This window comes from Homalodisca vitripennis, chromosome 7 (assembly GCF_021130785.1).
Source record: "Homalodisca vitripennis isolate AUS2020 chromosome 7, UT_GWSS_2.1, whole genome shotgun sequence".
Lineage (NCBI taxonomy): Eukaryota > Metazoa > Arthropoda > Insecta > Hemiptera > Cicadellidae > Homalodisca > Homalodisca vitripennis.
Genome location: NC_060213.1, coordinates 64,237,177 through 65,390,609, shown reverse-complemented (window position 1 = coordinate 65,390,609; position 1,153,433 = coordinate 64,237,177). Strand labels below are relative to the sequence as shown.

The 1,153,433-nt window shown below is 32.5% G+C and overlaps 5 protein-coding genes across 5 annotated transcripts; 4 read left to right on the top strand and 1 right to left on the bottom strand.

Annotated features, from left to right (window-relative positions):
• Window positions 1-411,933: 411,933 nt before the first annotated feature.
• On the top strand, window positions 411,934-904,772 carry LOC124366753 (disintegrin and metalloproteinase domain-containing protein 11). The gene is made up of 27 exons (XM_046823354.1): window positions 411,934-412,025; window positions 412,901-412,969; window positions 551,183-551,263; window positions 614,233-614,302; window positions 623,209-623,355; window positions 687,840-688,046; window positions 730,547-730,621; window positions 814,343-814,515; window positions 821,326-821,495; window positions 826,922-827,085; window positions 841,125-841,292; window positions 843,675-843,876; window positions 848,844-848,952; window positions 850,129-850,248; window positions 859,192-859,273; window positions 861,050-861,145; window positions 865,710-865,878; window positions 871,526-871,664; window positions 879,644-879,793; window positions 882,656-882,730; window positions 884,023-884,093; window positions 885,681-885,901; window positions 888,039-888,237; window positions 889,736-889,834; window positions 894,115-894,295; window positions 900,118-900,292; window positions 904,533-904,772. Exons 1-27 carry the CDS (start codon window positions 411,934-411,936, stop codon window positions 904,551-904,553), a joined length of 3,525 nt encoding a protein of 1,174 aa, XP_046679310.1. The 3' UTR covers window positions 904,554-904,772.
• A 163,736-nt stretch (window positions 904,773-1,068,508) lies between these two features.
• On the top strand, window positions 1,068,509-1,072,285 carry LOC124365941. Its single transcript, XM_046822079.1, has 2 exons — window positions 1,068,509-1,068,755; window positions 1,070,196-1,072,285. The coding sequence occupies exons 1-2, from the start codon at window positions 1,068,574-1,068,576 to the stop codon at window positions 1,070,737-1,070,739; spliced, it is 726 nt and encodes a 241-aa protein (XP_046678035.1). The 5' UTR covers window positions 1,068,509-1,068,573; the 3' UTR covers window positions 1,070,740-1,072,285.
• A 5,487-nt stretch (window positions 1,072,286-1,077,772) lies between these two features.
• LOC124365940 (4-coumarate--CoA ligase 1-like) lies at window positions 1,077,773-1,103,231 on the bottom strand. The gene is made up of 9 exons (XM_046822078.1): window positions 1,103,052-1,103,231; window positions 1,102,250-1,102,448; window positions 1,100,350-1,100,653; window positions 1,089,997-1,090,156; window positions 1,089,019-1,089,118; window positions 1,086,533-1,086,720; window positions 1,084,927-1,085,151; window positions 1,080,766-1,080,931; window positions 1,077,773-1,078,853 (listed from the first exon to the last, which is right to left on the bottom strand). The coding sequence occupies exons 1-9, from the start codon at window positions 1,103,163-1,103,165 to the stop codon at window positions 1,078,735-1,078,737; spliced, it is 1,575 nt and encodes a 524-aa protein (XP_046678034.1). The 5' UTR covers window positions 1,103,166-1,103,231; the 3' UTR covers window positions 1,077,773-1,078,734.
• Window positions 1,103,232-1,109,613: 6,382 nt separating this feature from the next.
• LOC124365939 (UDP-glycosyltransferase UGT5-like) lies at window positions 1,109,614-1,129,551 on the top strand. The gene is made up of 6 exons (XM_046822075.1): window positions 1,109,614-1,109,712; window positions 1,112,845-1,113,096; window positions 1,113,740-1,114,335; window positions 1,118,012-1,118,234; window positions 1,120,874-1,121,093; window positions 1,128,964-1,129,551. The coding sequence occupies exons 2-6, from the start codon at window positions 1,112,859-1,112,861 to the stop codon at window positions 1,129,247-1,129,249; spliced, it is 1,563 nt and encodes a 520-aa protein (XP_046678031.1). The 5' UTR covers window positions 1,109,614-1,109,712; window positions 1,112,845-1,112,858; the 3' UTR covers window positions 1,129,250-1,129,551.
• Window positions 1,129,552-1,133,241: 3,690 nt separating this feature from the next.
• Window positions 1,133,242-1,152,689, top strand: LOC124365938 (UDP-glycosyltransferase UGT5-like). The gene is made up of 6 exons (XM_046822074.1): window positions 1,133,242-1,133,287; window positions 1,137,628-1,137,878; window positions 1,142,208-1,142,815; window positions 1,143,555-1,143,777; window positions 1,147,134-1,147,353; window positions 1,150,937-1,152,689. The coding sequence occupies exons 2-6, from the start codon at window positions 1,137,641-1,137,643 to the stop codon at window positions 1,151,220-1,151,222; spliced, it is 1,575 nt and encodes a 524-aa protein (XP_046678030.1). The 5' UTR covers window positions 1,133,242-1,133,287; window positions 1,137,628-1,137,640; the 3' UTR covers window positions 1,151,223-1,152,689.
• Window positions 1,152,690-1,153,433: the final 744 nt, after the last annotated feature.

Below are 1,153,433 nucleotides of genomic sequence, written 5' to 3'. Positions count from 1 at the left end.
TTAAAACCTTTGAGATTAATAACGAGATATATATTTTCGTCAACAAATATCTTGTGAATAGATAAAAAAGTGTTTATCACGTGTCCTAACACAAATACAATTTTACCTAATTTACTAATAGCTAAAAAAAAACAAAAGAAATGCCATAAAAGTCTAGTTTATATTGAAAGCAAAGAAACTACGAGATAAGATAGAGTAAATGGTTCGGTAAATGACAGTAATTGTAATATATACTGTCTAGTGAAGCCTATCACTCGAGGAGTTGGAAAAATTTCATTTTGGTCTGTCTGTCTATACAATTGAAATTTTGCATGGAACTTCATTCAATAATCTTTGAGAAAATGTAGTTTGATGATTGTACATATCGCTGCAATGGATTTGTCTGAGTGTTAGTGCATATGTATACATAATACCCTTGATAGCAACGAGAAAATAGTTGAGTAAATAGATGTGTAAGCAAAGAAAATTAGTACAAGCAAATGTGTTTTTAACATGTGACAGAGTATAAAGAAAAAAAAATTAAGTTGAAAGACAATGTAAAAAATCGGTGACAAGATTTTATTTCTTGAGTTGTTGTACCGTCACTAAGACATAGGAACATCAATATTTATAAGTTCTAATCTGCAGACTTAAAATGTTGCATGAAATATAATTTATACCTAGACAATAATTTATGACGCTGCATACCTAACCATGGAATTTGAACGGCATCTCGAGAAAGAAATGAGTTATAGATTTGAAATTTCGCATGCAACATCAACGAAGTCTATTACACTATATGGGGTAGCTAAAGTAATGGAAATAAATAGACGGCTTCATTATACGTGGAAATTTGTTCATTAGGTAGTTCAGATAACGAATAACCTAACCGGAAGTTGAAGGTCATTATGTGGCTGAAGTGTGATTGAAAATTTACAAATTTAAAAGGTTTTAGGCCTAATTGTCGATAGCAATCTTATTTTCTTCTTTCATGTAAATCATGTCGCACGTAAAGTCTGTGCTGGTATTTTTGTTCTTCGTAGACTTTCATCATTCACAGGCATCCATGTGCTTCTTACTTCATATTTTGCATTAGTTTATCCCTACCTTTCATACGCTGTTGAAATTTGGGGTTTTGAAAATTGCAGAACAAACCATGTCTTTCTTTTGCAGAAGAAAGCTGTGAGAGCTATTGCTGGCATCCGTCAATCAGAATCCTGCAAATCACACTTTAAGAAGTTCAATCTGCTTACTTTTCCAAGTATATATATTTACCACACATTGGTCTTTTTTAAGCATAACCAGGGCATTTTCGAGTAATTAATTCCGCAGTCCGGACACTATCTCAGGAATAGCAACAAATTAAATGTTCCCCCCCATGCAACTTCTTTTTTCAAACATCACTGTTTTTATAATGCTGTAATTTTTTATAATTCTCTTCCTGTGGACCTAAAGAATGTAAATGATATAATGGCCTTTAAGAGAACACTGAAGGCTTTTTTAATAGAAAAATGTTTTTAAACCCTCAGTGAATTTATTGGAAATAAATAGTCTGTATGTATAGATATAAAAACTGTACATTTTTTTTTAATATTTATGACGCAATCTAATGCATGTTACATGTCTGATGGAAATAAAGGTTATTTGATTTGATTAAACCATGATTAATATGAAAATCAGTAATCTGCCTATAATAATAATCTATTTATAAAGAGCTGGAATTTTTCGTTTAATCAAACAACAAATATATATATATCAGAAACATATATATACTGTATGCAGAAAATAAATGCTCACAGTATTGTTTTGTTTATATATATATATATATATATATATATATATATATATATATATATATATATATATATATATATATTATATATATATTTATTTATTTATTCATACAAAAAGACCTTTTTCGCAGTTTAGGATTATGTTTTAGTGCGTTTTCAATACATTTGTGTGATATCACAAAGTGAGGATTTTTACTTTGATATTTTAACTTGCCTTCAATTCCTTATGTTTGTAAAAGATAAGATTCAAAAATATACAAAGTTCATTTAATTCACCCAAAGCTCTATGTTAAATTTTTGCTGTTATTACAGTTATATAAAAGAGGGGATATGTGCGTATATATGTGTTTAGTATGTGTTATGTTTGTTCTAAATAACAGTACTTATGCCGGGGGCGGGTGAATCGAAATAAAGAACACTTTTACATTTCTTAAAACACGGCCACACGAGGGGTGGTGTGGCAAGCGAGACTGGGAGTTGACTGACTACCGGCTCAAGGAATGCTCGGACGAGGCAGTGACCAAAGGAGAGGGGGGTCAGGTGATCTCGAGTAGCCAATGCCGTTTATTCAAAATCATACGATTAAAACAGCCGACACATTACGTCATATGGGGTGAGGTGCACATGTTGCAAATATATCTAAACTTACTAGATAATGATACAAATAATATTCATATATAACAGTATGTATATTATGTTTCGGAGAGATTTTGTCTTGTTTATTATTTACATTAATTTTATTATAATATTATTCAATAATTTGAGATATATATAAAATTAGATACAAGCGATAAATAGAAACATGAAAATCCGTCATAGATTCAAACAACATTTTTATTATTGTAATTATTAAGGAGAGAACTATATTATTTCCCTTCTATATATGTATTTTATATACAGTTGTCTAGTTTTGGACAAGAAAAGCGATCTTAGCGACTGTCTCCTGGTTGTGACCATGTCACTGCCAGCCCTCCGTCACGTGATTGTGACAGATCATTCCGCTGGAACCGTGACGTCATCAATACTGCATCCTCTCGTTTGTCATCCTGTCCGAACTGCGGCGAGAAGAACAATAACATGAGGGTGTCTGCTATTGTGCGTTGAAACCTGTATTTCATGTACACTATAAAATATACTAGAATATGTATGTATTACATTAGAATTAGCCATTGAATGTGTATTTATATTGTCCGATATCTACATAAATATAAATAAAAAATATTTCATCTAGTTTAAAAACACGATGTGTTGGAAGTGATCTCCGAATGAGCGATTTTTACAACATTTTGACGAGCAAATACACTGTCAAAAATTAAATGCTCATCGTTCTTTACTGCTACATGAAATATTTTTATTTAAAACACATAGTAGTGGAGCGATACCATGCAAAATGCAGTTCATTTTACTGATTTACTTGAAAATAAATTTAAATTTATATAAATTCAAGCTCTGTTATTTAAGTGATTATACTGAATGCTAATATACAAAATTTTTTGTTTTTATTATGATGACCCTAAATAGTCTCGAACACATAAGATTTAAGTAGATACTGGTGGAAATTAAAAACTGCACCCTTTTTTTTATTCAGGTTTATTAAATCAATTCAAATGTCAATTATTAACCTTGTATTCCACCAAATCAATGTTTTGAACAACAGGTTAAAATTACTACTTCCTTTGGCATGGCACTTTCGATTTAATATGGGCTCACTGTCCTCTAAATACGTGTGTATAAAATATAAGGTAAAATAATATTCTTGAATAAATTTGAATGAAATAAATTAATAGGCTTCTTCTCAAAACTAATAAAATAATAATTATAAACTTCTTTCAAATAAAATTCTCAAACAAACTAAACAGTTCTCAACAGGAATTTTTCACAAGTTCCTACAGGATATGGTGCAGCACCTGCAGCTCTTAATTTTTACTACAATCCCTTTAATTTCAATGAAATTTTACGTTCGACTTTAAATAAATTACTCCTTTACAATTTATATATATTATAGTCCTCACTCAACAGAATTGGATCGTTAATTTCAAAGTTTCAATTCCAATTTCAAATTAATTCACTTCTTAATTTTGCAAATTTCAAATTTAGAAAATTTTAATAATTCAGTCAAAAGTACTTAGCTCTTTGGTCGTGAAGGTCTTGGAGTTCGGTATTAAAATAATTTATACCGACGGATCCTACGCCCGACACTAGTTTTAAACTCGCACTAAAGACTTTACTCTATCGCTTCTCAACTCGGAATGGTAGCAGAGCGTGGTTTCTCGGCCTGTACCGACTACGCTCCTGTTCCTGCAGGCCTGTTTAAATCTCTCTCAACGCAGGTTCGCCCCCTAACAAAAGATTGAGTCCACTGTAAACTATTGTTTAGCATTCACTGCCATCAAGTCAGGTCTAGACCAGATTCCAAGCGCGTTGTGCCTGCCGCTGGATTACAATATAAATTTACCTTTTTATTCCCTATCCATTTACAATTCTAAAATAAGATTTTTGTCCTTTTTTTTGCTAATATTTTTTAATTTGAAATTTTATTTATTAAATTTTTATTTTTATTTAAAGTATGCCATGTAATTGGTATAGTGATATTTCAAAGTCGATACGATTCTCTATGTTGAGAGTAGGCCATTTTTGACTGGTATTGTGGACGTTCGGTCAGAATAGATATGAACAGTTGTCTCTGTAGGGAACTTCGTATCGTAGGATAAGTAAACTGATAGTCATCTACATAATGGTGGACAATGTAGTTTTAAACTGGGGAGCTGTACATATTGAACAGTACAAGCCCCAGGCAGGTTCCTTGAGGAAGTCCACGGTGTTCACCCGGTGCCGCAGAAATCTTACTTGCCAACCTTAGAGCCCAGAATTTTCCTCCAAAGTACGATCTGCCTGTTTGGTTCTTTTGTCTTCTTTGTTTATAAGCTATTATTTGGCGTAATGCAATCTTTTCCAAAATCTTTGACGAAGCTGGCAGGATCGATATGGGGCCTTACTGATGAACACTTTTAGTGGTACCTCTGGATGTGGATACTACATTTTAATCTTTTCAGATGTGTCCTACTTAATTAAAGCATAAAATGAATTAACGCAAATTCTTTCACTCATATATTAGATAGCGGAAAAAATATCCAAAAGAATTCAAGCTTTAAGACGAGATTAATGGAAACCCGTTTTATAAAGTCTCAACCGATATTTAGGAACACACTTATCACATTCTTAAAAATACATTCTTTAATAATTATTTACTATAACAATACATACTCATTATTCATAGTATGTTATTATATTCAATACAACTATATTCATTACCATACGCTGGATCTTTATAGTAAGGAGGTTTGAGATGTAAAGAATAAATGGCATTAATTTATATTTAGGAAATATATTGTTTGGTGGTTAATTTAAAAAATAAAGTTATAGAGATTGCAATTCTCTATCTATCTCTTTAAGTTAATCACAATATAGCGTTAACACTTAACAAAGTCCACTAGGAACATGTCCAGATATCATGTTGTGTGCAATATGATAATATTAATTTCAACTCCTACATTGTAGCTCCCTCCCACTCCCACTTAGCAGAGAACAAAAGGCACTTATACCCTCCAACTCATGCCTCATACAGGCTGTGTTTTAACAGAATGGCCAAACAAATTATGTATGCCATAATTATATATATATATATATATATATATATATATATATACATATTTCGTATAATGGTATACATAATTTGTTTGGGCATTCTGTTAAAACACAGCCTGTATGACGCATGAGGGTGGAGGGTATATATTTCTTAGAATAAAATAAAATTACCGAAATAAAATCATTGCATTTATTTTATATGGATAACATTTTACACTCTGAACTTTACATTATATGAACATATTTTCCCATCGTGTTCACCTATTGTTACTTTTAAGACGAGATATAATTGCATGCAAAGAGTGTTTGAGCCATGTTCAAGTCCCAGAAAAACATAACTGTTTGTGCATCAATCATTGTTAGCTGAGCATAAGCGAAGCTCTACACTCGAGGTGATGGTACTCCCTGTAAGTATCTCGTGAACGAACTGATCTGCAGACTTGAAATGTTGCATTAAACATCAGTGAAGTTTGCTAAGCGACATGTGGTGCTGCGTATTTTTACCTTGGTCAATAAATGACGGTTGTATGATGTTTATTGGTAAGTTGTCTTTCCATTCAATTTTAGTTTAGCTTTTCTAGAATATGAAGGAATTGATCTGAACGAAAATAATTGAAATAATGTAAGTGCAAATAATCTCATATCATAGATTTAAATCTCTATTGTCGTGTCGAATGGGTCACGAATTTTCGAAATATTAAACAATAGAGCCTTCATGCAAGTATACTACTTTTGTTTTAAATATAAATAAAAAATTAGAACTTAATAAAATTAAAATCTTATAGTATCAAATGAACAAATTGAAAAAAATGAACTTAAGAAACTTCACTTGCATATATAAATACATATCTACCTATTATTATAGCATTGATAAGAACTAATTAAACCGTGGATTTTTCTTATACAAGTGCCATAGCTTTCTAATAAAAACCATCATTGTCTTAAAGTTGACAAGCATGATATTTTATTTCGTGAAAGCTTCATCAGTGCAAATATTAAATTAAAACAAACAGCTATAACGCTAGTTTACGATGGACAATATTTTTAACGACAACTGTTCAGTGAGTATCGTAAACACGCCAGTAAAGTCATCGTTCATAATCTTTAATAAAATATATTTTCTTGATAAAATCTAATGTTTTACATCTAACGATTTTTAATCTCAAAATAACGATATTTTGAAACTACGCTTCAGTACTACATAAAAATTTTTCATACAGTTTTGTAATCCCTCATGGTTATTAAACACAGTTTAATCCTTTATAAAATAATCAGATACGATTATCATGTTCCGTGTATTCTTTAATCCTACTCAATATAGTTTGTTTATGGTTTATCAACTACAGTAAACGTATTACTAGGAATAAGCTGTAAAAATAACAGTGAAAATTAGTTCACGTTAGTTAATACAACTTATAAGAATGTTCATTGTAGGTTTGCTTTAAACCATGAAACGTTATCCAATATGGGGAAAGAGTTCCAGATTACCTCATATATGAAGATTCAAGATAAATAAATATACTACTAACGTAACAAATAAGTAGCAAGAGTACTAACGGAACAAATAATTTTAGTTAATATGAAGACATTTATACATTTGGATAACATATTTATTTAATTACAATGTATATCAAACTACTGTAATTAATGGATTAAAAGTCATCTTAGAAAAGCACTTGAGGAATATTTTTATAGTAAAATAATGTTTTCACATGGTAAAATTGAAACTAAATATAATAATATTTACGAAAATGAAAATGAAATTGAAAATGTTTACAAATTAAATTTAATTCGTAAACATTTTCAATAGTTAAAGTCATATAGTAATACACGATATTAAAGCTTACAAAAACTAAAATTACTTTTGGTTTATTAAAGTCCATTAATATTTCAATTTAATAATTATAAAATTATAATTAATTATAGTTTGATAATTAGTAAGGGTACTAAATAATCTAATATTTAATAGTGTAATAAAATTGCGTGAATCTTCACGCCACCAAGATTGTTAGACAAAATCTAATAACTGATTCATGTATTACCCATACATTTTTAAATAAAATTTGCTTTTCCACAATTTAAAGTTTTTAAATATAGATATTTAAATTTATATACGAAATTATCACTTAGTACAGTTAAAATCTTTAGATAAATTTGGTCATGAATATGCTTTCCTTGAAATGCATCAAAAGTGTTGCCAACCGAAATAAAAGTTCAAAACTAAATTCTGGACTGAATTAATTAAAGCGTTTAAGAGTTTTATAAATACCATTAGCATTTTGTATGTATTGGAAGCTGTATTTTTCCCTATACGACAACACGGTTAATAGAATGAGGTTATAATTAACGTTCGGTCAACACGGACTCAGTGAAACTAATCAGATATGACGTCATTGAGGTAGTATATTGCTTCATTACTGGCGTCATGTTGGCTTTTCATTACGCGTTGTTGGGTAATCCCCAATCCACCCAGAACACCATGTATATAAGCCCGTTACACACGATGCCTATCTATACAGCTGATGCTTATTTATGGGGTTTCATAAATATATTTTAACAACACGAATTTTTAAATAATATGTAATGTAAAGATACACGTATGCTCCACATTGTTTAAAATAATTTATTTTCCGTTTTTAATTTCCAATACTATGTTTATGTATTTCATCTCATAATACAATTTTGTAAATGTTTGATTTTGAAATATATTCTTTGGTTATCAAGATCATCGTTCTTCTAGAGTTTGACTTTCAGAAATTGCCATGTGGTTTGTCTTGTATGAAAACCAACCTTTTTACAAACATAAATAGTATATATTGTTTACTAATGATCTGATTGAACCTTGAAATTGTAATCGTTTTTTAGATACCTATTAATAAGAAGGTCCTAGAGATTAGGTTCTTCATCCATGGAAGATTCGTATTGATTTTAGGAAAAAGCTCTGACCGTCTATCTTATTCCCGCCTGTTTCAAAAATATTGATTGAAAGGTACTAGTCACATGAAACTTAGTATAAAGGTACATTTAGGTCATAAAAAGACTCCTATCGATTATGATGTTAAAAAATGAAAGGGTAGTCATTCTGTATTTCTGTCGCTATCTCTGATCTGTTAACAGAAAAGGCATAGAGACTGATCGGTCTGACTGATCTGTAAATAGAATGGTACATTTAGGTCATATAAAAAGGATCCTATCTATTATGATGTTAAAAAAAATCAAGGAGCAGTCTATCTGTATTTCTGCCGCTATCTCTGATCTGTTAACAGAAAGGGCATAGAGACTTTAAATTTGTTCCAAGGAATAATACATTTAGAAAAATACGTTTAGAAGTAGATTTGTAGGGAATTGAGCTGAAAATTAATTGAAGTTTATGGCTGACTGAAAGAAAGTTTTTTTTAAGAGACAGAACCATTCATGCACAAACTAAACGTATTCAAAATCCTGGCACAGTCATGCATGTTATTTAACATCATGAATTATAAATTATATATTAATTACCGTTTCCTCTCCTTCCGGTAGCTAACTCCCTCAATTTGGTAGCATCTTAGACACTAGCTAAGTGAATTAAAAAAAAATTCCTGCGTGTTTACTGCAACTTAACTGCGCTTATCCTGTAAAATAACCAGGCTTACTAGCCTGGCCTGTATATTATACTTATATACATTTCTTCTCTTCTGTATTCCCTAACCTAGGGATACTGTCTTCAATATATCTCACACATATTATTGCAGTTCAATAATGAACGAATTGTTGCTTGAATTAAAGTAAATATTATTGAACATATAATATTTATAAAGTCGGGTAATAGAGGCCGTTCTTATACGACGTTGTCCTTCTCCCCTAACAATAGGTGTTACAATATTTTAAAGTTGTCAAATTTATATATCAATATTTAATATTTATTTTGTAAATTTATAAGAAAATGTTAAAAAGTTCTATGAATTCATAGATTCATGTGTAAAACAAGGAGCAATTTAATATATTTAAGAGGTCCAATTAGTAATTTCATCCAATTAAGCACCTACAGGAACAGCCGCGGTTGCCAATTGCGACTATACATTATAACCGCCACTGACAGAGCTAAGATGCTTGGACAAAAGCCAAAAACGGGGTTAAAACTATTTGAACTTGTTTTTATTTCACAATGAGTGCTTTTGAGTAGTTTAAAAATTACATGTAATATAATTTATATTTAAATAAATTTCTCTACATGAAGGTGGCTAAAAATATAAATTATTTGGCTAACATATAATGTGTGTACTATCCTATTATGAAACATAAGTAATTACTATCATGTACAAATGGAAATACGTTTTGTGTCATACGCAAATAGGAATTGTTAATACGTAACCACTCACTCTTAAAATCCTAAATGAAAATTTAGATACTGATATTTGAAGAGTGAATACTATTAGATAATTGCACTTGTATCATATGTCGTTAAATACCGATAATTATTTAAGTATTGAGTAATAAAAACAAATTTAAAAGAGAAATTGTTTTAAAAAATATACCTAATAAAAATTCAGCAACATATTGATAAAAAATAAATTAAATTCTACTTAAATAATATGTAAACTAATTTGAAATTTTAAATATAAAAATATCTTTAACGATAATTTAAAACAAAAACTGTCTAGTTGAAACAATTTAATCGTAGTTCATATTACGTAATATTCAATTTAATCTAATCGTTTTGTTTCCACATAGTTAAAAAATTACTAAACAATACATCCATCAACCCTTCTATTTGTGGAGAATATTTCTACCTCAATCAAAACCTGAAAAAGAAGTGCCAAAAAGGTTCTAAAATAAAATAGATCACAAGCAATAATTATGAGAATGCACATGCCAAGTTCTATGTACTTCTAGTTATTTCTTCCACTTCTTAGAAAGCAAATCAGCTAGAACGGATGACTAATATTATTATGGCCTGGTGTTTTATTGAAAAATTGATAAAAAAACATCACGTATTTACAAATATAAAATGTATATTTAAATATTTTAAAACCTTTAAAGCATTTAATCACAAGCAATTAATGTGAGAATGCACGTGTCAAGTTCTATATACTTCTAGTTCTTAGAAGGCGTATTCGTGAGAAAAGTTGTAAGTGTTTCGTATAACAATTGATAAATACCTTACATAAAAGCACATTTTCGAATAAAAAATTCAAACCTGTAAGCAATTTAATCACAAGCAATTAATATTAGAATACACTTGCCAAGGTCTATATACTTAGTTCTTAGAAAGCGAATCATGAAAGACGGTTAACTTATATTATTATGGCTTGAAGTGGTTTATTGACAGATTTATAAATACACATAGAACACATTTACGAATATAAAATATTTTAAAATAAATTTCAAACATGCAAAAAATTTAACAGGCAATTCCTTGTTGAATTGACACTTTTGTGAAAACAACACCGCTCATATTGAGAAAACTCATTTAAGAGATCTAAGCTATAATTAACCTTATTTTTAGACTAGCGCCTCAACTGACATGAACACAAAAGTATTCTAACATCACGGAATGGATTCCAAATCCTTTTAATCACGCGAAGAGCGGTCAACCAATTACTTCTGAACGCTTGTAAAATTAAATTTTTAATACCTGGTTGTTGGAAGATGGAGACATTTAATTTCCAAGCGAACATCCTTTAATTTCCTGCCACCCAGTTCGGTTGAGTGGTCTCCAGAAGTATTTCCTACTTCACTTTTATTTGTTCTGCTTCATTCATTACATCAGGTTAAAACTGTTTCTTATTTACCATTCATTGTAGCTCTTGTACTAAATACATAGATAGTACGCTATTGAAACCTGTGTAATACTTTTATTAAACTGTAAAATATTTAATATTTTATTTCATTCAAAATTTTAAATCGTAAAGAAATCGAGTTTTTAGGGCTAAATTTAAAAATGTGGAGATATATCCACTGCTGGACTATAAAATTCCTTTATTAGGTTGATTCTATTTATTGTCTTTTAGTTTAATTTAGAACCAAGTATACAAGAGTTAATTCGCTCTTGAAACGGTTCCGTTTAAAACATAATTTGACTGCAAAGTAATCAATATTTGGGAATTAAATCCTATGTCATTAGGAAATGAATTTCCTTCGTTTAAAAATGTAGAATAATTCTTTGCTGCTCTCATTAGGTAATCCAATTAAAGGGTGCTGTGGAGCACTCGAGATCACAAGGTAACGGCTCGTTAGATGGCGTCGTTGTTATTGCCGGTCATAATTAACGACCTCGTTTCCTCTCGTTTCTCCGTGTCGAGTCGGGTATTTCAACACCGCCATCCCGCTTATTGTGATGCTGTTTTAGCTTCTTTTATGTAATATTCAAGTTATAAAATTAGAAACGTTTCTAGGATACGTTTTGATCGAGTAATATTGTTTTTAGTTGAACACATTTACAGTTTTCACTTAGGATTAATCCTTTGTCAATTAAGTTTTTTCTGGGTTATCGATGTAGTTTTCTATACACTGTAATATTCAGAGAAAATTCATAAATCTTACCTGAAAGTTTTATGATGGTGTGTTTAACATTAGTAGCCTTATTTATTAAATTAGAGGTAAAGATAGTAATATATATAAGAGAAACCTTGAGTAGTTAAAAATGTTAATTACAATATTACTAATGTTTGTTCTGTTTTTAATATCTGAAATAACAAATAAATAAATATTATAAATATTTTTTTAATGGATTATGGGAACAGAAGGAAGCGCATATGACTATCCAGACCATTTCCTACCACTGCTGTGCCACCATGGCTCCATTAGGATTTCTAAATGGCTGAAAAAAAATATTAATCAACCTTGTAAGATAAAGGAATTGCGAGTTTATAGAAAACCATATATTTGTAATGACGCTATTAGGATGAAGTCCTCCAGCTGTAGTAGATGTTTTTTATTTGATTTCATGTAGGCTTACCTTTGCGAAATTACTTATCATTGGATAAGATTCTCATAAGAATGTAGACTAATTATATTTAAGTGATAAGTAGTTAAGCTGGTCAAAATCATGAACAAATGCGCTTATTCCTACTTATTAGCTAACGCCCGCCCTTGCAGGTTAGCCATTAGGTAGCGCGCTGACCAGTACAAGTGTTCTGTCTCATTTACGACGTCATCCTCCATCCAAGTGTGGAGATAGACGCAGGTGTGCCATCTTCGGATGGTCTCAACGGACATGGTATGGTGAAGGTAGGAGGCGAAGTAGTTTTGTCCCATGGTGGCTCTTAAAATTCCGTCGCTAATGACTCTTGGCCATCATGTTTGTGGTGACCACTGATCCACGATCCTACGGTGTTGTCGATTGTAGATCTAGCCAAAGTGGACACGCTGGTTGTTGGAGTGCCTTGCGAGCTCATCTGACCTCTCGTTGCCCTCGACTCCGACGTGGCTTGGAATCCATTGCAGGCCGATGTGCCATCCGACCTACAGCAGTTTCGACATCGTGCGAATTATGGTTCTATTGTAGCCTGTTTCGATGAGGATAAAGTGATCATTAATGCTTGGCAATCGATTACGAACGAAAACTACTTTCTTGGAATAGTTGTATTTTGCACCATTTTTGATGGTTCATATAGTGCTACAATCCATTTTTCATAATTTATCAGGGTGTACCGACAGCAACCCTCAAAGACTAGGGAAGCAATACCGGCTCATGTTATTCCTTAGTCCGCCATGGAGGAACCATCCATCACAGCAGATGCAGAGCCGTTCAGTGATATGGTTGTTTGTGTGTATCTTCTACTTCTACACTGTGTGTGTATGCTTCTAGTGCATCAACTTGGAGAAAGACGTTGTGTACAAGTGTTTTGAAAGATCATGGTTTTTAAGACGAATCTCTGCCTTTTAATGGATACATATAGTATCCTCTGAATTTGGAAAGGTGCAGCTCCACCCAGATTAATGTTATAGTTCTCCTTGATGAAGTCTTAGAACAATTGGATTTTCAAGTTTTTTTACTTTTATAAAATTGCTCCATTTATGGGATATTTATCGTTTCTGCGACACGCAATATGATTACAGGGTTAGATTTTTGAAGAAAATTTTTAGTCTTAGTATGTAGTTAGAAAATTACTAAAATGTTATATTTTTCTCGCATTGCACAAATGGTGCTAATATATTAAAATAACTTAACTGCTATGTAATAATATTTTCCCTTAGAGTGATATAAAAACATGTCTTGTTGTTTGTGTTAGCAGAAGCAAGGCAACAAATAACACGTAACAATCCTATCGCCCAATCGCAGGACAGGAAATTGTAACGACAGCGGCTATAATCGACCCTCCTCACTCGTTATTTCCGCTACATTCCGACCATTCGTGAAGCTTAATTCCATGTAATGGTTTCCTTTTTTCAAAACACCATGCACTTCCTCACCTTGCAGGCATAACGTTGTGTATGTATTCCTTAGGATTTAAAAACGAAGAATAAAAAGATGCAGTCCTACTTTTTAATTTACTTGTAGACCTTGTAAACAGCATTAAAACTTATAATAGAACAGCGGATATACGTAAACAAGAAGTTGTTTTATGTTTCACCATCACGTAATTTACGCTTATTCAAGATTTCTATTTAGGTCAGTATTTACTCAGTTCAAGATTGTTCTTTAATAAATACTTTTACGAGTATTTTCATTGTTCTTCAATTGTGTACGATAAGGAATACATTCAACATATTAATTTGTGTAAACCCATCTATTCGTCAATAATGTTTTAATATTTCGTTGAAACCAGTTAAACGTATTCACCTTGACAGCTTTTCAGAATAAAAAAATATCTCTAGCATGAAAGGAGAAGGAGGCTGGTTCTGGAAATTTTTCCAACATTTATTATGTTTTATAACATTTTGTGAGCAATACATGGATGATGAATGAGTAGGCTAAAACCAAGAATCGAGAGTTACTTGCTTGAGAATATGTTCTTTGCTAGTATATTATTGAAACGAAGTTCTAAGTGAAAGGATATGTTATTTTAATAATATTTTATTTTTTCCAATAAATCTAGATATTTTAAGAAAAAAAAAATGTATTTATTTAAATTTTATGTTGAATTTCTAAAAAGATTCAATGAATATTATTTGTTTTCTTTGAACAGGCCACTTCAGTTATTGTAATGTCAACTACAATTATTTGCTATAGTGTCAGATTAGTTTAACAATACAGTAATTTTTTACTAATAACTATAGTGGATATAAAAAACGAGTTCCTTACCTAATAACAAGTTTATTTTTAATACTACCACAACGCCGTGAGTTCTAGAACCATTAAATGCGGTTAATTACTAAAACTAAGTATTTTATAAGATTGCTAGTAACTTTATAACTCATACAAACAAAATATCGGAGGGCACAATGAGACTCTTTTTTAAACAGCTGTTTCTCCGCTGTTGTTATATTTAGAGTTCTCATTGTTGTAGCAATTAAAAACACAGCTGATGCCAACTAGTAATCATGGAGCAGTTGACAAATTAACATTGTGCTTTTGTTACTAAAGCCTTCTTTAAAGATAATGAGTCTGTAACTGATACGCAACGGTTATTTAGTAACAATTCTATGTTCATCACGGAGCTATTCCTTGTAGGAATAAAAAAACTGTGCTTCTGCAGTAAAAGTGAAATCACCCGGTATGTTTAGATCTGTCCATACTCTAGACAATGTTGAAAATGTGCGTTTATCTGCAGACCCACCACAGGTCATGCCGGAAACAATCTGCCGCGTTAGAAGTTCCAAAGTCAAGTTTACAATGAATTTTATATCGTGATTTGAATTTTCATCCCTAAAATTAGTAATTACACTAAACTCAGCCCTGCTGATCCTAAATTACGTGTTATTATTTTGTGAAAGACGTCATTAATCATGGAAACATTTTGCAGCATTTAATAATGTCTAATGAAGCACTTTGAGTTTAATTGCAATATAAACACGCAAAATAGTATTTAATGATCAAGAGAAAATCCCAGGGAAATCAATAAACGACCATCATGCATACTGAAAAAGTGACTGTATAGTGTGGCGTTGCACGTTTTGGCGTTATTGGGCCTTTTTTTAAACGGTGAAAGAAGAACTGTGACAAAAGAACGGTAGATTGAAATTATTCAAAACTTCTTAGTTCCACAATTACAACAGTTGAGAATGGAAATGATCTCATTATGGTACCATCAAAGTGGAGTGCATGGCAGATGTGTAAATGACTCTCTCACGAATACTATTGATATTTCACGTTTTGGCGATGTCGCACGGCCTGCCCGGTCTCCGGACTTCGCTTCTTGCGATTTTTGGTTGTGGTGCTACCTTAAAAGCAAAGTTTTTGGTACGAAATCTCACACCATTTCCGATTTAACAAACTTCGTATAATGAGGTTTTGCCGAGTGAAAAATAGTAGGCCGAGTAATGGCAAATTTTCAGAAAGAAATACAGACATGTAGGCTATAGATGTTCGTGGGGAAGATTTGCATGATGTTATATTTATAAATGGAAAAGGCATAACTATGTACATACTTTGATTACTTTAATAACGTTAAGTATTATTTAGTTTAACGTTATTTCATTTAGAAAGTGTCAAGTTATTTTGGTAAATTACACCCGTTAGTAGTTATAAATATGCATGTTGCTTGATATTGGTATTTTTCGTATGTTCTGATAGACTGTCACATATTTTAAAACTATTACTAAATAAACCCGATAACATAATGTTCCTTTGGCTCTTAAGTTATGCATATTGTAAAAACATACATGATAAAAAACACAAACTAATAAATGATTTCTCTAACTTCGAAAATTTAATTAGTTTATTTAAAATATATAAAATAAATTTATGCTAGAGAGGTGAGTTGAGCCTCGTGTTAAAACTTGTATAAAACGCAAAAAGAAATTTTATATTCGGGTTTGTTGATATGCAAAAATTACTATTAAGGGAAGTCGTTTAAAATTTGATTTATGTAAAATAAAACAACTGTTTGGGAAAATTAACACGAGGATAAATTTCAATCCAATTGATTAGGATTTAAATTACTCTCTAAACAAACATTTAGACTATGTCTTCAATAAAACTGTGACAAAATATGCTTAAGAGTTATATAAAAGAACAAGCAAGGTAACGGCGATCTGATACTCAGCGACATGAGACGAACACGACATAGTGGCCAGGTTCCAAGATCAAGATCAAGACTGGCCGAATGCATTTATCCTTGTGGATATTGTGATCCAATATAGTCTTTCCTTCTTTTACTTTGTGTAAAAAGCTTTGCAAATGTAACAGGGTTTTCCTTTATGTTTAGTCTTTGCTGAACAATAATACCAATAATGGAGTTGTTTTTATTTAGTTATACGTACTGTTTAAACTTAAGAATTAAAGTAAAATAATCAATACATAAAAAATTTTAAACGATACATTTCAGATGTATAAGTTAATCCTTCGGCAAGCTGATTTTATAAATAAAACTACTTTAGGATCTCAAAGAATCTTATTAAAATTGTTTCTTAACGTTTTTATTTATCGGTAATCGGTACCCAGCAGGGATCACTTCTGGCTGGTTTATACCTTCCAGTTGAACCCACCACTGGACATCATGGTGTAAGGAGACAAGGGTGTGCTCATGCGCATGTGGGCGGAGTCACGGGCGGCGTGGTGACGTCAGCCAGTCCGCAGATCTCACTAGCCGCCACGCGCCGGCCTACTCCGTTCCACGTGGTTGTTGTTTACTGCTGTTTGGACGGTCTTTTGTCTGTTGTTTTAGTGGTTCGTTCTTCAATGTTTATGTTACTTTAATTTTAAAACATTAACTTTATAATGCCTGGGTGTGCAGTGTTTGGTTGCAATAACTTACTACCGCTCTACAAAAGGAACTGATTTTGAAGTATTACACGTTCCCCAAAGATGAAGATTTGGCAAGGCAGTGGATGCAGGCTTGTCGGAGGAAAGACAAGGTAAATATTGAAAGAGCCAGAATTTGTTCAGTTCATTTTAAAGTTGACAAGTTGTTGCAATATTCTCCTAAAAACTTTAGAAATTTGAGAAGTGATGCAATACCAACACTACATCTGCCGAGTACTGACACAATTCAGGATTACTTCCGCTCGGCAGCAGCGATACAAGGTTAAAGAGAGAAAACAAATAATCAAAGGAAAGTTTTGGAAAATGTTTCTAATGTAAATGCTCAGTCTCCATGTGAAAACAGTAAAAAGTCGTTTGGTACTTCTTGTCGATGTCGATCCTGATGAGATGACACATAACTGTATTGATATTGAAAAAAATTAAAAATCCTTGCAGAAGAAAACTGTTAACTTAAAGATGAAATTCTAAAAATTAAAAACTAAAACCGAGGGAGCTTGAAGTCGAAAAGTCCACTGTCAACTAAAGGATGTTTAAAAATCCAACAATGTTGATGTCAGTGTTAAAGAAGAAGTCAAGTTACAGAAGAATTTTCGTGGATAGAAGCAATGGCTAAAGGATGGCTAAATATCCCAAGCAATGCATTTATTTGAGTGTTCAAAAATTGTGGAAGAAAAATTTTTAATAAGTTTCATGGGTTAAAAAACTTGCGTAAGTAATACAATGTAATACAAAAAGTTAAAAATCTTACTGAGCAAAAAATAAGCCATCTTAAACTCCCTGATGAAGTTGTAAGTCGTTTGATTTTAGTTAGAACATATATAAGACTGAGCCACATAAACAAATATGTTCTTAATAAAAAAAATAAGAGGGTCCAGAAGAAATTTTCAAAAAAAGTTAAAAACTTAATTTTTTACTATGTGTGACTTTTTTAAGTAAAAAATTACTTTTTTACTTAATTTTTACTATGTTTCATTTGTGTTATCATAGTGTTTTTTTATCCCTTTTTAACATGAAGGTTATTTACAATTTAAACATTTTAGACAGTATATTTCTGTTTTGTATCATATGTTTTTCAATTACAATAAACACTTACTTTTCATAAGTATTTTGATATGCAGTAGGTAATTTATAAAAATAAAACAATTACATTTAATATCTGTAAAAAGGATTGTTCATTCAAAGACCTGTCAGCTATCAGAACAATATAAAGCGAAATTTTCATCATCGATTTGAAACTTTTCTGATTTAATATCTGAGTTCATAGAAAATAGGTATAAGTGTAACAGCTTTTGATCACGGATATTGTGAACATTTTATCAGGAATAATTAAAATAAAGCTTAACATGTTAAGAATCTTAATTATGTCAAAATAATTTTATAAACAAATTATTTACACATTTTTTGTTTCACTTACGTAGCAAACATTTTTTTTTTTTTTTTTTTTTTTAGTAATAATACGAATATTTGTACTATGAAATAATAATAAATAACGATAGGCCTAATTAGAGTATTTAATTATTATATAATTAAGTGAACAGTACCAAAACATTTTAAATAAAGAACTATTTGGGGCCCTTAAAGAATCGGATTGTTTAAACATTATATTGTAGCTTTAATGTTTAATTAATAAATGTCCTAACTTTTCTATGTAAGACTAACTTCAACAAAACTTTAATACTAAAAACAAATTTCAATATAACAAAGAATACAATCTTGTATTAACTGACAGCTGTGAGAAACACTGCGGAGCACGGTATAGAGCAGGAAGCCAGCACGTCGTTGCGGACTGAGTGACGTCATGCGCGCCGTCGACACAGTTTCGTTCACCGTATGAGCACACCCTTGTCTCCTTACACCATGACTAGACATAGCAAAAACCGATGTCACTTAAATCTGGGCAATCTTATGAATGTACAGGAGCGGCACATCACTAACTGCAAATATCGAGATTCCGGGGTTCATTGGCAATTCGATAGGTCTATCTACTGTGGGAGATGACTGTTGGAGTTGGTGGGGTTTGTTCCCTAACCTCAGAGGTTCTTGCTAGCCTCAACTAGGGTGTGCCACCCCCGGCCTACTTTGACTGGAGAGGCTGGTTCAGAGCTGGCTCCTCCCCTTCTTCCGGTGACACATGACTTTGAGATGTAATGCCCTAATTCTTCCTCATGGATCTCGAAAGAAGGCGGCCACTACTCCCTAACCCGACCTATCCTGAATGTCTTGTCACTCCGGAAGCAGCGCAAAGGTTCTTACAGGACTAGGTGCAGTTTATAAGCTTCTTGTCCTAAGGGAAAAAAATCGATAATCGGTAAAAATAATTTTTATATAAGATCAAATATAATTATTAAGTTTAAAGATTGCAAATACCTAAAACAGTTAGAGAATTTAGCAGACGATATGGAGACTACAATTAGATAACTTGTAATACATTTTCCTATAAAAATCTTTTTAACTACCCTATAAAAATATGTTTAAAGAATCAGTTGCAAACGAAAATTTTGAATAAAGAAGTCATAAAGCAAAACATTGTGGTTAGATGAAAGTAACGGATTATAAAAAGTTTACTTATTTAACAAGTGTTTATTGCTGAATAAATAATATTTGATTCATTAATTTGACAGTTTTCGGATTAATTCGCATCAATGAACCATACCTAACCAATCTTCAAAATGAATTTTACTGCAATAAACTACTGTTAAAGATTTATCGAGAGCCAGGATTTGTTTGTATTGCAATATATTATTTGAAACGAAATGAAATCACGGTCTACACCATCCAAACTGATATGAAATGGTTTCACCCTCACAACATTTGTTATAGCTCGTAAAACCGAGGTTATTGGTTGCGTTCGTAATTGATGGCTTTTTTACACCTCCCTGGTGTTGCGGCTAGTCTGGTTATTGGTGCCGGACTGGGTCTTTGGATGCTTTGGAAAGGTTTATATTGTTGAAACTAATTAATTGTTGCAGTACATGTCATTTTATAATATAATAAACACATATATTAAGTAATGTATTAGAGTTACTGGTACGACATGTATATATGCGATATTCACAGTAATTTTCACGTTGCTATACAATGTAGGTATAATATGTCTATGTATATTAGTACTTCGGGTAAGCTTGGGGCTAAACTGGGTATTTTGATGTTCTGGAAAGTTATGTTTCGTTCAAACTTACTAATTATTGTACTGCATATAATTTTATATTCAAATTAACACATTTTATTAATTAATGTCGTATTGAATTTAATGTTAATGACATAGATCTAAAGTAATTTTCACGTGCTATACTATGTGAGTATAATATATCTATGTATATTCGTACTTCGGGTAGGATTAATGCTAAACTGCAATTAACATTTCATTTTGTAAAATAATGAACACATTATTTTAAGTGTTGTCGTGTTAGAGCTTCTATTACGACAGATATGTCTGAGTAAATCGACAGTAATTTTCAGGTTGCTGTACAATTTATGTATAAAATTGCTGTGTATTATTAGTTATGTTAAGTTGACGATAGTCTGGAAAAATCTGATTTGCATTGTTTCTTCACAAGAACGGCTTCTTAGGAACCCTTTGTTTAATGTATGTTATGATGGTGGAAAGTTTGGTTGAGTATGCCTGAAGGGGGTCGGATAACTGTGCAGGTAAAATACATGAAAGTTTTCATTTTTTGTACTACGAATATTTGAATTAATTTGCTTCGTATTTATTCGTTTTTCATGAGTTCTCATCTTGGACACTGAATTATCCACAGTTGCAATTTAATGAAGAAGAGCAGTGTGAGATACATGTTCAAAGTTGCATAGCAACGGAGTCCGTATCAAAAGCTTTGGGAGGAAGTTTCAAAGGTATCGATTGTAAGTAATATATCAAGGTATATACACGCTCCAGCAAGTGTCGCATAGGAGACGTGCATTTGACTATAGATACGTACGCAGTTATTTCACTTGCTGAACTTTCTTACGATTTTAATCAGTTTGTGTCAATTTATTTTTTCTGTAATTATCTGTTCCTATCATGTTTACAAACAACACCAATATAAAAGTGTTCACTAACATTAAGGCTATACCATGCATGCAGAATAATGGTACTCCGTGTTTCTTAAATTGAAATGAAGTTTCACGTAAAGTTTCGGAATTTCTGTGCAGGTCATTCGTTCTTGAAATATTGTGCGGCCATACAAATCAGACAGACAAAAATAGAAATGAAATTTTTTCCAGTCTCTCAAGTAATATGCATCGATAACGCTTAGCCAAAGGGAATGTTTTATAAGCATAATACGAAGTTCTGCAACTAAAAGGCATTAATAAGATAGTCTTAGAACGGCTAAAAATAAATGTATACTGTATTTACATGCATAACATGGTAAATACGAAGCGACTACTGCAAACTAACCTGAGTACTCTGTAGAGAACAAATTACTTGCATTTTACAAAATAGGTGATAAAATTTTAAGTCAAGACTATTAAATTAGATAATCATAAAAAATATTTACTTTTGATTGATTTGTTATTTTGCCAATACATCCAAAACGTGTTGGAACATTAAACCAATGAAATACGCTTTACAGGTTATTTAATTCACATCTCTTTTTCTTCAAATTTAAAGTATCCATAAACAGCATTTTGTATAATAACTGTAGTTTATGCATAAAATAATACAATGACTTTACCATATTTTACAACATATTTAACTACCTAATAAATATTTTATAAGAACATAATATAAGATTGATATAAGTAAAAATGGGTGAACTAAATTAATTTATAAATGTTATCTGAACGTCAAAGAAAATTTGTGAATACATAAATTTGTAAACAAAGCGAGTACAATCAAGTGACACAATAACACTTGCAGCCTAGTGAAGTGAACTACAGACGAATTATTTTATCCATGAAGTCTGTTACGTGACACGTGCTGTGACGTATTTCGACTTTGTGATATTGTGTAGAAGCGACACGTGTTGTGAAGTATTTCGACTTTGTGATATTGTGTAGCAGCGACACGTGTTGTGAAGTATTTCGACTTTGTGATATTGTGTAGCAGCGACAGGTGTTGTGAAGTATTTCGACTTTGTGATATTGTGTAGCAGCGACAGGTGTTGTGAAGTATTTCTACTTTGTGATATTGTGTAGCAGCGACACGTGTTGTGAAGTATTTCGACTTTGTGATATTGTGTAGCAGCGACAGGTGTTGTGAAGTATTTCTACTTTGTGATATTGTGTAGCAGCGACACGTGTTGTGAAGTATTTCGACTTTGTGATATTGTGAAGCAGCGACACGGGTTGTGAAGTATTTCCACTTTGTGATATTGTGTACCAGACAAATGGACTTTACAACTATTCGCACTTTGACAGGGTGCACTGTATTTTCAGTTCTGGGTGTGACCCATTTCGCGGCTACTGTTAATTAACCAATTCGGAACCAAACACGTATTGAGAAGTAGAAACTAGAAGGAAAAAAATAAAAAAGGTTTTTATATACGAGTACTATTTCCTTGTACTTATAATGTGATTCTGCTGACATCTACCTCATTGAACTTTATCTTTCACCACATTCAGCAGATTTATCCTATTAACCAATAAAAAATATATAACACACAAATATGCGTAACTCGCTTTATTTATTCATTACTTTAATATTTAAAAAAATACTGTTTTATTAATATTTTCACTCTTAAAATATTTTATATCTATTATTGTTATTAGTATCATATTATTTATTACTAGCTGTTACCCTCGGCGAAATTTTCTTAATAGTCCTTATATTACTTGATAAAAGCACTTATGATGTAATATGATAGAGCCATATGGAAATTTTAAAACATAAGTTGGCATGCTGATGGTATGATATTATTTACGTTCATGGTAAATAGTATCAGAGTTTAACTCAATTCGTATATCACGATTTTTGTGTGTTTGAGCATTTCTGGTTCTAATTATACATATATTAATTAGAACCAGAGGAGTCCCAGAGGAGTCTTCATTGTTATCCTGACCAAGAAAATACAATACACAGGTCTCGGAAACCAACTTCGGTCAAAAAGCGTCTATTTATAGCCTCTATCACTGTATATTTCAGGTCTAAGATATTTCCAGTACTATAGTAGAATTTCCCTTGATGTCCTGACGAAGCAAAAATATATACTTACGTAGGGTCGAGAAGCATACTTCGATTAAAAAATGCCTACTTCGAACCGTTTAAATTCACTTGCTATGTCACAGTTTAGCTTGCCATATTGCTTCGATCAAAATACTATGTATGTTTGATTATGCAGTTCTCGGAAATCTGCTTTCATCAAAATCATCTACTATCGGCTTCTAATGTACTTTCAGTCTAAAATATTTCCAGAGACTTAGTTGAGTTTGCCTTGTCCTGATGAAGAAAATATATACACATAAGGTAGGACCAAGAAGCCTATTACGGCATAGGGGACAGTCCTACCTACTTCCTAATATGTACTTTCGGTATAAAGGGGGAATCTTTATTAAGGTGCAACATTCCAAAATAATCATTATTAAAGTGTTGTCTTATAAGTCTTGTTTTTTTTGGACAGAAGTCAGGAAAGCAAGCATCGTTAAGGCATGTTAGTGTTCATTCTCTGTTTTCCGTAAGTCATAAAAATGCAATATTACAATGTCAAGGAAGCCCATCAATTTAAAGTAACTTATGTGAAAACATTCATAAATTTGTTCATTAAGGTTAGTTACATAACAGTGTTTAAATAATATTTAAAATCGATTAGATTATTTAAATCCATCACCGGGACAATCTGGATTTATTGTATATATTAACTTCATATTTACTATCTGCATTGCACTACTGATCAAGCACTGATTACTTAATGTTTTGTTAATTTTAAATGTAAACAGGTGTTTCAGTCAATTTTTCGACATAAAACTGAAGGGGTGAACAGCTGTTTAATGCCAGTTTAATTTGGATTATAAAACGTACAAACTACATTTTTTTCTGAATTTCAAAATATTCCAGATAACTTTTCTTATATTTTGCTTCATAAAAACCTTCTATGGATTTAAGTGAACATTTAAAAAAAAGGAATTAACGGAAGTGGTACAGTCGTTCTCAAGATTTGCGCTTACCAACACATTTTGCGATTCATTTTTATTTATGAAGATTTAAGAAGATTAATGTTATAATATAGTTTATTATATTTTTCCTGCTGTTGTTATTACTGTATAACGTATGATGGTTATTAGTTATTTAGTGACTAGTAAGGTATTTGTATTATCAGTTTATTTATATTTAATATTTCATTTAGTTTTAAAAATTAAGCCATCTTAAGAAATTATTGTATTGCAATATATATTTTAGTGCTATTATATTAAGTATACTTAAAAATATTCAAATGGCATTGCAGCGGGTATAAATAGTACTACTTTTAGTAGGCTACTTTCAAAAATACTTTATTCTATATGTTCAAATGTTAATCCTTGTGTCATACTGAAAAGTATTTCCAGAGATATTATTGTCAATGCTGTTATATATTATTTTGTTACGCAACAGAATTAATTATAGATAGTGTAATGTTATGAATTGGATTGGTTTTACAAGTTATTCTAGTATTGATTGGATGCTAGTTCTATAGATTTATTGCATCGGTTCTCTTGCTTTCTTATATAATATGTATCATAATATTCTATTGTAGAAATATTTTCAATAAATAAATTAAACGTTTTTGTGAACATTATGCGCTTTTAAATTGCTTAATTCATGGTCGACGTGTATGATCGTGTTGGTTTTTCATTCCTAATATTGATCTTGTCTAAAATACTGTAATTACAACACGTTTAATTTGTTTTTCTTAATGTAATGTAGTAGACCCAATCTGTTGAATATGCTTCAATCGATAAATTCAATGATTTTCCTATTAACCTGCAATCTATTAGTCTGATTATAGCTATCCACTGGATATGTAAAGGGACGCTTTAATTTAATTAATGTGAGACCCAAAAGGTCCAATTAGTGGATTCAACCAATTAAGCAGCTCCAATGGTGGTGGTTTGCGTGCCAGCGGGACTGTACATTGCAACCGTCACCGGCAGAAGGTACGAGAACACGAGCAAACCCATATTTGGCACAGGGCCAGGGACCACACCTCTTACTGAAGTCGCTATCTCGGGCGTTTGTTTGTCTGATTCAATTTAGTGCTCTTGGTGTTTTTTGTGGAAAACTACATCAATCGAATTTTTAGTATCAACCAACACCAAATACTGACTAATTTAGGCTGATACATGAGTGTGAAATTCTAGAGTTGACGTTTCTAGCAGATTTCTTAAGAATCTGTTACAAAACATAATATGGAGACTAATAAATAAGACCTAAAAGGGAACCGGTCTTTCCTAAAAAAAATGGAGGAATTGATTTTTTTATTAAGCATATTATCGCTTTTTCAGGACGTGATTGTGTATTTGTAGAATATTTTAGGTAAAACTTAAAAAATTTCATTTTTAGTTCAAGTATACCATTAAATGCACGAAAAGAAGATTTTTAGCATATAATAATAACACTTTATAAAAAAGAGAACAAATATTAAAAACCAAACAGCAGTACCGAATAAACAAACAATATTATGAAAAGAAAAAATTGTAAATGAAACATTACTATGGCCAAAAGACCTAAAACGATACGCTATAACATATTTAACAAATATATAAAAGCATTCTGCTTAAAAGTCTATAAATATCTTGTATTACTTGGTTATGCATAACAAATATATACAAATATCATTGTCTCGTTAAGAATATAAACATTAAAAATATACTTAATTATAAAAATAAATTAAAATGTCTTTAAGAGGGTTTATATTAATGCTACGCTACTTTGTTAGAGAAAAACCCTGAATTATTAGTTACAAACTGATTTAAATTCATTTAGTTTTAATAAAAATACAAAAGAATACGTTTTATCATTTCGTTACAAACTCTATGACACTGGAAAGAAACAGACGAGGGATGGATCGTAAAATATTCAATATGTTTAGAAATGTAGATAGTTTTGTAAAAAATTCATTTACGTGGATTTATACTTAATTCATAATATAGTGTATGATAAAATAAAATAACTTAACGTTTTAGTATTCTATTCCTTTATACATGTATGTATCTATTGTTGCGGGGCTACAGATGGACATAGAATTTATTTTTGCCAAAGAAAATGATATAAATAATTTCCCGCTCTCATCGACCAAAGCAATTAAAATGCGCATCCCAGTGATATCACAAGGTAACGGCTCGTTAGATTGCGTTGTAATTGCTGGTCATAATTAATGACCTTGTTTCTCAGAATAGGGTGTTTTAATTATAAAATTACAATTTCATTTTACTGAATAAGTCTATGTATATTTGTTTTTAATTTAAATATCCTACAATTATACTAGAATCGTAATCATTAAATTAAATGAGAGCTTATATAGAGATGAAATGAAATAGTTTTACACAATATTTACCACAATGCGAGCTCAGGCAAAAATAATGCAATTTTAATCATATTTTGTCACTGTAAAAGTATGAAATTTTACTTTACTGGAATATACAGCAGACTTGGTCTAAAAATGTTTCCGAATTCAAAGTTTCTGAGTTCAGAGTGAATAAATAAATTAATAGAAAAAAATAAAAAGATAGTAACTGCGGGAACACGTTGTTTTTACCAAAACACTATTAATTTGATATTTAAAAAATTACATGTTCAAAATGCTTAAGCTTAATAGGCAAATAAATACATTTTCGGTAATTAGTGTTCTGTCTAAATCTATCAATAGATAAAACGATTAGTAGTGAAAAAATATTCACCTGAAGTAAAAACTGGTCTTAAAAGTGTAACAAACAACTATGACGGATGGGACTTAAATTTAAACGATGTTTGAAGTTGACAGAAGAAACGATTTGTCACTGACAGCTGGCGCGCCACAAATATCTCGGCCAACGATTGCATCTAAAATCGATTATTCAAAATATTATTGTGATTTATTGAAAATCCGATGGTGGAAACATACTTCTTCTTACTACGTTTTAATTTGTGCTCCATTTTGCCGTAATAATGTGATACGTAATGATTGTGACCCTACAAATAGCGTGACTGGTTTAGTTAACAAGGTAGGTAGTTAACTCCACGCGTCACGTAACAGGCTTCGCTAGGATTCCATCCAAAATGTAAAACCTATAGCTCGTTTAATTTTCAGATGTTCTGCGGACAAATAGACAGACAAAGGCATTTTTAAATCTCTCGGCAGACAAAAGGGAACTTGTGCCATGCTGAGTGATAGGATTCAGTTATGGTCAGACAAACCCCATAGTTAGACATGTATCATTATAGAATACATTCTCGGCTGTGTAGAAATAAATTTCCATGTAAAAATATTAAATCTTTATCGATTTATAGCCTATTACTATATGCTTTACGTATATTTTCATTAGGTTAGGTTTCGTAGCAATGTTCAAGTACCGTTGATTTAAGGAAGGTATTACAACGTAAAAGTGTTATGAAATAGAATAGGTTCGCCAAATCTTAGCATTGATTTCCATTTTTATGTTCATGTTAAACTATACATAACAGTATTACATGTTAAAATGTCATTATACATGATTATATACATTTATTTATTCTGCAAATTCCTCGGTTCCGATTACTTATGAAACAAATGTAAAATATTTGCTAACGTTTCCATTACCACGAATGATAGGCTTAGATAACGCTCGGACAATTAAAATAACAAACCGAATTATATATTTCTGCTATTAGTCACAGTATAAATTATTAGTGTTACGTAAATTGTATACATTGCATATGAATTTAAATGCCTACGTGTTAGCTTACATAATTCAAATGGATGAATTATATCACCCCTTTCCATTGTAAATTTGAAGGCATTATAGTTGAAGAGATGCATACGGATATTTAAGTTTAAACGTATGTGTTAAATAATAACCTGCCGAAAGCTCAAGACTGTTTCATGGAAATTAAAAAATAACAACTTACTATTACTAAATTAGGATTTAATTGTAAATTGGAAAAGGAAAAAAGAATTCGGCTTTTATTGACACTAGTTTGTTGGAATGCATAATTATTGTTTAATAATCAAAGAGGGTAATTTATTGATGTTGCTAATGTTTTGCTATCACAAATGTTAACACATAACGGTCCATTGTAGCCATATGAAATCACTATTACAATGTGTTTCCACAGTGTGATAATATCACTCGAAAATGTGAGATTTTAAGAGTAAACACAATTATACCAAAAGTGTGTAATACATACAAGAAACTAACAGTTACAATTTATTCAGGGAGGGGAACACCTCAGATCATACCTTTTCCCTGAAGAGAACACTAAATCTTAACCGATCTATACAAATGTCATAGTTCGATGAATAGGATTATTCACAATGTAATTCTTCAAGTAGGACTGCATAGCAACACTCTAAGAAGTATAGTAAAACAGAAGCAGTTTAGAACATTTTATCTTCCTAAATTATATTGAATGGAAACATCATTTCACAATCAACATCTTAGAAGGATGGATCCTGTTTTAAAAGAGTAAACGGAACATCCCACATTGAACTCTCTGTATCACAATGGTGTGCTAGATAAAGACACCATACGTGTGGATCATGCGTAGCAGTTTCAAGGATGAGGGTCTTGTAGAGCATGTACTTAAATACCACTTGCATATCCAATTATGCAACCAATTAACTGGCTCTAGAGTATTTAATGAACATAATGACAATGGTTAGCGTTGATTGTAGGTAAACCTCATGGACATTTATGGCGTAATGACAATCAAGCAGTAATTAATCAATTTTAGTCCTGCACTCAATATTGTTCTTGATTATGACACAATTATATCATATAATTGGTGCAGTTCAAATTTAAATTTAGATTGTTGGAAGGTTTATCTCTCCTAATTACTTAAAAAAATGGTTTAGGTTGATTGAAGACGGCCCCCTGCAATGAGAGCAAATCGTTTCAAGAATGTAATTAAATAAGCAATATTTTAAGGTGGTGGGAACTGGGGATCCAAAGGTTATGTATGTTCCCAAATATTGTTTGAAACTTGTGGAAAAATTGCACATTCAAAGTGAACTGGGTAGGATGAAAGGATTTATGTTATCAGTGGAAAAGATAGTATTCAAAAGTAGCACAAACAAATTACCAAAAACGTCGTCTGAAGGTACTTCTGAATAACAAAAGGACCTTTGATGAACGGGTGGCTAAACACTTGTTACATTCGTAACAGATTAATACTATATTATCCAAAATAATATTATTTTATTTTATTCTAATTTTAACATCGCTGTCTTATAAGTATAATGCTAAGATGTAGATCATGTGAAACTCTTTTATGAGGTTGATTATGGGAAAAAAATACGATACGCTCAGTTTTATTTTTTATATTTCACTTAGATTTTTACGCTGGACCATTAGTGTCACTAATTCCCATAATATGTTCAAAAGGCGTAGAATGAACTAATATTTGAACGGCATTTAAACCTTTTAGTACGTAAAAAAGGTCTGATTTTATTTAGTAAATATTTAGTATCATCACTTATTAATCTAACAATTCTAAATTCAAGCATATTGCACTGTTGTATGCATATTAAACTTTCAAAAACAAGCTATTATAATGGATAAAACCATATTGTCTTAGATCTTTCAAATGTAAAAGAAAGCTTTATCACAGCTCCATGCCAAAAATAAGATGGTTAGTATCTTTATTCATTTCAATATACGCATTTCATTGAATTCATATGAATCATAACTATCCCGTTGGAAAGCACACTGTCAAAAGCCCAAACACAGCATTCCAAGTTTGTTCTCCTAAATCTTTATTTCAGGTTACTTATGACTTTAATGAGATATAGGCTGGAACGAAATGACTTTTATAAACGAATTACACAGGTGTCGGCGACAAGGCACGCACTTTTTCCCCTCCGCTTCCCCCCCATCATACAATCCTAACCCTCAACCCCCATCTCTTTCATTCCCCTTCATATTCTGTACCACCAATTATACCCCACCCTCCTTTCACTCCAACACTCGCGAATACTTTTTTTAGCCGGCTCATGAGATAATTTGATTTCAAGCCTTGCAATTGCGTAAATAGGTGGAATCGTAGTCTTGGTATACATTGAATTATTAATCATTTTATCTCTGTTATCAGTTAAGGTACTGGAAGAGAAGTACATAAAATAAACATATTTACTCATAATAAATCAAACTTGTACAAAATAATCAATTTGAATAGAATATACGAATTTCTTATATAACAATATAATCGTCTTAAAATCACTAAACAAGTCTAATTAAATGGGCAAACAAGTCTAGATAGAGTTGATAAAATCGAGATGTAATAGAGTTTGTAATATTGCTTGTAAGTACATTAAACTACCAGACTACCAGTGTAATAACTGAGTACTACCACTGTCAGCAATTAATTCTGGCACTAAATAGATCTGTTTGACACGTACATATACGTGTCTGAATAATTTTTCACACTAAATAATCTAGAAAAATCCATAAAATTAACTACTTAACGTAATCCACAAAATTTTTCAATATATCTCAAGGAACACACATTCAGACAGTCAACTCGGCGTTGCATCCCTATCCATCATTATGAGGCACAGACCCAGCCTATTATATGTAACAGACTGTCGCGTAGTCTTTGCCACTACTTCTGCTGACACTGCTCGCCATTCAAAAGAAATTTAAGGGAGGTTGAAAGTGTAAATTTATAATTTCTAGTTTACTTTCTGATAGAAGAATATTTTTAGAATCCAAAATGCGAACAATGTGTTTAAATATGTAAATTTTGTAATATATTATATAAGAGGGTTCCATTTTTCTGGGGGAGGAGGGTATTCTATAACCCTTGGGTCCTCCAATTTGGACCCTTCCCCAAACCTCATGCTAAATCCATCCCTGTTGGCATACCATTACTTTGCTGAGGAACATTCCCAAAAATTGAAGCTTTATCCGTCGGCAGAGTTCACTCCTAACAAAATACCTCTCCTTGTTCCCTCATCCACGAGTTGAGGATAAGAGCAAATAAACACAGTTAGGAACATGGTGAAGTTATATTCCGCTAGATAGGACGTTAACCAAGTAAGTAGGTTAGCTATCACATTAGAGATAGTTTTTAGTACATCGCCTAGGGTACTATAGAACCGTTAAATACGTGTGATAACAAACACTGTATATCAAAATATGTACATTTGTTTTCACTTTAGCGAAAATAGAACATTCAAAAATATATAATTAAGAACTAAGAAGATATTGGTTTCATGTTCTTACAACTTTGGGGGTAATATTTGATTTTTATTTTATCCTAAAAGCAATTTTAATATTCCGAGTAGTTTAAAATTCTTCAGGCAATAAATGAAATATAGATTACCATTACGTTCCGGTACTTGAAGTGTTTAAAATAATTTTAACAACCAGGTGGTGAGCGACGCCAGCTATAAGAAGTTGATCTCCTTTATTAAAGCTGCCAGCTATCATCTCAGTCATAATTGCTTTTTAAATTGAAGCTGCTTTCCCTTCCCACCCCCTCTCCACCAAGAGCTTTAGAGCAATATTAACCTCAACAAGTTTAATCCGTTTGTACTTCTTTAAACTTTAGAAAAGCCAAATGCTGACCTCAATAGATATGGCAATGATTTATTCGATACTCATTGAACAAATCAGAAGTATCTATATTGGTATTAAGATATACTCGTATACCCAAATAGAAGGTTCAATTATTGTAACAAATTGTTTGAAAGTAAGAAAAAAAGCATCCAAATCAGTCCTCAAGATGCTTAAAAACCCTTGAATTCTCTATCTTGAAGTAAAGGCCCTAATACCTCAGCACGACTAAAATCTAGTAACTACAAACTAATTAATTGAAGTAGTAATTATAAACAGTTTCAACCTTGTTCTCATTGCTTCAAGTACTAAAATACCATATTGTAGCACTCGCCATCGGTAGTAATTATTACAATTAAAACTAATTTAGTAACGTTGTATTAAATAAATAAAAATTAGTTACGTTTTAGATAATTATCACTAATCTAATTTTACAAAATACACCTTCAGGAACTCGTGGCTCGAAGATGATAGACGAGGAAACTAATAATACGTCAGGAAGCAGTTAGCAGTACTACCCAAAGAATACGCCAAAGGATTTATACTTAATTGGATCGTAGGTATTGAATTTTTGTGTAATAGACGAGCAATTATACTCGATGAATCAATCGAGAAACAGGACAGAGAGCCAATCCTGATAGCCAATATCCTGTATTTAGGTGACCCGGCCACAAACACTAGTGAAAACTAGAATACAATGTTAGTAAAACTATAGGTTCTATTATCCTGAGGCTAAAGAAATTAAATTCAAAGATTTGGCGTATATTTTAGTAATAATAGAACCCAGAAGTTCTGAGACCCAGAGAATATAATTGTAAAGATGAACATTACTGTGTTATATATACTCAGACTCAAAATAAAAAAAAGAAAAAAGAAACTTATTTTTCAAAGTACATGAAGTACAAATTCACCAATTATTAATGAAAACTGTTATTAAAGTATCTTATTATTGATAACAATCTGCAAGAACATAAATATTAGGAAATTATTAAATAATGTGTCTATAATTGTTAATGTACTTTTCTATATAATGTTAAATTCTATCTCTCCCAATTGCATATTTGTTCAATATGTAGTTCATTGCAATCTCAAAGAATTATTATATATTTTGCAATAATTGGTCATGGAAATGTATCTATATAGAATTATGGTTTAAATTCAACTAATAGAATAACCTCTTAATTAACTATTAAATTTACTCTTTATTAAGAATATATGCTAAATAACTTAACATTGAAAGTGAATAAATTAGGTCAATATTCATGATATAAATTACAGTATTCTTTATTCGTCTATAACTATACTTAAATTAGTTAAACCATGTCTATGTGAAATATACTCATCCATAAAACACAAGCAAATGTGTTGGAATCGAGTATTTTCCATAATCTAGGGAAGATCTCGTTAGTCTATTAATCCATCTAGCGAAACACTCCTCTTATCGCCACATTAAAGGATTTATGGATACAATAAAGATCTACTCCGGCTCTAAGCACTTTGTGAGGGTCTGATTTAGGTATAACGTTTCTTTCATGGGCCGTTATATTTTAACTTTGAGAGTTACTCGTTAAAGTGTTAAACAAACGACCCGTCCTTTTATGAGACCATCTTAAAAATTACACTTAAATGTAATTTCCGTTATGTAACTAACATTAGAATAAATGAAATACCCATTTAAATGTTATATTAAAGTTTACTAGTATCACACTGCTACAGATGAAGACGATAAATATAGACATGGATTTTTATTATTAGTAAAATTTAAAAATTGTACAAAGTCAATGGTTATGTTGGACATGAATATAATTTATAATCCTTGTATTATAACGCTTTAGCTACAATAGCAAAAATCAAAGTAATAATATTACATAGAATGGAACACTTATGCACATTAGAATAGTGATATATATATACATATATATATATATACATGTATTGAATATGTACGATCACATTATAGTGATGTTTGTTAATCCCTTGCTAATATCATGTGATTAGCTCTTATAATCTTTCAATTAATATTCTATATGAATACTCATTAGACATTACTTTCAAGGTCTAAGTGGTTTTTTCCAGTAGCATTGGACTGCAAAATGTTGGTGTAAGTAAAATAAAACAGTTTCAAAAATTTAATATTTAATTTAATTTAATAATTTCTGATATTTAACCTTCACGTAATGTTTAAAGGCACAATTTCTTGTATAGCTCTACAACTAACACATTAATTTTATAAGCTTTATAGACGGAATAAAATGTAAGAACTGCATAAAAAAAAATAATTCAGTATTATAATAACCCAGCGCAATTTACAGTAACGAAATAAATTAAAATTTGTAGTAGGAAATTAAACATTTTTTACAAATCGTTTAGAATGTAGGATGAGTCACAAGAAACTAAATCTATTTGCGTACAGACAAAGCTGCAAATGTATGGATTGTCATTCAGTTGTAAATCTACGTTTAAATTTTTGTAACCTTTAGGTTTTCTTGAGTCATATTTAACATCAATTACAAATTTGATCTTAACAGACAGGCAAGACAGCATGGTAATAACAACTTTTATTTGGGATTTATTCTAAAATTGACCCATTTTAAACTGTAATCCCAGCCAACAATCCTTTGTAGCGTAGCTTACTATGAACACGGAATTTTAAAGTCAAATGGACATATTAAAGCTTTTAACAAACCTTACAATCGTCATGAGAGATATTTTCATGTAATGGAAAAATATGGTTTACACTCACAGTATAGTTCTTTATTGTCCGTCATCATCTTTATTATCCATACAATTTATGTAAAAGTTTTATAGAGTTTAATTTTAACTATATTTAGCTCAATACTGTTATTGAAAATTATTAAATCGTCATCTAGTTATTAATGGGCTCATAGTTTTAGCTTCTACTTTAAAATATTTCATAAATTTAGTTCAAAATTAAATTTTTATTGTGCTTAAAGTAAGCTAATAAAAACATTTTAAAATTAGTATAGGCTGGACAAAACTGTTAACATAATGTAAGAAATATTAAGTTTTTGAAAATTCCATGCTGAATACAGAGAACTGCAAGGAAGGGAATGTAAGTAGAGGCTAATGATACGAAATAAAGTCCCATTGCGACACTAAAGTCTGCACCTCGTGCCCACACCTGGCCTCTTGAAGAATATCAACCAGCTGATCTGTATTCTCTCAGATGTTTCAGCCATAATTGAACCCTTCTAATACAATTGTCAAGGAGTCGTTACAGCGTCTCTTTTTCTTTTTCTAGTCTCGGCGTGGTTCAGCACTACAAGAAGTGTTAATGCAATTAGCCTCGAGTTAATTATCTAACGAACATCTAACAGACTTTGTCGAGCGTCCAATTTTGCAGTATTCCAGACTGCATTTTTTTATCAGGCAATTATAAAATGAAGTAGTGTGAAGTGTATGGTAAAGTACACATGTATATTAGTGCCTAGATATTTTATTTAATTGCAATAGTTTGAAAACTACTGTTAAATTAATACAGTTTACACAATTGAAAATAATTAAAAACTTTTAAGTAAATTTAAAATATTTCTAGGCAATAGCATTTTGCTGTTGGAGGTTTTTAGATCAAATTCTACATAAGACGATTGTTTTCAAAATCTGCATAACGTTAACAAAAGTAAAAATACGATTTCTCTGGACTAAACAATTGTCTTACCATTGTGTACTACGAATGGTATGAAAATTATTTCTTTATTTATAAATAATGAACAAGTCGTAGTTTGATACACACAAAACCGATTTTGAATAGAAGACAGGAAGAATATATTTCAACTGTCTCCTAAAAAGGGTAAGCACGGTTTATCTGAACATTTTAAATGCTTAAAATTCACTACAATACCAACTATTAAAATGTTTACCAGTTCAATACTATTTTTATGAAGACCACAGATGATGAAGTGTAAAATAACGTGGACTGTAAATTTAAAACAATTTACCATTAGAACATTAATATGAAGAAATAATCCATCCCTTACTCAGAAACATGGTTTTCGTCAATATTTAGAGAATAGTCTAATGTTACAGAATTTTAACATCATCAAGAAATATATCTATCTGGCTAACAAGGGATATCTTATATAGTTTTGGAAGGATTTGGTATCCCAATGGAAATCTCTTGAACATAAAAGTCAGTAGAATTATTGTAGAGTAAAATATTTAAACAATATAGGCCTATAAATGAAAAATCTCAACGTTATAAAAAATTCCAAAGGGAGGAATACATAAATATATAATTAAAACATAAGTTTTCAATAACGTAACCTTCGTCTGTAATCATAATAATTTTTAAGGTTGCGTCCCAAAGACTACTTTGGATCTAAATTTCTTCGGTTAGTCAAGTCTAGTGAAACTTTACTGGGTAGTGATTGATTACACATTAACTTTACTCTTTACCCATTACATATTTCTCGGCCTTGGAGAGCTGGCGTGCTCTTCATATTAAAATTATATGATAAGATAATGTTCTTGTAAAATACTTTTTTTGCAAAATAAAATATTTAGAAAGCTCGTTTACGATTCATGTCTCATCTCTGAATCCTACCTGGAAGTATAGCCATGCACGAGTGAACTCCCTACTCATTGACAAGCTTAGTAGTATCTTAAAACTTAAAAAGTATTTGATAAGACACATTCCCTATTGTTTAGTTTTATTTTGGGACCATCGGAGAGCAGCTTGAATTAACGGTTATAGAGGGTGGTTAATAATTCAGTACTCAATATTGTGTCAGTTGTATACAGTTAGGCGATGTCTGAAAGCGCCTTTTTGAAACAAATGGATAGACAGAGGCGAACCTTATGAAAACCTCGAAAACAGAGAGCGGAAAGTGTTAACCAACATTCCAGCGCACACGCTACAAGCCTCACTGGCAGATGTCCGACGGCTGTTGGAAAAATGTGTTACCATGTTGAGAAATGTTCCAGGTCATGTTGAAGTGTTGTTCAATAATTTATATGGAACAAACTTTATGAACTAAGCTTTCCTATTATGCCTGTCAAAATTTTCAATATAAAAAATCACATGTTTTATTAAAAAATAAGATGGTTATTGATTTATCATACACAATCATTTTACAGATTAAAGTTCTATAGTGTAAGGTGTCATCAAATTACATTTACTTAATATAAACAGGACATAACTGAGACAAAATACTATAGTTATTGTCGTTAATAGATGACTACAGATTCTAGGTTTTCTAGTATACCACTTAGGCTATCTAACTTAACAAAACTCAGCAATTATGTGTTCCTTATAATAAAAGTATTGAATACAATCTATTTTCAAAAATATCCACCAAAGAAACCCAAACGTAACCTTGCTCTATGATTAAGCAATTATTCTGTTAAATAGAAAAAGATTTAAAGTTTAATAACTATTGTTAAGGTATATTGTGCTAGTCATTAATAATAATAATAATGTAGTGTCCATAATACTTTAATGTATTATTTTACTATAGTTAACATCAAATTAGAAAGGAATTATAAATATTAAGAGTGTTTTATAATAAAAAATAATGTATTGGAATGAAGGACCTAATCTTATATTTAAGGACAGTGTTAAAATCAAATAGCGTAAACTGGAGAGCAGAGATCTAAATGTAAGATTTACACTTTAAAACATAGTAAGTTTTCTTGGATCACCACGATTATTTTATTGTACTTATCTAATGATTAGTTTTATAATAGTGGTCATACAGATAATTAATATATTTAGATTTCGTACATGTAAAGTGCCATAAGACAGATTTAAGCCGTAAATTCCTAACTTTAGACTGGTCGTTTCACCACCAGGTGGTCTTTATGCCCTATCGCATGCAGGCTGGCCCATTCCATTACTTAGCTTCCTTGCCTTTATTCCCAAATTAGATACTATAACTTACCTTGCACCGAGATAAAGGGCAAGATTTCGCGAGCTATATTTAATGTTAGATTTTAGTGTTATATTATAATGTTATAGTATACAAATAGCAGTGGCTAGCTGAGTTCAGAGTTCTTTGTGAGTTTCTTTTTACTACTTTAATACTAATTTCCAAAATTTCAAAATGTTTTAAACTCTAGCAAAGTTTGTTGAGTAACGATACATATCTGGATTTTGAAACTTAATTACTCGGGAAATCTTAAATAGAATTTAACTAAACGTATACTAAATTACAGTTAACTAGAAGTTTTTTACAGAATTATACAGTTAATCCAAGCTCCTTAAGCATATGATAGAGTATTGATATATTTATTGTGTAGCAAAGGTAAATTTTAACAATTTTTATATTCGTAAATAAGGATTTTGGGGAACGTTTAATAATTTTTCAGATATCTGGGGTCTAAAAATATGGGGTATAAGGAAAGAAAATGTACCACTCTTTGTATAACGTAATTTAATAAATAACGTATATTTAAGAAATAATATACCAACTATATACGATATTAAGGACAGGTTCTTTTTTAAGTCGAGTTGTCGTCTGCATGTACGATAACTTTGAAAGAAGTGAGCTGAAGACTAAAAGATTGGTATATAGGTTCTTCTTAGTTTCAAATAGGTGTGGAAAGGTCAAAGAGCAGCGTAGTAACGATTAAAAGTCTAACAGTTTTACATTGGTTCTATTGGTATCCATATTCGTAACGAGAAAACACAGATCAAATAATTCCTAAAAAAGTTGCGTGTCACGTCGGTTTATCCACAAATACATGTTTGTTATATACCATTATTGTTTCCGGAATTAAAATATGTTTTCATAGTGAATTTTCTTTATAGCATTCATATTGAACAATACAAATTATCTCATTGGGTTACTCCAACAAATTTTGGAGAGTGTAATGAAACGTTGTAATGTAGTTTGGCTGAATTTCTAATGCGTGTACGTGGCTACGGTTGGCTGAAACGGTGTGATTTGATTTGTACAAGATCAGCCAATCAGGCGAGAGTCCGCGTGCAGTTCAAGGCATTCCAAACGGTATCATTAAGCCTGCAGCAGGCTTACCTAACACGGTTACACTGGTCTGCTTCGTATCTCAACTCAGGACGGTCTCATTACTGAAACCGCACGTGTAAAGTGTAGCGATACAGGCGGCATAATGATCAACGTCGAGGAAATCTCCTTTACCAGAAGTACATTTTTCTCAAGAATGGAACTAATGAGTTATAATCAGTTACTTTGTATATTTTAAGCTTAGCTTGAAAATTAAAATGTAAAGCTATGATCTTTAAGTGCTAAGTGTAATCTACAATTATAAAAATATATACCATTATATTTTATAAGTTTTAAGCAATAAGCAATGAAGGAACGGCTCTCCACGTCTTACGTTATAAGCTATGACAAAGCTTCCTACAAAATCTATTTAAAGTCTGTAATTTAATCATTTACTCTAGAAATATCCTGTGAACAGTTAAGTTTCGCTTATGCTAACCAAAATCCCATGGGTTGGATTGCAATAGCTGCATTTGTTCTCCATATATCGTGTGTGCAGATATATAGGAGAGTAATTTGGCCAGCCCCTCGAGTGATAGACTTCGCTACCGGTCAGGCTATAAATTACTAAGGAGAAATTGAAAATTAAATTTTTTATATTAGTGTCAAGATTCTTTTCTATTAGGTAACTAAGAAACCACTAAAACGTTTACTTATTGTAAAATTTATTTCTAGTGGCTTTTATCAAGAGAACTAACTGATTTTGCTGATAAATAGTTTTAACCTATAGATTTATTGTTTTTATGTAACCGAACGTCAAATCTCTTAATCCCGTATAATATCCGTCGTCTTATGGACTCTCTCTCCTTTATGTTAAACATATTATGATAGTTATCATAATATGCCACAACTGTGGTTCGAACATAACTTTTAAAAAGTATTCAAGTGAAATATTTTTCTAGGGCATACCTTTTTGGTTCTGTACAAAAAATCAATGTACAGTAATAATAAAACATCCTAAAAAGCACTTAAGATTATATAGTATTATTAAAGTATTTTATTTAGTAATTATTGAAAATGTGCATTAATGATTTTATATATTGACACTTGTTTATTTCTGGAATAACATTTTAAATCTTTCCGTTTATTAAAGGCAGGAATTAAAAAAATATAGTCAGATTGAAATTGTTTTAAAATTTAAAAATAAACATATATTTGTTTGATTATTAAAATATAATTGGCTGAAAATTAGAAGCAAAACTTTTAAATAATAACATTTATCTGGTTTTAATCAACGTGGAGCGTATACGGTTGGCAAAAGTCAGGAATTGATAGTGTTTGAATATGATTTAATTCTGATCGACCAGGATAATATACATGGAGGAGTGAGCATGGCAGATAGGTTATAGAACACCTGTTACATTGTGCTCATGAATACATATAAGCTCTGAGCCATTTTGTGATTGGCTGACACCATCTCGCAGCCTATCTGAGGCACACGTTTTATACACCTGACTGCAGAAATGAGATTAATAAAGCTATTGCATTTACTACTATTGCAGCCCACACAAAAAAGTCAGGTGACGTAAATTTGTTGGTGGTGTTGCCACATCACTACTATCTGCTGTTCCTGCTAGTAGGGGGCTATGTTTACATGCTTGGGTAATGATTTTCTTCCTATGACAGGTGTTCAGATGTTGGATAGCAGCATTCTGTGTGCGGGGTGTCGAAGGGGGGGACGCACAATCCACCGTCGGACTATTTTCATATGGTCTACTCTAGCAGACGTACCAACGATAACTTAATATAATGCCCCCTGACATAGGGGCTTGCTAAAGTTATATACTTTTAATTCGTTCATAATAGACGAAACACTATGCGTCGTACGAATTTTGGAGTAAAATCTTTTACAATTCATCTCCGTATTAAGGTAGTCAATCGGTTTTTTATTATAATATTATTTTATTTTTAAATACGGTTTTAATTTAAGAATAATTGTATAAAATTGACGCAGGATTTAGAGCCACCATAAGCCAGTATTTACGTTTTTTTATAGATAATTGGAAAGAGAGACATTTTATTTAAATCATGCATTTATTTTCTTAAATTAAATCTTATTAGCAAATATAATTTTCTTTGGTTATAAATGACCGAAAAACATCCTCACACCTCATGAAAATATTGTGAAAATTATATTCTTATCTTCAGTCATTTTTAATCGGGTCTCATAAAACATTGCTTACGTTAAACTCACGCAACTTTGGTAAATTTTTCAGACACCCGTAAAGCATTTTCGGATTCTACTTATTAGTAACACGAGCAGGTGTGATTCGGTCTTGAGATTCATGTTACATTTGGAATAATAACGATCGTAAATCTGCCTGTTAAAAATATCTCAGATTAGCTAGGAACCGAGCTAAACTCAGAAAACCTAAGAATACCTACCACAGCCAAAATTATATCTTCTTCCTCCAATGTGATATGTATACAAACTATTAGTAAAAAACGTGTCTGAATTTATGAAATTAAGATAGAAATGAATACAATATTAAGTCTATCGGTACTATTTTCTAATTTAATTATACAAAGTCAAATCTTTTGGTTCTTGCAATACTTCCAGCATCATGATCCACCTTACTATAAAATTTATTTTTATTTATTTCTTTATTATCTATTTAATATGAGTACCACATTTTGATATTGTAATGATATCTCTAGTAATCCTATTGACATACAGGCATACTGAAAGTTGTTTGGTTGCATACTTTTAGTTTATTATTACTAAAAATTATCAAAAAAATAATTAAAAACAGTGGTATTCACAAGTGATACCTTGTATATTAATTATGAATGTACTTATTATGTTAAAAAAAAGCTTTTCCACAGCGTCATTAGGTTGCAGTGAGCGTAGATGTAGATTGGACTTTAAATAAGGCATTACAACAATTCCTCTACAGTCCCTTTCAGCACAAAAGGCTATTCATTAGGGCCAATTGTGCAATTTCCTTTAAGGCTTCTCGACCTGTTGTTAACGAAGCAGCCTGGACAACTTTTTATGCCATCAAGGTTTATTCAAAACGGTTTTGCGCAAAACAATGCGTTTACGTGAAGTGAATCTGTAGAGTTTAAAATTTCAATCCATAGAGCATGTCACTCTATTATATTTTAATATCATTATTGTATTTTAAGATAAAATTGTTGAATAAATTAATGTAAATGGATGAATCATTAAACTTTTTGGTGTATGTTAACATGTTATGATGTCGTTTAAAGTTTAAAATGCATGATATTTTTATTTCATTGACAATTTTAAATGAAACATGTAATGATAAAGCAATGTTAGAAGAAGCTTTTCCGAAAGTTTTCTTATCTTTGGAACAATATTTTTTAAGTTGTTTTGATTTGAGATGAATTAGTCCTTAAAAATAAACATTGTTAAGGTTTAAAAGTATCATGACCCCCCCCCCTCACGACTAAAACTCTCTCTAATCCGATAATAACACGAACTTATTCTGCTAAACTTATGGCCAGAAATCGAGAAGTTGCTTTGCAACAAAGAAAAAGAGTTTTTACGCCACAATAAGTGAGTTTGATGATAATTTACTGTAGGAAATGTGTAAATTTTCAGTAACAATTAGTCAGAAAATTGCATAGATTTAATACAATATCTCATGTAGAATCATGCTAGTAGTAAAATCGTGGACTACATAAATGAGTATATAATAGAGTTTTTTTTTTCTTAAATTGTGAGTATGGTGCAAATATATTAATTTGACAGTTTTATGGACTTCTTAGTGTACTAAAAAGCTTTAAAGCTTTAGTTTCATCTGCAATGTTTCGATAGTATACAAATAGAGCAGACCTTTATTCTATGTTCTATAAATTTTGCTTCTACCAGTAGAAAATGAAGTTTCGAACCTCATAAATGTAATGGCCTAAACCTATACTCTAGAAAAACTCCAGTAAAAGGTAATTCTGTAGAATAAGGCTGGAAGTCCAGAGGAAGGACAAAACCCAAAAACTTTCTTAGAGGTAGGGGCAAAACCCTTCAAATAAGGGGTTTTTATAGGGAAAGATTCGTCATCCTAGTAATTATTTTAATTTTCCAAATATTTATTAGCCCCAGAGACTTACTACTTAAATTCAACCGATTAATATTTAATTTTGGAGTGACCATAATTCACCAACGTATATTTCTTATATATATATATAACCTGATTTGATTATTTGAAATCGTGATGTAAGTGGATGCAACGTGGATGTAGGCCTTTAAATCCCCAATAAAGAAAGTGTCAAACTGCGTAAAATAAAATACTAACTTATTGTATCTGTTTCAGGTATGAGGAAGAATCTTTATGACGTAAGTTTTTTCAAACTACTTGTGTGCTGATTAGTAAGAGTAGTGTGCTTGTTACTTTGCTTTTTATCATGTTGCAGAAACCTTTTAGGGCGTATGATTATTACATAGTTATATAAGAGATTTCAGCACCTTAACTTGAAATCGCCTTTAAAACGATTACGAGTCCCCTTAATTAGAGGGAATTAAAAATAAGTTGTGTAAACATAAGGTAGAATTTAAAAATGTAAATTACGTAAGTACCCAGTGACAGATTGAGCTATAAACGACAATTAGCCGCACGTAAGTTGGAAATATTGTCCATTCCAGACCTATCTGGTCCGGTAGACAGTTTGTTACGGCACTTTGCACCGCTCATGATATAAATTTACAGTTAATTTTCGTTATCCCGTGACGCATGTAGGTGCCCTTCCGTCCGCCGCATGAGTTAGTGGCAAGCCCTACGCTGTAAGTACTCGTATAACTAAGTTACTTTACATTCGGTTAAGCGACCACTAAGGTTAAGTGAGAATATTTTCTGTACGGCTTATATTGCATATAAAAATGATATACTGCTTATATTTCATGTATTTATTACTTACAAATAACTTACTTACTAATAAAATAATTAATTGTGTGAATAAAGTTAAATAATAATGTATTTTATAAAATACATTTTTGACTAATTAATAAATTACGTATTACCTGTATTTTTATTAACTACAGGCAGTTACCCACGATTTTGCACGCAATTTTTGAGCCTTTGCACGTGCAGTTTGAGAACTTTTGTTGAATGATATTTTCGATGCCGAGTTGATTTTGCCTTGTTTCCCTTACAAACATACGAAGGTCTGAGAAGCCTTACTTATGTCAAACGGTATAAACAATCTATGTACAGGACAGTTGATTACATTTAACAGGCTCTTTCAAATAATATTTTGCATCTTTTAAGTCAAGATGAGATTTATCGCTAATTTAGAAACAGTGGGGTGTGGACTGGATATATTTTCGCAATAAGAACAGGCGTATATTCATACAAGGAACCTTAAAAAAAGTCCATGTAAGATTTCTATACAATCGCTTGAATAGCTTACGGGTGAAAGGAAAACAATTAAAACAGTATAGAAACAAACAATGGTTCTTACAAATTTATAATATTATTATTAAATGCATCAATTCTTCGTTCGAACGCAGTGATATTACTAAATAAGATTTTTAAATCCCCTTAAAAATTTGCAAATCCACATTCCCAAGTAGTATGGTAATTTAATAATACAAATAGCCTAAAAATAAAACTAGAATATTATAGAATTACGAGCTAGTTTTATAATATATTTAGTTAAAGGATTTTTAACACGTCGTTAGAGTAATTAAACATATGTTTTAATGCAAGGCTTGTATAGTACTACTTACAAACTGTAGAAACTACTTTTCTCTTTAGATGTTCTTATCATGAAATTTGATTAATTTTTTTACTTTACTGCTTTCAGTTCTGCTGTAGAAATAAAAACATTACATAACGTAAAATTATATCAGGAAAATATTATTACATTCAATGGTTTAAACATTTTTTAGGGTTCTATTTTACACTTTATTACTTTTAAGGAAACTATTACTGTTAAGGATTCTTAGTTTACTTGTAATAAATCAAATAATTATTTCAAACAAGTTAACTATTATAGCCAGTTGTACAGTAAATTATTCCCCATAACAGTCTATATACCATAATATAAAATGTATTTTTCACTGCCTTAGCTAACTATGCGCCTACGTTCGATGTGTGAATTATATTCTCAAATATAGATTTGATAGGTATATTGACAACATTTATAATAATAACAGATAAAATAAATTTGTATTGCTATGAATTACACGTTTTACACGTGAACAATTTTGAAAAAATAAATTTTTAAACTACCAAAATACTATTTTGATAATAAAAAAGTTAGTACAAGTTCAAAACGAAAATTGATACATAATATTTCGTTTTTAATATTAGTTTGCAGTTCCTATTGAAGTCTATTATTATAGAAATAACCCATTGGGATTTTGCAGTTTAAAATGCATCTTTTTATTTCAGTACATTTCCGTTTCAACTTTTTACCTGACAAACAATAGGTTATTTATTTGAGTTTAAAACGAACTTATATATATATATAATTTTTCCTTTTAGGGTGGTATTTGCTATTACAAAATCTTTTCTGAATTGTATATTTAGTATAAATTCTTTTCGCGTTGAGGTCGATATTGACCGTAAACACCTAACTCTGTGCTTAATACAATCTCAAAAACATTTTTAGGTTTCCCAAACTGCCTACATGATATTACATGAGTATGTTTGTTGTATTAATATTTCAGTACTAGGCAATAAGGCTCTGATATTTGCAAATTATGAAATGGTAACTGATACACCTGTAAATTTATGCAATTGAAATTTTTAGATTGGTATTGTAACTATTACTAACTGAATTATCTAAAAAGAAACATATGTTGGTGATGATGACTCTTAACATAACTAATACTTGTCATTGCCAGGACACAAATCATAAAGATGGTAAAACTTGATGAGGTCAGGGGTAATACAGAGGGCGGAAACTCTTTCTGAGATCTGAGACCGGAAGCTACCAAAACGGAAGTAAGTAGCCTTAGGTCATTGCGTTCCATCCGGTTATTGTTGTTTCGGACTAAATGTGTTTATTTTCGGGAAAATTTTAAATTGTTCTGTTCTAAAAGTATACTGTATTATCTTATGATCTTTGAATAAGCTTAATTAAATATAAACATGTTAAACTATAAAAAGTTAATTTATTTCTCTTTATCTGTCTTTTGGCACGACAAGAACAAACTAAATTTCATGAAGCTTCTTTTCCATATAAGCAACACCGAGTTGAAGTTTTGTATGTCACTCCAATACGACAGAGAATTGTGCTACGCAGCACGTAATTTGGCGTACTTGTTGCCTTACACTAATCGATAAGATTTTGTTAGGGACCAAAATCAATGATCAACTGAATGGACAGAAGTTGCTTGAAGTTTAGCAAAACTCTCAATATAGTTTCTAGAAATAGTATGAAAAGTTCTAAAATAGTACAAAAGAAGTGGAAACTCCCACTTCAGTTTTTCTCTGATACCATTGAGCTTTACTCGCCTTTGGAATACACTTTTCGAAACATTATTCGTCTTATAGGCATATTTGCTCATAAAAACTTCATTTGTTCAAAAGTTCAAAGTCATTTGTTGCAGTACCCTACTTTTTACATTCCTATCCATCCCATAACTATTTGGTTTTGTTTTATTTTTTGTTTTCTTATGACACGAAGCTGAGAAACATCTTATTGCACTTAGTCATAAAGAAGAACATTTGCACTTGCTTCCAGAGTAAGAAGGATATTCAGAGATAAGATTGTGTGTAGGAACCACCGCCTGTCGAGATCCATGAGGAAGGATTTTGGACAGTAATTTCAGTCATCCTTGGAATAAGGGGATGCCAGTTCTGTTCCAGCTTCTCCACTCAAAGCGGACAAGGGTGGCACGACCCTTTTCTTCAGGCTCACTCTCAGCAACTGCCTTGAACATTTCGGGAGTCCATTAACTCCAAGAGTCATCCCTCAGCAGACTGGACATATCAATCTACCCTTGCGATTTACAATATCTCTCTATTTGTTGTTTTTTTATGTGCCGCCTTTGGACATCCATAGAATTGCCCAGATTTAAGCCCACAGTTTAGTTCCAACTGGAAGGTATATACCAGCCGAATGTGAACACTGCTGAGGAATATATCTTTTGAAGAGTTTGAATCCATTTTAATACGAATATAGAATATAGCATCTGTTACCGGAAATTTGCAAAATTGGTAATTAATAATAAGCCTTTTATAGTAATTGACACTAAGGCTGGAGCATATGATTTTGTATCGATCGAAAAAACTTTTATAAATAACGGATATGTCACAGTTTGTTTGTTTTGATTTCTCACATGACTAAATCTTTTAGAATATTTTCTATCGTGAGGTTTAATGTTACAAATAGTTATTGTTAATAGTTTCTATTACTATATAAGTGATACTCAGTTGCCACATGTGATTAGGAAGATATATATTATTATGCGACAACAATTCAATCAGACAGCAAACGCCGCCACCATAAAATAGAGAGACTAATGACACTCGTTGAACTCGTCATAGAGCTCGCTCTATCAGTCGCTCGTTAGTGCTCGTTATATCGTGTGCTCGTTACTCTCAAATTGCCCGTGTTCGGGGAGGGTTGTCAAGCAATTATGCCGCACGAGGAAGCAGAATGTGGCTCTCTTTGAGTAATAATATGTAATCAGAATGCATCTAAATTTGGGATACGGATATTCTCCATTACGTGTTACATAAGTTAAATACTCGTTAGTGTACTCCGAGAATCAGTTAATGCAATAATGTTTGTAATCTATTACATATTGGTAATTATTACAACATTACATTGTATTAGAAATAGTTTAGCTACATTGATTGAATGAAAATGGCATAACAACCACATAAAACAGCTGTGTATCAATGTCTGCATTTCGAAAAAATTATCTTTTATATTGATTTTTTGGAAGATTCTTTAAATTTAATATTATACCTAATAATAATGATGTGTACATTTATATAAGAAATACGTCCGGTAGATTTTAAGATGAACGTAGGTAACATGAAAAGTATACCTTCGTGTGGGTATTTTATCCAATTTGCATTTTTTGATATACGATATTTACTAGAAGGATTCCAAAAAATCACAGGTAAACACACACAAAATCTACATTTACACTGATGTAGAATGACCCTCTAATTAAATCAACCATTTGAACCACCGCCATTATCATGCGTAGAGTACTCGGTTGCAGTGCCATAGGGTTTGTACTAAATCATCGTACGTAGTGCACTAACTGTGCATCTGGCGAGACAATGAGAATACAACTTCAGCTAGATTACTCTGGATGACTGCTGGGTAAAACAACAGAACTCTCTTGTAGTCTACGTGTCGAAACGATGTAAATGGTACGTTTTGAACGTCTTCGTTGCTAACCCTTTTTTTTGTTTCTTCATACAGACGTGGACTAAAGGATCCTTGAGTCAAGTATGTAACAGTGTAATATTTCAGACGCTGCAATAATTGGAAAGTGAAATGAAAGCAAACTAAGCATATACATATATTTTGAGTTGTCCTGTCCACCCAATGAGCATGTATCATTATACTTTTCTTCATCTCAGAATTTCTGTTATTTTTACCATTGGAGTAAAAAATGATGAAATAGTAATGTGTGAAAATAACTCAGTCTCCAAATTTTCTGTTTAAATAAGAAATTATGAAGTTGTGTTGGGCAGTTTTTTAGCCGCAGGTGAAAAGCGATTCGATTAATGGTTTTTCAAATATATTTGAGCTTTTACAGTGTTGACAGTAAATTGCCACATTTTTCAGTTCTTAAATTTGTAAATAGGTTTTCTAACTTCACATTTTCAAGTTATACCTCCAAGAGATTCAATTCTAATAAGGTTTACTATTCTTACTTCATCTCATAACACACGATTAAGTTCTCAGGATTTTAAGTAAGAGTTACATTTTATTCAATTGTGTTGTGATTGAAATTTGGAATCAGTTGAACGAAAAATGAATAAATTAATATGACAGTTTAATTTAAAACATTTCTCGTATTGTAATTAGGCAATTCAATGAAACGTGAAAAGGTAAACTTTCTATTCAGATATTCCATTAGGAGTTAGTCTTTGTTGGCATTGATAGATTAGGATCTAAGAAATCACTTCAAAAACTACTAATATTATTGTGGATGAATCACAGACATCCACAATACTATGTATCTAGTGCCAAAATACAACTTGTCCTATCTTTTCGTGTCTGATAAACCTATGAAATGTTTATTATAATATCGTGTGGCATTATTTATTTATTCATTCATTTTTGTACCGTGTTTGTAAATTTAAACTATTTTAATCACCCAAAAATCCTCGTTTTAATACTTGTGGACGCCAGAACACGACTTATACTTACTTATTATTATTACTTACTACAAGATTTAACTATAACATAACTAGGTACGGTTATATCTACTTTTTGAACTGTTTATCGGAAGGATGTGTTAATACTAAATATAAGTATTAATTTGTTTATGTACTTACCTGCGCTTCTTTAATCTCTGTGCAAAAAGAAAAATATAATGATTATATCTGACTAGAATCGTGATCCTGATTATTTCGCTAAGCATTCCTGTCTTAGCAAGTTCGGAAGTTACCTTTAGGCCATTGTTCACAGGGTAAGTGTTAGAGAGTGCTTCCTAGCCCTAAATTCGCCTTGTAAAATAAGACATTATTAATTATTCTTTTTCTTTATTTATTTATTACCTTGTTCTTTGACCTTGCTTAACTATTGCTTAATTATTGATATAAATAAATAAACGTTTGATTTACAATTATTATTGAGTTTATTTGTCACATGTATGATACAGGGTTTCGTGAATTATACTGCCATGGGCACATAAAAAAAATATATCCAACATAGAAAAGGTTTTGGTGGATGTTAGGTTTGAATTTATAAAAAAATATATTTGAATTTGAAAGATTTGGAATCATAAATTGGGTAGATCTTACTTGAGTTCAAGTCCAGTTTTACTTTGTGTTTTCCATTGACACTTATTCATCTCCCAATCATCCTTGTCGGTTTAGTGTGGATTTAATACTGGCAGTAGTAATCCTTGAGATCTGAGTTCTGGTTGCCATACAATATTCAAGTGGTCATCATCTAGTAAATGTGTATTCTGTTCTTTTACTAAAATTGAGACTCACCAATTTAACACAAATAATAAAATATATGACTGTATTTAATAACTCAAATGTTGATTAACTTTGTGTTTTTTTAATAAATTTCTTTACGAAAAAGGTTCATGTCATTCTCATATTAAGTCATGATTCCAAAAGAATAAATTTCACTATTGTAAAGTCACCAGCTGATATAAATTCACATTATAACTCCAGGTATTGTAAACTTACTTTGCATAACAATATCTTTTTTTTAATTTAGATTTAATGTATTCTGTGGTATTTAGTCTAAAGAAATTACTTTATTTTGTCTGGTGATTCAATTTTACAATAGTTTATGTATTTCTATCTTATATGTATGATAATTTGTTTTATGTTAATGTTAACTCTAAAATAGGTTGCTAGTTTATCTTAATTCTAAAATCTACTGACTTATATATGTTTATTGTAAGTTATCAAAATTGTATGGGTGTATGTTCTTCTTCTTGTATGGATTCATGTATGTGTTTGTATATGTGGTATAAACTCCTTCAGTTATTTATTAATCTATTATAAACAAACATAAAAATAATATGAACTATTAACTTAAAAAAAACTGTAATAACATCTTTACTTCAGTTTACTTTAACAGTTACTGGAAAATTAATTCGAAAGGTTTACACATTTCTGCACATCTGTCACTGCTGCATACTGTACATGTTTTAACCAAAATATATAATTGTGCTTCGTAAAATTATTTCTTTTTTGTGCTAATAACTTCAACATCACTTCCCTCTTTTACAGTTTTTTTGCAATTTAAAGACTTTTAATTATTTTTATTCCAATTATACTTTATATTAAATTGATCAATAATCTACTATGCGTATGCGTTAAGCATGGACTTATTTCGACTGAGATGCCATATTTATGTGATAAAAAAAATAAACAAACACTACTGAAATATTATTGTTAGTCAAGAAAATAGAATAATAATTAACGATGTACATATTTTTATCTTTTTGTATAATAATTCGCGTATAAATTTCAGAAGCTACATAAATTATGCGAGTAACTGTAGTGGTATAATATTCTGTGCCGTATATTTAAGAAATTTACATATCAATTAGTCCAAATTGTGGCAAGAACCAATTCCAATAATGTTCTTAGGGAGGATAAACAATATTCATTGCCGTTTTATGGCCCCATCAATCTTCATTTACTTCACCAGTGACTTGAATGAGAGGGGTCCAAACTGCTCTTCTTAAGGTAGTCACGAAATTGAACATTTAAGTTCTTACTACATCATGTAATATTTCTTAGACATATAAATAATTGTGGGTGACGTTACCAGATTCATTTGATTCAATATCAAGAAGTACTTTGTGTCTGTTATAGTAAAACACCAATATTCTGGAATATCCGTATCCTACCTAATTTTGTTACATTCTTAAAAATATTTTACCTCCAATGCACTTAATATTCGTCACATTATGATGATATGTCATTTTATATAGTAAGTATTTTATATCATCAAGTAATTTCAGTCCTTGGTTTTATATAAGAATAGTATAAAATGTTTATTCTAAAGGTAACGAACAACGCAGGTACCTTTAACTATGCGTGTTCTTTAGCTTTCATAAAAAACGAGAGCAATTTGGGGGTAACGAGAGGTTGTTTCAGTGTAGAACTAACGAGGTCTCGATACAGTGAACAATCGACATGTACTCCAACCTGTGTGGTGACTGTTGTTCTCAACTAATGAGCGAGCTGATTTATTGTACAGATGATGGCGACTGTGCAGTGCTTGTACATTATTATAATAATCAATCCGCTTAAATAGAATTCAAGTCTTATTTAGTTTTGTATTGTACATCTAGATCGGAAATGAGAAAGTAAGTAGGTTTTGTGCTTTGTTATTTGTTAGATGCATACTGGGAAGCAATGCATTTTAAACCGATTTCAGTAACATTGTAAAACTTTTGGGAACAATTCCATAGAAATATACTGCTGGGTTTCGTTCTTTGAAACGTTAAGGTGTATATGAAATAAAGTGAAATATAACGTTATTTCCAAAATTTTCATATTGATACAGAGATTATAAAAATGTCTACAAAGAATTAATTTGTTCGAAAATATATTAAAACATTGTAATTTGTGAATATACATTTTATTGTAAATTAGCCTACATGGACAAGCAGTCTGTGCGTAGGCTAGAGAAGCTATCTTTTACAGAAATTAATTTTAGTTTGTTTTGCCGGGTCAGGTACGACAAACGGAAGAATAACAATAAAATTAACAAATTTAAACTATCTGGCATGAAAAATACATTTAATTTATTTGAACTAATGAAGATAAATATTATGTGTTGCTGGTTGTGGTGGGAGGGGGGGAGGGGATTGAGGGGCGAGAGAAAAGACTAAGGTAAAGCCCGTATTCAGATATTCAGATAATACATAGGATGTGTGTGAAATTGTGTTTTGGAGTACTGATTAGTTGAAATATTTTGCAGTTATAAGAAAAAATCATATAAATTCCTATATCAGAATTCCAAATCAGATTTGAACTTTATATCAGTTACCAAATCTCTAAGAATCCATTATTTCCTCGAGTGCAGTGCACTAAAACACTGCTAGGAAAAATTTAGGTATATAACCATATTATGCTTCAAAAAATAAAATTTCGCATAATTAGACAAATTTTTATATTTATATACTACAGTGACAATGATTGTAATAATTCCTATGCCCTCATGATCAAAAAAATGGCTGTTTAAAATTTGTGAATGCTTTAATTCTTTACTAAAAAACATTACACAACGTGAAATAAGCGTCAGCTAACCATATATATACTCTTAAAGAGGTGAATTTTAGTCTATCTAGTTCGCTGACATAAATTATCCCTAGATCCCTGTATTATTTATTATCCCTACTATATGCTTAATGTGCATCAAGCTAGTAAAACATTATCGAGAAAAAATTTTGTTTAACATTGTAAACCTTTCAATAGCCTCCCATTTCAACCTCTACATAAATTATCATGGGTAATGATCGATATCTTTTGAGAAAGAGATCTTTTCCCCTGAGGGAGAAAAGATCTGTATTGTTAGCTCTCAATTCATAGACCAAGCTCGTAATTTGGTGCAAAAATACTGTCGGTAGTGATTTGGAGAAGGGTTTTCTGAATAAATTTATAAAATTTTACAAGGAAAAGCTTTAAGCTTTTGTTATGATCTTAAATGCATTAAACAGATTATCAGTGCCGAAAAGTTTGTTACAGTCCCTATGCCGCTACGATGCGTACATCCCTACAAGAGAAGGAGGAAAGGAAGGGATGAAGCTGTGGGGGGTAAGACTATATATATCGAGGTGACAACGTGTTGTTAATAGTGTTCTTAGTTAGGGCTTAGGCACAGGAGAGCTCTCCTTCAGTTGATAAAGGGGACACTGTTATCCTCAAGTATATTACTTGAGATTACCCTCCCATTTATTCTGCACATGTAATACTGGATATAAGGTATATTATGAATTTCAATGTTGTACACACTGCAAGTATTACAATTTAGTACCGTCTCAGAGCTGAATGTACATGCTTGCTACTTCGTGCGTTGTAATTGCCTAACAACCCTTGCAGGGCCAAGCCATTTTAGGATAACGACCTGAAAATATAATGAGGTCTAACGAGTTGTGTACAGCGCCCTTTACAGGGCAATCAGCGAGAGGTGACTTCTTAAACTCGTAATGGTTAAGAATACTTATGGAGGACACACTCAGTATGGATAAATTTACGGTCACTTCTAAAATAAGGGAGCTTAGAAAGCACATTTCAAACCATTACAAATTATTACTCAATAATATCAATTGACTTTATCTATGGTAGTAGAAAACATTAAAATAGTGCCAGAAAGTACAATTTTACACATATGAGTATTTCATTCAACTGGCTAGTTACCTATATACTTCGATTTCTATGTTTTATTTGAAATTACAACATGTGTTTACTTAGAAATAACACAGGAAACTGAAGTTGGGATTAATTTTAATTTGGGGGGGAAAATTAAAAATGCTTTAGTTTAAAATGATTTGAGAACGTAACCAAAACTATTTAAACAAACTTAATAATAAATCCGTTAAGTAACGGAGTATATTCTGTTCAGTTATCTATTTTAAAAACGAGAACGAATATTTAAATATAAAACTAGCTAAGGAATATTCAATTTAATCTAAAACTTCGAAGCACTAACTAAAGATTTATTGTTGTATTGTTCGTATACTTTACCGGTTATCAATATTATTTTTTTAATGTACTCATTTTACTTCAATTCCTCACTTTCTAAATACACAAGCTGTAGTTTATGTTTGAATATACTAAACTAAGTTAAATACTTTTTATTTAACAGAACTGATTTGTCATACTATTATTTGTACTATTAATTGATTACATATCTGAGCTTCATCACCGAACTGAATTCCAATTTGAAGACTATCCTTCTGAACCGTTCCAGTTTCTGAACAAGTCACAAATTACGCCTATTTTACCACATAAAAATAGCTACGAAAACGCGCTCAAACAACAGAATTGATCAGTTAGATCGTGTGAACGTTACAAATTACGCAATGCCATGTTAACTGCCAGTTTGTCAGTTTATAGGGAACTGACAAGGTCATGTGTACACTGTAGCAGTCAATCCGACAGTGATAACTGACAACAAACGCTACTACTATACCTACTGTAAGTACGAGTATACTTATGTTCGTTATAAGGCGTGTTACAGTGCTGATTTACAATATAGGTATTATTAACAACTTTATAGTTTTCATTAAAAAGTTTTTCCCTAATGAAATTTTGAGAATGAACAATACATTTTAGTTTATTTCATTACTTGAAGGAGTCGACATAGTCCAAGGTCTCGGATTTTGAATCCAAGTTCGAGATATTTCACATCCAAAGTCAAAAGTTTGTGACCGTAACACATTTCATCAGTAGTGCCAACATGTTAACGTACACAACCTCTTCTATCGCTATTTTGTTTGGAATGACCCTCAAAAAGTGACCTTAGAAAAGGGCGGAATAAGGCTAAGGAACAGAATGGCCTCAAAATCAGTTAAACAATAGATACAGTATAGATACTCAAATTCAAAGGTTAGGGCTGAAAACACCAACGGTCACGTAATTTATAAATTTATCCTAAGCATTAGTATATAAATTTGATCTTTATTTATCATTTAAATCTGTTTGGGGTTAAAAAGAAAATTAATATTTTTACTAACAAATATTTTAAATTATTAATTAGGCAGAGTGTGTTTTACAAATTTACCTTCAATGGTATTGTATACAATAAACAAGTCACCTAACATACCATAGAATAATGCTATAAATATAACATAATAAAAATAATTAAAACATTAAACGTGCAATAAAGTTAAAGTACCTTATGTTAGATATCTTTAAGAAATACAGGACACATTTGACACATTAATCTATAAAACTTATAGAACAGGGCAGGTTTAGCATTACGTAACTGGCATGGTAAAATAGTGGTGGTTTGAGGCATACAAAATGTTCCTCAGATATAAAGCAAGTGTTGTTCATTTCATTAGGGTAAATGTATTATTACTACTATGTGATACGACTGCTCACACGAATATAATACAGACTAATATTTTGATGTAAGTACAGGTTTTTTCAAAGACTCATCTTGGCTCCAATTATTAATGAAAAACACATTTTCTTCAATAAATCCATGTTTTAAACTATTTATGCTTTTATATACCGTAATAATACAAATGTTACGTATAGGAAACTTTGGACTTATAAAACGATATTTAGTAGCTTTAACACAATTTTAGCCGACTCAGTATTTTTAAGAATTACGTGTTATAAACGTTTAATAATCTGGGTATATTTCCGCGACCTATATGGTTGAATCGTAGTCGTTTTACTCTTTATGAGTTTTAAAAATGAACAATTGTATTTCATTGGAAATGATTATACAATTATAATTATTTATGTCACCAACAAAAGGTTTAGCTTTTAAGTATATCATATAAACTATAGTTTATGTACGTAATGGATATAGTTAGTAGTATATATTTAACTAAGGAAAAGTATATTTACATATTAGTTAGCCAATAAAGAATACTTTGAAAGAAAATCCAAGTTTTTTAAAGATTAAGCATTCGTGAGTTAATAGTATCAGTAAATTACAAAATACGAGAATGATCTATTTAATTACAAGAACACTTCAGCCCCACTGCATGTATTAACGAAGGACCTGTAACAGTAAATTATGTACCATTCCACTACTACGGTGCCGATGTACGCCTCTTGTTTATGGGACACAAATCACCGTCTTCCTTCCCTTCTCAGTCCATAATTCTGACATTGCGGCGATGCAACTACCCCTCAAGATCTATTTCGCTTATTACACCACACCTCCTCCATAGATCCACTTAGTGATATCAATTATTCTTCTGCTGTGTCTACTGCAATAATCTTGTCGCTTTTATACGGTCCAATTTAATTAGGGCATTAAATGATCTTTCCCCCACAGAAGGAAGATGTTGTAATCAAATTTACGTTGGAGACATGTTTTTTATTAAAAATTCTTAGCCGTCCATGACAGAAAAAAAATAAAATGTTTTAACATTTAGACTTCACAAGAAATCACAAACATTTAAGTAAAAGACATAATATATTTGTAATCAGACTCTAATAAAAAATAAAGGATCGACATAGTTTATTTAGGGATATTTAAGACATTCTGTATTTAATCAAACCAAATTAAAAGACATTAACTTAGAATGTAATATTTTTCCTCGGGTAATAAATTTTTTAGAAGTAAAATATACTACTCCTCTCTTGTCATATTTTATGTCCATACTACAAAATGTATTTTATTTTGTAATACATTTATAATACATTACGTTTGTTCATGTTAAACAGGTTTTATTTTGGTCTGATTAAAAGATGTCCACAAATCTTTGAGTCCAAACTAGAATTACCCTAAAAGTGAAGTTATCAAAAACATTTTCTATTTTCACGTCTTTAGGAATGAGAGTAATGTTATTAAAAAGCTGTAACCATTTTTTTCTTTAAAAAACTCAAGGAAAATATTGCTCTAAACTAAAACCGATATTAAGATAAATTGTTTTGAAATAAAAAAGTTAAGCATAATCGTATTTGGAAGTCCATAGCTTCTGAAATTTTCTTGCCTCATGAAGTTTTTTTCCCAAAATCCAGCAAATTTTAAATAGGGTTTTATTATGTAATAATAATGTATAATATTTGGAATAACATGTTAATGATCGCATAGTTTATGTACTACAATGACCTTTCCAATTATGTATATATTCCAAATATTAAAGTACAGATCTAATGCCTCAAAATGTTCTATAGTAGAAATACAGTCTAATAGACCAGGATAAGATCTGGCACGATAGTTCAATTACTGCAACATCAGAATTACAGACTGACGTAGGAAGGAAGAAGATGATTTGTGTTCCAAAAACAAGGTGGATATCGGGAGAGTAGTAGATTTACTGTGATTTGGAAGTAATTATATTATGTTTAGTTAATAATTGAAATGAGTTACAGATTGTAATATTACTTTTATCATACTTTAAGTAAAACATGATGTTTATTGTGTTTTTTTTTCATGGTAATAAAAATTAATCTTCAGTAGTTTTTCTTCGATTTCAAAATATTACGTATATTTTTAAAATTTAAACCTAATTCATTTAATTTAAATTAAAAATGTATGGGCTCCAAGTAAAATGTTTGTTTAGTCAGAAGGAGCAGTTGCAATATAGATATCAGATTAAAGATAAATATTAGATTAAACGAAAATTTCAACTAAAGTATCAAAGAAAACTCCATTGTTATAACTAATTCAATATATTAATACAATTGTGTTAACTCAAACGTATTAAAAATTGATTTAAAGCTATCAAAATTTAAAGCACATCTTATTCTTAATAGTATTATAGTTTCGAAAGTACCTTTGATTGTTTATTTTATTTTTACGCGTAAACTATTTAATCAATTGTACTGATACTAATGTATTTATAATATATGTTAAAATACATTCGACATTCTTAGTAATCTTGTTATGAATATATATCTTATTTAGAAAATCCCTCCGAGCTGCACCCACTGGTCTCTAAAGCAGCGCAAATTCCCATCTTGGTCTCTAAAGTCATGGAATATTAAATGAAAGATCCTGATAAATGTAATTAACCGTTCTATGTAAACAGTTTTTAATTAACATAACCACTATTTTCAATTTAAAGTCTTGATAGAGTAAGCTTGATAGTAACTACACTTAGCTTCATCTTATTTCAAGCTTTTCAGCAACAGCTGTTGAACGCAAAGTAATGAAATATCCAAATAACCAAGTTAATGGTTATAGTAAAATTATAATCTTAACAGTACGATTTGAGCAAATATAAAAAATACATTGTTTGCTAATTACTGTAATCATTTACATATAAAAATCAAAGTTAATATTACATTTTTTCTATCAATTTGAAGACTGTTAATAAAACTCATCTTAGTTGTCTTGTAACAGAAGGAGGCTTATCAAATCTGTGGTATATATATATATATATATATATATATATATATATATATATATATATATATATATATAATATATATATATATATATATATATATATATATTCTTGATAGTGAAAATAAGAGAAAATTAGCATTTGCGTCGGTGATATAATTAACTCAATCCAGAAGCGGGTCATACATGTGCAAAGCCTACGAAATTATGTGCGAAACCTCAGGTAACCGTTAGTGTAGAAATCATACTTTATTATATATATATATATATATATATGTGATAAAATTATTAGTATATATATATTTATGTGTACGTATATATTTTTATTGCACACTTGAATTTTTAAGTGTGTACATGAGTTACAGCTACATAACGTAATATATTTATGTATGAATTACATCAATATTTCTCAATGTGCTTATATAAATTTGATGATTCCAGAATGATCAGAAGTGTTGCCGGATTTTATTAAAAATACTTACGAGTTACAAGATTTATTTTAGGTACTCGCAATGCTAAAATTTCAATCTTCGCCTAAAAACACTGTTTGTACAGGTTTTCAAAATTAAATACTTTAAAAACCTACGACAGTTATGCAAGAATAATATTTTGTTGAAAGTTTAAATATCATCCAACAAATCCAACGAGATTCTACTTGATATTTCAACTTTAATTGAAATAATTAAAGTTGAAATAAATAATTCAAATAAATAAATAATTCAAATAAATAAATAATTCAACTTTCAACTTCTCCCTAGAAAGTTGAAATTATAGGGCCGCAGCTAGTGGTTGGGTATTTACTCTTTCCTACGAGTAAAAACGGCACTCTAAGATAAAAGTGTAGGTGTTTTACAAAATATTGGTTAAAGCATCGTTAACAGCTGTTTTAAAGTTAAATAGACCATTTATACACATAGAAAATGTAACACACGTTTTCGGGTTTACATTCATTTATACACATTTGATTTAATTTCGAGGATAATAACTATTAGGTAGTTTTTTACAGGTATGCTTTATTTTAAACCAAACTTTACAGCTAATTACGATTAGGCCAAATTTGTTTCCGTTCAAATGAAATAAAAAATATTCTGAACATATATGAAAACACGTTATTCAACATTTTCCTTTAACTGTTATCGTGATTGGGAAGATATATCGGCCTTGATGCCTTTCACGACAGTATAGTGATATGTTTATAGACCATTTCTCGCACACAATCAATCTCATGGCCGTAACTTTCACCCCATAAACTTTCAACGCTCCATACCTCATGTTGCCAACGCTGTTTCAAATTGTCAGCGGGAAGTTAAATGCATATTTCCTTCTTTGCACCAAAATTCCTTCTTAGAGGTGTTCACGTAAAAGTATCGCTAAAAGAATTGTGTACTGGATTAGTAGGAATGTTGTATTGAAGTTAAAACAATTTGATTTCATTATGGGCACCAATAGCACCAACATGGCAAGTTTATTGGCTATAGCGTTTTCTATATCAATGATGTTTTAGTTTTTAGTTAGATTGCCATATGAATTAATTTTTGATTAACAAAAGTGTTGACAATACTGTTATCGATAGTAATTAAATTAGTAAATATAAATTTTAAACACTACTTTAAAACGGACTAAAATTAGATGATAATAAAATAGTGTAGTAGTGAATTTTAATATATATATGAAATACTTGTAAAATTTATAAACAACTACAGTATGTGACGCATAGTTTGTAAGAGTAATTCTAAATACTTTAGGAAAGGATTTGGCATGAAACAAAATCCTGGTATTACATCAGATTACATTTTAGTAATAAAAACGCAATAAAAAAGAGTGGAACACTTTTTTAGAACCAAAAGATAATGTTTTAAGTATTCGGCTCATTTTAACAGTTATTGAAATGTATAGAACGTTGGAACTGTGTAAAAGCAAGGTTCTAACCAATTTTATGAAGTATTTAATTACGTACCATATACGTTAATTTGTTTTCAGTCACTAATTCAATATCAATCAGTATTCTAATAAATAATGCCTTTTGAAACAACTTCATATCAAAGTGTTTTCAATAACCATGGATGATGTTTTAAGATTCTCTCGATGGTGACTGTATAAAGTTTTATAAGACTTAAAAAACAAGGTATTAATATTACAAAGTGAATACGATACGTATTACACTGTTTTTTTAATCCTTATTATGTTGTAAATATTTTCAAAAGAGTTTATTGAGTGAATTGATTTAAATCCAATATTAAAATCTTTAAAATAAAGACCATAAGATTAGGATAAAATGATTATTTTGGTTTTGACACAGCATATAAAAACAATAATATTAAGAAAATTTAATTCATGTTTAATTATACTGTTAGTGCCAGTATTTTATAACTGGAGGAAAATGTATCAGCCAACTGACAAATCACGATATGAACATGTTTGTATGAATTAACTTTCTAATTAGTCATGTATATTCTGTATAATGTTTTAAGACAACTACACATAACTATGATTTTCTAAAGTGCCGAAAAGATATTAGTACGCCTTCGCACCAAGATCAAAACATGTGATTCTAGAATCAACCGAGATGTGTATCTTTGTATAAAATTACGATAAAACCAAGAAAATATGCCTTCGCTTAAACTTTCTTTTATGCTATGTTCCATGTATACGTAGGAAGTTTCAATACTAAAACTCACAGACAATAAGAAAGTTTGGATGTACTTTTTTTGATACGTGATTTTAATATTTAACACTAAGTAGATCTCACTCAGTTCTTGTATTCATAAAAATATGTCCTTATGACTTGTTCTCCCTTTGCAGAGAAAAATATGTTAATTAAATCTTTAACTTCCTTAAGAGAATCATGGGTTATATCTTAGGAGAGTGGTTTATTTGTGTCAAAAATAATAATCAATTTCCACTCGTAAACTACTCAGTTTATTTAATTTTATAGGTTAGAAATTTCATTTACGAAAATGGGCAGGGTTTTAATGCACTAACTGCACTTTTTAAACATAGCAAACGTTGTAAGGACTTTAGCGTCCTTCGCTTGATTTTGGTATGTTTAATTTTTGGTGAGAATCCTTTTACATAATATTTAGCTTAATTTTAATTTAAAAACATGTTCATAGAGTTTATGTAACTGGTAACTTCCATGAAATTTAGATATAACTGCCAATTATTTATTAAGCAGAGTGGAATATGCACGTCTAGGAATGCCTTCTGTATCATATGTAACTGTAATTAATTTCGTTATCTCATAGTATAAATTTTGTAATAAATACTGGATATAACATAAATCAAGTTAGAGAATGACACATTTTATGAAAATTTCCAGGGATTAAGCTGTTTGGGAATAAAGCATACCAGAAAATATTATTGATTTGCTGCTATTAACATCCGGTATTTGTATAAATGTAACCCGGCTTCGTACCAATTATATTTACGGTTTTTTGGAATTAATATTGGAGTCTTCATGGAAATTTCCTTAATTTCTAAGGGACAGCCTGCAATTTAGTATTAACTGAAAAAAGCCAACGTGAGACAACTAATAGCGATATCATCTTGATTTGAGTATAATACTTATAAATCAGTAGCTATCTTGAATTATCCAGAAAGAGGTCAAAGTCCATGTAAAACATATTCAGATAGTATACCATGTCCAAAAAGGTCACACCTGCTTTAATAAAGTGGCGAGTTTATCATATGTTAAAGCACCTTGGTCCTCAGAATATACCTGATCAAAATTTTAAATTGAAATCTAATTAGTTTTAGTGTAGCTCCTTTTTATTAGTTTTTATTAACGGGGGAGAGGCGGAAGTCTGAAATGCAAAAAACAACGACAAGCTGTTAACGTGTTAAAATGTATTTATGTTAAAATATATGAATATTATAAGGAAACAATTCCAATAGTTTAAGAGAGAACATGAAAAAAAGTTTTAACTGGCAAATGAACAAAGTCTCAAAGCATTTAAATAATTGCATAGCGTAAACAAATACATAACAGAAATTAAACAGGAGATAAAATATTTTGCAAGTCAAATATAACTGCAGGTTAAATTATGAATGGTAAATTTAATACTTATATAGAATTGACTGTCTAGTCAATATATGAGTAATTGTCATGAATATGACTTTGCAGAAAAGTTTCTTTCTTACTATTCAGTTTTAGCTACGAATAGTTTTGCCATGTTTGACAAAGGAAGTTAAGGTTTCTCAGGAAGATCTTGGCTATTTTTAGAACATGTGATACTGTATATGGCTAGGGATTTATTTTATACTTTTAGCCTGTACAATAGGTCCTTGGTGCCAAAGTGTTTTGGCAATAGGCCAACTTCTGTAAGAAGAAACCACATCTGAGAATGAAACTGTGTGTAAAAAAATTACATAATATGACACATTAATATGAATACTAATGGAAGCAATATATATAATTATCTCTAGAAATTAAAGTTTTCTACGCTTAGTGACTAATATTAAGTACATGATTAGGTACAACGATGTTAAAACATCTACGAAATGTTTACTTTACTTTTAGTATTTCTTTAACTACTGTATCTGAAATCTGACATATTATGTTGACATGCATATTCAGGTATAAAATGCATTCGTGGAATCACTTTATATTTACATTAAGAGTGTGTAGTACCCAGGGATGGCATGCATCATTGAATTTGATCATTTATACCTACGAAGAAATTAAATTTGAAGGAAAATTTCAAGTCTTTAGCTCAGTTAACTCTTTGATGAGATATCTTACCAATATACAGAAGAAACACGAACAGACCTTTACCAATCTCTTTAGTATATTTTGTTTTATAACGCGGAATTAATTCATTACTTACTTACCTAGGACTCAATTTGTATAGTGATAACAAAAATATGAATCACCAACCATGTATTTTAATAAACAGCTCCTTAGCTAACACTAAACATGTGATATTCTCAAGTGCTTCCGTTTCGTCCTCAATGCAATTTATACAGACCGAGGACAGCGTCCAATGTGCAACAACGCTTGTGTGACGTATAATAAAGCAGTTAACCCTCCGCAGAACGGTTGACTTTCTTGTTTACTGCTGTCCCAACCCCACTAAGAAGCTCATGTCGCTGTTTGTACTCTTCATAACACACTAAAGTAGTAATTACCTCTTACTCAGTTTCAGTGGTGTTTAGTAATTTTGAACTACAACATAATTTCGTCAAATTACTTTCATACTTTGTAACAATATGCTTTCACTCGTTAACATTCATACAGCTTCCCATTAGTAAACTTAGTTTGACGAAATAAAAATTAACCAATCTCCTCTATAACGTTTCGTTTTTCTATTTTTATCGGAAAATAAGCAAATAAATGGTGAAAATGTCTTTGTTTTATCGAAGAATAAGGAAAAATTTCTTAACGCTTACTGTAAAAGATTTCAAGACAGAATATGTTCTACCAAAATACCCAATCTGTCACCGTCATACTGTTATATAAAAATCAGTGTGTGTGTGTGTGTGTGTGTGTGTGTGTGTGTGTGTGTGTGTGTGTGTGTGTGTGTGTGTGTGTGTGTGAGTGAGTGTATTATACTCACGTAAAACTTTCTGGACTGATTGTGCACTGCAATTTTATATGGACATTGGGATCCCTGTTTAACATATAGGCGTATTCCTATTTCAAAACTTTCCCAGGCTCCACCCTCTGTCTTAAAGACTCCCTTATTAGCTTAAATCTACAATCGGTGTAAAGAATACCGTTCATTATACTTAAGATGAACGAGTTTATTGTATATATGTTCTTATTATATGGGGATAAAAAAAATTAAGTTAAGTAAAATTTTGTCTTATTGCCACAATTATATTTTTTTTAAGTCAAAAGAGTAATAACTGATACTTCAAGCGTCTAATAATGACAGTAAACATAAATAGACCAATATTATCCTAAGAATTTATATAAATATTATAGGATTCGCAATATCTTCATTATAATATTACTAAGTTCAGATCCATTCTTGTTGTTTTCAATGTGAACAGCATCCGATATTTTAACCAACATAATAAACAACTGTTTTCCACTGATTATTGATCATATATCCCCTGAAAAACTATTGACATGTTAGTTGAAGATTTCGAGACATAAATGAAGGTCTTAACTTGGCGTGGAAGGTAGCATAAAGGGCGAAGCACGGAGGGCTGAAGGGTGTATCTGTACTTGACAGCTGAGCGATCCCCGAGAGACAAGGATCCGACAGCAACACGCGCCCTGTCTGGCCCTTACATTGCCCTTCTGTCCCTTTATACCTGATGTATATTCGCCATGATGTACCTTTATTGATATTGCACTCCATAAGCTAAGGGACTAAAAATACGGAAAATCATAAATTGTGGTATTACCACATTTTTTTCATTTCAAAAGTTTATCGGGACAATTTACTAAAACTATAGCTATATGCATTCATTTTTAAACGAAGCATTTCATGTATCATCTAGAAAGAGTTGATCAAGTTTTCAGGATGTAATTGCAACTTTGCTCATTTACAATAATGATAATATGAACGGTAAGCTTTTGTACTACTAGATCCAAATCATTTCCTGGATACGAAAGACAATGATACATAAGGATCAAGGATTTAACTGTCGTGGAAATACGTTCCTTGAAATATAAAAGGACATGGAACCTTATTGATAACCAGTCAAGCCTAAATGATGATACAAGACAAAAGAAAATCCTTAGATAGTCCGGAAGGATAGGGTTCAGTGTCTGGCTATTCTGTTTTTGACATGGCAAGTTTGAATTCAACTGATAGAAATATTTGGCTTTCCTTTTGTTATAGTGTTATAACACTTTCCAATAAGAATGATGGAACAAATAAGGACAAGACAATACTTTTCAATTATATGGAATTATTCAGGACCTGATATTTTGTACTTACTAATTTCTCTCATTAGTACAACAGAAGGTGTAGTGTTACATGTCTGATGTACCAAAATATTTTTAATATTCACTATAATATGTACCATACCAATTTAATAAAATTTCACCCATAGAATTACACACTGTAAATAAAATCCTAGACCTAATAAATAATAATAATAAAAATAAAAATCTTTTACAATGATAAAGAACCTCACTGCTAAGAGTACAAGAATTTGTATAATATTAGTAAGTTGAATATTATATAATATTTATTAACATTTTTCATACTTTTATATTTAATTCTGGAGGCATTTTATCATATTAAAATGGTACCTTGAGCTTGGTCACAAAATCTCCCTTTGTTAAAAAACAAGAATAATTTTAACATTTAATATTTATATTTACAACTACAACATAAAACAAGATTGCCGGCTGCCTTAATGTGGTACTGAAAATAAACCGGCTTTGCCGGTAATCCTGTTTAGGCCAAATGGTGGGATTGAGAATAAACCAATCCTAACTCTCCAGTCTCGTAGTGGTATTAGGAAGAGGCCTTCTTCAAATACTAACTAATCTTATCAGCCTGCATCCTAAGATATACTACACAACTTTTTAAAAATTAACGCGATAGTGCAAAAACTATACCACACCACGTGTCAATACAGGTTTCGTTAAGGTTACATGGAAATCTTCAAATTTATATGTAATTTAATTCTAGAATGTTCTGCGTGTAGTCCTATCTAGGCAGAATGAGACTCATAGAAAAAAAAGAACTTGACATGAAAATGACGCATAAAAGTGTTCTTATTCGTATAAATGAAAGTACATGGAAAATTAAATTTTAATATGAAATATTTCTCTACATGTTTTGCCTCATGATACATTCAGTTTTTTTTTATATTCGGTTTAATTTTAGTGTTTAAATATTTTGTTATGATTGGTATTTAGTCTGAGGTGACACTTTATATATATATATATATATATATATATATATATATATATATATATATATATATTATATATATATATATAGTTAGTTGTACTCTCAAAAATCTTAAATTGATGAATAGTCAAAAAACACACATTGTCTTATTAACGCCATTTTATGACAGTTCTATGACATTCAAAAATTTGTAGTTATTCCCACAGGAGATGTATAACAATTATAACAATAACGAACGCTTGAACAATCCAGTTAACTACAACATAACCTACATTTTGGTCAGATAACTATGGTCGTTAAAACACCAACGGTTGTGTTAAAAATAACGAGTAGGGTGTAACGAACCAACTATTCTAGTAATTTAACTAGTAAGGTCATTTATATACATCTATAATATTTTTATGTACCATATTCAGATGAGGTAGGTTTAACTTATCTGAGTCCTCCTCTGTAGACTAATAGTCTCGGCTCTCTAACCGAGGGATCACGGGTTCAAATCCCGGGGAGGTCCAATCATGTACTTTGTACTTTAATACAAAAACTATTGCACTTCAAAGCCGGCATAGCTTAAATGAGATAAAAAAAAAAACTTATCTGAATAATATTAATCTGCAATATTAGAAAACAAACAGCAAGGTAGACTGATTTTATAGCATATGCATGAAATGATTTTCCACAATATCAAGAGAAATTTATCTGTGGAAAATGTGCGTCAGGGTATTCCAAATCGAGTTGATGATTTGCTTTCATTTGCAGCATAAAATTTTAAAACAGTATTTGATTCTGGTGCACAATAGGCTTCAGTATATTTTTGTCATCGATAGATATTACGACTGGTATTAACTATAAAAGAAATATATATAATTACTAAATTGATAAATAAAAACTTCCGACTAAACTCAAGCACGGTGATGTAGAATGTTTTCATTCCTTTGGAAGTAAAATGTATGCTGACTGTGCAATGTACGGGAATGTCTCTGTGACGTATAATAAAGCACTTACCCCTCTACTGACTAGACGTGGACTTTCTTGTTTATGCCGTCCCAGTCCTGCGTAAGAAGCTTATACATTGTTACCTGTCAGAGGTAGCCTCCTGTTGCAGAAAGATGGAGACCCTGCATTTAATTTGAACCAAAAATATTCAGTTGCGATTCATGTTCCGTTAGATGACTCCAAATTTTAAACTATTTTCTTTAATTTAACTACTGAAAATGTTATTAATCTTAGCAGATTTCTGAAACCTGTCCTTCACAATACTTAGCTTTAATCGTAAAAATCTAACAATTGTAACTAGTTACCACTGATATTATAACTAAACTATTGATTTAAAATAGGTTTTTTGCATGATTCATTATCATATTCATTATTATAATACTACAATATAATATTACAAAAATGTTATTAGTAATTAAACATTCACAACACCACGCAAAAAGAATTTCGTGATGACGCTGATGACAAAAATATCCTGTTATTATTCTTAAACCCACTGTTAAGTCCGACATTCGAGCGAAGTAGATGTCAACTGCCAACCTTAGTGAATCATACAATGATTGCTGTTTCGTCTTCACATACACGTACAAATATGTCTATAATATTCCTGTATTGAATTATAACATTAATATTGAAATATAATTTATTACAAGGCCAAATATAACCAATAAATGAGCAATAATAATCGTATTCTTTGGTTGAAGTTTGTTTTGACGATGGAAGGGTTATGAAGCAAAGAAAACTTTTTCCAGACATTTCATATCGTTCAGTAATACAAAAAATCAGTAACACTACTTTTCTTGATCTGCAATCTAATCTCATTTTCAGGTAAATAATTAAAGTGACACATAACTAAAATGTAGGTAAAAATAAACAAATCATAGCAGAACGTTGTGACGGGCATAAATCAGGAATCGCAACAACCTTGTTGTGGGTCAACTCCACTCTTAGAATGGAGTTATGTGTTAGGTTAGTTATTCAACGTGAGTAAAAGATCAAATTGCAGATCCCGAAACTGAGTGTTACTAAACGATGTCGAATGCCCGGAAAATCCGGTTTCCTTCAGTAGTCATATGTTATGTATTACAATCCATTACTTATAATATATATCCATATATCCATTACTAAATACTGCTGGCCATACTGGACAGAAGTTGTTAGTGTCTAACAATTCTTATTATCGTTACCGAGGGTGAACATAACATATTTATCCTCACATAAATGGCATTACTTTAATCATGTATTTTGTTCACAGGTTGGTGCTCATTGGTTAGAACGTAAGATATCCTAAAGTTTAAGTAAGTATATAAAGTAGTACTTAAAGCATAGTAATAGGGTATGCTTAGTAACCATATTTTTACAGTACACAGTTCAATACTTAAAGGAATTATGTGTAAAAAACATACAGAATCCTGGTTCACAACGAGTTGCAAATAATTTATTTTTTGGTTCCCATCTATACTAAAAAACATCTTAATAAAAGTATTTTATAATTTACGAAAAGAAAAACCTCGAAAGCGCTTTCGGCCAGTGTTTATAACTATAACAAAGGAAGGTACAACCAGACTACACTTAAAGAACCTATACAAAATTTCAAGGACAGCAGTATTGTATAATATGTAAAATCATCGTATATAATATCTGAAGTATTCTACGATAGTATATTAACAAACCTTCAGTACATACGCACATCTTTGTATTGTATAATCATTAATCACATTACCAATGGACAAGATACAACGCTGTATTAAACTAAAACTTATATTGCAATATAATCTGTTTTTTAAACCTATAATAGCACATCTATTATTGATTATTTTATATTTCAAGCAGCCCATTAATTATGTAAGGGCAACTATTGTAAAAAATGTAAATTTTACCAATTCTTTAGGGAAACAATTAAATAAATTTTGAATAATGTCAGTCAGCGAATTTCTCCCATTAGTAACAGAAAATATTAGCAGTTGACATTTTCCTATATGATTTGTAGTATGCTTTTATACATAGCTTCCCGTTGTCAAACAATAACTTTTATTTTCGGTGTTAAATGGTCAAAGGGCAGAAAATATGCCATATGACCCTTCCCCTTTCGTTACTTACTGTCGGTTACTTCTATGCTACGTTGTATTAATTCATATTCTGGGAAAAAGTGTATTTAAAAAATCAAGGTATATAGTTCTTGAGTTGGCAAGTTCTGTTTAATTACCTCATATAAGTTCGGATCAGATTCAGAACATTGTACAGCTCTCACGGTCAATGTTTACTTCTGCATTTTTAATTTTCCAAAAATAAAGCATGGTCTCCAAAGTCAGTGGGAGCAACAAATTTGGAGTATGATCTCCTTGCCGAATATTAATCCTAAATTCATGTTTAAACAAATTTAATTTGTTGTTTTGTTTAACTCCAAAAAGGGAGATTAAGATGTTTATGCATGGTAGATGTGTGAAACATATAAATATATCTGGAATGTCAACTACATTCCCTTGAACAGCTCCAGCTTTATCCGGATTTATGTTGTTCCCTGAAGAAACATTTGATTCCAAGAAGTTCTCATGAAGACTGGATAAAATTGCTTTATGTAGTAATAATTTTGAAAATTATCATTGATTGTAATTGATGATAATTACAATAACCCACTGGGGTTACCTATATACCCATAGAATGTTACAAAAGTAAGTTGCGTATTAAGTACTGTGTGTACTTAAAATAAATTCCAGATGTCTAAAAAACACATGATCTGTTTCAGACATACAAAGACACAGGCTGATGCACACAAAAAGGATTTCATTGTTAAAGCAAAACCCATGAACGGCTTTATCTTTATAGTTTATAAAACCTATACTTCTTAGATCAAAAAGTGTATAAAGTAAAAAAATATCAAAATTATACGTAAATACGCAAAGTATATTAAAATGTTATACAAAACATGATACGAAGTAATTACCAATCATCCCCCTCTTGGAAAATGTCGAAATGTATGCCAAACTAATTATTGATAATCAATTTAGAGCAATCTACATACAAGTGTGAAAGGTGCAAAAAGGGACACTTTGTTTATGATTTCCCGCAAACACAATGGAGGTGGAAATGAAGTTAAATAATGAAGCGGAAGGTTTACTCTTACAGACGCAATAGATCAGCCGTCACCAGGTTGTTATTTAGAGAGTAGGTGTACCTGTGGTGTTGTTGCTATGGTAATGGGACGCTGACAAGTCTGTCACGTAAATCTCCACAAAGTTTCCTCCGCTGGACATTTTTGTGGAGATTGCTTCCTCACGTCAGGGTGCGGTGATAAAAATGGATTACAGTTAGTCAACACTACGACGACTGCGGTTAAATAATTACAAACTGCCACGAGAATCTCCACGGGCTTGTTGTTTAATAGAAGAACATTAAAAACGTTCTGAGTCATTTGAGGTAGGATAAAAAAAATAACAATATTGCAATAGCTCTTTATTATAAGACTGATTTCATATTGTATTTGGCTATTCTGTTACATATTTTACAATCTTAATAATATTATTAATGCGAAAGTGCCTTTGTTTGTTTGTTTTATTTTCACGCATAACCGATTGTACCGATTTTTTATTTTATTACGGTCTGGGGAATTTTTATGGTAGTTACGTTTGCATTGACGCCCTTATAAAGAAAATGTGTAAATGTAGTTTCTTAATGTGTAATTTTATACATTTCTGTTCCTTTGTTTTAATGGTTCAAAACAAAAATTTGATACTCTTAGTATGAAGCCCAATTTAATTCATAATGCGATCTTAATATTATAAAAAACAAAACCTTTTTAGAGTACTTTTCTTCGTTTTAGTAAAATCATTCAAAATTATCGGTCTATTTCAGTAAGAACAGTCTCTTCAGATGGGTGAATGAAGAAAATATTTCCGCATATGATTCTAAAGACAGTTCAGTGTTTCAAGAAGGAGGGTGTGAAAGGTGAATCCAGTGGTTGACAGGTGTGCAATCCCCAAGGACTAGCTGTGACAACAACACGTGCCATGTATGACCCTCGCATAATCATTTTGGCCCTCCCTTTGACTTTGGAGACTCCAACATCATGTACCTACATCCACAAGCGCAATGTAGTTTGCTACATACAAAGGCTTGCAAACAACATGTAACCATTATACAGTGTATGGTTCGTGCAATTCTTTATTTTACAATTCCTAAATGTTACGTACAATTCTGCTCTTTAGAAATTTATTGAAATTTCATTATAATACTAAATTCTATTTCTTTACAGTATTTGCTGTAATATTTACAAACATAAAAAGAACTTTATTTTGTACAGGTACTGTTATATCTAATATCACAGGAGATAATATTTTTAATTTAATAACAGAATGCATGTTTTGACGTGTTCCTACCGTGTAAAAATGGATAGCTAAGAAATAACTTTATTCATTAATGAAAATTAAACGGAAGTAGTTCACAGTGAAGCACAATTTACTATTTGTAACTAAGCTCTATAATACTAAGATTTTACATACTTTACTCTTAACGTAATTAAGTAAATTAATATTACGTCCTTTAAGATCAGAATATCCGCATTGTAGGTCATAAATTACGCTTAAATATCCCATGCTGAGATGTCTTACTGTAAGTTCTAGTTAAATCTTACTCTGCGTCGTTAGGAATATGTTTTTCTTTTTTATTATTACATATTAACTAGTTTGTATTCGATAACGAAAATTAAAATATAATGAAAACCATTAACTTACAATAATGAATGTTATAATTTTATTTATTGATGCTCATCTCTATTCACAAGACATATTCTTTAAATTAAAATTTATTTTTATTTAATTCCATTTTACCTATGACTAAAAAAACAAAGTTTGAATAATGCCAGTATTCAGTACACAAATGTATAAGCCCGGACAGTTATTGTTTTGTGCAAACACTGCAATTTTAATTATTATAAACAATGTTCTGAAAAAACTACTTTTTTAATCTAAGGCGTAAAATGAGAATATTCAACCTTGGCTATTGGAATGATAAATGATTTATTCATGGTACATATATGACTTACTTATGTCTCCATAAATTCAGGTATGCTATGAATTGCTATAGCTATAGCTTAACTATTTAAACATGCGTTTACTCCATACGTTTACACTGTCTTAGTTGCGTTACTCAAATTAGGCAAGCTAATCGGTATTGGAATAAAAATAATGTGTCCTATAGTTCAGAAAAATATAACTTTGCAACATTAAAACATGCCTCATATAGCTATTTCGTAAAATGAAAAAGTATATAAATTATCTTTGTATGTTTTTATGGTATTTCTTAGCTACAGCATCCTCATAATATCAGTCTATAAAAGTATACACGGTCAACAAGTTTACGTCAGAAAAACGAGGCACAAAAGCGGAGAAATAACTGCTCACCAGTTAAAAGTGCGGGACTGAACGGTGTAAAAGAAATTGAAAACACTTTTGCGGGACCGGGTGAGCCATAAACCTACGCTACAGTTGTTGCCTTCAAGGAATGAATTATGGAGTGCTCACCGCAGCCTGGGAACCACTTTTCAAACAAAACACTTCTTGAAATTCTTCACTGTATCGTTAGAGTAAATATTTTGATTTAAAAAAGCTATGTACGTTAGATATTTGTGTAATCTTGGGCTTTGTGTGTACGGACAGACTGATAATCATTTTGTAATACTAAGTTTTATAGGTAGAAGACTTTAACGCGAAAATTGGGTTTAATAGAACATTCCAAGTTGTAGAATTCAATAAATACAGGAGCTTCTCGCATGCTTGAATCTTGTAAAATAGTCTATCGTATTTACAGCTTATGCGTAAAAATCATGAGAAGTTTTTTTATTTAAAAATGTCTAAAATAGTTAGGCATTTGTATGATTGAACTCCATAGAATATTTTACCGCAAACCAGTTTTTTTGGAAGTATTATATTGCAAAGTGTAATTGAATATGAACGTAATATCATAACAAGGACTTCTGATATTTGATTTCCTTAAATCTCAACAGTAATAAACATTCTTCTGTTAAAAAATATCCAATTCTAAATTTTAACAATATATAGAAAACATATTAATTATTTCTTTTATGGTTTATCTACCTGAATAACTTATAGTAATTAATTTTCTTATATAAAAAACTAGTAGCTACCCTCGAATTCATACGCAATTACATTAGCCTTAGAAATGTTTGAGTACCTATGGTTCGAGTGAATGATATTTCCCACGCCAATGTTAAGTTTACCTTGTTGCCACAATCAAGAAAATACGTTAAAATGTGTATGTTTATGACCAATGTAATTTACTGTAGTCTTAGTATTTTTTGTGTGTCAGTGTTGGTTTAGGCATGTTCTCAGATCAAGAAAATATTCACACATTCAAACACCGGTTTCAGAAGCCTACTTCGGTCATGAAGTATGTAATGGCGGACGTTATAATTTACTTCGTTCTAAGACATTTCTGTTACCACAACTGATTTTGCTTAGTTGCTCTGATGAAGAAGATATATACATCTGCACGTCGGAAAAGCCTACTTCTTTCAAAAGGCAACCAAGATGAGTTTCATAACAATCTGTATATTCATAGTATAAATTAGGTAGCGACTTTGCTTTTGATATCTGCAATATAGTATTGATTAAGCACTGAATATTTAATATTTGCTTAAACGTAGCGTACAGTTAAAGGTACATATTTTTTAAAATTTTGATTTTCTTAGTTAAATCTTTCACAGTGGTTCCAGAAGAGGTTGAAAAAAGAAAAGTTCTTAATATAAAAATGTTTCTATACTTTCAAGACTATGCATGTAAAAAATTGAAAATTGTGCTTAAAGTAATTAAACATAGTTGTGCTGTCATAAAACAGAGTCTAGGCAGAAAATTTGCAGAAAAGTTAAGAAAATTTAACAGAATCTTTTAACTAATAAGGTTTGTTTGCTGCAGTACAACTTTAAAGGGCAAATGGGATTTTTCGCGACTTTAGAGACCAGTGAGGAGCCTGGAGGGGCTTTCAAAACTTAAACTCGCCTTTACGTTAACCAGGGACTCTGAGAATATACATGTAAAATTTTCGTACAATCAGTAGAGTAGGTTTCACGTAATTGATAATATTGGTTTATAATAAAAAAGGAAAGCGAGAGTGGTTGAAATATAACGTGCATGGGAGGAATATACCATTTATTCAAACCTTTGTTCTGGAATAAATTGTACATCGTTTCATCAATCTATACCGCATATCGTGTTTCGAGAATAATTATCCTTAGCGCATTAAAACGGACTGAATCGTACTTTTCCAAAAAGAGTACACTTTTCCGAAAAATTCTATTCTTGGGTATTTTTATTCATAAAATTTTTATGAAATACATTGTTAACGAATAATTTAGTCTAAGAAGTATAACATTAACCTGTATTAATTGTGAGAGTATTTTGTTTAAGTTGACTATGTATAGATATGGGATAACACGGTTTTTAATTATTCACTGTCACTGCACATATTTGTAGTGCAAATTAACGATTATATTTGTATGATACTAACTTGCAGGATATTTATGAATTAAAAATGAATTGTCATTTGTGACACACCAATTAATAACATTCGTGATTAAAGAGCACATTATCAAACGTTTTAAAATTATGATAAGAAAAGCAACACCAGAAAGCAAAATGACGTACGTTAATAAAGACAGACGTACGCAAGTGAGAAGCTTAGTGAAAGAAATCCAGGACGTACGAGGAACAATGGAAACTCACGAAGCACGAGGCTGCCATAAGTTCTTATTGACAAATGGGCCTCTTTGCTGCTGGGTATCTTTTACAGCTTGACGACCGATATATCGTTTACTGGAAACCAGCTATCATAGTTACGGTTCTGATGTTCAGAAAATCCGATCCAATAATTTTTTTCATGATTTGTATATATATATATATATATATATATATATATATATATATATATATACAAACACACGAGGTTATTTTTAGTATGTTCGTGTATTTTATGAGTTACAATTTTAGTTTAATTGTGAGGATGCAAAAATATGCTTGAACTTTAGCACGACCCAATTTCGCCTGATCTATGTTCATGTATGCCACGCTTCATGCCTTCGTAGATTCTCAGACGAGAAAATAGGCTTTTTCAGATGAAAATCAATCTTTTCATTGATATCCACTTGGTTCGCGTGAGTAAGTGCACGTCAGTACTATGACATTACCAAAAATTCTCTAATTAGATTCATATTTTAATGTTCCTTCTTAGTTTACTCGCCATTGCAAGAAAGGGAATTTTATTTCATACTAAATACGTTTATGTTTTCGGAAATGCAAAAAAATCTGCTGTGGCAATATAAAAATGTATTTGTTGTAAATTTAAGTCATGGGAATTATTCTACTGAAAACAACACTAGAAATCAAGCAAAACAATTCATTCGTTTAAAAACGTATTGTTATATATTTAGAAATATTAATTTTTTATTAATCTCAGTTGAATGAATCCAAATCTAGGTTGAAGTTTTGTCTTACACTTTTTGAACAGACAGTTCGCATTTTCGAGTAATGGTTTTCCGTTATTGCTCCACTTACGAGAAGAAACGGTGGAAATCTCGGACATAACTTGTGAGGACTTCTGTATGTACCAAAATGTCATTGTACGACCACTAGCTGAAGCATGTCTCCTTAAAAGAAGGATAGGTTTGTTCTATACCTAGATCTACCAGTCAAAAAGATTATAGATGGTACGACGCCACGTTAAATTAAAGTAAAGAATTTCTCACTTTAACAGGCGAGGTTAATATTAAGAAGCCCTCTTAAAGCTTAAGTCAGGGCTAATGGTTACAGCGACTTCGGAACTTCCAGTGTCCGTGTAGGCAGTATGCTTGGAGGGACAGGATCGTTCAGCGGTATCCATCATAGCAGCAGCCACGTTCTCTGGTGTTTGATTAGATTATCTCACAGTAAGCACTGTACTCGCTAGATTACGCCATTGGCCAAAACGGTTGACATTAAAGAAACCTCACCAACCCCAACTATCATCCTCAATAAACTATACTTATCGAGCATGTGAAACTTGCAATAAATTAACTGACTTTTTATAACCTGAACGTTTTGATTATATTTCTTTAAGAAATTAATAATTTTGAGTACTTCCGGGCTTTTTTCCAATTTCTTCAACTCCTTTAACTTAATGATTTGTCCCTTAAAAATAGGTAGTGTTGACAAAAACATATTGCCGGAGAAGACAGTGAATTCCCAACAGTGGTATGAAACTGGTGAAATAGGGTTGGCCATTGAAGTTGATTTATTCCCACTGCTATTGTAAAGTTGGTGAGAGAGATATGGTTGTCAAGGCTGGATATTGGCTCGATAGTAAAAGGGACTTCTAGTAACAATTTTTAATTTTATTGGTTTTTGACTGTACAAACCTGTCATAAAGAAAGTTTTAATAGTTTTTGGGAATGAAAAGCGTCTCTGCTAGATTAATGTACCGATATTTAAATACGATTTTGTTTTATTTTCTAACATGATATTTAAATATTTCACTGTACTTTTTCACAGCGATTCCTGCACAATTTGAACAAGAAAGGGAAACATACACAACACATATGAAAGTACGAAATTTCCTATGAAAGATAAATTAATAGAGGTACTTCATTATTTTGAAGAAATATCGTATTTTGTTATAACTAGTCATGGAACTATACGAAGCATGCTACTATTGTCTACCATATGATTGACTTCTGCTCTTTAATACAAAAAAACTTACTCTGAAACGTATTTCAATTGTTTTAATAATATCCCACAAATACAGTGATATTTGAACAGATAAGCTTGTTAAGTGTTCTTATAATGTTCTAACAAAATTTGAACATTCTACATTCATTCATCAATTTATAATCCATACAGATCGGCACCATTTAGTTTTAAAAATCTGAATATAAATTTGATGAAAATATTTTATGATTAATCTTTTAGTAACTTATAACTAACAGAGCTTTTTTTCTTACATATTCTAGTAATCTTTAAGGTACATTTAAAGTATAAAAATGGGTTAAGTTTTTTTATACTAATACCTTTTTTTACCTGTAAACAACTTTTCTAACAGTGTTTCCAACTAGATACCTTCATGGAAGCTAAAGGTCAACGCGAATATGAATTTATAGGGAGAAATAAATTGCAAAAATAAAAAAAAAATACTTATCATTGCGTAAAATAGTCTACAAATTTATTGAACATCAACTCCATTTTTAAGTGTTACAGATTTGACACACACTAATATAATGATATGTATTTAATATTAATGTGACATTAGTTAAGTTAGTTTGCAAACTATAAACATAAAAAAATCGTAATGAGTAATGCACGAAAATGTTATTACGTGTCACAAAATTCAAGGTTGAAATAATGTAATCGCATTAGTTGCTGTAAAGTCTTCAACTAAAACTTAGTAACTAAATACTTACGGAGCTATGGTTAAATTAAATTGCTTTGTATTTATGTTTGTAAAAGAGGCTCACAAAGTATTAAAACTTTGTCAAAAAGGGTTCTCTACTTAAGAATTTTGTAATACAGTTTATATAAATGGTATCGTGGGTGGTAAATTTGCTATTTTTCGTGAATTTACGAAATTCACTACTTTATAATTAAAGAAGGAGCAAACTATCAGTTTATAAAGTGTTGAAAATATTAAAATGTGCCATTTATTAAGGTATTCCCATTTCAGAAAAATTTCGAATCGTCAAATCATACATTCAAGGCCAATGGGTCGCAATCAGGTGTCGGTTGATGTAATTCGTACAGTTTGTCTTGTAATATGAAACACTTTAAGTAACATGAATCTCTATTGTGTCTATTCACAATAGCATACTGGCATTTGGTTGTAAGTTTCTGAGGTTTTCTCAGTTGCTATTGTCCCTTTAATGGCTTAGGGAATAAAGCTCCGAAACTATAGGTCATAGTCAGATATTGTGTACAAAAAAAGGCATTTGAAATACGTCTGCAGGTATATATGTTTTCGGAGCCTATGAACTAAACTACTGTATAAATAACGAATAAAGGATAATTTCTAAGCAATTGTGGAAAAATTAAATATTTTATAATGAGACTGCTTTAATCGTTCTATAAACGCTACTAATATAGATATATAATTTTATAAATAAAAAATATCTGAATTTACACGTCTGAATCTAAAAAAAGAGTTATGACTTTTTAAAGAAGTGACTAGTCCCATTTTAAGAGACGGTTGACGCACAATCTGAGTCAGAATTTACGCGGGTTTATACGCTGCCTGTAAGCGCTTCTTTCAGTGCACTCGTGTATCAATTTTTTAGTGTATCAATTCTCATACTTATTCAGTTTATAAGGATTGGCAAAATAAGCAAGAGAGGAAATGAGTGTCTCAGTGAGTATCTCTGAGGAAAACAAAAAGAGCAGTGAAAAAACAGTCTTAATGTGGCATAAGGGAGGCTTTATGAAGAAAAACAAACTGTATCTCAGTGAGCACCCAAGATATAACGAAAGTGGAACCGTACAGTAATATAGAAAGTATTGTCTTAGTAACCATTTCTGAGGTAAATGAAATGGAACGAAGAAATTGTTTAGTAAGCACCTATGAGGTAATATAGTCATTTTATGGAGTAAAAGAAAAGGTAGTGTCAAAATGAGCACACCTCAAGAATCAGTATGTATTGCACTAAGAGAAATACGTTTTACTAGTGAGCTTTTCTAATGCTATACATTAGCGATGAATTAAGAATAGAAAATGTCCTCAGAAGCACAAAAATAAAGCAATCTAGAAGAGAGAGACAATAGTACTTAGCAACTGTAATACAAGTAAAAAAAAGCTATTAAGTGATTGAAAATTAGCACATATGAGGGAGAAAAAACAAATCTTAGGAAGTTAGAGGAATTCGTTGTTTTAGTGAGCTTCTACAAAATCAAAGAAATATAGCCAGGAAGTACGAAGAAAACTTTTTTTAGTGAGCTTCTCTAATGTCTTAAAATGGAACTAGCAAGTAAGAGAAATCTGTTATCTTAGTGAGCTTATCTAATGTACATAGCTAAAAAGTAGTAGGTGAAATTTACCTTAGTGATTACCTATGAGGTAACAAAAATATAGCCTCGAAGCTACGGCAGTAAAAGCACAAAAAGCTTAATTTAGTTAAGACCTCTAAATTACACAGATTAACTGTTTGTGCCTAATCATTCGCATCGCATTTAATTAATTTTATTGTGATTATCTTCTATGCAACCTTACAAGGCAATTGCTACAAGACTTACGTTCTTGTATAGCTCTAAATGTTAGACATTTGGAAAATACTTCACTTATTAACTAGGATAAATATCATGTATCCTAGGATATAGGATATATAGGATATTAAGGAGTTTACTTGTAGTGTCATAAATTTTAAGAGTAGAATACATAATTATTTCAAAGGATATTGAATGCTATAGATTGCTATTCGTAAATTATTTTATTGTACTTGGTTATAGTTTATGGTTAACCGTAACGATGGGGAATATTAACTACTTTAAATGGAAAGAATTTCATACTCATACTTATCAATCCTAGATAAATGCCTTAGAAATTGCACAATTGTACATTTTTTTCTTTCAAAATACATTATTTAAAGCCAGAGTTTCTTTAAATAATAACATAACCATAATTGTGCAAGAAACAACAACGAGTTCAGTTAAACTTAAACTCTCCTCACAACCCTTTCTTTCCTATCATAAAGATAATCCCAACAAGGTCTTATAATTAAAATTTTATGTTCGGAGAAAATAAACTTCAGCAAAACAACCTCTTACCCTATAAAATCTTGGGATAATTCAGTTAATCCTATGCAGAACAAACTTTTAACAATGCCTTGAGGCAATCTGTGAAGAGAGAACTTTTCTCCGTAATGACCTCATAAGCGAAGTTTGTGTTGTACTTTAATAGCTTATTAATTGTGTCGCCTCAGATTTCTAAATAACTTTACTGCATGCAAGATAATAATGTGATGTTGCTTAACTTCGAGAAAAACGAACAGTTTCTGCCGTTGCAAAATGTGCTGTAGGTGCAAAATATGTGGAATTGAAGATTACAAAATAACAATTTAATGGTATATGTTTACATATAACAATAATTATATTCAGGGTAACCAAAAAAGTAGCTTTCAAGTAATTCCATATTATTTTTATCAAACTGAATTTTGCAAGGACGTGGTAGCACTAACTAATATTTTTATATTAAAGTGTCAATAACTTTAAAGACATAATTTGACAACTTATATATAATTTATATAACAGTATGTTACAAATGTTATAGACACTAAAGGGATAAAAAAACTGTTACAAATCTCCTGCTAGTACCTATGATGAAACATTTCACATGTGAAATCTTTTCAATGTTTTTTATAATATAATGAAAGATTTTTAAAAGACCACTAAGCAGGCAGTATATGATTGAAGTAATTTTTTAACGTGGAACATCCCTGTTTTATATTTAATCAAAAGAAATAAGATTTACAAAAATACCATATATTTTATACTTTCCGTGTGGCGTTCAACAAATAATTAATAAGAATCCGCTTTTATGGTTGATTCAAGGGAATTTATACTATACTTTTGGGATGGTATTTAATTGTCCTGATTGATATATCCTTGCACATAGGATTGGAATGCTGTTAGGTGAAATACAAAGGTAGTCGAAAAATGACAGGGGTGTCACTTATTTCATAAAACTTAGATCACACTGTATGTGTTATAAAATTTTATGTGTATGCTTCTATTCAATATTTTTATTAATTTATGTTTTTCCCAATAATTTCGTAAATATAACACAATTTTTTAAAGTTAAAATGCGATATGATGGCTCTGATTAAGTTAAACTAAAGAGATAGACCGTTAAATGGAAATCCATTATATACTTTATATTTGTAACGTTATATTATTACTTTTAAACGATTAAAAGATCAGAACAGAAGTAACGTATAACACTGTTTTTCAGTGAGAGACACAAGGAAACAGCGTGACATATATACTACAATTGTAGCGTGACCCCCAGGGTCGGTCTTGGCTTGACTTGTTTGAACTGCTCTCGAACAGCGCTAGATTACTTGTTGAAGTCAAACTAGGAACGGTACATACAGCGTAGCACTTCCCATGAAATACAGCGCTGAATTTAATAGTAGTATTTCTCTTCAATATTAGCACAGAACTACTTGATTAACTCTAGCTTGAAAATCGTCTCCCGTGCATGGTTCTACTTGAATTTCTATTACATATGCTGTTGGATGACAAAATGACATGGATATCGACTGTTTTAATTGTTTCAGTATTTTATTATTTTTGGAGACTATACATATTTTTAAATAATTTTTTTCTCATACAAATTTCAACATATAAATCTAAGCGATTCACGACCTGCAGGTGACATCCTTGCACATTAAAACATATATTGTACAGTTATTAATGCGTATTTACATTACAAAAACAACGATTTGTTTATAGTGACAGATCCAATCTTAGGTTTAATCCAAAATAACAAGCGATGTAATTAGCAATGTAATCACTAATACACGTAATATTACAGATAAAATTAGGTTCTACCTTAAATCCTGTGAATTATACAAAAATATTTATTATCCTGTATGTTAAAAAAGCAAGTCAGCATATATTTTTTTTCAAATTTTCCACTATCATAAGGTTACAGCTGATATTAACTAAATACCATATTAAGATTTTCCAGCCTTTTCGTCTTCACACTACGAAACGAAAATTGAATTTAGTGACTTCTTTAGTAAATTACCAAAAATTTGTACTCACTGGAGCAGTATGATAAGTGGTAAATATATATATATGATATATATAAAATAATACTTCACAACCTCAATCAGCATTTCAAGTTGCAACTTAATGAAATAGTTATTGAAGTCCATTTTCACTTAGAACTTAATGGGCTATATCTTTTTTTTATTTTAAAACGTTTCAGAAGGAAATATTGTATTATTTATGAGAATTTTACGTGCGAATTTAAAACTAAAAGACAGTTGTATAATATACTGCACCCATTCAAGTGATAATCAAGATTTAGCTCTAGGTCGAAACTATTTTATATTTTATTAATGTTTTATCGACAATCGTTTCTTTCCAAATACCAACCATATAGAAAATTTTTTTATTTAAATTTAATTTTGGAGACAACTAATCACAATTTACATAATATATCAACATAATTACGTTTATGTATAATATACATATATCATAATAATCTATTTAACAAAACCTATACGAATTGTCTTGTAAAAATACTCGTATATTGTAATATTAAAAGGATATACTACTCTTTTTCACTGGGTTTTAGAAATATATATTATATATGCTAGATATTCATCAAGTACTTTTGTGAATTTTGGAAGCAATATTTATAAGTAACGTTTCATTCTGTATCCCTAATGTAGAGAATGAAATTTTAAAACCTTCACTGCGGCTTTATACTAAATGATCGTAATTAGTCTACTTACAATACGAATAATTTAAATTTTATTTACGGATAAAGCGCGTGAGGTGGTAACATTACAATTAGTTTCAAGAAAATCAGAAAAAAACTAATACTAAATAGTGACGAATTACAGGGTTGCCATAATATATAATATAACTAAATAACAGTAAAAGTATATTAACTTAAGTGATAAAATAGTTAAACAATAACTGGAAGCACCTTTATTATTTTAAACGAGAAATTTCCACGTATTTAAAATATATACTTTTATTCAATACTCATTTGAAAATGTAATTTTCTTGTAAAATATATGATAGAAAAAATTTAGGTCTACAAAAAAAGTACCTAATGCTTCTAGAAACACGCATTCAAAAGTAGCTTCTATGGATATAGCGTTAAAGTTCCTGGGTGAGAATTGAACTATTGGAACTACTACTGGCTGCTGATTGACAAATGAGATACATCGCACTTCGCTTGTATCTGAGCCATGATGTCACATATCACGTGATGTAACCTTTGACCAATCACTGTGTCCTGATTGACAACAGCAATTGTACTTCACTCATGTCCAGTCGCATTGCTCCAGTTCTGTTTTGAATAAAGTTTGATACAGCTCGAATCTAGTATTCAACTGTCATAAATGCATATCATAGTTGTAACAGTACTTATATTTTGTTGTATTCGTAATTTTGTAACAGTACTAATATTTTGTTGTATTCGTAATTTTTTTACATATATTTAAAACACAATTTTTATTTTTACCTATGAGCCGAGAACCAATTTGTATTGTATGAGCACACAAACTTGTTTTTCATGAAACATGTATGATGAATTTTCGTAAGAAAGAAATGTCTCATCAACCGGAATAGATTTTGTATGTATTGAAAAGTGAAAACAAATTCGACTTAATATTTTAAAAAATCGTTTCGATTAAGTAATTTGAAACTAACAAAGGTAGATAGAAGGCATTACACAATGTTAAATATGTGATAATGGCATTTTTAAATTCTACTTGGATTAGGTGGTATGCTTCTTATTAAAGTTTATCCATAAAATTTATTAATTAATTCTTATAGACTATCACTTTATAGAAGAAAATATTTACTAAAGTATAATGCTACTCTTCTGAGATATAAGGTTGATGCAACATTTCACTCTCAAATTATGTAAAAGAATATTGACTTAAATCTGATAAAACGTGCAAATCTCATCAACTTATCACTTTCTATTGTACAGTATTAAGTATTACATTTCCTGGTCCTTCCGCCTGTCACTGGAATGTGAGTGATTTTAATTTACTTTCATCACCTGTAGATGAGATATCCTGGTATCGGGAGCAACAGGCCGCTAAATCCCTGCCCTAGCCTTCCTGCTCTGAAACTCCTCCCTTGGGAAGCTCTTTGCCAAATTGAACCCTTCCCCTCCTCCCCCTCACCCTCCAATAATCATTACGACCTTTAGGCTCTGCTTCACTCGTGATTTTTGTAAATATTGCATTACACAATCAGCTGTTGCTTTCTTCACGCTGGAGTCACTTATTTCGACGATCCTCTTCCTGAACAGAATGTAGCGAATTGAACGAAATTGAGTTTGCATAAGCAGTTTCAATGTTGGATTGTATTTTTAAAAGACATTGATTGCCTGATACTGTACATTCTACGTTCCAGAATTACAGGCATAAAACTAGAATTCTATACAATACAAATATTTTGGTTTTATTTCATTATAATCGGTTGGTCATGAGAGAATTCAAAATAACAAAATGTTTAAGGCTTCCATGTGTGATAATGGTAACGAGTAATTATAAAATTTAGAAAATAGCTTGAACTGTAGGATAATGTTTAAGTTAAGAGACTGTTTCGGATGGAACTTTCTTTGCATAATTATGGTGGTGAATTAATTAATTAGATTATGTAGAATTACGTCTTTCCATGTGTCGCTAGATAGAATTCAATATGTTTCTTGCAAAATTTCAGTCCGGTAGCTCAATTTGTTTTCAAAATGTCTTTTTAAATGGTAAGATTGGCTAATACGCATCAAACTTTATCTTGTCGATTTAGAAATGATGTATATTTTGGATGTGCTAAACCTGTACCTTTAACCTTTTCAAATATAAAAAAGGCTATTATGTTAAGGTTATTATGATTTTTTAAAGTATCTGATTCAAAACATAGTTTATAACAAATAGAAGTATATTAAAACTCGTTTAGTATTTTTTTTAATGTTCATGTCTGACAAGTTATATGTTTTCTTTTAAGAAACTAAACATTAAGCTAGTGACTTTCTTTTAACTGATACAATATTTTTTTTAATTTAAAAATATTTGTATCAATTTTTTACATGTTAAACTGTAGAAAATATTTACAGTCATTTCGATTATAATTAAATTTCAAATGCTAATTATTCTAAAATTATTTTAGAAGAGGAGATATCACGAAAATATTGTACGGAGCTTCATTTCTATGTAGACAAGAATATAGTTAATTTTTTTGCATTTCCCTATATTAGGTCTTTAATTTTATCTTGACCGTAGACTGTGCGCGAAGTTACGTGGTTTTGCCTGACGCCTAGTTTACAACGCATTATAGTAATACAACTTAAGGTACAATTTTGAAAATTAGAATAATTCAAAGTCAACTTTTCTTGCATAACTAAAAATTTGTTTATTCTGCGCTTTTCAGATATTTCAGGTGATTAAAGGCACCTATATCATATTTGAAGTAATGAAAAACGGGAATTTTTAACAGTCTGTATTTCGCGTTTCGAGTTTTAAATACAGGTTTAATTAATCTTCGTAAGACATGAAAGTGGAATGAAATTTATTTGTTTATATATATTATATATAAACAAATATATATATATATATATATGCGTTTAAATAAGCAAACTAACATATGATCGGAAGACCAAATACCTGTCAAACGACTTTTATTTACATTAAATTGTATAAATGGCAATTGCCTTATTTAATTTCAATAAAGATTGAATCGCAAAAAGTACTTGCTCCGCCGGGAGTCGAACCCGGTCGTTTGACAGGTATTTGGTCTTCCGATCATATGTTAGTTTGCTTATTTAAACGCATATGTGACAGATACGGCCAAATACAAAATAATTGAATCGGGAAAAGTAAGCGCTCTGTGGTGTAATGGTAGCACATTCACCCGGCAAGTGAGAGATCCGGGTTCGACTCCCGGCGGAGCAAGTACTTTTTGCGATTCAATCTTTATTGAAATTAAATAAGGCAATTGCCATTTATACAATTTAATGCAAATATATATATATATATATATATATATATATATATATATATATATAATTCCAATAAACATTGAATCACAAAAAGTACTTGCTCCGCCGGGACTCGAACCCGGATCTCTCACTTGCCGGGTGAATGTGCTACCATTACACCACAGAGCCCTCACTTTTTACGATTCAGTTATTTTGTATTTGGCCGTTTCTTTCACATATGTGTTCAAATAACCAAACTAACATATGATCGGAAGACCAAATACCTGTCAAATTACTTTTATTTATATTCATTAAATTTGTACAAGTGACAATAGCCTAATTTAATTCCAATAAACAAATAAAGTTCAAATTAAACCATTTTAGGTAAGTTTTGTATTTATTGTACTTTTTAAATAAAGTCAGTATTTTACAAAACCATATATATTTCAAACTCCATTGTAAATAGTGTTTACTCTTTACAACTTGGCTCAAAAACAGTGCTATTTCGTCTGGGATGGTTCCCATTTCCATTGCCCAATAAATAATTCCCCATATACTACATGAGTATAAAAACACACGTTGACACATATGAGGACTTGTAGCTCAAATAAACATCAACGATAATTTGTTTCTGAGAGGGGATTTTCCTTTGTTTGTCTTATCTGAAATGGAACGTTTTGTTCTTCAGTTGATAAATGGTTTGGAATTTTCGTTCAGTTATATGAAGTGGAAATAATGTACAAATTTTACAATATTCAAAGTAGAATTAGAAAGTGCATTATTAAAACTGTAATAACAACTGTAATTATTTGAAATAAATGCAGATGTATTGGACCAGTTCAACAGTTTCATCACTTGTATCCACTCCGTCTAGTAAGTTTTTCACCGTAATGGTGAAGTGCTCAGGTACCACTCCTTAACTAACGCCTTGGCACAGAGCGGGTCAATCAAGGCTGAAGGTATCCCTCGAGCCACTCTTTGCCAAATTGGATTCTGGATTCTCATTTTGCCCCAACCCACTCTTCCCATTTATCGTTGTAATTTTCCACTTGCCCAGTTATATCTGAATCATACACCTCCAACCTAACAGGCTGCAGAGATTCTCGTGGGCTGTTTTGTAAAGTTTTTGGCTTGAAACTGCGCAGCATTCGACCATACACTCACTATTTCAATTTTAGTGTACATATTTTAACGGTCTTTACAATACTAAAGTCTTAAGTCCAACTGGTTCTCAATTTGTCATATTCGCAAAGTACACCTTCCGAGGTGAAGGGACTGCTATTAATGAAGAATACAAGAGAGAAAGAAACAGAACGCGCAGACAGGCAGACAAACTGAAGACTGCCTTTTGATTTTTCACTCTACAGCCATTATTCCTTGGACTAAGGGGAATGTATGTATCAAGTTCCAAGCTTTTAGGACCAGTCTATCAAGAGCTATTCCACAAACTGACAGACTGGCTGACAGACATACGGATCTTTCGATCACAAAATAAATAGCACTCTTCATTGGACCAAGACGAACCCATGTTCCAAATTTCATGTGTGTGTGCTTTACTGTGATGAATTATCATGCAGGTGGTCAAACACACATACCGACAGACATATGGTCTCCCCTTTGACCCAAAAAGTAATAGAGCCCTACCTGTGACCAAGGTCTAAATTTCAAGTCTCTGGGACCTTTCTATCAAAAATTATCATACAAACGTACAAACATACAGACGGACTGTCCTTTGACACATTGACCGCCAAATCAACATATTTTTTCCTTCAACTAATACGAACCAATTTTCAAAGAAAGTTTCATGTCTCTAGGGCCTTATTATCAAGACTTACCACACAGAGGGGTCAAAAGGACAGAGACAGATAGATATTTGACCTTTTGACCCCAAAAGCAGTAGAGTTCTTCCTTGAACCAAGAGAAACACATCTATTTAGTTGAAAGTCTCAAGAACCTTTGTATAAAGAGGTGTCGTACGTATGAACTGGAACTAGACGGAACTGCACGATTTCAATAAGCTTATCTTGCGTCCTTAATAGTTAGTTGAATTACTAATTAGTTATCACGAAGGTGCCGTGTAACTCTCAAATGGTAATATAAACGTGGTGAGGAATCAATGCATATAATAATAGTTACAAACGTGGCTTAAGGTAGAATTATATTAGAAGTCTATGCAGTGTAATGGTTGAGTAGAACAGTTTTACTACAAGTCCAGGTGAGTCCATGGCGACCATTATGTGCACTAGGTATGCATCGGCTTGAAGTGATAGTGATAATAGAGTCAGCATCTAGCAGCCAACTCACAAACATTTCACTCTGCCGAGTTGACCTGATGCAAATGGCAGCCTCTCCACCAGCTGATGAACGCATTTGCCATATATCGGTGCATTAGCAACTGTTCGAACCGGTTTGTTTGTTAATGTTCCACAATCTCCGCCATATACCTGTGTATCTATACCAGCCTGTTAATATCTTAAAATGAAGGATGTGATATTCGCATTTATAACCACATGCAGATAGGCAGATTATTATAAAATCTACCTAAAATGTACCACGGATCCTACTTAATTTAAAGGTGATATAAGATGTTAATTTTGGTATATCACGCATTTTCAGGATTTATAAACAGAGTAATAATTTTATACGAGGTAGGAATATGCCTCGCATGTGGAAAATATTATTTTATTATAATAGGTTGCATGCACAATTTCAAATCCATACCTTATTCCTTTCTCATAGACTATTTCACGTGTCAAATTTCATATGATTGTATTCAGTTTCTTTTTAGGTTTATTTATTCTAAGATCTTTTTCGTGTGAAGTTTATTTTTGACGATAGAAGGATTGTACAGTAAAAAGACATTTCCGGACATTTTCCATCGTTCAACGATACAAAACGATCTGTAACACTACGTTTCGAGATCTGCAATCTGATCTCTTCCTCAGGTGAATAACTAACCCAGATTAACCTAGATTGTAGTTATGTGTAAGGTTATTTATTCACCTGAGAAAGAGATCAGATTGCAGATCTAAAAACGTAATGTTGATCCGTTTTTAAGTTTCTAACTGACGGTGGTAGATTTGAAAGTACGAGTATAACAGGATTTCGGACATTTTTAATCTTTATATGTTTCAAAAGATATAATTCTACCTTTTGTAGCATGTAACGATGAAAAATGTCTGAAATCCTGTATTTTTACTGACATTTTGCTCAAAAAAATCCTGTTTCCTCTTATCGTAGGCAACCCATAAAAACAATGTAAAAATAATTGCTAAAACAGCCAAATCCATGAGGTGACATGCAATATCATCAAACTCGTTATTTACTGTATAGAAATGAAACTTCACGCGAAAGATTGGCCCGATTGCCTTAATATTTGATTTGGAATCCACTCTCATCACGTCAAAGATTCTTGTATGCACGACGAGCGATTTAAGAAATTCTTTTCTCTAGTTTGAAGGGGAAAATCTCCCTCTTAACCCTGCGGTCGATAAAAGTAACTGGAAGTAACTCAGCAATTTCTACTCCCGTGGCAAACGTAGCATTAGAAATTCGCTCTACTGGCCAAGAAACTGATATCGATTGGTCAGCTTATTTGATCACTTTCCAGTACCAATAGGGACTGTACAGTTAAGGTAAACACGCAGAGATGAAACGACCCTATCGCTGACTGAGTCCCTTTCGTTCAATACTCAGTCCTGACAGTTCACCGCAAACCAATATGTTGACATGACTGTTGACGCAGCAGTTGGGTTATATTGGATGTAAGTCCGCTGTTGTCACATTCATCCCTCAAGTATTAAGTCTGCTTTATAAAAACACTGAAATGTTGCTGTTGTTTATAAAATAAAACAACATGTATATTTCTTTATGAAAGTGGCCATTGTTGAAAAAATAATTCAAGCAACACTCTAGCATTGCTTGTCTTACAACAAATAATTTCATCTTATTTCATCCTGGCTATAACAGTATAAAAATAAGTTAACAAGACGGTTAGCTCTATAAGTATTCGGCAAAGTGTTGGGCAGTGGTGGAGACCTAAAATTGGATGGAAAGGGCGTATTCAGTATTTATCCACTATTTTACCTGATATAGATCGAAGTACGTATTTCAGGAAAGGGCTGAGGGTGAACGTTTAGTACTAAAATTTGCTGGAAAAGGCATTGATTCCGCTATGCCATTAGTTTTAAAGGTTCATATTATTAGGCAACATCCGAGACAAGACAAAACTTTAATAAAGAAACTGGGTGCTAGCGAATGTATTTAGATTTGATTGCACTATTTCACCACACACAAAGATGGAATATTCACATGAGCTGAAATTATAGAAGTTTTGCATTTGAGCTGCTTGATGAAGAACATATTCTGTTTTGATTTCACCAGGTATAAAAATGCATATCTTTTAGTCAAAGGTACCTTTCATACATGTGCTGCTGAAATTATAGATTTTTGGAACTTGAGGAGAGAAATAAAGGCTTGATATCTAGAGCACATATGTATATATATATATATATATATATATATATATATATATATATATATATATATAAAACAGAGTGAATTCCCAGAGTAACAAGTAAGGTGTCCCCACGTGTAATTTTGTTCTAAAAGCGTATAAAAAATATATAAACAATAAAAGAAAAGGCTTCACATAAATCCTTTAATATTTCGACTAATATTGTAGTTTTAAACAAAAGAAATATATATATATATATATGTCTGTCTCCCTGTCCATACTTGGTAAGTCCGTATGTGGTAATTCCATTACTTTGATGACGAAAAGATAACTTGTAAAGTTTGCTAATTCATAGCATTTGTTGAATTTTAGCAATTTCCATAATATATATCTACTGACTTATATAATATGTCTAATATATATAAAACAGAGTGAATTCCCAGAGTAACGAGTAAGCATAAAGTGTCCCCACGTGTAATTTTGTTTTGAAAGCTTATAAAATATAATTATACTTTAAGTGTGTGAAAAAGGTTATTTGTTGAAAAATCGATGTTAAATAAAAAAATGCATCAGCAGTTCATATAATAAACAGTAACTTGTTATTCATTAAAAGTCGCTACACGTTCCAAACTTATTATTTATACACCACTCTCCTTGAATGCTAACAAATTCTTTTGTATTCAGTAATTGAAACATTTATTATTTGGCTTTGTAGGTAAACAACATAAAGAGACATCTCGGATGTTTCTGAAAATAGATTGAAAACACAATATCCGACTCTTTGCTTCTTACAACTGCCGTCTGCAGGTTTTATCAAGTCAACTGCACTTTCGTTTTGTATTACTCCAGTGCCACTTTCTACCTGAAAAGAATATTTGTGTGAGTATAAAAATATTAAAATTGTATGAAAATATATAATCTAAATAGACTACTATCTGTTTTACCTGTTACGCGATTCATATAAGAATATTACTTTAGGCATTTACTAAAGGCAATATTTTAAGAATATTCCTGATAACGTATTTTACTATTTTTTTAACATAAGCACCCTTTAATGCCAATAAAACTTCTCCAAATAAAACCTATACATTTAAAATATAACTAAATTATAAACGAAACAAAGAAGTAATACTTCGTCAGCACTGAAGTGATTTTAGCCACTTTATTACAAATGTAAATAGAAAAATACTATTTTTTTCAATTTAGTGATATAATAATAACTGAATTTGTTAGATCTCACCCTAGGGAAAAGCAACAATCATTGGAATATGACATTCACCGTAAACGTACAGTATTAGACAAAACCAACCATCCCACGTCACATATCATGCATAGAGATTGGCAGCTTACAAGTCTATAATTTATAGATTTCTTAAAGTAACACTGAATGTAGTCAATTATAACAAAGAATTAAATGTCATAAAGAGTTACAAGCCAACAATTATAACAACACTATGGCGGACAAAATAGTAACGAAAAAAATAAAATATTCTCCGTAACAATACGGAAAATGAAAAGCAGGGCAAGAAATACATACGTATGCTTTGAGTGTAGCACGTTTTTACAGCATTGCACTAAAAAAGAACTTAAATCTTATGGTTTAGACCAAGGTTTTAAGACAAGCAAACCGCATTAGGAACATTTTGAGATGTAGATCTCAGAACTTGGACCAAAACGTTCAACCGGCGTTTATATACTGATTTGTTCCGATTGCCATAATTTATACATCAAACAGGCAAGGAGATAATTTAGCCAAAGATATAAAGCCATATTTGCCAGAAACCTAAATTAAAAAAGTAAACTTGATAGTTCGCTCATTATTTGATGAACGATAAGCACGCAATAAACGGAGTTTAATGAAAATATGGAAGTTTGATATTAAGTTAATACTGGCTAAAGAACTTATGCAAGTTATATGTAAATAATGCCTCTGTCACAAATGTTACCTGAATCTATTAAGAAGTATACTAGTTATCGTATTCACAATTATTAAAAAATGATATTATATTAGCTCTTACGTATATTTGTATATATCGTTACGGTTAGTCATTTACAGAAGACCCTTATGCATGAAATGTTGTTATCTTCCGACCGAGCCGGAAGAGATATTTCTTTATGATCTCTGTACGATAGATAATTTTCCAGGTACTAAAAGTAAGGGCTTAATTTACAACCATATCGTTGAGTAGCAGTCAGGAATTCATGATAATTGTATCCTTGAAGATTTGCACAAAAATTTGATCTCAACTGTCACTGCTATAATAATAATCACATCATAATAAACATCTAAATAATAATAATAAAGCAATAGCATAACAACTTCGAAGATTTTGGCCTTTTAAAGGAGCATATATGTGAGTGTATCCGACTCGTTTAACATCACAGGTTCATATCAACCACGATGAAAGTGGCATACCTAGTGTAGATTAGAGGTTAGCCACAGTACTTACCATACATCAAATCCTTATGAACACTTTGCATGTACAACTGTCAACCTTCAGTTTATACCAGGTCCAGTCTAATCCAGGTGATCGCCTTTGAGCGTTTACTCAATCTTGGTCTATACATCACAGAACATATATATGGGTTATATATAAGGGATCAGTTTAAATATATTGCAAATATAATAATTTTGTATAAAAAATTAATAATAGATATGATTTGATGATGTTTTTGTAACATATCACATGAAAATAAGGTAGATTAGCTATATCTTTAGAAAACTGTGTGGTTTTGAACTGAAAGTGATGAGGAATTTGATAGTTAGAATTATGCTAGAATCCCGCAGGCGTAAGAAAAACTTTGGTCGATTCTTTGCAATATGAAAACAAAATTGTGGATTTGAGCTGGAGTAGGAGAAGAACGGAAAGAATATCCATCCTTATAAAATAAGGAATGAAAAAAGACTCAACAACAAGTATGACTTTTTTAAGCGAATCAGGAAGTTCCTGAGGATATAAAAGAAACAGGTGAAACCTTTATCTTTTTTGAAGTTGCCAAAAAACTGAACGTATTTATTCTGTAGGATTCGAGATAGGCTTATAGGGTTATAGATTTGGGCAAGTAGGCAAAACTTTGGGCAAAAATTTAAGAATTGCAGATATCAGTAAAATATATACAGTTTAGGTAATTACTAGTACACCTTATGGATCCTTAATACTCATTGATTATATTCAGTACAGACATACATGAATAATTCTGTGTTTATGTTCAGTACGTATAATGGTGTTGGGTGTGTTGTTTGTATAATCTGTTGGCAGTATACGAGTACAGTATCTCGTTGTTGTATACATATGTAAATAAAATTTAAATAAATAAATGTAAATGTAATGTACTCTAACATATGTTTGTGTTATATTGTACACTTATACTTAATACAAATAGTATAAATTGTTTAATAGTACCCTATTAAATCAAGATAATTACTATGTAGAAGTCTATACGATGTTAGATACATACACTTTAGTAAAAATAGGACAATTATTTATGAGACTATCGTAAAAAACAAAAATTTATCTAAAAATTAAGATTGGTTGAAATTGAAAGTTTAACTAGATGTATTAATCTCGACTATTGGGGAAGTATTTGGGTTATTTTAACTTCAGATTCGCTAAATTATAATACACATTGTTTTAAGCTTACATAAAGTAAATTAAATAATTAGTTAAGTTTTTATGTATTAAGGATCCGACCGGTTCTTACTAACTTCGAATCGTTAGTACCCCAGCTATAAATATTGATAGAAAGATCCAAAAAACTATGCAGTGCATATTACATAGGCTACTGATTTTGGGCTCAAAAGATCAATGATTTAAGGGAAACATACAAATCTAACATCGGTTATATGACCAATAACCTGGTGGCATCGAGAATATCACAGAATAAATCATACACGTTTTATCATGTATCATAGTAAAACACAAGATGAAGTTACTTTGATGAATTGGTTGGTAAGACTTCGTTACGCTTCATGGCTTAGAGTTATTTAACGCAACATCTCAAGTTTTGTTGGGTCCTTCAACACTCCGTTATATCGCTTCATGGCTTAGAGTTATTTAACGCAACATCTCAAGTTTTGTTGGGCCTTTCAATACTCCGTTATATCGCTTCATGGCTTAGAGTTATTTAACGCAACATCTCAAGTTTTGTTGGGCCTTTCAATACACCGTTATATCGCTTCATGGCTTAGAGTTATTTAACGCAACATTTCAAGTTTTGTTGGGTCCTTCAATACTCCGTTATATCGCTTCATGGCTTAGAGTTATTTACCGCAACATTTCAAGTTTTGTTGGGTCCTTCAACACTCCATTATATCGCTTCATGGCTTAGAGTTATTTAACGCAACATTTCAAGTTTTGTTGGGTCCTTCAACACTCCGTTATATCGCTTCATGGCTTAGAGTTATTTAACGCAACATTTCAAGTTTTGTTGGGTCCTTTAATTCTCCGTTATATCGCTTCATGGCTTAGAGTTATTTAACACAACATTTCAATTATTAATATAAAACTATTAAGTATATCACAAAAAATTAAGAGCTTTATATGTTCTCTTCTCTGTGGAACCATATTAATCACAATCATAGAAAATAACTATCTTGTATGGAAAATATGATTTCGCTTATAGTATCTATTACGTATATTTTGTTTTAGACTAGTGTTAATGTTAAATATCCCTTTTACTAATTAGTTTGATATTGTAAGTTTTCTGGAATGGGTAAAAATAATTTAATTTATAATACGAATGTAAATATAAAATAATTATTAAAAGAAGCCTGAATATATATCCAATTTAATGAATATTAAATGCAAATTTTAGGTTTACTCAATAACTATAAATTATTTTTAATCTTAATCTTAAATTTGTTCTAAGATTTATTCTCTTTAAAATACTAAGTGATTATATTTTTTACCAGATCTAATTTGGCCTGTTTAAAAATTTGCAATTTTAAGTTCATATTTTGGCAAACAAATGACAGCCAAATAAGTTTCAATTCTTGTGGTCTATAGTCAATGAATCGTAACTCTATGTCTAAAATATTTTTGACGTATCAAGATAAAATTTTGAAAGCCAGAATTGATGAGGTACGGGATTAGGTGGTGAAATGAGCAAGTTTTAGCCTTCTAATTATTATTTGATAGCTAAAATCAGCTGGTATTAGTTATTTACAGTACAACAAAAAATAATTTACCATCAATAATGATGTGCTTATGATCTAAATTATAATAAAATATAATAAGTTCATTTGACTATTTGTAGAAAGGTCGATTAGTCTTCAATTACACTAAACCTAGTACATGTTACAAACGTTGGCCGATACCGCGCGCGTCGCTCTGTCACGAGTCAATTGGGAGACGCTGCGCTGCCCAGACCGACCATCCATCTTCCACAATAATGGGCGTCTCGTCCACCTAAACCCTGATTTAACCCCCAGGAATCCTCCAGATTTATGTCCCCTTACATCTTGGTCTGTAAATAGTGGTCGTCAAAGTCATAGCAACAATCAAAATGATTTACACACTCCATCGGTAATATATTAATATTATTGTAATGCACTTCAGAATATAGGTACCGTTATTAGGCACAATACATTGTTTTTACCATAATTGTATTTCATAATTGATCATTATTGTTACATTTAAATAATTTATTTATTGACTGATCTGTGTTCAATGTATACCAAACACAGCATAAAAAGAATATTCACTAAAAAAAGGTATGATTTAGCAATATCAGGTATCGTCTAACATGGTTCTATGAGCTTGCATGCAAAATTTGTAGCTCATTAAATGCTAATAGTCATAGGCTGCGTGTGTTAGTACTAAGTCACACGTTAAAATTTTTATACGACTCTACTCAGTTTGTTTAAAAATATATCTATTCTTCGATTTTCTCGTTGCCACCATGGTTACCAATAAAACCGATGTTCGCTGATACTCTGGAAAATGCCATGGAGTAACATGCACCGTAGAAGGTGCATATATATATATTATATATATATATATATATATATATAATATATATATATATATATATATAATGAGGCATCTTGCAAAATTTCACGTTTACAGGTCAGTTCGTTCACGACATCGAAATTAAATTTGTCTAGCCCACGAATCATAGGCTTCGCTATCGCTCAGCCAATAAATACAGATTATGCCACGGTTGAAATATCAAACACTGTGATTGTTATTGGTTTTTGAGATGAAGCTATGATAAATGATGTCAGAATATTCTGTTATGATTCCATTTATTGCAGTATATTTATATAAAATTATATAATCATCTAATACGAAATGTCAAAACCTTAGTACATATTCTTCAATTTAAGATTAAAGTGGTCATTATTAGGTTTTGGTAAAATATATAGCGAGCATTCTTCTTTAAAAAAATGAAATGTTTTAAGAGCTTTTATAAAATTTAAAACTTTAAATTGGTGAGAGTAAAACAAGTTTTAAATTGTAATTTAATTTAAAAGAACGTATAAAATATATTGCATATGATAATGAAATTTATTTGAATAATATACGTATGATATTCCCGTAAGCCTTGCACACGTGAAAAAAATAAATCGGCACTTAGTCACCTCGATTACGAAATGTTAAATGTGATGCTTTTCGTATACTATGAAGTATAAATTTAAAATATGCAGAAAATAATAACATATAGCAATACTAAAAAAGTAGGAATTACGTTTGGCTACATTTGCGATAGCAACAATATTGAGAAAATAAATGGTGGGCGAAATTTGTAATAATTTATTTTATAACAGAGATTTGTTTAATAATTTCGTTTCGATTTGTTTTTATGTAGACGGTTTTATAAATGATTCATGTGTATTTGGTTGTTATTATATTAGAAATATTTATGGCACAGAGGATTCGGAAGCTCTTGTCAACTTATTCTTCATGTTATTGTTTGAATTATTTCACAAACAAGTAATACATTTTGCTTATAAGTGCAAATAGAAAATTAATGTATTGTGCGTTGCTGCCTTTAAATGTCATCAAATACTTAATGAAATCTACCGTCTTCTAAAGTAAAATATTTGCATTAAAATGTATACTGTTGGCTACATTAAATTTTGAAATGTGATCCTGAAACAGCAGTACAGCGAGAGAGCACTAAAAGACAGTCGGGAAGTTTGTGCAGATACTGTTGAACCCTGTGCCAAGCTCGCCCCCCTGGGGAACACCGCAAGTAATTTATGTGGCAACAGCTTTGTACAGATTTCCTCCGTGGGATAAGTTCCCGTTTGTTCACAACAGTTAAGTTTGAGTGAAGCTTTACTGATGTCAATATCATCTAACGGATATTTATGGTTTATTTATAACATTGTTAGTGGTTTTGTTATTGTATATAACGAAGTGTTAATATTTACTTTAAACTTATGAGGAAAAGGCATCAAAGTCAGAATACTATACATTTTGTTATTAAAATTAAACTATAACAAGGTAGAAGTACTTACGCAACCAGGATTGGCTGAGGTCGCATAAAAAATATTATCGTTCATTTTATCATCGAGATGGCTTGAACGATGCTCAGCCAAATTCTAAGGTAGGGAATGCTCTATTAAAGAACTCATTCTTATCCAGCTAGACATGAAGTTTCATGCAAAATTGTACATATACAATCTTCTTCAAGGCATCATGCTACATGATACATTCAGATTTTTGTTCAATTAATTGGATTTCATTTTAATGCTTAAGTAACAAAAGTTGACAAAGCAGTCACCATAACATGATATTGTATGAGTTTGGATAGTTATGCTGTGTTAATATAATACATGTGTGAATCTCTTACGTATGTATCGAGTTTGTATAACAATTCATTTATTACGCTATTTCCTCATCGTCATTACCCATAGACCAATGTAAGAATATTCATTACCGCTCAGCTAAATCCAATGGAGTGATATGCACCATCATCTAACTCAGTGTTCTCCATATAGAAATGAAACGGAATGCACAATTTAAAATCTATAGGTCAGTTCGTTTTTGAAATATATTGTGGACTGACAGATAGATAGACAACAGAAATGAAAATTTTCGCGCCCCACGTGTGTAAAGTTTCGCTAAGGTTCAGCCAATAAATTCTCATTTATCGTAAATATAAATAAAAACTGTATTTTTATTATTTTATACATAATCGAGGATACAGTAGAGATGAATCAAGTCAAATCTATGCAGTGGCGAAATGCCTTCGTGTCAGGGATGGTGATGCAGAGTAAACATAGTAATTTCGTTAAATTAGTTATGTTGACTGTCGCAAAATAGCATCAAATTTACTACCGGCTACAAATTATGGACAATATTGGAATGTATGCTAGCTACCTTAAGTGACTGAATGATCACTTTAGAAGAAACATAAGCCCAAGATCAAGGAATGTTTTTAAGACACACTATTTCTTAGATGGGTAATGAACCGTGATGTTTTCCTTCCAGGTGACAACAAAGAGCGGATGTCGAGTGTCAAGTTCCGGCGTCCTTTTTGTGTAAGAACACATGCGGTTTTGTAGTTCGTGTTGTATCCATGTCATGTTAGAAACACTAGGGGAAGGGTTTTTTATAGTAGAACATAACATCGTTTTGAAGTAACCTGTCAGGGAGTCTATTTGTGTTTTTTAAATATAATTTCAATGAAAGGTTGATTTAGACACGAAATTTTAGTTAAATTATCCAAGTGCGTAAGTACTTAGCATGTTAGGCAACTTTAAAGTGATTAAAATTAACTTTTGACACCCCGCTTAATGGGAAAAAATTTAAAGAAGTGGTACTGACCGACATAAGTGACTACTTATAACGGACTTTGAATATACGTATATATATATATATATATATATATATATATATATATATATATAATATATTATATAGTAATATAATAGTAATATAGCACACACACACACACACACACACACACACACACACACACACACTTAGTATTTATAGTAAGTCTCTAGAGCAAGGTATATTTCCTGACGAGTTTAAAGTAGCTATGGTTTGTACCTATATTTAAGGCAGGGGACACCACAGAAATGTCTTCATACCGCCCGATCTCTCTTATAAATACTATAGCTAAGATTTTTGAAACATTAATTAAAGAAAAGTTACTGGACCACTTTCAGCAGTATAATTTTTTTTCTAGTAATCAATATGGTTTTTTACCTAATAAGGGAACAGATTTAGCCTTAGAGAAACATGTAACTTGTATTACAGATGCAGTTGACTCTCACAAATTTACTCTGGCTATTTATTTAGACTTAAAAAAGGCTTTTGATGTTTTTGGATATAGATATCTTAGTACATAAGTTCAGAAGGTATGGGATTGGAGGGTCTGCATTGGCTGGTTAACATCTTTTTTCAAAATCCCGTCAGCAGGTAGTTAAAATAAATAACATCAAGAGTGACGCCTTAAACCTATGTTATGGAACTGCTCAGGGGGAAGTACTTGGTCCACTCATGTTTCTTATCTATATTAACGACTTATTGGATTATCGACCTCAACTCTTCCATATTTGCATATGCTGATGGACACAGCATTAGTTTGTTCAGCTAGCAGCAGAAATAAACTTAAATTGAAAATTGATAAAGACTTAGTGAAAGTATCTGAATGGTTAATTACTAAAAATTATTGATAAATGCTTCTAAAACCAAATGTGTACTATTTTTTGATAACGATAAGCCTAAATGCGAGTTAGAAGATATTGTTTAAAATGTTTTGCCATAGTCATCAGTGTATGTATGTGTGTAAATGTCCAAGTGTGGAAATAGTTAGTTCAGTTTAAATACTTAGGGTTGTACATAGATAGCCATCTCAAATGGGGTGACCGTATACAGTTCTTGGGGAAAAAGTTAAGACAGATTAATCATTCTTTGTTACATATGAGAGGATTTTTGAATAGCCAATTTTTAAAGTATTTGTATGTCTCCTGGTTTGAAAGCATGATAAGATATGGTGTCATACATTATGGTGGCACGTATAATACCATACTGAATCCTATAATTATGTGTCAAAAGAAATGCATTGAGAACAGTTTTTGGCATTGGGCGTATGGGTAGAGTAAGCAGTTTTTTTTACGATAATAATATTCTTAATTTTTTTCAGTTGTATAAATTATGTGTATTAATGTATATTTACAAGTATTTTTGATGAGTATCCAAAAAGACAGACATCTCGATTAACGAGAACTGCTCAATATGATCTCCTATATGTGCCAAATTATGCAAAAGAAAAAATGTAGACACCAGTTTTGTTATGCAAGGTTTAACTTTATTTAACAGGTTTATTACAGTATATGGTAATAGTGTATTTTCTTGACTCTAAACCCAAATTTAAAATGAAAGCCGTGCAGTTTGTATTAAACCTTGGTCCTTGATAATTTATTGATAATTTATTTTCTATTTGTTATATTTATTAAAATAGTTTATTTATTTCTTGCATGCTTATCACACCTTATGTTATATTATGCCTGTTAATGATTTCTATGTTGTATTTTATTATTGTTATTGTTGTTGTTATTAATTTGTTACTGTTAATTATTTATTATTGTTATTTATTTATTTATTGACTGTTTTAATTTACACTCATATACACAAAAATGTACTCAATATTGTTGTTTTACTTTTGTCACTCATATTTATTGTTATATTTGTTAATATCTAATCTATCTGTGACTTATGAGTAGCATCTATTTATTACAAATTAGTTCGCATTGTTATTGGTTTGCCAACATAAAGACTAAATATTTTGGACTTGTAAGCTGCATTCCCGCACGCGCCTTGCAAGGTGCCTTGGGGTAGTATATAAATGTAACATGTCTTTTTCTGAATAAACGAGTTTGAACTTTAACTTGAACTTTGAACACACACACACACACACACACTGTGTATATTTCGTGGGATTTGATACCCACATCTTCAGGAAGAATAATATAAATATCAAGAGAACAAGAAACACAACAAATAAAAAGATATAATGAAAAAGAATATTTGCCAAGTATGTAATACTTATTTTTAAATAGAATAAGACACTAAATTATTTATCATAAAAACGTTTAATATTTTCTTTTAATTTTTTACATTTTTTGTAATATGTTCTACATTTACATATTACAATGAGCAATGACGTCTAAATCTTAACATAATAAATATTTAAACATTTGTATTATTATTATTTATATAGGTTTCCATAACTTGGTCAGTATTGTCAGAATGAAATCTTGCTAAATATCTTGTAAACAGAATACGAATGTTGTTCCACCTCTCCTTGTACTTTTGGTTTATAACTTTACATTTTAAAATTTAATTTATCTTTTAAAAGTCAATAGTTTTGACGTTTAACAAAATTTGTATTAAAATCTATTTTTACTTAATTTATTGTTGAAGTGAATTATAAGGATCAATGTAATTGAGTAAATATTATAATTATAACCAACAGAAAGACTAATTTTCATACATGATTTAATTACATTACGGTATTGATAGCTGAAAAAGATCTAATGGATCCATTTTTAATCCTTTTTTTAAATCTCGTCCGGTTAAATGTAGTAGTAAACTGGAAAAGGAATTAATATTAACGGTGCTGAAATTAGATTTAGAATCCGATGAGCTTTAACTGATGCTATTAAATGTTCTAGTTAGTTAATAAATGTCATATTGGATACATAATAAATAAACTAATAAGTCGTAAATTTATTCAAATCAGTATTTTACCATATATTTCAGTCCCTTTTCAACGATTGTTTGGCGTTTGAAGCTTTTAGTGTGTTAAAGTCAAGCTACTAATAGCAGATTATGAACTGATTTTGTAAGATTTTATAGCTTTTAAATTGTAGCGTAACCTGACCTGAAAAACTCTATAACCAAGAAAAGCCTACATAAGCAGGCAAGACGAAATCATTTTAAGCCACTACTAAATTATATAAGTTTAGTTATTTTCCTGATCACACACGAACACACACACACACGCGCACGCACGCACGCACACGCACACACACACACACACACACACACACACACACACACACACACACACACACACACACACATATATATATATATATATATAAAATGTTGTATCTTATTGAGGTTTATTTTCCCCTATTAATCTCTCCCAATATATGTTTTACTATCGTAAATGTTTGTTAGTTTACATCAGATGAATCGTATAACGGTTTGTTTTACGATTTCCTAAAAACTGTCATTCAATTTCGAAAGCATCTGAAAAAGAAACATGCGGAACGCGAAACGAAGGTTTTCACCGTGCAAAACACACATACATAGCCCACCAAAGAAGTAGTCACTTAAAAAAATTCCATTCTCCTTTTGCCAGTTCTAATTAACATATAACAACTTATAATAAGAAATAATTCAAAATATTGGTACAATTTTCAGTTCAAAATAGAGCAGGTACGTATAATTTATTAATTGTTTCCTAGATATTATACGTATGATATGTTTTACCTTTTCATTCGTTTAACCTATGAGTACGTAGCGTCCAAATTTGGTTGCTGACCATAAGTTCTTCTGATTAGTTTACAAATGACCAACAAGGCAATAGTTGCAGCCATTTTGTGTTTAATGTCAGAAACCTATTCCAAAAATTTGATTTTGCTGTTAGTTTTGAATTTGAGATTTCCCGTTGAATTCTAAACCCTGATTCCTTAGAAGTCTAGGGGATCTCGTTGGTGGTTTCTCCGTCTTGTAAAAATGGTTGGGTCATATGTCCTCAGTAATAACAGTTGTTTGATCACATTTATTTGTTTGGATCACATATAAAACATACTCGATGTGCAATAAGAGATTAATTAAAATGTTTCCATCTTAGTAGAAGATCAATTGATGTCTTCTCGGTGGAAAATATTTTAATCCATCTCAATCAACACCTTATGACTGGGTAAAATATCTTCTATATACGAGTGGGTCTTTTGTTACGGTTACTTAGAAGATTTTATGACTTTTCCATACAGTCCTTCCATTGTTCCATTGTATGCGACCTTCTGTGGGTTCCACTCCACTACAAAGCCTTATGCATCATATGCTCGTAATATATATATACAACAAGTACACAACATATACTGCAAGGTTAGGTAATATACTATAAGTTTCAGTGTTTTTTTTTTAATTTTTTTATTTTTTTTTTAAGAACGAATTATCCATATATAAAGAACTATGGCTACATTTACTACAGTTAATACAAAATTCAACTTATAATTCTGTTAATGAATACTAGTGTATGAGTATTTTTTAAGAGGGTTAAAATGCTTTTTGCGCACACTGAGAGGCTCGTTGTCCCCTAGATAGTGCTAGACTCCCGCAGGTTCATCGTTCCATGGACTATCGGATAAAAACCCCCCTTATCAGCAAGGACGTTAGCCTGGAACTGTTTAGCACATTACTTCGTGCTGTGCGTGTGAAGCTACGTCACTAGGACTTTCCTTGACGGGGGAATCAGAGAGTTAATGTATAAGTAATATGGGTTTTTGTTGTGCTATATAAACTTTGAAAGAAAAGGATATTCCCTTTGACTTCGGATACGTGAAAATGTAACCATATATATGCAATATCAAATACAGTATATCAGTGTACTATGGTAATAGTGATATGTGTGAATTTTTAATGGATTTATCCTGCGCTTTTACCGTAAAAATCGTCACATGCTATCATTTTCTTTCGTTATAACTAAAGCCATTTTTCATAATATTGTTACTGAAATGATATCACTGAAATCAACTCGTAAATCTGATTCCCATTAAACTTAATCCTTTTTTTTAGAAAGGAATTTCCATTTGCATTTAGAAACAAATTACTTAATTATTTTGGAATAAATAAGACAATTACATGTGACGCCTGGGTGCCGTACGCTAAACTGAAGCATTGTACACTAACCAAACATCAATCTTTTTAAAAGTACCAAGATAATCATTGTAGTTTAGGCAGCATTGTTAAAGGGCACTGGAGTCTTGTAAAGAATATTATATGCCACGTCACCAGTTTTTTTAATGCATTTGTTATAAAAATAAATAGTATATATATATAGACATATGATTCAAACGATACATCTTATGTAAGACGATGTAATGATTCTTTAATTGTTAGACATCTAAAATCTCTTATCAGTTGATGTGATTCAACTAAATATAAAATGTGTGTTAAAATAATAATTCAGGATCTTCTTATTTACATTATATGCAAGGGATTCAGCATTTAAATCCATCTAAATTGCTCATGAAACCGAGTAATATCTTCTAAGACAATAGTCCTTTGTACAGGTGTAAACAATCCTTTAATTGTGTGCTTACGTTTGAGTGACTATAAACTACTATGGGATAGGCTCACAGCCCTTACTTCCTTTTGTATTCTGTCCCTGAAGATAATTATCGTTCTTCCTAAACTTATCGTACTTATCGTAATACACTGTTCTAAATCAGGTGTTACCCGTTGTGTGATAGCTTTTGTTGTTGAACAAAATGTATTAAGATTTTTTTTGTTTATGAGAATTATTTTAGTAATACACCAACTGATTAGCATACTTTTTACTTGTACTTGTGTCTAGGTAGCCTTTAAGAGTGTTATCTCCTTGGAAAGAGTAATGGTTTGCAAGTAAAATTATACACATAACGCACCTATGTGAATTCCATTTCATTTTTCATGTTCATGTTCATTTCGTTCACCTATGGTGGGACGGGTTTATTCAAAGCGAATGCTGAGTTTATTTCCAGTTCTATTACGTGCAGTATCTGAAATCTGATGCTGTTGTAGATTTGACTCCTGAATTCTGGAGTCATGTTCGTCTGAATTGATAAAAACATAGGAAGAACGAAGAAGCTCAGAACGACAAAACCTAATCTACAAAATACAGTGCAATCTAAGTGAAGAGGTATTCTCATTGTCTCATCAAGTGCACTATTGAGTTCATTACGATTTTAACTGACACTATCCCAAGGCAAGGTAGAATAACCGAGTCTTTAACACATAACGCGGCTGTGGTAGGGTGGATTTATTAATTGCGAATGTTGAGTTTAGCTCCAATTCATATCCTGCTACGAGCAGCATCTGAAATATGATGCTGCGCAGACTTCATTCCTAAAATCTGGAGTCATGTTTGCTGAGGAACTGCAAACAGAATTGGCAAAACAAGTAGAACAAAATTCTAATACTGAACTAAACCTTTCTGCTTCAGGAACTTTTAAAGTCCAGACTTGAGTTTTTGTAACATGATCTGTACTTTGAAAATGGGTAACCTTTGGAATATTATTATACCTAAGTATGTTACTAATAGAATTTCAGTTTATATTGCTCACAAAGAAATGTATTTTTTTTATATAATATAAATGGTTTATCGTAATATGACACTACATTTCTAAAGTGTAAAGACTGGGGACCGTAAGGAGTCCAGTCTCAAAAATGGTCTTTACAATAAAACTTTGACAATCTGTATCACGCTACCTCTTGCTTTATACGTAAGTATAATACACGCAAATAAGATAAAGGTTTCAAACTCTTCATGCTGTCTCTTAGAGTTGAAAAAATCTCTAGTTACCTCATTAACACATCAGTCGATGACTGTATGCGAGCATCTGTCTACACGGAGGTATAAAGACAATCCTGACAATACAGTCCAGCATATTGTATGTGTTTAGACGAAATGTGAAGAACAACTGTAATGCACTGTTGACGAGGGGTGGGACTCCCTTAAGTAACGTAAACTGTGACAAGTCGTAAACAGGGTGCAGAATAGCTCCCAGGGCACAGCTCCCTCGCGGCCGCTTGTGGCTTTCGGCTGTTACTCCCACTTGGCTAACACTGGCTAATGACAAGTGCAATATTGCTAACATTGCTGATCCAATAAGTTTATTAAAAAATAATAAACACGCTGTAAATATCACTTTAAATTATTCTGATGTATCGTTTTTTAATAAGACAAACGATTAAAAATTACTAGACGAGGTTCAGAATGTTTCCAGTAGAACATAAAAGTAATTTTAGAAACATCTAGGCAAATCCACTTGACCATGATATACCAACTTCACTCTTAAGTAATTTTGACTTTAAAATATTTAACAACGGTAGGCAGGAATTTTCTGTACCTGCGTTAAAGAAAGAAATTTACGAATAAACAGCAAACTTAGACACTCTTTGAAGAGGTTTACTTGTGTTTAAGCCTGAATCCTTTTGAAGTTTACAAATTCAGACATAATTATGTAATTAAACAGTAACGAATTAACTTCAATGTGAAAAAAGAATACAGTTAATACACAAACCATGGTTTGATTTGGTGTCAGTTTGACCAATTACAAAAGTTAATCTTGGAAGTTTATTGACAATATTGAAAAAGAGCATAATGAGAAGAAGCGAGTGAACTGTCAATAAATTATGGCATATTCTTGAGCGCTGCAAGTTAGGAAACGCAGCTGAATACTTTTACGTTAAGACTGAGAAATTATAAAATGATAAGTATACACTAACACACTATGGATTTGTTTCTTACAAATTTAAACTTTTAAAAATATTTTATCAAATCTAAAATGTATCTAATAGTAACTACATAGTTTCTAATATTATTCCTTTATTTGCACAAGGTCTTGTAAAGTCAAAGACTTCATAATTAAACAACAACAAAAATATAAAATATTTAGGTTAAGTATTTATATATATTTTAGCAAAATTGTTTTTGTCCCTTTATTGATGACACTAATATTCTGTGTACCCTTTTGATTATTGTATAAGTAAACAACTCATTTCTACATTGACTGTACAAAGGGAGAAGAAACAGCTCTTAGAATTCACCAAAGATTAATTTGCCATATTTAAGTAAATATGCATATCCCATTAATTTTGACAAAACACAATATCATTAAGTTAATATAATAACATAACTAATAACTAAAGACAAAATCGCAACAGCATACAATCCATGTTTTAAGAATAATTAAAAATTCTTTGGACATGTTGTTTTCAAATTCTTTGTTAAAATATCAAAATAATCTTATATTATATAATTATATCCCAAAACTATTAATATATACATTACTCAAATTTGTATGAATGGCAATAGAGTAATTTAAGTTTTCAATCTGTCAAAATGGCCGTACTTTTGTGATTCAATGTTTATTAAAAAATTGTACATTTAATTACTCATACTATTATCACTTTTTTATAATATAGAAGTAGTTTATAGTTATAATTTGAAACTTAATACTAATTTCAAACGATACATTTTAAACAATTAAAGCACGTTAAAGTATTTTACGGTAATTAGAAGTTTACTAGCTTAACAAAACGCCAATCGGACATAATAATCATTACTTCGAAACGGAAATGCCAAACTAAATTCAAGTGAAATGCATGATCAGGTAAAACAGATACTTACACTCACCGTGAATGTAAATGACTACATTCAGATGCAAATTAGATGGATATAGCAGCATAAAGTCAAGTACTTCTTGTTCTGTGTGGGGATTCACTAAACGAGTCCATCACAATCACTGTTACTGATTTTGCATTTACATTTCATTTCGTTTACCCGTCTAATTTGACCACACTGTTGTGTTAAACTATTATCATATAATTATATTAATATTATTATATATTATATAAATATTATTATATAAAAATCTAATGTTGTCTCACTGTGTCCGGACTACGCTCCATTAAGTGAAGTTCCGAGAACTCTAACCTTGGTCCCTACAGTTGCATTATGGTAACAAATATTATTAACTTATTAACTGTTATGTGCTAACATAGTTTTATGCCAGCACAACCATACGTTTAATCAATTTAAACACTACAGTCTTCGAGCCCTTTTCTTTTTGGAAATAATATAAATTATAATATAAATAAAATAAAAACAAACAATCCAATAATATAGGTTTTTATTTTTGTGAAGCCTTTCGTACTCATTAGGAATATACTATGGGTCTGAAAATTTTCTCATTGAGTACGAAATGACTCACATAAATAAATACCTATATTATTGGATTGTTTGTATTAAATTAAAATTTAACCACTGTTTACATTTTACTTATATTTATAGTCTTGAAAGCATGGCGTTAGCTTGCTATTAACACTTCTTATTTTAACATTTTCTGCAATAAATGTTGAGCACAGATTAAGAAAATATCTAGCTAAGGGATTGAAGGTTTTAGTACAAATATACTTCTAATTGTACATTTTAGCAAATATTAGCATGCAGTGCTTGGTCAGTAATGTAGTAAAAATATAAAAGTCTATCTGCCTAACTATAAATGTTAAGACTGGTCATGTAACCCATTTAAACTTTTAGTAAAATTATACTTTAACTGCACATGTTTAGGAAATATTAGACATGCCGAACTTGGTCAGTACTGTAATGCAGATATATAACAAAAAAGTTATATGATTTTCACTATAAATGTAAATACGAGGGGTATTAGAAAAATAAGGTTCCCTATGCTGCCGAGACAGAATGCGTTATTTTGGGAGAGACCTGGCAACACTGTCTTACTCATCAGCTGTCCCTCTCTCTATCCATACCACTCGCGCCTCTCTATGTCCAACAGTGCCAGCCTAGCTGCCTTCGAAGATGGAGCTCCCTATCGTTGTTACCGCCAGATGCGAAATTCGTGCTGTGATACGTTTTTTTAAATGCAAAACAGATTTCATCTATTGAAATTCATGGTCAGTTAATCGAAGTTTATGGGGAAAACTGCATATCTGTTCAACACGTTCGGAAATGGTGTGGAGAATTCAGTAAAGGCCGCATGGAAGTTCACGATGAAAATTGAATTGGACTGACTTCAGTTTCAGATGGAGTTGTTGAAAAAGTTGAGAGATTATTTTTTGAAGATCGGAGAATCACCATTCACGAACTTGCTTTGCATATTCCTGAGATTTCCAGCACCACAATTCATAAGATTTTAACCAAAAAATTAGGCTATCACAAAGTGTGTGAGCGGTGATTCTCCATGACAACACTCGACCTCATGTCTCACGTCAAACTCAAGAACTGCTGACAAATTTTGGCTGGACTATTGTGCCCCATCCCCCCTACAGCCCAGACCTAGCTCCAAGTGATTATCACTTATTCCCAAAATTAAAGGAACACTTGGGTGGCCAACGCTTCAGTACCGATGATGAAGTCAATGAAGAGGTTACTCGATTCCTCAAAGGATTGGCGGCAGAATTCTACAACATGGGGATAGAAAATTTGGAGCATCGTCAACAAAAGTGTTTTGACAGAAACGGTGATTATGTTAAAAAATAGCTTAACTTGTAAGTTTTAAATGGATGTATAACACTAAGTAGAAATATAGAGCTGTCTATTTAAAAAAAAATAATGGGAACCTTATTTTTCTGTTACCCCTCGTACAATTTTTGCTGTCTTTTCATAATAGGCTTCTTAGGTTTGTTAATTTATATATATATATATATATATACTATTGATCAGGAATCAAAGCAAAAACAACTATGAAATAAAGAATACTAAGACCAGAGTACATTATGATGGCTATAAAAATACACATTTGTATAGATCTTTTTGATAATACCAACAAGGCAAACACTACATTAGCGTAGGAAATATAATTAACTCGAACTATAAGTGTTCATTCAAACACTTTCGAAGCATTGGGTAACTGCTAGTATGTTATGAATTTATTGTATTTTTTAAAGAGTGAGATACTCAAATTATTAATATTACTAATTGGCTAGACGTGAGAAGCTTTTTTGTAATTTTGTTGTAATGTAAAATACGACCTCGACCGATAGTTTATGCACTAAAAGAATTACATTACAATTCCTAATCATTTCACTACCTTGTTTACGGACAGTTGATATTGAAGTATAAAAATGAGAATATAGACATTTTGTATACAGTTAGTATGTATGATACAGACGTGACATTCAGCGTAGTGAGAATTAAAGAGTCGTTATAGCAATTTACAATAAAAAGCTCTTCTGTATATGCCATTTTTAGTTAAATTCTTATTTATGAGTATTCATTCCAAATTTGTATTTACACCAATGTGAGTATTAGGTTATGACGGATGGGTACGCATTCAACTAATTTAAATATACAATTAATTTAGAATTATGTTACAACTACCAATGCCTTAATTATCACGTTAATATATTTTGAAATAATTGTATCACAGATAACTTATATGTCTTTGAAATCAGTTTGAACAATTAAGAGCCAGGTCAAGTCCACATATATAATTATAAATTACATCAACTCGTGCTATATGTTGCCTTAGTAATCACAAGCTCCAGCTTGCAATAAGCTATTAATTTATTTAATTCAATCGATGGCACTACACTCTATTGCACATAAAAGTCCTTAATGGCACACATTAAAAAGTCATGGCTCACATAACACGGATAATTGCGATAACATCGCTAGTGTTTATGGGGATTGCTTTTATCATACTCCGAGGGAAGATTTGATTAGTTATACGTGTTAGTTACCCATCTAAAATACAAACGGGTCAAAGATGATATCTATATTTTAATGTGTTTGACTTTTGTTACTTTAAGAGTAAATATTTAAAATGATAAAAGGATTGCGGGCACTTAGTATCTTTATATATTTTTATAAACTATATAAAATACATCCTTTATCTTAGGTGTCATAATTTAATCATACTCTAAATATTAGTTTTTACTATTGAAAGTGCGATAATTCAATAAAGTCAAACTTATGCTTGTAGTAAAAAGTCAATGTAACAAGTTGTAAGTCAAAAACAGGCATAATTATTCCTCTAAGTCTTCCCCAAGGGGCTCATATTTTTTTTAGTATGTGGACAACGACCTCGGAGTTACCCCAGCTGAGTATGTCGTTCCTTCTTCTTACTTGTCAGATGCTCCTTCCCCGGGATTTTATTTTGTTTTATTTCCAAATAAGACCTCACATCTTTGTACTTTACTGGCCACCCTTAGCTAACCTCTTGTGTTTCCGACACTGTAATCTCCAGCGGTTTTCTTATTTCCTTTTTTCATTTCTCTCTTCTATCTCTTTTAAACCTCTATTAACCAACTCCTCATTATACCTTTTCCCTATCTTCTTATTTCCGAGAGAGGTTGCCTGAAGATTGATCGGCACTGTCGGGGATGGCCTTATTAGAGTACCCAATGTCCGGGGGAATACCTCGGACCTTTTCTAGCGGTGGGCTGTGTGACTTAGTTATATTTAACTGTCTCATATTTTTATTCGTGAGATAAGAAAATTATATAAATACTATATGCCTATAAGTAAAATAAAAAATTAATACAAATTTGTAACCGTACAAGATAATAAAACAGTTTCGGTTTTATGTCAGACATATATTTTATTAGTTAGTTTTTTTTAATTCTAATACATTTCAAATATTTAAATAGTTTCAATTTAAAATAAATATTCAGAAAACTATTTTAAACGTAACTAATCAAACCGAAATGAAGAAACAGTATGGGTTTTATTTGTACTGTCTTAGTACAACTTGTGCCTTAAAGGAAAAACTTAAAATCTATGGCATACAATAAACCTGCAATTCAATAATAGCAATAAGTAAAGTCTCTTGGAAAGTGTAATTTAAATATGCGTAATAGTTTTAAAACAATTAAAATCTTCTTTACTTAATTGTTTAATTATTTCGTTGCATGAGAATTGTGGAGGGTTCAATTTGTTAAAAGGTAATACCATAGATTGAAAAATTAGTTTGACATAATAATATGATAAACGTATATATATATATATATATATATATATATATATATATATATATATATATTATATATATATTTATATATAAATATATATATATATATATATATATAATAATATATATATTATATATATTTATGCAATATTTCGTATATTACATTGTTATGCCAAAATAATTTTTCAATCTATGTTATTACCTTGTAACAAATTGAATCCTCCACATTTCTCACACAACGTAAAACATTTCACCTACACGCATTTACATTTGTCTGTTACTATACTATGACCTTTTATTTTGAAACTTCGAACTTTGACACTGAGTCGAAGCTATGGGTTCCGTAGGTGGCTTATTTTACCATGTATAGTTCTCAGAGAATACTCATAAACTTCACAAACATCCAAAACAATCAAATCTATAAAGTGGTTAGAAGGATCTGCCAGAGAATTTGACTACAGGATGTAATAGTCATTGGGGTTTCCTGCCATAAAATAAAAATACCATGGAAAAAATCGTCTATCTGAATCACCATTTACTATCTTAACATGGGTAGTTAAAGCCAAAATTGCTATCAAATCATTATGATATTTATGCTTTTAAGCTCCCGATATTGTCACTATTGAAACATCTAAATATTATGCCAGGGAGTTGGCTTAGATGGATAAAAATTAAATGATTAAATTTTACACACATTTGATGAAACAAATAACGTTGATTTCATGTAAATAAATAATAAACATACAATATGATCAACTACTACTTTAAGCCTTATTAAGAGAATAGCAGTTGCAAGAAGCACGTGTTATGATCATAGAATGTAATTAGATAACCTCGAGAAGTTCTATGGGAACGACAACAGGTAGCGCCAACGTCAGTGCGGAGTTACCAACTCTCAGTTGAACATGTAGAGAGACATGTCGCGGTTTGTGGTTATGGTGAAGGAGGGCGTGGTTTGGGGAGGGAAGATTCAGGGTTAATTATGTCCCGGGGCTTGTGAGGCTACGGCATGATCAACACATCAATTTAGTCGAGCGATCTATGTAACAAGATTTAAAACTTAATGGCTCTTATAATATTGTAGTACATAGCATCGTTTGCCTATAAAATATTTCGTATAATCCTATAATAAGAATCTGTTTCAAAATTATTTTGCACATTCTCCATTGCTTATTTATAGATAAAACAGTAACACCGTGATGACAATATAACTTAATACATGATTCATATTATTAAATTTATTGATACAAAATCGTCATAAGATGCATAATCCACGAGCCATATAAATGCGGCCACATTTTATGTACACTATCTCTAAGAAATGTACTTAGTTAAACTGAAAACACTTATTATAAACTGAATTAAATAATAATACTGTGGGTCTGGGGATAATACTGTACGTCTTCCCGCAACGACCAACCACTGACTACTAACCAGTGGCCTATAGAAGGTGACAGAAACAAGATGGCCGCACTTAGCCTTTTCTGTTATTAGTTAAATCTAGATGTACATCCTTAAATCGAGCTGTAACTTTCCATTGATATGACTGAACAACGGTTAAGTAAGTTAAGAAATGAGGTCTCCAATATGAAAAACTTGTTTCATTAATTTTATTTTAGTCCACGTCGTCGTCACGCAGATTTAAATTAATATTTCTGGAAAATCTGGGAAAATATTCGGGGAAAAAATGCCACCTTAACAAATTTTCTAACATTACAAACTAAAACAAAGAATGTTTTTGATGTTGTTGGATGGTATTTGGAAACGCACTTTTCGTTTTAACGCCTCCACAGTTTGATGTTCGACAAATTAGATTAAAAATTATGTTAATGCATTAGTACTATATATATGATTTGTAAGTATAATGTATTAATATATATTTATTTCTATGGCATTGGTTGGGTTCAATTTCACAATCCATTATTTAACTATTAACAATTTATGAAAACTTATATTTTAGTCAATTTCAGAAACATAAAATAATAATAATAGTTTTACGTGTGTTTTCAATAATTATCTAACTGTGTAATTATTTTTTCAGGTTAGTCACGTATCATCAAATATTTGTCTACAAGCGTAAGTTACATTTTATTTCTTTTATTAAAAATGTGGTGGGTACCAACTAAAATCACCATTAGTTTCATTTGTTATTAATCTTTGTATGATTAAATCCCCTTGGCGTGACGTTAATTTAAAAAATGTAACTGTCTAGTGGCTTTAAAGTCTAAACGTACATTTATCTAAAGAAGTGCACATGTATCTAAATTAATTAAAACCCCTACAAATATTTGAAATTTAATTCCAAAACACAATACAAACCGAATAAAAAAAAATAAATAGAGAACACTAATAAAAATTACAACTATATCTCTACAAATTATATAAATAACATTTGTTTAAACGTTTAAAACGGTTTGAAGGCAAAATACGTGTATATAAAATACTATATAAAACCAAAAATACAAAAAGTTTGTGGAGGGTTTATTTATTTATTATATTTATTTAAGTGCACACTTTAAACATAATTTAAGTATAATTTTGAAATAAGTTTAATTATACTAAAAGTAAAATTATAATTGGCTATTTTACCTGAAAGCTTTACAAAACTCATAAAAGTAATTAATTTCTACAAGTTAAATGAATTATGTTCTGTAAACTATTTAATTAAAGGTTTAAAATATAGTTACAAAGTTATAAATTTCCAGGATAAATTCACAGTACAAGTTCAATGATGCAATAGTTTACGACGGCACGTTTTTGTATCCTCTTGTATAAATTAGAAAATACAGCACCGCTATGATTGCTCGATAAAGGGTAACGGTACAAAAATAACGGAGACGATACAATAACTGTTGGTGCAGCAATAATTGAGCTGTAGCAATATTGTGTTGTCTTACCACTCGACCTTCTTACCGTTCACAGCCGGTTACCTTCCTTCTGGACTAAACTTTATTGCAACTTGCCGCTGCGAGTATTTCAACCTCGTTCATCCATTTATATCCTTATCGTATTGCAGTCCCACTCTTTATCCAACAGCAACTTTACTAGCCTAATATTATATTTTAAAAATCCAAATAACCACATAATTATTAGAACTAAAGAGTTGTCTATGAAAATTTGAAATGATACCGTTTCATATTTATATTTTACTAGCAGTTACCGTCCGCTTTGCACATAATTTCGTAAATTTTGAACCTGTTTGAGTTTTGCATTTACAGGAAGATCCTGTATCAGAGTTTAAATCATTCTTCAATGTGATGTGACTGAGATGTAGATCCCGATATTCCTCTTGTTGTGACCTCGACAAGACGTAGCCACTACCACCAACATTTTCCATCCTGAATATCCCGTCAGTCTTGAAGCAAACGGAAACGTTCTTTTATCAAAAAGCGCAATATTTTTTATTTAAAGTACACTAGCAAATGCACGAGCATAATACTGTGCTACATATCTATATACTTTTTACTAAATTTATGGTATAATTACTAACAGAATTAATACTATGTAATTTGTTATAAATAAGCTCTGGGAGTTTTCTTAACTTTTTACTAATTATTAAGGATATTAATCCCAACGACCGTATCCTCGATCATAGTAACCAGATGTGATCACAGGAAGATTAGTCTCATTTTCTTTGAGATTTAAATGGTGTGGAATAACTTAAACGATATATTTCATACTTTAAGAGTGTTAAATTGTTATTTGTTTCATACCAACTTGAGGTGGCAAGCGCACTAACGCTCTCGTTCTGAATTGTTCAGTTTGAAACTTATCTCTTGTTATATATTAATGGTTATCCCAGTCTTGGTCCAACTCGGTTTTGAGTCGACAAAACCAAACTACCTAGAGAATATACAGACATACTAAAGATCACGTCTCAATCTCCCGTTAGGCATTTTCCATGATAGTTCGGCATCTTTCTTACACGGCATAAACATAAATTTACTTCTGTATTTTTTACTAATAACGTTGTTTATTGGTATCAAATAGACTAGAACCTCTTTTATGTTTTCTGCTTTTATATCTTCGCAAATTATTTAATTGCAGCCCCAAAACCCACAACCCATCTATAAGTGGTTGAATAGCTCTTCTAACAAATATCATTTAAGTACCCGTACTCTCTAGAGACGATATAGCTAAACCTTTCACTATTTTCAAGATTTTATAAAAGAGCTTTATAATGTTATTGATCAGTGACTAACCAAGATCTCATCACTATTTCTCGTTACATTTGCTTGCTTCAGAGCAAGTTGTGGACAGAGTGTGAAAAACGATACGCTGTCACCAATAGCCCCAGTTAGTGACATATATTGCTCCTCTACGCCGAGCTGTCACTAAAACCGCGACACTGTTCGTCGTGCACCAGCACAGCCTCCGGTGTTACAGTCATACAAATAATGAAATATTCTGTAGATACCCACACAGTCTAAAACTATTTAATCTTTAGAACTGACTGGAGTTTAAATAATCATTTAAAATTCTAAATTAGCACAAAAAGTGCAGAGAACTGTTATTTATATAAAAAGCAAAAGCTTTTTTTTCCAAATTTGAGGAATGGAAACTGCTCCTGCCGATCTTATTTCTTATTTTATGTATCATCCTTATAAATAATGTGTACGGTATCTTTTTATTCAGGTTAAACTCTTCATTACAAATTATTGACCAGTTATAAAGACTTATTCCACACGACGATTTAACAAATATAAAAACTGGATTATTTAATTCAAAACTTCCTTACATAGCTGATATGTGCTATTTATTTTTTAATTTTATATCATATAAGTCAACTCAGATTATAAAATTTGTCTGGAAAATTGCACTAATAATACTTATACAAAACATTCTTTAGAAAATTTTCATGATATTTGAATAGTAAAAAATGCAAGTTGGAACTCAATTGAATTTAATAGTAGTATAGGTAGTATTAAAATAAAAATAATGACCTGAACTCCACGCCAAACTAGAATAGTAACATTACCAAATGTGGCAATAAATTTAGAATAGCGTAGCAAATTTTATCTTTTGTTAAATAGACTCATTAATATGACTATATATTTATTAACTATCGATTAACTACATTACAGTAGATCAATTTGATTTGCCTTTGTATTAATTATGATAAAAACTAATCATATCAGTCTTGCATATATTAAAATTATCGTTAAATAAAAAGAATAATATTCAGTTATTATATTTTAACGAGACTAAAATGATATCATATGGAATTTAAATAAGAAATATCTTGTACAATACCATTTTCATGTTAAAATGCGTTGTAGGTACTCACGTTTAACAAGGTTTAACATGGAACTATTTGGGAAGCGTGCGTTTTAAATACCGATGGACGATTAAATATAAGCAATAGTAAATTATGTCAGCTGCAAGGGCCGAAAACCGTTTATAGAATAATTATTAAATTGTAATGCACGTTTTTATTTCATAACCGAATTTAAAATTTACTTAAAATAATAAAAGATGTCAATCAAAAATACATAATTTGAACCATAAATAATACCAAGTTTTGGCTAGTTCAGTTTTAAAATCATACCCAAAACACTAGAACGATTGCCTTTCCATTTAAAGGAAGAGTATCACAGAATATGTTTGGTTGGATAATGAATATACTGTCACTAATATAAACGTAATTATAATACGTGACATACCAGTACACCAGTTTCATTGTTGACAGCACGTATGAAGAAAATTAATCCTGTTTGTAGTTCGATGGAACTATTATTGTTAGGCGTGTGCTCATTGTTCCCAAAAGATTGTATACATTACAAACAATAATAAGTAATACATTTAAAAACTATATAATAATATTTTGTCAATAATATAAAGATATTTAAAATACGTCACATATTGATACAGAAATGGGTCTTGGTTATTTAGTTTAATTGTTGATAAAAAAACAAATTAACATAGAAAAAATATTCTATCTTCGCTCCTCATTGTTTAACCAACAATTAAAAATAAATATAATTCCTGTTCGTAGTTGAAAGGAACTATTATTATTAGCAGTATGCTCATCGTTGCGATAAGAGTAAGTAAATTACAAAAAATACAGTAATTTATTTACAAAACTAGATAATAATATTGTTTGCCTATGTGTAGTCTTAATAAAGTTACACTCTCGTTTGAGTCATATAAAATTCCTACAAAACATCCTTCATGCTATTATATGCTATTATAGCATATTATATGCTAGAAGCCATGAGCCAGGTTGTGCTAATTGTGTACATACAACTTTTCTTGAAACTGATTCCTCTATGAAAAAAATTGATCGTCAATCACACTTAATTTGATGGGGTCAAAATAGGAGAGGATCAAAAGGGTTAACTATTCAAACGATAGAAATACCTTGACACACTTAAACCGATTCTCAGACACATAAACAATTGATGAATTCGACAGAAGAAAAATCAATAAAATGTAGTAGAAGTCGCCACTAGACGAATAGTGTGATAGATTTCAGCTCAGCGATCGTGGGGAATGCACCATCACAGGACTTGTACATTGAGAAATTAAAATTCATGGAAGACTATAAGTTTACAAATTAAATATTTCTTGAGATATCTTGGCACATGATAAATTCACATTTTTGTTTATAAATTTGGTTTTCATATCAGTGTTTAAATAATAAAAGTGTACTCAAAAATTTAGCACAAAATAAAATGGATAAGTAGACTATCGTGTTGATATTTTACACGATAAAATCTATTAATAGAGTGCTGAAGGCGTTGAATATATTGACACCGAATTTTACTATTAACTCTAGTGTATTAAATTTTCTTCTTACTCTATGAATTTTATCTCACTTGTTAAAATTTCATATGATTGCACTCAGTTTCTTAAAAAAAATATTTATTATGCTATTTTCCCAGTGCCATATTATTACCCATAAGGCCAATGTAAAGATATTTGCTAACGCATAGAAAATTCTCCTGTAGTGATATTTACCATCACTAAACTCATTTTCCATGTAGAAGTTTCATGCACGATTTCAGTCTATAGTTCAGTAATTTTCGAGATATCAAGCGGACAGACATATAGATATACAGACAGAAACTAAATCTTTCCAGCTTCTCGAGTAATAGGCTTCGCTAACGCTCAGCTAATCTATCTACAATAAGGTACGATTAGTATAGATTACCATAAAAACAAGGGAGCTACAAACAATACTTGTAACACCTTTAGATACCAAAGCGGGCACGCTAAATAACGGTGAAATATGACGCGGCTGTCACGCGGAATTATGGAAATTGTACGGATTGCAATGTATCACCGCCGTTTTGCGTTATTTGTTACTTCCAGAGATCCCATCTTTCACCGGATTAGAATAACTTGTTTAAAGCTCGGTCACCACAGTTTTATTTATGCATAGAGTTGGCTTGTTTTGGCGACCTTTTACATTTTCAATTAGTTTGGTGGATTTTAGAATTTTTATATAGGAACACTTCTTTTTTTAAATACAGAATTAATCTGTCTACTGTGTTGAATCATGTTTGGATGAAACATTCGTATGAAATAAATAAAATATATAATGGAACGCAATTTAGACTGTAATTATATACATTTCTAAAATTTAATCTGACACTTCCTAGTCTACACCAAAATTACTATCTACTTTGTATGTTATCGTTATGCATCTTTATTTTTAGTTATATTACAATCATAATATGATTAATATATTTAATGTTGTTGTATTAAGTCATAAACAATTCTTGTTGTTGTTCATATTCGTACTCAAGATGCAGTTATTTTATAACTACTGTAATAAATCTTGCTAGTATATTTTATTTATTACTTTTCAACTATATCTATTTTCAACTAGCATCGTTAATATTATAATTATATTTCATGGAAATATTGGCTCTGCCACTAGCAATAAAGAAATGACATATTTATATATCTGATAAACATATATTGCAACAGAAGTGTACCCCACATCACTTGTAGCGTGACAGGCTTCGCTGAGATTGCATGCAAACTTTCGCTGTGTTGCTTATTTCATTAGACTAGATGTGTTACAATCTAAAACGTCTGTTATAACTGTACACAGTTTGCTTAACAATGATTATTCTGAGATTTTCTTGTTGCAATCATGGTTAGCCAGTATAAAAGTTCAATAACGCTCATCAATAACTAAATACAATGGTGTCCTTTTTTTGAAGGTTATTTTTGACGATGGAAGGATTTTAAAGGAAACAGGATTTTTCCGGACATTTGCCATCGTTCAGTGAAACAAGAAATCAGTAAAACTACGTTTCGAGATCTGCAATCTGATCTCTTCTTCAGGTAAAGAACTAACCTAATACATTTACAAACTAGGTTAAAATAAACAAATCTTACCAAAGCCTTGTGGCACGCCTAGGTCAGGAATCTAGGTAGGAATCTATCAGGTCAGGAATTCGTCGTAGGTGGTCAGTAGACGAATGAAGACGTATTGTGACCTGTATTCCGTAGTTCAGTTATAATGATTAGTGTTTTGTATAGTTTTTTATTAAGTGCATGGTTATAGAGTCAGTAAAGTTAACAAACAACATGGTGGTTGTGATTCCTGACCTAGGCGTGCCACAACGCTTTGGTAAGATTTGTTTATTTTAACCTAGTTTGTAATTATGTATTAGGTTAGTTCTTTACCTGAAGAAGAGATCAGATTGCAGATCTCGAAACGTAGTGTTACTGATTTCTTGTTTCACTGAACGATGGCAAATGTCCGAAGAAATCCTGTTTCTTTTACAATGGTGTAACATACACCATCGAATTCTATGTTGCATGTATACAAACGAAGCTTCACAATAAAATTTTGTTCCTGATATATCGCTCGGAATGAAAAAAACAGGCAAAACTAAATGTTTCCAACCCCTCGAGTAATAGGCTCTGCAACGATCAATCAGAAACGTATTTAATTGAATTCGGAATCTCCAATCTGTGCAATGCATGTATTAGTATCTTCGTATCTATCATGTATTTTGGATTTTTTAGGAGTGCTAAAAATTGAACCTCCTATTTTAAGGTGGTAATAAAAGCTTACCACCTTACAGTGATTATGTTAATTTTTTGGTACAGTAATAGACATAACCTAAAGTTTTAAACTAGCTTCCTTTAACACGTTAGCTTTTAATCTATAAGGCGAAAATGTCTGACACTTGTTATAGCTTTTTGAAGATGTTGATTCATTTTAGTAATATCTTGGTCAAATGTGATGTTTAATTGCTTTAAGACGATTATTTCGTTATTACTTTGAACCTCAAAATACTTGTGAGTTGATTCTGCTTATGTAACAAAGTATGATTGTCTTAGTAGCATAGTAATACTACTATACATAGTATATACTCAATACTAATTTTATATCGAGATTAGGCATGCCTAAAAGTTTTCCAAAACAGAATTATAACCCAGAAATATCTTTTTTCCAAGGAAAATTTACCATAGTAAATTTTTTGTAGTTCAAAGAGAGATTAAATTTTTGTAACGAATCATATTTATAGGTCATGTGGTTTTAAATAATAATTTAAGATCAGTATAAATAAACTAATTATTATGATAATCAATTGACACTATGAATTATGCGGCAGGCAAAGATTAATTGTTTTATCCGGAAATCAATAAGAGGTCTCTCAATTTAATTTCTATTAGAAAGTTTAAAGCTTGGTATTATTATAATAATTGCTTACAAAACCTGTCAAAGTCCTGTAGATATTTAATATTGTATAAGAGTGGTTAATATACAATTTATGTTATCATTAAATAATTTCATTTTAGAATATCAAAGGATTACAGCTCAGAAGCGGTTCTATAAAATATTATTTTGCGCTGTGAAAACCCAAAATTAAGATTTCTATATGAAATCCATAACTTGCACTAAATCATATTTTGATGTACAAGTCAATAAATCAAACTGTTACACATATTTTGGGTTGTCTCCATTTAATTATGACTCGTTTTGGAGTAAAAACCAAACCTTTTTCTAACAATATAGAAACTATTTTTGTGACCGTGTATGGAGAAAATGTGCTAGCTAAGCCACCAATAATGTGGCCGCCTGGAAAATGACACAACTGTTGACCAACAACCAATCATGTCAGCAAAGCTCAGCATTCGGATGGACTTTTTTGTTGAATCCACGAATATTGTGGATTGTGAATCCAGGAAATTGTAGAATAAAATAAAATGTAGTACGCTTCTGAGAAATACATGTGAAATTCACACGTTTACTTAACATCAGGCGGGAATGAAATTTGTATTTACCAAATACTACATTATTGAAGTTTTTCGTTCAAGTCCCAAAATATGTCTACATGTCCGTACATGTAGCATGGGACATAATTGTTCATTGTAATTGCTTTAAAATGAGTAATAGGTATTGCTCAACAATACTACGATATGTATTATAATGACCTGGTCATAATGTACTACTTAAAGGTGATATGCAAAAATTAGATTTTTATATTTTGGTCATACTTCATGTTAAACTAATTTAGAATGAATGAGAGTAGTTATTTACAAATATTACTTTATTTAAATAAAAAAATTTAATATTGAAATGTTTTAGAGTGTTTAGTTTTTTTATATATCAATCTGTTTTTTTTGCATTATAGTGTTTTTAATCCTGTTACGTATGTGAAGTTATACAGGAAACCGTTTAACCATCTTGCATTTCAGAACCTTTGCTTTTTTTCCGAAATATAAACCACTAAAAATGAGCCTCAGAAATAGTCCAACGTGGTGGCTAGAAACTGAAATTTTACATAAACTTTACCTATTAAAAAACTTTAAAAATTATAATCTTTTAAAGCTTTTTCAGTTAAGAACGGCAATATAATATTGTTTATTCACTAAACGAAACGGTGTCTAGTAATTTAAATTATTATTCACAAAAAGTAAACTATTGCTTTTTGCATTATTTAAAAAAGATGTGTTGTTTGATAAAGTTGTTTTTTTCAAATTAATTATAATCATGCTGATTAATTAATACAGTTTTGACAATTGTTTTAGCACAATTTAACTCATTATGTGTTTATAGCATAAAAATGAAATACTAACGATTTTCTTGACTTTAATAATCCCCAAAGTTTAGTGTATGAACTTGAATTTAATAACTAAAATACCATCGACCAAGTACATCTATTCTTTATTGCCATTAACGGTTCAATTAAAAACTATTTTAAGACGTAAAGTATATAATTGAGAACTTGCAAAGTTTGTTTAGTCACTCATTGAATTTACACTTAAATAAATCCTGTAAATTGACTAACCAATTAAATTAAATAGCTACGTCTTGAGTGTTCAAAAGAACTGGAATGGGAAACTTTGTAACAAGCTTAAATACAACTTTACCAAACAACTTTTTAAAATTTAATGACATTAGAATTTGCTAATTAAAGCAAATATTTGAAAATAATCTTCTGCAACTGTAAGTATGCTATTACTCACTTAACGTGACTTTACCTTCAACGATAATTTCAACCAATTTATGCGATAGGTACACACTTATTTAAACAAGGCTCATTATATTTTAAGACAATTTCAAAAAAGCACACATTTAATTAAATCTAATAACCTATATTGCGATTATTTGTAATGAAATTCAGTTTAATTATTTACACCAGCGTTTGATGTATGTTTGAAAACTAATTTAAAAGTCCATTTGATATTCATGTCACAAGTGCAGGCCCAGTAAATCGAAGTGGAACAGGTCTTAAAACTTTTAATATTTGAATTAAGATATGCTAAATTTCTACTCATGTCGTAGGCGTATCTAGGATGACCTAACGGAGGGGTTATCCCTATCGAAAAATCTGGGAATAATTCATGCCTCCCAGTTAAGTTTTGGGACAAGGATTGCGTTTTTAATAATGCTGCAATACAAAAAATTGCAAGTGGTCGGAGAGTATATTATTATTATTCATACCTTTCATAATTTATAAAGCTTAAGTCAAGTTATTAGTCACCACCCAATTACATAAAAAACTACTTTATATTTAAGGGACTTTTAGGTTCTCTGGAAAATTGTTGTATTTGCTCCTTAACATGTGATAACTGGTATGTCCAAACTAGCAACTTTTCAGGAGATAGAAAAAACTAATTAAATAAATTTTGTTTTTACTTAAATTAAGTATTTTTTATTTACTGTCAATAATAATTGTGATGGATAAAAAGTTTAGATTATAATTCACTTTGGCTTAAATTTTATAACACTTACGAGGTATCATTACTTAAAACTCATTTACATACGTGTACATACTAGAAATCACTACCCATAGTAGGCTACTATTCATACGAGGTATCACTACTTTGATGATAATGGATATTTATAATAATATACCAGATATTTGTTTTTAAACACTCTTTATTCGATACAGAAAATTAAACTAATAAAAGAAAAATACAGTACTTAAATCACTGTTACGTAATGACAAAATGACAAGACCTAAAATAAAAGTTAAGGTTACAGTTACCAACTTGAAGTTTCCCTACTCTACTAAAAAAATGAAGTTTCTTAGAATTGTTTATATGATACAATAAATTGAACTAATAAAAGAAAAAAATGCAGTGGCTACTTATTACAAGTGACATTCCCTATCCTTTATCTTAAATTTATAGGTAAAAAAGAGCTTCCAGAATTATACTTAATATGTTATACTATATTTTACTGAACTTACTTTATATATCTTTTCTTTAAGAATTGTAATGTATTTTACAAATAATATTTATTACATAGGTTTTTAATATTTGAAACAACGCATGTTTCGCGCGCAAACGCGTTAGACCCACGGCGAGATAAACTAATATTAACATAGAAAATACTAAATTCTAGATAATTATTTACAAATCACGATATTTTGTTACTTTTTTATATAATCTAGGGTTTTCATACATTAAGTACGATACAAAAACATGTAAGCAATTGGTAAATAACTTTACCAGGTTAAACGATTATAAATCAACGAAAATCCATAGATTTTCTTTGGAGCATTTAATTCAATCTAAGATAAACTATTATAGGTATCCCCTTTAGTATGACATCGAAAGGTATGGTATTGATAATTTTAAAAATGTTTGATATAACTAATTTATCAACTCTCAAATCTCCTGAAATTTTATTTAATTAGTTTATCGACAGCAACTCTATTGTATTAAAATAATTCCTGTCCTTTCAATAAACAGGCCAGTCTTACGGTTGTTTAATCTAATTTTACAAAGTTTCCATTACCCTTTAGTGTATTGAATTAAACTTTCATTCTCAAAATTCAGTTATTTGAACATTTGGATGCCTTCATCCTTCCTAACAAGAGTATTACAACTTATTATATACTTGTCTCCTTTACTCATCAAATATTAAAATTTTGAGTTACCGTTTACCTTATCTTTCTAGTTCGACTCGACAACTCAGGTTGCTTTCATAACAGACTTTAAGATTATTAAAGCTATTCATATTCAAAAACATAGAAGTTTTAATCTCGATAGCTTCAGACTAATATCGATTGCACATTCTTTTTTGTCTTAATATTATAAAATTTTATATAACTGCATAACGTACAAACTAATGCGCATTATTGTATTACGGTATAATTATTATGCTGTGATTCTTTCTTAAAACCAATAATATACCTGTTCATCTCAATTTTGGTTTTATCATAATCCCTTCACAATTACCACTATATCTTTATTTATTCGAAAAGTTTTAGCTCCCTTTAATTGAAAATGAATATAAGTTTACTCTCTTTTTGAGGCAAATAAAGTTCTTGTTAACCACGGGCTATCATGGTTTCTTTTGATGGTATATTCAAGTTTATTTCAATAGAATTTTTGTTCCCTATAGGTTATCAAGTGGAGGGTCTCGACCGCGAGTGAGTTGTAGAGGATAGTTTTCTACCATATCGTTTCTCAACTCTCCCCTCTTTATAATTTATCATTGTTTTAGTTTTATTGGAAATATACATTTAAAATACGTTTTGTTTAAAATTTAAGTTCTTCAAAAAACAGAAACGAACATCTAAACATTTATACAAATTCTATTCTTTCATTGGTCATACATAATTTAACTATGCGCCTTAAAATGGACAAAGCTTTAAGTTTACTACTATGTAACGAACAAATTTGACCATTATCTGCAGGTCAAATAGGTATTTACTGCTTTCATGAAGTTCTAGATTGTTTTTGGTTATTATTATTTATTTTTATTTTATTCTTGCAATTTATATACACAAAACATATAGTTTTCTCTCTTGAAAAATAAAAAATAAGAATACGTACCTCAAGTCAAATATTAAATAAGAGACCATGGTAATTCCTTACTTGGTTGTGTATATACGAATTTAGCGAACATTTGATTATTAAAATATTTTATAAAATCAATTAAATACCCCATTTCATAACTTTTGGCTTATCAGGTTCATACATTTTCTGACTTTTTATGAGAATTTTCTGATATTTTGGTATAATTATCTACTATATTTAAAAAAGTTTTGTAGAAACCTACCGAGAAATGTAACAGTAGCAGCCATGATTTTGATCCTTTTGTTGTGGCCCCAAAAAATTCCCTTTCAAGTGAGCCCTCATTTTGAAGAGTATTAAACCAACTTAAACAATGATGCAAACTAGAGATTACTATCTCTTTTCTCTTTCCAAATTATCAAATGAAACTTCTTTTTCGCATTTCACCATTACCCAAAAAATATCTCCTTATATAACTTCAGGAAGACAATAAAGGGAGGGGTCCTTACTTTTTATACACCCTTTATTAATACTAGTCTTCTCCAAGATTAAGAATACAATGCAAGTATCATTCGTGTACTGTGCCGATTGCAATATATCCTATGTTTAAATCACTTTATCACCCATAGCTCTGTGATTTAGCTGCCAGCTCTGTAAATTCTCTGTAAAAATATATCTCTGTAAAACAAACTTTGTTCATGCTTTGCAGGATTATAAATTTCTGACAGTTATCGAATTGGAAGCCGACTATTGTTTACAGAGTACGGCCGGTGATTACTCGCAGTATTATCAGCTGTGCGAGTTGTGGCGGTCTATTGTCTGAATGGCAGAGAGTGTGACATGATAATTCATGTGAATATATATTCATAAAGACTCCTTTGTCCTTGTACCAATATTTACTAAACGTGGTCAAATATAAAATACTAAAGTATTAAGAATAAACACAGTTATTAAAAGAACAATAGCTATAATAAAAGTATTTATATAGTTTTATTACAAATCTAAAAATTTGTTTTTTAATAATATACAAACGAGAGAAGTTATTTCTTCAATTATTATGAAAACTAATTATTATAAAAAATAATGCAGTATTTTTTTAAAGCAAATAAAATAACGAAGGTTGAAGACACTGTTATTTCACAGATGAATAATTTAATTATAATTATAGGCATATATAAAAAATATAATAAGCATACAGTAATTTTACCTATAAAATTAAATACTTTGCACATTTATAGGTGTTTTTGACATTTTAAAGCCTAGTATTGCTCAATTATTAAGTTTATATGTTACAATAAACACTCTTTCAATTCTTATTTAATTATTTATTGGGGGAATATATATTCATACATTTTGTAAAAATTACAATAATTTACTATAAATTAAATAAATATTTACTAAAAATACAGTTTTCTATGCTAGGTATTCTTAATATATACAAAAGAAAATCTATGATACAATTTGAAATTAATTAATGTAAGCTATTTCAACTTCAAAAAAATATGATTTAATATTATTTACTCGTAAAAGCTGCATGCATACCAGGAAGTAAATTTCCGCTTTGAACTGCTTTTTAAAAATTAATTTCATATATTTTTTCACTTTTTTATTCATTAAGTAAGATGAATAGCTCCCATTTTAATTTTACCAGAAGAACAGTATTACCCATATATTTTTGTTAATATTAGATAACGTACACGTACTCAAATAAATTATTTATATATATATAAATGGATGTTTGTCCTTTATGGAATCGTGAACTATGAGACCAATCATTATGAAAATTTGAACGTATATGTATTTTCCTACGGGGAAGGTTTTTAAAATATGCCCATTGACGTAACTCACCACCAGGTGGCGCTGCAAAAGAAAAAAGTTTTCAAAGTGCCTGCACATTATAAACTGCAATTACGCAACAGTTACGTATATTAAACACCCAAACACTATTTGAAGGCGATAATTTGTGATGCATATTTGTCTTTAAAATAAATTTATGGTCGAACTTAAAGCTTGAATGTTAGACCACTTTATAATAAAGTTAATGTATGAGTAAAACACACTTTTGACGGATTTCTTGATCGTTACATCAATGCAATCTCTACATCGGCGTTGGAAATATAATTCACTTGAACTAGAAATGCTCATACACGGGCAAAGATTACGAGCAGCGTGCAAAGCCGCGGGAAATAGCTAGTTGTACATAAAAATGTATGATTAAATTTACGTTCATTTGTGATAGTAAATGTTACTCTTGAATTTAGTTACGGTCCGGGAATTATTTTCCGCAGTATTTTTGTGAAATTGTTAGTCATGAGGGGTTGCATTGTGAAAGAAGATAAGGTCAACGCACGTCCCGTCCATGCCAAATAAAAGATAATGACGGACACTCAGTATGCAGGCCATGGACGTCGCAGTAACGGGAATGGGACAAAGATAGCAGCAGCTGATTCATTGCGCAACCAGGGTTTTAAACTCTTCTGATTTGAATATCTATACGTTAAAAGGGCAACTTTGCAACACACGTTATCAGATGGGAAATTCGCGGAACCGGTATTGAATTGGTTACTTCAATTCAAACTGACACAATTGCGGCTGACATTATTGTAACTGTTTATTGCATTATTCAGAGTTTCAAACATTATTGTTACGCTTATTTAAGAACGCGATTTTAACGTGATGAAATAGAATTATAGGAAAATCTAGGATAAAAATAATTCATAATTTCTATAATAAAGTGTCCTAGAAGTTTAATTAATTCCTAAACGACATTATCTAACAGTGTTTAATATTTAATGAAATTTGCAGCGTACTGAATACGGAGAACCCAACAAACAGAACGAGTTAGGGTTGCTTCACAAAGTGAATTACACCGAGCTAGTATCAAATGTTCCAATCCCATGTGCCATTATCGTGACAGTATGAAATGTTAGTAATGTAATACCATGTTAGCAGGTCACTGAAATCGATTATTAGAATGATTAAAATAAAAAAATGTCCTTGTTATTCATTATTAAATGCTCACCTACGTGAAGTCATGTCGTTGTTCAATGTCCACCGCTCTGTCCATAAGTGCGTTACCTCTTGATAGAAAGTTCCTAGAGACCTTAGATTTAGAAAATAGGTTCCCCTTAAAGCGAGAAAATCCCCTATTGATGTAATTATCTAGAAGTCAAAAGATACTCTGTACGTCGGTCTGTCCATAAATGCTCTAATTCTTGATAAAAAGGTGCTAGAGACCTGAGATTTGGTACATAGGTACCTTTTAAAGCGAGGAAATCCCTTAGTATTGTAATTATCTAGAGCTCAAAAGATAGTCCGTACGTCGGTCTGTCCATAAATGTTTTAATTCTTGATAGCGAGGTCCTAGAGACCTGAGATTTTGGACACACATTTATCTTATTGCGAGGAAGCCCCCTATTGATGTAATAATCTAGAGGTCAAAAGGTAGTCCGTTCGGCGGTCTGTCCGATTTAGAAAGGTGTAGAGATTTAAAACCTGGTACATAGGTTTTTCTTGGTCCAGAATGAACTCTAGTTATTTTGTGGCCCAAAGGTTCAATAATTGCCGTCCGTCCGTGCGATGAATTTTCCGTTTTCTCAAGTCCTATAACATTTCGTTGCTTTAGTTTATTTTACTCATTCAATAATTCTATTTTAATAAATAATAAAGGGCATTTACTTGGTAGAAAGCAGATTTTAAATAGTGTATTAAAAAAAAATATATTTATTCACTATAAAAAAAAGAAAAGTACATTTTGTTGAGTCTCCGCATTGTAACAAATGTCCATATAAAGTGTACCAGTAGGTTGATGAAATTAGCATGTAACAATGCTGTAAACATGCATTGCTCCCACAGGCACTACTCGCAGTCAGTAAACTTTCATTAGAGCATCATTGTACTCTTGATTGTCATTGGTCTGGTTTACCGACGTTGTTATTATAACGTTAAAACGTGTCCTTTGTTAACCGGTTTGGATTCAGTTTAGACAATTTCGCACAATCATCGTAATTAGAAAAAAAAACTATTAGTACTGTTTTCCCTAGGCTTACAGTATATTTTATTGCCATAATATGTTACATTTATTTTTCATCTCAATCAAAACTCGTTGTCATGTGGCTTGTGAAATGTTTACGTACAGTTTCTCGTTTTCTTCTAGCACGATTTATCAATACTTTGGGGAGTATTCTTAATTCTTAAGGCCAAGTCTTTATATTTATCGTCACAAAATATTGGACTAACAAAAGTTAGATCGTCGATAATCGAGTTTTGTCTAGCTCTGCTTATTGGTAGGCGTGAGGTGGAAGAATAGATATATAAACAAAATAGGAGCTCACTTTTTGTTGGGCTTTGGATTCGGAAAAGATGCAAAATGTGATATAGATGCTATTACTTCTTTTGCTATTACACTAACCTATGTAACACACCTTAACCGACTTATCTTCTATAACTTTTGAAAACTTACCAATAAAATTTGATAATAACCAACTGTCCGATTGTTTTGTGACCCCATTTGACTTTAGGCTATTACTATGTAATCTTTGAAGATAATCTAATTAGTGATATTAGTGGGAATTTGTAACTAATGACTTTGCAAACAACAATAATTCTTAATTCATAGGGGATGCAACTACTCTAATACAAACGAGATAGAGAATTTACTCTACTCTATATGAAGATTAAATTCGACTTAAGATAAAAAATAAATCAATTTGTACATATTTAAAGGTTTTATTTATATTCTGATGCAATTTTTAATTGCATAGCTATGGTGAAGAGGGTTGGTTAAATACGAATGTTGAGTTTTGCTTCAATATACCTTTCGCTCAGTGCGAGTCTGAAATCTGACACTGTCACAAACTTATGTCTAAGTCTGTGTAGAAAACTCAGTTGCTCTGCTATCCTTTTGATCACGTCCAAAACATCGCAGTACATTCAATTATGCAATTATGAGACAATGAGAAACCTCATCATCTAGATTACACTGGGTAGCTGCTGGGTAAACCAGACATAGCACTTTGTAGTCTTGGTATCCCTGATATAAAAATTGTTCAAAAATTCGTACTTTGAATTAATGGAACTGAAAGTTAAAAAAGATATTATCAAAAACAATATACAAACTTTTTTGATCTCTCCGGAAATTGAACCCTTGAAATCTCGGTTAGAAAGTTGCATCCTTATCTCTTCGCTGGGGATGGGATAAACACGTAGTCCAAAACTTACTTCCCTATAACAGATACCAAGAAATGAATGGCTGAGAAATGTTATTTACGCTAGCCTAAAGGCGAGATGGGAATGAGAGTCAACACTTGGATTGTATTATTAAATTACACAGATTGTTAAAAAACAAAATTAAGCAAAATTAGTCATTAAAACCTTTGTTTACTATTTAGAGTAGATTTTAAAATTGTCAGTGGTGGAAATTAAATACTTACGGGTAAAAAAACTATATAGAACTCCTAAGTTTACGGACGGTTTACTCTAAACAAATATCATTACCTGTACCGGAAGTGCTGGTAATTAGGCCAGAAAACTAAACAATATCGGAACAATCATTATGCTAGTGTTGTAGCAACAGTCTCTTAACGTTTAAACTTTTGTATTTGGCAATTTATTGCAATCCTTTTTCGTTTAAATTGTTTCAAATTTCTGTTAAATGACTGAAGTGGAAAGTTACATACAAAACAGACAATGCATGGTTAAATATAATGACAAATAACAGAAATCAATAAACGATACAGCAGTACATACAATGGCATCCATATGTCGAGTTCCTATCCGAATCAGACCAATAATTCCGCCCTCAAACGTTCCAATGTACAATCAACTTATCTTTTATTGTATGAGGACAATACGTGGACTGAATTGTACCAAACATCCTGCCTGCTGTCCACAGCTATTGTATTAGCTTCAATATGGGCCGAATAGTCATAAACAAATTATTTACCTTTTCGTTGCAGATTTTAAAGAAAGCTCTGAAGTCGTGAAAGTAAATACGAACTACATTGATCTAAATTCATTTATTCAATTATAAGATGATTTAATAAATATCCGTAATATGTTTTTACATGTTTTTCGATACTTGCTCTAAATTCAAGAAAAAAAACAACAGTTGTACCATTCCAACAGGAATTGTAAGGGTTTGAAATAAAAAATTTTAAAATGTCCCGGTGGAGCAAGTTATTTTTGTTATTCATTGATTAATGAAATTTAATTAGGCTATTACCACGTATAAAAATTTAATGCATGTAAATAAAAGTCATTTGAATGGTATTTGGTCTTCTTATCATAATTATGTTAGTTTGGTTATTTAAACATATATATTAAAGAAACGGCCAAATACAAAATAATTGAATTTTAAAAAGTAAGGGCTCTGTGGTGTAGAGGTAGCACACTCACCCGGCATGTGAGAGATCCGGGTTCGAGTCCCGGAGCAAGTATTTTGTGTGATTCATCGTTTATTGAAATTAAATAAGGCTATTGCCACGTGTACAAATTTAATGAATATATATACATTTAATACCTATAATTCCATTTGGAATAAAAGAAATAACTGTTTTCGATATGAGTGCTTATGATAATAGGCTATTGTTGAACATTTAGTTATTCTTCACACACACACACACACACACACACACACACACACACACACACACACACACGCACGCACGCACGCACGCACGCACGCACGCACACACACACACACACACACACACACACACACACACACCACACACACACACACACACGCACGCACGCACGCACGCACGCACGCACGCACGCACGCACGCACGCACGCACGCACGCACGCACGCACGCACGCACGCACGCACGCACGCACGCACGCACGCACGCACGCACGCACGCACGCACGCACGCACACACACACACACACACACACACACACACACACCACACACACACACACACACACACACACACACACACACACACACACACACACACACACACACACACACACACACACACACACACACACACACCACACACACACACACACACACACACACACACACACCACACACACACACACACACACACACACACACACACACACACACACACACACACACACACACACACACAACACACACACACACACACACACACACACACCACACACACACACACACACACACACACACACACACACACACACACACACACACACACACACACACACACACACACACACACACACACACACACACACACACACACACACACACACACACACACACACACACACACACACACAGTTCCACATTTGAAATGGTAGGTACTTCGTAAACATGTATTTTGTATATTAAATACAAATAATCTCTGCAAACAGTTCCAAATATCACCAGGATACATGGATGTACTGTTAAATAATTTTGTACAAGTAATAGTATTTAATATGGGAACTTTCAGCAAAAACAGACAAAATAAGTGTAAAACATAATCTGTGCTGTGGCGCCATAAAACCAAACAGCAACCTTTTATTTGTACTGTCCAGTCTTAATTATCTCATCCTGCAGTAAGCTTTATGGTTATTATTATTTCTCTCGTTCCACGTTTTAGTCTGCTTGTGTTTCGGAATTGAAAAATATAATCTTGTCCGATTCATTGTTGGAAATTCTATGTTATGTATTTATACTTGCATTGTTTAAAACATAATTGTCATGATATAATAAATTATTGGAAAAAAACGTGGGATCGTTATGAGGAATTACTAATACTTTCACTATTGAACTTCATATGAGCACTGAAATTGAATCCGAACTGAGATTTACTAAATGATTAATTGAAGAAGATGGATCTAGTTGAAAATTAGTTGCCCTGAAATATTATAACATGCCAAGAATTTCAGGAAGTGGATCATTAATTTATACTTTTGAAAAATACTGTCGTGTACACAGTATTTTTCAAAAGGCCAGTTTCAAGGCCTGAAACTGGGAGAGATGAGAGCTAGATCTCACGAGAGTGTTTACATCTAACTATAAACTGTAAGCTAAGTGAAACGAATATCTACGACTACAATTCATTCGAAACCAGAACATTTATTTCGAAACAATCTAAAGAATGGACATACAACCAGAGGAAGGCAACGTCAATTTGAATACCTCCGTTCAGAAAACTAAATGTACTAGTTTAGAAGCCTAACATTAATAGCTATTCTAATCTTGAAGATGGAGCTTTTACCAATTACTTAACTTGTAAATCCAGTCAATTTTTAATGACAAACAAAGGAATGAATAATTTATACTTAAGATTTGTGAAACATTTGACAGCAAAGCTGTCATCTTTAGACACTTAATAACAGATAAAGACGGCTTTGTTGTCGGAAGATGTTACAAGTAAAAAGCATAATTATTGATTTATTTTATGGTTATGTACCCCATCAACAACGGCAACGCATTCTGTTTTATAATATTCTACTCTGTTAACATTCCGTCGTCCATTTCATTTATTGCAAAGTTTATAATTTTATTAAATCGTACAGAACAGTTTAGTGTATCTACATGGGCACAGAGATGTAGCTGTATGTGTTGAGTCCTCGTCCCGTCTTCGATTCTCACTCTATTATCTGGGCTGATAAAGGTTGAACTAGCTAGTATCTCAGTTTTATACCAGTAAGACACTAGTATAGCCATTTAGACACAGTGATATGCTGAGTACTCCCTCAGAGTGTTCAATTCTCACTCTATTATCTGGGCTGATAAGGGTTGAACTAGCTAGTATCTCAGTTTTATACCAGTAAGACCCTAGTATAGCCAGTTAGAAACAGTGATATGCTGAGTACTCCCTCAGAGTGTTCAATTCTCACTCTATTATCTGGGCTGATAAGGGTTGAACTAGCTAGTATCTCAGTTTTATACCAGTAAGACCCTAGTATAGCCAGTTAGAAACAGTGATATGCTGAGTACTCCCTCAGAGTGTTCAATTCTCACTCTATTATCTGGGCTGATAAGGGTTGAACTAGCTAGTATCTCAGTTTTATACCAGTAAGACCCTAGTATAGCCAGTTAGACACAGTGATATGCTGAGTACTCCCTCAGAGTGTTCAATTCTCACTCTATTATCTGGGCTGATAAGGGTTGAACTAGCTAGTATCTCAGTTTTATACCAGTAAGACCCTAGTATAGCCAGTTTAGACACAGTGATATGCTGAGTACTCCCTCAGAGTGTTCAATTCTCACTCTATTATCTGGGCTGATAAGGGTTGAACTAGCTAGTATCTCAGTTTTATACCAGTAAGACCCTAGTATAGCCAGTTAGACACAGTGATATGCTGAGTACTCCCCTCAGAGTGTTCAATTCTCACTCTATTATCTGGGCTGATAAGGGTTGAACTAGCTAGTATCTCAGTTTTATACCAGTAAGACCCTAGTATAGCCAGTTAGACACAGTGATATGCTGAGTACTCCCTCAGAGTGTTCAATTCTCACTCTATTATCTGGGCTGATAAGGGTTGAACTAGCTAGTATCTCAGTTTTATACCAGTAAGACCCTAGTATAGCCAGTTAGACACAGTGATATGCTGAGTACTCCCTCAGAGTGTTCAATTCTCACTCTATTATCTGGGCTGATAAGGGTTGAACTAGCTAGTATCTCAGTTTTATACCAGTAAGACCCTAGTATAGCCAGTTAGACACAGTGATATGCTGAGTACTCCCTCAGAGTGTTCAATTCTCACTCTATTATCTGGGCTGATAAGAGTTGAACTAGCTAGTATCTCAGTTTTATACCAGTAAGACCCTAGTATAGCCAGTTAGACACAGTGATATGTATGAGTACCCCCTCAGAGTGTTCAATTCTCACTCTATTATCTGGGCTGATAAGGGTTGAACTAGCTAGTATCTCAGTTTTATACCAGTAAGACCCTAGTATAGCCAGTTAGACACAGTGATATGCTGAGTACTCCCTCAGAGTGTTCAATTCTCACTCTATTATCTGGGCTGATAAGAGTTGAACTAGCTAGTATCTCAGTTTTATACCAGTAAGACCCTAGTATAGCCAGTTAGACACAGTGATATGTTGAGTACCCCCTCAGAGTGTTCAATTCTCACTCTATTATCTGGGCTGATAAGGGTTGAACTAGCTAGTATCTCAGTTTTATACCAGTAAGACCCTAGTATAGCCAGTTAGACACAGTGATATGCTGAGTACTCCCTCAGAGTGTACAATTCTCAATCTATTATCTGGGTTGATACGGCTTAGTATGTTAATTTGGTGCTATTTTACTCCACCAAGGATCCTGGAAATTATGTCTTTAATAGTGGTCTCTAAATATGTCTTTACATGTTTTTCTAGTCATATTTTTCATTCTTTTAATTCAAATTTCATATTTAAAGGAATTTCATTATCTGTAGAATTTTACCTACTATAACACCATTGTTCTTACAAACTAGCTATGGTTTTACTATGGCTAAACTAATATTAGATGTTCATGTTTTCTGTATTTAAAAGGTATTGAAGTTGTATGGAATACTACACAATCCAATTGTGGGTTTCATTGTAATGCAGTTTAAAGTTGCAAAATTTCCCCAACTGGATTGGATGTAGAATTTAGTGGTTATGTAATGATTGCGCAGTACGGAAACTCAATAACATCGGATCGGAATAATTACCGGTGAGTTGGTCGGTAGTTCGAAATGAAACTGCGGTAACAAAGCTCAACTTACACCCGACTATCTCAGAGTACAAAGAACCCACTGATTTACTTTGAGTTTTAAATACTAAAAAGCTTGATAAATATTGCATTAATCGTAATATTCAAATTAGGCTATACACCTAACATTACTTAGGTTGTAAAAAGCAAATTTGTAAATAAAAACAATACATCAATATTATTACTGTATATATTTTTGCTCATATTAATGTAATTCAAAAATTCAGTAGAATATTTTAAACACAGGCCTTTCTCCTTACTATATTGCCATTTCCTATAGGTCACAGCACCGTTAAAGTACTTTATCAGACATAATGAGTAAAAGATTCGATACAGTAGAAACTGAATTGTAGTCTGAATCCAGTTCCTGATACAGGCAAAGTCTGAACCTGCTTTATCACTACCAGACCAAAAGTTGAACTTCCCACTTCATAGTAGTTGTTATAATACTATTAATATTATACATGCGAACGTTTATGAATATGTAACTGGACGATTAAAAATTTGATATTCAATCACACAAAATCATTAAGCAGATTAAGATAATATTTTGTATGCAAATTACTTAGATATGAGAATAAAACAGACATATTTTTACTCCAATATACTATCTATAGACAAAAATAAAAATAGTTCAACATTATTTACTGTAAATAAATGCAATATCATTGATAGCTGATTGAATTATACCGGTTTCACGTTTATCTAAAAGCGTTAGTTTTAATGAATATTGTAAACCTATCAGCTGTAATAGGGCTAGAATCCTAGTATTTTTCAGTCCCTTATCCCAAAATCTGAATACAAAATTAATTAAATGTCCCTTTCCACATTACATCTTTTTTAGAAAATCAAACGTATTAGCCATAGTAATATTCAACGCCAAACATGACTTTTTAATATTAGAATAGATCTAGATAGTTAAAAAAAAAGTTCTACTAGAAAAATGTTATTATTCTACACAAGACTATGTCATGCACTATGTTAGTTATTATGAATTACATATTATGTATGAATGGATATTTTGATGGACTTTGACCATCTCACCAACCCCTCCATACATCCTCCACACGTTCCTTGCCCAAAATTAAGAATTGCTTAACAATTCCTTTACATAAAGCAAATGATCCCAGCGACATACGGAACTACCGTCCAATCACTATTCTGCCGGCAATTGGCAAAGTTTTTGAAAGTATCGTGGTTGATAGACCGAATCCTTTTCTATCCAAAATAATCCATCTTTCCCATCATGGTTTTATGAAGGGCAAGTCTACTGTCTCCAACCTCCTGCTCTTTCAAGAATATGTTCTGTCTGCTTTTCGCAAGAACTACCAAGTTGATACAGCCTACATCGATATGGCAAAAGCCTTCGACAAGGTCGACCACACAATTCTTGTGTCTAAGTTGCTGGGTTACGGAGTGGCTCTCTTTTGTCATGGATTTCTAGTTATCTTCAAAAACGTTCTCTTGTCGTGAGGATCGGTTCCACCACTTCCACTCAGTTCTCACCTTCTTCAGGAGTTCCACAAGGTTCTTTGCTGGGACCTTGCCTCTTCAATGTCTTTGTCAATGACCTACTAGACAAATTAACTGTAAAGGCCTTACAATTTACTGACGACCTGAAGATTTTCATTACTGTGTCTATACCAGAAGACTCTCAAAAGATTCAAAATTGCCTTTCCGAAATTGAGGATCGGTGTGTCAGAATAACATGTCTGTAAATCCCAGTAAGTGCTCTTGTATAACCTATCACCGCATCAAATCCCCAGTCATATACGTATACTCCATTTCTGGTACATCCATTCCACGGTCCCAGTGTATAAAAGACCTAGGCGTTATATTTGCCAGCGACATGGGATTTTCTGGACATATAGACCACATCAGTAGCAAAGCAAACAAGATGCTTGGTTTCATAGCAAGATTCTCCAGAGGCATCGACAACCCTTCTGCTCTTCGCTCTCTGTATTGTTCCCTTGTGAGACAGCTTGTGGAATATGCAAGTCCCGTGTGGTCGCCTTACACTGTTGGCAATAGGACGAGACTGGAGGCTCTACAAAGGCGTTTTCTTCGCTTGATTGGTGTCCGGCTGGGTTTTGCCTATCTTGATGTGCCTGTGGAGGAACTGTCCAGCAATCTGAACTTGTCACCTCTTGCCCTGCGACGTGACGTGGCTGATGTTGTCCTTCTCTGGAAGATAGTGAATGGTCGCATGAACTGTCCAGATCTCCTAGCTGAAATCGACCTCAGCGTTCCGGCAAACACAAGATCTCGAGATCTGCTGGGTCGAAGATACCACTCAACCAACTTCGACTTCAACAGTCCATTCGCAAGGTTTATTCGCCTGGGAAAATCAGGTTGCGTCTGGGTGTGACCTGTTCTTCGATGGACTTCACCAGGTTCGCCGGCAGGCCTTCTCTCTTCTTTCTGTGAGGGACTAGTGATTAAGACCTACAGTAGTTAGCTTTAATCTGTGTTAAGTGCATGTTCATTGTATTATATGTTGTATTTACTTAATTTCACTGTTATTTTTTAAATGTTATATATTATATTTTAATTTATTAGCACAATTTTATTTATGTTCGCTCCATACTTGAATAATTATTGTTGTTTGTTAATCCTTATTTTTATTTTTTGTTATGTTTTGGATATTTATAACTTGTTACATCTTTGAATACTAATTATTTATTATCAAATTTCGTTTGATACCTATTTTGTTACTTTATGTAGATTTTTCATCTGTTCGTATTAATTTTATTTTCCGCTGTATCTACTATCTATGCTTGTATTTGTAAATTGGCTGCTGCCGTTCGAAAATAAAATAAATAAATAAATTGCCTTAGTGTACGATAAATCATTGAATTATTTCCATATTAAAGTGCTATTTTGGGCCACAACTCCAACTGTCATAATTTCAAAGACACTGTATGATTCCATTAGATAATGTTATTTGAATATTTGTTGTGAATAATGTAAGTAAGACGTTTAATGTCTGTTTAATTTTGGTTCATGTGTAATGTAAATGTTTGGTATCGGAGATTTTCAGGGTGATTTTTAACTTTTTTAATATTTTGACTTACTGAAATTCTTATCAAGGTTTTTAAAGAAGATTAAAAAGTATCTTTCGAATAATTTTCAAATGAACCGTTCAAGTAAAAGTTCATTTAACATGTAAATACCACACAATATTGATTAACAAACACATAAATTAATAATTATACTTCAAGTAGAAATGTTAATTTAGAAGATAGACAGTCTCTTTTATTTTTTTATGTGTGGATAAACTTTATTTTCAAAACAAGAAGACTTGAAAGAACTTTGTAAACTATAGTTTTAATTTATCAAAGAATGAACAAGGAGTAAATCAATGTTTTTTTCGAGTGACTTTAAATTTTATTTCAATTTCAATCATAACTGCAATCTATTGTAAAATATAAAAATCAAATCAAAGCGTTATGACACGCCTGATTCTGTAATTACAACAAAAAAGCATGTTGTGTTAACTTGGCGTTATATATCAATAAGTATTTATAAAAGCAACATTGTTTAACTTATGAAATGATTTATAGTAATAACCAACTACGGAAAACTGACCATGGGCGATCGTCACAGCACAAACAAAATGGTGTAAAATACAATGATAAAATTATATAATCAACTAGTAATATAATCTCCAATTCCACATATGGAGGCAATTTTTCAAGGAATAACGTTGATGATAATTCTCAAACATTGGATCTAGCTTAAATTGAAATTGTTAGGACCGATACCTAGTTACATAAGCCTAATAGTCGTTGAAGAAGCTACTATTGTGTGAAGAAAAAAGGAAATTTTCAAATATTTTCCATCTTTCAGTGATTTAAATATTCATGGATGGAATATTTTCCCTCCACAATCATAGACATTTTATGGAAATTGTCATCGTCAAAAAAATCTCTAAACAAAGTAGGATTGTGTAATATATTGAATCATTAGATCCAGAGGCATGAGGATGTTTTAATTTGTGCGGTACACTACCTACTAATTATTCATGCGATTACCAAATGCGTTCTTTCAAATCGTATAGCAGTTATTAAGTGATTAAAGGCAATATTAATTTTTTTCTACACACGTAAATCCTGTGTATGTAATGTGACATGAATCTTGTAGTATGTAAATAAATAATCGTAATGGTGATGCGTTGGCAGCTGATAGCATACGAGCTTCGGTTGGTTAGGTGCATCAACCAATCATTACAAATTGACGAGCACTGACCTGTCTGTCGAGTGCTGACGTCATTGGCTCAATATGTCATGACGTCATGCGTTTGTAATGATCTACCGGAGCCATCCAGGTATCGCAGGAAGTCAAACTTTGAAATATACTCAAATGCGACCTGCACTCACACCAAGGTTTTGTGATGGATGTATCATTTTAGATTTACTAATTATATTAACAAGGGAATCTGCATATATTTTATCGGTTAAAGTAAATTATAAATGAAATTGAGGATTATATACAAACAGGTTGTAGAATCAACAAGTACAGAAAAATCTTATATAAAAAACAAATAATTTATATCCTTATTTGACATTCAGTACTAAAATATATACAAAAATCGGTATTGATAAAGTAGTATAGTAACCTAAATCGATCAAACTGTTCATTCTGTTCTTGTTCTAATTACTAATTTTTCACGTACACAAGTTATTAGTAAGTCAGTGTCTCTCATGTGCATTATTCATTGAAAATACCTATTTATAGCAGGTCTCATGATTTATATAAATAATAAGTGAGTAATTGAAGTATTGGGGAAGATTTAAATTAAATTTGGGTTTTACTTTATGTAAAACATAAGATTAACTTAAACCAATCAGAATGCACAATACTATTACTGATGCATTGTAAATCGGTATTTCATATTTATGGGATATATTTATTTAAAGATGTAATATTCGGATGTCCACATAGAATAATATAGTGGGGGTAAATTGACCACGGAGAAGACTGATCCACACACAAATAAATGCGAAATCTTAGAGAAGAAAGGCTTTTAAGATTGGTTTCATAGTAAAAAACCTATCAGGTTGGTCATATCCAGCAGCTCCAAAGTGTCCAGGATCGCTTCTTGCGGGTGGTTGGAGTCAGATGTGGATTTGAATGCAGAACGGTGCCATTGGAGGATTTGGGGATTTCCTTGGGTTTGAACTCGCTTGTGAAGCGTAGACAAATTTTAGATGTGGTTTTTCTCCGTAAACTAATTAACGGAGACGTGAATTGTCCAGAACTGCTCAGGCGGATCGACTTCCGAGTGCCTCATCAGACCAGGTCCCTTCACACTTTCTGCCGTCGTGTCTACTCAACCAGTTATGTACATCACAGCACTATCCCGAGACTTCACAGACTTGGAAACCTCGTCTCCTCCCGGCATGACTTTTGCAGTGATAGTGTTATGCACCTGAAAAAACATTTTCTTTTGATGTAGACATTGACACCTGGCTCATTGTAATATGTGTATATATTTATTTCTTTCTATTTTTTCCTCTACTCTTGTCTACATGCATACATTTGATTCTTTTTTTCCCTTTCATTGTTATAAATTATTCCTATGTAGTATATGTGTAAGTGCAGATGGATGTATATTTGATCGTATAATTACTGTTACTATTTATTATTGTTGCTTTGCTATTATTGTTATTTTCTATATAGTCTATTTTATATGTTATTGTTATGTTGTAGCAGTTTATTTTGGCATTGTTATTAATTTATAATGTGGATCATTTTTATTGGCTCATTGTTGAATATAAGTATATCTTATTGTTTTTTACATGTACTAATGGTGTTACCGTAGATAAATAAATAAATAAATAAATAAATAAATAAAACAATCTGTCTCTCTAGAAAACACAACCAATATTGTAATTACTTTGTTGGAAAATTATGAGCAAAAAATGTACAAAATATATTGTTTGGGAGTAATGCAGCTTGTTAAACTGATACTTTACAAACGCAGTAAATTTAGCCAGAAGTAAAACTCGCGCTGCATTCATGCCACAAATCATGATAATGTCTGCCTGTCTGTCTGTCGGGACAGTATCTCATTCTGCTCTGTTGTTCCCGTATCAGTGTATCTGTACGTTATCATGCACACAAACGCCGCGCCGCAGCCCAGGTTTTACCATATTACACTTTTTCTTCCAGGAAAAATATTACCAGAAACATATTTAGATTTACGTATGATTAAAATTTTAAAGCAGATGGTACTGTATTAATAGCTGTTTCAAAACTATAAATTTACAATGTTTTAAATACAAAAACAATATTTTTGACCTCAGAATTGTTTTATTTGATAAATCTTGCACTCTTTTACTAGAGTTCAGTAAAAATAATGCTAGACGTTTGTTAAGAAATAAACAGCAAATGCATCTATTATAAATAGCTATTCAAAGTATTTGCTATTATTGAAAAAAATATACGTTTCAAGCCTAACAAGGTGAAGTCTCCAGAAAATACTTAGAAAAGCTACCATAATAATGTAGTATAATTTATGAAAGCCCTACTCAAAACATATCAAAGTCAACAACACGAACAAGAACAACCTCCATTACAATTTAGTATAACTTTATAAAAGCCTCACCTTAACACAAAAAGGTAGCAGCATAAATAATCAAACCTCCAAAGTATCCCATTATAGTTTTCAAAACCCTCACCATAACGTACCAAAGCTTCCACAATAAGACAGTAAAGTCTTTAGCATGATAAAAATATTCTTTACTGCATAAAAAATTATACAATTACCACTTCAACAACAAGGCTTTGGACATATTTTTCGATATCAGAAATGGGATTTCACTTTCTCTATCAATTATAATATTCAAATATTTTCTTCCCAGCGACCCATAATGAATTCTTCAACGAAGTAAATCGCCTTTGACACCAGGAGGTGTTTTTAACGAGATTTTAACGGTTTGGGATTATTTAGATGTTCAATCTCTCAGATGTTTAATGCACGTAGCAAATCCTCAAGTAGAAGCGCAAACATGACTGGAGTCTGTTTGTTATAGAAAGATCATATTTTTCGATATTTTAGCAAAACAAATCCAGTTTGAGGTGGAGTATATGAGTGATTTCTCTTCCTGTAGCTACCGAACTGAGGGCTTTTAGATTTAAAATGTCTTCTCCTTTATAAAAGTCTACTTCTTTCCCTATAGGACACGATACATAAGTGTTTTTCAAGGCCTTTTGGAATTTTGAATAGCTCCTCTGTCCTTATACAGATTCATTTCCTCGTGTTTAAGGAGTAATAATATATTGGTAAATAATTGATGTTTTACCAGCTTTTCTCCCTGCCATTATCGTCATTAATAACAATGCTACCTATATCCCGTTTACTTATAACGTGTGAATCAACCACTGCCGTTAAACCTGGTTATCGCCGGAAACGCAAACGAATTAGAGTGTGAAACGAGAAAAACAACAATAAACCCAAAATTAACAGCAGGACGAACAAATTAAGTCCCAACGCAGGGAATAAAACGTAACAGTTTCATTTTATGACACATGAGGTCCGGCTTTTTTTACTCCTCCTACAGAAAGTAATGAGAACGTGATTGTTCAATTTAACTAAATCTGGTGGCACACAAATCCAATGTAAGTATAGAAATATTAAATACTTTGAACTCTAGTAATATTAATATTAATCTTTCTAAGAAAATATAACATAGAAAAACTATTATCTATAGTGTCACTTGACAATTTTACGTGTTTCTCTTTTAAGTAATTAAAAACTTCAATGTTTAAGGAAATAACAATTTATTTATTTTAGGAACAAACAGATAAAATATTATTGTAGACTTTAAGTCTCTATAAAACCCACAGATGTCCAGGTAACATCATCATAGCAACCAACAAGTAAAATTATAGGAAGAGTAGAGTTTCCAAAAACTATCGTGATATCTAAAAAACATTAAGCTCCAAGATAAGCTCAAATTACTATATTACTCGTTGAGCACAGTAGTATTAGTTCTATTTTTACAAGTATTTCTACTCTAACCGTAATATATTCTAGTGAAACAAGTGATACATATGTTGTAGATGGAGCTTATATTGGTACTGATAACTCACTTACATTAAAACATAAAACCAATATTTAATACTTTTATTATTTTGTGAGGCCTTTTGATATCAAGGATATCTTCTTCAGACACACACTTTTGCGATGTGTCTGAAGAAGATATCCTTGATATCGAAAAGCCTCACAAAATAATAAAAGTATTAAATATTGGTTTTATGTTTTAATGTAAGTAAGTGATATATAGTCCTGTGGAATGAACGTTTACTTTGTAAATTCTTATTGTCACTATTTAAGGTTAAGTAAGTCTTAGAAAAGCTCAGTATATTATTAGAATACAAAAATATTTCTGTAAAATAAGAAAGTTTTCTCATAATGCCATTTTCCAATTCTACAAAATTAAAGCATAATTTGTTGAAGAGTTGACAGAAATATATAAGTTGCAAGTAAGAATTTTATGTCGTATACTATTTAATGAAATGATTTGTGTAATTGCGGTCAAATTATAAATTCCCGTTAAAACTATGAAACTGTATGTTTGAATTTGTATTTAAATTCGTGTTTTGGTTCCAACATATAATTATTTGATGTGATTTGAACATCCAAAGGTACAAAGTTTCTCTGCCCAACACGCTAAATGATCCCTGAAACAAGAGCCCGCAGACATCGGGTCCAAGTTCGACCCATAAATGATTCAGCAAAACGCAGGTTCCCTCCGCAATTGTCTTAGAATCCAAAGCAATTATAACTTGCCGATAGAACAGGAATGGGGTCTAAACTTGATCTGGGGGTTTATCTTTGGTGGATAAGCGTTCGGGTATTCCATCAAAGCGGGCTAAGACATTTCACTTAGTCCATTATAGCCTGGGAACTAGCAAGTATTAGGTAAGTAAGTTATTAGTCTAGCCAAAAGCTCTTTAATTGAATTAACAATAAGACAGGTAAAAAAAGATTACATTAGTACTATTTTAAATTAATAAGATATTCTGACATACTTATCAGGTGTTGACCATTAAACCATCTTGAACGGTATAAAAACATTGATCATAAATGATATTTTTTAATGAGGTTATTAATATTTTTGTTCTGCGAGTTTGAGTGTTCTCGTAAGCAAAAATGACGCTATACCTCTTTAAAATATATGAAAAGTGTTTGTTATGCCATGACACAATGCTCTTTAGAGTGCGTAATTTACTATATATGATTTCTTAAGGGATGATTTTTTAAATATAAAATTTAAATAATACATTATTTTTTAGTTTTTTTAACTAAAAAGATTTTGCTTTACTTTTGATTGTTTTTTTTTTTTCAAAAATATTGAAGAAATATTTTGATTGGCTACTTGTTAAATACTATACTTCTCTAATCCAGTGATCCTTGTGCGTTAAAGAATCTTTCCAGTCGTGCCAAAAAATATTCCTTTCAGCTCTGAATAGTTGTAATTTTTTCACAAAATTAAGGAAATGTATTTTATGGCGGATATTAGACAGTTGGTTATAAATATACCCAAGTATATTTACTAAACAAGCTAGGACTACACCACACCACGTGTCGCGTAATAGCCTTCGCTGAGATTGCATGTACAATTTCATTCTTGATATTCCAAGGAAGATCTTTTCATAAATGAACTCAATAGGATTAAACTCAAATTTATTTTCTTTTATTATTTGTTAATCGAGGGTTCATTATATAGTATGAAACACGTTTGTGCATTTAAATGTAATAAAAATACCCATTCCTGCCCAAGTCTGATACGTACTCGCAATGAGTAAGCCTCTGGAAATATAAATGTGATTTTAACATTATGTGGAAAAAGTAAATGTTGCTTTATATATACTATGAAATTCCTAGAGCTTTTGGAACAACCTTTAGTTTGTCTTTATGTCACAATAAATAAATATAGATCTCTACATACTATTAACATTGCAACACATATGTTTGATTTTTACTTTTTATTTTGAGAGCATAAGACTCGGGTGAGGGAAATTTCATGTTTCTAGGATTTCGGAAAATTTAAAAACCAAAATATAGTTCTTCTAGGGGTGGAAATCCCGTTTAATTTATGGGTGGATGATCTTCATGACAAATGTTTACTTTGTCTATTTAGAGAATAAGACACATGTTTCACATAGTACTTCATCTTTTTAAAATTTCGGGAAATTTAAAAACCCTAGGAAAAAAGGTTTTCTAGAGTTTTAAGCAACTCTATTTTAAGCGCTTTGAAGTTTGATTGGCATGGAAAATTCGTTTGTTCTTTCAAATAATTAATAGCATACGTGTTACAAAATTTAAATTTCTGAATCATCAGGAACATGGATAACTAATGAGTGAGTGTCCTTCCTTGTATAGGGATAGTGATATAAGATAAATGTTAATTTAGAAACTTGTAATTGAAAAATTAAATGAGTAAGAATTTAAGTAATAAAAACTTCCGGATTATATGGCCTTATAATTATTTCCAGTGATTTGAATATCCAAAGGTACATAGTTTCTCTAGCCAACACGCTAAATGATCCCTCAAACGAGAGCCCGCAGACATCGCGTTTAAGTTCGACCCATAAATGATTCAGCAAAACGCAGCTTCCCTGCACAATTGTCTTAGAATCCAAAGCAATTATAACTTGCCGATAGAACAGGACTGAGATCTGAACTTGATCTAGGGGTTTACCTTAGGTTTAGCTATTCCATCAAAGTAGGTGAAGCATTTCGGTTGGTCCGAACTTGTACAGGTAAATAAGGTATTATTTAGGTTGGTATTACCAAAGCAACTAATAACACCAAAGCAGTTGGTGTATTAAACTTATTAATACAAAAATTACGTAAATATAATATCAGTACTGAATTGATAAGACATTGCCATCTAGTGAGTATTGAAAGATTGTAGACTATAGTTAAACGTATATCCATACACTTCTGATAACATGGAGTGAGCAAATTTTGATAACAAAATCAAGCGAATGTTTGGTGTTTAACACAGAGGAATTTGACCTACGAAATCAAGTAATAATTAAAGAGGGAGCCGAGTGCGTTAAAAATACAAATCATTTCAAAGATCATATATTTTAGCTCAATATATTCGAAACTTAACAGAAAAGAAAACTATAGTTAATATCGACATCGATACAAACACTAATACAAAACTAATCTTTGAATCATTATATAGTATTTTTCAGCAATGTTTTTTTAAAAAAAACGATTATGGCTTATAATTGATTTCTTTCTTGAAACAATACTCGTATACGTATACGATTACCAAGAAAAATATTTTGTGTTCTAATGAAGAGCAAATGGGCTGTCGTCTCTTGGACAGCCATAATTTGGATATTAGTATTTGGTAATAGTTGTTTATATAAAATATATTGCAGTTAAAAATGAATCAAGGATCAATTTAACGTTTTATGATGAACTATATTTGTGTGTGCCTCGTCTAAAGAAAATTTTGTTCAGAAAATATGTATTTTTTAATTATTTACTAAAGGTTTATATATTTAATGGTATGGTATAACTTATATGCAGATTAACTTGTACGTGAGTTTTTATTGCTCATATTGTTAATAGATTTTATACAGCGCGTGGGACCAAACAACATAACCTTTATGCCTTAACTCGTATTTTTAAAGTTAATTAATTACTAAAATTTAATAAAAAAATGCAATTCCTCTGTCAGGAGTCAAAAAACGTTGGTTGTGGGTACAGTATGATCAGAATTTGATTATACACATCAGTAATATTTATATACTCATTTTAAGTTTTAGTATTCAAAACAGTTCTGAAACAATACTAAACTGATTTTTATGATTATTTTAATTGCCAATAAATATGGTTAAACAATAATCTTGCTTTTATTTTTTTTCCATTTATACACCTTGGAGTTATAGTATATTTGAAGTAGCTGCTTCATATTTGCTAGTGTTCTATAAATTATATCCAGCACTCTACGCCAATTATATCTGTTAATAAAAGTGAACGCCATAAACATTCATCCATTTATGTTCAAATCCCCTTACACAGACCTATAGTCTATATGGGGAATTATTCATTTAAATTATGGAAGTGTATATGTTATTGTTTTGTGTGTATGAATAAAAAGATTTTGATTTGATTTGAAATATTTTAATCCGTTTTTAAAATTAATGGGATTTATTGTTACGGAATTTATTATAGAGCCGAAAGTAATATTTTTTCATATGATTAAATCAAATTTGTAAAATAATATTTTGTGTTAAAAAATATTTAAGAATTTTTAAACTTGATTGACAGTAATATAGTAATTATGACACACAACTGAGAATATTTACAGTTAAGATGGCGTATCTAAACGGATACATGCTTGTAAAGAGTTAGCTCTTCACTTGACATTATGTAGTGATTTTGACACACTACTGAGAGTAGTTATAGACAGAATGTTGTATCTAAAGGATTATAGATGGCAATTTAATGGGTTAAGACACCATTTTCCGCTATAAGATTTATTTTTATTTATTTTTAGAAACAAATACATAGATATTAATATAATGAGATTTAAATTTATTCTTTTCACTACAACCAAATGATATACGGTTTTAAATAATTTGAATATTTACAATGTTTAGTAGTACATTGATTTAATGTGCTTACATGAACTATTTTTACTGCTTCAGGAAGCTGCGTAATTCTTAAAGGACCGATTGCTTTTGAAGCAGTAAGGGGTGTGATCATCCATAGTATTATCATTTATCCCATATAAGCCTTTAGCGACGTAATACAAGCACTTATCGGCATCATATAGAGTATTATACAGGTGAGTATTACGCTGTAGTCTCCCGAGCGTACATCAGTTACTACCGACACCACGGCAACAAGTGGAACCGTAAAGGGGTGTTATTATTCCAGGGTAGTTGCCTACGGCTCGGTTGAGATTGGACATTCACTGTTTGAGGTCGGAACGCTCTTCTAGAATATTCTATATGCGATACTCGCGCGGCCACATCAGTTTAGGTACTCGGCTCATCGTACCATCTAAATACACAACATGGAGATTGTCCTGTAGTTTGCCGTAGTTAACTTGAATTGAAAACCTATTTGGAAGGAACATACCATTTTCACAAAGGTATGTGTTCTTTGTGATCTATGAGTTGTTTGAAGGTATTTAATGGTAATAGTTTTTTTTTTTACTCAAAGACAAATTTAATTTGGTATACAGTTCGCAAAGAAGGTGAATAAAATATTAGACAGTCTCAAAATATTCAAAAATGACAGTTTTTTCCTATTTTATCCACTACTAACTTTTATTAGAACGATTTCTTGTTCGTACCGAAGTATGAATACAATTTTATAATATGTAGGCTTTACTTTGCCTTTATGTGTTCGTAAGCTGAATTTTATATACTAAACATTTCTAGGATTATGAAAATACTTTTCTTGAAGCTCTTGCCTTATTGGAAATGATATATTAATTCAAACATATTAGGAAATCCCAAGAATAAAATTAATGAAGAAGAAAAGTCTGGAATTTATCAAATTAATTGTGACAATTGCGGTTTAAAATACATTGGCCAAACAAAAAGAAAGTTAAAACAGAGAGCTAAGGAACATAGGGCATGTTTAAAATACCAACAGGAAGAAAGATCAGCCATGGCAAAACATGCACTTCAAACTGGACACTCTTTTTCAAATGCAAAATTATTAAAAGAAGTACAAAATAAAAAAATTCCTTGATGCATATGAAACTATTTTTATAAAAAAGAACCAAAATAATCTGGTAAACAACGAACCTGGACCTTTTCAAAATTCACCGTTACTTTATTTGATTTAACTAAATATAAACTTTATTTTTATATATACATATAACATACTGTGCTGCCATAGAATATTACCTCTTTGTATTTTTAATGACATATGTTTTTATTTAGTACAAAATTGTTTATGTTACTATTGTTATTATTACTTTCATTCAGTTGTGTGAGTCCGAAGATGTACTCATTGAGTACGAAAGGCCTCACAAAAATAAAAAACTTTATGTTATTGGAGAGTTTGTTTGAATTAATATATGAAAATACTGTTAGATAAAAACTATTTTGGAATAAAAGTCAAGTAAAGATGACTTGTTTTGCCAGTCAAAGTTAGGGCTAAGAAATTCACTCTAACACAACCTGGGGACCAACGGTTTAAAGGTGACAAACTGTTACTAAAATCTGTTTTGCTAGAGGGCTGGCTTGAGAAAATTTTTTGATATCTTATGTGCTAGTTAGCACAGGTATAATCGTCTTGCGTAACCTCTCATATTTTGCCGCCCCGAAGCAGTAAAGATTTTATTCTTTGCCTAATCCATCTAGAGATATTAACTTTTGTAGTGAGATTTTGGAAACGTGTTTCGGAAAAAATAGTTTTCAAGCCTCAGAAATACTGCTTCAATAATCAATAATTTAGAAAAAAAATCATTCTAAGATTACTTTTATCAATCATGATTGCTGATTACGATCAAAATGTGCTTCGTGACACTCTTTGCAAGAACATTCGTCGATATTAAATCAATCATGAGATGACTCTCAAGGTAAACACTGCAGATTCACACTAAGGAAATATGTTTCGAGTGAAGGGTAATAATAAATAAGCTATCCAAAAATATTAAAAGCTGTAACATCAAACATCATTTCAAGCTCATCTCAAACGCCTCTTGGTTTCCAAATCCATCTGTTCTGTTGATGGCCTCATCATAAGTCGCTGTGATGTGTAAACAATGGAGGATTGATGGCAATGTTATTCGGATAAATGAACATGGCAATGAAAGTCTGACTTTGTATTAATATTTTAAAGTTACTCTGTTAATACTTTAATATACCTTATATAGTCGATAATTCAACAAAAATATGTACAACCTTAATAATGTTAAACAGTACATAGGTCTTTTGGTATGCCTTTTGTTCATACGAATTTCGCAACTTATTATTTGAATAAGATTGGATAAAATATTTAATTACTAGCTATAGTCTACGTATTGTGCCTTAACTTTAAGCACTTTGATAAATAAAACTTTAATGTTTGTTCGTCATGGAAATATAGAATTTATTTACGTGACATACAATGTTCATGTGTGATGTTAATAGATTTTATTACTCCTACTTTACATGTAATCAACAACAATGTCTGAACCGTAGTTGTTAGCGTTGGGTGAACATTTAAAAACTCTTTAAATATCCTATGCAAATATTCATAATCGTTTTTATTTGTTAATTAATAATATTATAATACGTATTGTATCAAGTATATTTCACACAAAACACAATGCTAAGAATCTTCCGTTCTTCAGGAACTTTAGACAGACGGACAGACGGTTGTTTGAAAGTTACAACTTGTATATTGTTTTAGTTTTTATATTCATGTTTGTTGTTTTTATGTTAAGCTTCCATTTGACATTCTTTTCATATTAATTCCACTCCAAACCAGTGAGATGAGATTTAGTACTGTAATAAGATTTTCCTTCCAAATTTCGTCCCTTATGTAAAAGAAAAGATATGTTCTATTTCTGTCATGGTTCAAGGAGATATGGGATAGAGTGGAGTGAAATAATAAGTTTTCCTAGCAACATTCGTAAGCTAATATCATAATTAACTATTCCAGTTACAGTCATAGGTAATATTTGTGTTCAAAATCAATGATTGTACGTCTGATGTTCCCAAAGACTGCCAAGACGCAATTTTGTGCACTACTTATGAATTCCTCTTGGAGAACAAAATTATTCCATTCTGAAGCAACGAATAAGATCAAGTGCAGTGGTGGATATGCGTCTATGTGGATAGTAAGGAATACTTCACGTGTATCGTAATTCCGAACGACTTCCTTTGAAGGCTAAGAGTAGTCTATCCCATCTTCATGACATATATAAGGGTTTCTATAACTCTTATAACTTACCTTAATGGTGGTGAGTTAAAATTATCTATTCATGCTATATTTAAAAAAACCTTTTGACTTTATTTTATTGGTTGTATAGTGTCACACGTCTTTTGCAGTCCTATTTTTTTTCAAGCAGGTCTGCTTTGAATATAAAAATCAAAAATATATAATATATATGCGACATGTTAGGGGCTTTAATTATCGAATTATATTTGATGATTCCATGTTCAGGGACCAAATCTATGTCCCTCAAACGAGTTAATACAAGGTTGGAGTATGCTACCCGTCGTATCACGTAACAGGCTTCGCTGAGGCTGAAGGCCCAATGTCTAATCTATAACTCTTTTAACTCTCGAGATGTCCTGCTGGCATATGGAGAGACCGACAATCATACAGAAAACACACAGACACAAAAATGAAACCTTATGAAAAATTTAAAGTTAACGGTTCGAATCTTTTTCAAAATATCTGGTCTATGATATGCTCCCATTTTGGATCATCAAATTAGGTTTCATAGCGGTTTTTTAAATAATAAAACTTCCGATAATTTAGGGAGGGTACTATAATGCAAAAATGTTAACATTGCCTTTCGAATTTATTATTTTTTTAACTTTATGAATACAAATTTTACATATTTAAATAATAAATTATCGTGCGTATTCTCTTTAAAAACTTGTTTACTCCGCTATTTTTCGTTACCATCATTGTTCATATTGCTAACCATAAATCTAATGTAAAAATGTTCAATAATATTCGGCAACGCCGAATCGCAAGGAGCACATGCATTACCACCAAATGCAGAGTTGCTGATATATAAAGTAAGCTTAGTACAAAATTTCAAGTCCATAATCAAATTCTTTTTCTAGATATCGTGCGGAAAACAGATATACGACGCGACGGTCAGAAATGAAATTCTTCCTGCTCAACGATCGATAAGCTTCGCTAACGCTCAGCCAATGATTCGTTATACTGTCTATGGTATAGTCACAAATGAATAACAAGATTTATCGTTCAATATTTGTCTTTACTGCTTATTGCATGCAATGATCCATTTTCAATGCTTACAACAAAACCTAAATAAACATGTATTAATCAGCCTATTAATATATATATATATATATATATAGTGCAGTTTTGTATACATTAAGTATTGAAGTAAATATATTTAAATATCATACAGATCTTTAGTTAGCTAAAGAAGTATAATAATGGTCTTCCACACGATAAACAACCTCAGCACTTTTAGCTGAAATATGCAAAACCCTTTCAAACTTAACTAAGTTTATATTTAGCCTTCAATTATTACAATAAGCCGGAGTGAAACATCCAAAGTTTAACAAGCTATTAAGTTACAGACCTCGAGTCGAATGGGAGTTACGTAACTCTGATGAACAAGTTTCAAAAGATTCTCTCCCGACAATTTGTAAGCTTAAAATTAAGATTTAGTCAACAAGGCAAGTTCTACGGATAATTAGTAAGCTACCATTACTAAATCAATGTAATGAAAAACTGTTTAATTTCTATTAAATTGTTTTCAATAGTTAAACTGTTTCTTTGTGGAATAATGTTTTACTTAAAGTTGAAAGTTATAAAAAAAATATATTAAAAGAATTAGATGAATGGAAACGTATTTTACATCAGTATACAGTGCTAATATTATTAATAGCACAATTAAAGGTGACATCAGTTTTGAAAGTAATATGTAGTAGGGGTTTTAATCACCGGTCATTGAAAATGTTTTACAATTACAATGTTTAAACATGTTTAGTTTCTCGTGTTGTTCAACTAACTTATTGGAATTTAATAATACTAATCACGAATATGCACATACTAGTTGAAAGTCAGTCACATCTTTCCACACGATGCTTTTCTTTTTGGACTAAATTAGAGGGTGATCCCATCGGTAGCCTTATTCTTCCCGTCCTTTTTGGGTACTATCCTGAGCAAGGATCCTGTAGCAGAAAGAATAATAGACAAAGTTCGTCCAAGACAAGGTCGACAATACTGATACAAAGTATCAAATAGAATTAGAATCTTTAATTGAAATCCCAAGTTTGACGCCATAGACCCAGCGACTTTCCTAAATACTACATAATATGTGTGTTGAAGTCAGATCTTCATATTCCTCATTTTTTGGTTGATTATAATTCGAAGCTATCCCTGTATTCGAAACTACTTATGCAATTCAGGGACTTTAAATATACAAAGTAGGAGTACGTTATACCACGTAGAGTGCAACAGGCTTGTATTAAGTTGCATGCACACTTTATAGTCTGTACCTCATTTAATTCTCGAGATCTCCAGAAGGCAGATAGAAAGACAAGCAATAAAACAGAAAAGGAATTGACAAAAAATTTACGTTCAGTCTATTCCATGGCTGCACTATCTCAGAACACGCTCTTACCCATGTAGAAAATTTCATGCAAAATCTCAAGTCTTATGGATGAAATATATTTTCCCCAAGGTAAATAGAAGTATTTGTTCAAAAAATTTAGGTTTAATAGCAATTTTAAAATAATAAAAGTTCCGGTTGGGTTGGTAATACAACGGAAGAGGGTACTGAAACCAAATAATGGTCTCAGACGTTGGACTAAGGATCTCAACTGGAGATAGTGCAGGTTCAAATCCTGTCTGTGACCGTAACACGTATTATCAGTCTATCGACGTTACACTATATTTACTCCTCATTCTGTTTTATTAGATCGCTGAGTCCAGTGTTTCATGAGGAAGGGCTAAATAAAACTTAAAAGGGATTCTGCCTCTCCATCTGCAAAGAAGAAATTTTTATATGAATATATATATATATATATATATATATGTGTGTGTGTGTGTGTGTGTGTGTGTGTGTGTGTGTGTGTGTGTGTGTGTGTGTATACAGGATTTTTAAGAAAGAAAATCACCCTTATGTGTTGATTATAATGAAACCAGCTGATGTTCAAGCCAATCTTCCAGTATAATATGGAGAGATTGTATATAGCTGACGGATATTTAATAGGTAATTAAGTGCTACAGTTTTATCAACTTCTGAATATTATAACGTAATTATATTAGGTACTGAATATGAACTATAAATTATATATTATACTAAATATTAAGTCAATGTTTTTATCCAGTTTATATTTCAGCTGGTTATTTTTATCCAAACGAGTCCATTAATCCTAGTAATTTTTTAAATACTCAGAAGCTCAAAAAAATTATGAAATATATATTACTTCAATATCAAACTTTTCTAATTTTCCACCTATTTTGTATTTATAACTCATGCATTGTATTGAGGGAAATAAAAACAAAAACCTAGGCTTCAAAACTTGACGTTAGTGTTTCTACTAATCAGCTATGTAAATCGGCTATTGGGTATTTCAGCTATTAAACCCCATGTTATTTTAGATTATCAAATAGCTATAATAATAATATAATTACCTTATACAAAATGTATGTATTACCATTTATATTATAAACTATTGTTTTATATTTTCAGGTATGGACCACATTTTACTTGAAAAGTGACGTATGTAAGTTTTTACAAATAACAAATAAGCTATTTTCAATTCTATTAATTTAGTTACTTCTAAAAATTAAAACATCCTTATTTAATCTATGTGATGAAAACATGCTTTATAATGTATTCCTTTACATAAGGCTTTTCAGTGCTTTGAATTTCATATCAAAGAGGCCACACAATTAAACGCGGCTTTGTGTTATTTTTGTTGCCAAGATCACAAAGGTGGTTTATCGAAACAGCCACGACAAGTCAAAGGACGAACAGTGGAACAGTTAATAATAGATGGAGGCCAGGCAGTGGTGGTTCCAATCGTCATAGGTTCCAAGCAATTATAACTTTGTAGATACAAACAATATCCTACAAACCTCTTGAGATTAGAGATGGGTACAAGCTGGGATCTCTGATATACATGTATCATTGTTGCATTATACACTGCAATATTCACTTATGCAAATTGACCTAAAATAATGTTGTCAACTGTTACAGTGTTTACACAGTTATTTTTTATAATATGAGTTTGAGCCCTTTTTTGGAGTATGTGCAAATAATTAGATCAAAGTAAATACCATGTTGGCTACATATTTTTAACTATCTTTTTAATTAAAGCTTATAACTTTAAATATAAGTTAAGATGAATATAATTTACTTCACACTTAATTTAACAATGAAATGATAGTTTTCAAAGAATGACAATGTATTACTATACCTTATGATGATAAAATATTACATTTTTTCCACTAAAAGCGGTAAGGAGACAGAGTTGAGTTCCAAATAATGTTTTGTTGGGAACTATATGTTTCCTAAGGTAGTCATTACGATTTTTTTCATTAATTTTATTATTAAATAGAATAATGCCAACTCCATATCAACAATATTAATGTTCAAGAGTTATAAAATAATTTTATTTTAAAATAGCATTTCATTAAGACCAAAATACCATAGTGTTACATTACTCATTAAATGTTTAAAACTGTTCACTTGGGTAAACTTTGTCGGTTTGTCGGATCTGAAATATCATGAGACTTCTAGCTTTCACCGTTTATACGCTGTTACCACCATCTTTAAAACGAGTACCAACTGATGGGGATTTGCACAGAAATATTGAGGCTACACACCCAAATACCTAATTCCAAAAAAAGCATGCACTCATATATGCATGAGGTAGAAAGGCTAGAACGCTAGTTGGATATCGAAAGAGAAGTGTGAAAAACCGCAATTGAATCATTAATAATTGATCTAAAACAGTGAAATTTTCCTTAAATATCCAGAAAACATTGTTTTTTTTATTTATGTTGTACACTTTGTAATATGCATTTACCTAAGGAGTTACTTATATATATATATATATATATATATATATATATATATATAATCTAATATTTAATTATTTTCAACATAATGTTGCAAAATAACTTTTAATTTAAACAACAAAAAACATTTAGAATTTTGTACGATTTCTCGAAGGATAGTTTACAAAGCAAGGAATGTAACGATATTTGACTCGGGAAGTCATATCAAGACGATGAAAGAAAGAACAAAAATAATGTTCATGGTTTACCAGAAAAACACACACAAATATACTCTCTTCAATAGTATAGTAGTATGCTCTCCTCAAATGCTTTTAATATTTGATCTGTTAGACGTTTTCATTGTTTATCTACCTTCTTTTATTGTTAGATACTTTATGGAAATGACACGCCTGCTGGGTAAGCACAACAATGGGGACTAAGTAAGTCCTTGCATGATGGATTGAGGAGGCATCTAGCGCTCAGTATTGACACTTGATTATTGTGTTAGGGACCCCATCATTTGTCAAGCTTAGTCTAGAGCATGTTTTCTAAAGTTAATCTCGTTACGCAAGAAAAAAGAATCACACTTGCTGTAAAAACATTTAGAATGAAAGAATTAGGTTCTCAATAATTATATATTTTATTGGAAAAGTTGACATAGAGATTATATAGAGCAGTTTATCAGGTTTATAAATAGTAAAATATTGATTAATAAGTTAATTGGTAATGGTATTACTACAGAAACTTCTAAAATCTATTGTGTGTATCTGTTGGTGCCTGTTTTACCTAATCACGTAAAAACTACTGGACCGATAATACTACAAATTTACATTGACAATCGTAGGGTATCTGGTAAAGTTATAAGCCTATTGCTATTCCAAAAATCTCCCCTAGCTACGCCCCAATGGTCTCTTAAGTTGCGAAAAATTCAATCTTGGTCCCTAAAATCGCATTGTAACAAACTAAATGTTATCTACTGAAAGAATCTGTTAATTGTAGTCAAACTTTTCTGTGTAAACATTGATTATGACAGTACAATCATATATTTAATTAATTTAACCACTATTTTCAATCTGTTTATATTTATAGTCTAGAAAGAATTGGGTGCTTGATATTAACAACATTCTAATTTCAATCTTTTCTACAACTTGTGTTGAACAAAGAGTAAAACAATATCCAGATAACAAAATAAAAAGTTTTAGTTAAAAATATACTTTTAAGTGTACATGTCAGCAGTGTCACCCTGTGTACATGTATACAGAGTGTCCCAAACATTAGTGTCAAATAAAAGCCCAGAGGTAGAGTAACTCTAAAGGTACTCAAACAACTTCGGGTTATTTATTTTCTTTTCTTTTCTTTTAATAAACTCTTGACTGGTATAACGTTCTTGGCAAAAGTCACATAGGTTTTGATTTTTTGTTACAAACTACATAATTTGTTTATAAATTTACAATACATTTTTAACAATGCCGTTATAAAAATAAAATAACATATTGTTAATTAACCTTGATCTTGTATTTATGGTTCAGGAAACTTTACTCCGAATAGTATTGTACGTATAACGTATCAAACATACTTGTATTGTAACGATAAATACTAAACTATAAATCCATTTCCAATTGAAATAGGAATATTTGCCGTGAACTTTGTTATCTCATCAGCTGTTATCTTTCTCACAGCGATAAGGGAAGATTTCCAAAAGCGAGATTCTGCAGATCAGATAAGTAAAGCTGCTACTCAAGTTATATTTCTCTGTTACATGTAAATAAACGTGATGCTTGTAAGCCAAGCGTGAGCGATATCACTGACAGGTCACGCATACACGTATGCTCTCAAATCAGGTACTGGGATTATTCACGCCTTATTAAAACTGCTAAACACACACGCACTCGTGGTATCTGACTCGAGTCATTTACGAGGACCGAACTATCAGCATGATTTTTATAAGATGTATCATTTACAGCCTTGCCTTGTTCATAACTTACTGACAAACGCGCTTGTCATTTTGGAGGCAGATTTTGATCTCGCTATAATATAGCCAGTGACATAGATATGAATAGTTTAAACATAGACATTTAAAAAAAAAGACATTTAGACGTTTAGGCATTTATTAAAAAAACATAAAATTTGTAGAAATTGTTGTCAGGAAAATCTATCAAAAGACTTAGTGAGTTACTATTTTTTTTTTTTTTTTTTTTGAAAGGAGATTCTTGAATGAAACAAGATTTTTTGTTGTGATTTGATGTCATTTTTTAGAGATGCAAAATATCAGTATCAGTAAGTTTCGAGACCTGCAATCTGATCTCTTCCTCAGGTGAACAACTAACCTAAAACATAACCACAATCTCGGTTACAATAAACAAATCAGACTAGAGCGTTGTGATATGCATAAGTCAGGAATCACAACAATCGTCCAACTTTGAAACATGTACTTAATAATAAAAAAAACACTTGTTGTTTTAAATTAACTGAAAAATACAGATCAAAATAGCTCTGCACTCAACGACCGATCACTTAGAATCGACCTGCGAATAGAACATTGCAGAAACAAGATGGTGGCAAAAAAGGAAGAAACGGGAATGGGTTGTTGGTTCATGTGTCAGTATCGGCAAAACAAAATCGAAAATCTTGTGTTACATAGTCCGGATACTACAACTCTCGAATGTTCTCAAATATTCTGATAATTATTTAGAATCTTCCAAGTACGATTTTCGAACAGTTAGTCAAGTTTATTCTAAACAAATTTAAATCTTAAAATACCAGCATACGAAGTTTTTAAATTTTAAAATATTTAATTTTTCTTTAAACAGTTTTACGAGTAAAATTAGTTCAACCTCAATGAAAAATTTAATGTTTTATGATTCAGTTAAAAAATACTACTTATTAAAATTACTATTTAATTATTTTAATTTAATTTTCGCAGGAAGGGTTTTAAAGGAACCTCTATTGCTTGCGAAGTGAGCATTGCAAATTTATTGTATTAAATATTAGGTAAACGAAGGACAAAACCCTTTAAAATTTCAAGTAGATGTTCCCAAGACTAAGGAGAACTATATCGCAACAGTTTTCCGGAAAAGGTAGAATCAGTGAAATCATCCGCGTTTCCCTGATATATCGGAATGGCGCAGCTACACAAAAAGTACGTTGCAAGCGCAGACAGTTGATGTCGTTTTTCTCAGATCACCGAATATTTCATCTTGGCAGGAAATAATCTCTGCTCGTGCATGGCGGAGATGGTCTTTTCACCTTGGCGACTTGGATCTCGATCTCTTTCTGACTTTAGAAAAGCAGAATCCATTTTAATAGTGATCGAATAACAATGTTGTAATATCGGATTGTAATTCTTATTCTAATTAAAAAGACGTACAATATGAAAGATAGTAAAATTTTGTATACGCGTTAGCCTATAAAAATTAATGCGTAATGTTTATTTGAGTAAATTTATATTAACGTTAATTCTCTTCACATTTTGATCCTAAGTCCAATTTAGTTTGTTGTTTAATATATAAAAACTATTAAAGTCTAATTAGCGAATGCATACAAAAGTGCATGTAATGAATTTAATATTAGTTAAATACGATAACGAGGTTTGTATTTAAGTCAAGTTTTTATGTTACATACAACACGATAGGTTTTTTGTCACACAGTATGTTTCACGTATCAAGTTCAGCTGAGGCTGCATGAAAAATTCCATAGATAAATATGTTTTTATATCACATTTTATGATTGATCTCGGTTTATTTACAAATTTATATATACTGCGATTTTCTCAATGTCATTATGGTGCTCGTAAGACCAATAAAAAATATTCAGTAAAGCTCAACCAAAATTTATGGTGTGATATATACCATCATCAACCTAGATATAGAAAGAAAGCTTCATTCAAAATTTCAAGTTTATAGGTCTGTTCGTTCTTAATATATTCTGCAAACAGACATTCAAACGGAAATAAGATTTCCAGCCCCTTGATTCAAAGCCTTGTTAACACTCAGCCAAATACACTTGAAGAATTTGTAAGATTAATATGAGTAACACTTGACGATATAAAGCCCTCATTGCTGAATGTTGGAGTTTTTATGGGGTATCATTGAAGAATCAAAGTCATGGCGTTTGTAACTGCTTTATATGGATTATGTTTCAATGAAAACGTGTTAAAAATATAAATATGAACAAAAAATGTGATCTAAATAAAACAGTATTGGGGCATTGAGGGGGTATGAATAAAGCAACAGATGCGAGACATCGCTCAATTCTGAAGATGAAATACATAATTCAGTTGCAACGTTGTATTCGTCTACAATATTGGGCCAATACGGGCTCTATAAATATTTGCAGACATGGCCATTATCTCTTTCATTGATTCAGTCATTTTCCATGTATTAGGAAAAGTATTTATCTGAGTGGTTGCACTTACGTTTATTTTTATTAATGAAAAACAATATTCAGTGTATACATTTCTCCAACACATAGGCTTTCTTACTGACTTTATTCAAAATTTCAAGTCTATACGTTAATTCTTTATCAAGATATTGTGCGAACAGAGAATCACACAGAACTCATATTTATCCAGCCCCTTAAATGATAAGCTTTTTAACACTCAATTTGAACTATACTTCATATTAAAACAAATAACGCATTGCAATATAAAGTCCCCGTTGCTTAATGTCAGAATTGTATAGGGTAACAGTGAAGATTAAAATCCGTGCCTTTTTAACTGCTTTCTATGAATTATCTTTCTACGAAAACGTGCTAAAACAATAAATTCTCGCATTTATTTTTGTTAATTAAAAACAATTCAATGTTTACGACATTTTTATAACACTTATGCTTTCTTACTGAGAAGTAAAATTTAAACTTGTGAACTAACTTGAAAAATAGTAATTCTTAGTAAGGGCGTAACACTTGTTATTTCAAAATATTCGAAATAACATCAAATTTTGCAGAAATCAGAATCTTTATGTTAATATCACAAAAAATGTGAGTTTTGTTTACTCTTGTATTTTGGAAATCACAAAAGATAATCCCCAAAACTGACTAAAAGATATCTCTAGAAGGCGGTTCCAGAGTACTAGGTACAGCCACATAAGCTCAATTCCCAGTATCTTGAGAGAAGAAAATCTCGTGGACAACAGCATAGACACCTTCGGATCTTCTATTCATACCTTTAAACGTAGATCTTCTTTTCATGCCTTTAAACGTAAAGTGCAAAATAGCTTGTGGCCTTGAAAGAGTGGGGTTGGTCGAAGAACAATGTGTGTGAGTGTGTCTGGAGGAGAGAGAGAGAGAGAGAGAGAGAGGAGAGAGAGAGAGAGAGAGAGAGAGAGAGAGAGAGAGAGAGAGAGAGAAAGAGAGAGATTGCAAAGTATATATTTATGCTATTGTAAACATTGCATTGCCATTGTATTTGGATGCTCTGTTGCATAGTTAAATATATAACAGTTTTTATATTTAACTATGCAAGTTTTTTTTCACAGTTGTCATCATTTATGTATCTATTTGTATAAAACTGGTGTTCACCCTTGAGATCAATAAATTATCGTAAAGCTATATTACATATCACTATTAATCTAATTAGTAGAAGAGTTAAAGATACACATTACGATGTTTAAAGTTGAAACCAGTGAATCGATCGACGTGACACGAGTGTTGAACCAATCCATCTCCACTGCCTGGTTAAGAGCGGGAGTACCAAGCGTAACGACCCATAATTACGCTTATACATACAGTACACACATTAGCTAATAACAGAGCGTAGTTTGAACGTGTATCCGACTACCCATTATGGAGACATCATAAGCAAAATCATGTGAGCTTTAACATAACTTTCAACGTTTCAATTTCAGTGTTACAATATTTCTAACTACTTTTTAACTTTCATAATTAACGCGAATTCCTAGATATTCTATAGAGAAATAGTCAAGCTTGTTCTTGCAGTTAGTAAACGTTGTCACAAGAACAATAGTGAGTTATAGAACAAAACAGGGTTTCAAGTGAAGGAACATGCTACACAAATTAATATGTTACATATATTGTTGATATCATTAAAATAACGTATCTTTACATCATTTGGGATAAAACTTGCATACTGTTTTAATTAAAGTGTATGATTTTTATTTTTATATGGTTTTAAAATTCAAAAGTAATCTTAATATGGGATATGTTAATGTATTACGACGATTAAAATTTTTATTTATATATCATTATTACTAAGTGTAGAATTGAATACTAAGGCAATAAATGTAATTTCGGAGATATACTAAGTGCATTCTTTACGAAAAATGGAACTACAACTTCAATTACCTGATAAACATAACTCGGTTTTAAAATGAAGTTTATTTATACATCGCGGTTAGTTACCATTTGAGCTTTCGTCCATATTGGCACGCTGTCTCTTGTTTTTAGTTTCTTTGTAATTTTAGCACGATACTATATTGGCTGAGCGTTAGTGAAACATATAACTCAAGGGGCTGGAAAAATATAATCTCTCTCGGTCAGTTCGCAGGTTATCTAGAAAAAAGAACGCACAGTAACACAGAATGCAATGCAATTAATGTACATGGAATTTAGCTGAGCGTTAGCGAACATTTAAAAATAAGTCTCATTGACAACCATGATGAAAATGTGAAGTTATTGGAATGGGATTTTCACATATGACGTTAACAGACGTGTCTTATTCATACAGTAAAAGAAAAACAGTACTGTAATAGATTGATTTTCAGCCTAATATTTTATTGTAGTACCTTATGTAGCTAACCTGAAATTCCATTATTTAAACACCACTGTGAAACCTAACTCATTGAATCGTGGTGCAATATATTTTGAGAAATATTTGTAGTCTTTACATTTTAAGTGAAACTTCATTTGTACATAAGCAATAGTTATCTAATGGTGCATGTAAAAACATTACATTTGGATGAGTGTCATTAAACCCTATCACTCTTTAGGCTGACATATTTTTTTATCTAAGAGGGATGTAAAAGTTAGTTTTCTGTATTGCCTGTTTGTCTTTCTTTTCAATCCACAGGACATCTCGAAAATTACATTAGCTTTAGAAACGCTGCATGCAACCTCATGGAAGTATGTTACACATGTGCTTTTTTATATATTCGTACCTTGTTTAATTAACTAGCTGGTATAATTATGACTGGTATCAAAGGACTATGCTTTCACAGAAAATTCCATGTATTTAGAGTTGATGGAAAATAAGTCTCTTTATCTCACTACAGACAGCCCTATGGGAAAGAATTTGGAAATTAACGTAAAATAACGAAACAAAACGTTTCCAAAGAACATATTTATTACAATTAACTATATTTTACCACAAATATACATTTCAGTGAATATTTTGGTGTTTATGAAACATTAACAGCTAGCCTTCATGTTGGGTGCAACCCAATTACGGTGTAAAATATCCCGTGTCTTTCTGGGACAGGGAATCAAGATAAAATGCCAGATTTTAGATTTTTCCAAATAATCATGACTTTACTTATACATGATAAGGAACTTCTCTCTGATTATTACAGAGTATGAGAAGTTGAGGCCCTTAGGTGAGGTCATATAGAATAAATCCCGCGTATATCTTTAAAGAGCAACAACACACTGGGTAAAATACACGTCAGGATTTCTAGAAATAACTTGAGCATTTTCAGTGAGAATCAATGTGTAAGCCATAGGCTATATACAAAAGGAGATTTTTGACACAGTTTTCGTCACAATTCCAGATGGCGCTTACTTTCAGAAGTCCAAAAAAACAAATATGGGAAATCTAAAAACGGTATTATGTACTGATGGTTCGATCCGCAATTAGTTAATGGTACAGTTGGTATGAGAAAATATACATGTCTTCCAGTAATCATACGTTATATGTTATGCATAAGTTTCCCGTTTGTATTAGGGTACAGATGATGATCCAATACTTATATATTGGAAAGATAAGTGGAAAAAAGACTGTTGATGGCATTGAGTTTTCTTCCAGTTGCCATAACTCAGAGATATTTTGATATAAGAGATAGTATTCTGAGTAAGCCATGTGGGTCCGTCCTGCATCAGTAAGGCTGAGGTTGAGATACAAAAATGATTTGCTTACATACATAATTCGGTAATCATAAGATGAATTTAGTTGTTGTCTGAATGGCAGACGTCTCCTTCTAGAAGTCCTGTACAACCATTTGTGAAGCTATATGAGCTGTACTTGATATGTTACATGTAACCTCAGAGGATCCTGTTACGTGACACGTGGTGCAACATACTCTTACTTTGTTATAAAAGTTATACTATAAATTGAGGTTTTATTTTGCCTAAAGCCAACGGCTGTTTTATACAGCATCTTAAACTATTTAAAAGGGAATTAAAGTTCTCATTATGAGGGGACATTAACAATATAGAAGGTATTACTTTACCTAGAACTTTCAGTTCTGCGATATACCAAACCTATTCAATTAAATTTAAATTTAAATAAATAAATACTTAGGGGTTATTCACGATAACCAATGGTTTTCTTTCTTTATTCCAAATTTAAAAATTAATGTAAATTATTTTTTCACCAATTTAAATTCTAAATAAAAAGTCAATTTGACACTAAATTAATGGTACAAGTATTGACTATACTTTTTTATATAAATATCTATAAAAGGCTCACAAATACATAAAAAAACTTATATATTAATCATAAAAGATATAAATTTGAAAATTAAGTAGAATTATGTGGAATATTTTAAAAGCACTGAGCGTTTACATATTAGTTACATAGCGTAATTGTCCTTGTAATATACAATGGTTTATCTATACCTAAATACATTTATTGGCACATTTCCTTCTAAGCAATTACATTCTACTCTATAAAATCAAACAATAATGCAGTAAGTGCACCGCAGTTATTGGAAACTAGAGCAGTAATTGCAGCAATTATCTGCTGTTACCAACCAGCCAACAAAGTATAATTAGTTCTTCAACTCCCTCTCTACTATGTATTGTGCTCAGCATAACTCGTTATCGTGGGTAGCTTTGCAGATTGAAAATATTTAAATATTATACTACATATAACATACATGGAAACTTAATATAAACTTCTATGAATGTCACAACCATAATATAAATTAAAGAGGTATTGGATCAATTCTTTTGATCGTGATGTTTAGTCGTTGTTAGTCTATACATTCAGATAAACTAATGGATGTGGCACAGAAGGCAGACATAATATAAACGGTGCCTTATTGTTTAGTACTTGGTTCTTGACGGCTGCAGTTAAAATTCAAAATGTATATAACATATACGGTCCTCCATAAAGTATTTTCTTGATATCTAGAGGAAACAAAACGTCTTATTTACGCAATAATTTAGCTGTTTAGTTTATAAATATCTTCGTGAAACTTATCATCATAATGTATGTTACAAACTTGCATGCAGTAGTAATGTTCGTAATATATACTAAAAGTCTCTTCGAATAATATACTAAAATAATGTTGTCAGTGATTTTGAATAAACTAATAGTTACACAAATTTCTTGGCCTTAGAGTACAAAAAATAAATAATGATCAATTATCTGCATAGTTATTTAAGGGGAATCCATGAAAATGAAAGAAAACTGTATTTGAGGTAACACCTTGGTTTATATAATTTTCAGCTTCTGATTGGGAAAAAGTAATTATGAAAAATAACATATATACAACTTGAACGAAAATGGGTTGTTTTATGGTTTTAAAACACTGTTAATATCTTATAAGTTTGGATTACTGAATTATAGGTTAGGCAATAATGTACTCGGGTAATTTTTGTTGATTTAAAGCTCTTTTTGTAACTATAAGATTCAGAAACTTTGCAGTTTTCAAAATAAGATTGTAATTTTTAGAAATCCTGCAATAATGGTTTACGTTTATTAAGAAATATTATTTAGATAGTGATGTGTCTGAAAAAAGAAAAAAGTCAGAAATATTACAAAGTTTTAACTATTTTAAAAGAAAAGAAAGTATTCTTAAAATGAAATATTGTGTAGGATCCTTCTTAAGAGCTAAAATTCAAAATATTATTTTTCCTGAAAAATCCTCTTTAATTTACTATAATAAAGCCAAGTGAGTTAAACATCAAGGAAATATTCAAAATATAGAACTACTGAAAACTATTCATATATTTTCTTTTAATTTGGATGTTTATGAAATGTTGTAAAATGTGTCAGCAATTATTATAGTTTGCATACTACTAGTAGTTAAGCATAATAAAAACACGACTGAAACTTTTAACCAAATTGCATGTTGACAGGAGATGAGCATAACTCATACAATGACGGTTAGAATAGTTGCCAATTAGGTGCTGATTTAGAGTAGCCGCCAGCATGAGTTACTGACGTAGTTGTTAACTAGAGTACTGTTAGTACTGTTTCTAGGCCTGTGATACAATTCATACAATTGAAATCCAAGCAAAGATTTCTAGAGAAACGAAAAAGTCGTTTCTGCATTTCCTCTACAACACATGTTGAGAGAATATTTTAAATTAGAGAAATAAAACTAATGTTTCTCGATTATTTGTGGCTGAGCGTTACTGAAGCCTATCACTCGAAGGGTTGGAAATGTCATTTATGTCAGTCTGTCTGCCCGTTTGTTGGCCATCTTGAAAATGAAATGAGCTTTCGTATTTGTCTAAGAATGTTTACGAAGCCTAACCAGCCGCAATGTATCTTCCGAAACATGAGCGTAATAATCTCATGGAAAACTTATTATGTAAAATATACAGTTCAAACTTGTTAATAATACCAAATACCATAATAATAATAATTGCTAATAATAATGTATAATGATACACTATGGAAAACAGGTAATATGCCTCCAAAAACATACTGTGCCGAAAAAAAATATTGAGAATTATTTTAAAAGTTTTTTACAAAAATCGTTTAACTAAATATTTATTTTTAAGATCTGTGTACGGAAAGAATATTAGCAGTACACAAAAAAACTCATATAAATTTAATGTTATCTCTATAGATGAATACAGATGCAGCTACGGTTCAAGAGATGAAATACATAATTCAAAAGAATATGTTGTATTGTTCTACATCACTGGGAAGATATATACTCCATGCATATTTTGTTACCTATTCTGATCTTCTCGTATGACTTATTCCTTACATTTCCCTAAAAGTAACATGTAAGAAATTCCCAATTGAAATAAAAGCAAATTGTATGATTTATTATAAATATTATGAAATTAAAAGTTAAATCAAACCTTGAAATTACAAAATCTGATAACTGTAAAAAAAAATTATAAACACATGTATATGCAAAAAGCAATGTTTGTATAGTCTATAACACTTCCAGCCAAGTAGCCTTGTTATTATAGTGCACCTTAACGGCATCTTCCATCACAAAGGAGCACTATGAAACACAAAGGAGCACAAAGGATAAGTATAAGTGGCCTGCTTAACACGAAAATATTAATTTATATGGCAGTTTATTTGAGGCTAAGCGATGTGTGTATTTCAGTTCTTGTCTACTATAGAAAAGTAGGGCTACATACAGTTTTTCACTGAGGGTTTTGCCAATAACTTTCTCAAAAAGTTTACATTTTTGAGAAATCTTTTAACAAGGTTTAGTTACTTGTTAAAAGATACTGTGGCACCAGCGGCATCCATGAACGCTTACAACTAAAAATGATTTAAATATCGAGCAATGTAGTCACATGAATAATATGTGTCATATTTACTATATTTTTAGGAAAACTTTTCCCATACGTGAAAATGAAAGAAAATGCATATCAACAATACAGTTCGTATGATATCTCATTTTACTGGGCAATTCAATACACTCTATACTATTTTGGGTTAGTCATATTATTAAGCGATAAAATCGTGTTCTAACCCATTACATTGAGTTTTATTCATAAAAGTTATAGACTTTATGGTATGGTTTGCTAGTTTCATTCAGAAAATTAAGCATAGAAATGTTATTTTTTGGATTATTCTACGTGTATTGAACAGCATACATGATTTGCGTGAGATGTTTAAATTCATATCAGGTACTGTATTGTATATTAAAGACGGACTCTAAAACAACTGTTTTAGTAGTTCATCTTGGCAAACAAGTTCTATTGTTAGATACTTTATGGAAATGACACGCCTGCTGGGTAAGCACAACAATGGGGACTAAGTAAGTCCTTGCATGATGGATTGAGGAGGCATCTAGCGCTCAGTATTGACACTTGATTATTGTGTTAGGGACCCCATCATTTGTCAAGCTGCAGCCTGAGGCATGTTTTCTAAAGTTGATCTTCGTTACGCAATAAAATCATAATAACACTTGTAAACATTGTGGATGAAAACACTATTAATGAAATACGGGGTTGAGTATTTCATCGTAAGAGTTAATGATTGTACTTTCTAGAATATTGTAATTGTCCAAAGATAAATAAGAAGATGGATGGTTTAAAGTTTCAAAATCCTAAAATTATTGAAATATGTCAATTTTAAGTTGTTTAATCAACTATAAAAGTATTAAAGTAATATATCTATTTATAATTTTTATTGAAGTTTATGTATAATTAGTAACACTGGTAATGAATAGTAGTTTTTTTCAATTTCCGTTGTTTTATATTAAGTTTATTTCTGTTACATATTATGTTCTTTGATAAATTACATAATACGTAATTTATTAGCTGTATTTTTAATGCAATATATTGCTCATACAGTATCATTTAAGGAATTGCGTTATTGGTTTAAAAAAGTATTTAATCTTTTGGGCAAGACAACAAAATGTTTATTGGATAGATTATCGTACTTATTTGACGAGCGTAGATTTTAAAATGGTTTAAACAGTTCAATTAACTCTTATGCTATCTTTACCATCGTTATATGTTACAAAAGGTATAAAACAACGTTTCGAGGATTGGAACTTACCCTCTTCGTCAGGTGTGGGGGAGTATTAATACTGTGTGCCCCACTTTCATCTGTGGTAGTGTGATGTGTGAATGTGATTCTCTCGTACTCGTGACTTGTACTCGGGACATTCTGTGCAGTGACAACGTTTAAACTGGAATCCAAGCAGCTTTTATGTATGTTTGAACCGATTTCTTTACATTCTTTTCTTCTTTCTCTTCTTTACTTTTTATGTACTAATAAATAACGAAGCGGTTAGATTCCAATCATATTTGTAAGTTATGTACATCTTTATGGTACCTTATCTAAAATATAACGATGACAAATATCCGAAATCTTATTATCCTTTCAAACTTTACATCATCATCAACAAACTTTAAACAAAGAATATTGCTATGTGTTACAGTATTAAGAAAGTATGAATAATAACTTTCAAATGCGACAAGTTTTTACTGTTTATTCTTAAAATCTGTTTCAAGTGAATGTTAAAGAAAGTTTAGACTTTTGATTATAATGTGCCTGCAATGAGTTGTTAGGTTATGTTTTGAGGATTTACAATTTATATTATAAAATATGATATTTACTGCAACTGTTATCGTTATTTAATATTTTTAAACACTTCGCTTTAAAACTGCAGTATATATTTTTTACTACAAAGTATATTTCGCCCGCGTATACAAGGCTTAAGGGATCATTGAACAAAAAGGGAACAAAATCATTGAACTGTCAATACATATGACAATATGTAATTACACAGTATAAGGAATCCAATGTTTAATTTCATTTGAAGTAGAAACCATAAATGACTTTTCAAGAGTGATAGCGTATAACTATTGAGCTTACAAAGTCTTTGTCTTCATTAACAGGCGTTGCAACTAGGCCTTTTTTCTTGTCTCTTGTCCATTACAGACCACTGAAGACCCCTATTCAATTCAACGCGTATGCTTTCAAAAATCAGATGTTGAAGGTCTGTGCACTATTATGCTGTGCGTTGTAATCGTGCTTTGCTACCTTATTCAGGAGCGTTTGGTTGATTTGGGGTAGCTTTAGAAATAATAAAATTACATATTCTACCAACTTGCTATAAAAAATAACTGATATTCACGACCTAGTCAGGTTGGTGGCAGATTTAGTTCTTACGATAATGTAACAATAACGGATGATAGTACTAGGCATCTGGCAATATTAAGTAACAAATCATTACTGTTAAATTCCTATGTAACGAGAATTAATGTGACAACGGTAAAACAAAAGAAAGTTAACTAGCTTAACTAATTTCGTAATCTAAACACTACTGTTGTATTTATGTAACCTAAGATAAATCTATAATGCATTAGATCGTTCAGTAATGCTCCTATGATTCTAAACCTCAATGCGTACAGACAAGGGAATAAATTAGTTTGGTTAAAGGTGATATCAAATATTTAATTTTAATCACTCTTCTTTAGCTTTTTAATTAGGTATACGTACAATATATGGTATATAATATAAAATGGATCTTTACTAAACCGAATCACACACATTGTTTAGGAAAGAGAGGTAGTTTTTCAGTAAAATATATCATGAAAACACTGGACATTTGTAAATACCTCCCGACAAAAAATAATGTCAACCCTCTCTTGAAAAAGAACAAAACATGGACAGAAAAGTCCACTTCCCTGTATACGTATTGTTCGCCTGTCATTTACCTGCTGAATGGACATGTTTTTATAGCAGGTATCGGGTTAGCGTTTCAACTCAAGTTTCAGTATTTATTCGACTCTCCTGCATTACTTATCACAATATTTTATTGTAATTTCACCATTCAATCGGTTACCTTCTCTCATACGTGCAGACAATTTCTTTTTTTACTGTGCGTTAGTAAAGCATTTCACTCGCGGAGTTCGAAATAATTTAATTTCTATCCATCCGACTGTCTGTACATCTGTCTGTCTACACGATACCTCGAATACGAACTGACCTGAAAACTTAAAAGCCTGTTCCCTGTCTGTTTGTGTGTCAGTCTGCTCGACATCTTGAAAACGACGAGACCTAGAATGTAATAGAAAGCTTGAATGATGCTTTATTTATATATAAGTGGAAACACAATGAACATCAATAACAGTGGTCCTGATGAGAATTCACTGAATTATAATTAAGAATTTTCAAATATTAAAAATACACTAATAAGGTAAAACCTAGCCACTCACTTCCTAGACTCAAGTAATTTGAATTCGACAATACATAAATTTTAAATATTAATAAAATACATAAACAATTATTTAATAAACAGTTTTTTTATGTATACCTATAATGTGTGTTGTGTTTTGAAATTTACGACTGTTTAAGTCCGTTCGTTCTTGAATGCTCTATGTGAAACCAAATTTTTCCACATAGAAACCATTCCCATGTTTACCTTAATTTTTGTATACACGTAAGCTCATAAACAAGTCTCAACCCACTACGGTTCGTGAAGATCTAGGATATTACTCAATTTTATAAAAAAAAGCCTAAATATTGAGATTATAACGGAAGAGAAGGGCGGGAGTTTTCCGGAAAAGGTAGAAGCAGTGTAGTCATCCGCGTTTCCCTGATATATCGGAATGTCGCAACTACACAAAAAGTACGTTGGAAGCGCTGACAGTTGCTGTCGTTCTTTCCCAGATCAGCGAATATTTCATCTTAGCAGGAAATAATCTCTGCTCGTGCATGGCTGAGATGGTCTTATGCCCTGCCTATTTCGGCCCCTATTTCTCTGATTTTAAGAAAAATACGAGTATATCCCATTAAATGGTAATGATATGTAAGTTTTATACCATGATATTATTGTCCTAGTGGAGTGAGATATGATTAAATGAGAGATAACATCACTTATATATTTAATAAATGCCGTGTGTGTAAAATTTCTAGAAACACTCAAATATTCTTACAACAACAAAGACTTAGTACTTAGTAGTTTCAATACATCCAATAATGAAATAAAATGCATTTATGATACAATAATTCTTAAAAATTGTATCCTACATAAAAAGGTGGTGTTTAATACCTTCACTCCTTCACTGCTGGTATTTAGGGATGTCTCCCCTTCTGCTCCAAATTCGTCTGTCGCAGCCATCGTGTTAAAGTGTTATAGAGTTACTGTCTGGATATGCTGCATATAGTTACATTTTATATATTGATCTTATATCAGCAGCAGCAATTTTGCAACTAATACAGATTATTAAGTGTGGTTTTCGGCATTACAATTCTATTAATAAAGTCCTTAAAATTATATGCCATTTACCTAGCCTGGCGTTTTAGGTTTTCATTTGAGACTCCCCAATGTAGACGTTTGATAATTACTGAATAAAATGCAGTTAATATAGCCGTATAACGTTTTTTATAGCTTGGGTTTAAAAATATTAAGATATATTTATAATAGATATATAGATATTTTTATTTATTTTATATATAATAAATAAATACAGTTTTAAATCAGTCGAACGTCACGTAGATTGTGGTTAAAACAATTTTTAAGATTCAATATACTGTTTTTCCCGTAGTACAGGTCCTTTTTTTATAGAAAGATTTGACCATCTGCTTAACACTCTTTGAAACAAGACGGCATACAACAAGAATAACGTAAACTAATATACTTAATCTGTAGAATTTTTTTATATTCGTATTTAATTTCAGTTTTCTGAAAAAAAACTGCAGCAAGATTTGAAAAACTACGTTCCGCCATAGTCACTTAATCGTAAAAGAATCAGCATTTACCTACATCTGTTAAAACTGAAAGTTATTTGCATCTTGTAGATTATACTTCAATTTATAATTTGCTTTCGAAAAAGAACACATCAAGATTGTAAATATGAATTGATAGTTTGAGTTAAAAAGCAGTATTTTGGCATTGAACAGTTATGAATAAAGCAACAGACGTGAGACGCTCCTCAATTCTGACGATGAAATACATAATTCAGTTGCAACGTTGTATTCGTCTACAATATTGGGCCAATACGGGCTTTATAAATATTTGCAGACATGGCCATTATCTCTTTCATCGATCTAGGAATTTCCCTTACATTGTAGAATGTATTTATATGAGTGGTTGCACTGACCGCTGGGAAACAATGTTTAAGTTGTTCTGTTTTTCTCATGCGAGTCTCATGGTTTCAGTAAAATAGTTTCATTCATGAAATATTTAAGTAATGCTTACACTTTCTTAGTTCTGCAGTATTATTCAGGTTTGGTTTGACATTTGTTATCACAGCATTAACTTTAGTTTGTGACGACTAAACCTTGGACAAACCAATACCTAGATTTATGACAAAGTATAAAACTAGGCTAGGTATTATAACGCTTAAAATATTAATGTTGACGCAGGGCATTTTGGTTATTTATGAAAAATAAACCTTACATAAAGCTTTAATTAGGTTCTTGTAATTGGCTTATGTGGTAAACCCCAGGAACTATATTGCAAAAAATAAGGGGCATTTCCCTAGAAAAGAAAATAATCTCACAAAATTCTGTCGTAGAGGAAGGCACATCAAAACTGTATTGAGAGGAAATAATACTGAAATAATTGAATACAAATACACAAAAAACTTAATTGAATGTTTCATGTCGTCAATAAAAGGTATCTAGTTAAAAATGTTACAGTTTTTTTAATGTTTGCAATTTTACTAATTAGATCTTGTGTTTTGTTTGAAATATCCTCATTGGATCTTAAAACTGAAAGTACCCATGAATCTGTTGATTCAGCAATATATTTTTCTGCTTAGTCCAAAAAAAGTTTCCGAAATGCTATCATCTGGAAATGTAAAACTGAAGATGCATGAGTTTAGATGTTTGATCCGCCCAACACTGATTGAACAATAACACTCATTGTTGGCATATTAATATAACCGTAACACTTTCAAACATTTAGAAAGTCCATACTACTGAAGCCTTAGTAAAAAAAATTGTTACAAAGTTAAAACAGCGTTATTGTTTAAAGCGTGAACCCTTTGAGGTCGGATTTGTAGCATTATACTCTACTAATATAAGACATTAAGACGTTTAATTTCAAGTACTACTCGACCTATGCTCTCATTTAAGATTTTCTTGTGACTCCTTGCTGGCCATCTCCCTGAAATGACAAAACCATGGTAGTTACTTTAAAACCAAGTTATGTGCAAATACTTTCCCTTTAGTATGAATTTTCTAAGAACTACGGTAGTTATTGTGTTTACGATTACTCACACAGTTTTGCATAGCAATAAAACATTTTATGCCCGCCTACTGAAAATATTACGAGAAATAAGAAAACACGTGGGAAAAACATCTTTGTTAATTGCATGATAATTTGATACTTTGCGTGTTGTATTGCACAATAATGTATATATAGCTAAACCTTTTCCAAACTTTGAGGGCTGCTATCTTGAAAACCTGAAAGAGGGCAACATCAACCATTGTACTGCATCGCTTTACTCCTTATTCTGATCTCCTTATCCTAGTACAAGACAGTAGCCTGAAGAACGGGCAAAATAAAAGTTTGGAGGGCATCGGACTTTCCTTTTATATGTATAAAAATATATCTTTAATAATTTTATTTTAGTTTGTAAATCAAACGATCGTGCAGTAAGTGCAAGGTAATTATTGGAAACTAGAACGGTAATTGCAGCAATTATCTGTTGTTACCAACCATCCAACAAAATATAATTAGTCCTTCAACTCCCCACGCTTCTATTTACCGTGCGCAATATGACTTATTATGTGCAATCAGGTATTTAATAAAAAATTATGGATATATTTTTGAATGCGTTATTTAAGTATGGGTTTACAATAAACTTTCAGGAAAGAATTAATACTCCAGTACAACCTATTTTATCAATAAACTTAAAATAATTATAAATCCAGTCGTGTATCTTATTTGTTCTAAAGTTTTTCAGTATGTAAAATCTTTAGAACTGATCCATAAACTATGAGTATTTTGAAACTCACGCCACATTCTTGTACTATAATACTGGAACCAAATCTCGTTTAGGTTTGGTGATTAAACTACATTTCATTATTCGAAAAATTCCGACGTATTGGAAATTTATTGTTACTACATCTTTAGTACTAGCTGTATAAAAAATTCTATTTAAACTAAAGGACTCCATAGAGTACATAGGAACGCTTTAGATATGACTCTTTATATACTCAATATTTCTAAACATTTTAAACATATGATGGCATTATTAAATACATTCATAACTTACATTTGATTAGTAACAGGAGTTGTGATTAGTAAAGTTCTACCCAAGTAACATTAAAAAAATGTCAAAAATAAAGAAATGATTACAGTATATCTTGATTATATAAATTTAAATGTATTTCTGTAAGTGCAGTAAAATTGATATCAGGTTTAAAAACATTTTATTTAATGAGACTTTTTGATAGAGAAGGAATGTTTACCATTGAAAAGCGAATATTGTGCTATTTAAGATGCAGATTTAATACTTATTTTACAGTTAAGTACTCAATAATGTCTGTATAGTTCAGTGAAAAGGTAGAGTACGATAAGCGGACCCGGTTTTTTATATTGAAGAATGTAATCATCGATACCTAATATTCGCATCTCAAATCCTAGACTATGAATCGATATAAAATTATCTATAGTCCTCAATAACAATCAAATGTTTTAAATAAAATATGAATTTAATATTTACAGTAATCAAACAAATTATTATAACCTAAATAAGGAAAACTGAAGATGACCACATTTGCTCCTCTCACAGTTACAGTTGTTTCTTTCCCACAAATTTCACATAATGGGTTTTTCTGTACGAGTCCATCATGTTGAAGTCACGAAAAACATGTCTTATCATCTTTGAAAGCAATGCCGTTTAGTTTTCTAAAATTGACTGCCATTTTTAATAATCAAATGTTACTTAGATAAAATTTAAATTGTATTGTATTACAATACAAGTATTATTTGAAAGTGTTTACAGCTGTTCATATAGATTATTTAAGTTAATTGTTCAAAATAATTCATCAGTATTGATTGATTATATCGATGGTTATGATTAACTAATATCGTTTGCTAATTTCGATATAAAAACCGGGTCCGCTTATCGTACCCTACCCCAGTGAAATTAACATTCATTAACTCGCTATACAATAAGGTTTTTTTTTTCAAACCAAACAAAACTTTGACAACACAATTTATATAAACCAGTCGTTTCAATGTAAACTTTGAGAATGTTGTAAAACTGTTCGGACACAGCTATGAGTTGATATATTGCTAGTAGTTAGGCACCATAAAGGCACGACTAACTTTTAACTCAATTGCATGTTGAATGGAGACGGGCATAACTCATACAATTACGGTTAGAATAGTTGCCAATTACGGGATGATTTAGTATAGCAGCCAACATGAGTTACTGACGTAGTTGGCTCGCTGAAGTACTGCTGTTGTCTAGTCTAGTCTCTGACGGAACAACAGGTTTTATGCTTATCTTGGACATTATCACATTTAGGTTATTGGCATATTTATACTAACAAATCTGTGCATGAAATGAGTTAAATCATTAGAGATACATTTCATTTGAGAGTTTTAAATCCAAACTTGAGTTTTACTCTTCATTTAAACAGAATATTTTTTATTATCAGTGACTCACGGACATAGAATAAAATATACCTCCATTGAAGTATATATTCTCCACCTCTGAATATTTCCTACAAGACCTTTGGTTATACTAATATGTCTTAATAAAGGCATATATGCTTATATAAATAACCATATTTTACTCCATGATTCCTTTTAAAATCGCCACTTATTTAGACAGCTTGTGTTTGGATTCACTAGGCTTCTGAATACTATTGTTCTTCACATCTGGGAGAGATATGCACGAATATTTTTGCTTGGTTCCTCCAAAATAATATTAGATTTCGCTACCTTGTTTCCGATTTAAAACAGATCTGGATACTCGAAGATCTCTGTCCCTGGAATTTTCCGTCTTCTATCAAATTTCGTCATCTAAAAATATCCCAAGCGTTAGACAAACACTCGTGACCAATTAAGTATTTAACCCTTGTCTTGTAGATGGTCGGTTACAGCAGAAACTACCAGCCTAATTTTCGTAAGTACTTCTTGTCTTTAAAATACATTTGTATTTGGAAAATGTTGGCCTCTGTGAACCTCCTACTTTATGAGTTCTTCAAAACTTCAAAATAAGTTTTATAAATGTCTAGAAATTGCTTATGAGAATTCTCAGCTTACATAGATCTACATGCTTCTGTACTCTGTATTTATATTACTAGCCTATGTGTGCTCTCGTTTCTGTGAGATTGTTGCTCCTAAAGTTTCCAGGGTCTTAAAAATTCTAGATTTATAGGACCTTGCAGTATGTTACAGTGATCAGTCTCTTTAAGAATTTGATCTCTGGAAGGTGTAAGCCAATAAAAACTTCAGCATGTGGAAAATTCCAGGTTTTTCGTGCTCTCAGAGTCTATATTTTTCCATTCCCTTAATATTTTGGCTTGTAGGATAGGAAGTGCTTGGTAAGGTTCTTGATTCTAGAAGGTTTTGATCACTGGAATATATATCTCTCTCTGTGAGCTGGCATAGTCTTGAAGCAACTAATCTCTGGGAAATTAAAGTATTTCAACAATATGGCCCCTAAAAATTATTTTATAGACCTTTTTAGGTTTTTAGAACCTTCCAATTTTACAGGATTTGAAACTATGAGAACTCTGACCATTTAGAAGTCTCCAGTCTCTTATCGATCTCCCATAATATGGGAACAAATAGACTGCTGGAATCACCGAATCGTAGCAACTCTAAACAAAGACCGTCCCACCTTCATTGTGACTTAAAGCTATGATTTATGAGCATTACCACACGAGTGATAAAAATATATATATTTGTTCAAGAAATTCTGTAAACGAAAATCCCCCTTAACTAAAGAACCCTTTTATTAATTTAGTTTTTTCTTTATTGATAGAGAATCCTTTAACGGTGCAGTGATGCACGGTGTAGATATTTAATAACAAACTAGGAGGACAAATAATGGTTTGGGGAGAGTAATTTAAATTAATATCACAAAGTTAAGTGATACGGAACGTCACAAGCTTGTTTTTGGATAATGAAATATCTAAATTAATTTTCTTTAAATATAACAGCAGGTACTAGGCATTCAATAGCGAACAGGAAACTAGAGGTGTAAATAGGATCAAACAATAGGATGATCCAACTGACCGGCTCACTAGCTACACACAGAACGATACCGTTCAGAGACATCCCATCCTCCCAGAGGACTGCTACAAGGTCTATACATTGCATATAGGCGCATTTACAGATAAGAGCACAGATGGAGTACAAACACAGTTTCACACTAATAGTTACTTCACATCGAGGATGGTCAATAATACGAAAAAAACAATTTTTTTTAATAGTTGCTAAAAAGACTGCATTAAAAGCGGAACAAGGGAGGTTCTAGAAATGACTCTCTCCTTGGATTATGGATAAAGCGAAATGTGCTCGGCCCCAAAACGAGCAACTTTGTTCAAGAACCACTCACTCTTGATTTACATTTAAGAATGCCGGTCGGAAAAGCAACGGACAAGAGTCCAAAGTGTTAATCTAGGTGGGCAAAAAGAAAAGACGTTAATGTGTAATAAAATTACCGTAAAGTTGCCAATCCTTTTCTAGATAGTTAGGGACGTCAAATGGATAAGAACTTCGGATTACGAAATGTCAGTGCATGTTTAAATACTGAAACTGTGATTTGTTTAGGCTCTTCTGTTTGGTCATTACATTACTGTTCCTTTGAGTTGTTATGCATACACCGAGATATCATGTTTACTGGATCCAGAAGCGTTCATACACGTATCAAGCCAATGAATTACGTGCGAAGGTGATGTAACTACTAGTGTAGGTATAAAACGAAATCTATTTGAAGTTTCGTATTCAGAGAAAGGTATTAGTAAGGAAAATGGTGTAGTATTGCAGCAAGTGATTAAAGTAATGATTTTTAGGGATGGGAAAATTCAGATGAAATTGTATCAGTACATTTTTTCTTAGGTGGAGAATAACTTATCAGACAAATTTATCGTCAGACAACTATATAGAAATACTGAAACTCGCAAGTTTTATGACTCTGGCACTTTCACATTCTAACAGTAGTTGTGTTATTGGTAATAATTATTGATTCCTGGCTTCGATTACTACATTGTCAGATGATGTGAGGGGAACATTTTGAACACTTACTTTGGTCGCAGGTACTTAAAAATTGGTGTTTACTTGTAATACTTAATAATTTACATTGTTCAATTGTTTTAAAATTCAAATAGCTATAACTACTGAATGAATCCACCTTTTGAAATCCGGTTTGCGGCATTGTACCCTGCTAAGTAAGACCTTTAATTTGATACCAAACTAGACCTATGCTGCTATTTAAGAATTTTGTCTGACTCCTTGTGGACCGTCCCCCAAAGGGATTATCTGGTCGGTAATTGGGCAGATATGTGCATTACTATCACCAGTAAGCACGTGTGAACTTTGGTATTTTTTTATATTGTGGTTTAAAAATTAAAAAAGAGGTTCCAGACTTAATTGACACCCTGTATAATGCAAATCGGCCCTCGGTGCCTGAGTTAATACCTTAAAATTCACATCCGTTAAACTTAGGTTATTTCTTAATACAGTATAAATTTAAAATTAGTGATTTTAAAATAATCCAATGATGATTACTATTACTCTGGTTAATACAATTTAGATATTTAGAAATTAGCTGAAATAGTAGTAAATCAAGACTTTTTGCACCTAGATATTCAATTTGGACAACTGTGTGACGCCGTCCGAGCCCCTGTCAAATCATGTGATATCATCATTATCTAGAATCAATCTAATAAGTTGACCAATCACAGATCAATCATCTAATTGGTCAGTATTATTTGTTTCTATGCAGCCAGTCAATAGAAATGTTTGTAATGTAACTGTCATTATTATATACTGAGTATTTCTTTGTATCAATTGAATAAAAGTATCTTGCATATCACCAGCATATACAATACGCAAGTAAACCGTGTAACGGACATTTAGGGAACTAACCTTTCTCTGTCTTTTCTATTGCTGTGTCTGAAGTACTCCATGATTTTCGTTCAGTTTGGGACGGCGAGATATTTAGGAATAAAATTTCCCATTTGTTTTAATAGACAACTTTAGAGATACCTCAACATGGTTCATCATCTTGTTGATGACTTATATGTCACATATTCCTAATTCCTGTATCTGATAAACAGTATGTGGATAACATATCTTTCGAGCCACCTGACCTAACGCATAACATTTTACGCGAAGTATGAGAGATCGTAATTGAATTTTATGCTTATGGTGCCCTATATGTGTTTTGTTGCCATAAGTTGGCATGTTCAGATTTTTTATTCGTTAATCAGTCTTATGTTGAACCTCAGTTCTTTTAACGACCACTAAAGACTAAAGATTTATTGCGTTTGAATTATACTTTGATGCAATACTGTATTAATTTCGTTTTGTATGCAAACTTCTAGTAGTAGATAAAGTATATAATATAACACATCTAAAATTAGCACTAACATATTAAAAGAACCTTATGCAAAGAACAGCACCAACATAAAATATTTATGTGGAATATTTCGGTTATACTATACATTAGGCATTTATATAAAAAATATAATTGAAAATGCCTATAAGTTAGACTTACTATACCCAAATAGCATAAAATTCTAATAATAGTCAAAACTTAATATTTAGCCATGTAATATTTGTGCGATTTAAATATCTCTGAGATATGGCTATCATGTAATTATATACACCCAACTTTTAGAAAGGAAAAAGTATAAGAAGTACCTGTCAATAATGTTCTATAAAGATATAAATATAGCAACAGCTGCAGGGCAACCTTCAATCAAAGAGATGAAATACATAATTCAAAAGCCTATGTTGTATTATTCTTTGTTACTGGACCAATGCGGAGCCTATAAATATTTGCTGACGCACGCTACTATATTTATATGATTTATTCCATGTATCTTTCTACAAATATAATTCTGTCCTTTGTGAATATTAAAGAAATGCACGAGTTCAAACAAGGGAACTTTCAGAATAAACTGCAAAATAAAGAAAGGGTAATTAAATTTAAACTTCTGCTTACAAAAGTTGAAAATGTTACTAAATGGTAATAAGGTTATTTATGATTGCGTGAAATATAACAAGTGTCTGTTGCCATGCTCTTGTTACAATGAATGCTGTTTAATTTATGTAAAGGCGTACGACTTAAATGAGCATAAGTGTATAACTCATATTACTGCATGAGTTGATAATTGTTTGTTTAACCCGAGTATACACAGAACGGGAATTATCGCTTACCGTTAAACAAATAGAGGTTTCAAAATTATTTCCAGCAACAATATACAGTTACGATTTCATTAGCAGATCCACTCTCAAAGTTAGAGTTTGGATTTCGAAAGACTTAATCTGATTACAAACGCTGCTGTTTTCGGAAGCCCAAAGCAATTAAGTAACGGAAGGCTTGACTCCACCAATTAACCCAAAATCGTTTCGTATGCCGCCCCTCCCCTTTCGCGGGTAAAGTTATTATCCATATTTTACACGTAATTTAGCTGGAGTTTGAAATATGGACCTATCCATAATTTTCAAAACTGCGTGATTATGAATTAGCTGGTGATGAATATTAATCTCATTTAAACCGCGCTCAATATTGGAACCTTTTCTGTTATGTACATGTTTTGAATAAGACATAAATCTACATACTTTCATAATATGAATATATATATATATATATATATATATATATATATATATATATATATATATATATATATATAGTTCACCATATTGGTAATGCAGTGCAAATGTTGTTTAATAAACAGAGATATTTTTGCTAGATCTGCCAGGCATTTATTAGGTATGTTAGGATACATTACGATACTTTTCAAATATGTGGGTTTATATTTATTTAACAACTTTTAAAAATCTATTACTTGTTTCCAACTCTTAATTTTGTATACCATTATAACTTATCTGTTATTTTAAATATTAAGGTATTTTTACATCCCTTAATAAACCATTTTTTTGAATTCAAAAAAAAAATAAGAGCAATGTTTTTAAATTGAAATTTTAATGTTTTGTACGTAAAAGGATGTATTTATACATTTCTGATGTGTGTGCAGGAAAGTGTTAAATGCATGTATGTAACAATTCATAACCTATTCTATGAGTAAATTTACGGATATAAAGGTAATGATCCTGGACGATAAGAAAACAAATCAAGTTATAAAATGATAATATTGATAAATGGAAACAAATAAAGAAATTACAAGCAATGCTTACAATGGGTATGACCTCTGCTCCTCGTTAATGTAGCGGACTATACGGTTGTGTTACTATTTTATATTTTTTGTTACTCTTTAAGATACCTTTGCTAAACACATACAAATATTTAGTATGTTTGAATATTGAACGGGGAATTGCAGAAATTTAAATGAGTATTTGGAGGTATAATCAGACCCACATAAAAACGGCAGGGATAACGGTATGCGACATGTATGCGATATGTTTAAGAAACATGACATAATGGAATGTTTGTATTTTATATATTTTAGTAAAGTATTACATTGTTGAAACCGCTTGATTATTTTTTAACGCATTTTATTACAAAACATAATTTATTTAAGTCGTAAATTATTAAAAAACGTGTCATTACCTGAAATAATAATAATTGGAACTCTTAACTATAAAAAACAAATATCAATTATAAGCCTTTTTCCCAAATTTTATGTTTATATAAATAATCGTGAAGTGATCTATCATATTAAAACAGAAAATAATACAAAATAAATAATAACCCAAACAAAACGTAGGAAATTCCATGAATTTAGAGTGTAAGATTGGTTTTAGTTTGTCGAGTAACGTAAAATATAATGTACTACAAAACATATAAGTTGTAAAGACAATGAAACGAACAACGCCTTTATAAATGTATGTAAATATAGAAAATATGTTTTGTCTCAAAATAAATATTTTTTCCTTTACTTTCAAATGCCATATTATGTAAATTATTTTTTTAGGAACCTTAAGGCGTTCAACAACCCTCCTAATTCTCTAAAAACATTTGCTAATAGTTTTTTTTAAATATAAATATTTTTAGAAATACTCTGGCTGTTAAGTTTAGATGAAAAAATTTACGTGTATTAACCGCACTTACATTATATTTCAGAACCTAATTTTAGGACCTGGTACAGTGAGTGGTATATGTTCAACAGAAGAGCAAAAAAATATTAATTGAGATATGTAAATAAGGAAGCACAGAGTATTTATACAGTATTGCTAGGACTATGAACATGGATTCTTGGTTACGTACAAATAAGTTATTCCATCAACAAATAGTTCTAAATTTCACTATCGCAATTCTTTAAAAAATATCGAAGCATTACTATTATTATTATTATTTTGGATCATAATCGAAGCAATAACAAATTTCAATTTCATTTATTCCCTCATGGAAATGAACTTGTATGAACACTGCTAACCAGAACAGACAGCAGAACTGTCACAAGAGCGACACAGACAGGGAACATTGAAACAAAACCCGGTTTCCGGTCAGTGGTCACGTTCGTTTCATATAAGGTGGCACGGAAAGACAATGGGAACCTCGCTCTCCAGTGTAATCTCTAGTGCTGGCCTGGGAATCCTCTTAAATATTACAGTAATGCAGGGCATTGTTTGTACAAAATACTGTTGGAACCTTTGTTTCGTAAAAGCGTATAATACGTCACCATAGTTACTTAATCACAACAGTGCAAAAAATATATCCAACCTGAGTAAAAAACGAAGTTAGTTTCCGTCAGCTATCGACTGGATATACATTTCTAAGGGGCCATTATTGATTTTAAGGATTGGTTTTGTGCTATAAATTCACGTCATTCAGAAGTCTTGAGTCCTTTATTAAGCCAGTGGTACATGAATTTAACGCTATCCTTAGATGCCGTGGAATACGTTTCGTGTAAAATTTATCTTTGTATAGGATAAGATGGTATTTGTGGTTGAAAAGAGATTTACATTGTCCATCTACTAGTAATACTCGGTATCATTATAATTTATTTAATCATAATCATTATTTTAATACGCCTAATTGTTTTTTGGCAGTAAACTTTTACGCAAATAAGTGTTTTTTTTCCTCGGAACTATGGTCACAGAACGTGATCCCTTACTTCAACTTGTAAAAGTCTTCACTATTAAATTTAGAAATAACGATAACAGTTTTGTTTGGCTATTGTCGTTTGTAAACGAGGACATAGAAAATGTGTTTGTGTGTCAAGGGAGGACCTGTCACAAGATTCTTGTCTTCCTATCAATTTCTCTGAAAGTGGGATATCCATCATCTACAACTTGGAATAGTAGGTATACTCCTCATTTCTGCTTATTTATAACAAATCAATTATGGTGTTGAAAATAGCAATGATCTGTACTATAACGTCAATGTTGCAAGAGTGTTTGTAGCAATGCTTTATTATTTCTAACATTAAGCAGCTGTTTGGTTTACTTTGTGTTTAGAGGAAGTAAAAACGTACTTCATATAATAGATAAATATTGCTAGGCAACGAATCTTCCATCTCTCTAAGTTTAAAGTAATAAATATTTGTTTCAATTTTTAAAACTTAAAATGTATCCATAAAGTTATAAAACGTTACTTGTATATTTAAACACAAAATCAGATAGTACAGTGTTTTTTAGCAGTAAGAATTTCCATACAGAGTGAAGTTGATTCGCCTGTAAACTTGCAAAGATCCAAAAACACACAAACAAAGAGAATGACACGTGACGTCATGGTGAATGACTTCGCACAGTTCTTGTCCGTCGAACCAGAAATTCCTGTACAAACAATCTTTTTCGTCTTCAAACCGAAATTTCCAGTTCACTGGTCCTGACTTGCAATTATCCCACTGTCACTGCCACAGGTTGCTGATAACGTTACCTTTTGGTAACTGTGGAGTCTAGATATATTCTATAAGACAATTTTTGCTCTTTTACATGCACATAAATATATCTCTGAGTAAAATACGCTTTAGTAATCATGACGTGGCAACGGAATCCTTTTCAACATTTTGAATGAATCACCTACGGCATAGTTGGAAGAAAGTAGATTTCACGTTTCGCTCTCACCTTGAAATACTAGTACCAAACTCGATATGCATTATTAGTTGAAAAGAGAAATTTGTAGCAGTCAATAACGGTAAACACTTAAAAAGATTAAGAAAATCTATTATTGAAACGGTAAAGAAATAAAAAATATTAACTTATTAAAATATTAAGATATTTCTAAATCGAGTGTTTAGTTGAGTTGCAATAATTTTGAAATGAAATTATATTAAAAGGCATACTCTCTTTAAATTATTCAATTTTATAACCTTGTAGACTAGCATACAAGTTACCATTCGATAGGGGGACTCAGGATCATACCTTCTTCAGTTGAAAAGAAACTAACGTAGGTATTTTGTATACTTGGATTCATGATGCGCCCCCCCTTCGAAGTTCTGTTGCTATATTCCAGGTTAAAATAGCAAAATATCGATAAAATCCAGGATATTATTTGAAATAAATACAGTATTGGCTGGTTGCGCGCTCAGTATTTATTTCTCAAATAGGCTATAATTTATTTCAATACAAATTGTGCTAAAACCAATTGAACATCAATTTGTTACTGTTTACTCAAGACGCGGTAGTATTTTTACAAGTTATCATACATTGAGTGTAAGTAAACTGTACACTAGATGCACTGTTGTAATGAAAAAGTAATTTATTTTTAAACCACCTTAAAACAACATTATATAGGGTTTAATAAAATGACTACAGAGACCCTATTAATATTGTTAATTAATAACAATATTAATAAACACTATATTAGAAACACTAAAACCCTAGTTATTTGCTAGGTCTGATATTTAAACCTTTGTTCGATTTTTTCCCTTTTAATAACTTATACATAAGAATTCACTGTGTGGTGCTTAATGTTTACAGTTTAAAACTGCTCAATAAGGTTACTTATGCTTAGTTTGTAAGTAGTTATTTGTTCATTCAACTTTCAATTGGCCGCCATTTTGTACTGGGATAACATAAATACCTCTGGTTTGCGTTGCTAATTTCTTTTATTATAACCTTTAAAATGAGGAGCTTATCGTTTGACTTGCCCCCGAAATTCCCCATTTTGAGTTTGCGAACAAAGTAGTAATTGTGCCTAAACAGTACAGCATAACGTGGCATAAAGTTGTGCAGAGTTTAGTTGTTCTAGCACAAGCCGTTACAATATTAACAGGGTGTATCCAGACTTGTTATTAACCCTGTAAAATTGTTGATGCGCTTTTATAAATTCATTTATCAGCTTATATGTTTTACAATAGAACGTATAAACATTGTGTGTATTCGGGATTATAAGGTGCTCTAACACTTAGTGTTTATATTTTTATCAATTAAAAGTTATACTACATCTATAAGTTAATGACATACACAAACGCTCGAGCAAATTTGCATGGTAAAGACATATGGTAGGCCAATTTCGAATTGTCTAAGTTAATTGATCATAAATATTAATTATAGAAACACAACTTTGGACTAGTTTCAATTTTATTTGGAACTATACATTATAAATTTTTATATATTTAGCTACTAAATGACACACACTGTAAAGTTTTAGATTTTACCCTACACATTGTATCTTATATTTTATTAAATGCTGTCCCAGTGTATGTTTACCTGGAAACGCAAAGAAAATACTTTATCATAGCCTCTATGATAATTATATAAGAGTTTAAAGCACAGTTAAAGTTTCAAAACAGCAGGAAATATGCTTCGTCACAAAATATATTCACTCTCAAGCATATTTAAGTAACAACAGTTGAATGCATTAAAAAGTTTAAGCGATAATTTTGAAACCACTGTTATAATATGAGTGATAATCATATCGGAACTCATTTAGCTGCGCATATTGCGCTTTGCTAATACCCTTGGGGATGCAAAATCCACGGTTGTCAATAAAATCAGGTGCAACTGTCAAGTGTGGAATGGTATTGATTTATGACGATGCGCGCGCACCATATGAGCAACCAGTTACTTGTATCACTCCGAGCACGAGTCTTCTCCAGCAAACATGCAGGGCTCGTCCGTGCTGGGTGTATTTGGCCTAACAAAGACTACACAATTGTGTATGCAATCTAGTGCAATGATAGCTTATTTCCAGTACGATAAGGTCGTAACAGTTTGTTTCATCAACCAATGATACGCCCAGACAGCGGACTTGCAAAACTAAAAATTAAATCACCCACGTGCCTTCTTTTTGGTATACACATTCCGATAACTGTGAAGCATTTTTCTTGGAAAATAATTGGCTGAGTTCCTTTAGCTAACCCCAATCACAAACATGTTCTACACGTCTATTTAACGCTTATACAACTTTATAGATTATTTTACATTGCTAAAGTACACAATGTCGTACAGCGTTTTCAGTACAACTATCTAAATGTACCTGCTTATTGCTACAAAGATAACAGACTTACAGTTGGTCAGCTGTGCTTGAATCTCCACTGTTTTATTAGAGATACATAATGAGTTTTTGTGATCAGAGCACTAAATGTTATTCTGTCACAGGGGTTGAAACTATTTCTTGGGTTAGTCACCGTTAATTGCGTTTAAAAAATTCTTAAAGAGTTTCTTGCTTTTCATTTATATTACAATAGTTAATAGTAATTGGTAGCGTAATTTTAGCAATAAAGTAATTAAAACATTACTACTACCCATAATTAGTAGTCTATTGAAACTAGAGCAATGCCACTAAAGTTTTGAAATTGTGAAATAAACATGAATAATCAATTATCAAATTACAAGTTATGTAAATTATAAACTTCCTTATACAAATTCCTGGTTTTCTTGAACTTTAGGTAAAAAACTAATATTCAAGAGGTTTTGTTTTGTTTTTTCAACTAAATTCGTGTTTTTTTAGCAATAATTCCTCTTAACAGTTTAAAACTACCTTCAAGCTTTCTCTAGACAGTTTTTTTTTACCTGGAATGGCATTATGATGTTATCAACGATGATAATTCGAAGCAATAACTTGATTACGGACATTTTCCACCTTGTTGTGTTATGATCACAGATACACGACCTTTCGAGAACTGGTGTGTGTTCTCCTCTCCAGGTGTCAAGTCATTAGCCATTTCAGTTTGTGCTTCTTCAGACATTTGTTCTGCATCGTTGGTATTTGTTTACATTTTAGATAAAGAACTTTATGGTTTATTTTGATGTTTTAATCATTATGTTTTTTATTTACTTTAATACAATCCTAATTACATGATGTAGAATTAGAACCTGAAGAAGACAACAGATAACCGTTCTCAAAACGTCGTATTACTGTTTGTTTATTTAATTATCATTTACAACAATGCAACTTAACAATAGGTAAAAAAATAATAAATATAGTACATAACGTGCCTATTCTAGGAATTCTTCTCACCTAAAGAAATTAAAACAAAACCCTTACAAATATCTATAATTGTAACTAATAGCGATGGGAATTTTATGTCATCTTGTTACTCTTTCTCTGTAGATTACTTATTAAAATAGACCTACCTATTTGAATATTACAATTCTAGTGTCCTATTAATAGTTAAATATTTACTCGGGTTTGTTCGATATCTGTGTTTATATTATAATGAATAAATAGAAAAAAACACTTTAATTTGAAATAAGGATGTTGATACCTTAATATGGAATAAAATTTTACGAACTAGTTTCAATTCTATCAATAAATAAAATGTTACATAGTATTTGTTTCAGTTTATAACCAAAAGATGAAATTTCAGAACTGGTAATGATGTATGTAATGATATTTATCTTATTGTTCTTCAGAATACTCTGTGACGCAATGGCTTAGGTACGGCACAAAAGTCTTTATATTTTGCTGAGGCCTACTAAAATCCTCATATTTTATTTATAGTGATATAATTACAAAATTAAATCAGTGTTATGAGTAAGTTTCAAAATTATAAAACAAACTTACAGTTAAAATAGATAACGTGATTTCTATTAGGGCATAATAAATTATTTATAATTTGTAACAACTATAATATTATGGGTATACATTTTATACACTTAATATTGTTGTTAGTAACAACCACATACAATGGAATAGTGTCTTATGCTAAATCAGTTAGAATTAGTCACTTTAAAAATTTTGTTTCGATATATTTAATGCTTACTTATTTTATTAGGACTACAGTGGGCTATACATGTATAGTATCGACTGAGTACCAGTAGTTAAACTTTGCAAACGTAACAAAATTATCGTAAGCTATGCAAATTTAATTATATATCATCAAAAACACACATTACAACACTCAGTTTAACATATGGAATACATTCTTAACCTAAGATTATTATAATGGAGTATTATAACCATATTACTATAATCCTTCATTACTCTAAAGGATTTTACATTGCTCCTACCCAAATCCTCAGTACAGTATAGTTTATATTGTAAACTATATTACTACTAGCATTTACCCACGACTTCGAACGCATTTCTTCTTTATTGCATTGCATCTAACATTCCATGTATTTAATTGAATAGTTAAAACTATTACATAAACAATGAAAACATTTCAGACCAATGTGAATACACCCTATTCGAAGTTCTTAGCTTTCTTAGTAAAGAAATTTATGATATAATATGATAGATTTAAAAATGGTCGTAATGTCCTTCGTAGATTTATGTTATTAAATAATTTCATATATTGTTCGGTGTGTTGTATCTAAAAGTATTGTAGTTATTACCCTTCTGTGATACTAGAATGCTTGCGTCAATAGTGAGTTTATCGTGTGATTAAAACAACTTTTTAGTGGATTTTATGTATGCACTTTAAGAAATTTAAGTAAGCCTTTTTTGTTTCAAATAATATTTCACAATTTTATATGTTGTATATTGGAATAATTATGATCTAAATAAGGGGAGAACGTCTCTTCCTATACCTTTTAAATACTATTAAAATAATGATTTATTCCATCTTTCTAATACTGATTTACAATACTTCTTTAACCCCTTCTCTGAATAACCCCTGCGTACTTTTTCTGTGTATTTGATCAAAAATACCTCCAGTCATCTGTGTAAACTGCAGCAGCATTTGACAACTAACATAGTTGTACTTAGCCTAATAAAACTAAATATGTGATAATGTTAGTAACTTAAATACATTTATTCTTTATATTGACCAATATTTTAAGTCTATAGGTTTTAAAAGGGAAGTGTATTAATTATTTATAGACATAAGGCAACTCAACGAAATAATTTTCTAAAAAGAACTTAGAGACCGTATAGGACATTAAGAGATATTAGCCATTGGTGTAATTAATCTACTGAGTTTCAAGATGTTGTTGATTATTTATTAGGTTTACGCATGTTCCTGATTATTTATCTTTTCTTGCATGTCGCTAGTTATTTATTGTTACTTTTGCATGTGTCAAATTTTGTTATCACTTAGTTGTTATTTATTTCTTATCATACACTACACCTTTATTACAGTTGCTTCGTTTTTATATTTAACTATTTATTATTGTTTTTGTTTTTTTTTACCTTTTCGTTGATTATTTGTTAACTTATATTTATTACTAATTCGCTGTTTTTTTATTACTTATTTTAACACTGTTTGTTATTTAATTATACATGTATACATTACATTAGTGCTATTAATAGTTTATACTCCTTTTAACTTATTACATGTACAAGTGGTGTAATTCCGTTGGAAGAATAAATAAATAAATAAACGATTTCCTATGGAAAGATGTTACCACATTAACTTTAATATATGGTTTTCTATATTTATCACACATATATTAAGGGCAGGTTATTGTTAGAATAAAGTAAAACAGTATTTTTGCTAGACATATTCATTGAAGCCAGAATGTTTTCCGGTCACTGGTGCCCAAACTATGCGAAGCGGAGTGCGAACTTAATGGCCAATCAGGCGTGGCCAAGCCATCGGCAGCTCGCAGAGTATTGGTTTTCAATTAGAGGCTCTTGTTTTGTATTCGCCACCTGTTATATTGGTCTCAAACCAAAACCGGACAAACGTTCACAAAGTTTTTCTCTTTTAAAAAACAGATGTTTGGAACAAAAAACACATTTCTATAGCTGCTAGTATCTTTTACTGTTTAGAAAATAAGGATATTTAGATGTAATATATATTAATATTAATTGGGCTATTATGGAATTCCAGATAGAAATAATGTACATTACTTTTGGAATAGTACAGGATCCTTAACGTTGTTTCAGAGAGTTCCCAACAGATATGCCGGGTTTTCTGCGAATATCATTTCAGTTGTAAAGAATTGTTAAGTTCAGTTGCAACACTAATTGAGTTGAAAAATATTTTTTACAGTGTTGTTCCTATATACTACAACTTCAAAATTTATACATATTATAGTTCTGAAATTATTTTTATTGTTGTTCATGTACTATTATGTTTTCAAGAAGAATAAAAAAGCGCTCATAGGTTTATTATAATAAATTTATAGAATAATAAGGGTGTGCCAAGACTTAAACCAATTTAGCTTTAAGAGCTATTATTCAATTAGAACTTTCAAGGAAAACATAGAGCTCCTATAAATATATATGGAATTAGTTTATACATCTTTAACTATAGTAAGCTTTTTCGGAAAAAATAATAGCTCCTATTGGGGAACGCAGTTTACTTCTTATCGTATTTTAAAGTATTCATTTCTTGTTTACAATAACTAAGAACCCGCGTTTTTTAATATTGGTAAAACAAAAACAATGAGGTATATCCTGTTTCAAAAATTTCTATTTACGATGCGCAATGGTATTTTACGAATGTGGCGAATCCAAGGTCGGAAATAAGATTAAGAACCTTAGCACACTTTTGTTCCGTGTGGCGAATAACTGTTTTACCATACACGAAACTTATATATTTCATTTAATCGCTGTTACATAATAATTCAACTTAAAAAAGTCCAGTTTACATATAAAAATTAGCTGTACGTTTTACAATTACTGAAACAATAACAAAGATTGAGGTTAACGCACTGAACAAACTTAAATCGTGTGCCAGCTTATTTTTCAGATCGTATACGATAACTTAAAACAATCAATAAATGGACCATATAAAGTATCAAAAACATCTGTTGTTTCTGAAGTGTGATTAAAATTCATTTTTATTTTCTTTTTTGCCGTTTTTGAACTGCGAATTTGCATGATGGGGAATTTTGTCATATGTTTTTGGAACATTAGCAGTTTTTTTCAGTCTGTTTGGTTTTCGGTATTTTTCAAAACACTTCACTGAACTCTCAGTTTAAAGGAAAGTTGGGGTGTTTAGCGCGGGAGAAGGAGAAGTCTCCGTAGAGTAACGAGAGGGACTGCGGTAGACGGTTGTCGAGGGGCGGACTTTGGTGGTTAAAAGTCACGTTCATTGAAGGCCTTATTCCTGGGTTGAACGGTAGCAGTGGTGTAACCTTTTATGCATCACACTGAGTTAAAAAAAGTAAGGCTTTCCTCTTAAATATCCATGTAGATATGTTTGTTTCTGCATTTATGAGTATGCTACGTTTACACTCCAACGCGTTGAGATCTAAATAGTGCTATGATAAAGTATTTCGTAAATAGATACTGGTCTGAAATGTGACGCAGTATGTTCAGTAACAAATATATTTATTTTATAATATATTATTCTCTCCCGAATAATTTTAAAAGGCCATACATAATCTTGAAAGTTTAGTGTAATAATTGAAACTTTGCAAAATTTTAAATTTTAAATTTTTACTCAATCAGCCAAAATAATGAGTTCATGCAAGGACCGTAAGATTATTAATCCCTAAAAAATATAGCTTAAATCGTTGTCAACTCTACTTACTCACATTTATAGCTATAAATACGTATTGAAAATACGTTTTATAATAATTTATTAAAAACAGCTTTATTTTATATGTCAAATTAGTTTTCGAAAAGAACCTTTTGCATACCCTTGTAACAAGCATCTCAAAATCAGGTGGTTCACAATTTAGGGGTTTTAAGTGTGCTAACCTAAAATGTTGGTAGTTCTTCAGTAATTGGAAAAAGCTGATTTTGATATGTAAACTTGACAGTAAGAGTATTTTTAGTTATTACTGTAATAAAAACGTGTAAGCTTTATATTTTGTTTTCGATATGATAAAAACGTTGTTCATCACACGGAGCAAAAGTGTCTTTCGACGATTTATCGCATTTCGTTATCGTAAAAATTTTGCGTACCAAATACAACCACTTATGCTCCTAGTGATAAATACTATTTTTCACGTGGATTTATCACCGATAGATTTTTGAAACTTTCCAGAAGTACTGCATTCTGTTATAAAAGTAGTGGCTATTGATGGCTTTGTATTAAATATACCTCAAAAGTTGAGATTGTCTTATTAGACTTGTTTTATTGATTTTATAGTTAGTTTTCGTAACGATTTATTAATGATAAGCTGGTTCTTAAACAGTAATCACTTGTAAAATTATGTAAAATTACAATATGATTTTGGGAAATTTATTTTGAAAGAATCAATGAAACAATTAGATCAATTGTAACAAGTAGACGTAGTGTTAATCATATATTATTTCACTGAAAATGGAGCATTTCCTAAAAATCATGTTTTTTTATAAGAAATGATTAATTAAAAAGCAATATCAATGTACATTAAATAGTTTTTAATTACCCTGTTTTTAATCGTGATAGTACTGCGTAACATATTCATAAATTCAGAATAAGTAAGTAATAGCCTTGTATGAAATGAGTGTCATGTTGGGTTCAATTTGTTATGTTAAATATTTGAAACGGAAGTGAACCAACCCTTGTGGATTGGGGTGTGTGGCTGAAACCCCCCTTCTACCCCGAAGTTGAAGGGATTCGGCTTAAAGGGGTTAATAGCCTCATTAAAATTCTCTCTTGTGTTTTGTCTTCTCATAAACAGTAAATATGAATTAATTTTAAAAGAGGGAAAGATAAACAGGAAAACCCGATAAAGGGACAAATAATATTCAAAGTGGGTTCATGTGAACCTACATGTATATTTATTGCATATACTTAATCTTAACACAAAATTTACTAATCAAGATTACTAAATACTAATCAATTATGGTGGTAGGTGATATAGGAATCTTTGTAAGTCTATGACGTACAATTTCAAAATATTAACTTTGACCTTGACTTGATTGGTAATATTTATTTTATTTTAATAAAATTAGATTTTCGGGATAAATAAACTTTTTGATTAACATTTATAAAGAATGCCAGGCTAATATGTAGAACAATGATATATGAAGAAGGTTAGTGTAGTTGTGTATTATGTCACATTTGTTCCTATGCCACATGATAAAATATTGTACGTTTGTTAACAAATGTGTTCATTTTATCGTTACTATTGTAGTAACCCATATACCAATCTAAAACTGCTTCATATACTGACAGATTAAAAATTAAAAGTGTACATGTAGGTCAGATCTTGAAGTATCATTGTTTAACAATATTTTATTTACAGTCTACTACACTTTAATGTAATTACATTAAGTAAATGCTTTTTTAGGCAAATGGCGGTGCAAAAAGTTAATATTGATGCACAGTAGAATTAATAGTTATATCAATAAAACCGGCCAGGAAGGTCCGGTATGTGACATCTAGTCATAGTCAGACTACTGTCTACTAAATTCACTGCCAGACAGTTAGGATGATTGTTTAGTTTGGCCTCATATTTCTTCATGGCCTGATTTCTTGTCTTACTGTATGAACTTTTAAATCATCATGCAAAGTTTTATTTAAAATGTGCAATGGAGCATCAACAACTTGTCTTACAAATTTTGACTGAAACCTGTGAATGATTTCTATGTTGGAGTTGCTGGCAGTACTCATGCGGTCAGACAGATAGACAGACAGGCAGGCATAAATGAAGTTTTTCAAGCCACTCAGCCAATTACAGTTCTAAAATTTGCATACCTATAGATATTATGGAGTGCACCTATATTCTACTCAAAAACCAAATCACAACGTAAACGAAGTGCTAATATCCTAAGCAAGGAAGAACCAGTGACTGAGGGTTTCTTGGTTGCCTTTCCTAAATCCATTATAAAATATATACATTGTTGATTGGATGAACTATAATAAGCCTTGACTTCTGTCTGTCCAGGAAATACAAATACGCACTTGGGGGTACTGAAAGCCTAACTTGTATCAGATAAACCTATACTTATCTATTATTAACTGTTACTTAACTGTTATTTACTGTTACTTAAGTATTATTATCTATACTTAATATTAACTGGCACGTTTTGTTAGATTATATTGTTTAGTTCACTTTTAATAATTAGTGTTTTGTTTGTATTAGGTACGTCTTTTATCACACAACATTATTGTGATTCCTGATCTATGCCTGTAATAACGCTTTGTATAATTTGTTTATTTCAAACTAGAATTTATGACTTAGGTTAGTTATTCACCTGAGGAAGAGATCAGATTGTAGATCCTGAAACGTAGTGTTACTGATTTTCTGTATCACTGAATAATGGTATATTTCCAGAAAAATTCACCGTTCTACGTCCAAACTTTATTTTTACCATGCCTGAGATCCCCACTCGTCTGTGCAAGGATAATGTAAAAGAAACCGTGCAGGAGAGAGGATTAATACAAGACCTTAAATCGTATGCCTTAGAATATGCAGCCATTGATTTTCCTAAAAACGTAAGGGCATTGTTACGTATAGTACTAAATACGTGGTATGGGTAATGGTCACACAATACGTTATGGTCTATTTGATCAATATTTCAAATGAATTAACCACACAGCGGTTAACGCACTATGCGCAAAACCATTAGTATAGGCTACCACTGAGGTTTTTGAACATTCCAGAAAGCCACAATATGATTTTAGTGCAGTATGTTTTTCACGGGATGTTGAGGATTTGAATTTAGGCAAGCATGAAAGTTTACATCTTATCAATAGCTTCTAATTAAAATAATTTTACATATTATAAAAATGAGACAAGGCAAATATGAGTTTAAACGTTTTGTTACACGTAGCTTTTAAAAACCATCTAAAACCATTTGTTTTGTGTTATTATGAATAATATTAAAGTAACACTTTCAGTTCGCTAACATTATAAGCGTTACACTAATATTACTTATGCATTTACGGATTTTAGTGTGCAGCTAATCTTGAAAATCTTGATTCTGTACAATAAATATGGAATGTAATTTTAAGTTCAATTACGTGGTATTTTTTATTGGTTAAGCTAATTTTAATACTCCTAAATCAATATTATTTCGATATATCTTTTTTTCAATATATTATAAAGTATAATTATACATTTTACTTCTATTGTTATTGTTTATTTTTATGAACCTTTACATTAATGTATATTTTGCTTTATGCACAATCGAAATTGGGCCACAATTAATTTAATTGAATAAGGTTTGAAATACCCCCATGACAGTTTTAATTTTATTACAAGAAAGGCCTGTGGTGTTTTTATCCCCCTAATACTGAATACTTTTATGTTATTTAGGCATTCTGATAGTAGCGGTCAACTATTATAGGTGACTTAAGTTAAGTTAGGCCGTCTAAAAATTTAAATCGGTCGTGGATAACGTTTTCTGTACTATCAGAATAGCCATTGAGAATATAAAAATTATTTTCTCAAAATTATTACCACCACAATCGGAAATGGAAAGCTGGAGTATTTATGAAAGGAAGAGACCTGTAAAAAGGAAATACTTGTGTAGAGCACACCTGGTGGCAAATATTGGAAACACGTTTATTTTGCTTTCATCACCCACACGCGTGGCCTCATGTGACAGGAATAATTTATTCTGAAGCAACCTCGCACACCTCCTGCTACTCGACAAGTCGCGGAAACGTTTTCAGATGGACTATGTGTTAATTTAAAGTACAACAGTGGCGAGCGTAAAATGAGCAGTTACTTTCATTATGTCTTCAACAATTGATTTTACCAATTTATCTATAGATGGGCCAACTAATACGTTATTTGAGGGATACACAAGAGTGTAGATAAATATATACACCTACTAGGTTTATTGAGATGAACTAATGAATATAATCTTAATCCTAGAAGATAATGAAAAGGAATATCAGGCTTTAGTTATGCACAACAAATATCTACCCTTTCTTTATATTCGTTTTGACATTGGGAGGTTTTAAAGAAGAAAGAAAACGTTGACCCATTTCTAACTATTGTTTCACCTGATAAAGAGAATAGATTTCAGTCTTCAAAACGTTTTGTTATACATATTATTGTAACGTATAACGATCGCAAATGTCTAAAAACCTAATATCTTTTCACATAAATATGCATAATTTAGCATAATAATATAAAAGCTAGAGGTAATAATAAAAAGTATTTAAAATTCAACAGAAACAACTAAAAACTTATTTACGAGTAAGGTAAATTTAAAATCATATAAGTTATTTTAAAACTAAATAACAAATATAGACAAAGTTATTAGCAGTATCTAATAATACAGAGTACAATAAACCCTATTATTTACACTCTGGAATGTCGATTTTAAGTCATGTATTAGCTTTCCTCTTTTACAAATTTTAAAATGATATCCACAATTCGTTAAATGGCTGGATTTCACTAACGAATTAAGAGGTAAATGTCATGTTGGTAAATGTTTATTACAGTTCTTCTGTGATAAAAGAGTGTATTTTTTTAATCAGTATTAGTAGTATTTTTATACTAAGCTCAACTTTTATTATGATCCAAATTCTCAATTATTTTCATGTCCATAGCTGTAGTAGATTCACGCATTGGCAGAAAAAAGATCAATCAATCCATATACAAAACTAAGAATATACAAAGCAAAAAGAGAGGAATAATTTACAAAAATTTATATAACGAGTATTTCCGACTAAATGAAGATTATCAGTTGGGAAGGACTGTTTGAAGAAGGCGTTTTAAACGCAGTAAACATCTGTATTTCAAGAAGAAAGAATGACCATTATAGCTTTTCCTTCCTACCCCCACCCCATAACGTAGCCGACGCGCCCTGGACAAGCAATTATCGAGGGTGACATCACCGGAAATGTGCCCTCCACCGGAAATAGACTGCTGGCCTATAAAAGAGCAATTTCCATATTCACATCGTGCTCACCTGCCATCCTCACGTGACCTAAGGAAATGTAAAGAATTCCGAAACTTTGTTGTGAATCCTATTGGCTTTACATTTTTTATTATTTTATGACAGATAAGTATGCAATGGTGCTGCATTATATAGGTCTTTCATTACGGTTTTTATTAATTAATTCTGTCCCTGTCTTCTACTTGCTATTACGCGATATAACTAGGTTTAGAGAAGGTTATCATAAATATGGTACTATTACTACCAAAGGTTAAGTAAATGTGATCTAAATTTCAATTTGGAGGCTATCTCGAGGGATGTTTTCCTGTTTTGCAAGTAGTGAAGCCCGCACTGGTGGCCAGAGGCATTTCCTATCGGCACTCTCCCAAACTCAGATCACGAACCAAATCTTCCAACGTGATCTGACGTCGGAAAATTCGGACGATCTGAGGTTGGAAAGTACCAATCGGAAACGCACCTTGCTATCAGTATGGGCTTCAGTAGCGCCTTCTCGCTACCTCATGCTTGTCGAGGAAAAAGGAAAAACAAGGGTAGTACCTAAAGTCAAGGTAGTACCTAAATTCAAGCTCATAACACGTGAATTTAACTTTTTCGATTTATTATACGTACATATTAAGTATCTCCTAAATAGCCTAATACCAAATAATAGATAGGGACAGAGTGGCCTCTGGATAATACCAAATTACGAAATATCTGTTCTGTACTCTTTGACTGGTGAATAGCAATAGCTGTCATCAAAAGTAAGAGGATTGTTTCCAATTGTATATCAAGAAATTAGAATTCAACATTCATGTAATCTGTTTTTTTTTTCGAAAATAAAGAATAAATTTATTATACTTTCACTTGGTACGTTTTGATTTTGAAAACCAATAAGACCTATAAAAAGATAAAATTTATGACTATTATATAATTCAACTCAAAAATCAGAAGCGAATTAAAAAATAAAAATGTTAATAACTGAACTGGACTCCAAGAATTCTGTTACAATGAAGCTTTTAATTATACAATTTTTGGATGCTCAATAATGTTGATAAATCACTAATTGGATATAATTTAAACACATCCTTGTAATCAGATACAATGACGTAATCCATTGAAACAAACATTCTATATTTTAAATTTGAAAGCAGGAAACAGATATTTAAAAACCTGTGTAGTCTTTCATTCAATGGCAGCTCACCTTTTTAGAGTGACTCCCACAACAACACAGGAGGCTCGGTGTGGTCTCATCGAGTTGAGAGGCTCCATTGAGAACCACTCAGTCGAAACTCTCGGCTCATTGGTCTAATGGACAAAGCTAGTATGGTATTTAGAGCAGTAACCACATAGAGATGGCCTCCATCCGTATCGCCTAGCTGCGCTAAACATAGCCCGCTGAAATTACGTCCTAGTCAGGATTAGCTAGTTCGTAGGTAACATTTCGTAGGTGTAAGCAAAATTAACGTGTCTATATGATAATTCTTTTTATGCAATAGTTTAACTTATACAGTAAACAACTCGAAGCTCATGTGATCAGTCAAGTTATGACAGCTTTATTGCATGTACGATGTCGAGAGAATGAAAGTTCAAGTCTGACATTTGGAATTAAATATAATCCAAGCTTGACCTACGGACTTCAGATATGGGTGAACTTGGGTATTTATACGCTCAAGGGACCTAATTACATTCATCCAAAATTTGGAACTATCCAGACTTTTTTCATGTATAGAGATGTCAAGAGACCGAGCATAAAAATACACACACACACACACACACACACACACACACACACACATCTAAATATATGGAATTACAATTTGTTGAATTACCCAAGTTTTAAATTCTAGATTCAGTCAGATTTCAGTGATTTGATACTCAAGGAACCGATAACAAGTTTGAACTATCCTACATTTTCAACGATGCAGACTTCATTACATATATAAGCATTTGGAAAGAAAGCAATAAAAGTTCTTTGTATCTAAAATTAGGAATAAAAAAAGATTGAATTATACTAGTTTGATATTTTAGATTTAGTCAAAATTGGATGATTCGAAACCCATGGAACCGATAACAATTTGATATATCTAACATTGTTAACTATACATACTTTATAACATGTAAAATGATTTGAAAGGACCGGAATCAAGTTCAATGTGTCTTAAATTAGGAACTAAAAACTGTCGAATTCACATAGTTTGAAATTTTAGATTCAATCGAACTTGGTGATTCGATATTCAAGAAACTGATAAAAAAAATTCTAGTTATCCAAAATAATAACAATTATTGGGTATTATGAAGACTTTATAGCATGTATAAGAATGTAAGTGGTCTGTAATAAAAGCTATTAATAATAAAACTTTCTTATAAAAATGTTCGAACATACATAAACATAACGGATAATAATCATTCCAAAATTCGCAAAAGTATTCATTCTATACTTTGTTTTAATTTACAGCTAATCAGGCGAGAGTCGGTTGAATATCTGGTCAATCCACGTACTTAGTACAATATAGCAAGTTCTGTAATAGCCAATCTCCGCCAACACCACCGGGCTATTGTTGAGATTCATCACCGACGCTATCTTACTGAGATAATTTATTCTTGAATATTCATGAGAATGGTAGCTCCACATCTTCAGTTCAACTTCTCTAAGTCCACACACAGTCTTCTATTATTTTATAAAGACAAGCTAATTGTTTACTTGAAGTCGTGTTGTTTTAAGTGTTTTATTATGTGATAAGATTTATTCGTAACCACATTTACTGATTTCAGAATCATGATTTTGGGAATAGAACTCTAGAACCTTCTGAATGTTTAAACAAACTGAGCAAAATCATATGATATGCGAACATGTGATATTGTAACACATGTAGGGCAACTATCATAATTAAATTAGTAATAATCTATAAATTCTGTCTGCAACCACGCAATACGTGATGTGGCTTTGCGACAATCAGTCGGTCGACCCGTCGGCTTTACGACAATCAGTCGGTCGACCCGTCGGCTTTGCGACAATCAGTCGGTCGACCCGTCGGCTTTGCGACAATGAGTCGGTCGACCCCTCTGCTTTGCGGCATTCAGTCGATTGACCCGTCGGCGTTGCGGCAATTAGTCGGTCGACCTCTGCTTTGCGGCATTCAGTCGATTGACCCGTCAGCGTTGCGGCAATTAGTCGGTCGACCCGTCGGCATTGCGGCAATCAGTCGGTCGATCAGTCGGCTTTGCGACAATTAATTAGGAGTTCTTTTGACGTCGCCGAGCGAGGCGCTGTGTTTGCAACAATAACTTGCCAAATACTGCGCATATATTCTTGCCTACCTGCCCTATATCTTAAATTGTCGTACCTCTATCTCAAGCTTAAATTATCTAGGGTAAATATGTTTATCTAAATGAAAAATGAACGACGATATACCAAACCTAACTACCTGACTTTCAAGTCTACTCCACACGAGAACCAACCGCCATACCTAGGCGCCAAGCACACTACCCGAGGGCATACGTAGGGTACATTGTGGCGGGGTCGGCCTTAATTTTTAAATAGGATCATACAAAATGTAAATGTGGTCGATATAATGTTTAGTTATACATTTCCCCCCTAATGAATATAATACATTTTGAATATTTTATACATTGATAAAAAAACTTAGGGAAAAATATTTTAGTGTGAATTTTAAATCACTCCAATTGTGTACGACTCTTAGTGCATTCAAAAAAAGATTTGGCAAAATTAAAATTTTACAAATATTGTTGTTTAGTTTAATATAGTAAAGCAACAGCGAACATGGCAGGACTTGGATGAGTTAGTACTGAACGTTCATGTCATTGTAAGTACACATACTAGACTGCCCGGTCGATGTTCATGGTTCATAAGTAGTTTTTATCTTATTTATCATAGATATGACTCTAATCACGTACCATTGAACCTTCATAAATTTACCTTGCATAATAGATTTGTTAACTCTTCTCAGCCCTTAATAGTGTCCATAATACTTATTTTTCTTTAGAGAGACTGACTTCATACATTCCTAATACTCCTGCTTAATCGTCCTGTTAAGAGATTGCATCTAAAAACCGGTTGTTCAGTTTCACACGAAAACGGCTCAGTTGTTTTATGAAATTTGACAACATTACTATATAGGCTATTTGGGGGGAAAAATTTTCAGCAAAACATAGCACTCAAGAATTATTTAGTTCAGAAATTAAACACTACAAGAGGCAAAGTTTCTCATTAAAACGGCAAACATTTATTTAAAACTTTCTGACTGAAACGTACTGTGCAAAACAAAAGGCAAGCTCTAATTGAAACTTCATAAAAATAATATAAGAACTATAAACTAATGGAGTTATTGTACAAAAGTTGAGAGTTTCTTAACAAGTATTTTAACAAACCACTCACAGATGTAAACAGAAAAATATTTATTTTGTATGTACTAATCGAATTTCACTGTACCAATATATTTTGAAATATGTAATACAATAGTGTTACACTACCGATTCCAAACCCCATAGCGGTTACTTCGTAACAATATTAAAGAATATTAAAAAATATTGCATTTAATTTTGACTTTGAAAACACAAATAGCAATAGAGTGTCAATACGCAATATATGACATTAACTTCGATAAACCTATCGAACATTGTGATTTGTCATTTTAAGAAATGTAATTTTCTGCACTTTTCAAAACTCGTACGTTGTAATTCTCAAAAGCCGCAAAGTAACTTGTGGATCCAGACCGACAGAGAATTCAGTTACTGTGATCGCATATTACGCAAAGAACTGGCACTCAATACCTGCCTGCAGCTTAATATAGCCCCCCTCGTATAGCGTCCAGTACAGATATCGCATTTTCCTACCATAGCGGCGGTCTGGACCGATAATCAAGTAGACCTATAACATGTTAAGTAACTTGATAGACGTACACCTGTACACCATTAGGCAAGCGAAAACTAATTTTAATACACAATTCATCGTTTATACTACTAGAATATTTTACATCCTCAAAAATAGCTTTTTGCCCTTATCAATACTTTTAGACAACAATTCTATAACATTATAATAACATATTCTTAATTATCACTGCCTGAATAAAGTATTAATTTTAACATATTTAACATTGATACGAAAAAATATTTAGTATGGATATAGCGTTACCAATTTATAGACTACAAAAATCATTATTTATAATAGAAATAAAATGCTAAATTTTTAAATCAATGAGTGAAATCTTCTTTAAAAACTCATAATAGAGCGTTGTGACAGGCGTAAGTCAGGAATCACAACAACTATGTTGTGTGTCATCTTTATGCACACTAACTCTGGAAGATGTACTTAATAAAAACACTAATTACTACATTACAAACACTAATAAGAATACAGGTCAAAATTGGTTTGCACTCACCGACCAACCACAGAGAACTAACCAGAGTAAATAGCGATAGTTGTGACAGAAGCAAGATGGCGGCAAAAAGGAGGAATCAGTTTCTACGAGTTTCAATCACGAGAAACTATAGAAATGAAGAATTAAAATTTATGATATTAATTAAAAGGAGAGAAACTAATAATGAGGAAAAATATCAGTAAATAGATGATTACAGCCTTAATTTTGAAGAGATAGAAATTTACATTAAACCGAAAAAATTTACAAATGCTTTACCTGTGTATCTTTGTATAAACCTGTTTATTGCAAAAGCTATTTTTAAACTTTTGCTGCCTTTTAGAACCAAGCCAAATTATACATACTTAAGCAAGTGTCATCAAAATAAAAATGTAAATTAGTACTCTTTAATAAAATGTCCCCACTACAACAAAAGTCAATAATGGAATAAAAGGTATTGGTATCATACTGAATCGACCTAAATGGTAAAAAGGGAGCGATTTGACTTGCAAAATGCCCATGTCCCTAGTGTCACCGTTCCGTTATCCGGATACGTAGGTAACTAAATAACAAGAAATGGAGATAGGATAAGTGTCGTTTTCTGGGAGTTTAACTTTATATGTACTTGTTCACATTGTTGAAGTGTTTAAAAACCATTCCGTTTGTAATTACGAATAGATACTAGTCTAGTTTAACTCAGTGTACTTTAGGTGGTTGCAGTCATACGAATTGCATTTAAAGCTATCCAAATTAGGTTATAAATAATGTGTGAAACCATTTTCGATGAGTCTTTATCTAATTGGTGTCATAAAAAATTTATTTATACGATCAAATATGCTAATCTTCATCAGTATATTAGTTTTATTCCATTTCAAAACATTTTCTCATTAGTGTTACATTATTAAAGCCAAATGTACCGTTTTAGGCTGTTCTATGTGTCTTCAATTTTATTTTATAAGTCATCTTATGTTTGATACAAATAGGCAGTATATTTTTAATACAGATTTAACATGTTAACACACATTTTAAAAAAGCGTCGAAGACCAGAATCGGTTGTAATAAGTTTTACTTTGTTGGATTCACGTTCTATATTGTAAATGCTGTATTACAATATCGAATGTGAGTCCCGCAAAGTAAAACTTATTAAAAGCGTTTCTGCCTTTCAACACTTCTCCAAAATGAGTTTTAACGTTTTAAGTCTGTATTAAAAATATACTGCCTATTTGTTCCAAACATAAGATGACTTATAAAATAAAATTGAAGAGTTCAGATAAAGTTTTAGGAATAAAATACTAAAACATGTTGATAAAAAACTTTCAAGATTTTAATTATTTTGTATCTATATGTATCTATATCTATATATTTATCTATATATATATATATATATATCAAAAAGGAATCACTTATTTTTATAACGTTGAATCTATTGGAGTAAAGATAATTTATGTATATTTTTATTATAGAAAAGTGTGACAATAAAGCCTGTACTTTTATGTCGTTTGAAAGGTGATCAAAGGTTTTTTTATTTAAACATAAAATGCATAGATTCTGACATCGAGACATAAATGTTACTACTCTATAACTTACAGTCAACTTATAGAACACTAATTGTCTCTAATTTTCTCATAACCTTTACGACTCACATTTTTATGGGAAGAAAGAGGGGTGAAATATGTTTATTAGTAAATCCCTCACTTTAAAGCAAAATAAGGAAGAATAATAATGGTGACATTAGAAGTCTTTCGGTTCAGTACTTCTAATGCAGCAAGGTATTGAAAGTATTATCCCACACCAGTTTTATATCTCGTAAGACAATTTGATCATTGTAAAGCGGTGGGGGGGAGAGGGGGCAATTAGACCTGAGAAATGGTACGTGAATGGAATCTAAAATAAACTTTAAAGAATTATGAGCTTTTTTAAATGAGATTTTTAACTAAATGATGATTGTAAATTATTACGTCTAAATTCCTATAATTATGCGACCACTGCACTGAATATCATGTAATTTTTCCCGTTAAAACTTCGTCGTAAAATTTATCAAAATTTTACAGTTTGAAAGTTTTGAAATGAATAACAGGGTTTTTATTGAGGGAATAAAGGCATAAGCACCGACTGAAGGCGATCTGAGCTGTACTAATGCTAGTAATTTATCTCATGCCATTTGGTGACAAATCAACTGGGTGTAGAACTCAATTCGTACATTAGGTCTCGTCAAGGATCGCGGCCCATTGCCTTCGTTCTCTTTTCGCAGAAATGTTCCTAATCTAATATCGCGTTGGGCATTAGCATTAGTTCCAGACTCGCATTTTCATTCATTCTTTGATTTATAACTTAATAAATTCAACTAGTTGTTTTAATGTGAGCATTACAGTTTATACTTCTAAGATTTTGGTCACAACTAGTAGCAATGCAGATTACCCACAGTGAATTTTTCAAGAAATTCACACAATTACAGAATTTTAAACATAAAGTTCTATTACAATAGTAAATGGATATGAACCAAATACCCTTTAAATGCATCACAAAGTAAAGGAAGCATTAATCCATACGTGAAAAGGACAGGCTTTGAACAGTTTAGAGGGTATAAATAAGCACTAGAGATACTGGCCCTTTTCGTTGAAGATGTATGAATTGATCGTAAACCGAAACAAAAAATTAAAAATAATGAATAAAAATTAAAAAAATCGTTATTATTAGTTAAAACTCTAGATTATTCAATAATAATTCTTAAACTATGAATTATTGAAACATGAATTATTTATCTTATTAATATAATTTTAATTTATTAATAGTATTTAATAATATAATTTTAAACTATTAAATTATTTATGTAATCAATTACAAGTAGTCATAACAATATTACCAAGTTAAAAAAACAAAATATTTTACAATATTATAATGTTTGTTACAGGTAGGGGAGCACTAGTAGTGAGGAAGCGATGAGGTGACGCGATGGAGAAAAATTCAAGTTTAGTCCTGTTTTTGTGTACGTGCCTTCAGTTTTTCGCTTCAGGTAAGTAAAAATATTTTCTCTATAAAAAACTAACCTACTAATATGATTGTCAGCGACTAATAAGATCATCCAGGCAGATTATACGGATCAGTCCAATCGTTAAGTTCTATCAAAAAAATACAATCATATTTTCACGTTTCAAACCTATAGCTTTCATGGGGGTACTAAGAGTCCATCTTAATAAAAATCAGACTGTTGAGTAGCTTTTTTCTAGAATTTCGCTCGACTTGAAATAAAGCTCCTGTTTATATTGTTATACAAGTAATGACCGTTAGTTAAGTTATCACTATTCGATTAAATTGTGGTTTGGACAGTCACTAAAACAGTTGGTAAATAAATGTAACAAGAGAAAAAAGTAATACGAAAAGGTACTTGAGTAATGATTAATATATAAAAAGATTAAAACCCTAAAGTGTACAATATAGTCTGCTGTGTAAAACCTAAAATTTTTACATTGACATGTTTAACTATGATGACTTGATTAGGATTTGTATGGTAAAAATGTTTTATATCTTAAATATCACAACGATACAATGCACCTGATGGCCGACAAGTCTAAGGAATCCATATTCCTGGGTCACAATAGCTCAAGTTCAAACTTGTCTGTGACCGTAGACCTTGTACTATATAGTCTCTTCCCGTTATTCTGTTTGATAAGATCCTCTTATAGGCCATTGGACAATGAGGATGGTCAGAATAATGTTTAAAATGGTATGGCCGTATCTGTACAGATAAATACAAGAAAGAAAGAATCCGAGTTTTACAAAGTAAATTACAAATTAAAAAAGGAATATACGTAACCATTTTTAGAACAAATGATATGATGATAATTGTAACATTCGTGAAATAACTCATTACGTTTAGGTAATGAGAAGGAACCTTGTGATTATCAACATTAAATTCCAAATTATTTACTGAACAAACCATTAAATTCCATTAATTTTATTCCAGCAATAAAACTGTGTTTGCGTTTTTTGATCAAGATTATTAAATACTGTTGAATATTTATTTTATTGAGTCATAATTTATATAGGGCATGGCACTAATAAATCTGGGCATAAAAAAACTTTCCCACCAACCAGTACATATTAAGTATCAGATCAAAATTTTAAATGATAAAATTACAAATAATAAACTTTAAAAAATATTGTAACTTTTTGAATAAAGGTGTTTCCGCCATAATAATGTTGGCGGTACTTCAATGAATTGAATATGTTATAGTCCTTAAATGTTTGAAATACAGGTTATTATAAAGTATCATATTTATTAATTATGGTTTCCTGGTTCACATTTAATTTCATCATAAAATTTAGTAGATAAGATTATGTAGTTGAATTCTACATAATAAATATGCAAACTTTTCTCCACAGATTTAGAAATAACGATATAATATTTCAATATAAAATAATTTATTTACTAGGCACATTAACATAAAGTATGTTTAATTTCATTTTATTCAGATTTCTTTTTTATTATAGCAACATTCTAACTTCTTTGTCTTTTCCTAAAAAAATCAACTGATATTAATTAAATGTGAGAGTAGCAACATTCTAACTTCTTTGTCTTTTCCTAAAAAAAATCAAGTGATATTAATTAAATGTGAGAGCTGCGATTATTGTTTGCTGAAGAGTGAATATTATTGCAATAATAAAGCTTAATTGTTTAATCTCGTATTACTCATAATGAATTTACTAGGCTCGAATCGTACCGCTTCACTAGTTTCATAAGCGGCTTATTTAAAAGCTAAATGGACTGTTGAATAAATCACGGAATACAGTATTTCAGTTTAAAATTTTCAAATCTCATTATTACATTTTTTGTAAAGATGAAGTGTTCTCTACCATTTCTAAATACTTTAATCTTTAAGGATCAAACAGGAGAATTTGCACACAATATTTCATTCAAGCACCAAACGAAAACCTAGGTAAATTATAGGTAATTTTGGTTGAAATAATGGAAACAAAGAACCATGAGTATTATCTCCTACTAAAAGTATTAACCCTCACAAGTATTAGTATTTTTAAAGTTAAGTAGATCTAAATCTTTAAAAAAATAAGATTTATACAGTGGATTAAATTGTATATGAAATTGTCAGTTATATCCTGTATCTGACGTCATATCCCTATAGCAACCATCTCCATTCAAACAAAAATAAATATAGAAAGAACAGTTTTTATATTTGCTTTTACCCAAACTAGTAAGTGCCACTTAGAAAATAACTAGTCTATATGTACACTTATTTATAATTTCATATACAACAAATGAGTATTTTCCACTGTATGAGTATTTTTAAAAACTTTAGAAAGACTCAACTTTAAAAAATACTGATACTTGTCAGGATTAACACGTACTTTTAGTAGGCAATAATATATATATATATATATATATTATCCCAATAATAATAATCCCAATATATAATCCAATATATAATCCCAATAATATATATATATATATATATATATATATATATAAAATAAGTATTTTGTATAAAGTATTTTGAGTGTTTCCTTTCAAGCAGTTTCGAACGTTGTGGCCTTAATATGTATTGAGTTTGTCGTCTGTATACTAATTATTTCTTTTTGTATTGTATACTATGTATTGATATGAATTTTAAGTTCAGAAAACATTCATCATGATGTCCGATTGCCTGTATCGGATATGTGCGTCTTCACTATTCTGTTTAGAGACATTAAGGTGCGTATTAGACGTGAAAATGCTGCAATTACAGTTCGTATTTAATCTTAAACATATTTTAATAACCAGGGGAATTACTGAGTTCATGAAAATGTCACAGTATAGAAAATATAATTACTATATTTGTAGATATTTATATCCAATATTACTTATTTTCTTTAAACGTTGTATGCATATAAAACAATCCATATAAATGTGATTTTTTAGTTTTATTTATTTAGAAATAAACGAGTCAGAAAAACATAACAAACTTCCACACATCATTGTTTGGAAATTTCATTTCATTGTTTTTACAACATTAATATAATAGAGATTATGGTCTTGGCTTCATCCACTTATCCACCTAAAACAGAAAAAAACTATTTATCCTAACCAAAAAGAATGGCAAAACCAATCCAGATATATACCTATATATATATATATACATTCATTAAATTTGTATAACTGGCAATAGCCTAATTTAATTTCAATAAATATTGAATCGCAAAAAGTACTTGCTCCGCCGGGACTCGAACCCGGATCTCTCACTTGCCGGGTGAATGTGCTACCATTACACCACAGAGCCCTCACTTTTTACGATTCAATTATTTTGTATTTGGCCGTTTCTTTCACATATGTGTTTAAATAACCAAACTTATGATCGGAAGACCAAATACTTGTCAAATGACTTCTGTTTACATTCATTAAATTTGTATAATGGCAATAGCCTAATTTAATTTCAATAAATATTGAATCGCAAAAAGTACTTGCTCCGCCGGGACTCGAACCCGGATCTCTCACTTGCCGGGTGAATGTGCTACCATTACACCACAGAGCCCTCACTTTTTACGATTCAATTATTTTGTATTTGGCCGTTTCTTTCACATATGTGTTTAAATAACCAAAACTAACATATGATCGGAAGACCAAATACTTGTCAAATGACTTCTGTTTACATTCATTAAATTTGTATAACTGGCAATAGCCTAATTTAATTTCAATAAATATTGAATCGCAAAAAGTACTTGCTCCGCCGGGACTCGAACCCGGATCTCTCACTTGCCGGGTGAATGTGCTACCATTACACCACAGAGCCCTCACTTTTTACGATTCAATTATTTTGTATTTGGTCGTTTCTTTCAAATATGTGTTTAAATAACCAAACTAACATATGATCGGAAGACCAAATACTTGTCAAATGACTTCTGTTTACATTCATTAAATTTGTATAACTGGCAATAGCCTAATTTAATTTCAATAAATATTGAATCGCAAAAAGTACTTGCTCCGCCGGGACTCGAACCCGGATCTCTCACTTGCCGGGTGAATGTGCTACCATTACACCACAGAGCCCTCACTTTTTACGATTCAATTATTTTGTATTTGGCCGTTTCTTTCACATATGTGTTTAAATAACCAAACTAACATATGATCGGAAGACCAAATACTTGTCAAATGACTTCTGTTTACATTCATTAAATTTGTATAACTGGCAATAGCCTAATTTAATTTCAATAAATATTGAATCGCAAAAAGTACTTGCTCCGCCGGGACTCGAACCCGGATCTCTCACTTGCCGGGTGAATGTGCTACCATTACACCACAGAGCCCTCACTTTTTACGATTCAATTATTTTGTATTTGGCCGTTTCTTTCACATATGTGTTTAAATAACCAAAACTAACATATGATCGGAAGACCAAATACTTGTCAAATGACTTCTGTTTACATTCATTAAATTTGTATAACTGGCAATAGCCTAATTTAATTTCAATAAATATTGAATCGCAAAAAGTACTTGCTCCGCCGGGACTCGAACCCGGATCTCTCACTTGCCGGGTGAATGTGCTACCATTACACCACAGAGACCTCACTTTTTACGATTCAATTATTTTGTATTTGGCCGTTTCTTTCACATATGTGTTTAAATAACCAAACTAACATATGATCGGAAGACCAAATACTTGTCAAATGACTTCTGTTTACATTCATTAAATTTGTATAACTGGCAATAGCCTAATTTAATTTCAATAAATATTGAATCGCAAAAAGTACTTGCTCCGCCGGGACTCGAACCCGGATCTCTCACTTGCCGGGTGAATGTGCTACCATTACACCACAGAGCCCTCACTTTTTACGATTCAATTATTTTGTATTTGGCCGTTTCTTTCACATATGTGTTTAAATAACCAAACTAACATATGATCGGAAGACCAAATACTTGTCAAATGACTTCTGTTTACATTCATTAAATTTGTATAACTGGCAATAGCCTAATTTAATTTCAATAAATATTGAATCGCAAAAAGTACTTGCTCCGCCGGGACTTATATATATATATATATATATATATATATATATATATATATATATATATATATATATAAATCTGAAGAATATCAAAAACAAATTTTCTCCATCTTACATGTTATACGGTTTAAAAAATTGAAAAATCAGACCAATATAAAGAGTTGACATGAGATTATGACGAAGAATAAACATAAGTTGCCCATAAATGTTTTTCATTTTTTTCTAAGTATTTATTGACAATCCACGTAAATAGGTAAAACGTAAATATGTATAATAATTCCAAATGTAAAAGATTGTGTAGGGTAAAATTGTTTTGTTGCAGCGTGAATTATTTACTGAAAAGTGGAAAATATTAGGCAAATGTCTAGGACAAATGAAACTTCTATTACAATCGTTGTAAACTAAAAACACCCGTAAAATACCAGATAACTGTAAAATAGGCCACTGCGTCAAAATTAACTTAATTTAGTAATCCTAACATATAGTTGGTAGTATTTATTATACGAAACTAATGAAAAGGTGGGCGCAACAATTTTGCACTGTTCATACCTCGCTGTGTATTTCTGGGCCGGTGTAAGAGATTTTGTCCGTTAATACGACTCTGATGGGATCAGTACCGGCCCAGTGATCTGGAAGCGGTTCGGTACGTGTTGGTTGTCATGGCAACGACTAACGAGCGGCCACTAACGATGCCTTACTTGCCTTGCGCAACAACGATAGTAGAGACTAACATGCTATTGGAATTCAATAATTGTATTTCTATGCTTAGTCAATAAAATTCCTGGCACAACTCGAGAAGGAACTATACGGAAAAAACTGTGCAATAGGCTAAATTAAACATGCACCATACCTCGGGGCTACGGCTTTCCTACTAAAAGGCAACGGGTTCGATTTCCGGGGTAATCATTAAAACAATTAGCAACTGAGTTAAGACTATCTTCTTCTTAAACGCGTTAAATGTCATAACTTAAATTCCGTTGGCGTGGATAAAGCCCCTTAAAATTAAAAAGGGATAACAAATATTTAAATGCTAACATGAAAACTGAAAACCCGTTTACGGTAGCACGGTACATGCATTACAACCAAACTTAATGTAACATATTTTAATATTTAAGGTTGCTCTGTAACACATTTCCTGGGGTCTCAAATATCATTTAACTGAATTTTATAAAAGTATATTCCTGTGGGAGCAAATTCCAGTTCTCCGTGTGCATTTGTATGTTGATACTTGTTGCATAGAACCGAGTTCACCTTTTACGTGCAAACTCGTGCAGAATGCACTAGTTTATTTGACCATCTTCCGCTTTTGGAATGTATGTCACTTAATGTGAAATTCTACATATGGATAATCCTTTCATGCCGATCCTTTAATTCATAAGGTGAAGTTCTTGGAATGTGATGGAGTCTTAATTGATATGCCTACATTGGAATTAAACAGCATGAGAAATGTTCCATTATATGATATATAACTATTATTTAATTCAATATTATATCAGTTAAATTATGTTATAGAACTTGGTTTGGATAGAAAATATCGATTATATACGAGGTTTGGCTAGAAAATAACCGGATTAGTATTGGTAGAGCCACAGAACGAACTTTATAAGGCTGAATATCGCACAAACGGTCTAGTCACTCCCCTCCCAACCCTCCTCGCCTTTCGTCTGGCTCCCGTATTTATTCCGCCCGTAACTGACCATTTTCCGTAATACTGCCCAAGGCTTCCGTACCCTCTTCTTTTACTTTTTCAACTATCTTCAATCTCGATCCTTTCGGAGCTGACTTGACTTTAGGGACCAAAGAATCAGAGTGGGCCAAAACGGATGAGTAGTGAGGATGATGTGAGAAAGGGATGTTGTGTTTGGCCAAGAACATATTCACTGACAAAGCTTTGTGAGCTGGAGCATTGTCTTGATGGAAGATCCATGACGTTTTTTCCAAATGTCATTCCGTTTTCTCTGTAAACACTCACGTAGGGTAGTCAAGAAAGTTATAACAGTAATTTTTAAAAATGATTGATAATGTTGTCAGTGTTTGGAGACAGTGCGTGTGTCGACACTAGTGCCTTCGCTCTCATCTATAAACCGTATAAACTACGACATTCGTGATAAACAAAAGTCAATGTACATTTGTTGACAACTGTTACACTTGCAGATTTCTCAAGTATGAGAGGAAATTTGATGTTCACAAGCTGTTATCTCTTGATACTCAACATTTTTTCCAACGCTGAGAGTAAAGGTAAAATACTTTTAATTGGCGCAACATTCAGAATAAGTACATGAACCATAAGAAACACGAGGAAGAGTGGGAGAGGAGTAAAATGACCGGCTGTAGGATATTCAGACTTATTGCGTTTTTTCTATGACTCTGCCTATACCAATATGGTTATTTTCTAGCCATACCTTGTACAATTCTTTCTCGATAATTATCCAACCGTTTTTTAGATACTCTGAGGAATTAAAACCAATGTTTGTGCCTACCATTACCCTACCCATAAAAATGCAAATTTAAAAATTATTCGCTGTCTTTTTCAGGATCTCTCTTTGTGACATTTTTGAGCAGCATTTAGCTGGGTCTGTCAAAATTTATAGGAATAAGAAAACTTGAATAAGATGACTTCAGCGTAATGAAATTGGAGCCCTCACAGTTCTTCTAGATGTATCCTAGGAACATTGCTCATTATGTATAATTGATGATTAGTAAATAATAAACCATTTTTGTGCAATAAGAATATACATGATTGTGTTGCAATAGTTTGCTAAATGATGCACGTTTTCCTCTTAATCTACTCAACTACATAGTTGGAAACTAACAGTCATCTTACGTCGTCAAATTTCCCTACGGCTCATCGTCAATTGAACAGATTATAGCGTTGGCACAAAATGAAGCTTTAGACGAGCTTGTTTGAATAGTTCAAATCTCTTTGACAAAAAGGTCTTTTGAAAAGGACCACTGGAAATATGAACCCATAATTTAAAGAATGACACCATATGCTTCATAGCGTACGGTGTATTTTCGGAAGAACATCAGGCTGCACATTCCATTGACCGACGGATGAGATCCATTTACTGATCATATCCCCCTGGAATGAACAGTGTCTAAACGTAACTCGGTATAATTTTTATTCCGATTGAAAAGTAAGGACAAGTTACGAATAAAATAAAATACTGAATTACCTGTGTATACTACTGTCTGTTTTAACTGACCTGAATTTTAAAACCAAATACTCATCTATATTCATAAATAATGTTTCTCAGGAAGGTTTTTACGGTTCATAGAAAGAAGTGGCCTGAGGTGCACGGCTTGTGAGCACAACGTTATGTATTCGACTTCAAGTTATTGTTTACTGATGTGTTTCTAAATATTTGCTAAACGTTATCGAGGAAATATTTATGCATCATATTTCTACGCTTAAGGATACCTTAAATTGAAGTCACAGTAATCGATCTACTCCACATCATACATGTATGTATCGCCAGAGGCTGCCCAATATTTATCTGAAGTCTTAAAGAGAGCCGGGTAACGTGTTGCTGCACGAGTTGAGAATATATTTCGATCAAATCAGAATATATATTCAAGAGGGAACCATTTAAGGGTGATGTTAGAAAGGGTGAACCCTCCGGCTGGAGTGTAGGAACCGATGCGGATATTTATGCTTTGATGGAAAGTGGGAATGTATTTCTTTCTTCGCAGCAATATGGAGGATCGGAGGCTTGGCTTCGTGAGCATCACTTGAGTTGTTGGGTTTCGTATGGCCAATGTTTGAAGTATATTTATTACGGACAACTTGTAACATAACGGGTGTTAAATTTGAAATATATATTGTTTTAATAAATTCAAAACAACATAGGGATAAAAAAATTGCTGATACTGTTATTTACAGTTTCATTTAAAATTGTACAATTTTACAAAAATACAGTAGAACACAAAGAATTGCAAAATTCGCAAAGAAATATTTTAAATATCACTCATTATTTTTCTACTTATGTTTTATTTCATTACTGATGTACATCGATACATATGGTTTTGTATATTAAAATTCAAGAGTTTATTATTATTCATAGTAAAAGTAACTATATGTCTATGATATTCAAACTCTCACCGAGGTTGTAGTAGACATTATGGCTAACATGCTAAATGCAGGTAATAAAATTGTCAGTTTATACTGCGCAAAAAGCAGCTGCTTTTGTACAATGAAGTAATATGAAAAACCTGCTCTCGCACAATTTAGGTATGTTAAGTACGCTATCCTCAAACTTTTTTACTGTTACAGTTTAAGTAAATTACAATTCTTATTGATCCGTAAAATTAACTTCATGACTATATTGAGGTATTATATATTTATTTATCAAAGGTACAACATTTTGCAACAATATATAACAAACAATAAACATAATAAATACAACAAGAATAATGTGAAACGTAATAAGCTCAACAGAAAGACATTAAAACAATTACAAAACAATCACAATGAAAGAGGGGTTTTCAACCACGTGCGATTCAAAAACTGGAGAGCTCTCCTCTTAAAAGTGAAGACACTATTTTTTTCAAATAAGCCTAATTTAGGAGAAAGTTAATTTCCAAGTAGGAGTAGAGGACCAAAGTACTCATAGTTTCTATCACGTTGCCTGCGACCAAACATACCTATAGAGCGAGTTCCAGTTGGGATGCAAAAATCGACCCTACTGAGTAGATGAGAAGACTCAATAAAATAGTTGAGAAGGTTGAACATAAATGTGGCGTCATGAACTCGTCTTCTTTTGTATAAGGATATGAGTTCCAAGAGGAGAGAAGACCTCACAACAGTATTCAAGAATTTGCTGACTTTAAAGTGAAATACTAAAACATTGTGAGAGTTTGTGTACTGAAAGCATTTGCAGGAAGTCTGCAAAGGAAGCTGAGATTCCTGATGGCTCCGGAATACAAATCTACAATGTGCCTCTGTGGTCATAGAGACGTATCAAAGATAATACCTAGATCACGAACTTCAGAGCATCCAATAATGTGGCCACTTCCTAAAAGATAGTGGTGGTTAATAGGCTTTCTACAACGAATTTGTTATGCAATATAAATTTAATGAAACGTAAGTCATTTAAATTTTATTTTAAGAGCGATAAATAATATTGTTCATAGCACGAAGCAAAAGTATCTTTTGGAACTTTATCGTATTCCAAATCTCAGCTTTCCCTTCATAGTAATGTAAGATTGCGCCCCGAAACAACCACTCTTGCTCCTATTTATACAAATTATTTTCAAATACGTTTTAAAATCGGACTGGTAAGAGTACAAATATTTCTCCAAAATTCAAAGATGTTCATAACCCTTTTCAGATTGAACAAAATTGTGTAGTGTTGATATTAAGAATAAAAAATACATTTTGGCTACATAAAATAGTAACTTACAAAAACGTGGGCCATAAGAAATGAATATATTATACATGAATAGGATTACAAACATACCAGCCATGTTCCCATGTTCTATATTTGTTTAGAAGAACTTTCATATATATTACAATCATTATTATATACTCTTCTACAAAGTAAATTTGTAAGTATGTTTCAATCCAGGAGACATTTTTTTTCTATTAGTTCGTGTTTACTGAACGCTTTTGTTAATAATTTGATTATTTTACATATTTTCTTATCGCTTTTGAGCTTTGAAATAAAAAGATTGCCGTACATCTCTACAAATAATATATTATCTAATATTATTATTCAGTATTGTTATTGAATTACTAAATTAATAAAAACTTTTTGAATACTATTAAATTTTACATTACGACAACGGAATCAGTAGAATGAGAATATTAAATTTCTAGTAAAAAGTTATATATATATATATATATATATATATATTAATGAAATATTTTAACATTTTTTTAGGGAGCAACAGTATAACTCATAATTAGTTTGTTTATGGTTACATTTACTTATGCATCCTCCGCAAAACGATCGAACATAATCTGATAAACTAAGCTCTACTATCTGGATTGAATTTTATAATATTTTATTACAAAATATTCTAGGGGTTTCCACCGCTAACGTGTCCCATAACATCACTGATACTGGTACATGAAATTTATCTGCAAACAAATAATATTTGTTGGACTGGCAACGGGTTTTTTACCTGGAGGATAATTAATTGCAAGTCGTTTAAAGTAGTCTAAGTAGCAAGTTACAACCAGACAAAAAGATAGCACCAGTGAATTCTGTTTACAGCCAGGAATTCAGAGGGAAATATAGACGGTATTATGGTAACACCTTTGGCAAGACGGTTACAAAGCGCGGCGGAGGATCCAACGACAAATCCTCACAGATTTCCCTCGTGTTTTATTCAAGGCTTTAATTTCAATTACTTTGCAGGTTCTTGTAACATAGGGTAGTGTCGTGAAGGGTGGTGGGCTAGGTGGGGGAGATGGGGGATGCGGCAAAGCTTCCAACGACGCTGCTTATCATATACTTTGTCTTTTACAAAGATGTGTACTTGCTTCAGTTACAGATTACAAGCAGAAAGCTGCTCTTTTGTAGTTGTCATAATGTGTTATTTTGGATGTATATGCTTTTAAAAAAATGAAGGATATTTTGAGAAATTTAAAGAACTATTTCAAAAGTATTATAAAAATGTAAATTTTTATGAAAAATTATTTAACTTAAAGTTACACTAAATGGGTAGATCGCAGTAATAATTAGTATTTTAACAGTATAAATTATATTAATTTGTACCTAACAATTTTCAATGATATAGAATTTCGCCAATAGTTATATTTCTATTCAAAGTTGCTTAGGGACCTCTAGAATTCTAAAGTGTTTTTATGCAAACATAAAATAGAGTAGTATCTCAAGAAATGATCATAAGAACAATGTTTTAATAAAATATTGATAATCTCTTAAAAGCGTATCACGCTAAGAAAATCTGGCAAAACTTTGCATAGGAATAACATTTTTTAATCCGCCCATTTCGTGGTTGTTTGCGTACAAGCACACTAAGAAATGACTGCAAGACAACGAAATTATAAATACATAACAGCATTATTGTCTAGAAATTACTTAAAAGCTGGGATAAATTGACATTAATAATATAGATTTAAGGACACTTCTTTCCACATTACTCTGAAACATAACTTACGTTTTGTCCTCCAGAAAATATTTATTTAACGTTTCACCTCTGATAGAGCCAGCATAACATGTGACTTTTAAAGATCTAATTGTTAATTTTAGAATTCTGACAACTAATGAATACAGGTTAGGTTTTCAAAAATGAATAATTTTGATAACAGTCTTATGAATGTAAAATTATATATTAATTGAAAGTATTTTCATACACAAAAATATAAATTTAAATCTATTTTATTATTATATAATATTAGACACACTATGGGCCTTTTGGACAGAGAGTCCTGTACATGTCAAGTTTGTTTATGTCCCACTTGTTTATATCCCACTTGTTTATATCCCACCAGATTTGAGATTATATCTCCTCAGGTTATTTTAATTACTTAATCACAATCTATAATGTTATAATGTAACATGAATATTATAAATATCTTCTGTAAGTGTGCAAGTAGTTATTAAGTTTTATCATTGCTCATTCATCAGTTAAATACGTTTCAAACTAAAATATAAGGGCATATTTTTAGTTTTAACGCCTCATAATATGCGTAATATGTCTTAACGCCTCATTTAAACAACTCATTTGGAACGATGGTACACTTGTTATATTTAAAATCGTGCTATGCCCTCTTTATGGAGGGATCAAATTTGATATTAAAGTAAAGACAAAAATGCAGAGTTGGAAAGTTCAAGATAAAAAAACATGTAATGCTTACTTTTGAGTAATGTAGTTAGTGTATGGAAGTATTTCCAGCAACATTTACAACTCATTCTCCATCACCACCTCCTTCTCAGATTCCTCTATCTAGATATGAAAATCTTATCTAAAACTAGTGCTTAGAGGTTAGTAAGTACTATCTACTTAGTAAGTCAGCAGGCAGTACTCGCGTTAGTAATGCCATACAGCTTCATATTAAATCAAACACATCCTTTTAAATCTTATTTAATTTATAATAAGTATATCCATTTGTTTCTAATGCCTGATTTATTGATTCCTTAGCCTAAATAATAATAATACCATGAATAATGATTAAGAAAACATTTACATCAAACACTCTCGATCTGCACTGCCAAGTAAAAGTGACGTATATCTCTTCTTGAGACTTCCTCTGCCAAAATGGCACGATTCGTTAGCAATGAAAGAGTTGTAGCTCTTGCTCCTGCTGTTGAAGTAGGGATGTGATTCACGGCTCTAACTGGTTGGATAGATTCCAAAAAACTTGCTCTTGGGCCTCATTTCCCTTTCTATTACATCTTTTGTGGAGTAAAAATCTGCTTGCTAGGTAGATCTGTACCTTACAACCGTCCACTTGTTTATATTCATTCTAATTCGTGAAGCTACGCTTGTGTATATATACTATGCAGTATAGTTGTCAATGTGGTCTAATTGAATAGTTATTTGTCATAAATTAGTCTCTCCGATTACATTGTTGCTGTAAAGGTTAAGTATTGTGATCTCAAAATAGGGAATCAGTTATCTGGACTGTAAGATCAGTAAGTAGTATAAACTAGTCGAATTTTTCAATACACCTTTGTAATCTTATAACTACATAATTTTGGGAAATTAATTTTAACAACTCAAGGGGAGTTCTAGAAAAATACGTCAATATTATTATAGCTATTAATATAAATCTGTATTATTATTAGCTTATTCTCTTATATATCAATTAATTCTGCACATGTAGGCCACGCTATACCCTCCATATTATCTTTATTTATATATTTTACTATGTTCCTAATATACTCTTCTTTAAAATCCAAGAACCATAAACAAAAAAAATTAAACATGTTCTCAATTTCATCTTTCTAAATACATGGAAAAATAGTGAAATATATAACAAGAATCGTTTGCATTTCATTGTTATATATAGAAAAAAAACACAGTTGAAATAATCAAAGATCATATAATTTACTGAATAATGAAAGTAACTTAACTGAATAATAACTTTATTACTAAGAATGTGTATTAATGAAAGGTTCCTGAATCTTCATCTTTAAGTAAAAATACAGTATTTTATATACAAAGACAGATTAGAAAGAATTAACTTTCATTGAAGCATATCCTTAAATTTTAATTAATAAAACTATTATACTTCTTGTGAACTACGTTACTAAAATATATTACTAAAACATAAATTTGTAACGAAATTAGTATTATAAAATAATGTAAACATAACTTTAAATAGCTATCAGTTAACGACTAAATTATTATTATCTGTCTTGTTATTGTATTTGCAAAACATAAAACAATGATATCGAAAGGTTATGATCTCGACCTAGACATAAGAAGTTTATAAACAAAAGACAATTCGGTTGAAGAAATCTAAGAAGGAAAACCCAGGTGTGTGAGCAACAACGGAAGTGCGGCAATAAATAATTCCGGATGTAAACAGGGTCGTAAGAAATTCGCGGGATACTGGAGCAAATCCCTTGAAATTCGCAGATATTTTATTCAAAGCTCTAATTTCAATTACATTGCAACCCCTCTAGAGATCTGCAAGTCTTCAGGAGCCTAGATATTGGGCAAGTCTCCAAACGTTTTTGTCGGGCACTAAATAAAACAAGTATACAATTTCCAGAGCTAATTGCTCTCTAGCTTCATATTAATTTCAAGATAACAGCCGAATTTTTAATAATAATTTATTGTTTCCTAAGGGAACAACACTGAACTGCTTTAGTTAAAAATATATTTTTTTAGTAAAGACAACGTTATTAGTTAATGATAGTGCAGATTTGCTTTGTATAGTTCTTGTTTTTCAGTTATAAATTTTACAGGCCTTTAATAAATTTATAATTTGTCTTTTTTGACTCTCACAGGAGCTACATGTGTTTAAAGTAGAATTTTGACTATAGTATTTAAAATTAAAGATTTCATGCAGGATTCGTGTAAAAAAAGTTTCAATATAGGTACTAAGGTAAGAGAGCTTTGGCAGTTTGAAATTTTGACAAAAAACTGTTTTTTGAGCGCAAAACGTGAAAGACGCAACAAATAATGAACGTCTTCACGTTGATTTTTTGGTTTTGTTGTTACCAACAACTTAATCCTTATTGTGTCTCGTATATATTCCAAGATCCTTTCAGTGCGAATAACATTTGGAACACTATGTATATACAATTTTAAAAGAACTACGAGAAAAATAATTAAAACAATTTTATAACATAATTTCAAATTAAAACACTCAAAACTGTTCAACTAGTATCGAAATAGTCTGGTAGGACTCAAGCACCTGACAACTGATGTACCATCGTTATTACGTCACAGTGATGACGTCAGAAGGCTTGATGTCCCTTTTCCACTCGGTGAAGTAGAAGTGATATGGGGCTGGGGGCTCTACATCCCACTGCTGTCATTATTGGTTTCTCAAATACCATGCATTACTGCAGTAATATATGGCAAATTACTAAGTACACAATGTTTTCAAAAACACAATTGTATATACATATATTGCAAATTAAAACCATACCTGTAATCAACCGCCAACAGCATTAACCAAAAAGGGATTTAGTTGGATGGGAAAGATACTATGAGAGTTATATCGCTTTTATAATGTATATTTAGCATATGTTTATCGTGCAATTGCTGTTACAGTTATTACATTGGTTTCATTTTTTTCTTTCTATCATCCGTTCAATAAGTAAAGATGTTACAATTTTTCGATTCAGCCGTTAGAACCCTGTCCTGAACAGTGTTCCTGACAGTAACTCGGCTAGCTTATAGTTACAAATAACTATTAGTTCCAAGTAAAAAATGAATCATCACATTTACTTGTACTTCTCAATTAATTTCACCGTAATAAATACTATTTGGTGACCAGCTAAATCAACCCACAAATTATGCATCGTCTAGACGAAACAAACTGTGTACCGTGTTGCCAAACGAAACATCCAAGGTTCTGCTACTTGCAAAGAATGGCTCAAAATGCTTCCGAGATATCACGGTGTAGAATTCAGCAAGTAAAAGAGATGTGCATTGAAAATGTAATATACATTTGATATATTATTTTCACGACTCCATTATATTGTGCTATATTTTTCACGTTCTTAAAGGAGAATGCTTGGTAATTATATCAAAATGCACATGCTTCTATCCTTTACTATATTCATAGTTTCCTATCACATACTTTTTATTTTGTATTATTAGTCAAAACATCGACATCATGGCTCGAGTCAAAAATCTCACTTGGATATGAGGCTTTAAAAAATTTTACTACATTTGTTGTATCTTTAAAGTCTTCATATTATTTTACTTGTTTCACTATTAATCACAATTTCTTCAACTAAAGGAAAAAATCACATTTTAATCCATAAATGTTTAATGTGAGTTAACTTTAAATTAATTAAATGCAGACATCTTTTACTGCTTAAAATAAAAAAAGAATTGATGTTTCCATTTTACCAAATTACGTTTATAATTTAATTCTACATGATACCCTGAGGTTTCCATATTGTCAACTGTAACTGTATCATCTAAGAGAGTTGTAAATACTGTGACATAATTAAATTAATAAAAGTAATATAAAGCTCTATCCGATGTTGAAACTTACAATAAAACCAGCTGCTTAGCTATGCAACTCATCCAGGGGCTTTATTCCTTGTTCTCTGTAATCCAGCTTTATCCCGGCTCCCGACTGTTCCCACCGCTATTGTAGAAACCTATTCTTACAAGTATTTGCATACGAGTCAGCTACGTATTGAAGCATCTACATGCTTAGTTATTGCAGATTCCACTTCGAGATCGGAGTATTTGTTTGGCTTAACTCTATTTCTAAGATAGTTTAAATTTGAGGTTCGGCAAACTTCATGTTATAATTACGGCGTAGTCTAAAGGGTATGTTTGTTCAAACAAACTTAAACTTTAGCATTTTAAAGTTTTCATCATACGTAATAATGTATTCCAATATTTTATAATTTTGTATATAAACTAACAAAGAGGAAACAAAAGTAACACAATCCACCAGTAAAGAGTCTTAAACTATTTTAAATTTTTTTCTAGCGATACTCCATAGAGTACATTAATAATTTATTCGAATATAAAATTTATGCAATTTTTATGTAATTTAATGGTTGTTAAAGATCAAGTGACGATGCTTCGTTTGTAGCCGATTTTGTTCGTCCAGGTTTGGGGCGGTGTTTAACGCTGCCTGTTTCCTGAAAACGTTGGATTGTTTTCTTAGAACATTTGATTTAGATACAGGGTTTCGATAGGGATACGTGTCATTAAATAACTCCCTTACTTCATACAAAGATATCACCCGGTCTCTGTAGCCTCGCATCACCAGGATCATAGTACGCGCTTGTTCGTAAACACTCCCAATTCAATGTAAAGTATAACAAAAACACGTCTTAACTTTGTTAATTTCAACCAAAAATAGAAAATTATTCTAGATTTCCTTAAAAAAAAGGAAGAGGCCTGTCCTACAGCAGGTAACAACAGTAAAACAGGTTAGAGTCTAAGGAAAGTGGTTGTCTATTGAAGTGGAACAACCTCCGGAATGTGGATTTTCATGTTTTGCCTCAATTAATTAATGGAATTGAGCTGCATTTTCGTACTGGGGTGAGACAGAAAGCTCTAGTTTCCAATGCTCTTGTTTTATCAAGACCTTTAAAATGAGGTGTCACTTAATGGGTCATTAAGTGACCCATTAAGCAGCAGTGACATTTACAATTTTGAGCAGCCTCCCCTGCCCCACAAAAATCCCATTTTAAGGAAATGGGTAAAGTTGTAACAGTGACTAAAAATATCACCTCCATTTCCACGTCTCTATCTTTATCCTTCATACTTTTAAATCAGACTGTATAATGAGCAGAATTAATTATACTGTTAACAACGACAGAAATGATACTCTGACGTTGAATAAGGCACAAACACAAAGTACGGATGACTGATAATAGACTCGGATGGGATAAGTAGAACGGCATATTTTTGAAATGGCTAGTTCAAGGAATTCGCTCTAATCTACCCCGCTCCCCTGTACCGCTCGGTACAACAAACGTGAGAGCTCCCTACAGTAGATTGCCCCAACCATTCAGAGACGAGCGGTCACCTAATCCTACACATCTGTCTGTCTGTCTCCATATAGCCAAAAAGTGTCGCTCATTGAAATTATATATAAGACTAGAAATGTAAACCAAATAAATCAAATATAGATCAAAATATTGGTCTATTTTGTAAAGGTAAAAAATCGTATACGTGCTCGATAAAATAATTAAAAAAATTCAACAGTTGTGTAAGATTAAAAAGAGGTTGTATTATATGTGCAACAATCCATACAGTCTTAGAGACTACATATATATGATTATACAACATATACAATTGTAAGTTGAGGTCTTGCATGTACTGTAGTAGTTAATTGGAAATGGAATGTATATCCGTGCTGCACATAATTGAACATTAATGTAGCTAGGTTATGTTTGACATTAATACTGATATAGTACCTTTGTAGTACGTAGTCTTCTGCTTTATTGCGCTATTACCGGTTTTATGTTAAAATTCTACTTAACGTCAAAGTAGTCTTCATGAGAATGCGTTGTAATAGGATTAAGAGGTACTCTTGTTTTGTTAATATTTTCGTACGGAATTATACTTGATTGAATAGTATATAAATGTATAGTTGAATTAAATACATTGTTATTTTGTCAATATTCTTAGATATAAATTTATTTCCTTAGATAACGTACAGGTATTTAAAAAGATAAATATTATTATATATTATACTATATGATATATTATTGTAATACTATATATATATATATATATATATATATATATATATATATATATATATATATATATATATAAGGTGTAGGAAAATATATATACTAAATATTATTAAAATACAGTTCTTAAATCTACGTTTTAAGTAATGATGAAAGGTAATAATATATTGATAAATATATATATATATATATATATATATATATATATATATATATATATATATATATATCTATTTAATGAAAGGTAATGATTAAAGGTAATAATATATTGATATATATATATATATATATATATATAGTAAACTCAAAAACAAGAAAAACGTAAAATATCATATTAAAAAAAATGTACATATATTTAAATTACATTGCAAGTCCAACCAATATGTGAACTAATATTTAAATTAGTAAAAAATATCCAATATAAAGATGACTTTCCAAATAAAAATATAATAATGAAGCACAAACTGAGAAAAAAATAACAAATCTGTTTAAATGATTTTATTCAATTATTATTTATTTGTTTATAACAACTTAAAGTTAGCTACTCTAGTTATGGCATAACAGCCGAAGCACGTGTCGTGAATTTAAAAAATATGGTTAATGGGTACTGTTTTGTATATATAGTTGAAAACAATATATTGATAAAGTTATAACGTATTAAAAATTATGCAAAATAATAATTATATATATTATATATATATAATTACATATATATATATATATATATGTAATTGTATATATGTAATATATATGTAATATATATATATTATTATATTGTATAATTTTTAATACGTTATAACTTAATCAATATATCGTGTGCTTTCAAGTATCGATAAAACTAAAATATAAAACAGGAAAAATACAACAATATTCATAAGATAAAAGCTCGAGTGAGAGAATAAATCGAACAGATGTTAGGGATATTTTTCGTGCTTTTAACACATAAAGTTGAAAAAGTGCTTTTATTTTGTTTAAACTAATAATAATCAATAAACAACGAATGACAACTCTTTGCCAATGAGTTTTAATTTCACAACAAACATTTTAAATAACGTGTTTAAATACAAAACATTGTTTCTGAGCTACAGCTAATGACTTTAAGTTATAATCAACAAACGTTAATAATAGTCACAAATGAGCTAGTGCATTATGTATAATGTTTGTAATGTTTGGTGTAGTGAATTTTTGTAACTAATAAATATTCATTAAGCCAATACACACTGAAAAAGTTTCTTTGTGGATTTATTTGAACAAACGTACTCAGCCGATATCCACGGCACGGTTAACAGATATTGCCAGGCAGTTATTTATCATTTCCATGCCGTTAAGCATGTTATTGAAGTTTGCCGTAACGGTGCATTTTAAACATTCGCGTTACGGCCTTCTCAGCTTTTACAACACTAATGCGTTCTACTTTGTTTTCAACCGAGCGTTTGGAACTGGCAAAACTGAATTGTAACTAAACTTATAAATCTCCAATAAGTTAGGAATCACTACATGGTATTAATTTAGTACGTTTACGACGCTTAAATCGGTCGTAGTTATATGTCTCCACATATTTAAATTTTATAACTTTAACGATCGCCTAAGGAAATCGTGAATTGATTTATTTCATGTTATGTGTTTGTGTATGTAGGCCTGTGTTTTTATTTGATTATGTGTTTGGCAATTCTGTAATCGTACTAAATGGAAATGCTTAAGAATGTAATGGATTTCTTGAAGAGTTATGTAGCCTAAATAATATAAGAACTAATGTATAGTACACTGACACGAAGGTAAAAAGTACAGATTTTTAATACTTTCTCCTTAACATTAATCATACTGAGTCTTGAATGTTCTAAAATCATTGTCCTTGATATCTATTAAATAACATTCTTGATTTCAAATTAAAGTACATTAATGTTTTTTACGTATATACCCAATAACTTAATCCTACAGGATATATGCAATATGTTTTTCACTTTCCATCATGCTACAACTATATTTAATTGTTTATTGTTATATTACTGATTCCAATAGTCTATGAGTTGTCACATTTTCACTGTTAAACGGTTTATTGAATTTTGTATGAAAACACTAAGAATTGTTACACACCGTTTTCTTGATTAATGTATCCCAGTTGTCTTTATATATTTGTATTCAGGAATCTAAAAAAACATATTTTATTCCATAACTTTCAGTTCTAGTGCTTCACAATTTTTCATCTAAATTACAATTAATTTAAGAAAGAAGGTTTTTTGTAGCATTTTATATTATATATAGTTACCGGTACTCACAAAAAAGTTTTAAAATTATTACAACTCATCGCTTGGTCTGAATAAGAGTGAGAACTAGTGCATTAATTATGTTGTATAGTTAAGTACTTCATTATGATGTAGTCACCCTAATTATGCTTTGATTTATTTGGACTAGTAGGAGAAGAGACTATTTTAATCCATGAACTAACCCTTTTTGTCATATTTCTGGTAGTTAGTTTATGTCTAGAGACTAAACTAAAATAATACTCGGCCAAAATAAGAAGAGATATTTGTATCACTTGTTTTGTCGATGAGGTACAACTTATAGGATTAAACATAATATTTGTACATATAACAGAGAGGTTTAGACTACCTTTAAATAAGAGCCATTTAATAATGGAGAAAGCAGGTAAAACGTCTTCAGGCCACTATCCTGATTACTGGGAAGAAATTTAGAGTTTTCGGCGGTGTTTAATGTGTTTCTCATGTCACTGTTCTCCAATGCCTTTCCACCAATAGCTATCACAGACTTCATTTGGTGCACTGGACCGATAACATGTTCCGACCTCTCTGAATCCAGTTATTGCAAAGGTTCTAGGTATTAAAAACTTACAATCGTCTTTAAGTTTGATTTTCGCCATCAACAAATAAATTTGGATTTTAAAAAACCCTTTAAGAATGGAAATATAGCAGTTAAAAATTTAATTACTTATTCTTATATTGTTACAAAACAGGTCATTGGTGAATTTACTTATTCAGCTCTTTATGTACTAACTGCGAAAGAAATTATATATTATGACGTTTTTAATAGAGACTATTTAATTCAGCGGATGCATTCTAAAATGTAGGATTTGGTTGATAAGGTTCGTTTGTTTTTTTTTGTATGACAATGGTGAAAAGCGAATCCCTATTACAAAAATTGAGTATTTAATATCTTTAAATATTAATAACACAATATAGTATTGCCCAAAGTTAAAATATATACAGTTCTAATAGTTAATATAGCATTTCATTTTGTACAACAATTCATTATTCTCATTGTATGATCTATTGTGCTGCAGTGAACCAAAGAACAATAAATATAACAGTCCTCAGATAAAAAGCTCAAGTTAAGATGTAATGAATTCGGGCAATACGATGATATTTTGTGGCGTTTCTTAGTTTATTAAATGATTATTCAAATTTGGAATGAGTATGAGGCTGTAATTCAAACTCAGAGAATATTAGTAAACTGCCAGCTGAGAGAATATAAGGCAGGTAATTATTAAATTGTCATATCCTACATAATAGTGGCATTTTACGAGAGAAGTCTTAATATAGTAACCACTGTTTACAAAAGGCGCAGTGTAGCAGGTACGGCTATTATCGCAAGATAACCGAACCAAGCTATGTCGAGCGTGGCTTCTGCTTGGATATATGTCCGCTAAGCGGTCCTGTCCTTGCAAGCGGTCCACCTGTCGACGATCTGTAGTAATTCGCTAGTCACGTCTAAGCTGTTTGTTTTGAAGTTAAGTGGCAGGTAGCCTCTTAGCTTGGTAAAATAACACATTTTTTGACTTTGAAGTTTTTGAAAATTATGCTAAAATCGACAATAACAGATCACTCTGCTGGGTACTAAGATATTCACTCAGAACATTGTTAAGCGCTCTCAAACAAACATTGGCAGTATTAACCACAATAACATTAGTATTAACGGTGTGACTCATGTTATCCACCCATCTTTTAAGAACGTGAATGGAAGTTGGCAGATTTTGACATTGCTATAGATATGTAACATTCTAAGTATAACCATCGTCAATGAAAATATAACTAAGAGTTACAACCAATGAAGGTTGTCTCTTGAATGTACTGAACCAATAAATAATACTGGTGGCCAATACTGACCACTTCCAATTATGGTTAAATTAAAATCATACATTGTGATGCCTTCCATATCAAAATAGGGTTTAGCACGCAACTCCCAAATTGCTCAGAGGGACGTTTCATTATTAGCCAGTGATAAATCGTACATAGAAGATTAAATTAAATGTATATATACATACCTCAATAAGAAGAATTGCTAACACTATGTAACATATAAAAATCAAGCCAATATTAAATTTGTATGTGCAATATTGAGTACACAATGTAAATTTTTAGCCAAGGTTTACATAACATACTTTAAACGTCAATTTGAGATAAGTCCAACTAAAAAAAATATATTTAAGCGGTTTGCTCTAAAAATAATACTTAATGATATTTTTAAGTAGGTAGTTCTTGAAGTAAACATTAATTTTCAGGAAATCCCAATAATATTAATTGACAATTATTTGAAGCCAATCCTTTGACTAAGCATTACAACGATAATTGTAATATTATTTTATAATAATTATTTTGATATAAATAATACTTAATTATTAGTGCTATATTATGAACTCTAGTTATGAGGTTTATATTATTTATTTTATTGCATTACACTTAACTTTTTAAACTTTAGCATCACTGTACCTCTGCTTTCACTTAGATCAACTGTGATCAAGATTATCCTCAGATCAACTACTTTTTTCAACAAGAATTTTTATAGCTTATATTGATGGGCATAATATTTTATAGCTTAAATTGATGGGCAGGATATTTATATTACGACTTAAAGTGTGCTATTTCCGTTTGATAATTTTTATGGTGATAAACAGCTTGTTAAAACTCTTTCAAGAAAATTAACTGTATTGAATTATACTTACCGTGTTCTACTTGATATAAGGAGCTCATAATATATAAATAAATATTATATATATATATATATATATATATATATATGTTGATGTTTTATTTTTATTATGTTATTATAGCCCTATTTATATGTTTGTAATTTCCTGTAGATGGCTTAAGCCGAAATATAGAAACTGTTAATACATTTGAAGATTTCTTATTGAAGATTAATATATATATATATATATATATATATATATATATATATATACATACATATTAATCGCATTTTAAACGCTGTCGAGAGTTGAGAGGTAAATGAGTAGAGAAGGGCACGTATGAAAGTAAGAGGCCTCAGGAGACCAACACATCATTGTTGCCCCTAGTTGGCAATCTTGTGAGATATGGGCTCACAAAGTTACTTCTTCTTTCAAGAATAAACACCTTCAAAAATATAAACCTGGATGAATGTTCAAGAGTAACAGAATAGAATGAATTCTATAGACCAACTACACTATTTAATAAGTCTTTTCAGATAAACTTAGGTTCTTACAGTACCTTTTCCACCTATTTTAACTTCTCAAAATTGACTAGCTCGGATAAAATCTTCAAATTGAAACGTATATAGTTATTGCAAAAATTAAGAAAAGATATATGCAAAAAAATTTAATATTAAATAAAGCACTTTTTAATAGTTTAGCACTTGATTGTACAATAATCTATATCACATTTGAAGGGAAATTTAATAAACAAAATAATAATAGATTTTGTATAAATAAGGATAAAATAATGTGTAACATCTATGAAAACGGTATTCTTTCTTTCCCGATTTCTTATAGTCCCTTCTCTTATAATCTTCTCCACCAAAACCCAAAACATTCAAATTGTATCCCTCAGATTTAACCAGTTATGCTGGTGTTTTTTTTATGTTACATATTCTTATATAACATATATACATACAGTATATAACATTACAATATAACATATAATATATTTTGTTGTTATACATTGTTGATGTTATATACCTGTTTAATTTCCAACGAGGCTAATGGTATTGATTGCTTATTAGTATCATACACTTAAACATTTCAACAGGTGCCATTTTTCAAATTGTTGTATTGAATTTCACCTTAAAAAATTAATTACAGTAAATATAATTTGACCGTTGCTTGTTAGAAATCCAGATGTGGATGTGGATTAACCAGAAGAAGGATATTGAATAAGTAACATTTCTAGGTCAGAGACGGATGTTGTATTGGTCCTATAAGTTTTACTGAATTTAAGGTTTAATGCTCTTTGGTTAATACGTATCACTCCTGCATATTACAAGAGCCAAAAAGAACTAAAAGTTTGAAATATTTTCTCATTACTCTGGCGAAGTCGAGTGATGTTGAATTGGTAAGCGCATTGTATTATTAAGAATTTATAACATTTTTGTAGTTTGTTATAACACAACTGTTTTGTACGATATTTATATGTTTTATTTTTAAAAATATTTTCCATATTAAAACAGTAATTATAATTAATTACAATTTATTAACATAAATAAAATGGATAATATAACATACTGATATTGAAACGAAGAGGCAAGATATATCAGTTTCAGAAGAATAATTAAAATAACGTGTTTAAGATACCTAACGAAGCGGCATTAACTCATGGGTATGCTTTATTCGATTATATGAAATGGTAAATTTCTTTCTTTATAAGGTTGCAGGCTCAATTAACTAGCTAGTGTAAAATTTTAATTGTCTAGTTCACAGGACAGGACATTTATAGCTTCGGACCTCTATCCTTTTGTCTGAGTAGCTAGCTTCGAACTCTACTTCATAACTGAACTTTGCTAAGTTTTTTAGACAAACGTACTTAACTAGATGAATACATTATCATAGTCTCCTTAAGATAAAACAAATCATGTATAATGAAATAATATGTAAAAGCTTTATATTTTAACAGGTTATAGTTGAATAGTAGTCATAAGAATACTAAAATGATGAATCAATAATAAAAACTAGCCTCAACCTTAGTTTGAATTTGAAAAGGGAATAAATCAGGTTTCATTTACTATTGGGAAAAATATGTAGTAAACAAAAAGTTTTTCAAAACATTTTCCAACGTTCATTGATAAAAAAATCAGTAACACTGCGTTTCGAGATCTGCAATCTGGTATCTTCTTCAGCTAAATAACTAACCTAACACATAATTACAAACTAGAAATAAACAAATTATACCAGAGTGTACCACAACGCATAACTGTATCTTACTAACACTTACCCGTGGCTTCGCCCTCAATTCCTCTTTATATTTATTTATTTAACGGTCAATAAAATTTACATTATAGACATTAAAATTCCTCATGGCAGAAAGTTGGTAATAATATAGTGACAAACATACAATAAATAATCATAATACAGGCAACAATAGATAGAGGATGATTATTTGTAACAAAAAATAATTAATAACAAAATTAATTACATAGTAGTATGTATTGCATTGTAACATTCCATGTATTTGATTGAATAGTTCCAATGATTTCAATAATGCTGAAACTATTTTAGATCAAGAAACCCCAAAGTTAATTTTTTTAGCTTTATTAGTGAAAGCATTTATTATATAGTACGATGAAGTGAAAAAGGGACGCAATGTCCTACAACGATTTTATGTAATTCAGGCACTTAGTGCCTGGTGTATTGATTTGTGAATCTACTGGCAGTTACTCGCGGCCTCCCACACAATTTCGTAGCCTTTCCACATGTATGAACCCTTCTGGTTATAATAAATTATATTTCCGACACTAATATTGAGTTTGCCTTTTTACCATGATTGTAATTTACTGCGGGCTTAGTATTTTTGTTCCATAGTTAATTTTGCCTTGTTTAACTATGGTCAGAGAAGTCTGCATCTGTCAAAAGACAACTAAGATGGGTTCCATAGCAATTTTCCAATGTGTAGTAAAAGTTAGTAGTAACATGGTCTTTTACACCAATTACTTGATATCTGAACAAAATGTTAAGTTAAAAGTATATTACCAATGGCACTATTTATGTGTCTGTTTCGTTTTGGAATTAAAATATTTTTTCTATACATTTAAAGCTAAAATTTGTATTTTATTTCAATAGCTCATTTAGCATAGTTCTTATCGAATGCTTCCAAGGAAGTATTCGGTCTAAAATTCTGAAATCTTATGAATAGACATTTTTTAAGGTATACAACTACTTAACCAATCACAGAAATATAAAAACGGCATGAAAACTAAGAGTTTTTCCTTAGAGAATTTTCACACTATAATATAAAAAAATATTAGTTACATTAATTAAACATATGGTTGTGCTGTCATAAAGTGATATTAACACAGAGCAGTAGATAAAACTTTACAAGCTCTTTCAATTAATACCTTGCAACTTTAGAGACTAAAAAGATGGATTTTTTCACTGCGTTAGAGACCAGTGGGGCGTGGCTTAAAGGGATTTAAGTGGCTTTAAGGGAAATAAGAATATGCACATATTCATCCTGGGGACTCTAAGAGTATTGACGTAAAATGTCAGTATGATCGGTTGAATAATGTACGCGTTAAAGTAAAACAATATAGGCACTTTAGTGTTTATACTATTATTAGGATTTTATAAAAACTAATATCATAACTATATCTTATGTATTACATTGGTTCTGCCATTGAAAACAATATATTGAAGAATATTTGCCAAATTGGAATGAATATTTGTTTTAATATTTCAACACACATAAGGAAAACAGTGAATAAAACAGCATAATGCTCGTTGACTATTTACATAAAATGTATAATCTATTGGATTAAAATAAGCTAGAGAGCCATGTGCAGGTTATTAACTTTTGCGAAACAGAACTGAGTGTTTATTTAAATAATTGGACGCAAATACGGAAATTCGTGAATAAAACCAACAGCGAGCTTGTCTACTGTTATCATAGCGATGATAATTTATTGGGTTAAAATAAGTTACAAGAGCCACAGGCAAACTGTAAGCACAAACTACGAACTCTAACTCATATGTTAACTTGAATTAAAATCATGTAACTCGAAGAGTTGTAAACTAAAATAAATGCATTATAACGCAATATGGTATATACATAAGTGGAATAAAAAAACCTGTTCATTATAATCGGGCTATAATAAATAATAATAATCTATGCATTTTCTAGCAAACTTTCCCTTCATCCGCGGGAAATTTTGAGGATGTGTCAGTTATTTACTTGCCAATCATTTAAGTTAATTTATAAATATATAAGCAATAATATATAAACATACACTATAAACAATAAATCTTTAACCAACTTATCTTAATAAGTGGATTTTGTAACATTTATATTTGTTTTTAGTAAAATTTCAAAGCTATTTTGAAATCGAATATTGACTCAGTAAATTAGATGTTTATATATATAAAATGTTTCGATGACCTTCAAAACTTCTTGGATACTTAACTTGTTAGCAATGGCTTTTTTGGGTGAACTTCCAAGTCTTGGGTTGGATTATTTTTAACAATTAACCTACAATTAACGTTAACTTTTGTGATTCATAAAGAAGTTTGAGAATTATTATCCATAGATTGGACACAGGAAATAGATTGCTTTTTATTTTCCTATCGACTGAAAGTTAATTAAATTAAATGTATATTTGTTTTTGTAAGTATATAAGGATATTTGTAAATTTAAATTGTTGTATGATGTTAGTATTTATTATATATATATTACATTTATTTAAATTTATTATATATATATATATATATATATATATATATATATATATATATATATTACAGGACTTGCAGTATTCACGTAAAACTTTGTTGAAAATGACGTATTTTGCTTACAATCGATTTTGTATTCCCACTAGGAATTATTGTTTGAGAAATGTAAACCATAATCTTACTTACATACCTTAGATTATGACGGATGTTTCGAAATCGAATTTCGTTTTATAATTATGTGAAATTAATGTAATGTAAAATATTGCAAGCATCTTATTTTTTAGCGCCCAAGAAATTAGTTCGGTCGGGTCGAGGTCGCATCTTTGTTGCCGTGCTTATCAATATGCAAGCTCGAGACAGAGGGTTTCCCTTTGACAAGGTTTAGGGATTAATCGCTTATTTCTTGTGGCTTCTCTCAGTGATAGGGACATGCCGGGATTACTTATTATTGGTTCCGTGGATCAACTTGAATCCTTATTGGATCGTACTAGTACTAAGAGTATAACTAGCGAGTTCCTTAGTACAGATCCCATTTATTCTTACAATTTAAAATTACTAAAAAAGGAAAACGTAATTAAATGAAACAATATTAATAATTATTATTTTAAATAAACTTAAACAAAATGTTTTATATTTGTTTTATATTTGTTAATAACGATATTCCGTTCCTTATCTGTCCGTATGTCTCTATGTAGGATACCTCTGTATACAGGGTGATTCATGAAGTTCTCCCCCCCTTCTACAGCACATTTTACTAGTAAAAATAATGAAAAAATGTTATATAAACATAGGTCCGAAAACGCTTTGTTAGCGAGTTACAGCTAGCGAAAGATTTCGCCTGAATTCCTGGGTAAAGAGTAAAATAAAACCATACTGAACTTTTGGAAAGGTTAATTAAGTAAGAAATATCGTGGATTCTTATGTATTTTTACCTGATAAAGCTAATAAAATAGGTTTCAGAACTGAACCTGTAGTAGTTTTTGAGGAATTCAGGGTTAAAAGCAAAAAATTAGGGCACGAAACAATGTTTTTTTAAGTTTGATGTACAATAACTTTGTTAAATTTGTAATAAATACATAAAATCAACGAACATTAATTGTAGAGAATTTAATTCTGAGAAAATTGATATAATCAAAGTCTAAAATAAAACAGAAATAAGTACCAAAAAATTCTAAAAAATCGATTTTATTCAGTATAATACATTACTAGTTTTAAGCAAAATTAATCAGGTTGGGCCAACCGTACGCACCTTTTTATAATAGATGTTCGAAAATGAGGCCATCATTATCAATACATTTTGCAGCACGTTTGTGTATTGCTTTTGTTGCGTTTCTTAATTTTTCAGGACTTCCCTGTATCTGCACAGCCGAATCCATAATACGGGCAATTAATTCATCACGAGAATTCACTTTTGTCTTGTATACAATGTCTTTCATCCATCCCCAGATGCAATAATCCAATGGAGATAGATCTGGTGATCTTGGTGGCCAAGGGTGAGGCCCTCCACGACCAATCCAGTGTCCAGGAAATTGATAATTTAAGTAAGCAGAAACGGCACGTGAAAAGTGGGGAGGTGCTCCGTCATGCTGGAAGTACACATTTTGTCTGAGATGTAAAGGAACATTCTCTAACAGCTGCGGCAACTCTTCTTGAAGGAAATGCAAATAGAACTCAGCATTTAGGCGTCCAGGTAATATGAAAGGTCCAATCAGCCGATTGTGCAAAAGGCCACACCAGACATTGACGCTAAATCGGTGTTGAAAGTTCTGTTCCACTACCTCATGTGGATTTTCTTCTGCCCATGAGTGTTCATTGTGCAAGTTATTGACACCATCCCGAGTGAATTGTGCCTCATCCGTAAACAAAATACGCTTGTAGAGTTGATTATTAATATTCAAAAAGTTGCAAAACTCCAAGCGAAGCGGACCATCCCCTAGCTGTAGATGTTGAACCTTTTGTTTATGAAACGGATAAAATTTGTTTCGATTAAGTGACCTCCACACAGTTGACTGCGAAACTCCTATCCGCCTAGAAATACGTCGTGTACTTACACCTGGACTACGATGAACAGCATTAATAACAATATCATCATCAAGTTGGACAGCTCATTCATAATTGGTTCTAGTACTTGGTATTGATCCTGTTTCCCGAAGAGTACGAAAAGTTCATGAAATTGTTTTGGTATCTGGAATCCTCCTGCTGTAGTTCATATTCTTCTACAGCAGCTCTAGCATTAACATTACAGTAACCCAAAATAAAAACCATATCAGCGTATTCCTCTGATATAAATTTTTTTTTTTCGCTGAATAAACAATCGAATTATAACTCACAGAAAAATTGCATTTAATAACACGATTCACATAACCCGATCTCCTGCTGGAGCTTGCAAAACACCACTAATACACAGTTCTCACGTAACAGTACAGAATACTATTGTTGATCAGCTGTTATTCGTGCGTTACCAACTTAGAAATTAATAAAACAAAAAACTGCATTTCGATGATTAGTAAACAATAATGGGAAAATGTTTGCTTCATTTATTTTCGAACATTTGATGTAAATTTTTATTTAAAAAAAAATACAACGTAATAAAACATGATATTTTTATTTACAAACAAATTTATTTAACAGTTAATCTTGTTTTCTCAATTTATCTCATCATTAAGGAACAAACATTTTGTTTTTGTTTTATTTTAACTAAATACCGTACGGTATTTCTTTACAGCTAGTAATTTATTATACTGAATAAAATCGATTTTTTGGTACTTATTTCTGTTTTATTTTAGACTTTGATTATATCAATTTTCTCAGAATTAAATTCTCTACAATTAATGTTCGTTGATTTTATGTATTTATTACCAATCTAACAAAGTTATTGTACATCAAACTTAAAAAAAACATTGTTTCGTGCCCCAATTTTTTGCATTTAACCCTGAATCCCTCAAAAACTACTACAGGTACAGTTCTGAAACCTATTTTATTAGCTTTATCAGGTAAAAATACATAAGAATCCACGATATTTCTTACTTAATTAACCTTTCCAAAAGTTCAGTATGGTTTTATTTTACTCTTTACCCAGGAATTCAGGCGAAATCTTTCGCTAGCTGTAACTCGCTAACGAAGTGTTTTTGGACCTATGTTTATATAACATTTTTTCATTATTTTTACTAGTAAAATGTGCTGTAGAAGTGGGGGGAGAACTTCATGAATCACCACTACCTCCTTAGATTAGGAATTTACATAAACGAAATTCTAGGTAGAGAGATTCCAACGCGTGAAGCTTACTGAATTAAGGAGGCAGTAAATGATACGATGCAGAAATCAGAAGGTTCCAGAGACCGTAAGATTCCATAACTTTGGGGTGACATGAGACCAGGGTCTCATATTCTGGAAGCCTCCAGGAAAATAGGGCTCTAATAAAAAGGTTTTTCAAGACGCAAGGAGCTCTCAGAAGCTGTGGGATTCAATTATTTGGAAAACTGATAATGTTAAAGATAGAGAAATACTAATTAGACAAAGTATCACATTGCAGAGAGGTTTCTATAGGATCTATAGGCGTACAGCTAATCGTTCTTTTCTTATAAACAGACTGTATTCTTATAAACCTTTTAAGTTGCTCAAAGGTTTATTATCTCACTTTATACATCGAATAATACAATTCATGCATTTTGCAGAGCCAGACTGTGTGAATCCAATCAGTAATGCAGCTGATTTGGCAATGTACACTGTCACTGTAACTTGATTTTCCACCAACAAATGAAACCCAAACAAATGAATCGAGTATATCTGGAACAGTTGATGAACACCAATAGTTTCATTTCAATGCAGCACTGTTAGTATCAGAGGTGATTTTTTAAAAGCATTGTTGACTTTGTCCGTATACAATTTATTACGTTTTACACATGACTTTTTAAAGAACACCTTTGACAGCTACGTTGTTGGAATCGGAAGCAATTTTAAGTTTGTCGATTGATGGTGATATGGAAACATTTAGACTCAGAGTAATTCTTTAGGCGTATTGTTCCGTGTTGAAACTGAAGGCAATTGTAATGTTTCATTGTCTTAGAAAATGTTATAGTTTGCTTTGATCAATAAAATACGTCTCTTTTCTAACTTACAGAACTTTAACGTTCAATATAAGTGAAAAGAATTGGATGAAACACATGTTAATTATAATTGTTAAATATAATTAACTCGTCTGTGTAAACATAATAATATGACAAAGAAATCATATTTTTAATTCATTTAATTACAGTTTTACATTAGTTTATTGCAAGATTGCTATTAATGTCAAATCGCAGGTTTTATTATCAGCTGATTGTTAGTTGAGAATGTTTAAATTTTAAGTTTATTTATGTTTTGTGTGTAAATTGATGAATAAAATGTTTGTTGTCAGTTATAGTAGTAATTGTTTATTTATATTTGTAGTATTCAAAGTATAGAGTAAACCTATATACTAATTATAACTTAAAACTTGTCTAAGCGTAGAGATAATACAATTTGAAATTTCGGTAAAAATATAACTCTAACAGCAAACTTTGGCGAACATTAAGAATGCAGTGCTTCATTAGTAGTGTAATGCAAATCTTAGTGCCAAAGTTACTATATTTTAGTTTATATTTAAAGACTGTTATGAAACCTACCTTAGTCAATTTTTAGAGAAGCTAGCTATGGTTATATTCTCTTAATCGGAATAAGAAAAAACTCATCTATGGCTCCAGAAATCAATTATATCTTAAATAAATTACAAGAGCCGGAATGAAGTACTTTTTGACCAATTTAGGGTTTTCAGATATACGTGTGTATTGTTTTTCTTGATCGGGCGACAAGGTAAACTCAAATATGGCGTTGAAAATATAATCCATTCATACCATAAGGGCTCATACACGCACAAAGTATAAAATAAGAACCATTTTAAATTTTCCTTAACTTCCGAAGCTCTTAACCATAAAAACAGAAATAATATGCACCTAAAATATACATCTCGTATTTCCGTTTCAAAGTTACATAGACCCCATCATTTCTTACACCATCGTGTTAGCTAAGGACTAATACTTTAGGATTCCTCTACACTGGCCTAATTAGTTTAATTGTTATTGAATTAGAGCTATTGTATCACATATCATTAAATATTGAGGATAATTCGAGTTATTTCACATATTGAAAAAGAACTTTTCACTCTCCGACTAAAGGGCCCCAGAAATCCGATTTTTAATTCACTTCTAAAATGGATCAGGAGGTTTTGAATACCTTTCAGTGAATATCTTAGGACTCTCTTTCAGGACTTATCTCAGGATTGTTTAGAATGTCATTTAAAAGGACTAACTATGCCCATGTTATCTCTGTTTTCAATATATCGTACAAATCCGCGAGTAACACCTAGAAAGTTATAAAACGAATGTGAGATGATATTATGTATGACATGAAAATAACCTATCAAAATATATATACTACAACGGGTTTTCACGTTCCACGTAACTTGTAGCTAATATTTCGCTACAACGATTTATTTAAAGTTTAGATCACTTCGAGTTACATGATTTGAATTAAGTTAGCGTATAAGTTAGCGTTTGTGGTTTGCTTACAGGTTACCTCTATTTCTTGTAACTTATAAATGATCGTTGTTATGAAAATACTTATGATTACGCTGTTGGTTTTAATTACAATGCACCTTATGATGTTAGAACAATAAAACAAATATTCATTCTCATTTCTCACACATTAATATTAATTTTACGGTGTTCACCTTACTTACTTTAACATGTACAGTAGTTTTTAATGTATCTATCCTTATTCAAGTACATGAAACTTCATATTCCTTTGATTAAATTCGGACAGATCTTACGACGTTTTTATAATTTGTTATTTTAGTACTGTTATGAATTAATATGTCAATGAGACTATCAAATGTTAAAATATTAAAAAATGCTTTCAGATATTTACATTTTTTCTTATAGTTTATTTGTTCAACAGTCTTCCCATATCCCATTTAAATTTTTGAATATAGTGTAAGATGTTTATGTTGAAGTACTAAAAAATTGTTGATAAAAACATATTTAATTAAAATTGTATTATTTAAAATTTAGAATATTGTATCACTAATAGATGTTTAAAGCACTATAATAATTATATCAATTATTGATAATTACAAATTTGCACTATATATAATCTTCTGAAAGGAATCTATAACAGTAGCACGAGCAAAACATTTACATCGGATGGACATTGTATAATTTGTACAATGGACGTTGGAAACGTACATATTGCCGTTTAAATGAAACACGGTTTCTGGACCATTACAATATAATGACAACACAGTCAATAAAAGCACAAAGCTCTGATTCCTCATCTCTATTATACCAGCGCAGTACTTATGAGCCATTTACTTTCTGTTCCAGTCAAAAAATATTTAAACGTCTGTATATTTGTTAAATATATGCTCAAAACTAAATATTAAAATGGAAATGTATTTATTTTCCTATAAAACGGATTTTTCTATTTACTGAATAAGAACTGAAACAACTGGTTTTTAGTTGGATGCCTTGCAATGAGTTACTTTCCAGGAGACGGGAGACTTAGCTTAAATTAAATACACACACAGCTTTGTTTCTTAAAATAATTTGAGGAATTTCAATTAGTCAATCGTGAACTATACAAATTTTTGTGATAGTCCAATTGGGGGTCTCTAAAGGATTTTTAATATGAAAGGATCATTTTCTCGTTCATTCGTGTTGTTCTTAGGTTGACTCACTTATAACAAAGCATCAGACAAATAAATTAATTTGAAATCATCGAATAAGACCGACTAACTGCCCGAAAGTAGCCACTTCCTGTATCTTCTCTTCAGTTGTCTGATAATACACTGCTACGGATAATTGAAACTGAATTTCAGATAGATCTTCTTAGATTCCAACAGCTATAAACTATCCGATTCTGCTACACTTGTGTTTTACCACTCTTCTATAGATATTGTACGTTAAAATTTCGCAATTTTCCCAATTGCGAGTGCCGATGGCCGAACGGTCTCAGTCGTTGAACTTTGGGTCTGAGTTAGATATAACGCAGGTTCAAATCCTGTCTGTGACCATTGCAATTTTTATCAGTACCATTGATCTTGTACTGTATCCAGTCTCTCCCTTATTCTGTTTGATAAGATCCTCGCACAGGCCAGTGGCCCATGAGGGCGGACAGAATAAGGCCTTAAAAAACAAGAAATTTGCAACATCTAGGTGTTCTAGTTTGTTCAAACAAAGTATATTATTTATTTGTCTAAATTAAAGTTTAAATACAAGTAAAAACAATCTTTTGGTATTTAGAACTCTTTAGAAACCATCCCATTTCGACCGCCCCCCAAAAAGTAGTGTGTCTGACGATAGATTTCTTTCTAGGGAGGAATACCTCTATCAATTCCTAGAGAAACCGTCCTTATGAAATTCCAATTGGCTTTCGGTGCATAGGCAATTAAGTAGTTGGGGTTTATTATTTATAATGATTAAAAAATCATAAGATATAAAATTGCATTAAAACCTCGTTAGCACACAGTTTAGTCAAAGTTACTAGACTGTGAACTAATTAATTATTTAAGCATGCTTGTTGCGTAAGGCATTCTATAATCAGGCCGAGTCTGGCAAAGTGGAGTACAACTCAAACAAAGGCCGCAAGTTAAGTTGTCAAAGTTCTGTGCTAGTCGGGACGTGAGAGCAATATTGCCCTGGTAAACCTACATCTCGGGCGTTACCTCTCTTCAACGTCCTTACTACTTTTACAAGGTTTAAAAGTGCTTTACTATACCTATAACTTTGTCACCAACAATTTATGGGTTAAAAACTGCACTGCAATATCGTGTTCAGCTGTAAAAAGTATCACAGTGAAAATGCCTCTAAAATAAAACTATTTAGCAATACATGTGATGTTTAACACATTCAGTTTCATAAGAAGTAACATTTTACCAAAAGAAAATAATAACCCGTAAACCAACCCAACTCTTTGGTGATGATATTAGAGTAACACAACATTAAATTTACATTGCGATAGATAAATAGATAAAGATATAATTATTTTATAGAAAAAAACCCTCAAAGATTACAGAGAGAATTAAACCCACAGGTTGTTTTCCCACTACACAATTGAAACCATCTATTGAATTATTTCCATATTTCTAACGTATACTACTCAGTTTATTTTAAAATAAATAAATTATAAAATCTGAAAGGATTTTAAAGATTATAGTCACAAACGTTCAAATATTATTTGATAAATAGAACCAGAAAGCTAAGGGGTCCCTTTCAACAGTGAAGTGTGAGGATGGGGAACCCCTGGGAATATTTGGGAAATAAAATGTCTGTAGATTATTTGATTTACGATAATCAATCATTTCATGGACACGTAGTAGTTGAATAGAAATTAAGAGACATTTTCAAATGTAAAATATACAAATCTTTTATTTGAATTAAACTAATTCCAATGAGAAGAACATTATTTTATGTGTTATTAATACGATACATCTTTTGAAAAATTTGAATTTTTCATATATTTATTTTCTAGGATGTTTAAATAAAATTTGATATAATTATTTTTTTTTAATTTCAAAATAACTGAAAATCTTATATTAACGTCAATGTGAATATTAATAATGTCACAATGTTAATGAGAACAATTTCTATCCTATAATATAACAACAATAAATGTATCTGGACACAGCATCAATAAACATATACCTCTTTTCATTTTAACAACGATGGTATTTGTTCTTTACAATATTTATGCAATGAGGTTCAACTTATGTGTGCAGCATACTCTTCCTTTTAAATATTGTTTCTGTAACAGTAAAAGATATATTTTCATTTAAGAAATAAGTTAATTTTTCTCTTATCAGAAAATTAATCACAAAGGACGAGTGGGGACTTTATATTTAACCAAAGACCCGTTGCATCAGCTTAAACAAGATTATTAACAGCTCAAAATAAAAACATCAATTTTATTGTTTTATTCAGTTCAAAACCATGATTAAACCCCCTTATACAACATTGGGCTCCAAAATAAAGCCACATTTTCTTATTACCTCATATAAAGTTCTTTGTAAGTTCAATGATAAGGGCTTTATGCCAGTGCCTTTGTGGATTTATAAGGCCTTTCTTGTGGCACGTCTGAAGTCTTGGATTATCTGGAAGGGTCTTAACAGATTCAGGCAATTCTCTTTGTGTGAAAATAGGAAGCCAACTAGTAACCTTTTGATAAATATATAAACGTAAGCACAATCATTATTCATGCGTTACCGCAACCAATATATTTGCGTTATTCATCAACTGTTTTAATTTATTGTACAAAACGTAATATAATTGTTATGATAAGACGATCATTTTTCTTGTTCTTTAACCATGTATTCCATACAATAGTTGCCACAGTATAAGGTAGAAAAGTTAAAAAATATTAATCATAAAAATTCTTTAACTTCCATATGAATTAGTTAGTTAAAAATTATATTTTTACGTCAGTATTTATTAGAATGAGAGTAATATGTTTTGTTATATTTAACCATTACACATTGATTTCTCATACATTTTCCTACTCTGTTGACAGGTCCTTTTAAATAAAAACATTTTGTTTTAGTTATTGCACCAATGCTAGCCAGGAGCTGAATAAAGGTTTAATTTATGGAGTTATGTAAGAATATTAAAAAGACATCTTAAACGACATATCTTGGTCAGTTTTCTTGAAAACACTGAGGCACTGATTGCAAAAGCGTAAAAGCCCTGAAGCTGCAAGGGTTCTTCTCTCGCCCTTTAAATGCTTCTTGCAAAACATTCCACTTCACAGCCGGATGACGTTTTTGAAAAGATTTTCAGTATTTTAATTTTTTTTATAATTTTTGTCCAACATAACTTGATCTAAATGTACAACTTACAAATATTTAGTTATGATGTTATTTAGTAAAATATGTATTTTATATATTCGTGAATAATTATGTTAAAATATACCCATAAGTAAAGAAATCGAATCTCTAATTAGATACGATTTAATAGTCAGCAAATAAATATCAAACGAGGTTGTTGTTGATCGTACACATGTTGAGAAAAAACACATTAAAAATGTAATTAGCTGCATATCACGAATCGTTACCATATGTTCGTTTTGATACATTTCAGATTTTGGATTTAGACAAGATTAAATATTAAATACAATATTATCATAGTTAGATATGCAATAAATCCTGTAATATTAAATTCTGTAATCACATTATTTTCCTGTAAATATTACTGTCGTTCTATTCAGTAAATTTACAAATTAAATATTTGCCTTCATAAAATCTTACCATTATTCACATAATTTTTGGTATTTTAAAATGGTCGAGTATAAAATGGAATGTTAATTTTCTTCACTATACAAATATCGATATCAAATCCATGCACGAGTTAGTCTTAAATTTTAGATATAAAACTCAAAACTGTGTTTGCATGGGAGTTTTCTCATAAGTATCTTCAGTTTGTTATTTTAAACATGATATTTAAGTTAAAATTATTTTAAAACACGATTTTGTAAAAGAAAATATTACTGTAGTTGTTTTGAACTTGATTTTGTACTAAGCTTTATAGATAAAAAAAAACAAAATGTATTTTGTTCTTGTAAATAATTTTCTATTGTAGTACTTAACATTATTTAAGAAATAAAATATTAAATTGTATTTAAACGCCTGTTACAATGAAAATATACGCACCTTATTACAACCAGATGTAACGTACAGCGTATGAGGACAACAGCAGCATATTTCAGAACCAGACGAGCGTCGACGAATTCAGCGATGAATTCCAAACTACAAACCACCAATCAGAGGACGGTGGATTGACAAACTTTTGGCAGAATTGAATCGGGGAAACGTGACTTCCCCACGACCGCTGAACTGTTAGTCCAATTCGTCACCAAAACCCACGTCCCCTCCCTTGGTGAATGGTGAATACAACCTTGCTGATGTTAATCCACGATTCGTTATTTCATTGTGTTGTCGCTAATACGAAATCGGGAATACCAGATCCTGAAATATAACAGGTATGTAGAATGTCTCATCAGCCATTTCCGTATGAACATTGTGCTCGTACAGTAAAATAGTGTAACATTCCGTTTGTAAAAACTTCAAATATGTTTGGAATCAAAACTCAAATAAAGGCTTCCTTAATGGAGAATAAAAACTGTCCTTTAGGCTTAGTCTGAATAATTGACAACTGAAATATTTTTAAGTTATTCTGTTCTATTGTATTACTAACAGAAAACTGTTCGATTTACAAAGAAATCTGTTCTAATGAAATCGTTTGTTTTACCTCTAGGTCTATAAATAACGGTGAATTTTTTGGATGCTTGTAGGGCTTCCAAATTGAAAATAAATGGCGTAAAAAGCTGGCCAAAGAAGTTAGTCATGATATTTATAGGATAAAATTGTTCTAAGTTTGAATTTTTATTGGACGTTTTTGGGTCAGTAATTTTATAGCATATTATACAATCCTTTGCATGGGATATTTTGGGTTTGTATACAAAACTATCTAAAAATATAACTATAAAATTGAAATGCTAAATAAAAATTGCATTAACCTTACAGTAGACCCGTAAAAAGATATCGGAATTTCTTAAATATGAAAACAATGTTAACTGCCTCTGTATTATTGCCTATGTACAAGGTTGCATTTACGAACAAGAAGAACACGTAGTGAACTACCATGTAAATTGTGTGGTTTTGGTCCCCAGTTGTGTTATTTATTTAGTGTTGATTCAAAACATTCCTGAATTATGTGATAAATAGACGTTTGATAACCATTGCGAACAATAATAAATAATAGAAAATCTAAAATTTTCGCTACTAATCATATCAACGAAACATGATCGTCACGTAAATGTAATGTCAACCACATAATATAATTTCACGTAATTTTAATGTGTAGTAATGTAAGAGAATAATTAAAATTGTAAAGTAATATAATGTAATAAAGGTTTATGCTTATGCACTTAATGTTGCTAAAATAGACTTTTATTAACCTGAAATTGGATAATGATCCGTTATTGAAATATTAATACGATACTATATCTAAACGCAAATGTGTACCATAAAAATAATTTAGTTTACACACATACCATAAGGCTGTATCGTCGTTAATTGGTATATTAATGTTCTTAAATTGTGAGTTCTATTTAGCCTTATTCATTGTAAAACTCTAAACGACTATGGCTTACCCTTTCCCAGATTTTATTCTTAGTATGCCTGATACTACAGCTGACATCAGGGGAATTTTACCCAAATAAAACACTTTTTTGTTAATTTAGATTCTATAAGAATAAAAGTTCATATCAGCCTGGCACAACTGCCTCCGACCATCAGCACAGGATACAGCAGCATCTTCGATGCTGCCCCACGCTGATGAGGTCATTCGCTATGAAATCAACACACTAAAATAATAAATAACACAATAAACAAATTTACTTGACCACCATTGAATTTTATGAAATTTGGTATGAAGGTAGTCTTTATATAGATTTGGAAAATCATTTGGTATAAGCATGAGAAGAAACATGGAGGCCTAGTCAAATTCAGCCATAATATCACTTTAATTTTTTCACTTCAAGAACGCTTTGACTTGCACGACATCATGTTTCTCTTCAAGTTTATAAATGGGATCATTAACTACCCCGAACGTCTGGGCAAGATTGGCTTTCGGACTCCAAGTTCCACTAGATCAACTGATCTTTTTGTTCATAACTTCTACAGAACCAACTACATGAGGTCCGGAACCATTTCTAGACTCCATCAACTTGGTAATTCGATTCCGGCTGAAGTTGAATTCTTCTGCGGTGGCCTGTTGTGCTTCAGGATGAGCATTCTGATTTGGTTTGCAGCTCGTCATGCCTGTTGATCTCATTTTACTATTCATTCATTTTTTTTGTTTAATGAAAAAAAAATTTGTAATTTCCTTTGATATACATGATTAGGTTATTAAGTTATTAATTAATTTAAGCAATCATTGTCCTGTTTATACTATCTTTTGTAACTTGTTTGTATTTAATGTAGCTCATTTTCAATGTTTGCTTGTTTGTGATATTATCATTCATTTATGTGCCTCTGTTATGCTGTAATGTTACAATTTATTTTGAGATTTATTATTGTTATGATTTACCATTCTCTAGTTTTGTTAATGTTAATTTTTGCTAATGTAATAACCACGCAATTTTAGTTATGAAACCTTTCTATAATTTATTAACTACTAGTTGTCATTCAAAGAAATTCTAATCTTGTCTTATTCTAGCACTTAAGTTTGTTGTATGTATTCCACAATGTGTTTTTGTTATGTAAATTGGCATTGCCAAAGAGAGAATAAATAAATAAACACTCACATAATACGTTCGGAAACAGTATAATGTGTTTCTGGGAAGTTTGCATCTCTGTTACTGCCCATTCAGTGGTGATGCCCTTCAACATCCAACTAATACGCTCGGAAACAGTATAACGTGTTTCTGGGAAGTTTGCATCTCTGTTACTGCCCATTCAGCTGTGATGCCCTTTAACACCCAACTAATACGCTCGGAAACAGTATAATGTGTTTCTGGGAAGTTTTAAATTCAGTTACTGCCCATTCAGCTATGATATCTTTCAAAACCCTCCTTACGCATGTTTCTGGGAAATTCACAATTCAGCTACTGCCTATTTAGCTATCATATCATTTAACACTCACATCACACGCTCAGATTTAGTATACCCATTTCTGGGAAGTTTTCATTTCCGCTTCTTTGGGTATTACTTTTGAATTCTTCTTTGAACTATCTAAGATAACAAATAAATATGATCGATTTTGATACTGGACGAATTGTTATGGTAACAAGATTATTTTAGGATTTTACCATATTTTCTTCATACTAAAAATCTATGACAGAGCGCTTTGAGATTTGAATTTAAAATGAACTCACCCAAGATATCTCATTATATTCCGAGATGGGTAACCTTATTTTGTTCATATTTCAAGCACATTAATACCAATATGATTCTACGAACATAAATATTTTACACTAAAATCCAAAGAATTATTTTTTACCAAAGATGTACACAATATTCAACATATTTCGTTTACGAAAGTATATACTACAACGTTTCATTATATCACCTATTTTTAGAAAATTCTATCTTTATTCTCTTCCATACGCTCAAAACTCCATTAGAGTGTTCCGTGAATGAGAAGACCCGTTAGTACAAATTGGAATTCACTATAACAATCCGTTTCGCCAATATGTTGTGGTAAAACCAACTCGGAATGTCACAAACAATCAGAGAGAGATTTTAGATTTTAACCAATAAAGTAGCTCTTCCGGTTCAATCGGAAGAACTAGATAGAATTTTCCGACAGAACAATATTAATAATTCATTTCTGACGAGATTTACATTTAATAGACATTTGGGAAATAGTTTAAAATTAAAACATATTTTAAATTACAAAAAGGTAGCCAATTTTACAAGCATTTCAGGAAACTTTTTGTTATTTCTTATTGTTGTTACCCGTTCAGATAAAAGATTTTTAAATTTTGAGTTTAAACGGCGCTATATTGGAATGAAATGTGTTGTCTAACTGGTCAGTGAACCTAGCCGAAATATTTATAAGAAGTTGATACGAATATTTGTATCAGTTCTTAACACATTTTGTGTTTTCCTGGTGCAGTTATTGTTTCCAAAAAGCTTTATATGCATACATATAAACACACACATATATATATATATATATATATATATATATATATATATAAATTAGAGCAAGGGCACTGAATTAAAATATATTGAATATAATTAATTGTTCTTTCATGTTACAGAATATTAAAAATTAGGAATGAATTGCTCAAAAATGTCCTATAATGTTAAACACACGTATCATATCACATACATATTGTGAAATTTGAATCTTTACATCGTATGCTCTTGTAATGTGAAGAACTAAGGTTTAACGTTAAATATATATACATCTATTATGTATTATAAATTTGCGAAAGGTTATGCAAGTTTCAATAATGGGAAATTGATGAATTTCACTGGCTATCTACTCTATTATGCAACGAAATTGGCAATTATCTCTTTATGGTCCTAATCGCTTTCTATCTGATTTGTGTCAGCATCCAGTATAACCAGTGATTTAATCGAAAATAATCCTCTATATCAGGAAGCCAACGGTTAGGTTGCGAATGATTGATGATGGTTCATATTTCAAGTATTTATTAATAATTGTAGGTATATGAAATTTCATGATAAAATATCTCACTGCATTAAATATATTCATTTGTACAGCTTTTATATTTGTACTGTCATTTATTAAATTCAAATCACTCATAAATTTGATATAAGATGATGTTTGAACGGTTATACAGAATAGTATAATCGTATCGATGGCATTTTTAGTTATATTTTATTTTGAATATAATTTAACATTAATCCCGGATTATATTTTTGACCTTTAGTGAGACAATTCGAATTATGCAAAAGCTTATACAGACTGATCGCATAATCGTATCACTGGTATTATGAGTTACAGTTTTATTGTAATAAAGTTAATAATTTGCATCGCATTATATTCAAATGTTTACCGAATAATTCGAATTATGTTACGTTTAAATTAAATATTAACGATACATACTTCATGAAATATATGTGTTGAACATTGACGGGTTAAAATACGTTGTTCATCCCATGATATAATGCGGTGCAAAAACGACTAAATAGATGCTTGTAGTTTAGTTTTACAAAAAATCCACTTTTATAAAAAAGACTATCAGTTATTACATTGGTATTATGCCACAGGTGGTAATAATATTGTAATCATAACGGTAGTGTACATGTACGGCAAAAGTAGGTGCGGCAAAACATAAAATATCTTACTAAAAAATTCAATCTATTATTTTTATCAAAAAATACCAGTTCCCCGATATGTTTGACTATTTATAGAAGAAACTCTATCAGCGATACCGATACCAACGCGCATCATCATGTTTGAACATGCAAGTGATTGAACAGCCAAAACGTTATCGAAACACCGGATTGCAACAATAACACATTCATTGTTGCTGTTGCTGTTTATCAGCTGTTACAGATATGTTGAATTCATTTGTTTGTTTGATAGCCATTTCGTGCAAAACTGAACTACACAGCTTTGTCAACTGACAAATCACTTACTATTGGTCAGTGATCGCAAGGGAGTTTTTATGATCGAACCAAATGAACTGTGTGCTTTGGGCAAACACGTATTTGATGTTTCGCTGTTCCAATTGGAAAATCAAAGGTCGTATTGGAGGTCTAAAAAAACCCTTAATTTTGATACAATACTCAGACATTTGTAACAATAAATTTTCGATTACAACATTGACATTTTTAGCTATTTACCGAGTGGGAAAAGGAGTTCTTAAAGTAACCAACATTTTTCATTAAGTATTTTAGACAAAACATAGGCTCATTACATACAATTTCTACTGTTCAGTGAGTGTCATTTTATAATAAAGCGAAATGAAGTAATTTAGGGTAAGGAAATTAACGGCATATTTAAAAAGGAACTTTTACTTTTGGAGATGGGTTGCACACATTTAATTCCTCTGTAGCCATGAACTTAATGTATAATATTTTCTATATATATTGTCAAAACCAAAGTCTAAACTGTGCGCGTATACTCGTAGTAAACTAAAACCATATTACAATGAGTCTGTGAAAGGATAGTACAATTTTTACAAATAATTATATGTTACAAAAGTATAAAACTACGTTTCAAGGATTAAAATCTACCCACTTCTTCATGTGTAAAACCCTTAATACAAAAAAAGTTAAAAATTCCAAAGAGCAGCAGTGAATATGAGGGTGTATTTGAAACCTTGGAAATGTAGAGTTATTCCTGTTGTAAATTATAATGATGGCAAATATTCGAAATCCTATTATCCTTCATAATCATTCATGTGAATAAAACTCGCTCACAAATAATTGTATATTAAAACAATATATAATATATATATATAAAGAATTAATTTTACAAAAAATTGTTTTTAATTTTTATATATATAAAATATAGAAATATATATATACGAGGTGTGTTAGAAAAATAATGAGACTGATTTCATACTAACCAAAGTTTTTATTATTTTCAAACAACAATGTTATCCCCTTCAAAGTAGTTTCCTTGGGCAGCTATACATCGGCGGAGTCGTCGTTCCCACTCTTGGTAGCAGCGCTGGAAGTCTTCAATTGGTATGGCTTTTAACTGGTCGGTCACAGTCTTTTGAATGTTCTCCAGAGTTCCAAAATGACGTCCTTTTAGGACATGTTTCAATTTCGTGAAGAGGAAAAAGTCACAAGGACTTAAATCAGGTGAATAGGGGGGTTGAGGAACAACAGTAATGCGTTTTGAGTTCAAAAATTCACAGATGGAAATGGCCGTGTGACATGGAGCATTGTCATGATGAAGCATCCACTTGTCTGCAATTTCCGGTCTCACACGGATCACTCTTTTCCTCAAATTTTCAAGGACACTTTTATAAAACACTTGGTTGACAGTTTGTCCTGGTGGAACAAATTCTTTGTGTACGATACCTTTCCTGTCAAAAAAACAAATTAGCATGGTCTTGATCTTTGATTTGCTCATTCGACATTTCTTCGGCCGAGGAGATGACGAAGTGTGCCATTCTTTACTTTGCCGCTTTGTTTCAGGATCGTACTCAAATATCCAGGATTCATCATCACCAGTGATCACACAATTGAAGAATTCTTGGTCATTAGCAATCCTCTCAAGAAGATCAACGCACACATTTTTTCGATTGTCCTTCTGTTCAGTTGTGAGATTTTTTCGGCACCAATTTGGCACAAACCTTTCGCATGTTCAAATCATCTGTCACAATTTGATGCACGGTGAAAGTGTTTAAATTTAGCTGTTCACTGATCATCTTTTATTGTTAAACGACGGTCTGATCTCACAAGCGCCCTCACACGATCCATGTTTTCGTCCGTTCTTGAAGTCAAAGGTCTCCCTGAGCGAGGTTCATCTTCAACGTGTTCTCGGCCTTCCAAAAATGATTTGTGCCAGCGGAAAACTTGTGCTCTCGATAAGCACTGTTTCCCATAGACCTGTTTCAACTTTTCAAAAGTCACACTCGCGGATTCACCAAGTTTAGCACAAAACTTTATTGCACAACGTTGCTCTAAATTTCGATGCTCCATTTCTGTGACGCACAATTAAAACACAACTTTACTAATGGCGCTGTCAAAACTAATGTGTTAACTGTACGGAGTTGTAACTCGGACTGAGGAAGTGGAAGGGATAAATAAACAGGTTTAGCGTCAGCCGGTAGACACAACGTTGCCAGATCTCCCGCAGTGTTACCAATCTCATTACTTTTCTAACACACCTCGTATATATAAAATATAGAAATATATATATATATAAAATATAGAAATATATATATATATATATATTTCTTGTGTTCGTGTGTATGTGACTGAACTCCTCCTAAACGACTGGACCGACTTTTAAGAAATTTTGTGTGTGTTTTCAATGGAATTCGAGAATGGTTTAGATTCACAATTTGGTCCACTGGAAAATGTTTTTTAATTAATGTTTCATTCGTAAGTAGTTGTTGATTTTGGAGTGTTTTACATTGGATCCGGCAGACTGCACTACGACACGTAATACAAAGTGAACTGATGTTTAACAGCTATTAACACGTCCAACTGAAGTTCATCAAAGAGGCAGAAAAATTTGTTTACATTTAAAATTTATAAAATTTTTATTGTAAAGTGGTTGATCAGTAGTGTAATGCAGGTTGCATAGAAGACGTCATTGCTTAATTTTAAATTTAGATTGCACCAATGATATAAACTATCTAATGCGATGAAAATACTATTAAACGCGATTATGAAAACAACCTCATTGTACAAATCCGTGAATGTTTGCACATAAGGTAATCGAATTTGGTTAGATTGAAGGTAAATGAAAAGAGCCGAAAGAAGACGCTTTATGATCGAAATTGGTTTTTGTTGATACATATTCTTGAAGGCACACTAAATAATACTGGACATATCTTAGACAGAAAATTAATTTTAACAGACCGAATATTTTTCTTTATAACCTAATTAGTTTACCGAGATTCACCCATATAAATTAATTGTTCTGAATAACTTATCAACACCTAGCAAAAACCACAGAAGATAGAGGCAGGAAATATGGTACATACCTTCATAATGCGCCCAAGAGGGTCACGAAGGAACGACTATATTATCTCAGCCATGTTTAAAATGTGTTAGAAAAAGAATACGTGAATATAGTGATCTGTTTCTCAACGGGAAATTGCGTGCGAAGCCACGGAAAACTGTTAGTATTTATATAGATTTAAATAAATGTTTGATATCGTCGGTAGTACATAATTTATTGTATATGCTGCCTGGAAATCGATGAGCACAAATGTCACCTTAAATGCATATTTTTTTCTTTATTTCCACATTACCTCATCCTTAAACATGTTCCCACTAAAATATTCGTAGAAAAGAGTAAAATATTTGAAATATTGGATTAGTATATGTCCCTATTGTATACATAACAAACATAAGTTTTTGAAATGTTATTAAAATATAAAGGCGCAAAACAAACTATTAATCATAACGGACTCGAACTCCCGAATCTGGAAATTCTCCAGCCAACTTTGTACGCAGTTTTGTTGCAATACGGGTTGGCTAAGAACCAAGTCACCCAGCATTGACTTTGCCTCCTAACCAAATTTACTTTTTATATTTAAATTAAACCATGATATCATGTTATGGTTTCCTAGCTCTCTTCAAACTCACCGAGCCTACCGCAGCTTCGCACGATTGTCGTTAGCTTTGCCCGTATTTCAGTACATCTGGTTTAAGTGAATTATATTTCCAGCGTCAATGAAGAGTTTACCTTGTTGCCACGATTACGATAATCTGTCAAAATGTACGTTTACGGCATTTTACATGTACATGTACTTTATGATAAATTGGCCAAACACTCAAGATTTTAGTACAACTATAAATTCATTCATTCATTCAAAGAGCGTTCAACCATAAATCGATTTTCAAGATGAATATACATAACAACTTAGCGCCTTCAAACAGTGATTGGCTATTTAATATACGTACCTGTCTTGTAATTTCAGTTTATACAGTGCAGGAGGTTTGATAATTTTTATATTTTAAATCACAGCTTGGTGGTGAGTTAAATCAATGGACATATATATAAATCTTATAAGTGGACAAATACATATAAATTTTTATAATGATCGGTCAAAGAGTTTTTGAGTTTATAAAGGACATACAGACGAACGCGAAGTTCTGAGAGTTTGCGAATATTTTTACATTGCTTTTGAGGGTAACCATGATAGCAGCGAGAAAATAATTGAGCAAATTATTTTGTTAAAAAACTGAGTACAATCATACTAGATTATAAGATGTGACATTTTAATTGATACAGTAAAAATTACACGTGAAAAATCTGTGTTGAAAGGCGGGCATAAATTTATTTCAGCGCACTGGTGCGTACCCACCCTAGCTGACCAAAACTGTTACTATCTAAACACCATTTAAAACCTAACTTAATAAAAATGTGAATGTATCATATAGAAATATACCTCGAGAAAGAGTTCATCTGTAGACTTAATTGTTGCATGAAATTCATTTCTACAATAATAAAAAAATACATGCCCAATATTGATTTTATGAATTTTGGCCGAACATCAGTGAAACTTATCACTCATTAAGCTGATAAAACTTTTTTCTTTTGTATCCGGTGGGATTTATGCATTTATTTTCTTTATGATTATCTGTTTCTCAATCTGTATAGACGACATCTCGAGAATAATGTGAGCTATAGTATATAATTTGAAATGTTGCTTGCAACCTCAGCGAAACTTGACACGCGATACTTGGTGTGATGTATTTTTACCTATACAGTTTTATAATTATTGTAATTGGCAATTTCAGTGTAGTTTCTAAAATATTTGTGTATTTTTAAAAGCTGTTTACCATTTTTTTAATTATCCACTACCCTTATAAACTACCCTTATAAATTCACAGAACATAAATGTAAGCAGGGTAGGGCTAGCATTCCGTTCACAAATAAAACAAATGAGACTTTTTTATTTAAGAAAATTGATTTTTACTCTGCACCACGGAAGGAACGTACATAATGCCCTTCAATTCTATTATAAATACTTATTTAAGACTTTCTAAAACATAAAAGGATTTAAGAAGAAACTATTACAAAATTACTAGACATAGTTGTACTTGGTATAAAAGAACCGCAAGCAATAGAGTTTTAATAAAAAATATGAGTTATTTGTTATTGTTTGAAAACGCTGCTGACTTTTTTATGCATGGTAATTGCCATTTACTGCACATTATCATAACATAAAGTGGGAATGTAATCTAAATGCATTAGAAACATACTAATTTTTATCAGAGGTTGACAGTATAAAACTGTCGGTTTTTAGTATACTTGGGTGTGGTAGGAGAAATAAATTCCGTTTTTTATTATTTAAAAGAAATCGCAAATGAATCACGGTCAAACGATTTCATTCAAAGACCTTTTTCAAGGTTCGCTATTTTCTACACTAAACCAATCCCAATGAATGTTTTATATTACTTTTAATTGTTAACTACAATATTCTCAGTTAAAACCTCAACATTTACTATCGTAAACAAATTATAATAAGATAATTTATCAAAACAACTGCCAATATTTAAAAAATGCATGCATATCTGAATAAAGTTTTTAGGATATTCCAAGACAAATGTTCCACGATTTCAAGACAGAGCATTCCTAATAAAATCATGGACAATATTTACATTTTTTCAAAGATATTATTTCAAGAAAGATTATGACGAAGAAAATTTTTCGGTGCGTTTCTAAATGGAAAGCTGAATTGTATTAATTTTATTTTTTACTAAAATTGCAATTATACAAACCTACAATGAAATAAAGTATTTAGAAAACTTAAATACGAGATTTATACTCGAGGATTGTACTAAGCTAGGCTTTTTGAGTATCCTTACTTACAAAAGTTGTGTAGTTATAGATGAAACTTACAGAACTTGAATATTGCCAAAATATTGTATTGAGTAATTTAATTTAGTTGTAGCAGATACTTGAGTGATGCCAGGCACAGTTTAGTTGTAAAAACATTTATATTTTGTTTGTTAGTCCAAAACTCTTTGATACCCACTTACTATATCAAAGGTATATATTTCAATTCACCCTTTCCAATTATAACAAACACTGGAATAATACTTAGAACACATATTTGCTAAAGCGAAGAAAAATCGATTTTTCACAAACAACACATTCATGTCGTTCTACAAATTCAATTTCACAAAGCTAAATAATGCCTCAATTGTTTGTAGGGACTAGCATTCAACTTTATCAAAACTATGTTGGGCGATGTTTAGTAATTTAAGCACGTCCTCGCTTTTCAATCGAATCCAAAGTTTAACAGCCAGAGCCAATTTAGCCTGCCAATTGACATACATGTTTGTACCATTGGCGTCTGGTGTATTTATTCAAAAAGCAATATTTTACACAATGTAAGCTACGTGTTACTCATAGTTTCTAAAAATATTACAGTTAGAAAGTTTCATTATCAATGATACGGTTTGAGTGTGATTTATATTATATAATGAAAAATGCTAAATTTTTCACTTAGTAGAAGTTCTTCGTTCTTTTCTCCAATAAACCGCTTTGCAAAGCTAAGCGATATGCGACTATGGCCTGTTTTATCAATTTCGTGTGTAGTAGCATTTCTGGTTCGAATGAATCATTTTATAGACCCAAAGTTGAGTTTATCTTGTCTTTCCGATCAAATAAATATAGACAAATGATGACCTCAGATGATTGCGGTCAAACAGCTTCTACTTCCGGCATGTGCAACCAACTTGCTCCCGTCTAAGTGTACGGTACAATACCTGAGTTTGCCTTATTGCCAGATTAATAAACCCTGTGTATACATATGTCTGGGAATCATACTTCTATTATAAAACGTCTACTTTTTTTTATAGTCTACAACAAGTTTATAGTATTTCCCACGCCATAAACCTAATTAAACCAATAAAATCATACGCGTTTAGATAACACGTAAAGCCTGGTTAGGAAAAAAGCGTATACATCTGACCATTGTAATTACACTTCCGGATAAAGCTGTATAGTAAAAATGTCTACTTCTGACCATTGTAATTACACTTCCGGATAAAGCTGTATAGTAAAAATGTCTACTTCTGACCATTGTAATTACACTTCCGGATAAAGCTGTATAGTAAAAATGTCTACTTCTGACCATTGTAATTACACTTCCGGATAAAGCTGTATAGTAAAAATGTCTACTTCCATTTGTGTCTTAGTATTCAATAGACCAGATTTGATGTTAAATCTCGACATTGAGTGTAAATCTTTTCTCCATGTAAATTGTGTAAAAACCTCACTTAGAGATCTCAAATCCCATGAAAAAACATGCACTTTCATCGAACTAATTCTTGTCCATATATAAATTAAGTTTCATGAAAAATTTAAGCCTACTGACCAAATAATTTTCGAGATATCCTGCGAATAGTTAGGCTACATAAAGGCTCACTGAAATCCCCTATGGTAATAATTGTCATCGTCAAACTTATTCTTCTCTATATACAAGTAAACTGATAAATTGGTGTACAGGAAGGACCGAATGGGATGTATCGCAAGATGTATCAATGAATCCACCAAATATAACATGATAAAATGTCACATGATTATAATCTACTTGTTTAAAATTTCTTTTATTCCATGACTTTGTTATTACTATTACAAGACAAATTTTAAAATGTTTAGTGAGCCAATCCCATATAGTGACATACACCGTCATTGAACTCAGTGTTCCTTACATGATAATTAAGGTTCATACAACATTTCAACTCTATGAGTAAGTTCGTTTTCATTATTTCGTTTAGACAGACGGAAAGAAACAAAATTTCAACCTCTCAAGTGATAGGTTTCACTGACGATCTGTCAATGATTATTGTTTTCTCTGTGTCTATCCGATAGTAAAATTATATACATGCTCCCGGTCTGTTAAACAACATTAACTTTACTTACCACTATTTTTCTAGCAAATATATCATATAAAGAAATATGGAAAATAATGATCGCTTAAGAGAATTTCTGTAAGTATCAGTCTGAAAATATTAATTGGTTAACATAATTTCAACAAAATGATGTGTACTAAATTACAATTATATTCCTGTACGTGTATTATGTGTAGATTTATAAATATTTATAAGATGTGTCCAAGCATTTGAAGTTGGGTTTAATATTATTTTAGGATGTAAGGAAAACTAAACCAGCTTTCCTTAGAAAGACAACATCTCTAAGGAAATCTAGTCTAGGATATTCACAACGGAATACAGAGGGATTTTATCGTCGCTATCACACGGTAGAGAATTACACCAACTAGCGTACTCATAGTGACATCAGGACGAGCAAAAAAGTGAGAAACTTATCCGGATATAAATTTAAAATATCGGAAGCAAATATCGAACTGTCCGGAAAGAAATATCGTGTCCGTTCATCATCAATACACCCCGGCCCAAGCACCCTGATAGGTTTTATTGGGGACGAACCTTCTAAAACGACCGTAATATTTTATCCGCAAGCCTGCAATATTTTTTTGGTCGAGAAATACACATATTATAATTCAATTTGGCGATTTATTTTTATTAGAATTTATTTTAAGTGGGTTAGCCGAACACTGGTTTTGAATCTTTAGGAATACTCTACCTGTTTACCTAGCACTCGCTGCAATATATTGCGAAACGTTTCAAATTCATTAAAAAAAGACGAAAACCAAAAACAATAAGAAAAGTAAAAAAATAATAAATACAACCAACAAAATACAAACAAACAAAGAACAAAAACACATAAAATAAATCGTGTTCAGTAAAACCAGTGATGTTAGTTTAAACAGTAGGGTTATTTCTTATCTCATTATCAAAAAGCATAACAACATATGCATTATTTTATTATTTCAGAAACCACATGTAAATGTGCCCCTAAATAAAATGTTATTAGTAATCTTATTTCGGTTCACTAAATTGTAGCTTTCCATAAAGAAGTGGTTAATTGAAGCATTCCAAACATTTTGTGCGTTGGTTTGCAACAATACCAGTGTTTCAAATTTATACTAAAATGTAAAGGAAATATACTGTAGTGGATTTTTAAACAACACGTTTTAATAATTACTCTTTGAATCGAAGAAGCATTATTTACACAATAAAATAACTACTATAGGCTTTAGAACACCCAAACAGGAATTGGAACTGTATAAATCGCCGATTGATCTATAAGCCTAACCGTGCTGATGCCCACGGGTTCTATACATGAGCACCAATACAGTCCGGTGTGCCACACGTTACCGAGGTAGAAAGGTCATACAATGTGCGTAGCGATAATCAGATTAAGGTAATTGAAATTCACTTGATCAGGATTACCGTGGCATCAGATTTACAGGAATAATTCAGTAACTGGACGTTTTATCTTTTCATCCAGACGTCTCGTATGGAAATTATTCCGCATCGGTTATTAGTGGATTTCCATACGGGGACAAACCGTGCCCGGGTGACCTGTGCTCTCGGTTTCCGATATACCAAAATGCGGAATAAAAAGGTTGTTCTAACTTTGTTTTTATTGCCGAACAGAGCACCTTTTTTATCCAGCATGTACATTTGGTGACCTTGTAATTGTAAAATGATTTCACCAAAGATGTAGTAATAACCATTTAAGTTCATATAATATTAGGTATTAATTTGTATTATTGTTCCAGGTACGTTTGGTGTTTCTTATCAACGGTTTCCATATTGTGAGTCGATACATTTTTCAAAACGTAGTTGCGGTGGATTAGGTAATACATTTTTAGTTATTTGTGTTAAGTTACACTCGTGTTACTAACTGGAATATCATAACATAAGTATTAATAATCTAAATTGAAATATAAATATTTGGATGACCATTTAAGTTCATAAAATCATGTCCACGAATAAAATGTATAGTATAGACAATATTTCTGCGTATCTAACTTTAATTTAGATTTTAATCAAATAATATATTATTGGTATCGTACAGCTTAAGACCAAAAACGATTTTTGCAGTTTTCTGCGAACGCTCAAGATAAATTAAATAAATAATACATTTCATGTCTGTGGATTTATCTCTAAATAGTTCGGGTGTGTAAATTTGCATCATATTTCTCGGATAATTCCGACAAAACCGAGAATATGAATAGATTTTCTATATGACCGAAGTATATACACTAACCAGCAGATGTTATAATATTGTAATTTTCTTATAGTAAACGAGTTTTATATCTAAATACAGTTTCAAAAATGTTTCATTGTATCTGAGAAATTTAAAAAAGACAGTACCAGAGATTTTCCATAAATGCAAAGCAATCTTCTTCATTGTCTATATGGGGTAAAGTTTTGCTTTCAAGCTTTCAAGTGTTAGTTAACTGTAGAAAAAGATAAAATAATGATCATGTCATAGTGCGTCGATAATTATAAGATAAGTAAAGCAAAATCACCTATTAGTACTACTAAAATATATCCTATTTTCCACCACTTTCATAGAAAGCTATGAACCTTTAATATTATCCAATGTATTTGTGTGGTTGTAAGTTACATTACATATTTCTATATTTCTTTCAATAAATAGTAGTACTAAAGGAAGTTTTGATTGAAATGTATGATGTATATTAAGTGTAAGCGAATAAAATACTTTAAATCATGAAGGTTAGTTAGATAATAATTACTATAAGCTAGGGAATTATTTGAAAATATAATTGATCGATTTTCAAAACGCACTAGATTAAGTTTTTAACTCTCACTATTATTGTACCTTTAATAATAATAATATAAATATTTGATTTGATTATATTAATAAATTACTTTACCAAACACTATTATGAAAGTTTTTAGTAAAAAATAGTGTTTGACTATTTCATCGCCCCTAACACACAAATTGCAGCTTTTATAAAACAAAATGGGGATACAAATTCAATTATAATGTAAATTATTATTACAATACTAGTTTAAACTTGAATAAAATAAAAGTTCAACTATGAATTATTTCGAAACTTAGAACTATCGCTTGTACAGCTACAGTTCTACAGCTATGTAATGGTTTTGGTATGTTAATTTAAATTTATATCCTAACTGTAAATTTTATCCGTGAAATAGTAAATAAAAATTAAAGGTCCTCATATGTTTATACAACACTTATATACATTATTATATCCTAATATGTAATAGAATGATGTAAAACATATAAAATGGTATTGATATGTTAATAGATTCATAAAGATCTACTTGCTTTACAATAGTATGGATAATTTAGAATTATTATAAAAATCGGTTGAGAGCAGAATTTTACCTTTATTTACAATTAATTCAATGCAATTAAATAAATTTTATTTAAATAAATAATTTCACAATAGTTATAGAAAGCTGTAAATAATCTAAGCTGGCCTTTTTGAAACCTGTGCTGGTTACCAACAACCTGACTATAATTTCTTTAGATTTGATTGTAATAGCATAGAGTACACTTTTATAGTGACACTAATTCTTGTTTAAACCTTTTCTGCAAGCGCTGTTGGCCACAGAGTAAGAAAATATCTGGATAAAAACATTAAGATAGTAAAAATATAACTTTAACTGTACATTTTAGCAAATTTTAGTTATGCAGTGCTTGGTCAGTAGGCTACTGTAATGCAGATATAAAAGTATAAAATTTACGGTTTCAATTGTAATATAAATTAAAAGACTGTTACAAAACCCTTCTTAGTTGCCTTTTAATACGAGTAGGCTTCACAGACCTTTGTGTGTTTATATATATATATATATATATATATATATATATATATATATATATATATATATATATTTTCTCAATCGGGGAAAAAAATCAAATCAAATATGGAGCTAAAAATACTAAGACTGCAGTATATTACAATGGTCATAAATACACACTTTTTGATAGATTTTCTTGATCGAGGCAACAAGGCAAGGCGTCTGAAATATAATTCACTCGAAACAGAAGTGCTCAAACAGCAAAGCTTATGAAATTGCGTGCGAAGCCGCAACAGGTAGTAACAGCAGGTAACAGCTAGTACTATATAAGTGACAGCACAAGTATTATGTGATTGCTTAAGCTGTCACTTAGTAACATATTTAAGACGTTTTACAATGCAGTGTTACACATCTATGTTACTCAAGTTGCATTAACTTATACTACGTTGTGTGAGCTCTATCAAGCAATAACCAAACAATTTCCCAAAATGTTTCATCCACGAGCGGAAGCCATAAGGGACCGTCTGACATTTCCATAAAAAGGGCACAAAAGACACGTGTCCCCAGGTTGATCGGATGTTGACAATAAAAGTCCCACTGTTGTGTTTGCCGGGGGGGGGGGGAGTCCAGGCGAGGTACGTGCTCAGCGTATCCGCCCACCCCCTGCAAGTCAATTTACTCCGTCAATTTCTTTTACTTACGACTCACGAACACTGTTTTCCACGAGTTGGAGTGAAATTCGATTCTCGATTTCCATAGTACCTAATCTTATGAGGAGGAGTCGTTTGCGTAAAATATATTGAAAATTTTGGACTTTGATAAAAAATTTAAAATTTAAAATGGGTTTCCTTACGTCTTTATGAACTTTTCTGGTTGTGCTCACCAAGAATCACCATAATAATAATATGTTTTATAATGTTCCAGGATGAAAACATAAACTTATTTCACTTAGGTATGTGCAAACTCTTAATGTGTACTGGATAATGTAATCAATGAGGCATTAATTTTTGTAAGTTTGTCATCTTAAGGTTTTACCGATCCAAATTTGGCTGTCCTCGCGTTACAGAATAACCAGTAGAGGTTACCATGAACAGAACGAGGGAGAAACACAATAACCTGAAATCCACTCCAGCCAGGTTAAACGATTGTCCCTGAACTTCATTTACTGTCATATAAAACTGTGTTTAACACATACGGAATATTAATAGTAACTGAAGGAAAGGCTGTGCACTGATATGACTGAATGATCTATTCGATCATTACAGCTTTCTAAGTGCGTGGCTTAGAGATTTTGTGAAGAATAGTAGATGAGCCCCTTCATTATATTGAAGTAGGCAACATGCACAAGATCAAATTAGATTATAATATTTAAGATGATTAAGGCCTGAATGTCCTAAAATCCTTTCTTATTACGCATATATAGTCTATAAAGAATACTTTTGCCCAGTGCCATGGGCAAAAACCTCATAGTTTTAGAGAAAATGTTATGCGTCAATCAGTTAGCCTATAGTTATTTCTCTATTAATTAACAAAAATATGATTATACTATAGCACCTTAGTACGTTTAAGAGGCCTAAAATAATCAGCCTCTTTTTGCAACTCTTGTATTTTCTTACCAGTTAGAAATATATTTTCTAATCTGATTAGAATTTACGATAATACGCTATTTTGATTAGTTTTGTGTAAGCAAAACGGTGGTATCATTTAATATGATTATAAAAAATTTGGTTTAAATGCTGTTAACTTATACCAAAATTAATTAATTAATCTATCCATATGTCAAGACTAGCGTTTTCTAAGTTCTGTGCCCTTTGTTCCGTGTACTGTCCAAAGAGAGAGCTATTATCGCCCACATCGTACTCCCCTTCTGTATATTTTACCCCCGTACACATTGTCAAAGAACATTAAATTATCGTCATTTTAAGTCGGCCATGTGCTTCAATTAATTTTCTTAAAAGTAAGGGTATCGACCAAATACTTTATTTTTTATTGAAATATGGATATAGAAATATTTCTACCTACCAGTGTTACTTATATAATAAAAGTAGGTAGAAACGTACCTTCTGGTTTATTTTTTTCCTTTAATAATGGAAGTAATGTAAGCCAATAACAGTACTAAAACAGCTACATATGCAATACTTTAGTTCTACACTTTTTTAACTTTGCCTCTCCTCTGTTGGAACACAATGATGAAGATTGTTGCGTTTGTATTAAAAATCTATCTCCAAGATCTCTTGGTTCTTATGAAAGCCAGTATGAGGAGCTCGGTATCTCTAATCTGTGTGGAATGGAAAAGGATTGTGCCGTACTCAATGTACTCGGGCCTAATTGGAATCGTCCAACCAGGATTGGATCAGCGTCCCGTGCCTGGGTATTATCACAGATTAATATTGCAATATCTCCCGCCCTTATAATGCTCTCGTGAAAACCCGATGATGACGATAACAGACCAGCTTTATAAACATCGTATCGGGTAGTGGGACAGTAGTTATTTATAATGTACTGAGCTCATATTTTTTTCAATTACTTCGTTACTTTTTTACACAATGCTATTGTATCATATATAGATGACTCATGACAACACGTTCTATACGAGATGATAGCAACAATGTGTTAAATTTTGCAATGGTTTTTAGTCATAAGAATACTACGACTTATGAGATGCAAGATGTAAAAGCTGCTCTTGTCAGAATCTGAATTGTCTGAGACGTGAGAACAGTGTTACCACGCGAATGATGGCCGTAAATCCGATATTGTCTACAAATGATTACACAATCTGATTTTATTTTGCAGAAATATTGAATATTGTAGGCGAAATACGTGACATACCTTCACCAAAGTCTTGCAGGGGCATTCTTCACATACTCTGTGGCCCTGCTGAGTAAAATGTTGCATACGTGCATTGCAAAATAAGACTTCTTATAATTAATCTGGCTTTGATTTTCAACAAAGCTTTTTGAGTTAAATTGTTTGTTGTACTTAAAAAATATTTCATTTTTTATAAAAATTGTATTAGTAAAAACAGAACTAATGACTTTATAGCTTTTTCCTGTTAAATACAAGTACTTATTTAGTCTTCAAAATATTTAATTAAGTAATAAAGTCCGAGAAAGTGTACGAATGTCTTTTACGGACCAATCAAGCAACAATCATAACTTAATAATTACATAGACTAACCATATCTAATTTCACAACTTTTATCTTATAATCTATACAAAAATAGAACAATTTTGCATTAAGTATTATAGGTTAAGAATTGAAATTTGATTTGGATAACTTATGTCATTATAGAATTGTCCCATGAACATCAATACCGACTGGTTCTGCTAGTTTATCTTATTATTGCGGTTTATTGGTCGATAAAAACCGTACCCTATACACTTTATAGTGAGGTATAAGCAGCCATGCTATTTGTACGGTGTATATCGTCCACATTTTTATTATGGTTTAGTAAACATTTATTTTCTTCTATACTACCAACTATACTCCATAAAAATGTGTTTATTGGCAATACAATATTTACGATCAAGTTTTATCTCCAGATGTCATAATAAAGGAGATATGTATTGCACGTGTTAATATTCCATTTGTGTCACATTATTCTTGTGTATCCGGGTTGATCTTTTTTAAATAAATTCTGACTCAATATGCCATAGTTTTAGCATATATTGTTAAATTATCAAATCAGCCTTTTGTATCAAGCCTTGCAGGTAATAGAGGGGAATGATATCCAATGAATGTCCAGTTGTGTGTCCCCGGTTCGTACGAGAGTGTAGAACTGTATTTGCGGACATATCTGGGGCAAAGCCCGTCAAATTGGCAATTTACTGGGTACAACAGAGGCGTCTGACCGCGTACCGAATTAATTTATCACCAGACCGCCCCACCTGTTGAGAGTTCTCGCCTTGTTGCTTCGAAATTACAGCCTTGGATGATTCCGATGCCCGCGTTCAACGACCCTTACTTTTGCCCTGTGAAATTCTATCCTGACAATTGGTAAGCTAAATGGAATAATTGTGTATACCTCCTTTATTGTAAATTTCCTTGGCGTTCATTTTTTGGGTCAAGGTTCTGGAGAATAAAACTTCATGATGAAAAAATTTTCCCTTTGTGGAGCTTTGTAATTATTATCGCAGTAAAATGTGTAAATAAAATTACAAATTTCATTCAAAATTTATGATAAAATACTGTATTGTTGCCTTGACCGTATTCAGCAGCCAAATACTTGTCAATGATTTACTTGTAAATATAGCTATACAAGCGAGTACTGATGATCCTGACAGAAAGTGGTGGAAGAATAATCGTGCAGACAGACAGACGGGTAGGTAGGGCTTTTACCCCCCGCCCCCCAAAACAAATTCTTTGGTGAACAAATTGAAAGTTATGTAACAAGCTTCAAGTCTCCAGGACTTGTAATCTAATGCAAATTCTCATAGTATATCTCATTTTTAATAAGAAGAATGAACTATTACGTAAATAAATCTAAGGAAAGGTACGCAAGGTGTGTAAGGACTCTTTGTTTGCAGTTTATTTCTTACGATGGAAGGATTGTGAAGTAAACAGGATTTTTCCGGACATTTGCCATCGTTCAGTAAAACAAAAAATCAGTAACACTACGTTTTGAGATCTGCAATCTGATCTCATCTTCATGTAAATATCTAACCCATTATATAATTACAAACTAGATTAAAATAAACAAATAATACCAAATAATTGTGGCACGCCTAAGTCAGGAACAGTGTAAGGACGTTTGAAATTGTGCAGGAACGTAACAAAATGTATATATATATATATATATATATATATATATATATATATATATATATATATATATATATATATATATATATTACTATCAATGACTTTGTATCATTGAAAATTGCACACTTATTGATTTCTGACCTATCTTTGCCCATTTATGAAACTAAATTGTAGTAGATGCTGTGTTTTAAACTCTTAACTAGTTTTTATTATATGACACCCTAAGGGAAAAGTCTCATAATGGTGTAAATGTATTGCTACGAGCTTTGCATGGTTTCAATTAGGTTTTTAAGATTGACTTATTACAAGGAGAAAGTTAATTTAGGAGTATTTTTAACTATCTGAATCACTTCCTTCATGTTACAAAATATAAATAGTCTTATAAAAGGTGAAGTAAAGGGGCGAGATTATGAGGTGTCTTAGCGGTGTTTAGTTGTGAGGACAGCAGAGTACTTTTCATGAGGACAAATAGCGCCATTTCAAGAAGCCACTTCACTCGGCAGTTGGGGTAATCTTGGCGGGTGTCTCGCAAACAACGGGCACATGCAGGTCACGTGCGGCCTGGGGATATTGGTCGGTCTAGGGTCGGACAGCCTCTCAGTCTGCTTGTGTCAATGGAACGTCGGCAAACAGTAATATGCAACAATTAGTGAAGCCTTAGATTTCAGTCACACAAGTTCGTCTTTTTTAGTTTGTCAGAAAAAAATGTCTCTTGAACCTGTAAAGTAATATTATTGAGAATACAATTAGATGGTGATGGTTATATGTAAGAATAGTAGCAGTCATTTAATTGGGTGCTTTGAATAGAGGTAATATACTTTAACCGTCTCTTAAATTAATTGAAATTGAATCTTAATTTAGAATATGATGAAGTTAAAATTGAATAATCTACTAACTCATTGTGTCTGTGAGTAAGTAAAATAACAGATGACCTGAGTTCAACACGAGGAATCTTAAAAATTAGACGGATTTTTCATAAGATATAGCTTTTGATATCAGATGTGATCATTCATAATTCAGTCATTTTTATCAGGGGTATTAGTAGTAAATATGTAATTTTTTGAAATACTTCAATTACTTATCAACCATTTTTACTATTAATAAAACATAAATAATACTCAGAATGGTAGAATATATATTTTTAGTTTTTATTTTTATCTGTAACTTTGTAACAGATTTGGATGTAAAACACCGGCCGGAGCTCAATGCGTAAAAGAAAACTGTTATATTTCACATTACCCTATTCGTACTTGAAATACAGAATCTAAATGTAAGATGACGAATTCAAGACGGCCATCCAAACCAAAAACTGCCAAACAGAAAGTATCTTTACAGGCACATACTCAAAATTAAAGAATAATTCGAAATCACTATTACAATTTTTCGAATATTCCATAATTTATGCATATTTCCACAAAAACTCTACTACAAAAATGTGGGTCTGTGATGTTAAACATTTTTACTTTGCTTTTAAGTTCTTGAATAAAAGAAAATTAATGGTGAATATGATTAGTTATCTCGGCGTTCATTCCAATTAACATAGTGACTAATTAGATTCAGGATCACCCACCATGTTGAGTGAGAGCGAGATAATTTAGGCATCCCTTTACAGGGTTCCCAAGTGGTGTAACTACATATCTTTGAGGGTGATTTGATCATTCTAATCATTTCCGTTATGGTAGGGGTTCGGAATTTCTCTTGCATTCGTTATAAATATAAATTGTATGACAATCTTAGTAATTTATGATGTAACATTTGCTTGTTTTCGATTTAATCTGCTAAAGAAACAGTTTTAAAGGATTTATTTTAAAATATAGTAGTTTTGGGGCAGTTTCTAATCATGAGCAATTTTATCTTTTTATCAAAAATGAATAATATCCAACTCTCTTTTTAACAACATGTATCAATAAAATAAAATATGTAGGTAAAAATTATTTAATGTACCTTTTCTTAAATTTAAACTAGTTTTTTTTATGACACGGGATTACTCCCGATATGTTGTGCGAAAATGGCATGAAAACGAAACACACGTCAAAGTAATTAGGAATATATTGGATAGTAAAACAGCTGCATAAAATATAGTATGGCTTATTATACTGTTCCAAAACTTCCACTCTGAAAGTCAACGAATCTTTTTTTTTAATCACGCCTTTGTCTGTCTATCTCACTGTGCGATAAATTGTTATAGAAAACTAAGGGCACGAGCATTTTTATATACGTTTTTTTTGGTCCAAAAAGGTCTATTGATATATCAGTTAAAATATTAAATATGGGCAAAGTTAATTATAATACCACAAAGAAATACCGTTAAGAAGTTACGTTTGAATGCATCCTTAGATTAGTCATTCTATCGGTTTATTAAGAATCGTTTCCGCAAGTAAACCACATTAAATAACAAATGAATGCACTCAGAATGTTATGCTGCTTATAAAATGAGAGTCGGTTTCCAGAGAATCTATCACTCAAGAACTGCAAGTGGGAGATCGGATACATGGTAAGCGTGGGACATGATGAATCCAATACATCGACTCCAACTGGAATAATTGGATATCATTCAGTGTCGTCAGGAGTGAGTTCCATGGGAATCCAAATCACACTTAGGTTGGAGAACGGAGTGTGGGAGGTAATGTGTCCAAGAAATCGACTCCAGTTCCAGTAACTGAATCATTTACTGTCGTGAGGAGTGCGTTCCCTAGGCTTCCGAGTCGAACTCAGGTGTGAGAACGGAAACAGTGTCAGTTCCGAGCGTGGGAGATAATGACTCCAATAAATCGACTCCAACTGCAGTAATTGGGTCATTTAATGTTGTCAGGAATGAGTTCCTTGAGGATCAGAGACACAGCCAATTCATCTTGACCGATATTTTTAGAGTTACAAGGAACAAAGGCTGATACTTATTTCTAAAAAGACTGTATTTGGGCGGAATTAACCCAAATCTATAGATTAGAATTTAGTACTGAAGAAATAGTAACTTCATTCTATAATATCGATTACATAGTCAATTTATCGATAAATTCTGTTATTTTTGCAAAAAACTTTATGATTTTGACTAATTGTGTTAGAACTTTTTCGTAAGACGTCCCATAAACAATGTTTAATTTATTTTAGATGTAATTAAAACAATGTATTTCAAACTCTCTCCTACTATTTTCCAGTTTAACAATCAACGATATTTATATTTTTTAAGTACCACGTACTTTATGGTAATTTTTAAAGAAAAAGGTTATTTTGATACACTTTTATTCAGGACACATATTGATACTTACCGCACTAATATAATGTAGAGATTTCTTATTGAGGTTAGCAAATATCAAAGATTAATATATAAAAATTTACCAAAGTACATCAAGCAAAGAACTATTTACGAAAGAGGAGGCATTTATTATTTACAATAATCGAGGGCCTTCTCAAACATTATTACATAAAAAACCTAATATTATAACATATTTTAGGAAGTTTCATACCAAGTTCACAGTTTACATCCTTAACGATGAGAATCTTTTAGTCATACTAAATTGCAAACTAACATTTTATTCATTACTAACACTTTTATACAACTTGTATTATTACTATAAGAACTGTTCAAATTGTAGAATATGATGTACATGTTAGATATGTAGATGTGTGAAAATTACGTATTTCACATTAACGCAGTTTTACCTAACCCTGCAATGCTCGCGCCACGGTCTTTTTGACCGGGTATATTTTATTTTGATAGCGACTGTACTTGTTTACGCGCGTAAACCCCTCCCCTGACCAGTAGCCTCCTCTTTCCCCCTCCTAAACTAGTTGCCACCCTGTTCGTCCGTTTGGCGTTTGACCTTGACTGATTGCGATCGATTATTTCGCGGCCTGGTCTTAAGTTCCGTGCGCGAGTAGTTCTGTGACCCTAATCTAGGGTTTAAAATTCCGTGCGCGAGTAAATACGTATGTGTTATAAAAAAATCCTTAGAATATTTTAATCTATTTGTAAGTGAAATATTGTGCAATATGGATCGAAATGAGGAACAAAGTATTCGAGCATTATTATTGGAGCCCATGTAGGAAGGTATTATGAGCCTTTGGCCGATGACAGCGACGATGGAGGAGATCATGAAGAAGATACTAGTGACCACAATACAGAAACAGAAGAATCTGCAGATGAAGATGATGAACGGCCGGAACCTGCTAGACAAGAAAATGAAATGATGGTAGAAGAACAACAAATACAAGGCAATGCAACAGGTGAGATAGCTAACAGTACAAATTATATCTTGGGTAAAGATGGTACAACAAAATGGTATCTTTGCAAACCACCACAAGACGTTAGGAGACCTCCACACAACATCCTCAGAATGCACCTACCAGGAGTTAGGGGTCAAGCAAAGGATTGCACTGAAATATTAGAATGCTGGATGCCATTTTTTACAAACGATATGTTGAGTGATATTGCTAGGTATACTAATATAAAAATACAAATATTAAGACCTCACTTTGCTCATGAGAGGGATGCCAAGGACACAAACATAACAGAAATGAAATAATTTTTTGGACTTCTTTATTTAGCAGGTGTATTAAAATCTTCACATATAAATCTAGAAGACATATAAAACTGATTTTACTGGCGTAGAGTTTTTTTAAGACCGTGATGAGTATGAATAGGATCAGATTCCTGTTGAGGTGCATCGGATTTGATGACAAGAACACCCGTGAAGATAGACGTCGTTATGACAAATTAGCTCCTATTAGGGATATGTTTGAACAGTTCAACAACAACTGCAAACATTATTCTGTCGGAGAAAATGTCACTGTGGACGAGATGTTGGAACCATTCCGTGGACGCTGTCCATTTCTTCAGTTCATGAAATCAAAACCAGCCAAATATGGCATGAAGGTATACTGTTTAGCTGATGCTAGAACCTTTTATGCTTGAAATATGGAAGTTTATTGTTCAAAGCAACCTGAACGCCCATATTCTATTAGAAATTCGCCAAAAGATGTGGTTTTGAGAGCCATTGCACCTATTTCAGGATCAGGGAGAGGTGTTAGAGTTGACAATTATTTTTGTTCCATCCCACTAGCACATGAGTTAGCCAACAACCATAGGTTGTCACTTGTTGGGACTGTGAGGAAAAACAAAAAAGAACTTCCAAACATCACAGTGTACAAAGATCATAAATAACGTGAACTTTACAGTAGTTTGTTTGTATATGGAGAGAAGGCTACACTTCTATCTTATAAATTGAAACAAAAAAAGTAGTCTTGCTTTTATCCACTGAGCATCGTTCGGACACCATTGATGAAATGACTGGGGATTTACAGAAACCTGAAATGCTGACACACTACAACAGGACAAAAAGTGGCGTTGATACCCTTGATCAGTTGAAAGCTACGTATTCTGTTACCAGAAAAACAAACAGATGGTCTCTATCTCTATTCTTTTCTATGATGAACACGGTAGGAGTAAACAGTTATGTAATCTACCTTGCCAATTCAGGCAAATTCAGGCAATTACAAGACGTGATTTTTTTGAAGACCCTAGCAAGAGAACTCTGCATTGATCATTTGAAATTTAGGGCAACATTAGAAAATCTGCCAAGACAGTTGAAACTAAAGGTTAAGGAACTTGCCGGAATAAGGGATGAACCATGACGTCGTGCAGAAACAGCTGCTGGTAGATGTACTTACTGCTCATGGCGTCAAAACCGGAAAACAAAAGTGACATGTTCTTCTTGCAATCGGTACATATTTAAAGAACACACAACAAACTTCTGCACCAACTGTTCTGAAGACGCAGATGACGAAGTAGAAGAAGATGCGTAAAGAATGTAAAGAACACTATCCAGCTGTGTTTGCTGCCATTTTATATTTTTATTTCAAACATATACTTTTTTAAATCATATTATCATATTCAATAACACATACTTTAAGCTATAAGAAACTTCATTTATTAAAATAAAAATATAACATTAGATTTTCTTATGTTATTCTTGTGTTTTGATGACAACATATTTATAAAAGGATAATAGATTTCATTTCTTTAGTTGACAAAAGTGTTGTGTTAAAATGTGGTTAATACGTACGTTAATAAAATACACAAAACAAATCTTAATATTTTTAATCTTATATACGCTAATTAATTTTGTTTTACAAAATATATGTTTTAATTTAGTGTTTATGTGGTACTTTTATGTATTAATAAACAATACATTTTATTTGCAAAATGTTTCAATCTTATTTATACAACCTGGTCTTTTTGACCGTGCGCGAGCATATTAGATACTTTTTTGGTGCGACTAATCCAGGGCTAATAAATACTGTTGTATATTAGAAATACCATCATTATACATATTAGTAAATTAATATTTGTAAATCTGTATGTATTATATATTTATAGCTTAAGCAATTGTATTGAAGTTTAGTGCTATAGACTATAATTTAGCGATTCATAGATTTCCTTCAGGAAGAAGAGACAAGACACACGGCAGAAGTAGACTGGAAAGGACCTTAACAACATAGGTCAGGTTTTGTTTTAGAATTCCTACGCTTTACCGTAGAATTCATGGCAAAGCGTTTGAATTCTGAAACTAAATTTGAACCGGCTCCATCCTCATCACTGGACCGTTCTAAAACCTTCGCATCGACAAAGGAGAAGTGTGTGTCATTTAAACAAGTTGTGTTTTTTTTAATTTTGTTGTTAAAAATGTCTGTAAAAATAACAAGGGTAAACGTCCAAAATGTCTTCTGTTTGTTATTCATGGTTATATACATAGACATCAACATGTTAACCTTAAGCTTGTGTTTTAGTGTAACACTTGTACTAGAGTATTATTACATTGAATGTAGACTACCTCATAAATCTAAACACCTCCAAGTTGTTTATTAAGTACTATCTAGGTCGTAAGAGACTATTATGCAACATCCGGAGTACATTTTTATATCTTTACATTTATTTAATTTCGCTCCGAGTATAAAATCACCTATTTAATATGTAATATTGGAATGTGTGTATATATATGTGTGTGTATGTGTGTGTGTGTGTGTGTGTGTGTGTGTGTGTGTGTGTGTGTGTGTGTGTGTGTGTGTGTGTGTGTGTGTTTTATGTAAATATTATTAATTAAATTTGTAAGAACGAAAATTTTTATAGACTGATTTAATCTCAATACAGTTATACAGTTATCACACAAAATACGTGCTCCCCGAGACTCGAGTGACATTTATATCAAAACTCATCTGTTAATAAATAATATTTTTTAATTCCAAATAGCCTACACCAACACAACATTTTTAATCGATTGGTATAAGCCTGAAGGCTTGATTCGAAGATCGTTTCCGATTTCTTAAGGGTTTTTTAACCGCCAATGTACATTTTTATTGACAGTTCTAAACATTAGAAGAGAAAATTGTACAAACCCTTTTGCAAGACTATTGACTCTGCGGGAATCGAACTAGTTACCCCTTAGTTAGAGAGGCCCAGCCTTGTCCCTAAGCTGCGATGACGGCTCAAACGATGACGGTGGGATGAAAGAATAAGAAAGGTTTCATTCCTTGCAATGTTCATAGGTTCCACCTATAATAGGGTGAGTTAGTAATGTGAAAAACAATTACATTTGATATTACAAAAGAAATTAGTCAGTGCTGTCGTTTTTACTAAGTAATGTTTTATATTAAAACTGTAAATATTGGCTAGTATCAAATATTTAGGGGTAATATTAATTAAAACATTTTTATATGTTGCCTTATATTCTCACACTTTGTGGAAGTTATACGTGAATAAATTCAATTTGTTTTAACTAAGAATTCAATAACACCTACAGTACTTAGGTAACTGGATATAAGTGGGGTAGGATATTAATTAAACCATCTAAAATAATCTCATATGGGAGTCGTTCAATGGTCATGTTCAGCTAAAGTGTTTATTAATTATTTGTTTAAATTGCAAACCGATTACAGCCGTTAAAATTCAATATTTCAAAAGGGGATTGAAGAATGTTTTTATAACCGGACATATGCTCCAAATTCATACAGGCAGGTAATCCCCAAATGAATTAAATAACGAGTCAGCAAAAAGTTTACTCAGGCTATAGAAAAGGGTCATAAGGATCAATCATATGCAAATGGAAACCTTCAGCTGTATGTAGTTTTACATTAGCCAATAGTTAAACCAATACTAAGTTAATTTAATTAACAAAGTTAAACTAAAGGTTTATTCTACTATCAAATTGACCGAAGTTGAGTCTTTTCTTATACTAAACACAAAAGGTTTTTTGTGTACCCCTGGAAGGCAGAGAAAATTCTAGTTATTCAAAAACTTTGACGAAGAAAACTACCAAAAACAGGAAAGGGGAAGATTTACAAATAATGAGCTGCAAGGGAGAAAGAAACCCATGGGCTTAACGTTAATGATGTAACTTGTAATAATATGATTAAATATAAACTATTTGTATTGTTATTTTGATTAGTGGTAAAACCAGTCTTAAAACAACATCATGATCTAAGTACCTAATACACTATTTTTACGAAATAAAATCTTTCAGAGTTAAAAACATTTTTTAAACATTCAGTGTTGTTAAAAGTAACTTTGCTACTTTGCTACTATAAGTGTAATAGATTAGTATTAGATTAAACGATAAAGGTCTACCAGAATTTGTTAAGCTAGCAGGTATATAGTTATAGAAACGTAACTGCATTGTTAATTAATAGGTATTAATTAGAGGAACATGTTCCTAATGCGAAACATTTTTATCTGAGCAGAGTATATTAATAGATATGTTTATCTAAACATCGCGACTAATCCGCAAAGCACCCTATTTGTATTCCATACTGTTCTTTTTAGTCCTTATGTTGTTTTTGTAATACTTTTTATGATGGATTTCCTGGAAAACGTCTTTTGTTCTGACATAATTTGAGGTGACTCTCATCACATTTAGTAAAGGTAGAAAAAATAAAGTAATGTTGTAATAGCTGTGAATAGTAATAAAATGATACCTTAATGCCCTGAAGAATAAAATAGAAACAGTGGAGCTTCCACGAATGCTAAAAAATGACTTATAATTTGGTGAAATATAAGAGACTCCATTTATAAATTGTGCATGAATTAAAGATACCAAATAATGAAGTTCATCTATTTTCAAACAAAATTAGCAAATTTTAATCCATACATTATGATATTTTTCTAACAGTTCTTTAAGTTTTAAGATATTTAAAAGTGTTGTTTTGAAAATTGGATTGCTTAGTATCTCCAGTGTAGTAGGTATTGACTTAACTTCATACGTACAATAGTATGCGATTGTAAATTGAAATTATGGTATTAAAATAATTTATCCGCAAATAAACTATTGCTTAAATAACAAATACTCGCCCCTATGTGATATAATTAAAATTATTGGATTAATAATATTATATTATCTTTAACTAATATAATTGCAACTGGTTCTTTATTTCAATATTATCTTGAGTAATTATACTTGTTTGTAATAATTTATTTGTATTTAAACTGTAAATAAATAGTCTGATATAAAAGATATTTTTTGACTTGATATTTTAGCTGTTTACCAATTACCCTTAACGTGGTATAGCTAATGTGAGAAACGTAGTATTATTTAATATTACTTATAAGTTCTTTTATTATCTGAAAAGAAATCATTTTAATGTGAACTAAAGATAAACAATTTTAAGATAGTTTGTTTTGACTATTTTATTTAAATGTACCATCTGAGCAGTCGTACTGCTAAAAGATTGGTTTATTGTGGTTTAACATCAAACGGAAAAATTTACCTCATAAATTTTAGTTTCTAGATTCATAGTGTATGTAGTACGATTCATAAAACTCAATACGATCAGTCTGAAATGGGTGGCGCTTAATACAATCTTGGATCTCAATTCTATTTATGACGTTATTCCAATGTGATCGTAGCTCTACTGAATGTTTTTACTATAGTAAGGACAGGAGTCGGGTATTAAATTTGAGTAATACTTGTAAATATTAATAAAAATAAAAATTATAATAATAATATTATTAGTATAAATATTTTTAGTTATTTAGAAAATAAAATATATTTTTATTTAAAAAAATTAAATTTTAAATTAAAAAATTTTACTTTATTATATAGATACGTTTATTTATTTCTTCATTATTTTACTGATATAATTCGTTTTTGTATACGTGAAAGCAGACCTTAATATGTTATATCATCGTTTTTTTCAACTGGGTGAGTTGGCACGTAAATATATATTTTTTTTATTTATTCAACTACTTTACCTGTGTTTGTACTTTGTTGGGGCGGTTGGTTGCGGTGCAGTGTTGTTTTTTTACGGTATTGAAATTAAATTAAATGTAAATTATATTAAATAAAATATATTTTATATTACCTTTTTGAATGTGTTTTAGTGTGTAATTAGTGTGTAGTTTGTATTATTAGTTTTTATTAGTTTACATTAAATAATACATCTACCATAATGATTCAATCTTTAAGTATTCCTTTGTATTTCGAAATGATGTAATTATTAATATGACTGTTAACCCTTTTAGAACCAGAGTGATATTATGTAGTGTAGAAAATAATGTCAGGTATATATATACTGCGTAATAGCCTGACATTATTTTCTACACTACATAATATATATACATATATAATGGCTATTAAAAACAACGACCTATAAGATACAAATAAAGAACGATCACAATATCGATCGTTGGCGTTAAAAGGGTTAAGAATCGTTTTATTATTAAAGCTTATAATAAATAAATATTAAACAAATAAACTTATTACCTAATAACATGTGTATGTATTCCACGAAATTAAACTAACCATAGTCCTTAGCTGTACTATAATATTATTGTTTTACATCTCTGTGTAATTTCTAGTTCAGTAAAGAGCTTAGAGCCGTCTACAACTGTACATGAAGCACTTTACTACGCTCTACTGTGTTTGACAGAATGCATTACATCTCACAATGGTTTCCTAGCAACGGTACAGTTCTGTTCAGTAATTATTCGATCCAGCACGGCTTTTATAATTAAACTTCCTTCATTCAGTCTACTCAACTTAGTCTATTATTAGTTATATTTTCATAGCTTTTCATTAAAAGTGCTTTGAAAGCCTGTACAAGGGTATGTTTTCAAAACGAAAACAAAGCATTGTTTTATGCTATTCTTGGTTATTGTTTTAAATGGAGCAAATTTGTAAAATTAATGTGATTACAACCTGTGACGTCTATTACATGAATTATTCCGAGATGAAGTTTGACCCCCGTTTCGCTCGTCCCACCTACTTGATATTCTACTGACAACAAGGACACCACATGTTACATCCTGATTCGGTATTACCATATTGGGCCTCACTACCTAGAATTAACGTCTATTAGCATCACAACCATGTCCCTCTACTTAATTTGGCTTGGGCCACCGGACCTTGACATTGAAGCCTCCCTTACAACTTTTTGTTTTCATAAATCATTTTATTTTACCCATTGATCTCTTTTTGCTCTAATTATGTCAATACTTTGAAATTCATTACGTGTTTCAAAAAAATTGTAACATTTGTCCAAACAGATTATTTTTATAGTTACTAGAAATTTCAATCGAATGCCTTTAAAACTTATACGGTAGGATTACTTGTTTAACAGTTTTTTATGAAAATAACCTCTGATAGAATTCCAATTATATTGCAGAGTAATACCCTTTATATATCTTTACAACGGAGAAGGAAAGTTTTATAGTATGGCAGCCCAAATTTTACTATTCAATCCTCTATACTTTTTTCTGTTGCTAAATGTCACACACTAGTTTTAGTTGGTATTTTATCTTTTCATTTAAAATTATTGTCTTCAAAATAATTTAAATATAAGTAGTATAGATCAACCCACTATCACTTAATTACTGTTCAATGTACAAATTGTTTTTATTATTGTGACAGTACGAGCTTAGAAAACCTGGCTTATGACGCTGCGTGGATCTGCGGGAGGGTGTGATTACCTGGTTGAAGTCTTAGGCGGCAGAATTATTTAGGCTGGAATTTAAAAACTAGTTCACCGCTATGACAAGTGGTGACTTTTTTTAAAAATAGTATTTTAGTGTCACTTTCTAATGTATAAGCAATTGTGTTCTTTTACTTTGTTTCTCGTTTATGTCAAAACGTAATCTACTCTCTGAACAGCGTTCGTAATTAGCAATAAGCTATAAAATGTAAGAAGTTTTTTTATGAGCTATTTACTCCAATCCTATGTACTCTGCTGAATAAAGTACTAAGTTGCAACCTAATCATTGACAGTTGGCTGAAGTAGTGCTAATTTAAATGCCTAAATTAATGTTTATATTGAAGCTAATTTACTTCGTTTCATTCATGAAAAGTTAATGTTATAAGATTTACTTCGTCGGTCAATATGATAATGTGAGTGATTTTTGTGAAGCCTAATATTACTGCACAAATTGAATACATCTCTTTGAATATTATGTGACAGACGATGGGCAAGAGCACATATCTTTATACTACAAGGTTGGAGCTTATTATTGAACTGAATGTGGTGATTTAACGACCACGTAAATATTTTGAAGTACTTTATTATATGTAATTTATATATAATGATGGGATTATTTAAAAAAAGGTTATGAGAATTTATTTTAATCTAGTAATAGCGTAAATTGGATGATATTGGTTTAAAATCTTGGAATTCTTGAAAGTATCATTTAAATAGAATTCAATTTAGGTATATCTAAATATATTTTCTGTGATAGTTTTATTGTTAAGTAATTTCCTGAGATTTAGACATTGTAATTACTACAAACAGTGAAATAACTGAATGAAATATATTTATTGTCTTTTCTACTAAGATTTTGTACATATAGTGTTAAGGAAGTTTTGATTACCTCGTTGAAGATCAAGCATTATGATGCATAAACAAAGGTGATTGCTGCATGAAATGCTAAAGTACACACGTGCTAAAACACACCACACGTTATGTTATTTATGGCATTACATATTATGCAAAAACATACAATTTGTCAAGTCAGCAACTTTTATATTTCGAATCAAAAGGAAAATGTGTAATTTGTAATTGACAAGGAGGAGAGAATAATACGGAATTATAAATAATAATAATGACTGTATAGATTAAAAAGATTATGTTTGTCATCAGTTTACGTATTTCAAATTTGTCCTAAACATAAAAGATAATTATATAATTTTATCCACAGAACTTTAAAATGCTTCTCAAAAAGAAAAGTTTGTAAGAATCATGAACTAAAGGTGTTAAGGCTTATGCACAGGTGCTTTTTCAGGCATTAAACAGTCTATTAAGAAATTTTGCGATGCACCTTGGCAGTAATATTGCATAAATTCGCTCTAGTTTACACTTAATTCACGATCGCGCATGATTTGATTGAGAAAAGGGCACATAGACAACGCAAATATAAACCAATTTAACATACAACGCAAACAGACTGTCACATGACCTCTCCACACTGTTCGTTGAATACTAAATAGAGGTATCTTGTTATGCTTGCCAGACATTCTGGTTAACGGTCAAATAACATTACTTCTGTTTACACTTTGTGCTGGAACACTAACGAAAAGTTAAATCAAAATCCAAATAGATTGGTAATTTGTCTTTCTTGAGAACCTATTTATATTTCAATATTAGAGCAGCAATAATTACTGAAATGTATATCGATATGAGTAAGTATTTATAAGTAGTAACTTTGGTCAAAGTGAGATGGAAAATGTTCAATTGCACATTTTACTGCACTTCATATATGACAAAATCAGATTTTTTCAAACTCTACTTGAAAATCGAGCTCGATTCATGTATTAGCGCTTATTCTTCCAAAATCTGTACATTAAAAAAATTATAGTTACTTTGAACACATGGCAATTCCATCATTATTATGGATTAAAACTGATAACCTTGTCTAAATTAAGTATAAAATATCTAATACAAATTAGTACCAGTTAGTACAAATTTATGAAATTTTTAAGCAGGTAGCCATCATAAATGAATGAGTGTGCTGTTTTAGTTGTGGCCACAATGAACCATATATAAGAGTTAATAATACAATTCCGCATTGCCTTTAGTTACTATTTCTATAGTAAACCGGAAACTTAGCCAAATTAAAAAGATTAAAACATATGTTAAAACATCTCCAAAATGATCCAAAATTAATTTTAAAAAACTACCCTAGTTTGCATGCATTATATACAGTTATAAAATTAGGCTACGAAATTTTAATAAACTCCCTCTTAACAGACAAATTATTGTCCTGACCATCTTGAATAGTATTTAAGATATATCATACTTGAAGAATCTACTTTTAAGGCCCAAATTCGTAAAAGTTATATTTTTACTGTGAACCATTTAATAAAACACGTTGTAGTATTTGCAAAATTATGGATAAGACCAATCAATTGAAAAGTAGCGCCACGAAAAAAACTTATCCAATAGCTGGTAAATTGGACTCTACCTCCAACAATGCAATTTACCAGCTATCCTGTAGGTTTTGTCCCACGGACTACACTTGACAAAAGCTCAAATTCTTGGAGGTTAGTAAAAAGGAAACTTTAAGTATATTAAGTGTTATCTGTAAGAAAAATGGTTCAGTTTATACTAACTTCAAGTGGTGAAATAAAATTTAATTACTCAATTCACTCATTGATAATTTTGTAATATTCTTTTCGTTATGTAACTTTTTTTCTTAACTTTTATCAGTGTAGTATCGAGTCATTATTATTGATTTCAAGCAAAAGTGTTCGCTTAGTATAAAGTGAATGCCCAAATAATATAAACTTCATATACTTAATAGAGGCTTATCACAAAAGGGAACTCTCAAAACCGTATTATGTTCAAAATAATTATTTTATTTCAGTGTAATCTTACACTTTAGTTATAATGTTAAGATAAAGGTATTCAGATAATACTTTACCATTTATGTAACCTTTTCCGCTGTAAGATAATAATTCAAAGTAACCAGCTTCTTTGGTACAGTATCATAGCGTACCAAGTTGCAGATAATTATGAATCCAAGTAACATAAACTGAGTTAATATAGCTTTAGAGTTCTTATAATAGACAGTTAAAAGTTATATTATTTCAGTAGATCTGTATTAGTGCAGTGTCGTCATAATATTATTGAGTTAAACATTAAAAATACATATTACTAGAGTTAAGTTAGTGGAGAAAATAGCAAACTTGTTATCTTAGCGCTTAGGGCACTTGCTTGGCTCAGATGTGGCAAAGTCCGCTATCTGGGACCGGGGTTGTTGCGAATTGAGATATTATGTGATGTTTATTCGCGCAATCTTCTCAAGTTCACGTCAGGATATTGCTGAAGTTAGACCATCTGTCGCAGGATAGTAAACTCCACCTTTATCCCTACAGTGAAACACACGATTTGAAAGAAAACTACTTTATCTTTATATGATACATACATACCTTAGCTTCACTTGTGTGAATGTATTACTTTACACCCCTTAAGATCATTATATTATAAAATATTTGAAGTACACTATAACTTTTAAATTATAACTTCCTTTAAAGCTAATAAATAAATAAATAAAATGTTTGAAATCTTTTTCGCAGACGTATTATTTGTTTGATTAGAACTCGATTAGACTTTGTGAAAATAACCAACTTTGGAAGGAAATCTTTAATGTCAATTCAGGATAGACTAAAACTCTTTATTCAGGATTTTACAGATAATCCTGACACAATATTATGATGAAAACGGATTGACGTAAGAGGTAAGAGAGACTGCAATCCTATTCAATGTCACGTGACATAAGCAAAAATATTGCTTACGCCGCTTTTAAATTGGGAACCAAAAATTTAATTTAACAATCTTTAAATTGCCAAAATAAATGCTGCACATGACTCAAATAACTTCAGAACATTGAAGTTTTAATAAAAACGGTTTGGAGTTATCTAAAGAGCAATTTTAATCATAGAAATATCGCTGAAATTCTGAAGATTAACGTATTTTAATATGCAAATATAATATTATAATGGAAATAGAACAAATAATTCCCAAGCACTATGTGCTATGTTGAATAATGATTTAGTAGGAAATTCTTGAACTTATTATTTTAATATAATACCACATTATTTAACTTCGAGGAGAGTCTAATCATCAAACTACAACAGATTTAAATGATATAATTAATATAATTACTCTGAATAGACAAAAAAGTACGTATTTACGATTTTAAGTAATTTCTAAACTCTTTAGTGCACAATTTGATATCAAAAACTTCACTTGAATATACAAACACCCTAACAAATAATCGTTGAATGAAACATCAAATACCAGAATATAATTAATACTTCTTCAGCAGTAGAATCCATATACACATGTTGAATAAACTAATACAAATAACCAGAATTGCAAGAGCCTTTCGTCAGTGTGAAAGTTTAACCTAAGTTGTTTGATATCTAAATGAACAGAATATGCCATTTCGTTTCATACATTCCATGATTTGCTTTTGTATTGTATACACATTGTACACACGCTAGTTAGCGTCCCCTTTGTTTCACATACTCGTATACAATGAATCATGACAGCCAGTTACGTATTATTCATAATTTACGGTTAATTTAATCCAAATTAACGTTGCGTTAATAAATTTATTCACATATAAACAAAAATAAAATGAACTCCAATTAATTAATAACTTATTCCTTTTAGAACCGTATGAATTAAAGTTTTCTTGGCATTGTTTTGTCACATAAAATTTAAAACCCATTTAGGCTACTTTAATGTACTGTATATTCCAGCTTAAATTCAATGTTTTGAGTAAAAGAAGTTTATTGTTAATCACGTTCATTTACGATGAAAAAATAGGCATCTTAATGTATAAAATACATATGGATACGGAAACAGTCCATTTGGACATTCATGGATACTTATAGACACTGGATACTCGAGTCCATATAGTTTCCTGAATATCGTGATTAAAATGAACCGGCTCGTTATTTTTTAAGGCGGAGTTAGGGTTTTAAACCCTCTCTTCCACTCAAATTCGTCCACTTCCTAATCCTTCTTTTGGTAAAGAGTGATTGTTTACACAATATTTTCGGGAATCTAACTTATTAACTCCGCTTACGTCCAACCATAACGATAAAAATAATTAAATATATTTTATATTTGTTTCAAATATTGTATAACTATAATTCGATTCGTTCAAGTGGCAGTGTGACTCCAAACTTAAACATCAATTACAACTGTTTGATTTAAAATTAGCTGATTCGGCCACGCTTTGCTGTGCGGTTGTAATGCGATTAATACTATTTACAAATTATGCATTAATATGTGTTGTATTAAATTCAAGCACTATAAACGATAGCTAAGTTATAAAAACTCTTTATTGCTTACACATATATTAATTAAATTTTATAAATCAGGTATGAAAAGTTTGATTCTTAATCCTTATTTTTTTAAACTATAACTGTTAAGTACATTTCAATTAATCGCTATTTGATACACTATATTTTTAGTTAGCCTGTGTTTTGATAATATAAATAAATGAGACGTTTTACCAATACGTGAGCATGCAACATATAAATGGACTTTAAAGTTAAAAGGTCCAATAACAACTATATCCCTCATGTTACTCTGTAGGTGTTCGTTAAAAATGGATTTGTTCTCCGACGCGACAGCTCAAAGTGGTTCAGAGAGCGAAGAATTTTGACAAAACTCTGTACTTCTAAAAATATTCGTAAAACTAAAATGTTTAAAATGTTTTCCTCTGAGGTTTTACTTATAAACCGAAATAAAGAATATTGCCGAATCAACATAAAGACTAGTTTTAAGACATAACTGGTAGTAATAGAATGTCTAATAAATTAAATCTGCCCATGCTGTACAGTTTTAGGTTGGACTAAACAATGCCTATTTAATAAAAATTATTGAAAACTGTTCTTGGTTTCAGAAATTAATGTAAACGAACATCGTGACACGAGATTTGTATATATATATATATATATATATATATATATATATATATATATACTTTATGTATAGCAGTGTACTGTCATGTAAAGTGTTGACTTTAAACGATGCCTAACAATGATAAGTATAAATAACAAAACTGGTAGTAAAATGTCAGCCAAACAGTACGAAATTGATAGTTTGAAATAATGTGAGCCATAGTTTGTAACGCGGATAAAGAGATACAGTGGCAGGCACTAGCACCTAACAACACTCCCACAAGGGAAATATTGAAACGAGAGAGGCCGGGGATGGATTCGTTCCATTACGTCAAAGTAGCAGCTCATCGCTGTTCTGTTGTCATGACGACAAACATTACTCCCCTACGCTGTTAATGGTGTTTAATTTTCACTTACTCTACGTTCCATTAAGTGAGAAAATATAAGAAACTAGTGAAAGGTTTTGAAGGAAACATTGAACAAACTAATTTTTAAAAGATTTCTTGGACTACGATAAAGTAGCAACTCATCGCTGTTCTGTTGTCATGACGACAAACATTACTCCCCTACGCTGTTAACGGTGTTTAATTTTCACTTACTCTACGTTTCCATTAAGTGAGAAAAATATAAGAAACTAGTGAAATGTTTTGAAGGAAACATTGAACAAACTAATTTTTAAAAGATTTCTTGGACTACGATAAAGTAGCAACTCATCGCTGTTCTATTGTCATGACGACAAACATTACTCCCCTACGCTGTTTATGTGTTTAATTTTCACTTACTCTACGTTCCGCTAAGTGAGAAAAATATAAGAAACTAGTGAAATGTTTTGAAGGAAACATTGAACAAACTAATTTTTAAAAGATTTCTTGACTACGATAAAGCAGCAGCTCATCGCTGTTCTGTTGTCATGACGACAAACATTACTCCCCTACGCTGTTAATGGTGTTTAATTTTCACTTACTCTACTCTACGTTTCCGTTAAGTGAGAAAAATATAAGAAACTAGTGAAATGTTTTGAAGGAACATTGAACAAACTAATTTTTAAAAGATTTCTTGGACTACGATAAAGTAGCAACTCATCGCTGTTCTGTTGTCATGACGACAAACATTACTCCCCTACGCTGTTAACGGTGTTTAATTTTCACTTACTCTACGTTCCGTTAAGTGAGAAAAATATAAGAAACTAGTGAAATGTTTTGAAGGAAACATTGAACAAACTAATTTTTAAAAGATTTCTTGGACTACGATAAAGTAGCAACTCATCGCTGTTTCTGTTGTCATGACGACAAACATTACTCCCCTACGCTGTTAATGGTGTTTAATTTTCACTTACTCTACGTTCCGTTTAAGTGAGAAAAAATATAAGAAACTAGTGAAATGTTTTGAAGGAAACATTGAACAAACTAATTTTTAAAAAGATTTCTTGGACTACGATAAAGTAGCAACTCATCGCTGTTCTGTTGTCATGACGACAAACATTACTCCCCTACGCTGTTAATGGTGTTTAATTTTCACTTACTCTAACGTTCCGATAAGTGAGAAAAATATAAGAAACTAGTGAAAATGTTTTGAAGGAAACATTGAACAAACTAATTTTTTAAAAGATTTTCTTGGACTACGATAAAGTAGCAACTCATCGCTGTTTCTGTTGTCATGACGACAAACATTACTCCCCTACGCTGTTAATGGTGTTTAATTTTCACTTACTCTACGTTCCGATAATGAGAAAAATATAAGAAACTAGTGAAATGTCTTGAAGGAAACATTGAACAAACTAATTTTTAAAAAGATTTCTTGGACTACGATAAAGAACAACTCATCGCTGTTCTGTTGTCATGACGACAAACATTACTCCCCTACGCGCTGTTAATGGTGTTTAATTTTCACTTACTCTACGTTCCGTTAAGTGAGAAAAATATAAGAAACTAGTGAAAATGTTTTGAAGGAAACATTGAACAAACTAATTTTTAAAAGATTTCTTGGACTACGATAAAGAAGCAACTCATCGCTGTTCTGTTGTCATGACGACAAACATTACTCCCCTACGCTGTTAATGGTGTTTAATTTTCACTTACTCTACGTTCCGTTAAGTGAGAAAAAATATAAGAAACTAGTGAAATGTTTTGAAGGAAACATTGAACAAACTAATTTTTAAAAAAGATTTCTTGGACTACGATAAAGTAGCAACTCATCGCTGTTCTGTTGTCATGACGACAAACATTACTCCCCTACGCTGTTAAACGTGTTTAATTTTTCACTTACTCTACGTTCCGATAAGTGAGAAAAATATAAGAAACTAGTGAAATGTCTTGAAGGAAACATTGAACAAACTAATTTTTAAAAGATTTCTTGGACTACGATAAAGAAGCAACTCATCGCTGTTCTGTGTCATGACGACAAACATTACTCCCCTACGCTGTTAATGGTGTTTAATTTTCACTTACTCTACGTTCCGTTAAGTGAGAAAAATATAAGAAACTAGTGAAATGTTTTGAAGGAAACATTGAACAAACTAATTTTTAAAAGATTTCTTGGACTACGATAAAGTACGCAACTCATCGCTGTTCTGTTGTCATGACGACAAACATTACTCCCCTACGCTGTTAATGGTGTTTAATTTTCACTTACTCTACGTTCCGTTAAGTGAGAAAAATATAAGAAAACTAGTGAAATGTTTTGAAGGAAACATTGAACAAACTAATTTTTAAAAGATTTCTTGGACTACGATAAAGTAGCAACTCATCGCTGTTCTGTTGTCATGACGACAAACATTACTCCCCTACGCTGTTAATAGGTGTTTAATTTTCACTTACTCTACGTTCCGTTAAGTGAGAAAAATATAAGAAACTAGTGAAATGTTTTGAAGGAAACATTGAACAAACTAATTTTTAAAAGATTTCTTGGACTATACGATAAAGTAGCAACTCATCGCTGTTCTGTTGTCATGACGACAAACATTACTCCCCTACGCTGTTAACGGTGTTTTAATTTTTCACTTACTCTACGTTCCGATAAGTGAGAAAAATATAAGAAACTAGTGAAATGTCTTGAAGGAAACATTGAACAAACTAATTTTTAAAAGATTTCTTGGACTACGATAAAGTAGCAACTCATCGCTGTTCTGTTGTCATGACGACAAACATTACTCCCCTACGCTACGCTGTTAACGGTGTTTAATTTTCACTTACTCTACGTTCCGATAAGTGAGAAAAATATAAGAAACTAGTGAAATGTCTTGAAGGAAACATTGAACAAACTAATTTTTAAAAGATTTCTTGGACTACGATAAAGAAGCAACTCATCGCTGTTCTGTTGTCATGACGACAAACATTAATTTACTCTACGTTCCGTTAAGTGAGAAAATATAAGAAACTAATAAACTTTTTTGAAGCAAACATTGAACAAATTAAGCTCTGGAAAGATTTCTTGGACTACGTGAAAGTAGTAACTCATCGATACTTTATCATAATGACTTGGGAACATTACAGTTCTAAAATATTTATTTTATTTTCATTAATTTTATATTTTTATTAAGTGAAATAGACTTATGGGATCAGCCCCCCCCCCGCAACATTAATACTACTAACATTTATGTTGCTAGGGAAACAATAATTGTCAGTAACATATATATTTTTTTAGATCATTTTTATTATAATTTATACCAAAGAATATCGTAGAATACAGCACAAGTTAATTTATATGTAGTACAAATGCGTGTTTTGTTAATGTAAGATGTATACAAAAATTTTAGTTTATATCCATATTATAAGAAGTAGTTCTTTTATCTGGTGTTAATTCTCTAAAAATGTTCAACAAATTGTGTGCTGTTAGACACACTTAAGACTCTAATCCTGTGTACAAACGTGGAGTCTGGGCGAGAATTATCCCAATTTTTTTAATCAAATTTGTTTGTGTATTTAGAAAATTAATAAATGAACTCAAACTAATGAAAGCCTTGTACAGATTTGCTTGTTGATTGTTGCCGCGGCAACAGATATAATTCTTCTAAAACAAGTAAGTGTGTTGCAACATTTTCACTTTCAGTATTTTGTACCATTATTGGTTCACCATAGCCTTCAGCTGCCAAATATTGTGTCTGTGTTGTTTAACGTTAAGGTTAACGAGCATCAATGTCTGACGTACATAATCCTTGGCTTAAGGTTAAGAATGTTGTGTGATTTATCGTACATACATATCGTACAATGTCACTGCCACTAATTTCATACATTGCTCCATTTGGAGAATTATATGAACATACTTATCATAGTCCGTAAGATTATGACTAGCTAAGATGCTAAGAGCTAGTTGCCTTCTTTTAGGTGTATATTTATCACAAATTAAATTAGGATCGTTAATATTTAAAACATTTGTAAACCATTTGTTAATAATAAATAAATATCTGATTTTTTAATCAATAAAATAATGATCAAAATTTACACAATCACAGTTGTAACAGAACTACATTAATAGAGAGAAAAAGAGGGTTTTGATATATATCAAAATTGGTGAAGCATTATAGTAAAATAATAATAAAAAGAGTGTTATGAAAAACCTACACAGTGAGATGTATAGAGTGTATAGATAACAGTTTAGGGATATTGTTAAAATGTAAAAACAAACGTTTGTTTATCATGTTCTTTTCAAATTCCATTAATGTGAAGAATGATTTTTTTTTAATCCCAACTCGTTCGAAGAATAATTATTTTTGTTATTTAGGCATGTTGCACAGTTGTTTATATACATATATATATATATATATATATATATATATATATATATATATATATATATATATATATTCATATATATAAACAGTCTTCATCCAACAGAAAAGACGACAAATTAGTTTCACAACACGCATTGGCTCATAACGAAATATTTAATAACTGTTACACATTAAAAGGGATTTGTAAAGTACCAGAAGATTCTTCCAAAATTCAATTAGAACATTTAGAACAAGCATACCTGTATCAATTAGTCACTATGTCAAAATGACCTTTTGGATTAAATAAGAAATTATCTGTTAAAATAGTCTAAATTAATCTAGCAAATCTAAAACAATGTATTGTCTACAATTTAATTAATTAATTTTATATATTTTTTATTAATGTGCAACTATGAAACTACAAAATTGTTAATATTTAATTTAATTTTAAGCTGTTAGAACGCCTTTTTATATGATTAATCGAAATTTTAATTTTAATATAAAGCCATTTTTCGTATAATATACCAAGGACTTTATAAAATTACATTATAAATCAGAACAAAACATTCCAGCTGTTTCTAAAAATTTATATGTTTACTTTTAATTCTGAGATTATATACACTTTTTGTATCCTTTTTGATAACGACAATAACAGTCGAAATATTAAAGGATTTATGTGAAATCTTTTTCTTTTATTCTTTATATATATATATATATATATATATATATATATATATATATATATATATATATATATATATAAATTTCAATAAACACGAATCGCAAAAAGTACTTGCTCCGCCGGGAGCATACTTATATATACACACATGATACTGTAACTACTGGTATCCACACACCTCCAAGACGACCAGGAAGGCACTAGAAGCCTTCCAGAACGGGACACTCCGCCAACTGACGAACACACCATGGTTCGTCAGAAACACGGTCGTCCTACGGTCTGCAGGACTACCCAGCCTGCATGACTTCATCACTGGCCAGGCGAGAGCCATGTATGCAGCAGCAGCTGAATCCAAGTGGGATCACATCCGTGAGTGGGCTACCAGGGAAGCCATCCATCCGTGGAAAATCCCACAACTAAAAGTAATATTAGACGACCCACCATAGTAGACTAAATATACTAAACAAAAACCAACGACTCTCCACTTCACTTCACTTCCCAACCTACTACACTACTTTTCACCGACCTAAATAAAACCACACACTCAACAATTCCCTACGACCCAACGCAAAAATAGCCCCTCTTGGGGCTGGACGTACTGATGATCAGTAGCCATGCTGCTTATTGCAGAGACGCTACCACAGAAGGGACGAGAGTCCCGGCCTACCCGCTGCCTGCCTGCCTGCCTGGATCAATCAACGTCCAGCGTGGCTTGGATGAGCGACGCTGAGCGACCCTGTCCTTGCAAGCAGCCCGCGAGGAATCTTAGACTTGATGCATCCGGTCTAAGATATATCAAGTTCTATAGTTGAGCTAACCTTGTTGTCCCGATAAATAAAATATGTTATGTACGTACATAGGCCAGAGAAGTCTATGGCCTTTTTATTAAATAATAGTCTACAATTGTCAAATCTCACAGTTTAAAATAACTTCAAAAGTGTTATTTATTAACGGTGCCACAGTTTTGATGCACTTTTTATAACGATTATGAAAATGACTTTTTATAACGATAAAGGAAGTATACATATTCACATACGACTGATAAGTTACTGCAATCAATACATTTCTAATCCAAATGTTCCTTATCTCATTTATTTACAGACTCACAGTTAATTATAGCACTAACTAAGAAAATATATAAGTAAGTCTCGAAGACCAACTTAGATTGAAAAGCTTCCAGGTCTATTCTTCAATGTTTCTGGTGCTATAATTAGATTATAATGTTTTCCCCGATTATGAAAATACATGCATACGTAAACTTAAAAACACTGTTTTATTTAGAAAAACGTCTCCTTACATCGCCTAAGTTCTGCTTCCGGTATAAGGGAAGAGTGGAAAATCCTTGAAACTAAATTAACATTATTAATTCAATATAAACAATTAAATTAATTTATAGGTAATAGAATTCTTGTAGTGTTTTGGGCTGTAGTTTTGAAAAAGAATGGTTCGTTCAGGCATATTTGTGTTCATCCCTCCGCTTTTCCTTAAAACATACTAAAATATTCATACACAATCTGATGGGAGCCAACCTATTTCGGGTACCTTATGTACAAATATTAACAGTTTCGTACATTAAGTGGGGTTTATAACAGAGTTTAAATATTATTTCTAATGTATTAAATGGTTAATATTCGTCACTTGTACGATTGCTGTAAAAATCAGACACTAATTTTGTTTTTACAATCTGAGTTAAACAAATTATTGAGCATTGCATTTTTAATATTTTCTAAGATTTAAGTGTAAACAAATGTTTTTGTCCCTGTGCCGTACTTCAGCTGAAAGTGTCAACAGCAATTGCTGGCAACTAAATTTAAATAATATTTAATAAATATTGTCTTTTTTCAAATTCAAAAATTTTCTGGAAGAATTTTCCAATTTATATCTCTATAAAAATTGTCCGCGTATTTTTTATATTCCGTATATTAAAAAAAATTACCCGAATTGGTCCAGCCCGAAATTAGTATGTCGCAACACGTTTAGTGACTAATTTTTATGTAAAAGATTAAAACTATTTAAGTACTTTTATTTATGTAAGGTTACCATACGTTTTTATTGTATGTATAATGCCATATTTTTCAAAAGTATCGTAAAAACCTATCTAGATTATTAGTTTACAAGTGTATTCGTCAAAATTATTAATACAATAAAGAATTGCTAGGATTAATTATTTGATTTCGAACTCTAATTGTTAAAATTCTTTAATTTTTAACCAACTGTTCATAATTAATATATATTGCATTGCATGAGTTCCAACCGATTCCGGGGAATAAATTTTTATTGCTGTTATTGGGATCGTTTTTGCAGCAATTGTTGTACCGACACCCTTGAGTCCAATCAACACCGATAAACTCGTAACAAGGCCTCTGATTGGACGTAGTGGCACAGAATGGACCAATCAGACCCGTGATTAAAAGAACCACCTTTATTCTCGTTCATCATGTCCCAATACCTTTACTTAATTATCCCCTTCTTCCGTATCTGTAACTCTTACTGTTGGAAGTTTCACATATATGACACTTCTGTTAAAACAATTCATTACAGCCCAAAAAGTATAACATTGAACAGTAAAGTTTATATTTATAATTAAATTGTATGTTATAATGTAATACATAATAATCTTTTCCAAAAATACTCATCAAGTTTTACATAGGTATAAATAAAAAGTTCTACAATTCTAATATAATTTATCTATCTGTATATCCATGCTATATCCATGTAAAACTTTAGAATATTTTTAAAAAGACCGAGAAGAGCCAAAACTAGTAGTACTGATCGCGAGAGAAAAGAAGAGACCTGGATTCTGGCCTATCTGAAATTTGCAGGCGCTACTAGTAGTATGTTGCCGCGCCTTGTTTCGTAATTCCATTATTGTTTCACTGTTCCATTGCTATGATAAACAATTCGCAGGGTTGGCTGTGGGGCGAAGCGCCTGAAATTACCGCGCGGCAACACACTAGTACACAGCTGTGCGCCGGCACGAGCCAGGTCTCTTCTTTTCTCTCGCCAACAGTATATCTCTTGTCGTTTACTATCCGTTTGTCTGTATGTGTTATTTTGTATTTTGTAGTTTTTAAACCCATCATATAGTTTTATCATAAGATTTATCAGATAAAGATTTTATAAAATATGGAAATCAAGTTTTAAAATGTAATATAAATAAAATATTTTGATAAGTACTAATTTCGAAAAAGCAAAAAACTCTTTTTATGCAAAGATTTAATCGGCGAATCATATGACACTTTGAATGTTGAAATTTTATAAAAAATCACTTTTAGCTCTACATTGATCCTGAGGATCTCGTAAAAAGACCTAGATTTGTTATACTTGTGTACGTGAATTTTTTAAGGTATAAAACGCACAATGCAGGATGGTGTTCCATTCATGGATTTAGTGTAAATAATGGAATTGTCTTAGTAAAATATGTTTAAACACATATTTTTTATTAAATTTAACTAAATCAAATCCGGGTTTAAAAAAAAATGGTTATGATGAGTTATCGATGAAGTTTAAAATTATATGAAAGTATTACGATTTTGCTGAAACTCCAAATTATAGACTTATCACATCAGTTTTTTGCAAATGAAACATGTATATGAAATAAATGTTAATGCATCTTAAGTTTGACATTTAGAGATAACGGTCAGATGTAAAATCTAGCTCTTTTCTGACTAAGCCGGTAGGGATGTTTTACTTTTAAAATATATAAAATAATTTTAAATTTGTCTACTAATATATTTAAGTACAGCAGACCACGTAAAAATAATTTTCTTAATTTTACGCAGCTAAGTCAGGATGATCTAGAGTTATACTCAGAAATAAAAGGTAATTATCAATTCTGGAATTGATAATTACGGGTCTATAACTCAATCATAACTTAATATACTTTTACAGTTAGCTGCAGTTTGTAAATAATGATTAAAATACACATAATGTCATTAAAGTTTTCTAACATGAAAAACATATTCGCTATAAGTTGATAACAATGTGATTGAACTTAGTAAACAAGTTCATTATATAAATGTTTACAGTTTTTCGAAAATTTGAGAAGCATTGATTATTGCAAATTATAGTGACTTTATATTATAAATTACATCGTAAAAATATGAACTGAAAATTTAGATTAATAAGAATATGCGTTGTTACACGATAAACCAAATTCAGATGTATATGTTAGTGTAATTTCCAAATATATCTCTCCAAATAAATTAACCTAGTCGATGAGACATTTAATAGCTGTAAGAAGTAATCACCTTGTGTATTAAAAACCCGTTACAATTAAACGTACCTTTTATGACGAAAGATGGGAAATTCAGGTTGATTTACGCACTGTTATCGCGACTCCTCGGAGCAGGTGGTAGCGGAAGTGAAATCGGGCAATAAATTCCGTCCGGGATGAGAGTCATAATTTGTACGCCAAGGTACGCCAGATTTGTCCAGGATGGGAGTGCCGTCTTACGAACGGATTTTGTTTACAACATTTCAAATTGTTGAATAAATCAGACTTTCATTTCCTTACGTTTCTTCTCATCATCCATTTTCTATCCTGTTCCGTTTCAGAGGTAACCCTAATGATAAATACGCTGAAGAAATTTAAATTTTTACATTATAGATAGGGTTTTTTATTAGAGTTAATCGTTATGAATTTAAAATCCAACATTGCAATTATTATTACAATCAAAGAAAAGTTATTCCTATTTTTGGTTTAAGGGTAATATATTTACAAATTTCATGCAACATTTAAAAATAATCGTTCATAATTTTTTGGGTCTTCATGTTTTTTACTGCAGTCTGAGAAAGGATAAACCCATGAAAGACATGCAATAGTTCATTTCCTTATTTTTACATAAGCCAATGTAAAAATTCTTATCACAATATCAATATAGCCCTCCAGTTTCGAGTGTCTTACGTAAATATGTAAAGAGCTTTGCAAATAAGGGTTAATTTTTTAACATTTAATAGTATTTACAATGCATATTATATTTAAAATGTGTAATTGGCGCAATCTGGCGTAAACATTCATTATTAACTTTTTCTTTGATATCTGTATCACTACTGATCAAGCTCTGTTCTAAAAGTTAAATGTAAATGTTTCACCCTATTTCACGAACTTCAACTGATTTGTTTGATATGTTAACATCTGTTAGATGTCAGTTAAATTTGGATTTTAAACATATATGCTGTTATTTTTTTCCAAATTATAAAAAATGTCCAACCTTTTTCTTCATACAAACCTTCCTTGTATTTCATCGAATATTTTATAAAAAAATATGCCAAACTGGCCCATTTGTTCTCGAGACTAGCGCAATGCATTTTTGTTGATTTATGTTCGTCTGAAGATGTTTACTTCGAATTCAAAAGTAAAATCAGAAAATATAAATTTTTTTTTATTTTAAACTGGCTGGTGGCGGCTTCATGTGCAGTTTTCAAAATCTAAGTCAGTCTACTACTTAATAAAAGCACGTATGATACAATATGACATTCAATGACATTTTTAAACGTAAATATGCATACATCTGGTACAAATAATTTTGGTTATTATGGAGCAACAGGATATAATGATCTGACTCGTATACAACGTTTGGCACGTGTATGAGCATTTCTGGATCGAATAATTATATTTCCGTTGCCATAACAGAGTTTCCTAGTTGCTCCGATTAAGCTTGTACAAATTCATAGGTCTTGGAATCCAAATTCGGTCAAAAGTTTAATTCCAGCTTTTGTCATATACTTCAGGTCTGAGATATTTCTAGTGCCGTATTAATGTTTTCTTGTTGTGTCGAAGAGAATCTATATACGTACATACTTAGATCTAAGAAACCTACTTTGGTTAAAATGTCTCTACTGGCCGTCTAAATTCACTTATGGTGCTACAATTGTTTTGGTGGGAGCTGTATTCGAGGAATCAAAAAAGTATATACGTATGTAACTCTCAGAAATCTACTTAGGTTAAAAGTGTCTACTTCCGGTTCTTGTAATTTACTTTAAGTATGGGAAATTTCCAGTACCATAGTTGAATTTGTCTTGCTATCTTTGAGATGAAGATAATATATAAATATATATATAAATATATATATATATATATATATATATATATATATATATATATATATATACATACACGTATGACTGAGATCCCTATTACCGTCGAGAGGGAAATCTTACCTAACAACTACATATTTTCGGTACAAGGGGAGAATCCTATTTACGTTCATGTAAATTTAAAACATTCAATTAGTTCTTGGAAATCAACTGCGGTCAAATCCGTTTACTTCCAACTCTTTTCCAGAGCTCTTCCAGCTACTTCAGGTCTAAGATATTTCCGTAATACTCCGTAATAAAGTTAATCGTTTATTAGATTTTGAATTATAGAAGTCTTGCTCTTTTTCGGATTATAATGTGGGATTCATGAATCCTGAAGACGCGTTATTGTTTATTCCACCGTTCATTTAACAGTTCATTCTTCCCTTTAGCCACCGTTAAAATGTCATATCACAACATCAATGTAGCTCACCAGTCCTCAATCTGGAGTAAAAGTTAGATAATAAGTTTGTCTTTGCGATCTGCATTACACTACTGACCAAGCATCGTAAACTAAATTTTACAAAATTTTAATGTAAACGGAAATTTCAGTCACTTCATGGAACTTTATTTGAAAGTGTCAACAGCTGTCTAATATCAGATAAGTTATGGATTATAAAACATAAACATTACCATTTTTCTGAATTAAAAAATATTCCAGTTTCATTTTCTAATATTTTTTTTATAAACTTTCCTCGGTTTTATCTTAAATTTAAAAAATATAATCGGAATAGGTCCTGTCGTTCTTGAGATTAGCGCTTAACAACACATTTCGCCATTCATTTTTATGTATAAGTGCATTTATCCAATCTAGGCTCCTCTTAGTTTTTTTAATGGCGGTTACTTGTAAATTCCTATTTATGAAGCCTAATATATTAATCAGAACTTTGTTCAGTTGCGTATTTATACGATTACGCATTGCTCACTACATTTAATTCTTTAGGAAAAATTTTTATTTTAGTACTTCGTTTTCATAACGATAGTTATAGTTTCATTGGAACTTGTGAAAACAAAAATAGCCTCCCATAACGCTACACTCAGCGCGAACAATAGTTGGTAAGATAATGCGATGAATTAGAAAACTTTCAGCCGATATCCGTTACGCCACTCCTTTCAAAGCGTCTCAAAGCTGCTCTCAGCTGCGGATTTCTGTCCTTTCAGCTCTTAAGCGAGCGGATCTGCCTTTTATGCTAACCCAGCCAGTAGTGCCCTCGTTCAAGGGCTCAAAAGAGTTTCTTAGAATAAGTATTTCTGGTGAGAAATTGGTTTTGTCGTGGTATTTGAGGGGAAGCAAGCCTCATTTCAACGCTGTAAACGGTTGTATCCGTTGAAGATTATCCTCGTTTTTATAAAATGCGCTTAGATTGTTAAAACATGTTTTGCATTTACTTTACTCTACGGTAACTAATATATTATTGTTTTACAGAAGCTGATTACACCCTGGATGCCTCGTTTTGGAACGAAGAAAGTCCAGTCGGTAAGTAAGCAAGAATGTTAATCTTTGTTACATTTTTTTGTTTGTTGATGATTTCATAACATAATAGTTTCTATGTAAATATTTCGCTACACTATGTATTAAAATTGAAATATATTTAATCAGCTGAAAATACCGGAGCCTAACGCTCATATAGGACTAGGAAACTTTCATTTCTTATTTTCCGCATGAAATCTTGAAAGCAAATTAACATACAAAATTGAAGTTTGCTTGAAGCTAAATTTCGAGATAGGTAAAATTGCATATCGGTGGTGTATTGTACAAGAATTTGTGCCAAGTTTCAGTGAGGCCTTCTTTTCGTTTGTTTCGATAAGAAATCGATCTGTAGACTTGGAAGTTTGTATATTTTGTATATACAGAGAGCCACGAGTACTGATTGGTTGATGAATTGTACACTGTGTATGTAATTTCATGTGTATATGAACAAGGCTTGATATGATTATACATGACCTTCCAAGAGATTTGGCTGACCATTACTAAAGCCTATTACTAAAAGGGACTTGCACAATAATAATAATAATAAATTCTTTATTGCATTTGTTACAATTTTACAATTGTGTTGCAAACGTCATATTCTTCCTAGCCATTCATACACATTGAAGCTCACTGAAACATACGTACATCTCTCAACAATCATGCAAACAATCACACTCTCAACACCAGAATATCGGGTAGGAGGGTTACTAATTGTCCCAGCGGTATTGAAAAACTCCTCAATCGTGTAAAAGGCACTAGACACCAAAAGATGCTTTAAACGAGTCTTGAAAAGATTCAGGTTTTGATTTTTGATGCATTCAGGAAGGCAATTGATTACTTTGACACCAACTTGAGATGGCAGCCGTTCGAAGGCTGTACTTCTGTGTAGTTGAATTCTGTAGTTGTCCCTACCTCTAGTATCATATGAGTGAACATCCCTGCCTTGGGTCAAAGTGCACCTTGACCTGCAGTACAGGGCGACCTCCAAGATATAGAGGGAGGGTAAAGTCAATAATCTAAGCCCCCTAAATGCTTCTCTACACGACTCTCTTGTTTTCAATTTCAAGATGGTTCTGACAGCTCTTTTCTGAAGTCTAAATACCCTTTCCAGCTTGTATTTAGAGCAGCTACCCCAAAGTCTGATTCCGTACTCCAAGTGAGTATGGACCAAGCCAAAATAGGCTGTTCTTAAGAGTTCAAGGGAGCAGAATTGTGCTAGGTTACGCAAAGCATAAATGCCTGAGTTAACTCTAGAGCAAACGCTGTCAATTGTGACCGTTCCAAGTCAACTCCTTGTCAAGATGTATTCCATGGAACTGTGTGGAAGATTTTTCCTCAATGAGTTCATCATCCACCATCACAGTGATTTTGTTTTGTTCATTGCGCTGCTGAAAACAAAATTTGATGAAATTTGAATTTGAATTGTTTGCTTGCAAGTTCATTTCATTGAAATGTTGAATGCAAAGATTTATATCAAGAAATGATTTGAGTTCTAATTCAGCAGCTGATTTTGCCTTTACACAAATAGTCGTGTCGTCAGCGTGCTGAATCACTTTACCATGCTGGATAGATGATTTCAGTCCGTTGACATAGAGATTAAAAAGAACTGGGCCAAGAATTGATCCTTGGGGAACACCTTGGGTTACTTGTGTTTTGTCTGACAGGACATTCTCGATCTGTACACACTGGACCCTGTCACTGAGATAAGACATGATCCATTTGTGCGGCAAACCTCGAATGCCGCATTCCTCTAACTGGTGCAGCAGTGTCGCATGGTGCACGCAGTCAAAGGCTTTGGAGAGGTCAAGAAATATGCTGAGCACATGTTCTCTTCTCTCCAACCCATCGACCACGAGTTCAACAAGTTTTATGACTGCATCGACTTTTGATCTGGTTTTTCTGAATCCATATTGTTCATGGATCCAGAATTTCAAATCTTGAAAGGAAGGTTTCCAGTCGTGCCAAAAACATTTTTTCAAAGACTTTACTGATGGCAGGTAAATCAGAAATTGGACGATAATTGCTAGTCACGCAAGGATTGTCCTTTTTGAAAATCGGAGTGATTTTCGCAATTTTTAATTTGTCTGGAAAGGTGCCTGTTCCAAATGAAAAATTTATCAGTTTGGTCAATGGTGCCAACAATTGCTTAGAGCATCGTTTAACTAACCATGACGATACCCCATGGATGTTACAGGACTTTTTCGCCTTGAGACTCCGCAAGACGCGAGCCACCTCCCCCCCACTCAAAGGGACCAAAGCCATGGACGTCATCGGCCGCCGGGAAACACTTACGCGGGGGAGAGGTCCATCGGTGCCTCCGCCCATCACAGTAATCGAATCGTAATAACGACCGAATAATCCAGCAACTACCGAGGGATCCTCTACTTTTGTACCGTTGTCGATCATTTTGATTTTGTTGGGTTTTTTTTAGAAAGGTTTGATGCATTATTAATAATTGACCAGGCCGTTTTAGAAAAGTTGTCACATGTTTTTAAAGTTTTTTTCAATGTCATAGGCCTTTGCGGCTTTAATTACTCTTCTATACACTCTTCTGTAATTTCGGAAAAAAAACTTTAAAATTTTAATTTTCAGTACATATGTAGATAGAGTGATAGAACTTGATTTTGTCTCTGGATATCTGAATACCTTGAGTAATCCATGAAGTTTTTCTGAAATTTTGAAACCTTTTTGATTTTTTGAAAGGGCATGAACTGTTCAGATGAAATAAGAAACGTTCGTTAAACGCATTGAACACCCCATTTGCATCACGGAAATGATCCAGAAATATCCAGGATTCACCCCCGAGAAAACTCCTGAGCTGTTCAATGTTCTGCTGTCGAGTTACTCTTAGAAGTTTTGGAGCCTGGCCCTCGACATCCGGAGAACACCCAATGACCTCGACTACCTGATCGCGGTGGTCCGACATGGCGGCATCAAGCACGGAAACTCTGACTTGTGAAATGTTAGTGACAACGTTGTCGATGGCTGTACTCGTTGTGCCAGATACACGAGTTGGGGAGTTCACTGACCAGATCAAGCCAAATGAAGTAAATAAATCAATTTATCTTCTAACTGTCTGGTGGTTAAAGAAATGCTATTTTTGTTCGATTATCTTTATGTCTGTCTGTCTATTATGGAAATGTAAAGATAATACAATTTTGCTTTTAACCATCAAAGCTAGGTAAGCAATAATTATTGTAGTTTATTCTTATATTTTTATTATAGAAGGATACCGAAACTTATCACCCAAAATTCATACCATTGGTAAATGTTTTTATTTTAAAATAGTAGAGAAAACGCATTTGAAAGTTTTTTATGTTGTGTAGTTAAACACCAGGTAGGAGTACACCACACATGTTGTCACGTGACTGGCTTTATTGAGGAAGTAAGCAAAATTTCAAATCACTTTGTTAGACTACATGGGCTAATATGCCACATGTTAAAATGTCATACAGCCACAGTTTGCTTATTCTGCTTACACATATTCTGTGATTTTCTAGTTACAATCATGCTGCATAAAACTAATGTAGAAGTCTTCGCTAACATTCAGCCAAAACATATGGAGTAGTCAATAAAGTTGATGGTGCTTTACTTAAATTAAACTTCATGCAAAAATTCAAATATATAGGTCAGTTCGTTCTCAAGTTATCGTGCGGAAATTTAGACGGATTAATGAATTTTCTCCAACTCCTTAAGTTACAGGCTTTGATCAAGCCATAAAGTTTATCTCGGGTTTTATTCAGATCAACGATATTTTAATAAGGATGATTCTGATACTTGGCTTAACCTGTCTTTTGGAAAAACATGCAACTGTCTGAGAACTACACAATTTTCTGATCTTGGCAAAGCTAATACAATATAATAAAAGACTTATCTAGATTTTTTTTATTAATCACTGACACTTACTCTAGTCTGTGAAATATTTGTGTTATTATAAAAACATCTTTTGAAGATAATTTACAAAACCTTTATAAATAGGCACAATGACAAATTATTAGCTATGATTTAAAAGGTCAATTTACATATATAATGTATATTTGTCCATTTACAGACAGATAGACAGAAGCGAAAGTGTTCCAGCCCCTGAGTGATAAGCTTCGCTAACACTCAGCCAATAAACGAGTTTGACTTCAAAGCTTATTTATACTGTATGAACTAAGTTTAGAGCTATTCAAGCTGGATCATACGGATCTCCTATTTAACATTTGGAGCATACAGGTTTACTTAATGCTCATTCAAAGTTTCTTAGCTTTATTATTATATTTATTCCAAAGGGGCACCTAAACTTATCCATATAAAGAATAATATGCCATTTAAAAGTACGTTCAATTTATAAATACCTGCCAAACTTTAAAAGGAGTTTAATCATATTAGACCAAAGATTGTGGTTCTTGTACTGACAATAAAATAAGGAGAGATCAATTTAATATTCGTTTCAATATTTGAGTCATTGTCACATTAAAGCACTTTTAACGTTTAAAACACATTTTTTAATTTATAATAAATTTATTTAACTTTTTATTGCACTTAATTTATCACAAAAATTGGATTTTATCAAGGCCTCCTTGGTGAAAAACACTTGAGGAAGAAATTAATTTGTTATTATCTTCTTGCTCGCTCCACACTTAATATAGATTCTGTAATTGTTTTAAGCATGTCATGTCTAATGGTTTATTCTCATAAAAGCAGATAAGTAAAGAGATTGCATTAACATAAAAGTCACGACAAGGCATCAGACCATCATGACTCAACAATGACGAACTTGAAACTACCTCCATGAGTTATCCATCTCTGTATTATCGATATAACTTTCCATTATAGTGAAATTTCTATTGTCTGTTTTAATTTAAGGTACACGATCCAGCAGTATTGTTTACCTTAAGCAAGTCTTCGTAAGTTTGAATCGAAATCTTCTTAACTTTTAACAAGACTGTAAGTGGATTATAGCTCCATTTTATTTTCCCTTCTTACTTTGTTTTTATTTTCTTATTTTTAAGCACACTATGTTCTACTATTCTCTCCTTGATGGAGAATCATTGGTCGTTTTATCAAAGCAGATTTTCATTTAGGCACTATATGTGCGAATACCGCAAGCTCTCCTCGTCTTCGCTTTATCTGCTAGCACCATTACCCTGTACATTAGCAAGAGCAATCTTTTATCTTAATATAAAAATCGTCTGCTTTCCGATTTAACAATTAAAACTAATATTTTTGCCTGTACTCAATCCATTGTCCTTAACATCTCGATATAAGTGAAAATACTTATAAATTCCACAACAAAACGTTGAAATCCTTCGGTAAATAATAATACATATGTGAAATGCCTTAACCTACGAATGGATCAAGTATCATAAACAGGTTTGCACGATGTATGTAGAACTTTCAAATTAGACGATTGAAATGGAGCTGTTACGTCAACAAGACCTTTGCAGCGAAATAATAAACGATTCCAATAGAACTAAGACGAAAAGGGGCTTTCGTTGCAAGGGCGGCGTTATCGCAACAGTTCCATTGGAATCGTCTACTACTTCGTCGTAAATAATATATTTTTTTTTTATTCGTTCAAATTACAATACAATTGAACACATCAAAGCAAGAACAAATATATAACAAAGAAAATACAGTTTTACATGTCTTGTATAAAGTCCTTCTTATAAAAGCCTTTTACTACAAAATACTCTCTTAAAAGTGTTTTAAAAGTGTAAGCACCTGTCTCTTTTTTATGTTTGGTGGCAGCCTGTTATATACTGCAGTACATATGTACTGTGGCCCTTTTTGAAAAAATTTAGTCCAATGTTGCCGCACTGTCAGTCGCTGCGCGCCCCTCGTTGAATACGAGAAGATTCCCTTCTGGTCATTTTCAACATTGCTCTTATGCACCATTTTTGAATTTTGAAAACTCTTTGAAAATTTTTGTTACTTGACATAGGCCTACCCCAAAAAATAATTCCATACCTTAAAATTGATTCAACATAGGAGAAGTATACAGCGAGAACGACTCTGATGCTGCATATCTGAGCAAGGCGGCCGAGAGCATAGCTGACTGGGCGGAGCCTTTTGCAGATGACATCCACATGAGATTCCCAGTTGAGATGGGCGTCCAAATGCAGCCCAAGAAATTTTGCGGCAGAAAAATGTTGCAATGAGTTGTTGTTGTAGGTGAGTCCACTGCCTGGGAATATGTGACTGTTGGGTGCTTTAAGTATTGTGAAACGTATAAAGCCTGTCTTGATTGGATTGAGAACAAGCCCATTTTTACGAAACCATTCAGAAACTTGAGCGAGGCTATTGTTGGCAGCATCAACTGCTGCTGACGCAGTAAACTCTGATGTTTGTAAAGTGCAGTCGTCGGCGAACATGATAATCTTACTATGGTTTATGTTTTTGGGAAGATCATTTATGTAGATGACAAACAGTATTGGTCCCAAAATAGAGCCCTGTGGTACGCCGCACTTAATGACTCCCTCATTTGAATGGTGAATACCTGTATTTGTGGATATTTATACGACTTGTTTTCTGTCTTTTAAATATAGAGGCAAATAATTGAAGGACAACACTTCGAATGCCGTATGCCTCAAGTTTACTCAGCAGAACGTCATGCCTGACACAGTCAAACGCCCAGCTAAGATCGCAGAAGATGCCTATCGAGTACAGTTTGTGGTCAAGAGAAGTTATAATGGAATTAATGAAATTAAAAATTGCAGAAGACGTAGATTTACCTTTGAGGAAACCGTGTTGGTGCGGACTAAACATATTTTGTTGCTGAAAGAATCGGATAAGTTTATTACACATAACAGTTTCAATGATTTTTGAAAATGCCGATAGGATACTGATTTGTCTGTAATTTTCTATTTGATATTTAGAGCCTGATTTAAATATCGGTATGAGTTTGCTTATTTTATATACAGATGGAAAAATGCCATGGGTTAAGCTGGAGTTTACTAAATGAGTGACGATCGAAATGAGTAAAGATATATCATGATCTACTGCTTCGTCGTAAAGATCGCGTTGTCGAAAAGTTCCATTGGAATCGTCTACTAGTTCAGCGTAAAGATTGCGTTGTTGGACAGCCCCATTGGAATTATCTACTACTTCGTCGTAAAGAATGCGTTGTTGGACAGCTCCATTGGAATCATGTACTACTTCTAATCTAACTGAAATTTGTAATAACTACTAAATTTATTTTATTGCATTAGATACGACCGTTTGTTTTTTTTTACATCTTTTAAAATGTATTTGAATAACTATGCATTTCAATGAAAGTTATTTTAAGTTGAGGTGCGATACATTTTTGTGTTGAATCCCAAATATCGAAAATTAAACATTTTTTTAAATTTTTTTCTTGTTATTTGGGATAACCAGTGGCCGATCACCTCCCCCCCCTCATGTGAGTATTGTCGTTGACTTTGTATCATACTATTTCGTTCAGTACGTTGCAAATCTGCGGCAATTTTTGTATCTTTACTATTTTAGTTAATAGTATTGATCATTCCAAGAAACAACTAACTTTAGGCTGGTCTGATGCTTGTCACGAAATTTACACTTAAACATAAATTTTGCAGTCGTCTAATCATGCAAAGAGCATTCATTCGAAAAACAATTCAGAAAAAAACTTGATTAAGGTTTTGACTCCATACTTTTAAAATAACAGAACGCTATGTGCAAAAGAAACGCAGGGTATTTATTTTGAAAGGACTTTTTGCAACCAATAAACCGTTGGCACGGCACGCCGGGAAGCACTGTGGCAGCCTTTGTGTGGTCGAGAGTACTTAGGTTGTGTTGTTTAGTGCTGTACACTTGACATTCTGGCCTGCACAGATACTGTGGGGACAAAGCATCTCAATGGAATCAATACTCTCGTAAATCGTCTTACTGTGGTCAACTGAAACTCGCGTTATGACATCAATTAAATCACAAGCCTTCTAATGACATCTAATTATTTTTGCTCATTATAATTTCAGGTTCTATTGTTGCCAATTGTGGAAAATAAAAATTATTGGTGGTGTACGTTACATTGACTTTTGATCTTGAGATAACCTTCAGTACTTTAAGGCAGTGCAATCAATTGTGATTTTGGAAAATACTTGTCTATAAGTTGTATATTAGAGACCTTTAAAATATCATAACATATTGGATAAAAAGTATACAAATTTTTTTTATAATTCCTCATAAAATTACAGGCAATTAGATTAGAAAACATAGGGAATTTCGCAATTATACTTAAATAAATATAATTCAAAATAAAAGTTTATTTTAAGTGTTATAATATTTTTAGAAAGGTACGTATTTTAATAAATGCATAACAGAAAAAAACCATATATATATATATATATATATATATATATATATATATATGTATATATTGAAATAATATAAGGAAATGAATTTCTTTTTTGTTTTTCTTATATAAAATAAATATTCATATTAAAAATGCACTATTCTATGAATCTATAACTCAAGAAACATACCTTAAAAGTACATTTTAACAATTCAGCCGTTTGTATATGAGCTTGGTCGCCTGTTATGAAGTAAAGTGGTAAAGGTATTTTTCTGTATATAGGGATGTTATTTTAATACCTGCATTGCGACACTACCTACGTGCCATCTTTACGACAGCGGGATCCATCAATGTGTAAAACTATGATACATTTGTAACAAAACAATATGCTGCTAACACCCTCTCTGCGACTCTACACATGTTCCAAGTTTAAGAAAATTGTGATAGTAGTAAGCTATGTGTGCAATGTCCGAAATTGATATCCATTTTCATAACAGATATTTTACACAAAAAATCGATTACACCATCTTAACACTTTGATTGAGAGGTACGCCTTACTATAGCTTAGGAGTATTGTCTAGGTATTATACTTTATTTAATAGGTAAGGCAGTACAAATCATCGTTAGGGGTTTACATATGTGTGTCATAAACAATAAATAATTGTAGAGCAGTTTGTCTACATATTGTGACAGTTAATGTAAGATTAAAAAGTAGTATGATTGTACCGTGCTACGACCCATTTGTTCAGCGTCTTACAGTTTGTCCTTGCTGGTTAATCTCATCACGGTAGATAAAGAGAGGGAGGTGATTAAGCATCGTCTTTGATTAATGAATAAAAATTGGCAAAGATTATAAAATTAAAAAATAAACTACACATAAATATATGTACATACACCTAAACGAAAACTAAGTACAATGTTTTCGTTCTTTTTCAAAGCAAGTTTTACCACTAGACTTCATGTTAATCATAGTAAAGCAAGCAGAACTTCAGTTAGGTTCTTAGAAGTTGTGAGCAAGGAACAAAAGCCTTTCAGAGGCTGGGAAGTAATTTGTTTTCAACAAAGTTACAGACTTACTGTCTCCACCTTAGACGGTTCTCCTTTGAGTCTGGTGCACGCAATAAGCACTAGTTTAACACCTGAAAGGTGTGATTAATCCATAGTTGTGGATGTGTTGCTCTAAGAGAGCTGTACACTCGACACTTTGCAATTTCATTTGTAGAGAACAAAGCAAGGGCTTACGTGCCTTGTTGTTTCGCTTAATGCCATCAGTCTGTCGTGAATATTAAATTAACACTTTCTTAAAACACACACTGATGAACATACACTGTGGTGAATATATTCTCGAGGTTAGATTATAATCTTTTACCCTGTATAATCTTTAAATATCAATATGGTTAGTAGATGCTGTTCTAATGCTTAAAGGAGTAATACGAACGAGAAAAACAAAATGTGGAAATTTCTATTCTGGTTGCCTTACATTTAGCTAATTCTATCACTCGAGGAGCTGGAAAAATTTTAATTTATGTCTATGCCTGCCTCTCCATACGATACTTGAAGAACAAACGTACAGAAAAATTTTGTATAAAGCTTTATTTTTATTTAAGTAACATTTAGTTCATTGAAGATGAATTTTACGTATACATTAATACAGCTACCATAGGATTTAGCTGAGCGTCAGCGGATATGCCTAATTTATGGGTAACCATGGTGGCAACGAGAAAATCACGTAATAAATTTTTAAGCACACTGAGTACAATCGAATAACATCATAACACGTGACATAGTACATCATCATAGCACACGTATCGTAACTATCAATATATATAAGGTTTAAATAAAACTTAATTTTTACGAAGGCAAGAAAAAGTTAAAGGCTCATATCCATCCATCGTATATGACTATATCCATGTTATATTCACGGTATGACTCATATATGGTATTTGACAGCAATCAAGCGTCAGTATTGTCGCAAAACTTCTTTTATTCGGCCGCAGATGTGCTAAATATTTTTTGTTTAATTGTCTTACACATATTTATATTGTGATATTGTGCACTGCTGACAGACTTCAACTATGCACGAAACTTCATTTACATATAAGCAACATTTAGATCAACGATTACTCATGCAACTCCATGAGCTTTGGCTGAGCGTTAGCGGATATGTCTACATTACTCTTATGGTAACCACGATGTCAAGGAAAACCTAGAATAAATATTTTTTAACAATCACTTCCATTTCATCGTGTCACACAGTACACATCGTGCCTAATATTGTGAGCTGAGGAGTTTCATGCAACCTCATTGAAGCCTCTTAAGTAACACGTGGTGTGTCACATTCCTACCTTTGTATAAACTGAACAGGGAGATGTTTAAAAATTAGCTAGATGTTGTTGAGGTTTAGTAAACCTTTGAACTGCTCTGATCATACTGAATACCTCTTATGATCAGTCAAGATTAATAGTAAAGCTGAATAACAGAGTTATACTTACCAGGTGTTTAATCATAAAACAAAAAAACAGGTTTGGGTGAGTGCCAGGTCACGAAGGTATATTTCATGATATGGATTTTCATGAAGTGAAGTTGGTCTAGGTAAACAGTTTTCAGATAGAACTGTTCTATAGCTAAGGTTTCGGAATTTCTGAATCTTGTATAATTAGTTTGTGTTATTTAAAAATAATTGTAAAAGACCCATGAAATAGATATTGTAGGCACCAAACAATCTAATAGATTCTTTTTTGTAGAGGACCCACAGTTTTACCTTAACTTGTCCAATCTTATGAATCAATAATAATCAATTATTATTATATGTGAATATAAATATTATATATTTATATCATATAATATATGAATACTACAAAATTATCGTCAACAAAGGCCACGATGTAAGTTATAAAGTAGATTACTTTGTTCTACGGTTTCATATATTGTAATTATTTAAAAGAAATAATTATATATATAAGGTGATATGATTTTATTTAGTCGGAGGAGCTCAGCATAAGCTTGCATTTATTTATTTTAAATTATGAATACTTGTGTCAAAACTCCACAAATATCTGTTAACTTAAGGGTACTTACTTGAATAATTGCAGGAAGTCATTATAGATAAATATAACCAATCACCTTTAGAATTTTAATTTCCTCATTTTAAATATAATTTAAAATAATTTTATAAAGAGCATAATTACAATTTGTTTGTTTTTATAATCAAATTGTGCTTTTATAAAAATGTAATATAAAATCAAATTAATTTCCTGAAGGTATATTTAGATATTTGTTAGTAAAATTATTTGTTTTCTCACAATTTGTATTATATCACGAGTTAAATTGATACATTCAAGGAGTAAACATGCTAACGTGTTATTTGAATAAACAAAAGAAGCTACACTATGATTCTCAATCTAACCACATTTAATTTTTGTTTTATACGATCAGTTTGCAAGAAAATTCTTTACCACGAATCGCATAGATGTTATTAAATTAGGGTTTCACACCTAGGTAACTTAGGGGAATATTTTCTAGCATTCTCCCTGGCAGCTGTGAACTTGGTGGAGCTAGGTGACAAAGTTACCGAAGCACTGTATATCCATGCCAAATTTGAGACTAGAGTAAATAAAATGAAGCCAATATGGGTATAGTCTCTGATCATTATTTCTTTCGCTTACATTTCATATTTACGTAACTACCATAATAAAAACATTATTTTGCTGGTATGATAATGCCTTTTCGTGGAAAGCAAATACTCTGTATGGTAGTAGGAGCGATTGGTACTTTGACACGCTAAAACTGTTATGAGGAGATAAACTAACAGTTTTTGGTTGTTTTTGACTGAATTAGAGTTAAGTAATTACTCACCTTTTCAGATTTTGTAAGATGAAACAAATTTCCAACGTATAAACCCAAACGAATATTGAAGCTTACTATTTTAATTGTTTACAGAAATGTTACATAGTGAGCGTGAAAAGATGTTAATTTGTTGGAACCCTGCAATGTTTTATAATTTGTGCTCTATTTATACCATGATACATTGGAAGGTAAAATTGACTAACACCTTTTATAAATAACGTTCCGTCAACAATAAGACTGAAGGTGGTGCTCACCACGACAATAAGAACAATGTCTTTGTATTTCCTGTCTTTTGTTCATGGGTTGGACCTTAGAAGAACTTCTATACACTACCTCTCGACACCCTTAACGTTACTTTTATACACATTGTTTTCTGTTTTCTCAACTTTGGGGTTAAATTTCAATGTGATCGTAAATATTGCAGCGTCCTAATAACAATAAGTGACCAGCAACGCATATGTTTAGGAAAATTGTATACTTGGTTTAAACCGTATTTTTGTTGAGGTTATTAATTGTTTTATACTTTTTATTGTTTGAATTATTTTCAATAATTAAACGACAAAAAATATTTGCTATTGTAGTCTATTTTTGTGGGTGATTAATTAACAATAAATTTATAAAAAACTATGTATTATTGTTGAACTATTTTCACCCTTAACATTATGATTGCTTTGCCTATGTCTGGATATGTTTTTCCAAAGTGAAAATCAGCCTCAGGTATATAAAATTTCTTACCCGAATGTATATTACTATCATTTTACCTGGGAAAAAATATTGATTACTCAAATATTGATCACCCATGAAGTTAAATTTATCCGAACAAAGGGTTGTATACACATAAAACGTTGTTTTATATTTCAATAACCGACTTTAAAAAAGAGAATTCAAAAACGCAGTATAAGATGAATTCCTGTTATATTTTTCTCATGAATAAGAAAGAAAATTAAATTAAGTTACCTTAAGGAACGTTTTTTAAGTGTTAATGCGTATTTGTATCCGACACTGGTACTAATAACGTGGTTTTAATTGTGCAGGCAGTAATTTAATAAACAATTTAATCCAAACTGTAAAATACATACTTCTTTCACTGATAATTTGAATACACAATTGCTTTGAAAAATTCCTTAAGTGACACAATATAAGTTATTGTTAAATAGCACATTTTGTATGCATATAATATTATTATAACTGTATTAAATCCATCTAAGTAAAATTCACTCACAGCTGACATATTTAAGAATTTCTTGTCTACTTACTGGATTTTCCTAGCCTGGATTTTCTTTGGTTGCCAATATACAAAATTTAATTAATTTAAAATTTCTTTGCCTTGAAATTAGGTCAGAATTATGTATGTATTAGAAACTGTCCGTTCATGCGTCTTAGATTAAAGACACGTGAAACTCTGTTAACAAAATTTTCAGGTGCTCTGAAAGCTCAAAAATTATCAATGAATGAATGGACCTGTAAGGCTTATAAAATCTTATAACATACTTATAACACAATCACTATCACATCGGAATACACTGCACGTCTACATACAGGGTAATCGCAATTGTAGTCACAATAGAGTACTGCCACCGCGCAAATATTCTGCGCATACCAAGGTCATTTCCTCCCATGATACAAGGAAACCAAAACTTGCCGTTTCACCTTCAATTTTCCGAAATCGTCACGGTTACTCAAAATCCAACATTCTCTTTTGAAGACCCTAGGGTAGATACTGCTCCCCTTGGGATGCAAGGCGTCATTAAAAATAAAATTAAACTTATCTGATTATAAATATATATATATATCACCAGAAACAAAGTAATAAATAATGAACATTTTAAACCATTCAAATAAATTTATAATCCACACAATTATTATTAGGATTTAAGCTGTTAAATATTTGTTACTGATTTTAATCTGTCTTTCTGATATAAATCAGATTTGTTTCTAATGACTTTGTTCTTTATTTACTAAGAACACGTGTGTAGATCAATAGTTATACTCGTACGTATATGCTTTCGACCATGAAATCGCGTTGATTGAACAAACAAGACAAACAGACAAAGCATTTATTAGTTCAGGGGAAAAGTTGGACACAAGGAGCGCGAAAGGACATTAGTGGACTGTACCCTTTCCAAACAATAGAACAAACTGGGAGTTTCTTTAACTGTTGTTTGGAACAGTTCCTAGGAGACAAGTGTCGAAATTATTGAGACAGCAGAACCTACAGGAAACTTTACTTGATCGGCTTAGCAAACTGGAAATAAGACCAGGTGGGAACTAACACCTGCGTTTTAGTAATGTACAAAACATTTTCAGCCAACGGTGTTGTTTTACTTCAAACTTTTCCAAGCTTATATATTTATCTTAATTATTATTATTATTATATGCGAGGTAGCTCGGTATTTTTTAAAGAGAAATTACTACAGGTCATATTAAATTTGCTGAGACATTTTGGTTTATTATCACTTTAACTTTATGTTGTATATATCAACGTAATAACGTTTAAATAAACGGTAGGTCAATTACCAACCACCAACCTCAAATTAATATATCTTATTAATATTTTTTCATTTTAATAGCTATGTTCTATGTATCTTGAAAACTTGTTCTAATCTCTTCGATTTTCAAAAATTGTTTTTCAATGTTTCAAAAAGTTTTCAATTTGGAAGCTATTGCCGATAGGTTTTATTCTTTAAGCAGAAAGTTATATCCTGATAAAATATGGAAACATATAAATGAAACCGCCGCGAATCAAAAGACTGCTTTCTTCTTGTCATCACTTAAACATCGATATTGGTAAAAACCGTAGAATAAGTATAAAACTGGGATACTGGGTTTAAAGTAAAAAATTGGGATTGAGAAAAATAAGCTAATCCAAATTTAATAAACCATAGTGTTAAAGGACTTGATTATAAATGTTCGCTTATGTAATCTGATCCATAAATATTTCACCACAATTTTTGAACATCCTGCCTAAAACTGTATAAATGGCAATATCCTGATTTAATTTCAATAAACATTGAATCACCAAAAGTACTTACTCCACCGGGACTCGAACCCGGATCTCTCACTTGCCGGGTGAGCCCGCTATCGTTACACCGCAGAGTCCTTACTTAGGATTCAATTATTTTGTATTTGATCGTTTCTGTCACATAGCAAACTAACATATGATCAGAACGCCTGTCCAACATGTTTAAATGTTATTTACAGTTTTATAAGCGGCAAATTTGTTTAAGCCTGATATAATTTTCAAATATGTAACAGAAATGGTCAAATACAAAATAATTTAATCGTAAAAAGTGCGATCTGGGTTGTGTAGTGGTAACTCGTCCGGAAAGTGATATATCTTGGAACAGTTCAGTCAGTATAGCAAACTATGTATATCATCTGCTCATAGTAAATTAAAAGTCATTGTCGATATTTTGGTTTCTGAATACTGGCTCAATTATTTAAAATTAGTTATGAATTCCTTTACTAAGAAAAATATTCATAACAATTTGTATTCTTGTAGTTTTAGGGTATTTTGTTGTTTTATAGTTGTGACGGAAGTGGATCCTCTTGGTAATAATAATGTTATTACTTAAAGCCGTTAATAACTGACATAGCGACAAACAAGTAGTATAACCACACAACCAAAACCGGCAGAAACGTGAAACGTAATGGCGACGTAGTGACCTTGAACGGGCGTCACTTTACTGGATGCGGGGGCACAATGAGCCATCGGTTGTTACTTTTAAAATAGCCTACGTATTTTGATTGTCTTGAACCATGATGCTGTAAAATATATTTACATGGTCGTTGCGGAAAAATAATACAACGCCTTTTGCCGATACTATGTTTAGACATTAAAAAATCAAGATTGTTTACATGTAAGTGATACCAAACGAAGCCCTTCATTCCTTTTTTTTATTCTTCACATTTATATCAAATTAATTCCTGATTTTAGTCTAATGGTAATAATCTATATAACTCATATATTGTTACAGAGAACTAAACTTCTGTATTTTATAGGAACTTTTACACCAATTTGGTCTAAAACGCTGTGAACTATATAGACATGAAGACAACATCTGCGGCCCAGACGTTCTCAGATTTATTGTTACAACCATTAGTCTCGTCACGTCCACTGACAGCCCCTAAATGAAACCACACTCAGCGTCTTAGTGGGCCAAACACCACTTTCCTCTCCTGAAACGACTTGCTCGTATGTTTACACCATCAACTTTCTTCCATAAACCGAATCAGGACGAAACTACAGTGTATTTAAAAAGTATTTTTACACCCATTTGGTCTTAAAAGCTGTGAACTTTATAGACATGAAGACATCTGCTGCCCAGAAGTTGTCAGATTTATTGCCACAACCATTAGTCTCGTCACGTCCACTGACAGCCCCTAAATGAAACCACACTCAGCGTCTTAGTGGGCCAAACACCACTTTCCTCTCATGAAACGACTTGCTCGTATGCTTAATCGACCTACTTTCTTCCACAAACCGAATCAGGACGATATTAGCCAAAATAAACAGTACTGAACTCTGGCTAGTTTGTTTCTACAATTCAAAGGTTGTCCAGTTTGTATCCTATAGGGAAAACCACCGATATTTTTGAACATTCTTCGCATTGACTTATTGCTAATATTTAGTTTGAGAGAAGCTCGCATTAGGCTTCTTTTCGATGACTGTAACACTTGTTGCAACACTCTTCCGTGGATTTCATTTGTAGTTGGGCTACCTGAAAAGCGCTTTCGATGTGTCAAAACACTACCTGTTCTTCGAAACTTTTCAACAACACTAAGAATCACAGCATTACTAGGCAGGTTTTTGTTTAAATGTCCCTGAAAACGTAATGCAGTGTATGACAAGCTTGGCCCACCCGCACGTCTAATACCGTATGAGCGAAAATAATGCTCTACGATAAAAACTTTCTCTACCGTTGTTAGCATGATGTTGGCTAAAACTAACCTCAAATAAGAAAGAAGTAACGAACACGAAGCCGTGTCAACAATCGATAACTGAATCAGCAAATGGAGAAGGCAACTACAGCTGATTCAATTTCAGTACTGTTTCTTATGGCTAATACTGTATTTAACAAGTATTTTTACACTAATTTGGATTTAAAAGCTGTGAAATTTATAGACATGAGGACAACATCTGCTGCCCAGAAGTTCTCAGATTTATTGCCACAACCATTACTCTCATATCGTCCACTGACAACCCCTAAATGAAACCACACTCAGCGTCTTATTGACAAACACCACTTTCATCTCCTGCAATGACTTGATCATATACTCCAACTATTTTCTTCTGTAAATCCAACCATGATGATTCAACTAATATTACACAACTAGTAGGTACAATTATTATTAACCAATTTACTTAAGTGAAAATTCAAAGTTATGTTAGAATGTGTTTGATTATTCTTAATACATATTGTCAGGAAACGATCGTTATTTTTTAAATTATCTAAATTCACATGTAACATTTAATCATTCCGGTATGCTCCTCAAACACCAACATATAATGACTTTGTAAGCAAATACTAATTACTATTATTGCGTTCTTTTAAACCAGCTTTTGCATTTAATAATACAATGGAACCAACAGCTGAACTTTTGCCGCCTGTGAGAATATCGTATTTGATCATATATAAAGTCGATCATATATCGAATAATTGTTAATTTAAACGTTGTTACTATACAATTTTGGTGGGGAAAAAGGTACGAATTCACATAAACTGTTATAGAAACATGATTTAGAAATACTGGCATATATAACCAGAAAACGCAATTTATGTTAATCTACAACTTTGTGAGTGGAAGATGGCTGTATGTAAAACAGCTTCTAAAACAGATACAGGTTTTTGGAAATGTAGAACGTGCCTTTTCTTCTATGGTTAACATTCTAGAATATTCTCAATGTCTGTGTAGATATTCTGGAACTACTCAGTCTACAATAAAACAAATAATTAGCTTTTAAGGTTTAATTGTATATAGTTATATGAATGAACCGATATAATTTAACGGGGCATTGCAAATCTTCACGATATTTCTTCATCGACTTACATCCAACATTGCTGAGCTTTGAGGTTTTGACTAAAAAATTCTCCTTGGACTAAATTAATCTCTTTACCGAATTTCAAGTATCTATAATCTACACAGATGGATAAAGGGACAATCCAGGATCCGATAAAAAAAGGCACTCAGGTCCTTAAAAATAAAATCGAATTGCTATTATTGAGTAATAATACCTATTGAGTAATAGAGCTGGATGGATGATTTTGAAATGCATTATGGAAAATGACAGAAAATGCTTTAAAATGAACTGTAGTTCTGCGGGAAATGTAATACAGTTTCAACTGGATAAAAGGCCGTTCACTACTTTCACCTTGCGACAAAAGTTCTTGTGTTTGTTTGGATTGCCAACAAATGAAACTTTCTCTTCCGTTTTATTGCAATTTCGTTCCGGATACTTAGTCAACCAATGAGAGGGTTACTTTTTGGAACTTTGAAATCGTTTTTACGTGGTCCAGCTACGGGACTTTTAATGGCTTCTCTTTTATCTATACTATCAACAGAGTCATTCTTTCAGGAACGCATATAATAAGTGAGGGATCGTTTATTATTAAATAGACATTTTACCATATATACTGATCAAAAAATATAGTGCAACGCACGCTTTTTGTCCATTTGATAGCAAATTTGGTGAAAGAGTACCTTTTGCAGCATTTGTACACATTTTAACCTGCTTATTCGTAATAGTAATATTCGTAGAGAATGTTTGAAATCTTTGAGCACATAACAGAAATCTCTGTATAGGAAATGACTCAAATAAAGTTGTTATAATTACATATTTTGTAACTACTATTTCAAGACTACATACCATTTACTCTTTTATGGAGTAATGTTGTTGAACTCCAATCAATCTATTCCACGCAACATGAATATTATAGCCTTGAAAAAGTATGAAAACTTCTTCCTGCAACTCAACTTATAAAATTTCTATTCCAAAGTCTTAGTCAAAATAAATCCAAGTATAATGTCCCAAACCACCCGAACAACCTTACGTCTAGGGAAGATGTTGAATGATCGTTATAACGAATGTCTGCTTGAGTGATAACCCCGTTGGGTCGCTCATTGACTTGCTTGTTACAAAAAGATTGCATTGGAATTTTAAGTGTAGATAATGTGAGACGTATACTACAATTTGGGAAGTTAACTCACAGGATCTTGGTATTTGACCTTATCTTTTATATTTTTATTTTTATTCCGTTTAACTCAATATAGTAATGGGGGGAAATCTATGGTACTCATTTAAAATTCTACAGATTGGCTCCTAGTGTTGAACAATAATGTTACGCCTCAGATGTGACGCAGAGATGCTCTTTGAAGACATTATGGTATTATAACATCATCTATGTTTACCGAGTCATCAGCCAGTGATGAAAGGCTTTCAGTCCCTAAATTCTTTGTTTGAAGGTTATTTTTGACGATGGAAGGACTGTGAAGAAAACAGGATTTTTCCTGAAATTTGCTATCGTTCAGTGAAACAAGAAATCAGTAACACTACGTTTCGAGATCTGCAATCTGATCTCTTCTTCAGGTAAAAAACTAACCTAATACATAATTACAAACCAGGGTAAAATTTAAAAATCATACCAAAGCGTTGTGGCACGCCTAAGTCAGGAATCACAAACACCATGTTGTTTGTCAACTCCGCTAACTCTAAAAATATGTACTTAATAAAAAACGATACACATCACTCATCATTAAAACTGAACTACAGAATACAGGTCACAATACTTCTGCGTTCGTCTCCTAACCACGTACGGCTGACCAGAGGGCACTAGCCAATGGCAATCGTCACAGCAAATAAAAACAAGATGGCGGAAATAAACCAGGAAGGGGGACAGGAATGGGCTCTTTTTGTTATGGTTGGTTTATGCTACATGAACTTTTTAAAACCATATTGTGACTCCGCATTGGTTCATTACAAATATCTGATCCGTTTGATACTTTTGGTTTTATTTTTAGTTCATTTTTTTAGAATTGACAACCAAAGCGGCCTAATATCGACTGATGGTTGACTGATTGGTTGGTCTGGCAATTTAATGTATGTTGCCTCAATTAATTTCCTTTTGAAGAAATTTGGTTCCCGATGTATTATGTTGGCTTCATCCCAATTCATATGATGGTTTTCGGACCAACAATGTTGTGAAATTTTTGACTTTTCTGTGAGACCTTTTCTTGTGTTTTCTTTGTGCTCTTTTATCCTTACTTTTAGTGGCCTTTTTATATCGCCTATGTATTCCCTATTGCAACTACATTTTATACTGTAAACACAGTTTTTGGAATCCTGTGTGCCATTTTTTGGTTGTGTTTTTACGAGACTTTGTCTAAGACCAAAATGAAAGAGTAGGAAAGCGCTTATAAAAACATATTTAACATATTGAAAAAACAATGCCTTTTGTAATATCATATTTTCTCTTGCTTAGTACACTTCAAATAGACAGTTTGACCCACGAATGGTACACAATGTCACACAACTATATAACAAGACTGAATTTACTTCTTTTGGAACCGTATATTGTTGGCTGACACTGTTTTAACATTTATTTTAGTGTCTCACGACTGATTTTAAACGTGCCTGTGCAAAATGCTATGTAAATTATAGCTGAAGAAAGGGAGTGGGGAATGAGGGGGAAAGAAGAAGTGAAAGGGATAGAAACGTGACACAGAGCAGGTGTTTGCCAGAGGCACTGCTTTTACAACTTGGTAGTTACAAAAGTGATAAGTATTGCTTGTTTAAATCAATATACTTGTAAATAAGCATAATATAAACTGATTTATAACGATTGTGATGTTTACGCCTGTATCGTGAACATCCCTATGAGAGGTATGGCAGTTTTTACATTAGTTATTAAAGATCTTTATATTAGCTAGGATAAGGATTAGAAATGAACTTATCTTACCTAGGCACAATACAAAAGTATTCGAAAATCAGTACTTTTATGCCTGCATTTGTATTTTTAACTCTTTTCCTCTTTACTTGAAAAGTGTTGCTGATGAAAGGGAATTATTTTAAAAGAATACTGCAGTTTTTGTGAGTACCTAGAGGAGAGAAAAATTTAGACCTCCATAATTAGTTTACCTTATTTTAGGTTTCATGGGTAACTCTGCATTGATTACTTTTATATACTGCACCGTATATACATGTATTTTGACGATTGTCCATGCATTTTATGTTTTGTTGACAGTAAATGAATTTAGTTCATTTAAATTAAGTTGATGTTTAAATTAGCTCTTCATAATACAATTTAACTGTCTTATAAATTTTAGATGAAGTAATGTTATCATCTTTTATCGCACTGTTTTCATGTTTTGTAATAGATAATGAAATGTGATAGAAATTTGCTATATATCCGTTTTAGACGTATTTTGCAGGCACATAGCAAACACCCAATTTAGTTAGCAAAACACCCGATTTAGATTTAGTTAGGAAACACCTGATTTAATTAGCAAAACACTCGATTTAATTAGCAAACGCCTGGTTTAATTACCAAAACACTCGATTTAATTAGAAAAACACACGATTTAGTTAGTAAAACACACGATTTAGTTAGCAAACACCTGATTTAATTAGCAAAGCACTCGATTTAATTAGAAAAACACCCGAATCAAATAGATAATTTATTATGATTTCCATTGAGGTATATTTTTCAAGTCCAACAATTTCGTAGTCGACTCGGTTTTTAACATTGGAACGACACAACGTAAAATACGAATTCCATATATTTATAATCAATACCCTTTTGTACGGAGTGCCTTTGTGCAGATAAGGGCCCTTTACACGTTCGTATAAGCCGAGCACATCTCTAACACAAGGGCTCGTCGGGTGCGAGCGCCCTAGACCCTATATATTAAACAATAGATGTTTATCAGCAGAGAATATACGTAAGGCAAGTTATGGTGAACAGAGTCATCCTTACAGACTATGGGATACGACTACGACTTAAACTTATACTTTTTTATATTTTAATTGAATAAAACTAACATATTAGTAAATGCATCAAAGTATGCAATAATGATAATCTTCTTTGCAAGGGTCATCTTACATCCACGAAAATTACACGTTATAGAGGTCTTAGGAAGTTACGAACACAATGTTATGTGCTGTATAAAGCCTTTAATGTACTGGCCCGCCCCCCAAAAAAGCATGTTCGATAGGACGAATTACTATCAATGAACCGTAATAAAAACACTAAAACACTATAGCGTTATCAGAAAGAGTCCTTACCCATATCTAACAATGCCAAGAGTGCATGAAAAGTAGAACGATTTCTTAAACAACGCAATGGTTTTTCGTTACAAATTTAATTAACCCTACATCGGGCGCTAAACGGAGTTTTCCTCCGTGTATTTTTTATTATTAAAAATAGTACTACTTTTCTGATGTTGGCAGTCGTTTCCCGCAGTGTACTTCACGAGCATCTTTCGGGGAAGCGAAACAATAGCCTCCTGCTTATCTTTGTCAAAATCTGTCAGTATGAGGTCTACTTCCGTGCGAGACTGGACTATTCCTCCGTGAGCGCCTTATTGTGTTTAGTTTTTATGGAGTAATAATTCGTGTGTGCCTAAATGTGTGACCTGTGATGGTTTCTTTTTAAGTTTTACAATATATTTTATTTGAATTTTGTGAAATGGAGAATGAAGACAAGAGACTTGTCAGTACACTACCAGTGTGCTAGGGAACATTTCAGTACTGTTTATGTAGTGAACATTGTCGTTATAAGAACCAGAAGGAAAATGTTTTGAAACTTTGTGTAGTGTGTAAAAAATTTTTTTGTAAAGAATAAATTTAGATTTCTGAGTAATAATTGACATTACAATTGTATAATATCTCGAGAATTGAAGTAAGTTGTTTTTGTAAGAAGTTAAAAACTAAGTTAATATCCATATATTATTACAGTAGGTTAAAAAGTTTTACAATTAATTCTTTAAAATAAATCATGTTGTTATTATACAATAACATTTTTTAAGATTTTAAATTTATTATTTGGAAAATTCATTACATAAGAGAGTAATTTTATTTAATTTCTAAAAATGAATATATTACATTGTAATTAAATCAGTGTGAATATTTAAACAAATAAAAACAGTTTAAACCACTATGATATCCATTATTCGCTAACCTGGAGGAAACCTCCGTGAGCGCCTGATGGTGTTTCTAATTTTAAGCGCCTGATGGAGGGTTAACTTTAGGAAATGCTCATTAATGATAATAACCCATCAATTTAAAAATAAAAATAAACAGCATACCGACACCGCACCGCCGCTGCTGTTCTTCGACCCTCGGAGCAGCTTCTGCCTACCGATCACTCGTTTAGCTCTCCACACTCTCTCAGTTTTCTTAGACTCTCCCCTTTATATTGCATGTTTCTCTTAAAAATATTTTTTCGAGTTGTTATTCCAATAACAAAAAAACGCTTTGATGCCCTTAAATGTCCAGTGCAACTCTTTAACAACTCAAGAATCAGCAGCTTCCCCTGCCGTAAAAGAAAACGTTTTCATTGAGCAATTACCGTAAAACTGTGCTTTATGTCATTTTTAGAAAACTCCGTAGACAAACCAGTACTATCTATGGTTCCAATTTGTTGTCAGAAGCATGTGGTCCTCCGACGAACAAAGGACTCAACTCTCAACGTGTTACTAATATTTAACCCCCTTTTTTATTCTTAAATCTAGCTAACTCCTAAATGCAAGTATCTTGTAATATGTATCAATGATCATATTTACCTACGTTGTGAGATATCCTTATACCATGATAAAGTAATAGATATTAAAATTCTCCGCACGCTATCTTATCTAAATGTACTAAGCCAGGAATATATGCGCATATCATCGGATTCTTTTTATGCCAAAGTCTTTTATAATAGTTCCTGAAATATGCAGGGATCCTCTGAAGAGTAAGCCTTCCGATGACTATCTGCCTTAGTATAGACAGCCCAAAATTGTGAGAAAACGATAGCACTAGGTCTTTAAAATAGTTGTTAACCTTGACTTTAATTCAGCAACTTTAACATGAGTCACCTAAAACAATCACTAAAGTCAGAGACTGGTGTTGATAAAAGTTCCAAACTCAATAACCCATTTCTGCTCGCTGGACCGAATTCAGAATCACTTTTAGTTCTACTACCTTCATCTCACCTTTGCTAGTCAGAAACGTCACTTCGCCGTCATCATGGAACGCCATTACCGATGTTGGAATGTCCCTAATTATATCGTACGAGAAGGAATAAGAACGTAGTATTTTATATTTTAAACCACGTACGTTTCACGAATAACGTTTAGGTGAACTGTGCAACTATCCAAATACCGCGAAAGTCTAAATACTCGCTAAGATCCAACAACAATTCAAATTATGACTGCATTTGCAATTCAAAAAAACTGCAATTTTGTCGTCGGGTTTCATTTACTTGTAATAAAATAATAAAAATAAGAGTAAAACTACTACAGACATTATAAATATATTAGTCGCTTTTCCAGTTTCTAAAGCTTTGTCAGTTTACTATTATTTTTAACAAAATATGATATATTTAATACAATTTTTTGAATGATATATACTATCTTAATGTAGTAAATATAATACTATATAATAAAAATTAATATAATACTATCTTAATCTCCTATAGCACTAATTCAATTTTTGTGATTTAATTGCATAGTATTTGTTACGTAACTGCAAAACAAATTATGTGTTTTACTAATAACACATAAAGCAAACACCACATTTGTTGATGTAGTGTGGGATATTAGATTTTATCTCTGTGCTTTTAATATATTTCTTTCCAAAAACTGCATTTAAAATTAATAAAACCATCCATTTACCATGCATTACTGGTACTATAAAGACGTTTTAATTAGTTTTGAAACTTTCATTTTGTGGTTTTCGTTACCATTATTGCAACTTATAAGATAAATTGATTTTATTAAAAACTTTGAAAAATATTAGTCAAAAGGTACATAGAGTAGACTCTCTTCAAATAATCGCTACACATGTTGAATAGTCTTAACATATATTTCACAGAAAACACGAGTAGAGCTGTCGAACAACGACTGAGATGTGCTAAGGTGTATAATGGGAAACAAAAGCTCCAAGTTTAGCAGAATTAATTTTCGTTTGTCTGTGGTAAGGAGCGAAAAAGCCGGCATAATACTGTTTTGACCTAAACAGAGTCGGGATCCCAGCTGCAGTTTCCCACCGCTGTGCTGTTTCTCTTTAATTTCTCTCTGTAAGACAAACATTTACGCCAAAGTTCTCAGCTTTACCTAAAATTTTATGATGTTAATTTTGACAGTGTCAGTTTACGCTGTCGGTTCTTCAAGCCAACCTAAAAACTTTAAGAAGAACAGGCAAGGAGGAGGAAAAAAATCTTTTCGGCCTCAAGGCCCACTGAGAGTAAGCCGGCTGTCGGTAATCCTATCTCACCTCTTATCAGCTCAAGGTGGGGCTCTCTAGGTTTATGGGGTACTTAGCAGCTACACTGATGGTTTGCATTAGGTTCCTGAGTACCCTATTCACACTGTATACTAGAAGTTATATGTTGAACTAAATAGTTTTCCATTCTGTAAATGGTGAAAAGGTGGGACAACTAATGCAAATAAAATTTTAAAAATATATAAAAACCTAATAACGGAGTTTATCCTCTTCTGGGTTTTTTTCTGAATCAAGGCGATATGTTTATAGAATACTACCTTAAACACAATGATAAATATAAACAAAGTTTAACATTATTAAATATGATTAATTCAGACTTTTATTACATTTATATTGGTAAGGATATTGATTACGTTTTATAAACCATGTTATTACAGATTTGCATTGTGATTTTTAAACAAAAATAATATTATGGCAAAAAACCCACTTTCTGAACATGTTAATTCTAACAAATTTAAACAGCTGCAAAATATTTAACCATATTTTTGCATTGTTTCGATATAATGTTTTTTAAATTAAGAAATTAAGTAAATAATTATAAATTGTTCAGGGATAGACAGAGTAAATGAAAACATAAAATTTATAATATTTTTTTCGAATACATTATAATACATTTCAGAATATTTTTTTTAATACAGATGTTTTACTATAAAATAATATATTATTTTCGTACATGAAATTAAAAGAGAAATTTTAAATTAAATGTAAACATATCATCATGTTTATATTAAAGGCGTAAAAAAAGGTTGGGCTGGGTATGCATTTTCAGATTATATGTATGATTCTTAGCTGAAAATGAAAATGTTTTTCCGATTACAACTCCGTTTAGCTGCTATATGGGATTTGATTTCTTATTAAAACAATTTTGTCTCTGTTGTTGTTCTAAGAAAATTGAAATGGGGTATAGCTACTAACTGTTGTAAAATATATGGATGGCCAATAAAAAGAATTCTACATGCAACGTTATTATGATGGAAAGGTTTGATTCAATTTGAAATTCTTGAAGTTTGAGTTATTCTCTGAAGACTTGAAACCAGGAATCTGTCGTAAACGTTTAAATGTCGAGATGAAAGGAAATCGACGACGAATAAGCTCAAAACTAACACTTTAGATCGTTTCGTGGCCAGAATCACTTAGATTACAAACTATATAAAAAGGTGTAATCTATTTAAATTACCATTCTCATTTTCTTATCAGGTGCACAATTGATGAGACAATGAGAATGCCAATTCACCTGGATTACATTGTATTATATATTGTGTAGTGTAGTTGTCTGATGTTGAAACTATGTAAATCCTTCATCGACTCTATTCCAAACTCTTCAGATGAAGATGACTCCAGATTCCAGGAGTCAAGTCTGTAGCAGCATCACATCATTACATTCCAGACGCTGCATAAAAGCTAAACTCAACATTTATATTAAACCAACCCTTCCTACACCTACAACCCTTCCCAACCGTGTTATGTGTGGTGACACTTTACTAATACAACAAGATTATAGAACCCAAATGTGTTTGTGAAACCCACGATAGGTGCAATACCAGTTTTAATGATCTGTAGAGAAAATCGAAAACCGGCCAGTGTGTGTTTTCAGAGCTTTGCTCACTATAATATAACAGGGTAAATACAAAATATGTAGAAATACTCGCATTGAAAACCTTGTTCCTTAAACTCATACAGTAATTATTACATTATATTACAATAAAAAACATTTTTGTATTATTTTTCAATATATCGCCCACAATATTACTCTTTTTTAGATGTACAATTAATTCAGATGCCTAGCGCAGTTTTGTTACAATGTTCATTCAAAACCGTGTGAAACCATTACTTCATAATAGCCGAATTTAAAGAACATGTGAATATGTATACGTTACAAACCTACTCACGATGCTAAATTTGACGAGACGGCTAAAATGAAACAAAAAGCGCTCGTTGTGTGCAAATAAGCAAGAAAACGTGATTAACGGTTTCAGAGCTACTGTGAACAGGCAGATAATTAGTATATCTGTCTCAAAGACACGTTGGATATAGTGTGAAGACGCAGAGCCTGTAAAACTTAGTTAGAAACAAATTACCTTCCCAAGTTTGGAAGCTTTTGTTCATCAAGGGAAACTTTGAAAGAACACAAGTTTAATGTGGTTGTGTAATTAACTTGGCAAAGAACTCATGCTTGTGGGCTACTAATCCAGTCTCAAAAACAATGAATATAAGATAATTTTACCTGGAAGTATTTAGAGACTCAGTAAATAAAAGCAACAAACTATTTTTTTATTTTAAATTGGTTTTATGTGTTACGATTGAGTGATTAAAAAGTAAAACATCAGTATTTTAAATGTATTTTTGCATGTATCTCTTTCACCTCCGTTGCATGTATTTGACCTCCGTTGCCATAAATTTTAAAAACAAAATTTTAACCCACTTAAACTTTATTAAGACGGTCGAAATTGTTTTATTTCAAAAATTACATTTTATACATATAATTACCTTACTCTTAAAAAATTAAATGTAAAATTTATTATTTCTGCATTTAATTCTACATGTCTTCAAATTGAAATGTAATCAAATAGGATACATCTAGTCAGTTTTTAAATATCATACTTATCCATTATTCACTCAATGGAGAAGTAATTATGGAATTGGTAAAGATCTTTATGATGAATATATCAATAAAGTTAGTGTAAAATAACACATTTAAAATTAATTAGTTAATTTTAAAAAGGTTGTTTTTCAGACTTTTAGTTTTATCAGTGTTGTAAAAATTTTATTGTTAAAAGAACACACCCAGTAAGCAAATTTCAAGGCATGCTTGAATCCTGCTCATTTAGTGATTATACTGTTACAATAAAGAATACAACGTATTTGAAGACGATAACAAAGCGCAGTGTTCTGATTTTATTTATAACACATATATCAATATAACAATGTATACGTATATGTATATCTGCTCTTAATTGTTGCATTAAAGACTACGTTATTAACACCTAATGGTTTTACGACAGTTGTGCATTATTTTTCTTCAGAAATATATTATATTACTTAAAAAAAAAGAAAGAAGAAATATTCCATCCAAATCCTTTTAATGATATTTAGCGAAAGATTTTTAATTTAAGGCATAAAATATTTGTTAATTATTTGCCACATTTAATTAACTAAATAGTTTTCTCAAAGTAATGTATTGCTAAGATATCTTTTTATACATAAATGTTATACATAAATCGTAATCTCTTGACTTTTGACTTTCGAATTTGTATTTCAAGTTCGGTATGAAAATCTTCAAAACTATATATTTATTGTAGCCACAAACTGAGTGAATAATGTCTTACTAATTACATCAATTTTATTAGACTCATAAAATTTTTAACAGATTATGTATAACAAAGTAACACTGTTAATGTTTGAAACCATTCTTGTTTCCAAAATATTAATCCAGACCTGTAATCTTCGACTCTTGACGTAGTTAAACAGTTAGAACTGACTTTATTTAGAAATGCATGAAATGCAGCAGTCATCAGTATGACAGGAGAATCGAAATACCGTCGAGACGCTAGTCTATTGTATTAAAGATCAATAGTCAATAGTCTACCACAACATAAGATAGTGTGCAGTCACATGGCTTTGTCGTGAAGGAGAGCTCTTGTGCTTTGTCAGAGAAATTCCAGTCTACTTGACCTGCCGGCTTTGCCATTCTTTTTTAAGAGACTACTTGAAAATAAAAGATTGTGAGCTAAGTAAAGAATTTTTATTTGATTTTATTATCTCCTTGTACCATGCATATAAACAGTTTCTACAATGTGGTATACAGTGAAAACCTATAATTGTTGAATTGTTTAAATGACTTGAAGTCACACCTTTAGTGCAAAAGTTAGAAGTTCATTAAGTTTTATATACAAAAGAATAGTTTTTATTTATGATTTAAATACAAACATACACTAGGATCTCCTTTTATTCAATTGTCTATTAAAAATATGGAAATATTTCTTCAATAAATGTTCATTGTTTAATGTAAAGAAACTTTTAATTTCTGTAGATCTGTATGTATACACGTTATCTGAAGAACGAACTGTTATATATACTTTAAATATTGTAAAGAACTAAATTTTTATACGTACAAAATTAAGTTCGGTGATGTTGCATATCTCTCTATATGTGATTTGGATAAATGTTAGCGAAAATACTAGTATGTATAATGTTCTTATCAGTAATAATGATGGCATCAAGAAATTTGTTAAGTAAATCAATTTCTAAGCAAACCTAAGAAAACTATATATATATATATATATATATATATATATATATATATATATATGGCATTGTAACTTGTAATACAGTGTGACATGTAGCTAAGTAAAAATAATTTAAATTTACTGAAACCCAGTATTTCTTTCAATTTTAGCGCCTAACTAAGTGATATAGTATTTTTGAAGATAGGAATATGGTTCTTGTCTATCACTATTTTTGTGTTATTATAGTTTCTTTAGTATTAATAGCGAATAGTTCTGTTATGTCAAAGATTTATTTCAGAAAGACAGGAAATTTTGATAACAAAATAAACCCAAATAATCTTTACATAAATATGTTGCGAACAATTCGTATATTAGGTAAAGCAATATAATTGCATGTAAGGTCTTTCAAAACAAATGTTTAGTGTAAATTACTTATTTTACTTGAATGTAAATTATTATCATTCAATTTACAAACTAATAAGAGCACCAAGCTCCGGCTAATGTAATCAATAGCATGCTAAGCTATTGTTTATACGACTTTATATAACATTGTTAAACGTGGCTGCTCACCGAGTATGACAATATAAACAATTACCTCATTAATATATTTCGCTAACCTAATTATGAAATCATAACGTTAGGAATACGGACGTTATGAGGGATTAAATCGATAAGTAAATACACGCGCTTACACAATGTGAGTGAGGAAACCCACGGATTTGCACGAGGTGCCTTTGTACCACAAGGACGTTTCGGAGCTTCCTCCTTATTTCACAACATCCTTGTCACAGGAGTTTGAGATCCCCGGGACTTGTTCTATAATACATACAGAATGTGAAATACACAGGATAGAAATGACAGCACTTTATATTTGCAGATCCTGTGCAATAAATGTGATATGTTTTGAACAATTAAAATTGAAATCAATTGATACATAACTAAATGCCTTGTTTACTTTTACTTGTACTGAAATTAATTAACATAATAATAATGTTTAATTTAATGCATTAACCACCAGAACACTAATAAGTGGTTATCATATGTGCGGTAGTCAAACGAGGTGATTACTCCACAGATAAAGTTACTACAATATGGTATTTAATATTAAATTTGTATTTAAATGATTTAACAAACTGTAAAATTAGTCACATACACACAAGATAGAGTCACATAAAATTGTAGCTACAGCAATTGATTTTTATTTAAACTGTATTGTAAAAGTCTGACATCACATGTTTTTACGTTGCTATTTCGTGTAAAAGTGGTCTTAATGTACTGTAAGAAAAATTTATACTTCAATCCATTTTTATCTGCATCAGAAGTATCATGGAAAGTAACACTAAGTATTACCCTCTTAATAAGTTAGTACTACTAGTGCTACCGAAAATGACAGCATAGAGACACACCAACCCTTTTGGAAATAATATTTGAATAACTATTGTTGTAGAAGTCCTTTGAAGTCGTAGGTAAGGTTTTATACTATTTATATATATTTTAAATAGTAAGGTCAAATACTATTTAAACATACGCGCCCACCCACGCCAATGAAAAATCTAATTAATGTAGCCCAATAAATCCTGATGTGGATAACAAGATCGGATATCCACAATAGTTAATATCTGATTTTGCCCTATGAAGCCTTATAAGAATTAAGTTTACACTCATTTTAGAGAGACTCCGATTCAATACCAAGATGCTCCATGAAAAATTATATTTAGGGACTGTGAAGGAAACAGGATTTTTCCGGACACTTTGCCATTGATCAGTGAAACAAGAAATCAGTTACACTACGTTTCGAGATCTGCAATCTGATCTCTTCTTCAGGTAAAGAACTAACCTAATACATAATTACAAACCAGGTTAAAATAAACAAATCATACCAAAGCGTTTTGGTACGCCTAAGTCACGAATCACGACCCTGGTCAATTTATTTCTTAGGGAAAATTCCTCTACCCGTTGCAAGAAAACCCACGTTTGTGCTTTTACAATGCAAATTGGCTCTTGGGTTATGAACTAGTAGGTTGTGTGTGTAAATTCAAAGTCCAGTGTTGGATATATTGGTAAAAGAGAACTTAGAAAACATTACATCTGAAAAACCTGAATATTATTTTCGACCTTCCGGTGAAAGATAAGTGTAGTTATTACTCTGAGCGTTACTTACTGGTATTCGAGTATGTAAAACACAGCCAGTAACTAAGTCAAAGAAGGAAGACAAAGATAAGTTAACTGTAAAGAATGAGGTCATCCTTAAGCAAGAGAGAAAAAATACTGAAAAAGGAAATAAGTGAATTGAATCTAATGGTTTTGAGAAGACATTCTTCGATCAAATTTCAGGATAACCAGAGTCCAAAGAGTAGAAAAGCAATAGTATATGACTAAGCAGGAAAGATAGATGGCACACACGAAGAAGTGGAGTACTGAGAATACATTGCAGCTGATGCAAAAGTATTAAAGCCACGGGAGGAATCCTCAGAGAGGAATGTTGCAGCAATCAGAAGTAAATAGAATAAGCTTGATTATAACGAAAGGCAGGAAATGACAGAGAATAAAATGATGTAGGTCTGAGTTTTATTGAAGAGTTAGAACCAGGAATGTGTATCACCTAATAAAGCGTTGACGCAGCGCTGAAAACAGCTACAAAATTAGGGTAATAGAGAACCAATGATAATAGGAATAAATGGTTGGTCCACCCGGCACCGAAACTAGCCACGACTAGAAAAGAAGGAAAATAGAGTGAGGAGATAAATCAAAAGAACTCTTACACCTGTAAATTTGGAAATGAATATTAGCAGGTCCAACGAAGTATTGGAATAATCCCAGGGACAAGACGAGAAAAAAAGCTGCTGAAGAAAGCAGAGGTGCAAGAAACAAATATGTTGTGGAAATAATAAAAGAACGGTGAGCGCAAAATTAAAAGATACAAAATCAAATGAAGTTTATGTAAGAAATCTAATAGGGATTGGAAGTCAACGAGGATTCGGAACCAGAGATGTGAAAGAGGAACAAACTAAGTGAGGTAAATAGTTACTTAATTAGATAATTCTACATCGGGCTTAGACGAAAGGTTTAGGATGTATATAATAGCATTAGCCCTTTAAGTGCCGAGTTTTCAACGGTGTTGGTATAGTCTACTGCCAGGTTTATTTACCGGACACAGAGCTGCCCCACGTCCAGCGCAAATGTAGCGTGTTTCCCGCCCAAAATTAGCAACTTTAGCGATATCTTTATTTACTAAACTGTCTTTAGAATCTCCTGATTTGTTACGTCAGGTTGTGGCTGATAAAAAGGGTCCACATCCCCATCGCCGTCATTCTCAGATAGGTACACTGCAGAATGCCTAACTCACAACAACGTATCGGGACAATTCTAAAATTGATAAAACGTCATTACTATAACTAATACTTTCCGCACAGACTGAATACAAATCAAAAAATAAAATAAAACGAACTTAAAGAAGCAATTTCAAAAATGCTATTGGTATAAAACTATAAACAATAACATCTCGTTTATAATGTCTATGTGAAACTTCACCATGTGCTTTCGTGATAGTTCCTTTGTTGACCATAATATTATAGCAACAATTAAACTATCATCCTTCGGCGGTCATGTGTCGTGTAGCGAAGCAGCTTTTTGTAACTTGATAAAACGAATGTGACAGTTGAACGCAATGTGAGATCGCTCTTGTTGACACAGACATGTCAGTCAAATGGTTAGTCTGATCCCAAGGAATTGGTCATGTTGTGAAAATTGTAACAGATCGACAAAAGATTATACAGAAAATTTAAGTTAAAGGGAATGCCCATAGACTAATTGATAATCAAAGTTTTGCTCGTAAACGGTAAAAATAGAGGAAGAAAGAGTTAACCGACTATGCTTGGCGATAAGAGTGTTGGGTGGGGGTACTTGGGTAGGGGAATACTAGAAAAACATTGGACCTCTTACCCGTTTTCTCTTTAAAGTACATGTGAGGAAATAATGTGCTGTTTTATTTCTATTTTTATTTAAGGTTTCGCTGTAAGACCTTAACTGAAACTATGACTACGCTGTTTATTTATCTGAGAAAATATCTCATAATTATTACCGTTCAATTATGATTTTATTTCAAAAAACATAATAACAATTGTTCATGGCAGTCAGTATAGGTTTTACTTGTATTAGATAAGATTAGAATTTCTATTTATCGTCTTTCCATTTATAATTTTGAATACATATAAATAACATCATATTGAGACTTTACTACAGTACTCAGTTTTAAGTACTATATATTTATTAGTTTGAAAACATTTATATTTGCTTGGTTGCAAATCAATTCAAAATGTTTGTTGTCAGATATTATCACTAATATAGATTCAGTGTTTTTATATCATTATAAAGGTTATGATCGGACGCTATTTTGGAAAAAGCCTTAGGAGTTATCATATGAATAAGTATAAACATATATTTCAAAAGTACTTTAAAACTTGTGTATATACAACCAGTCCTTTTCCAAAATGTGTATGTACACAATCTTGAAACCAGATTATTTAGTAAAAACGTGTAGAAACAAAAGTTGTTTATAGCTAATCAACATTTTTTTAAACACGCCATTTTGGGTTTACATTATGAAACTGTCAAGTAAAAATTTTTACAAATGACAAGAACTACTATCATGAAACTATTTTTTTGTTAATATTTACTTATTACTAGTTTATTTGTTGTGTAAAATTACTAGGTTATGGAGGTTATGGTTGTTGTGGGTTAGAATTGGAGAAAATGCTAAAGAACTCCTAGGAATTTCGTCAGAACTGTATTTTTTAATACACAGATTCTATAAAATCTGCCTAATTATAAACGTAATAAGTTAAATATTTAAGAACAAACATTTTCGTATTTTATAAATAGTTTCCAGACTTTGTACGCGTAAATAACTCATATTTTCATTGCTTATTCCAATGTATTAGTCTGATTTTGATCCTCAAATTTTAAATAATTGTTGTGAGGATTTATATTTGTTTAATGTTTTTAATAAATTTAAAGCCTAAATAAATATTCCTGAGATCAGAAACCATAACGTATGCACAATGAACACCAAAATACTAAAGAATTCTTTACATCCAAATTAAAATATTACTATGGAGATAATTTTAAATGACGTTGCGATGGAAAAATATTTAAAGTCGAAGCGAATACTTCAATAAAGGCTACCTCCGGTGAGGTAACGGACGAGAGAAGAGATGAATGAGGTCTCGGGATTGAAGAGCAACAATTCGCCATTGTAAGGGCCCACTGAGGTAGACAGCCCCAGCCTCGTATTGTGGCATTGTGCTGCTTCGAGAAGCCATCGCCAAGACAACCAATGGTGCGATTGTATTTCAGATACCAACAGATATTTAGAAACTTATTTTAACCTACTTACTCAAGCGCAGTTAGTTGAATTTGATCTTTTCCGTTATCCATGTACTACTATTTTTTCCGAATAGTCTACGATAAAAATATGAAATGCAATATTATTCTTTGGCACATTAAATGACATGTAATGGCAAAATTTTCAACCGTATAAGGCCGATACTCGATTTCGTAGAAGACTTTGTTAAACCAATTTTTTACCCGCTGGTGCTCCATGAATTTTCACAAAATTCTAGTCTAATAACGTACGACTATTACCCGCTAAAAGTACGAAGATCATTTCGATATGCAGAGGAATAATAAGACGCAGATATGAAATGACCGTCAAAACTAACAGACGGAATTGTAGTGCCGCTAAAATGATGTAAAGATAATCGCTTATCTTAGGCAGACTTCGCTTATCACAGATAGAGCGCTTATCGCTGGGACAGATAATGACAGCCCAAAAAACAAAGTTGAGTTACTACAGTTCCTGCTTCAATTACAAAACAGATTTACTTTTGGTCTGTTACTTTTTGATACTTGTATACGGATAATAGTTTCTGATATACGCATAATGGAAACGATTCAATTCAACTAACTATGATTGAGGAGGTAGAATATAATACATTTCTAAACATCTGTTCGGATTTAAGCGGTAGAGTGAACAATTATTACTCTGGCTATGACTTACTCTTTAATGAACAGTGATACATTGGTGATAATCTTATCACTGTATGATAAACGGGTTCGTTTCGAGATAATGTGAGGACAAACCTATGTAGATTACACACAGACACGCTAAGACATGAACTTTTCAGACTATTCCGATTTACTAATATTATTTACGATTGGTTTTATTTGTAAAAGGTGATTTATGCTTATTAAGTGGACTACCATTATCAATGTCTTTGTTTGTACCCTCTGTACTCATTATTCAGAAGAATAAATATCAGTAAAACTGATACATTACAGTATATGTTCTTGCTTCCCAGCCCATTTCGCTATATCATTCTATTTCCTTCATTCAGCCTAAGAGTTATATCCTCATCAGTATCGAGTCTCTCATCATTATGACGAAATTGTATTTAGTGTCTGGTTTATCGCTTTGTTATTTCACTTTCTATAGTCACGAACTCATTATGGTCGCTTGTTTCCTCAATTTTTAGTCACAGAACAAATGGTTTGTTGCATCATGTTAAAGCTCAGTCTTTCCGTATTTGTTCCTTCGGCTACTATAAATATGATGTCCCGCAATATCTACCGGAACCAAACTCAAATACCTTATATGTACATATTATTTTTTTATAAAAAAAAAACCCAGAATACACCAACTGGTTTGAATTCGCCACTGCTGCCAACTGTAATAAAAGTTAGACGGTACTGTTTATCATTACTATATGCATAACACAACGAAAGGTTATATTTATTCATGCGAAAATACAAAGCAATGTGATATCGTGTGTGTCTTCAAAATCAGATTTAAAAAATATAGCATATTTATACAGTAAACATGTTTTTAAAAACATTGTAAAAGGTATTTTGGAATTTAAATATGCCTATATTTGATTGCTATATCTGCAGGTAAGTTATGTAAATGCCACATTTCATCCCAATCAGTCCACTAGGTTTTGTGCGATTGAATATCACCATTTAAAAATCCAGATATCGACACAAACTTGATAAGAAGACAATAAAAAATATATAATTTCTTATTGTCACATGTACGTTATGGGAGATGCCATAGCTTAATGCTCCCTGACTTACTTTAATATTTCAACGTACATTCCAAGTATTAAGAATGAAGGAATCAGAATTTTAATATGATTTTTACAGATAACTTTGGTGCTTAGCCTGTGGATTTAGCTAGTACGGTCAAGCAGAGAGTTTGAGCAAACCAAGTTATATTTGTATACCCATGTGGACCTTGCCTTGCCTCTTCTTCATCAGTTACCTAGTCATTTTTGTATGATTAAAATTCTAACCTTGGAAACCGACATGTGCTATAAAAGGCATAAAGGTTTCTTAGTTTATATATATGAAGTAATTTTTTATTTTTTAGTAGGCATATTACCTATTTACCGTACTGAACCCATGATCACAGTAGTACTGTGTGATTAACCTCTTATTAACGCCAAATACAGTAGATAAATAAGTACATGTAGTATACATGTTGAACTAAACTGTAGGGTTTGAAATAGGGTTTATATTTAAGAACAAGACAAATATTTTTTTAAAGAATTAGTTATACTGTTTTGTATTAAAGTCGCAAATTATACAGACCGCCGTATTGATTTTCATTGGAGGTGGGGTTTTGGTGGATTTGTTTTCTATGTCTTAGATTGATTGAAATTCCGTTATAGGTTTCCCGAACCTTTTCTGTGCACAAATACCTAGTAAGATTATTGAAATGTTAATTCAAACCAAGAAAGGCAATCTTGTGATTTTTTAGCAAGATTAGAAAGTATTTCCAATCCCCGATTGGTCTGAACCTAAAGGCCCCGGCAAAGTCCTATTAAAAATGTTCGAGAACAATTAAATATTGTAAATTGCCATAGATATTTTTCATACAAATACCTAGTGTTCGAAGCCTGGTAATTAAAAGTCCGTTATCTTTATAGCGATAAGATGTTTGATAGTTTCCCTATTTCCTTACCCATGATATTTTTTAAATAGCACTGAAAAATTTTTGATTTTGGGTCATATAATGGAATTTGATCCTTATATTAACAAGCACATTCACTGTTTTTGACTATGATCGTACGTATGAAATGCAATAGACTTTATAAATATTAAAACGTATAAAAAGATATTTAGATACAATATTTTACTGAGTATGGTATGCACTAGAAGAACGTAAGAAATGTCTAGCACTGCGCTGGTGCCTTTCGTAACAGTGGCTATTTTTCCGAGGGAACGACGGAATTGGGCCAGTGCGTTCCGTGAATAGGACCAGCAGACCTGCACAAATAATTCTTGAATTGAACTTCATCTTTATACCTGTCCGCCGTCTTGACAGTATTTATTCCTACTACAAAAAACCGTACAGTAAAGTCAGTGATGTTTGGATCAAAGAAAATTTTATAAAAATGCTCTATGACATTATTTAGTGGAACCTCAATAAATTGAAACCGACTAGATTTAGTTTAACTACTTTTCATAAAGTTTTCTCTTCAAAAACTGCAATTCAAAGTTTTCAAGTATTGATTGCTTTTAGATTGGAAGTTTCCTCATAAAAAAGTAGCCTTTGGTTATATATTTATTTATGTAAAAATGTATCTAGAAATTCAAATTAAATGTATTCAGCTTAATCCAATGTGATTTTTGTGTGAAATTCATTTTTAGGAATTATAATAATATTACTTATAGTCAAAATTTTTAGTTACTGCCAATCATAGTCAATTTTAAATTTAGTTTTCGTATTAATGTTACTTTGTAAGTATAGGTTGTTTTAGGTAAGTATAGCTGCAAAACATCAATCCTACAGGAAGTATTAGGCATGTAATTACGTGAATAGGATGTTCGTAATCAGAGGATCGTATAGGTATGTTGAATTGTTTCCAATTCGTGAAACTGCGTAATATATGTTTTATAACATATCTTTAAATACACAGATAGTATTTTAAACTATGTTATAATTATAATTATATTTTATTTGCTGTCTTAGATATCAATACACATATCATTCTCAGTTGAGGTAGCCACCACCATGGGTTATAAAAAAAATGAATTTTGTCTGTCTCTTTGTTACGGAACGGGATCCCAAAAATCGGTTAAGATAAAAGATTCTCTTCACCTTTACTACTGGATGATATGGCTGATTTGGAACACTCCCACTTTGCACCATTCATCGCCAATTTTTTCCCACCTCAAATTGGGAATAAGTCTTCTGATTTTGCGGCGTCTTAATTATAAGCCATAAACTCATTTACGCTATAAAACGCGTTCAACACTAAACAGACCTTTATACGTATTTTACACACTTTGATCATAGGTGAATTTTAATTTTATTTATCAAACTGTTCTACGTTCATGAACTATCGTCCTGTGTATCCAATCTGGTAGTTTTCTCTGCCTTTTGTATTGCTTGAGAGAAATATAGGGCAGTATTTGGCTAGAGACCTCATAACATAAATGCCTGAAGCTAATTTGGAGCAAACATTATCGATATAAACATTCCTTATTAAACCTTGATAAAGGTAAATTCAAAGGCACTTCAAGAGACAGACCTCTTCTAGTTTGGAATCATCCAACGTGATTCACGGTCAAGCGCAAAAAGAATTGTTTGAAGCATTGTTTTTAGATTGAGGATATAAAAATGCTGGACAGAAAGTCGTTTACTGCAACAAAGGCTTTTTGATCTAATAATTCTTTTGTTATTTTAATTTAAACAAATAGTCGTATCATTAGCATACTGCTTGATTCTTGCATGGGGTAGGACTAGGAATAGATCCTCGATCTATAACTCATCTTCATGGAATAATGAAAATGTTTTGAAGTGTTAACAACTTGAGATCTGTGAAAAAAACTAACTATGCCTAAAGAGACACAATACTCCAGTTGGCCAATCAGCGTGAGGTGGTAAACACAATCGAATGCTTGAGATATATCTAGAAACACACTTAAGGCTTGTTTTAGAATTTTGTAGCGTCTCTAAAATCATCTAGACAAGTCGTATAACTGCTTCTACCGTCGATTTTCCCTTTTTTATCCAAATTGTACGTTTCAGAGCTGGTTTTATTTGTTAAGAAATTGATATATTAAAAAGCGAATATTTTCTCAATAGTAGTTATAAATTAAGATACTGAAACAATGAAAACACATTTAATCACTAATTCGAGTTGACAATATAACACCATCCTTGATGCTTAATCAACATATTATGGTTAAACATCTCTCCCCTCTTACCATCATTTTACATGGACCATTTTGAAATAAAAAACCGATTGACTTGGCACCGGTAAGTCATACTTTTCATATACTTCTGCCGCAAGGAATGACAATAAGTGCAGAGAGACACTGTGAAACGTTATTGAAGCTTAGACTCACTATTCGAAACCGCCGGGGAGGCCTGCTCTCTAGTGGCATAGTTCTGCTTCATAATGCTCGGCCTCACGTCCCGATAAGAACACCGGCCTATTTAGGCAAGTTTTATTGGGAATTACGGGATCATCCACCATACAGCCCTGACTTAGTACAATCAAACTTCCATTTGTGTTTCAAAAATGAAGAAATTTCTAGTTGGTAAGCGTAGTTATGGTCAGTATTTCCCTTTTTAGTAAGTTCTGTGATCATGGGATCTAAAAGGTGGTACCACGACCGAAATGAATAAATTTTCATAATTTAGTTTGTGATACTTAAGTTTATATACAGGGTGTTCTGAAAAAAGGTGCCCATAAGTCAGGGCGTGATTCCTCACATCAAAATAAGAAAAAAAAGGTCTAATTAACATAGGTCCGAAAATGCTTAGTTACCAAGTTATACAGGGTGAAAGATTTCGTCTGAATTTCAGTTCCCCTGCTGCAACGAAGCCCTACGGGTATTTGTTGGCTGTTTAATTAAGATGTACAATTTAGCGTAATTTATGTAAAATGAACTGAAAAATTGAATAAAACCGTTTCCAGACCTGTAGCTACAGTAATTTTTAAGATATGTGACGAAATACGCGAAACTTGGTCCCGAAAAACAAGTTACATTTAGGTTTGAAGCAGATTTTACTATGTTAAAATTGTACAATAAACACCAAAATATTTTTTCACGGTACTTGTAGAAAATTTAAATTTCGAAGAGAAAGATGTAAAATAAGTCTATAATAGACAAACGCAAACTTTAAAAAAATAATCCTTAATTACATACAAAACGCATGAAAAATAGACAAAATCTGTTAAAGCTCTCTACAAATGTAATATTGAAATTAAAAACAGCTGTTTTATTAAAATATTTGATTTGAGAAACAAAATAATTTCTATTTAAAACATATGTTTTAACAATGTAACATTGTTTTATAATAATTTAAATAAACATTACAAGCAGCTATTTTTCCATTGCTCATTAAGTGCGTGTGTTGATCTGTACTTTAATACAAGTTAGTGCGAGTGCCGTTGAAGTTAATTTTTGATAGCTAATAATATCTTATTCATCATGGCAGGTAATATGAATATTATGTACACTAATGGTGGAAATGGCAGACATGCATTTAATGTATGGTCTTGCACATTGCAACAGTCGTCAGGCTAGACGACTCTATCAGAAACATTTTCCTCATAGACAGTTACCGACTCATAAAAATGTTTTCTTCCATTCATAGAAGGCTAAGCGAGACGGGAACCTTTAAATCTGGAAAAGTTGGTAGATCAGGACGGCCATGTACAACGTGTACAGCTGAATTGGAGGAGGGCGTGTTGGACGAAATAGAGAATCATCCTGGAAGAAGTACTAGAGAACTAGCCTTGGATTTTCGGTGTTAGTAATTTCAATTGTCTGGAAGATTTTACACGAGCAGCAGTTGCATTCTTATCACTATCAAAGGGTCCAGGCTCTTTTGCCTCGAGATTACTTTCCTCGTGTTCAGCTATGCCAATGGCTTATCCAAGGTGCAGAAATCCACATTTTTTAAAATTACATTATCTTTACTGATGAAGCAAAATTTTCAAGAATGGCTATTCTTAACACCCACAATACTCACATGTGGGCAATTGAAAAATCCACGTGCTATTTCAGAGAACCGTCACCAATATCAGTTTTCTATAAACGTATGGGCTGCTATTCTGGGTGATAAAATTTTTATTAGTTTTTTTACCTGATACGCTCAATGGTGAAAATTATTTACATTTCTTGACGACTAATCTGAATGAGTTACTCGAAGATGTGCCACTATACACACGCAACAACATGTGGTTCATGCAGGATGGAGCTCCAGCTCATTACACATTACAAGTAAGAGAATTTTTAAATGAAGCATATCCAAACAGATGGATTGGTCGAGGAGCCCCAGTAGCATGGCCTGCAAGGTCACCTGACCTCAATCCTCTAGACTTTTTCTTATGGGGGACATTTAAAGACGCTTGTCTACGACTCGCCTGTGGATACCATAGAAGAGTTGCGAATAAGGATTGTTAACGTGATTCAAAGGATACGTGAGGACACCTGGGATCTTCGAAAGAGTTCGGCAGTCTATGAGAAGACGGCTGGATGCTTGTATTTTGAATGAGGGGAAACATTTTAAAACATCTACTGTGACGTGGTTAGTTTTTTAGGACAAGTGTAACTTTTTTGTTGAATGATAATTCAGATAACTTTTTTATGTATGATAATGTATGATTGTTAAAAATATTTACTTGATAAAACATAATAGTAACTCATTAATTTGTTTTAATAAAACAGCTGTTTTAATTTCAATATTACATTTGTAGAGAGCTTAACAGTTTTTGTCTATTTTTCATGCGTTTTGTATGTAATTAAGGATTATTTTTTAAAGTTTGCGTTTGTCTATTATAGACTTATTTTACATCTTTCTCTTCGAAATTAAATTTTCTACAAGTACCGTGAAAAAATATTTTGTGTTTATTGTACATTTAACATAGTAAATCTGCTTCAAACCTAAATGTAACTTGTTTTTCGGGACCAAGTTTCGCGTATTTCGTCACATATCTTAAAAATTACTGTAGCTACAGGTCTGGAAACGGTTTTATTCAATTTTTCAGTTCATTTTACATAAAGTACGCTAAATTGTACATCTTAATTAAACAGCCAACAAATACCCGTAGGGCTTCGTTGCAGCAGGGGAACTGAAATTCAGACGAAATCTTTCACCCTGTATAACTTGGTAACTAAGCATTTTCGGACCTATGTTAATTAGACCTTTTTTCTTATTTTGATGTGAGGAATCACGCCCTGACTTATGGGCACCTTTTTTTCAGAACACCCTGTATATAAAGTTTATCTTGATCCATTACAAAATTGTTCTTATTTAGAAAATGACCTCTCGTATCAATACTATAAATCAAATCTGGTATCAAATCCACCATTACGAGTGATAAGTTTTTAAGCTCGTAAGCAACATCAAGTACATCTTCAATAAAAGGCATATAGTTTATCTCTACTAATGTCTTAGTTATTATAGTGGTTTAGTAATTATTGCATTTTTTTAGTACCTTCACAAAATAACAATGAGTTAAGCCACAGAAGAATCATTAATAACTTAAATCAGTCAAGGACAGATTGGGAGATAAGTTTGAATGCGCTATAGCTCTGAATGCAGTACGCTATAGAGCTCTGTTCCGAGGTTTAATAGCATTTGTGTTTGATAGCAAGTTGGAGCTGGAGACAAAACAGTCCCGAGGCACTTCGCTCTCCCTGCAAGTGAATGGTGATTGATAAAGTTTGGTCGACCTGTTCAAAGTTTGGGTCCATCGGAAATATCCCAGTAATATAAGAAGAGTTGAATATTTAAGATGTTTTTGAACATCGAAAATAACATCGTAAATTAAGTAAACTACGAATCTTAAATTAAACTCATAATAATTTGATATTTTATTAGTGACCTGCTAACTACTACGTTTGATATTAGTTTGTTCCATGCCTAATTAAACAATAATATGTTATTAAATAATGTTTACTTAAAATCTGTATGGATAAACAGCACAGGTACTTTTATTACATTTAGAATATAGATGTTTGACAGTTTAAGAACAATAGGTGATCAAATCCTGTTTCATACCCGTTTTCCACTAGATCTGGCTGTGGTGGTAGCTATAAGTTAAATTATATTTTTAAATGTTATCTTGAGTTAATTAAAACATTATTTGAGCATTACAAAGTTTACACACTTATTTTTAATTATTTATTTATTTACATTCCCACGGTATAACCATTTTGCAAAATTACAATACTTACGATGACTGCAACAGTAATAAATTATCATAAAAAAAAGTATAATATGAAAAATCAAGTTTAGCAATTGACCATGCCTACGACATAGTGAAATAAACAGATATAACAAGATAAAACTAAAACAATGAGAAACATAACGAAAGTTGGTACCAATAAAAATAGTGCAATAACAATAACAAGTAGTGATATAATAAGTAATAAAAAAATAATAATACAACAATAACAATAATGATAACAGTAATATACTAAAACATTAAAGATAACAACGGAGTAACTATTGCAATACTGAAACCTTTATCAAACCTTTATTGGGTATCAAAAACATTCAAGCAGTTTTGCGCGTCATCGAATCAATATTTTAATAGTATGAATTCCACAAAAGTTTGTATACTACTAATAAGATCTTAAAATGAGACATCTTACATAAATATATGATTAAACAAGAGTAGAGTAGTTCGTATGCAGTGAAACACTAGATCATTTCACTACAGGTGGCTTTTAAAATTAAACCCCCATAAAAATTCGCAGTGTATTAAATTATTCTACTTTACGTATAAACAGTGACTATTTATTGTTGTAACAAATTTTTTGTCTAGACAATTGTTGTAACATTATTTACTTTAAATCTACATTAACAGCATTGATCCGTCATTTTTAAGCGTCAGTGGAACTTATGACTCTACGAACTCAGAAAAGTGTCTGATAATAAAGGAAGAACACAAACAGATTCTTCAGCGGTGCTGATACGTTATTCATGCACGATTCAAATGCAACGGCTTCTCTTATTCCATAACAGGCGAGAACGTTTTCCTCTCACAGATTACAAATGGTGGCCTCAATTTGTATGGGCGGGGGCGCGGTTGTGCTTGGGTGGCATAAAAACCGCTGATGGACCCAATCACTTCTCCCTCCCGCCAATATATTGCTGATTCTCTTGGAATTTATTGCGTGCTGCCGACCCATTGCTACCTGTGCCCCTAATGTCCCTTTAATTCAGTTTTAGTTAGGTTAAAATATATGTGCTGTTATAAATGTCTGTAATTTTTACAAATGAATCTGTGCTTTGTGAAATTTTTGTCTTATTTAGGCTCCTCAGGCAGTAAGATACTATATACAACGCTAGTGCGAAAAGAAACTTATAATCTTATATGTTGTTGACTAATTTAGATGATAGTAGTTCATTTTGTTCACTATTATTATTACTGTTACACACTATAATGAATATACATTTTTAATCTTATCAGTACTTATAAAGGAAACTTATTTTTATATATCTCTTTATTTTTACTTCTTCTATTTTTCAATAATAATAATAATAATAATAATAAAACTTTGTTTCGTTCAAAATTTAAGCAAATTGCATACAATCGTCAATATACATACAGTAAAATGAATTAAACTGTATAAATCAACTTAAATACAAGTCATTTCAGTCATTAAAAAGTGCACAGCTATCCTGATTACAATTTAGAACAGAACTAAAGGACTTTACCAATTTATTTCAATTTACTTCAAATTTATTATAAAAGTTCTTATTTTAACTTAAGTTTTAACTTATTTTAGCTTAACTTATTTTTAACTTAATTTATTTAACTTCAGTAGATTATAGTAGTGCTTTTTGTTTCTGGTAGATGTGTAATTCTAAATACGACTCAATGGGTCATCATATTTCAAATTCTTGACTATAGCCCCATCCCTCATTTTGGGGGGAGAGAAATAACTTTTAAATCCATCAAAATAAGCTGTAGGTGAAATTTATATATCTCCAAAGCAATGTCTCAACTGTGAAAACGTAAGGGCGAGGGTGAATATTCTACAACAGTTATTATTCATCATACTAGGTTAAGTCTCTTACACCGTCGAATTATTAACGCTACAAACTTTATGCAACATTTAAACTTAATCTCATTGTGTATGATTCTTCAGATATTCTATTCACTTTTAGCAAGGAGAAGAGGATACTCCTCATTACACTTTGCCCTCAAAGGACCTTTATGCTACCAGTGTGGCGAGTTAAGTATGGATCTATGAAGTCTGTGGATATAGGCAATTCTGAGGAGAATAAAGGGTACTACATTAGTCTGGTTACCTGAGATGAAGAAGAGGATAGCTCTGTTTCAATCTCATCCAGTCAAAAAGTGAAGGGGTACCGGATGCTCCATTTTTTTAAAGCATGAATACGCATTTAATATATGAGAGCCTAACCACTCCAACAGTAATCCTTCAGAGCCCAATATCTCAAAATTTGTGGTGCCGATCGTGGATATATTTTCGGTTGCCCAGATTTAATTCACACAGGTTTTTGCTGTACATTGTGAAGGTTCTGCTATCAGATATAATACAACCCGTAGTAAATCCTCATGAGGATTACTTTATGATACCTTAAAATAAATTACTATCAGATTTTCAGGTGTAAAACGAAGGTAGTAATGTTATAGAAGGAAAAAAGAAACAAGGATAGTGTCACTGGGTTAGTTTTAAAAGCGGGTAGGGATGCTCCCTAATTGCATCCTCATCTGGATAGGGAAGCATCCTCATCGCTCGTTACACGAAGAAACTATTAGTTTTAGAAGATAAGAGGATGTTTATGTCTTTGAATTAGACTGTTGTCAGACTCTCTGTCTTATACATTTATTTTATTTGTTAATACATATTTCCCTACCTATATAATCTATTTATTTCGTTTCATGCAGAATTAATTATTAGGATGTGTGACAGCGAATATGGTCTCCACTCTTCATGTAACCCCCTTGTTGTGTTACACTTTTATTTTTGAATCATGACAAAAACAAGTTCAAATATATGCATCTAGCAAATTATCATAAGAGAGCATGGATACTGCTGTTGATTTGTGTTAAAAACAGTAGTTTATTCTATCTGAGAACAATTAAGGCTTCTGTTGAATAGTTTTTAAATGTTTTTTCGATAACAGTTTAATCAGTAAAATACGCATAAACGAATTTGTTATGGTGATAAGTATACAAAATTATATTATTGAGCTAAATCTTAGCGTATTAACTTATACTTAGAATACGTTACACATGTGTAAATCACTTTAGCTAATTTCCAACCTCGCGTAGTTTTCAAACTACACTACAAAGTCATGCTATATTTTCGGGAGACTTGTCTACACGGTCGCTTGACTATGAAACATCATATTGGCTGTACTACATAATGATACATGTTCGCTAAATATGGACGCGTATTTACTTCAATTAAATATGTGTATATATAAAAACCTACTTTTAAAAGGTTTGTCACGATTTGAGTTAGTATACCCGAAATAACGAACTCTTTTCTAGTTAAAAGGCGTTGATACATTTTTCAAGAACATAATCCAGATGTAGTTCGTAGTATTACTTCAAATTCGATTAAAACTAAATTAATAGTACATATATAACCAGTAATGAATAGTGAAAAACATCTGCCCTATTCAATGGCAAACTAAAATGAAGATATGTTTTACGAGCCCTAATCACTATTTTCTATAAGTTTAGAAGGCGGGGTGGATGAGAAAGGGGAGGAGGTAGACAACAGGGAGACATAAAAACCTTTGATTGACCCAATCAGCCAAGCCACCCCTTTCAATCACCGGCCATGTATTCTCACCCTCCTGCCCTTCTTCGCGAAAAACTTTATTGAATTTGTCTTTGCCCAGCTTCTAATAGCAATTTGTCACCAATTAAGGGAATTGGAGGCGTTTGATGAGTCGAACTGATTGGATTCCTTTAAGAAAAAAGTATTTATTTCAGTGACATTTAGAAGACTAGTAATAATAATAAGTACATATTTGCTAACGTAATTTTACAAACAAGTAGACGGAATGGAAAGCAGAAATGTTGTATGTTAAGTAATATTACTTCAAAATCTTAATTAAAAATTAATTAAGAGTAATAATAATCCTGTGACTAAATTAAAAATATGGATATTTTAAAAGGATTCTACTATCACATCAGTCATAATAATAATTGTTAGTCCAATTATTTTTTGTCACCTTGTCCAGTACATAGCATAATAGCCATCGTAAAATGGAACCCGCTTTTCCTACACATAACTTAACCATGGAGGGAATAGTTCATTAAATGCAAATTGTCTTTTCACCTCCTCTTAATGGAGCGTCTGAGATCTTCTCTTTAATGGTGGAAAGTAATTAATAAAACTGGTTGAATATTTATAAAAAAGTTTTTCCTGTGAAGGAAAGATATACGCTAAACTCATAATTTTCAATATTAGTAAAATTTTATGTCTAGTTTTTAATGCAAGTTGAAACCATTTGTCAGTTATACCACCTCAGAAGAATGGGAGGCAGCACTGGTTCAGCCTTTAAAGACAAAGTGGATATTCAACGGCATGTCCATGCTAGCTCTAACCGTTATCCTTCGGAGTAGTAAAACCTATCATTCCACAGTTCCATTACAATACCTCAGAATTTGTAATTAGTGATGTGCCACTACTAGTCATGGATGGGATAGCCCAGATATAGCAACTACATGGATTTTTGCTGTATCCAGCGTAGGTTCTTTTTATGAGAAAAAGCAGAGGCCGATATTGTTTTTAAGGCTCTATTTTCCCACCCTTATGAGCCATAGGCCATTGCCAGGATGTTATTGAACAAATAAGGGGAAAATTCAATCCATTAAAAGGTCGACAGTACTGATGTTACTGCCACGGAGAGGATTTGAACTGTAACTTAAATTCTTAGCCCAACATTTAGACCGCTCGACCATCGCTACTCTTAAAGTTTCATCTAAAAGGTCTCACCTAAAAATTCACCATCCAGAGTGAATCCTCCTGGTATGTTCCTACTAGGCAATGAAGGAAATTTAGTACTCAGAAATAAAGACTTTACTGAAACCACTTTTATTATGATTTTATTATGCCTGGTTTGTATTATGATTCTATTATGATTCTTAGATTCTATTCAAGTGGTACATCTCCATTCAAAATTCAACATAAAAGCTATTTTAAATCACTGTAATCAACACTGCTACACACATTATTAGCTAAAAGAAACAAACGCGCTAATATAATAAAACAACACACCAAGTCACTTAACAGGCTTCTCTGAAGTTACATTCAAAATGTGTAGTCCACATTTGCAGTCTCGAGATGTCTTTCTGACTGATAAACAGGCAGCCACGTGATAAAAAGAAATGCTTAAATAAAAAGATAAACTTTGTCAGGCTACTGAATGCTAGGCTCTATAGACGCTCAGCCAAACTCCACAATCGGACATTCTTGTCCATGTATAAATAAAGTATCTTGTAAAATTTAATTTTTAGAGTTGACATGTTTCTCGAGATTTCTTCCCATATAATACAATCATGTTTTTGCTAATTACATTAGGGTTTGTAACACAGTGTTAAATATATACGCTCATACGAATGGACTCTGTTTGTATGGGATAAGATTATATATAATGCTAATGAAAAACTATTGAATAACGCTCAGCCAAAACTTACATCACACGCATGCATCACCAAACTCAGTATTCCCCATATTGAAATGAGGATTGTGCAAAATTCTAGCTTATCTCGTGTTAGTTTTCGAGATATTGTGCGGGTAGACAGACAGACAGACAGAAAAGACATTTCTCCAGCCCCTCTCGCTAACGCTCAGCCAAGAAGAGTCTCAGATAATCAGGAAGTCACAAATAACCGCATGAGAACTCGATCGGCCGATATACGTTCCAGGGTTTCTCTCCCCCATTGGCCCCAAACCCAGAGACCCGCCACGGGATGGACGTGGCATCACCCTCAACAACTAGGGACTTCTTTTCCATCAATCTTATTCTGTTTGACTGTTTCATATCACACGTATACCTAAAAAACCAACCTTAGACGTATTTAAAAGATCAAATGCATTTGTTTCTTGTTACTTGTTATACTTGTTTTACCGATTATTAGCATGCACATATCTCAAAGTTGGTTTATAGGAATGGTAAACAAACCAAGGTGAAATCAGTATATGTTCTCTGAAATAATTGATTAAATAAACTATTTTTACATTTTACTTTAACTTATATGACGGGCGCTTACGCCATTAGTGGACCCAAAGCCTGATTGATTCACGTCCCCAGTGACCGCCAATCGCGTTAGCTCTTGCAACAATGTAAGCCAGCTTTGACGATAACTTGAACACCTCCATTAACGCAACCCTATTAAATGATAATATGAATTGATCATTTTAATCAAAGTTCAATGGACTAAGTTTCAAATACAATAACCGATGGCTGGGTTCACAATGAGTTTTGGTTACGTTTAATTATATTTTTTTATTTTACAAATTTAAGTATTTAATGAACGTATAATATTCAATCGGTAATAAATATTCTAAAACTTGGAAACTTTTTTGATTATAAATCGACCCAAATTTAAAACTTGTTCAAGTCACTATAGAAGGTACTGTATGTGTTTCATAAAATACCCATGATGATAAAATAAAACATGTTTTACCTTCTTATTTTTTAACAATATTTAATAAAACTCTTTCAACATTCATAAAAACAACTGGCCATATTCAACATATTTTAGTGCTTACTTTTTTAGTTTTACATTTCAAGGAACGATATGCTCTTCACTCGCAATATCCAATATTAATTTCATACAACATATCATCACCATGAGGGGTAAATAAAAATTACATATCAATTTCGCATATATTCTAGCTCAAAAGTTTCGTATATTAAAAATTCACATAAAATCTGAAAGCATTTAGGAAAATATATGGAATAATTTACATTTACTTCATCAAATTACTTTTACCAACACAAATTTTAGTATTATCTTGAAATATTAAGACATGACAAAGTTTGGAATACAAAACATAGTTCGATACTGACAGCAGAAATTTTAATATATATATTCGGCAGTGTTTTTGCAACGAGATCAATTCTACAAACGCGGAAATAATAATATAAAACAGTTTTATGTTTAGTACAACTTGCAATGATAAGTAATTTTAAGTGTAGCTTGTCACTTACCGATTGTTTAGTGAGGATTATGTTGTAATTATGGATAAATATCAGACCAGATAATTTTGTTCATCAATATTTATCAAAATTAAGTACATAGCTGAGTTAACTTGATAAACAAAAATCATAAAAAAATATTCATATAATGAATATCCACTGGAGGAAGATTTATCCCATTCGATAATTTGAGTTGGATAACACCCTTTACTACGTTAATGGTTTAATTAGTTCAATTATTCCAAAGATGAATCAACACGTTCACAAGGAAACCAACTGTTACGTCACACGTTAATAATGCACCATCAAGTTTCTCACACCAAACCCAATAACCCTGTTACTCCGCGAACATCCTGGGAACATTATTTATTAAAGGGAGCATTTCGGAAAGTGATAGAGAGCTCGGTGTATCGGAGCGGGGCTGCGTGTTTACGGAGTGATATTGCAGTGGGCGCCCCAGGGGCCGGGCTCAATCCCAGGCTGTTGCCGCCATGTTTTCTGATCAGATGGTTATACCAATGACACCTGTAGGCAAGGTTGTCTGAGCCAAACGATTTCGGCGGAATAAAAACGTTTGTCATCACGAATCCTGGGAATTTTATTTTTATTACACCTTCATTTCTTATCTTACCTAGTCAGTTTCTTTCAGGTGTTGACTTACTAACATTCAACTGATATTTGATTAATTGTTTTTCCTCTCCCAATTTGCAAAATTTGGATACTGAAATACGCGAACACTTTTTTTATAGAGTTCATACTTTAAATTCAGTTACGTCTTATTCGTTTATGCCTTTTTGATAACTGAAACTGTTCGTATGGTAAACCAGTTTTCGAGACCAGCACCACTTGTTTTCCAGTGCACAGTACATCAGTAGTCTCTAGAAGTACATTAAATTTCACTGAAATTGTATATACCATACTTCATGTCATTACATTTCTCTCACGCGTAATTATGATAGAAGAACCGTAAACGATATGAAGGAATACGTTGCATAGCAGTTATTGAGTAGGAACATTCAAGCTAGAAATACCATTGGTGTTTCATATTAGGAACGAGTGGGTGCCTAAATTAAACGACGTAGAGCCAAAAGTGGATCGGCCGCAGAAATAAAATGCTATTTTGAAAAATACTAGATATGATTCCCATTCGTGTTCCAAATTGGAAACTTTACGTCTAGAATATTGAGCACATGACTAAAAACATAAAACTTTTTAATATTTGCAAGTATATTAACAGATACTGGCTCAGCTTTTACACCTCATCTATTTGGGAATGACATTGCACTATTAGCACTACATTTATTTAAGCAGGAAAAGTGAATTTATGTTCTGAGATCATTTTGAAATTACTAAAATTTGTTTTGTGTTAACTGTTTGATAAGGGATCTTTATAGGCGATCTACAGATAAAAAGGGCATCTATATTACATTTCTTAGTTGTAACAGTTCCTAAAATAGAATTATATTAAAAGGAGACGTAAAAAAATAGGAAGTGGAGTACTGCTAATAAATAATGTTGATGGAATTGCAGAAAAATCAGTGATTAGAGTGTCCGAATGATAAATTCATGGTTTCTTACTGCCTAAAGCAAACCAAGAATGTGTTACCAAGATGTTAGCATTACCAAGATAATGTTAAAACGCACATATCAAGGTAGGTTAATTTTTAAAATCTTGGCATAAACGAGGGGTAGGAGCAATGTAAAAGGCAAACCTGTGAAACCAGTATAAAATCTATAGCTGGATTTGATGGATTAGTATATATTTAATACGGAATTTTTATGCATTATCTCGTTATCAATTATTCTTTTTAACGATGGATATACCATATAAAGGTTTTAAGCAATATATACATCAAGTTTAAGCAGTAAGAAGATAAAAATATGTATAGTAGTTTAATATAATAGTAATAATTTATTTATTCCGAAGCTTTTTTGAAAGTATAAAGTCTTACTGTGCAAAGAAGTTTAGGTATATTTAATAACTTACTTAACTACATGTTTACAGTTACAAACAACTTTACAAAACGTTAAAAGGTTTACGCTTATACAATGTATATTCTAAGAATAATGCTATGACCATAAGGAATTACTCTAATATTAAATCTAATTGATTTTATATCGTTGTTATTATATTATTTATTATTATATTGTTGTTATATATTATTTATTTTTAATACGTTGTTAATATATTATTATTATTACGTCGTCTGCATTTAAATTATTATTACTGTGCTATTAATTCAAGTTATTTTTGTACTATAATCATAATTATTTTGAACTTCCTTACTATTGATTATGTTATTCACGTTTTTCTACCAATTTGTGCAATTTTTGTTTGTAATGGGTTTACCATGAATAAACACTAGAGTATTCGACCAAAACAAAATACCTATTTATTGTTCTTTGAAATGCAACGAAATCTCATTTTTCTAAATGAAATTATATTTTTAAACCTATATGCGTGAAATATTTTATGGACATTTAAGTGTTAATTTTAATATAATACGTTTTTCAATCTGAAAAGCATTGTCTTTACATGAAATAGCAGTAAGTTGTTCCATAATTTGGAATACTTTTATATTTAAGATATACTCGTAAAGATTTTTTTTTTTTTGTTTCAATAACAACATAGGCATGCTATTTGATGAATAATCCGACATAACAGCTTTTAAAGTTGCATGTATCGTGGAGGCTAAATCTGAGAAGTGACTACAGCGAATCAGCTGGATACACGAGGTGTGGGTGCCGAAGCTGAATGCCAAGAAAGGATAGCAATGGGCCGACATTATCCCACTGAACGGGTAGAGTTACTTACTAGAGTATTTCAGTGAAATCTAAAACACCAAATAACTTTCTCAATTGCTTAAAAACTTAAAATGTTGTGGTATATAAATAAAGTATAATTTTTTCCATTTTAGTTCCTCCTTCTCTCTTCACTAAACGATAGTAATCATTTGTTTGAAGAACTCAATGGCACTAAACAAGTCTAACATACATCGCCATCAAACCTACTTGTTAATCGGAGTGAATAGTGCCCTTTACACAGTTGGAGAAGTGAACCGACCCGGTTATAGGGCACACGGGTCGGCACGCCACAATGAGACACAAAGCGTGCGAATCAGGATTGTCGCTCACTTCATCAAAGTTATACAGCGGTGACGTCACTAACGCCATGCAGTGCCGCCTCCTTTAGTCGCCAACTTTACACAACTAGTCTATAACAGCTTAACTTACGTCAATTAAACTTGTAATTGTTGAAGTGTGTCGGAGACGGATTGCGTAACAGCGATTGTCGTAGTTCGAACCTAGTTTGCATTGCGATTAATTTCTGCATTACGAATTGATGAGAGAATCTAGTAACACGTTAATTTTGAAGTATTAAATGCGATGATAGCTCATAAAGTTCTTACTACATTAATTTATCGAGGAAGATATATTTTTATTGTAAAAATAAACCTCGATGGATGAAGTAACATATAAGGTTTGTGGTGTACATTTACCCGTATTATATTAAATAGGCCGGACTGCAAAAAAAATTGCCAGAATTAAAAATAATAATTCTTTGGACATAAAAATAAGACGCTTTAAACCTAATTTGCTAACGCCGAAGTAACGTTACATTTGCGCACCAGAATTCTTTCATGTGAAAGGAACTCAATTTTGACATGCTTATTGCAACTAAACAAGATTTTGATTATAATAGCATTTAATCCAATATTTTTTTTTACTTTTGAGTTTAAGAAGTGGTAGTCGGCTCGAAGAATAAGTTTTCCAACGCTTCCTGTTCATAAAAAAGTGTTGAATCTACAAACTGAGCCCTCTACAGACAGGACTTTGTAACAGGGATCACTATAAAAAATACCATGATCTTTCTCTCATGAGAAAGGAACTTAATTTTGACCTGCTTGTTGTAAAAACAAGGTTTTGATTTTAGCAGCATTTAAAGTATCCAAAATCCTATTTAAAAACCACTGTTCAGTGTAAAAGGAGTGGTAGTCTGCTCGAAGAATAAGTTTTCCAATGTTTCCTGTTTCTCACAAATTTATTGAATCTACAGACAGTGTCTACGAAAGAGGGGACTTTGTTAAGGAGGATAGGTTTGAAACAAGCTTTTGAATCACTGTTTGCACATAACCCGAAGTATACATGAGGATTACAATCTCAAATTTAAAGACTTTAACATTATTGTTTCACAGCTGCTAGTAGTAGGCACAGCATCATTTGGCACGATATTATGAGTGACCAGTGGTACTGTAGGGATCACATTATCATTTTCACTATGACTTTTAGTACAAGTAGAAGGCATAAAGAGTGTTAAATACCCCATTTGTTTAGTTGATTCAAATTAAACTATACAATATACACTGTATTTCTTAAAAGTTTTATAACAGTTTGATATTACGAGAGAATACAAAATATATAATGTTTTAGAATATACGTTTTTAATATTCTGAATTGATATTTTGAATTTAAAAATAAAAAAATCTATTTAATACATGGAATCACACACGTTTTTATTCCATCCTAATTTAATGTTATAATGATATGCATCATAGTGATCATAGTACATTGCGTACTGTGTTTGGTATATTATTGAACAGTTTGCCCAAGGAAGGTTATTTATTGTGTGGTCTTCGGTAAAGTCAGTAAAGGTTCACCGAGGTCAAACATCAGACGTCAGGTTGGAACCCTGAATTAACCGGGCTGTGAATCGACTGTCTGCCTTCAGTACAAATATACATGGATACTGCCTTATAAATTCAGCACAGCCAGAATATCATATATTTTAACTACGTTTATAAACATCCCTTACATTTTTTCCAGATATATCGTAGCGGATGACTAGTAATTCGGAAATTGTTCACCAATATATAAAATTAAAAGAAAAAATCCCTGGGATTTTTTTTCAGTCTGTATACAATGAATTTTTAATACTAATACAAACTATGTTTAACTAAACTATTAAAGTATATAATGCTTTAACAGTTTATATTGTAGGTATATTTAGTAAAACATTAAAGTATTATACTATTTACAGTTATCATCATTTAATACCAAATTTTAAGTAGGTAATTAACATCGTTCAAGAAATGTCAATTTTAAAAATAATCACATTACTGTGTTACAATACCAGTAGGTAAAATACCTGTAAAATATCGGCAAAGTGTAGTTCAATTAAAATATTGTCACATAATCTTAAAAATTAGGATTATTTTTTTCTTTTTTATATAGTTAGTTTAATTGTGCTTATTGTTCGTTTTATTTTGACCATATTTTTTTTAAACCAACACCTGAAATAAGGGATATATTCTATCAGACATTCTGTATAAATAACTATAAAAACTGATTATTTTAACATAATGAGATATATCAGGAAAGTAGTACAGCCACGATGTTTTGAAGTACCTGGGTTAACGTACCGTTGAATATTTGCTAACGTTCAACCAAAAATACTATTTATTTTATATAATTTTTTTGTAAAATTACGTTCCTATTCTCAATCTTAGTATCCCTATAATATGAACAGCTGTTATTTTTTACTGTTTTTAGTGATAAAAATACGGACATATGTGTATAAACGTCTTGAAAAAAGAAATCTGATGCCATACTAATGTGGTTTTAGGTAAAAGCAATACAATTTTTGTCTTTTTATCTCATGTTACATTAACCCTTGAGCGTCGTGAGCCGACTTTGGGATTTTTGTGATCGGGCGGATCAAGGCAGTCTAAACGAAAAGCTTGAAATTTACAGTATCGATGTGTGCCTGTTACATAGGTTAACTATACTTATCAAAAAACGCAACATTTTTACGTTGTCTCTGACGTTTATTCCGCCATGATATGGAGAGTCACAGGGGTTGATTCTTAGACATATCCCACATAAACCCGATTTTCTGCACGGATGATAGAATACTGCTATTCTGAAGTCCTCATTGTAACTTAAAAGTTAGAATATACATAACGATATATTAATTTCTAAACTGACTAAAGTCAAATGATGTATTACTCAATTTGGATAATATTAAATTTTTAACGCGATATAAGCTTAAAAATGTACTTTCCTTCCATAATATTTAAGAATTCACCACCGTGAAGTTTCTCGAGATCAAAATTGACAGTTGAATTGGCTGCCTTATATTTATAACACGAGTTGAGTTAGCTTTTCTTCAAGGTAAATATACTCCTTGAAGGGCCAAGAGATTTTGCTCGCCGTGTTTAACGGATGTTTTCCTTCACGAAGGAGGTGTGAGGGGCTCCATGTTTACAGAGATTTTTATTGAACAAAACAGAATGTGAAAAAAGTCATATCATCATGTGTTTTTCGTAATATTTCTATTCATAATCTTCCCTCTCTGTATATTTTAAAAGCAATTTTATATGGTAAAGATAAGTTGTATAAAACTTTCAAAAATAACCAATTCCGACTTACAGATAGAAACAGGTTTCCTACACGGTTTGGAGAGTCTTTTCAAACTCTAAGCAATATCTAGCTTCGTCAAGAGAGTGGTGACATATGCGGGTGTTTTGTTTTATAACATGTAAAATCAAAGTTTCAATCACTTTTGAGACTTGTTATTCAGTTTTTTTTTTTTTAGTTTTGTATTAGTTTTTATCCTACAATGGGTTAAGCTTTCAACTGGCTGAAACTTACATTAAAAAGTTTTAGTTATTAATTTATGATATACCTTGACGACGGAGATATGCAGTTACTGTTTGTAAAATTATTCTACCCAGATAATAAATTAATTTTAATTCTAATACCATACCTTAGTACTGTAGCTTCCATATAAGATTTCCAAGAGATGCAACAAGTAGTGATATAGGTCGGTGTCGTCGTTTCTATAACCTTCTGATCAGAAAACATGTCGGCAAGAGAAGTGGGATTGAGCAGAATCCCTGAGGCACTCCGTCCAATATCGGTCTGTATATAGATTGGCACATCTGACCTGATACTTCCCTCACCACGTGATAACTTCATGTATTTATTTTTAATACGCATCTCTTTGATGAATATACATATTTACCTATGACTGAAACAACTAAAGATGTTGCTATGCCGAAAAAGTATAATTTATCGTAATTATTTTCGTTATAGGATGCGCCATTATACAGAATAACCTGAAATTTTATTATAAAACACTGGTTTGTGTTTTAATGAAAAATACATCATAACTCTTACGATACAAAATATTTTATAATAATTAATTCATAATAATTAAATTCTTCTAATTAAACAATATTCAACAGTTTTGCGACGATAAGTCTTGCACACCGTATTTCCTTTAAGTAAAGTGGTAGTAATAATAATAATATAATGATTGTTAGTAAAAACCTTTAACTAGGTGGAACGTTTTTACTTTTGATGTTTATTAACATCACCGTACTAATTGGGGCAAGCAAGCCCAGTTAGCGGCGTGCTTCTTGAAGCATGTGTTGTCCGGCTTGTGTTGACGTCATCTTTGATGTCCACTAATGACGTACTTTAGTAGGGTTACTAGTCTAGCGTGGCAGACGTTTACAAGTGCGCTTGAAAAGCCGTCATGAATCATATGCAGGTAAGTGCTTCACGGTACTGGCTCGTGGTTGAGTTTTTCAAAACCACAAAGGTTAACGAGGAAACAGATGCTATTCTATGAGACTTTTTAGTTTCCTTATTATATAATTTTGATCAAACATATTTTTGAATACAAGGAATACTGCAACAGCTTCATATACTGAAAATGGCTTTAAATGCACGAATTAAATATTTTAACCTTTTATATGTAAAATTTTAGAATTCCAGATGGTCCAAAAAAGTTCTGAATTGTCACTTAAGTATTTACAGACTGAGCGTTAGAAAAGCTATACGTCTGTTCTTTTGATAGCCAAAAAAACTGAATTCGATAGTGGTGCATGTCACTATATGGGATTTGGTAGAGTGTTAGCGAATATCTTTAAATTATGTTTACGGTAAACATGAGTACGATGCGATGATAAAATAGAAGAATAAATACATTTTAAAACAAATTGAACTTGAGATTTCAACGTGTGACAAACAATAAAAATGTAATTTTGACTAACCCAACACATACAATATTTTCGTTTATGACTTAATTTGAAGCATAGATTAAAAATAATAGTGTAATGGCGTTTATTATTTAAACGCTGATAAGAAAGCATTTTTATCAATATTTATCAGTTTTCAATGAATTAGTACATACAAAATTTTAGTTTATAATTTATAAAGATATCTCAAAAACAATTTCACCCGTTGACGTTAAATTTTCCATGAAACTTCATTTCAACATAGACACGAATATTTTCTATGGTGGTACAAGCGCAGCCATGCAATTAGGATGGCAGGATTACAGCACCGGTGTCAGATTGACAATACCGGATACGGAAAATCAAGAGTAAACAAAACAAATGTCCTTTGAAAATGCTTTCGGACAACATTTTATAGACTCTACGACATATCATAAATATTAACGTATTCAACAGAACAATATTCCACAGTTAGCAATTATTGTCCTAAATTCCAATTCCGTATATTATTTCATTTTCCCTCATTCTCTGTTTAAATAACCAAAAGTTTTATAAATTATATTTTCACATTATTAATATAATATGGCATTTTTACAATAAATAATAATATTTTTCCGTTGGTTGAGAAATCTTTACCTAACTAAAAGGTTCTCTGATGAGTCAGGAAGCATAAGATATTTGACAATCCTGACTGAAAGTCCGCTGTCACGGATTCAATCTCTCTGAAGAGGGCACCCTTTCATTACAATATTAATTAGGAAAGTTTAATTTGAAAGGCAATCAAGACACCCATAGAAAAGTGGGGGTGGAGGGATCATTTTCCACTGCCAAAAATACTCAGCTAGCAAATAACTCATTATCGCGACGTTGAAAATACAACATATTTAGTTCTAATACGAATTGTCAAGAGTTTAGTACTTTATTAGTTCAATAATAGCATATATTTATGGAAGAAAAAATCATTAAATGCTCTAACTCAAGAACAGAAAATATTTAATCTGATTATTTATAACACAAAAACACTGCACCTCGTTTAACGGTATCACAGCTGCTCCTCGAAGATCCTGAAATCCCCACCAATTGTATGGTGGAAACTCTAAAGTTCTGCGCTAAAAGCGAAGTGTCGCTTTCAATGAAACTTTGATGAGCTTTGTCACAATTGATTCTCTTCTATCAGAAGTGATTGCTTTTAATACTTACTAAGTAAGGTACAAGAGCATGAATCTGATATTATAGTGCAGTAGTATTTGCATTGCACTGGATCAAATTAAACAACCATTTCAATGTTCTACCTGAAATGTGATAAATGAAAAGACAATTTATCATTTAAAGCTTGGTTTTGCTTAAAGAATTTTCCACTGACACAGTTTATGCATATCCAATGATGTTAGCCCGAGAAATTACCCTATAATTTGTGGTTTTTAAACTTTCTAACTTCTTAATCGTCAAACTCCTCAACATTTGACACTGAACATTGTTCTGAATTAGAATTATACATATTTCAACCTTTGTAGATTTCGGTAGAGAACAATACTTTTTTATATATGATGAAACGTCTGCATATCAATTTTTAGAAGTGTTGTTTATAAATAGGTTTTATAAAATTTACTAATTGTGATAACAGTATAAAAATAAAGTTTGAAAACATTAGTGTTATTCAAAAAATACATTAAATGCTTTCTGGTAATATTTTTTTTATTCGTTATGAACATTTCGGAAGGCTGAGCGTTTGTGAGGCCTATAATTCAAGGGACTGAAAATATGTCTTTCTGTTCGCACAATATCCTGAGAACTAACTGACATTTACTCCTCACATTTTGCATGAAGTTTCATTTCTAATTAGGCATTACTGAGTACGATGACGGGGCGTGTCACTCTACGGGATTTTGCTGCGCGCTAGTGAACAATTTTACTTTGGTTATTTCAGTAACTTTAATGACGAGAAACTCTATGAGTAAATCAATGTGTAAACAGGCTAAATGCTAAAAGTTTTTATAACCTGAGCTAAAATTTGACGACAGTTTTCAATATGTTTGGATACCAAAATAACAGAGAAAGGAAAACCTGCTCAAAGCCACATCTGACATACAATGATAAAATAAGTAATATCCTACATTGTACAGATTGTTTTCTACATTTTAACATTAAGAAGACAGTTAAATTTCGTTTTCCATAAGGTTTTTGTCTTTTATCTGTACAATAAATTATATCACTACATAATTTAACACTTGGAAACTCAAGGATCTAAATTCAGACCTACGGATTTCGGCCGGCTTACACCTAAATATTTATAAAAATATTTTAAAAGATTTCAAAAAAGTAAGTTTTTTCGGGAAACCATTTAGTTGACTATTAATAGGATAAGATCAATAGGTTATTGATCTTTAAAAATGAATTGATTTGAAACACATTAAATGATTGCGTTTGTCTCAATAATATTTACAATATATACTTTAAAACCATTAAGGTTACTTCAATTTAATTATTGAAAATTACATGGATTCTTCGGTTCTTAAATTGTGCACTGCTGGATTACCCTACAAATAGTAAAACTAAGCATGAAGTTACATTTTTAGCCTATTATACTGTACTGGTACACAAATATTAAATAAATAACACACATTTATTCGTATATGATATTATTCTTATGTATATTGGCCACACTTATTGTAAATTTTGTTTATCTTTTATGGAATTAAAACTCCGTCGCACAAAGGTATATTGAAAAGTATTGACTTAGAACCTCACTTGCTTGTTCACTAACACAAGTTCCTTTATGCACCATCACAATCACTAGAACACTTTACAAATAGAGCTCCTAGCTGAGTAATCCTCTAGGCTTTTGATTTGGAAAGAGCAAGAACAATAGAGATATGGTGGAGAGTCCCCACGCAGAATAAAGCCATTCATCTTCATGTAAAATGGATCACACTTGGCTTTACGCTGCGGTTTGTTGTAACACTGATTAGTTTGGAGGCATGCATATGTAAATTCCCTCAACTAAACCTTATATGTAATCTAAGAAGGCCTTTTAATAATCAAATTATAATCCTCTTAGCACTGCTTAAATTAAAACTAATTAATTAATTACCATTTAATTAATCACTATGGAATATCATGTGATTAAATCGTACTTTTAAAAGTTATTCCAAAGATTTGGTTAGAAATTTTAGTATGTCAAGTTTATAAAAATTATAATTGTCAAAAAAGTTTGAAGATAACGTAATCTTGATATATAAACTCCTGGGCAAAATTAACGCAGCACTAAATAATTTTCTTTTATTACTTATAAAAATACCTTATTTGTCTCATATTGTTACTCAGGATTCTTAGCTTGATAAAGGAGATATTGTGGCCAGTTGTTATCCTTATCTAATGTAATTATCTTATCTTAATGATTACAGAATTCCAATAGTGTGTTATGTGGACATGTACAACCTTGCTCTTTTCCATAATGTGACTCACTGAAAATGTTTATCAGGGTAATGACATTTCTCCTCTCAGTCTGCGCCTGAGTTTACTTTGTGGTGGAAGTGCAACAGCAGTATGCCTCGATTCTTGACACCGAGAGAAGCGGCTAGAATAAGGTTTTTTGTACAGCAGGGGCGTTCGTATAGAGAAGTTGCTGCTTTGTTTGGCATACACAACACAACTGTTATGAGAGTGGTTCAGCGGTTTCAAGAAACCAGGAGCGACAATAGGAGGCGAGGTCAGGGCCGTCCTCGGGCTACAAGCGAAGCTGACGACCGTTTTGTAAGGCTAAACGCATTAAGAAATCGTACTTCAACAAGTACAGAGCTGCAAGCAATGTTAAGAACAACTCGAAATGTCCAAGTTACAAGTAGAACTATACGCCGACGTCTCCATGAAGGCACATTGAGCAGCAGAAGACCTGCCAGAGGCCCACTTCTCACCAGAAGGCATCGAGTAATGAGATTACGGTTTGCTCAAAATCATGTCAATTGGACTGTGGAGGATTGGAAGGCAGTCCTCTTCACTGATGAAACAAGAGTCAGTCTGAGGTCTCCGGATGGACGAGAGCGTGTATGGAGAAGGCGTGGAGAACGTTTCGCTCAGGCCTGTTTCTCACCTCAGGTACCTTTTGGGGGTGGTTCTGTTATGTTTTGGGGAGGAATTAATTATGAGGCGTGTACAGAGTTAGTAACAATAGCTAGACCAGCTCTAAATGCTCCTAGGTATGTAGAGACTATACTACAAGAACATGTTGTACCTTTTGCACCTTTCGTTGGCCCTCAGTTTGTGCTAATGCACGATAACGCCAGACCACACAGTGCCGCAGCAGTGACAGACTACATAAGAGAGGTTGGTATCACTACCCTGGAGTGGCCACCAAGAAGCCCTGATTTAAACCCAATAGAGCATGTGTGGGACACTTTAAAAAAACGAACACGTGCTAGAAATCCACCTCCAGCAAAACCTTGCAGAGCTGGAACGTGCTGTAAAAGAGGAGTGGCAGGGAATACCTATTGAAGATATCCAGCACCTCATTGAAGGTATGCCTAGGAGGCTCCTGGCAGTGATTCAGGCAAGAGGGGGTAATACCCGTTACTAAATAAGGGGAAATTAACTTTCAACTAAAGTGGAATAATTATAATGTGTTAAATTACGTAAGTAGTTAAATGGATAAATTAATTCATATTCAATTATAATTTTTTATTCATTAAATCTTGACATCACTAACCATACACAGATTTTATTGAGTTTTCCTTGTCTTTTTCTCTTAAATATATTTTTTACAGCATGGTTAGAGATTTATTAATAACTTAGAAAATGAATTTAATAAGTGCTGCGATAATTTTGTCCAGGAGTGTATTTATATATTAAGTTATTAATTTTTCTTTAGATTTATATATTATTTCCACTACGTTTGATAAAGCTTTTTGAAACTAATATGTTAAAAAAACATAAGCATTTGTAATAATAATAATAATGTAACTGTAAATTAAAATTCCAAACTCCTTTGAATTTACTTTATAACTTTATTTGGATAAAAACTCAAAAATGTTTTTAATTTTTATAAAGTTAGTCTGTTCGTTCTGCAGGAGGTGTCAAGTTTCCTAACAAGACTAGATATTTCATTAAGCAGTGAATTCCGGGAACTAATTATAGAAGGAATGCTAGGTTTGTGAATATTTTGGAGGTCATACGTGTGTGGGACTTGTGGGAATGATAAGAAGTGGATTTTGATCTGACATGTTTAAAAAATTTGTTTTATGTTCCTAAAAGTTTTTGGCTTTTTAACGTTTAAATACATGAGTTTGATCTTTATTTAGCATAGTTTATTGCCAGTGTCCAAAGTTTCCTTAATTTTCTTCTTATACGTAACTGTGTCTAGCAGAATAGTAGAGTTTTCTTTGTCTAATGGTAGTTTTGATTGAATCAAATTTACTAAGGATCAATACATCCCTGAGTTCACCGGTCTGGACTTAGTGCTGTTGGTGAACCAGTCAGGTATTACTTGATTTTGTGAGTGGTAGTTCATTATCCATCATTTTAAGTTTTAAAGAAATTTTACATCAAAAAGGGTAATTGAGTTATTTACTGTTTTTGTAAATTTTGGTAATTCTTTAGATTTTCCACATCAAAAAAACCATAAAATGAATATTTTAAAATTAAATTTAGTTTTAAATTGTGTGCTATAAAAACAAACACCCGTGATTAGGAAAACAACCAATAATAGTTCATAGTTTTATGATTATTGTGTGATTCAATGGCAACCATTTGACTCCATGTAATTTCTATATCTGTCTTTGTGTACATGTTTATAAATAAATATACGTTTTTATTTTTATACATATATTGTTTATTTTTTTCTTCGGCGTAGAGAACCACACATATAGTTAGAATTTGTATTTATATATTTGAGAATATTTAGTAAGAAATGCACTCTCCTATACTGTATAGTTTTCGAGAAACATAAATTTTTACATGGGAAATCACAAAAAAACCTATCTTTCGGATAGTCGAAAGGTATTAACACAGTATCAATTTCATTATGTAAAATTGGTATCTTGTAGTCTTAGTTGGTTTTAAACTATAACTATGTTCTAATATATAACTTATTAGCAGAGCTTTAAGCAGTAGAGTAAATTTTAAAATATTTATTTCACAAAGAAATTAAAAAAAAACCCCACTGTAGGCTAGGCCTACTCTGTAAAGTAGCAAACCTCATATGTAGGTTCAGTTGTTGTCATCCTCCTGTGCAAACATACCTCCACTCACTCAATACCTTCTTAGTCCTCTTCTTTCTCCTCATAAAAAACACTGTAGAAGTATTATTATAAATAAACTTCAATGAGTAACACGCTAGTAAACAAATAAGCATAAACTTAGTTTTCATTTGACATAATAAAGTAATAGTTGTTTCAGTTACCATACAGACAGTCTTACGAATACTATAAAGTAAACAGAAACACACAGACGTAACCATAAAGTAAACAGAAACACGTCGACGTATAAGCAGAGAAAAGAGGCTTGATTTACTATACGTAAATATTATGACCACAAATACAATATTACAACAAAATACACAGTCTGCTTGGCACAATATGCTGAATAAAATAATTACACCATATTTTGGAATAAAAAAGTTAAAACAATTCTTAAAAAGTATTGCTATACGTTTTTTAACATATAATTTTTAAGAATGACCGAAATTGTAATAAAATTTCACATTGGTTTAATACTAAATTTCATTTTTTATTTAGCGATTCTAACCCATTTATTTTCTGCCTATATCTATCTTATATGATTTTTATAGTTGAATACTTTGCAAAATATTTGCTTAATTTCTTACAGATTGTGGGCTATGTGATACTACATTAAATTTCACTTCGTTGATATTTTAATTTACAATGTCGATCTATCAGATATACAAAATTAAATATTTTGAATATTTCTTAACTTATTTCATTATTATCAACTTATATAAAATAATGATTAATTTATACATTCCCGATTTCAAGTTTGGTAATAGTGTTAAATTTTTTAACTGCCAGGCTGTCACAGTAACTATGTGTGCTAAAATACTAATAGAATATTAATAAAAGTATAATTTTGATTTAATATTTCTTTTAATTTATATAGGTAGATCACTTTTTTTATTTGATCATATTTAACAGGTTATTTGACTGATTTTTACTTGGAAATGTTCACACAAAATTCAATATGAACATGAACGCATTAAATATAATACTCGTATCAGTTGCTCAATTGAGCAAGGAAAGTTTAAAAGATGTGTTTCCAAACTGATCAGCTCTTCAGAGACCGCAGCGTCACGCCAAGTGTGATCCATATTACATGAAGATGAATGCTTGTGTTCCGCACGGGACTCCCCAAGGCCCTGCACTATCTCTCTATTGTTCCTGCTCTCTTCTGATCATAACTTTTCACATATATATTATTTTGCTTGCCATTTTGCTGAAAAATATATTTTACAACTTCCACAGCCTTACTATAAAAATTTTATTAGTCACTTACACTTACTTACAATTTAATTAGTCACAAATTTTATGGATTAGTATTGAAAATTTACATATCACTCTATTCCAAACTTAATTTTACAATTTGTTTGCATGGCTTTTGGTACCTGTGCCCTATCTTTTCAATTATTGCTTATGTCTATTTTCATTTGCTTCTTGTTTCCCTCCTGTTAATCCTGTTAATATTACTGTCGATGGATAAATTTAATAAAAATAGAATGAGATAAAGCAAAAAACATTGTAAATAAGTTAAAAATTTCCAACACTATTTACCATTTTATGAAATCAAATTATTAGCTAAACGTTACTACTACAAATTTAGGGTAACTGGATAAAGAGATTTTACTATGCCGTATTGGCCATAGGTGGAATAATAAACAATACATTCAACTTCTTTATATGTTTATTATATTTGAAAAGGACAAATATTATATTACTATTGCAAATGACTTGACAGATGCTTTGTTCATGCTCATCCTGTAAATTTGTTAATCCTTATTAATGCTTGTTGTTTAAAAAGTGCCAAATCAATAATTTACCTGGATTTAATTTTACTATAATTTAACGGTGTAACAGCAATGTTCATACCCAGATTTTAATTAAAGAAAGAATATGGTCAGCCACTACTGTTAAATCTCAATCAATTCTATAGCTAATTGGGTGTTGAATATTCAATTCAACTAGATTGAATTGAGGTCAGCTTAATTAAAGCAATGCTTTTCAGGCTGAGTTACTTCACTACTATTATTTCGTATCCTTTCCTAAAGAATATGCAAGTACCCTTGTTAAGAACTCCATCAAGTGTTTGCTCATTTCCATGATAATTAAGTTGTTGTATTCTTAATTTCCCAAATGTGACGTAGGCTATAAGTCACCGCAAATGTCACATACTATATGTAATAGGAAGTGTTATTCCAATTTTAGAACTTAAGATTATAAGAGATTATCAGCGAACCTACAAATATGACAAATCACTGAAGTCCTTACAACAAACAATACGAATTTTGTATATGTATATCACTTTCAGTTATAAATGAAACTCTACTGAACAAGATATTATTGTTGGTCGAGCATTAGCGAAGCTTGTCACTTCAGGGCTGAAGAATGTTTCTTCTGCAATTTTTTTTTTACTTGTAGCACCTCGAAACGGATTAATTCATAGACTAGACTTGCACGTATCTTCATTTTTTTACATACGCAAGATAGAGTTTGATTATGGCGACCATCCGGTGATAGGATTTAGCTAAGTGTTAAAAAAATTTAAAAACTTTATTTCTTAGTACTTATTACTTAGATAGATTGAATTTAGAATCCCTTTATATGAGATTCCCTTATCTGGTTTGGAAATCTTGAAATAATTAGGTGAACCTTTATTACTTTTTGTGGTAGGAATATCTAAGCTTCTTTATAAAAAAAAGATAAATCATATTTCACCAATAAATTTTGTAAATTTATATATTTTTAAACTCTAAAACATAGGGAGGGTAATATTTTGAAAACGGATGCTTTTAACTCATATGATCCCATAATTCCATTATTGGGGCAACATGGAAATATCCGAAAATATCATAAGGTTAAGGTGGACACATTCATTGAATTTATAAATATACGTTTCATAGTAAATTAATTTTTATATTTTTAAAAGAAAAATTTTAGCTGTCGAAAGCCATTTTGGTTGCATATATGGTTCAAAATACTAATGAAAATCATATTTTAGAAATGTTAACATATAAGCTAAATTAATCTATTTAAATTTTTATTTCATTGGTTTATCAGTTACAGATATTAATTTAGTTAATTTAGTACTTAAATATTGTAACATATACTAATTGCCGCGATGAGAATGCCGACCACACTATCACGTAACAAAATATTAATTAGTAACCTTTCACTATATTTATCTAAATGTTTAAATACAACTAACATTATTTATTGCATTATTATTAGTTATGGTTTTTTAAATTCTGTGTTCCTCACGAATTGATCATTATATTCATTAAAGTACAATAAAACAGAATTGCATTGCTTAATTTTAATCTACTCCTCGTTATATTGAAATCCACGTGATATATCTTCATTATAAAGCGGACGTTCGTGTTAGTTATAACAAAAACATAAAACCTATTATTTCATAGGTTATTTTTAATTTTTTCGATTGTCTTTATTCATTAAAACTTAGTGGACCCTACCAGGCAAAGTTTGTATTTATGTTAGAACGAACCCACATATCAAAACACGCGGCAGTTTATTTTTGCATGAGATGTAATCAAAACTTCCCCAAACGTTACGAGAACGTTGAGAGAGTATCGGCGATTCAGCCGCAGAAGAGTTATCCATACTGCACGAAGATCAATTGCTCTGGTTCTCCTCCCAGTCCCGGAAGGTTTCACACAATCTCTGTATCGTTCCGCAATGATGAATTGTTTACATTAATCCAGTCCGCTGAATCCAACCGCTCAAACGGTTGGTTAGCTGACACCAAATATGCTTCTCTACAGGGAATCGGGTATTATAATAACGCTTGATGTGATTTAGAACCAGTTTAATACCATTTCACTCTCATACCTGATACCCACTTTAGCAAATACTTACACATAACTGTTTATTAAAATCTAATGTAGTAAAAGTCGGTTGATATGTCTAGTATAGAAACATAGAAACTAACAATACATGTGTATAGTTTTTAACAAAATCAATTATCATTATACATACGCTTCACATGATTCGCCCCAACAATGGAGAACTCTCGACTCAATTTTGAGAGTACGATAAGATCACACCATTAAATCAGACACATTTTCCGGAGTTCTCAGATGACATATTTCCTGTATTGTATGTAGCTCTGCGTCAACAAGACCGCCCCCGCTTCGGCGACGGTGAACTGCGGTGTCCAGGGCTGGTCAGCTCATCTGAGGTGCTCATGTCTGATTTAGCGGACTCTAGTGTGCAGTGCAGTCTACAGGAAAAGTTGCATATTAAACATACCGAGCTTATAAACTCAGTTAAAGCAACTATTGAAGTTCTTGAGCTTGAAAATCAATGTTTGAAATTTCAACCCATCAAGACTTGTTCTTTCGATAGGTGTAATGTATTCTAGCATGGGTAAAAGTTAATTAAAATACAAATCAAAATGCGATTCTGTTGAAAAAATCATCCCTTCTGTCCCAAATGCCATCTTATAGAAATAAACAATTACAAATTACAGAATGTATGGAAAATAACATATAAATTACAATCCGAAACACTAGTGCATAAGAGATTTTTTTATTTTTAGAGGTGATTGCCACACACGTTAATCACGGGTAAGGTCAAGAAGTTTTTAATTGGAACTATGTTTTTGAAGGTTCTCTGTTCTGACGATAAAGATATAATTTGGCTCCCGTAGGGGATGTTCACCGTTACGAAACCAGGGACAGCGACTACTTCAGAACTCAGCATCACAAACTGTCATTACTGCAGCAAGAAGTTGTTGTCAGATTTATCAACAGGCTCCCTGAAAGTGTGAAAAAAACGTATAAATCAACTTTAATTTTAAAATAGTCTGATATTCCTTTTGTTGTGTAAAGCATTTTATTTAGTTGATGATGAACCGCTAGGATTTCTGAAAGATGCTGGACCTGACGCAGTGTGAATTTTGTAAAGATTACGATGGTATATTAAATTTTGAAAACATTCAATATAGGTAATATTATTTAAACTCCATTTTATTTGAAAAATGCATAAGGATACAAACATTTTATTTAGAAGAGCATATGTTCTGTGACGTTTTAATAATTAGAAAAATGTTTTGTCATATTAGTCAAATGACAGCTACTTTTGATACTTAAGGTAGTTCATGAAGTGATTGTTTTTCTTTACCTTACAACAATCATCCTAAAAATCAGTTGACAGACATTTTTGTATTTTCAGTGAGCTAACCTCTTAATAGTAATTATTTTAAAGTAGCCAAAGGCGTCTGGTTTTGATAAACGATCTTGACACTATGTATATATAATGAGGTATTTTGTTATAAAAAGTTAATAAAACGTATACGTTTAAACTTTTCCCTTATAATAAAGCACGTAGCAGCAGTGTCTTTTATGCCTATCCTACTTCCAAATCTCTTTGTCACACTCGTAAAAACATGATTGTGCATCGAAAACAACCACATTTTCTCCTACTGATGTGATCTACTGTAATTAACAACGAAGTAATCAGCATAACATTGGAATATAACAACATTATATTAATATGTAATTTTCAGCTCTCATCAGTTATAATGATTAACGTTATATTTTATTAGTTAGTAGCCAACTAAGCAATGCAATTTACTACTACTGGTCAACATCGACTGCATTGTGTCACATCTGTTCAGTATTCAACGTGAAATCAGTAATTTACTGCTATACTGTTTTACTAACAAAACGAAGTGAGTATTTTCTTGTTACTATTTTGGCCAGACTGAAAGGGCACTACAACAAAGTGGTGAGTCCAGGTCGTACCGTTTAGCGGGAGAGTTTCATTACTCCCACCTCTCACTCAAGCAGCGCTCCAAGCGGCAGTTAAGTGCACTGTAATGGCGACTGCTTGGCTGTAATAATTACTGTGCTGGACGAGAGTTTACTCACCATCCATCTTAGCGCCAGGATTTCACCTCGGCTCTCTTCTAGTTTTTCACTAAATAAACGTTTTAAAATCCTACAACATAACTGAAATGTCCTTCTCAACAACCAGTTTACCAGAGGTTTTTTTCTGTGATTTTACTATTTATTTATCAATATATTTACTAGTTACTACTAACGATAAAATCCGTATATGCACGTGTTTAATGTTTCTTCTCGTCAAATGGGATTATGGGAAAATTATATTAAAGTGTTTGGTAATTATTATATCTTAAAGCATATATTACAAATAAGTAAAAGGACCAAAACCATCAATTGTTTCCTTTTTACGTTATTTACGTTATTCACCCAACTTGAACTTATACCGCGAAATAATTATCCAAATAGTAATAATTCTTGCCGAATGAAGTGCAGTGCAGTTCGTTCAAGCGCTAGTGAAATTTTGAAACAGTTCAACGTGTCGTTCTCACTGCTTTTAATCTTAGTGTACATAAAGGATTGTTTTTAAATCTTCCACCCCTAGGACAAGGTAGAAAATTCATAGTTTTTATTGAGCGTACTCTTAGAAACAAGCCATAGTATAGTATTCTAAAACTTGGTTTTGAATACTTATCCACTCTGTTATCCGTCTTTAAGTCAATTAAAAAATTAACTCTACATTTATGATGATCACATAACTAAATGACATTGAAACCATTTTGCTTAAACACTTTTTCACCGTACAGGACAGCTTTTCCTCACTCGTAAAACATAAGTGCGTACCTAAAATAACCACTTGCTCCTAGAATTTAAATTTGTGTAACAAACCATTCATCGTGGTAAAAATTTTGATAAGAGTTTAAAAAAAATATAGACTAGTTTTTCATCTTACATTGATTGTAAAAATAGATGTTATGATACACGTCCACATAGTTTCATTATCAATAGTTGCAGTTCGGTACCCTACCGTGTTAACATGTGGACTAACACGATGTCTAGTAAGGCAGGGTTTGTTTGATGTTTGGCCTCGTTGTTGCAGGTGAAGTGGAGAGGCTGCTTCGCGAGTACCGCCAGAACCAGGAGCTGGTTCGGAACATCGGTGCCAATTATTACCAGATCATTTATCCCGTGCAGCTACGTCATCACGAGAAGATGGGCATTTCTACCAGGGAGGTAGGAGCCGGAAAGGTGAGTTGCTGTATCTTTCGTACACAGTATTGTCTAAACCACCTGACAAACTAGTTACACCCGCCTGTTGTGACGATCAAAATATGTCTTTTTGGTTCAAAATGTTTCTCTAAAACCACGACTTTAAAATAGAATCTATTAAGGCTTATAAAATTACAGTATATTTTGTATGTAGTTCCTATTGCAAAAAGTGAACGAAAAGGCCGATTCTTTGACTATAACAATTTTCTAGGAAGGATATCTTACCTTAATTCGGTGTAATGTACTTTCGGTTGGATTATTTTTAATTTCGTATCCACCGGTAAATAATCTGCCTTTTTCTAAGATAAGGCGAATAAAAGAAAATTTCTTTTTTTAATTAATGAAAGAAGAGGTTGCAAAAGTGTGTTGTTCATGCAAAGTTTGCAACCAGGCCAAAGGATAAATGAATGGAGTTGAGGATACCGGTATTTATATGAATGAAATGAGAAACGATCGAATAAATTAATCCTTAGAAACATTACACGTTTAATATAAAACAAAATAATGCCTGTAATATTATTTTATAGCCCTATTATAACTTTAAATTCAGCGTTTGTCAATGAGTCTGGGTTTAAAATGGTTAAGGTTATATTTTAAGATTAAACTTTTTGTGGAATAGTTCATCAACGTATCTCTTGTCTTCAACAAACTTATTATAGTAGTTTTGACAGTTGTTAAATAACAGTAACTAATCTGACAATTATATAATAAATTATATATTTATTACTGAATATATTAAAGGTCCATTAATCATAGTTTATTTTATATCACCAAATTTATATTTTGCCATAAATAGCACATAGCTCTCAACTGTAACATGGTTGTTGCTCCCGGGTTGTGTAAGCGTACCATTGCCGTGGTCGTGCTCGCTTAGGCCTTGGCGGTTTTCGTCGAGAAAAGTACCGTTGGAATTAAAATGAACATTGAAAAATAGTAAACATCTTGTAATCTTTTTTAAAACAGCTGATACCTATCAACCGATCAAATCTTTGTTGCTCACAACATGAGCAAGGTTACCTATAAAGTGATCGTCCTTGCTTGTGTGTTAATGGATTTCCTTGAAATTTTGATAAAACTCACTAAATAGTTGGTATCTTGTGCATTTTTTATAACTATACATTTTTGTTATTTACCTTTTACAATTTTTAACTCCATTTTGTTAATATTAAAGCAAATCACAACATTATTTTTCTAATTTTTCTCTTTTATATTACTACCTAATTGTGACGTTTGATATCTGTAGCATTGATTGTTCTAGAGATAATAATTGTTCTATTAAAAAAAATAGTGGCTAGCGGATACACGTGAAATTTCTCTGCATAAATTTATGTGACTTTATATTTTTGGTTTCAAACGATGACTACTATCATCCACAGAAGCTGTGACACCCTTTTATAAACACCGTGTATGTTTGTCTTCCTGCTAGATTAAAAATAATAATACGCTTAACGTTTTGTACAACATGGTACTTTGAGATACATCATCTTATTTTCATTTATGATCAATCGCAAGACACACGCTTCTCATTCATCCAAGTAGTGAGACAAAGTTGGTAGTAACAGTGACTTCTAGAAAAATTCTAGAAACTTATAAATTCTACCATCCAATTAAGTAAACTTGCAGTCAAAAGTTGGTATTAAACAGCAAAAACGTTTAAGGACTTTTATAATTCACTATTGTAGTTCATGTATTTACCTTTGGAAAAAGAGACGATATAATTATTTTGCAAGACTTAAACACTTTTTATTTGATAAGTGTTTGACCTGATAACAGATAAAATAGTAATCCCTGAAAATGGTAATCATTAATGCAGCCAAGCCTAGAAACTAAGAAAAGTTAAAATATATACACATTTTCTCGTCCTGTTTAAAAATAAGAAAACATTCGTGAGAGTTACTAAAGTATAGAGGAGAGATACAGGGAATAAGCTCTCACGCTTCGGAAATCTCTTTCTGTGTTCCACTCATGCATTGTTAAACTCCACCTTGAAGGCCGTTTTCACTTCGCTGGTTTCTTCTTGAATCGTCCAAATTATTTTATTTATTCATTACATTTTCAACAAGATACGTTTCCAAAGATGTTTGAGAGTATGGTACCTTTTGTGTTTTAACTAAAAGACTGTACCTGTTTCAGTTTCTAAATTTTATTTATGTAAATCTTTATGTATATCTATATCAATGTAAATCCAAATCTTAAGCCTAGAACAATAGTAATATACATAAAGAGTTTCATTAACTAAATTATATATTTACATTGCAAACTGACATATAATCACTGAAGCTGAAGTGGGGCTTTAATATCAATACATTGAGAACTAGTAGTAATAAAAAAGTTTGGGTGTATATTTCACCAAACTATGCGATATCTGTTTTCGTTGATCAATTAACCAGAACCTACTATTTTTATAAGGTGTGAAATTTATTTGGCCGTGTTTCTATTTAATGTAAGCTTTGTGGACTTCATTGTATTGCCAAGATCAGGAAATGAGTATAGGAACAGTTATTAATATTAAGTATTACATTTAATACAACAATATATTCTGCATATGAAAACATTTAGGTAATACTTAAGAAATAAACTAGTACTAAATTTAAATTTACATAATTAATAAAAAGCAAATTTAAATAATGTAAAATATATGAAATATTAGGAATCTGAAATAAAACATACTACCAATGAAAAGTATATACTACTACAATTAATTTAATACAAAAGTATTTGAAACCACTGTTTAGAAGGGTGAGCAAGCGCTGAATATAAACCAATTACTCATTCACTGGAATAAAAAATCTCTAAACTGTTTAGTTATACTAATTTTAATTATTCTATATAAGATATGAAATAAATTTAGACTGATAATAGTAATACGAAATTTGTTTATAAACACTTCTTATGAACATTTAAAATTTGATTTAGAAGTGGTTTGAAATCTGCATTGCACTGAAATCTTATTTCACCGTAACAATTTCATGACAATAGCAACATTTCATAAATCATACAGGTTTCCCAAGAAGTTTTTCAAATGATTTAATAACGACTACGAGAAAATATTCAAAATGATTTAAAACGATAATGGGTTGGTACTACTTCCACTTTTTATATCGTTATATTACAACAAAATCAGTCAATTTATTGATTATAAGTTAAAAACCTGTAACAAAGTTATGGAGGATAAAACCAGTTATATTGTTACACTTTCACTAAAAGTCTTTACAAAAGCAGTTCAGTCAAATAATTAAAGGCTGTCAGATGTTTTCTCACAATCTCTAACTTCAAAACAACTTGAGATGTTGTTTTATATCTTTTGACAGAGGGCAAACTTCAAATTTTCCGCCTTCTCCGCTCGTGTCGTGTTTGGTTACATGTTGAAACTGTTTGCAAACTCGTATATTCGTGTTACATCTCCACCTCTAGAGTTTCCTCTATGTTATTTGAGCTACGAATTTATTATCGTAATATTATCATGATTAACATCTTTAGTTCATGCCATAGAATAAGTCACATTCCACATGTACATGTATTCCACAGACTTTAACTTTCCCATTCTGTCCAACTTCGACGCATCATCCATAAAAGCGCAATTAAATTCATTTTCAAAATTTACAAAGGATAGAAAAATCTTGACATTATTGACTCAAAACATTTTGAAAAAGGAGAAAATGTCATTTTATGTGGGTTTAAAATTCAATTTCATCCCCGAGAGGGTTCATGTCTGATTGTCTTATAACGTCTAATTGAGCCTACACGGTGCACAGCAAAAACCAATGTGTCAATTGAATCTGAGTAACCCCACGGATCTTTAGGGGTAGTGTATTCTAATCACGGTGGTAAAAATTTTGTGCTACAAGTGTGGACCGATAGTCCTAGTATACTGCGAAGGATGACTGCTGGAGTGGATAGAGTTTTCTCAGTGTTAAAGTTTGTTGCTAACTTAAACGTGATAAAGTATCTTCCCCTACCCGCTCTGACCAAATGATGCAGGGGAAGAGTTAGGACCACCTCTTTACCCAGGTGCTATGAGGTATACTCGTATAGCCCACCATCCCTAGGATATCGAAAAGTAGAGGCTCCTGTCTTCGGTGTTACCCATTCTAAAAACCATATCACTCCGGAAGCAACTGCAAAGATTCTTTTAAAGCAAAGTGCGATGAGGAAATCAGCTTCTCTTCCAAAGTAATAAAAGTTAAATTATTTTAAGATTCAGGTTATTAAATTTTCAGGTTGAATATGTAGTAAAACATTTTAAACATGCTCGCTTTTGCAATAATTTCTGTAATCAAACAATTGCTCTTGTTTGAAATAACATTTTTACCAATCATAGTAAACCAAATCCTTTTTTTTACTCTCAATTTATTTTTACGGCAAAAACAATTTAATAATCAGAACTGTATTACAGAATATCATCGTTTTGACGAAGATTAATACCTATTATAAAAGCAGATTATACTTTTACCTTAAACCAAAACACTTTATAATTATAGTTCTTACTTAGTGGGATGATCAGCGAAGCTTATGTATTATATAGCTTGTGGGCTAATACCTAGGGCTATAGTTCATGCAACAAAGAATACGCTGAATTTTGTGAACTTCAACTGGCTAGACAAATCAGTATTTAATAAAAAAGTATAAAAAAGGATATCCAAAACCTATTCCAATATTTTTTACATATCATCCGGTCTTTAATCTTACATAGAGTAGTTGTTCCAGGATCTGTAGTAAGGGTTTCCTTGAATTATTACCTTGACACAAAACATAATTTCCTGGGGGTTTTCAATTAATTATTTTCCCTAATAGTGATACTTTATAAGTATTGAAACATTTATAAAGGGTCACATATTCAATTTAAAACTGAACATTACTATTCAAAAGTTCCAATTAGACTAATTATTCTACCTTAATACTGACATAGGTAACATTATAAAAGTTATACGTTCACTATGATATAATCAAAGATTAAATTACATAGTCGAAACATTTAGTTTAAAACTTGACGTAACATGTGCACTAAGAAATGAACACAAATATTAAAGTTTGTGAAGTAGTTTGAACTAACGTACTTTCAAGTACATCTCACGTAATTTAAAACCGTATCACAAACTGGTACAAACTAGCTTGTAGTTTAATTTATTTTCATCACAACAATTGTTACTTTCAATTATTACGGACGTTTTTCCTTTACTTACATTGAACTAAAAATGTGCAATGAGGATATTGAAAATCTACATTTTATTGCATAACTCTAAGTATGTTTGAATTTCAAGTACCTTACATTTGTATAATATACTTTTTCAAATATAAGACAATATTCAGTTACTCAAGAAATACTATTAGACCTTCTATTGTAAATAAATTATTATCAACTTTATAATACAACATAATTGTCTAATAGAATTTAGATCATCGGACTCAATACCACTCTTTACCTAACCCTTTTACGAGATATTAAATATGGATTTAAGTCGGATTTAAAAGCAGCCAAAAATGATCTATAGGAGATAACGAGTGCATTTCCAGGAATAAACGTATTTATAAAATGCAATCCAATTCCAATCACAACACATGACACACGCACCAGGCAAAGTGGGAGACTAGGGAGAAAATCAACATCGGCAATTCCTGTGGTATCGCGGAACGTCATTAAAAACCAAAAGAACAGGAAATAAATTGTGGAAGGGAATAAAGAACAATACTTCCTCCTTGCATTTTTTTTACTAGAATAAAATTTATGTCATTGTTAAAAATTAGGTTAGTTTGATTTTTTGTCTTTTTAGTTTCATGGTTAATTCTTTCTTATATTGGTAGCCAAATTGGCCTAACCTCTACCAAATTTTGACTTAGCGGGTGATCTGCTAATTTTGCGTATGATTTAGTAAAATTACGTACAAAAATCCTCCTTGTGGTGTATTACGTTGACATCAACCCATGTCATATCAAGAATTTCAGAGCAGCAATTTTACTCTTTTCACTAACCCTTATTTCATATTACCTTAATATACTTCTCTCTCATCAATGCACTGTTCAAACCAGTACAAAGTATTTGGCTTATAAAAAAGTAACAAAGATTGCAGCAAAATTTAAAATTGTCAGTCTAGATATTAAGGGGTTTGAAACGGAAATATGTGTTTTAGTGCAGTTTTAGGTATCACTTTATATAAAACTTACTGATAAAACGCATTGGTGCATGTTGTAGAGGGAAGTAAGACCAAGTTACAGTTAAAACTACGTATTACTGGATAGGATGTCACATCCTGACCTGAATAGTTCCTTAATTAATTAATGAGTCCTCCAAGCCGTCCCCCCAAGAGCCAGTTATCATACTGGTCATCGTATACAAGTAATACAAAATATAGGCTCTGCTCTAAGCTTTTTTTATTGTATCAGTCAGGACAATACTGTGTATCGTACTCAGTTACGAGAATGGAATAACTAATTTAGTTCAATCTGAACAACACATTTACCTTTTTAGAATATATGGTCATAATATTATTGAACAAAATACATATAATAAAATTACAAACTATATTAGATGAAACTTACAATGATTTAGAAAATTAGTCCATAAATCTTGAGCTGTAAAACGAAAATAAGAGATGAAATAAGATGAGAAATTTTGTTATATATGTCATTTATGCTGTTTTTAACAAAACATATACCGCTATAAATAGTGACAAATGCGTCAGCCACAAGTCTTGCAGTAGCATTCCTAATAGTAGTGCCTAAAATAGTTTTTATGTAACCATTAACGACTAATACATTATCTGAGAGATAAATAACAAACTCTTATCTAGTATTTATTTAAAAAAATTGTGATTAACGATGCTCAAACACACAAATAGACATGTTCCAAACACCTAAATACATACTTTTATCTCCAAAATATGTTTTATCTACTCACTTTAGCAAACACGTGAATATAGCAAGTTCCAAATAGTTTTAATATCCTGATTTTTTAAGATATATTATTATATGTGTTTAAAATATGCATAATCTTTTGAAATAATAAGTTACAATTATAATACCTAGATAATCTCTAACAATACCAAAATATTACTTACGATAACAATGTTTAAAGGAATATCAGTGCAACTGAGTTTCCTTTAAATTTTAACGTCTTGCTGGTTTATTTCCAAGTGTATTTGTATTGCTTCGCCATCCTTTCCTCAAATTAATTTAAGTAAAATTAAATTCGTCATTGGTACTGTTTACAAAATATACAAGAAAACTAAAAAGTAGGTTTTCAGAGTTGTGATACCATATGTTTTATGCTTGATGAATAGTAACGCAAGAATATAATTTTAATAATCATTGTGTTTCCCTTATCGACGGTTAAATTTAATACGGAAATGTAACAAGTTTACGTATTATATCTATCAATCAGTTTTATTTGTTCCCACAGTGTACGGTAAATTCTGAATATAACACATAGGGCAAAAATATATGAATACAAGTGATGTTTCACAACGTATTTTTAATGTTTCAGAATATGGTAGAAATATGAGTACGCATTAAATGGTAACAGCTATCAAAGTAAAGATAAAGCGCGGGGAATTCAGCTTTATCTGCACTAAGGTGTACAATGCGCGAATAGAGATTTGTGTCGACAGCGATTTAAATTGAATTTGTAAACACTAGGTCATTAGAATACAGTTTTACTAAGAACAACATTAAATTCGGTTGGATTAAAAGCTGGTATATTATTTTCTACACCAAAATTAAATTCAAATATTACAAGTTTGTAAAGTACATAAACTAACATAGTCTACTTACACGTGCAACTCACTGCAATTCGTATTACAAATTGGTAGACACTAGTTAAGGGTTCTAGTTTATTTAATACAGCTATTCTTTATTTAACATTCATTTTAACAACTAAACTCATTCCTCACTCATTATCATATTAAAATGTTCAGTACGTATATTTATTTTATTGCATATAACCATGCTTGTATTTGTTTTAAAAACGTACTAAATTTGTATTACACAATTGAGTTAAATGTTAGGAAACGTCATGTATATGTACTCATTATAATATATTGGTTATTTTTAAAATCAAGTAATTTAAGTTAACTTAGAAGTAAAACGTTTGGAGTTAGTGAAATTGTGTATGAGGAAAAGAGAGAGAATGTATTCCAAAAATGCTATTACAATAAAAATAAATTTAAATAATGAAAGCAAATAATTGGATACAATAACATATTTTTGGATAATACGATTTTATGGATGGATGGAGTTTCAATACAAAAGGCAACCAGACGATCTGATAGGTTCTCCTTGTCGAGTGTATTCACAGCAAAACAAGCATTGTAAAGTGCACATGGTAATGGAAGGGCATTGTAAAGAGTTGTAACCTCATAAGCTTTTTAGTAAAGATTACATCACTCTGAGGTTACATCAGCGAAGGTTAGTCAATCTTGTCACATGTGAGTTCAATTACAATGTGATTGCGGTGCTGTAGCTCCGTTAAGCCTAAAGGCGTAACTGTGTTGATGAGGGCTTAGGGGTCAGGAAATTTCGGACTAGGGACAAGTTAGTTAAATGAATTCTGTTTAGATGCAAGATGTTTGACATCCATAATTTATTACGATAAAAAATATAGTAATCATTACTAATAAATAATATTTATTTTTGAACAATATTTTACTACGCTACAAAACATTTAGCATAAAATTTGTAAATCAAAAAGTTTTAATCAGTTTTTCTCATTCTTTTTGATTTTGATTTTTTAATCATAAGATCAAATAACTTTTTGATTCGTATCACGCTAAATAAGTTTAAAATAAGTTGCTGAAACGTTGAGTTTGGCACTCGAATAGCTCATGGACATGTATACTTTCAATCGATGATCTCCGATAATATATATATATATATATTTATCGAATTAAATGATACATCTGATATGAACTCAAAATTTTAATCGAAACTTTATATGATTATTAGATGCAATTGGTGTATTTTCATCGCAAGACTCTGAAATATGCGTAGAATATTGCATCTTAACTCTTTTATAAATATTTCTAGTGCATTTGGGACCTTTTTATTTTATTTAGGATGGAAAACACACACCATGAATATTCCGGATTTAAGGAATCGGTGTTGTTTAGATCGAGATACTAACAGTTAATGGCTGAGCATATTCAGAGTATATGCTTCAGGTTAGTCAAAACTTGGTTATTGATGTTTAATATTATAATAGTGACAGAACAAATTGAGGTAAGGATTAAGGATTTTTAAACATCTCTCTTCTCTCAGGAATAATCAATTTACCATAAATTCGGCTGCACTTTTGTTTACCATATTGTAAAATAATAAAAAGTGTTGGGATTAACATATATGTGATTTAATTTGCAATGCACAAATTAATAATGCTGTTTGGTTATATGTATTTCATAAAGTCCTCCTCCGTAGATTAGTGGATATAGTCACGGATTTCTAACTGAGAGATCACGGGTTCAAATCCCGAGGAGGTCCTATCATGTAGCAATAGCAACGATAGTGAATTAAACAGGCCAGAATAGCCGAGATCTATAGCTTTAACAAATTAAAAAAATCCTTCATAAACGATTGTATTTACATTGTCATACAAAATAAAAATCTTTACTTTGAAAAATTATGTTAGGCACTATTTGTATAAAAGATTATAACAATAGTGATGTTCTACGAGTTTACATTATTAACCGATTATGCTTAGCAAAGTCACAAAATTGTTAACCCACTGAAAGCCAAAGATGGCACCTGTGACGAATCCTATAGATATATATTGTAAAATATGAATGCTTTGGAAATATTATAAGCATTTTAAAACTCGCTAATATAAATAAATTTAAAGTTTTAAATGCTTTGATATCTTCAAATACTATTAAGACTAATATTCTTAAATATATAATCTCTTTTCAGGATATATAATTGATATGAATATGTAGTATTGAAAGGTCCTTTTCTAAAAGGAATACAGAACATTTTGCTAACTCAACGCTCTGGGTAACAATAAAATTTTAATTAATTTAAGGTTTTTCTAAAGTTATAGAGTTCTGAAGAGTTTTCATTTTAAGAATACCATCACAGTTTGTGTAAAGTGTGTTTTTTTAATAATAAACCGCTCCTTAAACAACTTTAAAACTGTGGGTAAAATAATGAGTAATAACAATTACATAATATTTTTAAACCCAAATTATAATTGAAACTTAAATCAGGTTTTATATAAACCTATCAAAGAAACTATATACCCAGAAATTGGTAGAAATTGTATCCTTTATCTTGAAGCATTACCCATGATGCTTTGCATAGTTAAGTGATAATTTAAATAATTAAATAAAAGAATAAGATAAGTAAATATTATCAAGAATAAATGGCAAATACGTGTAATAACAAAACTGATGTATTACATTTAGTTGATCCTTGAGTAAATTACAAGTGAGACATCATTAAATAGTAATACTACACTCTTTATCTCAATTATTTATCTAGTATTTTGACTTGATATTTAAATAAGGCAAATCAATTGATGAAATATAATACATGGTTATAAAGGCATATATACGTTAAACAGTAAATGTTGAATACAACATTTTGTAGAACGTTCATCTGGAAGGTCGTTAATTAAGGGCAAATTTTGAACTCAGTCCTCAGGGCCTATTGCAGTACAATAATTGGCGTCGATTCCGGTGTGTAGAGTTCAATCTCTACCGGCTTTCACGTTTCTGCAATTGGAATTAACTGTGTATTGTTTTCATCAATTTTTCATTATTTGTATGTTTGATAATTACAAAGTAATGAAGATAGCAAAGTAAATAAATAGTTAACTGAGTAAGTAATAAGTGAGATTAATAAAAATAAGATAATTTATGAGACAAAGTACAGTTCTAGAATTTAAATACCTATTAATCCATATTTTAAATAACTACGTTTATTGCACAAAAAATATACGGATATATATATATATATATATATATAAACAAAATAGATAGAGTAAAATGAAAAAGAATGGAACGATTTATTTGATTTCTTTAAATTTCGTGCCTAAGATTTAATAACATTTGCATAATGAATTTCACTACAATTATAAGATTTTAAATTGTTTGTACTTTATCAAAATACTAACAGTTAACCGCAGTTTCACACATTTCCTAGGTTTGGCTCCTTAGTTCGAGTGTATTGGATTTCTGACGCCAATTTTTAGATTTATTTTTTTTCCACGATCAGGAAAATCCGTTAAAAAGTGTATATTTATGGCCAATCTAATTTAATCCGGTCTTAGTATTTTTTGTTCAATAGTCTATTCTAAAGTTCTAAGAAGCATACTTCTGTCAAAAGACAACCGTAGGTATAATGATAGTCTTTAAATGTATAATAAAAGTTAGACTACTTAGTCTTCTTTTATATCTACACTGCTACCAGTTACCCGTGGCATCGTATGTAAGAATAATTCTGATTCGCCTGAATTATATTTCCGACCCCAATGCTGTTTACCCTCTTTGCACAATTAAGAAATTTCGTCAAAAATATATATTTATGGGCATTGTAGTTTACTTCTTAAAATGTTTGTTACATATTTGAATGTGCTTTGTTTTCAGATTAAGAAAATATACATCCCAAACTGAAGAAGCCTACTTCTCTGAAAAGGCATCTGAGATGGGATTTATAACAATCATTATATTTCTAGTAAAAGTTGGATAGCAACACATGCAATACTAAATATTGGCTAAAAATAAACAATTAAAAGTAAATTAACAATGACACTATTTGCGTGTCTGTTTCTTTATTAACTGAAAATACTTATTTATAACTAGAATTGGTGCATTAGTTCAAAAGCACAGTCTAACGAAATTCAATCTTGCATACTTATTGCCGACTGCTTCAAAGGGCCTCTTCAGAGTACGATTTTTGAGACAAGTCAGGCGCTACTTTTAGGGATTTTCGAAATAATAATAGGCCTTTATTCTTACCAGTCAGTAATAATGACTATTTAATGTTTCAGTACAATCGGTTGAATAGTTTACGCGTGAAACAAAAAAATAAACAAAGACAATTTCGCATTTATAATATTATTAGGACTAGGATTAATCACAAACTTATTCATAAATAAATCTCTTATTATAGAATACGATAGGACGTAATACCCAATTAGACGTACCACTAGATAGAACTGGATAGGGTGTGACATCTTGTCCTGAACAGTTCCTTAATTAATTAATGATGATCCTGCAGGCCGTCTCCCTGTAGAGCCAGCCGTCATAGTGGCCTACACGATGTACATGCAACAGATACGCCACCCTGTTACCTCCACTAACTGTATGAGAGCGTGTTTTTAATGAGTAAACAGTATAATGATAATAACAATTTGGTTGTGTCCTTAAATACTATTTTGTACCTAATATTATTTTGAACTTTTATTAATTTATCTACTTATTTCATAACTATAAATGTTTTTTTTTTATTACAACGGACACCCTATTCACAATGTTGAAGGTACACTTTTATATCTACTTAAGGGTTCTAGTTGAGACAACTGCAATTGGAATTTATGTTTTTAAATATTCTTAGATAGAGAAATTTGAATCAAAATTAATAAATTTGTTAAAATTGTTTGTTTCACGCAACATTTTGTCTCGTCTAGTTGTGAAAATGTATCAATATTAACAATTTGTAAAACAGCGTTGAAACGTGAGCATTCATTGCGAATTAGTTGACAATTTACACTTAGATTAAATTAAGTTATTTACGTTATATACCACTTTACAGGATAAATTAAAATAAATGTATAACAGTATACAGTTTTCCATCATTCTAGCAAGGCTAAAAATAAAGCTATTCAAATAATCACAAAGTACGACTTTAACGAAATTTTTTATTATACATATTTTTACGTGTTTTCGTCAGAAGTTTTTGTTGATTAAATTGATTAAGAGAGCAAGACAGTTACCTAGTAATCAAGTAAATTTGATATTTTATAAACTTTTAGAAAACATATTCCAGATTTAAAAAAATCTATTTTGTATTAATCTTAGTACCTCATTAGCATCTGTTGCATGAACAGACTTTAGAGACTGTACATAAAGATCACCCTATAAAGAAACCAATCGTAACAGTACCAGACTATCGGGAACATCCGTGCATTGTTAGACGACCGCTGCACCTGGCAGTGCTTTATTTGATTGCAAATTGAAATAAGCTTTGTTATCAAGAAATATTTGCTATACTAGATAGAGTATTATTTTATAGTTGTTAGAAATATTTTACTCTAAGCTCTACTAATGCAGCCCTATGGCATTGTTAAAAATTATTTTCCAAACAAACTTATCGAACATTTCATTACAAATAAAATTAATATAAAACACAATATTCTTGTCTAATATACTATGCTTCAAACTTTTTATGCTTGTGAGTAACATTAAGCAATGTGGAATTTTACTCAAAATTCATATTGTTGTTAACTGAAAATACATAATGAAAATTTCTTTTCATAATGTGTTTTTGTGATAAAAGTTAAATAGTCAAGTGTCGTTTACAAATTATACAATGGAATTTATATTTGGCTTACAATATGTTACAATTTAGTTTATTCTGTATAAAATGAACTTCCCATGTTACACAACCCCCCCCCTCACACGTGCAATAATGAAAACTGCTAGTTGTGTGGTCTTCAGAATGGATAATTTTAAATCCTAATTTATAAAAATTACACAGTTAAAGTTATGTAATAAAAGCGCACATATTTTATAAATTATTGTAAGCATAATATTGAAATAAAACCACGAAGTCATTTCCTAAACTCACTTAAGGTCATAATATGCTTCTCAGTCCCCTGACAATAAGGGTACGTCCAAGATGCACACTGGTTTTATGAAGGAGTGGCCACACTGCACCTGCGCGCTGACTTTCTGCGCACTGGTAGTCTGACTCCGATTTTTACCGGAATGATTTGTTCATTCTGGTTTCAGACGACCTGCTAGTCGGAAAGTGATTTTCGTGTGTGTATTGAGTGTTGTTTGTTTTTTTTACGATGGATATCGACGATTTAGTATCAAAAGTGCAACTTAATTCTCAGATATGGGATAAGCGCCTTAAAGAACATTCCAATAGGAACATCGTTGATGCCTTTTGGCGGAATATTTAAAGATATTAAAAGGTTGTTTTAAAGAGGATCACGGATTATAATAAACGGTACCAAGAACTGGCACATACTTTCTCACAATGTTCTAAAACGTGTTTTATAGGCCATGGCCGATATAGGTAGTTTCATTTGCTGGTGCCCACATAAGGGTTGCTTCAATAAAGCTGCAATAAAGCTGCAGCCTGTTCACTTGTAAGTTCCATTGTACACTGATATCTTTTTGGTGGCAGCTCTTTCTGTGCTGACAACCTGCTTACATAATGGCCACATCAGCCTACCGCTCAGAGTCAGAGAGTCGGCGCCGAGAAATCTGACTCTGTCTACCTGCTTTTATCAGCGTGCATCTTGGACGTACCCTAAAGTATAGACTAAAGTCAGAAAACAATAAATTAGTCAAACAGGACCAAAAGTAGTAATAAAATAATTCAATAGCTGCAATACACAACGTTATATTATAATAATTGACTACCACGACTGTACACGAAGATAACACTTGAGGGATCTTAATAGAGGATAATACTGTTAAAAACTACTAGTGATATCATACGAAAGGTAAACGGGTTAGAATTACAAACATAAAACGCTAGTTTGTTATTTATAACTACTAAGATTATTTATTTTCTACAGCCTTTTCCTATGTACTTGTAGATTAAAAGTTAGTGTAACATGTTGTACAATAAGAAACTCATTGTAAGGTTGTCAGGTAACAAGAGTTAACGTACTTGTAAGTACAGAGCACGTAATTTAAAAACTTATTACAAACTGGTGCAAACTCACATACAGCTCTAGTTTATTTTCTCCACTTGTTAACAGTTGCCACGTTTAACGATTGCGAAAGTTTTCCTCCATCCCGTAACTATCCAGAAATGTTCAGTAAGTTTATTGAAATGATTTGCTTGTGCTTCTAAAAACGTAGAATTGCTTACTTTAAAGTTAAACAGTTTATATAAACTTTATACAATCCAAGAAATATTTAGTTTTGCATCCGAGTATAGATTTACTCAGTAGAACCCTGGCTGTTGAACAATAAAATACTTAAGCACATATTAACCTGTTTTCCCACATTCACTGATATGTATGTAACGTCTTCTTTGTGCTCTTTTATGCAGTAACATAGCTTGGGTCCATTAATTTTGAGTGGTAATCCATTGCCGTATTTTCAGATTTAAGTTTATTTTTATTTATTTGGGGTTTTCAAAACCTGTAGAAGCAGGTGAATTTCAATCCACAAATCGTAGTGTTTTACTTCTTAAAACATACTATTTATGTCATATAAATATATATATATACTTCTTGTCATATATATATATTATTTATTTATATTTATTATTTATATATATTTTTTTTTTAAATACGGGAAGGTGTGAAGAGCATGGACTGGGATTTAAAAGTATATTTTTAAAGTGATTTTTCTGTGTAAATTGCTAGTAATAAGATATTAATGGTTAATATATTAATATTTTACAATGTAATTGGATTTTGAAATCTGTATTGTAACATTTAAATAAATATAATAATGGCAAGTTTCCAAATTCCTATTATCTTTTTAAACCATCTATCATCAGTAACAACAATAACAAAATTTAAACAATACAGAAGAATACTACAAGAAATGATCTAAAAATCATAGATAGAATAGACGTTAGTAGCCAAAATGATCTAAAAGAACTTTGAAGACGCGTGAATTTCGAGTAAAACAAGGATTTGAAAAGCACAAAAGCTAATGGAAGGGCGTTGTACAGTTGTAAAATCCTAAGCTTTTTAGTGAAGATTACATCGGTCCGAGATTACATCTGTGAAGGTTAGTCAATCTTGTCACATGTGAGTACAATTACATTGTGACTGCAATGCTGTAACACGGCTAAGCCTAAGGACGTGTTTCCGTCCATGGAAGCTTAGAGGGTATAGAATTTCGAACCCAAGGACCAGCTTTTTTAATTACTTCCGTTTGATGCAGACAATCTTTTGTAAAATTTTTGTGGTTCAGAATGTTTTTATTTTTGAATGCAAAAATTTGTTTTACTTACAAGTACAGAAACATTCATTATATTAATAATTCATAATACATTTAAAATAGGGTTTATATCTTTATGTAAATCTGCTAAGAATAATTGTTTATATATACTTCCCACCAAGGTTTTGTGATTCCATCTTTATTAAAGTAGATATATTTAACTTATAGAAATAAATTACAAACGATGTATAGCTTCCATATTTCGTGGTATTTTATTCACACATCTTCAGAAAGCATAAAAGTAAACAACTATAAGATAAAAAATAATAATTTAACCAAGAAAGAACAATTTAACCATAAAATGTAAATAAACATCTAGAAAAAACATTAAAAGACTCAGGTTCAATATCATTAGTAGCACAGATAGAAATTTATAAATTTATCTTATATTTAAGCCGATTATGTATTTAGATTTAAGAGCCAAATGATGGGGGTTTTCTTCATTTTTGGCTGTAACCTGTATATTTTTTTTAGGATAAGCTCCTCACGTAAGTATCTTAAGTAGTTTATAAGTATATTTTTATTCGAATTTTGTTCACAACCTTTTTAATTAAATTTAAACTAACTTTAAGTTAAAATACCAACAGTTAAAATGTATTTTTAATTATTTTAACTCTTTAATGTTTTAAATTCAAAAATTGAAGAAAATTTACAAATGATAATTCTTAAATTTGTGTCACAATTTAAAACTTATAACGATATGTGTTTTAATAATCACTAATACGCGATAAATCCGTAATAAATTAAACGAATAGTCATCACAATGTAAGTCTAATAAAGGAATGCCTCTTTAAAATCATGACATTGAAAAGTTCTTCATTTTAATTTTCTCTAAATGAATCTATTAATTCGCTGAACGTAGATCCACTATAAGTATACTTCATTATACACACAATAATTAGGTGTTATAGACATTTGACATTTGTTAGGCGCATGAGGGGTGGGTAGCTGAGTATTGCTTATATCTTGGCCAACTCTCTATTAGTATTGTTCCTTAAAACACCTCATTTCACTAATTATTAAACTATAGTTACCATCTAAATAAATTTTACACGTTTAAAAATTGTTATTGAACTAGAGCATATATAATTTTCATCTTCTTTTATTAGAATTTTTGCATTCGAATTTTAACTAGAATTACTTTAAATTCTTGTCTGTATTCGCAGAGGTGTGATCTTTTTCAAAACAGGTGTTCTGTACTTTAATTTTTGACACGCACCATTTGTTTTGCGTTAAAGTCTGGTTAGCACCTGCCCTGTGGAAATGTGATCTAGGACTGTCCACTGGCTACTCAATCCAAATTAAAATATTGCTATAGGCTACTCGCTGAAATAATTGAATATTAAAACGCTCTCTTCGTGGCAGTCCTCGAATAAGAGTTAATAAATCGGAATTTGACATTAATTAATTATTAGAGATCATGCAATGATAGCTTGATACCACTTAACTGTGTGATTAAATTCTAAAATAATCTCACTAATCTAATCTAATTTATTAAATTTGACATTCTATTAAAGAAGACACGTACTCTTAAATCGTTATTATAATTTGTGATATTAAGCTATTGATCATTGTTATGAACCGCTAGATAAATTCACCAATGAGCAACGAAAAAGATATATACTATCAGGACTGCTAAATACATTCTTATGTTGTATGAAAGATGACATATACTCGTAAATTGTACTTATATTTAGTGATATTAAGGTATTCATCATTGCTACGAACTACTCAATAAATACAACAATGTGTAAAGAGAAGGATATATACTCTCCGAACTGCTAAATACACTCGTATATCGTATGAAAGAATGTTATGAACCACTTGATAAGTTCAAAAATGAGCAACGAGAAGGTTACTGCTAAATACAATGGAGTGCATTGGTAGCGTACAGGTGCACCTGACCTTGCATTATGTCGTTTCACATTACTTAGAAAGCTTTGTCAACAAAAACTATAAGAAATTTGCCTTTTTTACTTTGTAGGCATTGGATGTAGACGTCTTCCAGTATAGGCTAGAAATAGTGAAACTATCATAGCTATGTCAAAAGTTCCGGAGTCCATAAATGTATATAAATATTGCAGAATGGAATTTCTTCTCAATCTCATCTCTTATTCTCTGAATATGAATGATTTTACACTAATGCAGGGCTAGATCGAAAGAAAATTTTATTTTATAGAAAGTGAATTGAAATTTAAACTTTGATAGGATTCATTGTGTACTTACTTAGTTGCAGTGACGACTTTATCTGTTCAATGTTCATAAAAACTGTTAAAACAAAACCTGAATGACCGTGATATGAGTAAAATTAGTTTTCTTGGGGGCAAGTTGAAGTGTTACAGTTTCCATATTTTAAAATTCCAAAACTTAACTTAAAATTTTTAAAGTCAATTTTTTTAACTATGTTATGTATTACAGACAATTCATATACCATGGATTTACATACGTCAGGGTAACGTATTTACCTATGACTAAATGTGTAAATCAATACTTTGCTTCAAAGTGAATAAATAAAATATGGTTAAAATTAAGTTTTCCTACATCCCCTAACTTGCATGCTGTCGTTTTAAAATGCTTTTTTAGTGAAAAAAATAGTAAGACAATCGGTAAACATCAAACAAACCCACTTCTGATTTAGCACCTCGCTTTTGAATAGGCGGGATCTTCAGGAAACGTATCATCAAGGTCACTGACAACTAGAAGTTCCCTGATAACAATGAACAATCAACTGTACCCACTAATGGCAATAATATCCAATACTAAGGCAGACAAATCCCATCAGAGCCGCTGAAACGAAGCTCTAGCGAACGTACAAAATTCGCTGACACAACACACGATTCTGTTGAAATAGAGTCGTGTGTCACGAAAGAGAACTAACTGGTAAAATAAAATGTAGGGATTTAATAGGAAAATTTTAAACTGACATAAAATTGAGTATGAGATGGTTCAAATTAGTTTCAAACATTCCAACAACACGTAATAAAAAAGTTGGAACATACGTACACAAGCGTACGTACTATAGCATACATACGGACGTACAACTTTTATTATTATTACTATTGAAACATATTAAGATAAGCCGTAGTTCAACAGGCTCTAATATTTAATTCAGGATTTAAAATAGTGAAGTTTTTATCTTAAATTTCTTTAAAGAGAAAAAACATGACATCCGCTTGTAAAGCGATACCTTCATGTTTAGCAAAGTAAGTTCTAATTTAAACTGAAAAATCTTATCTGTAATAAGAATACAGGTAATTTTTTTACTATAAACGTTTGACTAAGGTATACATGTACATTGCCTTTAACTGATCTTTTTTATTTGAATTCTGAGCTGAAATGTTTATGAACTTGCAATATTCATAGCCATTAAAATGAATATTTATTTAATCTAAAATACAAATGCTTTTAACTAGAAATGAATACAACAGTTTTACAATACAGAAATGTATGTATTGAGAAATGGATGGATATCTCAAACACTGAATATCCATATGTTGTTTATTCAGTGTTACATTGATTGAGGTGTTCATTAATTAAATGAAATATTTGAATGGAACTCAGTCCTCAGAGCCTGTTGGCATTACATTAATTAGTGTCAACTCTTGTGTGTGGATTTAAATCTCCACAAGCATTCATATTTCCACAATTTTAACCGTCTGCTTTGTAGTACATGTGTTTTAGATCGTTAATTGGTGTCAGCTCTTGTTTGTGGAGTTTAGTTTCCACAGGCCTTGATATATCTACAATTTTAACCGTCTGATTCGTACTAACTTTTTTTTGATCGTTAATTGATCTCATCTCTTGTTTGTGGCTTTAAATCTCCACAGACCTTCATATTTCTATAACTTTAACCGTCTGTTTTATAGTACCTGTGTTTTAGATCGTTAATTGGTGTCAGCTCTTGCTTTTAGGTTTCAATCTCCACAAGCATTCATATTTCTACAATTTTCACAGTCTGCTTTGTGTTAACTATGTTTTAGATCATTAATTGGTGTCAAATCTTGTTTAAGGATTTCAATCTACACAAGCATTTATATTTCTACAATTTTAACCGTCTGCTTTGTTGTACCTGTATTTTAGATCGTCAATTCGTGTCAGATCTTGTTTGTAGATTTCAATCTCCACAAAGCATTCATATTTCTACAATTTTCACCGTCTGCTTTGTATTAACTTAGTTTTAGATCATTAATTGGTGTCAAATCTTGTTTAAGGATTTCAATCTACACAAGCATTTATATTTCTACAATTTTAACCGTCTGCTTTGTTGTACCTGTATTTTAGATCGTCAATTCGTGTCAGATCTTGTTTGTAGATTTCAATCTCCACAAGCATTCATATTTCTACAATTTTAACCGTCTGCTTTGTTGTACCTATATTTTAGATCGTCAATTCGTGTCAGATCTTGTTTGTAGATTTCAATCTCCACAAGCATTCATATTTCTACAATTTTCACCGTCTGCTTTGTATTAACTTAGTTTTAGATCGGTAATTGGTATCAGTTCTTGTTTGTTAATTTCAATCTCCACAGGCCATCATTTTCTAAAATTTTAACCGTCTGCTTTGCAGTACCTGTATTTTAGATATTTAATTGGTGTGTACTCTATAGATTTCAATCCCCAAAGGTATTCTCGTTTCTTCACAATTTGAATCGTCTCCTCTGTATACTTCCTGTGGTATTGAGTCATTATTTTCACAATACATCTAAATAATAAAGAGAAAAATAGTAGTAAACTCAGACAATGAAATATTCCCGACTAATATTTTCAATTTTCACATTTATATTAATCAAGAGTTATCACACATACGGACAGAGGGTCCAAAATCTGTAGGCTCCTTTCTGTACCAGGAGGAATCTATGTAGGACCAGGACGGATTTAATTTTTTGACTTCAAAACCAATAATAATCTTCCTGTGACCAATGAAACCCTATGTACCAAGTGAGGTTCGTGTATCTCCTTTGTATCAAATGACCTTTGTATCAAAAGTTATCTACCGTACAGAGAGGCGTATGTATGGACAGACAAATGATCGGAACGCCCTTTGACATTTTGACTCCAAAATCAAAGTGGTTTTTCTTCGACCAAGCGGAGCCTATTTTCCACGGTTTGAAGGTTCTAGCAGTAGCTAGATAAGGTAGTAAGCTAATAATAGCATGTAGCAATAAGCCACGACACTGAACAATTTTAATTTTTTTAAATAGTTGTATTTTTCTATTTGAATTTAATAAAAATGGAGTATATCCACTAAAGAGAATCGACAGTTAATTCCTTATTATTAATTACGTTTAATTGATTTTCTCGTCAAATACATTTTTACCAAAATAAGGGAACAAATAATTCAAAAAAATTTTGAGAATTGTAGAAAAATGTCAGTTTTCGGTTATTTACGCATATTTAACAACCAATGGTTCATATAAAAATATATATACTACACTGTTAACGCGTAAAATATTAAAGCAATATAAAATCTGTTAAGTAACAAGCTTATTCCTAAATAAATCTTCATAGTACGATAGGAAGTAATGTCCAATTAGACGTGCCACTACATAGAACTGGATAGGGTGTGACATCTTGTCCTGAACAGTTCCTTAATTAATTAATGATGATCCTCCAAGCCGTCCTCTTGTAGAACCAGGTATCACCGTGACCATCGAATGTACACTATACACGTTATTCTCTCAGTTCCACTTCCTGCATTAGTCAGTGTATTTCTAATGAAGCTACTAACTACTCAGTATAATTGTAGTGAAAATTTAGTGTCCATAAATTGATTCAATAATTTTGACCAAGTAATTTACCCCGTAAGAATACTTGGTGCCAAATTTTTGACAAAGCTTCTATGTACTATAGATTATATTACTCTGGTTATGGACTGTTTACTTTTGAACTGGCAATTATAGTTTTATTTTTACTATGGCAACCTTTATTTTTTATGCAATTTAATACCAATAAATTATCTAATAAACGATAACACACTGTGAAACGATAATCAAAGTTACTTCATCTAGAAAAATGGTATTTTATAGTAGATTTCCTTTTGTGGAGTAATTCACATTATGTAGTATTAAATATTTTTTATAAATATCTGGTAACGAAAGGAAATTTACATAGAAAAAAATAATAAACATTTACACTTTATTACAAATTCAGGCCTGATGATCAATATTTATACTCACGTGCCACACTCAGTCGAAAAATTTGACTTCAATTTATTTAATGAAATCATTACGAAGTACAATTAATATTATTTTAATTACAATTTATAACATATATTACGTGGAAGTAAAGTAGCAAACATTTATATCATACTATATTTAAGTTTAACACGCTTGGTGTTTACAGACATATAGCTGCATGTTTAAAAAAACCATAAGATTTAGTTTGTGTGACTTTGTTGTGAATGTCTAAACTAACCTTTGCTATCAATTTCTTCCTTCAAAGAAAGGATTCAGAGTAATAATTTCATGCAGTTTAACTAATAGAATCTCAAAAAACAATATCATACTACCATGTCTGATAGGTTGCGAACAGTATATTAGCTGATCGAAAAGCTGTTGATGTAGGGAATTTCAGAGTTTGTTCTATGGTTCTAAAATGATTTTACTCATTAAAAATCGTTGAAATGCACCAATTGTTTTACATTACATTTTTTCATTTCATTCACACTGCTTGAATTACGCTTAGACATTTTCTCTTTGGTTTATGTAAAATCTATTCATAATCTATTAAATATGAACATGAGCTGAATTTATAGAAATTTTCTGATTGTGAAAATAAACTATAGATTATGAATGTAAAACTAATATTGATTTTAAAATTAATAAAGAGTAGACCAATAAAACCTATTACCTTCAAAATATTGCAAATTTTTGTTAATGTTGAGTTTGAAATTGTAGACTCACCTGCAACAAAGCAGTTATAGGTCACCCTTCCCCCATGGCTTGTGATAATGCTAATGTTCTAATAAGATTACTTATTATTATTAGGTTACTAGGCGGTGTAATTTTATTTTCCCCGATTGTGGAAGATTATACACCAAGTTGCTAGATTGAGGGGGGGATATTGCAAGTCCCGAGATTATGGAAGTGGATACTGCAAGTCTTGAAATTGGGGGAGGTGACACTGCAAGTCCAGAAATTGGAAGAGGGGATTCTGAAAGTCCCAAGATTGGAAAAGGAGACACTAAAAGTCCTGAGATTTGGGTAGAGGATGCTACAAATCCAGAGTTTGGGGTAGGGTATAATACAAGTCGCGAGGTAAGATTTAACGATCACATTATAATTTGAAAAATAAGTTTTATTTTGACCCTAAAATACGCATTAAAGTTTTCGAACTAAAATTTGGAACACTTGCCAATATATTTTGCTCGCGGGTACGTTACTCTCGAGTAACTACCATAGCATATTTGTGCTGATTGTAACCATAGGTTAAATAATGGCCTAGACTGTTGAAAAGGGAAATCCGTTGCAAGATTACCTAATAATAACATAATCTTCAATCATCAACTTAATATTCACTTTAGAGTACAGTAATACTCTCTTAACTATCAAATTATGGTTAGGAAAGGCTGTTTTATTGATGTCATAAAAAAAATTTCCAAACTGTAAAAGTAACTAATAAATATGTATAATTGTGTAAATAAGATTTAAATAATTGAAATATGTCAGAAATGATTTTGTAACTTCTAATCTGTTCATAATGCTACCTCGTCACATAGACGGAGAGTTATAATTAAAATAACTAATTCTAAAAAGTCTATGGATGTACGTTGAAAGATACGTTTAATCCTGTTTTAAGTAGCTCAGTACAAATCCTTTGCAAAATGAAAGTTTTTGTTGAAAGACGAGACTTACTTAAACAATGGTTTTACAAACAACCATAAAAGTACAGAAACGCTATTAACAGAATGCCTTATTGGAACAGTTTTTAAGTTGGAAGTATTACAGACTTACTAAGTTGTTAAATGCTCAAGCTGGTTGTTAAACCTTCGGTTTAAATATTCTTCATTAGTTATTGGTAAATGTATCTTTATATTTGCTTCATAATGGTTGTTTTGTAACAGTCATTACACAATCCATATTAATACCAATGTCTTTAGGAACTACGATTATGGTTTAACAAAAATATACATGTTTACTGTTTGGATAAAACATAATGATTGTTAACCAATAAAAACCTAAAAACCTGTGGATAAGAGACCTATTGACCTTTTAAAATTAATACTTTACGATTTGATTAAAACATATAATTTTTTTTCTTTGTCTTAAGGATGCTTTGAGTGAATGAAGCATATAGTAGAATATTAACTAATAAATGTTGTATCTTTAATTAAGCTATTTTAAAATGTAATATTTGGTTTATTAAAAATAAAACTACATTTTTATATAAAGAAATTAATTAAATAAAGCACTACACAACACGTCATAAAAAAAGATCTTAAAATATTTATCCTCAAATTTTCTAGAAATGGGATGAATGTAGAATGCCCATACTGCTACTTGCAATTATATAGTAATTTTATAAGAACTTTTCACAGTCCTAAATGAAGGTCATAATTCTGGCAGAGAGTATTGGTCCTTGATGTTTAAAATCAATGATTCTGTGATGGAAAAACAAATAACTAAACGATACACGAGTATAAGCGAATGACCTGTGGAAAGCACGCAATTCAAAAAGATGTTGTACTTTTACTCAAACTTCCGATGCCAGTAAAATGCCTCTCTCCTCCATGATGCTGCTGTTGGTATGCTTGTCTATTCATTAGGTCTTTTCCAAGACAAACTGTTGTTTTGTATATGCTCCAATGCATAGTCTTGTTCCTCGTTATGGTCTCTGGTACATGTGTAAGCAGATCAGACAGTCTCGCTCCTTCAATATTTTGGTATGTTGAAGGTAGTAAGTAGTATAAATTTCTATATAGATTTACATATTTGAATTTATTAAACCCAAATCCTCTTGGAACAATTCAATATTAGTAAAATATGGCCCATATATACTTCAGAAAAATAGTGCTATGCTATAGAGAATTTTAGTGCAGGCTATGTAGGTCTTCGTGTTTGTGAGGGCTATGCCAACGAAACATGGAATTCGACTTGGGTTTACTTTGGGCACTCACTTGTTTGCCTTATACCTCTTGATTCCAGATTACACAATACCCCTCATCTTAAAACTGGAGATAACAATGGGACATAAGTATTGAGAACAATGACATACGGTGTAGAATGGAAAGATTCACTGAATTTCTTCTCATCGAATCCAAGGGTATAGGTTTCTTATTTAGATTTGCATGTTATAAGTATTCAGGATCCTGAATTCCTAATGAAATATTCTGTATTAAATTTTTATACTATTCAATGTCATATATTAAAAATTCGTATGGTTCGGAACATTAGGGAAGCCATTTCAATGACATTCTTAACACAATGCAGCCAACCACACATAATGTTTTGCAGGAGTAAGAAAAAATACAATATTACTAAAGTAAATAATCTCTCCAAATTATATTATCTGGAAAATGCCCATACTGCTACTTGCACTCGTTAGTATTTCTACAGTTATGAAGTATAGCCAGTTTTTAAAACTAAGGAAGCGCAAGAAACGTAATGCAGCATCGGTAATGCAATCCAGTTGAACGACAGCAATGGAAATCCTTACCATAAAATGCACTCACTTGAATGCCAACCTGACAGAGAGAAAACTGAGATGGTGATTTTCTTTACTAAATAACAGTTAGAATGGCGCTGTGGATACATCAGAATGTTTACCATTGATGAACATAAGTTTATAACAAAACTGAAACAGTGCTTTCTACGATGATATGACAAAGTGTGTTGTAGAGCATATTGAAAAATAATTTAAAACAGTCAGACACGACAGAGAACGACATGTAATATTGACTGTACGACACCAGGTATTTGGCATTCTTAGACCTTAGATGCACCTACAGTGCTTTATTCAGATGTAGATTACATATTTTTCCATAAAAACCACGATTGTACTTGATTGTTATGATTGTCTTTGTACATAACATTCATAACACTCCTTGCATTAGTGGCTTTTAATAAAGATTAGGAACATTTTTCACTGAGACTAAAGAGGTGGATTTTTTGACTACTTTATGACTAAATTCCGTATTATTGCCCAAAATCTGAAACTTATTTTGCATGAAAATAAAAATTTAAAACAATGTCATACACAATTCTATAATGATAGCGACTACTATGGATACATTTTACAGCGTTATTGATAAAACTATCAACTGTTTTATCGCTACTGAGATAACAAATTTACAACTGTTCAACCTGTACAAAACTTCAATGAAGATTAGCTACAGCACTTGTTATCATACTTTATTAATAACAGCTGTTGCTGATTCTTAATTGGGCCCTTAAAGTGATCTTTTTCTGTGCCTTATAACACAGATAAGAAAAATCAGCTGGTGCACAGTTTAAGTTTATTCAGTGCAGTAACCTCAAAGTTATTTATTTTTTCAGTACAATTAAATGTAAAAATTACAGCTGCTTTTATATATAAACTTGACAGTAATACTATCTTTGTTTTTAAATAGTGAAAATTAAGAAATCGAAAGTTATTATTTGGATTTCCGTATGACAAAAACAAGGTGTTCCACACACGTAGCAAAAGGTGCCTTTTACGCCCTTAACCGTATTAAGCTTATCGAGCTATACTTCAGTTTAACTCTGCTTAGCATCGTTAGTATAACACGATTTTGTACGAAATAAAACACTTTGCTCCTGGTGATGAAAACTAATATTCGAGTTCTCTCAGACATGTTAATTGGTAAGTCAATTTTAATACTGCTTAAATGCCAAAGGGAGACACTATAGGAAACGCCAGTAATATCAATAATAATAAATACCACAATCGAGTCTATAAAATTAGTACAAAACTAACTAATTATGGTATTTAATAAATTAAAAAATACTGATATAATTTTAAAATATACATTTTAATAAAAAAATACAACTATTGATTGGTAATACATGATACTTAATACGTACATAAATTTTTGTATACTTAAGGTTTCATTGCACAGTAACCTTATATCTAAATAAATAATTAGTTAATTGCTGCATCCCCTGATAAATCTCATGCATGTGGTAAGAACACCTAATCAGATGCACTGGATACAATGCAACCTAACTGCTCCTTAATTAATTAATCATGAATCCTTCAGGTCATCTCCCAGTTGAATCGGATAGCATAGCAGCCATTATATATACAGTATACACACTCATTTTAGCTCCTGTTCTGGTTAATGAAAAATATAATATTGTTATTGTACAGTATGTAGTAGTGCTTGTAAAAATGAAGAGAATATAAAAAAAAAATTATGGTTGCCTGTAAAGTCGGATTTACGGGCGAAGATTTTACGTGACAACGTCTTTTTCTCTGTAGAATATTTATTGATATGAATATTATTAAATTGCACAATAGGAACAAGGAATTGAATGAAAATAAGAATTGCACAAATTTTAATTATAGAAATATATTTTGTTTACTAAAACATTGCACATAATTTGAAATTAATTAAAATCTGTTATTGTAAATGGTAAAGTTGAATAAAAAATTTACTAAAATTGGAATTTGAAATTCTTGCTAAACACAGTTAAATTCTAACTCCGCGCGTGGTGATTGGTCGGTTTAGTTCGTTTGTTTGGTCGCACTGTTATGACAGGTTAGAGGTTATAATTTGTTATTTTAAATGTTTGACTAGCAATACGCGCTGTTTCTTCTCAATCGACTGAATTACGATTGATTGCAGAGTGATTTAAACTAATAATTTACTTAACACTATCAACATTTGTCAATAGTATGACATAACCTATAAACTCAGTTTCTCAACTTTTGTGTCAATCTAACAATTAATCAATCAATCATAGTTTACGATAATGAAATATCAGTGTACAATTATTTACCTTTATTGTTGAAGTTGTTGTAAATGACGAATCTAAGCACTCCACATTTTCATGAATAAACATAGTTATCTGCTTTATCCCGTGCGGCGGACCCACAGTCCCGTGCGGATCGCGTGCGGCGGACCCACTGGACGGGCATCGTAACGTTACCGGGCGTTACACTTTTTCATGAGTGACTCCGAGCCGCAACTTAATTTAAGACGTTGTCACGTCAATAATATTAATTATCTATTAGGCGAAAAGAAAAATTATAAACTAGTTTTATTACTGACTTAAGTAACGATTACTTTGCCAGCATATTTCAAATTCTAATTATTTTTTTCTGATTTTTAGTGATTTTTATCACTCATGAGGCTGGAAATTTAAATTCTGTCTACCGGTCTGTAACTATGATATGTTCAAACAAAGTTCAGTTACAGGCTTCTAACATTGCTTAAAGCTTCATTTATAAGCTTCGATGATAGTGCGTATTACTCTATAATTTTTGCTAAGCGTTAGCGAAGATATTTTCAAGGACGGATTGGGCTAAAAATTGGTATTTTGTAATATTTTTCTATCCTTCAGAGCGGTGACATAATTTCTCTTTTTCTTGTTTGTCCGTTTGACTTTTGCCATCTGTAGGATCGAGAGTGAAATACCTGCCATTCTGTAAGAAGCTTCATGTTCCTACATAGGAAAGATTATGATCCATATCCGTTCTTATTTTATTAAGTTGATTTTTTTCATGATCTGTCTACATAAATTGAGTTTGTAAGATTCTTCTTCCTGCACGACCAAAGTTTTATCTCATGATACTAAAACTAATGCATCTCGTTAAACACTGGTTAAAAAATTTCATTCTACAATTGAATTTAGTCCAGTACACTCCGGTTCAATGGTAACTATCCTAAGGTTACTGGATACTTTGTAAGATTTTGTCATGAGAAAAATATCTTTTCTTATAAAAAGCTATTTTAAACGATATGTCACGCCTATTGTATTTCTTAACGAACAGAAGTTGCCTTTACTCTACAAGTTTAACAGTACTTTATAGTAATCTCTTCCAAATACCCCGTTATAATATGACTAATCCCTGTCACACACCTACATTAATACAGTTTCACAATATACTGAACATTTTCAGTGTGCGTCATAGAATTTTGAGGACAGTACGGGTGAAATTTAGCTTGCCATGTTCTATCACAAAGGTTTGCTGCTTTCAAAGAATTCTGAACCTACATTGTTGGTAAGTGAATATAAACAACTTCCGATGATTTAGTTATATTTAATCGTTTTTGGCAAGAAATTGTTATGGCCAAACACCTGTCAAGTAATTGGCTTCTCTGATGCTCCATACAAAATTTAAAGTACAAACTGTAAATCTGGGTGAGACGCTATGCCTGGCTAAGAGCGCTAACTAAGTACGGCAGTCGGAAAGTATTGAGGTCCTAGCGAGTTTACAGGTTCGTTACACAAAATATGTGGCAGAATGTATGTCTATGTGTCGTCATGGTTGGTGAAGGTTACGTGGGTGATAAATGCTCTTCCTTTTTAAAAAGAAAGAGGTAAAATTGCACGTTAACTTGAGAAGTTCTAGCGTGAGCTCTTAGGACAGGGTGTTGGAAATCATATTACAGGCAATACACAATAGCCCTTAGATTGGAAGGCGGTAGGAAAGTGTGGGGCTCCGGCAGAGAATATTAGAAATATGGATGTGGGCTTTCAGGTATTCCGGTACTCGAAACAGTAGGAGGCAGTAAGCGTCGACATTGGACCGACTCTGTATAGACATGTCTTTAGAGAAATGAAGCGTCATGCAAAATTCAAAGAATATAGAGAATTATAGAGAAAATAACCCGAAGTAGAAGCAATATAATTTTATTTGGTGTTTGAATTTCTTCAACTGGGTGCTGTAGTAATATATACCTGATTATATGTCTGATTCTGATTGAAAACTATCATAGTGCTTCACTATATTACATGATGAAAGCTTTACTAAGAAGGGTACGTCCTTTGATTTTGAGAATTGCGTAAGAAGCCGCGAGTAACTGGTATCAATAAATAACAAAACTTATGTCAATAAATAACGTTTTCTTTAAATAACAAAACTTTTAAAAAAAATAACTGTCTTATTAATTGAACCGTTTTGTTTTCAAATTCTATCTCTATATTTAATTTACCCGTTTGTGCATTTCAGTATCCAATCAGATGATGTGTATAAAAACATAAATATTATACAATAATATAACATTATTATCAAATAGATAACAATGGAGTAGATCACGTGACTTTTTTGTGACTTCCACCTAGCTGGTTACGTCATGATGAATTAGGATCAGTAGGATCGTGTCGGTATCAATTTTTAGTTAGCACTCGATTCCACAACGAGTGCTCGTTACATGTACATATCCGTAATCACATCCTACATATCTGCAGTCCTATACTCTGTCTCTCTCACACTCTCTACCTTTGTTTAGTTCTGATAACATCAGTCGGTGCTGCTGCATATTGACGGTTCATCAATGATTCTTCCCTAATGCACTAGATTTAGCTTCCAATTTCTGTCTTGGGGGACAATATATCCTACTGAAAATACAACATTGTCAAATGGTATTTATGTCCTTGTCCACATGGCACTCTCCGTAATAATTGGTAATTATAATAATTAGGGCATATTGAATATTGTGCTATAACATAGCGGTAAAAGTTTTGTTTAATTTACTATGTACGATTTTTGTTGGGTAACTATTTTATATACAAACGAGAGGCCGATTCTCTTTTAAGTTTTTTTTTGTCTATCCTCAGGGGCCACTATTCTAGGAAGAGACAATACGGCACAAGGTGCAACGATCAATGACAGGATTTGAACCTGCGCTATCTCTAAGTTCTTTATGTAACAGCTCTACAATTGTGTAAAGGGTCATTAATTAAATACAATACCGTTGCTAACTTAAGAACTTAATTTTGATCCAAATAAGTCATGCATTAGTCTAAGTTTGCCAAAGAATTGTTACAGTTGAGTCTTAATTTTAACGCTATAAAATACCTTAATCTGGAAACAGGAAATTTTATAGTTCTATTAGTCAATTTTTTTTCGGTGGGACCACCACGCAGGCTATGAGAGAATGCTGTGATAATCCTAATCTAGATTGTCTTAAATAAATAAAACATGCTTCGCGTGCACGTTTTGTTTGGTTTAGATAACATTTTGGTGTTAAGTTACGTGTTATTATAAATAATAATATAATATTTATTCATTCGTATAGTTCTGAAGTAGGTATTTTAAGTTAGGTACTGTAACTTTATTTGCTTCAATACGTATTACAAATTTCCTCCTTATATTTGTATAATAAAAATTAAAATATTTGTTTAAGAAAGGATATACAATTTTTTTAACGGTGGTGCTCTGATGCAAAAATAAAATCGCATTAACTCTTAAAGTAATACAGAATTACACTAGTTGAGATGTGAATACAGGTAATATGTTTCTGTAAGTATAGGTTTTGAAATATATTCACGATATTTGTTTATACATTCAAGGTCCACCAACAAAAAACGGTAACTAATAACAGAAGTAAATTGCATTTGCTATCCACTTGGAAACGTAACTATTTTGGCAATAGTTAGCGGCATTGATTAAAAGGGTTTCGAATTATAGCAATTATAAGTTAGTTGGAAATTCCGTTTAGAAAACTTGGCTCCGGATCGTATAATACTCCTAAGTTTAAGCTCTCCAAGTTTGTTTATACAAATCGTTAAGAGTTGGTGAAGTTCGTCTATGTTAGAATAATTCTCATCTACCTTGCTTGCCCTATTTATATAACGAAGTTTATTCAGAGCATAATGAATTCGTTCCCCTTATTAATCTTTGCATGCCCAGGTACGGTAGTTTTTCCCGTGAATCGGCCGAATAAATTGTTATAAACCCACTTGATTCACATTGAGCTTTAGTATAAAACACACTTGTAAGAAAGATATACCTACATTTTAATTACTTCAGACTTTTAAATATAACCCAGATATCAGGTTTTAATTTTTTGCATATAATTAGTCAAAATAAACATCGAATAAAAATAAAGATGGCATCAAATCCTTAAAACTTTCAGTACTATTTTAAAGTTTCCAAATTTTACTAATGTACCTTCAAACCATTAGTGTAAACATCACAGTGTTCGTAATATAATTTAGAAATAAAATGTGGACATTAATTTTATATGTTTGGAGCAATACTTAAAACACATTCTATGTTTGATAATCTGTACTAGCTGTCAAGTTTGTCCCATCTTCTCGAAATCTATACCTTTTTTTATTTTTACTACTGCAACTGTCTCAAGTTAAGACATGGATTACAAGACGTACAGTTGAGCATACAGTTGAGCTCATCTTAACAAGTTTGAGTTTACAAAAAGCTCTTGAAAAAATTTACCGAGACACTCTAAAAGGACCTAGAGAGTTTCAAAATACGACATAAAATAAAAATTACTGTATTTAAACGTTATATCTATAAATAAATTATTTTAAACCCCTTTAAAATGTTTTGTTAGTTATAAATTTGTTTACAGTTATAAATTTATGCCTGGGTTGCAATAAAGTCTCGTGCTGCTGATATTATAACAGCTACTCCTGATAAAAAATAAATATTAGGATATTTCTTGTCAATAGTGCTTAATGTTTTGTATTTAAGTTTACTTTCGAAAGTTTATGACGAAAGGAGGACGTACTGATCCTGCCAAATTTTAAAAGTTGATTTCACTCCTTTTCTAAATTCTTTTAGGAAGGAGATAAAAACATGTAAAAACCGTAGGTTTCACAATGGTTTTTTTAGAAATGAGAAATGAGATCAAAGTTAAAATTCAACCTATTTCTAAACAATTATAACGGTATTCAAACAGTCCGTAAAAATAAAATATTGGTGTATACAATACAATGGTTTAAAATTTCATTGTAGTTTCATCGGTGTATATGATGCTGGCCTTAGCAATCATTTCCAACGTAAATATACAGAGAAAATAAATTTTTACTGAGGGACTTTTGTGCAAATTGGTTAAAACCTTATGGCCCAGCGTATTCCCTTGACGAATTTTCACGTAAATGTTCCAAAACTACCGAAAGATCAGTAGCACCTCTAAATCCAAGAACAACATTCATAGTCCCACTATTTAATAAAAAGGAGGTTACCAGTACAATTATAATTCGACACTACTTCAAAACTCGATAAAATACGATTAACGTTATTATAAATATCAAGAATAATATAAATAATGGTTATGTTATATTTATTAAACATTGAACATTGAGTAACAGGACAAGAATCTCTAATAAATAATGAAGTCTTAGTAAGCAATAATTTTCAAGACAGTGCAAGATAATTTAAACGATGTCCTGAATATTTATTGTTGTTATAACGACGGTTAGCCCCTAGGAAGCAGCATCTGCTGGGGACGTCATTAATTAATGACATCCTGCAGACAGGTAGTCGTATCCGGCCATGTCTGGTAGTGACCTCCTTGGGATTGGTTATTGTATTCATTTCTTGCTTTATGACCATGGAGTATCCATCGTCTAAAAAAAAGCAATTGCTATTATTTAGTTCGGGAACTTATGTTGAACAATTGCATAAATGGCTAAATTTAAGTGAAGATAATTTTATTAAGGAACCAATCTATCCTCTTCAAATCTGCCTGTATGGTAGTTCTTGATATACAGGTCCTAGAAACCTGAATTTTACCTGAGTATATAGGTTCCTCTTTGTTCTAAGAATAATTCTATTGATTTTGGGTGAAAAAATCAAAATGTAATGTAAAAATAAAATTCTTACATTTTTACATTCATCTTTTGGGTAATCATAATAGCGAGTTTCATAACTTGTAGGGATATTCAGTACAATCATATTACCTTTTATCATATGAAAAACACCCGTGTGTTCCTTTATTTTGTTGGTTGGTAATACTTTCAGTACGTTCTCTTAGGTCCTCCAGTACACCGAAGTAGTAGTTTATTATGTGTTAAAAAAACACTGTTCGAGCTATATTAATATTGAGCATCCCTATCTATATTTTGAACCCTTTGTTTAGCTTCTTTCTCAAAATTAAGGGGAGGTTTCACGGAGTATGTAAAATGTACCCCTAGCTCAAGTTTTCTACTAGTTTGAATGTTAAAATCAGTAGGAATACGCCACACAACGTGCCAGGTGCAAAATTTCAACTCTGTAGCTCCCCCTTCCCCCAGCTATCAAAAGAGATATTCTGTCAGCCTACTGGGTGATAGACTCAACGATGCTCAGCCAAATCCGATGTTTGGCCATGCAACATCATAGAGCTCATTTAAATGACTTCAATAAACGTTTGGTTACATTTTCTTGTATTTTCAACGTAAGCCTTGTCTAAAAGGAAGTTGAGACAGGAAAAAAAAATCCTGTTTTCATCTTAATTTTTCCAAAACAAACAAAAAATCAACAATAATATTACATGTATTCTCTTTTATTAGGGAAAATAGAAACAATACATTTTATATGTCCCATACCTTTTGATAGGAAGGTCCTATAGACTTTGAGACTAGGAACATTAGTTTCCTTTTTCAGCTAAAGAAGAATTATATTGATTGTAGGTTCAAAACGTCAAAGAAACGGCAAAGCTATAGGTAGTTGTGTCAGATGTTTGAGTAATCAGGACGTGCAAACACTATTACTAGATTCGTAGATTTGGTTTTTCTGTCATGGGTTCAACCTGAAACCGTCCACAATTAGTAAGCTTTAAAACCTAACATTTTTAGTAATCTATTATATAACATTTTCATTATCCAAAGTCAGTTCAGTAAAGACATCCGGTAGATTTATTCGAATACTTTAATACTCCTTTATATCAGTGTATGGTTTAAAATACTGTAGCAACTGCCAGTTGGATGATGAATACTATCTATGGTAATGTAAAATAGTTTAATTTGTTATTAGTATGAAATTATATCTTTTTTCCAGCCACCCTAAGGTATGATTAGAGTATTTCTCGGAAATTATCATTGGAAACAACCCAATCGCACGAAGTTCCATGACCTTTACTATTAACAACCTATTTGGGTTTCATGAAGGAGAATTCCAGTGAATTCACAAAAAATTCCGATGGCATTTACAAAGGCTAAAAGTCGAAACTGAAGTTTCTGTATTCTACGATGTGATAATTGACATATTTCCCGAAATGAACTTTACAGCTGCTTCGACATTTCATTCGGTGGTAGGAAGATTATTCATTTCTACCAAGCCCAATGTATCATCAGTCAATACTACAAACGTCTCAATTTGAAAAATGTATTAAGTTTGTATAGGAATGTCCACCGTGTGTTTACAAAATTTATTTTATTTTCAAGAAAGTGGCTTTAAGGAATTTTTACAATCTAATGAGTGATAATTTTCTCGATATCGTCTAGTTTTTTCATGACACAATCGAAGTCCAGTATAAATAAGAGCACATTAGGAAAAACAATATTATGAATATACTAAATTTCAGACCGCACACCAAACTCTATCAAGCAGCTGCGCATTCACAAATGTCAATAATTGATTACTTCAAAAGAAGTGACGCGTGCCTGGGGGGCTGAGCTTAAACCAACTTTTCCATTTCATTAACGAATATTCTGGATGTCAGTGTGGATTGCGTTTTGCCCGTAGTTGACATTGTAAAAATATTACTTCAATAATCCAAAGTTGTTTGTCATGCAACATTTATATTTCATATTAAAAATTATGCTTTTAACATCAACGTAATGAGTGGATTTCACAAACCGTCTTAACATTCTCCTACATCAATAACAAATTATCACAAATTAAAATAATGTAAAAAGATTGTTCATATACGTTCATTTAGTCCCAAATCTATAATTAGTTATATTAATGAACATTATATCAGTGTGAAACCTTGATAACAAAAGTCTGTACTGGTGCTAAGTGAAAGGTCTTTTGGAGCAAAATACTTTAAAGGACAGATATTCCTTGAGATGAAGAGTCTTTACACGTCAAGAAATGTTATATGCTTTTACAAATCAAGAGCTAAACTTTTAGGATCTTGATGACTTTACCCATGAAGTTACTGAATCTTGGGGAAAAAATGTATCTACTACGTTCATTGTCTATATTTGTAAGCTATTTAGTATTATAGAGTGACAGTTTAAACTTGCAACATATGTATTTATGAGATTTGAGAAAAAGTCTATAATATTTTTTGGTAAGTGTATAATATTTCCTAGACATTTTGTAATTACCGATGTTTTTGTATCCAGAACGGTTTTCTGAAAATCGATTATATGCAAATTGCATACAAAATTTCCATCACAAGGGGCTAGAAAAGAAATTAGGTGGTATGATCAAATTTATTTAAAAAAATTTTCTTGTCAATGGTCATTAACAATTTAGTGCTGCATATTGTTCCAATAAAGCAGAGTTTCGAAGGATTTACAACTCCGTTATTTATTGGCATATATAAAATAATGAATGGGATTTTGAAATGCATGTATCGATATATAAACGTTTTGTTATAAAACATTTGTCCGCATCTTAAATTTTTTTTCCAGATTGCCCCATGAAGTCCCATGAGAATAAATTGCCAATATTCCAGTTGTGACAAGACCTCTTACTTATTCCGTCTGTCAGTCAGTAGATCGAATTACACATTTGGTTATAGATCTTTATAGAAATAAAAAAAATTGTGTGAACCTATTCGGTCGAAAGATGTTTTCGTTAAAAATAGAAGGCTTCACGTCACGAATATGAACTAAAACATTATTAGACAGTTTTTTTTTTAATTAATAAGAAATACTAAATATCATTTCAATTTTTATATACAGCAAAATTTTATTTTAGGTTGATAACACACATTATAAATCATACTTGACTAAAACTAATAGTTTGAAAAAGACACTGAGGAACAATGCACAGGTACATTACTGCAACGGTATAATGCACTGTCAGATGCAGTTGAGCACTGACAATGCACCGGGTGCATCTAGTAGTCTGGTACAACTCTGGCTAGATTACGTGCTTCAACTTGTTCACTGTTACACCTAAACCGGATCACAATAGTAACAGTTACTATCGTTGCTCGTGATTTGTACCACGGTGTGATTCAAGAACCACTAGAACAGTCATATATGGCGCTAACTAGTGTAAGTAGTCGCAACTCTAGTTAAACCATCGAGCTGAGTTTTAATGAGCTTAAACTTTATGTCTGTGCATCGTCATAACAGTTTGTTGAACAAACTAAATGTAATGTAACAGGTATGTGTAACAAAATGTGCATAAACTTACTGCACTACTCTTTAATTTGGTTTACTTTACTGATTTACATTTATCTTTACTGCCATCATTTTTAAACTTATAATAATAAGGATTACTATGTACTTAGCTTTTTATAATTTTGTTCCGTTTACAAATAAAAACTGTACTAGATGACAACGGTTTCTTTAAAAAATCTAAAGTTACATATCTCAAAATCGCTTATAATAGGTTAAATCAATTTTAACTATGCAAGTATGCGATTTATAGGGAAAATATGTAATATCTGTCTTTTATAGACTGTTTTTACGTACATAACAGATCATTAAAATAGATTTCCAGAAGTATTTCTGGAGGGAAAGCGTAAATATGGACGTTTTTAATCGTAGACTGGTACAATAACAGAAACGCTACAATTCTTCAGTCTTCAAGCTGGAAGCTTATATTCTGAAACTAAGAGCTATAAGAAGAGAATATATTCTAGTACTCGAAGCGTCCAGAGTGTTCGTTTCAATGGAACTCTTCAACGATAGAAGAGTTCCAATCATCAAATCAACGATTATGAATCAAAGAACTGATTTTTATCTAATTAGGAGTTTTTCTATAAGTTTCACAAAGTATTTTTTAAGATTTTACATTTTCAAGTAACCGATAATACCTTTAGTTAGAGGATTAAGGGTACTAGCTTTTTTTAAGAACAACAAATCATTCGTATGACATTTATTGTCTGTCTACGTAACAACTCTTGATTTAACAGACCTAGAAAATTGGAACTTGGAACATAGGTCTCTCTTGGTCCCTCAGGATTCAACTGATTTTCTCGTAAAAAATTGAACAGATATTCCTTCCAAAGTCGTCTTTGAGACTTTTGATAGAAAGAGAGAATTTGGTCTTTGTAACTAAAAATTTTGACTAAATAAAGTGTCGTTATGTCGGATTCTTCAAACCACCATTGTATCCGTTTATTATTTCTTTGCTTGTTATTTCTAGCTGTAGCTATAAATTTGAAAAATAATAATGAATCAACGAATATTCAATCAAAATTTAAATAGTGAATCTATTATGTTATGGAAACATTTTCATGAATTTCAAAACAGATTAATAACGTTTGTTGAAAAAGTTCCTTTGATACTGTATAAACAATCACGCATTTAATTTTCAAGTGCAGGAATTCCTTATACAAATGTGTAAACATATAAATAGAGAATTGAAAAGAAAGAGTGTATAAAGTACCACAACAGCAATGACAATGTAGTCATGCCGTACTTAACTTAGCGAATATTTCACCAGACAAACAGCATGGAAGAAACTTTTATTGTAACTTGGTAACTCGCAGTGACTTGAGGCATTTGTTAATGTCTTTTACCATTGTCTTATATTTAGATGTGAAACTTTGAGAGTTGTAACTTAGTTTAAGCTTTGTTTTATTGTGCCCTTTAGATACTGAAAATTTACCGAAATCAAACAACACAATTCGCTTTTTATAAACTTATTTCAATTGAATTGTATGATTTTCAAACAAAATTTAATTTTACGATTTACACGACATAAACAATAATGTTCTAATGTTTATATCAAGGATGGAGTAATGGGGTTTAACACAAATTAAAAACACAAAATGGGCGCTGCATTATAGCGGATAATAATGTCCAGCACAACCTAGCTCCATACCATATATGCAGTGACTACACATCTCAGTGTCAGGTACATGTGTGCATGTACAGAGCACCGGCTGCAATATAATAGGTTTGCTCTTGCCTGTTTTGGTAACTATATTACTTCAAACCGTCCACGTTCCTATTCAGTTTATAACTTACAGCGAACCATGTAATAAATCCTATTGAATTAGTCAGTAGCCCGTACTATTTATACTACAAAGTTAGAAAGTAGAGGGTTTAGAGTAATTTAGAGAGTTTATTTCAATTAATTGAAAAATGTGTAATAGTAGGAGGAGAAGCTAGAGACTTAGATGGTTTGATAACTTTATAGCTACCACATAACTGACTTTAAATGCACTGGCCTATTTCTTGAGATAAATATATGGGAAGGTCAGGCAATAAAGTTCTTGAAAAGCTTGTGAAGTCATTGCAAAGTTAGCAAAAATCCTTGCAAATACATAAAATCATTGAGAAGCTGAAGAATTTCTTGGGATGCCAGTGAAGTTTTTGGGAATCTGGCAAAGTTCTTGAAAAGCTTGTGGAGTCCTCGGAAGCATCATGAAGCTTTTGGGAACCTGGCGAAGTACTTTGAAAGTTGGTGAATTACTTGAGAAGCTGGTGACTTTCTCGGGAATTTGGTTCAGTCCTTGGTACGTTGGTAGGCTGATAAAGTATTTGGGAGCTTAACTCCTCTGAATCCTGTTAAAAGGAATATTTAAAAATTTCTAAGTCTTTGATAAGCTACTATTAAGACCTTGGTGTACTGGAGAATGCCCTGGAGGAGCTTGCGCAGATTTTAGAAGCTGACTAAATCCTAGAAAAGCAGGAAAGTCAAAGGGAAGCTAACTAATTGATTGGGAGCCTACGAAGTCCTTGGAACGTTGCGTTGCTTAAGAACTTGAACATTGACAGTCTGTTAAAATATAACATTCATACAAATTTCCAAAAACTAAGTACATAGTTTAATTTTAATTAGTGTTATTGTGTGCTGTATCAAGGTACCTTTTTGTTGCAAAAGCATTTTTACCACAAACGATTTCTAAATGTTTTATGTAATTAAAATATAACACAGAAAGAAGATCAAATCCCAGCATAATAAAGTGAAAATCAAATATAATGTATATAAAGACAATTTACCACCACTAAAATGTGTTAAACCTTAAACACGCCATTATTTTCTTTAGTGTTTAGTACATGATAAATCTAGCAGTTGATGATACAGGTTCTTACGTCTGCCATCTTTAGATATTTGTTTCCTAATATAATATTATTTATAATCTTTTTAAGGAACATATTTTCTCTAGTATTTGTTTCCAAAAACATTTCCTAACATTATTTTGACTTTAAGAATTCGTGTAATTTTAAAAGTTTTGTAAGAATATTTCTTTCAGCTACTATGCTTTATATGCTTACTATCGCAAGAAAATCAGCGGTTTTTATGCTACTGCTGATACAACTGATGAAGAGTCCACTGTTTATTCTATGTGTCGAATGTACGATCTAATGAGAGACATTTATGTTCCAGTTCTCTCCCGTGTACACTGGAGGGAACACCCAGACAGCCTACGGTGGCTCTCAGCGCGGTCGATCTAGGGTGAGTTAAACTACATTTATCACTAGAATTATATGTTGCCATAGGTTAATGAACTGTTTTCTAAGTATTTGCTTTTAAAACCCGATTGATCTTGCGGCTATCTTGCTTTTAGCTCCGAAGATCTGTATCGTGCTTCAAACAGCCATAAGCTCTTATTTTGTTCATTAAGTATGTGTTTTAGTCTAAAAATGTAACTAATACACAGTCAACAGCATTTTTACATTTTTTTAATGGTTATTCAGAAATGAAATCCAAAACTTTGTTTGTAATTTATAGTAATAATGAAAGAATATAAACATCACAAGAAAAGTCACATAAGGTTCGGAAGCACATTATTAATATTTAAGAATGAGCATTGTCCTATACAATGCTACGAAAAAATAAGAACTTAAAAGTCATATTTGACAGACTTATTCATTGCTTATTGGAAATGATTGATTAAGTAAAACCAAACTATAATATTTTAAAATGACTCCCAGCAAAACTATATACCCAGTATTTCACTAAAAATAACTACAGTAACTAATAGATTGCAGAGTCAATAACGAGAAACAACAAATAGGACACTCACGTGTGTCCATAGCAACAGGTACACGTGCCTTCTTAGAAGGGAAATAAAATGAAATATTAAATACTTAATTATTGGATATTGGATTGGCTGCAATATTGGATCGAAGAGGTTTTATTCAGTATTAAACTAAACATGCTGATTCTGGACAAGTATGGGTATAGCGTAAATTTTAAAAGTATTCACAATTTGAAATATTACTGCTTATTTTAGTTTCTAACCATTATTCTTGTTGTAGTTTGATTTAAAATTACTTGTTTTTGACAGTTTCTAAACAGAATTTTAACAATAACTAAATTAGCGCAGTGCTCAAAGACGTAAACAAAGATTTTACTACAGTTACTCTCAAATCACATTTTTCAGAACTTCGAACTAAAATTACTCATTTATGGCGCTGCATCAGTTACACAATGTATTCTCGTGAGAATAACATCCATCCGTTTCAGTGCACTTCCGACATTTTCACACAACTCGGAGAGAAATTTACCAGCTCGTTCTCTCTTCCTTAGAGTTTTATTGTTGTTGTATTTAATCCATTATACTTTTGCAAGAGACGATACTTAGAGAGTGATATTGAACAAAACAGAACTGCGCTTCCTTTCCTGTGCATTATTCTTAACTTTGTCTCCTTCACTAACGAGCAACTCATTTGAAAACTGCGCCAGGCGAATCCATTAAAATGGTGCACATCCGTTTCCGGCGACCGACGTATTTACGACCAAAGTTAGAGATTTAGCGCGCTTTGAAGACACACTGTGTTCAGACCAGGACCGAGCTGTACTTTATCCTCAACTTTACGATAGCAGTATATACTTACTTTAATCTCTGCATCCTAATTCCACGTTATACACGTCCCAGGTTTTAAAACTAATACATTTCCAAAATCCTTCCATTTTAATACGTCACCTTCTTGTTTCTGTTTTATTTCCCAAATTAGCCTTAGTATGTGACAGCAATGTAAACGTTTTAATTCGTTATAGTTACATTACTGGATAATAATCAGAAATTGGTTAGAAAACCAGACAAAAGTTCTATTAGGATTAGGGGACACACTTATCCATATTAAAGTTAATTTCCGCTTCGTAGTACTGATTTTTTCTTTTAATCTAATAATATATATATATATATATATATATATATATATATATATATACCATACGGCCTGATAAAACGGATAACCAACATGGATTCATTGGGTAGAGTTTTAATTGAAAGACGGCTTAACTGTTATATTAGAAAGACGTTTTGAGGGTCCGTTGTTCTCTGCCTCAACATACTTGTAGATTTTGCTCTTATTGGAATATCTGTTTAGGGTTATTATATACGAGTACTTTATACACAATCATTATTCTTATTGCACTATAATGCATTGCAAAAATATAATGAAAAATGCTAGCATTATATTGGATCAGCATACAATCAAAGCAGAAATCAGTGAAGATTTTAATACCAAATCAAAATTCTTGAACTTGTAAAGCTCAGTCTTCAAACCCCTTTCCTGTTTTCTCGGAGACTACTTTTGAAAAGTGAGAAAGCTTTAACACTGATCTACAACTCCAAAAGTACAATATAATCTATAAATACTAAACGGTATAGTTAGTAAATAAAACCTAAAATACTCCCTTCTAACTTTTTACTATTTTAAGACATCCTCCATTGATTTAAGGTGTAAGAGGTTTAGGGAAAACCCTCTTTTTAGAGTTGAGAAATAATATAGTTTTTATGGAATGAAAATATTTTTGATAACCCCAGAAAAGGGAACAAATTGCAAAGGGGTATTTCAAGGTAAATCTTGATACCTAATACAAAGTCCCCACGCGACCGAAATACCGTGACATCGTGCGTGCTAATAGTTTTTTGTCATAAAATATCGTCTATTAGGGCGTAACGTTTGTTAATAAATCGTAAAAATCTAAAAGTTGTAATGTTGTAACTGAGGGTTTGTCTTCTAACGACTGTGTGTTTAAAAAGGTTCAGTTGAAACCGATAAATTTTGTAGTAAAAACATACCGAATACATAACTAGTAGTATTATTTATGTCGATCATAGAAGATAGCTCGAGAGAGATTATTAAATATGTCCTCAATAAACAAACGTAAAAATTACACTAAAATACAGGAATATGTTTGGTATGTAATACAAAAACTTATTTAATTACTGTGATTCAAAGTGATAGGAAGTTTGAAACAATTTAAGTAAAATTTTCGAAGTTGTAAATAAGTTTCCCCGTTTGAGACAGTAAACATTCTGATGTTGAGCGATGTCACTGTCTGGCGAAATAGTTGAGACTTACTCCCATCCTGTTACAGTTGTAAATGATGTATCAAACAGCTTAACTCTGTGGGTAAGACGATTTCTCAGTCTATCATTTTAATAATTACATTAATAATCCATGTAGTGCCTATATTAACCAAATTAACCTTAATAATAATAAGTCAAAAAACATACAACACACATTATAATATTTACAATAGATATACGATACTCAGTGCATCGCATTGTATCCAAAACGTTAATGTTAATATTAATAAATAATAAAGTAGCGGGTTTTTTTTACTTGGGCTAACTGAGCTTTCGATTCAGTTTCGTATGGAATCTTGCTAGATAAGTCTGAGTTGTTTGGTTGTACCAGTTGTGATCTAAGAATTAGTTCAAGGTTATTTGAGAGATAAGAAATATAAAGTATGCACTTAATTACGTGTGCAGTAAAATTACTAAAACGGTCTTCTGCATGTTGCCATTTTTTGCCCACTATTGTTTAAAGTTTGTATTAATGGTATGCAAAGATCTAAAAAGTGTAATTTCCTAAAAAAAGGTTTTATCCTTTTTATTAATAAAGCACACCAAAGGAGGGGCTGATCCATTTTTAGCCTTATTCTGTCCGTTCTTGTGGACCACTGGCATGTGCGGGGATCTTATCAAACAGAATAATTGGCAGAGTCGACAAAATACAATTTGTCACCATAAGATCGTGGGACCATCTTGTCTCTCTTATTAGTGAGTGAGCAGATAGGCAGTTTCGTAGTAAGTAGAATAAGATCATGCTTAATTCATGAGATTGATCTAAATAATGTATAGTATCTATAACTGGAATAGAACCGATTTCAGCCAGCGGGGCAGAGCTGGGATCTTAGAGGCCGCAGCCGTTTCTTAACGGAAATGCATATTATAATAGTAGTTTTTTTAGATTGCTAAGGCGTATGAAACATCAGAATTTGGTAGTATTTACACTTCAGTAGATAATTTCTTCCATCAGACGAACATTGACCCAAAATGTTATTTTTATTCGGTTCTGTAATTTTGAGTCTTTGGTAGTTAGTTATGCAGAATAAATTGAAGATGGATAGATGGATCTCAATACGCCCTTCACGCCATGTGTGGTTGCAATAACGAAATAAGAGTACTATTGTTAAAATATATTTCTCTTAAATTCTTCCCTAACTGAAGGATAGACAAAATACTAAAAGATGTTTTATATACAGATTCGTAGTTTTTGTTATGTTTACTGTTAAATACATTGTTGAATATTAAACTCCTATGGATATTTTACTACTGATAATCGTTATTTATTTGAAAGCGTGAGGTATCAGATTTGTTAATCATTTTAAGCTTTTTGGAAAAGAACACAATTTTTAAAGAATGTAGAGTCCCAACACTAACATTGCGTGTGAAAAATCTTCTCTCAAAGTATAGAAAACGCTTTACCAAATTCAATTAAAGATAAGATAAACCTGCGTTTGGTCTCAGTGAGGAACAGGAAAAGGAAGTCTTTTTTCTACGTGTAAACTTTAAGAGAAGAGAGCCATACATCTCTGGCCCTTTTCCTTTTTATATTTGTTTTTCCTTCTCCAAGGATTAATGGACTACTTCCTGAATACATTTAACCACATTTCGTGTGTTTTTATTGTTGTTTTATTTCACTTTTGTTTTAGGGTAATTAAATTAGCTTACTTTAAATAATTGCAACGAATGTAACTACTTAAGATTAATTTGTTGATGGCATAACCTTAATTACTTTTCTTCTGAAAACCTTTCTGCATATAGCTCGCCTAAAATGAGATGATTTTTTACGATTGTGTAGTAAACAAGATTTTTACCAGACATTTGCCATAGTTAAGTGATAAAAAATTGGTAACAATACGTTTTAAGATCTGCATTCTGATCTCTTTCTCAGGTAAATAACTAATCTAACACAGACCTGCAATATACGTAAAATAAATAAATAGTACTAGAGCGTTGTGACATGCAGAAGTTAGATTTGTTTATTTTAACCTAGTCTGTAGTTATAAGTTTAGTTGGCTATTCACCTGAGGAAGAGATTAGATTGCAAATTTTGAAACGTAGTATTATTGATTTTTTTGTGTCCCCGAACGATGAAAAATCATGATTCCTTCATGAGATAATGAGATTAATTCCACAATATACATAAACTTATATTTTTGTATATTTTTATTATAATAAATAAACTGTTTATCAATAACATCTCAGAAATTTGTAGTTATTACTTAAGGAAGTGTACGTAGCGAACAAATAACTCCAATAACAAGACGGAAAGCCTGAGCCGAGATGTAACTCGGTGTCGACGGTTCGCGCTGGGATTGGTTATTTGCAAGCGACTCTGAACATGACATTTCCATCCTCTGGGACCTCTAATGGAGTCTCAATTGTGCGCCAAATATTTACCCAGTTTATTGCGCAGTTAGAAATGGCGCCCCGTCGACAAGAAATGTGATTTTGATTTAAGCTCCTTTAAATATCTGAGACGAGAAATGCCATTAACTAGGAAAATGTTTCAGTTATTTAATACATATCGTGATTTTTACTTCCAAGACGTTAAATTTGCTGTAAGTTCTTATTTTATAGTAGATTACGTAATGATGTGCAACACTATTTAATAACTTCATTCTGAAACGTAAAATTTTCGTAAAACACACCGTTCTACACTGCGTTAAAATAATATGAGTTCACCCAAATGTTTCTAAGTGGGTTAAAAATTTTAACGATCCCATTTGAAAAATACCTATCAAGCTAAAATTGTTGTGTCATCAGCAACAAGTCATCTTTTGGTGAACGAGTATGGCAGTTTCGCAAATTAACCAAATTAAGCAACGTCGAGCGTGGCTGCTCCTTGGATGGGTGACCGCTGAGCGATCATGTCCTCGCAAACAGTCCGCTTTATCGGCCAATAGTGGTTATTCAGAAGTTACCTTTAAGCTATTGGTCCCCAGGTTACGTGTTAGAGAGGGCTTATTTACTCTAGTCACCCAGTAAAATAAAGCATTACTTCTTTAATTTGTATACATATACTCTTATTTTAATATAACCTATTAATATAATTTCATTGATTTCTTATTTTAATACATAAGAAAAGTAACGGATGACATAAAAATAATGTTTTCAGTTCAACGTAAGTTTTTGGAACCATTGATAATTATAAAGTCACCCCCGAAAGAATCACTCAGACAATTCTGTATAGTTACGTTAATTTATTTTGGCTCCTTTCCGGTTTTGATCCTAAAAAACGTATTTTTGCAATCTTATTTGTAATCTTGCAAAAATAATATTATACTTCATTATTTTTAGTCATAGAGTTATAACTTTTAATATATTTTAAAACGCTTTTTAGTTTTTCATATTTTAAATCATAATTCAGGATAGAATCTACTATTTTTATAACTTATCGTTTAAATATTAAAAAGTATGTATTTTATGCATTATAATTGTCTTTAAAATGAAACATCTTTCGTACTCTTGGACTAAAAGTAATTGCGCAAATTCTGAGCTAAACTGTGTTCTCATAGAATTAAATTCAATTTCTACTTGTATATAGATATATATTATTAAACGACAGAATAAGGATGTATTTCTGATATATTTCATCTAAACTTTTTAGCTTACCTATGTGTATTTATAAAACAATACTTCGCGTCGTGCCAAGAATAAATAAATAAAATATTATTTCCAGGAGAGAAAGGTTGCCACTACGGGACTGAGAAGCCATGTTATCTACTACAACCTACTGCTTCCTTGGCTCTTAAACACAGCATTTTCAATGTTGTTAAGGTTATCTGCTGTTATCTTCTCAACGGCAAAGCACTTCCATTGCATTATGTGTCCCAGATATAAGGGCGTCCTCTTAATAAGATTACAACACTGCAGACTATACTTAAGTTCAGCTCTCTGCACACCTTCCGCACAATATTTATCGTTTGTGATATAAAATAACATTATATTGTCATTACTGTTTTTAAAGACATTCTTTACCGTTTGCATGCATCTTATGTTTAACGTTTCCACGTGTGTGAAGAGCATTTTTTAGTAATTCCGAGTGTTATCAAAAATCATAATGCCAATAAACCTTGTGATATATCTTGTTTTTGTGTATTTTTTGGGATCTAAGACTTTTTAAAAAATCATTCATTCTTTTGGTAAAGCCGATCTCCGAGTGGCCAAAAACATCGGACATGGGGTCTGAGTTAAGAGATAGTGCAGTTTCAAATCTTACGAACCTTGGCATTAATCTTCTCCACATTCTGATAGGTAAGATCCTCGCACAGGGCAATGGCCATTGCGGAACGGCAGAATGAGGCTCAGAAGGGGTTCGAACCTTTCTCTCATAAATGAAAATTTTCTAAATTATATTTAAGAATTATTAACATTTATAATGAAAAGCACTATTACAGAATAGTATTATGTGTCGAAATTAAAAGAACCAGTAATTTTTAAATTCTTTATGCATAGTGTTTAATAACAACCAATATTTTTTTAAATTAGCATGCACTTGTATAAAAGTAAATAATTTATTACGAAATACAAGAATTTTAAATTTTAGTTAACTTATTTTTTCTGAAAAAATTTACTTGTTATTCAGAGATCCCAATTATTTTAATTAAGAGTGTCAATTTATTTTACAGTCCAATTAGTACGTTCACGCTACGTTTTAAGATAAATTAATACATGGTACAAAGGTTTTTATAGATTGTTAAGGTGGAATCCTGCAGTTAGGTTGGTTAGGCCACATAGTATATACGTGGATAGTCCTTCTAAATTGAAAACGTGCTTCAAATTCGAAGTTGTAGTGCCAGTTGACGAAGTTCCAGGGAACGACTAAGAGGCCTGTATTGGTTCAGATCTTTATTTAATCTCATTTATTACATAAAGATTTATTTGTATCGTATTTTTTCTCGTCCTAACTCTTTTTTAATGAGTTCTTTCTAAGCCAATGGTATTTTAACAGATTACAATGACGGTTTTTACAGGAAAACAGTCCAAAGGTAATTGCAAATTTTTATTTACCCCGGAAATTTAACCTATGGATATAGAGCCAGAGCTTAACCCGATACTTTAAAGTCAATTATTTTATTTTTTTTTAAGTTTCTGTAGCCCACTTCAAGCACTTAACAACTTTTAAATGCTTGTGAGTGACAACATTTAAAACTATCGTTGACCTTGGTTGTGAGACATATGGATGAACTATCTTTCTCTACACTCTATAATAATGTATAATGCAAGGATCTACACGCTCACCCAATTTTTATAATGATTATAGTAGTATAAATCAAATATAAATAAATTTCAAAATCAAGCCTTTTTTAGAATTTTATAAGCTGACTTTTATTATATTACGTTTGATATTCAACATTTATAAATAAATTTTTAACTCAAATTTAATAACAAATATAATTATTATTAGGATTACAAATCATTAATATAATTATGCATTGTTTTTTTTTTTCACTACAATTAAATGCATTATGCGTTAAATTAATTATTACACAGTATTCATTTTTATTTTGTGAACATAGTTTTTTTCTTCTCTAATATTTCAATCCATTATATACCTATATCGAATTTTATTATTCAGTATTATTTGTAGTAATGCAATGTGAAGTTACTAAACCAGTGAGTAATTTGCGTATTCCATATATGCATTCCAAGATGGTCTATTTTCATTCCAAATACAAACAAAAACTAAATATAATTTCAAAGTATGATTTAAAAAAATGTATAATAAAATTATTTGAAATAAGAAGAGAAACATATTTACTAGAATTATATACCTACTTAGTAATGCGTTCTTTTTTAAATCCTAACTGAAAACATGTAAGCTTGATATTCACATTATTGACAAGGTGGATTTAGTTAAATTGGAAAAGCCCTCACCGAAGCTATCTTATCCGCTGGAGGAAACCCACACACCAGATTTTCAATTTTCCTCAAGTGCAGACCCCGCCATATATCTAGCACATGGATGCTATGCGTTCTCATATTGAAATCTCTGTACGCCTCAGTAAAATGGGATGTTCATATGTGATTTGTTACGTAAACCAGATGAATCCTTTGGAATTTATCTAACCGTCTGCACATAGTTTTCAATTAGGTTACGTTTGTATAATACACGTCCATGCAATGTTTCTTATACATTTTTTAAAATTGGTAGGAAGCTCTATATTTAAGTAACTTTTATGTAAATATTGATTCCGCGTACATAAGAGAAATTACTGTTTCCCTTTAATATTAATTTTTTCCCCTTCAATATATTGCAAAATATTTACAATTTGGTATGAACTAACATCAAATACATATTAAAAATAGTATAAAATAACGTGACGATGAATATTATAAGATTTAAAAATTATTTATATTTTACAATGCACGCACCTACTGTACAATGAAACTGGCGGGGGAGATTAATTTGCAAATACGCATGTATCCATAAACTTAAATCAATAAATGTAGTGGTAAAAATATTCCTTGCGATTTTAGTCCCTGCTATTTTCAATTTGCTATAGCGTATGGAAGAAAGAAAACCTCAACTTCAATTTCACAATTATGTAATACACATTGTTATGATCTTACTTTACAACTTTTTCAATAATATAATTAGTTTTAAACAGAAAATCCTTCTTCCCTCGTCAATTTTACAAATTATAATTTTCTTCCTTAAAGTCTTCTGTGATTTTTGAGTGCTTTGAAGCGCGCTTAATTGATATAATCTTTGTAGTCTCTAGGGATATGGAGCAACTTAGAGTACAAGCAGTGATTTATAAAGGTCCTGATTATACTGAAAACTTGACGAGTATCGATTTATCTGCAATGTCTTGAATGGTTTTGAATGATACATTTAATTTTATATTATGTGGTAACATATGGTATGGTATTATATGGTTATTTAATGTTATTATGGTTATTTATTGGTGTAACGTATTTAATCGGCTATTTGTATTTTTGAAAGGCCAGCACATTACTGTTTTACGCAAGATATAAAAACACTTTCCTGGATCAAATTTCAACAAAAACCAATTGGAAGTGACTATGCAATACTTCTTGATTATTAATGTCTACATCAGAACATTGCCCTAGATTCCAGTTTCAAGAACAAAGATGCCAAAGACGTATGCTGCGCGGTAAACAGAAAATATTGATGTAGAGGAGAAGAGGGTGGAACATTCAGCTCCGGAATTTAATTATCTTTCAGTTAAGACAACCGCGAATGCCAGAGAAGGTACTGAAGACTGATGTTACCTTCTCTGATTCGGTAGCTCGTCTAATAGATGTATTTAAATTAAAATCCATTATTGTCTATAACGTAAATTTTTTTTGAAGTTGGACCAATGTCTAATATATTATGGCCCCTTAAAATTTGTCGGCCCAATTAGCCGTATTCTGTTAACCTTCGATTAAGTCTATTTTAAATTATAAACTCAAAGATAAATAATCTTAATGGCTATATATTTTAGTACTTTCTTTTGTTCACTACTGAATTAATGTTTCTGTCGACGGAACTCTCAAGTTATTTGGATTGTTCAACAATTGCATGAGATACTCGTAGCGGAGAGACTTCTGTATAGATTGATGAAAGCAACGAACTGACGTAATATATAATGCCAACTAAATAGTATTAGCAATAAACTATATTTTGATAATAATATATGAACGTTTAGGTTCACCATCGTGCAGAAAAGTCGTGTCATTATCTTTTAATTTTTATATAAAATATTAAATATGTTTTTAATATTTAAAAGAGCAATTACTTTTTGTTATTGATCCATAGACATGAACAACAGGAAAAAAGGACAGCTGTATAGTACTAAAGTTACATTCCGTAAATTCATATAAGTAAATTTCGTACTTACAGATCTTAATCATTAAAGTACTTCAGATATTTTCATCGTTATACGTTACAAAACTAGCTCCAAGAACTGGTAAACCACCTAATCTCTAACTTCAAACTCTATGACAGAGCTAAGCATGCAAAATCTCTTAAAAATTACCAAATAGTTATAGATTTGAAAAATCATATTGACCACAGAAAAGTTGCTCTTTAAAATATCAAATATTACGTTACAAAAGAACAATACAATTTTCTAATTTTTGTGCTTGATCTCAGGTGAATATTTTTCCACTTTTCAACCTTTTATCATCTAAAATATAAAATGTATACCAATTTTCGAAATAAACTCTCCAGTTGGTGCAACATCTAGAGAATGGCAGTGGTAAATATATACTTTCGAACCAATAGTCATCAATAATGAACATAATCCAAAGAGTCGTGATTATGTCGGTTGACTAACACAAAACTATCCACAGTACTTAGCTTATACCTGAATTAAAGTGGATACAAATATTTGACTAAGCGCTAATGACATTGATTCTATCGACTTGTACGATGAAAGTTTGAACGTTTCAGTTCAATATCTGGAAGCCTACTCCTCAGGGATTACAGACAACATCTATGGGGCTATTAGTGGCCTGGATATTGAGGAGGAGGGTGGGGAGGGATTGGATCGCTGTGGGAGGGTGGGTGCGTAGGGAGGGGAAGATTGGAAACGTCGGAACGATGCTCTCTCTCGTTGCTGCTCCTCTGATGCGAATCCAAACAAACTTTTCAATTTACTTAAAGCGAAGAAGGTCTTTGTGACAAATCCAGACGAATTATCCTTAACATGATGACTAAATATAAATGCCTATACATATTGCAATACGCATCGTTTCTTTGATGTTCTCGGTGTTTTGATCAAGAAAGATGGCAAGTATTTCATAATAATAACTCGACAAAATGCATGCGCGTTACATTTTTTTAAATCTGAATTTCAGATATACATAAATTTAACATAGTACAGTGTTTTTACAAGTTTATTATTGCAAGCTAGTGGCTGTGTTGAAAATTAGTATTTTTAACGATAAATCTAAGAAATATTATTTTTTACTTAAATTTTTGTGTTAATTTTCCATTTATATCAAGTCTAAATTAACTGTAGGCAAGTTTTAAATTACAAATTCTGAATTTAGTAACCAAAATAATATTTTGTAATTATTTTAATGCAATATGAACTAAAAGTTTTATTTATAGGTATCCTTATTTTTTTCTATTTTACTGCATATTTACAATTTTCGTTCAACATGAATGACATTGTGTAACTGATAATCTCCAAGAGTGCTACCGTATTTCTAAAATTTAAAATACACGTATTGAGGTTAACATAAAAATATTATGATATTGCCTTCCTTCTAGATTAATATTTGGTCCACAAAGTCTCTAGTCAAATAAACTATTGTAACTATGCATCTAATAAAACTAATAATATAAATTTAAATAATCCCTCTCCCTTCAAATTTAACTTTATATTATAGTAAAACATCTCTGTTTCTTAATATGCATGTAATGTAAAATAATACATAATTTTGAAAAGGTACCCTTACCACGATTGTAATAGACTCCTAAATGGCAAAGTAGTAATCAAATTAAATCTAAATAAAACTGCTAAGTTGTTAATAGTGTGAAACGTAAAATATCTATTGGATGGCGTATGTCAATAATATACTTACACTGAATTATCTATCATTGATATGGTCGAGTCAAAGTGCTAGTATGTAGCCCCATGTTGTCTAGTCTAGAACAGTGATGTTAGTGATACTCAATTGGCCATAGAACATTACCATGTAATTAACTGATTTATATTTATTGATTTCCAGCAATGAATATGTTATTAACTTCAAACTGTTGTTTGCCTCTCGTGATATTAAATTAAACTATTAATTTGTTTTAGTTTATTAATATGTACACTACGACGTAAATAGTTAGTTATAGAAAACTGACTACTGCTACTCATCCTAATCAGAGTAATCCACAGCTGACAGACTAGACTAACGTATGTAAAAGTTACCTTCTAAGTTTATTTTTTTATTGTTAGGAAATGCTATATAACTTTATATATATATATATATATATATATATATATATATATATATATATATATATATATATACTACGGTAACGTTATGAATTATGCATCTATTGTAGCAAATGAGAAGAAATGAGAATACATTTTAGAAAAGTAAAGCATGATTTACTGCTTGGCTTGCAGTGGTTTTATGTACGCTTATGAAAATGTTTAATGTGTTCCAGACATTACTTTAGCTTAAAAAATTTTAAAAATTAAATTATTAAAACGATGTTAGAATATATTTTAAGTCTGTTATTAGTTAAATTTTTTTAACATGACTGTTGTAAATTGCGTATTTATATGCAGTGTTGCGTTATTTTTAAATATATGATACAAAGAGTATCAGAGGAGAAAGAGCGAGGAACGTTGCGCCTAGAGAGAGCTCGGAGACAAAGTACGCTATCCGAGCATGTGTCCCGGCTGACAAATTGATCAAACACATTCTTCTGATGTTACGCTTGTCTTACACGTCGCATGTCGCGAAAGATATGTCCTTATTGAATGTTTACAAAATAAACAGCCGCTCTTTTTCACGATCGATTTCCGGTTCCAGAAAATAACAAAGTGTGTTTCGTTTAGAGAGTTCTATTACTATTTAACGTCGAAACTGATTTTAATTTCTTCTTTTTTAATTTTTAAATACTTCCTACCGAAATCATATTTTGCAATGAGATCAGATTAATTCAATACGACTACGTTATTCTCAATATTCCAGGAAAAGACTTACAATATACAATACAATTACAATACATATGGAAGGAAGGAATGCCGTATTTCACGTAACGAAGGTAAAGGATAAGAAGCTCCCTCTGACACTTAACCTAAGGAAAAACGGCTTAAAGGTGACTTCCGAACCACAACCATTGGTCGTGCAGGTGAGTTTCTTGTAAGGACAGTATCGCTCAGCGGCACCCATCCGGGCAGCAGCCATGCTCGACGTTCCTTGACAACAACAACCGTTGTGTTAGGAGGTTTCTATACCGTTACTTTAAATAACTGTTATTAGTGTTACAATAAAATTAATATGTTAACTAACGAGTCTAGTATCAAAGAAGCAATGCCTCGTGAAGAGTTTTACAGTTGTAAAAAACGACAAGATATATCAAAGTGCATTCAGTCTTTATTAGGGTTATATATTTTTTATTTCCAAGATACGGATTTTTGAGGTTTATTTCTTAAAACAATAAACTATAATTCTTGTTTAATTCTATGATGAATGCGGGGAATTAAAAGTAGTAATTCGTAGTAGTAGAAGTAGTTTGAGGTATATCTAATTAGATTCATACAAATATCCTGAATATTAATATACGAAGTATTTACAATAATGTATGTATTCAAGAGACAGTTTTAGGAAGAAATTATTTAATTGAATTTATATTTAAAATGACTGCAAGGAGTCGGTTATTCTATTTATAAACATTTTAATTTTGTAACATATATATTATTAATGTTTCTGATAATACAACGTACAACTTAATGTTCCTACAGTGCATTTTAATCGCAACAAAATTTCCTTGAACTTTAAGTGTTAAAAAATATCATTTCCTAAATTGTCTTACGCCGTAGTTAATAATCCCATTCTTATCTCAAGTCACTTTCAGAAGGCTATATATAGAACATTTTCAAAATACCTAATTGTTTACCGATCCTTGTGGAGAACTTTATAAAACGTTTATTCCTTATATTTCAGCAACGAGGAAGATGAATGAAATTAATTCATAAAACCAACGTTACCACTGTAAGCAAAATTTAATAATAATTATTTATTACATGTCATTAATTTAAGAGTAATAAGTTAGAACTCTGTGAGCTACTCTTTCTTAATTAGTACAAAGGAATCCAAACAAATTTTCTCTTAATGCGATGAAAAATGTATATGTGTTGAGAATTATAAGTGTACTCATATATTAATATTATATTTAAAAATTATTTTTGCTTTGTTTCATAGATGTATAAGTTAGTTTTCATCCATATATTTTTAGTAATATTTGTTTTTTAGGTATGGAATATCCATTATATAAAATTTTCCATCCAGAATTGTATATAAGTTCTTCATATTGACATTATTAATATAATTTGCGTTAAATATATCCCTTGCCATTTTGCTCAACATAAAAAAATCTGTCTTTTAGCAAAAAATTATTTGAGGTAATGGATTATTATGATTTGAACAAACCGATAATCAAAAACAAGGAAATGAATTACGTTTACAAAATATGTTAACTTCAAATAAAATAGATCCAGTGCTTTTAACTTTGACTGGAGTTGTAAAGAGTACTTTTTATAAATTTTAAGAACAAAAAACGTTCTTCTGATATAAAACAGTACAATGGCAATTTCTAATATTTAATAGCTATCAATATATGTACAAAAATCATGTAAACCAAGTAAAATCACTCCGTATGGGTTAAGTAAGCCAATATAGGCTTTGTAGTAAAACGAAAGTTTGCGTTGAACAGGAATAGAAAAGAGAAAGAAAACGTTCTATTTGGTTAAGAGCCTGTGTTTGATCGAATGCTTCGAACGTAATGGGAATTGGAACACAAGGAAAACATCAGAAGGACGTGTTTTATTGATTCCAGCCTTGAGATGGATGGCTCTGATGAAACACTATCCTGCCCCTCGTCTGCAACGGGAAATAAGATGAGCATATTATATATTAGAGCTGTTCTAAGGAAGCAAGAGAACTATTCATTATTTTAACTAAAAATGCAATGCCACTATTCTACAAGATTTGTCAAGAGCTACAAATAATTTGCTTCACTATGCTATGTGAACATGTATTTGGAAAATTCGGACCAAACTCTATATACGAAAATAGTCCCACGCCAATATATGTCTATGATCTGCTTTATTACTTACAGTGTGTATAATTTTGTCTTTTGGATAAAACATGAACGGTATAATCCTTTTTATGACTTCTCGTCAAGTTATTAAATAAAGACAAAACGTTTTTATTTTTTACAATTTTATTACATTATCTTTTAATTTATATTTAATCAATCTAAGTTTCTTTGGGCCAGTCTGGGAATGATGATGAAGGAATTCCTTGGATTCTCATGTATCTTGTAAGAAGTGCAAGAAAAGTTTATCCTACTTAGTAAGGATCATTTTATAGGAAATACTAACCTGAATACCTGAATCGGATCAGTTCATCCTACTTCATACCACTCAACAATTTTTTCTCGTTTATCTTAAAATTCAGTCAAAGTCTGCGAGGAAAGACATCGTTATAAAGATCGTTGTAATCTTTCAGAAACGATTGGCAACCTTGACACCACAAATGAGATCCAAGCGAACGTTGCCGTGCTAATTTATCTTCTGAACCAGGAATATCACTTGTGGAGATGTGATACAGGAAAGACAACAGAAAACATTTATATTCCAGCGCAAAAATTGAAGGAATAAAGAGCCTTTAGAATGGCAGTGAGAAGTGGATCAGTTAACATAAAGTAGTATTTAACAAAGAAATAGCTCGGTTTATAACTAGTTTTAAATTCAGTGTTAGAAAAATGAATTTGTTTATTGGGAGCTTGGTGTGTCACAAGTTGTCGTAACTACGATTAAAATCAGATTTAGAACATATATTTATGACGAAATGCGACTTTAAGACATTGAATAATTCAAATATCCTGGGTCAATTTATATCATGTAGAATGCCCATAACAAATTGAATGTATGGTTATAAATCCAAGGATCTCCAATTACAACTCCTGCGGAAAATGACTCTGCCATCTTACCACCTCCTAATGCGTTTTATGAAACCGTGGAAAAGTAGTAAAAATGTGTATTAAACCATTTTAATATACTTGTAAAGGTGTATACTACTTGAATTGAAATTCTAAAAGAAAATGAAACAGAACTAGATAGTTTTACATATAGAGCTATACTGGAACTTGATAGCGATTTTGGTATTTTTCCACTTACATAACATATGTCAATCTTAGTGAAAGAATGAGGAGAGCATGTAATACCATTTTCGAGAATATATTTTTATGTAATGTTTTAACATTGTCTGTAGAGTATATATGGTTACAGTATGAAGCTTGATATAAAAATAAATGTTCTAAGATAGCGTTGGATGCTCTCTCTTAAATAATCAGAGATATTATAAAACTTGTTTTATTTTTTGATCGTATTTAGGACTAGCATTAATCAAATAGTCCATTCCTTGTTGTTTTATAAGACCAAGAACCTCCGTAGAAGAGGTCTGTGGTTTTGGAAAATCTGAAAAGGTGTTTAACTTATAAACTATGACGTTACCTGAGTTGTTAATTTAGTTTTTTTTACAAGATGCAATTATATTTGTAGGTGATGGCCTCACGTTGATTTACCATTAATTTAGAATGTCAGAAGCACTTGTTCATTCATTTATAGATCGTTTATAACAAAGATATATATATATATATATATATATATATATATATATATATATATATATATAATTTTATGAGTGATTGACAGATATAACTACAATTCTGTTAGTCTTTTAAATCAATTAAAACGAGTTAAAAAGAAAGAAAGCGAGTTTTTCTATGAACAGAATGTTATAAGTTTGTAGCCATACATCTAAAATACTAAAATGACAACAGGCAAGCCGAAGGCTCGTTTATTGATTCCCAAGGCAAGAATGGCCTGCGCTGGTCAAACATTGGGCCTCTGTAAACAGCGTCTGTCCTTCTTCCATCCCGTATCCCCAGCTCCACCAACTCCAACAATACTCCACCACGGCCCACCGCGGTGTTCTGGCCTTGTTCCTCTATTGTTCTCCTTGAGTTTATACTCGACAGATGTGATGTGTAAGCCGCTGTTCTAACTGAATACGAAAATCATCGTCTCATTATAATGTGGGTGAATTAAAATTATTGTGTTTAAATGATTTTCTTGGTTGCTACAATAGTAAATATATCCGCAGGATCAAATTTCTTGCATAGTTCCTAAGCTGTGATATCAAAGTATATATTAGCACCTATAATTTGATAAATGCTATGAGCTCCAAGTATAAAAAAATTAAACGATGCAAAATAATAACTCATGCAACAATAATAACTCATGCAACATTTAAAATTTAAAAAATTATAAATAGGAACTTTAACTCCTACTAAATTTTAACATTATTTCTCTTATAAAAAAATCCAAAATGAATCTTAATAGTAAATTTTTGCTTGGAAATAAAAAGTGCAGAACAAATTGACTGTAAAATGTTTGTAAACAGTTTTAGAAGATTATTTGTAACATTTCCCAAAAGAATATGTATTGCACGTATAATAAATTAAACTTTTTTATTATCTTATTCTTATCGCACGATTATTTTCTCGACTAATAATTAATGTATAATCACTAATCTAACCTTACCTTGCAATGCCCGGACAATCAATAACTGAATACAATGGGCTGTTGTTGATGTGTTTATCGTCTGTTAGACACATGATTAGCAATCAATCCCACAGTCCAGTAGTTGTGTTGGACAGTTCACAGTGGTACGGCGACGATGATCTTCTCGCTGATGATGATATTTAGACGTTACAGGAAGAATTTGGGGGGGTTTTCGTTTCAGTATCGAAGAATTTTCAATAAAAGTTAAATATAAAGCAGGTTTTTAAAGACATTAGAAAAACTAATAATTATTTTAATATGCAACTTGTATACTTTTCAGTATTTCTTATTATATAATAAAAAGATGTTAATTCATTGGTCTTTAAACAGGATCTCTCTCTCTCTCTCTCTCTCTCTCTCTCTCTCTCTCTCTCTCTCTCTCTCCCCTCCCTCCCTGCACAAATAAGCTTGCAGCTGGTACTTACAGGTATCACTCCTTAAAAGTTAAAAAAATTTCAGGTTATAGTGTACAGGCTTGATTTTGTTTTTTATTATATTTCCACACAATAAATAATGGGAGATGTAGTTTTATTTCAATTTATAGTGTTGCGGTTCTGACAATTTCAAACTTTTCTTTTTACAATATTGTCTTTTGCTGAATAGTCCGTTCCCGCAGGTCATTGTATTTACCTTCTCTAGTTCTCCATGGAATCGATATCGCAATTTCTAATATCTCGCAGATTTCAATTCTGTGTCTCGACATATTTATAACGCAGTATCATTGAATAATATACTTAAACCTAATATGTTAATACACTTTTTAATTTAGGAATTAATTTCAATAATAGTGGTAATACACAACAATTTGCTTCTGAATTTCTGACATTTATTATGCTCCGTAACATTTACCTAGTTAGTAGAAATATTATTTTATATTTTAAGGGCAAATATTAATATCACTGCCTTCGATTAGAGCAAATTATAGACCAGAAAGTTATTTATTTTGAGTTTCGCTACAACCTGGTCAAGTACACACAACCTGATGAAGTACTAGTCCGAGGGTTTTAAGGTGGATTTAAGGAAGATTAGAAATGTTGGGCCGTAACTGAACTCCACCAAGGTATCTCTATCTCTCTCGCCGCCAAACAAACTGTTCAATTACTGCCAGCCTTATCCCTCAGGTGGTCAATAACGGCGTTTGTAAATAGATTCTGTCACTCCTCCAACAGCTCTCCCAAGGCATTTTGAAATCACATTTTCTTGGCTACAGTATCAACATTATTTAGCGCTGTAATTGGGACACCAAATATAATACTACGTTAAAAGTCAAACTACGTGGCATTTATGTTTATGTTAGTGGTATTCACGTATCTTATCTATGTGTTTAATACACGCTTCGTCAAGCTTTTCATTCTGTTTTTTTATAACTAATAGTCTGTCTTTATTAAACATCATGTTTTATCTATTCTAAATAAAACATAGATCCAATTCATTCCCAAATGATTGTATTACGTAAGTTTGTTACCTATTTTATAGCACCATAGCAAAAAATCAACATAATTAAATTTATACTTGACAACTTTTATATTATTCTAAAGTTGTAACATTTTACTACAGTTTACTATCAATTACAAACCATTTTAGTACTAAAATTAAGCAATAATCCAGATATTTTAAGACTTCTTAGTGTAGTTCCCAATAACGAGGTAAATAATGTAGAACTAATTTCATTACTTACAACTTTTACGAATTGAAAGGACAGCAGTATTTAAATATTTTACATCGTTATAAATAATGAAAATAAAAACACCTTATAAGGATTCGAATCCAACTTGTCTTTGAGGATTCAAAATTCAATGTCTACAAGTAAGCATTAATCATGCCTTTCACCTTCTATAGTGTGTACAACATGTAATTTGTAGACCATCTCTATTGTGAAGTCTTGTGGCATGTCCTTCTACTGATCGCTATGAATGATCAATTTATTTGCTCCATTTTTAAACGTACAACATTTTTTTAAACATTCTGTTGAGAAACTTTTAACTGAGGAAAAGTCTTCGCCGCTTATTAATTTATGCTTTTCTTATGTATTAGGTTTTGCCACATGAAGAAGAAGAATGATTTCAATTCGAAACGTTATATTTTTGTAACATACACTGATGGCATGTTTCCAAAATACTTTTATTCTTTCATAGCACACACAACCCTGTCCTTTCAAGCGCTAGCCTTTTTAGCCATTGGTGTTTGTCCAGAAGTTAACTTCAAGCCGTTGGTTCCGTGTTTAGGTATTAGAGAGGGTTTCTTAGTCCTAACTTCGCTAGATAAAAAAAATATATTTCCTTTTACTCTTTAACAATCAATATAAAATTTTAACAGTGTTAAAATAATGTCGTAGTATATTTATAATTTCAATGCTACAGAATGAAGTGTCTTGGTGCGAAAATGTAAATCTGTTGAATATGGCGGTAAGCTACGAGCGAGCACACGTTTCCTGATTTGTAATTCCCATACGGTATTGTCGACGAGAGTGAAAGCAACAGTGGCTGTGAAGAGGGAAAATTGTGAACGAAATTGGCTGAGAGAGGCTAAATAGAGGCACGATCGTAGCATCTGTCGCAGCTGACAAATTGATCAAAGACATTCTTCTGATGTCACCTTTGTCTCGTTACACGCACGTTATGTTCTTCTCAACTGATATTTTACATTTACTTGTCCCGTTGTACTCTAACGTGGAACGAGTGTAAGGCAATAATGAGATTGTATCTATGTGGCTTACTTAATACGTCGTGTGAGTAGGGCAAGAGATAACTAGTGTTTAAGATGAACCACTCTCGTGTTAGAAGATGCTGGAGGTGGAAACTACCACTGCTGTCTTTATCTCTACTACTTACACTACACTTACCTCTTCGAGGTTTATAAACACTTATCTCTTCAATATGCCATATACTGAAATTTAACTAGTGTGAACTTCCTTGAATGTGTTAACAAACTCTACAATATTCTTAGGTAGATAACGTAGAAAATCTTACATATTACGGTTAAAACCATAAAATTGCTGAAAATTCTTTTGTTTCATGACTCAGGGAATAAAATCATCATATACTTGTACGCAACATATATGTTCAGGGGTTTTCAAAACTCTCAATACAAGATTTAGGATATTGTTCAGTGGACTCAGAGGAGACCAAAATTAAATGCATGTCTGTCTATATTTAATTGTAATTTAAAGAAATATATAGATCATTCATTCAATAGATCTTTCAGAAGAAATAGTTATTTATCTTGGCCCATGGAGCAATAACCTGAATTTTGTAGAGAGAGTTTAGAGTCATCCTTTATATTAAACAGACTCATTGCTGTGGTAAACGATCCTTAGATTATTAAAACCTTTTTCAAATAAGTATTTAATTATAACCATTGTGCATGAGTGGCGGGGTGGGGAGGAAAGGATGAAATTAAAATTTCAATTGTTTCAGGATTGTAATGAGAACTTTTATCTTTTGGTAACAAAAACGTTAATTGTTGAACAAGTGATGTGGGGGCTTCGCTGTAAGTTTCATAAATGAATATCTCAGCATTTTATTTTTTTAAATGCTTTTTTTCGTTTGGATGACTATAAAGTTTCAAATGCTTGTTATGAAAATATGGCATATAATCTACAATAAATTGATTTAATTTAGACCTAAACATTCAAGGTAACGATGAATACAATGCTCCGAATGGGAAGACATGAGAGAAGTAAAATACTTCGAATTAAAATATTTATGCTTTTTATTACCACCATTCAAGAACATGAGTTTAAAACTTACAACAGCATTGTATGAGGGTAAATTTATACACCACAATGTAAAAGATTTTTGATTGCAATATCTTTGTTACAATAATTATTTTAAATAATATTTTTCTTTGAGGTTTTGGTTTAAATTAAAACCAAAAATACTTCAAAATCAATACATAATAAAGTAGTTTTTTTATAGTATAAAAATCGAGAATAAGTAGGGTGAAGGAAAGATAAAAATAACATATCACTTGCAAAAATGTATTATCAGACTAAGAAACGCTCTTAAATATTTATGTTTATAATATACCACATTTTGTTACTATTCCTATTATTTGTGAAATAGTATTCCTAAAAGAATGTTTTTGAAAAGGAAACGCCCTCTTTAAACTCATATATTTGTTTTTACAATCGATTCACGTTCTCAGATTGTGAATTATCAGATATCTGAATTCATCCCAGACTATACGCGAGTTAACTTTTGAAACTGTAAGTACTGCAGTAGATATTATGTTTTAAGCTACTCAACATCATAAGCTAATAAAACAACATAAACAAGTTCTTTGATATATGCCCATAAGAAAAATTCACATGGTGTCAAGCCAGATGACATAGGCGGCCAGGGGTGTAAAGCCTCAATTTGCGGTCCTAAAGATGCCCTATCCAACGCAGGTTTAGGAAAAGAATTCAGGTCCACGGAGAGACATAAGTGGGAATTCTCTGAAACTCTAGACCACGTCTATACAACTAACACTATTTTAGTTACAGGTTAACATTTGTTTTTAATAATATTATATCTTAAATTGGGTCACTCCTTTTAAAAACTCCTGGCTAATGGTAATATCCAAACAGTCTTTCTTTGTGTATATCATGATTCAAGTATTCACTTTTTTCCAAAAAATAATGCACAATTATTGTAATTCGTTAAGAAAAGGTACTTTATTATTTTGACCTCAGCACATGAATTGATATTTTTATTGAAGTACCTCATTCTTCAAATTTTATGACGTTTTTAAAGTAAACCGTTAGATTAATCTTTTTAAACGTGTACTAAAATTTAATTCGTGATATATTATAACAGTTATTAATAATATATTTCCATAACTTTACAATGAACCCGATTTAAGGCTTGATACTTCTTTTTTTCTCTTACCACAAAATATAATAAATAATACATGTTACGTTTAACCTCAAACTAATTGGATTGTTGTGCGGTATTTACCAGCAAATAATCAAATTAGAATGCCTTTTGGCGTAAGTCTCACAAACTTGAAAGTACTCCTTAGTCTCATTTCAAAAACCAGATTTTTATTAATACTTAGACTGTATGACGATTGATTCTGAAGTTTAGCAACAGTTTTAGTTCACTTTAAAGGTTGATATTCTTGAAAATGCTTGGACGAGATTTTAAAGTCATAAATAGTAAATTATAATACAAACTCCATATAAACGATAGATTACACAACCACTATAGGAAAAGGCGTAACTAATAAAGTGTATGGTGATATTCAGGTGATATTCGAGTTACCACTTATTAGTTGACTGGCTAAAATAAAACAAATTGAAGGGGGAACGTTTTATTTATTCAAGATGTAGCGTTTGATCGAACCTTCGAACGTAATGGGAATTGGAACACAAGGAAAACATCAGAGGGACGTACCTTATTGATTCTGGAGCCCTTAGATGGATCGCTGTGATCAGACACGATCCTTCCCTTCACCTTGATCTTGCGTAGCAAACATGCTGAGCCGACTGCGATGTAGGGAATCTTAAGTTGCCTCAAAGTAAATGCATTCTTCAAGCACAACTATTACAGTGTTCTGTATGGAACAAAGTAAATAAATAGAATATCGTTAGTGAAAAGTTATAGTTGTTCCAAATATCGATATTGTTTTTCTGTACATATTGTGTGGAAATCCTGACATAGGGGACCTTTTAGAGGAATCATAACAAGTATATTAGTTAAGTTTTTGCAAACTAACTATCAAATTCTAACGATTAGTTTGTTTGTAATTTGCTTCAATTTGGTTCCCAATTTTATATTCAACGTTATAACTAAATATCTTCTTTAGTAATAAATATTCATGATATCTGTGTAATTTACTATGCATAAACTATTTATTAGCATAAAAAACCGAGTTTCAAATCAATGCCGTTTAAAGAACTATACCACGCCGCATAGTATGTTGGTTGTCTGAGGAAGACCTGAAGCATAACATCACCAGTATCCATTTCGTTCGGTTGATTACTTTCACAAATTTCATTGATTAGATGGTACAAAGTATAAAAGGAATACTACAGGTGTGTATTTCGAATTATATTACTTTAATATTCGGAATAAATATGTAAACCGTAGTATCCATAAAGTCATTTTACCCTTTTGAATAACTTTATTTACAGTATATACAGAAAAAGAATTAGACTGACATATAATGAAAGGGTACTTTAAACTCTGTTAACTCAGTTTCTCTGAACTCGCTTGAGTACCACAAATTTGCAGACGTTCAAGCGAACTTTGATCTCTTCCCATACCTTGATCAGGATTTCTGGGTTGACTAATTCAATCGCAACTCGGGTTCGTTGAGTTAAGTATCAATATTTCGAATATGCTCGCTATAAACTCAACGTTTTACACAGTCCTATAAGTTTAAATCCAAAGGGATAACGTCAAGTGAGCGTGATGGGCAAGACTTCCACCCATCTGGACCTATCCAATTTCCAGGAAATTTTCCCCTAAAAGATCACCAAAATTCTGAAATTGAAGGCAAGTGCTCTTATCGAGTTGAAGCATCACATTTCCATTCTTAATTTGAGGGAGATTTCCAGCTTATCAAAATATATACTAGTGTTTACAACAAAAGAATTGACCGATGACACGGTTTTGGAACAAAGCAAAGCAAACTCTTATTTTAACTATTTTTTAACATAGCGCGATTAACCACACATTACTAGATGACAATTAGTAACTGAATTAATGAATAAAAGTTATATAAATATTTGTTTTATTTTTACATAATTTTCACAGACCTATGATCAATAATAATGTAGTTATAACTATTTTAATTTGTACCATGACTTTGTGGACACACAGTATATTATTTGTAGGTTTAAAATTTGCATCATCATTCAAAGTTATTATTTTTATTTTATTATAAAGCAAATTGAAATTATTAATATCTTGAATATGAAATTAAATATAATGTGAACAATATGTTTCTTACAAATGAACCTAGTTATCTTGCTTCTTCGATATTACTCTCAAATATGCTACATTTTTTAAGAGTTAGAGTATCACACAGAAGGAGTATCTCCTAATTAATCACACTGTCTAAGACTCAAGAGCTAATTTATATTGTATGAACACTCAACCTTAGTTTTTTTTCTTGAAATCAGTAGTAGAATTTTCTGAGATAGAAATCGATCATCATCTGTTTATTCTTCATTTACTACGAAATGGAAGGGCATCAAAATTATTAAAAATATGAGAGGATGCTTTAATCTCACATCAAAGTTTTCTTAGATTGACACATTTAACACTAGTCGTAAAATATGAATAAATTTTGGATAAGCATAAGGAAAACATACACAAACCAACTATTTGGCTAGAAGTAGTGAATCTTAGTCTACTTATTGAGTTATCTAACGGCAATATAACTATTATAGTGCGGCTGAAGATTGCGTTTTTATTACAAAAAATGTTGTGTGCTTAAGCAATGTTAATTATCTCTCAGCACGTGTAGGATACGATTCATTAGTTAATAGCCTCTCTGCATTTTTTACTTTTGAAAAATATATAATTTTTTGAGTAGGTACTTTCGAAAAAGCAAGAATTCTAGGTTAGTACTAGCTCTAGACTATTACTAGTATGTGTGTAATTAAATATTTATAAAACTTAAACTTAGTATTATGACTAAATATACAGTGCATTAGTTGTAGCAAGTGATGAAATGAATATGTATTAGCATTTTTATATATTATACTCTGTTTCATACATAATGGGCATAATTAAATACTATAAAAGATTCTACATAATTTATATATAAAAATACATCCGCCTTATCACTATGCATGTGCGACGATTCACCAGCCCTGATTACGGTACTAATGTAAAAAAACAATCTCGCGACCCGTAAATTTCTGCAATCGTTTACCGCTTTGCTTAAGCGCCTCATGTTGCAATAAATTGTCCAACTTAGGCCGTAACGGTTGATTTGTTGCGCGGCAGAGATAATGTGGGCCTATCTAATTTAAAAGGTATAGATGATTAATTTGTATAAAATATGGAATCTAAGAGAACGCTGGTCTTGAGGTTTTAAAATTATTTTCCAAGGTAAATACTGACGTATTAAAGTCATATGTGACGTACATCGTTAACGTGTATATACATTTCCATTATGAACCCTACTTAGTATTTTCTGTTACAATGATAATGGTGATTCAGTTAGAAATTTAATTATTAAATACGGAGGGTTTTGGTGATATATACTAAATAAATAAAGTAAATAAGTAAATATGCTCCAAAACTCAAACTACCAAAAAATTATACTAAAATTTTAGAATCGTCTGAGATTGAAATTTGTTAAATTCAGTGTGTTTTGTTATGTAAAGGTTCATTCATTCATCATGCGCCTTAAATGAATGGACTCTAAGCAAATCATTTATTTCCATGATAACATAGATTAGGTGAATATTATTTTAGTATAAGACCAATAAGAACTTTGGGACATATACAATTCGAGTTGCGCCATAACGACTATGATTGTGCTACAAAGATGCCTCTGTTTCGCCTTTTTATTTGTGGTATTTATATCAAAAGGCCATTTTGCCTCTTACCATATTTATAAGAAGATTTAATAGGGGGACTTATTTATGTACCTATATATTTACTGTTTGGACAACTTTCTTGACTAATCACACATACTAGTGTTAAGTAATTAAGGTAGTGAAACAATTCGCATTTAATTTTAACTCCAAATTGCATGGTATTTCTCAATTTTAAATTTCTTTCCCGGAATATTTTATTTATTCTTTTTGGTATTTAATGTGTAACTTAAAAGTCATTGGAATACCTTGCCAAGAATTAAACTTGGGTAATTGTGTCCAATAATACAGACTGCATGTGATTACATAAGGTTATAATGGGGCACAGGTGCTGTATTGGCAGAGTTAATCTTTGACCGTCCATTAACCCCTTTTATGTTATAGAACTGCAACCCAGAAGAAGTTTTTTTGATGATGATGATGATAATGACACTGATAACTCAGGACTTAGTATTTCACGAGTCCCATTGGGGGGCTCATGAATGTTTATATTTATTTTTAATAATAGTTTCCTTTGAACCATCCAAGTAATTACAATATAATGTTGAACTTCATAGTTATCTCATATTAAAAATAATACAAACTTTTAATACGACAGCCATTGCAAATTTACCAGGTTTCAAACTAACAACACGTATATTTTTGCTAAATGTATAAATTGGTTCATACACATGAGTTAATTAGACTTTAAATATGATCTTAAAAAGAGACGAAGCCCTTTGTGAAGTCTATAGTAGATCGTGGGTGACGTAAAAATAAGTTAATTTTATAGATGGTTCCCATGTATTATTAAAGATGTTTTAAAACTACAATATTGAAGATAATTTAAACTTTTTCAGTACAAAGGTTTTCAGTACATCTACTTTGTATTTAGAGAATAATTTTACATAAACAGCAGATGACAGATGTAGTATAAAGTTTATATGGAAGTTATGTTGATGGCACATAATTTTTAATAATTCAGTAATTTCTCTTCGTGTTCGCTACAGGTGAATTGTATTGCCTTCTCTTAAAGCCCGATTACACGATGAATTAGGTCATCTAATGAGGACCAATTACACGAGGAATCAGGTCATTTTCCCGATGACCCGATTATACGATGAAGCAGGTCGTCTTAAAGTCCTGCCCGATTACATGAGAAATATCTTCTATTCGCGCTCTACTAAACGGGGTATAAGATAATCAAACACAATTGTATGTTTTATGCATTTTTGCTCAAAACTTTAGCTGTTTAAGGTAATAATGGGTATTTTTCTCAAATAAAACCATTCATATAAATGCAATAAAGGCAACTGTGAATATATTGTGTCACTGTGACTCTTTGTAATGACTCAGAATTACAGTGTAATAAAGTACAGTAATTCCCTCACACCCCTAACAACTTGGTAAACACATTTATTTGATTTAATACGTTATATTCTATTTCCTGGTCACTATGTGAGGTTAAAATTAATTCTCATTATCGAATGTTTTGAAAAATAAACAAAGTAGGCCTTAAAAGACGTTCCATAACGGTTTGACGTTCGCAGATAATGATTTTAATCATTTATAGAACAGTGTGACATTGGCTCCAAATAATATTACTTGAACTACTGAGAACTCATACAAAGTTTGATCGATCACAACAAGCATGTAAGTTGGTCTAGAGAATTTAATACGAGGAGCGGGTCAATTTAGGAATTTCTCATATGAGCAGAACAAGACCCGGAGAATGATGACGACTTTTACATAAAACACTTCAATGCCAAACTCTCTTGAGTTATCTTGTTTTCAAATAAAACTATGTAGCTCAGTCGATGTTTTATTTTGCATCAATAAACAATATCTGTACTGTGTAGCAAATAGGACATTTGCTACATAATTTCAGTTATTTTATGAACAATAAAGATCTATTCGAATTTTAATTTACTTGATAAATCAACTCATCAATTATTCCATTCTATATGTTGTTGCACTTTACGTTTATACTGATAATTAATACATCCACGTGGCTTTGACCATAAATATAAATGAAATCTTATGGAATAAATATTAATTAAAGTATGGAATTAAGTTTTAAACCTCTTGGATTTTGGGACGGAAGATTGTACTGAATGACGGCAAAATGATATATCTAAACAAAATCAAAGTGGGACTAGTAAACTTTGTAACCCTTGGTATATAATTATCTTGACATTATCTCGAAGTGGTTGACTCAGAACTGTGATCCAGACGTATTGATACATCATGACGCAGAGGAATCAGAAGCTCTTCTAAGGAACAGCAGTTGAAGCAGAATTGATTTAGATAGTATCATATAATTTATCACATTTCCTTTGACGATTTCGAGGGGCCGGGTGAGATGTGGCGAACGTAAAATTTGCAGCAAATATCGATCCTAAGGATTGACACCTTGTATATTATAGCTTCTGATATTCTACTTATAAGACACATTACCTTGTCATCATTGTCTTATCAGATCTTATTATATAATCAGAAGGCCTGATCAACGTCATGATTTGTATATTCGCATACTCAATAATACTTTCCATAAAATCATAGAACGTAAAATTTCCTGAAGAATTCTTTACCGAGGATAGGGTGCATACAGCCTTTCTCAAAATAGGTTATCACTAATCTTGAGCTAATCTGTGTCGTACAGCTTTACATGGTACAGGCTCTAAGGAGACCAATATTGTTTCTGAATAATGCAGTAAATACTGAAAATACAATTTTTCCGTTTACTTAATAAGTTAATAACTATTTTAAATTGAGTAATTAAAAAACTGAACAATTTATAAGGCTCGAAGGAACCTCAGCCAATAAAATCACACGATTGCTTTAAGCTTCAAAAGACGTCTATCCATTTCTCGCATTCTCTAAACTCTCGCCATTTCGCCTTTTCTCTACTTAAATTCCAGGAGGTTCTACCCTGTTATGAAGGGTCTTGGGGACTCAGGCCGAGGTTTTTGTAATGGCTATATGTTCCCGTGGCCATACTAATGTTTGGGGCTGTTGTCTGGTGGCCAAAAACAAGAAATGGCTCATGCGCTGGAATTGTGGGGATGAGACCATGTAGGGAGGTGGTGGTCCCTATTGGTTCTTATCTCACAGGTTTTCAGATAAACGTCGTAGCCATTATGGAGTATTCTCGTGAGAATATTCGTCTGCGGTAAAGGAATAAGACTATTAGCATTTTTACAGATAGTCCGACAGCAGTGAAGGCGTTGGACTCTAGTGTTTTCAACTCTAAAATTGTCAGGGATGCTACAAAGTCGTTTCTACCATTACCAGAATCAATAATGTGATTTGTGACTTTTTTAGTTCCTAGCCATTAGGGAATCCCTGGGAACGAAAGAGTTGGTTCCTTGGAGCCAACTTGGGCTCAGCACCCAATTCTGTAGGCATTTCTAGGTGTGAATCCTTTGGGGATGTCTAGAAATGGGTTCGCGCTAAACAAGGAGGCTGCATCCGGGTCTGAAAATTAGGAGAATGGCTCTATAGTCTCCTTCCCCTAGGGTGGCGTCTATCGCTAAGTATATTGGTGTCTTCTCGAGTTATGGGTCTGATTACGAAACATGGTCACCCGAGGAAGCATCTTCACAGAGCCGATATCCTTCGGGAGGATCCGCTATGCAGAATGTGTGATGAGCAGGAGTAAACTTCTGAACATATTGCAATTCCAAGGGAACGGTATTCCACCTTTGCTAGTTTGGACAAGGGTAGTGAACTTCCCCAGGAGGATCTGATAGATTGTTTTCGGTGATTTGTACAACTGTTGAAACTGTAGCCTGGTCGGCCTCAGAGTTACAACCGGGTTGCGCAAAAGGCCTTGAGGCTTAAGTGCAAAACAATAGGCCGCCCGATAAAATAAGAAGCTAAAAACAATATGGGCAACACTATGGATTACGAGGAGAGGCACGTCACCGAAGATGTCGAGATATTGTGATGGAAGGATAGATCGATAGATCCAGCTTACTACGGAGTATGACTGTTGTAGTGTCTGGAACTCCTATAATGTTAAAGTCTGCTGGTTCACTTTGACTGAACAGGCTAGAATAGAGCTGGCCTTTCCTTCTCCAACAATACATGAACTATAATACCCGCATCTCTCCCATGGAATCTCGACAGAAGGTGACCAATACTCGCAACCTTATAGCCGCCCTAAATATGCATCCAATCCAGAAGCAAGCGCAAAGTTTTTTTTATGTGTAAATCCTATAAAAAATTTCTTAGCTTTTTTTCTAAGCCACAGAAAAGAATTTCCAGACTAGGATGACACAGTATGTGCAGTTTTTCATCAACTCCCCCTGAATTATTTGAGTTATATGTGATTTTTTTTTACTACCTTTATCACTGGATCTCATGTACATATCTGGATGTTTATAAAAAATTTATGTTTTAAGGAAGGACTTTAAAAGTGCATCACAACAGTTTGATGATTTTTTTAAATTTATGTGTATGATTAATGTCATGTATTCGGATCTAACGTCTGAAGATAAATACAGGTACAAGTTTTAGACACGATGTTTTAATCTCTTAGCTTGGAAGGGTATACATTTAATTAATCCCATTTAACTTTTAAAATGATTCATTGTAAATATTAAGGTACATTTACCCCTCTGGAACTCTCTTCCTGATGATATCCGTATTATAGAAGGTCGGGCTCGTTTTGGGGCGGGGGTCAGGGACTTGTTGCTGGGCGGTCTGTAGGGGTGGCGGATGGCGGTGCTCGTGGCGTGCTTGTGGTCAGGCTGTGTGTTTGAGAGAATGAATGTAGCAATAACAAGAAATTATTTAAAAAGTAAATTGTTAATTTAAGTTTTAATTTATCTTTGTTTGAAAATTTTCTACATATTCAGCTGATAAATTTGATTTTTAATTATTACATAGTAGTATATATTTTGGTTAAATTTAAATTTAAAATGGAATTTGTTATAGTTTTAAGGTCATTAAATGTAAATATGTATATATATATATATATATATATATATATATATATATATATATATATATATATATATCTGTATATTATGTGAGGTTGAGTGGTAGAGAGGGCTAAATAGCCCTAACTCCGCCTCTTGAATAAAGGCATATTTCATTTCATTTCATTTAAATAATCTAGATTTTTTATTTGATCCTATTTTTGTACCTATCACAATCTGGCATAAATAGGTATTAATTAATTACGGTCCTGATAGAATACTCGCATTATAGTCTGTTTGAAGAACAAAGATGCCGCAGATGTCTGCTGCAGGTAGTAAACAGAAAATATTGATGTAGAGGGGAAGAGGGTGGATCATTCATCTCCGGAATTTAATTATCTTTCAGTTAAGACAACCGCTAATGCCTGAGATGATCTTGAGAACTTATCTGATTCGGTGTATTGTCCTGCCTTTGAATATCTAATCTATGATCTTGGAATGTACAAAGTACAAATAATTATAATATCCTTTGTTGTATAAAAAATCATACAATTGCATAGCATGCTTCCATTTTATAAATAAAGTGTAATCGCTAAATCTGTTGTTAAGCGGTAATCTAGAGGACCAATTTACCTAATTCTCTTTTTGGAATACTACTTGAAATCCAAAGCATTTTTAATAAACACAAAAATCGGTAGAGGTCCCCGAAATATTTTGGAATCGGAAAAAAGGATAGTATTCATGAAACATAAACCAAATTTAAGTGGGAAAAACAGCTGTTGACATTTTCAGCTGGAATTCACGAAAGAGTCACACAAATTTAGCTTACATTTATATAATTTTGAAAAATCTATATATATAAAAGAAAGTCGTGTTAGTTACACTATTTATAACTCAAGAACGGCTGAAACCGATTTGGCTGAAAATTGGTAAGGAGTTAGCTAAGAACTGGGAGAAGGACATAGGATACTTTTTATCCCGTTCCCGATTCAGGATTCCGCCCCACTGGTGTCTAAAAGTTACAGAAATACCCGTAAGAAATGCATTGCAGCAAACATATGTTATTAAGTGAAAGAGGCTTTTCAAATTTAATCAGCTGTTCTTTGTAAACATATATAATGCGACAAAGGAAATATATGTTTTTATAATTTAATTATTATTTTAAATTTCTTTACACTTATAGTTTGAAAGCATAGAGTAAGCTGAAGAGAAACAGCAAATTTTCTGTTTCTGCAATCACTGTTAAACATAGACTTTACTATCCAGATAATACAATTCAAATTTGACGTACAAATCCACCAAAAAACTGCAATATTTATCTAATATAAACCATGCTCATGCTTGATCAGAAGAGCAATGCAGATATCAAAATTACTATCTTACGTTGGCTACAAATATAAAGAATGTTATAAAACCAACCTTAGTTGTTTTTTTTGACAGAAGTATGGTTCTCGAAACTCCGTGTGTACATATTCTCTCGATCGAGACAACAAAGCAAGCTCAATCATGGCATCGGAGATATAACTAATTTGATCCAGAAGTGATACACGCGCAAAGCCTAAAATAAAAACCATACGCAATTTCGCTTAACATCTGAAGCTCATAATCATTATACTGTAATAATATGTACCTAAAATATGCCTATTTTCGTTTCAAAATTACATTGAGCGCCATCATTTATTACATTGTATATAATTGTAACTTTTTGACTCTTGTCCACGATGGTCTAATATAGTTCAATTGAATACAAAAATCATAGAATATTGGAGAAAAATTCCAGTTATTTCACAGGTGCATATTAAGACTGTTTTAACATTTAAATCTTAAATAGATCATGAGCTTGGAGTATCTTTCAGTGACTATAATTTATCTCAGAAGGGTAATAACGACGTTCAAAATAAATATGCCTCCTATGTCCCAATTTTTCTGAAGGAAATCGTGTGCGAAGCCGTGGGTATCTGGGTATTTGGTATTTTATTGAAAATCAAGAGTTTTCGTTATAAAATACTACGAATTTATTGACGAACTAGCTGTTACCCGCAGCCAATCGCGCATAATTGCTTTTACTAAGTAATATAAGGACTTCGGTTCTTAAGATTTGCGTGCGAAGCCGTGGGTAACAGCTAGTAACAAATATAAATTAATTTATCAGCAGATTCCAAGGATAAAGTTAGTATCTAATAATTACTAAAAATTTCACCAGTAATGAAATTAACCCAACTAATAAATAGGGAATACTATTTAAGCACTGTTTTAAAACCCGCCTTGATAAATAAATGTGTGTGTGTTTGGACATATAATAATCGAAACTTATATGCTTCTATAACGTTAGGTATGAACTTTTCTGTGTGGCTTAAGAATATGCGATCGCAAATATATCTGAAAGAGCTTTTTTCCCAAAACAGCAGTCCACAGAACAAGACTTATATCACACAAAGCGTGTATAGAAACGATTATTTTCAAATGTTTTTGACCACTCTTATATAGTAACCGTTTATTCGTGTGTGTATATATGCATATATTTATTTATATTTCATCGTTATCAAAAGGCGATCTCAGCTACGGCACTTAACATTTATTAGACTGGAAGTAGATTAGAATCAAACTCTTTTTCACCGAAGTAGATTTTTAAAACCAACATAATGTATATATTTTCTTTATCAGGGTTGCTCTAACCAATTTCATATGTTGTAATACAAACACATTAGACTAAAAATGAATTCAAACAGTCATAAAAGATCTTTTTAGATCTTTGTTAACAAGCACGTAAAGGTAGAGATTTTCAATCCTACGCATGCACATAAATTTCTTCGTACTAACAAAAAGATAACATAAATTTATGGCGCTGAAAATACCTTAGATCAGATTTATTGAACTGTTAAAGTCGATGTCAAAATCACCGATGATGGTGAACTTGAATGACTATGAATTAAAAAAATGTAAAGAATTTCAAAAACATTTAAAGAATTTTAGGACAAGTTTGAGCGACACCCGTTTGGGAATCTGTATAAGCCAATAACTATGAATTTCCTTTGGAATTTAAATAAGAAATTTTTATTTCTCTAACCTTAAAATCCAAATCGCAACTGCAATCCATCAAAAGTTTTCAAACCATCTCCTTTAAAGTATGGCCGATAAAAAGAGTAAGCCAATTTTAATTATTATTAACATATAAAAATAGACACTGCGACGTCTTGCTGTAATATGTCGGTAGTGGCACAGATGAAGCAGCATCCTGAGGCTGAGCTAACGGGGCAGCGGCGCCTCAACGGTGATAGGGTATAGGTGGGACGGTGCTCCAGAGTCCTCTTTCTGCTTTCCATCCTCCTGACACCCTTTAACAACTGTTCGGCAAACAGATGCTTACTTTTGAGATCAGGTGTATCCCATGGGGTGTAAAGGAACCTCTGCTTATCTAGTATAAATTTACCACCTTAGTCCCTCGATGCAGGCACATACATCTTCTATATAACTGTTTATCTTCGCTGTGTCTTGATTGCTCTTATGAGGTAATACTTGTTCTAGTGAGGTGAGAAAGCTTGATTCAATGTGAATGTTTATTTCAGGCATAGAATACTTTCCTACATGTAGAAAACTCGGTTGCTCCACCGTTGTTAGAGACAGTATTAGAAACATCCTTGTGCACTCAGTTGTGCACCTGATGGGACAATGAGCTTGCAAATTCACCTGGACTATGCTGTATTTATATATTTTGTAATCTAGGGGTCTATGATCTCAAAAAGGTGTAAATTGTTCATTTTGAGCTACGCAGTCTTTTTATTGATCTATTCAGACAAACATTACTCCAGAATCCAGCAGCCAAGTCTGTGACAGCGTCTAGGCCTAAACTCAACATTCACGTTACATCAACCCTTCCCACCATATTTACGTTATGTGCAGATAACTCATAACACTTTGAAAACAATATCATTACGGTACTAATATATACCTCTTCTAAATAGGTCAAAGTTTAATTTTCACATTTGTTCATATTTTCATTTTCCAGTTCACAGAACACTTCATCAGAAACATATTGACTAATAAAAAAAACAAACAGAACTCAAACCAATCATTAATAACATAACCTAAAAAAGAGTTTTAACAAATAAATGTCATTACACCAAATCTCTAACCAGCTGTATGTGGAATATTTTTAAATGTTTACGTAGAACTAAACACATATACAAGAGTAGAAACGAGCATCGTCTTAGCTTCGACCCACCTGTTTACCTTGATTTTAAAATTAATTTATATGCGACGTATAGATCTCAAGGTTAGGTAATGCTAACAATGACTTCATTTGAAACTTTTTTTATCAATCAAATAAATTTAAAAGTATAAATGAAATATAGAATCAAGGAAATACCTCTTTTTTATGCAATATGCACGTATGTTATATGCGGAGACTAATCACAAGTCCATAAATGTATCCTGTATTAAATACATGCATCTATAATATAGCATAAGGATTGAATTCAACAACATTATAATCTCTAGTCAGCTTTCACTACAAAACCAAACGTGCGTAGATAACACTCAGAACTTGCTAGAGTTGACGATAACCGAGTTTAAGTACCCGCCGTTTTCACACAAATTAGAGTTGTTCCCGGAACAAAGAAATCTCGGCTAGAGCTTCAGGCCCCAAGTGGATAAGCATCCTTCTGAATGTAAAGAATTTAATTAACTTTCTGTTGAGATAACTGCGGGTTTCCTACAGTGTTAAAGGAAGCCTGTCTCGCTTTATTTAAATCGTTTTAAGTAAATTTCCCTAAAAATTGTCTGCCTTAATTCTGTCAAGAAATAATTTCAATTAAGTCCTGATGGGAGTGAAACCCTTAAGAACAAATTTCACCAGAGTCGATCGTATTATTGTAATTTTTAACGCATCTTACTTTTTCTTGTCTTAGATTTCATTAAATTTTACGAGAAACATAATTCTAGGCCAATGAGTATTTGCTTAAATGTAGTTTGTTTTTATACTACGTACTCACCTTTTCAGATGTCCATTTCTCGTAATTTATTTCACTTTGCTGATATGTATGAGCAAAGTTTGTTTCGTCTGAGGAAGCAATTAAAGTAATTAAGCACTTTCACACTGTGCTAATTCAAAGTTGAGAAAGTACGCATCGTTATCTTCTCAGCCTGACCTCTAAAATTACATAAATTACATATTTTATTATATGGGGTTATTTTCTAAGCCATATAGTAATTTAATATACATTTAACTAGCTAAACATTTACCAGAGGAATACTGCGTTACATATGTACGTATAAATACGTGATCAAATACAAATATGGATACAAAGTTATTTATTGTGCGAGACATGTTTTACATGTATAACAACAGTCAATCTTATTACAATTAATGTATATCACGTAATTCATATAATGTATCTTGTACAATGATTCGTGTACAATCTTAGACGAATTGTATTGTTACATAATTAAACATTTAAATTATAACTTTAAAACTGTGGTTTAGGTAAAAACCTATCAAATTGTTACTTGCCTTACGAGACAAGCCGAACGCAAAATAGCAAGGTATTACTAATTTTACATGTATAAACATGCTTTAATAAAAAATAAAAACAAACAAAAACGCTAGATTAAGATCATTACTGCAACTCTCCAACCGTATAAAACACATTGTTGACAAGATACTACCTCAGTCGTCTTTTGAGACCCGCAGGGGTGGAACCTGATTTTATGGCATGAGGTAATCTATTAAATTAGACTGCCCCAAAATTGTGAGGTACTGAGACGGAAACCTCCAGTACACAAGTTCTAGATCAAAGATCTTGTCTACTTCTTGTGTTGTAGTAATGCATATCGGAGTTTTGAACAACATTCTCTCTAAACTTAGAAAGAAAACATTGGCTTCAAGTATGAATAGAGATGTCAAAGTAAGAATAGACAAATCGAAGTTTATAGCTAGTTTCATTGAAATCACTTGTGATGTAACACGATAAGGTCCTATGACATTTTATAAATGGAATAAGTCATATGTCATCCATCAAGTACCCATTTTTCAGTGTTCATGATTAAGAGGACCAGAGGATTAGGAATTCTTATTTCAGGTTTTGTACTTCTAGTTCAAATTACTTATATTTCCAACGCAAAATTTTAGTTTACTATTTTGGCCTGAGAATAAAAAAAAATACCTATATATAATTGTGTAATGAGATTGGATTCTAAACGGTTCAGTTTTTTACATTTATGGATATAAATACTGTTATTGGAAATTAGAAACCAAAATAACAGTAATAATACTTACACATATCAATATTACATTATGACAGTTGTCATACATATGTAAAGGTGATACATGATACAGTATAGTACTTATTCTTGCTTCCCAATATCATACTATTGTTTATATTATTCTTCGCAATATCTTACTATTTCCTAGGCTCAATGTAAGAACTATATAAGTATTTATGAACCTAATCAGTGAAAAATGCAATCTCCCCTCAACGATTTTCTGTCTCACGTATTGTTTTGAGATTCAACTTGTAATAATTAAGGTCTCACTTAGCCCGCTCGTTTTCTTAAATTATACTCACGGAGCAAGTAGTCTGTTGAATCAAGCTTATGGCTAGTCTCTCCTTATTTGGTCCTTAAGCTACTGTAAATATGGCGTCCCACAATGTCTAAGGGATCCAAATTCAAAATATATACATATATGTATATAAATATTTATATATATATATATATATACGTATAAATAAATAAATATCTATACGTATATATATATATATATATATATATATATATATATATATATATAAAAGGTAGTCATTGCTTTAGACCAGATACGATTAGGTAGGTATATAAAATAATATTCCCTATATCGCCCTTATAGATATTATATCATAAAGTAACTATATATCTAACTTTTTGACATGCTATCTTTATTTAAATTAAATTAGGGTATTGCCGTTTATACAGATTTAATGAATATTTTTATTTATATATTTATGAATATTTTATGAATATATTATGAAAAGTTTTTTATAGTGCTTCGATCATATGTTAGTTCGGTTGTTGAAATACATATTTCACAGAAACGCTTAACTATAAAATAATTAACTCATAATAAGTAAGCCTTTGTGGTGTAGTGGTAACACGATCAGTAAGAGATCCGGGTTCGATTCGCGGCAGAGCATGTACTTTTTGTAATTCAATATTTATTAAAAATGAATTAGATTATATCCGTTTACACTAATTTAATGCAAGAAAGGTATACATGCTAGGTTAGTGCAAGCAAGTCTGCGGTAAAAACTTTTATCTCATTTTTTATATAACGAATAAGTTCATTTATCATTTAGTAGGCCCCAAATATGAAGTCAAACTGTCCTGTGTATAACTTTATTTTAAACAATTTTACGTAAAGTTTTATTTTATATGGCAGAAATAAAAGTGATCACACTTAAAGCCCATTAATTAATTAAAAGCAAATCCCGTAGAGCGTTTGTCTACATAGTGTCCCACGTTCTAGGCAAAACTAAACAGAGCTTCTCTCATTCATCAATTAGCCTAATTAAAGTTGAATGGGGTAATGGATAAAAAGCAACACGTAACTAATTTATCAAAAATGCTACCATATAATGCAGTTACAAACACATCATAAATTATTATATAGCTTACTGACGAAGCATTTTAGTGTCTTTAGTTTCGTTGCATTTAAACGATAGCATAGTGTACGAACAATACCTAGTTCTTCAAACATTTTAAGAAATCGGTATAATGTATTGCTGTATTATACATTACGAAATTGGTGTGATTTTTATCCACCAAATTTTAGAAAGTGAAAATAAAGTGTTTAACAATCCCTTAATTTCCCAATTAGGTATTACATTTTAATGTTTTGAATTTAGTACTGTTCAATTCATGATAAAGCCAAATTACTTTTATTACAGTTTATTATATTTATTAAATTCACTTCAATGTTTTAATGTATATTCGCAATTTAAAATCAGCTTTTTAACACATACGTATGTTACTACCACTAGCATAACTACATTTCAATATAAATGTAACAAATAATTATTCATAATAAAGAATGTGTCTAGAATTAAACTTTTCGTTATTTTGTCTTATTTTACTGAGTACGAATTTCCATTAAGTTATTGATAATATCAGTTTACTTATATTATGTTTACTGAAACATTTCTAGTTATTATATATACACTTACGATTTAGAACTCACCAATACTTTAGGGCATTATTTCTGGGCCAAAAGCAAATCCAAACATCATTTTGAAATCGTACGAAAGTCGTCAAGTAACTCGTAACTTAAATATGTTATTTAAAACTTTTCGACGTATTATTTTGAGGCTTTGCGTATAGCTAATTATAAAACAAATTCATCAATAATTTTTTAAATCCCCCTAATCGAAATGGTAAAAATTCAAAATCTTTGATCAGAAATGACTTAAAAATGGCCAATTGTATCACAGTTGTACAAGAATATTATTCTTTATATTTTTATAACAAAAATAGTGATGCCACACTTATGAAGATTGACCGATAATTAAACGAGGTTTCTCTCTTTTTATGGGGTGAGGTTATTGGGGACAGGTTTCAGTCCTGGCGAGTTACGCAGCTAATACAGAGTCTACAAAACGTGTAAGTACGGGTTTTATGTTTAGGTTTATCTGAAATAGTTATGTTTTTAACTATTGCAGATAAAGCAAAGAACTTGAACATATAATTACTATACCTAAAATCTACTTATTTTAGTAAATATAAATTTTTCTATTATACTGGGGACTTTCCCCACGGAGTCTGAAATAAGACTATATGTTCTTCTGACTCCTTTTGGTCTGTCCCCAGTGTGATGAAAAAAATTAATATTTGATTAAAAACGTAACTAAAGATTTATTGATTATGTGTGTATATGAGATAGTTCAAAAATAAAAATGCCATTCAGGACTCTTTCTATGCCCTGAATATTTCTGAATATGGACAAATTTATGGAACATAAGAAATGATAACTACGATCATCTCACAATATTCATATTTTAAAACTATTTGGATCCCACCACAATGCAGTTAAGTTAATTTCTTAAATTGGAATAAGTAATAAGGAATTGGATTTATGTTACAAATATATGTTTTAAAGCCATTCAAAATTTAAAGAGTTTTATGATATATTCCACATTTGTACACATGTATCGAACGCATCCATTATTGCTTGTATGCAGACTGTACTCAATTGTACAGCTTTTAATGGTTGGAATGTACTAGCTTGTGACGTCATCTACCTTTGATCTTCTAAAGCTACTACCTCCATCATTTTAAAGAAATGTGTTTTTTTTCATTTGGTCCGTAAAAACTGTATTTATCGCCACAGAAAACTATACACTAGAACAGCTCCAATGAAAAAATACGGATAAGTGTAAAATTAAAGTTACATAATAATGTTCACATGATTATTTAACATAATATTTGTTCAGCATTAAACATAAAGTTAAATGACTTATAGAAAGTACTGAAATAAAACAATATAAAAAGTAATAAGCTAATTTGGTTTTATTCAAGATTTTATTTAACACATAAAAAATATTAACATTATTTAATATATTTAATTTTGTTTATGATATATATATTATGATATCACTTAAGAAGTTGATAACAGTCTTGAAGATTATTTTAAATGCACTTAAATGATATTAGGATTATAATGTTCGGATTTGAGCATATTATGAATGCATCCATTGCTATTGGACTTTTCCGAAAAAAGTTAATATAAAAGATAAATAATAGATGTTTTCAAACCTGCGGATTCTATGTAAGCTACAAACGCTGCCTGTGAAGGTTACACGGAGCTCGTGGTGGTGAGACTACCTCGGGCTATTAGTTAAGTAATAGTCTGCGATACCTTGTCACATTGAATTCCGTCCTTATCATGTTACTTGCAAGCCACGTTAAGGAGATTTAGCTTTAGGTTTTCCTTCTCCTTTTATCTGCAAGAATAATATTATACCTCAAACTGAAACACTATATTTATCTAGATTGGTTTCTCCAAAATAAGGCAATTTAATATTTAAAACCTCCATCCTCAGGCGTCTTAATTACTCTACAAGCGTAAATATTCCAATCATGAACTTTCACGTGGAGCTGAGAGTGTTCGTAATTAAACACGCTTTTAGAAATGTTGAAAATCAATTAGCAATGAGTAATTACTGACATAAAAAATAACAAGATATTTCTAGTAATAAGTACATTGAAAGGAACTGTGGTCAAACTTTTTATATACTCATAATTATTGTTAGTTTTTCTTTGCCTTAATTTCCTTGAAAGGAGCGTAAAAATATATATTTTCTTTAGCCAACGTAATCTCATTATAGTTTTATTTATTCACTTCTACTTCAAATTGTTATTTACAGTCATATAAAGTTGCGTTTTAATGATAAAATTGTATTAGAAATACAGTAGATTTTGTCATTGTAAAGAGTATAGGTTAGTAGTGAATATTTTTATGAATCATAGGATTAAAAATTATAATAATGAGAATATTATACCGTATCACTTCTGTCCTTTTATAATTTTGTTGTTGAAATGGATTTTAAATTCCTATGGTATTAAACTTTGTTAGATGTGGAAAGTCATTATATGATGTATAATGATTATGCAAACAGAATGCATACTTTATACGTTTGAAACACATACTGTATACAGCTAGGTCTAGACCGATTTGGTCCGTGCCTCAGGCGTCTCCCCTAATGTGACATTTATACAGTAATTACTGTAATGAGGTACTGGCCCCCAGGCATCGACTGAGATAATGAGGCTCATTAATTATAATGACAGGTTCGTACCTTGCCAGAATATATATGATGTACTCTTCGCATGTCAGACCGTTCCTGCAAAAGCTTTTTTTATATTAATTATGAACACACTAACATAAATCGTCAAAACTAAAAATTGCACTAAATGAAAGACACCAACTAAACTCTTTCATTTAATTGATTGTCACTGTTTAACAAATTGATTTCAAGTAGTTCATTAAACACTTATGTTTTAGATTGCAATTCTATGCATGATATCCATCATAAGCAATAAACAAGAATGTGTTTTAACTATTTTACTTCCTATGCCTTACGCGTTTCAATACTAAAAGAACAAACTTCCAAATTAATGAATTAATTTAAGGTTGTTTATATGTTTATAATATGAATCTTAAATATAAAATGGAGAGGTATGTCCGTTAGAAATAAATAAATAATAAAAATACATTCATTGTGTAAATGAGGTGACTTAGAGAGAATGTTTACAAATCAACATATTTCAACGGCATTGGCAATTTTTAAAATTTCACATAGTTATACATTTCATATTTAGTGATAATCTAATAGGAAACGTATTTGATTTCAAAAAAATATATTATGGCGTTTGATGCACTTCAGTGTTCAAAATTTGAAATCGGTGTAGTTCTTTTACAACGGTGTATAAAATTTACGACTCATTTCTTAGTTTACGCGTGAGCTCAGCAAACAAGCGTGAGATCATCACACGATTATTTTTTCAAAATTAACAACTCACTATTCCTAGAATGTGAAAGTTTTATTTTTTTTAGTTTTCTATGTGTATATCTGTATTCCCCATCGAAAAATATCTGTCATGTAAAAATGATATATAGGTCTACAAGTTCTTAGTATCCAACCTTTAAACATAAGAAATAACCTATATCATGCAACTTTAACGTATAAAATGTATTCATTATACCTTATAAGTTGTTATAGCTTTCAATTTCTTTTAAACATCACATTTAAATTAGTTTATCTTATTTATTTTAAGCTGTCTGCAGTAAAAAAACTACATAAAACTAAATTATTCCAGAGTATATATATATATATATATATATATATATATAACACGTCATATTAAATTTTTTATTGACGATGTCTTAAATAGATATTAACAAACTACAGGAGAATAGTGTAAACTCTTTACGGACTACATATTTGAGCAATTTTTAAATCAATGTACTACTTAACAAGAAGGTGTAAAATATAAATACAAACAAAAATTACACTATATCATCAGGTGTCAAAGTACACTTATGGCATTTGTATCAGGTATAAATTACCAAAGCTTGCAGGTCCGAATTGATAGAGAACTGAGAGTGAGTTGGATGATGCAAGATCTGACTAAAAAGTTCCAAGACCTACTTGATCCGTTGTCACGTTAGAGTCTGGTAAGTTCATCGCAACACAATGTAGTCTTAAATGCTTTGTGTATGCTTAACCCCATGATACAATTTTTACTATATCTCTGAAGAGAATAGTATCCAATCCTTGAAATGTAGTATTCTATTTTTGTAACATATAACGATGGAAAATATCCGAAATTCGAAAAACTTTTCAATTATTCCATCGTCATTATAGGATATATACATGCTTTAAACAAGGAACTGTGTATTTAGTTTTTTTATTGTTAAAGTGTCCGGAAATTCATTTTAATGTTTTGGGTGGAAAACGAAAGGATATCCCATGGTCATTCGATTAGTACGTTTTCAAAATAACCCACTCAGTGGTTATGTTGTTCCAGAGGTTATGAGATTCGCTGCAACTCATATATAAAACGAGTGATTAAAAACATCATAAACAGTGTTAACGTCCAATGATATACAACGCTTTTATAATCCATTATGAAGAAGAATGCTAGCAAATTTCATCACATTCTCTCATCTGAAACGGTCGTGAGTTTTTCCTAAAAGGGTTGTAAACAAGCGTTTTAAAACTCGCTCTTTTGGAAATCGTGTTTGTGAAAAAGCAAATATTCCATCTAGACATTAAAACATTAAAAGGCAATTATAATCAGCTGTGTTTATCGGGGTGTGTAACTCTGCTCGCCCCACTGTACAAATAAAACACTCTTGATATGAGGTCTACTTTTTACTGTACTCTACAAATCGTTTATAATATTATATTATTCTTTATCTTTGGTACTCCATATGACGTAGATCGTCTACCATAGCCACCACATGTTAATATCTTTATCTGCTTCATTAAAAACGGTTCGTAATACAGTGATAAAAGTTTTGAAGGTTGTAGAATAAACCAATATATTAGGTTATCGGATAAGCTGACAAAAGAGATTACAAAATAGCATGGACAGAACTGTAACACGAACACAGATGGACAGAAAGACGGAAGAATGGTTGTTCTTTGATAATGGATTAACGGATGTACCGAATATCAAGTCTCTGGTACCTTTCTATCATAATGTATCGCAAAGATGGGCAGACAAACAGATTGACAGACTACCATTTTAACCTTTGACTGCTAAGATTAATATTGTTCTTGTTTGTGCGAAGAGGTTTTTATAATGAATGGTTCAACTCAAGGCCAAATACTAGCAGAGAAACCGTCAGAAAACCACACGGACCCTTACATCCTAAAATCAATAGCTTTCTTCTATTGACAAAAAGGGACCTTTCCAAAGTTTCAAGTGTCTAGGACTCCTTTATCAAGATTATCGTATCATCCTATACAACTAAATCAAAGATTTGCACCAACTTACTAAACGAACCTTCATAACAATAATGCTATCACCTACCACTTCCTCCATAAGGCTATTCGATGTACATAGATTTAATGTAAAATGTCTTCTCCACACGATTCACCTGGGCTGCTACATTAAATACCGGTTTATTGGTAGAATATAATCTCAAAGAACTTGGTTCTTGCTTAAGATGTAATATAATAAGTTTTTATACGTTAGAATGGTGTTGATTCGAATTTTCTTAAAACTTATCTTCAGTCCGTGAAATAGCGTATAATATCAAGTGAAAGATTCAGTTTTTACGAGGGGCTTTGCATTAGTGAAAGTTTATTATTATGTGGATCCCAAACGTAGTTATGAATTAGTTACTTCCCAAAGGAAGTGCTTACTCTGGCCGGATGCACCTTAGGCGGACGGAAACCAATTAGGATTCAATAACTTTTAATTGGCAGTTGTTATCTCAAACAAACTTACCATCTCATGAGCTTATTTTATTTCGGAGTAAAATATGCAAATATAATTACTTTACTCCCGATGAGGATTATTTCAGTCCAAACCAATGTTATCGTACGTATTTTATAGTCTCGCATAGTCCTACTAACCCTTTAATACTACCAATTTAAGTTTACTTACGCTTTAAGTTTTGTAAAAAGAGAGATTATGTATTAAATGGAAACTAAAAGAGGTAAAGTAGCCTACTATCGAAGGCTGTTGAGTTAATTGTGAGATTACAAATGTGAAAAACAGTCACTGGGCATTTTCTAAAACAAAATGACGGTGTAGCTTATAACACATACATCCGCTCACCATAAATATCACCATTTAAATATCCATTTTTTCTAATTACAAAGTACTCTTTATTTAATTTTTAACCTATTTTATATTTCGAAAGTATTGAAAACCCATGAATTTGTTATAAAAAATACCAAAAGTGTGTTTTTTTAAACGCAACCAAACCTAACAACACTAAAAATGGGTCCGGGGCGTTTCCTTGTTTGTAGCCTGTTATCTCAGTAGTTAAATTTGTTTTCTGCTTAAAGTTTAAAGTTAGAAAACATTTTGTTTAGCTTCCCATTAAATAGTACAACGGTACTGAACCGTACATTCTCGCAGCCTGAATGAGAAAATGCTCATATGTTTAAAAAGGTAAAAATCTATTAGAAATGTTTTAACAGTTACGTTTATTTGTGAATCTAAATATTAATCAAATATATGTTCTTGCTCCTCGTGAAAACGCTCTTTTATTTGGCAAGTATACAAGCTTCATAATTATAAAGTCTCACCATATAAAGAATATATTTAAAAAACGTTAAAAAATTTATTTATATGTGAAAATGTTTTAATAAATAAAAATAAGCCTATTTTATTTCAATTTGAAATAGTTTTCAATTATAGTAAGTGTTAAACCTATTTGGTTACCTTAATCGAAACGTTCAAACATTTATACTTGTTATTAAGTGTTAAAACATAAGTAAATGTGATAAGACATTCAAAGTATATACTTCTGGAATGTAGATCAATGATTCTTTTATTCAAAATATGTTCCTTGTCTCAAACACATATCACTATGCTTTTGAAAGCAAATTTTAATATAATACAATATAAAGTACAATAAAAGCAAGGTAACTAAACTCTAAATGCGTCACGTCCTCTCAACAAAACTTAAAAACACCCAAAATATTTTGATTCTTTTTTAAATTAATTTTTTTAAACCAGCTTAATTCTTGTGGAAAATTAACATAGACAATGTACATTCCATAAAAAATGTATTATTTCTAGTTTAAAAGCCCAGGATTTATTTCAAAATTAAACTGTGCTATACAAATTTGAAATTGGAATTTGAAATAGAATTTGAAACAGTGAAGTCAGTATTGTTGTCTTTTATCCTTAGAAATTGACTGTGATTACTGCGTAATCAACATTAAAATAACACATGAAATACAACAGGCGTTATTAAGTTACATGTTAAAAATTTGTTTCAATTATATTGGACTCTATAAACTGGAAAAATTGCATTTCTGTATGTATGATGGCTTTCCTCACGATATCACGAAAACGTAATAACCTATAGGGTTTACAACTTTATATGAAACTTCATTTAAATATGAGGAACACTGAGATGGTTCATGTCACTCAATGGGCGAATATTCTTACAGTAGTCTTATAGGTAACCATGAGGGCAACGAAAAATTACAGAGTAAATCAACTTATTTACTAGTTAGTAAATTTCTCTACACTTCAACTGTTATTATTGAACATCGCCAAGAAACCTAATTTAATGGACAAAAGTTTGAATTTATCATGTTGTTAGATATATTGAGAAATGTTCCATCCTTACAGACGTTAAATCCTGCGGGAATCTTCATTCAAGAGACTATATTCTGTGCTATTGCATGTTCTACATGCATTGTGGCTGATCGTGATTTCTTTTCTCCATTATTGCCTGTCTGTCTGTCCATAAAATATCTCGAGAATTGTATATTATAAATTTTCAATGGAACCTGAGTGAAGCCTGTTACGTCACACTTGTTGTCGCACAATCCTACCTTGTAAATAATAAATAAATGTGCTAATTTTATTATTGTAAATTATATTTTTGTTTTCTATGGCGGCTCCACTGAAGTGTAGGTTTTATTAGTGTGGCACACAACATGGTGTGTAGTAAGTTGTACAAAAGACACCTGCAATGCTGGAAATACATCAGGAAATATACAGGTGGCTGGCAGACGTCACGTGATGTCAAAATGGCGGGAAACCGTCAGGAACTGTCCTCCACAATCACTACTCATCACGACATGGCTCTGGATGATGTTGCCTTTTTGCCACACAAAACACGGAAAAGAATCACTTATATCCTCTTTACAAACTGTTAAAACATCAGACTTTGAACAATAATAAGACAGGTTGGATTGTTGTCCTAGTACCAAATTTAGTATATTGAGTAATAATAAACAGCTAGGAGGTGAAACAGCTTATAACTAGATTACGACAGGAGTATATGTTTGTTTGCGTAAATAGGTTTCTTAGACCTATGTACGTATTTATTTTTCATGATTGGGGAAATAACTTTAAATAACTTAAAATATGCTTTAGTCACAATAAAGCCTAATTCCGCGATCCTGTTTCTCGAAAATAATTATTGCTATTGTATTTTTGATACAGTGAATTCATATTTTTACTTAATTTTTAACATTTATTTGAATATAATAAAACATCTTGTGATAGTAGTATAAATACATGTTGTAAACATGCTATAACTACCGTATATTGAATATATGAATAAAATACTAAGAGTATAAAATACATGTTGTATTCATGCTATAAATACCGTATACTGGACAAATGAATAAAATACTTAGTTAATGATGTTGATAGTGAAGATGTGAAAATTCTTTAAATTATTCTGGGAAATAGTGACGGAAAGTTTATTTACATTTTCTAGTGAAAATTCCCTGAATCTTTCAACGTGACACCACACGAACCACAAGTTAACTTAAAAGGTAAAACATCTGTCCTCTTTTTCTGTAAACAGCATACAAACAATTTTACTTCGGTAGTTAGTCGTTAATAACTGTCTACCAATAATATTTAAATATCTCATATTTTGTAAATAATAAAATTTAACATTACCTCACTGATCACTCTAAGGAAAAATGCTAATTATGTTTGTATAAGATTAAGGTTGTTATTGGTAAACCAAGCAGTAAACGTTAGGTATATCGTATTTAAACAAAAACTGATGATTTAGCTTGAGCAAGAACGGTGGTATCATTTAAGTATTGGACCATATGCGTTTTGTATATAATAATGAGATGTTTCGCATACAAAGAGTAAAAAATGTTATATAGGAATGAGTTCTGAAATACTTTGTTAGAAATAGGCAAAACTAGATACATTTTTACAGTTCTGTCTATGACCTTGGCCCATTGGTACTGCCAGATATATACTGCAGTGTATGACCACTGGAGAACAGCGTTTATGATACCATTGTAACCTAATGATATTAACTCCTGTCCATGTAAAAACTAAAAAAGTATAAAAAGAATGCTATATTAACTTAATTACTTTTGTCTTTAAAAATTGTAAGTGAGTTGGATATATTACTTTTTATTTCTTTAACAGGCAGATCTAAAAATATAGCTAGATCTAACATTGAAAATCTTACTAATGGTAGGAAAGATTCAAATACTTTGTTGAAGATACAATTAACTATCGTTATTCAATACAGGATGGATTATTTCTTTATATTTTATAGTAGTAAAATACACTTTCCGAAATAGTATATTTTTCAAAACTGCTAGAGGTGCAGATAGAAAGGGAAGACTTGCTTAAATGAATATATCATCGACATCTGATGACGTACTGCCCGCAGTCCTTAAATATTTCAAAAGGCATGGTGATGACTTTATGATACCATTTCCACTCTTACAACGTAATTTGGTCTTTATTTAGTTTCTTAAAAAACCCCACTTGGCTACAATCCTTTTCAGATAAGTCACCAAATTAATATTTCTTTTGGAACAACTGATCATTTGTAGGTAATAAATCTCGTGTTTTAAATTATTAGTTTTGTAAAACTCTTTTGCTCTTGTGCAGAATCAAGCACAATATAAGCTGTCAATTTGCCACAGAAAGTCAAAAGATGGCCCATATTTAAATTAATTAGTCTACCACAGGGTTGTTAATTAATTAATGTGACAAAGCTACTATCCTACCAAAATTCAGATTCAGCAGAGCCTCCTACACGTTCAAGTGTGGTAAACTGACAGGGATAACTACCACAACGGGACCCATATGCTTCGACAATGTCCTGTAAGGAAACTTCTTTTACTTGTACAGTAACAAATCACTCATTCATTTCAGTGTAGTAAAAACATCTTGGTAGAGAAATCAACAGTATTGACTAATCTTATGACGATATGTCCACGTTATAAACCAAGCTTCTACCAGTGAATATAACTGAAGGCATGACGCGTCGGAAAATTTTTCTAGATTCTCATTCATAATTCCAGCATATTATTCTTTTATACTGATATCAACATAGGTATATATAACTACCAAACAAAGGTTCACTTATTACTGGTTTTACATGCTAGATGAATCTATATCGGGTACAGTAAAATGTGTCATATCATGAGAACTCAATTAATATCATAGACCAATAACTAACCAAAAATCTCGATATAATGGCTGAAATGTCTGATTTACTGCGGATTATGATTTACTGCGGTGTCTCTGGCTCCTTTAGTATTAAAATTTTGCAAGCGTCCTGACCTCTTTGACTGGAAGGGACTGGATTAGTCCTAGCCACCCTTTATTCCTCTGTGACACGAATGGGATACACATGCAGCTATCCCTACTCATCCTGTATCCTTGTCCTTACCCTTCCTGAATACTATACTACTAAAGAATTTCGCAAAGGGCCTTTTTACAAACAGTTTCAAATTATCATCAATGTACTGTCCTGAGTAAATAAAGGCTAAAAGAGAAATAAGTGGGAATGGGCATAGCGACAGAATTGACAATAGCACTATGGTCCCAATGAGATGTACTCATAAATAACTTACTTGAATCTTTAAACTGAATAGATAAAAGGCATTTCTAGTCTTGCATTATTCCTTTGGAGCTCTGGTGGTGATATATTATGTATCTACTAAAGTTCAGTTTCAGAGAACCGTAGTCACGATAACTCTTCTAAGTCTATATGTTTGACCCTTGTTTGGGTGTGAAAGAAAGTCTGGGACGACCAGATCATAAAGTGTAGACAAAACAGTCTTACTGATCTTAATATTGTACAACCCGCAAACCATTGCATAGACCTTCTCGTTATCAATGGCACATATAGCCAGCTCTGATGTAGTATGCAGTATAAGAAGTTACTATGTTCATTATATTATTGCTCATCACTGTACCCTTAGTACGTTAGTAATAAGGACCAACTAAAAAAACCATTCGCATGGCTTCTTTTAGTCATACACTGATCGGAGTGTTAAGTGTTGTGGCCTGTTTGCTTCAAGCATCTACATTTCTAATCCATCCGAGTTTATCCTTGATATCCTGCAAGATCATTTTATCCAGTGTTTAGATTGATTTTAGCTATACTAGAAGATCCTTACAGTGTTGTGACATAAATATAGAAAACTATAGAATTCATCTTCTCCCTTCGATTAGGTATTGGAAATTTCTTGAAGTTATTAATCCAAATTTATTTAGGCATCAATAGTAGCCTATAGGTCTTACTTTATCACGATATTACTAGGTTATTTTTCTGTAGTGGAATATAAGAATAAGCTTACCACAATACTTATTACTTTTAGATAAATCATTTTAAAAGAGCGTACACGTTTTCCACTTTCACAGTAACAGATTTATATAAGGCTGATAGCCAGGGAATCAATTTGCCTTTTTTCCTGATGACATTCTCTTGTTTACCATGTCGAAGCGTGGGCTTCAGACAACTTTGAATTGAGTGTAGTGGGCGGCATGAACACAGAAGTTTGCTTCCTATCCAGTCAAGTGTAGCGTTATTTATTACCCTGACACGCAAAGTTAGGAAGACAAAGGTTTTTATAGCACACTCATCCATCTTGAGAGAATAATAATTTATTCCTCAGAAGTATTTTTCACGATAATTCCACATTGGCATGGATGACATGGATTTCAAACTCGAATCAGCACTTTAAAAAGTGGTTAAAATATGTACTTTCAACTTAATCGGAAAAATTTGTGTCCTTTAAATTCCCCAACTTATAGATAATTTCTTGCTTTACAATTTAACATTTGCAAATTTGTATTGAATTTGTTTGTACCCTATATATATAATTCAGTAAAACGATGGATGAGGCTGAAAAAGGGTGACATATAAGTTATTCCCGATACCCAGCGTGAGTTTTGACTAAACGTCTCTAGTTTTATTTTATTTACTAAGTTTTAACGAAGCCTATAGCCCGTGGGGATTATTAATAACCTACAGGAAAGTCATGGATCAGACAGTTTTCTCAGATCAACCAAAGATGGGAGTTTAACCTGAGGGGAATCTGAAAGTCGCTACACGGCTGTCTGGCTACCTGTACGTTTCATCAGAATTATCACCTCCTAACACCTCCTAACAATAATATTCTAAGGCGAGGCAATACAACTTCTAGTCATGTACCAGAGACTGCCAGATGCTGTTTACGTAATATGGAGTTGCCACTCACTGAAGGCGCGATGGTTGCAACAATCGACATGATGCTGTAAGTGGCGTTGGACGGAGCTTTATCACGACATGAGTCGTGATCCATTCTGACGAAATACGCCGTAGGGTATAAATACGGTATGTTAAGGATTCAAAAACTTCCTTTCTTTAATTCCATGTTATATAGGAAGTTCTAAGTGAAAAAGGTTTGCACGGAGTGAAAGTTTCCAAGTATCGAGGTAATCAATTATTAAAGCTGCATTTACGTCATTACCTCATTTGCCTTATGAGCGGCTCGTTTAATTTTGCATGATAATTTAGCACAAATTTCTTGGTGATCTTGTATTTGAATTCTTATCTAATTTTGGGGATACCGTTTAAGTTTCTCGATGCAACCTTATGAACCCTACAATGTAATGTAATAAAATGGGCACCATATCTGCAAGGCTGCGCTCATTATAGTAATCATTAGAATTCTGCTACGTGTTCATGTTGAGTGAACAAAATTGTGATAAATATTTTGGAAACCAGGACATCCGATCATTTAACTTTCAGACTTTCAAACAAAATGATCTTACGTGAGTTACAGCTCTTGGTGAATCTTCCTAATCCACACCATAGTGATCGCTATAGAAGGAACGAGTTTTCCTATTGCCAAGGTTTTGCCTGCTTTGAATTGTCGACACCAACCATGGCTGCAAAAGTTCCTCTAATGGTTTTAAACGTAATGGCTGAAATACCTTGGAGGTCATTGAAGCGTTTTCTTTATGAATGCAAGGTAATGTTTTCTCGAATATGATAGTGAGACATATCACTACAAACATGCAGTCATAGTATTGAGATGAGAATGATCTCTGTAAAGATTTAAATTTTCAAATAACCCATACTCATTACTCGTATGTATAATTATTTAGTGTATTGTCAGGAGTTAATGGCTACCTACTCGTATAGTTCATAGAGGCATTCCTCTTAGAATTTTCACTTTTCATTCTTTCTTAAGAACTTCAAATTTCGGTCACGCGTGAGTTCTGGTTTATAATTTGGTTTGACTTCAGCTCTTCCTGTTCACTACTTAATACGTGGAGCATACTTCATATATACCTTGTGGAATACTTTAAAATCAAATTAGAACAATAAATCTCATTACATTTTTCAAGGATTATATTTTAAAAGACCTCCATTATTAATTATGTTGCATGCCCACTAAACTTGATGAATTTTAAAAGACCACCCCACTCTGAACCAGTAACTTTTATAGCTAAATATCAGCAAACCCTAGAAGGTAATTTTATTGAAAATGTGTGTGTTTAATTTCAAACATCAAAGAACTGTTTTTGTAGAGCGGCGACGCTTTTGTAGACCTTTAAAAGTTTATTTCGTGTTATAACACAATCAAGGTAAAGTGACGTTGGAAGATCAAAGGTAGGTGACGTCACGGGCAAGTACAGTCCGGTTACAAGGCTGCAGACCCTTGTACAGTCAAGCCACATCAATACAGAGATCGTTTGATGAAATATCCGCGACTTTGATGACTAGGCCTTGTTTGGAACATTTTTTTACTTCCTCTGAAAAAACATTTTTAGTAATATAAATAAGAATTATTTAAAATAGTGAAATAAACCCTATATATACGTTACTTTCAATAAATAGGTGACATAAATGCGATAAATCTCTACGAAATCACTTAGCTGCAACAAGTCACAAGATATAAGGTACAAACTCGTTTAATCTCTATTGAAATTTACACAAGGAAGCATAACAATAATTTAAGGAATTACTCGCTGCATAGAAAATTAATCATTGAAAGAATTTAAATAAATTATTCGCGACTATACTCAAAATTGAGTTATTAAATGATAATAAATAAATGAATATATAAATAATAAAATGTATTTTTTCCAAATGAATTTTTAACCACAGCAAGTAAAATACAAACAATATTAAGTTATAAAACCTATAAATAACATCCATACAAAATATTAGAAAAGAACAATTGTTATAGTTAGTGCCTTAATGAGGCAAAATCACGGATCGTATTCAAATGAAGTAAAAATTGGCCACCTTCCACAAAATATAAACAATATTATTCTGTGAAAATATTATGGACCGAGTTGTAGATCAGGAGTAAATATAAGGTGATGATATCATAATTATAATTTATAGAATAAACCTAAAACCAAAAAAACATTTTAATCACCTTTTTTAGTTCTGGTTATTGTTTATGATTTGGACTATAAATGGCTTCATTCTTGGATCAAAACTAAAATTTTATATATGTTGGAATTTTGCGGAAATAAGTTTTCTTAGCATTATAATTTGTCAAAATCGTTATTGGAATCCCATATATATCCCTAGCTAAAGATTTTAAAACAGAAAATATCGGGCGTCATTACAAAATTCTGAGAAGTTAGCTTCAAATAAAAGAAGCACAAATCACAAAGCTACACAATACCATTGCTACTACTCAAAATATGCTGATACAACAGTAAATTTTATCGATTTTGGAACATTTCATATAAGAATTTTGGTATTGTAACAAATGACTTTTATAAGAATTCAATTAATTTTAAGAGTGCGTATTTGCTTTGTTATTTAGAGTTACATTCCCATATTTTTCCATTCATTACAAATTTTGAAAAACATTGTTACAAGATGTTACGGTAAAGATTTAAAAGAAATTAACTATGAACATTTCAATAGTTTTATGAACACTATTTAAACACTCATAACAATCACTCCATAGCACATAGTCACTGTGCGACAACACTGTTAATAAAAACCAGTGAAGTAATCAAAATTCTTTCTAGATATGAAAGGGCGTCCTCGTCCAAATATAACACAGAGCGCCTGCAGAATTGAAAATACATCACGCGACACACACAGCTGGCATAACATCACAGCCAGCCGTCACGGGATGTCAAAATGGCGGGAGAATGTCGAGAACAGACTTGCACAATCACCACTCGTCACGGCACGGCATGGCTATACGTTACCTTTGTTACCTTGGTGTGAAATAATACAATTCTGACATTCGTGTAATGGTAATTATTGTTTAATGTTGTACCCGATCAATGGTTCCACATTGGCTAGGAAAAGTGCTAATACAATAAATGATAAAGCATTAAAAAGTAACAGGATTTCATTCCACACACGTCGGCCTTCTAATGCTTTTGAAAATTAACCTACTATTTATTTAGAAACTGTCTATTATTACTTGGTTGGAATGCATATTATCACATCGTCCGGAACTATTTGGTTTCTAATAGGAAATTTGGTTTGCTATTACAATATATTGATCTCATGATGCTAAATATAGCAATACATCAATTCAAACATAGTTTAGAGGGCTATTGACGCAGTGACGAAGTGAATGATTGTCAAAGCATACTTCTGTAGACAACCCAAATAAAGCTGTATTTTTACACGAACTATTACAAGTTAACATTTATTTTTTAGCAATAATACGAATAGTATGAACGAAACTATTACTTAGAAATACCTCACGGTATTCGAGGTGTGTAGCTTTTATGGGTTACTTCATTTTAAGCTATAGAATTCAACTCGTTCAAATTTCCAAATCTCACGAATTAGCGTATGGAGTTCTTTAAGGCTCTGCGCTCGGTCCAATCTTTTTTCTGATTTATATAAACACCAGTACTGGATGGAATATTTGGGGTATTTTAACAATGTGCCTAGTGTTGCAATAATTCCATCCTTAAAATAAACTCATCACATTAATTTTCTCATAAATCACAGCCTTTGTGTTGTATAAATGGCCGAGTTTATTAATTTATTTCTTCATAAAACGTTTTATAAAACATCTTAAACTGTTAACTGCACTATGTCTAAGTATTGCACTATGTCAATATGTTGACAGTATAAACTGTTACAGTTCTACTCTACCCCCTTATCAGGGACTGACGTGGCATAATCATATAAATCATAATTATGTCAGATTATTTTTAATAATTATTTTTTGAGGCCTTTGTAAATTAATGCTCAATTTATTTATAGGTTTCGGCATATTCTGTTTCGGTATTATATCCCTGTATCTTTCCTAGAGTTTTAGTATGGATAAAAAGTAAGAACAACAATTTTAATACGGGTTTTCAAGTTTAAAATAAGCACTCCACATTGTCGCAAAGATTTTGGAGAGAGGTACAGAACATATTTCAAAGAGTGGTAAATGCTGAAACAAACAAATAAATCAATTGAGCTTCAAAAGATCAATGGAAGATACTTCACTGTACATTGTAAACACGACTGTCCAATTGGAGGGAAGCTCCGTCAGTAGGAATAACGCCCTCGGCCGAACCACAATTGGCAATGTTTCTATTGCTTTATAATGAGGTTCCAGCGACAATAATTGGACACCTGGATCCTCCGGTACAGGTCGCAGCTGGAACCATCCAAAATCTCTCATCACTGAAAGTGTTTGAGAGGGAGAGAAAGGAAAATGGCCTGTATCACTTTTCTGGTGATAATATCGAGTAGAAGCTGGAACACGCTGCTTCTCACATCGGCAAGCACATGCAAGGTGAATCAAACTAGAAATACTAGCAAAGTACTAATTTAATACAACATTTTTGGATGTAGCCCATGTATAAGTTGTCAGAAAATATCCTTAGGTACATGAGTTATTCGTCCATCCATACCTACGGTAAATTAGCAATGGATCTGTTTCATTACAACACCTTGATAGCACTTTTGAAAATTGTTTACAACTGGATTTTCTTTAACATAATATTTTTAAGCAGATTGTTATAAATTTTAAATAACCCTTTTTATCTAACTAATAACCATTAACGGATTTTCACGACAACATTAGTTTCAAATTTAGAAGATTTAATTTCAATAATGTTTTCTGCTGCATAACCAATTTGAGAAAATATATAATTAAACTAACAATTACCTAATTAATTTCTAAAACTAATAATGGCGGTAGCATCAAGATAGAATGAACCATTTTTCCATTTTTACATCAAACATTTAAGATTTGATTTTATCAAAAGCCAGAGATGTTAAAGGATAATAGAAACTGCATTACATTAAATTAAACACATTTGGACTACATTACCTTGTTTTGTTTCAGTATTACAATGTATAATGTGATTCCGAATAAAATCTTAAATTCATTTTAAGTAGACTGAACAGAATTTACTTGTTTGTAAGGAACTTACTATTATGTATGGTAATTTGTATGTGACATTTCCGAAGATATTGTAATATATAACAGAAACAAACTTAAGTTGGATTTAGAAAATAAGCCAGCGTTAGAAGGAAATAAACACCGTTCTCTGTATGGCTAAATATAAAGAATAAATAATTGGGGGAAGAAATTATATAGTTGGACAATTGAAAATTCGTCCCATCCTTCTGTTCGAAGTTCGAGAGTTTGTGGTTGAGACCAGGGGGTTTGGAGGAGGGTAGGGGTGACGAATCTGCAACCACTACAAAACTGTCAGGTCCAATTAAATCAGTGTCAAACTTAATTGGCTCGCATTGCGTTATAAACCCTTCCGTCTCAAATAGATAATTATTTGTTGCGAACGTACGTATTTTGTGCAATAAACTTAACGTTGAAACCAAACTTTAAAAAGTCGTGCCCTAATTTCTGTAGGAGGAAAGCTAGCGATATATTGATGACATCATAGTATATTTTTTCTCTATACTATATTGTGTTCTCTCTTTTACAATGCGCAAAATACGCAATCAATTTAATCTTTAGTTTAATATTTAATTAACTAATTGATTTACCACCTACTATGCGATGTTTGGGAACAATCAGTGAATAACGTGTAAAAACTAATCACCTCTATTTAGGTGAAAATTCATTTTCATTTTATTATGGTTTTTTTATTGACAATAAATAAACAATATTTATGTTACGGTATTAAAAACAAACTGTCTTGCATATAATGTTTTCTAAAACTGTACAAACTTTCATCTTATGCTTAATTTAACCAGCCTATAGTCTATTCTGTTTTGTGTTTTAAGCGCGCGCGATTGTGTTTTGCTGTGTGTTTGGTCTTATGTGAGTCTCCACGTGGCAAATGAACAACACAATTAATCATAAGATGTGTAAGATATTGAGATCAGAGTATGCAGTGTTTTCCCAATTTTATAGAAACTGAAGGAATCTTGAAAACTATATGAAACAGCTGACTCCAACACTGTGCAGTGAAATATCAGTCAGGTGTACCAATATCCGAATAATGGAATCAAAATTCCCTTCACAAAACCATACAAAAATAGATTTGTATAATTATTTGATAAAAATCACGAGGAAAGTATAACATATGTGGGATTTTTGAAATTCATAACAATTCGACTTTATTTTAAAAATGGGTCATCGTATTCAAAACAGAATTGCTCAAACCCTACACCTCCACGTACCACTCTTGAAAATTTGTAATTTCAATATTTAAAACTAGAAGAAATTTAAAGCAGATTTCTCGTGTACAATGTTTTAATATAGGTACTAATAAGATAACTGTGACAGTTTGAAAGTTTTGACCTGAATTAGTTTTTTGAGCGCAGCTAGTGAACGGTGAATCAATAATGTATTTGACTAAATTAATGTTATGGTCTTGTTATTACGCACACTATTGTCCACTTAATCTCTCAAAGATCCATCCAGTGTGCATACAATCAGAACACACTGAATATGTATAACTTACAACAAGATTTAAAACCAAATTTATGTAGAATCGTGATGTTCTCTTAATATCTTTAAGTGCCAATAGTTATTTTGTTGTTGTTTTGAATCGGCCAAATGTTTTGCATTGGTTGTTTTTATATATTAGCATGTAATATTATTATTAGTTATTGCGTTTTACTGCATAATTTCTTATAAGAGAAAGCCATTATTTTCTAAAAAAAGTTAGATATTTTACGTGATTTTGGATAGAATACTGTTGGAAAACCTAACAAACAATACCTATATATGAAGAAACCATTATTTTGAATTAAAGCATGTAGTGCTAGACACAAAATTGCTCGCTTAGACGAATACAGTTTTGGACATACGACAAGTAAAACACACATGGGGTGAGATGTCAACTTTCACGTGACATCAGAATGGAGGGAAACCGTCACGAACTGCCTTCCACAATCACCACTCGTCACGGTACGGCTTCTCTCTTACCTCTGTTGCTTTGGGATCTTTCCAATGGCAAGTTATCTAAAAGCCTATGTTACTATAAAGCCAATAGAGTTTTCTCAGTTGCAACTTTCATCCCTCCCGGTGTAAGAGCGTCGATAAAATACTAAGTTTGGATCCTGTATACGTATTTCGGAATCATGAATATTATTGAACATTTTATGCATCATTTACCTAACATCTAATTAATCAAAGTATTAAATTCAGAGTAGTTTGTCTTTTTTAATGTCCTTCCAAAGCACGATATAAATAGGAATTAGTTGAAAATTTGTAGTAAATGTTTATAAAATGGCACATACGAGTAAAGCTTTAGTACATTAAAATATAATCTTCCAAGGATTGCCTCCTAATCGAACTTTCCTACAGGGCACCATAGACCTTTTTTAGATGGATTTCATAGAACCGTGAATTAATTCAATCATCCAAATTGCGGATTTCTGAGGACTTTTGTGTCTTCCCCGACCAAGGCTCGCAGAACCATCTATATATGCATGCATGAATGATATGATACTACGAAATATAATTCAGGCTTTGAACATGATAACCGCTATGAAATTCTATTGATTTAGACCGAACTTGCTACAGTGACAATGTTTGCAGAATCATATCCCAATCAAGTCAAGCACCATACCGTATAGAAATGATTAACATGTATAACAAGCGTTATTTGGAATTAATTGTTCATTCATACTTGCAATTCAACATTCGTCCATACGGGTCAGTATTCACATAACTTTCGTTAATTTGCCAATTCTCAACCTTAAGCACCAGGATCAGTCTTCCGATTTTCCAGTCTATTAGTCTTATTCCCAAAAATCGTTTGTAATATAAAAGGCTTATCACGATAAAAATCGTTGTAGACCAGTTATAACAATTTTGAACGTTGAGCAATTATTAATCCACCTTGCCATTCGTTGATGAAATGAACAATTACCTGTACTTGCTAGAATGCATAAACTTCAGTTGTGAGTCCCACAATTTTCGCTGCTTCTGGTAGTATACGAATGTACGTTTCTACCACTTGTCATTGTACATTTCTGAAAATGCAAAATCATCTCCATGATTTACAAATCCAGAAAAGTCAGCAATCACAAGTTCAAATGCAAAACTATTGGAGATTCCCATTAACGATTATCCGGATCGCTTATTCTTTACAATCTAAGTACTCTTGTTAAATGGCTGTTTGCTTCTAAACGTTTGTTTCTTTAATAAACTCCAAGTTTCCATTACAAAAATATGTGTTGTAACAGTTTTGTTTCAGATTAATGAAACTGAGACAGACTTTTAGACATAAAATCGTGAAAATGATATATCTAGGGATATTATCCACAGTAAAGCTTATTCTGAAACTTACTGACTTTACAATGAAAAGTCTATAAACGTAGAACAGCAACTGTATTTCAAACCTAGAGAGAAGTATCTAGAAAACAGCAATGATATTTACGGTAAAATGAGGATGGTCCCAGCTGGAGGCAGTTCGGTCGGTAAGCCGAAGGCGGTTTGATGAATTGCTCGATAGCCAATGTTGACTCGAGCCTCTCGCCGCCTTGTTGCCGCGTGGATTACTGCTTCAGGTGACCGCGCTAAACTTGTTACCTGTCAGGAGAAGCAAAAACTGCTTTACGTCAGCGCTTATCAGGGAGACCACATGAATATTATTTTATACTTGGCATTCACAGATTTTATATAATTTATATACTTTTTACTCCAATAATTTTGATTTTACAATAGTTGATTGATAATGTTGGTGAATATACGCTTCACTGAAAATACCACGGTATTGTAATTTTGTTCATTAGTGAATAAAATTACCGTTAAAACACTAAATATTATAATAGTACTCTGAATTCATTTGATTATTTTAATTTTTAGAACAATGGTGTTTTGAAATATGTGTAGATAAACGTTATACTTAAATTTCTGTAAATATAATAAACCATTGGGAGTTTAAACTTATAATACAAATTTAATAATGATATAACATTCAGTTTTGTGGAAAAATCAGGTTTTAAATACTTTTACTACTTGTAACTTTTAATGAACTATTTTTTATTAATTTTTAGCATGACAACTCTGTCATGCTCTAATATGCTTTGTATATACTAGTTAAAAGAATGAAATTTCTAACATTTGGTTCTAGATATTGAAAACTAGATTCGTAACTAGATAACTCTTCACTATAACTTTTTTATTGTTTTTCATATTTGGTCTTGTATTAAAATTTTCCCGACTATTTTTTAACCAGTCTGTATATTATAGATGCATGTATACATGGGATCACAAAATATAATTCAGGTTGTAAACATGATAAGTGATATGACTTAGTGATTTATACTGAACTTGGTACAGTGACGATTTTTACCAGGATCATATGCCAATCAAGTGAAAGGATGGCCTTTCTACGCCTGCTAATTTACAAACGCCATTATCATCATTTGACAAAGCGTATGTTTGAAATACATCGTCACAAACTTCCAAATCTGGAATCGGATAAACCGATTTGCGGCATGCTCCTTTGATGTTGGCTATGGTAAGAAAGTCATTACTTTGCGAATTACTCTTATTTAGTTGGAAGCGCGATCTACGTATGTTATCTAATTTGTCATATACAGAGGTAGGAAATTTGTTACACAGGCTGTTGCTGATAATGAATCTTTCACACAACAGAGTTTAACTATGTGAAGAGGCAGGCAAAATATGCCTTTTTTATACTTTTAAAACGGTGCATAACACAATGAAATCCGTTTCAGTTATATGTTTCGTTGAAGAGGATGATCTGAGAGCTCTGATATTTAGCTTTGAAATGAAGCCCCAAAGAGTAAATTGTTGACCCTGCGGTAGTTACAATTTCTTGTTTTCTGAGTCATAGTGAGGTCATAAGAAAACTTGACCAAAGGAGACTGGCGGCGTTAGATTCTTCAATCCAGCCGAGAGGCGAGTTTAGTTTCTATGCCCAACTGGCAAATATAAGAAGACCTCAGTTACAGATTGCCGAGGTATTTACATTCCTCTTAGGGTAAGGTTCACCTATTACAAAGATGTGTGGCTCCAATAAATGACAGTATCAATGTAGGGCTTCAAAATAGAGTAAGTAAAGAAGAATTTGGATATAGTAGTCACTTCTTTTTTATGAAGTAACCGAGCTTCTATGAGACAATGCTAGCATCCTTTACACTCACTCTTCATTAGTATTATTTCGTTATAAAAATGGCAAAGGAAGTTTAAACCTCTTGATATCTCTTTGCTTGTTTTTATTCAGCGAATATTTACGCTAAAAAATAATGGGCGTACTTTTTTGGGGAATCTCAGATATAGATTTTGTTTAGTTCTCCTTACGTTCAGATTAGTACCTCTCAACAATGATGCAAACTCCAAAATCTACGATACAATGTGGATGCACATTTCTGAATTTATACTCATGAGTCAGACACTGTCCTTCGTGTGAAATTAAAATGAAACGAACAAATTCTTTATTCCAACGGGCAAAGTCATGGCCACATGTCTCTTTCTTAAATGAAGCCTGAATTATAACAAAAAGTAGTGTTATAAACTATATATTATAAGCTAACACTAAACATAACAAATAGTTTTTAAACAATTTTTAATTGAAAGGATTTTATCTTTAAAAAATAAAATACCATACACAACAACGTACTACACGACACGCAAATATCTAACAATGGTGCAACCCAGGAACTGTTAATTTGTTCTGTATACAATTTCTTTAGTTCAGCCAAAATCCCTTTGGTGCGAATTTTAAAAGGAACTCACCGTTTCTGATTGGAACGGAGCACAAACACCTTTCCAGCACCGATAAGTACATCAAAAGCTCAACTTAATTGCGATATTACTAGTGATAAGTCTACTTCTTTTTTTAGCATACATTGACGGAGGTCTAAATTCGAGTTAGTCAATCATAATAAACTACAGTATTTCTAAGTACAATTTAGAGGTCAATATCATCGTCTCGTTTTTATCGTGCACGATATCCTCGTCGTGCACATAATTATAACATATTTTTGTTCGAGTCCCGGCGGAGCAAGTACTTTTTGTGATTCAATGTTTATTGAAATTAAATTAAATTAGACTATTGCCATTTACACAAATTTAATGAATACAAATAAAAAGTCATTTGACAGGTATTTGGTCTTCCGATCATATGTTAGTTTGGTTATTTAAACGCATATGTGAAAGAAAAAGCCAAATACAAAATAATTGAATCGTAAAAAGTAAAGGCTCTGTGTTGTAATGGTAGCACATTCACCCGGCAAGTGAGAGATCCGGGTTCGAGTCCCGGCGGAATAAGTACTTTTTGTGATTCAATGTTTATTGAAATTAAATTAATTATATATATATATAATTAATTATTATTATTATCTCGTATATACAATAATAATTAAATTATTATTGTATGATGGATGATATATACATTTTCATACAATTTGTATAAGTGGCAAGAGCCTAATTAAATTAAATTTCAAAAGTTCATTTTAATGATAGCCGTAACTTATATACAAAATATATATATATATATATATGTACATATATATATATAGCCATATATATATATATATATATATATATATATATATATACATACATATATGCCTTGAAAACACAAGTTACGGCTATCATTAAAATGAACTTTTGAAATTTAATTTAATTAGGCTCTTGCCACTTATACAAATTGTATGAAAATGTATATATCATCCATCATACAATAATAATTTAATTAAATTTCAAAAGACCAAAAGGAACGTATGTACAAAGTTTAAAGTGTCCAGGAGCTTCTTTACGATAAAAATCCTGACGAACAACAACATTTTACGAAGAGCCTCAATATGTCTTATCCCTTTCTATTCATACTCTTTATCTCCGTCTTTTTGTCTACGTTTCTGGAAATTTTGAAAAGTTTACAAATGTATATCGATATAGCTCTCTTAACTTTACAAATTACGTATGTTGCAATTAAACTAATGGACGTCAGCCTGTACTTTAATTTATTCGGTACTTGTACAAATACCTTAATTTTTTCAAGTACTCAACTAGATTTCGTCCCACTGATAGAGTAATTAGGTTCTTCAAGATTTAATGAACATCTGGTTACGCTCAAGGTAGATCTACGTTGTTATGCGGTAATTACGTTAAGGTAACCTGCCTCTCGAGAAATTATCTTCAACATCTTTGAAGTGAAGCAAGTTCGAGGATTTCAGCAATTTACCAAACTGTTCCATTTACCTCCTGTAAACTCGCGTTTGCTCCGCGATCCCCTTGAAACGTTTACTTTACATTAAATTACTTGGGAAGATTCTACTCTGAGCGCTGGCGTGATTGCAATAGACGTTTTGAGGATTTGAATAATATCATTTTAATGTACGCTTATATAGAATGAATTCAGGTCATATAATAGCTGTTTTAGTAATATCCCATTATTAGAAAAATTATATAAGTAGAATGTAATATGATGTGACAATTTTTGCGTTAAAAAAGCGCACGCTGTTCACTTATAACTTTATACAATAATTTATTAGGATTTTTGGGGAAAATGTAAATAAATGTTCATATTAAATCCATTCAATTTCTCTTACAATGTCAACAGTATATCTCACCTTCTAACACTGTATTTACGACTGTAAACATGAAACTTTTGTAGTTTATATCCAGAGTTTTCTTTTCTCTTCAAACTTTTTGAACTGTAGATAACGGAACATTTAACTCATGACCACCTCCCCGGACGGACTTTTCTGGACTTCTTGAGACGCTTTTCCGAGTGTTTTGGACAGTTCCAATTATGTGCTTTAGGCCTGGCTGATATAACCGTTCTTTTATAAAAGCTACCACTTTCCTTTTGAAATTTCAAGGTTAGGTACATTGTAGGGGATTTTTACGTAAATTCTATGATGATGATGAGCAGTACGTGCCCCCCTCCCGTCTTAAACCAAACAATTATTTATACAAAAGCGGTAACTTGGATAAAAAGATTTTCTGAAAAAGTAAACAAACAGTCTACAGAATAATAAAACAACATTAGAAAGTACTAATATAAAAATGCTAGAGAACTAATTTTGGTTTTCTGCAATATTTCATTTCAGCCAACTGGAATAAAACTTCGATTGAATAAAAAATTTTGGCTTTATTCATCTTACAATTCAACTCCATTTAAAGATACATTAAATAATATTAAACAAAACGAATCAAAACTATTTAGCATGTTAAAGCTGCATTTCACATGGTTTTACCACAGTAACTAAACAAAATCTGTATTAACAAAATATGCTTCAAAACAGGACACGTAGATGAATGAATAAGCTATTTATGTTGTAAAGCAAAGTTATGAATACATAGTCCTTTCTTAAACTTAACCTTAAATAAATTTTAAGTACACAAACTATTTGCAGTTCTAAAAATAAAACTGAAATAAATATAACTTAAGTACAATGAATCAAACAATACATGTGGTAATAAAACTTAGAACAATTTTAGTTGTTAAATATTTATCTTATCTTAACACAAAAAGAGTTTGATTCCTCAATCCATTCAAAATGACAAAAATATGTTTAAATTAAATTATCGTCAAAAGGCTGATTTTTATGTCTTTCAAGAAGAAAACCAATACAAATTGTTATAATATAAATTAATTTAAAATGCACTGGTTAGTATAATTCACAATCGGCAGCTAAGAGAATGTTCGTCCTTAATTTTACACGATTGCCAGAGTGACTAATATCCTTGGAGTTAATTCACACTGTCATTTTTTAGGTAACGTTTTAAGAGTTACAATTTTGCTCTGGTTTGAATATGTTGTACCGTTTTGTTGTTTTATAACTCTAGGAGTTATAATTTGGTATAACTAAAAATTAAGTGTTCTAAAAGATTTGCAATGGTGATTTATATATTATAGTGATTCATAATCGAATAAATTATTTCTTGATTGAATATTTATACGTAACAATATAAATGGTTATTTTATATGGCATTAATATTTTTTAATAATGCACATTCAATTTGAATGAATGGTAATTTTGTGTTGACGGGGTTATTCACATGCGATGTAATTCTACAACATATAAGTGGGACAATTTGTAATGGGTTAGGGATTATTCCTAACAATGGTTCTTGTGTAGTGATGTATCAAGGATTACGAATTAATATGTTTTAATTCAATCTATGTTTGACAATTTCGTTGAACCATTTTAACATTTTTCAGCAGAAACCCTAACCTCTGTTTCATCTAGTAGAGACGCACTAAGCCCTTTCTTACAGTAGCAATTCATTTGTTTGTACCTTTATGATTGCAGTTTTTAATTTTCTTTTCTTTTTTCAGGTGAGTCTATATAAGTATATAGAAATAACATCGCAGCAATGAGCATGGTCCAGTAAGTAATTAATATTTCTTAAAGTTTTTTTAAGTTAATAATTTTATATCTAGGTCTACATAATGGAAGTCACTGAAAATGTTTATTCTAAAACTACACATATATGCATGGACTGTTTTATTCTACTAATTATAATGCGAATCTAAAATTGAAAAATGTATTTGACATGTATTTCCTACAGTTATTTTCGGAGATGATAATTAATTAAGTACCTCACCATATTAAATTTATGTATACTCCCTATGTTTCAACGATTATTAGACAGGTTATTTCTACTACTGCCTTTTTAACAGAAATGTATTTAAATTTAATTAGCGGTTTGCTAAAATGTTTAGTCAAATTCCTTTTTTTAAGTAATTATAATTTAGAGATTTTATTTTAATTTTGCTAATTTCATTTTTACTTATTTGGATAGACGGAGTAGTATGATCTTTGTGCAAGTTAAGCAGAAGCATATTACTCGAGAGTAGAAGAGCATTGGCACCACTAGTATTTTCCACACACTCCTTAAAACTGCGTACGCTCTGGAGATATAATGCAGTTCAATTCAATTCTTTATTTACACATTCAACGAATGGGTTACATAATTACTTCATTGTCAATTCTGAGCTGATTTTGAAAATTATTTTGTTTTTGTTGAAATTGTGAAACTATACAACCTGTATAACTTTAAGCATTGGAGGTCATTTAAGGAAGATTAACAATTTTTTCAACTTTAATACGCGTAAACTTAGTAATATTTAGTAGTAACTTAATGATCACGTGATTAGAAATCCCCTGGATGTTAGTAGGAATTTACTAGTTTAGATACTTATATTCTTAATACAGTGAAGTTCCATAATTGCATGAAAAAACTTGTAGTTACAAGCGAACGTCGAGATGAGAGGGGGTTTTGTGGAGCAGTGGGAAATAAATAAAGCCACAACAGAAGTAAAGAGACAAAACTGAACGTCACGCCGCTTTGTTTTGCAGTAGTCTCATGGTTTGGTAGAATAAACACTAATTGTTTGGGCTTCCCAGAGGGGTGCTTGTCAAATTTATAACTTTTTCGAACGAGTTTTGCTTGTTGTAACAAATATTGACATCAACTTAAGTTTGTAAATACCAAAGCTATCAGATTATTATATTGTATTAAAACAGATACCCTTTCACTTCAATATTGTCTATCGTCTCTTAAATAATAGCCTGTAATCAAATGTGGAAATAAAACCTGTTCAATAAAATCATACTTTAAAATACTGATGAAAATCACAAAATGTTTCATATTGTACATCATGATGCTGACGGCGATATTCGAGTATGTAAAATACTAGCATGCTGATTATACATTTATTGCATAAATTATAAAAGACTATTTTCATTACATAGCCTTATTCCTCGTTACTTTGATGCACAATACAAATGTGAGATGTATGATGAGTTTAAAATAATATTTCAAGCCACCATTGTGTTTGTATCAAACAATTCGCTGTTTCCGATGGATCCGTCCGTTTCCTGCAAGTTCAAGAGTTGCAACGGGTTTTTTACGCATTCAGTTATCTAAATTGGTTCCCAAATACGACAAAACGATCCACATCCATAGTCCACCTCCTCTACGTTACACCTAAAATTCCAAACAGATAACACAAAAAATTTCTTTAGCAATTTGGTGAATCAACAAAAAATTAAATTTAAATTTAAACAACAGAAAAGTTAGCTAAACAATGGTTATGTGTTGTTATTAACATCACCACCTTCAATCAGGGCTATATCAATGCAGCAGGTTTATAAGTACGTAACCTTAAACAGATGTTGCGTTGGAAGGTCTTACATGAACACTAAGGTTCCCCTTAGGTCATTCAGTGAAACTGCGCAATCAAGGTTTGCAACAGGAACCCTGCATAGCCTCATGACAGGAATCTTTATGAGGAGACAAAATCATAATTGTAATAAGATGGAAAAAATTCCATACTTTAGTTACGAGGTTATTGTTCCAAGTGACTTTCCTATTGAGGGCTATTTAACTATAAACCCCATCCTGTAGCAGCAAGACAAGATACAATGCAGAGATTGGAGCTTTCCCAAATTCCCATAACATCCAACGAAGATGCCATGGAAAACTTTACGATAATCGCGCTCTACTACAAGGCCTGTTAAATATTAGTTTATTAGATATGGGGTAAAGTATGGTTTTGGGATAAATTTATCTAAAATTGCCTTTATTAATCTCAGGAATATTGGAAATGATTTAAATTTCATAGCACAGTTCCAAGTGAAGTCTCTGTTGGATGGAATGTAGAATTCATTCTGTAGCAGGGAAGCAGGATATGAATACAGATATTCCAACAAGTAACATTAAAGCCTTGTCACAGTTCCAGAGTATGCTTTCTTTGGTTTGTCTTATAAAACCTGTTTATAATAACACCAATATCAGCAAGCTGAAAAGAAATTCTGTATTCGTTAACCTTACAACTGAAGAGACTACCACGCCTGTAATAAAATTTGGGAATAAATTTGTATCCTAATTAGGATAGGTAACAGATGCTATCATTCTACCTTTTAGTGGATTTATAATGCTTATCTTGCTAAATGAATCCTTGCCTCGTGCAGTTTTGCTAATTTAAATTTACTAGTTATAAAAAATTTTAATGTAGTATGCTAGCAAAATATCGACTGTTATCTCAAAATATTACAGCTCAGCTTTTTGTTTTCACACAATACGTATTGCGTTCTTATATTATTATACATCTTGTGTTATTTCTTCACAGAGACTACTTTATATTGCTACATAGTACTACATTTTAATGCACACGCTGTTTTCCAGGTTATGCATTTAAACTTTTTTAAATAATTTCTAGGAAAGCGTCTAAATAATTTTGTTTATTAAATCATGCATTTAATCCTTGTTTCATTTACCATTCCAGGCTGTTTATTTTTATAAAAGTGGGTATTGTTACTCCAGTTGCATCGTATTATTTTAATTTATTTAATGGTTTGTAAGAATAAGATATACAAAATATTTACAAACTTTTATGAACCTTCCGGGAATCGAGTCCATAATCTCACCTTAGAGATCCGCAGACTTACCACTAAACAACGTTCACTATCATATTGTAGGCTTAATGTGTGAATTACTGTAATTTAATTCGATGAAATAATCCATATAAAAGTGTAATTATGGTGGCACAAAACATTAACTTATATCGTCATAAAACAATATTCTGCCGATTAAACAAATCCGGCCCGAAGGGAAAGTAAAGAGCATTGTAAAACAAAGACAAATGATTTGTTGATACTAACCAAGCAGTATTGGGGTGTGTCCCGTAGATTTAAGGAACGGTCTCCGACGCAGACAAATGGATTCCTTATTTCATTTACGTACCGTCTTTGTATTCAATAGAATTTCCTGTAGAGGAGTAAACTAATTTGTTCTAAATAAACAACACACTACTAATGAAATTCCTTTCTACAATAGGCAATACTCTCTGGAAACACCACTTAGCACTACATCTTATTTTGAAATATGTAATGGTGCTTTTATGTATTTTTCACTGCTATTCGCAATTTCGATCATAAAAACCTGCTTGCTACATAATTATTTACTTTAGCAACTACTGTTAGTAAGATTCTTAATTAATTCTTGTTAAAGTTTAAAAATTAAAGTATATGTTTCAGTTTGTGTGTCATATACGATGTTCCATGTTTAAAATTTTAATCTCAACTTACACTCCAAACAGCCTTATCTTGTGAAATAGAGTTATAAAGTTATATTTATCAGACACCGAACCAAATAAATACGGTCTCATTGTAAACTGCCAGAAATAAACGAACAAGAAAACCAAAAAAATATGTTTGTATGTTGTTTACATTAACACTACTTCCTAATTAATTGAACGTAGTGGAAACTATTTGAATCTAAAACATGTTCTCGTATTAAATATAGAAACTGATAGTACGTATCAGTTAGTTTATACCAAACAACAAACGCTGATTTACTACGTAACATATAGCGTTTCTATGAGAAATCCAAAATCCAAAAATCATTTAGGACGGATTATTAAAGTCTAAGCGGGGAAGCGGACAGAAGGAATGGAAAATGCACTACGGGACTGTATACTTCTTAGTTTTTTTTTTTTTTTTTGTTTTTTTTAGGTAGATTTAATACAAATTTGCCTATTGCACGCCTCCCTCATAATGGAATTTCCCTACAAAAAAATTCAAAAATAAATCCTGGAAATTCCATTATGAGGGAGGCGTGCAATAGGCAAATTTGTATTAAATCTACCTAAAAAAAAAACAAAAAAAAACTAAGAAGTATACAGTCCCGTAGTGCATTTTCCATTCCTTCTGTTACCCGCAATGTCGAGCGTGGGTGCTGCATACATGGGTAACTCCTGAGCGATCCTTTCCTTGCAAGCCCTCTTGCCCGTCCTTTGGTGGTAATTCGGAAGTCACCTTAAGTCATTGGTCCCAGTATTAAGTGTTAGAGAGGATCTTTTAGCCCTAACATGACACTAATTTAATTTTGAGAGCTATTTTCCCGTAAGAGTTGTGCAAATCAAACATATAAATTAATAATTCATCTCCAGTTTGACATAGTAATAACGGCCACATGTGAAATCTTTATTTCTTCCGAATCACCATGTTATATTTCCTACTTAATGTGGATCACCCTTAAACTGTGTTTTCAGTTACCGTCTGTAATATATGATCAAACGTACGTTTTAACTCTTTTGGAGCTACAGAGTGGTGTAAGTATTTTGATACCAACTCATTATATGTGATTTAACTACTATAAAGCAAACGAAGTAGATAGAAATTCGTGTTCTATTCCAGCCTTGTTCTCCTATTTACCTGATTTTCTTGTATATCCAACTTCTACTACATAAGAATCATAAAAGTATGATCTATCATTACAGAAAGAAAAGAATGAAAACTGTAAACATCACACTACACACATCCTACCTCATAATATATATATATATATATATATATATATATATATATATATATATATATAAAACCGTTATTTGAATCCAATTTATGTGGAATTCCATTATCGTTTGAGCCAATTATGTTTAGTTATCCTCAAGACAAAAACTCCATTCAAATGTTTCATCCTTCCACGAGAGAAATTCCAAAACCTATTGTGATCCCGTAGAATTGTAGAGGTAAGTAATTTATTCTGTAGATGTAGTATTGTAACTGAATTTTCGCGATATACACAGATCCAATATGAATTAGTGGTATATATTTTCTGGAGATTCTTTCTAATAAAAGTTTCAATTCTGAGCTTAGAGTCGAAATGCCTTACAATTATAGTCCGATTATATTTGCACTGTACAGAATGAAGGAACAAGACTTCGAAATATTTTATGAAAATATAATAAAAGATTTTTCAAATTGACATTCAGAGCAAGGAAATGTTTTAGGTCCATTTAGAAGTTGACTGGAAAGTGTCACAAATCAATTATTAATTATCTTTGAAGGCTTGACAGAAGTTTAATGTCATGATTATTAAACAATTATGTTTATACAGGAAATTTATCAAACATTAAATAAATGGGTTTCAAATAGAAGCCGTTATTTTTTTACAAGGGTCATGGTCGGCAAAGATCTGAAACATATTTTGTTGTAAGTGTTATTGCAATAGGTCTATTTATGTCTATTATTTAGGTTGCATTAGGTCTATTGCAAAAAGATTAATTAACACTGTGCAATTTAAGTTATTTATTATTTATGCAAATATTCACTTAATTATCCTCCAATCTACCACACATTACTGGAATAAATTTGATGTAGTGAGATAGGAACGTCTTGAGACGGCTAGTGCAAATATACCAGTAGAGGGAGTATTGCGAGCTCGACAGTACAACGATGTTTATACAGCAAATACTCTGGGAGGTGTTTAAATTAAGCGTTTATCCCCATAACATAATATTAGATCTCATGAACTAGAGTTAGTGAATTAAAAAATGTACGCCATCACTGAGTATCTTTAATAACAGAAGTTTGCCTCAACAGCTTTTGAAACTTGCAGTACCGTATACAAACTAATGAAATTTTAATTGCTTGAATATATTTAAAGGATTTACCAAACCCTCAAGTTACCATTACAACAGTTGATATAAAAACTTATCTTTATGAATAACTACACCAACATAAAGATTATAAAGTATTAAGATAGTAGTATTTATCCGTCTGAAGATATTTAACTGAAGCAGAATATTTGTATATTTTTACTTTTAACTATATTAGAATTAGTTATTACTCTTCGAGTATATAAATTCTTTGGAATTGATTGCATACCATGCAGTGCTTTTACTTACCATCATTCCTGTCAAGTAATTAACTATGTTGTCATTATAACTGAATTATCATATTGATTGTTTATTGTATTGATTGAGCTTATATTGATTTGGTACACATAGGTAACATTGTATTATAAATGAAACCGGTGGTCTTCCAATCATGGACAAGCACAAACAGGGTTTATTGCTTTCAACATTCTCCACTCAAACCAAAACACCACAAGGGACTCGTTCAGACGGGAAGAACGCTTTGTTTTCAAGAAAGATGAGTAGAAATCCCTCTTTGACACGCAACGCTCAAGCAGACGTCAGACACGTCACGATAACGTCAGACAGCACGAAACAAGGAACTTTGCTACGTCACGTTGAGAAATTCTTTATTGAACTCAGAATATACAATTGAACAAGTCAGTGGTAGATTGCAGTAAGCTTGTATGAACTATATATCGCTACATGTAATGCTCAGTGTTAATCGACGACATATTATCACTACTTTTAGTGCTTGATATTAAGTAAAAAAAGATGTAATTAGGTGCAGTTATTGATTTTAATTCACAATATAACTTTACGTGTATTACGTGTAGTGCTTTTTGTTCATTGAGAAGCTATCTCTAGATGTACACTAGATGTATGAATCACTAGATAGTGTACTATGTTTATTGACAATATACACTAGCTGTCGGGCTAGGTGGTAATTGAGAAGGCACCATTAGATGTAGTGTACGATGTTTATTGACAATATACACAAGGTGCAGTGCTAAGTAATTATTAACAATATATTACTAGATGTAGTGTACGATGTTTATTGACAATATACACAAGGTGTAGTGCTAAGTAATTATTAACAATATATTACTAGATGTAGTGTACGATGTTTATTGACAATATACACTAGGTGTTGTGCTAAGTGGTAATTGAGAAGGCACCATTAGATGTAGTGTACGATGTTTATTGACAATATACACTAGGTGTAGTGCTAAGTGGTAATTGAGAAGGCACCATTAGATGTAGTGTACGATGTTTATTGACAATATACACTAATATAGCTACTAAGTGGTAATTGAGAAGGCACCATTAGATGTAGTGTACGGTGTTTATTGAACAATATACCTAGGTGTAGTGCTAAGTGGTAATTGAGAAGGCACCATTAGATGTTGTGTACGATGTTTATTTGCAATATACACTAGGTGTAGTGCTAAGTGGTAATTGAGAAGGCACCATTAGATGTAGTGTACTATGTTTATTGACAATATACACTAGGTGTAGTGCTAAGTGGTAATTGAGAAGGCACCATTATATGTAGTGTACGATGTTTATTGACAATATACACTAGGTGTAGTACTAAGTGGTAATTGAGAAGGCACCATTAGATGTAGTGTACGATGTTTATTGACAATATACACTAGGTGTAATGCTAAGTGGTAATTGAGAAGGCACCATTAGATGTAGTGTACGGTGTTTATTGACAATATACCTAGGTGTAGTGCTAAGTGGTAATTGAGAAGGCACCATTAGATGTTGTGTACGATGTTTATTTGCAATATACACTAGGTGTAGTGCTAAGTGGTAATTGAGAAGGCACCATTAGATGTAGTGTACGATGTTTATTTGCAATATACACTAGGTGTAGTGCTAAGTGGTAATTGAGAAGGCACCATTAGATGTAGTGTACGATGTTTATTGACAATATACACTAGGTGTAGTACTAAGTGGTAATTGAGAAGGCACCATTATATGTAGTGTACGATGTTTATTGACAATATACACTAGGTGTAGTACTAAGTGGTAATTGAGAAGGCACCATTAGATGTAGTGTACGATGTTTATTGACAATATACCTAGGTGTAGTGCTAAGTGGTAATTGAGAAGGCACCATTAGATGTTGTGTACGATGTTTATTTGCAATATACACTAGGTGTAGTGCTAAGTGGTAATTGAGAAGGCACCATTAGATGTAGTGTACGATGTTTATTGACAATATACACTAGGTGTAGTGCTAAGTGGTAATTGAGAAGGCACCATTAGATGTAGTGTACGATGTTTATTGACAATATACACTAGGTGTAGTGCTAAGTGGTAATTAAGAATATATTACTAGATGCAGTGTACGATGTTTATTGACAATATACACAAGGTGGTGTGCTAAGTGGTAATTATGAATATATTACTAGATGTAGTGCACGACTTATATTGACATTATACACCAGACTGTAGTCCTAGGTGGTAATTGAGAAGGTATCATTAGGTGTAGTGTACGATATTAATTGACAGCTTACACTAGCTTTAGTGCTGGGTCATAAGTGAGAAGGCATGATTAGATATAGTATACGATTTGTATTGAAAATATACACCAGCTGTCATGCTAGGTATAAGCTGTAAAGTTATCATTAGATATAGTGTATGATGTTTATTGACAATATACTCTAGCCGCAGTGTTTGTTGTTCATTGAGAATCTATCACTAGATGTATTGTACTACGTTTATTTACAATATATACTAGCTGTAATCTTGGGTGGTAATTGAGAATGTAACACTAGATGTAGTGTACGATGTTTATTGCCAATATACACTAGCTGTAGTCTTGGGCGGTAATTTAAAAGTGTCACTAGATCTAGTGTACGATATTAATTAGCAATATATCATTCGGTTAAATGATCGATGGTAAGTGACATCCTGTATCACTAGCTTTAGCGCTTGATGCTTACTTATAACATAACACTTGGCATAGTGTTCGTTCTTAATTGAGGTTATATCACTTAGTGTAGTGCTTGATTTAGTTTATAACATATCACTAGGTCTGAAGCACGTATGCGTATTGTTATATGCTAATCGACCATGTATCACTAAACAGACAGACTATATTAATATTAATTGCTTTAAATAGTCTAATATAACTAATAAAAAATTAAAATGCTAATTGCTACTCAGAATCTGGCCGTGGTAAACTTACGCTGTTTTATAACAAAACCCGAGAATGTATACGAAGTGAGGTTTATATTAGACGTTTAATTGGGTGAGATGAATTCATGTAGAGCAAATACACACGGCTAGAGGGGTGTGTGGGCATAACAATACTTGCTAAATAAACACTTGGCCCAGTGGCTAAATTAAACGTTTAAACTCCTAAACGCTCGCCCACTGTTCTTATCTGACTATCTGACTGTTTAAATATTAATCATACTTGATTTAAATCACTGACTGGTGAATTTCAAAATCCACCATGTGCTTCATAATCATGTGTTACATTACGATCAGATTGTATATCCTGCGAGCTTCATTTCAATGAGTGCAAATAAAATACTTGTTTCTTAGAATAAATCATGTAACTTCCGTTTATTACAATACATAATATTCAATAAATATGTTTCATCAGTTAATCGCGCTTTAGTAGTGGTGGTTTATGTAGTTTAAGTAGGGGTTGTTTTTTTTTTTAAGCAATAAATTAATTTTTGCTAAACATTACATTAAATTTATGTACGCATACAACTGCAGTGAACATGATAAACAATAACGATTGAATAAGATTATGTAATATTTTGTAACTATTGTCGCTATATTAGGATCCAACAGAAATTAAAATATGAGATTGCTGTTTCAAATCTTCAAATAGAAAGTTTATTTTTATAAGTAATTTCTAATTTTCCAAGATACTTAATTTCAATCTGCTATGTTATAATGTTAATCATTGCCAGGGCATATCTAATGAGCTAACTCATAGTGAACTTACTAACGTCAGCTAATGTAAAGCCTGTCAACACGTATCTGTAAGATAAGTATGACACTTAATTAAGCCAGAGGAGAATCTGCCTAGAGCCCGCGGGGTACGCACAGCAGGATTTATACAGCAAACAACCAACCTACGCGGACGAATTACTCGCTAGTGCTGCCAACATCTGAACTGAAAAACTAGTCAGAGATGCATTGTGGGTTACACAAATTTCCAGTCTTACAAATAAGGAATATATTACAATAGATTAGTATGGTACAATTTTATTGGTTTTGTAAGAAAATGATAACAATCGGTCTGTGCCCACAAGAATTGTAAGTTTTGCTACTGTTTTAGGTTAGAGATTAACTTTTATAATGAAGTAATTTATATGAATAGTTCAATTGACTAAGCTGTAGCATAGCATGTCAATCGGAGGGCTCTGAAAATGTATTTTTTGTTTATATATCTGATATCAGTACGTCTCTTATCTTGACGATTTTTCCGTGCGATATCCTGAACCTTTATCTTCACACCAACACATGCAATATTATATGTTGAGGACTTTGCGTGTAAATATTTATTATTAAAGAATGTTCTGAAGAGCAACTTAAAGATCAAAACTAAGAATGTATCACGTGGCAAGATATGTCACGAAAGATTTAATTTTTGGACTTTAAAGTCTGCATAAAACTAAATTTTTACAAAGACAAGAATAAGTTTCATGACGATGCATGTTCAACCATGGACTTTGGATAACAAATTTTATATTTTATGAAATGAGCAACAGCTTTAAGCTTTACATGAAACCTCAACGAAGTCTGTTTCTGAAACGTGGCATAGCGTACTCTTACCTTATTTCTAATAAGGAATTAACAAACCTCAGGAACTCCTTAAACAGCTATATACCGTACTCGCAATTCTAAAGCTTCTAAAGTTAACTAGGCGCACGAGGTTCCTAAAGCGGAGGTGTCGACGTAAAAAGATATAATATTCAATTTGCAATGTCATATTGAGTATCATATTACTCAATAATAATATTTTATCATATTTAATAAAATATAATAAAATAGAGGGTGAATATAAATAACATCGTGTACAAAATACTCGTATTATTTCTTGTTACTCTATGGCAATCTTTAAAAGTCAGAATTTAACTAATAAATGTATTAATTACAATGAATTTCTTTAGAAAATAGTATTGAAAATGTCACAATATACATAGCAGTATAGTTTTTGTTAGTGATGAGTTATGAGTCATATTTTACTCCAGTTAAAACATTGTACTTAATTTCCAATTTACTTTACATTATCACTAATTGAATTGTATTTTCATATTACAACGCTATAACATTTATTTCTAGACATAAAATTTAAGAAAGAGTTATGCAACTGATTATAAATTAATTGACATTTAGGAAACTTTAGGCTAATTTCGCATACTCTATTCTTGTTTTCTCCTTCTCTATTCCATTCTTACCGGTGGTTTCTGCCCATATAAGGAATAACATGTTCTGCCTTTCTCATAAATCCTATTTATTGAACTAAAGCTTGAATATTTCTTCAGTCTACATGCAAGTTAACCTAATCACAATATTAAGTAAGAAAAACGTGTAATTATATCGGTTTTGCTCGTTTGAGTTTTAGAGGGAGGCAAATCCTTACAATATACTAGTGTATGTAAAACCAATTTCTATATTCCATTACGCATTAAAAACATAGAGAATGTTCAGACAGTTCATGTATATTAACACTGAAGATGTTCAGATACTAAGTTAAACAGATGCCTTTACACGCTGTCAATGATGGAAAAATATTCGACTTGAGTGCCATAAGAAAACAGGCCGTACGGGTATACTGGCAGTGTAACTACTGAGTAAAATAGTACACATACAGCGTCGAAGAACTTCTTGACGTGGTAGTGACAGACCTTGATTGGATCGGTGCTGAACTGAAATTGGATTTGCACCGGAAATCTCCGGAGTAAAATTTTACACTTCGTTTCCAAAGCTTCAAGATGTATAGCTTTGTATTGAAATTTGTTTGAATTATAATTCCTTCGCTGACAATGACAATATGAGTTTTCTAATCATTTAGTTTTAAAGTATTGTAAAATATTTCCTTGACGCGATTTACAATTCTCAGTTATTTAGTAAAATTAGTATATTATTTTCATATAATTGGTCGTATTTGAACTATACAGTTTATATATATATATGAGAATGTAATGCACTTAATATTCTTCTTTAAAATACCATATTCAAATTTTTTTAATTTGATAGTCATATTATTGGTAATTTGAGCGACCTTTTTCAGCGTGTTACTAACATTTCCATGTTAAATTGAGTGCCAAAAGAAAAATAAAACCGTAGGACGTACTGACAATGTAAATATTGAGTAGAGTGTGCACATTCAGCAGTCAAAGAACTTTTCAATGTCCTGCCAAGTTTATATTTTTAAACAAAGTTTATACTTGTTATGGGTTATTAATTAAAGCAATTTTCAGCGTGTTACTTCTATCTCCATGTTTAATGGTCTAGGGAAGTTTTGATTGCTAAATTACTTCGAGCAATTATATCGAGGTCTCGACAGCTTGGTTTATAAAGAAACTATGATAAACTCATCCCTATATTCGTCAAAGGTTTATGAAGGACCTGATAGAGGCTTTTCTAAATTGTGCTTCCCTCTTAATCCAAGGAAGTGTTCTATTAATTTTGGAGTCAACAAATCAAAATTAAAAGTAAAAATAAACTTATAAGAAACTAACTTGTCAACAAACGGAGTGCAATCGTTTTACCATGTACTATTTTACTAAGACATTTTACTATGTGACATTTTAACACATGTAGTGACCCATCAGTATCATTAACTTGTGGTTGGTATATAAGCCTTCCTTATACCTTCCAGTTGAACTTACACTAAGTACACAGGAAAAACCGATAAGTCTAGTCTACATACAGCGGGAAGTGACTGTTGGAATTTTTGGGGCTTCCTAAGTGTTAGGGGTTGATGTTAGCCTAGACATAAGGGCGTGCTGTCCTCTGCATTTTCTCGACTGGAGAGGCTGGTAGAGCACTTTTCCTTCTTTCAAGAATACATGACTGAGATTAATGCTCAAAATCCTTCTCAGAGACATTGACAGGGGCGGCCACTACCCCCAACCTTACTCATCCAGAAATCCTGTTACTCCGGAAGCAGTGCAAAGGTTCTTTCAGGACTAAGAGCAGTTCCTCAACTTCTTGTCGTAAGAGGATACGAACAACCAAATGTAAACATATTAAGTTGTTAGATTACTTGGTAGGACTTTCGTTACATTCTATTCAATATTCCGTTATGTCGGGCTATTAACCACATATTCGTGCCCTGCATTCATCCTAATCTAATCAATACACTAAACGTGTATATGATAGGAACTTTCATAGGCAACTAATCGGAACAAGCATGAATCTATGCGCACGCGTGCAACAATGACGTGCAACGCACAATCGTTTTGGTTTTTCTTCAACGTTGTAGCGTTTTATATCGAGTTGTCTAGCATACGCTCCTTGGCGTTTAACATGTAAATGTTCGAAAAATAAAATGAAAAATAAAAATGATCGCCACTAAAGCTGCTTTTAACACAAGTACATAATAGACTGTTACTTTATTAAATTAACACTGAATTGTTCCACTGATTTTGTGGATACTTTTTTTCAAATCATTTTCTTCAGTATAAGAATTTTAATATAATATAGAATTATGATAGTCGATTTTTTTAATCCAATTCTTTATCAAATGTGAATGATAATAAAATGAAGAGACAAAGGATTAAGCTTTCTTATTTTGAAGGTTCAAAAATATTTACCATTCTTAACATAAAAAGATAATTAATAGAATACTCTGGAGCCGAATTACATTTTGCTTTTTCTAATATGTTTAATATCATGGGATGAACCAAAGTTTTATTGTCTATTTGATTAAATAATGGATTTCATCTATTAGTTTAATAATTTGAGTAGGTAATTTGCCTGTAAAATGTTAAAAACCTTAAATTACACATTAGTCTGTTTATTACGCGTTGTTCTTTGTAACGTTGTAAGTTTGTGTTTTCCCGAATTTAAAATATTGCAATATTTCCCGAATTTAAAATATTGCAATATTTCCCGAATTAAAAATATTGCAATATACCCATTAATGACAACAAAGAATAAGAGGAACGGACGTACGGAATCATGTTATCTAATTTCTGGGTCCGAAATATTTAATCTACAAGCTTGGCCAATAAATCTCCACTCGATTTCAAAATCAGTTCTTGTGCGGAATGAGCTCTTATTATATTATAGGAGTCTGAGAAATAACCCAATTGCATTCTGACCTTGCCTGGATATTGAATTTCTGTGTACCGAACATTTCTAATATAGTTTCCAGTCTGTTACCAATACTCGTATTTGTAGTTATTTTTATGTTTACCTTTTCATTCACTTTTTATTACATTTGGGGATATCTCAAGGGAAAGTTAAAAAAGAATACAATTTTTAATATTAAAATTGGCGATGGGGAGTGATTTTACAAAATGCTAAGTAATGAGTGTTTAATACACATGTTTTTCTACAGACAAGAAGATTTTGGTGACTACTATATTGTTTGATTGCATAATGTAAAGTACCTCTTTGATTTTTTTTACTCCAGTACCTGTTAATAAAGAGGTATTCCTAAAGTAAAACTCGTTATAAAATCAACGGGAAGAGGTCATTTGATTTGGAAATAAAAAACAAGGTAAAAATATTGTATCTGCATGAGATATTTTAGGGTTTAATTTAACGCTTTTTCAGGAAACCACAGATATTTACAAGCTTACCGTGATAAGGAACTTCGGGAGTAAATAAAATGACAAATTTAACGAAATCAAAATTCTAATCGCCAAGGGCATACATAAAATGAGAGATTAGTCAGCGCGCAATAAATCGTAAGGCTAAAATGAATTGTTGAACTACTTACCTAAACTAACTTTTCTTAAACGTCAAACGTAAAATTTTGCTCAAACAATTAAACAAAACGATACTTGAGGTTTTTGGGATACGTCATTTAGTTGTAAGTACTAGAAGTACCCTTATACAGGATCGCAGGATAGCTAGTTTAACAGTTGGATTAGATGTTACTAAACTATTTACAAAAATCCAGAACCAGACTAGTTTTTGTGCCATCAGTTCAAAACAATTTACTTTTCATCCTAGGTAGTCGTGCCCCTAGGAAATGTATTTAAGTGTATCGATGAAATGTATGTAATCGATACAGATCAGATGTAATATTAAATAATTACTTGATGAGACTAAAAAATGACATTATTGAGTGTCTAGTTGGATATTTACAGTTTCCAGATGATCTTCAACAGCCAGAAGACACTTATATAACATTGTCTGACTAGCTATAGCTGTCAATGTTAACTCTTTGAGTGGCAATAAATGGTAAATATTGCTTTCACCAGTTATTTTAAAGTGCTTCTAAGACTTCACAGTTAAATGGCTAAAAATAAAACTTGGACAGTAAAAGAATTGCAAACAGTAAATTGTCCGGCTGCCTTTTTCCGTATTCCTAAAAAAACATTTTTCTTCTTATAGGTATCAGCTGTGTTACATTGGTTATAACAATTTTAAAGAAACTATTTTTATAACAATTCCGGTACTTTCTTTATCGAAATCCATCAACGCATAAGCGAGCACTACCACTTTAAATATACGTTTGCACAAGCCGAGAGCGCCAAACATGTTATAGTTGAGAGTTATCAGTTGTTTGTTGCTCCTGGCTTCTAATGGTAGAAGAGTTCATTTTAAATTTTCAAATGGCAACCCCTATCTTAAAACATATAATTTGAAATTTATATTTAATGGAAACACAATGGGATGAACGAAACATCTCTACGGCGATCCTAGCAAAAGTTATGGGTAACAAACCCTTACATTTAAGGGTGTAAATTAAATCCTGATACGCCATATTTTTTTGACACATGAAGAGCAGGATAAATTCCGTTCCTCGACAGGTAGTTTTCTATTTTTATAAAAGATCCTTTGTTAGATAAACACAATATGTACGTAATGGCGGTGGGAATATTTTTTCTGCCCATTTTCCAAACTACGAAAAGTTTTACCCTGAGGATTTACCTTTAAAATCCTACATTAATCTGGTAGCAGACGACAGGAGTGGTGGCGCAAACATTGAGTAAACACATACAGCAGACGGAGGACTTCTTGATGTGACAGTGACACCGCTTGATTGGATCCGGACAGAACTGGAATTGGATTTATACCGGAAATATCCCGAGTGAAATTTTACTACGCTGCTTTCAAACCTGTGCTGTAGTGTTGATGTTTTTACTCATCAAAATTACTGTAGGGTTCCTATGATTGAGGCTTGCCTGAAATTAGGAATCTTAAAATTGACATTCCTGCCAATCTATAAGGGTCTCTTGAGAGCTAAATTTTAATAAATACGTTATAAATCGAATAAATTATGTAAAGTGTACTCTTGGTCACATTTAAGGAAAACTAACGGTCTGTAATACGAGTATCCAGGCTGCATATGATAAGCTTCTTTTTATGACGGGTCCTAATCATTATTATAACGTGGCCTTTGATTCATGAAAATGACTTTTAATCACAACCCCAATCGTCATTGAATACCGTTCTTCCAATATCCAATACATGAAGCAGAAATATTTGAGAATATCTGTTTAATGTGTGGTATTGAAGGATCAATTGTAATTTGAATAGATTTTACGTGTGGAACTTGTATTTTGTAGAACTGGAAAGTTTGGTAAAGAAATATTTATATTTTACAGAATAAATTTCCAACGTAAAGAAGTAAAGTATTAGTAAAAGAAACCATGATACTAAAATATTTCTCAAGTATACATAATGTATTGAACCCCAGAATACAGTGAGTATATACATCCAAAAACACCTCGCCAGATAATCAAAATATTTAAAACATGTTTTTTTAGAATAAAACTTATCCAACACTATTAAAGACGGGGATAACAGAATACTTGCTTTTATTGTTAGTGTTTTGTTTTTGGGTTAAAGAAGAAAATAAATATCAATGTCATACCATTAACCTAAAACACAAATGAAACACGTACTTATAATTGAAGTCAGTTTTTTTTTGTCTCTTTTTTACTGTACGTACAGTAGCAGTGTTAAAAAACATATTTAAATTTATGACTTTTCGCGTAATGTCTGGGTAGCCTATATGTATACATCCCAGATTCTACGTAAGCTATTACAGCAAGGTACCTTCAATTCTGTTTTATAAAGTTAGCAAGATCTTAAGTATTCACCAATACATATAGTACTATTTTTTTCATACACTCCTAGAATACTTCATAAAATAATTCATAGCAACTCATTGATACAAGTGAATTCCTTTTCGGTTTATTAATCTAGCTGGTAAATGAAAATATCCGAGATAAATCAGTCAAAGCAAGATGAGTACCTTCCGTACGTTGAAATGGAGAATTATTCTAGAACGTAGGACTAATATACAATTAAAGTTCACTGTGTTCGGTCTTTCTACAAGAATGTGAAATATCTCACTTTAATAATTCGAAACACAATGCAGAGTTATCCACATTCCTCTGCCATTCGGTTGAGACCTATATTGATAATAGACGTGTCAGGTTTTCTTACATTTTTTTGGTTGCAAATGAAGAGATTTTTATTAAATTTAATGTTCTTGAAACTGTTAAAATATACAAAACATATCACTTATTAAACATTTATTAATCATCATCTGCACTAAACAATTATAAAAATAATACCTTTAATTGCAGATGTCATTAAAAATTAATATTAAAGGTAACAGTTCTAACTATATCCACGCCTAGAATCTCCAAAATGTTTTGATAGAGTTTAAACAAATAATAAATATAATACTCAAAGAGTTTTTATCTTATTTACAGACTATTTATTTTTAAGGTAATAATTACTTTGTCAGAAATAGAATTACGTTTCTCCATAGTACTTAGTAAGTCCTCCATAAATAGAGCTTAATGGTTATTACTGTGGCTGAAGACATCTATAACACACTGTGGCTACATTCGTGAATGCCAGGGAAAGCCTTTTTCATCCGCCATGTGTGGGAAATAGTCTGGCAAATCGGCAGCTTTCAGTGTGTCCATTGTTATACTTCAGATTTTGCCGATGTATCATATTCTGCTTGCCTTTTATGAAACATCATAGAGTTTGCTTTCATAAGTACCTCCTAAAGGATTACCACAGATAAATGGGCTATTTTGTGGATTTCGCGTAAAAGTTTATTTTTGTACTACCTATATAGAACCGAAGGTCTCGAGAATTTTTACATGGATTCTTCAGGTGTATAAGTATACCTACTAAAACATTATATTAATCAGTGCTACGTTATTACGCTATCATATCTCTCTAATATTCATATATCTCACTGAAAACTACTGTCCAAGAATAAAATAGATAATATTAGTAACGTGGTGTTCTCTAACCTCGAAATAGGTTACGTTATAGAAATTTAACCTGTCTTGAAATTAGTTTGAGTTTTTTTACAATATCCAAAAGCTTCATTTAACAATTTATTGGACGTAAAACTTCTCAGCGAGTTTTCATCGAGGCAAATCATATCCAACGCCAATTTTGTCAAACTGGAGTTCTGAAACCGACGATGATCTGAGACAGAGCAGTAATTGAAAAGTCTTGATATGAGATATCTTCAGGCTCTAATGATAATCATTTGGATATATCCTTATCTCCTCAACTAGATATGTCTATATACCCTGAAGATTCTCAACTGCTTTAACACCGAGATGTGAAGACTTGTACCTCAGAATCTCTGTTTAGTTTATTCATTGAGAGAAAATCCACTTATCTGTTTAGCAATAAAAATTCCCAAAATGTTCAAAAGGAATACTGATGGAGCCAAATCATTACAATGTTTATGTACGGTGGATGATTGTACAAATGACCAGGATAGAAGAATCCCCAAACGTAGTAATGTCCTCCAATATTTCCGACATCAGAATCATATCGATGCACCATTTCTGTAGAGTTACTACATAAATGCCATCATAATTGTTTAATTTATGATGAATTAATTTATTAACTATCATTGTTTTGAATATACATTTTCTTACCTTTGTCTGCAAGAATGTTTATAAAGGTTAAGAAATAACATTATTTCAACTGTCCAAACCCCAGGTGATACTTTTTTGGAAGTAAAAAATTACATTTTCTCTACATTAAACGTTTTCTTGGGTCAAGAGATATATTTTGAAACATATAACTAGAAATGGATACAACAATGAAATGGAAAAAGAATCCTTGTCTTTAAATGTGTTTGTATTTGTTTTCGTTTTCTTGGTCTAGTTCTTGATATATACACGGGTCCATCATAAACCATTATTAAAGAGAGGAAGAAATATGAAATTAATGTCTAAGGTAAATATATAGTTATGCTCATAAAATTTGAAAATACTAGATCTGTCAATGCATAAGCTATGGTGATAGTCCGTAAAGAGACATAAATGTTTTTACACCTAGAGTTAGAATTATTCAGAACAGGATTAAAAATACAGAAGATAATATACCTCACTCTCCCTTACATCCTAACTTTAAATATAAAATGTAACTATAAAATAAAATTACATTTTGGCTTTGAGAGACTACTCAGTCTTTAGTCGTTGCTATTGGTTTTGTGGAAGTCAAGCATTATGATACAAAGGGGTGAAAGTTGGGGCGACTGTAAAGATGTTTGTCTGTCCACAAAGTGTGGGCCAATAAGTATAAAATGGCCGAGAGAGCTTCGTCGACGGGTTGGGCACCCCGCCAACTCCCCGTCAAAAGGGGCAGCTGGGGAAATAATAATCGCGGAACATCTGAGTGGTAATTGATTCAACTGACTTGGCTGTTGTTTCGTGATCAAAACCTCCCCTTGTGAAGAACAACTATCATTAATTAAGTGGCTTTTATTTCTATATAGCTCACATTTCAAATTAATTATAATTTTTATATGGTCAGTCTCGAAAAATCCTATTATACTAGATAGATAATGATTTTTTGGATTCAAAAAGTATTTTTGGGAAACTGATTCTTAAACTCTGGAAATTGAGTCCTTCAGTGGAAAAAAGACTAAGGTTTAAAACATTTTGAAAAATGTAGCGAGTTAAAAAAAATATTATTTTTGAGGCTTAATATACGCAATACAATTTCAGTTATAACACTTTGACACGTTAAAATAACTTTTAAAGTGTTTATTGTACGACATTATGTAAGCTTCCAAAAATATAAATTTTTGTTAAAATGTATTTATTTAGTAGTAAATCTATGTGGGCCTTTACGTAATGTAAACAAATGTAATAAAATATAACGTGTTTACAGATTTTATGGAAAATCGTTTGGAATTAACCTAAAATATGAAACAAATATTGTAATTATTATAGACGGATGATTTATAACTTTACTTCTAAACGTACAAGGTATTTAAGATCTTTCATCATATATATTTTAGCTTTAGGCTACAGTAAAGTTCAAAATAAACACGATAGTGTGGGTTACTATTGCATTACAGAGAACATAATATTCCAAATATTCATTGAATAATGGAGAAATGTTATGTTTAGCACTGTGAATATAAATTTTGTTAATTCCACTCTCACTATTTATTTATTCATTTAGTTTTCTCATAAAATAAAAAAATGTGAATTTTCCTGGTAATCTCACGCCATAAATATCAAAAATTTCTAAAAGTGTCGATATTTTTAGTGAATCAGTTAAGGTGAGTAATATAGTACAGACTAAAATGTGAAAATAAGGCTTTTTCCTAAATAACACTATCACAAAGGGAATATAATGGTACATTTTCTTTTACACCGCAACACAGAAAGAACATGATGGGAACAAGATTGAATGAGAGATGAGAGGTAATAGTGCTTCGTCACGCACTTTACACAATGCTATGACAATCATCAAGCGCGGAGATTCCTGAAAGTTCTCATGGGTGATAAAAAAATAACAGTAAGTGTTATTTTTAGAGACATTACTCACTTTATTTATAAATCCAATAACCCGTATGATAAGGTGATATAGGAGTAATCTTATTTTTGTTTTTTAAAACTTATTCTTAAATCTGATAGCCAATTATCGTGATTGGATAAGCAATAAACAATTGCAACTCTATAGTAAGTATCTTTATAATATCCTTAGTATTTACCGTAAGAGTATAACTCCTTTCGAAATATCAGTAGGAATAAATGCTGCTATATTCATTATAAATTTAAGTAACCTCCAAGTGGGTCTAAATCTCATATTTTTATATCCTCTGAATAAATCTAAAACCTCGTTGAATTTAGAATTTCAAATAATATATAGACTCCATCGTTATATGAGTTAAATAAAATATATTTAAACTAATTTTATTTTCCTAAATATACAATAATAAGGCTATAAAGTATCATATGTCGTACATAATTGTTCTGTGTTTATGAGTAATCATTGGCAAAATATTTTGTTGAGGACTTCTATAAACGGGAAGAACATTTTAACTATGTTATCAGTTTTTAGTCTTTGTATCTAAAGGAAATGGAAGAAAGAAAAATTAATAAGCTGTATAGTATTACACATAACAATAATAAGAAGGTTGGAATAATTATCATTTCCTGTCTAGAGAAGATAGCCAAAACACGTATCACGTAAAAGGGTTCACATAGGCTGCATTTAAAATGTCAAGTATAAAACTACGTGTGTCACTAAAATCGTATGATTAAACTCTTTTGTGTACAGATTTTCTTTATTCCATGATTTTCTGGTTGCCATCATGGCTACCTATAAGACTAACAAAATGTTCGCTAAAGCACACCGAAATGCCATGGAGTCACATTCATCATCGAACTCAATGATGGAAACATTCAAATATGCAGGTATGTTCACTTTTCAAAACATTCAAAATATGCAGATAGATAGATAAACAGGCAGACAGAAATCGAATTTTTCCAACTCTTAGAGTGGTAGGCTTCGCCAACGATCAAACAACAAGAGCCACAAAAGTTCTTTAGAAGTTACCATGGATCTCCATACATCCCACATAAGGCTGTGAACTGGGAATGTGAAGTCTCCGGGGGGGGGGGGGGCGTCAGGTGTACGAAATCGCAGACAGTGCGACTTACATGTGGGGCCACAATGATATTGTCTCTTACCTTTCAAACTGGTGACATATCCTTCCTTTGCGTGCAAACTGTTCTTACTTATTGTCTTTGTTCATTCCTTTACTCTATGCATGCAGGCAAAGAATAGTAATACATTTTATTTTCTACACTACACTAATAAGTACTAAACAATATGTTATCAGAAGAATTTATTATGAATAAAAAATATTCTTCAAAACGTTTGAATAGTCATGGTTTTATTGGCTGAGCGTCATCAAAGCCTACCATTCGATATGTTAGCAAAATTTATCTTCTATGTGAATGTAATCCGCAGGATATCTCGAGATCAAACTGCAGCCTTGAAATTTTCTCGATTTCGATGATGGTGCATGTTTTTTTCATGGTATTTCACCTTTGAATTTTGAAGATATTTCATTTGTACATAATCAATAATGATTGCGATGATGGTATACGTCCCTTCAGTGCAATTTCCTATAATTAGGCCGTCAAGATAGCCTTATAACAGTGGAGGTACAGGAGAAAAGCAGTTCTGTTGGTGGGATTACTACTTTTCAATACTAGTTTAAATAAGGCAAACATAGAAAAACCACGAGTATATAGAAACATGGTTTTGAAACTTGGCGATTACTGTTACGTGACATGTAGTATGGCGTTTCACTACCTTGTTTAGAATATACCTGTGTCTATATCATAGACATTTCTCTTTGAGAGAATAGCATATAAAATACGTATTGGTAAAATTTGTGGAGTAAAATTCGGTACCTTAAAAATACGTATTCTCTAATAGTGTGTCTCCAATCTAAATGGAATACTGTACGAAGTATATACAAATAAAGTTACAAGTTCTAGTTCACAAAGCTGTTCTTTCATTTTGGTCTGTGTCTTATTCTTTAGCATTGTTTTTCTAAGAATGTGTTCTTAAACATTGAATCACGTAATTATGAATGATTACACTTAATATAAAAAGTATATTGAATAAATCATATATGTTGGCTATCTCCTAAGGCATTTTGCATACAAGAGTATCAAACTTATTAAATATATTAATACAATAAACTTATTGAATACATAAAAATATTGGATATACTATACATACTAAATACATCAAACTTATTGAATAGGAAATATTTATCGAATAAGTAAAACTTATTTAATACGTGGAACGTATTGAATACACAAAATATAATGAATACATCGGGCTTATTTAAATACATTGCTACAGCGGTGAAAACCGAAAAGCGACACATTTGATATTTTTTAAATCATAAATATAAACGTTGTAAAGTGCTATGTAATACGATCAAAGCAGTCGTCCCCCACTCGAAAGTAAGTTAAACACAAAACAGCGCGTTAGAGGTAATCTAAATCATGAATATGTATGTTGTACAAACAGACGTGTATTTCAAGGCATTCGTGTTTATTCTGTAAACCATCGCTGTTTTCAGTCCTTGTTACCTAACACGTTTCTGCTTTCCCGGCATGTCTCTATGTTCTCTTTCTTTCAAAGCATATTTAAACATATTCAACTAAATTGTTGTTCCTATGTTTTGCTTTATTTATGTCTTTTTGGCTTGCTTTTGTTACAAAGCAGTGAAAGTGTTGGAGATAAGGACTGAATAAGGGTTATAAGTAACAAAAAGGAAATTTCTGTATAAACTTAATTTTATTTGTATGCTAATCAATATAAATTAGAATTTTCATTTATTATTATTTATTTTATTTATTATTTTCATTTATAGTAGTCTTTGATTATTTTTTTTCATTGAGTATATTTTACTAAACCACATTTATTTAAGTTGTGACATTAATTCAAAAATATAAGACGGTTAATAATTATGTTTGCTGCAGTTGAAGTGTTTGGAGATGAAAATATTACAAAATAAAGAAAAAAACTACTTACCTTTGGACTACCTACCCTACCAGGAGCGTTTTAACATTGGCTATCAACTAAAATCTGAAGTGGTACGTTAATTACAATAAATAAATAAGAAATTACAATTTTTACTTCAGCAAATATGTTACCTATGTGTTCCTAATAAACACAATCATTAAATGTAAGTAAAATTTTAAAAATAAATAATAAATTTTAATAAAGCGTAATTTAAGAGATATTTTAGTATTTTAACTTTCATAAATTTAGTTTTAAAGCAAATAAAACAATATTACACAGGAACACTAAGACTAAAACAGTAACAGTTTTTAGTCTTATTGATAGTTTATCTGTTTAGGACAAAATTGTTTTTATAAAGTAACTAAATTTATCATCACGTAATAAAAACATACAGCATAAAGCGTACTTAAATGAAATTTTAAATTTCTTAGAATATCAACCAAAATAGGCCTACTAGTAGAATAAAAATACAATCAGTTATAATTATTCTACAACTAGGTCAACGGTAGTATTTTTATGATTATATTCATTTTTATATCATCATAACAATCTGAATCTAGTCATTTCAATTTCATAATACACGATAAAAAGCTGTTTGAGTATAATCCGATATTCTTAGAGTAATAAGTGTAATATTTGTCTTTGATGCACAAGTTGCATATACTTAGCATGTACATTATTATGTAATCATCTTGTTGACCATTGTTATCTCTTTTTGTATCTTGTCTTTGATGTTCTACTTTATTAACTTTAAATGTATACCATATTCAATTGTTCTGTAGCCATGGCTAGTCCAGCAGTACTAATATCGCATGTAAGTGGCTATGCATGAAAATTGTATTATCAATATTTCGAACACTATGTTGTAAACATTTTTGTAAAATGGCGATTGCCGTATGTATTAATAAATAAATAAATAAGATATATATCTTATATATTCCGATATTCTAGAAACAATATTGGAACAGCTAATTCTCAGCAGGTTACTGTAGACTGTAGATGTATGAGATTGAATGGAATAGGCTTATAGATTACACTATACGCTCAAAGTACAAGCTATCCTAACTTGGATATGCAATTATAGACAGACGCCTGTCATCACGTATTTTCGGTTCAATTCCCTTCTAAGCCCTTAATTATTAACACATAATGAATGCGCCATCCCCATAAGATAAAATGTTATTATGATACATACTGAAATAATTTACATTTAGGAAAATTGGAGATTTAACTGTAAGTAAAAAATATAATATTTTGTAAAAAATAATAATTTATTTGGGTATTAACATTAATTACTTGGGAAATCTATTTAACAACCAAGTATGAATGAGCTATCAACTGTAAAAGCTATCTTGAACCATAATGTTGTGTCACGTGTAAATTCAGTTCTTCTAAATAATAAATTATTACTTTTTATGTTAGGATTACAGGTGTAAACTAATACATTTTTAAGTTAATTATTATATCCATTTAAGCAGACGTTAACCAAGTAACTTTAGCCTCATGCGTTTAGTTTGAGACCTAGGATAAATTTATTGCTTTTAACCCCAGACAGAAACCCTGAAATGTTATTGGAATTCAAAATAAAAAACGTGTATGATATTAACTTATCAATTTTGTAGTTCCAGAGGTGAGTAAACAACCAAAATAATGTTTTGTTTTCCCGCAAGAGTGGGACTTCACATAGTATTTATAATTTTAAGGTAATACTTGATTAATTGTACGTGATCGTACGTGGTTATTTTGGTTTCATTTTAGGTATCATCACTAATGCCTCCATGTAGCTTAGGTTTAACTTTGTTTTCTATTTAGGCCGGAAACTAGGGTCTCTATTGTATTTATCTTTTTATACAAAATTTATAAATATTTCCAATTGCTCTGTTGATCTGCGTTGTCAGAATTAAATAAAAAATCTTTTAACAATTAATGCATTTATGTAAATATATGAACTTTTATTAACTCTAAGTAATAATTTGTATTCATGCACTTCTCATGTGTTTTGAGTTGGAAAATATCTCATGAACTCGGTACTTTGTAACTGTAAGGTTTACACAATAATTATATACTTAATTAGTATTCTTTAGCTCTATTTTTACTATCTTACTTTCGTATACTGGTAAGTGCATCCTTATGAAATGTTAGTGCCAATTATACGTGTTATAATTGAAAACTTTTAACCTACGCAACAAAGTCACAATGGATTTACAATATTTAGGTCATGATTTTAATGCTAAATGGTCAAAGCCAAAACGGAGATATTACTTCCAAAATCGTGACGGAGACCAGAAAACTTGTAAAATAACTGTCAATTATGAGTAAATTTTCCCAACAACACAAGTTCGTAGGCTAACAGTACTATGGGTTACTTACAAAGTTTCATGTTGGAAGTGGTCCTGACGAATATATTACTTCCAAAACCGTGACGGAGACAAGGAAACTCGTAACATAACTGTCAATTATGAGTAACTTGTCCCAACAACACAAGTTCGTAGGCTAACATTACTATGGGTTACTTACAATGTTTCATGTTGCAAGTGGCCCAGACGAAGATATTACTTCCAAAACTGTGACCGAGACAAGGAAACTTGTAACAAAACTGTCAATTATGAGTAAATTGTCCCAACAACACAAGTTCATAGGCTAACAGTACTATGGGTTACTTACAAAGTTTCATGTTGGAAGTGGTGCAGACGAAGATATTACTTCCAAAACCGTGACCGAGACAAGGAAACTTGTAACATAACTGTCAATTATGAGTAACTTGTCCCAACAACACAAGTTCGTAGGCTAACATTACTATGGGTTACTTACAAAGTTTCATGTTGGAAGTGGCCCAGACGAAGATATTACTTCCAAAACCTTGACCGAGACAAGGAAACTTGTAACATTACTGTCAATTATGAGTAACTTGTCCCAACAACACAAGTTCGTTGGCTAACAGTGCTATGGGTTACTTACAAAGTTTCATGTTGGAAGTGGTCCAGACGAAGATATTACTTCCAAAACCGTGACGGAGACAAGAAAACTTGTAACATAACTGTCAATTATGAGTAATTTGTCCCAACAACACAAGTTCGTAGGCTAACATTACTATGGGTTACTTACAAAGTTTCATGTTGGAAGTGGTCCAGACGAAGATATAACTTCCAAAACCGTGACCGAGACAAGGAAACTTGTAACAAAACTGTCAATTATGAGTAAATTGTCCCAACAACACAAGTTCATAGGCTAACAGTACTATGGGTTACTTACAAAGTTTCATGTTGGAAGTGGTCCAGATGAAGATATTACTTCCAAAACCGTGACGGAGACAAGGGAACCTGTAACATAACTGTCAAGTATGACTAACTTGTCCCAACAACACACGTTCGTAGGCTAACAGTACTATGGGTTACTTACAAAGTTTCATGTTGGAAGTGGTCCAGACGAAGATATTACTTCCAAAACCGTGACGGAGACAAGAAAACTTGTAACATAACTGTCAATTATGAGTAACTTGTCCCGACAACACAAGTTCGTAGGCTAACATTACTATGGGTTACTTACAAAGTTTCATGTTGGAAGTGGTCCAGACGAAGATATAACTTCCAAAACCGTGACGGAGACAAGGGAACTTGTAACATAACTGTCAAGTATGAGTAACTTGTCCCAACAACACACGTTCGTAGGCTAACATGACTATGGTTTACTTACAATTTTTCATGTTGCAAGTGGTCCAGATGAAGATATAACTTCCAAAACCGTGACGGAGACAAGGAAACTTGTAACAAAATTTCACAACTAATTGTGTAACTAACAGTACTCTTTGACTGTGGGTTACATGAAAATTGTCATGTTGGAAATGATCCAAGCGGAGATATTACTTAAATAAGTGTGAAGGATAAAAGAAAACTTGTTACTACATCGTCAAGAATTAGTAACTTGTCCCAACAACTCAGTTTTACAGAATACCAGTACTCTTAGACTGTGGTTTACACATAAAGTGACATGGTGGAAGTGATGGAGATGAAGATGTCACTTCCAAAACCGAGACGGAGAGAAGGATAAAATGGAACTAACTAAATCGTCAAGAATTAGTAATTTGTTCCAACATCTCAGTTTCACTGACTATCAGTATTATTTGACTATGGTTTACATACAAAGTTTCATGTTAGAAGTGGTCCAGACGAAGATATTACTTCCAAAGCCGTGACAGAGATAAGGAAACTTGTAACTAAATTGGTAAGTATGAGTGAACTTGTCCCAACAACACAAGTTCATAGCCTAACAGTACTCTTTAACTTTGGGTTACATGAAAAGTGTCATGTTGGAAATGATCCCAGCGAAGATATTACTTAAAGAAGTGTGAAGGATAAAAGAAAACTTGTTACTACATCGTCAAGAATTAGTAACTGGTTCCAACAACTCAGTTTCACAGACTACCAGTACTCTTTGGCTATAGGTTACATATAAAGTGTCATGTTTGAAATGATCCCAGCGAAGACTTCCAAAACCGAGACGGAGAGAAGAATAATTTGTAACTACGTCAAGAATGAGTAACTTGTCCCAACTTCTTGTCTCAGCTTACCAATAGCGTGAGATTTTGACTTGCAAAGCGTGACATTGCAAGTTAAACTTTAAATCTTCACGATAGGTGGTAACGATCAATTAATGTACCAGATGAACTATTTATTGTCAGTTACATTAATTTTTAAGAAAATTTTTTATACAAACGCCTTTAATGAATATTCATGATAATTTGCATTTCCATAACCATTTTAAAGTTTCCCTGTAGATAATTTAACCATTTGAACATTTACCGTTAAAAGGCAGGAGTTTGAACTTGTTTTACATTGCAAAGCTGAGAAATAAAAACTGTAATTACAATTATCCCTAGCTCAGCCATAATAAGTTCAACTGGGGCAAGTAAACTGTTACAGCAACTAGTATTAGTTCCACGTGGAACACAATTATCTTCCATGTTACCATCTAGCTACTAGTTTTTTTATCAGGAAAGTAAACCCTCTTTCCTTTTTAGTTCAAAGCTGGTTTGTTACAATTGGAAATGTAATAGGAAATTCTAAGGTAGTAGGAGATTTGGAATATTTGAATGGTACAGTAATTCAAAAAGTCAGTAAGGCTACGTTATTAATCTGCAACCTAATCATTTCCTTATTTGGCATACTAACGTATCATAATTTCAAGTTAAATTAAAATAAGGATACATTTCCTTTACTTTTTGGCATGTGTAACTCATGAATCACATTTTAACATCGTGTGTTTTAACAAAATTCACACTTCCTCTAGAAACAGTTATCTCGTTAACCAAACACGAATTATTATAAACCGAACTGGGCCTTTTGTTAAATCGTATAAATCGTATTGTTTGTCCGTCATTCCATCTGTGTCCGTGGGACGGCCCTTGATAGAAATATTCATGGACAATTGAAACTTGATGTATAGACTTCTTTTGGCCCAAAGAAGAACTAAATTTATTTCGAGATAAAAGGTTTATTTACTGTCTGCCTATTGTGTGATAACTCTTTCAAAGTGCTATCGGCTCCTTCTATGTTCCGTTTTATTGGTGTGTTAAAAATCATCGCTTTTCCTTCCATATATCCGTGCGCACGATCAATCTTGATAGAAAAGTCCTAGAGACCTAATAATAAGGAATCCAAAGAAAACCATACTGATTTTGGCGTCAAAGGCTAAAGGGCAATCCGTCCGTCTGTCTATCAGTTTATCTGTACATCTCTGCGAGTACTGTTAATAGATAAGTCCTTCGAATCTCTTTATTGTATCGGTTCATTAAAACTGAACTAATGAATATAGGTCGGCACTTAATAATCAACCGCTTACAACTGGGTTTGGTATAGATTTTTTATCAGGTTAGTAGTCCACCTGAAAAACACGATAGATTGCAGATCTCGAAACGAAGTGTTACTGACTTTTTGTAGCACTAAATGATGACAGATGTCTGAAATAAATATGTTATCTTCACAATCCTTAAAAACCAACGTTAAACAATTTTCTTTAAACAGAAAACTATGCAAATATTAAACATCAATTTCAGTTTATTTTTACATGGGTTTATTTATATTATGGCAATGGTGACTATTTTTTTTTTTAATTAATAAAGATTGGATTTTCGCCTGGTGGTTTTTAATATACATCACATGATGAGAATTATAAGTAGTGGATGTGGATCTGGTACTTAAAATTGGTAATTAAGGGTTGAGTGAAGCTTCTGACAAGATGTCCATAAGGGATCTTCCTGAGTGCCTTCAGAGGGCAAATGTATTCAATGTGCACCTTGATTGTCGTTGATAACATTAGATAAGTTGGTGGCGATGGATTTTTCAGAAGTGTTAGATTATCAGGGTCATTTCAAAATTTCAGATTTCTTTTGACATTCCTGAAGTAATCCGAAGAATTTCAATGGTACTTATTGTGTTACCTAAAAGACTTTTTGCGAAAAACAGGAGAGTTTGTATTAAATAGTATCTAAGAATCTGACAGAGTTCTAAAATAGATGAAACCTATATTTATAGCTAACGATGTAATTTAAGATCATCATGGTATAAATAATCCATCTGATTGAGTACGGAAGTTTATATTAAAATAATTATTTCGTACCTATTATCAGTAATTATTTACAAAGTACATTAAATATTGAGTGTATTTAATAAAACTGCTTTCTTCTTGAGACTCTAAAATGAGACTATTAAACAAGTACATCGTGTTTCTTTAGTGTAGCCGAGAATGCAGATCCACGGTATTGTGTATGAGGTATATTTATGTGTATTAAAACTCGTCATAAACAAATAGAGAGGAAACAATTGACCTTGTTAAAAGAGCCTGACTGTTATCAGACGTAAGAACTGCTGTTACCGATGGTGAATGAATAAAAGTGAAGGAAAAATATGTACCAACATTTATAAGCCTCTGCAAGAGTATTTGAAAAATATTAATGATAAGACGATTTGATTGTATGTAAATATTAAAAGGAAGGAATTAGTTTATAAATGTAATATTTCATAGCATCGCTATGTTACAGGGGTTTCTCTTGCAAAATAAAATAAATATTCATCAGAGTACATTAAGCTTAGTACATGCTTGTTAATTATTTTCCTGTAAATATTAACTTTATGATACATTATAGTAAATATAACAACTATTATAACTTTATGTACAGATTTATTTGTTGGAAAATGTTTGAATACATCTCGGAACGTAATACAATAGCAATTCTTTTAAGAAAGCCGGTTCAATTTTGTGAACTAGTTTTGAGTATTAGACATTATTTAAAAATTTAGTCAGTTCATAACAGGTTTAGTCATAAATTTTACTCGTAATAGAACTCGCTATGACATTTGAAGAACCAGGTGTAGAGAAATGACCTTGAGATTTTTTGAGATTAGGATTGTGTAGCTCAATGCACTTATTTTTAGTAATAAAACTTGGAGATACCTAATTTTAAGTTTATGATCATTACGCAATCTTTAAAACTATAAAATTTATCCCTTTAAAATATATCTGTCACATTATATACATTTTAAGTACTTAGTGATAAAAATGAGTTTTTTGTGTTGTTTTCTGGGTAACTAATAGAAATATGAAAAAAGTCAATATGTGCTTGTAAAATATATCTTTAAAATTAAACTCCTATAACTTTACAACCCAAAATAACCCTTCCGTCTCAGTTAAAAGAAGTAGGTAGATTTCATGAAAAGGGAAATATTAATACCGTTTGATTTATAAATGCAAGATACCAAATAAATTTCAACAAAAATAATTTTAGATGAAACTAGAAATAACGTAGTGAATTTTTCAATCTCCTACTATATTGGAATTTGCACACCAATGAATTTAGTCGACGTATTTATAAGATCAACTTTGAAAAATGTTTAAACTTTTTCAGCCCTTCGTTCGCCAGTTCTTGATAATTAAATAATCGTATGGAATTTAACTGTTATCGATATTCCTAAAATCATTCGATATCAGAATAAAGTAAAATGTTTAAAAACCGTTTTGTAAATTTTATATGAATTTCAGGTAACTTTACCTCCTGCTCTAGGTCCTTAAATAACGTAGTTGTAATTTTACTTATTTGTGTAAAGACGCAATACTGGAACGAAATAGCGTACCAACCTGCCGCACCTAGCTGCCGTTATAATGTGGCGTACTAAGCTGCCGTTATAATGTGGCGTATTAAGCTGGCGTACTAAACTGGCGTACCAAGCTGGCGTATCAAGGTGGTGTACCAAGCTAAGTGTACCAGGATGGTGTACCAAGCTGGCATACCAAGATACTAGCGTACTACGTGCTACATGAGAAACAACAAGTATCTCACTAAAAGTCTAAACAATATTCACATTGGCACACCAATTTATCTTATAAAACATTTCGGCTGAGTTCGTTGGTCATCTTGATATCATTGTGCTCCAAAATGGTTGTCGTTTCTGTTTTTCAGAAAAATTCACAATTCCGTTATTCATGAGGCTAGAGAAAAATTGTTTATGTAAAGTTTCAACTTTACCTTGTATTCTTAATTTTTCAACTAAACCATACAGTTATAACTGTCGACACAAAATCTACCTACTTCTTCCAAAGTGAACCGTAAGAACTATTGACTTACTAATCTACCTAATAGGTAAACAACGTGTTTGAAGTTTAAAATTTATTTATTTAGTCACCCAACGGTGTCACTAATTTTCCATAGAACCAGATATCTATCCTACTAGTGTGCATATTAATTTAACAAGAATAACAATCTTAGATAACATTTTCCTTATGAAGGAAAATCAAGATTGTCACCTGCAAAGCTTGCCCTAAAAATCCCGTCGTCTTAAATAAAAAGCAATGACTATACTGATATATAATTATAACAACATCCTAATGTTGTTTGTATATTTAACCTATTCATCATTAATTTGAGTTTGTTTAAGACAGTCACTATTCCAGAGGTGTAGTAAATACAAAACTGTCCGCCAGACGGGGTGTGCGTCATGAATATGTATATTGTATAAACAGTCTGGTGCTTGAATAGATTCGTGTCCAATCTGTAAACCATCACTGTTTTCTACCTGAGGTCTGCTACAGATTTAACTCTGAACTCTTGATTTGACACTCATTTGACACTCTTGCAGAAAATTATAGTTTGTAATTGATTATTTTTTAAAGATTTTTATCCCATACAATTTTAGAACTAGAAGAATTATAATAATCCGGAATTGGACCATATTGTTAAACTAATCTCTTTATCCACTCCATGTGTATTTTAATACAATTGGGGATGTTTGCACTAAGTCTGTATAAAATTTCAGGTATATTCTATCATATTATAAAGTGCATTGGTTTAATAAATACATATTTGTGGGTAATAAACATACGTGTGTAGATACCAAAATAATAAGTTAGTTTTTGGTTATAAGTTTAACAATAAACATGTATGAAGAATACACAACTATTAGTTCAATGGAATTTAATTTATATTTTATATCTAAAAATGTATTAATTCTTCACGTAACCGGCACTTATTTCAGGTTTTGTAGGAATATTTCTGGATTGAAGGAATTTTATTCCCAATGCCATACTTGAGTAGCTGACATATCTATACGATAAAGTTTTACACCATGCATAAATTATATGAGAAGTATAAGTATTAGACGCATATTTCCCTCAAAAAAGGTTACCTTTTCGGCCCTTTAAACTACTTCCGATCTAAATTGTTGAGTGAAAAGCCCAACTTCCGGCTCCAGCTCTGTCTTAATATTTAATAGACTAACATAACTATGAAATCGGAGAGATAATAAAACGCGTATATATAATTCTATTTAAGCCATTAGAATATTTTAAAACCATTTAGTCCCCTTGTGGTTGAACTTATGTAGTCTTGGATGCTCAGTAAATGCTTTAAGAATTTACCATTGTGGAAAATATAATCGCTGTAGGTATACAAATAAACTTTATGGTAAGACTTAATATTCGAATTAAAAAAAATACCGTATTATTTGTTGCGACTAATCTTCAAAATATGTGAAACTAAGTCTTAAAGAAAAAGATTAAGTCATCTACAAACTAAAGTCAACACTACAAGGTTAATTTTAGTGTTGACATTTAACATTAACATTTCATAAATTAATGAAACGGAAAATAAGTAAAGCCATCGTTATGGGTTTAATAACTGATAAACATAACTATAATCAAAACATTATAGTCATTATAACTCTTACCCAGAAAATAATTGAACCAACATTTTTCGACAAATAATAAATGAATTACATCTAAAGATCTACATTTTTGGGATATTAAAATCATTGAACCAATATTTTTACTCAAATAATAACTGAACTGCATTAAAAAATCTAAATGTTTGGGGATATTAAAGTCACTGAACCAAGATTTTAGCACGAATAATAAATTAACTAAATTTAAAATCTAAATTCTGAGTATATTTTTATTCAATATACTTTTTTGAGATTCTATTCTTACAGCATTTTGCATGCAGAAATTCGAATATACTTGTATATCCAATAATGGTACTCGAGGAACAGAGTACGGAAAGTACACCAAACTGGGTGGCTCCGCTAGCTGTGCATGATATAAACTCTAAACTGAGTACACTGTGATAGAAATCGGTACCAATCACTACCTCAGACGCATTTCAGAGATAGATTGATGTTAATGAGACTTTGAAAGGGAGAGGAGGATCTGTATCACCTGTGAGATGAGACATTGAGTGGTAAAACGGAAGCTTAGAACACAAGCTTCTCATTTCCTCCCCATGCTGTATCTTTCCATTATGTCTTTCCTATATATATATGCGTTATTATGGATTTAAACATATCAAATGTTAACTTTTCATAAAAATCCGTTTTTGGATCGTACCAGTTAAAATAAATGTACCCGTTCATACGAGGGCGTATTGTATGAGAATTTGCGTTTTTTTTGTGTAGTTTTTATAAAATTTGGCTCGTAAATATAACTTATAAAACCTCGAGGAAATTATAATTATCGATGTTTAAAAATTTATTTATTTAAAGGGAAATTTGTATTGAATTCGTAAAATTGAAGTTGTCGTATTAATAACACGTTCAAAAGAAATTGTTAAAATTTAACCTTATTTTGATGGTTATTCATTTCTTTTTCTTTAATAATATGCTAAGCTATTTTATTAATTAGGGAAACCTCTTCCATCCAGAAAAGCTTGTCACTCCGGAAGCAGTCCAATGGTCCTTATAGGACTAGGTGCAATTTTTAAGCTTCTTATCCTAAGAGAACAAAACAAAAAACGTGATTGAGCGTAGTACATGTCAAGATAGCCTGCTTCAGCTGCTATAGTGAACCTAGAATTGGGAAGTAAATTTATTTTTTATTCATGGATACAACTTATTACTATCCACAATTAAACAAAGTAACCTCAAAACATTTAAAAAGAAATTAAAAGATTCTTTACTCCAAGAACCTCAATAAATGCAAATAGTTTTTGCCTTGTAATAGGCTAATAATTTTATGTTTGAATTGAAAATACTTTATGGACACCGGTTAGGCTGTGTATAACAACTTATCATAATTTAAAAATAGCTGAACTTATGAAAATTATAGTAATTAAAATCTTCTTCTGTTCATTTAAATAATATTTTTTTATATGTCGTGTTGGCAACCGCCGGGTTGTTTTTTTATTACTGGTTGCAAAAACCTATAGATTATTATTTTATCTAATGGTAAAAATCCATCAGACGTCTTACTTGACTGATATAAGCCTAATTACAAAATACAAATCTCTTATCTAGATATACTTGGTGACGTTGTCAATTTGTAATAAAGGCGTCAGGTAAAATATATGACAGCAAGCTCTTATTTACATCTTAAAGTGGAGTTTCTTGATTTTCACAGACTAAGGAACATATAATATCCCTAACCATGAGACAGATTCAGTGATATGATAAAGCTAAACTTGTCTCAAACCCTTGGGAAGAGCGTACAACTCTCTGAGATATCGGGTTAACAAGTGGTAACAAAAACTAAAGGTAAGATATGAGGTAACAACGTATATTTACAGCCCAGGAATTTTACAGACTGAGGAACATTTAATCCGTTAACATGAGACAGACTCGGTGATATGGTAAAGCGTAACTTGTCTCAAATCATTGGGGGAGCACACGGCTCTCTGAGACAGCGGTTTAACAAAGGGTAATATTAGGGAACAACTTATATTAGGCAACAACTTATTTATTTGTATCCTAAAGAGGAGTGTCTGGATTGTTACACACAGAAGAACATTTAGTTTCCCTTACCATGAGACAGACTCGGTGATATGGTAAAGCGTAAGTTGTCTCACATCCTTGGGAAGAGCACACAGCTCTCTGAGACAGCGAGTTGACAAGCGGTGACAAAGACGTCAGGTAAGGTATAAGGCAACGACAAGCAATTATTTACGCTTTAAAGCTCGCTGTTTGTCATAGACTGAGAGCATTTAATATCCCTTCACAAGGTGTGGAACACTTCACATAGTAATATCGTGTTTAAATTAAACCAGTCTAACTGACTACTTTTGCTCGTTAGTAGCTCAAAAAGTAACCACTCATAACGTTATATTACAATTGCGTTTGCTTTTTCCTGATAAATATTTCTTAATTAGGTTGAAAGATTTTATGGTCTTTAAACCCCTAATTTTTTATCCGCTTGCATTAGTTTTAAAGTAATTGGTTTAATCTTATATATTGACAATCGTATTGTTTAGTATGTAATATTTAACTTCTTTCCTTGTCTTTATACCCCTCAGTACATATTGGAACGATTATTTTGTGAGAAGCTCTAGAGACACTACTTAATTCGTCGTGGGTGGGATGCTTGTGTCTCCCTTTCCTGTTAATGTAAAGTGTTAGGTTTCAAGTATGTACGATATTACCATGAAAATCATCTCATAATCCTTAATGACGAATGGCGTGCATTAAAACATACATATACAGTTTAGATATATCGGTATATTGACTATGATGGTCATGAGATTAGCGGATGGAATTTTAATATTAACGTGTGGTGATTTATCAACATCAAATTTTAAACAAATACAGGTTAAGTTTCCTTCGTGAAATTCTCTTGGCATACAATTACAATTAATAATATAACTGAATAGCGCTATTTTCAGTGCTTGACAAAATAAAAACAAAAAAACTATGCATTAAAAATCATTTATGGATAGTTTATGGATTTATGACTACAAATTTACATTGGATAGAAGTTTTGCTCATGAGTTTTGATATCAACTTATAATTTTTTTAACTATTTCATAACCCACAAATATATATTTTACATCTGAATATTGAAGCTATTAAACACAAATCTAACATACCAGTCTATCTCACTTGTGTTCTGCTATGAGTATAAGGTAGTAAAACGTCACATCATGTGTTCCGTAACAGGCTTAGCAAAATTTAAAATCTCTAACTGGTTTCATTCTCGAGATGTCCTGCTGGCAGATAGAGAGACACCATTTTACGGAACAGAAATTTACACCAAAACTACGCTTAGCCAAATGTTATGGCTGGACATGCACCAACCCAGTACACTTTCTTATCCATGTATAAATTAATTTTAAGGGGAATATATCTTACCACATAATTAATTGTTCATTAATTTATGTTTCGTAGCATCGTTCAAGTAATAACAGTTTCGATCTAGTGAAGGTACTACAATGCAAGAGTGCGCTAAAATCAACTTTGTCACTTTTAACTTTGGCTTTCCGCTCTGTTATTTTTCGTTTTACTCCATAGAGTAAAACTTAAAAATAAATAAGTGTTCTTGTGAAAACCTCATATGATGTTTACCCACATTATGATTAAAAGTTTATTTGTTCTACAATTAGATATGATGCTGACAGACAGACAGAAATTAAATTTCTCCAGCATTCAGTGATAGGAATCGCTAAAGCTCAATCATTAAAAAGCTTTAGAGTGATAGATTTCATTTTATCAGAATTGGTGTAAGCTAAAGTTGTTTTACTTTTTAATATTAAAAAATTATCCCAAATTACTTTTAACTGGAATATCATTCCTCTAAGACACAATATTTAAAGTGTACGAAAGGGGAGGGCAATTTTGAATAGGAAATATAACTTATTTAAGTCTTATAATATTAAGAAAATTAGATCAGTCGTGGTCGCAGGCGCAGTAATTCTGCAACTGTCTTAATGTGTATGAGATGTACTGGTACATAGATGTTATATATGTGTGGCATAAATGCTTCTTATTTGCCATAATTATCATGGTTGATCACAAATCTTCAATCACAGAGCCGAGCTATAAATAATGTATACAATTATAATGTACGAAGTAAAACCATTCAACAAATGGAATCATTGTTGTAACGTAATGAAATTTAGTAAATTAATTATCCATGATCTGTATTTTCTGCTGTCTTGTATTACTATTTGTTTTATATTAGAAATTATTTACACGTTTAATATCTTTATTGTAATATTTTAGTATTCACCCGACTTTTACGGGCGAGTGCCATTTAGTATTATATAAGAACATTAGCTTGCTTTCGTGAAGCAAATGGATTTTTTTTTATTTTTTAGGTTAACACGCTTTTAATTTTCCTCAGTACACGCTAAACTTTCAGCTCTTGAACGAAAAAATTGCATTAAATCTCTTTATATATTTAGCTGACCGCGATATAGGTATAAACACTTATATTTTAAGGATGCCAATCAAAAAAATTTATTGTTTCAATAAACCAGAAATCACAAAGTATGACTGAAGATTGGGTTTTTTCATGGGGGAATTTCGAGACACAATGCAAATTAACCGTAACACAAAATTACTCTCTTACGTTTAACTGTATAGTTAACTTATACTATGCGGTAAGATTTTTGATGAAAATGTGTTAAATAATACATCAAAAAATAATTGGTGGGTTTTGGTTTCTCATTATTTTACATTTTTCTAACGATGACAAAATTTAGATTAGTATGCCACCTTTAACTTTATAGAAAAACATAAAGTGCCATGTTGGACTTGATCCAACTGAATATAATATTTCCATAACATGACGGAGAGAAGGATAACTTGTAACTACTTTGACAAGAATCCGTAACTTGTCCCAACAACTCAGTGTCACTGACTACCAGTTAACTTAGAATGTAAGTTACGTATATGTTACATCTGGAAATAATCCAAGCGAAGATATTACTTACATAACCATGACTGAGAGAGAGAGAACTTGTAACTACTTTGTCAAGAATCCGTAACTTGTCTCAACAACTCAGTGTCACTGACTACCAGTTAATTTAGACTGTGAGTTACGTATATGTTACATCTGGAAATAATCCAAGCGAAGATATTACTTACATAACCATGACTGAGAGAGAGAGAACTTGTAACTACTTTGTCAAGAATCCGTAACTTGTCTCAACAACTCAGTGTCACTGACTACCAGTTAACTTAGACTGTGAGTTACGTATATGTTACATCTGGAAATAATCCAAGCGAAGATATTACTTACATAACCATGACTGAGAGAGGGATAACTTGTAACTACTTTGTCAAGAATCCGTAACTTGTCTCAACAAGTCAGTGTCACTGACTACCAGTTAACTTAGACTGTGAGTTACGTATATGTTACATCTAGAAATAATCCAAGCGAAGATATTACTTACATAACCATGACTGAGAGAGGGATAACTTGTAACTACTTTATCAAGAATTCGTAACTTGTCCCAACAACTCAGTGTCACTGACTATCAGTTAACTTAGACTGTGAGTTACGTATATGTTACATCTGGAAATAATCCAAGCGAAGATATTACTTACATAACCATGTCTGAGAGAGGGATAACTTGTAACTACTTTGTCAAGAATCCGTAACTTGTCCCAACAACTCAGTGTCACTGACTACCAGTTAACTTAGACTGTGAGTTACGTATATGTTACATCTGGAAATAATCCAAGCGAAGATATTACTTACATAACGATGACTGAGAGAGAGAGAACTTGTAACTACTTTGTCAAGAATCCGTAACTTGTCCCAACAACTCAGTGTCACTGACTACCAGTTAACTTAGACTGTGAGTTACGTATATGTTACATCTGGAAATAATCCAAGCGAAGATATTACTTACATAACGATGACTGAGAGAGGGATAACTTGTAACTACTTTGTCAAGAATCCGTAACTTGTCTCAACAACTCAGTGTCACTGACTACCAGTTAATTTAGACTGTGAGTTACGTATATGTTACATCTGGAAATAATCCAAGCGAAGATATTACTTACATAACCATGACTGAGAGAGAGAGAACTTGTAACTACTTTGTCAAGAATCCGTAACTTGTCTCAACAACTCAGTGTCACTGACTACCAGTTAAACTCAGTGTCACTGACTACCAGTTAACTTAGACTGTGAGTTACGTATATGTTACATCTGGAAATAATCCAAGCGAAGATATTACTTACATAACGATGACTGAGAGAGGGATAACTTGTAACTACTTTGCCAAGAATGCGTAACTTGTGTCAACAAGTCAGTGTCACTGACTACCAGTTAACTTAGACTGTGAGTTACGTATATGTTACATCTGGAAATAATCCAAGCGAATTTATTACTTACACGATCATGACGGAGATATGGATAACTTGTAACTACTTTGTCAAGTATGAGAAACTTGTCCCAACAAGTCAGTGTCACAGACTACCAGTTTCCAGAAACAGTGAGCTGTGAAACGTGACTCAGTATCAAAGCTTTCTATCGGTAAAGCAGATGCTTAGGCTCTGAGTTAATTATAATCATATTTCGTACACACCAAAACGTTGGGCGTATCATGATAAAAATTAAGTTTTGTATAACATTTAAATTCAACTGATTAAATATTTGTGAAAACATATTTCCACATGATACATTCATATTTTTGTTCATTAAGTTCTATACTATATGAATATTAGGCCACCACTCACTTTATACGGGTATGGTGATAGACATTTGGGCCTTATAGTACCATAAACCTTTAAGGCTATAGGCAAGTCCATGCTGGATACCAAACCGCTATTAAAACATTCCTACATGGTTATTTTTGCCTAATGGCGCTGTTTAGTGAGTACAAAGGTTATCGATCTTTTCTTTGCAAGCAGCCCGTGGCCCGGCCGTTTTTGGTGATTTGGAAGTCTCCTTTAGGACGTTGGTCTCCAGGTTAAGAGTTAGACAGGGCTTCTTAGCTCTATCTTCGCCTGGTAAAATAAGACATATTTTACTCTTAATTTACAGTTTATCAATTTACAATAATGATTCTAATACACCTGTTTTTCAGAACAAGAATTATTGAAAATTTATGTTCAACCCCCAAAACCTAAGTGAAAGTGTCAGTTCTGTGTTTTGGGTTTATTAAACAAGCAACTGGGAATTCAGGGTTTTTGTGGTGGAAACATGTGGTTTTTGGTAAGCTAGGCATGAACATCGGATAAAGACAATTTATTAACTCCGGAATCCAACCGATTTGAAAGGAACTCGTCCTAACGTTGAGCTAGAAAGACAAAAAAAATATATAGATAATGAGATGGTCAGATGATCCTGGACAAATCTATTAAGCAGTAATCGTCCAAAAAATATAAAGCTGGCTATTAAACTCAAAAAATGTTTTACTCTAATTTTGTGCTTTTTTATTACCATCGTATAAAGACTATATTATTACAACCAAATTTCAAAAAATTACTACGTATAATTGAACAGCAATTGTAGCACTTAGTTCCTAAAATATTTTTGCATGCATTAATACAGGGAATGCCTATTCTACTTTAGTTTCATACTAAAAAAAATAAAACATCCCTTTACGTGTAAAGCAATGAAAATGTATATAAAAATGAAGTAAGACATTTATTTCTTGCTTAATATCCCTGCTCAATTCTCTCTAGTAGTTTTGGTTTTTGGTATTTTCAAAGTAAGGCTAAACACCTTAACACATTATTCACGGTAACGTTAATTTTTGCATAAATAATGCTATGCGAATTACCTAAATTACTAGAAATTACCATAAATAAATGGCCTAGTCTATAAAACTATTGTAAACAATTCTTTGAAAATTTACAATTTTACTAGTTTTACACGTTGAGAGTAAAACTATTAAGCTGCTCAGTATAATATGGTTTTTACACATTATTTAAAAGTTAATATAAACTACCCTTCCGATTTTCATAATAAAAATCCTCAACTGTTAAAAGTACGACATGATTTTAAAGTGTATTCAAACAGCGGCATTGCACAAAAAGAAAGGAAAGCAAACAAACCTGTAACGGGGTAGACTATTTACAGAGTTCCATAAAATCTGTTCTAACCAGAGGATTGCAGAAATGTAGCAGGAAAATATTTACACCTCAATTTTCAAACTTATAAGAGACTTGTAATTATTCTCTCTCGCAAACACGTGGAGATTTAATTGTAAAATGTTTCCATTACGAAACGAACTTTATTTAGATACTCGATATTTATTAAGGTTTCAACAGTTCTTTCTAAAATTCATTTTTTGTTTGTCTGTACGCCTGTGCAATAGGAACTGGAGACTTGAAATTGATACATGGGTTCGTTTAGATCTTAGGAACTATTCTTTTGATTTCGTTGCGGAAAGGCCAGAGGACAGGACGGTTTCAAGTAACTTCATAAATAAAGGCCGTGAATATACGAAACTTTATATATGGGGTCCTTATGACCAAAAGAACAATTCTTTGGATTTCGTTGCCGAAATGCTAGAGGACAGGGCAATTTCAAGTCACTCCATAAATAAAGGCCGTGAATGTATGAAACTTTATATATGGGGTCCTTATGACCAAAGGAACAATTCTTTGACTTTGGTGCCTAAATTCCAAAGGACAGCAAAGTTGCAAGTCACTCCATAAATAAAGGCCACTTGTATTTAGAACTTGAAACATGGGTTCATTTTGACAAAAAAAATTCTTTTCATTTTTAGGCTGAAAGATCCTGTCCTTTAGGACATAAAAGTTGCAAATGACTTTATAAATAAAGGTCGTGAAGGCTTGACACTTGGTACATGGGTTCCTTTTGACGAAAGGAACGATTATTTTGATTTCGAAGCCGAAAGGCCAAAGTACATCAAACTTGCAAATAACTCATAAATAAAGGTCGTAAAGGCTAGAACCTTGTTACGTACTTGAAATTCCTTCTACTTTCAACAAAATAAGGGATAAAATTGCGATAAAGGATTAATATAATGGGGATAAGTATTATCAACACTTCCACATGAAGAAGTTTCTATTTGACTCTTGAAATAATTTCTCAGAAGGTATGAAAACCACCAAACTGTACGTCAGATAGTGTTTACTTCATGAACATGTATACTGTAGGTACAGATTGTTTTATATGTATCCCTGTTCAATATTACGTGAACCATTGTGTTTTTGTGTTAAGTCTACAAAGTATTTACATATATTATATTAACATAATTCGTGGTTTTATACCACTGACTTTCAAATTACATGGTATTCCAAGTTGATGAGACAGAAAGCTATGCCGTTTGTAAAAAAATATCGTATAAATTCTGCACAGATTTCTTTTGGGGAGACTTAATATAAAAGTTTACCACCATTATTTTTTTTTCTGCGTGAGTATACAATGTTACCTACACTTGTAAGGTGAACCACTTCAGGGAACGCACTGATGCCTTGTAAGTATTAAAGATCTAAATATATTCCCAACCTATTTTTGGCCTCAATTGGCCTCTTGGATGAAATAAAAATTTAAAGAGCTTTAAACAAGTTTTAATTATGTCAGTATAAAATATATCTCAGTAAAAATTAAGAAACAAGCTATTTGACTCTTAAAATATGAGTACACTGCATTAATATTCTTTGTATTATAAAGTTCCATCGTAAATTTGAGTAATACAACTAAAATAAGGAGGTGTAGTATGGTACCAAATAGTGTATATAAATATTGGACATATGTGTATAATTAAGTATATCAATGCTCGTTTCTAAATTTATTAGACTTAAAAAACTTTATACACTTAAATTTCTCTATTTGCATGTTTAAAAATTATGATGATAAAAAAAAGTAAAATGTAACTATACTAATTCAATGTTACAAACATGGCCTATATTTAAAAGATAAAATAATACCACACAGATGTTTCATTTAGTTTCATAATTGGAATTTCACGAATGAATAGTTTTGTAATTACAATTAGTTTGATTAAATTAGAACGAAAGTGTATTTATTTTTGGAGTAATTTCTGTACCACAGAGATATTTATCATTTTATTTTCTCATTATTTAAGTATGTCCTATTATTTTTCAATCACCACAAAGTGTACACATTGCAAACAAAAATAGTTATCATCAAACTTTCTTTAGTAAACAATATTGTACACACGTTGTATTATAGGTAGTGATAAAAGCATTAAACATAGACAAAATTGAATGCAATATAAACGTCTTTATCAACATTCTATTTATGTTTATAATTAAAATGTTCCTAAACATTTACAAAACCTTGCTTTTTTATTTAACGTTATTAAAAGTTTAAATAATCTTATAATCATAATTATAAATACAATATTTTGATACAAATTAGCCAGTCATACTCGTAGTTTTATTTTATTTAAAAACGTCGTAGGAGCATGCTTAAACTCGGCTTTATTTCGAAAGATTATTAGGTACACAAATTATCAGTAAAAGTACCACGTAATTACTTTTTAAAGTAAAACCTCGTTGAGTTAATAATAAAATAATCTCAAATTACAGTAAAATGGTCTAATTTCGTGCTGAATCCAATCTAAATGTTAGAATTGTCTAAGAGACGAAACTCTGAGAGAATTAGGGAAGACTGAGTGTGGGACTGTTTAAAATGTATTGTCTATATTGGTAAACTACACTTTTTATGAAAACTATTTTAACATTGAGGTTAGACACTTTCTTATAAATGAATATATGAGAACTGTGGTTACCGATATTGAGGGCAGGCATAGCTTTAGTGCTTTTACTTTTTGGATCTTCGTTAAAAATTAGAAAACCTTCTTCTCGCAGCCTCGATAATTATCTTAAAAGAATGTTTCTTTCCAGCATCTAAGTTGATGCAATTTTCTATTGAAATATAAATAAATATTTTTTCATCTAAAGCGATTCAGTCCTATGTAACTCTTATCTACATATTTTCAGTCACTATCAGTCCAACCATCTCACACAGACGCTCTGATTGGATTATCGATAGCAACTTGAGTTGACTGTTTAGTCAATCAATAGCTTTTCAGATCTACAATTTACGTCAATTACAACATTAGAATTTATTCTCATACACAGTAATGACCGTAAGCTAGAAACTGAAATCAACATTACTTCAATGCAAAATTAAATGTATAAAAATGGTCGTCGTAGAAAATATGAAATTTACGAAATATAAAGAGCTAATAAAGTGTTTGATTGAATTTCTATCAAAATATATATATTTTTTTTGTACAGGGAACTAAATTTTCCTTGAATCTCGTGCTCTTTTATTCTGTATTATTGTATTTAAAACTAAATATAACATAGTTTTGTACAAAATGTATATCCATCATTGATTTTCCCACCATCCTTTCCAAGGTTATTTCTATTTTTCAACATTTTTCTACTGGCCAATAATTACAAATTTATCACCAATAAAAGACTAAATTATATTTAGTATAATTGAAATTTTGGCTGGACACATGTATATTACAATTGCATCCACTGCTAAACAAAGCATAGTTCATCCGCATTATGGTATTTGGAAAAAACACGTAAATAAATTAAGCTTATAAAATTTACATTAAATGCAAAATTACTTATATTATAGACTCTATGAGCTGAGTTTTTACGGCACTTGGCACTCCAGAGGTTGGCAAATTTAGTTTCTGACTGCCTGTCTGTCCACAGATTGTCTCAAGAACAAACTGACCTCTAGACTTGAAATCTTGCATGAAGATTCATTTCAACATAAGCAAACTCGAGTTTGATAATGATGCTGGTCGCTCCATGGGATTTGCCTGAGTTTTAGTGAACATTATTCTATTGGGCTTAAAGTAACCAGGATAGAAACGAGGAAATCGCAGAATACATTTGATATACATGATACATAAAATATCATTTGATATTTATTTATTTAATTTTTTTATTCGATTTGACATACATTTGTAAGAAATCTGAGTTACAATATGCACCACTTTAACATATTGTAACATAATAAGACATGAAAAAAAATGAAATGAGCATAACACAACATAATATAACACATTTTAATATATCCTCAGCATTTACAATGATATAACTTTGTAGATCATAACTACTAAAATTACAAACCAATTCGTAAGTTTAAATTAAAGTTGACAGAGTAGCGTGAAATAATACGGGCCTGCTGGCAACCCTATCTGCGATATTTTCTGTCATCTATAACATGACTACCAAATTGTAGGTACAACGGCGATGCTAATGTCTCTATATGTGTACAGTATTGCGTATAGCATTTTGAACAATTTTAAATCTGTACTAACAAACTAACAAGGTTATTTTCTTCATTTTACTTAAAGAATGGTACACGTCACCTTTGCTATACCTCTATCAGAGTTTACAATAGCAGAGTATAGTATAAGTAGATACTTAATCCCTTGGTAAGAAAGACAATTAATACTTCAATAGGCTTATATGCAATGTTTCAAACCATTGTAGATTCTAGTATGTTTTAAGTAAAGTATTCCTGTGCACGCAGGTGAAGAATAATTTGTAGGCCCTTAACTCACCATGTGCGCGTATAACCTTCAATGAGGTTGTATGCAACATTTCAAGTTTATATAGCTCATTTCGTTCAGATAGTAAGGCCGTTCGTAGGTGGTAGTAAGGTATAGTAGGTGTGGTGATTTTACTACATCACATGCTAACATGTCGTATAATTGTACATGGTAAGTTTTTATTTATATTTACTCTGCGATGTTCTGGATACCATCATGTTATAAGACCAACATAATTATATTCGCCAAGGCTCAGCCTAATCTAATTGCTTGACATCCCCATCGAATTTGACGTTGCCTATATAGAAATGGAGCTAAAATGGAGCTAGAAAAATTCCCAAGTCTATTATAGATTAATTTGTTCTCAATATATCGTGCGAATATACAGACAGATGTACAGACAGTTATTTAATTTTTCCAGTCCCCGAGTGATAGGCTTCGCTTTACGGTCAGTAAACATTTTCAATTTAAATTTAACTTATAGTAAATGACAACCAACTACTCTTTATAAACAGCATCATGCTTATTTAGTGCAACAAAAGAGTACAAACATATATTTTCAACAGGGTACAATTAAAACTTTTATCGGTGGTATTCACTTTTGAAATTTCTGTGAAATACGAGTATCACGGTTGCGTCTCCTGCCACTAATAAAGAAACGCTAATCTAAAAGTATATGAGGAAAACTATGTCTGATATGAGTTTGCGTGAGGTTTCTGGGAATTAAGTATTATTTTATACGAACTGTACTGTTCATGTACAGAAGTTCAATATTACAAAATAAATCTCAGTTTTCCTGTGTTACTTATTCTACCACAGAATGATCTACTCACAAAGGTATGTATAGAATGAATACGTATCACATAAATCGAGATAAGCTGAGTAAAGTAAGCCATTAGAAATGTAGTTTTCCTTATATGGTTCCAGACATATAACATGTAGAACATATTATTCCATGTTTTAATATGTTATGGATGATTTTGTTATGATATATATATATACATACTAAATTTATAATATATATTTTAATTTATATATATATATATACTAAAATTTATATTTTATATATATATATATATATATATATATATATATATATATATATATATATACTAAATGATATGCCTAAAGTCTCTTTCACTGGCTGACACCCGCAACTTTGGACACAATATACAAAATTGGGGGTCCTTAAAGGCCTACTATCTAGTAAAAACATGTATGACGTAATATGATAAAGACTTATGAAAAGTTTCAAATATAAATAGAATACATCAGGTAAATATTGCAGTTCTCAAGTTTAAGAGGATCAGGTATTAACCAGACACTTTTAATTTAATGTTTTCAGACCGTTTCTGTTACCTATATATTTCAATAACAAAATTAACATATGATCGGCAGACCAAATACCTGTCAAAAAAACTTTTTACTGTCATTAAATTTATACAAACAATAAATAGCCTGATTTAATTTCAATAAGCATTGAATCACAAAATAATACTTGCTCTGCCTGGAATGGAATCCACATAATCGCTAAATTCGTTCTTATTTCATAAAATCTATTAGATCGAATACATCAAGGTAGGATATAATATGATATGACTACATGTCGTGTAACATGCATCGTTGAGGTCGCATACAAAATTTCAAGTTCATCTTATTAAGATACATGTGTTACTCTGAAGTATTTTTAAGTGTCATATGATGGTACTCAGTTTGCTTGCAAGTGTGTTTGTTCTTAAAGTCTTTCATTAGTCATCATGGCCAATTTTCGAAAAAACCAATTTAAAAAGTGTTTTAACTCCCAGCTAAACCCTATAGAACGACGTCCACCATCCTCGAAATTAATGCTGATATACAGTTGAAGCTGTTATGTAAAACATCAAGTCTATAGGTTAGTTTTTTTTTCTCGAGGTACAGTCTGGACTGACAGAAATTAAATTTTCCCAGCCCCTCCAATAATGCTTAGCAAATTACTATGGAAGCATTACAATATTTTGAGTTTATTTCATGGTTATTGTGTGCTACATAGGTCTCAGACTACTAGTTTCAAAATTCAGTTTCATTACTCCCCTTTTATAGCTCATATACCAAATTTGGCAGTATATTTTTGAATTGTAGTGCGGCATATAATATTTTAATATTTTAAGAACTGGTCAAATGCCGTTTAGTAGGGACGTAGAATTTTTGTTTTCCTAACTAACCTGTTTTCCTCCTAACCAAACTGTAGAATTTTTAAACTTTTATATGTAATTAGATGATCCGTGTGCCTTCACTTTTTTATAAAGAATTGTGACAAAAAGTTTCCATAGAAAATTTAACAAGGTATTTATTTATTACACATATTTATGTAGCTATTTGATATGAATAATAATATTTTAAAGAATAGTTATATTCAAATTATTTCAACTTACAATTGTCATTATATACATATAATTTCACGAATATGATGTAACACTAAAACGGTTGTCCTACGGTTCGCTGCTCCAAGGAAAAGGTAAATGTATGTATATATAGAGATAAAATATACGACATGGTTTTTGAAGATCTTGTTTGCTCCAAGTAAGCGTGGGTTCAATTCTTGGATAGGGCATTAAAAATGTGCAAATAGGTTTGTACTGTTTTTCTTAAAATCAGTTATAATGCCACTGACGTGAAAAGAACCTCCTTAAAATTTACAGCATTTGATTTAATAGTCACTCTCGTTTGAGTTAATCAATCATCAGTTAGTACAGCCCATACTTGAGTACTTATTATTTGAGAATACATATTGATCAATTACCAATTTCTGATATTTTTTACCTATGTGTGCTAAAACATAACCTTTCCGTAAGCAGATTCGCCAATGTATCAAATTTAATAAGATGCTTACTGAGTATAAGGATACCCAACGTAGGATACAGTGTTTCTAAGGTTTAATAACCTACATCTTCCACATCAAAGGGTAGCGGATAAGGTTCGCGCTCAAGGTCTCATTAATATCAACACAATTTGGATCTTGTTAATGTGTAAGCAATGTCGCCTTCGTACAAAGTGGTAATAAGGAAAACCGAGCATTTTCTACGAACACCATAGCTGTTTGAAATTATGTATCAATGTACAAAAGATATGCATTTTTGTTGCGATTGGTAAACAAAATATGTCTGTGTCACATTATCCATGACATTAAATCAAGTCTAATCAATCATTCTAAATTAGTGTTTGTTAAAGTGTTCAAGCAGAATTTCCTATAAAACTAGCTCTAAAAAATTATTAATTTGAAAAAAAAGTTACAAATTACAATATCAAGAGACTGCAGTCACTTTAGTTAGCCGTAAATATAAAATGGGTACATGGAAGTGTCCAGTTTTTATTCGCCTTTATTATTATAATTGGGAAGGATTTTGTTGTTCACTTATCATTTGACAAAAGTAATGAAAAGATTTTATACAACTCATAATGAGGATTTCAGTTAAGAAAATTTCATTAAATACAATTTGTTGCACTACGGTTCGTTGCTCTAAGTAAAAGGTAAATATAACAAAATAAACATTACCATGAAATTCAGCCAAGTATGAAATTTTACTTCCGTAATTAAAACCAGGCTAGTAGTAAAACTGAAACTGTTTCTGTGAAATGTATATTTGTTTTAAAAAATGCCCTGGTTTACATTGAAGACAAACAATAAACCACCCGGGATACCAAACAGGTAACTACATAATAGCAATTGTTTCAGTTCCAGGAACATGGGTTTATTTGTTTTATTGTGTTATACGGCGTGAACATTGATCACAGTTAGTACTAATTAAACTTGGTCACAACGGGCCAACTCCTATTTCTAAAGAGAATTTTATAAAAACGTGTTATGCATCTCTAGAATCCTTACGAAACAAAACGAAAAGAATGGAGTTCGGTTGGATCACAGTTGGACAGCGCCATTAAGCTGGCAATAGAAGTTGTCAATAAGTCAGTTTGTCGGCTGAGGGTTGGCTGAGTGCCTGACTCGCCACCAGGGGCGCTTCTGTCAGCTCTTCACGCAAGATCCTCAACCCTCTTGAACTATTGCATCGAGTCACTCTGCTATATATTTACAAATAGACTCACACTAAGAATCACTCTTTGTACGTATTGAATCTGTGAAAATTATAAAATAAAATTGGTAAACTAATACAGTACGAGGCAAGTATGAAAGTTAAATAAGAGCCTCAATACTACATTTCCATTGGCGTAAGTAAAAATATTGAATACTAAAGATCATGTCACTTCGTTCACAGAACAAATTTAACTTTCCGAATAGACTTTATGTTCTTCTTTATCTTCAGTATTTCCCTGCATGAAAACATTTTTCTATTTGGCACCTATTGAAGTTTTTATTGCAATTTGTTGATACTAGATTTCTCTTTGATGTAATTTGGTAACTTATTGTATAGTCATGTTCCTGTGTATAAAGTTATTTTTTCTGTGTTTTTTTTTCGAGTATTATTGTTATTTGTGTGTGCTAAATCGTGATAGGAAATATTAATACTTATCATATGTCACTAATTAGAACATGTCAGAATGCTATTAGAATACTTATATATGATTATCTTCTCGTTAATTTGCAAGTAAATATGGATCTTGCTGATGTTTTTCCAATAATAAGATGTCTTTAACTGCGGAATTTGCCTTTCTAAGATGTTCTGAATTGTAAGTTTTATGTGACATAAATGAAACAATAAATCCGATGTTTTATGTGTACATTATTTGGAAAGGAAATAAGATCTATTTATAACCAGAGCAATATAAATCAAAAAGATGGTTTCAACGTATTTATTTTTAACTTATGTATTCAATGGGCCAACAAGAGAAAATTATTGAGTAAAATAAGTCAGGGAAGTCCGTAGAACAGTTAACAAGTAAAGATAGGACGTGAAATGTTCTGACGATGACAAGTCGGTCGTTAGTTCCGCTGATCCGGAATTGGATTTATAGAGACAGTCCCAGACAATGCTTCACCGCGGGAGAATACTGATATCGTTCATTCATATAATTCATATAGTTTATTCAATAGTCATATACCCAAATATTATTTAATACAGTATTTTCACTAATGGAATCCAGGTAGATATGTTTGTAATACGATTATGATTACAGCCTATTCATTACGATAAAAACTGTAGTTACGACTAGACTTTACTAGTATTCACAAATATGCTCAAACCATTTGTCTTGAACATTATTTTGTTTATGATACACTTAAAATAACACTATGAAGGCACGATTGTAATTGATAGTATGTATCTTATGGCAATTCAAGAAAAAGTAGTCTTCACGATAAAACCTTTATTTTATCTGATATTTTCTGATATTCTTTGTGAATATATAAAATGAGGGAATGAAACAATCTGAATATATGCATAATAACGGATTTAAAACCGCATTTTGAGTGAAACAAGAGTGGGAATCGTTTGGCTACGTGCACGCATTCATGTGGATGCGAGCTTGTTTCACTCAAAATGTAGCTTCAAGTCCGTTCGAGGCTTCGCCCAACCAATTAGAAAGTAAATTCACATCTAAGACTCAAAGTATTCATTCTAATCACTTATCTGCCAGTAAAGGCAAGTAATGTTGTAAACTGGAGGTTTCCGAATTTTTCTGTATTGATATGTTTGAGTCATACTTTAAATATGAATATTTTCCATACATAATCGTAAAATCTTCAATAAGAAGCCAAAATTTTGTAAATTAATATACCAAAAGTGTTTACTCCAGCGTCAGACTCTGACACAAGTCTTAATGTACATAACTTTTAAGGGAAGCGATATCAAAATGTGCTTTGTTTTCTCTTAGCGAAAAAATACCCATCATAACCACACCAATTTTATATTTGACAGTTCCAGTTTAATATAAAGTTTCCAGTCACAAAACTTTTATTCCTAACTTCTCCTAGTAAAGCATCACCAGAGCAGTACTGAAAGGCGTGTTAACCTTGTCTCGATTACGAACAAAGCACAAACAGTCGAGGTAAACTCAAACTTGCAAGTCAATGTGGAATGGCGTGAATCGGAACTTTATAGGAAACTTTAAACTTTGAATACGGTGTTGATTTATCAGTCTTAAAGACGTAGGTTGCTTAGATGTAACTGAAACATGTACTCATTACCTATGTTAAACGCGTTCAACTTGTGAATTGTAAAATAGTCGTTCAACTTTTATTTTTGCCATCTTCTTTCACTTTGCGTACTTCCAATCAAGGGCTTTCTTGAAACCGTATGTTGATCGTCCGTGTGTGGGAACTTCAATCTCCTTATTGAAAGTTTCTAGGGATTCAAAAATTGCCACATATTTTCCTCTTGGTCTAAAGAATTTGATTACATCAACCCCCTTTTAATTTTGGGTCTGTCTGTCCGCCTGCCCACCTCTACGATAACTCTGTGCTCTTAAAGACTTGAAACTTTTTAAACAGGTTCTTCTTGATCCCAGGAATGTCTGTACTTATTTTGGAGCCTTAAGATCAAAGAGCAGGCCGTCCGTTTCTTTCGGTCTGTACATCCATCTTGCAATAATTCTTCCGCTGTTTCGTTACGTTCTTTGATTCTCTGCTTATAAAAAAGAAAAAAGATGAAATTAAGAATAATGCCCTATTTATGGTCTATATGTTGCAATACATTTCATATGAAATTTTTTATCGGGGCATAAAAGAGATTTTAAGTAAAAGTATTGGAATAAAGCAATATACTAGAATTAAACTAAGAGCAACAACTCGTAATCACTAAGATAACTTGAATATAGATTAGTCCTTAACACATCTAACATATACTTTGTTTCCTTTTGATACCGTATCAAAAATAACGTCCTAGTTTTCAAGGTTTAAAATAAATAGTTTTTTATTCTAAATTTTTACAACTACTTGATTGCTCTCCAAGTAGATAATATAAAATATTATGTAATAACCAATAAAATCTATAATTTACACATGGCCGGATCTGAGCTCTTTGAATAAAATGTGTTATCATTTATGACGCATTAAAAAGACACGAACACTTAGTTTCGAAAATCATACAAGTGATGTCAGTGTACACTCAATTTATTCATAAAATTGCCTTAATTCTGGACACATTACGTCAACCTTTTACGAAGTTGCTAAGACTTTACCAAATGCTTTCCATATAAATTAAACGATACCCAATATAAACATTGATTCTTTATAAAGCCTTTCAAGAAGCCAGGAAAAATGATTTGGCCCGTAAAGGAGTAAAGCGAAGGAAACTATTTAGGCGGCAGTCGATACACATCAAAGGAGACGTATGATATTACGCATTCCAGAGCTTTATAAAGCGAGCGAGCTTCTCAGCTACGACGCGTGCAATAATTGCTTGTTTGGTGTCTTAGTTTACCTGTCGCTGTCGTCTTTATTACATAGCGCTCCCCCTCCCCACCCCACAACCATCCTCGCCTCCATTCAGCGCCCACCGACGACTTGTAATAGACTTCAAAGATAACACTACAATAGAATCCTGGATCGCGACGATTCAATGGGGCTCTATTTTTATTACCTTATTACGTCATGTCTCTCTAGCACATTTTAAAATCAATACATTCCTTGTTTTGACGACGGAGGATTTGAAAGGAGACAGGATCGTTATATTTTACACAAACTGAAACAAGGTGTTTCGACAATTGGTATTCCCTCCCTTATGTATAACGAATGGCGTACCGAAGGGCCTGATGGAATATATTGACATTGCAGGCAATGACGTAGTCAGGAAAAGAATTGTGGGGGTCCCAACGACTGATATTTTCCCGTAGCGGACAGAAATTAAGGCAAGTGCAGTCAACAGCTCATTCCCACTTTGTTCCTTCAAACGTTGTTAACCCGGTTCAATGCTGAGAACGATCCTTCAGCAGTACATTTCAGTAATACAGAATTATTTAAATAATAATAATAATGGTTTGCTAAAAAAAGTAATGGAAAAATTGAAAATTTTAGGGAATTCGGACGCCTTAGAATTCCCTCACTGGCTACGCCCTTGATTGCAGACTGAATTAAAATGTCCTATATTTATATAATGAATCCGGTGTATCCAATAAAGTAAATTCATCACATTGCTAAATAACTTACTGAAAAAATAATTAGTCTTGCGTTTCTCTCGTTCTCATCGTGTCTACACATATGATTAATAATGTTTGAATTTGAGTTCTTGCTTTACTGCATTTAACATTTTGACGTCAAATTTAATTGTAATAAATTAATTATAATTTATTATAAAATAATAGTATAAATTAATTATAAGAAATTATTAATACCTTGGACCTATGTACAAATTTTCAACTCTCTGGGACCTTTCTAACAAGAGTTATTAAAACGATCAGATGACATGATTTGAAGAAGATACTATCGGATCCCTTAAAAGCACCCACAAATAAAAAAAATGAAACATAGCAGTTAACACGGAAAAGTTAATATTATAAAAAAATAGTTCTTAAATAAAACAAAAACTAATATTAGCAACTAAAACGCCTTAGTCAAGAGAAACTCAATTGATATCCCTATATAATATAATAGTAATGAGTCAACCCACGATACGCAAACCACAACGTCAAGAGAAGATTAAATAGGAGATTCTAATGTTGACTTTGGTGCTAAGTTTCATTTCCAATATGTTCGCGAGAAAGTAAAATTAAAATGGTGTCATTTATATTTTTCGTTCTGTACGCTCAAGATTTGTTGGTTTGAAAAATGTTTACCCATGCTTAATGTTTTGTATTTGGTATTATTGATTTTTCTATTGCTATTGTAGTTATATGTTCACAATTTTAATGTTAAATTTTTGTTGCAATGGTAAATTTCAATTTCATAAAAGATTCCTTGGGGCTAAAGTTGTTTTTATCATTGTGGCATTTCATTTTCACTATAATTAATTCTAATCTATTCGAATTATAATCATCAGTTCTTTATGACCCTTTCATTTCTCTAGCAAAACTCTAGGATGTTTATATCAGTATATATAAAATATACCCATATTTAAATACTTTTAAGTAGACCTGTCAGGCCATGGCATTACTCAGATATACTGAATGAAGATATCAGATAAGGTCCTATTAAGTTAATGAATTCCCTCATTAATCGTTCACAGTGGTGTATCAGACAAGAATATGTATATCGACGAAGCATCTTTAATTAATTGCTGGCTGCGTTGTTTGCAAAACAATTATTTTCCTTATATCATAATTCTTTAAAACATATTCTTCGGCCATAAATAAGCAATAACGTTCATTATCTGTATTTAGATAAATCTAACTCTGGTGGTAGCCAGATGTATTTATTGTTTTTTGTTCTGAAATCATCATCGTTGACATTGTTTCTACGATTTATGAATACAAATAAATTCCATTTTCTAAACCATGCGTAACAGTGAAAGCAGAAGACATACGTAATTTAGAACTTTAGACGGACAAGAAATTCAGTTAAAAATTTGAAAAATTAAATACCTTAATTTGTCTACTGGGAGGCTACCAAACTAAATATCTACAAGATTTTTCGATGATATCGTACGTGGCAGAGAAATAATAAAAGACCATCATGGACTCTGTTATTACTGGATGAATGATTGATAAACCGCTGAACAGGTATAATTGAGATTATAGTTTAGTCCAGGTAGTTCCAATAACCTGACTGAGAAAAACTGAGAGGAAGGCAGCAAAGAAATATGCGATTGTTTACAGATACAGGATTTTGCTACACAGTGAGTAATGATTACTAAGCATTAAAGGAGAGATTCTTTAATAAGTTAAATCTTGCCGAATTACATTCGGTCGCCTTTTTTGTTACGCCAAAGTCTCACATATAGAGACAAAGATATTAGACGTGAATCTCTTGAGAGGCCTGGTAAAAACTTACAACCAGGTAAAACTTGGTTATTATTCTTTTCGGTGAAGTGAACGAAACATGTATTAAACGTAAAAGATTACTTTACTGATTTGAACTCTATCTAGAAGTTTATTGATAAATCAAAATAATAACTTCAGAGCGTTTCTTAGTTGGTGTACTGAGACACATGTCATTTGCTGTCGTAAACAGGCTTACGATTAAAATTTTATACAGTTGGGTTTTCTGTGGTAGAAAATGTTGTACTGTGTTAATCTCATATGGAAATTTGCGGTTTAATATTATATATTGATTCAGAAAACTAAAACCAAGGAAGATACGCGTTAGCATTGTAATTTACCAAAACACATTGTCCGATGACATTGTCAAAACACTGTGCACTTTCAAACTAAGCCAGTTTCGAAACAAGTCAGCCGCTTGAAAACTTCTCCACTTCTACTGGCGCGTTTCCAGACAAGGCAAGTGCTTTATTTAAACCCTATTAAAACTTTAGCTTTTTTGCGGTTATTTGATTGGAAAACCTTTTTCACTTGGCCACGCATTTGCTTATAATATTGTCACACAATAATTTAGTGTTTATCCCGTTTGAATTTTGAGTAAATTGAGAAGTGATAAATATAAGTAGACTCTTTTGCACGTTATTAAGGATACTGAAATTCCTTTTTTAAATCACATCTTTGTCTGACTGTCTCTCTACTTGTTCAAATATGCAGAGACTTTTAAATTTGTACACAGGTTCCTCTTAGCCCAAGCAAGTCAAATGATTTTGGATTCTGAAAACTGAATGAAGAGTATATTTTTGCATTACAACTATAGATAACCATAAATTTAATGAGAAAAATCCCAGGGTAAACAATCTTTGAAACAAATGGAACGCATGCCATGACATTTTATCATGTACTATGGTAACACAATGCTAAAGTTTCTTTGGTAGCTTGGTTGGAATGACTTTTTGTACGTTCTGTACTGTATTTGATACTCATTATCATCGTTTATAATTTTAATCACGTATATATTAAGATAAATATCTTAACACAAATTAATGTTCATTGTGTTTTTGTTTAATCTTTCAAAAGTGTAATTTTTTTTTATTTTGAAAAAGATAATCATTTATCTCTTACAGTTTATTAATTTATTTCACTGAATTCCATTTTAAGTTATAAATAATTTTTCACTTGTAAATATCACAACACAAATAAATGTTTATTATGTTTTTTTTTTTTATCTTTCAAAAGTGTAATATTTTTATTTTGAAAAAGATAATCATTCATTTCCCACATTACAAAAATTCACTACATTCCATTTGAAGTTATAAACAATTTTTCATGTGTAACAAACAATTTTTTACATCATAAGAAACATTGAATTCATCTATACAACATCAACTCCACCAAAACCATTCGTGCTGTAGTAAAACAACTTGCATTTCAATTCGAATCTGCTTTGCATGCAATACGCTAAGCAAAGAACCAGCACAAAGTGGATGGCGTGAAATGGAATAGCCGCTGCACGATATTCCTGAGTAGCGGAATCTAATGTCGGGCTGAAGATGCAATTTAGCATTTTCCTTGAGGTGGTCGCTTATTGGAAACGGCTTAACTTTATCGATATCGACGCTCTTGCCAATCAACGATGTGATTGTCTTTTATTGATCTAAATTCAAATGTACTTCAATCTTTGAACGTACTTTATTTTGGGCACCCTGTAGTGTTGTAAAGTTATTGTAGTGTATGTTTTGGTTTCTTTTATCTCTGCGTTCCGTGATAAAAAATTTAAAAAATTATGATTTTGTATCTGCTTCATTTTAATTTATCACAGTAACAAATGATTGGCTGAGTGTAAGCGAAGGGTTGAAAAATTTTAATTTCTGCTTGTCTTTTTGTCCGGACATATCTCAAATTCTAATCTATAACTCATGATTATATAACTGGGGTTATGTCTCGAAGTGTACCCCCGTTACATACACCGGTGAGTATATTAATCTCTGCAACCCCTCGTCTTTATGAATCCTCCAGCTCTCAGGGTGCAAAAAGTAAAAATAAAATGTAAAAAGTTACAAGTTACAAGTTCCTATTCAGTGATTTTTTTATAAAAGCATTTTATCCAGATTATATGTTTAAAAATCCTGTATTTATATGAAAGATTTTGAAAAAAAATGCTTTGTTATGATGAAGATTTATTTTATTTGAGATGTGTTAGTGGAGAGGCACAAAAGTATTTCCTTGTCCTCACAGACGAACAGCGAGTTCAAAACTGTATTAAATTTATTCAGAATGCATATTAAATAAACTATTACAAAGTATTATTAAATGTCATATGCCATTCAGTTTATATAAAACACATACTTACATACTATCGTATAGCTATCTCACTACGTTTAGACTGTATGTATGGTCTACATCTTCACTGCCTCCCCTCGTAGGTCTTAGATGGTTCAATAGAAGCTACTGTCATCTTTGGATTTACTCAAGTAAATCTCCAATTAATTATATTTTCAATACGTTCAGATTGCCTTAATGAATATCAATAAAAATTTGTTTCTGTTACCAAATTATAATTAAAAATTCAGTGGTTACTAAGCCTTAAATAATTTTTAAGTGAATCCGAAGAGGATGTCTTCTAATGATCATAACTTTATCCCATGAAATGCTAGAAATTACTTTTAAAAATGGTTTATATTTTTAAGATTCTCCACTCCGGAAAAGTACAATCTAAATCTCGGATCTCACCGTGAATGTTTAGGGTCACATTTCATCAACTTTTCGTCAAGCGATTTTGAACTGCCGTATTAATTGGCTCAGAAACATTTATTATTTGCATTCTTTTTCCTAACCAACAATGATAGCTATTAGCATTGAAATAACATACAGGCCGAGAGATTCCATTTGGTATCCTAGATGCGCGAGAGGGGAACCGCAGCTGGCAAGTAGGGGGAAGGGTGGCGGAGGGGAGCCGGCTCACAGACTAAGTTCGCGACTTCCCTCTCCACTCCACACGACCAATAGGCTACTGCGCATCGTCGGCCGAAGACCACACAGAATCTCTCGGGCTGTACTATTTTTTAAATGTAATTTGATTGAATGTAATTAAAACTTATAAGATTAAAGGGAGAACGCATGTATATATTCAAAAAATGATTGGAAACAAACTGAAGGTACGTCTGGAACTTACATTCTTTCGCAGATTTTAGCCTGTGATGTAATGTTTATACAACATTGTAATACTGTCTTACCATCTGACAATTAATAAGAGGATAATTATATTGAGGTCACCTATGTAAAGTTTTAAAGCTTATTTCTAAAGCCTAATATAAAATAAGGGAGGTGAAACTACCCGCCATGACCCAAAACAGAGGGAGGAAGTTGTGGAAGGGAGAAGTGAGAATGGTAATGCAAAGATATCTGTCATTACACCACCTCTCACCAGATGTTCTACATGACACGTCTATCGTTTATTAGTTTCACCGCCAGAATTACTGGATATTATGTACTTAAGCAGCCGCTGCATGTAATTCATAGTTAGATGCAAACTTTAGATATGCACTGGCGCTGAATGAGCCATTCATGAACCAACTGATGTCGTCATATTTTTCGTAACAAACCATCGCAGATTTGAGTGTCTAGTTTTGTCATGCCCATGAAAATGTATTGTACAGCTCAACTATAATTAGGCAATACTACAAATTCTAAATTAGAGTTAAAATTTGTATAAACATCACATAATTTTTATTAGGTACTGGATGGCAAAATATGAATTGAAATTCTCCATTTTCATAGGGAAGGGCGAGGGTACATTCAAATGAAACTAAAAACTCAATATTTTTCTACTATTTTTTCCATAAGTTGATTGGCACTAGTATTTCTGGTTTTTTCAACTAAGACACAATAATTCTGATAGATGTGTTTCTTTCAGTATTTCCTCTTCTAAGTATATTCAAGCACTTACGATTTCATACTGAGCAGACCACACTAGTGACTAATATAGAGAATTGTGTACCTACCCAGTCTGAGTAATGTGATAATATCTCAATCCTGAAAAGTCTCTCATCTTTTACATGGAGCCAAAATCAAATTGCAGTAGTACTGTTCTAGTTTATGACTAGCATTAAACTTGGTATATTAATAAATAGTGTTAATTCAGCACGTACTGTTTCTAAATCATGTAGTGTTGTTTAATCTAGACTTAGCACTTTTAACCAGGCCAAATGCAAATTACGAGGAAAATTTCCATGCTAGTCAAGAACTTGTGCGGTTATTGTGGCAAATAGACTCACCTTAAATGCCTCAATTAAAGGAATTCTAAGATAAAGGTTACAAGCACTGTAAGTGTGTACAACGTTTAAATTCATTAGATTATGACCTCAGTCCGTAGGACAAAAACAATTTCTGGTATTGGTTTTAAGTACTTCAGTACGTCATTCAGAGGATTATTCGTTACGATGAAAATCCTCGCTTTCTCTTATTGGAAATTTAATACACAGTGATCCTAACTAACAAGACTCATTATATGAAACCCTTACTTGAGAACATTACAAATAGTATTGTAGTCGTAATAATGCAGAAATATCAATTTATCTCAGTTAACTCCAATGTAAGCCATGTACTGTTGTATAAATGTAACATCCCTAACAGGCATGATTATCCTCAAGCAAATGAGCAAAATTCCCTTGCTCAGTACTATTTTAAACGCCAAAGCAAGGGTGTATGTTTATTAACTTCTCTTGTCACGCCACCCTTTCAGTCCCCGGTGTAATTTACGCTTGGCTGAAAACTTTCCAGGAATGAACCCAATTTGGGTGAGGGACGTTGGCCAGATCAAATGCAAAGGGCAAATACGCGAGGGAGACGAACAAATAAACGTAACCTATTAATTTGTCTCCGACTGTCCCACGCGCCTTGGCTCTCTGTATTGAGATGTTCACGGGAACCATGATGGCCGCGCACCAGGCGGCGGTAACCTAGCAACCTGTACACATAGTAATAGAATCGATCGCCACGCCCCTATCGGTCAATCCGCGCAACACTGACACACATTTAACAAGTACCTCCTGATCCGCCCTCCTGTAGCCTGGCAGCACTGCTCGCGGTAATTATATTACCTTAATGAAATTGATTGCCAACCGTGCAGAAATTAAATTCCCTGTGCTCACCAATTATTGTGTTTATAACGCCTTTTGTTTCTGCGCACTCGGACGAAACAAATGTAATCGCGTTACAGTTTCACTAAAGGCCCGGCGCGCATAATAGTTTTGTTCCTATTCCGTGCCTTTTTGTACTCATTCCCTTGTTACAGAGTTAATAACATTGAGAATCGTATGGACTTAATTATAAAAAATACTGTTTTATACATATATCTGGCTAAACATACAACATATTGGTTAGTAAGTTTTATTTTCTTTAACACGTTAGACTGTACAGTTAAAAAGATTCTCCTCCGTAAATGAACCCGTATTTTTTTGCCGAGAAGGCATAGTACCGTTTCTCTTACTTTTTTCTACTATAAAAATACAGGGTATCCCACAAGGAAAGATACAATTCCTAAGAGGTCACGCTGTTATAAAATATGGTCAAACCTTGGCCTAAATACGAGTAACAAAGTAACGAGTAACATACAGAAAACATTTTTATTCAAAGAAGAATATGTTAAAATTTAATCAATAGTGCTTTAAACATTATAACGAGACAAAACTCATATATTTAATTATTTAGAGTACCATTTAAAATGTCTGTACATTTATAGTATTGAAAGCATAAAGTAAGCTTAAAAGTGATATCACTTGATTTCCCAAACATTTCTGTAACCACTGCTCAGCACAGAGGTTATCCATATAATAAAATTGGAATTTTTAGAAAAATGCTCTTTTAACTGTAAATGTTTGCTATATTACGTATGCAGAGCTTGTTCAATTATCTAACACAGATATAAAAAATAACACTATTATATAACAGACTATATCGTACGCAATTTTGCTTAATATCTGAAGTTCTTAACCATGAATAATGTTATAATATATCAATTTAACTAAAAAGCTAAAGACTTTGACTTCAGGATTTCGCAACAATGAGCTGAAATAGTTCAATTGTTACTGAAATTGTTGAGGTTTTCGATAAAAAAACAGTATAAAATAGTGGAGGGCAATTTGAGTTATTCCACAAATACTTATAAAAACTGTTTACTCCCCGGCTAATATGCCCACAATGGTCCTGTTTTTCAGAAGAAAATCGCATTCAATACCGCCGGTAGTTGCTAGATTGAGTATAATTTTAATAAAAGAATATGATTTTAATTACATAAGTACAATCATCCTTCGTATTTCATTGAAAACCTATACATTTTACTTCATAGCTTGTACAACAAAATGTAAAGTTCAACACAAATTCTACATTTGAATATAGGAAAATAAGATATTTATATAAGATGTCACCTATTATAATAATTGTATAAATTACATGAATCAAACTAATTTGTTTTCCAACGAAGTAAAACAAATCAAAGATAATTCAAATAGAATACCGTTTAAAATTAATTGTACTCTTAATGGGCCTTTTAAAACAGTTTAGAACTTATGTTCAATAATTAAGAGTTCTCTTTCAATATCATAATTGAATATTAATGAATTATGGAAAATATCATTTTCTTTTTTGTAGTGGGTAAGAAGTAAGAAATTGTTATATAAGAAATATCTGAGAAATATGTCAAAACACGTTGTCTACTCGTATACAAAGTTTATAGCTATTTGACCTGCAACACGCATATAAACATTATTTGGAATCGGCCGCCATTTAGTTTGAGGAAAAAGTTTAATGTATGTAAAATGTATTGAATTTCGTTAAGATCTTTCTGTTGACAGGACTTCTGGTAGGAGGCTAATGGTAGAGTTTGACTCGTTAACATTTTCGGAAAAGAGACAGTATATAAATGCTTGTGTGATAGATACCTCCTATTCATTTTGTAATAAACTCGTATCATTAAAGATGAGTGGGCTTACTTTGTTGTTACCATCCTATATCGCAATATGTCTTTCAATGGGTGTGTTACATTTAAAAAGTAATTACTAAAAACTATTTAGTTTAGATAAAACGTGACAGAAGAACTTCAATAAATCATAAAATGGACCATGACTTTTTGAAAGCGAAGTGTAAGTGAAACAAGTAATTTGCAGTACTGCCAAAGTTTTCCTATTTTTGTATGTTTCGTAAACACTGAATTTTAAAAAGGTTATTTCGTTGAAATAGTTATATAAATTTGTGTGGGACGTGGCAATAGCACCGCAATACCACGAACGAAGCTCAATAAAGAATGAAATAACTAACGAGTTGTCTGATATCACAACTGCCGTTGCCATGGTAACTGCACCTAATTGTAGCTAATCGATGGTGCCTCTTGATTTATAAAGGATAAATAGGTTCTGATCACCGTCGTGATCACAAGACTGTCCTGAGAGCCGTTGTGAAAGTCAACACTAGCTGTAGTGCTTTCACAATTTCTCTACACTCATTCGACCCTCCATCATTGGCCATCTATACTTTGTGATTTTTCAGTGAACCGAAATGATATGCGATCTGATTCTGCAACAAGGTGACACTATTTTTAACACCTTTAATGCTGGTCTGTTTTGTGTGACATCAAACATCCTCCGCACCGTAAAGCATTTGCCGTTGTCAAGTGTTTAATGTCATGTTGTTTCAAACAATCATACTCATAAGGATGGTTTATTTAATATTCCACCCCAATACTATGTTTTTATACTTTGTTCACTTAAGACAGCTGAGGAAACCACTCATTATCTTAGTTCTAAGAGAACATTCGCGTTAGCTTCTGGAGCGACACGATATTCAGGATGGGAAAGGTGGGGATAGTGGCTACCTCATGTTTTACCCACCCATCGAAGTTAGATAACGGGTATTTATTTGCCATGTCCTTAGAACAAGAGGCGGCTAGTCTTTTGCAGTGAAAGTGGCTAGGAGGCAATACTACTTCATGTTTAGGCTTGGAGCAAGTAGTACTTAGGTCGCCCCTAACCCAGCAGGAATCCCTTCCGGCTGGTTTATACCTTCCAGTTGAATCTACCAGTGGGCACAGCAAAAACCGATGTATCACTTATATCAGGGCTACCTTTCGGATGTCCAGGAGTGACACATCACTAACCGCAAATGTCAAGATTCTGGGGTACAAGGGTAATTCGATAGGTCTAGTCTACTGCGGGAGATGGCTGTTGGGAAGGTTCTTGCTAGCCTCAACAAGGGTGTGCCACCCCCTGCCTGCTTTGACTGGAGAGGCTGGTTCAGAGCTGGCCTCCCTTTATTCCGCGCGGACATGACTTTGAGATTAGTGCCCTAATTTCTCCTCATGGATTTCGGTAGAAGGCGGATCCTACCCTCTAACCTTACCCATTCTGAATATCCTGTCATTCCAAAAGCAGCGCAAAGGTCTTTATATGACTAAGTGCAATTTATAAGCTTCCTGTCCTAAGAGACCTAAAATATAGGTTGCTCCATTCACTCCAACAGTAGTTCTCTATAGTAGACAAGTCCTATCCAACAATCCTTTTACCCCAATATCTCGATATTTTTGTTAGTAATTTATCGCTTCTAGACATCCACTGGATTGCCCCGTTCAATTCCCGAGGAAATCAAAAATATTTTTAAGTAGGTTTCGACTTTTTTACTGTATAAAAGTTTAGTATGTTCAATTCAAATACCATTGGCGTAGAACGAACCTCCTTATAAAAATGAAAGCTACATAGTGCATTTAAACCATAAGTGCAGTGTAAATTTTAATATAAACAAATCATACTTTTTATTTTCAATGGTAAATCCATTTCCCAAACTAGTTGATTTTATACAATACTGTGTGTTTTTATTTCAAACCTATTTCATATGAAGATAGGTTACGTTCAGTTTACGGTATTAGGAAATAAATAATTGAACGAATCTTCTTCCATAAGCTTAAATCCTCCAATGTAAGAGTTGTAACGTATAACTAACATATTATAACATACATATCGTTAACAAAACGAACATTTCTGAAACGTAACTTTGAAACTGGCTTAAATTGTTAATAATAAAATTAAAATCAATAATTAATAAAACTTATGTCACGTACTTCTCACTTGCCGTTTATTTATCGTTTAGCGAGTTGGGTGACCCGGCGGTTTCGTCGTTGGCAAGGACAACTTTAATTTCTCTGACGCAATATCAACTTTTTCAATATCCCCTCCCCTCAGCTCATGGACGAGTTTAAATTAGAGTTTTTGTTGGCGTTTGCATTTTTTAGAATTTCATATAGAGCTTTATTTGATTTCTGGATTTATTCGTTCATTGGAAACATTCATATTAAAACTTTCAATCTATTAAGGAACTGTTAATTAAAATGCGTTCCGCAGCTCGACTGTGTGTATCATTTCAACGGCCCTGTCCGACTGCCCGTCCGTCTGTCCTACCCTTTGATGGAAACTAAGGGCGTGATTTTAATCATTTGCTTTCATAAAACTACCTCACCACCCTTTTCGCTCGTCACGTTCGTACAACAATTTTAGCGAATGAAAATATAAGAGAACGTGCTTTCACTTTCAAAATCTGAATGTTAAATCATTTCTTCACGGAAGGGACAGTTTGCTCGTTGTATTTGATTAAATACATACTCTTGTGTAATATGTGTAATAAATATTGATATATATATACATAAACCATCGAGACCAACTCCTGACAGACCTATCGTAGTAAGCATCGGTCCTCCTACAGAGCGAATTTCAGTATTCGTAGATGACAACCTGCAACGCCTGGTAAGAAATCTTCCATCCTTCATCAAAGACACCGGACACTTTTTATCAAGACTCAAGGATATTCACCAGCCACTTTCTGATGAGACGATTCTTGTAACGATAGATGTAGAATCGCTTTACACTAACATTCCACATCAAGGTGGTCTGGAAGCCGCTTCACATTTTCTTGAAACAAATCCAAATAACACTAAACCTTTAACTAACATTCTAACCTCACTCATTCATTTACAATTTCAAATTCATGGATCAGAATTATCTCCAAATTAAAGGAACGGCGATGGGTACTCGAATGGCATACATCATACGCCAACCTTTTTATTGGATTTGTAGAACAAAATTTTCTTAACACTAAAAATTTCCTTTCTCTGTTGTGGCTCAGAATTATAGAGGACATTTTTGGAATCTGGAATCATGGTTTAGAGAAACTTCATCAGTTCCTTGATAGTTTAAATAAATTTTCATGTCTTAACTTTAATTGGAATATTAATAACAAAAATCGTCACTTTTTTGGATGTTGAAGTTTTCTAGAAAATCATATTTTAAAAGCCAAAATACATATTAAGGGTATTAAAATGAATTACCTACATTACAGTAGCTGCCATCCAAATCACGTCAAAAAGTACATACCAAAAAGTCTTTCCATTAGAGCCAAATCCTTGTCTACAAACGCTTCTGATTTCAAAATTTACAAAATGAAACTTACTAAAGCTCTTTCTAAGGCTACCCTCCTTCATACAACAGGGGATACCCTAGAAATACTTTTGATTAGGCAGATCAAACAACCTAAACAGGTTGTCATATAAAAGGTTGTCAACCGAATTCATATTGTTTTTTTGTAACCGTATGAGATTTGTTTCATGTAGTACTTAAATTTATTGGTGTCGATATTCCAAGAAGGCTATTTAATATATCACAACGTTGCATACAGTTATAACCGGTTGCTTTTTATCATACAAAACTATTTTCATCCTTGTAACAGTTATTTCTTTAAACCTGTTTAGAAAAACGTCCAGGAAACCGACACAGTTTCTCAAAAACGACTAAAATACGACTTTAATGAAGTTGTGCAATAGACACATACAAATTGTAGCAACACGAAAAATAAACTGCATTATTTTCCGTTTTACTACAAATTCAAATTAATTTCTGGAATTTAATTTCATTAATATTGTATTTCCTTGCTTCAACCACAATTTAAATTACATCAAGACATAAAACTTCCTGAGTCCTTTGAAACTTTTCATTTACAGGTCTGTTTAAAGTTCAACGACATTAAGTCTTACATAATTCTTTATATTTTAAACTCATTACTTTCTCTGTTACATAAAATGAACAATGTTATAAAGAAGTATTACATTATTAATATAATGTTAGCACTTGTCAACTATAAAGGTTATAATTAACCATAAAAACGATTGAATAATATTTATTTGTGTTCTAACCCAAAAATCGCAACATGTCAATAAGGAAATTATCAAATTACTGCAGATACAATAATATCAGTTGATACAAGCTCAATAGAATATACATATGTCATCTTTCTTTCTTTTATGTGCAGACTATCTTTAAATCGAATGATCTGGGTTCCGACCCAATCTATATGTATTCGGTTAGCCTCCAAAGTGTTTTTTTTTTTTGTATTTTGATGAAGAATTTGATCACCAAATGCAAAGGTTACTTCTTTCTTTCCCTTGTCACCAAATATTTTTCTCTAGCTTTGATGATTATTTAGTTGCTTTTACACATACTTGACCAAGTGTGGACTAATTGATTTTTATAAGTTGGGATGAGAGTTCTATGTCCCATCAATATCTGTACAGATGATCTCAAATTCCCTCTCAGATTGTTGCAATGTTTTAGAAAAACAAAATTGATATTTTCATCTTTGCATTTAATTGATAGATTCTTAGATTCTTGGAAATATCTATCAGCTAAATCGTTCGATCAAGAAAAAAGAGGAGAAGGAAACTCCTGTGACTGAATATAATTAATTCCAACTAGAAGTGCTCATTCATACCTGAAGCTCTTAACCATGAACACTGTATTAATATTTACCTAAAATATGCCTAATTTTGTGTAAAAACTACATAGAGCCTCAATATTTATTACACCATAAGTTAACTGAACATCTAAGGACTTAGACTTTAGGATTTCTCCACTCTGGGCTTTAGTAGTTTTAATTGATATTGAAATTTGGAGCTATTCACTAAAACCCCTTAGGATATTGGAGAGAAGCTTTATTTATTTCACAAGTACTTATAAAACCTATTTTACTCTCCTACTTCTGAGTCTGAAAAAACTGCTCTTTTTAATTTAAATCCTAAATGGAGCAGGAGGCTAAATACCTTCTATAATCCCGCGAGAGTTAACAATGTCAAAATAAATATGTCCACGATATCCATGTTTTCAGCAGAGGTTTCATGCAAAGTCGCAGGTTGAAGCTAGTTAATTTATAAACTGTTATAAAAACTTATATTTGAATTATTTCAGTACCAAATCGCTAGTAAAATAATATAATTTGTAACGTGACGTATGAATTACAGGTTTATTCAGAATTGCAATGATTTCTTCGTATTTTATTAAAATACTATATGTTTTTACCAAATAACTATGTCATAGTTCACAACACATAATATACAATTGAAGTCAAATTGATAAAGGAAATATTTTTGCTTAATAAAGTCAAAATTCCCGATTGCTGGGGTGTTAAATATTATAACTTCAAATTTGATCTAATAACATATATTGAAAATATCAAACAATCGGAAAAAAATTACAGTTAAAAAATTTAAAAAAAACAGTTTTGTCTTCATATAAAAAAGTTGTTTATTTGATCAGCAACACAAAAGTAAATAAATATAATAAAATCCTTTATATATATATATATATATATATATATATATATATATATATATATGTATAAAAATCGCTTATTAAAAGTAATTTAGCACTTGGTTTGGTTTAAACTTTTATTACTTAATCCCCACTCTTCATTTTAACAGAATCCTACAGACAGTTGTTTTATCCGGATGTGTTCCCTTCTATTAAAAAACCCCTCATCAAAAATGAGCTCTCAGATTGCAAAATAATGTAGTCCTATATTCATACCAGGGACCGTAACAATGTCCATGTAAAATTTAACTACAATCTTTTAATTAGTTTCCGCGTGAAAGCAAAACAAACAAACAAATGTATATAATATTATTAGGATTGTGGTTTAACATCGCAAACAAAGGAAAAGGCAAATACCCTATTGATGATTTTGTCATGTAATTAAATTATATTTAGTACAAAAAAGTCCTCAACCTTGTGAAGTCGTGGTCACGTACATACAAATACATATATTTCAGATAGAGGTTAATCCAATAGATTGTAATACATTTTCTGATATCGAACCCCCCCCCCCGCTCCTTTACCCTGTATCTTGCAAAAAGCTCTACAGGTAGCGACTAACCGAATAATTAGGTTTAGCCACAACCTGTTGGATCTTGTTTGTGTGGTAAAATTACGAAACATCAATGTATACGCTTTCTTTTCATTCCATCGAATACTCGACCAATAGCCTTCATTCATATGAGCAATGCATATTTCTATAGTTGTTTTTATATATGAATGGACTTCTACCCTGTTGTACTAATTTTAATTTGTGTAGCATATGGGTGAATAAATAATAGGTGAACTTTTTTGCTCATTCTCGTTGAAACGGTTGAAATATTTTATATCGACCGTGAGTATGCGACTTAGTATTAACTTATTTTTGGAATCATTTCAAAGCTGTAATTTATATTGTACAATGTAAAACATCATTATAACTTTAGTGGTATCCAGTACTCATACATGTTTTACCATAAACCATATGCTTGTAGGTTTGTAATGAAATATTGCGTTAGGTACATTGCTAAGTGTTCAATATTGAGAACGTAAATGCACAGTATGTTACGTAATTTTGACGTGAATTTCGTGATAACGTAAAATATATATAAAAGAATTTTACTGATTTTTAACTTTACTGGATTTACGCCTTGGAATAATGTGAAAACGTCTTCAACACCCACTGAAAAAAGATTTAAAAATAACAAAGTAATTCTCTTAATATGCATATTACACATAAATGGTCTCTAAAACTAGAGCAAAACACATTTTTTATCCATTAACAATTCAAAATAATAATTAGTTTCCAGCTCTGTTGGAAGAAGAAGGTAGATTTTATGACACCTCAAAGGATATCAATTTATTCTAATGCGATTTGCATGTTTCTTTCTATATCTTGAAAATTGTTTGAGATACAAAAACAGTGTTTATAGCAAGAGTATAGGAAATGTTACAAGCCTTCTAGAGTTTTTTTTTTTTTCACTGTAATTATAAATAACGGAGTTATGAATTATTAAAAATTTTTTACGGCCGCAATAATGGACAGAGATGGCAAACCAGTCTAACGAATTTAGGCGAGGTATGTAAAATATCAATGTCTGTGCCTATATTGAACTTTTTCAGCAATAACCTTCCCTTGGTGATAGAAAAGTTCTTAAGGACTTTAAATTTAACCAATATCTCGAAAACCGTTCAAGATACCAAAAATTACTTATTACATATTTAGTAACTCTCTCGTTTTCAGCATTCCAGAACAATTTATGTTTGATAAAAAATAAGTTATCAATTTAAAAACAGTTTTTCAAGATATTTGAAAGTTCAATTGCCGTACCAAGTTTGAAATTGTTTCAGCATTCCTATATCCTGTTATTCGTGACAGAGTTTTCCTTATAAGAACGGGAGGGCAAAGATTTAGTATCATTTATAAACTACGTATTTACCTCATATTGTTTGTCCGGTGTCTTACAGAAAGTAGTAATCTTATTACAATCTATATTGTTTTGCACTACTATATGTAATAATGTAATATTTATACTCTGTGTATTACAAGTAGGATACAGAGACACGATGACTTATTTCCTGTTTTTTCTATTCCAGACGGGAAAAACATTTCCACCGTACTTCATTGCTCATCAAAGCATTCAACCACAAATTTCGCCTCGACCTTGAGCTCAATACGTAAGTAGGCCTGCACATTATCATTGATACTTATGTATTTGTCTGTTTTGTACGTTATAAGATGTTTCACTGCTATACTATGTAAATTGGCTAGTTATAACTTTGTGTCGATAATTCACTTTTTATCATTTACAAATTTTACAAATATTTTACTATTGTATTTTATAGTATTATTTAGTAAAAAATTATAAAGCTCATTTTTATTAAGGCCTAAACAGCCAAGGAAAATCTGCATCTTTTACAGATATGAAAATTGTGTAAATATACCCAAAAAGGTATTGTTTTCATTTCTTTTAATACGACTTAAATAATGCAAATGTAAGTAAAATGTATGCTGTTTTTAATTATTAGTAAATATTTTGCTTTTAACAGTAATGTCTAACAGTATAGTCTTTTTTTTAATCCGTGTCTATTATAATCCTTCGTTCTCGAAGTAAGTTAATATATTATGACTGAAAATAAGGTGATATCCCTTGGTTCAAAAGAAGTATGAAATCTTATTAAAAAGTTTTTATTTTTATTTTTGCTGTTAAATTTGAAAATATTGCACTTAATATGATGATATTTAATGCCATTACAGATTAGGTAATCAAAGAACGCTCAGCTTTTTCATATGGTAAATCTTGCATTTTGAAATAGATATAGTTATTTACCTACATCAATTCTTTGTTTAAAATTTGCTATAGAAGACTGTAAAGGATCACAGAATATCAGGCATTTGCCATTTGTATATGTTACAAAATGTATTATACAACGTTTCGAGGATTGAAATCTATCCTCTTCATCAGGTAGTGGGAGAGATATTAATACATACAAAATAAAGAACAGAAAAAAGAAAGGAGGGGAAAGAAAAGGTCTCATACACACCCGAAAGCTGCTTTGAATCTAGTCCATGTGTTGTCACTGCACAGGATGCAAGTCCCAAGCACGATTACGAGAATTCAAGAACACATCACACAAGCACTGGCGAAAGTAAGATACTAACAAGAAAATCAATGTCGTCTCTTTCTTCAGCACCGCAAAAAAGGGATGACACTATGGGGGGGATAATGAATAGATCACTCATGCGATTCGTCGTTGATTATCATACACACTGTGTTTATATCTGGGTTATTATCTCTTTTTTTGTAAATTATAATACACTTTAACGTACAAGAGGCACAACCTAACTATATTGAATTATGTGAACAAGTAATAAGTGAAATTTGAATAACATAAATACTCCAATTTGAAACTGTCGACGACAAGAGAACGCTTAAAGCAGGACGAAGTGTAGTATTGATAAAGAGATGCGATTCCCAATGTGATACGCTACTGACTTCACCAATACGACAGCAGATAAAAATTAGTGAGAAGAGACATATTGAAGCAGGACGAAGTGTAGTGTTGATAAAGAGATGCGGTCCGCAATGTGATACGCTACTGACTTCACCAATACGACAGCAGATAAAAAATTAGTGAGAAGAGACATATTGAAGCAGGACGAAGTGTAGTGTTGATAAAGAGATGCGATTTGCAATGTGATACGCTACTGACTTCACCAATACGACAGCAGATAAAAAATTAGTGAGAAGAGACATATTGAAGCAGGACGAAGTGTAGTGTTGATAAAGAGATGCGATTTGCAATGTGATACGCTACTGACTTCACCAATACGACAGCAGATAAAAAATTAGTGAGAAGAGACATATTGAAGCATGACGAAGTGTAGTGTTGATGAATAAATGCGAGTCTTAACGGCGGCAGATAACAAGATATCAAGACGGGACCCATTGAAGCATGATGACATTTAGTGACGATGAAGAGATTCGAGTCCCAATGTGATACGCTGCTCACTCACCAATACGGCAGCAGATAAGGTAGCGAGAATAGTCCCATTGAAGCATGACGACATGTAGTGACGATGAAGAGATTCGAGTCCCAATGTGATACGCTGCTCACTCACCAATATGGCAGCAGATAACAAGATAGCAGCCAATAAAACGCCTTGTTACCTTCTAGAAGCTCTTCCGTAGTCTCGTCATCACCACTCTTGCTGTACAAATATACCATTATTGTAATTCCCATACTTATAACTATTTGTTTACTTATTTAAACAGTAAATCCCAATGCAATAAATGTATACGCAACTATTATACACTGTTATAATTATATTAAACTATTATAAGAATGCTGGTTGCGTTTACTTTGATAAGCATCATTTTTTTATAACTAAATTACAGTACTATCTTTACGCGCAAATTGTATTCTAAGAAGCAAACAATACTCTTGGTTCATTTAAAATATTTCTCTTCAGTATTGTAAAGGAATATCAAAAGACTTCTATTGAACTCGCTGGCCTCTCTTAAATGGTGATTAATTATATTGAAACTTGCAAACTGTTTTATATTTTTATAGGAACGAAAAATATGGCGTCCCTTAGAGATCTACTCTTGCACCTGTATTCTTTACTTTATATTTTATCATTCTAAGTGGTAGATGTCGTTTTAAAATTTAAATGATAAGCGTTATGCTAAAATTCCTTTAATTTAGTTTAATTGAATTAAATTCCTTCCAATTCATATCTTTTCAATCCCATGATTATTTCAACACTGTATGTGAATCGGAGTGGTTCCATAGATTTTTTTGCAGGATCATATATACAAATTTTATTTACAAAACTAATTTATATTATGAATAATTAGGTTATAAAAAAATTAGTTACTCTTCCTGAACCTTCATCGTTTTGAGATATAATTTGAATTTAGCTCAGTACTGATATATTCCTCCCACGTATTACTATTTTATTCTTGTCAATCATTTATAAAGATACACTTTAAAGTTATTTATTATATTTCTAAAGTTAAGCTCTTTCAAAATAATTATCAAAGCATTTAACAAGATTCGCTGTTAAATACTTATTTAAGAGTTTAAAAACTATAGAACCCTTTACTGGGATTGCTGTAACTATTTATGAGACACAATAGTTCCCACACAATTACAACACCGAAGTTGATAGGCCTTGAGTGTGTTGTGTTGTGGTACGATACACAATTCGCAGGAAATTAACCAAGTTAGAACACAATCAAGATGTTTGAAGTCGGAAGCCTGCGCGCAGCTGTTGATTCACCGAAGCCGCTTAGAATCAGACTAGAAGTCGTGTACGTCACCACGTACAGACCTCAGACTGTAATTCCCGCTTGTTATAACTTTTACATGTCTCCGCTTTCAAACAATGTTGAAGCTCGACACTCAATGGACTTGTTCGTCATGTAACTTGGCACACGTCCTGATTTTCCCATCAACAAGATTGGGTTCCAATTAATAGGAGTCAGACTAGTCTGTTTAAAACTTTGAATTCTCAAAAGATAACTGTTACACTTCAACACTTGTTACACTCGTAATTATCCTTTTTCAGAACGGGTTTTTTTTATTTTAGTGAAATTATTGTCCCATCCATCTTAATTTTGTAAAGCTCGTTTATTAAAAAAAAAACTACGAAAAACATAATATCTCAATTATTCAATACACTAGCATTAACATGGCGAAGCTTCACAAAAAGGAGTCAAGTGAAGTGCCTTAATTAAGAATTGGGTTTGGGTGGGGGAGGGAATGAATCTGATTGAAGGGTACATCATAAAGTGAGTATTGGATTAGATATGATTCTATCAAAATTCAACCCAATTATATGGATCTTATTCAAATTAAATTATTTAATTGCTATTTTTAAAATTAGCTGGATTGCTAAAAGATGGTTTTAATAGGTTTCCCACTTTTAGTACGTACCAATAAGGCAAAACAAGTAGTGAATAGACATGGGAACATTCATAGAACTTGGTGGATTTTGAATCTTCTTTATCTGAGAAGTTATATTTACGCTAGAGGGATGTAAATGTCAATTAACATTAAGATATTTAGTTTGATACAGCTTCTGTATTCTGACCATGTTTCAACCACTTGACACGTTAGGAAGAGTGTAGATGCCAGTCCCTGAAACGTCGTGTTTTTTGTTGTTGCAACAAATATCGATATTAAATGTTTGAAACCCTTTTATACTTGTAGATCCTCATATATCAGTAAAGTACTTTTAATAACGAAGGAGGCGTGTTTAATAATATGTTTTTTTTTACATCTGATTATTTAAGTTATCTAAGATTATCTGTATTTTTAAGTGAGCAGTTATATCAAAGGAGTTTTGTTTAATGTTTGAGAAACGCATTGCTAATTAAAATTTTTGTTATGAATATTCCTAAACCCCCATTGCCAGACTTTGCTCACCGTCTACATAAACAGTATAATCAACCGTGTACTTAGCAGAATATAAACCTTTGGGATACTACTCAAACAACATTGACATTTCCTGTAGTGCTAAAAACAACATTGCTTGTTGTAGTATATGGTTATGAGGCTCAACTGTTAATGTTTTTGGTAACGAGTGATATTCCAAGTGCAGAAGTCAGTTGGAATATGTTTAAAATTGTAATTCTATCCACTTGGTAAGATCGATCTACGTTTTTGCGGGGAAATCAATCTCCTACTCTTTTTTCAGATATTCGTACAATGTTCATAATTAAAAGTTAATTAGAAGCGAGCAGCTCGGAATCGTAACACAGGAGCGGGGGGAGGGGAATGTTTCTTTAAATCCACAGAAACCTTGGCTACAATTATTCGACGGTGTGGGGTGGTGGGGAACGTTTGCTTCGAAAAATATACAAAAAAAACATGTATAAATCTATTGTTGAGACTGAAAAATCCTTGATTTAATGAAAGATACTGTCGTATTTTTTATCACAACGGCATGGCTATACTTAGTATACTGAGTTATGTGTTCCAGCAAAGTAGATACAAATTTATATTTATACATACTGTCTATGCATATAAATATACATAATATTTCAGCAAATCATATAAAATATTCCTACAAAACAATGTATTGAGTTTTAATATAATATAAATTACAAAAAGAAAATTGAATGATTCATTAATATGCATTCTGACGTCTAGCTTCCTATATTTTCAAAAATTCCGTTATTTTACCGTCAAGGTGATAACAATAAAAGTCGTAGATACTTGGTACTAAGGTTTCTGATATATCAAAGAAGAACCCTATTCATGGGTCAAACGATCAAAGGGCAAGCCTTACGTATATATCCGTCTGTGTAACAGTTCTTAATAGAAGGTTCCTAGAAATTTGGCAATTGGTGGATAAGTTTCTCTTGGTTCAAGGAAGAACTGGCATAATTTTTGTATCAAAAGATCAAAGTGTAGGCCTTACGTATATATCCGTCTGCGTAACAGTTCTTAATAGAAGGTTCCTAGTCATTTGACAATTGGTGTGTGTATATCTTGGTTCACGGAAGAACTGGCATAATTTTTGTATCAAAAGGTCAAAGTGTAGGCCTTACGTATATATCCGCCTGCGTAACAGTTCTTAATAGAAGGTTCCTAGAAATTAGGCAATTGGTGGATAAGTTTCTCTTGGTTCAAGGAAGAACTGTCATAATTTTGGTATCAAAAGGTCAAAGTGTAGGCCTTACGTATATATCCGCCTGCGTAACAGTTCTTAATAGAAGGTTCCTAGAAATTTGGCAATTGGTGGATAAGTTTCTCTTGGTTCAAGGAACAACTGTCATAATTCTGGTATAAAAAGGTCTAAGAGTAGGCAATACGTATATATCCGTCTGCGTAACAGTTCTTAATAGAAGGTTCCTAGACATTTGACAATTGGTGTGTGTATCTCTTGGTTCACAGAAGAACTGTCATAATTTTTGTATCAAAAGATCAAAGTGTAGGCCTTACGTATATATCCGTCTGCGTAGCAGTTCTTAATAGAAGGTTCCTAGTCATTTGACAATTGGTGGATAAGTTTCTCTCTTGGTTCAAGGAAGAACTGTCATAATTTTGGTATAAAAAGGTCTAAGAGTAGGCCTACATATATATCCGTCTGCGTAACAGTTCATAATAGAAGGTTCCTAGTCATTTGACAATTGGTGTGTGTATATCTTGGTTCACGGAAGAACTGGCATAATTTTTGTATCAAAAGATCAAAGTGTAGGCCTTACTATATATCCGTCTGCGTAACAGTTCTTAATAGAAGGTTCCTAGACATTTGACAATTGGTGTGTGTATCTCTTGGTTCACAGAAGAACTGTCATAATTTTTGTATCAAAAGATCAAAGTGTAGGCCTTACGTATATATCCGCCTGCGTAGCAGTTCTTAATAGAAGGTTCCTAGTCAAATTTGACAATTGGTGGGTAAGTTTCTCTTGGTTCACGGAAGAGCTGTCATAATTTTGGTATAAAAAGGTCTAAGAGTAGGCAATACGTATATATCCGTCTGCGTAACAGTTCTTAATAGAAGGTTCCTAGACATTTGACAATTGGTGTGTGTATATCTTGGTTCACGGAAGAACTGTCATAATTTTTGTATCAAAAGATCAAAGTGTAGGCCTTACTATATATATCCGTCTGCGTAACAGTTCTTAATAGAAGGTTCCTAGACATTTGACAATTGGTGTGTGTATATCTTGGTTCACGGAAGAACTGTCATAATGTTGGTATCAAAAGGTCAAAGTGTAGGCCTTACGTATATATCCGTCTGCGTAACAGGTCTTAATAGAAGGTTCCTAGTCATTTGACAATTGGTGTGTGTATATCTTGGTTCACGGAAGAACTGGCATAATGTTGGTATCAAAAGGTCAAAGTGTAGGCCTTACGTATATATCCGTCTGCGTAACAGGTCTTAATAGAAGGTTCCTAGTCATTTGACAATTGGTGGATAAGTTTCTCTTGGTTCAAGGAAGAACTGTCATAATTTTGGTATAAAAAGGTCTAAGAGTAGGCAATACGTATATATCCGTCTGCGTAACAGTTCTTAATAGAAGGTTCCTAGTCATTTGACAATTGGTGTGTGTATATCTTGGTTCACGGAAGAACTGGCATAATTTTTGTATCAAAAGATCAAAGTGTAGGCCTTACTATATATCCGTCTGCGTAACAGTTCTTAATAGAAGGTTCCTAGACATTTGACAATTGGTGTGTGTATCTCTTGGTTCACAGAAGAACTGTCATAATTTTTGTATCAAAAGATCAAAGTGTAGGCCTTACGTATATATCCGTCTGCGTAGCAGTTCTTAATAGAAGGTTCCTAGTCATTTGACAATTGGTGGGTGTATATCTTGGTTCACGGAAGAACTGTCATAATTTTGGTATAAAAAGGTCTAAGAGTAGGCAATACGTATATATCCGTCTGCGTAACAGTTCTTAATAGAAGGTTCCTAGTCATTTGACAATTGGTGTGTGTATATCTTGGTTCACGGAAGAACTGGCATAATTTTTGTATCAAAAGATCACAGTGTAGGCCTTACTATATATCCGTCTGCGTAACAGTTCTTAATAGAAGGTTCCTAGACATTTGACAATTGGTGTGTGTATATCTTGGTTCACGGAAGAACTGTCATAATGTTGGTATCAAAAGGTCAAAGTGTAGGCCTTACGTATATATCCGTCTGCGTAACAGGTCTTAATAGAAGGTTCCTAGTCATTTGACAATTGGTGTGTGTATATCTTGGTTCACGGAAGAACTGGCATAATTTTTGTATCAAAAGATCAAAGTGTAGGCCTTACGTATATATCCTTCTGCGTAGCAGTTCTTAATAGAAGGTTCCTAGTCATTTGACAATTGGTGTGTGTATATCTTGGTTCACGGAAGAACTGGCATAATTTTTGTATCAAAAGGTCAAAGTGTAGGCCTTACGTATATATCCGCCTGCGTAACAGTTCTTAATAGAAGGTTCCTAGACATTTGACAATCGGTTTACAGGTTTCTCTTGGTTCAAGGGAGAGCTGCCATAATTTTCGTATCAATAACAATAGTATTAGTATCATAATATTGGTTCTTAATAGAAAGTTTCTAGAGACCTGGAAATTGGCGTATAAATCTCATGGTTCAAGGAAGAACTGTAATATTTTTTTATCAAAAGTGCAGTCCGTCCGTCTGTCTGTCCGTCTATGTGAAAACTCTTTCGTAGTATTTAGTCGAGTCCTTCGATTCTCCGTTGTATCGTGTTTTATTAACATTAAATATACAACTCTAGTTGTGATCCTAGTTTAGTCCATAAAGTCATTTATAAAAATTATAATCCTTGGTATTCATGTATTGGAGTAATGTTCAACATCGCATAATATACAGTAAACGGAAGTTCCCTTGTGTGTATCAGACCCTCTCATTGAATAAATCATATATCATAATGTTTACTGACACACTACTTGTTACGGTATTTTAACTCAATCGGCTTTTATCTGTCTGAACATGGATTAAGACCAGACGTGTTATATGTGATATGAATAGAACGGATAGCTACATAATATGTGTTTATATTTTTATCTGGCTTTCCTGTATAACGGTTATAGAAATTGATGTGCTGGTTGCACATTGCTGACAGGCTGTCTTTTAAATTTGTAGGGTCGATTTTCAGTGCATTATTTATAAACTCTTAAGCAAACTCGTTAAAGATAGAAAAAATGGAAATGGTTTAATCGCTCCGAAAGAAAATTGTAATCATTTTAATTTAGGAAATTTAGGTCTCTTTTAGTCAGGTCCAAAAAAACGGCTAAAGATCAAAATACCCACGCTAAAATTATGTCCATTAGTTATAAATTGTGAGAATGAATTGGATTTTATTGATTTATGGCTTTAAATCCCATATATTTTAATTACATATAATTTATTTTAATGATTAGTTTTGTAATAAAAGGTTACGTAGGGAAATTAGGTATTTTTATATACAGGTATTTTTACCTGTATAAAACATGTTATTTCCTCCAATCATCATTCATGTAAATACCGTGCAAATTATACTCTTTCATCTACTGTTTTTGAGGCCTGAATAAAGTTCCGCAATTTCTAATTTAAATTCATACCACTCCTCATTAAATAATAAAAAAAATATAATTTCCATATATTTAGAAATTATGTCTTTCAAGCTGTAACAAAATATTTCTTAAAAATAACAAATACTAAAGAAAATCCCAACTGAAAACTGCCTGGACCTTCTTAAAATAATAAATAATGATAAGTGGATATATACCAAGATATCTGTGGTATCAATGTTTAAAATTAATTCCTCCTAGAAAGTGTAAGTGTATACACCACAACAGATTATGTAGTACTGGTTAATAGAATGCAATTTCCAGATTATGATAAGCTGTGAACAGTACAACATTGAAGGCTTTTTAACAGGAAATTAGATATAAGCATAACTCTGTTCGTATGTACAGGTAAACATTATATTATATTAAAGAAACTTATAGAAATCAGAAAAATACTAGGCAAATAAATGACTTTCAAAGGAATAGATGCATGCTGAGAGCATTTTTACTGGTATCGGTTCTATTCAGCCCGGATCAAGCTGTGGGACGTTTGACGTAATCTAACGACTTACTGGGAAAGCGAAAGCTCCAATTTGCCATGAAGTGGGAACATTCATTAGTGGCCCTCGACTGTCACAGGTTTCCGGCTAACACTCGGAGAGGAAAAATAGACCGAACTGCGCTTTGAGTAGCTTCACACCCACGCGTAACGCTAACTTTAGCCGTGATATCACATAATAATGTGTATCACGTTATTTCCTGGTAGCGTTCCTGAGTTTAAGTGAAAATTATGACAACCAGGTGTTACATGATAAACTTACAATTATTCTCTGTATTTGTGTAAAGAAAGACACTATAAACATGTTACTTATTACATAAATATTATCACATATCCCTTAATAACATCAAATTAGGGCCAAAAATTATTGTGAAATTGACGTTGGGAATAACCTTTAATAACCTCTAATAACACTATTCAATTAGCGGTATGGAGCAAACGTAAGGCACCATTTATGCCATTATTAAATTGATGTTATGATCGACAGATGGTGTCTTGTAAACGAAAGTATTAAGTAAATGTTTTGCTAAGCGGTAACCTTAAAAACTACCGACTTGGTCAATTTAAAAAAATATTTTAATGTCTTAGGAAGATAGAGAGAAAGATCGATAACGTTTTCCGAAACACTTTGTGACATTATGATATGGCGTTTTACAGTATTTTAAGGAAAAAAGATAAGAACATGGGCCTCACTGAGCCATTCTTTCTCGGAATATAGTAAGAAAAAAAGAAATAGGTTTCTTATTATTACATGATAATTTGGAAACGCTGCACGAACTTGTTAAGAACTTCCACCTTATACCGGAAGTATTTGTTTTTTTATTTCTCAGTTCTATGTATGAATGTATATTTTCTTCATCGGAACACAAAGCAAACTCAACAATGGAACACACACACACACACACACACACACACACACACACACACACACACACACACACACACACACACACACACACGCACGCACGCACGCACGCACGCTGGCACACACACACACATACGCGCACGCACACACACACACACACACACACACACACACACACACACACACACACACCGCGGCTTCATGCGAAATCCTCCGCAGCGCATTGCATCTGACATTCCTCATATTTGATTGATAGTATTATTCCATATATTATTCCAACTGATTTTGTAATATCAGTCATATTTTTGACCAAAGTGAAAGTCCCAAACGGAAGTTCTCAACATTCTTAATTAAATTATTTAGAAAATAATAGGATGCATAAAAAAATGGAAGAAATACAATTTCCTTACTCAAAAATTGCATTTACTGTCTGGTGTATTGCTTTGTACTTCCACTTGCAGTTACCCGCGACTTATGGATCAAGTTCATATATTTATAAATCCAATGTTGACTTTCTCGATCAAGAAAATATATATACATACACAGGTTTTAGAACCCCTCTTATGTCAAAAGACAATTTATTGGTTTCATAACAGGGTTTTATCTTTTAAAAAGGTCAGATGATAATATTGTCTTTTATATTTGCTTTATAGTACGGAACAAGCACTGCATACGTAATATTGGCAAATATTTTAGTTAAAAGCATATTTTTACTGAAACTTTTACTGAAATATTTTCTTAATCTGTGCTCAACAGCGATTGTAGAAAATTAAGTGTTGTTACTATCAAGCTTACTCTATGCTTTCACACTATAAATGTAAACTAATTGAACATAGTGGTTCAATTAATAAAAACCCATGGTTTTGCTGTCATAAAACAATGTTTACACAGAACATTTTATCACATTTAACAGGCTCTTTTAATTAATATTTCGTTACTTTAAAACCCAAGATGGGACTTTTACTACTGTTTGGACCAGTGGGACGCAGCCCGGAGAGATTCGGAAACAACAATAGACCTATATTCAAGTCAAGGCTCCTAAAAATAACCATTTAAATTTTCAGTACAATCAAAACATAGTATTTTCATAGTTTACGCGTGAAAGAAAAATAATCAAACAAATGAACTTTTGCATCCATAATATTATTACGAGATATATTAGGGACAACAAGACAAACTCAATGATGTATTTGCAAATAATCGATGTTGCACTGAAGCAGGTTTCAAAACCTGTGTATACATTTTACTTGATCGTGGCAACCAAGCCCACTCAGCTGTGGCGTCGGAAATATAATTCATTCGAACCAGAAATGCTGGTACACACGCAACGCTTTATATAAAAGTCAGTCCCTTAGCCTCTGATCTTCTCAGAAATTAATAAAAAAATAACATGTAGCTGATTTACAACTACTTACTTTTGTAAAATACATAGAACTCCCTCATAGTACATCGTAATTGCTTTAACAATCACACTACGTACATTGATTTTAAAATTGCGATGCTGCGGGTATAGGGACACCACAAATACTATAATAATATTACTCTGCACAAATTATAATATTAAATAAACGTATAGAACCTTCAATTCCAGTATTAATTTAACGTTATGAGACACTAATAAAGATATTAAATAGAACTGTAAATATCTTTTTTAACGTAGTTCATAGTCCCTTAATATAACAAACGCCTCTTAATAAAATATAATAAATGTGTTTCAGTGACATTTTTACGAAATTTTAATCGATTATTACTGGTACATTCTGTACCTGATGCAAAAAACATCATAAATATTTCTAAATAAAAAACGTATTTCATTCTAGTTTATTTTAACAGTAGCTTCTCTTAGCCTACTGATCGTTCTTTTCCGTATTGTTTAATACTATTTCTTATCAGAATGAATACACAAATTTTTTTTGAAAAAGTTAAAAACTACACTAAAGTTATTTACGGATAAACCAATTTTGCTACCAATCATATGAATGCGTATTAGTATAACATAATTTACTCTTCTCTTCACTACTTTTCCATAAAGCTCTCTGTACATATGATAGTGAAAAATCTCAGCAACAAAGCAATCAGGGTAGGCACACGGATTGTGAAGAAACTTGAAAGTTTTAGGATTAGTGCTAGTGTTCTGACAAGGGGGAATGTAATTTACATGAGCTCCACCCACCGTTTACACCCCCTCCCTCAGGGCCACCCTGTCAATTAGTTCTCTTCCTGACCACCAGGAACGGCAGTGCATACTAAATACCACTTCTGCACATTATGCTGGCTGACTTAATACCACATTGAGGACTGCCTACCTACCCTTACTACGTTGATATATTAGGGCTTAGTTCGTATTAAACAATTATTCATATTAAATATTGGTGTAAAAGTCATTGATCACGACTACGTCATTAATTTGTTTCCTTTCTATTCCTTTACTGGGGGAAAAACTATCTTTCCTGCAACACATATGGGGGAAGCGGGGAAAAAGTTATGATATAAAATTATGGGATTGGTGGTATCCGTAACCCTAACCTATTTTAATTAACACCGACAAGAGTGATGGTTGGGTTGAATTAAATCTAAGATATTGATTCATTTCACATAATTTAAATTGTGATAATATTTATTGTTATTTTTTGAATAAATTATTACTGTATATGGTATTGTTTCTAACCGATTTTAGAAGTACATAGTATTAATATCTAAAGAAATATCAATATAAGGAAACAACGGCGTATTGAACAGAATGTAACGGACGTCTTTACTGAATCAACTATACACTACCCGGATGATAGAAAATTTTTAAATTCCACATCTCTCTTTGTTGTGCTTAATTAATTTTGGACATTTTCATATACTGTTCATGAAAGGAACGCAATAAGGATTAAGACTGGCTGGTAGTGGCATTTTCATCTCATGATTAATATGACTTCTGACAAAACAGATTGCAAATTTGCAGTCTTTAGACCTTATGACCCCAAAAAATATTAGGTAGGACCGTCGTGCGCCGGGACCTTAACGAAGGGCATCTTAAAATATTTAACATATACAGACTCGAATGTATGCCTTACTTTCCTTTACATTTGTGATTCAAATTACGTATGTCTGTTGTTTCCTTTCCAAGCAGAAAATATACTTACCATGAAGAGGTTCTTTGGGTAAAGGAATAAAATCTGGATTCTAATGAGCAGCAAACGCAGCTTATAAACATAGTTGGTAATTAAGTGAATAAATCTTTCATGAAACTGTATCCTTTTTATATATCTTTCGCTTTCTTTCATAGATCATGAAACATCCTAGGGTCTTGTAGGTTCTTTTGGAATCAATAGCTCAAGATTTTATCATGCAAGACATTTCATAAAGAAAGCATCCAGTTCTTCTACCTTTTATTACAGCGTCTGGTATCGACGTCTCAGACTTAACTCCTGGAATATGAAGACAAGTTGTCTGAAGAGACCCAGAGAAAGTTGGCGACGAAAACGTTCAAAGCATCGTTTCGTCATCAGAGATACCTATAAATAGGGGAAGTGCCACGCTCATTTTCGCAACAGCTAAACTCAAAATTCAAATTGAATTAAACCTTCCTTCAATAGCTACGTTATTTGTATTAAAATGTAATTAGGTTGAAAACAGAATACTGAAACAATTATGAGAGTAGAAATTGCTCATATACAAGGCTTGGCTTAATGTGTGCAAGTTAGGTACCCATTAAGTTGTTTTAAGCAGTAATATAACAATATTACTTTGCTTTTATCGAAATAGAATCTTACTCAAGGTTTAAATAATTTACACCTTCCTGGAAGTTACCTTCTGATGTGCCGGAGTGGGAGTATGATAGAAATAGAGATAACCAAAACTGTCCCAGATTAAAACCACTCCACCAGAGGTAACAACCCAGGAGTAAATAAACGTCTGGCGCCCCTGTTGTCAGATTAACCACCTACTCGCAATCTCTATATCGACTGTGCGGGCGACGACTACTTTGGCCGTTACCGCGCTGTCCTGTTCGTAATAAGGAAGTATTCTGAGAACTTTTGAAACTATTTTTAACTTGCAAGCTAATACATGTGCATAATTCGAAAGGTAGAAGTTTTCCTCAACATTGCTATTTGTGACAATTCTTTACTCTTTTAAGGGGACACATGTACTCCTTCAAAATGCATGAAATTTATAAATGAGGAAATTATAAAGTTTTATTTATTTTTAGTATCTTTTTCATTCATTTTAAACTCGGGAAACATCTTTTATCGGATCATATTTATTCTTGCAGTGTTATATATTTTTGCGTCAAAATGTATAAAGCTAGTTGCAATTTATAAATCGATATATATATATATATATATATAATTAATTATTAATAAAATTATTAATTAATAAAATAATTAATTATTTTATTAATTTCTGGGATGAAGGTGATTTCCCGGACCGATATTTTTCAGATATAAACATGTCTACATCATTCACCCTTTCAATAGAACCTTAAGTAATTTTGTATATCATTTAAATAATGAATGTTCCTTCAAAAGCTGCTTGCTCTATTGATGCTCGAATATGGATCCTTCACTTTCAATATGAGGATTTTACCATAAGTTGTATAGAGTCCTTATGTTGTGATTCGGTTATTTTCAAATTGACCGTTCCCTTCAAATAAATGCGTTTAAATCAGTAAATGAACATGTAATTGCAAAACAAAATATCTGACAAATTACTATGAAATCCAATACATTTATATAATAGGCAGTATCTTAATTAAATTACAATGATGATTGATTCACAAAAAGTACTACCTAGAGCTAGATGCAAACCCGAAATCATTCACTTACTCGGCAAGGATTTTCCTTTACAGAGTCCTTCCCCATTGTGAGTTTACTGTTATTTACATTAAAAACTGCAATTTTGTTAAATTGCAGTTTTTAATGTAAATTATATGTTTTGATTGATCGAAATCGTAAATAACTTAAATTAATTTTATCGCTCACTGATGCGAACAGCAGCAATTAACATATGATTATAAAGATTGAATGACGTAAATTAGTTTTTCCACGAATCGTCACGTAATATTTTAAAATTTGTTTCCCTATTTGTTCCATTGTTACACATGATACAAGAGTCATATTGCATGATATATTAGCTGGTATTTTAATTATACGTAAGGTTGGATGGGATAAGATGAAGGTTCAAACAAGTCGAGTACCGTGTTTAATAACTTAGTTCGCTTTGAAGTTACGTTTTATTCAGTAATTGCATTCTACTTATAGAAATTCACATTCTTTTTTTTCCTTTGTAAGTATGATTATGCTTATCAGCCATTATCTGATGTAATATACTTACTATTCTAATGCTACATGCACTGTTGCTATAAGTAAGTTTATTTTAGTTTAAAAGTAAAGAGGCTTAGCCAAAATTATTCAAATATCATGTATTACCTAAAATGGACGACACTTTTAAGTATGGATATGTGTTATGTTGTCTCCTGCAAAAAATTTTTTATTTATTTTAGAGACTTGTACTATTTAAAAATAACTATAGTACGAGTCACATCATTGCAAGCCTGGGTTGTAACAATTGAAATCTTGTTTAATGCATTTAGGTCTCAGGTCTAGTGTTTAAACTTCAAGTTATTGTTGCATAGAAAATGAGTTTATCTTGATAACCTAATATTAAAATTTTAATATTGATGCCTTCGCGTTATTAATACATAATAAATACAAATAATGGGTTTGCAATGATATGTCTGGTAATATAGAAATTATCAGCATTAGTAAACATCTCTTATTTAACGAGTTACGTAGTCTTTACTAAACATGTTTTTACTATACTTTAACCTTGCACACTAAATATTTTACTATGAAAATATTGTAATTCTTATCCCTTTAAAATAAATCCATGGAGACAGAATAGATTTTAAAATTTTGTATCATTTGATGAAACATTAAAGGCAATTTGAGTAGGAAATGTATGCAGATTTTGATAAAACATAAAGATAAACAGCTAAAGGTATAAATATTTTTATTTTATGTAAAATATACATACATTTTGGGAATTAAGCGATTTTAGCGATTTATGAGTTAAAGACATATTTCTTAAATAAATATAATTTTAAAAAATAACTTTTTTATAGTTTTGTTTTCAAGAAATGAGGCATCCTTCAAATATATAGTGGAAAATTTAATATTTTTATATTCAACCATTTTTCTTTGGGACTTATTATAAGAGGTCCAAATATTTTGATTTAAACTCGATGATTGTAATATCCGAACTAAAGTGCTGTGACAAAAATGTTATTTAAAAACTAAAAAAATATTGTAACTGAAATCCGACAGCAACACCTTAACGAAACAAAGCCGTTTATAAGTCATAAAGTTTTGTTATGTTTCTCATTGTATCACTAAATTCTGGTAGCAAAACTTAAAATTTTGTAATACCAAATGTAAATAACGGAGTACAGTAAAGAGGAACTCCATAAGTTGAAGATTATAAAAATGGTAACCCCTTAAAATCCAACTGCACTTCACTTAGCTTTTGCCAAACTGTAGACGCTTTGAGTGTACTGACCACGTGTGTAAACATATAACTTGTATGCATTGGCTAGCACCACTTCGGCTACAAGCTACTGTACTCTTCTGTGCTGGGTCACCCATGTTATTCGTAAACTGTGTCAAGGAGGTCAACATTGAATAATCATTTGTAGAATATTCCTGGCAAGTATCCAAACCGCCGGACACAATTTTCCACTTCGAGGACTCCGTTAAGCTGCACGTATTTTTGAGCTTCATCCTCAACGGTAATGTAAATCCTTAATTGAAGGATGACTTATGCTTGAATTTTGAGTACACATTATAGTTATGTTCTTTACTAACCAAATGATCAAGATAAAGTTGATTGAAGGTACTCACAATCAACCAATTGTATTGTATTGGTATACAATACAATGTATTGTATTGTATTGTATTGTATAAGTATTGTAGTATCTGACTGAACGTAACAAGGCATTTCTTTAGGGAGTCACTCGGAGTTTTGCTGCTTTTCACCTTTTTATCCCAAAATATGATGTTCCAGAGTATCTTAAAAATAGCATAATCATTACCCTGTTCCTTATTTAATTACACATCGTATAGTTTAATTATGCAACATCGTATACTCCTTCCTCAAACTCTGTTAGTTTGGGCGTAGTTCTGGGAATAAGAATATTGCATTGGAATGTTATATTACTCTGAATTGTCTATTTTTTATGTTATTGAATTTTAGTTTCCCTGTATATAAAATACTAGTAAAATTATAAACGGCCTTAGAAACTGTAACCCTTTTAGTACCAGGCAAAAAATCAAAAGTTGGTCTGAGAAATGCCAGTGATTTTTCACATAATACTACTGAAGGATGCCAGGCCTATTTCAGCCGTTTTGCAGTGTTTTACTAAAGAATGTGTAAAAATTACAAATATTGAGATATTTTCCTAATTTTTTTCATTTTTTGCAGTGAAATAAATTCCCTTATAAAAAACTATAAAGCAAATTATATCTCTAAATGTAATTAACTTAAAATAATTTAAAAAAGTAGACATTTTACTTATAGTTTTTATATTTTCACATTTTCACATGAAAAATAGTACTTTAAAAACTTTATTTCACTATGACACATACTATCACTTGAAAGAAGAATTAAAACTGAATACACACATAAAAAGTTTTGATTAATATTTCAAAAACCAAAAAAATCATGTTCATTTTTTTAGAAAGTTACATTTTCACTTTTTTGTGTTATTTGCACTATTTAGCTTCTTTATAAAGCTTATAATATTTTCCATTATGAAACCATTAAAAACTGTCTGAAACTACTTTCTACTTAAAAAATAATGTACACTTTGTAAAATATCAACAACAAAATGTACACACTTTTGTACATAGGTATTATAGTTAGGCGGTAACAGCAAATATGGCGAGGCACCATCAAAGCACCATCACTCAAATCATCTGATTCTAATACGGCAAGAACTGTACTCTCGCTAAGTGGAGATCGCGAGCGTTTCATTTTATTGAAGTTTACTTTTTATGTTAGTAAAACATTGTTAGTAAACTATTTATCAACAAACAAACACTGTGGAAGCAGCAACACAAACAACCAAACACAGAGGTTAGACGTGAACTATCAGCTGACACAACTTTGTCTGATGCAACAACCACGGCCATTTCTAAATCTTTCTATCGGCGAAGCCAGGATAGAAATTATTGAGAATAGCGATTCAAGAGGTAAAAGGAATATAGCGAATAATATCGAAACATTTAAAAGTTTTTGTAAGCAAACCATGATTTTTTAATAAAGATGATTATTTTTAATTTAAGTAACGATTTTTTAACCTTAAAGTCACGACTCTTTAAGACAACTGCCCTGAAAACGTGGGAAAATAAAACATTTCTGCCCCTGCACGAGGAATTATAGGATTGTTTAGTAATTTTAAGACATATACAATAAAACCTAAAGGGCATGTAAAATAATTAATGATTCTTAACTATGAATGATATTTCAATTTAAGAATTACATTTGTAAGTAAAATAAGATTTCATAACTTTTTTAATGAAATATTACTTAAGTAAATCACATATACATGCCTGTATAACATCACCAACTTAAGTCGTTCAAAATACTACATTTCTTATCTGTTTTGCCGTCCTATGTGTTCATTTCAAGATTTCTCCGTTTACTTGTTTTAAATTCCTATAAATACCCTTGTGGGAACAAAACTTAATTTTCTAATCTCCTGCTTTTAGGACAAATAGTATAAAATATGTCCTTACTGAAAGTATCTTTTAGGACAGGAGATGTGATTTTAGCCATAAACTTAAAATGTACTGAATTACGTTAGTACCACCATATAAAAGTAGCAAAAGTGATAAGACAGAAATTGGAAACCCGATTAAAATTAATCAGCTAGCTGCATTCTCATTATTTGGAGAAAGATTCCACAGTTTATTTGCTGCTTAAAGCTCTCAGGAAAATCGGCTTTAGTTAAATTCCAGAAGATATCATAAATCTTGAAGTAGCTCTAACATTCACTGCTCGTATTTCAACCGTTAACCATGGAAACAGACGTCGGGCTGTACAGGGCAGAATGAAAACAGTGACGTAGACTAATCTGACTTATATCTGGATTTTCCAGATATCTGGAGAAGCTTGTCTTGGTTTTCAATTTTGATCCTTAACATGCAGGGAGATAAAAGTACTATTATTTGTACATTGAAAGAGTAAGATCCCACTCAGCTTATGTACTTCAAATCATGTTTAATAATTGGCTGCGCGTTAGTGAAGCCATCTCTCGTGGAATAGAAAAATTAATTATCTGCCTGTCCAAAATATAACGGAAGAGTCTCTGTACTAATTTATTTCATTACACGTGTTTTCTAGTAAGTCAGCATACGATTCGATACAATTTCTTATAATTGAACATTTTTAATTCATTAATAATACGAGCTTCCTGGGTTAAATTAGCATGTATATCAGTTTCTATTTCTCAGAAATGTTCCAAAGGTTTTCCTATACGTTGAAGAGTGTACCCATATTAGAGATCTGTAGAGTAAGAAAAACAGTTTATTTTTGAGTGCACTCAAATTCAATAAGAACGTTTCCACAAAACAGTTATAGTTTGATCTAGAATACAACATACACAACAAACAAGAAAATTGGTGTCTCTGATTGAATGCGTATGAGAGATACCTTTGAATGTCGCATGAAAATCGCAAGAAACCTTACAAACTCATCGTCAATAACCAAGGAAACGCGTGGATGACAGTTATCTTTCTCCAAGCATATATCTCAGCCAGTAACTGGTATCTTGCTTCTCAACAGTTGAGAACTGGTCACCTTGAAGAACTGGTCTTTATTTAAAATGCGTAAAATGCAAAGCCCTCACTAAATCTATCATCACCAATTTCCAACTTCCCGATATCCTTAAACGTAAAAAATTTGTACAAGAATGTATAATGACTTATATAACAAATCTAAAGCACTTCATGAAGATTAAATAGCCATAGGGATTTAAATGAGGTTTCAACCACTAGAATAAATATATTTTGTTTCTTACCTTCTCGATGTCGTATAAAGATTCAATTTGACCAAAAACGTTTGCTCTGAAAATACAACAAAAACATTATCATAAATATCAAATATTCATAAGGATTGAAATGGGGATACAATTGTTAGCTACAACGATAATTTTAAGATTTCTCTTGTTCAAACAAGAAATGTTTATGCATTTATTAACATAATGAATATAATCTCGTAAATTAACAATTTTCACTGATCATTTACTATGAAGTATGTATCACAAATTTTTTGAACAAATAAAGGCGATTTTCCAACATATTTTCCGATGTCGTTCCTGAGAAAACATGGAAAAATTAAAATTCATGAAACCCCATTCAGAGGGCTTTATTAAAAGAATAAGGGGGGCGGTACATAAAGTGTACGGCCCTGATAAATGCTCTCCAGTAAATGGCCAGATTGGATCTTTGGCCAGCGGCAAACTTCCGCTTTTCATCGCACTGCCATCAGCTCTGCCGTGTTTATACGCGAATGCGTACTCATCCTACAGAGGGTTGAACATCCGTCACAAGTTCTGATTACTGAACGCAAAGTATGGAGGCTAAATGGAAGTTTATTAAGGAAAAGTTACAACTTAACTTGGCAAGTTTTGACGTGTGGGAAGTGTACTGCAGTCACAGGAAATTGGCCAAGTTAGCGACCACAATCAAGATGTCTGAAGTGGCGTGGGATGGGATGAGTGCTTGTTATGAGATATTTGATAAAATCATCGTTTCATATTTGTTGACTTTGCAAATAAAATAATTGGTGTATATAAAAAGTAGTTATTGTAAAAATAATTACAGCCAAGCGTTTTATTTACATAGTAATGTTAAAAAGTAAGGTTATTAATATGCATTTCTTTATATGTTTATTCAAAATCGTTACAATACTGAACGAACTTTGATAAGAAATAGCATAGAGCTAATAGACGCTTTTAAAGACAGCCTCAACCTCGTTTGTATTGTAATTAATAGAGAAAATTATCTTAATAAAACAAATTATCTTCAGCTAGTTTTGGTAGAATTCAAAATGAGAGACATAAAATGGTTATTAATATAAAACAATAGTATTTTATCATACTAGGCAATTCCTAGTTTTGTATATTTAAAACCCAATATCAGACATATAAATAATTGTTATATCACCGTCAGATAACTAACTATATAAAGGTACTGAGAACAACCGCTGAATGTATGTATAGTTGGTATAATCGTATTATTGATATTTCGTATTTTAATAAAATTTCTTACTATTAAATTTCATCTTTTGGTGGAAAGTCAAAGAATATTGAAGATTAAAAAAACTTTACTATAGGTCGTTCCTTAAAATAATATACGTCATGGATATAAGGTGTACTTCTTGAATATAATGATTCTGTTAATTGAAAGATAGACGCTATGAAGCACATACGATGATTTCCACAACTTTTACATAGATCATAGTTAAAGTTCATGAGGACGTTACACTAATATACCACATGTAAGGTACAGATCTTAGTTTGAAGGTTATTTTTGACGATGGAAGGATTGTGAAGGAAACAGGATTTTTCCGGACATTTGCCATCGTTCAGTGAAACAAGAAAACAGTAACACTACGTTTCGAGATCTGCAATCTGATCTCTTCTTCAGGTAAAGAACTAACCTAATACATAATTACAAACTAGGTTAAAATAAACAAATCTTACTAAGTGTCTACCAGTGTTTGGTATAGTTTTGTATTAAGTGCATGTCTTTAGAGTTAGTGAAGTTGACAAACAACATGTAGGTTGTGATTCCTGACTTAGGCGTGCCACAACGCTTTAGTAAGATTTGTTTATTTTAACCTAGTTTGTAATTATGTATTAGGTTAGTTCTTTACCTGAAGAAGAGATCAGATTGCAGATCTCGAAACGTAGTGTTACTGTTTTCTTGTTTCACTGAACGATGGCAAATGTCCGGAAAAATCCTGTTTCCTTTACAGATCTTAATTCTTTTTATACGCATGCACAATGATTTTACAATTTTGTGATTTTTTTCTTCTTATCATTAAAACATAGTTAACGGCTATAACCACCAGGGGATTCTTCCAATCTCACAAAAATATATATGTATTAAGAATAAAAGACGCAGATTAATATTTAATTACTCAAACATGGGACTAAATTAGGAAAGTATTTCTTTACAAAATTTAGTACAACTTTTCTCCATTTGTTCCTTTATTCCAGCTTTATTTATTTTTATACTCGTTTGATTTTGTGTATTCGGTTTTTGTAGTTATACTTTCAAAACGTGTTTAAATGTGCAATCAATGAGGTTCAGTAATGGTACGAGTTAAATTTATTACATCATAATTACTTGCAGCATTAAATTATTCTTTTTTCTCCCTAAAACCCTTACAAGAAATGAAAACCATTCGAATAGATTACTGTGAAGTCACTGCTCTAAATGTATTCGTGACGCAAGTGCACCTGTGACTGTAGATCATGAGTTAGGAGAAACCTGATCATTCCATCCAATAATAATAGCGTAAGTTGGATAATTACCAAGGAGTTGGGAGCATTGTAAATTAGACTAACACATGTCATAACTTGTCCAGAGTCCGCTCGTTACTAACGATACCTGGCGGCAGAGCGGGGAACTTCGTAATTACTTGTTGGTTTACTGTCTTGTGTGTAACAAAGACAAGCTTTATGAGTTCAATCTCTACTACTACTGCAATTAAAATTTCAGACTAGGAGTTGGGAATTTCAGTTTTGGCTTATTTAAATTTATGATATAACTGTGCTCACGTTCCTTCATTCAGATATAATTCTGATACTTACTTTAAATAAAAACACTGCACACTCTGTAAGCATGTGTCGATGTATATTAAAATAACAGTTTATACTCTGTATAACAAATAAAGCAATGATTATTGACGGTTATTATTAATAATGATGAGTGATTTAAAATAGCAACATGATTGGTTATCCAGTTACATATTATATCATCCTGATTTTTTAAATAAACACAACGTTTCGAAAAGTTGTATTTGTCCTATTTTTCAGGTGTCACTTTTGTACCATTGGATTTAGCATGAGAAAAACCAAACGATAAGAAATTATCGTGTGTGGAACACACAAAACTCAATACTGATTAAAGAATAAGGTTGTATGCTATATACATAAGCGTGCGTTTGGTTTTTACTTCATATAGTTTCCATGTTACTGTACGTGAAGTCATGTATAAATCAAAAAAATACCACAGATGCGAGTTTTGAACAAACCGTGCTTTTATGTAATGACACAGTTATGTGTTTCCACCAACAATTTCGAGGTTAGTGGCAAGAGTCCGTGGCCATGTTATGATATAAGTACATAGATATACATTTTATAACACTCCAAGATGAAATACCTTTAACATGTAAACGTGGATGTCACACAAAAATGTAAATACAATTGCATTGGGATCCATTATCTTCGCGGTCGATTGTGAATGAACCAAACATTTTTATTAATTGTAAAGTACTTACCAGTATTTTGAGTCTCACTCGCGTTTCATTGAACTAGTAAAAAAAGACTAGTTAAAACTAGCATATGGATGTTTGAAAATTTGAATGTAAAAGAGTTGCAAACTTAAAAATTTATGTTTTTATTTTATAAATTAGCTTGTATCTATGAATAAATTAAACAAAATTTCTTAATATGATGAAGTATTTCGGACTCATGTCCTCTTTAACATATTCTTGATATGTTACAAGAATAAAAAACTACATTTTGAGGGCGCTACATACTCTCTTCTTCAAGGGTAAAACGTTAGTACATAGGGTTAAGTAAGTACAAAATAAATATATGGCGATAAACTTGCCACAGTCAGAACATTTAAAACAGATCAAATTGTGCGTCAAGAAAATTTAGAATTTATCTTAGGTTCGTAGTTGGAAAGAGAAGTGCAAACTAAAAAACTACACGGAGAAAATTGCATTATACAAACATGATATAGACACCAGGTAATTGTTCACTTGAACCTCATCCTACGAACACGTTTAAATCATTTTTAGGTTCAAACTGTCATGATGTTACTTTGGTGAGGTTGTCACCATATATTGATTTGAGCTCTGTGTAATACCAGAGTACAACATTTTTAAACCTGAAGAAGGGGATGGATTACAATCTTCGAAACTTAGCGCACCAATAATGTAACATATACGTAAAAGACCGAAATCACATTATTCTTTCAAATCAACCATCGTCTGTTTCTTCAAAACTTCAATTTTTTATATAAAAATCTCCATACTGGAATATCAAATTCAAAGTCCAAACGCCTTAAAATTCTGGAAAACATTTATTGTTATACCACATTGACCACTTAGTTTCTACTAAGCCACGTCGGAGTATTGTAGTTAAAAATGTTAAAGTGTTAGAAACTTTTCAGATTTGCGCAGCCCTATACTTGCGCTTCGAAACTGTTATAGATTTAACTTTTATTACCCTAAATTTAAATTTTATTGGGCATACATACTATAATTTTTTAAATCTTAGGCTTAGTCAACCAAATTTCATGGACATTTATTGCAATAGGTTTTCTCTCTTTTACTCCTAGATTGGCTTAAATCATTGGCCTTGAAACTTGCCACGATTTGTAGTAACCTTATTATAATTTAGGAAATTACAAAGTAGGGGCTAAGAGATACTGCATTAGTGCAAATCTTTAAAACTCCCTTTAATCATATCAGTATTTTTAGTTAAGCGATGAATTCTCTAAGCAATTTAATTTGTGGCGATATTCAACAACTAAGTAATAAACGTAATCTTATCAAAGATCTAACAACACGTGCTCGTTCCACCACACGCCACCACCGACATCTTGATTGTGGTCGCTAACTTGGCTAATTTCCTCTGACTGCAGTACACTTCCCACTCGTCAAACTTGCCAAGTTAAGTTGTAACTTTTCCTTAATGACCTTCCCATTAACCTCAAACTTCCTCCATACCTTGTGTTCGGTAACCATAACTTGTGATTGATGTGTTCGTTTAGTCTTAAATCTATTTATGTGGGTTTAGTTCAAATACTCAATTATCGTTTCAAATTGTGAATATGGGTACTTACTGTAATTATAATAAAATGTAACTTTAACGAAATTTTATTTTATTTAAAGATATTTGTACATTAAACGTTTTATATCCAATCATTCATCATCAGATATAATGTTGTTTTTCGTTAAAATTGTTGCAGTATTTTTAAACGAGATTTTAAAATAAATTTTCAATAAACTAATTAGTTAGAACCCACCATCATTATATTTTTGTATTTATGAGCTATAAAAGCAGTAAAACGTTTCTTTAAAAGTGTAGTTTATGTCTTGAACCAATTTGAGCTGTATCAGAGCAATGTATACATATATCATCATTGTACTTATATGATTGTACAATAATATATAGCCTACTAATGTGCTATATTATATGTTATGACTATATTTATATCATCAATTACATTAAACTGTATAGATGGCAATAGCCTTATTTAATTTCAATAAACATTGAATCACAAAAAGTACTTGCTCCGCCGGGAGTCGAACCCGGATCTCTCACTTGCCGGGTGAATGTGCTACCATTACACCACAGAGCGCTTACTTTTTCCGATTCAATTATTTTGTATTTGGCCGTATCTGTCACATATGAGTTTAAATAAGCAAACTAACATATGATCGGAAGACCAAATACCTGTCAAACGACTTTTATTTACATTAAACTGTATAGATGGCAATAGCCTTATTTAATTTCAATAAACATTGAATCACAAAAAGTACTTGCTCCGCCGGGAGTCGAACCCGGATCTCTCACTTGCCGGGTGAATGTGCTACCATTACACCACAGAGCGCTTACTTTTTCCGATTCAATTATTTTGTATTTGGCCGTATCTGTCACATATGAGTTTAAATAAGCAAACTAACATATGATCGGAAGACCAAATACCTGTCAAACGACTTTTATTTACATTAAACTGTATAGATGGCAATAGCCTTATTTAATTTCAATAAACATTGAATCACAAAAAGTACTTGCTCCGCCGGGAGTCGAACCCGGATCTCTCACTTGCCGGGTGAATGTGCTACCATTACACCACAGAGCGCTTACTTTTTCCGATTCAATTATTTTGTATTTGGCCGTATCTGTCACATATGAGTTTAAATAAGCAAACTAACATATGATCGGAAGACCAAATACCATATATCATCAATTACAATTGCATAAAATAATCTTCAAATGTTTAAAGTTTTCCAAAAGTTACTTCCACAATGTACTTTTTTTATTTTGTAAATATTAAGTCTAATCATATATTAATCCTGCAATATATGCGATGAGAAAAATCTAACTGTGTAAATTGCAGTAAGAAATGTGTTCGCAAAATCATTCTGTTTTGTACATATACATTTTATTATGTATTTTTCGTTGCTCCCTTCATTATGTTGAGCCTCAGCACAAGCTTTTCACATCTATCTCTTCAATTGCATAAATCATCCCTAAAAATTTCGAAGTAATTATACAAGATATGTGCTCAATTTCATTTTTTAATATTTAAGTATTATAAAACATTAATAATTTGTCACAATAAATTTAACTAATGAGAAAATGTCAAAATACTATTGTTTGCAATACAAAATTTGTTCCAGAATATATTAGGTTGATTCTGTTTCCTATACATATTTCATTACATATTCTTGTTAAGTCCAATATCGTCGAGTCACAGTAGAAGCAATCTCGCTCAGTTCTATGTAGTTGTCTCCGAAACGAACAGTCGCGTTTTAGATTAAAACTCTCAATCAACGTGCATCACTATGGATATCCGAGACTGACTGAGATCTCCATTCTATCCTACTTATTAAAATGAGACGAGAAGTAATCTATTCGCTTTAATAAGTTATATTTTCTGTTCTCTTGAGATTACATTTATGCTGGCTTTAATATCTATTCCAATAAAAGTGTATATTTTGTACAAACTGATCATTTTTAACATTTGTTTATACTAAAAAACATTTCTACACTAAATAATAATTACTGATCGAATTTGATGATTTGGTTATACTGGTTTAGTTTATAAGTACATTACTGCCTAACCATCGGTACCGGAATATGAAGGTTAATAATATTACATATATTTGAAATAATACTTTTCTAATCAAGTATGAAATAAGTTATTGTTTCATTTTCATATTTTTCTTGTAAATATAAAATCATTCAAGATATAAAACCATTTCACCATATTCCATAATGTTTTCCAGTACGGCTACTAACAAACTCGCCAATTAACACGGCTTAAATATTTACAAGAGGGGAGGGGATCTTGTCATCCTTAAGAGTTGGCTAAAAATTATCTTCATAACAATAATTTAAAACTTAATGCAAAGCAGTATTACGCCTTTGTTTTTAGTTGTGGCGTTATGGGAGATATATCATTTTATAAATATTATGAATAAGCATTAAAACAATTCTTAATTTATCTATTTATGTAGTGTACGGTTTATTTTAACATTAGAAGTATGAGGTAAAGCAAATTTTGAAACGTATATCTCATAAAATATCTAAAAAAACTAAAACTATGTTTAGAGGCGAATAATTGGTATTTTTAAATGAGACATATCTCAAAATTCTGCGACTAAAATTAAGGGCGTAAGACTGGATGAAGTTTAACATTGTTTTTATAGGGAAATCCGATTTGATAGGCCCTCTTAAGTTCATGAGGACAATCGAAATAGGCTGATTTAGTATAAAATTATACCTAAAAATATTAGAACATACGATATTGGTAACACGTGTACGTCGCATCATAATATATAGGAGTATACGTGCAATATTGAGATAACCACAAAGATTGTTCATATATTTCCATGTGCCAAGTTACGTCTCCTGGCTTGTAAGGGATTGTAGCCGCAATACATCCACGCACAACACCACATCTTGAGACTTGTATAAGTTATGGGCTCCAAGCAAACACGAATTGGATCCAGAGACGGCTCCTTTATACACAACAAAGCAGAGCGTTCACGACTCCAGGCTATGGCGACATTTCCACACATTCTTCATAAGAGTTTCAAACTGTTTTATTACACTCGCTCTGTGTATTCACGGAAAGTCTCGGACTGCACAAAGCTGAGACGGTGTATTCTACATCATATTAACCACGAATCAATTTCAAGTTGATAAATATATCTTACGTCTTACTTTATGTTTCCTCTAATCAAGTTAGTATATAAATTCAAGTTTTCATATTCACGCTGCGTCAAAATGTTATTGACACAGTAAAATCTGGAGTGGAGCTGTAGTTCACCTACCTCTCAGCGCAGCGTCTGAAAGTGACTTACACAGACTATAAAATATAGTGTAGTGTATACAGTTTATATTAGATAGAGTCTAAAACATCGTAGTGCAATGTTTACCTGATGAGACAATGTGTTACCTCTTCACCTACATATCTTAGTCTAGGTGTCTATAATGTCAAATCAATGTAATGATTTCATTTTGAGCATCTTTGTCGCCGACTTTTTTATAATCTCTTCAGACGAAAATGCCTGCAAACAGTGTCAAATTGCAAACGCTGCACTAACAGGATCGTGAACTTGACATAACTGAACATTCACATTGAATCAACCCTTCAGTTAAGTGAAGACAACTGAAACATTATTTGCTGTGGTATGAACTGAAAAATCTTAAAAGACAGTTTTTGGATATCTTCAAACTAACTTGGCTCCAGATGCCCGGAGTCGTCTGTAACAGTGAGATACTCCAGACGCTGCACTAGCGGGAAGGTGAACTTAATGTAGTTCAACATTCACATTGAATCAGCTCCTCCACTATAGCTATGTAATGTGCAAAGTCGAATTATTTCAGCCTTGTTGAATCAAGTCACGTTCAATTAAGTGATGTCAACTGAAATATTATTCTTTTGCTGTGTGAACTTAAAAAACTTAAGATAGTTTCTTTACAAACCGGGACAGCTTTAGAATTTAGATAAAGCGGTATGTTGCCCTTCACGGAGACGAAGGTAAAAGGGAATTTTTGTCTCCATTATATAAGTTCTTTTTCCGCATTTGCATGGCAAAGTGGTTGGTCTGTCATTCAAAATAGCTGATTACTAACTTTTCAGTCATACCATTCTTCAGTAACGTAACTCGTAAACTGCATATACTCTGTACATACTTCAGATACTTACTAAATCAATAAAATCTCCATACACTTCAAAGCAATATTGCTAACACTGGAGAAAAAATTTTATAGTTAGTCCTGTTATTTTAGATACGTGTATATGTTATATATATATACACTGCAACTATATGTTTAACTTATTGAATAACTGTTTTAATTTATTAACAACTGTGAATTTTTATGTGCAAGAATGTCTAAATACTCAAGACTGGTTGGCTTCCTTGACGTTACTATAGTTCGAAAAACGAGACTATAAATTATTACTGAAATTTTTCATAACATTTCTAAGGATTTCCTCCTTATACCGGGAAAAGATTATTTTGACCGTTTCTTTTTAAATTTAATTTATATATAAAGTTAAAAAAACCATTGAGGCTAGTTGTATTGACTATTGAATTATTGACAAATTTGGCAGTAATTCAAGTCACGAAAGTATTATCGAGTGATATTTATATTATTTTGGAGAATTCAATTTAGAGTAGAGAAAGTTCGTGGATTTTTAGGCCTGTATATGTATTGTTTCGTAATCGTGACAAGGCATACTCAACTATAGCACTGGAAATATTGTATACAGATAGAATATTCAAAGAGACTTAAGTAGACCCTTTTTACAGAAGAAGGTTTCTCAATCCTACTTGTTTACATAAAATATGTTCTATTCATCAGGACAACGTGGCATATTCTAATATGGCACTGGAAATATCTTAGACCGGAAGTTAACGCTCTTTTACAAGAGTAGGATTCCGTATATATATACGGAAGTTAGATACGTGAGCTGTTAATAAGCGGATTTTTAACCAAAGTTTTTGAGTCATACTGTATGTCTAAATGTTCTTGTACTCAGCTGTGGCACAAGAAATATAATTCTTTAGAACCAGAAATACTCCTATATGCGTAGAATTAGTCCTCAACCTCTGCTGTCTAACTATGAATGGTCAAATAATACGTACCAGATTTTGTGTCTACTTAGTTTTGAAATTTAATAGGGGACCATTATATTACAGTGCTTTGACTTAGTGGATTACAGGGTACAATTTTGAAAACTGCGCGCATAGCCGCGGGTAACATCTAGTAATTTAATATATTTCAATTGCTGTACCCATTGAGTAAACGAAGATAAAATCATATCAGGGGTTTTAAGAATAAATGGAAAACGTTTTAGTGTTCAAATTAAATTTTCAATAAAAGCATTGAACTTGTCGGCGGAGCGAAAATACTCAAACTGTATAACAATTCAATTCGGCCACAGTAAATTGGATTTTGTGAGGATATCCGGGAAGGTTTCAAATCAGTTTATACAGGAGATATTTATACAACACAATCGAACCGTGTTTATTATTTTAAATCGAGAACGGCAGGTGTCGTCGGACAGCAAAGCTCTCTCAAAACGGCTTCCCCATATGTAAATATCTGATGAATATGTACTGACTGGGTGCAGGGGCGGAAGGGAGGGGTTTCAAGGGAGCTCAGGGCGGAAACAAAATGACGACTACTTTTAATCTTTCAGACCTAGCATTAATATCTCTAAAACTCTTTTCCCCTGCCACTCACACTCACAGACACTAAGTTTATGTTTTCATATAAAAACAATTTCAAACCCTCAGCTCTGGGCTACAACTTTTCTTAATTAAATTTCAATTCATTTTTAATTTCGATTTTCGTAGGATCAAATGTAATTCTGATATATCTTTTACGGAAAATGTACCCGCTTTACCACAATCTGAACGAGTTCGAATCCCTGTGCGCCAATTTTGTCTCTCAAGCTTAATTAATTACAAAAAGATCTGAAACTGGATTCAATCGTTTGTGTTTCACGTGTGCACAAATGTGTCTCTGAATCCACTGTAACGAATTTCATCTTCCATACATCGGTTATTTCACGGCCAATAAAATATGTACTATAAATAATATCGCAGATTCATATTAGTTGCATTCAATGAAACATGAAAGATTATACTTCAGTAATAAGTTAAGGAAACATTAAATCCTAAGAATCATAAATTATGTGTGGCATCCTGTTTAAATTTAAATAATATATAGAGTGAAAAAACTATTTAAACTAGTTATTTTGACTATTACATTCGTGAAAAATTGCCAGTCATTCAAGACTCAAAGTATTATCAAATGATACTTATATTATTTTGGAGAATTCAATTTAAAGAAGAGAAAGTTCTCCTTGTCTTTAATGTAATATGACATTCTTATGTTATTTGAGACAAATAAAATTCCAAAATTAACTCATCCATTGCTATAAATTGAGCACAAAAAAGTAAATTATTGGACTGCCCTTGATGAAGTAAACGGATAAGGTCACTAAAGTAATAAATATAGGAATTGTATCATGTCACAGTTACGTGGCCGTAGCTACGGCCCTCAAAACTAACTTAAATAATCCCTCTGACCTCAACCATGCTAGCCTGTATGAATTATTTATATCCTGTGTACAATCAAATATTTAACTTACCAAATGTAAATAGACTGTTTCTTTATGTGTAAACGTTCCAATGGCAGGAATTGTTGTCTTTACTGAGGTGGTAATTGTTAAATTAAGGTTCGGTCTTTGTAATTATGAAACATTTGTTGTCTAGAATGTTGAGTAGAATAAAATCATGTTTTAGTTATTAATTCCGAAGTCCTTCAGACTATATTTGTGTTGAGGTATAGTACAGTAAAGTTAAATAAACTATACATTATTATTTTTTTCTGCATTTTCAGCAGAACACATTAAGTGTTTTCTTGATCCTACTAACTGACTTCTGTGAAATATTTAGTCTGTGTGCTATTTCAGTTTGTGTGTAATGTTGGTTCTTCCAAAAAAACCTTGGCCACAGTACATTTCCTTGGTGAAAGGTCCGCCTTTTTTACCCATTTCCTGAAAATTCTATAAATAGCCAATAAGGAAGTAAAAAAGTGGTTTCATACACTCACAAATGACCTTAAACTTACTTTAATAATAACAGAACACACTAATAGAAAGATCTACTGAACCTAAAACATGTTAACCACATGAAAAATTAACTGTAGCCTGATTGTGGTTATGGAGCTGGTAGATTTGTAAAGGCAGATTATAAACAAAACAGGCAGTGTTGCCACCCGCCAACATAAAATTACCAAATTTTTCTGCTAATACTATTCTAAAGTAACACACGAATGAGGGTATATACTTTAACATATTATACCAAAATGAAATTAAAAATTTTTTTAGTAAAAATTGAGAAGAAAAAACACAAAAATGTACTTTAGTCTAATAATTTGGCCAGCACTGTATTTGTGTTGAGGTATAGTACAGTAAAGTTAAATAAACCTATACATTATTATTTTTTTCTGCATTTTCAGCAGAACACATTAAACCAATGAGGAAAGGGCTGCAAATAGAAGAGCAAAGAAATCCATTAATTCTTGGACCAAAGAACTTTAAATTCACCCGAGACTCACTTTTTGATTTCAATCCCATAACGATGTACAACCTCTGTAGCTTTTATGGTTATAGTGTTCTCCCTTTTGAATGGATGTCACATATGTTTTAATGGATGTTACGCAACATTTTAGTGGTGGTTTACCAGTTGAGACTGAATCCAATTAAAACAAAGCATAAACATAATCTGACCAGATCCCATATCAAATGATTGTTTAAAATAAAAATGCGTTGTAAGTACTGTATATGTGGAACTGAACTAGCCTCCATAACTATAGATATCTAATATTTTATAAGGTTTCTTAAGGGGAGATCGGTCCCATTTTTAAACTAATTCTGCTCTTCATATGCCACTGGCTGTAGGAGTATTTTATAAAGCATTATAAGGGAGAGAGTCATTACGTTACTAGGCAGATGTTTTTTTTTTATATTTTTACAGTCACAGACAGAATTTGAAACTGTAACTCAGATCCAAAGTCGGGGTTTGAAACTGTAACTCAGATTCAAAGTCAGGATTTTGGAACTGTAACTCGGGTCCAAATTCGTGGTTTTGAAACTGTAAATCATGTTTAAAGTAGGGGTTTGATATTGTAACACAAATCCTAAATCGGTGTTTTGAAACTGTAACTCAGAACCAAAGTTGGGGTTTGGAACTGTAGCTCAGATCCAAAGTTGGTGTTTTAAACTGTAACTCAGATCCAAAATCCGACATCTTAGACAACTCAGAAATCGGCGGTATAGATATATAGGTATCATACACCTGTCCACTTTCGCCGCGTGCAAAACTATTCAACGTAGGACGTAAACTAATCGCCTGAGTTATAGTCTTTATCTCCCTCGCAGATCATAGTGAGTCATTGGCATCACTCTTAGGCACGAACAGTTCATTCACTGTTCAGACAACAATTTATACAGCTACTGCTATTGTCGTTTACATCAAAACTTTTAATGCAAACATGAGTTTTGTTACAACTTTGTAACCAAACGTAGCAGTGTTGTGAAAGCCAATGAAAAATTGTCACGCGTTTGATTTAACCCTTTCAGTACCCTCCCACCTCGACCACAACTAAAACTAAAGACTGATGATTTTTTTTTAAGGGAACTACCGTTATCAATTTCACGAAATATAAAATCGTGTACTGATTCAATAATAATATGCTCTCGGATTGGGGACAGTTATTGTTGTTACAATCGTATAAATAATAGTCTATATAAAAACAGTCGGGCCATACAGCAGTAGAGGATATAGTCTCACTGATTTGAATTTCGTGATTTTTACAACTAACAAGACTAGCGTGTCTAATGTTACTCTAAGTAATAGCTCCTGGGTGTAACAGGTTGTTGTGTATAACAGGTCTTGTTAGGTAACAGGTCGCTGTTTGTAACGTGTTATCATTACGCTACGTGGTTATAACGTAAACAGTTGGCCATGTTATTTTTTGCATAGATATTTTCTTTTCAAAGAAAGAAAAATATACAAAACGAGGTTTTATTAAAACTAGATATGACCCAAGGTATGATTCCGTAATGTTTGACAGATTCCCTAATTTATAATACGAGTAAATCCTATCTTAGATGAAGTACGCTTATAAAGGGATCTAGGTCACCCTAAATACTACGAAATAAAGAACTATCTGTACAATAAGAACACTTCGGAGTTGACAATAATTGCTTTACATTTATGTTTTTCCAAACGAAATGTATAAGGGCTGTACTGTTTTATATTCAATGAATTCAGCACTAAAGTCTTGGAGATCGAGATACGTCAGAGTTCGTCACTATCGCAATTCTTGTAGTTTCCTATCAAAGCTTTGAGTTTTCAAAACCCATTCCAAGTGTACGCGTTTAAATACATTAAAAGAATTGTTATATACACTTTTGTAACAATTTTTAGTAATTATTTTATTTAAATTTCCATTAAGTGTACTTGTATAAATAAGTTATATGGTTTAACAACAAGAAATATTTTTTCCTTATTTATGATTTATTGTATATTAATAAATAATTCTCAAATTATACAAATAATTATATACGAAAAACTAAAATTACATTTAGTTCACAAAATATACTTTAATATCAACAAGTTTGAGGATCCCTAAATAATGATCATCTATTATAACAGTCTCTCACTTGCGTTTAAAGGTAATATGATAAATTTTTATGTAATTTCCTAATCACATTACTATTATACCTTCTATGGACACAAAAAACAATAGGATAAAGAGTGTTTTGGTTATGTCAGTACAATCATCGGCAACTAAAATACTCCAGTGACAAGTTTTGGGGATTTTTAAATGGGAGCATGCACGTATACACATTATCCAATGGCAAGGTATGGCAATAATAAATCTACATTATTCATTCGTTTTATTTTATTTGAGTAAAATATATTTATTATTCAAATTGTAATGCTTAACACATTTTTTCATCTTTTACATTGGCAAGTGTGATTTTATTTGTCATTTTTTTTATTTCTTGTATGCCTATAGTTAAAAATCAATTCAAGTACACATAGTTCTGGAGAAATTCGACTAGTGTGTTTATATTTTGTGTTAATTATTTTTCCATTTAAATTTGGATTATTCCTTGATTAATACATGAATAACGAAAAGAATAATATTTTGAGGTTGGCTACCTCATTTCTGCCAACTGCAACATATATCCTTCAGCATTGTTGGTGTAGTGTTTTTATTTTATGTAATGTGCTGTATGTGGATGACCAATAAACACTTTTTCCACGAATTCATTTTTGATTATATACTTCTTGCCAGTAAGTAATAATAATTTTATGCAGATAGTTTTGGAAACTATAGACGATAGCGTGTTAAGTACAGAGTTAATGTAGTAAATGGAGGTGTCACGTGTTTCATCGTAACCTCTTTGATGTTTACAACACTCATCAAAGTTGTTCCATATTTCAACCTCTCGCGCGTTATGGTTTTAATAACGAGGCAGAAGGTTAAATCACAGTAGGATTTCCTGGAAATAAAAAATTTCAAGACTAGTTACGTCTAACCATAGTTATTCTTTATATTTTAAAACAATTGAATCTCGTAAAGTAAATTTAGTCTAAATGTAAAATAAACAACGAATTTTAGTGTAATAAGTGGCAGTTTTCTCGCATTTTTATTTCCTTACTATTAATTTTAAAACTTTCATAACATATTAATACATATTAGAGTTGTAGCCTCGAAAAGTGTTTGATAAACATGCATATAATAATAAACATTCTTAACACTTTTTAAACTTTTTTATTTTCTTACAATAAATCATTTTATAAACAAGGATATCAATTGGCTTTCCATCAAACAACCTCGGAATTTTAATCAAAAATAAAAGCAATTCAATAAACCAAAATCAAAATTCAACAAAAGTGGAGTTTACAAATTAAATTTCAACGATTGTCAATTCCACTATATTGGACAAACCTTAAAAATTAGATCCTTAAAAATTAGATTTAATAAACTTATAAAAGCATTGAAAACATCATCAAATTCAAAATATGCAGACCGTTTAAATAACACCGGCCATACATACATTAACATCACAAACAAGTTGAAATTTTACACACAAGCAAAAAAGTCGCCTATTGTCTACTTTAGAACATTTTTAAATTTACAAAAGTGCCAAAATTAATCATAATATATTATTAAATAACAAAGATTTTCTAAAAACAAATTTATTATTCAACAGACTTTTAAACAATATGCATTGATCACACATAAAATTAAAAACAACAGATTTAGCCACCAAGGTAGTGAAAAAACACATGACAATTTGGTTTTAATTATTTATTTTTATAATTTAACTTAACCTCAGTACCTGAAGATGAATTCACAGAATTCTAAATGTACATTTTAACGAAAATAAAAAAGATTAAAAAGTGTTAAAAAGGTTTATTACTGTATACATATAGCCTATATTAATACAACAACAAATACGGTATTATAAACGTATTGAGTTCAATATAATGTACTCTTTTTATTTCCCTGCTCGAAGTTTCTTACGCTATTTCCTGTTAACGACAATATAGTCTCAACTTGTTATTCCAAAAATGTGTTTGCTTTTTAGATTTATATATTATTATACTAGGAAAGATACAACTTTAATTTTGGTGTTGCCAACACTGATCAAATTAATTTCAGTAAAAAAATAACATTTTTATGTAAAGGTTAAATTGTGTTTATTTAACAGTTTTGTAAAATGTTACCGTAACTGTCAAGGATAGAGGTTGAATGTTCAAGGAGGATAGAGGTTGGGCGTCATAGATATTGGCAGTAACACCTACTCCAGAATGATGAAAACCAAATAAGCAGCTATTTTAGCATTTGAGGAGACTGGAGTGAAACATAGAGAAAGAATGAGAGAAGAATTGGTGGCAGATACTGACTATTTTTATGGTGGATTTTAAGTGTGAATATTTGTAAATATTGTTACATAAAATATACATTGGTTACGTGTAATTTTTGAAAAACTTATTTTTTACTTATGTACCGACATTTTAAATCCTGTTTGGTACTATTTTTATGAAATTTTGGTAGCACGCGTAAAAGCAATACTGTATCTTTAGACATAAAACTATTATTTTTAAATCCCTATATCTATGAAAAATGTAGAAACTGGTAAAGATTTATGGATTTTAACGTTTTCATAACTTTCCTATAGTTTGGTGTTTTAGACCCTAATAAACATGACATATGAGTATTTTCTATTATTTTATTAAATAAAACTTACAATTCTCCAATAATTTCTATATTTATCACGAGGCCTTTCGACATCGAAGATGCCATCATCAGGTGTCATATGAAATCCTCCTTCATTGAAATGCCATATGAGGTTTCTTTGTCATATGATCAGTGTGGTAGCTGAAATAGGTCCATTTAACATGCGCGGTATAGGGATTTTGGTGTCCCCTATGATTTTTTGGAATACAAGCAGATTTAAAGCTTGAACAGTGATGAGCTTGTATATTTAAAGACACAAAAGTACACATACACTAGTATATAGTATATAGTATATTTGTCAGACATCATTATCGTCTTTTTGGTTTTTCTATCCATTTCCAAATGGATACAGTCGTTAATGGTAAAAATAAATTTTAAACTGGTATTTATCACAACTGAAAGCGGTAAAATAAAACATAAATGGCTATTTAAATTGAGTCACGCCGTTGATATTCACAAAGTGTGCCGGACCTTCCCTTCCCTTCCCCACCCAGCCTTTGTGAAAAAATAAATGGCGACGCCTCATTGGTTATTCAGGTCAACTAAATGCAAATTTTTGTACAAAGCTGCGATTCTATTACAGCGGCTCAATTTAGGTGTTGGCGTTTGCAGAAACAATTTTCCTGCAGTGATGGTTTACTAACGGCAAAGCCTTGTGTGTAGTTTATTATTGTAAAGCAGAAGCCAACATTGGGAATTTAATGCAATTAATTCTTTCTTTTCTGCATTAACAGCGGTTTCGTTCCTTATTTAGATAAAAGCTTACGTGTTTCATGACTGGGAGCCCTTGGTTCTCTTTTATCGATATAGAATTTAATTTAGTTTCTCTCGAGGAATATTTACGTGAGACAGAAGCTTATTTATTGAATTTCATTCCTTTTCAAGGGAACCAATAGGAAATTTATTAAAAACCCCGCTCAAGCTTCAGGGATCTAACGCAGGAGGATTCTAAAGCGCTTTTACAGCAGTAATCATAAGTGGTTCCTGACTTTATAGAATCGAACGAGCCACATGAAACAGCTAGTTCATCAACTATGATGCAGACATGATGCAAATAAAATTACATTTTTATAATTTATCATTTTGGTTATTCGAATTTATTTGTGGTAGCAGCCAAATACAAAATAATTGATGGACAGGAAGTAAAGGTTTTTATAGTGTAACAAGTATGAAATCCGGGGTCAAATGAAATTCTGGAAAATCGAATAGAAGGTCTAAATTACTTTATTTATTACATTAGTGTATGCCTTTTAGATTACAGATAAGATTAGAACCTACGTTATCTCTAGTTTCGATACAACGTCTGACGTGTTAACTGCTCAGTCATCAGTACTGCAGTTACTTAGAATTTTTCTTCATTTCCACTTACATTCAATTCAATTAATTAGCTTCAAAGCTAACAGACATTTGAAACTTTAAAAGAGTTACTTATCGAAATCGAAAGGGTCATAGAGATCACATCAATTGATTTATCATGTAAAAGTGCTCAAAGTCAATCCAAATTTCTCAGTTTCATCTAATCTTTTTACTGAGTAGCTTTTACATCGCTGCTGAGGGTAAAGCTCAGAAATACGCGTAGCTTAACGGAGTCCTCGAAGTGGAAAATTGTGTAGGGCGGGTTGGCTACTCGCCAGGTATATTCTACAAAGTATTATTCAATGTTGACCTCCTTGACACAGTTTACGAGCAACAAGAGTAAAAACAACAGAGGCGAGTAAAGTTCCCTGTAACTGAAGCGTTACTTCGCTTGTATCAGTTTCTAACCTAACCCAATGCAGTAGGCCCCTAACTTATTTTAGGTTATCCGGATGGCTGCCTTAACCTCAAAATTGTGTCCAGCCCTGCTTATTTACATTCCATTTGATGCGGCTTTCTGTAAAATCAAGTCTCAGCTTTGAATGACGAAAACAGGAGTCAATGCCTTGAGTACGAAAAAGCAGAAACAAATTACTTGATCACTCCAATTGATATTAGAAACTTATAAAGTATTATTAAATTTATTTTGTAATAAAGAGCCAAAAACAAGCATTTTAATACGAAACGTAAAATTCTAACAGTAGGTGCATGTATTTTAGCTTTATAGAGTAACATGGTTTCATTCATTTACGATTTGAGGAAATTGTACTTTTGTAATTAATATACAGTTTAAGAAATTGGCACGTTTTAAAGTATTTAAAATATTAAATTACGTAAAAAATGCTTCTTTCTGAGATTATATTTTAATAAAAAATGTCATAAATAAATGATAAAACGTCACTCTGAAAGCGTAACTCCATAAGCATAAGCATACTGGGAAAGTTTATAATTTTTGTTTTCAGCTATTTATTTGGGTCTGATTACATAATTACTTAAATTTCCAAGTTTAAAGTAAGTGAGGCGAGATGAGACACCGAGCCTCCGCTTGGCCAAATCGTGAATATATCCCAAATGAAAATTAGGCTACACGTACTATAAGGACTTACATTTCACTTGGAATTCTAAAAAAATCTACTTTGTTGTAATAAGGAAAGTTTTTTTAAATTTCTATGAATTTAAAATGAAATAATATTTTTCTTTTCCTAATTTACAATGGGTTGCACCACATTAAATATGCATAATCAGAATAAAAACATTGATGTTTGTAATATCTAACAATTAATGCAATCGTCAAGTGTTACTTATTAACATATTGTAATAAGCGTATAACTTTGGTAACAAATTGTTTAGTGATTGATATGAAATAACAATCATTCCATAGTTTGGCTGAGTGTTCCATATTTATTGAGGTACGAGTGCGCAACAGTAAAAATTGGCGAAATATTGCGGAATCGGTGGAGGGGAAGTTTTATTGAGATGCAGTGTGAACCAACAGATGTAGGGGGTGAGTTGGCATTCATTATACAACAGTCTGGGTCTACTTAGCAAGTAGCGTCTGAAATTAAAAGCATAATTTCAATGTCGCAACAACAGAAACAGCGTTATCTCCCTGCATTCACATACCTTAGTACTTTTCATTACAAAGTAAGGGGTTTTTTGCCAATAACTTTGGCTAGTAACGTCTTAGAGATGTTTTATTCATGTCATTGTATTCCTATTAAATAAAGCTTTAAAATTAAATGTCAAAAGGTAGGGGTTACAGTTTGAAAATTTAAAGTTACGCCCTTCAGACACCCTTCGAAAGGAGGGGGGAATTTTGTCCTCCAAAATTCAAAAAAAATTATGGTGAAGATTGTACATCGATATCTCAATCCGTTTGGAATATATCCAGCCATATAGGGACTTAATTGCCACCCTGTAGAATAAGAACACTGTATTCGTGTACAATTATTTATGTCCAGAAAATAGTGACTCACTACTAGTAAACCATTATGTATGTTGAAAGAATAACTACACAGTATTATTTAGAAATTGGGTATGTTTAGTAACTAAAGACACGCTATTAGAAAAGGATTGTGCTCAAAGAATAAATAAACAAATTTGCATGTTCAGTTTTGTTCAAAATAAAAGTAATTACTACTCCTTGCTGGTCATGCAATCACAACAGGATGTATAATGGATTTCTTTCAACAATGCTCCGATGAGATCTGGCTACGTACACGCTATTTGTTTTAGATTTCTTGGTTTAATTGTTTTAGTTTTGATGATAACGTTAACAGATAATTACTCATAGATTTTTATAAACTAGCTCCATGCAGTAAGTACATTTTTACTAAGGTGTCAATTTCCTAACAATGATTAAAAGTAAAAAAAATTAAAAGGTTGTGTTATATACTACCTAGTTTAGATAGAAAGAAATGTGGCAAAGCTGTCAATATGGTTCAGCTAATTAATTAATGTTCACTTCATTAATTATAACTCGTTAGCAAGGATATAGGAACTATATTTCGTATAAACATTTAAATGTTGATTTAATAATACTCTCACCTAATTAAACACTCAGATGACTCTCATCAATATACCGTCTCTGAAAAATATTTTCTCCTAAACACGTGAATATAAAATTGTTAAAACTAGCATTCAATTTGAGTACGAACCGGAAATATAGGAATGTTAAAACAAAGACGTGCTTTATTTAGCGCGCCCCAGCTCAGCGAGTGGTTACAACAAATGCGAATGTAGATCTGAAGTGAGCGGTTCTACGTTACTACCACCTCACTATAACACTATAACCACATCCAACCAACAGTTGCTGAGTAAACACATTTGTACATCTAGCGCTGTTCTTCAGTAACTAGTCAACTCAGTCATAACGAATTGGTGTAACTTTCCTCGTTTCTTTTAATTCCTTGTATAAAATATTTTTATGTATTGACTACGACACGTATTTCTTATAAAAGGATTAACTAGTAATCCCTTTATCCTTACATCCACCTACTATCCTTCTGACTAGGCATACGTTATCTAAAGAGCACTCAATAAATACAGTATCATAAGGTCTAAGCGGAAAAACTATAAAACAAGCGATTACCTTTCGTAGTAAAGTGGCTTGGCAATCATGAAGAGGATTTCAATTGACTTCCATTACTTTCCATATAACATTATTTTATGTTATAAACGTTTCCAAACGTCAATTTTCACATAAGCAAATTGAATAAGTACCTCCGAATCAGCTACCACCAAATCAGAACTGATTATTAAAACCTAGGCCCCTTAGTACATCAAGGTCATTTGAAACATCTTGACAGCGGTTCACGTGGTCAGTAACTTAGTTTATGTCCTGGCACTTAATATACGTCAGTTAAGCCAAGTAATATACTGCAACTTTTACATAATAATTTTATCAGTAACTTCAAATGTACACCACCTATTTAAATCTAGCGCTTCAAAATAACATCATTTCTAGTTTACTTAACTTAACTTTAACGTAAGTTAAAATTGTGACATATTTCAGATTCACTATGGAGGAGATTTTTAATGTTTTTTTTTTTTTTTTTTTTTTTTTTTTTTATTTCGAAACGAAAGTCTCTAAGGTGAATGAAGCTGTGTTGTTATTGAATGAAGCTTAATCAACAAGTAGATCAATTTCATCAATTAATGATTAATATGGCTTCTATAACGCAGGCTGCCAAGTTTTCGATAATCTGATATTGTAATCATTTGGGCTTATGATCCTTGGATAACAGTATGACATTTTTCGTTTTACTACATATTTGGTTTCGTTAAAAAACGTAATGGTATAGCTTATTTTTCCGCATTCAGAGTTTTTCCGTTTTTGTAAGGAATTATTGTTGTCTTGTATTGTAATCATTATCTTGTAATGTTAAGTATACTGTCTTTTTCTCTGCGTTATCTATGTTTTAAGTTATATCTATATGATATGCAGATAGCACGTTCTAAGCTATTTCCTATGCAATCATTCTGTGTGTTGGCTATACACCGGTTTTCATTACAAAAAAGGTAGTAAACGTTGTTCTCAACTTCTTTTTTAAACCTGATAAAAGGATGTATGCTACTTACATGTTAAAGGAATAATTCATGTAAGTTTTCTTTACCGTACGGAAAATTTTTCATAAATCCAGGTAACAAACCCAATTTCAGATTCTTCGGCACTCCTTCATGTGCTATTTTCCGAAATGTTTGCTATAAACCTTTGTCGCTACGTGTGACAATTGGCGCTCTATCAGTTTCCTCTCTGGAATTACCGTAAAAAATCGTGTATTGAAGGTTTTTGTAGCCAAATTACGTTACTGTGGGTTTAGGTCGGAATTAGAATACGTATATAAGGAGTTTAGTCTATCTTTGTTTTGTATGTTATTAATTTATTTACTAAAAACGTCTTATACTTGATATTAACTGTTACTGACTTCTATGGACTATTTTTAGCGTTTTATTAATTTTCTCATCATAATTGTCTATAGCAAAAGCAAATTTTCAACATTTTAACTTTTCATATGTTTTTATAACAATAAACCGAAAAACCTTAGATAAATGTCTTGACAACAGCCGCGGCGTTCTTTAAATTAAGACTTGTTCAAAGAGTTTCATAATATTTAAAAAAAAGGTTTAAATCAATTGTGTATATATAAACATTTTGAAGAGGTATATTTGTGATTTTAGGTAAATTTGGTTTTGACAACGACGGGATGGCAACACTGTGTTTACTCTATTGTCTCACTGTTTACTGAACACATGGTTGCCATGGGAGCAGATGTACTTCATATGAGCAAGCGTAAAGAGAGATACAACCATCTGATTTTTGCATGATATAAAAGAGCAGGATTCTGAGAATATAATAAATTCTGTACTAGTAATATAAAACGTAATTATAATGTAAATATGAGCCATAGGAAAAACCATTAAAAATATTCCTTTCGCTTCAATTGGAAGGAGATAGTAGATTTCCTATAGACGAAATATATATTTACGGATAATATATTATAATATGATGTAGATATACATAATGTCTACTCCATTTTTACAAAAACAAATTTTCTGTAACCCTAATAAATAACTGAGTTGTGAGGTTATTTATTCCAACTGCCACCATATTGGAATGAACTCGGCTAAAATACGTATACTATTCATTGTTGCACCAAGTTTCAATATGATCGATTGTTATATTAGCATATTTATCTTTTACGTATAAACTTTCAAACTATGGGACGTTTTTGGGCGTTACTTTCGGTTAAGTTATGTAGACAACTTTCTTGGGTTCAACAATGAGGACAATTTTATTAGACCAATTTTGGAGAAAATATCGTCCAACCACTCAAGGTTGCGTTATAATAACTTCCATAGCTAACAGGAATAAATGTTCTAGTCTACATGAGGTGTTGGTTTCAAATTTAACAATTTTTAATTGGGGCTAATTAACATACATTCTGTTGACTGTAGCCCATAGATACTTTCTCCTAATTGTTCATGTTTTATTACAGCTTTATTATTTTTCATTCAAATTTTGTTCATATAATAGTTAGGCTAAGCAATTTGGGTGATAGAAACACGTAGCGGTCAGTACAGTCAGTAAAATATGTTAATACCAGTAAACCACACAAACAGCAATTCAGTAACAAATACTTCAACAAACATATGTTTCATAATATTCAATTAAAAGGTCATAACTTATAAATTAATTGATAAACTCTTGCGTGATTCCTTACCACGTACCTTGACTAACAAGTCTTTCTGTTTATTACTAAATTATCCATTACTTCTTGTTAGTTTATCCCTAACAGTAGAACCTATACTAAGAACAGCTAAAACTGATGCACCACTAATCTGGACGACCTAATGGCACATCACTAACGGCAAACGTCGAGAGATCTGGTCGTTAGTTTTAATTTACTGCGGAGGATAACTGACTTTTGGAGCCGTAAGATGAGCGAGTCTCTCTTTCCCGGTCTCTTTTTTCCATCTTCACTGGAAGAGGCTGTAACAGAGACAGTTCATCCTCATCTTTCCCAAGGTGAAATTACTGAGATATTATTCACTATCTTTCCTCATGGGATCGTGACAGAAAGCGAGTCCTAACCCCTGTACTACCAATCCTGAAAGTCATATCACTCTTTTTGGGAATCGATGAAATGCGGGTTTCGTTGAAATTGTTTTGAAGTACTCGTTCCGTGCAGACCTGTAATGACCGTTTCAGTTCTTCAGTTCGGTTTCAATAATTAATGATATGTTTATTAAATGCATTTTTAGAGATGGTGTGAGGTGTTTAACACCAACATGTTTCTTTTGATTAATTATGAAACCGTGTCAAGACTCTCTCGTAAGATTTTTTTATTTTAACCGCGATTCTAATTATGTTCAAGGTGGAGTTCTTCTTATTGGTAAACAAATTATTTATTTTATAATCCTCCAAAAATTAAGCGAAGAAGGAGAAAATGTAACTGGCAATCCATGAGTTACGTTCCACTTTATAAAGAAATAAAAAAGTATTTAGAAAAAAAATAAACTAGTTGGAAATATTTACAAACACCTTTAAAAACTTCATATTATCAAAATAAGTCTATAAACAAGAAAAATAATCGACACTTCATTATCCATAAAAAAAACGTGAAGATAAAAGTTTAAACAATTATTTTGGACTGATTCAAAATTCACCTTTCCTTTAATATACTAAATTATTCTTGACCCAAACTGTTATACATGTATTCATATTTACTATACTTTCAATTATAAAATGTTGTATTCATATTTATTCAGCTGATAGTTATTTTAAATTTTAAAAATATGTATACTGTTTTAATTTGTTTTATTCACACCTAACGATGTCATGTTGGATGTTGAAAGATCTTGCGGAAGAAATTGAACATTATTCGAGCTTGTGTTTCTTTCAAAGAAAATAATAATAATAATGTCTTTGGTCAGTTATCCATCATCAGCCAGTTTCTCAAAAGCTGTTAGATTCCAGCTGTCAATGCGTAGTGTTACTGACTTGCACCGCGGAACGATGGCTAATTTTGGGGGGGGAAATCATGTTACCTTCAAGAATTATTTAACTTTTTTACGGTGACCATAAGTAAGTTAACCGGCCCTGATATAAGCTAGCAAGACAAGTAAGGAAGGCGAGTAACGTATCTTGCACAAAGAAGATGGCAATAACTGGAAGCGAGCGTGTTTGATGGGTTTGAAGCAAACATTCAATTGAGGAAGGCGAATGTGTTTTCTTACTCAACAAAGCGGATCGTTTATAGCCAACGGTGGTGTAGTTTGTTTCATTTCAACCTAAACACTTTACTAAACAATATTCCAAGATAATCACTGTTTTGTTGTAATGCAATCAATGATTATTATACAGGAAATTGTATGTATGTAATATAATAATACTTATTGCTTGGCCATCAAAGAGGCAATGCAATTAAAATTACACAGCATTTAAAACAATTTTTTATTCCTCTGCTATAGCATAGAACACTAATACCTTTCCTCTTATTGATTAACAACTTTTTCTTCAAATTTTTACACCTTCCTCAAGCATTTTTTAAAAATTAATTTCATGATTATTTCAGCCCTTATTTATCGATTCTTCACATAGCATCATTCATTTTTAATATATTCCTCCGTCATCTTCTAGACTTGACTGTCCTTCATTCTTTCTTTCCCTTTCTCAGGTTATAAAACTATGATACTCGTTAGTACATCAAAATTAGCAGGTTGTAACGTTTGGCTTGTTAAGCCTTTTGTAATGGTACGGTATATCAAAAATTCATTATTCCCTTAAGAATATATTAAAGTTTCACTACTCATCTTTTTAGCACATCTATCTATTTGTAACAACGATGTCTTGCAGGTTCGGCGGTAGTAACACAATATGCAAGTCAAGCAACGAGAGTGTGACTGCTGCTTGAATGGGTGATCACTGAGCGCTAACTGTCCTTGCCATAAGTCCATCTGCTCGGCCATTGGTAGAGGTTCGGAAGTCACATCTAAGCAGTTGGTCCTCGGGTTAAATGTTAGAGAGGGCTTTTTAGTCCTAACCTTCCCTGGTAAAAAATAAGCCATTCATATGATCAAATGGGGGATCCGAGAAACGAAACATTGAGTTAGTTGTAACAATATGTATTTACTCAATGCAATTTTTTTGTAACGTCAAGGAGTGTAAAAATCCCTAAATATTAACCTTCCCTATTAATTGTCTATTCAATTAGGGAAGTACAATATTTTAGATTTATGTCTAAAGCCCTCATAAACACTATTAGGTTAAGATTATTGTGGTTGTACGTCCAATTTAAGTCTCATTAACATTTTGTTAGGCTATATTACACTTTAGAACGTATGTACTAACACCAAATGAACTTGTCCAATGCTGAGAGGAAGAGCACAACGAGAAGTAGTTTTCTCATGAGATGGCAGGATATATCCTGCAGGATATATCTCGTACCTTTAATAAACCGATACAGTTGTGTATTGAAGGAGTCGATAGAATGTAGCGGAAGTTCGCAGAAACAATGCCACGCCTTTGGATATGAACTATTTTATAAAGACGACATCGTAAGTAAAGTTAAATGTTCTAAATTGTTATGACACCAACAAACCCAACGAATAACTTCATCTCGTGTCTTTTTAACATGCTGATAATACATAATAATACGTGCTGACTATTAAATGTAATTGATAACTTTTACAATATACTCAATGTGATATCAAATTTGTTTACCCTACTTTTTCCTCTTCGTTGTCCTTTTTAGTGAAAACTTAAATTCTTTTTTACCCCCTTGTAACCCCAAAATCCTTAATATTTTTTCTGCTGACAAAGAAGAATCTATGTATCAGAAGATTCCAGTCCCTAGTACTTATTTATCAATAGCACGAAACTATTTTAGTAAGAAAAAATTAAGTACGTTATAGAGAGACCCAATAACGTACGTGTGTTTGGAAGAGTATACCGGCCAACTAGTTATGCTAGCAACTGTGGTTTGGCGAGGATGCAGCGTACTGGGGGATTGGTCTGCGCTGGGTTGGATTTCTTCCAGGGCTCTTGGTTGTCCTTTAAGTGGAGGTGCTCCAGGGTGTTGACATGAGTTCATCAGTGCACGTGCTTGTTATTATTCTTATGTTGTTTTTTTCTTAATTTATAGCTTGTTTTACCTCGTAATGTATAATTGTATATTATTTTCCTACATATTATAGTTCTGTTTTATATATATATATATATATATATATATATATATATATATATATATATATATATATATATATTATCCTCTACATATTATAATTCTGTTATTATTTTATATTCTATTATCATGTTGATTTTCAAGTGGTTCGTTTTGTCTGACAGTTTATTGCAATGGTTACCTTATATTTGATTGTTATCTTTGTTATTCTTGACCTATTTATTATTGATAATTGTTATTTATGTTGATTCCTGCTATGAATGTTAAATAATTTTTGGCGTCAAAGTATTGTTGTTACTGCTTTGCCTTATGATTATCTGTTATGCTGATTGCTGTGTTGTTGTTGTGTATACAATGTGATGTTCTATTTTTCTAGCTTTAATTTAATATAGTCATCTTAGAAGTCTGTAATTTTTGTAAATATGTTAAATGGCGTTGTACCGTTGGAAGTAATAATAAATAATAAATAAATAAATAAAACGTAACGGAATTTCACAGTACAAAATGGGACCCTTTGGCTGTTTATCATACTATAAAGTATTACAGTATGGCAATAAAGTATTATAGTATCACAGGTAATGTTAAAATATTACATATTCTTATAAAACCAACCAATGCATCAAAATAACGTTATCATATTTCATTGCTGATCACCATACTATAAAGTATTATACAGGGTGTACATAAAGTCCTGCACAGGTATAATATTTTCTGAACGATAACAGATAAATCAAAAAGATTTGGTACTACATCAGCACTACACCTAGAAATCTACTTTTTGAAGGAACTATCAGTTTTCTGTAATATCATGGGTACGTCCCGCAAGGAGTCAGAAGGAAATCTCAAATAAGAACATAGGTCAATATTTTTAACCTCATTTTAACGGGCTTATCTAGCAGAGTTTAATGCCGCAAACCGCACTCAAAAAGATTGATCCAGTACAAAATGGCGGCTGTTCAAAGTTTTTACTTGGTTACTTTTTATTAGTAGCCATAACCCCAGTAAAGCAAAACCGCAACCAAATGAATACTGCAGCTAAATATTTCATATTCTTATGTAAACCACCAATCGAACAAAATAACTTCGTCTTTTGTGCTTCTGACTTAATAAAAAAGGGCATATGAGGTAACTTTCACAGCATACATTACCATGGTTACCAATATCATTTGACCTTTTGAACTTTGTTGCCCTATGACATTTTAATCCCAAAATCAATAGGTTCTTCCTTAAACAAAGATGAATCTATATACCACGTTCCTAGTCTCTAGGAGTTTGCTATTTTTGAAGAAAAAATTACTTTAAATAGAACCTTTAGAATCCTTAAAAATGAAGCACGGTACATACAACGGGTCAGGATGCAACTCAAGTCTTGTCCGGACAAGTCGAAGTGAAGGGATGTTACATCCACCGTAACAAACGAAAGAGTGACGGGAACGTAAGGTAACATTATCTAATCCGTGCCATGTTATTGATATTCACAAAGTGTTCCGGACCCTCGTCCTCTCCTCCTCTTTACACAGGAAACCCTCCCCCACCCCCTCCCCTTTGTTAAAAATAAAGCCGTCGCTTCGTTGGTTATTCAGGCCAACAAAATGCAAATTTGGGCACAGAGCTCAGATTCTATTACAATGGCTGAATTAAGGTGTTGCCGTTTAAAGAATAAAGACCCGGCCAATTCTATCACACTTTCTTTTCAAAGTCAAAACTATATGAATTAGCACTGTTTGACTTCGCCAGTTCTTCTGACTGCCTTACCATTGTCTCCATGTACGTATTTTGTTATTCCGAACTTTTCTAAAACTTATTCAGTCCTATTCAAATTAGATACTGCAGAAAGACATTTTTAAAATTCCTCGTTTTTTGCATTCTTAAGTTATAAATATGGAAACACATATTATTAAGTAATTATAATAATGAACTTTTCTTTTACAAAATCAAAATTATGTTTCAATTATTTTTGTGGAATTATAACCATTTTTATCATATTTCAATCATTTTTGTCATATTTAAAATAGTATCTTTAACAAGAATGTAGAGCAATAATTATTATGCCAATGTAATTAAAAATACAAAATTATTGTTTTAATAATACCGGATTCAAGAAAATGCTTTCAAGCACAGGTAAATCTTTGATGAGAACATCCCTGATAGAGACCTAATCCTTTTCATCAGCAGCGAATTTATAGGGGGGGGCGACCACCTCCCCTAATCATCTGATAAAAGGTAATAACATAATTCTAAATAGATATGCTTTTACTGATATAATTATTGTTTAATCACATTTTACATTTCATACATGTAAAATTCAATCTGAAATATAAATATAAGTGATACATTTGCAACGTTACTTCCATCCTTCCGTAAGATACAGAGAAATATCTCTGTTACAGTCATGATAATATCTGGAAGGAACTGTAATATGTATGGTCGGCAACTTAGTGTTATCATTTATTGCGTTTGATCATTTCTGTAGCACAACATAGACAGATGTTGAAATAATGGTCAGTGTTAAGTACTTAAACAGAATATCACTGAACACATTTGCTATCACAAATTTCTGACACTACCCAGGAGTAGCTTTTGTGAATGAATGCGCCACTCACGTCTTAACTGCCTTACCATTAGAGTCCGTCTTGGAAATTCTGTCACTTTTACCATCAAAGTCAGTCTTACCAGTCATAACAGTCCTACCAATCTTGGCAATCTTACCAGTCAATATGTCTCGTCAATCATGTTAATATTGTTAAACCATGCCAGTCTTAACAGTCGAGAAAATTTTACCAGTCACGTCAGTCCTGCCTATCTTGTCAGTCATTGTCAGTTTTAGTGTAAAAATTACTATCGTCATATATTACCCATTGCGTCTTATTATAAATCAAAGAAAATACCAATCTAAGGATGGTCACTCTAAGGATTGGGATCCCTCCACAGCATTTTTCTAAACTCATCCTACTCTTAGTTCCATCTCCAGTTATCAGTAGGATATCCACCGTTCGTTCCTGTATTGTAGGTAGAATTTGTGTGACGAGATTGCCAAGTATCTGTTACTACTCATATTGGTGCAATCGTCTGTGGAAAGCCCAACAAGAAAAGGTTGGGCTTTTGGGCTATAAAAGGTTGGGCTATAGATTCCTGGTAATCTATAAATCTATATTATAGATTTATAGATTACCTCGGACTTGTCTAAAAGGGTGTGGCCTCTCACCAGGGCATCATCTAGGAAGTTGGACAAGATATGCCTTGTATCATATTAGGAAAATTTGTTGTGGCATAGTTAAGGTGCCTGGCATTGGATCTCAATTAAAGACAGCGCAGCTTCAAATCCGGTCTGTTCTTAGTAATATTACACGTTCAGTGGACCATGGAGATGGGTAGAATAAGTTTAACTCCTAATTTGGTTCAATTCTTGGAAGAAGCTTCAACTGCAAAACTATAACATAATTGAATGTTATGTAAAAAAAGATTGTATTCATTAATTTACAACTTTTAGAACTTATTAAATTTGTTTCATCAACAAGGTAAGATAAATATTATATTGAAGTTAATGCAAAAGGTATTTGCATCTTTTATGTAGTATTTATCTTTTCCGAGATAGAAATGTTTAGCCCCTGGCCAGACATTTCTACAAAAATATTGTTTGATGTTAAACTCTTCAGCACACGTTATGGACTGGGCAAATAAATACAGAGGCGAGGAAACATTCTAGGTACTTGAACGCTTCTCAGAATTACATAACATCGCTGAGGCAAAGCTAAAGTGATTAATTCTTTATAGAAGTGCTGGTATTATGTTTTACCGATACTGGGTTTTAATATGAATGTAGAAATCAATTATGGTCTCACTTACTTTAACCTGGCTAGTTTTTTTATTGAAATATTCTCTTTAGAATAATCCTGCCAGGATTAAAACCTCTAAAGAAGGGTTTTGAGAGGATTCTTTTACAAATATTGTATTTTTAGGAATTATTTATCATTGAACCAAATAACCTTTGAACTATTTAAACATTTTTCTATGTTAATAGTTCTAAAATAAAATGTAAAGGAAATTTTTAACTGATAAGAAATTGTTGCCGGTGAGGGTCATATGAGCAGACGAATTTCAACTTAAAATATAATCTACTGTTATAGTTGCCGATTTAATTTCATTATAATGTTTTCCCCCACTTAACTTCTAAAACACTTCTTCATAAAATGGTTCTTTAAACCATATAATTTATTTGTTTGTTGCTAATAAAGATATTTAACCGACTTCCCAAATTTTTAATGTAGTGTATAAGTATTTTCAGGAGGAAAGGTTTAATTAAACGAACCATTTAACCTGTTATAAAACTAATAAGATTATTTAAGTCTAAATTACGACTAAGATGTCTGTTGGAAATTCACTAATAGTTAGTTAATCGTTGTAACAGTTTTTTGAAATAATACGTTTTGAGCAAAATAATAAACTCCCCTTTGAATTCATTCCTTATGTATTCTCGACTCATTAGAGCAAGACTCGTGAGTGTCAACAGGAACGTTGCCGACACCCTTATGAAAGCGGCAAACAGTCTAGCAGTTGCCAAGGTCAGTACTGGCTACGGAAAATGGCTTTCCCGGACTCTTATCGTCTCGCTTCTTAAGAACCTTGGCTTTCAGAACAACCAATTTGCTCTACGATTCAATAATGTATTACATATGTATAAAAAATATAATTTGTTTAGTAACCATTTTTACCTTCCACCGACTGTACGAAATTGTCAATTAAAGTCACATGAAAGTAAAAATAAATCTCCATTTTTTTGAAACTGTATAATTTTTTGTTTTCATTTGGTCAATAATCATTTTAGTGTCTGACCGTTGCCTACTATGATATTAATTTCGTGGCAGCTTATCAGGCATAATTTGGACACTACAAAAATTGTATACATAAGTGGCACCTTAAACGTAACCTGTAGCTCTAAAGCTGATACAAAAGAAAGTATTACAACCATTTATAAGTACACTTATATGTATACATCATTAGTATTGTTTACACTTGTGTAGCAACCATTTTCTGTTTACTGTTATAATACTTATCCCTGATAAAACAGATGGGTCAAGAGAATTCAGAAATACAGGTATGTGTCTCTTTCCATGTTACATGTACTGGCATAAATGACTCGAGAGTATCCCCGACACTACGTTCATCTTTACATTGAAAGATTGTGCTTTCTTTCATCAAATATTATGTCATACATTTGGAACTCAATTCAATAAAATCAAAAATTAAATATAAGGATCTGCTATTACATGGGTTCCAATTATTTCATGGGTATTCCCTGATTACAAACGTGAAACAAATTTTGGGCCATGAGGTGCATGTCTTTACCAATATTAAAATTAAATATGATAAACTGATCAGAATTTCTTATTAATGAAAATTTTATATTTGAATTCCATTTTTAAACTTAGATAGCACAAAATTCCAACACGAAATTTTATTCTCGACTTCATCGACTGCGTAAGTTTTTGCTGAGCCAATAAATATTTAATGCTCAGTACACCGATAAAAATGAACGGAAAAATAAAGTATCGCGTTCATGAGATAAATCTTGGGCTGTTGGAACTTTAACATTATGTATTCACTTTAAAAGCTACACGGTAAGTAAGGTTCCAACCAGGTGTGTAATGAATGTTAAGTTGCCCACGACAGTTGGAGGTTCACACTGCATCTTATAAAACTCCGCCTCCATGTTTCGACAGCATTACACTTTGGTCGGTTTAATTTTGTAAATCATAAGTCTTAAAATTAAAACTTATATACGAAACAAAACTACTTGTCAGGTATCTCTGAACATACTTTGTGATCTAAAAGAATTGCGGAATACTGATTTAGTTACTATGACAGAATGGAACGACACTTCCATCCCTTTACAAATCATATGTAAGGGATTTTGAAAGAATGATGATTCGTTTGATTCAATAATTTCAATTAAGAAAGAAAACAATAGGATTTCAAATTAATTTTGATACTTTCTAAATTTTATACTAATTATTTAGTAATTGATTATATAATTATAATAAATATATATATTTATATATTATTTATTATTATATTATATATTATTTATTTATTATATTATATATTATTTATATATATTATATATATATTATATATATATATATATATATATATATATATATATATATATATATATGTTTCAATAAACATTGAATCACAAAAAGTACTTGTTCCCGGCGGAGCAAGTACTTTTTGTGATTCAATGTTTATTGAAATTATATACAGATAATGGTTTTGACCATTAGCAAAGTAAGGTAAGATTATGTTCAAAACTCGATACGTATAGATATATGATAGTGTAAAGGGTTAATATTAAGATTAACAAGTATTAACAACTGTACTTACAAGGTATGAGTTGCACAATTTTAAGTTTTTAGCTCATTTAATCCTTATAGTAAGACTACATGTTACTATGTAAAACTTTAATGCGCCACATGGTTGTACTTGGTTTGTTTGAAAATTTTAGCGTTCTGCGATTTTCTGAGTTGTCTTCATTGTTTATCCATATGTCCAATGTAAAGTTTTTGCTAACGCTCAGACAAAACTTATGGAGAGACATGTGGCATCGTAAAACTCAATGTTACCTATATATAATGAGATAAATTAATTTAATTTATTCTAATTAGAAATTTTGTTACCAGCGAATTTGAGTGGCGTGCGCAATTATCTTAGACGACAGTCTTACATTGTTATTTTGTTAATATTCCTTAATGTCTAAACGGAACGCAAACGTCACAAATTACCTTTTAAAAAGCTGATTAACTGAAAGATTGACTAACGTCACCAGACAAAGGCTTATTTCGCTATTTTAAGTAGACACCATATACTCAATAGCAAATTAATGAAATCCAACCAATGTTTTAAGACCAAGGAAGCGAGTTTTACGTTCAACGGCATTTTTGTAATTGTTTATGTCTATATGTAGAATAAAATTAAAACAAAATTAACTGGTTGTTTTCAACGCTTCAGTGCAAAAGCTGAAAATAGTTTCAGTTATAGTTTTTAATTTGCTAATGATATTTTGTATTGAATAAGTTGTAGTAGATTTCGAACAACTCTTGCCTGTTCAATCCCCTCCTAGCTTCTGAAAACTGAGTTGGGATCATTATTTTTATAACCGAGGCTTCCTTTATCTCTTACCAAACATCAAAAACCTTCTCACTGCCCCAATGAAACAACCCCAAGGACTCAGAAGACTTGGGAACATGTAGGTAAACTGTTTTAACATAGACAGGTTTAATGAATTCATTTAAAAACTCGCAAAAATGTATAAATTCGCCAAAAAAGGTAATCCAAACTGAAACTGTCTGCAATGCCAGTACACCCATATATCAATTCCAATTAATTATGTATTCAAAAACCAAGGAACAAACAAAGAATTTCGTACGAAAGATCCTAGATATTCCGGAACTCTTAGATGAAACAACCCCTCACTGCCCCAATGAAACAACCCCAAGGACTCAGAAGACTTGAGAAAATGTAGGTAAACTGTTTTAACATAGACAGGTTTAATGAATTCATTTAAAAACTCGCAAAAATGTATAAATTCGCCAAAAAAGGTAATCCAAACTGAAACTGTCTGCAATGCCAGTACACCCATATATCAATTCCAATTAATTATGTATTCAAAAACCAAGGAACAAACAAAGAATTTCGTACGAAAGATCCTAGATATTCCGGAACTCTTAGATGAAACAACCCCTCACTGCCCCAATGAAACAACCCCAAGGACTCAGAAGACTTGAGAAAATGTAGGTAAACTGTTTTAACATAGACAGGTTTAATGAATTCATTTAAAAACTCGCAAAAATGTATAAATTCGCCAAAAAAGGTAATCCAAACTGAAACTGTCTGCAATGCCAGTACACCCATATATCAATTCCAATTAATTATGTATTCAAAAACCAAGGAACAAACAAAGAATTTCGTACGAAAGATCCTAGATATTCCAGAACTCTTAGATGAAACAACCCCTCACTGCCCCAATGAAACAACCCCAAGGACTCAGAAGACTTGAGAAAATGTAGGTAAACTGTTTTAACATAGACAGGTCGTAATGAATTCATTTAAAAACTCGCAAAAATGTATAAATTCGCCAAAAAAGTTAATCCAAACTGAAACTGTCTGCAATGCCAGTACACCCATATATCAATTCCAATTAATTATGTATTCAAAAACGAAGGAACAAACAAAGAATTTCGTACGAAAGATCCTAGATATTCCGGAACTCTTAGATGAAACAACCCCTCACTGCCCCAATGAAACAACCCCAAGGACTCAGAAGACTTGAGCAAATGTAGGTAAACTGTTTTAACATAGACAGGTCGTAATGAATTCATTTAAAAACTCGCAAAAATGTATAAATTCGCCAAAAAAGGTAATCCAAACTGAAACTGTCTGCATTGCCAGTACACCCATATATAAATTCCAATTAAGTATGTATTCAAAAACCAAGGTACAAACAAACAATTTCGTACGAAAGATCCTAGATATTCCGGAACTCTTAGATCTTTCTTTTCTAATGGTCATACAAAACTCTTGGAAGTTTTATAGAACAACTATATCAAAAATTAGGAAGTCGAAGCTCCTTTAACACGTAATTTTAGAGCTTAAGAAACTTTCAGGACATTTTTGGAACTCATTATCTTTATACTGCATTGATTGACATCTTTTTTTTACACGACCACTTGTTATCGATAACAGATCCGTAAATATTAGACGGTAATCTACCATGCTTTTTTTCTTTTTACCGAAATATAATACATACCTCTGGGTTAAAATCCATGTATAAAGAGAAATTTATATATAATGTATCCTTCAAATCTCAAATCAATAACTAGGTTTTATATGCTCAGGTTTTATGAGCAGCACAAAATCATACAAAGCAGGAACCTTAGATCAATAAAACTGATTAATAGATTTGTTTCCAAGTTTCGAACAAATGGACACTATTATAAGCCGTACTCTATCAAAATGATGACCTAGGGGAACAATGTTCTTTTTGAATTCCCATCATGATTAGCAGTATACGCACTTAGTATGCGAGTGTGTCGTAACGTCAGGAAGTGAACTAATTGACAGGGTGGCTCCGGGGAGGTTGGGTGGAGGGTTGAAATGGCGGGAGAAGCTCATGTAAATTACATTAACTCATGTTTGAGAATTAGCACAAATCTTGAAACTTTGAAAGTTCCCTCCGAACCTCTTTGTTAAGGTCCAACTTGGTTTCCCGGGAAGGGTAATTCATTTGCTTCTATTCTTGGGGATTAGATTAAGTTATTTTGAAAAATTCTTTGAAATTTGAATGCGAATGTGTATTACGACTTTAAATAATTCATATCTAAAAATGAACTTTTCATTACAGCACATTTTTATTCATTAAAGTTTGGAATTTAAAAACGAATATTTGATTTGCTGCTGATTATTTATCATAGAATATTTACGAAAACCGGTTTAAAATCTGAGCGTATCAGTTATGTTATTTAATTAAGAAGAATATTTCCAAACTATTTTTGTGACAGCTGCACCTTTCAAATATGTAAAGAAAACTCGTTAAGCCTGAAAAAAAGAATATAATCCTTACGTATTTTGATTCAATGGAGACATTGTTACAATATTAATTGTTTAACGTCAAAATTATTAACATACCAATAAAGCCCAATCAATCTTTGCATGAATATTTTTTGAGCCTTCAAAAATACTTTTCTAAATTAAATTGGTTTCTAATTATTAAAGCATTAGTTTTGTGTATCGTGCTAGAAGTACTACTATTTGTTTCCCGTGTATTTTATTCTTTTAGAAAATCCACATTATTTTATGATTTATTGGGAACAATTGTAAAACGTGAGGATTAGTGTACGTAATATGAGGATTTGTGAACAAATATTGTAATAGTTATGTTTAAAAAAATATATCACCGACAAAAGATCTCAGAGCCTTATAAAGGACTTATATCTGTAAATACAGCTTATTTCAGAACAATATTGTAAATTAATGTTGTTAATTTACATTGCATAGTTTTAATGTTTCACAATTTTTAAATTTTAATCACTCGAACTGCATATAAACGAAATTTGAGAATCACATCAAGCTACATTCTTGCGAAATCGATCAATGTTATCGGTTTATTTCAATTCTAAGTATCTTAAAAACATTTAGATTACTTTATATATTTGAAATTTGTATCTTCTTCTATTTCACGTAATTGCAAATATAATTAATATAATCGGCTTAGACGGAAAAAGATGAACTATGACTGGTTGAACTAAATTGTAAAAAATTCCTTTTTTACACATTTTTATTGCCATGTTAAGATGTACACTTAACAGGGAATTATTTTTGCAAAAATGATAAAATCTATATCTGCACCCAGAGCGATAAAGATCAAAAAAAGAAATTATTAAGTCTTTAAATCTCAAACACAGTAGGCCTATACATCAATTTTCGACAAACGGTAAAACTTTGTAATTTAATAATTTTAAATTACCAAAACGAACCAATTACGAAGAAATTATTTGAAGAATTACAAAAAGATTTAAATCATAATTCACTTTTAAGGTTTGGAAAATGTAATCGATCTATTCCACTATATTATTTATTTAAACAGGTTAATTTATAAAATAAATGATTTTCTATTACCCTAGTGGTTTTTGTGTTCAGCTAATTATAATTATAAGTAGCAATAAACGGTTATTTTGACAATTTAAACCAATCTAAAATTTAAAGCCTATTTTTATACTAGTATTTGTCATTTAATAAACGATATCTCTGGTTATATTATGATTTTGTCTGTAACTGATGAAATTAAAACAGTTCCACGTCGTGAAATAGATCGTTACGGGTACAACACAGCGTGGATTGCCCAGTCAGCGGGTCTCTCCGACACAGACGTGCATCGTGTTCGATTTGGCCAATCCCGCAAAATGCTTTAGTATTATACCCCTCACCATCCCCCGGCCTAAGCCCTTGGTGGCTTTTACATTCTACACAGCTCTCGCTAAATGATATATCTGCTCGTATTATATAAATGAGTGATATACGCTATGAATATATCACATTTTCATGATATAAACAGTTTTTATAATAGATAAATTTCGTTCCACGCCAATTTTAAACTACATATTTCGCACCACTCAATACTAATGGTTTATACGGGGCAGTCTAACATAGAAGTTTCAGAACCATTCTATTACCAATATAATGCATACATCGATAATTTCCCTGTTTTTTTTTTTTTTAAAGAACAATATCGTTTATACGAGTATAGCACTAAGAACAAAAATAAGCAACTTTAGGTGAGGTCGCTATTTCATTGGCAGAGCGTTAACGAAGCCTATCACTCGAGAGGCCAAAAACTTTTTATTTACGACCATCCGCATAATATATCGGAAAATAACTACCCTACAGACTTAAAACTTTGCTCGAAGTTTCTTGTGTAGGCAACACCAATCCATAGGATTAGCGGTGGTTTTACATTGTTATTAGGGGTATCTATGGTGATAAGGAGATCAATCATGACATAGTAACTCATGTTGATATAGACTAAAATGTTTGCAAGCAGCCTAATCGAAGCCTGTTACGCAATACATGGTGTAGCGTACTCCTTCCTTGTCTAGCAAACATTTTCTGTTATTGTAATTTAAATACCTACTTGTTCAATTGTTGTATACAAAATAAATAAAATAATGTAGAGTTGGTGATAGTGGTTCTTAAACCGATAAAATTGCAACGTTGTTTCATTAGTGGTTAATTCACATTAGTATGGGTATGGTTAACAGCTGATTGTTTATTCTTTTTATTATAATATGTGTTTCAAGTGTTATGGATATTGAGGTGGAGTAATACAGATATGATATCGCAAAATATAATAATTTTAAATTAATGCACTTATTTTGGTTACCATTCTATAATTATTTAAATAACAGTAATTACCGGAGTAATGCTTCAACGAAGAAATTGAAATGTTTAATTCGCCCACATTTTGCTTCTTTTATTTCATCTACATGTGCCCTAAAATAACAGGAAGTTTTTCAGCAACTCATTTGGCTCGGATTTAAGCATTGCATAACTTAAATTTTCAAGTTAGCTTCAACTGCGACTTTATTACTAACCGTTTTTAAGTACTTTTGGTCTAAAATAATAATAATAATATCACTTTATTGCGGTAATAAATTATAAAATTGCATACAAATGTCAGAAATAAATATTTAAATAATAAAAAGGTAGGCCTACATATGTAAAAATGTACTTCCAGTTTATATGGTACGACTAAGACACGCTTTAATAAGTCTTTATAACCAATACGGGACAAAGCGACGGCAAGGTTAAAAGTATGACGTATCTCACAAAAAAAGAGTTGCTTTCTTGGAAACACGATGAGGAAAATCGTGATAAATTTCGTAGTGTCAAGTTATTCAATAACATCGCCAATTAAGGTGTACTCTTTTATAACATCAATTTACAGTCTCGTCTGCTTCCCTCCTATTTTCTCCTCCCCCCTCCCCGACAACACTCATTTCTCCCCCATTAATCACAGCCAGCCTCTCCTTCTCCGTTCCATCTTTTATCAGTACAATTCCCAAATAACAGTTACGATTGTCTGCCATTTGCCCCACCGCTGTGATATCTGCGACAGCGCTGCAGCAGTCAATTATTTACTCGACAATCTCCGATGGAACAAGTGCACTTCGCCTTTTACATTCTCAGCACTTAATCGACCATCACAGTTTTAACCTGTATTGTCTGGTAATGAAATCTAGTAGGGTTTTCTAATATTTACTTATTTCTATAGTGGGTTTTATTTAGTAATCTTTACATTCGCGCATTGCTTTTTGGCCTACTCTTACAAAGACACTGCTAAATATTCATTGCATTACACATTGAAAATATTGATAATGACTTCTTGCTTTTGGCTAGATGGGGCTTAATAAAAGTACTATAAATGTTTATCACATTGAAGGCTACTATAAAATTTCACTCATTGTGTGTTTCCTTTCTAAACGGCTTCCATCACTTAACAAGCGAAATGGTGTGGTAAATATTGCTTTTTGAAATGTCAGCTTTACAAATTTTTTGTAATAAATAACTGTATTTGTCTGCTAATTCACACAAAACATTTTGAGTTTAATATAAGCTAAAATGTTATACAAACCCAATTAAAAATCTACTAAAATATGATTGATTCAATCTTGTAATATGATGTATTCTTAACAATGTATTCTTAACAATTAATTATTAAATAGTTCAAACTCTAAGACAAAAAAAAGCCGTAATATAACAATAACTTATAAAAATAATTTTTATTTCGCTTTAATTATAAGCGTTATTTATTGAAATGCGTAAATACTTATTAGGATTAACCAGAAAAGTAAGGCATTTTTCAGTATCGCCTTGTAATTTAAAATTGTATCACTATAATAATTGAACATTTATTACTATATTTATTCTAAACATTGTTGATCTTCCTTTTTCTACTACGAGAAGTGCCTATTATGTCTATAATCTTTTTGCCTCCGCAAAATAAAGAAGATCCGAAGATTTTCATCTCTAAAAATGAGGATTGATTAAAAATGTTTGGTTGTAGTATTTCTAAAATTTATATTGAGCATTACACGTTTCATATATAACTTTTTCATTAAAAAGAATTAAAAGCCGATGTAATATTCATTCACTACGATGTCATAGGTTTCATAAGGATCTATTAATTTAATAGTGAAAGATAAGTTTCAAATAAAAACTAATGGCATCATAAAAGTGATGACATCAGCTAAAATATAAAATAAGAGACCTACAACAACATTCTAAAAATATCTATATATTTTTATTTAGTTTTAATTTACATATTTCCAATAACAGATACCAATGGCTTTTCATGCGATTTCCTGTGAAATATAAATATACTCGGTCTGAGAAGTATACTTTATTAAAAAAAAGTGTCTACTTTCGGCTGGTGTAACCTTAATCTGGTCTCAGCTATTCCCATACCTTGGTCTGAAAAAGTCTACTTCAGTGAAAAAAGTGTCTACTTTCGGCCATTTTAATCTACTTCTGGTCTAAGGTACTTCCGGTACCGGTTGAGAGCACAAATTAGTGTGAAATTTTGCCTTTCAAGGACAGCGAAAAGTAGAAAAACGGAATATACTTCTAGGGGTCGCAACCCTATTTTAGCCCCTATTTTTGTGTTTATATTTTTAAAACTTTTACTTTATCCCTTAAGAGGATAATGGAACGTGATTTTCAAATTTCATTGTTCTAGGCCATCGGGAACTTTAAAAACAAAAATGCTGTAAACCCATTTCAACCCCTGTTAATTGTTTGATATTTATGAAAATTCTGTATTATTTCTATTTAAGCTTTCAAGCGGTGAGGCAAATTTAAACTTTGTGAGATGACGGAAAGTTGAGGAATTAGTGATGAGTGAGTTTGCCTTTATATACTGTATACAGATAACTAATTTGAAACTTATAATTTCACCTTACCAGTAGATTTTTTTTTTTTTTCGCAAATGCAATCGATTTTGTGTTAGGACCATTTCACATTACAGGAATGAGAATATTTATGAATATATATAATACTAGAACAAATGGAAGAATTAGGTAAATATCTTAGGCTATATATTTTAATTTATTATTTATTGACTATAATATAAAAATATTACAAACATATAAATGTACCACTGCCTTAAAAAGTTAAACGTTAGATTGTTTAACTGTTTTACTAAAATCCTCTAACATCAACGTTTGTTTGCAGGCAACTTCTTGCGCCAAATTTGGTACAAAAACATTTCCTGCCAAGCGGTGCCGAACAGGTCTCTAAGCAGGTAAGGTTCTTGTTAGTACAGAACATTTGCAGAAAACGGCATGACGTTATGTCTTCATAGTCTGCTGCTAGAACAAGTATTTCAGGTTATCAAAGCTTGTTCACAATAGTTTCAATATTTTACCATATTAACTATCATATAATGATGAGAAGTTGCAAGACTTTAGTCATTAGACATGAATTCTTTGCATGGTAAAAATCTAAGAATGAGACAAAAGAATTTTAGTTTCAAGTAAAGCATTTTAAATATGAAAGACGCTTAACAGACACGTAGGTATTTGAAAAGATCATACCAAAAAAGGGTGCCAAATCAGCCATGTTATATTTAAGTTTTTACAGATATAACTTTAAATGTGAAAATACTGTGTCTTTTGACTGTGAATCTTCTCAAAAAGTCATCTTTTTTAAGTCTTTCAATGATTACGTGGCTATTTAAATGTGAATTTTTAAAAGCATATGTTTCACTTTAAAAAACTCACCATACATTTCTATGAAGTAAACACTTACGTGAAGTAAAAGTTACTTATAATGAAACAGTTTAAAAACAGATTTTAGCGGTAATTACATCAAAACGTGATGACCACTGTTTCATAATACTTATATGAACTAAACAAAATTATATCAAATATTTTGTGTTCCAGCATTCATGATACTTACACGATCTAGTCGTTACTTGCATGGACCGATGTTTCATCATAATGTTCAGGACACATACATTGAAGTAAACATTAATTCCATGACAGATGTTGCACCAAATTTTTCATGATAATGAAATTAACTAGGCGATACTTAGATGAACAGATGTTACATTACAGTTTAGAGTTGATTTGACAAGTAATACTCAACCTGAGACAGTGAAACTGTGATTAAAAACAAATTACGAAGGGAGACCGCGAGGTAGAAGTGATACTGACTGAGACCTGACGTGATTAATTTTGCGGAGCTTATCTTCCACGGAACTCCACGAAACAACAGTTGAGATCTCTCTCAGAAACTAACCGTCTGTGTAATCGCCCATTGCCCTCCCAGTGTGCTATTTTTTAACCTCAGAGGGAACCATATGTTGTCGCCAAACATGTCATAGTTGAGAGTTATCAGATGATTGTTGCTCCTGGCTTCCACAAGAGTACCTTTAAGGTGGTCGAGCTCACTTATGCATTGACGGAAGTCATTGTCATTAGTACCGTTGGAATTACAATAAACTTCTCCACATATTTGGTATCTAGTACATTTTTTAACTATACTGGTTTTTATTTGACTTTAAAACTTTTCAACAGACACAATTTTGTTAATATTAAATTAAAATTACACAACTGTTTTTTTTTCGTCTTACTAATTCTAACCCATTATGCCAAAATTTTGTTTCTTTAGCTTTACTAGTTTTATAGAATATTATAATTTGTTTATAAAAAATACTAAATGGCGACTGGCGGCTAAACTAAGTGGAAATTGGAAAAATATTAATCTTCATTTTTAGCATAGAATGACATATAAAATCTGAAAATGCAGGCCAGCCCAACCTTTTTGTTACACCCTGTATATATAGCCATGACTATCTGAGCCCATCATTAGAACACTATCGCAGAATTAACAGATAAAATGTTCTGTTTTTACCGAATGTTTGGCTGATTCGTCATCTTGCGTCCCCATCTGTCCTGTAAATGTATGGTTAGTCAAACTTATAGACACAGACATGGACGTGCATGGTGTGAATTCGCATTTGTTTAGTCAATTGTGGCATATTAAGTATTTTGCAATGTCTTTCGAAATAAACAAGATTTGAGTATGCCACACCACTTGTCGCGTAAGATGCTTCGTTGAAGTTGCATGCAAACTTTCAAGTCACTCATTTAATTCTTGAGAATTCATACATATAGACAGACGATCGTAAAGAAAAGAAAGTTTTACAATCCGAAAAAAGTGAAATGCCGGCTTACTCAGTGATAACCTTCAATGACGCTCAGCCAAATCCCATGGATGAACATACACCATCATAGGGCACATTTAGTTCTGTATATATCATGCACAATTTAAAGTCTAAAAATGAAATCATTCTCGTGAAATTTTCCAAATGGCGTATTCATATTTATATTCATTAGGTGAGGTTAATATCAGTGCTTAAATAGTAAAAATCTAAACAGCAAGTCAAGTGATGATTTTCGATATTCTATTTGTTGGAGTATTTAAGTTACATGAGTTATTATATCACATGTTAAATGTCAAATTGTTTATTACAAATTAATTTATTTTGGACCAGTCGAATTCCAAATAGGTATATGTTGCAACTATATAGAAACGAAGCTATATGCACAATTGTAAGTCGATAGGTGAGTGCTTTCACGATTTATAGTGCAGAGAGACAAAGAGACCGACTTTATAACTGTAACTCGAGGGAGTGGTAAGCTTTGATTACGCTTAGCCAATGAAATGAAAGGTAATAAATGTTTTAGATCAACAAATGACATGTTGCCGGAAATCTGGTTCCAGACATAGTAGACAATATATAAAAATTATAAAACTCACTGGCTAGTTGTTAATCGTCCTTAACGTTGCCTTAAACCATTTTCATTTCTAGATTCTTTAAACAGTTTTTTATATTGATGTCAACAAATCATCAAATGGTGGTTTTGTTTAGAAGCAATTTGTAACACGGCATAGCATAAATACAAACGAAACCAAACGATCACTGGCTGATTTTCATGTCGGTTTATATTCAAATCAGAGTTCCAATGCAAAGTTTCCGATCACTTGAGTGCGACTGAAGTTACAACCGTTCTTATTTCCCCGCCTGCGGCCAAGTCTGCCGTCCGTGTCTTTCCATATCAAACTTCCCTCGGAGTCACCATTGTTACTTGGTAACAACTGAACTTCTTTTCGTGACAACAGGGCGTGAAAGAAATCTAAATGGGATTCTTGTACCAAACACGTCCTACTAGAAAATATGACATCAGAGTTATGATTGGAAAAGTAGCGTCTTATACTAGACAATTATGAATAAATAAGCGTTCTAATTCGTAAAAAAAAACCTATGCAAGATCCGACAGGACGTAATGAAAAGGATACCATACAAACAGATTGACTGTTCATTGAATGAAATAAATAAATAGTGCTCTTTCTTGTGTCAAGAGCGACCTATGTACCTAGTTTCATGTCTCTAGATCCTTTATTTCAAGAGTTATACTACAGACTATCCCTTTGACTATTGACCCCAAAATACCAATCTATCTGTAATACCCGTCTGTACAAAGAATCGAGTCTCTAATACCTTTCTATCATGAATTATCGCACAGACGGACGGTCAATGGCATGATATTAAGAAGGCCAAGGAAATAAAAAGGTAAGCAGGTGTTGAGCAATGTCGTTAATCAGTGATTTAAGTTTCCGATAAGAGATAAGAACAATAATAGACTAGAGACGATTTACGCCGTTATTTTAGCAGTTATATTATGGGAGTGTCTAATAAAAAAAATAATACGCATCCAAGTACTTTTTACTCGTATATTTTTAAGTTAAATACAAAAAAAACTTTTAAATTTCTCTGAATAACCAATAAAATATTGCAAAAACTAAATATGTTTTAGACGTACTTTAATCAAACATTTAACATTACTTAAGTTCTATGATAAAATGTAAATATGTTTTTAACTCAAAATTGTTAAGACAGCCGCCTATACAGCCGAGTCCTGTAACAGAATAACCTGAAACAGATCAATTGAAGTACAGTTTGCACGGTTTTGGCAATTAATTAAATAACCTCTTAATTAATTATGTTAACAAGTTAATTTTTCTCCTTTTCTATTTAGAAATAAAATTTACCAAAAAAGTCGTATAGTTATAATACAGTATAAATGAAAAATTACAACAGTTTAAACCCTTATTTACTAGTCATGTGTTAAGGCAGGCCGCTCTCTCAAGCGATAAACGTATTTAAAAGTACCGTATTGAACTGAAAGCTGTTTATGACGTTTTAGTGACGTATAATTGTAATATTCAGTGTTACAATCATTACAGAGAGAGTGGTGTTTTAAACAATTGTGCGGACGTCAATCACACTGACATTCACAGTGATGAATCAGTGCAGTCACAAGCCATGTATAATTTCGGTGATATGTCGCCCAGCACCAGGAATATTATGTCAAATTGTAAAGCTTCCATTACACAGCGAGTGATCTTATAGTATTTTAATAATAAGCTGTTTATTATACAATTATTATTTTGGGGTGATGGGAATGCAAAGTAAAAATTAAAATGTCGATGTAAATTTCCTATTCAATACATGTAATTAAAATGATGTAATATGACATTGACCAGTAGTGCAGAGGTAGATGTTAGATTGTCATTTAGGACAAGAAGACGAGGAAACCCCTCATTGTACTTCCGGATATTCAGGATGAATTAGGGGTATCCTCATACCGAGATCTCATGAGTAGGGATAACGGGCACGATCTCACTCATATCACCTTGGGAGGCTAACTCTGTTCCAGCCTCTTCCAATCAAAGCGGAGAGAGACAATACTTCGCCATTATGAGGGTTGAAAACCATTTTAACACAGTTAAGCCCCACCACTTCGATTAGCATCTTCCACAGAAACTATACCTATTGTGGTAAACTAGCCCTTTTACCACAATGTCTCGTTATTTTCGGTTAGTGATGTATAGCTTCTGGACATATATTGGGTTGTTCAAATGGAAGCAACACATCGGATTTTAAGTACCCAGAACAGGGTCTATTGGCAGGTACCAACTAGCCAGAAGTGAACCCCCCTCCCTGGTGTAGCGAAGGGGTGGGCTATCTCAGGAAAGACCTATTCTTAAGAAGGGTGATAAAGATTTGCAAATGGGGTTTTGGCTGTTTATCATGTAGTTAAGTAGTAAACGTTTCTGTTTCTCGTTTGGTGTAAGTAGTTACACGCCATATGCTTAGAAATCACCCCGTTAAACGTAACAAAATAAAATAAATTTACGAAAAACAGTAATTATATTTCTGACCCCACTCAAAGTTTTTATTGTATTGTATTCTATTCTATTGTTTTCCAGTATTATATGCTTTGAAATTGCATACCCTACTTTAAGTTTATATTGTGTATTCAACACAGACTTACATGTAGCTACGAAAACCATCATAATAGTTATTTCCCTAAAGGAATTTGTCAGACAAGAGTGTTTAATGTTGTTAATGGTGTGGTTAAAATTAATGCTGTATATAAGATATAAGTTGGCATATTCCTTTCCGTATGTTAGTGCCTTTACAGTAAGTTAAAAATAAGATTAATTAGTATTTACATATTTCATAACTGTAAAATAAAAAATAAATCACAAAATAAATGTCAAAATTATACTAAACACGTTATTAAGTGATTATAATTAATGCGAAATTAGAACGATTTTTTAATCCTACAAATTGATATAATATTTTATAGAATCGATTGAAGTCGTTAGGACAGTACGACAGTTTTATTTTTATTCGTACCAAAAAAAAAGTTTAATATTTTTTTTTCTGAACTCACCTCAGTGGGAGAGATGGACATCACAAAGTTATTACTGACATGTCTTTTTGATAGTTCAAAATAAACTGCGTATTTTTTCTAAATGTATACAATACGGCACTGAATGCGATTGTTAATTTAGTCTATTATTCAATACTAATCGATTATATTGATTTTTCATCAAAATTAGAAACCGGTATATGATTATTGTTCTCAGGCTTACGCCTCTTAACATAACTTACATCGAAATCTTCTGAGACATATCGCGTAGAAACAATTGTTTACATAAATAACCTCTGTAATATTTCGGCATGAGGTGAGCCACCTTCAATCAAGAGATTCTAAACTGAAATAAATATTTCAGAAATTTAATTGTATAAGCAATATTTAAAAGTTATGTAGACCGGTAGACTTTGATGTTAGACAGGGCTGTAATGTTCAATTTGTTGGCTGAGCGTCAAAGCCTAACTTTAGAGCTAAAAATCTTTATTTATTTTTTCTGTCTGTCTGTCTATATGTTTGTCTCTCTACATGACATCTACAAGACGAAGTGATCTATACACTTGAAATGTTGCATGAAGCTTCATTTCTGTATATGTAATAACGATTTCAATGATTGTGCATGTGTCTCTTTAGGATTTTGGTTTTGATTAGGGTAAGTGAACATTTGTACACTTGTCTTATTAGGCAACGAGAAATTAGCAGGATAATTAAATTTATAAATAAACTTAGTATACCCATAATAGATCATATCATACGACATATTAAGACATTTAGCCAAATATCACAAAACATTCAATAAAATTATGTAGCAATAACATTATTAGGTGACTTGGTGTGTAGACCTTTATTATTTAAACTCTGGTATGAAATCCACTTTAATGAACAAAATGAGATTCTATTATGAGGCAAGATATGTCGAGAAGTATGTTATCGGTATACTTTAAATTCTGCATGGCTCTTCTTTTCTACATACACAAGAATAGGTTGTACGAGTATAATGTTTTATGTCCACAACCTTGGAATTTGGCTTGGCAGTGTTGAAGCCTATCACACAGTAGGCTGACAAAATTTCCCTTTTGGCCCGGGATTTAAAAATTTCTTTCCCGTATGATTGTCTGTCGTTCTATCTGTCAATAATTAAATGAGTTATAGATTTGATTTTTAAAATTTAATCTCATCTAAGCATCCTACACGATACAAAGTACTATACACCATCCTTGTAAAATTCCGTTGTATGAATTTAATCACTTAGTACTGTTTAAGCACTGATTATTTCATGTGATTACTGCCTATAGGGACACTAATTTGGTGTATTTATTAGTGCTTTAAATTTAATTCAGTTATGAAATTATAGGGCCTAAGAAAAATTATAGGCATGGTGGAATCGTGTTTCTTTTCGCGTCGAAGAAAATTGCCTGGAATAAAGAAAGTGAAGAATAGGCCGCATGAACAATGTTTGTCTCCGATATATGTCGCAGTGTTCTATGGTGGACTGGTATGCGGTAGAACGGAGCCTAAATACGCACCTGCACTCTGCATAGAACTGTAGAGCTGGCCCGGGACGGAGTACAGGAGTGGACAGCTGTAAACTGGTGTGGTGAACCACAGACAGACAGTTTCACCTTAATGAGCTTTCTATCCCTTAAACCCTCCCCTCATTTATGTGTGGGTTTACCATTCTGGTTTGTAGTCTACTCTTTCAATGGAAATGGTTCTGTGACTATTTTGGCTCTTGTTGTATTATTTAACCAAAATTAATAGAATTCTTTTCATATTTTTGGAAAGTAAGCATTTCTTGGAAATGTGGACGGTTAAAAACGAATAAGAATTAAAATAAAATAAAAAATAAGATAATTAATTTTGTGATAAAATCAATCCCCAAATATTTAAATTTATTTTATTTCTTTCAATTGCCTTTAAGCCACATTTTGCTTTACTCAATAGTTTCCTTTTGTTGCTGAAACTACCTAATATCTGTATTAATACCTGCGAAATATTTGACCTTTTATAGTCTTTGATTACGGACTAAAAATACATTATATTGTATATTATATTATATACAAAATATTATATTATATACAATATACATTATATTATATACAATATACACTATATTATATACAAAATACAAATATTTTAACACTGTAGCTAGGCCTACGCATTTGGTTTGGAGGTAACAAATAGTAGATGGGTACAAAGTAGCCTCCTTCTAGCCGACATCGCTTTCTTTTGTGAGGCAAAAAACAAGAACCGCTATTCATAATAAAATTAAATCATCCGGGTAAGTCACATAAAGTCTTTTATTTCTAAGAATACAGTTTTTCAGTTCCCCGATAAGAAAATCTTTTCCAAAAATAGGCATGTACAAAAAATACCAATGTACAAAAAACAGATGTTAAAGTAAATTCATCAATTCATAGATATTTAGCATGAAAGCGGACATTCCAAACACCAACCAAAATTAATAAACGAATACCATACTACATAAAACGATAGACAAGTTGACTTAATTATAGTGAACAGTGAAGGAACAGCTCTCTGCAAATATCAAAGTTCAAGTATGCAGGGCTTTGTGTAATTACTTTTTTAGGCCCAAACACATCCCTAAACACTCAATGACTGTGTTATTCTTGTTCATAACAAAGCAAATATCAATATTGAGCCAAATAATCATGTTTTAAATAATATTTATTTTGTAGTTGTTTGGAGTGCCGAATCCGAGTGAATTTGACCCTAAATACATGTTTATTGGATCTATGTAATCTTCCGTACACTTGCTTACATAAATACTTTTTGAGAATAATTTGTGTGTTTAACACAAACCAGCACACTAATAAAAATGTAAAAAAGCTTCATACAGCCTGAGTTAAAGGCTAAAATTCTTTAGAGTTAAATATGTAGGGACAAAATGGTATTTGGTGTTAGAACAAAGTTAAAAAAGTACCATATTTTGTTTTTTTTACAGTGTAGGTCTAAACACCAGTCTGAAATTTCCAGTCTTCTTATTTATGACAACTATACTCTTTCCCTCTTGAGTTCGGTTTTCCAACCGTAACCCAAGAACCTGGCTTCTATGAGCCAATTTATTAGCTGGGAGCATAGCGTACAAAATCATGGACATAATTTTATAAAATGTGTTATCTCCATGAAAATTTTAAGAAAATGAGCTTAAACGTGATATATGTGACATGAAGGCATTTCTGTGAAGATTACATAGATTTCTTGACTGACAGGGTTGCCCTCAATTAGTGATATGAGTCTCCCTTTGAGTCGGCGAGAGTCTGTAACCCTTCATGGCTGGCTTGACCGAGAATAGCTGAGTCTACCACATAGTCTAGGGTAGAATTTGTAGAATGAATTGTTCCTTCCTCCGGCTCAGACTATGCTCAGTGGTTATCAGTGGTGTCTCTCTGCCCAGGAGATAGAGCACTGCTACTACCATGGCACTGTCAAGGACTATCCCGGTGCCACCGCAGCCTTCCACACGTGTAACGGGGTCAGCGGGGTCATCCACGTGGGCAACGAGACCTTCGTGATCCACCCCTTCTACGGCGGCGACTTGTCGGTGAGTAGAACCGTTGATTAGTTACATCAGTTAATAATAATAGTGTTTATGTACTTCGAACAGTATGGGGGAGTTCGCAAGCGCCAGTACTTTGATGTTTTGGTGCCTAATGCATTCTCCTACTCGAGTAGATATTAACATTAATGTTTCTTCCATGTAGCCTGTAAATTCGTTAGTCTGGAAAAGTGAATTGTGTTCTTCACTTGAGTTAAGCGTATTTTCAGTATTTTGGAGTTTATTAATGATCAGTGTCTCCTTCATATATCATCTCTATTTTATTAGTTTTTATTCCTCATTTTGACTGTGATCTAAATGTGCCGAATTCTAATATCGTAATTTGTTTTTAAACCCTCTTACCGAACTAAGAACGTCTTTAATTCAACATAACATACAACACCGTAATGAAAATATATGAAACCAATGGAGCGGTCACCGAAGATAAAGTTGTAAGCTGATATTAACGGTCGCTAAGTAGATTATCGCTGTTTACACCCGGGGCCTTCCTGGAATTGTGATTCCTCATTTATATCAGATAACCCGATTACTGCTACCATTTAGACAAACAGGTTTGGGCGCTTCAATTAAATAAGTCCCTGTTTCAAACTATAAACTCGCTTTGAAAATCTAGTTAATATGTACCGAAAGTTCATCTACGTAAACTGGTGTTTTATCATACAGTATCTACGTTTAGAGGTTTTAAATGTATCCTCTTTTTGGCGAGTAAAAGACGGTAAGACATAAGGAAAGTATACACAAGAATTATTTAAAAACTAACCAATACGTGGTGACGTAACTCATCACAGTGAACTTAACAATAGAACAATGTGCACTTCTGAGAAACTTAGCATGTGACTGTAAGTTTACACTATTGGTTAATATCTCCCCTCGTATCTCAGTGTGAGTGTGTGTGTGTGTGTGTGTGTGTGTGTGTGTGTGTGTGTGTGTGTGTGTGTGTGTGCGCGTGCGTCATTAACTGTGTAGTGCATCTAATTCCTTGATTTAAATGAATTTTTATTATTCTTACTAGAATAATTTAATTGCTGTTAAATTCAATTATAAATATTTATTCATATATTTTAATTTTTGTTGCTGTTAATTAAGGCTTGATTATATATATATATAATATATATATATATATTATATATATATTATTATTATACATATTATATAATATAATATATAATATAAAAGTAAATATTAAATAAGATAATAACACAATTATTCAATTATTTTTTCTTATATATTCAAACCTATTAGCCAAATATGATTTCCATAACTTAACTAATTTTGGAGATAATAATTATTTTTTTTAAATACAAAATGGCGGCCAGCGGTTAACAAACATTTCTTGACCCATAGTCATATGATTTACTATCACCCACAGAAGTTTTTAACACCATTTTGTGCACACCCTGTATATATACATACATACATACATGGTATAAGTATTAGATTTTAAATAAATCCTACCTTACAAATATTATTTACGTATAACAATTTATTAAGTTGTAATTGCAAATTTAAGGCACTAGAAAAAACTACCATCCTTGTTTATAAAGCTAAAAAGTTGTTAAAAAATTATGTTCTTTTATTTATTACCCTCTACACAGTACAAGCTATCTTTTCTCATCGAGGAGAAGGATTTCTCGTCAATAAAGTTCATCAGGGACTCTACGCTGCAATATTTTTCAAATAAAGGCCTGTAATCCCCAAAAGGCGGGGACTAATTAAAAGGAGCAATAGGAAATAAAGCGAGCTCGTCAATCCTTTAGATGTACAAATCGGATTTGGATCGAACCTTTCAACGGTCCATGGGCTCTGTATTATTGAAACACAACCTCTGCCACTAGAATTCCACGTTCCGTATCTCTTCAACGTGTAAAATAATTTTACGTTACATTTTCTCCATTACATTGAGCTTCTTTCTAGGAATAATTTAGGCACATATTTTTGTATATTGACAATGTGTGTTTATTTTATTTTTTCCTTTTCATTCTCTCCTCTTCACCCCATCGATCTGATAATTAGCTTTTAGGCTAATAACAATTATTTACTTGTAGTATTGATCAAAATTTAAAATTTTGTTAGTTAAAAACAATTATTAGAATGTCACAACTTGTGAACCTTACAAAACATAATAAAACAGTAACATAATGCAGTTATGATAAATAATTAATATACAACTCTATTAGATAATGTGCCAATACATGTAGTGTTCTTTTTTTTAGTAGAAGCTACAGTTATTGTTTTAATCATCTTGAAGGGCACATATGTAGTTTTAGTACATCCAAATCATTGGGTAAAAATTTATCCATAGTGTAATGAAGATTTGATCTTTTTTAACAAAAAGAATTAGATTATAATTTAGGTATTATAACTATCTCAAGTATTATATCTACTTAACTCTTAAACTCTTAACTCTTAACTACTTAACTCTTATCTCTTGGCTTAGTAATATATATATTTACTTAGCCAATGGCGCAGTGTAGTGGGTACGGCGGTTATCGCAAGATAACCAGATCAAGCAACGCCGATCGTGGCTGCTGCTTGGACAGGTGACCGCTGAGCGATCCTGTCCTTGCAAGCGGCCCGCCTGCCCGGCCATTGGTGCCTGGTGGTGGTTCGGAAGTCACCTTTAAGCCGTTGGTCCCCAGGTTAAGTGTTTAGAGAGGGCTTCTTAGCCCTAACTTCGCCTGGTAAAATAAGACATTCTTTACTTTTTTTTTTTTTTTTTTTTTAACTCCATATGTATGTAAAAAATATGGTTAACACAAAAATTTACTTTATTTCCGTGACGTGTCGTTTTCTCAAGGAAATCACTCCTATTAAAAAAAGAGTAAGGGCAATTATAGCCTGCATAGCATCTCCTCACTATTTCTCTACTAAGTAATGTATTTAGAATGTTAGAACCTTGATATGGCAACGTCTAATATTCCTTCATTTTTTTAGAAATGGTAACATTATTGCTATTATTGTGGAAATGGTTATATTTGTGTTCGTACATTATGAAATATTACGCAGAAGAGCATTAACATTGGTATTATAAAGGAAATTATTTTGTATAAGTAGTACTCTTCGGCTGTTATAAAAAAAGCATACGAAACAACTAAAGATAAAAAAATAAAGAAATACCCTTATTTACAAGGACTTGATAGCCATACAAAATACTACACTATACTGTATTAGCTTCTACGTTTTCCATTTGTATCAATACTATAATCTCCTGAATGTCCAGTCTGTTTACCTAATTAGCCAATAGAAATACTAATTACCTCATCACATAAACTACTACTAATTAGCTAACTATTGTTTGTTCATTAGAGTTGTAATGAGCACAAAACGTCTCTTTTTGTTTATTTGTTTTTTCCTGTACGAATGCTTAGGACTTGGGACTATAAACGGTAGCCTATATAAGTCATTGAAAGTTGTTTAAGGTCGAAGTCCATTTCCTGGAATTTTATGTTTCGATCAACTTTTATACGTAACGGTCGTTTTTTTCAATCCCAATTTCCGCCAGATTAACTCCTTCCTGCCCGCAGTGTTCCGTCATAGTTGTGAGGATATCAGTAGTTTTTAGGGGCTCTTTGTTGATATGGGCACGGGCTTTTTTAATTGATTGAACTAACAGTTCTCCGAACACTTTGATTTAGGTTTTATTCCCAATAAATAATTAGTCTCGCTACACGCTTATTAATTAGAATTGTGTATAATTACAGAACATTAATGACCGTTCAGCCAGCTTTAAGCCCAAACATAATAATCACATTGTTCCCTTATTAATATTTCCTTAAAGGAACTAATTATTTTTTCAATTAATTAGGATAGCAGTCAGAAACTTTCAGCGTGTTCATAACACAGTTAATGTACATCTTTTAAATTGGTTCACTAAGACCAGAGGATCAAAGGTGGATGAACAATCTCCAGTTTTTAACAGAAATCTAAATCAGAGGTTATTTATTTCAGTAATAACAAACTTTTCCAAGAATATTTCATATATTATAAAAGCAAATAATTAAATAATGTCATTAAAGGTCATGTATTGTCACGTAATTGACCGAACTTTAGGGAATAATTCTTGTACAGAATACAAGTATAATTGAATAATTCAAGCAAATCGGTTTTAATATTTTAGAGATTGTTTTGAGCCCGATGTTTGACGAACTTTAATTCAACAATATCAATATCACAAGAGTTTCCATTTTCAAATCACATATATCTCTATCTCGATTAATTTCTCACGCTGTGCTTGAAACACAGCGAAATAATTGCCGAATGATTTTACAAAAACTTACATATTCTGTATTCCTTTTGAATTAATTTTGGTGTGAAAACCATATTTAACATGTAGAATAAAGCATTTAATTGACGCCAAAATAAATATTAACTATTTAATGTAACATTCATTTACATTAGGTATGTTGAGGTTTTATGCAACCATAAAACTGTTGTCAGACAGAATAAAGGTATTTAAATTATTAAATTGTTACTTTCTTTATGGTTGGAAATGAACGGTAGAAGTTAACGGAGCTTAAAGTGTTTGTTTTTACCTTAGCTCGGAATTTATTTTTATTACCTGTGTCAGCAGTTCTTCTCCAAGCTTGTGGAAAGTGTTTCCTGCAACAGTCTTCTTTAACTAACGGAAGTTTTTCCTCCTTTCGTCGGTTCACTCGAAACGTTCTATATGATCCCTTGAATAATTTATGGTCATAAGTTCAAAATATTAACTTTTAATAGTTTATGTATTTTAACACAATATAAAAAATTTCTGACTAGAAAATATTTTAAAATTAAAAGTTATTTATTGCAATTAGGCTCGAAATAACTGTATACTTATAGAATTGTAGGCTCATATAAATACACACACACACACACACACACACACATATATATATATATATATATATTAAACATTTTATTGCAGTTGTAACATTTCAAATTATTTTTTAATTCACAACTCAATTAAGTATATAAAACTCCATAATTAAGTTTAGACGTAAAAAGCAGAATAGCAGGATTAAACATACCATGACAACATGGAAAAATGAAGTTAAGCTAAATTCGTTGTCTGTTAAGGATATTTTATTGCAAGTCCAAGATGTTCAATAAAGAATCAAACAAAACAAATCCATTAATCGAGTAAACACTCAACTTAAAACTTAATTGAGTTCCTACTAAGCATAATAGAATAATAGCAGGATTAAACATACTGCTACAACATGGAACAAAATTTAAAGATTACGTAGACAGAGATTTTTATGATTTTGCTAAATTCGTTATCTGTTAAGAATTTTTTATTACAAGTAAAAGATGTTCATCAAAGAATCAAACATATCCATTCATCGAGTTACAACTCAACTTAAAACCTAATTGAGTTCCAAACAACTATTAGTAAATAGAGGATTCTCCCAAACAAACTATGATAAACATCGTCTGAAATTATGTCACACTCTGCCATTTAAACCCCGACACCTTTCCCAATAGTAATTTATCGAGGAGGCTCATCAACTACTATATTTGCATAGCATATCAAGGAAAATCAAACATCGAAGAGGAACGTGTGATGAGATATCTCATCGCAAATGTTGGAACAAGCCTGAATACACGAACCAATCAAAGAAGTTGTTACAGAGGACGCACCAATTGGTGAGCTTGTTACGCATGTGTTCAGTTCGTTATCGACGATTTAGTCCTCAATAATGACGTTTAAACTTAGACACCTGTCTCAATAGTAATTTATGAAGAAGCCGCATCAATTACTATATTGGCATAGCATATTCAAGAATATCAAACATCGAAGAGGAACGTGTGACGAGATATCTCATCACAAATGTTGGGACAAGCCTGAATACACGAAACCAATCACAGAAGTTGTTACAGAGGACGCTCCAATTAGTAAGCTTGTTACGCAAGTGTTCAGTTCGTTATCGACAATTTCTTTCCCGACAATGCCACTTAAACCTAGACACCTGCCTCAATAGTAATTTATCAAGAAGTCTCATCAACTTCTATATTTGCATTGCACATTCAGGAGAAGCAAACGTCGAAGCGGTGAGTTTTATGAGAGATCTCATCACAAATGTTGGAACAAGCCTGAACACACGAACCAATCACAGAAGTTGTTACAGAGGACGCACCAATTAGTGAGCTTGTTACGCACTTATTCAGTTCGTTATCGACGATTTCGTCTCCGATAATACTATCTAACATTTTAACCCCGACATCTGTCCCAATAGTAAATTATCGTGAAGCCTCATCAACTACTATATTTGCATAGCATATTCAGGAAAATCAAACATCGAAGAGGAACATGTGACGAGATATCTCATCACAAATGTTGGAACAAGCCTGAATACACGAACCAATTACAGAAGTTGTTACAGAGGACGCACCAATTAGTGAGCTTGTTACGCACGTATTCAGTTCGTTATCGACGATTTCGTCTCCGATAATACTATCTAACATTTTAACCCCGACATCTGTCCCAATAGTAAATTATCGTGAAGACTCATCAACTACTATATTTGCATAGCATATTCAGGAAAATCAAACATCGAAGAGGAACGTGTGACGAGATATCTCATCACAAGTGTTGGAACAAGCCTGAATACACGAACCAATCACAGAAGTTGTTACAGAGGACGCACCAATTAGCAAGCTTGTTACGCAAGTGTTCAGTTCGTTATCGACGCTTTCGTCTCCGATAATGTTATCTGACATTTAACCCACTTTGCAGCCTTTGATTTAGTCTTATTTTCAAAAGAGGAAGTATCTTTTCCAATTCAGTGTGCCTAGAATGAAAATAACTTTCATGTGTTGTAATATTTTATTTATATTACTGAATGTTTTTGCCTAAATATTTTATTCTATCGTTCTAATCAAATTTTAATAAACTCTTGGTTTACGTAAGTAGGATCATTTTATTCAGGAATTTACAGAAGGTAACATGTTCTGACAGTTCAAATATTACAATGAAAGGAGAAGACTTTTGCCTAATTATTTCCTTGTTTCGCACGTATGAAAATAGGGATCCATTACGATGGATCCGCCTTAAATTATTTAACATGAATCGAAATTAAATATTAAAACAACTAACCAATATTCTCTATATATAAAATGTATGGCACATAATCATGTGTTTCTATTGCGAATATACACTATTTTACATTACACGAAACAAATATCAATTAAAATATTCTGTTAAATATAATTGACTGTTCTGTGTAAACATTGTTGTATGACATGTGTTTAGTTAATTTAATGACTCTTTTATTTATTTACATTTATATTCTTGAGAGCATATAGTAACCTTTATAGTAACATCATTGGTATATAAAACTTTTCTGCAACCGCTGTAGATCAAAGAATAAGAAAACATCCAGACAAGAAAATTAAAAGTTTGAGTAAAATCATATCTTGAACTGTACAATTTAGCAAATATTAAGTATGCAGTGTTTGATCAGTACTGTAATGTATATATCAAAAACAAAGTTAGTGTCTAACATTTACTATAGTTTTAAAACCCTGTCTTAGTTGTAGTAGATTTCTTGACCTGTGCATGTATAAATAGTTTTTTGATCGTAGTAACAAGGCAAAATAAACTATAGCACAAAATATACCAAGACAGGAGAAAATTAAAATTGTAATAATTCTACATTTCTTGCCGTATTTTCTTGATCGTGGCAACAAGACTAACTCAACATTGGCCTTGGAAGTATAATGCACTCGAACCAGGAGTGGTCATATACTTCCATTGCGTGCGAAACCGTAGATAACTGTTTGTCCATTATACGAGCAACGTCAACTATGCCATTGGAAATATATTAGATGAGAAATAGATCTCAAGACAAATCCACAAGATATGTAGATATATTTATTCGATCAGGGCAACAAGACAAATCCAGCTTTGGCGTTGGAAATATAATTGGAACCAAAACTGCTCCTACACGTGAAAAACATGATTTAAGAGTCAGATTAAACAAATCTAACTAACCGTGAACACTGAAATAATATGTACCTGATGTATTTAAAATGTATGGAGTTCATTAAAAAAATTCATATGATGCTATCATATTACGTCACAAATGTTTTAATAAATATTAAAAGTATTTTGGTATGTAAAATTTGCGTAGTAAGTCATGGATAACAGCTAATAAGTGTAATAATTTATACACATTTAAACTTAAAATAACAAATGTTTGTTGTTCCACGTCTGCCAAAGCCAGTCGTCTTTCTTTGTTCTTGGTTTGTTTTTGAGATTTGAATTAACTACAGTAAAATGCATTAATTTACTACACCATAAGTGTTAACTTTACGACCTTTACATTGGGCTTAAATAGTTTATTTGTTAAGGAAGTTTATTTGTTTTTTTTTTTTTTTTTTTTTTTTTTTTTTTTTGAGGGAGAGGCAGGAAAAATGCAATTACTCACACAGGTGGCCAGCCTGTAGTGTGGGACTCCCCTAAAAACGGGTTTACCCACTAAAAAAACCTCCTCTACTCTTTAGGATTCTAACCTGGGATTGTTTATCACATTACTTCAGGCTAGGCCTAAATTTGGCTTAAGCCGTGGGGCTCGCTCCTTATCCAGCCGCTCGGTCAAGGGATCTGGCCCACTTCGCGGTCCAGATCGGGTCTCTTTTCCAGGAGGATGCCCCGGACGAACTGTGACAAACAATCCCAGTTCCCCTCATCCTCCATTATCTTTTCGCAGACCGTATCCACCGAAAAAACCCCGAGTTTGGCCTTTCCCAACGCGGACAGCGGAAGAAGGTGTGTTCCGCGTCGTCGGGAACGCCCGGGCAGTAGATGCAATCCGGTGAATCGGTCTTGCCCATCCGGTTCAGGTACGACTTGAAATAGCCGTGACCTGTCAGGAACTGCGTGAGGTAGTAATCCACCTCGCCATGCCGCCTTTCGACCCATGGTTGAACCTGCTCGATGAGTCGCGCAGTCCATCGTCCTCGGGTTTCGTGCTCCCAGCTGTGTTGCCACTGCTGGAAGGTTCGGGCACGCTCTTCGGATCTTGCTGCGTCCTTGCCGATCTCGCCTTGTCTCTGATAAATCGCCTTCTTCTCCCCTGCCAAGAGCTTGACAGGGATGACTCCGGCAACCACCAGGACGGCAGGCTCGGATACTGTCCGATAGGCGGAACACACCCGGAGCGCAGCTTGACGCTGAACCCGGGCGAGTCGCAACCTATAACATTCCTTGGTAAGAGCGTCTGCCCACACCTCTGCCCCATAAAGGAGTACGGACTGGACTGCGGACATCAATAACCGTCTTTTGCTGGACCGAGGACCCCCAACATTGGCCATCAGCTTACTAAGATAAGAGACCACCTTAGCAGCCTTGTCCGCCGAACGGAAGATCTGGTCTCTCCAGCTAAACTTATTGTCTACCATGACTCCGAGGTACTTGGCGGCACGCGTTGACTGGACCACTTCCCTTCCCACTCGCAGCGGGACGACGGTTGTCAATTCCTTTCTTTGTGAGAATCACGATCTCCGTCTTGCTCAGAGCAAGCGAAAGACCGTGATCGGACATCCAGGCGTTGACCACTCGCATGACCTGGTTCAACTTTAGCTGGGCCAGCTCAACGTTGCGTGCGGCGATGAGAGCCGCAACGTCATCGGCGTACCCAACCAAGACGGTTTCCTCTGGCATCTCGGATCTCAGGAGCGATATTCCAGAGATCCGGGCCGAGTATTGAACCCTGCGCGGCACCAGAGGTGACTTCCACCGTCCGCGCTCCGTCTCGAGTGTCATATATCAGACGCCTAGAACGGAGGTAGTCCTCGATGAGCCGCAACAGATACGTTGGAATTCGGAAGGTGTCACGAAGTGCATCCAACATATCGACCCATCTCGCCGAGTTGAAGGCATTCTTGACATCAAGCGTAACAAGAAGCACTACTCGGCGGGAGAAATGGTTAATTAAGGAAACTATTGGACCTATTCAATAAAATATCATTAAATACTGGAGAGAAATTCGAAAAATTAGTGAGCTTCTTATGAAAAAAAAACAGCTTTAATCCACGACTTCAGGACCCCATTTTTAAACTTAAACCTAAAATAGATGAAAAGTTTGGAAAGTGATAATCACTTATCTGAGGATTGTTTGAAATGCTATTAAAAGAATATATGCTCATGGTGTCACTATTTTGTTGCGGATAGCTGCTAGGGATAAGTAAACATAAAATATTTGAAGTTTTCAAATATTCATGGCAAAATCTGTTTAGTCTATCTAATGCTATTTACTATTAATTATATAATAAAGTTGTGCCAGTACAATATATTCAGCAATAGGTACTAAAACATAATTATTTAAAATTTCTACTGATTAAAACCAATACTATGTTTAAGGTATGATTGAGAATGTTATAAACCGTATAAGGGGAAGATTCAATACAGAACAAGTTCGATGGTACTAAAAGTGCATTAGTCACAAACATGATTTGAATCTTCTAAACCGAGACCCAAAGTCCAACGTCCTAGAGCACTTGCAATCGGCACTCCTAGTAGGAAAAAGTATGAATATTAAATTCCTACTTTAGGCACTGAATTTTCGAAACAGATCTATAAATTTCATCTTAAAGTAGAGCATTTTATTTTAGTAGCACTTTTTACAATATTATGGTACGTTCTTAATTTATTGCCACTCTTAAATTAAAAATAAATATGTATCCTTAAACTGTTAAGAAAGGGTGTTAAATGACTTTGTTGATAGCTATGCACATTTCACTATTTTATATTCGATTGGCTTTGCATGTGTTGTACCAAATTGCAATTCTGAAGAGAAATTCCACGAAATCCCATTACAATCTTTCTTTATTACTAAAACTGCACTAACTATCCTGTGTGAAAACTAACTATACAGACAGGAAAATATTTTCTTAAATCACTATTAAAATAGTTTATTGATAAACTTCAAATTAAAATCAGCATTTTATAAAGATTCTTTATCTAGTTATGAAAATTTAGATTAATACTAAATTGCTTACTCAACTACTTGTCTTGTAAAGGTCTTCTCAAGAAAATGTTTTCTTCTTTCAAAAACAATAAATTAAATTAAAGTTAACTTCCTGTACCGAAATAAAGCAAACATAAAATCTTTCATACAAAAAACAAATAAAGTAAAAGTTTCCAATTTAATTCAAAATAAAATGTACTTTTCTTTATTATAAACGAAACTAAATTAAATTTACCTAAAAACTTGCTGAAACATTCTACATGTTAAATGTCCTATGTGTGTCAAGACACGTTTCTGTTGGTACAGGGTCAAAGTTCAAACAGTAGTTTATCTGTTTTCATCCAAAAATATGTACTAAGAAACTTTTCGCCTTGATGCATTAGAAATATTATGATTGTTGTACCACATGATTGTTTACAATGGTCATAGCAAGTAACTTTTAACAAATATTAAAATTGTGGACTTTACTTGAACAACACTTGCAACGACATGAATTCTCATAAAAACTTGCGTTAATTATTCAGTGAATTCCAAATCTTCTTATTATCCATCATTATAAATATATAACAATAAAACATGTAAAATAAACCTACCATTACTTTACGACAAATTTCCCATATTAAATCTTAATTCGGCTATAAAAGAGCTACTCGTTTTTTTTACCCACGCAGACTTGTAAAGGAAAGATTTAGGTTCATAAAACACCAAAAATTAAACCTGAAAATAAAACTTAACAAAAGACGCAGAGATGAGCGTGTCGGAGGTATTTATATCGACCCCTTCCCCTAGCCAGCTAACTATAATAATTATTTATTATAACTATAATCAATTATTGATGCCTGTGATTGGCCTCCGACTATCTTATCACAAGGCCAGAGAGATCCATTGTGAAGTAAAACTTACCCCTATTGTAATCTCGTTATCAAAATTAACTTGCAGAAAAACCTGCTGTCTTACAGCACCATTCCTTCATCGGCGGACCCTTTCTTAAGAAATCACATTATTTATTTTACCTATATTTTGAGAACACTGTTTAAATTCAAAAATATTTTCGTATATGTCTTATCAAATAAATATTTAGTAAATAAATTTTAAATTGCCTACGTAGGAAATTTTTTAAACTCTTATTTAAAGACTGAGAGAAAACGGGATAGAAATATCAAACTCTTTCACTTTGATATCAACAGTTATACCACACCCCCGGCCTGATTCCAAGAATATATTCATGGAAAGATTTATGGAGTGAGGCATTGAAACTGTCTGGATATGACAGCAGGCTTGAGCAACCGAAATGGTGGCAGAATCGTGTTGTGTTGCACATGAGTACAGGTAGATTTCTTACTTTTAGGAAGATAGATTGGTTAGCCACTGTATTAAAATTTGTTTTTAAATTTTATTTATAGATGTATTTGAGATAATTACGCTCAGAGCTATTAAAACAACTGTTCATGTTGCCAAAAAATAAAAGTATGTATCACTTGGACTATTTTATTTATAATCTCCTCTGGTATAAATATTCTTAACAATCAACCCTAACGTTTTTTAGAGATGTTCTTACCCGACGAATCTGGTATTCTAGTTTGTAAAAAGATCGTTTGTTTTGCTGTTACAAAGAGAATGTGCATATTTACTATATCTCAGTGTCCAGACATCAAAAGGACATCAGGAAGGTCCCCTTTCTGAATATTTGAATTTTGCCTGCCCTGAATGTCATATTCAGTATCGCTTGCGAGGTGAGACAAGACGGTTATAAAATGAGTACTTTTACAAACACTTGTATATGTAAGAATATATATTGATGTATATACTTTTAAATCAATGATTATATTTAATTTATTATCTAAAATTAATCGAAAACTTAGTACTATCAAAATGACACGAACCCCTTAAATACCTCATAGTTTATTCTTTAATATGTTTTTTGGTAATTCTAACTAAATCTGGCATTGCCACTTATTTTTACAATTTTAAGTGGCTATGCCTAAATTTCGGTTTGCCGAGTGAGCATGCAATCAAATAATAAAATATAAAATTTGAATGATTATTTTTAAAAAATTTATTCTAATCATTTGTTTTCAAATAGTTGTATGCCTATATTTATTCTAGTATTTTACACATACAAATGAATTTTTGTAGAAATTTAGTTTATATAAACAATACTCGGACTGCAAATTCACGTAACAGAGCTGATAATACAGCAATTGGAAGTTCTCGTAGAGGAACAAAAGCGATATACCCACTATTGAAACATCCAATTCTGCCATTTGATTGGATATTAATCTGTCCATACTAGTGAATCTATTCATACTAGGCGAAAATACTCCGTCTCGTTTTAATTTCTGTACTGCAGAACTTTGAAAACGTCTGACAGAAAAGCCCCGTAAAAGTGTTTTTACATATATGTTTTATATATAAAGCAATATTGAAGCAGTGAAAAAAGTTGCTGTTGTCTCTCAATTAAATTGGAAGATGTAAAAATAAAAGCACTACACCTTACATTTAAAGTCTATTCCATTGGAATTAATATTATGATATAATCGTTATTTAGAAGTAAAAATACAGTTACATCATCGAGGTGGATTCCAACACGTAAGCTAATGATTAAAATTGATTCTCTAGTTTACACTAATGGTTGAACCCTTGTACAGGTGTACAAATGACAGCCAATTAAATTTTTCGTGATATTTATCAACTTCAAATTAGGTTTGGATCATTTTAACAAGCTACTGAGATGCTTAATGATACAGGGCTTTCGTTCGATCAAATTAAAACTTTCAGAACTAATTCTATGAATAAAAATGTCCCAATAATGTATTTATCAGATTAACGAACTAATCTAAGAGTATTTGCTTATACATTTTAAGATGGTTTTAAACAATCAGAAGCTTTTTTATAATTTATGCCTTCAATGTATTTAAAAATTTATTGTATACAATTATGAAAACATTCAAAACGTTCAGTATGAGTTAATATTTATGACCTTACCTTACAGGTACATATTGCTTCCTTTGAGGTGTGTACTTACAAAGGGGCTTGTAAGTTATATATTTTCCGTCCGAATTTTTTTAACACGTTCTTCTTTTCTATATAAATCGTATTCCTGCAGACATATATTTAATCTTCTTCTGGTGAGAATGCAGTTACAAAGCAGTTATCAGAAACTGAGGCATATTACTCAAAGTTTGGAAACATCAATCATGACTGTACTATGTTTAGCCCAATGATTTGGAACCTTCACGTCTTGTAAATGGATTGCTCTACGAAAGATAGGCTATTCAGGTTACCTTCTCAATATCACCGACGAAGTCAGGGAGGAAAATTAAATATGCCCATCTAACCTATAAAATATGTTTTAATTTGGGTTACAAAAATCATTCTCAGTGGGAACGCGCACTCGTTTCTCAATAAAGCAGCGTTTCTCAACTTAATTTCAATTTAGAGATAAGAACAGAATGTTTTGGGAAATAATTATTTAGAAAATTCTATTTTTGGACAATTCCTTTCGTTTGAGCAATAGTTTTGAGTTTCCTTGATAACACATTGAAACTTTTTAAATCCCTTTGTATATTTCCTGATATAAATAATTGTTGAGAAATTTAGATGTCAGTTTTAAATTTTTAAACATTGCTATAATTTTGATTTTTAGTCCATATATCTCTAAACCACTAAATTGTAAATTATGAGAAATAAAATTAATTACACTTAATTTTAAACAGAAACGACTAGGTGATGCGGCATTGAAACTTGAAACAGTCTCACGCCACCTAAACGAACAGGGGATCGTCTCACAGTACCTAATCTTGCAGCGCCTAGTATCACACCTCCTAAATTCACAAGTATTTTGCTTTAGCTGGTATGAGAATAGTTGCTATGTTATCGTGTTCCTCAATCTTTTAAACTTTTATTGATTAGACTGTGTTAGAAAACAAGGGGCCTGCTCACCACGTGGTGAACTATCAGCCAGATCTATCCGGCCAAGCATTATTCAGTCTCCAAAGGACTTTGTAAGTGAGTTAATTATAGCTCGGCATTGTCAGGATTGACAACTGATAACGAACAGGGCTTACTACACAAGTGGCGTGATTGGCTGATCTCTAACAAGGCTTGTGATTGGTCCTTGTGTACAGCTCCGTCACACTCTGTAACTCGATTATGTATGGTTGAGGGGTCGGATACAATGTTGCACCATGACTATGTGAGTATTGAAAGTACTTTTCTCGTTCCAACACTTGTATTTATTATTATTATATCACCCGAGAGGTTCAACGTGCGATCGGACTTTTGTTGATTACAAAAGTAGAAACTGTGTTACATTTATTCCGTCTACTATGAACAGGATAGGTCATAATTATCATTTCAAAGTATAGACTGTATTTGAAAAAAATTGCTTCATATGATTTTTCACTTTTGCAATCAACAAAAATACTCATTTTTACTTAATCAATAAGCAACTTGTTTATGTAGTTTTTCCACGTAAAAACTCGCAATTTTTAAAGATTAGCTTCCAACAAATCAGGTTTTTTGCGTTTCTCAAAGTTAAATTGGTGATGGAAATTTTTAAGTACATCAGATAAACCTAAGCACCAGTACCACTATAATTGAATTCTTTTTATTGAAAAAACTTTATTGTATTTCTTATTTTACAACTGTATTAAAGATCAATTATTATACGACGTTAGTCATCACTCAGACACTCAGACTACTCGTATTTCTCCAAGAAACTACAAGGTGTCTGACGTGTTGTACAACAACGATCAAGATGCAAGCTGTCGACAAACAGTTTTTGCCACTTTTTACAGCTACCACGTGACAATGTACTTGTACTCTCAGACTTTGTGCTGCATATTTCTCCAAGAAACTACAAGGTGTCTGACGTGTTGTACAACAACGATCAAGATGCAAGCTGTCGACAAACAGTTTTTGCCACTTTTTACAGCTACCACGTGACAATGTACTTGTACTCTCAGACTTTGTGCTGCATATTTCTCCAAGAAACTACAAGGTGTCTGACGTGTTGTACAACAACGATCAAGATGCAAGCTGTCGACAAACAGTTTTTGCCACTTTTTACAGCTACCACGTGACAATGTACTTGTACTCTCAGACTTTGTGCTGCATATTTCTCCAAGAAACTACAAGGTGTCTGACGTGTTGTACAACAACGATCAAGATGCAAGCTGTCGACAAACAGTTTTTGCCACTTTTTACAGCTAACACGTGACAATGTACTTGTACTCTCAGACTTTGTGCTGCATATTTCTCCAAGAAACTACAAGGTGTCTGACGTGTTGTACAACAACGATCAAGATGCAAGCTGTCGACAAACAGTTTTTGCCACTTTTTACAGCTAACACGTGACAATGTACTTGTACTCTCAGACTTTGTGCTGCATATTTCTCCAAGAAACTACAAGGTGTCTGACGTGTTGTACAACAACGATCAAGATGCAAGCTGTCGACAAACAGTTTTTGCCACTTTTTACAGCTACCACGTGACAATGTACTTGTACTCTCAGACTTTGTGCTGCATATTTCTCCAAGAAACTACAAGGTGTCTGACGTGTTGTACAACAACGATCAAGATGCAAGCTGTCGACAAACAGTTTTTGCCACTTTTTACAGCTACCACGTGACAATGTACTTGTACTCTCAGACTTTGTGCTGCATATTTCTCCAAGAAACTACAAGGTGTCTGACGTGTTGTACAACAACGATCAAGATGCAAGCTGTCGACAAACAGTTTTTGCCACTTTTTACAGCTACCACGTGACAATGTACTTGTACTCTCAGACTTTGTGCTGCATTTTGTTTTACGTGTCCTGCAAGTGTAAAGAGTATTCTGCACACCATGTGAGAATATTTTGTCTCCTGTAAAATATTTGGTACAACAAGAGTAATATATTCAATAAAGTTCTCTAAGTAAGTTTTCATCTTGTCCTTCTATAAGGAATTATTTGTCAAAACGAGAGGTAGCCTACGCTCGTTCTTTCCTTGAAAACCCAGATTTTCGTAATAAATTCAGTAAAGGTCCACCGTGATTTCTAACTTTGCGAAAAACTTACTGGACATTCTACCATCTAATTTGTATAAACTTCAAAAAATTCTTCGATGTGTAGTTTTTTGAATTATAATAATTTTTAATCCATTAAATGGTTATATGGTTATGTAATTCACCATTAAACAGTTATATCAAACGGATTTAATAAAGGGTTACATTGTCTGAATTTAATTGATAAACTATTAATAACTCAATATCTGGTTTGTATCATTAAGAATTTTGAATCACAATAATCAAACTACGTTTAGATTGTTTTACCTGTCCACCATCAAAGATCATAAAGTTATGCTAGAATTCGGGATTATTCAAATTTTAACAAAATTTTAACGATCATTCCTTTAACATTCAAAAATTTATACAAGTTTGCATATGTCTTATGTTTTTTTAGCGCATAGAGAGAATTGAACAGCCTCACTTAGTGTCTCTTCTGTTAGTAGTATAATGCTTTAATTTTTGCATATTGAGGATAAGTTAGTCTGAACTGTTCAGATATAGGGAAAATAAAGATACATTTTAATATAGGTTTTGCCTGGTTAGCACAAATGCAGCTTTTTTATAAGTAATATTTTAACATAAACACGAATTATTTATTTATGTATTTAACAATAAACCCTTGTTATATTATAAATATATTACAATTAATATGGTTAGGCTTATTAATAGAAAAGTAGCAATACATATAAATATATGGAAAGTAACAATGACGTATTGGACAAGTGCTAGATTGCCAATGTTATAAGAAGGTTGTAATAATTATTAGCACAATAAACATTAAAAAGAAAAAGAAATAAATAGAAGTTTAACAATGTAACCACTATCATTTCTACAAAGCCATAAAGAATAAATTATGGATGGCTAATAACATAATAACCGAGATAATAATACTTATAGATTAAATAAACTGTACTGAATATTAATAACAACGATAATGTAACGATAAACGATAAGTAATCCTTAAAAAATACAATAAAATACCTTACCACAGAAGGTAAGCTATCACTAATGCGGTAAAATAATTCTTCTAAGGCAGATTCTGAAGACATTAGATTAGTGTCAAAGAAATTCACAACACTTCGATGGCTGCAGAGTGAAGAGATGGCTCTCTCGCAAAAATATATCCAGAGAATGCGTGTTTTCCCGGAATACGAAATTCCAATTTAAGTAGTTCAGGGTAATCAATAAATTCGTTCACCAGCTTATGCAGCAGCAAGAGATCGGCAATATACTTTGAGGAACAACAGTGCAGGAAGGCCAAGTTTAGTCTTCAAGAACACCACAGGAACCTCGAGGTAAGGGTAACCAAGTCGCCCAACAGCCTTATAAATTTCACCTGCAATCGATCAAAAGCATCAATGTGACCTGGTAGGTTTGGGTACCAGACAACAGTTGCGTACTCAAGGACAGGTCTTTGCCTTGAAGAGGTCTTTGCCCCCACAGGAAATGAATAGGGTTATCAAAGTGACGGGTGATCGGGATCCACCTTGGGGTAGTCGAGTAGAACAACCCGAGTAGTGTCATTCTTATACCTATTTCTTTCATTTACCAATCTCCTGTGATTGTAGAATTGTTCAAAATCGATGGTTCTGTATCAACACATACAGTCAGTTTAAATACGATTTCGTTTTCTCAAACGAGTGAAGATATTACACTATAGACATACGATTTTCTCTGGACCTAAAATAGTAGCTTCCCTAACGCTCAGCTAAAATATTCTAGAAATATCATTTAAAGCATTCTATTTCAGGATATTTTTCATACCAAAACGATATAAATTTAATATGCTGTTGGTTTTTCTCAATATCAAGTTATTACACGAACTAGCTGTTAATACAAGCTGATGGTGATACTATTTACTGTATCACCGTGATCCTCATTCAAATTTTTTTTTATTAGTAATTTTTACTATGTTATATATGAAGTGCTGCAGTGTGTTCCTGTTATTTTATGGTAGGAAATAAGAGGAAAGTAAAGAGAAGAATGGAAGAAGAGCTGATATAACTGTCTGTAACACGGCCCTCCCAACCCCCAGAGACCTCATGTCACGCCTAGTGGTCCAATGATATGCGTCGACAAGCGCCTGCAGTGGATCATGGTTGAATTCTTCGAACGTTATAACTTTTGGAGCTCCAAATTTGGAATTTTATTATTACCTGAGGTATAGCTGTATGTTTACCTTTTGAACTTGTACAAAACTATTTTTTAAAGATATTACGACATTAAAAAAGTAACTCCTTTTGTTACAGGACGTAATTTTCAGCAAAAAAGACTTTTTAGTTATAACTAAATATTTAATAAAACCAAATTCATGAATATCTTTTCCATAATTACACTATGTACGTGGTTTATACAAGTATACTCGCACGTATGTTATTAAAGACCATTAACTAAAGCTATTTTAGTGCATTAAAACGCTGTATGCAACGACGTTTAAAAATGTGCTATAGGTGCTATAACTATCAAATTTAAATACCAAATAGTAACTTCTAGTTTTAGAGGAGATGTTGCAGGTGATTATTATTTTCCTTTACATTTCATTAGCATCTACTTGTTGTAACACTCTTACAACAAAAATTCCATACAATAGCCGATTATGAGTTGATGATTACTAAGAAAATTTCACAGTAATTTAGGACGGTTTCAGTTCTTATATTTTTTCGATGTATCGTAATATTTAGTACGGTGATCCTACAATGTTTCAATAACCATGCAATAGAATATCAAGAATAAAAACAATGAATATCGCAATTTATAATTAATCACCCTCAAACTTAGAAGTATTTACACCTGCCTTTAGATAATTTTGGCAACAATAAACGTTTTGAAGATCATGGCCAACAGTTATACATGAATTTAATCTTTGATATTGCTTTCATTTATATAAAGATTTGCTTGGGATTTTTTATAAAATTTATGAAGATTTTAAAACAACAAATTCCCTTAACGTTTTCCTTATTATCTCTTCGAGATAGTTTTAATGTGATGGCAGTTTAAATATCTGAGCTATAGACTAGAGCATTATAGACAAAGACATTTAAAACGGCTGATGTCTTCGATTTCTGATCATTTTATCTGAAAGTTTATTCTGAAGTTTTAAATATCGCAGTCATGCAGATTGTAAATTGAATCATACTCGTAGAATAGCGTATCATTAATAATATAAAAATATTAGCAACCATTCTAACTTATTTCACTAATCTGGCATGGCTTAAATTATTTCTTAAAGAACTTTTTAAAGGGTTCTGAAGCAATGTATTAATTAAGAGATTTCAAATGACAATTATTTATAAATGTGTAAAATACTGTATATTGAGACTTTTCTCAATTATGTAAAATAGTAGACTGTATATTTTTGCAACATGATCATCTAGGCTTGATTCGTATAAAAATTAAATGGAATCGACAAATTTTTGATAAAAATTATAAAAAAACTTTTAGAAACTAATTCTACGCCATTTAATAGATGCAAAAGTTTTGACGATATTTTAAATCAATAGCATTTCTTCATTATTTTAAATAATAGAAACATTCCACCAGCCAAAACGCATTTAAAACAACTTTTATTAATTCCTATATACAAATAACCTTTTATCAAACACATTCAAAAATATTTCTGTATACCGCATTAAATACTTCAATATGATAGCCACACTTGAAAAGTACTTGTCTTACGCCTGTGTAAGAAGGGTTGACGATGATTCTTAAAATTTACATTTTAAGGAATCATCGTCATCCCATAATAATACTACAATAATAATACTACAATCATATATGAACAATTATATATGATTGTAGTATTATTACAATACTTACAATATTACAATACAATCATTAGTTGTAGTTATTGTTAACTATAGTTTCAGGTATTTTATACAACTCATCTAACGTTATTTTAAGATTCTGTGATTCATCGTTAAAATTGTTAATGTATGTAATCAGTTTCAAAAAGAAAAAATGTAGTTTAGTTGTTTTTGTACAAAAATAAAAAACAGATTTAATTTATTTTCCCATGTGCTAACTTATTTTTAATTACTCTCATTATGATGGTTTAATACTAGTGTGTACTGGATACACCGTTAATTTAAACATATACTTCAAGAACTGCAAAAAAGTATAACTTATTTAGTTCTAGATCCAGGGAATGCAATGTAATATCTACAAACCCGGCTTTTGTGCAAAAATATATTCATATAAGGATGAAAATCTAGCGGTAAGGATATTGAAAATGCGTGGATATGACAGCAGTCCTAAGCAGACAGCGAAGCGGAGTAAAAGTATGACAGGTTGTTCCTTAGGGGTTCACTTTTGTCAGGCTCGTGTCTCTTTATGTTAATACTCATTTGCTAAAACCTTTGCAAATATTTTGTCACATGCTTTATCATGATATTCTACAACATTGAAAATATTAAAAAGCAAAAGTGTTTAATAGTCTTCGATTATCGTATTACATAATGATTTTTCTAATATATATATATATATATATATATATATATATATATATATATAATTATATAATATAATATAAATGTAACATATAATTAGATATATATATATATATAGTATGACTTTTTTAATATCGTAATTTAGTTATAAATGGGCTACACCCTTAATTCATTAAAGGACTATAACATTACAAAAACTAAACATACATTATAAATATAAACATAAATATATCCTTCATGTTTCTTCCCCTCGCCAGCAGTAACTGTTCATGCTAAGAGGAATATATCCTGAAACTCAAGTGTTTCTTTACAAGAGAGTTCCTTCATATCTGTCACAGTATATTTCGTGATCCTAGCTAAGGGATTACAAGCATATATTTCAATACTTTATTTTATTTTGAAATTATTACATATTTGGAGTAAATTAAAATACGATGGTTTATTTGAAAGTTTTGTTTTAATTTCACTATTGTTTTAAAACTAGCAAAATTTAAAATTCTTTCATCACTCTGAACTGATGGCAGGCAAGTTTCTCTTCAAACTTGTACTTGCATATTCTGCGCTATTATATATAATATATGAATCAATATATATCATAATACATGTAGCTTGTCTCAAATACTCCTAGCAGAGTGATGATCCTTCAATTAATAAGGTGTCATTGAATCTCCGTTGCGTGATGTTATACATTGACCAGTTAGAAATCGGAAAATCTGGCATGACCTCTTGTACGCTGGCATCTTTTGACATCAGTTGTTTTACCCGTTGACCATAATAAAACTCGGAAACTCTGGCATGCTTTCTTGTATGCTGGTAAGGCATCGTTTAACATCAGTTGTGTGATGTTACCCGTTGACCATAATAAAACTCGGAAGCTCTGGTATGCTCTCTTTTATACTGGCAAGGCATCGTTTAACATCAGTTGTGTGATGTTACCCGTTGACCATAATAAAACTCGGAAGCTCTGGTATGCTCTCTTTTATACTGGCAAGGCATCGTTTAACATCAGTTGTGTGATGTTACCCGTTGACCATAATAAAACTCGGAAGCTCTGGTATGCTCTCTTTTATACTGGCAAGGCATCGTTTAACATCAGTTGTGTGATGTTACCCGTTGACCATAATAAAACTCGGAGGTTCTGCCTTAAGGCTTAATTAAGAAACTGAACGTAGTCTACAAATAAAGTACACAGTTTGCTTAAGTACAGTATGATCTATAACAAAACAATATTGAACACGTATTATATCTTGAATAAGTTTTAGTTACTTACTTAGTTTTAGTTTTTGTTACTTTATTTTTTCGGAAAATGTTATAGACAAAGCACAAACTTTATTTTATTAAATATTATTGAAGCGGGCATAAAAGTATATTTTAATAGTATATGTATATATATATATATATATATATTTGCAAGATATATATGTGAAAGATATATGTGCAACGGATGCAAAAGGTTAGGAACGTTCACCTTCTCACACGTAATAGGATTAGGGCTGCTTACGGTTCTCATGCTCAGCCCTATAACAGTTAGTTGCAGGTTGTAATGAGTCTTTTCATAGGATCACGAATTTTCCTTCGAAAATTCAGCTGTTCTTGAAACTGTTGCTCAATTCTTTAATTGCCACTGGAAAATTACTTCTTTGTATTGAGTATGGCTCCAGCTTCCGAAGATAACTGCGTCACTGCTAAGATAAACAACACGTAGTTACTTTGGAACTTCATTCATAATGATCTGATGGTATAGCTTTTTAGATTCTTTTCAGCTTTTTTAGTGTGCCTTAGCCATCACGCAAACGATACTGGTAAATGAGAAGCTAATTAGCTCTCATCAGCTAAATTGATAAGTACTATCGAAAACTCGAACTGGATGATTCTATGTACGTAGGTTTTAGCTTAATATTGTAATTAAATATATATATATATATATTATATATATATATATATATTGTGTATGATATAAATATAATATATATCAATATAATATATAATGAGTGTGTATATATATATATATATATATATATATATATATATAAAATTTAATGAATTAATTTATAATTATATTTTAAGTAATTTTATAGAACTTATTTTGTTTATTATTTAACAGGGAAAAATTATAATTATGTATTATAATTATGTATTTTGCAGTACCTATTAGTTTTGAATATTTTTTTTATAATTTAATTTACTCTGATCAAACGATGCTGAAGCAAACTATAATTTTAAATCTTTTTTACAAATAATCATACACAATTATTCATATGATGAACAATTATTTTTTCAACAAGATTCGAGAGTAAATAAAACTAATTTATCGTCAATTATAGGTTTTTATGATAACTTTTTTTTATTTCTCTAAGATATTTAAATCATTCGTTACTGGGTGTTAGTAAGACAGCCAGATTAACTTTAATAGATGTAAAAGATTGGAAAATTGAGAAGAGCCCCAGGGTACGACATTCCGTCCACTATCTTATTTTTGAAAGTAGGGTAAATTGTAGCGCCAAACGACTTTACCGTCATCCCAAATTAGGTTAGTTTAGGTTGAGACCTTATATTTTTCTTATTTCTTTCATTATTTTTCTCCTCTGCTCCTTTTTTCTCATTTAATCTGCCTCTACGTTTAATTCTAAATATAATATTGTACTAATTGGTACCATCCTCTTTACGTTTATTACAACAAATGCATGATTGGACTGCTGCATTATTTACTTCATTAGTATAAGACTATTAAAATATTTCTGTGAATATTCTTCTATGAAATATTTTTACTTGTGTAACATTAGGCTAAAAAAGCAAAACACCTGTTACACAAAATATGATTTTGGGGTGATTATTACAACACCTCAAAACTAATACTAACTAACACCTAATATTTAATACCATGAATACTATTACTATTACTATCTACGCGGGTTTACCAAACTTAACGAAACTCAGTACATTCATTTAATAATGGTTGATACTTACGTATACATGCACACATTATCTTCCTCGCATGGAACTTCCAATTGCCCCTGCATTCAAATATACTCTATACTGGAGGGGAAGAGAAAGGAATGGGCTAGAAAAGTTTTTGTGTTTTTTTTTTATTATAATCAAAATTTTTATTTTAAAACCGTAACTTTCTGAAGGCATCGAAAAGTTCAATTATTTTGTGATAGTTCTGTAACAAATTATTAACAATTATTACATAGTTTATGTAAGAGATCAAATGTTACTGCTTTAAATTTTCAACGTTCTAGCTGCCTCTAGTCTGATTATTCTCGAATACCCTGTAGTCACAAGGTGATATCATTACATTTCATCGATACCCATCAGTAGGATGGCATCGATTTCCAATTAGCGCGCTTCCAACTTAATTGGCACAAAGAAAATCCCCTTCAATTAAAAATAATAATTTTCTTTCTTTTATTCATGCTATATATTTGTCATCTGAATAACACTCCACAACATTGCTCTAGAACATAGTGGAAGAGTTAAATATATGGTTTCATCAGTACATTTAGATTTTAATAAATTTTTAAAATACAGTTAGGACTAGGACTTAATTATCAAAATTTGTGTTTCTTTAAACGTAAACGGTGTTATATATATATATATATATATATATATATATATATATAATATAGAATTATTAACAACTGTTTTTTAATACAACGAGTTAACTAAAATATGATGTAACGTGCAATTAAAAATTTATCACGAATAAAATGTGATGGTTCATCTGTATAATTTTGAATAATGTGCTACTTTGAGAAAAACGTAATAAGATTTAATTATGAAGAACATTTAGCTGCAATCTTTTGTTTTTATTGTGGAGACTTTGTTACAAAAAAATACTTTGAGACGCAATATTACCAAATGTTTAGAGGTAATAGTGCCAAATTAATTATTTTTTTTTTTTTATATTTAAGCACATCAATATCAATTTAATGAGGGCAAATCCTTAAAACAAAATAGATTCTGTATACATAAACACTTTCAAACAGTGTGATATATTTTAAATCCACGAAAGAAACCCTGTAACATTTTGTGTTTTGTATGCCTTCCTAAGTAGAAAAGTGAGAATTCAAATTTTAAATTTGCTATTGTATAACCTAAAATAATCAATCAAGTGAATAACTAAAATTAATTTAATAGACAAAAAATTATGAACAGAAACATTCAGTGATGTTTAATTTCTCCTTAACTGATATTAATCTTTGTGTTAATTCATAATTATTTTATAGTAACAACGTATATGATTCTCAAAACAGGATTTTTTAAGGTTGCATTCAACATTTTAATTCTTCTGCTCATTTCATAAGTCAGAAGTCCAGCCTACATCATGCAGAAAAGAAATTTTTACATCCCTGGCAGACAAAGGAGTTGTCATTGCCTACTTAGTTATATATTTCAGCCAAATCCCAAATAATTCTAGTCTAAGTAGAAATTAAATTTCATGAAAAATGGTCTGCAAAAGAATTCGTTCCCGTAATACCTAACGAATACTTATACTACATGCGTTAATATGTCATATTTCAAAATGTTATATGATTGTAACGAGTTATACTTACAATTTGATTTATTCTGCGACTTTCTCATTGTACCATGGCTACCTTTTGAGAAAATGAGGTGCCTCCTATAAAACCTTTTGTCGCTTAGACAATTCCCGAGGTGTGACGTGTACCATAACCATATCCGATATCGCTTTAAATGAAATGAATCTTCATGTAAACGTTTAAGTATAAAGGTCAGTTAGTTCTCGATATATCGTGCTGACAGACATACAGAAATGTAGCTATTCAAGACCCTCGAGTGAGGATTTACTAACGCTAAGCCAATCACCTAGCTCAAATATAAAAAAATAGATATCACGTGATACATTTATAATGGTATCTTTCGTATAGATCCGTAAACAATTTTGAAGACAAATTTCTTTGTTAGTCATGTAAATACCTGTACCAAACTTATATTTCATAATGTAAAACATGAATGTAACCAATCCCCCTCAGCCCCCTCTCCCCCGTCGCCGCCACCAACTCCAACCCAGTAACTCCGGGTTGTCGTGATGAGCTTTAATTTGTTTTTAATTACTGTTTGCCGTGCTATCTACTAACTACCTAAGAGTATTCCTGTCTTAACTTGTAGCCACGGATCGTAACGCGTTTTTCCGAAACTTTTATACACAGTTAGCGTAGTTCCTGTAGAAAGTCTTGGACTTTTATGTTCACATTCAATATTAAAGTTTAATAATAATAAAACTGGTTACGTTAACTGTATATTTTACTAAACTTGCTACTGGTTAGATCGTAAGATTATTTGTCTCTGTACGTCAGATCATAAGTTATAAACGCGTGTGTATCTTTAGTGCGTTCGAACGTATATTTAGGTGTCCCTTTATCTCGAGTCCATTTGATCGTAACTTTAGGTTTCCCTGTACCTCGAATCGATTGAACCGTCAATTTGGTTGTCCCTGAAGCTCGAGTCCGTTGGATAGTAAATTTGGATTTCACTGTATCTCAAGGTCTCTGAACCGTACATTTGGTTGTCCCTGTATCTCGAGTCGATTGAACCGTATGTTTGGTTGTCCCTGTATCTCAAGTTCGTTGGATCGTAAATGTATTTTTCCCTGTATCTCGAGATCGTTTGATTGCAACTTTAGGCGTCTTTGTCTCTCGAGACGGTTAAATCGTAAATTTAGGTGTATCTGTATCTCGATTCCGTTCAATTGTAAATTTAAAAGTGTTGGTATCTGGCGATTGTTAAACCACGATTTAGAAATCTCTATATTTCAATTAATTAATTATGTTATGTAAAAACTTGTATTTTGAGATATGTATGTATCTCGAGTCTGTTCAATCGCAGATGGAGATATCTCTGTATCGATTTCGTGGAAACGTAATTTTAGTTGTCTTTATATCTATATTCTGTTAGATTACTGTTGTTATAGGTTATTACATCTATCTCTCGAGTGTTTTGGATCGTAAGTTTAGATATTTGTATCTCAATTCTGTTAGACTGTGAGCTTATATCTCTCTTTTCCCCGAATCTCTTTTTTTATTTCCAATGGCGCAGTGTAGCGGGTACGGCTTTTATCGCAAGATAACCAGATCAAGCAACGTCGAGCGTGGCTGCTGCTTGGATAGGTGACCGCTGAGCGATCCTGTCCTTGCAAGCGGCCCGCCTGCCCGGCCATTGGTGGTGGTTCGGAAGTCACCTTTAAGCCGCTTGGTCCCCAGGTTAAGTGTTAGAGAGGGCTTCTTAGCCCTAACTTCGCCTGGTAAAATAAGACATTCTTTACTTTCTTTTTTTTTTACTTTTTAATCTCGGCAACTGTGGATATCTAATACACAACGTTAACAATTGATAACATTATCAGTTAAGTGTCTAAAATATGGATGTTACAGTGACGGTTGAATGGTAGAATAAATTAATTATCAGTTCAGTATTCTTCCCGTAACAACTTTTACTGCATCAGATTCTTCGTTTGTGTTTTCAAGGTGAGGTTGAGGTTTTCAACTCTCTCCTGCATCATCCATCAGGTCTTGTTGCATCATCCCCGGGATATCAGAAACGTCAACGTGTTAAGGACGGACCTCAGATCCTTACTCTGATATCAGATATAATCATTGAGAGACATCTATAAAACAGCTTTATACCTCGCTGAATAAATTTGAAGCTTGGCTCTAAACCTAGGAACTTTGGCAATCCCATAAGAATGTCTAAAAAAACCATTCATCATATTGGCCATCTTAATTCTGATTCAGAAGCATTCCTGAGATCAGATATAATTATTTAGGATGTCACAATCTTCGCTATACCATCTTAATGCGTTTGGCAAGGATGTTTTGGCTGTAAAAGGACAGCCCCATGTGCACAACATTTCCACCACTATTTCTAACAGCTGTGTTACTTAGAATCACATTTGCCATGTTGTGTATATAAGTGGTTAGCATCACGTTACATACATTAACACACATTACACCGTTGTAATCAAGCTTCAGTTACGAAAGTTGCGGTAATAATTACATTTGAATATGAAGATGTATTTAGTTTATTAACTACAATGTTTTACTACATAAATTTAGATAGTTTGCACCTATGTACATTTTTAATATTTCTGAAGGTAAATGGTTACATTTTGGTTTTCTTGGATTTATCAATAATTTAAAAAGCAAATGTTTAGAGCTAACGAATCAGTTTTTTCTAAACATTTATTAAACATAATTTTTTCGCATGTAAATGCTTGTATGACTTTATTTGCCGTAAACTTAACATTATTTACCACTTGACTTGACGTATGTTTTTTCATATATTTATGAAATACTATAAATAGTATATATTTCATGTTTAAATGTTCAATATATTGCACTGCATTCAATGGATACATTTACTAAAAGAATTATACCAGTCTAAGTTCTTTCTAGATAATTGGCAAATGTATGATTGTTTGTACATGTACTCTTTATTAGGAAACTTAAATTAATATTAACCGAATTTTTAATGGGAAAGACTTTTAACTTTTTTGTGTTTATTCGTGAATAATTTGGTGTGTATGGATACGAGTGAACCTCAAATCATGGAGGCCTAAAAATACTCAATTATCAAATTTATTTTCTTTTTCTAGCAAAGGTCATTTTTCGCTTTTCTACATAATGTTTTTGCCTCATAGGGCATATATATTTTTAAATCGAACTCCACATGTACATGTATATTACCAATGAACATGTTGCGTGCAAACAATTCGTGATTTATCTTTGCGGGAATATTGGAAAAATGCATAAAGATATCATTATAACTGGCGTAGTACTTCTATCAACGATCATAATTTTTATTTTTTCCTTTGGTGATAATTTATTATCATGGTTAAGAAATAAAGAAAGAAATTCTTCGGAATGTATGTTACCGGACATGGTTCAGATATCCTATGCTCCGAATTACTGACGAATGCAAATATCCTACTGTAAATTATACAACACTAAGTACTGTAGATAACTAGCTATTACCTGCAGATTTATCCCCTTAAAACAACTCATCATCCTAGTATGAATTAAGGTTACTGGAAGATACTTATTTTGGAAATCTTTAGAAGATTAGAGATGAGTAGGCCTGCACCTATTATATAACATGAAGTTTATCCAAATTGTCATGGCTTTTACTTTAATAATGCTTATAATTTCAGTACTTAGTGTAGAATTATAAAACACTTCAGAATCACAACACAACCAAATATATTGATTTTCATTGTGAGGTACGGTGACTGGCTGAGTATATATTTCATGGTCTTCAGTCAATAATTATGAGACCAAAGTATTTCTTACCTTTTAATACCAGAGGGGTATTCATGTTTACTACCATTCTGAAACGATGATTACTACCATTCATGTTTTCACGTGAATACTATGAACTACTACAAAAAGGAATAGAATGCCGTTCTGTAGTTTCCTGGGTTTTAGTAGTTTCATATTTAATCCACTGGAGTTTTATGTGGATATTGAGGTCACCAATGAGGTCTAGCTGTCTAGTTATTTCTACGATGGCGCAGCAATTACTTCATAATTCCACAAACAATAAGTAAAATTTGGCTTGGAATAGTTACAAAATATGTCTGCAGGGCTTCAAACCAACAATAGAGGCCACTTCTGAGCCACAAGGTATAAACCAAACGAGCCACTTGAATCAACAGTGGTTCTCTCTCAGCGTTTACTCGGCCGAATGTACAGGACGCTGGGCTGAACCCATCGTACAAACTTCTATAACTCATTATAGAGCCTTTTGCTCTGTTCAGGAATATTAGAAAAAGCTATGTGGAACCACGTGGCTTCTTAACTTTGCAACAATTTCCATTCAATCAGTAAGAACCTCGAGTAATCAAATTTTAAAGCAATGAAGGATTAGCTTTAATGAGTTAGCAACAACTAACAGATTTAAATGCTTAGGAGTGTTAAAATACTGAGCTATCTGAAGAGAGATCTGCAATGATAACGATCGTCCAATAATTGACACGTACAATTTTCTTTTGAATTTTAAAAACTCTGGGATTCAGAGGAAGGTACTCAAAAGCCAATAACACATTGTATTCTACTGTATTCATATTCATATTAAACATTCATAATAATTTCAAGCCATACCTTAGATTTTAAATAAAAATATAATGAATTTCAAATACTTACAACAATGTAGGAGTACGCCATACCACGAGTCGCGTGAACTTTGAAGAATAATGAACCTCATTTTATATATTACTCAGTCACATTGTAAAATGTCATATGATTGTACACAGTTCGTTTAATTTATATATTCTACGATTTCCTCGTTGTCATCGCGGTTACCCTCAATACTAGTTTTAAAATGTTCACTAACCTCAGGCAAATCCCAAGTAAGTAACATGCATCATTCTATGTAAGCGACATCGAGTTCCATATTGGTGCATATATATGAGCTTAGCTCAAGATGTACATCATTATAAAGAGGTTGTTTAGCATAGATGTGTGCTAAAGGTAAAACCTGGTATCAGTTATTATTATAGAAAATTCTTATTTTTAGGTTGGGTTTTGGACTTTTCCTGATGTATATCTTACATTACACTTTAAAACAATGTACATCTTGAGCCATGCTTACGTGAAATTGTGTTCCTGAACTCCTTGTAGACCATCCTCTATTGGATGTGAAGAGTCACTAACTACCTTAAAAATTATTTCATAATTTCAGTATTCATTAACTTAATTTTAACTTTCACAACTTGAGCCAAGACAAGAATATTAAACCATCTAGAATGGGACCTACTGTTGGTTTTAAACTTTAAACCGGCGTAATCGGTGGACCGCTTGGATTTAAGTTTATTTAGACTGTAAGAGACGTTTTTTTGTCAATTTAGTTTTGCGCTAGCCATCTCTACTTGATTCGATGGCTAGAAACTCCTAGCCAAATTTGTATTGTGTACATAAAACTATGTAAATAATGGAAGGAATAAATTCATATCCATAATATTTTTTTTAAGAGTGAGTCGGATTTGAGGCATTTAACTCTAGAAAAAAAGAAATTTAATTGTATGCACTACTTGACCTATGCTCTCATTTAAGACTTCCTTTTGACTTCTGGCGGACCATCCCCCTGGTATGACAAAAATATAGTAGTCACTTCAAAAAGTAAATTTATAGATGCAGTAATTCTGTACCAAGATTATTGCTTTACCTTTAATCGTTCGTGAATTATCAAGCCCGAACGATTATTCGGGAATTTATATATATATATATATATATATATATATATATATATATATATATATACACTAGTAGAGCTCATTCTTGTCTATGTAAAAATATTTCCTATAAAATGTCTGCAGAAGATCTTTATTGAAATATCTTGTTATATAATACATGAACATTTCTTTTCTTAAACTTAGGTTTCATAGGTGTGTTTAAACAATAAAGGTTCGAGTTGGGTAGTGAGGGCTGCAACGCAAGGGTGCGCTGAAATCAAATTTTGTCAATAACCTTTAATTTGATTTTCACTTTATTATTCTTTTATATTTTTTGAATAATGTGGTAATATGTAACATTTTTAATTATCATATGATTATACTCAGCTTGTTTTTTCTGCTATTTCCTAGTTGCCATTATGGTAAAACATAAAACAAATATAAATATATTTTCAGACGCCCAGCCAAACCTACCTCATGGAGAGGCATTCACTAGCATGAAACTCGTGTTATATATTTATATAGCCCCTTTGCTAACTCTCAGCCAAGGATACAAGTATTCAAGTTACATATAAGTATGCTCGTATGTCCTATCAAAGATAAAATTTAAAACTACTTAAGTGAAATTTTACTACTTAGGATAAATCGACACTATAGATGTAATTGTTGCTACCGTATTCCGAAAATAGCTCTTGTTAGTCAATTTTTTTATGAAATTCCATACACGGATTAGTACTAGACGTGTCTGACAATGCTAGTTCTGATTTTAAACATGCTTTATTAACTTTCTTATTACTCTTAATGTTTCACACGTAGATATAATTCGTGGGAAATCCACTTTACTTCGAGTTCCGAGTATAAATTACCGTTTTACCAAGGATTGAAGCACTCGGTACTTTATCAGAATCTGGACCACTTTCGTGATTGTTGCCGGTGCTTTGCCATCGGTTTTAAATTCGTCAGAACAGTCGTAAAAATGCCAATCCGCTGTTGAATTCGTGTGCTTAAAAAGATCCAGTTCGGAAAGCTACAGATTAAGTAGCGACCACTAACCGTCCGGATATGAAACTGTAAACAACTCCATCACAGTTCAGCTGAATTCGCGAATAGCTCCACAACTGTTGTTACTTTGACCATGGAAACGTAATGAATACATTTATCTAAATTGTGGAATAAATATCGTTTGTAGTTTATGTTGTAGTTGTTGTGTTTTGTCCTTTTCGTTGTTGTCGTTTGTTGTATTGGCACGGATCAAATCTTTTTGCCAATTATTGCCAAAGTCCTTTTAAACAGTATTACTATTTAAAATCTGTACTGGGTTGAATTAATTGTAAATTCTTCAACAACGTTCAGAAATGTAAATTAAATTATGCTCTATATATAAAATCAGGAAACAAACTGGCCATGGAAGCGAGGTTAAATTAATTAGCGATTTTTTTATTATATTAGCGAAAACAATATTTTGGAACGATAACGACTTTAAAAAAGTCAGTAAAAATTTTTTTTAAAAAGTGCCGAGGCCGAGGTTAGTGGCATTTAACAAAGTCAAAACTTGGAACAAGCGTGAACAGAGGATGATGCACTAAATTAAAATTGTCAGGTTTCAGTTTTAGATAGGTTTAAGCAAATCAACCTATTGCTACCTTGTCACAACGAAGTTGAAGAGAAGTATTTCATATTTTCGTGGAAAGCGGCTTCTAGAACACGAAAACACTACAAGTCGAAACTGATACATAAACATGGCTTTTAAAACATGATAACTGTCTTTATTTCTGATTAATTCAAACTAAAATTGGTACCAAATTAGTACTCAAACGTTGGATAAGTTGGGTAATCAGTATCAAAACTTAAGTTTTCAAAATTACTGTTGGTCGTAATGCAGATTGTCTACACAATACTAAAACTGTTTTTTTCCGACTAGCAGTTACCCGCGGTGTCAAACGCACTTTATTAGGCTTTGAGGAGGGCATGAGCACTTCTGGTTGGATTGAATTATATTTCCGACGTCAACGTTGAGTTTGCTATCTTGTTATGATCAAGAAAAAACCTCTAAAAGTGTACATATATGGCCATTTTAATAAAATCGTCTTAGTATTTTACAACATGTCCGTCTAGATGATCCCTAATTATTTTGCTATATATTTAGATTTTTAATATTTAAGTGTTCTTATAATGTACGCATACATTAAATGTGTTTTTGCATAAGCTTGTGATTTTTTTTGGTACATATAACGATCACCTTACAAAAATGTCTAAATATGAGTTTATAATGTAACAACTATTGCAAAATAGAGCAATTTTTAACTATTAAATTAAAATCTCAACCAATATTCTTCATCCCAAAATTTTATAGTCACCTTCTAAAATAATATACCCACAGTTTTAAACTATCAATGAGAACCACAAATGAAATCTACCTTTCTCCCAACTGTGTTTGAAAGGATAATTATTAATTTTAAATGCTACATTGACACAAGAATACTTAAATGACCAGGTCCACAAGTTCTCTAATTGGACGTTCGCAGCAAATTTGGTCGTTTTATGAAGCTGTAAAGTAATTAGCTTCAATATGGTAAACTTGTTCAAGTTAATTAAACCGTTAATTACGTCTAATTTGTAGCACGTACGAATAATTTGAAAGGTTTTTATTACCTCAACAGCCGCGGTGCATGTTTAGCTGAATGTTTAATCTCAGTATATTTCTAGAAACAATGTATTTATAGACTAGAGCGTGCTGTATCATTGGCTGAGCATTATCGAATTTTTCAGTTGTTCGCACTATACCTCAAAATTAACTGACCTATTCACATAAATCTTTGCATGAAGCTTAATTTAATATTATCAACACTGAGATTAATGATATTGAATGACACTCCACAGGATTTGGTTAGGCGTTTTCAAATATGTTTACATTTGTAGCAGAATAAACTAATTTTAAACAAGTTGAGTAAAACCGTACTAGATTTTAACATGTGACATATGAAACACATGCGAATTGAATTATTCATGTAGTAAAAATAAAAGAATAATAAATTGAAAATCAATTCAAAATTGATGACAATATTTGATTTGAGCGCACTATGACGTTGTAATATCCTTGCTAACTAACCCGAACTTGTATTATTTAAACACTCTTATGAATCCAAACTTAAAGAAAAAAGTGAATTATATGACAAAATATCTCAATAATTAATATCATTTGCAAACTTTAAATTTTGCTTGAAACATAGACTTAAAAGTTCTACGATTGTGCATGTCCCACCATGGAATTTAGCTGAGCTGACGCTCAGAAGCCTACACTTTTAAGGGCTACATAATTTCTTTAATGCTGCCGTGAAAAGCACAAATCTCTTTTATGCACGAAGTCTGTGTATCTATCTGTCTGTGTATCTATATACTTGAAATTTGTATGAAACCTTAGTGGAGCTTGTTATATGACACGAGTTGTCACTTACTTCTACCTGGTGTTAAATTAAAATACGCTTTTAAATTAAGTATCAACACAAGTGTAAAGTTTTTTTTTTTTTTATAAATATTTCACGTGTACCATAATTATTTTATAGCTCATCTACGGGTCTATGCCGAATTATTTATTTATTAATCTTACATAAATTCCCTTCTTTAATATATTCAATAATAAAAATGATTATACATTATTATTTGATTCGTTTGAATTGTAGATGGCGATTCCCAATTATAAGTTACGCACTGGGGTGAAAAAATTACAAAAATAAAGAATTTTATATCAATGTTCATACAACACAGTATTATCAATATTATTGAAATGTGCATTAAAAACTTCTCTTTTGATTTGAGAAATATGGGAACTATCTTGTTAGCAATGATAAAGCAACCCTGCATGTCTCACTGAGGTAAGTAACTTGAGTTAGTCAACAGAATTTGCTCTTTTGCGCTTGTCCCATTAATTATAGCACTAGATCTGGCCATAGGATCCCTTTGTGATCAAGCTTCGTTCTAATTATATTTCTGTATTTCGTAACAGAAACATAATAAAATGTTCAATAGTAATGTTAATGCAGATTCAAGAACACAACAATTTATGGAATTCACTGTTAGTTTAATAATTATTCCAATATGCAGCTGCATTTATTATTAAAAACTATATGAAATTGAGTAATATATGATGAATAGTCTCTATCGAGAATCCGTCGGTCAACTATCGACTATCCACCGACCTGTGTACAGCTGTAAACAACTCCGTTACAATTAGTATGAGAGGTCGTTACTCAAGCAGGGCGCTAGAGTAATGACCCCCCTCGAGATGTTGTGGTCGATTCTTCCACTGATAAAACATCGATGTTATTAAATTCTTTTATTTTTGACGGAAGAATATTCCTATAATTCCATGTTTAAATACAAATAAATAAATCTTGATGATATTATTAGATAAACATATTATCGTTCATTCTTTCGTTGTTTATATACTAAATAATCATAAACATTCCTACCGCATAGTTTTTCTTTAGAAATCTAGTCTCTAATTTAATGCGAAACCTAATCCCAAGGAAATATTAATATGTTAAATTATGAAAGATTCTAACGTGAAGAGATTTTAATTGAATAATGTTGACAAGTAACGGACGTGATTGTTTCCATTATTTTAAATGTAAAAGGGCACAAAGAGAACTAACCTGCCATAAACTTGATTATAATCATGAAAAATAGTAAAATAAAGTACTAAGTATAAATAGCTTTTCCCAAAGACAAAATTTCTCATTTTCGTTAATTATTATTCTGCACTCCAAAGTCGAATTAATTCAAATTTAATAGATAAATAGGGTCTTATGTAATGGTGCAAGACTAAACTGGTTTTAGAGTGAAATCCACTGGATTATACATTACATTACAGTACATTAAATGATAATTTGGTTACAAATTTTAAAATTAAAATAAAAACTAAGTTTTAACTTTATTTTCCCTTATCATTCTTCCCACCCCTATTTGATCGGTTTAGTTCATAGAATGATAAATATGTAAGGAAACATACGTTGAAAGGGGCTGAGCCGTGACCGGATTATTGCTGTACGTTCCAGTTTAAGCCGGTTTGAACCGGATTAAACCTACTGGGGCTGGCTGTCAGTGGCGAGTCTCATGTTATTGGTTAACTCTTACAAAAACTGTTCATGTGATTGGTATTATTTACATAGATATATCGTTAACATTAATCGTTAGATCAAAATAATAACCGCTCTCGAGCTGTTTAGTAACTGTGCAAACATATTAACTACAATATTCTATTACACTATTCTTTGTTTAAAGTTGCAAAAAATATCCTACCATCTAAGTAACTGTAAACAACATTTTACATTTTGTTATAATTGTATTTATAAAATGGCACTTAATAAATTATGTGTTTCAATTCAATATCAGATTGGTTTATAATACATTGAAACTGACACAATCGTTGTGTCAGTATCTGTGTTAACCGGAAGTATATTACAAGAACGTTAGTAAGGAGGAGATATTTGTTCATTGGGGATATGTTTTGCTACATTTTTGTTTATAATATAAATTATGGGACTACAAACCACAAAACCCCCTGGAAATATCAGCTCTATTGTTTACACCTCTGCAGTAGAAACAATGCTTCAGCGTTTCGTTTTAGTCGTCCTTTGTTTTCACTTCTGGAGTCAACATTTGCACCGTTTCACTGCCCCAGACCGATTGTGCAGCAAAATGGGACTTTTTTGATACCCACGCAAGTTCTGAAGAAAGGGACTTATTGATTTTATAAGATATAGGTTATTCCATTCAAACTGCAGCCGGATCAATTCACAATAAAACTTTAACAAGCCGTGTCGTTACGTTGACAATATTTATTGTTATTGTTATTATTAGTTCAAACATTAAGATTTTTACATAGATGGAGTCTTCAAAACCATCCCCCTACTGAGGGATATATGACAAGATATTTTTATTTTTTATGTAGCTAAAATTAATAATTTGATTAATAATCTTGTCTAAACAATATTACCGCTAGTATTTTTTTAAGTTTACTATTGAGTATGGATTATTGTAAAAGGTGGCAGGATTTCGGACATTTGTCGCCGTTAAATTTCAAAAATAGATGATTCGATCAGGATGAAGAATAGGATAATTAAAATATAGTACAAGTCAAATAAATTCATAATTCATGTTTGTAAACTTACTTTTTTATTTTTACCAAAAATATGTTTACAACTGGAGTAAGATGTTTTTGGAATTCATTTGTTAAGGTAATTACAATGAATCTGTGATATCTAGGTAAAAATTTTGTTACTGAGCGTTAACGAAGAGGGCTGAAAAATTTTACTTCTGTTGATCTACAGACTTGGTCATTTTAATGTAGCTTGTTTCCTATATGGATTGGATCTAGTTCAATATCCGTAAAAAATTTGTCTTAGCACAGACCTGCCTTGATATTCTGGATATATTGCAGAATATTCCAGAAACGTATTAAGCTTTTTACTCTTGTTGTAGGTAAGATAGCACTATTCCTCTTCTGTATGTCAGTTTTGGATGTTACTAATTAGGGTACGACATGCCCATCTTAACATCCAGTCAATGTCTTTCGCCTGTCTGTCTGTACGTCCATTCGGTAATAACACAAAAGCCCTAAAGACCTGAAATTTAGAAAATTTAGTTCATTGTTTTGATTTTTTAGACAATATTTGAGAAAATATAAATTGTATCGCTGCTTGCATATGTAGCAAAAAACTGATGGGTTATTACGGTGAAGTAGCTAGATCTTGATTTTAGAGGTGATAAAACGAATTGCAAACCACATCACACCAGATATATAGAATAAATATGAATTTAACTCAATTAAATAGGAATATTTCAATTTAACTGCTGTATTTAAAACTAGTTGGACTACAAACATAAGTATACGTATATTGTTTTTAATTGTTAGGACTTCTTGGGTGGATTCTACATAGGAGTTTTGTTTTAGTATTATGTCTTTAGTCAAACTTCTTCAAGATTCTTGTCCTTAAACTGTTAAAACAGGAACTTTTTATTGACAACTTAACACATCTTAGGTATTTAAAGAATTGTTGTGGATTATTTTCCATTCAGACCCATGAAAAATGGCTGAAGACAACATATGACATTTTTATTGTATATACGAGGTGGCTAAAAGCTTTAAAATGTTTTCATATAAATAATATGTGTAGTTTTCTTCATAATTTTCACCAAAACAATTTCATTTCTTTAAGTTACAATTTACAAGCTGTAAGGTAGTTACATAAAATGTTAGGTTGTTCTATAAGGGTGTAAGGTTGTTGTGGGTTTACACCCACAATGTAAAGTTGGATTTTGAACCACTATATGTATATATCTGCTTGGCTATAGTGTGAGAGGATTTATTAGTAGGTTCGATCGGCAATTCAGCATACTCACATGAAGTAACACATATTGTTTATTTAATTTCAAAATCTAATTTCTTTGGAATAGTTTTAACATTATTTAAAATCAGAAGTATCTTATTTACGTAAAAATGTATTATTGATCTTAAACAAATTAATAATCGTTTCTAATGATTAGAAAGTTACATTCACAAGTTAGATTCCAATGATTTTAATGATAACATTTGTACTTGAATATTATGCTACAAATAGTTAATTTTCAGATAAATCACATAAACATAATGTGTAAAGAGAGATGTCTCTCTTTTAATATTTCAATCAATTACATTTTACAAAATGCTCGAGGGGAAATTTTCTATTTAAATTTGTTAACAATTACAATGATCAAACTATGCAAGGAGAGAATATTCTCATAAATTATTACATTTTATCTACAAAATTAACTGGTATACATTTCTTTTGCAATTTAATATATATATATATATATAAATTATTCTTAAATCCTAAAATAAAAACTATATAAATTATATAAAAATTATATATATATATATATATATCCTATATGGAACTTTTCTTTTCTATAATAAACTATTAATTATATCTATGTAAATGATTTTTTAATTCATTGCTTTTAAATATAAGTACTTTCAAAATTAAATTAAACATTTTCATATTAATTGATTAAACTCCGATATTACCTAATCTTATTTTCCTAATATTTAGATACAAAATTCATATTCCTTACAAGGCGTATTGCAAACCTATCCGTTTTTAAATGCAGCCATTTTCCCATAGGCTTGATTATAAAACTGTTTCATGATTAAAATTCCAATAAATCCTCATCTGCAGGGAAGTTACCTTAAAGAGAAATGAATGTTTAACTTTTTTTATTTACTTAACCAAAAATGGACTGTCCTGTCTAACGGAATACCGGCTATCACATGATGTCGTTATAAGGTGATGTAGAGGACAATGGCTAAAGGTAAAAAAGATATACGTTTGCAATACTCATGTTACATATTAAATACCCTCGGATATAAATAATGTCTATTGAATATATTATTCTTCTTTGGCAGTGTTCAAATACTTGTCGATTTAATCCATGGAATGAATAAAATCTATAGGATGTATGCAAGATATTTACAGTAATTTTAAGTAAAAAATCCAGGCACATTCGTAAAGTCTATCCTGATACACCATTCTGAAGCCAGGACCATCCTGACAATATCCGGAAAGAAGGTACTCTGTATAGTAGTCGCTGAAAATAAAAGCCAATACAACATTATAATACAATTAATTTCCAGGTTCAAGTCGTATATTTTAATTACTGTAATGTCATATCAATTAATCAATGTCCTGACAAAGTTAAACAATTCAGTAAAACAATGGAGTAAACAACACTCGAAAGCAAATACCATTGACTCTAGAACATAACCTAACAAAGCCTGCGACTAAATCACGATCAAGTTTTATCCCGAGTTTGGACGAAGTGTTAATTAATCAATGCCCTAACAAATATAAACAATTCTGTAAAACAATGGAGTAAAAAACACTCGACAGCAAATACCATTGACTCTAGAACATAACCTAACAAAGCCTGCGACTAAATCACGATCAAGTTTTATCCCGAGTTTGGACGAAATGTTAATTAATCAAGTTTATCTCCAAAGCCAATTTCTAATCAGATAATTAAAACTTCAGCATCACAGACCGGAGTCGCTTTCACAAAAAGTGGATCTTAACAATACTTCGTAGAGCGGAATAGTAGGCTACATATAATCACATTTATTAGCTCCACTGTGCAGAACGCAACAGGATCTTTAAATTGTGTCGTTGTTTGTGATAAATCTTGATGGAAATATCGTAGAAACTTGATACTTTACATACGTTTTTCATTGTATAAGGTAGAATGCTGTGATACAGGAGACAAAAGGTGCAGTCCGTCCGTCTGTCTGTCTGTCCGTCTATCCGTCTGTCCGTCTGTCTCTCTGTCTGTCTGTCTATCTGTCTGTCTGTCTGTCCGTCTATCCGTCTGGGTCTGTCTGTCTGTCTGTCTGTCTATCTGTCTGTCTGTCTGTCCGTCTATCCGTCTGTCCGTCTGTCTCTCTGTCTGTCTGTCTATCTGTCTGGTTGTCTGTCAGTCTGGGTCTGTCTGTCTGTCTATCTGTCTATCTATCTGTCTGTCCGTCTCTCTATATGTCTGTCTGTCTATCTGTCTGTCTGCCTGTATGTCTGTCTGTCTGTTTGTCTGTCTATCTATCTATCTGTCTGTCTGTTATCTGTCTGTCAGTCTGGCTGTCTGTCTGTCTGTCTATCTGTCTATCTATCTGTCTGCCCGTCTCTCTATATGTCTGTCTGTCTATCTGTCTGTCTGTCTGTCTTGTCTGTCTGTCTGTCTATCTATCTGTCTGTCTGTCTGTCTGTCTCTATATGTCTGTCTGTCTATCTGTCTGTCTGTCTGTCTGATTATCTGTCTGTCAGTCTGGCTGTCTGTCTGTCTGTCTATCTGTCTATCTATCTGTCTGTCCGTCTCTCTATATGTCTGTCTGTCTATCTGTCTGTCTGTCTATCCTGTCTGTCTGTCTGTCTATCTATCTGTCTGTCTATCTATCTGTCTGTCCGTCTCTCTATATGTCTGTCTGTCTATCTGTCTGTCTGTCTGTATCTGTCTGTCTGTCTGATTATCTGTCTGTCAGTCTGTCTGTCTCTGTCTGTCTGTCTGTCTATCTGTCTATCTATCTGTCTGTCCGTCTCTCTATATGTCTGTCTGTCTATCTGTCCTGTCTGTCTATCTGTCTGTCTGTATATCCTGTCTGTCTGTCTGTCTATCTGTCTGTCTGTCTGATTATATGTCTGTCTGTCTATTTGTGCCATAGTACTTGATAGAATGGTCCTAAAGACTTCAAACTTGGGACAGAGTTTTCTACTGGGTCAAGGTAGAATCCTTTTGATTTTATCATGAAAAGGTCAATAGAAAGTCCCTCCGTATGATTGTCGATCTCTATGTCCGAGTGTGTGAGGACTCTTTCGATACGTTCTTCTGAATTCTTACATACTTCGTTGTATTGGTTTATTATTTTTCTCGTAGTAAGTTTTATTGGCCACTACTTACAAGAAGCATTATGTTAGAAATGTTAGGGAACATTTTTACCGACTCTAACAATCAATACAAAATATATGTTATTATTATACAAATTTCCCTTCTGCGGCATTGCTAAGTTAACTACAGAAACACTAAAGGGTTTGTTTAGTGAAACATCAGTCAAAAAATATGAAACTAAAAATTATTCGTTCTCATTTTAGAATTTTGTCTAGTATACAGGACGTTAAGTTGCTCAGTCGCCAGTTATTTTAACAAAAACTGCTAAAATATCTCCATCAAAGTATTGCAATCAATTTTTATTTGTTTTTTTAATCATTTTTAACAAAGTACCAGTATTTAATGTAGAGTAAATGTTATAATTTAAATCAACTTGAATTTGGAATTTTGGATATTTAGATTTCATATATTTATTCAAATTTACCTTTCGAAACAAAAAAACAAATTTATAGACAACTATCTTTAAATATAAAATACTAAAAAATAATAATTCAGTATTAGAATGACGTTATACATGTAAAATAATTTTAGGCCTCTATCATCATTTTTCTCGTTCTGATTAAAACGTAAGAATTATGTAATAATTACACGAAATAATAATCTGCAGTATTTTTCTTTGCTTTATATAATAACAATATTCCTTAGTCACAGTTTAACTAAAAATCTATTAATGATATGGCATTCAACATTGAGTGCTAATTCGTTAAGAGATTTCACCAACGTGAAACTAATCATGTTAACCGGCACAGTCAAGAACTCGGTGAGTAATCCAGTTTGAACTAGTTTAATCCGGACCACGTAGAAACTAGTGTGGTCAGGTCCAGACTCAATTCCGAACTTTCAAAGCGTTTGAAAATAAGTTTCAGCAACAGGATTTGTAAACAGTGGCAACGAAATTGAAACGGTATGAAATAATAATTAACGACGAAATATGGGGGATTATTAAGTAATTAAATACTCACACGGTAGAATTATTTATCTTCATTTTATTGATTCTGTTGGATACTAAGGGATTACCACATTAATGTGACGAGCGTTTAGTGATCTCCCTAATTGAAAACCCAATCAATTTCTCTTCACTGGTTTTAAGCAGACACTAATCACATTTCTCGCCCAAAATCGAATTATAATTAAGTTGACAGTGTTCCAATATTAAATTTACAACTGCGGCTATTCGTCTTGCTCTAGTGAATTCTACTGGGGATTGACAAAACTGTAAATTGAAATTATTGGGTTGTCAATTATATTTTCTCTCAAGCACATACTGTATAAACGAGTTTACTACATCAAAAACAGGAATATACCTTTTGTTGTAGGAATATTCAATGTTTGAACCATACAAAAGGTATACTGCCTAGTAACTATGAATAAAAAGATTATTAGTTATTAAGATATATTTCATATCTGACTGGGTGGAAATAACATAAACACAAATCATTTGTAGATAACCGAAATTATACAGAGCAATCCAAAAGTATTGATACACCATATCAGTTTTATAATAATTATTATTTCTTTATTAAATTTTTCACAATTTACAATGTATCACAATCGTAAATCTTTTGATTTTTGATAAAACTAACATTAACATTCACTCGCAGTTATACTTACAGTGTAACATATTCGCTCAAGCGCATTTTTGTTGACCTTATATCCCGACTTTCCGTATATCACATTTCCCATGATAGGCTCATCATGGGCTGATAACCAAACATAACAAGTTTTAGATACCAACAGATGATTTAGACGAGTTTTACATTGATTTTTGTTGTTGCAGTGTTTATACTAATAAGGAACCTGTAGATTAATCTGACACCAATTGATGCGGTAGATTTTGACACAACGGTAATGTGATCTGTTGAATTCTAAAGTTGTCCCAGCTTTATGACACTAGAGGTGTCATAGTGGTGGATATTTCTGCAACGTACCAAGGCGCATCCCTATCTGAAGTACGTACATGATAACTTCGTACAAATAGAAGAAAGGCAAAGTAAGCAATCTCAACACCTCAATAGGTTTCATAAGCAACTCTCTTAAGTAATTCAACTTACCAATAATTCTTACTGCAGTTTTGAAAACACGATCCACGTTGCTGTGTCACAAATTCTCTAAAATTTTAGTAAAGAATGAATGAGGCCATAGTAGGCAAATAATAAAGTTTTGGGGGAACAGAATATGCGAGCTCACAACACTCGACTTTGCCTGATATGTTATCAAATACACTCCAGTGAAATACTGAACGCATAAGTTCCATAATTACAGTAATTTCCAAATCTTTTGATAATTTGTTTTTTTTTAAACAGAGTTTCGATTCGTCAGCGTTTTGAATCCTTTTTTCGTGTTCAACAACCCAATTCAATGCACATACATAAATGGGAAATAAAAGAGGCCCAAGAAAAGAGCCCTGGGGAACACCATGAGCTGTCTGCATTTAGTTTGAGACAATGTTTGAGATCTCCAGGCCTGATGTCGATCCTTCAGGTAAGAAGTAAGCCATAAGTGCGGGAGACCCTGAATGACATATGTATCCAGCCGTTGCAACAGTGTCTCATGGTTTCCAGTGTCAAATGTTTTAGAAATGTCGAGGAATATATTTAGCACACTTTGTCGCCTTTTCAACCCAGGTGATAACATCCGGGGGCTTAGAGAAGGGTATGAGGTTTGTCCAGGGGTTTATTTAGGTGTTTATGGACTTCTTTCATTAGGCCACTCGTCAGTTGTCAATTAAGAATTTCGATCGAAAAATTTTAAATTTTTACGAAGATTTTTTCTGAATACTAGAAGAATTCAAATCGTACGATAACTGCTCGTGATGCAAGGATCGTTCTTTCTGAAGATTAGAATAACTTTTGATTTTTCAGAAGAGACGGAAAATTTCCAATTTTAAGAGATAAATCCATCCATTTTATTAGTGATCTCAGTATATGCTAGGTAAAACCATCGATTTTTATATATCGATGCATGAAACGTTTGAGAAGCCACAACGACCATTGGCATCACATGTTTTTTCGCATTAATTATCATTAGCTATCCACTCCTCAACCACAGGAACCAAATCCATGGATCCACCTGCAATGTATTTATTTATTTTAATATTTTTACGTATTTTATTGCAGTATATTATTGTTTTTTTATGATAATATATTATTAGATTATAATCTTCAAAATACCGTTATGTTCCCTTGGTGTAGAGTGAAAATTGTCTTTTGATGAAGTGAAAATTTTGTAAAATGTGTATACGTATTTTAGTATGAAGGAAAAATTAAGAATAATAATAGAGTTGCATTAATAATCACTAAATATTGAATACTTAAATACTACCATTAATTACTTCAAAACTTGTAGTTAAACCTAAGTTTTACAAATCGAAATCGTTATTACGATTAGTAACACTTTTATTATTTCAAAAAATGAAATCATCATCACTTAATTTTTCAGCGATGAGTTTATAACCAAATATACTTCAGTATATTTCAACCATTTACTTCGGACATTTGAAAATTATTTCAGTTCATCTTGATTGCTTTTTCCCTCAAGATTACCTAGAGTAAATTTGATTACTGGTTCAGACTTACTCGCGACGTGCTTGATTAGCTCTGAGACCAAGCAGTAATCAGAGGTTGGCAATTTCATTTTAGTTGCTTTTGCTATGCAAATTTTAATAGTGAGTTTGATTGTTTCACTTTTTATGACCATTGGATTTTTATATCCTAATGAAATATTACTATGAGCAAGCCTCTTTGAAAACCCAATAACATTAATCTAATATATATTCCTTAAAGTAAACCTTATCGCTTTTTTCATACTCTATCCGTTTTGTTTTATGCTAGATTAAAATGAATAAATTTTTTATAGCTAACTCATCTGACCTTTTATGAGCCACTTGGAACGCGTTCTAAGATATCTTTGGTAAACATATTTGAATTCGTAATTTGTATTTTCGGGTATAAATATGCACATCCTATCGTCAATAAAATGAAATTCATCACTTCAACACATTTTTTTCTTCAACTATTTATATATTGTATACTCAAAACACAATTTAGAAATTGTTACTCCATGTATTATAATAATAATAAATATTATTCCTTGCAATTTCTATACAGTTATAAACACTTCGTACAGTACATTACCCAGTAAAATATGGATATTACGAAAGTCAAGGAAAAAACTTAAATAAATTCAGAAGTTCAAAATAGCATTTTTCTATATTTGGCTAACGTATTGAATCATTATTATTTATTATAGAACGCACACGTGAAATTATATAAGTGTATGTTTGGTTCAATGTAAAGATAGGTTTGATAGCAATCATAACTAGATTATTGATTGATTAGAGTCAGGCTGTTTTATTGGTAATCACTTTGTAATTCGCTTTCCTTAAAACATTTATTTTAAGTCCCTGGAAAATATTGTAAAGTAATGAATTGTATCTTTTTACCAATATCTAGAGTATTCACATAACTTTTTTTATTAGAAATAGTATACAGAGAGCTTTTACGTATAGAATTTTACAGTGAATACTTATTGTTGAGGTCCAGTAATTAGTTCTGTGTCTATTCATGCTTAGGTCGGTTCTGCTTTCATCGGTAATTCATGTTATGCAGTAACGTTAGGTGTATATTAAAATCGTTAAGATTGCCAAAGAAGCATTTAATTCTTAAATAAAAACAAAAATACGTTTCAGTAATTTTTAACTTCAGTGAAACCGTACAATTTAGTTTTACCTTCAAACACCAACTAACTTGCACGAGCAACTTGTGGAATGCTGGTTTATAGTATTTAATTTTTTACATGAGATCGAGCATGGAAATTTCACTATGGCTTAATATTACAAACTTATAAAAGTTATATAAGAATTATAAAACTAATGTGGTAATAAAGAAGTCTTATCTAAAACAAGGGTTAGAAGCTGCAGGATTCAGTTTAAAAGCACATATTTCCTTCCACTTATCTTATACCACCCTGTGGGCTGATTAAAATGGGAGCTTCATTTACAAACATTAAGGCCAAGTGTGGGGTTTGCAAATTTTTGCTGAGTTATATAAGTACCTTAGACCAGAATTAAACAATATGTTCTATGGTTGCTGGCACATCTTATTAACTTACTTGTAAGGCAATATGGCATATTATTTTAAGCTAGTAATCGTTATGAAACTGCTTTAGTTGCTACAGTAAGGTGCACATAGGTATCATAGTCATCCGGAAAGAAATGTGTTACGTAAAAGTTACATTAACCTTCGTAATTCGTAGGTGATCACATCTATATAGCAAAAGGTAAAGCTGAAGTACTACTTTGCTCAATTCAGGTTAGATGGAAATTTCTGGAAAATCATAAAATTTCAGAATACATGTATCAACTGCTAGACTTTATACGAACTATGTAAGCACGTCTCACAGTAAAACAGGTAAATATTATTCTAATTTACCTGGAAAAAATCAATTGAATTTAATGTATGTAAATACAGCAAGTTAAGAGTATCCCACACCTCGTGTCACTTAACAGGTTCTCTGGGGTTGGATGCAAAATTTCAAGTCTATACCTCATTTTATTATTGACACATAGTACGTAGGACAGTTAAACGGAAACTTTTTAAATTCCACGGAAAACAACAGAGGAATTCTGTAAACCTACAGAATGAAGATTCAACGATGCTAAGCCAAATTCCATGGTTGAACTTGCGCCATTAGAGAACTCATTCTTGTTTATGTAGAAATTAAATTTTATGCAAAATTAATTTTATGATATTACAGTTTTTTGTTGCTTAATATATCTTGCACATAATAAATTCACATTTTTGCTCTTTAAGTTGGGTTTCATATCAGCGTTTAAATAATAAAATTCTACACACCAAGTCAACATAAAATGAATTTGAATTTTTTGGGATAACTAGGCTATATGTGTTATGTTTTAAGAGTTACAATATTTTAAATATATACTTTGATTGTTTACAAATGTGTTTACTCTGATATTTTTCCAAAGCCATTATGGTTACCCATTAAACTATTGTAAAAAGTATTCACTAACGATCAGCCAAATCCCATAGAGTGACATGGATCATCATCCTGACTCATGCACTATTTCAAGTCTACTGGTCAAGAGAGAACGTTCGGTCAGACAGACAGAAACGACATTTGTCCAGGCCCTTGAAAAATATGCTGATAGGCTATTATTGGGTGATAGGCTTCGTTAACGCTCAGCCAACAATGCGTGTACTTCCAATTGTAACTAAATGTTAGGTAAATTACAAAACAGGATGAATGCGTGCAACCTTTCAAACTCGAGGAGCAAACACTAATCATTTAAAAATAACATACGATTTAAATCATAAGAACATAAATTTCCAATAATTTACGTTTGTTGCAACTGTGTTATATAAACTGCAATAAATATTTGATTTGAATATTTATGTTAACAACATAACAATTAAACAATCCAAACAATTAACAAATCAGTGTTACGTGGAATTTAGGAGACTAACTTATAATGTATATCCTAAAATCACTATTTAAGTAATTTTCTGAATATGAATTCAAGCTAAAAATATTGTAAAAACTGACAGATTATCCTGTGAGTGTAAATTCCAATCTGATTCACTGTTCAATATAATCTTAGTGTTGGATAAATAAATTATTTTCGTTATTTTAAGTAAAGTATGTAATTATTTTTAAAACAATTGTGTGTTAGGATTCGCATTTAATCATAATTTACCGAGAAAATATTTCCCTTGACATTTTATTGGACATTTTCTGTTCACCACGTTCAGTGTTACAGGTAAAAACATGAAATAACTATACTTATTTTCTCGCATTATTCAACACTCGCACAAATGAAACATTTACGTCCCATTTAATGGAACATATCTTGCAGTAATCAATAGTTTATTATATTTAATTATGTATTAATAGTACTATTTACAATAATCACGATTAAGGTAAACTAACCCATTAAAATAATGATGTCGCTTGAATATTCGTTAAATATTAAAACTCACAAAAACCGTTATGACAGGTGTTAATTTTTTTTATTTTGTAATAAACGTAAGTTACATCCTAACAGTAATTGCAAATGCTAAAGTGCCTTTGTTTGCTTGTTTTCACGCGTAAACTACTCAATCGATTGTACTGAAATTTTACACGGACATCCTAGCTGTTCCTGGAATTAATATAGGCGTATTCTTATTTCGAAATCCCTTCGGTCTACGCCCCACTGGACTTTAAAGTAGCGAAAATCCTATCTTGGTCTGTCTAATTTGTGTAATATTAATTTAATGAGTCTTTCAAATGTAATCAACTATTCTGTGTAAACATTTTTTATTATTTTCTATTTGTTTACATTAATAGTGTGTAAATTGTCGAAACAGTAACCATACTTTTTAATCCGATTTATATTTCTGCGATTAGGTAAGAACTAATATACTTTATAAAATATTCTACAACATAATAAGGTCAGAATTTGACTTTGAAGACTCCCTTTGAATCTGGCCACAAGAACAAAGCTAGATTATATTTCACTGGATTTTTCTTTTCAACTAATGTACCATATTCACCTTTAAATCTTGTAAAATATTTTATAAATATTTACTATTAATTTAAATATCTTATAAAACCCATTTAGTTCTCTTTTGACAGAGGTCGACTTCTCTGATCTGTTATATATATTTTTTCGGTCGAGAAACAAATCAAAATCAACTTTCGAATAAAACATACTAAGAATGAAGTAAATTACAAATACCATAATTATGGACCTATGGCGTACTTTGTTGATCGTGGCAACAAGGAAAACTCAAGATAGGTGTCGTAAATATAATTCATTCGAATCAGCAGTGGTCATACACGTGCATCGCATACGAAATTGCGTGCAAAGCAAAGGGTAACTGCTAGCGGAACAAATAAGATACAATATACGTCACATTTAAAGACTGTCGGGGAAAAGGCAAAATCAGTTATGGAACAAAAATATACAAATAGGAGTAAATTACAATGACTATAAACATACATTTTTAATACGTTTTCTTAGTCATGGGAAGAAGGCAAACTCAAAATGGAAATATAATTAACCCAACCAGAAGTGCTCTCATATAGGCGCAACACCTACAAAATTGCGGAACTGCTAGTAAGTAATATGTATATATCCGAGTACTTTTTGCGATTCAATGTTTACTATTGCCATGTAAATAAAAGTATGTTTGGTCGATCATATGTTATATTGTGACAGATTACAAAATAATTGAATCGCTATTAGCACATATATACATTTATTCAGGCTATTGCCATTTATACAATTTAACGTAAATAAAAGTCGTTTGACAGGTGTTTGGTCTTCCGATCATATGTTAGTTTGCTTATTTAAACACATATGTGACAGATACGGCCAAATACAAAATAATTGAATCGGGAAAAGTGAGCGCTCTGTGGTGTAATGGTAGCACATTCACCCGGCAAGTGAGAGATCCGGGTTCGACTCCCGGCGGAGCGAGTACTTTTTGCGATTCAATGTTTATTGAAATTAAATAAGGCTATTGCCATTTATACAATTTAACGTAAATAAAAGTCGTTTGACAGGTGTTTGGTCTTCGATCATATGTTAGTTTGCTTATTTAAACACATATGTGACAGATACGGCCAAATACAAAATAATTGAATCGGGAAAAGTGAGCGCTCTGTGGTGTAATGGTAGCACATTCACCCGGCAAGTGAGAGATCCGGGTTCGACTCCCGGCGGAGCGAGTACTTTTTGCGATTCAATGTTTATTGAAATTATATATATATATATATATATATATATATACATATATATATATATACACATATGTCTGTATATATATATATGTGTGTATATATATTATATATACATGTATATATATATATATATATATATATATAATATATATACAATTCTGATAAATTGAAAAGGTAAATCAGTCTACGAGTAAAATTCTTATTAGCTATCCGATCGAATTCAGTACAAATAAGTAAATAGTTGTTCTTTTGACAACGAGAGCTCGTTATAACCCATCAAACTCCTCTTTTCTTCTTTTTTCATCATTAAACTACCCAATGACGAATTATATCGTCAAGTTCCTGGTACCATTAAGATTTTTTATAACAGAAATTATTTTCTAACCCTAGTTTAATTATATCAATGATAGAGCTTGTTGATAACTTGCAATAAATAAAGTGACTACTTGAATAGAATTATTTTAGTCTGCTTCATGACACGATAAGTACACACACAAAACAACAATGTAATGAGATTCTTCTCCAATTCTATAATAAATTTTTAATTTTACACATAAAGATTTGAACTTATTTATAACTCTCTTCTTCACCTAATCCAATACATGCATTGTTCATTGTTGCCATCACTAATGAGCAAAATCAGGACTAATTAGACTCACAATGTTACCTTTCATCGTCGCCCAATTTGGCAACACTGGAAGCAGATAAAAGGCAATGGACACTGCCACGACATCTATCGGCACCAAGTCAGTTTAAAGTTATGGGATTGTCCGCTATCCCGCTATCCTAATGAGATGTCTTACTCTATATAGTACGCGTAGATTACTCCATAGAATACTCCATATGAAATAATAAATGCACCCATGCTAAGGGTTTCTACCGTATGTTCTCGATATGGAATTAATGCAAAATGAAGATTAAAAAAGAGAAACGGTTCGTATTTTAGGTAGATGTAATATCTATTTCTCGTGTATCTGGCTCCAAAACTGAGAATTTGACACCTGTGTTACGTCCGTTCCCGTATTGTGACATGATCATATTCAACTTTACTTGATTGACTATTGAAGATGATTCGGTCAAGTTTCAGTGAAACAGAAGTAAAATTATAATCGTATACACAGGGTTGTTTACAAAAATGTTAGAATATATGTTGGCATATGTTTCAATAGTGTAAGATAAGCAGAAATCGTTTCTCAAACCTATGAATACTTCACTTCTTTTTTTGTCCCTGTCTGTCTTTTAAATTATGATTTTTTAAATAATACTTCTGCTACGACATACATTTTTTAGTTATGGCGTTGTAATTTTGCATAATTTAGGCAGTATGCCTAAGTGCATAGTATGCCTTATTAGGGTGTTACTTCCTGCTGAAAGAAATATTTATGGTTAATAGTTTTAAAATAGTAGCCTTAAAAAGTGTTAAGGTAAAACTTCTAAAAACCGACTAGGAATGAAAAATTTACACAAAAACTTACTCGTCAATTACAAAAAGAATTGTACGCGTTTATGTATTACGAAAGGATTATAAACAATTGAATAATTGCATGCAAATTACTCTTTTGTAAACTGTGCCTTTAGTTACTGACTGAACTGGATTGCACGAGAATTGTGTGTAGTAGACAAGCATTTATTGTGTACGTTGCTATTGGTCCCCTTTGTGCCCCCTTGTACATTTTCAAGATACGGTACTGATTGAGTGCAGAAGCCCAAAGCTCCCCACGCTAATCCGAAGTCAATCGTGGGCCTATACGTTGGTATTGTTTGATCATACAAAAACCAAGATAGATCCCCCACAAACGGGAGGTAAAACCGACTGTGATCGGGCGGGCAGTACGCCGTACATCTTTAACGAGTCTGCCCGAACCAATCAGCTGTTGCGGTGGTGGCCAACTGATGCATATTGATACTGTTTGCTCAATCCACCACCAGAGCGTGCTGTTCCGTGTGTGGTCACGTGATATCTACAGGGAGTCGTGTCTGGGTACTGTCCCTACAATATTGTTTCACCTCTACATGCAAACACTTTTCAGATTTTTCAAAACTATTAGTTTATATGCACGTTTCAGTATTTTTTAGGTATTTTATTAGTTAAAATAATGTGTTTTACGACACAAAGATTTCCCGAAATCCATTGTAAAAGTTCGGACCTCACTCTGGTTTTCTACATAAATTAAACTCTTGTCAAATCAAAATTAGACCAGCGTTAAGAATAGATGGAAATCATGTAGCCCAAAAGGTACAATACAATTTAACTGTAATCAGATATCAGTCACAAATATTTTGGCAAAATATGTAACAAAATATGACGAAAATGTTTAAAAATACAAAAATTAACCCATAGCTTAGAAGTAAATAAAGAACATGTAGTTAAAGACTTCGTATTTTTCATTGAAATCCGTTTGTAAGAATTGTGATTGGAAATATGATCAGAATGTTATTGATACATAGTTCTGATATTACATAGTAAAAATTATTTAATGACTATGTTCTATGCATGTATATGTCTTTGAACAATAAATATTTTGATTTTGATAACCCTGTATTTTTTTTTTTTTTGTTTTTTTTTTTTTTGTGGAAGTTGAAGTAACACATCGGTCTAAAACACAACATGCCTTTGACTTCTCATTGCAGTTCTTACGAAAAGTATCCTGCCATGAAAAATGCATTTATTAATAATATATATAAGAAAATATTGTCTGTTCAGTAACATTGCACTTACCCTCTTCCCCTATATACTGAAACCATTCTCATATACACCACCTTCGATGAAAAGTTTGAGAAATAGGTCATTTCATAATATTCAAATCGGTATTTCCTGTTTGAAATTAATTATCACTGGAGTTGAGTATAATCAAAGACAAAAGTCTGTTCTAACTGATCATAATTTATTGCACATGAGCTTCCTGGCAAAACTTCACAGCATTCGGGTTCATTAGTTTTATTCGAACTCTGCAGTCCTGCTAGAGTTGGAGCTATACGATCTGGTAGAAAACTACTTCTACATTGCGCTCATCCCAGGATTGTCTCCAGCATAGCAGTATATATCAGTAGTTTCCTAAACATTGACATTTCTAAATTTCAAAGTCCAGCGGACCAAGCCGTGAAGGCGAAAAAATAAGAAAGTCCTCAGCAAGTTAGCTTACAGTTTGATAATGTTCCTTGGTCTCCCAGATTCCCCACCAACTTATCAGTGTGTGACTATGTTTGTGGGCATGCATCGAGATTTGTGATTAGTCCACAAACCATGGATAAAGACCGTTTGAATAGTGCAATCACTCAAAAGGATGCTGCGCTTCCGGCAAAAATATTGAATTTTGAGACTGTGGAAGAAGAGAATTGAGATCATTTGAAACTACGAGATCATTTATTATTTAAAGTGAAATCAGTGAGTTTTCATTTAACATAAAGAAACATATGGCTATTAATAAGTTTTCCTCGATTAAAGAACATCCTTTCATTGTGTTTCACTCAGTATATAACTCCTGCATTGTTGTACATGTGTTTTTGTATACAGAAGTGATAAATGACTTAGCCTACCAAATGAAGTTGGACTTTGATATTTATACAAATTTAATAAATTTAACGCACACCTGACTTGTTACTAAGAGGTTTAAGGCCGATAGACAGCGGTTTGATTGCAATAAGTTATTTTCTATTAAAAATCTCGTATAATTTTAAAGCAGGAAATCTCTTGCCAGAGTAAAATAAATTGAATAAAGTTTACAAAACTGTTGTATCTCAAATTAATATAATTTAATAAAGTGTGTGTGGATGCTGAAAATCAATATCAGTGAAATTTATAATTGAAAGCACTTAATGGTATGAAATACGAGAATATCTTAAATTATCTTAAACTTTTAACAGTTTCGATTACGATTTTTTACCAACAGCTCATTTTCCAAAAACTTCTTTTGAGACAACTAATGAACATTAACGTTAAAAAAATGTATAACATCAGTTAATTTACTTTACAGACGGCAAATCTGTTTCTATTCTTCGCTTATTTCTTCATACGAGCTGATGATTTATGGTTTCTAAAGGAGTATTGACACAAGATGATGCATGGAAAAGTGACTTTACAATATGAAAGTGAAGCCACCGCCTCCTTGATGTATGATTCCCCTCGGCGACGGCTTCTCTTCCTTTGTGTGGTCCTGGACGTGAGGATAGACGAAAAACGAAGATGAAGAATACCACCATCAGGCAAACGTTGCCTCTTCTGTTCTGTCGCCTTTGGTTCGTTTCCCCACATGGAACTGTCGTATTATAGTTTGATTTCAGCGAATGAAGAATTATTTTGGAAATTCATGTCAGGCTGAATATTTTGATTTCTTCAAGTATTTAAACGTTTGCGGTGTATTTTGAGTTACTTTTAGCACTTTTTATGGTGCTTCAATCGATTCAAGAGCTGCGTTCGTTTCGAGCACAACTGAAATAATACGAAACGTAATGCAAACTCTAAAAATTCAATTGTGTTAGAAAAGTCGCTATGTTTTTATCACAACCCAACATTAAATACAGTTGCGATAAAAGTTTAATCTTTGCTTGGAAGAGATTTATACCGATGCTACCCCGACTGCGTAATTTTAAGTAAGTTTCTGGGCAGACTCCCAAATTACAAGTTGGTAGGCTGTTTTCCTGTTCGCATACTTGGAACTTTCAGTGAAATCATTTTGAACTGGGAGAAAATCAGTTTACTAAAATAAGTTTATTCATATTACTTATTCATACAGTATTCTAAAACGTTTGGGAGATATTTTAGACTACGGATAGGTAAAAATAAACAAAACTCCTATAACACTATAGTCCAGTCCGCTCATTTATTCTGCATTTTTAAATAAAGATATATAAAACACATAAATTGTAGAAGTTACTGCATTCACAAATTCCCAAATAATAAAATGAATTTGATTACGCTAGTTTATTTTAACACGCATTTATTCCGTTATTGATCATACGTTTGTAACAAATAAGTTAGAAAATGTTTTTCTTATATATGTTTTAACAATTTATCTCTTTTCTGATTGGTTTTCGTGGCACTTTCCCTTAATCGTTTTGGAATGCCCCTATTTGAAACTATTAAAAATAGATTGTTTTTCACCAGAAAATTCATCACCATAAGATATACAATCCTGCAAAATAACAACGCTATGACGTAAAATTGTCTTTGAGTTATGATGAGAGGTGTTGCTAAATATCCTAACAGACTAGATCCAGTTTGCACTGTTAAGCACAAAATATAGTTTTTCTTAAAAACCAATGGATAAATCTTTCCTGAGAACAAATCTATGTCAGCTACGCTAGTTTTGGTAGAGGTTGAAATGGAATGGTATCAAAAGGATTAAACAAATGTGTTTCACATTATATTTTTTATTTATCTATAAACTTAAAACCTGTTAGTTTTTTTTTTTAATTATTTGAATCTAATAAAAATATTATATGAGAAAAAAGTTATTATCGCATATTTTCATAATGTCCCACTTTAACCTTCACCGAAACTGGCGTGGTTATCGATCGATTTCCGGACAAATATTGATTTAAAGAGAAATTTAAATCACAGATTGTGTGCTTATACAATGCAAATCCGCTATCGCTCTTGGGCTAAAACGCTTAGCTCATAAGATTGATTTATGTTCTCTAGGTCCTTTGAAAACTACCCTACGAAGTAAGAAGAATACTTACTTGCAATAATTTTGCAAATCTTATATGCGATCCTATTTGCAATACTTTTATCATTTAAACGTGAATCTGAATTGGGCTAAATTAAGAAACTAATAATGATGTATCGATAAATCTACAATAGAATTGTTTTTGGATGACCGTAATCGTGCAGCGCTCTATGAGTGTACTTAATAAATCCCCCAAAATCTACTTACTTCGCTAGGATTTGCCCAATTAACAAACTTATCCATGACAATATGGAAATTATTACAATAACTTTGATGTAATGACAATATTAATGCATTAGTTACAATAATTCCGATTTAATTGGTTTGACAAATCTTTAACCATGCGCTATGAATCATGAACAGTTCTTTGTCACACAAAAAAAAAACACTTTTCTTCTTGTTGATTCCTCAAATTAACCTTATTCGGTACGTACGGCATGCACGTAATAAATAAAATTTGTGACTAATTTTTAAGTAGTTAAAATCGTAAACTAAGCTGCATTCGGTTTTTAATCTTAAGGTGTAAAAACATTATGTAGTAAATAACGTTTCTCCTTGCATTTATGGAATTCACAATTAACAATTTTACAATTTTAGTTTCTTATTGATGTTTGTTTGCACAAACTTTATGCAGAAACTTTAGTCTTTTAAAATTTAGTCCAAAATTACCAGTGGAATATAATTTTTAATATAATTTAATTAAAAATATTAGAGTACTAAATAAAACGGTTTTTGCTGCGTGTTGCACTAGTTATTATGTGTAATTTAAGATGCTAACAGGGAGCCCAATATGGGCCAAAATAACATATCCCATTATTTTAGAAACAACTATGATTATTTTCATACTATGCCCTAATCAGGACTCGAACCCAGATCCTACGTTATGATGTACAATGATAACCGGAATGGCTATGGAAGATGAAACTTTACATAAAAGACAGATTTTAATTTGATATTCCATAAAAAAAATAAAACATATCTTCATAATTAAATATACTCTGCGGTGAAGAAGGAAGTTCAGCAATTCATTAAAACACGCAACTTTTAAGAATTTCAATGCAAGACTAAGTGGTAGAACTGAATTAGGCTGGAGCGAAGAACGAAGAGAAATTTACAATGTCGGGTCAAGAGTCTGTTATCCGGGTAAATTAGCCAACTTCTGAAAAGTGTTAAGTTTATTGATGAGCTGGAGGAATTTGCATAAAATATGTAGCCTGAAGATGTGTGGGACGGGGGAACTTGGAATTTACTTCACAGTTTGAACTCTTGCCAGCGAAGTTGTTGAAGTTTTAAAGTTATAGCGGTCCCAGAGACCTCCTGAAGCTTGGACTCAAAAAGAACTATTACCTCCATTAGTACTAAAATGTTCCTTTCACAAAATTGTACATCTCGTAAAACAAACCCTAATAATAAATCCAGTACACTAAGCTATCAATAAATGTGTCTTTATGATTCCCGCAACGTTTTAATTGTATATCGTTCCACCTACAAATAAAACGAGTTCAAAATATTTCATACATACCTGACTTACTTGGATGCTATTTATAATCTAGATATAAACTTTTTCATTTGATTCTTTAAAAATGTTAACGTTCTCCAAACTACACCACTGCATTATTCTTTATTTCTCCCTTTCTTTCCAATTATCTCTAAATACCCACATCTATGGAGCTCTAGGAGTTAATTTTGATTGCTATGAGGCTTTGCTCTAAATTTTGTCTTAGTAGGTTGTGTTAATTTCTACGAAGGGCATCGCTTCGCCAATAGTTCCCTTTCCCGATCTGTCAATAGTGAACTTTAATGATGGTATGTTACGAGTTTTTACAATCATACATTAGTATAATATTGAATCTGATCGTAATTATTATATATCCTACAGTATTTAAAAAATTAATTTAATATACTAACTAAGATTTGTTTGTTAAAATCGTGGAAACCTATATTGCCATGCGTCATGAAATACATATTAATATCTATAATTTTAAGAAAAGAATTATCTTTTTCTGAACATTTATCCTTTTTCAAATGCTGGTAACATGTTATATAAATTTGAGATATAATTTAATTATTAAATTTATTAAATTTTGATATTTCTCTTTGTTGTATATGATCTAATATGCTTATTTAAAGTCAAAATATATTCATCAAACAAACCCCTCTGATGCTCTTTGTTTCATATTGTAATAAAAGCATTTGTATTATAAATCATATATTCTCCACTAACATTGACTCTAATCTACCTAGATAAATGGATTATATTGATATGTAAAAATATTATAAAACAAATTTAAAACAATAGTAGGATTTCGAATATTTTTCATTGTTATAAACTAAAAAATACTAAACCACGAGTCGAGGATAGGAATCAATCCTCTTCTTTATATGTCAAAAAATAATAACTTAAGACACGTGATGAATCATAGACAAAAAGTTTTAACTTAATAAATATATGCCGATGAACTAACATGACAACAGAATAAATCCTCGGTCTCTCGCATTTTCTGGTGCGAATGACATGTATTGTTTAGTATGCCTATTCTGTATAGTAACATTGTTTGGATTCATTCCAGTCTGTGTTTAAAAGTAAATTCTTGGTTATAATTGGTACAAGTTGTTTTGTTGTTGAGTTAAGAAAGTTCTTTGCTACAATTATGTAATTTTTGGCACCTGAAGAAAATTATAGATCCTAATCCTGAAAAGTTGTTTTCTATTTTTATAACGTATAAATATAGCTAATATCCAAAATTCTGTTATTCTTTTAAATCGCTTATCCCCATAAATAACTTCAAAGGAAGAAACGAGTAGGTTTATAGATCAGTCGGATTTTACAATTGATGATTTCAAAATGGATTTTATATGAAATGAAAATATACATTTTCAACTCACCATATCATTTAGTTTAGAAATGAGTTTGTTTAACTTTGCATGGGACCAAAGTAAGAGTCACTGTTGATAATTATACTTTTTCATTTAATTCAAACCTCTATTATCCAAATCTGTTATGAAGCAATATGAATTTTTATATCAAAGCTCTCAGGCATATAGAAGACGAATAATATAAATGATGCGTTAAGCCAATATAAAATAAATAAATACAGTGTAAAAACAGTTATAGGACTCGCAGAAATAAGCAGGGTTGCCAAATAAATTATAGTTCCAAACAAACCGCACTAAAACGAAGGAAACTTCTAAATAACTTCTTATTTTAAAAAGTTTAAAAATAAAAGTAGGTCTACATTTTAGAGGAGTTAACACTTACTTTACATTTATGGCAGAGCCGGTGACGGATTCGTTTTATTTAAAATTCCATAAAAGTTTAGCCTTTTTAGCAACTGTCTCGCCAACTCCCGAGCTGGGAATTACACAGCGGTCGGGAGTTTATTTCAACTTGTTGTGGCGTGATGGACTGCCGCGAAGAGGATGTAAATCTGACTCTAGTTTAAGTTGCCGATCTGGCCAACTTTTATGTACAAACTTTACGCAACCTGCAAGTTTCTTATCTCTTCGACAGGTGAGGCATCTGCATACGACGGTGTGGGAAATGAACTTTCCTACTTGTGTATTACTGAGATTTCTACATTTGCAGTCTTGCTGCAATATATGTTTTATTGCGAAAGTTTTTATTGATGTTACCTAAAGTTCTCTCATTTTACATGTATATATATATATATATATATATATATATATATATATATACATGCACAAACCAGTTCTATATAATTATATGGAACTTGTATAGAAGTTGTACATATGTACATATCAAATGTAGTGATTATACTACACTAACCTTATAACCCTATATTAACCCTAATACTTATATTAAACCTGCCTTATATTAGCCTTTTAAACTTATATTGTGGAATACGATGTTCTAAATAGTATATTTATGCTTCTTAGACGATATATGCGGATTTGTTTCTCAAATATAGTAATCTCTAATCTCTGGATCCTAACAATATCATAAATACGATAGTACATTTTTTTGTTTTTTTTTTTTTTTTTTTTTTTTTTTAAACTATTCAACCCATTGTACTGAAATTTTTAACATCCTTACGGTATGAATATAGATCTATTCTTATTTAGAAATTCTTCCAGGCTACGCCCCACTGGTCTGTAAAGAAGCGAAAAATCCAATCTTAGTAAATGTAATCAACTGTTTTTTTACACTTTGTGTGGTGACAGCGCAACCATATGTTTAATTGATTTAACCGTTATTTTCATGATAGTATTTATTTTTCATAAGAGCTATGAATGTTTATGTGCAAGAATGTCTAGATACTCAAGACTGGTTGGCTTCCTTGACATTGTGATGTGGCATTTTTATCCTAAGATGCTTCAACGAGCAATTCTTTCCTATATTACAGTCTGCAAAATAAGACTTCTAAAACTCAAAACCTATCATAAATAATTATTTATATTATTCATTCCTAAACTATTTCAGAAAGTTTAAAACTTGTGGATTGAGGTGAATGTTTTAAAATCAGTTTTACTTGGTCAATCGGCTTTTAGAACACCTGACAGTGTTAAATACTAAAAGCACAACTCACTAGATTAAAACTTATTTATTAAACATTCAATTTCCAGTCCCATCACAGAATATATGTCCTAAATGCGTAATTGAAAGTGTCGTTTAGAGCAATCCTATTTCATATGAACTCCAATATTTGGTTAAAGCTTAGTTACTCCAGTATTTAAAATAGTACGAGGTAGTCCAAAGTTCTGTTTAGTTCAAATATGTTACTTAAATCATTATTGCTTCCAATTCTGAAATTTTTTTAAGGTAGAGCTTTAAACGCGATTGGAAAAAGCAAGGCTTTCAAGCAGATTTCACACAGCCTACTTAGACGGCATCCGTAATTCATGAGGCTGGATCGCTTGATAATCTTTGGAAGTTGGAAGTTTCTTTTCCATTCAAACAGAACCGATTTCAGTTCACGTAACAGGATAAAAACGATTGTATACAACACACCTGTATTAAACGTATTATGGATCGCTTGATAATCTTTGGAAGTTGGAAGTTTCTTTTCCATTCAAACAGAACCGATTTCAGTTCACGTAAAAGGATAAAACTATTTTATACAACACACCTGTATTAAACGTATTATGGATCGCTTGATAGTCCTCCGAAGTTGGAAGTTTCTTTTCCATTCAAACAGAACCGATTTCAGTTCACGTAAAAGGATAAAACTATTTTATACAACACACCTGTATTAAACGTATTATGGATCGCTTGATAGTCCTCCGAAGTTGGAAGTTTCTTTTCCATTCAAACAGAACCGATTTCAGTTCACGTAACATGATAAAACTATTTTATACAACACACCTGTATTAAACGTGTTATGGATCGCTTGATAATCTTTGCAAGTTGGAAGTTTCTTTTCCATTCAAACAGAACTGATATCAGTTCACGTAACATGATAAAACTATTTCTATACAACATACCTGTATTAAACGTGTTATGGATCGCTTGATAATCTTTGCAAGTTGGAAGTTTCTTTTCCATTCAAACAGAACAGTTTTCAGTTTACCTAACAGGATAAAACCAAACGTTTCTATACGACACACTTTTATGAAACCTATTATGGATCGCTTGATAACCTTGGAAGTTGGAAGTTTCATTTCCATTCAAACAGAACCGATTTCAGTTCACGTAACAAGATGAAATGTTTGTATATAACACACTTTTATGATACCTATTATGGATCGCTTGATAACCTTTGGAAGTTCTAAGTTTATTTCCCATTCAAACAGAACCATTTTCAGTCACGTAACAGGACAAAGCTTTGTTATATAAAACACTTTTATGAAGTATATCATGGATCGCTTGATATTCGTTGGAAGTTGGAAGTTTATTTTCCATTCAAACAGAACTTATTTCAATTTACGGACAAGACGTTTTTATGTAACACAGCTCTATGAAACCTAATTAAGATTTCGTAGGACAATTACATTGCGCATTATTGTACAAGATTAGTTAAAAAATACTAAAAAATTTAAAATAATACTTAACTTGAATAATACTTACGCCTATGTGGTTTTAATAGCAATAAAAACCTCTAATATTTGTTAAAACTCATTTCGATAGTTCAAGAAATAAAACCCAAATTGTAACCAGTTTTCGAAGAATTTTCAGAATGTATAAGTGATGTCTTCCGCCATTAAACACCTGAGAAAGTGTGATTTAGCAAACCTATTTTTAAATCTCTGAACATGATCACTTTTGCCTGGTTGGTGGGATTCGAGTGCTGTATATTTGTGAGGAAGAACTTCTCAACATTCGCAACACATTCTATTATGCATTCATCCTTCAAGAAATGATCAGAATTCAATATTATTAAACATGACAGTGTGACATCTGGGATGATATATTCCCATAATCTTTGTGTTAAAATGAATAATCTATGCCCATCCTCTGTGGAAAATGAAGTAGCGTTTTGTTCGTTTAGACAAGAGTCCTTATAAACTGTTCAATCTATAATATATTCTCTATTACTTGACGTGTAATGTACAAGGTATGTATATTGAACCAATAAAAGAAAGAAAGAAACTTTATTTCTCACAAATAAAAAATTACATATACAATTTTTATAATATTGCACAGACTGACCAAAAAACATTACATGTACACATAAACAATACATACATATGCAACCACAACAACATACAACTACTATTACACTATACATTTTTATTATACTATGAGATATAAAGAAAAAATTCCAAGGCAAAGCCTGTTTTGAGTGATAAATATTATCAAATGAACAGAAAACTCGCAGCATTACAAACAATACAGTAATATGTTTATCAAAACTTATTTATTTTAAAACCTGTTTGTGAAATTCTACTAAATTTATAAAAAAATCTTAACTATAAAATAATCAACTTAGCCTACATGTAAAAATGAAACAAATAAATATGGAGAACAAAATGATCATATAAGAGGCACTATTTAAATGATGCATTATTATAATAAATGGAAAACAGATTAGATTTAATCAAATATTAATTTTAAAAAGGATTTTTTCAATATCTTTTATAGATAATAGACACTTTTTAAGCTGTTTGAGAAAAATATTCATTGAACATTGACCCCTTATATGCTGCGGTATAGCAATGATTTGATTTCATATAAATATATAATTAATAAGATAAATAAAAAATACCGTAATACAAATAAAAGAAGCGATATTATATCAACTCTACAGAATTCGGCTTCAAATGGGACCCCGTGTAAAGTCTGCAGTTGTAATTTTAATATATTGATAGCTTGATAAGTCACTAGTTCGTGTTTAACGGCATAAGAATAATTAAATCAAACTTCAAAAACGTATATGCTCTTACCTTCAATCGTATAAATGTGTAGGATGACTCATTTTAGGATTTAAGTAATTCGCATCCATAAAATTTTTATTTATTTTCATATTTTTATTTTTAATTCAGAAAAACAATATTTACTCTTTTGTAAAACATCTTATTGATATTCTATTAGTATACCAGAAAATCTAATAAGATCCATCCCATTATTCTAAGATTAGAAAAAATAAGAACTTAAGAGTTTGTGTGGTATAATATTGTTCTCATAAGAAAAAACCTTGCATTGTAATTATTACACAAGAGATAACTCATCCAATGTTATAAACTGATGCGCGGGAAGAATGAGCGCTCGTACTGCCATCTGTAGAGTAAGAGGCTCAGGCTGATTACGTAGTAACTTTTGATCTGTAAAAATCAAATTTAAAAGGCGCAGCACTAGAAATAACTTAAATAATCCGCCAGACCTCAGCGCATCGTCCGTATGAACGGTTTATCTCTTGCGTAATTAGTACAATCAATGTAGTTGCCCCTTCTTAGGAATTTAAATCCGTTGAAAATCTAAATTTATTAAATTAGTTCTAAATATTGACCTCTTAGCATTGACAGGGATGCTGAAATGGATTTAATGCGATGCTTCTGTTAGCAGAAACACCCTCACGTGATCTTCGAGGCGAAGACGAAGCCGAACAAGGGGTGTGCCAACTTGCCTAGACTAAAGTGGGAGATGGCTAACACTCAGCAGACCAAACATGTAGCGGCGCTCGTCGGCGAGGCAGCTCCGACACGGTACCGGCGGGACGTCAGCGAAGCTACCAAGTACATCGAGACCGCCGTCGTCATTGACAAAGGCATGGTAAGTATGCACTTTCAGTACTTTGAACCAGGGACCGAGCGCGCATGACACTAGACCGAGATTGTATTACTTTGTCTGGAAAAAAGTGCGCGGAAAAATTAGGAAAAATTCTAATTTTAGGCATATTGTTAGAGGTATGATTAGGACATCAGGGCTTGGTTATCGAACATGAATCCAATCAGACCCAAAAATTTCAAAGATTAAAATTTCAAGTTTCCAACAATAACAAAACATCGAAAAGACACATTTTTATAAACATTTTATCTAAGGCTGTAGGTGCTCTCCCAAAAAATGGTTTCATTTGGAATCGTTTAAACAGTAATTCAGTAATCAAAAACTTAGCAATACATTTTCGTCTGTATTAAGCTGATTTCTGAAACTTTGCTAAGCCACATGTTAGGCATCTTGACTTCATTTTAAAATTATATAATGAAACGCTTTTCTTCCATTCTTTTAAACATCACGTTAAAATAACACAAAAGTACAAATCCCCATGTGGTATATCAACAAGTAGTACCCCTGAATTCGACACTCAAAATAGCTCAGTGTTGTCAACTGTCGGAAAAAACATGACAAATAACAATCTAGAAAGGTTAAAATTTCTTTAAGTCTAAAAATATTTTTCACTTTAGTACTTTCCTCTCGTTCTTTGACACATTTTCTTCTGCCAATATTTCTTACACAAGGATATATAGATTTTACGGTTTAAATTTGGATTTCGTGAGATTCCTTGTACAGATGTCTTTTATAGGTTTAAGATCTTCACGGTAAACTAAAACATTGTTCTAAAGGTAGAAATAACTATTCCCTGGTTTTATCTTGGAATGCCTCGGTAAATAGTTATTTGCATTAGCTAATTCTGAATAATTCCTTGCAACTAAAATAGATTGATACAGTATTGAAGAAATCGACAGAATGTAACGAAAAAGTTCTTGCTCAGATTTGCTGACGGATGGAACCTTTTTAGTTTTAACACTCTGGCATTCGATCGATTCGAAGGTAAATGTACTTTTAACTTGGACAAAGGCCTATATGCGGATATTCGTCTCTCGGACATAAGGGGTTGATTTTTTTTCAAATCCTTGATTTGGAACTGCTTTAGGAAAATCTTGGTATTGAATAAGATTAAACCCTTTAAGACACACCTCAATATTTATTCTCCAAGATTTACTCAAAGGCGGACACATGGAAGGACAACTATAAGTTTTTATAGAAGGTCTTCAAAGATCTTCAATAATTGCAAATATGTTAAACTTATGTTTATAAACAGGAACAGAGATACCTTCAATTGACGAATATTACTATTCAGTCTCCTTAATATTTTTTTCGGCTGATCTTTCGGTCACTGAAGAGACTGGAAACATTTTATTTCAGTCTCTCTGTTTGCCTCTCAGCAAGGTATTTCGAGAACGAACTTGAATTATAAAATCAAGCTTCACTTTATTTCTAAATGAGAATCGGCAACTTCATGGGATTTGGTTAAACGTTAGCGAACATTTATACGTTGGTTTTATGGGTAACCATGATGACAGCAAGAAAAGTATAGAATAAACCAAATTTGAAACAAACATGGTGGTTTATATATTGGAGCTTACTATTACATAAACACGATAGAGTTCGATCATTGTATAGTAGAGAATTTATAGCATGACCGGTACTTCGAGATGCGCCGTAGGCAAAGACGGAACTAAGGTGGTGGGGGTGGAGCGGCTCAGTCTGTTGCCGTATTTAGCCTTGTGAACTTCGGTCTCCAGTCTTCTATACGTGCCGCCCAAAAAACATTCGCTTGTGCCAATTCACGAGTTGTAATACAATTTGTGAATTAATTGCGTTGTGCTCATTACGTTTTAAGTAAAAAGTTTGAAATGGATCATAATGTAAAAAGTAAAATTGGAGGTAGAAAGGTTATACACGGCCAAGCAAGAGAAGTGCTTCCCATTTTATGAAACGGGAAGCAGAAACCAACACACTTATAAATTTGAAGAAAGTTCAACAGCGTGTCGTAGAGGCAACTGGAATTTCTGAAAGTACGCTGAGACGAATTTTGAAGGAGGAAAACAAATAAGTCCAATTGGCAATTCTTTTAGTACGCCCAACAAAGTAAGAAAACGCAAACATACTAAAAGTAATCTGGACAATTTTTATTTGGGTGTAGTTCGAAGAACAATAAATAATTTTCATCGACAACGGGGTTTTGTTATGTTAACTATTGCGTGTGGATCGTTAGCGTTATTGTTATTTTAAGTATATACATCATTACATTAACTTGATACAAGTTGGTAGATAAAACTGAGTTTTTTCTTATTCTACTGTGTATATTGAAAAATTAGTTTAACCAGTTTTATATTAATTTTTAATTTAGCAGCTAGGCTATGTCAGTTGAAAAATTTTGTAGTGTATAATTGTATCTACTATCGTAAATCCTGAAGCTTACACGGTTAGTATATGATAAATTGAATTTTAATGGCTAACAAAGCGTAACAATTACAATTCTGAACTGTTGTCGTCGTTGGAGATCAAGAATAATATAAATTCCTACCCTTTCCCAATTTATGAGAACCCTTTCTTACCACCAGGTATCTCTACTGCGAACTCATTAAGAAGGGTGAGCTATGAACACAATTTCGGCAGAACATAGTCATTGTTAAGATCACGTACATCCGGTTCCCAATATTTCCAAGATTTCCTGTATTGAATTCCCCGTCATAAAAGTCCGTCGCCGTAACTTCAAAAGAGTCTAGAAATGTTCAAATATTCTCAAGGTCTCCTATACTAAATTGCTCATCATAAAAGACCACCGTGGTAAGAACATAAGGATCTAGAAATGTTGGCAAACACTACAATATTCGGCTCCCGCCACCACTATGAGCCGGGAGCTGAAAACTCTCAGTAGGGTTAGTAGCACCGTATTCACTCCCCTACTTTAGATTGTGCCTCCACGCGCTCAACTCCTACACCCCTCACGCGCATCCCACCGGTCATGCTATAACTTCCCTAGAGTAAATGTTCCTTCAAGCGATGCGGCTGAGCGGTAGCAAAGCCTAGAACTCAGGGTAATATCTAGAGTATGATTTGAGCTATAAACTTGAAATTATGTTGTACATTGCTTACATATCTTAAGGGTTCTGGCATAATTCCACTTCTGCTTGTCTACCTATCTGCGCGTGTGTTTGATTTCCGCTGGATGTCTCAAGAACAAATTCAGTTATGACCTTGAAATTTTGTATGCAACCAATTCCAGCAAAGCCTGATAGAGACACCTGTTGTGGTCGCTCCTTCCTAGTCTACAGAAAGAGAAGATAGTGATTACAGTACTGTCAGATAAGTACTTTGGTTTCAGGTAATTCCTAAGGCTCTTCAAGAAATGAAGATATTGTTTTCTTGATTAACTTAAATTCATCTTAAAATAAATAAATCATTTTTACCACCACTTAACTCCAATACAGCGTGTACAGTGTATTTATCAATGTACATTATAACAGGACGCATTCGCCATTTCCGTTCATTTTCAAGTTTTTTATATACGAGATTCTCGTATTTAGAGATTATATTTTACTCGTAACCGGATACAGATTGTTTACGGAGTTGAACCAATAAATTCTAGCTATTTCGCTTGTTATAAATTTCCATCACCACTCTAGGTTTTTTTTTTAAATGTTCTCAACTTCAACAAAACGTATTAAATTTTAAAATTAAATATTTTTTAATTCTCTAATTTAAATCTTATTATTTATGGTTTTACTTTGTAAAACTCTTCAGAAGGCACGAAGTTTTAAAGGTTACTTAATCTGCTGAAAATTGATCCTCCAGAGAGCTCGAGGTATTATTACCTCACATTAACATTGATTGACATGGGAACATGTATGGCTTGTGGATCAGAAGGATTACTGGCTTACGCAGCCACGTGTGCTTAATTACTGCCTTGTACGATGCCCGAGTACGATGCCTTGTACGATGTACCTGCACGAAAACCAGAGTTAAACGATTCCAATCAAGACGGAGAAGTTGGTGGTTCTTTTTTAAGCTTGTTATTGACGATGAAGTGTGTAAAATAATAACAGACTGTCGAACATTTTTCCTTTTTATATGATATAGAAAACATAACGAAGGATTCCGTTTCTTCTTCGGAAATCTATAAAGAATGTAGGTAAGCTTTTTGCTAAGCAAGTTTCTTTAACACCTGAAGAATAACAATCCTTGTTGGTAGTTTATATAACAACCCTATCAAATTTAATAGCAATGATCAATCAATCAATAAATCATCTGTTTTACTATGCACTCTGACGTATGTAAATACTTTCATAGTACCTAAACACGAATACAAAAAAATATTTTTCTTCGTTAAAAATAAAATTTGTATACAAAGTGGGGCTCATTGCCCATGTGGTAGGTATGTGTAGTGATCATACCAACTAAGAGTAACGCTTTTTGTTTCTCCATAACCCCAGGGACTCAAAAAATCATTTCATAATTCGGAACACGTCCCTAAACGTGTCGAAGCTAGAGAAGGGTGTCATTTTTTAAACATTTGTTGCTACCAAAATAAATTATGTGATATATCACTTTAAAGGCACTGAAAATTGGACAAAAATAAGTTATTATCACAAATTGTATTTGTAGAATGCGCTAAAACTCATTTAAACTATATTTACTACTAATTACTGTGTTATTCTTACTAAAGTATGGGAGGGTCCTATATTTTTCTAAACCTTCCTACTGACTCTCTTTAAATGTTTGATAAGGGTAATTTTAATTCGGAGTTTCAAATCTGAACATCCTCAACTAGAAGAATACAAAAGCTCCAAACTTTTAAACAGAAATATTTAATTTAAGTACATTAAAAATCTCGTTTCTGTATTTAAATTCTCGCTTTATCACTAACTATTCAATAATGCTATCCTTATAACAGAATTCAATAATTCCCATCCAATAAATTAACTTAGCAACAAACCAAAAAGCATGGTTTTAATTTTACAATGTTGTTTAATACTTTTTTAATAATTTTCATTGACAGGAATGCTATAATTTTAATCACTATAACTATAATTATTAAGTAATACCGCATTCTTCATAGTAAACATTTTCCGAAGAGCTCTCTGTTAGGTGTTTTTATTGTATTCAAGGCAATCAACGCCATCAATGAATGTGTACTACACTGTATTTTTTCATTCAGACGTAAAACAATAAAATACCGACTGGCATAACAGAAGCTGTAAAGTTGTGTATTGAATTGATTTTAAACTTCTCATATTATAACACTTCTTCATTGATAAGCACAATAAAAGTAAAATTTTGACCGACACCAACTTTTTAATTCAAACACTTTTGTAAGTATTATACTTATTTTAGCATCATACTGTTGATTATAAATGGAGGATAAGTTAATTTAGAATATTGAAATGCAACAAACCAGTTGCATACTTAAACGAGTGTTTTCAATAAAATACATTTTAGAAGGAAGATTACCAAACCTGTTTTCTTATCAGAATTTGTACAAAGACATTATTATTTATTTTTGAATAAAAAATCGTTTATAGCTCCTGAAAAAAATGCATTTATTAGCTAACCGAAATAAACTCGATTTTCTTTACAATATCTATACGAAAGTAGTATAATGGTATCAGCTTCATAAATGTTAATCTTAATCTTAATGCGTAAGGTTTCATGTACAGAACTATAACACAATACATTGCTAAATCGACAAATCGTCGCTTCTGTAATATTTTGAATTGCTTATCCTGCCATAGAAAACTTTTAAAATTCGCAGTAATTTGTATATATCAATTTCATTAAATCTAAAAACATTGCTATTTAAAATCAAATACGCCAACGGAGAAAGAATAGTGTTTGATAAGTTCTCTATTTCATGTTACCTCATATATGCAATTACATTATTATTATTACATTACCTCGTATATGCAATTAAGTTTCATTAATTACATATGCATGGATAATTTTACAACTATTATGTCTGCCTACTGTTTTAAAAATATAGCATTACAGTTTTGACAATTTTACCTGATTTAAAATAAAGCTTTTTGGTTACAATTGTGTTAATTATTAATTGGTAACAAGTATTTTTTTTATAAATCGTGATAAAGATACACTGAAAAAATATACCGGATTTTATAATTCTCGATAATGGAAGGGTATGGAATGGAAGGTACATTTTATGTACTTTGGTCATTTTGGTCATACATTAGGTACGTTAGGAAGATGAACTGGAGCTAAACTCAATGTTCAAATTGAATCAAACCGTCTCACCATAGTTACGTGTAGAATACTCGGTTACTCCATCGTGCTAAGAGATCGTGTCTGTAACATCGATGTGCACTCAATTTTGCACCTTATTTTGTGCTCTAGTTGTCTCTTATGTCGAAACGTTGCAAAGGGTTCATTTTGAGCTCCCTCGTTGCCTTCTATTTATATTTTTATCTCTTCAGACAAACATGACCCCAGATTCCAGGAGTCTAGTTTGTGACAACGTCAGATTTAAGACGCTGCACTAAGAGAAAGATGAACTAGATAAAACTCAATATTCATTTTTGTAATGGTTATAACAAAAATATAATGGAAGATACAGAAATCTAAAATTACGTCTTTTAAACGTAAACGTTGCACTTGTAACATTTACAGATTTACTTTAATTGTCATGTCTGACAGTTAGTTATGAAAGTATAAAGCTATTAATACTGTGTTCTGAAAAAATAACTGTTTAATATTTTTTAATATTTTATCCCTTTTGATTTCCTATTGCTTTGACCTCCATCAAAAGTGTCGCGGCTAGCAACTTGTTTTTTTTCATAGAGGAAATAACTTTATCGATTTCACGAAAAAATGGACTTTGCGTTTATACAATTCAAAGTTTCTAGATTAAGAAGAATCTATTGGACAAAATGTAATATTTGTAATATATCTAGGCGAATACTGTATTTTTAAGATTATGATATAGATTTTTATAATACAACTTTACGATTAACTCTATTACAGCGTCGAAAAGTTGACCTGTAAATTCACATTTATTATTACAAAATATTTGTAGTAAAATATTAACTATATAACTATATTTGCAAATCTGATAATGAATGTTCCCGTCTCTATCACTGATTGTTTTTTTGGCGTTTTTAGCAATCATGAAACTATTTATTTAATATTATTCAGTATTTCATCAATATCCATTTCGGCAAAGTTCAGAAAGGCAAACATTTTATGGATGGGTGCCATCTCGAAGTATTAAACTTAAATGATGTTTGTATGGTTAACTACTTGTACAACATTGACGGTATGGTCAGGATAAACCCACAAACAATTTACAAACATCATCATTTTGCAACCTTAAAAGATTACAATGGAAGCATATAAAACAGTTTCTAAAATCGTTGACCTTGTTGGTTGCAATCATTGCAATATCAAAAACATACTTATTTGAAATAACTTAACATTATTCAACAACTATCTTAAACCTTACAAAAAACATGTAAGAACAAATATTGTTTTATATGACCTAAGTATTTTCAAAAGTATCCATTTTGTTGTACGGTGCCTAATAAATGAGTTTAAATAAATAAAAGATGCTTGAAATAGCTCAACGTATTTTAAAACGTTTCATATTAGGTCCATGTTGTGAAATCGACGAGATGTTTTACACATATGTCAATGTCGCCATCTTGTGAATTTTTATTTGATTTGTCCGTCCAACAGACTTATTCAAGCCTTATGTATACATACTATCTCTGTAATGGTTTCATTCGAATAAATTTTAAAATTCTTATGTGCTCACTAGCATTTACTGATCAATATGAAACTGTCAAGATTGTAAGAAAACGTAAACTGGGAAAGTTTTGCATCACTTAAATTTAATTTCATCACAAGAATCAGATCAGTAAATTAAATAAGAGAGAAGGGGAACAATATTTGAATCTGTACCTTTTTTTTCAAATAATTTATCTCTGATATACCAACCATTTTCCACGATCCTGATCCAGAATCTTTTGGTCAATTGTAAATTTGGTGGTGATAAAATGGTAAACGAAATTGAAAATAGTAGAATAGCTACAGGTATTCTCATTTTATAAGTAGTAAAAGTGCAATTTACAATGGCTGTTATAGATTTTTACGATCAAATAAACTTATTAAAGGAAATATTTTTTTATTATCCGTCCTAAAAGTAGAATTTCAAGAACACTATGGAGGAATCTAATATCATCTGTAACACGAACATCAAAGCTACGTCACAATACAATACACGGGCCGTAGTAGTCGCCTATTGTTCTTATTGTGTGACAGAGTACATCACAGACGACTCCAATATCTGTTATACTCGTATGTGAAACCTGGTGCACTTCCAAGCCAGCGACATTTACTTGTTTATGTAACTTTACCAAGGTCGATTTTTATAGAGAAAATGTTAAACAATTTTGATTGATTTATTATTATTACATATTACTGAAATGGTTACTACAGTTACACCTATTATTCACCCATTACATGTATAAAAAAACATCTATGATTCGTTTCAACTGCGATGTGTATTTTTTATTGTAACCTTCCTCTTTCAAACCTTACTCAGTTTTATATACCCGGACGTAATTACTATGCAATTTATAACTGGCTGAATGATTGTGAAACGTCTCACTCGAGGAGCTGAAAATGTCCACTTATGCCCGTCAAAGTTCTCATGATATATCAAGAGAAAAAATTAACCAATAGACATGAAATATATATATATATATATAATATATATATAATTTTTCAATAAACATTGAATCACAAAAAGTACTTGCTCCGCCAGGACTCGAACCCGGATCTCTCACTTGCCGGGTGAATGTGCTACCATTACACCACAGAGCCCTCACTTTTTACGATTCAATTATTTTGTATTTGGCCTTCAATATATATATATATATATATATATATATATATATATATATATAAATGAATGTTTGTTTTTGTCCTTTATGAAATAAGACCAAAATATTAGACCGACCATTATGAAAATTTGTATGTATATGTATTTTTCCACGGAGAAGGTTTGTATGCTTTGCCCATTGATGTAACTCACCACCAGGCGGCGCTGCAAGAGATAAAGGTTTCAAAGCGCCTGCACACTATAAACTACAATTACGAGGCAGTTGCGTGTATTACATAGTCAAACACTATTTGAAGGCGCTGAGTTATTATGTATATTTGTCTTTAAGATAAATTGATAAATTTCTGATTGAACTTAAAGCTTGATCGTAAAGTAGACCACTTTATAATAAAGAACAGGTACGTGCACAATGGCTATAAACATATACATATTTCCTTGATCGTGGCAACAAGGCAAACTCTACACCGGCGTTGGGAATATAATTCAATTAAACCAGAAGTGCACATACACGGGCAAAGCTTACGAAAAGCGTGCAAAGCCGCGGGAAACAGCTAGTATTGTATAAAACTTCACCTCCATGTAGGAAACATAGAGTTATTTGATAGTGCATGTATCTTAATGGAATTTAACTGAATTTCAACATTTTTACATTGGTCTTATGGGAAACGATTATGGTAACGATATCATCACAGAATGAATCAATTTGTAAACAAACTTAGTGCAATCATATGGCATTTAAAACATGTGTCCAATAAAATGAGCTGTACTCCTGAAATTTTGCATGCAACTAAACATGTGGTGTGCCTTACTCCTACCTTGTATTAGATGGACCAAAATTATGCAGATATAATTAAATCGTATTTTACTGTAGTACAGCTTTCCTGATTTGCTACATATCGTAGTGGCCAAATTTTTGCCACTTTGTATCGTCTTGTTCCTTGCCCATAAATTACACTTTAGTGTTCTTACTTTATAAATATTTTTCTTGACAATGTATTTATTATAAATTTTATTTCTTTCAGACTTCTACAGCTTTATATTTAGAAACGTATGTGTCACATTACGTAGTCCGTTACGTACATGAAGAAACTAGAATTCTTGCACACGCCAGTGGCCCATGTGGACGGACATAATAAGGCTTAAAAGGAGAAAAAGGGGATAATGATACAGGTTTCTAAGCACCAAACCAACATCATTTATTACTTTATAACGAATGTGTAAATGCAGATGATATTGATAATGTAACTACAAAATGCATTTTGAAGCAACATCGACATAAGTTATCCTGAAATGAATATAAGCTAGACAGGTGTCATCCACAGTTTTATTATGAAAGGATACAAATATTTCGGACATTTTTCATCGTTATGCCGCGTAAAAACAAATATGACGTTCAGTTTTTCAGTGACGTTGCGTTTCCGTTTTTGTAACATATAGCGTTGGCAAATGTCCAAAGTGGTGTTTTATTTTCATACCAACGACTTTCAATAATAATTTTGGTATTATTAAACCACGCTTGTTAGTATTTACTAATAAACTAACTAGACATTAAATTGTGAACATTATAAAAAACTGGATTATATATTACTCACTGGAAGCATTTTAAAGACATCATCACAGCTTTTAATCTAATTCTGAAGGCAAATACTCTAAATTCTAAGGTAAATACTCGCTAAAATCATCGGAATCATTGTTATGTCTGTGTTTATCGATAACGTAACACTGTATGACCACAAATGCATGTACATTTGAGTGATTCATTTGACGAGTCCCAAAAGCGTAGCAACTATTTGACTGACGCGGTCATTGATGGCACATCCGAGATGACAGTGGATGAATATTTTATCTCGCCATGTTGGTACGCATGGAGCTCAATCATCAACCAGTGAGCTGCTCACAAATACACAAAAGCTATTGCATCACCGACATTCTCTTTGAATCAATGAGCAGATCTCCCAATGATGTATTGGCGAGATAAACTTGTATAAACGGTGGTCAGTCAAGAACAAAGATATTTTAAAACCATATACCATCAGATTATTTTGTACATGCGTGAACAATCAGATATTCTCTTATTTATAGAAGCTTTCAGTACATTCTTAGAATACAAATGAAATCGTATCATTAAGTAAGTGGGAAAGCAATTTGATGAAAAAATGTATTATTCCACGGGTACTCTAAGCAAGATCGATATTTTTAATTTAATGCCTAGTTTAGTCATAGGCCCTTGTTTTTTAAAAGTCTGCCTATTAACATATGTTTGTTTGTTAACCATGAATTTTAACGGCTTTTCATTAGGGCCTAAAAGATCTTGGGATCTTAATCTACATCCCATACATAACCTGAAATACTTAGTTTACCGGAAGTAGATGTTTTCATTACCTGCTTATGGATGTATGATTTAATCCCTATAACATCAATCAATCAATCAACATATGTACATCTTTTCAGATTAAAGTCCATCACCATTCATTAGATTCTTATTTCGCTGGGAGCGTCGTCACTGTACGCTATCATAATAGCGAATGCCGGTTTTGACCGGAATTTAGTATAAGAGAGGAAAATGTTTATTTTGGAATTGGCTGAGCGGCAACGTAGTCTGTCACTTGAGAGGGATAAAAAAAACTCATTTCTATCTGAATGTCTGTCTGTCTATCCACACGATATCTCGAGAACAAACTGTTTTATTGGCTTGAAATTTTTCACAAAGCTTAATTTTTTAGAAGCAAAACGATGATAATGCATGTCACATTTGGCTGAGCGTTAGCAAGCATTCACATTGGTCTCACCATGTACAATCAGAGAACAAACAAATTTGTAAACAGGCTTGAGTAAAATCATATAACATTTTTACACGTCGACTGCACGTGTAGGCTAATGAAATGAGCTATAGACTTGTAACTCAGTAAAGCCTGTTACACGGCAAGCGGTGAGGTACATTCCTACCTTGTAATATAAAGATCACGCTCCAGTTTGTGTCTAAGTGGAATACATGGAATTCATATATTAAGGCGGACATCTCCAAATGATCATACCTTACCTCAAAAGTTAATGAGCCAAATGTTTTTAAACTCATGTTCTGCAATAAAAATATTTACCAATAATGAGATACGGGTTAGATCCCAGTTTAATCGAAATGTATAGTCCGTTATTAAAATAATTTGATATGTTGATATAAATACAGATATTTAATTGTTCTATAACTAACTTAGATAACTTGTGCTAAAACAAGAATAAGCTGCATGACAGTAAATACACTACTAGACTTCAGAAGAAACAATAGAGTTTTCAAGTGATCAAACTCCATTCAATTGCCTTTGTTCAAGATAAAAGTTCATTTCCCATTCCAAGTTTTCTACACAGTCTTACGATGGGAACACATTACAATTTTCAGCTTTTTCTACAAGAAAATAAGAATAAGGTGTATTAAAATAATCATAGGGTACTTGATAAAAATCATGCGTGGGTTACTTTTGGTGGGTATATTTATTTTAATACTGAATAAATTAAAATTTCTCTTTCTTTAAACCGTATCATTTATATTATTGAATTGAAAATATATACAATGCATTACAATAACAAAAACCGACTAATACACTTTTAGTCTAATTACATTTTGAAATAAGTGTGTAAATTTAGATTTGTGACTGGAGAGTATCATAAAGCTACTCTTTGATTCAAGGAAATAATCACTGAAAAACAACTTTTGTCTTTTTTTAACCATTTTACACATTTATGAACTGAATCAATCACATGATTGGTGTGTCCTATCCGCAATCGTGACAGGTAAAATATTCATTCATCTACTGTTAGGTAACGATGATTTTTTCCGGTTATCTTGCATGCAATAAATATTGTGGCATTTTCCGATACATTTATTTATTGCCAGCGGTATGTACATCCAAAATGCCATTTTATTATCATAATTATCAGGCAGGATGACTGCATATTATTAAGTACAGAACCTTCATATGAGCTATTGCTTGCACCACATGTGCTACAGCAACACAATAACAAGCGAATACATAATTATGGTAAATAAATAGTAACAGTGTAATTATAATAACATTAATACCGAAACTGAAAGTTTAACTTGTGAGATATTAATACATGTAGCCTAACTAACACAACACATACAATATCGTTTTATAGTGACTTTGCGTTCAGCGTTTTATATATAAATACTGATGTAAAACAGAATGTAATGAAAAAAAGTATAAATATAACTAGGAGAAAGATAAGTTGAGAAACGGTTCATATGTAGGCTTTGTATTTTGCGTACTACATAACTTCATTTCTTCAAGAATTTTTTGTGGTGCATCATTATTGAGTTCTTTGCAAAGTTATAGTTGTTATAGAGTTGTCTCTCCATCTATATGTCCGCAGGACATCGCGAGAATTGAATGAGGTATACATTTTAAATTTTTCTTATAACCTCAACGAAGCCTTTTACGAAACGTGGTGAAGCGTGTCTGGTGTACCTTGCAGTAATTGATGAAAGAAAGAACAATTTGAAAACGTTAGATTCTCAAGCTAGAGAGATTATTACAATTTGGATAATTTAAAAAATTCAAAACTTATTACTCAAAGTTATTATATATATATATATATATATATATATATATATATATATATATATATATAAGTTAAAGCTTACAAAAAGACTAAATTCCAGTTTGATTTCACTAAATTTAAAATGTTTTATTTTATATTTGTGTACACTTTTCTAAATGAGATTTTACATAGTATAGCAGATTTTCAAGATGTTTTAAGTAAGGAGGGAATATTTCGGATTCCAAAATAATTTATTTTAAATTGCTCCTCTATGCCTGAATATTTTTCAAAAATTTGTTTTATCTATAATCTATCAAAATGTTTTAAACACTAAATTAGGAACATTTTTACATAATCAGGCATTATATGCTCTGTTAAAATCAACGAATAGCCTACAAAATAATAGTGGTAGTATAATAATCACTTTGGGTTCATGCTAAAAAAAAGCCTTGTCAGTTTTCAATATTAACTTACAACAACATCAACTAAAATTTCAACCGAATATCACTTGACATAATGTCTTCTACACACCTTACATTTCATTGTTGGAAAATATTATACAAGTTTCATCAACATGGCTATAAATATTCAGCAATAACAGATGTGTCAAGATAGAAATATTTAAAACTGTTGTTGGCTTTTGGCCAGGTTCCATTCGATACAACCAACACCATCGGTGAATAATTGCTTTTTCATACGTAACAAATCGTAAAATAACAAATAACGTTGTTTTACTTATTTTAAAATATTTTCACATTATTAGTCTTTTTGTATTCAACTAGTAAAATCGGCCTCATGAAGAAACTGATAAAAGTATTTATGTTTTTTTATAAAATAAACATGTAATATATTTAGTCGAACTCATCTCATTTTTTCGTTTGTTTTGTAAACATCTTTATAATTAAATATTCTTTTTTTAAATTAACTACAATAATTAAATATTTATTCGCACAAAGACACTAGTTCAAAAATTAGTAAATTTACAAAACAAACATGTTTGTTGTGTAAAATTATTTTTATTAATAATGTATTCTCTTTTTAATCCAACGGGGTTAAAGATGGTGAATTTTAATAGTGTCATGTACATGACTGTTGTTATTCCTTACATACAATATAATATCCAAAGTATTCTACAAACTATCTAATTCATAACATCACTTTACATATCGTTAAATATGTCTATTACTACAAGAATTAAATATATAATTTAGTTTTTACAAAAAAATCAAATTGAAATCTGAAAACAACTAACGGGCTTTCGCAAGTCACTGATCTGTGACCCAGTTGTTCTTATCTTGTGCATCATAAATGAGTCCAATATAACTGTTATGTTTTGATTTATTATTTCAGTGTTATTAACATGCAGTAACGTTATTATGTTATTATTTTCAATAATCTGAATAATTTTGAAACTTTAAATAATTTTCATTTTACTGTTTAATGTTTACTTCAATTTGTGTACGTTGTCTGTTATAACTGTTCTTTTTTTGAGATGATAATGTCTTTGCCTTGATTCGTGCTTAGGTTTTTTTCTTTTAGAAGCTGTAACAAATGTACTTCATTTCTGGAGCTAATAACTGCAGATACCTATAAATATCAATATTGTTCTCTAAGTCCTTCCTCCCACTTCAGCGAGAGACGATCTGGAGAGGTAATCAAGAGATTTTCTTAAGGGACAGGTCACGTGATTTGATCACAGTTGGCCGGGCCCTGGAGAGCTTGGAGTATTATTACTTGTCATTAGCGCTGATTGACATAGGAACATGTATGGCTTGTGGATCGGAGGATTAATGGAATACCCTGCCATGAGTGTATTAGTGTATCTATGTATGTATATATGTATATTTGTTGGTCTTGACAGGTGTATGGTGAATGTATCAAAGCAGTAAGATTATTGAGATGCGGAATTAATGTTAATCTACACTCGAACAACGAAAAACAGCTAAAATGTATTAATACCATTATATGATACTAATCAATGTCAAAATGCAACATCAATGTTTGCTAGCTGTATAGTAGACAGGATACGTAAAAGTTTCTATGCTTTCGTGTTTTGCATTTTAATGGTTTAAAAACAACTACGGTATTTTGTTCTAGGTATTGTAGTTTATGGAGTTTGATATCACTTCATGAACTATAAATGACTACCCATCAATCAATAAGATGACAGTCTTTAGTAAAGTTAATTTTTAGACAGAAACGATATTTTCCAATTTAAGTCACTGTTTATTGGATATAAAATACAATAATTAATAGAAAGTGAACATTTTTCCGTAGATAGTCATAAGCAGCACTTACTCATAAAATTCCGATAAATGTGTATGATTGAAATAGTTTACACTGCAGTTTATTTGAACATACATACTTTACTTATAAATTAAAATCCGACATTCATAAGTATACACATATGGAGTATTATAATAAGTATAAATATACTGAGTATACACATTGTATACAATGATAACTTTTGGAGACAACATTTCTACTTTTTCCTTAATTTTTTATCTGTCTATAATAATAATTTAATTTAATTTTTCAATCCAAATAGCTTGTCTTAGTAAAATAAATGAGTTTTGTTCACAACACACCATCTTATTATGGTGATTGTTTTATACTTATACTTTAAACATTGATATGAAACCCAATTTAATGAAAAATTTGAAGGTATTACGTGCCAAGATATCTCGAGAAAGATTTAACCTATAGACTTGAAATTTTGCATCAAACTTTTTTTTGCATTCAACATAGAAAAGAAAGACCTCCTGCATATATTTTCTTCATTGGGGAATCAAGGCAAAATCAGGCACAAAATATATTAAGACCGGAGTCAACTGCAATTGCCTTAGTATATATGCAAGAATATACACTTTTTATTATATATTCTTGATCGGGGCAGTAAAGCAAACCGGAAGTGCTCAATAACTACGTGATTATGTACGAAATCTGCTAGTTTATAGTTACACATATATTCAAATCCATTTATTTGGAGAATGATGAGAATGAATTGCAATATTTATTTCTTCTTGATACCTACTGAAAAAGCGCTCTCATATTGTAATTGATAAACTGTTCTTTTTTAATCGTAATTTATACTTATAAAAATTAAAAACAAATTTTACTTTTTAAACACATAAATGCTTTAGATCTTAGTGAACGAAACACGAGGTTTGTGGTGAAGGAATTCTCAATGAAAATATCACAAATTTGGTGTAAATTGAAGGGATATTAGCAACCCAGTTCGGGCTGACGTATATTTCTTTTCTTTATTTTATGACAAAACCACTGCGTGGATTCATATATTACAGTCAGTTACGAGCCAGTTTCTTAATCATTATACTTTATATATATATATATATATGTGTGTGTGTGTGTGTGTGTGTGTGTGTGTGTGTGTGTGTGTGTGTGTGTGTGTGTGTGTGTGTGTGTGTGTGTGTTTGTTTATATTATATGCTCTACAAAACGTTTTAGATTATTAATTCTTCATAATTTCAATACTGGTACTGTTCAAGGGCGATATCCAACTACAACTTGTATGGAGACGACTTTTTAATATCCATATGAAATTCTTCTCTGAGAAAAACACAGTTACGCAGTTTTAGGTAATGGTATGTAAAGATATCAAAAGGGTAAATATATTACATACAGAGTAAATTATGTATTATCCCTTTCGCTGATTATTCATATCCAAGTTAACCCACGTTATGCCAAATTATATGCATTTTTCTCGATTATTTAAGAGTCTATAACAGTTTGAAAATCAGTACTGGTGAAGGTTCCATATAATTGTTTTTGAGAATACTGAGGCTCATTTATTTTTTACTCATTTTCGCTCATAACGACATAGATATTTACACCGGTAAAAGAATTTGTCTATTTGTAGAATAATTTACTAACATCAGTAAAGTAAACTTATTTCTCCTTTCTTGGTATTATTATAATAATAAATATATCGATACATATATGGATTATGTATTATATTATTATAACCATAAATATATTTTAATAGGCAATTTATCGATCATTCCCTAGTATCGATTGATCCGAATTCGGTCGAGTTTCCTCGCTATGAACTGAAAGGCAAAATAAGCATTTCCATACAACAAATAGTACTACTAAGCAAAAACCAAGAATCCAAACCGATTTGGAGAAAGCAATTTAACTCTATTCACTTCTCTTTGCCAGAAATAAAGATTTCATTCCAATCCAAGTTTTCCAGCGAGTCGAAGGGACCGGACGAAGGGAAAACTGTTCAGATGGAAACTTCCGCTGACGTGAGAAACGAGTTTTTCAGGAGAGCACTTTGTGAAAGCGCCCGTGAAGGATAGCCGACAGTGCTGTTAAAAGTTTTTTAAACTAATTTTTTCGCAATGTATCTGTAATTTTGTTTATTTTTGAACACTAATATATCGCTCATGTTAAAAAGTTGTTGCATTAAAATTTTTTACCATCCATTTGAAGTGTTGTCATTCTAATATGAGTTGCAATATAAAAAAGTGTTCAATACTATCATGATAATGAAGCAAGTAAAAATAATTTATTTTTCATTAAATTAAGTTTACGATTTAGCTATCCTAACTTTATCTATGATAGATCAACAAATTTAAATGTCTTAAAATTTAGGAAATGTATAAACGATGTCAAAAAATTCGTCAAAGTCAAAATTTAACAGTGTTGAAACAAACATATACTCAAAGAAGTTTTAAGTTAAATGCTTGTTTTAAAATTCGATTCTTTTAAGTAATTAAGTTTCAATTAATACGTTTGTCTTTGAAGATGAGTTTTTAGAGACTTTAAAATGCTTCAATAGGTTTTCAAGGTTTTTCTAAGACAATGGGAAGTTTTTTTAGCTTGTTTGAAGGGAAAATACCACACTTCCATACAGTGATAGACGGAGAACTGGATAGGCTGATGATGTTATGTCTCATGAAAAATTTAATATTGAATTTAATTTAAAACTAAAAAATAGTTTTCTAACTCTGGGTTATGAAAAACGTAAAAATTATTTTCTCTGCATTTTGAAGGCTGAAAATCTAGATAATGTCAGTATGAGGATGGGTTATTCACATAGATAAGTTAGCTTGTCATCATGATATAACAAATTTTAAATTTATGTCTATTTTATTTTTATATAAGTTCCAGTTATCTCAAGAGTAAATAAAGACAAAATTATGATCACTTCAAAACTTTTTACATTGGCAAGCGTTTACAGACATCTACACTTTTTACCGGATACGAACTCAGAAAGAACCAAAATGTGTTTAAAATGTTAAGCTTACGTGCTTATAACATTTTAGATACGTTAAAAGCTTAAAAGATAATTTTATTTCCTAACGTGTGTTACTATCTGGACTAGTTAGAGCGAGTTATTCACTAATATTTCAAGACATGAACTACCCAATGTATGAAATAGATCCTTAACATGTGTTGCAAGAAATAATATTTACAACTAAATATCAAACATCACCACTCAGAAGAAATATATTGTATTGTACATATAACACACATATGGGAGTAATATTCAATATGCTATGTCACACAATAAGAACAATAGGATTCCATATAGGCGACTGGTAGCAGCTTGTATTGTATTACAACGTTGCTTTGATGTCTCTGTTATTAATATTAGATTTCTTAGCAATGTTGTTCAAGTTATACTTCCAACAACAGTAATTTTAATTGCTATACTTACAAATAATATGAATAGGCTTTCCATTCAACACAAAAATGTATATTCTTTTGAGAAATCAAGTGAAATGAATTACCAATATTAAAATAATCACTAACACTCAACCAAATCGTTCATATAATTCAGTGTTGCTCATATAGAAATGAAGCTTCTTGCAAAGTTTCAAGTCTGTAGTCACTTCATTTTCGAGATACCATGCGGACAGACAAATGAAATTTTCCCAGCCTCGAGTAATAGGCTTCGCTAAAGCTCAGAAATAAAACTACATTCTCGATAACAATCTTTTTTTATATTTCTTGCGCAAAAATTTTATTTCGTTCGGATCACAATTTCCAAGTTATACATTTTCAAATTCACAGTTTGGCTCGAAGGCCCAAAAAATCCATTGCCTTTTTCGTTGCTATCTACATCAAAACTTGAAGGTTATCTTGTAAACTATTTGCTTTATACGTTCAAACTCATAAATAAAAAAAACTCTTAATTTTAATGTAACTCTACTACTTTTTTTGTATTTAAAATTTTTTAACTCGGTATTTAAATTTTTTGTTCTGAGACCAGACAGTGCAGTACAAAAGCAATGTGTGAGTTTGAAATGGAAGGTTTATTATTGGGTTTATTATTCCCGTGCAGTTGTACATCGTTGCACTTCGAACTTGTTCCAAAATTGAAAATATTCCTGGAAGGATACACTAACAAATTATTGAAGTCCTAAGATAAGGCTTTAACTTGGTTCCTACAATTACCATGAATTGGCTCATTACCATGAATGACCCATATGGGTATGAGAATATTTGGTTTGAAAATTATTTTTTTCTGGTTTCTGAATTCTCTACAAGGTTTCTTTGGTTACATGCAAGTTTAGATGCCGCATCAACAGCTATATACGATATATTATATAACTGTTGCGGAACATCAGAATATATAATACATGCATATGCACTTGTGTGAGGTATGCCGAAAGTTAATACACTCCACACAAGTACATTGTGCGTAATACGAGCGTTGTTTACACCACCTTCTCTACAACTACGCTGTGCACTACGTTAAAGATGTAAAAGCATACCAACAACTCTAATGTAATCTTATCTTACATACCACAACCTCTCTAAGCATTATCTCACCTTATCTGCAATTCTGCTGTGCACCAATAATAACTCAAAGATATCAAAGCTAATCTTACATACCACAACCTCTCTAAGCATTATCTCACCTTATCTGCAATTCTGCTGTGCACCAATAATAACTCAAAGATATCAAAGCTAATCTTACATACCACAACCTCTCTAAGCATTATCTCACCTTATCTGCAATTCTGCTGTGCACCAATAATAACTCAAAGATATCAATGCTAATCTTACATACCGCAACCTCTCTAAGCATTATCTCATCTTATCTGCAATTCTGCTGTGCACCAATAATAACTCAAAGATATCAAAGCTAATCTTACATACCACAACCTCTCTAAGCATTATCTCACCTTATCTGCAATTCTGCTGTGCACCAATAATAACTCAAAGATATCAAAGCTAATCTTACATACCACAACCTCTCTAAGCATTATCTCACCTTATCTGCAATTCTGCTGTGCACCAATAATAACTCAAAGATATCAATGCTAATCTTACATACCACAACCTCTCTAAGCATTATCTCACCTTATCTGCAATTCTGCTGTGCACCAATAATAACTCAAAGATATCAAAGCTAATCTTACATACCACAACCTCTCTAAGCATTATCTCACCTTATCTGCAATTCTGCTGTGCACCAATAATAACTCAAAGATATCAAGGCTAATCTTACATACCACAACCTCTCTAAGCATTATCTCACCTTATCTGCAATTCTGCTGTGCACCAATAATAACTCAAAGATATCAAAGCTAATCTTACATATCACAACCTCTCTAAGCATTATCTCACCTTATCTGCAATTCTGCTGCACTCGCTAACTCTAAGCATTATCTCACCTTATCTGCAATACAATAATAACTCAAAGATATCAAAGCTAATCTTACATCTCTCTAAGCATTATCTCACCTTATCTGCAATTCTGCAGTGCACCAATAATAACTCAAAGATATCAAAGCTAATCTTACATACCACAACCTCTCTAAGCATTATCTCATCTTATCTGCAATTCTGCTGTGCACCAATAATAACTCAAAGATATCAAAGCTAATCTTACATACCACAACCTCTCTAAGCATTATCTCACCTTATCTGCAATTCTGCTGTGCACCAATAATAACTCAAAGATATAAAAGCTAATCTTACATACCGCAACCTCTCTAAGCATTATCTCATCTTACTGCAATTCTGCTGTGCACCAATAATAACTCAAATATATTAAAGCTAATCTTACATACCACAAACCTCACTCAGCATTATCTCACCTTATCTGCAATTCTGCTGTGCACCAATAATAACTCAAAGATATCAAAGCTAATCTTACATACCGCAACCTCTCTAAGCATTATCTCATCCTTATCTGCAATTCTGCTGTGCACCAATAATAACTCAAAGATATCAAAGCTAATCTTACATACCACAACCTCTCTAAGCATTATCTCACTTTATCTGCAATTCTGCTGTGCACCAATAATAACTCAAATATATTAAAGCTAATCTTACATACCACAACCTCACTCAGCATTATCTCATTAATAAAGCAGCCGCGGATAAATGATTGTCTACAGTGAAACCTTGTATTTGATCTGCAATATGCATGAATTATACTGAATACTATAATTAATAGTGAGCATAAAATATTACAGCACTTATAAATATATACATAATTATAATGCACTCATAATAATTGTAAATACAATAATGTTTACAAACAAACATTAGTTTCTGTTTTTACGTCGTCAAACGAAACAAGGTTATTATATGAACAGTTAAATGCCTGAAGTGACTCCTTATATTTATAATTATTTATCATATTTTGGCTTCATTTCATAAAAATTAAATAGTAATCATAATTTTACGAACATATTACATAAGACTTTTTCAAATACAGAACGTTCAGTACGTTATAAACTTATATAATGTTATTTTATTATTTCATTTTATAGCCCTAAAGGACAAAAACAACTGTTTTTAATTTATATTAAGAATGTATTGAATGTTATAGAAATGTTACTAATTTATTGTCTCAACGAGTTATAATAAGTACTTTAGTTTTATGTGCATATTAAAAGTAATTTTTTAATACGTTTTTAGGAATTACAGAAATAGTTAATATACTATAATTTGTTAAATTTTCATTTTATAATAATACATGTATTGAATTATTAAGAATTTCCCTTGCACATATGTTTTATATATGGTCATATTTAAGAATGTTTTTAGGTAGCCTACCTCAACATTTTAGTTATTTTTGCAGATCTTGTATCTATCAGATATAAACCATCACTGCTAATGACTCAAATTCGTGACCTAATGACTCTAAATAATTATTTAAATCTAAATACAATGAATGTCTTTACTTCCACAATCACTGTTGCACCAGTAAATACTATAGACCATTAGTTTCCATAAGTTATGACAAAGTTCAAACGTTCAGGAGCCAAATGTTCGAGATCTTGTAGTTTTAACGGGCTAGATGTTTTGTGAACTTCGAAGGATATTTATCTTAATTAGTTTTCATTTTTCTGCAGCAATGTTGACAAATCACATTGTAAGGAGGCATCCACATACTTTTTGTATGAAAATTAAGGGTTAACAATTGCATTCTTTTATTAAAATAGCTATAAAGAATTGTGAGAGAATAAAAAGTTGATATTGTGTGTAAGTACGCTAGATAGAGAGATGGAGAAACGAATGGACGCAAGCAAAATACTTAAGTTTCATACCATATGAAACTTCTGGAACTAAGGTTTGTGCGGAGGAATCTGTGGTGAGGAGCTAGCCAAGTTCATTTGTATAACGACTTCCCCGTCTCAGGTTCCATTCCTCACCGTCAAGTTCCACTTCGAATACTGAAGCTAAGTGCAAGAGATGAGTTTGAAGTTCTAAGAAGTTAATATAGATATGTTATTTTTATTTCGTTCCTGTATTTTATTATTTTGTTCTGTCCAATTTTTCACTTTCATTTATTAGTTGTTGGTTAATACAGACCTAGCACAATCCTTAAATGACAAAGTCGAAATGCTGAAAGAAATTTTTTCTGACTCTCGATTTATCGCTTTGTGTGTATCTGAATATAGGTGTTCCAAATAAACGCTTGATATGGTGGAAATTAATTATTTTAGTTAGGCAAGTATGTATTGTAGAAGACATCATTGTAGAGAGGGCACGAGTTTCTTAGTTCGGAATGGTATAAATTTCACAGTAATTGATGTAAATTATTTCTGTTGGGAAATGAACATTGAAACATCAAACATAAAATAGTGGACTATACAATTTTGTTGGTATCCTTGACAAAATCTCTATCAGATTATTTTAATATATTATGAACGAAAGTCTATTTATTTTTCTGGTAAACTTTAGCTACCCATTGTTATGTGTGGTGACTAAAACATCGAAGAGAGATTAAAAGACTTATTGTAATCTTAACTTCAGATGGTTGGTTAGTGAACCTACTAGTGGCAATGCTAGTTTAGAAAATGTTGTAACAAACCTTAGCGATGAAGACATTTAAGTTATTTTTTTGTGATCTGATCACGATAACATTGAAATTGTCTCTTCCGTTCAGACACTTAGTCAAGGAACTCGGTACAAAGGCAGTTGAAACTAGGTGCTTATATTAAAATAACGCTGAGAAATTAACCGCTTCATTATCTTTATTGGATTGACCAAACCTGCTCCAAACTTAATGTGAACCCAATACTACTATATTTGAAGTGTTTTTATATATGTTTTTGGACTTACTTAATACTTGCTTCCCTGTTAACACTAGGCTGTATCATGAGTCAAAAATTAAATTTAAAAGTTTTAAGTTCAATTGGTTGACTCATTATTTAAACTGCTAACAGACTGTTGGGTGTGCTGAGCTTTTACACTGTATTCAAAAATACGAAGTCTGGAGTTGCTACAAACGCCTATTCTTCGTAACGAATACAAAGGAGAGCTGAAGAACGAAAGGTTAAATTCAAATGAAGACCTCATCAACATGTCCACCTCAAACAGGTGTAAAACAGCATGGTCTATCTCTCCGCTGAGAGAAAATCTCCTTACCGAGATCGGCCTGGTATAACGCCAGAAGTATTTTCAGAACATTTTTTAAACTCTGTTGAAGAGGTAAGAGAGGGCATCACTTCAAGGTCTTCTTAAATCGTACCTGAAATATAGTGAGCAAAAAGTGTATTGTTGGTTGTTTCTCAACCTCACGTTGTTTATACGTATGGGGTTCCACAGGGATCAGTCCTGGGTCCCTTGCTGTTTTTAATTTTAGTAAATGATTTGCCACATAATTTATATTTCAATGTAATAATTTTTGCCGGTGACACTTCTTTCTTTAGTTATAGCTCTTTAGTTAATATACCTACCGGTACTAAATTGATACAACGTTTCATACGTTGATCGATAAAATTGAAAAAAAAACAAACAACGCTTTAGCCAATTCATAATTATGTTACCGTTATGGTGTTTCGAATAAAAACATAATTTAGAGACAATTTACAAAGATTAGATATGATAAAAAAAACCAAATCAAATCAAATCGGAAAAGTTTGATATAATGAATAGAATAATATAACTAATGAAGTGGCCTCTTTCTTTGAGTGGATTCCTTTCCAATTCCTGCAAGTACAGCTTTCAATAACATTAATAATCAGTAATGACCATATTTAAAGACAAGTAACGCTTCTTACCGTTAATTTGAAAACCATAAGATAACTTTGGTTCATCAGGCAAGCACATAAAAGCACAATTTAAATAAGCCTCTGTTACGTGGTCATAACAACGTGCATTCAAAAGGGCTTTCCTACTCATCAGCGCCTCTGGAAACTACATCCCTTTAGCAACATACTAATGAATATTATCTCATCGATATTCCACAGTCCTATTCAAGGCTTTATCACGGATGCTGAATATATCAAAGCCTCAAGTGACAGAGAATATTCAATATGGAGGTGGAACTTGATCAAGCACTAAACGATAATCAGCGACATGTGGCTATTGTGGAGTCAAAAGCGCAGGAAGGTCCAATTAATGGCCCAAAGTGTGAGTTAGTCGGGCGAGAGTGTTACTGACAACCTACGAATATGTGGCACTGCACACCCCCTCCCCTCCCTCAACTTTCCACACCCCCTCAAACTTTCCCTTTAGTAACCATCTAGCCATTTACATGTAGGATTCATTTTCCTTCGGGGGCAGTATTTGTAATTTTGGGTGAGACAGAGACAGTTTTATGTCTTAATGAGACAATGACTATTCTTAATTTACGATAGTAATATATAGAGTCTCTTTTTTAAATTGAATTTTTGCTCCCATAATTATTTAGAATACAGTGCTCTGGAATAAATCTTATACCATAAATTAAACTAATAAACTCATGAAAGCACGATAGTTGAAACAAATAGCCACTTTGATTTTTTATGACAATAAACACCTAACCTACTTAGTACAAATTTATTATAACCGGATATTAAAATAGACACCTAAACATATTTTACTAAATTCCTATGCAACTTGAAATGTTTTATTATAAAATGACTAAAGTATGAACACTCGTACTTGTGGCTAGAATTCCTTAGAATTACTAGGCATTCGCAGGCACCTACTACAACATTCCATTTCTTTAGAATTTTCTTATTGTTGGAATTTTATTGCAATACTGTGCTTCCTCTTTCATTATGCCAAGCGTCTTCAATTCATAGACGGGTATGAAATCAATTATGTAAAAATTAGAGAGAGATTTCTCTGTAAAAGTCTCGTTATCAGATAAAGATAACGCAAGTTCAAATTCTGCGGATCCATTTATTTTCATAATTATTAGTAATAGCCCAGTAACTGAGGAAAACCAAGGAGCTGCATTATAATGTGGGTGCCAAATAAACTTAAGCATTGGTCTGATTATGGTTGCGATAAAAATGCCCTAACTCAACTAAAACACATTTGGTGAGAAAGACATGACTATAAGAACTAAAATTAGTGAAACGATTCTAATTACTTTGAGGTTGCCATTTTCACCGTACAAAATGTACGTAACTAACTAAAGATCGGACCATTTATTGGGTAGTTCCCAAAATTATACTTTCAAACTTAGTGAGATTCCGAAATTGGACTGATTGTAGTGTGTCATTATTTAATCTACTATTTGAAACTTGTAAATTATTTTTTCTCTACTGAAAAATCAATATTTTTATAAATTCTTATCTATGCTAAAAAGTATAATTTTGTTTACAACCTAAGACCCTGGATACAATAATCATAATTATATAAGAACTCGTAAATTTCCTTGTGTTTTTTCTTTTAAAACCTTATTTTCAATTAACGGCATGTAGAATGCCTTGTTACATGGAGAAGAGTAACGCCTGTAATTATTTGATTCCAATAAATAATTTAATTAATAATATAATAATTATGTAAATGTTTATAAGAACTCGTTTGCTATAGAAAACTCTCAATACAATGTTTTGGAAATTGCACCTTGGGTAGTAATACATCCTTGACGCCAAACTTTTCATTATCAAAATCCTTGATTAAGATCCAAGCCATTGATAACTTAATAAAGCCAAATTTTGATAAGATCCGTCTTATAAAAACAGGCCCATACCAGTCGATATACTGTATTATACTGACTTAACTAAGTCTTAAGGCTCTGTCCGCTTGGATTTTATCGTGTTGAATATCACAATTCACAAATGGGAGACTGATACCAAATAAAGTAAAATTTGGGGGTAATGACTATTATACAGATTCTTCCATTGAAATTTTTATGAATGTGCCGATGTCTTATGCTTTCTTTCGTTCAGAAAGCAATATTTGTAGACACAGATAGGTTGGTACAACACACCAAGTATCGCGTAACATGCTTCGCTAAGATTGAGAGCACAGTTTAAAGTCCACATCTCGTTTCATTAGGTTACATATATTACATGTTAAAATTGTCATTATGATTGGATTAAGTTTGTTTACAAATTTTATGTATTCTACGATTTTCACGTTGTCATCATGGTTACTCATAACAGTAACGTAAAAGGCTAACGATCAGCCAAATTCCAAGGAATGAATTACACCAAATCGATTTTGCTTATATAGCTTAAAAAACATTTTTAAGTCTATTAGTCAGTCTGTTCCCGTATTATGCAACCAACAGACAGACATGAATTCAAAAGTTTGCAGCTTCTGAAATGATAGTCTTAGATACGCTCAGCCAATGGTCAATTTTTTAGAGCAACAGAATAATTTTTTAATAATAATTTAATACCAATATTCTTCAGCGTATTGAATAAGAAATAAAAATTTCACACGTTTAAAATAAACCAGTCCGTATTAATAATAATGTCAAATCTTCACATTTCTCCTAATTTTCCATTTATGAAGTATATTCAAGCCTGAGGCTGCAGCTTCAGAACTCAATAAGGAAGCAATTTATGAAAATGAATGTGGCGTTTCAACTTTTAAATGTAAACAAATTAAATTCCAAGAAATACGTCCCTTGGTAAACAGTAAATAACAAGCAGAAAACTCATTTCACCCAAAGTAAACAATGTTTATAGCGTATCCAATTTTCTAAGTTTGCTAGAGCATCGTTTGTATTTTGTATGTTTGATTTTTACTTATTTCTCAACAAACATCGATGATGAGGTTATTGTTTGTTTGCTTACTTTATTTTAGAAAGTAATAAAAGGTGGTTTCTTACCAGTTTACAAGTTATTATTAAATTTAAAAGAGATAGGTTCAACGCTGAATAAATGTCATAGTTGTTTAAAATATTCTACACTATATTTAAATTAATGACTTTAAACTATCTGGAATATTTTTGTAAGGAAATTAGATTTCATATTCACCTGCCATCGCCGTATATTAGAGAATATCCATTGATGGTTTGGAAGATTCTTCTGTATAAAGTTATTGCTATGACGTTATTTTGTGCTATATATATATATATATATATATATATATATATATATATATATATATATATATATATATATATACACACAGGGTGACCATTAAGTCTTAGGACGACCTTATAACTTTTTAAACGACAAGAGATATCATAACCAAATTTTGTATACCGTTACTGGAAATTGTAAGCTAATTTTCTGTGTACATGGTGGTCGTATTTCACCTTTGGGGGACGGCCCGTCGGGGGTTATAAGAAAATCTTTAATGACAGCCTATGTTGAGTTGTACATCATTTTAAAGGTCTAGTTGAACTGAAAACAATGCCGCAAACCGGACTTCAAAAGGTTGACCCAGTCGGAAGAAATCGCTGTTCAAAGTTTAAAAATGTGTTTAATACCATTATACATAAGAAATAACTAATTCTGTAGCTGTTGGAAGTTAAGGGGAATACTTAGTGAAACTCATTTAAAAGTAGATGTTCAAAATGTTTCCTTTCGGTCGTCTGAAAATGTGCTACGTTTAATCAGAAAAACCTGCTGCATAAGAAGTACAATGAAAAGTGAAAGCAGTGCCTCTAGGTCAAGGTTTCCCATCCACTGGACTTCCCATAATGGCTGTTATCTGTCTATCAGTTCTCTTATAAGTTTCACTTAAGCTACAGTACTTTTTGCAGCCATATTCCTGTTACTGCAAGTTATAAGTTTTTAAGAGATGTTGCTTTTAGTGAGCGTGAAAGAATTACACTTTTAATGATACGCGACTGGGGGTTATAATGTAAGACCGTTTCCAGAAGTAACACATTTATTCAATGCTACTTTTCCTGATAGAGCTCCTATTTCTAAATCCACACCACAGTACACAGTTCCTCGCTTTGTAGACACTGGTAGTGTTAAGGATCGAGCCAGATTTGGACGACCAAGTACTGTGACAGACGAAGACAGTCTTTCATTGAAATGTAACTAAGCGAAGATGTTTTTGATCGCCGGATGGAATTCAGTGAAATTATGATGAATAAAATTGACCAAACCCAATACTTTTAGACGGGTATTATATTGAGTCGACTTTTATGTTGCATGGCCATGTTAACAGGCATAACTGCCGGTATTGGGATAATGTTAACCCACACTGGGATGAGTTTAGTGTCACACAGAAAATCCCCAAAAATTAAACGTATGGGCAGGTATCGTACGTAATTCAATTTTAGGACCATTTTTCATCGATGGAAATTTAAATGCCAACAAGTATCATGATACGCTCCAAAATGAGATAGTTCCTGCTTTACAAGCTACTCTGGGCGCTGACTTCCAAACATGATTTTCCATCAAGACGGAGCACCGCCACACTATGGTGTTCAGGTAAGGCAATACTTAGATTCCCACACGGTGGATTGGAAAGACGTGGTGCGATTGAGTGGCCGGCTCGTTCCCCCTGACCTAACTCCGCTTGAACTACTTCCTATGGGGCTACATCAAGGACAAAGTGTATCGAACTCAGCCTACAGATCTGAACGAACTCAGACATAGGATATCACATGAAGCTCAACCTATTCTACGAGAATACTTACAAAATGCAGTAGCCGGCATTTATAACCGGTTAGCACATTGTCAGACGGCCGGCCGAAAGGAAAACATTTTGAACATCTACTTTTAAATGAGTTCACTAAGTATTCCCCTTAACTTCTAACAGCTACAGTATTAGTTATTTCTTATGTAATAATGGTATTAAACATTTTTTAAACTTTGAACAGCGATTCCTTCCGACTGGATCAACCTTTTGAAGTCCGGTTTGCGGCATTGTTTTTAGTTCAACTAGACCTTTAAAATGATGTATAACTCAACATAGGCTGTCATTAAAGATTTTCTTATAACCCCGACGGGCCATCCCCCAAAAGGTGAAATACGACCACCATGTACACAAAAAAAGTAGCTTACAATTTCCAGTAACAGTATACAAAATTTGGTTATATGATATCTCTTGTCGTTTAAAAGTTATAGGTCGTCCTAAGACTTAATGGTCACCTGTATATTATATTGTACACCTAAATCAAGCCAATTTCTTTCTAGTCAAGTATTTATAAATCCTACTATGTCCAATAGCATTGTGCTAAGTTATTCTACACTGCTTGAAACTTACTACTCAAAAACTGTATTATTATACGAGTATATAATTGATTATATCGCAGTAATTATATCTAAAAATGGTTTAGAAGAATACAGATTTGTTTTCTGGTGTTGTTATCAATAACCTGATAACGTTTTAATTCTAGTTTTATTCTACAAGTCTTAGTAACTGAAACTAATAATTATTATTAAAGGTAAGTTCACTTCTGGTTGATTTATACCCTATAGTCGAACCTAAACTGGGTACAGCAAAAACCGATTTGTCACTTTCTGAGCAACTCTATGTCCTGGAGTTGCACATTACCAACCGCAAATTTCGAGATAAAGTGATAAAAGGGGGTCTTAAAAAATTTTTATTCGCTTGTCATATTGTGGTTGATATGACATTTAACATGAACTCTTTTTATTTATTTATTTCATTTCTAAGGAAATATATGGCTTATATATCCAATATACAGTACTTGTATATACATAAATTAAAATAAATGAGTTCATGGCCTGAAGTTGGAGGATCCATTCACAAATAAAAACACTCTGTATAGTGCATAATCACTAAAATGTTTATTTTTCGTACATACAGCTCCCGTTGAAAAAAAAATATGTTGATATAACTTTTGTCAAGAAATTTGAACTCCAAATTATCTTTAATAATTAATTTTATTGATAAAAAAAGTAAAATTAGATAAAAAATTATAGAAATAAAAAAGCTTAAGCTTAGCGAATATTTCAAAAGGTAAACTTTAAATTTACCATTCAATACAGTAACGAAATTAAAGCTTTGTAAGAGTTGGCGAGAGATGATTTTAATTTAATGATGGTTTTATATAGCACGAATTTATCGCATTGAAATTAATGTTTCATATATTGTTTGAAACTCGATATGTTTGAGTTTACGTATAATTGTTCTTTATTCGATAACAGAAATAAAAGATTTACATTCACGAGTTACACTTTTCTTATATATATATATATGTTTATTCATATATATTCTTGCGATTCAATGTTTATTGAAATTAAATAAGGCTATTGCCATTTATACAAATTTAACGTGTATATATATATTTACGATTTATTATTCTAACATAAAGATAACCCTATAATGTGGAGTTCATAATATAATATATATATATATATATATATATATATATATATATATATATATATATTTCTCAATAGCTTTTAATTCTTATTTTGTTTTAACAAGTTGGTGCACTTTAACATATTAACTTATGTCAGAAATAACAATTTCCCAAATATATAATAATAAGTTAAACCGCAATAATAGTACTAAGTATTTAACAAATTTAATACAATAGAATACATAATTTAATTATAAGATTTATATATATATATATATACATATATAATACATTTATTTATTATTATACATATTATACGATATACACACATCGTTTCGACAGTTCTGCACCTGGTGAGACAATGAGAATTCCTGTTTACCTAGATTACTCTATATTTTGTAGGCTAGGCGTCTCTGATGTCAATACGATGTAGTGAGTTCATTTTGAGCATCTTCGTCACTAACTTTTTGGATCTCTTCAAACGAACTTGAATTCAGATTTCAAGAGTAAAGTCCGTGACAGCATCAGATTCTAGACGCTTCACTTAGAGGAAGGTAAATTAGAGCATTCACACTGAACCGACCTCACTACTACATAGGATATAACCTAAATTGTTTTTAATCGAACCGTATGGGACTCATCTTTATTATATGTCTAAAGTTTTCATTCCCTTGTCTCATATTTTGGTTCGGAAAGACACCTATAGGATAAAAATCAGTAAACGTTCTTTTGTCCAGCTAATATTAATATCGCGTTTAAATGGCCTGCGCTAAGGAAAATTTCCCTCTAATACGTTTTTTCTTTGCGTCCTTTAAACCAGGACTCCCTACGTTAATATGGTTTGTTTAAGAATAACACTGAGAGTAACAAAGAGAGGGGAACAAAAGAGAGGTAATCCTGCCTTTGCCGTTATTCTTTGTGCCTTTACGCATTGTACTCTGTTATGCTTTATATTATAGTGAAATAGGTAGCAAGGCTAAGTTACTTTTTGGGGATATTACAGTTAATATGGATTGAGTAAAACTTGCACAAGGCTTGCAGGTAAAACGGTAGCAGGTGTGTAAGCATTTGACAGGTCTAATTAATGCATGTTTTCATTTTAGAGGAAACTGAAAAAATTAACTCAATTCACAGGAAAATATTTAAAAGGAACTGAGGTGCTCTACATCTTTACGACAAAGTTACTCAAGCAACTTCCTTTTCATTTTAATCATATTTTCTTTTGGGTTTTAATCAATTTCACTTCAATTTTAGTCCGCGTATCTGATGAAAATATGAACAATATTAGGCAGGGAACACTAATTAGGGGGGGACTTTGTTTGATCTTCTACAAAATCCAGACGTATAATTTTATTTAACTATTTTGAAATATTGTCTTCTTTATTAAAGACCCGGTAGGCCTTTCCTTAAAAAATGTCACTTTGTCTTTCCGTGCGTCTATCAGTTTGTCCATCTGTGCGATAACTTTTTATAGAAAGGTCCTAGGAGACTAAATACTCTACATAGAATCCTTTTGGACCAATAAGAAACTACATGTTGTGTGGTCAAATTTTACTTTTTCACTTCAAACACCTTTTTGGTAGTCTTATGGATAACCAAGATAGCAACGGGAAAACAACAGAATAAAATAATTTGAAAACGAACTGAGTACAATCGTATAACATTTTGTCATATGATATAGTAACTAATGTAATAAAGTTATTTTGTTGTTTTGTTTGGTAAGATAATATGTATATTCTGTCGAGTCCTTCGATATCCAACTCTGTTTAACAGGGTTTGGAACATTTTGAGTTGGAACAATACACCCTCATTCAATAAAATTACAATAAATTGGGATTGATAAAAAAGTAAATGATGTCTCGTTTTACCAGGCGAAGTCGAACACTTAACGACGCTCGGCGTTATTGTTCTGTTATCTTGCGATAACCGCTGTATCCGGTACACTGCGCCGTTGTTATTGATGTTGATGGGGTGAATAATTTATTGGTTGGCACAGAATACAGACTCTATAATTTAAGTTATTTTCTCATTTTGCGAAAGTATATCGATTGATTGATTCGAAAAATTGGTGATTTTGAAGTTACGAACATTTTGAATTCATTTATGTTGGTTCGGGCCTTCGTTGATAAAACTGTTTATATTAGTTTCTAAAACCTCCCACGCTGGTCTAACGTTATAGCTTACATTCAAAACATATCTTAAGATTTACAGCTTGAAGGACAAACTTTGTTAGAGCTCTTAAATGTTTACCAGTACAACGGTTACAAAGTATATATAATCAATCACGCAAGATCTGATTTATTTTAATAGTTAAACTGTAACGATTAATACAATTTTAATTTACTTTAATGTAACAGATCATTATGGTTTCATAAAAAAAAAAACAATTATGAAAACTCCAACTGAAGCCGCTGTATGAAAAACACTATTAAATACATGCAAATTGCGTTCCAGATAAGCTATAATACACTCGGCAGATTTAATATTCCCGAAGAGCTATAAAATATAATTCTGAATAGAAGCATGACAAAGGCTGGCTTTGGGAAACCTAAATTGCTTTTCTTTTGTTACTTATTTAAGTACTAACGTTGTTGTAGTGGAAATATCCCACTTTAATTATATTTGCAAATGATTTCGTTCCTGCTTTGTTAATTATTTTGGGAATATTACGTGTTTAATAGTTTATTAATTTTAAAATTATTTTAATTTTACCTAAATACTTCCAGATCAAAATCTGTTAGTGAGATTACGTTCTATTTTTGTCCAACAAACGCTATAATAAAATTGATGCAACTAAAGATTAAGCGTTATAGTGTGTGTGTGTGTGTGTGTGTGCGTGTGTGTGTGTAATTGATTTTGATTGGTGTTTTTCATTTAAAAACATATAAATTTGGATAAAAAATGTTCGTACTGTATGACTTTTATATAGTACACATTTATATACAGTACATAATATTTAAATGGTCTAAAAACCTGGAGTCAATTTGCGTTGTAAAACTACACAAATAGTTTTTTAACCGATACAGTTGTCCCCTGAAAGAAATGTATCAAGTTTTTAAATACCAAACTATAAAGTTTTTCGTCAGATCATGTTTTTCTTAGCTTAACATACTTAAAGCGAGCAACCGATAGACAACCAAATAAAGAGACTGATGGTCGTCCATTTCCTGGAAATTTTCGGTCTGATTTTAGGTATGGCAATGTAAGAAAAAAATGATTTCTTAAAAATTATCGTTTGATATTTTCAATCCTTTAAACGCTTTACATGTTGACCTTCGCCAAAGTTAGTACTGCTGATTGCTTTATTTCTTAACATAGATTCTTCAATCGATTTGAAAATGACAAGTTGTATCGTGTACTCGTGTGCATATTGGTTCTAAGCTGCATTACTACGAGTAAACATTAAAGAGCTGGTTATTTTGGAATATGAGTAAGTCTGCGTATAGGAATCTAAAATACAATGCAAAACAATTACACATATTGCACAGCTGACGAAGAGTGACAGCCATATTGTGAATGTAATAGCTTTGAATATTTATTAACGCACAATGTTTTTAAAGCACGAAAATCAGAACCTGTTAATGGCTCCAGACTTCAAACATCATCGAAACTTGCGTACCGTTTTGTGCTCACGGTATTTTAATTTACTGTTTATTTTTCTGAAATTTTATTCATGGCGGTATACCTGTAAAAATTATAAAAAGTGAAGTTCAATTTGAACAGTTGTATTGTTTTAAGAATATTAAAACTGGACATACACTGAAGGCAATTTTGAATTCTACTATAAAAATTGGATTGTTGATAATAAATTATCAATATTATTTTGCGGACAATCTATATATTTAATTCCGTAAGCGAATAGGTTGTCAGGAAATTACCGGAGCTGTGAAGAAAATAAGATGGTTTTAAGAGATTGGTTTTAAAACTGGAGTACCAACAACGGTAGGAAAAGTACCAGGTATAAAAAGTTAGTCGAACTCAACCACATAGGTCTCTAAAGTTGTAGAAGTCTCCATAAGAAATGCAATGGTGAATAAAAAAATCAGTATTTTATCACATGTTTAAAATAAATTTTTCACCACTACAGTGCTCCTATTAATAATCTGTTTTTAATATGTCAGCTGGTGAGAACAAAAGCTGATGTATAAATTGTGTATAAATTATTGTGTATTGAGTGCAAATGTTCTATTTAATTTATATGTATTATAGACAGCCAGTTCGTATAAGAGTATCATAATATTTTCATTACACAAAGGAATATTACTTTTAAGATGAATTTTGAATTAAATCATGAATGAAACAAATCAATATTTACATCTTACAACTTCAATGTTAATAAATACATGATACATATATATAAATTAACAGATAAGGAGATTATTAATTATCTTTGTTAGATTAAGGAAAATTACGTGTAACTAAACCTCAATTTTTCCATTCATAAATTTTCAAATACTGCACGATAAATATATATAGTATATTATTCTTTAATATATATAAATGAACAGATGAGTAGATTATTAATTATCTTTGTTGGAAAAAGGAAAATTATGTAGAAGTAAACCTCAATATTTCCGTTCATAATTTTTCAAATACAGCACGATAGTTTATTTTTTTAAATTGCACGTTAAATCTTTTCCAAAATTATATACATATCCAAATAATCTTGATACACTTATTAACTCTCTATAGAGAATGAAGACAGATAGTATAGCACGAACAGTCATTTTTATTAGGTGGACAGCTCCTGTTTGAACACATAAAAATAAACATTAATTAAAAAACTGTATACATTTGAATTAATTAGACAAGATCATGTTTTAATGATAATATAAATAACTAAAATATAATAGTGAACCAGATTTAGTAACAAGCTATATTAAAATTTCAGAAAGAACACTGATTTGAGAAATATCATTGCAATACTATAAATAAATGTATAAGTATATAAAAGTTTTATTCGAATTACATTTGAACTATAGACTATTAATTTCACTTTTACAGTTAAATCTTTTCAGCAAAAGCTGGTTGTCACATTGTGTGGTCTATATTATTCTTTAATGATTTTATCTTCTCTTTAATTGAAATGTTTACCTTGCGTGTTAGTTTAAGAGTATGTATGAAGAGTGTATAACAGCAGTAATTGCTATTTCGAACCACTAGTTTATGTTTTAAAATGCTGTCAGGAGAATTACAATGCCTATCATAAGCTTAACTTGAGGAACTTAAATGCAATTGTGATGTAAAATGATTAAAACTTATAGAAAAATTTCATAAACTATAGAATATTCCAAATTGTGTTATGCTAAGGACAAAAGGTATTCACACAAATTTGTAATCAATCCAGAAATAACAGTTACAAGTTTGCACTACCACTGATGATTTATAGTCTACACAAGATTTGGGGATCCATTTGTATTCAGGTATTCTTATTTGGTACAGATTTATTTATTTCATTTCAACAGGAAAACCATAACACATAAAAACTGAAACATGTATATCTATAAGAATTATTAATGAATACTAACATTTAACAATCTATAAAAAACCAATAACATGAATGAACATTAATAAATTTCTAAAACGGAAACATCTACGACTTCACCAACCAAATACAATACTGAGAGACCTAATAAATATTTATTGTAAATGTATAACTAATACTAATTGAATACATCTTATAATTTATAATGAATAAATAATAACAAACCATAATATATAACTACACTACAAATTAGCATGTAAATATATATAATACATATAATATAATATGTGTATACAGATTCTAGATTTAGAACAATTAAATTAATTATACTGGCAGTAAATAAAATATTTACGTGCAATAGATAAATGATAATAAACTATAAAACGATTCATTGATAAACTATACGAATGAATCGATGACCGATAAGAGTACTCACTTAAACACAACAATTTAATTAGGAATCTTAAGTTCATTCTCGGAAATCGGTGAAAACTGCAATTATTTCTCTTAAAATAGACGAAGCACATTCGTGAAAAAAGTCAAGTGTATGACAGAATAGATTACCAAGCCTCATCATTCTTGCAAATGGACCATGGAAGTCGTAGCAGCAAAGTAGTATTGCTTGCCAAGCGTGATCGAGTCCCTAACGGAATAAAGAAATTCACTTGTGAGATTAAGTAGGGTAATCTAGTAAACCATTTATCAGCTTCGAAAGGTACAGAACATCGGCAGCCCAACGCCTGATTTAAAGATTTCCCGTAGCAATCCCCTCTGCATACCCATCAGCATGAAGAACCTTCTCTGAATGGTTTCTCAGTGAGATCCAACTGGTAAGGAGACCAAACAGGGCAGGAATACTCCAGAATCTGACGGACAAATGATGAATAGAGCGTATCGTAAATATCATGCCTCGACTTGCCTTATTAATGAACCCCAGCATCATGTTTGCTCTTCAACGTAGGTCGTCAACATGATCGTTAAAGGAGAAATCAGCAGAGAAGGTAACACGCAGATCCTTTAATATGAACACTCTTACTAGGGGTCGAAAATGCATTGAATTCTGGAAGAAGCTTAGATCTCGTGAGTTACTAAAGATTATGATGGCGCACTTAGAAAGGTTCAATTTCATATTTTAGTAATACACCATTCCATGAAATTGTTGATACTACACTGTAAACGTGCAGAATTCTCCTTGTTGGACATTATTGTGAAGATTTTAACATCATCGGCGAAAAGTAGGGATTCCATGAACAAGATCGACGTTATAACATTAATAAAGTCTGTAAATAAATCTGATCCTAGTATGGAGCCCTGAGGAACGCCCGAGGGTTGATATATTTTTGGGAAAGCGAATCAAGCAATCACTCTTAAGCATCGGCCATCAGGTAGGCAGTGGACCATGGATTCCATAAGTTTTAAACTTAGATATGAGAATGGAGTGGTCTGCCTAGGCAAAGGCAGTAAAGTCATTAAAGACGACATTCATTTTTTACCAGTCCTCATTGCTGATGATGTGCATTCCTCGCATAGCAATAAGTTGGCCACTGCAGAATTGGAGGAGATTTGCTGATTTAAATGTAAGCCTTTGCCATAAGAATATTATTACTAAGAAAGATTCATAAGAATTGCGTTAATAATTCCACACCAAAATACTCTACTTAAAAGTTGGACACTCAGTATAGTTGTATCAACGTTTTTACAAAATATTACAAGCGCATAACGAATTAAATTACCAAGGACTAAAGTAAATAGAATATACGTTTAAGTTACGCTCTAGAAACAGTTCTTCGTTTTAAGAACACATTTAATGTTAGCTTCTTTCCAAATAGAATTAAAGGCGGAGTCACTTGTACAACTTTCCTCATTCACCGAAGACAAGAATAAAAATGCATTATTAATAGTTCCACCATTTAATCAAATTCTTAAAAAAAAGCTGGCATTTCATGGTAAAAAAGGCATTTTTATCGCTGATTGATTGAGCTATTTCCAATCGCGAGATAGCTTCATTGCCACTTTTATAAGCAGACATGCATCGCTAATTCAACAAGTTTCAGTTTCACTTCTCTTATCCGATAATGGCTGTTCATGGGGTAAAAGATTTCATTATAAATGAGATAACAATGTAAACCTAACATAATAGTTTTTATATATTTAAGGACCCTAGGTTATTAATAAATACTAGACATCCTTTACATTCACTCACTAGTCAGATGTACTTGGAAATACTGAATGGAAATAAAAAAAAAATTAAAAAACCCATACAACCTGGTAATTTCTATGGCTTTTTGACAAGATTATTTTTCTTTTCATTAAAATCAAAAGCCTCTTACAAAAGTAAAGTCACATTATTTAGTTTCTTCAATAAACAAGTGGATTAATTAGTTTTAAATGTTACTTAATTGTTCCTATTGATATTGCAAACTCCAGACGAAGAGAGTCTGGCCGTAATCTCGGCCATTATAGTTTTCCACTGAAACAGTCGCAGGATATCGTTAAGGTAAAATCATTTATCCACGAATCTGACGAACCGTTATCCGGCCTTTGAAATGTTTTCGCTTCGTTTGCTCTAAAATAAATTTAGACTCGATAACTGCATTCAGTTCTATACTTGTTTCATACACAAAGTTTGTTTTAAATATCCGAGGTCCCATTTATTAAACTATCGGTTTTTTGTTTGTAAACAAATTGTATTAGTTTAGTTTGTATAGTTTTCATTAGTTGACAGAGTGCATCGTATGTTTTCAGTTAATTCAAATTATACACAGAGTTACCTAAAAAAATCACTAAATAACCAAAGTAACATCAGACTAAATTCAAAACCTAAATAGTCTTTCTACATATTTAATCTGTCTAAATATACATTTCCAATTTCCAATGAATTCTACCAATTAGATTCTATAATTAATTGTATATATTGGGGTGAAAATTTGATATTAATAATTTTTTCAGACTGTCATTTTCAGTTGAGTGTCTTCGGTTATTAATTTTGGAAGTTACTCTTAATTTTCACGTATTTTATTGTCCTTAAAGAACATAAAGTACATTAGCGATCCAAAGCAAATCCAAAGTCTAATATCACTTCTTCCACTGAAATAGGTTTTTTAACAGCCATAGAAACAGCGAGATGATCTGTAACAAAAATATTTCCATCAAGCAATCAAATATATTTAAAAAAAAAAACTCTTGTTACGTATGTATGTCTTAATATTGTTTTAAAAAGTTACATGTGCTTTTCATATTTTAAATTATTTCCTGATAATTGTTTTGGTGTGACTGAGCCACTATAAACGGTTATGAAACAGTTTATAACAGTTTTAAAAGATTTGACTTTGTTATAATTGAGTTTTCTGCACATAAAGTAGCTATGGTGAGTTTAAAATTTTAAATTTTAAATCGTTTTAAATCATCTTCTCCTTAGTGCAGCGCCTGTAATCTGGCAGGGTGTGATGTTCGTTTGAAAAGATTGAAAAAATTCTGTGACAAAGCTGCTAAAAATTTTAAACTCCTTACATCGTTGCGACACAGAGACACCTAGACTACAAAACATAGTGTATATACTAGTTTATATGTATATATAAAACACACGTAATCTTATAATTAAATTGTGTATTTATTCTAATATATCTATTACATATTTCGTACTTAATTTCTCTTGATGTTATATATTTGTATTATATTTGTTAACTTGTGTTTACAGAGAGAAGTTAATATGTAAAAGCGCAAATTATTATAAACAAAGAGGAATTACAGGCTATAGGGAAATATAATATACCGGAAAATGTAAGTTGTGAATAGAAATCTTTTATTTCTGTCATCGAATATATAACAATTAAACGTAAACTCAAACATATCGAGTTTCAAACAATATATGAAACATTAATTTCAATGTAATACATTCGTGCTATGTAAAGCCATCATTGAATTAAAACCATCGCTTGCCAACTCTTACAAAGCTTTCATTGCTTTACTTTGTTGAATTGTAAATTTCACATTTACTTTTCGAAATATTCGTCAAGCTTGTTTTATTACTATAATTTATTATCTCACATTATCTTTTACTCACTTTACCAATAAAACTAAAAATAAATAGTTATAGAAAAAAGTTATATCAACATTGTTTGTTTAATGAATGTTGTATATATGAAAAAACAGTTTAGTGATTATACACAATACAATGTGCTTATATTTGTTAATGTATCCTCCAACCTTAGGCCGTAAACAGGTTTGTTTTAATTTTTCTACATACTGTATATCGTATATCTAGATCATGTATTTCCTTATAAATTAAATAAATAAATAAAACTGTACTTTTTAATTATCATATTAACCACAATATCTCCACGTTTTGCGCGAGCTAAAATAAAAATTATTCAGATATTTGGTGCTAACTTTATACGAATTCTCTGGTATCGTAAATTATACAAGAGATGTTTTAAAATATTAAAAAATTCTATATATATTTGTTGAGAGACCGATACAAGGTTTACACAAATGATAACTACTACGATCTTCATAATTTTAAAGAAATCTGGTTTAGGCTACTAACTGCAGTATTAACAAGAATATAATAAACACACATCATTTGATTCAAACGTGTTTAAAGTATTCTCGTTCTCTTGCTGTCACAGTGTATGGTTGTTGTCGTGGTCTTCTTCTTCTAAACGGTGGTCTTTTTTCAAACAACCAAACCAGTTATCATGTTCGCATAAGTGCATATTATCTTATATCGTAGTGGCTGTACCACAACTTGCCTTACACAAAACCTTACAGAGGTTTCATTTCTGGCCGGTTTATTCATGCCAGTAGAACCTATATTGGACACAGTCAAAACCAATATCTGTCTTAAATCCTGGCTACCCAATGGATATCCAAGGAGATGCACATCACTAACTGTAAATTTGCAGTTACTGGGGAAAGATAAGCTATGCAATAGGTCCAGTTTACTGCAAAGGATGATTATTCAAGTAGGCTCGCCTACCTTAGTGTTAAAGGCTTTTTCAAGGCAACTTTCATAGGCTAACACAAAACTAGCATCCCCTATTTCTGGCGTGGCATTGCCACACTAGCATAGATGATCGCTTCATGTGATCTCCGGACGTCCTTCCACTAGCCAGTAACCTCTAAGTATCAACGTGTAAACTTGTTATTCTATTGACAAGCGTCGTAATTTCCTCATTGAACCATTACAGTCCCATTGCTTTGTGGTTCCATAAATTAATTTCTGTAGGGAAATTGAAAAACATAAATATAGTTCTTTCAGGGTTGCAACCTTATTTTACTCCTATGTGTGGTTGGTCTTCATGAAATATCTTTTGGTTTTGTTTTGAGATCCATAACACACGTGTATGTTAAATTTGCTTTTCCTAGGAAAGCGAGAGGTTAAAATACAAAATATATTTCTTCTAAGAGTTGCAAACCCGTTAAAACCTGTATGGTTGTTTTATCTTTACTAAAACGCTTTAGTTCGCGAGACAAATTTAGCTTTCCTCGATATCGGTAAATTGGAGAATCAGTGATCAGCGAATGACTCCCTTAACAATAATAAATCTATGTCACTCTTAATTTCTAAAGAATATGTTATTCTCAAAACTTAAGCATTTTATGATATGTTTTAAAGCGTGACATTCGCCATAGTTTAAAAAAAATATTGTACTTCTGTTATTTTAAACCAATTTCATTTTTTCCAGTTCGAAAAGAGAAACGGAAGTACGAGAACGGAAGTTGTCCACGACGCGATTCAAGTGGCCAACATCGCTGATTTGGTGAGTAGTCTGCCTTTTATAGAGGTTCCTTCCTTTTCAGATACAGCAGTGTTGCAAATAAAAGCAAGATTTATTTTTTCATTCTTTTGACACAATAATAATGATTAATACTAGATGAATACTTACTACCATCTATAAATATGTGAAGGATTACAACTATCTTCACTTGATTGTTTTTGAATTAGTATTACTCTAAATTCTAATATTCGGATGTATTTTTTTATACTATTATACGTACTAGAGATGTTTGGGTAGTTAGTATGGTATTAATACATGACGAATATTTCTGTATTCCATTCGTTTACCCAATAAAAACCTGTTCCATTTTGCGAGTCTGTGTAACTCTCAATTGTTGGGCTACAACGACGTATTATGTTAACCCCAACATTCAATACATCTGATATGTATTGTATTACTTGTACTTCAGTTTGTGGCATCTGTAAGACCAGGGTCACAAATCTACATTTGTTGTGTTCTCACTATCTCTTCCTCCGTCAATGGAAATTTCACTACACGCTCATTTCGTCGCTATGGTTTATGTATTCGTACAACATTTGTATTGCAATCGAAGGCAACGGCTACCATTTAAACACATACATGTCTAGATCTAAAACCAAAAATATTCTTTTTTATTAAGGTAACGAGATTTAAGGACATTTACCATCGATAAGCCAAACGATTTAAGTGAAAATACGTTTCGAAATCTACAATATTATGTCTTCCTTAAGTGAATAACTAACCTAAAATGAAAACTACAAACTAGCTTAAATTTTACAAATCATACCAAGCTTCGCAGAAATCAGATAGCATGAATGATATGTTATGTGTCACCTCTCTCGATTATTTCTTTAAATTATTGATTTCATAAGAGTAACAATAAGCAGACACTGACAACTTAGTTCAGTTAGTAACACTTAGTATTGGTATGATTAAGTATACGTTTCAGAGAAATATTATTTTGTGTTTTTAAATAGACACGAAACTTGGTTTCACATATGTTCACACATATTATTCACTTGAGAAAGAGATCAGATTGCAAATCTCAAAACTCACTCTCAACATGTGATGCTTTACGTAATGATGGTAAATATTAATTAATTATGTTACTTTCTCAAATCATCGAATTTCTCAATATTTTTGCAAAGATTTTATGTATTGTTCTACTCAATTACAAGCAAAAAAAGAATTATTAAATAAATTGAGAGATATTTCACTTGAGAAAGAGATCAGATTGCAAATCTCAAAACTCACTCTCACATGTGATGCTTTACATAATGATGGTAAGTATTAATTAATTATGTTACTTTCTCAAATCATCGAATTTCTCAAAATTTTACAAAGATTTTATGTATTTTTCTAGTCAATTACAAGCAAAAAAGAATTATTAAGTAAATTGAGAGATATGATGAGATAAAAATAAACGCAGTAATTTGTACCAATGTTAATTGTAAGCCCTTTACTACCTCATCATTACGTACTTTCCAACTTATTTTATGTATTCCAAAGATCTCATTTTATAACAAATAATATATTCAACTAGTATTTAGTTTGTCAGCTTAGGCACATGAAAGATCCAACTTTTCTATGAACCCTTAATAAAAGTAATACTGAGCCAATGCAGGTTCCACCACAAAGTTTAGGGGTGACACTCCATGACAACTACCACAAGCCTGCGTTAAATGTTCCATTATTTGAACAGCTCTCCCTGTGAGTTCATTATTAAACATGGCGCCCAGCCCACACGCACACACTCGCACAAATATGCACACGATTAAAGTGATGAATGTTTTCACTCCGTTTCAATCAATGAAACACGCCGACTCGCGTATCGTCTGTTTGTTGTTCCACTAGTTAAATCAAATCAACCAAAACATGGTCCGTTGCACATAATTGTTGATTTTGTTTACATGTAAATCCCTCTTCCTGTTATGATTCTGGATATTTGTTCAGACATTAAATGACATCTGTATTACTATGTTTATTTATAGATTCTAAACCATCAATTTATGCATATTGATATATTTCACATGTCATATGCTGCTCATAATAAAATCATTTAGTTTCCAATAGTTTGAATTTGAAATATTTATATCTTACGACACATCTTTTGTGCATAATACTAAAATTGTAAAGAAGAAGGTTTTTGATACCAGAATGAGATATGTGGACAGTTAGTTATCAGTAACTTTGCCTACATAATTAGCTATTTAAATTATCATTACTGTAGCATTTAAGGAATATTTCCTTACATTATCAACTTTTTATATTGCATACATAACAAAGGTATAACAAATCCCTCTTCGCAAACTTTTAATCTTTTCTTCTTTAATCGGTTTTAGTTTTATTTTCTATTTCAAATTCCAGGAGATATAAAAAACTAGAACTTGGCACAAATTTTATTTTACAAACTCAACTCAATACAAGAAACATATTTTACATTATTGTGTCAAGTTTCATGATTGCAGACTTTTAAACTTTTTAAAAGCTTAATATCAAGAAATCTAATAAGGTTATGAAAATACTTAAAGAATAATTAAAATTGCTAAGTGTAATTAAATTTTGAAACCTAAATCGTAATAATTGGTCGATATATAATGTAGACATAAGCTTTTAACTATTACAATGCACGGACATTTTTTTCATTTTTTACATCTTTACAGCATTAGGAACAGTGCATTATAACAGTTACTAGTTAAATTCAATAAATAATTGTATCATCTAAGTATAAAAATATGTTTAGTTAAATGTGGCAACATATATTATCCTCTACAAAGTTTAATAATTTTATTAGGTTCTGTAGTATGAAGCATTAATCATTTTAATAGGCCGCCATTTTGAAATGTGTTATCATACTGTAATATAAATTTTCTCTTGATTTGAGACTGCAATAAAAATAATTCTTTACGATAAAATTTCATAAAATTATATAAACTATATAATTATATAACATAAACTATATTCTAATTCTAATTTAAGTAATCTAACTGGAAAATCTGTCCACCAGATTTTATGTGATTGAGTATCTAACATTAAAACATCACCACAGACTTTCCCCAGTTATATTAAAACGATTAAGAAGACCTTCACAAACCTGTCATTAGTATCAACATAATCCATGGTATTTCCATAATGTAAGACTATAGCTTGTTCTATATTATAATTTTAAAATAGCTTATTTTTTAATAATAAGAAACAATAAAGTAAAAAATACCACTTTTTGCCCAAGATGTACTTAACGGTTTTAAAACATTCCATGGAGACTTTGTCCTTACTCTTAATTACTTATTGTGTCAAATATCTCACTTAATATCGTTCATAACTTTAAGAAGGGTTTCCTTAGCAGGTACTGATATTAAATTGTGTTCCTTCCTAATCCATCGCTTCAACAGCATCAGCCTATTGTAGTACACTTAATTATAACATATTTAAGCGTACAGTCAGGGGCAGGATAGGGCGGTCGCCACTTGAGTTACCAGTGCGGTACGCTCACCAATGACCCATCAGTCGGCAAAAACCACAAGTTAAGTGGTTTCATTATTTCAAAAGCCCTCCTCGGTGATTATTTTGCTGAACACGATGACGAAAATACTCACGCATCACGCACGGCACTTTGATAAATCACAGCGTGACAACGGAGAAAGATTAAACTGTTCCAATTACGAAAACACTTGCAATCGCCTGTTTCGCTTTGTACTCGTTTAATTTAATCAACCTAAACATGTCCTGACGTAAATGTAAACTTTTTCAGAGAAAAGCCTGGTTTAATTTTTATACTTTTGTCGTTTCTTTATTAATTAATGTTAAGATTGTTATAGTGTTCTCCACTCATCATGAACTTTTAGCATATCATCTCTGATAATATAAATTTTTAAAGGGCGTTCTCACTCCCATCGGGGATTACAGGCGTTTTAATTACAAAATTTAGACAATTTAGTAGCCAAGGTTAAACAGAGTAAAACGGCAAGATGAAATTTGATTTTTCCTGTAGTTTACCTACATAAATTGTATCGGATGGACATACTTTGTCATTATTTTTGACTTATAATAGAATTACATTTTCAATAAGAATTAATTTAAGAAAATTTGTTTGATCAAATACTACTTGAAGGAATATAAATAAATTGCATTCCATTGTCATCTCATGAACATGCTGTAAACACGACATACCTTATCTCCAACAGTGCTTTTGATTAAAAGGTGCTCCTAATTCTTCTTAAAATGTTATAACTCATCGTGGAATGATAAGACAACTTTATTGATACTTATCCGATCTTCAGAAATGGTATAATAAAAGGCCAAATTACTTTTTAAATTTAAAAGTCATCTTACCAAGTTTAAACTAATTTAACTAGATTTCTTTAAAGTGATTTCAATTAAATTTTACTTTGTTTAGTGTAAGATTTTTAATTTTTTCAACTAACAAACGATGCTATTAGAATATCAATAATCTTTATAATCATAACTTCATATTCTTATGGCAAAAGTGTCCAGGCAGTATAATTGCAATAACAACTCGTATCTAATCATTATCAGCTCAGCGTAATGTGTACTATACAGTCAGGACGCAATGAACTCTTTTCATGAACATCAGCTGAGTGTAATGATTGTACAGATCACTCACAACTAACAGATCCTATCGTTAAAATAGTCCGGATACAAGAACAACTAACCACTTACCGATATTAGCTGAGCGTATTGTTCAAACAGTCTGGTTGCATTAACAGCTCGCCTCTTATCAATATCGGATGAGCGTATTGTTCAGACAGTCTGGTCACATTGACAGCTCGCCTCTTATCGATATCGGATGAGCGTATTGTTCAGACAGTCTGGTCACATTGACAGCTCGCCTCTTATCGATATCGGATGAGCGTATTGTTCAGACAGTCTGGTCACATTGACAGCTCGCCTCTTATCGATATCGGATGAGCGTATTGTTCAGACAGTCTGGTCACATTGACAGCTCGCCTCTTATCGATATCGGATGAGCGTATTGTTCAGACAGTCTGGTCACATTGACAGCTCGCCTCTTATCGATATCGGATGAGCGTATTGGTCAAACAGTCTGAATGCGTTAACAGCTGACCTCTTTTCGATATCAACTCAGCATATTGGTCAAACAATCCAGTCATAATAACAACTCGCCACTTACTGATATTAGCTAAGCGTACTGTTCAAACATTTCGGTCACAAAAACAACTTGCCACTTACTGATATCAGTTGAGCGTATTGTTCAAACAGTTTGGTCACAAAAACAATTTGCCACTTACTGATATCAGCTGAGCATATCGGTCAGACAATCCGATCACAAAAACAACTCGCCACTTACTGATATTAGCTAAGCGTATTGTTCAATCAGTTCGGTCACAAAAACAACTCGCCACTTACTGATATCAGCTGAGAGTATTGTTCAAACAGTTTGGTCACAAAAACAATTTGCCACTTACTGATATCAGCTGAGCATATCGGTCAGACAATCCGGTCATAATAACAACTCGCCACTTACTGATATTAGCCAAGCGTATTGTTCAAACAGTTCGGTCACAAAAACAACTTGCCACTTACTGATATTAGCTAAGCGTATTGTTCAAACAGTTCGGTCACAAAAACAACTTGCCACTTACTGATATCAGCTGAGTGTATTGTTTAAACAGTCCGGTCTCAATAAAATATCGCATCTTATCGGTATCAGCTAAGCGTAGTGTTTATACTGTCCAGTTACAAACACTACTCTTAGCCGTTGGGCTTTCGTATTGTGAAGTTATAGACTCCTCATAACAGTTTACTAGCATGCCGCACACTTAAATATGTCTTTTTTTGTGATACATTCGTTTACTATCTCGGAATATGTATCTACAGATACGTTATACGTAATACTATAAACTTTTTATCATGTCATACTAGACATGATAAAAAAATATCTACTTTTTTCACCAAAATTTATAGTAATTCGTTAGTGAAACTTACTTTTTTCGCACGTCATCAATATTGGGTTAAAAGTTAAAAAAAGTACAAGTTTTTTTTACAGGGAAAAATTTTAAACTTCCGTGTGCAACAGAAAATCCAGTTTTTTAATGTGGACATATTTGAGCAAAAATTCTTTTTGGCTGATATTTTGTCGAAAATTTTGTATTTGCCGTTTTTATTTGGCAACTAACCATACAACTATGATGTACGTAACATTCTACCTTGACAAAATATTGTCTTATTATAATGTTTTGATAGGTTGCAAACCACAACGACTGGATTGTGGATAATTAAAATGTATTATAACTTATACTGAACATGTATTGTATTGGTTAAGCATAAAATATATTTGGATTTTACAGTATTACAGAATTGGATTTTGGAGCTTGATTATAAATGCAAATACAAAGCTGTATGTTTAGTTCCCTAATAAGGGTGAATATTATGTGGCCACAATCCATTTCTTTGCAATTTAATGTATCTATTAATTTGTATAAAGATGTTTATGTATTGCTGTAGACTTGTCCTTTCGTCACGTTCGTTAGTCGTGTGTATTTTTTAGTATAATTTAACGTTGTTCAGTCCATTACTTATTACGACTATATCATTGTTAGATGCAATACATTACGTAACCACCTAATTTTTAAACCCAAGTTTAATGGAGATTCTGAATTGTCCCATAAAAACTCTATTTTACTATTCTAAGAGAGTTCCTCATGCTGTTTCAAGAGATTACTCTACGTATTTTGAATACTTTCTAGGCCACTTTTGGAATATTTGTTTTTTTCTTATTCAAAACCCATTAACTGTGAAATGAAGTTTGTCATGTTTTCTGTCATTCTTTGATGATTTCTAATTTACAAAAATTGCCAATTTCGGAGACATCATTTTTTTCGTGTTGAGTGAAAACTTTTTAGTTATAGTCCCTTAATGTACGTATTCATTTATGTCTTTTAAGCGGCATTACTACACACCCTGTATCTTCGTATCTGGCTTTTTCAGATTTTACGAACTGTGCATCACATCAAACTGTCTCGCCTGTGGACGGGATATTTAATTAGTTCAAACCCATTTTAATACTTTCTGTCTAATGTGATGATCAATTGATGATAGTACCATTAATGGTCAGTGTATATTGAAGGTCAGGATTTCAAATGAGTGACATCTGTTATGTAGAGTTTTAATGTGTTTCAAAACGTATCTCAAAATATTGATACCTTATGTGTCGTTGCTGTTAAAATACTGAAGAATAACTGTCCAGCTATACATACATGTATACATTTAGTAAAGATTACATGTTATTGTTATCACCAACACTGAACGCGTGATGTACATTAAATTAATATCAGTAATCAATATTTTTATGCTTGTGCTGCTATATAAAATTAACAGTACAATCATATGGGGAATCGATCATTTCTTTTTGTATTATCGTATAGCACAATTGATTAAACAATAATAATATTAAACATGTGTGTTTTATTCCTTAATCTTAATTATAGAAATAGTTTCGCCATGTTTTGTTAGTTCTAGCTCCTTGCAATAGTACAGTTCGTGTGACTTGTGTGCATTTAAATGGTGAGGCCGTTTTACTGTTCCTCATTAAAATGAAGGGCTCTTTAGCCGGGAGAAGTCGCGCTGCTCTTGCCACCCCGCATTTAAAGCTTGCTCCAGAAGAAAATCTTTAATGGCGGATAACTTCTATCAACTTTTAACAAAACTCCGACTAGTATTTTCCATTCTTTGCATGGTTGTTTGTGCGCTTATCATCTAAAGTGCAGACTAAACCATTTATCTTTGTCCAAAAATTCGTGGTTAAATATGATTTGCGCTTTCAAAATTAAAACATTTGTCGTAATAACAATCCATTGTATTCTATACATCCTGATATTAAATATTTCAAAAATTTAAAATTTATTATATAATCATTTATCTTTCATACTGCATTTGAGTTTAGGGCGTAAGACGAAATTTTTGACAAATCTCTTTAATGTGTGTTAAATGAGCTAAAACCACACTAAAAAAAACCTAATCTATAATCAGTACTAGAACAAGTATGTCATCACCTTTTAAGTTTATCGTCTTATACTTATTTGTTATACTTAAGTTGTGCTTCGCCTCTATAAACATTCTTGTTTTAAAGAAATATGGAGAATTAATGGTTATACTGTTATAAATTACCATATCCAGGATACTACAAATTGAAACTGATCTGTTTCAATCAAAATTCAAACAAGAGATTAATAACATCAATAATCATCATTTCTTTCCCGCATGGGCGGAAAAATAAAATTATTATATACTATACTATATTCATTTTGCTTCTACTCATGCATCATTTTGTACTTCCCTCTTTACTGTCACACATTCATTTAAATAACCAAAATAAAACATTATCGAATTATAAAACTTAATATCTAAGGACTATTTAATGATAGAGTAATGGGCATCATAAAACCACTCAAACCAAAATTGATATGTATAAGCTTCAGTAATATTATCCTAAAAGATTATCCAAAGAGTTCTGACTTTATCTGAAAATTCCAAATGCAGACTCGAAGTTTTAGGGTGTACTGAACTTACGCCTCGGCTGACAACGTATGTGAATAATAGAATGACATGATGCAGCGCTGCTGCTCTTTGCCCTTTAAACTTGGAGGTAAATATCACCTACAGGATAAAATATTAAGCATATGGCAATAGCAAATTCTATTATCAAACAGAAGCGTGATTACAATTCCACAATCTTCTAGAACCTTCATTCGGCATTGACGAACTATCAGTTTAGCTATGTAACTAAGTATTTAACTACACTATATTTAATTACCTCAAGTTTGAAATACTCGAGTTTTAACGTATTATGATGTGCATACCTTCTAAATCCATACTAGCATTAAAACTATGGATCCATAGAGATTTAGGTAATTGAAAACTAGTTTTTAAACAAAAACTATGTTTATTTATTAATTTATTATAATACATTTGTCATGTGCAAGAATTATAATTTTTATATTGAAAGGAACCGCGATAGTTTAATAAATTAACACCCCAAAAAGCATTCTATAAATCAGTTATTTTATGGCATTTAGTATTATAAAATACTGTTTAAAAAACATGAGATTATGTGTTTTTTTCTGTAACAAACCAGAGTAACATTATAAGCACGTTATACACACGGTACTAGTGTTGTTCACTCTATGATATTAATAATTATGGATTAAAACACATGATATATTTTTCGTCTCTGTTCTTGCTTTTCCAATTTCCAAACCATGGGAAAAAGAAATGTTCATCCATTTTCTTATGAAAAATATATCATTGGGTATACAATTTCTTTTTCGCGGCCTATTGTAAAATCAAGTATCATTAATTAAATTGTAATCCACTAGTTTGGAATATTTATCAATTATTCAACCAAATTTTACGGAATTGGTCACATTCTTGCTATCTCAGGGTACGAATCGTAAGAATAGAATCTGTCTCTGTATTCAAGACTTTTCCTAATTGGCCATGACTGATTAAATATAAACTACTGTGTAAGATCTACTCATTGTTTCTAGAAAACTTATTTCTGCAACTTTGGCCTCCAAACTCCGAAAAATTGTTTAGATTCATTTTCTGCGTATTATTCGTCAGGAGGATTTTCAAAGCACCATCTATCATCTCAGAAAGTCTTAGTTTGCTAATTAAAAAGGGATTACATTTCAACACATGCGATATTATTTCGTTTCTCTACTGCAAAAAATGTAAGGGGGAGTTCTAGTAAATAATTGGGGGTATATACTTTTTTAAATATTTAATGACGTTTGTTTTTTTTGTTTTTTAACACGAAACGATTATTTTTTTGCCCTTTTATGCTAAACTAGCTGATCAATTTGGTGAGAATAGTATTATGTAGTGAGATTTCAAGCCACTAATAGACAAAACCATTAAAACGAAAAGTAGCAATATATTCTGACACTACGGTACGGTATTAAATATTGTTCAGGGCAGCTGGTTCTGTACAAAAATAAACTCTAAACATTTAAGGCCAGTACATTTTATTATAATTAACAACAACTTCTATGAGCTATTTAATTTAAAATATGCCATTTTACAGTTGTCAAAGTTAGAGAATAAATACTTCGATAATTTCTTTGTTTCTAATAACGAACGAGAATTGCGTTGGTTAGAACAAGGAGCGTTGAAGAGGAAGCGTTGTAATTAATGGATCACTACGCTACTTATTACCCGGTGGGGTTGGACTTTGGTTCTAGTTCTGGTGACATAATCCACAATGTGCAGCAACTACTATTACTACAAATTAAAGCAATAGAGATTGGAGTAAAATTTATTAATTAGACCATGGTGTTGGTAATTTGTTCTAAATTAAGTTTGCTTTAGAGAATAATAAAGCTCTGATTGCAGCCAAGGATAACGAAATTGCTGGATGTTGCCTAATAAAGAGAGTCAAATATTTACCCTACCATTGTTTACATTTTCATCGATTACATTTCAGCAGTGTTTTGTCAGCGTAGTAAATGTTCTACGCTTTTAATGCATGAATAATTAAATAACGTTTTTAATGTGCAACAGAAGTTAATATACTGACAAATTTGCAAGTGATTGGCCTATCAGCATAAAACTAAGTTTCTCCAGTAGTAAAAAATATATCGTTGGTTTAAAATTAAAATCATGCGAGACATTGTTATAACCAAAAGTTTGAAGAATTTATATATTTCATATGGAGTTCTAAAATGGTGCAACGACTGTGCTCACTCTAATTCTTCACCTTCCATAAATAAAAATAATTTATCTCTTAGTTGATTTTGTTCAAATCAACTGGATGGTTTGAACTTTTTACTAGGGAATGTTTCTTAGAATAATTTAAATTCAATTATGAAAAATGATATTACAGTATTCAATATTTTGGACCAAGTTTTGTGTTCTGTCTTTCACATATATAATCACTGTCATCTGTCATCATCTATTATTTTGGCTTTCTTTTCTTACCTCACATTACACATTAGCAATATCCTATAATATGGATCCAACTATTCATCATCTAATATATCATTTACCTTAATGTCTTATTGGCAAGACGTTTACACAGCAAATATATCAGTATAGTAATTAATCAATTAACAGTAAATAGTTATTTAATGTTATTCTGTATAAGTTTAAAATTATCTTACTTGACATTTGTTATCTGACTTATTTTTTGGCACAAAAACCATTATACTACAATATTATTAAATATTATATTAACTTTAATATTTATAATTATAATAGTAATTATATTTTAATAAATATTAGTAGTTGTTTAATCATGTGAGCATGTAAATCAGAAACTTTATTACATCTAATTCGTAAAAACATAGTATTAATACCTTAGAAGTTTAAAAGAAAAATAAACTATTATTTTATACGGTAAATGAAATAAACTTATCTTAATTGACTTAAAATTGACAAAATATATAAAAGTATATCTTATCTTCTATATCAGAGGCAGATTTAATACGAATTTTGTTATTTTATATTGTTAAAATTGTGTTATTTATTTATAAAAAATCCATATATTTATATTATTATATATACAAATCTGATTGTGTATATCTGTGTTTGTATGTTTGTGTATGTATGTTACAGTATATGTGTATATAATTGGTTTATCGGAAAACAAGGTAAAATCAGTTATAGAACAAAAATACTAAGACCGGAGTAAATTTGAATGGCTAAGGATACAGACTTTTTGACATATTTTCTTGATTGTGGCAACAAGGGAAACTCAACATTGGCGTTGGATAGCTCACGCGAACCAGAATTGCTCATTCACGTGCAAAGCTTATGAAATTGCGAGCGTAGCCGCGGATAACTGTTAGTATACTATAAGAGGATTATTAAATTCTACTTAAATGTTCAGTTAAGACTTATTAGTTAAAACAATACACACAATTTAATTCACGAGTTTAGATTAAGTTAACTAAACATCGTCTTTATTTATTTAACCAAATAATTAGACACTAAAGATGTATTAATATTAATATTCATAGTGACAAAACTATTTACTAATCTTTCATTATTAAGATAAATTTAAATCATTTTAGACATATTATTTAATTATATCCAACCCAATTTAAAAATATTAGAATAGTTTGCAAGTGTTTCTAAGACCAGTTTAATTGCTTGGGTACAGTTGTAATATTTTTGTCAAAGACAGTACGCTATAAGTTATAAAGTATACTTCCTTTAACTTTATTTGTTTTCTCTAAATACTTTATTAGCTAATATATATATATATATATATATATATATATATATATATATATATATTACATTTCCATCAGAATTATTGAATCTTTGAAAATGTGTCAGCGTTTGGAATATGTAGGGCTTTAAAGAGGACGGTATTTGAAGAATTCAATAAAACATTTAGGTTTTGAGATTCATTCTTTGGCTCGATACTATTGATACTTTGATCTATGGCTTGCACTCCACAAGTACCTCAGGTCGGCATCTAGATCTCGAGCCGGTTGCGGAACCCAACATCAAAGGTTGCCAAAGGAATTGAGTCGAGAAAGCAATATACCTTTCCCCAATACTTCTCTTCAAAGGGGTTTGATCGACAAGTAAACGTGGGTATGTAATGTAGAGAGTAAAGTAGTGGTTGTCAAAATGTTTACAGCTTCTTCTTCATGATAGAAACAGTTTTTTTTTTTTTTTTTTTTCGGAAATCACTGTTAGTAAATAATAGGGAGAATATTGAACTATTAAATGTAATTCTCTCTGATTGCCTCATAAACATAGTTTATATAATACTATTCCTAGAAGTAAACTGAAATAATAATTACTAATACTTTTCTTAATTATTTTTTGATGCATGTGTATCGTATGAACATATATTCGATTGTTTGCACTTCATTATTTTATAAACGAGGCTAGTTCGAAACAAGACTTGCTCTGTAGTCCGAAAACTTACGTTCACTAGTATATAAATCATCGCTGCTACTGAATATTCTAATTCAATTTTATAGCTCTAATTCAACACCATATGTTATTATGTTAATGAAATATTTAATAGTGTTAATGTTAACGTAGTACTAGCTTGGTCAATATAAACACAAGATCTAGGAGATTTTACAAGCACTGGTAACTTTGTGGAGTTCCGTGCTGCTCCGATATTAGAATTATGGGCACATATCAGTTAAAGTGAACAGAGTAATACATTGGCCTATATAAACCCAAGAACTAGGGGACTTTACAAGCCGCTTGTAACTTTGTAGAGTTTCGTGCAGCCCCAATATTGTAACTATGGATACATACAGTTAAGGCGAACAGAGTTCTAACTTGGCCCATATAAACCCAAAACCTAAGGGACTTTACAAGCCGCTTGTAACTTTGTAGAGTTCCGTGTAGCCCCAATATTGTAACTATGGACACATATGAGTTAAGGCGAACAGAGTTCTAACTTGGCCCATATAAACCCAAAACCTAAGGGACTTTACAAGCCGCTTGTAACTTTGTAGAGTTCCGTGTAGCCCCAATATTGTAACTATGGACACATATGAGTTAAGGCGAACAGAGTTCTAACTTGGCCCATATAAACTCAAGACCTAATGGACTTTTCAAGCCGCTTGTAACTTGGTGAAGTTCCGTGCTGTCCAATACTGGAACTATGGACACATATGAGTTAAAGTGCATAGAGTACTAGCTTGTCCTTAATAAGCCTAATCCCTGGGATCTTACAATCCACCGGTAACTCCGTTCTGCCCCGATATTGGCAGTTCTATATTTTGTTGTCTAAAGATGTAAAACACTTTTTTCCTGATGTATTTGTTATTGATTAATAGTTTAAATTAAATGTGTATTTCTTATAGATTTTTTTATAAATCTGTTGTATTTAGGATAACTTTAAAGTTATTTTATTAATTATTTTAAGAATAATGTAAAAAAGTCAAAACAAAAAATACTCTGCAGGTCGTATATTGATTGGCTGAACTTATTGCAGTTTTACATGCAATGCTTATATTGTCTATTCTCCGTTCTCCTTGATGGTTTTCATTGTTTGAAGTTTATTTTAGACGGAAGGATTGTGAAGGAAACAGGATTTTTCCGGACATTTGCCATCGTTCAGTGAAACAAGGCGTGTCACAACGCTTTGGTATGATTTGTTTATTTAAATCTAGTTTGTAATTATATATTAGGTTAGTTATTTACCTGAAGAAGAGATCAGATTGCAGATCTCGAAACGTAGTGTTACTGATTTTTTTGTTTCACTTAATGGTTTTACTATGTTTGTCTGTACAATGTACTATCTTCTGACATACTGATTTAGAACTAGTTTAAAATAAAGATCAAAATTAAATAAACTATACCAAAAAGTTTTTGAAATTTGTAAATCAAAATCATGTGGAATGTTTTTCACAAAAAGTAAACCGCTCTGCTGACGAGTTGATGTATGCCATGCGGTCGCAGAATGAACAAGCACGACGCTCACCGCCATGTTGTTGCGGTCGCAGCAATGAAACAAATGCCGCTGGTTAATCACCGGCTCTATATATTAGTCCTGTGTTTAGCTAGATTCGCTGTGGGTGGTCTGCTACTGATTTGTCTCTATGGTGTAATGCAGCTTTTATCTGCGGAAAATCATCGCTGCTCGTAGTGATTTCAATGCCAGTCTATTGCGTCATATAAAAGGAGATAATTCGGAATTGAAAAATTGTGGTACGTTTGGTTAGTCAGCCATGAAAAAAAATAAGTAACCAAATGAAAACTTATTTGTTCGCGTATTTACTACAGAATTTACTATATTATCATCGAATTAGTTTTTATACTTAATTACTTTTTTTAATTTACATAACACTCTACATGACACACGTCACAGTGTTCGGGTCTGACTGGTGATTCCATTACAACATGGAACTGGAAACGTAAATATGATTAATTATTTATTAGCGTAAACAAAAACAGTTTCTGTATAAAATTATATAGTAGGCTATTAGTTTTAATCAATGAAAAATGGAAATTTAAATGTACAATTAATGAGCGGAAGGAATAATATGATTAAGAATATTTGCTGCCCTCATTTGTTTCAACAACAATTCTGCGTCGTTTCGAGAATTGATGTCTGCTCTCTTCTTCTGGTCATAAACTTCATTAACAAGCTTAATTATATTGCTAAACTTATATATTTTTAATTTCATACTGTTAAAACTTTGTCTGTAATTTATTATCAGTAACTACTTAATAACTCCAAAATTTTAAAAATAGTCTTTAAAAAAAGGATATCTTTAATTAATCTTTGTTTTTTTTTTTAAATCTCATTTATCACGGCAATCGATGATTGGCATTGAAATAACCTTCATCTCTTCATCTAATCACGCATTGCCTTACTAGTTCTGAATAATCGTAGCTCTAATACAGTTGTAATTAAGCACTTCCACAAAGAGGTCGTGGTGTTTAAGAGCAATTCCAAAATCAGATATGATCATTTTGGAAACCCTCTATCTCTGCAATTCGTCCCTTCTCTCTCCGTTAGAATCGGTGATTCATGTATTTGGGCAGACTTTGGGCATCAGCGCCTATACGGAAGAACTTTACCAGGAATTTTTGAGGACAGCATTAAAGAAGATGAGAAAACTTCACCAACGCCAGTATCACTGGAAATTTTGATTCCATTAGAAGCGTCAATGGGCGTCTAGTCCTGTATGACGATACCTCCTTAGGTTTTTCAGTCACTAATGGTTTTCTCTGCAAATGAATACTGCCAATAACTTTATTTAGGTGGTTATTAATGTCTTATTATCCAAATAGTTGTAATGTTTACGCTGAAACCTGGTTAGAGTAACTATGGTAGAGGCTACTATATTTACTAAAGTCACAATAATTAGGTTAATTTTTACTAAACTTACTATAAAATATATGGTTGGATTTCTAATTAAATTTTTAAATCAAGTTATTCTTCTAAGATATTAGGAAAGTTTTTTTTTCAGTGTTAATTTATGTTAAAATTTTTAAATAGCAGCCATTTTGAAATGGATGTATTTAAATTGATGAGTACCAATTTACTACATAGACTATATTGGTAATATACATAATTTGGTTTACAATGTGCAAGGATTTTAAAGAAAAATAAATTTCAGTAAAAATACGGATATTCGTGCAGATAAAATACTGAAAATTACTAAACCACAGAAACAATCCCCTAAAATATCCTAGAATAATTCTGAAACACTCTGTATAAGGCACTCTCTTGCCTGTTTCTAATCCAGCCTCAACAATTGAGATCTGAAAGCTCCGATAGGAACTAAAGTAGCAAGATTTAAGGTTCATCAAAATATGTATACTAATCGAGATGCAAGATGTTCATAATTTTTAAATATAATCAAAATGGGGGAAATGCCTGTATTTTTAATCCATTCTATTACTTCTGGTCTTGACACTTGGGCATTCTACTCTCACGTTCGTCCTATAACTACTAATATCACTCTTATTACCAATATGTTTACTTTTAAGAATTAAGTATTGTTTGCTGTGACTAATTATTTCTCTTCATTATCTTCATTTTACAACTGAACAATTTAATCTGTACCTTGAGTAATTTTATTGTTAAAACAATTAATTTTTTCCTAACAACGGACATGCAACATTGTTAATTGTTTTTAATTCCTAGAAACAGTTCTTTATGAAACGGTTGGCGTTTTGAGTCTCATTAAAACGCGATTTGTTTCGTACGACAATAGCATCAACCGGTTGTTTTCTTGGCACCGAAAGTATATAGTAAAAAGGTTTCACGAACCATGCGATGGAATCAGCATTGTTGTCCAATTCTTGAAGTGGCATTATTTTCTTTGTGAGGTCGAATTATGTGAGAGCCGTTTTCCGGACCTCATTAAAATGGAGAGCTCTTAGACAAAGGCACCAAGGGGACTATGAGACTTTGTATTTTAGACTGTCCCTAACAGGAATATTTAATTGGAAACTTCAATCTCAACGAATTGAATTGAACTTAATTAAAATTTTTAAGTTCTGGAATCTTGAATTTACTTATTAAAAACTCATTTTCAATGGTTGTTGGAAATTAAAATTAATCTAGACTCATTACAGCTTGCGATTATTAAAAGTCTCTTTAGTATTAAATTTGGAAAATTAATGTTTTTCATACTTGAATGTGGTTCATTTGAATATATTAATACCTGTATAATCCAACTTTTAAATAATTACAGTGAAATAGAAGAGGAATTATGCAAAAACTACGTTTTACGAAATTTTACTGCTTTTGTATTAAAATGCACAATATTTGAAAAAACATATAATGTTTACTTTTACACCAACAAAATATATAATTAAAGATTTAAATATATTAAGGCTCCATACACTTTTTCCATTCCACGTGAAGTTCCTTTTATTTCTTTCAGTACCGGGGTATACAATTTAGTAGCGTAAACCCCTAGATAAATATAGGTAAAATGTATCATTACATTTCTGATAGATACATATAAGTTTTTAAAGTTACAAATAGAAATTGTAATTTTGAAATAGACTAGCAGTTACCCGTCTATTCGTTGGTTTTGCACTTCTTTTTCGAGTGAATTATATTTCGGACGCCAATGTTTTTTGCCTTGTTACCACTATCAAGAAAATATGTCAAAAAGTGTATTTTTATGGTATTTTTTGTTCCATAGTTTATATTTTCTTCTTGTCTGATCAAGACAATATATACATACACACACAAAATTCTTCTATAAAAATACAACTTGAGACTACATGTACTTTATTATAAAGTGGTCTAACACTCAAGCTTTAATTTTAACCACAAATCTATTTCAAAGACAAATATGCGTCTTAACTTAGCGCCTTCAAATAGTATTTGGCTATTTAGTATACTTAAGTGTCTCGTAATTATAGTCTTATAATTGCAGGCGTTTTGAAAACTTTCATCTTTTGTAGCGCCTCGCTGCCTGGTGGCGAGGTACATCAATGAGCATAGCAAATAAAACTTCTCCGGGGAAAAAATACATATACATTCAAATTTTCATAATGATAATTTTCAAATAAATAAAATTTTTAAATTCAAATAGTTTACGAGTGTATTAATGTCATATATTAAAACACACACACACATATATATATATATATATATATATATATATATATATATATATATATATATATACATATGTATATATATATATACAGAGTGTCAATTAAGTCTGGAACCTCTTTTTTAATTTTTGAACCACAATATAAAGAAATACCAAAGTTCACACGTGCTTACTGGTGATAGTAACGCACACATCTGCCCAATTACCGACCAGATAATCCCTTGGGGGGACGGTCCACAAGGAGTCAGACAAAATTCTTAAATAGCAGCATAGGTCAAGTTTGGTATCAAATTAACGGTCTTACTTAGCAGAGTACAATGTCGCAAACCGGACTTCAAAAGGTAGATTCATTCAGTAGTTATAGCTATTTGAATTTTAAATCAATTGAACAATGTAAATTATTAAGTATTACAAGTAAACACCAATTTTTAAGTACCTGTGATCAAAATAAGTGTTCAAAATGTTCCCCTCCCATCATGTGACAATGTAGTAATCGAAGCCAGGAATCAATAATTATTACCAATAACACAACTACTGTTAGAATGTGAAAGTGGCAGATAGAGTCATACACAGCATCCACAGAAACTTAACGTTTGGGCAGCTATTACAGGAAATCAAATTATGGGCCCATTATTTATCAATGGTAATTTAAATGGTGACTCGTATCTAGCAATGCTCCAAAATGAGATAATTCCTGCACTACAAGCTGCTCTTGGTCGACAATTTCATAGAATTTATTTCCAACAAGATGGCGCGCCACCACACTTTGTTCTCCTTGTTAGAGAATACTTGGATACAATATTCCTTCACAGATGGATTGGAAGACATGGTGCAGTAGAGTGGCCTACTCGTTCCCCTGATTTATCTCCGCTGGATTTTTTTCTTTGAGGATACCTCAAATATAAAGTTTATCGTACTAAGCCTCAAGATTTGGCGCACCTAAGAAATCTCATAGTCCACGAAGCTCAAGATATTCCTCGTGACTACCTTCAAAATGCAGTGGATGGCTTTTACAACCGCCTAGGACATTGCCAGACGATGGGAGGGGAACATTTTGAACACTTACTTTGATAACAGGTACTTAAAATTGGTGTTTACTTGTAATACTTAATAATTTATTTTGTTCAATTGTTTTAAACTTCAAATAGCTATAACTACTGAATGAATCCACCTTTTGAAGTCCGGTTTTGCGGCATTGTACTCTGCTAAGTAAGACCGTTAATTTGATACCAAACTTGACCTATGCTGCTATTTAAGAATTTTGTCTGACTCCTTGTGGACCGTCCCCCAAAGGGATTATCCGGTCGGTGATTGGGCAGATGTGTGCTTTACTATCACCAGTAAGCACATGTGAACTTTGGTATTTCTTTATATTGTGGTTTAAAAATTAAAAAAGAGGTTCCAGACTTAATTGACACCCTGTATATATTCCAAGATGGCACCCTAAAACATGTATAAAATTATAAATCTATATAATATATATATTAAGAGAAATTTCTTATCCCATTTGTCTATTCAAAAAATAATTAAGATTAAATTTGTATTTTTATTCAAAGAATAATACGGTACTTAATAACACAGTCTGGGGCGAAGTCATTAAAAGTAGATTTGATTAGTGTTAGATCTAATTTAGAATGTTGTAATCATATCGAGTACATTATATCACAACCAATACCATACGTTCTTAATTAATAGCCGTATCATTACATTTTTGCAACTTAATATACTACGTTTTAAGACCTTCCAATTTCGTATATGACCTTGATGATAAACTACTAAGCTGGTTGGTCCAAATTAAATCCCAAGGTTGATCCACGCCACAAACTAGGACCACTGACAACGCAAACACACACAATTCTACCAACACAACAAAATAGCACAGCGCAGAGTTAATGTACCGTTTCATTACAACAACAACTTCTGCCGTAGTTTATTGACCCTAAAATACCTCCTGCCACGCAATTCCTCCCTCCGCCACCACAATTCCATCAGGCTGTAATTTAAAGAAATACGAAATGAATTACGTAATGTGGTGTTGTGTTTGTATTAAAGGAGTAACGCCCGACACCAAACATTCTTGAGCCGTTCATTTTGAAATGCGTGACATACCTCTGCTCGCGTTGGGAATTATTTATGTAAAATTGAGTGAAAGATTGGCTGATACGATATAAAAAAGTATTATTTCCAGTATATGCAGTAAAAATGTACTTAATAATTTTCTTTGCTAACTAGATTCAGTGAAGAAGTTTGCTAATATGACAATTATAATTTATTTTGAAAAGATTCATTTAAAATATTTCTAATTTTACCATTAAAACGCACATTACAGAAGTAAACCGTTTTTTTCTTCTGTAATTATGAATGATCGTATACAAAACCCATAGGCATTGGTGAATTAATCGGCTAACTCTAATACTATTCTAGGAACCCAGAGCTGATTTTCATGGTAAGGCACACAACCTGATTATTCTTGCAATTAAAGACTTTTAGTAGGAGGCCGAATATGGGAGTAATGGTATCAAAAGGGTTAAAAGTATAAAACTATTATATAAGATTATCTTTTATATGTTAAATATGGCCATAAGACGCGTAAATATTACGTCATCCCACTAATATTATAAATGCGAAAGTTTGAATGTTTGGATATTTGGATGTTTGTCCTCAAATCACGCTGAAACTGCTATACGAATCGAGCTGAAATTTGGAACAGGTATAGCTTTTGGTATGAATTAACACTTAGAGTGCTCTTTAACACCCATAACACATTCATTTCACCAAATAAAGTCGAATACAAATTGAAAAATTAGTTTGTTCACATTCGAATGTTATGATAAGAACGTAAAAGTGTTTTATATTGGATCCGACAGACTGCGCTACGACACGTAATACAAAGCGAACTGATACTTAACAGCTGTTAATACTTTCAGCTGAAGTTCATCAAAGAGGCAGAGACATTTTTTTACATTTAAAATTTAGAAAATTGTTATTGTAAAGTGCTTGACCAGTAGTTTAATGCAGGTTGCATAGAAGACGTCATTGCCTAATTTTACATTTAGATTTCACCAATGATCAATAAACTATCTAATGCAATGAAAATATTATTAAACGCTATTATGAAAATAACCTCATTGTACAAATCCGTGGATGTTTGCACAAAGGTAATCGAATTTAGTTAGACCGAAGGTAAATGAAAAGAGCCGAAAGAAGACGCTTTATGATCGACATTGGTTTTCGTTGATACATTTTCTTGAAGGCACACTCCTCAATAATACTGGAAATATCTTGGACAGAAAATTAATTTTAGCAGACCGAATTTGATTCTTTATAACCTAATTAGTTTATCGAGATTCATCCATATAAATTATTGTTATGAATAACTTATCAACACCTAGCAAAAACCACGAATGATAGAAGGAGGAAATATGGTACATACCTTCATAATGCGCCAAAGAGGCTCACGGAGGAACGACTATCAATTATCTCAGTAATGTTTAGAATGTGATGGAAAAAGAATACATGAATATAGTGTGCTGTTTTTCAACGGAAAATTGCGTGCGAAGCCACGGGCAACTGCTAGTATAATATAAAGAGACTGAAAGTTGCTGCATATGATCAGCTGACACTAATTTAAGATTAATATACGTGTGTGGCGGTTATTTTTTGGTATATAAATATAAAATGCCATTATCAGAGAAATAAGTAATGGTTTTACATTTTAACTCTTTTCACACCTTCCTATTTCAGTCTCTATCAACATTAGTACGGCTGTTTGATCATATGTTTCTTAAATTGCGCTATAAATTAAACCTCATTTAAAGATAAAATACCGTTCCTTTGCTGAAGCACTGATGGGTTTTTACCAATTTAGATACGTTATTCGTAAAAGGAATAAAACGTGTTATATATTCCAATCAATTTAGTAGAAAGTTAGTTATTTAGCAAAAGGGAATATAAGAGATGTGAATGTTCATTCAACCTTTCCCGTTCTTTTGTGCGTAAGATATGTGCACGACCTGGCCAATTGAATGTGGTTACTACCAGTCGCACGGAATCGATTTAAATGGAATAAATAGACGAGGAGTAGGTGAGATTTTAATGGCTATTCAATTTTTCACGTCCTTACGTGAGTAAGATATATGTTCGACTTTGGCCTTCAATGTGGTTACTACCAGTCGCACGGAAACGATTTAAATGGAATAAATAGACGAGGAGTAGGTGAGATTTTAATGTCCATTCAATTTTTCACGTCCTTACGTGAGTAAGATATATGTTCGACTTTAACCTTCAATGTGGTTACTACCAGTCGCACGGAATCGATTTAAATGGAATATATAGACGAGGAGTAGATGAGATTTTAATGTCCATTCAATTTTTCACGCCCTTACGTGAGTAAGATATATGTTCGACTTTGGCCTTCAATGTGGTTACTACCAGTCGCACGGAAACGATTTAAATGGAATAAATAGACGAGGAGTAGGTGAGATTTTAATGTCCATTCAATTTTTCACGTCCTTACGTGAGTAAGATATATGTTCGACTTTGGCCTTCAATGTGGTTACTACCAGTCGCACGGAAACGATTTAAATGGAATAAATAGACGAGGAGTAGATGAGATTTTAATGTCCATTCAATTTTTCACGTCCTTACGTGAGTAAGATATATGTTCGACTTTAACCTTCAATGTGGTTACTACCAGTCGCACGGAATCGATTTAAATGGAATATATAGACGAGGAGTAGATGAGATTTTAATGTCCATTCAATTTTTCACGCCCTTACGTGAGTAAGATATATGTTCGACTTTGGCCTTCAATGTGGTTACTACCAGTCGCACGGAAACGATTTAAATGGAATAAATAGACGAGGAGTAGGTGAGATTTTAATGTCCATTCAATTTTTCACGTCCTTATGTAAGTAAGATATATGTTCGACTTGGCCTATTCAATGTGGTTACTACCAGTTGCACGGAATCGATTTATACGATAAGGAATGATGCTGCTTAAATCCAAGATGCAGCTAATTATGAACTTTATACGCTGCCTCGATGAAAAATTATTCAACGGACCAATTGCAATTAGAAGGTTCAGTGTTGTATTTTAAGTGGAGCCACAAAATCAATGTTTTATTTCAAAAGTAAAAGACTTGTCTGTGGGAACATACAAATTCAACGATAAAAAGTTTCTAGATCATAAAAACTTATGACCCACTCAAATAAGTCTCCTGGAAAGATAAGTGGATCATGATTCAACCAGTAGCGTTATTCAATCCAAAATTGCATCACACAGTTTGATTGTTTGAACTTAATGTGCCTGAGTAAATAATATAGTTACAGCAAGATGTAATGACGACTTCAAAACCCAAACTTTTTCGCATTTTCTTGAATTATCTTCTCTTGAATTTTTTAGATAACAGCAAACGTCTTTTAATACATCATTAGGTTCCCTTAATGTATACAAAAATCACACTCGTTTTCATTGAAATTAACTTTCACTACCTCTTATTGTTATAGGAAGTACGATATAAAATAAATGAACCACAACTGAGGAAATCTAGAGTGTTAAAAAACTTGTAATATCTCGCCTGAGTTTTCTATCAATGCCTCTCTCAAAAGTATTCTTGTAATGAAGTTTTGAGGAGATAATAGGTATATAATTCAATCTAATTATTGGTAATCGACGAAGTTTACTTAATTAATTATCGAACTGTTGAAATATTGGTTGTAATTATCATCGTAGAATTCAAGATGGTTCTCGCTGAGAGAACTAATTACAGTATGCAAATAAGGTAATAAGTTGGCGGCTAAGGCATCACCTTGAGGTAGTCCAACTACATTTCTAGGTATCTTGTAATTAACGAGAGACTGCAAAGTTTGAGGCAAGCATTGATTTCACGAATCTATGATGTTTATTGTTTCCGTACGTTAAAATACCAGAACTTCTAATAACGTTACTTGTTCTGTGACTTAACTAAACAGTATTAGTCACAAATCGTCATAAAATCATTGCTATAGCTTTAATGATGTGTCTGCGGTAAATTAACTATAACTCTAAACTCTACAACCCTAAATAGACAGTTTTTTGATGGCAGGTATTTGTATGCTTTTGTTGATTACTACTTTTCACACAAATTGAGAACATAATCAGGCTCGTAATACAATATTCGATAGTAAAAAGAGTTCATAATGGTACTCTATTGTAAGCTTTTTTAACTATTTTTTAATCTATTAATCTGCAAATTTAATTTAATTAACTCATTGTCCTTCAAATAGTTAAAGAAATATAAATAAGTATAACGCTCTATTTTGGCTCTTAGTGATGGCGATAAGACTTCCAATTAATGTGCCTAAACTTAGTGTGTTCAGATCAACTTTATCTTATCATTATGATCTAGATTACTCCTCGTAATCGGTCATCGCTTATTATATTTTGTATGACCAAACATTTTTTTTTTTTTCATTAATATGTTAGAAAATAATTATTGACCTTCAGCCGCATTCATTGCTAGTTTGATAGTAAATTCATCTAAATATTTGGTTAATATTTCATTACACCTGTTTTGTGAACCTCTATGGTCTTCATAATTTTTGATCAAAATAAATAAAAATCCAGACCCTTTAGATAAATCTTTTTATAATAAATTTATCCTCAAAAATAGATTTTATATCAATCATTTTGCTGAGTTTAATAAATTAAAAAGCTACTGTTGCAAACCAATATTTTGGATACTGGGAAATAGATTAATTGCATTAGTACTACAGAAATATGTACTTATGCCATATTTTTAGTTTATTATTCGTAATCGCTGCGCATAACAGTAAAATAAAGAAAGTACACACCGTAAGAATTTATAGATGATGAAATTGATCATTTATTCTCATATTTTGTTATTACTCGCTCGGTGAGACCACCAGTTACAGAATAAAGAAAGAGCACTTTTAAAGAATCAACTAACACATTAGCAGAATTTGAAACATCCAATGAAGATATAGCTCTTCCTGAGTACAAAGTTGTGGTCTTTCTGGCTTTGAAGCGAGTGCAGAGAGTAGAAAACAGCACTCTATGAGTTTTATATCCTATAATAAACAAACGTCAGCAAAACAAAGATCTTCTTTCAGGACAACAGTTGGAACTCGCTCAGTATTCCCATTGTCCTGAATTAGTTCTGTAACTAACTTTCAGACTCCGTTATGTCCATTTCCTGCTTAACTAGCTCGAAATTTATTCAGCTTATTTCACCTTTTATTAGCGGATATACCGATATGTTCTCTCTATATAATGGAAATCACAATACTATATCTCCTATCTTGTTTGCGGAAATGTACAGTTTTTAATTGTTTTACCAACGTTTGGCGACAGATTGACTTTTTCGGCTGTCACCAAGAGCCAAATTTGTTTAACTACTGGAAATAAACACTTAATTATTGATTTTAATTAACTTCTTTTCCGGTCGTCGCTGGTATTACGAATGACTTATCCCCCTTACTGCCACTGAATTAGGAAACTATAGCCAAAACCAATTTCCACGATCAGTTACGATATTGTAACTGTATTTTAATTCCTACAAACTTGTAGATAGAAGACGTGACTTTGAAGCCGTAGAATTTCTGTAGCAATATTTCAAGTGTATTTGTGTCGTCCTTTTGTTAACGTTTAATTTTTGACGATGTCAGTTAATAAATACAAAGTTTGTGTATCATTAAAAAGTTGGACAAGAATTTTAATACGTTAAATTTATCAGTATTTAGAACTTTACCATTATCTAAAGTTACATTTTACTTTCTCCTGGAACTCTGTGGTTTTCCAATCTAGTTTTTCCTGTTCGTTTTGGTGTAATTTATTTCCTTTACTTATTGAGAGTAGTAGTACACGTTGATCTATAACCAATAAATACTTATATACAATTAGTAATATCTTCAATATTCTGTCCGAATGAAGTAAATGTATTTAATTAATATATCATTTTAATAACAGTGAATACTTGTGATTTTCAGGATTTTTATAATTTGAGTTTCCACACGTGTACCACACGTTCCCTGTTTAATGTTTAAATAAATATCTGGTTGGAAGTATGAAACATGTACGCTTGACCGGAACATTAAACTTTCCAGTTTAAAAATTACACAATATTAATGTATTGTAACAATTTTATGTTTTTACGATTAATTTAAGTAACTTTAGCAATATGCATGGAATGTTAGCCATCCCTGTTAATGATTTGGTTAGCACCCCGAATCCAATAATGGTACAAGCTCCGAAAGCAATACATTTATTCAAAACATCCAATTGCTTCCACTGTGAAAAACGTATTACCAAATAAGAATAACTATATCAAACGGCAGCAACTAGCATCGGGAAAATAAATAAAGAAAAAGTACTATCCGTTGAACTCAATTAATTGTCTACGATAATATTCATATATCGGAAACCGTGTAAATTCACTGCTCCACTCAAATAGGTTGGTTAATTTAACACAGAAATGGTATAATCGGAAAATATTCGTTCGAATGCACACCTAGAAATTATGTAACCCAACCATTGATTGGCTTACCCTCTTAATATTATGATATCAGCGAACGTGTAAAATTATACCCTTTAAATGGCCTATATATGTTGAACTGAATTTCGGTTTAACATCTGTAGATTGAAGATGACTTTAGGGTGATGAAGCTATTCATCGATTAGACTTACATAAGAGGGTCTGGTGATAGTGCACTGCGAATCCGTTCTTTGACCGTTGCACTCTTTATCTTATCAGTACTGTCAATCTTGTACTCTATAGAGAGACACTCCCCTTTTTTTATAAGATTCTGATAAGAGGTCCATTGGCCCTTGAGACGAGCAGAATAAGGCTAAAAAGGATCTCAGTATCTGCGTAAAATTGTGCCAAAATTTCAACATCCTTATGGTTTCAGCTGTGTTTTGTATTGTCATTAAAATTCAATATTTCGTCAATGTTTAACCATTTCGTTAATAATCTCATGATTTACTGTTAGTAAAAATTGAATCTAATCTATTAGGATTTATTAGGAATAACGTGAGTTTTTGTTAAGTCCCTCCAAATTGTAATACATATAATACGTTTTTAGTGTTCCACCAACTACACCAACATGTCTAATTCATTCAAAATTGGTTCGTTCAATAACGTGAGCATCCATGCTGACATTTTTGGAAGGGACGTACAGGAACAGGTTGGTCTTGCCAGAGATGCAAAGTTCCACCTGACACAATCTTTGATTTTATGTGTCCTCTTTTATTGTTATCCTATATACGGTAATAGCATTTTGAGGGTAGATATTGACAGAATTCAACAACAATTTAACAAGGCTGTCCGGTTTATTTACAATTTACGTAAATACAACCACTTATCTGCCCATTAAAGGGCCGCATAATTGTTGCCTATGGAAACCGTATGCTGGCGTCTTGTCTCTTCAGGAACCGCGATACTTGGTAGAGAGATTCCTGTATGATGGTGAGATCGCTTATCGCAAAACCCTACAGGACGTTCAGCTTCACTTCCCTCGAGTAAGGCTCGAGATAGTGAGGCTTTTCTTATTTTCCCCCCAAGTTGTACAACTCCCTCCCTTTTGATCTTAAATTATTCAAGGAGGTTGCCTTTAAATGAAGGTAAGATAAATGTTGGAAATTGACAATTAGCCTAGTGTTTTATATAGTTTAAGCTTAAATCAATTGATTGCTATTAGTTATAGACGACTAGCTGCTTGTACAGAAAAACACTCGACTAATAAAGCCAATTTTATTTCAATTTCGTTTTTTTAACCAGATTTTGACTCGGGTGGTTCAAAACAAAAGAAACCCGATGTTGCGCAGTAAATTCTCTCCTATTTTAAATTGAAACAGTCTAATTCTAAAATAACACGAGCTAAATAGGTGTTTTTGCTAAACGTAGACACCAGACTAGTAAAAAAAAAACATATTATATTGGGTTAGAGGATTTTATTTTCATTTTACACTTGTTTATTAATACCATAATTATTGATTTCCAACATATTACATTTCCCTACCAGTGAGCTATTTCAGAGCAGCTCTTTACGAGGTTTAAATTCTGATCCAGAGCAACGTCAAAACAATGACCCCTTTCAGCACGACAGTTACAATAAGCTCATTCTCATTGTCCTGAATTAGTTCTGTAACTAACTTTCAAACTTTGCTGCGTCCATTTCCTCCCAGACTCGGTTCAGTTTTACTCTACTTTTCCTGCGTGGTGGCAGTGAATTTTCGTGCTCATCAAGAACACTGTTCCTGTACAGTATTATTTTGCAGTGACCTGAAGTTGTTTTTGGAGAGTAATAAACTGAAATTTGTGTGGCTTGTGAAATAATGGGGTTCATATATAGATTAGAATTAGGTTCTGATTCACGTAGACGGTTATTATGATGTGATTGGACATAAGTATTGTACGATTATTTCACAACAGAAAAACGGCCATGTGCTATTAAGGTCACGGATCATAGTTCAATTAAATATATCATTTTTTGAAAGGCTGTTACAGTGTATTACGAGTATAACGCCAGGTGTCAAGAGTTACTAAAAGGGAACTAAAAAATTATCAAAGCCAAGATTTGAAAAATCGTTGCAAAGTGCTCAAAACCACTTTTAAAAAGCCTACGATAAAACAGTAGGTAGTAATGCTTATTTTGCGATGTGGTGTACTTAAACATAAGTAATTTCGTTTTCGTCCCAACATTTCCAAATTATTAACCTTAATTTTGAGGTTGAATCTTAAAAATGGATCGGCCTATACTTTGGAAAACATAATAATAGTGGTGATAGCCACCAATCAACTAACTTAGATGGCAGACCAACACATATAGTCGTTTTTGGTAAAGAAAACTACTTGCGTCTACAAAACCATGAAAATAAATACAAACTGCATTAAATTTCTGGTGGCGCAAGATATTCTCTCTGATCCAAAGGCACCACGTTATAGGGACACTTGTATACCTTATTCAGTTTTTAGCTACGTTCAAAATTTCAAGACTAGGACTTCGTAAAATTAGTTTAAAATCGTTCAAATACTTGTATACGGAAGGAAAGTGGAAGGAAACTGTTCACAGAATGTGCTAATAAAAGTTGCTGAAAATTGTCGTATAATTTTCATTCATGTCTGTTAGTCTAATTTGGTTATTCTGTGTTTTCCTCGTTACCAACATGATTAACCATAGGATTGATATAATGAGATTCACATTTTAACAGACAGAAATCAAGATTCCCAATGGACTGATGTTTACCATTTCCAATACCCATATAGATGAAGACCTTTCCTGGAAGAAGTTTCGCATCAAATTTCAACCCTCTAGGTAAATTCGTTCAACATCGTGCGTACAGATAGACAGAAATCGGCTTTCATTCATCAGCAACTCTGGTGGGAGAGGTTTCGCTAAGCTCTTAGCTAATAAATTCACGTCTCTTATGTGCTTTTTAAACTAACAAAAACACGGTTTTTTTATAAATTAATTACTATTTGCAACTCCTTTTTGCCGGAAAGTGTATCCAACATTAGTAACAGTGAAGATACCTACGATATCACTGAAGTCTTTGATTCATTCCTAATAAAACAAGCCATGCACAAATTGTTATTAAGTTTCTGCTTATTTAAGTGTATAATTAATCATTATAATGAAATGAAAACTTAACTAATTTTGGTTCTACATTAAACAGTAAACATTACAATTTTAAACCTTCAATTAAACATAATAACAAAAACAAGCAATCCATTTTAATGTAATTTATTGTTATATTCACTCATTCTACTACTACTTCACTGTCAGTCCTCTAAGTTCCCTGAATCCAACTTAATTACAATAATTCTTTGGCTTCAATGGAAACCGTGGTTTGCTTTTAGTTTTTTTAAAGTTTTTTTATCGAAACAAAAACTTGACTGAGTCGTTTAAAATATTTTTAAATTGTAATCCTCAGCTGAGGAATACTCGTGTAGGTGAAGCGAGAGCGTACTTTTCATTTTTCTCGTTTATACATGCAAATTGTATTTATATTTTGGGAGATCAGCTACCAAAATAAATGACCTTAATCTATAAATTTAACTTATTCTATAAATGAACTTATTCTATAATCTCGTCTGACAATTTGGAATTATTAGTTTATGTATCATGGCATATAGTGGTAAGATGAAATAAAAATCTGACTCTTTGAAGTATGCTATGCTAATTTCTTTGATGCCTAGATCAAATCAAAGCCTTATCATCAGTACATAAGAAGTTTGATGTTATAAAAGTTTAAATAAATTCAGTTAAATTAGAGAACTAAAGAAACGTATTAAAGAAAGAAATACTCTAGTAATGAGCAGGTAGAAGAGTTCTATACAAGAGAAGAAGTTCCAGGGAAGATAAGTGGTAATCAGTAAGTAAAGCCTTGAGTCAAGTCAAGTTGGCGACACTGTCAGTGGATGGCGCTGTAGTTTGGGTTATTGCCTGATTTGCATCCTCTGATTGGTCCAGCACTTGCGCTCCTCAGATTGTGACAGTTTCACATCGGTTTTTGTCATCTGTAAGGTGAGTAATCAATGCCTTGGTCTTCACTTTGGGCTGATATCTTCCATTCCTTCAATTGTTATTTTTTAATAGTCAAAAGTGTTGTCAATGGTAAAGCGGTATGTGATAATGATCCTCGGCCTTTCTGCTTTGAACACACGACCTAGTCACCAAGCATTTCTATACAGAGTGTAAAAAGTAATATAATATCTTCACTAAACTATAAGGATAAACTCAACGTAACGAAATATTGGACAACATAAAACATAGAAATTATTTTTCCATGTTTATTTATTTATTTATTTCCAAAGGACATAACTCTCCATTTTTACATTCAAGATCAATATACTAAATTATTATACAACTTAACCTAAACAAGAAACTCCACAACAAAACATGTGAAAGGCTGAAAAAAATATTACATAATACTCTATTGCAAGGCATGATATATGCTAGAATAAATACGTATATAAATGTTTTAAAACTGTAACAATACCATAATGAAAGAACGCAACAATAAATAAACTATAACAATAGAAATAACATAATAACATAAATAACGTAATAAACTATAAAATAATATAACAGGGATATTCATAACAATGTTTCAAAACAGCAAACAGTAAAAATAACAATAGTGATAAGATAAACTATGGCATACAATAAACAGAGAATATGAACAAATATGTGTAGGCATAAGTTAGCAGCGAAAGACAAACAAAAACTGATGGTAAAAATGGCAACGTTTGCAAATACTACATTGGATAGTCTCTAAAAATACGCAAACCCCGTTCTTCTACCCTTAAAAACTCCGTATTCCCCAGTATAATGAGAGTTCCATTTCTAAGTAATCGGCAAAGCATTTAAAGATTTTTCAGCAGTTTGTCTGTTTATAGGGTTGTCAGAAATGTTTTTTTTTCTCAAATAATCTTACGTATCATGAATAAAGGCATTAATTTGTTTAGTTACCAATGGTTACATTTTGGTTTTTATTTACTCCTCTCAAATTCCAAATACATTTTATTATATCATCTAGACATGCATGTGTAACTGAAGATGCAATAAAAGCTCTAAGTTTTAATTTGCCCAAGGTTGGTATTATGACAATCCCTTGATAAATGGTATTTTAATATATTATTACCAAAATTTGGGAGCTCTCTATCTTGAATGATTACAAAATATTAAGCGCTTACAGTAAGAGGTTTACTAAAGTTTATATTTTTTGTCGCTATGGAGTCATAATCAAGATACAGATCTCGTATTAATATAAAAACGCTGCCGTTTAAATAATTTGAAATCATCTATACTGTGAAGTAAAGAACTATATTTTTGCCTATTAAAATGGCAGGCACATTTAACATAAATATATGGCTTTAAATTTGTTTCAAATAATAAGTGAAGACATTTACTTAAATCAAATGAAGAAAGCACGAAGAATAGTATATATTCTTCACAAACACACATGTGATCTTACAAAAAGCGGGAACGGGAACATACGCAAGTGACAAGGCATGTGACGTCAGTGTAGAAGAAGGGTATGACAGGTGAGACTCATTATAATCTCCTGTTCAATTGTTTCACCTATAATGACTAGGTGAGGGACTGGCATCATTGTTGCTCAAGTATTATTTTAATTTTTATCAAAACGCATTCTTATATTCTTTAATTCATCCTCTTCGTAGATTAAGAGATTCACGACTGAATAGTAAAATTTTAACTTTTATTTGTGATGAAGCAGTAGGTTTCATAATATTTATTATACTATTTATAGTTAATTTGCCAATTTCTAACAGACGAGTATAATATATAATTCAGTAGGCACCGTTTTTATAGTTACAGTTATGTAGGTTTGATGGTATAATCATTTTAAAGTGGTAATTTACCTTTTTAAATTTTTCTGGGTGCTATTTTATTAACATGTATGTCCTTAAGCTACTCAATAAAGTGTATCGTGGTTTTGGTATTCCCTTGCTGGTGAGTACATAAAACTACATCATTCAGATATGTGTTCCAAACTTTCAGCAACTACTTTGGGAATTACATGAAGAATATCTTAAAGATTTCTCTACAGACTCCGCGTGATCTATGGGGTTTGTAAGACAAGCGTACACCCAGCAGGGATCACTTCTGGCTGGTTTATAACTACCAGTTGAACCCACCACTGGGCACAGCAAAAACCGATGTGCCACTTTCAATCTGGGCAACCTTATGGATGTCCAGTAGCGGCACATCACTAACCGCAAATGTTGAGATTCTGGGATTCATGGGCAGTTCGATAGGTCTAGCCTACTGTGGAGGATGGCTGTTGGAGTTGGTGGGGTTTGTTCCCTTACCTCAGAGGCTCTCGTTAACCTCAACAAGGGTGTGCCACCCCCTGCCTACTTTGACTGGAGAGGCTGGTTCACAGCTGGCCTCCCTTCTTCCGGGATGACTTTGAGATGTAGTGCCCTAATTCTTCCTCATGGATCTCGATAGGAGGCGGCCCCTAATCCCTAACCTTACCCATCCTGAATATCCTATCACTCCGGAAGCAGCGCAAAGGTCCTTACAGGACTAAGTGCAATTTATAAGCTTCTTGTCCTAAGAGAACAAAAAAAGACAAGCGTATCTACTTTAGACTTCAAAGAGTTCTTCGGAAGTAAAGAAGTGACTATACTGTCCACTTCCTACATCATTTCAACTACACCATTCATATATGTGTTCCAAATTTTCAGCAACTACTTTGGGATTTACATGAAGAATGTCTTAAAGATTTCTCTACAGACTGCGCGTGTTTTATGGGGTTTATAAGAAATGCGTATACTATCTACTTTATACTTCAAAGAGTTCTTCGGAAGTAAAGAAGTGGCTATACTGTCCAAGGTATTGCTGGTTTCTTGTTGTCAGACATACTTTTGCAATCCTTCCACTGGTGGTCAGCATTCCCATACTTAAGTTAAGTTATTAGTTGTGGTTACGGTCAGGTCCTTTGAAATTTCAGAAGGATATACCAGTCAAGACAACGAAACGCTATAATTAAGAGAGGACACTAGTTTAAAATCTATGATCGCTCCATTATTGCAAAGTTTGAATTTAAGGTCTCAATGGTAATGGATTGATAAAGATCGGTCTTAAGATGTTGCAGGTTTATCAGCTTTTTTTATATTAATATTGTCACATCTTTGTCAGTAACAGTATGCTGTTTCATACTTTCTCATTTTAATTACTGCCACAATCCCAAACATCCTTCGTATTTAGGTTGAAAAAACAACACGGAGCTTTTATAAAGCCCCTTTTATCTCCTCTGATCATTCCATTTTTCATGCGTCTGGAGCAATTTGATACAAAACAAACTGTACCTCATGCTAAAAATAGATCTCATTGATACATTCAAAAGCGACATCAAAGATTTCTTGCCTCATTTCACACACTCTTGACATTCTGTTTGTATCATCCTTTCCATGGAAAATTCATCCCCTTCTTTGATTGACTGTAGTCTAGATGTACGTTGTTGTGATGTTTTCTTTGAACCATTCTTTCGACTTCTTCGTATCACTTTGTGTCGTCAAACAAGCAGCTTTTCTCCATACACTGTTCTCCATACATGTAGTGGAGTAGTCGATTCGTAATATCCATTTTAGCGTAAATAAAATGTATTTATTTGTTTACTTACTATTTTTGTGATTTCCATAGTTTTTCTAATACTTTGATTTTGAAGCAAATGCATTGTGTAATAAATCAACACCATCTGCATACATATAAAACCTCAATGAAAGAAATAAAATAGCAACATTCAAGATGATAAATCAATTAAATCAAATTAATTCAACATTACAGTATGCTTTGCAATGCTGGGGGGTTACTTACAAAACATTAATAGCTAAGTACTAAGAACTACTCAAAAACATTTCTTGCGTATAGTTCTAAAAAAATCTAAACTATCAAGCTCTTTTCCTTTGTACCAGCAGTTGCGTATTTTACCGATCCAGCATCTTTTCATTTCTAAATTCCTGAGAATATTTTTTATTCGGGGCGGAAATAGAGGAAATATCATGCCAAATCATCTTTACAGTACAAGAAGCTTTGAAAGTAAATATTTTAAGCTACCCAAAGTAAATAAATCGGTTTTCCGTCATTCCTTAAGTACGAAATTTTTTAATCAACTTCCGCTTCACATAAAAATGCAACAAATAAAAAATATTATTCCAGGATAGCAATCACTTGGCTTTATTGTCAACTGGACATAGGCTACCTCACAAGCTTCTTAGTATAGCACTTTATATTTTTATACTGTATATATACATATATTCTTTACATCTTGTCACAATTATGTTTTCTATACTTGAAATTATATATTATACTTTTTAAAGAGAATTATTTACCATCAGATGTTACAGCAGGCGCATACAAAGACTTTCAAATAATGCTAGACTGTAATGATTCTATTTTGTAATTTATGTGTTTTTTTACAACACTGGTCACACAACTTGTTAAAGTGACCAGTTTAATTTTTCAAGCTTGTATATGTATTTATTTCCATGTTTTTTATTAAGAGAAATAAAATTCATTTATTTATATATAAAACACAGTGTTTGAGCACCTGTTAAATAATACGAAGACCGCTTAAGCGTTATAAGGGCAATAAAGTACTCGATTTCACTACAGAGCGTTAATATGTCTGCCCAAGTTGTGAGATACGGGCGTGCAGTTAACACTTAATGCACTGTAACTGTTTAACTGAAATAGGGCGACGTTTCGTATCAAACATTTCCCGTATGTCCACGCAAACTGTGTTACCCTGCTCATGTTAGTTTGTCGTTAAATATAACGAGTGAAGTGGTTTAGAGCTAGTCTCTCTGTCCATTAAACGAAGTGCCCTCCCTGAATGACTTGTGACAGATGTAAGCTACTCAACATCTGTATTCCAGTTGGCTTATATCTTACTTTAGGTCAGTAATTGTATTCCTCAATACTGGTAATGTCTTTTACCTTTTTATAATTATACACACCGGTTATGGCGCACACGAATTATAAAAATCTAAAAGATCAGCTGAACAGATTGTAATTATTAAGTTTAAATTTTGGCCAAGGTTATAAAATCTGTTTTATATATTTTTTTGCTTTTTCAATCAGGTATTTCTTAATATTTAATTTAAATAAATTTGTATTATTATTTGCCGTTTTACCGAACAGAAAACTAACTATTAAAATATGCTTAGTAATTATACTTTAAACAATTAAATTCAGGGAGTATACTTCAATATGTAATACTTAATTCATTAAGTATGGAATACTTATTTATATCACATATATAGGAAAAAAGCATCTCAAAATTATTACATAGCAATATATTAATGAATTACCGAAATCAGCCTGTATCAACAAATTTAATACCTGAGGGAATTATTTTAAACTAATAACAAACCTTTGTAAAATAACGCTTGGAGTATACTCGCATAAGTAATTTTAAGTAATAAGTGACCAATATCTCAAAAGTCCTTCCCCCCTTTATCTTTTCAACGGAAATATTTCTACCAATATCCATGGGGGAATCGTTATATCATTAAATGGAGGATTTGGAGTTAAACTACATTTTTAAATGTAAATCCCCATCGAGTATTATATGTAAACAAAGAACCACAAATTGATTATGCAGTGTGCAAATGTTTCCATGTAATCAAAGTGAAACATATTAATCAGAATAAAAATCATTAATACTTTGTTTTGTTCTCTTAGAAAAGAAGCTTAGAAAATTACACCTAGTCCTATAAGGACTTTGCTCTGCTTCCAGAATGACATTCTGGATGGATAAGGTTGAGGGTAGGTGGCGCCTCCTGTCAATATCCATGAAGAAGGATTTTGGGTATTAATCTCATTCATGTCTCCTTGAAATAAGGGATATGCAATAAGCCAGCAAAGGCATCACGCCCTTATGTCTAGGCTAGCAACATAGGGAGCCCCACCAATGCCAACAGCCATCTCCCGCAGTATACTAGACTTATCGAATTGCCCTTGCACCCCAAAATCTCGACATTTGCGGTTAGTGGTGTGTCGCTCCTGGACATGCATAAAGTAACCCAGATTTAAATTACACATCGGTTCAACTGGAAGGTATAAACCAGTCAGAAGTGAACCCTCCTGGGGGAGATTAATTAATAATACTTTATGGCTCCCGTGTTTAATATTTTAACAAGCTTACAAATTAAAAGTGGGCTAACTACCATTCCCTATGGTAAAGATGTTTTATCATAAAATTATATTGCTTAAATTACTAAATGACCCTATTTTTAAAACATTAGTTACCTGATTATATACTACGTTATCAACAAGCAACCCACCAACAACAATATCTTTGTCTGATGTTTAATTTTGTAAGTATATAGTCTAATATATTAATACTGACGTTATGACTCATTAATCGGTATACGAAGGTAACAAATCTTATTATAACGGGCATTTGACTAAAGTTGAGAGCTTAACCTTTCACTTAACATGTATCACTTTAGGTACATTCTGATCGTGCTCTCTCATTTATGTGGCTCACTCACTATATACTGCAAAGATAAAGTTAAACTTTAACATTTACGCGTAAATATTTTCATATTCAAAACATTACAACGCACGTACATATTTGATCTAATAAGAGTAACTAAGAAACGTAAATATACATCCTGATATAAATTACACTGATCCTTGAGCAACAATGACGTATCTCCTCTGCCCGTCATTATATGTGAAACAATGAACAGGAGATTATAATGAGTCTCACCTGTCATCCGCTTCCCCTACAATGGTAACGGTTGCCACGTGACGTCATATACCTTGTCACCGGTGTTTATTCGCGTTCCCGTTTTCGAACGCACGCGCGTCTTCGTAAGGGAGGAGAAACTTTTTTCCTAATACTATTTTCGTTTGATTCAAAGTATATCTATTATTTATCTGCAAAAAAAATTAAAAAACCCGTACACTTACTCTAACTTTTTCTTATTTTATTTACTATGTACTTATCTTTCAAGTCGTATTTTCCATGTGGCTCAAAACTCAGTTTTTGTTGGAGACTGTGATCACTTATATATGAATATTGTAATACAGTAACTTCAGAAAGAGGAATTCCATTTTTTAGATTAGGTCTTCTTTATTTCAATGCTAATGTAGCAAGAAAAGATTTAATGATGTAATACTAAGAACATCCCCGTGTTCGCAAATATCTGCATCAGTGTAAACACTTCAAGAGACGTCTAAAATGGTTTTATTGTTTGAGCGTCTTCCACCGTTTCATGTTCCCGGAAATTTCGTCCAATTATTTACGTTATATGAGAGTTTTAATTCCAACAGTCCTGCATAATCCTTTTTTCTACCGAATTTTGATAATCCGTTTTCAGAACTAATTAAGTCAGTCATAATTATGGATTATTTATTTCAACAAAAAATGGTAAATACTAGGAACAATACTCTAGTCAAAGATATTGTTGAGGATAGCCAACAACGCGAGGATAATGAACAAAATTCTTTATTTCTGGGACGATTGTGCAGACTCCAGAGCAATAGCTTAAAATCACCAAAATGAATACGTAGAAAACAAAATTAATTAAATGTTCCTGTACATGCAGCCTGACATTACAGATTAACAATAAACATTTCTAAAATTAAATTTGTATATCTCGTTTAGCTCTGTAAAAAAATGCTAATAAATGTAGTATTTTGCAGTTAAACCCATATAATACTAAAATTCCAAATAACTATCAGTTGCCCGCGACTTGGCACTCAATGTCTTAGGCTTTGCACGTTTATGTGCATTTTTGGTTCGATTGATACATTTCCGACGCCCATGTTGAATTTGTCTTCTTGCTACGATCAATGAAATATGACAAAAAGTGTTTATTTATGGCCATTGCAATTAACTCCGGTTTTTCTATTTCTTTTTTGCCATAGTTTATTTTGCCTTGTTTCTCCAATTAAGGAAATATATATTTCTGAGACTGAGAAGCCTTCTTCTGTCAACTACTAAAACAACTAAGATGGTTTTTTAATAGCTTTAAAGTGTTTAGTAAAAGTCATATAGTAATTATGTCGTTAGTATATGCATTGCACTACCGATCAAGCTCTGCATACATAAGATTTCCTAAAATTCATTGTTAAATTTGTATTACAACTTTTAACTGTTTTATCTGAAAATTTCCTTACTCTGTGCTCATCAGTATTTACAAAACAGTTTGAAATTAGTATATCAAGCATATCTCAAGCATTCCAGACCATAAATATAACTTAATTGGAAATAGTCATTAAATTAATTAAACATAATATGGTTGTGATTTCATAAAACAAAGTTTACACAGAACAGTTGAATACATTTAACAGGCTCTTTCATATATACTATTATATTAATTTGTTTCTAATTACCTGATTTCTTCGTGAACTTTTACTATATTTTAATAGTTAATCTGCTATTTGGCGTGGATAAGAATCCAAAAAATCAGAAATAGTTATAATCGGTGCAGCCATTCTTTAATTAATTATAAATGGTGTAACCAACATGATTTTTTTGTGTATATAGATTAGCTCGTCCTTATAATTATCATAACATTAGTAATCTCAGAAATATGTTAGTAGGGATATTTTACAACTTTCCCAATAAAACAAGATTTACGGTGTTGCTAATCTGAGAAGTTATGTATTGTTAAGACTGAGAGAAAATATGAACGGCAGATACCTCTCCACGTTTTTTCATAGCTACGGTAGGTTCTAACAACTTGAATTTTATGATATTATGTTTGGACTTGAATAGTTAGATTTTATTTCGTTAATGATACAGGTGAGGATTTTCCACAGTGATTATCTCAGTGAGGAAGTCCTGGGCCCAATCGGTTTGTAAGAGGACTAAAATGTCTATGGAACGTGTATTCTTGTAAATTTATTGAAATATAATAATAATTAATTAAATAAACCATTTCCTCTTGTCACCTTTCTCTGGTCTGTCACTAAATAATAATCCTGATATTGAATTTAGTTGTTCTGGTGTTCAAAATTGACACTCATGGAAATCACTACAAAACACAGCTATCGTGGTGATACGGAATCTGCTACGTGGAGTCAACATGATGTATTTGGTAATTTTACCTGATGATACAAGAAATCAGAAACACTACGTTTCTGATCCCAATCTGCTCTCTTCCTCGGGTGGATAACTAACCTAACATACAACTAAAATCGAAATCAAAATGAATAAACCATACAAAAAGCATTGTGAAATTCTTAAGAGGGAATTCACTACGAACATCAGGATGTAACAACACAGTTTTACAATCATGTATGAAATACTATACAATTGTTTTATTTTAAGATTTTAACTTTACGAAAGGAACTCGATCGTATTTTAAGACAAACTTCACTAAAAAGATATTGAATTTTTGTTATCAATATGAAGGAAACAGTTGGGTTTGTTTTCACACTATCAGAAAAATACATTTTCAATGGTGTTTTAATTTTTCGATAAACATTTCTTAGGTTTAGTAACTTTTGGATCATTAATATTTATTCATTATATTAGAAAAATATTTGATAAGAATCTTCTTGGAAAAATTACTTTAATAGAAGTGAGAGGGATATCATTGGGAGTCAGCTATGGGTACCTTGCCTATATTTAACTATATTCAATGACACTATAAATATACATATGAAAACAAAAAGCCAGAAAACAATGACAGTGCATTATTAACTTTCACAGTTGGATTTATTTCTAAACGATACAAATAAAGCTGGTTACTAGTATTTAATCAGACAAAGCAATAAATAATTATGAATTTAATGAAAATAACTAAGAAGGTTATATGTTAGTTATAATAACTAATAATTATAAGTTATACTTAAACGGGCAATAAGAAACGCAAACCTAAATGGAACAGTCATCGAGAAATCGTGCTTAATAGACGGTCAAATTGGGCAATAGGCAATACAGTAAACAATACAGAATCGATCCGGAGATAATGAGATATTGGTTAGTCAACAGATCGTAATGTTGCAATGAATAGACCTTCAGGCTATGCACTGGTATACGAGCTGCTCGCCCTCGCGCTGTTCATGCTTTTGTTTACTACCAAACAAAACAGAGTTTGTAAATAATTATGCAATCGTGCAAAAACAATGTTGTAGAGTTTTTGTTATCATCGATTGATCAAAAAGGTAATCGAGAGTGTCTTCTTGACGTCCTTCTGTGGACTTGAGGTACAGATAGCGCAGTATCAAAAACTGTCTGAAACCCTAATAATCAGTACTATCGACCTGAATTTTATTGACTCTTCCCCTTGCTCTGTTTCACAAGATCCTCGCACAGGCCATTCAACTACGAGGACGGACGCAATGAGGTTTAAAAGGAGGACGGCTTCTCCTATATATTTTTATTTTCATTTTTCTACATATTCGTTTGGATGTAATTTTAGTTTATTGCCACTGTTCTGCACTACATGTTGGTTCTATTGTTCCAAAACAAACTATTTATTAATTATACGCGAATTATTGGTGGTAATCCTCCAGAATATTATCAACTAATATTTAGTCTGGCCACTATTCATGTCCAAAATTAAGTAATAAATTACGTAATGTGACTTGCACTAACGTGGAAGTTACCGAGTGTAGTAAGTAGCACCGATCAAAACATACAGCGGCCAAACAAGCCAAGGTCCTCCACAGTAGCGCAAATAAAGCAAACACAGCTCTACTAACAGTGACGACAAATATTACATGGCCACACGACAAATACGGTGACGTGAACCGTCCAACTTGTGGACTGCATGTTAATATATCCGCCCAAGTGACCAAATATTGCGTCTGAATGTGATTAATTAATAAGAACTTCGTGGTTTTAGTTGCAAAAATTCTTATAGTTCTGCAGTGCACTCTAAATTGTCTTCTGGCACGTCTACCGTGTAGTGTGGGACTTTCGCGGCGAGCGACCTTCTTCTACCTTATCGTGGATTCGGAGGTGCAAGTCCTAAGGCACTTCTTTAAAAAGTACAACTTTAATTTTTTTCCTCCTTATGGCAATGTTTAATATTTATCAAAATAGCGTTGCTAGACTTTATTATTATTATAAATGTGTAAAAATAATTCAAATCTAATAATTTCAAGTATTGGTTTAGCAAACATAAATCATATAACAGTAAACACATTGACTGTTCATATAACTGCTACTATTTTCAAGATCATTACTTGTCCGACCAAAAATAATTGTAGGTATTCATTTCACGAGATAACCCTATTTAATATCCGTAATTCTTATCAAATTTTTGTTTAAATTTTCAAAAAGTGTTCAGTTTTTGCACAAGTTGAAAATTTAAGAATGAAAATCATTTTATGAAGTCGGATGAAACTGGCATATAATACACTGTGAGGAGAATACTTCGTAGAAAAATCAGATCAACTTTTATGCCTAACGTCTGCTACCAATATTAAAAAATAGTTTACTATAAAGCCTAAGGAATTGTAATTAAAAAAAGAACCTCGACCGAAAATATCGAACACACTCTATGACCTTGAGATCATGAATAAAAACCAGCCCTATCCGGTTTTGTATTTTAGACATACCGCATACTATGGAATGTATGGAGATTTTTCCTAAGGTTCTCACGTTCTCTGTTGCGTATAGCTTGATTAGCGCAGTTCGTTCAAATTGTAGTCATAATATTGCTTATTCTGAATGATATACACGCACATCTCAGGTATATGCTTGGATTTCCTTAACACACAACTTGTTTTATTGTTATTTTTTTAGTTTAGCAAGTCTATCACCGTATATTTATATGGGTTTGTTTAACCTTACATATTATATGTTTTGCCTCCTGGAAAAAAAACAATACATTCTGACACTCAAAACGTACTGTTCTATGTAACAAAGCGATGTAAAATATTTGATATCCTGTCACCTGTCAAATTACAACTATTTAAATTTAAACCTTATATAAAAAGTACTAGTATGATTCCATAACAAATAAAACAAAAAAAGGTTTCTTCTATTTCTTACAAAGGGTAAAGAAATACGTAATCCCATATCCTGTGTTTCAACTTACAACACTCTACTCTCCCTTATCGCCCTACACGAGTATAGTAATCTTATAAATAATACTCTTGTTTTCGTCTTAGAGTAATCTCTCCAGAAAAGTTTTCTCCATCAAAGCTAATTGACCTGAATTTAAAATAGAAATCTATCGGGAAACCTTTACATTGTTAACGCAGACTAAGTGATGTGTATGTGTGCTTGCGTGTATGTATGTGTGAGAGAGAGTTGTATTAAAACATTATTAACTAATTATTCTATATCCTATGATCAGTCCACATTTTACCATTATTGTCTCAAAAGAGGTCGGAACATCACAATTTCCCTGTTTTATCTGTAGGGTTCTTTTCTTAGGAATTCCTTTATAAGGAAATAAAACTTATAATTGCCATTGTTGTGGTTCACAGTAATATTTCCGCAAGATACATAATGGTAATATGGAACATAGCTTTTAACAATGTATCGTCAAGTGCTAAACTTCATCAAATTTGCAATTAATCCGGTACATGCTCAGTTTTATGTTTTGTTAAATAAATTAATATTTATTGTTAGAGAAGAATATCAGTTTAACATTCCTTTATTAATATTTTGACAATAAATATGTAGTTGCTCAGGGCTGTGAGAACTTCCTTGCAAGTTTTAGAACTTATGAACCTTCTCCTTAAGATGATGCAATGTATTATGGGTTGTGAAAATATTGGTTTAATTTAAATTCATAGCTCTTCAAGATAACTTTCATGATTACAGAAATAGGAGCGAAATCTCTTAACACTCCACGAGATATTACAAGTATTTAAAGTAGACAATTTAAGCATCTTCTAATGAGTCCTAAATAAAATCATCTGAAGATAAAAACTTGAAAATTTGAAACTGTACATAAGAGCTTCAGTGAGTGACACAATTTTTTAAAGTACATTCTTTCCAACCAAAAAAATATTTAAGATATATTTGTCTTATATTAGGTCACAATTTAAAAAATGTAAATCCCTAAATCAGATCTTTAAAATTCAAGCCCTAATCAAATTGTGTTATTTTCACTGTTACTCCCTTCTTGCTTTAAGGGATTAAATCAAAATCAATACTCATAAAGGGCGTTGTCTAAGTTTGACGGTTACGACAAGATGAGAGCAAGGCCCTGAAATACCTCTTCGTATTCGATTTACAGCCTCGGATTTAGTATTTTGTGAGTTATATACGATACAATGTCATAGTTACTTTCACATAGTTAATTAAATCATTACATATTTTACGTTTTCACAGCTCTTAATTCCACCGACAGTATTTGAGATTATTTTATACATTCGTAATTTGCAAGTCAAACATTTTAACACAGGTGATAACGACAGGCAAACCTAACTTCAGTAGAAAACTCTTAACGATATCGCTGCATTGGAAATGTGGAAGTTGGCGCTTTTTGTGCACAAGCGCTATAAATAGAAGAGGCTAACTGACTGACGTCTGATCGATACTGTCGATAGTTAACAATGAGAAGGTGAACCCAGGGGTGGCTTTCGGTGAGAGGGTTATGGTGAGATGAGGGCTGTAATAGAGATTATACCACCGTCTCCATCGAAATGTTTCTCTTCGATTACCTCTCAATAATGCATAATATTGAAAGACTTTTAATTTAGTGGATAAGTTGGTATTCCTGGTTCACACATCCTAATAACATTATAAATTCTATAGTACCTTTTTGTTTTGCTTTCATTCGTAAACTATTCAACTGGATATACTTAAATTTCACATGGATGTTCTTACGGTCCCTGCGATAAATATAGGCCTATTCTTATTTAGAAATTCTTTCTGGGCTATGCCCCACTGGTCTCTAAAGTAGTAAAAATGACATCTTGGTCCCTAAAGCTCTGAAATACTAATTGAAAGAGTCTGTCAAATGTAATCAACATTGTTCTATGTAAACATTGTTTAGTCACTTTACAACCATGTGTTTAATTATTTTTAACGACATTTCATACATTTACATTTATAGTGTTGAAATTCTCTAAGGAGTAACCATTAATTTTCTCGCCGTTTTTTTTTTATTTCAGCGACTAGGTGAGTACTCATTATCTAAATAGTGTGACTAGCAATGGTCTCTTAACTTTATATATTTTCAAATATAAAGTGTAGGATATAAAAGACAAAGTTACTGATTGACTATTAATTTAATTATTAATTTAAAGACTTTGCCCACCTTAGTTTGAGAGAAGTAAGCATTGTATTTACATTTAGAATGTGTATTATCAGGTGTTTCTTCTTTTGTTTGTTTATTTTATTCTGTGTGTGTTTTATACGTGTACTTGACAAAGTTGTTAATTACAACGAAATATTGTACATTAAACAATTGTAGTTTTCTTTTGAAACTGGTCTAAGAGAGTATAACTTCCTGAAGTCGGGGGTATTAAATCCCTCGAAATATAGAAGTGAAAAATGGTTCTTCAGTTTTTTTTCTATTCAACACAGTGATTAGTATATATATATTCTAATCACTGTGTTGAATAGAAAAAAACAGAAGAACCATTTTTCACTTCTATATTTCGGGGGATTTAATACCCCCGTCTTCAGGAAGTTTTAAATAAAAATTAATACAAAACTATAACACGTAAACAAGAATTAAGAAAACTATATATATATATATATATATATATAAATTAAGTATACTTCTTGATGTAAATTACCTTTAATATTTCGGCATTTGTCGTTTATGATTAACAAAAAATAGTACATAAAAAAAAACAAATCAAAATAATAAAGTTAAATTTACGTAAATAAAAAAGCAGCAATTTTTAAACATTTTATATATATACACTGATATTTTTATACTTATATTTTTTATATAAAAACATCAATTGACTATTTTTACAGCAATAGTAGCTGTATGATTTTTTTAGGCTCTAAGAATTTCACAAACACTTGTAGAACTTTAGAACAATAGTTTTCGTAGAGCAGACTCATTAGCATACTCGAACTTCAAGGCTTGATCATATTATTTTACTTTCCCTGTTACACCCTACACTCCCGATGTAATGAGATTAAGTCGTATAAATATTCATGAAGGCTTTCCCTAAGTTTGGAAGTTCCCATAATATAAGAGCAAGGACCTGAAAAAGCACTTTGTATTTTTGTTTGATGCGAGTTTCTACAACTTAACTCATACTTAACGTACTCAGATTGACTAACGATTACTTGTGATTGTTTCTAGTTCAAACAAACGGTTGTAAAGTTAAGTTGTAATATTTATTCTAGAGACGTACTGATTTCAGTAATGGAGAGCATTCTTTATTCAATGAATAAAGTGTATGAATTACAGGGAAGGCTATACGGAGTATTTGTATTTCCCTCAGTTCAGCTGCTAGCTGTAATTGTATACTTTCTACAAATTAAAGATTCTGAATAAATGAACCAAAATTACTATCAATATCCTTGTGGCAGGTATTGTGAGTTTGTAAAACATCTATTTTCATTTAGTTCATCCTGTTCACAGTGATCGTAATTACAATCCTTTAAAAAGGCTATATAACTAATAAAGCTACGGCCAAAATGAAACATTTTGTAACGCCAAAATTAATACTATTCTTTATCGCCTTCGTTTTATTTTTTTGAATAAATTGATATCGCTAGGAGAAAATAAATTGGCCTCTAGTGACTGCAATCAAATTTATTTCATTATTCAATGCTATGTGTTTAATGACGTCTCTGTACAATATGAAAGTGCAAAAAGTTTAGTTTTTAGACTCCTAGTAAATGTTTTAATTGTTTTGTGATGTTATGTCTTTTGTATTGGTAAACCCACTAGCTATAGTGGAAATTGTTAATTCTCCCAATACGCCAAGCTGATATTTTAACGTTGGAAGCAGTAGTCTGACCAGATCTAAAGGATTAGGTCAGCAATCACGTTCAAATCCGTATTTCTATTACTACGGATCACGTAATTCAAAAGTTTGTTTTTATGCTTTGACTCGGATATATAAAAACCAATATGGAGATAGAACACAATATGCATGAAAAGAACCACTCCCAGACTTGTTTATGTGTTGATTGTAATTGATCTATTTTTAACTTAGCCAACAATTGTAAGAGATTTTTGTACAACTGTTTTACATTCTTATGTATTATAACACAAAGTTTCAACGATGGACATTCCAAAGTTGCTATAACATTATTAAATTCCAACTGTGAAGCATCATATAGTAACAGAAAACGTGTTATATAAATCTCACGTTATTTAGAATAAATTTTGTTTTTTGTTGATTAATAAGATATCTTCTTTGCGTCTGTATAATTTCTTGAAAAGTATTCGTTACTATGAGAATAATTCAATTGAATATGATTAATGTAGGCTCCGAAAGTGTTTAATACAAGTAATAAAATTAATTATACCATTTTAAACCATTTTTAAACTCTACTATGGCACTGGAATATCTTGGATCGGAAGTACGAGATGACAAGGGCTAGAAGTAAACGCTTTTTGACCGAAGTAGGTTTCCGAAAATTAGTTATTTTTATTTTTTTGACCGGGCAACTTAGTTATGACGACGTAAACATAATTAATTCGAACCAGAAATGTTTCTACAGCTTCTACACGTGCAAAACACGATATAAGTAACTCTCCGTTTTTTTTTTCTTCTTTTTTTTCTTTTTTATAATATGCTCCTGATGTATGCTTACTTATGTTTGAAAACTGTCATATCCCTCCATAATATTACTGTATACCATAAGCGCTTTTGCTAAATAGTATAAGGACTTAAATTTTTTAAATTGCTTGCGAAGCTGCGGGTACCGGTTATTTGTTTATTAATTGTACAAGTTATTATGTTAACAGACATAACTTCTAAGAGATTTCAACCAAACCTAGCATGATTAAAATAACGTAAACTTCTTTGGAGGCTACCAATTTGATTAAAAGTGCCTTAATGTTCTTTATTATGACACAAGCTAATTAAAATTTATGGTAAAAAATGCATGCAAAATAATTGTAAAGGTTTAGATTAATAAAATGTGAGAAGGTACCTGTAGGTCAAAAATAATTATTTTTCTATCCATCTGACTGTATATGCTCTTACTACATATTATTATGTTTTATTAGGAAAGTAAAACTTTCAAATATAGGGTGATTAGGAATTGCTTACGTTAAATATGATAGAAATATCAAATTTCTATCATAGTATTCTAAATGATGTTCTTGTACATGTTTTGTGCCAAATTTCATAAAAAGTTTCAATGTTTGAAACTTAATTAGAAAAAGTATTAAAAAATTGGTAGGCAAAATCCAAAGTATACTGTTTATTAAAATCATACACGATTACTAGAAAAATTATATTTCCACATTATTGCAGTTACAATCAAACAGCACTACTTGGTATAGACACATTCAGTTGTTATGTTAATAATTCAGTTCTTTAGAAGACTTTTGAAGACTTTTGAACATACCAGGCATATGTACTTTTATTAGTCCATATATGTTTCATTTTTACTTTGGAAATCGAAGTAATTATTTTTAGTAAGTTATATTTTGTCTTCCTTTCCAATAAAACTCGTTTCACTATTTAAAATCCTGGATACTTTCCAAATAAAAATAATATTCTTCCAAACGAATACAAACAGACAAAGTTTCTATAAACGTTTAAATAGTCACACTCATCGCCCGCCTATGAGAAGACAGATTGTTGTCAACATCAATCTATCGGGAGACTACTGCTTCTCGCCAACCACCCATTACAGGGAGCGGCAATAATGCACATATTTCCCTGCAGAGAGCTACACTTTGCGTCCTTTGTCTGGCTTTCAACCAGTTATGGTTTACTCTCTGCTCTATATTTGGGCCCATTGTTCTTCTCAATTCGATGACTTTTATTGTTCAGCTTCACAATCATATCAGGATCAGGCAATAATTTTCTAATGAGATATTGAGTGTTTCAAATATCATTCTGTTTTAAACGCGCATACTTTGAAAAACAGTTAATGCGGACATTTAGAAATACTTTTATCCGAAGCATTGACATCAAAATTTTTACATGCTATGGAGGCTACATTTCCACTCTTTTGGATCCGGGGGGAAAATCCATTGACAATCATATCTGCTCCTATTAGCCAACTTCTATGACCATTATTATGCAGTTTTACCACCATAACTGGATAGTAAGGTATAAGCATAATATTCTGTAAACCCCCAAAAGGGAAAATTCCTTGAGTTTTGAAGACCTCACAGATCCAATGCTTTGTCGTTAGGACCCTTGATATTGACCAGTCGGTGAGAAATTTTCCTGCAGATGTCACCCACTTTTTTCTTCCTTTTGCACCTGGCATTCGCCAGTTATAGTTTATAGTTATGGTTTACCCTCTGCTTTGTATTGAATCCATTTGTCTTGTCAATTAGAAGACTTTTATTGTTCAGCTTTCTCTAATGAGTTACTAGAATTTTTTTAATATTCGCTGATTTTAAACACGAATATATAAAAATATAAAACAAATTATTTTCCTAGCACTAACATAAATATTTTTGTTACATACAAAGACTATGAGAAGACAACCTCCTTTTGAAAGTACGGAAAATTCAAAGCGAAATACGACTTAAAGCGTAGTGGCTAAGTCTTGACAGAGTACGACGATTCTGTAGCTGGAAAGGAAGCATACAAACCAAATATTTTATTGAACAAGAAAAATCGCACACTTTAAGTTTCAGTTATTCTTTGGAGGCCAGTGAAGCTACGCCCTGTCTTCAGGACCCATGAGGTCGATCTATTGTTGAAGGATCTTATTATTCAAACCTTCTTGATCTCCAACCTTTAGTGATTACATGTTCTATCCTGCTGGAGAATATGGTTGAATCGAATGTTTTAGAAGTCATATTCTTTTACTCTTATAGTTTTTATGGTAGCAGTATTCCAGACCACATGTCACGTAACAAGATTGGTGTAGTTCCATGCAATTTTTAACGTATATATCTCATTTCATTCATGACATATCATGTGGACAGACATACGGTGGATCAGACAGAAAATCTTAACAGCCTACAGAGTGACAGGCTGTAACGAAGCTCAGCCAAATCCAAAGGATGGACATGCACCATTATCAACCTTATTTTTGTCTATATAGACATTTAACAACTCAGTTTCTTGTTAAATTATACATACAAAATGCAAAATTATAAGTAAGAACTCTATTTCTAGATATAATGCGGATAGTTAGGCTACGCAAATGCTCAGCCAAATATACACAGCATTCCAATAATAAAACATTACTTTGACTAAATAGAAAATTAAGTTAGATGTAAAATTTCAAGTCCACAGCCAGCTAGTTGTTGATATATCTAGTACAAAACATACAAACAGACAAATGGAGAGTCAGGCAATAAGAGGAATTTTACTAGAACCCTTAATGATAGAAAATATTTGGAAATTCTAGTTTAAGGCTCAATTTATTCTCTATATATCGCTCTGACCTTTTCCAGCGATCAGCCAATTCCTATGGAATGAAATGACATGTACCATTATTAAACTTGTTGCCTGTATAGACATGAAGCTTCGTGCAAACTTTCTATCCTATAGACCTCTTCTTTTATGTATCGTGCGGCTAGATAGACATGAAAATTAATATTTCAGCTTCCTATGTTATAGTCTTCGCTGTCACTCAGCCAATCATAAAAAAAACTTAGAAATAATTCAAAGCTTCCGAGAAATTCTTATAAAACTGAGCACCAGCTAATATGCAAATGTATATAACCGCAATACAAGGATTATCAAATAAGTAAAGACGTAATGTTCATATTACGATAACTAATTGTTAACATACTAACTAATTTCTTTAAAAATTCCAATTCAATGATCGCTAATTCTAAGTTTTGTATATCATATATTTGTGTGTCGGCACACTAACGTGGTTTAGTATTCAAATTAATCTACTACCATATTTACAGTAATTAGTCTTGTTGATAAATCACATTATTATTCATTTCATTTTACAAGTAAACTATTAATTGCATCGTTAATATTATACCATCCCTTCTTACATTTACAATGCAAACTTTTTACGGGTGCCGTTCTTAATAAATCTCCAATAACTACGTTATTTATGACCTGAGTAGAAAACTCTTAACAGGATAGTTTGCAGTGGATTTATTTCTCTAGAAGAGTTATTGTCCTTTAAGACAACGAAACAAGAAAAAATGCAATTATTAAAAAAAAAAAAAAGATTTACACTATTTCAGGAAAAAACACTGTTAAAATTAATAATAATCATTAGTTATAAATTTAAAGCCCGTCAATCAAAATGATCACAGTATGATTTTTTCTAATATTTTAGTATTGAATATAGAACATTTTAGTAATGTTTTTCCTTGTATAAGTAAACATTAATATTAATTGTCTTACTTGTGTGCATTCAATATTCTTATTCCTTTCTGAAAAACAGCCTCCACTCCATAAATTCAATAACACAATTAGGAGAGTTCCGGCTGAGAGGCCTAATTTGACAAAATTAAATTAGTGATGGCAAAGTGACTCACGCTGTAAAGTGATGTGCTTTTGTTATATTTAGGATGCATCATAAATATGGCGCTACCTTGACCATCCTTTTAACAAGATAACATTTTTGACTGCATATTCTCAGCAAACGTATTATGAAAGCTACACCTGCACAATGTTATTATGTTTATTTTCCAAATGCGTTGTAACCAGATTTGACTGGAGATGGAAATCACGACATGATACCGTTGGTTCATTCAAATAAAGTTGCTATAACAGATTTTGTAGCTGCATTTCTCATCCAAGGGATAACTTCTTTAAACCCGAGTACAAACGACAGGGAGGTTTTGGCGACGAGTACCACCTGAAAAGGGAAGGGCAATGACTTCCAAAGGATAGGTAAATCTTGTAGAAGAGAGTTTTCTAACAAATGTAGACTCCACAATTAGTTTTACGGGGTCAGTTTCTCTTTCTGCTTATACCAACCAGCACCTCTCTCGTAGCACGGGTTCATAACTTCCGTATAAGTTATTGATCCATAAAACAACATTCTTCATTTCATTTCTTACACTAGAAATCCTTATTCCAGGTCCCAGTTATAGTCAGATGCATTAGTGAGCATAATCTGGGGTGTTATATTCATGAAGTTAGCTTCCTACAACTCCAATTTCAAGATAAATCTGTTGGAAATTATAATTAGGCTAACTGAAGTAAAATTAAGTGAAAGAAAAAAAGTTCTTTCCTTCAGGTACGAATCATATATATATATATATATATATATATATATATATATATATATATATATATATATATACCTCGAATCATATATAGGTTTAAGGAAAACTTTCAGGTTATATCTACTGAAATATATCTGAAGAACTCTTTTCTTTTGGTTGCCTCCAAGGCCAGTTGCTACTCTGGCATTTCTCAACAGACCTGTTAACAAGATTAATAATTCAAATTAAAGGATACTTAGATTTAGTTGACTAGGACGTAGGATAGATCAATAGACGTATAGGATTTGTTCTGTAAACAACGGCACAGAATAGTTTTCTAATGTTGGTTTTTGCACCCATGCTATATCTTACAATTCGGTCTCTTTTCTTGCACGCAACTATAATCCTACTAATCATCGTCATTATGAAGGCGCGTCCTGCTTTTCAGCAGGAGGTCACAATTCCTGACCATAGTACCGATGTAACGTGACGAATCAAAAATTGTTGCGGGAAGAGAAACCCGTTTCAGATAACCTAACGAAGATCTTTAGGTTGGTGACTTCTTTAACTAACCTTGCTACATCGAATCACATTTCCTGCAGACTAAGGTCTTCTGACAATCAGTAGATTTGACTCTCACATTTATTTAGATCTTGCTTGGGTGAATGTGCTGAATCTAACATTATTTTAGTAATGCAAATCAATGTGAATTATTATATTTATTGCAAAACATTTTTATGTTACTTTAACATTCGCGCATGCTATTTATTACAGTTCACTATTCGACATTCAAAATAATATAACGTATACTCCACTCAAAAAAGAACTCAATATAAACCCTTTTTTGAAAAGTAAATGCGACGTAATTCGTGAATCGTATGAGCTTAGAAGTATTGTATTACATAAATAACAATCCAGCGAGAATTTATTTTAAACTGTGGAACACGAGTAAACAATGAACTGTCTGTTGTGCACGCTTGAAAACAGCATTACTCAGTATATAGGTCACCAGCCAGCTCACCAGAGGCAGGAGATTACTCTCGTATATTGCAATGTTTTAGAAAACGTTCAATTTTTGCCGTTAGTTCATTATAGCTGAAATTGGTTTACGGAACCCAAACCATAAAATCAGTGAGATAGCCATTATTATTATTACTTATTGGTGAATGTTGGTTAAAAAGCATTTTCGATTGCGCTTAGTTCAATATTACATTATACAGTATGGATAGAGCACTCAAACGTAACTTCAAACCCGCGATCATATAAATTTCCATTAATAACAAATTTAATTTTACTGTATTTTTCCTCAAAAAATATTGGATCTAATTTCAAAGTAAGTATATTCAATACATTCTTCAAATACAAAATGTAAATGACGAGAGTCATTTATTAAATAAACTGGTGCAGATTTGTTAATAATTCTTTCTTTAAAATATATAAATCACAGCCCTTTATGAATATTATCCTTTTTTAACAGAGGGCTAGGTTTCCTGAACCTGGTAGTTGCCTCTCAGCCATTCGGCTTATTGTGCACCGTCTTCAAGGTTTAAGCTGTGTAAAATCCCAGGCCTTTTCAAAACCACGATATCTTATGAACAAAGCTTAACTGTTCCAACCCCTCTTCCGTATACCTTAGAAAACCTAGGGACCTTGAAAGTTTGCTGGACCTTCAAATATGATGTGTCTGGCTGTTTCGTCAGCCTCCCCATATTTCCTGAACAAGAATACCTAATGTGTTCAGGTGGCTTCGGAATATCCAATGACCAGTAATAAAACCAGTCATCTTACGTATCTCCGTTCTACTCATTCTAAGGGCATCTGCTGCAATGTTTTTTGGTGGTCCGTTGAGCATCTGCTTTGCTTGTACGTTCCCCTCAGTGTTTCTCCAATGTTTTCGGGAGCTTCCACGTTCAACACAACTTCCATGGTAGCGGTTGGTGTGCCTCTAATGGCGCCTATTTTCCCCAAGCACGCCAACCGCTGTGGCTTTGACAAAATTTTGGCGGCAGTTAACTGTTGGACCTTTGGCTATTATACCAATAAGTCATTCACCATCATCTGTCTAATGACTCTGGTGTATAGTAAATGTGACATGTCGGGTCTAAGCCCCCATGTGCATCCTACCATCATCATTGTAGTCTGAGATCGGCTGATTATGTATTCCAGATGACTGTTCCAGGTGAATTTATCATGCAGTTTGACTTCTTGATGCTACAACTCGCTGCTTACCTGTATCTGGCCCCCACATAGGACTGACTGTGTAATTTCCAGTTTCCTCCTACTTGTAAATGGTATCATGACGGTCTTCGAAGGATTCACTGCAAAATCCTTCTTCATCACACCATCGTTCCACAATGGGCAATGCTCTCTGTATCATTTTCAAGCACTTAACCGTATGCTTGTCCCCTAATGAGTATGATAACATCATATACATAGATAGAATTGAGCATATCTGCCCTGTTCATTCAAAATCCAGAGTAAGTCATCCACAACTATTTTCCACAGGCTTAGTGGTAGTACACTACCTTAAGGACATCTTCGCTGCGTTTTGACCTCTTTTGTGACTCTGCACAGAGATGCCTGTGCTCTTCTGCTACTGAGGATGTTCTTTATCCATCTGACAACAGTTTTCTCAGTACCTCTGGATGTAAGCTTAGACGCTATAGAGTAAGTACTCGTATTATCTAATGGTCCTTCTATATCCAGGAATACTGCTAAAGCTATTTCCTTTTATACAATAGCTTGCTCAATATTGCTAACAAAACAATGTAGGGCTGTTTCTCAAGATTTAGCTTTCTGATAAGCATGTTGATTTGGATGTAAGGGACAGTTGATGAGAACTGTGTCCTTTAAGTGCCTATCTAGAACCTTATCCGTGGTCTTGAGGAGGAAGGACGTTATGCTTATTGGTCTATAAGCCTTTGCAATCTCATAGTAGAGTTTACCTGGCTTCGGGATAAAAATAACCCTAGAGGTCCTCCAAAATGAGGATATGACTCCTGTCGCTAGGCTAGTTCTAAACAGTCGTAGGAGTAGAGGTATCTCCAAGTCCGCACTTTCCTGCAGGAGGGCAGAAAAACATGCCATCGGTACCTGGTGATTTGAACAACTTAAAGACTCTAGGGCCCATTTTATCCCTGAGTAGTTGATGACAGTCTTTTCACAGTTCTAGTCCCCCTTATACAAGCTCTCTCTAGGTTCTGGCCGGCATTCAGTAACATCTGCTTCATTGGACTGGAAAGGTCCTGGGAAGTGTGTGTTCAGTACACACTGAAGGGTCTCCTCAGGATCCTTAGTGTGAGTCTTATCTTCACTAAGTATAGTACCCACCACATTTATCGGGCTTCGAGTTAGGACTTTTTGAAGTTTTGCACAGTCAGGTACCTTAACAATACTCTGACAGAATTCTCTCCATGAGTTTCTCTTAGCTCTTCTCACCTCTTTATTGTACTCTGTTAGGGACAGCCGAGTACCTATCCCAGTTCCCTGCACGTTTGTGTATATTATATGCTTTGCGAAGGTTATTCCTCAAGGTTTCCAGCCCCTGGTTCCACCAACATGCTTTTCCCTTGAGTTATTTTCTGTTACGGGGAAGGCTTTATGGTACGATTCTGTTATGACGTTTTGCAGAGAGTTAGCCCTTTCATCGACCCCTTACCTTTGATACCTATTTCCCTTACTAGATTGCTTCTTAGATCCACATTAAAGGCTACCCAGTATGTTTTATTTGAATTTATGTAGATCTCATTTATTTTGTTCGATCTCGTGTTAAATGGAGATTATAGCTATGATATAAAGCAGATGTTTCATCTAGCACACTCCAGTTTAAAACTTTAGTCGTATTATAGTTGCTAGCCAGAGTTATATCTAAGACCTCTTGTCTTACCCCTGTACCTCTTCTTTGTACAAAAGTTGGCTTACGGCCATGATTCATAATAACTAAGTTAGATTCTACTATAAAATCCAAGATGCACTCACCCCGATTGTTTATGTTGCTGCTTCCCCAAGCAGTGTGGTGGGTATTCGCATCAAAACCGAAAATCAGGTGCCTCCTCGTACGGGTTCCGAACTCTACAGTCCGCCTCATCTCCACAGTTGGTGGTGGTTCTGGAGAATCGTGTGGAAGGTAAACCGCTTTACACAGGATTCTGATGTTGCCATCACCTGTCTGCAAGTGAACTTCTGTCATGGCTGTGTCTCTGGAACACATTTGTGCCATTATTAGTGATTTTATTTTGTTACTGACGTATATACTTTCCCTATGGTTTTTACTGTCAGAATCATACATCACATTACCCTTAGCAGTGCTCTTCCCCATCACACGGCTGCTAACGGTCCATGGTTCTTGAATTAGGACCACGTCTATGTCGTCAACCAAGATCTTCTGACAGAGCGTTGCCGTAGCTGCTCTGCTATGGTGAAGGTTTATCTGGAGCACCGCTGCCATCCTCTATTGATCGTTGCCTCCCTGCAGCTTGAAGGTCATCCTGTCGCTGCCCACAAATGGGCGCAACGCCAGTCTTCAGCTTCCTCAGGAAGTCTTCGACAATGTGAAGGACTATAAAGTCACCGTTAGTTCTATTTTTCCCTCCAACAACAGTCCATTTGTCCGTTTCAAAGTCATTGTGGTTTTGAGGGCTTCGAACAGCTCTTACTTGCTGTCCATCTCGATTTCCTTGGAGGTGAAGGTTGACACCTTAAAAATCTTGACCAGGCTTTTGGCTGGGTCCATTTTCAGATGAATTCCATCAAAAGGACTCAGCTCCTGGACCTGTTTCTCCAGCCAATCCTTGGTTTCTGTGTTGACACAGCCGACGACTATCGCTCCACCTTCAACATCACAGCTCGACACCCTAACGTTTTTGCCCTTGAAGGCGCGTTTCCCCAGTACTTTATTCAGGTTGTTGGCTTCCTCCATCGATCGCTTTACTTCCGGGTGTTCGAGCTGGATGATAGCCAACTTCTCCACGGAAATCTTTTCGGCATATTTTTCGGGTGTTTTCTTAGTAGCACCTCCATCATGACCCTTCCTTCTTTTCTCCCCTCCATTTGCTTGTTCTTCAGGAGTCAGCTCCGATCGCCGCCTCTTCACACCAGCATAGCTTGGGGTTTGTTGTTTTTGGGATGGTTTTTGAAGGAGTTTTCCGTTTGCTCTGGGACTACAACAACTTCCAAGTTCCCTTTTCAGGAACCGTCTTCGTTGTGTAGTTTTACCAGATCACGGTTTTTCTCTTCCCACCTATTCTGCCTTTCTTTCCAGGGGATTATCGGCCCACCTCTAGGGAGAGCCTCTTCAATCCTCCGCTTTCGTAGTTCTCCTCTCAAGAGCCGATTCTTTTTTTGTTCTTCCGGCCGAACTTCGCCTTCTGACAAGAGAAACCTGTCTTCCTCCAGTAGCGACATTCAGATACTCTTAGTTGCTCAATCGGTAGTTCTCTACCGATTGAGCAATAATAATAGAAGGCAAAATAATAGAAACCAATTTATACTGTGATAATTTTATGACAAATAAATTGTACATATTTCATGGAATAATTTAAGAAATATAAAAAAAGACGCACAGAAAAATATATGTGGGAACGGATATGAATACTGTTAAGTAAGTATATCAAACATAGCTAAGACTCAAAATAATTGATAAAGATCTACGATAAATATTTCAAATGTTATCTTCATTTTCATGTAATTTACAATTTGTTTATAGAATTATAATTCTAGTATTTTTGTTTTATTATAACCGACTCATATACCTGTATGCGTATAGGCTGGAATTAAAATTTACAGTATTCATAAATAACATCTTCGATATCTCCTGCCGATTCCACTCATCCTCCTTCGACAGAGTTTATTTATAGAGTTTGTATTGCCGCGATCTATCCATTCCAATACTAAAATATATTCAGTTAAAGATATCTAAATACGGCTCGAGAATCACGTTTGCCTGGTTGCGTTGTTATAATTACAGGAGTTTTATAAGTTTGTTTATAACTTTAGACTCGTTTATTATAAACTTTATTACACCTATTAATAGTCCATAAACAAGATTTAATTTCTTTCCCTATAATTTATATTTCAGGAAACAGATAGTTATGTCCTTATCATTAATTTTCCATTTTCGATTCCTTTGATCCTACCTATACATGGTGCAATTGGCAAAATGAATGACGGTTGTGGAATACTGTTTTTTAATTCAAGCCGATTTGAAAGACAATAAATTACCAATTTGAACTGAATAGAGCTTGATAGTTTTATCCAATGTTCAATTCAGTGTTTATTTATATTTAATGAGTATTCTAATTGATTTCATATTTAAAATTCTCGTTTTTGACTGGCTATTTTGACCGGACATCTCTTTATATTAAAGTATCTTTTTCTGATAATAAGAACTTTTCAGGCTATGTTAAAACGTTATTTTAAATCATATCTTGTAACTTTGTGTAAGAGTAATACATATTTTAATATTACAACTTTAACGTATACCAGCCAGTTAGACAGAGACACATATCATCTCACGCTTCATTCAAGGCACTTTGTTTAATGGACTGATAGCAAGCTCTAAACCACTTCCCCGTTACGTTTAATGAGAGACTAACATCGGTGACAACAGTTTGTGTGGACATACGGGAAATGTTGTTACTAAATGCTGCTGTAACTATTACAGTTACACAGTGAGAGTCCATTGTCCGCCACATTATCTCACCACTCATACAGACATATTAATGTCAGTGAAATCGAATATTTTGCTGAGTAGTAGAGTGTCACTTGACTGATGCATGAATACTGCACGGTTTCTATTTGGTTTGTCAAAAGCGCCCGTTTATATCTCTGTGTTCAATATTTTATTCCCGAGGTTTTACACAGATGCAGGTGGCGCCGAATTTTCCTCTTTGTAAATATTTCACTATTTATACCTCGTTATGGCTTGACCTAACGACTGAACCTTTATGAGTATTTATTGAAGTAGATTGATATATTAATGCGATAACATATGGTTTGATTAAAACAGACGTAGTAAACAAAATAAATAAAGACAATTCTTTTACACGAGAAATGGATAATACGAAAGCACTGTTTGCTGAAAGTGCAGTTAATAAAAGAAGCACTGTTGGCTTGACAAAACATGTTGGTAAGGATGGAGAAATTTCACAAAGCAAAATGAGTGACGTATCAATAATATCGAGTCTAGAGGCAATCGAAGAAGATAATGAATTTTCCTTGGAGGAAGAGGAAACTGATAGAATGTCAATTGTGAGTGGAATAAGGCAGGAAATATTTAATGCCGTTGTTGAATCTATTTACGAGCAGTTTTTAACCAAACAAACAGTTTATTACGTGTCGCATTGCTCCAGGCTTGCTTGGAAGTCGCTTGTCGAGTGGAACTATCAAAGGAAGGATAAAGGGAGCTTCAGAGAGACGCAGAGAGATTTGGTTGATTTTGAGCCCAAACCGTCCTCAAAGGATAGTTGGGCCGGTCGGAACATTCCAATAAGGAAAATTGAAAGACCAATTTCATCCGAATCAACACTGACGAAATTGAAATCACTGATTTCGACGGGAATTCCCACTGACGAATATTCTTCAACCGATCTCATCGCCGAGACTGTTTTCTCCCTTGACAAACCAACTGCGGTTGCTCACAGAGTGCGGAGAAGTTCTTCAGTTCCTCAGAAGGTCGGAAAATACGACGCATCCCAACCTCAGACGGTGAGGTCGGATAAGATCGAGATTTTTAGGAGGGAAACTGTTGACCTGCCGACTCCTGGGTCACTGAAGACAAAGCACTTTCCTTCTTCCAGAGTGGAGGTCCGCTACGCCATAGCACCTGGAGTCCGTGGACAGGTGTCCTCGAATGAGCCTAAGGTAGCAACCATCCAACTTCACAAAGCGAATGCGCCGTTGAAATTGTTGATGAAGTCCAAATAATTATGATATTATGATTTGTTCTCATCTACAAGTTATGTTACAGTAGTTGTTCTCACTATAGATTATCTTTGTTGCGAAATGCTTTTAATAAGATCCTTTGTTGCCAAATTTACTTTCAATTCATTCCAACAACGCTTTAAAGTTCATCTTTATGTAACTTACATCCCTCCGACCAAATCCATTTTCAGGATACATTCAGTCCAAAATAGTTCGCCAGTGTGAATTAAGGTAAACCCATTTTGATTACATTCCATTTTAGCAGTAACAGTTATTTGTTCTTGTTCATATAAAATGATTCTGCCTGATAAACTAGTTTAATAATATATCACATATATGTATTAAGATAAACTAGTTTAGCTGGCATCGACTCAATTGATTGAATCACCGTGTGCAGGATGAGCCTGTTTTTACAAAAACGTTTTTGTGCGTAAACAAAATAGCATTTACTTCTGGTCATTGACAACTCTTCTACACAATATTATAAACAATTTTAAAGATTTAATAATTTCCACTAGCTATTCAAAACTGTGTTTTGGTACTAGCAGCCGTTACTGGTTAGATTTCGAGTGTAGCTTGTATATTAAGTTTTACACTAACTTTGGACATACAATTTTAGTTTACATGGACAATTTTCGATCCATTGGCTGGACTTTGAATTTAGGCACAAATTTAAAATGAGTTAGGATTTTAGAGTCATTATATTTTTTGTACCAGGTGATAAGGGTGATCACTCTTTACGTCCAACTCTATTTATGCGGGAAGTGTGGCCAAATTCATATACAAATTGATCCTCCAAAACGTTTGATCATCAAGACTGAGTTACTACAATTCAATACTCAAAATTGAACACAATTACAGAGATGATACACTTAAAGATATATTGCATTGCCCATAAATTTTGAAATTTCTAACGATGAGCTACTATTTTATTGCAATAATGCATAAATTTATAGTTTTTGCAGAAAATATTATTATTATGTATTCGATTATAAAGCTTAATTGAGATACACACGTTATAAAATTAAAACCCCTTTAACATTCTTTGCTTTACAGTTTTTTATTCTCCGACGACATTATAATCTTTTAGGACTTTAATTAATTATCAAGCTCATTTTTTATCGTAGAAGTTTGAAATTCTCTAACACGATTTACGATAGTGCTATGTATAAGATTGCCTAAAAATTTTTAAAAATTTGTGTATTTTGATTTTTTTTTATTTTTAATCTACGTTTGTAGACGTATAAATATTGTTATCGGCTGATAATAAAGTCCAAACTAATTTGCATTGACTTAACGCTTGGCAACTTATTTTTGTGTGTATTGAAATAGTTTATCCTACACTTATAGACTTAGGACAAAATAATATGGTATGCTGATGACTCGCCCAAAAATTAGTTTTGGTCTCATCCAATTTAGTTAGTTGTGAAATCGGGTTTAACACTTTTGCTCCCAAGCGACATAGTCAGTAGTCTTAAGCTGGACAAAGGAGTCTGCTTGAGTAAGCTCTGGGTGCGAATGTCTTATATATCAACACTACTCCAGTTATATTGTGTAATATTATCGAAAACATAATGTACATTTTATTTAAGTTTTTATAAACACAAGGTAGTCAAATGTGTTCTATTGAGCCAGATTGCATATATTTAAGATAAATTTCCAAATTTAAAATAATAACTCCCATTTCTCATAAAACATATACGCTCAACCTATGATTACTTTTGACATTTTATAACACTTAGTGACAGGCGTTTCCTTTCAACCTTTTAATTAAAACTATTTTGGTTGGAGAAAATTCTGAGACAGGACTGATGAGGGATTTTCTCCTTTGTTCTTCTTTTATTCGTATTGCACTTTTCCAATAAGAAAGTTCAAAAGACCATCCCTGCTGTAAGGTCATTCCACTTTTCACGTCAAGACTCCAAATGCCACACCATTCTTGAAGGTTTAAAAAATCCTATCCTAAGACACTGACAAAGACGTTCCTCCAATCACATCAAGCATTTATATGACTGTGACTGACCTTGATGTATTTTGCTGTTCAAATAATGCTCCGGATGTCACTATGGTGGAGGCCACAAGAATCTGTCCTAAAGCATTGAGAGCAGACAAAAGAATAAAAGAGACAGGCCAGATAAAGCAGAGCTGGCGGAATTCAGAGAATAACATTATAATGACTGTGACTGACCTGGCTGTATTTTGCTATTCAAATAAAGCCCCGGTTGACGCTATGATGGAGGTCACGAGAATCTGTCCTAAAGCCTCGAGAGCAGACATGAGAATGGATTTGACAAGCAATATAAAGTAGAGCTGGCGGTATTTTAGATAACAACATTATAATGACTGTGACTGACCTGGCTGTATTTCGCTATTCAAATAAAGCTCCGGTTGACACTATGATGGAGGTCACGAGAATCTTCCTAAAGCCTCGGGAGCAGACAAGAGAATGGATTTTACAAGCAATATAAAGTAGAACTGGCGGTATTTTAGAGAATAAAGTTTTAATGACTGTGACTGACCTGGCTGTATTTTGCTATTCAAGTAAAGCTCCGGTTGACACTATGATGGAGGTCAAGAGAATCTGTCCTAAAGCATTGAGAGCAGAGAATAAGATGGATCTGACAACGTCAGATACAGCAGAGACGGCGGACGTTGTAAAGAAGTCTGCCGGATTGGAGATCTGGGTTCGAGTACAAGTACTCTTTGTGAATCAATCTTTGTTGAAAGTAAATTAGGCCATTGAGTACCCAATGAATATTATTAATTAATTCACATAATAATAATTAAAGTCATTTTGGCTCGTCTTTGGTCCCCCTATCACATGATTGTTTGCTTATTTAAATACGTGTGAATTAAACAGACAGTACTAAATAAAGTATTCATAAAATGAGGCCTCTGTGGTAAAGAATCCTTAATATATTCTTAATTTTGTTCATGTGGGTGTAGCAATAAAGAATGAACAAGATAAGTTTACTCAATCTCAACGAATGACCCAACTAGTGTTCGAACCTGAATTGCTTCTTAAAGCAAGCAATAGTTCCCTTAGTGCATTAAAAAATGTTTTTTTAAGGTTAGATACTCAAATTATAAGTTGCTATTCAGTTTTTTTGTATGATTTATTATTGAATTCATTTCAAACTCTAGGCATCCACTATGATATAAAATTATTACTCAATGCATATTAATGCATTTGTTGTCAAAATATAAATACTCCTAATACTGGTCTAGAGTGGTGTCTATCTTAATCAACAAATTAAACACTTAATCATTCTGTCAAATACTAATATAAATATATCATATACGAATACAGCACATCTAAAAATTAATTTTGGAAAGGTTTTGTCTCAGAACGACCTATTCAGGACATGTTACATGGGCTAGTCTGTGGACCTTTTTCCCCTAATAAAAATTGTTACAATTGACTTTAGTTGCTTAATGTACGCTTGAACTCTAAATGTTTAATATTTTATTTTTACTAACTTACCATGTTATAAAACATTATATAAGATAACGTTTTATATTAAAACAGTTAAATGATTATTTTTTTATGACCAAACCCCTGTGTTAAAGGGTGTGCCTAATAGCACATAACAAGTGGTACAAATTTCAATCTCATCTCTGTAGTAGTTAATTCGAAAAAATTATCCCACATGCCAAAACATGGACATAATATTTAAAGTAACCTGATTGGTTTATAGTGAATCAGCATACTGTCTCTACTCTTCCATGTAATTTAAAACATGCCAGGTCCATACGATGGGTTGTCTGGATCATTTGCTAGATCCAGTTTCTTCTCTTGTCTCTTTATCTAGCTGGCCTTTTTTCATTTCCACCCCCGTTCGTAAAGAGTTCGTAGCCGCTAAACCCTTCATTGCTGAAATGAAAGTTTTCATACAAATATACCTAACTGTTTAGGGACCTTGCAGGTTGTAATTTTACCTATGGTAAATGTTAAAGCTGCTTCAATCCCCCTCCCCCCCCCCCAAGTGTTACGTTTTAATACCAACAAATTAATTTTTAGGAGCCTATTCCAATAGCACTATTCTCATTCTCATTTCGATTTTGATTTTGTTTGTATGAACATTTTTCTAATAGTTTTCTATCAGATACACTGAAAAACTTATCATCAGTTCTATTACAACTACAGTGATACGTTGACTATTTCTATAGATTTAACTGTAGCTCTTTGGAACTTTACTACTGTACAGTATTATTAAGTTTTAATTCAATGAATTCTCAGAAATTTGATTTATTTTCTCTCATTTTACTCAAATATAATACAAAGTGTTACTTATCAAAGCTTTAGGAAAGACGCCGTATCAAAATAGTTAATAAAATAATAAAGTTATTTTTTAACTCATAGCTACCGGGATATTACATTGTTATCTCCTTATTGTTAACGTCTTATAACATATTTTATTCAATGAGAACTGGCAAATTCTAAAGACTTAAATTACTCTGATCAAAACATTAATACTACCTTTGGAAATTTAATTTCAATGTTCATAAGTACTGAATAAACAAACATCTTATAATTTTTTTAAAATTTAGTTGCATGTATTTATGATGATTCTTTAGTACTAGAAAGTATGTATGGTGTAAATTTTATTTTTCTGGGATATATATATATATATATTTCAATTTTCCAAGCGGCAGACATACGTGTAAGGATCTGTGAAAACTTTACACCTTAGCCAATAAAAGATAAATCTGAATTCATAAAATTGTTGTTCAGAAACATCTGAGAGCTTATAAACAAACAAACGCTAATCTTTTGCAGAAAATATGGCGTCAAATGAGGCCGGATCATTAAATATGGAAACAAAAATTTCAGTGAACCCAGGAATCGGTGACAGTAACTTATCAAATAAATATTGGCCGGAAAGTGACTTTTCACAGGGCGATCTAGACGGCGATTCCGAAGAAAATATAAAAATTGGTATCGTAAATCAGGTTAGTAAAGAAATATTTGAAAACGCCTTTAGCCTAATTTATAAAAAATATTTTGACGATTATTATGAAAATCAAACTGTATATTTCGTATCCCACTGCTCAAGGCTTGCGTGGAAGGCACTCGTGAAACTGAATTACCAGAGGAAGGATAATGGATACAGAAAAATCCATGTGGATTATTTAGATACAGAGCCTGGAGTTTCTGTCAAAGATTGTTGGGCGGGCCACAGCGTTCCAACGGCCAAAAAACCTCCGAGGGTGTCTAATCATGGAGATCCACCGAAATCAAAATCAACTCTTCTATCAGATGTGGGTAAAGAGAGAAGTACCAGTGACGTTGACCTCGAATCTGTAAAAGGTCCGGAACTACCCAAGATATTGCTTCAAACTGAGAGGTTCCAAACTTTTGACCATTCTATGGCGAGGAAAGTACCAACGCATTCCACCAGAGTTAATACGTTTGAATACTACTTGAAAGGTCACATGCCACTGCCACCTGCACCCATATTATACTTTCCACCTGCCAAGGTGGAACTTCATTGTGCTATACTGTCAGGCACCATAGTGTCTAACGTCAAGAAGCTTCCTGAAGTAAAAACCATTAGAATAAATAAGAATAACATCAGCTATAATAAATAATTATATTAAATTAATGAATTTTAAATAATAATAAATGTGTTTTATTTGTTACACGTTTTTCCTCATGAGTTTCTTTTCTAAAAGTACACTAAGTGTCAATGAATTAGTGTTGTTACCAGTAAATAATTAAAAATTCTCTCCCCTTCTATATTGAACGTAACTATCTATACCATATTAACTAAGCATGTATTGGATATGTTTACTGTGGTACCTTAAAAATTTAAATTTAATTAAAAAATATCACAAACATAAATGTCAATTTTGTAGATACTATCATGTCTCAAACCCGTTAAATTTCCAGACTATGAAAATAGATTGTTTAAACAACGTTTCTCTCATTCTAAGCATTGCATATTTTTTAAATATTTTTGTGTTTACTTTCTAGTTACTGTACTTTCTCTTGTAGGCTACGATTTTTCAGGTTAGGACAATATTTTATTTTTATATCTAATATAACCAAAAAAATCTCAAACAACTAAATTAAAGGCGTGTATGCAAATTTGTATCCAAGAATTGTATTTAAAAATAGTAAATAAATCTTGATCCCTGATGTTTATCGTTTGACGTGAGAAAATACTAAAATAAATGTAACTATATCTCGATATAATATTGATGTAAATATAGGCTTTCAATTGTAATTTTATATTAATGTATATGGGGGTGTAATATAAGTAGGAAGTAACATTAACCACAATATCAAGACTGATAATATGTTTATGCTTTACTAATCTAGTTATAAACGAATCTCGCTTATCCGACATTCGTTTATCCTATATTCTATGTTACCTGACATCACTCTCTCGTACAAATATTAGAAAAATAAAGATCCCAGCCTAAAACGAAGGTGCTGAACAAGTTTATCTTATAAACTTGTGTAGTATGGTTCAATTGGTATTTTTTGAACCAGACCAGATGTTTACACGATTAATGTCTAATATTATAACAAAATATAATTTTTCGGGATTTTTATTAGATTGATTCTTACTTTCCGACAACTTCAGAAATATCAACATAACACTCAAGATTAATTTCTTTCTCTATGTTAACTCACTATTGGGCGAGTTTTAGAAATCTACTCTATCACTCGAGGGGGTTGAAAATGTCTGGCTCTATTTGTCCACACGATATCTCAAAAACTAACCTTTATTTTGTACATCTCGATGCAATATTGTTGTAAACAGAGGCTTTTAATTGTAGTTTATATTACTGTATACGGGGTTGTATTAGGCCTATTAGTAGGAAGCAACACTAACCACAAAATCCAAACAGATAATATCTTTATGTATTGTATGTTTATGTATCAAGTTGATTTAAAAAAATAATATTAACAGATAACTTTAGAGCAACACGTTACTTAAGAAAATGGACTATTGCTTTTTTTACTCGATCTGCGCGCGAGAAAAAAGAACGATTATTTCAATACAAATGACTATTTCAACGTTGATATTTAAAAGTAGGTATGATTGAATCTGGGAAATAGTCTATAACAACGTATTCTCACAATAATTCGAACAAAATTAATTGAAGAATTAAGAGTGTGTTGATAAAAATTACAATGATCCTTGATCAACAATGACACCAGTTCTTCTGCCAGTCATTATAGGTAAAACAATGAACGGGAGATTATAATGAGTCTCACCTGTCATTCGCTTCCCCTACATTGGTAACGGTTGTTACATGACTTCACATACCTTGTCCCCGCTGTTCGTTATTGTTCGTATTTGTACGCGTTCACTCCTCCAGTACGATAGTACATTTGTGTTTGGAGGCTGGGGTAGACTGTACCACATGTCTTCATACAATGGTAACGGTTGTTACATGACTTCACATACCTTGTCCCCGCTGTTCGTTATTGTTCGTATTTGTACGCGTTCACTCCTCCAGTACGATAGTATATTTGTGTTTGGAGGCTGGGGGAGACTTTACCACATGTCTTCATGCAATGGTAGCGGTTGTTACATTATATCACATACCTTGTCCCTGCTGTTCGTTATTATTCGTATTTGTACGCGTTCACTCCTTCAGTACGATAGTACATTTGTGTTTGGAGGCTGGGGGAGACTTTACCACATGTCTTCATGCAATGGTAGCGGTTGTTACATTATATCACATACCTTGTCACCGGTGTTCGTTAGTGTTCGTGCGTTCACTCCTCCAGTACGATAGTATATTTGTGTTTGGAGGCTGGGGGAGACTTTACCACATGTCTTCATGCAATGGTAGCGGTTGTTACATGATATCACATACCTTGTCCCTGCTGTTCGTTAGTGTTCGTATTTGTACGCGTTCACTCCTTCAGTACGATAGTACATTTGTGTTTGGAGGCTGGGGTAGACTTTACCACATGTCTTCATGCAATGGTAGCGGTTGTTACATTATATCACATACCTTGTCACCGGTGTTCGTTAGTGTTCGTATTTGTACGCGTTCACTCCTTCAGTACGATAGTACATTTGTGTTTGGAGGCTGGGGGAGACTTTACCACATGTCTTCATGCAATGGTAGCGGTTGTTACATTATATCACATACCTTGTCACCGGTGTTCGTTAGTGTTCGTGCGTTCACTCCTCCAGTACGATAGTATATTTGTGTTTGGAGGCTGGGGGAGACTTTACCACATGTCTTCATGCAATGGTAGCGGTTGTTACATTATATCACATACCTTGTCCCTGCTGTTCGTTATTATTCGTATTTGTACGCGTTCACTCCTTCAGTACGATAGTACATTTGTGTTTGGAGGCTGGGGGAGACTTTACCACATGTCTTCATGCAATGGTAGCGGTTGTTACATTATATCACATACCTTGTCACCGGTGTTCGTTAGTGTTCGTGCGTTCACTCCTCCAGTACGATAGTATATTTGTGTTTGGAGGCTGGGGGAGACTTTACCACATGTCTTCATGCAATGGTAGCGGTTGTTACATGATATCACATACCTTGTCCCTGCTGTTCGTTATTGTTCGTATTTGTACGCGTTCACTCCTTCAGTACGATAGTACATTTGTGTTTGGAGGCTGGGGGAGACTGTACCACATTATGTAAACCTACTTTGGTGGATTCTTTTGCTCTCTTATGACAAAAAATATATAAATTGCATTTAGTCCTATAAGAACCTTAGCGCTGCTTCCGGAGTGACAAGTTATCCAGGATAGGTTAATATTAGGGGGTAGGGGCCACCTGCTATCAAGATCCATGAGGAAGAATTAGGGCACTAATCTCAAAGTCATTCCCCCGGAAGAAGGGAACGAGCCCCACCAACTCCAACAGTCATCTACCGCAGTAGACTAGACCTATCAAATTACCATTGCACCCCAGAATCTCGACATTTGCGGTTAGTGATGTGATGCTCCTGGATCAGGATAAGGTTGCCCAATTTAAGTGACACATCGGTTTTTGCTGTGCCTATTCGTAGGTTCAACTGGAAGGTACAACCAGATAGTGATCCCTGCTGGGTGTACTACGGTCGTTCGAAAACTTATATTTCCAGACCCTTTCTACTGCCGGTATAACGCGTAGAGTGAAGGGTCCAAACATTCGTATTTTTGAGATTTACTATTCTATAGACCAACTGTGATGCCAAATATTCATGTAATACGTCAAACCGTCATAATGATAATTTTTGAACACACACACCCACAGACACAGACAGGAATTTTTCCTTTTGTGAAAATCTTTAAACATCTGCAGTCGTAATAGAGGGTTTTCCTCTTCCTTTAGCCTGTCAGCTACGTCTCTGTAACAGTGAGATTAAGGTTTTGACTGTGTAAAGGCAGAAAAATTAGTGGTGAAATAAATTCAATACAATGCATACCAACATAGCTGAATGGCAGAGACTGTAACAAATATTTCAATGGATGAATATTCGCTATTATTTTATTTCATTGCTGTTACATTTTCTAACCATTCATCGGTTAGCCATCACAATCGATAAAGCACTCTGTCAAAACCACACGTGGAAGGGCGAGTTTTATAACTCTCTAGTTGAATTAAGTATCATATGTGTCAAACTGTCCGTTTTCTAAACAGCGAATGTCGATTACTTTATTAATCACTGTAAGTACTTTTTATTCTCATATTTATTGTTGACCATCATAATTTTGAAGGTGGGCTAATTTTGGCATCGGGTAGGCATAAGTATCTTTGCTCTATCGACCTATAGTTACTTTATGCTATAATGTGAGGTCTCAGTTAGAACAAACTGTTGTGGAACTATCCACTTCAAAATAATAGTAAAAGGAGACAACAAGCATAAGTTTAAAATTCATGTTTGGCACAATGAGTCAGTCAGTTTAATTCGGTATCTAAGATATTCTCCTATTCGCCAGTTACTTATTTGAAAGATTACAACATTGACCTACTAAATGTATTATTAGATCTAATTACCTTTCAGACAACGTTCAATAGTCAATGTGAAATCTGAATAACTATTAGTCCAGCAGTAGAAGCTCGGATGTAAATCAAACACTAAGTGCTATTTCAGTTCCCTGCTCTCACCTTATCGGAACTTTCAAACTTAGGCAAAGCCCTTCATGAATATTGAAACGGGTTTAATCCCATTACGCGGGAAAAGTAGAGTGTAACACTGAAGGTGAAATAATATGAGTGAGTCTTGATTGTCAAGCATATTTCAGAAGACAACTTTATAAAACTTTATTAGGACTTTTTTCTTTAACATTTCTTGGTGCTAAAAAACTGCTAAATTGGTGTTAGCCCGAATATAATAATATTGATTTTTTTTATATCATTTTGAATTCATCAGATTTGACACGCTGTTCTTTATAGACTTTATAAAAAGTGAAAGTAACAACTACCGATATCACCTCTCCTTGAGAAAGCTTTCAGTAATAAGGTTTTTTTGAAAATGGCTTTTGATACAATCTTGTATGTATTGTAAGAGTTTCTTTGCCTGTTCAGGAGTACCCCAAGGCTCCAATTTAGGTCCTGTGATTTCCTTTGTCTTATCAATTCTTTTTAAAACTGTGTATGATGCAGATGCAGTAATTATTTTATTTCTCTTTCCGGAGTAATAGACATTTTGACTCTACATTCTCCATTGATTCTACGATGAAATGATATTAAAATTAATCACATGCCACTAAACATTAGTAAAAACGATAGTATCCACTTTAGACTGTTTAAATTATTCCAATAGACACTTTTACAAGTATTCATAGACAGTTAAGACGACATATGTTGCAAATATGTGAATTATTCTTGCATTCAGGATTTTTTTCAGGTAATTAGTCTTTTCTTAAGTCTTTAGTGTTTAACCCATAACAATATTTTGGAAAGACTCTTAGGGGTTTTATAGACTTTTACTGTTTTATTTTCATTGCAAGTAAAGAATATTTGAGGGTTTTTTGATGAGAAGATCTTCACTTAAAGATATTTTGCTAGTATTTCTGTCACCCTTCTTGACAGTATTTGAATTGGAAAGTGATCTATCAGACGCTTCTTTATTGTAATGATTATAAAATCAAACTAGAATGATTTATCTACGTAGTGCAGAAAAGTATTTTTGTCACATACATCTAGTGCCTTTAGGCATTATTCAAATTATGTTGAATACAGTAGTTGACTTTGGGGCTGACTCATGAAGAATTTTATCCTATAGTCCAGGTTACAAAGTCTTTCGTCGAAAATAGGAATTTCATTGAATCGATTTCACGATTTTCTTAATATTACGTGTTAAATTTAGTGTGTTAAAAATATTCCGAGAAGGACCCTAATACTGTAGAATCTTACATGTATTCTCTTTTTTTGTTTCCTCATACTATAACACCTTTCCCTATAAGATGACTTTAGTATTGTTGCCTTATGCGTGTAAATATTACTCAGCTTTTATAAATTACATGTGCTATTTGTTTATTTAAGCATATATTATTTAACTGAAATGCACATAAATTTTGCAATAGTAAACATAACATAAATGTAATAATGCCTGGCTAGGAATTTGTCCTGTTCCTTGTTAACTTGAAGCTTTCATGTCGATCTGTAAATGACATATGTAAGTAATTAAATATTATACTTTTCCGAGTTTTACTTTTAAATTTTGAAAATTTAGGGACCAAGAGGATGATTACTAGAAGTGTGTGATGTTCTGATAACTAACACCAGGAGAGTTTGTATTAGTTAATACAGTCATTAACTAATCGAGTTTGCGTCAAACACAAACGAACAACGGAGTAACGCAGTTAGTATTTGGACATGTGGATGTATGTAGGCCCACGCAACGGCTTGGACGGTTCACGTCACCGTATTTGTCGTGTGGCCATGTAATATTTGTCGTCACTGTTAGTAGAGCTGTGTTTGCTTTATTTGCGCTACTGTGGAGGACCATGGCTTGTTTGGCCGCTGTATGTTTTGACCTGTGCTCTTCACTGCACTCGATAGCTACTACGTTAGTGTAGAGAGCGGTTCATGGTACGTAAGTGCGGGGATGAAAACGTCCCTCTGATACTAATTTTATCACTTCAATCGGTTGTCTCTCCTAGTTAAATTATTCAATATAATACATATAAAATATGGTTAAACAGCGTCAATGATAAGAACCACTTTACCTATTTCAAGTTTAAGTAACGCTAGTCTGTGTTTACACGCTTTAAATAGTAAATATTGTTTCTTTTTTATTGCTAATCTTTCAATGCTTGATTGATTTCTTCATGCTTTTAACTATGATTAACGATAAGCAGCAACTGTAATAACTCATAAAATGCAAAAAGTATTAGTGCGGCGACTAATTTAAGTATAGGAATGGACAATGGATTGGTTGTTCATAACAATACAAACTATTATCACACCATGTATTTATAAATGGAATCCTAACTACCAATCAGTGAATATCGATGTATAATAGTTAATTACGGATGAAATCGTAAATAAAATCATCGTACCCCCATACATGAATGTGTCCTTTCTTGGGAACACCAATATTAGTTCATTGCGTGCCGGATTAAAGGAAATGTTTCGATGTTTCTCTTCACTTGTTTTACCTACGCCACAATTTAGATGTATTGTTTTAGTTCATAGAACCTTAACACCTGACTTCGTTTCCACTATTTGACTATCACCAATACTCGAAGAAGAATTACACAGAAGCGTTTTAAAAAAGCGCTGTCCATCAAACAAATATTCGAGGTGGAAATGATGAAAGTTATAAGACGTTGAAAATCTTAATTCATCTATATGCATCATATAACAGTAAGACTACTAGTACACTGATATTGTTTCTAAAGAATCAGTCATATGTTTTAAGACTATTTTAAGACTATTTTATAATATATTCAAGCAGAAGACCGAAGTATAAGAGGGTAATGATAAATGTTTCTTGGCGAACTATAGTAAAATTACAATGATATCACAGTTCCACTGGGAACCACCGAGTTTGAGTGTGTCAGTAATGTCTTAGAGGTAGACCAGTCAACGCATAGACGTCCTGTCCCTGGGAGATGGCGAATTTTAGAGAGAGAAGTTGGCAAAGTCCTTGACAGCTGAAGAAATCCTTGGTAGCCACAATGTGGAAAGTGAACAACAAATAATGTGAGGTATCAAACAAAAGTTTTTTGAAGACACGCAAAATTGAAGTATTAAACACGGATAGTTAAAGTACTGCGGTACTTACGAAGTTTGTGTAGAATAAATTCTTGGATAGTCGCGAATGTATACTAATGCAGTATCGCCGAGATTGAGCTAAAGAGGAAAGTCAGTTTTACCGATGTAATTTTTGATCGGCGATCATACTATTATGTAAACTTTATTATCTACGTAAATTTAAAAATCATTAGTCATATAGTATGTCAATATATATATATATAATATATATATATATATATATATATATATTATATATATATATATTAATGTAAATGAAAAATAACTAAAACCCTTTAAATTAAAACTTTTTATTACATACACGTGTTTTGGTTTTTAAACCATCTTCAGTGTACATTAACCTCTAAATAAATAAATAAATAATAAACAATGAGATTATACACATGTGGACCTTTTAAACATGTTAAATTTAAATGACACAGTTTTGTAATTTTCTTATTAGTAATCTGTATTTAATATTTTAATTTTTTCAAAAATTGGATTTGTCTTATTTTTCAGATTACTATTTAAAATGTTATGAGGATCTTTATTATAATTTTTTTATTTAGATAAATGTGTAATTCTTCTTTTGTGTTTAATTTCTCTCCTTTCCTTTCGATATCTAAAATTTCCATGTTCTTTTCAATATTTGTGTAGTTATGGTCAGTCTCCAATAGGGTGTTCAGCAAAAATTTGATTTTTATTGTAGACATGTTATTTGTTTTTTAAAGCTTGTTTGTGTTTCTTTAAAACCTTTTATTAAAATTTCTTCCAGTTTGCCCAATATAATAGCTTTCACAGTCACTACAGTTATAATTTTGTATACTCCAGATTGTTTGTATAATTCCTGTTTGTCATCATTTTGGTTGACTTTGTTTTCAATAAGTTTAAATGTATTATTTCTTGTTGGTGACTGATGGAGAATTTTGAATTTTGAAAGGTTTTTTTCGAACAGCTTTGTTTAATTTAGTATTGAATGGTACACATATATATTTTTTAATTTCTGTAGTATTATGATTAGGTAGTATTTTGTTGGTTTTATTAATTTTTCTTGTTTTCTTCTTAATCATTTTGTCTACAATTTGGGGTTGATATCCATTTTTGACAGCTAGGTATTTTATTATTTTTATTTCTTTATTTTTATTTTCATCACTCATTGGTATATTTAACATTCTGTTTACCATTGAGTGAAAATGCTGCTAATTTGTATTTCCAAGGATGGTTAGAGGATGATGGTATTAGAAGATCTGTTTGGGTTGTTTTTCTATAAATTTCAAATGAGTGCTTTCCATTAAGATTAGAAATACTTATATCAATATATATATATATATATATATATATATATATATATATATATATATATATATATATACAGAATGGTAAAAAAGTCCCGGAACGGTTTAATATTTTTTTACCAATATAGATTATAGTAATGAGACTTGGTATATCAATAATAGCCATAAATGTATAGTTTTTTAAGGTATTAAAACTTTTTTATCCCTTATGGGGGACGGCCCCACGAGGAGTCAGACAAAATTCTTAAATAGCAGCATAGGTCGAGTTTTATATCAAATTAAAGGGCCTAGTTATTAGAACACATTTGCCGCAAACCGGACCTCAAAAGGTTCACTCTAACTGAAATGGCGGCGTTTCAAAAATTATTCGTCATTTATCCAAATAAGTTATTCTCTTACATTAAGATAACATTAATTTAATAATTAGAATTGAAAATTTAGTACTTACAGTTATAGAAAGTGTTCAAAATGTTGTCCAAGTTTCTCTTGTCAATAGCCCAATCTGTGGTAGAAGCCTTCAATAACTTTTTGAATCATCTCAGGAGGTATTTGATGAGTTTCCTCTGTTATGCGGTGAATTAGTTCTTCTTGTGTTGGCAGGCTTAGTTAAAAAAAACCCCTTTGTTTTAAATAACCCATAAAAAAGAAATCAAGAGGATTTAGATCAGGTGATCTAGGTGGCCACTCTATTGCTCACCTACGTCCTATCCAACGATTTGCGAAACTCTCTGTCAAGGCAGCGCTTCGTACTTGTAAAGCATAATGAGGTGGTGCACCATCCTGTTGAAACCATACTGTGTTATAACTTCGACCCAAACACAGCACGTAAAAGCCGGTATAATAGTTTCTCTCAACATTCAATTCATATGTCACCCCATTCAAATTTCCCATTGATTATGAAAGGTCCAACAATATGATTGGCAAACAATCCCAGCCCACACGTTAATTTTTTCAGGTTTTCTGGGTATGGCTTTCCCTCATCCAGTGAGGATTGTCGTTCGCTCCAATAACGACAGTTTATGCCTACTTACATCGCCAATGAAGTGTAAAGGTAGCTTCGTCTGAAAATAACAACTTTTTAGCTAAAGAAATTTCGATCTTGTGTACATATTTATTCATCATTGTCTCACAAAATTCCACTCTTCTGTCAAAATCGTCTTCCGAAAGCTCCTGACCAATTCTGACTTATACGGATAATAGTGGTTTTGTTTTAAAACGTTTAACACTGAAACATGGCTTATTCCGTGATTAGTTGCTGCAGTTCTTGTTAATTGTGTGTGGCTCTTCGATGAAACTTTGTAATACTTCTATGGATGTATTTTCGTCAGTAGCAGAATAAAGGTCTACCCACTTCTTTGACGGTCTTTAACATTGCCGGTATCTAGAAAATCGTTGGACTGTTCTACAGACGGTAGGCTTTGATATTGGTGGCCGGTCCGGAAATGTTGTCATTAAATAAATGCACAACTTCGTCATATGATCGTACACGGTCACCATACCCCCTCATCATAAGCAGGTTTATTATTCTCAGTCTCAGTCAGAGACATCCCTATCACAAGATTCACAACTAGTCACTGTTAACAATTAAAATTAAACCCAATCTACACTTTACAAATCTTAAACTCATGAGGAAAATTAAGTTTCCTGTCTAAACACATTGTACCGTCAGAATGATAAGATACACAGTTAATGACCCTGCAGTTGGGACTTTCAACAGGAATGTCAAAAACAACTTTCACTGAATAGAAAGGATGTAAACACTAATGAGTTTTCAAGACCAATACACTATCCCGGAAATCCCATTGTTGCAATGAATGTTTGCCAACACTGAAGAACTAATTCATCGCATCACAGATAAAATGACGAATAACTTTAAAACGCCGCCATTCCAGTTAGAGTGAACCTTTTGAGGTCCGGTTTGCGGCAATGTGTTCTACTAACTAAGACCTTTAATTTGATATAAAACTCGACCTATGCTGCTATTTAAGAATGTTGTCTGACTCCTCGTGGGCCGTCCCCCATAAGGGATAAAAAAGTTTTAATACCTTAAAAAAACTATACATTTATGGCTATAATTGAGCTATACCAAGTCTCATTACTTTATCTATATTGGTAAAAAAAATAATTTAAACCGTTCCGGGACTTTTTTACCATTCTGTATATATACATATATATACATATATATATATATATCTATATATATATATATATATATATATATATATAATTTCAATAAACATTGAATCGCAAAAAGTACTTGCTCCGCCGGGACTCGAACTCGGATCTCTCACTTGCCGGGTGAATGTGCTACCATTACACCACAAAGCCCTCACTTTTTACGATTAAATTATTTTGTATTTGGCCGTATCTGTCAAATATGCGTTTAAATAACCAAACTAACATATGATCGAAAGACCAAATCCCTGCCAAATGACTTGTATTTACATTAAATTTGTATAAATGGCAATAGCCTTATTTAATTTCAATAAACATTGAATCGTAAAGTCCCGGCGGAGCAAGTAATTTTTGCGATTCAATGTTTATTGAAATAAATTAAATTCGGCTATTGCCATTTATACAAATTTAATGAATATATATATATATATATATATATATATATATATATAATATAACATTATATATATAAATATAACATTATATATAATATAACATTTTATATATATATATATATATATATAGAGAGAGAGAGAGAGAGAGTGAGAGAGAGTGAGAGAGAGGGGGGAAGGGTGGGATAGAGAGACGGGAGAAGGTGGGAGAGATGAAGGGGGGAGAGGGTGAGAGAGGGAGAAGGATATGGACCAAATTTAAATGAAGCTTTACTGTTTGAAAACTAGTTCATCAATAAACCATAGTTTCATCATTGTAAAACTCAAGAAGTACAATATGAGTAGATTTCCAATATTTGGACTGTAACTATCAATCAATTTGCAGAGTAGAGAGGTTCATCTCAAAGGAGCCTAGACGATGAAGTATACCGCCCTCCAATTATGTTATTTAAGGCACTAATTGTCACATCTCTTGTTTACTGGCTTTGATGTTGGAATTCAGCGTCTCGGATTATCTCAAAGTGGGCCTGGGTGCAAATCCCAGTTTGACCAATGACTGACAAATAATTAAATTAAGAGTCATCAAAAAATTCCATTTTTTTCTTCCTGCAACCGTTTAAGCTTTTATGATGTGAATGGCCTTCAAAATTACAAGTATTATGAATAATTTAAAACCTCGCCTCATCTTTATTGTTAACCTCATTAATTTATTCTCCATTTGCTACTCTCTGTTTTATATTTCGTATTTAAAACACGAAATAAAAAACGCATCCCTCATAATGATTTATCACATATCTAAACTACGCTAAATGAAAATTGAGTAACATTTAGAATATTGAGACCTAACGCAAATATAATCGTAAAATATTGTTAATTAAAAATGTAACAAATTAGTAGTAATACATGGTTGTTAAAAATCTCACTTAATTTGTGTTTTTGTTTACTTTTTATAGCATTGTACTCAGATATCAGTAAATAATTATTACGGGACGACAATGAGGAAATCATGCTAATTTATGGATGAGTGGACACCATCAATCATAATTTGACCTGGGATTAAATTATTTGACGTTGTTCTTTATGCCATTCATCTCTTAATACAACTGTATTAGTGTTTATATTGGTACACCCACGGGGATATTTAAATATTCTACCAGCGTATATAATCACTTTGTTTTGTAACAAAACAAATAATAAATTAGTCAGAAAGTTTCATGCGATTATATTGTACTGTACCGTTGGACGATAACACATGTGGGGTGGTGACTTCTGAGGTCGTAGTAATAAATACTAGAAATGCAAAGTTTACTTATAAGTTCAGTTTAATTACGAAAACTTACAAGCACCACTTTTAGATGGTAAAGGAAAAGCATGTAATGCCACGTTGCTGCCAATTAGAACACAAGAACTAAAAACGAATATCTTCTAAGTGGGCCTAAAATATCCAATGTTCTCTGGAGTTATGCCTACGATGTTCTACTTTATAAAACAATAAGATTTCACTTCCCTTCGCAATATGTAGACTCACAACCCGGGTGTCGGCGTCATGGCACGAGACATTGAAGCTGCAGTCTAAGAACGGTTATTTCTAGAAGAGGAGTAGAAGTTGGGAAACTGGTAGCCATCTCCTCAAACAACACATGAGATACATCAGGTACGTGAGCTACGTGAACTACGTGAACTCGCCTAAAACAAATTCGCGACGGTATTAGCCATTTAATGATACAAATTACTTATTATAACAATGTGTTCGCCATTAAGGACGACGCCACAACTTTTATCTATCTCAATCAAGCAAATAAAAGATCTTCAAGGGTAAGTAACTTTACTATTTACAACTTTACTTTACGTTACATTCATTTTTATATGTTTGGCATCAAAGGGCTAATTTAATAATACGAAAAGATAAATTTTACTTACGGACAAAGCGCGCGAGGTCTGATCGGTCACGTAGTTGGGCTGCTACAAAGGGTTAGAAGAAAATATTCATCCGCGTGCCAATTAGGTAGTTACTCCGCCGATAATTTAGTTCCGGAACATTGGATAAAAATAATATTAAATTATACTGGCTGACTAGGTTGCGAAATTTACATTATATGAAATTTAATTAACTAATTTACGGTACAATACATTCAGAATGTAAATGAAACCTTTGTTTAAATTCTTCCTGAATAAGGCGTCGATAATCGCAACAGTTGAAACTAACCCGGATAGGAAACTCAACGATATCGTTGCAGAGGAAATGTGGAAGTTGGCGCTTTTTTGCAACCGCTATAAATATAAGTGGCTGACTGAATGACGTCTGACCGCTCCTGTCGATACTAACAATGAGAAGATGAACCTTTAAGGCGGGGGGGGGGGGTGACGAAGGTATAGAGAGAGAGAGAGAGAGAGACAGAGATTGAGAGATGGGTGCTCAATCTGTACCTATAATAGAGATTATACCGTCGTTCCAATCGAAGTGTTTCTCTTCCATCATGGTGGGCAATACTCAGTTATAAGTGTATTGCAGTTACGTCTTTAATAAATTCAACTAAATACACATATAAAGTACGCCTCGTGCTGAAATAGGCTTCGCTGAGATTTCATGCAAAATTGCTGATCTACAGTTCACTGCACACTCGAGATTTTCTGCGACGACAGACAATCTTTTAAAAAGTTGACACAAATATTACGCATCCTAAAAAATCATTCTTGTAAAAATAAATTTTCATGTAAAATGTGACGTCTATATCAGTATATTTTGCAACATGATAGTACAGATGTTTTTTCATTAAATTTAGTTTCATACCAGCGTTTAAATAAACAAGTTTACAACACCAAGTCACTACAAATTATGATAATGTGTTGCGATATTTAGGTTATACGTGTTAATATGTCCCGTGTTTGAATTTCTTATTCATTTCTACAAACCTATTTATTCTGATAAATTCTATACTACACGCATAAGAATAATGTTAAAATATTCGCTAACGATCAGTCAAATTCCTGGAGTGACATGCGCCATAATCTAACTCAGTGTTCCTCACATAGAAGTTAAGCATCATGTCCAATTTCAAGTCTACCTATCAGTTCGTTTTCAAGATATGTGCGGATAAAGAAACAGGAATACCATTCTTCCAACCCCATGAGTGATAGGTTTCGTTTAAGCTCAGCCAGTTACCATGAACATAATATTTTCCTTTGTGTAAAATTAAAAGTTTCTTTATTATCTAATTTTGATCTTATGCTATACTAATTCATTAGGATCCAGTATTTCCCTATAGTATATCGAAAGAAAATTTGTAAAATTTAATTTAATAATATTTAACTGATAAGACAAATGTTTAGGGTACATTATATATAAACATATACATCTATGTTACATTCCATGAAATCTCTCTTTTCTCCATTTCTAACGACCGGTGCATGCTGTGTGGTTGTGAATCACCAATTCCTCATGAATGTAAACAAATTCATTAATTTACTAGTTTTACTATGGCAAATTTTTAAGCTTGAAATCAGTCATATAGTGGATGAACCAATATTAGGTAATTGGCTATCAATCAAGGCAATTAAATTTCTACTTAGTGATCTCTTTTCTCTAAATAGCTTCTAAATTTTTTTTAACTGTAATTATAAATGTTAAAAATGTCGAGTAAAAGAATGTATTTAATAATATAGATTGGAAGTAATTCTTCCTTCACTCAAATTCCTTCATCTACAATCTGAAAAATGAGGGCTAATATTGCATTGTATAAGCACACTACCGGATTTTTTTTAATTTTTGGAGGGACTTCTAAAAGAGAAATGTGCACTAATTTTGGAGCTCGAATAAAATCCAAAGGGTTAATAAATATTAAACTATCACTTTTACCGCAAATCATATTTTTCTTAACTTGATGGACAAACCAGACATAAATAATACCCACATACAACACAGTCAGGCCACCAGACGACAAGCTAAAGAAGTTGAAAGTCTTTGCCCACTGTCAGCTACATAGCTTTTATATGTGGTTAGGTGACATTAATTTAACATTTATTTCTGTGTTAGTTATAAGTGCGTTAAGCTCATTTAAAATATATGAGAAAAAATTCACTTTTAGTATGTTTTAACCATGCCCTTCTATTTTGACCTCTTGAAAAATTTACTTAGTTGACAATATATTTCTTCCTCAGGGAAATTCCTTTATCGATTTAAAAAAAAACAGGCTACGTTAATTAACAATAAAAATTAGCTCTTGGCCCTTGGATTAGTACGTTTTATATTTCTAAATTAATACATTCAATTACGCAATTTTTAATTAATTCAACACGGTTTTGGCACAAAAATGTCTATCAAATTCAACCTATGTCTCATAATTAAATTCAAATCAAAATCTGTAAGGTCAATAATTTTATCCAACTAATCATTAACTTGATTTCAGTGGAAACGTCCATTACACGAAGCGCATGAGCTTAGAAGTATTGTATTACATAAATAACAATCCAGTGAGAATTTATTTTAAACTGTGGAACACGAGTAAACAATGAACTGTCTGTTGTGCACGCTTGAAAACAGCATTACTCAGTATATAGGTCACCAGCCAGCTCACCAGAGGCAGGAGATTACTCTCGTGTATTGCAATGTTTAGAAAAAATTTGATTGTAAACATTAATTTATGTTTTATCATAGTATAAGTTGGTTCATAGCTCTAAATTACAATTTACTGACACAGTCGTCGTTTTTATTATGAGATACTGATGAATGCTGCATTAAACAAAAATTAGATTGCGTTTAATGAACAGTATTATCAGCTGAGCGTTAGCGATGTTTATCACTAGGGGAGTTAGAAGGATTTAATAATTTATGTCTGTCTGTCCACATGATATCTCAAAAACGATCAGACCTATAGACTTGAAATTTTGCATAAACCTTCATTTCTACATTTTTAACTACTATGAATTGGACTCCATGGGATTTGGCTGAGCGTAAGCAATTTTTACATTGGTCCTATGGGTAACCTTGGTGGTAATGAGAAAATTGCACAATAAATAAACTCAGATTGTAAACAAACTGAGTAAATTCTTTGTTTGAAGTTATTTTTGACAATGGAAGGATTTTGAAGGAAACAGGATATTTTCCGGACATTCTTCATCGTTCAGTGAAACAAAACATCAGTAACACTACGTTTCGAGATCTGCAATTTGATCTATTCTTCAAGTAAATAACTAACCTAACATATAATCACAAACTAGGTTAAAATAAACAAGTCAGAAACGTAGTGTTACTGATTTTTTGTTTCACTGAACGATGTCAAATGTCCGGAAAAATCCTGTTTCCTTCTCAAACTGAGGAAAGTCATGTGACATTTTAACATATGTAATGTTAACACATGCAGCGTAACTGTCCACAAGATATATCAAGAAAGATTTCATCAGTTAGTTGTCTTTAAATTTTGCAACTTAATTTCTGCATAGATAAAAATGGTGAGGTCTATGACAGCACACCTCCATCCACAGGATCTGGCAGAGCGTAATTGTGGCCAGGAGGATGACACAATTTCTCTTATGTACGATTGTGTGTTAGACTGTTTCTCCACAGGACTTCTCAAGAATTAAATGAGCTACATGATCTCACTTTAAATTTCCCGTGTAACTTCAATGAAGCCTGTTACGCGACACGTGTTCCAGCGTTCTCCTATCCTAATAAAATCGATATTAAATTTTTCTAATCACTTATATTATTATTATATTACTCAACGCTATACTATACGATTTCAATCAAAGATTCTCTAAATTTTGTTGTAACAAAATTGTAGTTTTCTAATACTTTATGTTTTACCTATAACATTTACCTGATACTTCAAAGATCTGACCCTAAATTGACTTGGAATATATTCGAATACATTTTAAATATGTTGTTGAAATCTATGAATTTTATTATACATCGTGTATTATAATTATTATTATTCTCTTCTAAATGATACTTACATTCAAAACTAATATATATATATATATATATATATATATATATATATATAATTATATTTAACATACAAACACTGCAGTTTGTTTATCGAAAGAAGATCCCAGACGGAGTCGGGTCCCGTCGACCCCTGTCACACGCTAAACATCTCATTTAAACCATCTACCACATTAAAATATACACCTATATTACCTCTGAAATAATAATAATGCTTTATTTTTTGGGTAGTATTCAATCATGTATTCCAGTAAATAAATAATATTCTGTGTTTTTGTTAATTGCGATAACCAAAAATGTGAGGGGAGACCCGGTTTTCTGTTCAAAATTTAAGTTTGTTAATGCTTAAGTTCCATAATAAGTTCCAAAATAAAGTATTTTCAAACTATGACTTAAAATATACTATGAATTTAATAACCAATTTCGAAATGGTTTTAAAAAAATATTATTAGGACATTAATTGTTAACTTCGAATTTTCACTTTTACTTCTATCTGTTAATTTCCCAGAGACCTCAACTCTTTCAGTTCTATTGGTCAGAAATGAATCTAGTATTATTTTCTAACAGTTCTATAGTTATAATTAGTTTTTTTTAATAGTATGCAAACACAATCAAATGCTTTCGAGAGATCCAAAAATACTCTCACTATGTGTTGATGCTCTTCCAATTCCAATATTACATGTTCTGCTAAATATACCGCTGTATTAATTAATTAGCCTTTCTTTATTTATAAAACTAAAATTATGGCAGAACATTATATTTTTAAGATCATTAAACGTCATTAAACGTGCGAGGGAAGGATTTTTAAGGACTTTGCTAAGTTTCTAAAACATATAAGGAAACCGTGATTCTTAGAGATTAGATCATCAATTATTCATATAAGCTATGGAACTGTTTTTAGATTGCACTCGCAGTCATATATTTACATTAATTTTGCTGTTTAGCACTCATTGGGATCAGAGTTCTTTGTTGGCAAGTGCTTGTTTAATAATCAGACAACTGGTTTTACATGTATATTTGAATCCTCCATTCATAAGGCTGTGTTTTATGTTACAGTATTTCCGCACGCTCAACACTCGAGTATCCGTTGTATATATCGAGACGTGGCAAGGATCGAACCAGGCACCAATTGATAAGAGTCAAAGTATCAACAGAGCATTGCACAATTTCAATGACTACACGTCAAGAAAACTTTACAGGGTTGAGAAGGATACTACGCAACTACTAACGTAAGTTTTCATCTGGTTTAAGTTAAGGATTAGAACATTTTAAAGTGCAATATGTTTCTGATTACTAGTTCTAATACTTATCAAGTATGATACTTACCAAGCATTAATAAGTAATTAAGTGGTATACCTAATATAGGGATATTGTACAATTTATCATTTTATATAATAATACCTGTGATCTTCGAACCAAATATATTAAGACCTTCTCATTTTTGACTGGTATTAGCTCCGGTATCGTTGCTCTATTCACCACATATAAATCCATAATCTACAGAACTGTTAGTGAGTACGGTAGGACGTTCATTGAAGGTTATGATGTTTTTCTTTGATTTTACAATGAATTAGGTTTGTTCACCTTAACATCCGTCTTGAGAATATCCTTTAACTAGTAAATTCAAATTTCTATCCATGTTGTCTAATTTCCTGATTATCAGATATTAGAACACCGCAAGCTATGACTAGGATGTTCACACTTCTTGTCTATTAAGTCTATTTTACTCCAGGACTGTAATGGATTCCATTTCAAGGTTGCTCAGCTAAAAGGAATTCACAGTGTTTAGACTTAATTCTTAGGAATTGTGATTATGAGGCTTCCACCCTTGTAGTGGTGCCTTGATTTATTTCTCGATACATCACTTTCGTTAGTTGTACGATTCTTCCTAGACAAAAATTAAAATATCTTAAGGGAATCACTTGAGTTTATATATTAAGCGTTCTTATCACAACTGAGCATTTATCTCTTAACGAAGCAATTTTAAACGTCATGTTCTGAAAGTTCTGAAAGTACTTTGTTTCCAGATATCAATTTTTAAACTACGAATAATTTAAGTGAGATTTTGAACATGTCTGAAAATGCTAATTTGTGAAACATTGACATTCATCATATATCAAATTGGAAAACTTCAATTTGTTATAAAGAACCTTAAAACTTTATCAGCTTGTGGTACCGATGGTACTCCAGTGTTCATTATCAAAGACATATATTGGTTCTTCTGTCATTTTAAACACTCTATTTCAAACTGATTTATATTTGAGGTTTAAAAACATTTCTGTGGAGACTGAGTGGATCCTTATTGGTGAGTTTATTACCTTAAAATCACCTCATTGGCATGGTTGGATTAAATTGAGTAAATTAAATGGCTACAGACTTTTCATAGTTTACAACAGTTACTAATCGTATATTTAAATAACAATTTCAGGTGAGTAACATATTCTTTGAAAGCTCACTTCTACATGATTTTTAAGCATTTTTTAGTTTTTAACTTTTTCTGCCTTATTTGATGAATGAGGTGCTATATTTTAGAATATGTATTTAAAGTATGGTTGAATATGTATTCTGAAAGTTCAGTTGCTAGGTTTGGAATGCCTCAAGTCTTTAATTTTGGACCTATGTTTTTCTTATTGTTAATCAATTGCATATCATCACAATATTCCTACTACCACTAGGCGCAAAGCAGAGTCAAGGCATTACGCAACCTGTCTTCAAACTGATCAAGTCGCGGTCTGCTTTTGTTCCACGAATATAAAGGATAACAAATTTTTAAGGCCTATTTAAAAAATAATTTGTTTTATTTTTTGTTGTGTTAAGTTTTTTATAAGATTTTAATTCACGGATAAAAGAAGTCATTCCACGGATTCAATTGTAAGCCCTGCTGATTCGTTGTGTTATGATGGGTTCTAAGACAATCTTCTCTGAACACATAGGCAGTTTTACTTTGAATGCTAAGAGAAACTTGGGTCTTATTATTAACCGCGTCGTGTTGTTGACATATTAATGCTGCTGTTATCTGAGACAGGCATAAGGTTGACAGACATGTACAAGTACAGACTAAACAGGATAAAATTAATTTCGTTGATGATCTGAAAATATCCGAAGATGGTTGAAAATTATATGTTCTAAAGAATTATTGTAATCCAGTTCTTTTATTATTATAATTACTCTGTCGTACTGTGGCAGCTTCCCTTTTACTAAAATTCTGCATTACTATAAAATACACTATAAAATGTAAGCCTAAGAGTTTCGGAATGTAAGAGGCTGCAGCTCAGTATTCAGATGTATTACCACTGCAAACGCTTGTATCAGGTTGGATCCTGTTCGATAACGACATTGGAACATTTGCACAGCAAGGAATAGTTATGTGCAATGCCTGCATTATCTCTCTCACTCCTGGCTCGTTTCTAAGGCATTCTTCTTGTTTTGTTTACACTTTTCAAGGCCGTTTTGAAAAACTGATCCTTAGAAGATTCTAGTAGTTAGATATGATTACCCAGTGCACATAGTAGATATATAGAAACGTCTAGAAAGTATTAAACAAAAAACTTTAAAGAAATTTCATTTTGTGCCTAATATTTATTTTTACTAATTTTGGGTTATGTTATGAAATTAAGTTGGTTACTTGAAACTCAATTCAGACTAGCAAAATTGGGTGGTGTCCTTTTATAACACATTAACCTAAACTTAACAGTATAAACTAACCAAGATTATTTTAGAATAACTTTCTTAAAATTTTATTAGATTCCTTTGTTCTGTATCTGAAAAATCCTTTCAATTCAACCCCGAATGAATAAGGTGTTTACCATTATTAAAAGTGGAAACCCGACAACATGTAACATTTACTGGTAAACAATGATCAAACGGCTCGCAAACATTGAATCCATCACCAACTGTTTTAATCAACTATAAAGCTCATCACTCCTGTGTCAAACGCCACAGCGGCAGGTGTCCAATTTCCTAAGTACCGTACTTTTGGAGTAAAATGACAATATTTTCAAGTGAGTAATACACCAATAGAGGTACTACTTTTTACGTTTATTGGATTTATAACTATCCACAAACACTATAGTATGAGTGTTTACGCTACCAATTAAAATGCTAATTGAAATCATAGCAATCATAGTAATATTAACTTTTATTCTTTACAAAATTTGTTACATTAGCTTAATATTTTCAAGCTACAAAATCCCGCTAGATTATTTTTTCGCTATTCAATTTAAAAAATGTTGAGTTGACAATAGTAACTATTATTTGTTTAAAATTTGTTTTTGACGATAAACAGTTGTTGAGGTAGTATTATTTTTTTAACATTTTACGATCCTAAAGTGTAACTAAAATCACAGAAGTTTGAAATCACAACAAACTAGTAGTCTCAGTGTTATTTTAGTTATTCATCTGAGGAAGAGATCGGATTAAAGATCTCGAAATGTACAATTAACAATGGAAATATTTGGAAACAAATCTGTATTAGGCCAGTTATAATAATATAAACTAATGTATGGGAAGTACAAATAAACGAAATAACCCATTAGTTTGAAGTTAGATAGATAAGTACAGTTTACTAAACTGTTTTCATTCATAAACTTTACATATTTAGAGAGTTAGGAGTTAATGTATTGAAATATAATAGTATTTTTCTTTTAATACATATTATACACTATTAGTTTCAAAATATGCCCTCAATATTATACTAAAGTTTACGCATTTTTACATATTACGTGCATTTAATGTATACAGAGGAAACGAAGGCTAAAATCTTATGAGATTATCAGGAGAATGGAATACACAACGTTAAGAAAGTTATGAAAATAAAATATAAGTAGGCCCAAAACGGAAAGAATTAAATGCAATCCTACAATAAAATAAAATCTAACAGCAAAAGGAACAAAAATCTGACAATTCAGATAAAAAGACTTTTGGCCAAAATGATTTTGAATAGAATGTTGGTCAAACGGAGAGAGAATTAAGAAAAGGGTTGAACGAAAGAAAAAATTTCATTCGGAAAGAACGAAACAAATGTAGGCCCAATGAAAGGCGAAATTATCAAACCATCGTTGAATATTTCACGTGGTCCTGTCATTCCGGAAGCAGCGCAAAGACCCTATAGAACAAAGTGTAATTTCTCACTTAGCTTTTAAGATTTTAGACTTTATAAGATTATACCTCAAATTTTTCGAAATAAATTAAATGCCACACCTACTGCAATAGTAACAATAGCGTTAACCATGTATCTAACAAATGTTTCGTGGATAACCAAAAATCGAATAAAATTAACATTTTATAGAGTTCTGACAGGTTCGACGTTACAATAAAGTTCATTATGTCGTGGAAATTTTGTAAATATCTCCGGCGCGTTGTGAATGTAGCAGTGTTCTCCAACGCTATTTTATCGTGTCGTTGTGACAGCGGGGTGTTAGTTACATGCCAGAGTTGGTCGGCATGGAGAAGTGGCAGGCAGCGTTGCGTGCGGCCAACCCACCTCCGATATTCAATGGCATCATCGCCAGACAATCACCTAAATAACTCATTGTTGTCGAGAATGGCGCGCGGTGCTCACCGGGGGAATAATTTTGTTACATACTTTTCGACAAAAGCAATATATTTCAAACACTAAATCTCTTCCTCTCACTCTTTCATGGCTGACGTTTTGTCAAATGGTTTTCCATTTTCATTTTTTTAAGAGTGGAAATGAAAAGAGTTACATTATTGCGTTTTACTTCTGTCACATGTTAAGATATATAACGTCCAATTCAACTGATACTATTCTATTGTTTCTGCACTCATCTGTTCTGTAGGACTCGACATTCGCGTGTATTAAGCACTTTTTGTTTAGATATTAAGAGCGTATTTGAAAAGTTTCCACATATTGTGTTCGTTACCTCAGTTATCTCAGCTCCCTTAGATTTTTTTAAAACATGGTATGGAGCAATGATACAGAATACATTGCCGAAATGTAGTTACCTGACACTATGTTACTTTTCTCGTATATGCCATGGAACCAGTGGCGTAGCGGGAGGGCGGGGGGCGGGGGGGCGGGTCGCACCGGGTGTCACCTTTTTTGGGATGACACCCACCCGGTCTCTTAACTTTAAGAACAATGTACAAAAAAAATAAAAATATATCACTAGCACAAAATTTTTTTCGGGGGTTCCTCCACTAGCACTAGCTCAGCTCTATGTATAATTTGGGGATTCCCGCAAAGAGCCTGACGCTGTCGTGGGGGATTCCCCGTCCCATACTCGCGATCTTTGACGTTTCAATTTAAACATTTATAATTTCTTTCGTAAAGTGTGTTGTGTTTGGTTGGCGTGAATTGTTAAGCGTTAAGCGCGTCTATAGTGATAGATAATAAAAATAAAAATATATATTATATCCATGACCTTTATCATATAAAATGTATTGCTTTTTACTTTCGATGGGGTAACACCACCAACTTCCGGACCGGGTGCCACCCAAGGTAGCTACGCCACTGCAAGAACCCCATCTTTGATTGCAGTACGAGTAGGCTAACTTCTATTTTGGAGACTGCGTGGAATCCATCCTAGAGCAATCGGACAAGATTGAGTGATGTCTCTGTTTTAGGAGAAGAAATTTAGAATCTATCCTGAAGCAACGAGACAGGTGTAGAGACAGGAACTTTTTAATTAAAAATAGCTGTCCTCGGATATATCATGAGAAAATTCTCTGTTTCAATTAAGGTTTCGGATGACGCTCCTCTGGAGAATTCTCCACTTAGCATAGAGACACCAGACCGAATAAGTTGCAGATGTATTTCTTTTCAAATATATAACATGAGGTATCACTTAAGTCATGGATGCTAGAAAACGTTGCATTATTTTTGCTTGCTTTCTGAGTGATATTCTTGTTGGAGGCAATGTGAAATCTATTCTAGAGCAGCGAGATAAAAAATAGGACATATATAAACGTTTTTAAAACACATATAGCTTACTTCAAAGTCACTTAGTATTTTTTCTATTTATATCAGAACTTCTTTAGTAGGACTTTGAAACATGATATGCAGCAATATAATAGATTAATTACTAAGGATAGTTTTCTACCTGTTACAGCTCTCTCCAACGAGACTACTTTTGTTGACTTAACCCTTGTGTGTTTCCTATGAGTGAGCAAATTGCGTAAACTGAACGGCCAACAGGTTGCACGTTTATAATGACGTACCCCGCAACTCATTGTCATAAAATGAAGTTTTTGTATAATTTAAATCGTGCTTCAAGTGTTTTTTGTAACAAAATCACACAAAATACAATGGTAGGAAAGGTGGCACTACGTTGCATATTTTGTCATTTCTAAGGGATATACTTGAAATATCAGATTTTTAAAACTTATCTGCTTCCTTATTCACTTAAAACATCATAAAACGTGTGATTAAACGTGCACAAAGTTTAATAACCCAAGAAACTAGGATAACCAACCTTAAATCAAACGACATAGCAGAGAACTTGTATGTCAAACCTATCACTACACATGAGATAAAACACAGAAGTCTGAATGGAACAGCTGTTCACAACGTTATCCGAAGGCCAGGTCTCGTACCACTATTGACGTGATACAGGTATAGTACCGTTACGTCATCTGGTACAACGCTGGTGAATCCTGTTGAGTTGTCTTGTTCAAGAACTAAGTGGGGCAAGGTTTGGATTAACTTTGCTCATCGCTAATTAAGATAAAATATAAATCAATCATTATTGATAGATTTGACGTACTTCTGACAAATGGAATAAGAGTACAGTTATTGGTTTGTGAAATGTCAAGTCATACAGTTGAGTTTACACTTAGTGGTGGCAAGTTTTAGTGATTTTCATTTTATCCTTTCGGTACCTTAGTTAATTTTTTACTACAACCAAGGCTGATCTAAACTAACCTAATCCAACCTAAACTAACCTACGTAGCCTAACCTAACCTACTTAGCCTAGCCTAACCAAACGTAGCCTAACCTAACCAAACGTAGCCTAACTTATCCAATAGTAGCCTAACCTAACGTAACATAACATAAACTAACCTACTACTGTTCTATGCAGAGGGGAAGAGTTCACAAGCGGTGAAGCGGGGATGTCCGTGGAGGACACGGTGTGTACGGCCAAGTCAGTCGGAATCAGCGTCGACGTGAATCCTTACGAGCTTCACCTCCTCGCCGGGACCATGGCACACATGATTGGGCACAACATCGGCATGGGCCACGACGGAGGAAGTAAGTGTTATTTATTATCACGATATTGGTGCCCTCTCTCGTATAGCCTTACAGAAATAAGGAATCGTAATCATAACTGGTTTACTAACAACCATTTGTGAAGTTATCTTAGTTCAACACCAATATCATTTATTACATTACGTTTTAGAATTTCCATAACCTAACCTAATCGTCAAAAAAATAATCCAACGAGTTAGTAACTAAGTTTCTTATTTATGTTTTGTTTTATTTTTAAAAATACTCGTAGCTTTAGAGAGATTGTAGATTTTATTGGCATTTTATAAAAGTGTTGTTAGAAATATAAAGTTGTGTTTAATGGGATAGCTTTATCATCTAAAGGTTAAAATTTTAAATCATTATTTGATATCCTAGGAATAAAATCATTTATAGTATGCATACCTCAATTACTAATTTTTCAAGTATGTAATGCATTATTGGTGAGTCCCTCGATGACAACCAGTGGTGTTTCCTGGCAGCAAAACATCCTGATTGAGGACCAGACCATACCACTATCTATTTTACATTGTGGCTGATGTACATAGCAGCATTAATTGTTTGGAGGAAATAGCTTTTTACAGTGCTATTTTGCGTACGAAAGTGGAAAAATGTTCAAACATATTTTTGTAAGTAGCAATTACGAGATATATATATATATATATATATATATATATATATATATATATCTATTCTGTATATACAGTGTCCCGTAACTCTCTGGACTAAGGTATCCTCGTTATTGCTCAGGTCAAGACAAACATATTTCACCTTACGAACATGGGTCTCTGATGCTTAGTTTCCCATCAGTTTGCCTCTATGTATTTTTTATAAAACAAATAATGTCTTAAATACTAATAAGTTAAATTTTACCAAATTTGGCTGAAATGTTTACAATAACAAGGCCAGTTACTGAAAAAACGTCATAAAATCATCTTTAGTATTTTCAAAATGGCGGCCATTAAAACCTTTCAACTATTAATATCTTAAAAATCAGCAGTTTTTCTGTAAAAACTGTTATTCTTGAATTTCTTTTAGTGTCTCTTAGTAATGATAAGTTCATCATATTTTTTCAGCAATTGGCCGTGTTATCATAAACATTTCAGTCAAATTTGATATAATTAAATTTATTAGTTTTGAAATATTAATTTTTCATAACAAAACATATATAGACAGACAGGAAGGGAAAATAAGAATCAGAGACCCATGTTCATATGATGAAATACGTTTGTCTTGATCTAAACAATATCGTGGTATACCCTTGTCCAGAGAGTTACGGGACACACGGTATACAATAACTTAGCATTTGATGCATGTCATGTGGTTTTAACTAAACAATGTATCTGTAAAAAAATAAAAAATTAGGAGCCTATCTAAAATCGTTTTGATTTTATGGATATTTTAGTAAAACTCTATGGTTCTTTTCTCCTTTAACTTTTTAATATTAGAATATATACAATAAATAAACATAGAATTTAGTTTAAATAATTAAAAATGTTGCTTGCACCCACAAACCCCGTATGAAGGTTTTTTATTTTGGTATCTAATAGACAATGTGGTATCTTCTAATTTTTTTTCAGCTCGATATTGTTTTATAAGACCTCTGCCATTTTAGGAATTTTTAACAAATAAATTTTACTTTTTTATATGTTTCTTTTGTTTATTATCATAATAAAAATTTACTGTATAAAATTTTAGTCCGTGCACAATAGATTTACATGAACAACTAGATGAGGGAATGCTGATCGTCATTACACTATTCATAAACACATGCGATGCTGCTTTACTGAACCTGTTCATTGATAATGACTAAATCTAGAGGCTAATCAGTTCTTGACAATAAAACTAAAACATTACCAACTTAATACGTACCCCACATTGTAGAAACGTGCTTTGAACACAAAAAGGCCTGAGCTTGAACTCTAAGGTTACAACACTGGATAAGTGAAGCGTCAGCTTGCTTTGCTGTACGATGGAGTATTAGTAATGGGAACTACTTCACTCCAGAACTAGTTCCGACCCCAGTTCATCTTTCATGAACAAAGTACCTACCTGAACTAATTAGTTCCAAATCATTCCAGAACTAGTTAGTTCCTAATCGTTCTGGAACTAGTTTGTACCGAGCGGAGTTGCTGGGCTGTGAGTTAATAACTCCAATCCACCCTCTCCTATTCAAAGTCAAGACGTTCATATAACTCAGTGGCGTACCAAGAATGTATCTTTGGGGGAGGAGACAAAAGTAATTATCGAATATTACATAGCTTGCATATGAAAGAGGTTGTTGCTCAGTTTAGTCTTTGTTTATTCAAGGAAATGGGTCGAATGTCTCTTGCAAATAACTTAGTGGTGAATGTTAAATTTGCTTTACAACACCAGTATTTACTTGTTTTATTTCTATTATAATAATTATTATTGATATTTTGTTACAAACATTCATGGCATTTTTGTCAGCTATTTTTTCGTATATTAATTAATTTCAAAGACATTTTTACATGACTTACATGATTATACTAGCTCTAACGTAGGTCGATGTAACACACGTGCTATATTTTAATATCAAATTAAACATTTCGTGCCCTAAGGATTAAACATATTTCCCTGTTTGTGTCCATAGATAGACATTCTTCATTTGTAGAGGACCTCCCTTCATTATTTACTACATGATCGTGTTTGGAGGACATATTTTATACTTTTCGCAATGAAGGGTTGTTGGCCCGCCCCCCTCGTCTCTATTTATCTAAGTATCAAACAATAACAGAGCAAATTAATAATATCTCTATTATTAAATAATCTCCCTCGTCACTCCTATATAATATAATAATAATCTTAAAAAACACATACCGGTTTTAAGATTAAGTACTTTGGTCTTTAATCTTTAAGGTTCTTCCGCTTAATTTTAAATCATCAGAACACCATGCACAACAAATAGACAGAAAATATCTTATTATAAATTAACTTTATTCGATTGAAGAAGTGTTCTGTGATTGCTATAGTAATTGAATATTTTACACCTTTAGTTCAAGCAACAGTTAGTTTTACTGTTATTCCAGTACATTTAGATATTACTATGTTTCATACAACATTCTTGACTAGGAACAATGAACATTGATTGATTTATTGAATTTAATTAGTAATAATTAGTGTACTCCACGTCAAGTTTTGGTGTGAAGCAGTTTTAAGAGAAATATTAGGAAACATTTTTTTATTACAAAGTACAATATTAGTTTGCTTATTTATACTTTTAACATTCTTATTTATTATCTCAAACAATTTCCAGTTTGGAGGAACTTTATAAAACACTTTTTGTGGGGTTAAAAACCAGTTTTGATCAAAAGATTCAAAGAAATCTAATGTTAAACTCTAAACATTATTTACTTCTTAGCATTTGTTTATTCGAGTAACAGCTGTTTATGAAATACTTAAACAATTTTCCTTAATAGTATAGTAATTTTAACGGCTCATTAACAGTTCCGCAACTATGTAATAACGGTTGAATAACTGTTTTTATTCTAAATATAAATATGCTTCAAATCACATTGTCAGTGTCACTCGCAACTGGTGAGGAAAAAGCATTAATTACCGTACTGTGAATAAAACAGGTGTTTTGTTTGCAAACGTAGATTCCATATTCATTCCAGTGAATATTCATGGTGATGTAATCTCCGCCTGAATACATAGCCCCTGGCTCAATGCAGTTATTGATTATGTAAATATGACAGATCTGCAGACGATTCCAAATAAACCAGACCCAGTACCCTTTAAATAGAACATGGCGAATTATTAGTTCATTATCATTATTAGTTTTGGATGCGATCCAATCTGACGTCTACATTCAGTTCAGAGTACAGTTTGATTTTCCCGAGTAATTGCATCTTTGATGGTTTCTATTTTTGTGATTTATTTGTTTCTCTTGCGTTTTTATTTGTTGCACAGTCCATTTTTAGGTAGTAATTCTAAGGTAGTATATATCTCCTAGAAAGTCGATAAAATTATTATGATTATTTATATTTGCTAACATAAGTCTTGCAAATTATTAAAGCTTAACGTCTCTTTTAAAACGCTTATTTGACTATAATGACTGTTAATGCAGTTTAGTGTGATTTTAGCTTTTTCGTATAAATCATCTGTGGTATCTGTGTTTTAGTTAGAAAACTTCAAATTAATACAAAATTGCAAATTTACAGCTTTCCTGTTGGTCTTTAATTAATTATAGTTTTATGAACTTAAAACTATTATTGCATACATAAGCTATTTTTATAACTTAAATATTTATATATGTCTTTACCTTGTAAAAGCTCTGCAATAATTAGTTACTTTTCATCAAAACTTGACCTCACAGAAACATGTTTCACAAAGTATATGCAATATTGTTTATTTCAAACTATGCAATCTTAATTACTAACATTTTAACCAATAGAAATCCTTTACAAAGCAAAAAATGTATATACAGTGGTTAAAATAATGTATTATTAAATTAAGCAATTCTGTAACGTGAATAACGTACTAATGAATTGTATTGTTGCATAATTTCTTACCGTAATTTAGGACCCGCTAAGAACAAAGCTTATCAGCGGTGTCCTATTGAGATGTGATAAGTATAACTATTTTACTAACTTTTGGTTATAAATAAAATGCGTAGCCAAGTTTATTAATTCAAGTTAGCTACAAACAAATAAAATCTTATTGTGGTGGGGACATCCAAATCCATACTCTCAAAAAAGTTGTTCTACTTAGAAAATCATAGAAACAATCTATGTCCCCTGCATAACATTGGTCTATATCAAAAAGTATACTTTAATTTTTTAGAGGAATTTTCATTTCGGGTATGTTATTAAAATATATAATACAACTATATAGATTTAAATAGGTTTGGAAAGTCTTAACCATGGTAAACTTAATTCATTCTTATTTACTGTAGGTTAATATATACAAACGGTCCCGTCAAGTTGATTTTTTTTAGAGAGTATTATTACTGTCTGAATATTTAGATTGTAAATAACATGAATCGTATCCTTCATATTAAGGAAGGAATTGCAATAATCGTTAGGTTCATACTCAGAAATCCCTTTCTTTTGAAGTAGGAGCTGTTAGTCCTTACAGGAGCAGTCCAGAGGTAATGGGTCTCTAAAAGAATACCAAAGTAAAGTAATCAAATACTAATATAAGAATTAATCATGCAGACATTTATATTTAATACTTAAATTTAGTAATTATATTTTCATTTCATTTATATTTTTTTCAAATCTTGTACTTAGCTTTAATATTTCCTTAACCTCATGTACTTAACGATGACAGTCTATGTGACTACAATCCTGATGTATGTACAATATATGTTCATTCTTTGTCAGAAGAAAATGTGACAGTTTAGCAAAAGTATTAAGATGCCCCTAATTACTTCATCTTACGTTTGCAAAAAGATGTTTCTATTTCAGGGGAGGAGTGTCACTGCCGCGACTGGCACGGGTGTATTATGGCGCAGAGTATCGTGGGACTGGAGAACGTGCAGCCCTACAAGTTCAGCGAGTGTTCGCGTTCAGATTACAACAGCGCCTTACGCACCGGCCGAGGCATCTGCCTTCTCAACAAGCCCAATGAAGTAAGTTACATGTAAAAATAGTAATTCTAAAATTTTCTGTACATATCGTTGATCTAAAACTGTATGTATTTGTTTAACTTTCAGAGGAATCATAGCCGCTAAAAAAACAAAATTGGCCCAAGACAAGACCGTGTGGAACACCCGATTTTACAACCTCGGCATGAAAATAAAACTATTTCCATCCCTTTGGTCACCGCCATTACTGCAAATTTTATGTCCCGTAGCCAAATTAAATATCTTTTAATAAGTTATTCCTTTCAATTTATACACTAAGTTGCTAATGAATGAGATATTCAAACCTTTTATAGAATATAGAAACTGTTGAAATTGGCTTGAACTGTTGAAATGAATATTGGAACTATTGAAACACTATATGATTTCAATTCAAACATTACTAATAGCACTTGTAAATTACTATCTAGTTGCTCTGCCTTTCAATGTTTTGAATGCTCTTACTTTTTTATTCCATTCTAAAAGTAATTTACTAATGTAGTCTAATTCAAAGTGAGGTTGTACTAGAATAGAATGTCTACATTTAAAAAAATAAAACTATAATTCTTATTAGCTCCTGATAGATGAATTTTGAATTATTACCATTATCCTATTATAAATAGAACTTCATAACCTGTATTATCAAGTAATCCCATTACAGCAGTGGCAGTAAAGCCGTATTGCTGCAGTTTTAGATTAAAGTTAATAGTATTTCCATGTTTGTACTATTTACATTTCTAAATTTAATTATTAGTTGTTTAATTCTACTATTTGGAGTCCCATAATAATCGATTATATAAATATGCTATATTTTTACAAAACAGTATTCAAATGAATTACAAATTAGCCATCATAGCAAATGTCATCTGTGTTGTCAATAACTGTATTGTTTATATATGAAGTGGACACATGATTCAAAGAGCTCTCTACAATAATTGTTCTCTGTGTTTACACTGACATCAACCAAAATTATAGCTATTGTTTATTTTTATTTATTTATACATTTCTAGATTTGCCACACCACGTTTCTTGTAACAGGATTCACTAAGGTTGCGTGCAAAATTTTAAATCTATAACTCATTTCGTTCTCAGGGTGACCTAGGCAGATAGACAGATATACAGTCATAAAACAGAAAATTTCACAAAAAATACACTCAGTCTCATTCCGTAATGGGAAATGCACCACTATAAAACAGCAACATGTCTATGTAGAAATACAATTTGATGCAAAACTTAAGTCTATGGATGAAATCTTACTCACGATATCCTATGCAAATTTAAATTTAGATTCAAATTTTCATAGTACTTTTCTACATTATTAATCATACAAGCTTATTGCTGTAGGCGCGAGTACAAATATATCATCTATGTAAAGTAAACACATTTACCCTGAATATAGATCCCGAGAGTACATCCTCCACCCAGAAAATCCGGTAAATCGTTAATAAGTAATGTGGACAATAAGAGACTCATTACACAGCCCTGCTTTAAACCCATTTCAGTTTTAAAAGCAGGTGTCACCCCTCTTTACCAGCCGAAGTTCCGTTGTACATGTCTCGTGAGTATTTTTATAATGTGACTCGACAGCCTAAGAAACGACAACTTATACAACAGAGTATCAATAAGGATTGTGTCCAATGCAGAGGAAATATCTAACATAAAAACAGTATCATTTTCAAGTTTTTTTGTAAGTTAAATTTAAAATGTTATCTACATCAGAATAGCCTTTCCTAGAGCTTGTTTGGAACTCTTAGATATTTCTTTCGTTTATCAATTTTTCTATCCTGTTTAAAATTATGCTGCAAAATACTTTACTTACACTATCTATAAATGATAATCCCTGTAGTTCTGCACTACAATGATATCGCCCTTTTTGGATAATGGAAAAATAACGGATTTTTTAAAGCTGTCCGCTATTATACCGTTTAAATACATTTCATTATAAACAGTGAGTAGTTTTTTCAAGTAGGGAATGTGGAGCGTATTTAAAAAAATCATAGGAAACTCTGTCGTAATCGGGAGTTTTATCATCCTTCAGCTTACGAAGTACTTTCCTGACTTCACCAATATCAATTTCCTTATCTTGGGTTTAATTCACAATTAGAGACTCTGCGTAGTTATAATTTAATAATAAAGGGGGATTTCGCATGCTCTGTAAAAGTGCAATCCACTGACTCACAGAAATATTTTCCACCACTCTCCCATTTTGTTTCTTAAAACTATTTATCGCCTCCAAAAAACCGTTTAAATTTTAAATATTATTTATATTTCAAATAATGCTCTCATAATGTTCCATTTTTTATATTGGCAGAAGTTTGTATATCGTTTTTGCTCTCCAATGTAATAATGAGGGTCGTTTGAAATTTTTTAAGCAATCTATGTGGATATTACAAGCCGATTGTAACTCTCTGCGGTTCTCCGCTGCCCCAATATTGGAACAATGGTACCTGATACATACGAGTTAAAGTGACAGAGTACTAGCATGTTTAACCCATATACACCTATGAACCAGTGGATATTACAAGCCGCCAGTAACTCTCTGTAGTTCTCCGCTGCCCCAATATTGGAACAATGGTTACCTGATACATACGAGTTAAAGTGACAGAGTACTAGCATGTTTAACCCATGTACACCTATGAACCAGTGGATATTACAAGCCGCCAGTAACTCTCTGCAGTTCTCCGCTGCCCCAATATTGGAACAATGGTTACCTGATACATACGAGTTAAAGTGACAGAGTACTAGCATGTTTAACCCATGTACACCTATGAACCAGTGGATATTACAAGCCGCCAGTAACTCTCTGCAGTTCTCCGCTGCCCCAATATTGGAACAATGGTTACCTGATACATACGAGTTAAAGTGAACAGAGTACTAGCATGTTTAACCCATGTAAACCTATGAACCAGTGGATATTACAAGCCGCCAGTAACTCTCTACAGTTCTCCGCTGCCCCAATATTGGAACAATGGTTACCTGGTAAATACGAGTTAAAGCGACAAGTACTCTCATCATTAAAACGCAATAATATGTTGCTGTTTATAGTTCGACAGTAAACTTTCTAAAAATGCATTAGTTAAAATTTATTAATTTTTCATCTATATATGTATCGTATTTTGATTTGAGGCTTTATGCTATAATAATATACACTAATGACAATAATTAATCGATATGTTCTTCTCGATTATAAAGGTATGGGTTTTCATTAGAATTTCAAGAAATTATAAAAAAAAATTAAAAATATATAAAAATTAAAAAAAATAATACTAATAATAATAATTAATAATTAATTAATAATTATTAATTTTAATAATAATTTTTTCATAAATATGTAACAATATATCATTTAAATTTTATCAATGAACAATTTTGGTGGTTTTTGCCGATAGTTTTTAGAAGTTTAAATTATAACAATTTGTGACAGAAAAAAGGTTAAATATTTTAATGGCTGCAATGCTTACACACGCTATTTCAACACTAGTCTATGATATCAACAGCCGACTGTTAGTTGGTAAGCAATTAGTGTAGAATCGTAAATCGTAATCGTCAGTGCATATTAATGCAAGAGCAGGTGTCGTAAATGTGTTACAAGCGATATTCCGCGAAATGTCGTGAGGAAGAGGTGTTTGCCTGTGAAGCAGCCCTGATAGTGTTTACAGGTCTTTATGGTGTTGACACGCTGCAGATTGCCTGGGCTTGTCAGAGTATCGGCGCTATCGCGTTTGTTTATCAAATTTAACAAAGCTGTCTAGAAAAAAGCGCACATTGTTTCAGAGCACGATAGTGATGGTGCAGTAGGTTGGTCTGAAAGGTTTTCACTGTACATTCAGATCTCCTTGACGTGTTTATGGATTTTGTTGTGCATATAAAATTGACTTATTTGAACTTAAACAGGCTGGCTAGTAGTACTGAAAGGAACTAAAATAAAACTCGATAAATATTTCTAAACATAAACATGTATTAAAAACGTGGAACAGTAATCGTTTTAAATAGTTGAAAACGTGGTTCTTCTTACTTGAAAATCAATTATTAAAGAAAATTTTTCTTATGCTGTGTATTTAGTGGATATGAATGTTGGGGTTTAGCTCCAGTTCACCTTCCTTTTAGTGCAGCGTCTGGAATTTGACACTGTTACAGACTTGACTCCTGGAATCTGGAGTCATGCTCGTCTGAAAATATCCATTAAAATGTCGACGACGAATAAGCTAAGCATTTACATCGTTACAGAAACACCTAGTTACAAAATATAAAAAATATAGTGTGATCAGGTGAATTGGCATTCTCATTATCTCATCAGGTGTACAGGAAGGTGAACTGGAGCTAAACTCGACATTCATATTGAATCAACCCTCACTAGCTACGTTATTCAGCGAAGTTTGATACCCTTGGAAAAGTATTAGCGAGGAAATTTTATAGACTACAAAGATAAATAGATGGATATTCACACCACGTTTCATTCTGGTTGATTAATACAGCCATGCTTGCCTGTGATCAATATTACACTAGTCTGTTAGTCACACACATTACCATTAAGCCTTTTTTCTAGGCTTTTTTACTGTATGCTCAAATTTAGGGGAAAGAAATTATCAACGTTTGGGTACGATTGACGTAAAAGGAGGCTCAACGTCAATTGTCTTATGTGTTGAATGATTGTACTCAATACTCTAAAACTCAATACGGTTTACAAAAAGGCAACAGCCAATGTTATCGCTACTGAAGTAGATTAGGTTTTGAAGATTATTTACAGAAAATGTGAACAGTAGTTTAACTTGAATAACTGCTCACAGTGCAATCCAGAGGCTAGGGCTAGTTCTACCATCGATGAGACCTAGCACAACTAATGCTGTTGACTGGCCTAGCCTTTGGCTAACACTACTAATCTCAGTTCGATACTATCTGAGCCATACCAGGGAGGGGATGGGACCACGTCCTACCAAGATCCCATAGTACAGCTAACGTTAATGGGCGTAATAAACATTATCTCAGCCATGCAAAGGTGGGGGGATGGGGCTACGTCCTACCAAGATCCCATAGTACAGCTAACGTTAATGGGCGTAATAAACATTATCTCAGCCATGCAAAGGTGGGGGGATGGGGCTACGTCCTACCAAGATCCCATAGTACAGCTAACGTTAATGGGCGTAATAAACATTATCTCAGCCATGCAAAGGTGGGGGGATGGGGCTACGTCCTACCAAGATCCCATAGTACAGCTAACGTTAATGGGCGTAATAAACATTATCTCAGCCATGCAAAGGTGGGGGGATGGGGCTACGTCCTACCAAGATCCCATAGTACAGCTAACGTTAATGGGCGTAATAAACATTATCCCAGCCATGCAAAGGTGGGGGGATGGGGCTACGTCCTACCAAGATCCCATAGTACAGCTAACGTTAATGGGCGTAATAAACATTATCTCAGCCATGCAAAGGTGGGGGGATGGGGCTACGTCCTACCAAGATCCCATAGTACAGCTAACGTTAATGGGCGTAATAAACATTATCTCAGCCATGCAAAGGTGGGGGGATGGGGCTACGTCCTACCAAGATCCCATAGTACAGCTAACGTTAATGGGCGTAATAAACATTATCTCAGCCATGCAAAGGTGGGGGGATGGGGCTACGTCCTACCCAGATCCCATAGTACAGCTAACGTTAATGGGCGTAATAAACATTATCTCAGCCATGCAAAGGTGGGGGGATGGGGCTACGTCCTACCAAGATCACATAGTACAGCTAACGTTAATGGGCTTAATAAACATTATCTCAGCCATGCAAAGGTGGGGGGATGGGGCTACGTCCTACCAAGATCCCATAGTACAGCTAACGTTAATGGGCGTAATAAAAATTATCCCAGCCATGCAAAGGTGGGGGGATGGGGCTACGTCCTACCAAGATCCCATAGAACAGCTAACGTTAATGGGCTTAATAAACATTATCTCAGCCATGCAAAGGTGGGGGGATGGGGCTACGTCCTACCAAGATCCCATAGTACAGCTAACGTTAATGGGCGTATAATAATAAACATTCCCAGCCATGCAAAGGTAGGGGGATGGGGCTACGTCCTACCAAGATCCCATAGTACAGCTAACGTTAATGGGCTTAATAAACATTATCTCAGCCATGCAAAGGTGGGGGGATGGGGCTACGTCCTACCAAGATCCCATAGTACAGCTAACGTTAATGGGCGTAATAAACATTATCTCAGCCATGCAAAGGTTGGGGGGATGGGGCTACGTCCTACCAAGATCCTATGATACAGCTAACATAAGTGGACATAATTAGCAATATCTCAGCCATGCCATCTTGGAAGAAGGGAAAGCTGGTTCTGTTATAACCTCTACAATCACGGTTGAGCGCTTAAAACCTTAAAGCGTTTAAATAACGGAACCTTACCAACTCCAATCATCATTGACTATCAATTAAATTATCCCTTTAATTCGTTATTCGTTATTTGCAGTGATTTACCATTCTTGGACACTCATTGGGTCGCTCTGATTATGTAGGAACGTCGGACATTAGGGAGGTATAATCAATCAGAAGCCTCAGGCGTGGTTTATTAGCACATTACAAACCAAATTAGTACGGAAGTATAATTATTATTACTAAACATTTGGGTTTTTTTCAAAGGTATATGTAAGTAAGAAGAATGGTTCTTGTATATAAACAAAAAATGCTAGGAAAACTTCTATGTATCCTATTGAAAGGCAGAAATGAAATGTATACAATAGTTGCACAAAACATACTTGCATATCGATGACCTGCCGAAAATAGTTGGTGACTATGAAATAGCCGACTTTTGTTTGTTAAAACTTGAAAATATCGTGCAGCGTGATTGTCGGTTTAAGCTCTGCTTCAAACATGGCGGCAGTAGTGAACAATACGGTATCAGGAGAAGGGCTTGTGTCCATCCCCTTCCTCCATCGTCCGCCACCACCAATATGGCTGCACTCCATGTTTTTGCAAGAAGACTAGAACCGCGAAAATGTAACATCAGTTCATAATGACGTTAAAAATTATGTACTATTTTATATAAAATCATTGGAAATAAATGTGTGGTGGTTCATATTTAAGAATATCCATGTTATTTGTTTCGATTAAATGCTTCTACAATTAAATTCTAAGTTCAAATAATATACAAAGTCTGGCCTTGATCAAACAAAATAACTTGTGAAGAGACCACTTGCAACTAAATTTGTAGTGTAATTATGTATATCTACAAATTATATTTTATAAATTTAAAAACAATCACTCCAATAATATACGTTTTTTTTATTTTTGCGAAGACTTCCGTGTTCAAGGAACACATCATCATCATGATACCCACATAACTGAATAAAAGTGGTTACAATAATAATGTAACAATTCTATACTTAAATAACATTAAGTATACAATTATTTATTTAAGTACAAAATTGTTTATATTATTATTGTAACCACTTTTATTCAGCTATGTGGGTATCATGATGATGATGTGTTCCTTGAACACGGAAGGCCTCACAATAATAAAAAGTATATTATTGGAGTGTTAATTTATAAATAATTCCAATAAGAAATGAGCTTCTAGAATGAATGATAGTTTACAGTTCATTTGTTGGAATTACTAAATTCTACAGAATTCATTGACAATAAGGATTAAAAAAATATTAAAGAACAAATTACGTTATAGTATTTAAATCGTTTTATAAAATGAAAGAATTATTTTAACCTTAACTATACAAATTACTGCCTTAAAAAGTATAGCCTTGCACTTTCCAAAGGACAGACCTTGCAACCATAAGGGAATTGTGAGGCAGAAGTTTGTTCGGTAGAGTTAATTCTGTTCCGCAAAGCGTAAATAGCGCTACTGTACTATATATTTTTCTCAGAGTTGTAATTCATGTGTGTAATTCAGAATTACCTTGCTTGTATTAATTAAATTTAAAATATTGCTATTTTATACCAATGATTTTCCTCATTATATTGGTTTTAATACGTTTCTGTGACGCATTTTATAATCTATTTTATTTTGTTTGCGGCTAGACAGTACGAAACAACAATGTGGTAACAGATGTTAGCATTGGACGTAATATCTCCTCATAGACAATTACATATTGAAATATGTATCTTAGCAAGCAATTCAATAATATCCTGTAAACAAAGTACTATGCCAGTTACATACTATGTACTTTGGCATTACTATGTATGTGGTGGGAATTTTTCATTTTCATTTAAATGAGAAACTTTGTGACGTTGGCTACACTGACGCAGCAGGGCACCGCCTCATCGATTTGAAATCCAGCGTTCATCAAATTTTGAGGTTATACTAAAACACACTGATATGACTAAAAGTGTAAACTGTTGCACAGCTATGAAATAACAATTTTGGTGTGTTTGTTTACAGACTTATTAAAAGTGTAGACGCAATTTACGTGATTTCGCCACACAAACAGGAAAAACCAGTGGTACACGTTCAAACAAGAAAGGCAGAATTAAAAGTGGCTTGACGACACTGCAGAAACGTTGGTGAACTCGACAACTAACTTCGCCAGTGGAAAATTCCCCTCCGTTAATGCGGAAACTTTGAACGTAACGTTTGTACAGGAAGTATTACAAGTTGCAGTTGCTGAGACGAGTTGTTCCCTAAATTAACATGTAAACAAGGAGTTAGGTAGTGACGAAGATTGCTGCTGTGTGAGCTGGCTCTCTTACTTGTCGGCTTCTCGGCTAAAATTTACTTCACAAGTAATGATGAGTTGGTGTTGCCAATTGCTGAGGTTAAATGCAAATTCTACGCTCCCTCGTGTTTTAAGTGATGATTGTTTGGGTCTCTTGCAAATAAGTAATGTTTATCTTCTGCTCTGAAATTTTAAATACTTTTGGCATTTGTTTCGATTTTTGCAAGGAAACGAGTGATTTAAGGTACATTACATCTCCAAGTCTTTTAAGAACTCTAATTTCCTTATCCTCGGATAAATAACCGCTACGGAAGTTCAGTCTATTTATATTCTTTATCATCTTGGTTTTAGCACCATAAGGTCAATTTAAATCTTTATACATTTTTAAGACCTGAAATTTCATTATAGAATTATAGAAGATGTCTCATTTAAAAGATATAATCAATACACATTCAAAGCCTTTACATTTTGTCAGTATTTGTATTGATTTTTCAAAATAATTCTCAAACCTGTTTTGTATTTTATCGTTTAAACACTCATAAAGTGTACGCCGTTTACAAAGAAAAAATAACATTTGGATGTGTATTAACAATACATTTGAGACATCTTCCATAGATCTATAATTGAAAATAAGGACGTAAACATGTTTTAATAAGTTTAACGTTGTTATTATGGGATACAATCAAGGGACTTTTAGGTATAAATCAAGAGAAAATACTTTGTATGCATACTGTGAGGAGCAAACTTCGTTAATGTGTGCTCTTATACAATCATTCGGAAACGGACGAACGGAAATAATCGAAACGGGGATTGTATTAATCGATAATGAAGATGATACAGAACTTATATTAGATAAATTGTTAACTGAGCATTAGCAACGCCTAGGGGGTGTGGATAAATTTAATTTCTGTCTGACTGTTCGCACCAGAAAGGATCTCTCACTAGTCCCGCAACGGACAGGAGGGTATGAAATGGAGTGACCACATTAACCTTGTGAGGGATCTATAAAAAGAAACGCTGATCAGCGCGTTCTGCGTGGAAAAGACATAATGTGTTTCAGGGATTAACCATGGCATTCAAAACTAGTTCCACTGATGTAATCGAAGATCCTACTGAAGGAATAGAACATTACAACACAACAGTTCACAAAAGTTGAGTGTAACCAAGGGAATTATGCAAATAAAACAGATATATTGGAAATGGACTTGCTTATATGGGCGAAAATGTCTTGTTTTAAGTACTAAAAAGTGCAGTCAATTTCATTTCAAAAGTATTGAAAACTTAATTGAATCACCTGCAGTGGAAAACCCACCTAAAAACTTACTTGCCGTGTCAGATTTTTACACAAGTACAGTAGACGAAGACATTAAGGAATCATTACAAGTAATACGAGTAACTTATGATCCAAACTATGACTTCAGTGTTTAAAAACCAGAAAATTGCCTAGATGTTTATTTTGATGTCGGAAAAAAGAAAAATAACTTTATTGTTGTAGTTCAAGGGAGAGTCGCTGATGATAAGGAGGTAGAAGTTCTTTTTTATGAAAGCTAGTAATGAATGCAAGACTTTTCAACCCGGTGAAGATGACGTGGCGTGGCTCAGTTGTGATCAAATTATAGGGACTCTGTCCACCCCGAGTATGGGTTTAAAGAAGAACAACTGTACTATAAATTTGAAAAATGTGTTCGTATTTAGACTTTGGTAGCAGTTAAGTTCAACATAATTTTTTTTATTTGTAGGCTAAGTAATGTTCTTTTTTCCTCAAATAGATTCCTGTTCGTGTTTTTACGAACGCACATGGGCATACGCCTAACTTTAGAGACCCATCTTAAGTTTGGTTTAGGTTATTTTATAATTCACAAATATTGTGAAGTTTTCTTATGTAAATAGATTTGTATTTATTGACCTAAATTATCTAAATCACTGAGTGAAAACTTATTAGCCTACATCTTCAATTTCTGATTTTCGAATCAGTACCACAATTATCTATATTGCTATATTTTTATAATAATTTAAAAAATGTTAAAACACGATTGAAGGAACAGCTGTTAGTATACTTTAAAGATACAAAATATCTGATAAGCAAAGTTACGATTTTTTTTATTATTGCTTTATATTTTATTTCAGTATCTTTCAAATCTGTCTGGTATTTTTTTATTTTTCCTGTTTAAGGGGAGCACTTCGTAAAAAATCTCAAAAAATTACAAATTTTTTTTTTTTTTTTTTTTATTAAAGTTTTGGAATTTCCCGATAACAATGGTGGTATTAAATTTTTTTTATGATGACTAGAAGTGTCCGAAATATTTTTTTTTAAATAGGCCTGCAGGCAGTTTCGGGCCTGTAGCAGTCACACTTTGAATGGTGCTGTTATAGTACTACTTCGTTGCAGTCATGTTCATGATTTGGTGGCAGTGACAGTTTGTTATGTCAACAACTTACACTAACCAACAAAACATCTGTTTTTATAACCATTGCTTATTAACCTAGGTAGCATACATGTTTTGGTTTACTGACATTTCTGTTTTAGAGAGTGAAAATTACGTAAATGATTATGGTTTTTTGTGAGTTTTAGTGGAGAGTTCTGAGTATTTTTTTGTTATAAGTGTAGTGAATTTTATAATGCCACGTTCAAGCCTGCTTTCAAGAAACGCGTTTTCAAAGGAAATCAACATAACCCTCCAACTAGTCCTAGGCCCTAGTTTCTCAGGATCAAGTAACAATCGAGGTACCAATACTCCAAATGTGGATAGGCCAAGACCTCAAAGTGCATCTTCTAAGAAGGTCAGTCCTTTTTTGAAACAGTAACCAATTGAATGAAAATGATGAGTCTGAAAACTGTATAGTTAATATAGGATTGTTGAATGAGCTCTTAGTAACGTTTCAGTGTGTAAAAATTGCCATGGCCAACTTGTTTACAAAGTAAAAACACATTGTAGGCCTAGCATCAAAAATTATAGTCAGCTGTTCTGATTGTGAAAACACTATTACTGTGACAAACTCTGAATTAGTCAGGCCTAACACTAATCAGAATGAAGCAAAGTCTGATAGGCCTAACACATTTTATGACCTAAATCTTCGTTTGGTTTATGCTATGCGTAACATAGGCAAAGGTAGAGTGGCTGCGGAGAAAAATTTGCGCTTTTATGAATCTTACACCTCCGCCTTTGAGATATCATGAACATGAGCATTACTTGGGTTCAATTGCTGAGTTAGTGTGTAAGAAGTCAATGCAAAGTGCTGTGCAAGAAGCTGTATCGGATAATGATGGTTGCAGAGACCTCGCTATAGCTGCTGATGGCTCATGGCAGAAGCGGGGTCACCTTTCACTAAATGGAGTGGTATCAGTGACATCTTTATCAACCGGTAAGGTCCTAGACATCGAGATTTTATCTAAATATTGCAGATGCACTAATAGACTAAACAACACGCATGGTGATGGCTGTATCGCAAACTTTGAAGGTTCTAGTGGAGCCATGGAAGTTGCTGGAGCAGTCGCAATTTTTCAGCGCTCGCAGGCATTGTATGAGGCTCGTTACCTTGAATACCTTGGTGATGGAGACAGCAAGGCGTACTCCAGTGTATGCGAAGCCAAGCCCTATGGTGATACTGCCATAACAAAGATAGAATGCATAGGCCATGTCCAGAAACGGATGGGATCGAGATTAAAAAATCTAAAAGCTAAGACTAAAACACTCCCTGACGGCTCACGACTTGGCGGCAAGAACAAGCTAACAGATTCTGCCATTATTCAGCTCCAAAAATACTAACGGATTGGCAATTAACGCAACACAAACTCTGTTGAAGACATGAAAAAAGCCATTTGGGCAGAGTTTTTCCATGTGATGTCTTCTAATGAAAGGCGCTCAACATGGACTATGTCCAGATGATGAAGAAACCTGGTGTAAGTACCGCAAAGCCGTAAAATCCAATGAAAACTATGATCATGGCAGCCATTTTCACTTGCCTGAAAAACCTAATGACATTTATTAAACCTATTTTTCAAGATCTAGCCAATCCAACTCTACTGGGCAAATGTACTAAGGGAAAAACTCAAAATCCCAATGAGTCCCTCAACAATGTCACATTTGGACCTACATACCTAAAAGAACATTTGTGGAGATTAAAACTTTGAAATTTGGCATATATGAAGCTGTTACAGCTTTTAATGATGGCTACATTGGCAAATGCAAAGTATTTCAAGAAATAGGAGTGTCACCAGGGCAGCATTTTATTACAGCAATGAAAAAGCTTGACCGGCGGCGAATTTGGAAGGCAGAGAAAGCTCAAGAAGATATAGAGAAAAAAATTAGACAGAAGAAAAACTTACTAAAAAGAAGTCTGGAGGATGAATATGAGGAGCAGGAAGGAGATCAGCCAGCCTATGCACCTGGAATGTACTGAAAAAGGTAATAAAGCAGTATTTTTTTCCGTTTTTTGTGTTTTCCGAAAAGTTGCGGTTTTCAATACAAAAGTACATTTTTCTCAAAAACTACAAATGGTAGGAATATGAAATTTTTTTTGTATGTTTGTAGCACTGTTTTACATATGTGGAACCACTAAAAACATCACATTTCACTGAGTTCAATATTTATATACATACATATACACATATTTATATAGGTTTTTGACAAGCGTTTAAAACAAAAAATATATAACTTTTAGGGTATATGCCAAAAAAAATTTTTTTTTTGGTTCCACGTGTTCCCCTAGAAGCCCTCTTTAAATGAAAAAAAAAAGAATTATGAAGATACCTCAAGTAGTTCTTGAGATAAGTGTACCTATGTTTAACATTACGAAGATAGGCGAAGTGCTCCCCTTAAGCAAGCGTTTTTCAAATAAAATACCTTTAATTCTTGCAAATTATGAAGTTTTCTTAGCATATTCGTCTTATTAATGACGGTGACTAATAAAATAATATAAATTTGGAGATTTAACTTTGTAGTTAAACCATAAAATAAATGTTTACATACTGTTAGCGAGGGGACATAATTTCAGCCGTCTTCAACTTCAAATAAGAAAAAATTATAAACTATAAACATTAAGCTCTGCTACTCCAGGAGCTGTTACTGCAATAAGTAAGGATCACTGCTGGTGTGTTGTAAAACAGTTTTTGTTTATTTCTTTATTTTTTACTTGCATCACATTTGCTCTCAATTTGAAAATGGTCTATACATTATAATCACTTCAGGATGAAAGTGCTAATAAAAACAAATCTAGGTTTGATTGAGGAATTGTATACTATGTAACTAATAGGATGGAAATGCGTCCTGTCCTAATCCCCTGTACTTGTCTATGAGAGAAGTGTAAATGAATGTAAATTCCTAGTTTTCAGTTTCTTTTACATTATTTATTGTTCGCAATTACGTAATTATCTAACTTGACCATTTTACAGCTGGAGGTGCGGAGAACGTGTGGAAATTCCATTGTAGAAGATGGAGAAGAATGTGACTGCGGCACTATCGAGGAATGTCATGAACAAGACCCCTGCTGCGACCCCATTACCTGCAAGCTGACCAAGGGTTCCCAGTGTGCGTCAGGGCCCTGCTGTAACGACTGTAAGGTACGTATAGTACAATCGGTGCCATCAACAGGACGCATAGTACAATCCATAAGTCTTTTACAAGAGTAATACATTTTGAACTGTTGCTCCATGCCATTGTAGATAATAAATAAATCAGATAACAAAACAAGTAATTAATATGAAACCTTGTCCATTCTCAAAGTGTTTCATATTTAGTTATAACAGACGTTGGTGCTGGTTTAGAATATTTTTTTAAATAGAAGAATATTTCAAAAAAGTTCTCTGTGCCTTAGTAAGGCCGTTAAAAAGCGTAAAAACTATGAAAAACTATATATATATATATATATATATATATAATATATATATATATATATATATATATATATATATATATATCCATAGATTATTAAAAATCTATCATTCCAGTCAGAAATGGCAGCGCATAATGTACTTCACAATGTGTACCTAAAACAACCCGCCATTTCTGTTTGGATAAATCTTTTTGGGTTTGCTACAAAATCACCAAACATCTTTACAATAAATAACAATAAACCCTTTATGGAGTAATAAAAAAAAACTAGAAATTGTTTTAAAATCTAGAAAATTTACTCACAACCTGACTGCAATGACTGAACAACTTCACCAAGAGCCTGACTGATACAGTTGAATTCTAACTCAGCGAGGCGTCCGGTTTCAGTGAGACCACATTTAGTTCATTTTACATTGTTAAACTTTCTACAACCCTTGATTTATTCATATATACATCATAGGAATTGCGAATTTATTCTTTTTGTCACCTTTTGTAAAAACAATCCTCAAAAAACTCTAACACTTGTTTGATTGACTTTTTTTAAATGGCCAAACCTTTTCGGGCCTAGGGTCCTAAGAAAGTGAAATTCACACTAAGTGCTTACATGATCGTATTATCTGAATAACAGAATCAATCACTAATATATTAGGTCTAAATAAAATCAAGTGTTTCGTTAAAAAAGGATCAACAAATCTGAAACGTATCACAATATTCTTTTTTGAGAATGTAAAATAAAACTTTATTCTAATAAATATCTCAGATATGTGTTACATCTGTAACTGATGGTGAGCACGCCTACAGAAAGTTGCACGAGGCGGTCGCAGTTGCCTGAACTTATCGCGGCATCATATTTACAGGACTTGTTCGCTCCTACAGTATTGCATTAAACATTAGGGCAGCGGATCGACAACCTTTGACCACCATTTTCCGCCTCATTCCATGTCGCTCCCGGGATAAGTACCAGAGTAGCGGAGTATTCTGTTTATGTCCACCTGTTTAGATTTCCTACAAAAAAAAACAACAAGATAGTCAATCTTCAATCTTCAGGACATTTTTTAACATTCTTTTTGCTAAATATTTGTTTTCTTCTTGACCTTTTTGTGAATAATAGTGTGATTCAAATGTTAGTTTCTATGTCGTGTTTGTAGAATTCTACTTCATTAAAAGAAGAAAAACATTTTTGATCATTCCTCAAGAAGTTTCAAACATTTAAAGTAGGCAATTTAGTCAATATCTAATCATGCTGCAGATAAAAATATGTAATTTTGCACCATATACTTTTTGTCTTGTTCTCTTAGGACAAAAACCATATAAATTGAACCTAGTCCTATAAGGACCTTTGCACTGCTTTCGGAGTGGCAAAGTATTTTAGATAGGTAAGGTTGGGAGTTGGGCCCACCTCCTATCGAGATCCATGAGGAAGAATTTAGGGCACTAATGTCAAGTCATGTTTCCTCCAGAAAGAAGGGGAGGCCAGCTCTGAACTAACCTCTCCAGTCAAAGCAGGTCTTTAAGATAATACCTTTCTTGAATACAATAAGTATATAAAAAAGTGCTTGTCACTCTTCGAGGAAATGTAGATATTTAAAGTAGATTTGGGGGAGAAGGGGGACTGAAGATAATGATGTGAAAATTTTACGCTACGTAAAAGAAATAAATTTTGTTTTTTATTTGGTAAAACATTTAACTTCTATATAAATAATATTTCACTGGAGAATTTTAATTTCCTAAAACTTAATTAAATATGTTCATAATGTTCTTAAGTGATCCATAGATTATTAAAAATCTATCATTCCCTGAAGTCATAACTCAAACGCTTAAAAAAATCACATTCTCCACTCTATCTCTTGTGTCTGCTACAAAATCACCAAACATCTTTACTTGAAATAACAATAAACCCTCATGGAGTAATAAAAAAAACTAGAAATTGTTTTAAATCTAGAAAATTTACTCACAACCTGACTGCAATGACTGAACAACTTCACCAAGAGCCTGACTGATACAGTTGAATTCTAACTCAGCGAGGCGTCCGGTTTCAATGAGACCACATTTAGTTCATTTGACATTGTTAAACTTTCTACAACCCTTGATTTTATTCCGTAATGTTCCAGTTGAGACAGCGGGGCATCGTTTGTCGTGAAGCCACCAACGAATGTGACCTGCCGGAGCACTGCAATGGGGAGACGGGCAACTGTCCCCAGGATGTTCACAAGAAGAACGGAAATCCTTGCGGAGATACCAACCATCCTGGGTACTGCTTCAACGGATATTGTCCCACGCTCAACATCCAGTGTGCTGTCATATGGGGATATGGTGAGTGTGTTAGGCCAGGTCACAGTAGTATAAAACGGTTCAAGTATTCTTGTTTAAATGATAATGTTGTTGAGTGGCTAAGGCGATATGACCAAGACCCATAGCCCATTCCAAAAATCAGGGTTAAAGGAGCTTTTCTTGATCTGGACTCACAACCTGGATTTGGATGGTTAAGTCCTGTTAAAGTCCTCACAACATTCATATTGGCGTCCTCTACTATGTAAGAGAACAAAACAAGTTTACTCTGCAACTTTGATCATTCCACCAATGAGATTCTCTTTTCTAAACAATTCTACCTTTTCACAAAATGTTGCACAGACTTCTCTGCCAATCATCTTGCACCTACTTCATCTGCAAATAAATATTACAGAGAATGTCAGCACCCTAATAATTAAGCACCAATTCTTCACATTTATTCATTTATGGATTATTCATTTCACATTTATGGATTGGTTTAGAATATTATCGTCTCGTTAAGATGGTTCAGATAGTCACCTTTTGTGTGTCGATATGTCTGAACGTGAGTAGTAGTGTAGAGCTCAGTTGGAAAAACGTTAAATTATTCAAGTCCACGAAGATTTTGCAGTCAGTTGCATCTGAGAAGCAAGAGTTGGGATAGACTTTTCTCGGTATTTCACCAGCCTTCTCAAGCCTGAGTGGTGCACTGAACTTTTCTTGATTTGTCTAACTATGCCAAACCTCACAACCTCCCTTATTACACAAAGGACCTACTCATCCTCCAAAGTGCTCTTACATTCCTTGAAAACATGACGTTTGGTACAGGAAGATAGTTAAAAAGTTATTTCGTATACCCTTATCATTTGTCCCAGAACCCCATCGCTTTGTATTATTAGGATCAGATAGTGTGCATTAGAAAGTGTTCCGTTATAGGCTAAGGTCCAATAACATTTGGGAAGAGGTAGCATATCGCACACTTCTTGGGTTCACCTTAGAGTGTAGAAACCAATATACTGTATACTGCGTTGAGAATGTATGACTTTACATAATCAGGGGTAGTAGTAACAATAGGAACATTATATCATAAATATACATACAAAGATTACAAGAAAAGTTTGGTACATAAAGTAAACGCTGGTTATGACATCTCAAGTATGAAGCACAATACGTATTATGTAATAATAATCTGATTACCAAGAACGTAGTCAGGAAAAGATTAGGGGGGGGCCCAAACAATTGATATTTTCCCGTAGTGGACAGAAAGTAAAGTCCCATTTTGTTCCCTTAAAAAGTTGACCCGTTTCTTTGTTGAGAACGACCTTCCAACAGTAAATTTCAGTAAGACTGAATTATTTAAATAATAATCGTTTACAAAAAAAGTAATTAAAAATTAAACATTTAGTGGGGTCCGGACCCCATTTACCTCTCACTGGTTCCTTGCTGATCACCATTACATAGTTGACTTGAGTGCACGCCAGGCACAGCTACATGTCGCTCTGAGTCTGTTGCCAGGTAACAGCCGTTATGCTAAGTATGACGCACAACACGTATTAAGTAACAATATTCTGATTACCATTACATGGTTCACTTTGTGCTCAAGCACTGTGCACGCCAGGCACAGCTACATGTCGTTCAGAGTCTGTTGCCAGGTAACAGTCGTTATGCCAAGTATGACGCACAACACGTATTATGTAACAATATTCTGATTACCATTACATGGTTCACTTTGTGCTCAAGCACTGTGCACGCCAGGCACAGCTACATTTCGTTCAGAGTCTGTTGCCAGGTAACAGTCGTTATGCCAAGTATGACGCACAACACGTATTATGTAACAATATTCTGATTACCATTACATGGTTCACTTTGTGCTCAACCACTGTACACGCCAGGCACAGCTACATGTCGCCCTGAGTCTGTTGCCAGGTAACAGTCGTTATGCCAAGTATGACGCACAACACGTATTATGTAACAATATTCTGATTACCATTACATGGTTCACTTTGTGCTCAACCACTGTGCACGCCAGGCACAGCTACATTTTCGCTCCGAGTCTGTTGCCAGGTAACAGTCGTTATGCCAAGTATGACGCACAACACGTATTATGTAACAATATTCTGATTACCATTACATGGTTCACTTTGTGCTCAACCACTGTACACGCCAGGCACAGCTACATGTCGCCCTGAGTCTGTTGCCAGGTAACAGTCGTTATGCCAAGTATGACGCACAACACGTATTATGTAACAATATTCTGATTACCATTACATGGTTCACTTTGTGCTTAACCACTGTGCACGCCAGGCACAGCTACATTTCGCTCCGAGTCTGTTGCCAGGTAACAGTCGTTATGCCAAGTATGACGCACAACACGTATTATGTAACAATATTCTGATTACCATTACATGGTTCACTTTGTGCTCAACCACTGTATACGCCAGGCACAGCTACATTTCGCTCCGAGTCTGTTGCCAGGTAACAGTCGTTATGCCAAGTATGACGCACAACACGTATTATGTAACAATATTCTGATTACCATTACATTGTTTACTTTGTGCTCAACCACTGTATACGCCAGGCACAGCTACATGTCGCTCTGAGTCTGTTGCCAGGTAACAGCCGTTATGCCATGTATATCAACAAACATACGGGGGTGGTATAAGTGAACCAAAAGGCCGCCTAACAACAAATAAAGTTGAAATAACAACAACGGGCATCTAATTATACACACGGTATCAATAACGAACCATAAATGTCTCATAACAAAAAGCAATCCTTATAGCAGGGTGCTATGAGCGAACAACAATGGCTTTCTAACAACAAATAGGGCCTGAGCTAATCATAACAGCCGTGTAACAACAAACGTGGTGGCATGCGTGAACCAAAAAGGGCGTCCAACAACAAACTGGGCGACATGAGTGAATCATAACGGCTGTCTATCAACAAACATAGTGTTATAAACGAAAACCAACGACCAGGTATAACAATGGGCGACGCGACGCGTTTCTAACATCACATGTTTTTTTTTTATTTAAAAAAGAACTAAGTACTGCACACATTGCTCTTACAGTGTTAGTTACTTTGTTGTATTCTATTAATAATAAAAAAAATCACAAATTTGTTGAAAATTTTAGGAAAATATTTAGTTGACATAAAGAACGTAGCCAGGAAAAAATTGGGAGGGGGGAGTACAGATAATTGATATTTTCCTGTAGTGGTCAGAGAGTAAGGCTCCATTTTGTTCCTTAAAACGTTCGTGATCCGTTTCTTTGTTGAGAACGATCTTTCAGCAGAAAATGTCAGTAATACTGAATTATTTAAATTATAATTGTTTCCTAAAAAAGTATTCAAAAAAATATAAATTTTTGGGGTCCGGACTCCTTGGACCCCCTCACTGGCTACGTCCTTGGTTGACATGAAGGATCATAGTCCTTAAGAAATCACACCTCACTAGAGTGATTATCATGTTTATTCTATTAAGCTGATATTTTACTTATAAAATTGCTTAATTTATATAAGTAAATGCTATTAAAACTGTAATAATAGGTACTGTAAATGAGCTTCCAATGGCCTATATTTATAACCTATTCAACCTCCATATTTATTTACAAATAATACGGGACCTTGCAAAGTGGATTCGATTTGTTATCATGTTTAAATTTAATTTTCAAAACTCGCAGATGGAACAAACAAACACAATGCAAGCGCTAACGTGAATGGTAAGGGGGAAGAGTGCAGTGTCGGCGGTGGTGAGGGAGGGGGCAATGATGAAGCCCCTGTCAGCCCCACATGACAAGCTGACGGCTGCTGTGGAGCCTGTCATTATTTACCCCCTGATGTATCAGTTAGGCTGTTTCAATAACTTCAGCAGCCACCCTGTCATATGCATGCTCACCACCGTACTACAGTCACCCTGACGATAGTTTAGAGGTGCGAGCGCGACTGTTGTGGATAAACAATGGACCTGAGCACAAGTTTGCCTTACTCCCACGCACAAATTTGAGTAGGTACGTAATTAATTCGATTGGATCATTAAAGAATAAGGAATTGACGAGATTTTAGCGAAGTTATTAAAACTACGCTTAGAAGAATTTCAAAGGTTGATTCATAAATTTGTCACTTGAAAAAATTTTCATACTACTCCAAGAAAAATCCAAAGGTATAAGAGATACCTATATTTAATTAATCTTACTGATTTACTACTAATTTTCGAATCTTCTAATTTCTATAACGGTTTTAACAGATTTTTGATCTGTTTTTTATATTTCATAGCACCTACATAAATGCCGATTTATCGTTACCAAAAATCTTTGAACTAAAGAAAATGTCTGTGCAAAATTTGTGGCACTTTTTCAGTTGATTCACTGTGATGAGCTGGCCTGGGCGAAAGTACTTAACTTATAATTCAAACGTATGCTCGTTTGGGTCAAGTAGTCTATCGTATAACTGGTTATTTTTAACTAGCGAAATGTGTGGGCCTCAGTTTAGGATAAGTAATGTGGTGCACACATAGCAGATGTGTGCACCATAAAGGGCATTTTCCAAAAAAGGATATTTTGAAGTGTGTATTGAGCACACGGGAATATTTACATGAAAGTTGCCTGTCGGATAAAACACACACTAGCCTGTTCATTTCATAAATGCGTTAATGTAGGCTATGTTGACGATATCTGAGCAATGGTTGGTTATATGCACTTTACCTACATACAGTAGTTATGAATGTTGACGTTTTCGTGTTCATAAAATACCATAGTGATACAATTTTATCATTGGAGTTTTTACAAAATGTGCTATGTATAAAACGTAGCATGTTTAGCACACTGTGTTAATTAAAAGAGTATAAATCTTATCATCAATAAAACTCCTATAGTGCTTTATAGGAATTTAGGAATTTCTCTATAGTGCTCTATTATTTATATTTAGTTTACCCTCCCGTTATACACATTTCCAGATAAAGTGTGTACATACGTTAAGGAGCCAGGAAATCTAATTAACAAAAATTATATTTACAGGAGGTCAAGGAGGAGATCCGGAGTGCTTCAAACAATTCAACTCCAAAGGTTCCATCAATGGACATTGCGGGAGAGATGAGGGCAAGCAGTTCATCAAGTGTGACCAAGAGTGAGTGAATAGAAATTATTTAAGTGGATGTTTTGTCTACAAAAATGTCATATTGTCTATGCTAATATATCCGCTATTAACGTTTTATAACATTATAACACTCACTGCATTCTGTTATATTGCGGATTTATTCATGGTGCGTGTGTTGCACCCATGTAATATTCACTTTGTTTACATTACATTTTAGGTTTTGAAGTTATACGCGGTCTAATTGGACTGCAGGTTTTGCATTGAAGAATATTGACGGGGACGTATCTCAGCTTTGTTTTGTTCTGAGTAAAACATTCAGTCAGTGCTGAGATAGGAAACCAAGCTTTCCGCAGATTACCATCTTGGTGACTGGACTGTTTAACCAGTCTTGTCCTTCGATTATTTTGTTTTCTTGGAAGCCTTCGAAGATTGTTCTTTTTGCTAAGCCCGGGATAAACCTCATCATGTTGGACAGCTACCGTCCTATCTCTCTCCTGCTAGTCATCTCTAAGTTAAAAAAAAACTTCTTTTTTATCGTTTCCGAAATAATTTTACCAATCATTTCCATCGAATACCGCAAGGAACACTCAATTCTTTTCCAAGTAACCAGAGTTGTCACTGACCTTACAGTTACCACAATATAGGATAGCTACAACGGCCGTCTCCATCGACAGTAAAGCCTTTAATACCAGAAACAGCTGCTGGGGTAGAAGGTTCTAGGGCAGTTTGAAGAGCAGCCCCTGACGTTATACTAGATCACCCACCCTAATCAACTGACTGCATACAAACTTCCCATCTGACCAAACTGTTCATAACAGTTACTTAACTCTAATCAGAAACGCTCTTATATTACCTTCCTTCTACTATACACCTTATTGAGCGACTGCACTCAAAAGCCTTCCATCTTTAACGCAACTACTGGTCTGCAACCATTGTAACTGTTTTACAGAAGCTATTAGTGAGAAATAGATACTGGAGAAGGAAGAAAATGCATATATGCACCACTAGTGTTAGTATCTATTTCCTGGATGTCCTATAGTGAAGGTTTGAAAGACCTAACGTATATCAAACAAAACATGGTTAGGCTGTGAACCAATGTTTGTCTACTAACTTGTTTCGCATACAACTTAATTTAAGACTGAATTATAACAATATTGAACTAAGTAGATTTACAATCTTCTAACAGCATTACTGTTTCCCCTTCAGGAACGTGAGGTGCGGATCCCTGCAATGTCAACTGGGATCAGGTCGTCCGATGTTTCCAGGACTCGATGAGCTGTACGCTAGGACCATCATCTCTATGAAGGGCACGGAGTATGAGTGCAAGTAAGTGGTTTGGAGCTCACCTTTGTGAGAATAGTGTCTTTCATTTTGCCCTTGTGGTTGTTTAATTTAATGAAGTTTTATCACTCTGTAAAATTATTATTAATTGACAGTATAACTAATGTATGCTGAAGAATTGCCATCTTCGTTGGCAATCAAGGTGCTTGCATCATAATGTTTGTTGCACGTAGTAAGGCTGCAATTTTTCTGATGCTGGTTGGACTGTAGCACAGAATCAATTGCTACAAACGCAGGAAGAATACCATAACCCAAAATTGTTTACAAAGAAGTTTGCATGCTGAAATGGTTGTAAATTTAGATAGTCTCTGTCTCATAGTAAAATAATTGCCCAAGAGAATAGCACCGTCTTGGGCAATTATTTAAGGTGTGAAAAATTATCTAAATTTGTGATTTTCTTAAACAGATTAACAAATTTGAATAAATATGAATTTCTGGTCCTGATTAGAATAAAGTTGTTCAAGTAGATTTACTAGAGAGCCAGCAGCAATGAAAGGACTTTGGATTTTACCCTAAGCCTTCTAGTACGTTTGCTCTCTTATTTTTGGTCATAGAAGTGTGGGAGACATGTTTTAACTATATGATGAGTCATAAATCATTTATTAGCACATAACATTTTACACTATTATAAATTGTAATTCAAAACAGATGCCTCTCATCAGAGTATAATTATGTAAACTTAATTTCTAATTAAAAATTTAAAACTATAAAAAAATTCAGTTAAAATACTAAACGAAAAATTAAAAATGTTAAACGTTTTTAAAATTGGCTGAATCCAAACAAATTTTCACTTACTGAGTAATAGGCATTATCTAAGAGAAGGTTTTTAATTTTGTTTAAACATTTTTAGTATGGTAAAGGTTTTAAACGTTTTGGTAAAGAATTGAATACCGTAGCTTAATTACTACATAAAATGTTTAATTGAATAATTTTGTCTTTAGAATTGGGATTGGAAGCAGATACATATGACTTGTATTATAACTATGGGGGATGACGGTTTCTAGTGCTAAATGTTTGTTTCGATACATATGAAGTAAAACCTCAAAAATATATAAAGTATAAATATATAATATATACTGTAAATATTTATAGCTTTTTACAAAAAAGTTCTGCATGGTGTCCCGGGCGTAAATCTGGTTAATATGCGTACTGCTTTTTTCTATAATTTATATGAACATCCCCATAGTGTAAAACCATACTTCATTATGGAGTCAAAATAATGTTAATACCTATATCATCTTTTAAATTTCAAATCTCACTTTATTTTAAAACAACATTAACAGCAAGCAAAGCTGTCTTTTTCCTAAAGATTCTATATATGGAATTCCAGCTTAAATATTTACTCAGTTTTATACCCATGAAAGAAATAGTTTCAGTTTTCTCTAATGTTATTGTATTCAAAATAGATAGGCTCAGATCATTTTTATTTACAAAATGTTCTAAAATGAATTAACTGTGATTTTGTATTATTCATTTGCAAACCATTGGAATGGAACCATTCATTAAATTTTGATCTAGTTTCTATAATTTTATTTCTAAAAGATGCATGTTTAATTCTTTAAGAATTACTCATGTCATCTGCAGATAAAATTTAATTACTTCAATTTTTGATTGAAGGAAATTAATACAAACTAAACAAAAAGTAGGACATGACATGAGCCTTGTGGCACACCTAATTCAATCTGCATCTAGTCAGATTTATGTTTTAAACAGTTGCTAAAAAGAATAGTTTTTTGTTTTCTGTTTCTAAGATCAGACCTAAAACAGATTAAAAGAATGTGGTGGACAACTGAGTAAAGAGTTTTGATGGGTTTTAATCATACCTTTAAAATGAGACACCACCCATAATTGTATGATTAAAATTAAGGGATTTAGGGCGTATTTAGTGTTTGGCATTTAATATGGTTCTTATGGATCTAAAATCAAGTTGGTTGTTGGTACACTCTGCTCTTAAAAGAGGAAGTGTATATTAGGAGAGAGTTTGAGGAGGTTACCCAACTTTGGAAATTATGACCCTTCTACAACGTAAAACTTAACTTTCCCATATCGTAAACAAACAAATCCACTTATCAAAAAATATATCAACAAACTAGCTATGAATACTCCCCAAAGTTGAATATTTAACAGTGCAATAGAGGAATATTGTTTTTTCATAATTCTATTTCTTCCAGATTTTTATTTATTGATGCAAGTTGGAACCAAGTTCTTTAGTGATTATCTTCACAGAGGATGAAACATCTTATCGTTTGACATTTTCCCGTTTATTATCCAAACTGCAAAATAACTACCGACAATTTCAATTTTGATATATTGCCTTCTGATGTTTAAATTTTTGTTAATATAAAAACTAAACTAAAAGTATAGCAATAAATAAATTATTCATTTTATGGTTATATAACTTGTGGTAATTTATTTGCTTTTACACAAAAGTTACAATTCTTTAATCCTTGTGTGACTTCAGAGACTGTTCGGAAAATATGTATTTCATAAAAATATTATTAGTAGGGCCTATACTATGTTTTCCTGTAGTACTCTAATAAATGTATTACAAGAGTAAAAGTGCAAAAATATTAGTTCTTTTACAAATTATTTTAATTTATTATAAACAAGTAACAGCTTACAATTGATTGGATGTTATTCCAAACTAAATGCGTTTATATAGATGATAGGTATGGATTTACAATGTGAATAAAACCAGTTTACTTCATAGATTTAATTTGAAACCCAATTTAGAAACTGATTAATTTTTATTTAATTCCAATTATTTTTAATCAGTTTCATAATTAAAAATTAAAACCCGTTTAAACTATAAGCTAGCCGTTTTATAAAAATCAAAAACCTGGTAATTTAGTCCGTTCAATTTTTTTAATATTAAATATGGCATAATTTTTAAAATTTGTTAAATAATTCTTAAATGCAAAATATCAAATATACTTAACACATGTTCCTTAAATTGTAACTACTTAACAACGAAGCTATGTCTTTTATAGCGTCTGGTATCATTTAAGTTATTTTAGTTATTGATCAGTCCATTTATTTCTTGTTACAAAAAATTTATATTTGTTTATAATCAGTGTTTCCTATCCTCAACTCACGTTACCATTACCTATAAACAGTTTTACTCATATAGTATATTATTCTAAATAAATACTTTATTTACATAACTGATCACAGAAGATCAAATTATATATGTAAAACCAAAATTTCATTTTTCTATATTAACTGAAGAACGTACTCAGGGTACCCAGTAGTCATTGGCTTATGAATAACATGCCCAGTCTATCTTTGTTAACGCTCTGTGTTGGGTAATAAGCCCTGGGATTTAGACTCCAGGTAAGTCCTCCCCAACGTTATTAACTTTAAAATAGTGAAATGTTACATAAGTTCATTTGGATCTCTGCAAAAAATAAAGATAATAATCTTGTAATTCATACAGATGTGTTTCGTTCTTCAAGTGTTTGTTTTTTTTTTTTTTTTTTTTTTTTTATTTATTTTTTTTTTATTCAATACATTTATCCAATTGTTTTAAGACATTTGTTACAAGTGCTGTAGAGTTAAATTAGAAATATCAAAGTTTTATATTTGTGTTTAAATATATTTAATGTAACCTAATCATACATTTGATACTACTACAAAAGTATAATTTTACTAATAAGTACAAACCATAAAAAGATGCTTCCACAAATTACTGAACAAGAAGAAAACTGCAGAATGTACAATAATAAGTTATAAATTAAAACTATTATACCATAATCACTGAAATGCAGTTTTTAGATTTGTTAGATTATGTTGATTGGGAGCTACTTTTTTAAGTAACCATTGTATTCTTGATTTTCTATAAAATAGTTTAACGTGTTCGTTACCAGAGGTATGTGGAAGTTGAGTACTTAGCATAACTGCATTGTTAGACTTGTGTCGATTGGAAGCCAATTTGTTAAGTACTGTAACCATTGTGTTGTGATTTTCTATAAAATAGTTTAACATATTCGCTACCAGAGGTATATGGGAGTTGAGTATTCACAATGTCTCATTGTTATACCTTTGTGTTGATTGGAAGCCAAAGTGTTAAGTAACCACTGTGTTGTGATTTTCAAATTGAAACCCCTGATTTGGTATTTCTAATCAACTTTTTTTACCAATATATTGCAAAAATGCATATGAACCACTAAGACTCTAAGACACTGTGTATAAAAATGGCTCAAGTTGAAAAGCCTTGAACGTTTATCATGCAATTAATACCTATGCTAGGTTTATTTTTAATTGTTTTTGCCTATCTTGTTTATCAGTGTAGACTAATACAACTTACTAGGTATGTACCTGGGCCTTAACACAACTTCAGGAGAACATCTGTTATCAGTCTAGTCCACTGTGTCAACAAAGCAGTTCCTTCAAAGATTTCTGATGACACTAAAAAAATAAATAATTTCATGCAGTTTTTAAAACTTAACCGTTTAAGCCCCAGATGACAAACATTGAGATAATAAAACAGTTATCATTGACTGAAACTCAGACTAATTTAAATACAATAGTCTTTATTCAAACACACAATTTACTGTACATGAATAGCATCAAAATTACAGAATTTGTTTTTGTAACTGTAAATTATTCATGTATTTTATACGAACACATTCACCTCCAAACATTATAACAGTAGTGAATCGTGTGTCACCAAATATCAGACAATGTGGTCAATGTGTTAAATATATTGGAATTCCTTCGTATTAGGTGACGTATAAAAAACACCTACTTTTTATAATCATATAGCAATGCATTACAATGAATAATTTATTAGGATAACAAGTTTTCTGACATGTGTATCGTTAATGTTATAAAAATAGAACACTAAGTTTCCAGATTGGAATCTGTCCCCTTAATAATATGTGAAAATATCTTGTGGAATTAAGGCTTACACATATATTAAAGATCTAGTAAATAGATAGTATATGGCAAAGCATTCATATTTAATTTATTTTTATTTTGCTAAACGTTTAGAGCATACCTGTATCTCTTTAGAAATGTTTATTCTGTCATACAAAATGCACATACATAAATTTTATACATAATTGTAGTGTAAACTTTTGTAAAGACTGCAGTAATACGATGAATGTTAGGGGAATGGATTCATGATCAAGGATATAATATATCTTTTCATGCCGACTCAATTCACTTCGTTGAATAATAAATTTCTCGACTACCACGGAACATGGAAGAATGATCTTTCAAATGCAGGAAGAATGGCTCGTTTAACGTTTACCTATTACAAAGCTCGATGTCTTACACGTCTGACTGTACAGTATTAGCCATAATAAACAGTACTGAAACTGAATCAGCTGTAGTTGCCTTCTCGATCAGCCGATTCAAAATTGTAGATTGTTGTCACGGCTTCGTGTTCATTACTTCTTTCTTGTTTGAGGTTAGTTTTTGCTAACATGATGCTAACAACGGTAGAGAAAGTTTTTATCGTAGAGCATTATTTTCGCTCATACGGAATTGGACTTAGGGGTGGGCCAAGCTTGTCATACACTGCATTACGTTTTCAAGAACATTTCCAGAATCACACTTACCCAACCCATTTCCCCGATCTTACAACACCGGACGCCTACGTCTGGTGAATGTTAAAAGAAAACGTTTTCCGCGAAGACCCACCATCTACCATCTTTCAACTCAAAGAAAAGATAACCATGTGTATTTAGGATAATGGAACAACCCCTATTCTTAAAAATGATGCAAAACCTACAAGAACGGTACGATTGTTGCCTCAAACTGAACGGGGGTCATATTGAACATGTTAATACCCAAGTTTAACCGAATTTCCATCCTTTGACTTGTATTTATTAGTCAAATTTATATTTAATGTTACTGTGTTTACCATAATAAAATATTACCATTTCAGTACTGTTTATTTTGGCTAATTCTGTATTTGGATGTACAAAATCTGCCCCTCTGGTGACGAATAGAAAACATTCATAGAAATAGTATGTTTGCGGTAACATAAATATCAACATTTCAGAGGGTCTAATCACTTCTTCAGCCATTAATTTGAGCTACGGCAACTCGTCCTGCCGGAGACGAACGAAAACTCTCTTGAGTTAATCGCAGGCAACAAAATCCCAGAGAGTGTGCTCATGAGTGTTTAAGTATTGAGAACATAATGAATTATTGAGTATGTAATTAATTGTAAAGGTAAACATTGATGGAGTAGCTCTTCCTGTATTTGGATGAACATTCTTCTTATATGTAAAACACATCAATATTACAAAAATAAGCTTCCGACAAAAGACAAAAATAAAAAATCTTTTCAAATGTGTAACAGAATCCCTTAAAAATTTTTTAATTGTATTGGTATTTGGTATAACCATATATAATTAATCTATTTTGTGGTTGCTATATTGTGTGTGTATATATATATATATATATATATATATATATATATATATATATATATATATATATATATAATATATATAATAATGTCTTCTAAATTATATAATTGATTTAAATGTACATAATAAAGAAACCTTCGTTGGATTTTTCTACCAAAATCCCTTATTAATTTAACAAATAACTGGAAGTAACCGATTCAAATCTTAACACCATTGTGTTGTTATTTTTTTATAAATTAACTGTCCTAAATTTCCTGAAAGACAAGTCGTTTTTCAAAGAACAAAACCACAACAGTACATATATTTTATTTTTAGTCCCTGGAGAAATGATAACCATTCTTTACCAATTCATTTTTGACACCTCTTTTGTGCAGTCTTACTCAACAACGAGTTTACGAAAAATAATGATCTGACAAAATTCTCCCTCCATATCCGTCTTCATTACCCGTAACAACCTGTTGAACCCAACCCCTCTCTCCACCCCTTGTCCACTCACTCTCACCGCAAATAATAAAATTTCACAGTGATGGATTACATCGTACCGTTATTTGTCTCTCTGAACAGTCTTTTTATTAAAGGTGAGAAAGAATGTAACCAGCCTGCATTTCTGAGAAAAATTCAAGAGAGTCTTTATTTTCCTTACTTGACTGAAAACATAAATTACAAGTTTCCATCAGGTGCTTGGCTTTATATTGTATGAAATAAAGTTACTGGTTTGAGATTTCATTTATAGATATAATTAATTGTTTTATAAATTACCTTTATATGACCAATATCTGTATTTTAAGTTGTCTATTTAAATTTTCAACCATTGTTGTAAAAACAGTTATTTACCTGCAAACGAAATGATTTATTTGATATTTTAATTGATAATAATAGTTTGTTTACTGTCTTAATTGTTTGAGATAAATCTATAAACACAGATGAAAGCATTAGTATATGAATTAATTTAGTCGTTTAGTTTTATATGTGTTGGTGCTTTATGGGCTTAAAGGAAAATTTGTATGTTTAACCTGTATAACAGTGGTATGAATTAGCAAAATATAACGTGAAAATAGTGTTATTATGTGAATAGCAAATCATGTAATAACTCTATACAGCAACAATCATTTCATAATCATTACTCTGTTAATCACTAAACACTACAAGTACCTGCATTATTATTATTTGACTATTAGAAACTGTTTGGTTATTTCCTTTCAATAATTATATTCTCTTAAATTGTATAATACGCATACTATAGCCAAGGATAATACTCATAGTCATGGGTAGCCTTGGATATGAGTAGTACCATGGTGATTAATTAATTTGTTCTTCTTCAACTATGGACAATTGTTTGCCTGCAGTCTTCTTATCTTACGGACACTATTCATATTAATATAGCAATGAATAGGCAATAATGTAGCAATATTATCAAAATTATTTAAAATTTGTATCGAATTACCTAAAAAACAAAGTCAGAAGAATTAATACTAACATGAGGTTTTAGTAAAACAGATTACTATATAATATTGATGAATTTGAAATTGGCACAATATGGCAAATCATGGAAACTAGGATGTGGAAACATTTCCGGTTAAGTAGTGATGGAACCATAAACTACTTAAGCTCGTGATAGTCAAATTTCGGAAAGGATTTTTAATGTGGACTTTCCTCTAGATTTTTTATTCAATACTCTATGCTTCCACCTGTTCTATAAACTACGATGTAACCTACCAATCATTTCAATCATTCATTATATCAATACTCAGTAAGGCCTAATTTACAAACAGGGTTTTTAGATATGATATACACTACTATCATAATAATAGAATTTATAGATACTACAACGTTAGTGTGAAGTTGATGGGACTTTCTAAGTTTTTGCCACTAAATTTTATAGCTATCATAACACTGAACAAACAAAGTACTACAAGTAAGGGTCTTTGGTACTAGGTTAAGATAATGTTATTTGAACCCCAAATAACTATGGATGTGTGTACTGTAATCTAAACTACAAATCATAAGGTTTAGGAATCAGGTAAGTATTTCTCACTTACTTAAATACCTTAAGCCATTTCAAAATGAATTAAATATTTGTGCTAATTTAGTTCTTAATTGTTCACTTTCATGTAAGTCTTGTAAAACTTAGATAGGCCTAATCATGATTTTTCTCATGTTTTATCACAATGCCAATTAGTTTAACATATCCATCATTCATTCATATGTGGGTACCAATATTACTTTACAATATGGCTTTCCAACATTTAATTTTCATGTTTTCTTACTTTCTAAGAATTGCTTGATTGTCAAACTAAAATATTAAAGAAATTGCAGTTGATTCAGTACCGGTAATATATCAGAATTAACTTACATACATGTAAGTGGTATCAGAAGAACTTGGATGTTTTCTCAGAATAAAATATAAAAATAATTTATTTGTAAAAAAGATGTACTGTAATAAGTTTGGAAAAATCTGACCTTTTATTAACTAACTAAAGTATGATTTTTTTAGTTGTGCAGCATAAGTAGGCTACATTCTTATCAGACTTTTATTCTGTTTCAGGACTACTAGTGGAACCATCAACCACTTAGATCTACCAGACTTGGGCCTAGTCAGAGACGGTACACCATGTGGCGACAACCTGGTAAATATATTAAGCCGCTTAACAATTTTACAAACATTTTGTATTCGTCCTATATATTTTGAAAACTGTCTGATTTAATGCTAAATTATTCTTATAATATTATTGCTGTGTATTTAAATATGAGCCAGCTTTTATGTTGCTCTCTTTTAACCCTCAAAGTGGTATTATCTACTATATGATATGATTAAACCTTTTTAAAGTGCTAATATCGGACTGTGCTATGTTTTTGTTTCATTGTGTTATTTTCTAATGGTTTATTCAATATTTCCACTCTTTGTATTTAGTAATTTAAATACATTTATTAAAAAAAAAACAGGGTTTTCATGGGTTTTTTTGCCAATGTTATTAATAAATACTAAGAAATAAACTTGTTAATATTTTGTCCTATGATACAATGGTTGAGAAAGATTAATTATTTACACTCTATTAGGTCTTCATTTGAGATCCAGACATTTAATAGAGTCCACAAAATCTAATAGTTTATAATATGTAGGCTTATATATTGGTGTGACAGAGCTGTTTCATCTTGCTGTGTAATTTTGACAAAGTTATTCTGATTATTACAGCTATGTAGTGATCATTAAAAATGTGTAATTATTACAAATAAAAGAAGAAAATTTGATAAGAGTTAAGAAAACAAAGGTATCCCTAAATTCTCAATGATGAAGTCTTTATAATTTCTTTATAATCATTTATGGGTCTCGCTAGCATGTCCAAGTTTCTTTAGAGTTTTCTTTATTTAATCGTGAAAAATCATTCCACAATGTTCATTCTATTAAGGACCTAATAGGTCATTCTTAAAATCATGTTGATGGCTACCTGTCTCTTCGTTAACTCTTGATAGAAAGGTTCTAGAGTCTTGTAACTCGGCACATAGGTTCTTTTTAGTCCAAGGAAGAAATTTATTGATGTTAGGATCAAATCGTTACAAGGCAGCTAAGTTTTCACTAAAAAAATCAGAGTGTTATTGGTAACCTTGATGGCAAAGAGAAAGTGCAGAATGAACAAATTTGTAAACAAACTTTAGTATAGGCACTGTAAAAAATAAGCAAATGACATTGTTCACTAAGTTATCAACACATGTGTTGGAGTCATTTTGTTGGATTGGTTGGTTTCGTACAAAGATCAAAAATTTTAACTTAATCTACAATTTTTCCTTCAAAGCAAGGTAAACAGCAAATGGCACAATTGATTACTGTTGACCATTTCATTCTGTTCGGTCCTTCAATTTCCATTGTGTTGGTTTATTAAATTTTAAGTTTGTGCTTGTATATTGGATTGTATATTGTGCTTGGATGACAGCATTATCAATTCAGATTTGTTCTTTTATTTACTTTATTTATTTACATTTTGTAATTTATTCACTTATTGTCAGTGAATATAAAAATTGTATTATCATACCAATTTTACTGAAATGGAAGTCTCTCTTCTTGGAAAGAAGTGCCGGTATTGCTTTAAAAAAAAATTACACAATCCTCTAATAAATTTAAATTTATTAAACAAGGCCTTTCAGCATCAAAGATACCATTGTTGGACTTGAATCCAAACTATTCCAAATAATTCAATATTTTGCTATTTTAGTTTTCCATACCTTTATTATATTTTTTAAAATTTAGTATGTTTTAAACAAGATGTCTGTATGAATGCTCAATATTTCCTTATACATGAGGAACACACTGAGCCATAATCTGTATGTAATATTTTACATTCCTTCTATTGACCATGCCGAATACTCTCGGAACATGTTGAAATGTATAGAAAACAATTTGTTTTCAGATCTGTGTGAACCAGTCGTGCACCAGTATATTCCCTTACATCGATCAAGGCAGATGCCCGAGCAACCACAACAACCTGGAGTGTTCGGGACATGGGGTAAGTGGTTGTAAAAATTAACCTTAAGCTGAACACAATGATTACCTTCTTCATATTTCTGATTTTGTACAAAATCCCGAGGCTACGAATCACATTAGGATCCCTCAATTAAAAAAAATTGTCTGTGTATGATATACATTATAAGATACTGTGTAAAAGTCTAGGAAAATTGGAAATTAGGACTTTTTTTAATGCCAGTTTAGAATTTAAAACCAATTGATTTGATGTTATAATTAGTCAATGCAAAGCAGTTATAAAGTCCGTTTCATATGTCTTTTTTTTAATTGTGAATAAAAAAGGAAAATGCTTGTCTGCAGGTTTTGTAACAGTTTTTCTGTAACCATATTTTAATTCGGATTTGATGGGAAAGTAAGTGTTTATTAAGTACCTTTTATACGCTAAATTAGTTAGTGTTTTTGTGATATTAAAATCTTGAGTAATAGGATTCACATGACTCTTAAGTAGGTTAAGGTACGATAAGCTGACCAGGTTTTTTATATCGAAATTGGCAAATGATATTACTTAATCATAACCATCGATATAATCAATCAATACTGATCAATTATTTTGAAAAATTAACTTAAATAATCCATATCAACAGCTGTAAACACTCAAATAATATACGTAAGGTAATATTTCAATTTTACATAAGTATCATTAGATTATTAAAAATGGCAGTTAATTTTAGAAAACTACATGACATTGCTTTAAAAGAGGATAAGACATGTTTTTGTGGCTTCAACATGTTGGACTTGTACCGAATAACCCATTATGTGAAATTTGTGGGAAAGAAACAACTGTAACTGTTCAAACATGGTCCTCTTCAGTTTTCCTAATTTTGATTATAATAATTTGTTTGATCACTGGAAATATTAAATTCATATTTTAATTTAAAACATATGATTGTTATTGAGGACTCTAGATACTTTTATATCGATTGATAGTCTAGGATTTGAGATGCGAATATTAGGTATCGATGATTACATTCTTCGATATAAAAAAAACCGGGTCCGCTTATCGTACCCTGCCCCTTAAGTATTCTGTTTAAATGTTATCTAAGCAAATACGTGGATAATATAATCTATATACTACATTACTGCTAATCTGATAGCTTATCATATGACAAATTAGTGAATAAATTGAAAAGGTTATTGATTGGTACAACTTCTTTCAAATGTTTTTAGTCATATGTAACCAATAGATGGCATTATTTCAAAATTTCATATTCAACAAACAATTGGGAAACATAGGCTACTTCGTTGAGACCAAAAATGGTCATTGTGTTCTCCAGGGGTCCCTTACTATTTATTTGTTAAATGACTGGGTGACTGCCATGCATAAGGTACTTAGCCAAACGAATCATGTACAAAATAAACTATGCTTGTATGCAGATGACTTAAACCTTGTTATATCTACACCATCACAGAAAGAATTAGAACTGGCTTCAAATACAGAACTTTCTAATTGTAAAGTGCTCTTTCAAACAATAATTTAATACTTAATAAATAAAAAGTAATTTCATGACTTTTAATACAAAGCAGTAAAGCAGTATCAATTGTCTTCAAGTCCTTACACATCAATAGATGATTATAAATTAACTGAAATTGAAATACAACATTTTTAGGACTCTCTATAGATAGCAAACTTGGCTGTGATGATCACGTTGAGCATGTAATAAATAAAATAAATTCTGAGATCCTTTTTATTGAGAGAGTGCGATTTACGTGTAGTATTTCTGTCCTTAAAATTATCTTGTATGCATTTATACAGCCTCATATTACATATCAAATTTATGTGTAAGGTAGAATTACTATTAAAAATCTGGACAAAATCTTAATTGCACAAAAAAGCCAATTAGAGCAATGCTACAATTTAAAAGAGAGCTGTGTGATATATAGTAAGAGAAAAGAAACATGTTAGACTCAATCCACACCCTAAAGAATATTATTAAAATCCAGCAAAAAGAAAGTTCAGATAAAAAGAAGAGTAGGATTCAGGAAGATTTGTCTGCGTTAGTTAGCTTATTTTTTTACTTCAGTAAAGCATTTGACTTCCTCAATCACAATCAGCTTCTCCAAAAGCTGCTGAACACTAAGCATTAAGAGGAAAACAACACAATGGCTCTGTAGCTACTTAAACAACAGACAACAGCTTGCTGAATTAGTAGACACACAAAATGGCACAAAACACAGAGTACATGCTGAAAGAATCCCATTAAGAAGAGGAGTGCCACGGGGCTCATTGCTTGGCCCAGTGACGAAATAGGAACAATTTCCCAGACGAACTAGGAAATTTCTACCAAACTACCATGTATGCAGATGCTATGGTTATCACCATAGCGGACAAATCAATAGATGCACTCACACTACATGCCAATACAGCTCTCACAGGAAGAAAAATATACTGCAACAACAATGAGCTAGCAGCACTTAATAAAACAAAACTGTGCAAATAAATTATACCACCAAAAACAAAGATGTAAACTTAATTCTTCCAGGCATACAACTAAACTCATCAAATACCTTGGTGTCATTGTAGATGCAAAGCTCTCATGGCAGCTACACATAACAACCCTATGTATGAAACTCTGCTATGGAATCCTTGTAATCAGAAGAATAATGGATATAAGTTAGCTGCATGTAGCAAAAATTGCTTATAACTCTCCCTTAGAAAGCCACCTTATGTATGGTATAGTGGTATGGGGAGGAACCTCCAGTGCTTACTTGGAGAGTGCCCATCAAAAAAGGACAATAGGATGTCTGGTAGGGATCAGAGTGCAAGAAAGCTGTCGAGAATCTTCCATAAAATTGAAAATTCTCACTGTGATGTCACTCTATATATGTGAGGCAATCCTCCATGGAGTCTCCAACCCTAAAATAAGGAACGAAGATCTACACAGACATCACACAAGAAATGCCTCCAATTTCGCTTTCCAGATACAGCGACTCACCCTGTATGAAAAGAAACCATCCTACAAGGGAGCATTCTTTAAGAAACTCCCAGAGAACATAAAAACACACCAACTAGGAATCTGAAGAAAACCGTACTAACTTAGTTACAGAACAGACCCTATTACACAGAAAAAGACTATGACACATCAACTTTAGCCACAATCTCTGTACTTGGACGCATTGTACTATTCTCCATGAATATGTCAATTAACATTATTGTGTATTTTCACTGAATGTACTTAAATTATACGTCCACAGCCTCGTATCTGGGTAAAAAAACTATTGGAGAAGTCTCGTCTACTCAAAAAGAAGAAAGATGTCACTTTTATATAAAAGAAGTGACAGAACTAAACAAAAATTGTTTTTATGTGCGGACAGCCATGGCCATCATTTAACGTATCACTTACATAAACTCTCTAAGTCATTAGATGCTATTGGTTTTGTTAGGCCCGAAGGTTTAGTTGAGCAGATTTAGAATTTTGACAGTGATAGTGAAAAAGTGGGTTCTGATGTGCTAATTGCATGTGTGTCTAATTATGTTTCCCGGAATAAAGCTCAAAATGCAATCAACACAATTTGAAAAACATTGAACAAACACCGCAGTTCTAGAATATTTGTACTAGACTTACCCCCTAGGCATGTCTTGAAAATGTGGTTGCGTGTTAATAAAAAGATTAGAAAATTTAATAAAATGTTAGAAACTATTATACAAGAGTTCCGTTTTCTCTGGTTAAGACAAGTAGAGCAGGTAGACTTTTATATACTTGCCATGGAATATTTTTGAATATAAGAGGCAAGCACTGGCTTGGAAGACAAATTTGTGAGGAACTTGATGAGATCAAGGATATAGAATTGTCTACAATGCATTCCATACTTACAAGAGTACTGCTCCACAGTTACTTCATCACTAGAAGCACGTGCTGGCAACACGTATGAGGAGACACTTCATGCTGTGACTGAGTCCAACAATGCTGATAGTTCCTGTTGCTATGGTCTTTACTTCAAATTCTGAGCCACTGATCAAGGGCGAAAAAGAAAAGCGATGCTCTTTAGAAAACTGTTACAAACAGATCCGATTGTACCACCATAGAGATGAGCCTTTATTCACATAGTGCTAATTTTACCTCAGTGATCAGAAGTCTGATAAAGTAATGAATGTGTTACATCTCAATGTTTAATCCCTAAGAAATAAAGTAAATTGGTTATCAGTAGTTTTAGGTGAAGGTAATTGTGATGTTTTAATTAATGAACAGTGGTTCCTTAAGAATGAAGTAAATTTATATTTGCCCAGTGGTTTTTAGTTAGCATCAGCATATTGTAGAGATGATCTTTCGTGCATCATCTCATGTTCCATGTAAGTGACACTCACTTTCTATTATTTCCATTATTACAGACATGCTCCAACATCAAAAAGTGCTACTGCAACTTGGGCTGGAATGGAGCGAAATGTTTGATCCAGATCGAGATCATCCCCCACCATGGTGCCGACTAATGAAGCATCGCATGTCACCAGCAAGAACGATGACTTTGTAGCAGTATTAGAAGCATCATCTTTTGATGCAATGTTCCATATAAATGGCACTCGTTTAATCTATTGTTTCCCATCATTTCAGACATGTTCCAACATCAACAAGTGCTACTGCAACTTGGGCTGGAGTGGGGCGGACTGTTCGATCCAGATCGAGATCATCCCCACCCTGGAGCCGACTAATGAGGCATCACATGTCACCAGCAAGAATGATGACCTCTCCGACCAAATGCAGAAGAAAGAGACCCCCTACGGTAGGCGTCTTTATGGTGCATGCTTGTCAACTTTTACACTTGCCCCTGTTTTAAGTTTTGTTGGTGGAGAATTATATAGAATATCAGATTTAAAAAGATATATTTGTAGTTGTTTCTTTACTAGAAACTGAAATATGGTATCCTGTGATTCATTATCAAATTTTGTTTCTACAGTACAGTTTAATCATTTATTTACCTTGCTTGTCACGTTATCTGTTAGGCTTTTCCACATGAAAGAGAATGCTTAATTACAGATCTTGAAAGTCAATTCAGTACATAATACAGTACATGTTTGTTGTTTGAACATAGCTGTTGAAATTATGTTTTATTTCCAGCCACCAAATGTTCACCAGATCTACATATTATATTACACACACCAAATTCTCTTTTATTTCATTGTCAAGGTTAACTCATGTACTACTGGATACTGTATGGCGCAAATACTTGGAGTTTAACTTAAGCTTGTCTAAAATTGTATATTTTTTTAAATCTTAATATTTGGGTATTTTTTGTCACATCTACTCTAATTATTGTAGTGATAAGAAGTATGAGATAACCAACAGTTGCTGGACAAGAATGGGTGATCTGTCCGTTTGTGAGAATTTGGAGAATAAGATGAAATGAATACTTTTTCTACATCCTCTCTTCTCTTTGTTCTATTCTTCAAGTATTATACTGAAGTGTTAATTTTGTAAAAGTAGGAGTGTTTACACATAACCCATTCACTATCACAGCTTAAAGTAGCCAGCTATTATAAACTTAGTGTCGATATTAGTTAATGCATCAGTTGGTTACCAAATTATGAACATCTTATATTATAGCTAGAAGTGTTCACATATGGCAGGTTATTAACAGAGTTCACAGATGTAAGGGCTCTTACATTAGTGTCAGTATTGGTAACTCCATGGGTTGGTAGCCAGTGTTATTAAAATACTGTTATTATCATGACACATTTAATATGAAATTTCCAGGAAAATATGTGAGTTCCCAATGTTATCGAGACATTAATAAGAAAGGTTTACACCAAAAATTTCATGTTAAACGTATCTGGGAAGCCAAACTAGTCAACGAGGCTGGTAAACTGCAAATTCCTCCATGATACTTCAGGAAAGATTTCTAGAGAACTTGGTGTTTTCCATTGCTATTATAAGACTGGTAAGACAGGTTTTAGCCAAAGAAGCCATGGAGCATTAATGTTTTTGGCAAGTTAGTAAGCCAAACCAGTGAACAAGGCTAATAAAATCCCAATGCTGATGTGACACTTTCCAGAATAAGTTGCTGGGAAACTTGATGTGTTCCCAATATCAACAAGAAACCTTGTATTCTTAAATATCTCTTGGCAGTTGGTGAGCTAAGCTAGTGAACAAGGCTGGTAAACCCTGAATGTTCCATGATACTTCCAGGATGATTGCTGGAAAACATCTCTATCAATAGATTGGTAAAACACGTTTAAGCCAAAGAAGCTATGTATTGTTAAATGTCTTTGGGAAATTGGCAAACCAAAATAGTAAATAAGGCTGTTAAACTCCCAAGCTGATATGACTCTTGCAGGATAAGATTGCAGTGAAAGTGTGTGTATTCTCAGTGGTATCGTGAGACTGTTAATAATTTGTTTTCACTTAAGACTGAAAGATGAGAAAACCCCTCTTTTCACTTTGTGCTAAAAGGACCTTTGCACTGTTTTCGGGATGACAGGATTTTCAGGATGGGTAAGATTGTGTATAGTGGCCACTTCCTGTCAAGAACCCATGAGGATAATATCTTAGTCATGTCACCCTAAAGTAATCTCTGCTATCAAGTAAACCAGTTTCTTTTACCTTCATTATATTGAGGTTAGTGATGGGTTGTCCAGATTTAAGTGGCATGTTTTTTATATACTGGGATGTATAAACCAGCCAAAATTGAACTCTTTTGGTGTTTAGAAAAGTTAGCCAAAGAAGCCATTTATTTTTAAATGTCTCTGAAAATTTGGCAAGCCAAGCCCAACCAGCAACAAAACTGATAAACTCCAAATCCTCCAAATATATTATAAATTATTAATGTATAATAATTATAAATTAACTGTAGTGCTTAGTGTTTTATTCCAGTTTAAAACCCTCCTGGTTTGGTTTACAAGTTAGATGCCATTTATATAATATTTTTAAGATATTGCTGGTTTGCATGTTTTTATATTATATTATTCCAACCCATTTATAAGCTACAAGGATGTAGTAGGGATGTTTGTTCAATCTAATACTAAGTTGTGAATTTATATAAAATCTTGTTTAATACAGGTTATTTATTATTTTGTCATAAACTGTATGTTTTAGGATTTCCATCAGTAAAATAAAGGATGGGTTTGGTCTAGAATTATATTGAAAATCAATTTAAATTTGCCTGACAGTGATTATTTTTACACTAAATTATTTTGTTGATTTATCTTTCAGAACAAAATCTTTACACAGTTCAAAATCATTATTTTTTTAAAGTAAATGTTTTTTTACAATATTCAGTTTTAGCAATAGGTCTGAAATAATTTTTTATAAAAACTGAAATGGTAGAACATTTTCAAAATTATAGTCTAAATAATTATTTTCTTTAAATTCTTTACTGAGTCCATCCTTTAACTTACTGATTGCAAACGTAGCCGATGTTGTTTCCAGGGCGCAGTACGGATAACCTTAGCACGTTAACGATGGTGATTATTATGGCGGGAGTCGTCAAGGGAGTCTTCATATGCTTTGCTCTTATAGCAGTGTGCTTCAGGTTGGGGGATGTTGTGTCTAACTGTGTGTGCGTGCGGGTGTGTGCCTCCGTGTTTTGTCGTAATCTATGTACGTAAATGTGGTTGTGTTCTTTTGTTTTATGTTCTGTTGGTTCTCCTTGCGCTCCTTGATTGTTGTTCATTGTATCCACCTGCCCATAACAATGACGCCAGTCGAAAACCGAGAGAAAAGAAAAGAGATGCGTTGTATTGCGTATTGTCTGTAAAAATTGTATTTTGCCTGAACAAATTCCGAAATGGTCCAGTTTTTATTATTTGTCTTCAGTTTTGTGCTTTAAATGTCTTGTAAAGAAGTGAAAATTACAGTTAATTTAATCCAAAGCCGATCATGTTGAAGACAGCTGGAGTGACAGACATAGTTCGTTTTTTTACAGTCTGCGTTTCAAGAATCAATAATATCAAACATCCACAAAATCACTATTGACAGTGAAAAATTAATCAAAATGAACATGTTCAGTTGTAAAGTTTACTATAACAACGTATGTTATTGTACTGTTCAATTCAGCAATGTATTGTTGATTAAATAAATCAATTGAAATTGTATAAACTAAAACTGATAATCTGTCAGGTTCGGTGCATATTTACTCAGTTTTACAAGCAAAATTGAGTAAAAATCAGCTGCTCTTGTAATTTTCTACCCAAGAGAATTGGTTACAGATACTGATTTTTAAAGTTATATTGTTTTATAGGACACAATATATAAAGAAATTTTACACTTTTCATCGCAATTTGTTTTATTCAAAATGTACTGATGTACGTTGACTTGAGTTATCAATATGTGTGTATACTACCAATATACAAATGATAGACTCAGTTTTCAATCCTGATAATCTATTATTTTTCAATTTTTTTATATTTGATCCCTGTAGATCTATTTTTACAAATTGTAAAACATGATCTGTAGTCAGTGTTTTTAGAGAAATAAAATAACTAGTTACAAAAATCTCTCAAAGTTCTCAAAATTTGCTGTTATCATCTCCTGTGGAGTTTGCTCCAGATCTTTCTCTCTAAACAAATCTCACAGACCATTTTTTACAATTTGTAATCTTGCAGAGATCATCTGTGTAAAAATAAGCAATAAGGACTGGCAATATAACTGTCAAATAGTGGTTTGAATCGGATAGTGAAGCACTTCCAAACTTAAAATCATTTAGAAACCAAAATTGTGTCCTTGTTAGTTTCAAATTTTGATATCTATAGTATCTAAGTAATAATCATTTACCCGGACCCAGTTCAAGTTTCATTTGATCCATGTTGCATTTGTATATACTAACAAAGAGTGAAGAGTGAAAGAGTGTTTATTTGTATGTAATAAATGTTGCCAGAGAAACTCGGATCATAAATAAAACATTTTAATTTCTCAGAGATGGTAGGAAATTGTAAGTGTTCTCACCTTCTTATTTTGTGTTATATGTTACTTTATACTGATAAGAATGGGAATTCTTAAGACAATCTAAATCCCTCTTTGATTGTGAAATTATACATCTTGTAACTATGTCTGATCTAGAACTCCCTGTCACCAGCATGCATCAGTGAAGAAGGCCTCATAAAGGAATTTCTATCCTTTTGTATCTTGAAAGCAAATTTATTGTGGAAGCCGGAAAAGTAAAATTTTACTTAAGCACTGTTAAAACAAATCAACCATTTTGTATTTGGGCAATTAAACTTAATATTGCTATTGGCGAATTCACTTTATTAATCACAACTGAAATATTATAACTCCCAACTGAGTTATCAATAATATTGCTGAAAATAAGCTTTTTTCAGTTCGGCTATTAGTTATATCAGCAAATAGGTTACTTCCATAGTCGCAAAGGACTGATTCAGCAAGTGGCAAAAAAAGATATTGTTTCATTTATTTTAGTGACAAGCTTCAATCCTTCATCTCGTTTATCCGATGTATATAACCTCTTTTTGTTTCTCTTCAGTTTGAGGTTGCTGTGTTTGAAGGGTGCAGGCACTGTACATATTATCATGCCGTGTTGTAGCATTAGCGTACTGTACATACAACTATAATATGTGTATATTTTTCAGTGTTTTACTAATTCTGGTGTGTTTTTCTTTATAAGTTTGGCAGCCATGTTGCGCAGTGACCGCCGAGGAATTTTCCTCGTTAACCGATTTTCGCTTTACCATTTCTTCTCACCTCCCACTTCTCACCTGCTCTTTCGACCTCTCCCTCCGCACTTCTGGTCTGTTTGATTTGTTTTCTCATTTTGCTTCGTCTTTTCCCGTTTTTTATGTCTGTGCATGGGTGGATCAACACTGCGTCCGGCGGGTAATCGTTCCAACAAATGCTGTTTGCTCTCCGAACTGGTTGTACTTTGTAATATAATCCCACTCCTTTGAAACAATGTCTGTAATTTGTGACTACTGCTTCGTTTTCTTTGACTTTTTCAATTTTTCACAAACACATTTAACACACTCACTTTCTCACACTAAATTTTCACCATAATATCTTGTTCAAATGCTGATTTGTATTTACAACATTTTTCATTCACCATTCACAACACAAAAAATGTGTAACATTTGAAAATTTAATTCCTTTTTCATTCAATCTGATTATTTCAACATCACAAATTGTGTTAATAAACTATGTAATTGTACAACAATGCTTATTAATGGTTTTTTAACATGCATAAAAATATTCATACATACATTTGTCAATTTATCATTACAATTAAAATATACATTATGTTATGTGGTACATAATCAAATCTATAATTTAATGAACGCAAAATTTAATGATTCAAAAAATGTTCTATTAAACAATGAAATTGATTATTGAAATTCCATTGAAACAAACATTTAACGCTAACTCTGTAACACAACACGATAAACATGTTAACTCTCCCACACTTAAAATATTGATTGACCTAACAGAGAACTACCATAGCACGAACACGGTATTCCTAGTAGGTACCCTGATGTCCGTGGTAGGGGGGGTGTTTGTAACGTTTGCCCTGATGGCTCTATGCTACAGGTCAGTTGTAGTTCACAAAAACTTCTCCCTCTGCCTAAGGTTAGTTTCACTCGGCCCACAGGTTAGGTAGACACAGTTTACTCTTTCCTAACTCTCTTTTCCGTTCTGTTCGCTTTTTGTTACCCACCCACGCTGTTTTTCCTTTGTGTTGTGGATAAAGGTTTTCCCCTTTGCTTGCACAGTTGAGGTGTTTGATTCGAATTTTGATGTTGGTTCACACCTTTCCGTTTTGTTTGTAAATGTATGCAGTGTGATGATAATGTTGTACAGCTTTTATGTGAATATCGTCTCAAAACTTAAAAATTATAAATTATTTTGAAATAACTTAAATAATACAGTAAACGAGAATAAGATATTGAATGATTAAAAATTGTTTAAAATTTTATTTAATATAATAATTCATATACAATATCTCGTATAATAAATTTTTACTAACATCCTTAATATGCATGTGTGTACTTATAAACAACTTATTAAAAGTTAAAAACTCACATACTTAAACATAATAATAGGTTCTTTTAGAATAGACCTGACCATATTTAATTCATGCAAATATATTAACATTTTCTTTTATACTTATAAATCATTTCTAAATATATATATGATATAATAAATTATTGAGCATATCCTGACTAAATTATAATTTCCCAGACAATTATATGTACTCAGAAATTTAGACCCCTGAAAGTTTACTTATTTTCTGCTTGTTAATTAATTCTGATATCAAAATTATAAAATTAAATAAATCCCTTAAACATTTGAAATTGTATAAAGTAAAATCCCTTAAACATTTGAAATTGTATAAAGTAAAATATATCATTGTATAGTAAGTTATCAAAACCTTTATCCAAAATTTCCATTTTAGCTAGCTCTGTGTGCCTTAGCTTAATCACTGTAGCTTTATATATATCACCGTTTTGGCTTAAACAGCAATGGAATTACTGAAATAAATGTAATACGTTTATTAAAGTGATTTAAATCTTTCTCACTTTGTAAACGATGTTCTTACTAAAATACATCTGTTATAAAGTGAATTGAAAAGAAACATATATCTGTCATAGCTTTATATAATGTACTGTATTGCTATTATATTATGTTATAAATTTGTCTCATCAACTGTTAAAAAGATGTGATCTTTGTTCGGTTGGGTTAATTTTGTTTTATTGTTGAATAATCCTTAAGTCAAAACCATTAAAATACTGTAGACGAAACAAATTGCAAAGGTTTTTGTCATTCCACAAGATTTGTAGATAATTTAATTAGTCCTTGGGAGTATCTTGTATTCAGACTCATAGAAAAAGATCTGAAGATAATATGGATATAAAACATTTACAACCTGTATATAAAAGATGATTCAATGCAGTAATTTTGTTTTTATGTATAAATAATATACTTTCCTTAAGTAATATTTTGGTAAAAAAACATGTATTTTTTTAATAAAATTTTGGTAAATAATTTATGTTCCCATCATAAATTGTTAATAACGTGCCATTCCCTGTGGCAGATACATATTTAAAAAAATATCACACTCTTATCTTTTTCCTTGGTGTTGAGTACAAAATGATTAAAAATTTATTCTTTAAATACATACAAATTCTCTGAGGTTAATCAAAGAACTTTTAATATTTTTTCGGTCTTCAAGAAAATTGCTCTGAAATGTTTAAAAAAACTAATTAACCCAACCAAAAACTTGTATCATCACTTAAAAAGTTTTCCATTATGCATTCATACAGGGTGACTTCTTATTTCCTTAATATTTTTTACATTTTGAGGACCTCGGAATTCAAAGTCATTCATTTTCGGATGAGTATTAATTACTTTTGATTTGAAAATTAATTTTGTTTATTAACTAGGATCTGTTATATAGAAAGCAACTCCATTTTCTCAACTGTAAGTGTATTTCTTCCTAGAATTGTTGTATCAAAATAAACTGTTTTTCAATCTTTTACATTATAAACAGACCTATTTTAGTAGTTAACCAAAATAGTATGAAAAATTGAAAATTATTATTTTTAAAATAGATATACCTTGTTAAAAAGTGTACTAAAAATAATATTCACATTATAGTCTGGGAGACTAGAGTCTACGTGCATTATTAAAACACGTATGGTAACTTGTTCCAAGGACGTAGATAGCCCCCTACCAAGGGGTCCAGACCCCCCTCTCCAAATTTTTTCAATTACATTTTTAGTAAACTATTATTATTATTTAAATAATTCAGTGTTACTGGCATGTACTGCTGAAAGATTGTTCTCAACAAAGAAATGGGTCAAGAACCTTTTAAGGAACAAAATGGGCCCTTACTCTCTGTCTACTACAGGAAAATATCAGTTGTCTGGACCCCAATTTTTTCCTAGCTACATTCTTGACTTGTTCTTCTTAAAATTTATACAGAAATCCCTCCTACGATAAAAATAGATCACTAGAGGTGCTAGTTTGGGTAGTGTTGAAATTGGTTTATTGATCATTTAGAAAAATACCAAATAATAAATTCTTTTGTAGATGATATTATTTAGCTCTACACAGTATAATTAACCAACAGATACATAAATACTGGTTATTTATATATGTTTTTGTGTCTATCAGCCAATGATATAAAAATATTGAAAGTGGCCATTTTCAACCAAATTATTGTAACTTCTTCAACTTACACTGATTTAACTTTTATCTACATTTGGAAAGGTTTGATTTAAAATATATCACATTAAAAAGTTATAACCTATAAATGGTAAAATATAATACAATTTACCATTTAGTTTTGAACTATTATGACATCCTCCCGATTAGGCCCAAGATAAAATTAATGTGGCTGACAATCGATTTCTTTTTATTAGACATTTCTCTAGTAATTTCATGAAAAACTAAGTAATAATTACATTTTGTTTGCTATGTATGTCTGGAAAAAAGTCCGTTTCAAGAAAAGACAGAGTTTCCAAGATGGAAATGTCTGAATTCAATATAAATATCAAAAGTTTCTACTTGCTACTCTGTAGTGATTATCTGCAAAGAAGAATTTAAATTTCTCAAGATGTGAAAAATATTGATGAAGAACTTTATAATAATCCTGTTCAGTTTGATGAGGATGTCTCATATGGTAAATAATTTGTAATTCTGTAACAACAGTTAAAACTTGGTTAAAGATTTATGGATGCTCTTTTTATTGGTAATGAACAATTTTGTTGTATCCATCTCAATCATACGAGAGTAACTCAAAATTTTCATACACGAGTCCCTGTCAATACATGATGAGTTAATGAGAAGGATTTACAAAGTTGGAATTTTAAAACCTAAAATTTTTGTCACCCTAATTTGTTTGGAAATATCTTTAGTTCAAATCTAAAACTAAAGGTTTTTTGAAAAGAATTTAGAATTTGTGAGTATACTGAAAACGATATTAAATGTAGTTGAACCAGTGAATACAAATTACAGTAGAGGGAAATTGCTCGGAGATCTGTATTATGAATTAGTAAAGCCGGTTCTTTCGAAGGGGACAGAATAGGATGAAAAACTTACATAATTAATTGTTGAAATGTTTAACTTTGTATGGCCTTGGTTTATAATCCATTTGAGGTAACAGGATCATAAAATAAAATATGGCACAATATATTTCCTTTGCTGTGAATGACAGCAGTCTAAGATGTCGGACTTTGGATCCGAGTTAGAGACATAGCACAGGTTAAAATCCTTCAAAGTTGCACTTTTTATCAGTACCATCGACCTTGTATTGCATCAACTCTCTTCCTTATTCTGTTTTATAAGGTCCTCGCACATGTCAGTGTTTGCTCATGAGGACAGACAGAGTAAGGGAAAGAAGTTTTGGTTCATAAAACGATCTACTTTTTACAGGACGAGGCATTGAAATGTTAATTTGATCTTGCCTTTGGCATAAGTCGTGGCTGTGCCAATACTTGGATGCTCATCTTAAAATGTTTATATATTTTAATATTGTTTTTAAATGATATAGGTATCTATACCAATATGAACCATGTAATATTTTAAGAGGAAAATGTACAGTTACAAGAAATATTCAATTATTTCATAATTACTGCGAGTACAGCAATTACAAATAATGATTACCTCAAAGATGATCAGTGGCGGCTATTGTAAGATCACCAATATAGCTCTCTGGGCACTCAGCTTGGTCTCTCTACTATATTATGTGCTTGCTGGTTGAAACTAGTTATTACAGTTTCCAAGAGTTTAAAAACTGGTGTATTAATTTAATTATTAGGGTCTACTTAAACTATACCTAATTTTTTTATATTGTTTGAAAATCTTTACCATCATATTTTATTTTAATCTTATCTCAATAAATTGGTTAACAAAAGTTGAATACTTATAATAATAAGAGCATTCTCACAACATGACAAATTTTTACAGAAATTAAAATTATAAACTGGCCATGAGATATCCAAATCCTCTAAGAAGTTACGGGCATACAGTATATTATTGCTGATCGATTTTACAACATTGATATTCCACTTGTTTTCGATTCAGTTACATTGAATTTTACAATAAGTTTGTATATGATGATTTTAAAATTTGCTCTTTACAATATAGTGAATCAGTAAGTATATTTTTTAGATAGGCTATTTTATTTTCTCAAATTGCAATGAGTATCTCATGTTAATTACAAGGACAAAAGTGTCTTCATTATTTTTTACCACATAGTATGCCTAACAGTCACAAAACGCTTATGCTCCATATATTCTTTCTTTCTTCTTCCATTTTTCATGTAGATGCTCTCTGTAGTTCTTCTTCTTCTAAGCCATCTGACTGACCGGTTGGACAGGTGGACAGGGTTTTGTCATTACAAACTGAAACCTGAAGCAAATAGAAGCGTTTTTGACTCAGTGAGCATAAGGCCTTACCTTAGTTCTTGTGTCAAAGACGTTTTGTACTTCCCATTTGATTCACAATATCGATAAGTACAGACCCACACAAAACAAAACCCAAGAACAAAATAAATCAGTGACAACAACAAATTGAAAACTTATGCTAAGTATGTTTGCTGTTAGCGTTGTTAAAATTCCTTACTTTTCTACTAGTACATGAATTAGTGCAATTTAACTGAATCTCTTAACAGCTTTTAGTTTAGAACTGTACACTCTGTGTATTTCCATTACTGTTTAGCCGACTTAAATCTGTAGTACTATTTTTCCTGTAGAATAGACTTAGAGTTGTCTGTAGACTTGTAGATTTTACGTAGAATATAGCATGTCAAACACACTGCTTCATGGTAGAGCCCCAACCTCTGACGCCTCTCTAACCCAAGAAAAGTCTAGTAGGTCGTTTCCTTTCTTGTAAAAGTCACGAAAGAGTGATGAAGGCGTAAGTAAGTCTTTATACTCTCATTACTTTTTAAGTAACAGTACGAGATTATCTCAACCAATTATGTGTTTCTTTAAATTTATCTTTTTAAGACTATCTCATTATATTTTATTAAGTTTTTTATCTGGATAGAAAACTTTTATATATATGTATGTTCCTAATCAATGTTCAAGGTTCCTACTAGTTTCAACAGAAATTTCTCAAGATATTAACCCTAGGAGTGGCACTCTACTAGTACTAATCTTTTTCAGTTATTTTTTGAGTCACCTTAATCAAACTCTCTCTATCAGATATGTTTAAAATGTTATATAGCAAATTATTATTCTGAATATTTTGCTGTTTAATTTCATGTATTAGTTTATATGAATGCATAATACACACACTGGAAATATGCACATTTGGGGTACAAACTTTGGTTTGCCACATTTGCTTCCCTGCAAAATTTCCAGTTTTCTAAGAAAATTAAATTAGTATATATAAAAGTAGCACATTTGGTATATTTTGAGAAAAAAATATTACTGTTATAAATTTTTAAGCATTAATTCAATCATTTGTTTATAACTTTTATTTATATTCATTTTGATGCAATAAAAGTACTTTTATGATGTATTGATCAAGAAAATTATCTCAATAATTACTATTATAACAGATTTGTTAATTATTATATGAATAATTAGCAAAATCGTGCCTGACATTATAGATGCCACTTCCAGGGTTAAGTGCAATTAAGTGATGATGATGGAATCGGAAACATTATCTGGTATTGTGATGAAAAATATAGCCTCATGGTGGAAGATGTTTATTTTGAGTTATTATGATTTTCTATCTTACCATTACAACCTGAAAAATAGCAATTTTTATCTCAAATATTTACCAAGTTGTAGATTTTTTAATATTTGTAACAAAAAATATGTATTTTGAGAAAAGCTCATCTTAAACAGTGTAGAGCCTTATACTGATTTTTTTGGCTCTGCTTTTGCATAACGTAAAATAAATTCATCTAAACTCATACTTCAATATAAGTAAAATTGCAACTTCACCACATTATTTCAAATTAATATACTTAGTTTTTTTTATATTGAAGAACAAGGTATCTTGTATTTATTTTAGATATATTTTATTGTTTATTTAATAGTGATGGTATCTAATACAATCATATGCGAATAAATCTATATTTTTTCTTTTTCATTCAATTTATTTTTGTCCCAGTTTTATTACAGTATTTTATTTGAACTCTCATAACTATATAATAGAAGTAGTAAATGTTCTGAATACTTGACTTGTCTTTCCTATAATTAATGAAGAATATATGAATAGAGTTTTTCTATAATTAATAGAGAATATATAACAGAAAGAAGAAAACCTGCTGCTGAAGTCCCTGTGTAAATAAAACCTCTCTAAAAGCCCTGCTAAAACCTTTTCTTTATACATTTTTGTGCAATGTATATAATGTATTTTTCTTTCAGCTTGAACTCTATGTGTGCTTCTTATTATGAATTTCATTCATAGCTGTTTTCTATTGTTTACATTTTATCATTGGAATGGGGTTGTTGGAACATTACAATAAGTTGTTTTAAAGAAATGAAATTGCTCGTACTTGCTTGTTTAGAAATCCTTACAAATTTATTTCAATTGTTATTGCACATTAAATCTGTTGTCCAATCGTGTTGATTTCCATGCTATTTCTTGCAAAGGCTCATTTAATTTATCGAGTCTTATTGCAATTATGTGTAATTTGAAATCGTTAGAAACACGATAATTTGATAAAAAAATTGAGTCTTAGATTTTGATCTATCGTATATATTCGTAACCTTCAGAAAATGTTTAACAAGGTTAAAAAAGTAGTTTTAATTTTTGGCAAAATGTAATCTGTGAATTTTGAACCTTACATGAATTTCCAGAAAAATGTTAATTCTCTGTGCTAATTCGAGATACTGATCAGGAAATATTGGAAGCATAAAAAATGGAGATATGATCAGTTGTTTATTTATTGCTTATAATTATTACAATATGAGATAGAATTGCATCGTGAAAGGTTTTTACCACATTTTTGAAGTGCAATAAGAATTCTTTAACATTGCAAACAGCCTTAATTGGTGAAATAACTTCTTACTTGGTGAATCACCTTTTTCCAAACTTCCAATTGTCTTACAATTTCAATACCATACTACAATAAGCATGGATCAATATCATTTCTTATTTTTCACTCGATTCAGTTTTTTTGGCTGTTCTGTGGTCTTCTTGGCATGAACTTTTGAAAAATTGTATTTTGTAAATATTTCTGTATATTGTGAGTAATTTAATCGTATTGTGTATATCAAGGCATTTAAATTACATAAGTTGACAGTACATTTTTAAAATTTTTCAAAACTGATTGTTCAAAAATAAATTTCATAATTTGAAAATAAAGTAAACAATTTTTATTATTTTTAAAATCTATAAAGTTTAATTTTTGATAACATCTTTATGAAACTATGACTTTTAATTATATTTTAAGATTTAAATTTGTATATTTAAATTTTGAGAAGCAATGTCTTATTCATTTAAAAAAAAATCTGTAACAAAATTTAAATTTCCTACGCTGCTCACATTAAATTGATCATACATTATTTTACTATATTGCTTCATATTAGTTAACTTTGGTTTTCCATCTTTATTTTATTGTTTGCATCGCACTTTCCACTCAGAAGAAAGAGCACTGTTCCTGCTAAATACGATACTCCGTACGTGAAGAAGCCGATGGTGAAGAAGTCATTCGGGAAGGCCACTAATCCAGAGGAGGCGGCAGTCGACAGTGTCAACAAGATCATCACGTTCGGCAACATGCCAGTCTACAGGTACAAACATGTCCAGTCTTGTTTTGCTTGCTGTGCTGTCTCGCTCCCGCCTCAGTTGCAATAGGTTTAAAATTCTTTTCCGGACCCAGAAAGACAAAATAGAAAGGAATTTTTTGAAAAAGTAGTCTAACTTTTAAAACATTCTTTACAAAAAAAACTTCATCGCTAATAAAAAAAAATATACAGTAGCATTTAAAATCGATATATTGGTAATTAATTATATATAAATAATAACAGTAATTATTACTGAAATAATATAAATTTCCTCTTGTAATGGCTCTTATTGAAAGAGTTTACCATTGAACTGCGCTGTCTATGCAAGCCATCTGCTTGAAAAGAGCATTAGTAGTGAGTCAGAAACTAGCTACTTTAAGCAGTTGATTTCTTGTTTATTAGGACTTATTAACTTCTGTAAAAATTATTAAATATATTTTATTTTCTAACTAATAGTCTTGTAATTACACTTTAATTATTATATTGAATATTGTTTTAAAGATAAAAATATTAAATCTCCTTAAATCATAAATTTAAGTTGTCACTGTTTTTGTTGTTTATTGTTAGTGTTAGGTAAATAAATTTTATTTTTAATAAGACTGTGAAAGAAAATCACAGTAATTAAGTTAGCTCTAATTACTAATATAGTTTTAATTTACTACAAAACAGAAATAAATTTATACTAACTTGTGCTTTTTTACGAAGATCTCAAAATTACTACCTAAAATATAAAAATTTACAAATTATTATAGTATCTCTTCTTTCAAGGAGAATGATTGCACAATTCTCACTCTCTACTGTGGTATAAGAACGTTTTGTAAAATAATCTAATTTCTCTGTATTTTGCATATAAGACGATTCATGTTATCTGATGCAGAGTTCATAGCTTAGGGTGATTATGCTATTATTTGTGATTCTATCAACCATGATTTATAATGATCAGGCATTTATGTACTTTACCTGTATTGATTATTATGCACCAGGAGGTACCCAAACGGTCTAGAATTGAGCTATGTTGGGCAGAGCTTATGTGGTACTAGGCATTAAATACTTTTGTATTTCTCCAACTACGCGATCCTGCTTACCTTTTCCGAGTTTAACGGAATCAGTATTGTCATCTGGTAATTTAATAAATAGTAGCAATAATTCATTTTGTGAAAGCAGTTCCGTTTTCTCTTTGGTTTTTGTCATGATGGATTTGTGAATTTTTCCATCTCTTACTTATCATCAAAAATGTGATCTGTCATCTCCTACTTCATTTGTGAAACAAAAAATATATATTATGATGTTTTTGCTAAAATTGTCATGTCAGATGATTTTATGAGTGACTTGTCATGGGAAAATATCTTGTTTTTACATTTTGCAATGATCCTTTTGATCTCTATAACGACCCAATGACATTCATTGTACCAAGTCCTTAGTTGTTTAATATATTATGTAACAATATTTTCAATGGTCCACTGCCACTTATCAAACTCAATTTACAGCTGCTGCATGCTATCAATTAAATTCACTATGACAAAAAACCAAGAAAAGTTGAATCTGCTTTCTTTATTGTGACCTAACAGAACCTTTGTAGGTAATTTCTCTATGAAAAGAACTCTTTATGGTTTTGAATATGTTTAAGTGGGAAACAATACACCTATTATGTACCTGTTGGAAAAACCTAATAGGCTTATAACGATAATTATTTTGTTACATTTTGAGGACAATTTAAGATAAATATGTACCCACTTTCTTTGAATAATGTCAAAAAAATACAAATTGTAAAAGTAAATTCTTTTTTGGAAAACATTTCAAGATTTAATAGTATAGTTCTTTTTATAGTTAGTCAAAATATAAATTAACTATTTTAGGTACATAGGTACCTATAAGCATATGTAATACACACACAAAATTTCAAATCAGTAGGTTACCCCAAAGCTGAAATACAGGTACAAAAACTCAAAATAACAAGTTTCCAAAACCTCTCAGAAAGAAAAAAGTACTTCAAAACTTATATTTCTCCAGTGTCATATTTTGACTCTTTCTCCTGCTCTTGATCTTCTTAATTCCTTTAATTTGTCTTTTCTTCACTCTAACTTCTTCGGTAATCTCTTGCAAGGCTTTTTCAGCTTTTTTTACTTTTGTTGTATCAATTTTACACAATCCTTATAAGTACTCTTTCCTGCTCCCTACACCCACTTTCTGAAAAACTTGTAACTTGGCCATTGCACCATCATTAAATGTTATTACTACAACTAATGCTTCTCATTTCAGAGTATTGTGTCCTACAAACACTCTTCAGAATTTTAGACCAAATTACACGATTTACACTCTCATTTGAATTTTGTGTTCTTCCATGAAAACATTTTTATAATATTTCATCTCTTGGGGAATCTCTGAATATTTGTTTTGTCAAGAATTTTTGCTTCTGGCTCTTAGTTTTTATGTGAACAAAATTCACAAGTTGAGTTTTCATTTCTAGAATTTACATCAAGAATTAAGTGCACCATTGGGCAGATTTGACCACTTTTTAACCTCAGTGTAAGATATAAAAAAAATAATTAAAAATCAGTTGGTAATATTTATGTATTGTGTTGTACATCATTGATTTTGTTCAGAAACAAGGAATTTATTGGTCTAAAAAGTAAAAAAGTGTATTTTTAAGATTTTTGGTGACCTCCCCTTAACTGTGCAGGATTTGAAATAGTTAATAAATGCGTACTACATAAACTCTGTTCAGCTCAGTAATATTCTGGAAATATTTGGATACCCCCTTACTCTGCCTGATAATTAATTTATTCCTCCTTCAATCACTCAATATTTTCTGTTCTGGATTATCAAGTATTTTGGTTCTATTAATTTTTTTTCTTTTTGGTTTTCTAGCAGAGGGGACTCCCAAAGGGCAGTATACCGGCCGGTAAACCATATGCCGGGAGGCGGTGTACCATCTAGATACCAGTTAGTGTTTTCCTATATCCATGTGTTTATACTTGTGGTCATCAGTATTGTATTGTACTCACTATCTTGGATGTGCTGTTTTTACTTACCCAACAGTTAAATGGGCAGGTGATAAGTGTACATGGCTAGTTCTAGTGCCCTTGTAAAACATTCCAACGGATTGTTGGGAGCGAAAGAAGTGGTAGATGAAAAGCACATAGCAAGTAATTATTCGTCATGATTTGACCACGTTTCTCTTAGCGGTTTAGTTCATAAAACAAACTAGATTAGTTTTATGTTTGTTTCGTTAAAAATAGTTTTGTTCCTAATTTGCAAGAAAATATCCCTTGAAAAAATCAAGGTCAATTTTTAACGTTTAGTAGAAAAAATGTGTGTCAAAGTTTGAAATAAAAGTTCATTATTTTAAATAGAGTACAGTTCTAAACAACAAAAAGACTGCATGGAATCCAAATGTTGCAAAAACTGATTTGCTGTTAAATTCAAATTTTAATTTTAATCGAGTGTTTTACCGAACGTTGTATTGAATTGATATAAAATATTTATCAATATGAAGCAGTGTGCTGACTGGCCACGCTGTAGAGTTAGATGTGCACTGAAATATATTACGACACTGATATGATAGTGTGATGATAGTTGCATGCAAGCACGTTAGTTTTTTCATTTTGTACCTATCATAATAATTATCTTTAAAATATAATCTAATTTATAATAGTTTTATCGCACTTTTATCTGGATATATCTTTTTGTTAGATAGTGCCTGCTGGTATTTTACATACTTTTTATGCAACAATGAATTTATTCTCTTTTTAGTCTTAATAACATTTTTAAATGCAATACTTCATAGAATTTATTGAAATTATTTTGTCTCTTCCAGACATTGAAATACATGGAAGCAACTTCTTTATTAAGGAACTCTATGTTCTGCTTTCAGTAGGATGAGATTTTAAAATTGCTATTCAAAGTTTTTGTTTGGTATCTGAAAAATTTGTGTAATTTTTTAAGGAGTTTGTTTCAACTGTTTTTCGTGCAGTTAAGTCATTTCATACTCTCTAAAATCTTATCCTTACTTATTTTTAATAAAGGTCTTCTTAGTGACTGATTATTATAAGATCGTTTTCAATTTTACTACAACATAGAATCTAATGTTATTGTTGTGTATTACTAGGTTTAAAAAAAGTATTTTATTTTGTATTGAAATAGTAATGTTTTAATTAGAAAATAGAGTACGTTATACACTCTTATTGAATAAATGAAGTACAATTTTACTCAATAAGACTTGTATTACTTTTTAGGGAACATCAGATGAAACAAATGAAAAGGCATCCTGGAGGCTCTGGCAGTGAAGATGACCCTACACACTCAGGTGAAGTTCAGCTCCATGATAGTTAGTTATCTTATCTGCTGAGATAACACATATAGAACAGATTAAACATAGGTGTTCTTGCTACACATATACACATGAACATGTGAACTGTATTTTGTATAGAGCTGTGAGAGGACAATGACCTTGGAAATGTTTATTTTGAAACATCTACTCCCCCTCTCAGCCAGCAGATATCTATTTTTAACCCAACAGCTTCATGTCAGTCAGTTCAGTTACTTCACTTGTTCAGTAGCATAGTCGTAGTTGCGTGTTGTGGTTAATAGTGTGTACATACTTTGTATTTTAATTACATACTGTGTCTGTGTGTGTGTGTGTCTTATACATTTTTATTTATCGTACCATTTTTAGAGTAACTAGGAATATTGAGGTTATGTTTGAAAATGGGAAATCCGAACACCTTTAGTCCCTACTAGTTCAGATTTTTGACTCTCTACTGTACTAGGTTTGTTCAAAATAATAACTGGAATTTTGAAATATTGCAGGAATAATAATATGCTGTGTATTTTTGTAGGTAAACAAGTCTGAACAACAAATGTTTACTGTTAACCATATTGGATCAATAGTCAGTTGTTAACTGTCAAAAAGGTTACATGTACAGGTATTTTGGTTATTTTTTTATATTTTAAAAATTGATCAAAACATTTGTATTTACTTTTGTTATAAGAATGGAATAAAGTGTAACAGTGTTTTAGAAATGTTAAACTTTGGTTTTGGTGAGCCTACTATGAAAATACAATGTAACCATATAAACATTAAAGATTCCTCCCTGGATGTTTAGTTCGATTTAGGACAAAAACAGTGTCAAATGGAATTCTCTTAGGAATTACTAAATGAAGTCAACAACAATACAAAACTAAAGAAAAGTTTTATAACAGGTGATGAAAATTGTGTTAATGTACTTCTCAATTGTCTCTGTAGAAGCTTTCTATATCGCCAAGAGAAAAAGCTGAAGAGCAATCATTTGAAAAATGACTGGATATGCACATTTTCATGAAAGTTGTGCTCAATGTGTTATTTGATTTTAATAGCATAGTGCATCATGAATTTTTGCTACACAATGTTCAAACCATCTATAAGGATTACCATTTATTTACATGTTCAATGTTTGCATCATGCAATCCGAAAAACCTTAGGTTATATGGTAAAGCAATATATGCCTTTTGTAATACGATATGCACCTGCTTACACTTGCACCTGATGATTTCTTCACCAATAACAAAACTGTAACAATACTTCGGTCTCTTTATTTGCCAAACATTATGTTGTGACTTTTTTCGGTTCTCTTGAATGAAGAGAATCGTGAAAAAAACGTTTTATCTTCATTGATAAGATCAAAACAAAATTTATGAACGCCAACCATCTGAATTTTAAAATATTTCATGCTGATCATCTTTGCCCATATTGTCTTAGTCTACTTTAGTATCTTATAAATTCACTGCAGTAAGTCCTTAGGATAATAATTAACTACTGTATTACTGCTGATACACCATAGTATAATTATTTTCACAGGTTAAAATTTTCACTTTTGGGTATGTGCAAAATTATTAAGTCTTGATATATCTACAGGTGAGGAAGAGACAGTCTCATTCATCGACTTGCCACCAAACAATCTGTCCAAGCTGCCAGAAAAGGGAATTCTGAAGAAGCCTTGTCCCTACGGAGGTGACGTTTGCATGAAGGAGAAATGGGCAAGCGAAGGTGATTCCCAGAGTGACAACCAAGAGATACTATCACAGTCGGACAACAACCTCGGACCTGACATGATGGCTGGGGGAGCCATCTCAGAGGTGAGTAAGACAGGATGGCTGCGGAGCCATCTTTTGAGGTGAGAATGGTAAAATACGGTTGCTGGAAGAACCATCTTTGAGACACGAGGAGGGGTTTAGGGAGCCATCTCTGGTGTAGGCTTCGTTCCTGTAAATTAAATCCTCTCGTTTTCTTATGGAAACAGTTGGATCTTATGTCCATGTAACTTCAGCCTGTTATGCACATTTCGTGAGCTTCTTTTAATGATCTTTGGTGTACCTCACAACCAAGTCTTTGAAATTTTTTGTGACAAAACTTTAGTGCTGTCTATAAAAAGTTCTACATTAACTCAAACCTGAGATTTGCAATAATCAAAAATATCAACAGCCCCAGAATTGAGTCTTAGAGAATACAAAACAGAACCTCCATAGTTCATGTTGAAATGAGAAGTGAGGAATTTTTTTCTTGTCTTGGTAGCTAGAGATAGCTTTCAGCACCACATCCTCAATTCCATAATGTATTAGCTCGTTAAGTGGATGCTATCTGGTACACATTCATTCAATGTTTACCTTGAATGAAATATTGTGAGAGCCAATCATCAACTTTGGAAGAATCAGTTTGGATTGTACAGATAGGAATGGAGTAGTTGTGAAATGTCCCCCCATGAAATCATGATGGTCATTGAGCTGGAAGTGGTATAATTGCATTTTTCGTTTTGTCTCCATTTTTGTTCCAGAAAGGTTTACTTCTTGCCTATACCAGTTACATCAAAAATGTATGATGTCACTTATATCTGAGCAACTTAGAGCACAACTTTCAAGACACTGTGATGAGGTGACTTGCTCGGTACATAATAGGTTAATATGCTGTGGATGATGATGAATACAGTGGCCTTTAGTAACTGTATAATAAGCTTAGACCTGGTGGAGATATCCATTGTCTTCTCTGCTTCAATCAGTATTGGCTAGAACAGGGCTAGTCTATCCTTCTTACAAAAATGCTATTGACTAAGGTTGAGATTGTTCCCCTATGATTTCTGTTTCGTGTGATCTCAGCAGGTGATTGTCACAATTCCTTCTCCCTAACTTTATAATAGAATAATATAATAATAGGCTTTATAATAGAATAGACTGTATCGCATATGTGTGCCAGAAATACTGATGATAGAAAGCAAATGGCAGTTGCCTAACCTACCTAACCAAATCCAACTAGTTCTGTGTGATGATTTAGCTTCAATTGGTCTATCCCATTTTAATCTTCTTTTGCATGTCTACATTTTGATTAATTAGACTTTAGTATAATGAAAATATTTTTTTAATATGAGTTTGCCCAATATAGAATGTGTAATAGTATTTTGTAATAATAAACGTTTCTCTGGTTTGCCGCAAGACAGTGTGTAGCCTAAACTTTCCAGAGCAGCAACCAAATTTAGGATTAGATGACATATTTCCTCATAAAATATAACATAGTTAAAGTCTCTAACCATCCTGCATATCCTATCATTCTAGAAATACTGTAAAGGACCTTTTAAATTTAAATTTATTAATATGTCCAGTCATGAAAATTCAGAACAATAATGAAAATAATATCTCCATTACAACTGGAGTCATAGGCATAAACCAAAACAGGCCTTTACTGACAAGAGTCTGAAAATGTCTATGTCTTGGATGATTTGACATGTTGATAGGATAATGTCTTCTTTAGAAATTTCTGCTTTAACAAACCAAGAAATGGTGTGAATCTATTACTTTTAAAGTGCTTTAGGCTTTTAATTTAGATATATTTATATATTTTAATTTTATGTTTATTTATGTGTTATCAGTGATTTAGAATAGGTCTGTTTATACACTATAAGGACTGCAATTCAGTACCTTTCTTTCCTGAATGTTTCTTTTTTTTAAAGTTGTTAAAGCTATATTATCTGTGCTACCTTATCAGCTTACATTAGGTCTATTAGATCTGTAGAATTGTATTATGTTGAAGAAGTTTTACTTTAAGTTAGGAAATGATTTAGTAGTTTTTACATTATAGAACTTCTTGGTTTCTGAGATATTGACTGCAACTACTAACACATGAAGGAATCTAAAACATTTTTAAAAAGATTGTTAAAAAATTGTTTGCATTAATCATAATCGTAGTAACGACAATGGAAAACCTCTGTGACCGTGGTGCGTTTAGGTGGAGAGAACGCTCAAGTCACTGAATGGCTACCATGAGGACATACTGGAGGCACTGCGGACGGCTGCGTCACACCACAGGCCCTCCTCAGCTACCCCGGCCAGCTCCAGCAGTGAAGATTTGCTGCGGCGAAGTCTCGCTGCTGCGGTGGAGCATGGTTACAAGCGAGCACTCAGCCAGGACAAACTCTGTGATGGCAGTGAGTCGCAGTTTATTGTCTAGCTATAGACAGTGTTCAATTTCTAAATCAGAAAATCTAAAATGTTTTCTAAAATCTAAAATGTGTTCAAAATTGAAATCGGTAGCGGAACTGTAATTTTCCGGAAATCTGGCGACATGGAACACCTACCAAACTGAAGGCTCTCTCCTGGAAATTTTTGAACATGTCAGGTCTGAAACAGTGTTTTAAGCATTTCTGACGTGTAAGGAAAAGTTTGTGCTCAAACTAAAACTGCCTACTTTTTTTAGAGAGAGGTACTAGAATGCCAGTCCGATGCTTCTGCCTCAAATCAAGCACTTGGTACAGATATCATTATCTCAACTGTCATTAAACTCTAGAAAACACTCTACATAGAATAAAGCCAATAGTTCGGAAAGTTCAATGTTCAACAGAAATCCCAGTATTTTTGTTCACTGTATGTGTACATAATTGCCTTATTTACTAACAAGCATTAATGTATATTTATTCTAGTTCCTGTAATTCCTCGAAGTTATGAAATGCCTAAATTTCTTTCTCCATAGTACAAATACTTTATGTTTTTACTAGTAGAGGCATTTGGAAAGTAACATAATAAGTAAATTTGAACAGTAAATTAAGTAGCTAACAGGTATAAAGTTCAATTTAAAGAATATTTTTTAGTTAAAATTACTTTAGTTTTCATTCTATTTTTAATACAGTTCTATACACAAAATGGTTCACTAAGTGATAACACAGCATTCCAAATGGTAAGAATTTGTCTCAACTACCCTTCATTTCAATTTGTCTCAACTACCACTCAAACCGCAGTCATGTGGTTAGTCTACACAATTTATTGTGTCTTGTTTATTTATGCACTTTGTAGTTTTCTGTTTTTATCTCACTTTTATACTAAATAGTGTATTTTACACATGAATCAAGATTGGATATCAACACTTTAAAATTTAAATAAGTCATGAAATTGCATCTATCTCAAGTTCACAATTGACAATAGACTACATGTTTTGAAATTATACCGTAACAGGATTTCTGACATATGGAATCTTCATCGCTCTTAAGGGACTAAAATCAAAATAGCCACCAGTGTATGCGGCTCTCAACCTTAAGTTTTATGTTTTATGATTTGAAACCTAAAAAAGTGAGCAGAATCCATTTTTTGAAAATCTTGTTTCTGTTTTATACAAATAATGGGAAATGTCCTTAATCCTTTTATTATTTGAAGTTACATTTTAGCTATAATTTCATTACAAATTTTGACACCTATGATCAGTGAGAGTTAAAAGTTTCTCTTACAGACTTGTAAAATATTCCATTAGTCTCATAGAATAATTTAAACAGTCACTCATCATGTTCATCAAAACTATAACCATCCTACCGATGGGCAATTCAATCCTTTCTTTTCAATGAAGATTTTTTTACTAGTAGCCTATATATTTTTCCGTTTTCAGCTGTATTATTTTTCGTAAACCAAGTTTAGGCTAATTCCTCTCTTTTACTGCAGGCCACTCGCAGTCACAAACCCACACTGTGATGGTGGAGGATCCGTCTGCATCATCTCTTATGCATCATCACCATCGGAGCAACCACCGGAGTGATGCAGGTACATACGTGATTTTAAATAGTATTGTTTTTGTTATGCCAATACGGTACATCACAGGAATACTTATGCTGAACACGCTTATATGTTTCAGTAAGTCTTCACACCGTAAATAAGTAAAGCATTTGAGACCATTTTCCCTTTCATTGAACTATTTTTTTGCATTGTTACTCAACATCAGGTGGCTTTTTTTTCTAGAAACTAAGTTAATTTTCCACTCCAGTGTTTTTGTTACAGTCATCAAAATTCAATAATCACTTGCAAATTTTAAACTCCAATTCACAATCTAACATATATTTCAAGATCTATGTTTGCTCAGTATGTAAGGCATCAGGAGTACAGTCTTCAATAATAGCAAATTATTGTGATTTATTTCTTTCTTCCAAAACCTTCTGTCGAACTCTTTCCCCACAAACTTGTATAACTCATTTTGTGAGTCTTTTGACAGATAATGAGCTTTAACCCATTTCCCCTCTTCTTGGGCTTTTTTTTACTTTTGAAATATGCTCTCTTAGTAAAGGGTCATATTCCGCCAATAGCTCTATCAGACCCAAAAACTTTTAATCATTGTTGGGATCCCTTTTTTCAGAGGTACCTTTGAGAGCTGATCCTCGCTCTTCAAGAAACATGACTACGAAGAGCAATCTTTGAAATACTGTATATCCCTCCAGTATTTTGTTTTTTAAGCCAATTCTGATTTGAACTGAGAATGGATGTCTGATGCGCCACTTAGCCTCCTCTCTAACTCTCTCTATTGGGTGTAGCTACTTTTGTGGGAAGTGCTTGTTTCCTACGACGCTAATTTATTGTACAGCTTCTGCCATCCATATTCCTTTTTCCATCCATCATTATTTAACAAAACAAACATATTTGGATCAAGTTTCTCGCCCCCAAAAATCTTTTAAAAAAGCCTACATGGTAAACCAAATAAGGACTTAGCAGTTTCACTCCATACAAGCCAGTCTCTTCTAACACTCTCTCCATTTGGTCTTTTAAAAAAAAGAACTCTTTATGAAAAAGCTCTTTTTCCATCACTTGGCAGGTCTGATGGCATCATAGGTAGACCCATTTTCACTAAAGTGTCAATCACACTATTAGTCACCACCTAGAAGTTTTTTAGAAGTCCCAAATATGAATTTTTAATGATAGTTCATCCCAAAATGCCCATTTGACATAGCATTTAGAATATTATGATCTTCAAAAAAAATCTTTAGGACAGGTTCTGAGGTGAAGCTATCTGCCGTTGTTTTTTCTTCGTCCACATTACATTTATTATATTATCGCTTTCTGCAGTGTTAGAGTGTTCATCAAAACTATGAGAAACTTCTTCTGCATCAGGGTCGTTGCTAGAACTTGCTGTGGCTATATCTACTTTAATTCCGTCAAATAATGTTCTAAATCCCATTTTTACATTTTCAATTTTCTTTTGCCTTTTTTGCGGTTTTGAGCAACAGATTTATGTTTGTAAGTTATTACCACCATTTTTAGTTATTACAGTGTTCTAGAGGTATGCATTAAAGCGATAGAAAAACTTGAAAAAGTAGGGCATACTGTGATAACTGAGCAAATATGCATTTTCGTTTGTTTTTTTTTTATGTAACTGGGATTCTATTTTTAGTATTGCTGTCATAGAAAATCCATACTCAAGAATGTTTATAATTTATTTATAAAGTTAATTAATAAATTGTAATTATGTATGCCTACGTAGCTAAGGGGGAAAGAAAGTTATTAATGCTATATTTTAAAAACAAATGTACAAAGGGTGCATTTATAAATAAATTTTAGGTAAACTTTAACTACAGCAAAATAGTATGATTGGCATTTGAAACGGCAACAGCTTGTTAGACAGCAAGAAGAATTTATTGATTAGTAAAAATTGCTTTTAACGACAGTGACAGTAACGATTAACGCGTCAATAAAGATTGGTGGGAAATACCAGCTGAACTCAGTAAGCTGCCTCTTATGGCAAATTATGGGACCCATGCCAGACACTTATTATTTGTATTATTTATCTATAATTTTACACAGTCTAGTGCTTAAAACTGATTACTTAAAAAAGGTGTGTCAAATTTAGGATTTGTTTGTAGTAAAATACAATTTTTTATTCGTGTTAAGTTTAGGAATTTTAATCACATTATCTACACCATATATTTTCATATGAACTTACAGCACACTTTTAAGATAAATATTTATCGTAAATAAACTATTCAGTTGTCAGTCGGACCAATAAACTAAAAAAACTATTAGTTAAATTAATCTTCTTACAATTTGTACACAGAATTATACAAAACCAATCACATAAGAACATAAAAACAGCACTGAAATGCGAGCTTGAAGAAAACTTAGTATTGTGTTGTTTTACTTGAGGTTGCATCTGTGGAAAGGAAGGGGAGGGTGGGAAAGAGTGGCGAGTCACTGCTTCCTATCCTACATGGCACAGGGCCCGTGAGAATGTGAGCGACCAGTACCAGGCAGGCACCAAATTTCTCAAAGCTACACCATCACCCTCAGTGTTTACAATTGGTTTATAATGAAAATTAAGCTAATCTAATCATTCTCTGCGCATTAAGCACATTGATAAAAAGTAAACTTTTTGAACTTAATTATTATTTAGTTAAATTAACATTGTAACTTTTTTAATGAATGTACATTTTAAGCATTGGGTTATTTTTAATTTAAATATATATATATTTATTTATATACATATATTTAAATATATATATATATTTATATACATATATTTATATATATATATATATATATATATATATATATATATATATATATATATATAATTATCACTGGCCCTCTATGAGTGCGGACACCTCTTCATTTACTCCCCCTATCACCGGCCCTGCAGATGAGCTGTAAAGTGATTCAAACAGTTGATTTTTCCGGACATTTGCCATCATTCAGTGAAACAAGAACTTGTTTGTTTCACTGAATGATGGCAAATGTCCAAAAAAATCCTGTTTCCTTCACAATCATTCCATTGTCAAAAATAACCTTCAAACAAAGACTAACAGTTGAGTCCCATGATTAAGTTGGAACAAAATGGGCTCTAGCCAGCTGCCTTGATGAATACTTCCCTGCTGACATGTCTCACTCTCAAATTTTGTAATATGTACACCTTGTTTCCAACTAATGTTTCATCAAAACCATAATAACTCATCTTTGTCAGTGCCATTTCATGGTTCATAGAGTCAAATGCTTTGAGTGTATATCACAAGAGAACCTTATATCACTAAATAAATTTGCAAGAACATTATACGTGCTACAAGGCTTTTGTGTAAAACTTTAACAACACCTTTGACTTAATTATTTTGCAATTTAAGCAAAAGTAAAAATTTGTTTTCTGGTGTGAACATTTCTATATACAAAACGAAATGGTTTTAAACATTACTAGACAAAGTAATACATACCAAAACAATTATTCTCAACTATTGGTTTACTAATTTCATAATGGACTTACAAAAGAAAAACTAACAACCGAATTTCTTTAGTTGACGGCTTAGTAACATTATTTACCCCAAAAGCGGAAGTAAAAAATATTTCAAAACTTCAAACAACATTAAGTTTATAAATTTTTAAACAATGTTCCAAAAATTATTACAATGTATTCTATAGTAAAAGACTGGTAACAAGAAAAAAAGGATAATTTAATAGCCTAAAGATTCTTACACGCACCTTGTAATACGCATAGATTATTTAAATGTGTTTATTTATGAATAAAGATCATTGTGAACTGTGAATTTTTCATCAACACTCACAATTTTTTTCATAAGTTGTCAATGCCTTCGTCCATTTTATTCCTCAAGAATTATTACTGTAACAAAAAGAATATAAGAATACAATAATAATATATTGGGACATATAGACTTCCTATATAGTTTGGCATAATAATAGCTTTGTAGTAAATCAAATCTCAATGTGAGAGCACATCTGGAGATGACAGGTGATTACCAAGCAATAAAAGACTACCATTTTAGGTGCTAACATTTATTTTTAACAAGCATGTTAAAATTGATTTGGAAAAATTTCCAAAGACATATCAAAGACAAACACATGTGACAAGTAAAGAAATTTTATCTAGCTAACTATATATCCAATCAGAGCTTATTGAATGGTGTATACAACACCGAAATATGATTTTAATCTTTTCTGTTTATTATTTTTATATGCATTTGACAACTAAAGATTATATGTTTGTTCACATTATATAATCACATAATGACAACTTTAAAAACTGTATACCATTCCCCTGATGATGTGTTTGCATCCAGACGATGACGAAGATGATGATGTGCCCCCTTCATGTGGTCCTATTCGGATAAGGAACCTGGAAGACTTGATCCGTCAGCTAGAGCACCACTCAGCTCGCCACATGAGCCCTTCCGGATCAGAGGACATCCGGATGTCTGAAACAGAGGCAGACCGACATTACAGGCTGGACACCCAATCCGGGTAAGTCAGTTTTACGTTTCTTGCATTATGTTTACTGTTTCAATAAGGCCTAATTGATGTTTTTCCATGAAAATAGAAGAGAATGTACACTAAATAAAAACATTGAATTCCTTTTATTTTCATATAAATATTGTTTTTATTATTGGCAATAAGTGTTTATGTGGAACATTTTAGTAGATTCAATAATGTGTTACAGGCTAATTCACATATTCCCTAAAATCAGTCTATTAAAACAATAAGATTTAATTTATTTTAAAAATCCATAAGATTTTACACTTTTTATAAACAAGTTTGTGAGAAATTAAACATGGCAGACATTATTTTCTTTGAGTGCATTGAAGTAGTAATATTCACAATAAACTTTATGACAACATTTAAATCGGCAATTCTTTTCCAGAAAATCGACCTCAGTAGGTTACAGGTAGTAAGTATTTGTATGTTGAAATATGTAGCTTTTCAATATGTGCAAACCACTCTGATCCAGTGTGATTTGAAGGAGGCTCAGAGAGCCTTCTTAGAATTAAAGACAACAAGTACGGTAATGGTAGATTTAGTTTTGAGTTAACTTCCCCCATATGTTTGTTGCTTTCCAAAACCAAGCAATCAACAAATAGACCCTCCTAGGAAAATAACACTCTAAACACTGAACTTTGTGTAAAAAAACAGAGGCTGACATGATTTTAATCTTAAAAATTAATTACATTTAGGAGTTATGGAAGTTTTCCTTTCTTTGTGTGTATACTTTATATTGCATCATCCGGTTGAAGTTAGAATACGTGAATAGATAGTAGATAGTTCTGCCAGCCAGACAAAATATTAGCTAGACACAAGACTAGAATGCCTGGACCTATCTGTATTTCAAGCCTGGTAGTGGTAGTGGACAAAACTGTCTTATGACTCTGGCACTATCTCTACACTGCACTCCAAACCGATGGTGTCACTTTAGCTCAAATCAGAGCATCCCTGTCACTCTCTGGATAAGTTACATTTTTCTGTTTCAATAGTACAGACTTTTAAATTTGGATTGCTGTTACTTTTCTAGTAAACCCTTTATGGCATTTGACAATTTTACTCACTGACTTTCTACTCACGATTCCGTCAATTGGTGACAAATTGTTTCATCACGATTCATTTTCCTTTAACACTCTCAGATCTAAATAATGGAGAAACTGAATTAAACACCAATATCTAATGCTGGTACAAGGATTTGTTCTGGTTCTACTGCGTATGTGTCGACGACTAAAATCTATGAGTATATGGAAGACCTGATGTTTTCCTTCTTGGAACAGGAAATCTTGGCATAGTTAGTTTACGTTAGCAACCGGCAATTTGTGTAAACTCAAATTATATTTGTTTACAACTTTGTCTACCTGTTAACAACTCCGTAGACTAATGGTTACTAAAAAAATAAATAAATAAATTACACAAAAGTGACATTGATCACTCAATACACTTGTATACTTATTTGTTTTCAGTTTCGCTAAAAATTCCAAGACCAGTCTAGTTTTTTTTTTTTGTATCAGGACATTGACAAGGAATTACTAGGATGAGACAACAATGCATCATACACTAGTTACGATGATACAGTGTACAAATGTACTTCACCTTTAAAAAGCTCCATACTGAAACACTAACAGCTGATACACTGCAGGTGGAAATAATGTGTAAATTATTATTGCATCATTTGTTGACTTAAAAGCTTATAAAATTTAAAAAAATAGCTGAAATATATTTATAGCCTGTATAACCTAAATAGGTTGTAACAGTTATTACATTGTTTTTACCATTTGCTGTATGTAGTAAAAAATTATGAAATGTAACCAATCACTTTTTACAAATTTTAAAAAGAAGTAAAAAGGTTAGTAGAATGGTCTAACTTTAGTAGAACTGATGTCCCAGAAGTAAAGAACATTAAGTCACAGTTTCTTACTTTAAAAAATCTTTATCAAACTCTTATCATTAAATTCCTTGCACTGTAAAACAATTAAAGGCTCTCTCTTAAAGCATTATTAATTTAGTTGAGAAAATTAGTTAGCAGGATTGTAAAATTTAGTTGCTTTCTAGAAAAGTATTGAAGACACAATATTTGTCAATTTTATCATTAGGATTGTGACCATAGAGACAAATGAACTATTGTTCATCTCGTATTTCTTTTTTTATTTAGCAACATAGCATTCAATCTTGTAGTTTTTTAAAATTGTGATTTTTTGGCAAATTTTTTTGGATTGCATGAAATTTAAAAAATGTTTAATTTAAATTTTGTTTATGTTGAAATATTATTAACATTTAACTTAGTGAGTTATGTTACAAGTTCAACATAGTTTCTTAACCAGATTATTGTTATTAAAATTATTTCTAGACAAAGTTAAAATTCTATCATTTGTCAATTTTTAGTGATTAATTTAAATATTGAATTGATAACATAAGTGACTTTCAATAACCATCTTAACGGCCAAGTTATACCAACATATAATTTTTTAATGGATCCTCTATAAATGACCAAGATGGGCTTATAAACATGTGGACAGACATTTAATAAAATCCACTTTACAGTCAGGGTACTCCCTTTCCTAAATTGAATATTTTAACTAATTTAAAATACAAAAACATATGGAACCGTTCGTTCTCTATAAAGGTTTCAGAAATAGACTTGCGTTGTAAATTTCATAAAAGTCAGACAATCCATATAATTTCTGTAACAGTTTCAATGTTTAATTGATCCAAAAATATTATTAGTCATTATTTTATATATTTTTAATAAAAATTGTTAGATAGCTAAAAAATTGGTCCGTTCATTTGTTCATAACCTATACTAGTACATGAAAATTGTTTAATACCCACTTTTTGCTCAGGGTGTCCTAGAAAGGATATTTCAAAAAATTGTATTTGTACCGTAACATTAGTTTCTTTCATATTGTGTAAGGGAGGAAAAGTATAAACTTGCTAATGAACTAAAATGCGGAAAATTATCACTCACCACTCCTAATCTTTTCTCCACTGAATTGAAAGTAGATATTTTATAGGCCTAAGTTTGTAAAAGACGTTGATGTCCTGTTGCAGGACTCGCAAGTTCCAATTGTGATCTACTGTAGCCCTCACGGTCCATTTAAACACTAGAGGTAACCTCCGTTTGTTTCTGCTTCATGCTTCCCCAACGTCTTCTCATATCACTAGGCCTATAAAATATTTACCTGTTGCGTTTTATTTGTTCACTCCTTCCTTGCATTTGCAATTAAGTTTTGATTATAATTTTACCGTTTCGTTGATAGTTACGCTTCCATATTTTCTCATTGCTTGAGCTTTGTAATGTTTTAAATTTATTGTCTGTAATGTGTGTATTTTTATTTGTAACATTTGATTGGTTTTGTAATTTTTGCTGTAATTTATTTTCTGGTCTCCTGCTTTTAGCTTGTAATTTGACATTTTACTTATATTTCCATTCTATTTTATTTTGTCACATGCACCTAATGATTTCTAACGTATTTTCCTTCCTGTATACACCAAGTGGTTTAATTTTCAGTCTGTAATACAATTTGTTGCTATCATTTTATTCTACTAATTATGTGCACAAAATAGAAATCACTTTGAAAATTGAACTAAAGAATTTGAAAATAACGATGCAAAAACCGTTAATTTTCCTGAATCTGATCAATGCGTTTTAAATTCTAATTCAGTTAAAAGACACTTGTTATTGCATAATATGTTCAGTAAATAAATTTGAGTTTCTTATTGGTTGCTGTTATTTCTTGTTACTCTCAAACAAAATAAATCTTACTATCATACTTGTGAAAAAGAACTTGCGATCAATATGTTAATATGTACAAAAGAAGCCATAATAATATTACAGTAGTAAGCAGAAAGGTTAAACATGAATATACAGATGTTTTAATCTACAAGAGCATTTACTTTTCCTAAAGCTTCAAAGTATTAATTTTAATTAACATAATTATTGTTTAAATATGAAACTGAAAAACTTAATTGTCAAAAATGAATAAATAAATCTTCCAAGAATTACAACCTCAGATTTTGGAATCTATAAGATAGACAAAATTCAACAACACTGACAATTTTTTTTGTACCACAAAATATTAAAACTATTTAAGTTATGAGTTCATATAACTCAAGCTATTTCACTCCAACATCTTACATTATTAACTCATTTTTCCTATTGAAATTACTATAAACTGTAGGCGGATTTTAAAGAAAATTCAATGTTTTGAGGTTGATCCTGTGATGTCAGGTTTGCAGCATTGTGTACTAGATCTATTCAATTGTGTACAACTGAACACAGTCTGTAGTTAAAGATTTCCTTCTTACCCTTGATGAGCTATACCTTGAAAGGCGACATCTTATCACCAACTATATAGAAAAATATGTTACTATAACCAGTAATTACGTGCAAAAATTTCGTTATAATTTCTCTCGTTATTTAAGAGTTAGCAAGCCATATCCAGACTGGTTTTGTCAAAAACTCATACACGATTTCTATAGTTAATAAAGTTTTTAACTTGAGGTGCCAAACATACATTTTACAAGTAATATGTTGAAAACAATACAATAAAAACAAAATGCTTAGTACATAATCATATAAAAGGTAATATTAGAATACATGCTGACACCACAGCAATAAAGGTAATAAAACCGAATGAGTACTGAAGTATTCTTTTTTTACATGCAATGAAATAAAGTACAGCGTAGTGGAACTACATTCTACCCAGTGGAAACAATAGATCACAGCATATGCCAATACAGTAGAACCCCTCATATCCGGCCACCACGGGACCGAGCCCCTGGCCGGATAACGATTCGGCCGGATAAACCAACCTACAGTACACAGCACTTGACAAAACAAAACAATTGTACTGTACTGTACTAACCGCACTGGAAATAATCAACGAACTGTTTTACAGGTTAAACCTATTAGCTCAACTGAGGACAACACAGGAAAATGTAAACAAATAGATACACCAAAATAACGCAAGAGTCGTGGGAGACTAGTGCGTGCAACTGCGCGTCTGCAAGCCGTGGTAAATAAATTTCGATATTGGCTTCCGGGAAGTGGCCGGATAAAACCGAGGTGCGGTAAACCCGAGGGCCGGATATGAGGGGTTCTACTGTACATAAATATTTTATTTGTTTTACACAACATTTTACAGTGTAATACATCAAATAATTTTTTTAATGGCCTGAACTGAACATATTGACATTTACATAAATTTAAAAAAATAAAAACATTTGTTTACAAACACTTTTTCACCTTTGCTTTTAAAACAACTTGCACTCCTCGTGTACAAAAGACGTGTTGTAAACTAAAATTCAGAGATGATAAGGCCCCCTTTCAGCACCATGACCGCAGTGACAACAAGGTTGTTCCTGTCTTGTCTCATTGTGATAGAATGGACCATTTGTAATAAACTGATCTGTATTGTTCCTCACGTACTTACATTCCTCACACTCCACGAGTCCTACCACTGTCATGATTCCGTACTCGTGAAAGAGGGGCACATATGATTGCATTTTACCAGTCTGCCCAATAGTCATGTGAGTCCCTTTCAGAATGCGAAATACCAAGGATCTATAAGCATGCGTAAAAATTAATAAATTAGTGGAAAAGAAATCTTTTTGTTTACGATGTGTCATCAGAACTACATCATATTTTTGTTAAATCGATAACCGCCATACAGTTAAATCGAAAGAATCGAGTGTAGTGCAACATTTTAGTAATGGTTGTTTTGTATTTTTCCTACAAGTATTCTCATCATCTACAATATTATTCCAATATTTTATTCTAGAGTTATTTTGTTATTGTAAACATTTGTCAGCAGTCGTCTACGAAGAGGGGAGGAGGATGCGAGGTTCGTCTACGGGCGGGTACCGGCAGCCGAGTGGCCGCGGGCCCGCCCCCTACCACCTCGCAGAGGAGGAGGGCATCTACGAGACCGCCGACACGGAGCGGGGGCCCGCCCCTTGCCCCGCGGACACCCCCGACAGCGAGAGGTAACTATCCCCCAGCAGTGCCCTGTCTAGGCTAGAGATGGGTTTCATTGACAGAATTCTTAAAAGTTAAGTATTTACTGTAAATTTAAATATTGTGCTATTTTTTATGCAATTCTATCTATCTAAAGCATATTTGGAGTGTTTCAAAATACTGTGTATTTTAGAAAATGTGGAAAAATGAAAAGAAATATGTCTAAATTTATCATTTACATGCAAAGTTCAATATACAAAGGAGACTAAGAAAGTTTTTCTGCATTGTGACTTTATTTTTCACAATGTTTTAAGTTTGTCCACTGCATGAAAATACACCTCTCTATCTATTAAAGCCCATGCACCTTCAAATAAATGCCATTTCCCTTCTGGGAGCTGAAACACTTGTCATTCCACACCTCCAAAGGTTCGCCATAATCATTAAACCACCTCCTTCTTGGCACAAGGAAGCATCATACATTCACTTGGAGCAAGGTCAGTTCTGTAGGGAAGATTTTCCACCACTTAAATTTCCAGTATCATTAGACCTTCAAGCAGTGTGCTGGAGCATTGTTGTGATGATGATACAGTGTATCCACTATTGACTTTAGATGAAAGTTTTGTAGTGATTGTATAACTTTATGTCAGCATTCCTCTCACACTGAAAAATATGGCCAACATTCTTTCTTAACAGACCTGAATTTTTAGACTTGAGGTCAAATCTCTCATGTTTACATACTCAAATTTTCCTTTTTTACTCCATGTTACTTGCTCAGCCATCTTCTCCCCATATTGTATTGAATGGGGTACCCAGAGTGAAGAAATTTGATGTACTTGAAGGTGATTATGTAGAATAGATGAACTACTGGTGCATCAATGCCCAAGATGTCTTCTATCTGACAGTGAGACACCTGTCTTCCTCTATGATTTTCTTAACAGCAGTCATCCTTGGAATCAGATATAAGTGGCCTACATAACCTTGAAGCACCCTCCACGTTGAAATTTCCATTGCCAAACGCAATACCACCTGAGTATGGTAATGCTGTGACTATCATCTCCAAGTAGAGAAACATTTCTTCTGACCCTTGAGTAAAGGCGCAGTGAAAAATTGCCCTGAACTTAAACTTTGATCTTGACACTACTGTGAATACTTCTGTACACCACAGCTCATCAACAAATAATACTAAGATGAGCATGTGCCTGCAGGAATCTGCAGCTACCTATTTCTTAAAATTGGAAAACTTTCCTAGCATCCATTTCAAACCACTTATAATACATTTAATTTTGTAGTAGAAAACTCATTTCATGAAAATATAAATAACAATTAGTTCTTTTTTCTTTAAAAATATATATTTTTACCCCCATTTGATGTTCTCTTTAGCCTAGATAGGGCACTGTCAATTATTCTGAATGTTGTAGTCCTTAAACTGCCAAAATAAAATATAGCATTTGACAAACTCAGTGAAATAGGTACAGGAAAAAGCAACTTTATGTCTTAGATGCATTTTTTTATTCAGTAAGGTAATAAACAGATCACATGTTACAAATTTTACTGGTTTTTTTTCAAATATAATGCCACAATAACAATTATGTCCATTCATTTTTATACTGAATAATATATTAGAGACTTTTATAGTACTATAATATTGTGTTGAGATGTTAACCATCTAGCTCATTTTAGAAATTGTTATTGAGATACACACGCACGCATGCATACACAAATTCCTACTATGTTTCTTTAGAGTGAAACTTAAAGAGTAAGGGGGAAAGAGTTTGGTAGGAGAGTGATTTTATTTGGGGTTTCATTTAAATTTCATACACACTTCTGGTTGATTCAATTACGTAGATCTATATTTCATTCCTGCTTTACATAATATTACACCCAAAGTTATATGAAGTAGATTTCCTCTCATTGTTTACTTTAATGCTTCAATTGTTGGTGTAAAAATTTGCTTTATGATGCAATTACCTGATATTCATCTTCTCAGGGAAGAAAAATAAAAGCACATGTCAGTAAGTAAATGATTCTAACCTCGCCTGTCTTAATAAAGAGTTTAATTGATCAATCAATATGTATACCTGTATTATTTGAAGGCCTTGTGAAGTTAAAAATACTGGTAATTAAGAGACAAAATTTTAGTCACCCGAACAAAAATAAGAACTTTTCCAGTTGTTGAGTCCTGCACAGTTGATGAGTTACACCAATTCATACTTATCCCCTTATAAAATCAAATTTTTTGTTATTTGTTAAACATAGTGAAACCTAATAATTTATTTCTCAAATTTTGGTTTTAAAATTTTTTTGCTTAATTTTCAGGAGGATTACCTTGTATTAGTATTGTAAGTTTTTACTTTTCTAAATCATTACCTAACAATGTTTTGTTTAGATAGAACCAGAATATGTAAAAAAGACCACTATGTCCTAAAATGAATTAAGTATTAAAAGCTAATTTCTATCACTAAGGGAGATGGCCTATTAGAAATACTTAATAAAGAAAACATTTAATTTAAATATAAGTTAATTGTTCACTATGTTAATGAGCTGTTTTTTAACTTAATTAAACTACGCAAACCTATTCCAAATTACTGACAACGAGGTAACTCCTCATACTGCCAGAAGTCTAAAGCACATTTACAAGCTTGTTTAGCTATTATTTTCTGTTTTTCATTATTTTGCTTTTAAAAGCTTTCTATATTATTCATAAAACTTATTAGCAAGATCAGTCATTTAAGTCTTTCATTGAGAAAGGAGAAGGTTTTGGCTTGCAGACCATATCACTGTGACGGGGTCTGCCTCTCACATGTTCGAGTGTACGGTATACTTTACACCCGGACTTTACCATCATTGGTGTAGCTTACAAGCTTTTCCAATCCAAAACTGCCGTTGCTGGAGATGACTAGATATTCGTACCAGCAATATTCCGCTGGCTATTCCTTTTTACTGCCATATCCACAGACTTGTGAATCGCTCAGTTATTCTCCTAAAACATTTTCGGAGAGTCCATGGCCAGTAAATATTTCTATCATCATACTGATGTTTCTTTGGGCAAGATCAAAGGAATTGTTTTCCCCAAAGGGTCTACTAAAAATTGTCACTGTCTTTAGTCAGAGTGTTGTAACTTACTTCTTCACAACTTTTTTTTTAACTAAGGAGGAATTCTAGGTTCCAAACCTGACCACAGGAACTTGACCTCTTTCTGGCTGTAAAAGTCCATCTCCTCTAACTCTTTGATGCCTATGATCTGTCATCAATACCAGTCTTCCTCGTTTGTATCTCACCATTCCGTTCAGCATTTGACAGCTTATTTTAAGTCTCAAATCATAAATTTAAAACCATTGAGGTTCTTTATTCTCTTAAGCATAGAATGTCACTCCATTTGCTTTTATTAGGAATCTATTTTACACTTCAATAGCGCTTAAGCTCACATCCAAACAAGTCTTAATATTTGATAATATGATCTACCATTTATTGTGATTACTGTCTGCCTTTTCATGAAAAACTCATGCGGTACCCCACATGAGTACTTAACCCAATGGGAAGTTATCGTCTTCTGTTGTGGAGATCGTAAAACTGATGATATAATGTTTAATGAACATCAGATAGCAGCTAGACTCCATTAACTGTCCCAGCCACCTGTTCTCGATCCAAAACTGGTTGTCATATCAGCCGAATGCCATTTTGCCAATAATGTAAAATGTATAAAGTCAGTTTTAACTGGTGAAAGCCATTGTTTTCATTGTGTAAGACTTCAACTTTATATCTGAAAAGATAGCAATGGTTTATATCTTATCCTTAGTTGGAACTTTGAATACTTTCCATTTGTACAGAACCGGCTCTCCCTCTTACTCTTATTTGTTAAGATTATCTTGCAGGCTTCAGAAAAAGGGCAGAGTAAGGCTAGAAAAGGAGAATGTTTTCTCCTTTGTTATTTAAAATATAAAAATAAATATAACATTAAAATGTATGTCTCAATGGACTTAATACTTTGGCATGCGTAGTTTAGTTTAAGGGACTCACAACCATAAAAGTTGCATTTTTAGCTACTTCAAATTATTAAAAAATCCAAACAGAAATTGCAAAGTTGGCAATTATAGATGTGTTCCACATAATCTTTTTCATTTGGTAAAAAAAATGTAATATTTCTACACTAAATTACAGTGTGAATATCTGAAATCGCTGTTTTATATTTTTATCTTCCCTTCTGCTCTAGCTCAGTTGCTTTCCTCACATGTTTACTGGTTGCTCAGTTGTGTGTTGTTTTTTGTGCAGTTTTCGTGGTTGTGGGCGTGATTCTGGTCCTCCACAACAAAAACGTAATTACTTATAATTTGGTTTTTTCTTCTTTTGTATTATACCCATTTTTGATTTGACGTCCCTTGTTGGTGTTTGACTTTTTGGATACTTCATGACTGAAGAAAAACATTCAATTCAGCACGCATCAACACTTTTTTTATTAATTTTCTTTTTAGTACTATGATTGCATTAAAATGTTTTGTTTCATTATACTTTAAATATTAGTAATATTTTATATAGTCAGTAGATTTTATTTTTTATTATTTCAAAATCACTTTTCTTTATTATATTTTATTTATTTAATTTTAATTGCTTTAGTCGTTTGAAAATATATCTTTGATTTTGTGTGTTGTATCACAGAATTTAGTAAATGTAAAAATTATTGTGTTGATTAGAATATTTTCTAAATTTTTCTTACTTTCTGATGTATATGTCTGATTGGTGTGCTTAAACCAGTCCTAGATACTAGATAGTGCTTCACGTGCACGGTTAAGTTGTTTGTGCAGTTGTTGTAACTCGTGGCATAAACATTTTCTCAATTTCACAATCAATTACATACAGGGTATTAATTTGGTATCATTGGATTTATATTAAAAAATAATTTGAGTTTATTTATTAGCTTTTAGCATTTCAAAACATAGTTCAACATTTTTAATACTTACTTTTGTGAATTGTCTGATGACAATACAGCCTGGCTTTCTAAAGACCTCACAAACTAAACAGTTACAAATTAAACAATATATACAAGGTGTTTGAAAAGTCTGGTTACGGCTTAATATTTTACAAACCATAGCAGATAACATCTATAAACTTAGCACATTGTCATATGGCTATGTAAACTATTTTTCCTTACTATTACCATGACATGCAAACCATGGGGGGACGGCCCACAGAGGAAAACATGGAAATCTTAAATTAAAGCATGGGTCGAGTGATACCTCATTTGAAAGAGCTCACTTAGTAGAGTTGAATGCCGCAAATCGCATCTCAAAAGGTTTATCCAATCAGAAATGGCGGGTTGTTTTAGGTACACATTGTGAAGTACATTATGCACTGCCATTTCTGACTAGATCGTCGTATTCTGATGCGGTAGGCGGCGTTTCACTCTACTAACCGATGTGTTTCCACTTTTTAATTTTTTTAATTAGCTAATTTTGTCATAAATTTATAACACAATAAATAAAACTAAATGAATTCGTCGTCTTTATGTTTATGAATTAATTAAGTTCTACCATTGTTCTTTGTTGGTGAAATAATTAACTTACCACTTAATTTTTGAATTAAATTTTTTTGTTATTTTTTTATAAATACTAATCAGTGAAACCAATGGAACCTACCGCATCAGAATACGACGATCCAGTCAAAAATGGCAGCGCATAATGTACTTCACAATGTGTACCTAAAACAACCCGCCATTTCTGATTAGATAAACCTTTTGAGATGCGGTTCGCGGCATTCAACTCTAATAAGTGAGCTCTTTCAATAATGAAGTATCACTCGACCCATGCTATAATTTAAGATGTCCATGTTTTCCTCTGTGGGCCGTCCCCCCATGGTTGGCATGTCATGGTAATAGCAAGGAAAAATAGTTTACATAGGCATATGACACTGTGCAAAGTTTATAGATGTTATCTGCTATGGTTTGTAAAATATTATGCCGTACCCAGATTTTTCAAACACCTTGTATATAAAACCTCCATATTTGAAATGGTTTAACATCTTAATTGACCACAATAACACATACCTCAACAGTAATATATTCTATGTTTATATTAATTATTTCACACTGAATAAAATATTTTGCTTAGTTTTTAACACAAATTAAAATATGTAGATTATGTTCTCAAATATAAAATTATGTTTATACCCTTTAAATATCTTGCTCAGCTGCATACATTTTTAAACCTTGATATTTAATGATCTATGTTTAATGTCAACCATAATAATGTAATAGATATTTTTCACTCATCATTAAATTAAATTGTGGAAAACTCTGACTCTAATAGCGATTATATTTTATTCTATGTATAGTATCCAACTTAAATTATTTCATACACATTAAACTGTATTAAATGTGATAACAATACACAAATACTTTGCATATATTTATTTAGTTTTGATTATTTATACAATCATAAAAACATTAAAAGGATTTTTCCTGTCTTGTTTTCATACGAATATTTAAAAATAAATACTATATAAAAGAAAGAGGGATTAACAAAATTTTCTAAACAAAGTGAACTGATAATTTAGTTTCAATATTGTTATAAAATAAAATTAAACACACATTATGTTTATTGATTTCACTTAGTTGTTTTTTTTTTATTTTGTCTTTTGGATTTACAATTTTTACCTTTACTTGGGCATGATAATGCCAGTAAATTTTGGCATTTGGATTTGTTGTGGAGTGCTCAGCGTCCTGTGTTGTAGTGCGTCGCGACATACATTACCTTGTCTTCTAGTGATGACTTTATTCAAGCTCAACGGCTAGTCCGATCGGCTAGTATGGAGGCTGTGGCGGGGGTCCCGGAGCAGTCCCCGCCCCTCCCCTCGCCACTGGACAGCGGGGAGAGCTCGCCAGACCGCCCTCCCGTGCCCCTGCCCACCGACGAAGGCTCCTCTCAAGACACGCTAGACTCCTCAGAACGGTGCGCTCTCATACGCCCAAAACGGTACCCCGAGTACAAACATTGATACGGGGCAGGGAGTGAACTGTGACGCGGTGCGGTGTGGCGTCACGCTCCTCTTTTACTTATCAATTGTTGTTTTATTTTTTTTCAATGTCGAATAGTGCTAACGAATTTCGAATTTATATCGGAACAGGTGAATTTGTGCCCTTGTTTCTTGTACTGGAGGTTCAACATTTTAACTTCTATTTGTTAATAAAAACTTGTTTGCAATTCAGAATATCTATAAATAAACAATTTTTTATTACATTTCAAATAAAGACTAGAAAAATACTTTATTATAATTAGTGGTATTGTCAAAAATCAATATTGTGGTTTGTACTGTAATGTTTTTTTTGTATTATTATTATTTATGAAAGTAATAAAAGTTGAATGGTAAATCATAGCATTGAAAACCTCATACATTGGTTGAAATTTAATTTAACGATATAAATCTTTCTGAAAGTAAAACGAATTTGATGAGAAAATAAATGTACCATATAAAATAAATAAGGGCAAAAATTTACCTTTTAGTAGTATAAACGTTTTAAATTTCAAATAAACCTTTTAAGATTTGTAAGAAAAATATTATTTTGCCAATAGCAATTATTAAATTAATAGGGTAAAGTGAGGGCTACACTAAGAACATGAACCTAAGTCACTGTACCTACGTATGTAATTCTATTCACTTTAGGTGACAATTTGTATTTTTGACATAGTAATCATTTTTAAACTGATTGGTGGCACATATTTATTGATGGCCTTTGATTTCAGGTCATTTTTTGCTAAAAACAATAAATTATTAAATACAGTGTATATTTTGTATTTAAATAGTTTGTAATGGATACTGAACGTTATTTTACAAAATATTTGCATTCCTTATTTATTGTCAGTGAAATGCTTTGCGAATATAATTGCTATTCAAGCACTTTTTATAATTATGATTTAAGTATTTTTAATATCACAATCTCATTTAAAATTTTTATTTTCGAATTGTTCTTTAAACTCAGCAATTTAATTGCTACATACGCTTTAGTATATATTAAGTCGTAATTTTAGCTTTTTTTAACAGTATTATAACCGCTTTTTGTGCTTTCACCAAGTATAATGTTCAAAAGAAAATATTTATTAATAGAACAATCAATTTAACAGAGACATGTCATACTATAATATTTTATCTATTGTATTCCTATGATAATTTTAAATGTGTAATCAATAAAATTGTCACTATGATGTTTGGCATTGCTACAATTTATTACAGCTGGTTCTTCTACAGGATTTTCGTTTAAAAAAACATTCAGTGGAAATTTAAACTTTTAATTTTAGTCAATCTCCTATTAATTAGATGTCATATTAAGTATAAAACTAAGATTAACATCTTTAGATAGGAAAGAAAGGAGAAAGGATAGAATATATCAGATAAGGTGTGGTGTTACATAAATAGTGAGTAGGCTTAGACTTTGATGGGCCTGAGGATACAGGAGCAGGTCCCTCAATTTAAATATTGTGAATAAAATAAGTTCAGGGTTGGATTTACAATTACTCTTTAGTTGGGGGGGGGGGGTGTTCTTTAAATGTAGTAAGCATTGAATGAAACTTAAGAGCTATTATGAGAAAATATTTTTATTCTTTACTCTAAACGTTATGTTTCTTAGATTGATTTGAAAATTAACAGTCATTTCTCTTTCTAAAAATATTAGTTTACTTGTTATTAAATTGTTTATGGGGGTAAAATCAGAATTTTACAAAATGGAGAAGCTGGCAGTATACATTTTAAAATTCTTTTAATTCACACAGCACTTTTGCTAATCACCCCTGTGGGTTGCTATATTGTTTTTAATGACTAGTTCTATGGCACTTGATAATTAAGAGTGATTCAAGGATTAACGGTTAAATTAAAAATATAAAATACGATAAACTAAATCAAAATGTATGCAGACTGTTGCAGAATTAATTATGAAATTGTAAAACAATGGGATTAGTCAAGTTAATGTAGTAAGATATGATAACTAATAAAAGAAGAATTATTATATAAAATCAGTACTCACATTTTTATTCATTAAAAATAATGCTTATTGTTTGAACTAATAAATAATAACTACTTGTTGAAAATAAATTTAAAATAATTTTGTTCTCTCCTTGCATTCTGACTGATTTAAGACGTAAGTATATATTTAAGACTAACACTTCTTAAATTAATTTTTTTTAGTTTTTGGGTCTTATTGTTGCCAATTTAAATTAAATATATTAGGGACATATAGTATGAGAGATAAGGTTTACAAAATATATACAAAAGTAATTTTTGTACTTTTATTATTTCACAATATTCATACTGCATTTATTTTGTATCACGTATTTTTATAACAAATAAATCGGTTATCATATAATAAAATGATGTGCCACAGTGTAGTAAATTTTTTAGGCTAGCCAAAAGAGAAAAGGTCACTGGTAAAATGAGTTTTGACAATCGTGATTAAAAGTATAACTCTGAAATATCTTTGTAACGAAATGAGATAGTTAACTGTTATGAGAGGAAATATGTAACACCCAGACCAGAGTGTGAAGTGACATATTCATTGTAGACTTATTTTATACACCCCTTAGTCATTTTATTGACGGTATACACTGTACTATAATTATTTATAGATGGTACATAATTGCGCCAATCCATTTTCTGTATTAGTCAAACATCATGGTGATGATTTGTTATACGTAAGAAGCAACCACATATGCAACCTTTTGTTTAATAATTAATATTTTGAGCCATCAAACTATATTAGATTTAAATCATACTCGTTTTGTTCTTCCTTTATGGATCAGTTTGTTCAATAGAAATCTTTACATGGCTGTATTTTTATTTTGGATGTTGTCATGTTGTTTTATTCTTTTCTTACCGCAATTATCGGTTGACTATGTATAGAATACAAAATAGGAGATAATTATTTGTAGTCTATTGTAAGTCTTAAATGTGAAATATGTTAACAACTATACAGGGGTACTGTAATACAGAGTCCACTGCTTGCTGGATGATGGATGTCGTCATAGAGTGTTTTAACGCACAATATTATGAGTTCACTAAATCAAATCACTCGCACAATTTAAGTTAGAGTACGCACAATCAAACGATAGTTTATTTATGTGATGCTTCAATTTTTATAACCTCTAACGGAGACAACGCATAATAGCACAAATTGTCGTGTATATTAATTAACGTTTTTAGGGTTATCATATGCTTTACTTCCAGTAATAGCCTATTGGAAGGGATGACTACTTCCATGCAAAAAGGGATATGCTTCGGTAAAGCCTTTGTCAGTCTTAATTTTTTACTGCTTACATCACATAATCACGTAATTTAACTAATTACTTCTTTTAAAATGTCAAATTAAATTGTGTTTTCCATGACACAATACAATCATGACAATGTTAAAAAAAATTAGAGAAACTGGAAAAATGAAGGAAATGTTTGGCCAAAACAGTACCAATTACAACCATTTTTTGCTAAATGTTTTTTAATGGTTTTTGCTATCGGCCATTGCATTTTCAATTTTGTACTAGTATTGTAATTGTCAAATCATATGATGTTAATTTTTTGATTGCTAGTATAAGATTGTCAGCTATTACTAAGATTGTATCCTCTACTACAGGAGCTTCTGCTGAGGAATGTGTTAAAAATCTTTAAAACATAAATTAATACCGTATTGGGCTTTGCTTGAACTTAGACACCATATGAATTAGTGCACAAAACCATTGAGAATTGACATCACACACCAGCAAAAAAGTGGGCTCAGCATTATGATCAACAATTGCTTTAAATATGATGTTATTTTGTAAATTTGTTGGTGCCGGTAAGTGAAATTAATAAAGAAGAGTGTTCATCACGACTACTACTATAGCGGCGTTAAATTAATTATTTAAAAAGGTTTAACATATTGTTGATAGTTTTTAGTGTGTGTAAGAACAAGAAGTGCGCGAGTGGTGCGCGGACAGCGCGGATAGTTCGCTCAATCTGTAGTCGTAGTCACGGACCAGTAACCGACGACACTCATCCTACGCTGGTTCAGTGTGGCCTAAGACTACTGGGAACGTGCGCTCGCGACCCACGAGTGTAGCGTACCGACTACAGGACAATTTTTTTTACTTAGACTCTAAAATCTAACAAACCAAATGCTCACGTATATAAATAAGGAATAAAAACTCTACCAGTAAAAAAAGACATTGAATTGTAGTTTATCGTTTGTAGGAAGATTATACGATGTTAAACCATAATTTGTTGTGGGGTTGGAGGACTGTGCCAAATACTTGGTTCAATGATAACATGTCATTTTTGTAATTCTATGTCATAGTAAGGATTAGTGTTTACGTTGAGTCGCTTCAATTTGTTTGTCGATATCCAGTAAATTGGTTGGGAATTCCGTTTATCGTTTTGTGGAGGAGAGTTTTTTTTTAAATTAAACACTAAGCATATTCTAAGAGAGTTTTAAAGTTTTGCCGCAATGTAAGCAATAACAATAACAAGGCTATCACTCCTCCCTCTTCTCACTATTCTAATCACATTCTAACAATCATATTTTAAACGATAATAACTACAATTGTTTTAATGTAGGAATAGTTTATTTTTCTTGGTATCTGCTGCACTTTAAGGTGAAGTTTGTACTTTAAAGCACCTCGTATAAGTATTCAGTTGAAGGCCGCGTATTTACGTTTGTAACTATATACTGCGCTTTAAATTTTAATAAATTTCACTTACATAAAAACAACTTAAATAAAACCTTTATCTCCAGTATATAAACACCACTTCGATTCTAAAAGTGGGAATAGATAGTAGGAGAGCAAAATTTTAACTTTGTTTGCTTGCTAACCCTTTGGTTTCATAGAGTGTACAGTTTAAATTGACATAGAATTCTAAATAATTCTAAATTAATGTAAAAATAAAGTTTATAAGATGTTGTTAAAATCTGTATTTTAATTAAGTTACTAGTAGATGTCATATATTTGAGATATTATTTGTAATGTTTATATAGTAAGTTTAATTTTAGTACAAACTTCACAAACGGTCCACAACTATAACTTGATGACTAACATGTTGTCCGAGGTAGTCACTCAAAATAAGTTGTGACTCGATTTCATGCTGTTTCTCAGCAACATGAATTTATTATTCTTCATTGAATTGTATATTTCTGTTGGCATTTTCTATTGTCAGTGTGGATATGTTTGAACCAATAACAAAAAGAAAACCTGTTTATTATTTTGTACGTGTGTCCTAATATTTTTAAGTGCTGTACTAATTTTCTCCAGAAATTATTTTGAAGCTCAATACAAAATAACATTGTTCTAATATTTTTTAGGTATTTCTTTAGTTTAGGCCTCATTTAAAAATTATTTAGTGTTGAAAAATGTAAATAGAAAACTTAGACCGATTAATTTAAAGCTGAACTGTTATTATAAAAATTGTACTGCATACAAAATAATTGAATTGAATTGAATTGATGTGCTCTATCTCCGTTGTTATATAATGAGCAGTTAGTGATTTTAAACTTGAGTTTATGTTTTTATCTGTGTTCTTACCTGTTAACAAGGCTCCTTTAAATACTTTAATATCTATTTTATTAGAGGTAAAAAATAAAGGATTCATCTGGAACAAACACGTTAAACAATTTTAAAATCCAAATCCACTGACTATTTATAACCCTTGATGAGTTTGCAATGATGTTTTTGTTATTGGTTCGAATAGTTCTATGTGCCCTGAATCCTTCTGTCTCTATGTATATCCATTGAGCAGCTGATGCTGTCCATGTTTGCTATCAGATAAATTCTTTGCGAAACATTACACTTATACGTTATTGTTGGTTATCTAGTAGAAATGGGTTCAGTTCTCTAGAATATTGATGAACATTATGTAGTTTTGTGTACATATTGCCACGTTGACAGAGCCGCTGGCTCTCACTGCCTCATGTCAACTATAAATTGATTGTCTGATGTTTTTTTACACCGTTCTGTATGTTTTCCTTTCACACGGCTGTGTATGAGTACTGTATGCTTTTTTACGGAATTGTGTACAAGTTGCGTTTCTCCTGTGATTATTTTCAGTCACTATGTTGTGGAACATTGGATTTGTGGGGGTTTACACTTTGCAAAACAACATTTAGGTAATGATTTATATCGTTCTTGAGGGAGTTCAATTTGTTTTCATCGTAGTATATATGTTTTTATTGTCAGCGTTTTTACCAAATATGTAAATCAAGCAAAATTTAATGTTATAAAAGATGTTTTATTCATTGCTCTGCTTTAACTAATTTATAAATATTCAAGAATTAAGTTTCTCTTTCAACTACTTAAACTGTGAATCTAAAAAGTTTATAAAAATTCAGCACTCTCATAAAACTGTTAGCAAAATTCTTCACATTACAGCATTAGGGTAAAAATTACGCAGATTTGAAAACATAAACTGTCAAGTACCTCAAAATTGAGTTAAGCCTCACTTTGTTGTACAGTTGGATTAATATTTTTATGTTTCCCTAAAATCTGTTCGTCAAGAATATTGTATGAACCTATGATGAAATATTATTGAACTCCTCCGGGAACCAACCGATAATTTCTAAGTATCATAAAGGGTACTTGTCACTTATTCTAAGGAATGTACATATTGTATACAGTGAGTTATTACAATGAATGAGACACTATAAGAAAACCATGTTGTTGTTTATCTTCCTTTCCTATCCATTTTCTTATTTTTAGGCTAAGATTTTTATTATAAAGTACCCGAATGCAGAAAATATATCTCGGAATATGAAAACACCCTTTTGGAAATTACCCATAATTGCTGATTATAGTCATGCTGAAAGTTGTGTTCAATTTATTTACATACAGAGTTTACAGAATTACTTAATTGAACTTCATCAGATGATTTGTGAAGTCACAATATGCAAGAAGTTTTGTATAATGTATGCTTGTTTGGTTGTCCATCTGTTTGTGTGTATTTTCTTTGTAAAATGTAAAGCTTTAGACCAGTTCGAGTTACACTGTTGTGATGGAACTTATTGATTAAATTAAAATACATATTTCCACTGATTTGACAATGGTGACTTCTGTGAAATTGTCATGCCGGTTTACAAAAATTAGTGTAGTTACAATTTTAAAAAGAACAAAAACTAGCTCATAAATGGGTAAACTATATAAAACTTCATTTGTTATGATCAAGTTATATGTAACTGACAAAATGCATTTTAATTTTGAATTAAACATTAAATTTATTATAATTGAACTTACTGATAAACTTTTAAAACATGAGTCTGAAAATGGTAGCTGTTTTAAAATGTTCATGCCAAATTTTACAAAATACCTAATTTCCTTAACATAGAGGAATACAATTTTATTTTCTTCATTATTATGTTGTGGTGGCTGCCATCTTGATATTAGCCCCATAAGAACAATGTTAAACTTCATGCACTGTTATGACCTTATTTTACGTCGTAGAGTAATGAAGTCTCATTTTAAAGATAACAAAATGCTTTTCCGATATTTAGCCTAAGTTCTTTTATAGCTAAGGTAAAAAAACCTTTTGTATTCATATGAGCTAGTTTTTATTTTATTGAACATTTTTGCACTTGATCTTTTCATGAAATTTTTATAAAAATTCCAAAACATCGCCTTTTTGAAACTAATATTTTTTTTAATTAGGTTGAATAAAAAACAACCTAATTAGGGTGTTTGATGGTGTTTTGGTTTTTATTTGTGAGAAATAAAGTTTCTGTCTTTCTTTCTTTGTATCAAGATAAATGCATACCAATTTACAACATTACAGCCCATTTAGAGATATGGACTTTAAAAGGAAAAACACATAGACAGAGTGGAATTTTAAGAAAGATGGGGGACACATTGTACGGACCTTTCTAATATGTTTTGACCTAACAAATAATCTGGACACTCTGTATATATTGTGGCAAAACATGAGAGCCATAAAAATGTTCTATAAACAATATTTAAATGTTCCATAGTAACATTATTTTATATAGGTCAACAATTACTAGCTAGTACGTTCCTGTATACTATATATCAGAGAGGTTCCCCCACCCTTTTCTACTACTCTGTTGACATGGAAGCTAGAGATCTCATAGTAACATGTGTATTTATTTTGTAAAGAGTTGTGATTAGTAGAAATAACATTAAGAGCCGGCTGTACTTGTGGCCAACTTTATTTTAGCCCTATAAGGACAATGTTAAACCTCAAACATTTTTAAGCCCTTATGTTTTTTCCAATATTGAAGATGTCTAATTGTCTCTATTGAATGTCTAAAGACATAATTAATATGCATCCAATCAGTCAGTCGCTTTTGTAGATTTTCCATTATTTTATTAATTTTTTTATTTAAGAATAAATCTAAACTTTTTTGTAATTTATCGTTTACATACTCACTAAGTATACACTTTAAAAGTAAAAGGCATTTGGACGCATAATTTATCTTTAAATTGAGACATCCACCATAATCCTATAACTAAAAATAGGAACATAAAAGTATTTGCAGGTTAACATTGGTCTTATGGTATAAAATTCAAGGTTGTTTCTCTAAAGCCAGCTCTTAAGAGCCGGCTGTAGTAAAATGACTGAGTTTTTTTTCCATAAGAACAATAAATATTTTAATGCGAGAATATAGTACATGTTATGGCCATCGTCAAAAAACATAATTAAGCTAAAATTTTCCACTCATTCTTGTATCAAAGTCCCTTTCAAACATACAGTTTTGACATTCACTCTCTCCCAGTCATTCGAATTGTTCCACCCTTTCCCCAGTCAGTAAACCAATTGTTAGATCTCCCAATTATGTGCCATGAACTCGTCTGTACTGTAAAATGTGTGTGTGGTCAGTGTTGTTTTTAGATGAGTCTTAAATGCCTTCAGCATTGGGGCACTTTTAATCAAACTTGGCAGTTTCTTGACAAATCGAACTCCTGCCTGAGAAGGCAGTCGTTCATGAACTACCGTTCTGTGTCTCACAGATCAGTAGTCGTCTCTGCCTCTCGTTGCATAAGAGTGGATGTTACTACGTCTTGTGGTTTCGCATTTAGACTTAAAAAACATGCAGGTTTCCAAGATGTAGAGGCAAGAAAATGTCAACAGTTTCAGGTTTTTGAAAGCTGGTCTGCACGACTCTCTCCATTGCAGTTTTGCAATTGTTCGGACTGCTTTTTTTTTAAGAATGAAAATTCTAGAAAAGTTTGCACTTGTGCAACCTTTCCACAGTCCCACTCCGTAGGAGAGGAGGGGGTAGATTAGTCTGTAATATGCCGTCATCAGTACCTGGATTGGGCAGTATTCGGACAGTAAAAACATAAATAACATAAATGCCTGAGGATAACTTTCAACAAACATGGTCTACATGAGAATCCCAAGTAAAACCTCGATCTAGGTGCATCGAGTTGATTTCAATGGATTTGCTTTCAGATTGAGCTCATTGAAACGTTGAACTGAACTGTTTAGCTCAATGAAATTAATTTTTTCGAGTGCTTCTTGTGATTCTGAGTTAAGACAAAGTGCTGCGTACTGGACGAGCCACCCTTGTTGCACAGATGAGCCAACATCATTGACTTAGATCAAAAAGAGCAAAGGACTGAGTATTGAGCATTGGGAAACTCCATATCTCAACCCCATCTCCTCCGATCTAACGCCTGAAATGCCTGCGAATTGTGTTCAGTTACTAAGATACGATTCAAGCCACTTGAGTGACTTTCCCTGTATCCCGTAATGATCCAGTTAGTGAGAAAGGATTTGGTGGTCGACACAGTCAAAAGCTTTTGATAAGTCAAGGAATATACACAAAGTATTCCCTCGACTTTCAATTCCTTCTACTACTGCATCGACCAGAAGCGTGACACTGTCGGTTTACCGCTTCGGAATCCAAATTGGATTGCAGATAGCAGATGGTGCTTGTCCATAAAATTTACACACCGGGAAAGAAAAAGCTTCTCAAAGATTTTGCTGAAGACCGGCAGCATTGAGATTGGGCGGTAATTTTGAATAGAAAGAGGGTCACCCTTCTTGAAGACTTTGGTCTTTTTGAGAGGGGATGGAAAGATCCCCGAGTGAAAAGAGAGGTTAATAAGACGTTAAAGTGGCCCTAGTAAATGCTTAGAACACTGTTGTAGGAGCAACGTTGACACACGATTTGAGTCATTTGACCGTTTTGCTGGAAAATCTCTTATCACTCTAGCATTTCCTCCTCTGATACCAGGATCAGTGCCATTGAAGCCACTGGACTCTGTACTAATGTGGGAGCAGGCTGACTATGTGGTGGATGAAGTTCCCTTGGTCATCTCCAACCGAAGAAAAGAATCTGTGAAACTCATCAGCTATCCTTGCAGGGTCGTTGATAAGTTTATTTTCTATGTGAAGTTCAATTGGTTTGCCAGTCAGTGGTTTTTTATTATTAATGATGGCCTATGCGATTTTTGAGATGTTTTTCGACGTGAGAAATGCTTTGTTTACATTGTAAACTTTTGCAGCCTTGGTGACTTTTTTATAAATCTGTTAGTAATTTTGAAAAAATCTGTTGAATTCCTCGTTGGTTGTGTGCTTGCTAATCTTTGAATAAAGACAAGTTTTTCTCTAGAAACCAGGATACATTTGGTAATCCATGTGCACTTCCTTTTTTTGGGTATTCCTGAGGGGACAGCTCACATCTAAATGAAAATTAAAGGTATTTTCGAATGTTTGAAATTGCAGCACAAGGGGGTCTTAAAATTTTAGAAATCTCCAACTCTCTTTTTTCAGAAGAAAGTTGAGTAATGCTATCTATGTTTGCAGGCCTTATGTTTTTAATTGTTTTCTTTTCAAGAACACCCCTTGTAGCCTCATAACCATTGATGATGACCTGTTGGTGGTCTGAAATGGCTGTGTCGACCACCAAAACATCAATGTCTGTCATATTTGTCATGACATTGTCAATCGCAGTCGCTGATTTGGTCGTCACTCTTGATGAAGAGGTGACTGACCACTTTAGGAAAAACGACCTCAGTATATCAGCGAATCTCCTTGTCATGGGGCTATCAGCATCTAAAACATCAATATTGAAGTCCCCCACGACAATGAAGCTGCGAGTTTTCTTTGTCAAGTCCGACAGAGTTTTTTCCAAATTAAAAAAGAGAGATGCTTTGTTGGGAGACCTATATAAACCAATCAGATCAAAATTTAAGATTTTGTTTGGACTTTCACACCCGTTAGTTCAAAGTCTTTGTTTGTAGGTTTGGCAAGGGTGAGGGAGGCAGAGGACATTTCATTTTTCAGAAAAACTGCTACACCTCCTCTTTTAAAGGAGTAGCAGTAAGGAGTAGGAGTAGTTTTTAGGAGTAGGATGTTCATTTCATTTTGAAATGTTTCAATGTTGCTTTTGTTCAAACTGTGCTCGGTTACAACTAGCAAATCAGGATTGAGCCCCTCACACGTAAGAAGGAGCTTATCTCTCTCATTTGTAGCAGTTTCTGTGTTTTGGTGTAAAATTTTGAACTTTTTTGAGATATGGGTTTTTAACATTTTTTTCTTGTCAGTTACATTTTTATGGGTACTTGGGGTTGAGTCACTACTAAAAAAGATTGAGAATTTGTGCAATTGTACTTGGTTTTGGGTCCAAAGTGGGTGTTGCATTAATGGTGCAGGTGGAGGCAATGGAAGAGACGCTACAGAGGGAAGTCGATGCAGAGGTGGTGTAGGCAGATAATGCTGAAGATACTCGTATATTAAACCTCATGCAGTTTTGCGCCTTATTTTTTATCATAGCGTTATGGGGGATGTCTCATTTTAAAGATATAATTAATAATTAAATATTTTCTTTTGAATGTACATACTTTTTGAGTATTTGAACAATTTGAACAATGAAGTACAATAATGATAGAGATTTTTCTGAATGAGAAATAAAATTGTCAGAAAAGCATTTTAATGTGTATAATTATATCTCTAAAATGAGATATCTTTCACAACAAGTTAACATTGTTGTTATTTGGCAAAAATCAAGATGGCTGTCACTACAGCTGATTCTTAATGAATTATTTGCAATGCTGGCCTTAAGGCAGTTTGCCGTGTGTGGCTATGATAAAGCCCACCAGTGATTGAGTATTAAAGGAAGAGTTGTGGCCTGTCAAATTCAAACTTTCTTCTTCTAGTGAATGTGATAGGCAGTTAATTATTTTAAAACTAACATTTTTCAAATTTCAATTTTTGAAACCAATAATACTCAAGAGGATGTGATTATTATTATATGGCAATATTTGTAATTTAGATTTTAATTAATATTTCAAGCAGTAAAGAAATATACTCCTTTAATATTTCAGTAAAGAATAAAGTTTGAATTTGAAATTCCTTGTATCTCTGTTAGCCAGGAGGAATGGATGTCATATATAGAAATGCTGAAAAGTCTTGAAACGGTCTAATATTTTCTGTACTCGTAAATGTACAAACGTAAAGCTTTGCACAGTGACAAGGGCATAAAATTGAACTTTTTATGCAATCCTCAGGGGATGGAAAATCTTAAATGTATGCACAGTTTGATGTGCATATCATTTTAAAGGTTCTTTGTTTGAAGGATGTTTTTGACGATGGAAGGATTGTGAAGGAAACATGATTTTTCCGGACATTTGCCATTGTTCAGTGAAACAACAAATCAGTAACACTACGTTTCGAGATCTGCAATCTGATCTCTTCTTCAGGTAAAGAACTAACCTAATACATAATATTACAAACTAGGTTAAAATAAACAAATCTTACCAAAGCGTTGTGGCACGCCTAAGTCAGGAATCACAACCTACATTATGTTTGTCAACTTCACTAACTCTATAAACATGTACTTAATAAAAAACTATACAAAACACTAATCATTAAAACTGAACTACGGAATACAGGTCACAATGCGTCTTCATTCGTCTACTAACCACCTACGACTAACCATGTATTAGGTTAGTTCTTTACCTGAAGAAGAGATCAGATTGCAGATCTCGAAACGTAGTGTTACTGATTTATTGTTTCACTGAACGATGGCAAATTTTAAAGGTCTTAATTAGTAGAACATTATGCCACAAATGAGACTTCAAAAGGTTAATCCTAAACAAAATGACAGAACTTGAAAGGTTCAATACTGATCTTGTGTGCAAGTTCAAGAATGGCTTGATTTTATTGTAACCATATCAGATGAAGTTACAAAACTTCACACATGATTACTGTAAACAAACACCTACTTTAAGATGTATTCAGTGTCCTGCTATTCTTCTGTGGGAATGGTCCCCAAGGAGTCAGTAGAAAATTGTTAATGTAAGCATAGGTTGATATGCACATCATTTTAAAAGATTTTTAAATTAAACTATAAATTCAACAACAAATTCAGGAAGTTGCTTTAATTAGTTTAATCTCACATTAACACTTTTTTGTTGCTATTGTTACTAACCACTAATTATATCTCATTAAAACCTTTGTGATGGACCAGGTGAACTCTTTATCTAATTACAAAAATAATGAAAATAACCGTAGATGAAAGTGATTTTAGTTTTGTATTTTTACATTGCAAAAAACCATTATAAGTTGTCATATTTGGTGTTCATAAAACTTTCACAGTTTGGTTCCAAATTGGATTGGAAGGGGAGTACCTATGCCCTGGCCAGTTAGATCTATTCAGAGCTGCCAAGAGGGGGGGGGGGTGTGCACTGGGACAGAATGCCCAGGGTCCCAAATCACTTGGGGCACCAAAAATCAAATGGAAATTTTTTAGTCCCCCATGAGTTTCTTCAATATAATATTACTAATATACTACTAGTGCGTTCTTGGAGACTACGAAATTGGAGTTTATTTATTCAATTAAATATTGCTGTAATGGTTGGATATAATTTGGTTTTATTGTGTTAATGTTGCTTTACATAGTCACCAAGTTTTTCAGTATTTATAAATATGAAGAATATTTAAGTATTCCAATTCTATGTTGCTACAATATCACAATTAAATAACCTAAATAAAGTTAAAGATTGTGTATAAGCAGGTCCATATTTAGGCAAGTGCTATTCTATGATCACACACAGCGCGTCAAAATTTAGAATTTTGTTAATATCAATTCCAAACACTAACGCATAAAAAAAATTATAAATAAAAAAATATTAATTAAATTCGTAATAAATTATTTGCGAAACATTAACATAATTATAATAATTTGTAACATCGTTCTCCCATTCAAGAATACCACTGTGTTAGGAGATAGTCATGCCCATGGACTCGCAGTATACCTACAAATAGCCATATCCTTCAAGACTAATATCACACGGTAGTGTAACCTGGTCTTCTAGAGCAGAGGTTCTCAAAATCAAGCTAATCACGGACCTCCACTTAAAACCTATATTCTTTGAGGATCTCCAACCTAAATAAAACCCGTTTAAGCTATTTATTCTTAGTTTTGCCCATACAGTTATACATAAATATAGTTTTTTTTTTATTTTAATAAGTAATAGGTATTTTCTAAAATATATCTATTATGAAAATATATCAAATTAGCACCCATTAAAAGTTCAAATGTTTTTTACAAATCTTTAATTGCAGTAATAACAATTTAGAATTCATTTTTATGTGTTGTTATCTTAGGACTTTTAATAAACAAGTTCGTTACAAGAACTTGAATATGTTTACTAATATCGTAAGATAAAAGTAAAACATATGTACGAGTACAGTAATTATTTTCAACAATATTTAGCATTAAGTATAGTTTTTTCCTCTACCTCTCTTGATGAACATATAATATTAAAACTCAATATCAATTGGTTGAATGCATTTGTTTCTTCTATATTAAGGTGTTTAGGGTATATTGGTGTTAATGTCCAAAGTTTTGGGAAGAATTGTCGAAATGCTTAACCTTAAAGGCTGGTTCAACGTTCTTCAGTTGATTTCTCTTGACACTTTTTATGTTACAATGTTTGCTAACACAAGTAAGTGCTACAAAAAGACACAAGATGTTTGAGGGCTTTGATTGCTAAATCTGTGAATTCCGACCAGATGAGAAACTAAAAATATCACAAATCATTTTCTTTTTTGAAGATTATTTCCCAATTCCTATTGCAAGACAAATCTACCAGTTGATCTTTATCATTTTGAGAGATCAGTAAGGCTTTCAACATCTTGTTGTTTGAAAGGGTGCCTTATACAGTCATTGTTGTCATGTGGTGCAGGAAAGTCGGTCATATGTTTGACAATCATGTCTTGAACCTCAGCAGGTAGACTTTCTTCAGATTTGGTTAGAGACTGTTGTAACACAAGAAGTTATGTGCAAGAATTTCTTTCAACTCAATTTGCCAACAACATCAGGTTTTCGATTTTGTCTACTACGATTATGTTATTATCAGGTCCTTGCAGCTTCAAGTTTAAAACATTCAAATGTGTAAATAACTATGCCAAGTACATGATTTTGCAAAGCACAAATAGTCTTTTTTATCTCTTATATAATTTTTTTTGTTTTTGATTCAAAATATTTGTTAATTTATCAGCTAGTTCAAAAAAATATGTGAGCATGTTTCCTCGAGAAATAAGCCAGTGAAACTCTTTATGTAAAAGCAGATGTTCATGCTCTCTTCCCATTTCCTGACATAGCTGGGAAAAATGCAAGAGTTTATTAAGGGTCATTACTTAATGTAGTTAAAAATGTTGACGAGTTCATCAAATACAGTTTTAAGCTCAGTTGATATTTCCTTCACTGCCACCACTTCTTTATGTATTGAACAGTGTGTCCACTTGACCTTTGGTGCTCCCTGCATCACCCGGGCCTTTAATCCAGTTTTGTAATCCGTCATCGCTCCAGCTCCATCATTAGCTAATCTAAACATTTATTCCAATCTAGTTCATCTTTTTAAATGTGGTGCAGGAAAGTCGGTCATATGTTTGACAATCATGTCTTGAACCTCAGCAGGTAGACTTTCTTCAGATTTGGTTAGAGGCTGTTGTAACACAAGAAGTTATGTGCAAGAATTTCTTTCAACTCAATTTGCCAACAACATCAGGTTTTCGATTTTGTCTACTACGATTATGTTATTATCAGGTCCTTGCAGCTTCAAGTTTAAAACATTCAAATGTGTAAATAACTATGCCAAGTACATGATTTTGCAAAGCACAAATAGTCTTTTTTATCTCTTATATGATTTTTTTTGTTTTTGATTCAAAATATTTGTTAATTTATCAGCTAGTTCAAAAAAATATATGTGAGCATGTTTCCTCGAGAAATAAGCCAGTGAAACTCTTTATGTAAAAGCAGATGTTCATGCTCTCTTCCCATTTCCTGACGTAGCTGGGAAAAATGCAAGAGTTTATTAAGGGTCATTACTTAATGTAGTTAAAAACGTTGACGAGTTCATTAAATACAGTTTTAAGCTCAGTTGATATTTCCTTCCCTGCCACCACCTCTTTATGTATTGAACAGTGTGTCCACTTGACCTTTGGTGCTCCCTGCATCACCCGGGCCTTTAATCCAGTTTTGTAATCCGTCATCGCTCCAGCTCCATCATTAGCTAATCTAAACATTTATTCCAATCTAGTTCATCTTTTTAAATATAACCATTGAAAGCTTCAAAGATATCATTTCCTTTGTTATGTCTTACCTCGACAAATAACAGATCTCCAATGGTATATTTTTCACATTTTTAACAAACAGAAGCTAGCAAATAGATTTATTAGTTAAGTCTGTACTCTCACCTAATTGTAATGCGAACATTTCCATTGATTTCAAACTAAAGCAATTGGGAGTGCACATTCTCAGACATATCGTCAACCCTGATCTTCACCGATTCGTTTGATATTGAAGTCAAACTTATTTCTTTGACCGCAGTCTCAACTAACATTATGCTGCACACACTTTTTGCAAGAGGCATGATCAGCTCCTCTCCTACATTATAAAGCTTTCTCAACTTAGCAATCAACAGAGAAACAGCATATGATGCCATCAGTTGCGTAGCGAAGGGGGGGTCCGGACCCCCCCCCCCCCCCCCCCGAAATTTTAAGACATATTAAAAAATAAAGCATGGAGCAGGAGAGTTATCATTATTCTTGTCTACAAACATTAAATTGATAGATTTAATAGATTAAAGTAAACGTTGTTAAAAATATAATTGTCCTTTCGTTTAAATCATAAAGTATCAAACGATACTTTTGGGCTCGGCCTTTCGGATAGTGTAGTGTAATCACGGTATTTCTATAGGGCGCGGTCACGTGACGTCGCAAAGTAACCTGAACCATAACACGGCGAACAGTTTAAATTGGCGACCACTTCGTTCAAGTTCGTCTTGGGGACGTAAAATGACTACTTAGAATTAAGTTACGACGTTGATTTTAGGTGTCATTAAACTGTAGACGGGTATATAATTATCGAAAAAAATATAAAAAATTACTTTCGGTCGGAAAATACACTTGAAAAACTCTACTGATTAGAACGTTAACTAATTTGGACTTCAGTGATTGAGGTAAACGTAGTTTTTTCCATTGAGTTAGGACGACGATTTTTGTTATCATTAAACTGCACACTGTACTTATATAATTATCGAGAAAAAAATCACTTCCGGTCGGTAAATACCGAAGAAAAGCTTTCTACAGATTCAAGTTTTGACGATTTTGGATTTCACTGGTTGTGTGGTTGAGGTAAAAGTGGTACTTAGAATTGTGTTAGGACGTTGGTTTTAGGTATTAATTCAACGCCGACTAATACATATATAATTATCGAGAAACAAAACAATAAAATCACTTCCGAAGGGAAAATACGGAGGAAAAGCTCTAATGATTCAGATTTTAACGATTTGGGATTTCACTGGTTGAGTCGTTGAGATAAAAGTGGTACTTAGAATTGTGTTAGGACGTTGGTTTTAAGTATTAATTCAACGCCGACTAATACCTATATAATTATCGAAGAAAAATTTATAAAATCACATCCGGTCGGATAATACAGCGGAAAAACTCTACTGATAAGAAGTTCCGACTACTTTGGATTTCACTGACTGAGGTATTACTCGTATTTCATTTTATATTCCGATCGGAAGTGATTATTTTTGTTTTTGTTTTCTCGATAATTATATATTTATTAGTCTGCGTTGAATTAATACCTAAAATCAATGTCCTAACATAATTATAAGTACCACTTTTACCTTAACCACTCAACCAGTGAAATCCAAAATCGTCAAAACTTGAATCTGTTGAGAGCTTTTCTTCAGTATTTACCGACCGGGAGTGATTTTTTTTTTCTTGATAATTATATAGGTAGTCGAGTACAGTTTAATGATAACAAAAAATGGTCGTCCTAACTCAACCAAAAATACCACGTTTACCTTAATAACTGAAGTCCGAAATAGTTGAAGTTCAAATCATTAGAGTTTTTCAGGTGTATTTTGTTTCCGACCGAAAGTGATTTTGTTTATTTTTCCGATAATTATATACTCGTCTAAAGTGTAATGATACAAAAAATCGTCATTATAACTCATTCATAAATACCTCAATCAGTTAAATCCAAAGTAGCCGAACTTCTAATCAGTAGAGTTTTTCCGGTGCATTTTCCGACCGTTAGTGGCCCAATGTCCCCGAAGGGTTATTTCATTTTCTCCACAGAATATAGTTGTGTCAATTATACGCTTTAGTAAAGCTCTATTTTGTTCTTTTTCTTTCTTATCCAGTGAATCCAACATCACTTTGGTGCCTTCTACTCGGCCAGAATCGAGCTTCGTAAAGTTTCTGTATATATACAAGAAAATTTGTGGTACTAGAGTTGCTGTGAGAATTGAATTTGCCTATTACATCTTTCCACTTTTTATAAGGCGTAGTTACTAAAGCTCCATATTTTTTGTGTTTATCTTTTACTAGTGAACTCATTGGCAAATAACACAAAAAACATCCCCCGGTTTCGGACCCTCCCCCCGAACGAAAGTTCTGGCTACGCTACTGGATGCCATTGCTGTCTTTTCATTTGTAGTGACTGTTGCAATATTTTCTATTTTATTTTTAGACCTTTTCATTTCATAGCTTTTTTTATTCTGTTTACTTATCCGAAAACTTGGGGTGTTTTGTTTTTAAATGCCTATGCAACTTAGCAGATTGCATTGCTTTACTGAAAATTAGTTCGTAACATAAAACACAGTTTTGTTGAATGTTTGTACTCGCTTGCACAAAACCCAGGTTTAATTAATAATCGCTAACGACCTACAGCGCACTTTGTTGATTGACTACATTCAATTTTATATATTTCAACTCGTCTTCGGCTCGCTGGGGGCTACGCCCCCAGGCCCCCCAAAGTAAACGCTTGCAAATTCGGGGATAAGCGGAATTCGGTGACTGGTTAAGTCCGGACATTAAGTAAATGACAAGGGATTTAAAAATTGACCTTTTTCATAGATTTTTTTCCGGATTCGTAAAAACTTTTGACTTTGAGGGCATTTTGCGGTTAAACCGTTAGAGATACGGACAAAAAGTGACTGGACCTTTTCTTGTTGGACAATTTAATTTTGTCCTTTCGATTGTGCCCTCAGATCTGATCTACGACCTATGGTTTAGCCAGAAATGAGCTCGGGAGAAAAGTCTGCACGGGTCAGCTATCTTGAATTGTTTTAGTATAAACATAATAAAAACCGACCTCAAAGGGCAGTATTTTAAGTCGAACGTGGTACGAGAACATGTGTACAGTAATTTTTATCAAATAAAACGTTCATCAGGGGGTTTAAATTACTTCGGAAATTATCGTTCACACGCCAGAGTTTTGACAATGAACTAATATTTCATAAAATAAAAAATAAAAAAAACACTCTGTCCCTATCTACTATTGAAGCTTCACTAACGCTCAGCCAACTCCCGATGTGGAGGGGGGTTTTAGTCACTCGTTAACGTAGTAATACAAGGTCAATATGGAACCAGCATGAATCGCACTAATTATAGTTGCAAAATTTAAAACAACACCTAAAAGTGACGACAAAGAATTAAGCCATTTAGAGCATTTATCAGGCTTACGGAAAGATAAACGATAGAAAGCTGCTGGGCCTTTTTTGTAGATCCTATCAATAGCTACTTACAAAAAAGTTTTACATTTAAGCTAGGGCTAACGGTTCGGCCACTATCGAGCACGAAAAGTAAGTTTTTAATTGAAATTTTCAATATAATCACGTTTTACGGCTAAATCATGGAAGATAGAGTAAAAGGTCACTAGACCATTTGTGTAGATCGCATTATTTTGTATTAAAATAAAATTTTTAATCTGGGCTAGAATTAAGATTTTGTCTGAAATAGAGCCCAGAAAGCAAAATCTCACGTAAAACTCAAAAAATCTAACTTTAAAACGCGTTATGCGGCCAAACCGTTGAGGATAGGGTAAAATGTTACTGAGCTTTTTTTGTAGATCACGTGATTTCCTAAATCGTAGTGAAAATTGTTTTTGAGCTACGACCAACTGTTTAGCCGCTATCAAGCCCGGAATGTAAATTTGTAGACGAAAATTTCCAAATATTTTCAATTAATCGCGTTTTGCGGTCAAACTAATGGAGATATGGTAAAAAGTCACTTAACCTATTTTGTAGATCTCCTTATTTCCTAAATCTAACCTTTGTTTTATTTTAACCTCCGACCAATTGTTTCGCCGCTATCGACCCCAAAAAACAAAGTTTTCACGTGGAAATTACAAAAAAATTGCACACATAACCACGTTTTTCGGCCAAACCAATGGAGATAGGGCAAAAAGTCATTGAACCTTTTCTGTAGATCACAAAATTTGCTAATTTGATGGGTCAATCAGATTTGAGCTACGACCTATCGTTCGGCCGCTATCGAGCTCGAAAAATTATTTTAAGCGAAAAAAATCTCTGGAATGTCAAATATTCGAGCGTTTTTGCCTCTTAACCATGGAAGATAGAGCAAAAAAGTCACTTAACCTTTTTTGTAGATCACTTCATTCCTGACTAACGATTTTTCGTCAGATCCGAGCTAGCTCCAACGGTTTGCCCGCTATCGGGCTTACAAAAATGCCTGCAAGGGTAAAAAATGCGCGTTTTTTTGCGAATTTTTTTGAGGGGTTTAAAATGAAAAATTCCCGGTTTTCAGACTTTTCCTGTTGGTTATACGGCAAAAGGTACCTGCGTGCAAAATTTTCAAGTTTCTAGCACTTCTAGAAGTAGGTTAGAATTTGTATACATATATCAGTCAGTCAGTCAGTTTCACATGCGGCTGTATAGTATATTAGATAACCGTTAGATACGAGAAAAAGTGACTGGACCTTTCTTGTCGAAAATTTAATTTTCTCTTTCGATTATGCCATCAGATTTAAGCTACGACCTATAATTTAGGCAGTACAGAGCTTAGGACAAAAGACTGCACTGGCAGTTTAAAAATGTCACGTAAAACTTAAAAAATCAATACTTTAAAACGCGTTATGCAGCCAAACCGTTGAGGATAGGGCAAAATGTTACTGAACATTTTTTGTAGATCACGCAATTTCTTAAAATCCTTTTAAAAATTTGTTTTGAGCTACGGACCAACCGTTTAGCCGCTATCGAGCCCGGATTCGTTAAAAACTTTTGACTTTGAGGGCATTTTGCGGTTAAACCGTTAGAGATACGACAAAAAGTGACTGGACCTTTCTTGTTGGAAATTTAATTTTGTCTTTCGATTGTGCCCCTCAGATCTGATCTACGACCTATGGTTTAGCCAGAAATGAGCTCGGGAGAAAAGTCTGCACGGGTCAGCTATCTTGAATTGTTTAGTATAAACATAATAAAAACCGACCTCAAGGCAGTATTTTAAGTCGAACAGGGGGTTTAATATCACCAGGAGACTATCTAGTCAAGGCGAGAGAAATTCCCTGGGTGGGTGATTAATGTTAAGGAGGTTAAGACAAGAGGGGGTTTAATTTCGTCAGGATATTGTCTGGTCATATGAACAAATTCCCAGGGGGGGGTTAACGTTACCGGGGGATAAGTCTCCAGGGGGTTATCTGGTCATTCACAGGATCTTCCCAGGGGGGGGGTTAAGAGGATTTGGTGACTGGTAAAATTCGGACATGAGGTCATGGCAGGAAATTCCCTGGGGGGGTTTAATGTTACCAGGGGGGTTAACACATCAGGGGGTTGAATGTACAGGAGGTTATCAGGTCATACCAGGAAATCCCCGGGGGGGGGGGGTTAATATTACCGGGGGTTAATGACACACTTGGGCCTTTTTTTAGAGGGTATTGTGTCTGTGAACATAATAAATATTCCTCTGTCCCTATCTACTATTGACGCTTAGCTAACGCTCAGCCAACTCCCGAAGTCACTGAACCTTTTCTGTAGATCACGTGATTTCCTAAATCCCGTTTAAAATTTGTTTTGAGTTACGACCAAACCGTTTAGCGCGCTATCAAGCCCGGAATGTAAATTTTTAGGCGAAAAATGTCCAATATTTTCACTTAATCGCGTTTTGCGGTCAAACTAAGGGAAATATAGTAAAAAGTCACTGGACCTTTTTTGTAGGTCATCTTATTTCCTAAATAAAACGTTAGTCTTATTTTGACCTCCGACCAATGGTTTCGCCGCTATCGACCCCAAAAAACAAAAGTTTTCGCGTAAAAGTTACAACAAATTGTACATAATCACGTTTTTCGGCCAAACCAATCGAGATAGGGCAAACGATTACTGGACCTTTTCTGTAGATCGCGCAATTTGCTAATTTGATGGGTCAATCAGATTTGAGCTACGACCAACGGTTCGGCCGCTATCGGGCTTGAAACATTATTTTTATCGAAAAAATCTCTGGAATTTCAAATGTTCGAGCGTTTTGTCGCTTAACCATGGAAGATAGAGCAAAAAAGTCATTAGACCTTTTTTGTAGTTCACTTCATTCCTGACTATGAATTTTCCGTCAGATCCGAGCTAGCTCCAACGGTTCGCCCGCTATCGGGCTTACAAAAAATGCCTGCAGGGGTGAAGAATGCGCGATTTTTTGGGAATTTTTTTGAGGGGTTGAAAAATGAAAAATTCTCACTTTTCGGGATTTTCCTGGTTGTTACACGTGGAAAGCTATCTGTGTACCAAATTTCAAGTCTCTAACTCATCTGGAAGTAGGTTAGAAATTAGTATACGTGAGTGAGTCAGTCAGTCAGTCAGTTACACATGCGGTTGTATATATATTAGATTTACATACAATTGTTACATATATAAGAGATAAACTAAGACACTGGACTGTAGGCACTTAACGTTGGTGTTAACGCCAACAAATCACTAGTGAGTGAGTGAAGTGGGTGTTTTGGTTTGGTTACCGCATGACTCATCCCTTCCCTTGCCCTTCAATGCGTTACCGTAGACACGCTTACGGTGCAACGTCAAGGACACAGCTACACCCTACTCCTGCCGATCTGATAGCGTTAAATTCTCACTGACCAATAAATTTATGTGTTTTTAGCGTTTAGTGTAGTGTAGTTATCTAATTGCCAACTCATACTGGATTTAGCGAAATGTTATTCTTCTTAGTGGAAAGTGTTTTTCATTTGAAACATAATATAACGTTTATTAACAGCAGTCTCTAAATTTTTCCACATTTCGTAGGTCAGCTCCGCGGACCCCTGGTATGGGCTCGCGGATCATATTTTAAGAAACTGTTCTAGAGGTCGCGCCTACCTCGGCCCCTCCTGCAGGATATTGCTACGTCCTTCTTGCGGCAACGAAAGACGTGGCTGCTGGGAGTCAGCATGTCATCTTCAAGCCCATTGAAACTGTCCTTGAAAACTGCAAACTCAGAATTATCAATTGGCAAACTTTTAATGCCGAACCTCAGCAAAAGGAGAAGAGGTCGCAGATTTTAAGCGGAATACTGTTTTGTTTGCCCCTCACAACTTTGACGAGACAACACACCCTTAGAAATTACGGGGGTGAGCGTACAAACAAACAACACTCATAATTGGAGTGTACAGGTCCTTAAACGGAAAAGAAGTTCTTTTTTCTAAACTCGAAGATTTGTTAAAAGACGTGACAAGAGAAGAACAAAATGTCATTGTCATGGGCGATTTCAATATCAACATTTTGGATGTGAACGAAACGCTTCGCTGACTTGTGGGGGTCTCGTCTGGTCAATATAGAAACCAACATGGGTTACCAACACTTCAGTGACAACAATTGACAACATCATTTCCAACATAACTGACGATAAGGTGTCAGTGATCAACACAGACATCTCGGACCAATACTGCCAACAGGCAGGGCCGTACTTAGCTTTGCCTGGCCCCGGATAAGATATTCGGTCGGGCCCCGGTAGAAATTGTCCGAAAAAAACTGTCTGATTACAGGCCTGCCAACAGCTCATAATCAAAGGTCAGGAACCAATCAGCAAAAAGGCAATCAGAAACACGAGGCCCACAAACATTGCGCTTCTAAACTCTCTGATTTTGATCTAATGGGTATAAATCCAAATCAATATTCACATCCAGTACGTAGGGTATTATACATTATTTTCAAAATCTCAAAATTATAACTAAAAAGCTTCGTTTTGAGCTTCTTTGTCGCCGACTTTCTTTGGATCTTTTTCCAGGAGTCAAGTCTGAGACAGCGTCAAATATCACAAACTGCAATAAAAGGAATGTGAATTGGAGCTAAATTCAACACTCAAACATCATAAGTACTTTGACAAAGTATGCTACAGCTGCGGTTAACAGCTAGTTTATTTATAAATAAACACAAGTCTAATGAGGATAAATCCAAATCAGTATTTACATCCAGTACATACGTAGGGTATCATACAGTATTTTCAAAATCTCAAAATAATAACTAATAACCGATTTCGTAACGGTTTACAAACAAAATACTTACGCCTTTAAATATTAAGTTGGAGCTCTAAATTTGTAGTATGCCGTTCTTAACAGATATACAACAAATTATGTATAAGACATTTATTTACTGTCATTACTTTTGGATTGTTGAGGAGTTAAAGTGGAAAAAGCTTAAATTTTAAACTGAAAACCGCGTTTTCTCCATATTTGTGGTTATCACAATCCACAATAACACACAAAATATTTTTCCTTTCCTCAGATACATGGGGAATAGCCTACTGCACAAATAATAAAAAACTATTTTCGAGGCAATATAGGAGTATACATTAATGTGGTAGACGTTTTAAGTGAGATGTTTGGCGTGTGAGAGAGGTCGCCGGGTCCGGTTTCGTTAGGGATCTTCTTTAGAAAAACAAATTATACTAAATGAAAACAATTTGTCAACCTTTCAAACATGCAATCGGGGGAGGAGTGCCTAAGGTGTGGAGTTCCTCAAGGCTCCATACCCAGTCCGCTTCTCTTCTTGTTGTATGTAGATGACGCTGGTTCATCGCTTAATCAAGGGCAAAATGTCTAATACGCAGATGACACAACTCTCTGTTTCAACTCAAGGTCAATCCCAGAACTGGAAATGATGCTATTCACTGAGCTGAACAATGCAATCCAGCACTTCACAACGAGCTCAATTTCAAAACAAACATGTCAAAAAACACCATCATCATCAAATTTTGTTTGCGAAATACACTCAGATTAGAATACAACAGTCATGCTGGTTGAAAGTTAGTTGAAAACGTCCTCTCGGCTAAATTCCTTGGGATATATCTTGATAGAGGGTTGACATGGAAATCTCACGTCGACAATGTCTGTTCAAAACTGTCTTCATCCATTTATGGTTTGAGACAACTTTTCAAATACTACTGCCCAATTCAGGTACTGATGACTGCGTATTATACAATAATCTAGTTTGCCGCCATCTTATGTTTGCCGAGACGATCACCATTTGCTATTGGCCTCCGGTCAATCGTAAGTGGTTGGTCGGCGAATGCAGACCTTTTGTGACCTGTATTCTGAAGTTAACTTGTAATCATTATGTGTTGTGTTTAGTTTTTTGTATTAAGTGCATGTTTTAGAGTTATTGAAGTTGACACAGCAACATGGTGGTTGTGATTCCTGATTTAAGCGTGTCACAGCGCTCTGGTATGATTTGTTTATTTTAACCTAGTTTGTAATTGTGTTAGGTTAGTTATTTACCTGAAGAAGAGATCAGATTGCAGATCAGAAACGTAGTGTTACTGATTTTACTGGTCACTGAACTATGGCAAATGTCCAGAAAAATCCTGTTTCCTTCACAATAATCTTCTGATATCTCTCGTACGGAGTGATCTTGTGGGGAGGTTGTGCAAACGTACATTTTCATAGAATGTTCACCCTGCAGAAAAATTCCCAGGCCTACAACCCTTCCTATGCATAGCCAGGACCCATGCTGATGTTCCGAGGGCTCCGTTGAAGTCTCTTCTTAAGAAATGCACTCCTTCGGTACGGGGTTTTTTAAACTGAAACATGAAGTAAAGAAGGTGGAAAAGAAGAAAAAGGGTACTTCAACAGGAAAGAGAAGAGAAAAGTATAGTCGGCTGCCAGAGGAGTTACGCTGACCATAAAATGAAAAATCCAAAACAAGAAGAGAAGAGATCTTAGTAGCTTGGTACCTCGTGATTGAAATATCCGTCTTGCTACCTGAGGAGTCCTTACGTCTGACATGGTTATCATCCCCACCAACATCACATAAAAAGAAATGTCATACGAACATAACGAAGGACGTTTTGAAATTTATTTACTCATACTTTACTTGTGTATCTTTTTCCAATAATTCTAAACCATTTTAAAATGTTGAAATTCATTATGTTTTAAGAATGTAATATAAAATCAGTTTTTTCTCAAGCAATTATTTCCAGATCCATCATTACTCATTAAAAAATATGGAACGCTGACGTGATAGCACCTCCCGATAAAATTTAGTTAAAATTAAACGTTTTAAACAGTGGTTTACAAAATTAATGCTCAGGATAATGACTTTAAAGGCTTCATAATGTGACCAATGCCGAAATTTTTGGTCCACCCGATCAAGAATAAAAGATAAAATGATAAATTAATAATAACTGTTTTCCACATACCTTTGAATGCAGAGATTACATAGTAAAAGATAGTACACTTGTATAAAAAGTTTATGAGTTTTTAATTTTTACAGTTGAAATTTGGTTGAATACCGCCAAAAACCCGTACACTCTTTGTTGTTATTGACATAAAAACTTAAACTTATCGTTTGTAAATAATTTGCTTTATAACTCTAAAAGCAGAAATAAACACGCTAAGTTTTAATCTAATTCCCGTTATTTTAGCTATAATAGTTAGTTTGTGGTTAACTTTCAAACCCAAATATGTATAATTTGTGACCTGAGTAGTTCACCACACAAAATGCTTCAAGGTAGATAGGGACAATGAGACACGGAGGATAGTGGTAATATAAGAGAAAATATTTTCTTTAACCAATGCCAGTAAACAATTTCTCAAAATGTGGATTCACTTTTTCCAAACATACTGTATTTTTAATACGTTACATTAAAAATAAGTGTATCTATTTCTACGTCTTCACTATAAAATGAGTTGGATTGGTCGCCTCCAATCTCAAATTCTGGATTCGCAACTGAAAAACAGTGTTAAACAGAAATCAGTTTCTGAGGGTTGTCACTGTGGCATGTTGTATGAAGCCAGCAACTCTTGCTCAGTCAGCTACCATTGTTACATGTTGACGTATTCCATAAATTCTGGTTCATACAATTCTTAGGCCTGCATGCACGAGATCTAGTTACCTACTTCGGGTGGTTTGATGTACGCTAAAACAGGCTGCGAAAGAAGATATACAGTAATTCCAGCGTGCGTTTAGTTGAGTTAACTAATCGATCAATGTCTATTGGATAAATTAGCGTGGCGTTTCATAAGAATCTTAACTAACCTGATCCAAAGCTTCACCTTCTCCTCCCCATCCCCCCTTTTGCTCACTCTCCCCACTCACGTTTCACGTGTGGCCGAGCGTGCACTCTGGCTGGACAGCAGTCAGTATAAATTATCCTAAAACAATAGACTCTCCGAGGTGGCTTGAGGAGGCATCATTGAGATCTGCCTTCTCCTACCGCAAGCCTTCAGAATGATCTGTATTTTAGGATGTAATTAGGCCTACTTTTCTGTAAGATTGTGGTTGTTAACATTTTTTTTCTTTTGCAAAATGAAAATACAGGGTGGGCACTTGACAAAAATGCATTGCGATAGTAAGTATTAATTTATTACAAAGTATATGTTAAATATAAATGTTTATAATTTTAATTGTCATACCAAATAACAAAGGCATACCTAAAGTATCTTTTTCGCACCAAAGCGCATGTGGTGTCAGTGATGGCTTTGGTATATAATTCTTCATATACGGATTCAATAGTTCTCCTAATTGTTGTAGACCCCTTGGTTTCTCTGAATAAACTCTCGCGAAGGCCATTCAGTTGTAGGCTACCTCGTTTTCGTACCCATTCTGCAAAAGTCTCATTCAAGAAATCTCTCTCATTGTTGCCATAGTGAAGAGGTGTACATCTTGCTGCCAAATTAATTTTTCACGAGTAGGATGTAGTTGTTCGAATGCAGGACTGTTTTCCAATTCAACTGTTACCTCGTGTAACATTTCATGGTAATTAACAGCATTAACCGTTTGTTCAAAAAAGAATGGTAGTATCAAGTGACTTATGGCCCACCCTGTATAATGGCCATTTTAGAGCACCTGTTTTAATTTATCCTTCATCAAATGTTACCTTGAAAGTAGTGACCTGATTGATAAACTATTTTCTATTGGTAGTGACGAAACCCCAGTTTGAAATTACTTCTTGATCTTACCAAATCGTCAGAATTAAAGTTATTCGATTAAATGATTCAGAATTATTTGTGGTACCAGTTTCCTTTCTTTCCATGCTCTAAATATTTAGCATTTTTGCTGTTTCGCTTGTAAAAACGCGCATTCAATTGGGGCTTGACGAGAATACGTAGAATCCCTTAATTAGCGTGCTTTGGAAGGCCCCGCTACAGTAAAGTTCTTTTTATCTTCATAACTTCACCGTCTAAATGCGAAACAGATAAACGAGAAGGACCAGTTTGAGAGAGGTGGGAGTACACACACACAAACACACACGCTTTCTTGTTCACACACACTTGTGGGGACGAGCAGCAGTCGCATACCTTCCAATTCGTACTCTCGGTTAAATAATGGAGCGCTGTTTGTTTTTTGCGCCAATTCCACCCAAACGACGTCACTAAAAGCCCCAATCCATCTTGCCTGGTCATGTCCGGAATATCTCACCTCCCTTCCCGTCCTCTCCACTCTAAGCTACAATCTGGTCCCGGCCCAACGACGCATGATTAGTCAGGACCTGACGACTTGTTCGCCGAACCGGAATAAAATAAGATTGATACGATAGGTTTCCGTGTAGCCTATACAGATGATTAATGAATTCATAAATGTTTCATGAATTTCCTTGCTGGATGTTTTAATTTTCTAGTGTATGTTGCAACTGTCTGTATAATTTTCAAATTCTGGCCGAATTCCAAAATGAATGTAAAGTATACACAGTGCTCTAAAGCCAATTACCTAAATTCACGCTTCTCAAAATTAGTTAAGGTTAACGCACGATTTACAATATGTATGATTGATTGGTGAGTGGGGGAATGGACGAGTGTTTTGTCCGGGTAAGAGACTCAAGCTCCCCCTCCAGAAATTTTGAACAACAAATACTAAAATAGTGCCCAGTACTTAGTTTAAACACCCATACCTACATAAATATAGGCTTCTTTCCTTACTTGCAGTCTGGATCTTCTCAACGTCACAGTTTACCTGTAAAAATAGTTCACACAAGCCATGTGTTGATTTAATATGAATGCTGAGTTTGGTTTCAGTCCACCTTTCTCGTAATGCAGCGTCTTGAATCCGATGCTGTTACAGACTTGACTCCGGGAATCTGGACCCTTGTTCGTCTGAAGAGATCGAAAATATTCGATGACGATGACGCTCAAACGAACAATTTACATCGTTTCGACATCAGAGACACCTAATTACAAAATATGAAATGTAGTGTTATCCAGGTAAATTGACATTATAATTGTCTCATCAGATGCACAATTAAGTGCATTACGATGTTATTGATACGGTCTCTAAACACGGTGTAGCAACAGAGTTAAAACCGTAGAATAAATACAGTAGAACCGTACTAGAAGAATTCGATCTCTTCAGATGGATTATGGCTCCAAATTCCAGGAGTCAAGTCTGTAAGAGCGTTGGATTCCAAACGCTGCAGGAAGATGAACTGGAGCTAAAAACAACATTCCTATTGAATAGTCCAAAATAAATTGCTTCCAAAAAACGTACGTATTGCTAAAAAACATAAACATAAAACTCGCGTCCTGTTATGGTTTCTAGCAGCATTACTTTATTACATTGTTACTAGCCCAGAGTCAAACTGTAAGAAATCGAATTGTTACTGAAAAGAGGTTTTACAAATGAACATTTCATTGTAAAATATCGCTCTAAATACAAAACATAAACATAAAACTCGCGTCCTGTTATGGTTTCTAGCAGCATTACTTTATTACATTGTTACTAGCCCAGAGTCAAACTGTAAGAAATCGAATTGTTACTGAAAAGAGGTTTTACAAATGAACATTTCATTGTAAAATATCGCTCTAAATACAAAACATAAACATAAAACTCGCGTCCTGTTATGGTTTCTAGCAGCATTACTTTATTACATTGTTACTAGCCCAGAGCCAAACTGTAAGAAATCGAATTGTTTCTGAAAAGAGGTTTTACAAATGAACATTTCATTGCAAAATATCGCTCTAAATACAAATATAATCGTACTAATCGAAAGATAAAGAAATCAATGTACTATCTCATATATAATACACTGCACACTGTCGACACTATCATTCTCTGTGTCATACATTCAACACTTACTTTGTGTAGTAGATGTATATATTTCAATCTGTTTAACATGTTCTCAGCGAGTGTTGTTATTATCTCAGTATACAATAGCGTATGTGCGTAGGAATATATCTACAACTTTTAATATCATTAAGGAAAGAATAATAATACGTTTTCTGCTCTGTTGAACTGAATAATTTACAATTTTTTTAATGTGAAAATTCGTTGTTTAATTTCTGTTGCAGTATTAATTTTTTATACTTTAAACTTGTACATTTTCCTGTATATTTCGCTAGTTTTGAACACAGTGATGTGCTATAACACAGTAATTTCTGTCAATGGTATTTTATTCTGTTTTAAATAAATATGTTACTTTTTCTGACATTTTACATGCACTACTTGTTTTACACTTGTAGACTATTTTATCGTACTTGCAGAGATCTATAAAACTTTACATTTCTGCGTAGGGAATTTAAAGGTAAAACTATTAAAAGTTTCACAAATTGTATAAGCAATTATTTATTTATTTGTTTTCTATACGTATAATTATGACATTATGTGCTCGAAATCGAAATTCTACTTTTCCCACTCTACTAGTGTACAAGATACAAGTACATTTTCTGGAAGGTCAGTCCAGTTTTACTCACTGTCGGGTAGAATGGTCAAGTTGGCAGAGGGCACTGTTTCAGTTGAATGCTTGAAATTTTAAATTAAATCGTTTTTAAAAATATTTTAAATAATTAATTCTATTTTGGATGCATAATATGGTATCTAGCCTGTAATGTTTCACAGTTAATATGTCTGCATTTTTATAAAAATATAAAATTTCTAATAAATAAATTTATAGTAAACCAAATAAACCTAAAAATCTAATACTTTTATGTGGATGTAGCCTACAGTACATCTACGTCTACCTCATTTTCTATTTTTATCATTCTCACTCTAATATTTTATGTGTGAAATTTTGTTATACACTATTATCAGTTATTATTATAGAATAGCGGGGTAACTCAGTTAATTGAAACAACACTTTATAAACAACTATTTTAATTTACATCTGTTTCATAGACCTGCGATTAATAATCGAGTAGTTATAACCAATTAAAAGTGTGACATGACTGTGGACACAGGAGAAAAGCTAACGTCTAACGCCTTCAATTAAGTCAAAGCAATGTAACACCAGATCGGTAATGCCTTTTGCATTCTCAATATGAAGGCTATGTTAAATTAACGTTTAATATTTTGTCAGAGACAAATACTAATACAATTAATTCTTAATAGTTTTTGTGTTATAATAACTTTTATTTTGCAAGCCTAATTTTATTTAATATAGCTACAAATTCAAACAAATATTAGTCGTAAAATAAATTACTCCACGAAATACGAAGCTTGTATAAATAGCTTGTTTGGATAAATCCAAGAGTGACTTAAAATTATTCAGTACATTAAAATCAATTTCTCAAATTTTACTCCGCGATGGGAATATTATGAAAACTGTAAAATTTACTAGTACACTGTACTTTCAAATTATGTGGTCTGTGACTACCTTTACAAGACTACAATGGAGATTAAATATTTGATATTGCATAAGTTTAAACCTAGATTCAAATTTTTGAACACAATTTTAGATCAATGATACTGTTTAGGTGAAATCAGTATTTGTACTCCATCAGGTTCTTTTTTACGTTTGTAAATGTTTTCCCTCTAATAAAATAACTTTTGAGAGAAGTATTTTTTTTTATTACTGTACTATTAATAATAAGTCCATAATATACTGGTTAAAGTTAGTTAGCTAGAGAGCCATCCGATCTCCAGGAATACATTTTTATAATTTTTTGAAATATTTCCAATATTGTTTTATTTTGGTAATTATTTTCTTCTGGAATGCCACTACTCGTGGAATGAATACTAAAACTATAGTTTGGTATTTATTGCTCTGTCCAGACAGTCCTGAGCTCTTGAAGAATTTACCCTCGCCGATCCAAGCGGTTTTGTACGCAAATTCGGCGATCAAGGAAGTAGCCATCGAGGAGATCCAAGAGGTCCGGAACCACCCCACCCTCCCCCACAATTTTAATTTTTTCTATTACGTTTATAGGAAACAACTATTATTATTTAAATAATTCAGTATTACTGACATGTACTGCTGAAAGATCGTTCTCAACAAAGAACGTGCCAAGAACCTTTTAAGGAACAAAATGGGGCCCTACTCTCTGCCCACTACTAAAAAATATATTTTTTCCTGGCTACGTTCTTGTCGGCGATATGCAGTGTTCTTGAAAAGCAATGAACAGATTTGTTAATTCTTATTTTATTTAGTTATTTTAATAGTATACGTAATCTTCAGATGAAATTAAGGAAAAGGAGCCCAAACACCAAATAAGTAAAGATGACTCATTCTTAATAAAATACAACTGACACAGTCTTCTTAACCAGTTTTGAATAATTATTTATATTTTTGTTTCTACTATAAATTAAAACAGTAGACTAAGCATATGATTTAATTAACATATATGCATACCTCCCTCTCTAACTCTCTAAGGTTTGTTTAGTTGGACCACATTTGTGTTTTCCATATTTGATAAATGTCCATTTTAACAGTACAATTAGTTAGTTTGTCCCTTGACTCGATTCTGCCACAGCTCCACTTTTTTTCTCACTGCTGTAATTCGTCGCACCCTTTCTCTTGGTTTCGTACACCTCTTTATCACTGTTAACTGTCTGACTGTCTTCATTCTTGAGCTTTAATCGTTTACGGTAACTGTAATAAGTACAGATCCTTATTGGTCCATTAGACTTAACCACTGGAACTATTGTGATCTTCAAACACACGACAGAAACAATGTTATCATTCCTAGTTTTCCAGTCGTTCCAGTTCTTCATCTATTTTGTCCTGCAGAGCATACGGTACCGGCCTAGGCTTTATAAATACTGGACATGCACCTTCTCTCAATTTGCAATGTCCTTAGAATTTTGTCAACATCTGAAATTGTTCTATCGTTCTCTTCAAAAATATAAATATCCTAGTAGTTGATCGAGTTCTGAAACTTGTTCTGTCGTTTCTACCATGGTTCTAATGTCAGCAGGGTTTGATTGTACTTCTCATATCCAGTTCCCATAAAGCTCTTTGTATGTCAATGTCACGTTAAAAACAACCCCTAGGCCTGACAACTTCACCATTTTATGTCTGTAGAAGCACGTGGGTTTTGTAAAATGTGAATGTTTTTAAAGATTTAAAAAGAATTGACTTAGTCCAGCTCCAGTGTTTAAATACCTTCACTGAATGGTCATCCAGTTCTTCCTTTAACACGAGTTTATTTTTGTTTTAATTTGTCTAACAATATAATATAGTGTAGTTCACTATTTTCTTATTTATACCACTCTTCGTATGTCTGATATGTATATATATATATATATATATATATATATATATATATATATATATTTATTTATTTATATATCATGCTTCGCTCGTTGCAAACACACACGAAATAAACGTCCTGATTTCTAGCAAAAGTTGCCAGTGAAATTTTTGAACCTACGAATATTAAATGTTTATTGTGCTGGCTTTAACCTTTAGACGTAACTGGGCGATTTTTATTCTTTGTGACGTTAGCTGAATTTTTAGAGCCAGGATCTGTTGTCAGTTACATCGCTCGATTTTGTATTTATGCTAGTTCTGATATGGTAGCTACCTGATGAACTAGTTCCCGTAAAGGTTTAACTTGTTCTTGCAGTAACACAATCTAATATTTCCTGATAGCAAAGGCCACGTATGAACTGCAGTCGCAATAAGATCTCTGAGACAAGACTCTTCGCACGTGGCAATTAAATTCACAGTCATCAGTTAATTTTTGAGTAGTTGAATATAGTTGAACAGATTCAAGTGTTTGCTACATTAGAGTAATAAATTTATGTTGTCTAGTACAACACGTGGTTTTGGGTCAATAAACGTCAAAATGGTCAAAGGACTGTTTATAATATTTATTTAATGTGCATATGAATAATCTATTCGTGAAATAATTATTGCAATAAAAGACCAATCTTTAATAGATAGAAAAGGCATACTCGCTGAGAAGGTGTGAGTACTGAAAAGTCTTAGTTTATTACTGCTTTTTCATATTCAAAAACGTCGTGAAATGGTGCAATAAATCTTAAAAAATACCATTGGGTTTCTAGTTTATTTTCTAAGCTATTCGAACCCAACGAACTATACTACTGGAACGCGCACTGCCCATAAGCCACATGTTGTGTTTTCCGGTCGCACACAGCTGTGCGTTACTGGTGTATCCATGGATTTGCAGGCGCTTAAAGTGGGCAAGAACTCACTGAGTTCTGTACTCCATACCAATGATGCTGATCTTAGAACACATTAACTTTTTTATTGATTTTAAATCTAAGGGTAAATTAAGTAGATCAAGTGATGATGTACGGTATTAAAAATTGTAAAATATTCTTATTTGCTCTAGTTATCTCAAACAAATGCGACCACTTCTAAGTTGACGAATTCACTGAAAGCCACGAGTTATTTTTAATTAAAACTGTGACTAAACTATTATTTTAAATAATATCTCATCACATCCAAAAAACAGAAAACTTTTGACATTATAAGAAATCCAACTTAGAAATAAAGCAAAAATTGGTCAAAATAATTTTATTTTTCTAACACGTAGATTAAGTGTGTCATGTTTGTAAATTTTATGTAGTTTACTTTGAAATAAAATACTGTGAATAAAAAGTTGTTTTTTTTCATCTGGGAAATATTTTAATGCCTGTAATCTTTGTTTCCGACTTTGTAAGAAAAATAAAAGTCAAAATCTCAGTTATTTTAATATTGTACAAAAGTCCGTTTTTTTTAACTAAAAATAAAAATCCACGGTGAAAAGCAGCTACTAACATTTGTAATAATAAATAAATTGTAGTATCTAACAATTGTATTAAGTATAGAAGGCGTTTTAAAAGTGATGTTAGATCATTACTATAATGCCTGCCATATGGGCGGAGTTAGTTCTTGCCCATTTCCAGCGCCTGCAGACTCGGAACGCAGCCCAGGATTTCGGCTCGGTTTCTCCGGCCCAGAGCGCGTTCCATTATTATAATTCGATGTTCGAACCACGTTGCATTCAACGTACAGTGTTGAATGTGATTCTGTCCATATTGTTTGTAACTGAACTTTAAATGTTGAACAGAGTTATCCTTAGTAATTTGTGTTGGTGAAATATTCTGTAGTTTTGTATAACTTTTATTTTTAGAGTTTTCCTTCATATGTTAGTTTAAAATACGTGGTTTCATCATCTCGACACATCCTGTTGCACAACCAAACGACACAGCCTTCATTATCCAAATTGAATATCTGTAGTTTGGTTTCTACCTTACAAAATTAAACATAAACTGTCAGCATATAACTTAATATTGACATATGCGTAATAGTAACATTTAAATTAATTTTGTCACAGCGATACCATATTTTTAAAAACTATTTCATAAATTAAGAAAATTAGTTTCGTACCATGTCACTAGCTGAAGATTCAAAGCAGAAGGGTAGTAAAGATGATTAAAGAAGGATAATATTCTAGAAGTCGAGGGCCAGTGTGCGTTGTCTTACAAATAATGTTGTTGGGGGTTGAAATAGGAGGGTATCAAAAGGGTATATTTTTCTCAGATAATATTTTCCTCTGCTTGACTCGAATTCAACCGTCAGTCACGTATTTAAACCAGCGTCAGGCATCCATAAACAAATTGGCTTAAAGTGATAACTTTCAGTCTCTTATCTAGTTGTCTGATGGTGTTAGAACTATTATTTATTTGTCTCACGGTCGGTTCCAAGTGTACCAAGTTGACAAAAATATAATTTGAGGGGAAAATGATCCTTTGATATTTTAACCCTTTTGGTACCATTCCATTTTAACCTCCACTAAAATTAGCGTGGCTGATGAACGTTTCGTTTCTTAAAGTAAATTCCTTTATTTATCGCAAAGAAGCCCATTTTGTGTGCTCATGCAGTGGAAACTGGCTCTCAGATCCTAGACTATAATGCCAATATTTATTGTTCACACTATACGGAGATTACTAAACAACCTGGCTTCCGTTAATAAGTAAATTGAATGTATCATAGAAATAATTCAACCCAAACACAGCTAAAACTTTTTTACTTTTTGGTATATTTCGTCACCAAATTCCTTTGTGGTGTCAAAAATGTTTAAAATATATCCAAGAACCGATCGATCAATTGGAGTTTGATAGGGGCCGTGGAAATCGGAAATAGAGATATCTTTCTTGTTTCCAGTTTTTTAAAGTATGGTAATTCACCTATTATCCCATATGAATTTAATACACTCCTAAGGTATCGTAATAAAAAATTATCAATAATTTATCCTATGTTTATATTTTGATAGAGGCCTTTCGAATTCGATGCGAAATTATTATTAATCTTGTTATTAATGATTATATTAAGGATTAATTCGGAATATTATTCGACCTAGCAAATTTTTTAGTAGTTGGCAGTATTATACAATTATTTAAGTAGTTTAAATTTTCCAGTTCGTAGGTAAGTTTTTGTAAAATTTAACATTAATTAAAATAACGAACTCCCATATGCAGTGTAGATTTACGAATATGTATACATTCGCTTTCTGTGTACTTTATTTACACAGTTTTGTTCAGAATAAAATTTTCTAGAAGTTTTATAAAACAGTTTTTATTTGTTTCTTGGTGAAATAACAAATTTATTGTTACTAAAAGATAAAAAATTGTGTTTTTCATTCCCTTTTTTGCATTTGACACAGGTTTTCTTAAAAACTACTTAATTTACAGTTATGGGGTCTGTTTTATTCAATTCATCAGATTAAAACCCATAACAAACAATTGAATTCGCCCCTTAATCTTCCTTACCAGAATTTCAGGAAGACTTCCTTTTAAATGGTGAACTGAAATCCGGAAGAAATCCGTCGACAACATGATTTTTTCGTACACATGAACTAACTTATAGATCTAATAGATAATTTTGTATATGAATTGTAAATGAGTTATATTCAATTCATATATTCTGGGCCAATGTGATTAGATGGCTAATATTTTTTATATTACCATTTAGGTAAACTCAAGAAGTGATAATGAGACAGTTATATTTGACGCGGAGTTGATAAGATACTGCTACACGCTACACGTCACCTAACAATGAAACCAAATCCATGGGGGGAAGGGAGGAATTCAAAAAAATGTTCAATAGAAAACCTTAACTTAAACGATTGTTTCATTTACGATTGAGGGTCTAGTAGCACGAAATCTACCAGTGTATTAAGGCTCTGTAAAGCTGGTCAGCGAAACGGATTCGACTCTATCGGACGATGCACGATTCCTCTATGGAGCCGTCTCATAACGCCTAATAATTACAGTTTATTTTTAGGAACGTCTGTAGGCAATCTAATTTTCGATTCTATAGGCTATGGTCACTGTAAACGATACTACCAGGTTCAGGAAACAGGATAGGAGTATTTGCCCCAATTTGGATGTTTGCGTTGGCTGGAATCACATTATTATTAAGAAAAATTGGCTTTCACAAAAATTGAGCCAAGGCGAGAGGTGGTCATTCTATTAAAATGAATACCGTATTGAATGAGGTCTTTTCGCGGACTCAGGTATTGGTATCTACGTACTCAACACCAAAGTTGTTGCACATCAACTCGGGCTGGTCGTTAAAATTATAAAGAGCCTTGTAGCTAATGTCACGACTCACCAATACACTGCTCAAGAAAATCGTAACCATAGGAACATTAGTCTGGGCAGTATGCAGCAAATCCGCCATGTAACCAGAGCCTCTCGCCATGTAACCATGGTCCTTGTTGTAACCGTGGCTACCCCGATAGACTTTCCTTAGATCATTACATCCTACATGTATGTATATTACAGACAGTGTAATTATTAATATAATCTAATAGTTTTTCTTGATGTCAAGGATTTTCCCTCCAGAACAAAACTCAACATATGACCCCCGCCTTTCACTACCTTTTTCGCATAACGTAAATGAGAGTCATCTATCAGAAGGACATTATCAAACTCCTGCGAAGAGACAAGGCTATCATTAGCAGACAGAGCCAGAGAAGAAGTATGAGGTCGTGATACCGGAAGAATGAAAGCGGATGGTCCTTGCTGGTGGACTGGAGAAGGCGCTGTGCTAGAGATGGAGAAGAAATCTCAGACGCGACGAGTTCAGACAGAAGGTCATCTCCAGCCGAAGATCGCCTCTGTCTCATTCGAGGCTCGCAGGCACTTGACATCGACCTCCAACACTTCGACACTTGTCAATCTGCTCCTTCAATCTGTCAATATCACGTGACACTTCCCGGTCTAGGCTCTCCTTTTCAAAATGTTGTTTTCCTACTTGCCAGTGCCAGTACATTCTTGACGTTTATCAATTCAGTATCATATTTCAAAACATTTAATCGATTTGTCCTTATAACTGAAATCAAGATGTTGGCACCGCTCTCAACTTTAGACAAATTAATTCGAAGGGAATCTAGTTCTTGGTCCAATTCTCTGTTAAATTTTGATAAATTGTTGAGTTGATCAAGGTAACCTGGTGGATGTGTTAGCTCAGTGGGTGTATTCCCATGTGTGGCTCTGATTGACATCAATGAAGTGATGAGGTTTGAAGCTAAGTCAATCACATCGTTATCTATAAAGAGTAACCCATCATCAATACTCAAAAGGTATCGGTATCTAGTCATCGGAGGCATTTTAGTCAAAGTATAAAACTACAGTAGGCTGGGGCTATCCGGGCAGCTGCTTTTTTCAGTCCTAGGTTATTTAGTGACATCTTAGGCTCAATAATCTATGGCAAATTCAGTGTATTATACGTTGTTTGGTATCATTGTTCTTGTTATAATGTTTACAATTCATGTGTTCTAATTAATTTAGGATAAAATTATGAATCAATGTGTGTGTGTTTTTTTTTCATACTGCGGCGTATATACCCACTAAAACCACCACCAAAAGCATTTCCTCTTGTCACAAATACTCCTCGCGGGACCGCCGCCAGGCATTACTTCGCGAGGAGTGACACGAGCTATCCGCTACTTCAGGGTGATCCAATTGACCTCATTTCAGGCAACACTGTAACATTGTGCGAGGCTCTCTAGGCTGGCTGTAGGGGACGTCTCGATCGTTCCTCCTCCCTCAGTCTTCATATGACTTTCTTAGCAAAAGTCGCGACCGCGAGCCAGTTCACTTCCATTCGGATCATATTCTCCACAACATTATCCGTTGTAGCAGCCTCACCGAGAACGAGGGACAATTCCACTCTTTCTTCATTGAATCTTGGGCAGTTGAAGAAGACGTGCTCCGCGTCTTCTTCAACGGGAGAGCAGACCGGGCAGGCATCACTGATGTCATTGTGGGTGCGGTGCAGGTACTTTCTAAAGCGCCCATGTCCGGTCTGGAGTTGTGTGAGGTGATAATCTACTTCTCCGTGCTTCCTTCCGATCCAAGGTGCGATGTTTGGGATCAGCCGGTGTGTCCATCGGCCTTTGGTTGATTGGTCCCATCGCACCTGCCACGATTCCACAGTTCTCGAGCGTTACACATCTCTACCATCCGTGGGACGTCGGTGATACATTCTTGAGCGCTCGTCAACAAGCAACGCTAGTGGTGGTATGCCGGCTAGAACGTAGGTAGCTTCATAGGATATATCCCTGAATCCGCAGATCACACGCAGACAAGCTCGTCTGTGGATTGCCTCTGCCTGATGGAAGTATGCTCGCGTCTCAACAGCGTCGTGCCAAATAGGCGCTGCGTAGAGGAGGATGGAATCGATGACGCTTGCATACAATCTTCGTCAGCTGCTTCTCGGGCCCCCGATATTCGGCATTATACCCAAGAGGGCTCCCGCCGCCTTGGAAGCCTTGTCGCAGACCTTTGCCAGGTGTTTTTGAAGGTCAATCTGGCATCTATCTGTACCCCCAGATATCGGATGGAGGGAGCCGACACGATATCGCAGTCACCCACTCTTAGAGTGATGGTCTCCATCCATGTGTGTGTGTGTATGTGTGTGTGTGTGTGTGTGTGTGTGTGTGTGTGTGTGTGTGTGTGTGTGTGTGTGTGTGTGTGTGTGTGTGTGTGTGTGTGTGTGTGTGTGTGTGTGTGTGTGTGTGTGTGTGTGTGTGTGTGTGTGTGTGTGTGTGTGTGTTTCAGGTATATACTGCCGAATAATCTGTAATCCTATCCATGAGCACCGAATCACTCGGTGTTGGAAAAACATGTCTTTTTCGGTTTTGGCGAACGATTACAGTGAAGCGAATTATTAATCAGTTGGTGACAGAATTCACGTAGCGCCAAGGGCATACCTGTAGTTCTATTAACCCCTTCCCTATCTATATAAATAACATCAGCTATTGTTAATGCTGCATGTTTCTTACTTTCTAAGGACTGCCTGATCTTGATACTAAATCCATAACTGCTGAGAAATGTCCAATGATTTAAGATACATCGAAGTGAATAATCACATAAATAACTCATCATAGTTTCGTTGATATACTCAACGAGTGTGTGGCTCGTGCCATTAGGCAGGTGTGGCGTTTGGATATATCAATGTATATTTTCATAGAAAACAAAATACTAAAGTAGCAAATTTACGTTATATGCAAGCCCCGTACTGCATTTTGTTGTCACATATACGGCTGTATACATAGGGAGGGTTTTATGTGACATTTACAATCAACATTCATTGCGCTTAGTCTAAGTATTGATAACAATATAATAAGATAACGTGGTGGGAAGGTATGATTCAATGCGAATATTGAGATAAGCACCTTCCGTAATTGTGCACCTGACGAGACAATGAGAATACCTCTTACGCAGGGCCGGCTCTAGAGGTTTGGCGCCCTAGGCGAAAGCAAATTTGTGTCCTCATTAAAGTGCCTTGTTTTAGACATGTATGCCGTGTATAAAACTGCATAAAATGCATTGCGTTGATTGAAAATGTAGTTTTAACAAAGGCATCGTATAAATTAGTAACTATACATATAAATTAGTATTATACGAACTACACAACACTCAGTTATTTTATATTTGGTATTTCCAACCACCTGACTGTCAACAACACTCATGGTCACATATCAGTTCCAAGTCCAAGCAACACTGACAGACCTCCCTCCCACCTCTCAAATCCAAACAGCTGCCCGGTTAAGATTGACAAGTTTGTTTTCGATCAGCTGTTTTCTCTCTGACAAGCGGGCGGCCTCAATCTCGGTTCAGCTCAATCCGGTGTTCCACTGTTCCAACTGCTGAGATATTTGCGGGCCATGGCTGCGACCGGTTTGAGGTTAGGAATGCCGAAACGCCGCTTTATTGTTTATGAGTGACACGCAAACGACAAGACAAAACATGATATATTGGCGTTTGTGTCGTCTGAATAACTCAGTGGAATTCTTCCGCCGCTATGTAATAATATTTCAATATGAAAATTCGAAAGTATCGTCAGTTTATGCAGAAAGTTTTTATCTTTTTTGTGTTCAAAACAAAAAACAGTACAATAAAATGTACAGTAGTACAAATCTTATTTTAAGATCATACAGCGCGATTAGGAAGTGTCAGTATAAGCAGCCTTATCCCTTGTAGGTCATGCAGCTTTGGTGATTATCTTGTTCTCTGACTGCCTCGTAAAATCGAGGTCGTGATTCTTCTGTGCAGACTGACCACCTACCTGGTCGCGATCTCAAGCAATAAACTCATTGAGAGCTCGCTACAAAAAGACCGGATTCCACGTCGAATCGATTGAGTAGATGATAATATGATGCCATTAACCTCGTATTCAGAGACAGAACGAGTTTCAATTATTGGATATTTAAATACTTACTGTACTTCTATTTTACAGGTTGTAAATGGATTCTTCATCTCTTCTAGGGTAACCGTTTATCCATATAGGAGCAGGAGAGGATTTAGAGAATCATGTCTGGAAGTGTAAGCCAAACATTTCAGCCAAATTCCCAAATTCGTATTTAATAGCTTATATTAAGATGAACCATTTCAGTTATTGTTCAAAATTGAGCTGATGAATGCACTCCTCTTACAAATTGAGACGACGCCGGCCTTATCCTAGAGATCATTAATATCCAAAAATGAGTTAATCTTCAAAGCTGTATCTACTCCTAATCTAAATACAACTGCATGAAGATTATCGCGACTATCCCAGGTTTGTTGACAAAGGAAGTTCTCCCAGATGATCAGGTTAAATTATTTATGCCACCGCTAAATTGCACCTCGATTCCCCCGGTTGTTCCCATGAAGTCGAGTCGTGCGCATGCGCTGCTGGTCCGAGTGCGCGCGCATTAATTAGGAAGCACTCCCGTGTAGTGACTGTCTAGGTTATCTCGACAATAGCCAATAGCGCGGCGCATGCGCGTTGCGTACCTTTTAATGAGCTGCGAGAGGCGAGTCGAGTCCTTGCATTTGCTTTCCCGCCAAATAGCTCTCAGCCACTTAAGTACATATAATTATTACTCACATCAATAAACTTTAATAGCAGGATATTCGCATTGTTTACAACTTTACACCCTTACCACCTGTTGGCCTTTCTGACTTAACAACAGAAAGCAAAGTTTATATCCTGAAGCATTTTAAAATATATTTTAACCACTTATACCAATTATAAGGTAACAATATACTACCCTTACTAGACTCGTTTTATTGCAATAGCTGCATTAAATTTGAACTTTCAATTATGAAACCTGTCGTTCGCCCAAGGCGTCTTCCCGTCCACTTTGAAGACAGCAAAAGTCATTCCAATTTTTAAAAAGGACGATCCTTACTGTATGTCGCAAGTAACTATCGTCCTATTTCCATTCTTCCGGTCCTCAGCAAAATTTTCGAAAAAGCCTTACTTCGACGATTAGAAGATTTCTTCAATTTCTTTGAAGTTATTTGTCATGAACAATTTGGATTTAGAAAAAACAAATCGGCTATTGATGCTGTCACGAGTCTCATTGATTCTGTTGTCGATGGTTTGGAGAGGCGGGAACATGTGCTTAGCATATTTCTCGACCTCTCAAAGGCCTTTGACTGTGTGCATCATGAAATACTGTTGCACCAGTTATGGTCAAGCGGTGTTCGTGGTTTGCCTCACAAATGGCTCTCGGCATACCTAAATGATAGAGAGCAGTGTGTGCAGATCGCGAATAGCCTATCAGGCAAAGTTAAAATGTCCTATGGAGTCCCACAGGGATCGATTCTAGGGCCTGTCCTATTTCTCGTCTACGTCAACAGATTGAGTTCATCAATCCATAATGGAAAGATGATTCAGTATGCTGACGATACGACTCTCTGCAATAAACCAAAAACCAAAACAGATCTTGAAATCAAAGCCTTCGAAAAACTCAACTCGTGCATTGATCATTTTTCCAATATTAATTTGAAAATAAATTGTTCAAAACAAGCGTTATCAATTTCTGTTTTCGGCAACATGAAAACGAAATCCGACCAATTGTGATGGTGGATGAAACCATAATAGAATAAGAAGAATCCACCAAGTTTCTTGGGATGCACCTTGATCAGGGGCTGACATGGAACGATCACATTGAGAGTGTCTGTTCAAAGGTTGCTTCTGGCATTTATGTCTTACGCAATTTGGCAAAATTCTGTTCATTGGACATTCTGGACAGCTTTCTTTGGCCTAATACATCCATATTTAGATTATGGTCTAAGATTGTGGGGTGGCTGTTTTAGATACAAATTTAATAGAGTGTTTAGAATGCAAAAGAAATCTGTCAGAATCATTTACAAATTAAATCAAAGAAAGTCGTGTAAAGTGGCCTTCGTGGAGCTTGGATTACGGACTTTGCCTAGCATCTACATTCTCGACGTCGTGCCATACTGCCGATTCAAGTGCGTCTCACTTCGGGGTAGCGACGTACACCAATACGGAACTAGAGGCCGAGACAACTTTCGTATGGCACAGCACAGAACTACTGTTTTTGAATGCTTGCCATCTCAGGTTGGTGTAAGGCTAGTCAATAGGCTCACTGAAGAGATCAAACGCGTCAATAACCACAAACAATTTAAATCTCGATTAAAACAAAAATTTTCGAACTCCCCTTCTGATATCCAAGAAAATTTGGCCACTATCGAGGAAACGGCGACAGGTGTTACGTACCCAAAAAGTAATTCTTATTTTATATTTATTTATCTATTATTTTTACTTAGAATTAAAATTGTGTTAGTTATTAGATTGGGACTTTTATTTCTATATGACGCTTGCAATACAACTATTGTTAATTGTTTCCTGCAATAAAGAATATTATTATTATTATTATTGAAAATAAAAACGTTCAATATCTGTGTAGAGCATTTGCTGAACGGCCATTATTGATGATTGAAAAAGCTGTAACATGATGTTTCGACAACTTAGATCTGCTCTCTTCATCAAGTTGTAAATGTACCACGTGTTAATAAACATGCAGACATTTTTTTAATTATTCAGATTCTTTACTTGATCAACCAATCTTTGAATGTCAAAGGATTTGTTACCATGACAACGGCAAAGTCACTTAGTTTTAAAGTGACATCAAAGATCCTGTCCCGATTCAACTAGACCCGACAGAAGTGCCGCTGATCAAACAAAGCCCGAGTGGATGGGGGCGGGCAGGACGTGACCCAGGATTGCAGGACCAGCGCCTAGGATATGATCAGCGGCAGCTATATTAATAGTCAGGACTGCTCGGACGGGCCCCGGGCCCATGGGGCCTCCCATTGTAGATAGACTGGTAATTGCTTACTTACCGCTCGCGTCGACCTCGAGTAACCGGAGACCTCTCCAGATGAGTTTAGATCATCTGGAAACTAAGATCATCTTGAACCTTCACATCTTTCTTTATTCAAGATTTCTTTAAACGTATATTTCAAAGTAGCTCTAATATATAATTGCATGCCTTATGCACAGGTGATTTTTCGAGACCATCACTCTTTTTTTAAATTTATTAGAATATTTAAGTGCTCCCGTGATAAAATCAATATTCCAAATCAACCAAGTGTTTTACATTTCTTTTAAAAAGTATTTTTTTAAATGCCTCTAGTATACGCTTGCATGCCTTATGCACATGTGATTTTTCGAGAATATCCCTTTTTTAATTTTATTAGGTTATTTAAGTGATCCAGTGATAAAATCAATCTTCCAAATCAAGCAAATGTTTTACATTTTTTTAATCAAGATTTCTTTAAAAACGTAGTTTTAAAAGTAGCTCTAGTATATACTATTGCTTGCCTTTTATGCACAAAGATGCACAGGCGAATATTTGAGACTATCACTCTTTTTTAATTTATTAGGATATTTAAGTTTTCCAGTGAAAACGTTAATCTTACAAAACTAGCAAGTGTTTGATTTCAATCTTAGTTTACTTATTATTATTTTTCAACGTGTTTCATGAGAAAATGATATTCTTTCCTTCCTGATACTGACTGTTTTTTATAATTTGTTTTACTTTTAAATATATAAATATTTAAGTGTCCCAGTGATAAAATCAATCTTCCAAATCAAGCAAATGTTTTACATTTCTTCCTATTCAAGATTTCTTTAAAAGGGTGCTTTTAAAAGTATCTTTAGCATACGATTGCTCGCATTTTATGCACAAAGATGCACAGATGATTTTTCGAGACTATCACTCTTTTTTCAATTCAATAGGTTATTTAAGTGTTCCAGTGATTGGTGTTATCACTCTTCCAATTCAAGCAAGTGTTTGATTTCAATCTCAGTTTACTTATTATTATTTTTCAACGTGTTTCACGCGAAAATGCTATTTCTTTCCTTCTTGATAGTGACTGTTTTTCCTAATATTTTTACTTTGAAAAAATTATATGCTTCTTGAAAAGGCTCTGTTTAAACGTTTGAATATTGTTATTTTTGGAAAATTTTGAGTTACACTACCATTCAAAGCTATAAACAAGCTGACTGTTCTCCACATCCCAATAATAATTCTCATTACATCACCTAAGCCACTACGACAATAAGGGTTAGCAGTAGATAAGTACTGATATACGTGATCAAGGATTATATACTACGTGCTTATAATGTACTATACCATAGTTCACTACACACAACTCCTCACTGCCCACTTGGTAAACATAGTAGATTCATATCTCTAGGTACTGATATTTTAAGCTAATCTATAACACAGAAACAAGTTTGAGTAAGAACATTTCAGCCGTTTAAAATAAAATGTTCATAAATGCTTCATTATTCGTGTAATTTTATAAATTTTCTATATTGATCTCTAATATATGTTAGAATGCTTGTTTTAGATGCTGTACAAAAATCTAATACAGGCAAAAGTTGTTCAGTCAGAACTTGTAAATATTGAACCCTCAGATTTCTACCAATTGCACGCGAGTTATGTTCCATTCCACAGTCCAGGTGCTCATCCATAATACATCCTGGCGGAGGGTTGCGGAACTAACTGGCACGGGTATGGATATGGGTACACCTGGGACCGGTGGACCGGCAAGACACCTGCTCCAAGACTTACAGCCGCCCGCCCACTCCAGGACTAAGGACTTTCCAGACCATCGGTTCGACTTCGCCACGTTCAGTAGACGGGTTGTTTCGACTTTGCATACGAAATCAGCGATCATTGTTGGAGTCAGATTATCCGTGATGGCGCATAGAAAATATTCAATTATCGATGCGTTGCATTAAAATACTTTATTCATGAAGGCTCGATTGGAATTAAAAAAAATATAATTAATATTTTATTTTGTTGCTTTTATAGCCATGAAAAATACACAGAAAATATACTGCTCCGCATTATTTTTCTTATTTGAAATATTTTTATTTTATTTCTAACTACCATTAAAACATTATTTTTCATTTCTTCAATTTTTTTATTATTGTGTACAAATTCAAATTTTTCCAAAATCTTAAACCCATCATTTTCAGACACTTTGTGAACAATGGGTATTGTTCTTTGGCTGAACTGGCATATCTGGAAATCTTATTATAGTCCATAAGGAAGTTTCCATGAGTTCTACAAAAAGATATGGTGTTCCGTAAATGTGTACACAATTTAGCTTTACTTTGAACCCGGGGTTGTTTCTTACCGAAGTATTTAGTTTTTGGGAGTTTCAAAATGTTGCTAGTCAAGACCAAATTTAAGTTTGGCAATATTCAGATTTGAACCCATAACATTGAGTCCGGGTAGGCTACTTCTACATTTTACAAGCATTAAATATAAACGTATTTTACTGAATTCCTCTTGATGATGTAGATATATATAAGTTATTCATAGGGGTATGTAAAGGAATGGCTCAGGGGGCTTAAGACACTTTCCCCCCCGAAATTTTGAAAGATAAACAATAACATTTCATCCAAAAAGTTTGTTTTAAACTAGAACACATTTGTGAGGTCTTAAACCTCAACAATTTCCCGGGAGAACATTCTTAAGGCCCTATTTGTTTTTTATATTTACTAAACAACCCCGTGTGACAGCCCCCTCCCCTCCTCCTGAATATAATTTTCTATACACGCCACCGAGTTAATTTATAGTTTATTCATAAAATACTGTAGCGTAAAGTATTAGACACATTCACAAGACATATCCCGTATAACAGTGAATCTCGTTTACTCAGGTGCACGTATACGGAGAAAAAATAATGGTAAAATATTTTGGTTCGTATCAATTATTTTTCAACCATTTTTTAAATTTCACTGACCATTGTGGAAAATTTTGTGTGCACCTTTTTAGTATTTGATGCAATTTCAAATTTAATTTAATTTGTCGCTAATAGCCTATTCACTCTACAAAATCCTAATACATAAAACGATCGGCCTACGTTCAAATCAATCGCCTACTAATCACAACAAGGTTTAAATAGCAAAACTTGACTATGGGAAAGATGTTTCCTAAACCCATAGCAGGTCGGACCAATTTTTAGATGAGGTATCCTCCACTTGGGGGATCTTGTAACCATCGGTTCCGCGCGTGTTATCTTAAAATCAAACACGATTTTAACAGGGCACATTCTGTCGTTTTTTGTTTTACAACGCACAAAGCGAGAACCGACTTGTCGACTCGCCCTAGGCCCCGGTAAAACAATGATTTACAGAAGAGTGGAGGACGAGTGGAGGCACGTGTGCCAAATATTTGGTCCTAGCAGGGCCGGACTAGGAATGACCGCTGGCCAGACGGAGCGTCGGGCGCCACACTACTTAGCTTTGTCGACTAGAGAAGGCCAGCAGTAAATCATCGTATTATCGGCATCCACTTTACCCTGCCGTGGTGTGTGCTTCCATGCCCCCACACGTGGAGCTGACTCCGCGGAACTGTCCCTTCGTGACATCAAGAGGGAAGAATTCTGGGTGGGTGGAAAGACGAATGGCAACTTCTGGTTGGGAGTTGGGTTCAGTGACTTCGTTCAGTAAAGATCACTGAGTCAGGTAGCAGGATCTGAGTCATATAGAAAATATATGTATTACAGAATGATGCTTAGCAGAAACCCCTCCATCGTGATTTAAAAATATATAACAATGTTTATTGAAAGTTAAAGGGTACAAGAACTTAACACACTAAGAGCTGGCTGTAGTAAAATGAGTTTTTCCTCCATCATGTTAAACCTCATGCGGTCATTCGCCCTTATGTTTAGGCGTAGATTTATAATAGTTGTCTCATTTTAAAGATTTAATTAATACGCGTCATAACGGTGATTAGTTTTTCAATATATTTTGTGTTATTCAGAAAAAATCTCATTAAAAAACTTTGCTGTACTCATTATTTAAATATTAATAAATTTTAAACCTTACAGAAAAAGCGTATTCTTACGGAACAGCACGCACCATGGAGTCTTCTGCACTCAACGAGTCAAGGATAGCAAGATATTTGTATGGGATATAGTATTTGATAATTATGATACAAAGATTCAACGTTTTTTTAAAGTTATAATACATTCATTAACTCTTGCTTTCAGAGGATCCATATTTCTACTTTGCATTTAAAAAGTAAAAGTGTTATGCTGTGTTCTGTAATGATATATTTCTTTTTTAATTTGCAATATTAACAAGTGATAACTTAATTTATTACATAAGCATACGGAGAAAGATGGGGATTCAAAACTGCCTTTCTGCTAAGTTGAATTCTTTCCTATTTTTAAAAGTAGCTCTAGTATGCGATTGCATGTCTTATGCACAAAGATGCACAGGTGATTTTTCAATACTATCACTCTTTTTTTAAATGTATTAGGTTAGTTGTGTTCCAATGATAAAATCAATCTTCCAAATCGTGCAAGTGTTTTATTTCATCTCAGTTTACTTATTATTATTTTTCAACACGTTTCACGTGAAAGGGATATTGCTTTCCTTCCTGACATTGGCTGTTTTCCTCTAATATTATTTACTTTGAAACATTATATTCTTCTTGAAAAGCCGGTGGCTCTTCGCAAACCACGTTGTGTGAATTCATAAAAATAATATAGTTATAATAAATATTCACTTATTGACTCTTCAGTTGAGTCGAACTTTGTGTTGATACAATAATATTACATAATATAATCTTCTTTGATCGGCATTTGAGTTGCATTAGAATACGGATAAGTAATTCCATGTTAGATAATCTACGGAATGAAGATAGCTTACAAAAATTGTTCTGAGAAGCCTGAAGAGTCGACGATGTGCCAATACAGTGGTGCGAACATTTATTACCCCGCTTGATAATTAATTCTATAAATGTGTAACCTGGAAACAGAAACAAGGGTTCAGTAATTTTACCAGGCCCGTTAGTCCTATTAATGAATTATGTTTTTTCTGGTTATTAAGAAACTTGCAACTCAGAGGTATTACACTTCTATTCGTCGTGATGTATGTTAACAATATTTTTAATACTTTAAAAAAATGACGCGACTATTCAAATGTGTTGTTTTAATAAATATTATCTTACTTCTGATATGATATATATTGAAACAACATAGGGTTGGTGTCTCGTATGCTGTCCTCTACACACTGTTGCCTCATTCTTTCCCATAATTCAAAATCCAGTCCAGTCTTCACTCATACCTCATACACCGCGCTCATTTATCACGAGCTCTCAATATAGACTTCACCTCGTCGCCGCGCTCTTATTAATTTTCCTCAACTGGCCGACTCATTTTTCAGCCGCTGCGATGCGAGGGCTCTCATTAGAAGAGAGGACGGTTCGAGTCGGGTTCACGTCTGTCCTCCATCTCTCTCGCTCCCTCTCTCCTCCATTCCACAGACCACTCACTACCAGTTTTGTTTATCTTACTGTCCGCCCACGTGTTTTACCCGGTGCATTAGTGGACCGATAACAATATACGGATTGTGGTCGTTTTGGTTTCCACTGAACGAACATTCCTCGCCCTAGATTGCCCCACTCGCCGTTTCTCTCCGCGTTATGTCGCCTATTTCCAGTGTGGATTTTCACATTCATCCCATTACTATTATTTATATTTACGACTTGGTTTTTTCTCATTAAAATCAACTATCACCATCATTATGGAGCAGTTACTGAAATAAAATAACCGTTTAATGGTTTCTTCGTATATTATGCTTAGTGCTTTTATTTAAGCCCTACCGTCACTTTTATCGAAGGGTGTAAAAACGTTCCCCGTAACGCATCCGGAGGGCGTGGTCTGTAACAAAGAAAGCCATTACGTCGTGTCTAAATATAATAAATAAAACGCCCGAGACATACCCTTCCGTATGATAACATCAAGGTTGGCCCTGAAAAATAGTGTTCATCAACTCGGTTCTTCAAAGAGAAATGAAACAACACAAAAATAACGAGCTGCAGACTCGAAAAGATTCCTAAAAGATAACAAAGACAAAAGGTAATTACGCAGTCACATGTGAGAGAGCAGGAAACGCGGGAAAGCGAACACATTTCCTGGCGCCAGTCACGGCCAGCGAGGCACAACAATGTGATTATGATATCAAGTCGGCAGCGACTAGCGCCGAAACGGAAGTGCGGACCGGTCCACATCCGGTCAGATGTCACCCGCCTACATAACCTCACTTTTTATGTTTCCGTCATAAAGTAAATTCGTTACCGTGGTAAACTGCACGCAGCCCATTCTCCCGCTCTTTGTTTGGTCTACAAATTACCTCGATGATTTAGACCCGCTTGCCGACCGCCGTAATGTTGTAATTGCGGTAATTTCGTCGAAAACGAGTTGCTTGTCGGAGTTTTTCCTGTAATTAGACTTTTTGGATCGAGCCGGGGTCGTCTTGATGAAGTGCATTTGGGTAAAAATGTCATCAAACTCACGTCGTTTTGTCTTCTTCACCAGACTTCTGGAATACTTTGTTGTCTAACCTCATGTTGCAACCATTCATTATTTTTATGTTATAGTGTACTAGGTTGATGTACATGGCTTACGGGGTACATGGCTTCGTGAAAATATAAACTTTATAAATGTGACTTTCTGTCCAAGCAATTCGTAAAATTTAAATCAGTATAGGCTAAGTATTTCAACATAATATTGATTGATTATGGAATATTACCCCAGTGTTGTCTTCCACTGCTTCTAGTAGAGGTTTAACAGGTGCAACTGTCGACCACAATTTTGATCACCGCCCAGGAACTTGACGACTATTATAACCATAAGAGTGCATTGTTTTTCATCTAATTTATTTACATGAAATTATACAAATAACGAAAAGTTTTTTATGTGTGTTATCTAAAATGCGCAAATTACCGAGACTATTAATTTTACCAGCCTATAATTATTTATATTAATTGTATTAATTGCGCATCTCTATTCCCCAAATAATAACCGATAGGCCGCACTTGTTTAAAGTTAACGATGAACCTTGTTTTTTAGCGTATAAATCACATTTCTTGTAATTAATTCGAAACTTATGTTCTACTCTAAATGTTTTTTGTGAAATACAAATCTTGACGTAAACTTTAAAGTAGCGTTTAGTGTTGTACGTAATATGTCATTAATTATGGCACAGATAGTTTAATATAATTCTTAGGTAATTTTATAATTAAAAAGCTTGTATGTGCTTTAATCGTTTAATCGTTTGAACACTTTTTATATACGTGTTCAAGCATTATAAACTCTAGATTTATAGTCCTACTATAATATTATATTAGTATACATCTTATCATTAATAAAAAAATAACATTATTGCGATCGTTTTTTATTTATCATGAAAGTTAAATTGTGACGTTTAAATTGTTTTACTTTTTTACTGCTAACTATATTAATAAGAACAGCTGATACAATGGCAATTACTTACAATATGCTTACCAGCGCAATTAATAGTACTATGATGTACGAAACAAAAATAAATCTGTGTTTTATATACATCGGCAAAATGCAGCCGTGACTTAAAAAAAGGATAAGACTTTGTATATATATATATATATATATATATATATATATATATGAGTAAAATGCGGCGGAAATTTGGTAAGTATAACTTTTGTTTTGAGTTAGAATCAACTTTGTCATTCAAATAATACAATTAAACATATTGCTGAATTTAATAAAAACTTTTGGGCGGTTCTTATTATTGTTAGCGCTTATTTAATATGTCTCATTCAATATTTTTATGTAATATATGTATGATCACAGTTTCTTTGGTTTGATATTACGCGGGCAACTACGTTTAAAATAGCCCTAACCATTCGATGAGGTATCTTCTTATAGGTCGAAGATGCCACTTTTTTTACTTAAAACTGCAGTATTATCAAAAATACCTCGGTTCAAGGCGATGAAATACAATACGTTTCTCACATACAGGTATTTTTGTTTTCAAACTTTTTTCGCTACCGGGGACTGTTCGTTGTAGTTAAAGGTTCTTTATTTGTGCAATGAAACCCGAAAAGATCAACCTATACACACCGCTGATCATATAATAATGAGAGATGTCATGTTTAAAAGACATGACAATTATACATACAAACTACACCATCAGTATTTCAATTATAATTCAGATAAAAAGATCTCAGACTTTTCAATAATTCACCGTTTTAATATAAAATGGTAGCCTACATTTAGAAGAAAATCTATTTATGTTTGTTGTTGTACTATGTTTGTTTATCATATCTTCAAAATAACGGCTTAAAATGAAGGTGGTTTGACATTGTTGTTGTGATAGAAACAAATTTGTTTCTCTACAGCGCTACAAGCAGAAAACAACCAGGGAGTAGGAAACGTTATTTTAGTTTCATGAGAGCGCTAACGTACCGTACGACTAAATTATGCTATCACGTTATTTTGGCAAATAAAAGTACTAATTTTGCTATAAAATGATTGGAATAAACCCCTCTATAGGTCTATATTATGTATGAAAACATGTGCAGTAAATCTAACCTTCATTAAATACTCAGTTAATTTTATTTCAAGGTCAGGGGTTACTGTGAACCTGTATAATAGCCTACTACTAGTACTGCTCATGTGTTTCAGTTATTAATTACAATTAATCTACTGTATAGACTTGCCAGAAAATTGTATTTGCGAAAAAACATTCGGTTTACTCAATAAATACATACCTTGAACAATGTAACTCCTGTACGTTTGGTTGCAGAATTTTGTAAATTTCCACTTTCAGTAAAAATTTAGATAAAACATCCATTTTCAAATTGTTTGATATTGGCATTTGTTATCCACCAAAAATATTATTTTTAAAGCTATACTCTTAAGTATAAGCCATTTACTATAGGCTACAGACAAAATTAGATGGAAAGCACATAAACATGTAGGTAGCCAATCTTCAAAATTGAATTTATATTCAAATGTACACACATATTGCAATAGAAAAATTACTATAACATTCCTGTCAATGTTATAGCTACAAAAACAAAAATACAAAAAAAACGTTTATAGGTAACAAAAATGTTGTTCTATGACACCGGTGGGGAGGGGGGGGGGTTGAAAACTCGATCGCCGTCCTTGCCCGCGTTCACCGTTACTCACTACTGTACTTCTATTGTCGTCAGTGATGAAAGTTTAATCCATGTTTTGTGTGAGGCCTGACTGGCAGGCGATGTGTTGAGAGCGAGTGCCGCGGGGAGGGAACCTGGATCGGGACGGTGGGAACATCGGAACACGGCCGAATCAATCAGGGAGACAAAGGGAACGGCGATCAATCCGGTCCGCCACAGGGAACGTGAGCCTGCAGACACCGCCGTGTCCGGTGTCACGGGGAGTAACAGCAAGAAATACATTGGAATGGTTCAGAAAGAAATATCTTTGCCGAAAAATTAAGAATGAATAAAGGCATGTGACAGGTTAATTAGAGAGAATGAGCCAATAACGTGATGCCAGTATATGATAGGGCTACTCATAGTCAGCACTGTTAGGCCTACATGATTTCTATCTGTGATCTTATACCTTTTTCAACAGTGCTTATTACATACTTTTGTGCTTATTGCACCCAGAGTATTGACTCTCTCTCCTAAGTCGAGGGTTTCAATGTGTTTTTCTAATCAACATGCCTTTATTTGAACCCTTCTCAATCTAAGTCAATTCGAGTGATCGTCTTCCTCAAAGACATTTTAACAAACGACATTAGTTCTTGTTTGTATATCCGATTGAAGCTGAGCATCATGGATTTGTGAGTTTTCAAAGAGATACTATCTTTTACGAGTCGCACGTTTCTAGGTTATGTCACTATCTCTAAGGACTTACAACTGTTTACTTTTTATCGTAATTGGGTCGTGGTCGTGCTGAAATCGTTATCTTCTGACTGTAAAGCTTTCATTTTTTTTTATAGTGGCAGCCTGGAAAGTGTATTTGCTATTTTTACCGACATATATCGGTGCTATTTATAACAGTAAAGTAATGCCAATCTGAATTAATTATTTATTGATACCAATTGAGCTTGAAAGATGTTTGTATTCTTCACAATAATTCTTCTTAGATTGCACCAATATGTGAAGGAAGTTTAAGTGACCTTTAGTGAAATTATTCCTTTGCCTTTTTTACTATGTGACTTTCACGTAGGATTTTATTGATGCTGAAATAAATTACTTTAGTTTATGATTTTGGATGACAGTAGACGATAATTTATAATAAAAAGAGCTTTATTGCTAATTTGAATCACAATACGTGTTCTTGCGGCGAAGATAAATGTCACATCCTTTATCGTATAGCCTAATCTGCATTAGTGACGTCTTCATGGAAAAAGGCAGCATAGAGTAAGATATGGGGGATATAGTCATAGGCCATTAAACGAGAGTTTCAATAACCTGAACAGACAGTTGCGTAATATATTTTGAGAAGCTGTTTTGATTTTGAACGCATTGTATACCTGGAAACTTTAATTCTAATCCGAAATTAAGAACATATTTTATTTTATGTTGACGAGTAGTTCCTATCTGCATAAAGCGTTTATTTCCACAACTGCAAACTAATATTGTAAGAACATGTAGTTTAACTAGCTGTGTTTACGTATAAATGTATTGTAATAATCTGTACACCAGCATGGTACAAGCGAAATATCCAAAAGTCCAAACTGGATAATGCAGGTTAAGCCAGCTATTTTGATGAGCTGCGAATTCTAAACCAGAATCGTCTGAACAATAACGTAAGAAACTGTTCTAAGCTTATATGTTGTTTCAGATCGACAGTAAAAAAGAGAAGTAACCTAAACTAAACACTAAATTATAACTTTTAACTTGAAACAATCAACGCTGTAACTGGCCAAGAAAAATACGTTCATATAACATTGGCAGATTACATAAAATTAATTAATTTCAACACAACTCTTACAGCATCCTAATTTAAGAGTTTACCTCTGGAAACATACACTATATACTTTAGCTCCAGTTCGCCTTCCTCTTATGTGCAGCATCTGAAATCTGATGTTGTTGCAGACTTGACTCCTGAAATCTGGAGTCTTAGGTTCGTCATTCGTCACCGACTATTTTTGGATCCCTTCAGACGGACATGACTCCAGTTTTCAGGAGTCAAGTCTGCAACATTATCAGATTTCAGATGATGCACGTAAGAGGAAGGTGACTGGAGTTAAATTGAACATTCACAACGAATCAGCCCTTACCACCTTAGCTGCTTTATGTGTATAAGACTCGGTCGCTCCACCGTGCTTTGGAATCGTGTCAGTCAACATCGTAGTGCGCTCAATAATTGTGGAGTTGATTATACAATGAGAATACCTCTTCACCTAGATTGCACCACTTTTTGTAGTTTGAGTGTCTTTGATGTTGAAACGATGCGGGAGGATCGTTTTGAGCGTCTTCGTTCTTCGTCACCGACTATTATTTGTGGATCCCTTTAGACGAACTTGACTTCACTTTTCAGGAGTCAAGTCTGCAATATCATCAGATTTCTTCAGATGCTGCACGTAAGAGGAAGGTTAACTGGAGCTAAATTCAACATTTACATCGAATCAGCCCTTCCCACCATAGGTACTTTATGTGTAGGTACACTATAGCATGTAATTATTTCTATATTGCAATAAAAATAGCCTAAAACTGAAATAATTTTAAAACACGTAGTCCTGAATATGCGTAGCTGGAGTGTATGATCTGAATAACATGCCTTCCTCTGGACATTGGCTCTGAACCTGTCACTGACTATGATGACCCTTGATTATAGATCCTTCTAATCAAGGCTATGGCTTCAAGATACGGAACCATGTCCTTTGAGGGATACCCAGACAATAATTGTCTGGAAAGCAGCAATAGGTTCTAGTAAGTTCTTCGCGGTGAGTAGTATTTTCCAGATGCAGGCAATATATAGTCATTGTAGCGGAAATATAATGGTATGCCATTGCCGTTTTTACAGATGATTCATAGTAAAGTTCCTTAAGGAGGAATACTAAAATTGCATTATACCACAAAAGTGACAATCTGGATGTAACATTATCCTAACGCAAGCTGGCAGTTCTGCTAAAACAAGCATTAAAACCGCGTTAAAAATGAAACGTTTTAAATAGTGGTTTACAAAATTACACGCCCAAGATAATTATTTCAAGTGCTAACTAACTCGTGACCATTTTCGAATTTTTGAACCACCCGGCTAATAATAAAAGATAAGTCGATAATGTAATAGCAATGTAATAGCAAATATCCCAGAAACGCTACACTCGTACGTATCTTTCACACAAATTTGATCTTAATCGGATCACCAGTTTCAGAGTTATGAATATTAAAAGTTGCTCTTTGATTCTATAGCTTCCAAAAACCACGACCCTCTTGTTTGTAAATTATTTGCTTTATATGTCTAAACGCAGAAACCACGACCCTCTTGTTTGTAAATTATTTGCTTTATATGTCTAAACGCAGAAATAAACTACCTACATTTTAATGTAACAAGCTCTTCTAGTTAATTCATTGTTAACTTTCAAACTCGGCTATTAATATGTTTAGATCCGAAAGTAAACACTCCATTATTTTAATAACTCCAACTGTACTCCTGAAATCGGAGCTGATGCTCCTACGAGTTAACACCATCAGTGGAAACTTATAAGCTAACAACATATTGCATATCACAATATATGAATCTGACTGCAATGTGCTAAAAATAGAGACCAATAGACAGTAAGTTCAGACGGGCGGTGGTCCTGTGTTCTTCGTTGCAATAATTTTTCAAACTCTGTCTCTATCGGCATTCTTAATTACACAGAGATAGTTTACCTCCACCCCCTCCTCCCACTAAAGCCATTCCATCATTCCCGCGGTAAGGTAAGAGGGGGGGAGGGGGGTAATGGGTAGACTGGTTCTGAGACGAGTGTGGAGAAGCGACCTCGGGTAATTGAAAAAGAAAACAACGCCGAGACGGGCCCGCCCGCCGCAGCGCTCCGCGACCGGTAAGTGCATTTGGCCACTTTTCTATTTTCCTCCGCGGTCGCCAAATTGGTGAGCGGGGTCCTTGTCGTGGGCTCCCCGGATGACGAACTTTTAGAGAATCTTAATCAGCGCTTCGTGGGAAAACACATCACATTCCCTGAGTATTGTTTTGTGCCTCAATTACCAAAGTCTGGTGCGTCGCGCCGCTCCCACGACGACGCGGGACATCATGCCTCATGCCGTGTCACTAATGCCGTCGCGGTCGTGTCCTGTGAGATATCCTCGTGACAGACCCTCGAGGAGTTCCCGGCTCTCATCAACGGGAGGCCGACGATGAATGTGGTTAATGACGCTTCTTTCGGCGTTTCGGGGCGTTTAAAACGCCTAATTCAGAAAAACGACAATGGCGCTGCCGAAAGAAGAGTAATTTAAATACCATTACCACGAGAGACGCAATTCATTGAAGAAAAATGTTCCTGCGCCCATCTCAAAGTCATAAACGAAGTAGCCTACGTCAAGAAATACAATGGCAACTCGATTTAGGAACAAATCCAAAACTCAAACTATTATTCCATTCAGATCTGATCACTGGAAAGTTATTTATTACATAGAAATGAAATTGAATGTTATAATAACACATTTAAAATGTGTGTTAATAAGAACATTCTCTAGATTTTGAGCGTTCGACAGCCTATTATGTACACCGTAAACAAAGTAGTAAATACGGTCGTAAATCTAAACCCATCAATTAGTGAGATGTCGTATGCTCGAGTCAGCGAATATTCATCGCCAAGGTGAAGTGACTGCGTCGTAAAGCCAGTGGTCTTTTGGAAGTGGAAGAGTGACTCTCGTAACTTCAATAACAAACGTGAAATGCGTACTTACAACGGGTTTGAACGTTCGACAGTCTATTATGTTCAACGTAAACAAAGTAGTAAATACGGTCGTAAATCTAAGCCCATCAATTAGTGAGATGTCGTATGCTCGAGTCAGCGAATATTCATCGCCAAGGTGAAGCGACTGCGTCGTAAAGTCAGTGGTCTTTTGGAAGTGGAAGAGTGACTCTCTTAACTTCAATACCAAACGTGAAATGCGTATTTACAACGAGTTTGAACGTTCGACAGTCTATTATGTTCAACGTAAACAAAGTAGTAAATACGGTCGTAAATCTATGGCTATCAATTAGTGAGATGTCGTATGCTCGAGTCAGCGAATATTCATCGCCAAGGTGAAGCGACTGCGTCGTAAAGTCAGTGGTCTTTCGGAGGTGGAAGAGTGACTCTCCTAACTTCCGACTTGAGCGGGCTGAGCCGAGCGAGGCCAGTGCCAGATGGGAGTCGCCAGGACGGGGGGGGAGGGAACACCGGTTGTAGGAGAACACGACTTTGCTCTCACAACCGACAAGGCATCGCTATCTGAGACCGTCTCGGGGTCCGAAATAAAATTAGAGTGTCCGCCACAGCGACCAGGCGAAGTTGACCGATACGGTTGGAATGTCCTCAAGACAAGGTCTAGGTTTCAGCGACTAATGGGCCCGTAGATTAGACCCATTAGGGGCTAATGGAAGTCAAATTTATTGCGCTAGGGATAAGACTGTTTTATTGGCATTTTTGATAAAGAGCCCGCCCGCGGTCTGGGCTTGAGTGCTAGTCGTTAACTGTCGGGATCAGCCGCGGAGAGGCGCCCGCGATCTTGGGTAATGTGAGTCTAGTGAGGTCGAGGATTGTCAGTTCCGGAAATACAATATGTGAATGAGACTCTCAGACCCAAAGATGGGATGGGTGGAGAAGAGTGGAAATACCACTTACGCTTATCACAAGGATTAGAGTAAAGGACATATCGAACATTTCCAGGACTTCAGTTTGTGAAGGCTCAAATATAAGCTCATATATAATGTGGAGGGGGAGATCTCGACTACTTTAAAGATACTGGATGTTTGGCAATGTGGACAAAGCTTCTTTTGCCATTAGGTTCTCTTTGTTATTTACTTCTGATCCTAAAACAGAATACATAGTACATTAAATCTGATCCATAGTACATTTAATTAGTTAGTGTCCTAAATACTAATGTTACAATGGACAACGTAAATTAACTAGCTTGGCGGCGTATTTATTTCTTAACTTATTGACTAGCGTATCTCTCTGGAAATACCCCTGAATCGAGTTCCAGTTTGAATAAAATACCTGCACCCATTTCGTGCAAGTTAGAACGTTCAAGCACACAATGGTTGTTGTCAGATTTAACTAATGAATAATTTTATTTTAATTGCTTTCATATTCGTAAATAAATTTATAAAAAAGGAAAGGATATTCTGATCTAAAAATTACATATTCAAGTATATTGTTACGTAGTCTAATATAGCGTTCAAGCAAAAATCGATTTTCAAGTTTCGGTCCGATCTTAATTTTGGGCCACCTAAATAAATATGTGGAACTAAGAGGTTTTACAACAAAAACTTTTCAATTAGATGTAATGTTGGAGTTATTGGTTTACCCTTATGAGAGGGTTTTGTTATTTTTCTCAAGTGTTTGGGGGAGGTCTCCCAGGCTTTCCCTTAGGCACGCCCCTGAATATGACAGCACTATCAAATCACGAATAGAACAGAATTTAGTTGATAAAGTGATGTCCTTCTTTGTGAGATCTAATGGAAGATCTCGCACAATGTCTTCTCATAACATCAGTTTTCCTGAACGTCAGGGCGTTTCCAACCAAATCAGTTCTGATTATCACTAGATAATAATTAAACATATGTTAAGATTTATCTATAAATACATGAGACTCAATCACCCAACGGTGTAACAGCAATAGTACTAAACATACAACCATGAAGGGATAAACCGCATTTTCAGGGATACTATCTGAAGAACAGAGGATGCAACAGTTATGAAAGTATTGTTCAAGTTCATTTTAACGTAATAATTTCTGGTTTCGGGAAAATCAATTTGTTAGTTTGGTACAATTCTGATTAATTATTAATGGAAAGTCAATGCAACGGCATATCGAAAGAGTCGACAGAACTACAGGTAGACGGCATTTCTTTTCGGTGTTACTTGCAGTTAAGATCAGGAAGGGCAGGTGTACCAGGTTTCAAGTTACTTAGGACCTTCTTTTATGAAGAGCTATAGCACATACGAAGAGAAAACGACATGATTTTAAGAAAGATCTTTCGGGTCCGAGCTGTGTTTTATTTCCAACAGCAAGATCTGTGTTTCTGAGAAATTAGATTACGTGAGTTTACCACATTGTTATCAACGACAAAGATATTTCGTAGATAACCAAAGAAGCTCAGAAAAATCGCTATAACTAATAATTATCTGAACTGAATCCGTACTCACGTATTGTATGAATACTTCGTACACATGAATGTTCATATCGTAATCAGCTTGGTGCCTGGTACGTAGTTTGTCCTGTTCACACGGAACATTCTTACGTACACGCAACAAAATAATTGAAACAGTGATGAAATCTTTTTACGATCGTAAGTATTATTCAACATGGGAATCACATAGCACGAAGAGGCAGGTAATTTTACACATCGGTCGATCATCGCAGAATAACTTTGCCTTGACCGCGAAACAGATGATCAGAGTTGGGATTCAAATCGACCCAGTGCTACGCGTACATACAAGAATGAAGACGTAATGTATGAACAGGTCATATATACCGTTGAATAGCATCAGATTCCAGGGTATTGTCAGAAATATACACTTCCCAAGTTAAATACAGTCTCCTTGCAGCAATCATAACGTCACTCTTTTTTCTTACTTCAGTTCAATGGAGATCCGTTCTGAAGATACTAAAATCAGAAACAATCTTTTTCTTCAATATTTCAAGGTCACCGAGTGGAACGAAGTCATACACGTAACTAGAACGATGACGTATCCCATTGTAGTCTGTGCTAGTGTGATGTGTGATTATGATCCTCGTACTTGTGATTTGTACTCGGGACTTGCATCCTGTGCAGTGACAACGCCTGGACTGGACTCCAAGCAACTTTTGGATATGTTTGAACCCTGACTTTTACCTTCTTTGCTTCATTCTGTTCTCTATTTTTTATGTATTAATACTTCCCCCACCTAACGAAAAGGATAGATTCCAATCCTCGAAACGTTGTGTTATACCTTTTTAACCTATAACGATGGCAAATCCTGTTATCCTTTTGGACAGACGAGTTGATACTTTCAGTCTACTTCGTTTTGGATATAGAGACTACTATTTAATAATAGTATCCAGGAAAGGTATCCTGTATTATGTAGGAAAGGTAATCCTTTGTTTACATTTTGTTCATATATTTTTTTGCCTTTTTTACCTGGATTTATGGATTCAATTGTTTCGAAAAATATATGTTCTGACCTGTTCTATCCCGCGCGACTGAGGTATCTTAGATACTGCTGTATCAACATCAGTCAAGATATTCTTCGGAGAACCAGTAATAAGTATTTTAGTGTTTTCAGTATAATCAAATATCAATTTTGTAGTATGGGGAGTTACTATTGGAAAATGTAGGTTAATGGCAGTCTATCATTTTTTAGATAATTTATTTTTCTTCCATGTAAAACGACGTATAAAAGCACTATTAAGAATACCATGGCACGTAGTTAACAAGTGTGCAAAAAACATAGTAGGTTACCTTTCAATAATTAATTTTAAATCACTTAAAGATAAAATCTCAGAAAGATACTTCTTGCCTTACCATTAAACGTAAAATTCTCAAGGAAAAATCTGACAATCAGTAGTTTTATAATATTATTAACCGATTTGTATATTACGGAAAAATTATCGTTCATGAATAGTAAAATATGCTTAGACATAGAATACTATATTCTTATCAGATTCATTGAATTACTTTCTTTTAAAGTGTAAAAAACGTGCGGTTTCTAATACGTAATACTGGTGAACTGACTGCACACAAACTAATTAATAAAATTATTGGAAAACTCGAAATTAATAAGGACAGCATTTCCAATCCAGAGGCAACGACATTATAGATTATAATCTTTCATCAGTGCCACTGCTTATTTGATCTAAGGTGTAATCTGGATTTATATTTATATTTTATAGGATTTATTAGCCAGTCGACCACTGGCAAGCGTTAAGTTAAGTTGGCGAGTGTATTATTTGTTTTATTAAAAAATAATTAAACGTGCGCTTGCATATGTGGTCATAATACATTAAGCTTTCTCTAGATCAACGTGCACTTTTTTAGAAGTGGTGGCAATTTGATCGAACAGTTATCGATGTGATTGCAGCATTCGTACAACAGTTTCCTGGAACAGAACCAACTAGTCGGCAAGAAATTAATACTTTGAACAAGAGATTTAAAGAGACAGGTGAAGTAAATGATTTACCGAGAAGTGGTTGTACTAGATCAGTACGTTATACTTATGTAATATCTTAAATTTATTACGTTATGTCTATGTCAAATGGAAATTATATCTAAGCTGTATATCCGCTTAACAGACCTTTGTCGTACCCTGTATTTGATTCATAACATATCTTTTAATAAGAAAAGAGAACAAACATAAAAACAAGATTTTATTAGAGATCTTACCTGTGGGGTTGATACGCTAGTAGCTTAAAAATCATACGACCCACAGAAGCGGTAACCTACAAATTTGAAGGTACAAATCTTCCTTGGACGAAAACGCATGCGGGAAGCAGGAATTATTTTTCTCAGCCATTTCGAGCCAAATTGCGAACCTTTCCTGGATTAAACACAGTCAGTAAACATTTTACAACCACTTGATGAAGTTTAACCGTTTCATTTCTGCTCGCTTTATTGCCTTTTCCTCCCTCAAATCAGCACGTCTGGGTTTCGAGGCCGCAGCGGCATTCTTCTTTTACTACCGAGCCTCTCCCTCTCCAATCCGGTCGTTACGTTAATTGTTGCGGTACTGATTGCACGAGCCTATCGTTTTTTTCCATTTTTATTACAACTGAACGATGATTTTCTGTAATCATTCTCGGCGTTATTAAGGAAATATGCACCTGGACAACAAGAACGGCCGCGTTTGTTTTTCTCCTGTCTGGGGATAAATAAGTGGTGTTAGCCATAAAATGTTCTGGAAAATAACACAAATCCATCTGTACTCTACGGAAATACTGTTGTAAAACATCGTTAATACTTATTGCAACTGTAGATGTTAAACGATCCTTACCTCTTCGGAGCGATTTGACTATGATGATTTTCACGTTAATCATCTGAATCTTGGATGGATTGTTTTAATTTCTACAAATCCTCTAAATATAGCGCATCACGAAATTTCAACTGCAATGGGTTGCAGAAACCTTTCAATTCCAGAAGGGGTTTTTCCACTTTTGCTACTTACAAGTAAGAAGCTGACTTACAAGTAATTTGTTTTTCTCCTGTTTGGAAATAAGTGGTGTTCACCATAAAATGTTCTGGAAAATAACACAAATCCATCTGTACTCTACGTAAATACACTGTTGTAAAAACATCGTTGATACTTATTGAAACTGTAGATGTTAAACGAACCATAGCTCTTCGGAGCAATTTGACTATGATGATATTCACGTTAATCATCTGAATCTTGGATGGATTGTTTTAATTTCTACAAATCCTCTAAATATAGCGCGTCACGAAATTTCAACTGCAATGGGTTGCAGAAACCTTTCAATTCCAGAAGGGGTTTTCCACTTTTGCTACTTACAAGTAAGAAGCTGACTTACAAGTAATTTGTTTTTCTCCTGTTTGGAAATAAGTGGTGTTCACCATAAAATGTTCTGGAAAATAACACAAATCCATCTGTACTCTACGGAAATACCTACTGTCTTGAAAAACATCGTTAATACTTATTGCAAACTGTAGATGTTAAACGATCCATAGCTCATCGGAGCAATTTCACTATGATGATATTCACGTTAATCATCTGAATCTTGGATGGATTGTTTTAATTTTTACAAATCCTCTAAATATAGCGCGTCACGAAATTTCAACTGCAATGGGTTGCAGAAACCTTTCAATTCCAGAAGGGGTTTTCCACTTTTGCTACTTACAAGTAAGAAGCTGACTTACAAGTAATTTGTTTTTCTCCTGTTTGGAAATAAGTGGTGTTCACCATAAAATGTTCTGGAAAATAACACAAATCCATCTGTACTCTACGGAAATACCTACTGTTGTAAAAACATCGTTAATACTTATTGCAACTGTAGATGTTAAACGAACCTTACCTCTTCGGAGCGATTTGACTATGATGATATTCACGTTAATCATCTGAATCTTGGATGGATTGTTTTAATTTCTACAAATCCTCTAAATATAGCGCGTCACGAAATTTCAACTGCAATGGGTTGCAGAAACCTTTCAATTCCAGAAGGGGTTTTCCACTTTTGCTACTTACAAGTAAGAAGCTGACTTACAAGTAATTTGTTTTTCTCCTGTTTGGAAATAAGTGGTGTTCACCATAAAATGTTCTGGAAAATAACACAAATCCATCTGTACTCTACGGAAATACCTACTGTTGTAAAACATCGTTAATACTTATTGCAACTGTAGATGTTAAACGATCCTTACCTCTTCGGAGCGATTTCACTATGATGATTTTCACGTTAATCATCTGAATCTTGGATGGATTGTTTTAATTTTTACAAATCCTCTAAATATAGCGCGTCACGAAATTTCAACTGCAATGGGTTGCAGAAACCTTTCAATTCCAGAAGGGGTTTTCCACTTTTGCTACTTACAAGTAAGAAGCTGACTTACAAGTAATTTGTTTTTCTCCTGTTTGGAAATAAGTGGTGTTCACCATAAAATGTTCTGGAAAATAACACAAACCATCTGTACTCTACGTAAAACAGTCTTGAAAAACATCGTTGATACTTATTGAAACTGTAGATGTTAAACGAACCATAGCTCTTCGGAGCGATGTGACTATGATGATTTTCACGTCATTATTCTGAATCTTGGATGGATTGTTTTACTCGTAATTTATATAAATCCTTCAAATATAGCTCATCATGAAATTTCAACTCCAATGGGTTGCAGAAACCCTTCAAAATTTTTCTCTTCTGTAAGCTATTACAAGTAATTTGTTTTCCTCCTGCCTGAAAATAAAAACGTGGTGTTCACTATAAAATGATCTAATAAATAACACAAATCTATCTGTACTCTACTAAATACTCTTATGAAGTATCGTTGATATTTATTTGTAACTGTAGATGTTGAATGATCCTTAGCTCTTCATTTTGAATATGATACTTTTCTTCAAGTTGTAGTCTGAATCCTTGGATGAATTGCTGTAGTTTCTACAATCCCTTCAAATAGTGCGTATTGCAAAATTCCAACTGCAATGGATCGCAGATGCCTTCAATTCCGGAAGAGAATTTTCCCACTATTAGACCTACTACCAAGAAGCTCACTCACAAGTGTGTATTGTAATAACCGACAGTCTGCGCCTTTGCTAGTAAAATACTACAATGGCATGTATGTTACAGGCAATCGGTGTACATCATCGTGAAACCAGGATAGCCAACCAGTCTGTGCGCGAGCAAGAGGTAGTTTCAATTTGCCTAAGCGCAAACGGCTGCAATCTTCTAGCTGAGACAATAGGTTAGGTGATTTAGGGAGCAGGTGTTGTTTACTCTGTTCTTCAAACATTGGCTATAACGCGGGATGTGTTTGCGTAAACAGGGACTATAACCAGGACAGAGCTCCGTCCGTGTGTTGGTTGGTGCACGAGGGCCTGTCGCGAGGACAGGAACGGTCGTATTTCAATCGGAACAGCTCACATTGATTGATTGCTCAGTGCAGTATCGCCAATAGCATCTAGATATGAATAACGAGTCACGACTAGGATACTGCTGGGCGATGAATGTCGTACGGAAACAATATTCATGGAAACCCTGAGGTAAAGAGTAAAACCTATTGTGCTCTACAAACATGCATGTGTTACTGGAAAGAAATGCAAATTGAAAGCCTTGAAAGGAATAAAAGGGGGAAGTAATTAGAGGGGGTAGGAAGAGCTCTAGGGCGTTCTTTCAATTCACCCATTCCTGCAAGTGGATGGGATCTGGATGGATTCAATACGTGCAGCTGCAATTTCGATCCTCGTACTCCATTCATCGAATTTCATAATTGCATCAGCCTTAGTCGTGATTTTATTCGATATTGAGATGGGACCAAAGGGTTCCCAACTCGTTGAAGACGGTCGAAATCTGCAATCAAGTGATAGCGCAGGAAGAGAAGACGAAGTTTTTAAATCCTAATTTTATTGTGTATGATCTATAATTCGTGTCCCTCCATACACGATTTGAATAATCCGATTAACTCAATCAAGACACAACAGTCATTGTAAAGTACGAGTGTGGTAATAACAAGGCAGCGAATTATAGCGCTGATATACGAAATATTACTTAAAATTCACTTCTGTTTAAAAATCCAAACAAGTTTGATTTTTTCATAAGATTAATAATTTATTCAAAAGGCCGATTAAAATGTTGGCTACCGAGTAATGCTCGGATATACATGAGTAGTATTGAGACTAAATCACTCACTACTACTATAACCTCTGGTAGCGATTGTGTTAAAACAAACTATCAATACCAAGTTCCAATCTGATATTACGAAGATACTTATGTTTAAATATACTATAACAAAAATAAAAAAGATGGTAAATTTATTTATTTTTAACGTAATAATAATTTGGTGTGTTAGGGAGGGGGATAAAATGGACTAATAACCACTCAAATGAGACTTTTTATTACACAATAAAACCGTAAAAATAACAAAAAATCGCAGAGAGAGAGTATTGTCGAGGAATCAGAGGTGAGTATTGACCACTCTGCAGATTACATTCATTAAAAAGTATTTATTGAGTATTTTCGTTCGTTACTCTTAACTAAAGTTATCAACTTTATCGCGTATGTTGGTAACTTACAAAATATTATAAAAAAAACACATGGCTACGCATCAATCTGTTTAGTAATTTTATTTATTCTTATTTAGTTTTTGGCTGTCAAAATTGTTAACTACAAATAAAAAGTTACTTTTTTGCAATGTTCTAAATTATTGTCACTATAAACCTTAGAGGTTTCTTTTGGTAAAAGATCACACCAATAGATTATCGAGGCCTGGAATTTAAGAACTCCATCCTCGTTATTAAAAAAAATGATTTTGCAGTATTAGATATAACTAGGTTGCAACTGCTATTATATGCATATTGCTACTTTAATTATCAAGTGGGGAGAAACATTCATAGTTATCATGTAATGATAATAATTTAAAAAATTGTATTCTGTCTTCAGGGAATTGATCTAAAATGGCGTGTGTATTAAAATTTAAAAAACTATCCTAACCTAAACCTATAGCACCACCGTGTGTAAGACTAGATATAAGGGACCAAAATTGCAGTTTTATTAAAAACGTGATCAGAATTTGAATCGGATTATTTCTTCTGATCAGAAAAGATCACGATGTATTTGGAACTGGACCAAAATGTGATCTTAGTAAATGAAATTTTGATACGACAATCAATACAATTGTTACTATCGATCCATAAATTAATGCGTAAGTTCTAACAAAACACGAAGACTAAAACTGATTTCTAAAAAGAAAGACAAACAAAGCAACGCGACGAACGGGAGAATAATTAGTCAATCCCCGGACCCCGCTGGCGACCAGTCACACGTCATTGTGGACCGAGACGCGACGCCTGGAGACTGCACTTACAATACTCACAATGGTCAATGTCGCCGGCACAATGTTGGGCAATGACGCGAGCGTGACGAACGCCATTGTGTGCCCAGGATCTCATCATAGTCTGATTAGAACCTCCCTGGAACCAATCTTGGCTAATTACGTGGAGGTTGGAGGCCTCCGGTTATATTGGATTGGAATCCGTGGTGAGGTGTCACACAAGGATCTGGTTTCAGCCTTATTCTATTTCCTGTTTCGTTTTCTGTTTCACTTTCCACGTTTGGACAACAATTTTAAGAGGGTTTTAGCTGGATAATGATTACTAAATGAAGAAGTCTTGTTTCAGTTGTTGTTCTTGTTGTTGAGCGGTATCAGATAATTTAAAGAATTCTTTCGGATGAATACTGTTTATTTCTTTACATTAATACAATTTTGGAAGATCGCTGTTTTTCTCAGTAATTATCAATGTTAATTATGTTAATTCGTAATCAGTTACGCAAGAATTACGTAAACTCTACGTAATATTACAAATAATTTGTTGACAAACCAGTCATGATCAGTTTATCACGAGTAAGTAAAGGGACCCCTTATCAAAGCGCGAAACAGTTCAGCATGGTAAATATACAAGAAAGCAATAGAAGAAGATAATATATCCTTCAATGAAAACAAAATTGCATGCTCTATTTACATTTCTAGAGCTTCGTGGCAGGCTGTTCATGAAGACTTAGATACTCTATCGCAATGCAAGCATGGTCTGGGCAGAAATTTTAAACCTGGTGCCAGTGGATTTAATAACAAAACTATCAGCAGTTTTTTTTATATGGGTGCCTGAAATATGCAAAATTTGAGGATAGATTCTGTGCCATGAAAACTGACAAATTCAAAAGCAGGCGGTATTCTTGGCCTAACTCCTGTGGTTGTGAAGTCAATAGCAGATCTTATCGATGAGCCTCTTTCTTACATAGTCAACTTGTGTTTTTGAAGTGGAGTATTCCAAGCAGTATTAAAAGCAACTAAGATAACTCCCATCCCCATAAAAGGTCAAATGGAATCTTACTGTGACTTTCGTACTGTACACATTCTTCCTGTGCTGGCCAAAATTCTGAAGAAAATCCTGTTACAACAAATTATGAATTTTTTAAGAGACTTTCGGATTAATCCATACACAGCAGTATGGCTTCCAAAAGCGGAAGATCCCATCAATGGCAGCTACGGATGTTTCTAATGAAGTCTTGAATTGAATTGAAGAACATAAGACAGTGCCATTATTTACCTGATTATTTGACCTGTCTAAAGCTTTTGACCTCATCCCTCATGGCTTGCTGAGTAATAATCTGGAGAACTATTCATGCTCAAACATTTTGCTGTTGATCCCAGTAGACTATCTTACGGGTTAGACACAGGTGGTGGAATATGATGGAAAAATATCAAAATCAGTCTTGAAAATTAACTTGAACAAAATAACATTGCGTTTTATCTGCTTGCTGACGACTTAACCATTCGCACAAAAACTAACCGTGCTATCCAGCAAAACAGCTTCGATCTGGCAATTGAAACTGTAACTGACTGGTGCACTATTATTGGCTTTAAACTAAATTGTGACAAAACATAAAAACCTGACGTTTAATCTGGCTGCAACTGTTGACCATAAAGTAAATTTCCTGGGAGTTTGCATTGACAACAAACTATCTTGGAGGAGCCACACTTCATAACTAGCCAAGAAACTTTCTACTTCACACTTCTTTCTTCATAGATTATTATCTTCTACCACTTACAAGATCTTGAGAATGGTTTACTTCGCACGTTTCTTCAGCAGCATGTCCTACTGTATAATCATTAGGGGATCATCTCCTCTGCTTTAAACTGTATTCAAGACACAGAATACTGTCATCCGTATAATCTGTGGGTTGGTTACGGGGACTCATGCAGAGGCTACTTCAAGAATTTTGCAACCCTGACTACCCTCTCCTTATCAACTAACTCTCCTGGTCAATATAAAGGATCGACTAGATTCCCTTCTTACCAAAATAAATTTACATTACGCAACATATGGTTCTTGATGATTGTAAAGGGAAGAAAGGCCTAATTCCTGGTGATTGTAAGAAAGTTGGAGAAATATTTTGATACAACTGAAGCGGAATTGGAAGACTAGTCTTAATTTCTATAGGAGGAATGTACGGCTGTAGAATGAACGAACCATCTATGTTCGAACTGTTGGAAAAGAAATACATGTAATATATAGTGAAAACTGGAGGAGGAACGCAAGACTTGTGTTCCGGAAACTATGGGAGGAAGGGGTAATTGACTCGGCTGCCGTAGGACCGTAAGATTTGTGTTCTAACTGTTGAATAAGGATCGTGTCTTATATCCAGAGACGGTTCGAGGAGGGCGTAAAACGTGTCTTCTATTGTAGGAGAACTCTAAGGCCTATTTATAGAAGGTTGTAGAAGTAGTCTAAAAAGTGTGTCTTGACTACTGGAAAAGGAATTATGTAATATCCACTGACAGGATCGCAAAACCTATCTTCTAAAAACTATAGGAGAAGTATAATGCTAGTTTATTGACGACTGTAGGAGGAACGTAAGATCTCAACTGCCGGCAGCTGAAGTGAGACAGCTGAAGAAGTGACTGTTATATCCTGTCTGCTGACGGCCAAAGGGGAAAGCCAGTCGCTAGGAGGCCCAGTGATGAGCCTTGCAGCACTATTAAGACCCACTCCACTCTCCTTGGTCTCTCACTCTCACGACGATGCGGTGCGGCGGGAGTTATTTTTGTGATCTTTCCACTTAAACCTCCCCGTGATTATCTGTCGCCACTCTGCGCGCTGCTGCCGGCTGCCGCTCGAGCTTCCATTACCGGCATTATCTTCATTGAAAATTGTTCTCCGGTTCTCCCATATTTAGAGAGGTCGCCTACCTCAGTGCCTGGCGCGCCGCCGCTCACGCCTCCTCCGTGTTTTTACAATGACAGTTCCAGCTGCTTCCTTGGTTGTCTTGGGAAAGGTGGCAGACTCGAAAGGCAATTGTTGGAATGACTTGGAAGAGTCCTTTCGAGAAACAAAAAAAAAAAAAAGAATAATGTCCTATCGGAAGAGAAAAAACGAGAACTTTTCTTGATAAACATATTACATTTATTTGTATATGATATTTAACATATTATATTATGAAGAATCTTGGAGCATTGGAAAGAAGTTTTAATTATTATCACTAGTAAATGAATAAAAAATTTTCCAATATTACTGTTATATCGCGCAAGGCCTTTCGGAATCAATGATTCCATCATCAGGCACTTCACAAAATATTTAATATTATATTTAATGTATATTTAATTTAGTGATAATAATTAATATTATATTATATTTATCAATTTTCCATGCTCTCTGAAACATGGTTTAAAGTGTAATACAATTTATATTACAACAAATTTAAGATCACTTTAGTTCAGCTTTTCTTAAGAGAAAACGCTAGTTAGCTTCTGAGGCTCCGCTTTTAATATGGGGCTATTTATAAATAAGAATTAGAAACCGAAAGGTTTCAATGCAGAAACTTATATTATTATAGTATTGCAGTGTAATGACTTGTTAACAAAACAATTATCTGTTAAAATGTATATACAACGAATTTCACAAAAGGAGATGACCGACTTAATGATTGATTCATCAACGCCCAAAAAAACCCATGAAAGATAGAGACAACATTTGGTAGGAGTTTTGTCTTCTGGCCTAGAAGCGTACTAAGGAAGGATTTCTCTCTGATAACAGGGCTTCGCCCCACTGGCCTCTAAAGTTACAAACATTCCTTCCTATAAGGAATGCAATACAGCAAACACGTGATATTAATTGAAATAGCTTGAAAAATGTAATCCACTGTGTAAACATTACAATATGGTTGCACAGCCATGTGTTAAATTAAATTTAACTACCATTTTAAACTTGTTTACATTTAAGGGCTTGCGTAGAGCGTAAATTGATAGTAACAACATTTCTCATTTCAATCATTTTCGCTATCGCTCTTTTGCTCAAAGTTTATCCAGATAAGAAAATCAATTAGGTTTTAGTAAATAAGTCAGGAGCAACGAACAACTAACTCTCAACCATGACATGTTGGCACTCCTGGTTTGTGTAAGCGTATCTTTGAAGTGTTCGTGCTCGATTATGTGTCGTTGACGGATTTTGTTAGAAAACGTACCGTTGGAATTATTATAAAAATTTAAAAATAGTTGTTATCTTTTAAAACGTATCCAAAACAGCTGATGCCTATGAAAAGACAAAATGTTTGTGGCTCCCGACTTGTGCAAACGTACCTTTACAGTGGCGGTGTTCTCTTATGCACTGACGGATTTTTTTTTTAAATAAGTACCGTTGGAATTTTAAAGAAATTGGTCAAATAGTTTATGTCTAGTGCATTTTTTATAACTATAGGGGACTTTTGTTATTTGTCTTTAAATATGTTCAATAGACTCCATTTTGTTGATATAAAAGGAAATAAGACAATTATGTTTGTTTATTTCCCTCTTATATATTCAAACCTATGTGTCAAATTTGGTTTCATTAGGTCAATAGTTCTAGCCTTGATTATAGATCCTTAGGAAGGATCTATAATGAAGAGTTCCAGAGATATTATTTTTTTATAAAAATACAAAATGTCGGCTAGCGGCTATACGACAAATGTTTTAACCTATATTTATAGGACATTTTTTCTTGAAATGAAGAATTCTATTACCCATAGATGTTTGTGACACCCTTTTGTGAACACCCTGTATGTAAAAGAATATATTTCTCAAATATACCTACTTCCGTTTCAAAATTATCATAGGATTCCTCTCCCTGGCCTAAGGTAGTTCAATAGAACATCATGGAATGTTGCACGAAAATTGAAATGGGAACAATAGCTATCACTTCTCTCCTTGTTGTAATATTATTTAAAAAAGATATGGTTATGAAGGAAATGTTATTCAGCAAAAATCTACGTGTGAATCCGCGGGTAGCAACTAATTGGTTTTAAATATTTTAATATTGGTTTAGTCTAATATAACCAATTTAATTTCAAACGATCCTCCAGACCTAATACGTATCGTATACATATGATTTGAATACCGGTGTAATTGTGTAAGCATTGTGTAGGGAATCCACTAATTGATTTTTAAATAAACATAAATATTAGCTGCAATGTTGTAACTATTGTTTTAGTTACTGTTGTTTACAGATACTTAATTTTTATGGCTAGATATTTTGCGTACATTTTGAAACAAATATGTTTTTTTTTCACAGAACTACCTCCTTGGGATAGGACAATCGAACAGTTTCAAATGCAATTAACTTTCACTAATCGAGCCGATGTTTTGTAGTCTAGGTTAAAGCTATAGGCTAGATTGTGTTCTAAACTTAATGCACAATGAAGGAGTCTTGGAAACATATCAAAGATTAAACGGACAAAGTTGTGCGTAATATCAAGACCATAAAATTGATTGGGTCAAGTTGATTATTGGCTGCGTCGTTCACACGCTGTGCTAAAAAAATAAACTGTTTTTAATCAACATTTTCAAACTGTCACAGCTCTCGTATTAGTACATATATTAAAACGTTTTTACATAAAATCTGCAAGAAATTTCTTCTAGTTTTTAATAATTAACAAGAAAGATGTTTCAAGACAACCAAGCAGGAGACATAGGGTTCAAGTTCATTTTATAAAATGCAACGATACATATTTTACTTAACCAAAAGAAAACAAATTTTTTAATGATTTCAAAAACACCGTATATATTTCAGTTTCCTCGTTTTTTCATAAAATAATTCATAAATACCCGTTTTTGTTTGGTTGTGTGATGGGAATTTTAATTCTACTATTCGGATAGTTGGTAAACCTGACTGATATTTCACTATACACATCAGCTGTTTAGTGAAATATAGAAAATATCAGACAAGGTCAGTCTAAGAATGACTGTTGCTGACATTCTGTGCTGGTTAACACAAAAGTTTGTTAGTTTCAAGTTGTATCATATTTTATAAAAATTAAATAAAAACCAGATTATCGTATTCCATCGTGCGAAATCATATTAATATTTTTTTCCCTGAACGATGGAAAATGTCCGGAAAAATCCTGTTTCCTTCACAATCCTTCCATCGTCAAAAATAACCTCCAAATAAAGAATATTAATATTATGTTACACCTAGTTTCAAATGCATTGCATAACTATTGGCTGAACTTTATCGTAGTAGTCGAAAAATTGTATTTCTGTCAGTCCATTTATATCTTGAGAATGAACTAAACTATAGACTTGATATTTTCATTTTCACTCTGTGGGCTCAAAAGTTAACCGAACACTTTTACATGGATCTTACTGGTAATCACGATAGCAACGAGAAAATCGTAGCTGTGAACTGTTATAAAATCGTAACTTTATGAACATATTTAGTGCAATCGTATAACAATTTAACGTGTGGCATCATATGTAAACTAACTATTCGAAAAATATCTCAAGAATGATTACCTGTAGACCACCATCTGCAAAGTTTGACTATATTGTAGCAGAATTCTTTCAACTTCTGCCGATTTTTCGAGGATGAACAATCAGCAAAAATTACCATCATCATTCTTCTGGGATACACACACCTTAACAACTTTCTAAAACCCAAAATAAAATAATCAACTCAGCAAATTTTTATATACGGAATTCACAGAAATGTTTTACGCGTCCAATTAGATAATAGAGATTTACTGGGAGATGTACAGTTCATAATTTTTATTGCAGTGCGATGAATATAGCTGTCTCCACATTATATCATCAGTAGGAAAGTTACAAAGGCTTCACAGAAATGTTTTACGCGTCCAATTAGATAATAGAGATTTACTGGGAGATTTACAGTTCATACTTTTTATTGCAGTGCGATGAATATAGCTATCTCCACATTATATCATCAGTAGGAAAGTTACAAAGGCTACTAGAGGGCAGTCAATGCTATATAAAGGCAGGCCGATACACTATTACGTTCCCAGTAGCCAATCTGGTCTGCGTCATCCCATTATCTGTACTCATTACCGCGTTGATTAATTAATTCTACTAATTTACAAGTTTTATCCATGTACTAATAATAGAACGTGTTGTTGAAACAGCATCTTGTGAGTTAAATTAAACCTGACAATAGAATACCAAAATAGGAATAACCACTTTCAAAATATACCATGGGACTTCAGTGGAATTTAAGGGTCATTTAGACTAGTATCATAGATTAATCTGTTGGCAACCGTTTAAATCCGACTTACCGCAAATGTCTTTAATCATCTGTACCAGAGTTTAACTTTAATTTTTACTTGACCGAGTGCGAAAAATTTCACATAAGTAATCGTAGACCCTGCCAAGATTGTGTATCTAAATTGATATATTCTATGTAGGCTATTGTACAGGGTTTGAAACTAACTCTCAATTAGTCAGAGTGGATTAACTCTTTTCCAGGACTGCGAGAGCCAATTGTTACTTTACAAAGCCTAGTTTTCGGGAGATCTATAGACCAAATAGATCCTAAGAAAAGAATCTAACTTTAGCCGCGCTGATTTTGGTAGGATGATAGTAAAAGGAATTATTACCGCGTTGATTAATTAATTCTACTAATTTACAAGTTTTATCCCTGTCCTAATAATAGAACGTGTTGTTTAAACAGCATATTGTGAGTAAAATAAAACCTGACAATAGAAGACCAAAATACGAATCACCGCTTTCAAAATATACAATGGGACTTCAGTGGAATTTAAGGGTCATCTTGACTAATATTATATATTAATCTGTTGGAAAACCAATAAATCCGATTTACTGCAAATTTTTTTAAATCATCTATACTAGAGTTTTAAATTTTCACGTAAGTAATCTTAGACCAATTTCTGCCAAGATTATGTATCTAAATTGATAGATTCTATGTAGGCTATTGTACAGGGTTTGAGACTAACTCTCAACTAGTCAGAGTGGATTAACTCCTTTCCAGGACTGCGAGAGCCAATTGGTACTTTACAAAGCCTAGGTTTCGGGAGATCAATAGACCAAATAGTCCTAAGAAAAGAAACTAACTTCATCCGCGCTGATTGTGGTAGGATGATAGCAAAAGGAGTTAACATTATAGAGTGCAACTGTATATTTTTAGAGAGATCATCTTGTTTTTAATGTTATGTACTTAAAAGCGACGATAAGACACATAGAGAATACCTAAGTCAGAGTGAGCCAACGAATTGAAAAAAATGAAAGACGGTATTTTCAGTTTCCTTCTCTCTTTGAATGACGCTAATTTAATTTATAAGTCGGGCGATTGGTTTTAAACATATTCCAACCTTCCTGGTTTTAATGCGTCAATAAAAAATACGATCTAAAAAAATATAACCTTTGAAATATTTCAGTCTTTCGCCAGACTTCCAATTCGATCCCATTACCTCGTAACTAATCAAATCAAATCGTTTATTTGTCATTGACAATAAAATTGCATAACAAACGTCAGAATTAACATAACAAAATTAATATACTAAACTAACTTAATTATACTACATTCCTGTCAGATAAGAAAGCATTAATAGAATCGTAGCCTATTCTTTGTTTAAAAGAAACCTTTTCACATTTTTCCGGAACACAGGCATACTCTGTTCAGATCTTAGGTATACCGGCAAGTGATTAAATAGTTTAATTGCTGAGCCCAAAATTTGTTTTTCAAAAAATGTTGTACAATGCTGAGGATTTGGCAAGCGGTAGAGATCCCGCAAAGAGTAACTGGGTTGTGTGTTAGAACTAAAGAGTTGAGCGTTTCGTTTCATGAAGGATGTGGTTTCTAAAATGAACATACTGGGGAATGTCAGAAGGTTGTTTGCACAAAATAGACCTTTGCACGATTGTGATGTTTTGAGGCCAAGAATTATCCTCACTGCCTTTTTTAGCGGAATACTTACTGAGTCCTATTAGACTCAGCCTCCCAAATTGGCAGACCGTAGGTTAGATGAGGGTAGATACAACCAAAATATGCTGCAAAAAGTATTTCCCTATTAGAAAAGTTGATATATTCTATGTAGGCTATTGTACAAGGTTTGAGACTAACTCTCAATTAGTCAGAGTGGATTAACTCTTTACTAACGATTAACGATTTACTTTACTTTGAGAGGCGACGGAATAGAAAAATTCCACTACTCACTTTTCCACACACCTATATGGTGATGGTATTTGAGATTAAAATCGATGACCAGCCCCAAAAAATCTGTTGACTCAGATGATGAGATTTCTGAGTCTCCTATCATAACACAGGAATTCGCATGTGCGAAATCATCACAATCACGTATGCGAAAGTCAATGGATTTGGTTTTTGTTGTATTGACTGCAAGAAGGTTATCCTCTAACCACTTATAAGGGAACCACCCTGAATGAATGCATCTATTTCAAGTCATTCTTGGTTCTTATGAAAAAGGCTGAGCGAGGTATCATCAGCAAACAGGCAAATTTTACAATTACTTATGGTACTAGAAATATCATTTACATACAGTAAGAACAGAACAGGCCCCAGGACAGAGACCTGGGGCACGCCAGTCCCCCACGGACAATGTAGATGAAGCCTGACTACGAAGGCACCCCAGTCACCAACAAAAGGTAACTCTACCAACTGAGTGCGACCAAAAGGAAAGACGATATCCAATCATAAGCAATTCCCCTGACTCCATAATGCTGTAGTTTATGTAAAACAATATGTCATGGTCAACCACATCAAAGAAGAAAATCCCAAATGAATAATGTTTTTGGTCAAGAGCCTTAGTTACATTGGAGACAAAGTCAAACATAGCATCAAGAGCATTCTAAGATCTGTTATCACCCACGCCCTGGCCTATCTCAGAGAAATAACAATTACAATTGAATTTGTGCGAGATATCCAAAGGATCAACAATAAGTGAACCATCAATTAGCCTTCAAAACAGTTGAGAGAAAGCTTTTGTGCTCTTATTGTTATGAATATCATTTATGATACTCCACACCGCGTTACCCTTATTTTGAGCTTCCGTTAAATGTTTCACTGAAGCAGCCTTGGCGGGTTGAACACTTGCTCGAAATTGTAGTTTGACTTTGCGGTACAATTGACGCAAGAGATGAGCTGAGTCTAGGTGTTTTGTTTAATAATACGATTCATGATCGATGTTCTTTCTAGAGACTACAGTAAACAGTTCACATCAATCATTCAGATAAATTTGAATGCATTCTTAAAGTTACATTGCTTAATTTTTAACGCCAAATGCGTTTATAATATAAATGCTAGAAATTATTGATCTATAAATCAAAGTTTTAAGATAATTTATTAAATTTTGTCGACTTGACTATAATCATTAAGGGCCCAGACAGGTCACTTCTTAACTCGAGTCACCGTCCATCCGTGCGATAACCATTGATAGAAAGGTCCTAGAGACTAAACTCCTTGCGTACGTTTCTGTTGGTCAGGGAAGAAATATGTTTGATTGAGATGAAAAGATCAAAGGACAACAACAAGTAGCAAACAGGAAGTTCCGTAAAGGAATTCCTTGCAGACGTTCCCCTACCTAGTATATATATAAACATAGGTTATGGATACATGGTGTGCTCAATCTGTAGTTGAATGGAACATTATGTCCCAGTCGAAGACTTTACAGTTGGTTCGGTACAGACTCTTTACGTTCTGTGGAGTCTTTCGAGACTCTGCTGTATCGCTTCGTCAACGAGAAAATAGATGAATAAATAATTAGTACACTCAAAAGAGATTTTACGATGTTGCCTAACTATGTCAACACAAGCAACGTCGTTATGGTGACTTGGTGTTAAGGCTTTTATTATTTAAAACCTAATACGTAATCCAAGTTAATGAGCAAAAATCATCATCTGTAGACTTGTCATATTGCATAAGACTTCACATCTAAATAGTAATGTCAACCAGAGAATTCAGCTGAGCATCGTTGAATCACTCAATAAGCTGACACGATATCTTTTTTGTTTTGCTGGAGGATGTACAATAAAGAAACGAGCTATAAACTTGCAATTTTCCATTGAACCTCAGCGAAGCCTGTTATGCGGCACGTGATGTGGGTAGAACCTTTGCATTATTAGTCTGTTATAACATTTGCGTAGTGGATACGCCCCTGTCACGTAGCAGGCAGCTGAGGCCTGAGTGATGACCAGGGTTGTCGCCGGCCGGGCTCGCTAGGGGAGGCCCTGGCGCCGATGTTATCTCCAGCCAGTTAAACGCTGTACAGGATATTGGGATCATAACGGTTAGCTGGGGACACCCTTGCACGCTTCACTTGTCACCCTTTCACGTAACCAACACGTGTCGCTCGCTGGTGGCAAGGAGGGTGGGTTTTTTGTGATTAATAGTTGATTTGTATCGCTTCCGGATAAATGTACTCTTTGTACATGAAGGTGGTTGGTGTTTCCTACACACAATCTATGTGGGCGGCAGGGTTTCCATAATGACGCCCGATTAAAATTAAGTCTGAAATAACAAGGAATCTATTATATCATGAATCAACGATTTTTCAATAGATAGGTTTATTCAACTTTTTTATTTAAAGTTTGTTATTGACGATGGAAGGTTTGAAAGGATAACAGGATTTTGGACATTTACCATCGTTATAGGTTACATAAGGTATAACACAACGTTTCGAGATTTGGAATCTATCCTCTTCGTCAGGTGGGGGGGGGGTTTATTAATACGTACAAAAACATGATACCTTATTCACCTTGTTACATTATTGTAAGAGCGTAATTTTAAAAATATGAACCTTGCAACTAGGATCCCTTCGCCCAATTTCAATTCAGAAACCATTCTATTTGGTACAGGTGAAGGGTACAGTTTTTAGATACTTATGATAGATGTCAGAATATTTTTAGAATCCAATAAGTTATATCAATTTCTCCTTAAAGAAACCTTTCATGCCTTTAATAGTATTTGTATCAAGTAACCAATAGATTTTTTTAATTAGTCCAATCAGAGAATATTTTTGGTCACCTCTAGTGCCATGTGCTATATTAAATTAAAGTTGAAATAGGACATTTTATTAAAAAAAAAAAAAACTATTCGAAATCTACTACAAAAAAAACTACATTGTATCTTTAAAACTTTAAAAGAAAATCAATATTTTTTTCGATTCTGTCATTGTTTTATATGCACAGTCAGGAGACAAATTAATTGACACTGATGCAAGAGCTGTATAATATTTAAATATAAAGGGCTTTTTTGCACGACTTTCGGAAGTAACGGGATATTCAGGATGGGTAAGGCATTTTGGTTATGGATCGGGACAGCCTCCTATTAATTAATAGGAGGTGATCGACTCTGGTCACCTTTTAAGCAGTAAATTAATGGTAATATTTTAAAATTAACTATGCATTGTATCATATAAAAAATTCGTAAATACAAATCTCTTAGATGTTATAATAATTAATTTATACGTATATAATAATGTCACTAAGGAAATTTTATTTTTCATACATACTATAAAAATGTTATTTCCGTTTCATATAATGTGAATTATAATTATTGTTCCTTTTAATTAGTTCTAGATTACTTCCGATCGATAAGTTGAATCACTTCCGGTAGGAAGTGAAAGATCGTAGTCTCTGGTAGTAAAGACGTTTTTTCATAATCAAAATAATCTTTAAAAAAATAAATTAATGCCAAGTGTCACCCCAAGATGGCGGCCAAATCTGGGAACTGTTTTAGATAAACTACTGTATAAAAAAAAAAAAAGAACGGTGGTTGGTTATTAATACCTATTTAAAGAAACATAAGACAAAATAAAAAGTACGCAATAAAAAATTTACAAATAACTTTGTATTTAATTTTATGTACCTTTAAAGAATCGTTGAACAATAAATTTTTCCATTCATATTTTAATACGTTTCAATGTGTATTTCTTCTCAAATGACGTATCTTAAAAATTCTAGCCTGCACATTTCAGTTATAACTATGAGGAGTTATAAAGGTAATATAATGTAATAAAAAAATCCGTATCTTTAAACTAACCTGTTCATTTATGAATCTCATTTCATGGTCTAATTGGCTATAGTAAAAGTATATTATGATATACCATTCATTAGGTATAAGATTATAATATTCATATCCCGTAAGTAAACGGTGTATGCACTTCTTGATTGCTCCGGAGTAAAACTAACATTCCCCTATAAACAGCACACGGTTCGAAATAAATCCTGGAGGACCCAAATCTCTTTTATTTACGAGCCCCTCCATAAAGCACAAGGACTTATATTTATTGAGGTTATTCTTAAAGACCGCTTGCATGTTTATTCGTGTCTGTCCAACACAGTTGTATAAATACTGGGATCGCTAGAAGAAAGAAAAGTAGCCGGGTTAGACTAGATCCCTGCGGAACCCCTATTATAGCCCACAGAGAGAACCGTATCCGCATTCCGCACTAAACTTAAAAACAATTTATTAAGCTTACCCTCTCGACCCACTTACATGTTTATTAGCGGATTCCGGCGTGTTCTTCCTCTACGAACCTGGACATAAATACCGAGTCCCGGTGATTCCATGTTTACTCGGCCAGTGCACGTGAATCATGCCTCCCCGTAGGGACCCAGACAAGCCATGCTTCTCCAGTAATGGCTGTCCGACACGCTTTTTACCCTAAACTAACCTTAGTTATGCCCCCGTTAATGTTTTATTCGCCTCTTAATCAACCGGTCCAGAGTTTTAATTCGGGTCCTGACTCATCTGGTCACGTGTGCTCAAAGCGGAGTGTGTGATGTCTTCTTTGATGTTTCACATCTTTCAAGCTCGTTAGATTATGCCGAGATGTACTGCTCTATCCTATAAAAAGATTTGATACTGGGTTCCTCATCTCATTTTGAATTTATCATTATTGAGTATTTATAAAATATTTAATAGTTTCATGTGTTTGTAATGTATTGGGGGAACACAACACTAACAAAAATGTAAACAATATTCTCATCAACACAATTAAGTCAATAATAGATTTCAAGGTATTAACTACACATTTTTACAATAATTCATTAGAGAAAACGACATTTTTCAGACAACAAAGATCATTTCACCATTAAGGATATAAATAAACTCGTAAAGAGGTTTAAATTAGATAAATCAGTGTACATGTTGTTTAATTTTCGAGTTCTCAGAACCCTTCATCGGAACTCCACTCATCAAAGTAGTTCTGGTTAAGTGGTAGAGAGGACTTTATAGTCCTAACTTCACCTCTAATAAAGACATGTTTCATTTAATATCATTTCAAACAGAACGCAAGCTATAAAATTACCCAATATATGTAGTAAGAGGTCCGGTTTGGGTCCCGGCGGAAAAAGTACTTTTTGTGATTCAATGTTTATTGCAATTAAATTCTACTATTGCTATTTATACAAATTTAATGAATGTAGATAAAAGTCGTTTGACAGGTACTTGGTCTTCCTATCATATGTTAATTTGGTTATTTAAACGCATATGTGACAGAAACGGCCAGGTCCAATATAATTGAATCGTCACACTCACCCGGCAAGTGAGATATCCGGGTTCGATTCCAAGCGGGGCAAGTACTTTTTGTGATTCTATTATATATATATATATATATATATATATATATATATATAAAATAGAATCACAAATATATAAATATATACCCGTATACATATGTGCGTGAGTGTGTCACCACTACACCATAGATCCCTTACTTTTTACGATTCAATTATATCGGACCTGGCCGTTTCTGTCACATATGCGTTTAAACAACCAAATTAACATATGATAGGAAGACCAAGTAAATATATATATATGTGTGTGTGTGTGTGTGTGTGTGTGTGTGTGTGTGTGTGTGTGTGTGTGTGTGTGTGTGTGTGTGTGTGTGTGTGTGTGTTTATAAAAACACACATACATATTCATATTTGGTAGAATTCAGAAAAGCATAAGCCTTTTGGTTCAAGCATAAAATTTCCTTCGTTTTTAATCCTTAATCTCACGAAGTACCTTTTTATCAGTCTAGTTCGTTGCTTTTAGATAAAAAAATTTCTACAGCGTCTTGTAGGCGGACTAAAAAAGATTAGTTTCACAGGTTATTACCGTACGGGTCCTCATCCGCAGAATCAATCCACTCAATATAATCTTATAGTCTATAGACAAGCCAAACACAATTAACACTCGTAAAAGCAATTCTCATTCAATGCAACTGTAGATGGAACCTGTTAGTGGGGAGTCGGACCTGTTAATGGACTCATATTACCTACAGAGCTGGCGCTCCCTGGCTTGATTGGACTAATAACAGGTAACAACCCATTAACAGGGCAATTGTGGCCCCTGTTCTCCTATCAGTAGGCCGGATCGCAGTCGCCTCAGTCCTCCTGCTCGATTCTGGTAATAGTAAACATGATTACATAATTGCGGTATTTTACTTAATGGAAAAAGACAACTGTTGGATTTAACATCTGACGTCATGTGCTTTAATTGGCACTGACAGTTTATTTAATGAACGATTAAAAGGTAAAAGGATTTCATTACCCAGAATATATACAGTACTGTACCTTTTTCTATGAATATATGTCCTCAGGGGCCTAAGTTAGGATTGTTGTAACATGCAAGACCTTAGAAATGTGCTTTTAACGAGGGGGGCGGGGTGTTTGGAATACTCACTAGGAAAAGTGGACTTCGTAGGCTCTCCATTGGAAAATTTTTTTAACGTTTTATTAAGCTAAAAACGTAGTCATTTATACAATTGTTGCACACTTATTAAAAAAATGAAATGTTAGTCTAAAATGTGGTCAAAATCATTTTTGGACACCTTTTGATGGCAATCTAAAAGTTTAAGTTTAATATCCTGCCCAAAACCACTATTCCGGGTTAAATAACCATCCCAGTTCTCAGTTATTATATTTTTACACGCAGTAGCCTTGTTCTTACCTTCTAAAAAATGGCAATGTTTTCCTACAAGAGGTAAAAGTTGCGCGTTGGTTGGATTTATTTAATGTTAAGATCCAATTAATAATGTATTCAAAACTAAAAAATCTCTTTTTAAAAAATTAGAGTTAATTATGTGCCCTTTTTCGGAGCTTGGATGCGAGGCTGCATACAAGCTCTAAAAAAGCATAAAATTAATTCATTAAAAAAATTACAAATTTAAAGAAAACATTTCTAAGGCAGCATGAATTTTTACAGAGATTTTTAGTTGTGTATGTGAGGTTGCATACGGTGTCCTATGCATCGTGAGGACTCTGCATGTTCTTTTTATCTATTTAATAAAGTGTATGAAGCTATTCACCTGTCTGCCATTTTGCTATGGAGATAATGTAACCTAACGATATACTTACTCTGGGAATAACTCTCCATTCAAGATAATATATTAACTAAGTAAGTAATGAATAACAATAAGCATCACAGTCCTTAACGTACACCACCTTAAGCACTGCGATACTTACAAAAAAACAAAATTATTTATGCCAATTGGTTTTTGTATCAGGCGATGTGAAATAACAGGCATGTACAGTATTAAATGTAGTCAATTTTAAACTCTATCCAAAATAAAAATGGCGAAAGAAAAATATTTAAAATTTTACGGCATGTACATAATTAATTATACCTTTAGAGTGTAACATGTTTTTATTCATTTATGACTTTATTAAAATTTTGTAATAAAAACCTTTCACTCCCTGAAACTATAACTAATGTACATAGCGTAACATTTCACATTTTTACATTCAGGATTTCTTATTTTTTGCCTGATTACACAATGGTTAAATTTCCTGCTTTAAATTCCTGTAATTTCACCTTGGGTGATTTAAAAAATTCTCCTTTTTCTGTATCTAGGGAAGTTATCTTAAACAACTATGATGTTAACATTTTATAAATTCAAAATCGATTGCACCACCTTACTGTATCAATCCTAAATCAATGCCTGTTAGTTTCTTTTTTGAAACTAAAATTTCGTTAAGTGTACAATGTGATTTAACGCTAAAAGATATACGTAAATTTATACCCTTACCTGAGGATTTTGTTATTTTTCTCGAAAGGTCTGAGAGCACCACTCTCTCCTAATATTCGTTGCTGATTACTAATACCAATGAAGAAGTTTTTCAGAATGTGCTTATATTGGGTTATCCATAAAACAAGCAATTTTTGTTGGTGACAAATAAAGCTTCATACTTTATTACGAGTGTAATTAGCTGACTAAGCTAATTCACTAAGCACAATAGTGAATCAAATTTCTGGACTTGGATTGACGGTAAGTTGTTTATTTACACACAATTAACTGAATCTTTCCGTCTAGGGCATTAATTAATTGAACATTTTTGCCCAGCGCTGCAAGATCCATTCAGTACGCGGTGTACGCTACTTGATAAATATTAAACGTAGTATCGTAGTTTTTACACTATAAGAATAATGTTAAACTTAAAAAATCTTCAGGCTCTTATTTTGATCGAAAGATTATGTTTAATTTTAAATTTATGATTCACAAATACACATCGAAACACCTTTGATTTTTTTCTTCTAAATTGTATATTTGAATACGCAAATGATTAAGTAAAATCATATAGTTTTTTCCTGAATATCTCATGCACACTAATATAACTTAAAATACTAAAAAGCGTTTGGATGCCTATAGAAATCTAAAGGCATCTAATGGTATCTATCAAATGAGGCGATTCCCAAAATGTTATGAGGATAAATAATGGTGGGGAGTGTTTAACATGGTTCTATAGGTGCTAAAGCCAAGATGGCAGCTTGTACAGTAGGTTCTTAAACTGTCCCCCGTTTGTGCACCTTCACTTCTCACGGGTACTTGTACTTGAAGCTGCTGAGTCCATACGTAGCGAAACCAACACTACTGGTACACAGTACCAACCAGTCGCACAAAACTAACGACACCTCATCAATTTGTTGAACACTCCGCAATGCCCCATAAACACCGCTGTAAAACCCTGGTTTTCGCCGATTTGCGCCTAAGGTTCGACCATAAACAGCGCATGACCGCGCGGAGATGCCTACTTAACGCGGCCCATTCCTTTGTTCTGTTCTGCGCACCTGGGGACGAAGCTGCACATAAAATCGATCTAATCATTCTAATCGATCACTACTCCTCGTGGGGCGGAGCCCAAACCAGCTCGCATTGTAGGCTGTGAGCAAATGTGCCCTAAGTGGATGGAAATGCGCATCTCAACGTAAGCGCGATGTGTGGCAGTCTGCGTTTTGTTGCTGTCAACAGAGCTCATCTTATCTTTCCGGGAAGATACATTACATTTCTCAAAGCTTGTGTTGTTTGTGTCTATGGATAATCTGAAGCAGCTCTGCACGAAATCTATTATCATCCTAGCAGTTAGCTATCCACGGCTTCGTTCGCAATTTCGTAGGTTTTACTCGTGTATGAGCACTTCTAGTTCGAGTGAATTATATTCTGACTCCAATTTTGTGTTTACCTTGTTGCCATGATTACATTTCTCAAAACTTGTGTTGTTTTTGGATAATCTGAAGCAGCTCTGCACGAAATATATTATCATCCTAGCAGTTAGTTATCCACGGCTTCGTTCGCAATTTCGTAGGTTTTACTCGTGTATGAGCACTTCTAGTTCGAGTGAATTATATTCTGACTCCAATTTTGTGTTTACCTTGTTGCCATGATTACATTTTCTCAAAACTTGTGTTGTTTTTGGATAATCTGAAGCAGCTCTGCACGAAGTATATTATCATCCTAGCAGTTAGTTATCCACGGCTTCGTTCGCAATTTCGTAGGTTTTGCACGTGTATGAGCACTTCTAGTTCGAGTGAATTATATTCTGACTCCAATTTTGAGTTTGCTTTGTTGCCATGATCAAAACAATATTTTAAAAGGTGGTTATTTATGGTAATTTTAATTTTCTCCGGTCTTTTTATTTTATGTCTATAGTTGATTTTTCCTTGTTTCCTGATCAAGAAAATGTACATAGCCTACATACACAGATCTGAGAAGCCTACTTCTGTCAAAAGACAACAAGATGGGTTTTATAACAGTCTTTAAATTTATAGTAAAATTTATCTAGTAAGTTTGTCTTTTATATTTGCAAAATAGTACTGACCAAGCACTGGTTACTTAATTATGTGCTAAAATTTGCATTTAAAAATAAATATTTTGCAAAACTTTTAATTTTATTATCTGGATATTTTCTTACTCTGTACTCAACATGGATTACAGGAATGTGAAATTTCAGTGCAAAGTTTACTTTGTTGAGGAGTATAGATGCTCACAATCACTAGACAAGAGGTAGGAACTACTAGCGACCACAACAGCTTATAAACAGCTCCCAAGACAATACGGTGTCAAAGTGATCAAAGGGCTACAAAATTTCAGTCAATTTAAGGCTTGTTTTAAACCGCCCTTTGGTGTCAGGTGTGTTTTATTCTATCGATGAGTTCCTGAGACACCGCTGGGACAATTAGAACATTCTCACACAATCTGGATTTTATAATAATGAATGAAGGAGTAAATGGTATTATTATCTATGCCTAAATGTTGTAGGATTCTTTTAGTAGTATACATTGTAAAACAGATACCTGATATTTTATATACATGTATATATCATAATGACGTTTGCTTGCAATACAATGTATATTGTCCCCCTGCAATAAGAATTATTATTATTATTTATTAGTGCGTAAAATACTATACCCGAAACGCAATTCGAACATGAGTCCCTGGGGTGATAATCTGAAACGCTAATCACTCAGTTGGATATCGAATTAAGGAAAGGCAAAAAGAAACAACGGAGTTTTGAAGAACCTGACAAAAGTCTTCACCGAACTAACAATAACTTCATCGCTCATTACTGTAACTTTGCTGCCTTTGGAATTTTGCTGAAACGGAAATCGAACATGAGTCCCTGGGGTGATAATCTGAAACGCTAATCACTCAGCTAGATATGTGAATTAAGGAAAGGAAAAAAGAAACAACGGAGTTTTGATGAACCTGACAAAAGTCTTCACTGAACTGACAGTAACTTTATCGCTGATTACTGCAACTTTGCTGCCTTTAGCATTTTGACCTCAAAATAGGGGTTGGACTTTAATAGCGGTTTTCCTTAGAACAAGTTTCAAATCTCTATGACCAAGTGTTATTATCACGCAGACGGACAGTCGGGCAACGACACGAATTTAAGGAATATGAGTCGGGGTCTAAAAAACTGGATGTGTAGAGAACATGAACAAAAAGTCTCTATTTCTTGGAATGTTACACTGTTGGGCTAATTATCTGGAAGCGAGGTAAAGAATGTGCGAGGTGCTGAGCGGAGAATATATTTGTTGATTATTTTTCCGCCGTAATGATGGTAAAGTACAGAGAAAACTAGTCATAGAGATTGGCCAAATCTTGACAGTGAATTTGTGAGCCCATGAACAACATGTTCTCGATCGGTTGATTACTAGTCGCAGAATATGATTGTCTCAGAGCATCGTTTCAGCTTCAAGCTTCGGCTGCTTGTAGAATCACGACTAGGATTCTTCCAGATGCCCATGAGGTTTGTAGACGGTGATACATTCTCACTTGATTAGTTGCAAAATATGATTTTCTCAGAGCGTTGATTGAGGAGCCTTATATTTCGGCTGCTTAGTAGAATCACAAATAGGATTCTACCAGATGCCCATGAGGTTTTTAAACGGTGATATATTGTCACTTGATTAGTTGCAAAATATGATTTTCTCAGAGCATGGATATATATATTTTCTCCTCAAGCCTTATACTTCGGCTGCTTAGTAGAATCACAACTAGGATTCCTCCAGATACCCATGAGGTTTTTAGATGGTGATATATTCTTACTCGATTGGTTGCAAAATATTATTTTCTCAGAGTGTGGATTGAGGAGCCTTATAATTCGGCTGCTTAGTAGAATCACAACTAGGATTCTTCCAGATGCCCATGAGGTTTTTAGACGCTGATATATTCTCACTTGATTAGTTGCAAAATATGATTTTCTCAGAGCGTGGATTGAGGAGCCTTATACTTCGGCTGCTTAGTAGAATCACAACTAGAATTCTTCCAGATACTCATCAAGTTTTTAGACAGTAGTAAATTCTCGCTTGGACGTTCGCTTGTAGCAAAATATGATTATGTCAGAGCGTTGCTTAAACTTCACAATTCAGCTACATAGTCGAATCAAGACTAGGATTTTTCTATGTAACTCTTAGAATTTTTAGACGCTGATGAATTATTCTCAGTTGGACGACCAATTGTTAAAAATGGTTGTCTCAAAGCATTGATTGAGCTTTATACTTCGGCTGCTTAGTAGAATTATTACTTGGATCCTGCTAGAAAACCATTATAATTTTTAGATGCTGATAAATTCTCCATAAATCAGGACCACATATTCGGTTGCTTAATAAATTTAGTAACTTATCGGGTAACAATATGAATGAATGAAACATTGTCACCAGAACTGTAGAGATACTCGGGGGCAGGTATTTTGATTCAAGTAATTTTAAAAGGTCCAGTAATGACTTTCTTGTTTTGCCTATGTTGTTGATACTCTATATTGTGTTTTCTGGCCGTTAACTTGTGTGTATAATTTGTTATCGTATAAAAGAGACCAGTTATTTATTTAATAGTATTAATTGTAAGAGAGTAGCCTAAGCTTTTTTTTTAAGTGGAACGTAGAGAAAGTTCAAATAAGCAGAGAAAAAATCTAAGCTGAGTAGTGATAGTGTAAGCTCACATTTTATGTTCACAAAATAAATAATGTTAATGTTCCTAAGATAGAAATATATTTGCCCTCTGAACATTCTTTCTCCATTTGAACAGAGAAAGTATAAAATCCCTTTATCTTTAGAGAGGCTGTAACTATTTCATTTCTGTCTTGTCTGTGTATCTGCGCCTCTGGCCTTACGATATCTTTTAATTAAACTTCATTTCTACATAGTCCAGACTGAGTTCTACGATTTTTCATGTTCAAGCATTGAATTTGGCTGAGCGCTATTGCAGCGTATCACTTAGTAGGCTACCACAAATTCTCGTTTGTCTGCCAGGCGGTTGTAAAAATTTCTTTTTTGTATAACCACCTTGAGATTGAAATGAGCCATAGAATTCAAATTTTGTATACAACATCAAACGTAGTGTAACGTACCTTGCACTGCAAGGAATTTGAGAGTTAGAAAATGGTATTTCAGTGGTACTCGTTACAACATATTGTGCAATATTGAAAGAAAAAAGTTAACTCGATTCAAGAGTAATAATTTATCACAGGAGTAAGGAATAGAGTTGGTGACATGGAAGTGTTTCAAATTGCTCAGTCAGCTCTATGTTAAAACTTTATGGTTTCTTTAATTTTTACCAAACCAAACATTCTGCACAACAAAGTATTTTTTTATTTTATTACTACATCAACGCAAGTGGCTCTTTTACGAATCCATTGGATGTTTCAAAATTCACCCAGAATAGCCGCAATTTCACAACACGCTCAAAAACAAGTCATGAGTTCTAATACAAACTAAGTAGCCAAGGGAAGCAGTGAATCACTAGTCCTAATACAAATATCGCCTGATATTTAATGAGTCACCGATAAGCGAGGGAGGGTGGCGGTGGCGCTGGTGGTAACGCACAAACAGCAGAGGCGCCAGACCGGAGCCCTGAGGCACCCCATCTTAGTCATCTGCTGTCGCCGCTATATGAGGAATTAATTTTGTTTACGCCGTCGCGTCGCTTGCCCAGACGAGGGCTGTCGGCCCGCAGGCAGTTGTGACAGACGACTTGTAAATATTTTCTTAGATGGCCCATTTGCCTGATGGCATTAGGAAATTAAATGGAGTGGATGTACTTGAAAGAGAATACGCTTTCTATCCTTTTCTGCATGATTATATATGCAGGGTATGAGTACGCCACACCGTGTGTCGCATAACAGGTTTCGATGAGGTTCGATGCAAAATTTCAAGTCATTATTGACAAATAGGACGACAGACAATCATATGGAAAACAACATTTTTACTCCCCCAGGCAAACAAAGGAGAAATTGTGTTGGCCTTAGTGATAGACTTCAACGTCGTTCAGTAAAATCCCATGGTTGCACATGCAACACCAAAAATGGCCAATGTGGCAATCAATTGCCACATGAAGCATTCACATTTTTTGTTCATTAGATTGGGTTTCATATCAGTATTTGAATAATAAAAGTCTACACCAAGTCACCATAATGAAGTCGTATGTGTTGAAATAATTAAAATCTCTTACGGAATGTATACTTTGTTTGTTTACGAGTTTATTTATTCTGCTGTTTTCTCGTTGTCGTCATGGTTACCTATAAAAGCCATGAAATACTATTCAGTAACGCTCAGCCAAATCCCATGGAGTGTCATGCACCATAATCGAACTCAGTGTTCTACATACAGTATAAAAATGAAGCGTCATGCATAACGTATAACTGACAGAAATGAATTTTTTCAGCTCCTCGAGTTACATGTTTCACTAAAGCTCAGCTAATGAAATACCCCGAACTATTCCATACGTACAAGGATTTTAAAAGTAAATATATATTAATTTTCAAAATATTTGAGCAAGCCGAAGATAAGTTGTGATTTAGCCTATAATATGCAGTTCAGTAAAGTTCGTTGTAATTCAAGATTGTACAACTATGTAGCCTATCAATTTATACAGCCATTTATAGAATCAAGAGGGCAGTACAAACCTCTGTGAGTCTAGGTCGTTTTCGATACTTACAGCACCACCAAGAGCAACTTGCAAGAACGTAGCCAGGAAAACTGATATTTTCCCGTAGTGGACAGAGAGTAAGGCCCCATTTTGTTCCTTGATCCGTTTCTTTGCTGAGAAAGAGCTTTCAGCAGTACATGTCATTAATACTGAATCATTTATATTATAATAATCGTTTACTGAAAAGGTAATTGAAAAAATTTTAAATTTGAGGGGGGTCCGGACTCCCTTGATCCCCCTCGCTGGCTACGTCCTTGAGTGCAAGTTATTATAAAAGTGTTGTACCAACACAGCGTAGGCTCAGGAGAAACAGAGAGTAAGGCTCCATTTTGTTCCTTACAAAGTTTTTGACACGTTTCTTTGTTGAGAACGACTTTCAGAAGTGCATGTCAGTAATACTGAATTATTTTAATATTAATCGTTTACTAAAAAAGTAACTTTAAAACAATTAAAATTTGAGGGGGGTCCGACCCCTTGGACCCCTCGCTGGCTACGCACTTGAGTGCAAGTACCAACACAGTGTAGGCTGAGGAGAAACAGAGAGTAAGGCCCCATTTTGTTCCTAACAAAGTTCTTGACCCGTTCCTTTGTTGAGAACGAGCTTTCAGCAGTACATGTTATTAGTATTAAATCATTTAAATAATAATTAAGTATACTAAAAAAGTAATTTAGAAAATTTGATAGGGGCTCCGGACCCCTTGGACCCTCTCGCTGGCTACGTCCTTGAGTGCAAGTTATTATAAAAGTGTTGCACCAACACAGCGTAGGCTGAGGAGAAACAATGAGGCGCCACCCGCGTGACCCCGCGGCGAAGATTTGTTAGATAACCGTTATTGGCTGAGAGTCAAAACAATAAGTGAAATATGTTTGTTACCGTATTTACAGAAAACATAAATACCAGTATATCTTTCCCTGTTTCTATTTATTTTAATGTATATCGTGGTTGTAAGTTAGGTTAGTTATCCACCTGAGAAAGAAAGATCAGTTTGCAAATCTCGAAACGTAGTGTTACTGTTGTCTTGTATCGTTGAATAGCAAATGTATGCATAAGTTCACTGCAGAAAAAATACTCCTTACAAAAGGCATTTCCTACACGACCAGTGTATGTTTACGCAATCCTTTCTTAGGCGCCGTATGTATGTCTCCTTGACCGGCTTTCTTTTTGTAACACATAAGATACTCGTGCATAATCTAATATGATACCGGTTGGACTCTAAGAGCAGAATTTCATTTCCAAGATAAACGTCTGTCTCGCCGATAGCGCAGTCTATTGTCAAGGTGTTACTTCCGCGAGTCAAAGGTCGTTTTCGATACTTACACCACCATTGTGTGCAAGTTGTTATAAGAGTTTTGTACCGGCACAGCGAAGGCTGACGGGAAACAATGAGGCGCCAGCCGTAACCACGTTGCAAAGATTTGCTAGACAACCGTTATTGGCCGAGAGTCAATACAATAAGTGAAATATGTTTGTTACCGTGTTTACAGCAAACATAAATACCTGGATATCTTTCCCTAGCAACACGACTGTACACTTAACCTAACAGCGTGTTGTATGCTTAATCGTTTGTTTTTTTCCTCAGAACGTGAATGTTTTAAAGCATAAGTCTGTTTACGGTTCCAAACAGTTAAACGTTTCCTAAGATTCTAGGATCTAACCGGTAGCGAATAAGCAAATAAATGCACGTTAGTTACAGGTCGTGTTTTTTTTTAATTGGTGGATTATGCTACATATATAATTCTTCTGTCTTCAAATATCCGTCATAGGCTACGTATCGTATTTATTAATTGAGCCGAGGGCTTGAAAAAACGAGACACTGACTGCATGCTAAATTGATAATTATAAGCAATAAATTAATTTGAAACAAGGGATTTAACCCTCCGGAAGTTCTTCATATTTTGTAAAATGCATACCCGTTTTGTGAGGTTTTGCAGACCCTCCTTGTAAAATGTATAATGCATTTGAATAGTAACTTAAATATAAAGTAAACCGCTTTTTGCAAATAACTGTGCTTTCAGAATGTATAACTATGAAGCTAGAAAAAATAATTTCTTTGTTTAGAAATTTAAACAAAAGTTAAACAATAAACCAAATTTGCAATGAACTATGCTTATGAATTTGAAATATTACACGTCATATTCAAAATTCATAATAGCCAAACTGTAGAAAAGACATTCTGTGCTGGACATAAATGTATAATGTTGAACTGCTTACATTCATATTTTTTGGGGAAAACATTTTTTTATGAATAAAGTGCACATTTGAAATTCTGTCCTACTTGCGGTAGTTATATAACACTTTGATATAACAATGTTTTACTTAATAATAAATACAGTAGCAACACATTTAGAATAGCCTACTTGTTGCAAATGTTACCGTGAACACATAAATATGCATTGCTCTAAGTTTTTTAGCAATTCATAATATTTCCGTATATAGAAGAAAGTCAAAATAGGGATTATCTTTTATGAAAAACATAAACAATATGCAATAAAATCATTTCTAACAATTAGTAACTATATAACAACGAATTGAAACGAAAACATAATAGACTGTAAACAGCGAATTCAAACGTTTGTATCTAAGCAACAACATACAATGCAAACACATTTTGCTGAAAACAGCTGATGAAATTAATGTTTTTTAGTACGAAAGTACGAAAAATCTAAAAACTACTAAACACAAAGAAAAACTCAGGGGTTTCAAACGGTAAAGGTTATAATGCGATTTGATCGGTATTAACATCGACAAAATGGGTTTAAAGACATGAATGTTTATCATCAAAATGCTTGATGATGGCGTTTAGTGAAAGTCCGAGTAGTCAAAAATATTGATGATGGACACTTGGAGGGTTAAAACTCCATAGCTGTTGAATTGAAGAATTGTTCAGATGAAAACTTAAGTTTAGAAGAATTTAGAAACCTCCAGTTTCAAGGAACACTAGTGCACAGTTTAGCCAGAATGAACGGTTAGTTCTAGGACAAGGACACCGGAAAGCAATTCTCCCCAGGACAGATGTTATCTGGGCTTTTAAACTGGACTATTGATTTGGGCTGTCGGCCGACTAATTTGGTACCCCTGACTGACTCTGGCGCCGGGCTCGCCTGCTCACCACACCCTTGACGTGCGTGTTGGGCATCCTCTATCTGCCGCTGTGGACGTTCAGCTCTGACTTCCACCCACGCCACCTCCACAAACATTCACTTTCCTTTGATTTGTTCTCAAAGAATTTGGGGTCTTTCGCTTTATGTTCCGAATTTTCCTAACTATTTCATACTGACACTTTCTGTATGTTTATGACCCATCTATTTTGCCACCCATGACCTATTTATAGCGATGTAAGATAAAGCAAATCAAATCAAATATATTTCAGAATTTACAAACATAGTACACGTAATATACATGTATTACTCCCATATGGGCCACAGAGACTTGTGCGTGGTGACGAGTCTGTTTCTTGTTGCTGTGCACAGCGATATCATTAATATTAATAATAATAAACTATTTTGTATATTTTTAAAACAATGTTTATGAAATGAAAGAAAGTTTATTTCCGTTACAGTTACAAAACTATTACAATCAGTTTAATATCTGAATTTATAATTAATATATATACAACTAGCTGTTTCCCGCGGCTTCGCACGCTCTTCGTAAGCTTTGCCCGTGTATGAACACTTCTGGTTCAAGCGAATTATGTTTACAACACCGACGTAGATTTGGCCTTGTTACCACGATCAGGGAAATCTGTCAAAATTATAGGTTTTTATATTTGTATCCATAAATGTACTTTATTATAGCCTAAATTCAAGTTTTAAGTTAAATAAATAATTTATTTTTAAGACAAATGTACACCATCTTAGCGACTTCAAATAGTTTTTGGCTACTTAATATACGTAACTGTGTCGTGATTGCAGTTTATAACTTGCAGGCGCTTTCAAAACTTTTATGTTCGCAGCACTGCCTGGTGGCAAGTTACATCAATGGGCATACAATATAAACCTTCTCCATGGAAAAATACATGTACATACAAATTTTCACAATGATCGGTCAAATAGTTCACGATTCCATAAAGGACAAACACACAAACATTCATTTATATATATATATACTAGCGGGCCCGGCGCGCTTTGCTGCGCATTTCAATAATTTTTTGCAAAAGTTTCCCGCGGCTTCGCACGCAATTTCCCGTTGAAAACAGTACACTATATTCACTTATTCTTTTTCTATCACATTCTAAACATTGCTGAGATAATTGATAGTCGTTCCATCGTGAGCCTCTTGGGCGTATTATGAAGGTATGTACCATATTCCTGTCTCTATCTAGCTGTTACCCACGGCTTCGCACGCAAATCTTAAGAACCGAAGTCCTTATATTACTTAGTAAATTTTTTTTTACTATAATAAATTTTTAGATTAAATTAGTTATATCTCCGATGCCACGATTGAGCTTGCTTTGTTGTCTCGATCGAGAGAATATGTACACACGGAGTTTTGAGAACCATACTTCTGTCAAAAAAAAACAACTAAGGTTGATTTTATAACATTCTTTATATTTGTAGCCAACGTAAGATAGTAATTATGATATCTGCATTACTCTTCTGATCAAGCATGAGCATGGTTTATATTAAATAAATATTGCAGTTAAAGGTGAATTTTTTACGTCAAATTTGAATTGTATTATCTGGATAGTAAAGTCTATGTTTAACAGTGATTGCAAAAACAGTTTAAACAAAATTTGTCGTTTCTCTTAAGCTTACTCTATGCTTTAAAACTATAAGTGTAATATATGTTTACAAAGAACAGCTGATTAAAAATTTGAAAAGACGTTAACATGTGTTTGCTGCAATGCATTTCTTATGGGTATTTCTGTAACCAGTGGGGCGGAATCCTGAATCGGGAAAGGGATGGGCATAGCTTATAAACCTTCTCCGTGGAAAAATACATATACGTACAAATTTTCATCATGATCGGTCCAATAGTTCACGATTCCATAAAGGACAAACACACAAACATTCCATTTATATATATATATACTAGCGGGCCCGGCGCGCTTTGCTGCGCATTTCAATAATTTTTTGCAAAAGTTGCCCGCGGCTTCGCACGCAATTTCCCGTTGAAAACAGTACACTATATTCACTTATTCTTTTTCTATCACATTCTAAACATTGCTGAGATAATTGATAGTCGTTCCATCGTGAGCCTCTTGGGCGTATTATGAAGGTATGTACCATATTCCTGCCTCTATCTAGCTGTTACCCACGGCTTCGCACGCAAATCTTAAGAACCGAAGTCCTTATATTACTTAGTAAATTTTTTTTTTTTTACTATAATAAATTTTAGATTAAATTAGTTATATCTCCGATGCCACGATTGAGCTTGCTTTGTTGTCTCGATCGAGAGAATATGTACACACGGAGTTTTGAGAACCATACTTCTGTCAAAAAAAACAACTAAGGTTGATTTTATAACATTCTTTATATTTGTAGCCAACGTAAGATAGTAATTATGATATCTGCATTACTCTTCTGATCAAGCATGAGCATGGTTTATATTAAATAAATATTGCAGTTAAAGGTGAATTTTTTACGTCAAATTTGAATTGTATTGTCTGGATAGTAAAGTCTATGTTTAACAGTGATTGCAAAAACAGTTTAAACAAAATTTGTCGTTTCTCTTAAGCTTACTCTATGCTTTAAAACTATAAGTGTAATATATGTTTACAAAGAACAGCTGATTAAAAATTTGAAAAGACGTTAATATATGTTTGCTGCAATGCATTTCTTATGGGTATTTCTGTAACCAGTGGGGCGGAATCCTGAATCGGGAAAGGGATGGGCATAGCTTATAAACCTTCTCCGTGGAAAATTACATATACGTACAAATTTTCATCATGATCGGTCCAATAGTTCACGATTCCATAAAGGACAAACATACAAACATTCATTTTTATATATAGATAAATAACTAAAAGTATTATACATAGCATATGGAAATTATCCTACATTGGCAAGCAACCAGTGCGTAGGCTAGAGTCATATTATTAATAAATAGTATGTATATAAAACTAATCTCCAAGGAATGTAGCACTGATATACCTCTTACAGCAAAGTCACTGTAGTCAAATCTAAAATAAAAATAGACAACTGTAATTTGTAGGCCACATACGACATTAATTATGCCACACTACTGAATAGTCTAATTGTTTTGATATAAAAATCATAAAAAATAAGGTATGTTATTTGTTATAGAATAAATCATTGAATTAAACTAAATGAATTACTAAGGTTAGTTCAAGTTAAATTTGAAACACAAGGTAGAATCGTTATCTCAGTCTTCATCGCCGAACGCTTCCGGTCTTCCGTTATGGATGTTGATGATCGCAGTTGGTAATGCAAGTCGACATCATGCCGCTGTTTGATTTAGGTTCAAGTTCAAGTTCAAATCTCTTTATTCAAGTCAACATTTCTGTACATAAATGTCACAGATCCCAATGCCCCTTAAAGGGCGCGTGCGGGAAAAATAGTTGAAAGCAACATGTTTAGAAGGAATATGTGTACATAGGTGATGTTGTTGGTGGTGGTGTTGTTTCTCATGTTAAGGTGAATGGAGGAAACTTAAAATAGACTTTTAATCTATGGCGGGGTCATAAAATACATGCCCAAAAAGAGTTGTAAGAGGTGGCAATGCCTCCGGCCATCAGTGCGGGGCAGAACCAATTAGAAACATCCCTCGAGATAGTACCTTTGAGTCAAATATTAGTAAACTATTATAACTATAGTAACTATTATGGAGTCTGAACATTCCTACTGAACAAACTAAAGTTGGTGTTAATGGGGTGAATTATCGGGGAAAAAACCCAGTGTGTTTTGTTATAAGTAAACGGCGTGTGCTACGTATATGGGTTTGATCAGCCATAACATGATAAGCGTTATCGTTTTCATTGTCTATTTGGCATGCATACACAATCGACAGAACAGAGTACTAACAGGTTTGTAGTTAAATAGCGCAATCTAGATTTTATACAATATGTTTCGAGATTGCGGAGACATTCTGTGAAAGAACCAGAATTTAGTTTCTTCGTGCAAAGATCACATTTTGTTTCAAAATGTGAAAATAATCTTAGAATGAAATTTGGAAGATTATATTCCAATTTATTATTTGGTAAATGTAATAGAAAATACAATATAGGTAATTTGAACTTGAATATAGTTTACTTTTAAAATAAAAGTAAAACATAGATCCCAAACTTCGGGTGAAAGTAGAGAAAAAACTAGCGACACGATTTATTGAATAACAAAATAAAACAAAACGAGTTAACTTAAAATAACTAAATAACATTAACATAAAACATTAAGACTCGAAAACGTACCTTTCCATCCAGCAACAGATCTAAAACCTGATCTAAACATTTAAAGTCAAGATCTTCGAGAAAAACAATATTATAGGCTTCATTTATCTTTGTCTGGCTTTGAAGATCCATATATAGATGTATTTTGTTTACTTTCTGCATACTACGGAATTCGAATATTGCAATCAAGGCTTATAGACTGTATTAACTATTGCTTCTCTTTTATTAAAATATAATCATGATAAATTTGCTTCCATATAAAGTGCTGTTTAATAAACAAAATCATCATTGTTAACTATTTCCGTGGAAACCAGATGTCTTTCTTTAAAAAGACTTCCTAAGCTGGTCAGATGTGATTTGAAACTATCTTTTTATCCTACAAACTAAGCTTAACTTCAGTAGAGAAGTACCTTCCAACTTAAAGGTACCTCTCTAAATGAAGATTTATCAGAAAGTTCGGAGGCAAATTGTAAGAGGTCGAGAGGACAATCTCTTAGTCCTGGCAAACAGAAGGTTCCTCGAGTGCAAGAGGAGGTCGGAAACTCGAGGCAGTCTATAGTCTTGGAAAGGATCATCTCAAGTAGTAGCTGCGTAAAAAAGGCTTTAACAAGTCTATCACCAACTGTTAGTGTCTGTTTGAGTTTTACAGCTCCCATCTTGGTAAGTTTAACTTCGACAGGTATCCAGGCCTTAGGAGGACTTCCAAGAAAAATCAGGAGAAGATACTTCGAAGTTCGTCATTTCGATTCCAAAAGAAAAGCGTCCTAAGTCTCTAAGTAAAATCTCAACTTCTTGAATCTCCAACTTTCTTGTTAGAAACAGCATCCAGGCAATTATCCATTGAGTATACGATTGCAGTGTGGAGTGCAATCACCGTCTAACAATCCTGAGAGCAGTGTTACAGGTACAAGGTAGACATGATGACCGCTACACTACGTCGCGTTGGTCGGGGCGGCGTAGACATAGGGGTAGGTTACCCTCAACACTACCCCCTGGTCTTTTCTACCTCAACACTAGAATGGAGACTAAATGATTTTGTGAATATTGAAGTGGATTTGGGATATAAAAATAACTTTGTTCCTATTTTGTAATTACTTCTTTACAGCTCAGAGACAGAAAATATTTCTTTTTCTATGTTTACAGTAGTCTAAGATATTCAGAAATACTTTATAACAGCGCATTGCTTACATGACACAGTGCTATCTTACGTCAAGACTTCCAATAAAAAATTCAATTTGGTTAGGACCAGTTTAATGCCAGAAAAGTTTAATCTCGTAATGGATTGACTATTAAAAAAGACAACATTGTGAGATGTTTCTAACTTTTTTTCTAAAAGGTTCTACTTTCCCTTTTTTAGGAACTAAAATATTTTAAGAAAGTTTCAGTTATAAAGTGTTGTCGGTTATCGGTTTGTATAAAAATAGGACTTCCTTTTACGTAACTACTTGTGCAGATTTATAACGTCATGGAAATACAAAGTACTTTCCCCGTCCTTTCCGGGAACAGCGACATTGTCTTGTGATATAAAATTAGATTTTATTAAAATTATAACCAATATATTCATAACGGGTTTTTTATAGGAGAAGAAGCTACTAAACCTTACATTGTACTTAGTCCTAAGGACCTTTGTGTCTTCTTGCGGAGTGACAGGATACTCAGAATAGGCAGGGATAGCGCAGGCCATATCTCACTCATGTCACCTTGGAAGAAGGGTATCTAGCTAGCTCTGTTCCTGTCCTCCATTCTAAGCGGGTAGGGGAAGGAACCTTATGTAAGGCTAGCAGCAGCATTTAACACTAAGGGAATTTCATCCACTCCAACAGCCATCCTCCGCAGTAGTCTAAACCTATCGATCCATCCTTCCAATCCAACTTCTTGACATTTGTGGTTATTGATGTACCGCACCTGATAGGGTTTCACATATTTAAGTGACACATGCATTTCAGTAGCCTACCCAGTATAAGTTCCACTGGAAGTTATAAACCATCCAGAAGTGAACCCTTCTGGAGTATCATAGACATTATCGTTATTATTCTTGTTTAAATCCAATACAATAAGATGGTAGCATTAAACTTGTCTTAAAACTCATGATGGAACAAGAGGTCCACTTAAATGTACTACAATAGTCTCCCCATTAACCGGCCACATTTCAACCGGCTACCGCTAAACCGGTCGTGATCGGGCGAAAATGAAAGTAGGTGATGTTTCAACTACTCTCTATGTTTAAAGTTTGTTATTGACGATGGAGGGTTTGACACGATAACAGGATTTCGGACATTTGCCATCGTTATACGTTACAAAATTGGAATCTATCCTCTTAGTCAGGTGGGGGAGGTATTAGTACATATAAAAATAAGAACAGAAAGAAGAAAAGACGGGAAAGAAAAGGGTCCAAACATACCCGTCCAGGCTTTTTGACTACAGAGAATGCAAGTCCCGAGCACAAGTCACGAGTACGAGAAACACACCAACCAGGATGACAATGGGATACTCTGTCAATTTTTGAAACGTTGTGTTATTCCTTTTGTGACATATAACGATGTCAAAATGTCCGAAATACTGTTATCCTATACTCTATGACTCATATGGACTTGTTGCAACGTGAATGCTTTGATTTATTTCTGTACACTCTTGATTTTTTTTTTAAATTTGTATAAAGCTTTTGTGTTTCTTCATGATCTATGTTTTTACAAACACAGTGTTGTAAGTTAATTGTAAGAAACTGTAATGTAATAAATTTTCGGTTTATCCGGCCGAATCGTCCTAGGTATCCGTATAAAACGGATTCTACTGTTATCTTAAATCGACAAATTCTTAACGCAGTTACTGTATAGGATGACCCCTAAGACAACCCCTTCTTTCGGTAGTTCTGCATCAACACGATCTTCCTGCATGACTGAATTCCCACCTGACCGTAGAAGCTGGAAAGTCTCAACCTGATATATCCGCGTGGATGTTGCTGCAGCAGAGTGCGGGCTGCTCCTCCAGAGGCGACAAGATAAGCCGCGCTGTATCCCCTCCCCCCCTCCACAACTGTCACTGATAGTGTCTACAACAGAAGAATGAGATATGTGAGATAATCTTTTCTGAAAGACACCCGCGGTCTATACCATGATATAGCCTCGGGACCGACTTCTTCACTTCGGTTATAACAACCTATTTGTTTTGAGTTATAAAACCTCTGAAACTGTTCAAATTATTGTCTCGCAATGTGGATAGTATTTTATTATACCTACATTATAACCTAAAAATACTGCTAAAATATAAATACCATTTCAATAACTTTAAAGTGACGGCTGTGGGAATGTATTCTTATCTCTAAAGAATTCGTACAAAACATAACTTAAGGTTTGTAACACACACACACACACACACACACACACACACACACACACTCACACACACACACACACCACACACACACACACACACACACACACACACACCACACACACACACACACACACACACACACACACACACACACACACACACACACACACACACACACACACACACACACACACACACACACACACACACACATATATATATATATATATATATATATTAATAATTATAATTTCTTTTAAGTGAACAATATTTTCATACTGATTTCATGTGGTTTATTAAAACGAATTCTGAACTTTCCATTTTCTTTTTACTCGTACAGGAATTGTTGGACGATTTAATGATTAAAGACAACCAATAACTATAAATAAAAAAGATAATTTCTTTATCTACGATTTTTCCAACTTCCAAACCAAATTCAGTAATTAATTCTTGAGAACTATTAAAAGGATTTGACCACCTCAGCAGTTCATTAACGTATATTCAAATCTTTTAATTTGCTAAATTATGATATCCTAGACAGATCTTAGGTGAAACAAGAATAATGTAATAAAATGCAACCTGAAATATGACGTTTTAAAATTTAATTAGATTGTAAAGTACTGCATTCGAATCCTATAAATATATGTATAATATAATTTTGTTTCATTCACATTTACCAATGAGTAATTCATCTAATTGGTAGACTAATAATACAGATTGATAATAATAATTATAACGTCATTATTAAATTTCTAATAAAATTTCTCACAATATAGCGTTCTGTTACAATTATCAAACTACATTAAATTACAAAGCACCTCGTAAATTATTATCTAATAATTATGAGTATTACGTACAATCAAACATACATTGCATTCATTCCCAGAACAATCACACTGTCTTTAATATATCTATCTATAAATAATCCCAGTTTTTCATGAGAACCATCAACGCTTTAGACACCAAAAGGTTATTGAGGCAAATATTGACTCATTTTGAAAGTGGTAATCATGTGTTCATTCAGAAAGCCTGCCTGGTACGCATTAGTTTTCTTTTGGCACTATTTTACTATAAAGTTTCACTCTATATGCAAATTGATCGTATATTCGGACATTTTAAATACTTCTGGGAACATAAATTTGCTAGGTGACACATATAATATGTCGGAGTTAGCTTTAGTACATGCGTTATCAATATAATAATTCCAGAGCAGTCCTCTGTTAGGGAACATTCAAAGAAACTTGTGTGGAGTTTGTTCCTTCGAAAGCGAAGTTATCCACTAGGACTGCAGATCGCAGTACATTATCATCCGGTCGAGAGCATTAGATTGATGACATTAAATTTTGACTACCTTGTTATCAGGTTCATTTGATCGAAATGTTGAACGCATACAGCCAATATTCTATGATCAATCTTGTTGACTTGTTTTTAAAAGTGGAAAATCTGTCATCCGTCACATGGTGAATAATTGAGTTTAATCTGCATATATAAACCAAGGAAAAGAAGAGGTTCAAGGATATAACCCTGGGGAACTCCATGGGCTATTTTGAATTTTGTATGAAATAACGTTCGAAATCTTCACGCATTGTTCTCGGTCTAATATTATACACATGTATCAAACCTGTTACCCAACGTCTTGAACACACTTAATGAAACTTTTTAGGATATGACTTACTTGACAAACTTCACGAAAGTAAACTTTCTTATGAGAACTCTGGTATCATTGGGTCTCGTGCATGCCAGCCTTGCATTACGATGACGTCATGTCCAATGCAGCTGGACAGCAGCTGATGGAGCGTTTTATGCAGTTAATTTTTCTTTTATCTTTCCCACAGCCATTGAAATACCATTGTTAGTTTTAATATTAATTATAATTAATTAATTAATGCAAATATATCAAAAATGTATAAAATATATTGTGTACACTACTTATCAGACCAGTCATTAACTTCTTCGGCTATTTTCTTTAGTTCATTCTTAAGTTCCCTATATAAGGGTTTTATTACATTGGGAATTATGGTAATTGGTGTTTCTCTTAATTTTGAAAATTGAAATTTTGATATAATAATAAAACTGTTCTCAACAGGATAAATACACTTTATATAACTAACACAAATGGATATTTGCTGGGATTTTTCTATTACATATATGCATAAACACCAACTAAAATCCTTCATTTTCAAATTCTGCCTACGTCATTTTTATTTGTGTTGTTACAGTTGTAAATAAATGTTAATACAGAAAGCGAGATTTAATTATGAGATTCGATTTTCTATAACTACGACATGGCCCAAATTGAGGTTCTCAGAGAATAGCCAACAATACAAAAACAGAATAAACGGCAGCTCTCAATGTGGCCATGTGTTGTCACAGTGAATCTCCTCTAAATCAGTTATTTATTATTAGATTTAAATAATTTTGATATCACTAAGCTTTTGATAAAACCCTATAAAAACTGTTATGCTTGTAATTCTTTAGAAAAATGCTAATTTTCAGAGTGTACAAGATTTAATGGCCGCCATTTTTTAAATACTAAATATGATTTTTATGATACGTTTTCAGTAAATGGCCTTGGTATCATAAACATTTCAGCCAAAATTTGTATGATTTAATTTATTCGTTTTTATGATATTATTCTTTTTATAACAAATACATACATACAGCCAGATGGGAAACTAAGATCGGAGACCCATGTTCATGTGGTGAAATGGGTTTGTCTTGACCCGAGCAATATCATGGTATACCTTTGTCTTGAGGGTTTCGGACACACTGTATAATAGAAGTTCCTGTGAGCAAGGGAGGGTACTATGTACGCGTACTTTTGATTAAACTAGTTACACAGAAGGTACTACAACACAAGAGTGTACTGAAATAAAACTTCGACACAGACTTTGAATATTGACTTTCCAATCTATAAATTTTCTTTTCACTCTGTGAATAAATGTCTACGCATTTATTCTGCTGTTTTCTCGTTGCATTCCTGGGCACCCGCAACTTGAAGTCAATACTACACTACAAATAGAGTTGCAGCTCTAGACCAAACAGTCATAAACCAGTGCAAGCTCGGCGCCTGAGTGTATGACGACTCTTAACAAATGATATCCATGTACAATTACGATCGGAAGTTGCTGTATGGGTCCACAGCCTTGACACAGTGCAGCACTACAAATAGAGTTGCAGCTCTAGACCAAACAGTCATAAACCAGTGCAAGCTCGGCGCCTGAGTGTATGACGACTCTTAACAAATGATATCCATGTACAATTACGATCGGAAGTTGCTGTATGGGTCCACAGCCTTGACACAGTGCAGCACTACAAATAGAGTTGCAGCTCTAGACCAAACAGTCATAAACCAGTGCAAGCTCGGCGCCTGAGTGTATGACGACTCTATCGTGTGACAGTATCAAGTTTCGGGCTTGTTCTTGTTCAAGACCGAGCTGACGACCGTCGCCTGGCGCCTGTCTCTGCGGTCCGCCGCCGCCGCCTTTTGCGGCCCCTAGACCGTTCTCTTCCACTTTCATCGCGGTCTGAATGTCGCTGATTTATGCCACGAAAGGGCATTCCTCTCAGTGGCGTCGAAGGCATTCCGGGTTTTGGGGTTCGTCATTCCGTAGGTTCTCTGATTTCCCATGGCGAAGAGCCTTTTATTATCTAGTAGATGGCAGACGTGTACTAATAACATTATTACAAGTGTTATTATTACTGGAAGGAGAAACCAAATGAAGGATGCGTTTGATATTCATCGCAACAAATATAGAGTAGGTAGAGAAAATAGGATTATAAGAAGGTTAGGGAACATACGGATAAGATTGGTTGCAATATGTACATCGGTAGGAAACAAACTTCACACAGACAGGGTAGCGGACATTTTCCATTGTTATACGGCACAAAATAGCATGATATGTAAGGATGGAAAGTCTGAAATCTACTATCCTTTCAAATCATCCATCACCAATAAGAAACTTTAAACACAGAACCCGCAAAGACGTTGATTTATGAACCTATATCATTTGTATTCAGTTTAACTTGAAATAGATTAGCTAAGGTATAAATATCTTCAACCTAAAAAATCCCACCTTGAATTGTATAACTCATGGTCATGTCTTTACACCGATTACGTTTGTATGATCACCTCAGATATTGATAAAAATATGTTTACATCCAAAACCTTTACTGTACTGAACAAAAACACTTTTAATACCATTATATAGCCTCAACATCTATCTATCAAAGTAATATTAATTTATGTTAGTAACTACTGTATTGCAATGGGTAAAGTGAAGTAAGTAGTATATTTACTTTTTCTCTTGTCATAGGATTTTTGTCGGAAGGTCTGAAGGTTCGATTCCTGGCGGAACAAGTACTTTTTGTGGTTCAAGGCTTATTGAAATTAAATTAGGCTATTTCCATAGATACAAATTTAATTAATTTAAGTAAAAGTCGTTTGACAGGTATTTGGTCTTCCGATCATATGTTAGTTTGGTTATTTAAACATAATATAATATGTGACAGAAACGGCAAAATACGAAATAATTAAATGGTAAAAAGTAAGGGCTCTATGGTGTAGCGCACTCACCCGGCAAGTGAGAAATTCAGGTTCGAGTCCCGGCGCGGCGTAGCAAGTACTTTTTTTTTCAATGTTTATTGAAATTATATATAAATATACGGACAGTTTTTTCCAAAAAAGTTGAAAACAATAATTCAGGGACGTATTCAGAGGTAGAAATATAGAGAATTAATTCTTTCAAAGTATTAAATTCATTAGTTTAAATTAATAATGGGGTACATTTATATTTTAGCTTTCAATTAAATTATGTCTCGGTATACTTTTATCACCTTCCAAATAAAGATCTGGCCTACAGCCCAAAAAATAGTAAGTTTAATTCATATTTAATGTTCAGATTTCATGTTTTAAGTAAGCGGCTGCGTTTCTTGTGTTAGTGGGAATGTTCAGGACAAATTTCTATTAAACAACCAAACCATATTGTTGTTAATTAGGTTTCCGTAATACAGAGCCAGTGGATTCGTTATGATATGAAGTCATATTTTGAAAGGACTTTGAAGGAAATATATGTGTGCGCTTTTCTGGTCGTCTTCTTGTTCCCATTAGTATCTTTTTCTCGTTGTTTGCTCCTTCATTTCAGTAATGTATGAAGAAGGAAATAGACACTAGCTGACGAAATGTAAATTAAAGGGTAATAGGACTTCGAACATTTGCCATTGTTAATATTACAAAAATATAACACTACGTTTCGAGGATTAGAATCCATTCCCTTCTTCAGGTGTCTAAATACATTAAGGCTTAAAGTTAACCTTGTGCAAAAGTTAAAAAGTAATTTATTTGTTGCAATGGACTTATCCAAATCATAGTTTAACAAGAGGAAGATTTCTACGGCACAAAGAACACAATTATATACCTGAGGGTCCATACAGCAAGGTACACACTGAACAACACATCCACACCCACCAGAAACGACGAAAGACTGAAGACTATTTGACAACTGAAGAAGATAATAGATTTCTATTCTCGAAAGGTAGTGCTCTGTTTTTGAACTTTAACGATTGTTAATTTAGGAAAACTGTTATCTTTTCAAATCGTCCATTATTAGTAATAAACTATGAACAAAAACAGATCTGATGAGATTGAGAGCAGAGAAACACATCCAATTCGCTGATACGTCACTGAACCAACAAACACGGCCTGTATTGGTTTGCGTACAGTTGTGCTTAAAGGTTACCTTGGTATTTATTACGAGTGCATTTCGCAAGCAGCCCATTTCAGGGGTTTATGATTTAACCAGGATCCATAAAGACTCCGCTCGGTTAAGCTCGTATAGTTCTGAGTCATTACAACCTTCTCACCTTGAGTATCGATTTGCATGTGCATTGGCACGTTGGCTCAGTGGCATTCTGTGGACTTTGGCCAGGAGACAAGACACACACACGCGCGCTCCTCGCTCGCGTGTTAGGCGCCGACCTTGTCCAAACCATTGTCTCGGTTCGTCTGTTTGTATGTAAATGGCCTCCAGTGTTGACGCCAACGGCATGTCAATACTACGGCCTTTGCTAACTAAGCAAGGTGACCTCACGCGATAAAGTACATCTCTGACGTCATCAAGTGGATGATTGAGTGTCCGGAGCGAGACTGTCGTAAACCTGTCATTTACAAGGAGAGGAAGTCGTGGATGCTTTACTTCAGCGGTGGGCTTTTGATGCCCCAGACCTAGACAGGAGCCAGCGGAAGATCAAATATTCAGATAAACTATGGCTCAAGGACACGCTGGAAGTCCGCATTCTCTAGGAATGTACAGAATGTTCAGTTTTATTGTGGTGGCGATAATAAATATTTTATAACTCTATATTTTATTATTGGGACGAAACTAATAATTTAATATCACTTAATTTTTTCATTAAAGAAACAAATAGAATACTCGGATTGTCTAGAAAAAGTTTATAATCTGTTAGTTTAAATGAGAAAACATGAACTTTCTTGGCGATTACTATAATTGAGTTTTAGCCTTCTTTAGATAATAATATTTGTGTACTGATAAAACGATGTTAATATCTGTTGCATTACTGGAAAAAGTTTCTCCAATAGTTTGTTAATAATTATAAAATTAGGAATTTTAAAATGTATTAAATAAACAAAATGATCTACGTAAGGAATAATTTAATATATATTTATTTAGTCAATCTCCTTTTACCATGGACCATTTTAATAACTGGTCCGTTATCGAAAAATTCTCTCCGTAGATTCGAAAACAATGATTGTTGTAGGAGTTTTTTAAATATTTATGGTTTTAATTGAAAAAAAGTCTCGAAAAGAAAATATTTGAAAACAAAATACCCTCAAAATGCTCTGATTTTAGGTGGTTCACATTGAGAACAATTCGTGTATATGCTACAAAATATGGATCGGCATTCACATCCTTAGAGTGAATAAAAATGACCATAATGGGTTGCTTGGTAGTGTGAGTCCCGAATGGTAACAGTTTAATTTAAAAGTCCACGAAATTTTAAAAGTCCACACAAATCGTCTGTTTTTTTAATTTAATTTTATTGGTAAATTGATACAGTTTGGCTTCTTTTCTAGATGCTGTTATATTTTAACTCAATAAGCTATTTTTCTAGTTTGATATTTTGTGGTATAGTGATATAAATAGTGGTTTTCATACCTATAATATGGAATGTATCAACTAAATCAACTTCATTTCAACTCATTTAGTAGGAAAAGTTTCAAAACATTTTACACTGAACATAGTATATTACTTATGTTTATTACCTATTTTATCCACTGCCATTTTTGTAAATTTCCAATACAGCTAAATGAACACCAAAACTTTAAATAAAAGTTCCTGATTTATCCAAATACAATAAAAAGTAACACGATGTAAAGACTTGATGTATTTTTATGCATTTTTTATACGAAATGTGTTTGATTTTCTTTCTATTCGTTGCAAGCCATTATCGTTGGACTATAAGCCGACTATAAAATACATCCCACTAATATTATAAATGCGAAAGTTTGAATGTTTGGATATTTGGATGTTTGGATATTTGTATGTTTAGATGTTTGGACGTTTGTCCTCGAATCACGCTGAAACTGCTATACGGATTGTGCTGAAATTTGGAACAGGTATAGCTTTTGGTCTGAATTAACACTTAGAGTGCTTTTTACCACCCATAACACATTCATTTCACCAAATAAAGTTGAATTCAAATTGAAAAATTAGTTTGTTTACATTGGAGTGTTTTACATTGGATCCGGCAGATTGCGCTACGACACGTAATATAAATTGAACTGATACTTAACAGCTGTTAACACTTTCAGCTGAAGTTCATCAAAGGGGCAGAAACATGTGCTTAAATTTAAATTTTAATAAATATTGAATTATTGTAAAGTGCTTAATCAGTAGTTTAATGCATATTGCAAATACGAAGTTATTTAATTTTAAATTTAGATTGCGCCAATGATCAATAATCCATCTAATACAATAGAAGTGCTATTTATACGCTGTTATAACAACTACCTTATTGTATAAAGCTGTGAATGTTTGCACATAACGTAATCTAATCTGGTTAGTTCCTTTAACATTGTGTATGGCCTTTTTACTGTAGTTATTGCAAATCAAATGGAGATAACATTGCCCTAATACTTGAAGCATATACCCCTAATACATATTTAGTGATCGGTAAAAATATCAAAATCACTTAATCATCAAAATGTCCTAAGTTAGATTCCGAAACCAACATATGAGACCATTGTTTTGGTTAGTGCAACAGCATAAATCATTTGTGAAACTGTAAATAGATTAGACCGGGGGTGAATTTAAACGACCAGAACACACCCATATTGACCGCAGCAACTTTTTAGTTGTACGATACACTTTAGTCATTGGGATAAAAAGGCTAACTCTTATTGTTACTGAAGCCATCGAAAAACTTCAATAAATTATCATGGAATGTGGGAAGGAAATACTAATCTTATAAAAACTGTTTCACTTTACACTTCAGGATCCCAAACCTATGTTCTTTAAACTTAAATCTAAATTTGGATCAGGAGATTGGAATAGCTTTGAGTGACTATCGATTATCTCTAGACTGTTTATTATGTCATAGAAAAAGAATACATAGATATATTGTCCAGTTTTTCAACAGAAAATTGCGTGCAAAGCCGCGGGTAACTGCTAGTTTTGTATAATTTAAAAGTGACTGATTCTTTAATGAGCACAAAATTGATATTTCCACAAATAATCCCGTGATTTGGTGGAAAAGACGTTGAGACGGAGGAAAAATATGGCAAGAAAATTACATTACTGATTTGTTTTAGAAAACTTACTCATATTCTTGGTCAGCATTACTTTTTCTATGTTTTAATACTCAAAACTTAATGTTTTGAAAACGAGAATGTCAGTAAAATTTCTTTTTATGCTGTTGTTAGATGTCATAGATGTCATAATTTGGTCAAGCAGTCCATCTACTGGGAGCAGACAATTGCTATTCTAGGCAGACGTTACCAGACAGACGGCTCTGCAGATAACTGCTCACGCCAATGCGGGCTCTTAGCTGTAAAACCTGTTTTACACTCATATTCACATTACTTACTTATATCTTATCTAATTACTTACTTAGCTTTTTACGACCATCATTACGATCCGTCCGTATCCAATCTGCTGTGTTCTTCTGCCCAGACCTTGCAATGAATTTAAATTGACTTCGCTCAATTTTCAAATGAGAAAGATGTTGCTAGATATGCGTTTATGTTTTTAACCGCTTATCGGTCTTATTTGCTCTATTTTATTGGGTGTGATTGGGTAATCAATGGGAAACATATCCAAACCCAAGTGGTTATACATTCCATAATTTAAATATCAGTCCAAAATCACTTATGCTCTCCAATTTGTAAGCTTTTAAAAATAAGAACCGTCAGTGGCCGATTAATTATTTTTGTTCATTTACCTTGGAGCCAAAGATTGGTTTTTAAATTTACTTTACTGTCGACAAAATCGTAAATATGTATAAGTAACTTGGGACTTTGGGGCAGGAATAATAGAAGATTTCTGGATACAAGAAAAGACTAGTGTATTATGGAAGATTTAACTTCAAGGAACATTAGAACTCTCAGAAATCAAGTCCTTGAGAAGACGAAGAACTCTCTTGAAAGTTGAACTATACGGAATTCAAGAGTAAGCCATTGTCTTTCTGGAGAAGGAAGAAGCCTGGTCCCAAGAGAACATGTGATTGTTTGGATTGAGCGAATATGGCTGGAGAGTCGGAAATTGTTTTGAAATTTACTTTATAGTCGACAAATCAGTAAATATGTAAAACTGACTTAGGACTTTGGGGCAGCAATAATAGAATATTTCTGGATACAAGAAAAGATTATGGTATTATCGAAGATGTAACTTCAAGAAACATTAGAACTCTCAGGAATCAAGACCTTGAGAAGACGAAGACTCTTTTGTAAGTTGCACTATACGGAATCCAAGAGTAAACCATTGTCTTTGTGGAGAACGAAGAATTCTGGTTCCAAGAGAATATGTGACTGTTTGGATTGTGACAATATGGCTGGAGAGTAGGAAATTGTTTTGAAATTTACTTTATAGTCGACAAATCCGTAAATATGTAAAACTGACTTAGGACTTTGGGGCAGCAATAATAGAATATTTCTGGATACAAGAAAAGATTATGGTATTATCGAAGATGTAACTTCAAGAAACATTAGAACTCTCAGGAATCAAGACCTTGAGAAGACGAAGACTCTTTTGTAAGTTGCACTATACGGAATCCAAGAGTAAGCCATTGTCTTTCTGGAGAAGGAAGAATCCTGGTCCCAAGAGAATACGTGACTGTTTATGTTGTGAGAAGATAGCTGCATGGAGAGTCGAAGAATCCAAGTTCTGGAAGCGACTAAAGCTGTTTGGATTCTTTAGCCTAGCATGGTCGTAAATAGCCGGCGCTCTCTGCGGGTAATTACAGGTAATTGCACTTGTTTGTTATTCAAATGATCTCTTTGCAGTTCACCTGGTGTGCATCCTGTGAGGCCGGAAGTGGCAGACCGGCGCCAGCGAGCTCGCTTCCGGTGACGTCACAAGGGGCCGGTGGCCCGGCCAGCCGACACCATGGGAACCCCACCTGATACTCTGATACATGCACGGTCTAGGCTGCAAGAGGAAGCCGAACTGGCCTACTTCGGTTTCCGACAAGATCTGTGGTCACCGGACCCCTCCTTGGGAAAACGAAACGTTTGCAACTAAGCAGAAGTTAGCCTCTCGACTGGACTTTTCTTAGTTTAAATTTCTAGCAATTCTGATGTTCTTATTAGTAGACCAAACACAGTGAATGTGTTGGCTTGAACGCTTTAATCAAACCGAATAGATATTTCTGTTTTTTCAAAGTTTTTAGTATTTAAAAGTTAAGGTAAATTAATCCACCCTATAGCAATGAACCAATTTCATCCAACTTAATTTACACTTCACACAAATCACAGCCAAAAGTAGAGACTGTTGAGGGTCCAGCTTATTCAGTAGGGTCAAGATAAGTCAAGAAATTGACTATACAATCAAAGAAAAGCTTATCGCACTAATTATATGATTCAGTATTGGCAAGTGACTTTCATTATTACAGCTTGTAAAAATTCAGGAAGATGATCAAACAAATCAACTTACCATCTCTGGGTTGAGGAATTCTTTTTCATCCAAGTCCTGATGTCTTTCTCCTCTGTATCCCCAATATATGCACACCATTGTTTATTATATTTTGTTAGTTTTATCATATTTATTTCTTGTTATTGTTTTATCTACTTATTTATTTTAGTATATGTCAATATTGTTATACTGATATTATATCTATTTCTGTTATTGCTTTATTTATTTAGGTATGTTTATTGTTGTATTCAACATCTCAATTTAGACTCGTCTCCTTTCTCATTATGTACTATATTGCTGTATACGTATATTTATTTAGGTTCATAATTAGAATTATTATTATATAATTTATATTCGTGCTATTTTATATGTTTAAAAAGACATTGCCGTTGGTCAAATAATTAAAATAAAATTACATTAATTGCGCTATTGTGAAGTAGTATACTCTAATTTTCGAAGCAAAATGAGTTAAATCGTTGGTTTATGGCAGAAAATTAGTAACGTGACGCTTTTCCTGAGATAGCAAGAAATAGGTTTATTTAAATGTAAATGAACGGAACCCGTATATTCCGCCAGGAAACTTCAATACGCTCTATTTATTTCACTCAACTTTACCTGTGCTTTAAATTTTGCAAGTATCGAACATATTCTTCTCGTATAGACTTCTAAAGTGGATTGAAACCACTTAACCAACAAGCCAAATGATTTATGAAAGGGGCAAAAGAAAGATTGAGAAAAAAACTTATGAGAAAATAAAACAAACAATACGCAGGACGGATACTTACCGCAATTCTTGTTATTTAAGGACTTCGGGGTTTCAATATTTAAGGTTATTTAGAACACAATGATAAACTGTTCTCTGTTCATAATGTTCATAAAAGTTTCGATTAAATGCTGAAAAACCTTTTTTGTATAAGCGTAATATATCGTGCCTGTATGTTGTTGAGTATCTGTATTTACTTATCTGCCGTGTGTAGCTTTTTAGATTGGGTTGAAGGCATTCATTTTATCTATATATATAAAAATGAATGTTTGTATGTTTGTCCTTTATGGAATCGTGAACTATTGGACCGATCATGATGAAAATTTGTACGTATATGTATTTTTCCACGGAGAAGGTTTATAAGCTATGCCCATCCCTTTCCCGATTCAGGATTCCGCCCCACTGGTTACAGAAATACCCATAAGAAATGCATAGCAGCAAACATATGTTAACGTCTTTTCAAATTTTTAATCAGCTGTTCTTTGTAAACATATATTACACTTATAGTTTTAAAGCATAGAGTAAGCTTAAGAGAAACGACAAATTTTGTTTAAACTGTTTTTGCAATCACTGTTAAACATAGACTTTACTATCCAGATAATACAATTCAAATTTGACGTAAAAATTCACCTTTAACTGCAATATTTATTTAATATAAAACCATGCTCATGCTTGATCAGAAGAGTAATGCAGATATCATAATTACTATCTTACGTTGGCTACAAATATAAAGAATGTTATAAAATCAACCTTAGTTGTTTTTTTTGACAGAAGTATGGTTCTCAAAACTCCGTGTGTACATATTCTCTCGATCGAGACAACAAAGCAAGCTCAATCGTGGCATCGGAGATATAACTAATTTAATCTAAAATTTATTATAGTAAAAAAAAAATTTACTAAGTAATATAAGGACTTCGGTTCTTAAGATTTGCGTGCGAAGCCGTGGGTAACAGCTAGATAGAGGCAGGAATATGGTACATACCTTCATAATACGCCCAAGAGGCTCACGATGGAACGACTATCAATTATCTCAGCAATGTTTAGAATGTGATAGAAAAAGAATAAGTGAATATAGTGTACTGTTTTCAACGGGAAATTGCGTGCGAAGCCGCGGGCAACTTTTGCAAAAAATTATTGAAATGCGCAGCAAAGCGCGCCGGGCCCGCTAGTATTTCAATAAATATTGAATGGTGTAATACGAAAAGGATCAAAATTCCATTAGATCGGAACGCGCCTGCAGATATTTGCTGGAGGCTTCTCCAAACGATCCTTCACAATCATCTTCTGCAGGACAAATACCCTGCAAAAAATAAGGCACTGTACAATCTTGTACATGTGACGCCATGACTTATCGTTTTATTCCACCGTCCCTTGAAAACTTCATGTTAGAGTGTGTGTTGATCTGTGGCGCAATCTGTATTTGGAAGGGAATGGAAACGGTATGTGATGCCTTGACTTATCGTTTCTATTCCACCCTCCCTTGAAAACTTCATGTTAGAGTGTCTGTTGATCAGTGGCGCAATCTGCATCTGGAAGGGAATGGAAATATTATACATATACGAGTGCAGGAAAGAAGGATCACTGAAGGTTTTCGGAGGGAATCGTTATAGCGGAATACCTGTATTAAGCTTTTGATGTTGAGTTGTACAAAAACATATCATTTTTTTAAGGTAAAGAAAAGGCAACGCGTTTCGTGTGTTTTTTGAAGAAAATTCTCTGTCGATATCAAGAAAACTCATAGTGCGCTTATACACAATACGAATTGCCTCTCTGCTCTTACACTATGACGTTTCATGCTCTTATGCAGGTGTCAGAGTATGCAAGAAGGAAACTGAATAAATCACTAAGGACACAACAAAGTAAAAAATACAAGCATACTTGTGATTCACTATCAACTTCAGAATGTGCACAAACGCAAAACAATAATTAAATTATTTCAAAATAATATAACACAATAGATTTAGATTTTTATACTATGAGTTATTAAATCAATCAGCACTAAATCTTTGCAAGCAACGCTGGACTGTATTTATTACATATAGTTCGTTTTATGTTGGATTATAGTTAAACAATCATAACAAGTTATGAAGGAGGACGCCACACCACAAGTTGTGTAACATGCTTTGTTGAAACTGCGTACAAAATTCAAATCTATTGCTCATTATATTAGGCTATACGTGTTACTACGCCACATATTAAAATACCACGTGATTGTACTTAGTTTACACAGTTGCCATCACGGTTACCAATAAGACCAATTTAAAAATGATCACTGAAACTTATCAAACTCATCGGATGATATGTTCCATCATCGAAATCGATGTTGCTCATATACATTATAAGTGAAGCTTCATATGAAATTATAAGCCTAATGGTCCGTTCGTTAATGAGATATTTATTGTACGGACAGCAAACAAATAGACAGAAAAAAAGTTTTCTAGTCTCTCGAGTGATAAACTTCGCTAACGCTCACCCAATAAAACCATGAACATTGACAAGTTAAAAGTACCATAGTTAACGGTTATTATATGATAACATGAGTAAATTAATATAAAGACGAAATGCAAGTCCATCTCCTATAAAGTTCGCTGACTAACGTCGAACGCTGCTGGACGTTTTAACTCCTGAACCTTTTTGTTTGTTGGTATTGTATTGTTATTAAAATCGTAGTAGACTCTCTGAAATTTCATTGATTATGTAACAGCTGTTAACATATTTGATCTTTGCTGTTGAATACAAGATTTTGGCCTAACCGTTTTAGTTCCTTCATTGATACTGCCCAGTTCTAAATAGAAAGCTATGACATTGTGTCTTAAAAGACGAATAATACAACTAACGTTAATGTTACAAAAAGGCATGAAATACTGGGTTTTGGCTTGAAATGTTTTTTTACATTTAAAATCTCAAATATGAACTAACGGTAAGGAGCGTATTCTTCAGAAAAATTGAAGAGGCGATGGTGCAACAACTAATACGAGATTACTGAACAAATGCATTTTGGAATGGAGCAAGTGCTTGGATGCATTTGAAGGAAGATCGATCTTCATTATATAGGCGGAAAATATTCTTTTGGAACGAAGAATAAGTGTTATTGTTGAAGATTTACAGTTACGACAGGAAGATATGGAGCAAGTGCTTAATGGCAGTTGAAGGAATATTATTTTGGAACGAAGAACAAAGGGTTCTTGTTGAAAAATTTACAGCTCTCCAGAGATGGAGCAAGTGCTTGGTGGCAGTTGAAGGAAGACCGATCTTCATCACATAGGCGGAAAAATATTCTTTTGGAACGGAGAACAAATGTTTTGTTGAAGATTTACAGTTACGACAGGAGGAGATGGAGCAAGTGCTTAATGGAAGTTGAAGGAATATTCTTTTGGAACGAAGAACAAATGTTCTTGTTGAACATTTACAGTTACGACAGGAAGAGATGAGTGTGAAATGTTCATACCGTGTCTCGCTAAGACCAAGTCCTCATGGGACCAGTGGTTGTGGTTTTGTTCCAGGCGAGGACAAAAAGCTACATTAGCCACTGGTGGAACGCCGCAATTTGCCGTAATTGTGATAAAATTGGGTACTTTATTCCAGTTGCCGAGTCTCAAGCGCAGGATGCGTGCAGTGGCATGCCTCTGTATACATTATACATGCACGGTCAGCCCACTGGGTAATTATTCCGGTTTACGATTAAATTATTATAATGAGAACTTATTTTCATAAATATTCCTCAAGGTTTCATTTTATACCAGGTTATTTTGTCATCAAATGCCCTATTGAAAGTCTTGTATTTCCAAATCGGGCCGTTGGATTCGACAGTAGACGTTGGAAAATGGCGATTAACATAAACAAACAAACAGCCCCAGGTAACGAGTGCGTCATTTTAAAATGTAGCTGCTACCGTTGGCGTAAACTTGATGTTTTATGAGCTTTCGTTCTCGAGAAGTTGGAGAATATCATTTACGTAGAATTGTTAAATTTTCAGGAACTCCGTAATTTATTTCAAAGTTGATCTTTTTTCAAAACATTACAGTAGTCACTTTATCTATACATCTTTTGGGTCTTTTGTATATAAAACTGCACTGATCCTAAAATATTAGCAACACAGAGATCTTTAATTCCCTTGTAAGTTTTGTACTATTTTTGATCAAACTCCTAAAAGATGTAAATATGATATCCACGAAATAGTGACAAGTTTGAAGCAAATAAAAATTAAGAAGGCCTTCCCTACGATTATCAAACCCTAACGATACGATTAGTTATCTGTGCAGATTTGATAAAAATTAAAATGTTCCTCTTCTTCCCACCCAGAGCCCAGAACCCATATAAAACCCAAGACCAGATTTCTGACCCAAGACCTAGGGGACTTTACAAGCCACCGGTAATTTTGTGGAGTTCCCTGCTGCCCCGATATTGAAATTATGGACACACGTGAGTCAATGAGGATACGCTTGTTAAAACTACCTTCGGCTGGAAGCGCAAACCATGATCTTTTCTTAATTTGCTACATTCGCCTCTGAGCTACTCTGAACGACTCATAGCAAAGCTCTTGGAATCCTATAACCTAGGATTTCATACCATATAGCTGGGAACTCGTACTACGCTGTACGTTTAGTGGCAGAGATTATAGAGGAAGGTCATAGGCCGATGGGTGCTGCTATTCAAAATTAATTTTTTACATTATAAATTTCAATTACCTCCTAGGATAATTTTCAAAGTAGAATCTTTAGCTTAATTTTCATTTCTTTTAGGAATCTTCCCATCTTATATATATAAAAATCTTGAGTCACGATGTATGTTGCCAATAAACTCCCAAAACGACTGAACCAATTTCAATCAAATTTCACATGTATCCGTAATTTAGTCTAACTTAGAAGATAGGATAGTTATTATCTGAATTATTCGCTTATGTCGTGAATATAAACGAATAAAATGGAAGAAAAGTTTTCAAAGCGCCTGCACATTATAACCTGCAATTACGAGATAGATACGTATATTAAACAGTGAAACACTATTTGAAGGCGCTAATTTATGATGTATAATTGTCTAAACTAAATTTTTGGTTGAACTTAAAGGTTGAGTGTAGACCACTTTGTAATAAAATACATTATGCATTGTACAATACATTTTTTGACATATTTTTCTTGATCGTGACATCAAGGTAAAATCTATATATATATATAAATGCGAATGTTTGTTTGTATGTTCCGTTATAACTCTGGAACCAATGCACGAAACATCGTGATATTTTGTACAGTGATTCTACACGTTCTTGGAAAGTAACATAGGCATACTTTTAGAGAGGTGGCTGTTTTATTTTAATTAATTTTTTAATTATAAATTGTTGTGGATGTTGGATTGTTTTATATTGGATCCGACAGAATGCGCTACGACACCTAATACAAAGCGAAACTGATACTTAACAGCTGTTAATACTTTTCAGCTGAAGCTCATCAAAGAGGCAGAAACATTAAGTTGTTTAAATTTAAAATTTGGAAAATTTTTGTTGGTAAAGTCCCTTGATCAGTAGTGTAATGCAGGTTGCACAGAAGACGTCATTGCCTAATTTTTAAATTCAGATTGCACCAATGATCAATGAAATATCTAATGCAATGAAAATACTATTTAACGCTATTATAAAAACAACCTCATTGTACAAATCCGTGAATGTTTGCAATGTAATCGAATTTGGTTACCTCGAAGGTAAATAAAAAGAGCCGAAGAAGACACCTTATGATCGAAATTTGATTTCTTTGATACTTTTTCTTGAAGGCACACTCCTAAATAATTCTGGAAATATCTTAGACAGAAAATTAATTTTAACAGACTGAATTTGATTCTTTATAACCTAATTAGTTTACCGAGATTCATGCATATACATTCATCCATATATGTTCTGAATAACTTATCAACACCTAGCAAAAACCACGAAAGATAGAGGCAGGAATGTGGTACATACCTTCATAATGTGCCCAAGAGACTCACGAAGGAACGACTATTACTTATCTCAGCAATGTTTAGAATTGATAGAAAAAGAATAAGTTAATATAATGTAATGTTTTCAACGGTAAATTGCGTGCGAAGCCGCGGGCAACTGCTAGTATTTATATAAAAAAAACTTGTACATAATAAGTAGAAATAAGTTAGTTATATAGAAAAGGATGATGTAAACAGAAGTGGATTGAATTTAATATTATCCCCTGTATGGGGTTGGATAGAAGAAACTATGATCACCAAAAATAAGTTTCTTACCTAGCTAACTTAGGAGAAGGATGTCTGCTCACCCAAAAAATCCATCTTCCGACTTAGGTAATATGGACATAATTAAACAACTAATATGGACAAAGACCTAGGGCAACATAGAAATGGAAATCAATCCGGTCCATGCACTGGAATGTGGATCGGTAGAACGCTATTCCAGTTTCAATAAAACTTCATTATGCTGTAGAATACTTGTTTACTCCAATCTGACGGCAATAGTTAACAATCAATTTTAATGTTGTCAACCAACGCGAAAAGTTGACATGCCGATGTAAAAAAAGTAATATAGTGGTCATTGAACCTGCCTGCTATTCAGGGAAACTATCCAAAATGTGCCCGTCTATTAGTTTAGAAAAGACCAGCAATACCAGCAATAGAGAAATCTGTCTGTAGTTCTTTGAATGCGTGAGATCCAAGTCTGGGTAACACGAACAATTATGCCAGTATTCATAGAACCAGAACATTATTCAGCTTGTGTAGTACCTTTAGGAGAAGTAGTCTTCATGATATCTCAAGAATGACATGAACTATAGACTTTAATATACTCAGTGAAGATGGTACGCGACACGTGGTGTGGCGTACTCCTACCTATACGTTCGTGATGGCTGGGAAGACGGGTACTCCTGATCCTCTCCATGATCGAAGAATTCCAATGATTAATAGATCTTTTCATGGTGGTTGGGGTTGTAGACCCGTGAACACGTGTGTAAAGTAAACTGTTCTTCGATGGTGTTAGCGAAGACTTCATATTTTCACCGGAGGAGTAGACAAGGCCCTGTTTGTCGTATTGCGAGTGATTGACAAGGTCATGGACATGTCAGGACTTGTCAGAACATGTCGGATCATAGACATGTCATAGACATGTCAGCACGTCGGGTACGTAGCGCTTCCACTGAAGCGTCAGAGGGAGTCATCCTCCCAAGTGTCAAGAACGTCTTTCCATCTTCCTCTGCTGTGGTTCTGTAGGAGTTATTTAGCTCTGTCTGCCTGAAGAGCGAAGGCGACCTTGTAAGGTGGGAGCCTGGTTCTCTGCCATAGTCGCTCACGCTTTACCTCTCACGTACTTTTTACTATGGGTAAGTGATCAAGTTTGAGGTTATAAACTCTGCATTCCTTGAGTGTTATCATTATTGAAATATAATCGAATGAAAGATAAGTGATTACGAAGCGCATTGTCACAGTGGAAAGCAATGTGAAGAATGTTCGCCAGGTGGAACGGATTGTGAGGAATGCAAGTTAATCAATATGGCATTGAGATGAAGAAGCTAATAGACTAGAAGCTAATTGTCGCAGATGTTGACCACATATGCTCCCCCTGGCGTTTTTGCTATTAAAATCTCCAGTAACGACATCAAGCCAATTTGTTGAGGAAATCTTGGTTGAGTTTATTATAGTGGCAGGTAAGTTGTAGAATGAGACTAGCTTAATCTCTGTTACTCCGAAGAAACGCCCATAAATGTTTCTTCCGAGACGCAGCCGCGTCGGGGATTAGTTTTAGACGATGCGTTGTTGAAGAAGTTGACTTGCACCACCGGTTTAGTGCGTGTCGCTAAAACTGAGGTGTTCAGTTCAGTAGAAGATACAGTATACAGTTTGGTTCAGTGAAATTGATTTGTGATGGCTCTGTAGTAAAAACGTTAATGTCATATCAATATATGAAGTTAAGTAATTCCTAATTAAAGAGAGCGGTGGCTCTTTTTAGGGCTTTATGCGTATTTTAACATACTTTAAACAGAACCATTCTTCTTAAGATTTTCTATTAAGTGGCATTCTGGAGAGGTATGTGTATTACATATGTCTTTTGCCTCGGGCTTTTTTAGCTTAAGTTTATCCCCAGTGGAGAATTAGATCTTCATAGACGTGTTATCTATTCCTTCCGCATAAATAATAGACGTGAGTCCTGCGTATCTTACGTATGGGGGGGGGGTGGGGGGGGGGGGGGGTGGGGGGGGGGGGGGGTGGGGGGGGGGGGGGGTGGGGGGGGGGGGGGGTGGGGGGGGGGGGGGGTGGGGGGGGACTTAAGCCGCGTTTACACCAGAGTTAATAACGTGTTACCAACAAAAAGTTAATAACATTTTAAAAGAGTTCAAAAATTCACTGTAACATTTGTTAATAACACGCCAAAACCCATATTATATAAAGCCGCGTTTTACACCGGAGTTAAATAACAAAAAGTTGGTAACTTTTAGTTATTGACAAGGTTACAGTAACTAAAGTTAATAACTAAAAGTTGCAGTGTCCACCAGTTTGAGTGTAACATTTGTTATTAACTTTATGAACGCCCCGCCCCGCCACACCCTCAGTCTTGGAGATGTCGAGTGTAGAGGACGTGGTTCTTGCTGCAGCTGCATGCGTCATTCTGTCAAAACAGAGGAAACCAAAACGATATTGGATAAAACCATCATTAAGAGCAAGATCAGTGTACAGTGGCAGTGATATGTTGAATGACCTGCAAGAGGATGACATTGACCCCCTATCAGGTGAATTGCGGTGTGATGGAAGCATCAAGAACTTTTTGTGCATGGCCAGTAGTGACTTTGAACATTTAATAGTTATGTTAGGACATGTAATTGGCAAGCAAGACACAAATTATAGAAAAGCAATCCCAGTACAAGAAAATCTAGCAGTAACCTTACGTGTCTTGGATAAATAGCAAAGCGTCAAAAGCGTACCACTTGCTCCCGATAGCCCCGGAACCACTTTTCCCTTTTTTAGACTCTCTTTGAAACCTCCGATCTTGGCAGTTTTCATTTCAAGGGCTATTTCAGTCCAAAGCACTGTTTCTTCAAATTCTTATCTTTAAATTCTCGGCAAGTAGGGTCCCACAAAACAGTTTGTTCGCGGTACAGTTCTATAAGTTTGAAAACTTGTTCCCCTTCGGCCATTCCGCTTCACTTAACAAGTTTTCCATTTTGAGACCAAAACAGTGCAACAGTAAAAAAACAAATAAAAAAACAGTTATATAACGTCTGGTACACCAAAAACACTTCAACAAAGTCGGTGTGCGCCACAATCACTCCTGTCTTGCAACTGAGAAACTCACAACTAGTCCGGTAGTGCGCGCGGTCATGTTACCAACAAAAGTTACAACGCCCGTGGCGACTGTAACATGTGTTATTAACAAAAGTTACACCCTTCCTTTGATCTTTACCGACACTCGGTGGATAACAAAAATCGTGTTAAGCCGCGTTTACACCGGAGTTAATAACACATGTTACCAACAAAAAGTTAATAACATTTTAAAAGAGTTCAAAAATTCACTGTAACATTTGTTAATAACACGCCAAAAACCCATGTTAAATAACACGATTTTTGTTATCCACCGAGTGTCGGTAAAGATCAAAGGAAGGGTGGTAACTTTTTGTTAATAACACATGTTACAGTCGCTACGGGCGTTGTAACTTTTGATGGTAACATGACCGCGCGCACACTACCGGACTAGTTGTGAGTTTCTCAGTTGCAAGACAGGAGTGATTGTGCGCACACCGACTTGTTGAAGTGTTTTTGGTGTACCAGACGTTATAACTGTTTTATTTGTTTTTACTGTTGCACTGTTTTGTTTTCAAAATGGAAAACTTGTTAAGTGAAGCGGAATGGCCGAGGGAATAAGTTTTCAAACTTATAGAACTGTACCGCGAACAAACTGTTTTGTGGGACCCTACTTGCCGAGAATTTAAAGATAAGAATTTGAAGAACAGTGCTTGGACTGAAATAGCCTTTGCAATGAAACTGCCAAGATCGGAGGTTTCAAAGAGAGTCTAAAAAAGGGAAAAGTGGTTCCGGGGCTATCGGGAGCAAGTGGTACGCTTTTGACGCTTTGCTATTTATCCAAGACACGTAAGGTCACTGCTAGATTTTCTTGTACTGGGATTGCTTTTCTATAATTTGTGTCTTGCTTGCCAATTACATGTCCTAACATAACTATTAAATGTTCAAAGTCACTACTGGCCATGCACAAAGAGTTCTTGATGCTTCCATCACACCGCAATTCACCTGATAGGGGGGTCAATGTCATCCTCTTGCAGGCCATTCAACATATCACTGCCACTGTACACTGATCTTGCCCTTAATGATGGTTTTATCCAATATCGTTTTGGTTTCCTCTGTTTTGACAGAATGACGCATGCAGCTGCAGCAAGAACCACGTCCTCTACACTCGACATCTCCAAGACTGAGGGTGTGGCGGGGCGGGGCGTTCATAAAGTTAATAACAAATGTTACACTCAAAACCGGTGACACTGTAACTTTTAGTTATTAACTTTAGTTACTGTAACCTTGTTAATAACTAAAAGTTACCAACTTTTTGTTATTAACTCCGGTGTAAACGCGGCTTTAGAATAAAATCAATATTCAACAGCGTTGGTTTTAGTTGAACCTGGAGGATATTTAAAAGGTTAAAAAATATTAAATAAGACTTTTAATATATATAGTTTTTGAGCTTCGCTCATTTAAAACCAATCGTTAGACATGTAAATATTAATTAAATTTTGTTTTAACTAACGTGATAAAGGAACCATGTTCGCCCTATCTCCTCTTTCGATAGTTTCAATTCCCCTACAGGAACAGGTATTTCGAGATTGCATTGAATTCAGTTAATGCACACGAAACACATTTTGCCCAGTCACATAAACACAATTAATACAATGCTTTTGGTAATCTAATGACTTAAAAAATATACTAAAAATACAAACACACTATAAATATACAAGTTAACTATTAACAAACAATCGCAGAGATACCTCACTCAGTGCCCCTTGAAGACCAAATGACATTTTAGTTTGTACTTGTATTTGATGTTTTGATTTCTGTTCAGCTTTGCAGACAGACTACTGAAAAGTTTGGAGAATATTGCCTGGCCAAACACACAAACACAGGTAATTTGTAAGGGTGTCTCTTGATTAAAAGAGATTCTACAACTATTTCGTCCACTAGTGCTCCTGACAATCCTTAATGCAATTTTCTGTAAAATAAACATTCTTCGAAAAGAGGTCTCGCAATAAAAAAAGTTAAAAATGCCAAGTATCAGTTTGGATTAATTAGACCATGGTTGCCAGATGCGAGAGATCCCTTGATACAAATTGTTAAATGCACGTTAAAGTGAATAAAGCTGAATTTAATTGCTTAACAAGCATAAGAATGTGGTTAGATCATCTGAGGTCACAATAAAGGTATATACCAAGGAAATTTGCTGTTAATTAGTTATTGATGATAATATTCGTAAAACTAAAATGGTAATTTGGTTGTTTATGAGAGTGGAACTGGATTTTTGTATGTTTATGAACAGTTCGTTTATAGAAAAAAAACTTAAGATAGTAAGTCAAAATACTGCATTAATAACTCTTCGAAATCATTAGAACCACGCACTAAACAGGTATCGCCAGAAACAGTAATTAAAGCAATGCAATTATTACTATGACGAAGCATTGCTAAGACTAGATAAAGATATAGTTGGGCAAATCATTAATGTAAAATAAATTAAAAGAGGCTCAAGAATTGAACCCTGGGAAACACCTCTTTTAGGAATAAAAGTCATATACATATGTCCTTCTATCATTTTGGATTTGAACATATTGTAATCGCCTTCTTAGATAAGATTAAAACCCTCGCTAGCGACTTTGAACACCATGTCTCTCCAGTTTATTTAAGAGAACGGAATGGTCGACAATGTCGAAACTTTTTAGTGCAATAGGGTTTTTAAAAAGGAACTGTTTTGCTTACAGTATTTTGAAATCCACGAGTAATATTTCGTCAGAGATAATGCGTTAAAAAGAACAGTATAAGCAGGAGCAAATACGCTAGCAATTTTTTATGTCAATTAAGCAATTAAACTGTGTCGATAGGTGATACAAATCCTTAGACCTACTGTATTTCCAAGTATAAATTGGATTAAAAATTTTAAATCAGTATATTTTGTCCAAAAGTAAACAACTTTGGACTTGTTCAATAGATGGAAAACATTCCCTGTTGAAGTATGGAGATGGGTTAGCTGTTTTCGAACAAGACAAGTTTTTCAGCAACATCAATGAAAGAATCATTGATAATATGTGCAATTTCTTGAAGACCTTTGATGTAATGACCCTCAGACACTGGTTGACATTCTACAACCAAAAGATTTATCTGCCGGTTTACAGCTGTTAATGACCTCATAAGTCGCTCTCACCAGGTTACTACTCTGAATGATATGTTGGTCCAACTGCCTGGACTTCATGTCCTTTGAGCAAGCTGTAAAATCCTCTCGAGAATTTGTGGTACTCCTTTAAGTGAGGTGGGCCTTCTAATAGCCAGATGTAAGCATTCCGCAACCTTCCATGGCTTGCAATAACTTAATTTGGTTATCAAGTAGATCGTCGAAATTTCTTGGTTGCTTTTATCACAATCGGAAAATGGGAATTAAAAAACGGATGATATTATCCATAAATGCACAAAACGTTTCATCGGCAATCGGCAAGTTATAGACAGGAAATCGAGTCATACCTCTGCAAAAAACAATCTCTGAATCGTTGTTTTTCCTTTCAATTAAAGGCTCGGGTAAATAAACATGGTCAGGCTCATTTTTAAATATTTCATGTGGGAGTGAAAAGACAATCACAGTGAAAGGGAAAGGCAATTTCTGATTGATAAATAGTAGCAGGATGTTCTGTCAGGATATTGTTCAGGTAGCTGTCGCCACCATCTGACCATCGAGTAATGCCATGGATAATTGCAACTAGACTAAAACTGTGAGACGGATCTGTGAATTGAATGGTCGTGGTAGAGAGACACAAAAGATTGACTTTGAAGTCACCAGACACAAAAAGATTTACCTCTTCACTGCTGAGGATTGGTAGAGCGGTTTCCAACTTTTCAAAGAAATCAGCCAGAAGCCCGGTCGTTGTTAAGTCAGGTTGCAATCTCAAAATAATGATTGAAACAGTGCTGCATAATAACGTGCCTAGGCTTTACCTTATATTAAAAACTCTCATTGGTTAAGATTACAGTTCCTCCGCATATCATTGACGATTTGCAAAAAAGGCTGACAATTTACAGCATTTTACAGCTAGGTATTCTGCTTGATCATTCTTTAACCAGGAGTGTCAACATGCTCTAAATGTCCAGTTATGGAGCGTACACAGGGTTTTTCATCTGGCAAATTTTATTGCCAATAACTCTCTTAGTACTCTGATTAAAAGAGTTTAATTAGAACTTTGCATAATTATACGTCGTTATCAGCTGTTAATGGCAATAAAAGAGGTTACTAGACCGCCCGGCGTCACTAGTTAAAAGCTCACCAGGGTGGCGTCAATGACGTATGCGATGATCAAATTTCGTTCGTTCAAACAGAGCTATACTTAGCAAACCACGTGTTTAAATATGGTCTTGAGGTCAGAATGAGACATAAATTATCTGTCCATGGCCCAGCGGCCAATCAGTGGTCAAAGCTAAGTAGGACGGATCGCAGACGATCGGGAGTGCCACAAGAGACAGTCTTGGGCCCCTCACTGTTCTGCGGCGCCGCCGGCCTGCCGCCTGCACGCAGCATACAAAGTCTACACAGCGGCCCCACATGAATATGCAACGTGATGAACAATAGAGTTTGTGGCTATTTCTGAACCGGCTCTTTGTTGCTAAAAGAGTGAAAACTTTATGCAGTACAGTATTACCTATTCATCACAGTATATGGAAAACAAGTCCTAACTATACAGGTATCCAATGAATCTGATTATTTGGATTGTATACAGTTCGTCCTCATATAGATTTATATTGGTCGAAATAAATAAAACATATTTTTATAGATTATTTGCTCGGGGTAGTAGTAGACAGACACCTTAAATGGAATGAACACTTAGAGCAACTAATAAAAAACTAAATATAGCTTGTTTCATTTTGAGGACAATTAATTAGCTCGTATCAAACCGTGATAGCCTACTATTAAGTCTGTCTACTACGTACAGTATATGTTTTCTCGCACCTGAGATATGGGGTGGCATTTTGGGGGAAATTCATTAAAGTCAAAAAATGTGTTCAAATTGCAAAAACGAATTATAAGAATTATGTTTCAGCTCCGGACCCGACAGTCATGTAAACCATTTTTTATAAATAAGAACATTTTGACCCTCCCACCTCTATACATTTTTGAAGATTTAAGTTTTTACAAATCTAATAGTGAACAGTTCCATAAATATCAAGTGTTTCACCCTTATAATACAAGGAATCAGATACTACACTATCCTGTTCACCGGTTAAAACTGCATGAGCAGGGGGTGTATTAACCTGCATTAAAACTTTACAACCAATTGCCAGAATCTTCAAAAATAATAAGAATTATGTTTTAGCTCCGGACCCGACAGTCATGTAAACCATTTTTTATAAATAAGAACATTTTGACCCTCCCACCTTAATACATTTTTGAAGATTTAAGTTTTTACAAATCTAATAGTGAACAGTTCCATAAATATCAAGTGTTTCACTCTTATAATACAAGGAATCAGATACTACACTATCCTGTTCACCGGTTAAAACTGCATGAGCAGGGGGTGTATTAACCTGCATTAAAACTTTACAACCAATTGGCAGAATCTTTAAAAAATGAATATTCAATTCTAATATTTAAAAACTCCCTAAAATGCTACGTCATAAACCGGGCATATTACTCTGTCGAAGAGTACTTAAATACTTAATTTACCTATTTATGTTTCTTATTTCCCTTAAATAATGTTTTTGAGCAAAAGTGTAACTTGTACTGTTGATTTCTTATTCTTTTTACTTGTTCTTTTGACTGTGACAACTCACATGTTTATTTTAGCTCTGCTAAAGAATGTAAACACGATGTGAAACTTTCATTGAATAAATGAGTAAATGAATATTGATTAGAAAATGTACCTAATTGTGTTTTTGGTGGTCGGAATAATAAAACACTTTCTATTGAGCATTTTTCAAACAACATCTTTTCAAAAAACCGAAATAACATTATATGATTATGAGATCTTCTCTTACTGAGCCTATTTTTTGTCACTCATCAGTTCTGTATCTGTCTCACGCAGCGATTTTTTCAGTTGTGTAACGAGAAATGATATGAGAGCTCTCCTAGTACCTATATGACTATTTAACTTCTCCCTAATCCTAGATACGCCTCATACATATGGGAACTTCTATATCGATGTGTACTGGGCACAGTAGAGAGAGGCTTTTCGTGTATGATATCGTTATCTTGCCAAAATTCAGATTTAACCCACCCGACAACTTGTCAGGTGATATGTCACTCGATATGATAATGAGCAGAGACCTGTTCTTATATGATAACTAGTCAAGCAATCTGTCATGTAAAATGATACTGAGTCTGTCGGTATTGTATACAAGACAATTTACTTCATCTACCCCTACCCCATATTTATAAATTCCCCTGCCAAATTTCCGATACTTTATTCCTACTATACTTGTTCTATAATGTTCTTTCTAAAACGTAAAATTCTAGTATTCTTTTGTACTTTAGCTTTTCACTCCGATGCAATAAATTATAAATAAATACTTATAAAAACGCATTTGGTATATTTTTGCGTTTAATTTGTATCATGCCAACTTTTTCAGCATCTCTAAGTATCGAAGAGAGAACTCCATTAACCTATTCAAAGTCAATGTCAAATATTATTTATTGCGATGAAACAAAAATACATGCATTAGCTTGCGTCAAAATAACCATCAAACATAATATTTCATTTTTTAATAACTAACATGGTATAAGACATAGTCTTGTATAGAATGAAAAAATTAATAAAAATACTTTAAGCTTCCTTTTAAAACTATCTAGATCTAACACTATTCTTATAAAGTTAGGTACGCGTTTAATAACACATAGCATTATAATAAGTGATTTAAAAATAAAAGATGTAGTTTGCAAAAGGGATATTTAATCTTATTTGTTTCTAAGACTACATTTAGATATGGGATAAATAACTGAAAAATACTACGGTTCTGTTAAATAATGCGTAAAATATATAAATGCAAGGAAAAGTCAGGATTTTAAAACTTTTAAAATAGGTTTTCAAGGATCTGTTTGCCATATTCCTGCAGTAATCCGTAATGCCTTCTTTTGTGATATAAAAATGTACTTAGAATTAGTGCTTTCTGATCCCCAGATCGTCACAGCGCAGCGTAAGTAAAGTTTGGGAAAATCAGAGCGTAGTATTATCACCATAATATTTAAATTGTTCATCTTATTTATTACATTTGGTTATTTACTTGCTATGATAAGAATTTACAATGTTTGATATATACCTGTAGAGCATAACAGCAATGCTTTTAATACCTGCAGCACATATTATATTACGTGTATTTGGTCCGAATTACTCGAAACTGATCCCTGGGGGACCAGTTGGTTGTGCTCATTGTCTCGTTATTTAACAGCACATATTATATTACGTGTATTTGGTCCGAATTACTCGAAACTGATCCCTGGGGGACCAGTTGGTTGTGCTCATTGTCTCGTTATTTAACAGCACATATTATATTACGTGTATTTGGTCCGAATTACTCGAAACTGATCCCTGGGGGACCAGTTGGTTGTGCTCATTGTCTCGTTATTTAACAGCACATATTATATTACGTGTATTTGGTCCGAATTACTCGAAACTGATCCCTGGGGGACCAGTTGGTTGTGCTCATTGTCTCGTTATTTAACAGCACATATTATATTACGTGTATTTGGTCCGAATTACTCGAAACTGATCCCTGGGGGACCAGTTGGTTGTGCTCATTGTCTCGTTATTTAACAGCACATATTATATTACGTGTATTTGGTTCGAATACTCGAAACTGATCCCTGGGGGACCAGTTGGTTGTGCTCATTGTCTCGTTATTTAAGGACACGAAATGTGCCATAAACATCTTATAGAGCGACAAACCGGGCTTACCCAGACATAATAAAGGTTTATGCGAGTTTTATTACTTGTGTCCATTAGAGAACAGAGTAAACAGTCTCTTTATTTATAGCAACGCCGGTTTTATAGGTTAGGTTGGCGCGGCTGTCCGCGAGTGGCAATGGCAATACTGCGCCAGCTGTCCTCTTGTTTCCTTTTAAAGCAGTATTGCCAATTCTGCTATCCTAAAGCGAAAGTTAAAACGCACGTATAAAAATACCAAATTTTTACAATGTACCCAAACATAGAATACCGTTTAATGTGAATCGAATGTTGTATAAAAACAAGCACTACGATATAATATAGAGATTTACAATTTTGCGAGAAAATTGAGAAGTATTAGAGGTTCATCAATCACGTACATGAATTAAACGAGTTGATTTCATCTTACTAACTTAATTAGTCAAGAAAACTATTTGAAAAGACGATATGTGTAACTAACCATAAGCATAAACATTTATGTGACTGGCAGAACTAAGCTGAATAGTTATGATTAAAAATACACAAATCAAATTTTATTTCTAAAGAGTATAGCATAAATTTTATCAGAGCACAATTTGCAACCTCAGATCACCTCTTCTGAGATAGGTTAAAGTATTCAATGAAATTTGAACCTCTGCTTCCCAATTAATTTTGTTAAAGGAGAAAATTACTTGTGCCGTTCAAAATTCTTTAGTCTTTAGTCTCTCAAAAGTCTTTCTTTAAACCTAGAGTGTATTTTTTGTGTCGTACTGAATCGGTAAACCGTTGAGAAAAAACTCTTTGTGACATTATAGTTTGTAATTTCCACTTCTAAAACATTTCTTACCGTTTTCTACCTTCCAAAACATATTTCAATATTTACTGAGTATAAAAGAAACACAAAACTCTATAAGTACTCTCATACCGTTTTTCTTTTCAGTTCGTATTCCCTTTTGTAAAGGAATATATACAACTGTTATCTCAAAATATTCTGTTTTCTTTCATTGTCAGTTCAATCGATCTTGTTAAATGATTATTTTTATATAAACTAATAAGATGTCAGTACAATTGTCTTATATTTAATTCTTTTTTCATTTTTAATTAGATTAATATTCTAGTGAAAGTTAATTTGTGTTCCAATACTTCAATTTCTATATATGTACGATCGTAATATGTCTTATTGAGGGATATCAGTATCATTTTACTATTTCAAATATTTTAACTTCTTCAATTTTGCATTTTAATTACAAAATGTATCTATTTAAGTAAGTCTAGTTAGAGAGACAGAGAGATCTTTGTAGAAGACTTTGTACATAGACCTATATATACACACTTGAGATTCTTATGCCATAAGATTCAAAGCCCTACCCCTAAACTTTCACAAAGAGATGCTACAATAATCAAAAGCACAAGGAGCTATTTGAAAAATACTCCTCGTAAATATTTTAGGATTTCCATGAACAATAATAACTGCAGTTTTAACCAGAATAGCTCAACCGCAGTTTCTAAATGTAATAAAAACTAACGTTACACACTGGTTCGCCGTGATGTAAGATGTAAGGCTAATGTTACATTGCACAATATAGCAAGCAAAGATGTTTTATTGCATGTTTATTTAGCACCTCTTAACACATAGATTGAGAGCACCATAAAACTAGTTTACGATGATATCGAAAACAAGTAACCGGGCAGTTTGCAGGAGTGTAGAAATGGATAGATATACAATCAAGCCTCCGGGATATCCGTACAAGCCTCAGATACGATATATTAACAAACAGCAATTGCACAACGTTAATGGGATATCATTAATTGGATATAAATTGGGCTAAAGTCTTTGGTCTACATAGGGTTATACAATGATAGTGTACTTACCTGACTTAAATAGTAGTTACGTATTGTTCGACCAGTTGTGCCTAGACTACAACACAAGGTCAGGCATTTAGTAGCACTATTTTCGTAGTTTTGGAAAACATTTTATTTGTCTCCTGTAGTTCTTCTTGAGAAAAATAAAAAGTAACAATATAAATTGACTAATGTTTCTACACGAAAAACAACAAATTACGAATAAACAAACCAAGCACACGATCCAAAATATATGTATATGTGTATAAGCCTGGAAGTTAAGAAGTTTAATTATCTAAGCATACCGTTGGTAAAACATATGAATGACCAATGAAATACAATATATAATTTTATAAATATCGATATCCAGCCATATTAATAGACCTACTTACAATGTATACAAACCTGAACAAGTCTTGAATCTTAACAAATGAGAATCGTACAAGATGCCTACGTGTTTCGGGTCGATTTAAGATCATACAAAGATCCTGAATTTCTTAATTTAATGACATCAAATTTGTAATAAAATTGGATAAACTGCACACATTAAAATATTTATAGAATTAAAAAGTACGAAAACATCAAATCGAGAACATTACGGAATATTATTAGTAATCTGAATACATCTCACATTATGTATGTGTAAGGAATATTAAGACACCGCTTAATATGTCTAGAAAATTAACCAATTATAAAAACGGTAAAGGACTCAAGATAAGAGAGATAACGTTAAAAGTTCTCTAATCTGCGACTTTGAGTGAAAATAGAAAGTTTCATAATTTCTCTTGAATGAATGCGATTAAAAATATAATACGACACAAAAATGAGACTTTATAGGAAAGTGTGTTATATAACCTACTGTTGTTTGATTTACTCAGCACTTAAATGGTAGGAGAATGCAGAAATATGCAACTTTTTATTATCTAAGGATCACTAATTCATAATTTTAAAGTTATAATGTCAAATTTGCTCTTTGTACAGAATTAATTGGGAAGAAAATGGTTTACATTTCCAACGGATTGCGGTGATAATTAAATGAACAGCACCGGTGCAAGAAGAGCTCCTTGAGGTACGCCGCGTCGAGAAAAACGTAAATTTAGTCATTGTCGTGGCTCGGACGCGGCGCGATCCGGTTTGGGTTCTTGCGCGCAAATAACTCCCGGAGCCCACAAATCAGTGTCGGGGAAGTCATGTTTTAATTGCTGGGGGGACTGCAGCGGTCGGAGAATGCGGCGTGCGGAGGCACGAGAACAAAGGGGTCTGGTAGAGTAGACGATTAAATATCGGCCGGTGCATAACTATGCAAACAGTTCTTCCCCCTTCTCCGGTCTCCGAGACAATGAGGGGGGAGGTCAAGAGTAGAGAGAGGGGGAGGGGTCACGGAGATCGGCAGATACAGGAGGTCCGGTGCCTCGCTGTCTGCAATAAAGAATGTACAGCCTGGAGGTTGCAGTGGGGTCTAGTAATTTGAATGAATCCCGAGGCGGGAGATTTGGATGTTTTTCTACAATTTGTTGCCTAAATGACTCCTCCCCACGTAATTAAACGGCTGTTTGGGATTCCTTTCTCGTGTTTTAGAAAATTGCCTTCACCATTACCTACTGAAACGAGTACTAATGTTTCAGACTTCAGTTGTTTGCTTCCACTAAAGAATTTTTATATCCTTCTGAGTTGTTGCAACTACTTGGCCGTTATTTAGCCGTATTATGATTTCGTGTAATTTATCCAGTAAACCACTGGCATTTATATAGGTCCAATTGCAGACAAGACGTTGTTTTTTGTCCTGGAGATTCTGTAGATTCTGTCCTAAATTAACTATAAGACGATTCGTCATTCCAAGGATATACATCCTTTGAATTTGGTCGAATAGCGAATATTAATTTTGTCAACCAGCGAGTGAATCTAGATAGTAGTTTCAGCAAACCACGTCCAAAACCCAGTATTTGAAATTCTGCAACCCTATACTTTGTATAACGACTGCCGTAACACGAAGGGGTTCCCTAGAAATCTCAATGAAGACGTGCTTTTTCAATCTACTTCTGGAACAAGGATGGGTACCTTATCACTGTTTAAAAGATCCTAAGGAATTTAATCATTGTGGGAAAACAAGTCAAGTTTCTCATCAGTGATACAAACACATCCCTCAACCTTCATCTTCTTGAACTCCTTCAGCCGCCCACTCCACTCCTCTCTTTATTCTTCAGACTTCAGTGTTCACCTGAGGAACCACCAGTCACGCGGTCCTCAGCCTGCCTGTCAGTCTCGACCTATAGTCCTGGGAACATGGAGAAGCGGCGCGTTGTTGATGTTGATGGAGTAGCACCGCTCTGCTCTGCTCTTCGCATATTAATTAACCAGGCCTGCCAACCGAGCCGCGACTCGATCTGGAGCGTATATAAAAATGTCATCCGGATATTAATATTGGCGACGAGCTTGTTGGAAATGTTACAGCTTGAGATATTGCCGAGAGTTTACAAGGTTGATTAACGGTTGATTCACTAGTATCGATCACTGTTGACTTGTCACTATCATTTTAATAAAACTGAAACATGCAACCAAGCATGGAACCATTTTGTAAGAAATCCACTGTAGCCTACTACGTTATCAAACACGTTATTGCAAGCTGAATAAACTTGAGTCCGTTGATTTACTGAGTACGGACTAATAAATTAGTATAGTAGTTTTAGTAGAGTTATTGTTATTTATTTATTAATTGTTGCTGTTATTATTTATACTCAATACTGTTGTTTACTATACGGTCTTACTTATTGATATATTTATTAGTATTTTTTATGTTTATAAATTATAAACAGTGTATATTTATTACGCATTGGTTCACATTGTTATTAGTCTGCTATTATTGATTATAATATAGGAGTGAATTAAAATTAGTAGTTGTGGTAATAGTATCGCAGAATGTACTTACAATTGAACATCCCAGTGTGAAGGACTGCCAACATAAAGAATAAAAAACTGTTAACTTGTCAACTACATTCCCGCACGCACCTTACAAGGTGCCTTGGAGTGTTATATACTCGTAGAACGTATTTATATGAATAAATGAATTTGAACGAACTAATATACGTGATGCACTACATTTGATACATTATTTCATTTTTTTCTTAATGTTTGTTACATGACCTTACTCAATTTTACTCATTATTGGTGTGGCATCATCGTATTTAATACAGCAGTTGTTATTGTTAACATTTAAATCATGCAATTAAATAAACATTACCGTGAGTAGAAAAGTGTTAAAATTTAACACATTTAATATCAAAGCTCTAAAAGTACAAGTCCAAACTCCAAATACCTAACTGAAGAGGGCTTAGTTGGGGCTGGAAACCCTATCACTTAAGTGGCTGACAAAATGTCATTTATGTCTGTCTGTCTGTTTGTTTATTTGTATGTATTGGCTGAACGTTAGCAAAGCCTACAGCTAGGGTGATATCTAGGCAATGAGTTGAGCTATAAACTTTGTTTACCTATCTCTTGGAATTCAGACGAAATTCCTTTTCTGTTTGTCCATCTGATTGTGCTGGAACGCTGAGGGACTAATTGAGCTATAGACTTGACATTTTGCACGTAACATCATTTCTACGTACATAGGAAACGTTGTGTTTTATGAAGGGCGTGTGGCTGAGCATTTATATAACCTAACCATCCGCAGGATATCTCGAGAACAATTTCATCTGTACATTTTATTTTGTACGAAATGTCATTTTTACGTAGACAAGAATAATTTCGATGAAGGTGCATACCTATCCATGGGATTTGGCTGAGCGTCCTTAAGGTCTATCACTCAGCAGGTTTGCAGATGTTTTCATCTGATCGCCAGGGAGTTGTAAAAATGTCCTTACAGTCTGTCTGTCAGCAGATGATCTCGAGAGTGAAATGAGCTATATACGTGAAGTCTTATTTCGCGACATGTGATAAAGCATATTTCTACCTTGTCTGATAATATGTCGAGTTCAATTGATATTTGTATAATCAATATGAGCATTTGTTGCACTGCTCTTAGAAGTTTGTTAATAATTTTTAATAGCAATATCAATAGTTTATACCCATGACAGTACATATTTAACAGTTAATGTAACGCTATATATATATGTAAGTTATACGATATAGCAATTAAAAATAAATTAAATATTTATACCATTTTAAATGGCTTTCTGTCAACCATAGAACTAGAGAAAAATCTATTATTGTTGTCTACAATATTATCAATTTTTCTATCAGAAGTTCTCAGGATTTGGAGCAAATTACATTCCGTTTGGGGGATGAAGAGATTTCACCTGGTAAGTCGCTAAAGTTTCTAGGCGTTCAGATTGACAATAAATTAAGCTTCCACGATCATATTGAGCTCGTTTGTAGGAAACTAAGCTCGGGGATTTTTGTTATAAGAAACCTGTCAAAGTTTGCTGATACCAGAGTGACCTTGGCTGCTTACTATGGGCTTATCTACCCCTTTCTCACATATGCTGTAGTCATTTGGGGATGTGAAAGTGTACGTACAAAATTCGTTTTCTAAACTCCAGAAAAGGGCGTTGAGAGCGGTTTTTGGGAAACCGTGTAGAACTTCTTGTAGGTCGCTTTTTAGGGAGGCAAAGGTTCTAACATTCCCATCGATTTATATTTTGTACTGCGTGACATTTGTTCACAAAAACCTCCACCTTTTCAAATCTCAAAATCCCCTACATTGTCACAATCTACGTCACTCCAATATGATTACCATTCCTGCCCATAGAACAAGTTTTTTTGAAAGACATTTATTAACCAGCGGCATTAAACTATATAATGCACTCACAGACTCTATGAAAACAAAAAACAAGTCCTTCTTTTGAGAGGGAGGTCAAGCGGCATTTGGTACAGCGGGCTTACTACAGTGTCAGGGACTTTGTCGAGTGCTCTGGTCAGACTAGCTTATATTAAGCTTTATGTTAAGACTAGCCACCTATGTAAGCTTTAGTTTATTTATTTATTTTAGCATTGACAAAAACTTTAATGCTATTTTAATTAATCTGACGTTTTTATATTTGATTTTATTAGGCTATTCTGAAAATAACTTAGTGTAATTAACTATTACATATTATTGTTGACGCTATTTTGCAGTGTTATACTGTCTGGCAATAAAGAATTTATGATTTATGATTTCTACCTGTAATATGAAAATTTGGCCATGATTGCCTTAACTGCTGAGATTCAAACAGGCTGCTATGAAATAAATATTCATCTTTTTGTAATACATACCTAATTAATACTGCAGTTATTATTGTTAACATTTACGTCAATTAATTAAATGAAGATTACTGTCAACACATTTCATTTATTACATCGCTTATTGCAGACACAATATGTGCCTTGATAATACAAACAAATTTACAAGAATTTTTAAAAACAACACTTTATTTGTGAAATTCGAATTCCACTAAAAATATATTTTAAAATGGAATAAATAAACATCTAAAACGAAAAAACGTCACTTCGATAAGTATTATAACGTATATAAAATATCCTACTTAATAAACTTTATAGGTTAAGTTTAATTGAATTAATAATAAAAAAAAACTGTATATGCCAAATATTTGAATGCTATTTGTGTTGGTTGTTTTCTTGAAAACTGCAGATGTTCTAAATTCAATTTTTAAGGTCCGAAGGAGAAGTTAAAATGTTTTTGTAAATCATGTAGAAGTATGTCCTTATGTAGGCCTATTGTTTAAAGTAGTAGGCTATCGAACTGTGAGTAAGAAACTACAGTTAAAGAAGTTGATAATTGTATCAAAATGGTTTGAAAACAAAAGATCGTTTTAGAAATATGTCATTGGGATACCAAATATAATATATTTTTTCATACATCGACTACAACTTTAGTGTTTGAAAAGGCTTTTGATTTGCTTATAATCATTATCCCTTTTTGTAGTTGCAAAAGAAATTTTATTTAGCTTTTAGGCTTTTAAATAAGAGAATCCATATACCTCCAGTATTAAAAATATCACACCACTATATACCTAGAGCCAAAAGCTTCTGTTTACAAAATTACACAACAGATTAAACACAGATATTCACGTCACGGAACACACCATGTCTTTAGTACTACAGTAACTTGTATGTAGTTTAGATAATAGTTGAATATAATACAATTTGTCTAGTTTTAATAGGTAAGGACAGGTTTCAACATTCCATTGCATTAAACAATTACTTACTTGCATTTTGTACAACGTAGAAGTACACAAACAATTATAAAAACATTGTAAAAACCCAATGTTACGCAATTTTGTAGCGCACGCTTGTTCTTACGAGCGACGCACGCTTGTTGCATTATAATTTTGTTATTCATAGGAGAACATTACAGGTGCAGCAGTTCTACTTGTAACATTACAACATCAACAATTTACTGGTAGGTTTAAATAGAACAGCTGTCGATAAATAATAACAGCTGATTGTTTATAAGAGGCCGGCCCAGGTGATGAATAGTTATTACAGACATAACCTCAACTTTATCAATATGGCTGCCCCCTCTCTCTTGCAGCCTGTGTTGTTGGTTAATTGCACCGTATCTCACATATTATCTGGGCGGGGCCTCATTTGGACTGCTACCATGTATGGAGGTCATTAACATACACTTTAATTGAATTGTTCTTTATCGAAGGGTTTGCACGGATAGTATTATATTTTTATAAAATAAGCTGGACAAATTGAATTATGACACAATTAACTATTTCAGACAGAATTAGGCCTAATTCATTAAGTAAAATGTGCTAGTGAGGTAGAAAGAATAGTTATAAATAATACTGCAATTGTTTAATAGAAGAGGTAGTGAAAAGTACGGCGAATAACTTTTTTCTTAATGAGGTCCTAATTGTTACACGTAAGTATACAAACATTCATATACTCTTAGCAGTAAACTTGTTTGCACTATCTTAAAGACGTGTTTTGAACATTGCAAAACAATGAGCTTTTCCTACTCAATTACAATAATAAGTAGTTTCAATATCCTCGTAGTTTCAGAATTCACAAACTATTTTGATGTTTCCCACAACGTATTTGAGATAATTTAGTAAATAAAAAAATAATATACTTAAACAAAATCCCTGCATTTCTTTAAATATTAAAAATCCTTTATATAGTATACTTAACGAGCATACTTAAGTAGCAACCATAATAAGTGTCATTACCAAACTTTGTATTATGTATATTTATATTAACTGGATACATGTAACCAATTCCTTCTATCTGCCGAAGATATAATTTTTAGTTAAAGAATCAGAAACTTCTTTGTGTCATGAACATCAACCAATGTTGAATCTTAACTCCTTTTTCATTGATATCAGTGACTCTTTTAGTCTTCCAATGCCAAATAGGTATGTTCTGGTAGAAGTAAAAGTTGGAAAATTACCTTTTCTCATAGTGTAATTGGAGGAATATCCAATTGTAAGTTGATAACCAAATTAGTTAGTTGAAATTAAAATAAGATTCTGCAAAAAAAATAAGAGTGATAAAATTGGACAAAGTTCTAATACTAACATTTCGAATAGAAAAAACAAACAACATTCCTAAACTGCAAATGTTTATATTTTTCATTGTAATTCATTAATAGGTCGAGCACACTAAATGCTTACAAGATATAAAAGTCGATAATTAAATGTTACTTTATAAAATTTGTATTATTCTGGAGGGAGCAAGGGAATAACGAAAGGACTATGTACTCTGCGGTAATACCCGGGATAAGACGACAACACCATGAGTAAGTGACTACGCTGATCACAAAAGATAATATGTTTCTGTCTGACTTTACACGTGGAGGTCTCAAGTGTATTATTTGAGACTGACATTTAGTCCGAAATAAAAACCATTCTACCGTAATCCTGAAGATATTGGGTAGCTACATATTTAATAGTAGCAATTAATACTTTCACTGCTAGTAGTATCGTGAGAAACGTCAAAGTGATCATAAGGTTGAATCCCATTACCTGCCCGCAAAACTTTAGCATTTTTTCTAGGGGGCTTTTAAGTACTCTGTAGGTGATAATAATAGACAATGTGATGTAATTAATGGTGATTTAAATTGTTTTTAACACAGAAAATACTGTTTAGTAAACATAATTGAAGAATTATCATTTGGGACTGACTGATGCCTCCAGTTTGCGGCGACGTCATACCCTTGGATAATATTTGTAACGAAATAGATAAAACTTGTAGTCTGACTACGATATCGAATATTATAAACTCAATTAAGCACAACTTCCTAGTACAAGGAATAGAAACAAAACCAAAATAGTAAATACGAATTAATCTTCAAATAGCAAAGCTCTTGAAGATAACTTTCTGAAGCTCGAAGACATCTAAGGATAGTGTAAATTTCTGGAGAAATAGTGAGCAGGCGCATACATAGATAACGTACGGTAGCTGACAGCCATAGAGAATCAATAACGGGACAGAAGACAGACAGACATGACCGACACGGCGCCGACCTGATAACGTTATCACCGTGTGTGTCGAGTGATAACTGCTGTACTGGATAAATATTTGTCCCCGGCCTCCCAGATACCAGTCAGGCTGGAACTAAATAATTGCCCTATTTTAATTTACTTTGAGCTCACTTACTATCTCACATTACTATGCTCTTTGTTGTTCTATTTACACAAACTGTGTATTCAAGACTAGTATTTTTATTGTTCAGTCTTTACATTTGTACAGCTGTTAGAATAAATATTGTCCAGCAATAAACTAAGTTTGAGCTGTTAAATTTTATATTAGGTAACGTTTCGACGGCGCGAAGAGAAATATGACTTCAGTAATACTTTCTTTTTTACAATAATACTATTTAGTATTACAAAGAACCCAACAAGGCATTATTAAACTGTTTCATTGTCTATCCATATGTTCGTCCGTCAGTCTGCACCACAACTCTTGACATAAAGGTTCTAGAGACACGAAGCTTGTTACATGGGTTCCCTCTTAGTTCAAGGAAGAACCTCATTGATGTTAGGGTCAAAAGGCAGCACGAAAGTCTGTCCATACGTCTATGTAATAACTCTTGATAGAAAGGTCCTAGAGACATGAAGCATGTTACATAGGTTCCTCTTGGTTCAAGGAAGAACCTCATCGATTTTGGAGTCAAATAGCAGCACGCCAGTCTGTTTGTATGTCTGTGTAATAACTCTTGATAGAAAGGTCCTAGAGACACATGAAGCATGTTACATAGGTTCCTCTTGGTTCAATGAACCTCGTCGATTTTGGAGTCAAAGTCAAAGGGCAGTCTGTCAGTCTGTTTGTATGTCTGTGTAATAACTCTTGATAGAAAGGTCCTAGAGACACGAAGCATGTTACATGGGTTCCCTCTTAGTTCAAGGAAGAACCTCGTCGATTTTGGAGTCAAAGTCAAAGGGCAGTCCGCCAGTCTGTTTGTATGTCTGTGTAATAACTCTTGATAGAAAGGTCCTAGAGACACGAAGCTTGTTACATGGGTCCCTCTTAGTTCAAGGAAGAACCTCGTCGATTTTGGATGTCAGGGTCAAATAGCAGTCCGCCAGTCTGTTTGTATGTCTGTGTGATAACTCTTGATAGAAAGGTCCTAGACACACGAAGCTTGTTACATGGGTCCCTCTTAGTTCAAGGAAGAACCTCATTGATTTTGGAGTCAAAAGGCAGCACGAAAGTCTGTCCATACGTCTATGTGATAACTCTTGATAGAAAGGTCCTAGACACATGAAGCTTGTTACATAGGTTCCTCTTCGTTCAATGAACCTCATTGATTTTGGAGTCAAATAGGCAGCACGAAAATCTGTCCATACGTCTGTATGATAACTCTTGATAGAAAGGTCCTAGACACATGAAGCATGTTACACAGGTTCCTCTTGGTTCAATGAACCTCGTCGATTTTGGAGTCAAAAGTCAAAGGGCAGTCTGTCAGTCTGTTTGTACGCCTGTATGATAACTCTTGATAGAAAGATCCTAGAGACATGAAACTTGTTACATAGATTCCTCTTAGTTCAATGAACCTCGTCGATTTTGGAGTCAAAGGACAGTCCGCAAGTCTGTAAGTCTGTCTCATAACTCTTTTTTTCATTATGTCTGTTTACTCCATACTCCGCCGTAACGGTTTATTATAATTAACCTCGGAAGTAATATGCTTAGAAATTACATTCATACGGCTTAACTCCAGCATTAAAGATAAAAACTGTTGATATTTTTACTTCATGTAAATTTGTTAATTGATAATATTGATTGATAATATAGCATACTTTGATTGTAAATTTATATCAGGTACTAGCTATGTTTTGTATAATAAAATAAAATTAGTATTCCCCTTTCCTGGCATACAGTGATTCACACTCCAAGGAATATGATGATATGAAACGCCTGGTGTTATCTAGTACGTATTAGTAGGCCTATTTCCCTTTGCACATGTAACATACAGTGATTCACACTTCAAGAAATATGATGATATGAAACGCCTGGCGTTGTGTCGTATCAATATTCATCTTTTGGTGATGTGACATACAATGGTTCACACTTCAAGGAAGATGATGATATGAAACACCTGGTGTTGTCTCGTATGTATTAGTGTTCTTCCTCTCGTGACATACAGTGATTTAGACTCTAAGAAATATGATGATATGAAACGCCTGGCGTTGTGTCGTATCAATATTCATCTTTTGGTGATGTGACATACAATGGTTCACACTTCAAGGAAGATGATGATATGAAACACCTGGTGTTGTCTCGTATGTATTAGTGTTCTTCCTCTCGTGACATACAGTGATTTAGACTCTAAGAAATATGATGATATGAAACGCCTGGCGTTGTGTCGTATTAATATTCATCTTTTGGTGATTTAGACTCTAAGAAATATGATGATATGAAACACCTGGTGTACCCTTTGGTGATGTGACTTACAGTGATTCACGCTCCAAGGAATATGATGATATGAAACGCTGGTGTTGTCTCGTATGTATTTCTATTCCACCTTTTGGTGGTGTGACATACGGTGATTTACACTCCAAGGAATATGATGATATAAAACACCTGGTGTACAGTTTGGTGATGTGACTTACAATGATTCACGCTCCAAGGAATATGATGATATGAAACGCTGGTGTTGTCTCGTATGTATTTCTATTCTACCTTTTGGTGGTGTGACATATGGTGATTTACGCTCCAAGGAATATGATGATATGGAACGCCTGGTGTTGTCTCGTATGTATTAGTATTCCCCTTTGGTGATTTAACATACAGTGATTCTCGCTCCAAGGTGAAAAGATGATATCAATACGTCTAGTGCTGTCGTTGAGTCAACGATTAGTGTAATGGCCTCTTTCACACACATCGAAATTTGGACGTCCGATATTTTATCGACCGTCCATATTCCAATAGTGGCGCATAGCAGTAAACGGGAGCTTTCAGACTAGACGATTTCTGAACGGCAACGATAAAATGCCGTTTAGCAGCCGTCCACTGCCACTGCAGACCAACGGCACCGTGCCGTTGCCGTCCTTACAGTGGCGTACGTGTCCATTCGTGCGCTTCCAGACATCTCGATATTTTACCGTCCGTCCTCACTTCTCACTTCTCACTGCGCCTTCTCTCTGCACAATCGCTGTTAAACTGTAACTGTGCCCAGCTTGTTAATATGGATGGAGAATTTGCTATTGATAATGAAGTGCTTATTTCCCTAGTGGAAGCCAAACCATCTTTTAACATCTCGTGAAGTTCATCAAACAAAACCGTAGACATTCTAAAGAAATTAAAAAACTTATTTCCATCACGTCGAAGTTCTTCAAAAAGGGTGTGAAAGGTTCCCACCTGTTCCCTTGACTTATTAATTGGATGTATCCAGCACTTCCGCTTAATCCTACGACGCTTTATACGGCGGTATAGGAACCACATAGCCACAACACGTTTTTTATTTATTAGAGAGAAGCAATACAACACTCACTACAGCACACCATATACTCGAATAACTTTCTGAACGGTAAAAAAATCGATGTGTGTGCAAGCGGCACCCAAACGATAAAATATCGCCCGTTATTTTATCGGACGTCCAAATTCGATGTGTGTGAAAGAGGCCTAATTACGTTCGTATTAGTGTTTACCTTTAGAATATGATAATATGAAACGTCTGGTGCTATTTAGTATGTATTAGTATATCCGTTTCGTGTCGTACAGTGATTCATGTTCCGGTATGACGTAATAAAACGCCTAATGCTGTTTCGCCGGTTTCAGCATTCCGTTTCGATACTTGATCCGTTTCCGCGTATTGCTCTGATGAATATAATGATAATGAATGCATCCTGCTATTTCTGTGTATCAACATGCACTTTCAAGGCATTGACTTGATGTCATGCACCATTATTGTGTGATGGTAAGTATTACCTAGTGATGTTTCGAAGATATACCATTTCATAGTACTGAAATGATATTACACTTCGTAAAGCGTGTGAAGTTTAGGATATCTTTATTCACATTTTTGTATGCAAATGTTCCATTTAATGACCTATGATGGCTTAGTGATGTTTTGCTGACGATAGAATTCACTTTCTTCCCACTGACATGCCACCACGCTCAAAGAACTGAGAAGTCAATGAAAAAACATTTGGTATTTCTCTGTATCAACATTCTCTCTCAAGGCATTGAAATGATGCCTCACATCATTATTATATGATTTCTAGGATTGCCTTGTAATATTTTGCTGGTATTAGCATTCCATTTCGTTACACAGACATTGTATTACGCTATAGGGAGTGTGAAGTTAAACAGCTCCCATTTCTGATTATATGTGTAGGCTCTACTAACATTCAATTTTGTGTAATTAAAATGATAACTCGCACCAATAAATGTGATGTTACTAATTACAACACAAAATGATGGTATTAATGATGATATCAATGTTAATGTGATGTTATGTGAATATCGTATGCGTCATACGATATTTTATTGGCATTAGAATTTATTTTAACGATATTGAAACTATATCATGCACCACTATTGTTTAATGTGTAGGATATAACTTCATATCTGAATGGGCCAGATACAGTTTTATAATGGCACACGTCCCTTCATGGGACTGCAAACATTCCAATCCAGATTCCAGGAGTCAAGAGTGTGACAGCGCCAGGTTCCAGACGCTGCACTAAGAGGAAGGTGAACTGGAGCTAAAGTCAACATTCACATTGAATCAACCCATCCAACCATAGCTAAGTTATGAGCAATGTTGACATGTATGCCTAATGAGTAACCAAATAATCATCGTAATTACACGGAATCTGTGATTTAGATACGTGTTTGATCGACAAGTCTGAACAACTAAAAGTGGAATTGAAAACTTTATTTATTTTATGTATATTCTATATATTATAAGCATTTTATACAAAGTCCAAAGTACAAGGAAATAAGAGAGATTTGGGTAATCGACGGCCTATCTAAGAGACTCGTGCGTGTCAACACTTCAGTGTCATGCCGGCGTGTGTCACGACAACATCTAATCTTATATTAAAAAAAGTACCTTACTAACCAAAAGCCTGTGGACCATCTTGATTGGTTCTTCAATGAACATCTAATCTTAAATAGTTTTAAAATAATAAGTAACTTACTAACCAAGAGCCTGTGGACCATCTTGATTGCTTCTTCATTGAACACAAAAGTCTTTAAATTAATTTTAAAAGAAAAAGTACATTACTAAACCAAAAGCCGGTGGACCAACTTGATTGCTTCTTCATGGAACATCAAATCTTAAATAATTTTGAATTTAAAGTACCCTACTAACAAAAAACCGTTGGACCATCTTGAACATTAATCTTAAATAATTTTCAAATAAAAAGTACCTTACTAACCAAAAGCCTCTGAACCATCTTAATTGCTTCTACATTGACCATCTAATCTTAAATTATTTTAAAATAAAAAGTATCTTACTAACCAAAAAAGCCTGTGGACCATCTTGATTGCGTCTTCGTTAAAGCTGCGAGTCGGATCCCTGTATGTTTTACTTCACGCTTTTGCAATATAACTATAATAATATATATGAGCTTAAATTAACATTTTTAATCAGCTCCGTACCAACCCGAAATCGAATAAATATAACAAAACGAGAATACGAAATATTCAGACTCTTAGGAAATTTTTGTCAGTCTAAAATTCGTTTTATTAGCTGAGGAAGTAAGTACAGAAAGTTGGAGTACAGTTGAACACATTGTGGAGCCATGAACCCAACCCCACCTCATAGCCCAAATAAGAACCAAGTTGTCGAAACGTGATGTATTCCTTACCTGTTCCGGTTATAGACATGACAGCTCACTGGGCCGAAAGAGGGCCAGACAGCTACGTGCGGGTTCCCACGAGGCGGCGGCGGCGACGGGGGGCGTCCTTGCATGGCAAGTGGCTTTCAGCGTCGTTTGGCAGCGGCCCAGGCGCCGGGCTGCCGTACATACTCGGTACACTCATACATAGCACTTGCTCATGCCGACACCCGGCTCCAAGCCAACGGTTCACAGCCAGTTCCCGGTAGCTCCGTTACGCGTTGATGTGTGTGGTCTACAGCGTCAACACTGACAAACTTCTGGAAATTCTGGATACTGATAACCATAAACGGTTCATCACTCGAAGCATGAGTAAGCTGTGACTTAGGATAGGTGTAACTGGTGAATAAATGGATTTACGTATCACTTCCTGCTTATACAGCGAAATAATATTGGATACCGAAGTTCTCTTTCTTGTAGGAAAAGTTGGATTTGAGGAATTTAGTTTTTGGGGTAGCCTCCCTGAAAATGTCCCCCCGGAAAAAAACTCTCTCTTGTCCTGAATAACGACCTACAGAGAAGTTGTAACCATTGGACGTGACCAAGCTCAGGAGTTAAATTCCCCAACCAATGTTGTCACAGAATCCGGGGGTGTAATTCCATAGGGGATGCAATTATGGCAACCCATTAGAATTCAAAGTGGAAACTTTTTGTACCTTTGAAACCGTACATCGCCGCTCGCACACCCACAGCAAACCAACAGGGAAGCGCGCGCCCATGGTGGCGAACGGGATGCCGGATCAAAACTAAACTAGGTAAAAAAAAAAAGAACACCGTGGTCAGCATACTCAGGTTCATTTACTAAGACACAACATAGGCCTATCTAGTCAATATAAATATATAAGTATAGATACTATAAATAAAAAAAATAAAAAGTGCCTGCAGTAGTATATTCCTCAAACAATCCTTATCAGGTGCACCTGCATACAAAAATTAGAAACGCCATAATTTGAAACAAGAAATGCCAATTCCACCCGGTATCCTTCGGCTAAGGGCGGGCTCCTAATGAAATCCAAGAAATAACTAAATAATATCTAAAACTAACTTAAAATTAAATAACAAAATATAAACTATATAAATGGCAACAATAACAATAACAAATAAATAAAGAATATGAGCAGGGTATCACAGATGTTGACTAGTAGCAATGTCCATCATGGTGGCCGTCCTTCAGCAGAGCGCAAAAGCGAAGGTTCTCTGCGACCACGCATGATGGAGAGATGACAGCAGAAAATCAACTCATCTCCTGGACCTCATCAGTGAGGGGCCGTAAACTTAGCCGCACATGTCAGAAGGAGAACAGCTCAGCAAAACTAACAAAAACACTTAATTAAACAAAATTTAAACTGAGCTACTCCTAACTTGTACACCACGGCTCGGAGTCTTTGCCACTCTACCGGAAAGGCCAAACGCCTTCAAATGGTCAGTGGCCTCTGCAGCCAATAAACCACACACACAAACACTATATAAAACACACATGAGCCGGGGAGATATAGGTATTGAACCGGCTCAGACTCCCCCCCCAAAAGGAGGAACTCCCCTCTGTTAATTTCTTCAAAATGAAGAACCAAACGAAATGCCTCTCCCCCCCAATGGTTGAAGAATTATAAACCGGAAACCCTGAAGTCTGCAGAAGGGAAAACCAAGAAAATCCAGTTGGAGGCAAGAAATCACTCCAAGAGTTGCGTGGGTACAAAGAAGAAAACAGGAACCTTGATCAGGAAGAAAGAGCAGAGGTGATCAGGCCTCTGGACCTAAAACCCCCCCGCACAGACTAAAGAGAAATCACGGATGACTCCGGCAAGGCTTCAGATGGGATATGTGCGCCTTCCTGAAAATCTTCCCGGACTGAGGATCTCCCAGTCGGGCAGTCACCGGAGTCAGAAACTTCAATATGCGGTGGGGACCAGTCCACCTGTAGCAAAGTTTAGCAGCTCTTTTATCCACAGCCGAAACTGACTGGGTGAGCCTTGCAGTAAACTAGATCCCCCACCTGGAAGGGATTGGCAATACGACCTCGGTTGTACTTCCTCCTTACTAACTCCCTAGCCCGAATGAGATTCCGCCTGGCTGCCTCCCAAGTGGCTTTCACATTGGGAGTACCAGGAGGTGGCAGAAGATCGCTAATTTTCCAAAGGTTCGCCAAAGGGTTGTTTGGCGGAAAGCCAAATAATAACTCGAAAGGTACCGCCTTGTGACTTTCATGCTGGGCCGTATTAAAGGCAAATTGGATCCAAGGTAGTTGTTGATCCCAGGTGGTCTGATTTTCCGCATGAAAGGCAATGAGAGCAGATCGAAGATTGCGATTAAACCGTTCGGCGTGAGAAGGCTGAGGATAGAAAGGGGAAGTAGTCACATGGCGGATTCCGTGCCCAAAGCACATTCTTTTAAAGATATTGGAGACAAACTGTGAACCATTATCGGAAACTAAGGTGGCGGGGATTCCAAAGTGTTGAAAAAAATGGTTACGAAGTGCTTGCACCGTGAGCTGCGCGGTAGCACTCCGCAATGGGAACAACCAAACAAACTTGGAGAAGGCATCCACACAAACAAGTAGGAACTTATTTCCGGACTTGCTACGCGGGAGAGGCCCAACATAGTCAATGAAAACCTTCTCCAAAGGTTTTTCCGCCACCTCAGATGACAAAAGACCCAACTTGGTATTTTGAGCGGGTTTGCTTAGCGAGCACAGTTCACAAGAACGTACTCGAGCTGCAATATCCCGGTCCATTACCTTTCCAGATGAACTGATCCCTAATCTTCGCGATGGTCTTATGAATTCCTAGATGTCCGCCCACAGGAGAAGAATGAAAATACTGAAAGACCATCGGTACAAGAAAGCTTGGCAGCACTAACTTAGGTTTTCTCCGCTGCTTGTCACGGCAGCATAGAGCACCTCGGTACAGAAAATAAGGAGGGTGGGCACCTCCGTTTTTTAAGCTCATTGATGATAGCAGTCAGCTCGGGATCCTTAAGTTGGTGTGGAACAATGTCCGAAAATGCCAGAGGAAAGTCTAGGAGCACGCCACAAACATGGCGGCTCTGATAAATTCTGGTGGTCGTTGGGTAAGTGATACATGCGTGACAGAGTGTCCGCTATGATATTTTGGGTGCCTCGCACGTGCTGCACTGTGAACTTAAGGGCAGAAATTTGGACTACCCAGCGACCAATCTTCCCGAGCTGACGGGGGTGGGCAAGGAGCCAAGAAAGTGCCTGGTTGTCGGTTTCCAACAAAAATTCTTTATGTTCTAGGTAACGCCTGAACTTATTAATTCCAAACACGACAGCCAAACATTCCAGCTCATAAACAGAACAACTCTTCTTCTCACAAGGGGTTAACGTGCGTGAAGCATAAGCTATGGGCTGCCGGATACCATCTACTTCTTGCGATAAAACAGCAGCCAACGGCTAAGGAGGAAGCATCAGTTTGCAAGACGAACTTACGACTGAAAATCAGGCATAGCCAAGACTGGAGGCTGCATCACTGCCTCTTTCAGCTGCTCAAAAGCAGTCTGTTGCGCTTCACCCCACTCAAAACTTGGCACCCTTTTTCCTAAGAGAGTTCAGAGGGGCCGCCACTTCAGCAAACATTGGGGGATGAAACGACGATAAAAAATTTATCATTCCCACAAAACGGGCAATCCCCTTGGCATCCTTAGGAGGAGGAAACTCCCTGATTGCCTGGGTTCTCTCTGGATCAATACAAACACCTCGAGAAGAGACAAGATGACCCAGAAACGATATTTCAGGCTGAGCAAAACTCACCTTTTCAGGATTGACGGTAAGGCCAGACTCTCGCAGCCTAGTTAGAACTTCCTCTAGATGAGTCAAGTGCTCCTCATAAACTCTCACTGTACACAAGCAGGTCATCCAAATAGTTGAACACGAACTTAAATTTGACATCATGAAAGATAGAATCCAGGAGTCTGGTGAGTGTCTGGGCCCCCACAGCCAAGCCCATTGGCACTCGGGTGAACTGGTACAAAATTCCAAGGCACACAAAAAGGCAGTGAGAGGGTCGAGACTCGTGTTTTAGAGGAAATCTGATGATATGCCTGATTAAGATCAAAAAATGGAGAAATACTTGGCCTTACCAAACCAGTCGAAAGCAGAATGCAAATCGGGGAGAGGCACGGAGTCAATTTCTATCTGAGCATTGAGCTTTCGATAATCCAAGACCAATCTGGACTTCCCATTAGGTTTCGGCACTAGAAACGCTGGACTGGAAAAAATTTGAGCAAGACGGCTCGATTACCCCACTCTTAAGTAAATCATCAATCATATTTCTCAGAATTTCCATCTTGGGCGGAGCAAGCTTATATGGATGGGAACGTACAGGACGGGTTGTCTGTAAGACGAATCTCGTATTTCCAAGAGATTGGTCGTGCCCAGTTTGTCAGTTAGGACTTCAGGAAAACTGGAACAAATCTGCCTTATGTCCTCAGCCTCTTTCGGCGTAAGATATCCTAGTTGGTCAGGGGCAGGAGGAGTCAAGCTCTTATCTTCCCATCTCTACAAGGCAGCAGTCCCACGACGACTCGACATCTGAAAAGGGAACGAGCACCCGCCTGGCGAAAGCAAAGCAAAGAAAACATGACTGGAGGCCAAATCCAAAATCATGCCAGTTTTTCCGATAAAATCTGCTCCCAAGATGAAAGGAAAAGTCAGCTCCTTAGCCACCAAAAAGCTCCAATCCCAAGAGAAATAATTAATTTTGATGTGAATCTGGGCACTACAGATAATAGGTAAAGGTGTGCGTGAAGCAGTCCAGCAGATAAGTGAACTAGGCTTACCAACTCCGTTTCGCTCAAGCTCAAGCGCAACACCCGGGCTACATCCCGTATCTCCCCGACAAAATGGCTCAACGTCTCGTCTGGTGCCCTGAGGACGATAAACGCGTTCCACCCGCAAGCGCTCCCTAACCCGAGCAGGTACAAAGAACTCCAAGATCTCGGCGTGGAACTGGTCAAAGGTGGCACCTCTCTTAAGGCAGTCTAGAAGGCGATCAAAAAGCGGCCTTAAGGAAAACTGCGCTAAAATCTGCATAAGCATGGCATCTGTCATACCAGGAAATTCTCTTAGCTTAAAAACTTCCAGAAGGAAATGGATAAGTAAATTAGTGTCAAGCCCATCAACTCTGGGGGAAGTGTTGTAAAACACTCCCCAAAGGATGGGGCAGTTTGCCAAAAGCTAGAAAAGGAAGGCACAACTATAGATGATGCCTCACCAGCCGCTTCAGGAGGGCCACTACCCATCGGAGACATAGTAACTCTGGGAGGCCTCGAAAGAAAGAGCCGGAGGATGGTTAGCAAAAGTAATGGTTAGTGGGAACCTCCGTTGGAGTGACAGCGGTAAATAGTACCCCCTTCTCTTTCACCGAGCGCACCTCACTCAAAACCATCTAAGGCTTGTTTTATAATTTGTTAACTGGCCGAAAAAGCCCCAACTTTTAATATCAGAGTCTAAACTAGGAGCTGACATAAGTAACACTATTTCTGTCACGCCAATGTAAAAGCTGAGATGCCAATCTAGCCTTTGCTGACCCGGACATGGGAAGTGACTCAAAATTAATATCGTCTTCTAATTCCTCCATTCGGGTTTTACAAAACTCAAATTCTGTGTTAATTTGGAACTCTGCATTCCAGCTGCGTTCCAACGCTATACAAGCCCGTAATTGAGCCCTTAATGCCCTCACATCTCCCTCGGGCTTCTGTCCTCTCGCCAGGACCTCAAAAACCAACTCGGGCTTGCGTAGATGTTCAGGCACCAGGGAAAACGCCATACCAAACAATTAAGACAAATAAATACAACAATAAACAACAAAGCGTACGCAACAATTACTTAGTAACCTAAGTGGACACAACTCACAAAAGGCTTACACTGACGAGGTCCAAGTGAAGAACTTAATACCTGCTACCTAATAGAAGGATAACCCTGCAAATATACACTAACCACAACCTACAAGCACAGAAGCAATAAATATAAACAAAAACAACACATTGATAGGGGAGAAGTAGAGTACAGTTAGATAAATTTAGCGGTTAAGCAATTTAGAGTCCCTTGCTCCCTGCAAAGGGTAAGTCTGCAGGAAGCAAGACACTAAACCAATTCCACCCGGTATCCTGTGCTAGGGCGAGCTCCTAATGAAAAAAAAGTTGTGTACTCTAACCTCCCCCTACCTACCTAACACTAACCTACACCAACAAACAAAAACCAGAACTGAGAGACAGCTGAGAGAGCAGCTAACCACGCTCTGCTACATTGAAACATTGAAACCATTGAAACCGTACATCGCCGCTCGCACACCCACAGCAAACCAACAGGGAAGCGCGCGCCCATGGTGGCGAACGGGATGCCGGATCAAAAACTAAACTAGGTAAAAAAAAGAACACCGTGGTCAGCATACTCAGGTTCATTTACTAAGACAACAACATAGGCCTATCTAGTCAATATAAATATATAAGTATAGATACTATAAATAAAAAAAATAAAAAGTGCCTGCAGTAGTATATTCCTCAAACAATCCTTATCAGGTGCACCTGCATACAAAAATTAGAAACGCCATAATTTGAAACAAGAAATGCCAATTCCACCCGGTATCCTTCGGCTAAGGGCGGGCTCCTAATGAAATCCAAGAAATAACTAAATAATATCTAAAACTAACTTAAAATTAAATAACAAAATATAAAACTATATATAAATGGCAACAATAACAATAACAAATAAATAAAGAATATGAGCAGGGTATCACAGATGTTGACTAGTAGCAATGTCCATCATGGTGGCCGTCCTTCAGCAGAGCGCAAAAGCGAAGGTTTGGTGGGGGGGGGGGGGGGTGGGGGGGGGGGGGGGTGGGGGGGGGGGGGGGTGGGGGGGGGGGGGGGTGGGGGGGGGGGGGGGTGGGGGGGGGGGGGGGTGGTGCTCGGTAAGTGCCACATAGAGAATTTTACATTAGGTATAGGGCAACAATGATCAAAACTGTAGGACCTTTTCACTAACCAGCGCAAAAAAGTTTCATTGGAACAACTCTAAAAATTACAATTTATTGCATATAGTCCAACATTAGCAAATTATTTTCACTGGTTTCAGTATTGTCAACTTAAACTGTGGCTATATAAATACTGACTCAGATCGACTAACTCCTCACTATTCTGCACGATAAGGGGTCTGGTGCAGTCAACTAAAACTGTTCTGGAATGCTTATAACATTTCCTAAACTTTTTCTTATGAACAATTTTTTTGTATCTCATTTTTTGAGTTATTGAGTACATGTAGATACCATGAGAATAAATTAATAATATTTCAGCTATAAAAAATCTACCTACTTCTTCCGACTGGGATGGACTATTTAAAAACTTAAAACTGATGTTACAGAAACACTGTTAGTTAATCAAAAGACTGGACAATTTAATGAAAAATGTCACATCTAGAAAATCGTTTTGAAATCTCCTCTAAGAAATCTACTTTTACTTTATAAAAATCTAACTATTTGTTTCTACAACTATTTAAGTAATTAATATTAATTTATTTAATATTAATACGTTTATTTAATCCCAATTAAACAACAGACTAAATGGATCTTTTTATTGATGAATAATAATGATTAATGTTTTTAATACAAATGTGCCTTATTCAACACACATTCTATCAAGTATTCTATTTAATACATTTTTTATAATAATTTGAAGTGGTTAGAGAGAAAGGTCTAATTTTATATAACTTGCAAAACATGTCTGTTACTGATATCACTTCTCAGTCAGAGGAATGTAAACTGAAGGAGGAAAGTATTCTGCATGCAATGAAAAAAACACCTATAAGGTTTATGTATTTATTTATTTTAGACCTTTACATAGTATGAGGTATGTGAACGTTTATGTGTTGCCTTGAATACTAATTCCGTCATCTATCAACTTGTAATCGTATGTCTTATGTCTTGTCTCGCGCAATTCATGCAAACTTCAGGAGGAAAACATGACAATTAACTAAAGCTTGGCGAGCTTTAATCACACACAAGTTTTGACAAGCTGGACAATCTTGTAACATCAGTTTGAAGAATTACCGCTTTTATTTTACGTGACGTTCCTGCAAGGTTATTTATTGCCTTGGGTTAACTTGTGGAATATTTATGAAGCAGTTGGCGGCTGATCCAGAAGTAGCCTCAGATTGAAAAAAGTAAAATATTTATGATCCACAATGTGGACTCATAACTGAAGTAAATTAGTATGTAAAAGTTTAATGGTTGCTTAATTTGATTCAAAATGGGATAACAAGTCAGTTACTAATTTAAAAGGTTATAAAATTAACTAAAACCATTTTGTCAGAAAGAGAGGAATAATCTGTTATTGCAGTAGTTATTGATGAGTTAAGTTATGCTCAGAATGAGCGTTGACATAAGTACGGTACTTTAATATTTCATATAAAACTGATTCTTCTTTAACAGTGAATTATGCGCACAAGTTATAGGTTACTTTCAATGTGTGACAGGGCTGTGGGAAGGAAGAGATTGAAGTGGTGGAGTTAAATTAGTCATGCCAGGTTTCATTCTTGGTCCTTGGTGGAGTCTCATTCCGGTCCAATAAAGGCTGAATTGGAGAGAGAGGAAAAAAGTGAATTGATAAAACGAGTTGCGTGGACAATGGAAATTGTTATTGGTGTGGCGCTGACATTGCCTTCATTATCGAGTATGACTCAACAGATACGGGAGGCGGTAGATTTCACAGGTGCCTACGCCAGTAGCATCTGTTGTGGTTACACTAGGTCTATAACAGCAAAATATTACGATTTTAAATTTTATGATTCATTTTTCAAGTTTCAATGTTTTAAAAGGCCTAATATTAATTAAGTGAATTTAGAACAATTAACACACAATTTTGAAACAACTTAAAAAAGCCTGGAGAATCATAAACTATCCACTTTAAAATTGTCCTAATTCAATATGCCACAAAGTGAGTGAATTATTATTTGTTCAATGAACATAGTTTTAATTTTTTTGTTTATAAGCACCTACATCAAATTGTTTATTAATTAATCATGTTTTGCTAGTAAGTCCATTATGTTGAACACATACATTTATTTTCAGTAGCATTTTAATTACAGAACTAATTTATTTTATGCAACATTATTTTGGCATAACGGTTTTTTTTTACATTTGAAATTAATGTTGCAGGTTTACATGACTGTTTTTAAGGAAACTATTAGAATCTGAGAATCAACTATGGCTTTTGAAAGACTTTGATGTATAAAACTATTATGATATCAGTCAGCTCCCATTATAGTTTAACATGATAAAATAATATGAATTTCGCTTCAAACCCTAAAAAAATTAACTGATCGAAGAGAACCAATAAAATTTAAATAAATTCCTGTAATACATTTATCATATACTTTACATGTCTAGAGAAAAGAAATACAGCTTATAGCAGGATTCCCACAACACATTCTCTCGCGTCGTACCTCATCAATTTTCGAGAACAACCTGATTTTTCACAACTCGTAAAACCAGTTCCACCTGACTACCATGTCAGATCAAGAGAGCAAACTGATAAATTTGAAATCTGAATAAATAAAACAGGCTCAGGTCTAACTCATAATATCTGCATCCAAGTTTGAAATAAAGTGTGTCTGTCGTAGACTGAGATACAGGGCAGGTTCGGAGATGCATAAATTAATGGGTTGACATAATGAGGCAACAGCATGGGGCACATTGGGGGGCAAGATGGCCGCTGGTTGGTCAGAGAACCAGTACATAAACAACTGTCCAACACACAGCACCCAGCACCCCTGTGACTTGATAGACCAGATACATAATATAAGTAATGGATCGAACCCATCATAAACTCCACGACATGCAGACCCTTGTTACCAGCTGTTGCGATGACAGTTCTTATTTATGCTCTACTGGTTTTCTCTTTTTAATTTAAATCTAACCAGGTGGTTTAATTTAATTCAATGGCATGTGTGAAAATATGCATGAAAAGTAATTCAAGGTCAGAATATTACAAGTGAATTTTAATTTAACAAGAAGCCTATGATATTTCTGACTAGATACGGTCAAAATGTTTACAGGAGCCTATGAAGCAGCAATTGACTGCAAGTAGTATGTAATGTTCAAACAACCAATGACTGTATTTTGCAGTTTCCTGAGTTTCTAAAGTGTTTTAAGATAACAATTCTTTACTTTTACTTCTTTATGATACACAAAACTGTATTTTTTACTAAATGTAAAACATTATTTTGTAACAGCTAGATTTCAGTTTTTAAACTTAAAAACAAATGAATTTTATTGGTTTGCTAAATAAAGATTTGTTTGTAATTTTTGACGTATGCTCTTTTATTACATTACAGTTTTTGCTGTGGATATCAATTAATAGCAACTCTATTAGTTGAGCAAGAGAATCAGCAGTAAAGAATATTTTTTTTATATTGAGAAAAGTATTGTGGTTGAAGGCCATGCCATGATAACCTGACATGACCAAAGAGCAGAAAATTATTTATTTATATTCCTTATCAAAACTTTAAGAGGTCTAAAAATAGTCTTGTGTTCTATAACATAGTGTTATGTATGTGTTTAATGTTACTGTAAAAATATTCCATAATAACACCATTTGGCTGTTAATATTTCTTCACATGACTTCTCTGGTCAGATTCAATTAAAAATGTCAAAATTCAAGCATATTTCTACTGAATAAAACATAAAAGTATTGCTAAACTTTTTAAGGTAACAACACATATTTTATACGTATTGTTTCAGTTTTGTAGATTTCCTGCTTGGACAAGTTTATTTTACTCACATACTTGAACTGTGTTTAATAAATGCATAAATTTGTCAGTTATGGTATTGATAAATTACTGTGTGTCATTCACAATTCATGAATACCACCATAGAAATTGAGTAAGAATTTCCTTGGACAAATAATGACTCATACACAACCTGCAACACAACATTTTAATGACAGTTCTGTTTTCCTTAAATTCAGATCACAATTACTAATTCATACTGTTAAGTAATGTGGGTGAAAAACATCTGAACATAAGGAAATATTCAGACATTTGTTAATGTTTTAAAATTCATTTAATTGGAAAGTAAAAATAGGGACTGAATTGAAATTATTTCTTTATTGAGAATTTAGTCTTCTAATATGAATCTAATAAACTTAAACAACTAAAACCTGATCAATCCATGGTATAAAAGCTGGTAGTGTTGAAAATCTAAAACCTGATCATACATGATATATGCTCAATTGGTTAAATGAGAAAACCTGAAAATTTCTATGCTCAGCACTTGTTACATATTACAAATACAACATTTCTTAGACTTATTGCTCAATTTTAAAAGTTAAGACAGAGAATCGTGAGAGACAGCATGAAAGGAATTAAACCTTTTAGGAATAGAAAATATTAAATAACTAGAGAAAAATATTATTCAAAATCACTATACTACTCAATATTGTTCAAAGTTATATCTGAGAGCTGTTATTGCCGTAGAAACTTGTAGGATATTATTTAAAACTATTTTTCATAATGCCGTGGCAGAGTGATGGATGAGATTTAGTAGAGACTAGACGCACTTTGAATGTAGAGAAAGAGTAGAAGATAGAGTGGCATGCCCTGATAGATGCACTAAGGAGGATAGAAAGCAGACTTGTCAGGGAACACTTACCAGATGGCTCAGAACATGGTTCTAAGTGCCTATTTCCTCTTCATTTATAGCTGGCAGTCCACCATTAATTTTGACACTTTGTGCTTTACTTACAGCCTTTACGGAGCGTAGAATTTTAAATAATAAGACATGTGCAATACTACTGTCGTTCTTGTCATAACAGGGGAAGGTTGTAAAGTAAGAGGAAATAACTAGCAACAAGATTATTTTGGCTCTTTATGATGGAGGTGTTGTAATTAAAAATAGATATTTTAATACTACAATTCTGAAAATAAAATTTTAGAGTAGATATTACGAACTATATTAAAAAAAAAACAAATACGTGTACTTACTTATAACCTAATATATTACCTTCTATATCAATTTGATTAATAATAAAAGCAAAAATTACCAGTTTATTTTTTGTTAATTTTTAGACCTAAAGAATGCTTTTTGGGAAGGGTTGATTCAGTGGGAATGTTGAGTTCAGATTTCAGATTCTGGGGAAGGAGAAAAGCTGAACTCTACATTCACGTTTATTTCCAAGTTATTACTTCATTACTACATTACTACTTAAGGTTTTGTGAATCTCCTCTATATATCTAATTCTGCCCTACTAAACATACTTCATATATTGAAATTCTCGATATATCGATGTTTTGTATTTCCCCTTCAGTTTCTACCTATCCCAATTAAATTTCTCTTTGCCTTTGGTGTAGGTATTACAAAGTGATACGACATTCTACTTAGTTTATATATTTCTGGATGTTTCTGTTTATTGCTTTTCAACCCTAATTCATGTTCATATATATGTACCAGCCATTAATACCCAACAAGTTTGCAATATTTTTAAAATAGTACTATAAGATAGTCTCGTAAGCAATTTAATAAATTTTGTATTAGCCATCCTTGATATGTTTTTTGTTCTGGATATCTACTTCTAACCCTAGCTTTGAGGAGGAAAAGAAAAATACACTGTCCTGCAAACGAAAGCTGACCATTGCCTCTGTTTCCAGCATCGTCATTGGTGACTGACTTGGACCGCTCCGTGATGATGGTCAACTCGCGTCTTCGCCAGTCACCCGGCTACACGAGCGCCGAGGTGTGGTTCCGAGCTGCCACCATCGCAGTGCCAATCTGCGGAGCTCTCATCCTTTTCGTCCTCATTGCGCTGGCAGTCAGGATCCTCCAGTCGGACGCCATGGACGATAGAGTTCTCGCTGCCAAGTTGAGGTAAGGCTTTTTATATTATTTTATGGCTCTGCTGCTTAATTTATTGGTACACAATTTGAGTAAAACAAATAATTATTAAGGTCCTGACAGCGTTTTCTTAAAATTGATCCGTTATCTGTCCGTCAGCATAACTTTTGATAGGAAGGTACTAGGAACATAAAAACCTGGTACATAGGTTTCTCATTGATCATAGTTAGAATCAGTATTTTTTGGGGTTTAAATATTGAAAATAAAGAAATATAAAATTCTAATATGTTAACATTGCTCCTATGGGCAATGATCATACAGCAAATGGTAATTTATCTCATATGTTACCAAATCATTTACAAAGCACTGAAAGAAATGCAGCCAAGCCATGTATTATTTATTTTTTGTATCAATGTCATTATAGTGTTAAAATGGCAGACATTTTGTAGAAGGCAATGGTGCATGAAGAAGAATGGATCACCCTAAACCTTGAAAACATGCTCCAGAATTACCTAATTAAATAGGACTATGGACTAACAATTAAAAATGTACCCAATATTGTAAATTGTAGTGAAATTAGGTACAAAAGACTAATATTCATGCTTGATCGATTGAACAACACTCAATCCAACTTAAATTACTTTCAATGGTCCAATTGTTTCAGAACACCAGAAGTTGAAAATCCAAACTCAAAAGAAAATGTTGCGACATAACTTCTGCTAAATCTTTAGATGTGTCTCAAGTGATTAAATACTAGTAGAGTAGTAGTTTTCATAGATGAGTATTTAACATGGATGAGATACAATTTGCATGATTCATTAACAAACCATTAATTGGTTGTATTATTCTCGATCTTTTGTTTGCTTGGAATCCTTTTTTAATAAAAAGAAAGGAAGTGCCACCTACTGAGTTGCGCACTTAGTGAGTAATCTTTTGTTGATTCAGCTTGTCAGTTTCGGAAACAAACCATTTCTCAATCCATTTGCTCTTATTGCCAGTTATCCAAACACAAACTAATGTTCCATTCAGATGATGAAACATTTACACAGCTGGGCCAAATGTGTTAACATTATGAGTAACAAAAGAAAAGCAGTAAATGTGACATACTTGCTTAAACATTTGTTTTTAATGTTAATTTTGAAATAATTAATGAACTGACGAAAACATTCATACATGTAATTTTGAATACAAGAGATATTACACTTGAAATATTTATTCATAGTGTTTAAGTTTTCCAAAAATTATTCAAAGGGATTCCCAACATAGATATGTACTATAAAATAAAAATAAAAATAAAATATTTGTCAGTATTTAAAAACTAGTTAAAACAGTTACATAATTATGTACGTTTAAGAAAACTTGGTAGTTATAAATTCAATGTTACTGAAATTTCAGTTTGTAACTACTACTTTTGAATATATATTTGAGTATTATAGTTTGTTTTATTAATATATTTTCTGTTTTTGCTTACAGGGCAAAACATAGTGGATTTTCTCCAGTGAGCTTAAACGGACCAAGTTTTGTCCACCAGTTGCACGACCACGAGAGGAATGAAATCAATGGCAACCTCACTTCCAAGAAGATGCCTCTGTTGTTCCACCACGAGTCTGTGAATACAACCATGTCTTCCGTTCCTTTCACGGGGTGTGTCAACCGCCCGACCAACCATGGGCAAGGCGTCAATGTCTTGCACAGCTGCCAGCAGCGACACAAGAACGAAGCCAACGCGAAGCTCAACCTCTCACAGAACGTGGCAGAACCACCTGTTCCTGTCGTTCCGGTGCACTCGGCCACACAGACCTCCCCAGAGCCACCGTCGAATCTCATCGACCTTCACAAATCCACCAGTCCTTGCAACAACAACTGCAACATCTACCAGAATGAAGAATCCCCCGACGAGCTACATCCTGCCTGTGCCCTCCTGTCCTCCGCTCCAACCAATCACAAACTGACCTACAAGAAACCGTTGGTCACCTCCTGGACGGAATCCGACGTCAGGTTCCCTCACTTGCAGTAGACTTGATCTCTTATCTGAACCATAATCTTGAGAATCTGTATTGTTTCTTTGTAATGTATGTCGCTTGTTTCAATTATTTGTGATCATTAGTTTTAGTTGTATTGTATATATGCGTAGGAGAATTAACTTCACGAATTTTATCTTTCTGTGATCTTGAGGAACAAAATGTTGATGCTGATGTTTCATTCACTCTTTACTGACATAAAGAACTGATAAGTAAGTCAATGAGATTTTTGAAACAAAGCGTCACATTTTATACTCTTACCTATCAGGCTGCCAGCTCCTTGTTGTTTTATCTCATGTCATAGATTGTAATACCCGAAAAGTAAAAATTACTATAAATTACCATCTGAAACAAAAACTTCCATTTGACACTGAAAATGGAAGTATTCAAATTGATTCATCTTGAGGTCCTCTTAAACCATAAATTGAGGTCACTACACCAAAGACAAAATGCGTATTTTCTATTTTATTAATGTTTTACGGTTGGCAGCTTAAAAATAAGACTAAAATGCGAAACAAGACTTTTGTATGTTTTGTGTAGCTTATCTGATAGTCCTAGTCAATGTAAAGAATTTTTATACATTTTGTACATAATGTAATTTTAAGACAATATATTTTTGGTCAACAAAAATGGTTTTCAATTAGCTAGTTTTTGTACCATGTGTCTAACTAAATCAACTGATTTTTCAGAACCTTCAGAAATGCCTCAGGTTTAAATAGCAACTAAAGCAATAGTTTTGTGGAATTATTTTAGCTGTGTTTTATTTATAGAATTTGTTTGAAGATTAACAACTTGTCACATTAACTATCAATGAATAACTCCTACGTAATTATTTTGAAACCATCAAGAAAAATTTGAAAATCATTTTAAGTTACCATTACTACCAATGTACCATATGTGCTATTGTATATATATGTATTTTACAATTTGGTATTAATTTATTAACAGTTTATGTTCAATATAAAAGTTAAATTACAAAATATGTTTAAAATTCTTAAAATACTTCAGATGGTCAAAGATGTACATTGTTGTATTTTCTCAAAGTTAATAATTTCTGAACATCGAGCAGAATAGTTGCTTTATGCAGTTTGTTCATCAAACATGTTGTTTGAAGCAAATAAACACCATTTGTTTATAGCAAAAGTGATTTATTATTTATGGAACAACTTCTGATCTTACAGAATTATTAATTTTGCAGAAAAAATACAACAGAATGATTTTAAATCATAATAGTACTGATTTTGTTACAGCAAATGTTAAAGGTTATAATATTTTACATGTGTATTGATATGTGCATAATATAAATTTGTTTTTAAGATGTATATATGACTTGTATATGCTATTGTCCAAATATTTTGTACACTATATTAACATTGTATAAATACAAGACTGTACTTATCATATAAATGAATGCAATCAAAATCGTTTGTGCCTAAAGTTGCATAGCCATATGCAATATTGTTCTTGATAACAGATGTGCACAAAAATATCTTATTTGTGATTTGTTTCATAATAATAAAAGGGATTTTATTTATGATTATACTCTCGATTTGTTGTTTTCCCCCTGGTAATTCCTACTGTATGATGTGCAATTAATAACTAGAAATAAATCCACAAACTATAAATAACTAGAAATAAATTTTTCGTATTCATGATCAGAATCTGAGATTATAATATTAGCAAATATGGATTGGTGTGATGAGTTGAGGTCTGGGGTCAGCCGCGACCAGCTGTTTTCTGACCCGCGTCATCCAGTAACATTTTATACTCATGAGTAAGCTATACTCTTGGACAAGTTTGAGCAAGGACGTAGCCAGCGAGGGGGACCAAGGGGTCTGGACCTCCCCAAATTACAAATTTTTTCTATTACTTTTTTAGTAAATGATTATTATTATTTAAATAATTCAGTATTACTCACATGTACTGCTGAAAGATCGTTCTCAACAAAGAACTCAATAGATTCAATAGATTGTTGTCTTCAATAGATTGTTAGGGGTTGTGTTTCAAGAACATTTTAAGGATCAAAATGAGGCCTTAATCACTGTCCACTACACAAAAATATAAGTTGTCAGGACCCTCTCAAAATTTTATCCTGGCTATTTTCTTAGTTCAGAGTGTTATGTTTTTGTTAGGTATAATTTGTCTCATTACAGATTTTAATTATTTATGTATACTAATATGACTTTAGTATGGTAATATTACAAATAACCAAAATCTGGGTTTGACTGGGGAAGGCCGTAGGACTAAAAGGGCAGAAATGAATTTGTGTGTATGGGTGTGAAACTCTTGTCCCAACCACAGTCCATATTTCCTAACATGAGTGTAAAATCACACTATTTATAGTCCGAGAGATGAGAACTAATTTTCACTATATGAAAAGCAACCTAGGATTTTTTAACATACAGATTAACCCTTTGAGTGCCAGAGCATCGCTAGTTGCAATCCTGCATTATATGCAAGAAATGCCAGAATCGCTATTTGTGACTTCTGCAGTAACGCTTATATTTTATATAGTATTTATCTCAATTGGCTCAATGACTATACATATGAATTCCAAAGGCTTCAACATAACTTTTAATTAAGGTTTTGTTGCATTTTGGGTAGATTCTGATTTTTACGGCGGTTGTAAAGAGATTGCGTCCTAGTCGAGTTTAGACAGCGACACAGACGAGCCGTCACATGTTTTGTTTGCGCTGGTGTTTATTTCATAAATTATTGTAAATATTGAAAGTTTTTAAGTGTAAATGGGTTTGTAGTGTTAGTATCTTCATATTATTTCATTTGTGTATGTTGTTCTAGTCTGTGTATAAGTAGAACAATGACTTGACCGTGAGTTACGGTGATCGTAAGCAGCTAGTACTTTACTAAATACATTTGTATAGTCTAATGTTTTTTTGTGTTTGTTCAGTGATATCTATAAACAATGAGTCGTAAAAACATTGCTGACAATGAAGACCTAGTATTGCAGGCATTAGATTCAAGCATTAGCAGTGTAGACAATATGAAACTTTCTAGTTTTGTAGCGGTTCATATTTTCATATTTATTTTCCAAACTTTATTTATAAGTATAAAAAAAGTTTTTGTATGTCTTTGTAAAGAATTAAATGGAGTATAAGATAGCATAACTGAAAACGAAAAAAATAAAATATTTCAATAACACTACGTTGTGTCAAAATAAAAAACAAAATGTTTTTGCTCATAAAGTTTTGTTAATATTTTTTTTTATTGGTATAAAAACGTTAAATTACTAATGAATGTATTGTATTTATAAAGAAAATATATTTATTTACAAAACAAACAAAAACCCAGGATATTATACCAATAAATAACTTTTTATGAATTTTTAACCAGACCCTTGCAAAATCAGGCATTTTGGCTCGGCATTTTATGTATACCACATAGCAAAACGCTGCGGCACTCGAGGGTTAATTTCCATTAAGGGGAAAAGTTATTGTCAATCACACAAGCTTTGGCTGGGGTCAAAATGGGAAGGTGGTAAATGAAAAAAGGTTGCAAAAATGGTAAATTATTAAGGTTTTACAGATTTTATTTTTTTTTTTAAGGAAATAGCTGTCAGAAGCATACCTAAATACAGTAATAGTTTTAACCAATTATATAAAGGACTGAACATGACCTGATAGCTACCATATATCGAAATAAATTCCAACAACCAATAAGATGTTCGGTCATATGTAATATAACTATGACTGTTGGTTTTAAGCATCTCAAGGTAGAAAAATGTCAGGTATTTTTAACCCATTTTGCTTACTACTCTCTTGCCTTGCTTTGCCAATACTAGGTTGTGATCAATTTTGCAGAAAACTAGGTTATGTTCTTATACAGTGCAAATTTGCTGAACTATTACAGACATGTTACATAATAAAGAGGTTACTTATATAACATAAAACATAAAGTTACAAAAAATGTTGGTAAAATCAGCAAGCTTACCTCAAAAACTACTTTCTACAGTGCACTGATTTAAAAGAACATGTTAAAAGTACACATATTTAGAAATTGTTGATTGCTCTGCAATGTTTTTCAACCAGTAGAGAGTATTCTTGTCTGTTCACTTTGGGTTGGAGAGTCAATGTGGGAATCAGGGCTGCTAAACTTTTTAGACAGTTACCTTGTATAACTCTTGATAATGTATTCAGTACTAGTAATAGTATTAGTAAATTATATAAGCATTCTGGAACATTTCAACATTTTCTTTAGGATACTAAATCACAGCATAATGATCTTTTTAAAAGTGTGTACAGGTACCACATTGAAACATAATGGCATGCCAAGGAGGCTAACAAAATTTGTTGAAATCTTTGACACTTTCGCAGAAGCTCCAACAGGTCCTCATTTTTACCTTTCGATTCAAGGTGGTAAGGGGTTCAGTACTCTTCCCACCTACCAGTATGCTTGGCTTTATTGAACAGTCTCTATTCCACCAAAGAATTTTGCTGACCACAGTACGCTGCTTCACAGGACTTGAAGCCTCAAAGGCTGAGATCAGCATTCCATTAAGATCTTTTCTTTTGAAGTTTTTCTAAACTGTTAGTAAGGTCTATATATGTTGTCTTCTAATTTCTCTACTGATACATTCATGAGTCCTTTAAGTAGACCCCAATTGATCAGTTTGTAAACTCTAATACTTTCTACTGCCTCTTGAGGGAGCTCAATTGAGAATTTGATATGCCTGTGATTTGACACTGAAATTTTTCTGGACACATGCCAGTTTTTAATATTAACAGCTAACTTGGGATCTGCTAAAGTGATGTAAAGTACCTTCAATGTAATCCTTCTTCTGAATATCGGTTCATTGCCCCTAGTCTTTGCTGACCAGATATTCATAGAAACACTCTCCTCGTTCATTGGTGTCACTGCTGCCCCATATCATGTAATGGGTGTTGGCAACGCAGTCAATGACAAGTCTACTCTTTCTTCTTTTGAAGTAGAGAACCAATCTTTCAATTGTTTCAGGTGACGTACCTATGGTAGGAAGGGTTTATTCGATGTGAATATTTAGTTTAGCTCCAGTTCACGTTCCTTTTAGTGCAGCATCTTAAATCTGCTGCTGTTTCAGATGTGAACTGAAACGTTATATGTAGAAAACTTGGCTGCTCCGCCGTGCTTATACATTATGTCAAAAACATTAGTGTGAACTCAATTGTGCACGTCACATTATATTTTTATATTTTGCAGCCTAGGTGTCTCTGATCTCGAAACAATGTAAAGAGTTCGTTTTGAGCTTCTTTGTCGCTGATCTCTTTGGACGAACATGACTCCAGATTTCAGGAGTCAAGCCTGAGATAGCATCAGATTCCAGATGCTACACTAAAATTAAGGTGAACTTGGACTATACTCAACATTCACATTGATTCAGGTCACAGTGTTTTCCTTTCACTAGGGAAGTAAGCTGGAGCTATGATGATAGCTTCCATTCTCCTGGCTGAGCGTCCTCTACTTCTACCGCAAACAGATCAATGATGAAAATTGCAATAGACTGATTTAAAAAAATCTACTAATGTGTGTATGGAGTGTATGATAGAGGTAACAGTAAACAAATACTTGGTTATAGGAATTGTAAATCAGGTAAAACAGGATTTGCCATTATTATATACAATGGCAAATCCTGTTTTTCTTTCAAAACATCCATCATCAATATTACATTCCAAACTCCTTCATAATTAAGAGTATTAGCAACTCCTAAGTCTCTGTAGTCAATATGGATGTAAGAACAACTAGTGGACAAAATTGTGAGGCATAAATAATGAAAACAAAGAAATGTGTTAGGGGTGAAAAGCAATGGTGGAGATTCAATCTGTTCTAGCAAAAACATCTGAGTAATTTTCATCTGGGAATGGATGTAAGAGTTTAAGGATTGTGATATTTACTCCAGTGATGTATCCAAGAATTGAAACTTGAAATTTGAAAAACCCATCCTCATTCGAAAGGAAGGAGAGGATTGAATTCTTTGGATTAGGTTCAGCCAGGTGAAGCCTTTAAGTGAAGGTCTGAAAATATCTATTTAGATGTATGGATATGTCCCCTTCGGTTTGTGCATGTATCTGTCCCCTCCCAATATCTCAAGCATAATTTATCCCAAACATTTAGCACAAAAATTAATCTTTTGAATAATAAGGCATAGCTGAAAGATATTTCACTCCACTCCTTGAACTAGAAGAAGACGCTTTATGATCGAAATAAGCTTCTTTGGTATGTGTAAGTATATTCTTTCTTGATCAGGACAAAAAGGCAAACTATGTCACTGGAAATATAATTTATCAGAAGTGACCATACACAGTATGTACACATGTAAAACCGGAAATAATTTGTAAAAGTCACCAGGTGTCACCTGTACAGTCATCTGGACTATACTGATTGAGGCCGAGCAGTCTCACCCTCCTCTGCACCATGAGATGTCTGCCACAGCCAACGAGTTAACTTTGCAAAGTCTGTGTACTCCTAGTTGATAATTATGTATTTGGAATAGAATGTTAGTTATGTTAAAGGTGGGTATGTTTAAAGAACGTGGATTTAAAGATTGAGAAATGGTTCAATGAACTTTATTAGACGCAATGATATTTTCACAAATATAATCTAATAGTCTAGGAGCTGTGAGCTAATTTATATTGTATAAGCACACTACATAGTTCTCGTCAAATTGATGAAGGAATTTTCTCCTAGAAAGAAATTGCAACTGTGCAAATTTTAGCGTGAGTTGAAATGGAAGGGTATCAAAACATTTTAAATATTAAACAATAATTTTTTCTCAATTTATATATTTTTAACTTGACACACCTAGGATCAATCATCAATAATAGTTCTATCACCAGCCAATAAGATAAAAAGACTGAAAGTTGTGCTTTTCAGCCAAATAGTTGGTCTTTATATAGTTGGCTGACACTGATTTAACTTTCATTTATATGACAGACAGATGTTTTGGAATTTGAAAACACGATCCCTATGGAGCATCAACCATTAGGATCTATAACATTAAATATACATAATATCAAGTCAGGGAAGATAAACATAATATCATTAGTAAATTATACTTTAATTTGTTTCAATTGTAGGTGACGTTAGTCTATAGCATACATTGCAATACATATTAATTACATGTAGTTTTCTCATAGACCGATGTCAATTACTATACTTGGCGTAGCTGACATATTTTCTGTAGTTGTGTTTTTATAAATCCAATAATACACAACAATGTATTATAAAATATTCAACCTTGATATTGACCTATTACAACACAGAACAGACAACACATTATTTGGATGCCCTGTTGAGTGTTGTTTGCTGGAAATTTAGTTACAAGAAAAGGATGCCATAATACCAGTAAAAATTACCCCATTCAGGGACCAGCTTAATTTTAAAAAATTCCTGTAGACCAACAAACAAAATCCATGTCCTTTTAGCCCGAGTGTCACCTACAGTTGACATTGGTCTAGTGCATTCAGCCCGAGTGTCACCTATAGATGATGTCAGTGTATGGAGAGAGTTTGGCGCGACAACTATATTTGACGTTGGCAGGTTTGAGGTTTGACAGGTTTTCTCTACATGTCAGTAGCAAACGTGTTTGTTTTCTGAAATCTTTCATTGGGAACATGATTTCTCATTCTTCCATTTCTGGATCTGGATCTTCACCATTTTGCTTCAAAAGGAACTCAACTACTGTTTAATCTTGTTTAAATGTATTCAATTCAGATTTTGTTGGAGGTTTCTATTTTTTTTTTCACATGTTGAAGATTTATACTAATTTTATCTTACATTCCATAAATTTATAAATTGTCTATGGAATTTGTTGACTTCTTGTTTTATTTAAATTATTTTGTTCTCTCTTCTAAGCTTCTCTTGGGAGAATCCTGCATGTAATATCTTACACAATCTGAATGTGCTCAGTGTATGAAAATGTTTCACCACATTCGTAAAGCTATTTATAGAAGTTTAGTGCAATTAATAAAATAAAAGCTGGTGTAAACAGCAATACAAAGTCAATTTGATAACAATATCTCGTGAAGAAGTCTCCTATTAACTTTCCCAGAAGAAGTCCTTGGTAACTTATCAATGAAGTAAACTCCTCCATTCAACTTTTTAGCCTCCTCGACATGTTCTGGAAAAATAACAAAATAATTGTCAAGAATCAAAATATTTAGCTAATGACATTGTCTTTAAATGAAATCCTTTATATATATCCTATAAATAAAAATTAATGGTGAAATGTGTTGGTAAGCGCTAATCTTGAGAACGGCTGGACCAATTCGGTTAATTCTTTTTGTAAAATGTTCATTGAAATCCGAGGAAGGTTTTTATGAAGAAAAAGTTAAGAAAAGTTACCTGGAATATTTTGGAATTCAGAAAAAATTGTAGTTTTTACGTTTCATAATTCAAATTAAACTGGCACTAAACAGCTGTTGGCAGCTATAGTTCGACAAACTTTCTGAAACATCTGTTTACATTTAAATTTTATCAATAATAAGTAAACAGTGCTTGATCGGTAGTGTAATGCAGATAGTAAATAAAACATTAATATATAAATTTTACTCCAGATTGCGCCAGTGACGAATTAAAATCATCTAATGCATTAAATACTGTTATAAAACTAACCTTAATGAACAAAGTTATGAATGTTTTCACATAAGTTACTTTAAACTGGTGGGCTTCCTTGACATTATGATATTACATTTTAACAATGGCTTATGGAAAAACAGAGAAATGAATACTTACATGCCTCAACGATTCATTCTTTCCCTGGCTACAGTCCAAAAAACAAGTGTAACGCAAAACTTTAATAACGATTATTCTGGAATGTTGCATAACCTTAATAAGGATTTTCCTCTTATACTGTAAGTACATAAGAAGTAGGTAGGACTTCCCCCTAGGTCATAATAGGCTTTTCAGTACTACTTATGTGTGTATTTTCTTCATCAGGACAAAGCAAGCTCAACTATGTCAATATGATTTAATATTTGACCAAAATAGATATCCGAGAACTAGATAATCAAACGTATATAGTATTTTGATCGAGTGAATTTAAACGGTCTTAAGTAGGCACTTTTTAACTGAAGTAGGCATCTCGGTCCTACGTAAGTACGAGATATATTTTTTCTTCGTCAGAACAACAAGGCAAACTCTACTATGGTACTAAAATATATGACAAGGACTGAAAATATACGCTTTTTGACCGAAGTAAGTTTCCGAGATCTGTGTGATCCGAGATTTGTGTTTTCTTGATCGGAATGACAAGGCAGATTCAGCTGTGACGTTATGTATATAATTAATTAGAACCAGAAACATGCTCCTACACGTGCCAAACATGATATAATAATTAAGTTAAACTCTGATGCTATTTACCATGAACTTAAATAATATCTACCTTATGTATGCCTACTTACGTTTTAAAAATTTTATAGGACTCCCATCATATTACATCATAATTGCTTTTACTAAGTAATATAAAGACTTTGGTTCTAAAGATTGCGAGTGAAGCCGCGGGTAACAGCTAGTATATATGTATATATAGTACATTAACTTGATCTCTCCACTATGCTTGTCTTGGAAGAATACTATTTGTAATCTTCTACAAAATCTTGATGTGACCAATCTAAAAAAAATGGTTTTATATCAAATGATCATTGACACAATATGGTTATTTCACTGGCATCAATAATGTACTTCTGGAACAAGGCTAACTCTCATGATGTTTGGCCATTTCAGTACATAAGAACCACTTGGTTGATTAAAGAGCTTATGTTTTTTTAATCTTAACCTTAGTTATATAATCTACAATCATAAACTATCTGACTCACAATTAGAACAAGTTGGTTATTTGAAAGACATAGTTTGTACCTTTAAACGCTGCAGCCTCCTTTCTGTGATTCACATTTAAAAATGATGTCACAAAAAATCACTAACTAAATTTGTTACTATTCTCTCAAAAGTTATAAAAGTCACACTACTACAGGTTATAAGGGTAGAGCTTGAAAATATATGCTGTGAAGTAGAGTTGTAAAAATATTACTTGCCTCCAACAAAAGCCACAATCTCTTCACTTGTGACATCACATTTTGATCTCTTCACCACTAGCGCTGAAAGTTGGTGGGAACTTTCCGGGTGGGGTTTTGAGATGACAGCAGCTTCAAGAACTGCAGGATGGGATTTGAGTATGTCTTCTACGTCTGACACCGATATCTGAATCAATTCTCACATCATTGCTGCTACAAATTGTGTACCATATTCATTCTACTATATTATTGTAAAATAAAGAATCAAATAATATACATGGATAAATGTTATAAGAAGATAAGGAGCTATGTTTAGCTGAGTTACAGTTTTGAAAGTCAGTTGAAATTAGCTCAGTTTTGAAAGGGCTTCAAATGCCCTGATTTGTGAACCACTGTATTGGTTTGTTTTTTTTTCAGCCATATTCTTTATTTGTTTAAGAAGAACAAACTGAGTTGGTGTGCTTTCAGTCTGTTTTTCAAACCATCTCATCAAATTCTCTGCTGCCATAAAAGCAGTTCAAAGACAGGGAGTATTTGTTGTTTTATACAAGTACTGTACACATTAAAAAGTATTTTTTCCCAAGAATTGAATCTGGATTATCATCAGTCCACATTCTTGACATCCGAGTTATTTTCGCTATACAGTATACATATTTCTATACTATTCAAAACAGAAATATTTGTTTATCATGTGCATTAAATTGTAAAGAATACTGAAATCACATTTTTTTTATAATGGCTATAGACCAAAATTTAAATTGGAATGTCCATGTAAAAAATCTGGTAAAAGTTTCTTCTAGCATTTATTTTCCTGAGAAGACTTTTGTCAATTATTATATTAATTTGGAAACTCTAAAAATGTTTATTCTGCCTATGTTCAATATTATTTTTATATTAAATCTGAACTAGATGAAATTTGTTTTGTTGTATATAGCTTGAAATTTTAATTATAAGAGCACTACTATGCTAAACTAACTTTTATTAGATTGTTTTATTAGATGAAGAATATCTAACATGGACTCCATTCTTTGTATATGAATATGCAACATACGAATAAAGATTATCTTCATTTCATTTCAACCTAACTGACTTTCTATTCATCCTAGAAGCAAGGTTCACTTCTAGCTGCATTATATCTTCCAATTCTAGAACACACACTAGGAACAGCAAAAACTATTGTCACTTAAATCTAGGCAACCTTTTGTATGTCTAGGAGTGTTGTAACTAACTCTACGAGGGGTATTAGAAAAATAAGGTTCCCTATGCCGCCGAGACAGAATGCGATATGTTTGGAGGAATCTGGCAACACTGTCTTACTCTTCAGCGATCCCTCTCTCTATCCATACCACTCGCGCCTCGCTACTTCCAACAGTGACGGCCTAGCTGCCTTCGAAGATGGAGCTCCCTATCGTTGTTACCGCCAGATGCTAAATTCGTTCTGTGATACGTTTTTTAAATGCAAAACAGATTTCACCTATTGAAATTCATTGTCAGTTAATCGAAGTTTATGGGGAAAACTGCATACCTGTTCAACGCGTTCGGAAACGGTGTAGAGAATTCAGTGAAGGCTGCATGGAAATTCACGATGAAAACCGAAGTGGACGGCCTTCAGTTCAAGTCATGACAACTGTCTTTTGGACCAGGAAGGGCCTGCTTTTGATCGACTTTTTGCCTCATGGAAAAACAGTAAACTCTGACAGATATTGCGACACATTAAGAAAACTGAGACGCAAGATCCAGAACCGCCGGAGAGGAAGATTGTCCAGTGGTGTGAGGCTTCTCCATGACAACGCTCGACCTCATGTCTCACGTCAAACTCAAGAACTGCTGACAAATTTTGGCTGGACTATTGTGCCCCATCCCCCCTACAGCCCAGACCTAGCCCCAAGTGATTATCACTTATTCCCAAAATTAAAGGAACACTTGGATGGCCAACGCTTCAGTACCGATGATGAAGACCGATGATGAAGATCTTCCTCACAAGGAAGAGGTTACTCGATTCTTCAAAGGATTGGCGGCAGAATTCTACAACATGGGGATAGAAAAGTTGGAGCATCGTCTACAAAAGTGTTTAGACAAAAACGGTGATTATGTGGAAAAATAGCTTAACTTTTAAGTTAAAGTTTTAAGTTGATGTACGGTATAACACTAAGTAGAAATATAGAGCTGTCTATTTTAAAAATTCATGGGAACCTTATTTTTCTAATAACCCTCGTATATATAGAGATTTTGGGATACAAGGGTAGATCAATAGGTCTAGTAGGTCTAGTCTATTACAGAGGATGGCTGATGGAGCTCCCTTTGTGTTCTGTTGTTTCTAGCCTGTACATGAGACAGTGTTGTTCCCTGCCCGCCTTTTCTAGAGAGGCTGGAATAGAGCTGGCCTCCTCTTTTTCCAAGGTGATATGACTGGGATATAGCCTGTGCTGTCCCTCCTCATGGCATCTCGACAGGAGGCAGCCCTTAACCACAACATATCCTGAATATTCTGTTACTCCAGAAGCAATTGCAAGTGTCCTTTTAGGACCAAGTGCAATGAGGGGTTTCTCATTCTTGTCCTAGACGAAAAACTCTTATTTTATTTTCATGCTATAAAACAGGAAATATACCCAATTACATTATAGCAGTACAAACAAATCAAAACGTTAAATAAGTGGTTTTAGTCCAAGTCCCATATCCATTGTATCACTGGAATATTTATAAGCAAAATAACTATAAATACATATTATTCTAAACGTTACATAGGCACTATTATAAATAAATAAACAATAAATAATACACATTCAGATAAATAACAAATACAGTATATGGTAATGACAATATCAGGAAATTAGTTTAAGAAATTAATGGAATTTTAATTAATAAATTAATAATAAATCAACATTTAATAATTATAGCTTGAATTTAAGAAATTGTAAAAGGATAAATATACTATGAAGGACTGGTATACAAAATTAATGAAATGCATTTCTCTTTAAAGATATTCAAACTGTCAAAGTGAACATCAATGTCGGATCCACCCAAAAGCATTGCGTTATAATCCCTCATCATCCGCAACAGAGGAAAAGACGATCGCATCACTGTGCGTGAGTGAGGTAAATTAAACAAAAACTTGTTTCTGCTGTTAAAGCTCGGTACGCGATAGCTGAGGGTCCCCAAACAGTACGCGTCATCCACCCGACCCCGGACCAGGCCCCACAAATGTACTTGCTCCAAGACCCGCCTCCTTAGGCTCAGGCTCGTCAACCCAAACATCTCCAACAGCTCATTGTATGGAACTAAATACGTGTAAACATTAAAACACTTGAAATATAAATATCTCAAAAACTTCTTTTGCACTCTTTCAAGCATATCATTATAAATTAAATGTGTAGGATTCCATACAATGGCGGCGCTTTCAAGTCTTGATCTGACCAAGGATGTGTGCAACACCATAAAAGACCTGATGTTTCTAAAATTCACACTCCAGGATAAAATTGAAATCTCCCACGATTAAAACATAGGAACTATTATTAATGAAATGATTAATTTGTAAACTTTCATAAAAAGCTTGATACATTGTTAAAGAAGCTCTAGGCCGAATATAAACAACACATAGGTATAACGATTTACCTGTAATGCTAGACAGTTTTAACCATATATTTTCACAGTTCGGTATGTTACACTCCAGGTTATGAATTCTGTTGCACACAATATTGGAATTTACAGCTAATAAAACACCTCCTCCACTAGATAACCCAGTTGCACCCAAATCTCTGTCCTTTCTAAACACATTATATGTATCTGGGAACAATTCACTGGTATGAACATCAGATTGTAAATTAGTTTCTGTTAAAGCTAGGATATCGTGGTTACGGGCCATAATATTATTTAAAACTAAATTAATTTTCGATCTGAGGCCTCTTACGTTTTGATAATAAATATTTGCTCTTCATCAGACCTGAGAAAGCCATGAGTGATGGATAAATATCAGTATTACTTTTGCTTTTTTTGTATATTTTTACTAGAGATCCGTTTAGGTCTGTCATGCTAAATAAAAATCAATTGCCTAAACCTCCTGGAACATAAAACCTTTAAACCTTTTTAAACTTATAGGTGGAAGCAATACTTGTAGATACGGTAACCTTAGTAGCTGATAACTGAAATTTTACAAAAAAAGAAAAACGAGGAAGTGTTACTAACCTTAGATCCTTTGAAATCAATCAAATCCTTTACTCGCCCTTTAATATAGAGGAAGCCATCTTTGTCAAAACAGCCAGCATCTCCAGTTTGGAAAAACCCATCATTATCAAATAGCTGCTTAGTCAGTTCTGGTTGGTTCCAATACCCAGACATCATCGCGATAGACTTGACCCAGAGCTCTCCCAAACTTTCGGTAAGTACTTCTACACCTTCATCATTCATAATCTACAATCAAAACTTACTACAATTATGTCAGTCACAGAGAATATATCACCGAATTTTGGATAATTTTTGCAAGCCAAAATATTCTTGCCATATAAAGATGTTTATGTAAATACCCACCTTTTTCCCCAAATCAAGGCAAATCTTAGTTTGTAAGAGAAAACTATCCAATAACAAAGCTATTTCCATTAGTATTAAGATTATGTTGATAGAGAATACCTACACAAATATGTAAAGTAGGTTAAGGTTAAATTTTAGTCTCTTAGGACGATTCTCTATCAGATTTCTGTAATTAAGTTTTGCAATGATTCAAAATTCCCTTCTTATGAATTAGTAATTGTTGGTCATACTTATTAACATATTTTCCTCAAAGCGTAATGCCATGTGATATATGTTGTACTATTACTCTGTAAGAATATTACCACACAATGTTTTGCTGCATTAGGTATTATACATACTTACTTCAGATGGATCATTACTGTTGATATAAATAACATGATGAATTCATTTATTGGTCCCCATTTAAAGCGTTGAAATCGTTAAATTCTTATACATCATTACTAATAGGATTTGCAAGTCATGATCCTATTAGTTCCTATTATATCTATTGAGAGATTTATATCTCCCAAATGATGTATGCTCACATGAAAAGCGAATTAAATTTTAGTTTCAACATGACCTTAATCGTTATATGTTACAAAACAGTATAACACTATGTTGCAAGGATTGAAATGTACTCTCTTCTTCAGGTGAGAAAAGCCTTCAGGCATTAAAAAAGGTGAAGGTGAAGCAATCTTCAACAAATAGGATTCTTCATTTCGTTTGTTCAGTGTTATACTTTACTGTAACATATAAAGATAGTGAATGTCAAAAATCATATTATCCTTTCAAACCTTCCATTTTTAATAACAAACTTTAAACAATGAAATTATTTTCATTCCTTTCTTCATTAGAAATATATGTATGTAGACTGTACTGGACATATTTTCCTAAATGTAGATAAAAGAAACCTTTATGGACAAGTGTTTATTTTATAAACATATGTAAAACAGAGTCAATAATTTATCCCTTATACTACACCTTATCACAATTATAGTATTTTTGGAAAAATTAGTTTGCAAATCAACAGATTAAAATAAATATACCTGTATTGTTCTGCCAGAGCTAAAATACAAGTCATAAAACAAAAGATTTTCAGATCATCTGGTCAGGGAAGAGAATTTTTCATACATAATTATTATTCTTGACAACTAATCAAATAGCACTTTATCATTACATTAGTTACTACCACTGCACTTGTGTACTTTTACCTAACAGCAAGTGAAAATTCTTGTTGCAGTTGGGAATGCTAAAACTATAACAGATATTATAACATAATACTTACTTTTATTTCAACTCCTGGTGCTAGGTATCCTGTTGAATTAATCTTGCTCAAATCCAAGAGATTTTGGTTCCTCCACGTCGTCAAGACTCCAGTTTCAGTCATCCCATACAAGCTTTGTACACCTGTCCTTCCTTGCAGCACCTTCTGTATGAACATCTCTGCTTCTCGCTTCAACACAACATCTCCTCCTGATAAATCAAAAGGTTTTTTATCGATAAACAAAGAAACATTTATGGTGGAGAGACAAAATTAAGCTCTTACAGATATATTTGTAATAAAGAGTTATTTAAAAGAAAAAGGGAAAAAGTCAGTGTTTAAGAGTGGGAAAACAGTGGAAATCCAAGTAGTGAAGGAGATTTGGATAATGTTGGCATCGTACCTCTGTTAATTTTGTGGCTTCAACTTTGGAAGAATGAGCTAACATTGTTTTATAATTTTCATGGGCAGCACTTTTTCCTTTCATATCTTATTTGGTCAGTCCAATAACACTGCATTACAAACACCCTTAACTGTTTTAGCCTCTTCCAAGTCAACAAAGATTATCTCTGAACGTTCTCAAGAACATTATTAGTTAAATTTCTCACCAGAAGAAACTGTCTTTCTTATGCACACTCTCCTATAGCAACCCATTTTTGGACTGTTATTTTGGTTTGGTGTGTGTATTTTATGTTTCTTCTGTAATGGATGATAAGTTCTATGGCTACAAAGCATATTTGGAATACACCACAGAATTTTATGAAAACATTTTGTTGAAATATGAGGCAGATACTCCTATGCTCAGTAAAGAGGATACAATTGCCATACCTTAATTTATTTTTAAGTTCATAAGCTCTATAATTTTAGAAGTGTTTTAACACTTTGTGATCGGGCACTGCTGGTCACTGCCATATCTTTGCCAGCTTGGTCGTATATAGTAAATTGGCTTTGTCCCTTGAAGTCAGATGTCCGGCACAGCTGGCACAGCTGGTCATTAATGTTTTCTTCTTCTTCCTATATGTCTAGAACAGTAGGCCATTCAACAAAATTAACAGGACTACTAGGCCCATCTGAATTAACAGGACATTTAAAAAAGAAAATGCCCCTGAGCGCAAAGAGTTAAATATTTTACATCATTTGATGAATCTTAAAGTTTTGATGACAACATTTTGTAGGATTTTTGCCACCATTACATGATACTAGATAATTCAATAATATGATTAGTACAAATTTATTCCTAGTATACAAGCATTATAGTTCAGGGTCAAGCATTATAACACGGAGTCAGTATCAGTATAAAATTTGGTTTGCTATCACTCCCACTACATTCCATTCTCCGCATACCGAAATACCATGAGGTATTTAATATATGTAAATACTATGAGGGCATATTAGGCAGATCTTCCTATCATTTACATCAGCTAAAATCCACTGGATGGCGGAGCTATTGATTAGCTACAAAATTTTAGCTAGATAGTAGAGCTACTGATTAGCTAAAAACTCTTAGCTAGATGGCAGAGCTATTGCTTAGCTACATACTCTTAACAATGTGCCGCAATTAAAAATAATGCTACTGTAGCTGCTGTCAATCTATAATAATCTTGATATTTTAGTAGAGTCTTTACCATGTTAACTGGAGTCCACTTAACAAAATTACTGATATTAATGTACTGTAGGTTCTAAGCCCCTCAGGGGCTTGACCTTGACAGTCAGAGTAGCACTAGTGATTTGCGTCCACCACACTCAATGTGTTAAGTTCATGCATCTTTGTTTATAGCCTTTACAGATAACATTAGTACTTGTATACTCTCCTCTCATATGATTCAGGAGATGAGCAAGAGGATAATGCAAAAGAAGAAACAATTGCTGCATCCACAGGACATTCCTAATTCGGCCAAAGTGTTGTAAAGGCAAAGTGCCTCAAGCTGTAAAATTTCATCCAAATAATTAAGCAGACAACTAAGCTGGTGCACCTTGATTGCAATTTTGAACAGAATCTCACTTTTTAGCAACAAAAATAATCCTACTAACTACAAGATTGTCGTAGAAGCCATCAAAGCCAAGAACAAGGATTAATAAAAGGGCTGTAACAGATGCTGAGACTGCATTCAACTGCCTAGAGTCTTATACACCATAGTTTACGTGTGGATAAAAAAAGGATCTTGGCATAAAAAATCTCTCATAGGTCATAGCTCAAAGGAAGGAAACCACCTATGAGGTACCTGCTGGAATAGGATGTGATGGTTTGACCAATGTAATGTTTTCAATGTTTCATCATTGTTGTTACATGGAAAAACTTTCCTTTCTAAGGCAGCCAGCTCTCTCACAACTCTGCTGATGTATTTTCTACATTAATTTTGGGACTTGTACATACTCCAATTGCCTTATCGTTTAAGGGATTAGCGTGCAAGAAAATTGGTTGATATAAGACAAATTCTCCACCAAAAGTCTTCAAACATGATGTGCCAGTGGCCAACCTCTGTTATACAGATACTGAAATGATATACTACCGATCACAACCATCGAAAGAGAGGACAAATCCAATTGAGAGAGGGAAGGTTCTTTCATGAAAAGGGATACCACAGATGCACTCAAAGTTACCCCGTTCACCTGGAAAACAAAAATAAAATTAGAGGCAAATAGAATAGTTTAAATATAGTAATTAACTAAGTACAGTATTAGATTATTAATCTAGTATTATAAAGTTCTAGTAAATCTGCCTATCATTGACCACAAATACTGATCGAGAACATCAAGTTACAGGGTAGGTCCTGAGAGGTACTCATATTTTCATTGATTCATTCACAAGTCAGGTCTAACAGTTTTACTATTCACCTGATACTAAAGCTTGTGATTTTTTTGCATCCCAACTTTAAATCTGACACAGGACATAAGATTTTATGAGGCTGAACAAAATGTGACAGAGCAGCTTTTGACTGTTTATTAAAGTTGATTTAAAATTTAATTAGGCTGTGGCAATGGCATTATGCAATACATGTAACAAGGGAAACCAGTCTATTTCAAAATTGTAGTCAAACTGTAATTCTGGAATAACTTCAGTCCAGGTCCCTTAAAACAGATCAATTAAATATAGGTATGCACCAGCCAAGTTCGTATAAAGTTTTCTTTGCAAACATTCCATGTTTCATGAAGCCTTTCACTGTAAATTTTGTAATCTGATGCTGAAAGTAGCTATCAGCTGGATTTATATTTCCCTAAAAAAAAGGTACTTGTCTCTTATAAATAAAAACAAGGAAGGAGTATGCCACAGCATGTGTCACGTAACGGTTTATGCATGCAAAATTTCCAGTCTATAAGTAAGTTTGTTTTCGGGATATTTTGCTTTACCCAAAAGATTCACTCTCTGAATTTCTCAAATGAACAACATTTAGTAAAACAAAGCCTTTTAAAAGTTTCAATCAGAAGGTAGCAATGAAAGATTTCACCTAAACAGCCTTAATGCATCTTATGAATTAGAGTTTACGAACTTTGTATCTCTGAATGAATTCCAAGTTGTGTGCAGGATCCTTAGAGTTGCTCAGGACAAGTGTGTAACCTTTGAGAAGACTGGAGACCAAGGATATTGGACTACTTATCCATGAGAACGCACTCATCAGCAAATATGACTCAATTGACTCATCATCGAACCTTGAAACAGAAATAACAATTGTTTTAATTCTACCTCAAGATGCCAACATACTAAGTGAATATAGAATAAAGAGCAATTATGAATATTTACATAATTATGGACAGAATTCTGTATTTACTTATTAGTGCGACTTATAGTTTTTGTTTCTTTAAATTTGCTCAACAAACTATTCTTCTAGAAAAATCACATTAAAATATTTGTAACATTTTCAACAAGCTTTATTACAGGTGTCTACTTGATATAAAAAAGCCTTAATTGATCCTTAATCATCAACTTAACATTTATTGCTTAAATTTTAAAATATCTAAAATTTCTGACACTATATTTCACAATCAGAGCCAAAAAAGAGTTCAGAGTATCCATCGTATAAGAAGAGCATCTTGTCAGGAGACATTGATAGAATCCAAAAACCCAAAATTCAGCCATCTGGAACATTTTTAATCTCCATCTTTCTCATCACATTTCTGGGATGCTGTAAAAATGAAAGTGGTGTGTCAAATTTTGAAATGCTGCGTGTTTTTATTCTGAAAGATCACAGTAATTTGAGAGGCCTCACTTTCCAAAAGTGAGGCTTGGATGGGAGGATAGGCTTTTCTTGCTTGGCCCCAAGCTATTTAATGACCTTCCTCTATAGATTAAAAATATTGTTTCTTATGATAATTTTAAAAGAAAACTGAAAGATTTATTTTAAAACCAAGACCCATTTAGATAACATCACTGTATTGTTATTGTGTTGCTGTGCTTTGACAGGAGTTGAATTGAAAATAATGTAAAAACTGAAGTACGTTTGTGACTATTAAGGTATTTGTATTTATTTATTTATTATTTGTGTGTTGGTGACATGGAAAGAGGTATGTTTTTTAAGACTCAGCTGCACTGTTGGACATCTTGATTTTAGCTCCTCAACAACAATGTTAAATCTCATACACTTTATATTCCCTTACTTTTATCGTAGAACTATGGGGGATGATTTTTCTTAAAGATACACTGCTTAGTATTTTTTTTTCCAAATAATAATAAATAGTTATTATTATTTGAATGTGCATCCATAGTTTTTTTAGACTTTTCTATATTTTTATTGGCAATTAATAAAAAGTCTTCAACATTTTTGGATTTCAAACTTTGATAACTAAAAATGTATACAATTTACAATAAACACTGAAAGTATTTAAATTTTTAATTCATTAATCATATCTCTGAATGACACCTCCAACATTATACGGCCTTTGGTGTGTAGCCCACCCATTCCTCCACCACAACAATCAATCAAATTGCTCAATTTTATTTAAAAACAATCTCTTCACAATCGATTTTATTCATAAACTCAACTCATTGAACTTCAAATGATGATTTTAAAGAGTGTGATTATTATATCTTGAAATGTTCACCCTTTTTGTATGTTTAACCTTATGTTATAATATTTTACATCTTAAGAAGGCAAATATCATTGAAGTGTTTCTGTTTCTTTTATCCTAATAATATTATAAATGGGAAAGTGCCTTTGTTTGATTGTTTTGCATTAATGCGTAAAGTATTCAACAGATTGTACCGACATTTCTTATAGTCCTTGGGATGAATATAGGTGTATTCTTATATCAAAAATACCTCCAGGCTATGCCCCACTGGTCTTTAAAGTAGCAAAAAGTCCCATCTTGGTCTCTAAAGATGTGAAATATTAATTAAAAGAGCATGGTCATGTAATCAACTGTTCTGTGTCAAAATTGTTTATTATTTTAAATTTTTTTACATTTATAGTGAGTAAATTCACTAAGGAATAACAAATAGTTTAATACCATTGTAGATTTCAGCGATTAGGTAAGTCCTACTCATCTACCTTACAAAATGCCCTAAAAAATAAGATAGTCAGTATTTGACACCGAAGACTCCCTTTGAAGCAGTCACATTAAAGTACACTTAATGTGCATCCACACATGTACAAACTGTGTACTCTCATTGTTGTACAACAATGCTAGATGAAAGTTCACTGGACTGTGCTTTTGAAGTAATGTATCAATTCCAGCTCTAAATGTTCTAAACCATATTCTAGAGTTGTGTTGAGTGAGTGCTAAGTGATGACCATCCCCTGGTGCTGTGTTTTTTTGGATCTGTGAAGATTTTGGAGTGGAAAAGGTTACCAAAACGGTGACTATAGTATTTGTTTTGTACAGTCAATAAAGTCTCTTAAATAGACTGAAAAATTAAATTTTCAGTTTTTCATTCGACACAATAAAATTTATTCACTTTATATATACAGACCTAACGTCTGAAACAGTGAACTTGCATTTTTGCATTATTTTTAAATTTCCAAAATTTGGATCTGTGAAGATTTTGTGTTAATGAAACCTGACAAAATAATAAGCCATTAAATTAAAGGTTAACTTATTACTAGTGTTAAATTACTACAGTTATTTATAGAATCAAATAAAAAGTCAGAACCTAGGCTTACCTGGATTGTACAGATAACTATAAATAAAACAATACTAGACTTTCAATAATACTTGTGCACAACACTGAAACAATAATAATAATTAAAATAAATTAATTTTATTTCATCACTGTAGTTAAAATGTGGACTGATTGTAGTGTTGAATATAAATTACATGCTGTTTGAAAGGACCACATGTTGAACTGGATCTGACAGGAGGAAGAGAGGGACTGTTGTCAATACCAGCCGTTAATCAGTTCAAGAGAAATTAAAGACCTCAACTGGTTAAGTTACAGCCTCAAGTTCTGGAGGTCGTCCAGTTCAAATCCAACCAGTAGCATATACTTTTTTGCAAGGCTGATTTTAACTGGCTACATAATATTTAATGTGTCTACTTGTACTACTATAAATAAGCTGCAAAAATTTTTATTATCATTTTGACAATTTTTCTACAAATTTCTGTAATCAATAAAATAATTTATATCTTTCAGTGTAAAACTGACCACTTATATATGTAACAAATAAAGACAGATTAATATCTGTGTGCCATATGATATTTTTTCGTCTTCCAAATAAAAGTGATATTTAAAATTGGATTTATTTTGTTAACTTTTAATAATGAAAACTGTCTATGACTCTAAATCCAAAGACCAAGAAACAAAATATCCTTGTGGAATTTGCCATAAAAATGTCAGGTATGGAGCGTTGGGCTGCAGTGGACAATGCAAAATGTGGTTTCATCTAAAATGTTTGAAATTTGCATACTCGGAGGTGAAGAAACTATCAGAGAATGAGAGACAATGTTGGAAATGTCCAAATTGTATAAATATCGTACAAAAACAAAATTTTAGAGCTCTGCATTGAACCCAGATCTCTCTGAAAGAATAACACAATGACAAAATGGAAATCAGGATCTTGAAACCTCATTAAATCTTGGCAGCTGAGCTAGGAAGTGCTCTTCTCCAAGAAAACGAAAATCTAAAACAAGAGCTACACAATGAAAAGTTAAGGAAGTCACAGAATGAAATAGAACTCGAGGATAAACTTAAAGAAACTGAATACAAAGTTGAACAAATAACTACAGAAGAACTATGAAGAAAACAAAAGGTTAAAAAATGAAATCGATGTTTTAAAAAATAAATTAATAAACTTGGAAAATAAACGTGTAGAGCTAACTAACACTTATGAAGCAATGGAGAACGAAATCAGTAAAACATTGCAATAACTATAAAAAATAAAATTAAAAAATGTCTGACACAATAAGAACATTGGAAAATGAAAAAAAATCAAGAAAAAGTGACAGTTCAATGGTAGAAAGAATGAAAATCTAATAAATAAACTACTGAAAAAAGAAAAAATGTACAAGGAAGAAATTAAAGACCTCAGAGAAATAAATAACAAACTGCACATGTACAAGCCTCTCAAGAAAAGAATGTTACAGTGGCACAGTCTAACACCGAAAAATAATGTATCTGTAGCCCTGTCTCTGCTTGATGGTGAATGGGTTACAGATGATGCTATAACTATATATTTATGATCTACTTAAATACTACTATAGACCAAAGAAAAATCTGTTTGATGCTACCAGCCATTGTACTTATTTTGAAACATTCTGACACCATTGAAAATGTTTTAGAACCTTTAAAATTATATGAAAAAAATCCTACATATTGATGCCAATAAACGATTCTCATTTTTCCATCGGAGACCCTCTTGTTACAGACAGTAAAGGATCAGGAACCCAAAACATTTGGAGTATGTTACTTTATGCAAGAAAAGAAAAACAATTTTTGTATTTTTGACTCTTTGGGTACTTACAACCTCAAAGTAGCTGAAGCGGTGGCAGCGAAATTGCTCTTACGCATTGGTATGACTGAACAAGTGAAAATAAAGCTATGTACAATAACAAAGCAGAACAATTCTTATGATTGCGGATTACATATGCTGCTAGTGGCAGAAATTGTTACTGGCTCACATTGCGGACACTGGATCAGTGGATACAGACTTTGAAATTCCAAGATTGTATGAAATTGATGTGTGGACCAAAAGAGCCTCAACTTGCTTCAATACTGCACAACACGAGGTCTTCTAGTAATATCAAAATGTCTAGCCCCAATAATTCTAAGTTCAGCCAAAACTAAACTGAAAAATAAATCAAATAATAAGATTGTACATAGTGAACCGGCAGAATAATGAGATGAACCGTGCGTTTCTTTTACTCAGAAGTCTCAAGCCTGTCTAGTCAAACAAAAAAATATGGAAATTGGACACAGGTTAAGAGTGGCAAGAGTGTGAAAACAAACACAAAATTAAATGAATACCCTATAACTCTTACTAACAAATATGAATGTCTCAGAAATGAAGATGAAGAGGAGATTGATACCCAAGAAGCGGCATAGAGCCGGAACATTGTAGAGGCAATATTAAACAGTCTAAGTACTATTGGGAAAATCCTACATATACATATAAAAAAGATAAGCAAAAGGAAGTCAATGCTCTTGTTTTAGGGGACTCTATGCAGAAGCATGTATCAGTGCCAGACACAGAATTAAAATTCTATCGGGGAGCAACTGCTGAACAGATGTGTCAAAGACTTAAAAATGTGAGTACGATTGCAAAAAAACCCGAAAACTGTGGTGCTACATTTTGGTTCAAATGACTTGGATTGTCTTGGAAGTTCAGAAGATGTAATGGGAGCTATGTGTAAATTAATTAAAATAGCCAAGAAAACGTTCAGTGGTAAACCAATAATTGTAAATAGTATAATTGCTAGAAGAAATACTCCACAATCCTTGTTGCAAAGAACAAACCAAAATATTAGGTGGCATGTAAAGAACTAAAAGCAGTCTATTTGGATGTTGGGAAGTACATTAATGACTCCTGCCTTTCAAGAGATGGAGTCCACCTAAACAGAAAGGGTTCTATGACTGTCAGCAAAATAATAAATAAAGCAATATTGATATGTGGCTCAGCCAAAATTAAAAATTTTGTTGAAGAAACTCTGAAAATACAAAGTTAACCAATAATAATGCACACAAGATAAACTGACTAGCACCAAAAGTATTACAGTAATTGAAGCCAATATGTCAAAGGAAATAAAAAAAAAATAAAGATAACAGATCAGTGGCATTCTCACACTGCATATCAAGCGACTTGAATGACGAAAAAAACATGAGTGCCGGTGTTGCAGTGGTATTTAAGAGTCAGTTTGGGAAACCTACACAGTCAAACTGTATAACCAGCCATCTAGCCTGCCAACAATCACAAAATGGAGCCACTATATACAGTTTAATAACCAAACCAAAATATTTTATGAAACCATCAAAAAGCGACTATGATGAGGCATTTGAACAACTCACTGCTGATTTCAAAAACAAAGGTCTTCAAACATTAGTCTGCTCACCGATGGGATGTATGTGGGACAAAATAACAATAGGTCACTTCATTGAAAATATTTTTGAGTTCCAGAATGCAACTAATGCCCAAATTAAAATCATTGTTTTTTTAATGAAAAATCCCAAAGAAGCTTGAGAAAATGGTATGACTCACAAGGATTTTCTGAAAAAAATTCAGGATACTATTAGTACCAGACAGTTTACATAAAATAGTGGAAGATAAAAAAAAGACAGCACCAACTGACTATCTTTCTGCTTCAACACCAACGCCCATGACAAACAACCCACCATTACCACCAGGGAAGCTGGAAGGGGCACACACAGCAGCTCAAGAGAACCAGATGAGTTTTTCACTGAGCCAGCAGAGACTACACTCTACATACCCAGGGTCCTCGCCACATGACAACTCGACGCATTGTATTACAAGAAAAGACTGCTCTGAGGCAAATAGTAGTTTTAATGATAGCTTGTCATTCTAGCAGTATAGGTTTAAATGATTCTGTTAGTGGTGAATTATTGTTAAATGGTAGGCATAAGGCATGTAGTTTAATTAATAACTCAAATAACAATTCTGAAGATTTTTTAATGTTCACAAAACAAAAAGTCATTGTAAGATAAAAAGGAAACCGAACTACATACAAAATCAAACTTCATATGTAACTGTCTTCCATCAGAACATACAGCACCTGGCCACCAGAATTGATCCTCTGACAATAACTATCCAAGAGCTTGAACCTGACATCATAATTCTGACTGAACATAAATTAAATAGTGATGAAGTTGAAAAAACTTAAAATACCAGGTTTTGTATTAGCAAAAGGGTATGTCAGAAAAAATTATGAGGGAGGTGGGGTATTAATATTGGTATCGGAGCATTTAATAAATTACAAAAACAATTGTTGATGTTAATTTGGATCTACTGAATGAAGACAAAATATTTGAATCTTGTGTTATTCAGATTAAAATCAATTCAGTAAAATTCTTAGTTGGAGGGATTTATAGGAGTCCATCTGAAAATACTGCAAGTTTTTTACAAAAACTAGACATGTTTTTTAGAGATTTTATCCAAAATTTGTGATAACATTGTTATTGGTGGTGATATTAATGTTGATGTTTTGAGGGAAGGATAGAAAAAAAAGACTTTGTCAATACATTGAATATGCATGGTTTTTATTATACAGTTAAGATTCCAACCAGGGTAACAGACAACAGTGAAACTGCAATAGATAATTTTCTCACCAACATGAAAGCTACTTTATTTGATGTAGAATGTATAATAACATCACTCTCTGATCATGATGCTCAAATGTTCAAAAATAAAGAAAAATAAAAATGTTAAATTAAAAATAAGTAGAATTGGAAGAATTTTTAGTGAAAGAAATATAGAAAACTTTAAGAAAGACATATATAAGGAAGACTGGACTAAACTTTATATGGCACCAGTAGATGATAAGTTTACATATTTTTACAACATTCTAAAATATTATTTTGATATAAATTTTCCCTTAAAACGCTTCTTTATTAAACACAATAAAAACCAATGGATAGATTATGAAATAACTTGCAAACAAAAAGAACTTATAAATAAACATAATTTATATAGGAAGAGTAAAAAATAACAAACAAATAAAACTTTCTTTGAAGGAACAAAAAAATAAATATAAAAAATTGATTCAAAAAAAGAAAAGAGATTACATTAATAATAAAGTGGTGAATACAACAAATATCAATAAAACTATAATGGCAAGTGGTAAATAATGAAATTAGAAAACAGTAAGGAAATGTCATTTAAAAATATAGAGCTTAACGATGGTGGTAAAATAATCTGTGACCCTGTTTGTGTAGCTGATTTATTAAACATAAGTTTTTGTCGAAATGGTAAAAAAGCATGTTGCTCCAAATTTAAACAAAAAGTCAATTTCTATTAATCGAAATTCAAATTATAAAAGTAAATTTAAATGCAACACTATTGACTGTGATCAACTAATTAAAATAATTAATTCTATTAAGCCAAAAATGGTCGGCAGGGTATGATGACATACCTATAAAGATTATTAAAGAGGCAAAACATGCACTTTTAAATCCTCTTTTACATGTGGTGAATGTTTCTATAATAACAGGAAACTTCCCAACTCAATTAAAAATATCAAAAGTTGTTCCTGTGTTAAAAAAAGGAGACAGCAAAAATCCTCCAAATTATAGACCATTGGCAATACAACCTGCTTTATCAAAAATATTTGAAAAGACTATGATGATTCAATTAGTAGACTATTTTGAGAAGGGTAAATTGCTGGATTTGGAGCAGCATGGCTATAGAAAAAATAGATCAACGGTAACAGCATTAATTGATTATATTGAGAATGTGCTAGAAAATTTGGATGAAGGGAATCATACTGTTGGAGCCTTTCTGGATCTGACAAAGGCATTTGATAGTGTCTGCCATAAAACCTTGCTAGAAAAATTAGAATCATATGGTATTGAGGATAAAGAATTAAGCTGGCATCAGTCATATCTGGAAGGGCGACAGCAGTATGTTAGTATTAAATATCTAGGTAATAATGAAATAAGAAATATTAATTCAAGAATAGAAAAAATACAATATTCTGTACCACAAGGTTCAGTATTGGGCCCATTTTTGTTCTTATGCTACTTGGGAGGTATGCCACAGATTTAACAAATTTATCAAATAAAAATCATTTATGTTTGTTTGCAGATGATATAAGTATGTCAGTTTCTGGAAAAGATTTACAAAGTGTAATAAATACAACAGAATATTCAATGTCACAACTAAAATGTTACTTGAATGATAGAAATTTATTACTAAATTCTGATAAAACAATTCTAATGAAATTTAAATGTAAACAATCAAAATGAGATAAATACAATTGGAAATAAATTTGTAAAAGATACAAAATTCTTGGGTCTGGCTCTAAGTAATACATTAAGTTGACAAAACAAGTAGAAAAAAATTTGTCATAAAATGAGTTCTGGAATATTTGCAATCAGGCGGTTATCCTTCTTCCTAGAAATAAATGCACTGAAATCTGTTTACTATGCCTTGATACATCCACACATTTCATATGGCATTGAAATTTATGGTGGAACCAGTGCAAATAACTTAAACAAAATATTACATTTTTACAAAAAGTGGCAATAAGACATATTCTATACCTTAAAAATAATGATAGTTGTAAAGACCACTTTATTAACCTAAGAATAATGACAGTATATAGTTTATATATTTATAAAACTATATTACATGTCAAGACAAATGCAGAGTCTATACCAAGGCAACAAGATTATCATAATTATAGGATTATCCGACATACATAGGAATAAAATTTATAAATGACCTTCCAGGCTGTATTAAGAATGAGAATTCTTTTAATAATTTTAAGAAAATGTTGAAACAATTTTGTACAGATCATTCATTCTACTCTCTTGAAGAGTTTTTTACACTGTGACTTAAAAGTAATTTTGTTTGTATTTTGCCTACCATTACAAAACATATTAACACTATGGACATAAATATTTAAAATAATTATATGTATTATTATACTGTATTAAATATAAAGTATGAATACTCTAATCTGAGTCTTATGTTTTTATATTGTAGTAAAGGTAATTGACGCAATTCATGAACATTATGTATAAAAAGAATAAAGGAATTTTGAATTTGAATTTGAATTAACAATATTTTTATATTTATAATGAAACAAATGCGTCATTGTGAATGTACTTTCAACAGTACATTTATCAAATATTAAGTATTAGATCTAAAAGACAATGTTACTATCTAACTTTTACTATAAATTTAAAGACTGATATAAAACCCATCTTAGTTCACTTTTGACAGAAGTAGGCTTCTCTGATCTGTGATATATATATACCTGTTCGGGAAACATGGCAAAATCAAGAATGGAACAAAACATACTTAGGACGAAGTAAATTAAAATAGCTAATAATATAAACTTTAGTAATAAATTAAGTACTTTTTTTAGCAACAAGGCAAACTCAACATTGGTGTCGGAAATATAATTCACTCAAACCAGAAGTGCTCATACAGGTGCAAAAGCTACGAAATTGTGTTCAAAGCCGTGGCTAAGTGCTAGTTGTACATATAACGTTTGGAAATTTATTTCTTATTTTTCTTCCAAATAATTCATCGTTAGTAACGTAGTTCAAACGAAGAAAATGTGTTTGTCTAGTCAATCAATAAAAAACAATAATCACCACAACTGGCTATGGGAGATATGTATTTTATTTATCAAAAACATTTCTTTATTAAATGATTGTTCAAGAGTGGAATGTATATAGATAATTTGATGTAGCAAATAATGAAATACTGAAAGCCAATTTTGTAAATACTCACGTGTATCCAAGCCGTTGAAGAAGCAGATCGTTGATTTCTACACCTTTAGGGTCTCCAGTTGAACCGCTTGTGAACAAAATCAGAGGGATATGCTTACTAACATTTTCAACCTTGAATAGCTTGAATTCCTCTACAGATTTTGTGAGGGATCTAATGAAAGGGTCGGCCATTTCAATAGTAGCCACAAGAGATGGTGGAAGGATCATCTTACTTACTGACTCATTCACAGACTTCACATAAACAGGATCACTAAACACTACCTTCACTGGATGTCTTCCAATACACTGGTGTATTTTATTGGCATCTGGAAAAAAATATGAAGTGTAAATTCAGTTTGTTTATAACGAAGTTATAACTGTTAAATTAAAAAGATAAAACAACAGTTACTTGAGTTTAATATTTAATAAACTGTGACTTTGAAGTAACCAGCTTTGAATAAATATGGTAATTTATTTCTACATTCTAGATTAACAGAAGTCAGTGTTTATAAGAGAACAAATAAAAAAAAATTAATGTCTTACCAAATTTGATCCATAAAAATGTGAAATGTTTTTTATACCACTTATTATGATGTTTGTGTTTTGACTTGAAATTAATATAACGGGGAATCGGGTATAAATAATTTAACTCTAGTTAAGTTTTTTAGTAAATAAAAAATTAGTTAGTTGTAAATTTAGAGATCATTAACAGTATTATTCTTTAGAAGTATATTTTAAAGGTTTTGTTATTGCCATATATATTATATATATATATATATATATATATATATATGGCATAAATCAATGTCCATAAACAAAATCAGATAGAAAATTGCTACACCATCAAAGGCATAAATAAGATCCCTGAAGATTCAAACGAAAGCCTTAATAGATTGAAATTGAAAAAAAGTGAAACTGCACACCAATTGGTGCTTCAGACAAGACATCCAAGGGGTCTTAATTTAAGATAAATTTAGTTTTCGTCAACTTATTCACACACGTCATGCCATGGCCCATCAGCTGCTGATCTACTGTATTTATTTATAATGTTTGTTTTTCTTGTTTGAGTTCTAACCTAATGTTTTTTCAATTTATGTAAATATTTATACATGTATATTTATCTGAAGAAGTGTACCTAGATACACGAAAATTTATAAATGTTTCAAACCAATATACCATGGTTTATTTATTAAGAAGAGAATAACCTGTTTCTATAAATATATATATATATATTTTTTTTAATTTTAGTTATATTTTGAATTGTGAGGTTAAATGTAAGAATGGACCATTTATAATGCCCAAATTTTTGCTTAAAAAAACAAGTACTTTTAATAATTCATTTATTCAAACCTTAAAAGATATTGAAAAAAGTGCAAGAATAAATTATGGCAGTTATTGTGTTCACAATTATTTTCACAATGCTGTATAGTACTAAACATTTTGAAACAACATGATATTCGATCTAAGCTAATTTAATGTATAAGATACCATTCCATTATATGTTTTCTGAATATTTAATCAAAATTAGGCACAAGATATATTTGTGAAAAGTAAACAAAGAGATAATATTTTAATAATATTACTGAATAATTAGAATTGTTTCATATAATCCTGTATGGAATTGTTTGGGAAAGGCAAAAAAGAGAACATTGTATGATTTTATTAGAAAGAATGGTAAAAGTGAAAAGGAAATTTGTGACAGGACCTGAAATATTTTCAGAGAAAAGAGAAAGGAACAAATTAGAAAAGAATGAAGTATTTGAGAAGTAAGAAAATTAAAAAGACCGAAGAATGAAGGTAGAGAACAAGTGAGAATAATAGATTATGAAGAGAAGAATCAAGAAAATAATTTCACAATAGAAAGTATATAAAATAAGGAAGATGCTATGGGGAGATTTTAAAAGGAAATCACTAAAACCTACCTAAAGAATTAATTACGATAACTGTAGCTCCAGTGAATATAGTTCCCAGAAGGATTGAGTACGCTAGAATACTCTTGTCACAACACAGAACTGCAATGTCTCCTGCAGTAACTCCTGCGCTTTGTAATCCTACAGCGATGGATGAGCTTTGCTGCAGAATTCCTGCATAGCTCTCACTCTTCCCTGATTGAGCTTCAACCTGAGGATACAAGGTTTAAGATAAACAAATCTATTTTTTATACAGCAATAAGTAAGTAGAGTTGATATATTTTATTATGATAAATAAATAGATTAGATTAGGGATTATGAAGGAGAAATATATATAAAGATGTATATATATTGATTTCACATCAATATATTGTGCAATTAAATTCAAACTTACTTCTTCACTATTAACTTTATAAGAAATAAAAAATAGTATAACATTTTACAAAGAATTAGATTTTACCTAACTGTTCTACAATAATGTTCACAGTATTTATATGATAGCATTTGATATATATATATATATATATATATATATATATATATATATATATATATATATATATATAAAACCCATTCTTCTCTGTATCCGCCCTCTGGTCTCCAGAGAGTTCATAGAGATTTACACAGAATAATCATGTATTATTTAATGCATTTGTAGTAAAAATATTATTTCATAACTTATAAATTATAAAATTACAATATTTTATTTTAATTAAACTTTTAGTTAATATTAACCAATATTAAAAAAAGTTAGTTTATAATCTTCCAGCACACTAAAAATTTGTAACTCAATGTAATTCTGGAATCTTATTACCTGAGCAATTTGGTTACCACCTTTATGTAGACCATCAAGCAGCAGTTGGAGGACAGAAGTGGTTGGTGAGAATCGAGGAAATGCCTTTTCGATATCAGCCCCTCTGAGTGGCATATCGATCAGGTAAGAGCAGGCACTGACTGAGCTGGCGAGAATGTGTGCGGAATTGCGAGTAATGCTAACAAATTGAGACCTTGTCTTGTCAGCCCAAACTGACAAGGCCATTCACTTAGTGTAGAGCCTTTTTAGAGTCACAATAGTCTCTAATGGCAGAGATGTAAAGAAACATATAAAACAATTTGTTCTATAATTGGCTAAAATAACTATTATTCTAATTTTAATTTTAAATAATTATAAATTCATTTAAATCATTTTAAATAATTTTCAATTAATTTATAATTATTCTTATTTTGTACTTTATTTTATTAAATAGTATTATTATTATTTACTTTTTGGTTAAAATTGGTTAATTTTTCTAGAACCGGTAGTTTAAGTCGTAAAATCTCATTCTAGAATCAATTACCTTAATATTGAACGTGTATAAAAATGAGTTAAAACACACAATATAGTACTGAATAACTCTTCTAAAATATATTAACATAACATATAGTTTGTCATAAATAAAGTACCATATGCAATAGAGAAATAACTCAACCCACATTATTCTAATGATATATATATATATATATATATATATATATATATATATATATATATATATATATATATATATATATATATATAGGAGATGTTGTTATGGCAGATGTGAGTTAAAATATAAGCTCTAAATAACAAGAGTTTGTTTTAAAATTGATTTTCGATAATACAGTGTTTAGTTATTCTCTAGAGGGTCTTACATGACATAAATTCTTGATTCTTTCCATCTACTTTTGAATGTTGTATAATAAAGTGAGACACCGTCAGTGCTGAATTTACATATGGGTTTAAAGAACTATAGCTCAGTGTGGCAGATTTCGGGTGGCACAAAATTGTGGGTGCCATAAAAGTTCAAATAAAAGTCATAAAATATAGAACGAAAAATCTTTTAAACCATAGCAATAATATAGGAACGAAAAGGCAGGCTCTTCTAGAATCATAGTTAGAATTAAAATAGGTTTTTGCTGCAGTTTGATAGTTAACCATCCTTCTGCTGTATACTGTACATTACAGAACACAAATGAATGATGGTAAGTAGTACATATTTTATGAAAGTCTTATAGAGAAAGATTTATATTCATTCCACGTGTGCACATATAAATTATAACTGTACTACCTCTACAATCCCTTACATACCATACATACTTTTCAGAAATTTACTCAATCTGTTAAACAATCTCTATAATGATTGCATAGTGTTTAGGGGCTTCCTAAGCCTTCCCTTTTCACTGTGTGTTTTTCATAATTTTTATAACACAAATAGTATTATTTTTATTAACTGGATTGATTCAACATAAATTAGTATCAATTTACAAAAAAAACTGTTACATTATAATGATTTTATGAAAAATTAATTAATTTCCTATACTGAAATACATATAGAAATGATAAGTTGGATGTGAGTTGAATAAAACTGACCACTTCATTCAATAGTATGACCAGTTGTACAAAGTAAATTAACAATAACTGGAAACAAACAAGGCATATTGAGCCTACATTTGTTTAAAAATCAATAATGCTCTAGCTGTAACATCTGAGGTTACTGTAACAGTTGAAAAGCATGACTGTAATTGTATATTAAATATTATAAATAACTAAATAAACATATTGTTTTTCTAGAAATATCCTTACAAATATATTGTAAGAACTAAAATATTTGTACTAAAACATTGTTAAGATATATATATCTTGCTGAAAAGATTTTGTACAAACATGTTTGACATTCTTAGTATTCTTAATTTGAAGTGGAAGTTTATTGAAATATTTTGGTCCCCGATATTGAAAGGAGTTAAGAAAAATTACTTTATTTAAGTAATTACTTTATTCTTGTATTATAAAAATGATTAGGCATTATGTTTTCTCTACTTCCACTTCTAATAAAGAACAATCTTAAGGCTTTAAAAACAAAAAGATGCTTGATGAATAAAATATTTAACTGCTGCTACAATGGAAAGGAACTTGTTTAAAGGTAACAGGCATATGATTGAGTGTTGCAGGTTTTGGAATGGAATATAAATGGAGAGGGTAAGAACTAGTGGAATAAAAATTTATAAATTTTAACTTACTAACATTTACTTGCATTTGATTAATGGAGCACCATTTCCTAAGAAATAAACAATTATAATTTATGGAATTTTGTATTCAATTTATCATTTTGTGCGTAAAGAAGAGCAATATTATCAGCAAAAACTTTGATATTTCCATTAAAATTGAGGTTCAGTAAGTAATTAATAAAAATTAAAAAATGGTTGTAGAGGTCATTGAACTTTGCGGCAATCCTGTTGTACAATTAGTGGGTCACTAAAGATGTCATTAATTCACCCTAACATTAAATTTTTATATAGGGTTTAACTGAGAATATTATAACAATTTATTTTTTTCAGTAATACTGATTACTTAAACTAAGCAAGTTTATATAATAATTTACATATACATAATTATTACATATATGTATTACAGTTTCAATGGCAACAGAAGTACATTGTCACACCCCATGGTATGATACCACCTTTAGAGAAATAATTAGTGGTAGCTTTGTCTTTAAAAGAGAATAGACAGCACATCCATATGGAGATGGTGTAGCAGATAGTTTGCGAGTACATAGCAGTTCTGTGAGGTGATTTCTTGAGTGCTTGAGTGCTAAATATTTTGTTAAGAGTTGCGATCCATTTGAATCTTCTAGTAATGATCTTATTTTGATAAATTATTTTAAAATATTTGGTATTTTTGGTTATTGTTAGAGTTTAACCAATAGATAATTTTTTTACACCTTTCTGTAGTATAATATATTTATCAATTTATACCTTTTGTATTCCGCTAAATAGTGTGAAACCTGAACTTTCAAGTGACAACAGAGTACGGTATTGTATGACATTTATTCTTATAGATCTGCATTATCCAAGGTGTGGATGAGGGGGAGGAGTGATATGGTGGTCATCAGTGTGGGTGGAGAGTGCTATCGTGATGGCACATAGGCAGCAGATTTCCAAATCCATTTATCGACTCTATAATGAAAAGACTGCAAATCCAAGTCCAACTAGGTATCGGCCAAAATGTTTTTGTTCTCTTAGGACAAGAAGCTTAGAAATTGCACCTAAAAGGACCTTTGCACTGCTTCCAGTTTGACAAAATATTCTGGATTGGGATAAAAAAAACCAAAATTTTAATCTGCATCATCTCCAACTTATCAATAACCTTAAGATGCTTCTCCAAAGAATCAGATTCTTTAAGAAAAATACTACATAAGCCTGATAATTTTTGCACATTAGTCTTCACTGCACTTCCTAAGTAAAGGTAAAAAGTGCCAAATCAGAAATTCACAAAAGGATGAAAGGCCTTTAGTTTTAAATATAGAAAAAGTCACTTTGCATTATATTCCATGAACAAAGCAATGTAAATTAAAGTTTACTTAAAAAATATTTTGACCTGAAAATTATGAAAAATCATGGTCATCGTGTACATTTTAAGCTGCACAATTAATATAGAATTTATTACAAAACACTACTAAGCTATTTTTTCTGATTAGGCAGTGTAAAAGTTGATACTATTGTAAAGGCATATAAAAGGTGGGGGGAGGGGAGTCTCAGGGTGCTCAAGCCCTCCCCCATATTTTTAAAGGTAGCTTGTTTTAAGCTAGAAAATGTTTATGACGTTCATATACCTTCAAGATTTTGTAAAAAAATACATATATGTTTTAAATAAAATAACATTAAAAAACTTGAATATTTGCTATATGATTTTTAAAAAATGATTATTTTACAATAAATGCAGATATACTATACAATCGTAGTTGAAAGGAATATGTAGTGAAATTTCAAGGAAATATGTTGAAAACATATTGAATAAAGTGTACCTGAAGTCAAGGACATAGCCAGAAAAAATTTGGGAGGTTCAAGACAAAATCAAAGGGTCACACCTTCACACCTTGTCACACCTGTCGAGACAATCAGTAAATAGAGCTCATAAAGACAGTCATATAAACAGAAGTCAGGCTTAAGAGGCTGCATAGTTAAGTGAGTTTAAATTGATTTGGTAATAAAGGTCAAATAAGAGCTAATATAGTAATACTGTATGATTTAAATATCAACATCCGTTTACTAAGAAAGTCATTGAAAATTCAGGGGGGGGGGTGGTCTGGTCCCTTTGGACTCCCTCATTGGCTATGTCCTTGCCTGAAGTGGAAGTTATCGGGAAATCGAGCCAAAAGAGAAAATGTTGTTTTATTCATACAACAGCATCTATTCCTAGCCCATAAAACTCTTCTTCTTCTTTCATGTCTTCCAACTGCCTCTTCTTAGTTCTTGCTGCTACACCAGCAGCACCTTTTTGGTTACCTCCTCAGTTTTTTTATATTAGCTTTTATTTGCTACATTTGATCAAGCACCTTGAACCCAAGTAGACAGTTTGCACCAGCATCGGCCAAGAGTTCTTACCATACCTTTACCCTGTATAAGTAACCAGAGTTTAAATTACTATTGAATTCCAACTCCTAACTTGAGTATTTCAATTACAATAAAACCTTGTTTTGGTGTCCGTGATTATAGAGCATTATTGAAAGAATCATTTGAACATGCAGACATGCACTCTGAAGTAGAACCCAAAACTATTATTATTATATTGTTTCAAAACTTTCTGTAGATAGTCTAGGCTTGATTTTTTTATAACTGCTAAAGGGAATAAAGAGCAGTATAATCCAAATGAAATATGAGGCACGAATTCAATATTTAAAAAGGTACATTGGTATAAGAATCAAAAATGGAAAAATCAACAACATACCATATGAAATTAGAACATTTATTTGAACGGCTTAGTAATTTTAAATGTATATGTATTATATTTCAAACTATAATGAAATAATAAAGAACAAGAAACAAATATAAAATGAAAAATAATAAAAAAAATTAATGTGGTATTCCCTTAAACAGTCTTTGGTATTAATAAATCAAAGATGATTTATTAAATACCAAAGACTGTTTATTTATACTTTCTTGTTATGCATCTTACAATTCATATCTATTTGTTTCATTATGTATCTATTGTTTTGTTTACTGGTTGCATTTTCTATGGTTTTTGTTTTGGTCTACTAATTAATTAGTTTCTTGGTCAATTATTATGCATGTAGATAAAATTAAAACTTACTTGTTGAAATGGTTATACCGTTGAAATAATAAAAAAAAAATAAAAATAAAAATAAAAAAAATAAAAAATGATTTGTCTCTTTCATGTTAAACTGACTCTGTTATCACATACAACATACTCTACACATTCTTGTATCATGTAATCTATCTTTACACAGTTTTTACTATTTACCATTACTTAAGTCACACTAGTAACATCTTATGAACTTTTACATCAGCTCAATTCAAGTAATAATTTGGTTACAGGAAGCTTTAATTTTTGGTCAAGCAAATAAATATCATAAGCATTATATTTGGAATGTAACCTTAAATAAACGTCTATAAAACAATTAGTTGTTAATTTTCAAACTCTTGTCAACACATTAATTAATTATGTATTCAAGTTCACAACACCTTAGTACCTTGGTACACTTAATTGTGAAGAAAACATTTTAAAATGCCAATTTTTACATTTTCAGATAGTAAATATGTAATTCAATCTAAAATACGTATTTATAACTGTTTCTTCCTTGCAAATTTTTGTAAAATGCTGACAGTGTTTTATCAAATAAACTACTCATCTGAATTGCCCCCACATAGATGGCATATATAAAAAGCTCAGGGGGTTAAAGCCCCCTGAAATTTGGAAAGACATACATTAAAATTGCATATCCAGTAGGGGAATCTTCCTGAGTTTCTACTTTGGACGCTATTTTATACTTCCTGAAGCACTTAATAAGTCAGCTGCCTGAATTAATTTTACTAAACGTAACTGTCTACATGTACGTACATGTAACCAATTTACTTGCCCCTAAAGTAAAAAGAAGAGCTATAATTTAACCTTGCTTGTAATTTACCCCTAGCCACATTCCAACTTTTGTATTTTTAATCATTATATTTTGACAGGCAATTAGACAACTCATCTGTCATTGTATGGTAATTTGAGAAAGAACTAAAAAAATATTCTTATTAATATAAGATCATGCTAACCTAAAAATATTAAATTAACATTTAACAATCTAATATACAGTATACTCTAAATGTGTATTTGGTAATGGTCACTGTTGTTAAGGTTTTACACTGATTGAATATTCTTTATATGTAACTCTTTTCATTTGAACAGATAAATAAAGGTTGAATTTTTATAAATTTGTCAAAACTGGCAAGTTTCTATGATTACTTATTTTGATTAGAGTTTACAGGAGTTTTGTTTACAAATCTGATGTGTCAGTCACCCTAACCCAATAGTTAAGGTGGCTTGACAACCTTACTTAACCTTAGCTCTAACAAAGGAGCTAAGTCCAGTCTTGATAACAGCTTAGGAAAACAACTCAGAAATAGTGGAAGAGAGACAATTGAGCATAGTTTCAGCCGGAGAACTGTCAATAGTAAGTAGTAGTAAGTTTCATTAATTTTGCAAAACGTTTATACATGAATGTTGTTTCATTATTAAATCCTATGATAATATTTTACTCATTGTATAATTATTGTTTACTGTTTAGGATTAGTCAATGTTTAATTGTGTTTATTTGAATGTTTTAATAAAAAAATTATTCTTTGTGTCTTTAAGGGAGAATTCTGTTTGTTCATTCAGATTATTGTCCATATTTTTCTTTAAAATTAATCACTTAAAAGGTGTTAAACATGTCTTCCAAAATCTGCTAAAAAAATTGCATAAAGAATTAGTTTTTCAGATACTGTTCAAACCAGTTTTGGTTCAATATATTTCCAAGTTTTACAATCATTTCTAATTATACCTGTATGTCAGCCTTCAAACAACTTCTTAACATTATTAGCAAGTAATATCCAAACCAAATGAATGTCTTTCAGATGCTGAATACTTCAGTACAACTCCTTAATTACTACACAACAGAGGTACAAACTGCAAAATATTCTAAAAATAAACTTAGCTTGTGGTTACAAGTACAATTTAATAATTCAATTTTTACTGTAATAATTTTATTGAAAGTTTAATTTGCATTTCAAATAAACAACTCCTATAAAATAAACTGATACAATGAAGTATAGAAGGACCCAGAACAACGTAATGAAAGAGTTATCAAACAGACAGACGACGGATTGCCCTTTGACCTTTTGACCTCAAAATCAATATGGTTCTTCCTTGAACCAAGAGAGACCTATACACACAGTTTCAGGTATTGACATCTTTGTATCAAGAGTTACTGCACAGATGGGTGGAGTGCTCTTTGATCTATTGACCTCAAAATCAATATGGTTCTTCCTTGGACCAAGAGAAACCTATACACAAAGATTCAATTATCGACTATCTTTGTATCAAGGGTTACTGCACAGATGGGTGGACTGCTCTTTGACTTTTTAACCTCAATATCAATATGGTTCTTCCTTAGACCAAGAGAAAGCTATACACCAAGTTTAAATTATCAACTACCTTTGTATCAAGAGTTATCACACAGACGGGTGGACTGCCCTTTAAGCTGTTGACCACAAAATCAATATGGTTCTTCTTTCAACCCATGTTCCAATTTTCATATCTCTAGGAATTTTCTGTTAACAGTTATTGCACATACATACAAACAGGGGGCAGACATATGGACAGACTTTGGTAACTGGAAATAATTTTTTTATAATTCAATTTCTATATCTTGTATATTACATATAGCCTCTAATCCAACCATAAAATTTATTAAGCCATAGACAGGGATGTACAAGGAAGGATCCTCAAAGGACATTTTTATCACTGAACAAAGGCAAATGTCCAGAAAAATCGTGTTTTCTTTTCTTCACATATAGTAGTATTTATAATCATGTATACAAGTTAAATACCAGTACCATATCTAGAGATTAATTTTTTGGGAGGAGGGATATCCTTACGGTCAAAGGGAATTGTTTGAGATGTGGAATAAAAAATACTAAATTTATCTAAAAATTTTACGAGATTATGTATTCCAAAATCCTTTGTCATAAATACACTTTTTCAATTGGACTGTGGTTTTTGGGTCTGGATAAAGGGAATATTCCAAATTATTATTTTAAAAGTGATTACAATAATGGCATTATCATAAAACCTATTCCTATTAAAAACAACACATGATATCCACATTGTGAGTTACCAATATAGAGCACAACACATTACAGGTTTATTATAGATTATGGATTGGAATGCGGACTAGCTCGACACATAAACCAACAGAGGGCTTAGGCAGGTTAAAGTTCATCCAGATGGAAACAGGATCCCTGTTATTTCAGTCCACTAAATTTCTCTATTTAAGTGGTTTAAAATTGATTTTTAAAGTAATTTCTCATATCAAATTGTGTAGTTTTTGTAAGTGGTACTTATAAAAGGTAGTAAGTTTGTCACTATATTTATTAAGTGTGATATTTTTCAAAACATTTTAATAACTTTGTTGGATCTGGTATAATTAAATTATAGAGAGATAAGAAAGGTCTACCCTTCTTATCAGGAACTACTGACCCTTGGACAGTGACTGACATCTCAGACAACCTAATCTACCTTCAACTATAATTGTCTAGTTTGACAGTTTTATAATGATTACTGGATGGCTCATTGTGTTGACTGACAGATTTTGAATTTAAGGGTTTCAAGTTCAAAACCACACTGTACCTTTATTCTTTTTGTGTCAAAAAGTAATTGATTATTGTCTCTTATTTTAAATATTAAAAGTTTTTATATTCTCTTTTAAACTGTATACCGGTCTTGTCACTAGAAAATCTCAAAGTTATTTCTTGAGTTTATTTCCTGATAAGTTCCTGAGGAAGTCTGGTAGCAAGTTTCTGAGTTTTCGGCAGATGTAAGAGGGTTTCTTCCCATAAAGTGCAGTCTAATGTTGAGGTAAGATGTATTTGGAGGTGTGGTGAGTGTGGTAGTTGTGGCTGTCCCTTTGTTTGTAGGTCTAGCCTGTCCACATTTAAGATGGCTTCGTAGATGTTGAAGGCTATAACAGTGACTGAAAGGCTTGTTGACAGCTCTAAAAAGGCTCTAGGCCGATTAGAGATCTAACTACTTTCTTTTGTAGGACAAATTTTTATTGAGGTTTCCAAAAGAGCAACCCCAAAGTACCAACCCATATCTCATATGAGATTCAACAATTGCATAATAGGCTGTTTTTGCATTTTTAAGAGTTCCAATCCATTTCAAGGAGTTGGAATAAAGTTCTTCTGCTGAGTCGTTTTTTTATCAGGAGAGTTGTGTCATCTGCGTACATTAGTGAGTACTGTGGTTTTGTGTAAAAGAGGGAATGTCATTAGTGAACAATATAAATAGTGCAGGGCCCAGCACAGATCCCTGAGGGACTCCTCTCTTGATCGGCTGGGGGTTTGACCTGATTGTGTTTGTAAGTCCAGATGCGGTGTGCTGTAGCTCAGGAACCTGAGATCGTCCTTGCAGGTAGCTCGCAAACCGATCTTTTGCGATACCTCCTAATGATGCTAGTTTTTTAGAAATAAGGCTGTGTCCCAAACAGTCTAAATGTTTCTTTTATTTCCATTTTCCTCAGTATCAGATTTCTGTATCTTTTCAGGTTGTGGAGAAACAATGCAAGCTACTTTACTGTGGGCCACTCTTCTGAGTATTATAACCAACACTCTCAGTGCAAGAATCCTTGCTATCCTGCCATTTCCTGGAAGAAGCCACCAAATCTTTCACTCCTCAGTTCTGAGGGCTCTAGCCCAAAGAGGGCATGAAATCGTTGAGTATAGTCCCTTTCCACCAAACAAGCCAATAGCAAACTACACCCACATTGAAATCCACACTTCTGCAGAGAATTTATTTGGTAAGTTGTGTAACTTTTCTACTTACATGATGTATTCACTTACCTACATTCACTTAGTCATATAAAGTCCAACATCTTGAACTATTATTTCTTAAAAAATTGGTCTCATTTAAATTACAGTTTATTAGGGTTTTGAAACAACTATATTTTGAAAATACACAGAAAATTTTATGCATTGAATGGAACCTGATTTCACAGATAGCTTAGGCTTTACAATCACATCTTGCACACTTCTGTGGGGTTTTTAGATTGCTTACAGAGGGTGGATTATACATTTCTAACTCTTTTAATACTTAAAACTAAAATATTACTTTGAAATTGTGTATCATATTTTGTTATATTTATATAATGAAGGTTTAAAGTTTAGCTGTATCAAGTAATTCAATTAGATATCTAAGACAATCTCCTGGTAGTGTAATCATTGAATTCTAAAGAATTCATTAGGATAAAAGATTGAAACATTTATTTTTCTCACATATTGTTTATTGATATGCTACGTACATTCATTTATATGTATACAACTTACTTGTGATGATATTGTTATACAATATAGATGTACGAATAAAGAATGTTTAAATCTGAATCTATGTAAGTGGACATGTAATGTTAAAAGTTTAAATTAATCTATGAAACTTTGTTACAGATAATTTAACATATGAAGAAATTGAAAGACAACTACCCAGAGGTTCAGTTTTTGGTCTTGCAGCATTGAGAGTTTGGGAGTTTTCTAATATCATTTGTGAAGACACATTCCAACACAAAAACATAAGAAAACTTATTGAGTCAAAAGACCATTTTGACTTAGTGATTACAGCGTCCACGTTTGATTCTATTCTAGTATTTGGCCACAAGTTTAATGCTCCAACAATAGTTTCACAGGCATTTGCTTATTATTCCACTATGAACAGGGAGGCAGGCAATGCCTTGTCAATAGCAACAGTGCCAGATTCACTATCTTTCTTGTTCATGAGTCAAATGACCTTTGTTGAAAGGCTACAGAACTTTATTTCTGTTTCCTTGACTCTGTTTTATTACTATTCATTCCAACTGGCCAAGCAAGATGCTATAATTAAAAAGTACTACCAGTACCCTGGCACTCCAAATGCTGCTAAGATGGTTAGCGATGTCTCGCTGACTTTGCTTAATGTCTACCCACCCTTAGACCCTCAACCCTATACCCCAAACATCGTACCAATCGGAGGAATTTCAGTTGCTTCAGATAGAGTTGTACTTCCCCAGGTAAATATGATTTACTGACATTGTAAATTAATCACACTATTTACAACCAAAGAAAATGAGTAAATAGGCTATTTGTGTAAGTTCATTAATTACTATCATAGCTATCAACAGAACGCTATAACGTGTTTCTTTTGTATTAAAACCTAAAATTACACAACCAAATATGTAAATTACTGATCCCCAGTTCATAATAGTTCAAGGATTTCCAGTTTCATAAAGCATAAAAATAGAAGTAAAAGCTGCTTCTGTTCATACTTATGCCTGTCGTAGTTTGTCTAAAACTGTAACCCAAAAGAACGCCTAATGTGACAATAGAGTCTGAAGTGTCTAGTATGATTAAAATTACAAAAAAAACAAAATAGATTTATTGTTTGTCGATTTATATTTGTGTAAGTTCATTAATTACTATCATAGCTATCAACAGAACGCTATAACGTGTTTCTTTTGTATTAAAACCTAAAATTACACAACCAAATTAATGAAACAAGTACTTTGTAAATTATATTTAACTTGAAGTTCATATTTTCTATGTCTATATTTGTTCATCGTTGAGAGTCTGCTGCGTCTATAAGCAATGCACACAGTGAACGTCAACTGCTCAGCCGAGGTAAAAAAATCATTTTCTAATTTCATGTCTTCAAATTTCTGTAGTTGTATACACAGTAAATATATCCTCTATAATCATGTCAATTTATATCCCAATATTTTTTATCAGGGAAGACATGTTATGAAACTTAAAAAACAGTTAAATTTAAAATACCGGTACATATTATTGAAATAATACAAGTATTATATATTTTTTTTATATAATGTATAAATTCTAGGTAAAAGGTGAAGGATGTATCTTGCAGTTTTTAAGATAAAGCCATTTTCCCGACCCTCTGTTATTCTCATTAATACATCATTAATTAATCATTTTCTTGAAATTCTTTTATGTTATTGGGCGGTATCGAAAAGGTTAAATTTCACTTATGTTATGGCTGTTTTTGTAGAGCATAAAATAAGAATAATATGCTCTCAAATGGCTGTCAAGCTAACAATTTGAAATATTTTTAGCATTTAACATATTCTGGCTGGCGGGTGGGGGGGAGGTGCTCCTGTACCTCAGCTTGAATGGGAGGTACAAACATTTTGTAGAGGTAACCCCCCTTATTAGGTCATCCTAGATACATCTATGGTTATTTTAGATTAAATGCGGTAATGTTAAGGGATAACAGCCTTTCGAATTTATGGAGTTGCTGTCATGGAAATAAAAATTAGTAATGATTAATTTGCAGTTGTTTCTTTGAAGATTCAATTCACCAAATTTCTAAACTTCACTACTATTTCATTGTTAATACTGCATTAAGAAGTATTCTTATAGTATAAACTATTTCCACAAAAAGTAATAAAATAGTAATAATAAAAGTAATAATAATTTATGGACTATATTGTAGTGGAATAACATAAATAATATGCTTGATTTACGCGTTGCTGCAGGCTGTAAAATACTGTAACACATGGTCACATTGATATGAAAAACATAAAACTTAAGTCAGTGCAGCTTACTTGACTAATCTAATAAATAATTTATTTGCAATTATATATATATATAAATAGAAATAAAAAACAGTAGCAGTCGTGGGACTGCCGATAGAAGTGAAAACGGAACTATTAAGTTGAGAGTAATTAAAACTATATGCAAAAATTATATGAAATTTTTTTACGTTTTATTTATTAGTTACATATGATGGGTTAAACAAATCATGAACAAAATATAAATACAAAGTGGTTGAAAAAATAATTAATATACAATTATCTTAACAATATCTTAATAAAAACAATAAATGAACATATTTCATAGAATCTAAAATTATTATAACATTTTTTTAATTTTCCAATTTTAAAATCCACGAAAAAATATTATCAAATAACTAGAAATCTATTTTACCACGCTAGTAAGATAAATCTTATATACCGTAATAATACTCATTTCATGATGAAGAGGTTAAATATTAAAAAACATAATTAAAATGAATAATGCTAAATTTTAAATACAAATATTCGTACAAATATTAAAAATGTTTAAAAATATATTCGTTGTTTTCATTATTCATTTATCTGTATAATTAATAGTTAGTTAAACATAGAATACAAGTGAGTAAACACCGAGTGAACAACAGTGAGTTGAACACCGTTGTAAATAATACAGTTATTGCTACGGATAAAGTATATAATTGCAATATCAATTAAACCCACAATATTTTTAAAACTAATAAATTAGTTAAATTAACTTGGTTCTTTCGTAAAGGTATTTTTATTGCACAATAAACTAGTTTATTGAGTTAATACGGTATCAGTGAGCCAATGCGCCAACTACAGTTCCGGCAGAAAAGTTCACTTATCACTTCATACGCTACTACAGGCTAAACTAAACTTCCAATAAAAAAATGATAAATTACAAAAAAAATATTCATCTATTTTCACACAACTTTCTCGCTGACAAATTTTGTCTGACCAAAAAATAAAAAAAATCCTCGCTTACTACTTTTTTCTTGTCATTGTAAACGCTATGTAAAATGTAAACAATAATCAAAATTATTTCGAAATTTTTTTAATATTTAAAAATGTAACCAATAGATTGCCAATATTAAGAGCTTTAATTTGACGCATCTTACAGAATTGTACGACATTGGCTTCACTTTTAAATCACGAGAGGAAGCCGTAAAGGTCACTGATTTTCGCAGTCTGTTTTCATACTCCGCCGGGACAGTTTTAACACAGCGAGACTGACTTTTTCATGCAGGTTAGTAGTCCGCGGCCAAGTCTACGGTTAAAAAACACAGCGAGACTGACTTTTTCATGCAGGTTAGTATCATTAGCATGTCGGTGACGCGAACCGAGGATTTTACCCTCTACCAAAACGCTCAACGCGCCTAAAGAAGTTTTCACTTCAATAAAATGTTTGTAAGGAAGGCTTGACCAATGTGGCTATTTATTTTAAAATTCACTCAATAGTCCAAATTAATCTTTTCATGGAAAAAATGGAAAGAATGTAAAGATTTCAGTTTTAAATAAAACATGAAATACGAAGCATTTCGAGAAATAAAAGTGTACTATAGACAGCAATGACAATGTATAGTTTTTAATGGATATTATTTAAACATAGTTTATAAATTCAATTTAATGAACTAAATTATGAATATATGCACATAAGGTACCCATGGAATTGGATTCTTAGACATTGTGGCATGGCATATTTAGAGTGGTGGAAGGAATAAAAATGAGTAAAAAAGGTAAAAGTAAAGGGAGAGTAGTAAAGTAAGCTCAAAAAAATGAAATGTGACGAGGATATTACTTTATCCTATTCAGATTTGTCAAACCCATCAAACTAAACTACTAATCAATCCAAAAACAATAATCAACAATAAATCCAGTTAATCCCATAAATAGCCTAAAACTTTTAGAACTGACAATCAATAGTAATTTAGAACTGGAATTCCCACTTAGATGAAGTTCTTTAAAAATATCATCTGAACTATAAGCTCTCAGTAAGCTAAAGTAGTTATACAATTAATTTATTGTGAGCTTCATATGTGGTCTATTTCTCATAAACATTCAGTAATATTGTTTGCACACAAACATTGAAAAATGCAAAATAAAGGAAGAAATCAATTTTTGTTTTTTTTTTTTTCAGGATATTAAGGAATTTATGGAAAACGCAACAGAGGGTGTAGTGTATTTCAGTTTTGGCACAATAATTCCTGCACACCAGTTGCCGAATCAGGTACTCCAAATATTTTTGAACGTGTTTAAAAAAATACCTCAGAAAGTATTGTGGAAGATTGAGGCTGAGACTATCCCAGGCCTTTCAGACAATGTGAAAATCGTCAAGTGGGCACCTCAGATGGGAATACTGGGTAATAATTTTATCAAATGTAGAAGACCATAAAATATAGTCAGACCAATTATAGCTAGCTTATATAGCATGCATTCAGATTCAGAATCTTTATTTGCCAAAAAGTTATTTACAGGCAATAGTCAAAATAGATTAATATGGCATATATATATAAATGTTAACATGAACTAAATAAGCCATCATTTCACTATCTAACCTCTGTGATTATTTGAAAAGTTCAGAATACAATACTATTCCCTAAGCAGCTGCAGCAGTAAAGATTTTAATTACAATCAGTCTGTGACTTAAGAGATGTCATCAAGGCATTACTTTTTGCTTTGTAGTATACTATTGCAAATTTAGGTTTTGAACAAAGAAGTTTGTGGCATGCAATAGTCAAATGGTCAGTGTTTCATAACGGAAAGGCTATAGAGGTATGATTGTTTTAAATATGAGAATTTCTTTTTAAACGGGTGAGAGCATCCAAAATATACGAGGAGGGAATAGTCAATAAGAAGTTATTGTAGCCAAAAGAAGTTTCTGTAGAAGTCCTAGGCAAAAAGCCACTGATGATTCTTATTGCCTTTTTCTGCAGTTTAAAAACGTGCATATTTCTCAAATCCAGTGCTCTCCAGATCGCCACAGCAATATGACATATGGAGAAATATACATATATAAAATGCTGCTAGCAGGACCAGAGTTACCAAATGTCCAGATTTTGCCTAAACAGACCTGACTTTTCATAAAGCATCCTGGGTCCTGACATAATCTCTATTGGAACTCTATTGGAAGTGATGCAGCAAGCGTTCATACACGGAACTGAATGCTTGGATCACAAGCGCAGCATTAGCTCACATTCCCATTGTTGTGTATCAGATTGTCATTTGGTAAAGTATTCATAATCCTTGTCATCAACGCAAGTTCAGATAAAGCCGTTTTTCGTACTTTGACAATTGTACATATATTTCACAAAGAAAACGTTGATGTCTTGAATAATGTACTTAAAGATATCTTCATTCGCATCCATGCTCAATGTAAAGAACTGTCCCTTCATCCCTCTAAGTCTCTGACTAGACGATTGCTCATAAACACTTAACAGATCCTACCAAATATCCTTAGCATACTTGCTTGTAGCAGTCAACACTAGATGTGCACTTAAGGACACTCACAATAAGTAATTGTTCCAAGGAATCCTCCTTTTTATAAGCCTGAACAGCTAATTCATGAACCTTTCTTACTTTCCGCTGTGCCCTCCTTTGGTTTATCAGGGCAACCTTGTGTTCCCAGAACAAGATCAAATACACTATGATGTTTGGTATCAGCTCCATTGATGCTTTCATCATTGTCATGACGAGTTTGTGTCAGTTTTTCTACTCACACTTTGAAATCCATCTTTTAATAATGCTGGACCTGTGACCAATTGAACATTAAGGATATTAAAAGATAGATTGTAAATTTATTAAAAACAGAAAAATACAAATTTTACAAAAATCAATCATAAGAACAGTCAAACATTACATTGCATTTTGCAACATATGATTAACAGAATTAAAATATAAACATATTAATTACTGGAAAAATTGAATACAGAGATAGCTCTATTATAGAGAAACTATAATTTCTCTTTTCAATTACAACAATATATTTTTTTTAACACATAAACAAGTGAAACAGACTATTATACAACACACATGTTTACTTAAATAAACAACATTTATTTTTGACACAACATTATACAAGGAAATAAGCCGATTTCTGACAACCATAAAAAGAATCATATAGCCTAATCGAGGAATAATGATCAAAGCCAATCGCAGATGAAATCAGTGCAAACATTTTTTAAGTGAAAATTGACTTCATGGTGTAATTCCAAGTCAGCCGTAAGGCATTTAGATAATAATAATAAAAAGAAACTTAAATAGTGCAGCAAAAGTAGGACGAACACATCTTTTTAATAACTAAAATGACTGTCTTATATGATTTGTATTCTTTTTTCCTTTGATTCCTGATATTTAATTCTAATATTAGAGAAGCAAATCTATTTATAAGTTCTTGTTGTTAAGAAGTAGTTTCATATTGTAAAGAATATTAAATGTTAGGAGGGCCAAGTTTCAATATGTAGTTTACTTTTAGTGTTTCTAAAATATTTAAATAACTGAGACAAGTCTTAACTGATCATTTTTATAAGCTCATCTATTTATTTCTCAAACATTGAAGTTAAATTATGGGAATGTTAACACATACAGCATATGTTTAAAAATTAATTTCCTGTCAGAATACGTATAGATTTGTTAACAGATCTTAAACCAGATTTGCCAAATTGTTTTCTTCAAAGATTTAAAACTTTTAACTGTGAAACCTAGTGCTACTGATTCCTTGTATCTTAACGATGGCAAATGTCTGGAAAAATCCAGCTTCCTGTAGAGTAACACTACAATGGTGACTAAATACAGCATACCAGGATACCTATAAAGGTACCATAATGATAATGAGAAGTGCAAAGTAGAGAATAAGGAATGAAACAAGATACATAAAATTAAAATTACCAAAATATTTATAGACATGTATTGTTTATGTTTAAGATACAACATTTAAGAATAATAGCATTTCTTTAAATAAAAATAACAAAATCCACATAATCTTGATGACATTTTGTTTCAGAACACCCCAACTGTGTGGCATTTATAACACATGGAGGACTCAACAGCCAATTGGAAGCAATTCACTCAGGTGTACCAACTGTCGGAATACCTTTTTATATTGATCAACCTTATAACGTAAAATTTAATGAGCATAAAGGTATTGGGATTAAAATTGACCTTAAAGATCTCACTGAAGAAACTCTTCATTCAGCTTTGAGCTCTGTTTTGAAAAACCAAAAGTAAGTCATGTATTTTGTATTTAAAATATGCTAAATCAATTACAGTAGGCAACCTCTTAACTGTCCTACGATTAACCGCCCTCTGATTAACTGTCTCTGTTCTAAGAAGTGAGTCTCATCTATTTTTAATTGCACTCAATACAATAAGAACGAAAAAGCCACTACAAATCAATGTGTTTATTGTCTTAAATCTGGATTATCTCTTTGCAGTACATTTGTACTGTATTTCTTGTAGTTTATTGCAGAACTTTTTGTAAACATCTCGAATAAGTTCAATGCCCAGCTTAGTATGCCATTTCGATTCAATGTAACGACTGTACAATTTTAAAAATTCATATTATTATTCCATTATTTATGAAGGTCAATAGTCAAATCTTGTTTGCAGCATCAATACAGTTATAAAGCAAACATCATATTACAATCAGTTACACTAAAATCTGGACTTCTGTACCACAATTCTTTCTCACAGACATACAATTCATTCGGTACCAATTATTCCCACTTCAGTTCGGGATCTTTGTAATGATTACATGGTTTCCCAGTTCTTGCCAAAAATTCGTCTACATTATGAAATACGTAAGATGCTAAAAAGCATTTAAAATTTTTTCTATCATTAGGTAATCATTTATCACATAAATAGCAGCCTGAGGACAGGACAAGTGTTCATGAATTACTGTTCTATGACTCGCAGCATTTCCTAAAGTCTTTGTTATACATGTTTTTTTGTATCTTCAACTCTTTTCAAGATACTGAATATGTGCAAATCCCATGAGAATAAATTACTAATATTTCAGTTGTCACAAAGTCAACAGATTCTTTATCTACATCTACCGACTGAGCTGGAAGGACTATTGATTATGGAATAAAACATTTGTATTCAGATGTTTAACAACAGTTGTGTTAGTAGTAATTCAAAAGTAATAAAAACACAAATTTCATTGTTGTTAAGTGACCTTTAGTATCGTGTCCTGATTCCGTAATAAAACCTTAGTGTGATTAATACGTTATCAACATCCGACATTACGACCGTCATTGCCGAGAAACAAGTCAGTTCATGTGGAGACAGTTTTATATTTTTTGAACTATTGCAGACAAAGGATTAAAACTATAAATATCAATATTATTCAAAAATATCTACTTTTTGATACAAATATCTGTTTTCATTATATTAGAGGGTGACCCTTGAAGAATCAGGAGACAATCTGAAATGAAGCACAGGTTGACTGGTTGAGTAGTAACAGCCATTTAAAGATCTCTATTAGGAGAACACAATGGTTCTAATTCAACTTCAAACAGTTCAATCCATACAAAATGGCGGCTTGTGTTGTTCCTCATATTTGGAGTTGTTTCTCAGGGTTTTACTATTTTAACTATTGAAAAGAATATATTAATTCAAACAAACTCTCCAATAACATAAAGTTTTTTATTTTTGTGAGGCCTTTCGTACTCAATGAGTACATCTTCGGACTCACACAACTGAATGAAAGTAATAATAACAATAGTAACATAAACAATTTTGTACTAAATAAAAACATATGTCATTAAAAATACAAAGAGGTAATATTCTATGACAGCACAGTATGTTATATGTATATATAAAAATAAAGTTTATATTTAGTTAAATCAAATAAAGTAACGGTGAATTTTGAAAATTATTTTTTTTGAATATATTGAAAAAATTTTTCAAAATTCACCGTTACTTTATTTGATTTAACTAAATATAAACTTTATTTTTATATATACAAATAACATACTGTGCTGTCATAGAATATTACCTCTTTGCATTTTTAATGACATATGTTTTTATTTAGTACAAAATTGTTTATGTTACTATTGTTATTATTACTTTCATTCAGTTGTGTGAGTCCGAAGATGTACTCATTGAGTACGAAAGGCTTCACAAAAATAAAAAAACTTTATGTTATTGGAGAGTTTGTTTGAATTAATATATCATTTCCAATAAGGCAAGAGCTTCAAGAATGTATTGAAAAGAATTACAACCAAACTGTTTCATATTTATAACTTTAAACCACTGTCATTTTGGATATATTGAACAGTTTTTTATATGCTATAGGTTGCACAGTCGAAGTGGACACCTTATAATTATAAATCTTTATATGGGAAAGTAACTATCAAACAAAGATTTAGGCAAACGGAAATAATTTTAAAATTTACTTTTATTATCACAAAAGTCATAAAATATTGTGTTACATGGTCCTGTGCTAAATCTACGTACTAACATCAGGTCTCCTACTCCTTTTTATTTAAAAGGACAAGAAACATAAGCTCTGTACTACTCAATGCCATCTTTCTGACTGAGATGGTTTTGAAGTAATAATGTAGTTCAGCTGGTTGTCCCAGCCAAAGTTTGCTAGTCTAGTCAACTAGTTGTCACACCAGTGGTACAAGTTGTGTACTTAGTATGTATAATAGTAATTTAGTAGAAGTATTTGTGTAGTAATTTAGTAGTTGTGTACGAGTAGTGCATGTTTTAGAGTTAGTGTGCATGGAATAGACACGCAACATGACTGTTGTGGTTTCTGACTTATGCGTGTCACAACGCTCTGGTATGTTTTGTTTACTTTAATATAGATCTTAGTCATGCATTAGTTTAGTTATTTAGCTGAAGAAGAAATCAGATTGCAGATCTCAAAACGTAGTGTTACTGAAAGTATTGTATCACTAAAGGGATGGCAAATGTCTGGAAAATTCTGTTTTCTTCACAATCCTTCCTGAAAGTATTGTATCACTAAAGGGATGGCAAATGTCTAGAAAATTCTGTTTTCTTCACAATCCTTCCTTTGTCAAAAACAAACTTCAAACAAAGAATTGTAGCCTATCACTAGTTGATATGTAATACTTTGTTCCATTCATATTCTAAAAACTGCCATTGAGAAACTAGTACCATTAAAAACAATGGTTATTTTATATGTAAAATAGAAATATAACCTAAAATATTGAATACTTATCCATCTCTATAATTTTAAATTTCTAAACTTTGAAAAATTATAATTAATATTTCTAGACAGTGGTGATTGTATGAACCACATAATGGATCTTTTAATCCATGGCTTTTTCAGGCCTTAATTGTTGCAATATTAATCTATTTGGCACTTAGTAGCCAAAATACTACTAGAGAAGTAGATAGTAGCAGATTCTCACTATTGACACATTATATCACTTTTTGTTACTTTGGATTTCCTCCTATATGTGTATACATAGGCGTAGCGTGACCTAATAATTTGGGGGGGCACGGGGTCTCCGGGGGGGGGGGGGGTCCCGTGGAAACTTTTTTTGAAAACTACCACTTAAGAACTAAAGTAAAGTATATGTGTTTTTTTTTGTTAAACATTGGTTTTAATCAATTTTTACTATATTGATGGATTGTAAAAAGACTCAATTTCAAATTATACCAAGTTTATTTCTATTCTAGACATAACTGCAAGGACATTTATAACACAAAAACAAATTTGTGTACAAGACAAAGTTTTAAGGTGAAACAGAACTACAGTAATGGTTTTCAAACGAACCAATTTTCGTTACTTCTAATGAAGCATTAGCCTCCTATCGGCTAGATTTGAAAATCTGTCAAACTAACAGATCTAGTTTTTTATCTTTCATGTATTCAGACGTCAATTCTTGCTCAATAGACATCAGGGCAAGCCCACTTAAGCGGTCTTCTGTCATGGTGCTTCGAAGAAATGTCTTTAGCCTTCGTAGTGTAGAAAACGATCTTTCTGCGCTTGCTGTTGTGATAGGCCACGAAAGTGATATTTCTAGTTAGCTGCCAAACATCTGGTGCACTGGCTTGAAGATCATTCTCAATAAAAAAATCAGCCAACTCTTGGAACGTTATTCTTGTGGTTGCTTTGTCTGTTTTGACAAAATTGTTCTTTGCATAACAGTGAAAAAACTTAAGATGTACAGAGAAACTTAAAGACAAGTTATAAAAACTTTTGGATTGCCATAAACAGCGTTGTTGTCAATTTCGGTCCAATTAAATAGTAACTGGGCAATGCAGTTGATTTTATCATAATCGTTCTTGGAAAAACGAGATTGCAGGTTTACAATTACTGTGTCTAAAGCAGCAAAGTAAATGCCAGTCTTGAACATTCTGTTCAGGTTCAGGTTAAGGTGATTGATGAAATGCAGCATCTGAAGAGCTACTACTAGCTTCAAGTTTTTTCGGAATCTTCCGTTTGCGTGGTAGTGAAGGCCTTTCAACTGACAAAACCTTTCATACCATATTTGTTACACTGTTCTTCTGACTCATTCCACATCTGAATAAAGCCATCATCATTTCTGTCCAGTTTTAAAACAGTCAATGACTGATTCAACTTTTGCAAAAACCTTAGAAATGTCAAGAGATTCACTCTGCAGTTCTTTGGAGAGTATATCAGTCTGACTCAAAACGCTGTGCAATAGTTTTAAACTGAATACAAAATTCAAATGTGCTGATTTGTTTGGCTAGACCATCAGCTTCGGCTGCAATTTTACGATTTGATACATCGTTTGCAATAACTTCCAAAGTTTCGTACACTTCAGGGAGCTGCTCTAGAATTACATGGATTGCTTTGTGTCGAACTGTCCATCTAGTTCGAGACAAGCTCACCAGTCTTTTCATTTTTGTTTCTCCGCTTTGCTTACATATTGATTCAAATATTGAAAACCTGTTAGCTGATGCATTAAATTAAGTTATACAGGTGATTTACTATGGATAAGCAATTCCGAAGCTGTCTTATTTCTTCACAAAATCTCTGAACAGCCAGATCAAGCAAGTGGGCATGGCAGTGTGTGTACAAAGCTTTAGGCTCTTCTTCTTGGAACCTTGAGGCAACACCTTTGAATTTGCCGCTCATGTTACTAGCTCCATCATATGCCTGGGCCGTGAATTTTATTTAAGCTTATACCCAACTGCTGCAGATACTGTTTTAATAGTGTGATGTAAATTTTCACCAGTAGTGTACTGACATATCAACGAAGCCCAAAAACCTTTCATTGATTTTAATGTGTCCCATCTATTTTAGTAATGTATCGAATGCAAATGCTAAGCTGTTCACGGGTTGAAATATCCGTAGTTTCATCACAAATAATTGAGTAGGCCAAAGCCTCACTCACCTCTTGGACAATTTGTTGAAGCATTTCACTTTTTATGCAATCTATTATCTCATTTTGTACCTGGGCACTTTTGTATGAATGGACTGGGGATTTCATTAATGTTTGGATTCCTTCCTCCATTTGAGTAGATCTCAGTTGTAGCAGTTCTATAAAGTTCCCCTGTTAAATGAAGCAGTACTCTCATCATGTATTCTTAAGGCAAGATTCTGTTTTCCAAGGAAATAGGATGTTTTCAATTATGAATTTTAAATACCTCCTATTCATCTCAAACCATTTTTAGTATGTGCCGAGGACAAACGAATCTGCTACCGTGCTTCCTGCTTTTCTATACTCATTGAGAAACTGTTTAGATTTTTGATGCATTTCACTATTCTCATGTTTCCTGAATTTTTCCAAAGCTTTCTTCCAATTGTTCATGCCCAGTTTAGTGAATGACTCCTCCCCGCGACCAGACTTATGTTGACAAAATAGTCGGCATGGGTAACAAAATGCAGCGTCTTTAATGGGGCTATATTCGACCCAATTAAATTCACTGTACCAGGATTCTTTGAACTGCCTCGATTTGGATTGAATCTTGCTTACCTAAAAACAATCAACAGGCTGAAATGCTCCTTTTGCAAAATATCTGCACTTTGTACTCCCAATGAAGGATCTCTACTTTCGCCCTGGAATGTAGCATCACGATCTGGGCGTAAACAAGATGGCGATTCATCACCAACGCTACCTCCAGTGCTACTTCCCGCTAAAATGTCTATCTTCATTTACACTTTCACTTGAATTTCCAAGTTTTTTAAAGAATGTTAGTACAGAGGACTGTTTCTTAGACATGATAACAAACGAACATCCGCAAAAATTACACAAACAATAGCAGCTCAGCTAGTAACAATAAGCTTATTGAACGAATAAAACGTGGCGACCACCTACACAACACAACACACGCGCACTGAGCTGGTATGATATCCCTCCGCCAGGCGTCGTCAATGCTCGGAGGCCCTCGGCCGGCGTCGGCTGGGCTCGGGTGCATTCGATCCGGCTGCTCCAGCTCGGGCGCAACCGGCCAGAGTCGGCTCACTCGGGGCACTTGTAAATTTAGTTGTAACACGCGCATACTTTACACACACAGAATCAAATTAGATGCATACAGAAAAATAGACTAACGGGGGATCTATATTAGTTATTCATCATTCGTAACTTTTAGTGTATACATATACGTAATTTAAAGATAATTTATATTATTTTTTTCTTTTTTTGCATAATGTTGGGGGGGGCGCGTGCCTCCCCGTGCCCCCCCGGCCCGACGCCACTGTGTGTATGTCAAAAAACAAATTTTCTGCTAATAGTAATAGCAAGCAGGTCTTTATGTCTTGTATAAGTCAGCATGAAAATATAGTCATAGATGCATATTAAGGTTATTTTAAGCTAGTAGTAGCTTTCTTTTGAGAATTTGAAATAGTTTTCAGTCATCTGGATTATTATTCTGTGTTTAGCATTCATTTAGTTCATAAAAATTAAATAAGCAATAAAAAAATCCAAATTTTTCAAGAAAATCTTATGATGTGTTCAAAATTGAAACTGTTTTGGTGAAACCCTTTCTGTTAATCAACCAATCAAAATTAATATTTGATGATGTTCTTTGACCTCTTTTAAAATAAACCATGAATAGATGAATGCTTTTTTGAAATGAGTTCATTTCAACTAGCAATTTAATATGAACAGGTCTCCATGTAACAAAATTTAAAGAAAAACACTCTGTATAGAGAATCATCAACCTTTTTGTTCTTATATAATAACATAATGTAAGAGTACACTTACATCATGTGTCGCGTAACAGCCTTCACTAAGGTTGCATGCATTTCAAATCTATATAGGTCTTTTCATTCTTTAGATGTCCTGCGGACAGATATCGTACAGAAAAGAAATTTTTACATCCCTGGCAGACAAAAGAGAAATTGTGTGATGACTGTAGGCATATAGTTGCCATAAGACCAATGTAAAAATATCTGCTAATGCTCAGCCAAATCTTATGGTGCGATATGCACCATCATCGAACTCAGTGTTCCTCATAAAGGAAGCTTCTTCCAAAATTTAAAGTATCGGTCAGTTTATTCCTGAGATATCGTGTAGAGAGATAAACAAAAAGACAGAGAGAAATAAAATTATTCCAGTCCCATGAGTGATAGACTTTGCTAAAGCTCAACCAATAATGTGCATACTATTGTAAATATTTATTTATTTGTACAAGGTTTTTAAATAAGGAACACGTCGTCAATGGATGAAATATAAGTTCACTCTTATATATGAAACCATAGAACAGTACGAACATTTATTTGCTGGTGAAGAGCATAGATAAAAATGTTGTAAAGGAGCCTGATTTTTAGTGCCAAGGAGTGATTTTTGATTGTTTGGTAAAAAGATTACATTTTCCTATTATTCACTATTATTGGAATTGTGGGGAATACAACTGACTGATTGAAAAGAGTAAAAGTGCATAAATGTTGTAAAATAATTTTTTGCCAATGAACTAGCTAATTCCTCTGGATTTAGGGCTGAAAAATCGAGGATAAGGTTAAAATGTTAAAGCTATCAACTTGCTAATTTCATGTTGTAATCCATACTGTAGCCATACTGTATCTGGATTTTAACAATGACGTAACACTTAAAACTTGGAGACATGGTGTACTCGTCTACTGCGTCTTTGGTGTAATAAACACTGACAAGAAATTAATTATACCATTAAAAACTTTGTTCACAGGTACAAAGAGAATGCTCAGCGACTATCTCGCATATTCCGGGACAGACCAATTTCCCCAGCTGACTCAGCAGTGTTCTGGGTGGAGTATGTGCTGAGACATAAAGGAGCTCATCACCTGAGATCTGCTGCCACACAACTGTCCTGGTACCAGCTGGCTCTCCTAGATGTTCTGGCAGCTGTCGTGGCTGTCATTGTCATCATTTGCTTTGTCTTAAGGAGGATATACTCATTATTGTTTGTCTGGAAGAAACAACCAAAAGTGACAAAAAAGAAAAAGGAAAATTAAGATAACACCATCCCATGAAGACTACTAAGTACTCGAGTCTTCTTCCAAATGTGTCCCTTGAAGCTGAACACTCTGAACAAAATCGAATATCGAAATAATTATTCATGTAGATTTGATACTAAAGAAATGCATTATCTCAGTCTGCTGCCACACAACTGTCCTGGTACCAGCTGGCTCTCCTGGACATCCTTGCAGTTGTTGTAGCCACCATGATCATCCTTTGCTTGATCCTATGGAGAGCACTCCCAAAAATGTTCTACAAGTTTAAAATGTTTAAAGATAAAGAAAGTAAATTAATCTTACACAAACCATGTTTAATATTTTTCTCTCCCTGTATTAATTACCCTTATCTATTCTAATTATATTTTAACGCTGTTAACCACACAAAATAAAAGTTACCCCAGATTGTTTGTCTCAGCAATAAAAACTGAAAAAAAACAAAAAAAAATAATTTTTTCAGATAAAACAGAACCTTTTGTAATACAGTTTTACAATTATTGTTTTTTGACATCAATCTAAGCAATAGGCCTAATATCAATTTGTATAGGTAAAAATCCGATCCATCAATATAACATGTCCTAATTCTATAGGTTTGCTACCACTCATAGTTGACTATGAAACATGTCAATTTAGAAAAATATAAGAGGGAATGTTTATTTTTCATGAAATTATACTAAAGGCTTAGATGTAGTGATGTCTCCCCCCAAAAAAGTGCAATATCAGGAATGTTTAAAAAAATGGAAAACATTTTTCAAACAAATAATGTGTGTGGTGTTTTTGTGTAACTAGAAAAAATTACATACTTCCATATCCATGTTTCTCATTGCATCATGCTTAGAAGCTTATGACAGTAAACAGGTGTTATCAACAGCCTTCAAGGATGTGAATGGGGACACCTAAAACCATCACTGGTGTGATGTCTCCAAGTAATCCTGTGGTTAGTATTGATAATTATCACTATTGGTGTGCCAAAGGATTCAGTTCTAGGATGACCGTTGTTTATGTAGATACAAAAGATATCCCTATCATCCCTAGGATATCTGTCGCCATATACGCCAAACAACGCCCAATCTCTATGTCTCGTCGGTCATCATTCGGCAGTCCTGCGTCTATATAAAGATACATATATAACTGCTCGACTCTTGGCTGATGAAATGGAGGATGAATATAAATACGGCAAAGAGCAAGGTCATCTGTTTCACTAGATGACCAACTTATCCTGCCCAGTATGAAGGTAATCCAGTTCAAGGGGATATGCTTCGGTGGATAAAAAACAGTAAAATATGTAGTAATGGCAAAAAAGACCACTGAAGAATCAAGCAAGAAGGTAATGTCAACATGCAGGATGTCCTTTAGAATTAGGACAATTACCATCATATTGATGGATCGGATTTTTACCTATACAAATTGATATTAGGCCTATTGCTTAGATTGATGTCAAAAAACAATAATTGTAAAACTGTATTACAAGAAGATAATGTCTTGAAAAAAAGTCAATGGTGACTCTATAAATCTTATCCTGGCTGTTGAAGAAGAAATCTACATATCTGCAGACCAAGTTGACCAGTCTCTAGACCTTTGCTATCCTAGAGTTTGCCCTATAAGAAGTGGATTCCAAAGAGTTCCTATGACCTAGAGCTTCTAGATTTTCTGAATCGCTAATGAAGCCTCTATAGAGTGACTAAACTACTGATGCAAATTCGATCAACTGTCTCAGCAATGTGCAGTGGACAAACTTCAATACCACTTGACCATTAATACCTCTCATAGAATCAATCAAAAACTTCAGCATCCCCCATCTCTATTGCAAGAATCATTTAGACCCGATAAATGCTCTGACATTGTTAATCCCAAGTCTGTAACCTCCCAGCTCTTACTTAATTAGCACATACTCAATTCATCACTTAATTACTAAACACACCTCACGGGAACTCAGAACCTAATCCCGCTTGGTATTGGATGCATAGCCGCCACACAGCAATTTTGTTTCTTGCGGAAATGATTTAAACAAATAAGACAACAAAATCACAGTCTATTGGCCTGCCTGACTAATCCTTGTCTTTGCATGCACTCTTGATCAACTACATCACTTCTATAAGTTTCTGGAGAGTGACCATTACTCCTCACCTGGATGATGGAATCTTCCCAAATAACCCTAATGTCGTAATTATCATTTTCGTTTTGTTCTACTGTACAAGACCCATAAGCTCATAGCCTTCAGCTGGAGAATGTCCAGATATCCCAACCTCTTTCAAGAAGCCCAATGATAGTAATATCAATGTAGTTAGTACAAACCACAAAGTAATATTAATTTGCACTGAAATCTTGTCAGTATAATAATAGAAGCTCTACAAAACAATAAAAGAGCATTTAATGCTGACAGTTTACTATATTATATTTATAAAAATTTAATTCTTGTCCGAAATATGTTGCTTAACTAAAATTAATGCTCTTGTCAAAAAGAAAATAATAACTATTGATTAATTTTTAAAATAATTCACAATATTATTTTTGACAAGGTAAATAGATAAATAAAGAGAATTGCTATAATATGAGTCATCATAGCAGGATGATAAGATATATTTTAATTGTTATTGTAAACTTTGTGGTAAATTGTAGTTACAATAAACTATTGACAAAGGGTTAGATTTTTATTGAACAGTTAAAAAAGGAAAGAAGTCTATGACTTGATTAACTGTAAGGGTGGTAAGGGTGGCATAGACTTATCTTGTGAGGGCTGTTTGGGGTTTGTAGCCCCTGCATACAAATATTCAAGGTAAATTTTTACTTGTGTTAAGGTAAAAATATACTAGTAGCTGAACCATTTATTTTTAAGCATAATAGCTTACATATAGTACAAGACTCGTACTTAGTAATTTTTCTGACTAACAAGTCCGTCGGTGATCTGGGTTGACAAATGTAATACAGCCACTGTTGATTCTTCACTTGCTGCGCTTCAGGCAAAAGAGGAAGTAATAGTCATGTACGCCAACCAGTCATCTCTTTGAATGGCTATTTTGTTGTTGGTGCTAGTCATGTATTAGTAACTTGTGTTATTATCGAATGCCAATTAGTAATATTAGTAAAAATATAAAAGTACAAAATCTTTAGTTTACTTATTTTTCTATTTAAAAATATTTGACAGGAAGTCAGAAATGTTGTAATGTTAATCCCTCTTTTTGGTCATCCTAGATATGCTTAAGCTAGTATATAACTTGGTTTTTTTTTAAATGGCAAAATTCCTTAAAATTACTGTGTAACAAAAAATATATACAATTTCCACAGTTAACACTATATGTTACTAGTCTTAGTAGGCCTACAACTGGAATATTGTTGTAAATAGCTGAATGTTTAAGAAGTACAATATTCCCGAAATACTGGAAAATTTACTGTTTTGGTTTGAACACAATTATTTATAGACCTCTATAGGTAACTAATAATAGGTAACTAAACACTGAGAAATTAGTGTTATGGGTGTTATTTCCAGTATTGTTATCTCCGATTAATAAATAGTATATTCCATATTCACATACAGTGTAATGGTTCAAATAACAGAACCAGCCTTTCTCCTTCTTTAAGCAAAATTGTTTTACCTATAATATAACATATAGCAGTACTTATAGTTTTGTAAGACTATAGCTTATATTTAAAGTAATACTTAAATTTGTAACAATGGTACATTGCTTTTTAATCTATCGCTTATTGTTATTTTTCACTAATTATTTAATGCAGTAAAACATGTTAATAACTGGACATTATAAAATGTAAATAAAATTTAGGGCTTAGGCAGTTACATGTATACATTGTACAGGGTTTTTATTAATGAGGCTGAATACAGATATACCAGACTGTTAGGAGCCTTGTTGGTTTCGGCAGTGTTGTGATGGGTGGTGAGGGGGGGAAGGGAGATTTTTCGAATCAAACAAAGTTGTGGAGGGGGGAGTAGGCAAGAATACAACCTTGAACCTTGCTGCCTCACTCATTCACACAGAACAGACTGGATAGCTCAATTCAATAGGTACTCTTAGATGAGAACAGGTGAGCTTTTATTGTCTACACACTGACTAACTGGCTGACTTAAACTTTACTCTTAATACAAATTGTGTAGCCATTTTGGTCTGCATACTGAACTAATTTATGCTTTTCTTTTTTATGGAACAGTTCACAAGACAAGATTGTTTTAAATTTATTTATGGTATATTTATTAATTCTCATTTGTTAATAGCGAGAGATTGTAAGCTTTAGTTTCTGTTTTTTTCATTCTTTAATCGTTCTAAATTTGAAGACAATGTGTTACAAAATTTACCAAGGTTATTACAAATTGTAATAATTTCAAAATGGTATGAAATTTGTATTCAAAAACAATATAATTTATGATTAAATGTATAGTAGTAAAAATATTGTAGGCATATGTTTTAATTTGTGGATCTATGTTCACTACAGTAGTAATGAGTTTTTATACTTTTAAGATGTGCTAAATCAAAACATGAAAGATATTAAACTTTAATAATACTCAATCATGCATTCTAATAGGTCTGATCTACAAAAACAAGATCTTCTGAGGAATAAATTATCTCATAACTCCAGTATTATACAATTATAATAATTTTTTAACCTGTAATATTGTGGAAAATGTTTCTTTCTGAAGTGTATTATTAGTAGTCTATCAGTTTTTTTGTTACTACAGTATTAGTATTCGTAAGTGTTAATAAATAATATACTGCAAGTTCTATAAAATTTCCTATATTATATCCTGTACTTAATTTTTAAATTTATACCTAAGCTAATATAGTAAAATTAATTTAAAAACAAACACTCCAATAACACAATTTTTATTTTTGTGAGGCCTTTTGTTTTCAAAGAAAACATCATCAGAGCCACAACTGAATAAAGTGTTTACAATAATATTATGAAAGTGAAAGGCCCCACAAAAATGTATTATTGGAGTATTTGTTTTAAATTCATTAAGAATTTTAATAGGAAAGGAGCTTCTACAATGTATTAAAAATATAGTAAGGTAAAAGTGTATAGGCATTCATTACTTAGATAATATTTATCTTTCTGTTTACAGTATTGATTAGGACCTTTTTTCATATAAGTGACCAAATTTTACAAACTTTCTCAGAGACTTATTTTCACCAGAGACTTTATGCATACAATTACATAGAGTTTATATACTAGAAAGTGTGGGTAGATTAACAGGGAGACATCTGGTAGTCTGTATCAAACTATTTCAGATAGGGAAACGTCTGGTAGTCTGTATCAAACTTTCAGATAGGGAAACGTCTGGTAGTCTGTATCAAACTTTCAGATAGGGAAACGTCTGGTAGTCTGTATCAAACTTTCAGATAGGGAAACGTCTGGTAGTCTGTATCAAACTTTCAGATAGGGAAACGTCTGGTAGTCTATATCAAACTTTCAGATAGTGCAGTTTTTCATAGAACTGTTATCACTCAGCATTGTCAGATAGTATAATTATGAAGATTATGAAAATTGAAACATAAATTGTAATGTAAACAATTTTTAGTTGTTTATTTTACATCACTAAATTCTAAAATTGTTTGCAGAAAAGAATACCTAGATGCAAAAAGAGTTTACAAGAATAAAATGATCTATACTAAATAAAAGTTGGAATTGAACACTACATAACACAGTCCTCTTATAACTGCAAAGCAGCATGGAATATCATAAAAACTGAATCCAACTGTAAGAGAAATAATCATGAAACTTTAATAGATTCTACTACTTTTAGTAACTATTTTGTTAATTTAGTGAAGGAAAATTTAAGTTATAGCTATATGAGTTGTGCCTCCAAGTTGGTTAATAACTATGTTATAATTCAAAATACATATGTGATCCAATTAAATGGCATAATATCAAAACAAATAATGTACAAGGACGTAGCCAGCGAGGAGATCCAAGGGGACCGGACCTCCCCAAATTTTTAATGTTTTAAATTAAATTTTTAGTAAACGATTATTATTACTTAAACAATTCAGTATTACTGATATGTACAGCTGAAAGATCGTTCTCAACAAAGAAATGGGTCAAGGATCAAAATGGAGCCTTACTCCACAGGCAAATGAGCATATATACTAGAACATCAGATATACTAAAATAAAGAATTTACAGATAGTAAAGTCCAATAATAAAATCGGTTGTCTGGACCCCCCTCCCCAAATATTTTCCTGGCTACATTCTTGGTAATGTAATAAGATATGTGGCTAGTTTTAGCTTACCATCCAGTGAATACTATCATGGGTTTTCAAGTAAAATTATTAAAGAAATCATTCATATCATAGTGAATTCCCTAACTTTTATGTTTAATAATATGTTTGAATAGGAGATATATCCATAGGTACTTAAAATTACAAAAGTGACACCAGTTTTTAAGAAAGGCAAAAAGTAATGCCCATCTAACTACTGACATATGCCTTTAGTTCCTGTATTCAGTAAAGTATTTGAGTCATGTATAAAAACTAATTAATAGTTATTTTATTAAGAATAAAAGGGGGTTGGCAAACTTATCAACATATTTCAGTGGGAGTGTGGGATAGATCAACCTTTTCTTTTTCAATATTATATGTATTATAAGATACAGGTTGTTTAGAAAATGTTGAGTACGATTTTATATAGGGTTTTGTGGGCGGAGCTTCTTCTATCATTACGTCCTCATAAGAAATTAAATGAGGTTGTTCCCTATCCCAATGAGGGAAAACTATATATATATATATATATATATATATATATATATATATATATATATATATATATATATATATATATATATATGTATATATTCACTTCTCCTAACCAAATGAGGGACAGTAATCTGTGGAAGATACCTCAGAATTGAATAGCCAGCTATAACGGAAGTTCCTAAGTTTGCCAAATGGATTGTTTATAAACCAAGCAGGCAATGAATAAAACTGCCAGATTGAAACTGATAAAAATTGTTTTATTTCTACAGATTTGTATAATATATCATTAATAAAAAGAGGTACTTTTGAATAATTAAATATACAGCTCTACATTGTAACTACCAGCATTTAGTTTCCAAATATGAAAGTTCAAAGCATGAGCCTTATTGCAGTGCCGCTAAATCGGTTGGAGTTTCTTTAAATAAATCTCAGGCTGGGATAACAGTGACTGTTGCAAATTTATCCCTTCTATATCAATACATACAAACGTTTATTAATTATAATTCTTAAAACAATAAATATTTTAACTATGCAATTTGACTTAATGCTAAATCATATGTATACTTATACCCTTATCATTTATTATTATTCAGTTTGTGCGGGGCTGGGCTCCAAAAAATGTGACTGCAAACTTCACATATTTTAAAAATCTATATTATAGTAAGCATTAATACTTTGTGATTGTCTCCAAAAAGAAGCATTTAAATATTGACCACTTCTACTTGTATGTTTTTTTAATTCAGGTACTTGGAGTATAAACATTCTGGAGATCTGAGGGAGTAGTATATATAGAAAAGTATTTAAGGGGAGCAGGCTGACACACTGAGTGGTTTAAGAAGTGTAGAATCCCTCCAAAAATAGAGCCACAGGTATCTTAAGTATAATGGAAAATTATTGAGTTTTAAGACCTCATAAATGCATTGAAAGTTAAAAAAACTACTAGGTGCAATTTTCATGTTTGTTTTTCAAAATTTCGGGGGGGAGGTCTGAGCCTCCTGAACAGCCCTTATATACGGCCTGGACTGATGTGATGTTAGTTTGTATGTACTGTTACCATATGTTAAATAATGAATATGATACACTGGAGATGTCCATTTCACCAAATTGTGATGAAGATATTGACTTTTGGCACTAAAATCCGGAATATAACAGACTTCTGAAGACAAGAATCTCCACGGTTCAAACTTCTTATGAAACCGTAGGACTCCCTTTAGTTGTTTTTTGCTATAAGGCTGTTAATTCATGAAAAATTCATAAGAACTGGTCAATATTAGTTAGTTATAAGGGTACACTTCATTCACCCTTTTAACATATCCTCCATTGATCTTTACCTTTAAATAAGTACATATTTATATGTATTTGCATTACTGATTCATACTTGATAATGACTACAAATTTAATTAATAAAATAATAAATACTTGTAGTATGAATTATATAAATTACCAGTTGCATCATTTGAACAAGAAAATCAAAATTCTAATTTCTTGAACTAAAAGGATTTGTAGTTACGTTTTGTTATTATTTAACAAATTTTTTTGTAATTGGTTAATTTTTACAGATTTAAAAGCCAGAGAGGTACTGTCCTTTGGCAAGAGGGACCATCGCATTAGGTATATTTAGTAAGCAGAACTATTCATACACCTATGAAATATCTCACAAAAGTTGATATTTTTCAGGAAATCTAACAACATGAAGTCAGTCGTCCTGTGGATCCTCCTTTTTAATGCAATAAGCTGCAGTTTCAGTGCCAGGATACTGGCTATGGTTCCTTATCCTGGAAAGAGTCATTACGTCTTTGTCTCTGCCATTCTTAAAGCCTTGCATCGAGGAGGACATCATATAGTCGAGTACAGTCCCTTCCCTCCCAGTAAACCGTTGGCTAACTACACCCACGTGGAAGTCCACACGGAATTCGAAAAGAAATCTCGTGAGTTTATCTAAAATAAATTTAGTGTAGATTTATTGAATATGTCAAAGTTAAAGGTAGAAATATCTTTTAATGTCTCGGTTAAATGTAGTGACGAGTCAAAGTCGAATCCACCGAATCATAAACAACACTTTGGATACGAAAATCAATCAACCGGACTCGGTAAACGAACTGGGGAGTTCAGTTGCTCATTTAATTATTGGTAGTACACACCCTCGGGGGCCCGACCCCCGCAACACGTTTACGGGGTGACGGGGGGGCCCGTCAAAGCTGAATATGGCCCTGAAAATTACCAATTGTCAAAATGATTGTGCTGTACTTTGTGTTCTTAAAACCTTAAATAGATAACTTAATTGATAAGTTATGGCACTTTTGTAAACAATTCTTTGCTTGCGATAAGTATAATCTATATTTAGGTTCCCGCATCGGGCGAGTCTATACGTATTGTCCGACAACAGCTGATTGGCAGTACGCAAATTAACATTAGCTAAAACGTGTTTTTATCGTTCTTTGCCTTTTGGAAACTCGTAAATAGAACCTAACCAATAAATTATCATAATTTTGCTTACAGTTCTGTATTTATGTACGTAAATGCCACGAATCTGATGTTAAGAACAGAGCTGTGGATAGTATTTATAAAGTATCGGTATAAAAAAAAACTTTACTTGAGGATATAAATTTACAAGTAAAGAACTAGAAGTGAAATACTAGAGAACAAGATCAATACTAAAAGTTCAGATACAATTTATTGCTCAAAGTAAAAAAATGCACAATAGATCTTTCAATGTAATGCTAAAAATAACTGTCACGCCACAATATTTACAGCTATCATACATATGTGGTGTATTCTCTTGTAAATAAATTAATACGTTTTTAGTTGCATTGTCATGTAGTCTATGAATATCCAGATATATTGAGTTAGCATTTTAAACTTAAGAAAAACATGCAATACAAGTAATAATACATTTCTTAACTCATAATTTAAATATATTTCAAAGATATGTTAGTGGTGAGAATACTTGTAATAAATCACATTTAATAAACAGTATGAGGTTAAATGTATACATGTCAGATAAAACATATTATAGTATGTGTAGGGGAGAGTGGGGTAAAAACCGGGTGGTAGGGTCCAAACCGGGTACCTCACGTTTGGCCTAGCCAGTGCTGCTACGTATCGCCTAATGCCAGAACTAAGATCCGTAGTGGAAGGAGAAGCAGAGGACGCCTCGCCATGTTTCTTTGACGTTTTATACAGTTGCTGTGTGTGATTTCGCATTTTAGTACTTTGCCGATTCAACTTTTGGTGAAATTGGATTGCATACTGCTGACCTACTACTTGATAATTATTAAAAGTAAGTACATTATGTGTAGCTTATTTATTGAAGTAAACATAGACATAAAGTCGTTCCAAATCTGTTTGATTTAGCGAAGCTAAGTTACGTTTTTCTCTGAATCGACATGTGGGGTAAAACCGGGTATGACGGATGGGGCAGGACCGGGTGGTACCCGGTTTTACCCCACGTTTTAAGCATTGCGCACCAACAGCTAAATGTTATAAAATTGTATTTATATAAAACTGATTTTAGCCTACATGTCAATTATTTCTATTAAAGAGCAACATCTGAAACAAACATCCGTATTTAGATCAGAACTTAACAGCTGTTACATTACCAAAATAAATAAATTAGTTAACAATTAAATTGCAATTACATATTTTGTTTTTAATACAATTTTTTTGTCACAGTTTGATGCTGAAGGATGCCTAGAACATACATCAGGAAGACCAAACGGCAGTCATGGGATCAGAATAGTATGGAATCAGCCATAAAAGAGGTAATTTTAGGCAATATGGGATATCTTAAGGCCTCCAAGTTATTTCAAGTCCTTCAGTCTACTTTAGAAGATAGAGTAAAAAAGGCAAAACAAAATCAGTTATCAGCTACTGAGGCATCTGCGTGGATTAGGACACTACAAAACAGTTTTCACTGAGGAACAGGAAAACTTACTAGTTGAACATATTTTGCTCCTAGAAAAGAGGCTTTTCGGCCTTACATTGACTGATGTCCGTAGATTAGCTTATGAGCTTGCTGTGCAAAATAAAATTAAACATAAATTTTCTAATGAGACAAAACTGGCAGGTAAAGACTGGCTGTATGGGTTTTTAGCGAGGCATAAGGAGAGGGTTTCTCTGAGAGATCCCGAGAAAACCTCCATTGCAAGAGCAATGGGTTTTAATAGACGATCAGTTTCAGCATTCTTTGACTTTTTGGAGGGCCTAAACAAACAGTACAAATTTTCTCCCAGTTCTATATATAATGTAGATGAAACTGGTGTAACGACAGTACCCAACAAGCCTTCAAAAGTATTGGCCCTAAAAGGTAAAAAACAAGTAGGCTGCATAGCCTCAGCTGAACGAGGAACCTTGGTGACAGTTGAAATTTGCATGAGTGCGGCAGGGAATTTTATGCCCCCTTTGTTTATTTTTCCACGAAAAAGGGAAAATCCACTGCTAATGGATGACGCACCTCCAGGATCCATGGCTCAGTACCACGAAAGTGGCTGGATGCAAACTGAAATATTTTTATTTTGGATGGAAAAGTTTGTTGAGTTCTCCAACCCATCCCAAGAAAAACCAGTTCTGTTGATACTTGATGGTCACTCAACTCACACTAAGAGTATTGAGCTTATAAACTATGCCCAAGCTAAAAATGTTGTTCTGTTATGCCTCCCTCCTCACTGTTCACATCGCATGCAGCCTTTAGATGTTACTTTCATGGCCCCTGTTAGTACATTTTACCAACAGGAAGTCCGAAAATGGCTAGCTCAGCACCCAGGCAGGCCAGTGACGATTTACCAAGTGTCTAAGCTGTTTGGCAATGCTTTTCTCCAGGCGGCAAACATGCAGACCGCTGTGAACGGATTCAAAAAGACTGGAATTTATCCTTTTGACAGGGATGTGTATCCGGATTTTTTATTTACACCAGCAGAGACAACAGACAGGACACCTCAAGAGGCTTTAAATCTCCTAAGTCCTCAACCTCCTGATTCAGAGGCAGTAGGCCCACCTGTAGCACCACCAGAAGGCCTAACTGAAAGTGATAGTTTTTCACAAACCACACCAGACAAGGTTGTTCACCCTTTTGATGAACCATGTTGTTCAAAGACTTTAGATCCCATGCCCAAATCTGGCCAATGTCAAGTGTCACCTGAACAACCAATTTTCATTGTTTCACCAAGAGATATCATCCCACCACCTCACTACGACCGAAACAATACCAAAAGAAGCGATAAACGAAAGGGGAAAACTGCTATTTTAACTTCCTCGCCATACAAGAGAGAGTTAGAGGTCGCATTAGAAAAAAAAAGAATGAGGGAAAGATGGTGAAAAAAAGAAAACTCTTCGAAGGTAAAAGAGTACTAAAAGAAAAAAAGAAAAATGGGCAACCAAACAAGAGGAAGTTTGAAAAACAAAACAAAAAGGCAACGGTGTCAACTAAGAGAAATATTGATCAAGAAGATTTATCTAGTGAAGATGGGTTTCAGGAAGATCTAGGCTGTATTTACTGCAACGACATTTACTCAAATTCTAAAAGCAACGAAGGCTGGATACAGTGTTCAGGATGCCTAGGGTGGGCACACGAAGAATGCTGTGGTTCAGAAGAAGACGATAACTTTATATGTGATTTGTGTAAACCCTTGCAAAAGTAAAATGACAGTTCAATTTCACTTAAAAAGGACTGAACAAGTTTTTATTTTTACATAGAATAATTTTTTTACATAAGAAATTAATTTCATATATATATATATATATATATATATATATATATATATATACAAAAAAGTAGCTACTTTATTTTCAAACCAAACCTGTTACATTTAGTTCCAATAATAAATCTGTATATCAAAAATTGTAGTTTTTCATATTTCCCATATACTTACCATGTGTACCCGGTTTTACCCCACTGGTAGGGTAAAACCGGGTAGTTTCACTTTTTTTACTATAAACTAAGTAATTAAAACATCTTTCGTGTCATTTGATATTTACAGCCATATTTTGATACATAACTAGTCTAAGATTACTAGTAATAATTTTCATTCATTTCTGCCAAAAAACTTAGATTCAGGAAGCCGTCAAAGACTAGCCACCCGGTTTTACCCCACTCTCCCCTATGTGTGAGATGTGTAATAAGGTTATAGAATAGACAAAAAAGTGGATATTGTTATGCAAATTGAGGCTAGTATAGGATTAATATAGTCAGTGAATATAGCTGAATATTTACCACTGTTAACAATGTGCTTGTACCAATTTATTGTGCTTTCCTGTTCCAGAAAATTGGACTTTCGACCAATTTGCACAAATACTCAAAAAATCCGATAGCATGTGGCCCAACCCTTTCGAATTCATGGATGTCTGGCACAATATGAAAGCAATTTGTGAAGAAACTTTTCAGCACGAGAGTGTAAAAAAACTTATAAACTCTAATGAGCACTTTGATCTTGTAATAATAGAGTCCTCTTTCGGACAAGAATCACTGTTGGTGTTCGGGAACAGATTTGGAGCACCGACAGTCACAATGCAGGGATTCTCAGGTATTCCTGCTCTGAATACAGATGCTGGCAACGCCTTGTCTATAGCTACCATTCCTGAAATGACTTTAGTTGCGACAGACAATATGACCTTTGTGCAAAGACTACTCAACCTTTTATCAATCACATGCTTTCTGCTACTCTACTACAACTATCAGTTGCCCATCCAAGACAAAATCCTACAAGAATACTATATCCAGGATGCACCCAGCATTGGTGAACTGGTTGTAAATGTCTCTCTTTACCTCATCAACAGCCATCCTGCTGTTGAGTATCCGAGGCCATACACTCCAAATATCATCCCCATCGCAGGCATCACTATTTCTCCTGACAGAACACCACTTCCCAAGGTAATTTCTCACCTTCATCTGTCTGTACATTGTAATGCATACTTAAATTCCTCCAACGGCCATATTTTGCCTTGATCACAATTCTAGATACCTACCCTTATATAGTACATAAAATATTATTTATTTCTAAATAAAGACCTGTTGAGCTAATAAGAGTATGGGTAAAAATTTTGAAAAAAGAGAAAAAAGTTGTTCTCAATAAATAGGTTTAGTCAAGTATATATATTGAATTTTAAACCTGAAATTCAAGATGTTTTAGTAATTTTTAAGGATCTGACAAGTCCTTCTTAAAATCATGTTGTCTGCCCATCTGTGTGATAACTTTTGACACATAAGATCTTAGAGTCTTAAAACTTGGTCGAAGGATGACTCTAGTAAGTTTTGGATAAAAACTTTTTGATAGACCTCAAAATGAAAGACTAAGTTAAAATTCAAACTATTGTACATTGGTTTTATGGATAATCAACGTCTATGACGGCAATAAGAAAATCATGGAATAGACAAATGTGTAAACAAACTGAGTACAATAATATTACATTTTTGTGACATAGAAACATGTGATAAAGTTACTTTGTTGGATTGGTTTGTAAGACTTTAATTATGTTCTAATGGGTACTTTGATCTTTGTTTTGGTTTATTGGCTCACTAATCCCATACTGTGAAAAATAAATGAATTCTAACCAGAGTTTCTAAATTTAGATTATGAGTGAAAAACAGTAAGTTAATAGTTTTTATCCAGGATCTCAAGCAATTTATGGATGACGCCAAGGAAGGAGTGGTGTACTTCAGTTTGGGGACAGTTGTGCCAGTTCATGTCCTTCCAGAGAAGCTGCTTCAAGCATTTGTCAGTGCTTTCAAGAAACTGCCACAGAAAGTTGTTTGGAAAATTAATCTCGACAGTATTCAAAATCTTTCCAAAAATGTGATGCTCACAAAATGGGTACCTCAACCTGGAGTGTTAGGTGAGCTTCTTAGCAACCTTGTACGAAGTGTCTGAAGCAAATGTTTAAATTTTTTGAATTTCAATTTTGTATTTTATAAAACATTTACATACTTGTATTATTTTCATATTTAAACTTATTACTTTTCATAGCAACATTCAAAAGTAGTTTTTATTAATCATATTTCAGCTTTATAATTTAGAAGGAAACTACACTTCCTGCAAATTGGTCTAACTTCACTTCTTACAGATAGATCTTATCATACTGTTAGCAAAAATGTAGCCAGGGAAACATTTATTTTTTTTGGGGGGGGGGGGGTTCAGACAACTGATATTTTCCCGTAGTGGATAGATAGACAGTAAGGCTCCATTCTGTTCCTTAAAAAACTACTTGACCTGTTTATTCGAAACGATTTTTCGAATTTAATTGGTGCTAATTGTATCAAATAAATAAATTGCGAAACGTTTCTTTAGTCACACTTATGACCTGAAACACACAAAACGCCTGATTGGATTGTCTTCATTTAGTACATGTAAAAGTCATGACCATTGAAAGTTTATCAACATTTTCTTTTTTAATATACTTTTCTCAAATTTATTGAATCGGAGACTCCTTTGGTAATTGTGTAATGTTCTACATCACCAAAATACAATTTCTGTTACCGTTTAGGTCTTTCTTTACTCATGCAGCTCCTTGTTCACACATCTCATGCTCTCTATCCTCGTAATTAGTTTTAAATTCTTGAAAAACTCTTATAGTTGGGTTTATTGAGTTTTTTTTTTTTGTATTTATGGCACAAAATCATATAATAATAAACTTGATTTAACTCTTAAACAGTACATACAACAAATATGTACTGTTAAAGATACTGATAAAGATTATTTACAGTCTATGACACTAGCATATTAAAAATTTCTGGTTAACAGAACACTATTCTGTTCTAAATTAAAATAGACAAACAAATTAAATTCCTCCAAGGCAAGCCTGTTCAGAGAATTCTCACATCAAATGTAAGTAATGTTGAGCAGCGGAAGTAAATTAAAACAAATACCAATTTTAGTACAAAGTATACACATGAAATGAAAATGTTGATTAAGCTCCATTGAATGAATAGCTCATGTTATTGATAACATATCATCCACTTAAAACAAAAGAAGAGTAGTTCAGAGTCTAATAAAAAAATCAAGAGTGCAAGGAATACACTAAAATGTTTTGAAATAAGAGTACAAACAAACAACAACAAACTAAATACAGTAATTAACAATAGTGATACAGACGCTAACAGAATATAAATATGATAAAAAAAGTATATATGTATATAATATAACAGACATAAAAGATTACTGAGAACAATTTGTAAACATGTATATTAATCATTAAATTTTCAAAATCATCAACTATAGACAACAATCTTTTTAGATCTTTAGTAAACGAATGAACTATTGTGTTTAATAAAGTGGAACCTTTAAATAAGGTGAAATATGGTTAAACATTTGAAGTCCTAGAAAAGTTATTGATTTAGTCCGATAAGAGATTTTAGGTTTCGGAACTAAAAAACCATTATACCTAATCATTATCAAATGATTATCAAGCATTATACCTAAGTACTTTATTGAATTTACAGTTTGAATCTTGTGGCATTTGATGCAACTAAACTGTTATTTTCAATACAATTAAAAAATGTATAATTAATTACAGTTTGTAAACTAATTTGCCCCTAAAGTTGAAATTCATAAAAATTGTTTTGCTTCAGCTCAATATCATGGCATTTTTAACAAACCACAATTTGAGCATCTTCAAATCAGAGCTAACCTGATGCTATGGCATCTACTTCTTTACCAATATAGAAAATCACCTCAATTCTCTCTACTTTCTCAACCTCTCAGGAATATTTGGAAAACATGTTACTTTTTAGTAAAACAATTGACCTACTGACAAGTTAATCACAGTATTAAATTAAAGAATATGCAAGGGTTATGTTACAGTATGTTTTAAATTATTAGTCAGTAAAGATTAACAATTTCTATGATGATTCTAAAAATGTTTAGTACGTTTAAGGCACTACATATAAGACACTTAGCTTTGGAAGGTTAATTTCAAACAAGTTGGTTAACTGTTATAATATATTTTTTAAATTTTTAGAGCTTTTTTGGTAAGGAGTTATATCTCCCTCAACCCCCTTCCCCCCTTAATTATGCCACTATAGATGTATAACAAAAAATATAAGCATTTTTCTAGTTGAAATTTTAAATTTATAACAATGTAGTTTATTGGAAATTGGTCTAGCGTACCTAATCACAATTAATTGTGATCCAAATATCAATTGTGTTGTTATCACGTATACCACAACTCACAAATCAATAGGCTCTTCAAATTATTAAGCATGTGTAGTTACTGAAGTCTCAGAAATTAGATAACAAACTGCATGTAATTTTACATAGAATCTCGTGTTATCTCGCAACCTTTACTTGGAAAGGATTGTGCTATCTAATTTTACAGTTTGTTCCTCAGATGTTTCAAGATTAAAATAACTAAAATCTAATAAAATACTGATTAAATACCATGCTTTCACAAATAGACTTGCTTTTTCAGAGGTACTTTCTTTATGAAATGACTGCAGTGTCTCAACTTCAGAGCTCCACCCCATGGTGCTTAAATGTTTTAAGAACAACTTAAATCTTACAGGCAAACTCCGTGGACTTTGGAAATAATTTTGAATGTATTTTTATAATCCCTAAACTAGATACAGTAAATTATTATCTTAATGAAATCATTCGTAAATCCAATTTTTATACTGATCATTGATTTTGCATTGGTGATTTGAAAGCATGAGACTAGAGAAAACATTTTTTTCTTAGACTTAAATGTTTTTCAAAGACAATGTAATTCTGTAATTTTATAGAATTTAAAATAGCAAATTTGTTTACTTGATCAATATATTGTTTACAAAGCTGTTTTTAAACACATGTTAACAACTCTGATTGAATTTCCATATTTTATAGCATACTACATGATAGTTTAAGAAATAGCATGAACCATTTTCATAATCACGGAATGGAGAAAATAAGTGCAGTACACTATTCCCAGTCTACTTAAAATTTTCAGCCTCAGATATCTATGTTACTCTACAGTAAGTTTAAATATGATTAACGTGAATCTTTACATGCATTGAGTAAGACTGAGAGTGTTAAACTTTAAACTTTCCAAAAGTCAGTAGTAGTTTGGTTTTCACAATTTCCACTGAATGAAGTGAAATGAAGTTGTAAAGTAAGAAAGTGTATTTTAAATTTTGAGACTATTTCATGTTAAGTATTGTAATAGTGTTGTAGCCATTTCAAAATTGAGTGTTCAAGCTTATTCGAAATTTGAAATTGCAGCTCACCCCAACTGTGTCTTGTTCATGACACATGGAGGAGCATTCAGCCAACAGGAAGCCATCCATGCAGCAGTACCAACTGTTGGTATTGCATTTTTTGGAGATCAGCCCGCCAATGTCAAGTTTGCAGAGCACTCTGGTATCGGTGTCAGTCTAGCTTTTGATAAAATTTCAGAGGAAACTATCTCTACAGCAATTAACAAGGTTCTGAAAAATCCTAAGTAAGTAAATAATAATTTATGAATCATAATATGATTTCTTTGTAATATGAATAATGTTCTTAGAATAGAAAATAGAATTTGATTGGTCTATAGTTGTAAACTACGGCAGATACCTTAGTGTGCATTAGTCTTATGCACCAGTTAAGATCACTCAGTATAGAGCCGCAGTGAAGCTCTTTTTATCATCCAAGAATTAAAAATTTTAACCCTGCATGTAAATACATTGTAAGTTAACTTTGACAGGTTTCCTACGTATTTCTCATGTAGTATAACTTTTAGGTTTCCATTTATCCAGCCCATGTCTCAGACATTTAACAAGACTAATTAGGCATTCTCAGACAGTATCAAGTTTGTGTTTACGGCATATTGATCAGTTTAGCACATAACTGGCATACCGTATCATATTAAACGTACAATCCTAACATTCATTTTGCATTTGTTCCAATTTATTTGAATAAGGATTTTGTAACAATATGTCTGAATTGAAGAACGAATCGATCTTCTTTGGTTTATTGAAGACAAATCTTACATATAAGTGAAATTTAAGTTTAAATTCAGTTGTGAGGTTAAAACCTGAAATGTAGTTTTCCAAGAAAGATATGATGTCTTTCTTGACATCTAATCTCAATTTACCAAACAATATCGGAAACAATGATAATATGTCTGTTTCTGTCAAATCTTTATCAGTTATAATGCTTCATTTTGTTACTCTCTATTTATGTTACTTGAGTCAGCTGTCAATTTGTTTATTTTTTCTTACAAATTTCAGTGTTACCAATCGTAAAATGAAATAACTTAAATCCTTGTATTCGATAGAAAAGACAGTTTAGACTGTGCATCTTGTTTCTTGTGGCAAAACTGCAAATTATTTGGTAGCAAGTAATGATGTAACTAGGACTTGGCTTGGGAGGGTGTACGAATCTGATTGAAGAGCACATCACACTGGGGAATATGGAATAAATCTAAATTGGAATTAATTAGATAAGCTTAATTCAAGTTTAAATATTTATTTATTTAGAACAAGTTCAATATGTGAATATGTTTAAACATATCAAGGGCTTTTGGAGGGTTCTATTTCCCAAATGCTCCCTCTTAGTTACACCAGTGGTCACAAGATAGTAGGCCTAGTGTCAAGTATTTTGTTTTGCCGCTCACAGTGTGACAATAAATGCTCATTGAATTAGGCCAGTGGGAACTTATAACTAACACAGCTGTTGTAATCCTATATCATGATAGTCCAATAGACAATTTTAAACACTCAATATTTTTATAATATAAAACTTACATTTACGGAAAACCATGAAATCACCTCTCCTTAGCTATACTGCAATAAATGTTTCAACAAGCTTTTCTGAATGTTATCTTTTGTAATTCTAAAGTAATAGATAATAACATTAATTAAAATTATTGTTAATTTAGATAACTCAGTCATAACACAACATTGTTTTTATATCATTAAGAACCTTTATTCTATAGGACAAGTTGCATTATAACATTAACAGTCAGTCAAATAATTAGCTAATATGATAAGTTAAAATTAACAAAAGAGCAAATACAATTACAACAAATTTAAATCTGAAATTTAAAAAACCTGGAAATTGTAGACACATGGGGATATTAAATCAGTCTCTATACACAACTGTCACTGCCACAACTCAGTCTAAAGGGCCCCATACACCTGCGAGTCTGGCTCGCGAGCCTGGCTCGACTCGCCTAGAAATGGGCCAAATCCGTCAGTGTATGGACAATAAAGAGCCGAGCCGAGTCAAATTCAGGCGAGCCGAGCCGGATCCGCCACTGCTTGCCGTGCGGCTCGGCTCGAGTATCAGTTCGCCAGTGTATGGCGCATTACGGATCGGACTCGTGCCCCCACCACCGAAAAATCTGTTCATTCCGTTTTCACTACTGCAGGCCAAACGTTACGCACCACTCGTTCCGCCAAGGGTAAGGTGTTTTGTTTTGTTTGTTTTGAGTTAACATGGCTGACTCCAAGTTATTTATGAGCCCTGATTTTTTAACAACATTTATTGAAGAGTATTGCAATTTGCCGATAGCATTTATTATGTAGACCGTCCTGTAGCCAGAAAACGGAGAGTAGCAGTGAGGCGTTCCTCTGGTGATATAGCGTTTCGCAGTATAGTGTCTTTTTTGTTATAAGCGGTTTAACCTTGTCCAATAACATGTTAAAACTTTCAGCTGACATCCTTAAATAGTTCTGATAGTCTTGGCGACTATCATTCCTAACAAAATTCAATCAATTCATGTGACTAATTCTCTTTCTATTTAGTAACCAATTCTTTGACCACATTACCCTTTTCTTCCGTTTCTTCTTAAATACACCTAGCTCATCTAACACTATGACCGCAGCTGCAACCTTCTTCGAAAAACTCATGATTGCAACTGGGCGAGCAAGATACGTAGGTGTATGGTGAATAATCAGCGGGTCCGGCTTGCGAGCCAGACTCGCAGGTGTATGGGGCCCTTAAAGTACTCATCTTAAGTTCTTGAAAGGCAAAGATATAATATTCTGTAGTAATTCATTAAATAACTTAATGCCCTGATAACTAAAACTATCTTGGGTGCTACTGTACACGCACCTGACTATACTAATGACTTGCGTAGAATACCTAGAAAGGTTATGTTTGATGTACAAAACTTTATACATATATTTAAAGACGGCAGAGTAATAATCCCAAAGCTAATAAATAGTGGACTACAATGTGTATCTACTGAAACTTTAGAAATTAAACACACAGTACTTTTCCTGCAGGAAAAACACTTTACTTGGTAACCTAACATTATCTCACAAGGAAACAGCATAAGTTAAAATTAGCATTGTAGGTCTTCAACATAACATCAGGCATAACACTATCTTTTAGGGAACGTAGTACTCGTTTGTAGTTTCTTGGCAAAACAAGTAGCAACACTGTTACTATAATCATGCAACTTTAGATTAGGTTGTAATTGATTTCTAGTAATTTAAGAGAAGCATCATCCTCGTTTATGCAGCCATGCTTAAACCGTCAGACTCGAGACCTTATCCACAATTAAACTTAATTTATCTGCCAACACCAATTAAAAGTAGAAATGGACCCTTCATCACCTACTTTACCGAGATTATAGCATTAGAAGTCTTAACACATAAACCCAGATCTTATAAAAATAAAAGTCAATTTGCTTTATCAGAGACTACAACACATGGCAGGTCATTAATATGCATTGCAAACAGATGGCTCCCAGAATTGACCCCTGGGGTACATCATGTAGGACCTTTCTGCTTGTGGAGAACCAAAACTTTTTTTTTGTGGAGGGTTCTATTTCCCAAATGCTCCCTCTTAGACAAACATACACCATACACATACACCATTAACATATGCTCCATTAACATACTCCGACTGAAGTCTGCCTTCCAAACATAGTTTTTAAAACAAGAAATTTGAAAATTTATCCACCAAGACAATATGGGCTACAGTGTCAGAAGTCTTAGACATGTCAAAGGATCTAAAGATCACAATGGCTTAAAATAAAAAGATTATACTGTATTGGTCTACATATTTTCAGAGATGACTATGTTTTATTACAGGTACAAAGAGAATGCTCAGCGACTATCTCGCATATTTAAAGATAGACCAATGTCCCCGGCTGACTCAACAGTGTTCTGGGTGGAGTATGTGCTGAGGCATGGAGGAGCTCATCACCTGAGATCTGCAGCCACACAACTGTCCTGGTACCAGCTGGCTCTCCTGGATGTTCTGGCAGCTGTCGTGGCTGTCATTGTCATCCTGTGTTTGGTCCTGTGGAAATTATTGTCATTAGTCTTTTGTAGGAAAGGACAGAAAAATGTTTCCATGAGTAAGAAGAAAAACTGATCATCTTGGGTTAATTTGGTGTGGAAGTGTTAAACTTTGTGTCACATGCAATTATGAGATGGTAGGAATCAGCCTGTTGTATTGGATTTAAATCGGAAGACCCATTAGCAGGGAAATGTAATGTATCAAATGAGACGCCATTCGGAAGTCTCTGTAGAAGAAGTAGACAGTAGACGGTAAAAAATACTTTACTTCAAGAAAGTTTAAAATACTTTTAAACAAACAGGTCATAGAGCTCACTTTTAAATACTATTAACAGAAGAAAAGAAATTACAGCATACATTATTAGTTGTCACCCAGTATTTTTACAATATTATCAGTTCCTCACTACATCATAACTTTCAACATTCCACAAAATAATAAAATGCATTTTCTATGTTTAACAGAGCAAGTATCTGAACAATAAATTCTGTGACAAAATATTTACTGTAACTGTAAATTTTAAATGAAATATCAACAATAAATAAAATACTAATAAAAATCAACAATAGTTTTTATGGTACATCTAATGAACAAATCTGCAATAAATAAACAAATACAAATCAACAATAATATACAGTAAATAACTGCAGATCAACAACAACATACAGTAAATTCTAACAGAAATACCAACAATAACTATGCAAAATTAACATTAAATAAATATATTTCTAGTGCTGAACAAAGTTTAAAAACTATTTACTAAATATAAAATTTAGTGATACATAAACTATGCTGCAGAGATGCAGACTAATACCATTATTAGATATTAATTTCATTTTTTGAGAATTGCGAGGGAATGTAGCTGGATAACATGGTGCTAATGTCTGATGTAGGATCAGGACATTATCGAGTGACTTGCAAGGAATAAAAATATTGTTTATTATGATGTTTTTAAATAAATATTTTATATATCATCACGATACATATTTAAAAAACTATGTTAATTAAAAAAAATCCAGTATTTTCAATTATTTAAATATTGAACTTTATTTAGTAAAATGTACCAAAATAACTGTATCACATATGTGAAATACAATGTAATTACATTTGTGTTGAGTTATATAAACAGATTATTACAATTTTATTATTTAAGTCAGTCCTTTTCATCACAAAACATCCAGAAACATAAAATTATGGATTCTGATTATTATTAAGAATTTATGCTAAATTCCTTGTTATATTTTAATTCTACTAAAAAACTAAAACCGGTACAAGGAAGAGTTACGTTCAGGGCCAAAAATAGAGGGTAGCAGGTATGGGGCTTGTGCCAGAGCAGGAAGTTTTTGGAAATAAGGAAAGTTTACTGCTGAGTTTTTGTCTAAAAAATGTTTAGACTTTTAATTCGCTTAATTTTAGTTGTACTTTGTTCATGTATAAATACTATGGACATTAATTTTAGGCTATACATATGGCAATGCACTTGTTATTGCTGCTGAGCAGCATTCATTTATCTAATGTTAAAAAAAAAATAATATTCTGACTGTACTCTTGTTTTTATTTATATCTCTATTGTCCATTCTTTTTTATGACAAAATGAAAATACTTGTGATTTCAATTTAATTTAGGTGATCTTATTTTAATTTATTTCAGTGTAAGTGATGGTGAAATTCATCTTTATTTTATTAAGTTTAGCCATATGTCATTCAGCCTTAGCTCTATACTGTTTGGGAGAGTAAATTCATGGTGATCTTTGTGACAATCACTTACATTTTAAATAAAACTTGTATTCATAGAGGTTGCATATGAATACTTTAAAAACAACATTTACAAATATGTGATCTGATTATTCTAAATCTAATGAGCCTCCAGTCTGCAATATGGCCTTGGTCTCTTGTCTGACATAACATCTTGCAGATTTTCCCTGGGTTCTGAAGCTACTTTTAATGTACTTCCTCAAGTATCAGAGAGAGCTTATTTCACCATCTGGGGTTTGACAATTAAGAAATGACTAAAATTCTCAAGTTCTTTGATAACTACTTTAGCTCTTTCACACACATCTGCTATTAGATAGTGTTTATAATCTAAAAATTATTTATATTGTAATTTTTTTAAAACAGTAACAACATTCAGGATGATTTTATGTTTAGTATTGATAAAGTAACTATGAATAAGGATTTTATAAATTTTATTTGTTGTTTATAAAAATTGTATTGGTTAGAAGCAAAGCGGTTTGATTTTGTATTTAGAATAAAGCAGGAGAGAGTAAAACAGAGCATTAAATGTCAAGGA

Coding starts and splice junctions, on each gene's coding strand:
- LOC124366753 (XM_046823354.1), top strand. CDS start 411,934: ATGAAGCTTTTGGGAACCTGGCGAAGTACTTTGAAAGTTGGTGAATTA. Junction 827,086..841,124: donor TTCTCAACAAGCCCAATGAA/GTAAGTTACATG, acceptor ACCATTTTACAG/CTGGAGGTGCGGAGAACGTG. Junction 841,293..843,674: donor CCTGCTGTAACGACTGTAAG/GTACGTATAGTA, acceptor GTAATGTTCCAG/TTGAGACAGCGGGGCATCGT.
- LOC124365941 (XM_046822079.1), top strand. CDS start 1,068,574: ATGATGGTCAACTCGCGTCTTCGCCAGTCACCCGGCTACACGAGCGCC. Junction 1,068,756..1,070,195: donor GTTCTCGCTGCCAAGTTGAG/GTAAGGCTTTTT, acceptor TTTTGCTTACAG/GGCAAAACATAGTGGATTTT.
- LOC124365940 (XM_046822078.1), bottom strand. CDS start 1,103,165: ATGCCACTCAGAGGGGCTGATATCGAAAAGGCATTTCCTCGATTCTCA. Junction 1,102,449..1,103,051: donor GTGGTAACCAAATTGCTCAG/GTAATAAGATTC, acceptor TTGTATCCTCAG/GTTGAAGCTCAATCAGGGAA. Junction 1,080,932..1,084,926: donor TTGATTTCAAAGGATCTAAG/GTTAGTAACACT, acceptor GAATTGATTCAG/ATATCGGTGTCAGACGTAGA.
- LOC124365939 (XM_046822075.1), top strand. CDS start 1,112,859: ATGCAAGCTACTTTACTGTGGGCCACTCTTCTGAGTATTATAACCAAC. Junction 1,114,336..1,118,011: donor ATAGAGTTGTACTTCCCCAG/GTAAATATGATT, acceptor TTTTTTTTTCAG/GATATTAAGGAATTTATGGA. Junction 1,121,094..1,128,963: donor TCTGTTTTGAAAAACCAAAA/GTAAGTCATGTA, acceptor CTTTGTTCACAG/GTACAAAGAGAATGCTCAGC.
- LOC124365938 (XM_046822074.1), top strand. CDS start 1,137,641: ATGAAGTCAGTCGTCCTGTGGATCCTCCTTTTTAATGCAATAAGCTGC. Junction 1,142,816..1,143,554: donor ACAGAACACCACTTCCCAAG/GTAATTTCTCAC, acceptor GTTTTTATCCAG/GATCTCAAGCAATTTATGGA. Junction 1,147,354..1,150,936: donor AAGGTTCTGAAAAATCCTAA/GTAAGTAAATAA, acceptor GTTTTATTACAG/GTACAAAGAGAATGCTCAGC.